This window comes from Hermetia illucens, chromosome 2 (assembly GCF_905115235.1).
Source record: "Hermetia illucens chromosome 2, iHerIll2.2.curated.20191125, whole genome shotgun sequence".
Classification (NCBI taxonomy): Eukaryota; Metazoa; Arthropoda; class Insecta; order Diptera; family Stratiomyidae; genus Hermetia; species Hermetia illucens.
In genome coordinates, this window is record NC_051850.1 from 176,169,183 (window position 1) to 177,322,615 (window position 1,153,433).

The 1,153,433-nt window shown below is 44.7% G+C and overlaps 13 protein-coding genes across 14 annotated transcripts; 8 read left to right on the forward strand and 5 right to left on the reverse strand.

Annotated features, from left to right (window-relative positions):
* Positions 1-284: 284 nt before the first annotated feature.
* On the reverse strand, positions 285-15,275 carry LOC119650307 (transmembrane protein 134). Its single transcript, XM_038052952.1, has 2 exons — positions 14,845-15,275; positions 285-932 (listed from the first exon to the last, which is right to left on the reverse strand). Exons 1-2 carry the CDS (start codon positions 15,054-15,056, stop codon positions 584-586), a joined length of 561 nt encoding a protein of 186 aa, XP_037908880.1. The 5' UTR covers positions 15,057-15,275; the 3' UTR covers positions 285-583.
* A 440-nt stretch (positions 15,276-15,715) lies between these two features.
* On the forward strand, positions 15,716-30,645 carry LOC119649769 (citron Rho-interacting kinase). The gene is made up of 4 exons (XM_038052069.1): positions 15,716-16,182; positions 16,266-16,510; positions 16,576-16,926; positions 25,696-30,645. The coding sequence occupies exons 1-4, from the start codon at positions 15,969-15,971 to the stop codon at positions 30,316-30,318; spliced, it is 5,433 nt and encodes a 1,810-aa protein (XP_037907997.1). The 5' UTR covers positions 15,716-15,968; the 3' UTR covers positions 30,319-30,645.
* A 7,884-nt stretch (positions 30,646-38,529) lies between these two features.
* LOC119650445 lies at positions 38,530-847,669 on the reverse strand. Its single transcript, XM_038053300.1, has 33 exons — positions 847,538-847,669; positions 830,951-831,144; positions 830,659-830,777; positions 829,407-829,623; positions 829,214-829,348; positions 828,828-829,072; positions 820,281-820,588; positions 819,816-820,216; positions 819,132-819,188; positions 818,763-818,931; positions 818,403-818,651; positions 818,209-818,347; positions 427,313-427,458; positions 426,545-426,824; positions 397,744-397,875; positions 326,999-327,181; positions 309,689-309,889; positions 250,552-250,779; positions 191,489-191,675; positions 149,938-150,052; positions 122,540-122,691; positions 122,201-122,340; positions 121,814-121,984; positions 95,640-95,834; positions 94,661-94,769; positions 87,437-87,616; positions 87,194-87,331; positions 85,951-86,108; positions 85,461-85,823; positions 76,154-76,340; positions 75,916-76,081; positions 75,618-75,721; positions 38,530-42,230 (listed from the first exon to the last, which is right to left on the reverse strand). Exons 1-33 carry the CDS (start codon positions 847,642-847,644, stop codon positions 42,151-42,153), a joined length of 5,955 nt encoding a protein of 1,984 aa, XP_037909228.1. The 5' UTR covers positions 847,645-847,669; the 3' UTR covers positions 38,530-42,150.
* Positions 847,538-942,708, reverse strand: LOC119650456. Of its 2 annotated transcripts, XM_038053312.1 has the most exons (4): positions 941,718-942,708; positions 941,257-941,660; positions 847,743-847,857; positions 847,538-847,673 (listed from the first exon to the last, which is right to left on the reverse strand). In XM_038053312.1, exons 2-3 carry the CDS (start codon positions 941,317-941,319, stop codon positions 847,759-847,761), a joined length of 162 nt encoding a protein of 53 aa, XP_037909240.1. In that variant the 5' UTR covers positions 941,320-941,660; positions 941,718-942,708; the 3' UTR covers positions 847,538-847,673; positions 847,743-847,758. The 2 variants fall into 2 exon arrangements, with proteins under 2 accessions (XP_037909240.1, XP_037909239.1); XM_038053311.1 differs by having other exon boundaries at positions 941,257-942,708.
* A 57,828-nt stretch (positions 942,709-1,000,536) lies between these two features.
* LOC119650449 (antigen 5 like allergen Cul n 1-like) lies at positions 1,000,537-1,001,605 on the forward strand. The gene is made up of 3 exons (XM_038053304.1): positions 1,000,537-1,000,714; positions 1,000,844-1,001,226; positions 1,001,291-1,001,605. The coding sequence occupies exons 1-3, from the start codon at positions 1,000,595-1,000,597 to the stop codon at positions 1,001,538-1,001,540; spliced, it is 753 nt and encodes a 250-aa protein (XP_037909232.1). The 5' UTR covers positions 1,000,537-1,000,594; the 3' UTR covers positions 1,001,541-1,001,605.
* A 5,364-nt stretch (positions 1,001,606-1,006,969) lies between these two features.
* LOC119650454 (antigen 5 like allergen Cul n 1-like) lies at positions 1,006,970-1,007,994 on the reverse strand. The gene is made up of 3 exons (XM_038053308.1): positions 1,007,827-1,007,994; positions 1,007,337-1,007,719; positions 1,006,970-1,007,280 (listed from the first exon to the last, which is right to left on the reverse strand). Exons 1-3 carry the CDS (start codon positions 1,007,941-1,007,943, stop codon positions 1,007,034-1,007,036), a joined length of 747 nt encoding a protein of 248 aa, XP_037909236.1. The 5' UTR covers positions 1,007,944-1,007,994; the 3' UTR covers positions 1,006,970-1,007,033.
* A 6,317-nt stretch (positions 1,007,995-1,014,311) lies between these two features.
* Positions 1,014,312-1,015,427, forward strand: LOC119650455 (antigen 5 like allergen Cul n 1-like). Its single transcript, XM_038053310.1, has 3 exons — positions 1,014,312-1,014,463; positions 1,014,677-1,015,059; positions 1,015,116-1,015,427. Exons 1-3 carry the CDS (start codon positions 1,014,347-1,014,349, stop codon positions 1,015,360-1,015,362), a joined length of 747 nt encoding a protein of 248 aa, XP_037909238.1. The 5' UTR covers positions 1,014,312-1,014,346; the 3' UTR covers positions 1,015,363-1,015,427.
* Positions 1,015,428-1,023,397: 7,970 nt separating this feature from the next.
* LOC119650450 (antigen 5 like allergen Cul n 1-like) lies at positions 1,023,398-1,024,544 on the forward strand. Its single transcript, XM_038053305.1, has 3 exons — positions 1,023,398-1,023,576; positions 1,023,794-1,024,176; positions 1,024,233-1,024,544. Exons 1-3 carry the CDS (start codon positions 1,023,457-1,023,459, stop codon positions 1,024,477-1,024,479), a joined length of 750 nt encoding a protein of 249 aa, XP_037909233.1. The 5' UTR covers positions 1,023,398-1,023,456; the 3' UTR covers positions 1,024,480-1,024,544.
* Positions 1,024,545-1,031,114: 6,570 nt separating this feature from the next.
* Positions 1,031,115-1,032,217, reverse strand: LOC119650453 (antigen 5 like allergen Cul n 1-like). Its single transcript, XM_038053307.1, has 3 exons — positions 1,032,044-1,032,217; positions 1,031,483-1,031,865; positions 1,031,115-1,031,426 (listed from the first exon to the last, which is right to left on the reverse strand). Exons 1-3 carry the CDS (start codon positions 1,032,161-1,032,163, stop codon positions 1,031,180-1,031,182), a joined length of 750 nt encoding a protein of 249 aa, XP_037909235.1. The 5' UTR covers positions 1,032,164-1,032,217; the 3' UTR covers positions 1,031,115-1,031,179.
* A 10,681-nt stretch (positions 1,032,218-1,042,898) lies between these two features.
* Positions 1,042,899-1,055,672, forward strand: LOC119650452 (antigen 5 like allergen Cul n 1-like). Its single transcript, XM_038053306.1, has 4 exons — positions 1,042,899-1,043,415; positions 1,054,876-1,055,022; positions 1,055,083-1,055,315; positions 1,055,380-1,055,672. The coding sequence occupies exons 1-4, from the start codon at positions 1,043,296-1,043,298 to the stop codon at positions 1,055,627-1,055,629; spliced, it is 750 nt and encodes a 249-aa protein (XP_037909234.1). The 5' UTR covers positions 1,042,899-1,043,295; the 3' UTR covers positions 1,055,630-1,055,672.
* A 6,257-nt stretch (positions 1,055,673-1,061,929) lies between these two features.
* LOC119650446 (antigen 5 like allergen Cul n 1-like) lies at positions 1,061,930-1,065,908 on the forward strand. The gene is made up of 4 exons (XM_038053301.1): positions 1,061,930-1,062,102; positions 1,065,043-1,065,189; positions 1,065,249-1,065,481; positions 1,065,556-1,065,908. Exons 1-4 carry the CDS (start codon positions 1,061,980-1,061,982, stop codon positions 1,065,830-1,065,832), a joined length of 780 nt encoding a protein of 259 aa, XP_037909229.1. The 5' UTR covers positions 1,061,930-1,061,979; the 3' UTR covers positions 1,065,833-1,065,908.
* A 13,552-nt stretch (positions 1,065,909-1,079,460) lies between these two features.
* LOC119650448 (antigen 5 like allergen Cul n 1-like) lies at positions 1,079,461-1,085,847 on the forward strand. The gene is made up of 4 exons (XM_038053303.1): positions 1,079,461-1,079,602; positions 1,084,994-1,085,140; positions 1,085,202-1,085,434; positions 1,085,509-1,085,847. The coding sequence occupies exons 1-4, from the start codon at positions 1,079,480-1,079,482 to the stop codon at positions 1,085,777-1,085,779; spliced, it is 774 nt and encodes a 257-aa protein (XP_037909231.1). The 5' UTR covers positions 1,079,461-1,079,479; the 3' UTR covers positions 1,085,780-1,085,847.
* Positions 1,085,848-1,090,831: 4,984 nt separating this feature from the next.
* On the forward strand, positions 1,090,832-1,097,616 carry LOC119650447 (antigen 5 like allergen Cul n 1-like). Its single transcript, XM_038053302.1, has 4 exons — positions 1,090,832-1,090,998; positions 1,096,744-1,096,890; positions 1,096,957-1,097,189; positions 1,097,264-1,097,616. Exons 1-4 carry the CDS (start codon positions 1,090,876-1,090,878, stop codon positions 1,097,532-1,097,534), a joined length of 774 nt encoding a protein of 257 aa, XP_037909230.1. The 5' UTR covers positions 1,090,832-1,090,875; the 3' UTR covers positions 1,097,535-1,097,616.
* The last annotated feature ends 55,817 nt before the right edge of the window (positions 1,097,617-1,153,433 follow it).

Below are 1,153,433 nucleotides of genomic sequence, written 5' to 3' on the forward strand. Positions count from 1 at the left end.
ATGGAACTTTTCACGAAGTAGACCCTTCGAACAAAATATCGATTTTCTCTTCAATCCACAACAGTTTCAGTTTGACTCCATTCGAGCGCCAAAGTTACAACGTCTCCATACAAAGTTCCTTTATAAATTAAGACGCTTTCATCTACAAATTTCTTAAAACGTACTTTTATCTAATTCGAACAACTTTCCGAATGAGCGTTATATTATTCTAGATTGCATCTACCGCACGTCTACCCTCCGTGGACTGTTTTTCTCTAAAGCAATAGACTATGTTCTAAACGGTACACAATATAAATAATATGTTCATTGTCAATTAGATACTAAAAGTCTTTTCAAAAGTTAAAATAAATATGAAATAACTGCAATCAACTGCTGATTCGAGATACAATAGCTACTCCTATGCACTTATCAAACTACAAAAATAATATCGTCATGACTTCCTCACTGTTACTCACTATCATATATCCTTTATATAAATATCAAATGTTCGCTTCATATCAAGAGAATGAGAAAAGATAGTGTGAAGAAAGATTTTAAGTGTTTCTAACAAAGATCCTGTCTGTATCGTCCTTATAACTAGGTCCTACGTGAACAGTGGCAAGTGATAGAAATCGAAACCTCGATAGCCACGTGCTGCAAGCCAAATGTAAACAACATGATATGCACCTGGAATGAAACATATAAATCCGGCCACGAAAAATACTGCACCTTGCGAACTATTGGCCGGATCGGCTACCGCAAATGCCCCCATTATCACAAGACCGGTACCGACTAGAAGTAGGGTGACGGCAGCCAATACTGTTCGCCAATTTTCACGAACTTTCGGATGTCGCCAGCAATATGTGTTGGATTCGTCTGTGGCTAGATTTCCATATTCTTGGATAAGAGAGTCACTGTCGCGTGATGTTGTGTCCTCGGTGTATTTGAAATTTCTGTGAAAAGATAGAAAGGATATGATAAATGCGTTATTCAAACTCAGTGAACTATTTAGGGTAAGGTAAATACAGACGGCTTTTCAGCCAGGAATACATGGTCTCCAAGGCTTTAGCCGACGTGAGTACTTTTTCAATTGCGAACACGCATGAAATGTGCAGCGTAAACATTACTAACAAGAAAACATTTACAGGTAATTCACCTGAAACTTGCTCCATGAAGGTTAAAGATAAATGACTGCGTAAACGCGATTTATGGTGTTATCTGTAATGCCATTGTACTGAGACTAAAGAAGTAAGCATTTTAAAAGGAGCACTCGGAAAGAGGAGAGGGAGAGGGTTGAAATATTTATTGGATTCCATGAAAAGGAGGTTGAAACAATTGCCGAATTGAAGTAATGCAGGTCAGAAGAAAGCTCAATGAATAGTATGTGTGTCAAGACAACAGATATGGATTTGATCAAAATGGACTGGTGATGGGCGACCTTGGGCAGGAAACGACGGTAGAAGTTTAGCATGCCCAAGAACCTCCTCAACTCCCTCACTGTCTTTGGACGCGGGAAGCTTGTTATCGCTTGCACCTTGTCTGGGTCGGGCTGTATTCCTTCAGGGGAAATGAAATGGCCGAGGAATCTCACCTGTTTTTGGAGAAATTTGCATTTCTCAACGTTTAGGACTAAACCGGCCTCAAGGAGACGTTGAAAAATGCATTCGAGATGGGCTAAGTGCTCAGACTCAGTGGAAGAAGCGACCAAAACATCATCCAAATATACGAAACAGAAGTCGAGGTTTCGCAGGACTGAGTGAATGAACCTTTGAAAGGTTTGCGCCGCATTGCACAATCCGAAAGTCAGTCGGGTGAACTCGAAGAGTCCAAAGGGTGTACATATTGCCGTCTTTGGAATGTCTTCGGGAGCTACGGGGTTTTGGTGATAAGCCTTGGTTAAGTCCAAGGTCGAAAAGATGCGGCAATTCGCGAGGTGATGCGCAAAATCGTGGATGAGTGGAATTGGATATCGGTCAGGAACAGTCTGTGCATTTAGCCTTCTGTAATCCCCACATGGGCGCCATTCGCCGTTTGGCTTAGGGATCATATGCAGTGGGGAAGACCAACAGCTGTTTGAGGGCCTGCAGATACCCTGTTGAACGAGTTGTTCAAACTCTTTCCGTGCAATAGCCAGTTTCTGGGATGGTAGAGGACGCACCTTCGAGAAGATCGGGGAACCAGTAGTGATAATGTGGTGCTGCACATTGTGCTTCACTGGTTTGGAGAGACTACACTCGGTAGTAATCTGGCTGAACTTTTGGAGAAGTGCCCGAGCACGAGAGTCGGTAATGTCTTTTAAAAGAACGGAAAGATTATTGCCTGGGTGAGATACCATTTGTCCCGACGAATTAAGGTTGGTCGTGGAATCTATAAGAGACTTGTTTTGCAAGTCTACCAGCAAGCCACAGTGACACAGGAAGTTTGCGAGTAGTATGGGGAAGCTGACATCCGCCAGGATGAAACGCCACGAAAACGTCCTACGCAAGCCAAGACTCATGTCCACTTGCCTATACCCGTATGTGTTTATGCGGGAGGAATTTGCTGCCGCCAGTTTGAGCGGTTGTGGAAATAGTTTATGTTGCCGAGGTACGGGAAGAACAGAAACCTCCGCACCAGTATCGATGAGGTAGTTGCGCCTGCTGAGAGGGTCGTAAATTGTTAGGCGACGTGGCGCTGCGCTCTGGGTGGCCGTCGCCAGGACCCCCCGCGGACCTAGTTTTTTGCGGCAGGCGTGAATTTGCAAGGGATAGTACACTTGGTGGCTTTATCCCTGAATCTGCGATGATACCAGCAAATCCCTCGGTCCGTGGACTGTCCCGACGACCTGCTACCCGAACGCCCTTTTCGAGTGGCAGACCGTGAGCGAGCTCGCGATCTGGCGCCCGAACGCTGAGCGTCCAACGTTGCCCGCATCTCGGCCACACTGGCTGTTAAAGCGGCTATCTCGCGCCTCAAGTCGCTCACCTCATCCGACGGTGGTTGAAGGGCCGCAATATTTGGGCGTACGTACACCTCCTGCACCTGGTCGGCCGTCGCTGCCAGTTCCTCCAAGGAACCGGAGACGCAAGCGAGGATCGCCTGGGTGCCCTCCGGGAGCCGTCGCAGCCAGAGCGAATTGATCAGGTCATCGCCGATCTTGCTCCCACCCAATTGCCTCATTTCGCGAAGCAATTGGCTGGGAGTTCGATCACCCAACGTTAAACCCGCCAGGAAGTGGTCTAATTTTGCCGACTCGCTTGCCGACAGGCGCCTGATCAACTCGCTCTTGAGCTGCGTGTATGATGTCGACTTAACTACATCGGACACCAGAAGAATCGACTCTTCATCCGACCACCGCATAATTGAAGCGGGTCGCGTCCGATGTGATTCCGGACATTTGGAACTGCGCTTCCAAATGTATGAATGCCGCCAAAATGGAGGAACACGCACAGCGAGGGCGGTCACTTGTAAGTCCGATGGGCCTGCCGCGTCTTTATTGTCGATTGACATCTTGACTAGTAAAAAGGAAACTTCTTTTCGACGCGAATGTTAAAACGAAAACGCAGTGAAACTGTTCTAACTACACGGCAGGCCGAACCCACAAATTCACACATGTACAAGGAAATCACCACCGAAGCGGACGCTTTTCAGCGCAGACCGAAACCACTTCCCAGAACTTCGCCCAGAGAGCGGACAACCAACGATAATCCGCACCTAAAACGCCTGAACGCTGTCTCTTGCAGCGGGCATAATATTTATTGATTTTTTTTTTTTAAATAAATAAATTCAACTAAAACAAATTAAAATTCAAACAACAAAATTCAACAAATTACAACAATGATTCGCTGCTGCGGCGGTGAAGGTGACGACGGCTGCGGTGTTGATGGTGAAGGCGGCGGCGGCGTCGATGCTGGAGACGGCGAGCGTGGCTGCGGCGGTGTCTCTGGTGGCTGCGGCTGCTTCTCTGGTGACTGCTGCGGTGTCTTCGGCTTCTGCCTGATAGCGGTGGCTGTTGAGATGAAGTCAATTGTGGCCTTATTTGAGTTTAAGACCGCGGTTGCCAAATAATCGTTCGTTTTCTAGGTTGCTGCTGCCAATGTTGAAAGGTGGTCGCGCTCGTTGAACTTCTGATGCGTCGGCTCTCCGAGTGGTTCTGGATACGTGGCAAATGATGGGTTCGCTGCTGCGAGTCAGAATTGCAAGAACGTTGGCGGAGTCTTCTGACAGTGTGAATAGCCGACACTTTCAATTTTCGCATTCGCCACTTGTTGAGCGGCCTCGGCCGCTGCTCTTAGTTACACAAGTAATGGGATATGAGAATTTTGTTTTCCTTCATGGACAAATTCTTGCATAGGAACTAATGTGAATTTCTTTTCCTGGATCAATCCAGAGAATGTCAACATGATCCAACTAGGAGTCACAAAACAGTCAAACAACATCGAATTCTCGGCAATGAATTTTTTTAATTTTTAGATCCGTTACTCAAACTTTTTTTTCGGGGTCACCAATTTAATTAAAATAGTCCATTTCTTTGCAAACCACAATTTTTAGATACACCGGAACATAGACTAGGTTTTTTACAATCAATACTCGATAGATGAAATAATTAGAATGAATCAGTAAGAGCAAACGACTATTTATACGTTAGAGGCAGAAGAGAATCATCTCGCTTCATGTGTTTCTTTCTGCCCCTAACTCATGGCACACTTTCCTCGCTAGTCCTCCACTCCCGTGGCGAGCTCTACAAAGTGGATAGTTCCGCGCCATCTACTTGTTCGCATTCGCAACAATGCTGCGAATCCTGCCGCGCCACAAGTAAATATTGACAGAGATGAAACTCTTGGGAAAAACTTCGAAATCGAACATCTTTAGAAGCTGCAGTCAAGTAGCCCTAGCCTTCTGGCGGCACATTGGAGGCGGGAACTCCGAACACCATAGAGAATTCGCTTCTGTCGACGTTTTTGGTCATTAGTTTGTTCCGGTCTCCGTCAAACCGTTCTTCGGTGGGCTGCGGAGTTTGTAGCGGCGAGGGGGCAACATTTACACAGTTTGTTTGTCCTGCTTCTAGATAGAGAAAAGGTTGGCTCGGGGTTGTTAAAGTCCTTCTGGCTATAGTAACTCCCGGAGAGCACCTGCTTTATCTTGACCTGTGCAGACTCGGAGTTGCTGGAGGTGTTGCCCGCCACAGCCACTGCTGATAAGGTGCACCAGGTGGACGAGCGCCCGATGGTCGCGAAGGTTTCCCAAGAGGCGAATCGGGAGGTCGAAGAGCTCAAGGCCATGATAACGACACTGGCCGATGCGGTCATAAAGCTCACTGCGACGGTCGGTACTTTGCTTTCGGGGGGTATATTTCGATCACAATCTCAGTCAAGGTTTGCTTCCCGAAATCGCTACAGCGACTAAATGTACCACCGGATGCACGTTTAATGCAACAAAAAACTAGGCTCGCTGGGTGTCTTGGCGACTATTGAAAGTAGTTTCTCCCAGCCGGTTAAGCACGATGTGTAGCACCACAGCAACACTACCGGTTTCCTAATTTTTTTTTGTTTCGTAAGGGAAGAAAAGTCGGAATATCTGAAGCTAGATGCTTCGGGTATAAAGGTGTGTTCATCTTGTGTGAGAAATTTTCTATTCACGTTTTTCCATTCGTATATTCCTCAATTCAAAATATTCCTTGATATACATATGTATGCATTTCCAAACTCCAATCCCTTATACAGGGTGCAGCAGCATAACTTCCTTTTTTAAAATGTGCGCCACTCAGTTAGTTGATGTCATAGCGAAGCGCTAGTGGTCTCGTTCAAGAGGGGATACTGTAAAGCATACTGTAAGCAAATCAATTGTTACATGGGTCACTACATTCAGACAAACTGCAGGTGCGACAAAAGGAAGAACTGGAGTCCCTCGGCCCGTTAGATCACCTGAGAACATTGAAGCAGCGAGAGCGTCAATGTTGCGATCGCCACGGCGTTCTGCGCGCAAACACGCATCTGCCCTTGGACTATCCGATCGTTCTGTGAGAAGAATTCTTCGTGATGATCTTCATTTTCATCCCTATAAGATGGCGATAGTGGAGGAACTTTCAGAACGTCACTTCAATTCTCGGATGAACGCGTGTGAGCTTCTTCTTGATGTCGTTCCCGAGGGTGCTATTGTTTTTTTAGCGATGAAGCCCATTTTCATTTGTGTGGGTCGGTTAACAAACAAAACATGCGCGACTGGGCTGACACCAACCCTCGAGAATTGCATCAAAAGCCTTTGCATTCACCCAAAGTCACAGTGTGGTGTGCAATTTCCTCAGCTGGAATTATTGGTCCCTGGTTCTTTGAGGAAAATGAGGTTACAGTGACAGTGAATTCGGAAAATTTGGATTTGGGGGACACTTGGTTCCAACAAGACGGTGCAACAGCACACACTTCAAGAGCATCGATGGCTGTTTTGAGGGAACACTTTCCAGAGCGCCTTATCTCAATTAGAGGCGATTTGGAATGGCCGGCACGCTCTCCCGATCTGTCCCCTTGTGATTTTTTTCTATGGGGTTTTTTGAAATCCCGTGTTTATGTGAACCGTCCAAGAACCCTACATGATGAAGAAAATCAGTTTCGAAAAGTACCAATCGAGCCCTTTCATTTGATACCCCATGTGACCATATTCTGTAAAAAAAATATACACCCTCTTTCAGATATATGAAAGAGAGCTCCACTCTTCTAAAAGTGGAGCAGATAAGAACGACGAATGAAGCTGCTAGCAAAACTGACGTTGTCGCGATTGCGGGGAAGTGTTACTGAATGTTACTGTTACTATTACTAAATCTCTGCTATTGTTACTGAATCACTCAAGCAAGATAAGACCGTAGGTTATGAAACGGGGCAAGCAGTGCTATGGGTTTGCGGAAAACAATAATAATAATCGTTAGCGCAACAATCCATATTGGATCAGGGCCTCGAAGTGTGTTAGAGCCCTTCATTTAAGACCGTAACGGTATACTACCGTAGACTGTAGGAGGCAATGTGGTCAGCATTGCACTCGTCTGAGATTATTACCCTGATTTGACTCAGGTACTCATTCACAGCTGAGTCGACTGATATCCGACGTCAAATCACGATACAAATTCCACTGCCACCAGTGAGATTTAAACCGCGACCTTCCGTACGACAGCCTTGCGCTCTAGCCACTCAGCTATCCGGACAAAACAATCTTTTCAAAAAATAATGGATTCGCCAGAGCCAAAACTAAAAGAATTCATATATATAGCTGCTATGCTCTGCTCAGCGTTAAACTTGCCGAATACGAGCAGATTCTGCGCCTCTGGTTGCGGGAAATCATACACTTTTATGTAGGCCGGTAGGTGACAACAAAACGCCCACCCGTGGATAAAAGTACCAAGAAATAAAACCAAACAGGGAGGAACAGAAGAGGAATAAAGTTACGTTGCAGGGACTAGAAAATCATTTCCTGCAGTTTTTGGGAGTGATTAAGGTTGAGCCAGTAGAACCGATTGGCAATTCAGTGAGGACTATACAAGGGCGAATCGAGTTCGAAAAGTGCTCTCCCAGAATGCCAAGTGGTTTGAGGGGACATGTTTGCTCCAATATTCAAGCATGCGATGCTAGTATGTCCAGAAGGCTGCTCCCTAGGAGGCAACCCAATATCTGGTCAAATTTAATCTTCCGAATAGGTTGGATAACGAAAGGGTGAATTCGATTTAACAGCTGATGGCTTTGAGGGTTTGAAGCGCTTTTAGAAGCGTGTCAGATGCGGTAGTACTGGTGGTGACATGGCCCCAGTCGACAATCTGGCGAAAGAAATGAGTATGCTTTACCTTGCAAGACATATGAAGGGGTCCTCAGGACACAGGAGTGCCGTAAGGTCAAAGTCGAAGCACAAAATCGTTCCCAACATAAGGGTGTGGTTTGAGCGTGAACATGGGGAGATTTACTACCATATTAGCCAATTCCACACGGGACAGCGGTTGCTACAGGCAGTACCTGTATGGCTTTGTTTTGGTTGCTGCACTGAATTATCCTAGATGTGATGCTGAGGCCGAAGGAAGAAGAAATAGTGTTTAAAGGCACACCCACCCCGCGAAGTAATATCTAAAGATGATTCCGCAGTTTTCAGATTTTAGTGAGGGCGAATCCCATATGAGCCCTTTCTAACTCTTACGTTCGCGCCGCGGACGTGCTTTTCAAAGGCCGCCGTGTACAAACAAAGAAGCTTCACGCTAGGCAAATCAGCAACAGATTAAAATTTTCCTATGCGGCAAGCGTTGAAAAACTTCTGGAATATGGCCATCAGTTGCACCATCTTTTCAACGTCTTTAAAGTTGCCTATTATAGCATACGCAGAGTAAAACGGTACACGGCCATGTACGAAATTGATAAGACTGATTAGACAGATCCTGATTAATGTGCGAGATCAGATCAAAGCAGCAGGACCACTCTCGAGACCATTCAACATTAATAACGGTCTAAGGGGACGCCCTATCGCCCCTAGCCTGACTCTGGAAAAAGTGATCTGTGATGCTAAGATAAATGCGAGAGTCACCATCCTCTTTCAGTTCACCCAACTACTAGCCTCTACTGACGATATCGACATCATGGGAAAAACAACCAGAGATGTGTAAGCTGCCTTCATCCAGCTCGAGCAGGCGGCGCGAAATCTGTTGTTGCACATTAATGAAGGCAAGCCGAAATAGCGCACTATCCAAATGAGAAAAATAAGGATAGGAGACTACAACTTTGAGACTCTTGATAGCTGATGACGTAGGCTAAGATGCCAGACAGCTTGTAGGGCGTAAAACCGGGATGTCTTTAGTTCCAGGCCTAGACCAGATATCGGTTTTTGCGCTGTTCATGATGGTGATCAGCTGTTTTGATGTCATAAACTCCTAAGGACATAAATGTTGTATGAAGTTCGAGACGAGCAAAACCTGACGAGCTCAGATTTTTAGAAACAGCCCGAAATGTTTGACAAGGATAGCAGCTCTCTCTAGCCAATTATTCATCTACTATCCGCAGCTTGGTTCTAGTTAGAACTGGCCAATTGAAAAAGAAGTCCGTGAGAGTGATAACTCCTCCCCGAAACTTCGACAGTATCAATTGGAGGGTGTGTCGATCCTGGCGGAGTTTGAACTGGTGTTGGACTTCATAGGACATCTTTATTTATCACTAAAGAATACTGTGTCGAAACTTAGCAATACATTAGTGATCTTCCACTGGGCCTTTCTTGGAAAGGTCACTTTTCCTCGAAGTTCGGCTTGCTGGTGGCGCTGTTTTGCTCGATTTGATGCCTGATATCGATGGATAGGTTAATGCGTTTACGTACAGTGTTGGACTCCCAAATCACTACGCTGTTGGACTACCAACTAAACACCTCCCTGTCATCAGAGAACTAACCTGGAACCGTTTGATACATTACTTCGGACTAGCCATCCTGCTCCCCCGCTTTGGGAGCCTTCGAATCAGGGTATCCCTTTCATCAACGGCAGCGGAGGGGAGGAAGGGAGTTGTTAGTTTAGGAAATCGCTTGCGATCCGGTCACTCCGTCGGTCGAGTTTAATTTTCTTTGCAATAAGAAGAGCCCGAACATAATGCGCAATACGATTCCAGCTGCTAGCGCTCTTCAGCATCTCTCTGACAATGTTATCTGGAGAGAACTCCCCTGTGTCTGCATAAAGTTGCTAACGAAAGCCGTCCCACCTCTCGCAAGACAAAAAGGTGTGTTCAGCGTCGTCCGCCCCTCCATTGTAGAACACACAATCAGGAGATCGCGGCTTTCCAATCCTATGCAGGTAAGACTGAAAACCTCCATGTCTGTTTAGAAGTTGGGTAAAGAAGTAATCAATTTCACCGTGCGTTCGGTTCAACCACGGGTCTAAATTGTCGATGAGCGGCGCAGTCCATCTGCTCCTTGGCTCATTTTGCCAAGAAAGTTGCCACTCGGTAAGGGTGCATTGACGTTCTTCACGGGCAACCACCTCTCTTAAGTTCTCACCCTTACGACGGTAGATAGCTTTGCGTCCACTGTTGCTTTGTTTTACTCGGAAAAGCTCATCTTCGAGTCGAGCATTAAACCTTCGGGGATAGAAGCAATGGGTCTAACATAGATCTGAGTGCTTCTTCCAGAGCATCAAGCCGCCGCCGAAAGTCCGGCATCGTCTCATTCGGCGTCAGGTAAACGCTAAAAAATGTTACCCCTAAACAAGGCAAGAACACGAAGTCGAATATAGTCCCGAACCCAGATGGTAGCGATACTCGATAAGTCGAGATGCCATGAGGCCGGTCCCTGTTTCGGTATTGCCCGCTGATTAGCACTAGATCAACATTTACCTTCGCAGCGAACTGCGTTAGCAACTGGTAAGCGGTTGCACTCCGGCGAATTCTAATTTGTAAAATGGGAATCATGTCATTGCTGCCCTTCCAGTTCAGCCCTAAAGATTGGACACCATCCTGAGCCCGCAGTGTGTGCGACGCTCTCACCAGACGCGCAATGATCCCGGCAGAGAACGCAACTTTCGCTTTCATTGCAGGTCTTCGGTTGGTGACCTACCTGGCCGCATCTCTGGCATGCTGTTCTCCTGTTCGGTCCCTTGCAAGCTGCTGACGTGTGTCCATAGTCCACACATCTGTAGCACTTGGTGGGGACTACATCACGGCGAGTTTTTGGACTCGAGCATTTACAAAGGTGATAGATATCCGGGCATTCGTTACCTCTGGGCATTCACGGTTTATCGCTTCCTCTATTTCGGCCTTTTCTCTCAGGCAGTCAAGATCTCGGATTTCTAGAGAGCACATGGGTTCTAGGCTAGAAACAAGAACTTTCTTCTCTAGTAACGCCTTCGCAGAACGTACTTTTGCTAGCCGTCTTCGGGCCAGTTTGACGAGGACTCCGCCATCTCTCGTTTTCCTTATGGAAGACACCTCTGCTCCGTTGTCTTCGGATTTCATCCTGTAGCAGATTTCATTAAGGACTTCCGCAAATGTCTTGCCTTCCGTCGGCTTAATGAGCAGAGCCCACGGTCTAGTCCTTCTTCGTTTCCTCATCTTTTCTGGCTTTTGGTTAGTAGTCTCCTTGTCTTTGGATGACGGCGTAGTCAGTTGTTTCCGTTTATCGTTCTTTGCCTTTCTTGAGCTCTGGAAACTACTTTGATAAAGTCTCTTTCAGGCATGTCGTCCACTTTCCGTTTTTTCCTCAATTCGCTTTGAAGTGGGCTATCTGCGATCCGTTTGGTGCAAGCAGTGTTCTCAACGGGGAGTGTGGCTGTTTCTGATTTCCAATCGTCTTCCGCTGCTTTCCTAGTTCGCCTGTAGAAGCAAATGCGATCCAGTAGTTCCTCCAGTTCTATTAGCCCGTTTTGGACGCCTTTGCTGACGTTCCTCTGGAGGAACGTTGCCGACCGCATACGCTTCACCAATGCCGCGGATTTCCTTATGAGCTTTTCCTCGTCGGCTCTAGGTAGGACAGTCGACTGCACTTCCATTCGGTTCGTGTCCGAATCTACCTGTTCAGGACTAGCGATTCTGACTGGGTTTCTTTCGGAAGAGGGGCATTACAGGGTATTGAGACTTGCCTTCCCCGCACGGTCAGTCGACTCGGTAAGGCTTCCTCTTTATTTGGGCGTCCTGATGTCACATCGGATATGTCAGCCCTTGCTTTCGTTGATCGCTGCGGTGAACGACGCATTTTTCTGCTGCGCTCAAACGCTCTCAGCTCTTCTATCTTCTCTGCTATTTCGTCCGATTTTTTTTTGTTGGTTTCGGTGTATTCTTCATAGAAAACTCACCAGCGCATCATGTGCAAAAGAACGGACCGTAATAGTTAGGAACGGATGTACTCGGAGACACAGTCCCTACCCCAGTTCCCTGAGGCCTGACCTACCCTTAGCTGATCCAGGAATTGGTGGACGAATCAGCGCTCGCTCAGGGCAACGCGGTCTACTAACACTGGTTCAATGCACTGTACCCGACCAGGGTCCCGAAGGGGCTGGCTACTGGTACACGTCACAACTACCACCTTGGCAGAGCTAGGCTGACATCACCCCATCGACCTCGACAGAGAGCTGTCGACGGTTCCGGGGGCTCCCAGTGTGTCTCGACGTGTACCGGTCATTCACGGTTCGCTATCCACAGAGAGGCTTTCTCAAAGTTACTACCTAAGATGCAGGTATACTGTCAGCTAGAGGGTCAGAACTACTTACTCGGGAACCTTGGGGACATCGCACCCCGTATTGTAAGCGACCCGTTAAAGGTCGCTAACGACCCCTGAGAGAGGCCAATCTTGGCAAGTGAGTTGTCATCAGCGTGAATAACATGTCCATACCACCGCAATTTTTCCACGATCGTTGCAACACCATATCGAACTCAACTATCCTTATTTCGGATGTGATCATAGCGTGTTATAGCAGTGGCCAATGCAACTTCTTCACCTCTATTACTACCTCTACATCCAGGAAGGCAGCTAAGGAGTGTTGTGACTTTAGCATATGAGTGGATGTTCAGGAGGAGTTCTGGGTTCTTCAACACCAAAAAGCTAGAGATGATTGGACAACAATTTTAAGCGAACTCCTGGCCACCCTTGCCCGCTTTGGATATGTAAACTATGCGAGCACGTCTCCAAGAACGCGATACATGTCTGAATGAAATATAGCCCCGATAAATTTCTACAACCCATGACACAAGCCATTCTTGTTGTGTTTGCATTACGCCGTCGAGCACTGAGCTCGCCCACCGGAGAGCAATGGTTTCCTGGTGATATCAGTCCTTACCTGAGCGTGAGCGCAGACTTCGTGCTCCTTAGGGGTGTTGGCCACTGGCTGAGGAAACGGCCTCCTGTACAGGCGCAACAATCCGGTCTTTTCAAAACCGTCTCTCATGTAGAGGGGAAAGTTGCTGGGGAGTCGTAAAAAAGATCAGTAACTTTTTGCGGGCGGCTGTACGAAGGCCAAGCAAAACAAAAGGCAAGACCTGTGACCAGGACGGATCGTCGCACTCCATAATGGCAGCTTTCAGCGTCCAGTGACAGCGTTCCAGTATCCCATTGAACTGCGAATGGTATACAATTGTCCGCTGGCGTTACGGTTGGAATACCAAAGCACTGAATCCACTCTCGACAGAGAGCCTCAGGACATGACTCTGATGTAATTTTCTTCAGATGTTTTGCCACAGACCACGGCATAAACCGATCAAGGTTCGTGAGGCAATATTTGCTGCCGTGTGGGTTTCGCAAAGTGCCTACAATATCGAGATGTATGGTGTGGAAGGGCTTTGTTGACCTAGCAAACACTCCTACTTTCTTTCTGTGGCGGAGCGATACTTGAAGCTCGCTTCACATCCTAATGGGCGACTTATATTTCTTCAGAGAGTCCTTGTCTGGCTGACAGTATTCATGTCTGTGGCAAATGTTGAAGATTTCCTTGGTTAGCTTTCTGAGTAGGTCGTTCCATCATGATGTCTTTTTGTGGTATTTTGCCGGGGACGAGACTCTAAAGGCGATTTCGAATGCCTTCTTCAGAACCCGAGACCATTGACTTTAGTCGCTCCGTTGGGACGATGTTACCATTGATAAATTTTGTGTTTATGGCTTGAACAAATATGCTCCAGTCGAGGAAGGGTAGGAAATCCCTACAGTGAAATTTAGACTAAAAATTATCCAGCTGTGAACCGAGATCTCTGATCAGACACTCTCCAGTTTGGCTCCGATTGCCAGTTAGAAGAATGACGTTAGGTACCTCCTTCCTCCTGGAGGAAGTTCCGTGGGGGGAAAACTTTGACCTTTGCTTTTCGAAGTGTTTCATGCTAGCAACATATGAGCCAGAATTCCGCTACTTAAAAAACTATCAACAAACTATTGTAACAAAGCATTTTGCAATGAAAATTGTTCCTAATCATTTATTTTCGTTATCGCCCAACTCTAAATTGCGCCCATAATTTCCGCACTCCTAATTGAATTGTCGTGTTGTTCGCAAAAGGGCGGCAAGAGACGTGGGGTCAGAAGCTTGCAATCGAGTTCGCTGCATGCAAACAACCGCATTCGAGGCTGTCCGGAGAGGCCCAAAACAAAAGAGAAAACAAAAACATGCAGAGGAATGCACGTGTTGCTCCACCGAAGAAAGTGAGAAAGCTCGAGGCGTGTGTGCTGCAATAGGCGCACCGACTGCTGGCTAAACTTTTGCACCAATTTTTCTACATTTGTTCGCGCCCAACCGCCCGCCAATTGTAATCCGACGCTCGCCTAGTTTGCAATGAAATCCAATCCGATTACATTCTGCATTCGAGTCGATCGGATTCAGCATGAATCGATGTTAATACCTTCCGCGCTCCGCAATTCGGCCTTCTGGCCTCATGTACGGCAGTTGCATGGCTTTTGGGGTTACTCCGCCACCCGCTCACCGCCGGTGCGTGCGAGGAACTCGTCACCCTTCTCCGAGAACCGGAACGTTGGCCCGATCAAGAAGACTTACATCTTGCACCTTCGTCCATGCATACATTCTGCAGGTAACCTTGATAAGGCCGCGGTGGCTTGGGAGGGAGGGTTGAGGTGTCTAGAGGCTGGTGGAGTGTTCGCAGGCGAATTGGGATGAGCAATCGGACGGAGGCAACGAGTTTCTTTGTTGTCGCTCGCACACGTTCTGACAAGAGGCGCGGATGAATCAAAATTAGCCGCGCGCCTTTTTCGGGTTTGCAGGGGACCGTGGGAGCGCCACGAAGGAGGCGCGGGCGGGTCTCATTACTTATTCACAAAGCGTACTGCGAGCCGTACTCGTACGCACTAGAAATGACCGGAAGTTATCGACTGCGAGTGTCAACCGTTTGCGTAATTGTCTCATGTAGGAGCTGGCGGAGGCTTGGAGATGCTGGGGCAGAATCAAAACAGAATACTTGCCTGGGATCATGCACTCGAATCGTGACGTCGTCAATGGACCTCGTTTTGGCTCGCACCGGTGTCGAGATCACCGTCGACCCATACACCCGGATTGCCTCGTCTGTTTCCTCCTCGAAGGCATCGTGTATGGAGAAGTGTTTGTTGTCTTTCTGTGCGATTCCGTTTGCCATTGTCGCCGTTGTCTTGCCTGCACCACTGAAACTTCGCGACATCACCTTTCCACCACTGAACAATGCACAAAGTCTCACTCGCAATTGGTTTCGGGTCGTCCACTCGACGGCGCACTTTGCACTTTGGAACAATCTTTTGGAATTCACTCTGCGAACTGTTGGGCTAATGCGAATTTACGACACTTTATGGTGTTTTCGTTCCGCGATCACAGATACCATCCGAATTTCGACACAACAAATTCGTCAGCTGCAGCTGTCATTGTCAACGACGAGTATTCAATGAAAATATTTTCCAGACGTCGTTGTAAGAACTGGAAGGAAGGAAGTGGGGAGATTGTTGGAATGTTAAGAGGAGGAGTGGGCATTGCCTGAAGGAGGGAAACAAAATATTGAAATTTTCCTTGATAATTACATGTCATTGAATATTCTGTCATAAGTAGCGCCTTCAAGGATTATTGAAATTTTCAATCGAAATCTCCCAGTCCTTCCGGACTCAGAAAAACAATTCACGACAAAGACTTTATCGTACCCAAGTTGCACGCATTTGGCAATTCCCGTACAGAAGTTGACATTGGAATGAACAACGAACACACGAGGGTGCGTTCGGTAATCACATTTGAAGTTAGGAAGTGTCGGTTCGGCTTGATTTTCGGGGGGGTTTTCGCTGCGTAACAGGCTACGTTTCGAATTTCTGATAGTTTTTGTGCCGATTTGTTGTGGGTAAATCTACGTATTTTAACTTTCTAAAAGATCCCTGCGGAATACATCCCAAAAAAACCGTCAGCTACCAACACCCAGAGCGATGGCACCCCTATAACACTCTCCATTTGTTCGTTACAAGGTGCAAACATTTCAAAATGTCCTACGTTGTGCGATGACTTTGTTCCGGGCTTTTATTGCATCTATTTGACTAATTCAAAGTAAATTATCAGTTTCCCTTATCATCTAACGAAAATGTCTAGTCAAATCGAACCAATTAGTGTGCGCACGACTCGACTAAACAATCTTGTCCTGAATCGGAAGGCGGCCACCTCGAGGACCTCGAAACTGGTGGCAGATGCGCTTTCGCGTGAGGGCCTGCTCGATGCACTGTGCCTTTTGTACAGTGAATGCAATAAGGAGCAGCTCAAAAAGCGTGACAAGCAGATATTCGAGTTTGTTTCGAAATGTATGTATTGGGCACGACTCAGTGTTGTTTATGAGATTTTTGGCGCCTTTCACGGATGATCAGTGATGGATGTCCTTTTTCAGATCGTCCGGTTCTTCAGGAGACCGAGAAGTTGCGAGTGAGCAGCAGCGATTTCAATGTGAAGACGATTATTGGGAAAGGATACTTCGGGGATGTGTTCCTGGTGTCGGAGAAGGCAACTGGCGATGTCTACGCGTTGAAGAAGATAAAGAAGGAGATGATCACCAATTCGCAGGTGAAGGAGGAGCGGGATATTATGGCGAGCAGGGCTACAGAGTGGATTACACACCTCCAGTATGCGTTTCAGGTATAATTCCCCTCTCCCCCCATCCACAATCTCTTCGAAAATAAAAACTCTTTTTTTTCCTTCAGGACTCTGACCACCTTTGCTTGGTCATGGAATATCTTCCTGGTGGTGACCTGCTGAGTCTGATGATGCGCAACGGAGCCTTTGACGAGGACCTCGCTAAATTCTACTTGGCGGAGTTGGCTCTGGCAATTAATGCGCTACACACAATGGGCTATGTCCATCGCGACATCAAACCGGAGAATATCTTGATTGATCGGTTTGGTCACATCAAATTGGCGGATTTTGGAAACGCAGCCGCTATGGATAAGGACGGGCAAGTGATGAGCCTGTCACCAGTTGGAACCCCGGACTACATCGCTCCTGAGTTGCTGCAAACGATTTCAACGCAGAAGGTGTCCAAGGCAGTGCACGATGTGAGTAACTTTCTAGATTATTTCTAACATTCGACACCTTGGCAAGGTTTTCTTCAAGGAAGAATCTGCGTATTCTCTGCCTCTGGAGAATGTTCTCAGATTCGCTAAAGCCTGCGAACACTGTAGGCGATTTACGGGGATAGTACAATGGGCCTAACAATGGCCTGAGTGCTCGGAGCTGCGGCTCTCCCCAGTAAACTAAACTAACTAACATTCGAGGTGGACATGAAAGGGGGAGAATTACTAGTCTGAAATGGAGATTGCCATTATAAGTGAACCCACAGGAACCTTGAGAGTAGGGTATAAGCCACAGATTCAACTAGCATGGCAAGGAGTCATTTGGTTGGTGGGTTTGTGTCGTATCCCAGAGGTTGTTTCTGGTGACTTTAATGAGCTTGCCCTCGAAAGGGGCAGCAGGGAGACTATCGTACCGGGTTTAGCTTATTAGAAGTATTTGCTCAATGAGATACAGCTCTGGCTAACGAAGATGATCTAAACACGAATCGAAAAGGGGGTCTGGTTCAATTGTAGATCCGACTCAGCCTTACCCTGGGGCGTAATATGTTCTGGCAAGTCAGCGAAGAGCAACTACCCTTTGGAGGACGCCACAAGGTAGGAGACCTTCACGACGATGAGCAAACATTATTAAAAGTGTGGTTAGACCAGCTAAATAAGGTAAGTATTTAAAGGGTTGCAGCATTGCTAGAGCATGTGGCACGTCCAGGCTTCGCAGATGCCCATTATTCAGTAGAAGACCCAACGACTGGTGGATTAGTGAACTGGTCAAACTATGATCGACTTGCAACCAGGTCAGATGAACGGCTTACAGGGCAATAGGTAGGTTCGATCCGGGGCTAAAGGATCGTGGCTATAAGGAAGCCCGGAACTACCTCAAGGTAGCTATCAAACGGAGCAAGAGGAAATGTTTTAAGGAGCTTTGCTCATAATTTGGACATAAATCTGTGGGGAAAATCAATTGTCTTGTGACGGAACGATTCAGAGGCCGTTCATCTCCGCAGATCGCGTGTCCTATCCTCTTGTTGAAAATAAACCAGTGGTTTTTCCCCCAGTAAGAGAGAGGCACTGGCAGTCTCCAGCGAGCTCTGAACGTCACGGCAAATACGGCAGTCACCAGAGATGAGCTGCTGGAGATTGAGAGTAAAATCCTGGGTCTGGACGGCATACCGACGAAACCCCTGAAGCTTGCCGTGAAATCCAAACCGGGCATTCGCTCGGTTTTTCGAAGCGGGCATTTCCAGGAGAATTCCTGGAGGATGTGTTATCGGCCCGGTTATTTGCGGTTGGCCCCCTAGTGGGAGTTTCATGGTGGTTGTGGTTATGCTTACATCGCGGGCAGAGCTGCTCGGAGTTCGAGCGTGGAGTTCCGGTGTACAACTCGGGTGCGGTACTTCTTAGTTGCATCAGAGGTGTTAGATAGGCCCCGCATCCAGTGGTATGAATGCTGAGCCTGCACTCAGTATAAACCAGGACCGCTGTGCTTGCATGACGTGGTTTTGATTGTGGTCCAAAAATCTATCCGTGTCCGAAGAGGACCGTGGAATTATCCTTCACGGCAGGTACTCACGTTAAACCCCCAGGACTTTCATCATGAAAGCGGCATGAACTGGTATTGTTGCCTAACGCTGCTAAACCTCCAGGTGAACTACCCTCATATAGACCCTCGTAGAGATGTACAAGAATGCCAATCGGTAAGCAAAGAAAGCGATTGCTGTTACCCGAGCGGTTCATTACAAAAATCTTCACAACAAATTGGACACTTGAGACTTTGAGTGAGATCTGAATCGCAATGGACACAGGATATCGAACAATATTTCGAACACATTTTAAAGGAAGAATTTGTTTATCTCCCACTTCCACAAACACTGTCGACATTTGGAGCAATTCCCTCTGTCAGTGCCATTGAAATTGAGGAAGCAATAAAACGATAGAAATTGGGCAAAGAACCTGACGACATCGCATCTGAGCTCTGGAAAGCGAAGAGCTGGGACCTAGCACTGTGGCTCAGTGAATTTTTCAATCGGGTTATTCAGGAAGATAGAACACCATCTGATCTGCAAGAAAGCACACCACAGTTCCAGTATGGAAAAAGGAAGATAGGTAGGTATCAGTGGCTGCTCCGAGAAGCCCAATTAGCGATGTGGTGCGCCGTTTTAATGCCACAAACTTCTAAGATCGTGATTGCTGTTATGAGAGAAGAGAGGCAGAGTCTGGACAGCCGGCTCAGATCTTCAGAGGCAACCCGTAGCTTTCAAGAAGGAAAGCAGCTCTCCCACCCTGCAGCTAGAAATCTCTCTGAGGTCTCCAAAGAATGATTTACCTAGTGCTCGTAGCCTGGCTGCCTGAGGGTTACCTCCTCTTCTTCGCAGCTTAGGCAATGTGAATTGTAGGGTATGCTGAGTCTGACGGCATAGTGCCTAATGGGCCAGTGTCTCGTGCAGGCCGTGGTAATCTTGTATGCATTTGCACGCGTGTGGCACAGGAGCTCTCGTGGTGGTTTTGTTATAGGCGGGCCAAATCCTCCTTGACTTGGCACAGTCGCCAATGAGACACCGACTGTACCCCCGAAGGACTGCTAAGAACAGCCAGGTCAATCCGTCAGCCTGCTCATTCCCCTTCTATGTTCCTATGACTGGGAACCCAGAGAAGGGTGACTTTGAGCGTGCCGCCCAGACTATTCAGCACGTTTCTGCAATGCCCCACCAGCCTGGAGGATGTCATTGCTGAATACAAGGCCTTAATGGCCGCTTGGCTGCCAGTCAGAATGGTTATGTTACACTTGGGAATCGGATCATGCTCCAGCCATCGACAGGCTACCAGTATGGCCAGTACTTTCACCTGGAATACATGGCGAAACCTGGGAGACTCGGAGTCGGATACTTTGCGTGTATTCGAGAAAATCCCCGAACCGATTCCACAGACTATTTTTGATCTGTCTGTGAAGAATACCGTGTCATAGCCTTGCAACACATCACCGGTCTTCCACACTGTCTCGTTTGGAAAGTCCACAGCAAATTTTCTCCTGAAGTTCAGCTTACGTATGGCATAGTCCGTGGGGAATACCCAGATTTCCCGAGATACTTCCTCTTGGATGTTACTACGGCCGTAGGGCATAGTCTGACGGCACTGCACCCTACCAAGTATTTAATGCGGAGATGTAGGGGGAGGAAATGCAGGAGTACATTGAGTGCATCTGCCGGGCAGCACCGCAGTGCCCCGGTAGCTTTGTTCTATTGTAATTTCTGCTCAAAGCCTGCCACCATATAATAGAGCCGTACGTCAGGATTGGACGCATTACAGTTATGTACATCCAGAGAATCATCCTCAGCCAGAAGCTCCACTTCTTTGCAAAGGCTCTCTTGCAGGCAGCGCCACTGAAGTTGAGGAAGCATAAAATGAAAGAAATCGGGGAAAGCAACAGGATCTGACGACATCGCATTTGAGCTCTGGGAAGCGAAGAGCTGGAGCTGTGACTCAGTGAATTCTTCAATCGGGTCATTCAGGAAGGTAGAACACTATCTGACCTGCAAGAAAGCACACTACAGTTCGAATATAGAAAAAGAAAGGTAGATCAGTATCAAGTGGTGTTTGTCAAAAGTTACGGAATTACTGACGCAATACCCGCGCCGTAGTTTGGAGTCTTGGAGAAACGTCGTGAGAAGCATCGCTCTCTTTACATTGCATTTATCTGGAGAAGACATTTGACTGCATAGATCTTGAGAAGACATTTGACTGCGACTTATCTGGTATGTTCTGCGGCAACACCTAGTATCAGAAGAACTCCTGTTCTCTACCATGATCCAAAAAAATTAATTCCGAACTGTGGCGGGCATATCAAAACCGTTTTGGATCTTTGTCTGTGTTCATCAAGGAAGCGCCCTCTTACCACACCCCTTTATTCTTGTTATTGATATTGTCAACTTGTCCAAAAATGGAATGATCGCCTCATGCAATGCGGTCCCGGATTGAATTTGAATAGAACATAATTTTTAACGACTGATCCTAATGAAACACGCACTATCACTGTCAATGACAGTGACCTACGCAGAACTGAGCGATTTCCATCTCTCGGAACAATGCTATCAGACAATGGTGAACTGTATTATGAAGCTGCTTCGCGCATTGACGCAACCTGGATGAAGTAGCATTTCACAACTGGCGTTATTTGTGATTGACGTATCAACGATCCTTTCAAATCGAAAAGTTACCGCAGTATCGTCCGCCCTCTCACCCTCTATGGCTCTGAGTGTTGGTCGACTATAAAAAATAATAAACGGTACCTCGCGATAATGGAGATGAAAATCTGCGTTGGTCTCGTGGCGTAACAAGCCACTATGGGGTTACACCGATCCTGTTATGTCAAAACTTTTGTTGTATTCGGTTATGGCTATTTTCTTTGCCTTCCGTGTGTCATTTGTATTACTTGGGAATAAATGTGTCATCTCATACGTGTTTAAATGTGTGTTCTTCAGCCTTCTCTCTCTAGAGCAATTTTTCACAATGAACGAAGAATATTGGGTCGACTCTATTTTTTTTTTGAGTTACTTAAACGCAATCAAAGACGATGCCTAGTGGAGGATGCGACTTATGGCTCCTATAAGTAGTTTCAAAGTTTCCATAGGATGTAGGTCCTAGTAAGGCCTGGTCCCAAAATTTAAAACTCTCCCTGCCTTCCTATCCTTGTTCGTAACAGAATCAACGTGATCTTTTATTGACAGGATTGCTTTTATGTTTCTGCCCAGAGAAGTGATGGTCTTCCTGTAGTCTAAGTTCGTGTTACTGTTAATCACTCTGAAGAAAGAACAGACATTAGAAAACGTCTCCTGCTAGATATAGGACCCTCAATGTTTGCCATTAGCCGACTTAAGGCCGGCTGCAGCCTTGTGTGTTGCTGCTTTGGTTTGCTCGAAAAAAACTCATCCTTGAGTCCAGCGTCAATCCGAGGTACCTACTTCGTTTTGACTCTATTATCGACTCGCCGATTGATATGGGAGACATGGCTGGGATCTTCTATTCAGTCAGCATGACTGCTTTGGTTTTTTTCCAGCGCAAGGTTAAAACCATGAGCAGTTATCCACCCGCTTTTCCATCGTATATGCTGAGTCTGCTTTGCGTCTATTCAACAGTGCGTCCGGCAACAAGTGCCACAAAATCATATGCGTAACACTCGCTACGTCTGACGTTATTTCTATCCTTCTCTCACCCTCTAGTATCTCATAGAGCAGGGAGCAGTTTCTTAGATAATCCCCCAATATCCGTAAGAGATAGCTCGGCACGTGGGATGTATGGTCTAGTGTGCCTTTCCATCTTATGAAATTGAAGGCATTTCTGACATTAAGCGAAGTACCACCCGACGAGCCCGGCGGCTGTGTACCCCCGCTTGATGAACCGCATCCTCGACTTGCATGTTTTGGGGAACTGTTTTGGGGATAAATCTCAGCTTTTCGAGCACTTTCCGGCCACGTCAAGCATACAGAGTGGTCGGTATGTAGATGGTGACGCAGGGTCGTCTTTCCCTCTGTCGGGATACCATTGAGCCTTGGGTTTTTTATAGGGAAAAGTAAGCAACCATCGGAACCTTCCATTATAGAATATGCAGGGAATAGTGCCTGGACAATACGGACCATCTGCTCGGCATTAAGTGAACAAGGATCCCCATTCACCTCTTCGACTAGGTCCTGCTAGTAGGAAGCTTTACTTTGTTTATCGCGCTTCGTAGTCTCGTTTTGGCTGATCTGCACTCTGCCATTGTACTACATGCCGCCTCCTGCTCCTTTAGATGAAGTTTGTGACACTCTTTCGGGGCTCTCTGTTCTGCTGTCCACCAATACATAGAAGGTTTCTCACGTCTTGATGCCATCCTAGGCAAGGAAACATCGCAGCCCTGTGACTTTTAACCGGTACACGACGGGACACACTGGGAGTTCCCAGAACCGTCGACGGTTCTCTGCTGACGTCGATGGGGTGATCTGAGCCTAGCTTTGCCAAGGTGGTAGTTGTGATGTGTATCAGGAGACAGGCCTTTCGGGAAGTGTGTGTTGGACCGGTGCTAGTAGACCGCGTTACCCCGAGCGAGCCTTACTAAGTGACGTGGCTGGCGGTGCGGGGATAGTAACTCCAATACCTTGTAGTGCCCCTGTTCCGAAAAAAAGCCCGGTCAGAATCGCTAGTTCTGAGCAGGTGGATTCGGACACGAACCGAGTAGAACTGCTGGGGCCGTCTAATTAGAGCCGAAGAGGAAAGGCTCATTAAGAAATGCGCGGGAGTGGTGAAGCGTATGCGGTCGGCGACGTTTCTCCAGAGGAACGTCAGCAAAGGCGTCAAAAAGTGAATTGGGGGAACTATTGGACCGTATCTCCTTCTACAGGCGAACGTGGAGAGCAGCAGAAGACGATTGGAAATCAGAAACAGCCGCACTCCCCGCTGAGAACACTGCTAGTGCTAAACGGACCGCAGATAGCCCACTGCAAAACGAACTGGGGAAAAAACGGAAAGAGGACGATGTGCCCGAAGAACACTTTATCAAATTAGTTTCCAGGGCCCAAAAAAAAGGCGAAGAAGGATAAAAGGAAAGAACTGACTACGCCGCCAGAGACCCGTCTGTCCAAAGACAAGGAGGCTACAAACTAAAAGCAAGTAGTCAAGAGGCTACAAACCAAACGCAAGAAGACAAGGAGGCTACAAACCAAAAGCAAGTAGCAGGAAAGACGAGGAAACGAAGAAGGACTAGACCCTCGGCCCTACTCATTAAGCCGACGGAAGGCAAGATATGTGCGGAGGTCCTTAGTGAAATCCGCTACAGGATGAAATCCGAAGACAACGGAGTAGAGGTGTTTTTCATATATAAAACGAAGGGTGGCGGAGTCCTCGTCAAACTGGGCCCGAAGATGACCAGCAAGAGTACGTTCTGCGAAGCGGACAAGGGGTTATTGGGGGAGAAGGCTATTGTTTCTAGTCTACAGTCTATGTGCTCTCTAGAAATCCGAGATCTTGACTACCTCACAGAAAAGCTCGAAGAGAAGGAGGCCACCATAGTGGAAATCCCAGAGCAATATGGATAGTATACAGGGTATGAATGCGGATAGTCCCCACCAAGTGCTACAGTTGTGTGGACTATGGATACACGTCAGCAACTTGCAAGGGAGACACAGGAGAACAACATGCCGGAGATGCGGCCAAGTAAATCACCAAGCAAAGTCCTGCAATGAAGCGTCTGGTGAGAGCGTCGCACACGCTGCGGGCTTAGGACGGTTTCCAATCTTTAGGCGGAACTGGAAAAGCTAGGTTGCGAATAGCATGATCCGCATTTTACATTTAATTAGCGAGCAATACCCAAACTGCAACCCGGTTTCATGGCATCTCGGGGCGACGTTCGCCTTCGTATTTTTGGCCAAGGCCGAGGGAATGGGTTTGTCTGGATTCGGCGTCTAGGGATAACGTTTTTTAGCGTTTACCTGACCCCGAATGAGACGATGGCCGGCTTTCGTAAGACGAACATTTAAGAGAGTTGATTGGCCATGAAGAAGGTCAACGCAAAAGGAGGCAAGAGATAGATGGACTGCGGGACACATTGACAATTTAGATCCGTGGCTGAACCGAACGCACGGTGAGATTGATTACTTCCTTACCCAACTTCCAAGCGGGCATGGAGGTTTTCAGGTGTTACTTGCACAGGATTGGGGGTGGTGGGACAGCTTTGGTCAGTAGCTTTATGCAGACACAAGGGAGCTACCAGTTTCTTGTTCAAACGAAGCGGCTTTGTTATATATAAAAACGGTAAGACTACTTTGTCCCTATGAAGCAGAAATCTCAAAGGCTACAAGACCACAGAATGCAGAATCTGTACAGTGGTCTGCAAGTAAAAGTCGTTTTTCGGCAGTTTTATAGGGTCATCATTTCGGAAAATAAAAGGACACGATAAACTAACGCTAAGGGAATCTACCAATTCGAATTGGAGCGATCACAACGCGTTAGGACTACAGAATCGCGGAAAAGTCTAGGGTGCAATACAACGAAAGGGATTTTGACACATCGCTTATCAGGAAAGTAGCAGCCCATCTAATAACTTTCAAGCTGGAACTCCGCACATTGAACCTAGGGTGGAGGGGGCATGAATATATATTTTAACCGTGGTTAACTGGAACGGTGTCCTTTCATTGGGTGCTTCAGCCTGGAGAAAAACGAAGGAGGGACGGGGGATGCAGATAGTAGTGATAGAGACGCTATTTTTCAAACGGTTACTAAAAGCTTCCGCAGTTGACTAAAGCTTTACTATTTTTCGACCCGGGTCGAAATCCGTAAGGCGCTCTGGCATACGCGGTTTACGACGGGAACGATTCTGAGGAGGTGATTGCCATTCTATAGGGTCCCGCTGTCGGAGAGTGTAGTCTTTCATCTAAATGTGCCTGTTTGCTGTCAGAATCAGCAGGTGGTATCGTTGGACGAATTCTTCAGGCATTGGGTGTTATAGAAAAACTGACACCAAGGAATCCGTAGTTTGTGATGCAGGGAGCAAGGAGTAGCATTATATTGGAAAAGAATGTTTGTGGCAGAGTTCTTAGAGAAGTGAATTTTTGAAAATGCAAAAGGATTGCTGCAGGAAGACCTTCTTGGGCAATTGTTTGCTGGATACATGAAAAAATGGAATAAAATGATCTGCCTATCCTTTCCGTTTCCTATATTTGTATCCTTACTTCCTATCTGGAAGGGAATATCATTCGTTTAACTTCTAAAATCACTCTCTCTTTTCAGGTTAAATGTGATTTTTGGTCTATGGGAATCATCGGGTACGAATTAGTTTGCGAGACGACACCTTTTCACGATGACAATGTACACGAAACTTACTCGAAAATCCTTAGTTTCTGTGACGGAAAAGAACCTGAAAAGCTCACATACCCACAAGACGTTACTCTCAGTCGACCATTCCGAAATTTGCTTGAAGGGCTGATTACCAAATCACGGTATCGTTTAACATTTCCTGGTATACGAAAGCATGAATTTTTTGAGGATGTTGACTGGGAAAATCTTCGGCATACAGTCCCGCCCATAATTCCATCTGTTAGCAGTGACGACGATGTATCGAATTTTGAAGATATCGAGCGTATCAAAGGCAGGCGTAGCACTTTCGTGAAAGCCCCTAGAAAAATGGGAAATTTCAATGAGTTTTCTGGTCATGATCTTCCTTTTCTTGGTTATGGGTTTATACACGAAGAAAAAACGGATGCGATATCCGAGGAGGAAGAAAGTCTTGCCCCGCAATTGAATAAATTGAATGCGAAAGTGCGAGAATTGCAACGAACGAATAAAGGGCAGACTGAGGAAATTAAGACATTGCAAGAGAAACTTGTACGAGCTGAAAGCAAAGCAAACCAAACGGATTCGGTTAGTAAGATTTTGAGGGATACCAAGGAGGAGTTGAGTAACATGAAAGAAAGATTGAAGGAAAAAACAGCAGAGCTCGCTTCTAGCAGGACGGAAGTCAAAACATTGAAGAGTTCCTTGAAAATTGAGGAGGAGATGAGATTGAAAAGTGACGCCACAATCTCACAAGTTCTTAGTTCGACCTACCAAAAGTGGGAGAAAGCTAAGCAGCTTTCGGATCAGAATTATGAGAAACTTATTTCTGAAAAGAAAACGGAAATTGCAAACATCCTGCAAAAATTGGAAGCATGTGAAGATGAGCTGAGAACAAAGTCCGATCAGTGCACTCATCTCCAGGAAAAGATTGAGAACTACAAGGAAATGCTAAGAACGAACAAGGACCAGAGTTCGTCTGATAAAACTGAATTTGAAAAAAGTAAAGCGCAAATTGCTGAAGCGTACGAGTCGAAAATTGCTGAGTTACAGGACAAATTGCGTGCAGAGAGGTCAACAAAGTCAAAACTCAGCGATGAGCTCCGCGGTGTTCGATCTGAGCTGGATGAATCAATTTGTTCGACGAACAGCAATCGACAAGCGAAGTTAGCAACAGAGAAAAATATCGAAGATCTAAAGAAGCGATTGAATCGGGAGATTGAGGAGAATAATAATCTCCGCGCCGAATGTGCAGAACTCCAAAAACATTCCGACGAGCTTGAGAAGTCGTGTGAAAATCTGAAGGTGGAAATTGAGAAGGTGAAACATGAGCAGCAAATCCTTGAGGAACGACGAAGGTCTTATGAATTAGAGAGCGGACTCTCGTCGCCATACAGAACTGCTCATGCGAGTCTCACAGACCTTCATGCTGTCGAAGAGCAACTTCGAAATGACTTAGTCGCGGCCAAAGAGAATGAAGATGCGCAAAGGAAACGAGCTGACCAGCTAGAAACCGCAGTGTCCAGATTGGAAGAGATGATTGCTAAGCTTAGCGAGCAACCAAAGTCCGTTGGTGATATGCTCGAAAAACAAAATGAAAAACTTGAGGACGAACTGACAACGGCACGAGAACAAATGATAGTTGAACGTCAAGCGGCAAGGACAGCGAGTTTGGCTTTGTGGAAGGTTGAAAAGCAAGTGGATGACTTGAAGCTGGAGAAGAAACGTGTCGAGAGGAGAATGGAGTTGACTGAGGAGAGAATTAAGAAAGTGCAGGCTGAGAGGGATGAAGTTCAGCAGAAATTAAAACTTTCTGAAGCGCTTCTCAGTCAGAAGGAATCGAAAATCGAGGAGTTGAAGGAGGAGATTGTGAACCTTAAGGCGGACAATCAGAAGGAGCATGGAAGGTGGGAGAAAGCGGAGCAAGAACGCATGAAGGAGAAATCGGAAGTCATCGAACAAATATCGACGGTGCACAAATTGGAAGAGAAAGCGGAAGAATGTCGCGCGAAAATGCTCCAAGCTCTACAAAAGAACGATTCGGTGAATTTCGAAAATAAACGGCTGCTTCGTGAGCTTACCGAAGAGCGGGAGAGGTTAGCTTGCTTGAACGATAATCACCAGCAACTGGAAATGAAGCTTAAACAAACTGAGGACAACTATGAGATGCTGAAAGTCGCGTGCAGCATAACTGACACTCAACTCTCTGAAATCGAAGTCATGTTAGACACCGAAATGAAAAGAAATAAAGAAAGTGCCGAGAAAATCGATAATTTGTGGAAGGATCTGCGGAAGAAAGATGAGGAAATTGGCAAGTTGAAACAATCCATCAATGTGGAGGCGGCTGCGAAAATTGCAGCTGAAACAAAGTTGAAGAACTTACAACAAGACGTGGAGGAGCTTAAAGCAAGCTTAGAATCGTGTCACCAAAAGATTGTGGAACAGCAAAGGGAGCTCGTTGAGAAGACTGGTGCGTTGTTTGAGGCTCAGGAAAGAACTGAAGTGCTTTCTTCAGACACGGTGAATCTTCAGACCGTCAACACGAACTTTAGCAAAGAAATACAAGTCCTGAAAGAGGAGAATACGCGGATTCTAACTGATCTATTTCTTGCAAAGGAGGAAGCGAATAAGTTGGCCCGCGAATGTAGGGAAGCCAAGAATAATATTGAAGAATTGCAGCAGGAAGTGGAGCAGCTCAATGGTGAGTTGGAAGAGCAGAAAAATTATAACATTCAACGCGATATCAAGTCTGAAGCGACGATATCTCAGCATAAGAAACTTATTGACTATCTCCAGCTCAAAGTAGAGGATTTGTCGCAAAAAAAGAAGAAAACTCTTGCGGATATGATTTTTGGAACGAGTACGACAAATTCGAGAAAGGAAAACCTTTCTCCGAACGCGATAGAATCGACAATTACATACAGGACGCTACAGGAAGAACTAAAACGGGAACGGGCGCACAGTAAGGCATTGAAAGAACAACTGGAACGTACGAAGGCTCAGTTGACAAGTTATAGGAGTAGTGAACACCAGTCTCCAAAGAAGGAAGAGAGAGTTCAAGAGGAACCTCCAAAGAACATCCCTATTCGGAAATCATCTGAGGTTTCTGTCAAACGTACGGAAACAACTGCATCCAGTAAGCGCCGAACATATCAAACACATCGATTTGAGCTGTCCCTGGAAAATACGGAAAGTATGACCTGCGAAGTTTGCTTCCAGCCTATCTTGCCAGGAAGTCCATATTGGAGGTGCAAGGAATGCAAGACTTCAGTGCATAGAAAATGTAGAAGCGGCGTTCACACTTCCTGCGATGGTGAAGTTGTCCCGATGAATATCAAAGCAGAAAAGTCAACAAAATTCAACATTGGAGAGTCGGTTGATAGCCTTTGTCCAGCGGGAAGCTCCGAGTCCGGTCTGTCCGTTGAAGCCAACGCCTCTTACTTAGGCGAGTTGATTTTCCAAGCGAAGTCTTTCAGTCCGGGATTGAAGGTGAATTGCGCCTATGAAATGAGTGATGATGTGATTCTGCTGGGTTGCAACACCGGACTCTACTCATATCACTTTGAAACGGCCGAGCTAGTTCATATCGCGGGAATAGAGAGTGTGAATTACATTGCTATTTCTAAGAGAATTCTGAAAGCAATCCTGATTGGAGCAAACGGCGAATATTTATATCAGTGCGACCTTCGGCACCTGCAGGCACGATGTCAGACGATTGCGTGCATGAAGCCTAAGTTGGAAGCGACGGTTCTTGATCTTCCATTCGCTAATCGTGCTCGTAATGAACTTTGGCACCTGGTGAAGATCTCCAACGAGGTCGGGGACTTGAACGACGCGGTAGCAATTGCGGCTACCTCGACGCGTATAGTAATCTTAAAATATGATCTCCAGATGTATCGCTTCAGGCCTGATCGAGCTTTGGACACAGCCACTGCGGTTTCGTCCATTCTATTCACAAAACATTCAGCAATTGTCGGTTCTGATAAATTTTTCGAAATCGATTTGAACTCGTATTCTGCGGAAGAGTTTGTTGATATATCGGACGCTTCGATGGTGCATACGCGCTCGTGTCAACCGATGGCTGCTTTCCGTATCAGTGCTCAGGAGTTCCTTCTTTGTTTCACCGAATGCGGGATCTTTGTTGATGAATATGGTTGCCGATCGCGGCCTTATGATCTGAATTGGAACTACACCCCTACAGGATTTATTTACCGCGAGCCGCTTTTGTATATATCGCACTTCCAGATTTTGCAAGTTCTTCGCATCCATCGGTCGTATAGCAACGAAGCACCAAGTTCTAGTGAGGATGAGGAGCAGAACTCATTGCGGACTTTCATGAACTTCTATATGCCCGCTCTGTTGTGTGAACAGGGAAGGTTGAGTGTCTACCTCGCGGCCACAGAGAGAGAAACCGATGAGCAAGAACTTTATCTGATAGACGGCGTGCAGGCATTTAAGAGTAACACAAATGTTTCGTTGGAGACTTTGTCATCCCAAGCTACCTGCATTACAGTTGACTCTGCGAGCTTAGTTAGCTCGGATATAAGATCATTGGCGGATGGGATGTCGAGCGAAACATAGGTTGAATGGGGAACTCGTAATGCCATTTGGCCATGCAAGAGTTACTTAAGAAATTATCAACGTTAATTAAAAGAGACAACTCTTGAATATGATATTAAATCAAAGTTTGAAACGTTTTATTATTATTTTTGTTTTATTTGACAACTTGACTTTTCAACGAAATTAAGAGTTTTTCGTGCTAATTGATAAGTGAATAATTATTCATATAAAAGTTTCTATTTGTGCATAATTGAAATGATAATTTATTAAATGCCTTAATCATTATTTTTGTTCTACGGTTCCATTTTTGTACAAAACCAAATTGTTTGAATAAAGATTTAAACGCAATATTCGTATTTTTTCTTCCTTTTCAGCCTTTGTCACGTTAGGTGTGTGGGGTAGGCTGATCTAGATCAATTTCACCAGTAATAGGCTTTAGTTCGGATGGAGTCAACAGGCTTTCAGACTATCGTCTCGGTAGGTAGGTAGGTATCAGTGGTCGCTCGGAGGAACCTAATTAGCGCTGTGGTGCGTCGTTTTTATGCCACAAATTCTTAAGACCGTGACTGCTGTTATTAAAGCAAGACGGCGGAGTGCCCCTGGCTCGGATTTTAAGAGTCAGCCCCTAGCATTCACTAAGGAAAGCAGTTTTCCCACCTGCAGCTAGAAGTCTCTCTGAGGTCCCCAAAGAATGGTTTGTCCGGTGTCCGTAGCCTGACTTTAGCTAGAGCTATACACTCCTTTTCAAAATTAAAACCGCACGGCAAAATTCTAAGTTCTATAGTTTTCGATATAGATGCAGCTGTCTCATTTTTTCAGCAGTTAGTGTAATAGTCTGTTGTTCGAAATATACCGACTAACGGTGTTAGTCGCAACCGTTCAGAAATATTTCACAGAAAACCGGTTTTGTGCTATTTCAAAAGTATAACCGCGCGCGACTGATACTGTTTGTAGGCTGCGGAAAAAACATATTTTTGTAAAATTGTTAGTTTCTTTTGATCGATTCTGCTCATTGATTATTTTTTTTTAAATATGCCACGAGGGGTTAAGCTTACCGATTATGAAAAAGGGCAAATTAGTGCCTTATTTAAAGAAGGTATATCAAAACGCGAAATAGCGTCAAGAATAGGCAGATCGGATCGAGTAGTTCGTAATTATTTAAATAATGTGGACAATTACGGTACTAAAAAGCGAAAAGGAAGACCTAGAGTGCTTTCCGATAGAGATCGACGTTTCATAAGCAAAGCGACTTCAAATTCCACGAACAGTTTAAGAGGCATAAGGAACGAATGTAAGCTTTCTGTATCGATTCCGACCATATGGCGGGAAATAAATCGAAATCCTAATCTCGTACGGGAAAAAATGAGGAAAGCACCACGATTACAGCAGCATCATAAGGATGCTCGACTGGAATTTGCCCGAAATAACATGTCACGACATTGGATCAGGTATAACCTTTTTGTTGGCGGATGTTTTCAGCAAAATTATCTTTTATTTTTGATTAGGTAATTTTCTCTGATGAGAAAAAATTTAACTTAGATGGTCCGGATGGTTTTGATGGCTACTGGCGAGATTTGCGTAAGGAACCACGATATCTGTCCAGAAGGAATTTCGGAGGTGGAACAGTTATGATCTGGGGAGCCATTTGTAGTAAAGGTACAGTGCGTCTAGCATTTACATCGGCGAGAATGAATAGCCAGGAGTACCAGAATGTTCTGCAGGATAATCTCTTTCCTTTTATAAACTCTTTTGAGGGCAATGAAGTAATTTTCCAGCAAGATAATGCCAGCGTACACGTAAGTAGGTCCACTAAAGCCTGGTTGGAAGCGAATTCCATAGCCACACTTGAATGGCCAGCCTGCTCACCAGACTTGAATCCTATAGAGAATGTCTGGGGATGGCTAGTCCGACAGATTTACTCCCACGATAAAGAATATTCTTCCAGAAATGAGCTGAAAGAGGCCATTGAAAGAGCATGGCATGAGTTGACACCACAAATGCTCTCAAAATACATTCATTCGATGCCTAATCGAATCTTCGAAGTGATTAAAAAGGGAGGAAACACTATCGATTATTAAGCCATGAGTTAGGTCTGCCCATTATTGTTTTATTTATTTTTTATGTAACGAGGTAATTAATGCGGTTATAATTATGAAAAAGGACAATTTTACTTTTTTTCTCAATTTGTTATGTTTTTACACATTTTTTAAGCTTAATTGCTATTTTTAGGTTTCATTTTTGTTACATTATGTTTGTTTTTATACATTTTCGAATTTAATTTAAGTTTGGTTATTTTCACATCTTTTCATAATAAAAAAATTTACTCAGTAATCATGCGGTTATAATTTTGAAAAGGAGTGTATTATAAACGGGCCAATTTCTCCTTGACTTGGCACAGCTCGTAAGTCTTCGCCACCTAAGGCCCGCGGCTGCCAGGTAGTGCGAGTAGACGCTACCCCTGACAGACGCCAACGAAACACCGACTGTATTCATCGAAGGGTTGCAATGAGCAGAGCAGAGCCTGGCCAATCCGTTAGCCGGCTCATTCCCCTCTATGTTCCTATGTCCGGGAACCCAGAGGAGGGTGACGTTGAGCGTGTCGCCCGAGGGTTCAGCGCGTCTCTGCACTGCCCCACCAACCTGGAAGATGTCATTGCTGAGTACAAGGACTTGATGGCCGCTTAGCTGTCAGTCAGAATGGTTATGTTATGCTTGGGGCTCGAATCTAGCTCCAGCCATCGACAGACTTCCAATATCGCCAGTACTTCCATTTGGAATACACTGGCAAAACCTGGGGGACCATACGAGTTGGATACACTGTGTGTATTCGAGAAAACCTCCGCGCCGACTCCACAGGCCATCTTTGATCCATTGGTAAAGAATACTGAGTCATAACCTTGCAATACACAGCCGGTCTTTCACTTTGCCCTGGTTGGAAAGTCCCGAACAAAGTTTCTCGTGAAGTTCAGCTTGCGTGTGGCATAGTCTGTAGGGAATGCAAAGATTTCCCGAGGTACTTCGTCTAGGATGGTATTGTGGCCGTAGGACTTTGCTGCCCAGCATCCGTACTCACGTAATCTGACGGCACTGCACGCTGCAACGTATTTAATGTGGAGGTCTAGGGGGAGGAGATGCACGAGTACATTGAGAGCATCTGCTGGGCAGGACTGCAGAGTAGCACTTGTCCACGCGGTTCTTTGAATCCAATTAAGCTTCATCCTATTGTAGGCAGGGATAGAAGGCTATACACGCCTTCTTAACCTCCAGTTATATGTTCAATTTCCAATTTGGTTTTGGTTTCAGGATTACACCCATTGGAGGAGAGGACCAATCCTTGTTCATTCATCCGTGGTAGGTGGAATTCAGGTATCTTTGGTGGTGAATAGCATCAGTTCCGTTTTGGTTGGGTTTATGCCGAGTCGGTATCTTGCGGTCCATAGGCACACCTTTCGCAACGCTTCTTCCATGATGTCGCTCGTAATAGACGAAAACATCCCTGACACTAATATCACCAAGTCGTCGGCATACGCCACCACGTTCACCCCGTTGCTGTCCAAGGTTCGTAAAATTTCGTCCATTACTATTAACCAGAGCACCGGGGAAACGGCGCGACCCTGGGGCATGTCTCTGTTCACAGTTCTGGTCAAGTAGTTGCCTCCTACATCCGACTGGATTATACTGGTACTTACCATGGCTATAACCCAATGCGCAAGACACTCCTCCAATTCAATACTGGTCAAGACTTTCTTGATGGCGTTGGTACTAATGTTGTTGAAAGCACCCTCTATATCCAAGAAGGCAGCTAGGGTATACTATTTGTACTGCAGCGATCGCTCAACCGTGCCTCAACCGTGCCAATTACCTCGTGGAGGGCGGGTTCGGTGGATTTTGCTTTGAGGTAGGCATGCTGGGGGAGAAAGGTGTTCTCTCCATAATCGTCCTTAAGTGGATGTCCAGGATGCGCTCTAGGGGCTTCAGCACGAAAGAGGTTAGGCTGATTGGTTAAAAGTCCTTCGCGGACTCATGACCCCGTCTGCCCCCTTTCGGCACGAAAACCACGCGTGCGCGTCTCCAGGATTGTGGTATGTATTCTAAAGAGATACAGATCCGGTAAATCTCAACAAGCCACGACACAACTATTTCCTGCTGCTTCTGTAGCATGACTGACATTATGCCATCTGGGCCTGGAAATTTATATGTAGAGAAGCTGTTTATAGCCAAACCGATCTTATCCTCGATAATTACCGATTTGATAGTCTCGCACAGGTGGGGTGGTCGCTCCAGAGCCTGAAGGCAAATTCCAAATACAAGTTCAAGGAGTTTCCTATTTTCAGCTCAAATTCTTATTTACTTTGCAAGATCTCAGATAAGGAACCCAGGTCATTCATTCCGGCCTATTTTCACGCAATATACAACCTTGCGCACCCAGGCATCAAGATGACGAACCCGTTAGTCACTGGGGAATATTTCTGGCCGTCTATGAACAAGGACATAAACTCTTGGGCCAGACAGTGCAACATTTGCCAGAAGTACAAGATCAACAAGCACGTATGAAAGGAAGTCGGCATATTTCCTAGGTCTATCAAGCGTTTCCATACCATCTATTTCCACATCATTGACCGCCTAGGCCTTCGAACAGCTCACCGAGATGGTCAGCCCCCTGGAGATAGGGAGAAGAGAGAGTTAAGTAACAACACTTAGTGTGCATTTGTTACACAGTTGTTTCTTTTAGTACTTCCGTACTGTGATATAGAAACAAGACTATTGTGTTATCGAAACAAGACTGAGGTTCCTTCTCGGTGACCTTGTATTTATATTTCCTTAAAATTGGTTACATAATATACATATGTTCCTTATCTTCAATGAAACTATCTAATACATAACACATATTAGCATATGGTTCTTATCTACGTAAAATCCTTCTTATCTACGTAAAATCCTTCTTATCTAGGTAAAATCCTATTCTTTTATTACGGAGTCGAAAGCTTATAAGCGAGTCCGTATCGCCATACGGAATCCAAAGCTTTTTTTATGTCGAGGAGACAGGCTAAGGTCGGCGCGTTCCGGTTGAGACCCAGGAGGGCGTCTGATTTGCGCGCGAGGAGTGCATACGCAACCGAGTGTTCCCTGCATATACCAGGGTTCACATCGGTATTGGAGAGGCGGTTGCCGAAATATTGGGTGTAGAGGGTGAGGACTATTTCGCAGATGGACGGAGAATTGCGGAGAGTATCTGTTTCCAAATAGTCTCTGCCTCCGAATATTTTTATATTGGATGTCATCGGGGAGGGGAATGAGGCTGCGGTAGTTTAAGGAAGGGATGGGATCAGTTGGTCACATACTTGCCGAATTGCTCGGTGTATTGACGGACCGTTTCGTCAATGGTGTCGTTGGGAACTGTATTGCTGGATGGGAGTAGGAGGGGCTGAAGTTTAATTTTGAGGGTCAGGTTGATGTTGGAAGTTGGGAACTGAGGGTGGGGTGGAACAAATAGCTCTGTCGGAGAGTTTGATGTGTAGGATTATGGTATCATGGTCGCTGATGCCAGGGACTGTTTTGAAGAAGGGAAAAGTGTTTGGGTTGGGAATAACAGTTAGGTTGCTACAAACTAGGAAGTGGCCTAGGTAGGAATGGTAGTACATTTTGTTTAAAGTAGAAAGGGCCGGGCTGAAATAGGCTAGATTGATGGTGGGATGGGAGTTTGTGAGGAAATAGTGTAGCTGATTCCTGTTCTGGTTCGACCGTGCATCGAATCAGGATGGATGTCTGGCGTGGAGGTCTCTACCGATAATTAATTAACCGAGGTTGGTTGAGATTCGAAGAAGATGAGGGTGGATTGGAGATGGTGGTGGGACGCTTTATACAGGTAGGTGCATGGGGAGAGGTTTCGCTTCATGCGGCATCTGCGATGGACACAGACGGACGGGTTAAGGCGAGATTTGTAATTGGGCGACCAGGGGGACAGGAGGCTGTTGTGGGGAGAGGATGGTGATAGGCGCACGTTTTTGTGCGTTTCTCCTTGCCACAATCTGAACAAACCGTGGACATTTTCTGTAATTTGCGGGGTGGTCGTTGCCTGGTTGGCTGGTTGTCTTCTAGGTCCGGAGAGTATATGTGAAGGACTGGTTATGGTTCTCCACAAGGGTCTGTTTGGCGGTAGAGTAATATTCCGGCGTTCTTGTTAGTATCTGGTGCGACCTATTTGATTTCTTTATAATGAGGTTGCTTGGCGGTTGGCGGGTCCCGGCTTCTTCGCTTCGTTGATCGTAGGGAAGGTGAGGCCCTGAAGCTGGGATCCAGTATGTAGGGCAACTAGCGCCTAGTCGACGTGGACGGTTGTGTCCATTTCCTCACTTGGCTTGGTTCGCATCGGGGGCGCTGGGAGCCCCGAAAGTACGGGTGATTGTGGCCTCGAGCGATACAATCACGGCAATAAGTTCTTCCGGTCTTCTTGCCGGTGGTTATTCTCGAGAGCATCCTCGAGTTTCTTCATTAACTTTTTGTTCTGCTTTCGGAGGCCGACCGCCTCTTCAGTGTTTTATCTTCTGTCCTTTATAATTTGGGTTTTTATAGCTATTCTTGTGATTATATTATAGTATTTTAATTAAGCTTCCATTTTTCTCCTAGTTCTTCCTAAAACTACCACCAAGGTGGAGAAATTGTTGTCCAAGTTTAACCTTTTTTGGGGGGGAATTTTCGAAATGTGGAGACTCTCGTACGGATCTAGTTTCCTAACGTCATTCACTTCCTTCAAAATATTGGCGTTCTCCAACGACTAATGGTGTCCTTGCTGTATTATATGGCTTTCAACCGCGGACTTTATATATGGGTTATTCTTATTTTTAGCGGATTCGGCCTCCTTTATGTGTTCTAACACCCTGGTATGGACTAGTCGTTTTGTTTGCCCTACGTAAATCTTGTCGCAGTCTGGGCAAGATGTCCCTTTTTTTCCGTACACTCTTTTTTGTCCTTGAGTGGTGATAACCGTGTCCTAAGTAGGTATCGTTTATTGGTCGAGATGACCCGAAGTCGACGTTCATGTAATCGCCTGTTCTGCGTCCGACCCGAGTAGGTTAATTTTATCCATTGCCTAGGTTCTGTGTTCACCTCCTGGAAGGGTGTTAAAAGTTGCTGCCTTGAAACCTGTCGTAGTTTCTTTTTGATCCGATTTTCAATGAGGTTCCTTTTGTATTCGTTTTTCTTGGCTGTTTCCAGGATGTAGCTCATTTCTTTATTTCTTCTCCCCTCTTGGAGCGGTGTTGTGACCATCTTGTGAATCATAAAGTTGAATGACGCCATCTTATGGTGGAAATTGGGTTTTTTTTTAAGTGTATGTGATGGTTCGTTGTGTCTGGGTCGGTTTCCTGTATATGTCGAATTCAAAGTCCCCTCTTTCCCGGTTTACTTTTAAGTCGAGGAATGGTATCTTCCCTTTTTTTTCGATCTCCATGGTGAAATCGATGTTCCTGTGTACCCGGTTGGGTTTTTAGAGGATTGTTCCTGCTTCTTCCCTTTTGATAATTGCTAATACATCGTCCACGTATCTGATCCAGAATCTCGGGAGTGCCTCAGTTTCTTCGAGTTCATTCTCCAGGTTCTCCATAAATACCTCGCATAGCAGCGGTAAGAGGGGGTTGCTCATTGTTGCCCCGGACGTTATTGCATAAAATTTATTCCTGAATGTGAAATAGGATTAACTCATGGACGTTTTTTTAGTTCTATCACTTTCTAAATACGCTTGCTTCAAAAATAAATGTTCGGACTAGAAATCGTTGCACTTCCACTCAACTGTCACTGGGTTGAAAAAATCTTTCGCTGTGAAAAACACGTACGACTTTGTCAAGAGGTAGATACAGATTGCAGGAGGAAGCTTGCTTCATTTTAATTGTGCACTTTTAAATGTCGATTGAGATATCAAATCGCTGCTTGGGTTTGATGGATGAATAGATTTCCTTTGAAAGTTCATTAGTCGAAGAAACTGGTCAGTCTATTTGCTTAACAAAAATGAAATAAAAACTCAAATTTTCATTCAATTTTTTTTTTTATTATTTTTCAATGTCGTTTTTATTCGTGTTCATTTTTTTATGATTTATAATTTGTTTAAAGTGATTTTTATAAATTTTCTAAAATTTTCCTATATTTTTTTTTTGTTATTCATTTTGTATTGTGTTTACTCTTTAAGTTTTTCATTCTCCACATTTCACTTTGTTGTTGTTCTTTCGCTTACTTAAATATTTTTCAGTGTATTTTAGTATTTTTTTTTTATTCTCTTGGTTTACTCATCCATCGGTTGATTTTAATATTCATTTCGTTTTGCTTTCAACTTTCATTTTTTTTTGTTTATTGTAAACATACTTTTGTGAGCGGTTTTGTATTACATAATTATTACATTTATGCAATCGGTTTGAATGTAATAGATGTAAATTGTTGTTTTATTTTATCTATCGCCATTCGATTTTGAATATGATTTGAGATAATATAACATCAGTAAAGAGTGCTTTGCATCCTGTTTTTTTTTTGCTGGTTTTTTTTTTATATGCTTCGAGGGTTCCTCGATGGGAGTAATATTTATTGTGTTTTTTTTTTGTGTGTGGGGTGTGTAAAGTTGAAGTGTTTACTTTTATAAGTTTTTTTTTATATTTTTAAGGTTTTTTCCCTTTTTCATTGAAATTCGTAAATGTAACAATTTTTTATATTTATTTTTTTTTTAATTTTTTCTCATTCTTCTCTTATTGTTTTTAGTTAATAATAATAGTTACTTGTGTTTTATTTTGCTGTTTTTTTGTTTTATTTTTAAAAATTATCTTTACAAAAAGGTGATTTCTAATAATATCATTTTTGTTTTAGTAATTTTATATAAGATTTTTTTTTGGAATTTTTTTCACTTAGTTTTTTTTTCTCAACGTTGTTTAAGTGGAAAATGTAATGAATTCGAATGTGTGTAGGTTGTGAATGTAACTAGGTTTATTTATTTTTTATGTTTCCTCGAATGCAGGATGTGATTTTCACTTTAAATCTTTTACACGCGCTTGTTTGAGAATTATTTATATTCAAATCATGGTTTTAGATGGGAGAAAGTAGGATATCTCTACCTTAAAGTTGAATACATCGCAAACAGAAAATAAAACTACAGGAAAGTATCAATAAATTTTCAGCGGAGTATCTGAAAAAAACTTTATCTTGAAATAAAGTGAAAATCACTCCAGCTTAATCGAGGACTATTTCTTTTCATTTCTAATAAATTAATTTAAGTATGAATCCTATTATTGTGTACTAAAATTTATTTAAATTCTTTTTATAATAGATTTAATTCGTTTTCACCTTTCTTGTGTTTATCTATAGTATCTAAAAGTAATCAATGATTAAAAAACTTTGTTTTGTTTCTCTAAATTATGTTTTTCCTTTCACATAATGTCCGGTTTAATTACTTCGTTGGAAAATAAACCAAAAAAAACACTTGTACCTCTCTTCAAACTTGAAATTAATAGAAAGATGAAATGAATTATCTGTGCTTCATTTGGGTTGTATTTTCCTGTTTATTTGTTGTCTAATCGGTAACTACAAATATGATTATAAGATGATTTCGTTATGATTTCCTAGTTAATCGTGGTAAAATTTTTGTTTAATATTCACCAAACCTTTTTTTATCGTTGAAAAGATAAGAGTGGAAAGTAGAGGTCATTACTTAGCTGCACATCAGGATTAATTTATGTATATATCCTCCTATGCTTTTTCGAAACAGCAAAGCATAGCAAGAGGATATTTGGCATTTTTGGTGTTTCTTTTAATAAATATCAACGAAATATTTGGAATAGTACTTGAATGACAAATAATGGGGTACGATGAACAAAATTGGAGAAAACGAAAAATGTAGGACAATTCTAAATAAAGCGCAATGACATATTTCTTAAGGCTTTTGAGTTGAGTAACGTCTATTATAAAAATGTTGTGGAAAAAGTAGAAGGCATTGCTTTAGAGATCAATAGGATTTTTGTACTTTATATTAATTTTTAATTTGCCCAATTTTTTTTAAATAATAAAAAGTTTTAATTTTAAAAGATATGTTACAAGTGGACCGTGCATTTTAGAAATTAAATAGAATTTAATTAACAAACTGACTTCTCAATATCAGGCTTTAACTGGAAAGTTATTAGAAATATGCTGAAGTTGATGATTTCATTTCGTACTAACAGCAACATTATATAGCATTTATATTTTTTAAAAATTATTTGGAGGGAAAACATAAATATATATTATTATTATAAATTAAATCCTTAGATAATACGTTTTACCAAATAAAAGCCTTACTATATGTCACTGTCAACCAACAATATTCAAACAATATTTTCGAATTGTAGTTCTTTCAAACAATAACAATAAATAAAATAAGACAATATAAATATGGCGGAAAACATCGCTAACATATATATTAACATTAATCTGTGCAATATTTCCCGATATTATTTTTCGTTTTCTATATAATGTATGCAATAAAATTTATTCTCTAGTTATATATATAATATATTCTTCACATTTTCCATTTTTCAACAAAAATCGAAAATTATTCCATTCAATTCCAACATGTTCTTTTTAGGTATTTATCTTCCAATTTACTTCTCATTCTGCTTTTCCTTTATATATTTATAATTTTCAAGTTCATTTCATATACACACACGTAGGTAGTTTCTCTTTGCATTTTATAGTAATTTAAATATTTTTTTCGTTTCTCAATTTGAAAAACGATAAAACATTTTAATTAAAATCATTCAACTGCTTTAGAAATAGTCATTTGAAAAATTTATAGAGGAATTTTAACGAGAAAATATGCTTTTTTTTTAAACTTTTCTTTGGTTTTTACATAAAATACAAAGTTTGATTTACTGAATAATTCAAACGATATTGTAGTAACTTACATAAATTGAAATTTAATAATAGAAATAATGGTTGTGGTTTTAAAACTGTCAGCAATATGATCTAGGGGTGGTTAGTAAATATGTTTCCACAGTGCGCGTTCCATTGCATATGTAAATTACTACATTTCTGTTTATTTTTTCATTCAAATTTATACATATGGTAGTTGATTTAACAATTATTTCTCTTAATTGAAACTATTTTTACGCGCGATCAGTCAATCCATATATACTTTTGAATTTATGAAACTATTGAGTACCTTTTGTCTTCGTCAATAATAAAATAGTTCAAAAATACAAAAAATGAGTAAATTTTCTTTGTTCTTTGAATATATATCATAATAATTGCAAAATAATTTTGGGCTGTTTATAGATAATTCGTAGAGAATATAAAAAGGTAATAAAGGTCAATATAAATCAATATTTATTGATTGGCATCTTGGATTGAATTTGTTGTCAGTTGGTATTACTATATTGAAAATTCTTAAAGAAGAGCCATTGAAATTTGCAATAAATAACAATTGTTTGCTTATATCTTAGTGAGATAAAAATTAGTGTTCATTTCAATATGAAATTAATACGATCATGATGATTTTTGATAATTTAAGCAAACAATATTATAAATAACAATTTTCAAAAGCCCTCTCAGAATGATTTATCTCTGAATTTTTCAAAATTTTATGATAGTATCTAAACCAGATGATGTTATATTATTATTCTTTTGTATTTAGTGCTTTTTCTTCTAAGTAAATAAAAGAAAGTACTATTAACTTCTTCTAATAATTTCTTTTCTTGTTCTGTTATCATTTTTTTTTCTTTATTTTTCATTCAATACTGACTTATTCCGCACATTTTCACTTTCTGCATTTCTGCTTAATAAATTCTCTATTTCATTTTAGGTATATCTATTTTGAATATTTGGGTTTATTTCTTTTTCATGGTTTTACTTAGATTCATCTTTGCGTGTTGTCGACTGTGCATCGCCTAAACTAATCATGTCTCGTGGTTTCCACACTGGGGACCCTACAATTAAAAGAAAAAAATATAAAAGTGGCCAAATTAGAATTGTTTGTTTTGCTCGTCCTTGATTCTAGAGGAGATTTTTTTTCCTTTGGTTTTGAAACTTTTTTTTTTGTTTGGTTTTAGTGAAAATTAAATATTAGAAATATCATTAAAATTAGGGTAAATTCTTAAGAAATAAAATATCATAAAAAATTGTAACTTAGTGACAGAAGAAAATCATTTTTAAAAATGGTTTTTATGTGAATATATTATCATTGGATTGTTTGCATAGTTCAAAGGTGCAAGGAAATTGGGTTTTGTTGTTTTTTTTTTTAGCTTGAAATGAATCAAATTTTCGGATTTAGAATGCAAATAAAAGTAAAATGTTGACATCGCTTTATGTACTTTTTGTCTATGTACTAATGCAGATACTTTTTTTTAAACGCTATAATGCAAATTTGACTAAAATTAATTACGTATGCTATATTTGGCAATCTCTATTGGTTTTTTTTAAAAATTTTTATTTGGAATACACTCGATGGAATATGCCAACATTTTGTCTCAACATTCCAGAATTATAAATGCAGGATATTTATACGGAAATTAAATTAATTATTCTATGGTTTACTGCTGATATATGTGTGTTGATATTACAAAGCTATGGATGAGTAAGTTTGAAAGATACGCCTCCAACTTGTGTAAGTACAAAATAAATTTCCAATCTGTTAGCTGCACTTTGATTTTCATTATATAATTTCGGGAGAAAATGCAGGAACCTGTAGATAACCATCATAATTCAACTTGACCAGCTTCCTTTTATCAACTAAGATTCCTACTTTTTAGACCGATCATGAGGCCTCATATTTTTTACCAGGGAAAACCCTGATTTGCCCTAGAAGAAGGTATAGGCTGTCTGCAAAATAATCGAGCTTGATTGATTGTTAAATTTGGAATATATAAGGCGGAGGGGCGTAGATGGACCTACGCATCCGAATTTCGCTCCAAGGTCCATTCAGTTTGTTACTTCTAACAAATTGTTGGTGTCTTGACATACGTTATCTTATATCAGGTGTACAAGCTTATATCCGCTGTTTGCTGACAGATGGAGTCGGTGATCAAGCTACTATGAGTACGCCATATTTTTTTTTAGTACGACATTTGCCAACAATTGTCAGTCCATATCATCAGCAATTTCATGCAAAAACAAATTTTTTCTCTTCAATAATTATGTCCAGTTTTTTTCCCGGAAATAAGCATTTGCGGGAAGTTTTAATTTTTTGCTTCAATTTGAAGAAATCAGTCGCTGAAACGCATCGAGTGCTTGTGGAGGCCTACGGCGATAATGCTCTATCGGAAACATCGTGCCGAGACTGGTTCCGTAGGTTCAAAGATGGCGATTTCGATCTGAGCGACAAGGGGCGCGAAAATTGGCCAAGAAAAGTTAAAGACCACGAATTGGAGGCTCTTTTGGACGAGAATCATACTCAAACGCAGAAAATGCTCGCCAAGCAATTAGGATTTTTCTCAACAAGCGATTTCCAAGCGCCTACATGCAATGGGTAAGGCTCAAAAGAATGGAAAATGGGTGCCGCATGAATTGAACGATAGGCAGATGGAGCGGCGCCAAAAAATATGCGAAATCTTGTTTGCCAGGCACAAAAGAAAGATGATTTTGCATCGAATTTTGACTGGCGACAAAAAGTGGATTTATGTCGAGAATCCTCAACGAAAAAATCATGGGTTGATGCCGCCCAACCAGCGACATCTTCTGCAAGACCAAATCGCTTCGGACGGAAGACGATGCTGTGGGTGTGGTGGGATCAGCTGGGTATTGTCTACTATGAACTGTTAACCAAGTGGCCGAGGAGAACCTCCATAGTGGTGGCACCGGGAGACGCTGTATCGCATTGGCTTGCCAGCCGTGATGCAGTAGGTGAATGCTCCAAAGGCTTAATCAGGGCGATCAGACCCGAGTCTGCATGGGGAGTCATCTGAAGTGGCAATTGGTCACGAAATCTTGCCAGGAGTATACTAGTACCACGGGAACCAGGATAGCCCTTGGACTCACATACTTCAGGAGAATTCCTGTTGCATGTGCGTACAGCTCGGTTGTTTGCGGTTGGTCCCCCAGTGGGAGCTTCATGGGGGTTGTGGTTGCGTTCAAGCGAACAGAGACCTTCGGGTCTCAGCGTGGTGTTGCGGGTGCCGTACTCTTTAGTTCGATAGAGATTTAGGTAGGTCCTGCATCCACCAGTATGAATGCTGAGCCATCGCTTGGTATAGACTGGCACCGTTGCTGCTTGTCACAGCGGGGCTCTGATTGTGGTCACAAAATCAATCCATGTCTTAAGAAGACCGTGGGATTAAGTCTCCATGACAGGTACTCACGTAAAACCCCCAAGGACTGACTGACTGTGAACTGTTGAAACTTGGTGAAATTTTCGATGCCCATCGTTATCACCAACAGCTCATCAAATTGCATCGTGCTCTGAATGAAAATCGGACATGAAAAGCTGATTTTCCTCTAAGATGCTGCTCCGTCACACACGTCGAAAAAAGTTCGAAACTGTTAGAAATGCTCAATTGGGGGATACTACCTCATCCTGCTTATTCACTAGACCTGGCCCCATCCGACTATCTTCTGTTGTCATCGATGGGCCATTCGCTCGCTGAGCAGCACTTCGATTCTTACGTAGACGTCTGAAAATGGCTTGATCAGTGGTTATGCTCGAAAGATCAACAATTTGATTGGCATGGTATCCATCAATTACGCAAGAGATGGAAAAATGTGTAGATAGCAAGGGTCAGCATTTTGAATAAAGTTGTTTTTGGTTCCTTTAAAAAAATGTGTTTTTCTAAAAAAAAAAACAGCGGATTTAAGTTTGCACACCTGGTATATCCGGGCAAGGTCTTTCCCGCTCATTTAGATCAAGTGACCTGCCTACTGCAGTGCATTGAGGCTGATTTTATTAATGGTGTGCATAAATCGCAATCAGAAAGAGAGAAGAGGAGGGGAAAAGGAGATGAAAGAGTGTAGGAGGAAAGGGAGGTGGTGGAAGGAAGTGGTGAGAGTAGAGAAGCAATAGATTCTTGATTTGCTAAAGGATTGAGGAAGCTAAGGATCCGTACACACTTGAGGCAGACCAGATTATTTGAGGAAAAACTTCTTCCCACTCCTTTTGATCCAAGGACATCCTGTTCTGGGCTAAGTTCCCAACTTTTTGAAAAAGTGACGACTGACGGCATCGTTCATGGCAGAAATAACTCATCAGCAGTTCTAGATGTTGATCAGTCCCTCATCTGCATTGCTCATGTCCGCTTGCGAATGTATATATGTAAAAGAGCGATTAACACCTGGAACCACTTTCAATCATGCTTTTGCCAAGATAGAGGTGAGGTAGCGTCTGAAGAGTTATCTCAGCCCTGGAGAAGTCGTTATTTTTTTAAATGGATCTTTATTGCAAAGGGAAGTATCGAAAATCTACGCAATTAGCTATGGTTTTCGATTGCTGGTGAAGAGCGGTTAACAAGCCAAATAAAAGCAAATGTGAAGTGGGAAGACCAAATAGAAATTGACATTCTTATTGTTAGGAATGAATGGCAACCAATGAATCAGGCTTTATATTTGGAAAGTAGGGATCAGAGGCTTGAACGGGCTTGAAGAGTTTGGCCAACAACATTTTTTTAAGAGAATAATAAAAACGTTCGAAAAAGGCGCCTAATTTGCAAAATAGCTGAAGATTGTCAAAGGATACTTGAGCATAACAGGGCACGCTAGAGTGACCTACTTAACAGAATCCCGGCGGAACTACTCCCAGTCTATACGGGCCAGCTAGAAGGACTTCTTTCCTTGTAAAGGCTTCACAGAAGCTGGTTAAGGAACACATGAGAGAAAGACTGGTATTGCAGGCCCACCATGCTTATTAATCAGGGAAATCCTGTGAGAAAGATTGCAATCATGTATCATCAATGATTTGTTTTTAGTAACAAAGTGACGCTTGGGGTAGACCTAGTAGATATAGCAAGGGCTTCCGATAATACTTCCTTTGAGTCTATGATATCAGTAGCCGAAAGACACAGTGCAGGAAATACTATGTGTAGGGTGTTAAGATCAATGCTGGGAGGCAGGTTAGCGCTTGCTCACTTAGGTGGCGATACCATGTACGTCGTTATGACTATGGAGTTCTGCTACCACTAGTAGGGGACCTTGTGCTAAGCAGGGCACGATATTAGGCCTAAGATGGGTTGCTGATATTATGTACTGTTGTTATGGAAAAAATCTTGCAGACGCTCTTAGAGCTTCTACAGCCAACTCTGTTTTTAAAGGAAGGCCAATATGATGGAGAAAATCTAACCATAAATTCCAAGAACACTAGTTTTTTTAGCCTGTATCATGCATCTGGAAGTGATATTTAATTCAAAACTTATTTGGGAGAAACATTTCGAGCGGGATATATATGGATATACCAAGTTCTCCTTAGTTATGAAGCCTGGTCAATGGGAGATCTGTGGAATGCTACAGAGGATTTACCCTGGCTCAAAAAATTCGTTTGTCTCTGCATTATGGGTGACATGTGCTGCAGATCCAAGGCGACAGTCCCAACCACCCATACCGTAAGAATTTGTGGGTGCCACCCATGCCATAAGGACGGGTGACCTGATAAGGGCAGTTGTATATGGAGTAGACCCGAAACGCGACGTAGGAGTCAACATACCACTACATTTTAGGTAGCAGGTACATATGTGATAAACCGGTATGCCAAAATGAGAGAAAGGAAGAATAAGTGTGCTAAAATCCATATCCACTCTGACAGCTAGGCAGCATTAAAAGTTATTGCATCACAATTTCCACCCTTAAAAGCTATTGCCTTATCTTAAACCCGAATTTAGCAAGGAAGAACAGGCGTGCTAAAATACATATTTTTTTTGACAGTCAGATAGTCGTAAAAACTATCGCCTTAGTTCAAACCAAACCTAAAGTGGTAGAGGAATGACAGAAATTGGGGCACTGACACCAACTACCCTACCCTACCCCAAAGTTTGTAACATACTATTCCACTGGCGACGAGTTTAAAATCCAGAAACAGTGAAACATAAGGTTTTGACCGAGACAATTTCAAGTTCCGGGCGACAGCTGCAAGATATGTAAAACTGTTTACCATTACCCATACCACTTACCTCACTCTGCAGAAATCTAGCATTAAATTGGTAACACAAAGGTAGTTTGTCAAAATATAATAGATTGTAGGAATTGGACGCCCTATTGAAAGTAATTCGTCAATAATCAGGCCAGTTGCCATTCACACCACCAGCAGTTACTTTTGTGGATCTTATGATTATGCCTTCTTTCGAGGAGCATACAGCTGCCTTACCACGGTCGAGTATGTCGTACGTTCACCAGAGGGTACGAGAGATTGTGACAATTGCCAGAGCGATCTCTGACGCACGGCCATGGAGATTTGACATACCACTTTGGATATTTGAAACCAAGCAAGTTTGAATCGAGATTTCTTTAAGAATTCAGCAACCAGATGCAATATAATCATTCTACCGCCAATGCTATGGTTGAGCATTTTCATCGTTAGCTCAGAGCAGAAATTCGCTGTAACGATAGCGAATCTGCGAAGCTTGGAAGGAAGACATGAGGGTAATCGTTGCGGAGATGGTGCATGGTCAACTATTATGCCTAGTAGGAGAAATTTTTGATTCACGGTCCAACAAGGAGTAATTATGCACACACAATTTCAATAACAAGCCAAGAATACTTTTTCGAATGTTAACCATTAACTCGGTGAATGGTGGTCGACAAGACATTAAAACGGTTTACGCATTCATTGTCCTGGCGACTATAATCAATTCTCTATGAAGGTTGGAAGGAATCACTCCAATAATTCCTCGTATTCGGGTCCTTATCGGGTGATTAATTTTTTAAGCATTTTAGTTTTAAATAATGTCGTCGGACGAAACACCATGGTGTCCACCGGTCGACTTAGATCCTCATACCCGGTGGCCGAGAATATCGAAGGGGCATGACTTATAAAGAGAATTCTTCTAGTAACTAGTAGCTCTTCTGATGCATGGAAAGGAAAGGTCAGGCGTTATTTACTTTTCCTGGATGGAGGTGCTAACTGTGGCTGGACCATTCCTTGGTTAGACGGAAATATCGCTGCCGAATAGTTAAAAAACGGCCATAGCCACAGAAGCTGGACTTTAAAATCAATATGGACAACATGTCCGCAATCAAGGCATATTCCGACGCACTATCTCATGCAGGTCCTGAGGAAAGGAGTGAAAAAATATGGCGAAAAATTAGGGATGATATCCCGAGTGCAGTTAAAAAGACCCTTCGGCATATAGGCCATGATATCTGCCTAGAAGCGATTAACAAAAAAAATGGTCCTTACGACTCCTAACCGAAAGACGAACCCGTGCCAGAGAATACAAGTATAACGCTAAGAATATTTGCAAATAGGAACAACGACAGTTTAATAACAAAAAAATTTTACACTTGACGACAGCTTGAAAGAGCAGAGAGCACAGAGAGAGGATAGGTTTAAACCGCGAACCAACGTTTGTAGAGTTCAGAATGGCAACATCATCAGCGACGCGACTCAAATAAAAGCAAGATGGATTAAGTATTTTCAAGACCTCTTGAACCCAACAACGGCATCATTCCACCCCTTTGTCATTCCAGATGCACGAAGTAAAGGCAGCTTTGTCTAAACTAAAATCACATAAGGCTCTCGTTGAATGCGAGTGAAGTGGGGCTCAGGGTCAATGAATCCAAAATGGAATACCTGACCCATACTCGAAAGACAGCTGGTAGTATCCAGAACATTGCAATGGGTGAGCATAATTTCAAACTGCTGGATCAATTCCTTTACCTAGGAGTTCTACTATCGAGGACGGAAACGAAAAACCTGAAATCCAAAGGCGAGCTACTGTGCATAAAGTATTTTATGCGCTCCTCTCCATCCGAGAAAAGTACACAATACACACTGCGTATACTCGAAAAAAAAACCCCGCGCTGACTCTACAGACCATCATTGATCCATCGGTAAAGAATCCTGAGTTATAACCTTGCAACAGGCAGCCGGTCTTCAACTTTGTTCTGGTTGGAAAGTCCACAACAAAGTTTCTCGTGAAGTTCAGCTTGCGTGTGGCATAGTCCATGGGGAATGCTCAGATTTCCCGAGGTACTTTGTCTAGGATGTTACTGTGGCTATAGGACTTTGCTGCCCAATATCTGGACTAACATAGTCTGACGTCACTGCATGCTGCAACGTATTTAATGTGGAGGTCTAGTTGGGAGGAGGTGCATTGAGAACATCTGCCGGGCATGATTGCAGAGCCCCAGTGGCACCTGTATACGCGGTTCTTTGAATCCTATTAAGCTTCAACCTATCGTATTTTTTTACCGGACGTTAGGATCAGACGCACTATAGCGGTGATCACTCAGAGAACCATCCTCGGCCGGAGAGCCCATTTCTTCGCAAAGGTTCTCTTGCAGAAATAGAAGGCCTTGTTAACCTTCAGTTCTATGTTCAATCTCCAATTTAGCTTTGTATTCAGGGTTACACCCAGATACTTTACATTGGAGGAAAGAGCCAATCTTTGCTCATTCAGCCATGGTAGGTGGAATTCAGATATCTCTGTCTTGGTGGTGAATAGCATCAGTTGCGTTTTGTTTGGGTTTATGCCGAGTCCGTATTTTGCGGCCCACATGCACACCTTTCTCAACGCTTCTTCCATGATGTTGCTCATAATGGACGGAAATACCCTTGACACTAATATCACCAAGTCGTCGGTATACGCAACAACCTTCACCCCGCTGTTGTCTAATATGCGTAAAATTACGTCCATCACTATTAACCACCGGAGCGATGGCGCCACCCTGGGGCGTGCCTCTGTTTAGAGTTCTGGTCAAGTGGTTGTCTCTCAGATTCGACTGGATTATCCTAGAACTTAGATATCCCTCCAATCGAATACGGGTCAAGGCTTCCTTGATGGCGTTGGTACTAACATTGTTGAAAGCTCCCTTTATATGCAAGAAGACAGGTAGAGTATACTGCTTGTACTGCAGCGACAGCTCAACCGTGCCAATTATCTCGTGGAGGGCGGTTTCTGTGGATTTTCCTTTGAGATAGGCATGCTGGGACTAAGATAAGGGTGTTCTCTCTATAATCGTCCTTAAGTGGATGTCCAGGATGCGCTCTAGGGTCTTCAGAACGAAAGTTCTTTGCGCACTCATACCGCGCCTGCCTGCTTTCGGTATAAAAACCACTCGTGCGCATCTCCAGGACTGTGGTACGTATCCTAAAGAGATGCAGCTCCGGTAAATCTCAATAAGCCACGGCACAATCCTTTCCTATTGCTTCTGTAGCATGGCTGGCATTATGCCATCTGGGTCTGGAAATTTATATGCAGAGAGGGTGTTTATAGCCCAGCCGATCTTATCCTTGGTAATTACCGATTTGATAGTCTCGCACAGCTGGCTTGGCCGCAAACTCTCCAAGCAAGGTTCTGATTCACAGTCCTCCTCGCGGGAAAATGTGTTTGAACCAGCAGCTCCAAGGTTTCAGTAGAAGATTCCATCCATCCTTGGACAGAATCTTACTGAGCCTCGCAGATTTACTGGTGCTTTCAATGTTCTAACAATATTCCAACCAAGACCGCCTTTTGGCGGTCCTAATGGCCGATTTGTATTTGTTCAGGTAGTCCTTGTATGGCTGCATATATTTATGCCTGTAGCAGATGTTGAAGATTTCCATGATCATCTTCCTGAGGCTGGAAAGATCGTCATTCCATCACGCAGTGTCTTCTTGCTGTATTTAGCAGGGAACGAGACTTTAAAGGTGGTATCGAATGCCTTTTCCAGAGCCCCGGCCTTTTCGTCTTTTCCAACTGTGATCTGAGAAGGATCTCTGGTCAGACAGTTTTCAGTTCTCCACCATAACAATCCCATTGTCGGTTATTAGGGTAATATCAAGGACCTCCTCTCAACCGTCACAATTCTCCGAGCTGGGGAAATGGAACGTTGGTGTACTGCCTCTGTTACACACCGATAGGTTTGGAGTAATAATGGAATCAAAGAGTGACACACATCTCTCGTTGATTTCCGAGCTGCCCCAAAGCGTATGTCTTGCATTGGCGTCGTAGCCTATCAACAGGTTGGCCTTCTTTGTTGCTATGGTGTTCGTCAGATGTTGTTGTTCTTCTGGAGAGCTGATCGCTCGTGAGCCATGTAAGCCGAGGAAATATACACGCTTTCTGCCTCCGCCCGCTCCAGCTTAACCACGACTAGGTCGCTGGAATTCAGGTCCGGACACAGAAAAGCGTGCGTCTTCCTCGCGAGAATACATGCTCTAGGTCTGTCTCGGTCAGCGTCTCCTGTGCTATGGAATAAATTAAAATATTTGCTTTGGAGCCCTTTTATTTATCTGCGTTACGCGTTGCGTGGGGGGGTTTGTCATTCCCCGTCAGACCATCGATTGCCATTTTCTCCAACAGCTCGTCGGCGGCGTTGATTGCATCTAGGTTGTCGTCCGGTTTTGAGGAGCGGCACACTTTTACCTTTGTGTTCCTGACTCTGAACCGCACTTTATAGTCGACCTTTTCTAGTGCCTCCAGGCACTCTTCGTTTTACGGAGTAGAAAGGTTGGCTGTTTGTCTGGGATTCCTCCTCCTTTATAACAACCCAATTGTCCATGAGAATCATGTGATTTTGAAGACGCAGGGATTGGATGCGCTTGCCCTTATCCATGCGGATCTTCGGCAACCAGATGCAAGCGACCGGTTTGCTGGAAATTTCATCGTAAGGGATGACATTGAGCTTTACGCCCTCCCAGGCGTCGCTGATCTTAGCGACGCACGAACCGAGAAAGTCCATAGAGAATTGGTCCTCACAAGCTATAACGTGGAACCCATGGACCACCTGAGAGGAATCAAAGCAGGAGATGAATCCCGCGTGTTTGCCTTCGGTGCCCAGAAGATGCTCAATGACCATCTCCGACAGCCTAGCCTCAACGCTGGTTCACACCTCCGGCGCTAGTTTGCGCGAGCGGAATTACCATCCGTCAGCGCCACACGTAAGTGGCTCCTGGCCACGTCGGTGAAAGATTTCGCAATTCGTGGCCTGTCGGCTGACAGTTGTTGCGTACTTCTCTTCAGATGTTGCTTTTGCCCACTCTGCTCCGCTTGTGACCTTGCTCGACCTCGTCTTGAGATCGATTGCATTTCAGAGCGATGAGCTATGCCTTCTGCTTGTCTGTTAGGTGTTTTTTGTTGTATTCCTCAACAATCGCCTGGTATTTAACGAGGTCATTTTCATTCCGCTCGTCGACAGTATTGGTCTCCTTATTCATAGCAATCTTGCTGAAAATAAGCATGGCTTTCTGGTAATGGCTCTTGAGCAGGACACCAGTGGACGTTCGCTTCTTAGTCGGTTTCCGGCGACCGACGCGACGTTCTTGTCGGTTTTCACTTTCGAGGGATCTCCCGACGTCGAGGGTGTGGGGAAGGGGGGTTGATTTATTCAGTATGAGAATATCTTTGACTTAGTGTAAACCAGTATCGCTTTGCCAGTTACGGAGCGGTTATAATTGTGGTCGGCAAATAAATCGATGTCCTTAGAGGATCGTAGGACTATCCCTACACGGAACCATTTTAAACCCCCAGAGCTTTCATGTTCAGAGAATACAGAAACCCACACGGCAAAAAGCTCAGAATCCGAGGTCAAGAAGGCGAGTTACACCCAACTTAGATACTTCAACATAGTTCAACGGTTTGCATTTATAATGTTATAAGGTTGAAGTTGATTAAGCGTTGGTAGATTTAGCACTCGTTTGATGGATGATATATTAAAAAAATCGTCTCCACATGGACCTTCTTTGCCTTTTAAAATAAAAAAGCGATTTGTAAATTCCTATTCTCAATTGGCTAGTTTTCTTGTCCTACGAAAATCTAGAGGAAGGTACTTTTTTAGGTTATTCCAAAATGGTAAACGGAATAAACGGAACTCTATGAGGCTTGGTATCGATATTAGTAGAGCAAACAAATGGACCGGGGGACAGATTTTATGCCACTATCAAAAAGTATCTAGTGTCAAAGATATTGCAGATGGAAATTCAGCAAGCTTTATGTTATATTTCATTATCTATCGTTAACCAACTGCGGAAGCTTTGGAACACCATTCACAATTTTAACCACAGAATAATTACAAGCAGCTGATTCTATTTTCGAAATAAAATGCAATGCATGGAAAAATAAAAAAATAACTTCAAAATGGAACCGTACAAAATCTCAGCATCTATAATTATTTTTAATACTTTCAATGTAGAATTATTAATTGATATAACTCAAAAACAAACTATTATTTAAAATATTATCGCTGCTACCTTCTATGAATAACGTTGATTCACTTTTCCGCATTTTAAAACGTTTCAATTCGAGGATATTATTTATGAATATATACTTTTGTACAGGGTCAAAATGCAAAACTTTATAAATTAATTTGTTTATAAACAAAATACGTATATATATATATATAGGAACGGGAAGTGTGTTAACCATCGGACATTTTTCAAGTGCATAGCAGCCGGCCAATTTAGCTAAATTTAATTTCACGAGCAGGACACGAATTAAATATTTAAAAAGAAAACTATTAAAATATTCGACTAACAGGTATCTAATGAGATTTAATATTAAATTTTGAGAATAAAAATCAATTCCATGAATGGAAGAATAATAAAATATATATTTATATTTACATGGTGCAGGCAACTATGCACTACGGGTTAGTTAATAAAGCGATGCCAAGCATTTTTATTTTTTTTTTAGTTTTGGTTACATACTTTATACTTCGTTTATATTTGGAATAATAATTAGATACTAGATATTCCGTTACACACGATGCTTTGCAAATTTATTACTATTGATTTATTGTGCACTATTCATACGAATGACTTAATTTATACATTTATTTCTTGTTTTATTTAAAAAAATCATCGATTTTATTAAAATCATTCATTAGAATCTTATGCAGGGTACGTTACGTCCTGCATAAGAATAAATAACAAAAGTACTAGGAACATTATAGTACATACAAATAAATTTAAGATTCATGAAAAAATTCAATCAATAGTAATAAAATAGTTTGAAATTAGATTGTTAGCTTACAAGTAGATAATCTTTTCACATATCAGGTAGATAGAGATTATAAATAAATTTGATTTTCTGAACAACATCTTTAACAATGAATACTGCCTTGTAAATATTATTTATTATATAAACTATTTTCCTTAATTCTCTAAAATTCACTTAGCTATGTTTCATTGTTTAAAATAATATCTTCAGTATTTGGTTTGAATGTCATTGTTATTACTTAGATTATTTATAAACACCTAACTACTTACCGTGATTGAGAACTTATTTAATTTAATTTTTAAATAAAAATAAAGCCAAAATAGAGGCATAGTATCATAAGTGTGTGTAGCAAAGCTGTTCAAGTTACTATTTTAATTCGCAAACCAAATCTTAAATGGGGCTAGGAGTGTTCGGGCATCTGACCAAGTTATGGATAATATGATAAACAATTTATATCAGATATTGGTTGACCTTTGACCGGGGGGTGAGTGGAAGCTGGTTTGAAATGCTACCTTTTGTATCTTAATCCATGTCTAGTCTGTTATTAGCTATATTTGCTATTTATTCGCTACTTATTTGGTTTATGCATATTATTATTGTTACAATACAATAACCCTCGTACTATTTATTTATATAAAATCTTCGATAGATCGGTTAATATTTCTCCTCATATATGTTTAGTGGTATATTTCTATTATTTCAAGTTATCTTACATAAACGTGGATATTATGCGTTCGGTTAAAACACTGATTTTATAGTGTAGTTTTGATCTGTTTTTTTTTGTATCGTTATTAGAGTTTTGCTTTTTTGGTTTTAGTTTTTGATTTTGCTGCTACAAAGCCCTCAGATAATATTTATTCTTTATAAAAGAGGAAGGTTATATCATTGAAATTATTACTATCACGACAGTTATTAGGTGATTTGAATTTGAATTTTGCATAACTGAAAATGGTGAGAGTTCTGTAGTTTTGGGGTATTTTTTTCAGGAGAAGTTATTGTTTTAAATTTTGATTTATATTTAAGCATTTTGTTGAGAGAAACAAACAATTTAATTAAATTTTTACTATTTTTGTATAATATTTTAATGTTTAATCAAAGTAGCTCGGGGAGAAAAATAGAAGGGAGACTCATATTGCTGGACCAAAAAATAGAAGGGAGACTCATATTGCTGGACCAATAAAGTGGAAAATTTAGATTTACAGCTCTCGACCTTGCTAAAACATGAAATAATTTGGAGGAATTATATTATCCGGCAGTTGTGTCTGTTCTGGTCAGTAACCTGGGTAGGGTTCCCCAAAATATACAACCAACGGGTGCCGGGAACTCAGTTCCGCCTTGTTTTAAAAGGAAGCAAGCAGATACCGGTCGTCGATATTCCTCAATTGCAATGTTACAGTGATGGATAACTTAGCTTTCCAGTTGTAAAATTATAAGTATTTGGAGGAGAAGGTGTTCGAAGTGCGACTTTACCAAGAAATTCCACAAAAAAGGGGACGAAGACTGAGTTGAGAACGGAATGCTAGCAGATGATAGCGCTTATGACACGGACTATAGTTTACAAAAAGAAAGCGACGGGCGGAAGGTACTCTGGCACCAGGAGGTGGACCCATCCGGAAGAAGTTTGTCAATTCTAAGTACTCTGCAGATGCTGAATGCGCCAGAGTGAAGCTCAAACCTGGGTTTGAAAGATGGATGAGTAAGTAAAGAGTAAGACCTAATTCGAAGCTCCCACAGCTGGCGTAGAAAATAGTTGCCCTCTTCGAGTTTATGAAGACAGGGAACAATATGTAGAGATGACAAAGAGAGGTTCCAAAACCAGATACATGCCGCTCTAACTGAGTCTCAGACAACATAATTGACATCAAGGGCTTATGAGAGAGGCGGAGGGGAGTGCAAAGGGCGAATTTTCCCAGGCTCAGAGTTTACTGGGGGGTTCGAAATAGAAATTTCAATTAAAATGAGGGATGATAGGAGTGCCCGCACAATTTCCTGTTTCCCTGCCTAATTTTCATCCTGGGTCAGTATTTTCTGTCTACGGCCCTGGCGACCTCCAACCGCACTGTGGGCAAATAACAGTCCGAAAAAGGGAGGAAATCTACAATGAATCTATCAGTATCTGGGAAAGATCTTTCAGGCGAGGTAATGATAATGAAGACATTCTTCCAAGTGCGGGTGTTGCCAAATGAGGTGAAGCTCGATGGAACCGATCGCAGTGAGTGGGGACCATGTCGAAAATAAAAAACTCACAAAAACAGAGCAAAGGTGGGATTTTGTCCATATCATCCAAGGAGGTATAGGAAAAGATCAAAGCTAATTCAGAACTAAAAGACTTAGACACAAATCACAAGGATCTCATTTGCCAGCTGAAAAGACCCACGTGGGAGGCAGATCGATTTTGCAAGCTAATGCACTTGGGAAGGACATTTCAGATTTTCACTCAGCTAAGGACTCGGAGAAAGTGACAATTAGAGGTAAAATCTGCCTTGTCTTGAAGAACCAATTCAAGCCGCAGGAACTTGAATAGGAATCCATTGTGACTTTGAGAAAGGCTCAAGGTCGTATAGATAGCTGTATCTCTACTATTAGTGGAGACTTGTTGGCCGTCAGAAATGTTATCATTGGAAGAATTGCTCGCGTCTAAAAGAACAGACGTCCTTAGACAGATGCTTCGCGAAAGCATAAATATAAACGCTGATCCCTTTTATAAATGCAAAAGTTGCGAGAATAAAGGGTGTATTGCCAAGGAGAGCAACAGAGACCAGGAAAGAAGCGCAACAGGGGTGAAGGAATGGAGAGTCGAGGTAACAGGCATATTGCCGAAAAGAGGAAAGGTCCATAATTCCGGCCAAACCTAATTTGCATTGAGAAAATGTAGTTAATTTAAAGAAACCTCGCTCACTGTAGGGTCGCTTAGAATTTTGTTGTGCAGAAGTTTTAGGAATTTGAGAAGGAAGTTTTTCTAGGAAACCTTAGTGGTAATGGATGGTTTACAAATTCAGCTGACAGATTGGGGATCTGGGAGTACGGCCACCAGGCATATAATGTGACGTTAGTACTCGCTTTGTTAGGGGATGAATTCCAAAGGTGTTTAAAGGCTATTTGTGGTATTCCGTAGCCTACACAATGACGAAATCTATGAGCGATACCATGACCGTCCGGTTGTGGATAAAATCCGGCTCAATAGGTTACGGTGGGCGGGTCACTTAATCCGTATGGATGAGGATGATCCCGCTCGGAAAGTCTATAAGGGCAATATCTATGGTAGAAAAAGAAGACAAGGCAGACCCTGCCTAAGATGGAGCGATGGCGTGAGTCAGGACGCCAGACAGCTTTTAGGGATATCGAATTGGTGGACCTCGGCGCAAAACCGGGATGTCTGGAGTTCCTTATTAAGGCAGGCCTAGACATAGTGGAAAGGCTAACCTTGGATTGGCTTATTAGGATTATTCATCTTCATCATCGTCAACGGCGCAACAACCGGTATCCGGTCTAGGTCTGCCTTAATAAGGAACTCCAGACACCCCGGTTTTGCGCCGAGGTCCACCAATTTGGATTATTTCCTTAGGAGAAAATGGGCACTGATTGCTTCCAAACATCTCTGGAAACGATGGTAATTTTCGCGGTACCTAGAAATGAGCTATTGGAAATCAGCATTATAATGGGGCCAACAAACCTTGGGCTTGGGCGGTTCTATTTGAGCTTACACTCGCGCTAAAGTCCAGATCGGTGGTTGGTGAGTTATTCAAAGTGTGTATGTCTGAGGAAATTTTTCCTGCATCATGGATGCAACAGAAGCTGGTACTAGTGCCTAAAGTTGCAAATAGTGCTGGAGAACCGTCAGCAATTGAACCGTTTTAGACACGGTGAAGAAAATGTTTGAGAAAGTAATCTACAATAGATTGTTCTCGGTTGATGCGGGTCAGATCGATAGTACGGTTTCCGCAAAGTCAGATCAACCATTGATGGTGTTAAATTGGTTACTCGCTTCGTCTTGTATTAGCAAGTATAGTGTGGTGGTGACAGCTGTGTGAGTCATTTGGGTAGTTAGAACCTAATACCGAAGCCCTTAGCGATAATTGGCCTTTCCAGTCATCTCGCCAGTATTTTTGGCAGTCAAAAAAGTCGGTATTTAGTCTCCTGGTTTCATAGAACGTCACGGTGATTGGCTACTTAGATAACATTTCGTGGTATGTGTTATATTTATTTAAAGGTACTGCACTCTTGTCGAAGTAAAACAAAAGCGCACCTCATCACGCAGGGGCATAGGAAAATGTCCGTCCACATTATAATTGGAAGTCATACCATTATAAGCCGGCGAGGATGATGTCGAAAGTAAGATGACCTCGGCTGCCTCTTGGTGGCTGGTACCCATGGTAGTGCGTTTCTTTATGGTCAATGCAGAAAGACAGTCCTAAGGAGGAGGTTGAGAGAGGTTTATAGGTAGATGGCAATAGTGATTGTTGTAATACCCAGCACGAGGATCCCCATAGTAGCAATAATCCCTTAGGCATGCACTACAAATTAGGCCAACTGTAAACCAAGGTTAGCTGATGCAGCGTGGCCCAAGGTTTTTCAATGCCAAAAATGGTTTTAGACCGGGGTGACCAAAGCCTATGTTGTGGGAATAATGCAAACTTATCAAGGAGCACTCTGTGCTGAAAAAAGTTTTTACGTTTTTAGGTACTACTTTCTAATTTCGAAAGACTCTAAAGAAATCGTAGTAGGTTCACCAAACGCCAAGAGCCGGAAGGTTATACGGTATCGGTTCAAGTACCTTTTTTCGGTATTGATTTCAAAAGTGCCTCTTACAATGATTTCAGATGTTTAATAGGTTGTGGCGTGCCGGTTTGTGAAAAGCATACCAACCTTTGTTGCTGCAGTATACGGTGAAGAAAGCGGAGCTCAATATGGGGTTGGTGGTGAGAGCTATTAACATAACTGCGCTGATTAAACAGAACAAAGGCGGTTGTACTTGGCGATATTTTGGCGAAGCTTAGGTGCAAGCCAAAGCCCTATCCCTATTCCGCTTTATGATTTTCGTTGATAATCTCGGAAAGAAACGTTTCGTAAAGAGTTTCAAGTAAAACGAATGACCATATGGTTTAGCAATAACGTCCACCAATCATTCTTCTGGATGTAAGGATATTAGTGACCTAGAATTTATCGCTATTATCGTTTTTCTGATGAACGGAAAGTTTATATACGGTTGCCAACCACGTCAACCACACTTACGTGTCATGGTAGATGGTCTGCTGAAATGCGCTTCAACGCCCTCCAGTGCTTCCCGAGGCGCCCGCATTCCCCCTCTACTATTCTGTCTCAAGTGGTCTTGAGGCGACATTAGCGCAGATCATGGTGTTGAGATAACTGCATGTCCAGATTTTAGACAAGGCAGCTAAGGCAGATCTAGTGTCGTTAATGTGTCGAGCGACATCTAATTGGATGGTTTTGCAGAAATACAAATTGATCAATGTCTTCGACGCTCTGCTGTTAATGCAGATAGGGAGGGTATGATGAGTTGCCAGACTGAGTACCTTGATTTTGTTGCCTTTTATCTGCAACCCAACTTTATTTGCCTCTTTTTCCAAATTCAGAGCTATTTGGCCAAGGTCCATGACCCAGTGAGAGAGCAAACAGATGTCATAAGCGTATTCGAGGTGTTTGAAGAAATGTATCATGATCTATTGAGCTCCCCTACGTCATCCAGAAAGGGCAGCATCATGAATGTCACCGATAACAAGAAGAAATAATATCGGCGACAAGATGCAACCTTGGCGGACTCCGCTTTGTACCTCGAATTCTTCGGAGATTATACCTCCATGCAGCACGTGACATTTTGCGTCATCGTTAAGTTAAGTTAGTTACCACCTAATTGAATTCCTAAGCGGACGCGAACGGTACCGTGCATACCTTTATCGCTTTGGACGTGATGAATCTCCGTATTGCCTGGCATGCTTGATGATTCCGGAGGATGCGGGGCATGTTGTTTTTAACTGCTTGCTTTACGCCGTACACACGTCGCACATCGGAGAATATCGGGGACTACATGTTATCCTTTGAAACATCTTAGAGGACGGCGGAAGAATTGATGAATGCGATCCACAATCTGCTGTAGAAGGAGCAGCTTCGGAGGAAAGTTGCAAATAATGTCACGAGGCAGAACAGTCCATCAGGCAATTACAGAGTTTGAAAAGGGTACACATATCACGGAACATGTGGCGTTATTGCAGAGAAGGGAGATTGAGGGTGCGGAGCCGTGAAGTGTAGTCCACACGAGGAAAGTCCCAGGTGAAATTTCGTTGACCAGCTCCAAGAGCGAGATAGTCATGATTGCGGAGACGGGACCAGACCCCACAGCAATATTCACGAATGCTTCTGACAAGGGAGTTGAAAAATGTTAATGACGACTGAATTGAGGTAGAGTCGGAGGAGGAACGAGCGTAAAACCAGACCTTTTGGAAGCTTGTTTGATGATGTCAAAGAAATGGGAACTGAAACCAAATTTGTGATTGAAGATTATATCCAGGTTCTGAAAGGAGATCAGTAGTGAAAGAATTGTCCGCCAGAGAGTAGGGAAAGGATATTGGGAAGGGTTTAAGTGAATAACACACTCATTGGTATTTACTGACATTCAATGGCAGCTTGTTAACCGAGCACTAACGGACCAAAATATTAAGGTTGGACTGTAAGAGAGAGACGAAACAGAGGCAAATAATTTAAGGTCGTCCGCGTACAGCAAACAGGTGAGGATAGAGGGCAGGTCATTGATAAAAAACTGTTTATGATTCCGGTCTTAGAAATGAAATTGCGAAAATTTCAGGGATTCAAGTTTCTATGCACGGATGCTAGTTGACATTGGGATTAGTTCACGCTAGAAACAAGTACATCAGTGAAACAAAACCGTGAATTTTGAAGTATTTTCAATCTGTATGTCGCAGGCGCCTTCCCTGGAAGTGGTTGAACCATGTAACAAGAAATTTGGTGATAATCTCACGTCGAATGTAAAGGGGGAGAGATCTCAGTATATATACAGAAGGAGAAAATTTCTTTTTTTGAATATAAGTTGTATGAAATATCAAATTTAAGGTCTTACTTTTGATATTAGTTACGAAATAGGGGAATGAAACCAAAATATGGGGTTACCCTCTTTCTTAGAGACCATCTAGCTAATCTTCCGGAGAACATTACGGTGATATGCCTATAGAGAATGTTGCCCTGTAAGTGGGTTTCAAACAGTATATTATAGCATTTTTGAATGGATTTGAATTTACTGGAACCTCTTCACCCTCGTAAGTAAGTGAGATTGTGTACAAAATAGCAAAATTGTGAAAATAAAAGTCGTAATAAGGGTTACGATAATGGAAAGTTTGGTGCAAATTCGACTATAATTAACAAAATTATAGCAGGTCAAATTTGCCCTTCGCCCCTTAAGATATCATGGATTGTAAATATCTGATTAAAATGGACAGAGCGGTCGACAGAGGGGTATGGGATTTCCCTCAGGGCCCCGGAGGTATAGAAAAACGTTTACTAATCGGGATTAATTATGCATTTTCAAGGGGTTCACTTGATGTTCGTCTCTGGCCTAGTGCTTCCTCTTTTCGATTCTGCTTTTTACTTTTAAGCTGATTTGCTGCTATAGAACGTGCATCCTTGTTTATAGCAAATTCACATTAGAGTTAATAAAAGATCACGATTTTGATGTAGAATTAGACAAATTCAAAATTATCAATGCAAAATTGGAGATTTATGGATTGAGTCGCAGTCGGATATATCAGAATGCAGAAAACCTGATTTTGGGAGCTAGTATTCAATGAAAACGAAGTTTGCAGTTTAGCTCCTGTTGTCAGTTCAATTCAGCGAAGGCTAATAGAGCAAATGACCAATAAATTGAGAAATAGATGTATCAATGCTGAGCCTGTAGATTCTTATTAACAATGAGAAATTACAAAATTAAGGCACTGAACTCTTTACAGAAAATTATCCAATTTTACTCTATAGTTTGAATTGGTTACGAATTATATTAAGTCAATGTAAATATATAAATTATTATTATAATGAATTATCACTAAATTTAATTGTTGCCAATTTTTTTAAAAAAAAAAAGATTTAATTATTGCTTGGTATATGTAACTATGTTTGTTTCTCTTTTTCTAATTTTCCTTTATATATGGGTTTTCTTTTGATTTTCATAACAGACGGAATGAAGGCGGTTCAAGAGATTTGATTGGTTTTATGGTAAATTTAATTCTTATTTTGTTATATCTATTTTCATTTATTTACCTATTGATACTTACGTTTTTTGCTCTGATATCTATTCGTGTATTTTTATGTTTTTAGTATACGTTAAGTGGTTTTTCGTATTCTAAAATCTGTTATTTGTTAGTATATGGTTTGGGCTGGAGTATATATTTCACATGTAATTAAGGTAGGTGCAAGAAACATGCTGGTGTTAATTATTTTACTATTATTTCATTAACTAAAGGAGATGTTTTTATAAAAACAAGGTAAAGTGAAAAAATATTAGATATCGAATATTAATGAATCAAATAGCTTAAAATAAATTTATAAATCGAAAAAGTAACTTAACAGCTCTAAATCATGATATGAAAGCCAATTATATATAATTTTTGGATAAGAAAAACTATTAAATATGGAAAAGATTGCGAGAATTAGTCCAGTTGTTAAATAATTTGTTTTGCGTGATTTATTATTTATAGTCTTTTTAGCATTAAGTGGGTGATTATCGAAGTGTTTCAACAACAGCACTTTAATATGATTTGGTTATATTAATAATCATATATTTACTATTTTTAGAGATTATATTATTACAACATTACACTGTCTTCATTTTCTAATATGTTTTTTGTTAAATACTCATATATTTTATGTATTTAATTTATCCTTATTAAAATGGATAAAAATAACATTGATAACAAGTGAAGTGAATTGCCATATAGCACCGGGATTTTCTTATATTTGCTAGATTGTTTTCTTTTTTCTATATTTATTAAACTTCACTACATTACTTTCATATTAAATATTAATTATTCTATTTAATTTTCCTAAGGTTTTAAAAATATTGTTTTGGTTTTTTTTGTTTGGTTAAAAATTATTAGTCTCTTATAAACATGCATAACATTCATATATATTTCAAAGTGTACGTAATTTATCTTTGTTATTTCTTTTTTTTTCACGATTATTATTTTTATTATTATTTATTTAATTTGATCTATTTGTTCTTTAATCTATTTATCATAAAATTTTTCGATAGTCATTTGTTAGTTAGCCAGGTTTCATTTGTTTCCGATTAGAAGCATTGGGCTGGCTTGTGATTCTCTCTACTTTTTTTTTTTTTAATTTGTCCTAATTTTTGTTTTTCTTTCTGTGTTCTAGCTAGCTAAGTTTCCCTGCTTAGATAAGGTTTCTCGTTCCTGTTTTGTCAGTTTCATTCAATCTTTGCTTTCAGTATTTTCCGTAGCTATTTCTAGAATTATATTAGACTGTTTTCTAATTCTCATAGAATTGATCTGTTTCAGATGGAGTCAGTAGATGTGAGGTTATTTGATTATCAATCCCTTCAAGTTTTCTATAATTTCCTTTCTAGTATTAATTATCGTTTTCACAATATAATAGATAACTTCTTGGCTATTGAAAGTATCTCTTTTAATCCTGTGCTAGTAGTTACGTGTGGTGCGTGTTTCTAAGTAACGCTGTGCTGACAGTGAATTAAATTAAATTAACAATGATCTGCTTTGTAGTTTTGATAGTTTCATTTTAGCTTGAATTGTTACATGTTTATTTGCAGTTGGTTGACTCTTTTGATAAGACTATGTTGCCAATCAATTCTAGTCATATATAGATATTCGCACCGTGATTCGAGATAATTATTGAAGCCTACATCAGATGGTTCTTCCTTTCAGTTTATCATAAACATGAAAATGAAACCAGGGCAGGGTTTTCTCCATTATAATACTTTGTCAGTCAGTAACTCTATTCCTACCAGTATTTTCAGGAAATCTTTATGAAGTGGAGAGCAAGTCCTTCGTGAATAATGGAGTTTACATTATAGTAAATAGCATAACACTTGAAGAGAAATATGAAAGAACCCGTAGAATGCACCAAAGACTGCCTACTTTACCTCAATAGAAAACCGAAAGCAGGGCCTTCTATATCTATTAAGTCCAGATAGGTATCAATCTTTTATGAAATTACCTTAAATGATAAAAAGTTGAGAACCAAATTTTTAGAAAAGAATTTCTGTTTAGGATTAAGTATCATAAGTAAGAGGAATTAGCTAGGAGTACGATTGATGCAGGCCACTTGTAGTATAAAGCTCACTCACAGCAATATTAGACTTCCCGGGCATAAGAACATAGAGGGAAATGAGCAGGCTGATGGATTTGCCAGGCTCTTCTTTGCTCTTGGCAACCCTTCGGTGAATACAGTCAGTGTTTCGCTGGCGGCTGCCGGGGGCCGAGTCTACTCGCACTACCTAGCAGCTGCGGGCCTAAGATAGCGAAGGCTTACGAGCTGTGCCAAGTCAAGCAGAATTTGGTCCGCTTATAACATAGCCCGATCACGAGAGCTCTTGTGCCAGACGCATGAAAATGCATTCAAGATTATTGCGGTCTGCACGGGGCATTGGCCCATAGGGGACCATGCCGCTAGGCTCGGTATACCTTACAATTCGCATTGCCGAAGCTGCGGTAAAGGAAGGGAAAAGAAACAGCTATAGCTAAAGTCAGGCTACGGACACTGGGTAAACCATTCTTTTGGAACCTCAGAGAGATTTCTAGCTGCAGGTTGGGAGAGCTGCTTTCCTTCGTGAATGCTACGGACTGGCTCTGACGATCCGAGCCGGCTAGACTCTGCCTCCCTGCTCCCATAATAGCATTCATGGTCTTAGGAGTTTATGGCATCAAAACGGCGCACCAAAGCGGTAATTGGGTTCCTCGGAGAGGCCGCTGATACCTACCTACCTACTGTTCAATAAAGTAATGTTTTTAATGTTGATCAAGTAAGCAAGACTTTTGTTCTTTTAAAGCTAGCAGTGAGTCTGGCCTAGTGCTTGATCCACATTCCTTGGCTCTTAGCCAGTTTGAATTTGGGAGATGGGTTTTCAATTCAACATTTTTGGTCCCTCGAGCCGGATATAGACAATTTCAAGCTCTGAAGAAACCAATATTCATCATCTCCGCCGAAAAATTGACATAATTGCAATTAGGTGCAGATGAGTTACTTGGTTCCGTCGACAAAAGAACAAAGAAGTAGTCATTTTTAGCATTACAGGACTAAGCAGTGGTTTCTGAGCGATTCAGTATGCCAGAAACAAGAGACGACAAGGCCCCATCAGCAAGCACCACTGTACAATACAACAATTTTTCGAGCATCGCCATGTTGAGGACGAACTATAGGAAAGACAGCACAGAGCGACACAGATTTGCTTATTTTGAAGCAAGGCTCCAACGACTGGAGCAACTCTAGACGGCATGTCAGGGGCAGCATCCGCTAATTCTTGCCGAGACTGCCAGCAACTCTGAACGGCGCGACTCGTACCTCGACGAGTTCAAACGACATGAGGAGTACTATTTGGATCTTCTATCAGCATTCAAAGACGGTATCAGGCGATATCAAAGCGGTAGGAACAACGAAGAAAACCGCACTGAAGCGGTTGTATTAGGAGCGAACCGGATCCAGCTTGAGCGATTAGTGATCCCGAAATTCGATGGGAACTATACTAAGTGGAGGATGTTCATCGACTTGTTCACCTCGATGGTGAACAAAAACGACGCTTTGTCTGCATTATTTGAAGACTCATTTGGTTGGAGAAGCAGCACATCAATAATGACAATTTCGAGATAGCGATGGAGCTGCTCTGTAAAAGGTTTGACAACAAACCAGCAATCGCGTAGAATCATCTGCACAAATTCTACAAATTGCCTACAGCCAGGGAAAAACGTGATTCAATCATAAGGCAGTACATGGTCGTGACAGCTGAATTTTTAGCAAATATGAGTAGCATCGGGATAAGTACTGAACACTGGGACATACTTATCATATACTCTATTACTCAGAAATTCAATCGGGACCGAAAAGAGGAGCGAAGGCGGTTACGGTTTCTTACCAGGGTCATGCTGTTCCCAGGGCAGAGGTGAGGCAGCGTCTGAAGAGTTGCCTCTGCCCTGGTAAGAAACCGTGGCCGTCTTCGCCCCCCTTTTAATTTTGGAAACTTGGGTGTTAATCCTAAAAAGAGGAGTCTGTGCACCATCAAGAGTGGGAGCAAGTTGCTCTCCATTTGGTCCAGTTCGGCATCAAATCGACGCCCCGACTCCCCAATCCCTAAAAGAAAGAAAGAAAATGGATCGGGAATGCCGACAACTATGGGAATCATCCATTGGGGTAGGTTCAAACATACCTAGCTTAGACAATCCCATGGAATTCCTGACAAGCCGCTTGAGGACATTGGATGGAAAATCACAGAAAGTAGATACACTCACTGTTCAAGACACTAAGGTATCTATCTTCTGCGAAAAGTCACAGTATGTAAATCAATGTGACACATTCAAGGTGTTGAACATGGAACAGCGGAGAGACTCGGTGAAAAAACTTAGGCTGTGCTTCAATTGGCTGAAGAAAGGACACGTGCTCAGCAAATGCCCATCTGCTTCGAGATGTCATTCCTACAGTAAGCCGCACCACACGATACTCCACAATAACAATCCTACTACCCAGGCCAACAAGCTATCAACCGACGCATTATCCTTTGTTCGGTCAGGACCAGTGCTATTGGCCACGGCTCAATTAAGGGTGAGAAATGCTTCACAGGAATTGGTAACGCAGAGAGCTCTTATCGACTTGGGCTCGCAACGAAGGTTAATCACCGAATCAGTCGCACAATTATTTGGAATACACCGCTAGATTCGCTAGATTCGAAATTTGCGGTTTTGGAGCAGTATCGAAAGTTCGAACCAAAGGCATTATAGTATTAAGGATTCATGCGACATTGGTGGTACCAAATATTACCAATATTTGCCCTTCGGTTCACGCTCAAGTAACTCTCCCAAAGAAGTTATCCCGTGATGATTTAGCAGACCCATCCTGCAACACACCTGGCCGCATCGATATCCTGCTAGGAGCAGACATCTATAGTTTGATGGTACTATCAGGATTCATCAAGGGATCTCCATGTGTACTCAACACGACATTTGGTTGGATGTTCCTTGGGCCAACATCCACAATAACCTATCTAGCAAGGATTGTATCTCTTATTGACACCTATGAGCAGACGGACCAAATAATACAACGATTTTGGGAACTCATGGAATCACCAATCAGTCATGTTTTAGCACCAGAAGAGACAGCGGCAGAAGAAAGATAAAGAAGAACCACGAAGCGGAATGCATCTGGGAGATACGTCGTCAACGAGCTCTGGGAAATCACTCAACGATATACTTCTAATCGGTCCAAAAAATCAAAATAACCTAATCCATATGCTGATGAAATCGAGGACGTATAGATATGTCATAGCTGCAGATATATAGAAAATATACAGACAAATACTCATGGCCCCACAAGATCAGGATTACCGGCGGATTCTGTGGCTAACTCATCCTTCACAGTCGATCAAACACTATAGATTAAAGATAGTTACGTGCGGAACCGCCAGTGCTCCATTTTTGGCAATACGGACCTTGCATCAACTCGCAGAGGATGAAAAGTTGTATTTTCCCCGGGCATGTGAATCAATAAAACACGACTTTTATATGGAGGAAATACCATCAATCATGTCAAAACTCTCCAGCATAATTGTGGTACTTCAAAAAGGAGGTTTCAAACTGCAAAAATAGGTTGCCAATTACGAGTTCATCTGTTATCATAAGAGCATCGCCACAAACTTCATGGGGCATCGACATTCCATCGACATACATAAAACCAATTCGGTTAGTACACGCCGACTACACCCCGTTAAATAAATGATCACTTTCGACCCCCCGAACTCTTCGCCTTTCCAATAATTGCCAAAATTAAGACCAGCTTCGGAAAGTACTAATCATTTGATACCCCACATGACTATATTTGGTGAACAAAAAATTGACACGCCCCTTTTGAATGTATGGGGATCTCCCCTTAAATTCGACGTAAAAGAACGTAAGTCACTGTATGCATGAGGGTTGACAGTTCCCACATTTCTACCAAATTTGGTGTCAATCGCTGCTATAGTCTCTGAGAAAAATGCATGTGACGGACAGACAGACAGACATGCAGACATACTATTCGAAGTATTTTGACGTCTGAATGTCATTCTGGCAAATATCGGCGGCGTCAATATTTTTCGGAGACCGGATATAGGATCGGTGATAGACCTTACGTTTGTCAACGATACATTATTTAAGGATCTCCAATGGCAGCCGAGCGAGGAATATACGCATAGTGACCATCAGGCTCTCATCTTCCAGATGGGGCGTACGACAGGAAAAAGCGAATCAAGAACATTGCAGTATCGGGTTTGACATCCAAAAAAACTTGATAAAGAAATGTTCCAGGAAATACTTCAGTAGTAAGCGATGCCGGTGGGAAATGCACGGGAAAAGGTGGCGCAGGTTCTTGAAAAGATACAAAAAGCTTTTGACGTTTTCATGCCCCGCCGCATGGTACTCAAAAAACGAATACCAAACTTCTGGTGGAATGCCGAAACCGAAGCCGAAGCACTTCATAAAGTTTGCCTTAAAGCTAGAAGACACAGCCAACGTAGCAGAAACCGGCCTGAGTTGCACAACCGATATAAGAAGGCGTGGAAAGGACTTGCAAGCAGCCATCTTTACAAGTAAAACTGAACACTTCAAGCGGTTATGCAAGGAAGTGGATTTCGACCCATGGGGGCAGTTATGGCGTCAATCATGCGAAAGCGTTCGCCGCCGATCACTAACCCTGATTTGCTGCAGGATATCATAAGCATTCTCTTCCCACAAGTTTCAGGTGAATCGAACTTACCCACTGTCCAGATGGATCACGGTGAAATTCCCGAGGTAACCACTGAAGAAGTCCTGGAAGCCACGAAGAAGATTGCCGGAAATAAAGTCCCAGGTTTAGATGGCATTCCGAATAAAGCATTGACAGTGGCCGTCGAAACAGTTCCAAGGTGGTTCACTGAAACATTTACGACGTGCCTCATAGATGGGATTTTCCCGGAAGATGAGAGGAAGCAGAAGCTTGTGCTAATTCCAAAGCCAAATAAACCTTTGAGTGATCCTTCGTCTTATGGACCTATATGACTGCTAAACGGCATCGACAAACTTTTCGTGCTGGTCATATTCAATGGGCTTGTACTAATCACAGAAAATGAGGGTGGTCTCCCAGACAGGCAGTTCGGATTCCGAAAGGCAAGATCTACTGTCAATGACGTCAGCACGGTGACGGAAATTGCGGAAAAATTCTGTGCGATAGTTACTCTCGACGTGAAGAATGCCTTTAATACGGCAAAATGGAGCAAAATGATTGCGGCTTCATCCAAATTGGGGGCTCCTAAATACCTGGTCTGGGTCATTCGGACGATGGACTTAAGATGTATACAACAACCTGCGGGGTTCCACAAGGATCAGTCCTCGGTCCTCTCCTGTGGATGGATAATAATGTATGACGGGATTTTAAAGTTGCAACTATCCAAAGGAGTGACAATCATTGGCTTCGCAGACGATATCGGAGTGACTATGGTGGCACAAGATATTGATTAGATCGAGGTACTCACAAACGAGGCAATTTTTGAAATCAGGTCTTGGCTAGAGGAAGCTCGTGTGACACTCGTGGAGCATAAAACCGAGGTAGTCTTGAAGTCAAGGAAGCAAACGTCGATAAAGATCAAGATTGGTGAACATATCATACAGTTGCAGCCAACACTTAAATACCTGGGAGTCATGGTTGACCAAAGACTGAAATTCAAGTTCCACCTTGAAAATTTAGCAGCCAAGGCTTCCGGAGTGGCTACATTGTTGGCAAGAATGTTAACAAATATAGGTGGTCCTAGGAAAAGCCGTCGGTTCCTAATCTCGAGAGTTGTCAGCTCCATCTTGCTTTATGCAGCTCCAGTCTGGACACCGTCTTTGAAGTTGGAAGCAAATAGAAGAAATATCGCAGCCCCCTACCGATTAAGTGCATTGCGAACGTCCTCCGCTTACTGTACAACATCAGATGAAGCAGCTTTTGTCATAGCAGGCATGATCACCATCGATATCTTGGCGAACGAGGGTCGACGGCTCTATGATCCATCATATGCAATTGGCGAGTCCTATACCTATCGTTGGCAATTGGCACGAAGTGAATCTATTTTGGAATGGCAAGAAAGGTGGGATGATTTACCTAAAGGACGCTGGACAAACAGGATTATTCCAGATGTTTCTAAATCGATCAATCGAAGGCACGGTGAGATTAGTTACTACCTAACTCAATTCGTAAGCCGACGCGAAGGGTATCGTGCATACCTTTATCGCTTCGGGCATGACGACTTCCCGTATTGCCCAACTTATGCGATGATTCCGGAGAATGGCCGCGGTTCGCTGCACACAGAGGGGAGGTGGAAATTGACGCCGAGGCACGGTTGACACCCGAGAATATCGTGGATCACATGCTAACCTCTGAAACATCTTGGGGGCGGTGGAAAAATTAATGAAGGCGATCCACAATCTGCTGAGGAGGGAGGAGTTACAAATAACGACAGGAGCCGCAGTTCGTAACTGATCCTGTCCCGCGACGTAATACCGAAACGGCAGCGATATGGACATGCGGAAATTGGACCATAGAAGGAACTACGAAGATTCTCGAGAATGGCTTCACTAGAGCAAAAATAGGTGGAATATTTATTTACAGCTGTTATGCTGCTCCAAGCCTTACGAGAGAGGAATTCCATTCTTTGGTGGAGAGGCTAAGGCTGAGATAGTGGCTGGCGATTTTAACGCATGGGTTGAAGAATGGGGCAGTCGAGAAGCGAACGCAAGAGGACGTATATTACTCGAAGCTCTTTCTCGTACTTTCCGAAAGAGAGAAATGGGGTCCGTGATAGATGTCACTTTTGTTAGTGTTGTTTTAGCGAAAGATCTCCAGTGGTATGTCAACCAAGAATATACACATAGCGACCACCAGGCCATCATTTTTGAATGTATGGTACACGAATGAAATGGTCTCGACCAAGAGCTGAAAGGTTTGACGAGGAGATTTTCGAAGAAGTTTTGCAGCAAAATACAGCGCTTGAAGGAAGCGCAGAAGATAAAGCTTTACAGATCGGCGAGTATGTGTGGCCTCCATGCCAGAAGGTATGTTGTATCCCAGAAGCGAGTTCCGAACTTCTGGTGGATCTCTGAAATCGGAAAATGGCGCAAGGCCTACCCCAAGGCCAGAAGGCGCAGTAATATCGAAAGTGAGAGGCAAACGCTTCCCACTGTCGAGATAGACCTTGCACTAGAAAAAACCGAAGTAGTCATCCTGACTAAAAAGAGGATTCCGACCCTGCGTCCCATATCGTTCGGCGAGTCGATAATCGAGTCAAAATCAGCGGTAAAGTACCACGGGCGTTAAGTAGGCTAATGGTAAACATTGGGGGTCCTACGTCTAGCAGGCGACGTCTCTTGATAAGTTCAACGCAGTCTGTCCTGCTCTACGGCGCAGAGGTATGGGCTGGCGCTCTTAACAAGGAGGTATATCGTAAACGCAAGTACAGAGACGGGGAGCTTTGCGGGTGGCGTCTGCGTGCCGCACCGTGATGGTAATCGCGGGCGTGATCCCCGTTGCCCTTCTTGCTGATGAGCGTCAGACCATATACAAGCGCAAGGGAGATGAGCCAAGGGAGGTGGTTGCTCGCGAAGAACGGCAACGCACTCTAGACAAGTGGTAGCTCTCGTGGCAAAATGAAACTAGAGGCAGATGGACTGCGCGGCTCATCGGAAACTTAGGTGCGTGGCTGAATCGGAAGCATGGTGGGACTGACTATTTCCTTACGCAATTTTTAAGTGGGCATGGAAGTTTTCAGTTTTACCTGCACAAGATTGGAAAGGCGCGTTCTCTGGATTGTGTGTTTTGCAATGGAGTTGTGGACGACGCCCATCACACTTTTTTTTCTTGTGGAAGGTGGGATGGGGTTCGTCAGCAGCTCTATTTCAACACAGGTGATCTTTCTCCGGACAACGTTGTTGAAGAGATGCTGAGGACTGCTGACAGGTGGAACCGTGTTGCCCATTACGTTCGGGCCCTTTTCGTTGCCAAGAAGATAGGACTCGATCGGTGGAGGAGCCGGATGGCAGGGGGTTCCTTGAACTGACAGTTCGCTTCCTCCTCTCCCCTCCCGTTGGTGAAAGGAATTCCCTGATTTGAAGGCTCCCCCCCTCCCCCCCCAAAAAAAGCTCCAAATATGTTTGCTGAGGAGTTCACAATGGAAGAAGCAGAAATTATTATTAGTTCCCAAGCTAAACAAACCTTTGGGGGAAGCTTTGTCCTAGAGGCAGATATGCCTTCCAAATAACACTGGCAAACTATTGGAACGAGTAATCTATAACAGATTACTTCCAATTGCCGAAAAGGATGGCGGTCTCTCCGAAAATCAGTTCAGTTTTCGAAAGGGGAGGTTAACAACGGATGCAGTTGTGCTAGTAGCTAACACAGCTCAGAGCGCACCTGACAAGGACAAATGTTGTACAGTGATCACACTCGATGTGAAGAACGCCTTCAATTCCGCTAAATGGAGCAAGATACGTAACTCCCTAATCAACTTAGGCGTGGCGAAGTACCTGGTGCGTATCGTTGCCGACTTCCTAATCGATACGGTTCTGTGGTGCTAATTAGATGAAGAAATGCAATTATACCAAACGACATGCGGAGTTCCACAAGGGTCTGTCCTAGGGACACTCTTGTGACGCTAGACGTTCCGGCCAGCTTTATACCACAAGTGGCCTGCTTGAATTCTACTCCTAGCTAATTCCTCTTACTTATGATACCTAATCCTAAACAATTTTTTTACGAAAGATATGAAATGAAGATAGGAGCTTTCTGAATCTTTGGTGCAGGTCAAGGGGCTGACAACCCATATGACCTAACTAACCACACATTCATTTACTCGGTACACTTTCATTAAGGGAATCTACAACATGTTGCGGATAATGGTGTTTAAATCCACTAAAGAACCCTCCCTTTTTCCAACGAAAAATCTGAAATCCCTTACGTGCCAACCCAATATTTTATCTGTCAGATATTATTCAGTTAAAGAAATCTTTATTGAGGTCAATATCGGAGTCACTGAGATTAAAAATTTTGATGTTATTTCCCTATGAATTTCATCATCGTTACTAAGTAGTTTTACCAAGACTTTACAGCATACTCCCCTGAGATATAATTTGAGGGTTGGAGGATCTAAAGCTCTTAGTCTTTCAGTGCCTTATTTTAATATCAGATTTTTTTGCACTAACCTTTTTGTATGATCATTCCGATTTACGTATTAGATATTACGAGGACACTTCAGTAAAAGTATCTTTAGGATGTTTTTAGTAAAAGAAATTCCAATCAGTAGGTACTTTAGGTTCTTTGTTTTCTGGGAGACTTTGACGGCAAAAAAAAGGACTGCGGAAACCATTTCACAAGACAATTGTTGTTGTCATATCTAAACATGAATTTGATAATAATCATGACAATCGACACAGCTCTGATCAAAAGAACTATCTCGATCGAAACTACTCGATGAATTAGATAGTCCTCGTGTGACTTTCTTCCGCGCACGGCTCTGTCGTGCGCGGGCTTTCTGCTAGGATGGTTTTCTTTGATATAAACACTCCACGCAGGTTGGATGTTCCAGAGCCCTAGCAAGTGATTCATTTGATCGGGCAGAATCATACGCGGATCCATATTTGGCAAATGCATTCTCTGCAGATTGAGATCGTATCGGACCTGAATCGATAGTATAGATATGTTCGGGAGAAACACCATAGCGATAGGTACTACTACTGGTACTTTCGCGAGAAGTTGATCGTTCTAAGGACTTGCTAAGACGAGGCTTATAGCTACCGGAATATTGGCCATTGGTTGGCGGACGTGGGTGATCATAGATGGGGTAATACTGATAATGGGGCTCGGGTGATTTGCTGCGAGTAGTATCGAAGCTTCCATGAGCACTAAGACTACGTTTACGGTTGCCATTCTGACGATCAGTGTCAGCACGATAATCGAAGCTTCCTCTTGGACTTCGTATAGCAGGTCTTGGAACGTCCAGGTTTGACTCCGAACATCGGCTGTCGAAGCTACTCCGAGGAGTGTACTGACCATGATGACGGCAGGAAGACGAACGATCTGGAGAAAGATACTCAACACTGCTACGCGGAGACAAGTGCGGTGATCGTGATTCCGTACTACACTCATGTGATGACGGAGTAAGTTGTTTCTTGAGGCAACTTCGCTCAGGAGAACGTGCCTTACAAGGACTCTGCGAGGGTTTCAGAATACCAACATTGCGAGGACTCTGCGGACGCTTAAGTATTCCACCTTCAGAAGCACGTCTTGGGCTAGGAGTACGTCGTCCACCGGACAAACGATCTTGCGAACTGTCTCGGCTTAAACTCACACTCAAACGCTTTTCTTGATCAGAGCTTGATTTTGGTGATTTCACGCGGATGATCCTTACTGGACTACTACCCTGCGACTTAGAGCGGTCAGGAGAATGGGAAAGATGAATACTACTTCGGGGAGATTTACTGCTGGAAGACTTCTTCGATGATTCGCCAGTTTTAGAACTTTTCTCAGATTTTGATTTGAATACCTTATCTACTTTTTTGTCAATCACTATAACATTCATTGATGAACTGGTGTTATCTTCTGAATCTTCCTCAGACCTCTCAGTAGTACGGTCAGAGCTATCACTTTCATGCCGTGGCGGGGATGAAACTTCAGCGGCTGTAATAATGGTGTTTTCTACGATTGTTTGCGGTTCAGGAGAGAGGCTTGAATCAGCAGCCTGTTGTTGCTGAGACTCCAAGTGCTTCTCTTTAAGATTTGCCATGTATTTTGCTATGTCAACTGTATCCGTGAGATTTTCATGTTCTAAATCGCTTAAGTGCTTATCCATAACTCGGTCAATTTGATCGCCATTACCTCCATTTTTATTGCTACCATTAGGTGAAGATTGCTTATGGAATATCTCAATAACATCTAAATCTTGCTTTGGTGATACCCTACTACTGCTACAAGTCATTGTTGGTGTACACGTTGTAGTAGAAGATACAGATTGGTTCTTACCTAGATCCTTCATTAGAACGGGCTGGTAGTTTGACGGTGCATGTGATGATTGTATCAAACGAGCTTGACTACCAGTACTTCCCACCGATAAAGTTGACGTTGTGCTGAGTGTTTCCAAACGAGTTTCGTTAGATGTTTTTTTTTTGAAGAATATGAAAGAAAATAAATAGAGTCAATAAGGCGCAACCCACATCAAACAAGTGAAGGAATCAAATCATGGTTAATACTTCAAGGGTTTCCAAAAATTCCTTACAAAACACACTCCCACTTTCAGCAAAAGTGACTTTCCAACACTCACCTTAATGTTAGATGATTTGGTGTTTTACCCAACGTAGCCTTACACTTAATTGTCCCTTGCTGAGAATCTTCTTCGCCTTCCGATTTAGTACCAGGATCCATACGTTCATGATCAGAGATTGTTGTGGTTGTTGTGGTAGTATACCGTTTTGGTGGAAGTGGTGGATCTAAAATAGTTCGAAATGCAAATAAACCCACCTTTCCCAAACAGAGAGATCAGGTTCTTAATATGTACTTACCTGCAGCATCACCGACCGTCTTACTACGACTTCGGAAACCTTGCGGTTGAGGCTGACACATTGGAATGTCATCAGCCTCTTGACTTCCGGAAAGGTTATCGTAATCAATGTTTCCAGCCGAGTGACGTTGTGCTGAGGCTTTTTTCTTGGTTTTACCCAGAGTTTGTGATCCTTGGATTATTGTTATCTTTTGTTTGGGTGTGAGTTGAAAAAGAAAAGTAAATGGTAGAATATTAGACAGTGGAAAACCAGAGGTAGTGAAAATATGTCAAAAAAATCACTAAGCAACACAAGTGAAATCGCATTGTTACATGAACTAGGGCCATCTCTATAAGCAACTGAGCATTGAGTCCGAAGTTAGTGCATCTCCAGTGGTGTAAAGTAAAGAAATGAAAGTTTCCATGGATGGAATTTCAAAATGGCTAGAGATTTACCAAAAACTAGCGTTCAATTACATGGAGATCGATGATATTTTTTGCGAAACGTAACCGTGTTGAATTATACGGTGACCATGCTTCTAAAAGGATATCTTAGGTAGTCGGAGATTACCTTCAGGGAGTCATCTTTCAAAGCTGGGGTTTTATAGTATCCTCTTCGGGTACTACATCCACAGCTGAACAATTCCCGCGCAACAATAAAAAAAACTTAAGCTCTCAAAACAAAGGAGAATATAAGTCTACCAAATTTAAAAGTTTGTTTTTCAGACCAGTTCATAAACAGGCGCTTCGAATTGGTGACTGACTGACTGACTACTGGCACCGCCACGTGAAAATACCCTGGAAAACATCAGGTAACTCAGATACCTACGAACTATATGATTACCAGATCCATCTTTCAGAAGATGCACTCCGTTGTAATAATGGAATGAAAAAAGTGGTCACCGGATTTCCACAGATCCTTTGGGCTTATGGACATAATAACCTCTACCGAGGACTTAGTAATGGAATAGTGGTTGGAATCAGGGTTGTTTTCGGAAGACCTGAGAATGGCACCAGTTCGTCTTTGGCAGCAAGTGAGTTTTTGCAGAATGGGCACTGGATGTCAAAAATGCATTCAATCCCGTCAATTGAGGCTGAATTAAAGGCATATCGGCATACAGGCTTTCTTGGATATCTACCAATGTGTGCAGTTAAAGGAAGGGAAGAGAGAGTCAGAAGCATAAGGGTTTAAGGCCAAAGTTAAGTGGCAAAGTAGTACCTATGGTTCAGTTATTGGAGTTGTTTTCTAGTGCTAGCCATTTGGTAAAAACATCCATTAATGGTAGTAAGTAGTGGTAGTAAGTAGCGCTTCACCTACGATTGTGTGGTTTGCGGGAATGAGTTGGCTTGAGGTCCTCTATCTCAACTAGATTTTCAAGCCGAGGGTGCACTCCTTTCCTGCCTACGTTTTCATTTGGGCTTTAGCCGGGCCAGGGAGACCGTCTTGCGCACACCTCCGACATCAAGACTGAAATGTTGTTTGCCTCGCTCGAAGACCTCGTGGGACCCTCGTAAGGTGGCGTCGTCTCCGGGAGTAGTCCGCTCTAATTAAGACGTGTTTCCAGGAGGCGAGATCTCTGGGCACGTCGGCAACGTTTTCCTGTGGTTGGCAAGTGGTGGCGGTTTTAACTTTTGCACTGTGTTCTTGAGCAAACGCAACAACCCGGGTGTGATGAAGCTCGACCTAGTGTCAAGGACAGGGTTGATAGGAAGCCTCGGGATCTCCCAGTAAGCCTACAGAAGATTCTTTGTTTTTGGCGATCTGGAGGGCAAGTAGGACGAGTGGCATGACTTGCGACCAAGAAAGGTCGTCTTGTGCCATCTTTCTAGCATCTTATTAAACTGCAGGTGGTAGGCGGTTGCATGGTAGCGTTTGAAGCCGAGGAGTGCCCAATTCCGAGAAAAGGGAGGACTGGAACAGCATTGGACTTTATGAAACCGCTTGGTGGACCGAAGGAACACGTGTACCTCTTTGACATGCGATGCACTTTCTGACCCAAGAATTATTGTCCTTGTTCATGGACGGCCATAAGGCCTTGGTCTCTTGTCGTTCTTCGGCGCTTTCGCGATTCTCGTCCATGTTGAATGTTGGAAGTGTACTGGCTGATAAAATTTAGGTGCTGAAATTGGAGAACCCAAAAAAGCGTCAACTTTTGTTTCCAAACAAAGGCGAGCAATTTATGGTCCGTGAACACCGTACCTTAAGGGAGAACCGGAAACATTTTATTGCGAGAAACGGGGCCGTTGAACTTGTTTCAGTTGCTTGGAAAAGAAGCTTAACGGCTGCCAGATTTGGTCTACCTTTTGGTAAAGGCAGCACTTACGGCAATGTCTTCGACATCGACGAATACGGCGAGGGGAGCACCTTGTTGAGGGAATGCCAGAAGTGTAACACGACAATGCATTGTGGTAACTAACAAATCCACGCAAACTGGGATCTATTCAACGAAACCGATCCGGTTTTGTGAAACGGTAACACGTTTCAGCAGAGAAAAGAGTCTGCGCACCTATCTCTTTACTTTTTCGAGCGACTACTCATCGAGTAGTGTGTAATCTCTGGCTCATATGTGAATACGGTCTATTCACTGATTAGTAATGAGGAATTCATGACTAGCTTGGATGATCCAACAAAGAGAGTTGTTTTGTCCCGTTGGGAATCATCAGCGGTACTTTCCATGCAATTGGCTGAAAGGGTGACAACCTTGGTTGACTTTAAAGAACAAGGAACCAAATAGTTGACGAAGAGGTAACTGCTAATGACTTTTTCTGCCATATACGGTCCATTGCAGGAGTTAGCACCGATGACCAGTGGCGAAAATATCGATGCAAGGACATCAGGGTCCCAGGAAGGATTCGCTAAATTGACACTGAAATTTATTTGAATCTGTTGATGTGTTCAGTGGACAAAGTTAGGAAAAAACTAGTTGCATGGGTACTGCCTTTTTCTCCTTCTTCAGTTTAGGAGCGGAGTCAGCTCGTCTTGAACGATTGCGAGATTTTGCTCGGCCATAGACCTGATCTAGATGGCGTCGAAAGGCCCACAAATCGCAATTTAGTATATGGACCCATCGCTGTTGCGAAGGTTTTCCATCGAGTGAGTTCTCTCTATCGCAAATTACATGCCCATACCATTCAGGACGTTTCTCAGGCAATTTTTCCGGGATCGCGGATGTTCCCGTGATCGATGTGGGGTGATCATTAGCCTGTTACTTACTGACCCAACACAACATCTTCGTTTCCATCACTGCGAATTGTCGTTCATTGTCAGCCACTCAGAACCATAGCCACGAATGGGTGAAGAACACAAGACCGTCATGCAAGGAAGTCGCGTAGTCAAGATAAGAAAAATCAGAAAGGAATCCTGGTCTTGGTGATATATAAAATGGGATTACAATCCGATGGACTGCGCTTTTAGAGTAATAAACTCTAAGTTAGTTCTCAGTGGTCGTCTGGTGTTCTTTGTGATCGACGTATCAACGAACGTCTCAAATCTAAAATTTACCGCAATGTTGTCCGTCCTGTCGCTCTCTATGGTTCTGAGTGCTGACTGACTATAAAAGACAATGAACGGCGTCTTGCAGTAATGGTAAATGGAAAGGTAAACGACCGAAAGGTCGGGTAAAACAACGATGGCTTGATACGCTGGATGGGGACCTAAAAGCCTCGAGATTGCACCCAGATCAGGCATTCGATAGAGCTAAATGGCGAAACCAATCACGACGAGTCGACCCTGCTTGTGAACGGGACAAAGGCTGAAGAAAAAGAAGAAAAAGAAGAAGGTCGTCTGGGATCATTAACGGTTCGCTCACTACATGGGGAGTGACGTTCCCGAGGTGCCCGAGTAGCTGTCCGAAAGTCTTTCGATGAAGCGCGAACCGCGAGTGACTAACTCTGCCGACGTCGGTTGGGTGATGTGAGCCCAGTTTTGCCAAGGCCGTAGTTGCAGTACAACCAGACCCTGCGGGACCTTGATTAGGTAGTGTGCATTGAACCGATATTAGTAGGCCGCGTTGCCCTGGAATCCGGGATCAGCTAAGTATAGGTTAGGCCTCATGGTACACAAGTCCTTGATTATTGCGGCCCGCTCCCTTGCACACGATGCACTGGTAAGGCTCTCATGAAGAAGGAAAGCAATAAAATTCAGAAAATCGACTAAATAGCAAGGAAGAAGAAAAAGTTAACTGAGCTTGGGTGCAGTACGAAAATTCGCCTTTCACGCCAGGTGTCCGGTGAAAGAGCCAGAAAGAATTGAAACACGCGAAGAGACAGCGCGACGCTCAAATAAAGGTTGCCCTACAGTGTTTTCCTGTTTCGGAAAAAATCCCAGAGAAAATCGTTAGACCTGAGTAGGTGCATTCGGACACAACCCAAGTGGGAGGGTAGTCGATAGTTTTTGTTAGAGCCGAAAAGGGGAGGTTTCTCAGGAAATTCAGGGCAATTGTGAAGCGCATGCGGTTTGCAAAATTGCTCCAAAAGAATGTAAACAAACGCATGAAAAACGGGCTCATGGGACTGAAAGTCCTGGGGGGTTTACGTGAGTACCTGCCGTGAAGGCATAATCCCACGGTCCTCTTCGAACACGAATTGATTATGGGACCACAATCAGAGCCCCGCCATGCAAGCACAGCGGTCCTGGTTTATACTGAGTGCTGGCTCAGCATCCATACCAGTGGCCTATCTAACACCTCTGCCGCAACTAAGGAGTACGGCACCCGAGTTGTACAGCGCAACTACACGCTCGAGCTCCGAGGAGCTCTGCCCGCGATGTAGGCATAACCACAACCGCCATGAAACTCCCACTAGGAGGCCAACCGCAAATTACCAGGCCAAGAACACAGCCTCCAGGAATTCGAGCATATGCTCTCAGAGGGCCATCCCGGTTCACATGGTACCAGATAACCTCCGGTGAGGCTTCGTGGCAGAGCCACTTCAGATGAGTCCCTTAGAGACTCGGGTCTGATCGCCCTCCTCGAGTACGTGGGGACGGAACTCCCCAACGGGTTAACTGGAAGGGCTGATGGAACTAGAAGAACTCCTGAACCTCGTTTCCTACTACAGGTGAATATGGGCAGTAGCGAAAGGCGCGCGAAAAGCAGAAATATTGTAAGCGCCAAACGGATAGACACTGCAAAATGAACTGGAGAAAAAGAGGAAAGAGGAAGACGCATCTGAGTGTGACTTCATCCAAGTAGCTTCCAGAGTCAAAAAAAGAAAGTAAAGAAAGACAGCAGGAGACAACACGCCACGTTGTCAGAAAACAGTTTGCCTAAAGCTAAGTCGGTTACGATTGCTAAATAGCCAACGGATAAGACAAGGAAGTGAGAAAGGACTTGAGCGCTGGCTGTAGTCATTAAGATAACGGAAGGCAAGACATTTGCGGAAGTTCTCAGTCAAATCCGCTGCAAGATGAAGCCCGAAGATTGTGGAGCAGAAGTGATCTCCATTCGGAAAATGAATGGTGGCGAAGTTCTTGTACAATTAAGCTCAAAGACTGCTCTCTTAAAGTCCGAGATCATGACTGCCTGACAGTCCTTGTCAAGCCAATATTTGGAGGAAGCCAATGCTCGGATATGGATATGTGGTGTTAATCAACCAGCAAAACGCGGTGGAACTAAAAATTAAAATTGGATTGGCCAAGTGCCAAGTGTTATAGCTTCATGAACTATGGGTACACGTGTACAACTTGCAAGAAGCCAGCCAAGAGGGCAGCATGACTTCGATACGTAAGCGAAGACCTGCAACGGATAAGAGAATTGCGTTCTCTCCAGGGACCTCCTGATAAGGGCGTTGCACATATTGCGTGCTCGGAGCGTTTAGTCTAGTCTAATCTCCAAGGCGGAATTGGAGGAGTTGTTAGCGCAGTTCGCTATCAAGGTATGAGTTAATTTAGTGCTAATCAGCTAGCGAGGACACAGTTTCGTAGCATCTTGACTTATCGGACACCGTTGCCAACGGGGTAGCACCCGACTTTGAGTTCCTCCCCAAGACAGAGGAGACGGTTTTGTCTGGTTTCAGTGTTTAGAGAAAACTAAACTGAAAAGGGTTTACCTAACACCGAACGAGGCAGACCCACACCAATACGTCGATGTCCAGGTTGAGAAGGAAGCATTTCTAACGTAAACTTTGTGTGGGAACTATTGGTGCGGTTGGAGGATGTGTTTAGAGTTCTGGAAGACTTCTCGGCAAATGACCGCCAAAACATCGCCTACAAAGTGTTTGACGTTATTTGTGGGCGTGCACCAACTCGGCGCTCCCCTGTGAATGGAACTTTGCGAGGGTGAATATCGGGAAGTTCGTTGAAGTTCTTGGAACAATAAAGGGCACTACGGGGGGTGGTCACGTTGCCGTAAATTCAGTGATGAATCTAATAACGACGGCCTGTGAAGCTTCTATGGCCCGGAGGAGCCACAGCCGTGACAACCTTTCTATATACCAGGGTGGATCGGGTTCAGAGTAGGGATATCTATGATGGATGCTGTTATGGAGGTCGTGGATATGGTTCATCGAACTGAGGCACCTAGCTACCAATCTCGACGGATAGTACTACTCCAGTTGCTTGATGTCAGAAATGTCTCCAATTCCCTAAAATTTATAAATATGCTATTCAACCCTTGCAGATATTGAGAGATTATCTGACAGACTGCTCTCTACTCTATGAAACGCTAGAGGCCCAGAGGAGGATGGAGATCACGTCGGAGGTAGGGCAAGAATCCATTCTAGGGCCGGATGTCAGGAACGCTTCTTCCGGTAGTTTGCTGGGTCGGTTATGCAGATGATGTTGAGGCACTTTTTGTCGGACGTACTGTTGAACAGGTGCAAAGCAGACTTGGCATATTGATACGACGGGTGAGTGAATGGATCCAGTTTTGTGCCTGAAAAATCCGGAGTAGTTATTTTGATTTTTCGATTTTCGATCGGCAAGTCGACTGCAGAGTCAAAAAGAATGAATGGCTATAAGGTCAGTTTTTTCGAGACTGCAGCTGAAGTCGGCTAATGGTGAATGCTGGTAGCCTATATCTACCAGAAGATGAAATCTTATTGGAGCAATGCAATCCTTTCTGCTTTCTGACGCGAAGCTGATGTTCTTGGCAAGGAATATGGAGGTGGAGGAGTGAAGGCACGATCTCCTGACTGTGTGTGCTCCGCATGGAGTGGTCCTCCACCACCTTTTTCTGTTATGAAAAATGGGATGGACTTCGTTAGCAATTTTTTGCAGAGCTCTCTCCAGAAAGGTGTTGAGGAGTGTCGCAGATGGAGTCATGTTGTGCATTAATTCAGTTGTTGTTGCAGGAAGAACATTGACCTGGACTGATATAGTTACCGGATGACAAGGGGATCCTTAAACTAACAACTCCCTTCCTTTTTTCTCCCCCCGTTGGTGAAAGTAATTCCTAGACTTGCAAGCTGCCTATGGCAGGAGAGCAGGAGGGTTAGCCCAACATAATATTTCAAAAAGGCTCCAGCTTAGTTCTCTAATGACGAGGAGGTGTTTAGTTAGTAGTCTGACGGCGTACCATTGTGGAAGTCCTACGCTCTTATGCGCAAACGCATTCACCTATTCGTATCCAAAAAAATACCATCCATGACGCCTCTCCAGCCATTTTCCCTCATCGGTGCAACCCCATATCGACCGCGGATGTTCTCATGCGCGATGTGATGTGATCATGGATTGTTATGTCTTAAGTTCAACGCAACATCTTCATTTCCATTATCGCTAAGCGCCGTTCATTGTCTTTTATAGTCGGCCAACATTCAGAATTATAGCGAGCGAATAGGCGGACGAGACTACGGTAAACTTTGGATTTGAGACGTTGAGAGTTGATGCGTCAATAAAAAAGAACCCCAGTTGCTGAGCTACATGGAAACTGTGACGTTTGAGAATCTGAGCATGCAGTTGTCACCGATATTAAAATAATTTATAGCCTAATTGAGAATGTGATGGGCTTTTCGAATGTAATTAATAATTTCTATTTATTTTGAGGATTTTGGTAATTTTCGAAGTTGTTAAGAGGAAAAGTGTGAGGAGTGAGGAGAGAGGAAGGACGTGGTTTTACGAAGGACTATAAAAGGGTTCGTTTGCCCGGTCTGCGTTTGGTACAAAAAGCTGGATTTGGAAAGAAATCGAGGGGACCTCTGCTTGTTTATATATATCATCAATTGGTCAGCGAATTACCAAGTGAAGCATTTTTTGTAACTTTCAAACGATTCACGGTGAATAGTGGGATGAATAGTGCTCCTGGAACTAACTTTGTTGGGCTATGAGTCAGTTGAGAAAAGGTGCTGTCCTTTTCCGCAAAAAATGGGGTTACCTGGAGATTCATTCGTGTAGGAACTGCACGTTCCGGAGGACAATGGGAAGCTGCGATTAAGGCAAAACAAAAGCTGAAATGTGTATTCGATGAGGCGAAAGTTGTCCTGATATTCGAGGAATTTTCCACGGTGTTATGCTAAAATGCGGCTGACTTAAATTGAAGACCGTTGGCCCTACTTTTAAGTGCTGGAAATATAACCATCAGGACATTTGTGGGTGCAACGACCATTAGCATCATTTCTGGAGGTTGGTGGATCACAACGGGTCCTTTTCGGATGGTGGCAACAGTTAAGGACACTTCGTCAGATATTCTGGAATAGGTGGTCCTGGGAAAGTTTGCACCATCTACAATGTAGGGTAAAGTTGACCAAGGAGCAAGGAAAGTGAAGACTGGATAACTGGTACTCTTCAGAGAATGGGTGAAGTTGTGATGTTGTGATGACATAAGGCCAGTTTTTTAAAAGATGACAATAAAGTCCTTATTCGGATTTTCTGGAGGATAATTAAATCCTTTAGCTTTTTTTTTCATTTATGGAGGAGGATCAAATTTGAGTTCTTACTTCCACGGGCCGTTGACAGGTTTATTTCCTGAGCGAATGCTGAAGTTTCCTTGGGGTTGTATTGTAAGCGCTAACGTAGTCTCTTTTAAGTTGCAATTACTGGAAGGAAGGATGTATACCTACATGCTTACTAGTTGAACTTGTGAAGTGAGTGTTGGTGTTAGATGAACCTTGTAGCTGCGACGCTCTACTTTTATGGGGTATGCAGCTTACTATGTTTACGCGAAAGCATCCCTTCATTACTCTAGCTTATCTTGAGTAACCATCAATTACCTTAAACATGAAGGCTCAAAAAACTAAACCAATTAACGAATATCTTTCCAATCAAATCAGTCGCCGGTTTCTAAGCTCATCGAGTAGCAAGCTCTCATCAAAGGATATTTCTTACGAGGATAATTCAACTGTCCGCACAAAACCATCTTAGTAGCACACTAAATTGCTGAAGTCATTCTACTCACCTGTTGTTTAGGCCGTTCCAGGGTCTGTGAGCTACCCGAAGCCGAATGCTGTGATATACCCGATACTGAGCTCATGCTTCCGCCCAAACCTTTCATTGGAATTGACATGTTTCGCACACTCTCACGGATAATTTGTCGAATTGTTTTCAAAAAAGCATTACGAAAATCGGCTGTGCTATTCGATAGTACATAGACCTTTTCCGAGCGTCTTTGTAGTTGTGACCTGAGATGAATTAGTTCCCATAAAAAGTGAGAATCCATGTCCTTAGCAGACGATGCACGAACTTGTACTTCAGTGACTGGGATTAGAACCTGATAGCGGATGATTTCAACTTCGTTCGGGGTATTCTTACTCGAGACACCCTGAAAGAAACGGTCAGGACATTAGACGGAAACGTGATTAGAATTCTCTTCTTCAAGGGGATGTTTATTTTGTTATACGGATCATTGCCTGACACCACCTTATACATATGTATATCTGTCTGCTTACCATTAGCTTCTTCTTTTGTCGCAATCGCTCCTTGCATAGAAACACAACAGCCGATTTGAAAACGAAGCACATTGCATGTAGTTCGAGTCCTTTTTTGATTTTACCCAAGAAATCGGAGATGTTAAGCCATTCGACCCCGCCATAATACAAAAGGTCGCCTGGAAATGATCACAAGGGAAGGACAAAATCAGAGAATATAATAAATAAGTAATAAAAATAGAGAAGAACCGAATCAACAAAAAAGAACCCCTAAAAAGAGAAAAGATGCTCCTTCGCCGGACCATATAAAAACGGTGGTGAATTCCAGAGTGATATACTGGACCAAGGGTCAGCAGTGTCTCTGAATGGACTGCAGCCAAGTTTGCCTCAGAGTTCGAGTTCCGGTTTGCGGAAACCTCTTGTTACAGCGATTTTACTACACATTGGGGAGGACACGGAGTTTATGATGTCTACCATTCCAAGGCGATTTAAAGAGAATATTCGAGCTAATCATCGTGCCGTTCGTTATTAGTGTCCCATTCGGGGAAAATTCGGGGGGAAGCTTTTAGATAACAGAAGAAAGGACATAAATTCGAAATGTTCTAATTTGATTTATTATTCCACTAGTTTTCGGTTGAAGGAACTTAGAGAAAAAAATGACTCCCTTTAAGAAGGACATATTTCTTCTTTTGATTTTCCTTTTGGGACATTGACATCCATTCGTAAATGGATATAAATCAAATTTGGAGAAGTATCTATTTTTCATGGTTGTCTGATTCTGTGAATATTTCAAAATTTCAAAAAGACTGACACCGAGGGAGGGTGGCTTATTTTGAATATCGAATATATGATAATGGAATTTCTGTGGCGTTGAGGAGTTGAAACATATGTGACCAAGGAGAGAGCAGGGAGTCAACAAAGACGCTTTGGCTTTATTGGGTGGATTCGAATGCAGGGTGGATTTCACTTAGTATCCTTCGAGAGTTGTTGTTCTTTGCAGTTGTATTCTATGAATTCATATGTTGGTGAAACCATGACCAGGATACTGACAGCCTGTCCGTTCAACCACTTAGTTCTTTTGAAATCTTTCCAACCTTAAACAAATTCAACTTTCACACTGAGTTTATTTGAATAAGGAAGGATGTTATCTTAGATTGGTATTTACATAATTCTGTGTGGATAGAAAGGATGCATTGTTACTGGTTCAAGGAATATAAATATATTTTATAAGTAGATGACATACAAAAAAAGTATTTACATTTACCTGGGCTGAGGTCGATTGGCTGTTTACACGATTTCTGATGTTGTCGGAACAAATGATCAAATATAGCACCATATTCTTCGTGAATTCGTTGCATTTCGTTGATGTGCTCGGCCACTTTCTCCATGCCCTTAAGTGCCTCTGTGGAAGGAAGAAGAAGAACAGAAATTTGTGTTAATATCTCGCAGAAATTTTTTCAGATAGTATTGCTCATTTAGGATACTAGGATCTGGTCCTGATACTCACCAACTAAATGCAAATGTTCTTCAGCATGAGGATCAGTCAAATTCCTCAATTGCTGCAAAAGTAACGGATACTTAAGTATCCTTTGTATTGGTTTAATAAGATAAGATTCGAGTGTACAGCTATGTTGTTGCTTTGGATTCCTTGCCGCAAGGAATTCCTGTAACGCTTGATTGCCTTCATCTGTAAATTGTCAATAAAAAAAAATTGTTTAGTTTTTATCAAGGCAAAATTTTATTTATTAATGAAACGTTGAAGTGGCCTTTTTCAGCGTTTACCTCACACGAATCTATGCAAGCTTTTCTGAATAGGAACACAGAAGGGGGAATTCTAACTAGAGAAGACTTTAACGCCAGAACCTTCGAGTGGGGTATGCCTCAACCAGATTCTTGAGGCACACAGCCTTTGGAGATAGCTATCAGGACTTATCACCCTAAATACTGGTAGGACTCTGACATTCCGATGCCCTGGTTGCGGGGGCACCATCCCTGACCTAACTTTTGCTACAGAGTTCTTAGTGTCAGCGGTCCAACGATGGAAGGTACTGGAAGACTTCACGGCCAGTGATCATCAGCACATTTCCTTCGAAGTGAAGATCGGCTCTTCCCGATGTTGTGTCATCCGGCAATCACCTACTGAGTGGAAGACAGGAAAATCGACGTGGCAAAATTTGTAGAAGCTCTCTCAAGAGGGGTAAATCAGGGACAAGACCCAGACGCAGATAGAAGAACTGCTACTGACTCCCTTAGTCATTCAACAATAAGCTTTATCACCGCATCATATAATGCATCGGTTCCCAAAAGAAGATTGCGTCCAGAAAATTACTCGTATATTGGTGGACGGCTGAAATTGCAAACCTAAGAAGGAACTGCCTCAGACTTCGGCGGATTGTTCCGCGCTGAAGAGGACAAGATGAGGTGACGCTTAGATCCGCAGAGTTTAAGAGTGGGAAACAGGAACATCGTCATGAAATCAACAAGCAGAAGGCACACTTCTGGCAGGGCCTAACCAATGACGGCTATTGGTTACCAAGAACTCCGTGCCCATCAATCTCCTTGTTCTATGGAAGCAGTGGAGATGGAAGAAATTGAGCAGGCACTTTTCCCTGTTCACCCCATTCGAACTAATCCTGTCGATGAAGGAGTGAGAATTGAGGAAAGCCCGCTCTTCACTGCAATGGAACTAGAAGAGGCGGTCCTGTGCATGAAGGGCAAAAAAGTACCAGGACCGGATGGTATTCCCCGCGAAGTGTTGAAACTCGTATGTAAATACAACCGAATTTGTTACTCGATGCATCCAACGAATGTTTGACCCACAAAGGTAAAGGCGACGCTGAGGCGCCGTCAACGTATCTTTCGGTCGGTATATTGGATACCGCGCAGAAACTGCTTGGCAAGCTCATCAAGCCACGACTGACTGACCAATCTGCGTCACCGAAGGCGAACAAAGTCGGCTCAGAATCTTGCGGTTGCTCCAAGAGACAAAATATGCTAAGGAAATCAACGATTCGAAGAAGTCCGTCGGGTTAGAGGCAGGCTATGAAATGCGAATATATCTGATGACCACAACCGTCTGATGCTCTTGTCAAGAGGTACGTAACGGGTTGCACAAGTGCCTTACATGTGTGAAATATTCGAACTAGTGAAGTCAGTAGTTGATAGATGACCTACCTTTCCGGATTTCGTGGAGGTCCGCTTTCTGGACTACGGCATGGCTAATGGGGGTCCCTTAATGGCAGAGATGACGAAGGGCTGAGCTTCAAATACCTTAAGTGGGTATGTTTGTGTCTTCGTATGTGTGGTCACGAAGGCAGTACATTTGAAACTGTATTTAAGATATTTATTGTCAGCCGTATCGGCCAAAGATGGTGTCACCTAGAATTCATATTGGTTGTTATGCCACATTTTTGGTGCTTCTGGGAAGCAGCCGTAAAGTCAACAAAACGCCACTTGAAATGCGTATTTGATGAGGCAAAGATTGTCTCAACTTTCGAGGAATTTACTATGATATTTTGTCAGATCGAGGTATGCTTGAACTCCAGACCGCTTGTTCCGCGCTCCAGCAATCCAGATGACACTTAAGCCCTGACTTCTAGGCACTCCTTAGTTCAACGGTCGATCAAAACTCTGTCGAGCGCCGTTGGCACCCAACGGAGAATGTGTGGTGTCAGGTGTATTTGCACCACTTACAGGCGGGCCTAAGTGGAACAATAAAATTCCGAATGTAAAGTCTGGCCAGTTGGTGCTGGGGGGGAAGGAAAACACTCCCGATGGAGTGATCATTTGCTCGTATTTGCGCTATCCATCCTGGAGACGACGGCAAGAGCGCGCGCATGGAGCCGTGAGGCTCCGGACCAGAGTACCGCGATCGAGGGGGGGGGGGATCCACGACTGCGGATCACAGCCGCAATCATTGTTTTCTCTGCCTCCGATTTCAATGAGGCGTGGCCCCTGAGGTTTCATGCCTTCCTTGATATCCTCCGGCCATTATTTTTGAGGATGCCCCTAATTGTTCAACCCCTTTAGTCAATTCCGCAATACACTCGGATGGGCAAAACGCCATCCCAACCTCAGCAAATTTATCTCATATGTGTGCAGAAAAACTTCCGCCCACGATGCTTGTCAACGAAGAGACAACAATCGAGCTGCTCCCCGACGCAGAGAATTAAATAATAAAAACAAACAAAAGGGATCGCAAGAATTCGATCTTCTTCGTTTGGAGTCAGAAAACAAGAATAGGTGAGAACGGAACGGCATAGTATGTAGCCGACTGCCTCCGTATTCCATCAAGGATTCATCTCACCCGTGACTTAATCCCTACGAAGAAGAAAGGATAGTTAATTTTTTAAAATCTAAAACGAAGAGAAAGCTGTTTCACAGAAAGGTAGGGAAAGGCACTCCTCGGAAGCTCGGAAGGCAATACTTTTCACCATATAGCCGCAAAGGCCCCTAGATCCAGAGACTTCTGGAAGGCAATCACCTACGAGACGTTTAGTCTCAAGGACAAACACAGCAAACGACTAGCTCTTGTGGTATGCTACCAAGGATAGGGCAGGAAACTCAACAAGTGGGAATGAAAATTGAGGCTTAGGAACACTTGCTTCGGGGGAAAAGGAGTGGAACCTAAAACTAGAAATGTGAAGGCAAGTGTACGTGGAGCCTAGTCGGGAACAATGTTGAGAATCTATTGGTTCTCTGTCCGACAAGACAAAGCGAACTTGTGGGACGGAAGTGGCTCTCTCCATGGATTCAAGCCATCTGTATATAAGAAATATTAGGCCTGAATTCAGGAAATGTCGCCCGAAAAAGCCACGGATAGGCAGTGTTCTACAGCGTCTGAACTGCTCAACCTGACGACATTAATGCTATCCTTCGGAACAATGTTTGCGCAGAACATAGCAGCAGCCTATTACCAACTATGGACACGGCAGGTCGGACTTAATGTGGAGAAGCTGAAAGACTCAAAGATGGGGCGTGGAAAGCTCAAGATTGATTCCAATACAGTGGATGATCAAGGATCGTCAAGAGGGGTTATTGGGTATGGTTTTAACTGGCCTCTTCGATGTAAACGATGGGGTATGACCAGCTCGTGGAACAACCACTGGACAGAATGTCTTACTGAATGCTCGGATAGAGGCCATATCAGCCATATCTGATCGACTAGGTGAGTTTAGCGGAAAGCTAAGCTCGGTCATCAGAGCAGTCAAGGAAATGGGTGGTTGGTTTAGACAGACGAGTTGATTCAGCTCATCTGGGTGTTTGTCCGGATACCTAATGGGTACTATTATGACAAGCTGGATGCGAAGTTCACCAGAACTCTAGCCATACTTTATGGCCGCGAAGATCGACTGGGTCCGGTAACTGAGAACACGCTTGCCAAAGTCATGGACGACGTCCATAACAAAATAGGTCCTTCTAAAACCACTTTTCTCAACTTAGTAGATGAGTTATTAGGTTTTTCGATGAATGTGCTCCGACTGGAAGTTTCTTCCCTGGTCTATATGTAATTCTAACGGAACTCCAAACCGATATACCCAATTTTTGGGTATCGGATATACTTCTGGCCACTTACTCGAATTGTGCTGCAACCTTATATTTCGGTAGGGTTCCCCGACTTCTTGATTGCGGTCCTTTTGAGGATATACATTGCAGGCATATTCCTATCCAATCTGCCACGGACTGTCGGCATCAATCCCAGTAAAATCGAAGCTTGATTTTCTCAACGGTTTTGGTTTTACCCAGGTGTTTACCGCTTGTTTATTGCGGTATTCCTTAATTATTTCATTTACTTTCGCCTTTGGAACGATGATAAGTTGGAGGCTCTGCCATTGAGCCCGTATGCCTTTGTGATTGGACTTTCATTTAAAATTTCTTCCCAGATGGCCTCTGGTATTTCTCCTTAATTTCTATGGCTAGATTTGTATCATCTTTCTGGTGTTTTCGTAGCTGCTCTTTAGTCCATTCTTCGCTGGGTAAACTCCTTTAGTAGACGATTCCGGCTTTTCCTAGCTGCCCATAGAGGTAATTATGGAAATGTTTTATCGATGCAACTACTGCCAAAAAGTCCCGTCGCCCAGGACTTTACTAAAATATCCTGTAACTTCGTTTTGCCAATCAATAGCCTGTGGTAGAACTCCCTCAATTTCCTAGTTACTTACATCAGTATTCAACAGGAACTTCTCTTCCAGAATAGGGTATGCCAAAATTGGTGCACTATAAAGTCTTTCTTTCAGTTACAAGAATGATTCCTCTTGCTCTTTACCCTACGGATATTTACGATCCTTAAGGCCCTCGGATTTTACCATTTTGTCTTACGCAATCCCACTGTCAACAATTGTTACGGTCCTTGCTTTACGTAGACTCCTATCACTGGATTGCGTAACTCTATACAAAAACCGTTCTATTACTTTAATATAACCTTGATTTTTGGACTTTACTGAAATTATGGTAGTGGTTCTTGGGGGAGGGATACATTTGGCAGTATTCTGCGATATGAGCATGAGGATAGGAAGTAATGATATTCTTGAAAGCTTGCTTTTTAAGGGTGAAGATCAACGGGATGACATTTTTAACTACTACAATCCTTTTATTGCAATAATTACATGATTTGGAAAGATGTTAGACGATTTAGTCCTGGGCATGAACAAGATTCGTGGACAAAAATCACTTCAAGTGATGTGCCCCCGAAGAAAGTGGGCCTCATCCAATGATTTAACAGAAAATTTCCTCAATTCCAGAGGTGACCGAGGAAGAAGTATGGGAGATCTCTGAGCGAATTGGAGACAATTAGCCTTTGAGATTGGATGGGATTTCGAACAAAGCCTTGAAGTCCCTTGAAGCCCCTCCTAATTCATAACCACATTTGAATCGTGCATGGGGGAGTGTTTCCCGCTCAGTGGAAAAGGCAGAGATTGGTTCTCCTACCGAAGCCCTAAAGATTACCTGGCGCACCTTCTTCACATCGCCCTATCTGTCTTTTAGATACTATGGGGAAGATGTTGGAGAGGGTGATATATAACATGCTGCTTTCGTTCGTCGAGTTAGCGGGTGGTCTATCGGAGCGGCAGTATGGGTTTCGCATGGTCCACGGTAAATGCCATTGTAACGGTCGTAGACCTGGCCCGAGGGCATCGGCCGCTGACAAGTGCTGCGCGGTCGTGATGCTGGATGTCAGGAATGCCTTCAACTCAGCCAGCAGGGGTTGGATGAGGGGCACCTTGGCTAAACTGTGTGCCCCTGGTTACTTAGCTCGGGTAATCGAGAGTTACGTCTCGGAGAGATTTCTTTGGTATGAGATGGAAGACGGGCCGAAGCAATGTGTTGTGATAATAGGTGTTCTCCAAGGTTCGGTATGGGGCCCCCTGTGTGGAACATAATGTATGACGGAGTGCTTGGCTTTCGCGTGCCAAAGGAGGCAGCATTGGTTGGTTTTGCAGACGACCTGACGTAGTTGGAAACCAGTCCTTGGAAGAGGAACTGTATGGAAGTGAAACCACTCATGCAATCAAAGCATGGCTCCAAATAGTGAAACTAGACCTGACGGAAGATAAGACGGAGGCAGTCTTTATTATCAACGGTAGGAAAAATTGTCAAAATCCGGGTTGGTAATCTGGAATCTGGTATCTGGGGGTATTGAGCTGAAGGGGCACCTGGTTTATGCGCGCGAAAAGGCAGCAAAGGCTAGCTCATTTCTAGAAAGGATGATGCCTAATATTGGAGGGCCAAAATCTAGTCGCCGACTGTTTATCGCAGGGGTGGTGATATCTATCCTGCTATAAGCAGCTTCTGTCTGGACGTACCCGCTGAATAACACAGTGAATCGGGGAAGGGTCAGTTCGGCATACCGGTCAATCGCGCTGAAGGTGTGTAGTGCATTTAGGACAGTAACCAGTGAGATAGTGCGTGTCATCGCGGGAATGATTCCCTTAGATCTTCCAGCGAATTAGGTAGACTGCCTTCGTCGGAGAAGAAGGGTGAATTCGGCCAAAGTGACTGCGGGCTTTCGGAAAACCCAGAGCTGGACAGGATATGGTAGCAACTTTGGGATAATTCTGAGAAACACCGCTGGATCCGTAAGCTGATCCCGTGTACTGAGAGAGATGTGGTCGAGTGGAGGCATGGAAAGTTGAATTACCGCTTAATACGGTGGATACGGGAAGTCTTGGCATCGTTTTGGATTGAATGAGTCTCCAGACTGTCCCGAATGTGCCGCTACCCCACGGGAACCCGGAGCATGTTATGTTCCATTGTCCGCACAAAGTTTGTGATTCTAAAATGCGTCAAGCGGAAATTGTGTGTGCCGCATAGAAGTTCCATGGCCCAGTATTTACGTTTATGCTCGTAGTGGGACATTCATGAAAAGGCTGAGCATGAGGCTGAGTCTTCCAGGAGCATCTTTGAAGCATCATCATCATTATATGTTTTTCCCAGATACTTTCAGCTGGTGAAAAGGTGTCGCTTTGCATGCTCACACTCTTCTTTCTCCATACAAGTCTCTGTACAAAAGAAGATAGGTGTTCCGTGAAATTTCCAGGATCCTTTTATGGAGCCGAAAAATCCAAACGCAACAAAATGCAGACCCGGTGAACAAAGACCCCTTTCAGAATGCAGTCCTTTTTGGAGCAATAGAGTGCGAATAAAGCTGAAATTCACTAGACTAAGCTCTCCTAACTATGTAAATTTATATATCTAGATAAAGGATAATATAGATACCAAATGATGTACTTACTTGGATGCAAAACTTTCTGTGCCTTACTATGACTTGCACAGAACGACGAGTAAAGCTTAAAGTGATTTACGTAGTATAAAAATGCAGATCCGATTGAAAATAAAACGTTCTGGAAGAAAACGACAGAACAGGACGAATGAGTTGAATTGAATTGAGGAAGGACCAAAGAGAGAGAGAAAAAAAATATAGAATGAATGAACGTTAAAACATTGGAAAAATTCGAATAATTTTTTCCTGACAAAAGATGGAGCTAGATAAATACGGAGAAGATAAACTGAATAGCGGTACGAATGCGGTGAATCTCGAAACAGGACATGAAGCGGAAAATTCTCAGCTTTGTGTATCGCAGCGGAATATTGCGGCAAACGAGGAGCGCTCCATGAATATGAAATTGGAAAACGTTGTCGGTTGACGTTCCGGAAATTGATTTAAACTCCTGAATAGTATCTTTAAGGATAGTCGGTACTGTGGATGTACTGTGAACGTACATATATCTACGATACCTGGAAGTGGCACATCTTCTTTATGGAACTTTTGTACTGTAAACATTGGATGGAATCCTTCACTAGGATATAATGTTTCGTTCCAGATAACTCGGTGGCGGATGATAAAGATACTTTCTCTGATAGGTGCATATGGCCAAAAGGAGCATGAATTAATTTTCCAGTATTGAGACGATATATGAAGTTTCACATTCAGGGCAAGGTTCAAAAGTGATAGTAGCTCCTTTCTCATGTGCTAAGTGTAGATTTTAAGCTTAATTAAAGTTGGCTCCTTGACTGTATATTTTCGATCCAAAATCTTCTCCGCAAACGTCTCATTGAATTAAAAATAAAATCGAGATGGATAAATTATTGATCTGAAGTTATAGGAATTTCCCGAGACTTCCTAATTTGCCATGAAAATATCAGGAGGAAAATTTCTACTTTACCGACATTCTATACTTCCACCTTTGTGTGTTTCCATTAAGTTTACTTACCTTGAACTGACTGGGTTGTTCGAATTTATGGAAGTCAGGCTCTAATTCGAGAGCCTCCTCCAAATTCTGCATGAATTGTCGTTGGAATGTGACAATTTCCTGTATATTACCGAATAGGGCTGTAATTTCAGCATTTGATAGGAATGTTTCACGTTTCAATGGTTCCAGATAGTATTCCAGGAGATTATTAAGATTCTGTAAAGAAAACGGAGACAACAAAACCATTTAGTCGATATAAAAGAAATGCGATGGATGCTTGGAAATTCATTAAATTTAATGACGGAAATATTCAAAAATATCAAGCGTAGGTCGTGTTTACTTAGCGTCTTTGATTTTATTGGTATTGCGCGTGTGGTAAGAGGCGTAAGCGACTTGTGAAATGAAATCAACTAAAGTGGGGGATGTTTTTCGAGGGCAAACGATGCGAAAGATTTCCGAAGCAATATTTGGTATTTGTAACGACTGTTTTGCCTTGTTGGTATCGGTGACTGTACAGCGTCGGGGGTTGGTAATATTATGCAAAGGAACCACCATTGACATTATGTTACTTTGTAGGAGGTATTGCTAACTTCTCAAGTAGAAGATTTCAAAGTATGTACAAGTATTGGCAATGTCGACAAATTCTTAAGCTATATCATCTCGTTGAATGCCAACAACTGGAGGTTGTCACTTGTCCCCTGGCATTTTCGTGTTTAATATGTTCTTTTCCTTGCCTCTTGTTTGATTCAAGTAGAAAAACGAAATATCTAAAATGCAGAGAAACTTGTAACCCAGCTGGCTTCGAACTTTGCCATGAGAGGCGGTAGCATCGACAAAGAGAAATATCAAGACGTCAGCCGCAATAACGCATAACCTTCTAGTTTAGTTTTAGTATTTTGGGATGGAATAAAGTGGTTTGCATTTAGAAATACCTCCTCAAGTTTCCTTTATAGAGAAAGGCGTACACGTGGCGATACACCCGTTCCTTATACTGATGTCACGGGATGACTTCGGAAAACGAAAATTTCGTAGACGCAAACGAAGGCGAGCTCGATGCTGGACAGCAATCTGGTGAAATATACAACATCATTGCCCTCAAGCTCAAGCAAACGCTATTGGCATTATGGTTTGCGCGGGCGGGAGCACAATTTCGGTCGTATAGAATCAATAGCGATACATCGAAATTCGATAAGGTCATTGGAGATTTGGATATGGCGGCCTTAGTACAAATGGTGGACTTCGTTGATAAACCACCAGCTGCAGGGAAATATGCGTTTTCTAGTCGTATTCGGCGCAAGCGATGAGGAGCATACTCCGGAACTCATACATGGCCTAGAATTGGGCAACTAGCGTGCAACGCAGCTCCTGCGCAATAAGAAACGTACTGCAGAGCGTCGGAGGCGTTTTTGACATCTTTGTAGTTAGAGCGTTTACAAGTAGGCATACAGTCGATACTGGCAGCTTCAAATACCTCGTCCCTGGACGATGTAGCGACTGCGGTGCGCATCGTAGAGGTCAACAAACAGACCGTAAACTTTATCGTACAGCCCACTAAAAGCCAGCCGGCAGAAAGCACGGAAATTTCAGTAGACTTGCAGCCATGCGACATGTTAGGAGTAGAAGTAGCTGCTCTACCTTCGAATTTTCGTCGGAATGGGCGGAGCGTACAATGAGGGGTATGGACGACATGCGGCACCCCACCGCCAGATAATTCGAGTAACAATGAAAGCACCAAGACAATTTGTTTGTTTTACTCACAATTTGGAGTTGCATCAAGGAACTGTCAATACACAAAGTTGCTGATGGAGCAGGTGCTAATCAGCGACGTCGCAAACAATCGCTTGTACGTTTATGATAATAAAATTTTGTTTTTTTATCGATACAGGTGCTGAACTATCAGTACTCCCTCGCATGTACCACTGCAAGACAAGACCAGCAAATTATAAGCTAATCACCAAAGGCCCCCTGTATATAAACGAGCATACCGATTGGCGCCAGATAGAAATTCGCAAGTAGAAATTCGAGTTCATGTGAAAAGGTCATGAGTGAGTTAGGCCCGATGAATCAATGAATACAGGACAAATACAAACTCTTACGGTGACTCCATTGCGGTAGGTACCTATTGCTACCAAAAGGATGTAACGAGCCAAACAAACTGAAGGATACTGACGTACAGCTTCCAACACCAAAGAAAAATCGAGGGTCCAAAGAACCAGTTACAGAAAGAGTGCAACGTTTGGACTTCAAATTGGCCCACAAATCAAATTTCAGGTATTAGGAGCAAATGTCGGGACAACTATGAAGCCAAGGCAGCAGGTAAAAAGAAGGAAGCCCCGTCGGGATGCAATTATCATTGGAAACATAGGTGATCTCTCTTACGCTGAGATTCTGTGGAAAGTCAAGGGAGATCTGAAGTTAAGCGACCTGGAGGACAATGTCACACGGACCAGAAGAATGCAGAAGGGAGCACTACTTCTGGAGCTTCGGAAGACCCAGGACGAAAGGATGAATTACCAGAACTTGATTCGTAGATCCTTAGGTAAGGAAGTTACGATGAGGCAGTTAACCCACGAGATAACGACCCTTGACGAGATCATGTCGAAAAAGGAAATTCGGAGCGAATTAATGCGGCAATTTTAAATTTTAGACGGGGACACGCAAACGGCAGTCATTAACTTTGGGCGAACAAGCTTCTGGAAGCTGGCAAAGTCAAGATTGTATGGGTTGTCTGTAGGATTCGGGAGAAAATATCGCCTGATATGTGTTTTAAATGTCTGGAGTGTAGCCACATAGCCAGATCTTTCATAAGTAAGCACGATAGGTCTGACCGGTGCAGGCGATGTGGTGAAAAAGGACACCTGGCACGAAATTGTGAGAAAGCTCCCAAATGGGTGTTGTGCAAAGATGCAGACTTTGGTGATAAGGCCACATCGCAGAAAGCGGAAAATGCCCGTTGTCTAGGAGGGAACTAAAAGCAAAGAGTAAATGAGATTTATTCAGATAAATCTTAACCATTGTGAGGCCGCACACGATCTTTGTAGCCAATCAGTCTAAGACCTCGAGGTGGACGTGGCGGTTATTAGCGAACCATACAGAGGAATGATAATTCGGTATGGGCCACTGACAAAAGTGGAAAGTGCACAATTCGGCCGACAGGATGATATCTGTTTGAAGAAATAGCCACGACGCCTGGAAATGGGTTCGTAAAAGCTAACATTAACGGTATTCATGTCTATAGTTGCTACGTTCCGCAAAGTGCAACAAGCGTGGAATATGAGCGGATGTTACATGTACTGTGGTTAGACGCAAGTGTACGATCCCCAATTGTTATCCCGGGAGACTTCAACGCATGGTCTACCGAATGGGGAAGCAAGGTTCCTAACAACAGGGGGTTCATATTGCTGGAAACTTTTTCTTCGCTGGACATTGTTCTCGCTAATATCGGAAGTACCTATACCTTTCGGAAAGGGAGGCTAGGTTCAGTGGTAGATATTACCTTCGGAAGCAGTGCGATGATGAAAGACATTACCTGGCGAGTTAGTGAAAACTACATGCATAGCGCCCATCAAGCTATACTTTTTAGTGTAGTGGAGAACAGGAGAATGGAGCATCCAAAAGACATAAAGTCATGTCGGATGAAGCAGTAAAGTTCAAAGATGTTTGACATGGAAATATTTACTGAGATATTTAGATATAGTTCCACACCAACAGGTACAGGGAGTGAAAAATCTGAGCAAATTGTCAGAAACATGGTCGCAGCCTGTGATGCGTCTATGGTAAGGCGCAGAAATCACGCTCATAGATTACCGAAGCCATGGTGGAATGACGAAATCAGATAACTGCACAGAATATCGAACGTGGCGGAGTGGTTCCTTTCCACCTTTAATACCTGCTCGGAAGAGGGCACCTTCTCGACTCGGTGGAAAAGCCAAATGCTGGTGTTACTACCAAAGAGTGGTAAACCACCTGGAGATCAATCGTCATATCGTCCCATTTATTTGCTGGATAGTATGGGGATGTTATTGGCTGCTCCCAATTGTAGAGGAAGCTAGAGGCATGTCCACACAATAATACGGTTTTCGCGCTGGCCGATCAACGGTGGATGCTATCAAAGCATATAAGGTGGCAGGGCGGTACCAAAAAGCACTGTGCCATCATCACCCTCGTCGTGAGGAATGCTTTCAACTCAGCGCAATGGCAGCATAACATATAATAAGATCCTTAAATCAGCTGAATGTGCCCAACTATATTCAGCTAACCATCAGGAATTATTTCGTGGGTAGAAAGCTCCTCTATGATACTGGCGTAGGCCCAGTTGAATATTTAATAACCAGCGGAGTGCCTCAAGGAGCAGTGCTGGGCCCACTGCTCTGGAACGTGATGTATGACCATGTGCTGTGCATCAAACTTACACGACAGACGATTCTTATCCGCTATACAGACGACATCACAATTGTTGTAGTGGACAAACACCTGGAAGATGAGACATCGGTTAGGTTGATCAAGGATTGGTTGGTATCACATGGACTAGATTTGGCGGAACACAAAACTGAAGCTCTACTGGTCAGTAGCCATAAACAGAACGAAACTCTACGGTTTCGTGTGGGAGAGCATGAGATATAGTCCAAGCCTTTCATTAAATACCTTGGCGTTATGCTGGATCATCGATTGACTTTCAAGGAACACTTGAGCTATGCGGACGAGAAAGCAGCGAAAGTTACAGGTGCGTTAATTGACATGATGCTTAATATTGGAGGACCTAAACCACCGAGGAGGCTGTTGCTCGCCTGAGTGTGTTCATCCATTTTACTGTACGCAGCACCCTTTCCCGTCAGTCTGCTCTTCAAAGAGTGAGTTTGCGATGGGGTGTTTGTGCACATTTAAGGGGATTTCGACTGTGCGTCTCTCCAGAAACTTTGATGATGATGATGATGCTTTAACTAAGTGAATCTATGCTATGCCAACGCAGAGGTTGCTGTATGCTGAAGTAAGGGTTGGTTGCCTTTTAATGACAGAAGTGATGAAAGGCTGCTTTCAAGATTGTGTGATATGAGAGAGACATGTGAGATATATTGAGCGTTTCACTATATGAACTGCAAAATTTGTCAATACGCCGAGCTTATGCCTGCCTGCCTTTGCTAGCTGTTGGTCAAGCAGATTTCATTGATATTTGGTGCCACAGGCATGGACTCTTAGTGATTTGTGTAGGTAGCGCAGATGAATGCGTACGCCGTCGGACTAAGAAATAAATAACTCCTTGTCGTTAGAGGACTAGCCTGGAAAGGCAATTCCTCCCACTATACCGAGAGGCGAGAGGAGAAAGGGAGTTGAACCCCCTGTTATCTGGTTCCTTCACCGGTCGAGATCAATTTTCTTCGCAATAAGAAGCACCATCAAATGTAATGCGCAACACGTTTTCATCTGCCAGCGCTCCTCAACATCTCTCTGACACATTGTTTGAAGGGAGCTAGCGTATGACTGTATGAGGTTGCTGACGGATCCCATCGACTATATGTCGAAGTTAAGAGAGAGGGAGAAAGTTTCTCTTAAAGATTACAGACGACTGAGAACAGAGGGCAGAGGGCGGAGGACAGAGGAGAGAGGACAGAGGACAGAGGACAGAGGACAGATGACAGAGGACAGAGGACAGAGGACAGAGGACAGAGGACAGAGGACAGAGGACAGAGGACAGAGGACAGAGGACAGAGGACATAGGACAGAGGACAGAGGACAGAGGACAGAGGACAGAGGACAGAGGACAGAGGACAGAGGACAGAGGACAGAGGACAGAGGACAGAGGACAGAGGACAGAGGACAGAGGACAGAGGACAGAGGACAGAGGACAGAGGACATAGGACAGACAAGGAGACAAGGAGGGGGGAGCTTTGGCGAATCAACAGGCCCCAAAAAGGAAAAAAGGGTTCTTGACCAGTCCAACAAAGGGAACTAAAAGTTCAGAAGGGCCCAAAGTACCAAAAGTAGGAAAGTCGGCTAGCGAACCGAAACTGAAAGAAAATAAGAACGATGGTTGGACTAAGGTCGTGAATAAAAAAAGAAATAAGAAACCAAAGGTGCGAATTCGCCCGGAGGCAATTGTAATCTCCAGCAGAGGACATCTAACATATGCGGAGATACTGAAGAAGGTGAAATCTGACCCCGACCTAAAAGACCTAGGCGGAAATGTTAGCAAAATCCGGAGGACCCAGAAAGGTGATCTCATGTTTGAGCTGAAAAAATCCAGCGTGGGTAAAACTGACGACTTTCGTAACCAAGTTTTAAACTCACTTGGGGAGAATGTCGCGGTTCGTTCCCAAAAACATGAGATCTATATTCAGTGCAAGGATCTCGATGAGGTAACATCCAGAGAAGAGATCTGCACTGCCTTGAAGGAACAATTCAAGTTGGAGGATTTCAGGGAAGAATCCATCGTGAGCCTAAGAAAGGCTTATGGCGGTACTCAAACGGCCACAATGCGACTGCCAGTGGAGTCAGCGCAGAAGTTGTTGGCCGTGGGGAAGGTTCGGATTGGATGGGTTGTTTGCCGACTAAGGGAACAGATCTCCTTAAAAAGGTGCTTCAAATGCCTAATGTTTGGACACTTCGCGAAGGCATGCACTAGCGACGTCGATCGGCCCGATCGATGTCGAAGATGTGGGGAAAAAGGACATATTGCCAAGGAGTGCAATAGAGACCCCAAATGCATTTTGTGCGAAGAAAAGGAGGGAAGGAATAACCGGCATATTGCCGGAAGTGGGAAATGCCCAGAATTTAGGAAGGCGTTAACTGCAGTGAAAAAATGAGGTTAATACAAATAAACCTTAATCATTGCAGGGTCGCACAAGATTTGCTTGCGCTATCATTAGTGAACCGTACAGAAATCTTGACGGTGCTGTATGGGTCACAGATTCGACTGGTGGAGCGGCGATATGGGCGTGCGGTCGTCAAGCCATACAATAAAGCATGGGTCAGGCGGCTAGAGGCTTTGTGTGGGCAAAAATAAGCGGTATATTCATATATAGCTGTTACGCCCCACCGAGCCTCACACTGCCCGAGTTTGAAGAACTGTTAGACGATCTTGTTCACGATGCAAAGGGACGGAGTCCAAAGGTGATAGCCGGTGACTTTAATGCGTGGGCTATCCAGTGGGGCAGCAAAGAGACGAACGCAAGGGGGCGGTGCTTATTAGAAGCATTCGCCCAGTTGGATGTGGTTCTGGCCAACGAAGACGATATAAACACTTATCGGAAAGGGGGAACTGGGTCAATTGTAGATCTGACTTTTATCAGCCCTGCGTTAGCACGTGACATGACCTGGCAAGTTAGTGAGGACTTCACGTACAGCGACCACCAGGCAATCACCTTTGAACTAAGGATGGAGCCCCAAGGCAGGAGACCCGCACCCCGGAAGCCGAAATCCAGAGGAACACCAGGATGGTCTGCCAAAGTGATGGATGAGCAGACATTCATGGAGGTGTGGCTAGACTTGCCTAGCAAAGCAGGCACCTCCACGGATAGAGTTCTCCATGTCACACAGAGCATCTCTAAAGCATGTGACGCGTCGATGCCTAGGAGATGTTCATTCCCCACTAGAAGACCCAATTATTGGTGGAATAGTGAACTTGCCAATCTTCGATCGATTTGCCACAGAGCCAGACGAACGGCTCAGAGGGCAATAGGTAGGATCGATCAGGGGCAAAAGGAGCATGGAACCTCAAGCTCGCCATCCAGCGGAGTAAGAGGGAATGTTTTAAGGGGCTCTGTTCGGAAGCGGACATAAATCCGTGGGGTAGCGCCTATAAAATCGTGACAGGACTATTCAGAGGCCGATCACGCAGATCACGTGCCCTATGCTCTTGTTGAAAATAATCCAGGGGTTATTTCCCCAGCAAGAGCGGGGTGCTGACACCTTCCAGCGCCCCCTGAATGTGACGCCGATTCCACCAGTCACCAGGGACGAGCTGCTGGAGATCTGCAGTCGAATAGGCGACAGTAAAGCCCCGGGTCTTGACGGCATACCGAATAAGTCTCTCAAATTTGCCGTCAAAAGTAGACCGGATATGTTCGCGGAGCTGTTTGAAACGTGCATGTCGGAGGGTATTTTTCCTGCACCATGGAAGCGGCAGAAGCTGGTACTGTTGCCTAAGGCTGGCAAACCTCCAGGTGAACCGTCCTCCTATAGACCCATATGTCTTCTAGACACTATGGGGAAAATGTTGGAGCGGGCCATTTATAATAGATTACTTCCAGTCATCGAGAGCCAAGGGGGCCTTTCAGATAGGCAGTATGGGTTCCGGAAAGCCAGATCAACCATCGATGCCATCAAAATGGTTACTGGCTTGGCCGAAAATGCAATTCACGGAAGGGGTTGTACTAGCAAATATTGCGTGGTGGTGACCCTAGATGTGAGGAATGCATTTAACTCGGCCAATTGGAACCTTATACGAAAGACTCTGGTGATGATTGGTGTTCCCACCTACCTCGCCGCTATTATCGATAGCTACTTGAAAGAGCGGACACTCTGGTATGATACCGATGACGGATCCAAAGAGTACGTTGTCTCCGCGGGTGTCCCCCAGGGCTCTGTACTGGGCCCACTACTGTGGAACATCATGTATAATGAAGTGCTCAACCTTCCGGTTCCGGAGGAGGCTACGGTGGTGGGTTACGCCGATGATATAGCACTGGTTGTGGTTGCAAAGCATCTCGAGGATGCTGAGTTGTACTCAAGCGAAGCAATCAGTGTTATTAAGGCTTGGTTAGGGAGTGCTGGACTGGCACTCGCGGAGGAAAAGACGGAAGCGGTCCTCATCACTAAGCGCCGCAAAAGAAATTACGCCTGCATTAGAATCGGGAATCGTATCATCACTTCCAAACCGACCATCAAATACTTGGGGGTGATGATAGACGGAGGACTTAATTTTAAGCAGCACATAGAGCATACTTGTAAACGAGCATCCACCACGAGTATTTCTCTGACAAGGATGATGCCGAACGTAGGGGGCCCGCGGCATACTTGCAGGCTGCTTATAACCAGGGTGGTGAGCTCTATCATGCTGTATGCAGTCCCAGTTTGGGGAAAAGCACTGCAGGTTTTAGGCAATACACATAAACTGAGTGCGGTCTACAGTCTCCTGGCAACCGAAATGATGAACATTTATAACACCAGGTCCATCTCTCCCTTATCTCAGGTGAAAAAAGCCGAAAGGGAGAGATCCATAAGCAGGTGGCAACAGCGATGGGACCAGTCAGAAAAGGGTCGTTGGACTTACAGGTTGATCCCCTCCATCGGGGAGTGGCTGGAGAGAAAGCATGGGGAGATCAATTATAATCTCACCCAGTTTCTCACCGGCCATGGAGGATACCGTCAATACCTCTACAGGTTTAAATTGGACACCTCGCCTAATTGTCCAAACTGCGGGGTCCCAGAGGACCCGGCGCACGTTTTCTTCCAGTGTCCCAGGTTCGTGGAAGAAAGGAGGAACGTGGAGGAAACTCTAGGTGAAGTGCTATCACCGGAAAATTTTGTCCGAAGAATGGTAGCCTGTCAGGAAGACTGGGATGCGATCAATTCCATGATCGCTGTAATCCAGGAAAAACTGCGAAAAACAGAAGAAATGAGGAAGACGCGGTTACGAACCCCGCGGGTAGACGGAAGGAGACCTAGCTAAAGTAAGCTAACTCCACCCCGTGATGTAATACCTAAAGGTGGTCCCACGGGGTAGGGGGGGAGTCGGGGGTGGTTTTAGTGGGTAAAAATCCCACACTCTGGCGTGCCCAGGCCAGAGTCTCAAAAAAAAAAGGACAGAGGACAGAGGACAGAAGACAGAGGAGAGAGGACAGAGGAGAGAGGACAGAGGAGAAAAGACAGAGGGACAGACAGGGGAGAAGGAGGATTGCAAGAAATAAAATATGGCTCCGAGATTGGACGGGATTCCAAACATAGCTTTGAAGTTTACAGCTAAAGTCAAGCAAACATGATTTATAAGCGCATTTGAATCGTGGATGTTAGAAGGAATGTTTTCCACTCATTGGAAGAGACGCAGGCTGGTTCTGCCATCGAGGTTCCAAAATCCACCTAGGGTACCTTTTTTATATCACAATTTCTGTCTTTTAAATTAAGGGACGATCCTGAAGGGGGTGATATATAGAACATTTTGCTTCCATTCGCCGAACTAGCGCGTAGTTTATCGGAGCGCCAGTGTCAGTTTCGGCGAGTCCGATCTGAAGTCGATGCGGTAACAAGGATCAACCTGTAGATTGTCCACCGGAGAGCAATGAAACTTCCATACATATTCTCGAAAGGATATGATATAGATACTGATTAATATACTATAGTTATTGATTCTATTGCTATTGAAGCTGATTTATTTGCTGATGAATCCATAAGTAGATATAGGTAACCTTGATAGGTGCCATAGTTAAAGAGGAGTGTAAACTTCTCGGACTGACCATGAAAATCCCCAAGAAATTTCATAGCCAGCAATGTCGAAAAATATTGATTATGACAAATCACTTTGTTTGGTTTTAGATTTATTTTATTGAATCTTACGCTCTTTTTCGTAGTCCAATCTACGATGTCACAAATTGTATCTTTTTTTGGTCGGAATCTCAAGAGAAATTATTATTCAAATTTTTCTGCCTCAGTCCATTGCGACCTCAATTTCTTTTACTAATTCCTTATAAAGAGTCGTTGCCGTTTTATATAAACAAGAGAATAAAGATAATGCTTTTAATAAGGACTTGGCGGTAATAGAAGTGATGTCGCCATTTCTTGGGCACCACAAAAAGCTTATTTGCTCAAAGTAAATGAGCCACATTAAAGGCAAGTTTGGTGAGATATGCAAATTGCTTTAGATTTTTTTGCACTGTCCGCTCTGATGAGTTTAGAGGGTGCAAATGAATTGTATCTGTGATTGTTCATCAAAGTAACCTATTATGCAGGCTGGGGTCTAAGTATGTGACCAGTGAATCCAGGCAATAACCCAACAATAGACTTCCACATGCCAAGGAGGTAATCGATAGTAAGATTAAGTCATTACCAACTCAAATAAAGCCATTAAGAGATACTATCTATTCATGGGATAATGTATTCAATAGCTTTTGCCCAGTCATATATTCACTCCTTGAAGACATTCCAATAGGTTTTAATAAAAGGGTGGCCGCCATACTGAAAACATATAGCAGAGGCACTTTGAATTTTTTTATCATAAGCATACCATGAGGTTTCAGGGTTAGAACATTAATGTGGGAACGACCACTGGGGCCGAGGCCGAGCCCAAAGAAAAGATAAGTGTTTTCCGGCTTATCCATTTCATATTTTATGGAGATTAAATTATCCGTAGAAAATTATCTATTCATAATTTAATGAAGGCGAGCGAATAATAACCACAGTTTTATTATAGGGGAAATGTTCACTTTATCATATCCTGGTTGCGGTCACTTAGGCAGGCATTGTGTGCACATAGGAGTAAATAGAATACGCTATATCCGAACAGAGGGAATATATTCTGCCATAAAACCGATAGGCTTTCTCCTATACTGTTATGGATGTGGGGCCTATATCTGTATTATCCGGTCAATCATTTGAAAAAGGATGTTATATTTTCATGTATTGAGCTATTCCGGGACAGCAGTAAAATATGGACGGGACGACGGTCGATGATGGCAGGCACCGATAAATCATGCATGTGAATAAATTTGCTTTGTTTGATACTACTCTTATCTGGATTTTAATTAGAGTCGGAAAAATGGTGAGTGGGTTATGAGTGTTGTACTACTTGACTTGGATTGGAAGTAATTGGAGCTCTCATCATGTCCTCTTGGCTTTTGAATGGCAGAAAAGCAATCTATCGGCTTTAATTGGCCACTAACATAGCTGCTGTCGAGTTTATCAACAGCCGAAAGGATATCATATAAAAAGCAATTAACTCTCAAGTGGGGGTAAAGCAGTGCACTGCAGGATAGACTGACGCGGAACATAGCTCCCTGAGGCCAACCTAACTCTCTCTGAGGATGAGCTGTCTCTCCTCTGGGACGGTGCGTAGCTTTTCAGGGACCAAGCCTCTTGTCTACCAAGACCGTTAGTGAGTGGTGATAACCACACCCCTGTACGAGGTGACCCTACTATTAACGAAACGCTACGGATCTAGACTCGGGAGTCGAAAAACACCTCCCCCAATCTAGGGTGTTATGCGAACCGTGCCCATTGGATAGTTTGCAGTCGGGGGTAACTGACTGTTTTCGAACGGAGCCTTATTGATACCTGGTCGCCTCAGTGAGTAAGTTAGACCTTACCATGCTACAGGGGGGCTAAGGCACGGCGGACCTCTTAACCCCATACTCGTGGGAATCAAATGAGTACAAAAAACGAAAACCAAACAAGCGGGGCCCCGTACTGCACAAAAACTGGTTAATCAGGCGGAAGTACATCTCCGAATTACTGAGAGCCAGGTGATTACACCCAAGAAGGGAGAAGTTGGGACGTCAAGCAGTGGATCCAAGGTTAACATTGGTATACTACGTGGACAACAGCCAACGAACACCACTACTCAAAGAGCAGGGACCAGCAAAAACACGTCTGAGATAAATATAACAGACGTCAGGAAGGAGACAGGTCTCAGTCGCGCCGGTGTTAAATGGTACCTGCGCTATCTGAAGGAAGGCCTGAAACCAGAAGAAGCCCTTAAGAAGATTCAGGACAGACCTAAGCCATCTCATTAAGGATCTTGCCGTCAAGCAGATGATCAAGGGTTGGACTTCGAAACTGGTGTTCACCGGGATACGCTTTCGACCAGGCCTTATACTGGCGGACTGCGCAACCGAAGACACCGCAGAATAGGTTAGAACCATAGTTCGTAGATTGCCAGGCTGGGAAAGGGTGGAACTGTCAACACGTGCTGGGGATGATATACCAGGAGTCCACATGGTGACAGTTTTTCTGCCAAAAGCCGCGGCAATAGAAACGGAAGACTTTATGAGCCTCCTAATCGCTCAGAATGAAGATCTCCACACCCGACTATGGAGAGTCTTCAGAAGCAAAGTGGAGGGCAAGGGTAAACTCCTCACGATCGGGGTAGATGACCGATCCCTGGAGGCAATTAAACGTCGGAGTTGTCATATCAACTACCGATTTGGCAACATACCCATGTATGTGTACAGGGAAAAGTCGAGGAAAGATACCTCGGAGGAGGCACCGGAAGGAGAAGAGCTCCGACAGTGGAGAAGAGCTCCAAACAATAACGGAGCCAATGGCCAGCACTAAGATAGCCCTGTTAAACCTCCACCATGCGAGAGCTGCATCTGCAGTGATTGCAAGGGCAAGTTCCAAGGAGAACATTGGAATAGTGCCGGCTCAGGAGCCCTGGGTGTACCGGGGGCAGATTCGCGGTCTGCAAGGAGGAAGTATACAAGTAATTTGGGACTCCTCTTGTGAAAAACCAAGAGCTTGCATAATTCTTAAATGTAATTTAAATATATGTCTTTCAGAGTTTGCTGACCCGGGACCTTGTGGCTATCCAGGTCTCATTGGAAGCCAGGAGGAGTACTCGAGAGGCAGTTGTGGCATCGGGATACTTCCCAGGAAACGAAATCGGGGCTCCACCGGAACAAGTCGCAAAACTGACGAAGTATTGCGAGAAGAGGGCGTTACCACTTCTTCTCGGCTGTGATGCCAACGCCCACCGCGAAGTCTGGGGAAGCAGCGACACCAATCGTAGAGGTGAGTACCTTCTTGAATTTATTCTTAGCAATAAGTTAGAAATATACAACGTAGGGAACACTCCAACATTTGTGACCACCACCAGACAGGAGGCACTAGATATAACTCTAGGAAATACCCTAATGAACGGAATGATTAGGAATTGGAAGGTGTCGGATGAACCCTCTATGTCTGATCAGAGGATAATCAGATTCGACATTGAAGGTAACTCCGAAATAAAAAGAATCATAAGGAATCCTATGAGAACAGATTGGGAATCCCACGCAACGCACTTGAGCAACACCATTGCCAACCTTCAAAGGGGCGGTGACATCAGGAGCGAATTGGAATTAGAAAGGGTGGTGGAAAACCTCAACACAAGCGTCATTGATGCATATGAGGCCAGTTGTCCGGCTAAGACAGTCAAGTCATCAAGGGATGTACCATGGTGGAACAAGAACCTAGCCAGAATGAGAACAGAGGCACGAAAACTCTTTAACCGGCCAAAACAAACCGGAGACTGGCGGAGGTATAAAAATGCACTGACTGCGTGTAGCAACGCGATCAGGGAAGCGAAATGGAAAAGCTTCAGCGAATTCTATGAAGGGATCGAACAGATCACAGAAGCAACCAGGCTGTACAAGGCTGTAGCCAAAGACGGGGGAATATCCTCTGTCTGCTTTAAAAAGGAAGATGAGACATTTACCGAGAATGAGGAGGACAGGGTACACCTGCTTTTTAGAACTCATTTCCCGGGGTCCTACCCCACGCCCACGCCAACAAAGAATAGAAGGGGAAGGAAGGAGAGCTGGAAACTAGCAAAAGAGGTATGCTCAGAAACTAGGCTAAGATAGGCAGTGGGAACTTTTAAACCACTGAAATCTCCTGGAGTAGATGGCATTTTCCCAGCACTTATCCAGACAGGTCTAGGAATTATCTTAGAGTCTCTTCTGAGGGTGGTAAGGGGGAGCATAACACTCGGATACATACCAAGGGCATGGAGACGGGCAAAAGTGGTCTTTATTCCGCAAGCGGGTAAAAAGGATCCTTTTCACCCTAAATCTTCGAAGGAGCATTCGACAACACATCGCACACAGAGATATAAGATGCCCTGAGCCACAAAGCAGTGGGAAACACCCTGGCATTCTGGATGGGCAAAATTCTAGAAAGCAGGCAAATAGAGGTACCGACAGGTACAAATTCTATTATCACGAACACCACTCAAGGCTGTCCACAGGGTGGAGTACTATCACCGCTGATGTGGAGTATGGTAGTGGATGAACTCCTGGACGTGTAAACTAATACTGGAATGCAAGTCCAGGGCTACGCGGACGACATTGTTCTAATCTGTAGGGGCAAATATGAAGATATCCTATGTGATAGAATCCAAACTGGATTAAGGGTTACTAGTGCCTGGTGCAGGAAGGTGGGACTGCGGATCAACGGATCAAAACCACCATGATACCATTCACTAGGAGGCGTAAGCTTGACCACCTGAGAGCCATAAGGTTACATGATATCCAAGTGAAACGAGAAACACAGGTAAAATATTTGTGAATTACGCTGGACCAAAAATTACTCTGGAAGACACATGCCGGAAAGCAACGAGGGCTTCGATGACTTGCAGATCCATAGCAGGAAAAAAACGGGATTGCAGCCCGAAGATACTAGTTTGGATATATACTGCAATAGTAAGGCCAATGATTACCTATGGAGCGGTAATCAGGGTAGAAAGAACCGAACTCAGCACACAAGCCAGGGAATTACATAAGCTCCAAAGGCTGGCTTGCGTGTGTATCAGTGGGGCAATGAGGACATGCCCAACGGCATCCCTGGAGGTCCTTCTGGGATTAACCCCTCTCCATTTGCACATACAGATGCAGGCAAGGAGGGCAATATTCAGGATGGCCGGTAGTATGAGTGAGATGGGGAGCTGCCTAAATCGAAGGAAGATCGATATCCTTTCTAGGTGGTATCCCGAATTACTGATATCAAGGGATAACATGACAACGAGGTTTCATTTCGATAAGAAGCTTGAAACACGTTCGAGTTACAAGGTAAACTGGGAGAGCGTGGCTGCGACATACGGCTTAAACCAGCAACTGATTACTTGTAACACTGAAGGATCCCTCACAGCAGAGGGAGCGGGTGCCGGTGTCATTGGTCCAAGGAAAATGTACTTTGAGCTAATGGGCAGGTACACTAGCATATAACAGGCGGAAATATACGCCATAGACAAATGTGCCTCCTTTAATCTTCAAAGGAACTACAGGGGGCAGAACATAGCTATTCTCACCGATAGCCAAGCAGCGATCAAGGCACTTAGGTCCAACCAGGTGAACTGGTATGGGAATGCCTTGAGAGACTGAATACACTCGGCTCGTCCAACAAGGTGTGGATACTTTGGGTTCCAGGCCATGCTGGGTTGGAAGGCAACGAGGCAACGGACGAACTAGCCAAGAAGGGACACGGACGCCTTTACACGGGCCAGAACCCTTCTGTGGAATCGGAAAAGGTTTCATGGTGATGACTCTAAGAAATGAAGAGGAACAGTTGAGGGAACTATACTGGGCGGGCCTACCGGTGGTGGAGCAGTCCAGGGTGCTTATTGGGGGATACGAACCCATGCGCACAAAGGATTGCTTAAACCTCACGAAAGAACCTCCGAATCATAGTGGGAATTCTTACTGGTCATTGTCGGCTGAACTATCACCTATAAGCTAGGGATATCTACGGACACTGCTTGCAGGTTTTGTGAAGAGGAGGACGAAACCTCTATACACGTCCTGGGACAGTGTCCGGCACTTGTGCAAAGTAGGTCGAGGCATCTGGGAGAACACTTACTACCAGATGCAAAGCTTAAAGATCTGGAAGTAGGGAACATACTAAAGTAGGTACACTATAACCAGTAAAAAGGGGCACAATAGTTCTTCAAGGACGCGATGCGACTTTTCCTTAACAGAATGATAATAACTCTGAAGTGTCCTTTTTTATTGATCATCGAGTTATCATAATGCGCTCCGTTCAAGAATATGTCGATATTCTATCCGCTTTTATGTCCTTTTTTTCAGTATCCATTACTCGATTAAAATCCTTTCCCATTGACTGCAAAACTTCAACTCAGAATAAAATGATTGCCATAAAATGTAACAAGGAGGATAACAAACTAAGTCTCCCCCCCACCCCCTACTTTCTCTGTACACTTTTCTCTTTTCAGGAAAAATTGAATGGATTATCCTTAAGTCATCGTTACTCATAAGTCATAGTGAAATGAGAAGTGCACATAAAGAAAACAATGGGAAGACTTAATAAAGTGTGCAATTTCAAGAGATTGGAAAGATTAATGAATGAAACTTGGTTTCCCCAGGGAATACTTGTTTCTTTCTTCTTTCCCGGGAACATCTGGAAAAGTTTTCAATTAAGTATATATAGATACACATATTATGACGTGATGAATAAGATAAAGTTTGTAATTTTCTTTTATTTTTCTGTTGATAAATAAGTGGAATATTATGTACTTTTATCTAGAAGAGGAAGCAGATATCGTAACTAGATGATAGGGGATGAGCTACTGGTTTAAGGGTATTTAAATGAGTTATCGTAAGATTTGTTATTATTGTGGATACTTTGTGGAGAGTAAGCGATTATTGAGCCTCATAGCGTTTGAACAGTTGATGCAAAAATTGTTTTTTTATGAGGATTTCCCGACAGATAATATTTAAATTGATATCGTTGTGTGCGCTCAACGTCCTTTGTAATGCAATGTTAATTCTGTAGCGATAAAGAATCTTCATGGTCCAATTGGGCTATTGAAAATGATTAATAGTCGATTTCTGGAATGTGCACATGCTCCTCGTATTTTTTAAGGTTCGGTGTAAACACAAAACCTTATTAAAATCGGTTTACGGTCTGTCTGTCCGTCTGTCTGTCTGTCTGTCTTTTTTTTCCCGATGGAAGGTGGAAAGCTTCAAAAGCTACCGCAGGCTCCTGCCACACGGTTATGTGGGACTCTTACCCACTAAAACCACCTCCTTCTCCTTCCACTCTCCCCGCGGGACTCCCATTTGGTATTACGTCGCGGGGCTGGATCAGAATTTATTCTGCGCTCATGTCAACATTCGTGTTCCTCTCGCGTTCATTTTTTCGGATGACTTCCTCCTGCCTAAGCTTCTTTCCGATGGCTGTAATCACTTTTTCAACTTCGGTCCATACCCCCTTGGCTTTCACCATAAGCTCCATGATATTTTCGGGTGTAAAGTGCTCCCCGGTTGTAGCTTCTAATGTAGCCCTTTGGGTTTCGAATCTGGGGCAGTGAAAAAAGACGTGTTCTGCGTCCTCTGGAATGTTTGCACACTGTGGGCAACATGGCGAATCATCACACCCAAATCGATACAGATATGCTCGATAGCCTCCGTGTCCGCTCAAGAATTGAGTTAGGTCGAAACCTACTTCGCCGTAAGGTTCCCCATACATGCAAAAGAGGGGTGTAAATTTTTTTTCAGCAAATATAATCATGTGGGGTATCAAATTAAAGGTCTCAGTTAGTAATTTTCGAAGCTGGTCTTAGTTTTGACATTTGTTGGAAAGGTGAGGAGTGCGGGCGGTTGAAAGTGATCATTTTTTTAACGAACCAATTCTCAGAAACTGCTCAACCGAAAAATCTGAAAAAAATCAGAGGGCTCTCACTATATGGTGTCTAGGCTCCGAAATACCCTTTGTATCTGGCACCTGTTCAAATAAAGTTAATAATAGTACATTACTATAATTTTTAGTAATTGACAGGAAAACCCCCCTTAAGTTCAGTCTAGAATCACAAAATTGCAGAAATGTAGGCCACAGCATAGAGCATGATCTTACCAAATTTGGTGAAAATCGTACTATTACTAACAAAGTTATACTAGGTCAAAACTGTCGCTTCTCTGCAAATTAAAGACTATGAATGTCAATATCACTTGAAAGTGGAAATTTTCACATAATATATGCATATTTTACGTGGTACATGCCAATGGGACAAATGCACACTCAAATCTCTTTATAAAAGAAATACACAAAACCTTTCATACCTGAAGCGTCTAGCTTCCGGTTTCCCGACTTGTTTGTATGTTAGGCGGAAAACTTCAAAGGCTACCGCTAACTTCTGTCAGATGGCTGTGTTGGATTTTTACCCACTAAAAGAGCTCCTTCTCCATCCACTCTCCCCGTGGGGCTGCCTTATGATATTGGATCAGTATTTAATTGTTCTTCGTGATGATCCCCTCCCTCCCTCTGTTTCAGCCTTCTAAACTCCCCCTACCATATCATTCCGTGGATAGTTTTCATTGCTTTTCCCATCACTTTCCGCACCTTGATCGAACTCAACGTACTCTCCACAATGCTTGCCGCTGATAAGTGGGTATTGGCTACCACTTCCATATCTGTTCTATATGATGCAAACCTTACGTACTGACAGAGTAAATGCTCTGCATCCTCCGTTACGTACTCGCATGCCGTACAATTCGGTTAGTCATCATGACCAAATATATCTCCGGTCTGACTTTGCATTTTTTTTGGTGCATCTAACATACACATAGAATGTTGGACTCCCGCAACGGTATTTCGTCGGGCTACTAACTAAACACCTTGCCGTCGTCAGAGAGCAAGCCTGGAACTGTTTGTCACATAACTTTGGGTTAGCTCTCCCCTTCAAATCAGGGAATTTCTTTTATCAAAGGAACGGAAGAGGAGGAAGGAAACCTCCACCGGTCGACGTCTATCTTCTTTGCAACTAGAAGGACCCGAACGTAATAGGCAACCTGTCAACCTCGTGCAGGTAAGACTGAAAACTTCCGCGCTCACTTAAAAACTGGGTAAGGAAATAGTCAGTCTCACCATGTTTTCGATTCAGCCACACACCTAACTTGCCAATGAGCCGCTCAGTCTATCTGCCTCTAATTTCATTGAGCCAAGAGAGTTTCCATTTATCTAGGGTTCGTTGTCGTTCTTTACGAGCAACCGCCTCCTTTGGCTCTTTTCCCTTGCGCTTGTATGGGGCTTTAAGTTTTTCAGCAAGAAGGGCAACAGGGAACGCTCCCGCGATCATTACCACTGCCGGATCAGAGACAATGCGGTACGCAGGCGCCATACCTCAAAACTTCCCGTGTCTGTACTTGCCCAAGACGGTTACTATATACCTCTTTATCAAGAGCGTCAGCCCATACCTCTGCATCATAGAGCAGAACAAACTGTTCATCAGGTAATGTTTCAATATCCGTAAGAGATAGTTCGGCACGTGGAAAGTATTGTCTAGAGTGCCTAGAATGTCTTTCTAAGTTAAGCGTTACGAAGAGAACCACTTGTCGAGCTCGGCGGCTGTGTGCCTTCGCTGGACGAATGGCATCCACGACTTGCATGACAGCATCAAATTTGGATCTCGCCGTTCTAAAACCGAACTGCCGTGAAGATACATCTCCGGCAGTACGTATCGCTTAAGCGAGTTTACTTCTGATGAACTTTTCGAACACTTTCCTAGCAGTGTCGGGGGTACAAAATCGGCCGTATGAAGACGGGAACTCACGGTCATCTTTCCCTTTGTTGACCAACGCAAGCCTTGTCAACTTCCAACGAGAAGGGAAAAAGCTCTTTTTCAGGCAAGCGCTGAATGCACTGAGCAGCAGGTCTGGCTGATGTTGGAACACCAGTTAGTATACCTCTGCTGGAATACCATCGGGTTCTGGCACCTTCTTGTTTTTCATAGATTGGACTACTTGTTTCAACTCTTTCATAGAGAAAAGTGGGCAGTCCTCGTGCTCTCTGCACCAACTTCATCAATCCGTAGGGGGTGCGAAAGGAATGGTGTCTGTAAAATGCGGTCCATCTACTCGGCGTTAAGTAAACAGGCTTTCCGCAGAGCCCCGGTTTTTCGGGTTACCAGTTTGTAACCGATTCCTCGCGGATCTGGCCAACAGCGAGCTTTCCTCTTGTTTATTGCGCTGCGGTCCGAATCTACTTGTCTCCTTCTTAAAATCGAATTGATGGAGGTATTTGTGATACCCATTGTATCTACTTAGGAGTTGCATTACTTCACAGTTCGCTTGCTAATATTGGAGATAAGCTGATATCCGTCCGCTTTCCGTCCAATCCCATTATATTTTTTAGGCAGACATGAGTCATATCGACTCGAATTTTGTATTTCTCCTCCTTTCTTGCATATGGTACAAGCAGTGCATCTCTTTGACACCCATATCCGCTGGAAGCATCCCAGCGAAAACACACGCCATAGGTTGATTGCTTTGCTCGCATACATTTCATCGGAGTATCTAGATGTTATGGCATGCCGACGTCATCTGTGAATCCGGTTAAGTGGTTTTATTAGGCGCTCGCCAAGAACAGAACCCTATGGCAGTTTTACCATGCCAAGCACGTCGGTGATCCTATATGATTTCACCTCGAAGAGATCGATGAATTTCTCCCGATCCACGGGTCGTAAAAATTAGCGAAAATACAAAATCACCTAGTTTCCGTGGAAGATATTTCATTCGAACGAGGGTCTAGGCAAGAATCTCCTCGCTATGATGCCAGGAACGTGAAATATCCGGAGTAAAACCGTTAGACTTGACGGTTTGCTGGTAAAGCTACTCATTACTGTTCCTGCAGTCTCTACATAGTTGCTTCTTTTTACGCGCACTGAAATTCTGGGAACTCGAGACCTTTTCCAGAAGAAGGGATGACCGTCAAGAAGGGCATGTGTTTTGTTTCCGCTCTGGATCCTCCTGCCTTGACCATATCAACACTCTACGGATCTCTTTGGAACAGTACGCGGATCTTCGCTTCATCTGCTTTTTATCGATTTCGAGAGAACTTTCGACAGCGTGAATAAGTGTATCGGGGGTGCTGCACGCAGGATGGGCATTCCAGAGAAACGAATGGTTATTATCAGAGCGAGATATCATGGCACAGAATGCTATGTCCAGCACGGAAATAAAATTTTAAATTCGAGGTCCAAAGCGTTTTTTTTTCTTGTTACCGATGTCGTTCTTCACGCTGCCTAGTCTGGAGGGCATAGTGGGATTCAATGGGCCATGAAATCTTTCCTCAAACAAGTTCATTACGCCGATGGCATCTGTTTACACTCTCACCAGGTCGCGGACCTTGGCCAAATGGCTCTGGATTTGAAAAGAGAGACAAGCAGAGTTGGACTGGAGATTAACACCAACAAAACTATGGGTTTTAGCCTGATTAGTCATAGCACTCTACCAGTTTGCATTAATGGACAGAACATTAAAGGTGCTAATTGACGCACAGGCCCATTCGGACATGCTGATGAGAAGGCCGAAGTGGAAGTGGATAGTTCATATATTATAGGAGAAAGACAACTCCAACTGCTAGCTACGAAGAGAGGTTTATTGCTTGAATTTAATTCAAGTGGAATTAAATCAGAGAATCTGCAAAAGGAAATAGAGTCATGAAATTTGTCAAGCTTTCCGGTCGTTGTCAGAAATACAATCAGTATTGGCAGCATCATCATCCTACGGCTAAGGAAGGTGTCGATGAGTCAAATGCTTGAGCGATGAAAAAAAAGATCACTGCAAGGAAACTCCGGATCGCTTAGATGGTCTGCCTGGCTGGCTGAAGACTACTCACACAGCAGAGATTATCAAGCTCTCAGCGAAAAGCTGAAAGAAGAGGATGCGCCTGAAAGTAATCTCCAGGGCTAAAAAAAGCAGGTGAAAAAGGAAAAGAGGAAATCCAAGATCTGACTGAGACATTGCTTTACAGAAAAGATCGAAGTGGCAGTGGCTATAAAGCGTGGATGTCCAAAGGTAACCAATGCCCGGGTAAGTATCACTTCTGCCTATTCTCACGGCCAGAAACTTCAAGTAGTGGCACCAGGAAACCTCTTCACAGCGAAGCAGAATTAGCTGCGAAGTATGAGGGCAACATGTCTACAACCATTTGCTGCGGAGGTAAAAGTGAACTAGTGCTAATCAGCGAACAGTGCCGAAATATGAACCCAGCTTCATGGAATTTCGGCTTAGCGGATACCGCCGACTATCGTAAATTTAACTATGAACCCGCTAACTATGACGCACACCCAGCCGTGACAAGCCTTTTATATATTAGCAAATTGCGGAACTGGCTTACTAGTTAATAGAGCTCCGTTCTTTGGCACGACGTTTAAACAACTAGGGGAGGGTATGCACCACAATGAAAGAGGGCAGACTAACTAAATAAAGACTCCGCAGTGTGCTAAAAAAGTTAACGGTCGCAGGCAGGACTTATCAGACGAACTTTTCATACGGGAAATCTGGACTCTGCGGTAACCCTCCTCAATTGATTCGGGACAAATGAACCACATTGTATGACCCTAAATATCATGCATGGGTTGATAACAACAGCGTGGAAGGCCCCGGAGATTTGCCGCTTTTCATCATGAAAGAACTTGAAGAGGCAGCCCCATCTAAGAAAAATAAGAAGGCGTCCTGATGGTATCCCGCCAGAGGTATAAAAATGGTGTTTGACCGGGAAAGTGATCAAAAAGTTCATAAGGAGTAGACTCCCTGTCGGAGGCTTACCCCCAAAAGGAGTTCGATTTTAGAGCAGGGAGATCCACGGTTGATGCTGTTATGGTGGTTGTGGATGCGGTTCATCGAACTGAGGCACACTGGGGCTATATTTTCTGGATATTGAGGGATTATCTGAGAACGCTTCCTCGTCTATGAAACGTTAGAGGGTCAGAGGAGGAGAATGGAGACCATGTTGGGTGTGGCGTAGGTATTAGTCTTAGGGCCGGACCTCTGAAACCTTTTGTATGATATTCTGATGAAACTCAACATACCAAAAAAATGGCACCTGTTCAATTATATGGATAATGTTACGGCACTTATTGCCAGCTGCATGGTTGACTTGGTTTCGGTCATGCCTTGCGAAAAAATCGAAGCAGTCATCTTGAGTAAAAGGGGAATCTTGATCCAGTGTCCTATGTGGAGTTCATTATAGAGTCAAAACCAAAGATAGCTTGGATTTTTGCTCAACTTGAAGAGGAGCTTTTTTGAGCGAATCAAAGCAATAGCGAGTAAGGCCTCAGTTGAATTTTCGGTCTTAAGTCAGTTAATGGTATATGCTGGGGTTTCAATCTTGCAGGAGACGTCTTTTTGTACTGCAATGCAGTCCATTCTATTTTCAGGCGTGGAAGTGTGAACGGAGGGCAATAATTATCCAAATACTGGACTTGAGGTAACATGGCCGATCAGGTATGATGGCAATGTCGTTCCCCTTTGTATATCTGGTAGAGCTTCCTCTATGGGTTATTACTATGCTAACCGATAAATTGCCGGCCGAATTCTTCATTCTATCTTCTAAGCAAATCTTAATGCTACGAGATACCTCGCCTCGACATCAATACGGGGATTGATAGTTTCTGACGAGGCGCCCTTTGAAGTCTTTTTAGGCGAGGGACTTCTTTTTGCTTACTGCGAAGAGCATTCGTCCACCACATGACATTTCTTATATCGTTCTACTCCGTAGACCATAGATAAGCCCTAGTGGATAGGGTTTATCTCTGGTCGTTTAAATATGATTAATTGACTATTAAATGATAATAGGGGCAACACCATCGGTTCCGGTGCATAAAACTACCGCAACGTGGTTGACTCCAGCCTATAAGTAGAAATTCAAATGCTCCTTCCACGGAAGTGTATCGTGTATCGTGAGTGCCTCACTCAATTGCCTATGTGGGATTGTGATGGTGACCGCGGCAGTGATGACTATTTACAAGTGCAAAGAAGAAGACTCAAAGGGCGTGGCAAAATGGGTCAAGAAGCAGATGGACTGCGTAGCTTATCTGCATTATTTTTATTGTTTATTATTTTTATCATGATCCGTTAGCAAATTATTGTAGACACAGGTGAGCTTTCTTTGGGCAACCTTGTCAGAGAGATACTGAGGAACTTTGTCAGATGTAGCTGTGATGCGCATTCCAAATAATCTTTCTTTCGAGGAAGATTGACTCGACAGCGCAGCCGCCGGATGATAAGGGGTTCCTTGAGCTAATGATTCCCTTCCTCCTCTCCTCTCTCCTTTGCGAGCACAATGACTTGAAGGCTTTCGCAGCCAAGACAGTGGAAAGGCAACCCCGAGGTAATGTGGCAAACTGTTTGAAATTAATTCTCTGATGAGGTGTGGGGTGGTGTTTTGCTGGTAGTTCGTTGGCGTACCATTGCAGGAGTCCATGATTCTGGGCGTGGTCTCTCCAAAAATAATTAAGTTAATCTGGTGGCTAACAAAGCCAAAGGCATACTAGAACGTATTGTAAACTATGCGTAATGATAACGCTTGATGTGAAGAATGTCTTCTATTCCCTGAGATGAAGCAAAATATTGGAGGCCCTAATCAAATTAGGCGGACCGAAATGCCTGATTCGTACCTTTGCCGACTGGTTAATCAATGGGCTTCTGCGCTATGATTCAGATGAAGGGTCACAATGATATTCAAAAACATACGGGGTCCAACATCCTAGGCCCACTTTTGTAGATAATTATGTACAGCGGAGTAATGGCGCTACATCTTTTCACTGGCTTAGCCATCATCGGACACCGGACTGACAATTCACGGTCGAAATTTATGCGAAAGAAGCAGTTTATGACATTAAGTCTTGATTGGATGGGGTTGGTTTATGGATTGTAGAACATAGAACGGAAGTAGGACTTATTACGAGGGAGCGGAACGGAGAATACATCTTCATAGAGACTGGACGACTGGGCATTTAGAAGTCGGGCCTATACAGCATGTGGTGAATGAGTTGAAAAGTTAAATTAAGAAAGATAGTAAATGGTATTGCAGAGAACTAGATGATATAGTAAGTTCAGGTTGCCCAACTGGTAAATTTCTTTCATTTCTCCTAAAGAAAACCTAGTAATTGCAAATATTAGCTGGTGCAGACTGAAGCAAGGTATTGAATAGGTACTTATAAGTATATGCGGTCAAAGGCGAGAATTCGGATCTTCGTAAGGTAGCCGAAGAGATTCCAAGAGGTAACGGTGTCCCAGAGGCCAAGCTTGACAATCAGATGAGGCATATGAAGTATTCAAAGAGGTTGCGATAATCCCCGTATTCTCTCTTCCGAGTTTTAGGGTTCCACGTGTACGGGTGAGCCTTCACTGAAGGTCAACTTGAATTATTTTTTTTATGGGTTTTTAGGTGCTCAGATCTCGTGGTCGACTGCAGTCAGCCGGATGTCTATTCCAGGTAAGTTATGTGTAAATTGTTTGGTATATTTGCCGGAACTGGGAGGGATAGGAGGTTACCAAAAGCAAGAGAAGTGAATACGACCCGATTCTTTACAAGCATTGCCGAAACATCGGTTAGTCTTTCAATTAAATTTTTCCACTTCTACAATTTTATCAAACAGGAGCTGATTCATGTATCAGCTGCTCCATTTATTCTAGAACTAAGTAGATTATGCTTGATATTTTTGGTTATTTCTGAGGGTGAAAAACTCAAGCAAAAATCATAGGCTTACTTACCTTAACATAAGTTCTTTCTGTATCAACCAATTCCAATATAACTTTTCGTAATTTTTCAGCATCTGTCAGTTGCCTAGATGGGGTCAGCATGGCGTTTGAAACCGATGAAGCTACCGATCCAGTTGGGCTAGATTTCCGAGTTTCCTGTGGTGAACGACAAAAACCAGTCACCTATTAGAAAAATAGGGAAAAATTCAAATCAAAATAAACTTTAATTCGTATCCAAATAAGACAAACATCGTTTTTTAATTGAAAAAGTTGTTTTATTTGACGGAGGATAATATCCTTGCCATCAGTTCAAAAATGGGTTTAAATTAAACGAAACCATGAAAATTTTAGTTCTTAACAAAACTTTGAAAAATAAATATATTCCAAAAAGTTAATTACCTGCTCCGCCGTTTTCAGAAGATTTTCAATTTCAAAGCTACTTGTACGCGAGGTCTGTTTGCCACCTTGTGACGTCATTTGAGGCTCAGTCGACGAAGGTGCTGGAGAGCTTTCGGCATCTGGTGAATATAAATCTTTGCCTTCAGTGAAAAAGAAAATTATATAAAATGCGTAAATGATATAAGAAGCGTCAATAAATGAAGTTAAAGCAAAGTTTCTTTTTGGCGCCCAATGTGAGAATGTTGACATTGTTTCAATGGTTAGACCCCACGTTGGGCGCCTGAATTGTAAAGGACATATTTGACGTAAGAAGGATTTTGTGTGGAATGGAATACTTACTCCAACCTGGTGCTGGGACAATAAGTCCTGATATCATTTCTTCACTCATCACTGGAGGATCTGAAGGAGGCGGCGGACAAACCAGCGAATCAATCATGTCGTCTGTCACACGCATGATACAACCTATCTCTGGTGGTTCGGTACGGGATGACCTGGGAAATAATTGAAGGGAATTTGTGAACATTAATACTGAAATTGGAACTGTTATCTTAATTCTAAAAGCAATGCGAACCAAAATTGAAAGAAAGACAGATTGAATATTGATTTCGGAATTTCAACTCTACCAGACTATCTAGTTCCATCTCATTTCTAGGGATTAGAGTGGTAACCAAAATTGTAGATGATTCCGAATCTGCTACCAACAAATTAATGTGTTTTCATCCATCAATTACCATTAATTCAATATTCAAATCCATTCCGTGCTTCTCATCTGTAAATTATAATTTGATTGCTGACCGTAACAGGAACAGATTGCATTGACCATGCAGTATCCTAGGGTAAGGTATCATTATTCCAACACATTATAAAATCCAATGGTTAGCCCCTTGATCTCCCGTTGATAATGCATCCATGACAGTACGCTTGGAGGATTATTATTGGATTTATTCACACTTGCATTGATACTACCAATTCCTAGGCTCCTTCGGCAATTTTAGCTAGTTTACCAGTACCTCTCCGCAATCGCGTTCATTAGTGGAATTTAGTAAAGTGGCTTTTGTAACATGGATACTATATCGGCTCCTGACTATATGCGTGGGTAATTGGCAATAGAGTGAAGTAGGTGTCATTGTAATTAGTTTATCTATTTTCTGTGAAATTTGTGTGATGCCGTAGGTTACGTTAACGAATATTGAATTTAACAAAACCTCTCTCTCTGGTAGCCGTGGAAACTTCATGCTATTGGGCCGGGATTGAGGTGGAGAAGATGAAGTCGTTGCGTTAAGGTTCTAAGTATATCCTGTGTACATTGGGAAACGCCAAATATTGAAATAATTGGGGAGCCTACATATGTTTGCTTTGCTCAGAGCTATTTTGAATTATATCACGGATTTGGAATTAAGGGAGTTTATTGGGACATTTGTCATTGTGTGGTTGGTTGGCACGCATTTTGAGTGAGTGCAAATTAAATATGGAAAGGGTTTAATTCACAGAAAGGATAACTCGGGATAGAACGTCAATATCTTCATTTTATTGGAAAAAACACTGATGGTTACAAAAGAACAAGGGAAATTGGATGACCATGCTTATATTGAAGATATGAATCCGATTATGAGGTGTTCAAGGGGATTGAAAAAATCTTTGAATCTACGACATAACACGAAAGAGTCATTAGCGATAAGCGCACTCACGCGCGATCCCTTGCGGTTACCTAAAAAGCCCTCCAGCTCCCCCACGACATCCGGAGACGTTCGCATTCTCCCTCTATTGTCCTGCGCCAAGTGCCCTTGGGGTGACCCTCTTGTCGGATATCTTGAGAGAGTGGAGTCCATTGCATAGAGTACGATCACCCCTCTTTAAACCATGGCCTATCCACTGCTATTTCCGTCTTCTGAACACAGTGCGTACGAGTGGCAGGCCTGCGTGCAAGCCAAGCTCTTCGTTTCTGATTGTGTCAGGCCAGCATACTTCAATGATATGACGCAGGCAGGTATTGACGAAAGCTTGGAACTTTTGATTAATGCAGATAGGGAGAGGGCGGTGATCCGTCAGACTGAGAACCTTTGTTTTTATCCAGGGCCATTTGACCAACGCCCATAACTCGGTGGGAGGACAGATAGATGTCATGTCACCAGCATGGTCCAGGTGTTTGAGGGAAGATGTCATTGTCCACTGAATTCCTCCACGTCCTTCGTACCCCCTCTCTATCAATCAAGCTTCGAGCTGCTCTTTGATGCTTTCCAGGATTATTTTAGCCATTATCTTTGGGAGCACGTAGATGCTCCTGTAATTGTCAGATTCAAAACGGGTGCTCTTTTTTGGAATTTTAACGATCATCCCCTTTTCCATTCTCTGGGAAACGTCTCGGATTCCCAAGATTTCCGTATGAGTGGAAGCAGCAAATCTGAAGCAACTGCAGTTGCAGTGATAAATAACTCTGCGGGGAGACCGTTAAGCCCAGCGACTTAACTTCCTTTGAGTGCATTCATGCCCGAAATGATTTTCGTTATACTTGAAGGAAAGTCCGTATCTCCATGTTACGGTGACTAGCCATTTCATCCACAAGAGGAGGAACCCCACCGGATCCAATACGGTAAAAAACCATGGAGAAGTGTTCTTTTTACTTCTGAACAGCTGATCATCATCGTGGATGAGAAGCCAACCATTAACGTTCCTCACCAGACCATCGAAAGATTTAAGACCATATGCAAGCTCTTTCGTGGTGGGGTATATGATTCTGAAATCATAGCGATCTGTGGCCTCTTTCACTCCTCTGACCAGCGCAATAGCAAATTCTCTCTAGTCACGACGTACACTAAACAGAATTTCTCGGGATTTCAGGCGGTAATGGAGTTCGAGCGCTTCAAGCCCGCCATTACTCCCAGTGGTCAGGAGAGCCTTCAACCCCTTCCGTTCATCGATCAACTTAAATCTTTATTATCAAAATGTGAGAGTCCTAAGTACTAGGCTATCGTGTTTCAATTTCACTGCCCTGGCTTGTTAACGCCATCTCATTTGTATCACTGAAACGTGGTTGGATGATAGGATTTTGAGCTCTGAGCTCCTCGAGGGCTTTCGCTTCGACAGAGATGGCGTAGCTTCAGGTAAGTCAGCTGGTGGAGGCGCCTTGATCGTGGTTAAGTCCCCCCTACGAGCTGAATCCATTTTTTTCTTAATCTTCTACCCCCTACGATTGCATCACCTTACGTGGTTTCCCTCCCAACACCGCTCCTTTTATTATATGTTGCGTATTCTCTTGCCTTAATCCCTCCTATCTGTACGATGAATTCTTCGACAGTTTTTAAAAAGTCCTTAGTATAACTTTTCTCTCTCTCCCCTTCACTCTGCTCTGTCTGCCCTTTGCTCTCCTGGCCTAACATTTTCGGCCTGCCACAACTTCCTATTTATTCCTCTCATCCATCTCTCCCTTTATTGACTTTCATGAACACCTGTGCTGCTCCTCAGTTCAACCGCACCACAAATCATCTAAATCTCACTCTCTATCTAGTCCACTCCAACATGCCAGAGCGGCTCCTTTCTCAATCTTCTCATGCTCTTCCCTATTACTCCTGATGTCCATCATCCTGCTCTGGAGCTCGAGGTACAACTGCCACGCCTCAACTCCCATAGTATGCGCAAGTCCTCTAAGCTCAACTTTCGTAAGGGAAACTTTGAAGGTTTGAGCTTAGGTCTGGCGTCAATTAACTGGGCTCCTATTCTCTCACCATTAGCCTGCGATCAAGCCCTCCTCTCCTTTCATTCCATTCTGTTTGACCTCCTTCCTAGTTACGTCCCTTCCTCTCCCAAATCCTTGAGCTCCTACCCATTATGGTTCATCACTGAAATCCCTAAAAACTTCGTCTGAATCAATCTGTGAGGAAAAAGTTTTTATCCACTGGAAGCCGTGCAGATTTTGACTATTTCAGCGCTCTGCAAACTTTAGTTAAATCACTGATAGTTAAGTCTAGGAAGGGTTATCTGGACAGTGTTGAAGTCGAATTGGCGCGTGGTAACTTCAAGCCTTTTGGTCTCACATCAGTAACGCCCGCACTCTTTCATAAAATTCCCCTCCCACTTTCATCAAATTCTCTGGCTCAACTGCTACTTCTCTTCAGCTATCCTGTGATTTATATTGCAGTTACTTCTCCTCGGTGCATAACTCCTGTCCCTCTTCTGGCTCTCTCCCCCTTCTGAGCTTCCCCCGAATCTCCTGCCATTCCCCTCATTACTGCCTCTTTGGTGGAGTACCTCATTGACAACCTTGATGCCAACATCAAGCCCGGCCCCAGTGGTCTTCCCAATTTCTTCCTGATTAAAAAGCTCTAAGTTCATTTCCTTTCCTCGCTGCATTATTTTCAATAAAAGCCTCGAATAGTGCCATTTTCCCAGCCTGCAGAAAAAAGCCCTTATTTTTCCAATACATAAAGGCCGTGATTATACTCTTGCTGCGAATTATCACCCTATTTCGCTCCTCCCATCCTGCTCCAAGATCCTCGAGAGGTACGTCAATGACTTGTTGGCCACTCACATCGACCATCTTATAGCTAACGTCGATCCACTGCTACTAATCTTCTGGACTTCATCAACTTTGTCGTCAAATACCTCAACTCTCGGCAGGAAGTCCACGTCATTTACATGTGCTTTTCTAAGGCTTTCGATTCCGTTAACCACGAGATACTATTGTCCAAACTCGCCTCTTTAAACATTCCTCCATTACTTGTTATATGGCTTGCCTCCTCTTGCCATTTTGTTGCGTTTCCTTTTATGGTTGCACTTTCAGTTCTTTTTTCCCTCCTCTCATGGGCCACAAGGATCCATTCTAGGGCCTTTTTATTTTTATTTATGTTAACGACCTCCCCTCTATCCTCATTTGTCCTTGTTTGATATACGCCGATGACCTCAAGCTGTTTTCTGTTTCGTCCCCAATGAATTGCGCTTCCCTGCAGGACTCCAGGAATCTGGATATTTTGGTCCATTGTTGCACAGCTAATAAGTCGGCTATTAATGTCAGCAAATGCCACTCGATGTGTTACTTGGTTAAAACCTTTCCCAACCCTTTCTCCTACTCTCTTGAACTCTATTCTCGACTTGGGTGTCTCCTTCGACGATAAACTCCGTCCTGACAGCCACTACTTTGATATCACCAACCGTGCTTCCAAAATGTCAGGTTTCATACTGCGTTCCTGTACCGATTTCACCTCGGTCCAATCCTCAATAATGTTTTCTAACTCCCTGGTGAGAAGTATCTTTGAGTATTGTTCCGTGATTTGGTCCCCCTTCCGTGATTGTTATTGGCTTACCCTAGAAAAGATACAGCGTAAATTCCGTCACTCGCTCTTCTTCAAGATGAATCTCCTCCGTGTTGACTATCCCGCCCGCTTCTGTACCTTTCGTCTCCCTTACTTCCAACAACGTAGAATCTTCCTTGGAGAGAGGAGGGGAGCCTAGTTGATTGTTGCTAGGGTTGAGTTCAGACCATCGAAATTTGTTTTATGAAATTCAAATTTGCCAGCCATGGGCACGACAACTGGAGGGGGAGGGGATGAATCGAGCATCAAACTTAAGAACAGAATAATGGGCGTCAGAGGCTCAGGGGATATGAGGGGACTGAGAAAAGCAGCACATGGAATGGTTAAAGAGAACAAGACCAAGAGTGCGGTTTAAGTGATTTCTGGAATGGTTAAATTCGAGGGCACAGAAAGAGGATAAAGGAAGGGAATGGCGGGAAGAGATATTGAGGAGGGAAAGAATTCCGGCAGTAGTAGTCTAAGAGAGCATAGGAAAGTTGGGACAGAGTATGAAAGGAAGAGAGGGGAACAAAACGGTTAGGAATCCTAAAAAATTTGTCGAAGAAGCCTTAGTACAGAGAAGGCGGCTGAGGCACGGAAGACATACACAGGATATGATAAAGGGTATACTTTGGGGGGTATGACTCGTCCGGTGACAGAATCATAAGTGGAAAACGAGGAGGAAAGGATGGTTTCGGCCGACAAAGGGGACCTAACAGCTATCAGGACACCTCCGCTGGTTGACTTGCCAAATGCATGCCGTAGCCACCAGCTGAATCGTCGCCCCTTATTAAAATGTGACATTTTACATTTTGGTAAAGAAGAGTGGTGACGGAGGCAGGCGCGCTGAAATTTTTTTCGAGGCCTGGTCCTCTGATAAGGCTTGATGAAGACCCATTGCGACCAAAAAGAAGACTGTGCGATAGCGTCCAAGTCGTGGGGATATGCAACTTTGAAGGAAGCTATAACTCGATCGGGGGAGGCATCCTGTGCTTCACACACGAGAGAGGTGACGGAGTTCAGTTCACCTTGCTTCTTATGTAGGCCACAATGTCGTCGGCAGTGGGTGAGTAAGCTAGCCTCGACACGAATAGTTGTTTTGATGGTGAGGCAACGTTCAGCAGGGGCTCGTTGGAGCGACATGAGATCGGGCCAACAGCTTCCGCGATGACGTCAAGCTGAAGATATTCTCTGATGACGTCTGGGATTGTATCGTTGCGAAGGATAAACTGATACTGGTCTACTATCTACTGCGTCGTCAATTGTGCCTATTGCAAAAAAACTGTAGAGAATCTTTGGCGCAATAAAAGGTGGTATGACGTTGTACCTGCCCCCTTTCCCCGCTATTGTAGTCTGGTAGCAGGAGCGATTGATAAACGGGTACAAATCTGCTCAAGTGGCGCCATCGATTGTGGTGAAAGATGTAGATGTAGCCATTCTTTTGGTCATCATGGTCGTCATGGTGTCTAGAAGTTAACTCTCCCCATGGTTAATAGCTTGGGCGCCATATTGATCATTAAGGGAGCCTGATCCAGTCACTGCGTCGGACAACTTCCACCGGTTATGCGTGCTGAGCCTTAAATTCTTCCTTCCCCTCATTACTTAGAGGTGCATCTTACACCTATTTGTTAGGTGCCGAATTTGCATCTTTCTTACAGGATTCTCAAGTTCTTCCACACTGATCCTCTGAGACACCGTGGTGGTCTACAGGCATTCAGAGGAGTGTTATTCATGCTTCTTCCCCTTACAACCTTGGGATCTTCAGAAGAGAGGTATTGTCTATTCACTTTGACATTCTTAGTCCTTCGAAGGACCTTTCATATTTAAGCTCGCTTTTTTGCTTCGCTGACAAGACTCATTTTGGGTATGGAATAGTCCTTCTGAGAAATATGTCAGCAAATATGAACCAGACCAAAGAACAAAGTGGAAAACTCATAAACACTTTTATTTTTGTATTGGAAAAATTGCATTCACTACAAATCAAGGGTATCATCCTTCATACTTTGCCATGGAATGGTTGCCAAGCTCCTATGCAAATGCTTCACAATCCTCTACTAAAAGGGCAATTTTCTTTGGAGTGCTCTCATTAAAAAGTTTGCTCAAATATCTGTTTGCCCTTTTGCGCTTAGTGCACTTTCTTTGCCTGTTAAGGATCTAGAGTAATCTACCAAGGACCAGAAAGCCATAAGCTCTTATCAAGGCTCTATTTCTACTGCCAACAACGACTATGTGTGCAAAACAGCATAGAAATCATTTCACCCAGGAGTCAACACTTGCTAATGGAATAACGGATGGAGCGAAAGGATAGCAATTCTTCCAGCTTTCGTTACACCCGAGAAAGATCAACCGGGTGAATTGAAAAGGGATGCTTTACTTCATCTGCACATATGACACGATATAGCTCCTTATTGATTGTAAAGAGTTAAGATGATGTTCCCCCAGTAAGGACCTCCGGTATACAAACGACGATGAGGCTCCTTTTGATGCTGCTGTTGATGCCATTCAGATGATGCTACTTACATGTCACCAGGAGACTTAGCTCAAGGATACGCTCCAATGAAAGGTGAAAAATTCTGAAAACAGACCAACTTATCCTTGCAATTCATTTTCTTAATTAAGGATGCACTAATTGAGTCTCTTTTCATTTGCAAGTCCAATTGCCAGTCATCACGGCAGGTGGTATTCACGTGATTCAGTGTGTCACCGAATCACTTAGGTAATGAGATGGCTGGGTTGGACCTGACTTTGGAAAAGTACCACATTTTTAGTCCGAGGACTGGCGGAAAATCACTGAAAATTACTCAGTTTAGTGAGGGAAATTTTAAGTCGTATCCCGCTGAAAGATAACCACGACGAAACAGTTTTAAGTTCCTTTTTATGAGCTCCAACGGAGGGAGGAGAAAGGAAGGGGGTGGGGTCAACACATTCTGAGTGAGTTTTTCGAGAAATAAACTTTATCAACTAAAGACCATCAGATGCTTTAAAAATGGCTCATCTTTTAGGAGTAGCTTCAAACTCGGCAGGATGATGCAAATTCAAAATTTTCAAGAGCCAGATTTAGGGCAATCCCCTTTGTTCGTATTTCTATTTGCACCTTCCTCTCTGCCATTCTCGCAGCATCAGTTCCTCCTCATTATCAGACTAATTAGCAATTTTTCCTCTCTGACTTAGCGCTGACTTTTTTTTTTTAAAACATTAACAAGTTTCCTGTGTAAAAAATATGATGCCGGTCTAAAAGCGCAGGGATTTCCCATTATCAGGCATTTTTACATGGAGTAGGTGTACATAAAGGGGGAAGAGCTACGAATAAAAGGACTAACATATCTAGCAGGAAAGGGTGGGATAATGTGGTACTGGGTTAATGATATTTGCATTGGTTCGGATCCCTTCTTTCTCGTCATTATCAACGCATTGCTGGAGCGTATTCACTTCCTAAAGTGTGCGAGCAGAAATTACATGCATTCAAGCAAATATTCGGATGAGTTAATTAATTTTCCGATTTTGCAACCGTATGAGGATTTCAATGGAACAATTACAAGTGGGTAGCGATGGAGGGAGTGCGAATACAATGAATTTAGTCGAAACAATAAAGCCGCTAATGGTCAGCGAACTCACGGTTTATGATCTGAAACAATTGCCTCATTGCAATATTTGTGGTTGATACAGCTTTTAGTGGAAATGGTTTTGCTGTATCCAGTATTTTGTGCTGTATAGCCTTTAGTGATAAAAGCCTGGGAAAGTTTACTACGAAAATTATAGCCAGATTGCAATCATGGCCTATATAGAGGTAAACTCAGCTAATGCTCATTGTGGGCGCCCCCCTCATGTATGGAAGCAAGCCAGATTCAACCTCTAGGCTTCACATTGTGAAAATGTAGCACTTTTCCATTTCTACCATGAAGAGGAGGCTAGATAATCCTTGATATTCAAACAAGTCCTCCTATTGTCACTGGTTTTGTTTATGAATCGACTTTCAAACCACTTCAGATAGCGGCCAGTTTTGTGAATAGGACTTGTTAGACAGGATTATTGAAATAGGAGTCCGTGACTTTGAAATAGTGGAATAGATTTGAACCCACTAAAAACCATCCTTGGTCTCTCTAGACCCAGCTCCGGGGGACCACCATTTGGGTATTACTTCGCGGAGTAGATTTGCCACTAGGCGCTCGTCCTTTTCCTCCTTTCGGCTTTCCTTCTTCTTTGCTTCTTCAGCAACTCATCCTCTCTGCAATTCAATTATCCGGGCTCACGCTCCTGCCCAACACTAGGTTTAGGCTCCTCCTCTTCGTTACAAACCTTGGGCAGTGAAATATCACATGCTCGCTTCTAGGACAATTCAGAAAATCATCCAACCAAAAGCGGCGCAGATACTGCCTGTAGCAACTGCTGTGTCCTGTGAGGAACTGGGTAATGTTGGTCTCCTCATGTTTTCGCTCAAGCCACACCCTGATGTTGGGAATGAGCCTGTACGTCCACCGACCCTTCCTAGACTCGTCCCATTTGCGCTGCTAGAGATCATGAGACTCTGACCTTACCGCCATTCTACGATCTGTGTGCCCCTTCATACGTCTTACATGATACAGCACACTCCATGCTTTAGCCAGAATGTCGACAGGAATCATGCCTGCCACCACCAATACTGCCTCATCTGATGTTGTTCTAAAAGCACTGAAAACCCTCAAAACCATCAGCTGGTAAACCGAGTTCACCTGCTTCTGCTTTTCAGAGTTTGCAAGCGCCTCTGCCCACACAGATGACAAGTAAACCAGAATAGAACGCATCACTCCGGCAGCGTTACGTTCCAACAATATTGGGCAACATTTTTGCAAGTGCCGCGGTGGCATTGGCTGCCTTTTGGCGTGCATATTCTAGGAGTACCCTAAAGCTCAATTTGGTGTCAATTATCACCCCCAGGTATTTGATAGTCGACTTCGATACGACCGTATATCCACCGACTTCCATTTTCATAGTGTTATTTTCCTGCGCTTCTGTTTTCGCGTCCGCCAAGGTCAGTACGGCTTATTCTAGCAAGGACTTTACCGCTCTTACTGTTTCCGTCGCATAGGCTTTCACATCTTTTCGGGGTTTTGCTGCAATAACCGTAGCTACATCATCAGCAAAGCCGACAATCGTAGTTCCCTCTGGGATGGGAGGGGCAAAAACCCCATTATACATGATATTCCACATCAGGGGGCCAAGTACCATTCTCTGTGGTATCCCGACTGTGGCAATGTACTCTTTGGGGCCCTCATCCGTCTCGTACCAGAGAGTTCTCCCTGAAAGGTAGTTTTCCATCAAATTCGCTATGTCAGCCAATGCCCCTTTAATTTTGTTTCAGTTTGCCGAGTTGAATTCGTTTTTGACATCCAGCACCAGCACGGCACAGCAGCCGCCAGACCTTTTGCCTTTTGCCTAGTTTACCACCATGCTAATTGCGTCTACCGTAGAGCGGGCACGCCGGAAACCAAATTGGCGTTCCGACAAACCATTGCTGACTTCGACGATGGGTGTTAGTCTGTTGTAGATGACTCTCCCATCATCTTCCCCATAGTATCCAGCAGGCAGCAAGCCTCTCGTCTACCAAGACCGTTAGTGAGTGGTGATAACCACACCCTCTACGGGGCTAGACTAGGGAGTCGAAAAACATCTCCCCAAATTCAGGGTGCCATGTGAACCGTGTCCATTGGATAGTTTGCTGTCGGGGGTAACTGACTGTATTCGAACGGAGTCTCACTGATATCTGATCGCCTCAGTGAGTATTATAAGTTAGACCTTACCGTGCTACGGGGGGTTATGTCATGGCGGATCTCCAAACCCCCGTACTGGTAGGAATCAAATGAGTACCCGTATTAAAATAAGAAACTACAACCAAACAAGCGGGACCCCGTACCACACACAAACTTGTTCACCAGGCGGAGGCATATCTTCCAAATACTGAGAGCCTGGTGATTACTCCAGGAAGGGAGAAGTTAGGACGTCAAGCAGTGAATCCAAGGTCAACATTGGTATACTGCGAGGACAGCAACCAACGAATGCCACTGCTCAAAAAGCAGGGGCAAGCAAAAGCACGTTTGAGGTCAATATATGAAACATCAGGAAGGAAATAGATCTCAGTCGCGCAGGTGTTAAATGGTATCTGCATTACTTGAAACCAGAAGAGGTCCTTAAGAAGGTTCAGGATTGATTTTATCTGAGCCGGGAAACCGGGGAGCAGCAGAGATTAGCCCGCATGAAGGGAATGCTCCCAAAAAATCCAAACCTGAACCCAAGAAGGGAGAAATCCCGAGCAGGTCAGGGGTGAAGACAAGGATCAGATTATGCTAGTGCGGTCAAGGGCATTCAGCTAGCCATACTACCAAAAATGTTTTCCGAGCAAATACTCACTCATGGGGAGCAGGAAAGTATTGAAAACTTTGTCGTCAGGCAGATGTGCAAGCGATGGACTGCGAAACTTGTTTTCACCGGGATACGCTTTCGACCAGGTGATATACTGGTGACTGCGCGACGGAGGACACTGTACAGTAGCTTAGAAACATAGTTCATAAATTGCCAAGCTGGGAAGGAGCAGAACTGTCAAGATGTGCTGCGGAAAATATACCAGGAGCACACATGATCACAGTTGTTCTCGCGAAAGCCGCAACAATAGTGACGGAAGATCTCATGTACCTCCTAATCGCTCATTATTGAGAGTCTTCAGAAGCAAGGTGGAGGAAAAGGGTAGACTCCTCACGATAGGGGTAGATGACCGATCCTTGAAGGCAATCAAACATCGGAGTTGCCATATCAACTATTGATTTGACAACATACATGCGCACGTGCAGAAGGAAAAACCGAGGAAAGACACCTCGGAGGAGACACCGGGCGAAAAGCATACCGAGGTCCCCGAAGAACTCTTGAAGGCCATAGAGGCGGAAAGGACTGGATCAGCAGCCCAGTGAAGAGCAGAAGCTGGACAACCTGGATCGAGGACTACTAGGGCTCAGGGTGGGCAGCGATGCACAGGAAAGCGCCATGTCGGAGGAGGAGGGCGGTACTCCGACAGTGGAGAAGAGTTCAAAACAATAACGGAGTCAATGGGCAGCACTATGATAATCCAGATAAAGCTCCACCATGCGAAAACTGCATCCGCGGTAATTACAAGGGCAAGTTCCAAGGAGAACATTGGAATAGTGCTGGCTCAGGAGTGTTGGGTGCAAACCTCCTACAGGGTGGTGAAAAAAAATCCATGATGAAATAGTAGAATTAGTCCATAGTAAAGGCGAGCCACCTAAAGAGCACAAGAAGATCGGCAAAACCATATGGCTCTGTATATTAGTTAGAAGAGCTACCACAACAAATATTGTTGTTGTTTGGTTTTGTTTATTCTCTGGGACCCGGCAGGCTAACAGTCCAAAAATGACCTGATACTACCCACGAGGTACACCAGCAGGACTGATGGCAGGCACTTAACATATGCTGCCAGAAACACACTATCGTTTATGGCCAAAAAAGGCCAAGAACATCAAGAGGGAAGGTCTCGACCAATCTCGTGGAATACGAACCCAGGGACTTGCGGGCCTCTACATGGGCAAGCTCATTTAATGGGTATCCCAAATGAGCCGGGTATCAGAGAAATTTCAGTGGCTTAAAACAGGCGTCAGAAGTCAGGGCATGTATTTTCCCTACTGGAGTCTGGAGATTGTCTGTAATGATGGCAACTTTCTCCTCACCCATACTGAAAGCCAACTTGATGTCCTGAAAGACAGTAAAAAATTCAGCCGCCAAAACCAAACTAACATTCAAGGGAAAGTGTGAGACCAGGGTCCCGTCGGCAATAACCACCGCACAGGCCAAACCATCACCCCTGAAGGCAGCATCCAGAAAACCTCTAGATTTCAGGCCATCGGCCAACCTACCACAAGCAGGCGCCACGTGCCTCCCAAATCATAAGACAAGATGATCTGAATTTCATTTGAAATCATGGAAACTACAGTGTGAAGCAAGCTCCGGAACGATCTATAGATCGAAGATAGACCATTGACAGCATCCGAGTTTCGTATCATTATATTATAGAAGGATTTCTCTCCTTCAGTTTAAGAAGTTCTTTGGATGCTAAGAGGGGCCTTCTGAAACCGAGCGGCGGCTCCTTAGCAAAAGTAAAAATCTAGTGTAAGAGGATGGTTCTGGTCAGTCCCAGGCATCTTCTCAGAATACGAGTAGATATAGAATTAAGCTTGTTTTCAAAGTGTCAGGGCGGATTCATGGTTGACGTAGCTACTCTAAGATAGGTCTTGCCACCGATCAATAGAGAGTAATGGTCTCTTCGCCGAAGAAAGCTGCGCCGGAGAAAGTTTCCGGTGGTTCTTCGTTTACGGCCCCAACTTTCGAAAAAGGGGAAGAGCTTACAGTTCTCGTAAACCCGAAGAATAGACAAAGGTGAGGGGCCAGAAGCGGCAGAAAGAGAAAACGAAAATCGTCCGGAAATAATCATTATTTCCAAGAAAGAAGATATGTTCTATGCCGATATCCCTCGGAAAGTCAAAGCCGATCTGGAATTGTGAGTCGTATCAGGCGTACGCAAAAGGCGTATCTGATGCTGCAGCTAAGGAAATCTAGCGAGAAGACAGTGGATAGTTTTTAGATCGATTTTACCATAAAAAGAGTGCAAATTGACAGCGCCCTCGTGCTTAGACCTTTTCTGAAAAGGTAGCGGGGCCCATAGTTCCAATGGAAAAGGCGACGTCGCTCTAGCAGCCAAAAGAGAAAGGTTGAATGAAGAGGCGATGTCGGTATCTGAGGAGGGCTAACAAGAAGGGTTCTTTCTTGAATCAACCTCACCCTTGAAATAAGACATATGAACTGTTTTATGGACAAGGAAGGGCTAGGGGAAACAAAAACAGATGCGATTAATCAGATGTAACTAATCTCGTGGTATCATTATATCTGCCAACTCCAGTAGACAAAAGCTGACGCTTAAGAAAACTGGAAACCAGCTTTCCGTAGCAAGAAAATAAAAATCGGGTGGATCATTTGCATGGTATGGAGAAGACTGGTTGAGATTCGGTGGTCCAAGTGTTCGTCCCAGGGTGCATTGATGGAATATGCAAAATGACGGGATCCAATACTGTCTATTTGGCACATAAGGAGCCATAGCCGGAGAAGTGTGCGAGAATAACCTTTTCCTAAATTTGGCTTAAGCTGTAACCAACCAGTGCCTATATTTCGGGAAAACTAGGTGCCTTGAGAGTGAGTTCGCAAATATAAAAGGGATTGTACCAGTTGGTGGTGAATGCAAAGACTCTATAGTGAGGCATAGCTTAACCAGATTCTCCAGGCATTTGATTCTTAGAAATGGGACTCATTGCTGAATAGTGGAGAATATTGGAGAACTACTCGGTCAGTGATTACCAGCATATTTCCTTTGAAGTGCAATATCAAGGTGACACAGCAAGACAATTTACGTAGGTAAATCTTCTGAATCAATCTCGACAGGGGTAAATAAGCCATAGGACTCATGCGGGACTAACAAAAATCATGGCCTAATTACTAATGGACTCAACGACTAGCCTTATTACAAAAACTTCCGAAGTTTCAGCGCCCAAAAGTGGATTCGGCCGCGCGGCATTGCTGATAGAAGGAGTAATCTAATAGTTGTGGTCGCTGTAGAGTCGAGTTCTGTATGTCTCAAAAAGATGAAGAGGATAAGAAAGTGATCGCTCGTGAGGAGAGGGCTCAAACTCTCAGTAACCTTCGAAGAGCAAATCGAAGAGTAGATGAACTGTACAATTTATTAGAGATGTATGACCACGTTTAAGCCGTTAGAATGATTATTATCACATACTCAGTGGACATGTATATTTTTGATCTTATTTGTAGAGGGTCAGTGTTACTTAGCTGAAAATGATGGAGATTTACACATTTAGATCTTCGCTGTACCTGCTTTTCATCGATTTCGAGAAAGCTTTCGATAGTGTGAACAGTATGCAGCAATAGCTATTATCAGAGCAACATTTGATGGTTAGGTAAAATCTTGAGGATTTTGAGGTCCTAAACGAAGTCTGTTAGGGTTGCATCCTGTCACCAACACTATTTCTTCTTGTTGCCGGTGATGTTCTTCATATTGCCTTGTCGGGAGGACGTGGAGGAGTTCAATGGACAATGTCATCTTTCCTCAAATACACCGACTACGCCGATAATATCTGCTTGTTCTCCCAGCGGGTCATGGACCTTGGCCAAATGGCTCTTTAGTCTCTATCTCTCCAAGCTTTAGTCAATACCTTTTTACGTGGTATCATCGGAGTGCGCTGACCTGATCTCAAACGAAGAACTTTGTCAGCGCACAGGCCTGCCACTCGTAGGCACTGAAATCGGAAGGAGGAAGTGGCAGTGGATAGGTCACACTTTAAGGAGGGGCGACAATTGCCTTACAGGCTACGCCATGCAGTGGAATCCATTTTTCCAAGACGACCGACGAATGGGTCGCCCGAGGGCATTTGGCGCAGAACAGTAGAGAAGGAGTGCATGAGTCTCGGGAAGTAGTGAGCGGATTTAGCTTATTCACCCCGGAACATGTGACAAACATTTCTATCTATCTTACGAAATTTCCCATATGATAGAGTCGTTGAATCTTCAATATCTGAAGGATCCATTCTCGATTGTTGACTCATTTCTGTGAGCTCCTTTTATATCCTTGTACCTAATGCATTCTCTGCTGTAATCGCATCAAACTGAATCAAATTTGAGCTTGCATCCTCATAGAGGAAGCTATGAACGACCAACTACTACTTTTTAAGTGCTGTGTTTATCCCAAACAAGTAATGGTAATTGTAAAATCGATAACTCCCTGAATTGCTAAATTGAGCAGAAACAAATATAAAGCTGACCATAACAGCGAATTTTACCGTGGTAAAATGGGAAACTTCGACGTTGTTTACTGAGTGAGTGCTTTCACTACGGTGGCATGACGATGATGATACTATTTACCATGGACATGGCCGATGAGTATTAATATCGACGAAAGGGAGAAAATTCGACACAGTGAAAACAGAGTTCATTGCAGCCGAGTTTATGCAGATTGAACTGAAAGGGAATATTCCATAAACATGTATTTGATTCAACGATTAAAGAGAATATTCGCCTCTATTTCGTGCGATCCATTTAATAGTGATGGTCCAGTTATTGAAAGTGTAAGTGTTAGAAGAGTCGTTCTCCAAATTTCCACTTCCCGACAGGCTTATATGCGGCAAAATGGGTACTTCAAGATTTGTACGATTGATTAGTCTAGATACAGGTAATTATAAGGAATACAGGGAGCAAACTAAAGCCTGATAGATAGATAGAGTAGAATTCGGGCCTTAGTTTGCTCCCCGTTTTTCTTATATTCTGTTTTGATATGCTGGGCCGACAGGATCAGACACGTGATTTTTCTTGGTGGATTGAAGAACTTTAGAACGACAATGGATGTTCTCCCTTATTCATGAAAGGATTGATCTGGGACTTCGACCAACATTGGTCCGGAGGAAAGCCCTTTGGATATCAACGTGCAATCAAAGTCATTGAATGATTACTTTATTTATTTGCGGAAGAATACTATATACATTTTCTCCTCTTCATAGGACTAAGGTACTCCCAAGAGTGTTGTCAAATCTCGGTGCGCCAAAATTCAGCGAAAGATTACTCATAGCTGCAATGAAGCGATCCATCAGCCTCACAGAACTGAAAGAGAGAGTGGGTTGAACAAAGGCTTTTCGAACTGGGCAGAAGGTGATAGCGCCTCGAAGGAACCACCCCAATAAAGGGCATTTATTTTGCCCACTAGGTGATGCGATGGCGTAGTTTGTTTGAGTAAATCACAGGCATGGAGAGAGTCTGTGACGATGCAAACTTCTCCTCCCTCTTCCTGAAAGCCACCTTGATGATCTGAAGCGCGGCAAAAATTCAGCCGCCAAATCCAAACTGACATCCTAAGAAGAACGTGCGACTTGCTTCCCATCCGCACCAAGCACCGCACAGGCAAACCAACCACGCATGAACGCAGCATCAGACACCAGGACCAGAAAATCCCTTGATTTGAGGCTCTTCACCGCCCTGCCACACGCAGCCGGCAGTTGGGCTCTGCTACAGGATAACCTGAATCTTATTAGAGGTTGCGGTAATAATATTGGAAATTACAGTGTCAAACAAGTTGCCGATCGACTTCTAGATGGAGGAGAGACCATTTTCAGCATCCAGGTTCTGAACTACTAAATGATAGGTGGGGGGATTTCTTTCCTTTAATTTAAGAAGATCTTTGACTGCCAGGAGGGGCCTTGGGAAACGGAGAGGCGGCTCGTTGGCCAAAGCAAAAATCTGGTGCAATGTTGTGGTCCGGGTCAGCCCCAAGAATCTTCTCAGTATACAAGCAGATATTGAGTTGACCTTTTTTTAAGGTTTTTTTTTTGGCGGATTCATAGTGGACGTAGCGGCATATTCTATAATGAGTCTTACCACAGATCTATGGAGATTGATGACCTTAAGGCGTGTGGAATCCCAAGAAAAACCAATTGAAAAATTAATCAAACTGCCTGCTTTTATGGTCGTAGGAATAATGGAGCTCAAGTGGTCTTTGACAGAACTCGTCCTCGCCTAAAAAGGGGGTGGCGTCGATTGGACATTATTCTTGACACTCATAAAACAATTTCAGCACGAAAGCGGAAAATGACATTACGTAGCTAAGGGTAACCAGATTAACTTCCTCATAGGCGTTCTTCATATCCAGCATTACAGCCACAAACTGCTGACGTTTACCTTTTCCTATCAAAATTTGTAAAAGGATATTATTGATGTAAGCGGACGTAGGGCATAGCAGTTAGCAGGCAGGACCTTGTATTCATCAATGAAATTGTTGATACGAACCTTGATCATGGAGTTAAGCCGTTTGGCAAACATATTAATAAGGTAAATAGGATGGTAAGTGGTCAAAAGTTCTGGGTCCTTAAGTGTTTTTGAGATGGGAATAATAAACCAGTCCTCAGAAGTACTTATCAGATGAGGTTAAGCCCTTGTAGCAGTGCAGAGAATGTTTCCGGCGACAACCGCTGATAGTTCATGTTGATAAGTGATATTATCCGTGCCAGGGGGGAGGCATGCTCGTGCTTCAGCAATGCAACCGTCAGCTCTTCTAGAGAAAAGAGTTGAGGAAGAGAGGAGGAAGGAGGACTTAACTGCCCAGGCAGAAAATCAAGATACTCAAGATTTTTCTTAGGATACCAACATGGGGACTTGTCGCTGAAGTAGCTCTGAAAACCCTTCATGGATTTTGTGAAGGACTTGGTATCTTTCATCACAGATAAGTCAGACCAAATTTCACGCCAACGCTTCCGCTTTGCGTCATCAACAACCACCTTTCACAAACGTTTCGCCTCCTCAAATAGGAGAAAATTTGTGGTGCTAGATCTAGCCTTGAATCACCGTACCGTGTATATATCAGCCTAAATATATTGTTACAAGGAAACAGTTCTCTTTTCGTTTTTACCTGAAAGGTAGACTACAGTACTAGGATCCTTTCATGCTTTTGGGCCATGGCTATCGAAGACTTCAATATATCCCTCCACGGATTCATATGGTTTGCTCCGGTTTTCTCTATGTTTAGGCAGATGTGTTGCACCTATAAAGGAAACAAGTTGTTCCCGGTCTGATTATGTTTCAGGTTAAAGTTGCATAATTCTGTAATTCCTCAGTCGTCTTCCTCACACGACCTCCTCGTCGCTGGAAACCGTCTTCGAGGCCGGATCTGCGTGTCCGCTGGCAGAAGATCTGACGGGAGGATGAGCCGAAGCAACAGCCCGGGGATCGTTCTCTCTGTACTGGAGAAGGTGGTAATAGGACCCCAAGCCAAGGTGGAACAGCATATTCGGAGGGCGGCGTGGCCAATGGGGAACTTGGTGTTTAGTATGTGAACTCTGAATACCTTGGGCATCTTCATTTGCAAATGGTGGGCGGGCTAGCCAGGGTGGGCATTTTTCCCGGACTACTCGACTACGCCTGCAATCCATTGCCGTAAAGCTGGCGCTGATGTCCTGCTCAAGAGCCAGCACCAAAAGGCCATGCATATTCTCAAGGAGATTGCTAAGAATAAGGAGGCCTGTACGAAGAAGGAGAGAGAGAGAGAGAGAGAGAGAGAGAGAAGGAGAGCCTACATGCTTTTCTGGTCAAACTGGAGGAGGCGGGCGCAGAGAACTGATATATATTTCTTCAGCTTACATGGCTCACGACCAATCAGCTCCCCAAGAAGAACTTTAGCATTTGACAAGCACCATAACAACAAAGAGGGAAAACCTGTTAATAGGTTGCGATGCCAATGCAAGCCATACGTTTTGGGGCAGCTGGGAAATCAACAAGAGAGGTGAGTCATTCTTTGATTTTATTATTACTATAATACAAACCAATCGGTGTGTAACAGGGGCAGAACACCAATCTGCTATTTCCCGAGCTTGGAGAGCTGTGACGGTTGCGAGGAGCTCCTCGAAATCACTCTTTTAATCGACAATGGGATTCTTAGTTGGGAAAACTGGAGGGTGATCCTTTTCGGATCACAGTTGGATACTTTTCAGTCTAGATCTCGTCACAGAGGTCTTCAAACTCTTCAGAGACTACAGGAATTAAGAACAAACTCTCAGGTACGCGAATTGGCAAGATTGGCACGACAGACGAATTGGAGTCAAAGGTCGGGACTCTGGAAAAGACATTTGAAACCGCCTTTAAAGTCTCATGGTTTGCTAAGTACAGCAAAAAGACATTGCCACCGTGGTGGAGATCTCTCCAGGCTCAGGAAGCTGACCAGAGAAATCTTCAAAATCTGCTACAGGCACAAATATTGGCAGCCATAAAAGGATTGCCGGCCATCAGGACCGCCGCGGACTATTGTCAGAACATTGAAAGCACCAGCAAATCCACGAGGCTCAGTAAGATTCTGTCCAAGGAACATAAGAGCCGAATCCGTTTTTAAAAAGTCGGAAGGCCCCAGATGGAATCTTTTGGTGAAACCTTGGAGCTGCTGATTCAAACGCACTTTTCCGCCAACGAGGAGGACTCGAAGCCTTGCTTGGAGGGTTTGCAGCCACCGCAGCTGTGCGAGCCTATCAAATTGGCACTTACCGTGGATAAGATCGGCTGGGCTATAAACAGCCTCTCTGCATTTAAAGGACAAGTAGCACGAAAGGGTTGTGCCGCGACTTGTTGATATTTACCGGAGCTGTATCTCTTTAGGATACGTACCACAGTCTTGGAGATGCCTACTGCACTGGCTCAAAGGCGAATCCAGATAAACTGCTCTCCACGATGTTGAGCGGTCACTGCAGTACAAGCAATATACCTTAGCTGCCTTCTTGGATATAGAGAGAGCATTCAACAACGTTAGCACCAATGCTATGAAGGAAGCCTTGAGTTGGAGGAGCATCTTATGCATTGGATTATATTCATGCTAAGTATCAGGATAATCCAGTCGGATCTGGGAGGTAACCACTTGACCAGAGCTGTAAGCAGAGGCACGTCCCAGGGTGGCGCCATCTGTCCGGTGCTCTGGTTAATAGTGGCGGACGAAATTTCACGAATATTGACCAGCAGCGGAGTGAAGGCGGTGGCGTATGCCGACGACTTGGTGATATTAGTGTCAGGGATGTTTCCGTCCATTGGGAGCGACATCATGGAAGATACCAAGCCAAGGGTATCTGAATTCCACCTACCACGGGTGACTGAACAAAGATTGGTTCTTCCCTCCAATATAAAGTATCTGGGTGTAATCCTGTATCTATAACTAAATTGGAATTTGAACACAGGAACTGAGGGCTAAAAACGCCTATATAGTCTTCTATGCCTGCAAGGGAATCTTCGTAAAGAAATATGGTCTCCGGCCTAGGATGGTTCTCTGGATGTTTACCGCTGTGGTCTTTCCAATCGTAATGTACGGCTCTATTGTATGGTGGCAAGATTTGAATAAAAATTGTATTAGAACGAAGATTAATAGGATTCAAAGAACCGCGTATGCAGGTGCTACTGGGGTTCTGCGGTCCTGTCTGGCGGATGTTTTCAATGTTCTCCTGCATATCTTCTCCTTAGACCTCCATATTGAATACGTTTTGGCGTACAGTGCCGTCAGGCTACGTGTGTCCGGATGTTGGATAGCGAAGCTCTACGGTCACATTAACATCCTAAATGAAATACCTCGGGAAATCTGGGCATTCCCTACGGACTATGCCACATGGAAGTCGAACTTGAGGAGAAACTTTGCTGTGAACTTTCCAAGGAAGAGTGGAAGACCGGAGGCGTGTTGCAAGGTTATGGTGCAGTATTTTTCACCGATGGATCAAAGATGGTTTACGGAGTCGACGCGGGGGGTTTTCTTGAATACATACAGTGTATCCGAGTCATATTTTTTTTTTTTGTACGTACACGAAGGTGGAAAATCTTAGAAAGACACGTCCGCCGCAGCTCCGCCGCCTGAACGGCGGAACAACAGCGGGCGCGTGTGGGATTCACACCCACTAAAAACCACCCCCGGTCTCTCCAGCCCCAGCCCCGCGGGACCACCATTGAGGTGTTACTTCGCGGGGTAGGTTTGCTCTTAGGCACTCATCCTTCTCCTATTTGCAGCTTTCCTCCTTCTTTGTTCTTTCAGCAACTCCTCCTGCATTTGGATGATTGCGGAGCCAACCGCAAGCCACTTCTCCTCGGACTCCAACATCTCAGTAACCAAGCTCTCCGGGGTCCCGCTCCTGCCCAGCACCTAGTTTAAGCTCCGTTTCTCCATCACAAATCGTGGGCAGTGAAACATCACATGCTCTGGATCCTCCGGTATGCCATCGCATCTGGGACAGTTCGGAAAATCATCCAACCCAAAGCGGTGCAGATACTGCCTGTAGCAACCACCGTGTCCCGTGAGGAACTGGGTAATGTGGTAGTTGGTCTCCCCATGTTTTCGCTCAAGCCACACCCTAATATTGGGAATGAGCCTGTGCGTCCACCGACCTTTCGCAGGCTCGTCCCATCTGCATTGCCAGAGATCAAGCGACTCTGACCTTGCCGCATTTCTACGCTGTGCATGCCCCTCCATATGTCTTGCATTGTACAGGACACTCATTTCTTTGGCCAGAATGTCAACCGGGATCATGCCTGCCACCACCAATACTGCCTCATTTGATGTGGTTCTAAAAGCACTGCAAACCCTCAAAGCCATCCGCCGGTAAACCGAGTTCACCTGCTTCCGTCTCTGAGAGTCTGCAAGCGCCTCTGCCCACACAGGCGACGAGTAGAGCAGGATGGAGCGCACCACTCCGGCTAGCACCAACCTCCGGAAATGTTTCGGCCCACCAATATTTGGCAACATTTTTGCAAGTGCCGTGGTGACACTGGCTGCCTTTTGGCATGCATACTCTAGGTGCTCCCTAAAACTCAATTTGGTGTCAATTATTACCCCCAGGTATTTGATAGCCGGCTTTGATACGACCGTATGTCCACCGACCTACACTTTTACAGTGTTATTTTTTCTGCGTTTCGTTATTAAGACCGCTTCCGTTTTCGCGTCCGCCAAGGTCAGCCCGGCCTTTTCTAACCAGGACTTTACCGCTCTCACTGCTTCCGTTGCGTAAACCTCCACATCTTCTGGGTGTTTTGCTGCAACAACCACAGCTAGGTCATCAGCAAAGCCGACAATCGTAGTCCCCTCTCAGACGGGAAGAGCAAGCACCCCATTATACATGATATTCCACAACAGGGGACCAAGTACCGATCCCTGTGGTACCCGGCTGTGACAATGTACTCTTTGGGGCCCTCATCCGTCCCGTACCAGAGAGTCCTCTCTGAGAGGTAGTTTTCCACCAAATTCGCTAAGTATCCGGGGAGACCTATGTCAGCCAACGCCCCTTTAATTCTATTCCAGTTGCCACCATGCCAATTGCGTCCACCGTAGAGTGGGCGCGTCGGAAACCAAACTGGCGTTCCGACAAACCATTGCTGGCTTCGACGATGAGCAGGAGTCTGTTGTAGATAACTCTCTCCATCATCTTCCCCATTGTATCCAACAGACAGATAGGACGATACGACGCTGGGTTTCCAGGTTGCTTGCCAGGCTTCGGAAGCAACACCAACTTTTGCTTTTTCCACTGGGCAGGGAATATTCCTTCTTTTAGGCACGCCTCAAAGGTATTGGCGAAAAGGTCGGGCCTAGTCTTCACTGCCAGTTTCAAAGCTCGGTTGGGGATGCCATCCAAACCTGGGGCCTTGTTGTCACCGAACCTACCACATATTTCCCGCAGCTCCTCCACAGTTACAGGCGGTATTATGCCGTCATTTAGCTGGACAAAAATTTGCCTTCCCCTATTTTCGTGGTGGGGGAACAGAGTGGTAACAATCTGTTTCAGGAGGCGCGGGCAGGTCACCTGGGGTGATTTCCGCAGCCTTTTCATCACCACTCTGTAAGCCTCGCCCCAAGTGTTTATGTCGGCATGGTCGCACAGCTGTTTGAAGCAGTTCTTTTTGCTCCTCCGAATGGCTTCCTTTAGGCGGCCACGCAATTGCTTGTGTGCATCCTCTCGACCGTCGCCACCGGGTTTTCCCCTGAGCCTCTGGCAAAGCCTCCTTGCCCGAAAACATGCGGCTCGCAAACTTGCGATTTCGTTGTTCCACCAGTAGTTTAGTTGCCTACTGGGGAGCAATCGCCTTCTGGGCATAGTAGCATCGCATGCTTCCGTCACCCATCGAGTGATCTGGGTGGCTTTCTCTCCAGCCGTACCATTCAGGAATATGTCGGATTTGAGCACCGCGGAAAACGTGTCCCCCTCGAACGCTTTCACTGTCCAGCCAAGCATACCACCCGGCATTCTGCGAAAACTCTTTTTCGAGCTCGATCCGCCCTTGATCTCTATGCAGATTGCCTGGTGGGCGCTGTGAGTATAGTCCTCACTGACATGCCAAGCGATTCTACTGGCTAAAGTGGCACTCACGTATGTCAGGTCCACTATAGACCCCAGGCCCCTTCCCCGGAAAGTGTACGAAGACCCAACATTCGCCAGTACCACGTCCAGCTCCGCGAATGCTTCGAGGAGAACACGTCCCCTGACATTAGTTACCCGGCTGCCCCATTCAAGAGCCCACGCCTTGAAATCGCCTCCTATTATGATCGGCCAACGTCCTCTTGCATCCAAAACAAGAGCAGCAAGCATCCGCTCATACTCGACGAGTGTAGCGCTGGGTGGAGCATAGCAGCTGTAGATGTGGATGCCCTTCACCTTCGCTCTGATGAAGCCCTCCTCCGGGTGCTCCATTATTTCCTGGAAGGCTTGTTCTCCACAAGTCCACAGCGCTGCTTGGCCCGTTTGGTCTTTGACCCAAACGCTACCACCGCGGTTTCGGTATGGTTCACTTAGTATGGCCACATCGATGTTTTTCTCGCGGATGGTTTGCGCGAGTAGATCCTGCAACGCCTCGCAGTGGTTGAGGTTGATTTGTAGCAACCTCATCTGCGATTCGTGCTAAGGGCTCTCCTGTATTCCGGGCACCTGCTGCTGCCCGCAATGTGCCGATGGTCCACACCCTCCTTTCCTTTGCACAGTAGACAATTTGGGTCAGCTCCGCAGTCCTTGCTGATGTGGCCTTCCACTCCGCATCTCCTGCATTGGTTTGACCTGTCATTTGGGTTAGTGCATGACTTCGCAATGTGACCAAAGCCAAGGCATCTAAAGCACCGTTTTAACGCCACCTGTTCCCTAAGGCGACACATAACCCAGCCTATTCTCACTCTCCCTGCTGCTAACAATTTGAGTGCGTTCTCCACTGGTAGGCTGATGATGGCGGTTTGTGTTCCCCCATAGGCTTTCCTTAGCGTTTTCACCACTGACTCTTGTAGTCCGGCGAGATCGAACTGTTTCTCCAACGCTTCGCGAACCTCCTCCTTCGTCGTGATTTCATCTCTATCTTTGCAGATTATAGTGATCTCCGGCCTGCTAGCTCTTATGTCGGCTTCCTGCCCTAAAGTCTTCCCGATTTGGCTTAAGAATTTGTCCGCGGTTACATCCTTGGATTTCTTAAGTTCCATCATAAGATCTCCCTTCTGCGGCCGTCTAATGCGGCTGTTATTGTCTCCCAAATTGGTGAGTTCGGGGTCTGCCTTCACTTTTCGGAGAATGTCGGCGTATGACCCTTCGCCTCGTTTGGAAATGAAAATCACCTCCGGTCTAATCTTCCTCCAATAATTTCTTTTCCGCGGTTCTACCTTCCTCCAAGCTTCCGCATCCGCTTTTGAAGGTTCGATCGCTTTTCTCGAGGTAGCCACTGCAGTAGTTTCACTGGTAGCTTCAGACGTACTTTTCATGAACTCCGCCTTTTTGGGAGTTGAGTCCTTTTTTCTTTTCGGGGTTTGCTGGCCTGTTGAGTCATTCAGCTTCTCGCGCAGCCTCTTCCCCGGTTTCTCCCCTTTTGTGTTTTGAACCGGCGTTACTTGAGTTGCCTGGTTCACTTTTCCAATCGGCGACTTCCCTACTCGTTCATCCTGGGCCTTGCCGTACGTCAAACGGATGCCTCTTATCATGGCCCTTATATTTTGGTGAATGTTCCTGCGCTCCTTTATAAACTCACACAGCTCCATGACCTTTTTACCGAGGGCAGTAAAGGCAGCTCCAGACTGATCATTGCCAAAAACATCGCTCGGGTGAATCGGCGTCAGTGATTCTTCCTCATCGAAGACTCCCGCTATACGCTTCCCACTGGGGGTAGCGATTGTGGGGGCTTGTGCTCGTGTGGGAGGGGATCTGCGAAAAATCGAGCTCCTTCTGAACGGATCCATCACTGGAGCCAGTTCAAGTTCCTCCCGTACGCTTGTAACATTAGATGCCACAGTAGCCAAGGTTCCCACTACTGAGGCACTGCGGTCGTTGGATATCGACGGCCGGGAGCCCGCTTGCTCACTTCCAAAAACCGCCGGCACTGGGTTTCCGAAGCCCTGCACCGTAACTTCATCCTTCTTCTGCTCCTCCATGTTTGGTTTTATTTGTGGGTATCCTTCCCATAGCCAATTTTTATCCACGGGTGGGCGTTTACTTCCCACCTACCCGGCCTGCGCATAAACATGCCCATACACGCACATCTCCGGATGCGTGCATGTGCATGGCCATGACACATTCGCCGAGCATTCCCTTATCCACACGAAGAGACGCGCCTGATGGGAGATTTGGCAACTCCACACACTCCACACAGTCATATGGTCTTTCAGGTCCGCCAGTGTATTCCAAGCAGAAATACTAGCGATACTGGAAGTCTGTCGATGGCTGGAGCATGATCCGAGCTCAAAACGTAACATAGCCATTCTGACCAACAGCCAAGCGGCCATTAAGGCTTTTTACTCAGCGACGACATCCTCCAGACTGGCAGGGCAGTGCAAACAACTCGCTGAACAGTCTGGACGACACCCTCAAGGTCAACTTCCTCTGGGTTCCCGGTCAGGCGGGATTCTACTCTTGTAGCCCTTCGGCGGGTACAGTCGGTGTCTCGTTGGTGACTATCAAGGGCGGAATCCACTAGCACTACTTAGCGGCCGCGAGCCTTAGATGGTGAAGGCTTACCAACTGTGTCAAACCAATGAGGATTTGGCCTGCTTATAACATAGTCCGATCAGGAGAGCTCTTGTTCCAGACGCATGCAAATGCATTCAAGATTACGGGGGGGACTGACCCATAGGGGACCATACCGCCAGGCTCGGTATACCCTACAATTAGTTTTGCCAAAGCTGCGGAGAAGCGGGGGAAATCCTTAGGCATTTCCTCTGCGATGCCCAGCTCTAGCTTCCATTCTTTGGGGACCTTTATTATTAAGGGAAGGTCGCACAGACCGTGGGGGACCTTGGGGACCTTAGAGAGATTTCTAGTTCCAGATTGGGAGAGCTGCTTTCCTTCATGAATGCTAGGGGCTAGCTCTGAAGGTCCGGGCCGGCTGGACTCTGCTTCCTGCTGTCATAACAGTAGTCACGGTCGTAGGAGTTTGTGGCATCAAAACTGCGCATGTCAGCTCTAATTGGGCTCCTCGGAGCGGCCACAGATACATTAGTTTAGAAGAATCTGATACGTCTTAAGGCGCGTTATAATTTTCTTTCAAAGGCTATCTTCACAGATACTAGGTAGTATCAAATTGTCTCATTTAGTTCTTGTCTATTTCAATTTCACCAAAATGAAAATCAATTCGTTTGCGTGCTTACCAGCTACATATTCCACTTTATAACACCTCAAGGATTTGGTCTTCTGCAGTTTATTCGCAATGCACAAATGCATTATATATGACTTCCTGCATATCATATGTCATTTATTAACACACATACATATATACTTTTCTTGGGGTGTCTCTTGCATAGCAATAATAACAGAACATAGTCCTGTCTCTTGTCGTAGAATTGCATAGACTTGAAGAGTCATCAACGGGGGAACATAAGAGATTTACAGGATATGCACTTACCTCATCATCATGCAAAGCGATTGTTCCTCCTGTAGGACACTTTCCAGATACATCATATCCAGGTCAGAGACAATAGCTCCATTGATAACCATTATTTCATCTCCCTTAATGATACCTGTAACGGTAAGAAGATCAAAAGGATAAGACAAAAGCATTATATTATCTGGGGCGTTGTTGTTGCTGTTGTTGTTGTTATTGTTGCTCTTATTGTTAGATATCTTTCGTTTTAATAGACAAAGATCCTTGCCTACACTGAATCATACTAAATAGCTTTCCAGTTGAGATTTCAAAAGTTCCTAACACACTTGAAGTTCCTTATTAGAAACTTTATTTTGTCTTTTGTTGGAAAACTGATTATCCTTGCTTCAAACAGTTTTCTTATCGACAGAAAAGTTTTTTCCTAAATGCAGTTTTTCAGAGGGAATTTTTCAATACTTTTTTTTGTGCTCTAGGACAATATAGAGCAAGATACAATGAAAAGAGTTTTGGGATAGTCCTTAAAGATGGCTGGCGAAACTTTCAAATTTAGACTCCACATTGGTAGGCTTAGCTAGGACGAGAAACGCACTAAATTGAAGGACTGAGACTACATATTCCTAGGGGATGTAAATTAATTTCATGTTTGAATGTTCACTGTTGTAGGGCTGAACCATATGCCTAGGAGGAAGTTTGTAGGATACTCAAAGGCTGATGGATGAGATAGATTTGAAGATAATACGTGCTTTAAGAAACCGGAGGATATAAAAGGTATGAATCAAGCACTTGCTTCCATTGTGAGCTGAACAAGGACATCGTATGTGTAGTGTCGGACATGAAAAGGGTTGAATATTGGATTCATTTCACGCAGGACGATGCCTTGGAACTGAGTGTCAAGAAGAAGGTGAGTGTGGAGTTCTACCTCGTGTGATGCTCGACAAAAGATCAATCGCTGAGATCTCTAGATAAGGACACCATTCGAAGGGTTGTTAAAATATTGAGAGTCCTTGAACTATACTTAGAGTGAAAAGTTTATCTGAGCACCTGTTCTCGGCAGCACAGGTGCCATTCTATCTGAACTGCGAGGGTTTAGAAAAAAAGCCCAGGATAATGACCATAAATTGAATTTTCGAGTCTGGAGTACTTCCCCAGGATAGAGTAGCAACTGGAAATTTAAATATAACTGGGAGCATTGTTTCAATAAAAACTTTTAAAATTTCGCATTAAATCAAAACAAAATAGCACACCTGACGGCGTATTCCGTAGCGACTCGTAAACAAATAAAAAACTTTTAATTGGTGTACTTTGCTGAGAACAATAGCGCAACGTTTTAACCAAACGACTCCACTGTCGGAGGTAGACTTTCATTAAGCTAATAAACTTCACCTTCGCATTTCCACCTTGCCCACCTGGACCAAAAAAAAAAGAAAATTCTACGGAGACAGTGGGAGGAAAATAAAGGGAAATAGTCGCATCATTCGACGATAACTTTTACTTTTCATGTCATTGTAATTATGTAAAATTGTCCTCACTTGAGCTTGTCTTCTTTGTTTAATGGTCGGATGACTTCCTCCAGGCATTAATAAATTAAAAAAGCAACAACCCGTATTGCCAAGAATGGCACGGAACCAACGGGGCTGGACAATTGTGGTGCTGGGATAAGGAGCCAGGTGGATTAGACGCAGACTTGAAGGAAATGATAATGTGAAACTCTTCAACCTCAACTTGTCCTGCTTTCCTACGATCCTGGATAAGCTAATTACTGTTCCATACAAAGAATCTTTTGTGACGGGGGTGGGGGAAGCATAGTTTTTGTTTCGCAAATAAAAACAGTTTTTAAGGACTTTTTCGAATTTACATTTATCCAGCGGAAAGCTTTAGGAGCGTGAAATTTCTAGTGAGGATTTTTATTTACTAAAAAGAATGAAATGAAAGTTTCCAGTTGAGATGCTGCCGGGGAATTCAAAAGGTGCCAGCTACCGTCCTTTAGAATGAGCGCCTACGAAGTTGGAACGGAGGATCCTGAATGTATAGGTTGGTGAGCAAGTCTACCACCATAACTGAAGCTTTTTTGTATATAATATTTTGGGTTATTGAAAGTACTACCAACAACTACTCGGGGATGAAAAAGATAGTTTCGCTAGTTATCCAGTGGGAAGGGGAAGGGGGATACCAAACTAAAATTTAAAATAATCCCAAATAATTTCAATGAAGTTTCTGGGAAAAAGAAAGGTTCATTTTCAAGCGACATAACATTTTTGAGGTAAAAGGATAGACAGGACATCAGGCATAGCCTGCCAGATAAAGTTAGCAAATTTGGCAAATTTTTAGAAAATTGTACTTGAAGTCAGTCAACTCCAGGATAATGAGCTCATATATATTTCCGCATATTGTGTATAGCCATACTGTTTTGGTTACTGAGTCTTTTATCAAGCTACTGAGGGTCTTCGCTGGTTTGTTCAGGAAATTTTAATAGAAGACCTGGAACTTTTCATCTCTTTGCCCGTCTATTTGGGCCTAAGTAGTAGATACCTTACTCGTAGATGCAAGGTTTAGAAAGTTGAGTTTGCTTTTGTTATGGTACTTCTGATTTTTTGGTATATTTATGGGTAGGGAGAGTGGATGCATCTATAGAAATCATTATCATCATCATCAACGGCGCAACAACCGGTATCCGGTCTTGGCCTGCCTTAATAAGGAACTCCAGACATCCCGGTTTTGCGCCGAGGTCCACCAATTCGATATCCCTAAAAGCTGTCTGGCGTCCTGACCTACGCCATCACTCCATCTTAGGCAGGGTCTACCTCGTCTCCTTTTTCTACCATAGATATTGCCCTTATAGACTTTCCGGGTGGGATCATCCTCATCCATACGGATTAAGTGACCCGCCCACCGTACCCTATTGAGCCGGATTTTATCCACAACCGGACGGTCATGGCATCGCTCATAGATTTCGTCATTATGTAGGCTACAGAATCGTCCATCCTCATGTAGGGGGCGAAAAATTCTTCGGAGGATTCTTCTCTTGAACGCGGCCAAGAGTTCGCAATATCTCTTGCTAACAACCCAAGTTTCCAAGGAATACATGAGGACTGGCAAGATCATAGTCTTGTACAGTAAGATCTTTGACCCTATGGTGAGACGTTTCTAGCGGAACAGTCTTTGTAAGCTGAAATAGGCTCTGTTGGCTGACAACAACTGTGCGCGGATTTCATCCGCCGCCTGCTCGATCTGGATGAAGGCAGTTTGTACGTCTCGGGTGGTTCTTCCCATAATGTCGATATCGTCAGCATAGGCCAGTAGTTGGGTGGACTTGAAGAGGATCGTACCTATTGCATTTACCTCAGCATCACGGATCACTTTCTCGAGGGTCGGGTTAAAGAGGACGCATGATAGGGCATCCCCATTGTCGTAGACCGTTGTTGATGTCGAATGGTCTTGAGAGTGATCCTGCTGCTTTTATCTGGTCTCGCACATTGGTCAGGGTCAGCCTAGTCAGTCTTATCCATTTCGTCGGGATACCGAATTCTCTCATGGCCGTGTACAGTTTTACCCTGGCTACGCTATCATACGCGGCTTTAAAGTCGATGAACAGATGGTGCAACTGTTGTCCATATTCCAACAGTTTTTCCATCGCTTGCCGCACAGAGAAAATCTGATCTGTTGCTGATTTGCCTGGAGTGAAGCCTCTTTGGTATGGGCCAATGATGTTCTGGGCGTATGGGGCTATCCGGCTTAGCAAGATAGTGTAGGATATCTTATAGATGGTACTCAGCAACGTGATACCTCTTTTATGTATGAGACAGATAATGCCTCGTTGCCAATCGTCAGGCATTGATTCGCTGTCCCATACCTTGAGCACAAGTTGATGAATCACTTGGTGTAACTGGTCGCCTCCATATTTAACTAATTCGGCTGTAATTCCATCGGCTCCTGGCGACTTACCATTTTTAAGTCGATGAATTGCACGGACTGTTTCCCCTATACTTGGTGGTGGCAGTATTTGTCCGTCCTCTTCAGTTGGCCGGACCTCCAACTCGCCAATGTTCTGGTTGTTCAGTAATTCATCAAAGTGCTCAACCCATTGCTCCAATATGCCCATTCTGTCGGAAATCAGATTTCCCTCTTTGTCTCGGCAGGATGAGCATCGAGGTGTATAAGGCTTCATCCTGCTGACTTGTTGGTAAAACTTCCGCGCCTGGTGCGGTTGCTCCCTGTACTTTTCTAGTTCACAGACTTGTTGGTTCTCCCAGGCTTCCTTTTTCCGTCTGTGAAGTCGCTTCTCCACTCGACGGAGTTCGTGATAAGTCTCTGCGCGTGCCCGCGTTCTTTGAGAATGCAACATTACTCGGTATGCGGCATTCTTCCGTTCCGTTGCTAGCTTACATTCATCGTCAAACCAGCCGTTCCGACTTCTTTTGCGGCTGGGGCCAAGTATGTTTGTGACCGTATCCATGATAACGTTCTTCAGGTGATTGTGAAGATCATTTGTTGATGCTTCATCTCCAGGTCCTCTGTTGACTGCGGTTATTGCGGCATCCGTTTCCCTCTTATAGGTGTCGCGGAGGGTTGTGTTGTGGATGGCTTCAGTGTTCACTCTCACCTGATTGTCAGAGAGGATTCTAGGTGGTATTGTTATTCGAGCTCGGAGCACCATGCCAACGAGTTAGTGATCCGAGTCTATATTGGCCCTCCTATATGTTCTGACATTCATCAAGGCTGAGAGGTGGCAGCGTTCGATCAACACGTGGTCAATTTGGTTGAAAGTGGTCCCATCTGGAGAGGCCCACGTATGTTTGTGGACCGCTTTCCGCGCAAACCAGGTACTTCCAACAACCATTTCGTGTGACCCTGCTAATTGAACAGTCCGCAGTCCGTTATCATTTGTTTTTCGTGTAAGCTATGGCTGCTAAACTCCCCAAGTATGGTTTTGATATCATATCTGGGACAGGCTTCGAGGGTTCGTTCTACTGCCTCGTAGAAGGTATCCTTCTTCGACTCTGCCGTCTCCTCTGTAGGGGCGTGAACGTTTTTGAGGCTTATATTTCTAAACTTGCCTCGCAAGCGCAGAGTGCATAGCCGTTCGCTTATGTTTTCAAAGCCGATAACAGCAGGTTTCATTTTTTGGCCGACTAAGAAACCTACTCCGAGCACATGGTTTACTGGATGACCGCTATAATATATGGTGTAGTGGCTCTTCACCAGGAAACCGGTCCCTGTCCATCAACGCTGTTATATCAGCTCTATATTGGGACAGGGTGTCGGCTAGCTGCTCATCCGCTTCATCTCTATACAGGGAGCGCACGTTCCATGAGAAAATGCGCAAATCGATAATCCTTTGTCGTTGCCAGGTTCGTCATTATGTTATCCATCCAGTCCGAGGCTCCTGTTGTGGCTTCGTAACAAGTTGTTTTCCGTGTAGGGTTGTCAGCCCTACCCAACCCCCAACCTGGAGGACCAGTTGGTACAATTTGTCCCGTTTTTAGGCGCAGGAGACTCGCCTTCATCCTTCTCCGTTTGCAGCTTTTCGTAAAGAAAGAGCTCTCAGCGATCACCACGTGGCGGTGGAGATAGGGTTTGGTAGTGGAGCTGTTGGTGTTGGTTCAGCAGGCATTTCCCAGGTTTTATGCTCTATCGTGGGTACCAATCCACGTTTCGCCCTGGGACCTATACTATCCTTTAATCATTGAAAATTTTCAGATCCCCCGGGCAGACAAAATGACCAAAAATGCAAAATCCCTGGAATCCTAGGTGTGATAACTTGATTGAAATGGGAGGCGGCCTAGATTTCAGAAATGCAAGAATTTTCACGCTGCGATGTCAGGAACGCGAGGGATCGTGAAAAATCGGTCGGCGGAAAGGATGACCAAGAAAATTGAAAGTTTTCATGACCCCCGACAAAGAAAGAAGCTGTCACTCACTGATTGTAGAATACATGAAACCTTAAAGCGCTTCACAAACCCGTACACAAGGTGATTCCCAGATTAATTATAATAAAGATACAGCAAAAATACTTATAAACTTGGTTCGCACAAGTGAAAACTTATAAATTGCCTGCAGACAGACTGCATATCCAATTTCACTTGTGCGAATAAGTTACTTAGAGATAGTGCTGTCCCTACGTACTCGAGGAAGCCGATCAGACCCGGGCCTGTCATGGGACTCGCCTTAAGTGGTTCTTGTCGCGGGGACTCACTGGAGGTTATTTAATACCGTGTAAACAGGGATGGCCCTTTGACAGCATATGCTCCAGGGGAATTCCTGATGAATGTCTTTTCGGCTCGGTTATTTGCGGTTGGTTCCCAATGGAAGCTTCATGGTGACTGTGTCCATACCGCGGGCAGAGCTCGTTGTGCGCTCTACTGTGGAACAACGCTGTACAATTCTGCTGTCGTACCCTTTAGTTGCGGCATAGGTTTTAGATAAGTCTCACATCCACGGATATGAATGCGGAACTTGTATCTAGTATAAAAAATACCACCATGGCAGTCACGGCGGGTCTCTGATTGTGGCCTGGAAGATAATCCGTGTCTGCAAAGAACCGCGGGATTATACCTTATGCGTAGACAGTAGACGACGCCGCAGTATTTGGATTTGGAAAGTTCCTGTTATGTCAATCACAAGGAATATCATTTGTGTAATGTCACTTCGTCCAAGCTGCGGTGATGTGACATGAAGGTCCCGGGGATTTAAGGTGAGTACCTGCCGTGTAGGCATAATCTCACGGATTGATTTGGAGATTACAAGTTGAGGCCCGGCACAGCAGTACTGGCGCATACTCCAAGTTTCCTTGAAGCATTTTTTCGTAATGGATGTAAGGCTTATCAAAGACTCCTTTCGCAACTAAGGGGTACGGCGTCAGAGTTGTACAACGCAACTCCCCGCTTGAGCCCACAAGGAGCTTCGCCTGCACGCACGTATGCATTAGTGCAACAAAGCGTATCACAGCTAAGTGAATATCCATGCTGTCTAGATTACGGATTACAGCGGACATGGAATCAGTCATCTGAGTTTGTCCCACACAGTACACAACCCTGACTTGAAAGAGCCCCACATATATTAGTGTATGTCACTTTTTGTCGGTACATATTCCAAATTTACTCTGTTTGATTTTACTACGGTGAATGACGTAGCTTGCCTCTTAGCAACATGACGTTGGTGTCCTCTGTGGAGACCGGGGCACCGACTACATATATACGATTCACTCAGTACCCCGCTGTTCACGGTCAAGTCGGCTGTTCCCCTATATAAGAATGAGGAGATCATCCGCGTAGGCAACACATTCAATCGCCTAATTAAGCTTACCTAACAGTTCATTAGGCCCCATAAAAATGGAGGGCAAGGTCCCTGTAGGCAGCCGCGTTTCACACTTACCCACACACGCTGATTGACGCCCTGAACGATTGCTTTCCTACCATGGAAGTAGTTATTCCACTGATCTAATTCTCTATAAAGGCATACACCTCGCCTGTAAACGAGTTTAAATTGGTCGACATTAACAAAGGGATCATCTTCATATTAACGAATTTACATTTATACGGCGGAAAGCTTTAGGAGCGTGAAATTTCTAGTGAGGATTTTTATTTACTAAAAAGAAAGAAATGAAAGTTTCTAGTTGAGATGCTGCGGGGAATTCAAAAGGTGCCGGCTACCGTCCTTTAGAATGAGCGCCTACGAAGTTGGAACGGAGGATCCTGAATGTATAGGTTGGTAAGCAAGTCTACCACCATAACTGAAGCTTTTTTGTATATAATATTTTGGGTTAATGAAAGTACTACCAACAACTACTCGGAGATGAAAAAGATAGTTTCGCTAGTTATTCAGTGGGAGGGGGGTGGAGGACTTCTGGATACCAAACAGAAATTTAAAATAATCCCAAATAATTTCAATGAAATTTCTGAGAAAAAAAAGGTTCATTTTCAAGCGACATAACATTTTTGAGGTAAAAGGATAGACAGGACATCAGGCATAGCCTCCTAGATAAAGTTGGCAAATTTGGCAAATTTTTAGAAAATTGTACTTGAAGTCAGTCAACTCCAGGACAATGAGCTCATATATATTTCCGCATATTGTGTATAGCCCTACTGTTTTGGTTACTGAGTCTTTCATGAAGCTACTGAGGGTCTTCGCTGGTTTGTTCAGTTAATTTTAATGGAAGACCTGGAGCTAAAGTTTTCGTCTCTTGACATGTCTATTTGGACCGAAGTAGTAGATACTTTACTCGTAGATGCAATGTTTAGAAAGTTGAATTTGGTTTTGAGGTGGTACTTCAGATTTTCTGGTATATTAAAGGACTGGACAGTGAGTGGATACTTCTACGGAAATTCATTTTTATATTTACAATAGAAGACAGCAGCTTTGCAGGTGCATCGTTTCGCTCTCTTTATCCTTCCTTCGACAACTAGATTACCGTTGTTTAAATTTCCTAAATCCTATCCCGACATTCACTTATTTTAAGATATAAATTTATGAATAATCGTTGTAATTTTCTTTTCTCAATTTCATTCTCAATCCCTCTCACCTTTTCAACTTTTGGAAATTCCGAAAATCAATTTTAACATTTTTAATTATTGATAGATAAATTCTCCATATTTGAAAAATGATCATTAACCTTTTTTGTTGTTTTTACCATAGAGCTGATAATCCTATATATTGTTAAATTCATTTTTAGCGATTGTCTCGGTCTAAGGTGAAATAATATGCATTCAAATTAACACCTGGGATATTATGGGGGTTTTGTTAATGAAAAGAGGTCGGTTCGATGAAGAAGAGAAAAATTAAGTAGCTTTTGTTGTTACACCAGCTGATGGGGGTAGTCTGGGCCAAAAAATTAATGCGACATTGGGCAGCTGGGGTAGTTCGGCATGTTAGCTGACTACAGGACTCTGTTCGGGTTTGTTACTGGACATGACCATCGTGATTTCTAAGTTTTCAAAATCGAAAACCGAAGTAGAGAAAAGTTCGTTCGGCTCTGTTGCTAGAATATCACAATCTTTTTGATTGTTGAGTCTTTTGGAATGAGTTCGGAACTCGACAAACCGAAGGATCCTACATAAAGCCAAAATGAAAATGTAAAATTAAAGGACAACAAAGTTAGTGTGCATTTTCGGTGGAAATCAATCACCTAGTATCGACTTATTGCCATTTAAGAAGTTTAAATCTGGAAGTATGTACATATAGGAATGTCAAATTTAGGAAATGAGTAAAATATGCTTTATACCACGAGTAGTCTGAACACTCTAAATTTTAATTAGAAGATCCCTCTGTCTAAAGGTCAAGTTAGTTAGTTAGTTTAGTTAACTGGGGGGAGCCGCAGCCCCGAGCACTCAGGCCATTATTAGGCCCATTGTACTATCTCCGTAGTTGCCTATTCAATGGCTTCCCGCCTATGGTGTTCGCAGGCTTTAGCGAATCTGAGAACATTCTCCAGAGGCAGAGAGTGTGCAGATTCTTCATTGAAGAAAACCTTGCCAAGGTCTCTTCGTCTGAGATCTGAGGATGCCGGGCAGCTGCATAAAAAGTGCAGGGCCGTCTCCTCCTCCTCCTCACATTGGCTGCACACAGCCGAAACCACTACCCCAATCTTTACCATATGGTAGTTTAAGGGGCAGTGTCCCGTCAAAAGCCCTACTAGGGTCATGTCCGACTTCTTAAGAGACAACAAAAATGCCGCTCTAGTGGCCCAAGGCTCCTTCACAAGGATTTTCGCTTGCCGGCAAGAGTCCAAATTTTTCCATTCGGTTGCGTGAATCCTTGAAATTTCACTCTTCAGAGTAGACTTGACAGTAGATGGTCGGATTCCAAGAGCTGGTTCTGGCCCCACCATTGTGGATCCAGACCCTCGGCGAGCTAGTCTGTCAGCCTCCCATTGCCGGCGATGTTAGAGTGCCCCGGCACCCACATCAGGAATGTTTCGTTCAGTCGGCCAAGTTTCAGCAGCACCTGATGACAACTCCACATCAAATTGCTTGATATGTTATTGCCATTTAGTGCTGATAATGCCGCCCGACTGTCGGAACAGATTCGAATGGTCCGACCCCTCCATTTCTGTCGCAGACATTCTTCTGCTGCCAATGAAATTGCATATATCTCCGCCTAGAATATGGTCGTCATTTTTCCGAGAGGTCGGGCCAGTTCTATAATCGGATTCTCCGAGAACACCCCCTGCACCTGATCCATCCATCCATGATGATTATTAGGTCTGTAATCTGAAAAGACTCATGGCCACTAGTCGATCATTCTTCTCTTTCGGTGATTACGACAGTGTATGTCTATTCAAAGACGAATCTGGAAACCATATAATCGGTCGGCATCAGGGCTACCGGATGTTTTTCAAGGAATTTCCAGATAGACGCATGACCGTTGGATTGGTCGCCTTTCCACGCCCCAATGGTATCGAGCCTATATGCGTCGTTGGCCGCTTTCCGTTTCACCTCCAAGTGAATTGGGGGTAAATTTAGGATAGCTTCAAGTGCCGCAGTCGGCGGAGTACTCATTGCTGCAGTAATACTTAGGCAACCAAGTCTCTGAATCTGCGTTAGCAGCTTCCTGCTGTTAGCAAAGTTCAGTCTTGGCCACCAGACGATGCATGCATACATCAAAATGGGTTTTATTATGGATGTATACATCCAGTGTATCCGTTTAGGTGAAAGTCCCCAGGTCTTACCTATCACATTCCTACAGCATCAGAGCAATCTGCAGGATTTCTGATATTGTTCCTGGATATGATGCTTCCACGTTAACTTGGAGTCGAAATGTACTCCTAAGTACTTGACTGTTTGTGCCAGCTGGATTTCCGCCTCTGCTAAGGTGGGTAGTGTATAGCTACCCCACCTGACGTTCCTAGTGAACATAACTACTCCAGTCTTCCTAGCGTTCACCGTGAGTCCATTGCGGAGGCACCAGCTGTGGATTACATGCAGAGTTGCATTCAAGCGGTCACATACTGCGTCCGCAAACTTGCCGGTAATTATTACGGCTAGGTCGTCCGCAAATGCTTGCGCGAAGACTTTTTTGTCCTCCAGGAGCCACAGCAGGGTATCCATCACCAAGAGCCATAACAGTGGAGAGAGAACCCCTCTCTGTGGGCAGCCCCTGAGATATCCTGCTTCAATAGACTTCTGGCCGACCGATATGTGGATTTTTCTCCACTCTAGCATGTGAAGGATCCAACTGATTAGCAGCGGTTCGACTCCATGCTGTCTTGCCGCATCACAAATTGCCGCAAATGAGGCATAATTGAAGGCATCTTCGATGTCCATGAATGAGCTTAAGGCGTATTCTTTTTCGGACATCGCATTTTCAATTTTTGCCGTAAGTTCATGGAGTGCTGTCTCCGTGGATTTGCCTTTCTGGTAGGCGTGTTGCCTATGGTGAAGTGGCCACTTAGGAATGTGTATATCCCTTATGAACCGATCTACTAGTCTTTCTAGTCCTTTTAGCAGAAAGGACGTTAGGCTGATCGGTCGAAAGCTTTTTGCGGCTGTGTAGGTGGGTTTTCCTGGTTTAGGAATGAACAAGACCTTCACATCATGCGATTTAATTGGAATATAAGCGTGTGCTAGGCATGCCCGATATATATTCCGAATATGTAGACCCATGGCATTCATTCCTTCTATTACTAGCGCAGGGATGATGCCATCCGGACCTGCAGACTTTTATCTATGGAACGAGTTAAATGCCCATTTCACTCGCTCCAGTGATACTACTTCCAGTCTCTTGGTTGAGGGCTGTATGCACCTGTTGGCCCCGAGATTAGATTTTGGATGCTGCTTGGGAATTGTACTTCAAGCAAATGATTTGCCGTTTCTTCATCGCTTTCTGTGTACTTCCCATTCTGCAAACGTAAATAACCCAGTTTCTGGCTACGTTCTTTAACCAGAATCCGCTTCAGCTTTGAGGTTGCCTCAAGAGAGTTAGTCTCTTCGCAAAAGCGTCTCCAAGATGATCGTTTGGCTGATCTTATGTTCTTCTTTAGAGCCTTCTGTGCCTCTTTATAGCGATTCCAGCTAGTGCTTGATTCACCCTTCAGAGCACGATTGAGAAGCATCGTTGTCGTTCTCCTCTGTTTTGCCAAATCCGAGTTACACCATGGTGTTTTACCCTTCTTTGGCGTCTTGAGTGGACAGCTTTCTTCGAAAGCTTCTCTCATGCTAGTTGTGATCATCTGGGTTGTCTTCTCAATTCCAACAATGGATTTGATGCGCTTCCCAGGGATCGTGACTCGGGCGCTCAATTCTGTTTGATACATTACCCAATCTGTCTTCCTCGGATTCCGAAATGGAGTGGGCGGAGGTGGATCCATGCCCATAACGAAATCAATGCGTCTGTGATCCGAGAGTGTGATATCGTTTGATACTCTCCACTCTCCGATCAGAGCCGCGATGTCAGGAGATGCCACCGTGATGTGGATGACCTCTCGCCTGACCACGTTGAAGAAAGTGGGTTCTTTACCCACATTTAGGATCTGCAAATCGGTTCCTACTAGATACTCCAGTAGTCTCGATCCTCTTGCATTAATGTTCGAACTTCCCCAGCATATGTGGTGAGCGTTGACATCACATCCTGCTATTACCCCCATGCCTCTACTTTTGGCATATTGGATAGCTCTGATGAATGTTCCACTGGGAACGTCTTCTGCGTCGTAGGGGAAATATGCAGAGCACCATAGTATCTCTTTATCTCTCTGTTGACTTTTTATGGTTAGCTTAGCCGATATGGTGTCGCCATCACATAGGTCGTTAACCAGGTTAGCCTGGAAGTCTTTGGAGACTACCATGCAGGTGCGGGGTCGAGCGCTTCCATTGGCATACAATAGGTCAGCATGTTGGAAGTTTAGGCCCCTGACTGCCCCATCAACAACCCACGGTTCTTGTATGAGGTATATAAATGTCTTGCAGCTATTGATCCGACGACTGATAAGTGCAGTCGCCGCTTTACAATGCTGCAAATTTACTTGGGAAATGTGGCATCTCATCTACGTTTCAGGTGTAGATGCTGGGGGCTGCATGTCCCCTTCAATGGTTTTAGGAGCCGACACTTGTAACGTGACGGTCCCCAGCCCATAGTAGAGCCGGCAACCCGATTTTTCCCGAACCTTCTTAACATCAGGTTCGGGAACGCCGATTGTGAGAAAAGTTCCCGGCCTATCGGTTCTCTCTCCTGTTTTGCTGCCTAGCAGCAACCAGGTGGAAGTGTTAAGGTTGTTCTGTACACCAAGTTGTTCCAGAACCCCGACACAATTTCGCTCTTCTTCTGGAAGCCAGAGAAAGTACTTTTTGATCGATGGAAGCTCAGAGACCCTTTTCAAGGTTAGTCGTGCACCCTCCCACACATCGTTAAGGGAGGAGCAGTACTGCCTGAGCCACTCGTTCGTGTCTTCGTCGGCAAAGTTCAGCCGTAACATTTTACGGTACACACCTACCGACTCAAAGCAAAGCTTAATGCCTTGCGCTTGACGCAGTCCTTACAGCTAGGAGGAGTTTCCTCCTAAGCTGTTCGCACTGCTCAGTATCGTAGCCGGATGGATTAGAGTCGCCATACAGGACCCATCCATCGGCTTCGATAGCGTTGACTGCAAATGAAGTCCTAGCCGTTGCCGGCCGAGCCCTCTTTGCTGCCTTTTGTGTCGAAGAGTTAGGATCATCCGAGGATCGCTGTCGCTTCGGTTTCCCCTTAGCCGCAGGTGCCCCGAACGCTCCTTTCCCCTCAACCTTGGCACAGCTCTTTGGTTGTGCGTTGCCCGGAGGCGGTTTGCCCGAAGGCGGTTTGCCCGAAGGCGGTTTGCCCGGAGGCTGTTTGCCCGAAGCCGGTTTGCCCGAAGGCAGTTTGCTGTCCGTGGACAAGTGCTTACCCATGGGCAAGACTTTAGCCTCAGCAGGTGGCGCCGATTGGAGCCTGGGGTCAGGAATACTGACAGAAGGGGCCTGCTTCGGCTCCTCCGTTAAGGACTGGGTCCCAATTGAATTGGTTCCCACTTGAATAAGTGGGGAATCTGAGTCTAGACTCAGGTTCTCTATCGATGAGCTCAGGGTTGCCCCTTCACTCGGGGTTGGATCGTCTAGAGGTCAAAGTATTAAGCTCCTTCATTTTTACCGGATTCCGTTTCAACTATTTTGGTTTTTACCCTTGGTAAAGCTCACTTTACTGTGAATTTAATACCACCATTTATGATTCAAATCAATGAACTGGAGTAATTACCTCACCTCCTTTAAAATCGTATTTTATTTACTAAATATCAGTACCTGAAGGCTCTTTATGTGGGGTTAATTCAATGGCGTTATACCTCTACAATTAGCTTTTCAACCCTTCTGTTGAAGGATATTTTTGAAATTGAATGATTAATTATGGGAACTTGTACCATAATTGGAGCCCAAGAAATTGATATTTCACGACCAAGCTAAGGTACATAGTGCCAACTTCGACCTGTTTTAGCGTATATTTGGCTCTGACGCAAATATTTGAGAGCCTGATTAAATCAGTCAATTTTTGGGATACTCATTTTTAAGATTTCGTATAAAATAAAACATTATTGAAATCGGTTTATTGCCAGTCAGTGTGTCCTTTCGTCTGTCTGTCTAGTTTTTGGATGTGGAAATCTTCAAAATACTCTGGCCTGGACATGCCAGTATATGGGATTTTTACCCACCAAAAACCACCCCCGACTCCTCCTCCCCCCCGTGGAACTATCATAAGGTATTACATCTAGGTTTCTCCTCTCATCTATGAATCTCGGACAATGGAAAAAAAATTGGTCTGGGCCTTCCTGGTACTGGTGATATCCTCCATGCCTCGAGTGGGACTGGGTGAGATTATAATTAATCTCGCTATACTGTCACCCCAGGCCACTCTTTGTTGGGAGACATCGGCGCTTGTGCCCACCGTTCGCGAGTGCACCTGCTATCTATTTACAAACCTCTCCTTTTCGGTGGTTCTTCGTCTGCGATAAAAGAGAGATAGGTTTCGCATTGTATATGTTTGTCATCCCATCTGCCAAGATGCCAATCGGCATCATTCTCGAGATGACGAACGCTGCAAAATCTGAGACAGTCCTAAAGGCAGAACATACACTTAGGGCTGTTCTCCTGTATATTGCATTCAGTTTATGAGCGTTAGCTGATATTCGCAATGTCTTTTTCCAAACTGGGGTTGCATGGAGCAAGATCGAATTCACTACCCTGGTTATAAGCAACCTAGAAGTATGCCTTGGTGACCCCACGTTTGGCATCAACTCTGCCAAAACTTGCAGCGGATCCTTTGTGGTAAAAGTACTGCACGTGTTGCTTCGCGTCTATGTTCACTCCCATATATTTGATGGCAGGCCTGGAAGCAATGATATAATCCCCTATTTGCATACAGGCATATCTTCTTTTATGGCGTTTGGTCATGAGGGTTTCTTCCTCCACAAGTGTCAGATAAAAACTCTTTCGCCAACCCTTTTCAGTACTGATCGGTTCTTTGCGACCACAATCAATGCGATGTCGTCTACATAACCCACCACCGTGGGTTCTGCGGGACCGGAAGACTAAGCACATCTTTGTTCATGATGTACCACAGTAGCGCGGCAATACCAATCTTAGCCAGGCGTTTAGGTTCCAAACACCCGAAATAAACGCTTTTCTAACGTCCATCACCACGCAATATTTGCTGGTGCTGCCCTTTCCACAAATTGCTTCTTCAACCAAGATATGTTAGTAACTAATTTGATAGCATCAATGGTTGATCTGGCTCGGCGGAACCCATAGTGTCGATTGAAAATGCCTACCTGGCAACCGGTACTAATCTATAGTATATAACTCACAGTGTCTAGAAGACATATAGGTCTGTAGGAAGATGGTTCACCCGGAGGTTTACCAGCGCTTGGCAGCAGTACCAACTTCTGCCGCTTCCATGCTAGAGAAAACATTCCCTCCGACATGCACGCTTCGAACAACTTGGCGGACATGTCCGGTCTGGATTTCATGGCAAGGTTAAGGGCCTTATCCAGCACTCTGTCCAGGCCCGGGGCTTTTTTGTCGCCTTTTATTCCGCAAATCTCCAGTAGCTCTTCTCTAGTGACTGATGGAATCGCCATTACATTCAAACGTCATTGGAGGTTGTCAGTGCCCCTCTTCTGTTGGGGAAATAACTCCTTGATAATTTTTATCAAGAGAGTAGGGCACTTGACCTGTGGAGATGAGCAGCCTCTAAACCATCTCATCACGATTCTATAGGCGCAACGCTACGTGTTTATCCCCGTCCAGAGCAGAGCTTTTAAAGCATTCCTTTTTGCTCCAGTGAATGGCCAGTCTGAGTGTTTTGCGGACTTTTTTTTATAGGTATGCTTCATTCGCCTCTGATCACCATTCCTATCGCTCTGTGAGCTATTCGTCTGGCTCGGTGACAGGTTGGTCGAAGGCTGGCAAATTCACCATTTCACCAGTAGTTGGGTCGGGTACTGGGGAATGAGCATTTCGTAGGCATGGATGCGTCACATATTTTAGCAATGCATTGTGCCAGATGGAGAGCTCTTTCTGTAGAGGCGTCCGTTTTATTAGGTCCGTATAACTACACTTCTATGAAGGTCTGAATCTCAAAAGCTTTTGCAAAGCAGTCTGGCATCTTTGTCGGTTTCGGGCATGATGGTTCTCCGCCCTGTGACTCCTCCCATAGTTAGTGATCGCTGTGGCCGTAGTCTTCACTGGCGCACAGGACATACCACGTACCAGTGCAGCGCATACAGGAGGTTAGGTCTACGATTGGGACAGACCCTCCCTTCCAAAAAGTGTTTACATAGCCCTCATTGATCAGGAATGCATCCAACTATGCAAAAACCTCTAATAGAGTGCGGCGCTTGCATTTGTCTCTCTGCTACCCCACTCAAGTATCCAAGCGACAATCACCTTTGGATGTCGCATCGCCCCGTTGCGTGCAGAACAAGGGTGTTAAGCATTTCCTCAAATTCAGAAAGTATCAGGCTTGGTGTAAGTACAGCTGTAAACATATACACCACCAGTTTTTTCCCACATAAAGCCAGTGGTTGCCTGGTTCAAAGTACATTGAATGGCTTCTCGATCGTATGTGGAGCGGCTCCACCAGTCAAGTGTGTAGTTCATACGCCACACTGACGGTTTTTATAAGGTTCACTTATAGTGACAATTTCCATCCCCCATTCATTAGTGGTTTGTTCAAGTAAATCCTGAGCGAGCTTGCAATGATTGAGATTTATTTGAATAAAATTCATTTTCTCATTGCAGTCAACGTCTTCCTGATTTCCTGACAGGCATTTACGATTTCCGGCAATATGCCGGTTATTCTGACCCTCTTTTCCTTCGCAAAGCAGTGATTTGCGGGCCCTATTGCACTCCTTCGCAATGTGGTCTTTCCCCCACACATGCTGCATTGATCGAATCGGGCGAATTCGCACTTTTGCTTTCCTTTTCGAATTTTTCTTGGTAATTTCGATCCATTCAGAGTTTTCGTTCCTTACATTACTTTGGCCATGTGTTTTCCCCATTGTCCTTTTTTCTCTTAGGAGACTGTTGATTTCCTAGGGGATCCCCCACCTTTTCTCGTATTCTCTTATTTGGCGGTAATTCGATAGCAGTACGGTTAAGCGTTACTTGAGTGGCTTGTGACACTGTCGGGACAGCACGCTTTGCCTTCTCCTTGGAATTTCTCTCGTCATCCTGTGATCTGTTATAGAGGACTCTGATAGAATATAGTAATCTTTATGATTTGGTGCACGTTGGGTTTGTCCTTGATAAACTCGAACAGCTCAACTATTTTTGCTCGGAGCTCCTCCTGAATGGGTCCTCTTCTTGGTGTTGGAGTACCTTCTGCTATTACTCCTCCTGAACAAATGCAGTGAGCGTCGTTATCGGTTTTATAGTCCAGCGAACTCACCTTTCTTTGGTTTTACTACTGGTGTTCTCGTTAAGATGGTACCGCGCTTCGCAGTGACCGCGGCTTCACGACGGTAGCGGAATCTCATTCGCCTCTTTCTGAATTATTTGGCTCAAATAATGCATTAAATAATATGCAATTACCTGAATTTTCGCGGGAGATTGCACATTATTGAATGCATTCAGGCGAATTGATCTTGACAGAGGGGAATGATTTGCGGCATCCATAGGCGCACGCGCATGCTGCTGCAACATGAACTCTCGGAGTTCAATCGAGTTCAATGCCAGCGTAGCGGCATGGGGACCGGTTCGTGGGTGGACAGCTAATCAACGGCCGCTAAGATTCAAAAATTTCATTGTTTGTGCTGGAGCCGTGTAAAGTGGAGTTAGAAGTGATCTATTGGTTTCCCGAATTCCAGCGCCGGGCGTTAAGTAAGGTAACTTTCCTTAATAAATAATATACTGGCTTGAGGAATGCATTCCATTCTCGTAATAGGTGGATTTTTTTATAAGACGAGAATTGAAAAACGCTCGGATTCGGAAAGGAAGTTGGGGAGAAAAGAGATGGATGCCGTGAAGGCGTAGTGGGAAAGTCAGGGAATTAAATTGATGCTAAGGAAGTTGGCGAGAAAAGGGATGGATGCCGTGGAGTCGTGTCGGAAAGTCAGGGAATTAAACTGAGGGATCAAAGCGCTCAGAAGACCCCCCAAATTCTCGAGCCTGGCTAGTACAGAGGCGTGCAAGAACGTGTCAACCGAGCACTTTGATGGATTCAGTATTTGCGGGCAGACCTTCACGGTAAATTTCGCCAACTTTTTAGGTTTCTGGATTACCTCTTCCCTCTAGGTCATCTTCGGTCACTCAGGAGGGTCGTTTGATAATTCGATTTCCCCAAAGTTCATTATAGCTTGAATACTTCTTTCTCCGAATTAAAAATATCCAATCTGTCTGTCTGTCACACCTATTATCTCAGAAACGCCCCTTTTGATACGGAGGGTATAACCTTGTATGCAGTGAGTAATATAGTTCCGGTTTTATTTATTTTGGTTGGAAAGAGGAGGAGTCCAGCGGTCGAAAAGAGTCAATTACTTAAAGGACCGGTTTTCAGTAACTACCGAACCTAAATATCTGAAAACAAATATGGTGGTCCATGTACATGGCATCTAGGCCTCAAGATATCCTTTACACCGATATCTGTTTAAAGAAAGCTACCTTACCTTCTCTCCACAATACTTTTCATTTATGAAAACCGACAAACGAAGCAAAACAAAATGAATTTTAATTTTGCCAATCCTGAGCGCATCGGTCAAAATTTTATGTTTGCCAAACATCCAATCAGAAACCAATCGCAGTCGTGGTATTGGAACCCAGTCCCAGGTACAGAATGGGAAATTGGAGTGACAGTCTTCTTTCAACAGTTCCAACTCTTCAACCCAAGCGTGGTTCTGAGTGTTGGCTAACTATAAAAGACAATGAACGGCGTCTTGCCGTAATGGAGATGAAGATGTTACGTTGGACTAGTGGCGTGACACGTTTTGATTACGTCCGAAATGAGGATATCCGCGATCGTTGTGGGGTTGCACCGATTGTGGAAAAATTGCGAGAGAGGCGTCTTCGATGGTATTGTCACGCAATTCGTGCTAACGAGAATTCACTTGCCAAGATTGGTCTGAACATCGAAGTCGATGGTAAACGACCAAAAGGCAGGCCGAAACAACGGTGGCTTGATACACTGGATGGGGATTTAAAAGCCTCGAGATTGCACTCAGATAGAGCCAAATGGCGAAACCAATCACGACGCGCCGACCCCGCTTGTGAACGGGACAAACGTTGAAGAAAAAGAAGAATCCAAGCGAAAGTCTCGCACCTCCGATATGTATCGCAGGTAGTCTGTGAGAGAAGAGCTTGGTTGGCCTTCAGCGACTGAGGCTTTATTTCCAGCCAAGGTTATAGCTGACAGTTGGGCTTAATATTATATAACGATATTGATCCAGACTATGGTCGATGGCCGGAACAGCTTTTTAAGCTTAGTCATGAGAACTGCATTGCTGATAGTGTTAAGCCTTGCTTCAAGTCTGGGGGTGTGTAATATGAAAATTAAGGGCTAACCTTTGCGGATAAAGGCACAAAACAGAGGTTCTCCGTTAAAAAGGTATGGGAGGGTGCTCGACTAGCTCTTCCCTTGGTTTCTAGATTTCTTGCGTTTGGGGTTCAGAGCAAACTTACATACATGATGTTAAGTTGTTGGTCCAGATATAGAGTTGATAGGCTAAGAGTTTTCTTTTCCTAATATCTACGTTTTTGAAATTGACGCTCAAAAGATTTGGACACAAATGGGCTGTCAGCTCCAGTTCGGATTTGAATTATGAGGTTGCATTTTTACCATCAGCTAACTCTTCGGCTTTTGAATGGGTAGCTCGGAAAACTGTTTTGAGAAAGTTCATGATACTATCCAGAGCGCAATAGTAAACCGTGGTGATATGATCCAGTCTTACATACGAACTAGATGGCCTTCGTAGGTCGGTGATTGACCTATTGGGACTTGAAAAGGATTCTGATAAAGGTCACAATTTAGATGTAGCATTTTGTTGGTAAAAACAGGACTATCAGGGAATGCTATGTGGTCAAAATCTATTAGAGATCCACTTACAAAAATCATCAAGACTGGGAGTTGTACATGCTAGGAGACTTCTGGTGCTTAGGATAAGATAATTATCATAGAAATCAATTAAAATTGTTCTGAAGCAAAGTTCACTGACAGTCATAAACTATTCTCCGCAAGTGAGAACAGAGAGTTGTCCTTTCCTCAGGCAGAAATATTGACTCATTCATGTGTTTTTTGTCTGTAAAGTAGTTACGTCCTTGATCTGAAGATTGAAAAGATTTTTTCTCAAGTTAGTTTTCATGAGTCGTTAAATTAAAGTTTCGCTGATTCATTCATTTGAGATAATTCAATAAAATACTTTGCCAAATTGGCAACGTCTTTTACTTTCTGTATTTTCTGGTAAATAACATTAATCCGGCCCCATCAACGTCCAGAATTGCTTGAGATCTTTATCAAAAGTAAGTTTCTGAAACTCAGCAGTCCTGTCTACTCGTTCAGTTAACATATGTGGATATGGATATTCATGGAAAGTAAATAGGAAAAACTTGCAATGAACGAACCCGTTTGTGTCCCGTTGAAAGTTTTTCCGCAATCTCAACAATAACTGAATACCTAGTGTGCACCTTTGCAATAGTTTCAAACTTTTTTTCCAACCCATCCATTTACTCTAAACATGTAGGTCCAGGTATCCATTTCCACCCTGATACCGCCATCATTGCTAAGCAGGGGAGCAAAAACTGTTCTGAGTACAAACAATCAGGCAAGCTCCAATGAAAACCTCGTGACACTATTTACCCCGTTCGATAAGGGAGAGAGTTACAAATGTAAATAGACGAGAAAACGTGCTAGATTTTCAGTTGGGAAAGCATGTCGTCATCCGTCTGAATTACAATTCACTAATCCTTGGTTTGCGGGAGATTTGTTTTGAATCAGTTCATCCTACCTGCATGGGGGAGGGGGCTAGCTGGCTTAGCTGGCTTGAGGTGGGCAACTAAGTGCATAACATTCCTGGGCGGGATACAATTGGAGATCGGGTGCGTGCTGGAAATACGGAATCATAACGTACCGGAAGGTAGCAAAGTTGTCTGTTCCTAGCGCTTCATGTTCATGGCCAATTTGCAGGGGGTTGGTAGAAGGTGCAGTGGTTGCATGTATCAGGACTTTTAATTTTTGTTATTGATATTACTCTAGACATGTACATCCGTAATCCATGGAAAATATCATTCAGGATCAATGGGGGCATGGGGTTCGTCAGGAGGGCATTGACCTCGGATGTCAGGTTTAATAGCTTTAAACAGCATTAAATGCTGGCAGAAAGCGATTTGTATGCTCTAAATTTATTCATGAGTGCGTTTTTATGGCAGCGAGGGTTGATGTGATTCCTGGTCATTAAGTGGATTACTATGGCATGCATGACAGATAAGATCTGCTAATGTCATCTTTGGATGGCAGAATATTAAAAGCTGCTGTTTTGTGGGTTGCGATGATTGTGGATATCACATTCTGAAAATCTAGTCCGCAACAAGACATTGAGGCGCTGAAGAAACGTTGAGAAAGTGTACTCTTAAGTAACCAGGTTTCACAAAGGCAGAACTGAAATGATTACTTAATCAAGACTTGTGTCGAAACTAGGAAAAATTGGGACTTTCATCAGAGCTATCCAACGTGTCATGCTTACCGCATATGCTGGGGAAGTTGCAACATCAATGGAAGGGGGTCGAGACCATTAGAGTATCTAGTAGGAACCGATCTGCAGATCCTCAATTTGGGTAATGAACGCACTTTTTTCATTCGAGGCGAGAGGTCATTGACGTCACGGTGGGGGGCCTCGACGGAGAATGGAGAGTATTGAGCGATTTCACACTCTCGGACCACAGGCGCATCGATTTAGTAATGGGCATAGTTTCACCTCTGATCACCCTATTTCGGAATCCATGGAAGACGTATAAAATAGAACTGAGCATCCGAATCCCGATCCCTGGAGGTGCATCAAATCTGTTATTGGAATTGAAAAGGCAACTCAGATGAACACAACTAATATGAGGGAAGCTTTCGAAGAAAGCTGTCCAGTTAAAGCGCCAAAGAAGGGTAAAACAACATGGTGGAACTCGGATTTGGAAAAACAGAGGAGAACGGCAAGGGTACTTCTCAATCGTACTTTGAAGTCTGATTCAAGCGCTGGCTGGGATCGGTATAAAGAGGCACAGAAGTTTGAAATAATCTTCTTTTCTTCAGCCTTTGTCTCGTTCACAAGCGGGGTCGGCTCGTTGTGATCGGCTTCGCCATTTGGCTCTATCGATTGCCTGATCTGGGTGCAGTCTCGAGGCTTTCAAATCCCCATCTAGCGTATCAAGCCACCGTTGCTTAGGTCTGCCTTTTGGTCGTCTACCATCGACTTCGATGTTCAGACCAATCTTGGCAAGTGAATTTTCGTTTGCACGAATTGCGTGACCACACCATCGAAGACGCCTCTCTCGAAACTTTTCCACGATCGGTGCAACCCCATAACGATCGCGGATATCCTCATTTCGGATGTGATCTAAACGTGTCACGCCACTAGTCCAACGTAGCATCTTCATGTTCAGAAACGGAAGCAGGTGGATTGAGTCCATCGGTTGATGGCTTTGCTGGGTTGTAGCCCTTTCAGAAACACATCGAATAAGGCAGTATTGGTTGGAGCGGGAATTACCCCAGTCGAAATTCTATTGAAAAAAGGAGTGGGCTGTACCATGCAAGAAGTACTCCGAGGTGACGGCGAGGAAGACGGGACAGCAACCCTGCCGACGGTTTGCCGGTCGTGATGCAGTAGACGAATGCTGCACGAATCAATCAGGGCGATTAGATCTGAGTCTGCACGGGGATTCGTCTGCAGTGGGATTTGGTCGCGAAATTGCCAGGGGTATACTGGTGTCATGAAAAGTGGGATAGCTCCTTGTATTCACATGTATCAGGAGAATTATTACATGTGCGTTCAGCACGGTTATAGCGGTTAGCCCCCGAGCATTGCGGGGGTTGTGGTTTCTTTTAACCGAATAGATATCGTCAGACCTCGAACGTGGTGTTTTGGGTCTCGACTCTAAAATTCGATAGAGATTTAAATAGGTCTTAGATCCATCAGTATAAATAAACTGATCATTGTGCTTATCTCAGCGGGGCTCCAATTGTGGTCACAAAATCAATCCGAGTCTTAAGAAGACTGTGAGATTAAGTCAATATGACAGGTACTCACGTCAAGCCACTAGGATGTAATTCTACCATGCAATACGTATGTAAGGACACATTGAATACAAGAATGTGGCAAGGTCAGAGTCGAATGATCTCTGGCAACGAAGATGGGACGAAACTATGAAGAGTTGGCGGATGCTCATGCTAATTCCTAGCAAGAAGCTGTGTTGCCCTGTTCCTCATGGAATACGGTGGTTGCTACAGGAAGTATCTGCATCGCTTTGGGTTGGTTCTGAGTTGATCTAGATGCGTTAGTATACCGGAGGATCAAGAACATGTGATGTTTCAGTGTCCAAGGATCGCAGTGGATAGGAGGAATATGAACTGAGCCCTGGGCAGGAGTGTGAGTGTGGAGAATATAGTTCCGGAGATGCTGAGGTCGAAGGAGAATTGGCAGCGCGAATTCTTCTTCTTCTTCTTATCTTATAAATAAATAAAAAGTTACTACAGGAAGGAAAAAGGAGGAAGGCAGAAAGGAGCAGAAGCACGATTATTTAGCTGATGGTCCCGTGGGGCTGGAGCTGGAGAGACGCGAATGTGGGGGGACATGATTTTCTAAGATTTTCTACTTACGTGTACGGACGAAAAGAAAAAATATGTACTTATGACGCTCACAAACATAGTACCTCATTTTCCACAGTAATAAGCCTCATATGAAATCCTATGGGGCCTCGAAGGGAACATTTCCTTTCAGTCTATTACCGAAAAATTTCACTGACCTCAATTAGTCCTTGATAAGATCAGTTAGGATGATCAGTATGAAAATCATTATAAGGATTATAAGACCTTCATTTGGACGAACCAAACTCATTTAATTTTTTTAAAGTTGCTATTCTGGGCGCTCCTGGAAAACGCAGGACCCGCGGAAAAGCATACTCTCTTCCTTCCCTCACATTTAGTTAATATACTAGAGGTTATCTGCTTTTGGAAGTAATCATCAAACCTTCCTGTTTGATGGGACAGATTATTTGCAATGCCTCACTTGATTGTGTTGATTTCAATGCAGGGTTACATACAGCTAATTAGACTAATGTTACCAAGTGTTAACTTGTAAGGATTCCCTTTTTATGGTTTTTTTCCCCTCAGACACCTCAGGTAAATGTTTAATAAGAATATCAATAAATGAGTGAGTGAGGAGTCAAGGAGTGCATTTCAGGATAGGCTGGAGCGGAATATAGCTCCCTTGGGCCAACCTATCTCTCTCTATCTTTTCAGAGGTGAAGCCTCTCGTCTACCAAGAACGTTAGTGAGTGATGGTAGCCACCCCATGTACGAGGATCGCTACGGATCTAGACTGGCGAGTCGAAAAACGCCCTCAGGAAGGAGGCAAGTCTAAGTGGTGCAGGTGGTAAATGGTACCTACGCTATTTGAAGGCTGGAAACCAAAAGATGCTCTTAAGAAGCTTCAGGACCTAAGCCATCTTTATCGGAGCCAAGAAAGTGGGGAGCAGCGGAGATTAGTCCGCATAAAGTGAATGCTTTCAAAAATTAAAACCTGAACCCAAGGGGGGAAAAAATCCGGGCAGGTCAGGCGTGAAGGCAGGAATCAGAGGCTTAGAGTGGACAGCGACGCACAGGAAGGCGCCATGTCGGTGCAGAAGGGTGATACTCCGACTGTGGAGAAGAGTTGCAAAACAATAACGGAGCCAATAGCCAGCACTAAGATAGCCTACATAAATCTCTCCCATGCGAAACTGCATCTGCGGTAATTACAAATTCGAGCTCCAGGGAGAAAATTGTAATAGTGTTGGCTCAGGAGGCCTGGGTGTACCCGGGACTGATTCGCGGTTTGCAAGGAGGAAGCATGCAGTTAATTTGGGACTCCTCTTGTGAAAAACCAAGAACTTGTATAATTCTTAAACCTAATTTAACATATATATGTCTTTCAGAGTTCCTGACCTTGTGACTATCCAAAACTGGGAGCCGGGGGAAGCATTTGAGAAGCAGTCGTGGCATCGGGCTACTTCCCAGGAGACAACATTCGGGGTCGACCGGAACTAGTTGCTAAACTGATGAAGTACAGTGAGAAAAGGACATTTCAACTTCTCCTCGGCCGCGCTGCCAACGAACATGACACCAATCGAAGAGGTGAGTACCTTTTTGAACTTATTCTTAGTAATGAGTTATAAATATATAACCTAGGGAACACTCCAACATCCAGATACTAGACGTAACTATAGGAAATACTCTAACGAATGTGCCGGTCAGAAATCCGAGGGTGCCGGATGAGCTTTCTATGTCTCTTCTTTTTCTTCAGCCTTTGTCCCGTTCACAAGCAGGGTCGACTCGTCGTGATCGGCTTCGCCATTTGGCTCTATCGAATGCCTGGTCTGGGTGCAATCTGGAGCCTTTTAAATCGCCATCCAGCGTATCAAGCCACCGTTGTTTCGGCCTGCCTTTTGGTCGTTTACTATCGATTTCGGTGTTCAGACCAATCTTGGCAAGTGAATCTCGTTAGCACAAATTACGTGACTATACCATCGAAGACGCCTCTCTCGCAACTTTTCCACGTTTGGACGATCGCGGATATCCTCATTTCGGATGTGATCAAAACATGTGACGCCACTAGTCCAACGTAACATCTTCGTTTCCATTACCGCAAGACGTCGATCATTGTCTGTTATAGTTGGCCAACACTCAGAACCATAGAGAGCGACAGGACGGACAACATTGCGGTAAATTTTTGATTTGAGACGTTCGTTGATACGTCGATCACAAAGAACACCAGTTGTGGAACGCCACTTCATCCAGCTTGCGCTAAAGCGTGAAGCCAAGTTCTATATAAATGGTCATGAGTCTTTTCAGATTACAGAATTAATAACTTTCAGCGACGAGTCTGTGGTGGAAAACGGATCGAGCGCAGTAGTGTCTACCGGTAATCCGATTATGGAACTGACCCGACCCCTCAGAAAAATAACGACTATATTCCACGCGAAGATATGTGTCATTTCATTGGCGGCAGAAAAATGTCTCCGACAAAAATGGCGGGGTCCCACTATTCGAATCTGTTCCGACAGTCAGCTGCATTAGCAGAACTAAACAGCAACGACATATCAAGCCAGTTGGTGTGGAGTAGATGTAGTCAGGTGCTGCTGAAACTTGGTCGACTTAACGTAGCAATCCTGATGCGTGCCTAGGCACTCAAACATCACTGGTAAAGAGGAGACTGGCAGACTGGCTCGTCAAGGGCAAGGATGAGGAAAAGCAAGAAAATCGACGAAGAAGGTTCCTGATTTGGATGGCATCTCTGACAGAGGTTTGAGCCTGGCAGACTTTGTCGACAACATTTTCAAGGCATGCCTAAAAGAAGGAATATTCCCGGCTTAGTGGAAAAAGCGAAAATTGCTGCTGTTTCCCAAACCCAACAAGCACCTGGAGATCCACCATCATCTCGCCCGATCTGTCTATTGAATACAATGGGGAGGTTGATAAAGGGAACCTATCGCAATTGAATATTACTGCTATGGTCGCGCTCCTGCTACTATGGATGCAATAAGCGTAGTGGCGAAACTACAAAATGCGTACTGGCTTCTAACAGCTGTTGTGGATGTCAAAAATGCATTGAAATTTGCCAACTGAACCGACGTTGCCTGAGATGACCGGATACTTAGTTTGATTTAAAATTATCTCTTAGAGAGGACTTTTTAGTGTTGGTGAGATGAGGGTCTCAAAGGGTATACCATCACATGGGGGGAGAGAGGTACCCTAAGGGTAGGTACTGGGTCTCCTACCTCTTTTCGTCCTAGAAGAGGCTACAATTATTGGCTTTGCTGATGACCTAGCTGCAGTTACTATAGCAAAGCACTTAAAAAATGTGGAGGTCGATGCCACGGAGACGTTGAGAGCTGTAAAAACCTGGGTGAAAAATATCAGATGGACTCCGGTGGATGAGAAAACGGAAGCTGTCTTTATAATGAACCATAGAAAGGATAACACTGTGAAAGTGGATGCCGGTTGGAGGGAGTACCTAGGCGGGCCGAAACACTCTCGAAGGTTGCTTGTAGCCAGGGTAGTGCTGAAGATGAGGCAGTACCAGCGGTAAGTGTAGTGTTTCGTGCAAGACGTATGAAGGTTACTCAGTAATGCAGCCAAGGCAGAGTGGAATGATTTTTGGCAGCGCAAAGGGGATGAGACTACAAAGGGTAACAGTAAGGTGTCGCTTGAGAGGAAACATGAGGAGACCAATTACTACATTACCCAGTTCCTCACGGAACACGGCGTTTTCCGCAGACAGTGTTTGTATCGGTCTGGGTTGGATAATTCACCGAATTGACTCAGACGGTGGAATACCGGAGGATCCAGAGCATATGATGTTTCATTTACCAAATTTTGCAATGGAGTGAAGGAACCTGTGCCAAGCGGCGGAAAGGTCTTGGGGGGGGGGGGGGGGGGGTGTGCCTAAAGGTTAACCAACAAAAAAAGCACCTAATATTCCAACAGTAGTCAGTTTTGTTTGAAATCCCACGGATGTCCCACAGAGATATTCCGTTTAAGTCCGTTGCCAGTATATTTCAACGACCTGTCTGAAAATGGCTGTTGATAAGATTAGTTAGGTTGATACCAATCATTAGAAGGATTACAAGGCCGTATGCAAAAATGGCACCAAGCGGCTCTGACACCATGAACTCGGGGGAGGCGCTAAGGCGACGGCAGAGCAAGGCACTGCGGAAGAAGGTGAAGCACCTTGGGAATGAGAACATCGTCGTGGTGGGCTGGTAAACAACTGATAACCCGGGTGAGTCTACCACTGAAAGCAACAAACTTTTCTGTTAACGGCAATGCGCGCAAGAAGCGTAAAAACAACACATCTGTGGTGAGCTATTATTGTGCTCTACATAAAGGCCCATATCTGAGCATCTCGCGGGGATTAAAACCGGCGTGCCGGGAGGTCATTAAATCAGCGAGAAGGAGATCTCAACGGAGCTGGTCCCTCCCATAGGAATACGGACGGAATATTTTTATGAATGAGAACATGGGCACTGCTGCACCTCCAAAGGGAGAAATTCTCTGAAAAATCAAACATGAGGGAATCGAGTCACAGGTGGCGCGGTGTGAGGGACACCTGGTCACACGCCGAACGTCGCATGAGCTTTGTAACTATTTTCTATTACCTGTTGGCATTATCTGATGGCAGCGAGGCTGACAAAGTTGCAGGTCTACTGTTACACTTTTCCAGTGCAAGCGCTGTGGGTTCGATTTAATAGAAACTGTGCCTTTGGATGAGTTAAGGAAGGGGGGGGGGGGGGGGGGGGGGGTAGGATCTTTTGCGATGAAAGATCCATAAGATCAAGAGCTTGTGTCACGACCGTTAGAGGCAACCATGTTCAGACAGTTCTGTTCCTATGACCCAATTACGGTCACCTTACAATACCAGGTTAATGGCGAGAGGATAAACATCATAGTTGCCTCTGCTTATAAACCCTAGAGCGTACTATGAGAAACTGGAGGGCAAAAGAGAGATTCCAAGGCTTTGTAGATTCCGTAAAAGGGATGGGTCAGCCAAGTTAGTCTTAGAAAACCGGATGGTACTTTCACGAACATCAGATTGGAATCAGTACAGGCCCTCTTGGAAGTACACCATCCGGGAGAAATGGTGAGAAAGTAGAAGGGAGAGAGTTGGCGGTTCCTGTGAACTCTTCAGCACGTTAGTGCTGCAAGGTGAATTGGAGCGCTGCAAGAGGGGTTGCTACTAATGGAAGCCATACTGCCCTTTGAGCTGCCATACTGTCCTTTGAACTCTCCGAAGTGTCTGTCGTGACTAGCAACTATACAGCAATGCCAAAGGAGGGTAAAAAGCACAGAGACCGACTGCTAAGACATGTTTTTCTAGCGTGTCTTGCTTTGAGCTACGTACCTACTTTTTAGCAGAAGGTTAGAGTAGCCGTTATATCGAAGCCTGGGAAAGATGACTATTCAAACCAAAAGAACTTTAGACAGATGTCGATCGTTACCTGACAGCAGAACCAATGAAAGACTGCCCGAAGAGGGTGTGCTATAACCACTTATGCTGAAGACGTGGCGGTGCTTGCTGTAAATTGGAATTTCGGAGCAGTATGTAGAAATATACAAGGTCCTGTTGATTTGATTGACAGTCGGTGCCTCAGAAGGTATTCTACAGGAGGATCGACGAACGACGAAATCTATGAGCGATAACATGACAGTCTAGTTGTGGTTTAACCCGGTTCAACAGGCTGCAGTGGGCCGGTCACTTAATCCGTATGGAAGAGGATGATCCAGCCCGGAAAGACTATAAGGGCAATATCTATCGTAGAAAAATAAGACGAGCAGACCCTGCCTGAGATGGAACGATGACGTAGGTCAAGATGGCAGACAGCTTTTAGGGATATCGATTTGGTGGATTTCGACGTAAAACCAGGATGTCTGGAGTTCCTTATGATATAGGCCTAGATCGGATGTCGGTTATTGCGCCTTTGATGATGATGATGTTGATGGTGCTTCAGGCATGGAACTTCAGTAAATCCATATACAATAAGGAGAAATCTGGATGGACTTTGCCGCTCAGAGATGAGATGGTACAACCCTTAAACTCCAAAATGTGAAATATCCGGGAGTTGTCACAGCCTATGGGCTGTGCAAACGGACCTTTGCTTCGGCATGGGGACCCAGGCCTCCTATGGTAATGTACCATTATTAGGCTGATGTTCGATTATGGATCCTTAGTGTGGTGGGTTAAGGTGACACAAAAAGGGTTTTCACTTTAGACTGTTTTGGTATTACCGGTGCCATGAATTGAATCCAGTTCTTACAATACTTTCTGAATCTTGGGGTGCCATACATCTGTTTAGTAGAAGATATGAAGTTATCCTGAGACATGAAGTGATCCTGCGAAGTCCCAGAGAAATGCGTACATGGAGGTCTTCTACACCGATGGCTCGAAAACAGAACAGGGCTCTGGAGTCGGAGCCTACCTGTCGAATAGAAATGAAAAGTGGGCTTTTCCTTTGGTATAATATACAATGGTTTTTCAAGCTGAAGTATATGCGATTTTAAGGACGGCAGCTTGGGTGATGAACGGGCGGTTGAAGGGCAGGTGCATTACAATCTAGAGTGAAAGCTAGGTTATATTGGAGGCGTTGCGTAGCCATTTAATAATTTCGAAAAACGTTTCCAGAAGGGGGTTCAGTCTCCTCCAACCCACCTAACATGCATCTCGCAAAGTTTATCCAGTCGAAAAGCGGGATGACTTCCAGAGGTATTGTGGACATTCTGGTAGGGGGTAATTCACTAGTTGGACATATGTTCAGAATAGGAATTGCACAAAATAGATGCACCAGACATCTTTTGTGCTGATGTGCTCCAGTTGGAACTGGTAGCATCATATCTACTAACGAGGGATCCCCGCGGGATATTTCGTTAGACGAGGGAGTTGAGAAAACCCGGGCTTGGGATAAAAATTGTGAAGGTGCGCCCCCTCCCCCCTTGGGTTCGAACAGCCGAGGTTATATGCTTTGGGAGCCAATCATCTAACCTTGCTGTTCTAGGGGTAGGTGGTGTGTAATTCAGGGTGTTGTGTTGTTCTCAGTGCAAGTAACTTGCAGGCAACCCCTTTTTATCGGTTCTCCTACCTTTAGGCTGTCACTTTGGATGTCAAGTAGATTAATAAAAATACCAATAAGTAAGTGAGTTTCTCATTTATTATTAGGTGGGCAAACAATTAGCTACAAAAGTAATAAGTAATCTTGAGGAGTTACAGAGTACTGGAAGTAAGGCACCTAATAGATCTCCGGAGAATCGACCCTCAATTGCGGTGTCACAACGAGCTCCAGAAAATAAAAAAATCATGAGGAATAAACCCCCAAAATAAATCCTTGTTATTCATCCAGGAAATCCTGAAATGTAAAAGGATATTCCCCGGAGAAAAATGAAACAATTGTTCAGGAGCACATTTTTACTCGTGCACGAACATCAAAGAAAACGTGACCCGTTTATTCCTTCCAAGAGAATGGGTTGACTACACATACTCGGGTTGAACGACACCGCTTTAAAGTAATACAGGACACACAAAATGCTGACCTCCTGACAAAGTAGTTAACAAAGCCAGAAACTTCAATTTTACCTCCGTCGTTGATTTTTCGTCCCTTCAACGGCGGAGTCCTGTTCAGAGTCGTTACTACAATTGAAGGAGCTTTAACGCAACTTTAACTCCTCATAATTCCATTATTTTGCTTGTTCAGCTAATTAAGCACACAAAAGGCTAAATTTGTAGTTTAACATGCCGAAGGGAATTCAAATTGTGCCTGGAAGCGGTCTCCACTATTGCGGATTGCTCCACTAGTAATTAACCTTTTGTGTCAACATTTCAATAATTGCGTAAAGGTTCTATTTATATATGGGACGATGGCGGCCATCGAAATGGAAATCACGTGTACAATATCGAATTATTACGTTAGATTTGTTCCATTGACGTAATTTCCATTCAAATTGGCTCGTGTGAAAACTTGTATGTGGATGTAGCCCTGAAATCAGTGGGGGTGGCTTTAGGTGACGGGGCGTCAGTAGGTGTCTCGTCGACGAGCAGAAGAGCCAAAGTAATGTAAGCCTATTATAAAGTACAGCAGCAAGGATAATGCCTGCAATGCGATCAGAAAGACGATAAAGGCCGATTTGCTATTGGGATCAGAGAGAGGATTTCTGGGTTTGTGTCTCTTTGAATGATGAAAGAGGGCCGTCGGCACTTACCATGCGGTTCAGGGGATGTTTCGTCTTATTTTTAGCCTTCTAAGACGAAGAAATCTTGTTAAATTTTCAGCTCATTTATTTCCTTTATTAGCCACCCTTAAATCGACATAATTCGACGGGTCCCAAAATGCTAATTGAGTGCTTCAAGTGGGCTTTTTTACGAATGAGCCCCGTTTGTTAAAGAAAGTTGAATATAGATCAAAGGGTGCAGTATGTGGTATTATTTCCGTTTCGTATTGTATCCTACTCCGCTAGTCACATTTCTTAATCGCCCTGTGGCCTTTTCAAGATATCCTTGCAAATTTCGGTTCCTAGAGAAGATATCTTTAGAATTCTATTTTCAGCTCCGCTATCCAAGTGTGGTGACTATTTCTCAAGAATCTTTTGAATGTGTTAGCACAGCTTCCAGATACAAGTAGCTTCAGGGATGAATATTGAATGATGTGCGCGTATTCGTACCATAATAAAAATAAATTCTATCAAGTGTAACCAAGCTCCACGGGGGATTAAAAGTATAGAGTCCTGAGGGGTTGGGAGGACGAAGAAACGCTGGATAGCTTAAGCAATTGGCCCGCAACATCAGTCATCTAGAAATACCCTTTTTGAAGCTTCGAATCTCTTGAGCAATTTATTTGACTCCTTTGTGAGTCATACATCGATACATACATCCTTTCACCTTGCCTAATATATGTCCGTGTAGCTGAATTGACAGGGTTGTAATAGAAAAGCAAAAGTGGTGACCCTAATGGTGTAGTCACTTCAGTTTTTTTTTGTCAGGCACCGGGAGAGAGCTCTCACGACTCCGAAAGGTACGATTCAGGTGAAATGGAAGAGTGATTTGTAGGGAGGATTCAAGCAAAAAAAATAAACAGCACAATTGAAAGATTGAGATGGAGAAGATTGTCGATATTAGAAGTACCATATGCAACAAAGGAACCTTGTCAAGCGCGAAATAAAAACGGAGGCAAGGGAAGAACGGGAGAGTTTTTTAAAGTTCTTCAGAAGGTATTTTGGGCTAGAAATTCTGTTTGGTGAATGATAAGGAACTGGGGTGGAAAGCGTACATTTTGTGATTGCAACATTCAAATGAGCCACCTGAAATGTAGTCGGGGGGTTGTTTCGCATTAACTTTGCAGGTAGTATTGATTTTCTTTGATGTAACAAGTCAATTTCGTCTATTTTTTACTCTTTTGATATTGAATGATTTCCAAATGAAAATGAGAGTCTTGTATAGTATTTTTTTCTCTATGTAGTTGATTAGAAAGCTGCCGGGAATGGTGGTCTTTCTATATAGACTGGATTCGAGGCTCAGTTGCTTTGTACTTATAATAGGTAATTTAATGAAATTTTTAAGTGCACGGAGACATGATAATAAATTTGTGCTGAGGGTAGTTCCATGAGGCCCCATTAAATTTTATTGTAAGGGGCTGAAATCCGACTTTGTGGCTTTTATCATGAGATTTGCTTTTGGTACTATTTTACAGGGCTGGTTACAACATCTTGAAAAAATTGATTATATAATGAAATATCAAACCTGATTTGCCCTGCCACTTATCGTCAGACATAAAGCGAGCCAAAAGGGGATTTGGAGGACTCACTCATCTTGACTTGGGTCTAGTTCGACCTCCCATGAGCCTATGATTATTCTCGTCATTTTAAAATATAAACAGAAGACGAACGCAAACATTCATGACGAATGGGATTTCCATCTAGAACTTAACGCCTTCAATAATTCCAAGGCGAAACATTATCTTAACCAGCGTACCTAGGGTTGATCGAGCGTCTCAGCTTATCGCTTCGTTCCTCAGGTTTGAATTCCGGTCGTCATGGATGTTCACAGTCGTTTTTGTTTTTTTACGCAACAGCTACCATAAGTATAAATACATACAGGATAGGCCATTTAATGTGGGCCCATCTGGCAACCCTGTAACTTTTGGCAGGAATGTCAGATTGACTAATGATATACCGCGTTTGAAGCGTCAGTCCAAGGCAATTTATAGCATGGAGCAGTACACTCCACAAGAACGTGCAGAAATAATTCAGCTTTACATTCAAAATAAGCTCTCAATTGTGTTAACTCAACATGCATTTCGTAAAAAAAAAAATAAAATGAAAAGTGCTCCATCTAAAAGCACCATTTATACGCAAAAATTATTAACCACGGTAGTTTCAGGAATACCAGTCACGCATCTAGACCACGTACAAGACGTTCCGATGAAAATATTGAAGCCGTATAAGCTAGTATTGAGGATACTCCGAGGAGATCGAGTTATCGCCGTTCCTAGGAGCTAGGCATTGCAAGAACCACACTCAGGCGCATAATTCGTATCGATTTAAAAATGTTTCCGTACAAAATTTAATTGGCACAAAAATTAACTCCATATGATTATGCGAAACGTCTTGATTATGTCAAATGGGCCATCGAAATTGTTCGCATTGAACCAGACTTTTGGCGAAAAACCATCATGTCAGACGAGGCTCATTTTCAGTTAAATGGAGGCGTAAATTAGCAAAACTGTTGCTTCTACGCTAACGAAAATCCTCAATTAATTGAAGAATGGCCCCTTTTCGATCAAAAATGACTGTGTGGTGCGATGTTTGTGCGGAAAAGTCATTGGACCGTTCTTTTTCGAAAAGGATGAAGGAGCCTCTGTTACCATCAATGAGCGAGCGTTATGGGGTAATGATTCGTGATTTTTTCATACCAATCATCTAAGAAAATGACATGGAAGGCTTCTGGTTTCAGCAGGATGGAGCAACTTGCCACACTTTATGCGCTACAATCGATTTTTTCGAACCTATTGTTCCCCGGAACGTTGATATCCAAAAATGGTGATTTTCCATGGCCGCCGAGATCACCAGATTTGACGCCACCAGACTTTTTTCTGTGGGGCTATCTCAAATCCAAGGTAAACGTCAACAATCCAAGGACTCTAGTTCAACTCAAAAACAACATTAGGCGCGAAATAGCCGGCATATCGGCCGAAACATTGGCCAAAACAATGGAAAACGCTCAAAAATGAGCACATTTGGCCATCAAGGCCAAAGGCAAACATTTGAAAGATATCATTTTCCAAAAATAGCTGGAACAAATCTTCTTGAACTAAAATAAAATATTTTTAATATGAACAGCAAAAAAAAAGTTTTTTTTTTATATTTTTTCTGGAAACAAATGGGCCCACATTAAATGGTCTACCTTGTATAATGAAACTAAAACACATCGGCTCATTGAAAGCAAAATAAATTAAAAAACAATAAAAAGGAGGAAATTCTGCGAATGTCCTAATCTCCCCAAAGGAATGAACAAGTCGGGAAACCGGAAGCTGGACACCTATTGACCATATAGTGGCAGCCTCCTGATTTTTTTTCAGATTTTTCGGTTGGGTAGTTTCTGAGGAAGGGTCCGTGAAAGAAATGATCATTTTCGAATCCGCGCGCTCCTCACTTTTCCAACAAATGTCAAAACTAAGACCGGCAGAGTACTAATCGAGACCTTTCATTTGATACCCCACATGACTATATTTAGTGAGAAAAAAATTTACACTGCCCTTTTGCATGTATGAGGACCTTCCCTTATTCTCGACGTACAAAGATGTCACTGATTGCATGGTGGGTATTTACAGTTCTCACTAAATTTCGTGTCAGCCGGTATAGCTGTTTCTGGGAAAAGTGCGAGTGACGGACAGACAGACAGGCAGACAGACTGACAGACATACTAAGAAAGGTGAAAACTGACCCTGATCTCAAAGACTTGGGGGGGGGGGGCAATTTAAGCAGGATCCGGAGGAACCAAAAGGGAGAACTCATGCTGAAACGGGAAAGGTCCGAAAAGAGCAAATCCGAAGGCTTCCGCAGCCAAGTCAAAAATTTACTTGGGGAAAGTGCTGCGCGCTTACTGAAAAGCCTGGTAACGCTATACAGTGTAAAGAGCTAGATGAGGTCGCTTTTAAAGCGGAAATCTGCACTGCCTTAGCGGAGCAGTTCAAATTGCACGACTTGCAGGAGGCACCCATTGTAAGCCTTAGAAAGCCGTATGGAGGTACATAGATCTCGACCATCCGGCTGCCAGCAGAAGCAGCGCGCAAGCTGCTGAATATCGGGCTGGTCCGTATTGGATGGGTAGTCTATCGCCTTAGAGAGCAAATCGCATTGAAGAGATGCTTCAAGGCTCTCTCGTACGGACATTTAGCGAGAGCGCGCACAAGTGAGGTTGATCCAATATCAACCTCAATCACTGAAGGGTCGCGCAAGGTTTGCTTTCGCAGACCACCCACGACTCAGATGTGCAAGTGGCTATAATAAGCGGACCCTATAGAAACCTTAACAATAATGTATGGGTAACCGATCCAACAGGTGTGGCACAGCCACACGCTGCTCCCAGAGCAGAGGTGAGACAGCGTTTGACGATTTGCCTCTGCCCCGGTAAGAAACCGTAAAGCCGTCATCGCTTGACATTTTTATCACGTATAATGATGTCCTCAACGTCTCAGTTGCTAGCGAGTCCACAATAGGGTTACGCCTATGACTTAGGGGTCATTGTTGTTGCAAAAGATCTGGCGGATGTGGAATTATGTTCATCCGAAGCAATCACTGCTATAAAGAAATGGCTGAAAAATGCAGGTCTTGCACTCGTGGGGGATAAAACAAAAGTGGTGCTTACCACGAAGTGGCATAAGGAAACCACTACCCGTGTCAGAATGGGGAAGCATATCATCACTTCAAAGTGAGCAATTAAATACCTTGGAGTGATAGATGTGAGGCTGAATTTCAACCAGCACTTACAAAATTTTTGCACCAAGGCGTCCAATGTCAGCATGGCAAGGACGATGCCAAATGTTGGGGGCCCGCGATGCACTTGTAGACTGCTTATAGCTATAGTAGTGAGCCTTATACTGCTTTACGCAGCGCTAATTTGGTCAACTGCATTGCATACCGCATTTAAATTGGACAGCTCACTCAACTGTACCAACAGCGACCATTGTCCATTGTCCTAGATTCGCTGAGGAAAGGAAGAGTCTAGAGGAGACCTTGGGAGCAACACTTGCACCGGAAAATATGGTTGGAAAAATGTTTGCATGCCAGGAGAGTTGAAATGCAGTGAACGACATTGTAGGGCGGATTCAGTGCAGATTTAGAGAGGCAGAGGAGGCGAGAAAGGAGCGAATATAATCGATGGGCGAAGGGAGAGGCTAGAGCCATGTCCAACCCGCGACGAAATACTTGGCGGTGGTTCCGCCGGGAAGAGGACAGGAGTTAGGAGGTAGTTTTAGTGGGTGAAAATCCCCCACGCTTGAACATGTGTACCAGTGTCTTTGGAAGATTTCCATCTCCGGAAAAAAAAAGATGGACAGATAGAGACAGACTGACATTGAACTGATTTTAATAAGGTTGTGTTTTCAAACAAAACCTTAAAAAAAATGGCTTTCCTTCAACCTCTGCTATCAACCCAACCAGACAATTCCCAAAGTGGTGACCCCGAGTTCGAAAGGAGAATTGCCGGAAGGTTATCAGAAAAGCAATCAGCCGAGAGCACGTAGCGTACCGGTAGACACGAGTACGACTGCGACCGGGGTAAACTGCATTCCAAGATTTCCAGGCAGGAGCCCAAAATTTGGATCAAAATAGTGGAGGCAAGTTTTAACCCGCAAAAGCAGTATTTCCAAGTCATAGAAGTGCTACCAACGCGGTATGTCATCGAAGTCTGCGACATAATTTTAGGGTGGGTGGCTGATAACTCATACAACCACTTACGTGAACAATTGATAAAGCGGTCTCCTTCACAGAGGGAATACTCTTAATACATTTAGTTCAACACTTATTAAGTCACCCCGCTGAACTACCAACGAAGATGCGCGCTGTTGAACGGCAAATTCGCTCCGAAAATTCATCCAGGAGAACACCTCAACATTCTCGGTCGAGGTCCAGTACACAGCGCAGCTTCAAAAACCTTCGGGTATATGTTGGCACCACTAGAGGTACAATTCCTAGGCCACCAAATGCACGGAACCATGTAATTGAACATTAGAGAATGCCAATGGTCCCGTTTCATTCATTTCACGATGTTTGCATATGTCTGCTAGACAATACTCCTGCGGTAATGACCAGCGATTCTATTAGTAACATCGATCGACACGAACTTTCTTCCGCGATGTCGATCCAACACCAAGAAACTATCCTGACAATACACGCTGCCGAGAGAGACATCCCGAAAATCGGCCAAAGTCCTGATCAACAATTTGCAGTGGCAATCCCAAAGAAAACGAACAACCGAGTTAGATTTGGTGATTGTTATCAGGCAAAACTTCAGTAAGTATCCTAATTTTCTTGCGCTCAATCACTGGCTGGGAGGGCTGTGGAGGTGCTAATTACTTCCAGATACTTGTATTCAATTAAAACTTTTAATTATCTTTCTTTTCTAACGAAGTGATCTCCCTCCCTTTCTACAGGATTAAGTAGAGCAGTGACTCGATAGAAGGGACAGTCTGCTTACAGCTGAATCGGTATTGGATTTAAATAAATAAATCAAATATTAAAAAAAAAACGGCTTTTATTCAACTTCTCCTATCAACCTTATCTGGCAATTCCTTCTTCGTTTTCTTCAGCCTTTGTCCCGTTCACATGCGAGGTCGGCTTGTCGTGACCGGTTTCGCTATTTGGTTCTATCAAATGCCTGATCTGGATGCAATCACGAGGCTTTCAAATCCCCATCCAGCGTATCAAGCCACCGTTGCTTCGGTCGGCCTTTTGGTCGTTTACCATTGACTTTGATGTTCAGACCAATCTTGACAAGTGAATCCTCGTTAGCGCGAATTACGTGACCATCCTATCGAAGATGCCCCTCCCGCAGTTTTTCCACGATCCGTGTAACCTCCTGTCATGCCACTAGTCCAACGGAACATTTTCGTCTCCATTATCGCAAGACGCCGTTCATTGTCCCTTATAGTCGGCCAACACTCAGAACCATAGAGAGCGACTGGACGGACGACATTGCGGTAAATTTTCGATTTGAGACGTTCGTTGATACGTCGATCACAAAGAACACCAGCTGTGGAACGCCACTTCATCCAGGTTGCGTTAATGCGTGAAGTAATTTCATAACGCAGTTGTCCACTGGCAGATAGCATTGACCCGAGATATTTAAATCGCTCAGTTCTGGGCAGGTCACTGCCGCTGACAGTGATTGTGCCTGTGTCGTGGGGATTGGTCGTCAAAAACTCAGTTTTATTCAGATTCAATCTGAGATTGGGTATAAAACAGTGTACAGTTCGCTGGACGTTGGATGACGGTGTATGTCGGTGTCTATAACAAGAACAAAGAGGAGTGGTGAGAGGGCACTTCCTTGATGAACACCAACAGAGACACGAAGCGGTTTTGATACACCACCCACACTTCGAAATTTACTGGTTGAATTATTCGACTTCTTTAATAATCATGGAAATCCTCTGAAATGGTAATGCCAACCCCGTATTGAATGTGTGTGGGCTACCAGAAGAGAGAAGTTTACAGCCATTCTTACCGCGTTCGGGTTTTATGTCGCAGCGATATCAATGGGCCTTTTCCGAAGGGCTCTTGCGAGTTCCTCGGTTTTTCCAATTAGGGTGCCAACTTTTAACGTATTTGTTTTGCTCTGGCTAACTAAATTACGTCCTGACGCCGTCCATGCGTTAAGCACCCTTGCTCATTTCTCGACAGGATCGGAGGCCGTCCTGCCGCGTCGACTGAGGTGGATGTCCTAGCATTTTTTTCGAGGCGTTTTATTCGATCCGATCATCTTGTTTCTGACGACATTGGAGGCATTTTCTTGGTCGGCCTGCCGCGGGACCTATAATCAAGAGAAATAAGGTAGGATTTGGAATAGTGGAATAACTGTTAACTCCTCCTGCTTTACCAGGGCTTGGGACGAGCATACTATGTTCAGCGAACACTAGGCTTGTTTGTATTCAAAAATGTACAATCCATGCTAGCAAACCCGAAAGTATTATGCATCTTTTTTTCGAAAATGTCCTGAAACGGGTGCCAAAGGACACTCATCAATTCTTCTACATGCAATCGCCACTCTGGTTGCAAAATAGAAACGTAAAAATTTCAAAATGATTTCAATAAGTTTCCAAAAACTAAACTGAATTTTCAAGATGCATTTTTTCGGATTGCCCGCTTTTCTCCTAAGTTCACCGGAAATTTCTTTTTCCTTTAGCCTCATTTTCAATTACTCTCATTCCGTCCCAAAACTTGAATCATCAGTCGCTCTATAAAAAACCAAATCAGTGGTACTCATCTACTACAATTCTCGATATCCCTAAAAGCTGTCTGGCGTTCTGACCTACGCCATCGCTCCATCTTAGGCAGGGTCTGCCTCGTCTTCTTTTTCTACCATAGATATTGCCCTTATAGACTTTCCGGGTGGGATCATCCTCATCCATACGGATTAAGTGACCCGCCCACTGAAGCCGCTAACCGTAACCTGTTTCACATCAATTCCTAAAATCCATACATTCCGGAGACATACCGTATATATATGTTAGGACAAAGCGATTTATAGGGAAAACAACAACAAAAAGGTTAATGATCAGTTTTAGATATTTGAAAATTTATATATTATACCATAATTTTAGAGATTTGGAAATTCGCAGGTAAGAGGGTTTTGTGATGAAAGTTTCGAAAGAGAATTAAAATGGTCATTTATAAATTAAGATTTGAAATACTTTAATGATTTTGCGTGATGGGAAATTGAGATAAGATTTTAAAGCTTGAAAGGAGGATAATGGAGCGGGGGGGCTAACAAATCCCCATGTCACGTCATTGCAGGACAGTGGCTTAACGAAATGCTCTGGATGCTATGAAATCATGGATATTACAGAAGTTGCAGCACTTTCGCTTGGAGATAAATTCTTATCAGCCCTCGGGACGAAAATCTCCTTGCCCAATTGTTCCCTTCTGACTTACCCTCAATTCGTTTTTATTTTTTATGGCTACAATTTTCTGTTGATCATATTTGATTTAAACATCCCTGAATGTTTCCTCCAATGTCACGAGGTCAAATTAAATCCGAATTATTGAAAATTTAAAATAAAAATTCGGAATTGAGAATATTTTATTACATGGCCGAAGACATCTTTACAAAATATCTACGAAATACGATAAGAAGCTTTGCGTATTTACTTACCATTTTGCATAGCAACGCTCTTATCCTCGACACGACTCACATAGCAGCACAGCTCGTCCTGTCGATCGGCATTTTCAATTAGCTCAGCTTCCACGGAGAAGCCCCACATCTGCTCCAAGGTCTTACGCTGCAGCTCCACTTGGTACAGAATCTTCATACAGACCTCAACGAATTCATGATTATGTAGCTGTAAGCGGAGAAGAAAAACAAAAAAAAAGGAAAAATTGAGAATTGGCAATTGTAAAAAAGGATTTATTTCAGTCATTCTCGTTTTTCAACGTAAGGATAAATTGGAGACGAAACTGAAAAGAAAACCAAAAGAAGAGAAAATACGGTTCATTTAATGCCACGACAAGAAAATTGGGAATCGGAATCCCTTGGGCGAGGCCATTCCGCCAGGATATCGCGAGGTGGGGGTGGGCGACCTCAACGTGTCTGGCATGATGGAAATCGATTAATCACCTCTGATAAGGTATCATTTCGCAATAATGGCAATAATATCAGCAACAGCCAAGTGAAACTCAGGTGATGTATGACTTGTGTTGTGATGTCACGAACAAGTTATTGTTTGTGGTGCTTCCCTCTCTTGTGTCAGCCAGGAGCCGGTATATTGAGGTAACTTTAAGAAGTCTATTTCAGGACACTGATTTGATAAATGTCGATAATAACATATTAGGTTTGCGTTCAGTCGAATTTATGAGAAAACTTGGAAAATCAAAGTCAAATTAATTACATTTTTCATTTAAATTCTTCAGCCAGGAGAGTCCTTTTTTGGATATTCGAAAGAATCCTTCATATTTCTTGAAATCTTCTACAAAAATTCAGGGTACTGGAAACAAAATTTGAAATTCCCGAACCTATAAAAGCTGCAGGCAGGTTATCGTTACCAGGACCTTTTTCTTTGGTGGAAAATTCAATTTTCAGGAAAATTATCATTTTTGACATTAATTATGATGAACGACACATCAATCAGATGAAAGAAAAGCGATGCATTTTGCCGAGCGTCTAGTCAATGCTTCATTTTTTACAACAAAACATTTTTGAAATTGCTTCCCAGCATAGTTGCTGTAATTTGGTTTAGTTTCGTCCTGTCGCCTTCCTCAGCATCATTCCTTTGCGATTGGACTTGGTTAATGCAATTTTATCCGACACGCGGACGTGATACTACTGCTTTCCTTATACGTACCCTTGTATCTCATTTCTTAGAATAAAATTAATGGAATCCTGTCGACAGGATGTCAGTTCTTGCCATGCCAAAGGAAGCAAACGAGCGACCAATGAACGAAACGGATGCTATATCGTCTCCAGTCCGTGGCCTTTGATGAAGTAATGGCGTCAAGGAGAGTAAACTGTTTATGATGGCAACCAAGCAAGAAAACTTATTATAGCAGAGAATGGTGTCCTTTGTCCTTGGATATAATGGAAATATCGAGGCGGCATTCTTGTGTATACGTAGTACAATACGTATACATGTGCCCCAGGCATATAGTAGGCCGGCCCTATGTATACATACGAGAGACATATAGTGAAAAAGGTGATACCAGGACGGCACACTAGTTGAACCTCACGTACTTGTGCGGTGGCCAGGGAGACGAGGGACGGAGGAGGTTCGAAATGGTTCGATTGAATTGAGATATTAGCCCCAAGTGAAACCAATAATGTCGCTAAGGAAACAATTTTCAAAACCAACTGGGAATCATGAAAGTTTTCGGGGGAAGTTGAGCGGTCGAGTGTAATTGGGACACTCGAGAGATGGAGGTGCTTCGGGCAAGTTAGACGCAAACTATCAATTAGGTAAAAGGTTTGATATAGGAAGTTTTCAATTTAGAAGGGTTTTCTACGCCTAAGAACTAGTCATTTCTCCATCGATTGCAGTGAACACGTTTATTAGAAATTGATTTACTTGTCAGCAGTCTTGCGATGTCCTAGGCAAGGACACAAGTACTTCCTTCCTTAATTCTGTGGAAGTATTTTAATGTGCTTTTTTTTGCTAGTTGATTAGGTTTCCCACTCTGGGGCGTTCCTTTCCTTTTTTAGAATGCTACATACCTTGATACTCTCTTAGGGCTACTTCCTTCCCTTATTTGACCGGAGTTGAAGTTACGATTGAGGACTATTTTCAATTGTTTATTTCCTTTCGAATGCGACTAATTATGGCCATAATATGGTTGCCAGACGCATCACAGCTGATAGATTGCTAAAATATATTTCAGCTCTCGCCAGGACTCCCCGATAAATTTGTACTCCTCCACCACTGTTCTACGCCATGTCTTTCTGAGGCGAATCACTCGCTATCCTGGAGTAGTGGAGCTGGAGCCCTTTATTGCTTTCTTTCATGTGTGACCTATCCACTGCCAACTCAGCCTTTTAATCAACACGTTCACGAGTAATTGATCGGTGCGTTGACGGCGATCTTTGTTAGAAATTGCACCAGACCAGTGTATCCCGAAGACGCGATGCGAGAATGGGTTTGCATTTTCCATGTACTATCCCATTCAGCACCAAAGAAAGGGCATTACCACGGCCTGCTTCAACCTGGTGTTGGGGTTGAGACAATTGCATTTCCAGATTTTGGACAAAACAGCGGAGGTCGAACTAGTCTTCTGAATATGCTCAGCCTCCTTGCCAGAAAGGGGGCTTTCTAGATCTTTAAGTTGATCGACGCCTTCAATGTTTTGCTCATTAACACAAATAGGAGCATTGCGATGATCGATGGGATTGAAAATCTTGATTTTGGTGGTGCTCATCTTCAGTCCGACTCTGCTTGCCTCCTTTTTCAAATTTCCAGTAATTTGGCAAGGATCTGTGACTTAGTGGGAGCAAGTAAATGCTTTCTGCGTAGTCGATGTTGCAAGTTTTTCAGGCAAGGCAATATGAAGAACGTCATTAATCACAAGAAGAAAAAAATATCGGCGATAGAATGAAACCGCGGCGGATTCTGATTTGGTTTTGAAATTTCTATGAGATATCACCTTGCTTTGATAATACTTTTTTGCTTCTTCGAAATGCGCCTGCAGCCTAGATCATTCCAAATACACTCCCTGCTGCTGAAAGCCTTCTCGAAGTCGATGAAGAGCAAGCGCCAGTGGTGATCCGAATTCCGCATAATGCTCCTTAATAACCCAAACGGTGTGCAGTGGTCATTGCTTATTTCTGAACCAAGTTGACTCAAGTTGGAGTTGACAAGCTGGAAGTAAGCTGATTGAAGTGACCCTTCTATTACCTTAGTACATCAGAGTAGCATCTAGTAGAAATGGCCGTCACGCTAACGCCTTACTCCCGAAAATAATCTTGTTAGGGCTGAATGCACATTCGTAGTAAATGCACATTCCTAGACTCAGTTTGGTCCGATTCTAGGCGAACGCCTAATATTGGAGCCTCTAAATCCAAACTTTATAATATAAGTGACTGGACCTTGGCGGACTCCGCTTTACACCTTAAAATACTCTGGGATTTTACCTCGGTGCAGCACGTGACATTTCGCGCTATCATATGTCGCTCTGATAATAGCTATTAGCTTCTCCGGAATGCCCCTCCTCTGTGGAGCACTCCAGATACACTCGTTGTTCACGCTATCGAAAGCCTTTTCGAAATCCATAAAGACCAGGTGAAACGAGGACCTAAATTCCGCGCACTGTTCCAAAATGATCCTTTAGATGTTGATATGGTCGAGGCAGGAGGATCCGGAGTGGAAGCCAGCCTGAGCGCAAGGAGTAGGGAACAGGTCCGCCGGTCAAAAAGGAGATACGACTCTGAGCTTGGAGAAAGAGTCAGTAGGAAAGAAGTTGATATCTGAGCCGCGTGACACACCCTTACCGAAAGGATATGTTGAGGAAGCTATCAACCAGCTAGCGACTCAAGGGAAACATGGGAGACGAGGTAGGGTTCACGAGCCGTTCCTGAAAAGAATGAAGGCTGCTACTATCGTCCAGCGAAATATCTCCATGGACGTTAAAAATTGCAGAACGAAAACGGAGGAATCCTAGCAGCGTATTATACACTAACGAAGGTGGTGGAAGACAGCTTAATATAAGTTTTAGCAATAGCAAGTTGCTGGCGTCGCCTCAAGCTGCGTAAAAAGTGGTGTCTTCAGCTGAACGACAGTTATCTGTTACCGAAGTGCCTCATGAAGGATTTCGGCAGGAGATATCCAAATGAACTAATCCCCGTCGAAAACGTAATAACCACACCATTGCAAAGTTAAGTTTGACTATGATAGTGGTACCGAAGCGGATCCGTTGTTTCAATTACTGGGCCTACAAGCATATTGCGTGGGTATGCAAAGAGCTGGGTAGGGATACTTTGTATTATAAGCCTTGACATTAAGCCAAGACTTGCGCTTCGCAAGAATGTTGCGCTGCTCGCAAGGAACGTATTATGCGGTTGCGTTATTGGTTCGGGGTGATGACAGATCTTCGAAGAAGGTCTGCAAAAAGTGTAAAGTCAAGCAGCATGATGCACATCCCGTATGCGAAGATGTACAGGAGTCAAACTGTTCAGTAACTGATGAAACGGGGGAGACAAGCTAACTCGTTGCATTCCAGCGAGGAGTATCAAAATAAAGACAACTTACCATTGAGGCAATCCGATGAGGTCATGTTTGGTTGATTTGGGCTGGGTTGTATAGGAATGAGCCCTTCCACCACTTGCCTCACACCGAACGAGCCTATATTAAGTTTTAAAAGAGGTGCTGCCTTAGAAAAGGTGGTTCAAAACATAGAAGGGAAAGCCTTAGTTGGACGGTATTTTAATGCCAGAGCTCGTGAGTGAGGCAGACCTAACTAAAGCGTTGAAGAGCGTAACTTTAGAGATGGCCACCTGAATGAGACTCACTATTTGAAATGTCAGTAGCATGCCGACACTACGGCGTCCTGATTGCAGGAACACTATTTCGACGTGGCCTTTGCTACGGAGAAGAGTGTTAACAGGGCAATGAGACAGGAGGAACCCTACGAAATGATGAATAGGTTTTTCCAATGTTTGTCGATGTGGAGAACGGGAAAAATAGACGTAGGCGTATTTTTCGAGAACGAGGAAATGAACCACAAGATCAAAACGGAAATGAAGGAACCGTCGTAAAGATCTAGTAAAGTCAACGATTAGCTTTCTTCTTCAGTAAAAAGTCCTTTTAAAAAAGATATCTCAATGTGGGAAGTCGCCTGTGGACTAAGGAATTTGGCTGTACATGATATAACACACGTGGGGGATAAGTTCTCCTAATGATTCGAGGCTCCCTGACTGCCGTAACAGCAGCTCAGATGAACGAAGTTGTGCGGATATTTCATTCTATTCATTCTATTCCTCCAAAGAATTGGAAAAGGGTCAAAGTCCTGGAGCTAGTATTTAGTATAAGGCAGACTTGTTGCTCAGTGCATTTGACTCATATTTAGCAGTTTCTCTTCTTCCCTCTCGCTAGAGAGTTGCGAGTTAGGTGCTAATAAGTAAAAGAATTGGAGTCCTCGAATTGTCGGCAGTCTACTGTTTTCTTAGTGTGTCGGACGAAGGGGGCTTAAGTCAAAATTGATTGACGTAATTCGTGCTGTGGAAGATGTGTCGCCAAAACTCTGCTGCGGAAGATGTGTCGTCAAGGTCACTGTTAATGAGGAGCCGAACTTTCACATCTCAGGCTATCTTTTGTAGATATTGTGCAAGTAGGGAAGAGATCACCCCTCTACGAGACGCGGAAAGGAGAAGCGAGGTTCAAGTTCAGACCAGAGGTAAATGGGTAGATCAGGAATGGGCCTGGACCTCGATCTCTGGAACACCTCATATGATGGGACATTGCGACTCGAGGTGCCCAATAAAAAGTATCTTTTCGGAAACACAGATTATGTTGTTTCCCGCACGTTCTGTCAATCAAACCCAGGCTTCACTAGTAATTGTGATGCGAAGAGTCAGAAATGTATAGATTGATCGCTGAGCAAGGGTTCTTTCTAGAACCGAAGAAAGTACTAACGAGAGAATCGCCAGAGTACTTCCTATACGAATTGGTGAGAGCAAGGTCGAGTCCAAGCCTGTGATGAAATACCTCGGCATAATTGTAGACTCGAAAATGAGCATCTTACATCAGAATGCAACCGGAGTGTTCAATATTAGTCGGCTGATGGTCAATGTTGGTAGCCCTATACTCGAGAGACATAATTTGCAAATGAGCGCGATTCAATTCATTCATCTCTAGGGTTGCTAAGTTTGGACTGGTTCCCTTACTAAGCAGATGCGTCGGGAGCATCAGCTCACCAGCAGATACCTGTGCCAGAGGCAAACCGTCGGAACCGGTGTTGTAATGGTTTTCCATGGGGCTCAGAAGGTATATATATCTCGCGTCGTGCCCACATGTTGTGCTACGAAGCCCTGTTAGCTTACCCCTCACAGCGCGGGTCCAGTTTTCTCTTGTTTCGATGAAAGCTAAGTAGTTGCCTCGGTTGGCAATCCTTTTTGTAGTTCTTGAAGTCCGTGCTCCACCGTCGAGCCATTGTGATTTGATTCAAAAGTTGAGAGCGAGATTTGATTTCTTGTAAGAAGCAATTTAAGTTACGTCAACGATGGAGGACAGCTTTTATGAGAGGACAGGCTCGCATAAGCCTCCTTTTACCAGCAAACCCGAACTCAGATGCTCCGGGTTTTATTCGCTAACCAACCGCAAAATAACTGAATTTGGAAACTTCGAAGGAAGCTTGCTCTGAAAATACTATAATAATATGTAGGCATTATCAGTGTCCATATCAATTAGGTACGTCTAACTTGCATGTCCCTACCCTAATGTGTCCCAACTCGAATTTCCTTCCGTCCTTTCTCGAGCTCCCCTAAAACGTTTATGCTGTATTTATTCGTGAGCGCATATGTGTACGTTCCAGTCTTCTGAGATTCATCTACTAATTAATTTCATCTCTTCGTCGATATTGCCAATTAGCAGTGTAAATATTGCTAAGAAGTTAGGCAAACAAATAAACATCGCATCTTACATACCACATCCTACATTAGACTCGGAGTTCATCTCGAATAACATGAAACCGGAAGAACTTAATTATTGGATAGGAATGTTCACCAACGCATATTTATACAATACAGACTTGGAATTTTCCAAGTGATTGAGTGTCCTTAATTAAACTTATTCTTATTCCCTTTTAATTTTTGGGGGAATTTTTAATTGGGCTCTTTTATTGTGATTTTGTTGCTATATTTCTGGAGATGAATTTTGATAATGTTCCTAAGTTAATAGGGAAATAAGCTTATCTTCAATTGTTGTCAGATTATGCTCCAGGTTAAGGTTGCATAATTCGGCAAGTCCTCGGGCGACTCCTTCGTGGTGGCCGCTAAAACCGTGTTCGGAGGGGCCGGGAGGGTGTAGGCCCAAGCTGGGAGCAGGCTCATCGAACTGACGAGGATCTTTTTCGTTTGCTGGTTGTATGTTAAGGGGAAGCGGATCTCTCAAGGAGATGAACCCTAGCAACAACCCGGGGATCGTCCTCCCTCCACTGGCAAAGGTGCAAACAAGGTAAATGAACAGGCGCCGAGGGCTGTGTGGTAATATGGAGCTTGCTCTTCACTATATGGATACTGAAGGACCTCGGGCAGCTTCAGTTTTTAGTGAGACCGTTAACCTGGTGGCCGGACTAGCTAAAGTGGATGCTTTTCCCAGATTACTCTTGGGAGCAAGATAACTCAAAAAATAAGAATAAACTAGTCGTAGTGTCGAAAGTTAGACGTTCAAAACATTCCTTCATATATTTCCTTTAGTCCTCCCTTAAACCCAATGTGAAAGTGTGCCACTCGTTGCATATGAAGGAACTTAGAGACCAAATATTCCTGCCAAATTTTATGACAACAAGTTCAGCCGTTTCCGAGTAAATCGGGGGCGACAGACAAACAGAGAGACAGGACCCGGGCTGGACCTATGAGGAGTGGCCAGATCTCCCATCAGGCGCGATCCCAGCTGGCGGATTGGGGCATACCTATTGATGTATAAATATGTGTTCATGCACTTTTCTTTTCTGACTGTGTATGGGCTAGTTTTTGATCATCTCTGGTGCGCGGACCAAAGTGGCTATGGGAAGGATACCCAGAACATAAAACCATCATGGAAGACGAAAGAAGGAGTAAACTTACGGTGCAGGGGCTCGGAACCCCAGTACCGGCGGCTTTTGAGAGTGAGCAAGCGGGCTCCTGGCCGTCGATATCCCTCGACTGCAGTGCCTCGGTGGTGGACAACTTGGCCACCTTGGCATATAATGTTACAAGTGATTTGGATCTGGAGAAGGAAGCGTTCAAGCGAAGTATGACCTTACCGAGAACACCAGTAACAAGAACAACCAAGGATGAACTGAAGACGGACCGTTGGACGACGAAAGCTGTGGCAACACCGCATATGTTCAAGATGCGCGACAGCAAGAGGTGTTCCAGGAACAAGGAAGAGATCCATTCAGAAGAAGCTCGTCAACTTTGAGATCTCCACCAACGACAAAGACGATAAAGGATAAAGTACAGGCAAGGTCAATAAATGCCAAAAGTGAAGGAGCGTATAAAAGGAGCAACCTTGTCGGGGCTTATAGGGAGCAGAGTCCCGATCCGGAGGAATTATCCTTCACCCAGCTTGGGGCAAAAATAGTTGAGCTGTCCGAGTTTATCAAGGATAAGCACAACGTGCACCAAGCCATAGAGAATATAATAATAATCGTTGGCACAACAATCCATATTGGATCAGGGCCTTGAAATGTGTTAGAGCACTTCATTCAAGACCGTAACGGTACACTACAGAACACTGTAGGAGGCAATGTGGTCAGCATTACGCTCGCTCGAGACCCTGATTTGACTCAGGTACTCATTCACAGCTGAGTCGACTACGATACGATACGATACAAATCCCACTGCCGCCAACGAGATTTGAACCGCGACCTTCCGTACGACAGCCTTGTGCTCTAACCACTCAGCTATCCGGACTAAAGATTATGGTTAGGGCTATTAGAGTCCTCTATAATAGATCGCAAGCGACCCAAGTGACACCTAACCGTACTGTTATCGAATCACAGCGAAATAAAAGAGTACGTGAAAAAGAGGGGGATCCTATAAATAATCAGCAAGCGCCTAAGAGAAAAAAAGGCGGCAGGACATTCTAAAAACGAGCACCAACAGCTCAGAATGAGGAAAGCGTACAACGAATGTAGGAAAGTCGACCAGCGTTGCGAAGCCCAAGACGAACGAAAACGATGGATGGACTAAAGTTACCAATAAAAAAGCGAAACGAAAAGTAAAAGTGCGAACTCGTCCACATGCGATTGTTATCTCCAGTAAGGGCAATCTGTCCTACGCGGAGATACTCAAAAAGGTCAAAGCAGATCCCGACCTAAAAGATCTGAGCGGAAATATGAACAGAAGCCGAAGAACCCAGAAAGGAGATCTCATGTTCGAGCTGAAAAGATCCAGCGTGAGCAAAGCTGATGACTTTCGCACTCAAGTGAAAAACTCACTTGGGGAGAATGCTGCAGTGCGTGCCCAAAAACATGAGATCTATATACATTGTAAGGATCTGGGGTAGCAGAGAATCAAATACTAGGGGGCGCAGTTTATTAGAAGCTTTTGCGCAGATGGACATGGTCTTGGCTAACGAGGGTGCTGTAAATACCTGTCCATGCCTAGGAGGTGCTTATTCGCCAGTAGAAGATCAAACTACTGGTGGAATCATGAGTTGACCGGCCTTCGATCAAGCTACCACCGAGCCAGAAGAGCGACTCAGAGGGCGGTAGGTAGAGTCGATCAGGGGCAGAAAGAGTGCGCCTATAAAGCAGCCCGCAAAACCCTCAAGCTCGCCATCCAGCGAAGCAAGAGGAAATGATTTAAGGAGCTCTGCTCAGAAGCGGACATAAACCCGTGGGGGAGTGCTTATAGAATCGTGATGGGACGATTCAGAGGCCGTTCCTCTCCGCAGATTACGTGCCCCACCCTCTTGCTGAAAATCATCCAGGGGTTATTCCCCCAGCAAGAGGAGAGCACCGACATATTCCAACCACCTCTGAATGTGACGGCAATTCCTCCAGTCACCAGAGACGAACTGCTGGAGATCTGCGGCAGAATAGGAGACAATAAAGCATCGGGTCTGGACGGAGTACCGAATAAGGCCCTTAAGCTTGCAGTGAAATCCAGGCCGGACATGTTCGCTGAGTTGTTCGAAGCGAACATGTCCGAGGGAATATTTCCAGCGGTATGGAAGCGGCAGAAGTTGGTACTTCTGCCTAAGCCTGGTAAACCTCCAGGTGAACCATCCTTATACCGACCCATATGTCTTTTGGACACGGTGTGGAAGATGTTAGAGCGGGTAATCTATAATAGAGTACTCCCGGTAGTTGAGAGCCAAGGCGGCCTTTCAGATCGGCAGTATGGGTTCCGTAAAGCCAGATCAACCATCGATGCCATCAAATTGGTTACTGGCTTGGCCGAAGATGCAATCCACGGAAAGGGTGGTACCAGCAAATATTGCGTGATAGTAACCCTGGATGTGAAAAATGCATTCAATTCGGCCAATTGGAATCTAATTCGGAAATCCCTAGCGAAGGTTGGTATTCCCGCCTATCTCGCCGCAATTGTCGATAGTTATTTAACTGAAAGGAGGCTCTGGTACGACACTGATGACGGACTGCAGGAGCACGTCGTTTCCGCGGGTGTCCTGCAGGGCTCCGTATTGGGCCCACTACTGTGGAACATCATGGAGGGCCACGGCCTACCTCTAGGTTGCTTATAGCCAGGGTGGTGACCTCAATCATGCTCTATGCGACCCCATTTTGGAGGGAGGCACTGCAGATGTCAGTTAACACTAACAAACTGACTGCAGTATACAGGAGGACAGCCTTGAGGGTATGCTCTGCCTTCAGGACTGTCTCAGATGATGCAGCATTCGTCATCTCTGGAATGATACCGATTGACATCTTGGCAGATGAGATGGCGAATATATACAATGCGAAGCCAACCTCTTTATCATCGCGAACGAAGAAGACTGAGAGGGAGAGATCCATAAATAGATGGCAAGAGCGGTGGGAACGCTCGGGAAAGGGTCGGTGGACTCACAGGCTCATTCCTGCCATCAAGGAGTGGTTGGGGAGACGCCACGGTGAGATTAATTATAATCTCACCCACTTTCTCACGGGACATGGAGGATATCTCCAATACCTTCACAGGTTTAAATTGGAGATCTTACCCGACTGTCCAAATTGTGATGGAGTCCCAGAGGACCCAGAGCATGTATTCTTCCACTGCCCGAGATTTGTGGAAGAAAGGAGGAATCTAGAGGAGACTCTAGGAGAGGTGCTGGTACCAGAAAATCTAGTGTGCTAGCACATCAAGAGAATTGGGATGCGGTCAACTCCATGATCGCATCTATTCAAGATAAATTGCGAAAGGCAGAGGAAAGGAGAAAAGCGCGATCACGTGCGCCGCGTGTGGAAGAAAGGTGACAGAGCTAGAGTGAGCTGACTCCGCCTCGTGATGTAATACCTTATGGTGGTTCCGCGGGGCAGGGAGGGAGTCGGGGGTGGTTTTAGTGGGTAAAAATCCCACACGCTGGTGTGTCCAGACCAGTGTCTTTTGAAGATTTCCACCTCCTCGGGCCGGACGGAATACCGAATGTGGCTTTGAAGGTATTGATAAAAGCGAGATCGGAGTAGTTTATTTCTACTTTTAATACCTGTTTAGAAGAGGGCAACATCCCGACTCAGTGGAAAAGTCTGGAAAAGAGTGGTAAATCACCCGGTGAGCCATCATCGTGTCGTCTCATTTGTTTGCTGGACGGTATGGGAGAGTTGCTTCTTCTTTTTCTTCAGTCTTTGTCCAATTCAGGAGGTTGCTCCCAATTGTAGAGGAAGTAGGACAAATATCCACTCAACAATACGGTTTTCGTGGAGTGGCAAATCTGGCAGAGGAAGCAATTGCAGGTATAAGGTGGCAGGGCGGTACCAAAAATACTGTGCCATCATCATCCACCGGAGTACTTCAAGGTGCTGGGCTCACTATTCTGGAACGTCATGCATGACCATGTTCTGCGCATGAAACTCCCGCGATAAGCTACCCTTATCTTACTATGTAGACGACATTACAATTGATGTAGCAGCCAAACACCTGAAGGACGTTGTCTGGGCATGCGAGGTATCGATTAAGCTGATCAAGGATTGGTTGGTACCACATGAATTTGATTTGGCGGAGCATAAAACTGAAGCTGTACTGGTCAGCGGCCGTAAACTGAAAGAAATTCTACGGTTTCGTGTGGGGCAAGATGTGATAGAGTCCAAGCCTTTCATCAAATATTTCGGTGTTACGTTGGATCATCGATTGACTTTCAAGGAGGAACGCAAGCGAGAAAACAATGAAAGTTGTTGGTGCTATGATGCCCAATATTGAAGGACCCAAATCACCTAAGAGGCTTTTGCTAACCATAGTGTATTTATTCATTTTACCAGTTTGAACAAAAGCTCTTAATGTTCATGTCTATGAGAGAAAATGACCTTCGGTATTTACCTCGTTTTGGACATGACGATTCTCCGTTTTGTCCTGAGTGTATAAACGAACATGAGGACCCGGAGCGCCTACTCTTCTCGAGTCAGAGATTTGCTAACAAGAAGGACCAACTTAAAATTCTATTGACGAGACCCACAAGTGGCTCAAGTGGAAACGATTATTTCGCAAATGCTCGAACTACAAAAAGTGTGGAGATAGTTCCGTGGAGCAACGCGTTTGAGCAGGGGTGGCTTTAATGAGTTAAAGTGGCTTTTTATGCTTTCTATCTCTTTAAAAAATCAGACGGGCAGGCCACACATTGAATCGGAGGATAAAGAAAGCAGAACTGGTGATGCCAGGCGCACCATTGGAGGGCTGAGCTGCTGGTGTCCAACCTGAACCGTAGCAACGCTGTGTTGAAACTAACAACTGAGACCCTTTTATGCCGTGGCGCCGGAAGCGAGACGGCAGACGGACTAATGGTTTCCAGCTTGGAAACCACTGTCGTCTAACTGGGTGTAGCGTTTTTAAGCTATTAGTACTCCTAACCCGAAACCATCCACGTTAGGGGCCCCCGGAAAGCAAGGGCTGATAACAATGTCGGCCACCGGAAACGAGAAAAGTTGGGGAGTTCCACTGGAATCCTGCTTAAGAGTCACTATTATAAGGCCATACATAGGGAGTAACTTTGCGAAGAGTAAAGATGTCGGTACTGATTACGAATGGGATGAAAAGGACCTTACTAAATACCAAGCGATTGTCAAAGAATGTTCCATCTCATAGCATGCCGGAACCAACTCTAGATGAGCAGAATTAGACGAAGGCCGGGGCTCGGGAAGGTCAGGCCAAGTATACGTTGCGGTAATCTCTGTTATGGCGAAAGGTAGAGTATCCTATGAGGAGTTCAGAATTCAAAATTCTTTAGTAACTGTGTTGCGGGCGCGAGATACGCGCCTTGGAAGCGGCATAATATGAACGGAGGTAAAATTCCAAGCCGGCCATCAAATTTGTAGGAGTGATGATGGACGGAACACTCAATTTGTAGTAACATATAGAGTTTACTTGCGAGTATGGCTCTAGCATAGAATGATGCCGAACGTAGGAGGACACCGGTATACTGCAGGCTGCTCACGGCCAGGGTGGTGAGTGCTAGCTAGTAGTATGCAACCCCAGTATGGGGAGAAGTCTTGCATGTTTTAGGCAATGCACGTTAACTGAGTGCGGTCTACAGAAGAACAGCTTTAAGGGTGTGTTCTGCTTTCAGGACCATCTCAGAGGGGGGGGGGGGTATATATTCTTCCAATGTCCTAGATTCATGGAAGAAAGGAGGAACCTAGAGAAAACGGAGAAAGGTAGCTTGCCAAGAGGATTGGGATGTGATTAATTCCATGATCGCAGCAATCTAGGATAAATTGCGTAGTTCCACGGGGTAGGAGGAGTCAGGGGGGGGGGGGGGTAAAAATCCCACATTTGGGCAAGCCCAGGTCAGAATCTTTTGAAGATTTGCACCTTCTTGAAAAAAGACTATAGAGGGTGCGTGGTTTTAGGGGCTCTTAGTTCCTACAGAATGGAAAGGGCCATCTTAGCTGTCTGTTGGATTGCCAACGCAGGGTTAGGTGATAAAGTGCTGTAGTTTGGATGATTTGCAGCCACCAATAATCCAGAAGAATTAGAGTTTCTTCAACAAATGAGGGTTTCCATTAAGCCCATGTCCTTATCAGCGGCGGATGGATGAACGAATGTTTCACTAGGAGCTTTGTCAGTATCTTAAGGCGAGTAAGCTGAACACTGTAGGGTATTTGTATCTCTCTGTTGGCTCGTTATTGTTCGGTTGGCTGTTCATTATTGCTTCTATACATGTCGTTTACCAAATTAGGCTGTTTGTGAAGCACTCTTGCAATCTCACTCAGGTCTAGTACTTTCAATAACGTACAGTGAATTGTTGCACCGAAATTTTGAGCTTAGATCCAAAAAATCCCCGGTTTTAAGGAGATGTAAAGAAATGTCTGACCGCAATCGATCTCAAGATTGATAAGAGAACATAACAGGAGGAAGAGTGTGGGCTACTTTCTCTCCCTCGGACACCACCTTGTCATGGTGGGGGAACTTCTGGTAGTTTACTACTACACTAAGGGTGTCCAAAAGCATATGAAGATGGAAACAAAGAAACACTCTGGAAACAAAGAAACACTCTCCAAGTGATAACAAGTCACAGACTTCGAACCCACCCGCATCTTTGAGAAATTAGGTCAAGGCACGGATTTTGGAGGCCTCGTCAAATTCATTTTTCTCCACGGAGAAATCTGTGGAAGACAAACTCTCCACCTCAGTGGCAAACCTACAAAGGTGTCTACGACGAAGTTAGCCAGAAAGGATAGTACTGCAACTCCCTTAATGAGAGGAACTGGAAACCTGACTACGACCAGCCTGTCGGTGGCACTGTTACCTAACTCTTCTAAAATACGGAAGAGGAAGTCCCGGCAAAAGGAGACTTTAGCCGCAAAGGAGAAGGAACCACAGGCTTGCCTGTCAGAATCTTCCACTCCATCTGGAGGGGCTACTTTGAAAGAAGTCAGAAACCGACAAAAAGAATGCGGAGGCCTGGTTGAACGCGTTGATTGGCTGATTTGACTGGATTTCTCTGGATCTTAAGAAAGCTATCTATTGTGTCACCAAATGGTGGGCCTGCAATGCTCTTTATTCCTTATAACTTTGTAAAGGAGACAATATCGTTATGCTAAATGACGTGTGATGCATTTAGGAGAAATCTTAGACGAGTTCAAATAGGCTCTACTCTGTCATTGACATTCTTATTAAAACGATTCTCCTCATATCCTTTTCATAGCGTTGTTTCAATGCATGTATCGAATATGGGGAGAATTGAGCCGAAACACTCCTCCACTCCTCCACTGGTTCAAACCCATGATTACCTAATTCAATATTTCAAACTGGTTGAAACTCAGTTAAGTATCCGAGCATATGTAAATACGTTGATCCTCCCGGAATCAAACTGTGCACAAGTAATCAGGATATCATGCATATGGAAATGAATCCTCTTTCGTGTATTTCATTAAGGCTAACTTTTCAGGATTTCTTTAATTACTGATTCTAAAGGTGTCCTGGAAAATTCCGAAACCGCCTGGAATTACAATACAATGAAGTAAGTAAATTCCACCGAAATATTCTGCAGAGTTTTTGGAAAGGATAAAACTGAATGACAGGAATTTTGCGGAAAGCAATGTAAGGATTCATAGAATGCAGGCCTATTTGTTAAATCGCTTCCAGATTTCCTTTCCTAGCAGGAACTTTTGCTGGTATTTACAAACAGATCCTTAGTCTTCTGTCTAAGTAGAGCATCCTTGATTTGGAGCCTCTCATTTACTAGTTGGACTGTCGGTGTATTTCACTTTAACTTTAATATGAGAAGAATTCAAGCTTCAAGGAAGCTACTACCGCTTCTGTTGTTTGCAGGATATAAAAAGGAGATAAGGATAAAGCGATAAAAAATAGGATCTTCAAATTGCTAGAAGGAGAATGATGACGTCCTTTCCAAGGACCACCGCCTACCTGCACTCCCATCTCACTTTTTTTCCATTTCGCAAAATAAGTCCGCTGCTTGTAATGTGAGTCCTGATTTTTTTCGGAAAGGAAGCGAACATTTGGAGCATGAATTTCACGAATTATTATTTACCTACACATGTACAATGGATAGTAGCGGAGAGCGTGCATTGTTGAGTTGTAATGAAGGCGAGTTTGGAGTCATGTCTTCAAACGGACACCCCAGTTCACTCAAGGACGCAGGAAATAGGGCGGAGATGGGGATGAGCTATATCAAACTAAGGACTGATTTTATTTGCTTCGAATAAGCTGCGTATTTTTTTATACGATTTACGCTTGATGATCACGGACTATTGGAAAATGACGCCTTTGTGACTTCCAAAAAAAAAACCCGAAAAATACAGATTCCTGAATCGATTGGGAATTGTCCAAGAGAAGAGAGGAGATCGGCTTAAAGCGTATTCGAACTTCAAACAAGTTGCGATTACCACTGTTTCATAGAGGACTACCGATACGAATTCATAGATCGACTACCAATTCAAATATTGTCAAATTTCAACGCTGTTTGTTGACTCCTTTTCAACAGTGTTCGAAAAGGCACTGCAATCTGCAAACTAAACAAAATTCGCGGGATTGCGAAGTGCATATTCCCATTCGTCGAACGGCACACATCCGCCCCGCGGAAGGACACTGCCGCCCTTTTTAATTTCCAGCGAACCTTTGACATATTTTTGCACATTGCATTTTGAAAATTGCGAAATACCATAAATTCGTGGCTTTTCCATCAGGCAAGCTTCACCCATCCCCCTTCGGTATCCTTTCCTTGAGTCACACTGCATTAATCTACCTGTACTGCAATGATATCGAGACCGACTTTTTTGGCGTTTGTCCTTGTTTGCCTTTACCAATGCTGTACACTGAAACAATATCTATTCGTGTTGTGTGTCTGGATAACGTCCAGCAGATATAGTCCTGGGAAAGCTGTTCCATTTCCGTGGAATCATGCTTTATGTAATCAACGACGTGTGTTCGTATGTTATCTCTGCATCAAATTGCAAAAGAGCTTCCATGGTTATGTGCGTTTTTGATGTAAGAGAACCGACACGGTGCCAGGATGCTAACCACCATCCAAGAAAACGGGATGTAATCTCTCCACCCTGTTGAAATTATGGGGAGCGCGAAATGTGTCGTCTGCGTGGTAGTTCCGCCATGTCTTCTACATGGCAGTGGTAGAAGTCCTTATCGTTCGCTCCCATGACATTAGGTTGTCCTTACCGCACTGTTCGAGAGTTTCTCGAAATTATAATTTTGCAAATGATCAACGTACATGCACCCCCTCCCCCCCGTACATACCGCGACGGTTTATTAATCACAGTCTCGTTATTGGGCGGATGCTCAATTTGCTTTGCTCTGCTCCGCTGATTTCAGACACATTCCACGTGTTCGTCCTTTAAGTTGAATGTATCATTATATCCGCATTGATGCATCTTTGAGACGGATGGATCCATTGAAATCGCAGATATGTAGGTGTACGCATAGCTAGGAAGCAGCCGAATTGTGGTTGGAATTGAGGAAAAGTATGAAATGGGCGTGAAAATTTCCTGTGCAGATTCGTAATTTGTCGTATTTACAGGAAAATGTAATTATGATGCATGAGGAATTGATCAGAAAATAATGGGAATTCATAGCAGAATTCACCGTGGAAAATGCGCTTTCAGGATTCAGATGAAAAGATGAAAACGAAAGGTGGATTTCAGTTGAATGAATCTGCAGATGTGCACCTGGATCAATATTAATTTTAGGATCCTTTCGTGGTATTTTTTTTGGAAAAGGTGCAGGGACCCGAGTTCAATTTGCAACGAAGCTGAAAAAGGATATTTTTCCACATAATTGTAGATTTGAACTCTCATTTAATTTCTCAGCGGAATGTAGTTTAATTCACTTGATTGAATTTTCTCATCCCAAATATTCAAAAAAATTGGGGCCAGGCTATCCTTGGACATGTAGACAAATTCTGACATGACCTTGCGATTGACTGTTGGCCATGCTTCAGGCGTGATCGCAAATGGAGGATGAATGAAGTGAATCAACAGATAATTGTCCTCATGTTGCGTCTCAAAACCAAGTCTGTATGGCTAAGGGCATGCAGACTTTGAGTATAGTCCTTGACGGATGAACCTAAAAAGACCTCTTCTGACAGCATTCCTGACCCCGGCTTCAGCCGGCACCACCTGCTGAGACTAAAGTCTTATCCACAGGTAAGAATCCGCCTATGGACAAAAACCAGCTTCCGGTCAAATCCGCTTCGAACAGACTGTCTTAGTGCAAACCACCTTCGGGCAAAATAAAACTCCGGAGTTATGCCAAGGTTGAAGGACAAGGAGCGTTCGGGCCATTTGCGGCTAACAAGTCGGGAAACCGGAAGCTAGACGCTTCAGGTATGAAAGGTTTTGTGTATTTCTTTTATAAAAAGAATTGAGCGTGCATTTGTCTCATTAGCATGTAGCACGTAAAATATGCATATATTATGTGAAAATATCAATTTGGTGTCAATCGCTATAACCGTCTCCAAGAAAAATGCGTGTGACGGACAGACAGACAGACAGACACCAAGATCCTCGAGAATGGCTTCACTAGAGCAAAAATAGGCGGAATATCTATTTACAGCTGTTATGCGGCTCCAAGCCTTACGACAGAGGAGTTCCATTCTTTGGTGGAGAGGCTAGCAACAGACGCAAAAAACCATAGTCCTAAGATAGTGGCTTGAGAATTCAACGCATGGGCTGACGAATGGGGCAGCCGAGAAACGAACGCAAGAGGACGAATATTACTCGAAGCTCTTTCTCGTCTGAATCTTGTAGTGGCTAATACTGGATGCGTGAACACTTTTCGTAAGAAAGAAATGGGGTCCGTGATAGATGTCACTTTTGTTAGTGATGTTTTAGCTAAGGATCTGCAATGGTATGTCAGTGACGAACATACACATAGCGACCACCAGGCCATCATTTTTGAAATCAGACATGGAAAACGAATGAAACGGTCTCGGACGAGAGCTGAAAGGTGGGCAGCTAATAGGTTTGACGAGGAGATTTTCGGAGAGGTTCTGCAGCAAAATACAGCGCTTGAAGGAAGCGCAGAAAATAAAGCTCTGCAGATTGGCGAGAAGTTGCGACGGGCATGTGACGCATCCATGCCAAGGTATGTTGTATCACAGAAGCGAGTTCCGAACTTTTGGTGGAATTCTGAAATCGGAGAATGCCGCAAGGCCTGCCTCAAGGCCAGAAGGCGCAGTGCTATCCAAAATGAAAGGCAAACACTTCCCACCGATTTCTTGCCCTACTCTGCTTAATGAAATAGTAACGGATCTTTTTCCTCAGAATGTGCGTACCGTTAACCTTCCCACTGTCGAGATAGACACCGCCGAAGTTCCCATGGTAAGTGAAAAGGAGGTCCTCGAAGCTGCAGAAAAAATGGTTGGAAATAAAGGCTTGGATAGCATCCCCAATAAAACTCTCAAGGCAGCAGTGAAAATAGCTCCAAATATGTTTTCCGACGTGTTCACCACATGCCTTAAGGAAGGAGCATTTCCTGCACAATGGAAGAAGCAGAAATTAATTCTAGCCCCCAAGCCAAACAAACCTTTGGGTGAAGCTTTGTCCTACAGGCCGATATGCCTTCTAAATAATACTGGCAAGCTATTCGAACGAGTAATCTATAACAGATTAATTCGAATTGCCGAAAAGGATGGCGGTCTCTTCGAAAATCAGTTCGGTTTTCGAAAGGGGAGGTCTACAACGGATGCACTTGTCCTAGTAGCTAATACAGCTAAGACCGCACTTGAAGAGGGCAAATGTTGTGCAGTGATTACACTTGATGTGAAGAATGCCTTCAATTCCGCTAGATGGAGCAAGATACTTGAGTCCCTAATGAACTTAGGCGTGGCGAAGTACTTGGTGCGTATTGTTGCCGACTTCCTAATCGATAGGACTCTGTGCTGCGAGTCAGATGAAGGAATGAAATCCTACCAAATGACATGCGGAGTTCCACAAGGGTCTGTCCTAGGGCCACTCTTGTGGATTATTATGTATAACGGGATACTGACCCTAGACCTTCCTACTGGTGTGGCCTCCATTGGTTTCGCGGACGATATTGGTGTGACGGTTGTTGCACGCCTTCTCGAGAAAGCCGAGCTCTATGCAAATGAAGCAGTCTATGAGATTAAATCCTGGTTAGAGAATGCTGGTCTACAGCTCGCAGAGCATAAGACGGAAGTAGTACTTATTACCAAGCGGAGAAAGTGCACTTCCATGAAGATCAAAGTTGGAACGCAAACAATTTATTCCAAGCCTGCACTTAAGTACTTAGGTGTAATGATTGACCAGAGGTTGAATTTCAAGATTGCATGTGGAGGGTGCAGCAACCAAGGCATATAACATCGGAGCGCTGGTTGCGAGAATGCTACCAAATATAGGTGGCCCAAGGCCGAGCCGTCGACTCCTTATTTCAAGGGTGGTCAGTTCGATCTTACTGTATGCAGCCCCAGTATGGGCAGATGCACTGGAAAATACAATAAATAAGAAAAAGATTGGAGCTGCGTATCGCATAAGTGTACTCCGAACATGTTGCGCTTACAGAACAATTTCTAATGAAGCAGCTTGCGTGATAGCAGGAATGATCCCGACTGAGATTCTGGCGAAAGAAATACAACGACTTTACGATCGAACGTACCTCACCGGAGAATCTCCTGCCCGTCGGCGACAGTTCGCACGAGCTGAAACTATCGTGGAATGGCAAGAGAAGTGGGACGAGTCAGAAAAAGGCCGTTGGACTCACAAAATCATATGCGATATCCGGAAATGGATCGAGCGACCTTACGGCGAAGTAGGTTTCGACCTCACTCAATTCTTGAGCGGACACGCAGGCTATCTAGCATATCTGTATCGATTTGGGCGTGATGATTCGCCATATTGCCCACAGTGTGCAAACATTCCAGAGGACGCAGAACACGTCTTTTTTCACTGCCCCAGATTCGAAACCCAAAGGGCTACATTAGAAGCTACAACCGGGGAGCACTTTACACCCGAAAATATCATGGAGCTTATGGTGAAAGCCAAGGGGATATGGGCCGAAGTTGAAAAAGTGATTACAGCCATCGGAAAGAAGCTTAGGCAGGAGGAAGTCATCCGAAAGAATGAACGCGAGAGGAACACGAATATTAAAATGAGCGCAGAATAAATTCTGATCCAGTCCCGCGACGTAATACCAAATGGGAGTCCCGCGGGGAGAGTGGAAGGAGAAGGTGGTGGTTTTAGTGGGTAAGAGTCCCACATAACCGTGTGGCAGGAGCCTGCGGTAGCTTTTGAAGCTTTTCACCTTCCATCGAAAAAAAAAAAACAGACAGACAGTAAACCGATTTTAATAAGGTTTTGTGTTTAAAGTAATTAGTGAGTTGGGTGTGTTCCGTAAAATTTGATGGAAAAATTTTGCCGACGAAAGCATGAGCGATTGGTTCAGCCCGTACTGGCCCTCCCTCAATGGCTTGTAGGAGGGTGTGCGACTAGTCCAGAAGAGAGTGTCTGAACTATCAGCGTTTAAAAAGTACATTATTTGGCGAAAGGGTGCTGGAGCTCTGAAACAACTTGGTTTCCAGAATAACCTCAGCACCTCTATCTGGGTGCTGTTAGGCAACAGTGCAGGAAAAAAAGCTGAGAGCAGGTATTTTCCTTATGATAGCCGACCCTGAAGCAGATATGAAAAAGGTTTGCAAGAAAACGGTCTGTCGACTCTACTACAGGCTTGAGACCATCATGTTACAAATGTCGGCTCCTAAGGCCATTGAAGGGGACATGCAGCCCACGACAGACCCAGACTTATGAGATGAAATTTCTAGTGAAATATTCGTTAGAGCTATCCAGCTATCATGGGGCGTTAACGCCTACTTCATTTGCTGGAGACTGTCAGAATATCTGGCAGACTCTCCAAATTGACTGATGAACCCAAGTTCTTCGATGCGGTTAGGTGAGAGGTCATCGAAATCACAATGGTGTCCTTCGACAAGTTGGTTCTTGTCGGAAAGTGGAGGGTTATCGAATGATATCTGATTACAGGTGTATTTAATGATGATACGGTGACGCTAACGAGATTGGCTGAACATCGAAGTCGATGGCAAGCGATCAAAAAGTTGGCCGAAACAACGGTGGCTTGATATGCTGGATGAGGATTTAAAAGCCTCGCGATTGCATCCAGATCAGGCTTTTTTTAGAGCAAATGGTGAAATCCATCATGACGAGCCGACCCTGCTTGTGAACGAGATAAAGGCTGAAGAAAAAGAAGAAGAGGTGTATTTAATGAAATCAATTCAACATGGGCATTGATTCACCTCCTTTCCTTTTCAATCTCCAATAGATAGATTGGTCAACGTACAGAACAAAACTGATCATCCGAGTTACCGTCCCTAAGAGGCGCATCAAATCTACTTGGGGAAATAACTCAGATGATCAAAGCTTTTGAAGAGAGTTGTCTACTCCACCATGGTGAAATTCTGATAAGGCAAAACAGACGAGAACGTCAAGGGTACTCCTTAACAGAGCTTTGAAATCTGATTCAGAGTTAAGCTGAAGTGGAAGCATCATATCCAGGTATCAGAAATCTTGGTGAGTGCTCTGCGGCTGTAGGACTGTGATCAGCAAGGCATGGAGACTTTTATCACAACGGATCCATTGGACAATAAAGCCCATTTTATTGTATGTTTTGCTAACAGCAGGAAGCTGCCGACGTAGATTTAAAAACTCGGTTGCCTAAGTATTACTGGAGCTCATCTACCGAGGACTCCGTAGCTATCTTAAATTTACCCCTCATTCCTATTAGGAGGTGAATCAGAAAGCAGCTAACAATGAAGATAGGTTTGACACCATTGGCGAGTAGAAAGGCGATAAATAGTATCCATCTGAAAATCCCTTGTTTGGTAATTACCTAGAGAGACGAACAGCCCGCAAAGGACCACGAATCTCTTGGGATTACAGGCTCAATACTGTTCACCGAAGCCTCTAGAGTGGTATTTTGATTGTCCTTTAAGAAGTGGGACATGAAAACCCTGGTAGAGCTATTAGCGGAGCACTCCGTCCTAAACCACCACATGTGAAAAATTGAAACGGTAGCATTGGGTTTATGTAGCCAATGTGAAGATAAGGACGAGAGCATCCTGTACTTCATATGCAGCTGTCAGCCTCCTTAAAATGTTTCGGTGAGGATTTCTTCAATGAAGAATCTGTCGACTCTTTGCCTCTGGAAGACTTGCTTAGAGTGGCAGAAGCCTTCGAACGCCGTGGATGGGAGACAATTGGATTGTTAGCTTTTGGGAACAATACAATGGGACTGTGTGCTTGGAGCTGCGTCGATTTCTACCTAGCTATAATACGCTAAACAAGGTGGACAAATATCAGGCGCAATATTCCTGTCCTTAAATCAGTGATAGTGTTGTCCTATGAAAGTAAAACGGAAGACGCACTGTCGACTTTTAGTCCGGGAATCACTGCAGTCGAAATAGTTTTAGCGAGTAGCGGCGATTTTATAATTCATCTGCGTTGCGGCAGGAAACCATGAAAGATGAAAGAAATGAAAATCTATAAGAGGTTCTTCTCAACAATCAATACCGTAAGGTCATCCATATTGTGAATAAGATCCGGAAGGGGAACAAGGCTGGTACAGTCTTTAAGTTGAACGAAAAGGTAGGGATAAGTGCCATCCGCCTTTCAGTAGATACACCAACACCAAACGCAAGAGAACGCTTACAGTAGCCAAATGCAACTGACCTCCTCGGGAGGTTTATCCTGGTAGCAACCAAAGCACATGCTCGTCACAGCTCTTACACGATATTGTCGGAAGTCACTAACATGTAATGGTATTTGGATGGTAATTTCATTAGTGTCGAATTACTGCCGGACGAATGGAAGCCAGTCAATCTACCATCGACCCCATCAGAGATCTATCTATATTCATGCTTGACTCCTCTCAATTGGTCTGTGAGCACCACGCCGCAGCCTGTGCAGACCAGTTTATGTGAGATTCTTTCAGCTAAGATATTCTCCGCTATCTTACTAGGCCGGATAGCCCCATACGCCCAGAACATCATTCGCCCATACCAAAGAGGCTTCACTCCAGGCAAATCAGCAACAGATCAGATTTTCTCTGTGCGGAAAACGATGGAAAACCTGTTGGAATATGGACATCAGCACCATCTATCGATTGACTTTAAAGCCGCCTATGATAGAGAGAATTCGGTATCCCGACGAAATTGACGAAAGACGAAGCAGACCCTGCCTGAGATGGAGCGATGGCGTAGGTCAGGACGCCAGAGAACTTTTAGGGATATCGAATTGGTAGACCTCGGCACAAAACCGGGATGTCTGGAGTTCCTTATTAAGGCAGGCCTAGACCGGATACCGGTTGTTGCGCCGTTGATGATGATGATGTTTTCGAGGGTGAAGGAACTCCCAGCGGGTCAATGGAGGAGCGAATTAATGAGCGCTGGAACAGGAGCATAAGCAGCCCCCGAGTAAACGTAAGCACAACATAGAGCGGAGAAAGCTGCAGTGGCAAATGATGAACGAATGTTTTCCAACGCAAGGCTGCCGAGTGAGTCCTCTTCATTTGGGAGAAAATTCTATGTCAAGGAGGGAATGGAAGTGATGTCGATTAATGAACGGAGGAACAGTCGTAGACCGCTGGTGCATGAGGCTTTAATCAGGGAAGCAAACCGGAATAGAGGAGATGCTCTACGTTATAGGATGTATGATCAGAATTCTACTATCTAACCGTGACGATGCAGGACACCAAAAAACGACGAGGTGGGGTAGTGATTTACAATCTGACCAAATGGGGCATAGGCAATACTAAAATACTTCCGCAATTTGCCACTTTGTGTTTTCATCAAATCTCTGCTAATCTAGCAAGATACCAAAAAGTTCAGAATAGTAATTGGGAAGATGACTAAATCGGATACGGAGAATTAATTAGCAACAAATTTCTCATTAAAGATAATCCATGATGAGGCGTGTAGGATGACGCCTGCGGGAAGGCTGTGGAGAGGTAGTGGCGTAATAAGTTAGTTCTACGCAATAACGGTGGTTCCGCAGGGCAACACTACTTGAAGAGACGAACAAGGCAGTTTTAGTGGAGGAGGATCTCAAATATGGCTGCGTAAATATTTTCCAATATTTTCCTTCCAATAGGATCATCAGGGTGGGGCCTAGAAGAATATAGTATAACTGTTTGGAGATAACAGAAGCCTGAATCTAGGTGGTACGCCAAGCTGTGGTATTAGCACGATCGAAAGGGCTGAGTTTTGATATGGGTAGATATGAATCTAGGTGGTCAAAGGGTAGTATAGGTCTACCAGCGAAACAAAGATTGGTACCCACGATGGAACATAAAACTGGGGAAACGCTTACTGAACCAACACTAACAGCTCTACTACCCTGTCTCCACCTCCACGTGGTGATCGCTGAGAGCTTTTTCTCAACGAAATGGGGTACTATCGCCGCTGATGTGGAGTATGGTAGTGGATGAACTCCTGGACGTGTTAACAAATACTGGACTACAAATCCAGGGTTACGCGGACGACATTGTTTTAATTTGTAGGGGCAAATATGAAGATACTCTATGTGATAGAATCCCCTAAACTGGACTAAGGGTTATTTGTGCCTGGTGCATGAAGGTGGGACTGCGGATCAACCCAGCCTACATCACCATATTACCATTCACTAGGAGGCGTAAGCGTGATCACCTGAGGGCCATAACATTACATGATATGGAGGTGAAACGAGAAACAGAGGTCAAATATTTGGGAATTACGCTAGACCAAAAATTATTCTGGAAGATACATGTCGGAAACACTTGTCGGAAAGCCATGACGGCTCTGATGACTTGCAGATCCATAGCAGGAAAAAAATGGAGTTGCAGCCTGATGATACTACTTTGGATATATACTGCAATAGTAAGGCCAATGATTACCTATGGAGCGGTAATTTGGGCAGAAAAAACCGAACTCAGCACACAAGCCAGGGAATTACATAAGCTCCAAAGGCTGGCTTGCGTGTGTATCAGTGGGGCAATGAGGACATGCCCAACGGCATCCCTGGAGGTCCTTGGGTTTAACCCCTCTCCATCTGCACATACAGATGCAGGCAAGGAGGGCAATATTCAGGATGTCCGGTAGTATGAGTGAGGCGGGGAGCTGCCTAAATCGAAGGAAGATCGATATCCTTTCTAGGCGGTATCCCGAATTATTGATACCAAGGAATAACATGACAATGAGGTTTCACTTCGATAAGAAGTTTGAAACACGTTGGAGTAACAAGGCAAACTGGGAGAGCGTGGCTGCGACATACGGCTTAAACCAGCAACTGATTATTTGGTGCACTGACGGATCCTTCACAGCGGAGGGAGCGGGCGTCGGTGTCATTGATCCAAGGAAAATATACTTTGAGCCAATGGGCAGGTACCCTAGCATATTTCTGGCGGAAATGTACGCCATAGACAAATGTGCCTCCTTTAATCTGCAAAGGAACTACAGGGAGCAAAACATTGCTATTCTCACCGATAGCCAAGCAGCGATCAGGGCACTTAGGTCCAACCAGGTGAACTCTAAACTGGTACGGGAATGCCTTGAGAGACTGAATACACTCGGCTCGTCCAACAAAGTCTGAATACTTTGGGTTCCAGACCATGCTGGGTTGGAAGGCAACAAGGCAATGGACGAACTAGCCAAGAAGGGAGCAGGGACGCCTTTATATGGACCACAACCCTTCTGTGGAATCAGAAACGGTTTCATGGCTATGAATCCAAGAAATGAATGTTGAGGGAACTATACTGGGCGGGCATGCCAGGGACGGAGCAGTCCAGGGTATTTATTGGGGGATACGAACCCATTCACACAAAGGATTGCTTAAACCTCACCAAAAAGAACCTGCGAATCATAGTGGGAATTCTCACTGGTCATTGTCGGCTGAACTATCATCTAGGGAAACTAGGGATATCTACGGACACTGCCTGCAGGTTTTGTGAGGAGGAGGACGAAACCTCTATACACGTCCTCGGACAGTGTTCGGCACTTGTGCAAAGTAGGTAGAGGCATCTGGGAGAACACTTAGTACCAGATGCAAAGCTGAAAGATTTGGAAGTAGGGGACATACTAAAGTTCCTAACGGTTATAGGCCTGCTTGAATCCAATCTCGAAATTTATCTAAAAACCGTTCATCGCGAATTATCATGAAAATCAGAGTTCGAATATACAAATCCTTTTAAGCATTTAAAACCATGAAGCCAACAGTTACGTAACACCCCTCGACCCATACCCATTTTTCCGTTTCCCCCGCGATAAAATATTGGATTTTCGCTCAATTTCCAGCGCTCGAATCAGAATAATAGTCAAAGCGACAGGATAACTGGAGCAAATATGTATTCTAGCTTCCTGCAAACAACAACAAAAAAATCTAAAAACTATTAAATTATCTCTTCCATCGTCCTAATTCGCAGCAATTTTCTCAGTTCGCTTGTTTTCGCTGAGCTTCATACGTTTGTGTTAAAAAATTAATATCACCCCCGTCCCGCGTTCTAGAGCCAACCGTACATAGCAATATTCCTGCCCGACCAGTCTAGTGAAAATAATTTATTGTTTTTCATGTGTTTTCCCATTTTCCCGGCACAATATTGCCGTCACTCATGGCTCAGTGAGCGATAACGTCGAAGGCAGAATTGACATTTTTAAAAAAAAATCCTCATTACGAATGTTGTGAAAATTGCTGCTTTCGCTTTGCGCTGAAGGATACCATGAATATGTACCAGGACCCGTATGCAAACACGGAGATGAAAGCCGAGCCACGTTTGCACCCTCAGCCGCACATCCGCGTATCCGATACAGAACAGAACACTTTCGGATTTCAAAAACAAATTCGATGCTGCCACGGATATTATATTATATTGTGTACATCGACAGGGATGTCCTATTCAGCACATGAACCGCATGATCTCCAGCTAAGTAGCGATTTGAAATGCGTTCAATTTGCATCTGGGTCAACCGTGCAGTAATAGACGCGGCAACGTATGTACATATGTGTTAGGAAAATGAATGGGACCAGTGCACCTTTGCTCAGCTAAGTGGGTGAAGGCAACGCAAAAGCCGAGTGAAGCGGGTGGAACCTGCAGCCCCCCCGATTGCCACCCATCCACAAATAATGGCACACTTGTGGGTTTAAACTCGTTTCGTTATTTTTCATTTCCCTAGTTGGGTCCTTGAACAAGTCACATGGTAGACGAAGAAGGGAAATCTCAGCAAAATGTTAGGATTTCACGTCATAATTCAACTCGCTGCGTTTGCAAGTGAATAACAGCACCAGCAACTTATCATCCCCTTCGTGCGATCGTTTTTGAATTGTTCAAGCGCTCCTTCAACATGCATTCTAACTACTATTTATAGTGGAGAACACAAGTGCCATTTCGACGCACTTCACAAGTTTTCGCATTCGTTTCCTTCCCAGTCATCTTTTGCAATTTCGAAGGGACTTCAAGCCAAAAAGACAACTCCAAACTTTGGCAGTTTGGTACAAGCGACGCGTTCAAATCTAATAATTGCAATGAGAGTTAAATTGCAGTCGCTCTTCAAGTTGTTATGTTGCAACTACTTTCAGAAAAGATTCCTGGAAGGCAGCTTCAAGAGTTCCTGAATACTTTCGTTCCAGGAATCCAGCGATACCATTCCAGGACTACATGTATAGACGCTTTATTTCCGTTCTTAGTTACAAGTAGATGTAAGCACTTAAGTCCTACAATCATCATTAAGATGTATCAGGCAGCATCTTTCCACTCGGTTATTAAATTTTTATATGATCTGAAGGACTTTGAAAGGGTATTGCAATTTCGAATGAACTGTTAATTGCACACTCAACCATATTACGACTATCGTTTGTTGAAAAGTACTGCAAAGTGAGTCACCATTTAGAATTGTCGTGCCCTTGAAACTTTCATCTAATAGTGTAGCTTTTCTATAGATGGATATGGAAATCTTAAAAAGACACTGCTACGCCAAGCTCAAACTGTGTATAGGATTCTTACCCATCAAAACTGTTCTCCAATATCCTCATGAACTGACTTTCCTCTAGACTGTGGACGACATGTCATTCCTGATATTTGCCATCCCAGTCTCATGTCAGTCCGTCAGCTGTTTCTGCGGCCATTCAATGTAGCGACGGAAGCGAATTCGCCTCCGATGTGCCGCCACGTCACTCCACCGTCAGCTGAAAGCGCGCGGGGTCAGCGAAGCAAACCGTCCGCGTGATCCCGCCAATGGGGGTCACCGGGCGAATCTGATGCTTCGTGCGCGCTTTTTCGAAGTGGACGCCAAAGCGTCGAAGGCCTTCAGCTTCCATTATCGTCTCCTTGAGGCTAGTTTAGTCCTAAACGTTGAGAAATGCTGGTGAGATTCCTCGGCCACTCCATTTCCCCTGAAGGAATTCAGCCCGACCAAGACAAGGTGCAAGCGATCTCAAGCTTTCTGCATCCAAAAAGCGTGAAGGATTTCCGGAGGTTCTTGGGCATGCTAAACTTCTACTGTCGTTTTCTGCCCAAGGCCGCCTAACCCCAGTCCGTTTTGAACGCGTACTTGTCTGGCCCCAAAACAGAAGACACACGAAAGATTGTGTGGTCTGAAGAGGTTGTCCGCGCGTTCCATAAATCCCGACAGCAACTGGCTGATGCTACACTCTTGGCATTTCCTCGACAAGATGCACCCCTAGCCGTTTTTGTTGATTCCTCTGGCATCGCATTGCTTTTCACCAAAAGGTGAACCAAGTCTGGTAGCTGTTGAGCTTCTTCTCCAGACAGTTAAACCCCGCTCAACGGAACTACAGCACTTACGATCGAGAACTGCTCGCCGCGTACTTGAGCATTAAGTACTTGCGATTTTTCCTGGAAGGCAGGCCGTTCACAGTGTTCACGAACCATAAGCCTCTCATCTATGCTTTGAAACAAAAGCCCGACAAAGCGTCCCCTCGTCAGCTTCGACACCTGAGCTTTATGAACCAGTTTCCGTCAGACATCCAGCATGTGTCCGGCAAGGACAACATAATTGCTGACGCTTTGTCACGTGTCTCCGAGATTAACATCCCCGCCTCACTCGACTTCTCGTCTATTGCCAAGGCGCAGGAGGATGACGCAGCACTTTAGAGCCTCAAATCCAACCCCAAATACAAATTTCGGGAGTTGCCCATCTTCGGCTTGAACCTCTTTCTCTGCTGCGAAGTCCCGGAAAAGGGACCTCGGCCATACATTTCGGCCACCTTTCGCAAGGAAGTCTTCCACGCGGTTCACGACTTAGCGCATCCAGGCATCAGGACGACAAATCGGTTAGTCGCCGAGAAATACTTCTGGTCCTCCATGAACAAGGATGTCTTGGGCCAGAGAGTGCACCGCATGCCAGAAGTGTAAAGTCACCAGGCATGTAAGGAAAGAGGTGGGCTCATTCCCCGCACTACCAAGCGGTTCCACACGATACACCTCGACATAGTATGACTTTTGCGAGACTCACACGGTTACAAGTAGAGCTTTACAATCATCGACAGGTTTACGCGATGGCCTGGGGCAATACCTCTGAAGGACATTAAGGCGCAATTTTGCGCTGAAGCCATCTGTGGAGAGTGGATTCCTCGCTTTGGCGTCTCTGCGGTGGTTATCCCTGACCAGGGAATGCAATTTGAGTCCACTCTTTTCTCGGAGTCAGGCAAACTCGTGGGTTTCAAATGCCAGTGAACTACGGCATACGATCCACAATCCAACCGGATGCTAGAACGTTGATACCGGACGCTGAAAGCCGCCATTATGGCACGCGACGATCCGCCTTGGATTCAAGTCTTGCCTCTCGCCCTACTCGGCCTACGAACAACCTGCGGCTGCCAGCCCGGCGGAGCTGGTATACGGGGAGAACCCAAGGCTCCCAAGTGATCCGGTCTTCGACAAGAGATCGGCTCTCACAGATTCGGGATTGCTGCGCTTGCTGAAAGACAACCTTCGCCACGTGAAAGCCACACCTCCCACACGACACTCGCCTGCACGCCCTGGATAACCCCTGGACACGTGCACGCACGTCCTGGTCAGTACCGATGCTGTCCAGAAGTCGCTGCAGCCTCCATACGAAGGCCAGTACCGTGTTCTCGAGCTTGGAGAGCATTTCTTCCAACTCGAGATTGGGGGACAGAAAAAGGCCGTCTCCTTATCCAGGCTGGAGCCCGTTCGCGCCCCAAATGAACGTCGCGTTCGCTTCCCCGTATGATGGGGAACGCAGTTCTGGAGTCGATCGTTGAAACCCCTAAGTTTCATCTGGGGGCGGAGTGATGTGGCGGGGTTTACAACTTTATTTCGAATGTTGTTAATTCGATTTGACAGTGGCCACCATCGGTGTTCTCCGTGGCGGAGCAGGCCATGAAAAGAAAAAGTAATTGAATTGAAAGTGTGAAAAGTCAGATTTAGAAGACTGAAGTCTGCTGGGCTGACCGCGAACTCCTCTCGCTGGGCTTTACGGAGGCCGAGGAGGACGAAAGGCAAGGACCGCGCCCAGGACGGTTCGTCGGGAGCCATTAGAGCGGCCTTCAGCGTCCGGTGTCAACGTTCCAGCATACCATTGGACTGTGGATGATATGCAGTGGTCCTACCCCTCCACGAAAAGAGTAGATTCGAATTGCATTTCCTGGTCCATGATGATAATAACTGGAACACCAAAGCGCGGAATCCATTCTCGAGAGAGGGCCTCGGCACATGATTGGGCCGTAATGTCAGACAGAGTTATTACTTTAGGCCACCGCGTTAACCTGTCGATGAATGTGAGGCAATACTTGAAATAGTGCGAATCTCGCAAAGGGGCGATGACGTCGAGATGGATGGTATGAAAGCGCTTGGTTGACCGGGGGAACACTCCTTCTTCTTTTCGAACGTGCTTGTTGATTTTGCACTTCTGGCTCGCGATGCACTGTCTAGCCCAAGAATTTACGTCCTTTTTCATGCACGGCCAGAAAATTTTTTCAGTGACTAACTGGTTTGTTGTCCTGATGCCTGGGTGCGCAAGATCGTGAATCGGGTGGAATACTTCAATGCGAAAATCGGCCGGAATGAATGGAATGGGTCCTTTATTTGAGGTCTCGCAGAGTAAGTAAAACTTTGAGCCGAAAATAGGCAACTTCTTCAATTTATTTTTGCAATTTGCCTTCAGACCCCGAAGCTCTGCTTCGTCATTTTGTACCTCGGTGATTGCTGTATAAATTGGTCGAGGCGGGGACTATGACTTCCGAAATTCAAGACAAAGCGTCTGCAACAACATTGTCTTTACCAGACGTATGCTGGATATCAGAAGTAAACTGGCTGGTGTAACTCAAGTGCCTAAGTTGGCGGAGGACCCTTTGTCGGGTTTTTGTCTAAGTCCGAATATAATGGGGCTTGTGGTCCGTGAACACAGTGAACGGCCTGCCCTCAAGGAAGAAATGGAAGTATTTTATAGCGAGGTACGCGGTCAACGGTTGCCAGATTTGATTTACTTGTTGGTGAAGAGCGACGTCTACCGCAGTATCTGAGGCATCGACGAACACAGCTAGGGAAGTATCTGGCTGGGAAACTGCCAGCAGTGTTGCCTCAACAACCTGCTGTTTGACTGTCTCATACGCTTGCATGGCCTCATCAGACCACGCAACCTCGCGGAAGTCCTTAGTTTTGGGCCCAGACAAGTAGGCGTTCAGGATCGCTTGGTGATAGGCGGCCCTGGGTAAGAAACGACAATAGAAATTTAACATGCCCAAGAACCTTCGCAGATCCTTCACCGTGGCTGGTAGTGGAAAACTGTTAATCGCCTCAACCTTCTCTGGGTCAGGTTGGATACTATCAGGGGTAAATAATCAGCCGAGGAATTTTGTCTACCTCTGGAGGAATCTGCATTTTTCAACATTTAGGACAAGTCCGGCCTCAAGGAGACGTTGAAAAGTGCACTCGAGATGTTCCAAGTGCTCAGATTCGGAAGCGGAAGTGACCAAAACATCATTCATATATACGAAACAAAAGTTTAAGTTTAGTAAACTAGAGTGGATGAACCTCTGGAAAGTCTGCGCAGCGTTGCACAAGCCGAAAGTCATCCTAGTGAACTCGAAGAGTCTGAAAGGTGTGCAAATAGCCGTCTTCGGCATGTCCTCGGGAGCTACAGCGATTTGGTGGGGTGTCCTTGGCTACATCCAAGGTCGAAAAAACACGGTAATTCCTTAGTGAATACGCGTAATCATGGATGAGTGGTGTGGTATATTGGTCTGAAACTGTCTGAGCATTCGGACGCCTATAATTTCCGCATGGCCGCCATTCGCCGTTTGGCTTAGGGACCATGTAAAGCAGAGAGGACCAACAACTGTTTGATGGTATGCAGATCGAATTTTCAAACTCCTTCTTCGTAACAGCAAGCTTCTGGGGTGAAAAAGGACGCACCTTAGAGAAGGTTGGAGAGCCGGTAGTGTTGATATGGTGCAGCACGTCGTGCTTAACCGGCTTAGAGAAACTACTTTCCACAGTGATGTTGCGCAACTTTTGGAGGAGTGCGCGAATGCGATGGTCGCAATGTCCTGGAAAATTATCGAGAGAGTGTCATTTAAGCAGGTAGAAATCTTCCCTCACGTCTGTAACAAGGTTGCGGAGTTTATTAATGTCTTGTTCTACATGTTAACTAGCAGCCCATTGTGAAGGGAGAAGCCTGCGCCCAATATGGGGATGCTGATGTCCGCTAAAATAAAGTGCCACGAAAACGTTTGGCGGAGTCCGAGACTCACATCCATGTGCTTATAGCCATAGATGCTGACGGGAGATGAGTTCGCGGCCGCTAAACGCAGGTTTTGCGGCATAAGGGTGTTCGGATGGGGTACAGGGAGAATCGACACTTCAGCGCCCGTGGCGACCAGGAAGCAACGTCTGTTTAGGGGCTCGAAGATTGTAAGGCGACATGGTACTGCGCTTCGGGTAGCTGTCGCCGAGGCATCCAGCGTACCTATTTTTTTGTTGCGCTAAACGGGCATCCGGTGGTACATGTAGTCACTTGAGCTCCGTATTTCCGATGGTACCAACAAACCGCCGAGCATGATGAGGATCCCGGCGTACAACTATCCGAACGCCTCTGTCAGGAAGCAGACCTCGATTATGACCGCGATCAAGATCTACCTCCCGAACGCAAAGCACCAACCGTTGCGGCGAGCTTGGTGGCCGCGTCGGCAAATGTCGGTATCATCGATTTGAGCTCGACAATTTCCCGCTTTGTGTCTCGGGAAAGTTCGGCAACCACGGGGGCGCGGTTACAAATCGTATACTTTGTCCGCCATGGAGGATAACACCTCCAACGATCCCAAGTCCGCCAAAGCAAAGATGGCGCTGGTGTTTTCCCCGGAGTTGTTGCAGCCACAGAGACTTTAGTAGCTCAGAGTCGACCTTACCCCCACCCAGCTGCTTTATTTCTCGTGGCAATTGACTGGGGGTACGGTCGCTTAGCGTCAGCTCATTAAGCAAGTGATTAAGCTTTGTAGCCTCACTCACTGAAAGGTGCCGAATCAGCCGCTCCTTCAAGCGGGCGTACGAGCACTCTTCTAGCACGTCCGTGACGAGTCCAATTTCCTTCCTCGTCGAAGCCGATAGGTGCTGAACCACGCAGCCAGATTGCATCGCCAAAAGGGAGGCACCCTAACCGCTACTGCCGCCAGCGGCGGTATCGCGCCTTCCGCAGATTTCTCCTCGTGCGACATATTCCTCCGAGATTCAGGGAGAGCGGAGAAAAGGGACGACCCATCGGAGCAGAAAACTTCTGTGGTCCAACTGTTGATGTTGCTCATGGATTGGAGTTATAGTGTTTTGTTTCTACTGTGCCAAGTTTTGTTGTAGCTGTTGTAAATGGGGTTGAATGGCTTGCTGCTATGATATCAGAGGTTGTTGCATCTCCTGCTCCGAATTCTGCAAGGTTGTCGTTAGTGGCAGTTGATTCTGTGTTGGCACAACTCTGGCTTCGTTGCGGTCGTTTCCGCGGATGCGTAATCAAAGACACGTTTCGAGATCGCTCTGCACCGCACTAGTTCCATGGTCTCTGACTGTCCGCACTTTTGGTAATGTTGGCAACGGCCGCGGCTCTGGTCTGAGTTGCGGTACACATCAAAGTTAGTGGATTTGGGAGCACATCAGGAAGGTGGTATGTTCTCGTAAGAGTCTGAAAAGGGAACTGGATATCTCTCGTTTGATGGAGCCGCAGATGAATTCGCTAACAATGTGGAGAACTCGCTATCGCCGAGAATCAACAACATATTTCACATTTGTGGGGCCAGTTTGCAATTTTGATGGTATTTTGCTCTTTAATTCGACAACCGAATTTCAACAGTTTGCATTTGTGAAAACTCCGCTGCTTTCTAAAATATTTCGTATGCCTGCCACGACTCCTTTATAATGGCTTTCGGGATGCTTTTCAGGTGGATTCCTCCTCCTCTTTTGGTGGAGGCAATGCTGGAAGGTCCAAGAGAATTATCCTTCTGACAACACCCACCTCTTATTGCAATATTGCCCTATATGCGCTGCACACGCTCAGCGCGATTGACCAGTATGCCAATCTCATCCTACTTCGGTTCAAAGTGATATCCGACGCTCCCGCTCAGATAGGAGTCGCTTACAGTAGATTTCACAACCCTGTATTAAGTAGTGGCAACCATATTTTGGCCTTCTGATATTAGGCATCGATATTCTTGTAGATGAAGTAGCCATGCTTTGATGGAACTCTTATGTTTCACATCATCGAGGTGCTTCCAAACTACAATCACCGCCAGCTCACCTATTAAAACAATCAACGCTGCCTTCCCGGGCATGCGAAAACCAAACACGTCGTCATATATTACCTTCCACAGCAAAGGGCCTGGAAAACACCATTTGTCCAAAGTATTCTTTCGGCAAATAATTCTTCTCATGTCAAAGAAATCTCTCCGAGAGGTAAATCTAGATAATCCGCGCTCAGTAACCAGGAACACCCAGTTTAATCAAGGTGTCTGATATCCAAGCCCAGTTGAGCGGCATTCTTAACATCTAGCGTCACCACTGCTTAGAAATTACCAACGCCTTCCGAGCGAATCCCACGCCCATTGCTATAGTATCAACCATAGAACGGGCTAGCCAAAACCAAGGCTGTTCCGATAAACCACTTACTATCTCGATGAATGGAAGCAGCCTATTTCACATAGGCAGGTAGGGAGACATTAAGAGGGTATATCAGTTGAAATTTTGTGGCTCTGACTTTTTCATTCGGCGGGAAGCATTCCTTCTTGATTCTAAATTTAAGGGTTTCCTCGGATGCCATGTTGTTGTCAGTCCCGAGACCTTCATCATCATCATCAACGGTACAACAACCAGTATCCTTAATAAGGAACTCCAAACATCCCGGATTTTGCGCCGAGGTCCACCAATTCGATATCCCTAAGAGGATCATTTGTTGATGCTTCATCTCCAGGATCTTTGTTGACTGCGGTTGTTGCGACATCCACTTCCCCTTTACATGTATTGAAAAGGGCTGTATTCTGAATGGCTTCAGTATTCTCTCACCTGATCGTCAGTGGGGTAGGTGGTGTTGTAATTCGAGCCCGCAGCAGTATGTCAACGAGGTAGTGATTCGGTCCCTCAATATGTTCTGACATTCATCAAGGCTGAGAGGCGAGGGCGTTTAATCGACACGTGGTCAGTTTGGTTGAAAGTGGTCCAGTCTGGAGAGGCCCAAATATGTTTCTTCGGCTACTTTCCGCTAACTGTATAATCCACAGTTCGTTATCATTGGCACCTTTATGTAAGCTATGGGAGCCAACGTATCGCCTGTAGTCTTTACTTGACTGTTAAAGTCCGCTCAACTGCCTTGTAGAATGTATCCTTCTCCTACTCTGCAGTCTCCTTTGTAGGGGCGTGAACGTTAATCTTATATTTCTGAATTTGCCTCGCAAAAGCGGAGTGCATAGCCTTTTGCTTATGTTTTCATAGCCGATAACAGCAGGTTTCATTTTCTGGCTGCCTAGGAACCAATTCCGAGCACAAGGTTTACTGAATGGCCGCTGTAATATATGGTGTAGTGGCTCTTCTCCAAGAAGCCAGTCCCTGTCCGGTGTATCTCTTGCAATGCTGTTCCATCAGCCTTATATTGGGACAGGGTGTCAGCTAGCTCCTGTGCAGCATTCGGTCTGCACAGGGATCATAAGTTGCCGAGTTCGTCGTTGTAAAATCCACCCTGTCCGAGGGTTCTTCTGTGGCCTCGTAAGTTGGTTTCCGGTATAGGTTTTCAGCCCTACCCAAATCCCAATCTGCAGGACAAGTTGGTAAAATTTCTCCGGTTTTTAAGCGCGGAAGGCTCGCCTTCATCTTTCTCCGTCTGCAGTTTTTCATTAAGTAATTATTTTCAGCGGTCATCACGTGGGGGTGGAGATAGAGTTTGGTAGCAGAGCTTTTGGTGCGTTCAACGTTTCTCAGGTTTTATGCTCTATCGTGAGTACCAACTCACGTTTCGTCCTGGGACCTATACTACCCTTTGATCGGGGGCTGAATGGTAGGATTAAATGAGGTTGATATAAACCATTCAACCACTGCGAGGCGGCTCAAGACTTACTCTCTCAAACCATTTGTGAGTTGAATCTAGACGTGACAGTAATCCGCGAACTTTATCGAAATTAGGGCAATGCTATGTGGTGATATGGGCTCGCGGAAGCACTGTAGGGAACTAAACTACAGGTAGAGCCAGGAAATCTCGCTGTTGAGATCATTATGTCTGCAGGCAGGGAGACTTTACCGAAAGACAAAAGGGAAGGAAGGACAGAAGGAATCGAGAACAACAGCAGACCAAGGAAGAATACCGGGATCTTTGAGGTAGCCTTGGAAAGACCATCTGAGAGCGGAACTGTTACAGGCTGCTGTGGATTGAGGCTATAATAAAGATTATTCGGGGGAAATCACTCCAAGTGACGTGCTGAGTACGCTTATTCAAAATAATTGCAATTTAGCTTCCACAACATGAAGAAAATGGATCTCAACATGACGTCTTCTAGATCCTTGGGGTGACCAAGAAGGAACTTCATGAGTTCTGTGGACGAATTCTGGATAAAAAGACTTGGTATTGGACCGGTTTCTGAACAAAGCCCTGGATTTAGTTGCTAAAATCAGGCCCACACGGTTCACGTTTGAATCGTGCATGTTGACAGGAGTGCCTTCCGCTCAGTGGCAAAAGCAGAGATTGGTACCGAAGCTCTGAAGACACTATGAGGAAGGCAGTGGAGAGGGTAGCATACACTCAACTGATTCCGTTCGCCGACCTAGCGGGTGGTCTATCGGAGCGGCAGCATTGATTCGACGAGCTCGTTCTACGGTTGATGCGATAGTAACCACCGGGGATCGGGCGGTTGGTAAGCACTATACGATGGTGACGTTCGATTTTAGGATTCTAAATCGATCATTAGTTACATGGAGTAATCATCGATGCTAAGTTGAACTTCATGGGTTACTTGGACTTAGCAGCGATAGCAAGTTCATCTCTAGCAAGGTTGATGCCTAATATTGGAGGTCCAAAATATGGTCGCCGTGTGCTTATCGGAGAAGTGATGAAATCCACTCTGCTATAGCGACTCCTTCCTGGGCGAGAGCACAGAGAAAGCGGTGGATCGGAGAAAGGTGAATTTGGAATAAAGGCTAATCGCGTTGAGAATTTCCATCGCATATAGGACAATATCGGGTGAGACAATCAGTGCCATTATGGAAACAATACCCTTTGATTTTCTAGTGATTTAGGCCGATTGTCTCTGTGAAAGGAGGAGGGCGAATCCATCCAATGTAATTGCGGACTTCCGAAAGACCACTAGGAAGAAGCTGGATAGGAAGCAGCAGCTACGGTGGGATGATTCTCATACGCTGATCCGTGAAGCTAGTCCATTACTTTCGGAGAGTTGATATAGAAGTCGTTCATGTGCTTGGCTCGTGATACCGGCTCTGTGGAGCTTAGGTATGAGCGAGGCACTTTAGTTCCATGATAGGGCGAGGACGAAGGCTACGCTTTCTGTTACAATTCAATTCGACAATTTCTGGTATAAAAAGATTGGGAGAGACAATTTCAAACCCATTCTAAGGCTTGTGAGGTTTTCACTTCCAGCCGGATCCTTAGTGGCTCTTCTCCCGATAAGAGCTTTTCGATATCCTTGTGTAATAAGATAGGGTACTAACTTTTAATTTGGAGACAAGTGTGTGAGGTATGAAAAATGGTAAGGAAGCACTATGATAATTATGGGACCTAGGGTCTGTAGCTCGGTTAAGGTCCTCAATGATTGAAAATGACAAGGGTCTGTCCCGCTTAAGTAATCCTACCATCTGCGTAGTAGTAAATGTTATGACAAGAAACTAAAATACAGCTTAGAGCAAGAAAGGATAATAGGATTTTTATGAAAGAATAAGGAAAAGATGTTAGGCCTACAAAGGCACGTCCTCGAAGTTTCGAGTCCCAAAAACTACCGGACAAATCTAAGTCTTTACTTGCTTATAAACATTTCAAATTGTTTTCCATAATGACAGACGAATATTCAAATAAAACTTTCATCTTATTTTCCTTTTTCGTTGAGCTAATAATTCCTTGTTTCAAAGGACGATTCAAAACCTAACAAACATTCAAATCCAAATTTGTAGAAATAATTTTGAATGGCTTTCAGTTGATTTACCAGAGATTTCTGTTTGTCTTCGGTGTTCTGTGGCTCACCATACATACATAGGGGATTTTCCTTTCAAGGATTCATGCATAAATTAGTTTTGTGTGATAGAATCCGAAAGTTGTCGCTTCTGTTTGTTTGAAACTTCTCTGGAATTCATGAGTGTCAAGAAGTTGCTTCTTAAAGGTGAAATCGCGCTCAATGACCGCAGAAGTCAATTCAGGCTCGTTTCGGGTTATTTAAAACCAGACCTTCCGATAGAGTTGGTTGCTTCCTTCAAGGATGAAACTCGGGAGGATTTTTAATGCAAATTTTACAGTCCCATTGTGAATGCAAGGAAGAGTCGGTTATTTTTCCATTCTCGCCTGACGCTAATCGAATTTTCCATTGTCTTGCACATCCAAATGTAAACCTGCACGTCCTTTTGCGGAAAATTCTTCGTCCCCAGAAGACATCAGGGAGTATCAAGACGAAACGCAGCTCTCTAATTCGGTAAGTGGTTATGTCAGCCAAGTTGTTCCCTAACTTGGGATTGCTGAAAGTTTTAATGAGACTTCCGGAATTAGTTGGAACTGTACCTTTTCGTATCTTTCCTTGTCTCCTCTAATTCCGCTTTCATTACTTTTGTGTAATACTTTGGCAAGCAGGGAAAAAAGGAAAGACACCTGATGACATAGTCATGATGTGATGATGGTGACGACACACTTATACGAAATAGATTTGATTACACAAAGATGAAAGTTGGCAGAAGTAGGTTGGCTCCTGGCCAGAGAGATTGACGCGAAATAACGAGCACCGGCGGTGTATGACGAGGGGTGGTTTGTTTCTATGTAGACCCATACATATGACGGAAGGATGATGTTAATGGAAGTAAAACTGTCGCGACAATATACCTTGCGGGATAACAAACAAAGGGAAAACTCCTGCAAGAAGTTCCTTAAGTGTAACGCGATTTTTGGTGGGAGTTGATGTCTGTTGGTTAGAGTCTTGCCTCAATTAGTTAAGATCCTGTAATTGTTCACTCATATTTTGCAGTCACAAAGTGTGAATCTGCATCCGCTGTTTTGTATTAAATCATTAAATTAGAGAGGTGTGGCATCTTACAGCTTGGTCCACATTTAGGAACAAAAGAGAAGAGAAAGATACTCAAAAGGTTGGAACATTCCTTTGAAGTAACTTGATTGGATGAGAATAGAAGGAAAAAGTACTCCTATCTAAGGCAGGTGTGATAATTTCTTAATCGTGGTACTTTTTAAGAGGGCAAGCTCTCTGACAACCCCACCGACAGGCGACCATCAATGGACCTGGAAAATGAGGCCACACAAATTTCAGGCCCACATAAATAGCGTGTCCTGGTATTAACCTTCGTTGACATTTAGTCTCTCAAAATTTCAGAAATGGCTCCACGTGTACTTCTGTTCACCTTTAGAGAAATAATTCCTCCGATTTATGGGCTTTTCGCTTTATTCCTATGAAAGCTTTGCCATTTGTCAGGAGGTTTTTTGCTGTACATGTCACTGTTTTATGAGCGTTCTTAGAAATGAAACCCTTGGAGGATCTATCGACCGACCCTTCTGAAGAAAGGCATTTTTCGCCATAGTGAGTGAAAATTCGTTGGTCTCTCCTTTGTGGATTTCTGTTTCTCCCTTTTTTTTTAAAGAGCGAGAAACCTGATCACCAAAAGGTGGAAAGTTCTGGGGGTGGGGGTATAGAATTCATGTATTTAATACTCGTTACCTGCGGCCTTATCCGATTATGTTTCAGGTTTAGGTCGCAGAATTGAACAAATCCTCATATGACCTCCCCCGGCGATCGCTCGCAATTGTCTCCGAATAGCACAACGGGGTGAAAGGCCGGGCTGCGGATAGGTTTATCCAACCAACACATATCCATTTCTTTGCTGATTAAGTGTTAAGGGCAAGTGCATCTAGGAGGGATGAATCGAAAACAACAGGCCCAAATTGTCCTTCCTATAGGACTATAGGTGCTAACAGGATCTCAAGGCAAGGTTGAATAGCACAAGTGCAGGGCTACTTAGCTAAAGGGTGGTTTGGTCACTAGGATGCGGACTCCGAAAGCCTTGGACAGCTTCGGTTTTGCTTAAGTCATTTACCCTCGTGACAGGCATGGCAAGCGTGGACTTTTTCCTGGATTACTCATTAGACCAAGATATGGATACGAACTTTATAAAGCGAGGAATAGATGAAGAGAAGGTGCTGATGTCAGACGCATCACTGGAGCATTAACTGCTGGCATTCATACAGGAGGTCGTGTCTGTCAAAGGCAGTATAGCATATCCCTATGTAGGAATCAACAGTACAACAGTACAATCAACAGTAGTGATTACGGGTAACATTTACTTCCATTACTTGAGGGCCGGTGATTGTAGATGGCGAACGCCTAGTAGGTGCGCTAAGTTTAGGAGAATTTGGCTCGCTTACAACAGAACCCGCTGACGTGAGCTTTTGCACCAATGCGTAGATGAAACTGACCTTCAGTAGACGATGCCATCAGACTTGGGATACTCTACGATTCGCATCGTCGAAGTTGCGGAGAACAGGGAGAGACTCTCAAAAACGTCCATTCTGATTGTTCGGTTCAAGCAGGCTGCGGACATTAGGTAGAAAATTTTTCGGTGACCTCAAATAAATCTACAGCTGTATGGTGGAGGAGACCTCATGCATGCCCGTCTTGTGCCCTTGATTGTGTTAAATAGTTCCATTGGAGAAGCAGCTGGCATATCCGAGTATCAGCGCAGTGTAATCTCGTGTGTTTACCTCGAGGGCGCTTATAGTCCCGAACTAAGATACCCTTTAATTTAAGGGAATTAAGTGTTAGTTTTTCAAAAGCGGGCTTGGCTTCCATGACAATATGCTTCCGACCGACGTTGCAACTATGATCCGAACTGTCATATAACACCTGGGCGCCTCAGGGAATGGGTGCGTGCTTGCGGTTGCGAAGCTTTCAAATTACTATCCAGCGTAATATCGTTGTTTCGGCCGGCGTTTTGGTCGTTTCCAATCTATTTCGATGTTTTACCAATCTTAGCAAGTGAGTTTTCGATGCCTTTGTCACAATTTCTGCACGATCGCTGATGACCTCATTTCGGATGTGATCATGGCGATTTTCGACATTTGTCCAGCACAAAATCTTCGCTGCCATTACCGCGAGGCGTCGCTAATTGTCTTTTATAGTCAGTGCCCTGCTGAGGAATCTTGTGTTTTCATCAACGATTTGCGATTGAATTGTGAAAAATGCCAGCGCTTCTCGCCAACGGGAACGCGACTTCCTGGAATGTTAGCTTGCTACAACTCTAGCAAGAATTTCAGCGATACTCTCTGGGAATTCTGGAATTGATCGAAGTAAAATGACGGGAATTTGTGAAGTACTCCTCTCTGGTTGCAGGGATATTTTATATTTGGGAAAGCCTAGTGGTAGTAGATGGGAATTTGACGTCAGATTTATACATATTATCTAGGATTAATGCGCCTTCATGTCCTGGGAACCGGTGTTAGTGAAAGTATTGGTGCTAGATTCAGGTCTGGAGTGACGAACATCTCAATAGTGCAGTTTGGAATACCAATGGAAATTTCCGAGTCGGAGGTGAAAGAGCCTTTCAACGAGCAACGCAGTGCAGTCAAGGAGAGATTTCCTAAAGCTAACATGGTGAAAGGTGATCTCAATGGCTAGGTGGGCTTTGAAAACAGCCTCCCCATACATGTAATAGGGCAGGGGGTCGGGTTTTTGGGAATATAATGCCATTAGTTAGCTATTTATGGTATGGTGGTATGCAGCTGATTACTCCTCCTTGTCCAGATTTATGAATCTCCTGAATGTGGGAAATAAGAGAGGTGCCCACATCAGTATCGAGCGAAATCTTTATTTGATGGTTGCTCAGTATCGCTTGCATATTGCGTCCGTACTTTTTCGCAGAAGTAGGGAGCCTAAGCCCCCTAGACTCAAGATGGTTCTGTTTCGTGATCCGGTCGACGTTTGGTAACAGGAAAAGTATCCTGTTGAGTTGGTGGTGGGAATCTTGGACAGCTCGAGGGGGAAAATTGATTAAAAGTGCTCGCATGGATCAGATTGCTAGTCATAAGATTTGCGCTAACTGCTGTAGCTTGGAAGCGGATCGACGAGTGTAGTTCAAGGATCTTTTAGTCGGTGTGTATGGAGACGAGCATGATGCACTTAAGGTCCGACACTGGGGAAAAAAGAGAATTTATTATTGCGCTGGTCTTTGAGGCAAAAGATGCCGCAAATAATAGCGAGTGGTATTCCGGGGGAGCTAGTAGCTATTACTCGTTTGAGGTCCTGAGAGGAGTTGGACCGGGTTTCATACATTCACTGATGTTATCCCTTCTTGTTATCGGTGACGTTCTCCATGTTGCGTTGCCCCGAAGACGTGGAAAACTTCTACAATATTTGCTTGCTCTCTATTGGCCGGATTTGGAGAAAGAAGTGCAAATAAACGCCAATAAAACCAAGGTTATCACAAGGACGGATCGGAATATTTCTGCCTGTAGTAATGCGCAGAATATCGCTGCGGGTGATTGTACTGTAAGTTAAAGGCCAACAATGGATCAGGTATGGATGTTTGATGAAGAGATGGATGTGCCAGTGGATAAGTCACACTTTAAGAAAGGGTGACAGCTCCATTCGTCCCACTATTTCCGGAATGGCCAGTGCGTGGGTTGTTCTAGAAAAACGTAGCGTAAAGCAGTGGAGGAAGAATGTAGAATTCTAGGGAAAACTTCTTTATTTATTTATTTATTTATTTAATTAACCAGATCCAGATAGGATCTACGCTGTTGTAGGAAGGGAAGGTTTAGAAAGCGGAAGCGGGAGGGGTAATCCACACGAGGGAAGCTTTTCTTAAAGAAGAGAGAACGGGTGAATTTACGTTGCACATTTTCAAGGGCAAGACAATCACAGTTACGAGTGGGTGACCAGATCACGGAGCAATACTCGAGGGTATTCCTCACAAGGGAATTGAAGAGAGCTAAGGAGGGCTGGATGGAGTCAAAATCAGAGGAAGAGCGAAGAATGAAGCCTGACAATTTTGCTGCTCGATTGATAACATCAAGGCAATGGGTGTCAAAGCGGAGCTTATTGTCGAAAGTGACTCCGAGGTCTTGAGTGGAATTTAAGCAGGATAAGGAATGTCCGTTAAGCGAGTAGGAGAAAGAAGTCGGTGAGGATTTTAGGGAGTAGCACATGGAGTGACACTTTCTGACGTTTAGCGCTAAACCATTAGTCGAGCACCAACGAACCAGAGTGTCCAGGTTATTCTGAAGGGAAACACAGTCCATAGGCGACGATATAGCGGAAAACAGCTTAAGGTCGTCGTCGTTAAGGTGGGAGGCAGTGGACCTACGTTTAACGAAGCCGTGTTGTTCTTTCACTATGTGTTGGCCAAAGTGGGCGGACAACCAGTCGCTGACATATCTTTCCAGGATTTTGGAACAGGAGGAGAGGAGGGAAATGGGACGGTAATTTTCGGCAAGCGAACGATCGCCACTTTTGTGAATGGGGATAATGAGAGCCTCTTTCCACAAGCTGGGAAAATGATTCTCTTCAAGGCTTTTGTTGAAAATAAGAGATAGGGGAAGGGAGATGGACTTACCAGTTTTGATCAAAAAGAGGTTTGGAAGACCATCGTAGCTAGGTCCGACCTTGGCATCAAGTTCGCCAATGAGGTATTCGACAAGGATAGGAGTAAGAAGGGGAATGGTAGGCGATGCGGGGCAGGCTACATCTACTATCGGGAGGGATTCGGAGGAAGGAGGAGGGACATAGACTGACGAAAAGTAGCGGCAGAGTAAATCACAAGATCCCCGATCGAGGGGAGTTAGCTGAGAAGCCAGAGAATTTAATGGACGGAGGGGATAACTGGGCGGGGCAGCGGGAGTTGCGAATGTGGGACCAGAAAGGTTTCAGATTTCCGCGCTTTAGTGAGTCTTCCACGCTGGACAAATATTCCTGTCTGGACTTACGTATTAAAGATTTGACCGAGGAACGAAGGGATTTGAAAAAAACTAAGTCAGCAACATTTCTAGAAGACAGGAACTTCTTTCTCGCAGTCTGTTTTTGACGTAGTTTTTTGTGAATTTCAGTGGTGAACCAGACGGGGTAAGAGTGTAAGCACTTAGGAGAGGAGGGAACGTAACAAGGAAGAAGATCAGATAAAATGGTATAGAAAGTGTTGAGTGCTTGGTCACATGTAAATGGAGAGAGCAGGGGGACCCAGTTGATTGACGCCAGGGCTGAGTTTAGACCTTCGAAGTTCGCCTTACGAAAGTTGAACTTGGTAGGCTTGCGAGCGACAGGAGAGTGGAGTCGGGATATCTGAACATCGAACTCGAGAGCAGGATGATGGGCGTCAGGGGCAACGTAAGACGGAGCATGAAGGGATTGGGAAAGATAACGTACAGGAAGGTTAGAGAGGACAAGGTCAAGAGTGCGATCTAAGTGGTTTCTAGAGAGGTTAAATTGGAGGGCCCCACAGGTGTACATGAAAGTGGATAGAGAAAGGGAAGGGTGGGTCGAGTTATTAGGGAGGAAGGGAAGGCCAGTGGAGAACACTGAAGAACATTTCTGCGAATCGGCCAGATAATGCGGGGGTTAGCTGCGGTGACTCATTGGTAACCATAAGTATTCCAGAGGCCACCAAAGAGCGTGACGTGAAAAGTAATTTTTTGTTGAAAGTAGTTGTCTCATTAGATAATTACTGCAATAATGAGGTAGCCCCATGAAATACAGTGGCACGGTTAGTGATTATGAGACTTCTGAGTGACTTCCATGTCAGAAATCGTCGTGGAGTTAGCAAGAAGGTCATCATACTGCAAACCAAGTTGACTTCAATGTGAACACTCCGAATATCCAGGCACAAGAATATAATCACGAAGCCTTTATGTGATTGGTATCCTCTTCGTTTGAATGACCAAAGGGTAAGTGGCTGGGTAATCGGGGTTCGTTTCGAAGAATTCCCGGTTCGGTGGAACTCTTACGATTGGTAAAAGGGTCATCATAGGAGTAAATTAACTGTTCTTCCTTGCAAGTGTGAGAAGGAACTGTGGTTAACGAACTTCTTGTGAATGATATCGTTCTTGGAGAGTGCTTGGATCTTCTGCAGAAAATGAAGAGTTTATACGACACGAGCGAATATTGTTAGCATAGTCTCAGGCTCTGCTACCACGAGTGCTGCCAATATACATATTATGGCCATAAGTTCTGTCAGTCGATGCATATAATGAAAAATGTTAGGCCGCCGAAACTGGTGACACTGTGCATGGAGAGTACCTAACCATACCCCACTTCCGTCAGACTTTCAGGTTCCGAAGGTCAGTAGCGCGGGAACGATAACATGATGAAGTTTGGTAACTACGGAAAAAGATTGGCGATCATTGCGTTGCACCAATGTGGGAATATGCCGGTGAACGAACGATTCATTTTTAGGACATTAGCTCGACAACGCGAAACAGCTGATGATGTGGGTGATAGGCCGCAGGAGGGACGCCCGTGTTCCGTACGTTGACCGAATGTCGTGCCTGCTGTGCGTGAGCGTGTTCGTCGCAATCCTCTCCGCAAGCAGAAACGAATGTCGGCGGAAATGGGCGTTTTAACTGGAAGCATGAGTTAGAGATGATGTTAGAGGATGTGGTCGAGCCATTGAGTGAATCTCTATTCGCTGGAAAGCCGTGGTGCTTCCAACAGGACTCGGCCCCCGCTCTCAAAGACAAGATAATTCAGCAGTGGTTAGTGGCGCATGTTCATCTGGAGCTAATAGTATAAGCTTTGGTATGGAGTGTCTACTAGCGAAACTAGGTCCGCGAGGTTTTGTTCCCAAGAAACGTTATTTTGGTGAGTTTTCTATGTCACTAACGTCGTCATTGAAAAACGTTTTTTACGAGTGCAGTATTACGCAAAGACATACAACCACGCCTATCAATGCACTGGACTGAGAATTGGGAGATGATAAACCTGCCAAGACATGGGTCATCGAAGAAGCTAGCAGCAAGCCTTTGCACAATTTGAACTTTGGAAGATTACTAACTTTCTTCTTTGCTGGTTATCCGTAAGACAATCTGGAACTTCTGTATAAATTAGTTCGGATGCTCCAGAAAAGAGATAGGTAATGCTTGCTGGTTCCTACAAAATTTCAAATTAAATGGGGACTGCTGAAGACTGTCAGTGTAGTTGACCCTGTATCTGCTACTAAATCGTAGACGTAACAGTGTTGACAATGAGAATCCTAATCGTATTTTTGGGACCAGAATCATTGGATTAGTATTTATTCCCGAATCGAAGTCCTTTATCTGGGGGGGACAAGATCACTTCAAAATGCTTTGGTAACATATGTAGTCTTTATAACTTTCTAGAAAAGGTAAGTGTGTCCTAGTGGGAAATATCCTACTGTAATTTGAGATCGGATTGAAGGTGATCTTTGAGTAGTTTTTTACTACGACCGAAACCAGCTTCTTGTTAGGAACCGTTGAAAGGACAACTTGCTGAGGAACAAATGCAACTGCTTTGCAGTGGTGCTTCGAAGCAGGACGCACTGCTCACAATGCTTCACTAAACATCTGTGCAAACCCTTTAGTGGCACAAGTCGCTGTTTAGCGATGAGGTACTAATCAGGCGTACTCTTGAAATGAGCTGCACGTTAGATTTCCACTAAGAGCTAGCTCTGTCAACAGCTTTTTCGTTCATCGTGAAGTTGCTTTACTTTTTCCACTACATTCTAAGGTTTTACAGCTTTAGTGGGACTCACCTGTAGTGTGTCAACCTAGGATGAAACCCCAGTTTTAACTGTGTGCATGGAGCTAGTGAAAAGTTGAGGACATTTTCGTCATAAGAACCGAAGTGTCAAGTCGCAAAATTCTACTGGGACCTACTTTGACCAATAAAGTAATTATGTGATCCCATCAATGACCTAGCAGCACTTGTTAAACTACCAAAATGACAGTGAGTGGGTCCCGTAAAACGAATGAATGACGAAAAAAAATGTAAAGTACTACTTGAAGGGAAGTCGATGGGAAGACTTTGCGGATGAGGACACTAAAAAGTTGTCAAAATTTTCCAACACCTGAAGTATCCTAGAGCCCAGGAATCGAGCTGGCCTAACGTGCCATTGTAGAAGAAGAAGAGGAGGACTAAATGTACAGGGTCATAACTTGATGGCCTCTTGTATGAGGCCTTTTTTCAATTTGGTCGTCGAAGCCCTCTCAGTCAATGTGTGTCCATTGCTAAGTAATAAACTGGAAAGTGCTGATTTTTCATCCGGCTAAGTTTAATTTCCAGGTCAAGATTCAAAGTCAGGGCACTCAATGAAAAAGATATTTCATGGTCAACATATCTGGCGTCTATTTCATTACTAGATATACCGTTGCATCCTTCATTTCTTTATTTTATTATATGTATCTTTTTTTACATTTTTAAGATACATTTTTAACGTGCTTGGCAGTTCAGATTCAAGAGCGGTTAGGTGCAATGCATGCAATATGCAACCACGTATAGATGCAATCTTATGCCCATAGTCAGTATCTGATTCCTCGGCAAGAATGCGGGTACTCTCAACAGTGGGAACCCTTCAGGTGCAAATTACTATTGCACTACACACAACTCATAGACGTGTCATTTCTTATGCATTGCACCAACACAACTAAAGTATCTAAGAGCGAAAAGTCCAAGTGGTTAAGTAATGTTCGAGGGCAGGAATATAGAGCGTAACAAAGTTGTATTCGTGCTCTTGACGTCAGGACACGGAACTATACGTTAATGTCGACACCATCTCATTGTAATTTGTCTAAGTGCTTGACAATTTTCCGAAATTTGAGCTGGAGAATGGTTGCGATAGTTACGGTGAAAACCTTGGGACATTTTAGTTCCGCTCTATTTCCTTGTTTGGAACAATTAAAATATACATAGTAAATAATTACTTTCTCACTTGTAGAAATCCTTTGAGTTGAGATTCAATTTTATTTTGCTGGACTTCTTTATAACAAAGGGTCGTTGTCGCTTTTCAAGTGGCGTGGATGACGGTGCCGAAACCCCGGGGTCAAGGGCTTTCCAGCTTTTCTCAGGCGAGATTTTTACTTTATTGAGATTGTTAAGAGTTGCCACAGGATTTTGCCCCCTAGATCCTTTTTAATATATAATGTAGATTTTCGCCTTTTTTCCATTTTCTCTTTGACAATTTAGAATCTTCAACCCTTTCAACCCTCGTTATTGTATGCATATAGTTTCAGAGGATAGCTGGGGGTACTTTGTTTTATTTGCCCCTTTTAGGAAGACATGCATTTTACCTGCTCAATATTTGCTTGTAAATAAAAGGGGTGCATGCAACAGCGTAATTTCCCAAATGCATTTAGATAACACCAAATTGGTGACCCGGGTGACAACTTGGGTGTTATCAAGTGTGAAGACAAAATAGTGCACTTACTACAAAGTAAACAATTTACCCACGTATAGTCATACTTGAAACACAGAACAAATGTTCTGAAGTGAGGGTGCAACTAGAATGGTGAATGTTTAAGCATAATGGAGTACCGGGTTTTCAGGGCTCGTACATTGTAGTCTCAATGAAGGGTATTCTCATGTCAGGGAATTGTAATTAATACAATGTTAGTTCAAGCTGGGGAAGGATAGGTTGTATTGAAGCTTTAATTGGGAATGGGTAAAATACTACTCACCAAACATTATGTAAAGTAAAATACAGTCTAATGTCATTTCCATACTCGATATGGTATCCCCAACTTTTAAAGAGAATTTCCTAATTTATCATTGCTTATTGGTTGGTTGTTGAATGGTTTTCCGGGATTCGCCAATGTATTTCAAGTGAATGTGAAACCCGTAGGTTTCATCTGGGGCGATGTACTGGCGATACTGAAAGCCAGGGGATGTTTGGGCCATGATCTGAGCCACAAGTGTAACATAGTTATTTTGACCCACAGTTGCGTTATTCTCCGGGAGGATTAGTGAGTGTGAGCACGTGATAGGTAGTCTAGGCACTACGCTCAAAGTCACTCTGCTCTGGGTTTCTGATTATAGGACCATTGAGCGAAAAAGTAGGTCAATAGACTGGGCAGGCGGAGATCCGCTCTCGATAGTTTCTCTGTGGGCGCAGTCGACGATCTGCCGGAGACTATGTATATGAGGAATGCTTACCACCTACGTTAAGTCAAGGAGGATTTGACCCTTCTGAAACGACCCGCTTGCGACGTCGTTTAGGACAGACGCGTGCAAAGGCTTACAGAAATACGGCAGTTTGATCAGAGCACTGGCTTATAGGTGACCATGCCGTCACATATGCTATGCCTTACAGCTCACACTGCTGATGTTTCGGAGAAAAGAGAGAAGCTCTTACTTGTGTTTGGCTAACTCTAGCGAGAGCCAAACCGCAGCCGCTAAGTAGTCAATTCTTTGGGAATTTCAGAGAGATCTTTGCATGCATTGAATGGCCGTGGAAACAACTGACGGCCTGCCAGGAGACCTTGGTAACAGATGTCAAAAATGGCATTTGTCAAACCGGAGACTCTAGCGTCGTCCGCCGGCCAGAGAAGGGCCATAATTTAAATTGTGCGGAGTATTAAGAATTGTAACCAAAGAGAAGATTCAAGCATCGTCATAAATCTGTAATAAAGTTAGGGTTCCTCCCTTTTGGCGGTGAAATTGGGCTTGTTTGGGTTGTTTCGCACTCTCGACCGAAGATACGATCGGACTTATTTCGGAAGTACTTGAGGAATGCTCGTACGCCCACCTGAAGGAGCAGGTAATTCGGCGCCTTTGGGTAAATGATGAAGCAAAGCTTTATCACTTGCCGAATGAGCTGACGTTAGGTTAGACGACCGTACTCCCTACCAGTTGCTTTGTGAAATGAGGGAGTTGAGTGGGGTAAGATTGACTCAGAATTACTGAAGTCTTACTGGCTGCAGCGACTTCCGGAGAGCATCCACGCCATCTTGGTCTACGCGGATTCGGGATCGCTGGAGGTGTTGTCCGCCACCGCCGATAAAATTTCACGAGATACAACTCGGGAGGTTGAGGAGCTCAAGTTCATGCTGACGCCACTGGCCGACGCGGTCAAAAAGCTCACAGCGACGGTTGGTACGTTGAGTTCAGGAGGTAGATCTTGATTGCAATTGCGGTCGAGATCTGCTTCCTGAAAGAGACGTCCTTGTAATCGCACGCGGGGACCCTCATCGGCGTCGACGTTTTGTTGGTATTATCAGAAATACGGAACTTAAGCGACGAGATGTACCACTGGATTCACGACAGCTACCTGTGGCGCGGCAGGATTCGCAGCATTCGAAATTTATTTCGAATGTTGTGAATGCGAACGAATAGATGGCGCGGATCTATCCACTTTGCGGAGCTCGCCACGGGAGTGGAGGACCGGCGAGAAAAGTGTGCCATGAGTTGGCAGAAAAGAAACACATGAAGCGAGACTCTCTTCTGCCTCTAACGAGCAAACAGTGACAGTCACACAAATTATTTAATAAAGTCTAATGGTTAAATCTATCGAGTATTGATTGTAAAAACCCAGTCTATGTTCCGGTGTACCTAAAAGTGTGGTTTGCAAAGAAATTAATATTAAAGTTAAATTGGTGACCCCGAAGAGCACAGTCCTAGTACTATCAGTATCCAAAGTGAAGAAAGAGAGGCTGGACCCTCACCTGTAAACATAACTATTGAACAACCTGTGCCCGATACCTAAGATGACTCGTTCTGTTCCTCTGATCTCGAGCGCGTTTTATCAAGTTAACCAAACATCAGCACCGCAGCCCCAGACGCCAGCACAGCAGCGCCAGACGTTAGCATCACTGCCGCAGCCACCATCGTTGCCGCCGCAGCCGCAGCCACAGCCATCACCATCTCAAACGTAGCTGACACCAGCATTATTGCCGCATCAGAAATTCAACGAGCGCGACCACCTTTCAACATTGGCAGCAGCAACTTAGGTTATAGATTATTTGGCAATCAATCTTCAAATTTAATTGTTAAAAGTTAAAATTGTGATAATATTTCAATAATAATAATTGAAAATCGCTGCAAGAGACGGCGTTAGGTGTTTCACATCGCGGGTTCTCCGTTTCCTTGGTGGTGTTTTTGGTCTGCGCTGGAGAGCGTCCGCTTCGGTGGTCATTTCTCTGTTCGTGCGTGCATTTGTGGGTGCGGCCTGCCGTGTCGGAGTAAAATTCACCGCGTTTCGTTATAAATTCACCGCGTCTGCATTACAACTCGTACTTTTCGTTAAACAAGATGTCGTTTGACAGCAAAGACGCGGCAGGCCCATCGGATCCGCAAGTGACCGCCCTCGCCGTACGCGTTCCTCCGTTTTGGAGGCGGAACCCGGAGCTGTGGTTCGTGCATTTGGAAGCGCAGTTCCAAATGTCCGGCATCACTTCGGACGCGACCCGCTTCAACTACGCGGTGGTCGGCCTGGACGAGGAGTCTATTCTTCTGGTGTCCGACGTAGTGAAGTCGGCATCGTACACACAGCTCAAGAGCGAGTTGATCAGGCGCCTGTCGGCAAGCGAGTCGGCAAAATTAGACCACTTGCTGGCGGGTTTAACGTTGGGTGATCGAACTCCCAGCCAATTGCTTCGCGAAATGGGGCAATTGGGTGGGAGCAAGATTGGCGATGACCTGATCAAGTCGCTCTGGCTGCGACGGCTCCCGGAGAGCACCCAGGCGATCCTCGCTTGCGTCTCCGGTTCCTTGGAGGAACTGGCGGCGACCTTGGCGGCCGTTCAACCACCGTCGGATGAGGTGGGTGACTTGAGGCGCGAGATAGCCGCTTTAACAGCCAATGTGGCCGAGATGCGGGCGACGTTGGACGCTCAGCGTTCGGGCGCCAGATCGCGAGCACGCTCGCGGTCTGCCACCCGAAAAGGGCGATCAGGTAGCAGGTCGTCAGGACAGTCCGCGGACCGAGGGATTTGCTGGTACCATCGCAGATTCGGGGATAAAGCGACAAGATGTACGCTACCGTGTAGATTCGCTCCTACCGCAAAAAAATAGGTCCGCGGGGGGTCTTGGCGACGGCCACCCAGAACGTAGCGCCACGTCGCCTAACTATTTTCGACCCCCTCAGCAGGCGCAGCTACCTCATCGATACTGGTGCGGAGGTTTCGGTTCTTCCCGTACCTCGGCAACATCAACTTTTACCACAACCGCTCAAACTTGCGGCAGCAAATTCCTCCCGCATAATGACGGTGTACCTAAAAGTGTGGTTTGCAAAGAAATTAATATTAAAGTTAAATACCCGAAGCGTAGTACAGCGTCGCCTTACAATCTTCGACCCTCTAAGCAAACGTTATTTCCTGGTCGATACGGGCGCTGAGGTGTCGGTTCTCCCTATACCCCGCCCTAAGACCCTAATTACGCAAAATCTACGACTGGCGGCTGTGAACTCTTCTCCCATTCGGATCTATGGTTATAGGCAGGTAGAATGCGTCGAAAGGTTTCGTGGCATCTCGTTCTGGTAGGCATTCCCATATTAGCCGCAGATTTCCTGTGTCACTGTGGGCTGTTGGTGGACTTCCAGAACATGGCTTTGACAAACCCCGCAACTTATAAACGTCAATGAAAATTTCTACCTGTTAAGAGAGACTCTTTCGATAATTAGGACGTTGCCGACCACCGCATTCGCGCACTCCTCAGAAAGTACCGCAACATTATTATGTAAAGTAGTTTCTCCCGGCCGGTTAAGCACAATGTACAGCACCACATTGACACTATCGCCTCTCCAATCTTCTCAAAGGTGCGTCCACCTTCACCCCAGAAGCTAGCTGTTGCGAAGAGAGAGTTTGAAGATTTAATCATTTGGTCCCTAAGCCGAGCGGTGAATGGCGACCATGCGGAGATTATAGTTATTATAGTTCCAGACTGATATCCCATTCCACTCATCCATGATTTTGCGCTGATAAATTGCCGTGTTTTTACGACCTTGGATCTAGCTAAGGCGCATCACCAAATCTTGGCTGCTCACGAACACATTCCGAAGAGGGCTATTTGCATACCTTTCGGACTTTTGCAGTTCATCAGGGTATTTTTCGGCTTGTGCAACGCTGCGTAGACTTTCCAGAGGTTCATCCAATCTGTCCTGCGATACCAGAACATTTATTTTGTCTACATGGATACTGTTCTGGTTGCTTCCTTTTCAAAATTTGAGCACTTCGACTACCTCGAGTGCATTTTTCAATGTCTTGAGGCCGGACTTGTCCTAAACGTTGAAAAATGCAAATTCCTCCAGAGGCAGGTAAAATGTCTCGGCCACTTGATAACCCATGACGGTATCTCCAACCTGACCTACATAAGGTTGATGCGATAAAGAGTTTTCCCCGACCAGCCACGGTGAAGGGTTTGCGAGGGTTCTTGAGCATGTTAAACTTATATCGTCGTTTCTTGCGCAGGGCCGCTCATCATCAAGCGATCCCGAACGCCTACTTCTCTTTTCGGCCGATTTTCACAGGGAAGTATTTAAAATAGTACACGATCTTGCGCATTTAGGCATCAGGACGACGAACCGGCTTGTCACTGGAAAATACTTCTGTCCGTCCTTGAACTGACTGGGTGGATTACGCATTTCGATGTTCTAGCCGTAATCATCACGGAGCAGGGAGTGGAATTTAAATCTACTCTTTTCACGGAAGGAAAAGGCTCTTTGCCTTCAAACGGCATGGATCTACTGCATACCATCCACAGTCCAATGGTATGTTGGAACATTGGCACCGGACGCTGACGGTCGCAGTAATGGCTCGTGATGATCAGTCGCGGTCAAAGTTGTTGCCTGTCGTCCTCCTTGGCCTCCATACAGCTCAACGGGAGAAATTCTCGGCCAATCTTGCGAAGATGGTGTACCGGGCGAATCTGCGCCTTCCCCCCGACCTCGTGCTGGACATCAGAGCAGGATTAAGGGACTCTGGCATGCTGCGTCTACTTAGAGACGCGATTTCGAAGATGCGGCCAACACCCCCAGGGACCTTAACACGTCTACGTAGGTCCTCATAAGGGTGGATACTCCTCGGAGGCCACTGCAACCACTATACGAGGGCCCTTTCCGTCTGAGGTGGGGCCAAGTGGGTCTCCTTGTCGAGGCTGAAGGCCTACGACGAACCGCGGTCGCTTCAAAAAAGGGCCCCCGAAGTGTGAGATTCGCCCAATGACCCCATTGATGTGGCGGCACGTAGACTCTAGTCTCGTCCGCCGGCCAGAGAAGGCCCATCATTTAAATTATCCGGAGTTATCAGGAATTGTAACGAAAGAAAAGATTCTAACACTCTCATAAAACTGTGATAAGCTTCCAGAGGGAACAGTAGAGTGGTAAAATGGAAAGTGAATCAAGTGGCGATCAGTCGCAGCAAATCCTGAAGTTAAGGTCGTAGCGGAAAATGTAAAATAGCAAAAAGAAACTAACCGGAAAACTCAGAAGTATTCAAAAGATGTTTTAAGGCAGGCATATAGAGAGAAAGTGAAAGAAACAGCAAAGGAATAGAACGAAAAAATACCGAGACAGGGGAAAACAAGAAAACTGTAAACTGTCTGTGAAGTGATATAAAGAAAAGGTGGAGGATTCGACAAAACGGAGCGATTAAAATAAATACAAATAGTAAAGCCCCAAGAAGCCATCAGAGAAGATATAGCAAAACAGAATGGAGTCTTTCGAAAACTATTGAAGGGAGCGATTCGATAGGTTATAAAACGACAGGAGGAAATTACAAAACGGGCTGAGAATACCAGGCAGGACGGTACAAACTCTCAAGGAATAACTATTCGAGAGATGTTGGCAGGCTAAACTGGTAAAAGTGCGCTTGGTTCGATTGGAGAAGGGTGGAAGCCGGGTTTTCGGGTTCTGGCAACGGATTAGGTTTTGCAATTCTGGAATATCAGACCACTGTTCCACTGGTCCTCCAAGGTGGAGGTTGGGGAGGGTTGACAACCCTACACGGGCAAAACGACATATGTCCATACAGCAACAGATCAGATTTTATCTTTACGGCAAGCGATGGAAAAACTGTTGGAAAATGGCCATCAGTAACATCATCTTTTTCGCATGTGGTAAGACAAGAGAATGCCCAATCATGCCTCCTTTTTATCCTGGCCCTCGAAAAAGTGATCTGTGCAACGGCAGCCTATCTCAGCTTACAAGGAGCTCAGTTTCAAAGCTTTTACTGTACAGGATATTAGTTCTCATGCAATCTTAGGAGAGCTGGGTTCTCAGAGAAAAATTGCTGACGCTCACCCGCGTTTGACAGAAGAATCCTTTGAAGAATTTTTGGCCCTTATAGGAGGATGGACGATTCGGTAACCTATATAACGACGAAATCTATGAACGATACCATGACTGGTTGGTTGTGAATAAAATCCGGACCAATATGTTGCGGTCGGCAGGCCACTTAATCCGCATGGGTAAGGATCATGCAAACCGGAAAGTCTGTAAGAGTGACGCAGACCCTACTTCTGATGGAGCGATGACGTAAGCGAGGACGCATCTTGCGCTAAACCGAGATGTTTGGAGTTCTTTATTAAGGCAGGTTGTGGTAATGACGGTGATGGTGACTATCATTAACTTAATTTGAGGAGGGTATTTTGAAGCTTAAATATTTTATAAAAGCGTGTCCATGACTTTTTTTTTCAAATTTGTGGGTTGGATAACTTCCGAGAATGGTTTTTTTTTAATTGATCCCTTTCTAGGGGGGTAGCCCGCACAATTTGGAACTGACAACCTACTAACCTAGTTTTATTTGATATTGTTGGATTTGGTGAAAGAAAATTGTACGCCCTCCATGTGTATCGATGCGGACTACCCTTTAAGCTTGATGCTGAGACATATCATTCATGAGTTTTGACAGTTCCACTCGTAAAAAAGCCAATTTTATAAATACATGCTCAGCAGAACAAGACCGGACAAAAATATTATCTGCGAAAATTTAACCTGTCCAAGTAGCCTAAATTCTAGTCTGCTTTCAAGTCACAAAATAACGTGGACGAAATAAGGCCTGCTATCGCTTCAGGGCATGCTTCCATAGATAAAGTAACATTCGAAAGGTTGTGTCTACACTGGGATGACATTGAACTCCACTTTATTTTTTTTTAAGAAAAGGAGAGTCCTTTTTACGATGGAGTAATCCGTGGCGAACTTTGATCAAAGTTTAGGAAACAATTACTTTCTAATCGGTGACTGCCCTAAAAAAAATAATTCTTTGGCTTAGATCATGCAAAATTGTACTGACTCTAGCACTGATAGTCTTTAAGCAAAATTTGAGAAAAATGGCTACTATACGCTCCTCCCTCAGAAAATTGGGCCTCAAAAGTTTTCCTCAAACGTATGGGGACTCAATGGAGATGCTTTCGAATTGTCGGGGCTATATGAATCTTAGATTAAAATTCACGAGGTTCATATTAGACACTGTGAACTCCCATTATTTCCTCCATAACGTTTAAAAGCGATTCTGAATTACGAAAGTATTGAAAGGTGGGAAAAAGTAATGTGTATCCGATGAAGTTCAAAAGATATTAAATTTATTACCTCCGGCAAAAAAGTACCGATTTTGCTTGTAATATCAAATCTGTACATCTAGTTGATCTCCAGGACAGCAATAGCTTGACATTTTGTCAGCTGGATAGATTGCAGCACTGCACAATCTTGCAGAATATATGCATATCGATGTACAAGTTAAAGTTTAGCTAATATTTTTATGAGAGTTTGAGAGTTTGTCTTACGTTAGAGGCAGATATTACGTCAGTCAGATACGTTTGCAGCCTGGGTTCCGAAATATCGGCCGAATAATGAAGTATCTATGACTGAGCTTTAATTTAAAAAGACCAATGTATTGTTTTTTTTTAAATCGGGGAAGAAAAAGTTTAACTAGAAGGAAAGATAAGAAACATATATAAGACATGGGGAGGTAGAGAGAGTATCTTATATGAAATAGCTGCAAGCATCATTGATTGAGATATGGATATGACATTCAAGGATAAAGAAGCGAATTACTGATATGGTAAGAAATGTCTTAAATTTGAAAACTTTCCCAGGAGTTTCTTGAGGTTAGGAAGTTTGAAGGTCAGGATTCCTTTTTCACATGAAACAGAGTCTCAGGAGCAACAATCAATTTCCATGGAGCCGACCTTATAATCTCGGATATATGAAGAATTTCTCTCACGTTTGAAAACGTGCACTGGAACCATTTGAATTGCGAACCGTAAAACCAAAAATATAACCATTAAAATTATATATCGAAAATAAGATGTTGCGATCTAGATACTTACGTAACTTTCAATCAAATCGTTTCGATGTGGCACGAAATAGTTGTGGTCTTCCATGTCACGTCGTTTCTTAACTCGTACGAAATGTTCCATTGGATTAAGGTTTTTGCGAACACAAGCGCTCGCCAGGAATTCTTCCACGGACATTGCATCACGTAGATAAACTGTCGCGTAGCTATTATCTGGCATGGCCACTTTGAACGTTTTCTCAGGATCGTCACGTGAGTTCATCTGAAATGAGAATGAAATAGAAATGAATTTGATAAAAGTCTCGAAAGGTAAAATTAGATACGATTCAGAGAAGATGAGTTGAGAATGGTTCGGAAAGTATTTAAAAGTTTGGGGGTCCTGAAAATGGAGAGAATTTCCGGTGATTCGTTGATTGGTCGATAGTTTCTGGTTGTTCTGGGTGAAGTTTATTAGGTGCCAGCTTGAAAATGTTGCTGACGTGCTTTATTGAGTACGTTTTGTTATAACTGCAAGTTGCAGCTTGGCAATCGTTTTGTAAGCATGGAATCATTAAATGCTCCGTTTTTGCATGGACGGGGATCCCCCTTAAACTCAACGTAGAGCGGTCCCATCCACTACATTCGTCCATAGGTGTTACCGTTTCTGAGAAAAGTGCAAGTGACAGACAGAGATGTGCGAAGTTATAAGCTTTTCCATCATGCGTATCCCTTCTTGTGAATAAAGGAATGCTTGGTGAATGCGGATGAAAATATGCAAGTATGTATTTTGAGGAATGCGTGCGTATGCATCTTTATCCAAGGTGTCTGTAATGAAAGGTAGGAGAAAAACTCCCACCTGTGGACCAAAAGGTGGTCAAAGGGTAGTATAGGTCCCAGGGCGAAACGTGGATTGGTACCCACGATGGAGCATAAAACCTGGGAAATGCCTGCTGAACCAACATCAACAGCTCTACTACCAAACCCTATCTCCACCTCCACGTGGTGACCGCTGGGAGCTCTTTCTTGACGAAAAGCTGCAGACGGAGAAGGATGAAGGCGAGTCTCCCGCGCCTAAAAACGGGACAAATTGTACCAACTGGTCCTCCAGGTTGGGGGTTGGGTAGGGCTGACAACCCTACACGGAAAACAACTTGTTACGAAGCCACAACAGGAGCCTCGGACAGGATGGATTTTAAAACGACGGACCCGGCAACGACAACGGAACAACGATTTGCGCATTGTCTCATGGAACGTGCGCTCCCTGTACAGAGATGAAGCTGATGAGCAGCTAGCCGATACCCTGTCCCAATATAGGGCTGATATAACAGATGTCAGAACATGTAGGGGAGCCAATATAAACTCGGATCACTACCTCGTTGGCATGGTGCTCCGAGCCCGAATAACAATACCACCTAGAATCTCCTCTGACAATCAGGTGAGAGTGAACACTGAAGCCAGTCACAACACAACCCTCCGCGACACCTATAAGAGGGAAATGGATGCCGCAATAACTGCAGTCAACAGAGGACCTGGAGATGAAGCATCAACAAATGATCTTCACAATCACCTGAAGAACGTTATAATGGATACTGCCACAAACATACTTGGCCCCAGCCGCAAAAGGAGTCGGAACGGCTGGTTTGACGATGAATGTAAGCTAGCAACGGAACGGAAGAATGCCGCATAGCGAGTAATGTTGCATTCTCAAAGAACGCGGGCACACGCAGAGACTTATCACGAACTCCGTCGAGCGGAGAAGCGACTTCACAGACGGAAAAAGGAAGCCTGGGAGAACCAACAAGTCTGTTAACTAGAAGAGTACAGGGAGCAACCACACCAGGCGCGGAAGTTTTACCAACAAGTCAGCAGGATGAAGCCTTATACACCTCGATGCTCATCCAGACGCCAGACAGCTTTTAGGGATATCGAATTGGTGGACCTCAGCGCAAAACCGGGATGTCTGGAGTTCCTTATTAAGGCAGGCCTAGACCGAATACCGGTTGTTGCGCCGTTGATGATGATGTGGACCAAAATGACTATGGGAAGGACACCCGGAACAAGCAACCAATGAAGCACGAAGGGAGATTGCAACTTACAGTGCAGGAGTTTGGCACCCCTACACCACGGGTTTTTTAGGAGTAGCCAACGCGGTGATTGATATCCGTCCATTGTAGTGCCTTAGTGATGGATTACTTAGCCAATGTGGCATCTAATGCTACACCACTACTACTGTTGGAGAGAAAGGGTGTCTTAAAGGACCGCACTACTCCAGAAAATATCCTTTGCAAACACATGGAAAGCTTCTTTGGAGGAATCTGGTTGTTTGTCGGGTGACAGTAGAAGAAATATCGCGGGTACCACGGAGGTTTCGCCTTTATGGGAGGAGGTTCAAGTACTGGACCAAAAACCAGGAGACTGCCATACAATATAAAGATATTGATGAAGTTACGACAAAAAATGATTCGGACCACTCTGTGTGCGGTATAAGGAAAAGTTTTCACCAATTGGTCCGTCGAGCCTTTTATCTTATCATAATCAAATCTGTGTTGATCCAACCTCCAACTTCTTAATCCAACCTTCCCAGTCGTCAATTATTAAAAAATAATACTCGAATAGCCATGGCCGACGTGACACCAAAGAGCAAAAGGACTTTGCTCAACAGGTTCCCTAGAAATTAATTATAGGAAGGATGAACAATCTCAAAGATCAGCGGAATATTTATCGAAGAAATGGGAAAAACTAGAAGCCCTGATGATGATGTTCGATCTCCTTAAGCCAGACGTCCTGCAATTAGGTGTTCATGAGGAAGTGGAGACGGAATTTGGGGCGATCAAGGCATTGATCGAGAACGATCAGGCTCGGATTGTCATCAAATTGTGGACGGAGACCGGAGGAGAAAGTGGTCATACCGGGCGAATGATTAACTGTCGGAAATAGCATCGTTGGAATAGGAGGATTGACTGCCGCACATACATAACAACACTAACAATAATGTATGGGTCTGAATAAGCAAAGATAGATGGCATATACGTCTAGAGTTGCTATGCTCCTTTAAGCTTGACGTTGGGTGAATCCGAGGACATATTATACAAATTGATCTTGGATGTGATAGGGCGGGGGTCGAAAGTTATTGCCGGTGACTTCAATACATGGGCCCCAGAATGGGGAAGTTCGCTGACGAATGTATCCGGATCAGGCATTTGATAAAATAAAATGGCAAAACCGATCACGACGAGCTGACCCCGCTTGTGAACTGGATAAAGGGTGAAGAAAAAGAAAATAATCAGTTTAATACTTGCCGGTAGAGAACCTGACTTTTGTTCGTAGTTGACTAGCTCATGCTGTGTCCTGGATCATTAGCAAACACAACACATACAGTGATCACAAGGCAATCGTCTTTGGCCTGAAGACCAACCAACCAAACCAAGCCAATGAATGAGGAGGACGTCAAGTTGGTCTGCGAAAACAATTCACGAGCAAACATTTGTAAATGTTTGGCTGGACAAGGATACTATACTAGGCAGAGAGAGTCTTCTTGCATCGGAACGTCCTATGCCAGCGTTCCAGTTTCCCATTGGATGGCGAGTGGTATACAGTCGTCCGGTGGCGTTTGAAGACCAGGAGTTTGCCCAACTCCGAGAACAGGGTGGACTCGAACTCTATTCCCTGGTCACTAATGGCTTCGGCCGGAACTCCAAAGCGTGAGATCCATTCACGACAAAGGGCCTCGGCGTATGATTGTGTTGAAATGTCGGCCAGAGGTATTGCATCAGGCCATCAGGCGTGAACCTATCGATGATTGTGAGGCAATACCTGAAGCCATGCGAATCTCGCAAAGGGTCAATAATGTCAATGCGGATCATGTAAAAACGCTTTGTAGGCCGAGGGAATGTGACTACCTCTTTTCGTACGTGCTTGGTGACTTTCCACTTCTGGCATGCGATGCACTGTCTGGCCCAGGAATTAACATCCTTATTCATTGATGGAAATGTTTATAAGTGACAAGCCGATTCGCTGTCCAAATCCCTGAGTGCGCAAGATCGTGTACTGCATGGAATACTTCCTAGCGAAAAGCGGTTCCTTTTCAGAGGTCTCCCAGAACATTTAGGACATTGAGCTGAAAAGGGGAAACGGTCGAAATTTGTATTTGTAGTTGTCCCCTCTGAAGTACTGCGGCATCCTTCTGTGCCTCGGTGATTGTCGAAAAATTGAACGCAGCAGGGATCTTAACCTCTGAAACGCAAGACAAAGCTTCTGCAACTACATTATCCTTGCCGGACACGTGCTGGATATTACGGGACTACAATCTCTTCCGATGCTGAAAATCAGACGGAGAGCAGGGTTAGAATACGGATGAATCATCTTTCGTCCTGCTCCAAGGGAAAATAATAGAGTCATCCGAATTCATAGAAGGCAAACACACACATGGTTAGGGTCGTTAGGGTTCTGAATAAAAGTGTTAGGGGTTGGAAAATTCCAAGGAAAAAACGAAAGAAGTGATGCATTTTCAAAATGTGAAAGGCGGCAATCTCGAAAAGAGAAGAAATAGTAGAGAGGGAGCGAATGGTTCTTTCGGTCCCTGGAAGAATACTAAAAGCTAAAAAGGGCTCCCACCAGGAGGAAGAAAGCAGAACGAAATTGCCAAAATCACAGAAACAGCGTTACTGGCTTCAATTAAACGTCGTAAAAGGAACCGCGGTGATTCAAAGGAAAAAGCGGAGCATGAAAGATTAATGGCCCGAATATATTATCATTTCCCGTCCCCGTGACGTCTAAAATCTAAAATTTATCGCACTGTAGTCTGTCCTGTCGCTCTCTATGGTTCTGAGTGTTGTCCGACTTTAAAAGACAATGAACGGCGCCTTGCGGTAATGAAGCCGATGTTGCGTTGAACTAGTGGCTTGACACGTTTTGATAACGTCCAAAATGAGGATATCCGCGATCGATATGGGATTGCACCGATCGTACAAACACTGCGAGAGAGGCGTCTTCGATGGTGTGGCCACGTAATTCGCGGTAAAGAGAATTTACTTGCCAAGATTGGTCTGAACATCAAAGTCGATGATAAACGATCAAAAGGCTTGTCGAAATGACAGTGTTTTGATATCCTGGTGGGGACTTAAAAGCCTCGCGATTGCATCTAGATCAGACATTTGATAGAGCCAAATGGCGAAACCGTTCACGACGAACCGACCTCGCTTCTGAACGGAACAAGCGCTTAAGAAAAAGAAGAAGAGGAGGTGTAGGCTGTGGAGTGGGGCAGTAGATAGTGAATCAGGAGAATGATTTGGTTTGTCAGTGCGTACTATACTCATAGTGTCCATTAGGCCACTTTTACGCTGACTGAATAAAAGTGATGCAGCGGTGAAAGTTTTGCAGATGAGAAGCTGGAAATTAGGGTTAATTCATGAGAGTGTTTGAAAGGAATGCGTTTGTAGAGATGAAATCGCCAGTGACCCAGAAAGACACTGAAATCCGCAAGGAACCGGAAGGGTACTCCAGTCTTCCAAGGAAGCTTAAGTGGGCTCCACGCACCAGTAAGCCGTAATGCTTCAAAGAGCCTTACAAGAGAAAAAGTTCAGGAGGTGAATACCTCAACTGATTTGTCTGCATTTTCTTTCAGTTATAGTGACAGTTCTCTTCTCCCTCATCAAGGAGATTGCAAAAACTTGCGTTGACCGTCTTAATCATACCTGTGTTAACTAAGGAGGAATATATATGGTAGTGATTTGCTGGGAGAAATTCCCGGTTTGAACCTCGCCACCAACAGAGACCTTAAGCTGGCGATTAACGCCAGACCCGATTGGTTTATCAGCGCATTTGAGGCATGCTTGGTAGAAGGATTTTTTCCCGTTTAGTGAAAGAGGCAGAAGCTAGTTGATTGACGTTACACGCATGGCCATGAAGTTGGCTCGCGATGAGATATCCCACCACAGAGGCTGTGCTGTAGTGATCTGGGGCGTCAAAAGTGCTTTCAGTTTAGCTCATTGGGAATGGCTAAAAAACTCGTTGACTAAAATGCTGGTACCAGCTACTTATCTTAGCTTATCTAAGGTAACCTCTCGGAAAAGACTCTTTGGTATAATATGGATGCGGGATCTGGGCACCGTAAGGCTACGGCAGGAGCACCATAAGGCTCAGTGTTGGCTCCTTCTCTGTGGAGCGTGATGTATCATAGCTTCCTTGTCCTTCTCTTGCCGAAGGAGGCTTCGATAATCGGTTGTGGTTGTCCCCGTGGAACAACTTGAAAATATTGAATTGTACGCTAATGAACCATTCAACGCCATAAAAACGTGGGTGGAAGGATACCCTGGCAAGTAGGGCATGCTGTATAACGGAAAGATTACCAAACGCAACTAAACGGGGGACACTGTGGCAGCAATGGTAGAATGAATCGCATAGGGGTCGCTGGACTCATACATGCATTCCCGGTATTGATGGGTGGCTTCGGATTCCTAAAAAGGTATTGTGGTTACAGAAAGAATCTACATCGATTCAGATTCCTTCCTTTTATCCAGAATAACGTTGTAAATTTGAGGAACTAGAGCATGTTATGTTCTACTGGCGTCATTTTGCTGGCAGAAGTGAGGCAAAAGATGGACAAAATCGTCAGTTGCTTTTTATATTTTTTTTTAGTAGGAGTGCTATATATTATATAAACACATGCACTCCATATAGTGGAAGTTATCATTGTGATGAATTGCGCCTGTGTGGAATGCCCAGATTTCCCACCAGGCCCCGTCATGGGCACGTTTATGAACAGGTTGGCTAGCTGGGAAAAAATACCCCTGGACTAAAACGCCTATGGAAAGGACAGTCACCATACCAATCATAAATCAACATTGGCGAAGAAAATAGGTGGAAACTTAACAGGTAGGGCTTTTGGGAAAGCAAGCTCCCGGTCGTCGATAATGCTCGACTGCAGTGCCTTGGTGATGGATAACTTGGCCATCACAGCGTCTAACACCAGAAGCAGCTTAGACATGGAGGTGTTTGAAGCCAGTAAGTCCTCCCTAAAGCATCCATAACAAAAGCTCCGATATGTACGCCAAGGGGCGCGTGTCCCAGCGTAAGGGTCGCAAAAGGCTCTCTAAGATCGGGAGTCGGATTAGTTCAGGAGAAGTTCAATGATTATGAAGTCCCCTTTAAATTCTAGGATGTTGAACGATCTGGGCCAAAGGAGGTCGGCGTTCCATCGGGCCAGAAGGCAACGAACTAGATTGATCAGGAGGTGAAGCAGCATAAATACAAGGAAGTTCGAAGAACTACCGTAAGATTTCTTCTTCTATAAAGCGAAACAAAAGGGGCTGCTTCAAATAGCTTTGCGCAAAGGCGAGTATATACTCAGGAAGATACAAAGATCAGGCAGCTTCGCAAATTACATGTGTCGATCTTCTACTGAAAGTTGTTTGAGGTTCGTTTCCTCAGAAGAGCACAAGCAGTAACGAAGAAAGAAATTCCGGAGATTCGCAGTAGGATGGGAGACAATAAACGACGGTATGCCAAACAAATGTCTAACGCTGACAGTTAAGTTGCGGCCAGACTTAGCGTGAGACTGTAGTACTAGCAACTATTAGATTGTCGTGAGTATTCGACTCGGCGAATTGGAACCTTATAAGAAGGTCTTTGGCGACGATAGGTGTACCAAGTTACTTGGCTGCGTTTTTAGATAGCTCCCTAACAGGTAGAAGGCCTTGTTCGGACGCAGACACTGAACCAATGGAATGCATCGCCCTCGCGGTTGTTACACAGAATTCCATAATAGTGAGTTACGCCGATTACATAAGAGTGATTGCTGATGCAAAACATCTTGAGTTGTATTCTTCTGGAGCATCACTGCTATAAAAAAGCCGTAGGAAGATCCAGGTCTTTCGCTGGCGATGGCAGAACAAAGGCGGCCCTTGTCAAGAACTGCCATAAACAAACGACTGCATGTATTGAAACGGAATGATGATAGGTGTGAGGCTGAACTTCAAGCAGCGTTCAAAGCGTTCAAGGATTATGCCCGGGGGCCCGCCTTACATCCTTAAGCTGCTTAAAGTTAGTGTAGTGAGCTCTATGCTGTTCTACGTAGCGCCAGTTTGGGCAAACGCACTGCATACCACATAGAATGCTCAGAGGGTGAGCGCGGTTTATATGAGGGCCGCCTTAAAAGTATACTGGCTTTAGAACGATCCGAGACAGCAGACTAAGTGATAGGCGAAATGATGCCGATTGACATTTTGGCCGATAAGATGACGTGCATTATGATGTGCCAGGATCTTCCTCTAATCGACACGTGAACACTTCGATACGGCGGAATTGGTGTGAAGGTGGTAACAACGATGCAAATGTGCAGAAAAGGGTTGATGGACCCGCAGATTGACTCCTACCAACAAAGTGTGTACGCGGAGAATGGATGGTGGAGATAAAATATAAAACTGCGTAAGATAGTTTCACAGGTTTGAATTGGATAGCTCACCTAAGAATCCTAGTTATGACGGTATTCCGGAGTACCTGAGCATGTCTTCTTCCGTTGTCCTAAATTCGCAGAGGTAAGGAAGAGAGAGAGTCTAGAGGAGACATTGGGAAGAACGGTAGAATGGGAAGCGTGCCAGGTGAATTGGCATTCGGTTACCAAAAGCGGGGAGAAGGATCTCATCGAAAGTTGAAACAGGCATAGTAGGCGAAAAAGCCGCGGTTGCGGATGGAGCTTATGGATCATGTTCACTCTAACACTTTGTGGTGGTTCCGCGGGAAAGAGGACAGCAGTTGGGGGGAGGTTTTAATGGGTGAAAATCCATCACGATGCAGCATATGTACCAGTGTCTTTTGAAGATTGTCTAACTGGAGAAGTGCGTTGGTAGCTGGACCTTTCCTTTGTCGGCAGATATGGTTGATTGCAAGGGGCCGTGCCCTTCAGGTTAACGTTACTAAAGATTCCCTGCTGGGTATGCTTATATTCTAATCGAGTTTTCGATCCGGTAAATATTCTTCAAATTGTTGAAAGTTTGCCTTTATTCAAAGTTTTTGAGAAGCTTTTGAGCCCTTTTAACTGAGAATTTGGTCATTTTGTAGATATTGTTAGAAATGAATGGCCATTGCCCTGGTTCGAAGGTTATTTGGTCATTCAAAATTAGTTGAGTGTTTGCTGCACACTATTTCATGGTCGAAATAACCATTTCATTATTGTCAACTGCAGAATGTTGTACAATATAATGAGGGTAATTAAACCGTTCAACTGTTTGCATTAAACTCTATCAATAATAATTACTGTCGAACTTTTAAGTCCTTTGAAATTTTCCGCAATAAAACTTTGATAGTAGGCCAACAACTGCCATTATTGGTTCCAAGAGTTGGCCTATAAAATTCATGAAAATTTCCCTATCAATAAAGCAATTCAAAATGAAATTTTGAAAATTTAAATTAAAAGTGAAGCTCAAACTGAACGAGTTGATAATTAATCTGTTTATCAGAAACACTCATCGGAAATTTCGAAAATTATGCAAAATACGACAAATGTATGAAGGTCTGAATATCCAGATACATTTTTAATGCTTGATAGATTCCCGATTATTCGATTAACACAACGAGGAAGCGAATTTAATTGGACAGAATGATGGTTCGCGAGAGTCCAATAATTGTGTTCGTCCGCAACTGTGAGGTAGGTGCAATTTGAGGGAATACAAATAGTTCTTGGGCGATAAAAAATTAGTGAAAATCCGAGTACATTCATAATGGAATCAGAGGAAATTATAGAGAATAAAATTGAATTGCGATTGGACGATTGATAGGTTGACTGAGAATGTAGCTTGCTAATTTCATTTAGGACAAGTTTAAAAATCAATTGGTAACTTTTTATATGTAGAATGAATGCCGCGGTGAAATTTATGGTGCAGTCAGGTGTATAGTGCCAACTATGGTATCCTCTCTTTTGGTTCGCAGTTTTATTCGAATAATTTAATTTAGTGACAATTGGTCTGTCATTATTGGGTCAATATTTAGTTTATCTTCATGAACTGAACGCGTATTGAAACCAACTATGGAATGTAGAACGATTTCTTAATCTGATTTTATTAAGTAAATTTTCACTCGCTAACCAATGGCTTTTTCCTGAAGATTTGTCTATATGAGTAAACATAGGAGGATCAAAATGAACACATCTAGAACTCGACAGCTATAAGTCTAATACGAGCTCCGGATTTCAAGATTGTTGAAGATGTATCACTTAGGCTCATATTATCCATTAAATGTTGGTAAGATACGTCCTTCTGGGTAATCAATGTATGCTCAGTACTTTCGAAAGTCGTCAGAGCGACCGGCTTAGCGACAGTAGCGGTATTTCATTCGTCTTTTCCGGGGTCGATTTGACCAAATTATGTATTGAATAATGTGTAATAGTCCATATATCCTCACAAGAGGGCTACTCTCCATTTCACAATTCATATTCCGTCCTTCATTTAAATACAATATTCAATATTTCAAATAATTCATTTTACTTATTTTTTCAAAGTAATCCAACAACTGGTTCCTTTCCCCTAAATTTTATAGTTCAATGTCAATTAAACCATTTCAAATCCGATTTTTTCATAATTGTTTCAATGGTGCAAGCTTGAGTTGACCGGGCCAACTGTAGGTTGAAAATCATAAACTTGCCTATAATGCACATTATTTTGGTACAGGCAGGCGAACGAACGTGGCTTATGGAAATGTCCTGCAGCACATTTCCATACCACAGTGTACTTGCTGTTGACGCTAAGCTCGGCATAGATATTTAAGTTCAAGGCCATGGGCCGGGAACGCAAATTAGCCGGACCAGCTGATTGATTGGCAGCAGAATAGCTCGACTGGACAATTGATGGTGTGTCTTGAAGGGAGTCAAACGTTTTGAAGCTGGTGTACCGCAAGTAGTCGAGATCCTAACATTTGACAAGGATTTTCATAAAATATCGGGAGGGGTTGAATTCATTGAATATAAACTTTGGAATTTCCAAATTAAATAATTGGGGAATACTACTAATACGTGCATAAGGGAAGTTTGTGCTTTTGCATAAAAAGTGATGAGAAATTTAGTTCTCTCAGATTTGAGTGTAGGACACTTCTATTTCCTAATTGGTTAAGGATGCTTCCAGAGGATGCTCTCTTTTTCTTCGTAAATGGTGTGATTCCTCCGACATTAGCGACATTGGAATCACTATAACTGGAACACCAGACGTGACGAGAACTTCAGTATTCGGAGTACTGATCAAGAAAGTCCAAAAGCAAGTGTTAAAAAGGATAGATTCTTCACAAATCGGAACTTCAGAGGACGCAAAATCGAAAGCTTTTGAAGAAGTTGATGATGACCTCAGCATCTGTCTTTCACTGCTCTTCTTAGTCGTAAGAGAGGGCGAGTAAAACACGGAATAGTGAATCCCCCAACAGAAAGTAACAGAAACTTTTGGATAATACCATATTTGTGTTTAAAAATTGTATGTCGGAAATTATTAAAAAACAAAAAGAAATGTGATCGCACGGAGCTCTGGGTGCACCCGTGCCACTGTACTGTACTGTTGTACAGCCAGAAATGAGATGGTCCAACGTCTCTAACGCCGAACCACACATTCTGCACTGGTCGTTCTCCACCCGTTCTTTCATGATGAGCTTTTTATAAGCTCGGGTGGCGACCACGCCGTCCTGAATGGCACATATCACACAGCCATCTGTTCGACAAATCGCTGCCAAAGACAATTCACGTGTTTACCGTACATTGCCTTCGACTTCTATTCATCCATCCGCTTTTGGTCCCATTTCACCCCTCTCAGAGGATTGAAAGATCGATCCTTCAAATTAAGTGGAGTCAACCCACAGTCTGCCTTACAGACAGCCGCATGCAAGGGACTCGCTTCCTTTTATTTTACTTATGTCATTTTGTTTTCCTTTCTGCCTTTTTTCTTTTATTTGTCATATACCTTATTTTGTCCTTTTATTTTTTTATTGAATTTATTGTTCATTGGAAGAATATAAGCCTTATCTTGAATTTCAACAAATTCTCACTTCACTTTGATAACTCCCTTCTTCCCTTCTCCGTACTGAAAAGGACACGTGAACTTTGTGCAATAACACGTGAGAGATCAAAGTGCTCAAAGAACTGTCCACATTCCTGAGCCTGGCTAGTAAAGAGGCGTACAAGCACTTGTCGACGGAGTACTTTGATGAAACTTCAATATTTGCGCGCGGACCTTCACGGTTAATTTCGCCATCTTTCTAGGTTGTTTAGAATAGCTCTCCCCTCTTGGTCATTTCTGGTCACTTAGGATGGTCTTTTGACTATCGACAAGGCCTGTTGTCATTGCAAGTCTGCTTTAAGTTATTAACAGTTCCTAAACCATTTTTTATCCCGGTTTGCCTGCTATTTGTCAGGCACACTTTTCTGAGAAATGGTAGTATACAACAAAATTTGCTGGAAAAGTTCGAATTATGAACCCCAGGCAAGCAGTACAAGACGGAAAAATTAAATGAAAAAGCCAACAGAAAAGAAAAACGCATTTAATGACCTTGCAAAAAGGACCATCCCTGTTGACAGGCCTCGGAAAACATTATTGTGGTCATTTCTGTGGACTCGACACTATGGAGCTTTGTCCTGTTGGGAAATGAGAAAATGTCTTCAACAGTGGGGGCCTTTAAGATTTAAGCAAAAGCGACGTGTTGGTGGTACCAAGGGCTGGAAAGCGGAAATAATGGCTATAAATTTCTATGCTTTGGTAGCTAATGCAGAGCTTCTGTAATGCTATTAAAGAAGTCGAGCAATTTGATGATCAGTTAATAGAGCTCATTACTATCTCAGCTACCTACACGATTTTTTCTTTACCGCTCGTCTATCGAAGTCTATGGCTTTCTGATAAACACCATAATGGTGCTGAGGCTCTGGAACAACTTGGCGTTCAGAAGAACCTCCGCATTATCACCTAGATGCTATTTGGTAACAGAGCAGGAAAAAGGACTGATAGGTCGAAAAACTTCCGGAGACACAGGGACAAACCGGCTATTGACTCTATTACTACACTCTCCGATCACAAGTATGCCTATTTAGAGCTATGTTGTCTGCGCCAAGGTTTGCTCTATTTTCCTGGTGATATCCGTTAAATATGGTATTATATTTGCTCCGAAGTGTATCGATATCACGACGGCAATTTTCTAGCTTTCGATCCATTCGGCAGAAGGCTCGCTCATGGGCTTGGTCAGGATGGAACCAAGAAGCTAATTTGCCTTCTACTTTGAATCAGTCGCTGAGACGCTCTCCGTCGACTTAGAAGCTGCGTTATGGTCAGTGTTCATTGCTCGTTGTAGTCAGGGTTCTGAAGTGATTGTCAAATATTGCTTCACCGTAGTTAATTCCCAATTGAAATAAAGGGGCTTTGGCGTGAGCCCTCGTGGAGACCTGACCGCGGCCGACTGGCATCGAAACGTACTCCCGTTTCCTACCAGTGCCGTCTGTTTCCTGGAAGAAAGGCAGCATGTCATGGTCGAGGACCTAATAGGCAGCAGCGGCTTACATATGGCATCAAAACTCAACAGAATTTGCGTGCAGAGTTGGAGTTTCCCAGGGGTCTGGACCGCTGGCTGCACATGGCTAGATGACAATTTGACAACGGTCTCCCCTAGTAGGCGCAACAATCCGGTCTCTCCAAACCGGTCCCTCTCGTCGAAGATCAGATCACCGGGGGGTCGTAGGTACTTTTCATATATCAGATCAGCAGGGCTGGCAGCCCGGCGGTGGCTGTAGGGAGACCAAATAGAACAAAAGGTACGAGTTGCGATTGTAATCGCCGCTTCCAGTGTCCTATGCTAACGTTCCAGCATCTCATTAGAATGCAGGTGGTATGCGGTTGTTTGAATCCCAGGAGTTTTCTGACCTGCGAGAAGAGAGTAGACTTGCCCCGCATTCCTTGGTCAATGGTTATTACTGCAGGAACACCAAAGCCTGGAATTTTAAAGGTAATACTTGCAGCCGTGCGAGTTCCACTAAGGACGCACAATGTTGAGGCATATGATGTGGAGGTGCTTTGTCGACTTAGGAAATATTTCAGCTTCCTTTCAAGCTTGCCTAAAGACTTTACACTTTTTGTATACGATAAACTCTCTGTCCAAGGAATTCACGTCTTTGTTCAAGAAGGGCCAGAAATACTTACTAGAGACTAGCCAGTTCATTGTCCGAATATGCAGGGTGCGCAAGATCGTCCACCGAGTGGAAAACATCCTTTCGAAAGGCTGCCTTTTCGCAGATATCACAGCAAATAGGAGAATGTGAACTGAAGATTGGGAATTCCTTCAGCTTGTATTTTGGTTCCGATTGCAAGCTCTGAAGAATTGTGGAAAGCTCGGGATCGCTGCCTCTTATCTGGGTCGGAATGTCTGCCACTGGGGGAAATGAATTGGCCTAGAAATTTCACCTCATCATCATCATCGGCGCAATAACCGTTATCCGGTCTAGGTTTGCCTTAATAAGGAACTCCAGAAATCCCGGTTTTACGCGGAGGTCCACCAATTCTATATCCCATCAATCCATCTCAGGCAGGATCTACCCCGTATCCTTTCTCTACTCTCTAGGCTGGATCATCCTCATCCATACGGATAAAGTGACCCGCTCGCCGCAACCCATTGAGCCGGATTTGATCCAAAACCCGACGGTCGTGGTATCCCTCACAGATTTCGTCGTTATATAGGCTACGAAATCGTCCATCTCAATATAGGGGGCCAAAAATTCTTCGGGGGGAATCTTCTCTCGAACGCGCCGCAATTTTTTTTGCTAAGAACCCAGGTTTCCGAGGAATACATAAGGATTGGTAAGATCATAGTCTTGTACAGTACGAGCTTTGACCCCATCGTGAGACAAAACAAATTTGTCTGAGAAGTAACTGTCAATAGATTGTCTGAAGAAGGTCGGTTTCACGGTTGTAGAATTAGGGTACAACATGTTGGCGTCAAGAACTATCTTTACAGTGACGATTTTCCCTTGTAGAGTATCTTAAATTTTTTTACGTTAGAAACTGAATCTAAGCAAGGCATTTTTCTTTGCATGGATGAATTTGAGAAGAGTGGGTAAGTGGAGCCGAAGTTTGGCAATTCAAGCTCGTCCAGAGTGTCTGGAAAAAGAACCCATTCGTATACTGTGAAACGCAGCGTCATTAAATTTAATGCTCGTGAGGAGTAAGACCTAACAACGTGGCTGCAGCGCGTACGAGGAGACTCCATCCTAATTAGGACGTGGGTACAGGATTAGACATCCCTGGGCATATCAGTCGCGGTTTTCGCGGGTTTGGCGTGAGGTGGCGGGTTTAGTTTTGGCAATGAGTCCTTGAGCAGACGCAACAGACGAGATGTCGAGGGCAAAGTCGCTGGGAAGCCCCAGATTCTCGCCGTATACCGGTTCCATGGGCAGAACCTGTGATCAAGAAGGATTGTCTTGTATCATTATAGTTGGTGCTCAGAGGTGGCGGTGAGGAAGAAGGAGCGGCAACCTTATCGGCCAAACCAAAACCAACTGGCCGAGGAGAACCTCCACAGTGGTGGCACCGGGAGACGCTGTACTCACTTTGGTGTGCCGGCCGTGATGTAGTAGGCGAATGCTCCAAAGGCCTATTAAGGGCGATAAGACCCGAGTCTGTACGGGGACTCATCTGAAGTGGCAAATTTGTCACGAAACCTTACTAGTGATACACTAGCACCATGGAAACCGGGATAGCTCCTGGACTCTCATACTTCGGGTTAACTTCCGCTGCATGTGAGTACAGCTCGGTTGTTTGCGGTTGGCCCCTAGTGGGAGTTTCATGGGGGTTGTGGTTATGCTCAAGCAAGAAGAGACCTTCGGGCCTCGGCATGGTGTTGCGCTTCAACACGGGTGCCGTACTCCTTAGTTCGGTAGAGATTTAGGTATGCCTTGCATCCACCAGTATGAATGCTAAGCCATGCACTTGGTATAGACTGGTACGGTTGTTGCTTGTCTTACAGATGCTCACGTTAAACCCTCAAGGACTTAACTGTACCATTATAGTAGCCTTCGATCTCCTGTACCACCTTTCGAGCATCCCATTGGACAGCAGGTGGTAAACTGTTGTCCGGTGGCGTCTAAAGCGGAGGAGTTTTCACAACTCTGACAAAAAGGAGGGCTCAAACTTTACTCCCTGGTAGGTGATTATAATTGCCGGCACACCGAAGCGTTGAATATATTCATCTCATCTCCAGATGACCATCTTTGAGAAGACTGGTGAGCCATTGGTGTTGGCGTGGTACTAAACATAATGCTAACTGGCTGAGAGATATTATATTCAGCAGTAACTTTGCGGTATTTTTGGAATAGTGCGTGGATCGTCAACGTCCTCAATGGAGGGAGTGTTGTTGTTTGTCCAGGTGAAAATTTTACCTGACGACCCGAAAGAGACTCCAGTAGCCTGTAGTAATACTAGAAATTCTGCGACTAATATGGGGACACCGATAGCAGCCGGAATGAAGCGCCACGAAAAAGTCCTACGTAAGCCATAATTCACGCCCACTTGCTTGTAGCCGTCGATAACGAGAACGAAGAGAGCTGAAAGGGGCTTTCTTGGTCAACTTCGATGGTAAGCTGAGTGTCGTATTGGGGAGAAGAGGCCCAGAGAAGGTTTGCAGGCGGGTGTATTGTGCCCATAAAACAAAAGATTTCTGAGAAGGACTCTACAATTTTCAAAAAGACTTAGAGCCTGGCGGCCTGGTCTGATTATGCTTCAGGTTAAAGTTACATAATTAGGCAAGTCCTCACACGACCTCCGCGTGGTGGCCGCTGGAAACCGTCTTCGGGCGGGCCAAGAGTGTGTAGGGCCGGGCTGGGAGTAGGCTCCTCTAACTGACGAGGATCTGCTTGTCTGCTGGTCATGTGTTAGGGGCAAGTAGATCTGGCGGGGGGATGGACTGAAGCAACAGCCCGGGGATCGTCCTCCCTGCACCGGAGAAGGTGCTAATAGGACCCCAAGCCAAGGTGGAACAGCATACGCCGAGGGCTGCGTGGCCAATGGGGAGCTTGGTCTTTAGTATGCGAACTCTGAATACCTTGGGCACCTTCAGTTTCAAATAAGACCCTTACCCTGGTCGCCGGGCCAGCCAGGGTGGACATTCTTCCCGGACTACTCGTGGGACCAAGACATGGACTCAATTAATAAAAAAACCAAAACGACGATAGAAGAGGAGGCGATGATGCCAGGCGCATCATCGGAGGACGAGCTGCTGGCCTCCAGCCAGGAGACAGTGGCCGTCGAGAGCAGTACACTCGGTGTCAGCCGTACCACCGTTATGCTGAAACCAACCGCAGGGACCTCCCGGAGCGAGTCGTCAGACGGACTAGTGGCTTCTAGCCTGGAACCCACTGCCGTCAGGCTGGGTGTAGCGAGTACCAGACATAGTACTCCTGACCCGAAGCCCTCAGCGTCGGGGGATCCCTCGAAAGCGAAAACCGACAAGAATCGCCGGAAACCGGCAAAGAAGCGAAGGTCCACGGGTGTCCTGCTCAAGAGTCAGTACCAGAAGGCCATGCATATTCTCGGCAAGATTGCCAGGAATAAGGAGGCCGGTACTGTCGACGAGCGGGATGAAAAAGACCTCGCTAAATACCAGGCGATTGTTGATGAATACAACAGCAAACGCCGGGCTGACGAGCAGAAGGCGAAGCCCATCGCTCTAAAACGCAACCGATCTCAAGACGAGGTTGGACAAGATACAAAAGCGGAGTAGAGTGGGCAAGAGCGCAGACGCCAAGCAACATACGAAGCAAATTGTACAGCAACCGTCAGCCGGCGGGCCACGTACTGCGAAGACCTTCAGCGATGTGGCCAGGAGTCACTTATGGGTGGCGCTGGCGGATGGCAATTCTGCTAGCGGCAAACTAACGCTGGAGGTGTGGACCAGTGTTGAGATTTACCGGAGTTGCATCACTTTAGGATACGTACCGCAGTCCTGGAGGCGCGCACGGGTGGTTTTCATACCGAAAGCGGGCAGGCGCGGTCATGAGTCCGCGAAGGACTTTCAGCCAATCAGCCTGACCTCTTTCGTGCTGAAGACCCTAGAACGCGTCCTGGACATTCACTTAAGGACGATTATGGAGAGAACGCCTTTCTCTAAGTCCCAGCATGCCTACCTCAAAGGAAAATCTACAGAAACCGCCCTCCACGAGGTAATTGGCACGATTGTGCGGTCGCTGCAGTACAAGCAGTGTACCCTTGCTGCCTTCTTGGATATAGAAGGAGCTTTCAACAACGTCAGTACCAACGCCATCAAGGAAGCCTTGACCGGTATTGGATTGGAGGGGTATCTCACGCATTGGATTATATCCATGCTGAGTACCAGGATAAACCAATCCGATCTGGGAGGGAACCACTTGACCAGAGCTGTGAACAGAGGCACGCCCCAGGGTGGTGCTATCTCACCGGTGCTCTGGTTAATAGTAATGGAGAGAATTTTATGTACATTAGACAGCAGCAGGGTGAAGGTGGTGGCGTATGCCGACGACTTGGTGATACTAGTATCTGGGATGTTTCTGTCCATTATGAGAGACATCATGGAAGGAGCGTTGCGAAAGGTGTGCCTGTGGGCCGGAAGATGCGGACTCAGCATAAACCCAACCAAAACGCAACTGATGCTATTCACCACCAAGACAAGGATACCTGAATTCCATCTACCACGGCTGAATGAACAAAGATTGGTTCTTTCCTCTAATGTGAAGTATCTGGGTTTAATCCTGGATCCTAAGCTAAATTGGAGGTTGAACATAGAACTGAGGGTTAAGAAGGCCTGTATAGCCTTCTATGCCTGTAAGAGAACCTTTGCCAAGAAATGGGGTCTCCGGCCCATCAAATATGTTGCATTGTGCAGTGCCGTCTGACTACGTGAGTCCGGATGCTGGGCAGCGAAGTCCTACGGCCACAGCAACATTCTAGATGAAATACCTCGAGAAATCTGGGCATCCCCCACGGACTATGTCACACGCAAGCTGAACTTCACGAGAAACTTTGCTGTGGACCTTCCAACCAGGGCAAAGTGGAAGACCGGCGGCGTGTTGCAAGACTATGACACGGTATTCTTTACGGACGGATCAAAGATGGCCTATGGAGTCGGCGCGGGGGTTTTCTCGAATACACACGGTGTATCCAAGTCGTATGGTCTCCCAGGTTTCACCAGTGTATTCCAGACGGAAGTACTGGCGATATTGGAAGTCTGTCGATGGCTGGAGCGTGATTCGAGCCCCAAGCGTAACATAGCCATTCTGACCGACAGCCAAGCGGCCATCAAGGGCCTTGTACTCAACGACGACATCTTCCCGGTTGGTGGGGCAGTGCAGAGACACGCTCAACCATCTGGGCGGCACGCTCAAGATCACTCTCTTCTGGGTTCCCGGGCATAGGAACATAGAAGGGAATGAGCGGGCTGACGGATTGGCCAGGCAAGGCTCTGCTCTTGGCAGTCCCTCGGGGAACACAGTCGGTGTTCCGCTGGTGGCTGTCGGGGGCCGAGTCTACTCGCACTACCTAGCAGCCGCGGGCCTGAGATGGCGAAGGCTTACAAGCTGTGTCAAATCAAGGAGAATTTGGCCCGCTTATAACATAGCCCGATCACGAGAGCTCCTGTGCCAGACGCGTGCAAATGCATTCAAGATTACGGCGGTCTGCACGGGGCACTGGCCCATAGGAGACCATGCCGCTAGGCTCGGCTTACCCTACAACTCGCATTGCCGAAGCTGCGTAGAAGGAAGGGAAACCCTCATGCACTTTCTCTGCGATTGCCCGGCTCTGGCTCGAGTCAGGCTGCGGACACTGCGTAAAACATTCTTTGGGGACCTCAGTGAGATTTCTAGTTACAGGGTCGGAGAGCTGCTTTCCTTCGTGAATGCTACGGGCTGGCTCTGAAGATCCGAGCCAGCTGGACTCCGCTTCTCTGTTCCTATAACAACAGTGACGGTCTTAGGATTTTGTGGCATCAAAACGGCGCACCAAAGCGCTAATTGGGCTCCTCGGAGCGGCCACTGATACCTACCTACCTACCTAGAGCCTTTGGGTACCGCGACCTGCCCCTCATTTAAATAATGTCACGTCCCATACCTATATTTATGTGCCTATTTAACTTTGGAGCATTCAACTCTAATCAAATACACATAAACATTATCTAAATAATAACGCGTCCCTATTTCGCTACGTGAGCTACAATTTTCCGAACTCCCATTCCACACCAACTTACCTTATATCTACAACAATAATTCACTTTTATCCAACCACAAATATTTATATCACCAATAAAATACATTCTCCGCCCGGTCGTCGTACCATGACCTCGCAGAGCAATCTCAGGTGAATGGTCTATCGCTGAGTCCTCAAGCGCTTCAGACTAACAGCCCAGCAATTGACGAAAACACGCATTACAAGGACATTCGACAATCGACAAATAAAAATTGAAAATATTCGTGTCGTGTAACACCCGAGCCTTTTAAGCCATGACATTTTCCAAGCCATAATACACCTTGTAAGTTGTCCTTATCGAGCCACCCCATGCCCATCATACCAGGCCCGTACATTTATTCAACTCGGTCCTTTTTACTCGTGCCCGTTCTTCAAGAGGGACATGAAAATTCGAGACGCAATGGTCCTTAAAAAGGACGAAATGTGTCGTCGTCTCGTTACCGACGAAGTAGACGACATTCACCTGCGAGCGAAAAATCCTATCCTGGGGATGGGGTATGTTTTCCTTGAGAACATCTCGGCCTGTTATTTAGAGGGTGTATTCGTCACAACCCCCATTGGTTCAGGATCCTGTTTTTTTTCTTTTCGTGCTATTTGTTATCCGTATGGTGGAATTGTCGCTGGTCCAGACATTTATTCATACTTTCCCGGGGATTTATTTTATGAAACGTCGGAATAAGAATTTTCTTAAGACCAGGAGGGTTGGCTCTAGTATCTTATCCGTGTTCATGTTAATGCTTGTCCTGGAAGTGGTGTTATCCTACTTGATTGTTTTCTTTTATATAACTCTTTGTTAGGTGATGTTTAACAAGACAACGACTCTTGTGTCTAACATAAACTCCCAGATTTGCGCGTCTTCTTTGGTAGGTTCTGCCTTGGAGGTATCTCCGAGAAAAAAAAGGTTATTTATGTAGAAGTTAAACACAACCCGAAAGCTAACTTTGTGGGAATATAAATTATCGCGGTATCTGCGTTTGTATGTGGACAGTCTGCTGGGTTGTAGGTTGGTGAACCAAGGCGAACGTTTGCCCCATAAAGTCTGGTGGCGTTCTTGATATTTTTAATGTTTTGAATTTATGGTGATGCATTTTCAAATTATGGACCGACAGAATTGTGACAGCGATAAGTAAATTAGGAGCGCGGCCTTGAGATTTGATTGGACATTTCCTGGAGGAGTGGTAGTCGATGCTAACTGGAAGATGTTCAAAAAGGGATTTGGAGGGTGGTGGTGACCCCTTTTTCCAACTCTCTCCTTTTCGATCTTCAATGGTTTTCCATGAGCCCCGTAAGAAGTCATTTAAAGTCGGAATGAGAAGAGTGAAACACTTGAAAGCCCGGTCAACTTGTATTACCTAATTTCAATTAAAAAGGATAATCAGAAAAAAGCCGACACATATATCTAAAAATATAAGTTTCCATAATAGAAATTTACGGGCAAGAGAGGACCAATATTTGTAAAATACAAGGACCGAATGGTAGCCAAAAAATATAAAGTAGGCTCATATCCTCGATACTGTCCCGTCGCAGGACTAAAGCTTATACATTCTTATGGGGTTGAGTATCGAAAGCTATAAAGCTGTTCATTAAAATGAACGATAATTTGATTTCAACTGAAACCGAGAACAGAAGGGAGAGAATTAATGGAAATTTGTGACCGGAAATTCCGAAAGGTGGTGGCAAATGGTCAAATTTATTGTACGGATCTGAGCTCTTGCTCTATTATCTTTTGTATGCGACCCTAAGGATAATGGCGCATCCATATATTCTGTTCTTTGGTTTTAGATTTGACTTGGATACTTGTTAAAGTTTTCGGGATTTTTTACTTTATGCGGTAGAGGATGCAAACGAAATTAGGATAATAAAATTTCCTGAAGGGAGATTAAAAATATTCATTGAGGGTGGAAGAAAAATTTAAATTGAGGCCTTTTTTCGTGCTATAAATAATATAGAGGAAAGTTTTTGGTCCTTAAGTGGTTTGTTGGCTTGTTATATAGTCAATTAGGCTAGGATTAGAACAGGGTATACGTTGTATTTGAAAGTAGGGATAACACACCTGTATCGTGGATCATATGATCACGGTACCTTGACAAGGTCACAATGTGTTTACTTAACTAATGGTCCTAAGTGTCAAGTTTAGAAAAAATTGAATTAAGTTTAGTGTTGACTAAAACAGAGCAAGTTTTCTGTGGAATGCCCGTTATGCAAGGGACTCATTTGAAGTAGTTCTTATCATTAAGGAGTTTTCCTGGTAAGAAAAAAAAACAAGTCGGGAAACCGGAAGCTAAATGCTTCAGGTACGAAAGGTTTTTTGTATTTCTTAGTACGTAGCACGTAGTATATCCATATATTATGTGAGAGTATCCACTTTCGGGTGATATTGACATTCATAGTCTTTAATTTTCAAAGAACCAACAAATTTGAGGTATTATAACTTTGTTAGTAATAGTGCGATTTCCACCAAACTTGGTAAGATCATGCTCTATATTATAGCCTATATCACTGCAAAATTTCATGGTACTAAGATGAACTTAACCATACAGTGGCAGGCTCCTGATTTTTTTCAGATTTTTCGGTTTGGTAGTTTCTGAGAATGGCCCCTTTAAAGAAGTGACCACTTTCAACCCCCCGCGCTCCCCACCCTTCCAACGAATGTCAAAACTAAAATCGGCTTTCAAAAGTGCTAATCGAGACCTTCAATTTGATACCCCACATGACTATATTTGATGAAAAAAAATTCTACATCCCCTTTTTGCATGTATGGGGACCCCCCTTTTAATTCGACGTAAAAGGATGTGTTCACTGTATGCGTGAGCGTTTACAGTTCCCACTTTTCTACCAAATTTAGTGTCAATCGCTATAACCGTCTCCGAGAAAAATGAGTGTGACGGACAGACAGACAGACAGACAAACTAATGGTGGAATGAAGAGATCGCGGTGTTACGGGATGCATGTTTTCGTGCTAGAAGGATCTGTCAACGATCTAGAGCAAGATCAGACTTCGACGAGAAACGGCTAGCATATGTGAACCTTCGAGGTAAGCTTAAGCAGGCTATACGGACCAGCAAGCGAGAATGCTTGAAGGAGCTTTGCACAGAGGCAGACCAAAGCCCCTGGGGAACAGCGTACAGGATAGTTATGAAGAAGATGAGAGGGCGAACACCACAATTGACTTGCCCGCATCTTCTGCTCGATATCGTGACGGCGCTCTTCCCCCCGGATAAAGGGGAGCGCAAACAACACAAGCGAGCACTCGACGTCTACACCATACCTGCGGTAACTGAGGAGGAACTTACGCAAATTTGCCGGAGAATTGGTGACAACAAAGTACCCGGTCTGGATGCTGTTCCCAATAGAGCCCTTAAACTCGCTGTTAAGACCAGACCCGACTGGTTTATCAGCATGTTTGAAACATGCATGATAGAAGGAGTTTTCCCCGACCGGTGGAAGAGGCAAAAACTAGTTTTGCTCCCGAAGCCGAATAAACACCCAAGACACCCACCATCATACCGACCGATTTGCCTTATCGACACAGCAGGAAAGATGCTCGAAAGGGTCATCTACAACAGACTGCTCCCTATCATCGAATACAAGGATGGATTATCGGAGCGACAATTTGGATTTCGTCAAGCCCACTCAACGATCGACGCCGTAGACGTTGTTTTGAAGCTGGCTCGAGACGTGATGTCGTCTAAAAGATGCTGTACCGTAGTGACGTTGGACATCAAAAATACGTTCAATTCCGCAAGCTGGGAGTGGATAGAAAGTTCACTGGCTAAAACGGGTGTCCTTAGTTACTTGACTAAGCTCCTCAACAGTTACCTTTCGGAGAGGACACTGTGGTACGACACGGATGAGGGATCCAAGCAGTGCACCGTCACCGCAGGAGTACCACAGGGCTCAGTGTTGGGTAATCTCCTGTGGAACGTCATGTACAGTGGGTCCACGATAATCGGTTTCGCAGATGATCTAGCTGTGGTTGTCGTCGCGAAAGAACCTGAAGACGTTGAAATGTACGCTAACGAAACCATTAGCGCCATAAAAGCGTGGCTGGAGATGGTTCCGCTTGACCTTGCGGAACAAAAGACGGAGGCGGTCTTGATTACCAATATTCGCGATTAATATTCGCGTTGGTGGTCACGTCATCACTTCGAAGCCGGTTATCAAATACCTAGGGGTGATGATTGACGCTAAAATCAATTTCAGGGGACATCTGGACTATGCCTGTGAGAAAGCGGCAAATACCAGCGTATCATTAGCGCGGATGATGCCTAACATTGGAGGTCCAAGGTACAGTCGCAGATTACTTGTAGCCGGTGTGGTTCGCTCCACACTATTATACGCGGCACCAGTTTGGGAGGAAGCATTAGCGTGTGAGAGTAATCGTAGGAGAGTGAATATGACTTACCGCTTAGTGGCGCTAAGGGTGTGCAGCACCTTCAGAACAATATCAGGCGAGGCAGCGTGTGTTATTGCGGGAATGATCCCGATAGACATTCTGGCAAGTGAGAGAGCCTGTACGAGACAAGGAAAATGAATCCTTTTGAAAAGGAAGCAGAATGCCGAAAGGCGGCAAGGCGAGAGTCGCTGGAGAAGTGGCAGAAACGGTGGGATGATTCACAGAGGGGTCGCTGGACCCACACTTTGATTCCCCGTATTGAAGAGTGGATGCAGCGACGACACGGTGAGATTAACTACCATCTGACGCAATTCCTGTCAGGACATGGCGGTTACAGGAAGTACCTGCACCAATTCAGGCTGGATGATTCTCCCTTGTGTTATGTTCCACTGTCCACGATTTCTCTCAGAAAGGAGGAGTCTGGAAGACTCCCTGAAAACCACTCTAAGCCCGCAGAACATCGTCGGGGAAATGTTGAAATCGGAGGGAAACTGGTGTCCGGTGAACACCGCCATCAAACGAATACAAGAGGAACTGACAAGAGCGGAGCGCGCAAGGAGGACGCGAAGAACGAAAGACGTGGTCGCGTAAAGCGCAGTCCACCCCGCGAAGTAATGCTTTGCGGCGGTCCCGCGGGGAAGGAAAAAGGAGAAAGTGGGGGTGGTTTTAGTGGGTGAGAATCCCACACGCTGCTGCAACCTGGCGCGGCAGTGTCTTTCTAAGATTTCCACCTCCATCCATAAAAAAAAAAAAAGACAGACGGACGGACAGACAGACAGACAGACAGTAAACCGATTTTAATAAGGTTTTGTGTTTACACAAAACCTTAAAAAGAACCCTGAGACCATACGATCCAGGATAATTCTTGAAAGATGTACCCTCGGCCTAATTGTTTTTAGTTGGCCCCTTTGTCTTATGGGGGGGGGGAGGGATAATTTCATGGTGGTTGCAGTTTCGCGAAGGCACACAAGATGGAATTAGGTCCTGAGACTCTCCCTAGGATACCATTTTGTCATGGTGGGAAATCCCTAAAGAGGCAAGGAGTCACACACTTAATTCACCCACGACTTTGAGTAATCAGGCCCTGCCCGAGGCATGGATTTTAGGGGCCTCACCATATTCATGTTTCCCCACGGAGAAATCTGTGGCAAACATGCTTTCCACTTCAGTGGAGAGCCTGTGTACAGTATCTACACACGGTCAGCCAGAAAGGAGAGGACAGCAACCTGACGATACGAAAGGGATCAGGGTCAGTCAGTGATGCCTAGTTTTTCCAGGAAACGGGTAAGGAAGGCCCGGCAGAAACGAACTTCAGCTGCAAAAAAGAGGGCAGGCTTGCTTGTGAAACCTTCCCTCCCGCCTCTACCAGGAAAAGCGGAAGAAGTGGAAACTGGCGTTTTGGGCACAAGTGGTCTAATACCCATATGTGAAAACAGATATATTCTGCCCGGACACCGTGTGCTGGGAAGGCTCCTAGCTAACGGCTACGGAAGACACTGCCGATCTTCTGGAAAGAATGCTGGCAAAGTTCCAGGACTGCCCGTTTATTTTATTCTACACGAGCCATGGGTTCGCTTTAACAAAATCTGTGGTATTGGATCAGTAAATGGGACCAGGATCTTCTTCGATGAGAAATATTCGAGACCGGCAGCCTGTATCCTGATGTTAAAACTGTTAGAGGCAACCATGCTAGGACAATTCAGTTACCAAGACCTAGTTGTGGTCAACTTAAAATACTGGGTTAGTGGCAAGAGGAGAAAAGTGTAAGTTGTCTCTGCTTACTGCTGAGTTGATTAGAGATTGGCCAGTGCTAGTTGAAGTCTCACTCTTAGATTACCGTTAATTAGAATTTAGCCTGATTATTGCAGCCGAACCGTCTGCAATACAAAGATGGAATCCAAGGAAAACGGATGAGACAAAGTTCAATGAACTCCTTGGCGACATAGTGAAGTATTCTTTTGGCGATAGGAGATCAATTGGAAACTCTGAATCGGACACTTTTAGAGTGCTTTAAAGAGGCTTGTCCTATTTCTCAAGGCCCACGAGGTAAAAGGGTTCCATGGTGGAACTGAAAACTACAAAGACTCAGGAAATCAAACATATGATTTCTGAAACGCGCTTGTAAAAGGAATAAGAATGAAGACTAGTTAAACTTCCGAAACTAACAGCGTAAATATAAGAGGCTCAGAAAAGTCTTGACACTAGATTGCTTTAGAGCGTAATGAAAGGAACTGGAAGGAGACTTCTGGGAGTTGGAGTTTTTAAAAGGGATGAGTTGGCCAAATTGGACTCTCTTAGAAAACCGGATGGAACTTTCACGAACTCCAGAGTTGAGTCTATACAGGTTCTCTTGAAAGCACACCTCCGGGAAAACAGGTGGCAGAAGGAGCAGGGGACAATTGGCGGTTTCTGCAAATCTTTCAACATGAAAACGTTTTAAGAGGAACTGGGACACTACGAGAGCGGTTGTCATCTATGAAAAGGCGAGAACTGTTATACAATCCTTTGAATATTTTAAAGCACCTGGCATGGATGGGCTTTATCTAGCGATGGTAATGGAGGGTGTAGAGCACTTAAAGCAACTTTTAAGAAATATTTTTCGGGGATGTCTGGCTCTAAGATAAATGCCTTCCTCAGAAGGTAAAGGTAGTCTCCATACCTAAGCCTGGGAAAGATGACAATTCAAATCCAAAGAACTTCAGACAAATCAGCTTAACATCATTTTTCCTGACATGTTGGGAGAGACTGGTTCAGCGTCACATTCGCGGGAAGGCGCTAAGGTCGCACCCACTAAATGAAAACCAACATGCTTACCAGCATGGTGTTGATAAAACTTTAATTAAATGGATCTACGCTACGCTAACGCAGAGATTGATGTGTGCTGAAGTGGGTGTTGATCGCTACCTAACAACGGAAGCGACGAAAGGTTGCCCTCAAGGAGGTGTGCTATCGTCGCTTCTGTGGAGTATGTTGATCGAGTTACTACTTTTGCCTCAACAAGGTAGTAATGAGGATATACGTTGCTATCATTAGGATGATGTTGGCCTATGTATCCAATCGGTTAAGATGTAACAAAAGCGTTTTCTCTGTAAACTAGCCACACTGGAAAGAACTGTGTGTTTGAGTATTACCAGTACCGCGCAGTTCTAAATCATTATCATCAACGGCGCAACAACCGGTATCGGGGCTAGGTCTGTCTTAGTAAGGAGCTCCAGACATCTCGCTTTTGTGTGGAGGTCCATTACTATAAGTGTATTGCTCAATTTGCAGTCCTTTGATTTGCTTCTTCAGAGTACTGCAAAGAGAGCAGCAGCTCACAGACTAATTCGGTTGGATTGGAAGAGCCGTTGGGAGAACTAAATCTAGTTTTCGCAATGGATTCCGATTCTCGGATTCACATACATCTGTTTGGCAGAAGATATGAAGTTATCTTGAAGCATTGAAGACATTGGGACGAACCAGAGGAATGGGTGTCAGAATATACTTTTCCACCCCGATGGCTCAGAACAAGGTTCTGGGGCAGGAACCTACCTCTCAAATAAAAACGGGAAATGGGATTTTATTTTGGGACAATACGGGGCATGGGGTCTTTCAGGCTGAAGTATATGCGATCCTAAGGGCGGCAACCTGGTTGTGTGACGAGCAATTGACGGGCAATCGCATTGCAATTTGTAGCGGCAGTCGAGCTGCATTGAGAGCGGCGTTGGACACTCTTTTTATCACTTCAAAAATTGTTCAGGAATGTAGGAATCGATTGAACCCTATTTCCAGATTCAATACGATGGAACTTATCTGGGTACTTGGTCATTATGGTGTAGAGGGGAATGAAATCTCGGATGCTTTAGCAAAAGAGCGATCAATTTTCCCACATGCCTGGAGCGGAACCAGCAATTTGGGTAGAACCGGCTAATGTTGCTATCCAAAATTGGGAGCATGCTTCCAATAATAGCAGGTGGCAAAGTCTTATTGTGGCTAAGCACACCAAATTTTTCCCTTTCAGAACCAAAAAAACATACCGCAAAGTTTATCCTGTCGAAAAGCTGGAAGGCTCGCAGGGGTATTGTGGGCATTCTGACTGGCGATAATTCATTAGTTGGACATATGTCCAGAATAGGGATTCTTCAACACGTGACACGTGCACATTCTTTTATGAGGATGTGGGATAAACAGGACATTTTCTATGTAAATGCCTAGGCTGGGTATCCGTAACTATTGTAGGAACGACAAGAGGTAGCGCTAACCAGAGCTTTTGCCAAGGATAACAGTTTCCTTGCCCTGTAACCAAAAGGTTTCTTTGAGGTCTCCAATGAATTGTCTACCTAGTGTCCGCCGCAACTTCAACAAGGCAAATTGCAAGTTATATTGAGTCTGGCAGCATAGTCCCTTATAGTATAGTGTCCCATGTTAACCGTCGTAATCTGTACTCATTTGTGGCCATCAGGGACAAAAACCTATGATTTGAATTTTGTTTTAGGAAGGCGAAATCTTCTTGATTTTGCGCAGGTGGTTGTCTTTCGCCATTTAGAGTCAATGGCTATTAAACAATCCGAGTAGATTTCATCCTTCACAATCGCCATCGGGATGCTGACTCCACCGAAGGACTATTAAGGGCAGAGCCTTGCCTGGCCAGTTCGTTCTCCGTCAGCCTCTACAATGTCTTATCAGCTTGAAGGATATCGTCACTCAATGTGTTTACCAGTAGATATGAGGCTTATTTAATATCGCTGTTGTGTCGGTCCCCCCGCGTTACTTGGTCACTCTGCGATTATAAAAATAATTGGGTCATCATCAATATCCAGAAACCCTGTAGATATGCTGTAAAATCGTGATTCCAGCTATTCGATCGATATAAATAATAATTAATGATGAAAACTAATTGAAAAAGCTGGGACGGAGAGAGTTGATTTGGTGACTAATTATAATAAAATCAAAAAAAAAAGCCTCACCTAGCCTTAAGATAAATGGTTCACCAATGGTCAGTTTTCAGCCTTCCAAGTATATCCGAATTTTAGTGAAATTTCACATTCAAAATTTGCCCTCACTTTACATTGAGTCCTTTTCAATGTTAATAAAAAAGAATTTTATCCTTTTTATCCGCGAGACCGGATTTTCAACTGTCAATTTATATTGGAAAAAATCCGGCATTGTTGGGATTTTTGGCGACAATTCAAAAACTTTGATTTTCGGTGAAAGGTCACACAAACTCATTTCCGCGAGTTTTCCATGAATCCATGTTGAAATTTCTTACAAAGTGTTTTTCCAGGTTATAAAGTTACTGGTGAATTTCATTCCAAAAAAGTCCTTGCGTATTCACTAAAAGCAATTGCTTGTTGTGATTTTAAATTGCAATACTTTATCGGCCTCATATGTTCCTGCATCGCTCTCTGGTATCGTTTGAGGGAGGATTACTGACAATAAAATCTTTGAGGGTTCAACTTGTATCTGGTATCTGTTTCAGCAAAACGTACTTTATGATGACATTAAGTTCGCCATGAACGCCAACTATTGAAAATTGGATTGCTCAGTTCCTTTATAAAAATAATGAAAGTTATCAAATCCTTCAACTTGGCGCTCGTTTGGTATTTCTCTGGTCCTTATCCCCAGCTCATCGTATCTCCAAAGGTATATCTCCAAAACATTAGCAAAGTATAAGTTCATTTTTGTCATTGTAAATGGATTAAAAACGTTTTCAATTTAGATTTAACCGATTTTATAATATCATTTCTCATCTTTTTCGCCCCCTCCCACTCCCTTGGTCATCCATTAACCGACACAACTTCATTAAAAGTAAATCCATCTTAAGTGTTAGCCTCTTCTTGTTACTTCTACATTTGCCACCCTTAAAAGCTAGAAGGGGGAGCAACGTCTTCCGTTAGTGAATTCATGTCGCTATCGAATTTTCCTTAAAGTGTAATGTCATTTTCCTGTTGAAGGTTTTGCCCGTTTTGAGTGTAGACAGGGTGGGGGGGGTTAGGGGTCTTGGATCAGATTTGATGACGAATAAAGGACGATTATAGAAAACCAGTGGAAATTTCATCAATATACAATCAATTGAATTTCCACACAAAAAGTGGCACAAAGTATTTTCGAAACGCGCATTTACTGATTGCGCGGGGAGTTTTCGGGGTGTCTGAAGGGACTTTGAAGAGAATAAAGGAATTTTATCGCACGAAATCTAAACCACATCCATTAGATTCTCAAAGGATCTTACAGGAGAGGAATATAGAGTAAGTGATTAGAAATGTGTTGCTCCCCCTAATGGAAAGTTGTTGCTTGTTGTAAGATTTAGATATTGTGACATAATCGCTATGAGTTGATTAACGAATCAGTGAAAATGACGTCAATTGAATGAAGCAATTCGATCAGGCGAATCCTGAATGGTATGAGTTAAATTGACAGAATAGGGACCTTTTTCGTAGGTTTTGTAACGAGTAGTGTCCAGAATACCCTCTACTGGTAGAGTTTTCATAACAATAGGTGAAAATTGTAAGGTTGGATAAACCACGAAAATTGCGGTTAGTGAAGATTCTGAAAGGGACTAAGTTGGAATCCTTAGATGTGGTAAATCTTGTGGTTACAAATGTAAGAAATTTCGAAAGAATGCAAATAATCATGTTAATGGGTGTAGGATTTTAATACGGGTTCATCAGGAAAGCACTCTAGAAAAATAAAGTATTATTCGAGACACCAGTGATAAGGATACGGATGAGACGCTAGAAACGCTACGAAAATTCAATTTTGAGTGATAGAATGCTGTCACGATTCCAGATTCAGTTTTAAGGTCGAGCCAGGCGTCTGAATAGCCTCTCGGGATCAACTTCTCTTATCCCCTTTTCTAGCATATTCTATGGAATTATTTCGAGTAATTCATCGGATCGCAGTTGGATGTTCATTTCCGAAAGTTAATGAAGCCAATTTTTTTGGAGTGCTATGACTTGTTTTTGCGAGAGTTGATTCACGTACCGGTTCCTGTATACGTTTGGCGGCACATCGGAGGCACGAACCTGAACGCCATCGTTAATTCGCTTCTGTTGCCGCATTAAATGGAACTGGAAACAGCTGACGGCCTGACATTTTGTCACAAAGCCACTCTAATCTTGTCCGCCGGCCAGCGAGGAGCCATTCTTTCAAAAGGTCCGAAAAGTTAACGATTTGTAATGAACCTAACATTTTGGTAATCTTAGAGATATCTGGAGAAGGTGGTCCGAGAATTGTAGCTGTGGATGGAATTTCCAGTGTGCTATACGGTCTGACTCCGGAATAGCTGAAACTCCAATACGTCATATGGACATTCACTTGGAGCAACACTAGACGATATGATTGATGATAAGTTGGGTTCAAGAAATATTTAGATTATGCACGAGAGGAGGAAGCTAAGACTAGTTCATCTCTAAAACCGGTGCACCAAAATAAAATCCCGGCTTTTTATCTCAGAAGTGTTGAAATCTCTTGTCAGGAAAATTGGATAATGTTTTCAGCCGAAAGAATGTGAGTTCGGCATACCGATCAATCGGGCTAAGGGTATATGTCATGTCATCGCGGGAAAGATCTCCCTGGATCTTCTAATGAATGAGGCGCACTATCTCTATCTGAGATGGCGACTCCGGGGGAAGGTGACTGCGTACTTGCGAAGAGTCACTAGGAAGGAACTGTCCAGACATTGACAGCAAGCAACGGTGCAATGATTCCGAGAAGAGTCACTTGACCCACCGATCTCGTGTAAAGAGCAAAATCACGGGAAATTTAACTACCAAGGACATAGTTCCTTACGGGGCACAGTGTACATACAGTGTACATCGCTTAGGATTTGACGAGTTTGCTGAATGCGGGCATATTATAGGTACGAAAATGTAGATAAGTTTCTTCATGGGATAATTCCCTGAAGTAGATTATATTCGAACGGACTGCTAAAGGTGTGATCCTTGAATGTCAATTTCTGCGTTAAGGGGGTCATCCCGTGTGTCGGATCCGAGGAATCAGATTTTTTTTGCATCAACTGTATCCAGATATAGTGCAGAATATGTGGACACAGTGGTTTGTTGATATTCGGAGTTGTTTGGAAATTTCAGTGTTAAATAGGTGAAATGTCGCATGCCCAATTTACGTCGATGGCGATCAATCGGTCTCATTTGAGTCGCTTGTGACACTGTTGCGAGAGCAGGCTTTGCTTTCTCCTTGGAATTTCTCTTGTCATCCTGCGATTAGTTTTTTTTTCATTGAATATTGTCGTGTGGGGTATCAAATTGAAGGTCGGGATGAGTACTTTTCGAAGACGGTTTTACTTTTTTGATTAGAAAGGGGAGGAGTCCAGGGGTCTGAAAAGGGTCAGTTACTTCAAGGACCCGTTCTCAGTAACTGCTCAACCCGAATATTTAAAAAGAAATATGGTAGTCCGTGTACATGGCATCTAGGTTTCAAAATGCCCTCTATACCGATACCTGTTTAGCTAAAGTTAGCTTACCTTAAGACCTTAATTACCTTTTTTCCACGATACTCTTTCACCAATGAACCGACAAATGAAGCAAAACAAAAATTAATTTTAATTTTGCCCTGAGTGCATCGCTGAAAATTTGATATTTGCCAAATATCCAATCAGTCACAGGTACAGAATGGGAAATCGAAGTGACAGTCGTCTTTTGACAGCTCCAACTCTTCAACCCAAGCGAAAGCCTCGCACCTCCTATATGTATTGCAGGTAGCTTGCGAGAGAAGAACTTGAGTGGCCTTCAGCGACTGAGGCTTTATTTGTAGGCAAGGCTATAGCTGACAGATGGGATTAATATAATGACATTGATCCAGACTATGGTCGACGGCCGGAACAACTTAATGTTCTTCAGCTCACTTCACGATTCACGATATAATACATAGGGGGGAGCGCCACATACAGATGGACTTCTTCTTGGAGCAGATGTGGGTGGCGGGAGTGGTATCATTTGTCAGAGCAGGTTTGTTGTGACCCCACTCAGTCGCCAACAAGGGACGTTTTGTGTGAAAGCCTATTTGGAAACCGCGCATTCAATTGTGTTTTTAATTTTTTTTATCTTTACATCTGAGTAATGAGAAATTATCACTATTTCCTAAATTATCTAACGAGCAAGAGCGCAGAGATCTGCTCTTTTCCCAGAATATTTTCCTTGACTTTCACTGTCAAAACTATCATTATTTTTCTGTGGGCAACTGACTCTTTCCAGCGTGTGAACAATTGTGTGCGTTGGTCACACAAATTGCTCTCTCCACCACAGCACTCCACCCCGAGATGAAACCAAAGGGAAAGGAAGGGGCCTGCCTTTCTCAGCTCGACAATCGCATGGCGAAACGGACGTATCGTGAGCTTTCTTCTGGAAAGGAAGGCTTTTGAGGAGTGGAATGCACTTTCGACAGAGGGCCTCGGCATAAGCGTGTGCAGAAATGTCCTTCAGAGGTATTGCTTGAGGGAATACTTCAGACCGTACGAGTCACTCAAAGGGCCTAGTAAGTCTAGATGGATTGTATGAAAGCGCTAGGTGAACCTAAGGAACACGTCCGCCTCTTTTCTCACATATTTATAGTCTTGGACTGTTATTTTTACAAAAATGAACGCCCTTGTTCATGGATAGTTAAAAATATTTTGCGATGACTAAGCGACTCGCTATCCAGATGCCTTGACCGGGATACTTAGAAAAACAGTCTTGATGGCTCGTTTGCAATTTAACTGGGTCCAGTTACAAAAATTTGAAATTCTCAAATTTGTATTTCATCAAGGCATTTAAAATGAACTCTAAGTGCTCTAACTCCTCAGACTCAGGGAAGGAGGTGACTAGACCATCATACAAAAATATGAAACAAAAGAGGAGGTTTTATTGAACAGAGTGGGTAAAGGTTGGAGCGGCATTGCACACTCCGAATAACGCGGCGTGGTGCTGCATTTCAGACAGCTGTCATCAAAGCTCCATGCAAGTCAAGTTTTTTCAAATGGCCCGGGCTGGGGCATTTCGCAGGCACTTCTTTAGGGTACTGATGACTTACTACCCGATTGCACCTGCTTCTCGAACGCAAAGCACCGACTGTTTCCGTCACCTCAGAAACTGTGGTTGTTAGCGCTGCCACTGTTGGTTTGGTAGATGGTCACCTAGCATTAGCTTTACCAGTAAGTGATTAAGTCTAGCCGTTTTATTCGTTAATAGGCTGCTCCTTCAACCTTTGGTAGGAGCAGCCCTCAAGCACTGCGGAGATAGCTTATTTTTTTCCCCATCCATCAGGACACCGTCACTATCCCAGGACACATTGTGAGGGTTCGGGCCCCTATTGAATAATCTCTTCACGTTCAGTACGGAGACAGGCAAACAATCTTGGCATTTCGAGGCGTTCCATTCATCCAATAGTTAAAGAACAGCTTTATATGTATACTTGGAAAATGGTAGTCGTTCAAAAATTGCTGCCGTAAGGATGCAAGGATTGTCATGCAGCTTTTTAGAGCAAGGTCCCCCGGATGTCTTATCTCTTTGAAAGAGGAGATTTGAACTGACCAGGGCTCTCTCCGGATTTAGACATTTGCTATTTTGTTCTATAGAGATACCTCAAAGTTTACAATGACCGTTCTAGGTCTCTGGAAGCCCTCAAAAACAATATCCGGGCCAATACGGTAGGAATTCCTGTTGGAATACTTCAAAGAGTGCGAGAAAACTTCAGAAAAAGGTTGCTAGAAGGAATGTGGCGCAGCAGGATTAACAACTTTAGAAATTTATTTCGAACATTGTATATGAGAGCGGATAGATGACGCCGCCGCAGCTCTCCGCGGCTTTTCTAGAACTCGCCACGAGAGTTGAGAGTCAGCGGTGATGGGGTCCCCTTGTTTGGAGACAGAAGGACCGCACTTCTCTTCTGCTCCAACCGCCGGGGTGGTACACGCACTCTCGCGTAGTAAAATTTAAAAAAAATATATATCAAGTGAATTTGCGGAGGCAGTTGCCTCTGCTTTATGAATCTAAACTTTCAATTTATACTTTTCTCATTTTTCTAAATAAATAGTTTTCAACGTGTAACAAGCTTAATGACTGTGAATTTAGTGCGGTTTTAACGAGTGATTAATTCAAGCAGATTTAGACGCAGTTCGCTGTCTAAGAATTCTTTCGTAGATGAAGGAAATTCATAGCGAATGTTATCACTTTTTAAGGTTTTGTATAAACACAAAACCTTATTAAAATCGGTTTACTGTCTGTCCGTCTGTCTGTCTGTCTGTCTGTCTGTCCGTCACACGCATTTTTCTCGGAGACGGTTATAGCGATTGACACCAAATTTGGTAGAAAGGTGGGAACTGTGAACGCTCACGCATGTATCAAATGAAAGGTCTCGATTAGTACTTTTCATAGCCGATCTTAGTTTTGACATTCGTTGGAAGAGTGGGGAGCGTGGGGGGTTGAAAGTGATCACTTCTTTAAGGGGGCCATTCTCAGAAACCACCAAACCGAAAAATCTGAAAAAAATCAAGAGGCTGCCAATATATGGCGCCTGGGCTCCGAAATACCTTCCATGCCAATATCTGTTTAAATAAAGTTAATAATAGTATATTACTACCATTTTTTGTAATTGGCTAGAAACCCCCATTAAGTTCATTCTAGTACCATGAAATTTTGCAGTGATATAGGCTATAATATAGAGCATGATCTTACCAAGTTTGGTGGAAATCGCACTATTACTAACAAAGTTATAATACCTCAAATTTGTTGCTTCTTTGAAAATTGAAGACTATGAATGTCAATATCACCCGAAAGTGGATACTCTCACATAATATATGGATATATTACGTGCTACGTACTAAGAAATACACAAAACCTTTCGTACCTGAAGCGTATAGCTTCCGGTTTCCCGACTTGTTATTGTTTTGAAGGTGGAGAGTTTACCCGGAAAAGTGGATTTACTCTAGAGGTATATGGGTAGACGGATCCCATTTGGGTGATACACTATTTAAACTTTTGTAAATTTGAATTTCCATTGTTATAAAATGAGGGGGAAAATCTGAGAAATTTTCAGTTGTAATTAGAAGCGATTTTTACATTAATCCAAGAAATATTCAATTAATATTTGGTAATAAAAAAATAGCTAAGGAACAGAAACTGAATAGTAAATTAGATAAAATTATTACTAAAGCAATATAGAAACTGGAAATCAAGATTTTAGGTTGCCAAATTGCAATCCACTAGTCCAGATTAAATTTTAACAGATGTATGATAGCTTGTTTAGGATTAGATTAGAAAATAATTTGAAAAGCTCTGACTTTGTTGATCATAGCGGAATATACTCGTATGTAACACATCAATCAAGGGATCATCAGAGAGCGCAAACTATTCTGTTAATGTTGATTTATGGTTCATTGGAATTTTAGGGCTTATCAAATTTGTTATCATATCTGTTCAATCGGAAATTAAATGTGTACATTAGGGGTAGTCTTGGATGGCTACTAATTTCATTCCGGAGCCAAATAAAATATTTCAAAAAAGCTGTTATAGTCCTGAAAAATGAAGCATCGAAACGAAAGCGATGATATGGCTAAAAGGATTTTTAAAAAATGTACAGGACAAACTGTTACACTTCCTGCAAAAAATGCAGGGAGTCATATGTTTCATGCCATTCCAGTCCAATTGCAATGGATTGATTTGTTTTTCCATAGATTTGATGTGGAAGCACTGAATTGGATCCTGGCCAATGCTACGCCCGAATAGTCACAAACCAATTCATATGTGATTGATACGAAAAAAAGGAGCGGAAATAGAACTGAGTGACTGCTATGGACATTTGATATAGAACGGATATTCGAGCGGTTTCATCAATTCAACGGTCCAATTTTTGCGGTAGATTCAATTCGAAATTTTAATCCTAGTCGAGGATTTTCACATAACGCATGATAAATAATTTGCATTTAATTGCTTTGTTTGCTCTGGAAATGTATTCGCTTAACGAATTGAGTTAAATTTGATATCATATTTGAATAGGGGATGATTGATGATTCGATATTAATTGCGAAAAATGTGGGAGACCACTTTCTTGACTATGAAATATGTGGTTTTTAGCCAAAAATTAGAGTTGCGTGGGAAATGCAACTATAGGGGTTGACCTTAACCGAATGTGGATTGCCAAATATTAACAAACGTCCATTTCAAACCACGTTATATCCAGGAATAGATTAGTAGGAAACCAATCCAAATTATGACTGCCGTATTCCGAAAAAGAAACATGAATTATTTCTTTTTAAGTTCTCAGGAGCTAAAATTAGCTGAATATCCTGATTTGGCCCATAGGAAATTGATGAATGCCGCTAAGCGTCCTGACTAGCCGAAAAAAGCATAAAAGTACCAATTAAGTACAAGGACCATTGGCAAATGAAGCTATAAGTAAAGCTCCATCCAAGGTTTTTTTCAAAGAAAAAAGAAAAAACACCGCAAGAATTAAACTCTGATCCTTATGAACCTTGAATGAGGAGGAAACCCTGACCTCATCGATGGAGAACCCTAAATTAGACTAAGATCCTCTACTTACTTAATTCAACACCAATTTAACTGAAACCCAATCACTAGAGTCTTCTATGAGCACTCCTAATGCAAAGTTCCAATCAGGATCATCTGTTGAGGCGCCTTCGAACAAAACCATCCAGACAAACAAATTTTGGGCAAACTGCTTTCGGGAAAACTATATTTGGATAAACTACATTCCTCAAGTTGTGTCAAACTGAAGTAGAAGCGGTACTCAGACGATTTCAAATCGTCAACCCAATTGACACCATAGTATGCTCGGCCGATAATTTAAGTCTTTATTATCCATGGAAGCTGATGAGAAGGATCTGATTGGCGTCGTCAAATTACGGGGAGTAGTAACACTGAATTCCAGATTTCACTGACGCCCTACGCATTTGTCTTTTTGATCACCCCTACGTTGGTTAGGTAGGATCTCTTGCTGGGTCATCTGTTTCTTATACTAGTTTACTAGTTTACTAGTTTAGTAAGGGCTATCAGCGCGATCAGAACCGAGTCTCACCTTACCAGGGGTATACTGGTATTATGGGAACTGGAATAGCCTGTCTCATGTGCTTTCAGCTCGATTGTTTTGGTTGGGCCCCTAGTAGGAGATCTTTGGGTTCCAAATGTGGTATTGCGTTTCAACACGCTTAACGAGGAGAGGCCAGAGAAGAAGTGGAACGAGAAAGGGGAGCAAAAGGAAGAGAATAGAGATCAGAAAGAAAGGAAAGAAAAGGAGAATGAGGAGACAGGAGAAAGTAGAGAGGAGGCAGAGGAGTGCAGAGAGGAGGCAGGGAGGAGGAGAGAGGAGAGTGGCCTCTCACAGTATATGGAGGATATGCATATATCACGAGTATAATAGCGCATATATGCTTTAAGATTGAAAAAGGAGCTATGTTACCAACTAAATGAACTTTTATTTCTTTGACTTCTAATATGCGTTATCTTCTCCTTTTTGTCCCGTTCACAGGCGGGATCGGCTCATCGTGATCGGTTTCGCCATTTGGCTCTATCAAACACCTGATCTGGAGGCAATCTCGAGGCTTTTAAATCTTCATCTATCGTATCAAGCCACCGTTGTTTCGGTCTGCCTTTTGGTTGTTTACCATCGACTTCGATGTTCAGAACGATCTTGGCAAGTGAATTCTCGTTAGCACGAATTGCGTGACCATACCATCGAAGATGTCTCTTTCGCAATTTTGGGCCGATCGATGTAACCCCATAACGATCGCGGATGTGATAAAAACGTGTCACGCCGCAAGACGTCGTTCATTGTCTTTTATAGTCGGCCAACACTTAGAACCATTGAGAGCGACATTGCGGTAAATTTTAGATTTGAGACGTTTGCGATGTCGTCATTTCCTGTGGCTTCCCCCGATTTAATCCTTTTTATTGCTTCGTTCTTCAGTTTAAATCTACTCGAAATATCCTCGCCATCTATTTGTCGCGGCTCGACGGTTGGTAAGCAAAATACCGTTCTTGTCATTAATACAAGTGTTCGATATTCTGTCGATACAGATCTCTCTCGCCATCCCGAGTACCCAGTTCATTGCAGAGGTCTTTATAATAACGCCGAGAAGCTGGTGGGAGAGGCGTTTCTTTCACAGACCTTCATTTCAATATCGTCATTCCAAAGCCAAGTATCTCGCTTGATGAACCGCTTACTTGACATGGTGACCCCGAGGATTGCAGAGGCCGCTTTATGGATCGTCTGTTTAATTTGGTTCCACGAGCCTTCCACATTCGTAATGGTTGGTAATCGCGTAAGTGAGGTCATATCTCCTTTCTTCTCACTCTCTCTCAAATCGCTACCATTTAATGCGCAGCGGGCGGGTGCGTTCATTAGGCTGCTTGATCGGGGGCTTGATTCGCAACAGAACAGTGGAGAAGGAGTATAGGCGGTATAGGTGTATTTCAGGTAGCCGCGACGTACGTAGTTGTGGTTGATGCGCTATACCCCACCAAGAGGTAAATAGCAATATATCCTTTAACTAGACAGTTGATGTAACTGCGCTAGCAACGACGGAGTGCTGGAGGATCTAGATAGTGCCCTCCTTCATTTTTCTTTAACGAAGAGTGAACGAGTGAGTTCACATGGCACCTTTCCCAAGGCCGACAATTACAGTTTCCGGACTGTGACCAGATTGTGCAGCAGTACTCCAAGATCCTTCTCACAAAGGATTTGAAGGTAGTTGAGGAGTGTTGGATGGAGTCAAAATCAGAGAAGGGGCGAGGAATAAAGCCCGACAATTTTGCTGCCGGATTGGTAACTTCTGGTAGTGGTCGAAGCGGAGCTCATTGCCGGAAGTGACTCCGAGGTCTTGAGTGTAGTTCTGATTTGTTAAGGAATATTCGTCAGGAAAGTAGGAAAAGGAAGTGGGTGAGGACTGGGGCAAGTAGGATATATAATGACACTTTAGTGATGTTTAGCGCTAAACCATTAGCAGAGCATCAGTGAAATAGATTGTCTAGGTTTGACTGAAGGTAGACACAGTCCATAGGTGGCGATATAGTGGAAAACAGTTTAAGGTCGTCGGCAGAATAAATAAGGATGGTCTTTGGTAAATAATAAAAATAAATTAGACCGCTGTGGAATGCCAAAGGAGGAAGAAAGAGACGCAGGAGGATCGACTGGAAAGCAACGAAGACTCAAGTCTTGATACAAGTGGCAAGAGTTTCTATGATATAAGTGTCGGAGGCGGTAGTAAAATCAACGCAGTTAGTATGTACTTTTTGCCAAAGACATTTTGGAACAGGAGGAGGTGAGCCAAATGTAATTCTCAGCAAGCGGTTGGACAACGGCACTCTTGAGAATGGGGATTATAAAAGACTCTTTCCACAGGCTGGGAAAATGGTTTTCTTCGAGGTTCCAGTTGAAAATAATGGAAAAGGAAAGGGGAATGGACCGACCAGTTTTAATCCAAAAGGTGTTAGAGAGTCTCTCGTACGCAGGGCTAGCATTGTCTTTAAACTTACCAATTATGTTAGGTACTCGATGAGGACGAGGACGACGAGATGGGTAAGGAGAGGAATGATAGGAAAAACGGGAAAACCTGCACAAATCAGTGAGAGCGAAGCATTCGAAGGAGAGGGAAGATAGATTGAGAAAAAGTCGCGGCTGAGTGAATTCGAAGATAGTGTGGGGGTTTAGTAGAAGAGCCAGAGAATTTAATGATAGAAATAGATAACTGGGTGGAATTGCAGGAGTTGCGAATGTGGGACCAGACTGACTTGAGGTTTCCGCGCACCAGTGGGTCTTCAACACTGGTCAGATATTCCTTTCCGGACTTGAGTATTAAGGATTTGATCAAGGAACGTAGGGTTTTTTTTTGCTTACAGAAGGAGGAAGTCATGATAGGTTTCAGGAGACAGTAATTCCATCCTAATGAAATTTTTTCGTGGACTTCGGTGATGAACGAGACTGGTTAAGACCAAAGAAACTTAGAAGAGGAGGAGAAAAACATAGAAGAACAGTTGATAGAATGGTGCAGAAGCTGCTGAGTGCTTGGTCACAATGTTAATGGAGAGAGGAGGAAGGTCCAGTTGATTGCTGCCAGGGCTGAGTTCAGATCTTTGAAACTTGACTTACGAAAGTTAAACTTTGCAGGTGGGTGATCTGAGCATTAAATTTGAAAACAGAATGATGGACGCGGTAGAAGCAATGCACTGGAAGGTTAGAGAGGGCGAGATCATGAGTGCAGTTTAAGTGATTTCTGGAAAGGTTAAATTAGAGAACGGCACAGTTGTTCATGAAAGTGGATAAAGGAAAGGAAGGGCCGGAGGGGTTATTTGGGAGGGAAGGAAGGTTGGGAGTAGGAAGCCAAAACGGCATATGAAGGTTAGTCATCACAGAGAACACAACAGAACCGGTAGGATTCCTGATAATCTGTCGAAGAAATTTTCGTACAGGAATCTGAGGAAGGGAAAATATACATGAGATATGATAAGGGAGCATACGTTTGGTGGAATTGTAGGTGAAAAAGAGGAAGTAAGAATGGTCTCATTATGGAAAGGGGACCTAACAGTTATTAGGGCACCTCTACCGGTTGCAGTTACATGCCCTTAATTTTTAAATTTTGTTTGCTAATCCTGGTGTCCGGATAGTTGAGTGGTTAGAGCACAAGGCTGTCGTACGAAAGGTCGCGGTTCAAATCTTGCTGGTGGCAGAGGGATTCGTATCGTGATTTGACGTCGGATACCAGTCGACTCAGCTGTGAATGAGTACCTGAGTCAGATCAGAGTAATAATCTCGGGTGAGCACAATGCTGACCACATTGTCTCCTACAGTCTACTGTAGTGTACCGTTATGGTCTTGAATGAAGTGTTCTAACACACTTCAAGCCCCTGATCCAATATGGATTGTTGCGCCAATGATTATTATTAATATTATTTATCCTGGTAAGCATCACCTTTATAGTAAGGCTATCTCTGTTCCTGTATAAAAAAGGTTACCATTTTAGTCAATTGGTCCTTGGTGTGCTATCATGAGCACATAAACAAAACCAGAACTAAGAGCTACCTTAGAACCGCGTCGAACAAAATTGTTCAAGAGGGGTTGGTACACGATATGGCCAAAATTCGTGATATGGTAACGCAGAACTACCCAGGATTTCTGGTTATGAGCCTGTATAAGATCCGAGAGGAAATATAAATACCCACAACTGGAGCGTAGCCTTAAGAGGTATACTTGTCGAACAAAAAGAATCCCTTAGAGCGAAAATAAACAATTTATAGCAATTCCGTTAATAAAATTTTAAATCCAGGTCCTTGAAATATTAGTCACCATGCATCGAGGATGAGCAGCGGAGCATGCTATATTAAAAATCATTTAAAACTTTAGGAAAGATCTAATCCACCTTTCCAACACCTGTTCAACTTTCAAACAATAAGGAAACTCAAGCGATACCACCGAGCACCGAGGGATGAAAATTCTAAACGGGACATGTATATGTTTTTCGTTGAGTAGAAAGCTAAACTCAAAGTTTAATCTTATCAAAAATAAAATTATGCAAATATTCACTCTTCCAGGACGACTATGCCATTCTCTTACCTTATCATAATTACCCGGAATGGCAACATAGCAAGGATAGGCGAGGCGTGCATACCCAGCGTATTTTAAGGGATGTACATAAATATACAGGCTGCATCAAGGATTACAAGAGTGTTCGCGAAAGGAATTCATAATGCTCATAATGAGTTTTTAATGTTTTGATTTGCATTTCTAAGGTTTTCCCAAAAAAAGGACCTTCATTATATGCTTTGAAGCGGGAAGTGATGCTTCCTTTCTATAGTGGGGTCTTGGGTTTCGAATGGAGGAACTAACATGTCCTGGGATCCCAAGTGTCCTGTATCTTGCTATTGGAGATAATCAGGGCTGTAGAGACCTAATGGCTTGGTCTAGTGAGTGTAATCGCATGGAAGTGCACTTGTTACCTTCCTGCGTTTATTGGAGTTAAGTGGTGCCAGAAATCTGGAATACAGTCATTAACTGCACGTCTAATCTCAATCGAGACTGCTGCACTCGATGAATTTAATTCTGCTTTTTACCTGTCAATTTACGTATGAGGTTTGCTGCGAACTGCAAGCTAGCAGTATCGGATTACGCGTTTCAATCGACCCAGCAGTTCGCTCCCATTCTCGCAGAAACCGCTCCACTGTCCATTGACCATTTCACGCAACCATGCCATTTTACGTGGACCATCTTTTTGCTTACCCAGTACTGGGTCCGATTAATCTCTAGGCCTGGGGTAATTGCATTCGACTCTTGACGAAGCAATTTCCAAGGTACAAGTGGGAAGCCAACTCAAATAAACTATTTCAGCTGAACTGGTCCACGTCCAGCTGCCCATGGTAACTGCCGGGCCTTCAATTGGATTATGGTGGAGACATACCTTCTGATGATACAATAAAATGCGGAAAGCGGAAAACTCCAATATTTGGTTACCAAATGAACGTTCGTTGCAGTATATCAATGGATATGCCCATAGCGTGGGAAAGCTGGCGAGCAACAAATTTAAGAATTGGCTGCAGCCAGGATGTGATACTACGAATTAAATTTCAGAAGGCAATGTGACCACCGAAAGGACCTGCCAGGCTTTGGGTGTCGGTATAGATTGGGTTCCAACTAAATTAGCATTTAATCGAATTTTTACTAGTTTATTGGCCTGAGGCGGTTGATTTCACTTAGCCACGGAAATTCAGTTTCAGTTACAGAAAGGATACCGACTGAGTTGAAGGCTGGAGACCGTAACTAATCAGGATATGGAGTTGTTGATGATAGGAGTGCAGCCGCTGAATACGTGTAATAACAATTCCGAAAATATTGGTCCGAATTATATACTTTCGAAGAAAATATCGGACTAATAAGGACCCATTTAGCATTGGGATAACGTCGGGGGATGACACACTGAAGTTTGTCATAGTCATGTTAGCGTCGACGTGATTTTGGTATTCTCTGCCATTAGTAGAACTTCTGACATAGATAAAGAGCAGTCTGGTGTCAGTGGAACAATTCCTGCACCGTTTGGCAGGATCTCAGATCTGGTCCCATTGCATACCGCATGTGCTTTGGCTGGAGACGGGGTAACACATAGCCAGTAGTTCGGTTGATGTAGTTTTTTCCACATTATCGATTGCAGAGAGAATAGTTGAGTTGGACATCTTGCTCCTTCGTGGCTGTTGTATGCTTCCGTAATTAAAAAGTTCGGTCGTATTGGTCAGTACTACAGGTTGAAAAATGTCCTTGGATAATCCTGGCGTCCATTAAATCAGTTGGTCTGCGATGCGCTGATTCGTGCTATCTACGGTTTTTGTTGCTTTCAACTTCAACTTTCCTTGGTTCTCAACGGCTCAGCGTATGTGGGCTTGGTTGTCGGATAGATGATCGATTTCGTAAGAGACTTCGTCGTTTACTCCAAAGATCTTAGGAGATTTCCTAACAGTCCTCGTCGTAGTCGGGTTTGAAGAAATCGAATGGATTGGATTTCACGGTGTCTCTCATTCATTAGCGATTGTAGGTGCTGATTTAGAACTTTGCCGTTGCCGTTTTCTCGTGACAGAACCTCCTCCGCCACTTTCTGCGGTACTCGCTTCTTGCTTACCCCATGGTTGACCGTAACCTAGAGGTTCTGTTTCAATGGGCAAGAGGCATAATTTCACAATGGATCGCTTGGTTAGCTGTCCGCGTAATCTGACCGTTGCTGCAGGAACGAGACCGTTTTCTCCTGGATGAACGTATATGATACGTGCTAAGGGCATTGGGGTATTTTCATTTTTCACTAGAACCAGTTGCCGGGTTCGAAATTTTCCTGCGGTTTCAGCCATTTAGGTCTCTCTTGTAAACTAGCGAGGTGCCATCGATCCCAAAACTGAAGTGATAATTTCTGCGTAAGATACCATCGCTTCAAGGTCGATAATTTATCGGGAATAGATTCTGGAATCGCAAACATCGAATTACCGGTGAGGAAATGACCGGGCGTTAAAGCTTCGTTATCCTTTTATATCCGCTCTCAGAGGTTCCAAAGGTCGGCTGTTGAGGAAGCCACCACTTTCAACCAAATTGACCACGTGCTGATTGAAGGCCGCCACCTTTCAGCCTTGATGAATGTCAGAACAAATAGGGGGCCAATATAGACTCGGACCACAATTTCGTTGGCATAGTACTCTGAGCTCGAATTACGACACCACCTACAATCCCCTCTGACAATCAGGTGAGAGTGAATACCGAAGCCAACCAAAATACAGCCCTCTGCCACACCTATAAAGGCGAAATGGATGCCGCAATAACTGCAGTCAACAGAGATCCTGGAGATGAAGCATCAACAAATGATCTTCACAACCACCTAAAGAACGCTATCATTGATGCAGCTACAAATAAACTTGACCCCAGCCGCAAAAAAAGTCGGAACTGCACGTTCGACGATAAATGTAAGCTAGTTACAGAACGGAAGAATGCTGCATACCGAGTATTGTCGTATTCTCAAAGAACGCGGCCACGCGCAGAGACTTATCACGAACTTCGTCGAGCAGAGAAGCGACTTCACAGACGGAAAAAGGAATCCTGGGAGAACCAACAAGTCTGGAAACTAGAAAGGCACAGGGAGCAACCGCACCAGGGGCGGAAGTTTTACCAACAAGTCAGCAGGATGAAGCCTTATACACCTCGATGCTCATCCTGCAGAGACAAAGAGGGACATCTGATTTCCGACAGAGTGGGCATATTAGAGCGATGGGTTGAGTACTTTGGTGAACTATTGAACAACCAGAACATCGGCTAGTTAGAGGTCCCGCCAACTGAAGACGACGGGCAAATACTGCCACAACCAAGAATAGGAGAAACAACCCGTGCAATTCATCGGCTTAAAAATCAAAAGTCGCCAGGAGCCGGTGAACTTACAGCCGAGTAGTGAAACATGGAGGCGACCAGTTACACCAAGTGATTCATCAACCTATGTTCAAGGTATGGGTCAGCGAATCAATGCCTGATGACTGGCAAAGAGGCATTATCTGTCTCATACATAAAAAAGGAGATATCACACAGTGCAGCAATTATAGAGGTATCACGTTGCGAGTACCATCTATAAGATATTCTCCGCTATCTTGCTAGGCCGGATAGCCCCATACGCCTAGAAAATCATTGGTCCATACCAAAGAGGCTTCCCTCCAGGCAAATCAGCAGCAGATCAGATTTTCTCTGTGCGGTAGGCGATGGAAAAACTGTTGGAATATGGGCAACAGTTGCACCATCTATTTATCGACTTTAAAGCCGCCTTAGATAGCATAGACAGGGTAAAACTATACATGGCCATGAGAGAATTCGGTATCCCAACGAAATTTATAAGACTGATTAGGCTGACCCCGACTAATGTGCGAGGCCAGATAAAAGCAGTACGATCTCTCTCAAGACCACTGGACATCAACAACGGGCTACGACAAGGGGGATGCGCTATCATGCGTCCTCTTTAAGCTGACCATGGAGAAAGTGATCCGTGATGCTGAGGTAAATGCGGGGGTATCATATTCTTTAAGTCCACCCAACTACTGGCCTATGCTGACGATATCGACATCGACATTCATCTAGATCGAGCAGACGGTGGTTAGCGCGAGATCTTGGGCTGCACATCAATGAAGGCAAGACAAAATATAACGTGTCAGCACCGAAAACCAACCAACCAACAACATCAAACCGCACTGGTTAAACGGGAGGAATAAAGATAGGAGACTACGACTTTGAGACCGTTGATAATTTCTCCTATCTCTTGGGTTCTTAGCAAGAAGAATTGCGAACTCTTTGCCGCGTTCGAGAGTAGAATCACCCGAAAAATTATTGGCCCGCTACATGAGGATGGACGATTCCGTAGCATACGTAACGAGGAAATCTATGAGTGATACCATGACCGTCAGATTATGGATAAAATTCGGCTTAACAGGTTAGGGTGGGCGGGTCACTTAATCCGTATGGATGAGGATGATCCAGCCCGGAAAGTCTATAAGGGCAATATCAATGGTAGAAAAAGAAGATGAGGCAAACCCTGCCTAAGATGGAGCAATGGCGTTGGTCAGGACGCCAGACTGCTTTTAGGGATATCGAATTGGTGGACCTCGGCGCAAAACCGGAATGTCTGGAGTTCCTTATTAAGGCAGGCATTCGATAGAGCCAAATGGCGAAGCCGATCACGACGAGCCGACCCCGCTTGTGAACGGGACAAAGGCTGAAGAAAAAGAAAAAGGTGATGAAGTTCTTGTGCCGTCAAAAGATGCTCAAATCTCTGTCGTTGCGTTCGCCGAGGAGGCAGTCATCGTCGGCAATAAGCTACAACTCTTATGAGTTTGGAACAGCTTGAAAACTTATGGATTAGGCTTTCGTCTTCTTCTGATGTTGTTCTGAGAACAGATTTTCTCATCTCTAGATGAGTTGCGTGATTATGGAGCGGTTTCGGGAAGAGAATGAGTGGAGAATGGAAGATAGTTGGGCCAGTCCACCACAAATCATAATTCTTCAGTTGAAGCGATGAGAGCCCAAGTGATGCACAATCCACTGGATTATTTGCTGATGAAATATGGTGCCATTGGGTGATGGTGCTGATTGAATGTATCTTGTTCACACGGTTCGCAACGTATGTATTCCAACGGGCCGGGTGATCACTAATCTAAGAGAGAACGACACTGGAGTCAGTCCAATAATATATGAAGATATAAACGCTGTTGTGAAAGAATGATATTGTTTGATCCATTAGCTTCACTAATAACGCGGAATGGTCCGAACTGCCAGGGGTGTCACTTTCGTTTTCGAGGTCAATAGTTTGATAATTGGTATAGCCTGCGCATTCCTCTGAATTCTAATGTAGATTACTGCTGCTATTGCTTGTCTGGAAGCGTCACAAAATCCATGGAGCTGGAACTGATCCCGACCCAGTGTGGCACCTTTATGGTTTCGGTTGCGGCTATCCCGGATAGATAATTTAACCATTCGTTGCCCAAATCATCAGGTAAAGGGTCATCCCAATCCAATTTGTGTAATCATAGTTTCTGCATAAAAACTTTGCCCTTTGTTCCTTTGTTGTCTCAAGTTTCAATGGATAGTCGGTTCCCCTGGCGTCAATTGGAATCTCTTGTAAAACTTTATTACGGTTCGAATTCCGCTTCCGTAAATCGAATCCACCCCTTATAAGGAGCTCAGCCAATTCACGATACAGTAAGGCTGCCTCTTCAGGTGTATCGACCCCAGTCATCAAGTCGTCTACATAGAAATTATCTGTCATGCACTTCACTGCTCTTGGAAAACGTTGTTGTTCATTATCCGCCAATTGTTTTAAGGTGCGAGTCGGTTGGAAAGGAGCACTCGCTTTTCCAAAAATAAGGGTTCCTAATCGGCAGTGTCTGACGATGTCCGCTGAGTGTGGACGCCAGATGATTCGTTGAAAATCTGCATTCTTTGGATTAACTTGAATTTGCCGGTACGTTTTCGTCATACCGGCTGTGAGGACTACTGGATACAAACTCCACCTTAGAAGCAGTGGCACCAGTGTGTCACATTGTCGGCCATGCTGGGTTGGAAGGCAACGAGGCAACGAGGCAACGGACGAACTAGCCAAGAAGGGAGCAGGGACGCCTTTACACGGGCCAGAACTCTTTTGTGGAATCGGGAAAGGTTCCATGGCTATGACTCCAAGAAATGAAGAGGAACGGTTCAGGGAACTATACTGGGCGGGCCTACCAAGGGATGGAGCAGTCCAGGGTGCTTACTGGGGGATACCAACCCATGCGCACAAAGGATTGCTTAAACCTCATCAAAAAGAACCTCCGAATCATAGTGGGAATTCCCACTGGTCACTGTCGGCTGAACTATCACCTATGAAAGCTAGGGATCTACGGACACTGCCTGCAGGTTTTGTGAGGAGTGTGACGAAATCTCTATACATGTCCTGGGACAGTGACCGGCACTTGTGAAAGGTAGTAGTATCTGGGGGAAGACTTAATACCAGATCCAAAGTTGAAAGAAGTAGGGAATGGACAAAGTTCCTGACGGTCATAGGCTTGCTTGAGATACTATGATCAAGAGGTACACTCTAACCAGTAAAAGGGGTGCAATAGTTCTTTAAGGACGCGGTGCGGCTTTCCCTTAACAGAATAATAATAATAATAATAATTTGTCTTGAATTGTTGGTCTTACTGGGAGTATATCGTTCAATGATTTCCCTGATGATGTTTTAGCGAATGTGTTGAACACAACGCGTAGCTTTGTAGTAGAACTGGTTTCTTTAGTCACGGAATGATGGGGTAGATAGTAACAGGGTTTGTTGATTTCACTTTTCGGTATTTCTTCCATATGGTTTAGAACCAGATAGTCCTGTAGGCTTTTGTTGTATTCATCCATCAGTTTTGGATCTGCTATCAAACGCTTTCCATTGCACAATTCCTTTGTATTGCGGTTTTATGTGACGCACCTAATTGCGTACGTGGGTCCACTTTAAACGGTAGCTCAGCCTGATACCTTCCTTTTTCAAGTCCTTTAGTCGTTCTACGATAATGATCCTCCTTCTTTAGTCGGGAAATTCCTCTATTCCAGCTCTTCTTGTTTCCAAAACTTTCGAAGTGTTTGATCAAGTTCCGTTCAGGTCACCATTGTAATGGTCTGATGTGAAGGCGTCCTGTCAGCGATCGAACCGGTTAAAATCCATACCAATTTGGTTTTTCGCGAGGTAGGGTACCGTAGCTGTAAACCCTTTTGTATAATGTGTCCAGAAACGTCGGCTCCAAATAGTACGTCAATTTTTACACTGATGCGATAGTCAGGATCAGTGAGCTCTTTGCAACGCAGTGCAACGTAACTTAACCTGATTGGTGGTCTTTGGAGGCAAATCAGACGTCAATCGAGGAAGGAACCCTCAGTCACGAAGGAATTCTGGGATCCTTGGTCTATTAGCGCTTGAAGCTGTATGAACTGTCCATGCACATTCTTTACGTTTATGATTGCTATGATTGGGAGTGCTGGCTTCCTTGGTATCAGGATCTTTCGCTCGACTACCTTGGTCCAAATGCAACATTGAGTTGAGCTCGATGATTTTTAGGGCAGTTGAAACATATGTTATGGGTTTTAACGAATTCTCTACGGTTTTCAATGCTACTTTTCTTTAATTTTCCACACTTATATATTGAGTGATGCTTTTTGCAAAGCGGGCATTCTTTTATCTTCTGAGCCGTTGTGTGGACCCTGGGTCCTAGTCCTTGCAATGACGTATTTTTCTGTTTTGATGAGCTCTCTCGCCCAGTGACTTCCAGCGATCTGGATTTCCCCTCTAAGAAGTCTGCGTTCCCTTGGAATTTTGGCATCTTAATCTGCTCTAAATATATGGGATCCTTGTGATGCCCCTAAAGATAATGCCGGTCGCGGTTGGTCATCAAGCTCTTTTATGGCTTGCCTGAACCTTGTCATCAAATTCAGTGGCATTTCTTCAGCTGCCTCAAAGGACTATATGTAATCCTTAAGTAATGCTTGATTGTGCATTTTAAGGTTGTACACAAATGGGTTCAACTCCTTTACCCAGGCTTCTTGAAGGCATTCCAGTCCGACTTCAAAGTAAAGGATTTTGTACCGGTCCTTGGAATCCTCGAAGAAGTTTGATTTGATGCCAATGAGGGTGCCGACATTTATTTTTTGTAGTGATTCTGCTGATGGTTCCGCCATGATGGATGAATAGCTGATCTAGTGTTGATGCAACTGTCCTGAGGTGTTGATGATGAAAACTACCCACTTGTAGGTGCGTGGATGTTGTAGAGGTGTCCGGATATATCCGCTCGACGGACCAAAAATGTTCACGTTATTTACTTTCAAAGAATTGGGGGAGGGGGGAGGGGGATTTCCATTATGAAAATGATTGCCCTTTTACATACATATGGATTTGGAAAATTAGAAGACAATGAAATTGAGACTCTAACAATATGAAAATATTAATATCCTTCCTCACACTGAAGGCTAGAACTGTACAAGGGCGAAGTCCTTGATCCTTAAAAATAATCTTCCCCCATTTTTCGCTTTTATTTTGCAAACATAAACATTTCTATGAAAATTAATCTCCTTTGTTTGCATCCTTCTTTCTTTCTATTTTTTTCGGGGCCTGTAAGGTTCGAATCCTTCCATCACTCCTGCAAATTGGTTGCAATGTTTTTCAGCTGCATAATGTTAAAAAGGATAATAATTAAGCCGAGCGTTAGGGAAAAACAAAACCTGTTTTCTAAATATTTCGTAACACCACGTCATATTACTATGCAAAATGATGGCCATGTTTAATGGACTTCCGCAGTCCTTGACTGGAGCGCGAAGAAGAAGGGGGGGGGGGGGTTTACCAAAGCAGTGGACGCCGAAAAAGCTGGGTTGTAACGTTGCGGAAATTAATTATACGTTGGATTTCGATTCAGTGCAACATTATTAATTGCAGAGTTTTTAATGGTAATAACGATTATTGCAGATATCCAAGTATACATTTGTGTGCACTTCAAGGACTATGATTAAAAATCGGAATAAAACGCCAGCAGAGGCAAAATCTCTGTAATTAACTTTTCTGTAATTGAGTTATTAGGGAATGTATGGATACAAGAATTTATGATGGTTGAGTATTGGTGAGTTTTGTTATTATTACAGAGAAACGAATCTGGCCAGAGCACGTCCTGCGGCAATCATATCCGACTGAATTTTAAACGGAATTATTGAAACAAGCATGGAGGCTATATCCTCATTAAAATCGTGAAAATCTCATTTCAAATATATGACGAAGTAAAACAATTTATTGAAAGGTTGTGGGCCTAGATTCATTTTGTAATAACGGCGGAACTGTGTGTATTTTGGATAATGTTGAATTTTTCTAGGGACAACAACTGGATTATTTTAAGTGCTTTCTGTTTACTCCTTCAGATGGGAATACTATTTTATTTTGTTTTCAGATATAATAATTAAAATATTATGAGATCATTGTGCTGCAATTTTATCAACTAAAGCATTATGGTGCAGTAGCCGCATCTGTGTTGGTTATCAGCTGTCATTCAGGTCTTGAAACCCAGCTACCCAATAGGATCTGCTTCTCCATGGCATAAACACTCTGATTTACTTTATTCCACTAGGCGAGAGCGCGGAGCTGAGGAAAGCCTGGATAGCCAACACCAAAAGCTCTGCTATTAAACCTTATCTGCACCTTTTCATGGCGATCCTTGCGCATCCTTTCTTAACAAAACATTGCTATTAGAGAAGGATGAAGGCAAGTCTCCCGCGCCAAAAAAATGGGACAAACTATGCCAAGTGATTCTCTAGGATTGGGATTGGGTAGGGCTGACAAACCTACCCCGAAAAATTAACTGTCATGAAGCTAAGAAAGAAGTCTAAGAATGGAATGGACCAATATATACTTGTCGCCCTGTGAGTTAGGGCTTAAGAATACACAAAGTTTTCCCTGCTTATCGCAAAAGGTGACTAAAAGGGATAGACATTTGTGGGCTAGCAACCTGCAAATTTTTAAACCTCAACAGCGCCTTAGATTGACTGCACGATAACGACCTTTGGCTATCGAAAACATACTATAATTGGTTGAAATGTGCGCACCCTCCTTGACAATAGTAGCGAGGGTTCCTAGAATAGCCGCTTTCCTCAACTTGGGCAGGAATTCCAGCGATATAAACTTGATATTTTGGGCCTAAGCGAAGTAAGATGCTGGGACTCTGGAGAGTACTCCCTCTTGCGGTAATGTACTTTTGCAGTCTGGAAAGCCAAGTGGTAGCAGACGGAAATCCGGTGTCGCGTTGCTTTTGACCCCTACAGCAAGGCGCGCATTCTTCACCTGGGAGTCGGTTTCTGGTAGACTTCTAAATACTAAATTTCCCTCCAGGTTAAGGAGCATCACAATTGTACAATGCTACGCACCAACGGAGACTATCGATGTAGCGGAGAAGGATGCTTTCTATGAGCAATTAAACGCGGTTCAGGGGAAGCTTTCTAAAGGTGACATTGTGTTTCTGCTAGGTGCTGTGAATGCTAAGCTGAAATCTAACAACACCTTTCTCGGACATGTTATGGGGCGACCATAAAGATAATGGTGGGAGTTTCGCCGCCTCGTCATCGCGGCACACTGTTCGAGCGCAGAGTCTACCATAAAGTCAATTGGATTTTAACCGACCGATCCCGTACGAGTAATCAGATTGATCACTTCGCGCGCAGCAGTAGATTTAGGAATTGTCTGTTTGATGTGCGCAACATGAGAGGTGCTGACAAGGGATCACCATCTAATGGCCTCTTATGTTCGCTTCCATGTTACCTCCACCATTTCTCGCAGGGTTGGGTAGCTGCGATCACATAACTTTAACATCGACCGCTTGTACGACTCAGCTGTCACTCGACAGTGGGAGAACAATTTTGTTGGTCGAGCGGAAGATCTATTGACTAACGCGCCTGAGAATACCGATGAGCATTACACCGCCATTAAAAACGTTCTTTCCTCGGATGCTGCACAGGTCGTTGACCATGTCTTGAAAGGGCGTCATAAGATGTACCTGACTGCGCAGTCGTAGAAGCGGATCGATGGACGAAAGGGATTGAAGGCTCTACTGACCGGTGCTAGTGATGGCGGACGTGACTCGCACGAATTCCGATATCGAACGAAATCCTGAGAATTCAGCATAGTGTACGCCGTGACTAGAAAAACCTGCAATTGCGCAAGTCATGATTTGACTCAGGTACTCATTCACAGCTGAGTCGACTGTTATCCGACATTAAATCACGATACGAATTCCACTGCTACTTGTGAATTTGAACCGCGACCTTCGGCTATGACAGCCCCCCTCCCAATTTGAGCCATCCGAACACACTTAGAACTTTCCGGTCTCAATACATTCCTTAAGCAGGACTATCCAGTACTGCCGTAATATCATATCGGTAAACTGGACATTTTCCCGTGATGAGCCCATGCTTATGGTGTTTTGCACCGGTGCCATAACAGTGTAGCCAGAAATGAGATGGGCCAACGTTTCTAACGCCGAATGACATATTCTGCACTGGTCGTTCTCCACCCGTTCTTTCATTATAAGCCTTTTATAAGCTCGGCTGGCGACCACGCCGTCCTGAATGCCACACATAAATCACTCCGTCTCAGTAAAGAGCTTCCCAGAACACAGCCATTTGTTCGACAAATGCAAATCGACAAATGGCTGCCGCAGGCAATTCAGATGTGTGTGTGGAGCTAGTCCATAGTCTGCCTTATAGACAGCCTCATGCAAGGGACTCGCCTGATCCTTGCTGTAAAAGTAACCGCGCAGTGAGTCGACTTGACGATAATGTTTTGCCGCCACGTTAACCACGTTTTTATCTCCGATGTCACGAGGCAAGTTCATCCGCTCCACGGCAGAGTTAGGATTCGGAATTTGGACATAGCAACTCGTATCCGCCGCTGGACGTTTTCTAGATCGGTCTTTGTCCACGACAATATTCCGCACACATAAGCCAGTGAAGGGATAGCGAATAAACTCAATGCGCTTATTTTATTCTTCTTCCCCGAGTGATGCGGTTTTAGCACCAGTTTGACATGTCGTAGGAACTCGAACAGCAGAGCATCCTGCAGGTCAACAACTCGAGTATGGGTTCCTCTCAGAATTCCTATATATTTGTAGAAGTCTGTCTTGGCCATAGTTTGGATGTGGAGGTCACCAACACTATGCCCGGCATGCTGCTCGGGATGACCTTTGCAGGTGGCTTGGATTCGACACTTGTCTAGTCCAAACTCCATCCGAATATCACGGCTGAACATGTCTACTATTCGCAATAGACTTCTAAGGTGGTCGTACTAGTATACAGCTGGATGTCATATAAGTACATTAACTCGCACTTAGCACGAAGGAAGTGATCCACTCAGCATGCTACCCGAGTAATCCCAAAGACCACCCCAATATTCTTTTGCTTCCGTCACCGAAAACTGTAGTATCTGGACGCTCTCCGCCAGTTCCTCGAGTAAGTTGCATTCTGACCACGTCTGGAGTAACTTTCGCCATACCATCATAACCAACTGCATATGATAGAAAGTTTCTGCTTTTGTATGTCCAAAATTTCAATTACGAGTGTTTCGCTGGGGATGGTATAGTTTCGGAAAACCCTTCACAACTTATTGATCACCCGTCTGCTGACATTGCCAGAACTGATTAGAATTAGTCTAGCAAAGTCCTGCCTTAGTGAATCCCGCCGACGTTCCAGATAAATTTGAATCACCGGACCTCAGGCCACCGCGTAAACCTCTCGATGATTGTGAGGCGAAAGCTGAAACCATGCGAGTCTCGTAATGGGGCAATCATATCGAGGTGGTATGGAAGCGCTTGGTGGACTTAGGGAGCACACCTACTTTTTTTTCACATACTTCAAAGTTTTACACTCCTGGCAAGCGTAAAGCGTCCGGAGTGTATGGCGCTGGTCCCTTTTCTAAGGTCTTACAGCATAAGGTAGAGGCTGAGCCGAAAATAGGGAACTCCCTGAAAGTGTACTTGGAGTTACTCCTCAGGTCCTGAATAACTAGGTCGTCTTTCTGTGCCTCCGCGCGACAAAGTGTCAGCAACTAGGTTGCCTTTCCCAGCGCGAGTTGGATATCCAAGGTGGACTGGCTTATGAAGTTCAGGTGGCTGAGTTGACGAGGAGACGCGTTGTCGTGTTTCTGTTTTAAGGTAAATGAAAGAGGCTTGTGATCCATGGACACTGTGAACGGCTTGCTTTCTAGAGAATAGCAAGAGAGAGTATTTTATTGCGAAGTATGCGACTAACAACTCACGATCGTAAGTAATCTGTCAGATTCCCTGGAGGTGAAGCATCGACAAATGAAATCAACCACAAAATCCGTTGAGAAGAGAGGCGATCTGGCAGAGAAACAAAGGAAGCTTGGGAAAGCTACCAAGTCTGCGAATTCAAGGAGTATATGAAGCAACCGCGCCAGTTCTGTTGCGGTATTTCTGTTTTAAGGCAAATGTAAGAGGCTTGTAATCCCTGAACACTGTAGGTAGTATTTTATTGCGAGGGACGCGGCTAACAACTCACGATCGTAGGTACTGTAGTTTCTTGGGCCGGGGTTAAACTATTTCGAGAAGAAGCTCAACGACTGCCAACTTTTGTGCATCTTTTGGTGAAGAGCAGCACTTGAGCTATCAACAAAAACGGCTAAGAGTGCACCACTCAATCATTCGGGTGTCTTTAGTGTTCGGCCCGGACAGTTAGTTATTAAGGACCTTTTATGGTGGGTGGCCCTGGAAACGATGGTAGAAGTTTAGCATGACCAAGAATCTTGTCAGATCCTTAACAGTTTTGGGAAGCGGGAAGTTCGCGATTGTTTGTACCTTGTCCGGGTCCATTTGGATGCCATCAGGGGAAATATTGTGGCCGAAAAATCCCACCAGCCGTTGGAGGAATTTGTACTTTTCACAGTTGGGAACAAGGCCGGTCTGAAGGAGACGTTGAAAAACGGACCCAAGGTGCGCTACATGCTCAGACTTTGAAAAAGAAGCGACTGGAATATCATCTATGTAAACGAAACAAAAGTTTAGGTTTTGTCGAACAGAGTGAATAAATCTCTGAAATGTTTGCTCCGTATTGCATAGTCCAAAAGTCATCCTAGTGAACTCGAAGAGTCCGAAAGGTGTGCATATTGCCGTGTTTGGAATGAGGTATGAGGAGGTGGTGAAGGTAGGTGGTAGGCCTTGGCTAGGTTGAAGGAAAAAAAATACGGCCAGCGGCGAGAGAACCCGCAAAGTCATGAATGGGCGGTATGGGATATCGAGCCGGAATAGTCTGAGCGTTTAGGCATCTATAGCTGTGACAAGGTCTCCATTCCATGTTTGGTTTAGGGAAGTAGCGAAGACCAACAGCTGTGAGTGTCTGCATAAATCCTGCTTGAGCAACTTTTCAAACTCTTTCTACATAAGTGCGAGCTCCTGTGGTGGTGGTTGACCCACCTCAGAGAAGATAGGAGAGCCGGTGATGTTGATGTGGTGCTAAACATTATGTTTTACTGGCTTGGAGAGGCTACGCTCGGTAGCTATGTTCTGGTCCTAATTCAAACTATGTTCCGGTATTTTTGAAGAAATGCACGGATGCTGGTTTCGGCAATGTCTTCGAAAATGATGGATAGAGTGTCGGATGGGTAGGTGAAGATCGTCCCTGATGTTTCAAGGCTGGTTGTGGGTTCAGGACCTGCGTTGCAGTTTCACTAATGTAGCGTTGTGGCACAGGAAATCTGGTTTCCCGATCTGGTTCCCGAAATATCGGTATTTGCAAAATATAATTCAACACTAGCGAATAGGAAGCTTTTATTATTTCAAATTGTCCTTGTTTTAATAGTACGCGCCATTTCTTAGTGAAAATAGACCCAGACTGATCTCTTGTTGGCATGGTGATCTGGATTCAAGTAACAAAATCACCTCAAATCCTCTCGGACAATCACGTAGGAGTGGACACGGAAGCCACCCACAGCAAGGCTCTCCATAATAAAAGAGTGGGACTGTAATATCCGCAGCTGCCAGATACCCTGGAGGTGATGCATCGACAAATGAAATCTACCACTAAATTCGTTTAGAAGCGAGGCGACCTCATTGAGAGAACAGGAAAGGCTGGGAAAGCTACCAGGTCTATGAATTCGAAAATTATATCTAGCAACTGTCTAGCGGCTTTATTCCGTTTGAGTGCTTTGATGGTCGAAATTATTGCTCTGTATGTTACAGATAACAAGCATTTTAACCACAAGAGGAGGGACTTCCATCTCTTCAGTTGTTCGTCGTTGAGGATGAGGAATTGACCATTAACATCCGGACTTTAAATGAGGTTTACAAAATAATCTGCAAAACCAGCCATTGGAGACGCTAAGATGTTGGGCCTAAGTGTCAATATAATAGAAATCAGAACGGAGAGCTTCAGATGACGCAGGACGAAATGTCGTCTAACAACCAGGAATAGATAGGTGGGTCCTTAGGAAAGGAGGTCATGGCGAAGCAATTGAGCCATGAAATTGCTGTTGAGCGCAGGGCTATCGGAATTAGGATGAAGGAGGGCATATGAAGAGTATTGGCGCAGTAATTTCAAATTCCGGATGGAAGTGTTGACGCAATAAAGAAACTACGAAAAAAACACCAACAGCTGTCAGAGGGGAACTTCATTCATTCATTCAGGGCGTGGCAGGAACGCACTGGCTGATTCCAAATATCGAGCTATGGATTGTGCGCAGCCACAGAGATGTCCACTATCACGTCACCCGGTTTCTGATCGGGCATGATAGATACCCGGTATTTACGGAGCCGACTCCCCCCTTCTGTCCTGAATGCCTAAGTGAACTAGGACCTGCTCTCTTTCGTTCGGTTGTGACGAGTGTCGTAGTTCTAAACCTCTCGTGTGCTTGACGTATATATAGGATAGTTCGACGGTATATATAGGATCGTTCTGCCCTCGTGCTTAGCCATAGTCAACTTGGATAGTCATTCTGGACATCCGCCATTTGAACCGTCTTTATAAAGGTTAGATTTGAATGTTCAATGATTTTCACTAAATAATCCTCCACCTCAATCTTATTCTAATTTTCTCAAACCACTTACCTGCATAGAACGCCGACTTGAGCCACTGTTTGATCTGGAGAGTAGCGGAGGTCGTCTTTTTGTAGCACCACGACCAGCAAGTAGATTGTTAAGTAAAGATGGTGACCGTGCACATATAAATGCATGGAACGATGAAACCGTAAAAATGCCCAGCTTATTCAATGTGTTCTTAGTGGGACGCGATACGTGCGTTAGGAGAGACTGGAAAAGAGAGAAAAAAGAAATTTATAATTATCCATTAATCGAAAATATTTATACAATATCAGTACAAATATCAGAAAAAAAATATCGTCCCAAACACACTATTATGACTCCCTCACAGGATTGCGAATTCATTGTGACTACTAGTTCCCTCGTTACTATCAAGCGGAGCTCAGGGACCAGCTCCTTAATTGAAAGAGAGCAAACGGATGATTAAAACATCTTTCGGAAGATACCATCTTGTAATCGGCTTTCCGCTTTCGATAATAGGATACCATTTTTAATCATCTTAAAAAAATTCAGGTAGTTGTCGTTGTAAGCATAAGCAGTGGAGCTAGAGTAGGAGAACACCAAATGATGCGAAAGCGTAATAAACCGAAGTTAATACTGCTGGGGGTTGAAAAACCACCAACTGTCATTACATTTTTCCCGGTGTTTTTCTTGTTTTGAATGGTACACAATTTGTATGCATATTTTTTCACCTGGCAGGAAATATGTTCGTACAACTAATCGTCAAAAAAGGAACGAGGACACACAACCAATTGTCAAAAAATGGGACGAAGGACTGGGGTCATCGAATGCCTCCTCTCATCTGTCCTGGGGAGCGTGACCGAAAGTGCTGGGCAGACTCAGGAGTCGATCAATCTTAAAATGAAAATTGGGTTTGCTTTGGCTGAATTTGGGTTTTCCGTCTCCAATGTGATTCACAGTTGTGTCATGTTTATGGATCTATGTATATATCAAAGCAAATAACCCCCAAGAACTACTTTCAGTCATGCAACTCTCAAGGCAAAGGTGAAGCAGCGTCTGATGAGTGGCCTTTGTCCTGGATGAAATCGAAAGTTGGATCGTTGACCAGAAAAAGCTGTAGAGCCTTTCACTCTAATTGGTCTTGTTCGCCACCAAGTGAGTGGCCGATTTTAGGCTCGCTTAATTTTAAAATAAGAAAAAAAAATTGAGTTGCTGGGCCATATTGACTAGTTGTTGTAACTCAGTTCCCACTATTCTACCAAATTTGGTGTCAATCTCCATAACCGTCTCCGAGAAAAATGCGTGTGACAGACAGATAGACAGACAGACAGTAAATCGATTTTAATAATGTTTGGCCTTAACCTTAAAAAGCCTTAAAATTTGAATGTGCATAAGTGGATTTCTTTGAAAACATCACTTTGCGCTATAGTGTTATGCACCAACGAATACTTCCGAAAAAGCAAAGAAGGAGGCTTTGTTTGGTCCCAGCTGCAGGGGGGCTTGTCAACGATGGCATTGGGAGAGTAATGGACCGTCTGAATGCCGAAGAAGCGATGGCTGTGATGGGAGAAAACGGCCTTAAGGGACTCTAATAATCAAGATGAAAAGTTTGTGGATTCCTTCAGCTCCCACGGCATCTTTATTGATGGCACATCGAACCTAGTATAAAGCCAGTTGGATCTAGACTGGCCAACAACGAACATTTAATCAAATTTACTACATGCCACAGGAAAGGGTTGTGCCGTGGCTTGTTGAGATTTACCGGAGCTGCATCACTTTAGGATACGTACCGCAGTCCTGGAGGCGCGCACGGGTGGTTTTCAGGCAGGCGCGATCATGAGTCCACGAAGAACTTTCGGCCAATCAGCCTGACCTCTTTCGTACTGAAGACCCAAGAACGCGTCCTGGACATTCACTTAAGGACGATTATGGAGAGAGCGCCTTTCTCTAAGTCCCAGCATGCCTACCTCAAAGGAAAATCCACAGAAACCGCCTTCCACGAAGTAATTGGCACGGTTGAGCAATCGCTGCAGTACAAGCAGTATACCCTTGCTGCCTTCCTGGATATAGAAGGAGCTTTCAACAACGTCAGTACCAACGCCATCAAGGAAGACTTGACCGGTATTGGATTGGAGGGGTATCTCACACATTGGATTATATCCATGCTGAGTACCAGGATAATCCAGTCCGATCTGGGAGGCAACTACTTGACCAGAGCTGTGAACAGAGGCACGCCCCAGGGTGGTGCTTTGGTTAATAGTAATGGACAAAATTTTACGTACATTGGACAGCAGCGGGGTGAACGTGGTGGCGTATGCCGAGGACTTGGTGATATTAGTATCAGGGATGTTTCTGTCCATTATGAGCGACATCATGGAAGGAGTGTTGCGACAGGTGTGCCTATGGACCGCAAGAGCGGTCATAAACTCAACCAAAACGCAACTCATGCTATTCACCACTAAGCAAACGATACCTGAATTCCATCTACCACGGCTGAATGAACAAAGATTGGTTCTTTCCTCTAATGTAAAGTATCTGGGTGTAATCCTGGATCCTAAGCTAAATTGGAGGTTGAACATAGAACTGAGGGTTAAGAAGGCCTGTATAGCCTTCTATGCCTGTAAGAGAACCTTTGCAAAGAAATTGGGTCCCCGGCCGAGGATGGTTCTCAGGATGTACACCGCTGTAGTGCGTCCGATCCTGACGTAAGGCTCTATTGTATGGTGGCAGGCTTTGAAGAAGAAATACAATAGAACGAAGCTTAATAGGATCCAAAGAACCGCGTGTGCAGGTGCTACGGGGGCTCTGCAGTCCTGCCCGGCAGATGCTCTCAATGTACTCCTGCATCTCCTCCCCCTAGACCTCCACATCAAATATGTTGCAGCGTGTAGTGCCGTCAGACTACGTGAGTCCGTATGCTGGGCAGCGAAGTCCTACGGCCACAGCAACATTCTAGATGAAATACCTCGAGAAATCTGGGCATCCCCGACGGATTATGTCACACGCAAGCTGAACTTCACGAGAAACTTTGCTGTGGACCTTCCAACCGGGGCAAAGTGAAAGACCGGCGGCGTGTTGCAAGACTATGACACGGTATTCTTTACGGACGGATCAAAGATGGCCTATGGAGTCGGCGCGGGGGTTTTCTCGAATACACACGGTGTATTCAAGTCGTAAGGTCTTCCAGGTTTCACCAGTGTATTCCAGGCGGAAGTACTGGCGATATTGGAAGTCTGTCGATGGCTGGAGCATGATTCGAGCCCCAAGCGTAACATAGCCATTCTGACCGACAGCCAAGCGGCCATCAAGGCCTTGTACTCAACGACGACATCTTCCCGGTTGGTGTGGCAGTGCAGAGACGTGCTCAACCATCTGGGCGGCACGCTCAAGGTCACTCTCCTCTGGGTCCCTGGGTATAGGAACATAGAGGGGAATGAGCGGGCTGACGGATTGGCCTCTGCTCTTGGCAGTCCCTCGGCGAATACAGTCGGTGTTCCGCTGGCGGCTGTCGGGGGCCGAGTCTACTCGCACTACCTAGCAGCCGCGGGCCTAAGATGGCGAGGGCTTTCAAGCTGTGCCAAATCAAGGAGAATTTGGCTCGCTTATAACATAGCCCGATCACGACAGCTCCTGTGCCAGACGCGTGCAAATGCATTCAAGATTACGGCGGTCTGCACGGCACTGGCCCATAGGGGACCATGCCGCTAGGCTCGGCTTACCCTACAACTCGCATTGCCGAAGCTGCGGGGAAGTAAGGGAAACCCTCATGCACTTTCTTTGCGATTGCCCAGCTCTGGCTCGAGTCAGGCTGCGGACACTGGGTAAACCATTCTTTGGGGACCTCAGTGAGATTTCTAGCTGCAGGGTCGGAGAGCTGCTTTCCTTCGTGAATGCTACGGGCTAGCTCTGAAGATCCGAGCCGGCTGGACTCTGCTTCCCTGTTCCTATAACAACAGTCACGGTCTTAGGAGTTTGTGGCATCAAAACGGCGCTAATTGGGCTCCTCGGAGCGGCCGCTGATACCTACCTACCTATATGCTGCTCAGTTTAAAGGAGTCAAATAACCCGCTAGTATTTTGAGGACCATTGACTTTTTACGTTCGGTGTAAGTTAGTTGCCGATCACGTTCCAAAAGGAAGCCGAACGCGAAACTAAATTTTTAAACGGAGTAGCTGGCACTTCTCATGTAAGGAGACAATTGCGATGCTTTTGATCTTCAATACGGTGAAAAGACGGACTGGACCAGGTGTACAAATTTTATGAAATGTGAGGGACAAGTGTAAACGGAGCCTTAGCTATTCATGGAGCTGACAAAATAAGGGTAGAAAAGGTGTGCGTTAGTTCATAAGCAATTTAAACTAGGCTGCCGACAAATTTCTATGGTTCTTTAGCAAATTGGTTTTAAAGGAATGTGTCAGCTTCGAATGCATATGCTTGCCGCACAAGGCTACTGTGTGATATATGTTGATTCGCGCGGATGTATATTGAGAAGTTTCATCGCAACTAATTAACTCGTTAGTTAAAGCGAACAAACCGTATCAACTTCAAATCTATCCCAACGAACGTCACTCATTAAGAAATTTGGATGCTAGCCGACATTATGAAACGAAACTACTTTCATTTTTACAAAATAATTTACGAGTTTAATATATTTATTTTAGACCAGAATAGTAACGAACAAGTTAAATTCAAATAATATCAAAATCAATAACTCAATATTCAGAAGAAAACATAATAAAGCTAATTTTTATTATAAATTTAAGAGGAAACGCTCAACTTTATTTAGTCACGAGCGATGTGACGTTATGTATGTCTCGCGCCGCGGTTGGATACAGAAGAGACCGACTTATTTCCATGCGGTCCTTACTGTCCCAACCAACGGCATTTCTTTACAGCTGGTTCTCCACTCCCCTGGTGCGTTCTGAAAACGAGTAAGTGGAGAGTTTCTGAGTTCAGCGCCATCTACCCGTCCGCATCCGCAACATCCGAAATAAATTTCGGATGCTGCAGATCCTGCCGCGCCACAGTTCTATAATTTTTATTCTAGGTCACTGCCACGTTAGGTGGCATAAATACCCAGCATATCAGCACAAAAGGAAAGGAAAGTTACCTTGTAAGACTAAAACCATTTTTATCGTGCTTTACGTTAACAGAAAAGGGAAAATTGTCTGTCATTTTGTTAGCCAAGAAGGCTAAATACAGGAGGAGCAAATCAAGTGTCAAGGAGGGCACGGAATGTCAACGCGTTTTCCTGGCGTAGGGACGAGGTAACTAACTGGCCCGTGGTTCTTGTAGTTCATGTTCTGGCAAGTGGCAAACCATAAACAGCTGCAGTCGCAGCCAATTGCTAGCAATCACCTGACCGCATATCAATGCACTGCATCTTGTACATGGTACACCAGAGCTGATGCGCGGAATTTCTCTACCGTACGTACGTACGTATGCGGTGCAACTTTCCCTTAACAGAATATGCAATGTTTTTTTTTCACCATACAGTTTCAAGCAATGTGTCGGGGGACGAATTTCATGTGTGTAAACTGTTTGGTTCTGGCAGATAGGATAGCTCGATTTCTAAATAGCCATGTGTGTATTCAATAAGTAAACTTGTAGCATCTAAACAGTAAAAGTTTGTGGTTGAAGATAACTCATGGAAACCAAATACGAAAAATCAGCAATGCTGCCAAAGAATGTGCTTAGTTAGTTTCCAGTATTCAAACAATCTGCTGGATTTCTGTTATTGTTCCTGGATATGGTGCTTTCACGTTAACTTCGAGTCGAAATATACTTGGCTGTTTGTGCTAGCTGGATTTCCGCCCCTGCTAAGGGGCCTAGTGAAGGTAACTAGCCTAGTCTTCCTAGCGTTCATCGTCAGTCCATTGCAGAGACACCAACTGAGGATTTCATGCAGAGTTGCATTCAAACAATCACATACTGTGTCCGCAAACTTGCCGATAATTATTACGGCTAGGTTGTCTGTAAATCCTTGCGCGATGGCTTTTTGTCCTGCAGGAGCCACAGTAGGGTATCCATTACCAAGAGTTATAACAGTGAAGAGATAACCCCACCCTGTGGGCAGCCCCTAAGATGCACCGCTCCCCTTGGCCGCAGGAGCCCCGAACGATCCTTTCCTTTCAACCTTGGTACAGCTCTTGGGTTGTGCGTTGCCCGGAGGCGGTTTGCCCGAAGGCTGTTTACTGTGCGTGGACAGTGTTTACCCGTGGGCAAGACTTTCGCCTCAACAGGTGGCGCCGATTGGAGCCTGCGGTCAGGAGTGCTGACAGAAGGGGCCTGATTCGACTCGTCCGTTAAGGACTGGGTCCCAATTAGATTGGTTCCCACCTGAGCAAGTGGAGAATCGGAGTCTAGACTCAGGTTCTCCATCGATGAACTTAGGGTTGCCCCTTTACTCGGGATTGAATCGTCACGATCGAGGTTTAATTGCGTTTGCTTTCATAATGGGCTGCCATGGCCTCAGTTTTATCGAGGAAAGTAGGTCGATCTCGGCAGAGCCCCTTTTTGCCGAGACAAGGCTAGTTGAATCCAGAGTTCACTGTTTACGGCCACATCTTAACCTCTGTGACCATTCAGTCCTCAGCACGGTTGTCACATCTTAGCTTGGGGTTTGCATTACCACTTGGTTTCTGGTGTCATCTCCCGTTTCCTGGAGGATCTTCCTTTCTGAGTTCCCTCATCACAGCAAGGTACGCAATCCTGAAGGGAGTCGCTAGCATAGGAGTCGCTCAATCAGAGATGCAGAATCAGTTTTAAAGCAACCCTGATGTAGGAAGGTAGTGCAGACGAAGTCAATTCGAATTGGGAGGCCTGCCTTTCGTAAGAGGTTTTTTAATGTGCTTCACAATCTGATTCATTCTGTATACGGTAGTTTACTCGGAAGTCTATTCGAGTGGGTATATGACTTCCACCCTCTCTCTTTCCCCTTGATCCCCGCAAAACCTTCCTAGGGATATCCTCTGAAATAATGGTCTGAAGATGTTAAGGATGGAAGGGAACCTCAAAGGGCCGCGCCTCAATAAATATCTGATCCAGAAGAAACTATGATCGGGATTGTGATACGTCGTGGATCTTTCCTCTCGATTGCGGCACTCGGGTCCGGAGACTTACGGCTCCATTTTTTTATTTTTCAGTGTTAGCTCGCGTTCTGGTTTTCATCGTTAGGCCGTTGCGAATTTCTTTTCGGTGCGGACGCACGCATCGGCATGGACACGTTAATTTTGTATTAATGATGCGTGAGGGATCAAAGCGCTCAAAGGACCCCCCCCCCCCATATTACCGAGCTTGGCTAGCACAGAGGGGTGCAAAAACGTGTCGACCGAACACTTTAATGGAGCTTCAGTCTTTGCGGGTGGACCTTCACGGTCAATTTCACCAACTTTTTAGGTTTCTGGGATAGCTCTTCCCTCTAGGTCGTTCTCGGCCAATTAGGATGATTGTCTTATACTTATATTTCCCTTAGGTTCATTACAGTTTTCAAATTGTATATTCGATAAGAAAGCCGCTAAGGCAGTCCTATAGGAACCCGTAGAGGGACTTTTTTCACATCAACGACCACACGTTGGCCAAAGGCTAGTCATGTCCTTTTTCTACTCACATCCTAATATCCAGTGCAACTCGAAACTAAAGGCCTTTTCACCTTCCCGTCTCCAGTCTCAGTCTCAGATGTATTGAGGACTAGAGAGCAAACCGTCATCTTCAACCCAGAGTCGCGATATTTACCATTTTTCGACTCTCAGTTTGGAAGCTCCATGCAACCTGCCCCAATAGGAGAAAGGAGACAAGGAGGGTGTCCCCGCCTTTCAAATTAGTTTCGTGCCAAAAGCTGAGTCTCCCGGCAAGGTCCCTCGCATCATTCGTTTAGAAACCCGTCTTTGATCTTTTCCTCCCTACATGCGAGCTAGGAAAAGAAGGACACGTCTTTGGACTCTCGAATTTCGACCAGTCTCTCTCTACTCTCTAACCAGAACTGTGCATTCACGTATAACGTGGTTTTATTTAAGATGACTTCGTCCCAAATATCTGTATCTTGAACCAATGAATTCCATCAATTAATTTCTCCGGAATTTCTTCTTAGTTGAGAGATTGGTTCTAGGAGATAGAGCCCTACTGGAAAGCAAGAAAATTTTAAGAACATTTAAACTATTAAAAGTGATCTCCAATAATATTTTCGAAAAACTTTGAAAAGTTTCTTAATTGCAGAGTTAACTTTATAGTCCTCATTAAAATTGATTCCAATTAAAAACTAAGAATTCAGAACATTTAACTGAGCAAGGAGTGTTACAAAGCTGCAAAGTTCTGAACTAGACTCCTCGAATGTTACCTTTGGCTCTGTCCGGGGGATGTTATATGGATTAGAAATGGTCCATTATGTGTGTATTATGTTTCTTTTGTTTTACCAAAAACTTGGCAAATGGATACTCCAGGGTGATGATGAGGATAATAACGGTAATTGATTCAGTTTAAATTTAGATGGGGTTATAATTGGTTTTAATCAGTCCGTTGGGGGACGATTTTTATTCTATTTTTGTATGGCTATATTGAAACTCCTTGAATCCTTATTCATCTCCTGTTAGTGTTTTCAAATCTCCTTAGATGTTGAGTAATGTTTCTCAAACATAATATTTTCAATAACTCAGATGATCCCATTTGTCTTTCGCTTCTTCATCGACAGCCTATTCACATCCTGAAAAAGTCCTTACCATTCCTTATGGCGCTTCCGCATTGAAATTGTAATATGAAATATGCTGTCTTCCAGCTTGTCTTGGCACGAAATGGGATTACCCTTATTTTTTGAAGTTCTCAGGTCATACGTACATATGTGGAGCATAAGGCAAGTAATATAAATGTCCTACATAACAAGCAGTCAAAACAGGGGCTTAAAATTTGAGCACATGATAAATTGGCTCGCGTAAATCATATGAACAATGAGATAATGCCCAAGGGAAATGGTAAGTAAACAGATGGATCATAAAAATCTGATATATTGAGGGGGAGGATTTCGAGTAGTGGGGATCAACTGGTCCGCCGTTTGCTTGAATGAGAACGGAAAACTGGGCTTTTCTTCTGAGTGCTTTAGAATCCTACACAAGTCCAAGCGACGACATTACTCATGATGCTTCCACTATGCCCCCAACTAAAAATGTAAAAATATCCTTCCTCATATACAGGTAAATACCGTAAAAGCTTTTCCCAGAAATATTGAACTATTCCTTCTATTAATACTCCCAGCCATAACTTCAACTCACCCATAACATAGACCTTATTTTTCACATGACGCAAAAGATCCTATTACACTTCAGGACAAGAAAATTATTTGGCGATACAATTTTCAGTCGTTTTTCTACCCAGGAGTCATCTTTTTCCGACTTTTTCTCTTCCTTACCAGAACTCTTCATATATCCTTGACGATAGCAAAGACTTTAAAACCGAGGGTAAAGTTAATAGTCGAAAAAGCAAACACCTTGCCTAATGCTCCCCAAACAGGTGGGGCGGCTATTTTAATGTTTCGGGGGAAATACGTAAGGGCGGAAGAATAACTTCGTATAGAGATCTTGAAAATAAGTAAAAAATTAAATAGACCAGAGAACCCTTACCAGGAATGACGACACAAAACGTACAGGGAATGGGGCTAAGTAGAGAAACAAGCGCAGACTAACAAACAACGTCAATATTTGGGCAGAGAAAGGGGGCCCGAAACTGATTCCGGTGAACTTGTTACCCGTGATGAAAGACGGATATTTAACTTTTTTCGATAGAGAGGTGTGTACAAAAGGAAAAGCAATTACGCTGGAGAGAAAATTCCACATTTCCTCATGTCCTACGCTTCCTTCCTTCCTTCCTTGGTCCTGGTAACCGTGTCATCGGGAAGTTAATACTTCTCCTTTTCCATGAAAGATTGTACCTAGTCCGGGGTTCAATATTCAGGAAAACCATTCTGTCGCGAGGATGGCAACCGACGCAAAAACTTGAGGTGAACTTGACCAGTTGATTTGAATATGTAAATGTCCTTTGACCTAAAAGGATTCAATATTATAATCTTGTTCACTTCGATCACTTTGATTTTAAGCAAGTTAGGATGGGGTAACTAGGAGGCGTACCTCCTACTCCTTTCTGTGGTATTGTATAGCCCTATCCCAGTAAGCCTTTGGACTCCTCCTCGGACACCACTTTGTCGTGGTGGGAGAGCCTGTAGCAGTTTACTAATATACTAAGGGTGTCCAAAATATGAATATGGAGACGAAGGATTTAAACTCTCCAAGTCAAAGACTTCGAATCCACCTGTGACCATGAGCAATCGTGTTGCGCCCAAGGCGCAGATTTTGGAGGCCACATTCATACCCTCTATAGAAGGCATGCTTTCCAACTCAGTGGAAAGCTTGCACTTAGTGCCTACGGAAAAGTTAGCCAGAAAGGAAAGTACGGTAACTCTCAACTTGAGAGAAACTGGAAATCCGACTATGGCCGACCTTTCCGCGGTACGATAGCCCAAATCTACCCACAAACGTACGAGGAAAGCTCGGCAGAAGGGAACTCCGGTCACTAAGGAGGGGGGCCACAGGCTGAATCTTGCCTGTCAAAAGCTTCTCCATTTCCTCCTTCTTTACCGGGAAGACGCTACTGGTTTAACGCCGGTATGTGGAAATGGATCCAAGTGGCCCGGACACCATCAACCTGGAAATGACCCAAGCCGGCGGCTGAAGAGGGCACTGCGAAGGAAGATGAAGCATTTTGTGAATAAGGACATGAACGTGGATGTACCACTAGGTGTGGTAACGTCCAGAGAAAACGGACGCAATGCAGCGGAATCTCCGGCGAAAGGTAGAGATAAACTGGAAACCCCGGTGAGATCCACACTGGACGCACCTGACTCTTGTGTCAGTGGAAATGCGCGCAAGAAGCGTAAGACCAACACATCTGCTGTGGCCAACGCTTTATTCTGCTCCGCACCAGGGCTTAGATCTACGCGTCCCGCGGGGATTAGGACCGGTGTGCTGGGAGGTGATCAAATCAGCGAGAGAGAACTCAATGAAGTTGGTTCCTCCCATAGGAATGCGGACACGAAGGCAGGAAGGAAGAGGACGTATGCGCAAGCTGCAGCCTCTGTTCTGACTGCTACCGTGGGAGTTTCCTCCTAGGATGGCCAAATGTTAGAAGGACAATTTACCATCCTCCGGGAATGCCTTTGGAAAAAAATGCTGTAGCCTGGAATGAAACCACGATTTAACAGTCAAAATGTTCGCGATGGACTTCTTCATTTGGAGTGCACTGACGAGGCTACCTTAAAGTGGTTCCAGCAGGCAATCCCAGTTTTGAGTTCCTGCGGCCGGCCCAGGTTCACTATTGTACTACACTAAGCTACGCAGGCCAGAACATATCGGTTGTTGGCTACCGGGCCCTCGAAGGAAGGCAGAGGACATCATTCGCATGCTGGGTGAGCAGAACCCGGGCATGGACTTTGGACATTGGAGGGTAAAGTTCATGAATGCCAGGAAGGCCAAATCTACAAACGGGGAGGGTTTCAACTTGGTATTCGAACTGGACCAAAAGAGTCTCGTCCTAGTGTAGCAATATGAGGAGATAATAAGCGGCTTATTGTTGGATGTTAGAAGAATACGAGGAGTGGTGATGCCGAGTGAGGAACGATGAGGGCCAAATTCTACTTTAGGGAGCTGAAGATTGTACTAGCAAACGTTTGATGCATACCTGCCTTCTGAGGTAGAGGATTAGATTTGATTGTCGATCTGACCTACATCAGTACCTCGTGGGCGGATGGTCTAGCGGGTGAGTAAACATTACACCCATAGTGACAATGAGGCCGATATTAGAATTGAAGGAACAGACAATCCAAGGCGCATCAGAATCGAGAAACTTAGATAGCTTAGCTAGCTATAAACGGAACCGGGAAATCTTAACGTTGAGATCAATATGTAAGCGAGGGAGGAAGCTTTTCAAAGGACAAAAGGATAACCAGAACATAGGGAGCTGGAATAGGAGTGCCGCGATATTTGTAGTAGCTTGAAGAAGGCGACTGAGGAAAGTAAATACAGGCAACTCTGACTGACGGGGTTGTAATGTACAAAGTGGAGAAAAATCAACTTCAGTGATGTGCACGCGACGATTATTCAAAGTAATTACAATTCCTTTCCAACAACATTAAGAAAGTGAACCTCAGGCAACGATTCAACAGGACGTTTTCTTGGTCTTGAGGTTAGCGAGGAGGAACTACTGTGGAGGAATTAGGGATAATAAGGCTCCGGAATTAGACAATATTTTCAACAAACTCCAACTACACTATGGGGAAGATGTTGAAAGAAGCTATATACAACAGATTGCTTTCGTTCGCCGAGCTAGTGTCACTGATAAGTGCTGTGCGGTGGTGACGCTAGATGTGAGCAATGCCTTTAATTCAGCCAACTGGAGTTGGATTCAGGGCAGATAAATATTTTTAATAGATGTGCCTCCTTCAACTCTTGAAAGGAATTATAGGGGGGGGGGGGGGGGGGTGCAAAACATTGCTATTCTAACCAACAGCCACGCGGCTATTAAGGCTTTTAGGTCCAACCACCGCCACGCGACTATTAAGGCACTTACATTCTACCGGGTAAATTCAAATTGGTGTGGGAATGCCTTAACAAATTGAAAACACTCGGCTCGTTCAATAAGGTTTGGGTACTCTAGGTTGCATGCTACATTTGGTTAGAAGGCAATAATGCACCGGACAAACTAGCCAGGAAAGGAGTAGCGGCGGCGCTACACTGACCAGAGCTGTTCTGTGGAGTCGGAAATCGGCTCATGGCCACGACAAAATGAAGAGGAACGGCTGATGGAACTTTATTGGGCGAACTTACCAGCAATGGAACAGTCTAGGATGCTTAGGAGGAAGGGGCAATAAAGAACCCAAGCGGGCAAAGGACTGCTTTTCTGGGGGGTAGGGTAGGTGGATGCGTTTACGCACAGAGTGTTGGACTCCCGCAACAGTACGATGTCGGACCACCAACTAAAAACCTCCTTGTCATCAGAGAACTAGCCTTGAACCGTTTGATACATTACTTCGGGCTAGTCCTCCCGCTTTTCCGGCTTTGAGAGCCTTCAAGTCAGGGAATCTCTTTCACCAACGGGAGGGGAAGAAGGGAGTTGTTAATTCAGGGAACCCCTCGCCATCCGGTTCCTCCGTTGGTCGAGTTCAATCTTCTTCGCAATAAGAAGAGCCCGAACATAATGCACAACACGACTCCAGTTGCCAGCGCTCTTCAGCATCTTTCTGACAGTGTTGTCTGGAAAGAGGTCCTCTATGTCTGCCAGCTGCTGACGAAAGCCGCCTCAACTCCCACAAGAGAAAAAGGTGTGTTCAGCGCCTTCCCAATTCTGTGCAGGTAAGGCTGAAAACCTCCATGTCCACTTAGCAGTTGGGTAAGGAAGCAATCAATTTCACCGTGTGTTCGGTTCAGCGGGAGATAGCTTTACGCCCCTTGGTAAGGAGGGCAATGGGGACCACTCCCACTATCACCATCACTGCTGGATCGGAGACAGTGCGATAAGTAGACGCCACTCGCAAAGCTCCCCGCCTCTGCACTGAGCAAGGCGCTTACGATGTACCTCCTTGTTCAGGGCATCAGCTCATACCTCCGCGCCATAGAGCAGAATAGACTGCGTTGCTCCTATAAGGAGACGTCTCCTAGTAGATATAGGGCCCCCAACAATCGCCATTAACCGACTCAAGGTCGCGACTCCAGCTGCAGTCTTGTCCGCTGCGACTTTGATTTGCTTGAAGAAGTTCATCTTCGAGTCGAGCATTAAACCAAAGTATTAATCCGCCCGTTTTGACTCGATAGTCAACTTCCTGATCGATATGGGACGCATGCTTGGGTTTCTCTTTCTGGTCAAGATGACTACTTCGATTTTTTCCCGTGCAAGGCTGAAAACTTGAGCAGTCATCCTTCCGCTTACCTGTCGCATCAATATGCCGAGTCAGCTTTGCACCTGTTCAACCGTGCGTCGTCTGCATAACCGACCTGGCGCGACTCTTAGGGCATATTAAGTCTCAGCAGACTATCGTAGGAAGTGTTCCAGAGGTCTGGCCCTAGGATGGATCCCTGTGCTATTCCCCATGTGATTTCCATTCTCCTCTGGACTTCTAGCGTCTCATAGAGCAGTGAGCGGTCTTTCAACAAATCCCTCAATATCGGCAAAGACATCTTGGGACGTGGAATGAGTTTTCTAATGTGCTTAGCATATCTATCCATCATACGGAATTGAAGGCATTTCTGACCACAGGCGTTATGAGGAGCACTATCCGTCGAGATCGCTGTGGGTCTCCCTGTCCTGAACCCGAACTGTCTTGTGGATTAGTCCCCGGCAGCGCGGATCGCTTCAGCGAGTCTACTACTTATGAGCTTCTCGAGGTTTTTCTCGGCCGTGTCAAGCATACATAGCGGTCGGTATGCAGATGGGAACTCCGGGTCTCCTTTACCCTTGCTGGTCAACGAAGTTTGGCTTCCTTCCAGCGACAAGGAAAAAATGCCTTCCTTCAAGCAAGCGTTGAACGCCTGAAGCAGTAAGTCTGGTCGTTGGCAGAACACCAGTTTGTAAACTTCCGCCTTCATGTCATCAGCACCTGGCGCCTTTTTGCTTTCCATAGTGAGAACCGCTTCTTCGAGCTCTCTCATTGTGAAATGGGGGCAATCCACGACGCTTTCCGCGTTATTGACGTCAACCCGCATAGGATGTCTAGGAAATAATGCCCGTACAATGCGCTTCATCTGGTCGATGCTTAGTATGCAGAGTTTCCGTAGAGCCCCGGGTTTCCCGGTGACAAGCTTACAGCCAAGCCCGTACGGGTCCTCATTCACCTCGTTGACAAGGTTCTCCCAGCAGCGAGCTTTGCTTTTATTTATAGCACCGCGGAGTTTTCTTCTTGCTGATCTATACTGTGCCCCTATGTCGCATGCTTCCTCGTTGGCTTGTAAACGTTGTGCCAAACGGCGGAGCTTATGACACTCCCTTCATAGGCCGGCAATTTCTACCGTTCACCAGTACATAGAAGGCTTTCGTGGCTGGGTTCCCTATGAGGCATGGAAGCTTCACACGCCGTCGCTATCAGGTTCATAATTGAATTTACGATAGTGCCAGCAGCGACACCGACATCGCCGTACTGCTACTACTTAAACCTCACTAAGGAAAGTCTCCGGATCTCATAGTGCGAATACTCACTGGTCATTGCAGGCGAAACTATTACCTGAAGAAGCTAGGGAAATCTACGGACACTGTCTGCAGATTGTGTGAGGAGAGTGATGAAATCTTAACACAGGTTCTGGGACAGTGTCCGCACTTGTGCAAAATAGGTTCAGGCCCGGGAGAATATTTAATACCAGATGACAGGTCGACTTCCTTTGACAATATCATTATTATTAAGCGCATCTTGGCCAAATTGGACGCCCTTGATTGCTTAGCTTACTCGAAAATTATCTGTCGGAGGGATTTTTTTCGTACGGGATGGATAGCGGCTGAAATAATATTTGTGACCTCAGGTGTTCCTCGATGCTCCGAATTGGGGCCATTGCTGCTGATCATAATGTATGACGAAGAGCTTGGTGTTCGTATGCCAGAGGAGGCAACGTTAATTAGTTTTGTAGAAAACCTTGAAATGGTGGTGAATGCAAAGCACTTTGAGGAGCTCAACTTTGTGGGAGTAAAATCATTCATGCGGAAACCGCTGGACGCGACGAGGAAGTGCAACGAATATCGGACGGCATCGAGTGAGGGGTTGTGTTATGGTAGTAATGGATCTTGGATCTCCTAGTGCACTGTCTCTTTCAGAGAAGGAGCCACTAAGAAGGAGCTGTACAGGAGAAACCGTGATACAGTTTCGGAAAGCAGGGGGACCCATATGAACCCGTGTATTGAGAGATGGGTCGAACGGGAGCTGAATTACAACTTAATGCAGTTTCTTATGAGACACGGTGGTTACAGGAAATATTTGCATCACTTTGGTTTGGACGAGTCCCTCGACTTTCCCGAAAGTATCGCTACATTTGAGTTGTTATCAGGATAAATAATCTCATGAAGGAGATGCTGAGTTATTGTTTAGGATTAGTGAGGGATGTTGGACCGGACCAAATGGAGAGCAACTTACTCTTACGTCTTTTTGGTACACGGAACCCTCGTTTGGGGCATGACACCCAAACATTTAAAAATATAGGGACAAACGGTTTCGCCCAGGGCAGAGGCAACTCGTCAGACGCTGCCTCACCTCTGCCCTGGGAGCACCGTGATCGTGAGTAGCAACATATGGAAAACGCTCCTTTATATATTCGGAAAACACACGCCAAGGACGCGAATTATATCCAAGTGAGACCGCCAGTAATTTGAACCTAAGCTAGGCTAAAGCTAAATTATTGTTTAGGATAAGTGAGGGATCCTTGGCAACCTTGGCGTGTTTTTCCGAATATATAAAGCAGCGTTTTCCATCGGTTGCTACTCACGGTCACGCTGCTTCCAGGGCAGAGGTGAGGGAGCATCTGACGAATTGCCTCTGCCCTGGAGGAAACCGTTCGTCCCTATATTTTTTTGAGATGCTGAGGCCGGAAGGACCAGGTCCTGCAACGACTTTTTAAGATTTTGCTGCATTCGTAGCCTCATTCTTAATATTAGGCATAGTATCCATACCGATTGGATGATTTGACGAATTTGTCTTACATTGCGGAAGCCGATTGAATTATCCAGAGCAACTGCTTTTCTCTGTCCTAGATCCGTGGCCAATGAAGACGAACTTGAGCCGGAAGAAAAATTGTTAAGATACGGAAGCAACTGCTGAAGAAAGTAAAGGGGAGGAAACTTGGAAAAACTGGAAGCATGTGGCCTTAAGTCTAAATAGTCACCCCCTGGGTCAAGACTGGAGCGACTAAGGTTGGTTACCTCACCTCTAGTCGAGGAGGGTATGACCAGATGTGAGACAGCGTTTAGCAAGTTATCTCTGTTCTGAACAAAACCGGACGTCGAAGACACTTTCTCCCCAATCAGAGAGCTTGGTCCTCATGTAGATATGAATTCAGAATCGTATTGCCATCTGAATAACTAAACCTGAAAAATTCGGATTTCAACAGGACATTTGACGTTTGAATTCCAAAGTGCTGAAAAAGAAAAGTAACTCCATTACTCTGCCTGCAAACTATCCAAAAACCAATCCCACATTTTGTTGCAGTTAGGAACTGAGTTATTCAGGAGTAAATCTCCATTTTGCCGGAGAGACCGTCAAACCAATTACCTTAAATCCTTGCATGCTATTGTTTCCATTTCCATTCTCACTAATAACTAAAACCATCAAAAACCATACACAAAACTTACCTTTGGATTAGGAAGTTCACCACTTTGTAAAGAGGCCATATAGCACCTGAGACGAAATTGTTCGCAATGCAAACGTTCTAAATTCTCTTCCCATTGAAGAATCTGCGTTTGGATCTGATGTTGAGTTCCCTGGTCAGTGACTACGCTCTGTTGTAATTCCGCCATGTGCTTGAGCCGGTGATCCTGCAAAAATAACAGACAACACATTCATGAAACATATGCCACTCCAGAGATAATGCTGAAAGTTTGAAAAGGAAAATCTGTATTCGAGTCAGTCATATCCTTTGCATGTTTTCCGGAACGAGTCGGTATCAGTTTGCGATGTCTGGACGTCTATTCAGGACGACATATGTGCGAGCAAGCCTGGACATCTTTGTTTCCGAGCGTTGCAATCAATGGTACAGATAGTGCCACTTTTGATGCTGAATCAGACTTAATGTCTTGCACAGGTGCAAATATCCATCACGTGATTACAGCATTTAAAAAAAATGGCCCCCGAGCAGGCATCTCTGCTCGCTTATCCTGGACCTCCAGGTACTCCAGGGACGGGCTTGAAATTTCGCTGGGGTTGCAGTTTTTCTCGTTCTGTAAGGAAAATCCTAGCGCTAGCTCCCGACTATTTGAAAAGTTAAAAGCACTTTCAGCTCCACCGAACCCAGGACTGTAATTTAATTTAACACTCGTTGTACGTGTGTAATGGCAAATCTGTCTACGCTGTAGGTTCCACCATTCTACGTTCTAGGGGCTGAATAGAGGAGGCAGCGGATTAGAGAAATAACATTTTCCCAACCGGAAAGTGTAAAACTTTTCCTCCAGCATAGTGATTTCATGTTGAAAATGTAAAATGAAAATTAGTCAGATGGACATGAAAGAGTGTGTGCTGGGGGTGAGCGATAGGTGGATGTGTATTTAGATGTTCCATTCCAGAACTGAATGAATGGTCGAGGGAAATATATTCAGCCGTGAGGTAGGAGGAATCGATTTCAGCCAGACTGAATGGTTTGAAAAATGCTAATGAGCAAGATGTATCTTCAAATGTTATGAATAATATTAAGGATTGTGAAAGGGTTCCTTTATGTTTCGAAGATCTACTAGATCCTGAAAATGAAACGAGCGTGGAGAAATTTGATGCGAATCTTGCCATAAGCTCACTACCTCCGTTAAAGGATAAACGTAAATCCCATGTTATATCGACATATATTATTTAGGATGCAAAGTGTAATGTTCTATGAGGTCCAATCATATCTCCATGCTGGGCATCTCACCCCCGCGAATTCGAAAGAGATGATTCATGGAGGGGCTCATTTTCTTTGAAGCGCTCATTTCGGGACATAAAAACTGAACCTTTGTTCAATACAAAAATGGTTAGAAAATTGAATTTTAAACGCTTATTCCGGTTGGGAGGATCCTTTCACAAATCGAACCTTCTTCTTTCGCATTAAGGAGATTACTAAGTAAAGTGCCAGGAATGTGTGAAAACCCAATTTTCATTATTGTGAGCATATGAAGACCCAATGGCACACTTATGAAAGGAGCTGGGCAAACGGAAAATTTTGAAGAAATGGTACAAATGCTAGCCACCTGGAATTTTTTTTATAGATTTTTCCAGAAAACCCCGAAAATAATTGAAAAGAGAGAGAGAGGGACAGAAAGACAGGGCGGGGGTATTACAAGCTAAATTTTAGGAAAATCACTTCTTCTGATAAAATTGAAAAATTCAATTGACTAATGAAAGTGAACCACTGAGTGATCAACTACGATGTGAGGGTAAATTCCTGGTAATTACATGGAATTTCGGGAACTTGCGCCTGCAAATTCAGCTCCTTGAAGGTTTTTTCGGAAACCAAATTGTAATCGTTTTTGACCTTGAAGTCATGATAGACGAGATGGGTCCTGTAAGTACTTAGCTTATCAAAGGAAAACGAAAATTCTGGGAAAGTACTGATGATAAATATAATAATTCAACATAGTCTTCTCCTAATTCGATACACTTGACTCAGCGATGCTTCAACTTCTTTAATCCGTCTGAAAAATACGTTTCCTAGAAGTCTGTAAAGCACACCTCCGTGTGCTGCGATGAGTACTTAATTTGACTCGAGTTTTTGCTCGAAGAGTGAGTTTTTAAATTTGGAACCAAAAATAAGCCGCACGGGGCCAAGTCTGGAGAATATGGTAGATGGGGTAGGAGTCCGTAGTTTAATTCAACCAATTTGGCCATGGTGACTGCAGAGATGTGAGCGGGCACGTTGTCATGGCCAAAGAGCACTTTTTTTCGCCAAATAGGGCCATTTTTCTGCACTTCGGCATCCAGTCGACCTAGAAATTTGGAGTAGTAGAACCCTGTGGCCGTTTTGCCCTTCTCTAGGTAGTCGATGCAAATCACATCTTGTGAATCCCAGAAAATGGTGGCTATCACATTTCCGGCCGATAGGATAGTCTTCACCTTTTTCGGAGCATATCCTCCCGGTGAAACCACTGTTTCGACTGTTTCTTTATCTCTAGTTTGTACCAGCGAGAGCATGTTTCGTCAGAACCTCCTTCGGATTTCCCTTAAATAGCGTCAAACACTGTTCTGAATTGATCTCACGGTTGCGCTTGTCGTCCGGAGTAAGCAAACGCAGCACTTATCGCGCCGATAGCTTTCCCATGACTAAAATTTCGTGGTGGACATGACCTACGCGGTCTTTTGAGGTGCCTACTGTCCCAGCTTGTTTTTTTTTTTTGAGGAGGTGGAAATCTTCAAAAGATTCTGGCCTGGGCACGCCAGAGTGTGGGATTTTTACCCACTAAAACCACCCCCGACTTCCCCCTACCCCGTGGAACCACCTTTAGGTATTACATCACGGGGCGGAGTTAGCTTACTTTAGCTAGGTCTCCTTCCGTCTACCCGCGGGGTTCGTAACCGTGTCTTCCTCACTTCTTCTGTTTTTCGCAGTTTTTCCTGGATTACAGCGATCATGGAATTGATCGCATCCCAGTCTTCCTGACAGGCTACCATTTTTCGGACAAAATTTTCCGGTGATAGCACTTCACCTAGAGTTTCCTCCAGGTTCCCCCTTTCTTCCACGAACCTAGGACACTGGAAGAAAACGTGCGCCGGGTCCTCTGGGACCCCGCAGTTTGGACAATTACGCGAGGTGTCCGATTTAAACCTGTACAGGTATTGACGGTATCCTCCATGGCCGGTGAGAAACTGGGTGAGATTGATCTCCCCATGCTTTCTCTCCAGCCACTCCCCGATGGAAGGGATCAACTTGTAAGTCCAACGACCCTTTTCTGACTGGTCCCATCGCTGTTGCCACCTGCTTATGGATCTCTCCCTTTCGGCTTTTTTCACCTGAGATAAGGGAGAGATGGACCTGGTGTTATAAATGTTCATCATTTCGGTTGCCAGGATGTCAATCGGCATCATTCCCGAGATGACGAACGCTGCATCGTCTGAGACGGTCCTGAAAGCAGAACACACCCTTAGGGATGTTCTTCTGTAGACCGCACTCAGTTTATGTCTATTGCCTAAAACCTGCAGTGCTTTTCCCCAAACTGGGACTACATGCAGCATGATAGAGCTCACCACCCTGGCTATGAGCAGCCTGCAAGTATGCCGCGGGCCTCCTACGTTCGGCATCATCCTTGCCAGAGAAATACTCGTGGTGGATGCTCGTTTACAAGTATGCTCTATGTGCTGCTTAAAATTAAGTCCTCCGTCTATAATCACCCCCAAGTATTTGATGGCCGGTTTGGAAGTGATGATACGATTCCCGATTCTAATGCAGGCGTAATTTCTTTTGCGGTGCTTAGTGATGAGGACCGCTTCCGTCTTTTCCTCCGGGAGTGCCAGTCCAGCACTCTCTAACCAAGCCTTTATAACACTGATTGCTTCGCTTGAGTACAACTCAGCATCTTCGAGATGCTTTGCAACCACAACCAGTGCTATATCATCGGCGTAACCCACCACCGTAGCCTCCTTCGGAACCAGAAGGTTGAGCACATCATTATACATGATGTTCCACAGTAGTGAGCCCAGTACAGAGCCCTGGGGGACACCCGCGGAGGCAACGTACTCTTTGGATCCGTCATCGGTATCATACCAGAGTGTCCGCTCTTTCAAGTAGCTATCGATAATAGCGGCGAGGTAGGTGGGAACACCAATCGTCGCCAGAGACTTTCGTATAAGGTTCTAATTGGCCGAGTTAAATGCATTCCTCACATCCAGGGTCACCACCACGCAATATTTGCTGGTACAACCCCTTCCGTGAATTGCATTTTCGGCCAAGCCAGTAACCATTTTGATGGCATCAATGGTTGATCTGGCTTTACGGAACCCATACTGCCTATCTGAAAGGCCCCCTTGGCTCTCGACGACTGGAAGTAATCTATTATAAATGGCCCGCTCCAACATTTTCCCCATAGTGTCTAGAAGACATATGGGTCTATAGGAGGACGGTTCACCTGGAGGTTTGCCAGCCTTAGGCAACAGTACCAGCTTCTGCCGCTTCCATGGTGCAGGAAAAATACCCTTCGACCTGCACGTTTCAAACAGCTATCTATGGGTATTTCAATCAGTGGTCTGCCAATACGAAATCGTTGATTTTTTTCATGTTATCCTAAGTGGTAGCCATTTTTGGAGCACCTGAACGTGGTTCATCAAAAACGGACATGCAACCACGATGAAACTCGTTAAACCAATTTTTATGGTCGCATAGCTCCCAGACGCTCTCTGGTTTCCCTTCCAAAAACCAGAATCAAGCGATATTGCTCTTTTTCCTTTTTTCCAAAATCCGCAGACACGCCAGCTTCCACACGCGGGCAAAACGAGCCCGAACCGGCTGATATTTTGACAATCGCCGTCTACGGAAATGTAAATTTCTCTTGCGATAGTAGCGCCATCGAACGGTGAGACAAAATACTTATCAGTAACCATTCACATCCACTAGCACCAAGTAAAACTACAATAAGGTACCTCTTGGTATGCGCTTACTAGCTAGCCATTTAGTAAAGGTTGATACTTCGTTGGAACTTTGCTTAGGTACTAGCCAATCTGAACGGCTATATTTCGCCAGTTTTGAGTTTTTTTGTTAAGCTATACTCTAGTGGTTGACAATAGTCACCTTAGATACCTATTCGGTCTATTGCATATAAATTACGCTCAATTGTGGACAATACTTTCAACTTTGCGTTGGTTTGACGGATAGAGTTGAAAACTTCAACTTCTTCGGATTAGGCTCCTCATACAATTGACTTCCTTTAACTTTACTGGTTTCATGTCCGCTTTTCGATCAGGCAGTTGCTGCATAGACTGATACTTATCTTCGCCTTCGGGGACTTTAATGCTAAGCGCACTCATTGGGATCCATACTGATCACTCCCAAGGGGGAAGGCAGTTGTGGGACATGTTATCCTGAGATACTAGACTTGATATCATTTCATTTGGACAGCTTATTTATTGGCAAGCAGTTCGCCGGAAAATTCCGGACTTAATTGACTTCGGTGTTACTAAAAACATGAGGCGGAGACTGATAGCGAGCGAGCCGTGCTATCAACTGTTTTTAGACCACTCGCCTGTCATTGTGACACTTGCGAGCGTACCTCCAATAACAAACAATACAACTGACCCCAAAGAAAGTTCCAAGACATAACCTGATCACGGATGTTGTTAAAGAAATTTCCAGGGATTGTAATCACTCATATGACTGACATATTCAACGTAACTCTACATCTTGTATCTTTCCCCAAGGCTTGGAAGGGTTCAGAAATTACAATCATTCCTAAACGTGGGAATGAGCAAATGGAAGTTGCATTGTACCAGTCCAGGATATTATGCACCTTGGTATATGAAAAATGAAAATATCAACGCAGACCTTAAAATTGCGACAGTAAGAAATGAGATCTCATTTCTGTGGAGGAAGTTTAAAGAACGTTAGCTTCCCATGCTAACCCCTAAGTCACAAAACTGCCTAGTGTCAGTTGGATGTCTGGATAGCTGCAGGCTTTTCTCCATCCTCTTAACCTCCATCAACATTTCCGAACGAAACCCGGCGAGCACTACGATACCAGCAGCATTGTCCAAGACTTCAAAATTGCCAACCGAGCAGGTCGCTCCGTTAATAATGCCCTTTCCGTCCGGAGAGTTTTCGACACTGTGTGGCAATGTGGACTTATTTATAAGCTCAGAAATATCCTTTACCTCCACCCGCGCCCCTGTAAGTTAATCCTTAGCTTTCTAAAAGGGTGGCAATCCCAAATAAAAATTCCGCAGTAGCTCTCCTCTTCTTGTACAAGGGCAGCTGGAACCCCACAAGGTTCTGTTCTCTCTGCAAACCTTTTCTAATTTTTACTAGGAATATACCGAATTTTGCTCGCGCGCCAACTTCCTCTAATATTCGGGTGGCTTAATTGTTTAGGCTTCAATGAAGGGCTTATTTAGACGAGTTCTACTGATGCTTCTTTAAGTGGAAACCAGCTCAGAACCCGACAATGATTTTTAAGGAAATGATAATGACTTTTAAGGAAAAGGAAAAATGATGATGACTTTTAAGGAAAAGGAAAAAACGCTATGAATGGTTTCCGATAGTAGAAGGCTATTTTTGAGAATTCTTCTTTCACCCAAGCGGTGCAAACGACGCCTTTAAATCTCTGTACGTCATCCTCCGCTTTAATAAGCCTGTTGCATCAAAGGTTAAGATTTTCTGTTAGAAGCAATTAATCTGTCCACTAACCACTTTTGGTTTCATCTTCTGGTCAGACACTTCTTCTCATTAGATAGATGCCTTAAGGAAAGGCAAACCCTCCGTCACTGTACCGGTATAATAAAAATATAACCCCCCAAAAGACCAGGCATTGATGACTGTCTTTTCGGGAGAGAATGCAGATTAATCCTCTACACAGGTCACCACTCCCATACCCAATTTGTCCCTCTATCCAAGCATCGATCTTAGCCTATCTTTCTCACTTCAGTTTCCTCCCATTTCCTCAGCTCCACTTTTCGTCAACTTAACCGACAACAGCGATAGGAGGTTTTTAATCATCTTTTCGTCAAGTGCCGCACCCATTATTTGCCGCAGTTACCTTAGAGTACGTTATCTGTAAAGTATTGTTTTAGCGACTTTATTGTTCACAGACCTGTAAAGAGAAAATTCGGGCCCGGGATGAAAACGGAGTGAAAATTATGTGGACCCACCTATTATCCCTTTTTTTGAATTGAAATTTCTATTCCGAACCCCCGAAAGGTCCGGCGGAATCCTCCACTTTCCACGCCCTCTCGTCAAGCCTGATTGCCCATCTACTTTGACTTTTCAGAAGTGCCTGAAAATGCAGGTCTTGGCGGTCTTAAGGTCTTAACAGTGTGAACTTTCCTAGTCTTTTCGTTAATTACACTTTGTACTATGGTGGAAATATAGAGGCAGTTGGCCTATTTGTCCGCAGTAGCTCAGTTTGGTCTCTTTTACTGATTCGAAACAGAAGAGACTGGCGTTATTTTCATTTTGACATTATTGATCCTTACTTTGGAGATATTGGTAATTTCACATTGGATGTAGTGGCTACAGACGCCTACATCACTCCAAGAGTTGATGGATAGGTTGAAGAGCGATTGGTTCAGCTTTAACCTCCGAATACAAGCCTTACATGTCCCGTCATCGAGCAGCAGATTGGTACTGCAAACACTATTGTTTTCTAACCGATCAGTCGGACATAGGAGTATTGACTGGCTCTCCTTTCATGAATATCTTCTTGATCAGTTTGAGGACCTACCAGACGGTGGGAATATCCTTGAGCTGAAGCGAATCGATATGCAGACAGACAGAGTTCATATAAAGATTTCGACAATAACGATAAAGTTGAACTCAGTCTAGCTGAATGATTAGAACATTTCTTACCGAGGGAAAATATAACAGAATCACTAAGTTTTGGAAAGAGACCAGACTTACATAGCCTTATTTTCCATCTTCCCCATGGGACCTCGCGTATAAATTGATTACCGAAAACCTCACTGTCCATCAATCACCTCGTTATATGGAAGCAATGCAACTGGACAAAGTAATGCAGGCATTTTTTCCTGTCTGACCCCTTCAAATTGGCATTGTCGATGAGAGCGGGTATACTGAGGAATGTCCACTCTCCATTGGAAAGCAACTGCAAGACAGAAAGCACCAGGACTAGATGGTAGTTCCAGCAAAGTGCTGAAATTTGTATCCAAGTATAAACCCGACTTAGTACTCAGCACATTCAATGCATGTTTGGCAGAGGGTTTTCTTTCATCCCTCTGAAAGGTTACGAGGCTTATGCTGATAAGCAGGGTCAAAGGAATGGTTTCGAGTGGCCGATCCTACTAACAGAGGATAGAAAATGGTGAACTAGGTACAATAGGAAGCTTCTATCCTTTATGTGAGGAACTAGATGATACCACCGAAATCAAAGTTCAAGATTTCCTGGAAAAGGAGAATGTGATCTGTTGATCGTAAAGAATATGTTAGAGGCATAAATTCTGCAAGGCCTCTTCATTCGACTCGAGTTTTTGCCCGGCAAGTGAGTTTTTTAAATTTGGAACCAAAAAGAAGCCGCACGGGGTCAAGTCTGGAGAATATGGTAGATGGGGTAGGAGTCCGTAGTTCAGTTCGACCAATTTGGCCGTGGTGACTGCAGAGATGTGAGCGGGCACGTTGTCATGGTCGAAGAGTACTTTTTTTCGCCAAATAGGGCCATTTTTCTCCACTTCGACGTCGAGTCGACCTAGAAATTTGGAGTAGTAGAACCCTGTGACCGTTTTGCCCTGCTCTTGATAGTCGATGCAAATCACCCCTTGAGGATCCTAAAAAATGGTGGCCATCACGATAGGATAGTGTTCGCCTTCTTCGGAGCATATCCTCCCGGTGAAACCACTGTTTCAACTGTTTCTTTATCTCTAGTTTGTACCAGCGAGAGCATGTTTCGTCAACGATCACGAAACGATGCAGAACCTCCTTCGGATTGCCCTTAAATAGCGTCAAACACTGTTCTCAATTGGTCTCACGGTTGCGCTAGTTATCCGGAGTAAGCAAACGAGGCACTTATCGCACCGACAGCTTTCCCATGCCTAAAATTTCGTGGTGGGCATAACCCACGCGGTCTTTTGAGGTGCCTACTGTCCCAGCTATCTCTGGGTACTTCAATCGGTGGTCTGTCAATACGAGATCGTTGATTTTCATCACATTATCCTCCGTGGTAGCCATTTTTGGAGTAACTAAACGTGGTTCATCAGCAACCGACGTTCGAGCACGCTGAAACTCATTTAACCAATTTTGAGTGGTCACCATCGCATGAGCAGAGTCACCGTTTACAGTATCAAAACGCTCTTTGATTTCTCTTCCAAAAACAAGAATCGAACCTCCGACCGATATGCTCTTTCTCATTTTTTTCAAAATTTGCAGACATGGCCGCTTGCTCATGCGGTCAAAACAAAACTACGAGTCAGATTCGGCTAGTATTTTGACAATAGCCTTCTACGGGCCGGCATCGGGCGGTGAGGAAAAGTTCTTATCCATAACCATTCAGATCCACTAGCACCAAGTAAAACTACAATGACGTACCCCATGATATGCACTTGCTTGCTAGCCATTTAGGAAAGGTTGATGGGATCCTTTTGTACTCCATTGGAACTGTACTTAGGTCCCGGAAGGTTCCGTCTTTTCCGCAAACCTTTTCTCATTTCTTACTGCGAATATCCCGTATTCTGATTCCATGCCCAACCCTAACGAGATACTGTAATTAATTATTAATTATTTCATTGTTTAGGCCTCCGTGAAGGGCATATTTTGGTGGGTTCTACTGATACTTCTTTAAGTGGAAACTGGCCCTAAACCCGATAAATTGCTAGACAATGATTTTAGAGGAGAAAATAAAAAGGACGCGGAAAAGGCTTCTCGATATTAGACACTTATTCGTAAGGGTCCTTACTTCCTCCGGCGCAAGCGGTGCCTTACAATCGCGGTACGCTATCTTCCGTTTTAAAAAGCCTACTCCATCAAAGGTTAAGATTTTCTGCTACAAGCAGTTAATCTGTCCACTAATCCCTTTTGGTTCCATCTCCTGGATACCTCTTCTTATTAGATGGACAGAAGGACAAGCAAATCCTCCGTCACTACATTGGTATATTCAAAAACGACATTCCCAAAACACCAGGTATTGATGGCCCGCAATGCGATGAAGCTTTTTCGAAGGTGTCAGTCATACATTAATCCTTTAATTAGGGAATGTCTGGGTATTGAGATTAGCGTGGAAAATTTTTTCTACTCGAACCAATTCCCACCAAGCCGTCTGTTTTATAAAAGTGTTAACCGTCTTCTCGGAAGAGTAGACTAATCCGCTAAGCCACTCCCACGTGCAATGCATCCCCCGTTATTAGACCTCCTGTTTCATTCTCAATACTGATTCCAGCTTCCCCCATTTCTCCAGCTCCCCTCCTTCGTGGACATCAATCAACATAGGTTAACTATTATAAAGTTACCTTAGATTCGGTAAAGTATTTTTTAACAACTTTACCAGAGTATAAAACAGAAAATCCAGGCAAGGGATGAAAATTTTACTGAGAAACGAGGCCCAGGGTGAAAATTATACGGATCTGTAATGAAAAATTATCTGTGCCTCTCTCCTTCTCTTACATTGAAACTACTATTCCGAGCCTCGAAAAAATTCTAACCCCGGGGAAAATCCACCTCCTCTGGTAAGGCCTGATTGTTCAACTTGATACTTTTGCCTTTCAGAAGTGTTTGAAAATGCGGACCTTGGCGACATTACTCTGAGAGGTCTTTACAGTGTGAACTTTTTAGAGGTGGTGCTCTTTGTCCTTTCGTTAATTTATAACCTTTTCCTTTTTATTATTTATGCAGCTTCGTCTCTTTTACTAATTCAGGACATGAAAGTTCTGGGGGTTTAACGTGAGTACCTGCCGTGTAGGCATAATCCCACGGTCCTCTTCGGACACGGATTGAATTTGTAACCACAATCAGAGCCCCGCCATGCAAGCACAGCGGTCCTGGCTTATACTGAGTGCAGGCTCAGCATTCATACCAGTGGATGCGAGGCCTATCTAACACCTCTATCGCAACTAAGGGGTACGGCACCAGAGTTGTACAGCGCAACTTCACGCTTGAGGTCCGAGGAGCTCTGCCCGCGATGTAGGCATAACTACAACCACCATGAAACTCCCACTAGGGGGCCAACCGCAAATAACCGAACCGAGAACACATCCTCCAGGAATTCTCCTGGAGCAAATGCTCTCAGAGGGCCGTCCCGGTTCCCATGGTACCAGACAACCTCCAGTGAGGCACTTAATTTCACCTTAATGGGTCAGTCTACACCGTCATTGAGACTTGGAATCGCTATTTGAACTAATCAACCAGTTTCTTTTCTGCGACAACATAGACTTTACCTGAGACTGTTATGAGCACCGATTGTGGTGACCGAGCAGCAGACTAGTACTGCATGTTCTGTTATTCTATCACCTATCAGTCGGAAAAGTTGACTGGCTCTCCTTTTATGCAGATCTTTGTCATCCGTTTGAGGACCTATTAGATGATTGGGATATCCTTGAGCTCATAAAAGTCCATATTCAAGGTCCATTCGACAATAACGATAAAGTTCAACCAGACAGGGTTGAACGATTAGAATATTTCTTATCGGAGAAGACGTCTTGAAAGAGGCCAGACGCACAGAGGTTGATTTTCCGTTTTGCTCTCAGGACATCGGGTATAAGTTGGTTGCCAAAAAGGTTGGTGCCCATCTCTCACCGCACTCCATGTAAGCAATGAAGACGGTAGCAATTGTGCAGGCACCTTTTCATTCTATCCGAGCTGAAGCTGTCGTTTAGAGCGGGAGGAATGCTCACTCTTCACTGTAAAGGAAACTGAAGAGGTGGTTTCGTCCATGAAGGGCAAAAAGCACCAAGACATAATGGTACACCCAGCAAATTTGTATTCAAGTATAAGCCCGACTTGAAATCCAGCGCATCCAGCACATGTTTGTCAAAGGGTGTTGTTTCTTCCCGCTGGAAGATTACGAGGCTTGTGCTGATAGGCAAGGTCAAAGATGGTCCCGAGGTACTATCAGCGTATCCTTCTGTTAGTATGTTAGACACAGTGGGGAAACTGCTTGGGAAGCTCATCAATCTAAGACTGACTGAAGCAACACGTGCGGCGGTGAGTTGACTATACCAAAACAGCAATGAAACTGGCTGAGGCGCAAAGTCACCAATATCTACGAATAGCACTGCTTGTAACGCTGACTGTAAGAAACTTTACAATTCAAACCGAAGTTGTCCTGACTTCAATTGGGAAAATGCTTTCTCCCACTTGTTTCGATCCACGGACTACCCAGTTTTGTTCCAGTACCCACTTTTTAAGCGACGATCTACGAATGATCTGCTAAGTACAATATAGTGCTCTACCGTTTGCATAAGAAGCCAGAAGCCATCAGTTCGGCAGTTCCTGGGGACAGAGCAAACTAATTTCAGGGGGCCTCGTTTAACGCAAAGTAGAAGGCAAACAACCATAGAGAAAGTTTCGGAGCAGAAGCATGGACTTGATTGGCAACACGAGTTACACGTTTTTCGAAATTGGAGAACGTGGCCTCAAGACTGCAAGGACGGGAGAAATAAATATCGGAAGGTCAGGGACTGACCTCGACTACTGTTTGAGGCCGTTGTTGCTTTGACTTCAATTTTTATCTTGGAATTTAATGCAAATCTTAGCTAGCGAAATATCCTCAGAACGGGTACCATACCATCCAAGGCCTCTTGCAAACACACTTCCATTTTAAAATGTTCGTTTCTCAGGCGAAATTCATGATCTTTAATAGCTGTTTAGCGCTTAGCCCCACAGAGGGTGGCAGAAGAACGATGTTGCGGCATACTTTCGACTTGAATGACAGCTACATCAAGAGGAGTAAGAGGCAACTCATCAGGCGCTGCCTTACCTTTGCACTGGGAATAGCGTGACCGAAACAGAGGTGTCAACGCTCCTTTTCGCAAAACACACATGCACACACACATACAATTAATGGCTTCGAGGGGCTAACCTTTAGGCGAATTTCAACCCCGCTTAGAGGGGATAGAAAATAGTGAACTAGATACAGTAGGAAGCTTCTATCCGCTTCCACCGAAATCAAAGTTCAGGATTTCTTGGGAAAAGGGATGTGATACCAATGGGCGAAAAATTGTTACCAGCGCTTACTTCAAGGTAAGGTAGAAGGTGAGCGGCAGTAGAGAAAGCGTCGAAGCAGAAGAAAGGACTCGGTTGACAGCATGTCCTATACCCTGCTCGGTTTTCGAAATTTTGGAACCTGGGGAATTAGTGGTCGAAGCATAAGTTATGTTGACAGGTAACATTCCTAAATGCCGTAAGATGCTTTGACAGTGCCGATTTGGATTTTGAGGCCAATTATAGCTAGTGTGATTTTTTCAGAACAAATTAGATAACCATACTATCGAAGGTGGTTTTCTTGAAAATTCTTTCCGATAGATGCGATATGATGCCTACAAGGAATGCCATAATTTAGGACGTAACTTAGCAAGTTGTACAACTGGACCAGTGCAACTTCGCCTCCACAACAAGCAGGCGGCATTCATGACATTTGGTAGTCGTCCAGTGCTCGGGCCCACAGTGGATGGCTGAAGAACGATGTTTCGGCAAACTTTCAGATTTGAAATAACATGAAGAAGAGTGAGAGATGGAGAGGCAACTCAACAGACGTTGCCTCACCACTGCACTGCACTCGGAAGAGCGTAACCTAAGCAGTTCGCAGGTGTTAACGGTCCGTTTTTATAATTCGAAAAACGCATACATGAGTGCGAATAACATCGAACATAAACCCGCCACATTTTAGACTAAAACTTGGTCAAAGCTAAAATTTTTTGCTTAGGGATTGAAGGGTTCTGAATCCATATTCACTTGATATACCGAACCAAACTTTGACGGATTTATTTGTTCACACTGTTCGTTTACCCAGCGTCCTCGCATATTTGCTCGGTGAGCTCCAACCAACGTGGGTGCCTGCGAAATGCTAGACGTTAAACCTTAAACGGGTCGGATTTGCCAGCAACACCCTGTTATACCTTTGGTAGTTTTGCACCCCATACCTTATCACACATCTCATACCTGCTTATTTGTCAGGCATCAAGAGCCTGGTACCCTTGCTACTGTTGGTGGTATTAACCATTGCCTAGATATCTGTACTATACCGAGAAAGAAATAAGGGACTTTCAACCTTTCTAGGAATATAAATGTGCCAACTGCAAGTATCTAAGGATTCCATCCGTTAGGTTCCATTTTATTAAACTTCGAAAACGGATTTTCTCGTTGTGGTAACTTAGGTTTTTTCAAGATTTACGGCTTTTAGTAGCACTATCAAATGACCCCTAAAGTATATATATAGTTGCCCTTTGGTGGGGTATAACACGTCAACCACACCTAGGTGCCAATGCTCGTGCTTATCCGAAATGCGATTCAGCTCAAGGCACGACATTTCGAGAAGCTTGCACCCCTTCTCAACAGTTGGACCTCAAGTATTCTTGGGGCGACCCACTCAACGGCCATCTTGGGAAAGTGGATTCCACTGCATGCCATAGCCCGCAATGTAATTGGCGCGCCTCCTTAATGTGTGATCTATCCACTGTTACTTTAGTCTTCCCATCACATGGTATACGAGTGCCAAGCCTGTGCTCCGACCAAGTTCTTCGTTTGTGAAGTTCACTTTCCATGTGATACTCCTATATAGCAACACAGATAGAACACTAGGACAGAACAATCTTAACTTGATTTTAGTATTGAGATAAATCAATTTCCAGATTTTCGACTGGGCAGCGAAAGCGGATCTAGCACTGTTAATGGTTCGAGCATCATCTAGTTCGATGTCACCGTCGGCAGAAACTATGCTTCCTAGGTATACAAATTGATTGACGTTTTTGATGCTCTGCTTATTAATACGGGTAGGGAGGGTGCGATTACCCATCAGCCTGAGAATCTTGGTTTTGTTAGTGTTAATCTTCAGTCCAAATATATTTTCCTCTCTTTCGAAATCAAGACCCATTTAGCTAAGGTGGATGACCCGGTAACTGAACAAACAGATGTCATCAGCGTAGCATGAAGAACGTCAGCGATAACAAAAATAAATAATATGGGCGACAGGATGCAACACTGACGGACTCCGTTTTGGACCTCAAAATCCTTCGTGATTTTACCTCGGTGCAGCATGTGACATTTTGCGTGCATATGTCGCTTTGATAATAGCTATTCGTTTCTCCGGAATGCCCCTCCTACTTAGAGAATTCCAGATACACTCCCTGTTCACACTATCGAAAGTTTTCTCGAAATCTATGAAGAGCAGATACAGCGAAGATATGTCTACGGATAGTTCCAAAGTGATCGGTAAGGTGTTGATGTGGCAGGAGAATTCCGAGCAGAAACTAGGCTCTCTGTCGATCAAGCTTGCGAGATGTTTTTTGATGCGTTCCTGGATTATTTTAGCTATTATCTTTGCGACGGCGGGGAGCACGCACATACCCCCCCCCCCCCCCCACAATTGTCACACTCAAAACGGGTGTCTTGGATTCCTAAGATTTCCGTTTCAGTGGAGCAGTAGATTTGCAGCAACTACAGGTGAAGCGATAAATAACTCTGGAAAGAGATCGTTAAGCCCACCGGCTTTACTCCGTTTGACTGCTTTGATGGCCGAAATTCCCTGCGACCACATGCAACTTCTTTCGTGATGCGATATACCGTTCTGAAATTGTGGCGATCTGCGGCATTTTCCGCTTACCTGACCAGCGCAGTAGAAAATTCTCTCTTGTCACGGCGTTCACTACGCTGAACTTCTCAGAACTTCGCTCGGTATCGGAGTTCGAGTGCGTCACGCCTGCCATCACTCGCAGCGGTCACTACAGCTTTCAACTCCTTCCTATCATCGATCCGCTTCCACGACTCGACAATAAGTCAGGTCTGATAACTCCCTTTTGGGACGTGGCCGACTACCTGTGTAGCATCCGTGGAAAGAGCATTTTTGATGGTGACCCAATGCTCATCGATATTGTCTGGAGCGTTACGCAGTAAATCTGCTGTTCGATCAGCTAGATAGCTCTCCCATTAGCGAGCAACAGCTGGTTCGTACAAAGGGTCGATTTTGAACTTAGGTGGTCGCAGCTCCTCAACCATGTGAGGTTTCTCTTGTTACACACATCCAGAAGATAACTCCTATATCTACTTCTGATCGCGTGTGTGTTCGATCGGATTGCTCGTACGGCGTCGGTCAGTTAAAACTCAGTTGACTTTTTGGGTGGCTCTATCCTAGAACAGTGTGCCACCAATAACAAGGCTGATGGGAGCTGCAGAAATCTACGAACCTCCCACCATTACCATTACGGTCGCCAAGAGCGTGCTTCCCCATCACATCTCCGAGGAAGGTGTTGTCAGATCCCACCTTGGCATTCAGCTTGAGGAAGCTCCCCTGAACCGCTATCAATTGCTCATAGAAAACATCCTTCTCCACTAAATCAGAAGTCTCAGTTGGTGCGTGGCATTATGATGCTCCTTAGCCCGGATCGAAGTTTAGAAGTTAGAAGTCTGTCATAAACTCCCAGGTCAAGAGAGCGCCTCTTGCTGTAGCCGTCAAAATCAACCCGACACCAGAATTCGCGTCTGCTACCAGTTAGCTTTCCAGAGTACAAAAGCAAATTGCCGCATTAGGTAGAGAAGTACTCTCCAGAGTCCCACAAATTTACTTCACTTGGGTCCAAAATGATGAGTTTATATCCCAGGAATTGCCACTCAAATTGGAGAAAGTGAGCATTCTGAGGAGTCCAATTAAGACTTGCTTTATTATATTCGCTAATGATGTTTATTATGGTTGCAAATGCCGATATTTCGGGAACCACTTGTTTGTTCCCTTCATCAAGTACTGAGTTATTTCAAATCATAGTCTGTTTTCGATAGCTAGAAGTCGTCAACCAACAACATCAAACCGCACTGGTCAAACACGAAGAAGAATAAGGATAGGAGAATACAACTTTGAGACCGTTGACAATTTCTTCTATCTAAGGTCGAAAATCACAACCGATAACAGCTACAATGATGAAATCCGCGCACGGTTGTTGTCAGTCAACAGAGCCTATTTCAGCTTACAAAGAATGTTCCGCTCGAAACGTCTCACCATCGGGTCAAAGCTCTTACTGTACAAGACTATGATCTTGCCAGTCCTCATGTATTCCTCGGAAACTTGGGTTCTTAGCAAGAAAAATTGCGAACTCTTGGCCGCGTACGAGAGAAGAATCCTCCGAAGAATTTTCGGCCCCCTACATAAGGATGAACGATTCCGTAGCCTACACAATGACGAAATCTATGAGCGATACCATGACCGTCCGGTTGTGGATAAAATCCGGGTCAATAGGTTACGGTGGGCGGATCACTTAATCCGTATGGATGAGGATGATCCCACCCGGAAACTCTATAAGGGCAAGGGCATATGGTAGTAAAAGAAGACGAGGCAGACCCTGCCTAAGATGGAGCGATAGCGTAGGTCAGGACGCCAGACAGCTTTTAAGGATATCGAATTGGTGGACCTCGGCTTAAAACCAGGATGTCTGGAGTTCCTTATTAAGGCAGGCCTAGACCGGATACCGATTGCTGCGCCGTTGATGATGATGAAAGGTCGTTGTCGTGAGGTCAGTCGCTATCCGAGGCGTTGTTGACGTTTCGGTAGTCATTCAGTTACACAATTTGCAGGTTGCTACCCCATAAATTTCAATCCCTTTTAGTCGCATCTTACGGCAAGCAGGGAAGGCTTTGAGTGTATTTTTAAGCCCCAACGCGCAGGGCGGCCCCTAAAAATAAGACTACAATTCTTAAAGGTTGGGAAATGTTCTCAGCTGGGTGAAGCTTTTCATTACCCGATGTTAGAGGCCAAGGAAAATGCATTTCTTCAGTTTCTGACACCACCCTTAACTTTGCAATATACTGATTGAATCCGGATCTCCACGGTTGAAGCTCTTATTTTCATCTCAAAATTTAATTAAGGCAATTAATCGTAGATCCGGAAATGCAGCTCATTTCATTTGGGGTAGGAGAGAGAGAAGGTAAAATCCACTTGTAAGGATATGTACATGAAATCATTCGTTTAATTCAGGACTCTTTAAGTGTAAAAATATTCCTCCGCTTTCTCCCTAGACCTGCACGTGTAAATATCGGTCCGAAGCCGTACATTCACCGCTCGTGCTATTTTCTTAGGATTCCTCTTTTCTCTACATAATTTCACCACAATTAATTTGGATTTCCCATTTATAAATGCATTCTCGCGATTCTTCTTCATTATTCGTCTGTCTGCCCGTGGCTACTGTTTTTCCTCCTATTCCGCTCGTTTCAAATCGTTTTCCTTTCCGTGTCCGTTTTTTTTCCTCTCTCCATTTTACGAAATAGAAAAAAGAAAAAACAAATCTATACCATCTGCGAATATACTTTTGCCTTGAAGCGATTTCTTTCCCAGAAGGACACGTTCCTGCTGAAACCGTGTTTTATATATTTTGTCTGGCCAACAATGGCTGTGAAGGATCTGACAGTGGAAAAATAGGCACTAAATTTATAGCTGGAGGTGGTAACACTCGCTGAAGACGTGTTAAGGTTGTTTTCTCGCTACAAAATGACCATTTCTCTTTTCGTCGTACAGTCAGGGGGTGGGGGAAGTCTGCTACTTCATGCTAGATTTATGATTATTATTAAGGGTTGGTGCTGTGCTTATTGCATGGGCAGATGCAATGCTTCATCAGAAGATAGTGCGAGGAAAAGATTTCCAGGGAAAAACTATGGCAACGGAAAGAGCGTTGTTAAGTTCGTTTGGTGCGACTGGAAACGCAGAGAAGGGTTTCAGCGGTGCACGGAAGGCTTATATATGGCCAGGGATGATTTTCTCAATTGGGACTTCTCAAACACAATAGCTATTTTTCATTCTGCTTTATTGTACGAGTTAAAATGAAAGATATTTTTGTCTTTCTTTAGATAATTTCGTTTTTGATATTTTTCAGTGTTCTATTTAAGGGAATCGCCTGTGATGAGAACTTTCCAAAGTCGTACGTGGACGAAAGATTCGCCAGATCTCATTTATTAGATGAGCGTCATAAAATTCTTCAAACTGAATATTGGAAGCAAATTGTATAAAAGAGCTTCTTATAATGCTGAGAATAGTGGAACAAGAAATAAATTTACAAAAAGAACGCTCAAATAAATGCAATTTGACAAGCCAATTCTCCTACTATACTTTAAGCATTCTGCCCAAGCCGTGGATTGTAGTAAAAGTTTCAGGCAAGGAAGTTTGTCGTTTTATTCTTCGATCAGGTGAGCTGTATGTAATTGATGCCACTACGATTCAAACATTGATGAATAGTTGTCCTCAAAATGCTAATGCGAAACCTTCAAGCAAAGAAAGAAACTTCATAAAGGACTTTGGGGAAGCCCACTGAAATTGGTAATCCAGAGGTTTTCTTAGCTTACCAAAAGCTTTTCTTAGTGTATTCCATTTCGATGAACCTCATTGAACCTCGTTCAAGCGACCAAACTGCTATATTTGCTTTGTGAATTTAACAAAGGTTTTCTACTTGCAAAATGGTGGGCTCTTAGTTCTGGAACGTATATTACTGAAAGGGATCATCACTGCAACGTTCTTCTCAGTTTCGTTCTCTTTGGCCAACATGGATGAATGTCGTCACAAAAAGAACCGACTTTCCCTGACGATACTCCCGGGGCGTAGCTGAGACAGCATGTGATGAATTGCCTTTTGCCTCTGAGCACTTAGTCAGTAGTGGCACTAAGCAGCCCCTCTTCCTAGAACATATTGAATTGGTTTATATGCCAAGGAACACCATTAGTGGATGTGATATTGTCCTTTGCAGCTGGAGCACCAAACATCTGATGACTGATGCACCCATAGGCGGGCATTTACCTAGGCAATGTATATGAACTCAGTGCAGTCAAGCTGTTGGGGAATGCCGGCCGTCCCAACGTACTCAGGGAGTAAGATCAGGCAAACGCATGTATGAGGTTTCGACTAATTTGGAGTGACTTTTATCATGAAACTTCACTGGAGATTATCAGGTACCATGGACACTGGAATGGCCCTTTGGGTGCCTATCCTCCAAGAGAGTTCCTAGAGGATATTCGCTTGGTCTGGTTATTTGCGGTTGGCTTCTTGTGGGAGTTTTATGGTGCTTGAGATACAGTACTCGTTAGTTGCGGTAAAGGTGTTGGAAATGCCTCACATCCACTGGCATGAATGCTGAGTGGTAGACGCTCTGATCATGGTACATTCGTACGTACTTCCAAATATTTGACGGTTCGTACCAGCCGGATTTCCGCCCCTGCTAAGGTGAGTAGCGGGTAGTTGCCTCACCTGACGTTCCTAGTGAATACAACTAGTTCAGTCTTACTAGCGTTCACCGTGAGTCAATTACGGAGGCACCAACTGTGGATTACATGCAGTGGTACGTACTGTGTCCGCAATCTTGTCGGTAATTATTACGGCCAGATCGTCCGCAAAAGTTTGTAGGAAGGAACCATAGCAAGGCGTCCATAACCAGCAGCCATAACAGAGGAGGGAGAACCCTTCCAACCCCTAAAACATCCTGCTTCAATAGACTTCTGTCCGCCCAATATGTGAATTTTTTTCGATCTTGTTAAGAATCCAACTAATTAACAGTGGATCGATTCCATGTTGTTTTCCCACTTTACAAATCGCCACGAATGAGGAATAATTGAAGGTACCTTCGATGTCCATGAAAATGTCTAAGGCGCATTCTTTATCAGACATCACCTTCTCGATTTTCGCCGCGAGTTAATGGAGTTCTGTGTCCATGGATTCTCCTTTTTGGTAGGCTTGTTGCCTGCACTGAAGTGTCCACCTAGCGATGTATATGTCCGCCCATGAACTGACCTATTAGTCTTTCCAGTCTTTTTAGCAGAAAGGAAGTTAGACTGATCGCGTCTGTGTAGGTAGGTTTGCCTGGTTTAGGAATAAATACTACAAGCACGGTAGATACTCCGAATTTCCATTATTATTAGAACAGGAATAATGCGATCCGCACCCGCAGATCCGTATTTATGGAGCGAGTTATATGCCCGTTTTTAGTGTTGTTTCAATGATAGTATTTTGCAGGCCAGATTGCAGTCTCTCGCTTGAGGGTGTATGCACTAATCGGCTGCCTTGACAATGCACTTCAAACAAATGGTTTGCTGTTCGTCGCTTCCTGTGTACCTCCTGCTCCGTAAACGAAGATAACCCTGTTTCTGGCTACGTTCTTTGAAAAGGACCCGCTTCAGATTTGAAATTGTTTCAAAAGTTACGCAGGTAGGTATCAGTGGTCGTTCCGAGGAGCCAATTAGCGCTGCACTGCGCCATTTTGGTCCCACAAACTCGTAAGAACACGATTACTGTGGTGAGAGCAAGTAAGCTGAGTTCAACCGGATCAGATCTCCAGAGTAAGCTCGTGCCAAGTCGCCTCGAAGAATGGCTTACCTAGTATCCGTAACTTGATTCTAGCTAGAGCTACGCAATCGCAAAGGAAGTGAATGAAGGTTTCTCCCTCCTTTCCGCAGCTTCGGCAATGCAAATTGTGGGGTATTCCGAGTCTGGTGGCATGATCTCCTTTAGGCTAGTGCCCCGTGGAAGATCATCGTAGTCTTGAATGCATTTGCACGCATCTGGCATAAGAACTCTCGCGATTGGGTTTTGTTATAAGCGGGTCAAATCTTCCTCGACTTGGCACAGGTTGTGAGCATTCGCCATCTGACGTATGCGGCTGCTTAGCATTCTCAGTAAATTCTGCCCTTAGCAGTTGCCGGCGAGATACAGACTGTACTCGTCGGACTGCCAAGAGCAGATTCTCCCCTGGCCAGTCCGGCAGCCCGCTTATTTCCCTCTGTGCTCCTATGATCGGGAACCCAGAGGAGAGTGATTTTAAGTACACCGTCTAGAATATTCAGCGCGTTTTTGTACTGCCTACCAGCCGGGAGGATGTCACCGCTGAGTATAAGGCCTTAATACCCGTTTGGCTGTCCTTAGAATGGCTATGTTACGCTTGGGGCTCGGATTCATGTCCCAGCCATCGACAGCCTTCCAGCATTGCTAATACTTTCGCTTAAAATGCACGGGCCAATCTTGGAAGACCGCATAACTGGGATACAGTGTGTGCATTCGAGAAAACTCCTGCACCGATCCTACATACCATCTTTCATCCACCGGTGAAGAATACTGTGTCGTAGCAACATGCCACCTGTATTGGATAGTCTACAGCAAAGTTTTTCGCGTTCAGCTTTTGGAATGTGCGGTATGGACAAAGGTACTTCGTCAAGGATATTACTTTGACAGTAGGGTTTCCCTTTCCATCATTCGAAATCACGTAATCTGACACCACTGCACGCTACAACGTACTTAATATGGTGGTCTGGAGGAGGAGGAGTAAGAGTTTGTTAAGAGCATGTGCTAGTTGGAACCGCAGGACCCTGGTACTAACTGCACACTTGGTTCTTTGAATTTCCAAGAGAGTTGGTCTCTTCGCAAGAGCGTCTTGTACCGAGCGGCTAAATTAAACTCCAGAGCTCAATTCTTCTCCTCTGTTTTGCCAAATACGATGGGGTTTTACCCTTCTTTGGCGTCTTGAGTGGACAGCTATCTTTTGAAAGCTTCTCTGATGTTAGTTGTGGGTATATGGGTTGTTTTCTTAATTCCTCCTAGGGATCGTAACTCGGGCATTCAGTTTTATTTTATACGTCGCCCAATTTATCTTTCGTCTTGACTTTTATGGTTAGTTTAGTTGTTATGGTGTCGCCATCACATAAGTCGTTAACGAAGTTAGCTTGAACTTCTTTTGAAATCACCATGCAGGAGCGGGGTCCAGCACTTCCATTGGAATACAACAGATCAGCAGGGTGGAAGTTTGGGCCCTGAATGTCCCCACTAACAACCCATGGTTTTTGTATGAAGTAGCTAAATGTCCTACAGCTATGGATTCGGCGGCTAACATATGCAGTCGCCGCTTTACAAAGCTACAAATTTGTTTGAGAAATGTGGCACCTTATCGAAGTTTCAGATGGAGATTCAGTGGCCTGTACGTCCCTTTCAACTGCTTTGGGAACCGACACTTCAAACATGGCACTCCCAAGCCTGTAGTTGAGCCGGCGGCAGCTCTTTTGTTCCCGAAACTTCTTAATATTCGGTTAAGGAATGCCGATAGTAAGGAAAGTTCCCGCCCTATCTCTCCGACTTCCTGTCTGGCAGCATCAAGTGTTGTGGTTTTTCAGAATATCAAGGTGTTCCAAAATCTCAGCACCATTCCGCTTTTCTTTTGGAAGTCAAAGGAAGGATTTTTTGAACGATGGGAGCTTTGAGACTCCTTCCAGGGTTGTGGTGAACCCTCCCACACATCGTTGAGCGAGGAGGAGGATTGCCTAAGCCAATCGTTCGTGTTTTCGTCGGCAAAGTTCATCTGTAAACTTTTGCGATATATGCCTTGCGAGGATACTGTCCTTACAGATAGGAGTACTTGTGCTGTTTATATTGCTCAGTATCGTAACCGAACAGGTTTGTATCGTCATACAAGACCCACTCATTGGCTTAGACAGCTTCGGCTGCAAATGAAGACTTGCCGGTCGAGCCTTCTTTGCTGCTTTTTGTGTCGAAGAGTTGGGATCATTCGAGGACCGCTATCGCTTCAGTTTGCCTTTAACCCCGGATGCTCCTTTCTCCTCAACCTTGGTACAGCCCATGGGCTGTGATTTTCCTCGAAGGTAGTTTGCTCGGAGGCGGTTTGCCTGAAGACTGTTTGCTCTCCGAGGACAGCTCCTTATCCGTGGGTAGATTTTAGTCCCAGCACGTGGAGTCAATTGGAGCACGGGGTTAGGAGTGCTGACAGTAATGGCCTGTTTCGGCTCGTCCCCGAGTCTAGACTCAGGTTCTCCAACGATAAGCTTAGAGTTACCCCTTTACTCGAGGTTGGATCGTCACGATGGAAATTTAGTTCTAGATTTTGGCCTTTTTTTCGTTTGCGGTTTTTCATAATTCGCTGCCATGGCCCAGGTTTTACCGGGAAAAGTAGCTTAATCTCAAAAGAGGTCCTTTTTCTCGAGGCAAGGCTGGTTGCAACTGGGGGTTGTCTGGTACCTTCGACGAGGGTCTTTTAGAGGATGAGTAATTATCAAATGTCCCCAGATTAGTTCCGAACAAAAGGATAAATCAAGTATCCTTTTTCCGAAAAAATATGAAGGTTAGAGGTAGTAGTAGTAGTAATCCAAGCAATTTGAAAGGGTGACACTTCCATCTAATTTGTTTAAGTGGAAATATTCCAATTGCTACTACCTTTCCTCAAGCCAAACACAGGTTGAAATAATGTTCAAGGAAAACGTTGAAAAAACAGCGTCAAGGATGCGACAGCCTAAGAACTACATCCCCAATATGTGTCATGAATGAGATTGTCTTAAGTTACTGTAACAAGTAGTCACTATCTTTTTATCGGAAAACAAAATAAATTATTTTTCGGTAAGGTTCAATCTGTTGTCTGTCCGCCCCCTTCTGCGTTGTTCGTCTTCTTGAACTTTTTCCTGAATTTAAGTATGCTTACTCCATCGTCTGCCTCCCGGCAATGAGCTCGTGCCTCTCATAATATTGAATAGAAAAGGATGTGACCGACTTTTGTCATCTTTAATATATTCTAGCAGTGATAAATGTCTAGTATAGAAAAAAAAAATGTGATACTTCTTAATATATTATGGGAGAACAAAACCCGCCTCGGGGTGAAAACATAGGCGACAGTCGTTGCCATTCAACATAGATGCCGAACACAAGTTCTCCCCCAACAGGCACCACGTAGACGAATTTTTATAAAGGAACAGGACGGACGGTAGTTCGTTATCAACCGGAGATAGTTTGCTTTTCAACTGAAAAGATAACTAGACATGAATGGTGAGAGTTCGATAATAAATTTTAGTGCTTAATCCTTAGATTATGGAGGAAGGTTTGATCAAATTGACGGGAGCTCATATGCTATGAAATTTAATAAGCATCTGAGCTGAAATTCACACAAAGCGAAGGTCCTTGTTATATTATGTTGGTTGTATGTACGTTGTCCTCTCACAACATCATCGTCTAATTTTTCTCCAACCTTTCTTTCATCTGCAAGAAATTCTCACACGTCCTTCCTGACATTTGACTTCTATTCCGGTCACTTTTTGCAGCTCCAATAACCAGGTCCTCTCGCATCTATTCGGTGAACACAAAAACGAAGGAATTGAGTCTATAAAAGGAGCACCAGGCACGAAAATGAATGAGTCTCCGAGCAAAAGGACGAAGAGTCACCCACAGCAGTAGCAGGAGTTTCCATTCTCACGGAATGCCATCATCCCCCAACCCCTAAATCTTATTGGTGTCCCATGATTTTTTTTTTTGCCTTCTATTTCGCTACAGGTCTGACAATTGGTAAAGTTTAACAGTCTGGCAGATATCTTTACGTGACGAAGAATGATGGTCATCTGAGATGGGTTCTCTGCGGTAGGACAAAGGCACAAAGAAAGGTTTACAATATGCCTAATATCTGGCATGAAGGGGACCCTGATGGAAAAATGATATTTCCTTCATTGTCTGCTGCATAAACGTGTTGATGGTCCAATTCTTTTTTTGGGGGAGTCATCATCAATATTCGCTTAATCATGTAACGAGAGAAATTAGAATTGGCTTTGGGGGAGCTAAATGGCATGATAGGATGAAATTGATTATTGGCCGGTGCAAGGGAAGGAGGTATTCGTGTCCTTGTGGACTACTCCCTTTTTAAATCAGAGTCATTCAGGAGACTGTAAGCGCAGTAGTGACGTTAATAGCCTGAAATTGACCTGACATTCAGCTTTTCGATTTCTTGTCTGGAGTTCACCATTTTGGTCGTTCAAGTTCGTCTATCTTAAGTGCAAATTTCTTCCTCAGATACATAGCTATTGATAAGTTACGCGATGACTATGAATTCCTGGAAACATTTCTCTTCTCATTGAGAGTATATTGCAAGTCCTGACATCCTGAAAGTAACGTATTCTCGGTCGTCTTTCATCTGTTTCTCCCAGTACGTTGGGAAGACGAACCCAATTCAGGACTAGGAAGGAATCTGCTCAGTTCTCTTTCATTTCGCTGTCACTAAAGATATCATTATGCTGCAACTAGACAGGTGTAAATGTATGATCTTCTGCTGCCAGAGCTGTTTTATGTCAAGTACATTACACATGATATAGTGCACTCGAAATGAAAAGGAATTTTTCCTGGAGAAGACCAGGGCACTAAGGAGAAGCTTCAGCGGCAACGCAGAATAGAGAGATGGAGATGGCTTTGTTAAAGAGTTTTTATATATAGTTTATTGTATGACAGGCGCATCTCATCGTAAGCTGGATCCACCTCATCTTTAAAGATATAAAATAAAAACCGGAATATACTAAGGAGTACTGAAAGCTGTTTGACAGTGAATGATGGAGTCTTCTCTTGTATACGTAAACGCGCTCTGTTAGAGGATGCAAGACAGAATAGGACATAGAAGAATCAAATGGAGAAGATACTTCTAGTAAGCAAAAGAGTATTTCTGGCGGAATAGCACTTAAACTTTTACTAAAGTCATTCAGGCAGGGTAATTCAAGTGAATGGAAGTGCATGTTGGAGGGGTTGCAAATCTGCACCCGTGATGGCCATGTAAAACTGATGCAAAGCAATGGATGTTCTTCCGCATGATCCTTTGAAGCAGAAAGCCAATTGTTTCGCAAAATAACAAGTACATTGCCTATTAGCTTGCTAACTACTAACTATCAGGATTGTGAAGTTGTTACTGAGCAAAGTCGCGACTGTGGGGGAGGACAGTGCGGAGATACTACGGGAGAGATAATATTAAGGGAACTACTAAGGGACTTTATCCTTAATCCTTCTTGTGATTTGCTAAACGTGAATATTTCGTCGTAATTTTGATCCTATTTTGTTCATTAGCTTTGTTCTCGCTAAGTCCTGTCTGAGTGCTCTTAAGCATTACTCTCAACTTTCTTATGAGGGTAAAAGGAGTATGCAGTGTACTTTCATGTTGCGTTTTTATCCTAATTCAATGAGACTGTAAGAAGTGGAGCATTTAAGAGTGTATACCATATTTTACTATGCAACTTTTCTCAGTTTGCAAGTCCTTGAGCTCAGGCTACGGGTCTCGACTCTTCTTGGACATTCATTAGTATCAAGAATGTATTCTCAGAAATAAAATGATGGAATATTGGGGATGTTTACAAAAATTCCTAGCCGCTATCAAATCAGATTGTGATCCCCCATCTTCCAAATATCCTGAATAATTTGACAGTTAGAGTTGATTTCATTTCACTGACATTTATTTTTGTTAGCTATGTTTTAGACCGATGTCAAACTGGGCCTCTTAGAACGTTTCCTTGAATTCTTCTCGTCTCGAGTATTTTTTTTAAAGAGTATAGTTCGTATCATAAAGGGGCCAAGCCTCTCATCCACCAAAACCGTTAATGAATGGTAATAGCCACACCCTGTACGAGGTGACCTTACTATTAACAAAACGGATCTCAATTGGGGAGTCGGAAAACACCTCTCCTTGAAGTCGGGGGTAACTGACTGTATTCGAACGGAGTCTCACTGACACCTGGTCGCCTCAGTGAGTAAGTTTAACCTTACCGTGCTACGGGGGGCTATGGCACGGCTAACCTTCTAATCCCCATTCTCGTGGGAATCAAATGAGTACCCGTATTAAAATAAAAAAAACTATGGTTCTGAGTGTTGGCCGACCATAAAAGACAATGAACGGCGTCTTGCGGTAATGGAAACGAAGATGCTACGTTGGACTAGTGGCGTCACACGTTTAGATCACATCCGAAATGAGGATATCCGCGATCGTTATGGGGTTGCACCGATCGTGGAAAAGTTGCGAGAGAGGCGTCTTCGATGGTATGGTCACGCAATTCGTGCAAACGAGAATTCACTTGCCAAGATTGGTCTGAACATCGAAGTCGATGGTAAACGACCAAAAGGCAGACCTAAGCAACGGTGGCTTGATACGCTGGACGAGGATTTGAAAGCTTCGAGATTGCACCCAGATCAGGCATTCGATAGAGCCAAATGGCGAAGCCGATCACGACGAGCCGACCCCGCTTGTGAACGGGACAAAGGCTGAAGAAGAAAAAAAAAAAAAAAAAAAAACAACCAAACACTCCGTACCGCGCACAAACTTGTAAATCAGGCGGAGGTACATCTTCGAAATACTGAAAACCAGGTTATTGCACCCAAGAAGAGAAAAATTGGGATGGAAAGCAGTAAATCCAAGGTCAACATTGATATACTCCGAGGACTACAACCAACAAAGACCAGTGCTAAAAAAGCAGGAACAAGCAAAAGCACGTCTGAGATGAATATATCAGACGTAAGGAAGGAGACAGGTCTCAGTGGCCCAGTTCCTAAATGGTATCTTAGTTATCTGAAGGAAGGCCTGAAGCCAGAATAGGCCCTTAAAAAGCTCAGAACATACCTAAGTCGTCTTTATCGGCGCAAATGAAGCGGGGAGCAACAGAGATTAGCCCGCATGAGGGTAAGCATTACCAAGGCCTCCTCCCTTTTTCGCAACAGCAAGCAGTCTGTTGTATATTACTCGTTCAAATAGTTTGCCAATGGCATTGCCCAGACATATCGGTCTACATGAGAAGAGGTCACCCAAAGGTTAACCTGCCTTCAGAATGAGTATGAGCTTTTTTAGCTTCCATTGCTCGGGGAATTTGCCTTCCCTAAGGCATGTCGTGAAAATTTGGGCAAACATAGCTGGCACTGTCCTGACGGCTACTTTCAGGGCAATATTAGGGATTCCATCCAGCCCTGGAGTCTTTTTTCAGTCAATCTTTTCGCTGCATCTAAAACCTCTTCATTTGCCACTACAGGAACTTCGTCAGGTCGGTTTCTTCTGTGCTGGGCGCGTCCTTTAGCTTTGAGGCACTTTATCCGGCATTCTTTAATTTCTGAATTCCACCAGAAATCAAGATTTCGCCTTCGGAAAGTGCTACGCCGAGTCTTTCTACCTATCCATCTGTCTGTCTGTCTTTTTTTTGAAGAGGTGGAAATCTTCAAAAGCCACTGGTCTAGCCACACCAGCGTGTGGAATATTTACCCACTAAAACCACCCCCGACTCCCTCCCTGCTCCGGGGAACCACCATAAGGTGGCTTAGTCACCTTTCTTCTATTCGCGGCGTACGTGAACGCGCTTTTCTCGCCTCCTGTGCCTTTCGCAGTTTCTTTTGGATAGATGCGATCACGGAGTTGACCGCATCCCAATTCTTTTGATGTGTTACCATTTTTGGCATCAAATTTTTTGGTACTAGCACTTCTCCTAGAGTCTCCTCTAGATTCCTCCTTTCTTCCACAAATCTCGGACAGTGGAAGAATACATGCCCTGAGTCCTCTGGGACTCCATCGCAATTTGGACAGTCGAGTGAGGTATACAGTTTAAACCTGTGCAGGTATTGGCGGGGCCGTAGTACCGAGGATCACCGTGAGAAACTGGGTGAGATTATAATTAATCTCACCGTGTCGTCCCTCCAACCACTCCTTGATGGTAGGAATCAGCCTGTGAGTCCATCTACCCTTTCCCGAGTGTTCCCACCGTTCTTGCCATCTATTTATGGATCTCTCCCTCTAAGCGTTCTTCGTCTGCAATAATGAAAAGATTGGCTTCGAATTGAATATGTTCGCCATCTCCACTGCAACGTCATTCTCCAAATTGGGTTCGCATAGAGCATGATTGATGTCACCACCCTGGCTATAAGCAACTTAGAGGTCTTGCCAGTGCCAAACTTGCAGTGGATCGTTTATCGCAAAGATACTGCACGTGTTGCTCATAACTAAGCTTCCTGTCTACTACCACTCCCAAGGTCAGGTTAGAAGTGAGCATAAGATTCTCGATTCTAATACAGGCGTAATTTCTCTTCCGGCGCTTAGTGATGAGATCTGCTTCCGTTTTTTCCTCCCCAAGTGTCAAACCAGAGCTTTCTACCCAACTTTTAACGGCACTGATTGCCTCGCCTGAGTATAACTCAACATCTTCGAGGTGCTTAGTGACAACAACTAAAACTATGTCGTCAGCGTAACCCACCACTCTGGCCTCGGAAGAAAAAGATTAAATACATTCTTGTACATGATGATCCACAGCAGTGGGCCCAGTACGGTGCCTCCTTGGTCACCCGCAGAGACAACATACTCCCGGTGTCTGTCATCGGTGTCATAACAGAGTCTCCTTTCAGTTAAATAACTATCGACGATAGCAGCGAGGTAGGCGGGAATACCAACCTTCGCTAAGGATTGACGTATTAGTTTCCAATTGGAGGAATTGAATGCATTTCTCACATCCAGGGTCACCACCATGTAATATTTGCTAGTACCGCCATTCCCCCTGGATTACATCTTCGGCCAAGCCAGTAACCATTTTGATAGCATCAATGGTTGATCTGACTTTTCGGAAACCATACTGTCGATTTGAGAGGCTTCCCTGGCTCTCAACAATCGGGAGTAATCTATTGTAGATTACTCGTTCTAGCATTTTACCCACAGTGTTCAAAAGACATATGGGTCTGTATGAGGATGGTCCACCTGGAGGTTTACCAACCTTAGGCAGTAGTACCAACTTCGCTTCCATGATGCTGGAAATATCCTCTCGGACATGCACGCTTCGAGCAACTCAGCGAACATGCAAAGTCTGGATTACCCAAAATATCCAAACCTGAACCTAAGGGGGGAGAAAACCCGGCCTGAAGGCAGGACTCAGGAAGCCCGCTATTAGCTATGCTAGTACGGTCAAGGGCATTCGACTGGCCATACTGGCAGAAATGTTTCCAGACCAAATACTCACTCGTGAGGAGCAGGAAACCATTGAGGACCTTGCCATCAGGCAGATGATCAAGGGATGGGCTTCGAAGCTTGCGTTCACCGGGATATGCTTCCGACCAGGTCATATACTAGTGGACTGCACGACGGAAGACACTGCAGATTGGCTGATGGCCATAGTTCCTAAATTGCCAGGCTAGAAAGGAGCAGAACTGTCAACATGTGTTGAGGATGATATCCAGGAACACACATGGTGACAGTTTTTCTCCCGAAAGCCGCAACAATAGAGACGGAAGATTTCATGGACCTCCCAATCGCTCAGAATGAGGATCTCCATACGCGACTGTGAAGAGTCTTCAGAAGCAAGGTGGACAGCAAGGGTAGACTCCTCACCATCGGGGTAGATGGCCGATCCCAGGAGGCAATTAAACGTCGGAGTTGCAATATCAACTATCGATTTGGCAACATACCTGTGCACGTACACAGGGAAAAGCCGAGGAAAAGCAGCTCGAAGGAGACGCCGGGTGGAAAACATACCGAGGTCCCCGAAGAACTCTCGGAAGCCATACAGGCGGAAAGAACTGGATCCGTCAGGGAAGTAGACTTGCTGTCCAATGAAGAGTAGAAGCTGGACGACCTAAACCTATATTTTCTAGGGCTTAGGGTAGAAAGCAATGCGCTGGAAAGCGCCATATGGGAGGAGGAGGGCGATACTCCGACTGTGAGCCCTGAGTGTATCGGGGGTAGATTCGCGGTCTACAAGAAGAAAGCATGCAGATAATTAGGAACTCCTCTTGTGAAAAACTGAAAGCTTGCATAATTTTTAAGGGCAATGTAAAGTATATATGCCTTTCAGAGTTCCTGACCGGGGACTTTCTGGCTATACAAGTCTTACTGGAAACCGAGAGGAGCACTCGAGAGGCAATCATGGCGTCGGGTTCCTAGGAGATGACATCCAGGTTCCACCGGAGATAATTGCTAAATTGGTGAAGTACTGCGAGAAGAGGGTGTTAGCATTTCTCCTCGGCTGCGATGCCAACGCCAATCACGAAGTCTGGGGAAGCAGCGAAACCAATCGGGGAGGTGAGTACTTTCTTGAATTTATTCTTAGCTATAAGTTAGAAACTTATAACATAGGGAACAATCAAACATTTGTAATCAAGAAGTACTAGACATAACCCCAAACACTCTAAAGAGCGGGCTGGTCAGGAAGGAGAGGGTGTCGGATGAGCCCTCTATGTCAGATCGCAGAAAAATTAGATTCTATATTGAGGGCAACTCCGAAACAAAAAGAATAATAAGGAATCCCAGGAGAAGGATTGGGTTTCCTATGCAACGCACCTGAGCAACATCATGGCTCACTTTCAAGGGGGCGGAGACATCAGGAGTGAACTGGAACTAAAAGTAGTGGTGGAAAACCTCAACACAGTCGTCATTGGCGGATATGAGCCCATAGCGGGTTAAAAGTTTATGGAGAGGTGCCCTTTCTTAAAGGACAATGAAAGCTCCTGGCGGTCATCGATCATTACAAAGTTATAGTCCCTCAAAGTAGTTTTTCTTGGTATCATTATGGTTAAGTTTGAATTTTCAACCCTACCCCGTGAGGGAGTGAGATTGTTGAGGATACGCAGAAAAAAGGTCCTCCTTTTCTAATTCCATTAAGCGACTGCGCTGGTCGCCCTTCAAAAAGCCATAGCGACCTTGAGTGGTGCTATTTTCATGTCCAGACGTTAGGGTTAAATTTTAGAACGCTATCCCCGCGGAAGTAAAAGAGGGTTTGGAAGGAGAAGCAAGAGGGTAACTCTCTCAAATCCCCGTAAAAAATCACATCGCTCATCTCCTTTTAAAAACTTATAGTACTTTAAATAGGAGTTATTTGCGTATCATCATCATAAAGCTGGTTTAGCCAACCCAATACTCGGAGAGCGAGAAGATAAAGAGGATATGTAGGGGATGGAAAGGGTCTCATTTTTACTTTTGCTGGCACTCGTGCGGGTGGAAAGGGCGTGAAGGGGTTCAATTGGCGACACCCTATGTGACCCCCCGTGTATATCGCGACGATGATACCATAACCTAGCAACGGGAGATGGCCACCACAATTCCTCAACGTTATTAGAAAAGGAGGACCTTCTTCTTTATCCTATATACCGTCGTTTTCTCTTTCTTTACGAGGCTGGAGCAGCTCAATAACTTTTTAAGAGGGGGTGATTGCCTCGATTTTTCAACGGAATTTGTGAGACCTTCCGATTTACCCGTCATACCCTCGTTTACTCCACTGGCAAAGGGTTCAAAATTAAAACCTAACACTTCCAGGCGAAAGCAGCTCCACTTTGAGGTGCCATGGCTTTTTAAAGGTGGGTAACCGACACAATGATTCAACGGCATTACAAAGGAGGACCTTTCTCTTTCTTCTACACTTCTCTGCTTTCTCTCTCCATCAAAGGTAGAGTTAAAACCACAAATTTGACCATGATGATATCAAAAAGACTCCACTTTGAGGGGACATAATTCTTTAAGAGGAGGTTACTGCTACGAATGTTCATTGGCTTTGAAGATCGAGCACCCCTTCCCTTCCTCTCTATAGAATCCACAAACCACAGAGGATGGGCCTGTAAGTTCACCTTTACCTAATTTTCGTTTACCATCCTAGGTTAGTCCTTTTCCATTACGATTTAATGTCTTTATCTCGGGTTTTAAAACCCTGTTTATCTAGATTCAGAAACATCACGTTTAAGACATACGACCCGGGCCTTTTATGAAAGAGTTTAGCAAGTAAGTGTCGAAATTTCACTGGATACCACCTTTAAGTTTAGCCACGAATCAGACTTTCAGAATAATATGCGCCGATGTTGGAAAGTTTGGTGGAAATCCCTTTATTATTAAAGAAGTTAGAGTAAATCAAAATTTTGTTATTATATTTGCTGGGAATGGAAAAGGACTCTAGCTCATAAGAATTCCCAAACTGTGGCGCAATCTGTTAAGGAAATGCTGAGGGAACTATACTGGGCGAACTTAGCAGGAATGAAGAATCTCGGGTGCTTATGGGGGGATACGAACATAAGCTCATAAAAGAGTAATTAAACCTCACTACGAAGACCCTTTGGATTACAGTGGGAACACTCAGTGGCTACTGCTGACTAAACTATCACCTGGGGAAGCTAGGAGTGACGAAACCTCCATTTGCGTTCTGGGAGAATGTCCGACATTTCTGCAAGGTAGGTCGAGGTACCTAGGAGAATATTTAAAACCAGATGCAAAGTTGAAATACTTGGAAATAGGGAATGTACTACAATTCCTCCTTGACATACTATAGTTAATCTTCTTCTTTTTTTTTCAGCTTTTGTCCCGTTCATACACAGCATTATGACAGGGCCGGCTCGTCATGATCGATTCCGCTATTTTGTTTCATCGAAAGCCTGATCTGGATGCAATTGCCAAGTTTTCAAATCCCCATCCAGCGTATCAAGCTACCGTTATTTCGGCCGCCCTTTTCGTCACTTAACATTCACTTCTATGGTGAGGCCAATATTGGCAAATCAATCCTCGTTTACGCAAATTACGAACCATACCATCAAGGACGCTCTTCTCGCAATTTTTCACGATCGGTGCAAATCCATATCGACCATCGACCAAATCCTCTGACTTCCACTTTCACAATGTTTTTTTTTTCTTGCGGTTCATTACTAAGACCGCTTCCGTTTTCGCGTCAGCTAACATTAGCACAGCTCTTTCCAGCCTGAATTTACCGCTTTCACTGTTTCTGTCGCGTTGACCTCCACATTCTCTGAGTGCTTTGATGCAGCAACCATCGCTAGACATGTGCAACACCGACAATCAAAGTTCAATCTGGGACGGGAAGAGCAAACATCCCATTATATGTACACGTGTGGTACCTATGCTGTGAAAATGTACTTTTTGGGGCCCTCATTCGTCCCGTACCTTTTTGTGAAGTGATTTTCCACCAGTTTCGCTAAATACCCGAGAACACCTATGTTAGCTAACGCCCTCCAAATTCTGTTCTAGTTGGCCGAGTTCAAACCTTTTTGACATCTAATGCCACATGGGCCGCAAGAGGCTAGGGTGCTAGATTCACCACATGCTTATTGCATCCACCGTAGAGTGGGTACCCCGAAAACCAAACTAGCCCTCCGAAAAGCCATTGCTGTTTTCGACGATGGGTGTGGTAGGCGACTCTCTCCATCATCTCGCCCATTGTATCCAACAGGTAGATAGGGTAATATGGTGCTAGGACTCCAAGTGGTTTACTGGGTTCGAGAGCAACACTAACTTTTGATTTTTTGACTGGGTAGGGAGTATTCTTTCTTTTAGGCCGATCAGGAGATAGTATGCCCTTTTTGAGCTAAACCACCGTTTATCTTCCGGAATTTTCCTGGTAAGGAAACAGAGTGGCAACAATCTCTTTTAGGCGACGCGGACAGGTCAAATGGGATGATCTCCGTATTCTTTTTATTATCGCCTTGTAGGCCTCACCCCAAGAGTTTATATCGGTATGGGCGCATAGCTGTCTGAGGAAGTTTCTTTTAATCCTCCGCTTTTTTTAAGCGGCCATACAGTTGCTTGTGTGTGTCCTCTGTGCATAGTTCTCACTGATTTGCAAAACGACACTACTGGCTAAAGCGGTGCTCACGTATGTCTGGTCCACTATGCCTAGGTCCTTAGGTCCCTCCTCCTGGAAGGGTATAAGGCCCCAATATTTGCGAGTAACATCTCTTGTTCTGCAAATGTTTCGAGCAAGGCATGTCCTCTCACATTTGTTGTCCGGCTGCCCCATTCAAGAGCCTAGACATTAAAATCATCTGCTATGATTATCGGCCAACATCCTTCTACATAGTTGAGGTCATACTCGGCAAATGTAGTGCTGGGTGGAACATAGTAGCTTCGCTTTTGCTCTGATGAAGCCTACCTTCTGGTCCTCTATTATTTCTAGGAAGGCCTGTTCTCTGTTGATCTTCGACTCAAATGCCACCACCACCGCGCTAATTATAGTATGGCCACATCAATGTTTTTCTCGCGGATGGTTTGCGAGAGTAAGTCCTGCCCCGCCTGGCAATGGTTGAGGTTGATTTGTATCCAAAGGTAAGACATTTAAAGCATTGCTTTAGTTCTACCTGCTCCCTAAGCCAACACATAATGCCGCCTATTGCTGTGAACAGTTTGAGCGCTGAATCTACTGGTAGGCTGGTGATGGCGGTTTATTGTCCCCAGAAGGCTTTCCTCAGTGTTTTCACTGCTGACTCTTGTAGTCCGATAAGATCGAATTGATTTTCCAAGGCTTGGGGAACCTCGTCCTTCGTGGTGATCTTACCTATATATTTCCAGATTATAATAATCTCCATCCTTCTAGCCCTTATATCGGCTTCCTGTCTTAACGGATTCCCGATTCATTGAATTTCTTCAGCTCCAACATAAGGTTTCCTTTTAACGACAGTCTAAGGCGGCTGACATTGTCTCCCAAATTGGTAAGTTCAGGGTCTGCCTTCACTCCCTTAAGATGTCAGCACTTGTCCTTTCATTTCGTTTGGAGATGATAGTCAGCTCCGGTCTTCTCTTCCTCCGATTATGCCTTTATCTATGTGTCACCTGTCTCTAGACTTCCTTGTTGTGTCAATGGGAAACCTTTATCAAACCGATATTTGAAAAGCCAACTTCATTGTGGAATGTATCATTTTCTGAGGCCTATTGTTAATACTTCCAAAGTTAGAGCCTGATTTTTCTACTTATATGCAAACCAGGGACAGTACAATATAATACGGAGGGGAGTATATTAGGTGGAAAAGTGTCAGGTTCGAAGCTTGCATTGTCCTTAGATGGAAGCAGTGATCTTCATACATGTTGAGGTTAGATTCGACGGAATTGTAGTTGGTATCCACGCCGACAAATAAGAGATGTTGCATTTTCCCACAGATTTATGATTCCAGCCATAGTATTGGAGGAATCTAAATCTTCTCATCACACCTTAGAAGACTCCCTTTGATAATATGCTGGATCATTTTTCTTGAGCCTGCATCGAGTTATGGGATGTAAGGTCGACAGGCAAGACCCCGTCAGGACCTACTGACTACTGTCTGGCGAAAAAATGCTCTCAAATGATAAGGTTTCAAACGGGTATGCATATGCTATATGGAGTTCAGTGTTATGTCGCTGTTTTTCCTCGGAAAAAATAGGAAGAACAGGTAGATTCGTTAGTTGAAAATCCCACACGGTGGCCCACATATGTTGTGCAAATGGCCCCGATGTTCTGCATGAGATATTCTCACACATTGGCTGTAACCCCGATTTAGGAAGAGGTAAGCATCCTTCAGTATAGACCTCCGAGGTTCATAAGCACTTACAAAAAAATTCTTGAAACGCAACAGTATTCAACCCAGCGCTGCAAAGTGTCCATACGGTCATCAGATTGACAGACTCTTTGTCTCGACAGGATGAGCATCGAGGTGTCTATGACATCCTGCTGACTTGTTGTGAAGATCAATTGTCAACGCTTAATCTCCAGAACCTCTATAAATTGCAATTATAGATGTTACAGAGGACTTTACTATGGATGGCTTCAGTATTCACTGTCACCTCGTTGTCAGGGGGAATTTAAGGCTGTTTACTATGCTAATGAGATAGTGATCCAAGTCCAAGATACTAGCCTAGCTCTATCATCTGACATTCATCGAGGCTGAGAGGTGACGGCGTTCAATCAACAAATGGTCAATTTGGTTGGAACTGATCACGTCTGGAGAGGCCCATTTTTTGTTAATGATGATGCCAAAGTTCAGCCTTTGATGGTATAAAGCTATAGCATAGCCTTGGCGGGGAGGAAAGAAGTTAGGGATTGGAATGGGGAAGGGGTTGAGCGTGAAGGAAGCGGCGATGTACTTCTTGCCTAAATATCTGTATGTTGTCGTCAGACGGGAAGATAGAAGATGGTAGTCTGTTCCACATTTGTATAGTTCGGGATAAGACAGAGTCGTGGTATTTCACGGTGCGACCCTTAGAGTATGAGGTTGGAAGCGGTTACTTAGCCGGGTGTTGCGTTTGGGGGAGGCCCTACAAGGGAGAAGACTTGACGTTTCACGGGAGCAGTGACCATTATAATAACGATAGAGGATAGAAAGATGAGTTTAAAGACTCTTCGTTGAACTTTATCAACAGCAGATAGTACCTGCACCCGTCCAAATGTGATTCATAAACCCCAGATATTTCATCGCATTTTTCGCAATGCCGAAGATGTGGTCGGACCAGGTGAGCAGCAGTATGTTGAATGAGGCTGAGTCGGGAATATTCCCACCATTGACAAGAATGGATTGTGAGGGGGGAGGGAGCAAATAGTTTATTCGAAATGAGACAGCATTGGGTTTTAGAAGCAATGATAGACAATATATTCTCATTCAATGACACAAAGATCTCCCGCTCCCGGTTGACACAAAATGTAATACGACGAGAGTCAGCCAGCGAATCAAATGAATACGCAAAGTCAAGGGTGCTGTTATCAGCAAAGCTGTGGATTGGATTGAAAGTGCTACTTAAGAGGTCATTAATGAAGGTGAGAAAGAGGGTGGGCCAGTGGAACGGTACCCGGCATTTTGGGTATGAAGTTCTGATTTAACACCGTCTAATACAACTCGAATGGAACGACCATTGGGGAGGCTTTCAATCCATTCGACGAGCTTGTCATCAAGACCAAATGCGCGACGTTTGGCTAGGAGGGCAGGGGCTTGCATGTTTGTGAACTGCTTTCCGCGCGAAAAAGGTACTTCCAAGAATCGATATTGAATAATGGCGTGAACACCGCTGGCCATGGGGCGTTTCGACGTCTAGGCGCCACGACAACCAGGAGCATTACTCTGTCTGTTACAGCTGTTTCGCCAAAATCGGTGGCTATTACTTCAGCAGGTTGACGTAGGCAGCAGATGAAGTGGACTGAAGAAATGAACCTTTTCATTATCCACTCCTACTTCGAAATGACGTCGGGAACAGGTATAACATCCCACCGCCCCTTGTTGCACTAGAGATTCGTCGAGTGTTTCCCGTAATTTGCGCACGTCGGCGTAACTCACTAAGGCAGGACATTGCTAAGCTGAATCAAATCGGCACTGACAACGGGTGAGAAATAAAGTACAGAGGGTTTACAGGAACTATGTTACCCCCAGTGAGACACCCGTAGTTGAACTTCTGGACACACTAAAGCAGAACCTTTCTGTTATATGCAGTCGGTTACGATGGTATGGCAAAAGTCACTCGAAACGTGCCCCCGAGGAACAAGGAGTTTTTCAGATCACTGAAAGAATCCCAACAGAGCGTCCAAGCTGCACAGTTTTCGGTGACGGAAGCGAGAGAATATTGGAGTATGTTTTGGGGATTATCCGCGCAGCATGTTGAGTATACTGAGTGGATCACCGCCGAAGGCACCCGTCATGTCATTACGCCTGCAATGTATTTTGCGGATGTTACCGAAGAGCAAGTTCGACGAGCCATAACCAGCTCGAAGAACTGGAGGGGCCCAGGTCTGGATCGGGTGTAAAATTTCTGGTATACGAAATTTACCAGCGTACACAGTCGGTTGGCATATAGCATAAATCAGGTGATTAATCGGTCGGAGCAATTCTCATTCTTCCTTACTGCGGGAATTACCTATTATTATGATACCTATTATTACCTATTATCCTTAAGAAGGACCCGGTGCAGGACCCCGCAGACATAAGACCGATTATTTGGTAACCAACCCTCTGCATTCATAACTTCCATCATTAGTGGAAGAGTCAATGCGCACCTCGAGGCCAACAACACTTGATGTACTTAAATGACATCAAGTTGCATGTTAATACTGACAACCAATTTAGAAGTCTGTTGCGAATAGCTAACATGTTCAGCTGTGATATTCGGATGGAATTTAGATTAAATAGTGTCGAATCCATGCTATCCGCAACGGTCATCACGAGCCACATACCGGACATAGCATCGAAGTCCTCCACATCCAAGCTGTGGTCGAGACAGACTTCTCCAAATTCCAAGGAATTCTTGCAAGGAACCCATGCTCAAGTTTGTGGTCTCAAGGATGCTCTGCTGCCCGACTTCCTGCGGCGTGTAAAGGTGGTGTTGAAATCGCATCACTCGGGTTTATGGGCAACTATGTTCAAATTCCGAATGCATCGTCTGCCGTGGAGCATCGGAGGTAGAGGCGTGGTTGACGTGGTGGCACAACATCATCGCCAAGTCGACGCGCTTATATTTACAGCAAAAAGCAGGCGAGTCCCTTGGACTTGCTTGTGCTTTTACTAGTCCATCCCCACGTACTCGAGGAGGGTGATTAGACCCGAATCTGCAAGGAAGTCATCTGAAGTGGCTCTGCCACGAAGCCTCACCGGAGGTTATCTGGTACCATGGGAACCGGGATGGCCCTCTGAGAGCATATGCTCCAGGAGAATTCCTGGAGGATGTGTTCTCGGCCCGGTTATTTGCGGTTGGCCCCCTAGTGGGAGTTTCAAGGTGGTTGTGGTTATGCCTACATCGCGAGCAGAGCTCCTCGGAGCTCAAGCATGGAGTTGCGCTGTACAACTCGGGCGCCGTACCCCTTAGTTGCGGCAGAAGGTGTTAGATGGGCCTCGCATCCACTGGTATGAATGCTGAGCCTGCACTCAGTATAAACCAGGACCGCTGTGCTTGCATGGCGGGGCTCTGATTGTAGTCACAAAATCAATCCGTGTCCGAAGAGGACCGTGGGATTAAGCCTTCACGGCAGGTACTCACGTTAAACCCCCAGGACTTTCGTGTGCTTTTACTAGGTAAAATCCGGCATCTGCCGAGATGGCGACAACTCGGAATAATAATCTTTATGAAACTACTAAGCTGGTTAGGATCACAACTCAAGTCCTGAGCGATCTAATTAAAACTGTAATTTCTAGCTTAAACTCGAACTTTGTAGTGATTTTTATTTAAAGGACTAAAATTTGATCCGTGACTGATATATCTAATTTCAAATTAGTTATCTTGCTTCTATACCCAACCTCATGGTTTTAAAATTTCCCCAAAAGTTAAATCCTGCATTTTCCAAAGTATTCCACAAATATTCCCGAACAGTCAAACTAGCTGCAATTACTCCTGCAAACTTTCACCAGTTTAGTCAGTACCGAACATTTCAATTAAATTGTGATCTATTTTCCGAATTCCACTCAGTAATTAGAGGCCAAAACCTCGGATACTTGCTATCTTTTCCCCCCGAGGGACCACATACCACCACACATACCCTGGGTCGGGATTTTTTCTAAAGGCATTGCATTTCCCAAATGGTTCATGTAAAAGTTCCTTAATTACGTTCTTTCCAAAAACTCTCTATTTGTCCACTTTTTGTTTGAAAGGCTTTTAGTCGAACGCCTGATTGGAAGGACCGGCCTCATGTCCTCCCCCAAATATGACGAAAACATCAGTACTACAATGCCATTTGGAAGGGCCATGTTTAGACCTACTTTCAGGGCTTTCTCGTTTGCTCACTATAAAATTGGCTCTGGGCAATGAATTTATATTAAATTATTATCCCAGCCAGTCCGGAGCAAATGATAACAACGACAAGGATGACGACGACTCTACGATGATGATGGATTCCTTCGAAAAGTTTACGAAGGACACAGATGGGAGTCGGTTATAATTCATTTTATCCCGCTTCGTCGCCCTTCGGTTATCTGATTCTGTCTGTTAGGAAGGTCTACATATCCTTCGAATGGTGTTCAGGGCTCTGTCGAGACATAGCAGGCAAATTAAAGGCTGGGAAAGTTTGACGGGATAGGAAAAAGGTACATCAGGACGAACCGAGAGGGCACAGTTCGAAACGAACAGAGTTCTGTTCTAATTTTAACGGTTTACTTAGGGAATGTTACTGGCAAATAACTACGGGGCGTATTTGGCTATCTATTAGACTTTAAGTAGAGAAGCTATAAAAACGACATCACCATTATGAGAATGGAAATTGTTTAAATGAAGAACGAGCGGCGGAGATTGAATGGATTTTCACTTTGGCCAAACATGACATCGAACAAAGGAAAATCGATAAATCAAATTGGGTGGAGTTCAAAATCGTAAAAAGTTGTTACGTTCCATTTTGCAGGTTTGCTGGCGTTTGTCTAGACGAGGTCGACACTTTAGAATTGAGAAGGTTATCGTTCTGATAATTTAACATTTTCTAATTTGTTATAAAGTTAATTCTGCAGAAGATTCTTTAGATGTTTGTATAGACACTTTGTTGGTCGCAGCTGAAGTGATGAAATCATTTTTACACCCCTTAATGGAGGAATAACCTTAAAGAAGTAGTCAAGCGGCATGAAATGAGGGCAATTCTTTAGAAAAACGGTCTCCTCTGCGATTATCATTATTTTCATATAAGTATGCTATGGGAGTCATGTTTATATATGGCGTACCAGGTCTAATCTAAGAGAAGACGAGGCAGACCCTGCCTGACATGGAGCGATGGCGTAGGTCAGGGCGCCAGACAGCTTTTAGGGATATCTAATTGGTAGACCTCGGCGGAAAACCGGAATGTCTGCAGTTCGTTATTCAGGCAGGCCTAGACCGGATACCGGTTGATGCGCCGTTGATGAAGATGAGGTCTAATCCTGATCTGAGTGGCAAATGCAGAGTTGGATGTAATCAGGCGCTAGTAATGGGTTATGGATGACATGACATGACCTATCAGCTCAGCTATTCGTAGTTCGCAAATTCTCATCGAAAATAAGTAGCTCCGGAGGAGGAAATCGCTATAAAAGAGGTGGAAGAATCGACGAGTCCTACCGGCAGAGTTGGATTGGTATCACATTGTATTTCAGCGGCTTTGCTATACTTTTTGTTGAAAAATTTGAAAATTCATATAAACGCAAGGGACTGACAGAGTCAAGAGGACAGTGTTCCAAATGGCTGAGAGTAGCTCCGTAGTGTCTTCTCGCCCTTGGACGATGTCCAGTTGATGCTGTCACTTAGTATAGAAGACGAACAGAGGAGACGTTGCTTGCCAGAATTGTTTTTTTAAGGTGGACTGGAGACGATTTTGGTTGGGGATTAGGAAAATGAAGGTTATGCAAGGTTGATCGACCCTTATTTGGTGCACCCAAACTCGAAAGAAAAAGCAATAGAAGTCCCTGGAGTGCTATTTTTGGTTAAAAACGAAGCAAGGAAAGCGAATTCTGAATTTAATTATCAGCTCTTCAGAGAAGACAGAAATATCCTAAAATGCTGGTAAAGCAGGAGCAAGAATCCTCGGACGAGCATGTTTCTAGTTTTGCGAGAGGGTGAAAAGGAAAAAATGAAGACAAAGTACAATGTAACATAAAACTTTGCACAAAATCAGAAGATTAGAAGAGCATTTAACGCAGCACCCATACGAGGAGACAACTAGTTTCCCGAGAATTCTTCAACAACTCATAGAGTTCGGATAAAACGTAGGATTATTTTTGATTTCTTCCAAGCGGGAAAGCAGGCATACCTTCGACCAACGAATCAACAGTGTACCGAGTTGTACCTTTTATCAAATTTTGCGAGCTCCAGAGTTTAGGGTTAATGGATGGTAGAGGAGTTTCGACACGCTTTCTTAAAGGTTAGGTAGAATACAAACATAACTTTTGGCTTTATCATTGATTGTAATTGAGGCAAAATATTTAGAAGATAAATTGTAGTATCCGGGATTTCGTAGAATGCCGGTCATTTCGTTTGTCTTTGTCTTTTAACGACCTGCCAAGAAGATATCCAGCACATTTTTTTCCTTCCATTTAACATCCTTTGAAATCGGCATTCTTCTTTCTGATTCCTAATTCCCAGCCTGACTTTAACATGAACGCATTTTAACAATTGAAAATTTTATAATAACACTCCCTCACTACTCACAGAATCCAAAAAACTATTTAAATATTATTCATTTACAATACAGAAATTTTCAGTCTCAAAAGTGATCGTTAACCTTATTTGTTGTTGTTTCCCTTATAAACTGCACAGTCAAACTAAGCCCATTCTGCGTGCTATTAAATGCATTCTTAATAGCGGTATGTAGGGGCAATGCGAAGAATCTATTTACGCGTTGCTGTGAAGTAGCTGATCAAATGCTTCGCCTAGTGCGGCTGCAAGTATGCGAGGGATGATTTGTTCCCGGAAAGTACATCTGATCCTTTGTTTTGTATTTGCGTGACACCCCAAGAGGAAAGTGCTTCTAGCCGAAGAGAAGCAGATCGGTGGCAATAATTAAAGATTATCAATGAATGGTTTTTGGCTAAGTGACGCCAAAGCCTCTTTCGTAATTGCAAATCACACTCTGAGACATGAAGATACTTTTGGCGAATGATGCATGTTTCATGACTGGTGTATTAACTGTAGCAGATTTGGCTTTCGATCACTGCCAAATATCTCATTGCTTTTCAAATTGGTTCCCAATTTAAATCAAAGAGCGAATGCCAATTGAATAGGGATATACTCCATCTACATGGATAGAAAAGGGTGAGAACCTCAAAGATCACCCCTCCTCAAAATCTGAAGCAGGGGAAACATCGATTGAGGATTCCGTCCGTCGTCGATTTTGTCTCTCGCCTGGCCTCCAGGGCCAATTTTGCCTTGTTTTTTGTTTTTGAGATAACTCTGCTGTTTTGGGTGACTTCTCTCCTCCTTCTTCGTTCAAAAAGGATTTCTACCTGTATTTCTGCAAGCAATTGCCAAGGAATGGCGTTAATATTATCGGCCGCATTTGAGGACCACCTGAGGCAAGGGAAGTATAGGGGCAAGGATGCAATTCACCATGAATTTTCCTTCCACAATCACGATGAGGGATAGAATAGTCTGTTACACATTGATGGTGAAAAATAATCGACTTGCCCTTCTAACAAGACAGTCAATAAACTTGCGACGAAGTCACCACTTAATCGGACTACTTAAAGGAGCAATGCAAAAACGCTAACCGTAAGGTATTCCCTAAATTCGGTAAGCAAGAGAAACAATAATTGGTGACGACCGACACAATTCATAATGAGAGTTGCCTCAAAAGGACGGTTTTGTGCGAGTGGTGAGATCGCACACTGCCTCATCAACTTTCCTTCGCCCGATCACCAAAAATAGCCTCCTGCCCTTTATGTCAAATGATTCGTCGGAATTCGGCGAAGGCGGACGGAATGTTTGAGAACTAGTGGGGGTTATAGGGCGCGTTGCCTCTAGATATCAACACAATCCGTTGGTTATGCCGTGGGTCTTTTTTCGTCTCAGTCATCTCTTCGCAACCATAACGCGACATTGTAACTCTCAAGGAACTTTCGATAAAGTTTAATTGGGCCCGGCGCTGTGCATTTGATTTTTTGCCCCATATTCCGGCGACTAGTTGTCGCTTACCGGTGTTTGGATTTCAATTAAATTTGCAAACAAAGAATATTTTGTAAAGAAACGTATTGAATCCTAAGCAGGGTCATTGCCATCACCGTGCGTTATATGTAGCAATAATTTCTTGACAACTTACCTCCCGCAAACTCTATCACATTCAATCCTCTAGGGATAGATGACTAACAGAGCTAGGCCACTTTCGAGTACTTTGCTTCTGATGTAAAGATGGCACTGATTAGTATAATACCTACCAAACTCCCTATACGGCGTAGCTGTTCGGGATATATAAATTGTCAAACCTTGCCTCATTATTTTCATCTTCCCAATATCCTTTTGGGGGCGATTATTCTCAAGTCCTTCGTTGATGGAATTAGGAAGACACTGAATCGTACTGCAAGGACCAACTCATTAATGCGCATCGAGGTACCTCACTGATATTAGACATGGTTACGTCTAAAACATAATACAATAAACCTACAAGGGTGACTGGGAACCGATATCCCAAATGAGTCTTATTGCAAGCTGTGAGATTTTTGTCTGTCTACTCTTTGAATGCTATTTTTTACTGAGGTTTGATAAGTACCATAGGATAGGACTCGTTCCTTCATCCTTGTAAGGGACATAAATTTTGACATATTTTGTCGTTTTTTACAACCTTCCGGACTCAAGCCGAGCTTTAACGGATAATTTCAGCTGAAAAATGTATTCTCCATCCAGAACTTGAACGTCGGCGAAATGGTATCCTTTGCGTCAGTCCTTAGGTAAGGTTCTCATGGTTGAGCATGGTGCCAATAGCTTCAAGGGAAAGCACCCTTAGATGGTAATCAGTGTTCTTTCTCTTTTTTGTTCTTTTTCTTTTATTTTTCTTAAATTCACATAGGATGATCCTTGATAAACCTTTGGAGCCGCTTCAGCTCTGGTAAAACTAGCCATCCTACCGCTTTATTCAGTCGACTAATGTATTCTCCACTACTGGACGAAACTTGGTTAACTGTTTATGCTTGGCTGAAGTTCTCCCTATCACGATTTGCCACGCGATTGTTTCAGCAGAGCTAGTTTTTTGCTGCGTTTCAAGGATATTGATTTAACTATCCACTAGATGATACTCAAGTCCTGTAATGTCAGATAGCGCGCAATTTGAGTCTACGGGCCCACCAAAGCTGATACCCTTCCGCGGAATTGTTGCTTGCAGACCCCGCAGAGTTGTTCTTTATTAGTTAATCCTTCGAATGTACAATATTTTCTATTCACAGAAAGAAGGGGATATTTTTTAAGGATCCGAAAAAGGACACCTGACTTATGTTAAGTATGACAACTGGTGGTAGGTAGGTAGGTATTAGTGGCCGCTCCGAGGAACCAAATTAGCGCTTTGGTGCGCCGTTTTGATGCCATAAATTCCTAAGATCGTGACCGTTGTTATGGGAGCAGGGAGGCTGAGTCCAGCCGGCTCGGATCTTCAGAGCCAGCCCGTAGCATTCACGAAAGAAAGCAGCTCTCCCACCCTGCACCTAGAAATCTCTCTGAGGTCCCCAAAGAATGGTTTACCTAGTAGCCTGACTCTAGCCAGAGCTGGGCAATCGCTGAAAAAGTGCATGAACCCAGAAGAGAGTGACTTTGAGCGTGCCGCCGAGACGGTTCAGCGCGTCTTTGCACTGCCCCACCAGCCCGGAAGATGTCATCGCTGAGCACAAGGCCTTCATGACCGCTTGGCTGTCGGTCATAATGGCTATGTTACGTTTGGGGCTCGAATCACGCTTCAGCCATCGACAGACTTCCAATATCGCCAGTTCTTCCGCCTGGAATACACTGGCGAAACCTGGGAGACCACACGACTTGGATACACCGTGCGTATTCGAGAAAACCCCCGCGCCGACTCCATAGGCCATCTTTGATCCCTCCGTAAAGAATACTGTATGATGGTCTTGCAACACGCCGCCGGTCTTCCAATTTGCCCTGGTTGCAAGGTTCACAGCAAAGTTTCTCGTGAAGTTCAGCTTGCGTGTGGCATAGTCCGTGGGGGGTGCCCAGATTTCCTGAAGTATTTCATCTAGGATGTTGCTGTGGCCGTAGGACTTCACTGCACAACAGCCGGACTCACGCAGTCTGCCGGCACTGCACGCTGCAAAATATTTAATGTGGAGGTCTAGGGGGAAGAGACGCAGGAGTACATTGAGAGTATCTGCCGGGCAGGACTGCAGAGCTCCAGTAGCACCTGCACACGCGGTTCTTTGAATCCTATTAAGCTTCGTTCTATTGTATTTTACCCTCATACAATAGAGCCGTACGTTAGGATCGGACGCACTACAACGGTGGACATCCAAAGAACCATCCTCGGCCGGAAACTCCATTTCTTTGCAAATGTTCTCTTGCAGGCATAGAAGGCTATACAGGCTTTCTTAACCCTCAGTTCTATGTTCAATCTCCAATCTAGCTTTGGATCCAGGATTACACCCAGATACTTTACATTAGAGGAAAGAACCAATCTTTGTTCATTCAGCCGTGTTAGATGGAATTCAGGTATCCTTGTCTTGGTGGTGAATAGCATCAGTTGCGTTTTGGTTGGGTTTATGCTGAGTCCGCATCTTGCGGCCCACAGGCAGCGCTCCTTCCATGATGTCGCATAATGGACAGAAACATCCCTGATACTAATATCACCAAGTCCTCGGCATACGCCACGACCTTCACCCCGCTGCTGTCCAATGTTCGTAAAATTTTGTCCATCACTATTAACCAGAGCACCGGTGAGATGGCGTCACCTTGGGGCGTGCCTCTGTTCACAGCTCTGGTCAAGTGGTTGCATCCCAAATCCGACTGGATTATCCCGTTACTTAGCATGGACATAATCCAATGCGTAAGACACTCCTCTAATCCAATACCGGTCACGGCTTACTTGATGGCGTTGGTTTTGACGTTGCTAAAAGCTCTCTCTATATCCAAGTAGGCAGCAAGGGTATACTGCTTGCACTGTAGCGACCGCTCAACCGTGCCAATTACCTCGTGGAGGGCAGTTTCTGTGGATTTTCTGGGCCTGAAGATTTGTATGTAGAGAAGCTGTTTATAGTTCAACCGATCCTATGCTCGGTAGTTACCGATTTGATAGTCTCGCACAACTGGGGTTGCCGCAAACCCTCCAAGCAAGGTTTTGACTCACAGTCCACCTCGCTGGAGGGAAAGTGCGTTTGAACCAGGAGCTGCAGGGTTTCGCTAGAAGATTCCGGCCAGGAGCCTTCCGAATTTTTAAGAAAGGATGGGCGCTTATGTTCTCTAGGACACATCAAACAACATCTTGAAAGGCGAATTTATTCCGACGGAGTTAACTGGAGAAAACTTCGATTTGACAACAGCTATTGACATTGAGGCATCTGTTATTCAATTTTGCAACAAAATGCTTGGCCTACTTTTATATAACCCTGGTATCTTTGCTAATTTCGGCTGACATCCTTTACAATTTGCTAGTTATTCTATCAGATTCAGATTGCGGCTATCACTCGAAAGTTCAAAACTTTCATCTACATTTATCTAAGAGATGTCAACGGAGCATTCCACCTTGATATAATCTTCAATGAGCAACTACGATGCCATACAGGTCAGATATGTGGGGTGGTGTTGATTAGAAAGCGAAAGTGACATAGGGTAGACCCTATGTTACGAAAGGTCGACCATTTTATTGCTGGTTTGGGTTGTAGTGGTGCCTGCTTTACTAATAAAGTCGATGATAAGGTTCCATAGTCACGTTGAGTACGCGTAGAAGAGGGGTTTCAGTAAATCTATCTTTTTATGTCAGAATATTTTCAATCACGTTTGACTAAAACCCAATCCACAACCAGGAAAACTCCCCATTCAAGCCACGCAAGAACTTTTCAGCAACTATTGAATCTAAACTTACTTTCGTATCTGAAGTTCAACAAATTCTTTTGGCTAGTTGACTTTCCGTCGCGTAGGTCTCTATCTTTGGATATTTGCTTCTCTGACTAAGTAAAAACCCGACGCCATTAATTATGTCTATGTCTTATCCTGTTCTTTGTTTCCATGTTGACCGGAAAATAACAGCCAAGAACAATAAATTTACTCGATTGCCAGGTTAACTAATGAATTTACCGGGCTCAGGCATGTCGTATACGTGAAATGGTGTCCTGGCAACCGTTGCTTCCTCCCGTTTCGGCGGTCTAATATCCCAAAGATGTTGGAAAGATAAAAGTTATTTCTAAAAATACAGCAAATAGGATCTTGTACGAAAATAATTGACTAGAAAGATAGGATATGGAGTAAATTGCGTGCGTATAGTATCCCATAATGCAGGACTCCGCGCCATTGAGCCACTCAAACCTTTCAGACCTTTCGGGCTCGTCATATGTCTCCGTAATTCCATGTCGATTTTCTAACAAAAAAAAAAGGGAAAGTTGCAGAGCCTTTTTATGCCTTGCCATTCATCAAATTGTCGTTAATGTTGCCCGACGACAAATCAATATCAATGTTCCACATTTTACCCCAAGTGTCTACATCAATCTTAAGTCGAACATATAAAAATAACGTGCAAGGATGGGCTTGTATCGAATGGCAGCCAAATGAGAGCACTCAGCATCCCCAGTATCTCGTCATTTATGTAAGAATGTATGTTATGAGTTTTCCCTAAAGGATTGTTGTCCTCGTCTAAGCAACATTATGCGGGGTGTTGTGGGCGAATGGGAGAGACATCTTGTGATGGAAAACAAATAAATGGAAATGCGCGAATGGAATCGCAACCCGAAAAGTGAATGTTTCGTTTAAATTGGCTTTTGAACTGTTTGATTGAAAGTAACAGTGAATCGATAAAATACAAGAGGCGATTTTTTGTTGGAAAACAATACTTTAACGCTAATGGATTTATTGGGTAATCTTGGGGACTTCTTTCAGAAGAAAGGAGATCAATAGGGTAGTTAGGCATGAGTTGATATCGTGCGTGTCTGTCTAGAATTTACGATTAGCAGATAATCGTTCCATAAAATACTTTCAGTTTTTCACCCATAAATTTGTAATATTTCTTAATTCTTGCATACCTATCATCCAAGAACCCATTACTGGTGCGAAACCCAAAGATACTACTCAGAAGGGGCTGGAATAACGGAAAAGACCATGCAAGGAAATACTGGACCACTCTTTCGGCTCCTGGGATGTGCAATCTTTGTACAGACCTCCAGCACTAAACACCATCGTTCAACAATTCGCATAGCACAAACAGAAAGTCGTACCAATCCAGGAATCAATGGCCGAACTTAGAATCAGACTGACCACTTACTAATTCAGAAATGCTGCAACTAGTTAGACCTTGCCTCACCTCTGAATGTTCCCCAGCTGGCGTTACAAATGGCGCATCAACCAAAATCTAGTGGAGTGTTGTTCGCCCAATTGTCCTCTATGGTTCTGAGTGCTGGCCAACTAGTAAAGACAATATACGGCGTCTCGCGGTAATGTTGATGATACATTGGATATCCGAAAATGTTGTGTTGGATGGCGTTAAAATTAAAGCCGATGAGAAATGCTCCAAAGGTCCCCCGAAAAAGCCATGATTTTATACATTAGCTGGTGATTTGGAAACCTCTCCACTCCACCTGGACCGAGCCTATGGCCTAGAGAGTTAGCAAATCCGATCTAGATGCAGCAATTCCATTATGCAACTGGATAAAGGGTGCAGAAGAAAAAGAAGGAGATGTTTGGGGATGACTACATTCGTATTCCTTAGTATTTACTCTCACTACACGTTGGTCTCCAGCAAACCTGCACATGTTTCGAAGTCTTCGAAATTCAACTTAGAGGTCATGATTAGTAACGGAGTATCTAGATGCAGAAAAGCAAGCTGACGAGCATGGAGCATTTGGTAACATATTATAGGGACAATATTCCTTCAGCTTTAGGGCCGATATTGAAGCAAAGGGTAGATCCAAAAATAGGGATCATTAATTTGTTCTAATTCAAACTTTATAAAGGCATAAAACGTCACGCTATTCTATATGTATCTGGTGGATTACATTCTTCAGTTTGTGAAATGCTTATCTCTGCTTGAATGTATAGTAAAACAGATTCGCATGGGACGGAGAGCCAAGCTTTTGTTCAGCGTAATACACTTGCTACCAGACGTATATATTGATTGACTGCGTGATACAGGGCACAACGGAATTTCTAGACTGCAAGGGAGCAGAACTGTTGATATGTGTTGGGAATGACATATCGGACCAACACGTAGACTGTGAACGTTTTAACAATAGAGATGGAGAAGCTTCTGAACCTAGTAATTATCCAGCTGTGAAAAATATGGAGAAGTAAAGCGGAGGGTGAGGGCAAACTTCTTACCATTAGGGTGCACTATCGACCCTTGGAGACAAAGAGCAGCAAGTGCCGCATCAATTGTCGATTCAGTAATATTACAAAGCACAAGTTCACAAAAAAAAACAGGAGAAGGATACTTCACAGAACACATCGGGTGGATAATTTCCCAAGATTCATGAAAAAATCGTGGAAATTCTAGAAGATTAGAGGGCAGGGGCGAGTAAGAACGTGACCTTCTGCCTATTGAGGAGACGAACTAGGCGAACTAAACATGGATCTCCTAAGGGTGCGGGGAAAGAGAGTGATTCGACATTAGAAAGGGCTTTGGCGGGAATGGTATAGCGGCAGTACTAGTTCAATAAATCTGGGTGTACCGAGGCCAGATTCATGGTCTGCAGAGAGGAAGTATGTAAGTAAGTTAGAAATACTCGTGTGATCTTTTAAAGTCACTTATGCTCACGAATTTGACGTCCTCGGCAACCCTTCTCTCTGGCCTAAAAGTGTGTTCATCATACAAACGCACCAATTCGTGGGTCAATTTCAGGACAACCCGTCTGCCTCGCCGTGCTTACTCTCCGCCTTTTTTATCTGAATGACAGGGGTTTAAGAACCAAGCTGGGGCCTTCAAGTTATCCTTGCTGGCTCAGCAACACCATGTCATATGTACCTCCGAAAGCTGGCTGGACGATGCCTTATTAAACTCCGAGATTCCCGAAGGGACTAACCGTCACGACTCCGCATCCCCAATCTCCCTTCCCTGCAGAAAACGCAGCATCGTCCTTAATATGTGTACAGTTTTCGAACTCTGTATTCGCCTTACAGACTGTTCTGTCAACTCTAGCATTTTTGAAGAAACCTTCGCGGAACTCGACATCTACTTTCACTCCTCCATCCTGAGGCTATGCCGGTTCTACACCGTCCTACAGTTAGGGTCCTTTGACTTCTTGTCCTTCTTTAGCTTTAAGCGTAAGGTAAACCATTTACCTGCTCTTCCTTCTGAAGACAATATGTAATAACGAATTTTCTTTTCTATATTTTGTTTTAATTAAATAAATAAATATAGCCTTGGGACGCCTACATATACTATGGAGAGATGCAAAGAATGAGGAGGAGGGTCCAATACCACCATAGTACCATTCACTAGGAAGCCTCGAGAGCCTTTAAACCATATGACAAATATTTGGGAATTACACTAGACCAAAAATTACTCTGGAAGATACATGTTGAAAATCGAAGGAAGGCTGACATTTTTAGACAATTATTACAGAATTACTGAATCCCGGCGATAGTATTACAATGATTTCAATAAGAACTTTAAAATACAATAATGCAATTGGGTGGCCTGGCAGATCGTGATAGCAACGTACGGTTTAAGCTAGTAATTGATTATCTGAAATACTGACGAAATCCTCACAGCAGAGAGACCGGGCTCATTGTTCTAAGGAAAATATACCTCAAACCAACAGGTAAGCATTCCAGTATATTCAAGCCAAACTAAAAGTCATATATCGTTCGGTCTACTTTATCTGAGAAGCAGTTACAGAGGGCCGAATATAGTGGTACTTTGATCACCTTTGGTGGAACACGAGTTTGTAAACTTCCGCCGGGATGCCTTCAGGACCTTGTGCCTTCTTGTCTTCATGGTGAGAACCGTTTCTTCGAGTTCTTTCATAGTGAAAAGGGGGAAATCCTCGAGGCTTTCCGCGCTATTGATATCAACTAGTACGGCATGTCTGGGGAATAATGTCGTACAATGCGGTCCATCTGATTAGAACTTAGTAGGGCTTCCGCAGAGCCTCAATTTTTCGGGAGACAAGTTTATAAACTAGTCCTCACGAGTCTTCATTCAATTCGTTAATCAGTTTCTGGCAGCCGCGAGTTTTGCTTTAATTTATCGCCCTGCGGAGTCTCTATTTCGCTGATCTATACTGTGCCTTTATGCCTCCTCTTTGGTGTGTAAACATATGCCCAACAATTTCTGCCGTCCACCAGTACATAGAAGGCTTGCCACTGCTGGGATTCCTCCGAGGCATGGAAGTCTTACACGTCGTCGTTATCATGTTCATCACTGAATGTACGACAGTGTTAGCAGCGATGCTACAACCCCCGGAGCGCCCTCCAGCGCGGCTTTGCCTTTTCCAAGAGCTTCGACGAACTTACCGATGTTCACCCTCGTGGCAGGCAGGGGGAGCGTCATGTTAGTGCACGCCGGTAAGTAGCGTCAACCACTTCGAACGTGATGTACTGGTGATCACTTGCCGAGAAACCTTCTTAGACTCGCCAACAGTCCACCGCTGGTGCCAGAGATTCCGACGCAAAGGTGACGTCAGGGATGCTTCCTTTGCAGCTTATGCGCGGAAACGTTGGCATGGATCTGATGTTTAAAACTACGAGCCTGGTTCTCGCCGCTATTTTTAGAATCCGTTTGCCTCTGGAGGCTGGCTGACGGGACATGCTCCAAAGGCCCTAGCACCAAAATCACCGCCTAGCAGGATTCGCCCCTTCGTGCAAGAAACGGCGTCTGCAAGAGCATCGAGCCGGTGCCGAAAGTCCAGCATCGTCTCATTCGGCGTCATGTAAACGCTCAAAAACTTTTTCCCCAAACAGCGAATCCAGACAAACCCACCCACCCCGGCTTCCGGCAAGAACGAAAAGTCAAACGTCGTCCCGAACGAAGATGGCAACGATACCCGATAAGTTGAGATGGCATGAAGTCGGGTCCTTGTTTTGATATTACTCGCTGATTAGCACTAGATCTGCATTTACCCCCACAGCGAGCTGCGCTAGCAACTGGTAAGCGGTTGCACTCCAGTGCATGTTGATTTGTAAAATGCGGATCATGCCATTCGCGCTCTAGCGCTTTCCAGTTCCGCCCTAAAGATTGGACCGTCCTGAGCCCGCCGTGTGTGCGACGCTCTCACCACATGCACCACGATCCCTGCAGAGAACGAAACTTTCGCTTTCATTACAGGTTTTCGCTTCTTTACCTACCTGGGCGCATCTCCGGCATGTTGTCCTTAGAAAAATTGCTTTAATAAACATACAAAAATGACTGTTTGCTCAAGTCAATAGTTTTTAAAGAAATCCGGGCGAAACCTACATGGAAACTTGTGTCCTTTTCTATAGCTTTCTGTGTTTCTGGAGCGTCCTGACGGGTGTATCGAACAAATAGGGATTATCCTTCCTCTCACTAATATAGAGAACATATGTACAATGATAGAAAGAATTTTTTCTTTACTTCCGAGCTCGTTCTCAATAAACCGTCGACTCTTCCAGTCCTCCCATAGGAAGAAGGGGGTGCCTGATCTTATCGTAAAGAGAAACCTCATGTTTAGGGGAGAAGCCTAAACACGCTAATATCAAAATCTGAAGGTGATTAGCTCATATCTCCCCCTCCCCCGCCGAATTCGTAGAAAGTTTTTGTCACCAGGATAGTGAAAGGACAATTGAAAAGCAAACAGAGGATGTAAAAACTATTAAGCTTGGGTATTTGCGATTCATAACGAACAATTTCCATATATTTAAAATTCGCACACTCCTTTTAAATACTCAAATCTATTTCTAGTTCAATTTATCAATCAGTTCTCCACATCATAAGTCACAGGCTCGTGTCCTCCCTTCTGCATTCTACATTAAGTAACCAGGACTTCAACAACGCATTCAATATCCCACCCTTTAGATATCATTCTGCCGGAAATAGCCTGGCATGGTTCGCAGAAATCTGGCAAATAAGTTTGTTATCTACTGAATATGGCTTCCGCTTTTTAACGTGACTGAAATACATCTCGGAAATATTATGAAAATAGGCCAACACAATGGCCGCAGTCACTGCCAGTAGCAGTAATGGCAATCTAAATGCGGAACCACACAACACTTCAGCTAAACTATCTGACCGACGACCCTTGATTCTGTTCCCGTTTGTAGTATTGCGTGTGGTTGGTGTAAATGTCAAATAAGTAATTCAATCTACGTATCTTGTAAGTTAAAGATATTTATTCGATAGTTTGTGCTGTTCTATATTTGGGGTTAGTGGACCAAAGGAGTTGGCTTTAAGTTTCAGTCTCAGGAACTTGTAAGGATTGAGGGTCTGAAGGTTGGGTTTAGTATCTATTGGAGCCAGCAAGGCTGATTAGATCCCCTTTTCTTTCTTTTTTTTGTGCGTACACGGGGGTGGAAAATCTTAGAAAGAGACGTCCGCCGCAGCTCCGCCGTCCGAACGCCGGCGCTACAGCGGGCGCGTGTGGGATTCACACCCACTAAAAACCACCCCCGGTCTCTCCAGTCCCAGCCCCGCGGGAGCACCATTAAGGCATTACTTCGCAGGGTAGGTTTGCTCTTAGGCACTCATCCTTCTCCTATTTGCGGCCTTTCCGCCTTATTTGTTCCTTCAGCAACTCCTCCTGCATTTGGATGAAATTCGGAGCCAACCGCATCTCGGCAACCAAGCTCTCCGGGGTCACGCTCCTGTCCAGCACCTGGTTTAAGCTCCTTCTCTCCATCGCAAATCGTGGGCAGTGAAACGTCACATGCTCTGGATCCTCCGGTATGCCATCGCAACTGGGACAATTCGGAGAATCATCCAACCCAAAGCGGTGCAGATACTGCTTGTAGCAACCACCGTGTCCCGTGAAAAACTGGGTAATGTGGTAGTTGGTCTCCCCATGTTTTCGCTCAAGCCACACCCTAATATTGGGAATGAGCTTGTGCGTCCACCGACCTTTCGTACACTCATCCCATCTGCGTTGCCAGAGATCAAGCGACTCTGACCTTGCCGCATTTCTACGCTGTGCATGCCCCTCCATACGTTTTGCATGGTACAGGACATTCATTTCTTTGGCCAGAATGTCAACAGGAATCATGCCTGCCACCACCAAAACTGCCTCATCTGATGTGGTTCTAAAAGCACTGCAAACCCTCAAAACCATCCGCCGGTAAACCGAGTTGACCTGCTTCCATCTCTGAGGGTTTGCAAGCACCTCTGCCCACACAGGCGATGAGTAGAGCAGGATGGAGCGCACCACTCCGGCTAGCATCAACCTCCGGCAATGTTTCGGTCCACCAATATTTGGCAACATTTTTGCAAGTGCCGTGGTGGCACTGGCTGCCTTTTGGCATGCATACTCTAGGTGTTCCCTAAAACTTAATTTTGTGTCAATTATTACCCCCTGATATTTGATAGCCGGCTTTAATACGACCGTATGTCCACCCACCTCCACTTTCACAGAGGTATTTTTCCTGCGGTTCGTTATTATGACCACTTCCATTTTCGCGTCCGCCAAGGTCAGCCCGGCCTTTTCTAGTCAGGACTTTACCGCTCTCACTGTTTCCATCGCGAAAACTTCTACATCTTCTGGGTACTTTGCTGCAACAACCACAGCTAGGTCATCAGCAAAACCCACAATCGTAGTCCCCTCTCAGACGGGTAGAGCAAGCACCCCATTATACATGATATTCTACAACATGGGACCAAGTACCGATCCCTGTGGTACCCCGGCTGTGACAATGTACTCTTTGTATCCCTCATTCGTCCCGTACCAGAGAGTCCTCTCTGATAGGTAGTTTTCCACCAAATTCGCTAAGCATCCGGGGACACCCATGTCAGCCAACGCCCCTTTAATTCTATTCCAGTTGGCCGAGTTGAATGCGTTTTTCACATCCTACGCCACCACGGCACAGCAGCCGCCAGAAATCAATGCACCTTTTGCCAGGTTTACTACCATGTTAATTGCGTCCACCGTGAAGTGGGCGCGTCGGAAACCAAGCAGGCGTTCCGACAAACCATTGCTGGTTTCGACGATGGCCAGGAGTCTGTTGTAGATGACTCTCTCCATTATATTCCCCATTATATCCAACAGGCAGATAGGACGATACGACGCTGGGTTTCCAGGTGGCTTGCCAGGCTTCGAAAGCAACACCAACTTTTGCTTTTTCCACTGGGCGGGGAATATTCCTTCTTTTAGGCACGCCTCGAAGGTATTGGCGAAAAGGTCGGGTCTAGTCTTCACTGCCAGTTTCAAAGCTCGGTTGGGGATGTCATCCAAACCTAGAGCCTTGTTGTAACTCCTCCACAATTACAGGCGGTATTATGCCGCTATTTAGCTGGACAGCCATTTGCCTTCCCCTATTTTCGTGGTGAGGGAACAGAGTGGTAACAATCTGTTTCAGGAGGCGCGGACAGGTCACCTGGGGTGATTTTCACAGCGTTTTCATCACCACTCTGTAAGCCTCGCCCCAAGGGTTTATGTCGGCATGGTCACACAGCTGTTTGAAGCAGTTCTTTTTGCTCCTCCAAATGGCTTCTTTTAGGCGGCCACGCAATTACTTGTGTGCCTCCTCTCGACCGTCGACACTGGGTTTTCCCCTGAGCCTCTGGCAAAGGCTCCTTGCCCGAAAACTCGCGATTTCGTTGTTCCACCAGTAGTTGGGTTTTCTACTGGGGAGCAATCAACTTCTGGGCATAGTAGCATAGCATGCTTCCGTCACCCATCGGATGATTTGGGTGGCTTTCTCTCCAGCCGTACCATTCAGGGATATGTCGGATTTGAGCACCGGGGAAAACGTATCCCCCTCGAAAGCTTTCACTGTCCAACCGAGCATACCACCCGGCATTCTGCGAAAACTCTTTTTCGAGCTCGATCCGCCCTTGATCTCTATGCAGATTGCCTGGTGGTCGCTGTGAGTATAGTCTTCATTGACATGCCGAGCAACTCTACTGGCTAAAGTGGCACTCACGTATATCAGGTCCACTATAGACTCCAGGCCACTTCCCCGGAAAGTGTACGAAGACCCAACATTCGCCAGTACCACGTCTAGCTTCGCGAATGCTTCGAGGAGAACGCGTCCCCTCTCATTAGTTGTCCGGCTGCCCCATTCAAGAGCCCATGCATTGAAATCGCCTCTTATTATGATTGGCCAACGTCCTCTTGCATCCAAAATAAGAGCGGCAAGCATCCGCTCATATTCGATGAGTGTAGCGGTGGGTGGAGCATAGCAGCTGGAGATGTGGACGCCCTCCACCTTCGCTCTGATGAAACCCTCCTCCGGGTGCTCCATTATTTCCTCGAAGGCTTGTTCTCCACAAGCCCATAGTGCTGTTTGGCCCGTTTGGTCTTTGATCCAAACGCTACCACCGTGGTTTCGATATGGTTCACTTATTATGGCCACATCGATGTTTTTCTCGCGGATGGTTTGCGAGAGTAGATCCTGTGCCGCCTCGCAGTAGTTGAGGTTGATTTGTTTCAACCTCATCTGTGATTTGTGCTAAGGGCTCTCCTGTATTCCGGGCACCTGCTGCTGCCTGCAATGTGCCGATGATCCACACCCTCCTTTCCTTTGCACAGTAGACAATTTAGGTCAGCTCCGCAGTCCTTGCTGATATGGCCATCCACTCCGCATCTCCTGCATTGCTTTGACCTGTCATTTGGATTAGTGCATGCCTTCGCAATGTGACCAAAGCCAAGGCATCTAAAGCACCGTTTTAATGGCACCTGTTCCCTAAGGCGACGCATAACCCAACCTATTCTCACTCTCCCTGCTGCTAACAGTTTGAGTGCGTTCTCCACTGGTAGGCTGATGATGACGGTTTGTGTTCCCCCATAGGCTTTCCTTAGCGTTTTCACCGCTGACTCTTGTAGTCCGGCAAGATCGAATTGCTTCTCCAACGCTTCGCGAACCTCGTCCTTCGTCGTGATTTCATCTATATCTTTGCAGATTATAGACATCTCCGGCCTGCTAGCTCTTATGTCGGCTTCCTGTCCTAAAGTCTTTCCGATTTGGCTCAAGAATTTGACCGCGGTTACATCCTTGGATTTCTTAAGCTCCAACATGAGATGTCCCTTCTGGGACCGTCTAATGCGGCTGACATTGTCTCCGAAATTCGTGAGTTCGGGATCTGCCTTCCCCTTTAAGACAATCAGAAGGAAAGGCCTACGAAGCTGTTATTTTTAAAAGGAGAGTGTGAGTGTGAGTTGAGGTTGTATTCCCGAATATATGGTAAGCTCTGGTAAAAGGTAATTATAACACATTTCGGAGGAAATCACTTGGGGTGGAATTCAGATTCCAGTTAAAAGGAGGCCAAGAAAAACGTATCTAGACATACTGCGTAATATGTTTCAGATGAAAATAGACTTTTCCTAACTGATTTTAGGGGATGAAATATTTTCTACATAAAAATTTATTTTCGGGTTGTGTATCGAATATAAAGCAGGACCAATTAAAACACTGTACGTTGGCATGAACGCCACGAAAGGTTTATGTGAGCTACATATTTCCCTGAGGACCACTACAGGTGCGAAACACGTCCATATGTCTATAACAAAAAGGAGTCGTCAATAGCACCTACTTGGCATCCCGTGAAGTAGACCAATTTTGGTATGATATTTTCCGTTGTACTCGGGAACGTATAGTAACCATCGTTCGCCCACCGCAACTCTTTCAAGTAAAACGTTTCCAAGATAAGAGTCCTTGCTCGCAACAGTAAACAGTGTTAAGTAAGAATGTAATATCTCAACGGCGTGTATGGACTGCCATAGTAAGAAGAAATTTACGACAAGCGTCCATATGAGCCTGCGTGGCTTGAATGAGGGAGCTAGTTAAGAATTCCCAGGAAGGACCAACTTCAGGACGAGGCCACACATATAAGATTTTATTTCTTGCAATACTTATCCGTTCAACATCATCTATTTTGCTTTTATTGCATACTTCTATTAAATGCTAGCACTAATTGAGTACTTCGGAAAGTTACTCCTTGCGGAAAGGAAACTTTCGTTAAAATTACGAGCGGTAGAGCATGAACAGTTTTATTAGAAAGCAGCCAGGTTGGCAGGAAAAGTGAGAAGGGAACGTTGCAAGGGCAGCCGCCTGGGGTGTGGGGGCAGACAATTTAAAAGACCTAGGCTAAGCAAGCGCTCAGAGAATAGGTGGGGACAGGAATCGCTGGGAGGCTGATGCTGTTTCTTGTTAACTTTTTGATTTAACCTATACCAGCGTCTCAAGTTGTGCCAACTCTACTCTTGTATACATAATTGCTTTCTTTTCCCAACTCCCGTCTTCTGGATGATTTTCTCGGTGTGTACATAAATTTCACGTCTTTTCATATCTACGATTTTCCTTCATCTCGTCTATTAGAAAGGTATAATACTAAACGTTAATTTGATTACTTTTTGAGGTAGTCCTGTGTGAAGTTTGCTCTTGCATGAAATCAAGATCAAATTTAGCGGATAAATTTGATATTAAGTTTTATTATATTTGGGAGCGGATGAGGAAAGTTCCGCTTTTGTCAGGGAAAACTACGAAGATACTACTTTTTATTTATTCGGAAAATTAAAATAAATTTGATGAAGATACAAGAAAACTTTTGGAAATTCGCAATTTTTGCTCATTAGTTATTCCACTTTTATTCATAGGCTAACGAGCGTACGGCAAGTTTTGAAGGTACAGGGATGGAATTATCAATTTTAGTTTAATGCAATAATGGCCTACATTACTATATAAAATATAGATACACATTCAGTTTCCACATTTTCGTAGTTTAGATGATCTTGCTTGTGTTCTATTGCTCTATAATTTACAGTAATTGATAGAAAAATTTGCATGGATCTGGAAGCTACAAGGATTACGGCCATGATCCACACAAACGGCTATGCAATGTTTTTAGCTGGTTGCTCTGGTTAGAGAATAGCCCACACAACAATGACCTAAGGGGAATACCAGAATATTCTGATTGCTTATTCTTTTGCCCCATTTGAGAGGCTTTTCCGAGTGTGAAGTGAGATCTCCAAAAAGGATTCCACTAAAGATAGACTATCTTTAATGGGGCTTAAGATCTAAATGGTCGGGAACACTTAAGTATTTTTACAAGTGGGGCTAAAACTAAGGTCCAGATACCTTTCCAAGGACGAAGTCTACTGTTAGGACAAAATTGGATAATAATTTGTTTGAGTACAACCTCTATGGTTCTGAGGGTTGCCCGACTATAAAAGACAATGAACGGCGTCTTGCGGTAATGGAGACGAAGATTTTGCGATTAGTGGCGTGACACGTTTTGATCACATCCGAAATGAGGTGCTCAGAGGTGGCGGTAAGGAAGACGGGGCGGCCACCCTGTCGGGTGAACCAAAACCAAGTGGCCGAGGAGAACCTTCATAGTGGTGGCATCGGGAGACGCTGTATCGCATTGGCTTGCAGGCCGTGATGCAGTAAGCGAATGCTCCCAAGGCCTAATTAGGGCGATCAGACCCGAGTTTGCACGGATACTCATCTGAAGTGGCGATAGTCACGAAACCTTACCAGGGGTATGCTGGTACTTTGGGAATCGGAATAGCCCCTGGACTCACATACTTGAGGAGAATTCCTGTTGTATGTGCCTTCAGCTCGGTTGTTTTCGGTTGGCCCCGTTGTGGGAGTTTCATGGGGGTGGTGATTGCGTTCAAGCGAACCGAGACCTTCGGGTCTCAGCGTCGTGTTGCGTTTCAACACGCGTGCCGTACTTCTTAGTTCGGTAGAGATTTTGGTAGGTCTTGCATCCCCCAGTAAGAGTGCTGAGCCAAGCATTCGGTGTAGACTGGTACCGTTGTTGCTTGTCACAGCGGGGCTCTGATTGTGGTCACAAAATCAATCCGTGTCTTAAGAAGACCCTGGGATTAAGTCTACGAGACAGGTACTCACGTTAAACCCCTAGGACTCACGTGTACTCTTCTGCCCGCTCTTAGGAGTTTATGGCATCAAAACGGCACAATACAGCGCCAATTGAACCCTTCTTTCGTTGATACTTAGCTACCTTAGGAACCTAGAATATTGAAGGGTCTTTGGATATATATAAATGTATTGGTCTGAATGACAAGATCAACCCATTAGATTACGACAATGAAGGATACCAACAGGAAGAAATTCCTCCAAACTTTAAGGAGTATATCATCGCAGTATCAAACTTTAATTTGATTCTGGAGGTCTCTATCGTAAAAATTTGCTTTGATTCGGTAGATGTCTATCATAAAATCTTACGACCAAACTTGGTGAAAGAAAGTGCAAATAACTGACCCACACTCTTCTCTCAGTGATGCGTAAAAGAGCGCACGACCAACTCTGAAGAGAATTTCTGAACCACTTCACTTTTTAGGAACCGGGGGAAATATTCAAAAGGGAACAGGCAAGAAGCGATGGTGCATATTAGTAAACTAGGGGCCATCTCAAAGAAGGGAGTAATGGTCTCGTCCGATGAGAAAGATTACTATCCCCAACATTTTACTAAAAGAGGCTTTATCTCACCAGGAGGATGAACGCACGAATATCATTGGTTCTTCGTGGCAACGGAAAGGACGGGTTTCAGGTTTAGCGGAGTATTGTACAAAAGAAGGGGCGCGCATAAGGAACTCCTTTGCCCTTCATTGGTAAGAGATTTTATGGGAACACTTGAACACTTGAAAACCAATTAGGAGACGAAAGCCAATATCTAGAAGATGAAAACCATATGTGGACGATGTCTCCACTATTGTACAGGGTGCGGAAGCATAACTTCCTTTTTTAAAATGCGCGCCACTCAGTTAGTTGATGTCATAGCGGAGCGCTAGTGGTCTAGTTCAAGAGGGGATACTGTAAAGTTTTGTCCCGACACGGTTCGGTCGCCATCATGCGTTGGAATAGTGAGGAGCGTGCCTTTGCCGTTGAGGTTTACTTTTCAAGCGGATGTTCGGTTATTGCAACACAGCGTGCATTTCGGAATCGCTTTAATTTAGCCCCGTTGGCTCCCGTCCCAGACCGTCAATCAATTGTTACATGGGTCACTACATTCAGACAAACTGCAAGTGCGACAAAAGGAAGAACTGGAGTCCCTCGGCCCGTTAGATCACCTGAGAACATTGAAGCAGTGAGAGCGTCAATGTTGCGATCGCCACGGCGTTCTGCGCGCAAACACGCATCTGCCCTTGGACTATCCGATCGTTCTGTGAGAAGAATTCTTCGTGATGATCTTCATTTTCATCCCTATAAGATGGCGATAGTGCAGGAACTTTCAGAACTTGACTTCAATTCTCGGATGAACGAATGTGAGCTTCTTCTTGATGTCGTTCCCGAGGGTGCTATTGTTTTTTTTAGCGATGAAGCCCATTTTCATTTGTGTGGGTCGGTTAACAAACAAAACATGCGCTACTGGGCTGACACCAACCCTCGAGAATTGCATCAAAAGCCTTTGCATTCACCCAAAGTCACAGTGTGGTGTGCAATTTCCTCAGCTGGAATTATTGGTCCCTGGTTTTTTGAGGAAAATGAGGTTACAGTGACAATGAATTCGGACCGGTATGTAAACATGCTACAGAATTTTTTTTTCCCACGGCTAGAAAATTTAGATTTGGGGGACACTTGGTTCCAACAAGACGGTGCAACAGCACACACTTCAAGAGCATCGATGGCTGTTTGGAGGGAACACTTTCCAGAGCGCCTTATCTCAATTAGAGGCGATTTGGAATGGCCGGCAGGCTCTCCTGATCTGTCCCCTTGTGATTTTTTTCTATGGGGTTTTTTGAAATCCAGTGTTTATGTGAACCGTCCAAGAACCTTACAAGATTTGAAGACCAACATCCAAGAAGAAATTGCCAACATAACACCTGCTATGCTAACAAGAGTCATGACAAACGTCATTGGACGATTTTGGACGATAATTGGTGTACGGCCTCTTCGGGATAGTATTGAGAATTTTTAGAAAGCTTGCGTTTTTAGGTTATATGAAAATACCAGAGATTTACGCTGGTAAACCTCGTTCAAATGTATACGTAGATTTTTGTTTCCTAGTGCCGTTGATAGCTACCAAGCGTACGTAAAACAGCTCATTCTGACTACCTCGGCCATTTTTCACGCTCCCTCCAGTTGCGAATTTTAGTTAATCAAGAAATTAAAATGCCGTTATCCTTGATATTTAACTTTTTAAGGTTTTGTCTAAACACAAAACCTTATTAAAATCGGTTTACTGTCTGTCTGTCTGTCGGTCTGTTTGTCTGTCTGTCTGTCTGTCCGTCACACGCATTTTTCTCGGAGACGGTTATAGCGATTGACACCAAATTTGGTAGAAAGGTGGGAACTGTAAACGCTCACGCATATAGTGAGTTACATCCTTTTACGACGAATTTAAGGGGGGGTCGTCATACATGCAAAAGGGGGGTGTACATTTTTTTTTCATGCAATATAGTCATGTGGGGTATCAAATTAAAGGTCTCGATTAGTACTTATCGAAGCCGGTCTTAGTTTCGACTTTTGCTGAAAAGGTGGGGAGTGCGGGGGGTTGAAAAAGGTCATTTTTTTAACGAACCCATTCTCAGAAACTGCCCTACCGAAAAATCTGAAAAAAATCACGGGGCTGCCACTATATGGTGCCTAGGCTCCGAAATACCCTCCATGCCGATACCTTTTCAAATAAAGTTAATAATAGTACATTACTATAATTTTCAGTAATTGACAGGAAAACCCCCCTTAAGTTCACCATAGAATCCCAAAAGTTTGCAACGATGTAGGCTACGGTATAGGTCATGATCCTGCCAAATTTGGTGAAAATCGCACTATTACTAACAAAGTTATACTAGGTCAAAACTGTCCCTCCTCTGCAAATTCAAGACTATGAATGTCAATATCACTTGAAAGTGGCTATTTTCACGTAATATATGCATATTTTACGTGCCAGTATCCACTTTCGGGTGATATTAACATTCATAGTCTTGAATTTCCAAAGAAGCGGCAACTTCAACCTATCATCATTTTGTTAATAATAGTATGGTTTCCACCAGACTTAGTAGGATCATGCTCCAGCTATGATAGCTTACATTACTGCAAACTTTTGTGGTACTAGGATGGACTTAAATGGGGTTTTGCAGCCAATAACTAAAAAATATACTATTATTGACTTTATTTGAAAGGATATCGGTATGGAGAGTACTTCGGAGCCTAGTCACCATATAGTGGCAGCATTCCCCAATTTTCCAACAACTGTCAAAATTAAGACTGGCTTCGGAAAGTATTGATCAAGACCTTTGATACCCCACATGACTATATTTAGTGAAAAAAAATACATACCTCTTTTGCCTGTATGGGGCCCCCTTAAATTCGACATGAAAGGATGTAACTCATTGTATGCGTGAGCATTCATAGTTCCCACCTTTCCACCAAATTTGGTATCAGTCGCTGTAACCGTCTCCGAGAAAAATACGTGTGACCGACAGACAAACAGATAGACAGACGGACGGAATCAATCTACTACCAAACAAGAGAGAGCAAGAAAAAGATATGGATCCTCTGGGAAATTGACAAGCACCTAACAGTAAAAAGGCCATACAGATAGTTTTGAAAAACGGAATTAAAAGCACCGAAGAGAAAAAGCAGGTCGCTCAAGTGCAAGCTCCGGCAATCGAATCGGCAAAATCCAAGGGGAATAAAAACGGTGGATGGACAAAGGTAGTTGATAAAAAGGCGAAGAAAAAGGCAAAATTGCGAATTCGCTCAGAAGCAATTGTGATCTCCAGCAAGGGAAATTTGTCCTACGCGTAGATACTGAAAAAGATGAAAGCTGACCTCGACCTAAAAGATCTAGGCGGAAATGTCAGCAAGATTCAAAGGACTAAGAAGGGTGACCTCATGTTTGAGTTGAAAAAATCCAGCTTGGGAAAAACTGATGGCTTCCGAACTCAAGTTAAGAACTCACTTGGGGAGAATTTCGCAGCATGGACACAAAGACATGAGGTTTATATACAGTGCAAAGATTTCGATGAAGTGATATCCAAAGGAGAAATTTGCACTGCCATAAACCTATGGCAATACTCAAACGGCTACACTGCGATTACCAGTGGACGCAGCGCAGAAGTTATTGGCGGTCGGGAAGGTTCGAATTGGATGGGTAGTTTGTCGTCTGAAAGAGCAGATTTCTCTAAAGAGGTACTTTAAGTGCCTCGCGAAGACATGCACCAGCGGCATTGAGCGCTTCAGTCCATGCAGAAGGTGTGGGGAGAAAGGCCCATATTGTCAAAGAGTGCAATAGGAACCCCAAATTCTTATTGTGCGACGGAAGGGAGGGACGGGATTACTGGCATATTGCCGGAAGTGCTAAATGCACGGAATTTAGGAAGGTGCTTAATTCAATGAAAACAATGAGGTTTATTAAAATAAAACTCAATCATTGCAGGATCGCCCAGAATTTACTCGAACTGACCACTACCGTCACGGTGGCGTATGGGTTAAAGATACGACTGCTGGAGCGGCGATAGGGGCATGCGGTCGACAAACCATACAATGTACTGGGAGTCAGATAGCCAGCGGCTTTGTGTGGGTGAAAATAAACGGGGTATATGTGTACAGCTGTTAGGCTGCACCAAGTCTAACACTGTCCGACTTCGAGGAAATGCCTGGAACTCTTGTCCTCGATTCAATGGGTCGTAGTTTAAAGATGATTGCTGCTGACTTCAATGCTTGGACCCGTGAGCGGGGTAGCAGAGAGACAATTGCAAGGGGCCGCAGTCCATTAGACGGTTTTGCACAGTTAGATATAACTTTGGCTAACGAAGGTTACGTAAACACCTTTCAGAAAGGAGGGTCTGCCTCAATCGTTTTGTCAGCCCTGCACTGGCACATGGCATGTACTGATGCGTCGGCAATGACTAAACCCACAGCGAACACCAGGCAATCTTCTTTGGGCTATATCTCAGGTCATCGTGCGGAAAATCATCATGCCTGAAACCGAGAAAAATGTCAGGTTGTCTGCAAAAGCTCTGGATGAGCAGACCTTCATAGAGGTGTGGTTAGACCAACCTAATAAAGCAGGTGCCTCTACGGAAAGAGCTGTCCGTGTGACTCAATGCATCGCCAAAGCATGTTGTGCGTCCATACCTAGGAGATGCTCACTCCCCAGTAGAATCGATCAGTCTGTCACCGAGCCAGAAGAGTGCGACCAAGAGTAAAAATAGTGCGCGTATAAGGAAGCCCGCAAAACCCCCAAGCTCGCCATCCAACGGAGCAAGCTTTAAGGAGCTCTGTTCGGAAGCGGACGTAAACCCGTGGGGGAGAGAACTGAAAAGTTTCTGATCAGAAATCCTTTTCGGATATCATCGACCTTCATGCTGAGATCAACGCAACATCTTTGTCTCCATTATCCTGAGGCACCGTTCATTGTCTTTCATAATGGGCCAACACTCAGAGCCACAGAAAGCGATAGAGCAAACGACACTGCGGTAAATATTGAATTTGGGATTCGTTTGGGGTTCGTTGATCATAGCATTTTTCTTTACTTTGCAAACAACGTTCGACAAAGTAAGTACCAAAACCACCAAGGAGGTTCGAACTAGGATAGGATTAGCGGTTCGTCTTACGCACTGGATGGTCTCCATGACAAAAACCAGGATATACCAATCTGATCTGGGAGGTAGCCGCTTGACCAGACTTGTGCGGAAAGGGACCCCCGTTTTCAGCGAGATTATTGAAGGCGCGTTGGGGAAAGCTGCAAGATGCGAACTCGACATAAATCTCACCAAGCCAGAGCTATTGCTATTTACCGCCGAGACAAAGATACCAGATTCTGACTTTCTCCAATTTCTACTTGATCCTAAGTTATGTAAATCTAAGACTAAACTATGAACTGAGGTTTACGCTTACAATAAGACTTTCGTAAGGAAGTATGGTCTCCGGTCAAGCGCATTTCTTTGAACCATGGCCCATCCCATACGGTTCTACTGTGTGGTGCGCTGAGCAATAAATTAAATTGAACGCGTTATACAGTGGAGCGTAAGTTTGGATGCTGGAAAATGAAGCACTACGGCCATAAGCCACAAGCCGTGTTTCAATAGAAGTTTTTTTTAGAGGCTTTTTAAACGGATGAAGTGAAGATGTTCTGTGGAATTGGAGTCGAATACGCACAATGTAACCGAATCGTACGATCTCCCAGAAAACATGTATGAATGTAGTTTAGGATCTGCGGGATCCTAAGTCCCCATGCACATGATGGTGGACCGAACTAAATGAGGAGCAACTTACTCCCACGTTTTTTAGCCTTAGTCTAGCTTAGACTACAACGACTGGCGTTTTAAGACCAATATAACCCGCAACCTTGTCGTGTTTTTGCGATGATAAAAGGGAGCGTCTTTCCACCTGTTGGCACTTTCGGTCACGCTGCTCCCAGGGCAGAGGTGAGGCAGCGTCTGATGAGTTGCCTCTGCTCTGGACGAAACCGTCAGCCATTTTTGATTTTTTCAATGTATGAATGTATTCTAAATATAAGTTCTGATGATACCAGAGCTCTGTCGATGGTTTGGGACAGTCCGAACCCCAGCCGTCATATAGTCATTCGAAACGTTAGCCAAGCGGGCAATATGACCTTATGCTCAGTAACAATATCCTCGAGGCTCATTAGGTAGATCAAAGAAGCGTTAAACAGGGGGACACGTTCAAAGTCACAGTCCTCTTGATTTTTGGTTAAAGAAAGACGTTGTGGGATGAGCAGACCAAAGGACTGGGCAGACGATACTCTCCTCTTAACAGCTTCTCGGTGGGCGCAGTCTGCATGCCGATGAAGCACTAACGTTAAGGTAAGTGTGATTTGATCTTTCTAGAGCAATGACAGAAGTTTAAACGCGAACAAGATTACAACAGTTTGTATGAGGCACTGCCCAATAGGGGTCCATGCCATCGAGCTTCACATAGCACACAATTCGCATTGCCCATTTTGCGGAGAGGACGAAGAGACCCTCGGACGCTAGGTAAACAAAACGATTTGCAGTTGTAAGGTGAAAGGGCTGCTATCTTCCTTGGCCTATACGGGCTGAAAGTCTGAACCGATCTTCTCGACCGAGATTCTACTCCCCTTGTCTTTCCCATAGCAACCATGGTCAAATAAGTTTGTGCCATGAAACCTGCTCTTGGATAGAGCTTGTCTTATTTTCCCAAAAAAAACTACTGGAGGATGCCAATATACAGGTAATAATGTAGCCTGCCAACTGTCTTGATCTGAATCTAATTAAAGCAGACGTATAGGGAGGAGACCCTGCACCAGACACATGATCAAATGTTTAATTTGGGTTCCATTTCCTTACAACCTCTTTGAGGGAAGATTTCAACTTGGGGATTTATTTAAGCCGCCCCCACCCTGTACTTAGGATTTCGGCCGTGAAGAAATTAAATAAAAGTAGCACCATCGGGAGTTCTAAAGTAAAGAGAGTCCTTTCCGATGCTTTTCAGGTGGCTAAATTTTCGGTTGACAAATCGCGACAGGAGCAACATTAGTTTTCCACACTTCTTCCTTTGAGGGATGTTTTAATTCCCCTAAAAACGCAGTAGCTGCACATAGGTTGCGTCATGTCCAGTTAATTCAATTTTGTTTTAAGTCCGGAGATGTCCAAACGAATTTTAACTATTTCAAAACAAATTTGGCTCACTAGGGATGGAGTGTGCAATATTAGTTGGCGCTTTAAATCGTGACGTCCCCTCTTTAACAAGGTATCATATGACGTTAAATTCAGGAATCCTTAGCATCAAAACAACTTGAAATTGTGTATGTTTAGGGAGCAAGTAGTCGTGGATAAATGTGTTTTCTTGGACTAGATTCCTGTCCCATTAAGTGGAACTACATTTGGATTTTTTTGAGCTTCATAAGGATGTAGTCCGAATATATAAATTTAAGCTGGAAGCAGATATGTATATATCCTTGCATGGAGATTTTCGACTCACTGAGCATAAAATCATGAAAACATACATACAAAGCTGTTCAGTTTAGTGCAAGCTGAGCTGGTCCCCAAACATTAAGATTGATCAGCAATTCACCATTCTACAGAGCAGAGATCCATAAATTTGAGCAAACGTCACTGGGTCCTGGGTGCCACGGAATTTCCTCTTCTGATTTCTGTTTCCCAAGACCCATATAAAATTTCCACTTACCAGAATCAATACATAAATTCGAAATATATGTCAACAATTTGATATTTGATCGTTCTCCATAATTCTCGTATTGCACAAGCAATTCGCTATTTAGCAATTCATCATGCTACCGATGTCCTCCTGCAAACACATCCTGTGTATGTGAGGAAGAGTGGGCGGCGGGGGGAGGGGGCTTGGTGAGTTTCAAATGGAGTTCGATTTATGTCTACTGTCTACACGTAGATGCTTGCGCATATATTTACGTTTGTCAGTCGAATGTACGTTGGAGAAATGAAAACACTAATGGAAAGTCAATATTGGCACTTGTACCAGTACTTACCGATTCGATAGCCTTCTCAAGCCGGAAAATTTCCTCCTGCAGTAGATGCAATGTCCCAGTTTTTCCGCGATGACGAGCAAATGCAGCAGCACAAGCACTGTGAATGCTGTTCACCCAATTTTCCAATTCCACCTGTTGGAGATGAGGAAAAGAAACATTAAAATTCAGTATCTTCGTCAGATATCATTTGGCCGTGAGCTGCAGAAGCATCTCCCAAGGGCACATCCAAACACACATACACATATCTGAGCATATCACGCTTCACGGCTTCATAAAGGGATGAAAATGGGACTGGGGTACTGCTGAGTTTTGAATCTTAGTCCTTTCAATGGCTTAAGGAGCGAAAGTTTCAAGTTTTTGACAGTAATTTCAAGCGATTTCCATTGATGACTGACGGAGTATAAAACTTTTATATGCAGATAAACCAACTCGTCCCTTCTTACTATGACGTAACTATCCATCAAGAGATGCTCGCTTCATTCCTGTTTTTACCTTCGTTGGCAAGCATCCTCCCTGCATTAACCTCGCCATCATCACCCAGATGACTATGTCGAAATGATGAGTCTTCTTTAGGAAATCCATCCATGCATGTAAAACCTTGGAGCGAGTGACTGGAATGGCAATGGAAGCACTAGAGCCCGCAAGGAGAGTTCATGTTTTAATGCATAAGCCTGCAAAAAACAAAGAGCTGAACACCCTCATTCCCAACTATTACAAGTCCTTTAGAATGCAACACGACGACGATGGCGATGACGACGATAACCAGACACCAAGGCGTCCCGGTATATGTCCGTGGAAATATAGAGTGTCGTCAGGACATCAAATATTTATGACAGTTTCTAGCGATGGATCGTAACTAAGAGACACTGAATGAATGGGTTAAGTAATTCGCCTGAGATGACAAGATTGTTCGTTCGAATATGGAGTGGAGAATATGTAATAACATTTGCTGTTGTGCATTTTAACAACAATCTTGGTTTTATGAAGCCAGTTGAGGCCAAGGAGTTGGTTTCAGGCGACCCAGCTACAATCTATGACGAAAAATAGATTTATGGAGAAAAAGTTCAGGACTCAAAGGAGGATACAGGACTTCCATGAATACCATCTCAGTTTACCTTATTGATGCGCCGATAAAAGAAGTTCTGAGATCTATCATTGCAACCAGGGGCTGCAGAGGACCTCATGCTGCGTAATTCTGTCACGTGGTGCTTCCGAAAGCGAAGCTGTGAACAGTTTCTGGAAGGGTTCTAAGGGAGTTCTGTCGCATACATTTACAAAACAGACTATAAATTTTCCATTTTTTCCTAAAGAAGGATCCATGCAGGCAACTTGTGATGAGAATGTCAATTGTGGAGAGCTGATTCGTCTAAGGCTATCGTGTAGCCTTGTGAGGAATCCAATGCCTGCGGGCTATGTTCTGGTTTCGTTCTTCGGTGAAAGAGCGCAACGAAGGTGAGATTAGAATGGGAAAATGTGAAAAGCTTTAAGAGTCTTAATAAATTTTCCTGCTCCCGTTTTTGCTTTTCTAAAGCTCCATTTTCCATACACAGATGAAATGAATATTTGACGCACTTTCATAATGTAGCCAACCTTGAGGAGTGGTAGATCAGCTTTGATGAATACAAAATGGAGATTTCTATGATAAAAGTACATTGATGCGTTGAATAACTGAAATACTTGCATTTTCTGCTAAATGAAGGGAAATTTAAGTGGAATGCAATTTGATGGTAATGCAATTTATTACAGGAATTTTATCGTTAGTTGCTTTTAGGATATGGAAATGTTCATTTTCATTTGCAATTTAGATGGAATAGTTGGTTTTTGTAATGATTTCCAGGGAAATGGATATCATCATTAATAATGCATCGTTAGTAAAGTAATTATTTTCCAGGATGCAAGCGAACTCAAGCGTTGCATTTATGAAAATTGAGAGAGAAAATATTACAGAATTGCTCGCAAATGAGGGCTAAACCAAAATACGATGCTATTCTGATCAACTTCAGATCAAGAGGGTTATCTCTGTTAATTCACATAGAAAGGCAATGAGTTAACAAAATTAAGGGGTCTAATTATGACGATATAACCGGTATTTGCCGAAATTTTTAAAACTATCGGCACCGCTTCTGAAGACGAAAACAAAGGATTCAACAATAAATCTTTTTGTAAAAAGTTCAAAGTTACGAAGGTCAGCTACTGAAAAGGTAGAAAGACCCACTGAATCAGTGGAGAAGGGGAGTAGTAGTGAGAGAGCGAGTAGCACCATAGAAGGTAATAATTATGGTGGCCAAAAAGGAAAGACGCTATCAAAATCGAGGTGGGAAAAAGGCCAAGAGAAAATCTGCCAAACTCCTTTGTTAGGAAAAATGATTGACATACTGACCAACCAGGAAGAAACATAAGAGGAAGTACCTCATCTGAAAGGCAGGGGAAAAAAAAAAGAAAGGTTCTTCAAAAAATACGAGGCTGTCCTACAAAAAATTAAGGCTACTGCTACCGTCCAGCGAAGCATCTCAAATTCAGCAAAACTCCAGGAAGCCCGCCGAAGTATAGCTGAGGAATAAGCAAACCGCCATTGTGGATGCTAGCTGCGCCAAACGCGATGCCCTCCTAGTGAGAAGGAGAAAAACAACTGATCAATGGAGACGGGAAGGAAGGAATGTATCACCAAACGAAGCAAGGGAAAAAGGCAAAAATGGAGCAACAAAAGCAAAAGATGGATATTGATCTCTCCTCTACAATTCTGCGTCAAGTGCCTTTGGACGACCCACTTGTCGACCACTCAGGGAGAGAGTAGATGACTGCATGGCATAGCCTACAATGCAATTGTTGCCCCTCCTCAATATGTGACCTATCCAGGACTGTGCGCCGATCAAGCTCTCCGCTTGGGATAGTATAATATTAGGCCAGTGTTCTCCGGTGATACGACCGACGCAGACAGGCGTTCGCGAAGACCTGGAGCTTTTGAGTAACAGTGGGGGTCGCTTTCCATCTGCCACTCCAATACAGCAAAACATAAAGTACATTAGCAAAGGACAGGCCCAACTTGATCTTGACTTTGTGATAACTACATCTCCAAAATTTTGACAAGGCAGCGAAAGCAGATCTACTGCGGTTATTGCGTCGAGTAACGGCTTTCGATGCTCTGCCTATTAATATAGATAAGGAAAGTGCGATGGCCCCCTAGATTGAGAACTTTGGTTCGGTTGGTGAGTATCTTCAGCACAACTCTAATTGTCTCCCTTTCCAAATTCAGAATAATTTGGCAAAGTCCATGATCCCGCGCGAGAGCAAACAGGTGTCATCAGCGTTGTCGAGGTGTTTGAGGAAAAATCTCATTGTCTATTGAACTCTTCCATTTCCTCCGGACAAGGCGAAGAATGAAGATGAAGAACGTGACTGATAACAGAAAGAAATAATATCGGTGACAGCATGCAACCCTGGTGGACTCCTATATGGACCTCAAAATCCTCCGAGATTTTGCAATTTTGCGCCATCACATGTCGCTTTGATAATATTCATTAGTGCCGTGCGCATAGTTGGATGTACTTGAAGAGGATGGTTCCTTACGCATTAACATCAGCATCGCTGAACATTTTTTCCAAGGTCAGCTAAAAGAGAATGAACGATAAGAAAGCCCCTTGTAATAGACCGTTGTTGATGTTGAATGGTCTCAAGAGTGATCCTGTTACTTTGAACTGACCACGCAAGTTGGTCAGCCTAGTCAACCTAGTCAATCTTACCAATTTCGTCGGGAGATCGAATTCTCTTATGGCTGTGTACGGTTTTATCTTGGCAATGCTATCATTAGCGGTCTTGTCGATTGAGAGATGGTGCAACTGATGACCACGAGGTTCCGACGATTTTTTCATTGCTTCACGCCGAAGAGTGATACGGGCCGATAATGCTCTTGGCGTATTGAGCTATCCAGCCAAGCGAGATAGCGGAAAATATATTATAGATAGTACTCAGCAACGTGAAATCGTCATAATTGCAGCTCTGTGAGAGGAGGGAGATGGGTGGGGCAGATAATGACTCGTTACTAGCCATCGGGCATTGATTTGCTGTCCCATACTTTGAGCATCCGTTGATAAACCGGTTAGTGTAGTTGGTCTCCAGCTGTATATTTCAATCAATTCGATTATAATTCCATCGCCTCTTGGCGATTTATGGTTTTTAAACCGATGAATTGCACCGGCTGTTTCTTCCATGCTTGATGGTGGCAGCATTTGTTCATCGTCTTTAGTTGGCGGGATCTCCAACTCGCCGATTTTGCATGGTCAATTAAGACGACAATATCAGCGCCAAGGAAAAAGGGAGGGAACAAAGGGAGATCTTCCCCGAAAGTCCTTCTAGAAATTCGCAACAACCCCAAACCAAAAGACGCTTAGGTAGAATTCAAATTCAAATTCGAATCGGCAGTTTACTTGAAGAACTAAGGCCAAAACCTGACAGAAAGAATACATTCTACGGGACAGTCTAGATCACCCTAAGCACAAACGCAGTAGTTTCCAGCCTAGAACTTATGTAAACCCAAGAAATGAGGAATCCGGGCAGCTTCACGAACAAAAGGGGGGGGGGGGAAGAAGCGGTAAAAGGGAATTATCCAGATGTGAGCAACGTCAAGATGAGATACGAACTCCAGAGGACAAAAAATTACCATCATCAATGTCCCTGAGAAGACAACGAGGGGGTCAATCATCATCAGAATAAGGTTGGGCCTACGGATACATAGGACGGATTTGCAAAGGACCGGACAGAAGTACTTGATATTACAAACGTGTCGAACCCAGGCGCAAAGTTGAAAACTTGAGTTCTTTTTTGTTTTTTGAAAGGCATACGGACTGCAGAAAAATTTGGCTAATATCCTCGGCTCTAGGCTTTCAAATGGGGTATGGTTTAACCAGATTCTAGGTGCACACAAATTTTGGAAGCTTCAGTAAGACAGGACTTATTATCATAAATTTCAGTAGTACATTCTGATGACCTGGTTGGGAGGGCACTATTCCTGACGTGATCTCCGCAGTGGAGTGTTCAGGATCCACGGTATAATGACAGAAAAATCAGATCAGATGGTTTTGCGACCAGTATTTTTCTTTTGAAGTGGCAAACAACTCTTTCTTATGTTCTGATGTCTGGTAAGTGCCCACCAGGTAGAGCATCGGGAAAACCGCCGGGTTTTTGGAGGGGGTAGGGTAGATGAATGCGTTTAAGCATAGAGTGTGAGACCCCCGCAACGGTACACTATGGATTACCAAATAGTGACCTCCCAGCCGTCAGGCAAGTAGGCAGGTACTGTTTGTCACATTTCTTCGGGCTAGTTCTCCCGTTTACTCGACTTGGGGAGCCTTCAAATCCAGAAATTCCTTTCACCAATGGGAGGGGGGAGGTGGAAAGAAACCGCTAGTTCAAGGACCCCTCTCCCCGTCACCCGGCGTCTCCACCAGTAGATCATTGGACATCGGCAAATCTACGTTACCAAATTTGTTGAAGCTCTCTATAGAGCGGTTGATGAGCCACAAAACCCGCACGCGAACAAAATAACTCTTATTGAATCGCTAGTGATCTCAACAACCAGCCTTCTCACGCTGCTTGCGATGTATTGACGCCTAAAAGGAGACTCAATCACGTAAAGTCTCCCGTGTATTGGTGAACAGTCGAAATTAAAAGTCTGCCATTGAACTGGCTCATACTTCGGTAGATCCGGAGAATAGATAAGAGTCAGAAAGGGAATCTGCAATGAATTGAGTTAGCTAGAGACATTAAGAGGGTTGCACGTGGTCGCGGGCATAAATTGGTTACCAAACCCCGGTACTCATCAATCACTTTGTTTCATGGAAGTAGTGAAGAAATCGTGCAGGTCCATCGGACCTGACAACCCATGCTTTATCGAGAAGGAACTGGAAGAGGCGGTTCAAATAAAACCTAAGTTTAGAGCGTTTCAGTAAAGTTGCATAACTTAAAATACAAAATTGAAGACTGTTTCCACCGTTACTAAATGCTTCTAATAAAAACAAGTATGAATATTTCGCTGATTACTTGTTGCCTTCTTCAGTGGCTAGGTTTGAATGAGGCGGTGAGGTGGCCTTGTTCATTATGAACAAAAGGGAACCAGAAATCTTTCAAATATAAGCCGGATTTGTTGCTCAGCACGATCAATGCATGTTGGACAGCAGGTAGTTTTCCCTTCCGCTAGAAAGTTGTGAGGCTCGTGCTAAAAAGTGAAGGCAAATGCAACTCTGAGGGTCTTGTCAGCGTACCGTCCTGGAAGAAAAACCTTCGACTCTGGGAGGTGGTGCGGCATATTCATGGTGCCGGGAGATAGTTTCCAGATATCAGACCTTTTGCGAATATTGACGAACTATTTAGAGGACCACGCACTACACTACGAGATTCGGGAAGGACAGCGTAGAATGAGGGTCACATCCAGGGTGGCTCAGAGATATATCCTTAGTTCGCACCTTTGAAAAGCCTCATTCAATAGTCTCCTACGACTTGAGATACCTCATTCGCATTTGGTCCGATATGTGGCTGATGATGCGGTATTAGTCGCCGCAGGCACAGTTGAACAAACTCTGCGTACATTGGGAGTGTTGATATGGCGAGTCAGAAAATGGATGACAACATGAATTCTCTGTTGCTCTGGAGAAAATTAAAGTTGTCGACCTAACAAAGAAGAGGGTTTTATTCCTCGTTATTTCCTTCTAATGTTGATATCAGGAGTTTTCCGTTCGCTCTACATGCTTCCGAGGGGAGGTCTATATAAAATTTTGTTTAAGAATCGCGGGATTCCTAAGTCCGCCCCCGCTTAATGGCGGACCAGACCAGTTGGAAAGCAATATGCTTTTCCCGTTGTGGTCCACGGAACCCTCATTCTTGGGTAAGCACCCAAGTTGCAAAATATATGACTTGCGGTTTCGTCCAGGACACAGGCAACTCATCAGACAATACCTCACCTCTGCCCTGGGAGCAGCGTGACCGAAGTGGTTGCAAGGTCGTATTTGATCCCTTATATTAATTCAAAAACACGACATTTGTTTTTAGTTTAGCCTTGGCCGGGTTAGGCCTAAAATTTTACAAGGCGGTTTTGTGTTCATTATAATTCATCAACATGTCGTGTCTTTGAATTAATATAAGGAATCAAATACCACTTTGCAACCACTTTGGTCACGCTGCTTCCAGGGCAGAGGTGAGACAGCGTCTGATGAGTTGCCTCTCCTCTGGACGAAACCGAAAGTCATAGGTCTATATACATCCTCTACCAAGTGAAAAAAATATAAGAGGATCCGTCGCTTGTGAAGAAAGAGCACACGCTTTCAGCCCATGACAGCAATCCTCGCGAAGAGAATCGGGGCCGTGGTGAAAGCGGAAACACATTGTGGTTAGGTATTAGCTAACTCGATTGCTCAGCGGGCGCTGGTATTTTCCTTCTTACGTGCACACAATTGATAAATTTGACAGGCGACTAGATTTACTGTAAAGAAGTGATTTTTATTTTATAGAAAGTAGGAGGTGTTATCTGCGGACATAAAAACCAAGTCCGTGCTGCAGAGCGAGGACACGTGGAACAAAGTAGCATGCTATACTCAATTCATTATTGAAGTAAAGGGAGACGACAGGGTAGCTAAGGCCACACGAACTAGAAGCCTATCCACACGAACCAGGCCCGGTTTTTGATAGTATGCCGTTGATAGCCTACATATAAACGAAATCTTTGAGTGATATCATGACCGCCTAATGGTGCATAAAATCCAGCTCAACAGGTTGCGGTGGGCAGGTCACATAATCCGTATGGATGAGGATGATCCAGCCCAGAAAGCTTATAAGGGTAGGCTATGATAGAAAAGGAAGACGAGGCAGTTTTTTCGGGATATCGAATTCGGGGGACCTCGGCGAAAGACCAGGGTGTCTAGAGTTCCTTACTAAGGTTTGCCTAAAACGAATGCCGGTTGTTGCGTCGTTGATAATGTCTTTAATCCTCGAAACCATAAAACGTGGCAGGCAACTGGTTATATTTTGCATCCAGCCGTCGAACATAAAGGTGCAACTTGAATACTATGGTACTGCTTTATCAATATACCTACGCCTCTTTTACGTATTACTCACGATGGCCCTGTCAACCGTCCTTTCGTTTCTGATCAACCGTTCGCCTTGCTTGCTGGTTGAAGATGGGCTTGGCGATGGAATATGTTCGCCGAGAGGATGAAGAGAGCAGGCTCCTTGGAAGAGGAGCGGAATCCAGACCCTAGAGACCTTAGTTGCGGTTATTCCATCAAAGTGGAAACTATAGTAGTTCGACAAAAACCACCAATGGGAACATTATATTGCACGTATTTGGATCGCATGTCCTGAAATGATAATAACTCCCCGCAGCAACACGAAAGTAGGAATTATACAAAATGTCGATACGACGTCAACTAATTCCTAAAATCACCTTCGTATCCACCATAAACTCAATACTACACCAATCCAAATTGAATAGGAGCAATAGTGCATGTTCCTTTGCTCCTATTTGCTCCTTGCAAGTATAAAGTTTATTTTCCAGTTGAACAATTCCGAGTCACACTCACATCTCTACTTAATGGCGTGCTTGACCAGTAAGCAAGTGTCGGATTTAGTACGCTTTCGAAGAAAGTCCTTGTATTAGTTAATAATCCTCCAAGTGAGAGCACGTGAGCAAATCTAATGACTTCTTTAGCACCGTACGAAATACCGAATGTGGTTTTTATTGGATAAATCCATGTTGTCCTTAATGCCATTCTCCGAACACTCCACCTTTCCATGCTGGTCACATTTGAAGTCAGTAAACGATTCGTAAACAGTTTATAGCTCATAAAGGAATCATGTTTGTGGAGATTAGTAGTTGAAGGTTGAATGAGGGTCCTTTATATGAGCAGATAAATCCTGGAGCACTGTGCATTTATTTATTACATGTTTAATTCAGTTTGGAATTACGCCCTATTCGCGGCTGAACTGAGCAAAGCGGTGATGTCCTTTTCAGAATATCAAAGAGGCTATGGGTGAGGATCTAATTAACAAATTGAATCCTGATTGAAAAGCAAATCTCATTCTGAAGGATTTTTCTAATTTTCCACTGCAAAACCGAATCCATGGAGTCTATATGTCCTTAGTCGTTTGAAAACCGAAATTAATAATCCAGCAACATGTCAGGACCTCCTTTGTGTCGCTTTGGGGATGCTTCTAATGTGACACAGCGAATTGGTAAATGAAACTTCAAAAAGAAAGATGGTTCTCAGTCATCGGTCGTATTTACAAATTTATCATTCAAATATAGCCAACATGTAGATTTTTTTTAATAATTAATTACGTAAAATAATTTCAAATAGACTATGGCATCATAGACCTCACTATCAAATTCAGGACTTTCTTTCCGGACCAGTTTTTGTTAATTCGGTTTTCCTGTTTTTTATTCAAGGCGGTTCATGATTTGTCTGATTATAGTACTCATTATCTGTCGATTGGGATGGCCTACTCTGGTTATGTTTTCGAGGTTAAGGTTGCATAATTTGATAACCCCACGGCACAAGACCTCTCCGCAATGGCCATTGGAAACTGCCTTTGGACGGGCCTGTGTAAGGCCCGGCTGAGAGTAGGTTCATTCAACTGACGAGGGTCTGTTCGCTTCCTGGTCATATTTTAAAGGCAAGCGGATCTGCCGGGGGAATGAAGTGACAGACCGGGAATTGACCTCCCTGAACTGGAAAAAGTACTCACAGGACCCCAAGCCAAGATAGAAAGCCATTCGCTGAGGGCTTCGTTACCAATGGGGAGCTTGGTTTTTAGTATGCGAACTTTGAATACATAGGAGAGTTTCAGGTTTAAGTAAACCCTGTTGACCAAGAAAGCCAGAGTAGACACTTTTCCAGATTACTCGCAGGACCAATAAAGGAGGTTAACAAGCATAAAGAAAAAAACAGACGATAGAAGAAGAAGGGTCATGTGTCGGGCGCAGTATAGTCGCTGCGCTGAAACAAACAACATGAAAACCTGGGAGATAGTGGGAAGGTTTTCGGTTTCCAGCATGCAAACCACTATCGTCAGACTAATCGCAGCGATTACCAGCCACATTATTCCTAACCTAAAACCGTCGACGTGAATGTTAGCCAAACGGAAACGATGGCAAGGATGCCGATCACCGGGATCCAGCGAAGAAACAAAGAATAAGAGTGCCGATCGACGAGTGAGAAGAAAAGGACCTTGCTAAATACAAACGATGCGAGGCCAATTGTATTCAAACCTAATCGACTTCAACATGAGGTCAAACAGCAAAACAAGAAGATTAGAGTGTGTATGGGCTCGGATAACAAACAACCTCTGCAGACATGGAAACACAAACCGTCGACCGAAGAAGTACAAACTGCGAAATCCTTCAGCGACGTGGCCAACAGTCACTTACGTGTCTGGTTGATAGATGGTAATTACGCTAACGGCAAACTGGTGTCAGTGGACCAGTGTAAAAGGCAGGATGTCGGGGCTGGTCGCTGAGCGCCTCCTGGATGGCAATGGGGAGCAGGCTGGTTTTACGTGACCTTCATGGACCAATTTCTCGGTTTGTCTGTCGCCTTATATAGCGTAAAGTTCAACTCGTCCTGGCGTCCTCGTGTTTTTAAAACTTGGGTCGTTATCTAGGAGACACCTCAAGCAAATAGCAGATTTCTCCTAACTAGTGCAGGTTAGGTAGTGTTACATTAAGTCAAGCAAACATAGTCAGCGTAAAGCCTTGTGTTAGAGCACGTGCCTTAACTGCGTGGCGACGGGAGATCAACCCCGGACGGAGTTGGGTTATTTTCCTGAAATAAACGCTAATTGGTTTACGCTGAACAGTGGTTGTGCATAAATTATAGTTACTCAGACAAGCATTATGGCTCGCGGTATCTGCAGAGGCTAACTTTATAAAACGTCAATTGTTAATTTTACATTTTAAATATAATTATAGGATGGATCAGGAGTTGTCTATGGTAACGGATCCTAAGTCCACAACCACTTGCTGTTGGACCGGACCAAATGGAAAGAAACTTACTCTTATGTCTTTTTAGTCCACGGATCCGTCGTTTGGGGCATGGTACCTAAGCTTTCAAAAAATATGTCACAAACGGTTTCATCCAGGGCAGAGGCAACTCGTCAGACGCTGCCTCACCTCTGCCCCTCGCTGCTCCCAGGGCAGAGCTGAGGCAGCGTCTGACGAGTTGCCTCTGCTCTGGACGAAAGCGTTTGTCCTATATTTTTTTTATGGATCAGGAGATTCAGCACCAAGGAGATATATTTACCCCGTTATCGAAGGATACCGCGGCAGCAGGCGTGCAATCCACTAGCGAATGTGCTAAAGAGGAGCCATTTAAAAACGTTAATGATCCTTTTAAGCGCATTGCTATAGTATTGAGATCACCGACAGAGGAAGGTGATTAGATTGGAAATTAGAGTGCATACCAATTACAGGTGTAACAGAAAACTCAGCTGCAAACGGCGAGGACAAAGATGCGTTTGCAAAGCTAGATGATGATTGAGCCTGATGGAGTTTCTGGGTCCCCGACATAACTATTAGATTGATGTATTTTGCGGCACGAAACGAGCTACACTGCTCTAAGAAAAAAAGCTACATTATTGGTAGCAACACAATCGTCTTCAAAACCACCTGATAGGAGCTCGGACAAGAGTTGATAACCTAGCAGTGGATCGCCCTCGAGACGAAAAAGAAATAGCAGAGCCCCGCAAATAGCATAAGACCACTAATAAAGAATCCCCAGAGTGGATTCCAAAGCGCAAGAAGGGTAAAACATAATAGGTGCAATCAGCAAACTTACCGGATGAAAGTCTACCGAACCATCAGGAGACAGGTGTCAGTGACTACTTGGAGTAAAGTAGCACAGATGGTAAAATCAATAAGAAAGCTGACATATGCGGAACTCTTGCGGAAAGTGAAGACAGGCAGTTCCATCTTGGACCTGGGTGAACACATGATCCGGATAAGACGCACGCAGAAAGGCGATTTATTCATTGAGTGTAAGCCTGGGGAGAGTAAGTCCCACGTTCAACATACGAAGATCGAGTCGATCGAGAACAGATATCGCCAAAGAGGTGTTTCAAATACTTAGAATTTGGATGCAATCCCAGACTGTTCAAGCAAGTACGATACATCTAAGTTGTGCCGAAGATGCGGTGAAGAAGGGCATATTGCCAAAGAATGCAAAGGGAATTCCAAATGTCTGCTATGCAGAGAAACACAGGAGGGTAACATCGACCAAATCACGGGCAGTTATAGATGTCCGGGGTTTAAGAAGGCGATTTTAGCTTTTTAAACCATTGCCAGACTTGTTAGCACTGATGAAGGGCACAAGTGGTTCCCGAAATATCGGTATTTGCAAAATATATATCAACACTAGTGAATTGGAAAAATAAGTTTTAATTATTTCAAATTGCCAAGAAGTTCAGGAACTGCTCTCTCAAAGCGTGGTTGAAAATGAATCACTGCCAACTCGCTCAGAGGCAATTTCGTATACATGGAGATATTGAAAAAGGTCAAAGATGGTCCCTACCTAAAAGATCCAGGCGGAAATGTCAGCAAAATTCATCGGACCCAGAAGTTGTTTGAGCTAAAAAAATTCAGCATGGGAAAAACGAGTGGCTCTCGCACCCAAGCTAAGAACTCACTTGGTGAGAATGTCAGTATAGGCCGAAAAACGTGCAACTATTTGAATGAAGTGACATCCAAAGGAGAAGCTTGCACTGCCATAAAGGAACAGTTCAAATTGGAGGAACTTGCCCAGGAGTCCATTGTGAGTTGGCGAAAACCTATGACAATACTCAAACGCCCACATTGTGATTATCAGTGGACGCAGCAGCGCTTGTTCTCAACGCAAGGGGTCGAAGTCCCAAGGAGATTGCTGGTGATTTTCACGCTTGGGCCCTTGAGTGGGGTAGTAGAGAATCAAATGCAAGGGGGCGCAGTTTATAGAAGCTTTTACGTAGATGAGTTTTGGTTAACGATGGAGTTGTATACACCGTTCAGAAAAGTGGTCTGGCCGGTTGTAGACCTGGTCTTTGTCAGCCCTGCACTGGCGCGTGGTATGTACTGGTGCATCAGCAAACACTACGCCCACAGCGATATTCAGGCAATCTTCTTTAAAGTACGTGTGGAGATACAGGGCAAAGAACCATCATGCCCAAGACCGAGGAAGATTTCAGGCTAGTGTACAAACGCTTTGGATGAGGAGACCTTCATCTAGATGTGGTTAGACCAATCTGATTAAGCAGGCATCTGTACGGAAAAAGCTGTTCATGTGGCCCCATGCATCGCCAAAGCAACCAACTGGCCACCGAGTCAGAAGAGCGGCTCAGAGGACGGTAGGTAGAGTCGATCAAGGGGAAAAATAGTGCGCTTATAAGGCAGCCCGCAAAACCCTCAAGCTCCCTATCCAGCGAAAAAAAGGAAATATTTTAAGGAGCTCTACGCAGAAGCTGACACAAACTCGTGGGGAATGCTTATACAGGGTGCGGCAGCATAACTTCCTTTTTCAAAATTCAATAAAAACTATTGTATGCATCGGAAAATATTTATTTATTTTTTATAATGTAGGTACATGTCTAAAGTTTTTATTTACATTGTTTTGAAGATCAAATCTGTTAGGTGACGCCCCCATTCTCCATACATTGCGTAAACCGATTTCTGGCGTTTGTCATGACTCTTGTTAGCATAGCAGGTGTTATGTTGGCAATTTCTTCTTGAATGTTGGTCTTCAAATCTTGTAGGGTTCTTGGACGGTTCGCATAAACACGGGATTTCAAAAAACCCCATAGAAAAAAATCACAAGGGGACAGATCGGGAGAGCGTACCGGCCATTCCAAATCGTCTCTAATTGAGATAAGGCGCTCTGGAAAGTGTTCCCTCCAAACAGCCATCGATGCTCTAAAAGTGTGTTGTTGCACCGTCTTGTTGGAACCAAGTGTCCCCCAAATCTAAATTTTCTAGCCGTGGGAAAAAAAATTCTGTAGCATGTTTACATACCGGTCCGAATTCACTGTCACTGTAACCTCATTTTCCTCAAAAAATCAGGGACCAATAATTCCAGCTGAGGAAATTGCACACCACACTGTGAGTTTGGGTGAATGCAAAGGCTTTTGATGCAATTCTCGAGGGTTGGTGTCAGCCCAGTAGCGCATGTTTTGTTTGTTAACCGACCCACACAAATGAAAATGTGCTTCTTCGCTAAAAAAAACAATAGCACCCTCGGGAACGACATCAAGAAGAAGCTCACACGCGTTCATCCGAGAATTGAAGTCAAGTTCTGAAAGTTCCTGCACTATCGCCATCTTATAGGGATGAAAATGAAGATCATCACGAAGAATTCTTCTCACAGAACGATCGGATAGTCCAAGGGCAGATGCGCGTTTGCGCGCAGAACGCCGTGGCGATCACAACATTGACGCTCTCACTGCTTCAATGTTCTCAGGTGATCTAACGGGCCGAGGGACTCCAGTTCTTCCTTTTGTCGTACTTGCAGTTTGTCTGAATGTAGTGACCCATGTAACAATTGATTTGCGGTCTGGGACGGGACCCAACGGGGCTAAATTAAAGCGATTCCGAAATGCACGCTGTGTTGCAATAACCGAACATCCGCTTGAAAAGTAAACCTCAACGGCAAAGGCACGCTCCTCACTATTCCAACACATGATGGCGACTGAATCGTGTCGAGACAAAACTTTACAGTATCTCCTCTTGAACGAGACCACTAGCGCTCCGCTATGACATCAACTAACTGAGTGGCGCGCATTTTAAAAAAGGAAGTTATGCTGCCGCACCCTGTACGTATTTTGAGCAAGACTGCAAAGAATAAGAGTACTTGTACTATCCATGATTGTCAAAGGACATAATAACAAAAGCCAGGGAAATCAGCGATGCGAGTCCTATCGATCTCAACATGAGGTCGAACAACAAAACAAGAGGAGCAGAAAGTGCATGGGCTCCGAGGCCGTGCAACCTTTACAGACAAGGACGGAACATCGATTGACCGACGAGGTAGGCATTGCGATATCCTTTAGCGACGTGGCCAGGAGGGAAAACTGATGCCGGAGGTGTAGACCATTGCTAAAGGCACGATGTCGGAGATGGCCACTGAACCCTTCCTTCGTGGGTTCCGTGTCAGGTTTTGAACCTTCCAATTTTTAAGCTTTTGTGAAAAACAAAACCTTATTAAAATCGGTTTACTGTCTGTCTGTCTGTTTTTTTTTTTCGTACGAAAGAGGAAAGGTTCAAAATCTACTGCTGACTCCAATCATATGGTTATGTCAGATTTTTATCCACTAATACCACTTCCTCCTCCATCTGCTAACACCGCGGGGTCGTCATCATGATATTAAGTCGCGAGGCAGGATCAGTTACGAACTGCGAGTTGTGTCGTTATTTATTACTTGTCTCCGAAGTTCCTTCTTTTTCATCAGATGGTGGATTGCTATAATTAATTTTTCTGCCGCTCAACGTTGTTTCAGAAGCTAGCATGTGTGTCTACGAATTCTCGGGTAAAAACAAGGCTCCGCTTCAATTTTCCCTCCATTTTATGTGCAGGGAACCTCGAGCCGATAAAAACAACATGCTACTCATTCTCTGAAGTCATCACACATGTCCGACAATATGGGGAGTCCTCACGCCCGCTTCCGTAAAAGTATGAGCGATACCCCCATGTCCGCTTAGGAATTAAGTTAGGTCGTAGCTAATCTCACCGTACCTTCGTATAATAGCTTGCTGACGATAGGAACGGGCCTCGTCGATTGACTATCTTGGGTCATAGAGACGTCGATACCATCTGCAAAGCCAACAACGGTCACCCCTTTGAAAAGCTGTAACTCCGAAATTCCACAGGAGGGGACCGAGGACCGATCCTTGTGAAATCCAGTCGATTGTTTAATATGCCTTAGGTCCTTCCTTCCTATTACAATTTACTCTGCAGCAAAAGAAACAGACCCATAGCATGTATCTTTGCCAGGAAGGAAGGCGCATCCCTTCGTGCGGATAAGGGAATTCCCGGTGGTGTATGAACATGCGCTTGTCCGCATTTGGAGGTGTGCAGGTGTTTATGCACAGGTCGGGTAGGTGGGGGGAAACGCCAGGATACCCAGAAGAAAAAACCAAAAATCGTTTGTATGTGAAGATTGGTTGCCAGTAACTGCATCCCAGGCGCATACCCATGCATCAGTTACTGACGCAAGCTGCTACAGTAACTATCTGTAACACCTTGTAAGCGGACTTCCCACGCGCATGTGTCATTGGACGCCCATGCTCCTCTCCGCATGGACCATACGGCGACCCAGGTAGGGATGTGACTAGTCGGTTGAGGTTGAGGGAGACCCACAGGAAAGGTCTCGGAATCCAACACACCACTTTGTCCCAATCGCAAGACGGGTTAACTGCGGTTTAGGAAGGTAGGACGCCCTAAACTAGGGGAACACCTGAGTTAATCCAGCTAACTCAGAAGTTGTGCGGGGGAACTATTACTGAAAGCCTACAGAACTTTCGGCGTTACTGTTAAGTAGGTGGGCAGTTCAAAGAGAAGAAAAGATTACTGGAAGAATAGGATCTTCTATGGAGTACAGGGGTAGCGGAAAGCAAAAAACTAGCGACTGCCACGCCTGTGATTCGTAAACGCGAGCCTGTGACGGAATTTGGGGAAAATACCTGAACAAAAATATGGATGAGGGGAATAAAATCCCATTAATATTGGAGGAAAAAGAGGATATTGACGACATTATTGTTGATTGTGGGACCATCGAAGTAAATGCAGAAAGTGATCACCAGGAGATAACGAACCTGGGTCCAGCAAAGAAGAAGCAGTGCATGTCAACGATGAGAGAATTGTTGCAGTGCTAGCACAAGTACTCAGAGTGGAAAATTGCCTAAAGGAAATGGATAATACCCTGAATACGCTCTACGTCGGGTCGAAGCATAATGTTCATCGCTATATTAAGGTGGTTATTCGAAACCTTAAAGGCACCTGCGGAAAGGCCATGGGTGAATTAGATTTGACGAACCAATGCCCAACGAATACGGGGTTACAAACTACTACAGTGACCCCATTGCGGCAGGTACTTATTGCTACCAAAAAGATGGACCGAGCCACTCAAATCAATCCAAAGTGGAAAGTTGTAGAGGGCGTAAAGAGGAGCAGTAAAAGAATGAAGGATACTGTTGTAAAGCTTCCAACATCAAAGAAAAGCCGAGGGTCCAAAGAACCAGTATCGGAGGGAATGCAACGTTTGGACTCCAAACCGGCTACTCAAATGAAATCCCACAGAAGGGGGAAAAATGTTTGGACAATTGTGAAGTCGGGCAAGCAGGTAAAAAGAGGGAAGCCCCGGAAGGGAAAAGAAGGAACCCGGATGGAGGAAAGGGCGCTGAACGTCCTGAACCAGAACTTGGTCGGTGGATCCTTAAGTGAGGAAGTTAACCCACAAGATAACTATGGAATGAGAGGACCTTAACGAGATCGCGACGAAGGAGGGCATTTGAATAGAACTGGTGTAGCAATTTCAAAATCCAGACGGTAATGTCGACGCAATAGAGATTTTGCGGAAAGCATACGGTGGCAACCAAACGGCAATCATCAGCTTGCTAGCTGTTTGGGCGAACAAGTTGCTGGAAGCTGGGAAAGTCAAAATCTTGCGCAAGCAGGCACGGTAGGTCTGACCGGTGCCGGCGGTGTGGCGAAAAAGGACACCTGACACGAAATTGTGAGAAATACCCTGAATGCATGCTGTATAAAGATGCAGGTTTTGATGATAAGGGCCATACTGTAGGAAGCAGAAAATGCCAGATAAATCACACACAATCTTTTGAGCCAGTCAGTCCTAGAGCTCCATGTGGACGTGGCGATTATTAGCGAAGCACACAGAAGAACAGGTAACGCGGTATGGGCCACCGACAAAAGTGGAAAATTTGGTCGGCAAGACGAGAACATGGAATATGAGCGAATGTTACATGAACTGGTGTTGAACGCAGATGAACGGTACCTAATTGTCATCGCGGGAGAGTTCAACCCAAGGTCTACCGAGTGGAGTACCAAGGTTTCTAACAACAGGGGGCTCATATTGCTGGAAGCGTTTTATTCGCTGAACACTGGTTTTGCTAATATGTAAAGTAGGGAGTAAAAAAGCACCCGCTTAGGCTGATAATGGATTGGTTGGTATCACATGGATTAGGCTTGGTGGAGCACTGGTCAGCAGCCGTAAACTGAAAGAAATTCTACGGTTTCGTGTGGGATAGCATTGGATAGGGTCCTTATGCTGGATCATCGATTCACTTTCACGAAATTCTTGAGCTACGCGGGCGAGAAAGCAACGAAAAGTGTAGCTGCGTTAATTGTCATGATGCCCAATATTGGAGGACGAAAACCACCTGTTGCTAGTCAGAGTGTGTTCGTCCATTTTACTGCAAGCAGCACCAGTACGGAGAAAAGCCCTTAGTGTTCAGGCGTGTAGGAGGAAATTATCTACAATATATCGTCTGAGTGCGTTAAGAGTCGCTAGCGTATTCCGAACAACGTCAGGTGAACCAGCTTTCATAGTCGCGGAATGGTGCTTGGGCCCGTGAATGGGGTAGCAAAGAATCAAATGCAAGGGGGCGCATTTTGTTGGAAGCTTTTGCGCAGATGAATATAGTTTTGGCTAACCAAGGTGCTGTAAGCACTTTTCAGAAAGTAGGGCAGGCTCGATTGTAGACCTGACCTTTGTCAGTCTGACACTGGCGCGTGGTATGTCTTGGTGCGTCACCCACAGTGATAATCAGACAATCTTCTTTAAAGTACGTGTGGAGATACAGGGCAAAGAACCATCATGCCTGAGACCGAGGAAGATCACAGGCTAGTCTACAAACGCTTTGGATGAGGAGACCTTCATATAGGTGTGGCTAGACCAATCTGATTAAGTAGGCACCTCTACGGAAAGAGCTGTCCATGTGGTCCAATTCATCGCCAAAGGCTGTGATGCGTGCACGTCTTACAGGTACGCATTCCCCAGTGGAAGACCAAACTACTAGTGGAATGGTGAACTGGCCAGCCTTTAATCAACCGGTCACCGAGTCAGAAGAGCGGCTCAGAGGACGGAGCAAAAATAGTGCGTTTATAAGGCAGCTCGCAAAACCCTCAAGCTCCCTATCCAGCGACAGAAGAGGAAATGTTTTAAGGAGCTCTACGCAGAAGCTGACACAAACCCGTGGGGGAATGGTGTGATAGGACGTTCATCTCCGCAGATTACGTGTGCTACCCTCTTACCGAAAATCATCCGGGGTTATTCCCTCAGCAACAGGAGAGCAACGACACATTCCAGCGGCCTCTGAATGTGACGCCAATTCCATCAGCTGCCAGAGACGAGCTGCTAGAGATCTGAGGGTAACTAGGAGGCACCGAAGCTTAGGGTCTGAATGGCGTGAAATCCAGACCGCACATATTTGCTGACTTGACTGGAATGTCCATGTCCGGGGGGGATATTTCCTACGGCATGGAAGCAGCAGAAGTTAGTACTACTTCCTAAGGTTGTTAAACTTACCAGGTGAGCCAACTTCCTTCAGACCTATATGTCTTTTGGACACTGTGGGAAAATGCTAAAGCGAGCAACAAACAATCGATTACTCTCCGTTGCTGAGAGCTAGAAAGCCTCTAAGATCGACAGTATGGGTTTTGTAACGCCAGTTCAACCATTGATGCCACCAAAACGATCTAAGTCACGCAAAGGGTAGTACAAGAAAGAATATCTGGCGAAGATTGGTATTCTCGTCTATCTTGCAGCTATTGTTAACAGCAAACTGCAAGAACGGAGGCTTCTGTAAGAAACCCATGACGGACCCTAGAATTAGGTTGTCTTCAAGGGTGTCCTATATCGCTTCGCACTGGATCCGCTACTGTAGATCATCATGTACAACGATGTTCTTAATCTTCCGGTTCCAGAGAAAGCCACGGTGGTGGGTTACGCCGACGATATAGCGCTGGTTGTAATCGCAAAGGTTCGTGAAGATGATGAGTAATACTCTCTAATCAACCCTTAACAGCAGTTGGCTCTGGGCTGATGCTAATGGAGTAAAAAAAGAAAGCAGTCTTCATCACCAAGCACCGTAAAATAAGCAACATGTGGGAGGCCACGGTATGCTCCCAGGTTGCTATATGCTAGGGCAGTGAGTTCGATCATCGTTTTATTCAGCTCCAGTTTAGGGAAAGTCATTACAGGTTAAATTTAACGCCAAGAAGCTGAGTGAATTCTACAGAAGAACAGTGCTAAGGGTGTGCCTACAAGACTGTCTTAGATGATGCAGCATTCGCCATCTTGGAAATGATGCCGATTGACATCTTGGCAGATGAGATGGCGAACATTTACAATGTGAAACCAATCTCTCCCTTATCGCAGGTAAAGAACGCTGAGAAGGAGAGATCCGTAAATAGATTTCAAGAGCATTATGAACGCTCGGGAAAGGGTCGGTGGTAACACAAGTTCATCCCTGCCATCAAGGACGAGTTGGGGAGAGGGCACGGTGAGATTAATTATAATCTTACCCAGTTTCTCATGGACCATGGATGATAGTCAGGACCTACACTGGTTTAAACTGGATACGTCACTCGATTGTTCAAACTGCAATGGAGTCTCAGAGGATCCACAGCACGTATTCTGCCACTGTCCAAGGTTTGGAGAAGAAAGGAAGAACCTTGAGAAGGTAGTCTCTAAGAGAGGTATTGGTACCAGAAAATCTGTTGTGAAGAATACTAGGATGTTAGGAAGGCATGAGATCAACTCCATAGTCGCATTTATCCACAGCAAACTGCAAAATGCAGGGGAGACGAAAAAGCGCGGTTACGTACGCCTCGCAGAGAGGAAAGGTGACCAAGCTAGAGTGAGCTGTCTCCGCCCCGTGATTTAATATGTTATGGTGGTTCCATCGGGCATGGGGGAGTCAGGGGTGATGCTGGCGTGCCCATTGTAACTTAGATGTGTCAGTGATAGTCATTTTGGCATGAGTTATAACGTAATGGGAAAATTGTTTTCTGATTCAACGTATTCTCCGAATTTAGTTACATTTATCTGTTTACATACCTAAAGAATGCCCCAAGGAAAATGAGCCAATGACGAAATGATTAGCGAAACTGAGGCGTATTTTTGAGGCCCAAGAAAAATCTTTCTACGAAAACACATGAAAATGTTGGAAAAGCATCGAAATGAATGTATCTATCTTGAAGGATGGATAAGTTTGAACTTTGCCCTATATGTAGTTGTTGTTTTATCAGTCCTCCTACGAACTTATTGATGTGTTACAATCGCCAATCAATCGATCACTTCTGGACGTCGAATCATCTTCATTTTGAAAGGACCCCTCCAGGGTAATATGTTTGTGTATTTTATCCTCGAAAGTTTCAAAATATTTTAAGATACAAAGAATATAATCAGCAAACAGTGAAGTTTATATTTGCGTTATCCTTGTTGAATCCGGCAAGGATTCCGAAGAAGCAGAGCCTTTCAATTCAGAAAAAAAACTCGCTGGAACATTTAAGTACGACATGAAGTGCCAATTGAATTGTTGAACATGTTCCTCTTAAAATCGCATTAGAAGGGTCCTTTTGACTGCTCCCTATTCTTCCGTCGATGTTATGATAGCGTCATTCGCGGATGTTCCTTCTATTCTGCGGAGTGCGTGGGTGTTCTTTTTGAACTTTTCATACGTTAAACTTGAAAACTTTTAAAAGGAAAAGTGAAAAGTTGTCTTCGATAAAGATTATCCTTTAAGAAGGACAAGTAGCGGTACGATGTGACGTTTTTTTTTCACATATTATAAAGGACAAATGCAAGTGTCGAGTACGTTGACGTATGAAAGGGAAACGTGAAACCCTAAGCGAATGTAATACTTTATACCTAGGGGAGGAACTCAGCTCAAGTGCTTTTCACGGAGTCGGTCCTCAGGTTCTCTGTCACTGTCGTAAAATTTTGAATTTACACGCGAGAATTGCTATTGCGGCTTCAATCCACGGCAAAACTTTTCGAATTGCCGAGTATTTTGAGTAAATTATCGCTGGAGTTAACATGACACGACATTACATGACGACCGTACAATGTCTACAATTGTGACAAAATGTCTCTCTTTCATCCCCGGGAGAATGCTTGGATGACACTTGCGTTTAAACAGGCGGGAATAAGGAACCGGGCCCTGGGGATGAGCCAGTTGAGATAAGTTAAAATTTAAACAGCCCCGTAAAGGTATTGTTAACGATTTGTGGGGGGAAAGTGCGTTTTATGTTTGCTGGGAAATTATCAATCACTCACTCGAGGGAAATATCAAAAGAGCCGAGTTTTGCCACGTCGAAAGGGACTCTTATGCTGAAAGAAAGTTGAGGTGGTTTTAAGTAGGGGAGTCTTGTTGTATCACAGAACCATTCTAGGAATGTCATTTGTGTCTCTGATACTGATTAAGGGAAAATTCAATTACTTTTGAATTACAAAACGTCCTTAAATTTTAAGGGAAAATAAATGTATGCAAATATTTTTCAAAATGGTTGAGCTATTGATATTTTTCCATTTTGAGTCCTTCCAACCGGACTGTATGTGACCAGCTGCATCATAAAACATTGAACAGCGTAAGCAAGGTTAAGGGACAGGGTAAACTCCTCACGATCGGGGTAGATGACCTATCCTTGGAGACAATCAAACGTCGGAGCCACCATACAACTATCAATTTGGCAACATACCCGTGCATGTATACAGGGAAAAGCCGAGGAAAGACAGCTCGGAGGAGACCCCGAGTGAAAAGCACCGAGATCTCCGAAGAAGTCTCGAAAGCTATTGAGGCGGAAAGGACTGAATCAACCAGGGAAGTAGACTAGCTGCCCAGTGAAAAGCAGAAGCTGGGCGACCTAGACCTAGGACTTTAAGGACCTAGGACTTTAGGCTCCACCATGCGAAAGCTGCATCTGCGGTAATTGCGAGGGCAAGTTCCAAAGGGAACATTGAAATAGTGCTGACTCAGGAGCCCTGGGAGGACCGGAGGTAGTTCCGCGGTCTGCAAGTAGGAAGCATGCAGGTAATTTGGAATTCCTCTTGTGAAAAACCGAGATTTTGCATAATTCTTAAAAGAAATTTATAATGTAAATGTCTTTTAGAGTTCCTGACTCGGGACCTTGTGGTTATTCAAGTCTCATTGGAAGCCGGGAGGAGCACTCGAAACGCTGTCATAACATCAGGATACTTCCTAGGAGACGACGTCCGGGTTCCAGGGGAACAAGTCCCGTTAAACTGGTGAATTACTGCGAGAATAGGGCGTTACCACTACTCCTCGGCTACGATGTCAAAGCCCACCACGAAGTCTGGGAAAGCAGCGACACCAAACGAAGAGGTACAAAAATGAACTGACTGCGTATAGCAACGAGATCAGAGAAGCAAAACGGAACAGCTTCAGGGAATACTGTGAAGGGATCGAACAGATCACCGAAGCAACCAGGCTTTACAAAGCTGTAGCCAAAGATGGGACAATATCCTCTGTCTGTTTGAAGAAGGAAGGTGGAACATTAACCGAGAGTGAGGAGTACACCTGATTCTCAGAACTCATTTCCCGGGGTCCTAACCCACGGCGGCAGGCGACAACATTCTGCCTGACACCCCAACAACGAATAAAAGGGAAAGAAAAGAGAACGGGAAACTGGCAAAAGAGGTATGCTCAGAAGTTAGGGTGAGGTGGACAGTGGGAAATTTTAAACCACTGAAATTACCCGGAGTAGATGGCATTTTCCCAGCACTAATCCAGAGAGGGCTAGGAATGACCTTGGAGTTTCTTCTGAGGGTGGTAAGGGGGAGCATAGCTCTGGGATATCCAAGGGCATGGAGACGGGAAAAAGTGGTCTTTATTCAGAAAGCGGCTAAAAAGGATCCTTTTCATCCTAAATCTTTCAGACCAATTTTTCTAACATCATTCGTACTCAAAACGGTGGAGAAGGTCATAGACAACTATATTAGACGTAACGTTATAAAGCGTAATCCCCTACATCAGTGTTAACACGTTTACTACACAGGACGGTGAACTGAAACTGCTCTGTACCAGCTGACGGATGTATTACGGGATGCCATAGAAAGAAAAGGAATAGGACTGTGTACGTTTTTGGATATCGAACACAGAGATATAAGACGCCTTGAGCCGCAAGGGAGTGGGAAACACCCTGGCTTTCTGGATGGGCAAAATCCTAGAAAGTAGGCAAATAAAAGTACCGATAGGTACAAATTCACGCCAGGGAAATACCCGACGAGACATCAGGATGTCCAGACGGAGAAAAGGACTCGCAAAGTGACGGAGACTGGAACCCAGACCATACCACACAGTGCTATAATTGCGAAAAGAGGCACAGTGGAAACTGCCGAAACTAACCAAATAGTTTCGAATTTAGGCCGAGTGGGAGGGCTGTCGACTGCTCTAGCGCGAGCTGAAGAGGGAAGGCTTATTAAGAAATGCGCGGCAGTTGTGAAGCGCATGGGATCTTCGACGTTCCTCTAGAAAAACGTCAGCAAAGGGGTGAAAACGGGCTAATGGAACTGGAGGAGCTTCTGGACAGGATTGCATATTATAGGCGGACATGGAGAGTAAGAGAAAATCCGCAGCAAGCAGAAATAACAGTGCCTCCCGTCGAAAAAACTGCGAGTACCAAACGGATGGCAGAAGCCCATTGCAGAGTGAACTGAAGAAAAAAAGAAAGGAGGAAGGGACACCTGAAGGAAACTTCAGTCAGGTACTCTCTAAGGCTCAAAAGAAAAAGGTGATGAGGAACCGAAGACAACAACACGTCACGCTATCAGAAAAACCTCTGCCTAAAATTAAGGCAGACGCGAAGGACGGAGCACCAAAAGAGAAGGTGGGGGACGAAAGAGGACGAGACCGTCAGGTGCGGAAGTCCTCAGTGAAATCCGTTACAAGATTAACCCTGAAGACAACGGAGGAGAAGTGTCTTCCATTCGCAGAACAAAGGTTGGTAGAATCCTAGTCGAACTAGGCCCGAAGACAATAAATAAAGTTACGTTCAGTGAAACGGTGAAGGGGCTTCAGGGAGAAAAGCTTTCCAGCCTGGAACCCACGCGTTCTATGGAAATCCGAGACCTTGACTGTCTCACAGAAAAGAACGAGGTAGAAGAAGCCATCAAATGCGAATGTCCGGAGGAAACCAATACCCGGATTGGTATCATCTCTGCGAATTCCGGGGCCAAAAAATTGCTGGGGTGCGAGTTGCCGAGCAATACCCCAGGAAGCTTCTAAACAGCGGGAAAATCAGAATAGGTCGCATGGTGTATAGGATACGAATCCGGGCCGCCTAAACCAAATGTTACAGATTTTTGGATTATGGGCACACATCTGCAACCTGTCGGGGATCTGGCAGAATCGTAACATGTAGTAAATGTGGTCAGGCAGGCCATTCAGCGAACACCTGCAATGAAAAGGAAAGTTGCGTCCTATGTAGGGACCGTGGTGCGTCTGATGAGAACGTTGAGCACACTGCGGGCTTGGGGCGGTGTCCAGTCTTCAGAGCAGAATTGGAAAGAGCTAGGATGCGGTCAACATGATTCGCATCCTACAAATCAATATGCACGGGAATGCAACTGCTGACGAGTTGCTAGCGCAGTTCGCTGCGGAGACCAAAGCTTATTTAATACTCATCAGTGAGCGGTACCAAAACAAGGACCCAGTTTCATGGTACCCTGACATATCAGGTACGGCTGCCGTCTGGGTTCGGGACGGCACCCTCCTTAGGGCTTTTACCCAATGCCAATGGGACGGCTTTGTCTGGATTCGGTGTTCAGGGATAACGTTTTTTAGTGTATGCCTTACGCCGAATGAGACGATGCCGGACTTTCGATGCAGGCTTGATGGTTTGGAGGACCCTATCTTAGGCACAAATGGGCGGATCCTAGCCGGGGGTGACTTCAATGCTAGGGCACTTGAATGGGCCATGCCTCACACAGACTCCAGAGGGAAACGATTTCTGAAAATGGCGGCGAGAACAGGACTGGTAGTTCTAAACACCGGATCCATCCCAACGTTCCGGCGTCCGGGCTGCGAGGGAAGCATTCCGGACGTAACCTTCGCGTTGGAATCACTGGTGTCGCTGATGGACGAGTGGCGAGTTCTGGAAGACTTCTCGACGAGCGACCATCAATACATTGCCTTCGAAGTGGTTGACACAAACTCTCGGTGTGCGCCACCCCGGCGCTCTTCCTGTGCATAGAACATCGCGAAAGTGTATACCGGGAGGTTTGTCGAAACTCTTGGAACAGGTGGGCCGCGCTGGAGGCTACTCCTGGGGGCGGTGGCACTGCAGCCGACGCTGTCGTAAATTCAGTTATGACCCCAATAACGACGGTCTGTGGAACCTCCATGCTCGGGAGGGCATCGAGACGTTGCAAAACTTCTATGTATTGGTGGACAGTCTATGCTAAACATAACGTCTAAGCGACCGGGAGGAGGCATGTACCATGGTGACGGAGTACAAATCAGCCAAACGAAGACCCCGTATCTGGTCGACGAGGGTCCCCGGGGACTCGATTACAAATTGGTAACCCAAAAAATCGGTGCTCTACGGAAGCTCTGTTTACTTAAGGCCGAGCAGATGGACCGTATTGTAAGCGCACTATTCCCTGCGCACCCCGTATGGATTGATGACGTCGGTGCCGAGAGCGCAGAGACCTGTCTACTTTTCTCTATAAAAGAGTTGGAACAGGCAGCCCTTTTCATGAAAAACAAGAAGGCGCCAGGACCCGATGGTATTCCAGCAGTATACACACTAGTATTCTAACACCGGCTAGACCTACTGCTCGGTGCATTCAACACTTACCAAGAAGAGGGCACTTTGCCTGCTCGTTGGAAGTTAGCGACCCTTGCGTTGATCAACAAAGGGAAAGTCGATCCGAGTTGTCTTCATACTGTCCACTATATATGCTTGCCACTGCTGGGAAAGCCGATCAGAACTAAACTCGCTGAAGCGATACGCGCTGCGGGAGGTTTATCTCCCCGGCAGTTTGGTTTTAGAGCAGGGAGATCCACAGTTGATGCTGTCATGCAAGTCGTGGATGCCATTTGACGAGCGGAGCTGCCGAACTCGATGGGTGGTGCTCCTTGTAACGTTTGACGTCAGAAACGCCTTTAATTCCATAAGATGGAAAGACATTCTAGGCAAGAATGTGCCGAAGTTTTTCGTATGGAAATTGAGGGACTATCTGCGGTTCCTGCTCTATGAAACGCTAGAGTGTCAAAGGAGGATGGAGGTCCGCATATTAGTGCGACAGTGCACCATGGTTTCAACCTTGCACTGCAAAAGACCTAAGTAGTTATCCTGACTAAAAAGAGAATTCCGACTCTGCGTCCCATATTGTTCGGTGAGTCGATAATCGGGTCAAAACCACCGGTAAAGGACCTCGGGCTGACCGTTGTCTCAAAGATGAGCTTTTTGAGCAAATCAAAGCAGCAACGAACAAGGTTACAGCTGGAGTTTTGGCGTTAAGTAGGCTAATGGTAAACATTGGGGGTCCTATGTCTAGCATGCGATGTCTCCTGATGAGTTCAACGAGGTCTGCCCTGCTCTACGGTGCAGAAGTATAGGCTGACGCTCTTGAAAAGGAGGTCTATCGTAAACGTCTCGGGCAAGTACAGAGACGGGGAGCTTTGCAGGTGGACTCTGCGTACCGCACTGCCTCTGAACCGGCCTTGATGGCGATCGCGGGAGTGATCTCCGTTGCCCTTCTTGCTAAGGAGCGTCAGGCCATATACAAGCGCAAGGGAGATGAGCCAAGGGAGGTTGCTGCTGGTGAAGAACAGCAACGCACCCCAGACGAGTGGCAACTCTCTTGGCAAAATGAACCCAAGGGGAAGATGGACGGCAGCAACTTAGGTGCGTGGCTGAATAGGAAGCGTGGTGAGAAGGATTGTGTGTTTTCCAAGGGAGTTGTGGACGACGCCCATCACAATTTTTTTTTCATGTGGAAGGTGGAATGGGGTTCGTCAGGAGCTCTATTTAAACACAGGGGATCTCTCTCCAGACAACATTGTCGAAGAGATGCTGAGGAGTGCTGACAGGCGAAGCCGTGTTGCCCATTACGATATGGTCCTTTTCGTTGCTAAGAAGGTAGAGCTCGACCGGTGGAAGGCCCGATGGCAGGGAGTTCCCTGAATTGACAGTTCCCTTTTTCCTCTCCCCTCCTGTTGGTGAAAGGAATTCCCTGATTTGAATACTCTTATCGCGAGTTGTCAATCATTTGAATTCAATTAACAAATTGCATTAGTCTTCCTGGACTTCGAGATGCAGGAATTTTTCATTTATTCAAAAATCCTTTACAATTTAACTCCCATAGTTTCGAGGAAAACGGGTTTTCAAAACGTGGTTCACCTAAAGCTCTTCAATTTTAATTGGAGTGTTATTAATAATATTCAAATCCTCAAGGGGCGGAAACCGACTGGAAAAATTAAAAAAAAAATATCGACGAGTTGAGGAATATAGAATACAGAATATCTGAGAGGTTTGATTGGATGCAATGAATTCTGATTTTTTCCTCAGTTTTAACTGGTGGGTTGCCCATTGAAAATTCAGCTCTGATTCCAACTCTTCATCTTTCAATGATTCATTTTGAAATTTAATCTGAAAAAGTGCGGTAAATGTAAGTTCCCGATTCGATCTAGACAGAGCAATTATATTCGCCAGATTCGTGAGCACTCACTTGGAACACATTCACTCGTAAAAATATAAATAAAAGAAAAAGTTCCAAAGGGAGCTGCAAAAATTTAAAGGGAGTCACTTACCTGACACGGTGCCTGGAACAAATAGGCGTCCCCGAATGCTGTACTTAAACAGAATATATAATCGCGTTTTGGATGCTCCGGAATGGGTTGCATAATGGCACCATCGACGATAATTAGATGCTTAGGAGCAGCCTCGACTGACCGTCCTTCTCGTGAATCGCAAGGATAAAAGAGTAAAGTGGTACCTTTTAAGCACACCCAGTAGCCTTTCCAGCCACGTTTTCTAGCCAACTCAATTTGATGTTTCTTTCGGAGTAGCCATTTTTTGACTGATAGGAATCTGTAAAAAGTCACGATAAGATAAATTGAAGTGAAAAAAGGTTTCTGTATCATTACTCAGGTTGAATTATGTGCAAGGATTAAAAGGATAGCTCTGAACACAAATGATTTGGGGGGACTGAATCTGACCGTAGCCGTCTAAGTGAGGACTTCTGACTTTTATGTGACTTTTATCTCAACTAACACCTTTTGTGATTCAAATGATGCCAGGTAAACTTTCCAAGGTGGACTGGTGTCCTTACACGTTTTCATGCTAATAAAACAAATCCCTACAGAAAGCAGCAATTATTGCCGTAACATTTTTACGTCCCTCGTGATTAAAGGAAAACTCCCCGGCTCTCCGGTGGGGATGGCCATTGAAGTGCGGCAAACTTTCGCAAACAAGAAACTTTCAAAGCAATTAATCTATTTGATATTCAGAACACATTAAGGGCTTGATAGAATCTACTGGGATTCACATAAAACTGTTGTAAAAATTAAACTCCTTACCCAGCTTTTCGAACAGCTCCCGTACAGTTGAACGATGAGGCCGCAGTTCCGGTCGCTTTTGCTTTATATGGTGAAGCCATGACACTTTCGCCATCATCTTCATCAGATACGGCCGTAGTTAAGCTCATTCGATCATCATCAGATATCTGCAATAAAAGAATGGAAACAGAAAAGATAAGAAGCCATCCTGCCTTGATATTACACGATATGAATCAGATTGTAGTCGATACGTATATAATTGAAGGATACTCCGGCAAATCCAAAAGAAATTCCTTTATAGATAACACATACACGTACGTGCTTGACGTAAACGTATTTCTTAGATAGAAATAAAATCGATTCAATTTTAGTTTACGGGCGGCAATATATCCTTCTAGGACATTAAGGAGCCGCTCTTATTCGTGCTCCAATGGAATCGATCCCGGCGGGATGTAATAATATATTTTAGACGAAAAAAGTTTTAGTGCAAAGTAACCATTCTATGAATTCCTCCAGCCTGTATTTCAGCAACGTACATAGATCTGCAACCCTAAAAAGGTAGAACCAGGAGGGAAAAATTGCTCAATTTTCATCTGATAGATGCGGAGACATCCTTTGAAATTATTTTTACCTGGAAGCGATTAAGGGTACTTTCTCGTTAGGAGAAGTGTTCTCTTGAAATTTTTCAGCAGAAATCCTGTGTAAGGGATGGAATTCAAAAAAATGTTGAAGGATGTTTTACGCAGAAAGGCTAGGAGAAATCTGCCAAAGGATTGGCTTTTATCAGCTATGAGAATTGAAGCTTCGATGGTTTCTAGGTTGTGTCGAGATTCGAACGCATTTTAGCAGTGGTAGAGTTCAATCCGCTTAAATGCTGATCCTACTGACCTCACATTTGAATTCAAGTTGCCTTCACCTGGGTGGAGGTTTTTTTGTTGACGCTTCTGTTAAGAATCAATATACAGTGCTGCCTGTTCACTCCTTATTGAAATATGGAACATCCACATAGTCGGATTGTGCTTCAGTTTCACTATCATCACACATAATGCTGTGCGGCGTGACAGACCCGAAACGAACACACACATTTCGCACCCAGAGCAGCGAGATTGAGAGGCTGACGCTCTACTCCCTCAACCTTCGCGCTGTCAAGAACATTTACATGCGTGTATATTGTTCGAGGTAAGTACCCTGGCACGTCCCTCATCAAGGTAAAATTTCAGATGAATTTGAATTCCAAGTTAGTTAGTTTAGTTGACTGGGAAGAGCCGCAGCTCCGAGCACTCAGGCCATTATTAGACCCATTGTACTATACCCGTAACTTGCCTATTCAATGGCTTCCTGCCTACGGTGTTCGCAGGCTTTAGCGAATCTGAAAACATTCTCCAAAGGCAGAGAATGTGCAGATTCTTCATTGAAGAAAACCTTGTCAAGGTGTCTTCGTCTGAAATCTGAGCATGCCGGGCAGCTGCGTAAAAAGTGCAGGGTCGTCTCCTCCTCCTCCTCACATCGGCTGCACATAGCCGAAACCACTACCTCAATCTTTTCCATATGGTAGTTTAAGGAACAGTGTCCCGTTAAAAGTCCTACTAGGGTTTTCATGTCCCATTTCTTAAAGGACCACAAAAATGCCGCTTTAGTGGCCCTAGGCTCTTTCACAAGGATTTTCGCTTGTCGACAAGAGTCCAAATTTCTCCACTCGGTTGCGTGAATCCTTGCAATTTCACTCTTCAGAGTAGACTTGACAGTAAATGGTCGGATCCCAAGAGCTGGTTCTGGCCCCACCATTGTGGATTCAGACCCTCGGCGAACCAGTCTATCAGTCTCCTCATTACCGGCGTTGTTAGAATGCCCTTGCACCCAACATCAGGACTGTTTCGTTCAGTCGGCCAAGTTTCAGCAGCACCTGATGACAATTCCACACCAACTGGCTTGATATGTCGTTGCCATTTACTGCTGATAGTGCCGCCCGACTGTCGGAACAGATTCGAATGGTGCGACCTCTCCACTTTTGTCGCAAACAGTCTTCTGCTGCCAATAAAATGGCATATACCTCTGCCTGGAATATGGTCGTCATTTTTCCGAGGGGTCGGGCCAGTTCTATAATTGGATTCTCCGAGAACATCCCTGCGCCCAATCCATCCTCCATGACTGACTCGTCGGTGAAGATTATTAGATCTGTAATCTGAAAAAACTCATGGTCATTTGTAGACCATTCCTTTCTTTCGGTGATTACGTCAGCGTATGTCTTTTCAAAGACGAATCTGGAAACCATACGATCGGTTGGCATCAGGGTTACCGGATGTTTGCCAAGGAATTTCCCAATGGTATCGAGCCTAAATGCGTCGTTGGCTGCTTTCCGTTTAACCTAAATTTAGGATAGTTTCAAGTGCCGCAGTCGGCGTAGTACTCTTTGCTCCAGTAATACTGTCTCTGAATCTACGTTAGCAGCTTCCCGCTTTTAGGAAAGTTCAGTCTTGGCCACCAGACGATGCATGCAAAATGGGTTTTATTATGTTTGCATACATCCAGTATATCCATTTTGGTAAAAGTCCCCAGGTCTTACCTATCGCATTTCTACAGCACCAGAGCAATCTGCAGGATTTCTGATATTATTCCTGGATATGATACTTCCACGTTAACTTGGAGTCGAAATGTACTGCTAAGTACTTGATTGTTTGTGCCAGCTGGATTTCCGCCTCTGCTAAGGTGGGTAGCGTATAGCTGCCCCACCTGACGTCTTTAGTGAACATAACTAGTCCCGTCTTCCTAGCGTTCACCGTGAGGCCATTGTGGAAGCACCAGCTGTGGAATTCCAAAGTAGAGTTGCATTCTGTCACCGATGTTATTTCCTTCGTGCTTCCTTCTCCAGGGGACGTCAAGGGATTTAACAAACCGTGATATTTTCCCTCAAATGCCTCGACCACGTTAAATATATCTGCTTGCTCTTTCACTGGGTCGTGGATATTGAGCAAATGGCAGTGCGTAGGTCACACAGTAAAAAAAGTGACAACCCCATCGCTGGCTACGCAATGGAATGGAATCTACTATCTAAGAATGGTCGACGAGTTGCTCGCCTTAAGAACACATCGTGCAGAACAGTGCAGGAGGATTGTACCATTCTCGGGAAGATTTTGAAGGAGTACATTTCGGCGAACTGGTATCGTTGACGCATTACACTCTATTTGGAGTATGAATGCACTCATGTATAGGCACTCTGAAAGCGTGGTTGATAATGGACATGCTTGATACGGTGATATGATTGAAAAGTCGGGATAGAACCGAATCATGGAAGCATTGCTGGATTTAGATAAAAAAAAAGATTCCTTGAATTATTGTCGAATTTCTAGCAGTACTCTGGTTCAAACGAAAGCCGAAAACATACTAGACAATATAAGTACCACCCATGATTTTATCATTGTGATGCTGCATGCTTGTAATCACATCCGTGGATCACATGGTGGGCAATGTTTTAGCGAGATTGACATATATGCAAATGAAGCAATCTGCGGAACGTACTCGTGGTTGGAGCATCTTGGAGGAGGCAATGCTAGTCAATAAACGTCATTGCCAAAATTGGTGAGCAAACCATCCAATCACAAACTGTCCTCAAGTATTAAGAGTACTAACCATAAGGGGAACTGCAAACCACGATCGGAGTATACAGATACTAGGATGTCTAATGTTCTTTCAATTGTCACGAGAACGTTGTCAAATATGGAGGGATTAAGTTACAGTCATTGCGGCCTTATTTCAGCGGTGATTAGTTCTACCATATGGTAAGGGTAAGGCAAATTGAAGCCGTTCATGTTACGCCTATTGAACATCATCGGAGGAAACACCAGCTATGTTAGCAAAAATGATCTCCGCTGATATCTCGACAAATGAAAGCCAACAGTTGAAGAAGCTAACGTTTGAAAGTTAGGAATCGAACTTTGACCCCATAGAAAGTGACTGGAATGAGAGGTTTGAATTGACTTTCCTTATGAAGATATTCCATCCGAATGGGTAGAGTCCTTATCAACCTTCTGCGCCTTTTCCGGTTGTCGGCGCATCAGACGGACATTTCGCGTGCGGTCTTAGTTGTCAACCTGTTGGGAAGGTGTACTGATTGCTCGCCATGCTCAGGGTTATTAAACAGGTTTCAAATATAGCTCCATCTCAGCATTCCTTGGTCTTCGTTGCTGTTGTCTAGTGTCCCGATCAATCCTTTGATACCCGTGACATCCGTTTTATCCTATCCTTCTGCGCCGCTCAAAAGAGAGCAGGCAAGTCCTGGTCCATTATTATAGATGGAGACCTAAACATCAGGCACTCTTCATTGTTCGATGTACGGTCGAACAAGGTTCGATGTACGGTCGAACAAGGTTCGATGTACGGTCGAACAAGGTTCGATGTACGGTCGAACAAGGTTCGATGTACGGTCGAACAAGAACTGGGAAACTCTCCACCGTTTCCTAACCACCTCTAATCCCAATATCAACCTCTCCCACTTCAGCCCTGCACTTCCCTCATTTAATAGAGGTTATTGCCATTCCTACCTCAACCACTTCCTAATCAGCAGCAGTTTATTCTTCAAACCCAATCCCAATACTTATCCCTTCCTAGAAACAGTCCCCGGTATCAGTGACCACGATGCCATGGTCTTAGATATTTCACTCCCTGACAGAGCCACCTGGCCCTCTCCAACCTTAGTCCCTGACTTTCAGAAGACGAACTGGAAACACATTAACCGTACACTTAAATCCAAACTTGATCCTTTCCTCCTCCCTTCCAACGAAACAGTATCCAACGATACTATAGATTGGACAGTTCGTCAATACACTGAAATAATTCAGCAAGTATGTGACGAACTGATGCCTTCTCGTTGCCTTAACTGCAGCAACCCAATTTCTCTCCCAAATGATATCCTTGAGGATATCAAACACAAACTTACCCTAAGGCGGAGGTTATTTAGAAATGGATACTCTCCGTAACCCGCTCCTCTCCGTGACGAAACCCTTTCCCTTGACAGGTCAATCCGCGATAGAATTTTAAGCCTTTACAACAACCACCTTCACAAACGCCTCTCCAACATAGAACTGAACCCTGATATCTTCAGGGAACTCAGAAAAACTTGCCCTTTTCTAGGCAAAGCCACCCAACAAACCACTGGTTGACTACTATCACGGACACGGTTATTTTTTACCTTGCCTGCAAACAATTGGGAAATTACGGTCGCCCGCCCGCATTTCTTGCAAGGAAGTGTTGTCTGCACGTCTTTTTCTTCTGCAGAGTGTGGGAGCACCAACGCCATCATCTTTACAAGGCTTTTAATTGTCTCCGGACACCAGATTCGAGGCCGATGCAGGGCGAGGAGATGTGGGCCTGAGTGCCACATTACACCCAAGACATTCTTTAAACAAAACATAGAGAGATGAATAGGAGAAATGCGAAGGTAGCTAAGACCCCCCTGAATCCCAAGGTTACTAAATAGGCTTGGCCTGAGGGACTGTGTCAAATGGTTCCGAATTTTTGCAGATGCGGTCGATGTTCTCAAATAATTGAGTCTTCTGTTGACTCAGCTTGGGAAGCAACAGCAAATTTTGCTTTTTCCACGAGGCAAGAAATATTTCTTCTTTTAAATACGCCTTGAAAGTGTTGAAGATCACTCTCAGCCTTCACTGCCAGCCTTAACATCTTGTTGGGATCATACCATTCAAACCAGGAGCTTTTTTGTCACCAATTCTTCCATACCCTCTTTTCGGGGGATGCATGAACTCCAACATTCACGGATCTCATGTTAAGGTTCTAGCTACTGCCACCGTTGGGAAGTGTTGGTCCTCTCTAAACTGACACCTGCCACGAAGTCTCTCTGGTGGTTATCTAGTATTATATATGTATGGCCCTCTGAGAGCAGATGTTCCAAAATAATTCCTGGAGGGAGTGCTCTTGGCCTACTTATTTGGGTCATTCTGGAATTAGTGCGTGGAGTTGCGCTTTACAACTTGGGGGCACTAATTTCTCTTATCTAGGGTCGAAAATCACAACCGATAACAGCTACTACGATGAAATCCGCGCACAGTTGTTGGCTTCCAACAGAGCCTATTTCAGCTTACAAAAGCTGTTCCGCTCGAAACGTCTCATCATAGGGTCAAAGCTCTTACTGTATAAGACAATGAGCTTGGCAGTCCTCATGAATTCCTCAGAAACTTGGTTTCTTAGCAAGAAAAACTGCGAACTATTGGCCGTATTCGAGAGAAGAATCCTCCGAAGAATTTGGACGAATCCGTGGCCTACATAACGACGAAATCTATGAGCGATACCATGATCGTCAGGTTGTGGATAAAATCCGGCTCAACAGGTTACGGTGGGCGGGTCACTTAATCCGTATGGATGAGGATTATCCAGCCCGGAAGGTCTATAAGAGTAGACAGGCAGGCAGGTATATGGCAGAAAAAGAAGACGAGGCAGACCCTGCGTGAGATGGAGCGATGGAGTAGGTCAGGACGCCAGACAGCTTTTAGGGATATCAAATTGGTGGACCTCGGCGCATCTGAATGTCTGGAGCTCCTTATTAAGGCAGGTCTAGACCAGATACCGGTTGTTGCGCCGTTGGTGATGATGATGATGAAGTAACATTTACAGGTCATCTTATGGTACGGAGAAGACAGCGGGTAGGTGCTAGGGACATTATTTACGTATGAACTTCCATTTATGAACAGGAGATGAACACTGGAATCAAAGCGCTTTCGTTAATCATAGTTTAGGTGTTATTTGATTGGAGATCCTTAACCATTTCAAACCGAAACCGCAATTGGAACTGAGCACTTTATTATCCCATCCAACTTAAATTAATTCCCATTCAAATTTAGTTGACAAATAAATAACGTGGATCCCACCCCGAAACGTAAAGCCACAAGCCTACCACCCTCCCAACTCCATTCTACTAACATTCATTAAACTAAGTGCAACAACGATATACATGGCATGGCGACCTCTTTATTTAATGACGCTTCCATTCCATTGCACGCATACCGCTATTTGCTGGCAAGTTCCCACAGAATATTTGCTCCTGCAAGTACGTGCAATATCCACCTGTGATTTCGTCATTGCCGCCATTCTACCGTTTTAGTTCACCTGATAAAACCGCATCTTTGTGCCGTCGGTGTCGCATTTTTGATTGCAACTTCAACTGCAGCCGCACCCCAGGTATCAGTAATGAGAAAAACATTTGCTGGCATAGTCACCACTCTCCTTCGGCAATAAAACCAAATATCAGCAGTCATTGCTGAGTACAGCATTTATACACAATATGGGTTTGATTAAATACTATCAAGATTGAGGTATAAACACCACCGTCAGCACAGCTATATCAAATATTGGCGTCATAACTGTGCAACGGTGGATATCAAATCTGAGAAATAGGCTCCATTTCCACGATTCAGGAATAATGGCCGCACATGGACTCATGAGGGAAGGCTGCGACTAGGAAGCAGCACACAATCGAACTAATAAAGGCATCATGTTGTCATAAAATTTCCATTATGAGAGTTTTCATATGACATAATGGCTTTTCAAAATTATGGTGGAAACGGAAGGAAACGAAAGCCAAAGGAGATGATGATGGCTCTAGTGAGATTTTTGGGAAATCTAGGTTGGATTAGGAGACGTCACTGAATGGATGACAATGGTTTGAGTGATATTTGTCGGACACATACTTGTCCTTCGTTCTGATGTTGGTTTCCGTTTTATCAATGCGAGATCTATCTTGGGGAATTACAGAATGGCCGGAAAAAAGTGCCTGTCAACAGTTTGCCATGAACATTAGCCAATTGAAATAAAAGATTGCAATCTAGAATGAGGCCATAATCAGATTTAGCCATAAAAAGTACACAAGCCAACAAATGAAATTTGTAGAAATGCTCCGGCTTAGACGAGCTTACTAATGACGTTCTTTTTCTACGGAACTGAGAAATTTCGCTTTAAATACCTGCGTGATGTGTATTGTCTTCTGGAATTGAACCAAAAATGACTCTTCAATCAAGGAGACCAGATTTTTTCATGTTTGGAACCATATGGTTGGCTTATTTCTGTGATGACAGCTTTTCAGTGTTCATGATGAGATATATAAACTACTGCATTTAGGAGGGAGTTAGGTGTTCTTCATACGTAGACTCTTCTAGCTCTCCAAACTGTTGATGAAGGATTACATCTTTAATTTTTGGTACTTTCTTTCTTTTCCAAGTCTAGCCACCATATAGTGGCAGCCTCTTGATTTTTGGGCTGAGTAATTTCTGAGAATGGGTCCTTTAAAGAAATGATCAGTTGGTGGTCAGTATATCAAAGTGACATATCCCCACGATTTCGATGCTATCGTCCAATCTTCCTTTTGGTCACAGGGCGTCTTCGTCAAGCCTTATCAGAGGACTAAGTTACGTGAAAATTTCCGGCCCGACTGCCTGTCTTGCTGAACTTGAATGATTCCGACAACTATACGCTATTTTATCAAAATGTAAGGGCTTTAAGGACCAAGCTGCCGGATTTCAAACTGTCTGCCTTAGCGTTCCAACATCATGTCATCTGCATTTCTGAAACCTGGCTGGATGACATGATTTTAGATTCTGAGCTCCTCGAAGGTTACTCTGTCTTTTCTTGTGGTAGAGACTGCGCTGGGCTTGGCAAGACAAGTGGCGGAGGAGTCCTAATAGCTGTTAAGTCCCCTCTCCGTGCCGAAATCATCTCTCCTCCTCCTATGATTCTGTCACCGTACGAGTTTTTCTGCCAAATGTATGTCCCTTTATCAAATCGTGTGTATGTTTTCCTTGCCTAAGCCCGCCTTCTCTGTACGAGGATTTCTTCGACAGATTATCAGAGGTCCTAATCGTTTTGCTTCCCTCACTTCCTCCCATCCTCTGTGCCAACTTTAATCTTAATCTATGCTCTCCTGGGCCATTACTCCTGGCCTTTCCTCCTTCCCTAATAACTCCACCCACCCTTCCCTTCCTCTATCCACTTTCATGTACACTTGTGGCGCCCTCCAGTTTAACCTTTCTAGAAACCACTTGAATCGCACTCTTGACCTTGTCCTCTCTAACCTTTCTATGCGTTGTCTTTCCCGATCCTTTCATGCTCTATCTTACGTTGTCCCTGATGCTCATCATCCTGCTCTCGAGTTCGATGTGCAGATATCCCGACTCCACTCTCCTGTCGCTCGCAAGCCTACCAAGTTCAACTTTCGTAAGGCGAACTTGGAAGGTCTGAACTCAGCCCTGGCGTCAATCAACTGGGTCCCCCTCCTCTCTCCATTTACGTCTGACCAAGCACTCAACACTTTCTATACCATTTTATGTGATCTTCTTCCTTGTTATGTACGTTCCCTCCTCTCGTCAGTGCTTACGCTCTTACCCTGACTGGTTCACCAATGAAGTTCACAAAAAACTACGTCAAAAACAGACTTCGAGGAAGAAGTTCCTGTCTTCTAGAAAAGATGTTGAATTAGTTTTTTTTTCAAATCTATTCGTTCATCGGTCAAATCCTTAATACGTAAGTCCAGAAACGAATATTTGTCCAGTGTAGAAGACTCACTAAGGCGCGGAAACCTGAAAACTTTCTGGTCCCACATTTGCAACTCCCGCTGCCTTGTCCAGTTATCCCTTCCGTCCATTAAATTCTCTGGCTTCTCAGCTAACTCCCCCAACTATCTTGTGATTTGCTCTGCCGCTACTTTTCCTCGGTCTATGTTCCTCCTCCTTCCTCCGAATCCCTCCCGATAGTGGGTGTAGCCTGCCCTGCATCGGCTACCATTCCCCTTCTTACCCCTATCCTTGTCGAGTACCTCGTTGGGAAACTTGATACCAATGTCGGACCTGACTACGATGATCTTCCAAACCTCTTTTTTCCCAAAACTGGTAAGTCTATCTCCCTTCCCCCATCTCTTATTTTCAACAAAATCATTTTCTCGGCTTGTGGAAGGAGGCTCTCATCATCCCCATTCACAAAATTGGCGATTGTACGCTTGCTGAGAATTACCGTCCCACATCCCTCCTCTCCTTCTGTTCCAAAATTCTGGAAAGATGTATCAGCGACTGATTGCCCGCCCACTTTGTCCACCACTTAGTGAAAGAGCAACACGGCTTCGTTAAACGTAGGTCCACTGCCTCCAACCTGCTTGAATTTACCAACTTCGTCGCCAAATGTCAAAATTCGCGGCAAGAAGTGCATACCATTTACATTAACTTTGCTAAAGCCTTCGACACTGTAAATTACAAGATACTTCTATCCAAACTCTCGTCTCTAAACGTTCCCATACCACTTGTTTTATGGCTTGCCTCTTACCTTTCCAACCGATCCTGCCGCGTCTCTTTTGACGGCTGTACTTCCCGCTCCTTCTCCCCCTCTTCTGGCGCCCCACACGGATCTATTCTTGGTCCTTTGTTATTTCTGTTTTTGATTATCGACCTTCCTTCCCTCCTTGCTTGTCCCTGTTTGCTCTATGCAAACGACCTTAAGCTGTTTTCCGCTATATCGTCGCCTATGGGCTGTGTTTCCCTTCAATCTAACCTCGACACCCTGGTTCGTTGGTGCTCGACTAATGGTTTAGCGCTAAACGCCAGAAAGTTGCACTCTATACGCTACTCCCTAAAATCCTCACCCACTTCTTTCTCCTGCTCTCTTAACGGACATTCCTTACCCTACTAACTAACTAACTTCCACTCAAGACCTCGGAGTCACTTTTGACAATAAGCTCCGCTTTGACACCCTTTGCCTCGACGTCATCTATCGTGCTGCAATATTGTCGGGCTTTATACTTTGCTCCTCCTCTGATTTTGCTCCTTTCAACCCTCCTTAGCTCTCTTCAATTCCCTCGTGAGAAATACCCTCGAGTACTGCTCCGTGATCTGGTCATCCTCCCGTAATTGTGATTGTCTTGCCCTTGAAAATGTGCAACGTAAATTCACCCGGTTCCTCTTCTTTAAGAAGAGCTTCCCTCGTGTGGACTACCTCTCCCCCTCCGCTTTCTGAACCATCCCTTCCTACAATTGTGTAGACCCTATCAGGATCTATGAACATTTTTTAAACTTTCCTCGGGTCTGATGAACTGCTCCGCCACGAACACGCAATACCATAAAGAAGTAGGAATTATAAAGAGGTTAAGAAAAGTCTGTAAAAATTGACGTCAGCAACCGATCGAATGAGGGAGCTTTTAGAAAAGTAGATCCCTTGTTTTCTATAGTTCGTTTTAAGTAAAACTATTAAGGGAAAATTTTCCGGTTTTACTAAGGGTTTTATTTTGGTTTTTGAAAATGTAGACACGTGTTTCGGACACAACATGCGTCCTTCTTCTGAGCTGGGTTTCTACTGATTGAGTTATTCTCGGAAGAGCAGCTGTCACTGCTCAACAGAAGCCTGAACAGACCTCTCTCGACGAAGAAATTATCATGAACATAGAAGTGGGCATCAAATATGCAAACTGGGAATAAAAGGAAGGCACCCGAAGAGTGTTGCGTCGATTACTAACCTTTCAGAAAGACTAGAAGACAAAGTTGAAACCACAAAAGTCTTGGTGGTCAAAGGGTAGTATAGGTCCCGGGGCGAAACGTGGATTCGTACCCACGATGGAGCATAAAACCTGTGAAATGCCTGCTGAACCGACACCAACAGCTCTACTACCAAACCCTATCTACACCTCCACGTGGTGACCGCTGGGAGCTCCTTCCTAACGAAAAGCTGAGTCCGGATACTGAGCACGGCAACATCCTAGATGAAGTACCTCGGGAAATCTGGGCATTCCCCACGGACTATGCCACACGTAAGCTGAACTTCACGAGAAAGTTTGCTGGGACTTTTCAACCAAAGTGAAAGACCGGCGGCGTGTTGCAAGGTTATGACACAGTATTCTTTACGGACGGATCAAAGATGGCCTTTGGAGTCCGCGTGAGGGTTTGCTCGAATGCACACAGTATATTCAAGCCGTATCGTCTCCCAGGTTTCGCCAGTGTATTCCAGGCGAAAGTACTAGCGATATTGGAAGTTTGTCGATGGCAGGAGCGAGATTCGCGCCCCAAGCGTAACATACCCATTTTGACCGACAGCTAAGCGGCCATGAAGGCCTTGTACTCAGCGACGATATGCAGTGCAGAGACGCGCTGAACCATCTGGGCGGCATGCTCAAGGTCAGTCTCTTGGGAATGAGTGGGCCCACGGATTGACCAGGAAAAGCTCTGCTCTTGGCAGTCCTTCCATGAATACAGTCGGTACTCCGCTGGCGGCTGTTTTTTTTTGGGTAGGGTAGGTGAATGCATTTACGCAAACAGTGTTGGACTCCCGATTCGGTACGTCGTCGGACTACCAACTAAACACCTCCCCATCGTCAGAGAGCTAGCCTGGAACCGTTTGTCACATTACTTCGGGCTAGTCCCCGAACTCTCCTGCCTTGCGGAGCCTTCAAATCAGGGAAATCCTTTCACCAACGGGAGGGGAGAGGAGAAAGAGAACTGTCAGTTCAAAGAGCCCCCTGCCATCCGGCTCCTCCACCGGTCGAGTTCTATCTTTTTAGAAACGAGAAGGGCCCAAACGAAATGGGCAACACGGTTCCACCTGTCAGCAGTCCTCAGCATCTCTTCCACAATGTTGTCTGGAGAGAGATCCCCTGTGTTTAAGTAGAGCTGCTGACTAGCCCCATCCCACCTTCCACAAGAAAAAAAAGTGTGGTGGGCATCGTCCACAACTGCATTGCAAAACACACAATCCGGAGAACGCGCCTTTCCAATCTTGTGCAGGAAAGACTAAAAACCTCCATGCCCACTTAAGAATTGGGTAAGGAAATAGTCAGTCTCACCATGCTTCCGATTCAGCCACGCACCTAAGTTGCCGGTGAGCCGCGCAGTCCATCTGCCTCTAGTTTCATTTTGCCAAGAGAGCTGCCACTCGTCTAGAGTGTGTTGCCGTTCTTCGCGAGCAACCACCTCCCTTGGCTCATCTCCCTTGCGCTTGTATATGGCCTGACGCTCCCTAGCAAGAAGGGCAACGGGGATAACTCCCGCGATCACCATCACGGCAGGTTCAGAGACAGTGCGGTACGCAGACGCCACCCGTAAAGCTCCCCGTCTCTGTACTTGCGCGAGGCGTTTACGATATACCTCCTTGTTAAGCCAGCCATACCTCTGCGCCGTAGAGCAGGACAGACTGCGTTGACCTCATCAGGAGACGTCGCCTACTAGACGTAGGACCCCCAATGTTTGCCATTAGCCTACTTAACGCCGAAACTCCAGCCGCAGCCTTGTTCGCTGCTGCTTGGATTTTCTCAGAAAAGCTCTTTGAGTCAAGAGTCAACCCGAGGTACTTTACCGCTGATTTTGACTCGATTATCGACTCGCCGAACGATATGGGTCGCAGAGTCGGAATTCTCTTTTTAGTCAGGATGACTACTTCGGTTTTTTCCAGTGCAAGGTTGAAACCATGAGTAGTTATCCATCCGCTCACCCGTCGCATCAATATGCCGAGTCTGCTTTGCGCCTGTTCGACAGTGCGTCCAGCAACAAGCGCTGCGACATCATCTGCGTAGCCGACCAGGCGCGACTCTTCTGGCATGTCGAGTTTAAGCAGACTGTCATAGGTAGCGCTCCAGAGGTCCGACCCTAGGATGGGTCCCTGTCCCACCCCCGACGTGACCACCATCCACCTTTGACCCTCTAGTGTTTCATAGAGCAGGGAGCGGTTCCTCAGATAGTCCCTCAAAATCCGTAAGAGATAGTTCGGCACGTTGAAGGTATTGTCTAGTGTGCCTAGAATGTCTTTCCATCTTACGGAATTGAAGGCGTTTCTGACGTCAAGCGTTACGAGGAGCACCACCCGTCGAGTTCAGCGGCTATGTGCCTCTGCTCGTCGAACGGCGTCAACGACCTGCATGACAGCATCAATTGTCGATCTCCCTGCCCTAAAACCAAACTGCCGGGGAGATAAATCTCCGGCGGTGCGTATCGCTTCAGCGAGTCTACTTCTGATGAGCTTTTCGAGCACTTTCCCAGCAGTATCAAGCATACATAGTGGGCGGGATGAAGACGGCAATTTGGGATCGCCTTTCCCTTTAGGGATCAGCGCAAGCCTCGCAACTTTCCAACGAGCAGGGAAAATACCCTCTTTCAGGCAAGCGTTGAATGCGCCGAGCAGTAGGTCTGGCCGGTGTTGGAATACCAGTTTGTATACGTCTGCTGGAATACCATCGCGTCCTGGCGCCTTCTTGTTTTCCATTGAGAGGACCGCCTGTTCTAATTCTTTTATAGAGAAAAGTGGACAGTCCTCTGCGCTCTCCGCGCCGACGTCACCATCCCATACGGGGTGTGCAGGGAAAAGTGCCCTCACAATGCGGTCCATCTGCTCGGCCTTAAGTGAACAGGGTTTCCGCAGAGCCCCGATTTTTCGGGTTACAAGTTTGTAACCGAGTCCCCACGGATCCCCATTCACCTCGTCGATCAGATCTTACCAGCAGCGAGCTTTGCTCTTGTTTATTGCGCTGGGGAGTCTCCTTTTGGCTGATTTGTACTCCATTATTATGGTACATGACTTCCCCCGGTCGCCTAGACGTTGTGTTAAGCGGCGGAGCCTGTGACACTCCTTCCGGAGCTCTGCGATTTCCACTGTCCACGAATATATGGAAGGTTTGCCGCGCCTCGATGTCTTCCTGGGCATGGAGGCTCCGCAGACCGTCGTTATCAGGTTTATAACTGAATTTACGACAGTGTCAGCCGCGGCGCCACCGCCCGCAGGAGTACCCTTCAGCGTGGTCCCACCTGTTCCCAGAGTTTCGACAAACTTCCCGGTGTTCACTTTCGCGACGTTCCATACACAGGAAGATCGCTGGGGTGGCGCACACCGAGAGTTTGTGTCCACCACTTCGAAAGCAATGTATTGGGGGTCACTTGCCGAAAAGTCTTCCAGAACTCGCCACCCGTCCACCAGCGACACCAGTGATTCTGACGCGAAGGTTACGTCTGGAATGCTTCCTTCGCAGCCCGGGCGCTGGAACGTTGGAGTGGATCCGGTGTTTACAACTACCAGTCCTGTTCTCGCCGCCATTTCCAGAATTCGTTTCCCTCTGGAATCCTTGTGAGGCATGCCCCATTCAAGTGCCCTAGCATTGAAGTCACCCCCGACCAGGATCCGCCCATCCGTGCTTAAGATAGCGTCCTCCAAAGCATCAAGCCTCCGACGAAAGTCCGGCATCGTCTCATTCGGCGTAAGATAGACACTAAAAAACGTTATCCCTGAACACCGAATCCAGACAAAGTCGTCCCATCGGCCTTGGGCAAGAACCCCCAGGAGGGTGCCGTCCCGAACCCAGATGGCAGCGGTACCTGATATGTCTGGGTGCCATGAAACTGGGCCCTTGTTTCGGTACTGCTCACTGATGAGTACTAAATCAGCTTTGGTCTCCGCAGCGAACTGCGCTAGCAACTCGTGAGCGGTTGCACTCCGGTGCATATTGATTTGGAGGATGCGAATCATGTTGACCGTATCCCAGCTCTTTCCAGTTCTGCTCTGAAAACTGGACACCGCCCCGAACCCGCAGTGTGCGCAATGCTCACATCAGTCGCGCCAAGATCCGGGCCGAGTCTACTCGCACTACCTAGCAGCCGCGGGCCTAAGATGGCGAAGGCTTACGAGCTGTGCCAAGTCAAGGAGAATTTGGCCCGCTTATAACATAGCCCTATCACGAGAGCTCCTGTGTCAGACGCGTGCAAATGCATTCAAGATTACGGCGGTCTGCACGGAGCACTGGCCCATAGGGGACCATGCCGCTAGGCTCGGCAAAACCTTCTCAGGAAACGAGGTCTCCGAGGGAAAGCCAGGCCTCAAAAGTGCAGGCCTTAGAGACTATGGCATTTCTTGTTTTGACAGATTGCTCCCAATCAGAAGCAATAGGATGAGTAGAAATTGAGAATTTGTCGTTAGAGACTACCAGGAAGTCTAATATGTCCTGAAATACAGTAGCTTTTTGATGAATTCGACATTGGAGTTCAGGTTCGTCGAGAGAAAGTCGAGGCTCGAGATGAACATCTAATTTTGTTAAACCATCTTTAGTGTGGGTCCATAGGCTAGAGGTCAATGCTTCGTATGGTCGGGATTTAATAGTTGAGAATTTATGTCGACGGTCAATCGACTTATATGTTAGGTCGGCGTTTTTTTTTAGAATAACGTGTAACAGCAGATGAAGTATGACCATGCAAATTTTCAATCGTTAAGTTCTGTATTTTCATAAGTTTTCCACTTTTGGCTTTGACGTTATTTATACAGTTTTTTCCTATATTTATTTTATTCTACATATACATATATAATGACAACTATTCACTCAGAATTTACACTTTCATTAGGAGTTACTTCCCCGCACCCCCGCTCGCCACCGCCAACTCTGACGTACGACAACCAATTTTCGAACCCAAATGTCCCATACCATCTTTTACTTTACATCTCTCAACATTGTCTCCTTGCAGACTGTTTTGACCATAAAATTGTATCTGGTTTACATCCATAATTCGCAAAAAACAAGATTGTTCAATGGACAAACAAAACTTGTTGGCATGGGAACTACCCGGGGTTGTTAAAAATTCAAAATTCCACCAAAATCTCGTTGGTGGACACGTTCTCGTTAGAAGTTTCGAAAAGTTTTCATTGCCAATTTATACTGACGAAAGGAATCAAGAGCTCCTCAAGTGGAAAAAATGATTAAGTGCTGTTATTTTAAGAAAACGATTGTGAATTAATTGGTTCCTGATATAAATTTTTAAGTATAGACTTTGGAAGTATTCAGAAGTGGAACTCATCCTTGCATGAACCATTTAGTGGCCTTAAGCTCCACAAACAAACTGTTTTGTAATATGGTGAGTATTTCAGGAAAGTTTCATCCTTTATTAGAATTTTGTAAATATTTAGATAGTCGATCTCATTATAACTGCAAATACATAATAGCCACTTTATTTGGATGTCTAGATTTTGTTATGGGAGAACCTGCCTTCCGACGAGGGAGTTAATAATAATTTTCACCCTCCAAAGAAAAGGCTTTTGTTATAATAATGCTTACTTGACGCTTAAGCTTTGCTCCTGCTTCATGTACTGGCAATACCTCAATACATATGGTCCCGAGGGAGTTGAGAGGATGAGTTTGCAATCGCTTTGTTTTCATCCCTCAATATTTGGAGTAGATCATGACGATCGATGAGATGGAATTATAATTGATGGATTAAGGACTATTCCTGAAATTACTACTTGATTTACAAGGAAAGGGGGGATCAAATCTTATTGTTTGGTATAAAGAAGTATTTCCATTAGATATCGAACGGGGTTGTAGTGTTGGCAGCATGGCGAATAGATACATTTATTTTCCATTCTAGAACACTCTGGTCTGATCCACTTCTGGTAAGTTCGCTGAATATAGACCCCAAGACCATTCCTCTTACTTCCTTATTGTTATAAACACGAACTTCTTTCTAATTACCAAAAAGGATTCTGATCCATTTAGCGGCGGTTCTACTTCATTCCTGATATCATCCTCCGCTTCTGCCTCATTGGCTGGGGTCTAGACCAGGCAGACCTGGTTGTCGATTGGAATCACAATGTTCTGTCCACTGTAAATCCTTTCAAGCTTAAAGCAGGCACACCTGTCTGCGGCTTATATTTCCGCTTGAAATTTGCTAGCCTTTGCGCCCGCTTCTTCTATTATAAGGGAGCTGTCAGTGTACCAAATAATCGGTTGTTGGTTTAAACCACGGGCCCGTGCAGGCCCTTCCGGTCCGACCTTTTGCTCCATCGTATTTCAAACTTCTTCTGGAAATGACACGTTATTGTCATGATATCTCCCCTGGTATCAGTATTTTCAAACACGGCCTAAAAAGAATGTCAATTTCCTTTCGATTTAGGCAGCTTTAGGCGCCTCATTGATGCCCTTGGTCATTCCAAAGATATTGCTCCGTACTTATATATCGCTGTGAAGGACTTTCAGGGATGTCATTTGAGATATTCTCATTATAAAGTATGTAGCGCAAACCACTAACCACCACGTAAATCAACGGAAGACATTTCTGACTAAGCATCTTTAGTGAATTTTCGCATACACCATATTTCAGAGGCCACTTCCTTTCTGGCGGCCAAAAGATATTATAGGTCCTAGGGCGAAACATGGATTGCTACACACGATGGAACATAAAACCTGGGAAACACCAACAGCTCTGCTACCAAACTCTCTACCGAAAAGGATGAAGGCCAGTCTCCCATGCCTAAAGACGAGACTAATTACACCAGCTGGTCCTCCAGGTTGGAGGTTGGTTGGGCATGGCTGACAACTCTACACGGAAAATTAAAGTTACGAAGCCACGGTAGGAGCTTCGGACTGGATTGAAAACACAACAACGAAAACGGAATAAAGATTTGCGTTTCCCAGTCAGCCAAAAAATGAAGCCTCCTGTTATCGGCTTATAAGCGAAAGGTTATGCACTCTGGGCTTCCGTCGCAAATTTCGAAATAGTAGCCTCAGTGACATTCATGCCCCTATAAAGGAGGTTTCAGAGTCGGAGAAGGATACATTCTATGAGACATTGAGCGAGGCCTGCCTCAGGTATGATATCGAATCATACTTGCAAATTTCAACAGAAGAAAGAAAGAAGAGAAAGAAAGAAGAGCCGAGGTGGCCCTTTCCCACCAGCCAGGTTAGAAAATCGCGACTCTCTTTTAGAGTCATAGCATTTCAAAAGAAGGCGAAATTTGATGTCATCTGAGCAGTTTGATTTGCTAATCACACCCATCGACAATCGACGATATACTCAATTATTATTAATGACATGAAAATTGCCTCTTCTTAGTGCGCCACAACTTTTAAGGGAGGCGTAACGTGTTTTTAGTGGGTCAGATCTTGTAATATAAAAATATATCCTTTAAGGCGCTTTAACATTCCGTGGGGATTATTGTCCCGATTTGGCAATGTGGTTAGGGAGACGTTCGTTTATCCATGGCTACAAACGAGCCTGACAAATAGCCTGCCTGGGACAACCAAATTCCCTTAACTGTGTGAGCCCGTGAGAGGAGGGGAAGGCTCTGATCATCAAACCCGTTGAAAACTTATGACAGTCTCCATACTTAATAAAAAATATGAATCCTCAAAGTGGGATTCCTTTGATACCAGCATGGTCAAGTTTGAAAGTTTAACCCTACTCTGCCAGGGAAAGAGGATGGGTAGTATATGAAGAAACCAAAAGCTTTCACATTTCTAATCTTCCGGCGGCAAACCCCTTAGAAAGCCGTGACACAATGGAGCTATTTTCACGTCGAAAAGGTACGGTATGAAGGTATGAAGGCAAAAACGGAAGGTCGTCTCTCTTGAGAAATTGCGGAGTGCACACCATCCTAAAAAGCTATGGCGCTCAAATGGGCACTATCTGGATATTAACATGGTAAAGTTAGATTTGATAACCCCGCCTAGGGAAGGGGAGCAGATAAGGAGAGCATGTGAGAGAAAGGAAAGCGATATGCGATTCTATCCTTACTAAAAATCTGTAACCATGGAGAATAAATCTAATTACACAAAAAAAAAATCGACGAAATAGCAGAGAAGGAGGAAGAACTGACTGCATTTGGGCGCAGAACAAAAGTGCGTCGCTCATCGCTGCGACCAGCGAAATAGGCAGTAAGAGCTGAAATATCCGATGTGACACCGAGAGGCCCCAATTAAGAAGAAGCCTTACCAAGTGGTGCGACTAACGGTGCGAGGACGACAACTGCAAAACTCTGTAGTGCCCCTCGTCCGGAAAAAAGCCAAGTGAGAATCGCTACTCCTGAGGAGGTGAACTCGAACACGAAGCGCAGTCGACTGTTCCTGCGAAAGTCGAAGAGAAAAGGCTGATCAGGAAATGTGTGACAGTGGTGAAGCGTATGCGGTCGGCAATGTTTCTCCAGAGGAATGTCAGCAAAGGCGTCAAAAACGGGTTGATAAAGCTGGAGAAACTGCTAGACCGCATTTCCTTCTAGAGGCGAACGTAGAGAGCAGCGGGAGACGCTGGGAAAGCAAAAGCTTAGAAACACCACTAGCGCCAAACGGATCACAGATAGCCCACTGAAAAGTAAACTGGGGAAAAAACGGAAAAAGGATGACGTGCCTGAAGGAAACTTTATCCAAGTAGTTCCCATGGTTTAAAAAAAGAAGGTGATGAAGGATAGAAGGAAACAACTCGCTGCGTCGCCAGAGACCCGTCTGTCCAAAGATAAGGAGGCAACAAACCAAAAAAGAGTAACAGAAAGCACGACGAAACGAAGAAAGACTCGAAAGTAGGCTTTGCTAATTAAGCCGACAGAAGGTAAGACATTTACGGAAGTCCTTAGTGAAATCCGCTACAGGTTGATACCCGAAGACAACAGAGCAAAAGTTTCTTCCATATGGAAACGGGTGGCGGAGTCCTCGTCGAAGTAGGCCTGAAGACGACTAGCAAGAGTACGTTCTGCGAAGTGGTGAAGGCTCTCGTTTCTAGTTTAGAGTCTATGTGTTCTTTAGAAATCCGAGATCCTAACTACTTCGCAGAAAAAGTTGAAGTGGACGATGCCATAATGCGTGAATCTCCAGAGGTAACCAATACCCGGAAAGGTATCATCTTTGTAAATGCTCAAGGCAAAAAACTCACTTTGGTGGAGGTCCCGGAGCATAAATCAAAATTGGATGGGTAGTTTGCATGGAAATACAGATAATCCCGATTAAATGCTACATGTGTCATCACTATGGAAGCACGTCAACAACTTGCATGGGACCCGACAGAAGGACAGAGTGCCCGAGATGCGGTCAGGTAGATCTCCTAGTGAAGGCCCACAATGAAAGAGAAAGTTACGTCCTCTGCAGGGATCGAAATACGGGCGAAACTAGAAAGGGTTAGGGCGCGAAAAGCATGATATGCATTTTAGAAATTAACATGCACCGGAGTGCAACCGGTGACCAGTTGTTAGCGCAGTTCCTCGCGGAGAAAAAGGCTGATCTAGCGCAAACCAGCAAGCAGAACTGAAAAAAAGACCCGGCTGTATAGCATCTCAGCTTATCGGGCACAGCTGCCGTTTGGATTTGGGACGATGTTCGTCTTCGTGTTCCAAGGTCGAGGGAATGGGTTTGTCTGGATTTTAGTGTTTAGGGATAACGCTTTCTAGCATTTACCTGACGCTGAACGATGCGATGTCGCGCTTTTGACCCTAGATTGATGCTCTGGAGAACGCCGTTTCGGGCACGGAGGGGCGAGGCCTGGTAGGCGGTGATTTTAATGCTAGGACCCTTGAATGCAGCATGCAGCAGCCAGACTGCAGAGGGAAACGGATTCTGTAAATGGTGGCCAGAATCGGATCCATGCCAACATTTCGGCGTCCAGGCTGCAAAAGAAGCATCCCCAACATCAGTTTTGCGTCGGAATCTCTGGCACCATCGGCTAACGGGTGGCGAGTCTGGGAAGACTTCTCAGTAAGTGATCACCAATAAATGACAAGCCGTCTGTGTACTGGTGGATGGCTGAAATTGTCAACGTGTGGAGGGAGTGTCACAAGCTCCGCGTTTGGCTCAACGTTTACACGCCAATATAGGTCAGCAAGAAGGAGACTCCGCAGTGCGATAAATAAAAGCAAAGCTCGCGGCTGACAGAACCTGGTGGAGGTGAATTAGGATCCGCGAGGACTTGGCTATAAACTTGTCATCCGGAAAATCAAGACTCGAGAAGCCGTGCAAACAAAGTATTGACTAGATAGACCGCATTGGATGAGCATTATTCCCCAGACATGCCGTACAGATTGATGTTAGTAGCACGGAAGCCGTCGAGGATTGCCCACTGTTCACAATGAAAAATAAGAAGGCAACAACTCCTGATGGTATCTCGACGGAAATTTACAAACTGTTTTCCGCCAGCGGCCAGACTTGCTGCTCGGGGAGTTCAGCGCTTGATTGAAGGAGAGCATTTTTCCTTGTCGTTGGAAGGTAGCGAGATTCGCAATGATCAGCAGGGGAAAAGGAGACCCGGAGCAGCTCGGCCTCGACGGATAGTGCTATTCATAACGCTTGATGTCAGAAATGATGTACTAGACAAGGAGGTGCATCATTAGCGTCTTGCTCAAGTGCAGAGATGGGAAGCATTGCGAGTGGCGTCTGCTTATCCCACTGTCTCAAAACCGGCCGTGATGAAGATCGCGTGAGTGATCCCCGTTGCCCTCCATGCCAAGCAGCGTAAAGCTATCTACGGCTGCAAAAGCAAAAACTTAAGAGAGATAGTTGCCCGTGAAGAACGTCGGCGCACCCTTCTCGAGTATCGACTCTCTTGGCAAAATGAGCCAAGAGGCAGATGGACTGCCCGGCTCGTCGCCAATTTACATACTTGGCTGAACAGAACGCACGGGGAGATTGATTACTTCCATACCCAACTTCTAAGTGGCGCTTTCCTTTTGTATTTCCTGTGATGATATCAAAAAAATTCAATTTGCGAGACGGTGACTTCGGTGGGGGCATGATCGTCACGGGTTTCCAATGGGATGCCCCCCCCCTAACAATTACTCGCCCCCTGCGGAGATATAGTTGAGAATTCAACCTTGTTTTTCCTTTTTGATTCCTTCCTTATTACTTTTCCCTCCGGTTAGGAGTTGAAAATTCAAACTTTACTGCGATGACGGGTGATCACACGAGTTTCTATCCGGGATAAAGAAGGAGGTTTCCCTTCCCCTCTCGATAAACTTCCCCCTTCCCTGGGGATGGGATTGAAAATTTAACCTTTACCGCGAACTTCGATATAATTGAGAAAAACGGAAACAGACATGAATTATTATTATTAAAAAGTAAAAAGTTACCATAACGAGGGTGAATGCTTACTATATGATTTTCTTCCCCGGGGTTTCCCTTAAAATGATCTTGCTCATTTTCAAATGCACAATGGGTTAGGAACGAAGCATATAGGAGTACCTATTAACGGAGACAATCCATGCGAGAAATTGTGAAATATTTTCTCCTAGCCACGACCACGACACTCTCGCATAAATATTACCAGCAACCCCACCGAGAAACTTTCCGGCTACCACCCTAATTTGCGGACACATATGCGCTCTCTGCTACTTCCCTTCATATATGAAAAATCTTTCAAACAACTTTCAATGGACTAGCGCAATAAACGGTCCTTATTACTTTCAAATTCCCTGAAATCACCCTTGGAAACTTTTTTCTCATCTTTCAATTTTCACCCGTTACCGTCGCTCCTTGCTCCCTTCCGTCTCACATATCCGCTTGGAATTCCTTTTCATAACCGTTCTACTTTTATTTTTCTCGTCCTTTTGCGACATCTTAAATATCCGCTCCACATAAAATTCTCGGAATAGAGACAAACATTTTATTTTCGAATTGATCATTTCCTATAAAACATTTTCATTACAACAAATTTCCTCGAATTCGCATTTAATTTGTGAAAGAAGGAAAAATTCCAGCAAATACATAGAGAAAAAGTTTCTTCCTTTTTCTCTGCTGCTGCTACTCCTGGGTAGATGCGGGAGTTGGAGGACGACTGGGTGTGGGTTATAGCCAGCATTAGGGATTGGAGGACGGAATCAAATGAATCCAAGAGCTGGAAATCTATTCGACAAATATGTGCTAGGCTGGCGCAGGATAAACAGAGGATACACGCTGACATTATACTATAAATACAACACACTCAGATACTATGATGCGGACATGTTTGACGACCCTGCGTGTGGGAATACGCCTCGAACAAACAACAGGAAAATACAGTGTAAATACCCTCGTCATGAACAACTTGAAGGATGCCTAAAGTTTACGACAAATTGGTGAAAGTTTTCACAAGTCGGAGGTACTCCTGGAAAAGTGGTTGCGTGAATATTGAATCAAAGCAAAGTCTGCCGTTTTTATTATTCCCCATAAAGTGGGTACCGAATTTATAACCCTAAATTGATGAAGTGATGAACGCCTGTTGATAGTCGGGTATTAAAACGAATCCTGTTTCCTTAGCTCGCTTGTAATACAGATCCTTGCGCGAAAATTCATCTCAAAAGCGGAAAGATTTAAAGTTGTTGAAATTTATTTTCGTTATCCAATTCCGGAAGACCACCCCCGGACGGGAAACCTTGGAACTGCACATCCAAGTCCTTTGAACAGCGAGAGTTCGCGGAATTTACATTTCCTTGCGGAAACTACCGATAGACCCATTGCGGGTGTTCTCGTTAAAAAAAAAATGTAATTTGAGACGGCGATTGAAAAATTATGAGAAATTCTTTTCAATTCAGTGTTTGCATGAAAAATTGGAATGCCTATGCTTGGTATGTACTCCCGCTCGTGGAGTCCTGACAGCAAATGGGAGCAGAATTCACCCCCCCCCCCCAGATAGATTATCTTTCTTCAATTTATGTGCAAATTCCTTGAAACCAAAGAGAAACAGAAAAACCGCTCAAATTCCTTTAATTTTGTTTTTATCTTTTTGTTTTTTTCGTATATTTAGATTCTTTCACTTTTCCCCAAGGACGTTGCTTGCCAACCAATCCGGAAATATTTCAGAACCGCCGTACACCCCTCCCAATGTTACTAATTAGTGAATCAAATTCGTGAACGTTTTGAAGTCAGATCTTTTTCCTGTTTCCTCGACCTGAAAAAATAAATGCAATTACGAAAAAAAGGATATCTTGGAATGGATCATGCTAATTTTCATTAAATCTTGTGTCAACGTAGCTGGAAGCGAGAGAGGAACTTCTCTAATTACATTGTTTAAAGTTTGTTTCCTTTGGTGGGGCAGAAGCGGGCGGAGCTGGCTGTACGATTTGTCAGGATGTCCCTCTCACCACTGGCCTGTGTTTTGTCAAGTGCGAATGCCCTTCGGAGTAGAAGAACTGAAAACAAAGCGTTTCCTGAGGATTTGTTATTCAACAGCAGAATGAATTAGCATAACTTGGTTTCATAGTCGGACTTCTGATGACTTAGTTAAGGCACTCCTCGCCTACTTCCTTTCCTCCGGCTCTTAAGCAATTTCAAAGATTCGTTGGTCGCGTATCGTATCCTTGCAGCTATCTATTTCGGGCTGTGAATTGTCTCATAGCTCCTTGCTCTTTGCTAACATTTAAGGCCTCTTTTCAATGACAGCTCAAGGCCTGCAGCTTGTTTCAAGGTTCAAGTAAGTGAAATGCAGTTCTCGGGACCATTTCGAAAGCATCCACACCTCGAAAACTACTTTCATCCCCTATATACCCTTGAGTTACGTAACGATGAATAATTTCTACTTACTCTGGTAAATCTCAGCAACGAGTTTTCTTTTTGGATATACGTGGAAAATTTACGTAACTGCTTTATCACGGGAATAGTATGTCACGGAAAAAATATCTCCTTAAGGAGCAGACGTCGTGAACATTGGTGATTTTCGTGGTAGCATTGAAGCTTCTAATTAGTGAATACGCGTGACCTGAATAACTGAGGTCCAAAGTGTCTGGTCTGAACAATTCATCCTACAATTCCGTCCCTCGGGAAAAAGGTGTAAAAAGCAGCTCAATTCCCTCAATTCCTCTATCCTCCTACATGGTCCTTTCCAAGGATCACGTCTGATATTTTTGTCCCATTTTATTTCCTATCCCCGGACAATTTTGAACGCAAACTTTATATTTATTTGGCATCACATGCACTACATTTCCAAGGAAGGTTTGTGATGTCATCCAAGGAATAAGTGTAGGAATTATTTTTAGGTCTGAATGCAGAAGCAGAAGTTGTTTGCATTTAGTTTAAGTGCAATCTAAACAACTTTGTGTGGAGCGTTCAAGGCGGTAGTGAGCGAGCACAGTAGAAAGTGGGTGGGGCTCAGGAAAATCGTGAGGCTATTCGGAAGAACCCAGTCCCGCCTTCCCTTTTATTTGCTCTACGAATATAATATGAAGCCTTGCAGGGAGGAATATTGCAGTGAGCAATGCATCCTTGAATGTGCGCTCGTTGTGGTTATTATGTGTGTCGACTGCCCGAGCCCCTTTCCGTGCCCTCCTTCTTTCGCGACGTAGGTACGTATTATTCTTCAACTCGTCTTCGCCTTTCAACCCATGCATACGTACCCACCTCGAAAAGGAGAAGAATAGAGAAATGTTGACTTTCTATAGATGTGCATATTCTATTATGCGAAAAGGAAAAGCAAGGGAGACTGAATTTCCCATATGCATGACTTTGTTTGCACTTTATTGTGAATAGTGCAACAATGAAAGGAGTCGAGTTAGTCGAGTAGCAAACTGTAGAAGCTAGTCGTCGAGCTTTGTGTTTTAGTGTAAAAGTTGTCATTCTTAAAAGATTTTTTTCTCTATTTGCAGAAGGCTCTTCTATTCACTATAGGTTCGCCATTGTTATAATAAACTCCCATCGTCCTTTCAAATGCAGTTCCGTTCAGAGATTCTCATCGGAACGGGGTGAAAAATCTTTTTGAATAAGTCAGGTGTAAGGGAGCCGGGTTGGTTCTTATTACTGTTGACATGAATGCTTGCGACGATAAGATAAAACCCTGAAAGTACATCCAATCATTTATTTGTATGATGACAGGATTCGGAGGTTGGGTGGAAGTTTATTTTATTAATGGCATCGTGGATTTCGAGAAGACAATTGCCGTAATGAAAAGTGATGCTTTGGAGATTGGTGGACTTGGTAATCTTAGTTGATTGTCTGCTCCTGGTACATATAGTTCACGATGGGAAAGTTTATTAGAGAGGAGAAAGTTAGGGAGCGATAGTAAAATAGAGTGTCCTGTAATATAATAATGTCTCTTTCTTGGCTTAGCGCCCTAAGCACTCAGGCCTTTTTTTTAGCACATTGTACTATATCCCTAAAATCGCCTATTCAATGGCCTCCTGCCGCTCACAAACTATTACGAATCTAAAGACATCTTTCACAGGCAGGCAGGTTGCAAATCCTTTGTTGAAGGAAACCTTACCGAGATATTGGCGTCTAAGATTTCTGGAGACCGGAGAGCTGCCTGTGAAGTGCAGGGCTGTCGTCTCCACATTTCCAGATTGACTATATGTAGCCGAGGACACTACCCTAAACTTTTCCATTTACACCTACCGGCCTTGATATGGTTAGGTTCTGAGCTTTCTTTGCTTGCGAGTTCTTCGGGGCCTAAACAAAGTTAGCAGGATTTTGTTCACCAGGTGAACTTGTAACTTGTAACTTCGAGCTTTACGACCAAAACAGGGCTCTCCAGCTGATTCCTCTGCTGAGCCGGCTAAAACTACTGCCAATGTGCCTGAGTGGAGGATACAGAAAAAATGTAGAATGGACCTTATCCGCTAGCTCCACCTTTTAAATGTTTGCCGGGGAGTTAGCTCAAATTATCGACTCATCGTAACATTTTTTAGGGCTTATGATGGACAGTGATTTGCAGGAAAGTGCTATCTCAGAAGAGGAGGATGATACTCCGACAGTATAGAAGAGCTCTACACACTAGCGGAACCAATGGGTAGCACTAAAATCGCGTAGACAAACTTCCACCTTTCAGGAGCTGCAACTGTAGTGGACTCCAAGGACATCATTGCAATTGTGCTGCCTCAAGAACCCTGGGTGTACCGGGGGCTGATTCCTGGTTTGCAAGGAAGAAGTAATCAGGTGACTTGGGACTCCTCATGTGAAAAACGAAGAGCTTGGATCATTCTTAAACGTCATTTGAAACGTTTATGTCTTCCGAGACCTCGTGGCTCGCCAAGTCGCACTGGAAACCGGAGAGAGAACTTGAGAGGCATTCATGGTAACGGGCTACTTCCCAGGAGAACCAGAAACCATTTTAGGATCTCTCCTAAGGGTCGTAAGGAACAGTGTAGCCTAGGGATATATACCAAGGGCATGGAGACAGGCAAAAGAGGTCCTCATTCCGAAATCGGGTAAATAAAGTTCTTTTCACCGGACCAATGTGCCTAACATCATTCGTACTTAAAACGACGGAGTAGGTCATTGATGCTATATTAAAACTAACGTTCTAATGTGTAATCCCCTACATCAGTGTCAACACGCTTACGGGATAGGACGGTCAACCGAAGTTGCCCTGTATCGGTTGACGGATGTATTATGGGGTGCAATAGAAATAAAAGAAATAGCACTGTGTGCTCTTTTGGACATTGAAGAAGCGCTCGATAATATATTGCACACTGAGATATAAAATGCCCACTGCTGGCACTGTTAGAACTTGTCGTCAACCGCCCGTTACTCCCATTCTCAACTCATTGTGGTCACTACCTATTATTGCTGAGCAAATGGCAAACCATTTTCACTCACAATATCGAAACCGCACTTTCAACTGTTCCCCATAACAGCAATAGCATGACGATAATAACAGCAAAGCTAAATTGTGATGAATTTTTAAATAGTCCACGCAAGTAACAATTACAAAGACCCTTGGCAGGCAGTGGAAACGAGCCATTGTAAATATGATATTGTTCAGCCCTCTTACTTTTCGAATAGAAGTGCGATGTTAAAATATAGTATCTGAATATCGATGATTCATAGTTTAGTATCGGTTCATAACGTAAGCTTAGAATCTGCAGTTTTGTTGTTTCGAGGCATTTCAGAAATTTAGATCCTTCCATATTTCTGTTGGCGTAAATGAGTTTTAATTATTGATTTGTCCCCAATCATCTTTTGAAGAAAAAGGTAATTCACAATAGGGAAATCCTCATATAAACATTAACGCCTTTCGGGAGTACTAATATCTTAGACCAGAGGTGAATCCATGTCCATTATGAAGCCCTGTGATCCAAGAGCGTGATATTGTTTGATACTCTCCATTCTCCGGCAAGAGCCACTATGTCAGGGGATGCCATCGTGATGTCGACACCTCCCGCTTGTCTATATTAATGAAAGTGGGTCACTTACTAAGTTGAGGATCTGTAGTTCTGGTCAAACAGAAAACCTAACTACGACTAGTCTGTTGGAGACATTACTGCCTAAATCTTCCGAAAAATGCAAGAGGGATGCACGGCAGGATGAAACTTCACTAAAGAGAGGGGGCTTCAAGTTAAACGCGTATGTTAGAATCTTTTTTTCCGTTTCATCCAGGAAATATTTAAAAAAAGAGGAACTATGTGATGCAGATACAATTGGTCAATATTGGAATGGAAATGAAAATGGACCCAGTGCTGTCTGAATACCTTGAAACCTGGAAACCCCCCAAACGACATCCGAGGAAAGCACTGTGAAAGAAAGCCAAGCTTCTTGGAAGTGAGGACAGGGCATTGCTGCGTCACCAGGTGGTGCAACATCCAAAGAAATTGGAAGCAAAGAACTGAAACTTTTGACGGAAAGCGGGGATAAGACAGTACTACCTTCGAGACTCACGCTGAATGCAAAATATATTTCGATCAGTGGTGGGCAACACTTATATGGTGAGGCCGATAATTAGTAGGACTGGATTTCTGTGATCAAGAGGAAGTGAATGAGGGGGCTGAGCCGCCGGGCGTATTAATGGGGAATCTTCACGAACAGGACGTGAGCTGTACAGTAACCTGCTCGAAGTGAAACAATTTCTGCACTTCGATTGTCGATTTTAGATTCGTGTTGTAAATCAGGGGTTGATACTTTCATGCCATAGGAAAGTGTGCGCCAAGAATTCTTAGAGACGAACAAAAAGAAAGTGAATGGTAGCTAAAATCAGCAGACGCTTTTTAAATCCCTTAAAAAAGCCTAAATTTTCTCTCTTATGTGGATATCGGAGACAAGACCTGGAGTTTTCTGTACGACCCCAAAACAAAATGCCAAAGCTCCAAATAGTGAATAACTAACTCTCTTTTGATTGAACAAGTTCAAGGTGAAAATCGTACTACTGGTGTCTTTCGATCACTATGGTCTCGTTCGTTATGAGTGGAAAGAAGCGAATGCACATGTTTACGCGGAAATGCTTGGCTGCCTGCGAAAACGAATCAACTGAGTGCGACCCGACATCGCCAGTTCGTGGACCCTCCACGACAATGCACTGATCCACCACGTTGTGTTCGTTCGGGAGCGGCTGGCTCAGTATGGTGTTTCCACCTTGGTTCATCCCTTCAACCCCGGGCTCTTTTCTCTTCCCTCGCCTGAAAAAAGGCTTGAAGGACAAACAATTCAATTTGCTCAAGCCATTTTAAGGACTTTCAACGGCATTCCGGTAAATGATTTCCAGAAGGCGTTTGATAACCAACTAGGACGTTACACCCGATTTATCAAAGGAAAACTGGCATCAAGGCTGACAAAGTTTGACGACTGGCCTTATATTTTTCTGTTGAAAGAACTATCGGTTTGTGCTCGTCCATCAATTTTGTTAGAAACAACCACGTTGAGACAATTCTGTGGTCAGTAATCGGCGGTGATCTCAGTCAATTGTAGGACGAGGAACGTTCCAGCTGTCTCATACTACCTACCCTATGATTATCTGTGTCCTCTGTAGACGCCAGAAAGAAACTATCTGGTAGCATCTGTAGAGTTAAATGGCAAATGTACTACTGGAAAGAAGCTGTTTGATTTCAGCACTTCAGTTGACCTCATGACAGCGTCGAGCCAAAGATAGGTGAAGTAATAGACTCAGCAATTAGAGTTGATTAGGCACTGGCGGGTGTTAGATGAAGTATCCCTGACAGATCACCATTACTTAGAATTTATTTTGATCATGTCTCCATCTGAATGACTGGACTATCAGGCATATGGCTCGGAAAGCCAGTATAAGCTAAAGTTCTCCTCCATTGGTCAGGATCTTTTTTAATCTCTCTGGCAACTCAACAAAGAACATTAAAAATTAATCAGTAACCACAGTCTAAGTGCATAAATTGATACTTTACCCTTAGACATCTGTGATAAGCACAGGTTCGGATAGTGTTTTGTGGTCAAAAATATACCAACATCAGGTCCAAAAACAGTTTCAATTAGGAGCTTCAATTTGCTGCCTTGCCTTTGAAAAGATCATTTCAGACACTGGTAGTCGGAACTGGCTAGCTTCATCGAAGAGACATGACTTTAATTTTTATTTAACAGTCTAAAAGGTGTGACATTTATTATGCGCTTTCGCTTGATGACACTAACTCAGCACTCACTGCTGTACATATATTAATATGAGATATTTAATGGACGTCGGGGTCCAATACAATAGACCACTAAGTGCGACTGCCAAAAAGCTTTGTCATTCCCCCCAGCTGAAGCTCCTATAAAGAAAACCTACTTTTAAATCAGAGGAATCATCGTTCCTAAAAATTGTTTAGCATTTAAGGTCACTTTTCGGGAAATTGTCTGGAAATTTCAGATACAACATCAGAAGCTTTTAGGAACATCTCTCCACCGTAGTTAAGTACTCTTGTGTTCTACACTAACCTTCCTTATATGAGGTTGTGTTAATTTAAACAAAAGAGTCATTCATTTTGTTGCTTTAAGCACCGAAAACCTGCAATTGGAAATCTCGTTTTCCGATAATGTCCCAGAAAATGACGTAGAAGAGGAGTTGACCATGTCATTCAATGGTGACTCTGCTAACAGCCACAATTCCGATTTCTTGAACGAAAGTGACCAGTCCCGTGTTTAGAATTAAGTTTAACGGAAGCATCTAGTGGAGCTGAATAGATCAGCTAGTGCATTAAGGGATATAGTAAAATCCCGAACATTGAAGCTTCAAGTGGCAATCTTCTTTTTCTTCAGCCTTTGTCCCGTTCACAAGCGAGGTCGGCTCATCGTGATCGGTTTCGCCATTTGGCTCTATCGAATGCCTGATGTGGGTGCAATCTTGAGGCTTTTAAATCTCCATCCAGCGTATCAAGCCACCTTTTGGTCGTTTACCATCGACTTCTATCTTTAGACCAATCTTGGCAAGTGAATTCTCGTTAGCGCGAATTGCGTGACAATACCCATCGAAGACGCCTCCTTCGCAACTTTTCCACGATTGTTGCAACCCCATAACGATCGCGGTTATCCTCATTTCGGATGTGATCAAAACGTATCACGCCACTAGTCCAATCTTCGTTTCCATTACGGCAAAACGCCGTCCATTGTCTTTTATAGTCGGCCAACACTCAGAACCATAGAGAGCGACAGGACAGACGGGTAAATTTTCGATTTGAGACGTTCGTTGATACGTCGATGACAAAGAACACCAGTTGTGGAACGCCACTTCATCCAGCTTGCGTTAATGGGTGAAGCAATTTCATAATACAATTTTCCATTGGCTGATAGCGTTGACCCGAGATCGCTCAGTTCTGGGCAGATCACTGCCGCTGACAGTGATTGCGCCTGTTTCATGGGACAAGTTGCTTGAGGTAATTTTTGCTATCAGATGCTAGGAAAACATCATCTGCATAAAGCAGTGTCTAGGGCGCTGTAAGTTGGATATCCCATGTGACGGTGTCCATAACAAGCACAGCGTGTATTGCGTCAGTAGTTCCGCAGTTTTTGACAAATCCTGCTTAATTCACGGTTATTTCAACGATTTCGCAAATACGGTTGTCAAAAATGCGTTCAAAAATCGTTATGGTATGGGAAAGTAATCGGATCGGACGGTAATTTGAACATTCTGCTGGACTACCTTTCTTTTTCTATATTGGAACAGTGGTACTTTCTTGCCAGTCAGATGGTGTTCTTCCTTCCAGAATAACCCGAGTAAAGAATTCACTGAGCCACAGTGTTGGGTCCCAGATCTTCGCTTTCCAGAGCTCAAATGCGATGTCGTCAGGTCCTTTGGCTTTCCCCGATTTAATTCGTTTTATTGCCTCCTCGACTTCAGTTGCGCTGACAGTTAAGTCCTTAAGGGTTTTACGTGAGCACCTGTCTTGGGACTTAATCCCATGGTCTTCTTAAGACACGGATTGACGTTGTGACCACAATCAGAGCCCCGCTGAGACAAGTAACAACAGTACCAGTCTATACCAAGTGCATGGCTTAGCATTCATACTGGTGGATGTAAGACCTACCTAAATCTCTATCGAACTAGAGAGTACGACACCCGTGTTGAGACGCAACACCACGCCGAGGCCCGAAGGTCTCTTCTCGCTTGAGCATAACCACAACCCCCGTGAAACTCCCACTACGGGGCCTACCGCAAATAACCGAGCTATACTCACATACAATGGGAGTTCACCCGAAGTATGAGAGCCCAGGAGCTATTTCGGTTCCGATGGTACCAGTATACCCCTGGTGAGGTTTCGTGACCAATTACCACCTCAGATGAGTCCCCGTGCAGACTCGGGTCTGATCGCCCTGATTAGGCCTTTGGAGCATTCGCCTACTGCATCAAGGCCGGGAAGCCAAAGTGAGTACAGCGTCTCCCGGTGCCACCACTATGGAGGTTCTCCTCGGCCACTTGGTTTTGGTTTGGCCGACAAGGTTGCTGCACCGTCTTCCCCATCTCCAGTTGCGCTGCCAAATGGAACTCAAACCCTCCTCCTTTACCTGAGCTTGGGACCAGCTTACTATGTTAATAGCAATACCTACTACATATGACCTGTTGCTTGTATCTCAGCAGCTAATTTGGATATTATCATAATTGGCGTAGAAAAAGAAAGGCCCATTTGTATCCTTATGAAGACCCTCTTAGGAGGAAGCAAAATTTTTGAATTCACAGGAACTTAAAAATCTGAGATCATTTGAAGCATATTCGACTTCATTTTAACGTTTCTTGCAAAGCGAAACCATACGTTACAGAAAGATACATTTCTTTCTCCACTGACTTTTCGCGGGAAAGAATTATACACGGTAATGTCGACATGTGAAATACATTTTCATTGGAGGCAAACAAACTTGATTGATGCCTATATTCGCAGCCGTCTTCATTAAGGATTGATATGCAAAAACTTGATGCATGTCGTGTTCATTGTTACTTCCTTGAAAAGTCGCAAGGAATTTTTCTTCTTTTAGTTCATCCCTAAAGATTAGCATTGGGAAGGAGAAACATTTGAGAAGGGTCCATTAACAGGAAAATTTTCCAAAAAACTTTTCACAAAATGTCTTTTTTCTAAAGGAAAAAGTCGAAATGGGCATTGGATCCCACTAAGCACGTGTAAAGAAAGATCGAATTTAGGATAGAATTCCAATTCTTCCTAATTGAACACAATGCTCGGCACACCTTTGTCACCTTTCCGGAAGCGGTTGGCTTTCAGGAACTTTTCTGGCTTTTCTGGTATGAGCTTCTGAAAGTGTCAATTGCCTTTATATGAAAGACGATTTTTTCGTTCAACATTTCACTGACATCTGCTGAATATTGAAGAGAATTTGTTACTACTATAAATTGGTTATATTGGGGAATTTTAATGCTTTATTTAACATACTTAGAATTATCCATTTTGTTTGCAAACTCCTTGCCATTTAGAAGGCAACTCCATTATCCCCTTCTTATAAAACCACCCCTCCTTATTTGCAAACAAATTCAGACAGCCAGTTTTCGCAAGCTTCTTTTGAGGCCAACTTAGTAACACCAAGAGCGTTTTGCATGGACCAGAAGAGATGGTAATCACTTGGTGCTAGGTCCGCACTTTACGGTGGGTGCGATAGGACATTCCATCCGAGCTCCCGTAGCTTCTGACGGGTCATCAAAGATGTGTGTGGCCGAGCGTTGTCCTAGTGGAACAGAACACCATTCCTATTCACCAATCCTGGCTGCTTCTGGCCAATTGCGTGCTTCAAACGATCGAGTTGCTCAAAATAGAGGATCGAATTGAGGGTCTGGCCATAGTTGAGCAGCTCATAGTGGATGACTCCAATCCCACCAAACACACAGCAAAACCTTCCTGGCCGTCAATCCCGGCTTGGCGATGGTTTGGGCCGGCTCGCCGCGCTTCGACCGCGATCTTTTTCGCTTGAGATTTTTTTACGTGATCCACTTTTCATCACCAGTCAAAAATGGGTCGAATTCGTTCCGATTCAGCAGTGCATCATAGGCGTTGATTCGGTCCAAGAGATTTTTTTCCGTCTACTCGTGTGGCACCCAAACATCCAGCTTTTTTTGGAATCCAATCTTCTGCAAATGATTCCAAACGGTTTTATGGTCCTTACCCAGTTCCTGACCAATCGAGCGAATGTTCATATGCCGGTCTACTTGGCTGATTTCGACGATGTTATCGGTTTCTACGACGATTGGCCTACCAGTACGGAGTGTATCTTCGACATCCACTACACCAGAACGAAATCAATCGAACCAACGCTGTGCTGTGCGAATCGTTACAGTATCGGACCCATAAACTTCACAAATTTTTTTGGCCGCCTTCGTTGCATTTTTACCTCTCGGGTAGTAAAAATGTAAAATATGACGAATTTCTTCCTTGGTGGACTCCATTTTTGACGCGCTATAACTTGAGACTGAAACGTACGATCATAAAACTCTCAAAGAGACACCTGTAGCCCAGATTCTCGTCTTCAAATCGGCGTATAGTATGCGATGCGATAAGTACACCACAAGATATGTTTAAGTGTCGCCATCTATTGACAAAATACGACATTACTTTTCCCCGCAATCCAATATTTTCGTGTATAAAATCTCTTTAAATTTTGAGCACCTGATTGAAGAGCAACTTAATTTTAAGCTTCGTTTTCGTCCTAGCAGAATTTATCTCGTTTGATCCACTTTTATCCGATATATTTATTCTTCCCTTTTGAGATAATAACTGGGAAAACTGTAGTAATTGGTCATTCAGGTGGGGATTGGATTGGGCTAACAACCCTACTCGCAAAAAGTACTTTCAGGCATAGAAGAAGTCTCGGACTAAATTGAAAATAAAAGTTGACTCGAGGATAGGAAGATCTTATTTCTTACGTTAAATAGATAGATCACTAGTTGGCTTCAAGCGGATTCCGACCCCCTTTAGGATAGAGTACTGTTGGCTTCAGGCCAGAGACTTTATATTAGGAAAGGCGTAGTAACTCCAGTTGGTCCTGAGCCGGGGGTAGTTGCGGCAACTTCCTCGGATGGACCTCTCGAGCTCATTAGCCAAGGGTTCTAGGACATTTAACAATTAGATGTTGACCCACTGCAGATTGTACAAGGACTTCGGTTATACTATATGCAATATTATACAAAAAAATAATAAAGAACTATCTTCCAGACGGGGTTCTTTTTTTATTTGGCCTAAGAGTCAGCTTACGGAGTAAAACCCAGTTCGCATGAAGCCTGCACCCGATACTCTCATAAGCATCTAAAGAAGATTATCATTGATACGGACACGGATTATTTGTCCCACTGCACAATGTGGTAACCGGAAAGAAGGTGGGTTCGCCAACGGAGTTATCGCGCATTCCGCCAAACGTAAGTCCAGCTTTTTAAATAGAAAGAGGTGACCTGACAATCCTAACAAACCAACGGGAGCCAGAGGAATTACAGCCGAAGTGGTTAAATATGAATGCGATCGACTACAATAAGAAGTTCATCAGTTTGTGCCTAAGATTTGGAGTATGTTACTTGTCTGTATTTTTATGTGTTTCTAGCGAAAACACTGCTTCCGTCGCTAGGTAAGTGTCTTATATTTACCATATACTCGTATTTTGGGAACAACTTGTTTCCTTCTTCAATGCAGGTTGTTTGAACCATGTTTTGGGGTGCAGCTAATTGCGCTCGAAACGTCTCACCATAGGGTTAAAGCTCTTACTGTACAAGACAGTGATCTTGCCAGTCCTTAGCAAGAAGAATTGCAAACTCTTGGTCGCGTTCGAGAGAAGAATCCTCCGAAAAATTCGACCCAGGCCGGAAAGTCTATAAGGGCAATATCTGCGGAAGAAAAAGAAGGAGAGGCAGACCCTGCCTAAGATGGAGCGATGGTGTAGGTCAGGACGCTAGACAGTTTTTAGGGATATCGAATTGGTGGACCTCGGCGCAAAACCGGGATGTCTGGAGTTCATTATTAAGGCAAGCGTAGACCGGATACCGGTTGTTGCGCCGTTGCTGCTACGCTCCACCAAGTTTAACACTGTCTGAATTCGAGCAAATGCTTGACAATTTTGTTTTCGACGTAAGGGGACGAAGTCTGAAGGTGATTGCAGGTGATTTCAAAGCTTGGGTCCGTGATTGGGGTAGGAGAGAACCAAATGTAAGGAGGCGGAGTTTATTCGAAGCTTTTGCGCAGGTGGACATAGTTTTGGCTAACAAAGGTGCTGTAAACGCTTTTCAGAATGGGAGGTCAGGCTTGGTGGCAGGCCTGGCCTTTGTCAGCCCTGAACGCAACACCCACAGCGATTACCAGTTAATCTTCTTTGAGGTATGTGGCACATTCCAACGACCTCTGAATGGGACGGCAATCCACCAGTTACCAGAGACGAGCTGCTGGAGATCTGCGGTTGATTAAGAGACACCGAAGTTCAGGGTCTGACTTGGGTGAAATACAGACCGGACATATTCGCTGATTTGTCTGAAGTGCTGCATGGAAGCGGCACAAGCGGTAGAAAAAGAAGACGACCAGACCCTGCCTAAGATGGAGCGATGGCGTAGGTCAGGACGCCAGACAGCTTTTAGGGATATCGAATTGGTGGTCTTCGGCGCAAAACCGGGATGTCTGGAGTTCCTTATTAAGGCAGGCCTAGACCGGATGCCGGTTGTTGCGCCGTTAATGATGATGAAATTTGTAAAAAAGGGAGAAAATTGGCTTGCTGAACTGAACTTCGTTAATTATAGCTGAATATCCACCAAATTTTCCAAAATTTTGCTTCATATTCCGGCCCAAATTATTGCATATAGTAATTTTTTACAGCTTGGATGATCTGATAGCAGAAGTTAGAGCTTGATATCATATAAGAAGATGACGATGATTTTTTTTAGACTTTCGCTTGGGTAGTCTCTGAGAACACATCATTGTCTGAAGCATCAACATTAGTTTAGGCACAAATACATTTACAATGAGAGAAAAGCATAACCTGCAGATGTTGGAGGAGAAGAGCCTAAGAAAGGTGTACGCCAAAAAACTGCTATTTCTCTCAGTGAATAAGGTTCACATTAAATGGGTAGATGTGATTTATACATAGCATTTTAATCCAAAAGGGATTGTCGGCGATTGGTAACTTCGACAAATGGGCAATGGAATGAAGAATCCGAAAAATAAATGCAAGTGGAGAATATTCCACTGTTGAGGCTACATTAGGTTTGTTGCCCAATCTTTTTCTGGTAAACGTGGGAGAGGTAAAGATGTTAAGACTCTGATAAGTAGTTTCTTAATGCAGGTTCTTAATGCAGTAAAACAGTCCAAAAGAATGAGGCAACGCAGCCTCTGCTTCCTCCCCACACAGTGAAGTAGTAAAACGTAGTTATGATTCCGACGTCGAATCAGTCTTTCGATGAGCTATCATCCGACACTCTAATTTCCCAACCACCAGATAATCTGCTATATGCTGTGATGCTAATGAAGGATTGGAGGCACAAAACATAGCCGCAGATATACCACAGGAGATCTGTTCTCGGCTGTATCCTATGGAGCATAATACATAACGGCAACTTGCGGTAGTGGGTGCCTTAATCAGATGATCATCTTTGGGTTAGCAGATGACCACCGTTGCCTTAATATCTGGTCAACCTTATGAAATCGGAATGTACGCGGGTGAGACTATCTTGACGATCAAGTTTTGACTACAACGTGCCTACCAGAAACTCGCAAAGCACAAGACATAGAAAATACTGGCCCATGTTCCCATTGGTTCTCATTAGAAAAGCTTGGGGTAATGCTTGATTCAAAGCAGAGTTTCAAACCGCAGTTGAAAGATGTTAAGGTATCCATTATTACTTCAAGGCTAGGTGTCAGTGGCCGCTCACAGGACCGCGACACTGTGGGTAGATCCACCTCTGTGAAGGCATACTGCAGCGGTATCCCCCAGGGTGAGTATGCAGAATATTTTAGGAGTTTTAATCGAAGGATATATATTATATATTATATTCGATTTCGCTGTTGGAATATCGAGTTCCGTTGCGTCAGCTTTTGTTCCAAGTTCTTCTTCAGGTTTTTCTCCGGTCTTGTCTGATCTCAGCTAATGTAACCACCACGAACGCATCGCCAACAACAAGTACAATTTCAGCGTCAGCGGTATCTTCATCACCGTCAACAGCACCCGTTTGTGGAGAATTAGCACCGGAAAGCCATGGCTCAAATTGTTGAACTGCAGTAGATGGTGACAACCCCCGCGCTTAGCGTCTCCAAACTAACGGCTACAGTTGGAACTTTACGTGCGGGTGGTAGGTCCCGAACTCATTCGTGGTCCGCCAACCGAAATAGGCGATCGGGTAGTCGGGCGTCGGGGTCTTTAACGAGTCCTGCAATTTGCTGGTACCACTGTATCTTTGCTGACAAAGCAAAGGGAAGTGTCGGCACTTGCTCGTTCACGATTTTAAAAAACTAAACTCTTTGGGAATTCCGGCGGCGGCTACCCAAAACGCAGCTGCACGCCGCTTAACAATTTCCGATCCCTTGAGTAAATTACCTGAGCGACACAGGCGCAGACGTCTCAGTTCTCCCGATATCGTGGGATCACAAACTGATTCCGCATTAACTCAAAATGTGGATGTAAGTCTGGGACTTCGACGAACGTTCCCAAGGCGTTTCGTAGTAGCGGACATCAGTAGTCCCATATTACGCACAGAGTTTCTAAGCCACCATGGGTTGTTAGTGAATCTGGAGAATAGGTCTCTTATAGATCATGTAATTTCGTTCAGGAAAACTTGCCACCTCCTCGACTGTCAGTCTTTCGATCATTTTCGAAGAGATAACCGACCCTCGCCTTCGTGCGTTTCATCAAAAATGCAGCAACATAACTACCGAAAGTAGTCCCTCGCAGCCAGAAGCATGATCTAAGGCACCACATGCGCTCTACTAGCTCTCATATTTTCTCGAAGGTGCCTCAATTGCCACCCCAGAAACTCTCTGTTGCTAAGAAAGAATTTGACACATTTCTAAAGCAGGGTGTTTGGAGACCATCAAATAGCTGCTGGTCTTTTCCACTACACATGGCTCTAAAGTTCAAAGGCATTTGGAGACCATGTTGCCACCATTGCAGACGTCTGAATGATCAGACCATTCCAGACCGCTATCCTACACCACTCATCCACGATTTTGCGCATAACCCTCGCTAACTGCCGTGTTTTCACAACCTTGGACTTAGCCAAGGTGTATCATCAAATCCCTGTAGGTCTAGAATATGTTCCGAAAACACCCTTCGGAATTTTCGAGCTCACACGGATGTCTTTTGGCCTGAACAATGCCCGCTAAGTTTTCAGAGGTTCATCCACTCGGTCTTGAGAAACTTTAACTTTTGTTTCGTGTACTTGAATGATGTTTTGGTCGCCTCGTCTTCTAAGTCTTAAGGCAACCCGTTCACAATGTTCACGGAGCATAAGTCCCTTATCTTCGTGTTTAAGCGGAAGCCCGACAAAGCGTTCCCTCGCCAACTCCGGCACCTGAGTTTCATAAGCCAGTTTACTTCGGACATCCAACATGTGTCCGGCAAGGATAATGTAGTTGCAGATGGTTTGTCACGCGTTTCATAGGTTAAAATCCCAACCACGGTCGATTTTTTAGCAATCGCCGAGGAACAGAGGAATGCGGGAGTGCTTCAGAGCCTCAGGGACAACTCCAAATTTAAATTTCAGGAATTTTCCCTTTTCAGCTCAATCTCCGAAATACTCTGCGAGATCTCTAAAAAGGGGTCTAGGACATATACTCCGGCCGCTTTTCGCGAGAAAGCATTCCATTCAATACACGATCTTGCGTATCCAGGCATTAGGACAACGAAACGGCTTGTCACTAGTATATATTTCCGTGCCTCAATGAATAAGGATGTTAACTCCTGGGCCAGACACTGCATCGTGTGCCAGAAGTGTAAAGTCACCAAGCACGTGTGTGTGTGTGTATGATGGGGGAGAAGTTACAGCTTCTGAGCACTCAGGTCGTGTTGGCCCAATATACTCGCCTCCCCCGTCTAACGGAATATTCCGAATTCATTAACGTATCGCAGGATTTCCGTTAGTGCATGTGATGCTACCCGTCGCAATTGGAGAACATCGGCACCAAAGATCAGATGCCTGATGCGTCCATAGGCGGGGCATTCACATAGGAAATGCTCAGTGGATTCCGCCTCCTCATTACAGGAGGGACACGTATCATCTTCGATAATTCCTATTCTGAACATATGCTCAGCTAGTGAATTATGGCCTGTCAGAATACCCACAATACACCTGCAAGTCCTCCTGCTTTTCGACAGGATAAACTTTGCGGTACGTATGTTCGGTTCTGGCAGGTAAAGTTTGGTGTGTCGAGCAGCATTTAGGCTCTGTCACCTGTCATTATGGGAAACTTGTTCGCAGTTTTTGAAAACAGATTTAGCCAATGCTACTGATACCCCAATTGCTGGCTCCGGTCCCGGCATAGGGGAGATTGACCCCTCTTTCGCTAAAGCGTCCGAGATTTCATTTCCCTCTATGCCACAGTGACCAGGTACCCAGAGTAGTTCCACCGTATTGAATCTAGACATAGAGCTCAAACGGTTTCTGCATTTCAGAACGATTTTCGAGGTGATCAAAGGACTGCTTCCCAGTCCTCTCTACGCTTCATATCTTCTACCAAACACACCAAGCACGTACGGAAAGAGGTAGGCTCATTTTCTCGGTTTACAAAGTGTTTTCACACGATCCACATCGAAATTATTGACCCCTTACGAGATTCGCATGGCTTGCACTATTGCCCCACAATCATCGATAGGTTCACGCGGTGGCCTGAAGCAATTCCTCTGGTCGACATTTCCGAGGCCGTAAATTGTTATAAATGGATCCTAAGCTTTGGAGTTCCGGCCGAAGTCATTACTGACCAGGGAATGCAGTTCGAGTCTACCTTCTTCTCGGAGTTGGGCAAACTCTTGGGCTTCAAACGCCACCGGACGACTGCGTATCATCCGCGATCCAATGGGATACTAGAATGCTGGCATAAGACACTGAAGACCGCTATAATGACACACGATGACCCCTCGTGGTCGCAAGTCCTGCCTTTCATTTTACTTAATTTACGTACAGTCGATCGCGAGAAGTTTACCGCCAGTTCCGTTGAGTCGGTATACGGGGAGAATTTGAAACTCCCAGCGATCCTGTCTTCGATACCAGGTTGGCCTTTTCCATAAATGGGGTTTTGCGTTTGCTCCGAGACCTTGTGGCAAGATTTAAATCAACCCCGCCATCCCGGCATTTTTCGACAAGTGCTGACAACCTCAGAGACCTGGATGTCTGCAGATGCATCTTAGTTCGCGTGGATGCTTCCCGGATGCCCTTGTAGGTACCATATGAAGTGCTGAACAGAGGAGAGCACTTCTTTAGGTTTGACGTCGGCAGCAGGCCCAAAAGAACGTTTCCGTGTCCAGGTTAAAGCCTTTCATACTGCTTGCATGTCAGGAGATATAAAATGCGGTTGATTACATGGTCGCGTGGATTCAGTGCAGGAGATAGGGGATGGCTGTATTTACTAGGGTTTTTAGATGATTTCCACCTCCGAAAAAAAGGCCGACAAACGGACAGACAGTTAACCGATTTAATAAGGTTTGGCTTTACACAATATACCAGTACCATACAGAAGCTGGTTATGACCTAACACAATTCTTGAGCAGACTTGGACGTAACTGATAATTTTTGGTAAAAATAACCATCTGATTGCCCGATAAATGAAAGTGTTGCATAGCATAAAGTTGAAGTCAGTGATCGAAATGTAGTTGTCTCTCGAGAATATCAAGGAGGATATACCTGTATTGGCTTTGGAAATAACATGAGAAGTGGTCGAGAAGATCACGAAGGCAATCCATATCATTTTGTGAAAAGAGGAGCTTCAAAGGAAGGTAACGAACAGTGGCGCAGATAGCTGTTAATAACAGCTGCTCACCCTAATGGCCGCATGTACCCATACATAGGGAATGAGCAATCTACGAAACGAGTAGGGACACTGCAAACCAATTTTAATAAAACTTTGCTTTACAAAAAAAAACCCAAAATGGACACGAAGAACAATGGCAGACCGAACTTGAGCACTCAATCATCAAAGTAAATAAGATTTAAAAGAGAAGTCAGAAAAATTGCATTGAAAATGGAATTTCTGAAAAATTCGTTTATGTCTAGTTGCACGTCAATATCTTACCCTAAGAGAGCGTGCATGAATGATAACTCCCGCCACAATTTAGATGTTCTTTTATCGCACTACTGACGGTTTATACGGTTCAGCAAGCAAGTGCAGCAGTAAATTGAAATCTGGAATTTATAAAACAGGAAGCTTGGATGCACACCATTCATCCTTCTTTGGATGATATCCAAGAAAAATTCTGGCTGTGGCTTTTGGTCAAGGATTTCTTCTTACAAAATGTTCTCGTTCACCGAGAGGAGACTCTGTCAAAAGGAAAGGGGTGCAAATGCAAAGCGAAAATGGCTCCTAGGGAGCGTTAGTGTTATGAGGAGTTCTGAGGGGTGTTACCCCCATCTAGTACCATTGCTCTTATAAGCAACCAAACGGAGAATGAACATGCCTTTCAGCACTACGCCACAACCTAGAAATTTGTTTTAATTTCGTGCAAATTGTCCATTAAAATGTTCTTTACGTTGTGGGGATGTAGATTGCATGGTTACATGGGGTGCGGGGAGACGTGGACCGAACGTCTGTGGCAAACGTGCAGAGAAACGCCAGAGGGATGTTGGGTGCTAAGGACGACTTTACGATGCAATATCTCTCATCCAATACTACCGGTCGATTTTATGGGACCTCATTGTGCAGAATTTTGTGGCTACTTTCAGCCATAGAAAACTTATTGCTGCACTGAAGGAAGCTTGTAGTCGAGTAATAAGCAACTTGAGTTACGTGTTTAATTTTTGCGGAGTGCTATATTTAATTTGGTTACATTGAACAGAGGCGCTTGGTGGTGATGTTTGTGCTCCGTTTTATTTCTAGTCCACGGGGTGGTTCTTACTGTGACACCCTCCCTCAAGGTGGTGGAGGAAGCCCTGGTTCAAGTGAGTTTCCTTCAATTTGGGGAGAAGGGGAGAGCTTCTTGGCAGAAACCTATAAACTGTTTAATTGAGTTATCGCTTTGCATTTGAGCCCCACCGAATGCAAGGAGTATTATCTGATCGCTCCGTTCTGGAGGAAAGTTCCTAAGATCTTTACAGCACATCGACCATAAATTCCGGCTGTAAAAAAATAGCATTTCCATATTCTCCAAAGGTTTTTATTTACTCGTAATCCAATTGTGCCCGGCTACCGTAGAGGGTCGAAGTGAAAATACATTTCCAATGTACAAAACAAAGTAGTAACAAAGTTGAGCTACTTTGACCAGTGCGGAAAATTCCTTTCTATATTTGAACTGGCATTGAGAGGAAAACTGTGTGGCAATAAAAGTTTAGCAACTTTGCGGAGTAACTAAAAACGTGGCGCAACGGACCAACGGGTCGGTCGGAATGCCACAATTGAAAACTTTTTTAGCTTCGGCATTTTTATTTTGTTTCTTTCGGGTTGGCTTCAATGGACCGGGAAAGCCAGGACAAGCCAAACTGGACAATTCGCCAATTCAACACATCGGATTGGGTTTACAGAATGGGGTTTTGCGGAACGTTATCGAGTTGGAAAATTGTCTAAAAAGGAAAAATAAACTGAAAGTTTTTCATCTGAAATCCAACATTTATACAAATATGTAGATAAAATTCATACATAAGATACTAAGTGTAGTTAGGCAATGAAATTTTATTATGGGGTTATGGGGTATTTCGATGATTGGAGGGTTTAAAACAATCATTTTTCACCCAGTTTTGTTGTTAGAGATCTGTGTGTGTATCTTCAATGCAGAAGGATATTTCCAGACAAGTTTCAAACCTTGGAACTTTCTATCTACTGAGCAATGCGTAGATAGATAACAAGTTGGGAAACCGGAAGCTGGACGCTTTGGCTATGAAAGGTTTTGTGTATTTCTTTTATAAAGACATTTGCAAAGGGTTTTTCGGAGCCTAGGCACCATATAGTGGCAGCTTCTTGTTTTTTTTTCAGATTTTTGAGTTAGGTAGTTTCTGAGAATAGGTCCGTGAAAGAAATTATTAATTCCGACCGCTCACACTCCTCACCTTTCCAACAAATATCAAAACTAAGACCGGCTTCGGAAAGTACTAACTGAGGCTTTTTATTTGATACCCCACATGACTATGTTTGACGAAAAAAAAAACGCACACCCCCCTTTTGCATATATGGGGACCCCCCTTTAAATTCGATGCAGTACTATGTAAGCCACAGTATGCGTGAGCATTCACAGTTTTCATCTTTCCACCAAATTTATTTTGAATTGCCACAATTGTCTCCGAGAAAAGGCGGCCTGGTCTGATTATGCTTCAGGTTAAAGTGGCATAATTCGGCAAGTCCTCACCATGAGGACCGCTGGAATCCGTCTTCGGACGGGCTGGAAGTAAGTTCATCCAACTGACAAGGATTTGCTTGTCTGCTGGTCATGTGATAGGGGCAAGTAGATCCGGCGGGGGGATGGACCGAAGCAACAGCCGGGGATTGTCCTCCTTGCACCGGAAAAGGTGCTAATAGGACCCCAAGCCAAGGTGAAACAGTATACGCCGAGGGCTGCGTGGCCATTGGGGAGCTTCGTCTTTAGTATGCGAACTCTGAATACCTTGGGCACCTTCAGTTTCAAATAAGACCCTTACCCTGGTGGCTGGGCCAGCCAGGGTGGACAATTTTCCCGGACTACTCGTGGGACTAAGACATAGACGATGTCAGGTGCATCATCGGAGGACGAGCTGCTGACGTCCAACCAGGAGACAGGGCCGTCGAGACCAGTACACTCGGTGCCAGCCGTAGCACCGCTGTGCTGAAACCAACCGCTGGGACCTTCAGGAGCGAGGCAGCAGACGGACTCTTCGCCATCCATTTCCCTTGCTTGGAGAACTGTGACGGTTGGGAGGGGGTCCTTGATATCACCCTAATAGCCGACAATAGGATTCTTAGGGTGGAGGACTGGAGAGTGTCTGACCAGAGATCCTTCTGTGATCGCAGTTGGATACTTTTCACTCTAGATCTCGCCGCAGAGGTCTCCAAACCCTCCAGAGACCCCAGTACTGTCGACTGGAGAAAGTTTGGTCAAGTAATTTAGAACAAACTCACCGGTGCGCAAATTGGTAAGGTTGGCACGACAGACAAACTGGAGTTAAAGGTCGGGGCTCTGCAAAAGGCGTTCGATACCGCCTTTAAAGTCTCGTGCCCTATTAAGTACAGCAAAAAGACACTGCCACCGTGGTGGAATGAAGATCTCTCCAGCCTTAGTAGCTGAGCAGAGAAATCTTAAGCATATGCTAGAGGCAAAAATATGGGCAGCTATTCCGCTTACCGCACAACATCAGACACAACAGCATGTGTGATAGCAGGCATGGTCACCATCGACATCTTCGCGAATGAGGGTCGACACCTCTATGACCCATCATATGCAGTCGGCGAGTCCTGTACTTATCGTCGGCAATTAGCACGAAATGAATCTATTTTGGAGTAGCAAAAAAGGTGGGATGATTCAATTAGATGACGCTGGACTCATAGAATTATTCCACATGTCTCAAAATGGATCACTCGAAGGAACAGTGAAGTACCGTGCATACTTTTCTCGCTTCGGGCGTGACGACTCCCCATATTGCCTGACATGCGTGATGATTCCGGAGGATGCGGAGCATGTTGCTTTTTACTGTCATTCGTCGCACACAGAGCGAAGGCGGAAATTGAAGTCGGGGTGCGGTTGTCACCTGAGAATATCGTGGATGTTAGCCTCTGTAAAAACTTGGAGGGTGGTGGGAAAATTCATGGAGACGATCCACAATCTGTTGAGAAAGGGGGAGTTTCGGAGAAAAATAGAAAATGACACGAGTCGCAGTTCGTAATTAATCCTGCCCCGCAACGTAATACCGAAATGGTAGTCCCGCGGGGTAAGCGAAGAAGAAGTAGGTGGCTTTAGTGAGTAAAGGTCTCACATAACCGCCGAGCCAGCGGTAGGTTATGAACCTTTCCACCTTCCAACGACAAAAAAAAAGACAGACAGACAGAGGAGTTTCCAGATCTCTCACCAGGCGCGTCCCTTCATACGGATAAGTGAATGCTCAGCGCCAGGACTCGGAACCCCAGTACTGGCAGCTTTTGAGAGTGGGCAAGCTGGCTCCCGGTCGTCGATATCCCTCTACTGTAGTGCCTCGGTAGTGGACAATATTGCGGCATCTAACGCTACAAGCAGCTTAGACAAGGCAGTGTTTAAACCTAGCACATTGCCGCCTAGAACAACCACAGCAAACGCGCAGAAGGATGTGCCCAAGAGAGAACATTGGTCGTTAAAAGCCACAGTGACACCAACCGCACCCGACCATAAAGAGTAAGGGGAGGCTCCTCAGTATCGAGAGCGGGATCCGTTTAAGAGAAGTTCAATGAGTATGAGATCCCTCCCTAAAATCCAAGCCTGAAAAGGACCTGGGCCACAGAAATCCTTTTTGACGCCCGAGAATGTGCAGAAAGAAGAATGGGGGCTTTGGAACAGAGGTTCGACTTGGAAGAGTCATTTTGCTTCGAACGAAAGTTGTTGAGTTGTCGGAATTCATCAAAGACAGGGTTCTATGCAACAAGTCGAGGGAAGATGAGAAAGATTTGAGGAAGAGCCCTAAAATTATTCCGTAGACGGTGACGCAGTCGACACAGGTGACACCCAACCGTATACTTGCGGATGGGCAGAGGAAAAAGACGGTCCGGGAAAAGAACATTTGGGACGAACATCCGGACATCAGCAGGTTCCCAAGAAACCAAAAGGCGTATCAACCGCTTTTAAGAAGGGGCCTGAAACCTCGGTAGACGGGGGGGGGGGATGTAAGCAGGATCCGGAAGAACCAAAAAAGTTCGAAGAGAGCAAAGCCGAAGACAAAAATGTACTTGGGGAAGTGTAGCGGTGCGTGCTCAAAAGCATGAGATCGCTATACAGTACAAGGACCTAGATGAGGTCACTTTTAAGGCAGAAATCTGCACTGCTTTAGTGGAGCAGTTTAAGTTGCGCGACTTGCTGGAGGCATCGATTGTAAGCCTTAGAAAGGCGTATGGAAGTATACAGACGGCGACCATCCGGGTGCCAGCAGAAGCAACGCGCAAGCTGCTAGCTCTCGAGAAGGTCCGCATTGGATGGGTAGTTTGTCGTCTGAGAGAGCAAATCTTATTGAAGGGATGCTTCAAGTGTCTCCCGTACGGATGTGTGGCGAGAGTGTGCACAAGTGAGGTTGATCGGTCTAGTCGATGCAGACGTTGTGGTGAAATAGATCACATTGCTCGGGATTGTAACAAGGATCCCAAATACAACATGTATTTGGGATGGAAAAGGGAAAAGGGGATCTGTATAGCGGGCATACTGTCGGAAGCGACAAGCGTCCCGAGTTCAAAAAGGTGCTAAGTGCAGCGAGAAAGTGAGGTTGATCCAAATCAACCTCAATCACTTCAGGGCGTGCAAGATCGGCTCTCGCGGACCACCCATGAATCAGAAGTGCAAGTGGCTATAATAAGCGAACCTTAGAGAAACCTCAACAATAAAGTGTGGGTAGCCGAACCAACAGGTGGGGCATGCGGGGGCCAAGCCATACAGGAATGTATGAGGCAGTCCACAAACGGGTTCGTATGGGCAAAAATAGACGGCATATACGTCTACAGCTGTTATGCTCGTCCAAGCCTGACGTTGAAAGAATTCGAGGACATGCTGGACAAATTGGTTCTGGGTGCAAAAGGAAGGCAACCAAAAGTCGTCGCCGTTGATTTTAATGCATGGGCCACATAATGGGGAAGTTCACTGACGAATGCAAGAGGGCGTTGTCTCTTGGAGGCTTTCGCGTTAGGTAGATATCATATTGCCTACGATGGTCAGGTTAATACTTACCGGAAAAAGGGGTCCGGTTCGGTTGTAGATCAGACTTTTGTTAGTTCTTCACTAGCTCGCGATATATCCTGGAACACCAGTGAATAGTGCACCCATAGTGATCACCAGATAATAATTTTTGGCGTGAAGAGCAAGTTAAGCGGTTGGAAATCTGCCGGTCCAAAAATGAGAAGAACGTCAGGTTCGTCTGCGAAAGCAATTGACGAGCAAACATTCATCGATGTGTGGTTGGGCCAGGACACTACACAAGGTACACCCTCGGAAAGAACCCTCCATATCACGGAGCGTATTGCGCAGGAATGCTACTCATCAATGCCAAGACGTTATACTCTCCTTAGGAGAAGGCGCAACTGCTGGTGGAATAGTGAATTGCCAGATTTCGGTTGGCGTGGCTTCGGACTAGACAAGCTGCTAAGAGGGGGAGGGGGTTGTAGGGATAAGATTGATCGGGAGGTGAAACAGTGAGCTTACAAGGAAGCCCGAAGAAACCTGAAGCTGGCTATACAGCGAAGCAAGAGATATTGCTTCAAGCAACTCTGTGCAGAGGCGGATATAGGCCCGTGGGGAAGCGCTTGGGGGGATTGTGATGGGGAGATTTAAAGGTCAGGCAGCCGCACAAATTACATGTACCGATCTCCTGCTGAAAATCTTTCATGCTTTGTTCCCCAGCAGGACATAAGGGGTTACAGTCTACAGACATCTTTAGATGTGGCTGTAATACCCCCAGTAACGACGGGAGAAGTACTGTAAATTTGGGGGTGGCTGTGAGACAAAAAAGCGCCTTCGATGGCATACCAAACCCTTAAGCTGGCCATTAAGTCGAGGGGAGACATATTCGTAGAGTTGTTTGAGGCATGCTTGGCGGATGGGATTTTTGCTGAGACATGGAAAAACCAAGACTAGTGTTGTTGCCTAAACCTGGTAAGCCTCCTTTGTGTGGACGCAGAGAACACATGGTGAGATAAACTATGATCTCACGTAGTCTCTGACGGGACACGGCGGTTGCCGTAAACACCTACCCAACTGTACCAACTGTGACGGTTTTCCGGAGGACCCGGAGCATGTTTTTTTCCATTGTCCTAGATTCGCTGAGGAAAGAAAGAGTCTCGAGGAGACATTAAGAGGAAAACTAGCACTGGAAAATATAATGCCAGAAGAGCTGAAATGCAGTGAACGACATGGTAGGGTGGATTAAGTGCAGATTAAGAGAGACAGAAGAGGCTAAAAAGACGCGATGGGCGAGGGGAAAGGCTAGAGCAATGTCCACGCCACGACGAAATACTTTGGGGTGGTTCCGCGAGGGAGAGGACCTGAGTTAGGGGGTGGTTTTAGTGGATAAAAATCCCACACTCTGGGACATGTGTACCAGTGTCTTTGGAAGATTTCCACCTCCGGAAAAAACCGACAGACAGACAGTAAACCGATTTTAATCAGGTTTCGCTTTACACAAAACCTTAAAAACGCCACCTTCAGATAAATTTTAAATTGCCATCCACTGAAGTCACACACAAATTACATATCGACAGAATAAAGTTATTGCAGTTATCCTTAGATAGAATATAAAGTTCCTACCGACTTCTGCCTCGAGCACAGACAGGAAAAAAATATCATCACGTATGAACTCCGGGAACCTTGGTTATATATTCAACTTCCGGCTCCATAGGTTACCCTCTGGAAATTATTTCAGTTGATATTCCACTTCTCAACTATAATTTTACATGGAAGCAAATCTTCCTTTTTAAAGTGTGTATCTAGGAAGGGACCAAGGACTTTTTACGTTCACCGAGTCTTCGCCACCCTCCCATTGGAATTTGCCCGGGGATGGCTGTAGAAATAGGTTATATGTTTTTATAGTCCATCTCCAGGGTGATGTCTCATACATTTCAAAGGCGACGGAAACGAGGACGCTATACATAAACATCTCATATGCAAAAATTTAAAATTCAAGAATTGTAGCCTAATCCTCAGGACCTCTACCACCTCTCGCTTGTTATTGCCCTGATTCTTTCTCCACGAGGCCGTCTTTAATCCGCTGAGGCATTACCATTATGTTTCGCCTTGCTTCAACTTAGGAACTATACATGATATCGTTCTGTACGAGACATAAATTCATCCTGGCAGCCGTTTATTATCCTTTGAAAAAGTGCGTCTCTACCGCCGTTTCAGGATATTAACACGACCTGCTAAGAAAATCCCGGAATGAATGAGAAGTTAGTATCCCTTCCTATTCCGTTCGCTTGTGGATTACGGAGGTCCTTTCTTTGCTTCAAGGCGACGGAAATTCTGTACACAATTGGAGAACAGTTGGCTTTTGGCTATGCACCCTGCCACGATGGCTGGGATGGTGGCAATTCTAAGTAAAGCCTTTACAGCTTTATAATTCATGGTCGTAAAAGGATATATAAATTTTGTGGAGGTGTCGCTCGTTTTGCCCGTCCACTTAAGCTCCTCAATCTTCGCGTTTCCTATGTTCCAGTGAACAACATAAATATCATAACGGTCACAGTGTGGTGCACATTCGAAAATAACACCAAGGAGGGGCATCGATTATTAACCGGGAGTGCAGAGGAGGACGCCTTATCCTCCAATAAGCGATTTATGTGAAGATTTATGATTCTGATGGTGTTTTGCATGACCATTTTTTCCTTCGCTTTTAGTATCCTTCGGGGAATTTGTAGCTCTTCTTCGCATCATTGTCACGACTTTAGTACACAATCATTTTGATTTTTGAGCGCAGTCTTGAGGAAGGAGCCTGTGGAGATTTTCCCGAAAGGAAAGTTGAAACGTATTGCAATTCTGTTATGCTGGAATATTTTTCATCTTAAATGGAAGATTTTCAAATATGATTCTGTAGGATTGCTTTGCTTGCATAAGCACTTCAGATTGACGGGGGATATAAGCCTTGCAGGAAAGGTAATATTTATTCCTTGTATAAGGAGGTTGTTATTAGAGAATTTTATCAATAATTGAAAATATAATGCCGCTGTGTTAAGCCGATATGTTCTGTAAAATCCTGGCATCTGGTCAGTTAACTGAACTTTAACTTCCCAGTTAATAAATTTGACGAGACGGATATGATATTTGGATGATACTAGCACAACTGCGCATTCTATAGAGCGGTTAACTCCGGCAAATTATCGAGGTAGATTTCTATCGATGAACTAACTCTCAGTCGTTCTAGGCATTGAAGAACAAAAGATAGAACTGGGAAATCCCGCGAAACTTCGTGCAATTATTAAGTTCCCCAACCCTAACCAAATAGATATTGATATTGAGGAGGATGAAGTAATATAATCGTCCACAATTTGTCATGATATCCAATGTTTATCGAGGGAAAAATTCGATGCCAAAAAGCTACCTTTCATTGCAAAATACAAGACTCCTTGCATTCGTTTCTAGATCCTTAATTTAGCTTAGAATCTTGGTTTATAAAAAGTGTTCAACTTTACTTCACCGAAGTTGCTTTTGCTTGCTCTGAGTTCGATTCCCAATGTTGTCATGGATGTTTGTGTTTGGCTTAATGCTAACCTTACTGCTGTAATTGAAGCACATTTAATGAAATGGCATAAAAATAAACAAGTCGGGAAACCGGAAGCTAGACGCTTCAGGTATGAAAGGTTTTGTGTATTTCTTTCATAAAGATAGTTGAGTGTGCATTTGTCCCATTAACATGTAGCACGTAAAATATGCATATATTATGTGAAAATAGCCACTTTCAAGTGATATTGACATTCATAGTCTTGAATTTGCAGAGGAGCGACAGCTTTGACCTAGTATAACTTTGTTAGTAATAGTGCGATTTTCACCAAATTTGGCAGGATGATGCTCCATACTGTAGCCTACATTGTTGCAATTTTGCGATTCTAGCGTGAACTTAAAGTGGATTTTCCTGTCAATTACTAAAAATTATAGTAATATACTATTATTAACTTTATTTGAACAGGTATCGATATGGAGGGTATTTCGGAGCAGGCACCATATAGTGGCACCCCCTGATTTTTTTTCAGATTTTTCGGTTTGGTAGTTCCTCAGAATGGGTTCGTTAAAAAAATGACCAATTTCAAACACCCGCACTCCCCACCTTTTCAACAAAAGTCAAAACTAAGACCGGCTTCGAAAAGTACTAACCGAGACATTTAATTTGATACTCCACATGACTATATTTGATGACCCATTTCAATCAGCACAACTGAGGAAACGCAGCATGCCTATATGGCATTAGCGTGCCAGCCAACTATCATATAATACAAACAACCACATATTTTGACATTTTAACAGGTGGATACAAACCAAAACTGAAAAATCGTAGCAGTCGCCGGAGTTCATTATATTGAAAGGACACGCGACACTGTAAAACATTCTCTGGCAGGCGTCTCGGCCTCGGTATCGCTCAAGTATGTATTGTTGCCTACAAAACCATATCAAGATATTTTACCAAGCAGTGCAGTTTTTAGTCGCATCGCGTTGCGTAGATGTAGTCGTACCTTTGCACTCCCTCATTTTTTGACAGTTGGAAAATGTCAGACTTTCTACGCAAGACGAAAATCTCAAGAGCTTTGATATAAAACACAACCTGCAACTGTAATTATTCGCAGAAATTTTACTTGCAAAATAAACAAGAACAAAGAAAATTTGCTGTAATGATAATATCATTACATCAGGGAGGGAGCGAGCTAAAGGATTGAATAAAATTAGTATTTAACTTTTACTAACCCCTTTCACATTGCTTTTCATGGCTATATTTCCGGAAAATCAAGGTAGCTTAGATAGAAAAAGGACAAAATTGTTTAGAAGAATAATAAATATTAGGTGCGCTGTTTGCAATAAGATGGCTCTAGCAGCAAATGCTGGTCGATTTCGACAAATACCAAACGTCACAAACCAAGCTTAGCCATATGGTAAACATCCCGTTTTGACATATTCGTGATTTTGTTTTGGCATCATATACGAGGTCTTATCAAAATGTTCCAGAACTTTTCAAATTGCGCGTCTTCACTTTAACGTTTACAGCTGGTTCGGCGCTCAGTTTTTAGCAGGAACCTTCCTGAGTAATCTCCATTTTACTTTGCTGATCTAAGCTTGTGAAGTCTGTTTTTCGTGTTCCGCGTTTTTTATCATGGACGAGAAGGTGGGGCAACGTGTTTACGTGAAATTTTCGGTTAAATTTGACAAATCTTTCAAGGAAACTTTCCAAATACTGTAGCCACCCTTTGCGAATGAGGTGATGAGCCGTTCATAGTGTCACGGGTGGTTTAGATGATTTAAGGGAGGCAGAGCATCAACGAAGGGTAATCCTCGTTTAGGAAGGCCTTCAACTTCAATTAACGACTTTCATGGGGCCAAAGTGTGTTCCAAGCGCCGTTTGACAATTCGATATATGGCAAAGGAATGCAACATCCCATTTGGAACATGCCAGGAGATTTGGGATCAAACATTGGTGGTTGCAGTCAAGTTCATTCCACGACTGATGACAGAGGATCAAAAAGAACTTCGCCTGGAGGTTTGTCAGGGGGTCCTGGAAATGGCCAATGCTAATAGAAACTTCTTCAAAACCATCATTACATGTGACGAGAATTGGTTTTATGGTTACGACGTGGAAACCAAGGTGAAGTCGTCCCAGTGGAAATTCAGCTCGCCAAGTGAGATCAACATTAAGGTGATGCTCACTGTTTTCTTCGATTCGAATGGTGCAATCCATCATGAATTCTGCGGCAGTTAATCGTTATCGATACCTCCAAACCCTAAGAACTTTACGCCAAAATATTCGTCGAAAGAGGCCAGAATTGTGGGCAATAGACGAGCGGCTGTTCGACTAAGACAACGCGCCTTGTCGCACCCCGCTTCCCATCCCCCCTATTCTCCTGACCTGGCTTAGTGTGACTGGCTCTTCCGAAAACTCAAGTACCCAACGATTAAGGAAAAAAATGCTGGAACAGCTGAACAGCATCCATGAAACAGGGTTTTCTAGATGCATGGATCAGTGGAAACACCGGTGGGAGAAGCATATTCGCTCCCGTGGGAAGTATTTTGATGGGGATAAATTAGAACAATTGTGAATATTCCTAATAAAGAGCTATTGAGAAAGTACTGGTACTTTCTGATAATACCTCGTACTTTTGGTTGTGCCTTATGCCGGATAATTATCATTTGCCGGAAGTGTTGGTTTTTTATTTCATTCCGAGAAAACCCCGAGCTCCGAAAAGTTTACGGAGATACTGCTATTAGTGAAACAATGTGCCGTGATTGGTTCCGTCGCTTCAAAGCCGGTGATTTCGATATTGACGATTGTCAGTGTGAAGGAAGGTATAAAATCGAAAACGCTGAATTAGAGGCATTGTTCAATGGCGATCCATGGCACCCCCAAGAAGAGCTAATTCCACCATTAGCAGTTAACCCCACAGCCAACTTCAAGCAACTGCCTCCGTTGGGAAAGATTCAAAAGCAAGGAACTTGGATTCTTTATGATTTTAAGCCAAGGGATGCTGAGTGTCGTTTTTCCACCAGCGAATAACTACTCACGCAGAGAAAAAGGAAAGGTTTTCTTCATTGCATCACAGCGGATGATGAGTCCATTACAGCAATATCAAGAGCGGAATTTTGTATTGACTGCCCGGTGATGCTTCACCTTCGGTAGCGTAGCCGAATATTCACGCTGCAAAGGGTGTGCTGGTATTTGGCAGGACCAAGTCGGTGTTATTTACTATGAGCTGTTGAATGAAACCATCACTGATGAAAGGCATTGGCCTCAATTGATGCGTTTGAGCCGAGTACTGCGCAAAAGATGGCCACGATATGAGCAGATGTACGAAAAAGTAATTTTACAGCATCACAACTCTCGGCCTGACGTTTTCGAAACTATTAAATCCTACCTAGAAACGCTCAAATGAGAAGCCTCACCCCGTTCGCAATGTTCTCCAGATATCGCGCCATCTGGTCATTACTTGATCCGTTCGGTGGCACATGGTCTGGCTGAACGACTCATATGAAGGTATGAAAAATAGCTTGATTCGTGGATAGCCTCAAAGGATGGGTACTTCGAGCTCTGCCAAAAAGATGCGAAAGAGTTGTAGTTAGCGATGAGCAATACCTTGAATGATTGATGTGTAACCACTCTTTCACAAAAAAATTGCATTTTTATCAAAAAAGCAGGGAGACCTTAGTTCTGCACCTAATGAAACAAAATTTACTCTGCCGGACCGCTGGACCTGGAGGAGGGATAGGTAGCTTCAGTCTGAATAGTTGTAGGCCACCACACAACTTTGTCGTCTTGCAGATTACTCAGTGAGGAAGCTATTACCACACCCGGCAGTTAGGGATAAAATCTCCATCCATAAAAAATGAAGAAGATGAATTTCAAGGTCTGGTGCAGGCAACCTGCGGGAGTTGTCTGACTTGGTTACTGGATTGGGCTCCTGTAATGGACAGAACAGCGTTTAAACCGCTAATCCTGAGGCGGTTCCCCGACGAGCCGCTACGATTGTCTGGAGCTTTGCTCCGATTGCTGCAGCTGTTTTGTCAAAATCGAGGTTCGAGATGAATCCCAAAGAGCGTGTATAGAATTTTGCGAAATCCAGGCTCTATTTATATTTCGAGAAATAGATCTCAATTTAAGTGAGGGAGGGTTTGGGGAATTTTGTTTCAATGGTGTGCTGGTAAGTTTCTACTGAAACAACTGTCATTTGTATATTGTCGTGCTGTTGTGGCTGTCAGGTTGCAAGGTGAGAAGAATCGCTTTCTTGGTACTGCTTTAAGTGACTGAATAGATTTGCTATGGAAAATTCGGCAGCCTCAAATTAGCACTGGCAAATTCAACATACGAATGAAGAATAAAGTGGAGCGGGTTTACCAGAACTATGCCATCCCACGTGAGTTACCTGTAGTTGAAATTTTAGACGATCATGAAAGTCAATGCAGACATGTTCCGTATGGGAAGAGGCAGTGGAGCTCTTTCAAGCCACTTACCAAATACTAACAGACCGTCTAGACAGTGCAGTTTTCGGTAATAGAAGTAAAAGAATATTAGAGAGGGCTTTGGGGGCTACCTGCCCTCCATGAGGAGTTTCAGCATCTGTACACACAGTCGGTCGACTCATTCCACAAACGAGGTCAATAATCGCCTGGAGGAATTCCCACCATTTTCCACTGGGGAGATCACAAGGTACGCAGAAATAAAACTACACACTTTCTTGCTTGCTAATCCTTTACAAATTCATAACGCCTGTTATTTTAAGACCAGCAAAATTTTGTCCACAAAGGAGAAGTGCTGGCGAGTTGGATCAACCGGAAGGTGGCATGTACCATGATAATAGAACTCAGATCCGCCAAAAGAAAATTCCGCAATGCAATAAGCAGGAGTACCCCGGGCAGTTGGATTACAAGCTGGTAGCTCGGGGTTCTACGGAAACTTTGATCATTTAAGGCCGAGGAGATGGACTGCATTCTAAGGGCGCTATTCGCTATTGGAAGAGATTTAGCCTCTATGAAAAGCAATATGGCGCCCGATGGTATCCCAACAGAGGTATAAAAACTGATTCTCCATCATCGGCCAGGCCAACTGCTTGGCGGATTTCCCCCTTTCGTTGGAAAACTTGCGCTGACCAGCAAAAGGGAAGGTGACCTTAAGTTGCCGTCTTCATAACTACCGTTTTGTATATTACACACTATGAGCTAAGGAGAATTATCCTTACGGCAGTCCGGCGTTAGAGCACGGAGATTCACAGTTGATGCTTTCTTGCAAATCATGGACGCCGTTCATCGAGCAAAGGCACACACTCACCGGGCTCGACGGATGGTGCTCTTCGTAACGTTTAACGTCAGAAACGCCTTTAATTCCGTATGACAGAAAGATATTCCGGTCACACTACATAGCATGCGCCAAGTTATCTTTTGCAGATATTGAGAGATTATCTGATGATCAGAGGAGGATCGAGATCACGTCGGAAGTGGTGCAGGGATCCATTCTAGGACCGGACATCTGGAACGCTTCCTATGATAGTTTGCTTAGACTCAACATGCCAGTAGAACCGCGCCTGATCCGTTATGTGGATAATGTCGTGGCGTTTGCTTTTGGACGCACTGTCGAACAGGCAAAAAGCAGACTTGGCTTGTTCATGGTTTCAACTTTGCTCTGGGAAAGGCCGAAGTAGTCGTCCTTACTAAAAATGAAATTTCGATCGGCAAGTCAATAATAGAGTCAAAACCGGTTAAGTGCCATAGACTGACTTTTGACTTAAAGATTAACTTTTTCTAGCTGCAGCTGGACTTTCGGCAAATGCCAAACATTAGGGGTCCCACGTCTAAGAGGCGACGTCTCCTGATGAATCCAACGCAGTTTGTTCTACTCAACGACGCAGAGGTATGGATTGACACTCTTGGAAGGAAGTACAGAAACAGGGAGCTTGTCGGGCGGCATCTGCATGCAACACTGTCTCTGAACCGGCCGAGATGGTGAACGCGGAAGTGATCCAGGCATAGCAACTCTCTTGGCAAAATTAGACTAGGGGCAAATGGATGCGTGGCTAATTGGCAACTTAGGAGTGTCGCTGAACTGGAAGCTGGACTAGCTATCTCCTTACCTGCACAAAATTGTAAAGGCAAGGATGCTGAGGAGCGCTGGCACTACGTTTTGGTTCTTCTCGTTGCATAGAAAGTACAGCTCGCACGGGTTGGGGGAAGGGGATTGGTTGGCAGGAGTTAACCTACAGTCCCCTTCAGGGAAAGTTCTTCTGTATTTTTCTTTCAGTGATTAAGATAATTAATTTTAGGGACTGGAATTTTTGATACGTTTCCGTTTTCGTGTGAAAATTTTTCGACTGCGAATTGAACACAATATTTATTACCTTTTCCCAATTAACTCGGTCTAGAGCACGTTCTCTGGATTTCGGTTAGAAAAAGATTTCACTTACCTGAAAAGAAAAGAAATAATGATTGAGTAAATTTATTAATTTTGAGATAATTTTATATTAAATATAATAGAGAAACAGATTTTTTGATGTGAACTCTTTAAACATATCAAACTCTAATCTCCTTATTTTAAAAGGAAGGGAAAATCCGCTGAACCGGCTTCCATCTTGAAACTACTTGTGATTCCAGTATGAATAGATAATTCACAAGATTGTCTAACAGCAGATTTGAAAACTTTCAAAAGGATTGATGAGATTATCCAATAGTTCGTATCTGCTTCTGAAATCTTTCGTAACAACACTATGACAATTTCCGCTAAACTAGCTGAACAGAAACTTCTATTAAAAGTTTGCTTCGTCAAACATTTTGAATGGAACCCTAACAAGTGAAAAGCATTAATTCCAAACCAAGGAGTCAAACAAAAGACCTGGGCGTCATTTTTCTATTGTCTTTTTCCGTCATTTCCTTTTGAGAAAATCCTTTCATCGCATGAATTCGTTCCTATTTCAAACCTACCCCCGGGGCCAGAAATCATGTCTTCTGATTCGCGACGTTCCGCTGGCTGGGGCTCGAAATAGAGGCGGACATATCGCCAAAATCACTTGCAGAAAATATATTCACATTTCACGGAACCAAGTATCCTTTCAAATTCAACTATATGCTAATGTCCTTTGGTCGTACAGTGGCGCTTTGTAAAGACAACACGGGGGCGTATTGAGGCTTTCAATTTCTCCTTTCTCCGAGTTGGTTTTTCTTTGCGTGTTGGTTTTTTGTTCTCGCTGATTTCGATGGAGCTGGCGACATTACATATAATACATTTAAGAGGTTTCGTCGTCGTCAATTTCGCCTCGTATTTATGCAAAACATGGTGGCAGTAGTGCGGAAAATCTAATCAGCAAAATTTCTGTGTAATTTGTATGGAATAGAAGAGAATTATGCCATTTAAAGGAAAGGTTTCAGGCGGGGTGAATTGGAGAGAAGTTTTTTGGTGTGTACTTTTTATTTTGGATTACTAAGCAAAAGTTTTTATCGGGGAATCCGATAAACTTTTCGAGATCTTAATGGATTTACTGCTTAATAAAGTTTAATGGAAAAACTTATGCTGGCACTGTACATACATAATTCATTCAGAGCTATCTCGCTTTGCTTAAGAAAAAGCGGGGAAAAAACTAACAAAGCGAAACTATCTTTTCAGGAATTTTCATAAGATATCAAATTTTTCTTCAGAATTCATGGTATTTCGCTCATTTGCATCTACGAACTTCAGTAAAATACTTGAGAAGGACACTTGTGCAGGACAATGCAGGCATCGGTTGCTTCGTTGCAGCCAACTTGCAAGACTCGATTTTGTACTTTGAATCTTTTACAGGAGAGAAGCTAATTTATCTGATTCGTGTCAGAAGTTATCAAGATATCCTTTTGGCAAGCGTCCTTTTGAATTATTTTAAAATTGAGTTCTGCCCTTAGTAGACATCGTGTTTGTGGTGGGGGAGAAGCTATAGACTCTGAGCACGCAAAATATCCCGGATCCGAATCGCAGGATTCCCGTTGGCGGATGTGATGCTACTCGTTGTAATTGGCTCTGTCACTTGTCATTGTGGGAAGCTTGTTCCCAGTTTTTGAAGATAGTTTTAGCCAATGCTACTAATACTCCAATTGCTGGTTCCGGTCCTGACTTGGGGGAGATTGAACCCTCGTTTGCAGAAGTACCCGAGATTTCATTTCCCTCTACACCACAGTGACCCCCACCACAGAGCAGTTCCACCGTATTGAATCCAGGGATAGAGTTCAAACGGTTTCTGCATCCCTGAATGATTTTCGAGGTGATCAAAGGACTACTCAACGCCCTCAATACAGCCTGGTTATCACTACAGATTGCAATGCGCCTGCTCTCCAATCGCTCGTCAATCGCCCAGTTTGCCGCCCTTAGCATGACATATGCTTCGTTTGAAAAACTGTTGCATATTGTCCCAAAGGAAAAGCCCACTTCTCGTTTTTATTCGAGTGGCAGACTCCGGCTTCAGAGTCCTGTTCTGATTTTGAGTCATTGGTTTACAAGACTTTCGTATATTGCGCCATGCATTCCTCTGGGACTACCCGATTCTCTCTAAGTTTCAGGATAACTTCATATCTTCGGCCAAACAGATATATGGGGATCCGAGAATCAGAAGACATTGCAAAAACTGGATTCAGTACTTCCAATAACTCTTCCAATGCTCTGTACCCCCACAAATCTAATCATGTATAGGCTGCTCTCATTGCAGGGCTCTGAATAAACAAATCCGAGAGCTGCAAATTGAGTAATGCATTCAGAGCTGGGCCGGATATTGTGCTCATGTCAACGGTGATACTCAGACACACAGTTCTTTACAGCGACAGAGAATTTACAGCGAAAACTTTTTTGTTTCACCTCAACCCACCACACTACGGATGCATAAGCGAACATCAACCTAATGATAGCTTCATATACCCATGCAATCTGAGTCCCTATGTCGAGGCAAAGGCACGCCTGCATAAGCTGTGAAAGCTCGTTTCAACTTTATCTCTATAAAAGAAGAAGAAGAAGAAGCTTGACTTGATTGACTCCCAGATATTTCACTTCTGCGGAGAGTTGTAGGGTTGTACCCCAAAAGCAAATTCCATTCAGTTTCCTCCTTTTTGTAAATAAGACCATTGTGTATTTTTTGAGAATTGTGGGGTCCTAAGTCCGCATCAATTTGATGCCGGGCCGGACCAAATGGGGAGCAACTTACTCTCTCTTTTTTGGTCCACGGGTCTCTTGTTCAGGCCTTGGTAAGAAACCGTAAAGCGGTCATCGCTTCACATTTGTTTTAAGTTTGGATGCTAAGCCCTAAACGAGAGGTCCGTGGACCTAAAAAAAAAGAGGGAGTAAGTTGCTCCACATTTGGTCCGGTCCGGCATCAAGTTGCCACAATTCTCAAAAAATATTCCAGCTCTGCCCAGGCTTTGGTCAATGAAATTGGCGGATTTGCGCTGAATATAATTCGTCGGCACGTTGTGTTTTGCGAATTATATAAAGGAGCACTTGATATCTGCGAGTCGCTTCGGTCAAGCTGTTTTAGGGCAGAGGCTCCCCTGGTAATAAACCGTAAAGCCGTCATCGCCTGACATTATTTTAATACTATTGTGGTTTTATTTGGATTAACTTAAACTCCATGCCTGAGGCACCACCTGTCTATCAGATCAACGGCACGTTGCATTTTTCTACACATCGTTCCAAGATTCCGCCCAACAGCAAGCACAACCATGTCATCAGCATAAGCTTGAGCGTGTATTGGCAAATTATGCAGTTCGGATAGTAATGAGTCGATCAGTATACTCCGGGCGTTCTTTGTTTCTGCTGTTAGGTACCGATCAACACTCACTTCAGCATATAACAATCTCTGCGTTAGCACAGCATAGATCCACTGGCGGCGTTACAAAGTTTTTGGAAAGGCGAACTGTCAAACTCGCCTTCAATGTTCATGAACCACAGTACCCCCCGTACTGACCTTTCAGAGTTGCTTGCTCCATCTTTGAAACAAAAGAATGAAGAGCAGACTGGCAGGACATTCTACACTCGTAAGGATGTTGGCCTTCATTAAGTGGGTGGGACCTAAGCGCCTTCGCACGAATGTGCCGCTCAATCAGTCTCCCCAAACCTTCTGTCTGAAGTTTTTTGGATTAGAATAGTCCTCTTTCCCAGACTCCAGAATGAAAACTACCTTAACCTTCTGCCAATAGGTAGGCATATAGTCCAAAACAAGGCATGCTAGAAAAATATTTCTTAGCAGTCGCTCTAAGTGCTCTATATCTTCCTTTAGCATTGCTGGATAGATGCCATCCATGCCAGGTGCTTTGAAGCGTTCAAAGAGCAGTATGACAGCTAACATCTTTTCATAAGTAACAACCCCTTTCGCAGAATTCCAGTTTACCTTGCAACACTTGCATGTTAAAGGGGTTACAGAAACCGTCAGCTCTTCCCCTACCACACCCCTCACCCGTTATCACGATGGTGTACTTCTAGAAGGGTCTGTACAGATACCAATCTGGAGCTCGTGAAAGTGCCATCGGGTTTTCTAAGAGCGTCAAACTTGGTCGACTCATCCCTTTTATGGACGTTGTGCAACCTTGAAGTCTCTCTGTCGCCTGCCAGGTCCTCATAGTACGCTCTAAATAAGTCTCGCTCCGAACATCTAATGAGCCTCTTGTTTTCAGGTTGTGAGTTCCGAAAGTTTTACCAAACTTCGTTCTTATTGGTTTTACAAGCCTGGTTCAGAAGTCGCGTGGTGGATTTTCTGATTTTTTGCAATGATCGATTCCACCGAGGAACCATTTTACCGTTTTGATCTCAGGAAATAGGACAAGCCTCTTCATAGCACTCTGAAAGTGGGCAATTCAGCGTTCAAGCGCCGAAGGTGTCCTTGGTCGGCAGCTGTACTTATTGCCAAGAACTTCATTGAACTTTGTCTAATCCGTTTTTCCGTCCTTGTGTTACAGCCTGTTCGCCCGCAACTGTCAGATTGAATTCTAGGTATCAGTGATCTGACAGTGAGGCTTCTTCTAGCGCTCGCCAAGACGTAACCAACTCTAACTTATTTGAAATACAGGTCAATTACTTCACTTCTTCTCGGCCCTACGAATGTGGGGGCGTATCTACGTGTGCAGTCATGAGGCCAGCTAAAGTGATGAAATCAAATAGCTTCTCTTCTCCTGGATCGCATGCTACTGCCCCAACAAATATGTTGAGCGTTCGCATCGTAACCTATTAAGAGTCCGAGACCACTTGATTCTGCATACGCTACCATATCCCTAGGTTCTTGTGTCGATGAGGATACAAGGAATCATAAGGTAAATAAGCAGCGGGAACTATGATCTTTTTCCTCTCGCCGTTAATCTGGTGTTGTACAATGACTGTCATTAAGTCCTGGGAACAGAGCTGTCTCAACATGGTTGCCTCTAACCATCTTGACATCAGGACACAAGCTCTCGGTCTTATGGATCTTTCATCGTAGAAGATTCTAGCCGCCTTTACTGATTCAATGCCCATGGCTCTTGCACCAGAAAAATGTAGGAGCAGTTCTGTAGCTTTGTCAGCCTCGCTGCCAGCAGATAGGGGAAGGCTTTGGCATGCTACAGTCTAATTTGACCAATCTTGTTTTTCGACATAAGCTTAGTCTAATGTATAACAGAAAACTGTTAAAAGCTTATGCCGCGATCTGCCTATGACGTGGTTTTCCCCTACCGTGCCGCCAGAGACTCGATCCCCTGGTGTTTGATTTCTCTGAGAAAAGTCCTACCTGTAGGAACAGCGTTTCCTGCGTCGTCCTCCATGGAAGTTTTCATCTCATCTCACAGAGACCTTCATCTGTTTTCCACTCAGAACCTTCACTGGTTTGAGGTGTTCGGTTTCCGTAGACTCGACCACTTGAATCGGCATCATGTGAGTTTCGTTCACGTCTCTGGCTTCTCATTCTTCCGGCTGTTCCGTAAATTGTTTAGGAGGATGTAAGTTACTAGCAGGTAAGATTCACTCTATAGTCCCTTCACCAGTGCGAACCCTCATACGAGGGTTCCGCCACTGTATGCACTATCCTCCGCGCGCAGGTCCATTGTGAGAAGCCTATCAAAGTTGCTGCAATTCGCTCTCAAAATGGAAATGACGCTCTATACTTTCCTGATATGATTGAATTTCAATCTATCTAGGAAAAAGTGGAGTACCATATGGTGACTTCCCCTGAGCACATTTGACTCTTTTGGCCCAATTCGAATGTCAAGTTGAAACTCTCCACATTTGTAGATTTTTTCTTCCTGGCATTCATGAACTTTACCCTCTAGTGTTTGAAGTCCATGCCCGGGTTCTGTTCATCCAACATTCGAATGATGTCCTCTGCCTTCCTCCGATGGCCTGGAAACCAACATTCGATGTTCTGTCTTGCGCAGCTCAGTGTTCACAATGGTGCACTTGAATCGACCAACAGATCTCAAAGCCGGGATTACCTGCTGGAGCCACTGTAAGGCAGCCCCATTAGTGCACTTCAAACGGAGAAGTCCATTGCAAAAACCTTAACTGTCAAATCTTGACTTCGTTCCAAGCTTCAGCATTTTTTTTCCACAGGTATTCCGGAGGATGGTAAATTGTTCCTCTGACATTTTATCATCCTTGGAGAAAACTCCCACGGCAGCAGTCAGAAATGAGACTGCATCTTTCGCATATATCGTCTTCCTTCCCGCCTTCATATCCGTATTTCTATGCGAGGGACCAGCTTCATTTAGATCTCTCTCGCTGATTTGATCACCTCCCAGCGCACCGGTCCTAGTCCCCGTAAAACATGCAAATATAGGCCCTGGTGCGGAGCACAATAAAGCGTTGCTCACTACAGATGTGTTGGTCTCACTCCTCTTGCACACATTAGTGGTGACAGAGGAGTCTGGTGCGTCCAATGTGGGTCTCATTGGGCGCACCAGTTTATCTCCATTTTCTGCCGAAGATTCCCCTGACTTGCATCCGATTTCTCTGGACATTACTGCAGCTATTGATATAGCCACGTCTATGTCCTCATTCCCAAGGTACTTCATCTTCCTTTGCAGTGCCTTCTTCTACCGCCGGCTTGGGTCTTCCCAGGTGCACGGTATCCAGGTAGCTTGCGTCCATTTCTACATACTGGCGTTAATCCAGTAGCGTCCACGTCTTCAGCTTCCCTTTCATCCACTCCTCCCGGTGAGGGTGAAGGAGAAGGTTCTGACAGGCAGAATTCAGCTTGTATTCCCCCCTCCTAAGGGGCTGAAGTTCCCTTATTCCAGGCCTTCCTCTTCCGTTTGCGGGTAGATTTTACCAAGTTGAACGCTTCTGTACTTTCCGTAGTTTCCGTACTTTCCTTCGGTCCTTATAGCAGTCGCCAATCGCTCTGAGAAATCCCGAAACTAATTGGTTTGAATTCGAATAAAGTTGAACGTATCTCAGGAATGCGTACTCTCATTCAGTGATCATCCCTTTCGATGGCAATTGTCCCTTCGTTCGTCAAGTACCCATCGGGACCGGTCAACCCAACTTGGTTATGAATAAACAATAATCAACATCCTGTCGTAGTCCTCTCCAGAAAATTCATTTGGATAAATTTAATTTGCACCCCGAAGACCTTTCTAATTATTATTCATCGATTTATTCATTCACCCAATCTCGACATCCACTTCACTTTAATCGGTCGAGTAATTCAACCTATCAATATATCCACTTCTTTTCCTATTATCATTGCTCGGCTCCTTATTTTCATTTCAGCAGTTTCTTCCAGAGAACCCCATTGCTTTGCCTGCCGCATCCTATCTGATTTGTCCAATGGAGGAAGTTGGTCCAGTGATTCAGTTTCTCGTCCTTAGGAGCAAATTACACAGACAAATCAATTCATAATTCAAATTGAATCCTGGTGGTCTGTTCGTTGATGGACGCAGGCTGCTCCCATTTCATTAATAATTATATTTCAACGTGGAGGAGTTTATCGGGCGAGTTGCGGTTTTAGGTAAATAAATTCCGACCGTAGTAGAATGTAATTGGAGAATGACTGAAAAAGGCAGAAATGCATTTAACTTTGAGGGAGGGAGGGGCAGGAGGTTGTAGTAGTTGGAAGTACTATAGTTTCGTGGGAATCGAGTTATGTTCCAATTCATAAACTTTATGATGGATTGTAATAGCGAGCACAATAGTGAGATGAGGTCAGTGTTGAAATTTAACTATTTCCCAGTGGTCGACCTATTGAGAACGCCTGGCTGGTCCTTCAACTGAAAGCATTTTACTCCGTTGCTTCATTAAAAAATAGACCACCAAAATAGGCCGACATACCTTCTTGAATAAAGTCTAACCCAATCTTCAAAAAGAAGGATTGAGTTAAAAGGACCCTTCCAAATGAGGAGCAGGATAACGACGAAACGGTCATGGTAGTGTGCCAGCGAAAAGGTAAAGGCAAGCTTAGGAAACAAGTCCTTCGAATACAGTCGAAGAGAAGTTCCTAAAGGGTCGGTGCAGCATGATTGGAAACGCTGGCATATGCATATGTCATAAGTTACCAAAAGATTGCATGGAATAATGTGAAATCGGTTCATTTGTGAACGGCGTTTGACATGCAGGCCAGGTAAAAAACCAAGATAAACTGACAAAAACCTTTCCTATAGCATCAGGAGCTAACCAAGGGAATGGTTTCCCCCCTCCCCTTTTTAACTTGATGCTCGAATACGTTGGCAGGACGGTGTCCTCAGTTGATACCGAAGGTACGTTACTGACAAATCCCTGCAACTGGTGACGCACTCAGACGACGTGCATATTATTGCCGGATCGATGTTTCGTGCTTAGGAAGTTTTTGAGCCGTTAAAGTCAGCGAGTAAAGTGAAGCCCAGGGTCAATGAATCCAAAAAGAAACACATGACCCAAACTGGAAAGCTGGCTGGTAGTATGCAGAATATTGCAATTGGTGAGCATAATTTTGAACAGGTGGACCAAATCGTCTATTCATTTAGGAGACCTACAGACAAAACTATGACTGCGATGGCAGTGAACTGGGTACCAAATTTGCAAGACTTCAATCTCTACGACGCTGAGATTTGGTTTAAAATCGTGGAGGTAAGCTTTGTGAGGTATAAAATAAAAGACTCACAACAGCAATATTTGTAAGTCATAGAAGTGCTGCCACCGCGATATGTCACCCAAGTCGGCGAAGAGTTCGTGACAGACAGCTCATATAAAACCTATACGCGAGGAACTAATAAAGCCAGGTTGTATGCCAGCCAGGAGGAGCAAATAAGGCAGCTCAGTTCTCTTGCCACCTGTAGTGTGTCAGTCAGCGGTACTACAGTTCCGAAGCCACTGATGAAAAGCTTATGGTTAAGACGCCTACAAGCTGCTTTTCAGCAGATTATGGCGACGACGGATGGTCAGCCACTACAAACTGCAGCTGACATAGCTAAGGTCTACGTCACACTTTCGTCAAGTATCGCGGAAACAACAGCCTCGACTTCGGTAGCGGAAACCAGTTTAACGCAGCTGCGAGCGGAGTTACACACGGTCAAACAGGAGTTTCAACCCGAGAATTCTTCCGGACATAAACCTAAACGCTCTCATTTTCCATCAGATTCACAGCCTAAATACAAAACTCTTCGTCCAAAGTGGCAAACGGCCCCGTTCAATCGTCTTCATCCCCTCTGTTTATGCTCGGCAAAAATACGAGAAAACGGTTCCTCATAGACATAGGTGTCGATATATGCATTTATCTGTGCTTTAAATTTGAAGGACCAAATAGAAAAGCGCGGTTCGAGCTTTCGGCTGCCAACGGAAGACCAATCGCAACATATGGAATCGCTAACTTCACATTCAACCTCGGCCTTACCTGCCAAGGAGCGATAGCACAATGTACAATTCTGATCATCGCAACAATTACTGTCGGAACCCCTTACCATGATATCCTACATGGGTTTCCGGAAATTACTCGTCCGGACAGAACTGCAAAAATGGCGTGACACCGAACTAAGCATCATACAGTCACAACGCGAGGACCACAAGTTGCTTTATAACCCAGAGGATTAGCTCCAAACAAGCTGAACATCGCCAAAAAGGATTTCAATATCATGATCCAGCTAGAATTGGCGCCTCCATCATATAATCCGTTGGCTGCAACCTTGCATATGGTGCCTTAAGCGAATAATGAGTGGAAACTATGCGGAGGATACCTTGTCTCAAAAGAGGGGGCACGTCCCTTGCCAATCAAAATCAAAGTTGTCCAATCATATCCGCAACCAACCAAAGCGGAGCAGCTTAGAATGGGGACTACTGACTACGTACCTAGCGATGAAACACGTTCGTCACATAGTTGAGGCAAGGGATGGATCACCAGTCGCTAACCTACTCATTCCATTAAGGAGTTGCAATCAATTATCGATTACTCAAAGCTTGTAACATCTCAGTCCGCTCAAAATGCTGTAACAAAGAAACACATAGGCTTCGACTTAAGCAATTCCAGGTTTCGGGGGTCAATTTCAACCAATGGTATCTACTGGTACCATCCGACCTTACATCAGTCACCCATTCCAGCAAACTGTTTTCACCATCTTACACTATTTATCCCACCTAGAAACTAACGCTAACCTTAAACTGGTAACATAGAGGTACGTTTGGCCGTCTATCGAAACCGATTGCAGGAATTGTCTGCGATCGAAAGTGTCATGTCATGTGATTGCACCAGTCGGGACCTTTGCGTCAGCATTGAGTAGATTCGAGCACGTTCATCTGGATATTATCATTATACCTTATTGCGAGGGGCAGCGCTACTACCTGATCATGGTAGACCGTTTCTCAGGTTGGTCGGAAATAGCACCAATTTCCGGGCAAGAAGCCACCACATTTGCCAGAGGGTTTCTTGACACATGGATCTTCAGGCACGGCATACCAGTTCGGATCACCACAGATCAAGGAAGATAGTTTGAATCGAGGTTGCTTCAAGAACTCAGCAGTTGGTAACGATCAGGAAATCTAACTGGTCGGCCAGATTTTGTTGAGTTTGCCACTTCAGTTGTTGAATGGGTACTTGAACGATTTTTCAGATGTCTCTCTCGGGAGTTGGCATTGCCACGGAGACTAACTATTGTTGGTCCGAGATCAGGATGTCTTTGATATCATCCGGCAACTTTCAACTTTAATGAGCTTATCCATTCTACTGATCGCCCGATATGGGCTGTGGTTCGGGAGTTTGGGGTATTTTCTTTGGACCATCTTTACGGACGAAGATACGGCTTGTTGTTGCCAAATCTTGGAATATCAAGATTCTGTCGCTGTTATGGTGACAGACTGCACGTAACATTTAGACACACCGTCTTAACTCATTGACAAAATTAGGCATGTATGCCAGCTCGCTATTAGGCAGCAAGTCCGCTGGCCGAAAGACATTTCTGCTGCTTCCAAGCTATGCGAATGCCTAGTAGCACGACAGACAATGCTTTAGCGGCTATTGTGGTATCTTATCATTCCTTTGAGTTGACGGTGAAAATGCTCGGAGCCGTAAAGGAGGGTGATGCCTAGCGAATCAGGTACAATCATGAATGATTTATTTGACGACCGACCAGTATCGATACTCGTCAGAATCCGGAAATTGCAAGGGGCTGGCCACATCGAACGAATACACTGGGGAAGGATTACGAAACGAATGGTAAAAGGGATAGCCGATGGTAGCCACCCAAAAGAGAAGCCAAGGAAACGTTGACAGGACACAGATTGCCGATCAATTTTAACATGACGCGGTCATTGGATATAGATAATTGGAGGCAATCCATCCGGGAGGCCAGGGCTTGATTTGAGATGCAGAAACAAAGCATATTGACGAAATGTCAAAATAAAAGCGTCTACGACCTGTTGTTTGGTGGTTTCAAACCCTTAGAGGGCTTTGGAAGCCACACAAACTCCCGCGATTCTTTAATTTTAAGCCCGGACAAGAAGGCGTTAAAGGCGTGGTGGTGGGTGACTTTGGGCTAGAAACAATGGTATAAGTGTATCATACCCAAGAACCTTTCCAGGTCTTTGACCGTCTTTGGCAGTGGAAAGTTCGTGATGGTTTGCACCTTGTCTGGGTCCAGCTATATGCCGTCAGGGTGATGGAATCGCCTAAAAATTTCATCTACTGCTGGAGAAATTTGCACTTAAAGTTAAAAACTAGGCCATTGTCAAGTCGGCGTTGAAAAATGGACTCGAGGTGTGCCAAATGCTCGGATTCGGTATAAGAGGTGACCAAAAAATCATCCAAGTAGACGAAACTGGAGTCCAAGTTGCGTAATGCAGCGGCAAAGATGGGTAAACCTCTGGTAGGTTTAAGCCGCATTGCACAGGGCAAAAGTTACCCTTGCGAATTCGAAGAGTATGAAAATTATGTAAATTGCTCTCTTTGGAATATCTTCGGGAGCTACAACGTAAACTCTGCGAGAATTACGTTCCGGAAAAGATGACAGCTTGCTAAGTAATGCGGAAAGTCTTAGATGAAAATATCGGGGTACCAATCTAGAATTGTCTGAACATTCGAACGTCTATAATCTCCTCACGGTCGCCATTGCGGTCGGGGACTAGATGGAGTGCAGATGGCCAACTGATGTTGGAAGGTCTGCCTATACCCTGCTTAACTATTTCGTTGTATCCTTTCCATGCAACAACGAGCTTCTGGGGTGGTAAAGGACGCACTTTCCAGAAGATTAAAGAGGCAGTATTTCCCTAGTTGAACGTGCTTGCGTCCGGCCTCTCGAACGCAAAGCATTTATCGTCGCCATTGATGTGGTCACATTGGCCGTAAGCGCGACCATTTGCCTGATAACATACCTGGGGCTGGCTCTGAGGGTTTTTTCTAATGCCTCGTAGAAGATATCCTTCTCCGACTCTTCAGTCTCCTCTGTAAGATCATGAACGTTAATGAGGCTTATATTTCTGAACTTGCCTCGCAAGCGCAGAGTGCATAGCCGTTCATTTGTTTCTTCAAAGCCAATAACGGCAGGTTTCATTTTTCGGTTGAATATGGAAGGTACTCCGAGCACTTGGTTTACCGGATGGCCACTATCACATATGGTATAGTGGCTCTTCTCCAGGAACCCGTTCCTTGTCTACCGCAACGTTTTTACATCAGCTTTATATTTGCACAGGGTATCCGCTAATTGCAGGGCAGTATGTAGTCTGTATAGGGGCGCACGTTCCATGAGAAAATAGGCGAATTCTTAATCCCTTTTCGTTGTTGGGTTCGTAGTTGTGTAGTCAATTTAATCCAATCCAATCCAGTCCTTTCTTGGCTACGTAACTTTTTTTCAGGTATAGGGCTATCAGGCCCAACAGATTGTCCTATTTTTAGACGCGGGTCCTTCATCGTTCTCCGTTTGCAGTTTTTCATTAAGAAAAATCTCTCAGTTATTACCACATGGACGTAGAAATTGGGAGGAGATGTCTCGCAAAATATTTTTAAAAACTGTTATAAGTGCATTATTGAAGCTAACGAGTCGAAAATGCAAATTCACCGTATAGTAAAAACCTCGGGATTACTATCACTCCTTCAACTATGGTGGAACATTGGGCTGGAGATTGCCGGAAAGCCCAGAAAAGAAAGATAAAGAAAGAGTGAGATATATTTACAAATACGACGATGGTGAGAAATAGTTTAGACCTTAGTTGGAAGAAGTACCAACTTGATGACAGACTGAAACAACTGGCAAGTACCTTCCGTGATTTTCTCCCAGTAATTTGGTCTAGAGACAAGACCAAGATTGGCCTCTAACGTCTTCCCGATTATTCGTGAAAGTGCGATGACTTTTCAACCCGAGAACCTTGGGTTTGTGGTGTTTATTTTCAGTCCGACTCCTTTTTGGTTCTCTTTCCAAATTGGGAGCCCATTTAGAGGAAAGTTCGGAGCGAAAGTTAACCTATTCTCTGTCCATTAAGCGTTTGAGGTCTTTGATATATTTCAGGATTCTTTTAGTTACTATCTTCGCAACAACAGGAACCTATACGTACATGCCCGAGGAAGGATATTATTAGAGCTCACATCTTGGCAGCACCATTGCAATGTCCACTTTGGAAACCTCTACTGAACTGCATGTAGGTGCTCATAAAAGTCTCCACCTTCTCTATTTCAAAAATCTCTGTTGGCGTATAGTCTTGTATCATCGTGATGCTGCTTAACCAGAACCAAAATCTTGCAGTCAAAACTCTGGCAGAAGCTTGATCGAAGGTCATGAAAGTGCGCTTTGCAGTATACGGCAGCAGTAGAAAAGCACAGCGGGGAGGGTGAGACGAATGTTCTCCTGAATTTCACCATCTTACTTCGTTTAGGACAGGAGGTCCAACCCGTATACCACAAATTGTTATTCTGGTCAACAAATGTTTATCCATTTATTTTCCAGGGAATATTACTATTTTCAAACCGCAACTCAATGGGAAACTATTGGGAAGGAACTTTGGGAACATATTGACGAGAATGAGGGCAGAACAAAAATCTGGCTTTTAAGGGTAGGCCACCTGAATTGGAACGTTTGGATTGTGAATACTGGAGGCGGTTTCTCCGATCCAGTAGGAAAGATCAAAGTTATGTTTACTATCCGATTTGTGTCACCTTATCAGTCTTTTAACATAGACAGTGTTTGGAAGGGTGTTGGAGAGGTTGTATTAAGATAGGTTCGCTCCAGTCACCGAAAAAGGGAGCGGTTTCTGTAAACGACAATATGGGTTCTAGTGATCTAGTAGTAGCGGTAGTAGATTTGGCTCAGAATGTTAATACTCCTAATAAGCATTGCCCGGTGATGAAGTTGAACTTCCAAAGTAGATGTGTTGCACTCCATCGGGGTCGAAGTAAGGACATATTGGTCAAATAAGAAGAAGAAGAACAGCATCAGGACGAAAATCTGCCTGTGAAATTTACGGGCATCCTGAAAGCTATGGAAAAGTAATTGTACCGGAGATGAGTGACTGGCGGGGGACCTATTTTATTCCATCCCTAATTTATGTAACATTTTTCGTTACTAGCAATGCGTGGCATCTGTACTTTTTATTCCGTATCTACTTGAGTGCATCTCCTGAACGGATCAAGACATCTAGAGAGCGCGTCCAGGTTAACATGACACTAGCTTAGTTAAATTTATGTATATATATATATATATAATTAAGAAGACAGAATGATTTTCTCTACATTTGGTTTAGGTGGACGAGAAATATCAACAACTTAAGAGGAAAAACAGAATAACGAAGCAACTGATTGGGGGATGGTTAACGCGGAAAATTTGTCTCCTGACTCAAATCAAAAGGAGGAACCCATTCAATTTTTAGGTCACCGCTTATATTATTTATAAGGGTAAGCAAATCCTGATTTTTTTGCGTTCAGTTTGTAGGAATAACTCTTCATATTTCGTCGCTTTCCAAGCACCAAAAGATCATGCTGCATGAAATTCTTTGAAAATTATTTCACGTGTGTTTTCGATAAAATATGTTAGCCTCTCGCTACCCCTTTGGCATGAAACTTTTCAGTGTTGGAAAAGGACTTCGAAAATTCTCGTAAGTTTTCCAACATTCATTTCTTTGCCCAAGTTAGGTCGTTTTGTGTCAAGAAAACTTTAATTTGGAATTTTGCTTTTCCTTGTTAAATTTCGATTTCTTGCAACATCTGCATTGCGTACTTTCTTGAAAACTGGATGATATGGATCTTTCTGGTCTACATAAGTGTATGTACATCTATGGAAGGGAAGAGAGAGCTCCAAGAGCATATATATATATATGTAGGTATGCTTTAAATTAAGAATAGTTGAAATGTGTCAGACCTGTGGCAAGTTCTGCGTGATCGACTGGGATTTTAAAAGTTTTACCTCAAAACGAACGTGACCAAGGTATAGTATTTCAATGTCGGTTTTAAAGTCTAGTCCCAGGATTCGTTGATAAGGTCATGGTTCCTCATCCTCTTAAGCATTTCTCCTCCGACTTTATGTCGATTCAGCTATCCTTAATACTCTTCAACTCCTCTGTCAGAAGCATTCTTGAATATTGCTGTGTAGTCTGGTCCCCCTTCTGCATCCGTGGCTCTTGAAGTTGTGTAACGTAAATTCACCCGGTCTCTCTCTCTGTCCATCACAACTCCGCACTCTCAATCTCCGTTTCCTGGATCCAGGATCTATGTGGTCCAATAATGGTTCGGAAAACAAAGATACTTGTTTGACTGTCCTTCTTACGGTTCCGCATTCATTCCAGCCAGATTCGTAAAATGTTATAGGAAGGTTCCGTTTTGTTGGGGACGATGTCGATTGCTTTGATTCCAGTGTTTTTAGTCATCAGATTCAGATGACATCCTGTATCCAGTTCACTTCACGCTGAGTAGTCAGACCACCAAGTTGACTCTGCTCATCTCACTTCTTGATCTGATGACAGTTATTAGTTTCCCATGAAACTCTACTAATCAGCAAGACATTCTGCTGAGTCGCAGTCTGAAGTTCCATGGGCTCGTCATGCAGATTGTCGATATCATTGTACACGCCACTTTTTACGTCGTGAGTTGCGGTTAAAACCTTGCTCAGTACCCTTTGGTTTTGCTTCTTTATGCCAAATACTTCGCTATACTTAACGGCAATATCTTTATATCTGAATCTAATGCCTTTGCTGATAAACATGATTATAGTTAAATTAAGCAGTGCATGTGATTCGCTTGACGAGGTTCGGCGCCCGTGGCAATACAAGTCACCTCCGCTAAAAGGATATCGCTTCTAGAGACACATCCTCTTGGTGGTTTGAACCCCACAGGACACTGGTCAGCAGTATTCATTTGTTTTTTCGCAGATCTTGCTGTGGCCTGCCACCGGAAATCTGTCGTCAAATTAAAATGCGGCCAAGAGTAAATTGGGGAGCAAGGGAAGGCTCCAAGCTGGCGGCATAGGAAGGCACTACGGAAGATGTAGATCTTGGGAACATGGTGGACATGGACGTGGCTGCACTACTAGGCGAGATAATATTCCGAGAAATCAAACGCAAGGAAGCGGTAGCCCCTGCGGAAGGTGAGGACAAACTGGTAACCCCGGCGAGACCCACACTGGACGCATCAGACTCTACTGTCAGCAGTTATGGGCGCAAAAAGCCCAATATATCTGTGATATGCAATATTTTATTTTACTCTGCAGCAGGGCCTACATCCGCGCGTTTCATTGGTATTAGGACCAGTGGGTCGGAAAGTGATCAAATCAGCGAAAAAGATCTCAACGAAGCTGGTCATTTCTATAAGGATATCGATAAACAGGCAGGAAGGATGAGGATGCATGTGCAAGCTGCAGCCTCATTTCTGACTGCTGCCGTTGGAGTTTTATCAAAATATGTCAAAATGTCACAGGAACATTTACCATCCTCCGGGGACGCCTGGAGCCTGGAATGAAGCCAAGATTTAACAATTAAGGTTTTGCGATAGGCTCCTCCATTTGGAGTGCATCGATGAGGCCGCTTTAAAGTGGCTTCATTAGGTAATTTCGGCTTCGAATTCCTGCAGACGGCCCAAATTCACTATTCTGGACACTGAGCTGCGCAGGACAGACCATTCCCGACGTTGGATACCTGGCCCTCGAAGGAAGCCAGGGGAACATCATCCACATGTTTGATGAACAGAATCCGGGAATAGACTTCGGACACTGGAGGGTAAAGTTTATGAATGTCAGGAAGGACCAAACAATGAAGGGTTTCAGCTTGGTAATCAAACGGACCAAAAGAGTCTGAAGGTGACCAGGACAGTCATCATATGATCCCCACCTCTAAAGATTGAAACTCAATCATATCAGCAAACTGTGATCGTCTTAGACTCACTCGAGAGAGAGCAAATTTCAGCATCTTCGGTGCGCTTTCCCACAATAGAGCTGCGCGCGGAGGACACCCCCATACAGGAGATCGCACTGGCGAACCGAACGCCTACTCTCTTAGGAAACTTTATGAAAAATTCACGGACTGCAGCGTTAAATCTGCACAGGCTTTCATGGAAGTACACCAATAGGAAGAACAGGTGTCAGCAGTCGGAGGGAGAGAATTTGCTGTTTCAACACGAAGGTGTTGAACGGGCAATTAGGGCCCTGCGATAGCCGTTGTTACCAATGGAAAGGTTAGAGCTGCTATACTGTCCTTTAAACACTTCAAAGTACTTGGTATGAATGGCATCTATCCAGCAATGCTAAGGGAGGATGTGGAGCACTTACAACGATTGCTAAGAAATCTTTTTCTAGCATGTCTTGCTTTGGCCTACGTGCCTACCTCCTGACAGAAGGTTAAGATAGTCTTCAATATACGCTCAAGCTTATGCTGACGACGCGGGTCTGCTTGCTGTTGATGGAGATTTCGGAACGGTGTGTAGAAATGTACAGCGTGCCTCAGACAGGGATACTCAGTTAATCCAAATAAAACCACAATGGCATTATTTACACAAAGGAGAAAACTGGATAGACTTTGCCTAACAGATATGAGGGGTATACCCCTTCAACTCTCGGAAGAAGTGAAATATTTTAGAGCCAATGTAGATAAAAAGCTTCCTTGGAACAAACATGTAGAAGTGAAGTTGAAACAAGCTCTAACAGCCTTTAGGCTGTGCCAACGAACCAGTAACAGTCAGGCAGGACGTTTCGATAACAATGAAGTTTCAAAATTGGGAGGTTAGCCTACAAATTTCTATGCCTTTTAGTCGCCTCTTACGACAAATAAGGAAGATTTTGAGTGTATTCTTCAACCCTAAGTTAGAGGGCTGAAAAATGATGCTCCAAGGGTTACATCTAAATAAGATAAGGTGAGGACTTCATACATTTAATTATCTTTAATATTCTATACAAACCTATTACATCCCCGAACAGTTGCATTTAGTCAGTTATGCTGACGACGTTGTGCTCTCTTCGCCAGACTGTTGAACAGGCACAAAGCAGACTTGGCATATTGATGCGACGGGTAAGCGGATGGAGGACTGCTAATGGTTTCAGCCTTGCGCTGGGAAAAAACCGAAGTAGTCATCTTCACCAAAAACAGACTCCCGACCCTGCGTCCCATATCGATTGGTGAGTTGACTATAGAGTCAAAACCAGCGGTTAAATACCTTGGTTTAATGCTCAGCTCGAAGATGAGCTTCTTGGAGTCAATGAAAGCAGCACTGGACAGGGCTGCAGCAGGAGTCGCGACCTTGGGTCGACTAATGGCGAATGTTGGGGGTCCTATATCCACTAAGACACGCCTCATTATGGGAGCAACGCAGTCGGTTGTATTCTATGGCGCGGTGGTATGGGCTGATGCCCTTGACAAGAAGGTGCATTGTAAGCGCCTTGTTCAAGTGCAGAGACGGGGAGCTTTTCGAGTGGCGTCTGCTTACCGCACTGTCTCAGAACCGGCCGTAATGATAATCGCGGGAATAATCCCCGTTGTTCTCCTTGGCAAGGAGCGTAAAGCTATCTACCACCATAAGGCCGACAACTTAAGAGAGCTGGTTCAACTCACCCTTATCGAGTGGCAACTGTCTTGGCAAAATGAGCCAAGGGGCGGATGGACTGACCCGTGGATGAACTGAATGCACTGTGAGATTGATTACTTCCTTACTCAACTTCTAAGCGGTCATGGAGGTTTTCAGTCTTACCTGCATAGGATTGGGAAGGCGCGATCTCCTGATTGTGTGTTCTGCAATGGAGTGGCTGATGACGCTAAACATGCATTTTTCTCTTGCGAAAGATGGGACAGCTTTCGTCAGCAGCTTTATGGAGACACTGGGGAGCTCTCTCTAGATAACATTGTCAGAGAGAGGTTAAAGGGTACTGGAAGCTAGAATCGTATTGCGCATTATGTTCGAGTTCTTCTTATTGCGGAGAGATAGCTGCGGGTTCCCTAAACTACCAAATGCCAAAGCCTGGAGGGCTAGCGCGAAGTAATGTGTCAAACGGTTCCAGGGCAGTTCTCTGATGACAGGAAGGTTTGGTTGCTAGACAGACAGCGTGCTGTTGCGGGAGTCCAACACTCTGTGAGTAAACGCATTCATCTACCCTACTCCCAAAAAAAGGGGGGTAAATGGCAACCACATATAACTTATACTCTGGTGTAGGGTATGTCGATGCTGAAATCCCGTGATCGCCTTTTAAACTCGGCTACTAGCATTGGTGTTTGTGTAACTAAACATCGATTATTAATCGACCAAATTGTGAATGAGTTACAGCAGGTAATTATCCTGGGCGAGAACAAAGCTGATCATATTCCTCGTAATGTATCCTTTTATGGTCTCAACATGAAGTGCTCTAATACAGCTTAGATACAAATTAGATTGTTGTCAGTGGTAGAATTAGTAGCTGGCCTTTAGATACACCTAACAAGAAAGGTGCTGACATCAGCCTCGAGTTAGGTCATCTCTTGATGATTGGTTACCATCGCTGACGTATTGCGACCACATCTACTTGCAGGAATAGAGAGCCTCGTCCTGCTAAGTTCAAAATGGTCCAGTTTGGTTACCCGGCTGTCGTTTGACAGCGGGAAAACTTCCTTTCGACAAACGTCTTGAAAAGCTCGCCGTCCACCACGTTACTGTCTTGAAATGCAATATACTCAGACGAATCAAGGCTTATTTCCAAATTGGATGTTTTCGGTCCCCGACTATTGTTATTTTTTTGAGACGACAATATCAATATCATAAGTTAACGAACTAAAGGACTTCATACACTTAATTGTCTTTGATATTCCTTACAAAGCTATGACACTTTACTCGGCAATAGAATAAAAGTTGATGACTTAAATTTCACATTACATCCTTGGTCTTTTCTTTCACTGCCCTACTCCGACAACTAAAACCAGGGCACGCCTGAACATGTCTAAAGGATAGTGTTCGGATTAAATCTTTAGTTCCATACTCCATTCTACGCATACGCCATACTACATATTACGCCTTAGAATATCCGCAATCGCCGACAGAAGTAAAACATTTGCCAGCATTATTCCCTATGGTATAATTCTATAATTCCTACGGACTTATCAAAGTGTATCCTTGTCACTTCCGTTGTTCCTTTCGTGAGACATTCAGACCAGAGAAATGAGTCTATTTGTCGTATATCACTGTACGGAATTACAGCCTCGTTTGACAGAATATTCCCTGAGTAGAATAGCTGGTTCAGCTATTGTTCACTAAGTGTCCAGCAAAAAGGACATTACAATGCTAACGAAATTATATCGGCAATAGCGGAAGGAAAAATCTCGGAGACGTAGTGATTGTCGGCTCTATGGTTGCTATAAATGAAAACCCCTCTCTCCTTTGAAGGAGGCAGGTTTGGATGTAAAAAAAAGTCCCTTTGCCCGAATTCTCACGTTGCTCATTTTCATATGAAATATATCTAATTGCCTGGTTAGGGCTGGAGCCGACGGGGGTGGAGCTTTTCGTAAACGGATTATGACACTATTATTAGCGTGAATCAAAATCTCGAAGGCTTATGAAATTATATCCTTTTGCAAGCCCGCTTGTAATCTTTCAGCCCAATTAGAACAAGGGGCTGGATTTTTTTTCTGGACAGGAAAGGGAAAATGATAGTCTTACTTATTTTCATCCCCTGAAGCGAGGCGTTGCGTATATTGGGTAACATCTCTAATGAATATTGGATCGTGACTAATAACAGGAATTTTCCATTCTCATAAGCTCGTGTGACTGCTCTCCCTTTGTATATATGAAACCGTCAGAGATCACGTATTTTATCCGAAAAAGTAATTGGATAAAAGTTGGTAATTGCAATATACCCGGCCCCTGTCGCTTGGAAAATACGTTGGAGATGAAGTAAGTGGAAGCAATTATTACCGGTGGAGATTCGATATAATTAACTCACGACCTGAGAAAGGACATAGGTGGTAGTGAGACATTTATATATTCCCAAGCGAAAGATACAAGAAAATAGAAAGAAGCCTCTAAGAGGTGTTCAGTGTTTGGTGGAAATTAGGTAATTACGTTCCTTCTGGCAGCTTGTGTTTGCTGAAGTGGAGGATATTTCATCGCCAGTGTGACAAGGAAGTTGCCGCAAGGGCCTGATCTATGAGCACAAGGTAAATTTTCCCTCAAGTGTTGTGAAGTTGATGCGTCTTTAATTTAAAAGCTTTCATTTCATTTGGAGTGGCAATTGTAGGGTTCACCCTCAGTTCGTTCTTTTTCGGTTACATACGCTCCAAAACAGCCACAAGCCATTAGCATAAACTGTAATTTAAAATCCAATATGTCTGCAGTACATTATTAATGGTAAATTAATTTACCAGATCTACATGTCTGATGAAGCACACGAAAATCAGTCCTCCCACATCTGTCTGCATCTTCGCTTGACGTAACACCGACACACAAATACCACACATTTCCACCGTCCGTAGTCGACGTTTAATTTTGAAATTCGTTTGAGATTGAAATCTGTCCCGGCCCCACCCCCCGTCCTTGCTACACAGATACTCTGTGATGAATCGTCACTGGCAGGCTCATCGCCAAATTACATCAACTTCATGACCCCCGTCACATCTTGACGCAACCACTGCCCCCGCTCAATTACAGCCCCGACTTCCTGCTTCAATTCTCAATCATATTATATCAAAGTGGTTAACCGATTACACTTCCTAGAACGTCTCCTATTAGAGACATCGCAGGATCCTTGCAAGGATGTAGATATCAAACAGAATGCAAGGACAAGCCACTGAAACGCAAGCGGTACATGGACACAACCGAAAAGGAAGAAAATTATCTTAAAAGGAAATCTCGGAAATTTGCAATCTGTCGACAGTGAGGGACGCGCGACAGATTTTTCATTCTCAAGGTATTTACCCCCCCGTTCGCGTCCTTTCGGTAGTTTCCAATCTTGAATCGACTGAGACAGTTTTTCAGCAATCTTAATGCAGCGATTATTGTTCGATGTAAATAGCCAAAGTTGTTTGGAGTTGTCGGAAGGATGGCTTCAGGCAGTGGAAATGCTGAAACGGATGACGTGGTCTGAATAGATGGAGCTCCTCCACTTTCAGAATGAATTCATCTGAATCGAATTGAAGTGAATCGATTTCTGATTTATGAGCTTTTCAGTTGACTTGTTCATTCCGTGGTCGAGTTTTACAGACATGATAGGATTCGATGAACATCATGAAAGGATTAGGCGGATAATGTAGAACCTGAGAAAAAGGGGAGTTTACAGAAGGGAGGGGGGATATATATATGTTATCAGAAAGCAAATTCTGGAGCAAACATTTAATTTTTATTTGGTTAAACTAAACTGTGCATAATGAGGTCTAAACTTTGACTTCATTTCTTGGCGGTTACCTACTTTCCCGTTTTGAGAGAACTCAGTAAGCAAGATCCTCTGGGCAACTTAAGATGAAACATGAAACTGGGCCGTAACTAAGACAAGATGTGACTACTCTCTTGAGGGCTGGTTACAGGGGTTAGGTTGTGACAGCGAAGGTTGTATTTTGGCTACCAATTAATCTTCAGTTTCAACTAGCCTTCTCTCAGTAAAAGAGATTTGAAATTTCTGAAGCCAGCTATTCACGGTTAGGCAGGCCTAAGCAGTTCGTTCATCCAACCGCCCTGTTGGTCGGACATTTTGAGGACTACTCTTACGCCCTAGTGAAGGAACAGCTCTTACGCCAGCTTTCACTGACTGATGAGGCCAAGCTAAATAACTTACTGAACGAGCTGACACTGGATGGCCGTACCCTCTTCCCCCCTTCCTCCGCCAGCTGCGTCAAAAAATGAGGCAGCTGGATGGGGATAAGATCGGCTCAGAGCTATTAAAGTCTTTTCTGGTTTGCACGAACTCAGGGTCGCTGGAGGTGTTGTCCGCCACTGCCGACAAAATCCACGAGGTGTATGTGCACTCCCCTTTTATCGCGGAAGTATCTAGGAACCCACGACAAGAGATCGATGACCTGAAGCAAAGGGTGGCTTCACTGGCGGCTGCAGTTTCAAAACTAATTGACTGTGATTACCTTGCATTGAAGAGGTAGATATCGATCACCGTCTGCTTCACGAAATGGGCGTTCAAGTAGTAGACATCTCGGGGCCCTCAGCGAACCCGACAGTTTGCTGGTACCAATGAAAACTTGGTGACAAATCATACATGAACATCATCATGCACTTTCAACCCAAAAACTAGGGTCGTTGGATGCATCGGCAGGTGCTACCCGAAACGCAGTGCCACGACGCCTTACAATTTTCGATTTTCTGAGCAGACGTTGCTTTCTCATCGACACGGACGCGGAACTGTTGGTTCTCCCTGCGCCGCGTCCAAGCACACTAATAACGTAAAACTTACCACTGGCTACCGCGAATTAGTCTCCAATTCGCATTTACTCCTATAGGCAGGCGTGTGTGTGTGTTGTGGGAGAGAAGTTATAGATTCTGGGCACTCAGCCCGTGTTGGACCATTGTATTCGCCACCCCCATCTAAAGGACTATTCCGGATTCGTTAACGTATGACAGGATTTCCGTTAGTGGATATGATGCTACCCATCGCAACTGGAGAACATTGTTACCAAAAATCTGATGCCTGATGCGTCCATAGGCAGGACATTCACATAGGAAATGCTCCGTGGGTCCCGCTTCCTCATTACAGGAGAGCCACGTATCACCTTAGAAACTTCCTACTCTGAACATATGCCCAGATAGTGAATTATGGCCTGTCAGAATGCCCACAATACTCTACAATCTCCTCTATGCCGGGATCGGAACCAGCAACTGGAATACCAGTAGCGTTGGCGAAGGCTGTCCTCGAAAACTGGGAACAAACTTCCCACAATAGCAGGTGGCAGAGTCTAAATGATTTTAGACATACCAAACTTTTTCTGCCAAAACCGAACATGCGTATCGCTAAGTTTATCCAATGTAGTCCTCCTGTTTTTCGACAGGATAAACTTTGCATTTAAGTTCCGCTACTTGTCATTGTGGGAAGTTTGTTCCCAGTTTTCGAAGACAGCCTTCACCAATGCTGCTAGTACTTCAATTGCTGGTTCCGATCCCGGCATAGGAGAGATTGAGCCTTCTTCTGCTAAAGTACCCCAGATTTCATTTCCCTCTACCTTACAGTGACCAGGTACCCAGAGTAGTTCCACCTTATTGAATCCATAGATAGATTTTAAACGGTTTCTGCATTCCTGAATGATTTTCCAGGTGATTAAAGGACTACCCAACTCCCTTAACGGAGCCTGGCTATCAATGCAGATTGCGATGCGCCTGCCCTTCAACCGCTCGTCAATCATCCAGGTTGCCGCCCTTAGGGTCACATACATTTCAGCCTGAAAAACCGTTGTGCATTGTCCCTATTCTATATTTCGCTCTTATTCTAAAGGTTGACTGCTGCTCCAGAACCATTTTCTGCTTTTGAGCCTTCGGCGTAGAAAACTTCCGTGTATCCCGCCACGCTTTCCTCGGAAACTTCCCAGATCTCTCTACGCTTCAAGATAACTTCATATCCCCATACATCTGTTCGGTAGAAGACCAAACAGATGTATGGGGACACGAGAATCGGGAGGCATTGTAAAAACTGGATTCAGTGCTCCTAATGACTTTTCCAATAGTCTGTGCCCCCAAGTCCATTGTTTTCCCATAGATTAGTCTATGAGCTGCTCTCTTTGCAGTGCTCTGAATAAACAAGTCCAAGGGCTGCAAGTTGAGTAATGCATTCACAGCTGCGCCGGATATAGTGCTCATGGCACCGGTGATACCCAGACACACAGTTCTTTGCAGTGTGGCGAGTTTACAGCGAAAACTCTTCTGTTTCACCTTAACCTACCACACTACGGATGCATAAGCGAACATTGACCTAATGATAGCAACATATATCCACATTACTACCTGAGACCTAAGTCCCAATGCCCAGGCAAAGGTCCGCCACAGGCCATAAGCTGTGAGAGCTCGTTTCATTTTTACCTCTAGATTTTTGTTCCTAAGAAGCTTTTTGTTTAGATTAACTCCCGGATATTTCACTTCTTCGGAGAGCTGAATGGTTATACCCCTCATCTGTGGAAAGCAAAGACCATTCAGTTTTCTCCTTTTTGTAAATAATACCAGTCCATGCCTGAGACACCAACTGTCAATCAAATAAACGGCGCGTTGTGTATTCCTACACACCGTTCCAAGATCCCGATCAACAGCAATGGCAGCCACGTCATCAGCATAAGCTTGGGCGTGTATTGGCAAATTTTGCAGTTCGCATAGTAGTGAGCCGATCAGAAGTGACGAAAGCGCACCTCTTTGGGAGCAGCCTTTCATTGCTTCTGCTGTTAGATAGCGATCGACACCCACCTCAGCGCACAGCAATCTCTGCGTTAGCATAGCATGGATCCAATTAATTAAAGCATCATCAACACCATGCACTCTGGCGGTATCACAAAGTTTTTGAAAAGGCGCACGGTCAAAAGCCCCTTCAACTTCAACTTCCAATCCTCTACCTTTGCAACCAAAGAATCAAGAGCAGACTCACAGAATTTTCCACGCTGGTAAGCATTAAGTGGGTGCGACCTAAGTGCGTTTCCACGAATGTGACGTTCAACCAGTCTCTTCAAAGTTTCCAGCAAGAATAAAGTCAAGTTGATCTGTCCGAAGTTCTTTGGATTAGAATAGTCATTTTTCGGTATGAAGACTACCTTGCGAAGGGGAATGGACGAAGTCCAGAGCAAGACATTCTCGAGAAATATTTCTTAGAGGTTGCTCTGAGTGTTCCATACCCTCCTTTAGTATTGCTGGATACATTCTATCCATGGCAGGTGCTTTGAAATGTTCAAAAGACAGTATGACAGCTCTCACCTTTTCATAGGTAACAACCGCTTTCGCAGTGTTCTAGTTCCCATTGCTGCATTTGCGTGTTGAAGGGGTTGTAAGAATCATCACCTCTACCCCTGCCACTTCGCTCAAATTTAACCAGTCTTCGTTCCTATTACTTTTGCAAGCACGGTTCAGAAGTCGTCTGGGTGATTTCCTGAGGTTTTGCAGTTCCCGGTTTCACCAAGGAACCGTTTTACTGTTTTAGCCTCCGGAAATTGGACGAGCTTCTTCATAGCACTCTAAAAGTGTGCAGTTCATAGTTCCAAATTCGTCTTTCAGCGCCAAAAGAGTCCTTAGTCGCCTAAGAAGACAGGTGTACGTGAGTCTCTGATTACGTTGAACGATTTGGCAGCGATTCATTTTGGCAGACATCAGGACTCCCATTTCAGCCACAAGCTTCCTGCGTCACTATCGGCTGCTCGACACCCGACAAAATAAAGCCCTAATATACCCCGAAACCTCGTTCAAGTCGTCAGGGGAAATTTACACCTGAAAGTAGTGTCTCCCAGCCGGTTAAGCACGATTTGCGGAAAAACATCAACCCTGCCGGTTCCCTATCTTCTCAAAGGTGCGTCCCCTATCACCCCAGAAACTGGCTGTTGCAAAGAAACAGTTTAAAGATCTCTTGAAACAGGGTATATGTAGACGTTCCAATAGCTGTTGGTCATCTCCATTCCATATGGTCCTTAAGCCAAACGGCGAATGGTGGCTTTGTGGAGGTTAGGGGGGTCTAAATGTTCAGACAATTCTTGACCGATACTCTATTCGACTCATTCATGATTTCGCACAGTTCTTGACAAGCTGCCGTGTTTTCATAACCTTGGATCTAGCCAATGCGTATCACCGAATTCTTGTAGCTCCCGAAGATACACTGAAAACGGCTATTTGCACACCTTTCGGACTCTTCGAGTTAACCTGGATGTAAATTGGCTTGTGCAATACAGCGCAGACATTCCAGAGAATCCACTCTGTCCCATGAAACTTAATTTCTATTTAGTCCACATGAATGATGTTTTGGTCGCCTCTTTTTCTAAATCTGCGTATTTAAACCATCTTGAGTCCATTTTTCAACGTCTCCTTGAGGCCTCTCCTTAATCTTGAAAAATATAAATTCCTACAAAAGCAGGTGAAATTTCTCGGCCACATGATCACTCCCGATGGAATTCAACCAGACTGAGATAAGGTTGAAGCCATCAAAAACGTTCCCCTGCCAACCACGGTGAAGGATCTGCCAAGGTTCTTGGGCATTTTAAACTTCTATCGTCGCTTCCTGCCTAAACCCGCCCATCACGAAGCGATCCGTAATGCTTACCTGTCTGGCACCAAAACGAAAGACTCATACGAGGTTGCATGGTCTACTGAGGCCGTCCGGGCGTTTGAAGTTGTCAAAAAACAGCATGTTCATGCTAAACTTCTGGCATTTCCTCGGCCAGATGCGTCCCTAGTCGTGTTCATCTATGCCTCAGACACAGCAGTAGGCGTCACCCTTGACCAACGGGTGAACTAAACTTGGCAACTGTTGAACTTCCTTTCGAAGTGACTCAACTCAACGCATCATCATGTAAGGGGCAGCATTAGCAGCACTTCGGTGATGTGTCCAAAATATGGAACTTAAAGTATGTCAACATAGAAGAGATAGATAGATAGAGAATTACGTGGAGTGATGCATATAATGGCGCCCACTATTCGAGGATGACGGACGAGCGGGTTGTCCTAGAACTTGCTGGCACAGAGCGATGGAGGAGAAGTATAAGCTTCTCGGAAAATCGTAGGGCGAGCTGAAGCGCTGCGCCCTAGATGGAGGTTTATGTCAATCGTTGTATGTGATAATCTTTGTATGAGTAATCATTGGCTCTGACAAATCCCTTCCATGATGAAGGTCAAACTGGGGCTACGACGAACGCCGAGACTTACGGAATAGCAGGCTACTCCGTTCGGGTGCAAACTTTGATGACTTGAAGGATCAGATTTAAATTATTTAAATCTATTTGGGAAATTCTAGATAGATTTTGCCTGGATGCTTGTAAGAAAAAATTGGACACTAATTGAATAAGAAAATTAATTATTGGTGCAGAATTTTCCCATTTAAATCCCTTTAAGGAGGGCTTTTGTCTTCCTGGATAACCCAGTCTATGTAGTTTTAAATTTGGATAAATTTCAACTAGGACGTGCCTTCGTAGGACAGAATCATACTCTCTTGATATTTAACAAGTCTTAGCTTCTTTATGAAGGGTATAGAGTCCTTGAAAAGAGCAACCGCTTTTTAGAACCCATTCCATGAGTCCACATGTCCCTCTGCACTAAGTCTTAAATGCATTTAAATTTATCCACTCCACCCCATGCCTGGCTTCCTCCAACATCTTCATTCATTCATTACCGCTAAACAAATATAAAAATCTAATTAAACCAATGAAAAAATTAACTTGAAAAATATGAATGTCTCTGAATGTAGGTCAATCAACTGAGGAGTTCAAGTACATACTTCCATTTTGCAGTGGTACAAGGAAGACTGGCGAAAAGAAAACCTCATTTTGATATAGAAATGAGTGCAGAAGGCTTGTGTGCAGCACGGGGTATTGCATCGCAGGTCATGCTTGCGTAAAGGACGCCACTATGGCCTTTTGTGAAGCTGGAAAGACGGGGCTGATTTAGGTATTTTCAAGGTCCGTTTACTCTCCTCTTGGCGATGTAGGTCGCTGAAATGGGGCGCACGTATGTCATGGAAGAGGGTGCTCAAGATTTTAATTAAATTTGTTTTACTAATGCTCCTTGTCCGTAAAGCAGAACTATATTCTCTAATTCTTCACTCATGAATTTATAAGTTGTTTGGGAGCAAGGAATGAAAGTGCTGGCGCTGACTCAACATTATTGCTGGAGAATTTCTGTCTTGGTACATAGCAGAGAAAAAAGGAATGAAACTATAACGTAGGAATGCAGTTCCAAAATATCCAGTAGTTGTGTTTGTACTTTTTCAACGACGGTCTGGTCTGATTATGCTTTAGGTTAAGATTGCATAATTTGGCAAGTCGTCACGCGACCTCGCTTTGGCCGTTGAATAAAGTCTTCAAATGGACCAAGAGTGTGTAGGGCCGAGTTTAAAATAGGGTCATCCAACTGACTAGGATCTCTTTGCCTGTTGGTCATGTGTTGGGGCCGGATCTGGCGGGGGATGAGCCGAAGTAACAGCCCGGGGATTGTCCTCCCTGCACTGGAGAAGGTGCTAACAGGACCACAACTCAAGGTGGGGCAGCGTGATCAATGGGCAGCATGGTCTTCGGAATGTGAACTCTGAATACCTTGGGCAGAACCGTTACCCTGGTGGGCGCGCTAGCCACGGTGAACATTGGACAAGACATGGATTCCGATTTAACAAATATCAAAAAACGTTGAGAGAAGAAAAAGAGGTGATGATGCTACAATCATCATCGAAGGACAAGCCGCAGATATCCAGCGAGTAGATAGTAGCCGTCGAGGGCAGTTACGTCACCGGGCTTAACGTGAGTACCTGTCTCGTGGACTTAATCCCATAGTCTGCTTAAGACACGGATTGATTTTGGGACCACAATCAGAGCCGCAGCAAGTTATGACGGGGACTAGTCTATACCGAGTGCATGGCTCAGCATTCATACTGGAGGGTGCAAGACCTACCAAAATCTCTACCGAACCAAGGACCACGGTACCCGTGTTCAAACGCAACACCACGCTGAGACCCGAAGATCTCTGTTCGCTTGAACGCAACCACAATCCCAATGAAGCTCCCACTAGGGGGCCGATCGCAAACAACCGAGCTAAACGCGCATACAACAGAGTTTGTGACTATTGCCACTTCAGATGAGTCCCCGTGCAGACTCGGGTCTGATCAAGGCCGGCAAGCCAATGTGATACAGTGTCTTCCGGTGCCACCACTATGAAGGTTCTTCTCGGCCACTTGGTTTTGGTTCATCCGACAGGGATGCCACCCCATCTTCCTCCCCGCCACCTCTGAGCACCAGCTGTCAAGGGCAAAACAATCGGCCATACGCCCAAACCAACAGCAGGAATCTCCATACTTTCCAGTATGGAATTCAATGTCATTGAACTGGGTAGGTAATGTGTAGCAGCCACAGCACCCGAAATCATCAACGACAAGGCCCCCTCAAAAGCGAGGGCTGATAGAATGTTGGTCACCGGAAACCAGCTAAAAAATGGAGGTCGACTGGAGTCCTACTCAAGAGCCAGTTCCAGAAGGTAATACATATTCTGAGCAAGATTCCGAAGAATAACAAGTCAGGTACTGTCAACGAGCCGGCTTAAAAGGATCTCGTTAAATAACAGGCAATTATTAGAGAATATAACAGTAAACGCCTGGGCAAGGAACAGAAGGCCAAGCCCAAAGCCTTCAAATACAATCGATTTCAAAACACAAGCGGAGCTGAGTATGCAAGTGCAGCAACCAACCGACAAGCTACAAACTGTGAAACCTTTCAGCGACATAGCCAGGAGCCATCTTCGTGGAGTGCTCGCGGAGGGCAATTTCTCTAACGGCAAACTAGCGCCATAAGTGTAGACCATTGTTTAGGCCAGGTTGTCGGAGATGGTCATTGAGCATCCCCTGGACGGCCAAGGCGAACAGAGGGGTTCATCCCCTGCTTCGATTCTTCTTAGGTGGTTCGTGGTTTCCACGTTATAGTATAAGCAGACCAACTCTCCATCGACTTTCTCGGTTCGTGCACTGCTAGGATCAGTTATATCTGAAAGCGCGTAAAGTCATCCCATACGACATACGCGTTCAAAACCCTGGGATTCCTAGGATGAGTGGGTAGTTATCAAGGAAGCGGGACCCCAGGCGAATAGCTAAACCTTTCTGTTACGTATAATCGGAGAATGCCTAGAGGCACTAGAAAAAGTAGATTACAAAGTGCGGCTCAAAATCAGGAGCGCAAAGGTGAAAGGATGCCGCTTTTCTGAACCGGACAACGGCCTGTATTCAGTCAACGCCTCCGACGAGCTATAGTAGGAGATGAAGGGCGACGGTCTGACGTGGAATGACGAATTCCCTACGGTACTCGAAGTGGGCTTCAACTAATCTGGTTGCCTTCCTCCTAGAGGAAGACATTGACGTCCCATTAATACAAGACCCCTGAATCGGAGGCGACTGACCCATCCAAAAGCTGCGAAGCAAATATTTTAAATTCTTCCAAAGCACAAGAGACGCTGATCGGAAAAGGCCCAATGCATATATCCTCGACAAGAGGAATTTGCACCCTATTCTGTGTCCGGACCTAAATTCTAGTGATCTAGTCGTGATCAAACAGAGGCAGTATGGCTCACAACCGATCAGCTCCGCCTGAGGAATTACAAGATTTCACATCCATCCTAGCAGCAAAGAAGGCCAATCTGTTGACAGGCCGCCAGTGCAAGGCGTATGCTTTGGGGCAGCTCGGAAATCTATGAAAGAGGTGAGCCATTCTTTGATTTTGTTATTAACACGAATCTATCGGTGTATAACAAGGGAAGCACACCAACCTTCCATTGTTTCAGCTCGAAGAACTGTTATGGTTGAGAAGAAGTCCTTGATAACACTCTTCTAACTGAAAGTGGGATTCTTAGGGTGGAGAATCGAAAAGTGTCTAACTAGAGATCTTTCTCAGATCACAATTAGATACTTTTCAGTATAGATCTCGTTGCAGAGACCCCCAACTCTTTTATAGACCACAGGACGATCGACTAAAGAAAGTTTGGTCAAGTTATCAAGAACAAACTCTCTGAACTGCAAACGTTACCAGTTTAAAGTCTCGTTCTAAATACAGTAAAACGACATTGGCACCGTGGTAGAATGAAGATCTCCCTAGCCTCTAGAGTCAAAGGTCGGTGGTCAGGAAAAGCTATTCGAAACCGCCTTTAAAGTCTCGTACCCTGCTAAATACCGCAAGAAGACATTGCCACCATGGTAAAATTATGACCTCCCTAGTCTCACCAAGCTGACCAGGGTAATCTCTGACATTTGCTGGAGGCTTAAAAATTAACAGCCATACAAGGACTGCTTCAAGAAGTATAAGTGATTCGTCAAGACTGCCAAGAAACAGCTCAGGTTGGACTTTTGTCAGAGCAATGAAAACACCAGCAAAGCTGCGAAGCTAAGTAAGACTTTATCCAAGAAACATAAGAGCCCAACAACATTGCTACCGTAGTGGAATGAAGATCTTCTCAGTCAGTCGCTGACCAGGAAGATCTTCAATATTTGCTGCAGGTACAAACTTTGACAGCCATAAAAGGACTACCTGAAAAACTACAAGTTGGCAATCAAGATTGCCAAGAGGCGGTCCTGGTTAAACTGTTGTCAGAATATTTAAAGCACCAGCGAATCTGTGGGGCTCAGTAAGATTTTATCCAAAAAAAACATAGGAGCCCATCCATTTTTAAAAAGTAGGAAGACTCCTGGATAGAATTTCCTGGCGAAATACTGGTGCTGATGGTTTAGAAACACTTCCCCGCCAACGAGGAGGACTGCTTGAGGGATATGCAACTCCTGTCATACGGGACAATCATTTACCGAAAATAAAATCGACTGGGCTAAAAACAGCTTCTCCACAAATAAATTTCGGGTCACAGATGCTATCATGCCAGTCTTGCTGCAGAACCAGCAAAAAAAGGTTGTGCCGTGGATTGTCGAGATTTACCTAACGTCTTTTGTGTTGAAGACCTTACAGTGCGTCCTGGACATCCAGCTAAGGACGATTATGGAGAGAGCGCTTTTCTTTAAGTCCCAGCACGACTACTTCCAAAGCGAATCAACATAAACTACTCCTCATAATTATGTGGTTGCTTTCATCCCTTGATGTGGTATAGCGCGTCAGCCACGCCTAGGAGCCATCGTTCGCGATTACCTAAAATTCGCTTTAGCCCCCTCCACCCAACGAGTTCCCGAGATGCTTGCACTCCGTCTGTACTGTTCTCTGCCAAGTGCCCTTGAAGCGACCCACTCGTCGGTCGTCTTGGGAGAGTGGATTCGCTCCTTTATTTGTGACCTATCCACTGCCACTTCCGTATTCCGATCACATTACGTACAAGTGGCAGGTTCTTCATTTGGAAAAGTGTCAGACTAGCGTACACTTGGAGCTTTTCAGTAATAGTGGAGTTCACTTGTGTGCTAGTCCCATATAGCAACACAGAGAAAACACTACCAAGCAACAATCTCAACTTGATCTTAGTGTTGAGATAACAGCATTCCCACATTTTAGATAGGACAGCAAAAACGGATCTAGCGCTGTTAATGCGTTGAGCAATGTCTAGTTCGCTTCCTAGGTATAGAAATTGATCGACGTTTTTGATGCTTTGGTCATTAATGCAGATAAGGACGGTGCCATGACCCGTCAGATTAAAAACATTGGTTTGTTTACCTTCAGCCCGACTCTACTTGCCTCTCTTTCACATTCAGAGCCACTTGGCCAAGATCCATGACCAAGTGGGAGATCAAACAGATGTCATCAGCATAGTGGAGGTGTTTGACATGCATGATGAACGTCACCGATAACAAGAAGAAATAATATCGGTGACAGGATCTAACCTTGTCGAACTCTGCTTTGGACCTCAAAATCCTCCGAGATTTTACCACGGTGGACCACGTAATATTTTGTGGTTGCTTCTTTTCTCCGTGTAAAGTATATCCTGGATCCGAAGCTAAATTGGAGGCTGTATATAGAACCGAGGGTTAAGAAGGACTCTATGCCGCCTATGCCTGTAAGAGGACCTTTGCAAAAGAATGGGGTTTCTAACCGAGGCTCACTCTCTGGTTGTACACAGCCGTGGTATGTTCCATTCTAACGCACGGTTTTATTGTGTTGTGACATGCAGGAATAGAAGAAAACTTAATTGGACTCAAAGAACCGCGTATGCAGGTGCTACTGGGGGTCTGCATTCCTGCCTGGTAGATACCCTTAATGTACTCTTGCCTCTCCTCCCCCTAGACAATCACATTAAATACGTTGTAGCGTGCAGGTTTGTCAGACTAAGTGGCTTTTTATGCTCGACAGCGAAGCCGTACGGCTATAATAACATCCTAGATTAAGTATGATAGTTCGGTAACTGAGTGCATTCCCCACGGACGATGTCACACGCAAGCCAAACTTCACGAGAAATTTTGTTGTGGACTTTCCAACCAGAACAGCGTGGAAGATCGGCGGCTTGTTGCAAGGCTATGACACATTACTTTTCGTCGACAGATCAAAGATGGTCTGTAGAGTTCTCTCGGATACACACATTGTATCCCCATCGTACGGTCTCCCAAGATTCCTTCCAAGCGGAAGTATACTGAAGATACTGGAAGCCTGTCGATGGCTGGAGCATGATCTGAGCCACTTGCGTAACATAGCCGTTCTGACCGACAGCTAAGCGGGAATTAAGGCCAGCAGTTGAACAGTTTGGGTGTACGCTCAAGGTCATCCCCCCTGGGTTCCTGGTCATAGGAACATAGAGGAAATGAGCTGTCTGGCGGACTTGCCATGCCGGGTTCTGCTCTTGGCAGTCGTTCGGTGGGCACAATATGTCTCTTGCTGGTGACTGTTAGGAGTTAGGAATCTATTAGCACTACTTAGCAGCCGTGGACTTCAGATGGCGGAGACTCACTATCTGTTCCAATTCAAGGATGATCTGGGTCACTCGAAATAAAACTCGATCATCGGCATACTCTAAAATTCACATTGCCAAAGCTGCCGAGAAAAGGGGAGAAGCCCTTAGGAACTTCCGCTGTGATCGCCTAGCTCTAGCTAGATCCAGAGTACTGACACTAACAAACCATTCTTTGCGGACCTCAGAGAGATCTTCAATTACAGGGTGGCGGAACTGGTTTCCTTCATGAATGCTACGGGTTGGCTCAGAAGATCTGAACCGGCTGGACTCGGTCCCCTTTGCTCTTACCATGCAAGCTAAGGTGTGAGGTGTTCGTGCCATCAAAACGGCGTACCGTAGCGCTAATTGGGATGCTCCGAGCGGCCACTGATTCCTACCTATCTGCCGCATTGATTGAGGAAGTGGTAGTTTAAATTTAAACACTTCTTTTGCTTATAACACTGTTACCAGAATATATTAATTCTATCAGTTCAATCCGTTAGTATTACTTATTATTTCTTTTTTTCTTCCTTAAGTTCGGATATGTTCTTTATGTTAACATTTCATTTTTTTACCCTCTCTGGTCGGCGGACCTGACTCGACTCCGTTGTTGTCACATTATTCGCCCCAGTCTTATGTCAGTTCGTCAGCTGTTTCTGCGGCCATTGAATGCAGCGGTAGAGACGAATTCATATTGACGCCCAACGAGTGCTCGCATCGTTCCAGAACTTTCACGGAGCCCTTGCATGGTGGTTGCAGCGGCTTCCAAGCAGCGTCCACACTGATGAGGACCTGGTCACACGTCCTGAGACCCCTGGGAGTGTTGCTTTCAATGTCGTGTGTCTGGATGGTGGAGTCAGCCTCAACAGAGGGCCTCGGCACATGACTGTAGCGCCACCGTGTAAACCTGTCGATTATTGTGAGGCAATATTTGAATCCGTCCGAGTCTCGCAAAGGGCCGATGATGTCGAGATGGATGATGTGAAAGCGCTTGGTTGACCGAGAGATCACACCTACTTCTTATCGAATGTGCTTGTTGATCTTGCACTTCTGGCACGCGTCTGTCTGGCCCAAGAATTTACATCCTTGTTCATGGATGGCCAGAAATATTTTTTAGTGACTAACTGATTTGTCGTCCTGATGTCTGGGTACGCAAGATCGTGAATCGCGTGGAATACTTCCCCGCGAAAGTCGACGAGTATGAATGGCTTAGGTCCCTTATTTTAGGTCTCGCAGAGTAAGCAAGTGTTTGAGCTGAAAATAGGAAACTCCTTGAATTTATATTTGTAATTTACCTTCAGGCTCTGAAGTTCTGCATTGTCTTTTTGTGCCTCGACGATTGCCGTATAATCGACCGAGGCGGGGTCTGTGACCTCCGAAATTCGAGACAAAGCGTCTGCAACAACATTGTCTTTACCAGACACATGTTGGATATCAGATGTATACTGGCTGATATAACTCAAGTGCCTAAGTTGAGGAAGGGACGGTTTTTCGGGCTTTTGTCTAAGCGCGACTGCAAAGAGCTTGTGGTCCGTGAACATAGTAAACGGCCTGCCCTCAAGGGAGAAACGGGAGTATTTTATAGCGAGGTACGCGGGGAGTAGTTCACGATCGTAGGCGCTGTAGTTGCGTTGAGCAGGGTTGATCTGTTTCGAAAAGAAGCTCAACAGTTGCCAAATTTGATCCACCTGTTGGTGCAGAGTGCAGTATCTGAGGCATCGACGAACACAGCTAGGAGAGCATCTGGCTCAAGAAATGCCAGCAATGTTGGCACAACAAGCTGTTGTTTGACTGTCTCAAAAGCATGGACGATTCTGCAGACCACGCAAACTGCCAGGAGTCTTTAGTTTTGGGCCCAGATAAGTAGGCGTTCAGGATCGCTTGATAATGAGCGGACCCGGGCAAGAAACGATGATAGAAATTTAACATGCCCAAAAACTTTCGGAGATCCTTTACCGCGGTTGGTAGTGGAAAACTCTTAATCGCCTCAACCTTGTCTGGGTCAGGTTGTATACCGCCTGTGAGAATCTGCATTTTTCAATGATTAAAACAAGTCCGGCCTGAAGGAGATGCGCACTCGAGATGCTATAAGTGCTTAGACTCAGAAGCGGAAGCGACCAAAACATCATCCATGTAGACGAAATAAATGTTAAATTTCGTATAACAGAGTGGATGAACCTCTGGAAAGTCTTCGTAGCTTTGCACAAGCCGAAAGCCGTCTTCGGAATATCTTCGGGAGCTACAGGGATTTGGTAGTACGTCTTGACTAGATACAAAGTCGTAAAAACATGGCAATACGTTAATTAGTGCGCGAAATCATGGATGAGTGGTATGGGATATCGGTCTGGAACTGTCTGACCATTAAGACGCCTATAATCTCCGCATGGCCGCCATTCGCCGTTTGGCTTAGGGACCATATGAAGCGGTGAAGATCAACAACTGTTTGATGGTCTGCAGATAAAATTCTTCATCAAATTTTCAAACTCCCTTTTCGCAACAGCAAGCTTCTTGGGTGAAAGAGGACGCACCTTTGAGAAGATTGGAGAGCTGGAGGTATTGATGTCGTGCTGCACATCGTGCTTTTTCGGCTTGGAGAAACTACTTCCCGTAGTGATGTTGTGAAACTTTCGGAGGAGTGCGCGAATGCGATGGTCGGTAACGTCCTCGAAAATTATCGAGAGAGTGTCACCTCGGCAGGTAGAAATCTTCCCTGATGTCTGTAACGAGGTTGCGGGGTCTATCAATGTTCTGTTTTGCAAGTTGACCAGCAGCCCATAGTGACACAGGAAGTTTGCGCTTGATATGGGGATGCTGATTTCCGCTAAAATAAAGTGCCACGAAAACGTTGGGCGGAGTTCGAGACTTATGTCCACCTGCCTATAGACACAGGTGCAGATGAGTGATGAGTGATGAATCCGAGGCCGCTAAACGCAGGTTTTGCGGAATAAGGATGTTCGGACAAGGTACATGGAGAACCGGCACCTCAGCGCCTGTGTCGACCAGGAAGCAACGTCTGCCTAAGGGGTCGAAGAGTGTAAGGTGGCATGGTGCTGCGCTTCGGGTAGCTGTCGCCGAGACACCCAGCGAGCCTAGTTTTTTACTGCGGTAAACGTGCATCCCGTGGTACATTCAGTCGCTTGGGCTCCGTATTTCCGATGGTACCAACAAACCGTCGAGGCTGATGAGGGTCCTCGCGTACGACCATCCAAACGCCCTCTTCGGGAAGTAGACCTCGACCGTGATTGCGATCGAGATCGACCTACCGAACGCAAAATATCTACCGTCGTAGGGAGTTTGGTGACCGCGTCGGCCAATGTCGTCACCATCGACTTTAGCTCGTCGATTTCCCAAGTTGTGTCTCGGGAAACTTCCGCCACTACGGGGCGCGTGTATGCCTTGTGCACTTTGTCGGCCGTGACGGACAACACCTCCAGCTATCCCGAGTCCCCGCAGGCCAAGATGGCGCGGGTGCTCTTCGGAAGTCGCTGCAGCCAGAGAGACAGCAGCTCCGAGTCAACCTTATCCCCACCCAGCTGCTTCATTTCTCGTAGTAACTGGCAGTCTCATGTCAGTCCGTCAGTTGTTTCTGCGGCTATTGAATGCAGTGCTGGAGGCGAATTCATGTTGGTGGCTAGGTTCGCGCCTCCGATGTGCCGCCCAAGTAACAAAGGATTTCTCCGGTCGGTACCGTCTGGTATATGCTTTTAATTCCAATACTCCAGGGTGTGTATGGTGGGGGAGAAGCTACAGCTTCTGAGCTCTCAGGTCGTGTTGGCCCATTGTACTCGGTATATACTCCAGGGTAAAACCCGATTCCCTGAAATCAGTCCTCAGATTTCCCTCAATTAATAACCTAATAAACCAAACGTGCTGGAGATTAGCAATATTAATTATCAGCTCCAGCCCTGTTCCCTTAATGTAGGCTTTTATAGTGGCTCTCCGTAGCTGGAGCTGTTGTGCGCTTCTGTTTTAATCTGAACGAAGTGATTTTATGCGTTCAATATATTATCGGAAAATAGTCTTTTAGTACGTCCCAGTCTCCTATTAACCTGAATCCAATTTTCCTTTGAGCTATTTTTCTATAGAGTACAATGCAATAATCACCAGTTCCGGAGTACCGTCCCCGCTCCAGTTCTGTTTGCCTACATGTCATAAATTTAATTTGGCCAGAATAATGGAATAGTGGCTTGGAAAAATTATCCCAGTTCAAACCTGCCATTCACTGCTCATCCCACCCTCACTGGCCCGTTTACTTTATTCCCAGACAGTGGAAAGTCTACTATACAAAGGACACAAGCTTACGGAAAAAGGGGGATGTGAAAAGCTGAGAGAGAGTCTGCAAAAAAAAAAAACAGATTTTCCTAAGAGCCCATTGAAGAAACATAGTTGCAAACATTATAACAAATTTCATTCAATTATCCTCAATTCTTCCACTTTATCTCGATAAGAACGACAAGGATTTTATACATTGGATTCGGAGGGTCGTCTCCATTCAACGACGCAGGGGTAGTTGGATGTGAAGAAAGCAGTTTGCCGGCTTGAAAGGGATGAAAGCAGAGCGAGCCCATTAGAGAGCTTGCTTTCAAACTTCAAAATGGAGTGAATGAATCAGTTAAATTACATGGACTATGCAAAAGCCATTTAATCAAATATGAAGTAAAAAAGACGAAAATCCTTGAATTCATGGCTTGAGGAGCAGAACCATACTGGAATAGTATGTCCTTATGTTGATTATGTTGACCTTTTTTGTACATTACGACTTTTACTGTCGGATTATGCTTAAGGTTCTGCTGCTTGTTATTTTTTATGATAGGTCAAAGCGGGAGACAACTTGACTCTAAGAAGACAAAGGAGTGACCGGGACGCGAGGTGCAAGGATATCATGTTGTCGTGGAAGTAAAGCTCCGGTCGGAATGAAAATGTACGAGTTTCTCTCATGTTACGAGGAATGCTGTCCTCTCAATGGTCATGACATATTAAACGTTTGTCCACAAGATGAAAATAATGGAGACAATCATTGATGCTGATACTTTCGCAATAATAATTTCTGAAGAGAGTCCTGCCAGCCGTTCCTACTTTTTTATGTCTCGAAATCGTAGGATCCTTAACATTTGTCAACAACAGAATTTTTGATGGTTTGTCATCGAATCAATACTGACTCATTGCGACATGATGTGCGAAATCCTTCTGGGAAAATTAATTTCTTTTTCAACCTGGCTTTACTTTGAAGCATTGTTCGCCTCTCCCACACACGTCTCGTTGGAGGATATGCGGTCCAATCGAACCACAAATAGATACCCTACAATACGAATAGCCATTAAATACATAACCCCGACATTTGTCAACGAAATCTTCTTATCATTAATTAAACGACCAAACATTCATGGCAGCGATGATGTGCTGAGCCATGTACGTACCACATCGTCCTGCCGTCCTACGTCACACAATTGTGAAATGCCGCATTCCCGGGAAAAGGCCTTACTTTGGCAGGACACGATGTTATCGCTGAGATATATGTAGCATGTGCTGCAGGATGTGCTCTTTTCGAGAGTTTTCAAGAAGATGGAATCTCCCGATACAGGGGTCGGCATAACCCAGGACTTGTACTCAGATTTTTCACGATTGCGGTAATAATCATTGTTAAATATATTTTGAATTATCTGCAAACACAAATAGAATGGGACGAGGAGCTGATTCACCCCAGTTGTCCTAGTTGCGAAAACAGGTCATTTACGAATCCAAAATCAGGTCTAATTTGCCTCGTGCTCTGGATTTTCTATTTTCATTTTACCGGGAATCTGCTATTGAGTTTCCTTGGAAATTCGGCATGAGTTCATTGGCATCAGACACATGTATGTATCACGTAAGAAAATCTTGACGTCAGGAAGGTGTGGAAAAATTAGAAACGCCTACGCAAAAAGAATTTGAATATGGAACTTTTAGGTAGCACCTAAAGGCAAAAGGCTAGATGGGTTATTTCTTCTGATTCTTTCTAATTTTGAAACTTGGAATTTTGAACTTCGTCCTTTTTTTTCCGAATATAAGTTAGGAGGACAACGCCCTTTAAAATTCACTAGAAGTAGATTGGAGAGTGTTTGTGTTTTAATAAGTCCGAGAGGGAGGTTTTGACGTTGCATTTTTCAATGTACATTAATAATCGGAAAAAGGACTGAGTGTTCTACTGTAAAACCGACAATCGAACAAGCGTTAAAGGGCCCATTCACACATCGATAATGTCCAGGGAATGGTATGGTAGATGAGTTGACCATGCGACCCAAGTCCGGTAGTAATGAAGATTCTGATCTGCTAAGCGAACATAAGGAGCTTTATGAAGAAAATGCAGCCCACCAGGAGTAAACATTGTAACTGATAAAATCGGTCAGCATTACATCCCTGGAAATCATGCCTTGAGACGAAATAACTTCTACGTGCCACCAGCCGCACGAGCCACATCGACTGGCAATGTGAACTTGCTCTTCGTAAAGGAATTAGGCAAAGAAGGAAACGGCAGCATGTGTCCAGGCGAAGAGTCGTAAAATTTCGCACCATTCTTCCTGTTGCTTCTTCTTTTTCTTTAAACTTTGTCCCTTTCACAAACGGGGTTGCACCATTTTGATCTAAATGCAGTCGCGAGACTGTCAAATCCCCATGCAGCGTATCATGCTGTCGTTGCTTTAGTTGTCCTTTTAATTGTTTCAGACCAATCTTGCCAAGTGAACTCTCGTTAGCGTGAATTACATGACATCGATAACTCTCTGCAATTGGACAACGACCGATGTAACCGCATATCAATAGTGGATATCCTTATTTCTGATGTGATCAAGGCATGTTACGCCACTAGTCCAACGCAACATCTTCGTTTCCATTACCGCCTGGAACCCACGTGCTCTCTACAAATCCGAGACCTTGACTGCCTTACAGAAGAGAACGAAATAGAAGAGGCCATCAAGCACAAATGGAGGTAACGAATATCTGGATTGCAGTTACAGAGCAATACGCGAGGAAGCGGGACAATCAGAACTGGATACGAATCCGGACCGCTCCAACCAAACGTTACAGATTTTTGGATTATAGGCATACTTCTGTAACCAGCGGGCACCTGACAGAAGGGCAACATGCCGCAGATGCAGTCAGTCAGGCTATGAAGCGAATATGTCCAACGAAATAGAATGCTTTGTACTTTGCAGGGATCACAGCGCGTCTGATAAGAGCGTTGTGCACACTCCGGGCTCGCGGCGGTGTCCAGTCTTCAGATCGGAACTGGGAAGAGCTAGGACGCGGTCAACATGATCCGCATCCTACCAGTCAATACATACCGGTGTACTACGGCTTATGGCTAACGCAGTTCGCTACAGAAGCTAAAGATGATCTAGTGGTCATCAGTAAACAGTACCGAAACAAGGACTGACATATCAGGTATCCCTGTCATCTGGGTTCGGAACTGCACTCACCTTAAGATTCTTGTCCAAGGCTGAGGGGAAGACTTCCTCTAGATTCGGCGTTCAGGGGTAACATTTTCCAGTGCCTATCTAATACCGAATGAGACGATGCTGCACTCTCGACGGACGCTTGATACACTGGAGGACGCTATTTTGGGCATAAGAAGGTGGATCCTGGTCGGGGGTGACTTCAATGCCAGGGCACTTAAATAGGTAATAATCAATTTGTGGTCGCGATGTCTCCAGCGAAAAGGTTTAAGGAATTAAAACACCGTCTCCGTCGCTAGTAGCGATTATTTTATTAAGCATATAGCGATATTTCGGGAACAACTTGCTCCCTTCTTCAGTGCGCAGGTGTATCAGTACTAGCGGCGGAGGGGGTGTTACCTTTTAATTACATGAATGGGGTACGCTTCACCTAGACTCCAGAGGGAAATTAATTCCCGATATGGCGGTGGATTCGCTGCAACGTTCCAGCGCCCAGTCTGACAGGGAAGCATCCTTGACGAAGCCTCCGTATCAAAGTCATTGGTGTCGCTTTGGACGGGTGGCAAGTCCTGGCGAGTTCTCCTGGGATTGGTAATAAGGAGCGCTTCCGTCTTATCCTTCGCCCGGTTGAATTTCACAATTTGAAGGCATGCTTTGATGAAGCGAATCCTTAAAATGTAATTAAATGCTTTCCCCCAACCAGAGTTGCATTTCCAATCATTTTCACTTTAATATTAGAATACAATTAAAATATCTCAATTCTACCTAAAAACAAAAAAAAAATCGTAATAAGGTATTCATCTGGGACTTCCTCCTCCTGGGGGTGTTTCGCAACTACCACCACCACCAGGTCGTCTGCAAAACCAAGCAATTTGGCATGTGAAGGCCGATTACTCTATCATACATTATATTCCACAGCAGAGGCCCCAGTATGGAGCCTTGGCGAACACCTTCGGCTCGTCCTCTGTTTCGAACCAAATATGTCTTACCGAGAGGCAGCTCTCGATTATCCAAGCTAAGTAACCAGAAACACTCTGTTTGGCCCTTATTTCAACCCCCGTTGGCTGAGTTGAAGGCCTTCCTGGCATCCAGCTTCATAACCGCACACCACCAGCCAGCGGCAAATGCCTTCCGAACCAGGTCCACTACCATTGCTTTTGCATCGACAGCGGACCTTGCTCTGCAAAACCCACACTGCCGCTCCGATAGACGATCCACTAGCTCGACGAACAGAAGCGGGCTGCTGTATATCACCACATTCTACATCTTCCAATAGTGCCTAACAGGCAGATACGGCCATATGTTTTGGTTCTTTGGCAAAGTCTCCCCAGTCGCAGGCAGGATGCTCTCAACAGCCCGATTTCTTGGTTCCACTAGTAGTTTGGTTTCCTACTGTGGTGGAACATGCGTAGCGGCACTGTACAGTCGGTAAGCGACCATCAATACGTTGCCTTCGAAGTGGTTTTCCTAAACTCTCGGTGTGCGCCACCCCGACGCTCTTCCTGTGCGTGGAACGTCGCGAAAGTGAATACCGGGAAGTTTGTGGAAACTCGCTCCTCGGGGTGGTGGCGCTTCAATTGACGCTGACGTAAATTCAGTTATGAATCCGATAATGACGGCCTTCGGAGTTTCAATGCCTAGGAGGTCATCGATATGTGGCAGGTCGAAATTGCAGAGTCCAAACGATCGGAAAGAGGTATGTACCGTAATGATGGAGTACCAATCAGCCAAAAGGAGACTCCGCAGCGCATTAAACAGAAGCAAAGCCCGCTGCTGACAGAACCTGGTCGACAAGGTAAATAGGGACCCGTGGGGGCTCGGTTAGAAACTAGTAACCCGAAAAACCGGGGTCTATGAAAACCCTATTCACTTAAGGCCGAGCAGATTGACTGCATTGTACGAGCACGATTCCATGCGTACCCGTACGGGATGATGACGGCGACGCGGAGATCATCGAGTATTTCGTACTTTTCTCTATAAAAGAGTGGGAAAAGACCTCCCTCCTCTTTATTATAAGGAAGAAGATGCCAGGACCCGATAGTTTTCTAGCAGAGGTATACGAACCGGTGCTCAAACACCGGCTAGATCTACTACTCGGCGCAATCAACACTTGACTGAAAGAGGACATTTTCGCGGCGAGGCTTACGCTGATCAGCAAAGGGGAAGGCGACCCAAAGTTGCCATTTTCATACAGCCCTCTTTGCATGCTTAACATTACCGGAAAAATGATCGAAAAGCTGATGATAGATTCGCTAAAGCGATGCGTGCTTCCGGAGACTGATTCCCAAGACATTTGTTTTAAAGCAGCGGGATCCACAGGTGATACTATCATGCACGTCGTGAATGCCGTTCATCGAATGGAGGAACAAAGCCGCTAAGCTCAACGGGTGGTGCCCCTCATAACGCTTTACGTCAGAAATACCTTTAATTCCATAAGATGGAAAGATATTGTAGGCACACTAGACAATACTTTCCACGTGGTGAATTGTCTCTTACGTATATTTAGGGAGTATCTGGATCTATCTTTGCTCTATGAGACGTTAGAGGGCCAGAGGAGGATGGACGTCACAGCGGGGATAGTGCAGGAATCTATGCTAGAACCGGACCTCTGAAACGCTTCCTATGATAGTCTGCTTAGACTTTATGTGCCAGAAGAGTCGCGGTCAGCTATGCAGGTGATGTGGCAGAACTTGTTGCTGGACGCAGTGTCGAACAGACGGAAAGCAGATTTAACGCATTGATGTGACAGATAAACGGATGACTGCTCATGGTTTCAACCAGGAAAAAATCGAAGGAGTCATCTTGACTAAAAAGAGAATCCCAACTCTGCGTCCCATGCCGATCGGTGAGCCGACAATCGAGTCAAAACCAACGTGAAGTACTTTGGAATGACTGTTGACTCAAGGATGAGCTTTTTCGGGCAAATCAAAGCAGCATCGAACAAGGCTGCAAGTTGCGTTTTGGCCTTAAGTCGGTTAATGGCAAATATTGGGGGACTACGACTTGCAGGCGACGTCTCCTGATGAGTTTAACGCAGTCTGTCCTGCTTTATGGCGCCGATGTATGGGCTGTCGCTTTTGGCACGAAGGTACACCATAAGCGTCTCACGCAAGTACAGAGACGGGAGGCTTTTCGAATGGCGTCTGCGTACCACTCTGTCTTTGAACCGCCCGTGATAATGATCGCGGGGGGATTCTCCTTACCTTTCTTGCTAAGGAGAAAAGCCAAAGATGGTGGTTGTTCGTGAAGAACGGTAACGTACACTAGATGAATGTTAACTTTCTTGGCAAAATGGTAGATTAGGGGTAGATTGACTGCCCGGCTCATTGGCAATTTAGGTATATGGCTGAATCAGAAGCATAGTGAGACTGACTATATCTTTACCCAACTCCCAAGCGGGTCCCAAGTTTTCCGTCTTACCTTTACAAAGTTGAAAAAACACGATCTCCTGGTTGTACGTTTTGCAATGAGTAATGGATGACGCCCATCACACCTTTTTTTTTTTAGGAAGATGGGATGGGATTCGTCAGCAGCTCTATTTAAACACTGGGGATCTCTCTCCAGGGAATGTTTTCATCGAGATGCTGGGGAGCGTTGACAGTAGGAGCCATGTTCAGCATTGCGTTCGGGTACTCCTTGTTGCAAAGAAGATAGACCTTGACCTGCGAAGGAGCCGGATATTAGGGAGTTTCTTCAATTAACAGCTCCCTTCCTCTTCTCCCCTACCGTTCGAAAAAAATTCTCTGATGTCAAGGCTGCGCAAAACGGAAGAGCTTGGGAGCTAGCCCGAAGTAATATGACAAATATTTCCAGGTTATCCCTCTGACGATGGGGAGGTGTTTAATTGGGAGTCCGACCGCGTACCATTGCGGTAATTCAACACTCTGTCCGTAAATGTATTCACCTAATCTACCAAAAACAAAAAAAAAAAGAATTGCAGTCGGTGATGCCTTATATGCGAACAGAATCTCGATAACTCCAGGTCCTCTCAATGAGTGAGCTATACTTTTTCGTGTCCCTGTAATCGTGGGAATGGATTTGTCAACCAATAAGAAAAACTAAGAGCAGCAAATGAGCAGCAGATGATGAAATCCTCGCAAGGTTGTTTTCAGCCAACAGAGTCTATTTCAGCTTACAAAAGCTGTTCTGCTCGAAACATCTCACCATAGGGTCAAAGCTCTTTCTGTACAAGACAATGATCTTGCCAGTCCCCATGTATTCCTCGGACACTTGGGTTCTTAGCAAGAAAAATTGCGAACTCTTGGCCGCGTTCGAGAGAAGAATCCTCCGAAGAATTTTTGGCCCCCTACATGAGGATGGACGATTCCGCAGCCTAAATCACGACGAAATCTGTGAGCGGGACCACGACCGTCTGGCTGTGGATAAAATTCGGGTCGCTGAATCCGTATGGATGAGGATGATCCAACCCGAAAAGCATATAAGGGCAATATCTATGGTAGAAAAAGAAGACGAGGCAGACTCTGCCTGAGATGGAGCGATGACGTAGGTCAGGACGCCAGACAGCTTTTATGGATATTGAATTGGTGGACCTCGGCCTAAAACTGAGGTGTCTGGAGTTCCTTATTGTGGCAGGCCTAAATCGGATGCCAGTTGTTGCGTCGTTGATGATGATGAAGGCTGAACGAAAGGTGTCTGTAGGAAGGTGAGGAGGAAAGTACTCTCAAGCTAAGGTGGGATTTGGGGGTAAGATTTCGTGTTTAAGCGATGATAATGCCAAAGAACATTTGATAATTCAATTTGTGAAATTGAATACCTTGCTTGAATGCTAGGGCCACCCCCCCGTACCCATCAGAACTTTGGCCCAGTATACAAAAGATTTTCAGACATCCGGAGCGAGTCGATCAATATAATTTTTCAGTGTGGCTCAGCTTGACACATTTAGTGCATTGACGAAGGCGAGCAGCATAGAAGTCCACTTTTAAGAGGCAATGTTTGAAGACGATTTCTGAGGGTATATCAGTGCAATGGGAGGTAACTTTCATGGATCACGTAGGTATGAATTCTGGAAAGTTTTTTGGGATTTCAACTGCACATAGGCAATTTTCATTGGGAAGGGTGCCTTCCTAACTATATCATGTTCAGACGTAAAGGGCGGGATGCCTCTGATAATGTCAAAGCGTTAGAGCGTGATTTGCGAGATGAAAGGACTTTTGCTGAAATGTCAAGTAACTTGGTTAGATGGTTGGCGTCCTCGGCTGTGTGAAAGATGACACGGCTATTACCGTTACGCTCAACTATACTAATGTTGACAAGCTTGAGGTCTTCGATATTGTTCATAAACCTTACCGGTGGTGGGGGAATGATTTTGCCTTCTTTTTGGTTTTGTGTTTCGACTAAAATAGGGTAAGCTGACGCGGAAAAAGACGGATTATACTGGGATGATTTTAGTTGGGGACGTGGGTTTTGAAAGGGGGTGCAGTTGCTTCTATTGCCATGGTTTCCGAAGAAGTGACCTGAATTTGACCCGCCTGCGGAAGAGCATACATTTGAAACGGAAAGGATAGATCTCTTTATTTCCAGGGCCGAAGGCAGGACTTACCCATCGCTGGGGTAACAAAAGCTGAAATTCGGATCGAATCGACTGAACTATGAGCGATGAAAGGTTGGTCGGACTAGTTAGTTTTAGTTTAGTTAACTGGGGGGAGCCGCAGCTCCGAGCACTCAGGCCATTGTTAGGTCCATTGTACTATCCCCGTAAGCTGCCTATTCAATGGCTTCCCGCCTAGGGTGTTCGCAGGCTTTAGCGAATCTTAGAACATTCTCTAGAGGCAGATAGTGTGCATTCATTGAAGAAAACCTTGCCAAGGTGTCTTCGTCTGAGATCTGAGGATGCCGGGCAGCTGCATAAAAAGTGCAGGGCTGTCTCCTCCTCCTTCTCAAAGTGGCTGCACACAGCCGAAACCACTACCCCAATTTTTTCCATATGGTAGTTTAAGGGGAGTGTCCCGTCAAAAGCCCTACTAGGGTTTTCATGTCCCACTTCTTAAGGGACAACAAAAATGCCGCTCTAGTGACCCTAGGCTCTTTCACAAGGATTTTCGCTTGCCGGCAAGAGTCCAAATTTCTCCACTCGGTTGCGTGAATCCTTGCAATTTCACCTTTCAGAGTAGACTTGACAGTAGATGGTCGGATTCCAAGAGCTGGTTCTGGTCCCACCATTGTGGATCCAGACCCTCGGCGTGCCAGTTAGTCAGCCTCCTCATTACCGGCAATGTTAGAGTGTCCCGGCACCCACATCAGGAATGTTTCGTTCAGTCGGCCAAGTTTCAGCAGCACCTGATGACAACTCCACACCAACTGGCTTGATATGTTGTTGCCATTTAGCGCTGATAATGCCGCCCGACTGTCGGAACAGATTCGAATCGTGCGACCCCTCCATTTTTGTCGCAGACATTCTTCTGCTGCCAATGAAATGGCATATCTTCGCCTAGAATATGGTCGTCATTTTTTCGAGGGGTCGGGCCAGTTCTATAATCGGATTCCCCGAGAACACCCCTGCGCCTGATCCATCCTCGATGACTGACCCGTCGTTGACGATTATTAGGTCTGTAATCTGTAAAGACTCATGACCACTTGTCGACCATTCTTCTCTTTCGGTGATTACGACAGTGTATGTCGTTTCAAAGACGAATCTGGAAACCATATGATCGGTCGGCATCAGGGCTACCGGATGGTTTCCAAGGAATTTCCAGATAGACGCATGACCGTTTGATTGGCCGCCTTTTCACGCCCCAATGGTATCGAGCCTATATGCGTCGTTGGCCGCTTTCCTTTTCATCTCCAAGTGAATGGGGGGTAAATTTAGGATAGCTTCAAGTGCCGCAGTCGGCGTAGTATTCTTTGCTCCAGTAATACATAGGCAACCAAGTCTCTGAATCTGCGTTAGCAGCTTCCTGCTGTTAGCAAAGTTCAGTCTTGGCCACCAGACGGTGCATGCATACATCAAAATGGGTTTTATTATGGATGTATACATCCAGTATATCCGTTTAGGTGAAAGTCCCCAGGTCTTACCTATCGCATTCCTACAGCACCAGAGCAATATGCAGGACTTCTGATATTGTTCCTGGATATGGTGCTTCCACGTTAACTTGGAGTCGAAATGTACTCCTAAGTGCTTGACTGTTTGTGCCAGCTGGATTTCCGCCCCTGCTAAGGTGGGTAGCGTATACCTACCCCACCTGACATTCCTAGTGAACATAACTAGTCCAGACTTCCTAGCGTCCACCGTGAGTCCTTTGCGGAGACACCAGCTGTGGACTACGTGCAGAGTTGCATTCAAGCGGTCACATACTGTGCCCGCAAACTTGTCGGTAATTATTACGGCTAGGTCGTTAGCAAATGCTTGCGCGAAGACTTTTTTGTCCTCCAGGAGCCACAGCAGGGTATCCATTATCAAGAGCCGTAACAGTGAAGAGAGAACCCCTCCCTGTGGACAGCCCTGAGACATCCTGCTTCAATTGACTTCTGGCCGACCGATATGTGGATTTTTCTCCACTCTAGCATGTGAAGGATGCAACTGATAAGCAGCGGTTCGATTCCATGCTGTCTTGCCGCATAACAAATTGCTGCGAATGAGGCATAATTGAAGGCACCTTCGATGTCCATGAATGCGCCTAAGGCGTATTCTTTTTCGGACATCGCCTTTTCAATTTTTGCCATAAGTTCATGGAGTGCTGTCTCCGTGGATTTGCCTTTCTGGTAGGCGTGTCGGACGGCGGGTCGGACTAACTCCATTCCCTTTAGTTGAGGTTTTATTGGGTCCATTTAGGACTTGGAGTTGGAGCTTTTAGCTTCAAGTGCATCTGAATCTGGCTAGTATGACGGATCTTGTCCCTTAAAGCTTCCTCAACGGTCAACTGGATGACGAAGCACGTGTCATAGTCGAAGCGAAATAACATCCGAACTCAGCCATGGTTACTTGGAGTCTGGAGACCTACACAGTTAATTTCGCGATTTTCTTCAGTTTTGGATAATTCAGTATAACAACAACAAAGGAGAACTTGAAAAATGTCTACGTTTTCAGGACCGAAAAGTATTGTTGTAAAAGTGAGGGTTGAAAATCAATTTTCTTCCGGATTGAAGGGTCCAAGTTCTATAGTTGAAAGGGAAAATTTCGAAGACGTCTCCGGTAACTTGCAGTGGCACTAGGTAAATATCTTACCTGGTCTTATCTTTCCACAATATTTCAATGAATTTAATTAAGCAAATGTCAGCTTATCTTGCAAACACAAAATGAGTAGTTTTTCCCCATGAACTTGAAATCCTTCACGGATCACAGATACATTTGCGTAACCCTTCTCAAGGTTTTGATATGAACCAAGGAGTTTCGAAACAATAATTTAATATTCTTCATTATCGCAAATCCATTATTACCGACAATAATATACGCTTATTAAGAAAACATGAAGTTCACATCGTTCCTTCGGCTCTGGTACATATATTTTCGTATTATATTCATCCGTCCCGTACGTAGGTATGTGTGAATTGTTTTCGTAATTACGTTTTGCAAGATTTAATCTCATTCGATTTTCAGGCAGCAGAATTGTGTACATCTCACCCGTGAACACTAGCAATGATTAATGTTATAACCATTGAAATTAATCATACTTAACGAAGCTATTCAGACGTCCTCACCGGCGTACTCCCATCTTCATTTCCCAGTTGGCGGTACCTTTCCAGCGCGTCTTAACATCCCACTCTGCCACACCCTTTATACATGTCATAAACAAATTATGATGATCCATTTAGTTGGCAAACAATTAAACAAGAATCCTTTTTAGAGCCCCCACCCTGGTTTCTTTGCACACTTTTATTCAAACTATCTTCACCACCGTCAAGATGGAGAGAAAGTCATACCGAGGCATTGTCCTCCGACTACAACCAGAACAAATTAAAATTTTCCACCAACTTTCCGTCTATTTATTTTCCGCCATTGCAGCCTTAGTACTTCAATCCGAAATGCTTGAACCATAAAAGGATTTGGCTCCAAGCTACGCGACGCCTGCAAATAAATGGGAAGCGAATCACGGTCAAAATGTGCGAGATTTTCCCGTCACCGAAAATGGTGTGACTCCACAAGGCAATTAAAGTCTGAAAATTTTGTAGGGTAGCAGCCCTCGCAGGAATCTGTCTGATGAATGAGAACATTTGAATACCGCATAGAAAATCAGAATCAGAAAATTCATCCTGTGACCGTGCTGTCGTCCGACCATGCCTAAATGTTCTTTGGACCATCTCAGATTAGCTCAATTAATTAAATAGCCACCTTTTCTAGTTAGCATCCGTTTAATTAGAGTCGATCCATCCCCGAGAAGACGAACAAACTTCCAAAGGATTTGCATACAAATTTCATCAAAATTTTCATAGACTCGAAGGTTTCGAGGAGACATCGAGGAGCCAATGGAGGAGATGACATGAAAGGATTGTTTTTGCTTCGCTGGTAAAAAGGTAAGGGCAGGAAACCAAAGGTGGTGTTTATTTTTAGTGACCTGAGGGAGAGCTTGATCGCATTCGGCCACGAGGATATTTTCTTGGTGCCGGGAACGGAAGCGAATCTCGGAAAATCGAGTTTCGTGGAAATTTCATGAAATGGAGTTTTTTTTTGTCTCGGTGATTGTATGTTTAGAAATTTTCACTCCTTTTTGCTATTGAGGGCGCACTTGATTTCATAACGTTTCAGGCTGAAGTCACGTCAATTTGCTGGAAAATGTAAGCCCATGGAGAAGGCATGAGTCATTGATTTCGTGCATAGTACGTTGTACAAAAACTGCCACGAGTTGAAGGGTAGGAGAGGAGGAAACAGTCGCTATTATCTGAGCAGCGTGAAGTATCTGGGCATCTCACGGGGTCGAAGGGATGAAAGGTCCGGTGCCAGTGGATAAGTCTTTTTCTGTGGCCAACTCAATTATTGAGTTTTTTGTGCAATCCGCAGTAAGTAATCGAATATCGAGCTTGAGTGCATAAACTGACCCTCGACAGTCCTCGAGGAGAAATATCCAATCAATGTTCAGATTTGGTTGTTGTCGAATAGTTGTTCGGTTACTGCCTCACGTCTTAACTGAATTCATTCTTCGAGGAAAATTTGGTGTGCCATTTTGGGGGTATCCTTTGAAATTTTGGTTTTTACCGTTGAAGTTAGTCTCTTGGTTTATAGAAACAATTGAAATTTCTGTGAATGCTTTTGATTTTCGTAATCACGAAACTCAAGCGCAAACCCGGCGTCAGCGCGGTCAATGGTGCCTTCCTACCCGACTCTACGTAGACCTACAAGTATAAGCTCCCACGAATAAAAATGCTACTTCCAACGGGGAGAGCGTAGCGGGTTACGGGAAGGAAGAAACAATGTCGGACAACCGCCTCAGTGACTTAAGTTGCAGCAACAAATCGGAAGCCGCCTTCATCGCATCAGGTAATGAAATCCTAGAGCTTTGCGAATTTATCAAGAAACGCCGAAATATCCATCGAGGTATAACGGCTACGATTCGAGACGTTAGGTTGGCGTATGGCAAAAGAAGAAGAAGAGAGGAGAAACCGGGGAACAAGCATTGCGGACGACTGAACCCGTCAACTGACCAGCAACCCCCTAAGAGAAAAAGGGCTCAACTCCCAAAAAGTTGATAAAGTAAGGAAGACTACTCAAGCTTCTGGTGAATCTCAAGAAGCCACAATTCCGGGAAGAGAGTACGAACCCCCTAAAGAGGTTGTGGAAGAATGAAGAAAGGTGGCTCCTTGGAAAAAGAGAGGTAGTAGGAGGATACGACCGGAGGTTATCATCACCCCCAAGCTTGGCGAAGGGTCATACGCTGATATTTTCAAGAGAGTGAAGGCAGACCCCGAATTAACCACTTTGAGTGGTAATGTTAGCCGCATTAGTTGGTTTCAGAAAGGGAACCTTATGGTGGAGTTCAAGAAGTCCAAAGATATAAAGGTGGTTAAATCATTGACTCAAATTGGAAAATTCTTGGGACAGGAAGCCGTAATCAGGGCTAGCAGACCGGAGATCTCTATATTCTGCAAGGATGTAGGTGGGGACACAACGAAGGAGGAGATTTGTGAGGCTTTGGAAAAAGAGTTCGACCTCATTGGACTTCAAGGGTCAACGTTAAAGATGCAAGGAAAAGCCTACGGTGGGACACAAATCGTCATCATCAGTCTACCAGTGAGGATAGCACCAAACTGTTGGCAGCAGGGAGAGTAAAAATAGGCTGGGTTATGTGTCACCTTTAGAGAGCAGGTATCGCTGAAGCGATGCTTTAGATGCCTTGACTTCAGTCATATCGTGAAGATATTTTCCAGTGCTCATGACAGGTTGAAGCTATTCCGGGGATGTGGAGTGTAGGGTCACATCAACAAGGACCAAGCAGAGCAGATCCAAATTGCCTGCTGTGCAAAGGGAAGGAAGGGGTGGACCATCGGCACATTGCAAACAGCAGAAGATGCCCGGAATATAGAAGAGCCCTTAACACAACTCGCCGATGAGGTTGATACAAATCAACCTTAACCACTGTCAGACGGCGCAAGATCTACTCTCGCAAACCATCTGCGAGAAAAACATCGATGTGGTCATAAATAATGAGTCATACCAAAACCACGGTGGTGGCGTTCCGGTCAAAGAGAAAACGGGCCAAACAGTGCAAAGGGCTTGTGAAGAACAAGCCTTTGAAGAAATAATTGAGTACACGGAGGAGGGGTTCATCAGAGCCAAGGTGAAAGGCGTCCATATAACAGCTTCTATGCTCCACCCAGCGCTACACTAGCCGATGCTTGCCGCTCTCGTTTTGGATGCAAGAGGACGTTGGCGACCATAATAGCAGGTAACTTTAATACGGGGGCTCTCGTTTTGGATACAAGAGGACGTTGGCGACCATAATTGCAGGTAATTTTAATACGGGGGCTCTTGAATGGGGCAGCCGGATAACTAATGTGGGGGACTTATTCTCCTCGAAGCATTCGCGGAGCTAGGCGCGGTACAGGCGAATTTTGGGGCCTCGAACACTTTTCAGGGAAGGGGTCTGGGGTCTGTAGTGGACCTGACATTCGTGAGCGGGCCTTACCCAGTAGAGTCGCTTGGAATGTCAGTGAGGACTAGACTCACAGCAACAGCCCTCGAAAAAGACTTCTTGAAGAATGTCAGGTGATATGCCCGGCAGGACATACATTGAGAATAACATGCTTTCTGCAGCGTTCAAACCCAACACATCCCTGAATGGTACGGCTACAAAAGGAGTCATCCAAATCACCTGATGGGTGACGGAAGTATGCGACTTTACTATGCCCAGAAGGCGATTGCTCCGCATGTTTCCGGGTGAGGAGGTTTTGTCCAGGGGCGACGGTCGAGAGGAGACACAGAGGTGCCTGCGTGGCCGCCTAAGAGAGGCCATTCGTAGCAGCAAAAGAACTACTAAAAACAGCTATGTAGCCATGCCGACATAAACTCTTCGGACGAGGCTTACAAAGTGGTAATGAAAAGACTGCGGAGATCCCACCAGGTGACCTGTTCTCTCACCACAAAAATAAGGAAAGGCAAATATTTGTCCAGTTAAACGAGGACATAATACCTCCAAAATCTGTGGAGGAGCTGCGGGAAATATGTATTAGGATCGTAGACAACAAGGCGATCCATACATGACGCCTTGTTGTCTACGATCCTAATACATATTTCCCACAGCTCCTCCACAGATTTTGGATTCCCAATCGAGCTTTGAAACTGGCAGCGAAAACTTGACCCGACCTTTTCGCCAACACCTTCGAGGCGTGCCCAAAAAAAAGGAATATTTCCCGTCCAGTGGAATTAGTAGAAGTTAGTGTTGCTTCCGAAGCCTGTCAAACCACCTGGAAATCCAGCAGGATATAATGGGGAAGATGATGGAGAGAGTTATCTACAACAGGCTCCTACCCATTGTCGAAGCCAGCAACAGTTTGATGGAACGCCTCTTTGGTTTCCGACGTGCCCACTCTATGATAGACGCAAATACATGGTAATAAATCTGGCAAAAGGTGAACTGATTTCTGGAGGCTGTTATGCCGTGTTGTCGCTGGATGTCAAAAGTGCATTCAATTCGGCCAACTAGAACAAAATTAAATGGGCGTTGGCCTATATAGGTTACCCCGGGTATCTCCGTGCTTCTTATCGTCGCAAAAATAATGGCTAAAAAAATTTTAGAACACATCAAAGAACATTTCGGAGGCTTGATCGACAAGCTAGTTTCTTGTCCGGATCTTCCAACATAGACCACACATCAACACGCTACGGTTCACTTCGGAACAGTGCCTGAATTTGAGATTTTCACTATACCTGCTCTTTATTGATTTCGAGAAAGGTTTCGATAGTGTCAAGAGAGTGTATCTTCAGTGCTTTACACAGGAGGAGCCTTCCGGAGAAACTAGAAGCTATTATCAAAGCGATATTTGATGAAGCAGAATGTCAAAATGTCACGAGCTGCACCGAGGTAAAATCTCAGAGAATTTTGAAGTCCAAATCGAAGTTTATCAGGGTTGAATGCTGTCACCGATATTAATTCTTCTTGGCAGTGGTGACGTTCTGCATGCTGCCTTTTCCGGAGGACGTGCAAGAGTTCAGTGGGCCATAACATCATTCCTCAAAAACATCGACTATGTTGATTACATCTGTTTGCTCTCCTATTGGATTATGGACCTTGGTCAAGTGACTCTGGGTTTGGAAACAGAGGCAAGTAGAGCTAGATTGAAGAAAAACACCAAATGAGCCAAAGTTCTCTGCCTGATGGGTCGTCGTACACTCTCTATCTGCATTAATGGGCAGAACATCGAAGGCATCGATCGATTTGGATATCCTAAGGGTTAGTAGCAACCATTTATCTAAGATTTGCTTGACCGTCCAAGTTGATGGGAAATGACTTATGACTTGAAGGCGGACCAAATGAGTGACTCAAATCCACCATGACCAAGCTTACGACTAAAAAACGGATCAAGCGCGAATCAATACCAATAGTATAAGTTCCATTCCACAGAATCTGAGGAGTTGATGGAAATATGACAGGATCCCGATAAGCCCCTTCATAACCTAAGAGTGAAAGATTGCTCACATAGGGGAAAGAAAGAAGAGTAAGTGTGTGGCCCCGCAAAGGAATGGATAGGAGATATGCTCGTATGTCATATCCAATTCACGACGAGGATATCCATGTTTCAGGGGAGAAATACAATACAGATGACGAGTCTACCCAGTTTGAAATTGCAAATCACTATTACTACGTAAGAGTTTCCTAGAGCTTAACCGGTAGACGAGGAGCTACCAAGCATATCCTGGATCCGTGGGCTGGCAACGCAAACATTTTACTATGATTCGCCTATTAATTCTATTCGACTATATGCTCCTCCAAATAGAAAAGGTGTCCTTATGGAAATTCGTCTGGACTAGAATGACCAAGAATACCAAGGGCTGAATACCTATATTCCTCGTATGTCAATGAGCCCGTCACGTATGTCTACCACACAAGCATATAACTTTCCCAGATAAATGTTTTGATCACGCATCGTAACATAACTACAAATATCGAGGCAGTATGGATAAATATTGACAATTATAAATCGATAGTGAAGGCCCAGCTCAATTATCGAGGAGCACAATTTAAGCCTAGACTTGTGAAGACACTGATGACAGGACCCGCCCACTCAGCTTCAAGGGGGATGATTGAAATATGACATCAGTCAATAGAAGCAACAATTATTTTCGTCATTAAGAAATAATGAGTCGAGATTTTTGCACACGTTTTACCTGGTCTACAATTCTGTCTGACAGAGCACATTGGATTGTCCGTTTTTTATGTAGGACGCTTTTTCGAATGTCAGGTAAGGTTTCAAAACAATCCAGCATTTGAGGAGAACTTCCTTTATTGGTTAAAAATATTTATTAGAAGTCATGAATACTGTATTTCGGGAACAAACTGCCTTTCTATCAATGTTGTCTCTTCCAAAGAAATACTGTAGTTCGGCAACCAACTGTCCCCTCTTCAGTAGTTTGCTCGCCTGTTTCTTCAGTGCGTCTCCTTCCTTGAAATATACTATCTGCCAAAAATTATTTTCATCAGTACGTTCTTTTCTCAGGAAGGTGTACTGGCTCTCTCCCTTCCATAGAAAAGAATGCACTGATGAAGTGGACAGATGGTTCCCGAAATACAATATTTTCTTTCGTTGGAAAAGAGCACACTGAAATTCAACTAAAAGCTAACCTCCAAATTTCAACTATCCAACAGATATTCAGAGAACACCTACGCTGAATCCGTCAGAAGCTGACGGTACATCACAAACAACAAAAGCTTTCGTACGCGCGGTTTTCCTATATGCAAGCACGTCTTTTCACAAGCTCTCTATGGTTCTTAGTGCTAGCCGACTACAACAGTCAATGAACGGAGTCTTGCCGTAATAGAGACGAAGATGTTCCGTAGGATTAGTGGCATGACACGTTTTGAGCACATCCGAAATGAGGATATCCACGATCGATATGGGGTTGCACCGATCGTGGAAAAGCTGCAAGAGAGGTGTTATTCGATAGTATGGTCACGTAATTCAAGCCAATGAGAATTCACTTGCCAAGATTGGTCTGAATATCGATGGTAAGCGACCAAAAGGCCGTCCGAAACAACGGTGGCTTTATACATTGGATGGGGATTTAAAAGCCGCGCGATTGCATCGCGATCAGGCATTTGATAGAACCAAATGGTGAAACCGATCACGCTGCACCGACCTAGCTTGTGAACGGGACAAAAGCTGAAGAAAAAGAAGAAGCACGTATTTTCTCACGTGGATTAGCTCGTGAAACTCGCGGAAAGTTCCATACTAAGGGCCTTACAAAGTCTTAGCTTCAAGTTCCATGGTACCCTTGGCTGCTTAGTTCAGCTGAAGGCGATTTACCTCTTGGAGAGGCTCCTGCGGTGTGGGACGTATGACAGGCAACAGGTGGTTCTCAAGATGCTCTACTAGGATCCTTGTTATGGAACATTATGTGTGTTGGCATGTATGATGTCGAGTGTCAGAGGTTGATTGGTTTTAAATATACCCTGGTGATGATTATGGTTGCGAAGCTTCCTTGCTATACGCGCTCCTTTTTGGGGGCTAGCAGTGGATTACGTTGTGTGGGGAAGCTGCATAAATTTACTGGCCAATCGTGCTGACAGTGTGCGGATTACACAGGACAGCATCGGGAGAGGCACCCTGTGTAATCGTGGGAATGATTTCTATTGATCTTTCAGTAGATGAGGCACATTATTTTCACGAGAAGAGATAGGCGAACCTGTTCAAAGTGTGCAGAAAAAGCCACTAGGAATGAGCTATTCAGGAAATGGTTGGCACGGTGGAATAACTTAAAAAAAGCAGTCGGACTCATACTTTAGCACCGTGCGTTGCGTTATAAGTCGAAAGAAACACCGCAGAATCAGGCTACTACATGGCACAATTCCTTACAGGATATGGTGGCTATAAGGAAGTTAGGACTTCGGTTTCGACAAGTCCCACTACTATTCCGAATGGGCCGCTGGACCGGAGGACCAGCAGCATATCATTTTTGAGGCTCGTGAAAAAGTAAAAGAGGTTAACCAACACCGCTCTCGTACATGTCGGATCCCAAAAACTACTGAAGGAGAGGCAAAGATACCCAAAACTGGAATCAAGCTCAGGAAGCACGGCGGAAGCGTGACTATTTTCCTTTTGTTTCTAAAATTGTTTCCGTTTATTAGAATAAATCCTAATCTACAAGGACTTTTCTCTTAGAATCCAAAAGCAGACATCGATAATTCAGTGGCAAACGTTCCATTTATCAAACCTATCCATTCTCCTTTCACTTGACAGTACAGCACCAATTAATCTCCAGACCAAATAAATGAACATTCCACAGTATCTAAATTTTCTATTTTCATTTTACTTTTAGAAGTAAATTTACACGAAATCCTTGTCGCTGTCTTAAGCGCACACAATTCTCAGAAAGCGGACAAAAAATCACTTTGGCAGATATCGTTACGTTGTTGATTTCTCTTCAGAGTTTTCTCCCTTCTTTCGGGGGTAAGTTTCCACTTTTTTTTTTCTGTATTTCGTCTTCTCTCTAAAATATCCTTTCACCGTTGTTTGCCATATGGAGACGCTACCCTGAAACTGAGGTCGACTAACATGAAATGGGCTGGCAGCCAGCCAGAACGAATTTTGTGCATGTGGAACCGACGGAATCCTTGCAACCAGCTACAAAATTCGTATTCATTATTCATTCGTCGACGAGGGTTCTGAATATTTGGTGAATTTCAGCAAATTGAATTTACACCCTGAACGGATTAAAACCCACCTACCGTCTTGGTTAGGCGAGGGATGGGGGGGAGGGGGGAGGATTCTTAGGTAAGTGGATGTATCAGATCTGATTTTGATAGCTTCGTGTCAAAGACATTTTCAAATTACTCGTGTCCATCACAGCGGAGGGAGACTTAGTGATAATGTGGAGTAGGCTCCAGGCTCTGCGGATTTATTGGTCCTGTCTTGAGGCGTTTGTGTAACCGCAGGAGGTTACTTCAATATTTGCTTGTTCATGCCCTGTCTTTTGTACAGATTTTGCTAAGAAACTATAGTGTGAGTAGTACTTAACTCCTCCTTCTACTATGGGGATAAGGTTATTAGGATTCCTCTTATTTTGATTTGCAACCCCCTTAATAATGATGACTTTGTACAGAGCCGGGGTAGGGTCTGTTATACAGTTCTGAATACGGCAAAAAAGCTACAGAAGCAGAAGCAGATACCCATTTTATCTAGCTTTAAATATTTATAAATGTGGACTCCTTTTTCAGCTCCACGTGAGCATCAGTCTGACTCGGGATAGAGGTCAAGGAAAGCTCTTAGAATCACAACTGTTCTTCACTCTAAAACCCATTCAACATTGTTCAGCTATAAATCTCGTCCTAGAACCCTTTCGAACCGCCACACTAATTGGACCATTTCAAATTCAGTAACCTGTCGGATACAATTCACGTAATCACTACACTTTCAGGCTATAAAACAGAAAGGTTGATGCCGGGCTATAATGCAACATAAGTGACGCAATAAATCTACTCATATTCATGATTTACGGCAAGGATATGAGCAGCTCATTCATATATAAACATGTTCTGTAGATAATATCTCAAGTTGCTGCTTTCCCCAAGCGCAGATAAACAGCCATTACAGTAATAGATCAGTTCCCACTAGAAAAGAATAGCTCTGAGTTGAATAAATAAGCGAGCTGGGTCCTGTCAGGTTCTAAAATAGTCGCACCTTTAGGCGAAATGGGATATTTCTTGAAGCAATTGTAAAGAAAATAACGTTGGCTGACTCGAAAAGTCGTATGTGCGTGTATTTGATGGGAATCAATTGAACGTGACTGCGATCATGAATTCGTGCTTGCCTAGTCCTATTCAGAATCCTTTGATTCATGCTGTTGAAAGAAGGGACTAAAACCGACGTGCAAGTCAAAAAAGGGGTGAATAAATGGTCAAAGATTATGAAAAGTGAATTGATGCAAGAAAATGGGGAGATTTCGGTGACTCTGAAAAATCCAGGACGACAGGACTTAGATGAAAAGATAGCATCTACGATGTGTTTGGTGTAATCCAATTTATTTGAATTGCGGTCATCGAAATGAGTGGGTGTTGTGTGTAAGCGGATAATAAAAAGAGAACGTAAAAGTCTATCATTAGTCTCTGTGGCTCTTTGAGGAGAACTGGATATAGATCTGAGAAAGAAAGGATCCTGGACCCTATTAAATGTTATTGTTAGCGGATTTGCACGAAGGAACTAGTAAGCGTGTTTAGGGAGGTTTTTCGTAGGAGATTTTCTCGTCCGGCAAAAATATGAGGTACTATCCGGGGTGATAAAAATGTCGGACGGTGCTAATATTTTTCGGATTTTGAAGACTTTGACTGGAATAGAATCAAATTTTAATGGACACTGCTTAAGGTAAAATGATGTTTTAGATCTATTTTGAAGGTCAGTTTGTATATTGATGTTATAGCATTTAGTCTCATTACCATGGACCCTGTGAATTAAAGTATTCACACCCCCAAATAGCATTACCCGAGCAAATACTCGCTCGTGAGGAGCAGGAAATCATTGAGGACCTTGTCGTCAGGCGGATGATCAAGGGTTGGACATCGAAACTGGTGTTCACCGGGATACGATTTCGACCAGGCCTTATACTGGTGGACTGCGCGACGGAAGACACCGCAGAATGGGTTAGAACCATAGTTCCTAGATTGTCAGGCTGGGAAGGGGTGGAACTGTCAACATGTGCTGGGGATGATATACCAGGAGCCCATATGGTGACAGTTTTTCTGCCAAAAGCCGCGGCAATAGAAACCTAGAAGACCTTATGAGCCTCCTAATCGCTCAGAATGAAGATATCCATACCCGACTATGGAGAGTCTTCAGAAGCAAGGTGGAGGGCAAGGGTAAACTCCTCACGATCGGGGTAGATGGCCGATCCCTGGAGGCGATTAAACGTCGAAGTTGCCATATCAACTACCGGTTTGGCAACATACCCGTGCATGTGCACAAGGAAAAGCCGAGAAAAGTTAGAGATACCGGGTGAAAACCATACCGAGGTCCCTGAAGAAGTTTCGAAAGCCATAGAGGCAGAAAGGACTGGATCAACCAGGGAAATAGACCTGCTGCCCAGTGAAGAGCAGAAGCTGGACGACCTAGACCTAGGACTCCTAGAGCTCAGAGTGCCCAACCACGAAGTCTGAGGAAGCAGCGACACCAATCGTAGAGGTAAGTACCTTCTTGAATTTATTCTTAGCGATAATTAGAAATATACAACGTAGGGAACACTCCAACATTTGTGACCAGCACCAGACAGGAGGTACTAGATATAACTCCAGGAAATACCCTAATGAACGGAATGGTCAGCAATTGGAGGGTGTCGGATGAACCCTCTATGTCTGATCACAGGATAATCAGATTCGACATTGAGAGTAACTCCGAAATAGAAAGAATAATAAGGAATCCCAGGAGAACGGATTGGGAATCCTCAACTGAAACTGCTCTGTATCAGCTGACAGAGGTACTACGAAATGCCATAGAAACAAAAGAAATTGCAGTGTGTGAAGGAGCATCCGACAACACATCGCACACAGGGATACAAGATGCCCTGAGCCGCAAAGGAGTGGGAAACACCCTGGCATTCTGGATGGGCAAAGTGCTAGAAAGCATTCAAATAGAGGTACCGACAGGTACAAATTCTATTATCATGAACACCACTCAAGGCTGCCCACAGGGTGGGGTACTATCGCCGCTGATGTGGAGTATGGTAGTGGACGAACTCTTGGACGTGTTAACAAATATTGAAATAAAGGTCGAGGGTTACGCGGACGACATTGTTTTAATCTGTAGGGGCAAATATGAAGATACCCTATGCATAGAATCCAAACTGGACTAAGGGTTACTAGTATCTGGTGCAGGAAGGAGGGACTGCGGATCAACTCAGCCAAAACCACCATAGTACCATTCACCAGGAGGCGTAAGCTTGATCACCTAAGAGCCATAAGATTACATGATATGGAGGTGGAACGAGGAACAGAGGTCAAATATTTGGGAATTACGCTAGACCAAAAATTACACTGGAAGACACATGTCGGAAACACTTGTCGGAAAGCCACGAGGGCTCTGATGATTTGCAGATCCATAGCAGGAAAAAAATTGGGTTGCAGCCCGAAGATACTACTGTGGATATATACTGCAATAGTAAGGCCAATGATTACCTATGGAGCGGTAATTTGGGCAGAAAGAACCCAACTCAGCACACAAGTCAGGAATTACATAAGCTCCAAAGGCGGGCCTTCGTGTGTATCAGTGGGGGAATGAGGACATGCCCAACGGCATCCCTGGAGGTCCTTCTGGGATCAACCCCTCTCCATCTGCACATACAGATACAGGCAAGGAGGGCAATATTCAGGATGGCCGGTAGTATGAGTGAGGCGGGGAGCTGCTTAAATCGAAGGAAAATTGCTATTCTTTCTAGGCGGTATCCCGAGTTACTGATACCAAGGGATAACATGACAACGAGGTTTCACTTCGATAAGAAGTTTGAAACACGTTGGAGTAGCATGGAAAACTGGGGGATCATGACTGTGATATACGGCTTAAACCAGCAACTGATTACTTGGTACACTGACGATTCCCTCACAACAAAGATAGCGGGTGCCGGTCTCACTGGTCCAAGGAAAATGCACTTTGAGCCAATGGGTAGGTACACTAGCATATTCCAGGCGGAAATATACGCTATAGACAAATGTGCCTCCTTTAATCTGGAAAGGAACTATAGGGGGCAGAATATAGCTATTCTCACCGATAGCCAAGCAGCGATCAAGGCACTTAGGTTCAACCACGTGAACTCTAAACTGGTGTGAGATGCCTTGAGAGACTGATTACACTCGGCTCGTCCAATAAGGTCTGGATACTCTGGGTGCCAGGCCATGCTGGGTTGGAAGGCAATGAGGCAGCGGACGAACTAGCCAAGAGAGGAGCAGGGACGCCTTTACACGGGCTAGAACGCTTCTGTGGAATCGGAAACGGTTTCATGGCTATGAATCAAAGAAATGAAGAGGAACGATTGAGGGAACTATACTGGGCGGGCCTACCAGGGATGGAGCAGTCCAGGGTGCTTATTGGGGGATACGAACCCATACTCACAAAGGATTGCTTAAACCTCACCAAAAAGAACCTCCGAATCATAGTGGGAATTTTCACTGGTCATTGTCGGCTGAACTATTACCTAGGGAAGCAATGGATATCTACGGACACTGCCTGCAGGTTTTGTGAGGAGGAGGACGAAACCTCTATACACGTCCTGGGACAGTGTTCAGCATTTGTGCAGAGTAGGTCGAGGCATCTGGGAGAACACGTAATACCAGATGCAAGGCTGAAAGATCTGGAAGTAGGGAACGTACTAAAGTTCCTAACGGTTATAGGCCTGCTTGAGATATTATGATCAACAGATACACTATAACCAGTAAAAGGGGACAATAGTTCTTCAAGGACGCGATGCGACTTTGCCTTAACAAAATAATCATAATAAGCACTTTCAATGGAGATATGCCTTTCATGTGTAACGGTAAAGGAACTTTGTGAAAAAGAGATTATTTCCATTTTTGAAAAAATGGATTTCTCGTATTTGTCAGCGACAGAATCGGCATGACTATGAACAAGGAATCTCACCCAAGTCACGACTTTTGACGGCGGGATTACAGACGCCCCAGCGAATGCTGGTATAGTCTCCCTAAAGAAATAGACCAAGAGTCTACCGAGGAAACTTGAAATGGCTTATATTAGAATAAATCCCCGAAAGATATTATCATCTGGCTGGAGGTGACAATTAAATTGATCTCTAGTGGACTTCGCCCCAAGCAAATCAACTGCTAGACCTCAGCGTTGCAGGAGTGGACCTAGGCAACAAAATTTAATTCCAAACTTTAAAAGCAACCGCGACAGGATATCAGAGCAAACAGGTGAGTACTAAGATTCCTCGTACTGCTATTGTTAAGTCTGATGTGAATTTCAATTGGCTTTCAATGACTTTAAGAAGAACTTTCCAGTATAGGAATCAGAAAGCTCCGATCACAAAATATTCCTTAAATCTAAAAAGGACTACAGACGACCATTACACCAAATTTACTCGACACAGAAGATCGCTGAGAATTCAACGGCATATTCAATGTGCTGTCCATCAAATCATTCGTGACATGGAAGATGAAACGGGGGGGGGGGGGGGGGGGTCATAGAATGACTCTGTAGGTAATCACCTATTATGGCGCTGACGCTGGTCAACCACGCAACACCAAACTGCCACCTCCAGTATCGCTGCGTAGAATGTGCTGACACACACGGACCAGGTATCCAAAATTTGACATGCTCTGTCCTAGGCAGCTTGGTATTCACAATACTGAACTTTGGTCGACGGCCAGAACCCAAAGCTGGAACCTGTTGGAGCTACTTTAAGGCAGTCTCATCAGTGCAAATTGAAGAGCCTATCGTGGAAACTTTGATCGGTGAATCTTGGCTTCGTTCCAAGTTACAACAGCTTGCGTCCTCTTCTTTCCCAAAGTGACCTCACGCTGATTTAACTACCTCCCGATACAATAAAGCGTTGCCCACCATAGAAGTTTAGGTGTTACAGCTTTCTGCTGGGTCCAGTAGACACCGGGGTTACTAGTCTGTCTCCACTTTCTGGCCAAAATTCCTTTTCTTTGCGTCCGATTTCTATGAACAGTTGCGCACATAGTGGTGCAGCCCATGTTCATATCTTCATTCCCAAGATGCTTCACCTTTTTCCACAGTGGCTTTCTCTGCCGGCGTCATGAAGCCTTCCCAGGTTAAACGAATCACTAGTAACTTGTGCAGGAAGGCAGAGTTGTACATAAATCCAGTATCATTCATTAGTTGGCGGAAGTTTGATCGCTTGAGAGTTATTAGATTCCAAGAAATGGAGGTGAAACGAGTAATAGAATACAAATATTTGGGAATGGAAAGATGGAGGCGTTGTTTTTCTAGACAATCGCGAATACCCCGCACACCGCACACAGAGCGGAAGTGGAAATTGACGCCGTGGCGCGGTTGCGACCTGAGAAGGTCGTGAACCACATCTTAGCCTCCGAAAAAACTTGGAGGGTTATGGAAAAATTAATAAAAACGATCCACAGTCTGTTGAGGAAGAGGTACTTGGGAGGAAAGAGGCGAATAACAAGACGAACTGCAGTTCGTAACCGATCCTGTCCTGCGAGGTAACACTAAAATGGCAGTCCCGCAGGGTAAGTGATCATATAATCGTATGATAAGAGATGTATGGTAGGAGCCCGGGGTAAGTTCTCAACCAATAAATCACCAAAGCGTGTGATGCACCCATCCCTAGAAGGTATTCATTCGCCAGTAGAAAACTAAACTACTGGTTAAAACTTTAAATAGTGAACTGGCCAGCCCTGGATCAGCCTGCCACCGAGCCAAAAGAGGGGCCAGAGGGCAGGCCTGGATTCATGGGGCTGTACCTATAGAATGGTGATGGGACGATTCAGCGGTCGTAGATCTCTGAATATCATCCAGGGGTTATTTCCCCAGCAAGAGAGGGATACTGACAACTTCCAGTCACCTCTGAATGTGCGGCAATTTCACCAGTCACCAGAGACGGATTGCTATGCAGCAAAATAAGCGACAGTAAAGCCTGGACGGAGCACAAAATAACGCCCATAAGATCGCCGTGAAACGCAGACGGGACATGTTCGCTGAGTAGCGTACATGTCCGAGAAGATAGTACTTGCGGCATGGAAGTTGCAAAAGCCGAACTGCTGCCTCAGTCTGGTAAAGTTCTAGGTGACCCATCCACATACAGACCCATACGTCTTCTGGACTGATATGGATGGTATGTCAAACATGCTGTCTACCTACAACGGTCAACTTGTCAGCGCATGCACTCGGGTGAAGTAAGACCCCAGTTAGGATTAGGATAGAGTTCCGAAAACTCCTCCACCGGATAAAATAAATACTTGAAGGTGAGTGGATTGCGCAGATCACAGATCCACCACGTTTCCAGGCTGTACAAGGTTTTAACTAAGGGCAGAATAATATTCTCAGTTGGTTTAAAAGGCGAATATGGAACGCTCACCGAGAATGATGAGGGTAGGATGCATGTGCTTCTGAACACTTGTTTCTGCATCACGGTGGAGGATAGTACCATGCTGTCTGACACGCTTGTAATAAACAGGGAGGGGAATAAAAACAATTTCATGTTGCTCTCAGGGCAAGCGTAAGGGAGCGTCTAATGAGCTGTCTCGGCTCAAGATGAGATGTCGTCTATTTTCGTACAAATTTGGATTCTAGCCAAAACCACAGGGGTAGGCGGACCAGCAACAGTGGAAGAAAATTCCTTTCCAATTGGAGTCCATTAAATCCTAAAGCAAAACTCCTATCCAGGATTTTGTCGATGGTGTTGCATTATCCTGTAGAGGTAAATATGAGGACACCCTATATTATAAGTGGTAGTAATTCATATAGGAACACGGGACTGAAGATCAATGCAGCCAGGGCCAATGTAGTACCATTTACGCTTAAGTTGGATTACTTAAGAGCTATTAGACTCCCGACAGTAGAGACGAATAACGGGGCCATTTGGTACCACTAAAATAGCCCAAATGAACCTCCACAATACAAAAACTGCATCTATCTGCGGTAATTGCAAGGGCAAGTTCCAAGGAGTATCGAAGGGCAATCCGCAGTCAGCAAGGAGAAAGCATGCAAGTCATCTGGAACACTAGACAAGGAGTACTGGATATAACTCGAGGAAATATTCTGATCTTCGAGCTGGTCGGTGTCGGATAAGCCCTATATGTCAGATCACAGAATAATCAGATTCGATATTGAGGGCAACTCCGAAATAAAAAGAATAATAAGGCATGCCAGGGGAGAGATTGTGCCTATGTAACGCACCTGAGCAACAACATGGCTCACCTTCAAAGGGGCGATGACATCTGGAGCGAACTGGAATTAGTAATGGTGAAAAATCCCAACAAAGCCGTCATTGACGCATATGCGACCAGCTGTCTGGCTAAGAAAGTTAAGTCATTAAAGGATGTACCCTGGTGGAGTAAGAACCTAGCCAGATTAAGAACAGAAGTACGAAAACTCTTCAACCGGGCTGCCCGAGGTAAAAATTCACTGACTCCGTATTCAAACGCGATCACGGAAGCAAAACGGAGCGAACAAACCACAGAAGCAATATCTTCTGCCTGTCTGAAGAAGGAGGATATGATATTTGTCGAAAATGAGGAGGACAGAGTACACCTGCTTCTCAGAACTCATTTCCCGAGGTCCAAATCCATGGCAAAGACGACGATATTCCGCGTGACACCCCTACAACTAACGAATGCAAGGGAAGGAAAGGAGAACTGAAAATTAGTAAAAGAGTATCTTTTAAATCACTGAAATCACCCAGAGTAGATGGCATCTTCCCAGCACTTTTCCAGGCAGGCCCAGAAATCATTTTAAAGTCCCTTCTGAGGACGCTAAGGGGCAGCATAGCCCTGGGATATACACCAAAGTCATGGAGGCGTGCAAACATGGTCTTTGTTCCGAAAGCGGGTAAAAAGGATCCTTTTCACCCTAAATTTTTCTGACCAATTTGCCTAACATCGTTCGCACTCAAAACGGTGGAGAATCCCCTACATCACTGTCAGCACGCTTACCAGGCAGGACAGTCAACTGAAACTGCTCTGTATCAGCTGACAGAGGTACTACGGGATGCCATAGAAACAAAAGAAATTGCACTGTGCGCGTTTGTGGATATCGAAGGAGCGTTCGACAACACATCGCACACAGAGATACAAGATGCCCTGAGCGGCAAAGGAAACACCCTGGCATTCCGGATGGGCAAAATGCTAGAAAGCAGGCAAATAGAGGTACCGACAGGTACAAATTCTATTATCTTGAACACCACTCAAGGTTGTCCACAGGGCGGGGTACTTCGCCGCTTATGTGGAGTATGGTAGTGGACGAACTCCTGGACGTGTTAACAAATATTGAAATAAAGGTCGAGGGTTACACTGACGACCCTATGTGATAGATTCCAACCTGGATTGAGGGTTACTAGTGCCTGGTGCAGGAAAGTGGGGCAACGTATCAACCCATCAAAAACCCCCATAGTTCCATTCACTAGGAAACGTTAGCTTGATCACCTGAGAGCCATAAGGTTACATGTCAAAGAGGTGAAACGATAAACATAGGCCAAATATTTGGGAATTACGCTAAACCAAAAATTACTCTGGAAGACGCATGACGAAAACACTTGTCGGAAAGCTACCAGGGTTCTGACAACTTGCACCCCAACGGTATCACTTTGGATGTACATCGCAATAATAATGCCAATGATTACTTATGGAGCGGTAATCTGGGCATAAAGAACTGAACTCAGCGCACAAACACCAAAGACTGGCTTGTGTGTGTATCACTGGAGCAATGAGGGTATGTCCAACGGCATCCCTGGAGGTCGTTGTGGGATTAGCCTCTTTTCATCTACACATACCGATGCAAGTCTTCAGGATTATCTGTATCAGTATGGCGGGGAGGTTCCAAAATGGAAGGAAGATTCATGTTTGTTCTAGGCGGTACCCCAAATTACTGATGACATAACAACGAGGTTTCACTTCGATAAGAAATTTGAAAAACGTTGGAGTAACAAGGCAAACTGAGAAAGCGCGGCTGTGATGTACGACTTTAATCAGCAAATTATTACTTGGTACAGTGATGGGAGCGAACGCCAGGGTCATTGGTTCAAGGCAAATGAACTCGGAGCCAATGGGTAAAGACCCTAGCATATTCCAGGCAATAGAGGTACCATTTAATTTCCAAAGGAACTACAGGTTGCAGAACTTGTAATTTTGACTGAGAGTCAAGCAGCAATTAAGGCACTTAGGTTCAACTAGGTGAACTATAAACTGGCATGGGAATGCCTTTAGATGCTGAATATGCTCGGCATCCACAATATGGTCTGTATACTCTAGGAATCTGGGCCATGTTGGGTTGGACGGGAATAAGGCAGCGGCTGAACTAGCCAAGAAGGGAACAGACGGGCCTTTACAAAGGTCAGAACCTTTCTGTGGAATTAGAAACAGGTTCACGGAACTATCTTGGTCAGGTCTACCAGCAATGTTGCAGTTGAGGGTGCTTATTGGGGGATACGAACCCAAACCCAAAAGGAACTGTTTAAACCACACTAAGAAGAATCTCGGAATCATGGTGGGAATTCTCACTGGTCACAGCCGGTTTAGTCGGGAAGCTGGAAATATCTATGGCCACTGGATGCAAGTTTTGTGCGGAGTGTGTCAAAACCTCTATACAACCTTATGCAAAGTAGGTCGAGGCACCTGGGAGAGTAATTAATATATAATAATGAAATATTTGGAAGTAGGAAACATACTAACATTTCTAACAGTTATAGGCTTACTGGACATAGTATAGTTAATACCTAGGTACACCACAACCAGTAAAAGGGGCACAACAGTTCTTTAAGGACGCAGTGCAACTTTTCTCAGCACAATGATAATTTCAGGCTAAAATATATGTAGTAAACAGTTGCGCATTTGACCTATAAAGAAGAGGCAAAATATCGCAATCTTAACAGATACCAGGGTCAGGGCTCTCAGAGCCACGTTTAACCTAGTATGGGAGTGCCTTAATAAACGCTTGGTATGCACAATGATGTTTTTGTACTTTGTATTCCAGACCACATTGGGTTAGAGGGTAATGAGGCAGCGGATAATCTAGCTGGGAAAGAAGTGAAAATAACCCTCGATAGAGAACAATCTACAGAAGATTCGGAAAGGATTCGTGGTCATGACACCCAGCAGAAAGAAGGAGCTGTCGAGGGAATTATATTGGGCAACTTATTATGAACCAAAGGTCTGGCAGGTTTTCGAATCATAATGGGAACACTCGCAGATTATTGAGGGCTATACTACAATCTAGGGAAGTTGGAGACATTTGAGGACATGCTGATTTTGTCAGCTGAGGGGCGAAACTTCCGTAAAATATGTATGTCCGGGGTTTATACAAATTAAGACCAGCGGAGACGACTTTACGGTTTCTTACCAGAACAGAGGAGTATCTTTGTTGTTTCATGAGATGAGAAAATTTTCCGGTACCAGAACGTGTCTCATTAAAACCAATCTGTCAACTACATATATGCCTAATGATGAATGGGTTGCATTGCTAAGTTAAGGAATAGACGACCGAAAACTGAACGAATCAAAGAAAATAAGGGAAAAGATTTGTTTATGGGGTTGAAAGAACTCTGAATCTGCTTTGATTTGATGCCAGACTGAATCAATTGAGGAGAAAAGGCCGTTTAATTTCGTTAGGAAAAGGACCAAATAACTGCTAAATGGACCAACTCTGAAAAGTTATATGGAGGCGAACTAGAAGTTTTCTATGTTGTAGGAATCCTGAAAGTGGTTGTTAGTTTTATAATAAAAATTGGAAAAGTTCTATAAAGGGGTCGTATCTCTCTCAATAATAATATGAATGAGCCGTCGCTTCAGATACGGGTCCTTCTGAAGAGAATTAATTGAATTTTGTCTACAGTTTTCAGGCTTCAATTCCGTCTACTTAACTACAAGTTAAGGTGTTAATATTCTGAAACTTTTCGAAAACGAGCCTGAACAATTGACTTAATTTTTATTTCTTTCATTCCATTCAGCCTTTACTAGTCATTCCTTGATATCCTGGAGAGAAAACAGATTTACTTACACAATGCTGAGATGCACTTACCTAAAAAAAGAAAGAAAATCCGTATTTAGTTAAGCTTCTATCTTTTATTAAAAAAAGTTGTATATTCTATATAAGCTGCAGACAACATCAGAAAACAGTGTCCTTATTTGGGGTGCTCTGTTCCGAGAGGCATTCCGGAAGAGTAGCTTATGATGTCAAAGTGACACATGAGGTATGTAAATTGTCATGAGCTTAGCTCAAGTGAAGGATGCCATTGTAATACGGTGATTTGAAAATGACAATATATGATTGAAGAAAGACAACAACCGGCATAGCAGCAGCAATCAAATCGGCAGTAAATGAGGACCCCTTTCGAAATTTACCATAATTCAAAATTGTTTCGACAGGAAGAGCTCTCTCTATTCAGTCAGACCTGGGTAACAATTTTTCCAATTCCATTAGGATATAAAGTAACAAAAGGGGATCATAAACAATCCATTTTAGAAGAGAGACGAATTGAGGCTCTTCTAAGGCAGAGGCAACGCATCAAACGTCACTGCCTCGGAACAGCATAATAATGTGGATATGCATGTCAAAGTATTATTCGACCTCTTATATATATGGATCCAGAAGCTATTTTGAATCCTAATAAATTGGGAAACTAACAAGGTAATTTGTGAATTTATGCAACGAAACAAACCTGAAAATCAACACAGAGGTGTGCCAGCATTTGATGAGTTGCTTCCGAAATGGACAAAATCGCAAATGGTCTCTTTTTAAAAGTTTGAGTTTTTGGTCCAAAAAAGTGGGTGGACTAAAAAAGTGGAAGAGTTGCTCTTTAATTGATTGGGTCTGTCATACAGTGGATTACGAGATGAAATGAACACTTCATGCCTGCCGCAAGTATAAATTCAAATTTACGGTAAGGAATACAGCAAGATGAGGAAGGAGCCTATACCCAGAGAATAATGCACCTCTACCCTGAAAATCAGAAGTAATCCAAATGGCAACTTGCGAACTATCCAATTAGGATAGCCGCAAGAAATGATCGTTGGAAATGCCTGATTGGCACGGAAAAATATCCACAAGGCTCCGTAAATACCTTCAGATGGCGTCACTTCCAATTAGTTTGACCATATGCTTTTCGAACATGTATATGGTTGCCATTCACCCCTTGATGAGGGCCAGAGAGCGTTAGCCACATATACGCGTCATCGCCCGCGATTACCTGGAATGCGCTTCAGCTCTCCCCACGAATTCCAGAGACACTCGACCTCCCATTCTACTGTTCCCTCTCTCTTAGGAGAGTCGATTCCAATGCGTGGCGTAGCTCGAAATACAGTGGTCGTCCCTCTTTAAAGTGTGACCTTTCCACTGCCACTTCCGTCTTTCGATCACATTGCGTACGAGTGGCAGTTCTGTGCACCGACCATGCTCTTCGTTTCAGATAGTATCAGCCCTGCGTACTCCAATGATACGACGCAGACACGTATTGACAGAAGCTTGTAGCTTTTGGGTAGCAGTGAGTTAAACTTTTCATGTGCTACCCTCATATAACAACACAGAAAGAACACTAGCACAGAACGGTTTCAACTTGATCTTGGTGTTGAGATAACTACATTTCCAGAACTTAGACAGGGTAGTAAAAGCGGATCTAATGCTCTTAATGAGTCGGGCGATATCCAGTTCGGTGCCACCATCGGGAGAAACCACGCGTCTTAGGTACGCAAATTGATCAACTCTTTCAATGCTCCGTCCATTATTGTAGATATGGAGAACACGTTGACCCGTCAAACTGGGAGACTTTTGTTGGTGTTTATCTTCAGTCTTGATTTATGATTCGTCGGTGAGAAAGCAAGCAAATGTCATCAGCGTAGTCGAGGTGTTTGAAGAAAGATGTCATCGTCCATCAAACTCCTCCACGTTTGGAGAACGTCACCATAACAAGAAGAGATAATATCGGTGACAGTTGGCAATCATGGCGGACTCCGCGTTGGAGCTCAAAATCCTTCGAGATTTCACCTCGGTGCAGCAAGTGACATTATTATTATTAGTTTCCCCGGAATGCCCCTCCTACCAAAAGCACCTCAGATACACCTCCTGTTCGCGCCACCGAAATCTCTCTCGAAATCAATGAAGAGCACTGTTCCCAGATGATCCGTAGGCAGTTGATGTGGTTGACACAGGAGGATCCGGAGCGGAAACCAGCCTTCTCTCTGTACAATCAAGCTTCCGAGATGTTCTTTGGTGCCTTTCAGAATAATTTTAGTTATTATCTTTGCAACCGCAAGGACCACGCAGATACCTCAGTGATTGTCACACTCAAAAAGGGTACCCCTCTTTGGGATCTTGACGATCACCCCCTTCTTCTCTAGGAAAAGTCTGGGATTCTGAAGATTTCCGGGGAAGCAGCAGATCCGCAGTAACTGTGGGTGCAGTGTCGAATAACTTTCCGGGGAGACTGTCAAGTCCAGCGGCTTTACTCTGTTTGGATGCATGTTACGGTAACTAGTCATTTCATCCACAAGAGGAGGGACTTCAAAGCATGTGGTACGGTTAACAACCATGGTGAAGCGTTCTTTCCACCTCTTCAGTTGCTCATCATCGTGGATGAGAAGTCGACTGTTAGCGTTCTTCGCAGAACTATCGAAAGATTTGAGACCAGATGCAAGCTCGTTCGTGTTGCGGTATGCATTCCTGAAATTAGTGCGATCTGCGACGCCTTCCGCTTCCCTAATCAGCGTGATAGCAAATTCTCTCTTCGCACGGCATACACTACGCTTAACTTCTCGGGATCTCATTCGGTATCAGGGTTCAAGTGGGTCACGCCCGCCATCGCTCGCAGCGGTCAGTAGAGCCTTCAACCCCTTCCCTTCATCGATCTGCTCGATTCCGTAGCCATCCAGATCTTACGACACCCCTTCACGACGTGGCCGAGGAGCTCTGTAATACTTGAGGAAAAAGCATTTTTTGATGGCGACCCAATGTTCATCGATATTCTCAGGCGGGTTACCTGCCACTCGATCAGCAAGATAGTTTCCCTACTGTCGAGCGAAAGCTAAGTCGTACTAGCGGCCGATGTTGAACTTAGGGGGTGCAGCTCAGCAACCATGCAGAAATGGTGGATGCAGCACGCCAGTGAACGTAAGCGACCATCAGATGGTGATCCCTTTCGAGGGTGATGTCAGTGCCTCTCTTGTTGTGCACTTTCAGAAAACAACTCCTAAATCTACTGCGAAGTGGTCGATCTGACTGTTGACATGACGTTAGTCTGCTGAAGTTCAACTGACCTTATGGCAGGCTCGTGCTTGAATAATGTATCACGTAATGACTATTAAAACTGAATAATAATAATGGACAAGGACGAGGTGGTGAAAGTTGTAGAAATCCACGAACATCCAACCATTACTGTTGAGGTTGCCAAGACCGTGTTTCCCCATCCCCGCCTTGGCTTTCAGATCACCCGTCAAGACACTATGCCACCTTTAGGAAGCTTCCCCTGAACCACGTTTAATTGCTCGTAGAAGGCGTTCTTCCTCCCTATAGCGGAAGCCTCGGCAGGCACGTAGCATTATGTTGGTCCTTAACCTGGACAGGAATATTGCAATTAGAACTCTGTCAGAAACCGATTCTCAGGTCAAGAGAGCACGTTTTGCGGTCGGCGTCAGAAGCAACCCAGATTCGCAACTTCTACCACTTGGCTTTCCCTAAGTGTCGAAAAACAAAAAGGAGTGTCCTTCATATTCCCATCATCTAACTTCGCTTAGGCCCAGAATGACCGGCTTATATAGTTGGAATTCCTGCTTAAGTTGGAGACAGCGAGGACCCTCGTTGCCATTTTCGAGGAAAGCGCGCATATTTTTGAAACCTATTACAGTCCGTTTTCGATAGTCAAACGTCGTTGCCGTGAGGTGAGTCCCTATTTGAGGCGTTTTTGACGTTTCGGTAGCAATATAGTCTTAAAATTTTGCATTTTGCTAGCTCACGAATTTTTATCCCCTTTAGTTGTCTTTTATGACAAGTAGGGAATACTTTGAGTGTATTATTAAGTCCCAACTGACAGGACATATCGAAAATGCTGAACTTAAAATTCCGTGTCAAGCTAGGATTCATTTGGGCGCAACCTACGACAAATACTCGTCAAACGTTCATAGAAACACATTGCATGCCACAATGTCAAGTGAAGCCAAATTTAAGGGGTTGAAACTACAATAGGAAGAACAAGGAAGTCTGGATACACCTTAGGAACTCTATCACTTGGTAGGCCGATTTTCCTACTCCAAAAGTTTCCCCATGTTGCCAGATCTTATATTTTATTCGAAAAATTCGGTCACCGACAAACAACTCTAAGCAGCGTCTGAGAGGAAGACCCTCTGAAGAATTTTCGGGTCTTCTATGAGGATCGACAAGTTAGATGTCTGTCTAATCAGGATATCTATGGGCGATATCATTACTGAAGAGTATTAGTAAAACTAGGCTCAAGAAGCTACAGTAGATGAACAAGTTAATCTGTATCGCCGAAAAGGAACCTTGAACGGAGAGTCTTTAAGGACAATACGTCTGGTAAGGGTGAGGTAATCAGGTGGCGCTTGTAGGGAGTTAAAAATTTGTTGTAAGTAACGTACTAGACGACTTTGGTGTAACACAGAGGTACCAGGAGGGTCCGTTTGCGGTAGGGGAGGATTTTTGTCAATGGCACGTCCTTCAATTAAGGTAAAACTTTCTTTATTCGTAAAGGGCAAGGCGGTCTCCCGCACTCGTAGTGAAGGTATATTACCTGAGGAATAACATGCTCGTTCAGTCTAACAAATAGTGCAGAACTAATAACTTAATCGAAGTTCAATAAGAGATACCTTAAGTCAAGAGGCTACAGTAAGGGGCCCCAAACCTTAATCCTAAGTATTTCATCTATTCAGGATTTTTTTGGTATGAAAACATTTGTGATGAACATAGAGACTACTACCTCCGCTACTCATGAGGGGTAGTGCCTTATGATTTGACGCTTGGCTCAATTCTTACATCTCTTATAGTCCCTGCAAGCTCTTGGAATAAATTATAATGAGGGGAAGGGAGATATTCGATTTACATTTTTTAGGAAGAGATTTGGAATCCCATCGGGATCGCAACCGGCACTAACGTCGACGTTTCCAAGAAGGGATTCGACGATAGAGTGATTCAGAAGAGGAATGGAGGGTGTACTAACCGAAGAGGAACCAAATATGTCGTAAGAGAGGTAAGATGAATGACTAGGATTAAAAAAGGAGGAGAAATGATCCCAAAGAAGATCACAAGCTTATCTAGAGGAATAAGAAGTATGATCATCTAAATTCATAGTAGCAGGGGGAGGTCCCCACGTATTCAAGGAGGGCGATTAGACCCGGGTCTGCAAAGGACTCATCTGAAGTGGCGCTTGCCACGAAGCCTCACCAGAGGTTATCTGGTACGGTGGGAACCAGGAAAGCCCTCTGAGAGCATGTGATCTGGGAGGACTGTTTGAGGATGTGCTCCTGGTCCGATTATTTATTTATTTATTTAATTTAACGGACAACAAACAGAGTAAACACCAATCACTTATTGTCCTCAGGAGCAGGAGAAATAATAATAGGTGGCGCAACAATCCAATTGGAACAAGGCTAAAGCTTAAGAATCGGGGAATGAAAGTAGACTTCGAGCTCCATGAAGGGCACGTTGAAAATGCCTGCACTATGTGTGTTATAAGACGCAGGACGGCAGGTAATGTCGTTAGCGGCGGAGCAATCCATGAGATCCGAAGAAAGTTTAAAAAATGTACATAGATCCTAATAGGATTTACGCTGTTGCAGGAAGGCAAAGTTCAGAAAGCGGAGGCGGGAGGGGTAGTCCACACGGGGAAAACTTTTTTTAAAGGAGAGGGAACGGGTGGATTTACGTTGCACATTTTCAAGGGCAAGACAATCAGAGTTACGGGAGGATGACCAGATCACAGAGCAGTACTCGAGGGTGTTCTTTACAAGGGAATTGAAGATAGCTAAGGAGGGTTGGATGGAGTCAAAATCAGAGGAGGAGCGAAGTATAAAGCCTAATAATTTTGCTGCTCGATTGGTGACTTCAAGGCAATGGGTGTCAAAGCGGAGCTTATTGTTGAAAGTGGCTCCGAGGTATTGAGTAGAATTTAAGCAGGCTAAGGAATGTCCGTTGAGAGGGTAGGAGGAATAAGTAGGTAAGGATTTTAGGGAGTACCACATAAAGTGACACTTTCTGACGTTTGTCGCTAAACCATTCGTCGAGCACCAATGAACCAGAGTGTCTAGGTTAGATTGAAGAAAAACACAGTCCATTGGCGACGATATAGCGGAGAACAGATTAAGGTCGTTAGCATAGAGCAAACAGGAACAAGTAAGGAGGGGAGGAAGGTCGTTAATAAAAAATAAAAATGACGAAAGGCCCAGAATAGATCCCTATGGGACGCCAGAGGAGGGGGGAAAAGGAACGGGAAGTGCAGCCACCAAAACAGACGCGGCAGAATTGGTTGGAAAGGTAAGAGGCAAGCCATAAAACAAGTGGTATGGGAACGCTTAGAGGCGAGAGTTGGGTAGAAGTATCTTGTGATTTACAGTGTCCAAGGCTTTAGCGAAATCAGTGTAGATGGTATGTACTTCTTGCGGTAAATTTAGACATTTGGCGATAAAGTTGGTAAAGTGAAGCAGGTTGGAGGCAGTGGACCCCCGCATAACCAAGACGTATTGCTCTTTCGCTATGTGGTAGCCAAAGTGGACGGACAACCAGTCGCTGACATATCTTTCCAAGATTTTGGAACAGGAGGAGAGGAGGAAAACGGGAAGGTGATTCTCGGCAAACGTACGATCGCCATTTTTGTATATGGGGATGATGACAGCCGGGAAAATGATTCTCTTCGAGGCTTTTGTTGAAAATAAGGGATAGGGGAAGAGAGATGGACTTACCGGTTTTAATCAAAAAGAGGTTTGGAAGATCATCGTAGCCAGGTCCGACATTGGCATCAAGTTTGCTAGTGAGGTACTCGACAAGGATAGGTGTAAAAAGGGGAATGGTAGGCGATGCGGGGCAAGCTACATCCACTATCGGGAGGGATTCGAAGGAAGGAGGGGGAAGATAGACTGGGAAAAACTAGCAGAGTAAAGCACAAGATAGTTGGGGGAGTTAGCTGAGAAGCCAGAGAATCTAATGGATAGAGGAAATGGAAATGAATGTGGGATCAGAAAGATTTGAGGATTCCGCTTTAATGAGTCTTCAACACTGGCCAAATATTTGTTTCTGGACTTACGTATTAGGGATTTGACCGAGGAATGTAGAGATTTGAAAAAAACTAAGTCAGCATAGGTTCTAAAAGACCAGGACTTCTTCCTCGCATCGTACTTTTGACGTAGCTTTTGTGGACTTCAGTGATGAACCAAACGGGGTAAGAGCGTAAGTACTTAGGAGAGGAGGGGACGTAACAACGTATTTGCGGTTGGCCACCTTGTGGGAGTTTCATAGTGGTGGTGGTTATGTGTACATGGCTGGCAAAGGTCCTTGGAGCTTAAGCGTGGAGTTGCTCTGTATAACTCGGGTGCTGTAGCCCCGTCGCTCGAGGGAGACTTCGGTGCTGTTCAAATATGGGAAATGTACATTTTTAATCCGAATTTTTGCAGACGAACGTAGAGTTATAAATTTTACTATGTCTTCGGCATTACTGAAAAGTTTAAACCTGAGACTAGCTTTGCGTTTCTCACGGAAGATATTATGGACCTCTACAGCAAAAAAGGCAGGTTGTTTGCGCAACCTAGCATGAGAGAAGAGAGGTCTGGAATAGAGACCGATCATGATGATGAACAAAGGAGGGAAGTAGGATGCGTTCGTCCTTATCCTCCAAATTTTCTCGAAGGAATCAATTAGGGACCCCCAACGAAATAGATGAAGCTAAAGGGATAATAGGGAGCCCGCATAATTTTCACCCTGAGCCAATATTATCTTTTTTCGGCCCCATCAATGAGACTGCACTTTAGTTTGAATATCATCACATAAGCCAATTATGGTGAAAAGAAAATGGGCTTCGAATCTAGGACAATGGGATCATGAGGCTGTAAAGCTTCTGGCTTTCGACTTGCTCCTATGTAAGACGGCACAAAACATCTTAAGATTACCTGAACAATCTGTGGATTGACTAACTGAAAATATGAGTTTTCCTCTAAATCTGTACACAGAATATTTTTAGTCATTCTCTCATCTATTCCAAGCGATTTATCTTTATGTTTAATATCTGATAAAACGTTGGTAATAGCTACGCATCCCTTTGCATTTTGAAACTGCTTGGATGAAAATGTATCTGAGAGCAGAAGGAAGAAGAGAGTAACGTGACGAATATAACAGTTCCTGCATCCCCCTAAAAAAAGATATCTTTAATTCAAATATGTTCATCTCCCTGTCGATAATGTTCTAGGCAACCGGATAAATTCTCGATTTTCATTTCCGCTTGCTCGTGTTTCCGGCATTTCGTTTTAGCTGTCAGGATACCGAGGCTGGAAACTTCAAATTAGAATGCCACCAGCATGGCGAAACAGTTAACAACTTCCTCTCGCTAGGAATTTTTAGATACACCGTCCATTTCTCACTCAGCGCACAGAACACGCGAAGAGCGGAAAGGAAGGTAGGAATTCGGGGTGGGTCCCTTTTCCGGCAGGAGGAGTGATGGCACTGATAAATGTTCCAGCTTATCTCCGTCTTCCGGTCGTGAAGTGTTTACATGAACCGGTGAAACGACATTTTGTCGAATTTTGCCTGAAGGGAGAAAAATGCACTAACCACGTGCATTGAATAAATTCTCGTTTAAGTAGTTCCGTGACGGGGATTTATTTGTAATGCAAATTGATGTTTTAGGAAGTCAGGACAGTTTGCCTCCAAGGCTCAGGAGAATGAATAAAGATGCAGTGCTGAAAGTTGGAAGTAGGGTCGCCAAATCTAACTGTTGCTCATGCATAAGTAGTTGCCTCTCCAGATAATATGTGAACTTAATTAAGATAATCCTGTGCAGATCCAGGACCTCATAAGGACTTCTGGTGGTCATGAAGCTCATGAGTGTGGACCAAAGGTAGATTGTGATCACCCCAACATACCTTTCTCAAAAATCGCTCATTGCACTCCATCGCCGTGCCGCTCCAATGTCGGTGTCTATATCGTGAATTTCCTAACTTAAGGGTGCCCCTCAACTGGGCAGCCTCCGCAACTACCCGTCGTATTGTCTGCAATCTCAACCGGTTGCAGCGATGAATCGGTTTCAATATCACACCCCGTTCCGGCTCCGATTCCGCTCCGGACTTCACTTGATCATCCTCGTCATCCACCCAGGCACTAAGGACACCCTCTACGAAGTTGTAGAGCATTTGTATGTTCGGTTGCATCGGAGCCGAACCGGACGGAGTTGTAGGCTTTATTAACTTCCGATTTTGGCACACTTCCCGCAAGAGATTCTCACCGAAATGAACGGTTTTATGACGTCGACGTCGATTATTCAGCGAAGCGGCCGAAAGGGATTTCATTAATTTATTATTAGAACCATTTTTTGCTTTAGGTTTTTCAGTACGCGGTATTGAGGCACGCGAATCGCCACGACTGAGAGTGTTTGGCTGTGAGTTTGATCGATGGTGAACTATCGGTTGAGTTCGAATTCGATGAAAATCAGCTGCACAGCGAGGCAGTGAATTGCATTTGATGCGAGCCGTGTTAATGCACTTGGGGTCCTTACAGCGGGGCAGGGAATTGTATTGACATTCATGACAGATAGTGAGGGGGGTGTGCGAAACAACCGCTCTGCCGTCGTAGTACTCCACAAAACAGCAACAAGGGTCGGTGCAAACAGTTAAAACTCGGCAAGCAGGATCAGTACATGGCGGGGACCTGCTGCGAGGTGCCCGTTCAGCAGAGGAGGATTTCCGAGGAGGTCCTGATCCGGACTTTGAAGCAAACATGTCGGTTACAGTTGCTGAACGTTGGGTTTGATGACGCCTTGATCTCTCGCGCTCCCTTTTCGATGATCCGGAAGTCGGTTCTTTCGGTATGTACTGATATTGAGTTTCCTTCCGGATACCAGGCTGTTGAACAGGCTTTTCAAGAGTTTGGCGATCAATGGTGGGAGTGACGACTTCACTTGCAGAATGCCGGAGTTTTCTACTCGACCGATGCTTTTCAGAGCGTTCAGTCCTATCACGCGATTTTCTATGTAGGTCTACACAACTACCCTGGGAGGGAAGTCGTGCCTTTTCTCCTTGTTTACCCAGTGATTGTAGTTTATAAAGTGGATAAGGAACCCAGTCTGGAATGAATTCTTGCTCCTTTTCTGCTGGGCCTAGGGAGTTGCGTTTCCGATGTTTGACCTCAGGCTCCTGGGAGAAACTGCGAGGGGCTCCACCACTGCCATTCCGCCGGTGTGTTGCGCGAGGTTGCTTTGGAATAGTTCCGGTGTCCTGTTCCTTCGGCTGTGGTTTCTGCTCGACTATACCAGGAGCTACCCCCGTGGTGCTTTGCAATTTGGCAAGCCATTCCAAGATATCATGCTTCAAAAGAGAAAGTTGTTCAGGACCGGAGTGTTGTCTGGTCAAAGGCTTTTTCAGCAGTTCAGATAGTTCTTCCTTCAGGCTCTTTGGAAGAGAAGGTTGTCTTTGTTCTAAATCAGGCTGCTTTTCCGGAACGCTCTGTTTTCTCGGTAAAGTCGTCATCCAATCTGGGGGCATTTCATCTTTCAAAATTGCTAATCCACTTGGACCCGAAGACGTGCGTTGAGGATGTTGTTGTCGCTCGAGCCATTCGATGGTTTCGTCGCGTATCGGACCACTTTCAGCAGATCGGGCCGAATGTCTGAGGTTTGCTGCACGATCAAACCATTCGGAATTAAAGCTTTGTTTACGTGCTTCGTATTCAGCTTCGGCGCTTTTCTGCCGGGATGATATTCTTGGAGGAGGAACTGGTTTTTCGGCGGCACTAGTTGAAAAGGCATGAACGAGTTCATGTTTATGAGGATGCGGTTGGCGTTTGCTTGATCCTCTTCGCTTGATGACTTTCTGCTCCATGGTTTCCTCGTCACGAGCCTTGACTCTGCGTGTTATTTCAAAGATATCTCCATTGATCTGGTGGTAGAATTTCTCAACTTCGACACCCTTATCGAACTGCTGTCGAGCGGAAAGCGATGGACCTTCTATGGCTTGCTGTGGTGGACCAGCTTTCAGGCCTTGCTCTTTTTGCCCTGGCTCGCGGAGTTCGCCATGCAATAGACGATCGAGTGATCCGTGATGTATCTTTGCACCGAGGGCACCATCCCCTAGGCGACATTGTGCGTTACAGATGCAGACACCTCTGCCACTCGTGGCGCTGCTGCTTCCGAAACGAAATAGGCTACTAGCTAATCCACCCCCTCCCCCGCTCCCGCCTGCCCCGCCCGATGCTACATCCTTTCCACCCGTGGCTGTCGCTGATGTCAGGTGGCTCCGTCCCTGGGCCACCGGTGTAATATCCACTATCACGCAACAGCAATGGAATGAGAATGTTTTTCGATCGCTCGACGAATTATTATTTTCGTTATCGCTATGTGACGCGGCCAGAATGACGCGCCGCCGTCGCCGCCAATATACCCCTTAACGTTACGTCGCACTAACGTCGGTTTTCGCTTATGTTTCGCTTTTGTTCCACTTTTATTGCGTTTTCGTCTATCCGAAGTTTTCGTATAGGTTTGCACTGAATTGGTCACACGCGATCGCCGACACTTACACATACCACTATCATTTGAATATCGTAGAACGGCAAAAAATTTGAAATCATAAAAACCTCGTTAGAACACAAAACGGATTCGCCACTACGGTCAGTTTCCCGTGATTTTAAGGACAATGGGCTTATCTTACACCGAAAGGATAAAGGCGTTTTTCATCTAGTGCTCAATTTCGTGGATAGCCGCAAGGTTCCAGTCTGGGCCCTGTGTTGCCTGTAGTGTTCGCTAGTGGCTCTATCTGATTGTGATCCTTCTGTTCAAGGACTGCTGGTCATTTCCGTATTGACACTTGTTAATCGACGGTTTAGCAGAGGCTTCTCGCTAAGCTCGGTTTATGTGTACGTTAAGGAGAAGAAGGCATACGGTCAGATTAACTTGGATTCGTCCTGTTCTTGTATCTATCGGCTAGCCTAATCCTAGGTCGATTATTTCTACAGATGTACCGCTAATTTTAAAAATTTCTGACTTTTTTATTTACAGTCAAATCACAAGTGCTCAATTTCGTTTTGATTTGATTCAAACCCGATTTATGTACAACTTAGGACTAGCGTTTCCCGACGAACGACCTTAAATTCCTTCGTCGAGGGTTAGAGACTAAACAGTCTTAACAACAGCAACAACTTCTATTATAAATTACGACACTGAACTCGTTTAACTGCTTCGAACGCTTAATTTCATTAATGTTATCCTTAAACTACGCGGTAGACAACTAAATTAACACAACATCAACATTAAGCCGTATATCAAATGCTATTTGGGGTGGCTTTATTTTACATATGTACACAGAGTTAACGGTACGTTTCATTGAGCATACCGTCCGGCAAAGACTGTTGCGACAAGAGGAAGCGTGAAGCCACGACGGTAATTATGCTTCATGATATTGCGCTTTCGGATTTATCGTGTTGTTTTCACTCCTACCCGCTTCTCCCATCCCAATCAGGTAGAAATGGCACTTTGGGTGGCATTCTGGGAGCTTTAGCACTAGACAATCACCGCCGCCAGCCACACGGCCCCTTCGAGGCTCTCGATCCTTCCCTGGTCTGACACGGCTGCTGAGCTACATTACATATGCTTCCAAATCACATGTCAGCACGAGCAGGGGGTGTAATATGTCAACATCAACAAACTTGTCCACTGTAACAGGGTGAATTTGGCAAGGTGCAGCCTGTCGCGAAGTGTGCAAATGGCAAGTTGAACGGTTGACATGCAACCCCTAGCGAATATCTGGATTATTGTTATTCAGGAGGTTGTTGTTGTAGCGACTAGCAGAATATGTAGTTCACTAATAACACCGCCTAGTAACGGAGCTCTCTCTCTCAGCAGAGCGCTGGTTGCGATTGTATTGATGTGGGGATTTCTGTTATTTCTGCGAAGAACACAGCGCGGTCCATATGAATATCAAATTCACTAAAAAGCGCGTTATTTGGGACGTAATGATTATGTTTCCCAAGTTAACGGTGTAAGCCCAACAAAGCGAGTGAAGGGTCGAGAGTATAACCCAATTATCGCGCCACTGGCTATCACCAACTCGATCCCGATCCGAATTCCAAAGAGGCCGTCGAACCACCGCGCATTTCGCGTAATCACCAATAGCGGTATCGGCAATGGTACGAAACGTTCACGAATCGCAACGGACTGCACTTCACGACACTAGGGCGGTTTTCTATTACCATTCTTTTCTTTTTCGAAGAAAAGCAGAGTTTCTGGTCTTGTGTGTACTCCACACGACCTAGAACTCCCTAAAAGGCTCAACGGCTCCGACAACCAATGACCAACACCCGACGACTCGACGTTCTCGCTTGGACTGAAATAGGAAAATTTTCCGTTTGCCACAATAAAATCCCATTAAATCTGCTCCCCCAAGCTTCCCGTGCTCAGCATCCTTTGTCAGAAAGCTTGATCCTTGCGACTACCCCGGAGAGATTTTCTCTGTATTTCTCTTCATTTCAGTTTCCCGGAGTAAAGTTGTATAGTTCGAATGTGAAACAGACATTTGTCATGTTGGCCAACCTACAAGGCCTGTAACTCGGAGAAACTCTCCCTCTTTCAGTTTTGAGTCCTTCTCCTAGAAGCGACCTCGCAGTGCAATCCAATGATGTTGGCGACCTTGCCTCAAAAACTGCAGCTTTCTGCAGTAAGACACTCTCTTAGCCGAGGAAACCGAGTATCCTTGCGAGAGCTTGCTCTACTCCCTTAACATTTAGAAGCGCCAAACCTGCCTCACAATATTTCGGCAATCTTATCCCGTACCAGGACGCAGACAGACGAACAGATCGTCCTAAATCCACCCAATCTGCTTGACTCCTTCAAATGCTCTTAGCAAAGAAAGTTGGAAGGACATATGCTGCTGACACCGTGGAGTCATGCCTGCTCGCTTTCATCCTCTTTCAGTGCTTTCCGGACTCACCGATTTCCAACTTTCTCTCTAGGTTTTCTTGGAAAGTTCCTTCCAAGGGACTTTCTCGCCTTTGGGGCGCATGTCCAAACTCAATAACACCATTCCAGTTTCGAAAGTTTCGAAAGTTTCCATGTCGGGAAACTCACCCATTTCACCCAGCAGCAACGTCCTGTTTCGAAGCAATCACTGCACATGCCCGTGTATTGAAAAGAGTTGCCAACTTTCTAATGTGATTATTTGGAACAGAATTCACTACATCCGAATGGAGGTTCACGCTGATGTAAAACTCCGAGGGGTGTCGGAGAATTTTCCGCTAAACAGATGTAGAAGCGAGTGGGGTGGGGAAAAGTGCAGGGAACAGAACTTCCATGTCCTACTACAAGAAGGTCATAGGGTGTGCGGAGGCTAGGAATGGGGGGAGCCTGCATTCTAGGCCCAACAGGATAGTGTACGGGCGGAAGTCACTCCTGTTCTCTCCTCTTTTGTCCGTATTTCCTCCTTTTTCGCTGTATTTTGTTTTTCATCTTGTCAATTGAAATGATGTATCTGCTGTGCTTACGTATGGCAGTCGCGTTAGACATGTATATTTCGAGATTGGGCCCGGATAAAGATAGGTCAATTTGATTGAAACCAAACAGCTGTTGTGGAGCCTGCATGCACTGTGACGTAGTGCAGTCCCGGTGGAGAGGGTGGTCGTAGGTATTTTGTCCGAGTGGGCCAACGGACAAAAAACTAACCCCTAGGTCGGGCAGTCCAAAGGGGCTGCTGGCGAACGATTGAATTAGCCTGGGTCAGATGCTTTGGAAATAAATTAACGGAAGTTAATTATGAAACTTCTATCGTTTGGGATTCAAAACTGAACGAGAAAATGGAATTCGGTCGTTGCAGAGAATGTGAAAGTAGTTTCTCTGCCGGGAATATATCATGCGGAGTCGGAGGTTATTCAAGTAATTCGTAGATGAACTGAATTTCGATCACAATCAAGGATTAAAGCACAATGAAAACTGGAGAAGAAGACTAAAAAAGTAAGAATTCAAGGGATCGAACTCTGATTGTATCCGGGGTTGAAAACTTAATGCCAACTTTAAAAATGGCAGAGATATTTTTTCAGATTGAAAAGTTTTTCCTTTCACATATTTGCCATACGTAAATAGCTTGGAGAATTTTCCGGCAAATAAAACGCATGTGTTTGTTTATTCCTCGGAAAATGTTTTCCATGGAAAATATCATTGGTCGTTGGTTTCAATTTTCGTTCATCTTTGAGGTGTTCGACGAATTTTTTTTTTAGGCAACTTTTCAGGCAATTCATTTTTCACAGGAATTTATTTGTTCTTTCGAAAAACCAAGCTCGATGGAGCAAAGCAGGATATACCGAGTTGAAGGGGACTGGACTTGGTCAATAACTCGTGGATGTTAACGAACACCGCCTCTGTTCGATGCTTGGTGCAAATCAAGTAATAGTTCAACTTGGTTTTCATAACTAAATCTTCATCAAGGCTCTTGTGAATGGAACATAAAATACGAAGCAAATGAATACCATTGAGTTGTCATGTGATCCCTTGTTACTGGTGAATCCAATTATATCTTAATGGTGAGGCGATCCAGAACTCCGCCATGCTATTAACATAGTATGCTGGTCCCAAGCCCAGATAAAGGAGGACGGTTTGAGGCAACATACTCTGTACTATCCTCAGTAAAACAAAAATAAAATGCTGAGATCAGGGAAAGAAATAAATAGAGTATAGTTGGAGTTATTCTACTATGCTAAATCCTACCTTGTCTCTCTTGGTGACAGGCCCCGCGACAGGTCGACCAAGAAAATGCATACAATGTCGTTACAAACATGATGATCGGATTGAGTCACAAGCCTCGGAGAAATGTTAGGGCGTCCACCTCAGTCGACGCAGCAGGACGGGCCCCGGTCCTGTTGAGAAATGGGCAAGGGTTCTTGACGCATGGACGGCGTCAGGACGTAAGCAAGTTAGTCCGCACACAACGAACAAAACAAATACGTGTCTGCACGCTAAATGTTGGTACCCTAACTGGAAAGACCGAGGAACTCGCAAGAGCCCTTCGGAAAAGGTGCATTGACATCTGCGCTCTGCAAGAAACCCGATGGTCTGGTGCCAAAAGCTGCGACATTGAACGCGAACGTGGTAAAAATGGCTACAAACTTCTCTATTTTGGTAACCCACACACTCAATATGGTGTTGGCATTGCCATCTCAGAGGGTTTCCGTGATGCCATTAAAGAAGTTGAACGATTTGATGATCGGCTGATGAAGCTCACCATTATATCAGCTGATCGCACTATTCACTTCTTCACCGCGTATGAACCACAAACAGGTCGACCTGATGCCGAGAAAGATGCCTTCTGGCAACTTCTCGATGAAAAGACTTGTCACGTGCCTGCTGACGATTACATAATCATTGCCGGCGACCTTAATGGTCATGTGGGTGAAAAGGCAGACGGTAACAGGTGCCATGGGGGAAAGGGGTTCGGAGCGCGCAATGAAGGTGGCGAGCGTATAATCGATTTTGCGGACACCCATGACCTTGTACTTATGAATACATGGTTCATCAAACGATTGTCTCACCTTCCCACATTTTATAGTGGGAACAATAAAACGCAAATCGACTATATTCTCATAAGACGCCAACATTTTACCACTGTCACTGATTGCAAAGTCGTTTCCTATGAGACCATCGCACCTCAACATCGGCCGTTGATTGCCGTCCTGCGAATTAAGCCACTGATAAAACAGCGTGAGGAACGCACTGGCCCGCCGGGCATTAAATGGTGGCGATTTGGTGAGAAGAAAGAAGAAACGGTCTCATTCATACGATTGCCGACCATTACGAATGTGGAAGAATCATGGAACCAAATGAAAGACACGATCCACAAAGCGGCCTCTGCAACCCTCGGGGTCACCTAGCCGGGTAAGCGGTACATCAACCGAGATACTTGGCTTTGGAATGATGATTTTGAAATGAAGGTCCGTGAAAAGAAACGCCTCTACCACAAATTTCTCGACGATAAAACGCCTGCTAATTGGCAAATTTATAAGAATGCCAACCGGGAAGCAAAGAAAGCGGTCGCTGTCACCCGAGCGAACCATTTCAAAAATCTTTACGATAAACTGGACACTCGGGATGGCGAGAGAGATCTGTATTGACTTGCTAAAAGCCATGATGAACGCACACAGGATATCGAACACTTCTGTTGTGTTAATGACAAGAACGGTACTTTGCTTACCAACCGTCGAGCCGCAACGGATAGATGGCGAGAATACTTCGAGCAGATTTCAACTGAAGAATTTGCTCATCCTCCACTTCCACAATCATTGCTGACATTTGGAGCAGTTCCACCAGTCAGCGCAACTGAAGTCGAGGAGGCAATAAAACAAATGAAATCGGGGAAAGCAACAGGACCTGACGACATCGCATCTGAGCTCTGGAAAGCGAAGAGCTGGGACCCAACACTAAGGCTCAGTGAATTCTTTAACCGGGTTATTCACGAAGGAAGAACACCATCTGACTGGCAAGAAAGTACCACTGTTCCAATATGGAAAAAGAAAGGTAACCCAGCAGAATGTTCAAATTACCGTCCGATCCGGTTACTTTCCCATACCATGAAGATTTTTGAACGCATTCTTGACAACCGTATTCGCGAAATCGTTGAAATAACCGTGAATCAAGCCGGATTTGTCAAGAATTGCGGAACTACTGACGCGGTACACACTGCGCGGTTACTCATGGAGAAACACCGTGAGAAACATCGCCCTCTTTACATTGCCTTTCTGGATCTAGAGAAAGCGTTTGACCGTGTACCACACGAACTCATCTGGTATGCTTTACGACAACACTTCGTGCCAGAAGAACACGTGCGCTGGGTTCAATTGCTCTACCACGATCCGAAAAGTAAAGTTCGAAGTATGGCGGGTGTATCAAAACCGCTTCGTGTCTCTGTTGGAGTTCATCAAGGAAGTGCCCTCTCACCACTCCTCTTTGTCCTTGTTATGGACACCGTCACACGGGATATAAAACGTCCAGCGCCCTACACACTGCTTTATGCAGATGATGTTTTCCTAGCATCTGATAGCATTAACGCAACCTGGATGAAGTGGCGTTCCACAACTGGTGTCCTTTCTGATCGACGTATCAACGAACGTCTCAAATCTAAAATTTACCGCAATGTCGTCCGTCCAGTCGCTCTCTATGGTTCTGAGTGTTGGCCAACCATAAAAGACAATGAACGGCGTCTTGCGGTAATGGAGACGAAGATGCTTCGTTGGACTAGTGGCGTCACACGTTTAGATCACATCCGAAATGAGGATATCCGCGATCATTATGGGGTTGCACTACTGGCCTATACTGACGATATCGACATCATAGGAAGAACGACCCGAGGCGTACAAACTGCCTTCATCCAGATCGAGCATGCGGTAATTGGCGAAAGATCTTGGGTTGCACATTAATGCAGGCAAGACAAAATATATGGTGGCAACGTCAGCACCAAAAACCAATCAACCAACAGCATCAAACTCCGCTGGTCAAACGAAGAATAAAGATAGGAGACTGCAACTTTGAGACCGTTGATAACTTCTCCTATCTAGGGTCGAAAATCACAACCGATAACAGCTACGATGATGAAATCCGCGCACGGTTGTTGGCAGCCAACAGAGCCTATTTCAGCTTACAAAGACTGTTCCGCTCGAAACGTCTCACCATAGGGTCAAAGATCTTACTGTACAAGACAATGATCTTGCCAGTCCTCATGTATTCCTCGGAAACTTGGGTTCTTAGCAAGAAAATTTGCAAACTCTTGGCCGCGTTCGAGAGAAGAATCCTCTGAAGAATTTTTGGCCCCCTACATGAGGATGGACGATTCCGTAGCCTACATAATGACGAAATCTATGAGCAATACTATGACCGTCTGGTTGTGAATAAAATCCGGCTCAATAGGTTACGGTGGGTGGGTCACTTAATCCGTGTGGATGAGGATGATCCAATCCGTAAAGTCTATAAGGACAATGTCTATGGTAGAAAAAGAAGACGAGGCAGACCCTGCCTGAGATGGAGCGATGGCGTAGGTCAGGACGCCAGACAGCTTTTAGGGATATCGAATGGGTGGACCTCGGCACAAAACCGGGATGTCTGGAGTTCCTTATTAAGGCAAGCCTAGGCCGGATGAAAATCGGTTGTTGCGCCGTTGATGATCATGAAATAAAATGCATCGAATAATGGTGAGCAAGTTGTACGTAATAAGGAAAACAAATAAATTCCTGGAAAACTATCAATTGCAGCTGTTCATTTGTGATAACAATCAAAGATTACACCCATGGATTTTCCAAATCCACTTTGCACAACAGAGACAAGTCGGACTGAGCATTCGAAAAGGATTAACCAACATTAGCAGTGAGAGCTTTACAGTAATATAAGATCGCCCACAGTGATGTGTGGTAAATGAGTTTTCAGAACTTTGAAAAACCTTAAAGGTTAACCCAAATGTCCCCCGTCTAAGTAGTCTCAAGCCTAGCAACGCTTAACTGTGATAGTGAAAGTTGCTTTTCCTCTTGAATTCATTTTATTTATTGAGATGGGCTTAGTTTGCAGTGCGTTTGCGAGAAAAACAAGATGTTCACTGTTTGTAGAGTTTTTGGTAACATTTTGGTTTTACTGGTTCGACTTCCATTAATTGGTAAAGGAATCGGCCCTCGTGTTCCAGGTTCCAGTTCCGGCTGTACCATGGATGTTTTCCTTTTATTGTTTTTGTGTTTGTTCGGCTACCTCAGGTTCACTTCTGCATTTCTGATTATTATGAAGCTGCAGAAAAATGAAAATGGTCAAAAACAATTGTATGAAAAGAAAGATTGTATTGACATTCTATATTCTGCAAAGCAGGGAAACAGAGGCATACTAACTTGTGCTAATAAAAATAAGATTTGCACAAAGTTTGACAGTATCATACCTTAATATCGATTCGATGTTTTCGATGAGCTTAAGGTGAGCAATACAATAAATTTTTATTCGCGCATATACATCTTAACATACTGTATCACTTCTCTCAACATTAATTCGTAATTCTTCTTAAGACATTGGACATATTTTGGAATAAATTTCAAAATTTGCCTCATATGCTATTACTAACTATATTTGAGCAGATTTCGGCTTGAGATCCTAAGATCCGATGCTTCCTCTATCTCTCAACCTAATCTAACCCAATGGAGACATTTCATTTGATATGCCATAAAAATATATAGGAAGTCCCCATAAGATGGACATAAAATTCACCTTCAGTGGCCTTCACATTGTAATATCATACTTATTATTATGCCCGGAGGATCGCAGGGAGCTTTACTTAACTCAGCATGCGGGCGGGTTGTAAAATAGTTGACAGGATCCTTGTTGATAAGAGCATTAATGGGATACAAAGAGTCAATGATGGTCATAAAATGACGGTGTAACAGAAATGTTTGTCGTTTTCAACATTCTGCTGAGATCAGTGTGGCCCAAGAAAACCGGGCAGCTAACAATCTCTTGATTTATTAAGGCGTGCATTACTATCACTGTATACCCCTCCGACTTGGGTATGAGGGGTATGACAGGGTATGAGTCCACTCCTCAGAGAATCCAGGAAGACTACCTTTATGAGACGACAGGGTTGATTGGTTTGTGGTCGAAAATTTCCCTTGCAGTCACGAGAGTTTCTCTAATGGAGAGAGTAGACTTTTTGGTGGGTGCAAAAGTGGCATGGGTCAGTATCAATCTGGTACAGTCGTTCTCAGTAGGATGTTTAGACGCAGCAATCGAAGACAATGCATGGTCGAGGATCGGTATCATCATTTCTTGGCATACTATTAGACCTTTTCTGGTGTCTAGGGCCGATCGTAAAATTTACAACTCTTGCAACCTTCTAGACATTGTTCTTAATTGAAGTTAAAATCTTCTTTTCTCAGGAAGGTGATAGTCAGCTCTAAAGTCGTGGCGTTGATGATCACCCTAAAGAAATCACTTCACGGGCGATATAGTGTCTCCAGGTTTAATTACTGCTTCATATTTGCGTTAGAACAAACTGGACTGATCAGCTCCTGCGGTCGTTGCCTAGTATTACTACATGCTACCATGAGAAATTCATCCGCATATGGAAAGACTTCTATTTTTTCTGGAAGTGTGCTTTGTAGACACAATGGGGATAAGTTGAAGATCTCCGTACTCAATACACATATTTGAGGTACTATTTTATACATCATAACATTTATAAAGTTGCCATTCACTCTTTGGTGGGATATAACCCATCAAGCACACCGATGCGCATCGTGTGTGCTTACCTGGAACGCCCTTCAGCTCGCTCCAAGATTTCCGAAGATGCCCGTACTCCTCCTCTACTGTTCTGAGACAAGTGAAATGGGGGGGGGGGCAGTCACCGGCCACCTTGGGAAAGTGGATTCCACTGCATAGCATAGCCCTCAATGCGATTCTTACCCATCTATAATGTGTGACCTATCCACTGCCACTACCATCTTCCGATAATAGTGTGCACGATTGCCAGGCCTGTGCCCGACCAAGCTCTTCGTTTGAGAAAATGTCAGGCCAGTGTACTCCGATGATTCGACGCAGACAGGTGTTGACGAAAACTTGAACCTAAGCAAATCAGAAAGAACACTAGCACAGGTGAATGCATTTACGCACAGATTGTTGGAGATTGTTGGTCGTCGGACTACTAACTAAACACCTCCCCATCGTCTAGCCTGGAACCGTTTGTCACATTACCTCGGGCTAGTTCCCGGATTCTTGCGCTTTTCGGAGTCTTCCAATCAGGGAATTCCTTTTACCAACGGAAGGGGAGAGGAGGAAGGGAACTGTCAGTTCAAGAAACTCCCTGCCATCCGGCTCCTCCACCGTTCGAGCTTCATCTTCTCAGCAACGAGAAGAACCCGAACGTAATTGGCAATACGGCTCCACCAGTCAGCACTCCTTAGCATCTCTTCGACAATGTTATCTGAAGAGAGATTCCCTGTCATTCAATAGAGCTGCCGACGAATTCCATCCCACCTTCCACAAGACAAAAAAATTGCGGCGGGCGCTGTCCACAACTCCATTGGAAAACATACAATCCGAAGATCGCTCCTTTCTAGTCTTGCGCAGGTGGGACTGAAAACCTCAATGCCCACTTAAGTACTGGCTAAGGAAATAGTCACTCTCACCACGCTTCCGATTCAGCCAAGCACCTAAGTTACCCATGAACCGCGCAGTCGATCTGCCTCTAGTTTCATTTTGCCAAGAAAGCTGCCGCTGGTCTAGAGTGCGTTGCCGTTCTTTACGAGCAACAATCTCCCTTGTCTCATCTCCCTTGCACTTGTATATGACTTGACGCTCCTTAGAAAGAAGGGAAACAGGAATCACTTCCGCGATCACCGTCATGGCCGGTTGAGAGACAGTGAGATACGCAGACGCCACCCGCAAAGCTCCCCGTCTCTGTACTTGCGCGAGACGCTTACGATATACTTCCTTGCCATGAGCGTCAGCCCATACTTCTGCGCCGTAAAGCAGGACAGACTGCGTTGAGCTCATCAGAAGACGTCGCCTGCTAAACGTAGGACCCCCAATATTTGCCATTAGCCTACTAAACGCCGAAACTTCAGCTGCAGCCTTGCTCGATTCTTTGATCTGCTCAAAAAAGCTCATCCTTGAGTCAAAAGTCAGCCCGAGGTACTTCACCGCTCGTTTTGACTTGATTACTGGCTCGCGGAAAAATATGGGACGCAGGGTCGGAATTCTCTTTTTAGTCAGGATGACTACTTTGGTTTTTTCCATTGCAAGGTTGAAACCATGAGCAGTCATTCATCCGCTTACCCGTCGCATTAATATGCCGAGTCTGCTTTACGCCTGCTTGACATTGCATCCAGGAACAAGCGCCACGACATCATCTGCATAATCGATCAGGCGCGATTCTTCTGGCATGTCGAGTTTAAGTAGACTTTCATAGGGAACGTTTCAGAGGTCCGGCCCTAGGATGCTACTCCCGGCGTGACCTTCATCCTATACTGCCCTCTAGCGTTTCATAGAGCAGGGGGCGATTTCTCAGCAAGTCTCTCAATATCCGTAAGAGATAGTTCGGTACGTGGAAAGTATTGTCTAGTGTGCCTAGAATGTCTTTCCATCTTACGGAATTAAAGCATTTCTGTCGTCAAGCGTTACGAGGAGCACCACCCGTCGAGTTTGGGGGCTATGTGCCTCCGCTCGTCGAACAGCATCCACGACCTGCATGACAGCATCAACTAAGGATCTCTCTGCTCTAAAACCAAACGGCCGTGGAGGTAAATCTCCGGGAGCGCGTATCGCTTCAGCGAGTCAGCAGTGTCCAGAATACATAGTGGGCGGTATGAAGAGAGCGACTCGTGGTCGCCTTTGACTTTGAGGATCAGCGCAAGCTTTGCCACCTTCCACCGAACAGGGAAAGTGACTCTTTCAGGCAAGCGTTGAATGGTCCGAGCAGCAGGTCTGGCCGGTGTTGGAATACCAGTTTGCATACCTCTGCTAGAATACCATCGGGCCCTGGCGCCTTCTTGCTTTTCATAGAGAGGACTGGGGCCCCAGAATGTTGGGGTAGAACCAGTGTTTAGAACTACCAGTTCTGTTCTCGCCGCTATTCTCAGAATTCGTTTCTCTGTGGACTCTGTGTGAGGCATGCCTCATACAAGTGCCCTAGCATAAAGTCACCCCCGGCTAGGATCCGCCCATCTGTGCCCAAGATAGCACCCGCTAAAACATCAAACCTGCGTCGAAAGTCCGGCATCGTCTCATTCGGCGTAAGATAGATAATAAAAAACGTAATCTTTGAACACCGAATCCAGGCAAAGCCGTCCCTTCCGCATTGGGTAAGAACCCTAAGGAGGGTGCCGTCACGAACCCAAATGGCAGTGGTACCTGATATTTCAGGGTGCCGTGAAATTGGGTCCTTGTTTTGGTACTGCTCACTGATGAGTACTAAATCAGCTTTGGTCTCCGCAGCGAACTGCGCTAGCAACTCGTGAGCGGTTGCACTCCGGTGCATATTGATTTGTAGGATGCGAATCATGTTGACTGCGTTCTAGCTCTTTCCAATTCTGCTCTTCCAATTCTGTGAGGCAGTCAAGGTCTTGGGTTCCAGGCTGGAAACCAAAGCTTTCTCTCCCGGAAGCCCCTTGACTGCTTCACAGAACGTAACTTTTTTTATTGTCTTTGGGCCTAGTTCGACTAGGACTCCACCTCCTTTGGTTTTACGAATGGAAGACACTTCTGCTCTGTTATCTTCGGGTTTGATCTTGTAGCAAATTTGACTGAGGCCCTCCGTAAAAGTCTTGCCTTCTGTCGGCTTAATAAGCAGAGCTGGCGGTCTAGTCCTCCTTCTTCTCCACTCCTTTTCTTTTGGTTCTCCGTTCTTCGTGTCCGCCTTAATTTTAGGCAGAGGTTTTTCTGGTGGCGCGATGTGTTGTTGTCTCTTGTTCCTCTTCGCCTTCTTCCTTGGAGAGTATCTGAGTGAAGTCTCCTTTAGATGTCCCCTCCTCCTTTCGTTTCTTCTCCAGTCCGCTCTGCAATGGGCTGTCTGCGATCCGTTTGGTACTCGTGGTATTCTCGTCGGGAAGCGCAGTTGATTTTGCTTCCCGCGGATTTTCTCTAACTCTCCATATCCGCTTATAATATGAAATCCTGTCCAGGAGCTCCTCCAGTTCCATTAGCCCGTTTTTCACCCCTTTGCCGACGTTTTTCTGGAGGAACGTCGCAGATCGCATGCGCTTCACAACTGTCGCCCATTTCTTAATAAGCCTTTCTTCTTCAGCTTGTGTCAAAGTAGCCGACAGCTCTCCCACCCGGCTTATATTCAAAACCATTTGATTTCGACAGTTTTCACTGCGTGGTAAGGTCTGGATTCCTATCTCCGTTGTAGCTACCGCATCACTTTGCAAATCCTTCTCTCCGCCTGCGCGTTCTGATGTCTCGTCGGGTATTTCAGTCGTAGTTGCGTCCTTCGCTGGGCACTGGAGCGACCGGTGCATTTTCGCAGCCCCACTCCCCATTTCCATTATCTCTTCGTTTGATTTGCTTTTCCTCGCCGTTTAAGTTGTTTGTCAACATATCGTGTGCAAGGGGCCACAATAGTCAGGAACGGATATACCCTCGGGACAAAGTCCCCAATCCAGTTCCTTCAGGTCTAATCTACGATTAGTTGATCCCAGAACTCACGGACGGATTAGCGCTCACTCGGGGCAACGTGATCTGCCAATACCGGTTTAATGTACACTATCCGACTAGGGTCCCGAAGGGGTTGGCTCCTGATACATGCCACAGCTACCAGCTTGGCAGGCTAGGCTTACATCACCCCATCAACGTCGACAAGGAGTTGTCGACGGTTGCGGGGACTTCCAGTGTGCCCCAGCATGTATCGGTCATTAGCAGTTCGCTCTTCATCGAGAAACTTCCACGAGGCTACTACCTAGCATGCAGGTATTATGCCAGCTTGGGGTCAGAACTACTTGCTTGGGCACATCGGGTACGCCGCTCCCCGTATCGTAAGCGACCCATTAAGAATCGTTGACGAACCCTGAGGAAGTGAGTTGCGTCTTGGAGATGCTTCTTTGGTACCAGATGGATGATGGTCTGATAGGGTACATTTTGACAAAAGGTTATCTCCAAGGTTCAGTGTTAAGAATTCTGCTGTAGAAGGTCATGTAATACGATGGAGTGCTTGGCTATCGCGTGCCAAAGAAGACCAAGTTGGTTTTATAGATGACCTAACTGTAGTTGTAATTATTGAACACTTCAAGCACGTGGAACTATGTGGATGTAAAACCATTGGTAGCCTTAAATCGTAATTACGAATGGTAAAACTGAACCTGACTGACGAAAAGACATGAGCGGTCATCAGTACCAATTGTAGGAGAAACAATAGTGTTGGTATCCGAGTTGGTGACCACACGGTTGACTTAAAATGGATCGGAACATATCAGGGACGGAGTTCCTCATCACAAAATGCCATAAGGGGTAATATACAACCGAACTCTTCTCAATCAAAATTTGGGAAGGATCTTCTCAATAGCTTCGGGAGTATGGTCAACAATCACATAAATGCTGTTATTAGTTACATTACGCTTTGGAGTCAGTAGCATTATTTTGAAGCAGAGATGCCTAGACACTGGTTAGCTGTACAGATCCTAGCTTTTAGTTGCTGTCGTATCCAATTTAAAGCACACGCACCCTCTTCATTCTCGGGAATCAACAAGTTGTGTTTCTGTTGTCCATTCCCTTAATAGCTTCGACAAAATTTCACACCACACTTGAAACTTCCATCCATGAAAAGTATTCACACATTTTTTGAATCTCCATCACATCCCGGATAACGGAGCAATTATTCCGGCCGGGAAGTGAGATGCTCAGACAACAAGCAGGCATGCAAGCAATCCCTCTATTTGTTCCGAATCCTATTCACTACTGTAGTCTACAGGCTGCAACTATCCTCCCGCCCATTTTACATTCCAGGCACGATGGTGCGAATAACTAGGGCATGGCAGATGGCATACAGAGCATCCAATTCACTGACGTAAGATCCGATATTGAAACTTGGTACCACAATTTAATTTTTTTCAATCCAATTATGATTATTAAAAGTCATTAAAAGGATGTCAGCTACAGTCGCCATAATTAAAGCGAATATAGCTTCAATGACATGCTGTCGTGGCAATATTGAAATCAGTGGCAGGTGCAGCCGGAAGCAAGGCGATTGTGAGGAAAGCGCCAGTAGGACATGGAGCTCTGTTCCCTCGGAGTATCCATTCAAATTTGCTTGAAAGAAACGAACGGTTCAAAGGTAGGTGACGTACACAAGTTGGCAACACCACAAACATTTTCACACCAAGTTAAAGTCGCCTGACCTACATTGCATTTAGCCTGTTCCTCTGTTTGGACGAAAAAAAAAAAAACTTGATGCCAGCATTCACAGGACGAAGCATTTTTTATGATGAAATGGACAGCGAAGGACACGCCATGTCAACATCAGCCCGTAATCAGCACAGCTGAATGGAGCTTAGCGCTCCTTGTCTTCAGCCTGGACTAAGTGCTCAAATTGTGCAATTGAACCAATTCACATGGCACGACGTCACTGGCCACCCTACTTGCAGGCACCACCCCGGCCCACACGAAAACATTATTAACATGTGGAAATCTCTTAGAAACACAGATACCAGTCAAACATCGTCCCATCAGCTACATAATGCGACCGGGTAATGAATAAGTGGAGCACATGCTGCTCCAGATATTTCATCTGACTTATCCCTTTCGTGTTCCACTCGTACTTTCCCGTGTGTTTTTCATCTTTCCTTACTTTAATGTTTTCCTTCTTCAAATCAACAAAGCAAACACTCCCTTACCATTGTCGTGTGCCAAACGTGAGATTGAGATAGCCTTGCCAAATACTACAAAACCATTGGGGTGAATGGGGAGTGCACGAGGACCAGATGAAGAGGCTGCCGGCGGGTGGAAAAAGGTGGTCCAAATTTGTAAGGAAAACTCTGAAATATTCGCTGTGATCCAAATGTGCATTCTCAGGACTCTTATGAAGTTATGACGTCAGCCTGTGCTGCCTTGCGCATTAATCAATCAGCGACCTGCCTCCCAATATGCGGAACGTTCTCACAACTTCAAAATGCACATATGGGATAGGAGGGAAATGCACTGGAAGATTCGCCCCTACATTCTGCATTCGGTGTTCATCTCTCCCCTGCACCCCAGCCGGCTCAGGGCCCGCTTCAGGCTCTTGAGGAATGTGGAGCAAATAGTGCTGGCGAGCAAGGACTTGTGCCGGGTTGGATTGCAACGAGAAACTGAAACAGTACATATTGATCCAAAGAAACGAACAGGATGCTATGGATGTCAGATACAGACGACCAGAATTTTAAATGTATGCCTCCGATATCCTTGGCCGTGAGTGTTTTTCAACGTCGACAGATGCTGCCACCACCAGGCACTGATAACTCCTATTGCTACCATTGGAAATTGATTAAAATTCGTAAGTTTGTTGCCTAGTTATTTTGGTCGGGGGGGATGCCAAGGTTGCACGGTGTACGGGACAGGAAAATCCCAGCACGCGACACAGGGACGTACTACGTATCTTCGTACATGTACGACTACCCTTTCAATAAGATAGCTTTCAGGGAATCCAACTGAGGAGCTTTCTTTCTGAGTGCGAACACAGATAAATAGTTTTAGGCAAACTAAGTTTTCCGGCAGAGAATCCTTAGTAGTTCCTATTTGAATTTAAGTTTGTTTCTGATGTGAGGCGCACATCGTCACAGGGGATGCTCGCAGAAAGGACGACAAAGTATCTGCTTCATGTACAATTTTAATTTGCGGGAATCTGAATCGGAAATGCAGTACAGGCTGCAGTACTTTGAGTTATATTTGGTTACAGAGAGTAAGATAGAATCCTGATCACTATCAAGGAAGACATGAAATTGTACTTTGCCTGGATTTAAAGGATTCAGCAGGATAATGTCGTTACCCAATCTTTCTGTCAGTTGTCTTAAAATTGTCTCCAGTATAGAGTAGTGGTTACTTCCTGTTCGGGGAGAACCTGTAAGGGGTTGTGATGTTTGGTTTTCATTTAATAAATCACGGAAGGGTCCTGGTTTCATTTCTTGTCTTTAATTTCGTTTTTGCTTCGCGTAAAAACATAATTTCATCTCAACGCAAACATGTCAGAATGAGATGCCTGTGCTTCCTTTAATTCCCCCGCAGTTTTCTTGTTTTGCTTGATTTCCTGTCGGGAACGTTTCGCTGAGTTCCTTGAATTAAATTAAACGTATTTTCGTAGGAACAAAAAAACAAGAACCTACGTTGATGGTGTCACCGACACACAACAAGGAGCAATCCATTCACGAAACCCGTGCCCTATGGCAAAGGAAGAAAAAAAAAAGAAAATCCACTCAGCCTGGAGCGCCAAAGCGGTAAACTGATGTGATATAAAAAGGAATATGGCAAAGGTTCGCAGGAACGGCAGAATTCCCAGTAAAGGTTACTGATTGTTGCCTGTGTCCCTTTTTGCCTGTGTTCAAAAGAAAAGTCATAAAATCCACACCATATCGTCGCTATATGAACTTTTGGCATGTGTGTACGTTGGTGAAAGTACTACGTAGAGAAATTCGCCTAGTGCTTCCGCCAAAGTCGAAAAGAAAACTCAACGTCGACACAGAGTGAATGACAGAGGCGGTTGTGAAAGGATGTGATGGGCATGTACAACTGCCTGTTTTTCGTTACCTCTTTCATCAAAGGTGTAACAGCGCGACATGGGGAGCCGGTGTCACCTTAAGCAGGTTTATACGGGTACAATTGGATTGGATTCGTGGCTTAGATTTTAGCTGATTTGCAAAAAGCAAGGGAGATTTCACGGAAGATATGGAGTTCATTGGGGCCGGGAAGGCTCACACCTAGCCCCGGGAAACTTTCACTTTTCCGCTCGCTACGACTCTCCACCTTTCTGATGAACCTTTACCGGAACAAGTTTGGATTTCCCTGTTAACTGCGTTAGATTTTCCCTCAATTTCCCATGTTGCTCATTGTTTAAACTTAAGCCCTGGTTTCCGCTACATTTGCTCACCATTTCCATAAAATAAGTTCCATCTATGGGTTTCCCATCGAAACAAAGCGAATGAGGAAATATCGAAATAGCAAATCTTCAGAGTTCATGAAAAATTGCGTGTTGCGTTGGAAATTTCAGGTTCTTCAAGGCAATTCTCAAGGGTTAACGTAAGGATCGTAGGGAAATCAATGTGGAATGGGAACAATATCTCCAACGGATAGCAATTTCCGAACCTATCAGGGAAGTCTATTATTGTTGTTGAAAAAGTTGATTTGATTCCTCAACTTGATATGCTACGAATTTTCTTACAAGCGAAGCGGATGTTCGAGTCAAATTTGTTGTGTGACTTTTTTTTTTCTTGCCTTCGCTTTTCATCCTCCGCATCCCTTTTTATACGAATCGGAATGTATGCAGACGTTCCGATAGGATTGAACTTACTCGTAATAAAGGATGCGCGTACGTACAGAGTGTAAAGGCGAAAGATTTACGTGTGCTGATAAGGATAAATGTGAAAAACGATATAGAGGCGGAGTAGTTATTTTTTATTTGTTTGGCATGAATATTGCCTACTTAGGGAGGAAAGTTGATGAGTATCGTCCTGGATGCTCCTGCGAAATGAAGCAAGGTAAGAGGTCGAAAGTCAAATGGAGCCAGTCCATAGTTTTTAATGCATGGAGCTTGCCAACGAAGCTCAGGGTTTCAAAAAAGCAACAAACATCATTCGCTGATTTGGAAATGAATGAGAGGTAGATACTTTATGACTCCACTGGTTGCAGAACGTATCTAAAATGCTGTAAAGTTTCATCCTTTCGAACATTACCATATTTATAAACGGTAATGGTACTATGCCACTTCCTAAGTGACTCTTTTGCCAGCAAACTGGTTCATTATATACAGACTTCCAAAAAAAATAAACAACAAAACGTTTGTAAAAGGAGACACGAGGAAGAACGAAGATAGGGGGAGGACACCGGTAATCTCATCAACCGATTGTTTTAACATGACACCAGCATTAACATAGTGAATGTCCTGTGAGTGGTAGATTAAAAATTGTTGAAATTATGTCCAGCTTTTCGCAAAAGCCGGAGTCGTGGCAGTGACAGCCTCCTGATTTTTTTTTCAGATTTTTCCGTTTGGTAGTTTCTGGGAATGAGTGCGTTAAAGAAATCATCACTTCCCACCCCTCACACTCCCCGCCTTTCTAATAAATGTCAAAACTAAGACCAACATCAAACAGTACTAATTGAGACCTTTCATTTGATACCCAACATGACTATATTTGGTCCAAAAAATGCTATACCTCCCCCCTTAATTTCAACCTGGAAGGATATCACTCATTGCATATCTAGGCGTTCATAGTTTCTACCTTCTCACCAAATTTAGTGTCAATCGGTATAGTCGTTTCCGAGAAAAGTGCGTGTGACAGACAGACAGACATAGAAAGATGAAAAAATGCCTCCAAGAAATTGAGCGTCACCCAGACAACACAGGTGACACCCCCTTAAAATCCAAAGGGCGGTAAGCTTAAAAAGAGAAGTAGAGAGGAAGTGAACGATTCTTCGGAAGACAAAAAGGCCTCTCACCGGCAAAGGCGAAGGTAAACAAAGTTGCCAAAATGGAAACTGCGGCGCCGGTTCCAATCGACCCAAGGGAGCTAAAGGCCCAACAAGGAACCAAGGAAGCATGGATCAAGGCTGGCGGAAAGAAAAATGCGACCCATAAAAGAAGATTACGGACCGAATTAATTATCATCTCCAGAAAAGGTGATATGACTTATGCCGATATTCTCAGGAAGGTCAAAACCGACCCTGAGTGGATGGACCTTGGAGAAAACGTCAGCCGAATCAGACGCTCTCAAACAGGAGATTTAATGCTGGAGCTGAAAAATTCTGCGGACAAAACGGTTGAAAACTTCCTGGACAAGGTGGGAAAGTCCTTAGAGGAGGAGGCACAAGTAGGGGCCAGAAAGCAGGAGATTGTTATAAATCATGACCAAGGAGGATATCCTCGAGGAGCAGTTTCGACTACATGGTTTGCAAGATTCCACAATCAGAGGACTGAGGAAGACATATGGAGAAATGACGTTCGTATAAATCAACCTCAATCACTGCAAAGCATCACAAGATCTTCTCTCGCAGACCATCAATGAGAAGGGAATCGAAGCTGCCATAATCAGCGAGCCTTTTCGCAATAATAACAGCGGTGCCTGGACTGCAAATGTAACTGGCAAGGCGGCAATATGGGCGTGTGGAAATCAAGCCATTCAAGAAGTGATTGAGTTTTCAGAAGTTGAATTTATCACGGCAAAAATAGCTGGTATCTTCATATATAGCTGCTAGGAATGCTAGGTATGCTAGTGTCGGCTGCAAGGAGTCGAAACCCAAAGATGATAGCGGGTAATTTCAACGCATGAGCCGTGAATTGGGGCAGTCGCACTAGGAACACCAGGGACCGTATTCTGCTCGAGGCTTTCGCGGAGCTAGACTTGGTGCTTGCAAATACGGGAAATGTTTCAACTTTTCATTGGATCGTCGATCTAACATATGTAAGTACCTCATTGGTGAAGAAAATAGCATGGTTTGTCAGTGCGCATTATACTCATAGCGACTACCAGGCAATTTTCCCCCAGATCGAATATGGGCTATGCGGCGATGTGCATTCCCGTGGAGCTGAAAACCAGGGCTGGTCCGTGAAAAGGTTTGAAGACTATGCTTTCATAGAGATGCTATTGGGATAACACAATCCCGGTTGTGCAGCTACAGAAAAGGTAGAGCAAATGATGGGACGCATAACGAGAGCATGCGACGCTGCGAAGCCAGGCGAGTCTTCTCAAAAAGGGGCTCAGACTGTTGGTGGAATCAAGAAATCGTGGAGTTACGGAATGAATGTTTTCGAGCTAGAAGGGTCTGCCAACAATCTAGAGGAATACCGGACTTCGACGAGAAGCGGCAAGTATATGTGAACCATGAAGGTAGGCTTAAGCGGGCTATACGGACCTGTAAGCGAGAATGCTTCAAGGAACTTTGCGCAGCAGCCGACCAAAGCCCCTGAGGAATAGCGTACAGGATGGTTATGAAGAAGATTACACAACACCACAACGCACATGCCCGCATCTTCTGCTCGATATCGTGATGGCGCTCTTCCCCCCGGATAAAAAGGAGTGCAAACAACACGAGCAAGCATTGGATGTCTACACCACCGACTGGTTTATTGGCGTATTTGAAACATGCATGGTAGAAGGAGTTTTCCTCGATCGGTGGAGGAGGCAGAAACTAATTTTGCTTCCGAAGCCGAATAAGTACCCAGGACACCCATCATCATACCGACCGATTTGCCTCATCGACACGGTAAGAAAGATTCTCGAAAGGGCCATCTACAATAGACTGCTCCCTATCATTGAATATAAGGATGGACTATCGGAGCGGTAATTTGAATTTCGTCAAGCCCACACAACGATCGACGCCGTAGACGTTGTTTTGAAGCTGGCTCGAGACGTGATGTCGTCTAAAAAATGCTGTGCCATGGTGTCGTTGGACAAAAAAAATGCTTTCAATGCCCCTAGTAGTGGAGTGAATAAAAAGCTCACTGGCTAAAACAGGTGTCCCTAGTTACTTGACTAAGTTCCTCGACAGTTACCTTTCGGAAAGGATACTTTGGAACGAGACCCTCATCCGAGTCATTCCAAAGTGTCCATCCAAGCAGTACACCGTCACCGCAGGAGTACCACAGGACCCAGCATTGGGTCTTCTCCTGTGGAACATCATGTACAATGAGGCCCTTGTCCTTCCCGTGCCAGAGGAGGCCACGATAATTGGTTTCGCAGATGATATAGCTGTGGTTGTTGTCGCGAAACAAGCTGAAGTCGTTGAAGTTACGCTAAGTAAACCATCAGCGCCATAAAAGTGTGGCTGGAGATGGTTCAGCTTGACCATGCGGGAAAAAGACGTAGGCGATCTTGATTACCAATCGTAGGAAGAGGAATACGGGTAATATTCGTGTTGGTGGTCACTCATCACTTCAAAACCGGTTATTAAATACCAAGGGTTGATGATTGACGCTAAAATAAATTTCAAGGGACCCCTGGACTATGCTCGTGAGAAAGCGCGGCACCAGTTTGGGAGGAAAAACTAGCGTGTGAGAGTAATCGGACGATGGTAAATATGACTTACCGCTTAGTGGCACTCAGGGTATGCAGCGCCTTCAGAACAATATCAGACGAGGCAGCGTGTGCTATTGTGGGAATGATCCCGATGGACATTCTGGCAAGTGAGACACGTTGACTGTATGAAAAAAGGAAAACAGAATCGTCCTGAAAAGGATGCAGAATACCGAAAGGTGGCAAGGCGAGAGCTGCGGCGGGATGACTCGCAAAGGGATCGCTGGACCCACACTTTGATTCCCCATATTGAAGAGTGAATCCAGCGACGACACGGCGAGATTAACTACCATCTGACGAAATTCCTATCAGGACATGGTGGTTACAGGAAGTATCTACACCAATTCAGGCTGGATGATTTTCCCCTTTTATCCTGAATGCCGTTGAACACCTGGGGACCCGAAGCATGTTATGTTTCACTCCTGCAAACAAAACCTTAAAAATTGATGAAAAGATTTACAGTTTTCGTAAAAGGCGGGTCAAAGTCAGTAGAAACGCCCAAGCGATGCAAGGCTGCCTTCCGTAGGTACTTCATCCGGTGAAAGCTTTCGTCCTAGAGGAAAAATTTAGTACACTCTCCAACCAAATATGCGACGCATCTTCCACAGTTACTGACATCTAGCACTCTTTCAAAGCTTATCGTAGATGGGATGGAAGCATGAACTTTTCTTTTCTAAAATACAATGCATCATATAAATATACGTTAGTATATGTGTCAATCGGAGTCTAAATTAAGACCATTCCGGGATATGCTTCTAAGTGGAGAAGACTCGAATTTCATAGATGAGTAGTGGAGCAGTGGCTGGACCTTACGAGAATAAAACCCGGTCAGATACAAGCTTGGACTGTCAAAAAATTGTTTTTCAAAGTGCTGCCCCACTCTTTTCAGAGCGTTCACAATTACATACGTACGTCACGCAAATTGGCCGGTTCATCACAGTTTTCGAACCCAGTTGAAGCCAATAGGGAATGCAACGAAGGGACTCGCGCATAGCTCCGTCAGGTCGACTACCGCCAGCCAAAATGGACCTGCTGCGCGCCAATCTTCTCGGCTACAATTTCTTCCCGTTAGAAAGGCTTCACCAAGGCTAGGGAGACTTATTAAGTCGTGCCTTCATCGTCGAGGCTAAAATGGTGAGAGTCTCACTCGGAGACCTCAGAGGACTGCTCGTAAGGTGGCTCCAGCAGGCTTCGCGAGACATCCATCCCATTTAGGACATGCATTCAGATGTCGAGATTCATGCACGTCAGCTATGTCTTTCGTGTAGTTTGGGAGAGTTGCAGGCTTCAGCAACAATTTAGCAGTGTGAAAGCCCGACTGAATGTCGAACCCATGGTCTATGAAATCTCAGGTTCCCTCCGTATACCAGTTCCGCGGGACTTGCAGAAAATTCTTCTCAATTGGCTGCCCTTTCGCCAAGGAGAACTAGTGGTAAGACTTGCGATAAAAAGGGTCATCTTATTTCATTACAGCGGACTCTGCCATCCTGTGCCATCTTTAAAGCATCTCATCGAATTGCGAGTGGTACGAGGTTGTTCGGTGGTGGGTGGCCTAACTCCGATAAAAGGAGGGACTCGAATTTCATTCTCTTGCCGGTGATTAAAATTGTCAGAGGGCTTCAGTACAAGATTGTACAAAATTGCTCTTCAGAGGTATCACCTCCGACAACCGCATCAACCAACAGATGATTGTAAAACAATACCTGAAACCATACGAACTTTGTAAAGGACCAATTAAATCGAGATGGGTTTTGCCAAAGCGACTGTTTGTCCAAGGGAACACACCTACCTCAATCCTCATATGTTTTGTAGTTTTGCACTTCTCGAATGCAATGTCTGGTTTAAGAATTAATGTCCTAATAGATTGGTCATTCCCGCTTATTTGGCTCGTTATTGACGATAATCAGCAGTCAATGAGACGGAGGGAGCAATTCACAAGGACTACCAGCCATGTAACGTCTGGTGAAGTTCCATACCCCGTGAATAAATTGGCCAGTGATTGTTTTAAGCGAATGCACTCCAACGCAACATGTACGTCTCCGTCACCGCAAGGCAACGTTCATTGCCTCTTATAGTCAGCTAACATTCAGAACCATAGAGGGCGACAAGATTTAGATGTCCTAATTTCACTGGAATCGTGGAAATCTGATTACTTTTCTAGTGAGGAGCGGCGGGGTGCGCTGTACCTTCTATACTTTATTACGGTACTAGAGGTATAACGCACTTAGTCCTTTATGCTCATCGATACGTCTCCACGTTTCCAAATTAGCCACGTCTCGTAAGGTCCTTTGGGGCAAATTTGACCCGCGCCAGGGTAATAGCAGCCGCGTTGTTACCAGTATTCATAGGTGGGTATTCAAAGTGTGTTAAGTCAATAGCGAAACGTTAAGGAGGATTTACTTCTTCTTCTTTTACTATATTTACTTCTTCTTCTTTTACTATACACTTCTCCTGCTAATCGCGGCGCGGTGAACCTGATTAGAGCTTTTTCGCCGCCGGTCGAAACTAAACTGACCTTTTAGGAGGCTCTGTGTTTCAAAGATGTGCCACCGATAGCGAGGAGATATCCGCAAGCATCTGGGTCACCAAGACCTTGCTTCACTCCCCTATCACATTCCGAGCAACATGATGTACAGCTATGTTTGACATTCAAATCGCCCATCATGATCACCGTTAAGTGAGCATTCTAGGAACATTGGATACCACTGCTGAGGAGCGTGTACTAGTAGAAGTACCAGTAGAACGTGTTGCCCCGAGCGAGCGCTGATCCGTCCGTGTGTCCCAGGATAACTTAATCATAGGGAAGACCTCAGGGAATTGAGGTAGTGGGCTTTGTCCCGGAGGGTATACCCATTCCTGACTATTGCGGTCCGCTCCCTTGAAAATGATGCGCTGGTAAAAAACTTAACTGGCGAACAAAAACAAAACGAACGAGGAGATAGCGGGAATGGAGAGTGGGTAGATACGCAGCACAAAAACGCGTCGCTCGCCCCGACGCTCAGCGAAGAACGCAGGAAGCGCTGAAATACCCGACAAGCCATCGAGATGCCCTAGCCGAACTAGGCCCTAGGACAACAAATAAAGTTTCCTTCTGTGAAATAGTCAAGGGGCTTCTGGGAGAGAAAGCTTTGATTTCCAGCCGGGAACCCACGTGTTCTCTGAAAATCCGCCACCTTGACTGCCTTACAGAAAAGAACGAGATAGAAGAGGCGATCAAATGCAAATGTCCGGATCGGTATCAGTCCCGAGGCCAAAAACTCGCTTGGGTGGAAGTTGCCGAACAATATGCGAGGAAGCTTCTAAAGAGTGAGAAAATAGCTGGGTAGTGTGTAGGGTACCAATCCGGGCCGCCGCAATCAAATATTAGGGATGTTTGAATTATAGACGTACGTCTGCAACCTGTCGGGGACTTGAGAGAAGGACAACATTGCCCAAATGCGGTCAATCCAAAAAGTGAACACCTGCAACGAAAAGAAAAGTTGCGTCCTACGTGAGGACCGTGGCGCGTTTGATGAAAACGCTGCGCACACTGCGGGTTCGGGGTGGTGTCCAGTCTTCAGTGCAGAACTGGAAAGAGCTACGACGCGGTCAACATGCACCGGATATATCAGGTGGCGCAGCCATATGGGTTCGGGACGGCACCCTTCTTAGGGTTCTTACCCAAGGCTCTGGATTCGGTGTTCAGGGATACCGTTTTTCAATGTCTGTCTTACGCCGAATGAAACGATGACTTCGATGCAGACTTGATACTTTGGAGGACGCTATCTTGAGCATGGATGGACAGATTTTGGTCGGGAGTGACTTAAATGCCAGGATGCTTGAATCGGGCATGTCTCACTCAGAACCTAGAGGGAAACGAATTCGAAATGGCGACGAGAACAGGACTTATAGTTCTAAACACCAGATCCACCCCAACGCTCGGCGCCCAGGCTGCGAAGGAAGCGCTTGTGTCGCTTGTATCGTTGGTGGACGGGGTGGCGAGTTCCCTCGTTACTCCTTAGGGTGGTGGCGCTGCAGCTGTCACTATCGTAAATTCAGTTATGAACCTGATAATGACCGCTTTGCGGAGGCTCAATGCCCAGGAAACGTGGCAAACCTTCTATGTATTAGTAAACTGTGGAAATTGCAGAGCTCCGGAAGGAAGGTCACAGGTTTCGTCGCTTAACACAACGTCCACCCTACCGGGAGCCGGCATGTACTATAATGACGGAGTACAGATCAGCCAAAAAGAGACTCCGCAGGATTTAGTTGATGAGGTGAATGGGGACCCGTGGGGACTCAGTTACAAACTAGTAACCCGAAAAATCAGGGCTCTGCAGAAACCCTGTTCTTAAGGAAGAACAGATGGACCGCATTGTACGAGCATTATTCCCTACGCACCATGACACATGCTGTTATGCAAGTCGTGCATGCCGTTCGATGAGCGGAGGCACATAGCCGCCGACCTCGTCGGGTGGTGCTCCTCGTAATGCTTGACGTCAAAAACATCTTTAATTCCTTTGGATGGAAAGATATTCTAGGTACACTAGACAATACCTTTCACGTGCCGAACTATCTCTTACGGATATTGAGGGACTTACTGAGGAACCGCTCCTTGCTCTATGAAACGCTAGAAGCTCAGAGGAGGATGGTAGTTACGTCGGGGGTAGTACAGGGATCCATCCGAGGGCCGGATTTCTGGAACGCTACCTATTACAGTCTACTTAAACTCGACTAGTCAGAAGAGTCGCGTCTGGTCGGTTATTGATGCGACGGGTAAGCGGGTGGATCACTACTCATGGTTTCAACTTTGCACTGGGAAAAACCGAAGTAGTCATCCTGAAAAAGAAAAATTCCCTCTCTGCGTCCCATATCGTTCGCGGAGGCGATAATCGAATCAAAACCAGCGGTAAAGTACCTCGGGCTGACCCTAGACTGAAAAATGAGCATTTTTGAGCAAATCAAAGCAGCTGTGAACAAGGCTGCAGCGGGAGTTTCGGCGTTAAGTAGGCTAACAGCAAATATTGGGGGCCCTATGAGTCTAGCAGGCGACATCTCCTGATGAGTTCAACGCACTCTGTCCTGCTCTACGGTGCAGAGGTATGGGCTAACGCTCTTGGCTAGGAGGTATGTCGTAGGCGTCTCAGAAATGGGGAGCTCTGTGGGTGGCGTCTGCGTATCGGACTATCTTTGAAGCGGCCGTGATGGTGATCTCATGAGGGATCCCCGTTGCCCTTCGTGCTAACGCGCGTCAAGTCATATACAAGTGGAAGGGCTTTTGAAGGACAGCAACGCACCCTAGATGAGTGGCAAATCGCTTCGCAAAGTGAAACTAAAGGCAGCTAAACTGGACGGCTCACTGGCCATTGTCGGCTGAACTATCACCTAGGGAAACTAGGGATATCTACGGACACTGCCTGCATGTTTTGTGAGGAGGAGGACGAAACCTCTATACACGTCCTGGGACAGTGTCCGGCACTTGTGCAAAGTGGGTCGAGACATCTGGGAGAACACTTAATACCAGATGCAAAGCTGAAACATCTGGAAGTGGGGAACATACTAAAGTTCCTAATGGTTACAGGCGGCTTGAAATACTATGATCAATAGGTACCATTATAACTATTACTATTTAAACACACGGTATATCTCTCCAGACAAGATTGTCGAGAAGATGCTAAGGAGCGCTGACAGGTGGAGTTATGTTGCCCATTACGTTCGGGTCCTTCCGGTTGCTAAGAAGATAGAGCTCGACCGATGGAGGAGCTGGATGGCAGGGGGTTCCTTGAACTGAAAGTTCCCTTCCTCCTCTCTCCACCCGTTGGTGAAAGGAATTCCCTGATTTGAAGGCCTCGCAAGGCGGCAAAGTTCGGGGACTAGCCCGAAGTAATATAACAAACGGTTCCAGGCTAGCTTTCTGACGATCGGGAGGTGTTTAGTTGGTACTTCGACGACGTAACGTTGCGGAAGGCCGACACTCTATACGTAAATGCATTCACTTAACCCACCCAAAAAAAAAAACAAGGGGTATGTATGTATAATACCCCTTGCATCCTAACTACCACGGTTTCTTTTGCAAGTCCTCTAGGCCGTATTGTGTAGTTTTTTCGTTGTTAATTGGCAATCTTATTCTGGATTTCACCCAATTTACACACGTCTTCCCGCGTGCAGGTTACAACGAGATTTCAAAATAAAACAAGTCGGGAAACCGGAAGCTGGGCGCTTCAGGTATGAAAGGTTTTGTTTATTTGTTGTGTGAGTATATGTGAGTTCAGAACTATCCCATTTGTACGTAGCCCGTTAAAAATTTACTTCGTACTTCGGGTTGTAAATTTACACGGTAAGGCAACTTTGAGCTACTGTAACTTTGTTACTAATAGTATGATTTTGATCAAACTTGGAGATAACAGGCTTCATATTATATTTTATACCACTACCAACTTTTATAACTCTGACATAAACTTAAGGGGGGTTTTACTCAATTTTCCCAAAAATACGGTAATATACTATTATTAACTTAATTTGAACAGATATCGACATGGAGAGTATTTTGAGACCTGGGCACCATATAGAGGCAGCTTCATGAATTTTTTCAGATTTTTCGGTTGTGTAGTTTCTGAGAATGGGTCCGTTAAAGAAATCATCACTTTGCACCCCTCCCACTTCCCGCCTTTTTAACAAATCTCAAAACTAAGACCGGTACTAATCGAGACCCCACATGACTATATTCGGTGAAAAAAAAATCCACACCCCCCTTCTACATGTATGGGGACACCCCCTAAATCTCAGCATTGAACTATGTCACTCACTGAATGTCTGGGCGTTTATAGTTCCCACCTTCTCACCAAATTTCGTGTCAATCGGTGTAGCCGTTTCTGAGAAAAGTGCGTGTGACAGACAGACGGGCAGCGTGGGGAAAAGTGACGACTTTCGTAACCAAGTTTTAAACTCACTTGGGAAGAATGTCGCGGTTCGTTCCCAAAAACATCAGATCTATATTCAGCGCAATGATCTCGATGAGGTAACATCCAGAGAAGAGATCTGCACTGCCTTGAAGGAACAATTCAAGTTGGAGGAATTCAGCGAAGGATCTAGCCTAAGAAAAGCGTATGGTGGTACTCAAACGGCCACAATGCGACTGCCAGTTGAGTTAGCGCAGAAGTTGTTGGCCGTGGGGAAGGTTCGGATTGGATGGGTTGTTGCCGACTAAGGGAGCAGATCTCTTTAAAAAGGTGCTTCAAATGCCTAATGTTTGGACACTTAGCGAAGGCATGTACTAGCGGCATCGATTGGCCCGATCGATGTCGAAGGTGTGGGGAGAAAGGACATATTGCCAAGGAGTGCAATAGAGACCCGAAATGCATTTTGTGCGAAGAAAAGGAATGACGGGATAGTCGGCATATTGCCAGAAGTGGTAAATGCCCGGAATTTAGGAAGGCGTTAATCATTGCAGTGTCGCACAAGATTTGCTTGCGCAGACCACTTACGAATCCGCGATGGAGGTTGCTATCATTAGTGAACCGTACTGAAATCTCTACGGTGGTGTATGGGTCACAGATTCGACTGGTGGAGCGGCGATATGGGCCTGTGGTCGTCAAGCCATACAATATAGCATGTTTCAAGCGGCTGGTGGCTTTGTGTGGGCAAAAATAGGCGGTATATTCGTAAGCAGCTGCTACGCTCCACCGAGCGTCACACTTCCTGAGTTTGAAGACCTGTTAGACAATCTTATTCACGACGCAAGGGGACGAGGTCCAAAGGTTATAGCCGGTGACTGCGTGGGCTATCGAGTGGGGACGCAAAGAAACTAACGCAAAGGGGCGGTGCTCATTAGAAGCATTTGCCCAGTTAGATGTAAACACTTATCGGAAAGGGGGAACTGGTTCAATTGTAGATCTGAGCTTTGTCAGTCCTGCGGTGGCACGTGACATGTCCTGGGAAGCTAACGACGACTTAACGTACAGCGACCACCAGGCAATCACCATTGAACTAAGGACGGAATCACAAAGCAGAAGACCCGCACCCCGGAAGCCAGGATGGTTTGTAAAAGTGATGGATGAGCAAACATTCATGGAAGTGTGGCTAGACCTACCTAGCCAAGCAGGCATCTCCACGGATAGAGCTGTCCATGTCTCACAGAGCATCTCTAAAGCTTATGACGCGTCGATGTCTAGGAGATGCTCATTCCCCGCTAGAAGACCAAATTATTGGTGGAATACTGAACTTGCCAGCCTTCAATCGATTTGCCACAGAGCCAGACGAACGGCTCAGAGGGCAATAGGTAGGCTCGATCAAGGGCAAAAGGAGCATGCCTATAGGGAAGCTCGCAAGAACCTCAAGCTCGCCATCCAGCGGAGTCAGTGGGGTAGCGCCTATAAAATCGTGACAGGATGATTCAGAGACCGACCATCTCCGCAGATCACATGCCCTATGCCCTTGTTGAAAATAATCCAAGGGTCATTTCCCCAACAAGAGGAGGGTACTGAAACTTTCCAGCGTCTTCTCAATGTAACGCCGATTCCACCAGTCACCAGGGATGAACTGCTGGAGATCTGCGGTCGAATAGGCGACAGCAAAGCGCCAGGTTTGGACGGCATACCGAATAATGCCCTCAAATGTAGACCGGATATGCTCACGCAGTTGTTCGAAACGTGCATGTCCGAGGGTATTTTTCCTGCACTGTGGAAGCGGCAGAAGCTAACACTAAGGCTGGCAAACCACCAGGGGAACCGTCTCCTATAGACCCATATGTCTCATAGGCACTGTGAGGAAAATGTTGGAACGGGCTATTTATCATAGACTACTTTCAGTCGTCGAGAGCCAAGGGTGCTTTCCAGATAGGCAGTATGGGTTCCGTAAAGCCAGATCGCCATCAAAATGGTTACTGGCTTGGCCGAAAATGCAACTCACGGAAGGTATTGTACCAGCAAATATTGTGTGGTAGTGACCCTAGATGTGAGGAGTGCATTCAACTCGGCCAATTGGAACCTTATACGAAAGTCTCTGGCAATGATTGGTGTTCCCACCTACCTCGCCGCTATTATCGATAGCTACTTGAAAGAGCGGACACTCTGGTATGATACCGACGACGGATCCAAAGAGTACGTTGTCTCCGCGGGTGTCCCCCAGGGCTCTGTACTGAGCCCACTACTGTGGAACATCATGTATAATGATGTGCCCAACCTTCTGGTTCCGAAGGAGGCTACGGTGGTGGGTTACGCCGATGATATAGCACTGGTTGTGGTTGCAAAGCATCTCGAAGATGCTGAGTTGTACTCAAGCGAAGCAATCAGTGTTGTTAAGGCTTGGTTAGAGAGTGCTGGACTGGCACTCGCGGAGGAAAAGACGGAAGCGGTCTCCATCACTAAACGCCGCAAAAGAAATTACGTCTGCATTAGAATTGGGAATCGTACCATCACTTCCAACTCATCTGAAGTGCCACGAAGACTCACCGGAGGTTATTTGGTACCATGGGAACCGGGATGGCCCTCTGAGAGCATATGCTCCAGGAGAATTCCTGGAGGATGTGTTCTCGGCCTGGTTATTTGCGGTTGGCCCTCTAGTGGCAGTTTCATGGTGGTTGTGGTTATGCGTACATCGCGGGCAGAGCTCCTCGGAGCTCAAGCGTGGAGTTGCGCTGTACAACTCGGCTGCCGTATTCCTTAGTTGCGGCAGAGGTGTTAGATAGGCCTCGCATCCACTGGTATGAATGCTGCGCCTGCACTCAGTATACACCAGGACCGCTGTGCTTGCATGGCGGGGCTCTGGTTGTGGTCCCAACATCAATCGGCGTTCGAAGAGGACCGTGGGATTAAGCCTTCACGGCAGGTACTCAAACCCCCACCCCCCCAGGACTTTCATCACTTCCAAGTCGGCCATCAAATACTTGGGCGGATGATAGATGGCGGACTTAATGCTAAGCAGGACATAGAGCATACTTGCAAAAGAGTATCCACTATGAGTATGGCTCTGGCAAGGATGGTGCCGAACGTATCATGCTCTACGCAGTCCCAGTTTGGGGAAACGTGCTGCAGGTTTCAGGCAATGCAGATAAACTGAGTACGGTTTACAGAAGAACAGCCTTAGGGTTGTGTTCTGCCTTCAGGACCGTCTCAGACGTCCTTACAACCGAAATGATGAACATATATAATACCAGGTCCATCTCTCCCTTATCGCGAGGTGAAAAAATCCGAAAGGGAGAGATCTATAAGCAGATGGCAACAGCGATGGGACCAGTCAGAAAAGGGTCGTTGGACTTACAGGTTAATCCCTTCCATCAGGGAGTGGCTGGAGGGAAAGCATGGGGAGATCAATTATAATCTAACCCAGTTTCTCGCCGGCCATGGAGGATACCATCAATCCCTTTACAGGTTTAAATTTGACACCTCACCTAATTGTCCAAACTGTGACGGGGTCCCAGAGGACCCAGCGCATGTATTCTTCCAATGTCCTAAGTTGGTGGAAGAAAAGAGGAACCTAGAGGAAACTCTAGGTGAAGTGCTATTACCGGAAAATTTTGTCCGGAGAATGGTAGCTTTCCAGGAAGACTGGAATGCTGACATGATGGCAGGAATCCAGGGTAAACTGCGAAAAACAGAAGAAGTGAGGAAGGCGCGGTTATGAACCCCGCTGGAAGATGGAAGGAGAAGCTAGAGTAAGCTAACTCCGCCCCATGATGTAATACCTAAAGGTGGTTCCACGGAGTAGGGGGGGAGTTAGGGGTGGTTTTAGTGGGTAAAAATCCCACACTCTGGCGTGCCCAGACCAGAGTCTTTTTTTTTGAAGATTTCCACCTTATTAAAAAAAAGACAGACACACATTGAACGCACATTTGAGTCGGATAAGCGACCAATCAGTAGAGATAAACCACATAAACTTTTTATATATCTAATGAAACTTCTTTGCGAAAGTCTCTTCAGACACTCCCTCCCCCCAAAATTCCATAATTCGAGTAAAGTTCAAAGTCTTGATGAATAAACTTTGAGATAGGGTGCCAATATGGAAACTAGCCATGTGAAGTCTGACACCATTCGTCATTCGATTAAAGGTAACCGAAAACATCATCATATAATCAAGGATCGCCTTCGATAGTCCGGAGACGTTGTTAGTGAGGTTATTGCACTATGCATTGCCGGGACGCTGTCAGTTACGACATATGCATTTCAGCTTTCTAAGATGCATTTATCTACCGCTTTCACCCTAAATACTAGGGTTTATCTTCCATGTCCTGTGAGCCATGTTATACAGTTTTTCCGTTGTTGATTGCCAATCTTAACTCTGGATTTTACCTAATTTCCTCATTTGTTCCTGCATACGGGTTACAACGAGGTTTCAAAATCAAAACGCAAAACATTTCCTCCCCTCAAGGGTGAAAACAAAACCTTCGATTTTTAAATTCCATCTCAAATAGGAATATGACGTTCCCAATCGTTGATTGTGCCTGTAAAACGCTGTGAATCGTCCACCTGCTGCAACCTGAGCTCCTAAAAATTTCCCTGAAAGCGCCATTTGACCTGTTTATTGAATGTAATCGCACACCATCCTCCCCCGCATAGCGAACATAGCTTGAATGCAATGTTTACGGGATTAGAGGAAAACTAGATGGAGAAAAGAGGATTTTTGCAAAAGGTGGTTGATATTTTTCAGTTCGATGAGTTGGCTCAGTCAAGTGTAGGTTATTGAATACAGCTCCTGCGATTAGATTTGGAAAACGAGATTGAAACGGGGAAAGGAAAGATTTTCGGGGAAGCCAAACGAATTTCACACTTCGCATTTGCAGACTAGTGACGACTTGACTGGGAAGTAAATGGATAAACTTTTCAGACTTTATTGTGGAAGTATGTGTGCAGAATGAGAACTTTCGTCCTGTTTGGAACGTTTCTTTTCGTTTGTGGCTATTTTTTCAGCTTATTTCGTCCTTAGTGGAATGACTAGTCTTGGCTATGGTTCGGTTGGAGTTGTCCTCTTGTGACATCTTAATCTGAAACGAAATGTGCTATTATTTTGAGGATGCATCCAACCGGGGTAGAAAAGGGTGAGGTCCTTTTTTAAGTTTTACTCAGAGATATGCAACCCCTTATTTGCATGTTGCCTAAGCTCGTTTATGGTCCCCGAAATTCCAGCACGTCCTAGTTGTACTGTATCTATTATTCATAAACTTACCTCTATGATTGTAAATGTGTATCTTTTCCGATTCAAACCGTAGGTCACATGGAAAAAATTTCATTCCATTACGATAGAAATTTTATAACGGTAATGACGTAACCGAATTTCAACGGTCTAGACATCTTATTTGAAATGGAGAAGATGAGCTAAGTCGATATGTGCTGCGATACGCCCCATGTAGTGGAAAATTGATGAGATATGGTTGAATGCGGACAAAATAGTTCTTTCTGCCTTTTCGGGGATCAACTTATGATTGCTTCGTTGATCCTAGAAAGGATTTAGAGAAGAAATATCAAAAGATTTCTCTGACGGTTGATATGGAGTTTTTGTCTTTATTATCCACTGACCTGATTTTTCCACTAGTTTTTCTTTTTGTTTATTTGTCGGTACGTTGGAGTCAACTATATATATTTGCTGAGAAATTACAGATGGACAAATCTAAAGACGGAAATTCGGCACAGTCGAAAGATACAGGGAGAATATTTGGGAAGAACACGATTTCTTGAGGACTGAAGAGAAATTGGAAGCCTTGTTTTGGAACGTCTCGACAGACTAAGACGTTCAGCGACGGTTATTTAAAGGGATTGAAATTTGGAACTTAGACTAATGAGACAGGGGATGAAAGTAAGTAATTAGCGTTGTTTCTGTTTAGTTGATTTCAATTTCCATTCAATCTGCCTAAAGTGAAGTATCTATTATTAAAATCATCTTTCTCTTATCCGGTCATGCATCGGTAAGAAGATTGTTTCCTTTCCTAATGGAATACCAATCAAGTAAGAGCCATCTTCAGAGGTAGCGCCATTCACGCCGTTCATTTGGCTTTTACAGGTTTTAAACAAAAAGCGACGTTTTACTGCCATTCAAGCATTTTCAAAATTAATTTCTTGATTGTTCCGCGAACTGTGCTTAGGAAATGAGTCCTGTTACGAGTACAATTTAATGTCTTTGTTATTACAACTGTTTGGTTTGACCTGAATTTTTCACAGCTCAATCAAGCTGGCAGTTAAATCCTTGAATAATTCAAAAGGCTGAGAGTTGGCAGCTTTTGCAAAAGCAATTTCCTAAGTTGCGAATCTATGCGGCCGAATCAAATGGCAATAAAGCGGATTTTTATGGTAGAATATTTGACATGGGTCATTATCCGTTTATTGCAACTTTCTTGATGTTGGGAGGTATTTCTTATCGTATTTTATTGAGAAGTAATTACTTGGGATATTAATGTTGTATTTCGGATTTTGATGAGTACTTCTTACGACAATAGATATGTAAGAAGAGAGTACAATCTAAAAGTTAGACAGTAAACTTCCCTATGCGGGGAATCTTAAAGTATCTCAAAGTTGCTCTGTCTAAAAATTTTAACACTAATGGATTAGATGGTTTTATAACTTAAGATTGTGGTTGATAATCCACCAAACTTTAAGCAATTAGCAAATTACGGCTTTGAAAATGAAAAAAACCAGGAAAGCACGACAAAACCATTCCAGCAGGGTGAGGTAAGTAGATACAAGTGACTCCTCTAAAGAATTCAATTAGCACCGTAGTACTCTGACGCCAGAAATTAATAAGACTTTGTTTGCCATGTAGGACAAGTTAATAAGCCGTCTCCACGTACAGTCAGTGATTTTTAAATAGTAGGGCTAGATTTTACCCCCGAGAATCGCTAGCAGAATGTGTTCTGCGGAGAAAAGCACTGTCAAAAGCACACCCTCACCTGCCTACTTCATCTGCCTGTTCATTCTCATCTACGCTTTTATGTCCAGGAACGCAAAAGAGGCCTATTTTGAGCCTGGCATCCAGAATGTTCAGCGCGTCAGTTTAGAGGATGCTGAAACTGAGTACTAGGTCTTAATGGCGGCTATCGGTCAAAATGACTATATTACGCCTCGGTCGTACCCTAGCTTTTGAAAGTCTGCAGTGTAGAGAAATTACCTTAATGCAGCTTTGAGCAAAAATAGTTGAGTTGTCTGAAATTATCAAGGACAAGCACAACATGCACCAAGCTATCAAAAACGTGGTGAGAGCCATTAGACTTCTCTATAATAGGTCGCAAGAGGGGGAAAGAACATCCAAGTAAAAGCTGAAACCAGCCGTCCAAATAGTGTCACAGGTGACCCAGATGACACCCAACCGTAGTGCCATTGACCTGTTACCAATTAATAGAGTGCGGGAGAAAGATGGTGATTCCCTGTAGAATCAGTAGGCACCTAAGAGAAAAAAGCTGGGAAACCGGAGCTGAAGCTGGACGCTTCAGGTATGAAAGGTTTTGTGTATTTCTTTTATAAGGACATTTGACTGTGAATTTGGCCCATTAGCACGTAACACGTAATATATGCATATATTATGTGAGAATATCCACTTTCGGGTGATAATGAAATTCACAATTTTGAATTTCAAAAGAAGTGACAACTTTGACCTATTATAACTTTGTTAGTAATAGTGGGACTTCCACCAAGCTTGGTAGGATGTAACTCACTGAATGGGTGAGCGTTCACAGTTCCTACCTTTCCACCAAATTTGGTGTCGCTGCTACAGTCTCCGAGAAAAATGCATGTGATGGACAGTCAGACAGACAGTGAATCGATTTTAATAAGGTTTTGGACAAAACCTTACAAAACACTCGAATATGCACCCCAAGTAGCAGACCAGTTGCACTAGAAAACCAACCCTCTCAGGAAGTCGATTCTACGGATTATGGGGAGAACGTTTTATTGCTTATTGATCGACCCTTTTAGGAGGAGTTCGAAAGCTACAAGGACACCACCATCGATCAAAAATGTAACCCAAATAACAAAAAAGTATCACTAACATCGAAAGAAGGAAAATTCAAAACTATAAAACCAACCAACCAGAAATGTAGTGAAAACGCCGCAGGAAATGTAAAATGAGGAACTGGTTGCACCCAATCAATATTAGGTAACCGACATAACTCACATTCATGTAAGTTGTCATGCACTGCTCCAATCGCGGCAAGCTGACCATATTGCCAACGAGATTCAGCAACAATCTGGGCACTACAAGAGGACTTCGTAATTGCTAGCTGTTCTAACACTAATTCCTTTTGATCCGGATCCAGCAAATCGTATCCCATCTAGTGTACGATGTATCTGTGCGCTAGTGTACTGGTGAGTAGCATCCTGGCGAGGCAGGTCAGAGAGTTGCGTCTGTGAAAGGAATTTTCGGATTGTTATATGGTCTTATTCTGGAGCCGATGAGGCGCAATTTGCGCTGGCTGGCGTAACCACAGACACCATCCGTTTCAACCACGCTCTCATCGGTTGTAACGAAGAGACCATCTGGCTTGTTTCGGACGTACTTGAGTATTGCTCGTACGTCCGCGTGAAGGACCACTTCGAGAGATAACGCAGTTGGGTGGGGATAAGATTGGCTTAGCACTGCTAAAGTCTCTCTGGCTGCAGCGACTCCCGGAGAGCACCGGCACCATCTTGGCCTGCGCCGACTCGGGATCGGTGGGGGTGTTGCCCGCAAAGGCCGACAAGGTACACGAGGTGTACGCCGCTCTATGGTCGCGGAGGTTTCCCGAGACGTAACTCGGGAGATCGACGAACTTAAAACAATGGTGACGACACTGGTCGACGCGGTTGGTACTTTGCCTTCGGGAGGTAGATCGCGACCGCAATCACGGTCAAGCTCCACTTCCCAAAAAGGCCTTTCCGGTGGCCGCACACGGGACCCCTATCGGCCTCGACGATTTCTTGGTACTATCGTAATTACGGAGCTCAAACGACTAAATGTAGCGCCGAAGGCACGTTTAACGCAAAAAAAAACTACGCTCGCTGGGTACCTCGGCGATGGCAACCCGAAGCGCAGTACCACCTCGCCTTAAAATCTTCGTTCCCCTGAAAAGATGTTGTTTTCTGGTCCACACGGGTGTTGAGATGTTGGCTCTCACTGTACCCCCTCGAAACACCCTAATACTGAAAAATTTATGACTGGTTGAAGCCAACTCTACTTATATCCTATGACTTTAGGCAGGTGGACTTGAGTCTCGGACTGTGTCGAACGTTTTCGTGGGGTTTCATTCTGGCGCATATTAGTACCCACATTTTAAGCGCAGACTTTCTGTATCACTATGTGCTGTTGGTGGACCTGCAGAACAAGACATTGATAGTCCCCGCAACCTCTTAACAGACGTCAGAAAAAATTTACATCTGCAGAAACGGGCGATCCCCATGACTACTGGGAGTAGATCCTTCAAACCAGTTAAGCACGATGTACAGCACCACAACAACACTACCAGCTCCCCAATCTTCTCGAAGGTGCGTCCACTTTCACCCTAGAAGTTTGCTACTGCGAAGAACGAGTTGGATGATTTGATTAAACAGGGTACCTGCAGACCTTCCAATAGCTGTTGGTCCTCTCCAATTAATTTGGTCCCTAAGCCAAACAGCGAATGGTGGCCATGTGGAGATTATAATTCGCTTCTTCTTACGAATCTAAACACTTGGAGCAACTAAAGTGCATTTTTCAACGTCTCCTTGAGGCCGGACTTGTTCTAAACGTTGAAAATGGAGATTCCTCCAGAGGCAGGTAAAATGTCTCTGTCAATAGATAACTCCTGACGGTATTCAACCTGACCTAGACAAGGTTGGGGCAATAAAGAGCTTTCTCCTACCAACCACAGTAAAGGATCTGCGAAGGTTCTACGGCAAGTTAAATTTCTATCTTCGTTTCTTGCCTAGGGCCGCTCATCAACAAGCAATCCTTAATGTCTACTTGTCGGGGCCCAAAACTAGAGACTCCCCCGAGTTTGTGTGGTATGCTGAGGCGTCCATTCGTTTAGATAATCAGACAACAGCTTGTTGATGCAACACTGCTGTCTTCGTCGATGCCTCTGATACGACGATGAATGCCGCTCTGCACCAACGGGTGAATCAAACCAGACAACCATTTAACTTTTTTCCGAAGTACCGCATCTCAGCTCAACGCAATTACAGCGCCCACGATCATGAACTATCCGCCGCGTACCCTGCAATTAAATATTTCGGTTTCTACCTTGAGGGCAAGCCGTTCACTGCGTTCATGGACCACAAACCCCCTACTTTTGCGCTTAGACAAAAGCCCGACAAAGTATCACCACCTCAACTTCGGCACTTGAGTTAAATCACCCAGTTGACTTCTGATATCCAACACATGTCTGGAAAAGACAATGCTTTGTCTCGAATCTCAGAGATCACAGTTCCCGCCGAGATAGATTTCACGGCAATGGCCGAGGCACAAAAAGCCGAAGCAGAGCTTCAGAGCATGAATAGAAACTCCAAATCAAAATTCAAGGAGTTTCCTATTGTCGGCTCAAAAATTTATTTATTCTGCGATAACCTCAGATAAGGGACTGAGGCCATTCATTTCGGCCGATTTGCGAAAGTCACCGAAAAATACTTGGGCTAGACAGTGCATGGCGTGCAGAAGTTCTAGTCAACAATCACGTACGAAAAAAACTATGTGTATTCCTTCAGTCAACCAAGCGCTTCCAAATCAACCATCTGGACATCATCGACCCTTTGTGAAACTCGCACGGATTCAAGTATTGCTTCACAATTATCGACAGGTTTACGCGGCGGCCTGAAGCAATACCTCTGTCTGACATTACAGCACAATCATGTGCCGAGGCTTTCTGTCGAGAGTGTATCCGGCCGTAATCATCATGGAGCAGAGAAAGCAATTCGAATCTACCCTTTTCGCAGAGTTAGGAAAGTTCCTTGGCTTCAAACGGCTTAGCACTACTGCTTAAAATCCACGTCCAATGGTGTGCTGAAACGTTGGCACCGCACGCTGAAGGTCGCCTTAATGGTTCGAAACGATCCATCGTGGTCGCGGTCCTGGCTTTCGTCCTCCCCGGCCTCAGTACGGCGTAACGAGAGGAGTTCACAGCCAAACCCACGGAGATGGCTTACGACCCAAGTGGGTATCCTTGTCGAGGCTGAAAGCATTCAACGAGCCGGTTTCCGCTTCAAAAAAACCCCTGCGAGGTGTCAAATTCGCTCAGGGATCCTCATTGGTGGGATCACATGGTCGATTTGTTTCGTTGAACCCGCGCGGTTTCAGTTGCAGTGGAGTGATGTGGCGGTACGTCGGAGACGCGAACCTAGGTACCATTATGAATTCGACTCCGCCGCTGCATCCCATAGCCGCAGAAACAGTTGACAGACGGGGGTGACAAATGTCAACGATGATATTTGCACACTTTCAAATAATCACTCTAGTCCGGCCCTTAGAGAAAAGAAATTTAATAGAAACTTCATATGGGAAAACGGTTTCTCCAAAATGTAATGAGGAAGCGGAATCCACTGAGCATTTTCTATGTGAGTGCCCCAACTATGGACGCATCAGACATCAGACTGAGGGCGCTGATGTGTCACAACTGTTGCGGGTAGTGAATGTGTCTAATGGAAATCGTGCTATAGATAAACGAATCCGGGATATTATATTATACGGGGGAGTCAAGTACAATGGACTACTAGGGTCAGAGTGCTCAGAGGGTTTCCTAACTCCCCCCCCCCCCCCTCAAACGTGCACACACACATGTACCTAACTATCAAAAACATAGAGAGAACCATTAGAGTTCTCTATAATAGGTTGCAAGAGGAGGAAAGAGCATCCCAGTAAAAGCTGAAACCGGCCACCCAAATAGTGTCATAGGTTACCCAGGTGGTACCTAACCGTGGTGCCACTAATGAAAAGAGTGCGGGAGAAAGATGCTTATTTTCTGAGGAATCAGCAGGCGGCTAAGATGAAAAAGGCACACTAGCAGTTCCGAAGACCGAAACTAAAGGAACGGAGAGGAGGAAGTCTGAGCCCGTAAAGGAAACCTAGAGGAACTGAAAACGGTGGATGGATCAAGGTGGTCAATTCGTCCAGAGGCGAAAATGTCATCAAAATCAAAAGGACCCAAAGTGGCGATCTTATGTTCAAGTTGAAAATATCTAGCTGGGACGTTGCGCGGTTGATGAGAGTCGATGGTAGTACTCAAATAGCTACAACGCGACTACCAATGGAGGCAGCCCCGAAACGATTAGCGGCAGGAAAATTACGAATCGGCTGTGTTGTCTACCGTCCAAGAGAGCAAATTTCATTAAAAAGGTGCTATATGTGCCTCATATTTGGACACTCGCGAAGGTATGCACCAACGCCACCTATCGGTCTGCTCTATGCAGGAGGTACGAGGAGAAAGACCACATTGCCAAGGAATACAATAGGGACCCCAAATGCCTATTGTGCGAAGAAAAGAACATATTGTCGGATATAATAGTAAATGCCCGGAATTGAGGAACGCCCTGACAGCACTAAACAATCCGGGAAACCGGAAGTTGGATATTCTGAGCTTCGGGCCATGTTGAGTTGCAAGGCAATTGCAAGGTCAAGAAGGGATCAAGGACGCCTTTACACGGGACAGACACTCTTCTATGGAATCGGAAACGGGTTCTTGACTATGGCATTAAAAATGCTCAACTATTCTGGCAGAGCCTATCAGGAATGGAGCAGTTCAGGGTACCCATAGGGGGATACGAATCCAAGGGCACAAAGCACTGTTTAAACCTCACCAAGAACCACCTCCGAATCATGGCGGGAATACTCCCTGATCAATCCCAACTTAACTATAACCTAGGGAAGCTGCGGTATTTACGGATACTGACTGAAGGCTCTGTCCAGAGTGTGTCTAAACTTCTATACACCTTCTGGGACAGTGCCGGGCACTTGTGTAAAGTAGGTCGACGCACCTGGGAAAACTCTTAATACCACATACAAAGTTGAAAGATTTGCAAGCAGGGAATATACTAAAATTCCTAACTGTTATAGGCTTGCTGGAGATACTATAGTTAATACAGTACAATATAACCAGTGAAAGGGAACGCCAAATTATATAAGGACGCAGTGCTACCCCGCTGGCCTAAACATAATAATAATACACAAAAATGAGTTAACATTGGATTACTAGCTAATAGGATCCAAGGCATATAGCCCCTGTCTGTATCATGTATATCAATCTTTGATCGTAAAGAAGTTTCGCAGGTACATATACATATATGTATTTCCCATGTTCCCAGAATACATACATTAAAATATGCATCTTTACTGAGTTAAATAGATGACGACGAACCTTGTCTTCAGGCCCATTTTCTGTTAGGACTTCGAAATTGAATTCCAAGAAAAAGCTTTCACTGTCAGGACTAATATACTGAAGTTTACTGAGGCATCAACAGTTTTACTGGTTGCAATTGAAAACATGCCATTTTAGGAGATGCGAATCTCGGAATCTGGAATGCTCACGGTTCATTTCCATAGCTAAGGAATTTCCTACTTGCAAGTCCTTACCAAGATTACAGAGAAGCGAAAACCCACAAGAAATGCAGATTACTTTAGTTAATTAATTTTCGGAACCTCGTTCAGGGTGTTTGGTAGACAAAGTCATTTGGAAGGAATTAGTATAAAGGCTGGGAAAAGCCGACCTTTCATCAGCTGTCGTGCTTTTGTGGACTAGGATTTGAATTTCAAAAATGCATGTCTAGAAGTAGAAGTACTTCTCCTTCAGAATTAATTCACACATCATCACACTGACTTTCGTTTCAACGGAAAAATGTTCCCTTTCCTCATTAGTCTCTCTACGAACTCCAAATTTCAAATTTTTGGCGGGCATGCAATCACTGTCTTTTGCGTTGTTTCTTTGTTGGAAAACCAACAGCCAAACAATTGCAATTTTCATTTCTAATTTATTAGCTGCACCCAACACGCTTCATCTTCAATTCATTCGTAAATAAATCCTTGCAAAACATGCACATTTCCACGTCCCGCCCGTCCCTCCCTGGCAAATTTTCTCATCTCAGTGAAATTAATCTACTTAACAATTTCCACTAATTACACAGTGAAGGATTGCGCCTGTTTTTATCAGTGCCTGCTCTGACGGAATAGTTCTCTGTCTGTCTGTCTGTTCAATTTCTCATTCGTATGTGATGATGTGCATTGTGGCAAGGATGCAATGAAAGATTGAGCACTCGCGCAAGATGCAATGTTTGGAATGAATGCACATACATAGACGCATTAATTTGGAAGTTTGTTTACGCTGGAGATGTATTGATTGGAAATTCATTTTGGAAATGGAGAAAATCTAGTTTCCTAACAATAGATAGAACGATGTCTAAATTAAATTAAATTTCTTTACTTTTTGGGGTTGATTTTATTATGGGGGAAATTAAGATAATGGCATTAGAAATGGAGCATTTTCAATGGCTATCTATAACACAAGGCGAGATACACCAACGAATGAAGTATCTTATAAGTTGAAATAATTAAGACTTGGTGCAAATACCGATATTTCGGGAACCACTTGTTCGCTTTATCAGTGCTAACAAGTCAGTCAAGCCAGGCAGGAAAATTTGTCCTCATCCCTAATCCAGCTTTTATTTGGTAAGTAGTATTTAGACTATCTATACGCGATTGACTGACTAACACTGGACCCAATTTGTGAAGGTGGATTGAAGCGACGGTAGTGAAAGTAAGTTGAGAAAAATCCTTATCAAGATATGGCGCAAGACTTTCCTTCCAATTTCAAGTAGTTCAAAGTCAAAACCTAAATGCAGCTCAACCGAAGCACGCCGCTGACACGTTCAGCGTCAGACGGAGCTTAGGAATGTAAGGAGACTTTTTTCAGCCCTTCAATCTCTCCGAATTCATATCAGTCACAACTTGAGTAGAGGCAGGCAACTCCAGTGATATCTAATGCACATGTTACGTGATGGAGTTGGACGATTCATGTCCAACCAATATCGCTAGTGCCAAAACTTCAACTTGGGACAAGATATAGGCATTCGTCGCCCCTGTACCTATAACCCCCGCTTCGTTTAAGGAATCATGGCATCCTATACAGAGGAGCAATATGAATTTTTGCACAATGACACGTGAGAGATCGAATTGCTCGAAGGACCCCCCCCCCCTCACATTCCCGAGCTTAGGAGGCACGTGTTGACGGAGCACTTCGATGTAACCTCAACATTTGCGGGCGGACCATCATAATCAATTTCGCCCTCTTTTTAGGCTTTTGAGATAGCTTTTCCCTTTTGGTCATTTTTGACCACTCACGATGGGCTTTTGGGCCATCGTTCAACCCATTACAAATGACACTCGACTTGCAGCATCCTCAAATAGAACGGCCTAAGTATGCCAAGGCAGGGGGGAGGAGAACCTCTAAGGCTACGCCTCACTGTAAGCTTGAGGTTTTTTTTTATTTGCTCCCTCGAATCCTGCTGTTTTCTTTTTCTGCGGGATCCAGTGCGGACCCGCGTATCGGAGAGGAAATGTGTTTTTTTACAATGATACGTGAAGGATGGAAGTGTTCAAGGACCTCAACACATTCTTAGGCTCGCTAGCTGAGTCAATTGGGCATAAACCTCTTAATCTCTTTCCTAGACGCCGATTGTTTGAATCGTTTGTTCCTGCCTTGGCTCCACACACACTTGACTTGACTTTCAAGTTTAAGGTTTCACGTCTTTTTTCGTCAGATGCAAGTATTCCTATACATCATCTTCTCATCCCATAGAGTAGAAATTCCTATCCTGTCCTTATAGTATAGTATTTATAGTATACCACGAAAGGTGAGATATTCAAGTGAAGTGCTGCGTTTTGCTTAAAGGGTAAGGGGGTGTAGACTCCACATGGGAAGCCTCTCAGGTGTCGGTGGAGATGCGTCCAGGTCCTGGGGAATGTCTTGCCCTGACCTTCGTTGGTGAGGTGTTTTGAAGCTTTAAGTCTCGCAAGAAAAGTCTCTGGAATTTGAACCTTATCGGATGGAGGCTGAAAGGTTGTGACGTTCGAGCTTTTAGGAATTGTCTCTTCTTGCCTTTATGTGAATGATGATTCTTTCCAGAATTTTTTCTCTCATGTGGCGAGTAAGAAGCTGATGGTCTGTGGGCATTTGGTTGGAAACTCTTTCCCGCTTCTGATATCACACATGGAATTAAAAATTTCCATGTTTCGATACTCATGGTGACTGAAGAAACGTCTTTTCGTTTCGTTCTTTGTCGTAAGAAGGATATTGGCTGGTGAAAAGTATTAAGTTGGAGACAGAAGTATATGGTATCAGGCTGTACCTCGCTGTCCCCAATACTTCGTCTCCGGTCAATTTTCCAACTTCAAACATTGTTGAATGTAGGCTCATTTTTCGGTTTAGTTGAGCGTATGCTCACTTGTTTTATTGAGCGTAGGCTCATTCTTACCATTACTTCTTGGCTCTATCTTATTCTCTTTCTTTGCTTCCCTTTCGACATAAGATCATTTTCTTCACTCCGTAAGTTCTGGATTTCGGAAGTAAAAGCAAACCTTACCACCCATAGCATCAGGTAACAGCATAGTAGTAGTATCACGAATGCTCCCGGACAAGTGCCGTGCACTGGCTGTCTCGAAACCGTGACAGCGGATACTCGCTCCACTTTTCCTTGCGGTCCCATATTGCGCACACTTTGTAGGCGCTAGTGGTTGCGAGTGGCTAGTATTTGTCCTATTTGACGTTCTCCGTGCATTTTCGAGGTATAATGGGAGCAGAACAGCGGAGAAATACCTCGTCTCGGTCTCAGTAATGTGCAGAGATCTAGGCCAAAGGTGGAGGCAATCCCAGAATCATCGGACACCCTGTAACGTAGCCGACCTCACAGGGGCCGCAGGAGGCATGTTGTTCCCTCGCCAAAATAAATCTCGAAAGGATTTCCCGCTACAACCAACTTCGAAGGCTAGTCGAGCGGCCTCTCCGTCAGCGGAAACTGTGTTAGTCTGTAGTGTTATCTCAATATATATCTCAATATATACACCAACAAAACTGAAGTTGTTAGTCTAACTGGTCATCGTACTTTCCCCACCTACATCAATGAGCAGAGTATATTTCCTAAAGCACCTCGACTAGGCTGATGACAAGCTTTTGACACTTTCCAATGTCAGAGATCATGTAGATATTTTTCCCACTTAAAATGGGTGTGCTTCTTTTGAACCTTTGGGATCATCCCCCTCATTCATTCTCTGGGAAAGGTCTCGGAATCCCTCGTTTCCTCACGAGAGGTAACAGCAGATCTGCAGTAACTGCGGGTGAAGCGGCTTAACTCCGTTTGAGTGCATTGATAGCAAATACGATTTTTCTTCTTCTTGGAGGTATAGTCCATATTCGCATGTTACGGTGACTAGCCATTTTATCCACAAGAGGAGGAACTTCAATGAATGTAATATGGTTAAGAAACGTGGGAATGTGCTCTTCTCACCTCTTTAGTTCCGTGCCATCGTGGATGTGAACTCGATCGTTAATGACCTTCACAGAACCACCGAAAGATTTGCGACCACATGCAAGCGCTTTCGTGATGCGGTATAGACCTCGGAAATCATTGCGTTGTGAGGCATCTTCCACTTCACTGGCCAGTGCAATAACAAAATCCCCATTTTCACAGCACACACTGTATTAAACTTCTCCGCATTTTGCATGGTATCAGAGTTCAACGATCTGCTTCACGTTTTCGCAGCCAGCCAGATCTTAAGAGGCTTCTTCAGGACGTGGCCAATGGCCACTCGTCACTCGTCAAGACCGTGTTTCTCCATCAGATATTCGAACAAGGTATTGTGAGAGTCCATCTTGGAATTCCCAATGTCACCTTTAAGAAGCTTCCCCCGGACTGGGGGTAATTGCTCGTTGAAAGTATCCTTCTCCACCACATCGGAAGTCAATTGTGATGCTTCTTAACCTGGACCAGAATCTTGCAATGAGAAGTCTGCAAGAAACCGGCTACCGGGTCAAGAGAGCGCGCCTTGAGGTCACCATTAGAAAGAACCGACACCGAATTTGCGTGTGCTTCCGCTCGGCTTTCCAAAGTACAAAAGCACATTGCCATTAATGTGGTAAGAGGGAGAGGAGTACCATCTCCCACCATCTTACCTCACTAGGCCCCAGAATGTCCAGCTTATATCGTTGGAATTCTCACTCGAGTAGGAGAAGCGAGCATTCTGAGAACCCTCGATATCGTCAAGGAGCATGTGCGCATTCCCGAAACCAAAGATAGTCAAATTTTGTTTAGGAATTGAGGGATTCCTGAGTCCACCAACCACTTAATGGCGTACCGGACCAGTTGGAAAGCAGCATGCTTTCGCGGTTGTGGTCCACGGGAGCAAATACAACCTTGTTACCACTTCGGTCACGCTGGTCTCTGGGCAGAGGTGAGGCAGCGTCTGATGAGTTACCTCTGCCCTAGACGAAACCGTAAGCCTCAAAGATAGTCAGTTTTTGGTAGCCGAAAGGGTGAGGTCAGTCTTTATCCGAGATGTTTTTGACGCTTCGGTAGGAGTAAAGTTTCAAAATTTGCAGGTTGCTAGTCAACAAATTTCTATCCCTTTTAGTCCCTCTTACGTGCAACAAAGTTGTAGTAGGTCAAGGTTTTCTCTGTGTCCGCCACTATGGTAGGATCAGTATCACTTTATTCATAATTTTCGTCACAGTATACTCGAAGATAACTAACTAAGATAACAGCTACTTACTCGAAGCAAAGGAAAATATCTAATATAAAGAGAACATGTTCATTTATCTAATTATTGTCATTTTACACAATTTGCTCTGTTTAAAATTCAAAACTAACTGCAAATATGACATGGATTGTACTCGTATAATCACCGAGAAGATATAAAACGATTAGCAAGTACATAGCTTAGTACCCACTTCTAAGGACTTAAACAACCATGTTTCCGTACGCTCGATAAAATTCCGTACATTCAATATTTCCTGAAATTATATTGTTCATGCTAAACGCTCGCCAATTAAATATTTCCATTCATTCTTATTCCATATATTTTGCTGCCAGGACATACCTCTTGCACTGCGAAACCTCTTCGCCACAATTCGCCCCCACAAACGACTTCAGCCCAACAACATGTAACCTTACCAGGACGACTATACGTAGTCCTGTGTAGTTTCTTCCAAGTCGATTAAGAAAAAAAATTTATAGGAAGCTGAATGTTGTACGAATTGTGTTACAATCTGGAAGCAAGCGACTCCTGGGAGCAGTACAAGTGTTCCGAGTTGAAGCTCAAGAAAAAAGCGGTCCCTATGCTTGTGTTTCTTTATGCTTCTCGGAGCTCCTTGTTTTCCAGGAGGCTAGATGATTGGAAATACGAAATGTGCCCCCTCGGTCTGGGATAAAGGCTTGAGCTTCATTTGAACTAGGTCATAATTTCCTCTCGGTATTTACACCTTTACCAGAACCACCACCACCAAGCATTGGCTATGCCACCCCCAGACCCATTACTGGGCTATTGTTAAGTCTATTTTGTAGTGAATTGATTGAACAAAGCAACAATATGGATGTATATTTTATCCGAAGAATTGTGTTTTATTTGGTTTTGTTGATTTAAATGTTGCTGGGAGTTCTGCCGAGGAGACGAGCACGACGATGCCGAGATTTACTAAGGTAGCAGTCAAATTAAATAAATCTGAAATCAATCGGATTATTGTGGCGGAATTGAAAGTTAATTGAATGGATCTACTTGTCCTGGAAAACTTATGATGATGAAATTAAGCGCGGTTGGACATTCACAGTGAACATGAAACTATCGCAATTATAATTGATTGCATTGTTCCTGGCCTTTTAAATCACTTTTTTCAGCTTTTGTTTCATTTACTTGTCATGGTATCGAATGTGCTCTGGGAACGCTAAAAATTTGAATCCTTCCGCGGAATGTCCACAGAATCAGATTGAATACTCAATAAATGATTACGCACCTTTGGACCCAATGGCAGTAAGAGAGTTGACAAATTTTCGGTCCTTCTTAAAAGAGACCACCTAAATGTTCATCAACTTAGGCGTATGTAGGCGTATGTTCAAAGTTTTTGTCTGAAGGGATGCGGCGAATGTTGGTAACCTAAGAAACTTTGGAAATCCACTCCTCTGGAAAAGTTTTTTAGTCCGTAGGCTGTCCAATTTTCGAATAATTTGACACTTTTTGTATAAAGTATATCGGAAATTGGAAAATTTAAAAAAGATACTCTGTTACCGAAGATGGGCATAATTCTTTCCAGCTGGGAACTACTCAATTTTGCAAACATGACAAAGTCTTTGCCATTTTGTCCTTATGTCAATCATATTATATCCTGCTGGTATTTAACCACGCGCATTCTGTTGATTAAAAAGCAAAAGGATACGTGTATAATTTCGATCGCAACTCAAAGATTATTCCTTAGATTTTCAGGTTACATTTAGAATCGATGCAAAGGATTAACTTAAAAACCCCATTGTTTTCTGTACAAAGGATATCGGGGCACCTTCAGAATAAAGACCACAATTGCCCAAATCCAGGCTCTTGGTATGTGTCTCAAGGCTATACCGCTCTTACCACCCTTGGTAGTGCTGCGAAGGGAGCCATCCACTCCAGGTGATTTCAATGGTTTAAAGATTGTCGTTATCCTTCTTATCCTTACTTTTTGCTATTTTCCTCCGCTACTATTGGGGTATCAGGTAGAATATTACTGTCTCCCACGCGAGATAAGATCCCAGAAAATTAGTATTGAGAAGCAGATGTACCCCTTCAACCTTATTTTCGGTAAATGTCCCATATTCCTTTTTCAGGCAGCAGAGACTAGAAGGTTGTCCACAAGGGTGAGTATTATCACTGTTCCCGAGCTAAAAAATACTGGAACACAGGTCTATAGTTACGCTCATGATATTGCTTTAATCTCCAGGAACAAATATGAGGATTCTGTGGCGGTACATCGAAGGCGCGAACCTGAGCGCCATTGTGAATGCGCCAAATGTCAAGGATGACATTTGTCAACAACTCTCTAGTCTTGTCCGCCGACCTGAGCAGTACACTTTTTAAACAGTACCTTGATTTAAATCTTATTAATTTTATCTTTTTCAACGATTGTCTTGGAATAATAATAAGTAAAAGGTTGTGATACATTCTCAATGAAGTAGTGAATAAATTGTAAATTAGAAGAACGAAATATCTTACAATTAATTGGGGGGAGATTACTCCCCAAAGTGGTGACCCCGTATCGTAGTACTGAATACTTCTCACGGGAGAATGAAAATAACTATGACTGTTAACACGGTGAACAAGGATCCGTCTTGACATTTCTTCCGACAAAATTTAACGATACAGTTAATTAAGTGCAATCATAATATTTTCCGCTTGAAAACAACATGCTTCCATAACCTCAAAATAAGGAGACTACAAACGTTCTAAATGCAACCTAATTCCATAATTAGACCTGGGAAAAGTGCGCGGCCGATCATCATCGGAATTCTTTTAGTTTTGTACGGTCTGACAACAGAGCCGCCGAAAACACAACGGGCGATCAACTTAAGCCAGGCAACTTCATTTCATTTCCATTATTTCATTTCCCTGTTGTCCTTTATTTTTTATATTATTCATTTATTTTCCTCTTCAATTTCCGCATTTTTTATCAGTTTCATTTATTGATTTTCTTTTGATCATCTTTACTATTTCTTTTTTGGCAATTACTATTTTGACATATTTGTTTTTATATTTTTTAAATCCCACTGCAGTCGGCGAGGGTTTTTCAGTTCCTTTTCCGACATTTGCTCCTTCCGGTCTCTGCCAGATCGTTTTCCGCGTGGATGCGGAGTTTATTGCATCAGCAGACGCAAATTCGTTGAGGCCACAGCCGTTGTCAGCTCCGTTGTTTTATCCCTTCTTTTCTTTGATGGCGCAATCCAGCTGCGTAGTTCCGACAATTGGAAGTGCAATTTGCGCTGTTGGGCGCCAGGACGGGCGCCACCCGGTTTAATCACGTCCTTATTAATCTCGACGAGAAGACCATCGAGCTTGCTTCGGATGTACTTGAGAAGTACTCGAACGTCCGCCTGAAAGAGGATCTAAATCCGGCCCTTTCAGTAAGTGAGCAAACAAAACTTCATCACTTGCTGAATCAGCTGGCGTTAGAGTACTCTCAGTCAGTTGCTTCGAAAAATGAGGTAGTTGGGTGCGGATAAAGTTCTCCCAGAGCTGCTGCAGTCCCTCTGGCTGCAACGACTCCCGGAGAGCACCCGCACCATCTTGGCCTATGCGAATTCGGGACCGCTGGAGGTGTTGGTCGACAAGCGACATGAGGTGTACGCGCGCCACGTGGTGGCGGAGGTTTCCCGGGACACAACTCGGGAATTGTTTAGGATCTGCGGGATCCTAAGTCCCCATCCACATGATGGTGGACCGGACTAAATGAGGAGCAACTTACTCCCACGTTTTTTAGTCCATGGATCCCTAGTTTGGATGATAAAAGGGAGCGTCTTTCCACCTGTTGGCACTTTCGGTCACGCTGCTCCCAGGGCAGAGGTGAGGCAGCGTCTGATGAGTTGCCTCTGCCATGGACGAAACCGTCAGTCATTTTTGATTTTTTTCAATTTTTAATGCTTGGGGTGCTACGCTCCAAACTAGGGATCCATGGACTAAAAAACGTGGGAGTAAGTTGCTCCTCATTTAGTCCGGTCCACCATCATGTGGATGGGGACTTAGGATCCCGCAGATCCTAAACAACAACCTAGCTTTAGCCTTAGTCTAGCTTAGACTACAACGACTGGCGTTTTAACTCCAATATAACTCGCAACCTTGTCGTGTTTTTGCGATGATAAAAGGGAGCGTCTTTCCACCTGTTGGCACTTTCGGTCACGCTACTCCCAGGGCAGAGGTGAGGCAGCGTCTGATGAGTTGCCTCTGCCCTGGACGTCAGTCATTTTTGATTTTTTCAACTACTCGGGAAGTTGAGAAGCTTACGCCCATAGTGACCACACTAGCCGATGCCGTCACAAAGCTCGCCGCAACGGTTGTTACTTTGGGTTCGGGAGGTACATCTCGGTCACAATCACGGTCGAGGTCTGCTTTCTGAAAAGGGTGTGCAGGTCGTCACACGTCGGGACCCTCATCGGCCTGAATGAGTTGCTAGTACCATAGTAAATACGGATTGCTCAAATCTCACTGGTGGCAGTGGAATTTGTGTCGTGATTTGACGTCGGATACCAGTCGACTCAGCTGTGAATGACTACCTGAGTCAAATGAGGGTAATAATCCCGGGCGAGCGTAATCCTGCTTTCTACGAGGTTCTGTAATCCTGTAGTGTACCGTCAAGGTCTTGAATGAAGTGCTCTAACACACTTCAAGGCCCTGATCCAATATGGATTATTGCGCCAACGATTATGATTATTATTATCGTAAACATGGAGCTTCAGCGACTAAATGTACCACCGGATGCACGTTTAACGCAAGAAAAAGCTAGGCTCACTAGGTGCCTCTGCGACGTTCACCAGAAACGCAGTACCACGTCACCCTAGAATCTTCGACACTCTAAGCAGACGTTTCTTCCTGGTCGACACGGGCGCTAAGGTGTTGGTTCTCCAAACACCCTAATCCTGCAAAACTTAGACTGGCTGCCGCGAACTCTCCTCCCATCGGCACCTATGGCTATGGGCAGGTGGACGTGAGTCTCGGACTTCGCCGAACGTTTCTGTGGCGTTTCGTTCTGGCGGACATTAGCATCCCCATATTAGGGGCAGACTTCCTATGTGCTGTGTTGTTGGTGGACCTGCAGAGCAAGGCCTTGATAGACCTCGCAACCTATCTAGATACGTCAGGGAAACTTTCTACCTGCCAAGATGATACCCTTTTGATAATTTTCGAGGACGTTGCTAATCACCGCATTCGCGCACTCCTCAGAAGGCACCGCCACATTACTACGGAAAGTACTCGCAGTTGGTTAAACACAATGTGCAACACCACATCAACATTACTGGCTCTCTAACTTTCTCAAAGTTGCGTCCACTTTCACCCCAAAAGCTTGCTGTTGCGAAAAAAGAGTTTGATGACTTAATGAAACAGGGTATCTTTAGACCGTCTAATTGTTGTTGGTCCTCTGCCCTTCATTTGGTCCCTAAGTCAAACGGCAAATGGCGGTCATGCGGAGATTATAGGCCTCTGAGTGCTCAGACAGTTCCAGACTGATATCCCATTCCACTCATCCATGTCAGTTGGTCATCAGTTGAAACATCTTGAGTACATTTTTCAAAGTTTTCTTGAGGCCGGATTTGTCCTAAACTTTGAAAAATGCAGATTCCTCCAGAGGCAGGTACTTAATAACCTCTGAGGGCAAGCTATTCACCGTGTTCACGGACCACAAGCCCCTTACTTTCATGCTTAAACAAAAGCCCGGCACTTGATTTATATCAGCTAGTTTACTTCTGCACTTCTACACACGAAAAGACGGATTTTTTTGTAGAGCCTTTATCTCGAATCTCGGAGGTTACAGTCCTCGCCGCGGTCGATTATACGGCAGCAAGCAAACTCCGAACAAAAATTCAAGGAGTTTCCTATTTTCGACTTAAATTTCTATTAGCTCTGCGAGACCTCAGATAAGGAACCCAGGCCATTCATTCCGGCCGATTTTCGCAGGGAAGTATTTGACGTAATAAACGATCTTGCGCACTCGGGCATCAGAACGACGAACCGGTTAGTCACTGAAAAATACTTCCGGGTACATGAACCAGGACGTAAACTCTTAGGTCAGACAGTGCATCGCGTGCCAGAAATGCAAGGTCAACAAGCACGTTCGAAAGGAAGTAGGCGTGTTCACTAAGTTAGCCAATACCTATGTCTAACATTACGGCGCAATCATGCATCTGGACAGTTTTCATGGATATTATATTCGTCCACGTTAAGCGTGTTGAAAATGAGAGAGCATTCTTTTGAAAATGAACACAAAAACAACATCGATATGGAGTTGAAACGATCGTGCATTGGGAGGGAGGCTTTTTCTATAGTTTGGTCACGTAATTCGCGCTAAGGAGAATTATCTTGCCAAGATTGGTCTGAACATCGAAATCGAGGGGAACGACCAAAAGGCCGGCCGAGAGAATGGCTTAATACGCTGGATGGCGATTTGAAAGACTCGCGATTCCATCCAGATCACGCCTTCGAGAGAACAACATGGCACAACCGATCAAGACGAGCCGACCCCACTTCTGAACGGCACAGAGGCTGAAGTAGATGAAGAAGAAGATAAGAGTGAACAGAAGACGCGCATTAATGGGTGAAGTCCATTCATCACGACCGTTCAGTCACATGATTTTACGAACTTTTTGTGGTCGATATTTAGCTTTTGGTAAAATGTTTCCCCTTTGCTAAGCATCATAGGCTCTTGCTGGTCCAAATTGTTTCTGAAATCGGATGCTAGATCATGAGGGTACCTTGCGGAAGTCGCAAGAATATAGCACTGGGTTTGCGTCTACTGGATTGTCAACAGTATAAAAGAACACTGGCAGATAAGGGAGAGAGTTAGCCAAAGTGTCATTATTTGGCTTCACTTAGCTCCAGGATGTTAGCCAATAAGGCTCTAATTTCTTTTCTAGCAAGATCAGGCGAGCCTTTGTAGAATATTTGGCACCTTTTCCGGGGATAGGACAGACATTTCAAGAACCAATCCTTGCAAACAGTGGGAAACCGCAGTTAATAAATCTAGTAGTAGTAATCAGGAGTAAGAAGGGGGTGTAATATTAACTAATTAAAAAGTGTTGCTACTTACGGCTTTACGTTGTCATGGCGATTACTTACCTAGAATAAAAAAGAGCATATATTAATTCAATTATCCCTAATTTGTTTGCTTTTTAAATTAGTAATGAATGAATTCGGACCAAGACCTAAAAGCTTTCTCTCTTGTTTCTTATCCTTTTAAGATTTTATGTAAAAAGCAACTTTATAAAAATTGATTCAATGACCTTTTTTCCTGCGTAGGTGGAAACTTTCGAAAACACTGGTACAATTTTCCAGTGTATGTGTCCCGTAAGAAACTGTTTGAAATCATAGTTTATTTCACCATGTGGTCTCTGTGTTCACACCTTGATACTGGGAATCAATCTGAGTGTCCATCGACCATTCACAGGCTGTTCGCACCGTTGTTGCCTTCTGTTCAACAATTCTTCCTTTTCAACGTTTTTTACGCCGCGATTCGAGGCAAAACCGGGCCCAACGTAGATGCCATCGGCCAAAATATTGAACGGGACATGACGGGGATTCCTAGCCATTGAATCTTTTATCTTTTAGATCCGCCTTTGCGCAGTTTTGTTTGGAGTAGTCCATCTTACCTTACTATATAGCTTACTTGAGCTGTGCCTAAATTCCTGCCAGCTTCCCTTTATGTCCTGAGACTCTCACTCACAGTCTTGTTCAAACCATGCAGAAATATACCATTCTGCATAAGTACTTGATGTTGCCGGGAGGTTTCGACGGATTTTCCCATTAACCTGCCACCGACGACCACCAGTAGCACCCCTTTGTAATTTAAGTAGGTAGGATTGTCCGAACCTAAATGCTTGGTAGTGTTAGTACTAAGTAAAATCCGGTATCTGCCGGGATTGTGACAACTCGGAAATAATAATTCTCCTTTTTCCTCAGCCTTTGTCCTGTACACAAGCGGGTTCGGCTCGTCGTGGTCGGTTTCGTCATTTGCTATCAAATACCTGATCTAGATGTAATCGCGAGGCTTTCAAAACCCAATGCAGCGTATCAGGCCACTATTGGTTCGGCTGGCCTTTTGGTCGTTTACCGTCGACCTCTATGTTCAGACCAACCTTGGTAAGGGAATTCTCGTTAGCACGAATTACGTGACCATATCATCGAGGACGCCTCTCTCGGAACTGACGCCAGGTTAAGTAGTTTCCAATGAAATTTTGGAATTTCGATACGAGGTAGCTTCATTTGGATGCTTCTGGTGGTGATTGCTGCTCGCTCTACTTGTGGTAACGCGTGCGCTTCGCAATGCGCGTTCATCAAACATCATTATGTTCGCTATCAGATCCCTATCGTAGCGATACAAAAAGCAATGTTTCTGGTAGCCAAAAGCTTCGGGATCTTCAACTGCCTCGTACACCTTCCGATGTAGTGCTTCAACCTGCTTCCAATAATCCGATCATAGTTTGGTGTTTAATTTGGTAGAACGTCCTTGATTATAAGGGAAGTGGTTCTTGTAATGTTTGAAGAATGTGGTGCAATTAGCTCTGGACTGGAGTAAGTGGCCTCAACAGGTGACTTATGAGGTGACTACTAGATGAGTAATTCACTAATGGGGAGGGCCTTTGTCCTTAGGAGATAATTGCTTGATCCGAAGATGAAACTATAGCAGTCCCTGGCGAAGTAGTTACATTGCCTTGTTGTGACCTCAAATTGATCCCATACTGCCTCTAGCTGTTGTAGACGTTCCTGGAAGTACTCCAGAGGTTTCCGCTGGGCTGGATCCTTGTTAAAGTTGGTGATTTAATGCAGAGTTAATGCAGGACCACGATGTTCTTCCGCGTCCTGTTACGGTTTATATTTAGGCTTTATAATTAGGTTTATAATTAGGTTCATTTGCCTGAACTTTTCTAATTGGATATGCATGGTACTTGGAACCGTCATATCCCGCAGAACTTGAACGCGTTTGTAAAGGTATACGGCACTCGAAACTGCTATCTTCGTCGGAAAGTTTACGGCTCCACGGGCGTAGTCGAGCCGTCTTTTTTTTCATTTTGCAGGTTTTAGCTTGCGTTTTGATTTAACTCGTCAGACTTTAGCGCATCCCTATGTTTTTACGCTTATTTTCGGTATCCGGTGCGGACCCATGCGCTAGTATAGTGAGGGATCGTAGCGCTCAAAGGACCCCCCGCATGCCCGAGCCTATCTAGCATAGAGGCATGCAAGCACGTATCAACCGGGCGCTCCAATGTAGCTTCAATATTTTCGGGTAGACCTTCACGGCCACTTAGGTAATTTCATTTAGGCTTTGGGATAGTTATTCCCTCTAGGTCGTCTTCGGCCGCTCAGGGTGGTCGTTGATCATTCTATTTTCCAATGCATTCATTATAAATCGTCAATTTCGTCAAGTTTTTAGGTTCTTGGGATAGCTCTTCCCTCTAGGTCGTGTTCAACCACTGAGGATGGTCGTTTCATTATCTTATTTTCAAATAGTTTCATTACAAATTCTATTCTTATATACTATTAATGATAAAACAAAAGTTGGCCTTGTAGGCCAGCAGAGGAGGGGGTAAAGCAACGGGGTCTGCACCCATCAAGAAGAAGACGCGGCAGGATCTTAGGTTAGAAAGACAAGAGGCAAGCCAGGAAGCGAGTGATACGGGAACCGTGAAAGAAGTGAGATTGGATGAAAGTATCTTATCCCTTACATAGTATGTATTTCTTAACATGAATTTAGACATTTGTCCAGGAAGTTGGTCACGTCGAGCAGGCTGGAAGCAGTGAATCTATCCTCAGCAAAGCCGTGTGTTGCTCTTCCTTTATGAGGCGGCGAAAGTAGGTGAACAACTAACTACTGACATACAAAATGTTGGAACAGGAGGGGAGGAGCGAAATGGGACGGTAAGACTACGGTCGCTCTTTTTGATAATTAAGTTGATGAGAGCCTCTTTCCACAGGTTAGAAAAATGGTTTTCTTCGAAGTTTTTGTCGGAAATAATGGGGAAGGGAAGGATAATAGATCCATCAGTTTTAAGCGGAAAGAAGTTACGAAAATCATCAAATCATCAAGTTTGCGAATGAGCTATTCGACAGAAAGAGGAGTAAGGGCCGGAATGGTACGAGATACGGGGCAGGCTGTCTTCACTAGTGTGGGAGAAGAAGATGCAGGAGAGGAAACATAGACTGAGGAAAGTAGCAGCAGAGTAAATCACGAGATAGTTATGTGCAGAGTTAGCAAAGGAACCAGAGAATTTAATGGAAAGAGGAGATAGCCGTGCAGGACTGCGGGAGTTGCGAATGAATAGTTTGAGGATTCGGGGCTCCGGCGAATCTTCAGCATTCGCCAAATATTCCTTTCTGGGCTTAAGTATTAAAAATTTGACCAAGGAGGGCAGAGTTTTGAAGAAAGTGAAGTCAGCATAGGTTCAAAAAGACAGGAACTTCTTATAGATAGATGATAGATACCAATAGATTAAACAATCTTAAATAATGAGCAAGAATGGGAATGACTTAAAATTCGAACCAACCGACCGTTGAAATTGAATGCTCATATATACTATACGTAACCATAAGGATGTAATCTGCTCTAAATTGTATTCGGAAATGATAATAATAAAGAGTAATGAAACCCAACCCAGCTACTTGCCCCATTGTGGACTATCACCACTTTTCACACCGAAATGTGAACTCCTCCCTATCCATAAATACCTCAATAACACAAACAAATATTCCTCCCCCAAAAAAACCTATTATCGCATAACCTTTAAAAATTCATATCTCTTCATATTTCTCTTGGCTTAGCTATTAAATCCTGTGAGAAGTTGTCCCCCTCCTCCTTTCGCCGGGGGTTCCTTTGGCTTGGAAAGCGTGCACTTGACACTTTCATTAATTTGAATTAAATGCGTGCCCGCTTTTTACACCAAAATATCATTACGGTTCAATTTATAATGAGGGTCCGTAAATATTTATAGACTTTAGCTGCCGAAAAGCGTGTGTGGCAGAGTACAATGAAACGGGGTAGGTTTGGGGTGTTTTTGAGTTTGGGTTCGTTCCCGGAGCGCTTAGTGTAGGAACGATTGAAAGCAGCTAAAGAGGCTCCTGAAATGGGAACATGGGAGAGCAATAGAGGATACCAATGGTTTCGCTGAACCCGTGAATGAGCCAGAAGAGGAAATATAGCAATTTGATTGCCAGACCTCTTGGTGTTGTCTCCAATTATGGGTATTACTTCCACATGAATTACACCGTGTTTGATGGCAAAAGATAACACATTACTCGCATATGCATATTGAATTATTGAAATTCATCCAAACCAGAGGGAAAATATGCAAATGTCCTGAAAGTTCATGGAATTGCTCGCGGCGTTCATCTTTCTATTAGATATTCACAGCATCAGCTCCGATTTTATTATTCGTGCTCGGGGGTGAATGTGGCCCAGGGCGAGAAAAAAATCAAATGAAATATTTCGGAAACAAATCACGATATACATTTCCCGCTCCATAAAGTACGATTATGCTAAAGAGTTCAACCGCTTCTTACACTAACGCCATAAAACATTCAATTTCGTAAATCTTGACACATTTGTGAAGGCGAAGAACCACCAGGAACATTACTTATTCGCCTCGACTACACGCTTACAGCCAAACTTGCCTTTGTTCCCTTCCGGTATCTTATGTCTTTATATCAGCCCGAAGGATCTCGCTAGGTACGTATGTCGAGCAAGACGGAACATTGGAAAGCCGAAGGATCCACATTGGGACGTATGTACATTGCAGAAGTGAATCTTCCGGCAGGTTGCCAACAAGAGCACTTTGTTCCCGTGCCTGACTGGCAGCCCCTAGTCACTAGCGGGCGTGATAGCTAAAATAGGATGGATTTGGATATTCTCTGAAATCTCCGCTTGAATCCTTGGAAACTAGGCCAAGTTTTACTATTGTATCTGTTTGTCTTTTCGCTAAGATTTCATTGTTGCAATGGAAAATTTAAATATTGTTATAAAAGTTTTCGTTGGAAAAGCAAACGTAATGGCTGACGTAGGAAGGAAAATGATGATTTTTACAGTTTGAAAGTTTTGAAGGGATTCCGGCTTGGTGATTTTCTTAGTTCATTTCGTAGCTGTATTGACTTATTTCGTCCTTATTGTTTGCTCCCAAAGCACTTAACAGTGGCTTTTGTTCGGTAAAGACAAATAGCAGCGCAATTGTTGTGGGGAATGATTTCGCGGGTGCAATTTGGAGCGCAATTTTTCGCTGCATTCCATTGTATTTATCTGCAAGGACAATGAGGATGGCCCCTAACGCTATTCCAGAGAAGTTTGTATCTAGTTTGAGAGTTTCAGTGGGAATATTGGAGATCTATTGAATAAACTACAGATGGCTTTCCTACTCGATATATTCTGCCTTCAGGCGAATGGAGGATGCTGAGTCCTCAAGGATGCAAACTGTCCCCCATCACCGCAATTGGAGATTCTCCCAGCAAGTACTGTTTATTGTCTTTGAAAAATGCCTGAAATCTACCAATGTCGTAGTAAAAATCCCTTGCAGCGATTTGGTATACCTCACGTTGCCTCCATATTTCACGTGTATTATTCTCACCTTTCCAACCGCACAACATTTCAATGCGACTAATTCGATTTACATCCGTGAGCCCCGTTTTGAATACGTCGTGATTTACCTGAGGACGTACAATTTTCTTCGCAAACGAGTTAAAGTAAACGATACGGAAGCAGAAGGAAAGTTTAAGGAGCAGAGTTGGATACGGAGGAAGTAGGAGCAGGGTACGTACGTGCGTGCCAGTTTTATATCTTCTGGCACAATCGTATGACATCCGAAGGATATCAAGTATTTTATGAGATTGGATTGAAGCTGTTGCGAAAGTGCTTAGGTGATTAACTTTCGCTGCCATCGCTCAGGTAAATGATCTTATTTTGTGGGAGTTTCATTAATGTTGATATCTTGACATTCAGGGTGTGCGTTGGCACATGGATGTGATATATTTTTGTAAGATGTTGATATTAGATAGTGAAGAGCCTTAATTACAAATTTTCCTTCCATCAAAATCGAAAGACCGGCAAAAGTTTGAGGAAGAGATACGTAATGTTTTTCCTTTGATGCTCTCATGGAATTCCCCAATTGCAATTTGCTCCTTCATCCACATCCAGGTCATTTTTATATCCTTGCACGAAATAACTTAAACCCTTGTCCAAAATACGAATCGATTTTCCACATTTTAAAAATTGCAGAAGTACTCATCTGCCGTTTAGGAAAACCAGTCCAATAAGAAGATTAGAAATTTTAAAAAGGCGCCACTGCGCTAGGTTGCACGATTCTCACCCACTAAAGCCAGCCCCACTTCTCCGCCCATATTACCGCGAGACTAACGTGAAGCAATACTTCAAGAGAAGGGCCCTGATTTACACCAGCACAACTAAGTCACGCATCCGTTGCGCTTTCTGGGTTCGTTCCATTTCCTGCAGCTTCTCCTGTATCGCAGTGGAATATAACATGCTCGGCGTCCTTGGGTGTAGCAACGCATTCGGCATGGTCTGGGGACTCATCCAATCCGAAGTGATGCAGGCACTTCCTGTATCCACCGTATCCCGTAAGGAACTACGTTAGATGGTAATTTAATTCTCTATGTTTGCGTTCGACACATCTCTCAATACACGGGATTAGTGTACGGGTTCAGCGGCCTCCTTCGGAATTATCCCACCGTTGATGCCATCTTCTGTACAGCTCCTTCCTAGTGGCTTTTTGGAAACTTGCAGTCCTTTCGTCCGGATTCATCCTAATTCTCCGGTAGAGACAGTGTGCCTCATTCGCCAGAAGACCCAAGGGAATCATCTACAGCAGCACATAGAGCATACTTGTAAAAGACCATCCACCACGAGTATTTCTCTGGCAAGGATGATGCCGAACGTAGGAGGCCCGCGGCATACTTGCAGGCTGGTCATAGCCAGGGTGGTGAGCTCTATCATGCTGTATGCAGTCCCAGTTTGGGGAAAAGCACTGCAGGTTTTAGGCAATACACATAAACTGAGTGCGGTCTACAGAAGAACATCCCTAAGGGTGTGTTCTGCCTTCAGGACCGTCTCAGGCGATGCAGCGTTCATCTCGGGAATGATGCCGATTGACATCCTAGCAACCGAAATGATGAACATTTATAATACCAGGTCCATCTCTCTCTTATCTCAGGTGAAAAAAGCCGAAAGGGAGAGATCCATAAGCAGGTGGCAACAGCGATGGGACCAGTCAGAAAAGGGTCGTTGGACTTACAGGTTGATCCTTTCCATCGGGGAGTGGCTGGAGAGAAAGCATGGGGAGATCAATTATAATTTCACCCAGTTTCTCACCGGCCATGGAGGATACCGTCAATACCTGTACAGGTTTAAATTGGACACCTCGCCTAATTGTCCAAACTGCGGGGTCCCAGAGGACCCGGCGCAAGTTTTCTTGCAGTGTCCTAGGTTCGTGGAAGAAAGGAGGAACCTGGAGGAAACTCTAGGTGAAGTGCTATCACCGGAAAATTTTGTCCGGAGAATGGTAGCCTGTCAGGAAGACTGGGATGCGATCAATTCCATGATCGCTGTAGTCCAGGAAAAACTGCGAAAAACAGAAGAAATGAGGAAGACGCGGTTACGAACCCCGCGGGTAGACGAAAGGAGACCTAGCTAAAGTAAGCTAACTCCGCCCCGTGATGTAATACCTAAAGGTGGTTCCACGGAGTAGGGGGGGGGAGTCGGTGGTGGTTTTAGTGGGTAAAAATCCCACATTCTGGCGTGCCCAGGCCAGAGTCTTTTGAAGATTTCCACCTCCTCAAAAAAAAAAAAAACAAAAAAAAAGGGAATCATCCGATGACACACATTGACTCACCTGATACCGTCCTATATGCACTATACACCCTCAGCGCGACCGACCGGTATCCTGAATTTACTTTTCTCTGGCTCACTGTGTTATCCGCGTACGTCCAGACAGAAGCTGTGTATAGCAGAATGGATTTCATCACTCCTGCGATAAGCATCCGGCGACTAGATTTTCGCGCTGCAATATTTGGCTGCTGCCTTTTCGCGCGCAGAGTCCAGGTGCCCTTGAAGCTCAATTTGGCATCGGTCGTTGCCCCTAGGTACCTAATCATCGATTTTGAAACGATCTCGTAATTACCAACCCAGATTTTGGCAGTGTTGTTTTTCTTGCGATTAGTAATAAGGACCGTTCCCGTCTTATCTTCCACCCGGTCCAATTCCACCATTTCGAGATACGTTTTGGTGGCATAAATGGTTGCACTTGTATAAAGTTCCACGTTATGGTGGTGTTTCACAACAACTACCATTGCCAGGCCTGCAAAACCAATCAATGTCACCTCTTTTGGCATGAGACACGTTTTGGTGGCATAAATGGTTGCACTTGTATAAAGTTCCACGTTCTAGTGGTGTTTCGCCACAACTACCATTGCCAGGCCTGCAAAACCAATCAATGTCGCCTCTTTTGGCACATGGTAGGGCGAGCACTCCATCATACATTATGTTTCACAACAAAGGCTCTAGTACAGAACCTTGGGTAACACCTGCTGTCACAACATATTTCTTCGCGCCGTCGTCCATCTTGTATCAAAGAAACCTCTCCTATCACCCTCTTCAACATCTTCCCCATAGTGTCTAACAGACAGACAAAGCGGTACGAAAAGGGTCCGCCATATTTATTTGGGGCTTCGGTAGCAAAACCAACCTCTGTCTTTTCCATTGAGAAGGTAACACCCCTTGGATCATGCCCAAGTCAAATCAACAATGCGGGTCTAATTTTAGCAGCTAACTTTAGCGGTTTGTTCGGAATCCCGTCCAATCCTAGAGCCTTATTGTCCCCAATTGGTATACAGATCTCCCGTTGTAACTCCTTGGTCACCAAAGGGGTTGAGAAGACGTCCTGTTAAACCATTTAAAGAGGTTCACTTTCTCTCTGTTGAGGAAAAAGGATTGCGATTATTTTTAAACAAGAGTGGCAGGCAGGTCACTTGAGGCGATTTTTGTCCATGAATCTTGTTAATTACAACCTTGTAAGCAGCGGAGTAAGACCCCTCAGTCATAAAAAAAACTGCCGATCGGTATTGAAAGTGTATCTGCTGAGAAAATGATGAGGCGTCAGAACTGACAATAAAGTGAGCATTCTGTAACAACTGGGGCTGACTTTTCAGTCAGGAGGATTTGGCCCCTGGTGTTCGCCACTCGACTTCCCCAGTTTAAATCCCACACGCATCAAAATTGCCGGCAATAATTTTGGGGCTGTTGTCTCTACTGTCCAACGCCAGGCTGTCTAGGATCTCCTCGTATTGCGCTAATGTTGCACCAGTAGAAGCAAAACAGCTGTAGATGTGGACGCTGTTGACTTTCGCTTTGACAAAGCCATCTCCTGGGAATGTCATTGTTTCTTGAATTACTTGCTGCCCAGATGCCAATATCGCCGCGTTTCCAGATGAGTCTGTCACCTACGTAGCGCTAACGCAACTTTGGTAGGGTACAAATATTGTCGCGTTCATATTCGACTCTCAAATGGTATGGGAGAGCAAGTATTGAGCTGACTCGCAATGGTTGAGGTTGATTTGCATTATCCTACATGCCTTACGATTCAGCTCCCTCCTATATTCCGCAACGTCCCGGTCGTCCATTCTCTTTGCACAAAATGCATCGTGGATCTCCCGTACAGTCTTTGATAAAATGGTCACACTTCCTGCACCTTCTCCACCTATCGTGCTCGCTAGTACATGCTGCCCCGAAGTGACCGAAATCGAGGCATCTGAAGCATCTCTTGAGATATACTTGCTCCTTTAGTTGGCACGCGATTCAACCTATTTCTACCTTGCATGCGGTAATCAATTTAATCCCTGATTCCACCGGCAAGCTAATAAAATAGGTCTGTGTACCTCCATATGCCTTCTTCATCCTTTTTATGGCACTTTTTTCTATTTCGCTAAGGCAGCACAGATATCCCATCGTGAACTCGTCTAGGTCTTTTTCATTCGATTACTATCTGTTGCTTTCTCGTCCATGACTGCTTCTTCTCGCTATATTTGTCTAGTTCCAACATCAGATCCCCCTTTTTCGTAAGCCTGACATCGCTCACACTGTCACCCAGGTCTGTCAATTCCGCATCGACTTTGACTTTCTGAAGGGTATTGGCGATGGATATATCTCCTTTCATAAAAAAATGATTATTTCCGGACGAATCTTCTTTTTCTCCTTCTGCTGTTTTTTGCCGCTCACCTTTGTCCATTCTTGGGGTTTACCAGCTGTAGGCTCTTTCCCTTTTCTCAAAGTTGGAGTCGTAATCGAAGAACTACCCGGAGCTTACGCCGGCTCGACTTTCTTCGTCGATGAGCCTTTTTTCTCTTGTTGGACACCAAGGATTGACAGATTCCATCACCCCCCCCCCCCCCCCCCCCCCTCCCCGCAGTTTACCGCGGTGATGCAGTTGGCGAATGCTCCACAGGCCTAACTAGGGCGATCAGACCAGAGTCTGCACGGGGACTCATCTGAAGTGGCAATAGGTCACGAAACTTTACCAAGGATGTACTGATACCATGAGAATCGGGATAGCCAATGAATTCACATACTTTAGCTGAATTCCTATTGTATATGTGTTCAGCTCCGTTGTTGCGGTTGGCCCCCTAGTGGGAGCTTCATGGGAGTTGTTAGTTACGTTTAAACGAGCAGAGACTTTCGTGCCTCGATTTGGTGTTGCGTTTCAATTCGAAAGCCATACTTCTTTGTTCGGTAGAGATTTAAGTAGGTCTTGCATCCACCAGTATGAATGCTGAGCTATACAAGTGGGATAGACTGATACCGTTGTAGCTTGTCGTAGCGGGGCTCTGATTGTGGTCACAAAATCAGCCCATGTCTGAAGAAGACCGTGGGGGGTACCTGCGTAAAACCATAGAGACGTAACTACCTTATGTTGAGGAGGCGTTACCTGCATCTCCCGAGTAACTTTGACACATAGCGCTTGGGCGTTTTTCTCCTCCAGCGCCCTAATATAGGAAAACTTGATGCCATGTATCAGAGCCCTGATATTATGTTGGATATTTTGCTTGTCCTTAATGAACTCAAAGGGTTCATTTATGAATTCCCCCAGTGAAATAAACGCTATTGCATTTCGAGTCCCACGATGAATAACGACTGGCTAGGGGTAATATTGCCATTAGGCATGACCCCCCAGGTTTGAGCTTTTGGGAAAGAATCCTGTTTAAATCTCATTTTCACTCCACTAAGATTTCTTGTAGCATTAGATACCAAAGTAGTCAAGTTTCCCACCACTACGGCACAGCGGTCGTTGAATGTCTACGAACGGGAGCCCGCTTGACCGCTCTCAAAAATCGCTGGTACTGGGTTTCCGAAGCTCTACACCGTGAAAAATTACCTTTTTTGTCCTCCATATTTGGTTTGATTTCTGGGTGTTCTTCCCATACCCAATCTTAATCAATGGGTGGGCACCTACCCTGCCTGCGCATGAGCATATTCATGAGCGCGAATCTCCTGATCCATGCATGTGCATGCCCAGCGTTCCCTTATACGCACGAAAGGACGCATCTGAGGGGAGATTTGGGAACTCCACAGGTAAACATATTGTCTATCAAGACGATTAGTGTGTGATGACAGCCACAGCCTGTATGAGATTATACTACTAATAACAAAAAGCTACGGATCTAGACTGGGGAGTCGGAAAACACCTCCTCCAATCCAGGGTGTGATGCGAACCCTACCCATTGGACATTTTGCAGTCATAGGTAACTGACTATACTCGAACGTGCCTCAGTACCTCAGTGATTAAGCTTGACCTTACCGTACGTTAGCGGACTTCCTAACCCCCACACTTGTGGGATACAAATTCAAATACAGTAATAAATACAAATATAAAAAAACAGTAACAATCGAACCGCATATAAACTTGTCAGGCGGAGACACATCTCTGCATTCAGGATAGACCTAAGCCTTCATTATCGGAGCCAAGAAAGCGGGGAGCAGCAGAAATCAGCCGGAAAGAGGAAATGCTTCCAAAAAATCTAAACCCGAGCCCAAAAAGTGGAAATTTTGAGGCGGACAGTGATGGAAGCATAAGCCATCAGACCCGCGGTTACTGCCGAAAATATTTTCGGGGCAAATACTCGCGAGGATCCTATCGTCATGCAGATGTGTGGGGGATGGAATAAGGACTTCGTGTTCACCGGCGTATGCTTTCAGCCAAATTTTACACTGGTAGATTGCTCGACGGAGGACATGGCGGACTGGCTTGGGTCTATAGTCCCTTAACTGCCAGGATGGAAGGGAATGGAGCTGTCGACATGCGCTACGGGTGGGGGGTAGGGGCACATATGGTGATGATCTATTTTCCTAAAACCGCAGCGACTGAGACAGTGAAGCTTCTCTTCCCAGCACACAGGATTATGGAGATGACCGATCACTGAAGGCAATTAAACGTCGTAACTATCTCATCAGTTGCAAATTTGGTAGAATATCTATAGACGTCCACAGGGAAAAACCAAGAAAGGATATGAAATGAAAATATTGTTTTTTTGATTAGAGGCAATTTTTGGTTGCATTGAAACACAGAATAACCAAAAACGTCAACGCTACAAACCACACAAGGAAGGGACGATACCTTCGCATGACACCTCGGGTGGAAATCCTACCAAGATCCCCCAAGTAATTGTGGAGGCCATTGAGGCTGAAAGGACAGGACCAAGCAAGGAATGTAGACATGCTGCCTACAGTAGAGAAGAAGCTGGACGACCTTAACTTTCTAGGGATCAAGTCCGGCAATGAAACGCTAGGAAGAGCCATGTCAGAGGGGAAGGACAAAACTTCGACATTGGAAAAGAGCTCCAAACACTAATAGAGTCGATGGGCAGCACTAAAATAGCCCAGGTAAACCACCACCATGCAAAATCTTTATCTCCAGTAATTGCAAGGGCAAGTTCTAATGATAATATTGGAATAGTGCTGGCTCAAGAACCCTGGGTGTGTCGAAGGCAGATCCGTGGTTTATAAGGTACAAGCATGCAGGTAATTTGGGATTCTCCTTGTGAAAACCCAAGAACTTGCATACTTCCCATAAGAAATTTTAGACACATATGCCTGGAGACCGCGTGGCTGTCCAAATCAGACTAGAAGACAGGGGGGGGGGGGGGGCGACTCAAGAGCACGATTGTCCTTCGGAATACTTTGTAGCAAACGACAACCGGATCTCACTAGACTTAGTCGCTAGACTGGCGAAGTTCTGTGATAGCATGGTGCTATCGCTTCTTCTCGGCTTCGATGCCAATGCCCACCATGAGGCCTGAGGAAGCAGCGACGTTATTCGAAGGGATGAGTACTTTCTGGAATTCATTGACGCATATGAGGTCAGCTGGCTGGCTCAGACAATCAAGTTCACAAGAGTCGTACACCAGTTGAACAGGAACCTAGCCAGAATGGGAAAGGAGGTCCAATCAGTGGCTCAAATCTTTGATACTGGGACGAAAATGAATTTTTAGTTTTCTACCCGGCAAAATTTGTGTAACGAATGTTAGCAATAGTACACCTGAACTGAAACCGTCGTCCCCGTAAGACTAACACAGAAAAGAATGTCTGTTGCCGTGTTTCAATGTCTCGGGAGAAACGGAGACCAGTTGGAGTCCTTTTCTACAGCCCGTACCAGATATCCAGAATCCACATTCTATGGAAGACTTCTAAGATGAAACTAGTGGATGAGTTGAACAAAAACGACGAAGCGATGAGGTGATTTTTGGTAAAAGCTGCAGCAAGCTACAACCGATCTCAGGCGAGGGCTAATCAGACAAGCCCAAGGACTAAGATTTGCTCAAGTAACGGAAACTTGGCTAGCTCATCACACAGAAAGAAACAATGGAGGCTCAACAGCGCAATCATGTCAAAGCCCTTCAGAAACGTGGTCAGACATTACCTAGAGAGAGCGTGTAGAGACCAAGGGACTTTCGTTGGTCACTGAGAATATCCATAAACTCAGCTAAGTTATTTACATAGCATGCTCGTTCTAAACCCAGGTAAAGGATGAGGGTTTGAAGTAATGTACTATTCTCAGTAAAACAAAAATAAAATGCTGAGATCAGGGGAAAGGACCAATAAAGTATAGTTGGAGTTATTCCACGTACCTGTTGATATTAGTTGGTTATTTCAGGCAGCCCTAATCGTCATGGCGATGAAAAGGCAGACAGATGCCATGGGGAAGGGTTTGGAGCACGCAATGAGGGTTTCGAGCGCGTCGATATAGTCGATATTGCGGACACTCATCACCTTGTACTTGACAATACGTGGCTCATCAAACGATTGTCTCATCTCTCTACATTTTAAAGTAGGAATGGGTATAAGACGAAGACATGTTATCACGCCAATGGTTCACTGACTTAACATCGGCCGTTAATTGCTGTCTCGCGACCCAGCCACTAATAAAACAGCGGGCACTGACCCTCGTGCGTTAAATGCTGGTGGTTTCGTAAGAAGAAACAAGAAATTATCTTACTTACACGATTACCTACCATTACGAATGTGGAAGAATCCTCAGGGTTATCAAGCCAGGGAAACGGTTCATCAACCGAAATACTTGGCGTTGGAATGACGATGTTGAAATGAAGGTCCTTGCCTTTATTACAAGTCTCTCGACGATAAAACGCTCGCCAATTGGCAAATTTATAAAAATGCCAACCGAGAAGCTAGGAAAGCGATCGCTTTCACCGGAGGGATTACAAAGATCTTTACGATAAACTGGACACTCGGGATGACGAGAGAGATCAACAGGACCCGACGACATCGCATCTGAGCGTTGAAAACCGAAGAGTTGGGACCCAGCACCGTGGCTCAGTGAATTCTTTAAACAGGTTATTCAGGAAGGAAGAACACCATCCGACTAGTAAGAAGGCTCCACAGTTCCAATTTGGAAAAAGAAAGGTAGTTCAGCAGACTGTTGAAGTTACCGTCCGATCTGGTTACTTTCTCAATCCATGAAGATTTTTGAACATGACGTTTTGAAGAACCATATTCGCGAAATCGTTGAAATAACCGTGAATCAAGCCAGATTTGTCAAGAACTGCGGAACTACTCAGGCAATACACGCTCCGCGGTTGCTCATGGAGAAGTATCGCCCTTTTTACACATTTCTGGATCTGAAGAAAACGTTTGACCATGTGCCACACACACTCATCTGGTATGCTCTATGACAACACTTAGTGTCAGAAGAACTTGTGTGCTGGGTTCAATTGCACTACAAAGATTCGCTTTATGCAGTCTATAGAAAAAATAACCTCGGGCAACTTGTCCCAAAAGGGAATGATCGCCTCATGTAACACAGTCTCAGATTGAATCCGAGTAAAACTGAGTTTTCGACGACCGGTCCCCATGAAACAGGCACAATCGCTACCAGCGGCAGTGACCTATCCAGAACTGAGCGATTTAAATACCTCAAATCAATGCTATTGGCCAAAGGAAAATTGCGTTACGAAATTGCTCCACGCATTAACGCAATCTGGATGAAATGGCGTTCCACAGCTGGCGTTTTTTGTGATCGAGGAATCAACAAAGGTCTCAAATCTAAAATTTACCACAATGTCGTTCGTACTGTCGCTCTCTACGGTTCTGAGTATTAGCCGACTATAAAAGGCAATAGATGGCCTCTTGCGGTATTGGAGACCAAGATGTGGATGAACTAGTGGCGTGACACGTTTTGATCACATCCGAAATGAGGATATCCGCGATCGATATGGGGTTGCATCGATCGTGGAAAGACTGTAATAAAGACGTCTTCGATGTTATGGTCACGTAATTCGCGCTGACGAGAATTCACTTGCCAAGATTGGTCTGAACATCGAAGTCAATGGTAAGCGACCAAAGGCTGGCCGAAACAACGGTGGCTTGACTCTGGATGGCGATTTCAAAACCTCGAGATTGCATCCATATCTGGCATTTGATAGAATAAAGTGACTAAATTGACCACGACGAGCCGACCCCACTTGTGAACAGGACAACGGTTGAAGAAAAGAAGAAGATGCCTTTGGTACTCAATATAAAACTGCTTATGCTGACGTTTGCCGTGCTGAGATCATCGCATCAATGGACATGAAAATAATAGAAACAATAGGGACTAACGGTTTCGTCCAGGGTAGAGGTAACTCATAAGAATCTGTATCATCTCTGCCCTAGAAGCAGGGTGACCGAAATTAGCAACAGGTGGAAAATGTTTCTTTATATATTCGCAAAAAGACACCATTTTCTAGCTAGACATCACTAAAACGGACAACCTAAATATTCGTAATTGTCAACCGACCGAATATCTGTTAAACCATGTATCACTGAGACGTCTAAAAAAAGACAAAAAAATGGGGTTTAATCAGCATGAAATTCTCTATAGAATGAACCGCAATCAAAAAATTTCACCAGAAAGTAACAAAATGACGGCGATTTTCCGATTTTCGGCGCCAAAAACCTGATGTCAATCAGAATATTTAGCACTTAGCAGCAAATGGTCATATATTTCCTTTTAATCCCCCAGGCCAACTCAAAAAACGTATTGACAGTAGTCACTTTTCAGTACACCATCATAACCGGTAAAACCAGTTTCCACAGTGCCTTAATAAGAAACCTTTGACATCTCGGGTTTGCCCCGAGGTCCAACAATTCCTTATCCCTAAAAACTGCCTCGTTTCCTCGCCTACCTTTTCTTATGACTTTTCTTTTATGAATTTAAGCTTGGTTATAATGCAGCGGTGGCCTCCAGAAAAAGGACATTTTGAATAGACACGGCAAATGAATGAACTATGCAACGGTGATTCGGAATATTTCAGTCGGTCGACATGACTCTTGTAAGTGAGGACAATCGATCGAGAAAGACAAGCTCCGTCTCCTGGTAAAAACTAACAAACCTTCATCTACAAGAGATATTGTACGCTAATTAGGGGTGCACCATTGGATGGTTTCCAGGGTACTTGCAACAGCTTGGAAAGGTGAAGGAGCTTGATAAATGGGTTTCGCAGGGGCTTACTAAAGGAAAGCGGACGAACTAACCAAGAAGGGAGCAGGAACGCCTTTGCACGGGCCAGAACCTTTCAGTGGAATCGGAAATGGTTTCATGGCTATGAATCTAAGAAGCGAAGAGGAGCGGTTGAGGGAACTATACTGGGTGGGCCTACCAGGGATGGAGCAGTCCAGGGTGCTGATTGGGAGATACGAATCCATGCGCACAAAGGATTGCTTAAACTCCACCAAAAAGTACCTCCGAATCATAGTGGGAATTCTCACTGGTCATTGTCGGCTGAACTATCACCTAGGGAAGCTAGGGATATCTAAGGATACTGCCTGCAGGTTTTGTGAGGAGGAGGACGAAACCTCTATACACGTCCTGGGACAGTGTTCGGCACTTGTGCAAAGTAGGTCGAGGCATCTGGGAGAACACTTAATAACAGATGCAAAGCTGAAAGATCTGGAACATACTAAAGTTCCTAACGGTTATAGGCCTGCTTGAGATACTATGATCAATAGGTACACTATTTTCGTAATAGTTACAGTTGTTTGAAATTTTACTAATTAATTCGACATTTTATCTGCAGCCAATCTAATAATAATGCTTGTTTTTTGGGCAGTCTGGTAGGCCGGAGGGAAAGTAGCATAACCAGTATCAGAACAAGACTAAAACGGTGTCAATTGTGTATTTTTCTTTTAAGTTATGTTGTAGTTTTTGATGGGTATGTTGACTGATGAAAGATGGATGCGGAAGGAGCCCAATCCATTACCGTTCTGATCTCGGAAACCTCGTTTTCAATTGTCATATACTATGTTATGGTTCTACAACGACGATCAGTAGGTTCATAGCCAGTAAATTATACCACTCCAGCTAACTCATATTCGTAATATTTATCTAGTTATCATCGACTTACAAATGAAACCTCCATCAAAAGTTAGCCTCGACCTAACAAAACCCAACAACTTTTCCATTCAAATCCTCTTTCATATTTTCCTTCAGCATCATCATCCATTGCAGCCATAATACTTATCCACTTTTCTCACTAGAATTATTATTGCTGGGACAGATATAGTACAAATCAGCAAAGTATTCACCATAAGAAATTTCTTTTGGTCAAGTGCCATTGTCGGCCATTGTCGGCCATTTATAAATGGTCGAGTCTGGCGAGCTTCAGTTTGAATGCACTTTTCATGCGGACAAATGAATAAAAGTTGAAAGTTTCCACCAACCACGACTCCCCGGGGAGTATTCTGGCTTCTCGTTATACTTTCTTAAGGATAATGCATCTAGTAACGACAATAACATGAATTTCTGAGCTAGTGAAAATAGAACTGGAAAAGGGAAAGTTTTGCTTGGGTCTAGTGGTGTCCTTTTTGGGACTTGAGCCCATTCTAGATAAACTAGTTCCATTTGAATTTGATTTGTCTGGAACATTTTATTTGCTGCATATCCGCTCAAGAATCAGAATAAAAAAAAATGTCAGCGTCCGGAGCTGTGAACGTATGTGTTGGGATTTCGAAGGATTTCGTGGATTTTCATTATGAATGATGAATTTATGCTGTTTTGATGTATAATCGATTACTTTGGGTGGAAAGGATTGCTTCATTATTCATTATATCTCAACAAAAGAATTTTTGGGTTGTTTTGTTTAATTTTTTTATTTTGTCGTATTCCCAAAATCTTTGGAATTACAGGTGGGTTTAACAAACGACAAAAATGAATCCTGGAAGCAGGAGTCGTGAAAATTCGCTTTATATTGAAAATGCTGCAACAATTTGGGAACTCAACATAATACATATTAGTGACCTTTCAGAAAGTTATTGACCTGTTTATTCATCCTTCGGATGAAATTTCAATTTAGATAGTGCCAGTTAAATTGATTGCATTCAATTCACCCCAAATGTCTTAAAGGATCTAGTTCTAGGCATGCAACCCTTCAAAATTTCTCCTAGTGTCACGCGTAGCCTTATTAGGTACACTCGTAAAGTCCCCGAAAATCATAGCGGGTGACTTCAATGCCTGGGCCTGGGAGTGGGTGAGCCGAAGGACAAACGAGAGAGGACGTATCCTGCTCGAGGCATTTTCGATTTGGATGTTCTACTTACCAATGTTGGGGACTCATTTACGTTCAGAGGAAGAGGCCTGGGCTCCATCAGCGACCTCACCTATGTGAGCACCGTATTGGCGAGGGGAACCACCTGGTATGTCAGTGACCGTTACACCCACAATGACGATCTTTATTAAAGTCGCGGTTGGGCCAAGTGTTGGGTTAAGTGCTCACAGAAAACGAGTAGGGGTGCCGGGCTGGACGACGAGGGCGTTCGACCAGATACGTTCTCTGAAGTTCTGGTGGGTCATGACGACCTGAACGGCATTGAGAATCAAGCGATGGGTGATCGAGGGATACGCTGCTATGCCCAGAAAGCGAGAGTTTGCAAGCAAACAGCCAAACTATTGGCGGAATAGCGAAATCGTGGAACTAAGATAGAGCGGAGATAAGATGCCATCAAGCAAGAAATAATTCTAGCGATCTAGGGGAAGAACCGATCACGAGGAGCACGAACGGGATTATAGGACGTTGCGTGGCGGAATAAAGGAGGCCATTCGTAGGAGCAAAAGAGATTGCTTTAGGTGACTCTGTGTGGATGCCAACATAAACCCCCGGGGCAGTCCTACAGGCTGATTATGAAAAAGTTGCAGGGGCAAAGTTCGCCCCAGGTGACCTGCCCACGGCTTCTACGAAAAATTGTAACCACACTCTTTCCTCACTATACGGGGAGGAGGTATCAAACGGATGCCCAATACAAGGTTGATGTAATACCTCGCGTTACCGAGGAGAAACTTCGGGAGATCTGCCGAGGGATCAGCGATAGCAAAGCTCCCGGTTTAGATAGCATCCCTAATAAAGCGATGAAGCTGGCGGTGGGAACCAGACCTGATTGGTTCATAAGTTTCTTCGAGGTGTGCATGGCGGAAGGCGTTTTTCCTCCACAATGGAAAAGGCAAAAACTGGTGTTGTTGCCCAAACCCGGCAAACCACCGGGGGACCAAGCATCCAATTGGCCTATCTGTTTGTTGGACACTATGGGGAAGATGTTCGGGCGCATCATCTACAATAGATTGCTCCCAATCATGGAAGACGGGAATGGTCTTGCGGATGATCAATATGGGTTCCGGAAAGCTCACTCTACTGTTGGCGCGGTGAGAAAAGTGTTGGACTTGGCTCGAGAGGCAATGCTTTCTGGCAAGTGCTGCGCTGTGGTGACGGTGGATATAAAAAATACATTCAACTCCGCCAACTGGAGCCGTATTAAGGAGTCATTGGCCAGAATTAATGCACCTGGTTTCTTGGCCAAGCTAATCGAGAGTTGCCTGTCGGACAGAGCTCTCTGGTACTGGACGAACGGCGGGTCCAATGAATACATCATCGCAGTGGGGGTACCACAAGGTTCGGTGTTGGGCCCCCTGCTCTCGAGCGTGATGTACAACGGGGTGCTCTTGCTTTCCGTAGCAGAGGAGGCCACGTTGGTCAGTTTAGCAGAAGATCTGGCCATAGTGATCGTTGCAAAACTCCCGGAGGATGTGGAGGTTTACGCCACCAAGACAATCATGGCTGTGAGGTCCTGGTTTCGGGTGGGGAGAGGCGGACTGAGTCTGGTGGAGGAAAAGACGGAGGGAGGCAATCCTCATTACAAATCGCTCTCTGTGGGCTAGAAGCCATATGATCGTCTCAAAGCAGACCACCAAATACTTTGGCGGGACTCTCGATGCCTGGCTGAATTTCAAAGGGCATATATCGTTCGCCTGCGAAAAAGCTGCAAAGGCCACCACGGGCTTTGCCAGGATGATGCCGAACATAGATGGACCAAAACAGTGTAGCAGGCTGCTGATAACTAGGGTCGTGCAGTTCAAATTTTTGTAAGCGTCACCTGTGTGCGCGGAAGCTTTGGAGAACGTGCAGAACTGGAGTAAGATAAATTCTGTCTATCGTCCGGTTCCGCTGAGAGTATGGAGCGCATTTCGAACTAGTTCGGATGATGTGATGTTCGTAATCTCAAGGGTGGTCCCTATTGACCTGTTAGCGAGAGAGATGCGATGCCTGTATGGACGGAGGCAGGCGGGTCCATCAGGAACGGAAGCAGATCACCGGCCAACGGCAAGAGAGGGGTTGCATAGACTCTAGCAACGACGGTGGGACGAGTCGTCGAAGGGTCGGGGACGACACGGAGAGGTGAACTATCACCTCATGCAGTTTCTCACTGGACATGGTGGTTGTTACCGAACGTATCTGCATCGTATCGGTGCAGATGATTCTCCGAAGTGTTACAGATGCCGTGGGATCCCAGAGGACCCGGAGCATGTGCTGTTTGAGTGCCCGAGATTCCGGGAGGAGAGAAGAAGCCTGAGCGAGGCCCTGGGACTCGGCGTGAGCCCCCAAAACTTCATCCGAGAAATGCTCGGAGGCAAGCTGGACTTCGGTCATCCACACAATTATGCGGATACAGACCCATCCCCCCACACCCTCCTATGAGAAGCACGCGCAAGAAGAGCGCAAAGAAATGGGGAGACTGCACCCCAAAGATAGAATGGAGCTGCGGAAGAAAGGAAAGAAGCGGAAGACTGTAGAGTTGGAAACATGAAGGCCTAGGGAAAGCAAGCCCGCCTCGCAAAGTAACGCCCAAATGGTGGTCCCGCGGGGCGAAGGCAGGACAGAGGGGGGGGGGTGCTTTTTTAGTGTGTGAATCCCACACTATATGCATGCCAGCTTTGACGTTCACACGGGAGAGCTGGAATGGATCTGTTTTTCTATGACTTTTTTATGCTTCTATGTATTAAAAAAACAAAAAAGTCACTTAATGATACAAAAAAAATAATTTATTCGAATTTGCTAACCGTCTGAAATTAGAAAAGATTGATCACTTATTTAACTCATGGCTACGAGATTTTCAACGAATTATATAGGCCAAGTGTATGTTATATTGCTGGCAGTACTTGATGGGAATACCCGTTGTGTTGAACAAAATTGTTCGACTTTCTTTTACTAAACCATAAGTTAGGAGTACCATTATCGTCCTGGCACGCGAAGGACAAGGACGCCATTGTAAATCAACATTCCACTGGAAACGACCCTACACTGAGTCCTGTGGTACTCCTGCGGTAACGGGGTACTGCTTGGATCCCTCATCCGTGTTGTACCAAAGTGTCCGCCCCGAAAGGTAACTTTCGAGGAGTTTAGTCAAATAAGTAGGGACACCCGCTTTAACCTGCCACTCTCAGCTAGCGGAATTGAACGCAATTTGACGTGCAACGTCACCACGGGACAGCATTTATCAGACGACATCCCGTCTCGAGCCTGCTCCAAAACAACGTCTACGGCGTCAATCGATGACTGGGCTTGTCGAACTTCAAATTTTCGCTCCAATATTCCCTCCTTATATTCAATGATAGGGAGAACTCTATTGTAGACGGCCCTTTTGAGCATGTTTCCTACCGTGTCAAGGCAAATCGGGAGCAAAACTAGTTTTCGCCTCTTCCACCGAGCGGGGAAAACTTCTACCATGCATGTTTCAAATACGTTGATAAACTATTCGGGTCTGGTCTTAACAGCGAGTATAAGATCTCTATTGGGAACAACATCCAGACCATAAGCTCTGTTATCACCATTTCTCCGGCAAATCTGAGCAAGTTCCTCCTTACATACTACAGGTATGGTGTTGACGTTCAATGCTTTTGCGCTCCCCTTTATCCGGGGCGAGAGCGCCATCATAATATCGAGCAGAAGATTCGGACAGGTCATTTGAGGTGTTCGTTCTATCATTTTCTTCATAACCACCACCCTGTACGCTGTACCCCACCGGCTTTGGCCGGCTTCTGCGTAAAGTTCCTCTATGAATTCCCGTTAGCCGGTCGCAATAGCTTGCTTAAGCCTACCGCTAAGGTTCACATATACTTGACGTTTCTCGTCGAATTCTAGCCTTCCTGTAGATCGTTGGCAGATCTTCCAAGCTCGAAAACATACAGCCCGCAACCCCGGGGTCCTTTCATTCCACCAATAGTTTGACCGCCTTTTTGCAAGAACTCGCTTCCTCGGCATAGTCGGGTAGCATGCTCTGATTATGCATCCCTTCATTTTTTCCACCTTCTCTGAAGCCGCACCACCGGGACTGTGGCCTCCCAATAGCAGATCTATGAATGCATCCCCTTCAAACCTTTTCACGGGTCAGCCCTGGTATCCAGCTCCACGAGAACGTACATCGTGGCCCATATTCGATCTGGAGGAAATTTGTCTGGTGGTCGCTATGAGTACAATGCTCACTGACAAACCAGACCAATCTCCTCGCCAATGTGATACTCACATATGTCAGATCGACTATTGAACCCGACCCTGCCCCACGAAAAGTGGACTCCGCGAAGACCTCGACCAGGCTACGACCCCTGGTATTGGTAATTCGACTGCCCCAATCCACAACCAACGCGTTGAAATCTTCTGTTATGATTTTGGGGTTTCGACTTCTGTAGATCGTTAGCATTCTTGCATTCACGACCAGCATGCCAAGCATTTCCAGGAATTCTGCTATCGTTGCGTTTGATGGAGCATAGCAACTATATATGCAGATGCCAGTAATTTTTGCTCTGACTAATCTAATTTCTGGAAACTCCATCACTTCTTGAAAGGTTTGATTTCCACACTTCCATATTGCCACCCTGCCAGTTACGTCTGCAGCCCAGGCACCTCTCTTATTGTTGCGATAAAACTCACTAATTATGGCAGCTACGATTCCCTACTCATAGATGGTCTGCGGGAGTAGGTCGCGCGCTACTTCGCAGTGGTTGATGTTGATTTGAATCAATATCATTTCTTTACTGCATCCGGGGTTCTCCTAAAAACTGGACATCTGCTGTTGCCTGAAGTGTGCCGACAGTCGACGCCCGTTTTCCGCTTGCAAAGCATAGATTCAAGCTCAGCTTGCAGTCCCTGAACATATGACTTTCTCCCCACATTTTCTCCATCTTTTTAGGCTATTACACTCACCGGTGCATTTCGCCGCTGTGTCACCAAATTCAAGGCATTTAAAATAGCGCTTCAGGGATACCTGCTCCCTGAGTCGACTAGCCCAACCAATTTTTACTTTACCAGCCGCCAGCAGTTTGCACGCTGCTTCAGCTGATAAGCTTATAGTTACCGTTTGTGTGCCCGGTATGCCCTCTTTAGTCTTCTGATTGAGGAATCTTTCAAACCAAGTGGTCCGCACTGCTTTTTTAAGGTCTTGCGAATATCCTCCTTGGTCTTAATTTCCTAAACGTCTTTACATTGTATCACAATCTCCTGCTTTCTGACCCGTACTTGTAACTTTTCCTCTAAGGACTTCTCCACATTGCCGAGAAAATTTTCAGTGCGGCGACTTCTTCAGCTCCAGCATCAAATCTCCTTATTAGGAGCGTCTGAATCAGCTGATCTCCAAAGTCCATCAGCTCCGGATTGGATTTGACTTTTCAGAGGATATCGGCAGAAGTCATATCCCCTTTTTTCGAGATGGTAATTAATTGATTCCTTTTTGGGGCTTTACCTCACTTGGGTCGATTGGGGCCGACGCCGCTGTTTCTATGATTTTGGTCATTTTGTTTGCCTTCCCCTTTGCCGGTGAGAGGCATTTTTGCATCCTGTGGGGATCCGAAAGAATCGTTCGAGCCCTCTCTACTCCTCTTTTCAAGCTTATCACCCTTTGGATTTTGAGGAGGTGTGACTTGTTTTGCCTGAGTAACGCTTGTTTTTTTCGAGGCATTTTTCCTTCCAGGAGTTTCTCTGATTTCTTTCCTTACCCAACGTTGATTTCGGGGAAGACCGGAGGATCATCGAGCTTCTTCTAAAAGGACCAAACACTAAGTCCTGCAACATCTCCCGACCAGGTGTAGTCACCCCACTATGGGCTGATGAATGATCAGTTTCTGAAGTATCTTTGCGTGTTTTTGGAAAAGGCGTCCTTAGGAGTGATGTACTCCTTGTAAATGCGTCTATCTGCAGGCAACTTGTAGTATTCCATGCAACAGGGGCCAAGTAATCCATCCCCAAGGCACTGTAGTCGAGGGATATCGACGGCCAGGAGCCCGAAATTCGCCAATACTGGGGTTCTGAGTCCCTCCACCGTAAATTTTTTTCTCCTTTCTTCCATATTGCTTTCTTGTTGCGGGTGTCCTTCCTATAACCATTTTTGTCTACGGGTAGGTGCTTTTCTCCCACCTGCTCGACCTGCGCATAAACATCCCCATGCACGCACACCTCCAAGTTCCTACAAGTGCATATTTCCACGCATCTGCGATCATTCCCTTATCCGCAGGAAGGGACGTGCCTGATGAGAGATCTGGCAACTCCACATAGGTCGGTCTGTCTCTCTGTCTATCACACGCATTTCTTTCGGAAACGGTTATAGCGATTGACATTCAATTTAGTGGAAACGTGGGAACTGTAGACGCTCACGCATACAGTGAGGTACATAATTCTACGCCGAATATAGGGGGTGGGGGATCCCATACATACAAAAGGAGAGTGCACACTTTTTTTCTCCAAATATAGTCATGTGGGGTATCAAATGAAAGGTCTCGGTTAGTACTTTCCGAAGCCTGCCTTAGTTTTGACATTTGTTGGAAAGGTGGGGAGTATTCGATTTTGGTTGGTGTCGGTCTTGATCATCTGCAACCCATTTGAGGAAAACGACGATGTGGTCATGGGCTTCGCATACAACGGGCCGATGTCCTTTGACTTCAAATGAAACAACACCGGAAAGAGAGAAAAAATCTGACTTAATAAAGGAGAAATTATTAAGTAAGATTTTTTATCTGAAGTCAGATATATTGTATTTCAGGAGCCAAGCGTTCCTTTCATTAATGTGCTTTCGTTTGATTCCGTCTTCTTAACGTAGTTTCAACCAATCTCTGGGATTATTACATGATTTCAGGCTTGCGGAGTGAGAATGATAAATACATTATTTGGGGTTAATTTTCTAAATCTGGGATTCATTTTACAGATCGTTCTATTTTTCAAATAAATTTCCAGGGAGGTGCACTAAGTTTTGGATTGTCGGTGAATTGGTGCAAACGGGAATCAGGACGCACACTTTGGTGTCCTTGTTAAACCCATTTTTATTGCAGAGGGTAAAAACCCCTTTTATAAATTATTATTTTTTAGGTTCATTTCTCGTTACCTCAGAATTCAATTCAGTCCTGAATTTTATCTTTTTTCGTCTACATCTCATGCAATGCAATTTCCCTCATCGCATATTCAGAGTTGTCAATTGGACAAGTTCTCAAATATTCTGAAACCTTTTCGAGGGTATTCGCCTAAAACGTTGTCGTCTAGCTTCACCCAGAATCCATAGTAGAAATCAATTTGCCGCTAGCGAAATACTTATGTCGTGAGGAGTGTCTGCTACTAAGAAAACTTAATTTAAAACTTTTGAATTTCAATGTTATACTCGCTCCAAAGTTGTGCTCATGTTCTTCGGAGGTTTGAATTGCTTGACTTAAAAGGAGCACAAAACCATATGTTGGAAAAATGTTAAACTTCTTCACTTTATAAGTTTCAACTGCGACGGGAATTGCACGAATGCATTATTGATCCACGCTGAACGCTGAACATTTTTGGGAGGTGATTCACCCAACTTCAAGCTCCGCTAGGAGTCTCCGAACATTTTCTGAGAAAAAAAAGCGACAGCGTGAAGCAATGTTCTTCGGCTTGCATCATTTCCATTCTAAAAATATTAGACTTTCCCATCATCAAAAGTCCAAACATAGGCAATTTATTATTGACTTCTACAAGGGACTAATCAAGCAGTCACTTCAAGGCCCGAAGTCAATATCCCGTGGTATCCTTGCAGTATGGGGTTCGCATTCGTCTGGGTCTGGTTCAGGGTATAAAAAATGCTATCACGAAAATGCCAAATGGTGATTGATCTGCCTACGTGCAGGATGAATACGAGGAGGAAGAGGGTGTATTCATGCGTACCTACATACGTAAATGTTTATTCTCTGACTTTATAATGAGTTCTGTTGCTTGGAAAATGGCGGCCCTAGGCAACAATTTAAAACGATTTCTCTTCTTTTTACTTTTAGTTAACGAAATTGTTTGTTTTTGATTTTAACAAACTCCTGCTTTCCACTATTTTTGACAAAAGCTTCTATCTAAGTAGGCCGCGTACTTCTTCAATGGCTAAGTTGATAAGTTTCTCTCAGTAAACTGCGAACCGTCATAGCGAAAGAATTGAGAAACGAAAAACAGTGACAACACTGTGAACGTGTAATTTAGGATCGCCACTTACCCCAACTTAAGTGTCAGACCGCCACAGCCAGTTGTTCGTGAGCAGCGTAACAATGAGGTTCGGCAAGAACGAGAAGCGCATGGCTATTGTTGCCTTGTACGAATGTGGAGAGACGGCCAAAGAGATTCATAAAACACATGAACCGCTATCCATAAGTTACAATGGCACAGAAAAACAGGTGATATCGAAGATCGGCCGAGAGAGGGGCGCCCGAGGTCCGTAAGACTGTCAAATGTTGTGTAGGCTGTTCGGGCAAGAGTTTATCGGAATCTGCTATGAAAGCAGAAGCGTTGAGCGAGGAGAATGAACGTCTCCGTGCGTACCATGAGTCGTACACATTTTATGCGACGATCTTCAGATTTACTTACGTCTTCATCAATCCGAAAACTGATAGAATGCTTTGCAACAATTCCTTTTTTTACGGATGAAAAAATCTTTTCTATCGAAGAAAAATTTTGTCACCAAATTGATGGGGTGTATTGAAGGTCATGTTATGAGGCTAAGGATTGAGTACCATCCGTTGAAAGGGGACACCACCCTCTTTCAGTGATGGTGGGGTGGGGAGTTTCCTACCACGGGATGATGAACATTCATTTTCATGAAACCGGTGTCCAGACCAACTCAGCGGTGTATGAACAGATGTTAGAGATCGTAGTTGAGCCTCTGAATGAAAGCTGGTTCGAGGGTAATGATTGGTGATTCCAGCAGGGTCCTGCGCAAGCCTACAAGGTCAAGAAAATTGGATGTCGGTGAACATGCCAGCAATTTAATTTTAGAAAGTTCTGTCCAGTAAGGTCGGGAGTACGTAAGTTTCTACGCCATCGCACCATCTTAGGTAGGGTTGGTCTTGTTTCCTTTTTCTACCATATATATTGCCCTTATAGATTTCGCGGGCTGGATCATCCTCATCCATACAGATTAGCCCGTTGAGCCAGATTTTATCCACAACCTGACGATCGTGGTATCACTCATAGATTTCGTTGTTATGTAGGCTACGGAGTCATCCATCCTTATGTAGGAGGCCAAAAATTCCTCGGAGGATTCTTCTCTCGAATGCGGCCAAGGGTTGACAATTTTATAACTCTTTGCTTCAAACAATACCCAACGCTTTGCCATTTCTAGTCATTAGGTGCGGCAAGGGCTTTGCGTCAGTCTTAGGAGTCAGTTAATAATGCAGCTCCCCCTCCCCTCGAGTCGGCAATTCTGATAGCATGAAAATAATAGCAAGTGTCATTTTTCGATCTCTTTTTACCTGATAGTTGATGTATGTTATATGTTAGTTGATGTTTCAGAAGATTTCACGCACACTGACAATTACCAAAGATTGTAGTCCCGAATTATCCTAAGAAAACCTAAGTGGAGGGTAAGAATAAAACCATGATAGTTGAAATAATAATTAGAAACTGGAGTCTGTTGTTTCATATCTTTCCCCGCCAAGTCTGCCTACCTTAGGTGCTGTCTGAAATGTGCTCTCACATTTCCTCCTGCCTGTCCGATTGTAATTTTGAGAGAAATTTCGTATATCCCGGATTTGACCATTTGGTTGCTTCGATCCTTGGTCCGGAAATCATGTGTCCCAGGCTTTTGATTTAACGACGGAGAGATTTGTCACTCCTCCTTCCTTTCGGGCTGCTGATTCGGAGTAAACTTGGTGAATGCTTGCCTCTGAAGGATCTTCTTTCGTTTACTCACCAAACTCTTGTCGGTTTGGTGTGAGTATCTGTTCAGTCTCGCGACATAAAAAATATGCTTAGTTTTTTTTACCATCCCTTTCGAGAATATTGGAAAGGTTGGCATCTGGTGGATCACGGGAATAAAAGAGGTGACTTTTTACTCATAAGAGTAGTCCGAGATCTTGCGAATGACTCTTTTCGTATCCGTCAATTTGCTATGAATCTCCAATCCTAATTTCTTTAGTATGCTTCTCAATAATAGGTCTAAGGAGGATAATTTCCCTTCCTTTATCATCTCCGGACTGATTGCGTAGATGTCATCCACATAACTCTTCCTTAACTTTGGCATCAGATAAGCCAAAGCTAACTGTTCAACGCGAGGGCATCGCTGATGAAAGGGAAAAAAGAATACCCCAGAAGGACTCCTTTTAGCTACTTAGGCGCAAGTATCATGAAATGTTCATCGGTCGAGTAAGAAGGATCACGTTTCGGAGAGCACATGACCGAAACCGAGTGGTAGTAGTAGTCTATTCTGCTCTACGGTGCAGAGGTATGGGTTGAAACTCTTGGTAAGGAGGTATATCGTGAGCGTCTTACGCACGCACAAAAACGGGGAGCTTTGTGGGTTTGGTCTGCGTATCGTACTGAAACAACCGTCATGGTGATCGCGGCAGTGAATCTCTTTGCCCTTTCTGCTAAGGAGCCAAGAGAGGTAATGGCTCATGAGAAATCGCAACGTACATTATATGAGTGTCAACACTCTTGGTAAAATGAGGCAAGAAGCAGATGGACTTCGCGGCTCATTGGAAACTTAGATGCGTGGCTAAATTGGAAGCGTAATGGACTTGACTTTTTCTTTGCTGAACTCCTTGTGAGCATGGAGGTGCCCATCATTGAGAAAGCAGGATCTCCTGATTGTGTGTTTTTCAATGGGGGTGTAGATGACGCCCTTCACACGTTTTTTTTGTGGAAGGTAGGATGGGGTTCGTCAACCAACCAACCAAAGGAAGAAAACAAATTCTGCCCCAAGCTCGATGAAACTCGATACTAACTAAATAACTTCTGAAAAATAACGAATATATTCCATGCGAAGATATATACCATTTGATTGACAGCAAAAGAATGTTTGCGCAGAAATGGAGGGGTCGCATCATTCAAATCTGTTCCGGCAGTCGGGCGGGATTATCAGCACTAAACAACAACGGCATATCAAGCCAGTTGGTGTGGATTGTCATCAGGTGCTGCTGAAACTTGGCCGACTGAACGAAACGCTCCTGATGTGGGTGACACGGCACTCAAACATCGCTGGTATTGGGGAAGCTGACAGACTGGCTCGCCAAAGTTCTTAATCCACAATGATGGAGACAGAACCAGCTTTTGGCATCCGGCCATCTCTCAAGTCTACTCTGAAGGGGGAATTGGTTAGGATGCACGCAACCGAATGGAGAAATTTGAACTTCTGCAGGTAGGAAAAAATTTTGCTGAAGGAACACGAGGCCGTTAGAGCGGTATTTTTGTTGTCCTTTAAGAAGTGGGACATGAAAACCCTAGTAGGGCTTTTATCGGGACATTGCTCCTTAAACTACAATTCGGCAATTTGCAGCCAAAGCGAGGAGAAAGAAGAGACAGCCCTGCACTTCGTATGCAGTTGCCCAGCCTCCTCACACCTGAGACGAAAACGCCTTGGTACGGTTTTCCACAGCGAAGAGTCTGTGCATTGTCTGTCTCTGGAGAATGTTCTTAGATTCGCGAAAGCCTGCGAACGCCACCTGCTGATCAATAGGCGATCTCCGGGAATAGTACAAAGGTCTGAGTGCTTGGAACTGTGGCTTCCCCCACAAAACCTCGTCATCGCCGTTATTGGGGTATACCTTTCGAACGTAGTATTCAAGGCCACAAATTTGGTTCCTCCAGAAAAAACACATAATCTGATTGATTATATCCCCATCAGCAGCAGATTTGGAGGTTGTCCTTTAAATGCGCGTAACGAAGTAGGCGCATTTCCAATAGTTCCATATCTACGCTTGGATATTGCTACTGTTTTCGCGATCCGGCTTTTTGCTGCGTTAACGACACAAATTTTAAATAATTTGATCGAGTATATTGACGAACACTGGGAATCCAGGAAAAGGTATGGGTGACGTTGTGCCAAAAGGATGTTACGTGATCTCTTTACGCAAACGAGAATCCATAAGCGCAAGGATCAGGAAGCTCCGTTGAGTAATTCGGGATGAAGTGCTATAACGAAAGGGATCCATCGTTGCTTTAGATAAGGAAGCCAAAACGGTCATAAATAGCAACAATTTTCCTATCGAATACCTCATCACGAAAATGGTTGCAAATTTCCGTAAACCTTTTGATGGTCTTGTGAGGATCGTGCTCACGAAGAAGTGGAAGGATCATTCCACCACGATTCTGAATTATTTAATAGTCGCCTGAGTATCACCTCTTGTGTGCAAAGGGATAAATCATCGCATTGTTTTTCGCCGATTGTCTTTTCCCAGCACGTTCAAAACTGAGTATCCTCGTAACGCTAATTGTTTACTTCGTCACAGAAACCCCAACCGCCCTCCCCCTTTCCCGCAGAAATTAGATGGGTTTCAGCAAAGAACATGCACATGGCTTCCTCAGCTTAGCTGACGCAAGTCAAAATAGATACTCCGCGCCCTTCCTCCTACCTGCGTTTACTTCAAGGAAGAAAGTCTTTAGCCTAGCCTTATGGACCTCTTACGTGTACCTCCGACATCGTGGCTGAAATGATGTTGGCTTCGACAGAGAACCTCAAAACAGGCCCTTGTAAGCTGGTTGCTGTGGTTTCTGGGAGAAATCCAACAATTCGAGAGTATTGGGGCTTACCATAGTTTCATGGTACTTCCAGCGAATTGGTCACGATCGTTTACTCGAGGCCAAATAGAACAAGTGGTAGGACTCGCGGCTGCGAAGAGTCGCCTTTCCTCGTTAAAGTAACTTTCATCGTCTAGTGCTGCAGGTGGTACGCAATTGTCCGGGGGCGTTTGAGATCAAGGAGTTCATATAACTCCGAAAAAAGGGAGGACTCGAATTGCCGGCACACCGGGACGTGGAATCCACTCTCCACAGACGTCCTCGGCGCAAGGTGCAGTAATGTCTATCATGAGTATCGCCTCAGGCCACGTCGTAAACCTATCGATGATTGGCAGGCCTGCAAAAGGGCCGAATATGGCGTAATAAATTGTGTGGAAGCGATCAGAGGAACGGGGGAACACGCCTACCTCTTTCTTCGCATGTTTCGTAGTTGGTATGTGATGCACTGTCTGGGTCTAAGAATTAATGTCCTTTTTCATGGACAACCAAAAAGATTTAGCGGTGACTAAGCGATTCTTTGGTGCACTTGATCTTGAATAGCGTGAAATACTTCCTCGTCGGGATCGGCCAGAATATATAGCCTTAAACCCTTGTCTGAGGTCTCACAGTATATACTAGACCTTGAACCTAAAATATGCGACTTCATAAAAAAGTATTTAGAGTTGGTCCTTCTCCTTCTGTCGCTTCGTGATTAGTGGAAAATCAACGATGGCGGGGATCTTGATAAACACCTAACAAAGCGTCGGCCATTACATTATCCATTCTAGACATGTGTTGAACCTTGGACCTAAACTGGCCGATAAAACTCATTTGGCGAGCAGACGCATTGTCAGGTTTTTGTTTCAAACCAAAAGTGACTGGCTTATGGTCCGTGAGGATTGTCAACGGCTTGCTTTCAAGGGAATGCCGGGCTATTATTAATTCACAACCGTAGGTGCTGCAGTTCTGTTGATGGGGGTTCAGTTCTTCGGGAAAAAGAACTTGTTGGCGGCCAGATTTTTTCCACTTTTGGTGAAGGGTAGCACCTATGGCAATGTCTGAAACATCGATAAATACAGCTGGCAGTGCATCTTGCTGAGAGTGTTGCTTGGCTATCCCAAACGCCTGGGCAACCTCTGGAGATCATGCAATCAGGTGGTAATTTTCGGACCAGACAGGTAAGCATTAAAGCACGTATGATGGTTGGCGGCCTTGGGCAAGAGTCGACGGTAAATGTTTGACAGGCTCAAGAATCTTCTCAGATTCGTAATTGTTTTTGGAAGCGGGAAGCCCAAAATTGCTTGCAGATTCCAAACCGGTCCTCTGAGGAGGAAAGACGTGATCGTGAGATTCTAGTGGCAGTGTAGTGAAGTGTCGTGTAGTTTAGTAAGCGACATAAACCACCATTTTCCCTTTCGGTTTTTTACTTTGGGTGCAAGCACTACAGACGTACTCTGAAGTGTTTAAAGTTTTCAAGGTTTTAGACGAATTTCTTTTTTAACTTTATAAATTTTATAACTAGTATTGGTTTTGCTAATATACCTAATTAGTTTTGTGCTCAAATATTAAAGTTGTCTGAAAGTGGCAGAAAGCGAACAAGGGGGAATGAACCCCCGGATGATAATCTTCGAAGCAAACTGAGAGTTCTGCGAAGACCACCACCATTACCATCTGAAATGGCGGGCGCATCCAACCGGTTTAGCATTTTACAAGTAGATGAAAATGAAATGGCAGTGGATAGCGATACAGTTTATGTGGTCACCGCCACTCAAAGGAAGGTAAAAATTCCACCTATTATCTTTCCGAAACTACAGAAAGCTGAAATTGACGAGGCGATGGATAAACTCAATGTTACTGTATACTATGTCAAGTATTCAGGCATCGGACGGAAACTTTTCACTGACACTATCGAAGACTTTGACCGAGTTATTAACCACTTCAAAGTAAATAAGACTGAATTCTTTACTTATTGTCGACCAGACAAAAGGCCGATCAAAATTTTGTTATCGGGCCTGCACAGCATGGATAATAACAAACTGGCTGAGCTACTTAAAACCGAATATGGCATTACCTGTCTAGATGTAAAAAAGTTTGAACCATCGAAATCCCGCTACACCGAGCAAACGTTTTACATTTTATATTTTGAAAAAGGTACGATCAAGCTAGCGGATCTCCGTCGAATAAAATCAATTCAGCGTACAATTGTCACTTGGAGTTATTATAGTAATGCACGAAGTGGGCCCCACTCAATGTCACAACTGCCAGCTGTACGGCCACGGTAGCTCTAACTGTAATCTGCCTACTAAATGCCAAATTTGCAGCATTTCGCACAAAACAACTGATTGCCAGTATGCAAAACTCCAACCTGATCTAATTAGATCATTTCTAAAGTGTGCTAACTGTAATCTTCAGCATTTAGCAAGTGATCCTACTTGCCCAAAGCGTCAAGAGTATTTAAATGCTGTCAGGGGAGCCGCATCTAGACGAAATCATTCAAGTTACCGTCAGCCGACCAAAACCCCAGCCGTCAATCATTTCAACAATGAAAGCTTTCCTCCTTTAAAGTTACATGGTAATTCGAATTTGCAGCAGAGTGCTTCGAAGTCGAACTTTGAACCCTCACGAACATCGTTTAGTCATGCAGTCAGGAACGGACTGCCTACGACCAATAGTAGAAATACAATTAATAATGCGAGTAACCTGTTTTCTCCAGAGCAAATGATAGAACTGTCAGCCGAGCTTATCACGAATCTTTCAGACTGCAAGTCTAGAACAGACCAATTTAATGTCATTGTAAACTTAGCTGTTAAGTTCCTTTACGGTCCATAAACTTAAAGTAGTTCTATGGAACGCACAAAGCGTTAAAAATAAGTCCGATGAGCTTTTTGAGTTTGCAATAAGTGATCATATTGATATTTTGTTATTAACAGAAACTTGGCTTAAGAGTAAAGATAAGTTCTTTCATCCTAGTTTTAAGACTTATAGGAATGATAGGCAAGATGAAGTAGGCGGGGGGGTTGCCATAAGTTTAAGAAATAACATCAAGCATAAAATACTACCCGCGTTCAAAACTGAAATTCTTGAGACTATTGCTTTAAGACTAGAGGAGTTGGATTTGAATATTGTCGTTGCTTACTTTCCAGGCACGAAGCTTAATGTGCAGAAACTAAAAGCGTTTGAAAACGACCTTAAATTACTGATTAGTAAAAATGAAAAATTACTCCTTTGTGGTGATTTAAATGCACGACACCGTCATTGGAACTGTGTAAAAGCGAACAAGGCTGGCAAAATACTTTTTGATCTTGTTTGTGAAAGAAACCTTTTTATTCACACTCCCACAAGACCCACCTTTTTGAACCCTAGGGGATACGACTCTACATTAGATCTTGTAATTTCAAACGGCCGAATCAGCATCGACCAACCTGTAACAGGGGACAAACTATCTTCGCCTCATTTACCAGTAGCCTTTCACCTAACTTCTGAGACTTCACTATCAAATTCAGACGAATCAGTGGATAGAATTAGAATAAACTGGTTGAAATTTAAGAAATACTTGAATGATATTATACAGCTTAAAAATTTAAATTTAACAAAGATCAGCTCTACCGACCAAATTGACTCCCTAATTAGTACCTTTTATTGCCATATTAATAGTGCCATAAAATTCGCATCCTATCCTGAGCAAGCCGATTTATTTCCAAACCAAGTCATTGATGAGGGAACCAAATTCCTAATTTCTTCAAGAAACTACCTACGGCGTCAATGGCAGAAAACTCGAAGCAGAAGCACAAAAACCGTGGTTAATAAGCTTACTAAAGCCATTCAAAGTCGAATCTTCGGTGCTAAAAACAAGCGATGGGGTAGAATGCTTCAAGAAATTCCTAAAAACGGTGATAAATTATGGAAATTATCATAAATAAATTATTAAAGAAGAAAAAAATTATTCCGCCCATGCGGAACGCCGGTGATATTGTTTACGATGATGAGTCTAAAGTGGAACTTCTAGCAAATCAGTTCCAAAAAGCCCATTTAGCGTCAGACCACTTAGGATCGGTTTTGTTCAACAAAACCGTTCAGGAGAGGGTGGAAAAACTGCGTACTTCACTCTGTGATTTCGATGCTCGTGAACTTTGTTCCCCTAGAGAAATCAAGGCAATCATAAAGCACTTAAAGCTAAAAAAGGCTCCAGGACCAGATCGGGTAACGAACTCAATGGTTAAGAACTTTCCTAGAAAGGCGATTGTATACTATAATTTCATCGTGAACAGCTGCTTAAAGCTCTCTTATTTTCCAAAAGTTTGGAAGGAGGCTACGGTAGTACCCATTGTTAAACCAGGTAAAGACCCAAAACTGGCTGACAGTTACAGGCCTGTTAGTTTAATTTCTAGTCTCAGCAAAATTTTTGAGAGAGTTATTCTAGCTCGTGTTAATAAGATTCTAAATCAAACGAATTTATTACCTGATTTTCAGTTTGGCTTCAGACCTAAACATTCAACTTCACATCAGGTGTTTCGGGTGACCAGCGAAATCCAAAAAATTTTCAAAGATAAAGAGTCCTTAGGATTTTTTACTTTAGATATTCACAAAGCGTTCGACTCTGTTTGGCACTATGGGTTGGTATACAAGCTATTACTGTTCAGGTTTCCAATATATCTGGTCAAGCTTTTACTATCATTTTTAACTGGAAGAAGGTTTACAGTAAAAGTAGGTAGCAAACAATCCTCAGATCGATCGATTCCAGCGGGGGTTCCTCAAGGTTCTCCACTAAGCCCTACACTGTTTAATATCTACACCTCGGACATTCCAACTGCCCCAGGGTGTAAACTAGCTGCACTTGCCGATGATGTTGGCATTATTTCTTCCTCTAACGATCCTTCAACAATTATGTGATCTCTTGAGAACCAGCTGGATTCTCTGTATCAATTTTATTTTAGGTGGAAGATTAAAGTGAACCCTTCTAAAACACAAGCTGTGTTCTTTACGAAAAAGAGATGCAAAGCTAAGCTGCCAAGTAGAGACATAAATTTTCTTGGGGAGAGTATTAAGTGGTGTAATAGCTTAACATATTTAGGAGTCGTCTTGGATAAAAAACTTACATTTAAAGATCATACTGATTTAATTTGTTCGAAGATATCTAAATCATTTTGCTCGCTTTACTCGCTGCTACACAGAAATTCTAAACTATCGGTAGACAATAAATTGATTATGTTTAGAATGGTTATCCAACCAATTATTTTATACTGTGCTCCGGTTTGGTCTCAATGTGCAAGAACACATAAACTTAAAGTTCAGCGTGCGCAAAATAAAATCCTCAAAGTAATTTTAAACAAATCGTTTGACTTTTCAACTGAAAAACTGCACAATGAGGCAAAAGTCAAATATGTTGAAGATTTATGCTTATCGAACTCCGTCAGATTTATGAACAACTGTAGAACTGTTGGCAACCCTCTAATAAATATCCTATGCTCGTCATAAATTCTAGGTTAAGGTAGTTCAAGTTAAGTTAAGTAGGTTAAGTAGATCTAGTAATTTTGAACAAGGTTTTTTGCACTTTTCCTTGGGTAATTCATACCATAGAACGAATTTATTTATTTGCGATGCAAATTTTAATTTTGTAGAGTAAAGATGAGTCTGGTATCTACAGCCATAAGTTCTGCTATTGTATAGAAGGTTAAGATCATGAATAAAGCCGAACCGAACCGAACCGAAAAAAATTGCTTGCAATTTGACTGGTGTGCTCAGACGTGGCGAGGGAAACACTGCATTCACATTACCTTGCTTGTTGCTGGCAATAGGCGAATGCTCCAAGACCTTGGGCGATCAAACCCGAGTCCACATGCAGGTTCCTTTGAAATTAAGCCACGAAGCCTCACCAGAGGTTAACTCGTACCGTGGCAGCCGGGATAACCTTCTGAGTTAATATCTCTGAGGAGAATTCTTGGGGGATGTGTTCTCTTTCTGTACGGAAACGTGGAGTTGTACTGTGCAACTTGAATGCAGAACTCCTTAGTTCGATAGAGACCTAAGATAAGTCAGTACCTTATATAAATTGGTACCGTTATCCTAGTTAAGCGAGGATTTGGTCATCAAATTAATCCGTATCTTAAGAAGGTCGTGGTGCTAGGCCGACACGGTGAGCACTGACGTGTAACCACCAACCAGATCGCAACTGAACTTTGACTGGGTTTGGTTGGGAACCTTCAGGGGTAATCATGTGCCCGAGAAATCTCACCCACGATTATTACGTACTGGACTGAAAAATGCTTTCGAGACGTTCTGGATGCTCAGACTCTGTGGACTTTTATAGTAAAGAGCAGCTTTGCTCCGCATTCTACAGTCCGTTTTCGGAATGCCTTGGAGAGTTAAAGGGATGTTGTGGTATACCTTGACTGAGTCTAAAGTCGAAAAAGTATAGAAGACTGCGCTAGAGTGCTCAAAGTCATAGATAGGTGGGATGGGGAGTGGTCAGTAATGGCCACAAGGTCTCCATTCACCTTGGGGTTTGGGGGCCATATGAAGTGACGGAAACCAATAGAGTTCAGAAGATTTGCAAATACCCTGGTTGAGAAGTTCTTCGAATCCTTTCCGCGCACCTGCCAGCTTCTACGGTGGTAATTCTCACACCTTAAAAAGATAGGGAAGCCAACATTGTTGATGTTTTGTTGAACATCATATGTGTACCTAACCGAATCAGAGAGACTACACCCGGTAGTAATATTGTCGATTTTTGAAGAAGTGTACGAATATGTGTAGCTTTGACAGTTCTCCTGCGGAATTGCTCAGTGCTGCCCTGCAGAATTGCTGCTTCCACTTATACGAAAATCCTGAACATTAGAGGTGTTTCCAGTGTGTGAATCGAGAAGGAGAAGAGTGGAAAGATTTTGACGAAGGGTACCCGCCTTGAGTGAAACAACTGAAGGCGTGTTTGCATACTTCAAGCTGTTTTGAACGTATTAGCCAAAATCTGGTTAGATTGGATCGGAGGACATCCCAAAAGCATGGTTCAGAATGAGCAGACTGATTTTCATTGCGGATCGTCCTGGATCTATGGAGCTCTAATAGTTATGGGCTAGTTATTGTCAGAGCAACAGATAACGACGACACGTGCCGCATCGAGGTAAAATCTCTGAAAAATTTGAAGTCGAAGGTTGAGTCCTCGAAGATTTATCTTTTTATCGATACATTTTCTTTTCGCTATTGGTGATACCTATTTCTTCCTTGATTACGGGGTGGATTCAATGAGTCGTGTCATCTTTCGTCAAACACCTTGACTGCGCTCATAACCTTTTCTTGCTTTCTCACCGAGTCGTGGACCTTGATCAAATCGCTCTAAATTTTGAAAAGAAGGCAGGCAGAGTCGGACAACCTTAGCCTGACTGGTCGTCGCACTGTTCCTATTTACATATGTAAATTAATGGGCAGGAGATTGGAGGCTTCGACTAATGTGTCCACCTAGAAAGCGTTACTTTAGGCCACAGCGGCGTCGAAATTAGTGTCCCTCGCTATATTAACAGCGTTAGGACCGACTTATCCGTTTTGTGTAAAACAAGGAAAGGCAGATAATTCAACGCCAAAATTAGATTGAATTAACTGGGTAACCAACGATCTGCTATATAGGGATAGCCACGGAAAATGACAGCCGCTCTTACTCGAAGGCTTCGAGTCTTTGTAATTTCCTGTCTTCGCCATCACATTCGGATCTTTTCGACCGATGAACTCTTGAGCAAAGAACTCCGTTGGATTAGAAAGACGTATTTATTACAAGGCCAAATTGGCAGTGGATGGAATCCATCTTCCCAGAGTGGCTGACGAGCTGGTCCCGCAGAAACACATGCTGGGCAACAAAAGTGGAGGAATGGCTGCTTCTCGGGAAGGCATTTAGTAGGCTGAAGCAGATTTTGGAAGACTCCTAATTGCCATGCCCTTATTCTTGCTTAAGCTAACTTCATGTCATTGTACGTTCCTGTTTAGCGTTGCTCCTCGTAGGTCTAGGTTTCTTTCCAAATATAACTTTCCTTCTGCAATCCAAAAAATCAGAAGTATTGCGTTTATAAGAGAGGAAACGAATAGAGTCCAGTTGATCTCCCAAAGTTAACAACTAGAATGGAGTTAAAAACTTCTAAAATAGAAAGGGAAACTTCTTCTTTGTTTCTACCCCCACGGAAGTGGAAGGATAACTGCATATACCAACATTACTAATTGCTATCTCTACTGAATTTTAATGTGGTCTTAAAAAATTGGGATGCTATGTGAAGCGTCAGGCATGTATGTATGTTTGAACGAGACATCAGAGTATCTATGAATACCATTAAAATTTGCATGGAAATTAACAACAGCCACTGTTCCCAAGTCATCTTCAACCAGCTAAAGACTTGCATGTTCCAAATCCGATGAATAATGCAGGACGCTTATCATCTGTAGCAAACCTCATGATTAGAAAAAATGGAGTCGCATGCAAGGCAAACATTTTAACACGAGAACCCATCCTGGGAAATGTTGTGTTTTCAAAACACTTTAGAAGTATTATCCTTCAAGGGAAAACTACTACCTTGTCATCAGCATTTTTCTTAAGATCAACCGACCCTTTCGGTTTGACGACTTGGCCACGCAATTTAAATTTGCACGCAAACCTCCCTTGAATTTATGTGAATTTTAAAACTTTGTCCAGAGGAAAAGGAAGTCGCCAATGATGTCCTGCCACAGGTACAAGCACCTGATATGCGATAGTCTCAAAGTTGAGCTGTTCGTCCTAGGAGGGAAGTCGAATAATGCTTCGACTTTTGTAGCTTCTGGAGAAGATCCACTTTAGGATGCCACGCAACGAGATGCGGTCCGCAGACAAGCCTGTATGTGTAGTCCTTCCTTGTAGCAGACACACCCCGGGAAACTTTTTGCTGGTTTGCACTTCTTGCCAGGGAAAATTAAAATTAATAATGAAAAATGAATTCGCTGGTATTTCGTCAGGGCAGGGTATTCTGTTGACATTTCCTTCGTTCAGGTAATTTGTTGTCTACCGTCATTGAAGCCGTAGCTTCCTGGCTTCCAGGAATTTCATTAAATGGCGAACCGTCGATATTTTCACAGAAAAGTAGAGAAAATTATTCAATTTTTGCAATACGTTTCTCATTGGTTACGTTGGGGTATGTACTGTTCTGTGGTCGCTAAGTGGATTAAAACAGATTAAAGTAGTTCTCTCGGAATTCCGCTGTCAAAGGTTAATTCGTTTTTAATTTCTAGATACCAGGACGGAAGCGAAAATTTTAAGCAAAGAGGTAGGACGAGGTTGCTGACGGAAACGACCGACGGTTAAAGCTTATCACGAATAACTCAAATAAAGGACGAAAGCATGATAATGAAATTTAAAACAAATCGTCGGAATATGAGCAGTGATGGGAATATTCAGCCCAAACGTCCTAAGACATATGAGGACCCTTCAAAGCTTCATTTGTCCGGTCCTTCCTTATGAGGGAAACTATTAGGGATAGTTGCTGCAAATATATACACCATAGCTGACGCATAGTACGCATCTTTATTCATTTGCCTATTGAAGTCCTTCTGTCGGAATTTCAACTCCCTCTGAATTCCCATTTAAGGTTGTCATTCGGTCTCAAGCGAGCATTCGGATGAATATATTTGGATGTCCTTCAACTAGTCGTGGGTAAATTTACCCATCAAGTTTCGGTCCCATAAATAAGACATCATGAAATTAATCCGGATATCCATATGAGGTTTGCTGCCTAATACGTTGCACGACCGTACAATGCCCATCACAAGTATCAAAATGTAATATTTCATTGTCCATGTAGCCCAGCCGATGACAGCAATCCTTCGTGAGCATCCCTAATACAATTAACAGTCCCATAAAGTAACCTCATTCACACCATCAAATCTCTCTTCCTTCCTGGGCGTAAGGGAAATGTGTATAGTACGCATTGTGGCCTAAATTTCATCTCACTGTCCGTCCGTCCGCATATGACGTCAAATCAACTGACCGCCGCCGCTCCACTGGAGATATCCTTCAAGCCACCCCGAGATTGGTCCATTCGTCATCAAACCAACCACCGCAAAATAATTATCAACATCGAAATAAATCCTTGGAGCCAGAAATGCCCGCCGTTTGCCAGCCCCCCCGGCGGAAACCGGTCCTAGTGGCTACAACTACGGCAACAGCAACATACGAGTATCTTCAGGACCACTCCATGTTTGGTTTCAACAAGTGATTTGGACGTGGGTATCCGTGCCTTTTGTGGTATCGATGGCGGATTTAGTGTTTGCCAGGATTAGATGTACAAGGAGGACCACTCTACCCGAAAAATGTTCATCAATAGGCCTGCCAGTCAGGCAGGTCGAGAATGTCCTTGAAGCGGGTAGGCATATATTTTACGCACATATTTGCGATTTTCCTCTTGCAGACCTGTATTGTGTATTTATCATAGAGCAGTCAACCGACGTGACAAATTTATTGTACTTTGCGGTGAATTTATTTGTTTGGAGTCAGCAGGAAATGATGAATCTATTGCTAGGATGTCCGTACGTTATTTGGCAAGGTCGACTTTCAATCCGTAATGCTACATTGACATTGGGTGTATTGTTTGGAAAATATTTCTCGAAAGGACATCGATTAGGAAGTCTTAGCCATTGTAGGTAGTTTATCGGAAAGAATCATTGGAGTATCTATTTAATTTGGTAGGTAATATATCTGGGATATATCATGGGATGTGAAAATTAAAAAAGATAGTGAAATTGACTCCTTGTTGGGTGAACAAAACAGAGGATCTTCTTGGATAAACTTCATGTTGAAAACAACAAGGAGTTGAAAATATTACTCAGAGATTTCCTACTAGATATCGTCTTTATAAAACCTAAAGTGCTCCCAGTCTTTTCCAAACCAACTCGATCCACACCTCCTAGTTGGTGGGTAAGTCTTTAGTATGTGTACTCTTCATTACTTGGGAACCTTCAATTTCAAATAACACCCTTACCCTGCGGCTAAGGGGAAACCGAAGCGGCAGCGATCCTCGGATGATCCTAATTCTTCGACACAAAAGGCAGCAAAGAGGGCTCGGCCGGCAACAGCTAGGCCTTCATTTGTAGTCAAGGCTATCGAAGCCGATGGATGGGTCCTGTATGACGACTCTAATCCATCCGGCTACGATACTGAGCAGTGCGAACAGCTTAGGAGGAAACTCCTCCTAGCTGTAAGGACTGCGTCCGCGCAAGGCATTAAGCTTTGCTTTGAGTCGGTAGGTGTATACCGTAAAATGTTACGGCTGAACTTTGCCGACGAAGACACGAACGAGTGGCTCAGGCAGTACTGCTCCTCCCTTAACGATGTGTGGGAGGGTGCGCGACTAACCTTGAAAAGGGTCTCTGAGCTTCCATCGATCAAAAAGTGCTTTCTCTGGCTTCCAGAAGAAGAGCGAAATGGCGTTGGGGTTCTGGAATAACTTGGTGTACAGAACAACCTTAACACTTCCACCTGGTTGCTGCTAGGCAGCAAAACAGGAGAGAGAACCGAGAGGTCGGGAACTTTTCTCACTATCGGCGTTCCCGAACCTGATGTTAAGAAGGTTCGGGAAAAATCGGGTTGCCGGCTCTGCTATGGGCTGGGGACCGTCACGTTACAAGTGTCGGCTCCTAAAACCATTGAAGGGGACATGCAGCCCCCGGCATCTACACCTGAAACGTAGATGAAGTGCCACATTTCCCAAGTAAATTTGCAGCATTGTAAAGCGGCGACTGCACTTATCAGTCGTCGGATCAATAGCTGCAAGACATTTATATACCTCATACAAGAACCGTGGGTTGTTGGTGGGGCAGTCAGGGGCCTAAACTTCCAATATGCTGACCTATTGTATGCCAATGGAAGCGATCGACCCCGCACCTGCATGGTAGTCTCCAAAGACTTCCAGGCTAACCTGGTTAACGACCTATGTGATGGCGACACCACATCGGCTAAGCTAACCGTAAAAAGTCAACAGGGAGATAAAGAGATACTATGGTGCTCTGCATATTTCCCCTACGACGCAGAAGACGTTCCCAGTGGAACATTCATCAGAGCTATCCAATATGCCAAAAGTAGAGGCATGGGGGTAATAACAGGATGTGATGTCAACGCTCACCACATATGCTGGGGAAGTTCGAACATCAATGCAAGAGGATCGAGACTACTGGAGTATCTAGTAGGAACCGATTTACAGATCTTAATGTGGGTAATGAACCCACTTTCTTCAACGTGGTCAGGCGAGAGGTCATCGACATCACGGTGGCATCTCCTGACATCGCGGCTCTGATCGGAGAGTGGAGAGTATCAAACGATATCACACTCTCGGATCACAGACGCATTGATTTCGTTATGGGCATGGATCCACCTCCACCCACTCCATTTCGGAATCCGAGGAAGACAGATTGGGTAATGTATCAAACAGAATTGAGCGCCCGAATCACGATCCCTGGGAAGCGCATCAAATCCATTACTGGAATTGAGAAGACAACCCAGATGATCACAACTAGCATGAGAGAAGCTTTCGAAGAAAGCTGTCCACTCAAGATGCCAAAGAAGGGTAAAACACCATAGTGGAACTCGGATTTGGCAAAACAGAGAAGAACGACAAGGATGCTGCTCAATCGTGCTCTGAAGGGTGAATCAAGCACTAGCTGGAATCGCTATAAAGAGGCACAGAAGGCTCTAAAGAAGAGCATAAGATCGGCCAAACGATCATCTTGGAGACGCTTTTGCGAAGAGACTAACTCTCTTGAGGCAACCTCAAAGCTGAAGCGGATTCTGGTTAAAGAACGTAGCCAGAAACTGGGTTATTTACGTTTACAGAATGGGAAGTACACAGAAAGCGATGAAGAAACGGCAAATCATTTGCTTGAAGTACACTTCCCAGACAGCATCCAAAATCTAATCTCGGGGCCAACAGGTGCATACAGCCCTCAACCGAGAGACTGGAATCTGGCATGCAAAGTAGTACCACTGGAGCGAGTGAAATGGGCATTTAGCTCGTTCCATAGATACAAGTCTGCAGGTCCGGATGGCATCATCCCTGCGCTAGTAATAGAAGGAATGGATGCCATGGGTCTACATATTCGGAATATATATCGCACATGCCTAGCACACGCTTATATTCCAATTAAATGGCGTGATGTGAAGGTGTTGTTCATTCCCAAACCAGGAAAACCCACCTACACAGACGCAAAAAGCTTTCGACCGATCAGCCTAACGTCCTTTCTGCTAAAAGGACTAGAAAGACTAGTAGATCGGTTCATAAGGGACACACACATTCCTAAGTGGCCACTTCACCATAGGCAACACACCACCAGAAAGGCAAAGGGAAAGGAGACAGCACTCCATGAACTTACGGCAAAAATTGAAAAGGCGATGTCCGAAAAAGAATACGCCTTAGGCGCATTCATGGACATCGAAGGTGCCTTCAATTATGCCTCATTCGCGGCAATTTGTGATGCGGCAAGATAGCATGGAATCGAACTGCTGCTAATCAGTTGGATCCTTCACATGCTAGAGTGGAGAAAAATCCACATATCGGTCGGCCAGAAGTCTGTTGAAGCAGGATGTCTCAGGGGCTGCCCACAGGGAGGGATTCTCTCTCCACTGTTATGGCTCTTGGTAATGGATACCCTGCTGTGGCTCCTGGAGGACAAAAAAGTCTTCGCGCAAGCATTTGCGGACGACCTAGCCGTAATAATTACCGGCAAGTTTGCGGACACAGTATGTGACCGCTTGAATGCAACTCTGCATGTAATCCACAGCTGGTGCCTCCGCAATGGACTCACGGTGAACGCTAGGAAGACTGGACTAGTTATGTTCACTAGGAACGTCAGGTGGGGTAGCTATACGCTACCCACCTTAGCAGGGGCGGAAATCCAGCTGGCACAAACAGTCAAGTACTTAGGAGTACATTTCGACTCCAAGTTAACGTGGAAGCATCATATCCAGGAACAATATCAGAAATCCTGCAGATTGCTCTGGTGCTGTAGGAATGCGATAGGTAAGACCTGGGGACTTTCACCTAAACGGATATACTGGATGTATACATCCATAATAAAACCCATTTTGATGTATGCATGCATCGTCTGGTGGCCAAGACTGAACTTTGCTAACAGCAGGAAGCTGCTAACGCAGATTCAGAGATTTGGTTGCCTAAGTATTACTGGAGCAATGAGCACTACGCCGACTGCGGCACTTGAAGCTATCCTAAATTTACCCCCAATTCACTTGGAGGTGAAACGGAAAGCGGCCAACGACGCATATAGGCTCGATACCATTGGGGCGTGGAAAGGCGGCCAATCCAACGGGCATGCGTCTATCTGGAAATTCCTTGGAAAGCATCCGATAGCCCTGATGCCGACCGATCATATGGTTTCCAGATTCGTCTTTGAAAAGGCATACACTGTCGTAATCAAGAGAAGAATGGTCGACAAGTGGCCATGAGTCTTTTCAGATTACAGACCTAATAATCTTCACCGACGGGTCAGTCATGGAGGATGGATCAGGTGCAGGGGTGTTCTCGGAGAATCCGATTATAGAACTGGCCCGACCTCTCGGAAAAATGACGACCATATTCCAAGCGGAGATATATGCCATTTCATTGGCAGCAGAAGAATGTCTGCGACAGAAATGGAGGGGTCGCACCATTCGAATCTGTTCCGACAGTCGGGCGGCATTATCAGCGCTAAATGGCAATAACATATCAAGCAAGTTGGTGTGGAGTTGTCATCAGGTGCTGCTGAAACTTGGCCGACTGAACGAAACATTCTTGATGTGAGTGCCGGGGCACTCTAACATCGCCGGCAATGAGGAGGCTGACAGACTAGCTCGCCGAGGGTCTGGATCCACAATGGTGGGGCCAGAACCAGCTCTTGGAATCCGACCATCTACTGTCAAGTCTACTCTGAAGGGTGAAATTGCAAGGATTCACGCAACCGAGTGGAAAAATTTGGACTCTTGCCGGCAAGCGAAAATCCTTGTGAAGGAGCCTAGAGCCACTAGAGCGGCATTTTTGTTGTCTCTTAAGAAGTCGGACATGAAAACCGTAGGGCTTTTGACGGGACACTGCCCCTTAAACTACCATATGGAAAAGATTGGGGTAGTGGTTTCGGCTGTGTGCAGCCAATGTGAGGAAGAGGAGGAGACGGCCCTGCACTTTTTATGCAGCTGCCCGGCATCCTCAGATCTCAGACGAAGACACCTTGGCAAGGTTTTCTTCAATAAAGAATCTGCACACTCTCTGCCTCTGGAGAATGTTCTCAGATTCGCTAAAGCCTGCGAACACCGTAGGCGGGAAGCCATTGAATAGGCAACTTACGGGGATAGTACAATGGGCCTAATAATGGCCTGAGTGCTCGTGGCTGCGGCTCCCCCCAGTTAACTAAACTAACTAACTAACTACCCTGGTGGCAAGGCTAACCAGGGTGGACATTTTTCAGGACTCTATGGATCTAGGATGGATTCTACTTTAACGGAAAATAAAAAAAATTAAGGACGAGCTGCTGGGAGACAGTAGCCGTCGAATGCGTTACAGTCAATGCCAGCCGTAGCGTAGTACCAGACGTAGTAATCCTGAAACTGTCAGGGTCCCTCAAAAGCAAGTGCTGATAAGAATGTTGGTCACCGGAAACCGGCTAAGAAGCAAAGATCAATTGAGGCCATGCGGAAAATCCACTACTAGGAGGGCATAAATATTCTGAATAAGATTGCAAAAAATAAGTTGGCCAATATTGTCGACGAACGGGATGAAAGGGACCTCGTTAAATAATAGGCAATTGTTGAAGAACCTTCAATCGCAACCGCTCTCAGGTCGAGGTCGAACCACAACACAAGTGGAACAGAGTGTGCAAGGTCCGGATGGCAAGTTGTAAACATATAAACAGCGATAGCCAGCCGATGCGCCACGAACTGTGAAACCTTTCAACGACTTGACTAAGGGCCACTTACGTGTAGGACTGGCGACTGCAATTTCACTAGCAACTTGTGCTGGAGATGAGCACCACTGTAGAGGGCAGGCTTTGGGAGATGGTCATCGAGCATCTCCTGTACGGCAAGGGCGAATAGGGAGGATCCATCTCCTGCTTCGATTCTTCTGACTTGGTCCGTGGGTTCCAAATTATGGACTTTCTCCGTTCGTGTGTCACTAAGATCAGCGATACCAAGGAGGGCTCAAAGTCATTCCATATGACAAGATTCAAAGGAAGACGGTCGCTGGCATCCATTGCCGAAGATCCGCATAGATAAGGGCAAGTTAATACAATCCTTGTACCTTCAAAACCTTAGGATTCCCATGCAAGACTGTTGGTGTGATGTATGTAACGGGGCTGGACCCCAACCTTTCAGTTTTCCAGCTCAGAGTATAAAGACGGTTAGGAAGAGGCCCTTGATATTACCCCATTAATCGGCAATAGTATTCTTAGGATAAAGAACTGGAGAGATTTCAGATCACAGTTTGATACTTTCCAGTCTAGATCTCGCCGCAGAGATTTCTAACCCTTTCAGAGACCCCAGGACGATCGACTGGATGAAGTTTGGTGAAGTTATCACGAACAATACTAGAGTTTAGTATTGGCACACATCAAAGAGGAGAAACCAGCCGAACCGTCAACCTTTTCTGCTCCGTATAAAGGGAGAGTGCCTCGAAGTATTGGTAAAGGCAACTTACAAAGTGTGGTTCGGAGTCAGGAACACAAAGGTGTAAGGGTTCCGCTTTGTGAAATCGGACGACTTGGATCCAGTCGATGGCACCAACGAACTGTTGGAGAAAATGAAGATAAACGGACCAACGGAGACTGCTGAGCTCCCTATGCAAGTAGATCATGCAGGTAAATCTGCAGTACTCGAAATGCAAGTGAGCTCAAGCTCCGGTGTTTTTTTAGAGGAAGACGTCTACGTAACACTGACCGAAGAAAAACTAACAATATTAGCACTAATCATTAAACAGGATCGGAGACGACCAAGTCCTCAAAGGGTTCGAAAGCCAATATTATAATTTATTCCACAGACCCTGGTCTTTACAGACCTAGGGCATGAACTCTCGCCAGGAAGGGTCCGCTGGATCGGAGAACGTATATATTTCTTTGGCTTACATAGCTCACGATTGATCAGCTCCGCCTGAAGAACAGCAAAATTTGATGAGAAGGCCAACCTGTTGGCTCTATACCCTTTGGAGCAGCTCAGAAATCAACGAAAGAGGTGAATCATTCTTTAATTTTGTTATTGACACAAATCTATCGGTGTGTATCAGGGGCAGTACGCCAACCTTTCACTTTTCCAGTTCCAAGAACTGTGACCGTTGGGAGAAGGCCCAATCACCCCATTAACCGACAATGGGATTCTGAGGGTAGGGAACTGGAGAGTGTTTGAGACCTTTGTCAGATCAGAGTTTAATACTTTCCAGTCTAAATCTCGCCACAGATGTCTCAACCCCTTTAGGAGACCCCAGGATGAAGTTTGGTCAAGTTATCAAAAACAAACGCAAGTTAGTAAGACTGGAGTCAAAGATCGGGGCTCCGGAAAATCGCCTTGCCGTGCTAAATACAGGAAGAAAACATTGTGCCGTGGTGTTCCTTTATTTGTCTAGCTTCAAGAAGCAGACCAGGTAGATCTTCACCATCTACAGGCACAATATTGGCATCCATACTGAGACTCTCTAAAGAAGTACAAATCCGCCATCAAGACTGTCAAGTGGCGTTCCTGGTTTTACTATTGCCAGAATATTGAAAGTACCAAAAAATCTGCGAGGTTCAGTAATATTCTGTCCAAGGAATAGGGGACCATCCTTTCTTAAAAAGTTGCAAGGCTTCTGGATTGAATGCTCTGGTGAAACCTTGGAGTTGCTAGTTTAGACGAGGAAGATTTCGAGTCAGAGCCTTGCTTGGGAGGTATCCAGCCCCTGTCGTGCGAGATTATCAAATTGGTGATTATCAAGGATAAAATCGGATGAGCTGTAAATAGCTTTCCCGCATGTGTCTCCCGTTCTAGATGGTATAATGACAGTCATGCTGCAAAAGTAGTAGGAAAGGGTTGTGCCGTGGCTTGTCGAAATTTATCGGAACTGTATTTCTTTGGGGTACATACCACAGTCTTGGAGATGCGCACGTGGTTTTCATACCGAAAGCGGACGCGAGCAGTCATCAGCTCTCGAAGGACTTTCGACCAATCGGTCACAACTCTTTCATGTTAGAGATTCTAGAGCGTATTCTGGACCTTCAGTTAAGGAGGTTTACGCAGAGAATGCCTTTCTCTAAACCCCAGCACCTTTACCTCAAAGTCGATTCCACAGAAACTGCTTTTCACGAGGTAATTGGCATGGTTGACCGGTCATTACAGTTCAAGCATTATATTCTAGCTGCTTTCCTGAATATAGAAGGAGCATAGGGCGACGTCAGTACCAATACCATTAAGAAATCGTTGACCAATATTGAATTGCAAGAACATCTAATGCACTGAATAGTATCTATGCTAAGAGCAAGAACAATAGAGTCTGATCTGAGAGGTTGCCACAGAGCTGTGAGCAGAGGCACACCCCAAAAGTGCTCCGCATCTAGTGGCTAAATTAACAAAGAGTGGCTCTTTCCTCCTACGTAAAGTAATAAGGTAATCCTGGATCCGAAGTTAAATTAGGGAAACATAGAAGTGTTTATTAAAAACGCCTGTGCCTGCGAGAAGACCCACGCAAGGAAATACGGTCTCCATCCGAGGATGGTTCTCTGGATGTACTCAGTTCTGGTATGTCTTATCATAACCCAAAGTTATATTTTATGCTGGCCGGCGTTGATAAAAAAGTACCACAGAACGAAGCTTAAAAGGATTCAAAGAGCCGCATGTGAAGGGTGCTACAGGGACTGCACCCTCCCGCCTTCCCCACTGCCATAATAAATACACCGGAGTGTGAATTACAGTCAGATAAAGTGAATCCGGATGCTGGACAGCGAAGCAGTAATATCTTAGATCAAATACCTCGGCAGTCCTGGATATTCCCCACGGACATGCAAGGCGAACTTCACAAGAAACTTTGTTGTGAATTTTCCAATCTGGACAACGGCAAAACCGGTAATAGCCGATACTTTTAGAAAGAGCAGCAAAACGCCACGCTCACCGCTTCTGGTATCTAAAGTGGAAAATTCTACTCTAGTCCCCTTAGAAAGGCTCACTGAATCAACGAAAAAGGTAGCTAGAAGTGAGAAAGGAGTGGCACCGTAGATGGTAAGAGCCCTGGCGGCCAAAAAAGAGAAACGACATCGAATTCGAAGTCAGAAAAGGGGCCACGAGAAAAGTTGGTAAACTTCGAGCTATGTGACGAGTCCATTGTCGAGAAAAAGTTTGAAACGCCAATGGTGTGACGGGAGAAAAAGGAACTCTGCCATTAAGTCAGCAGGAAGAAAGCACGCTGCGTAATGGACAAGGACGTTAAAAGGGAGCCGTGGGACCTCAGGAACCAGCTGGTTACCAAAAAAACTCGGTGGTCATCAGTCACTCTGTTCCATGGAAGCAGTGCCGTGAAGACGCAAGAAACCTTGCTGGTACTTTTTCCTGTTCACCCATGCTGTCAGCGAAAGGGGGAATATTGAGAAATGCGCTCTTTTCACTATAAAGGAACTAGAAGTGGTGCTCCTATCCACGAAGGACAGGAAAGCACCAGCGCTGAATGGTATTTCCAACAAAGAGCTGAAACTTACATGATTGTAAGCCGGACTTCCTACTCAGCGGATTCAAAACATGTTGAGGTGGGTGTATATTCCTGTCGGTCAAAGGTTGCAAGGATTGTGCTGATAAGGAAGGGTAAAGGCGACCCCGGATCATTGTCAGCGTATGACGAACACTATTTAAAGGACCATGCCTTGCTCTATGTGATCCAGGAAGGGCCTCGCGCAAAATGAAGGTTGCGTCGATGACAGCTCAAGAATCTAGCGTCGTGAAAAGAGAGCCCGTACATTCTGCGTATGGCAGCAATCTTAGGAAAGAGAATCGAGGGGTAGATGGATTGCGCTTCTCATTAAAGGGGTGCAGGCGTGATTCAATCGAAAGTACAATGAATTTGACTATTATCGAACCCAGCTGCTCAGAGGGCGCGGGTATTTTCAGGCATACCTGCACACAATCAGGAAGTCACGGTCTCCCGATTACATTTATTGCCAGAATGGAGTAGATGATGTCGGGCACAAATTTTCTTTTGCTGATGGTGGGAATGCCAATGCGATGGAAGTGAGTGAGGCTGCTGAAAATTGAGGACATGTGGAACGGAGTGGCATGTTACACTCAAGGTAGTCTTCACGCGAAAGAGAATGGATTTGAGCGTAATTCATCTAGCAGAAAAAAGTTTTTTCTCTTTGAAGTGCAATCCGCAAAGTGGTCGGTCGTTCGAGCTCCATGTTGGCTATCTCCACTTTAAAGTAGTAGTAAAATGTTGAAAACTACACAGTTGATTATGATTGCTTACATGAAGAGGGTTTTCTATCAAGATAATCTTAGATGATATCTAATTTAATGTGCGGATTCGTATGTCCAATTATCTTTACAATTCCCAACGGCTATGTCAATCGATAAGGTATTATCATTGAATCAATGTATCTCTAGTAATTACTATAAGTCGGAATATTATTCTAAGAAAATTCGAAAATTAATTGAACATGTATATTAACCAGATGATTGGAGCCTTGCGGCATTTTAACTAACAAACTAGTTTTAGAAAGGACGTACTCTGTATCTTGATTAAGTTTTACTCAACGCTCAAAACTAAGTCAGTCTTAAAATTGGTTTTGGATAACATCCACCCATAATACATCTCGGCTTGATTCACACCACTCAGAGCCTAAATCGGAACGTAAAACAGAGTTCCCTGCGCGTCGAGAACTTATTTCGGCAGGGCCTTTCATGATTCTTTTACCGAATTCGTGGATAACTAGAAGTACTCCGAAGTGGCAAATAATGAACCTTTCGACCCGCTGGTCGCCCCAATCGTGGCGAAGGCGTAGCACAACCAGGGAGTGTACATCTCTTCTTCCGAAAATCACCAATTCAAGGATGGAGTTCATAAGGGTTCAGGGTTTCAGGTGTACTGCCTGGGTTTAGACAAGGTAGAATTTCCAGAATCTCCGGACATAAAAAAGCAGCTCCTTCAACGGCACCTTAAAGAATTTCTAACTGGTAATTATCTGTGGAGACACTAAGTCTTCTTCAACTATGCTATTTGCTCCCCTATTGTTCCAGGACACTTTCACATTAATTGTAATTTTCGGCTTTATTCCAGGTGCAGAATCGTGCCATTGTTCTTCTGCGACAGAGTAGATTCAAACTTTTGTTAGCTCTGATGATCAACATTTGATTCGACATCTTCGCAGCTGAGAATACCAACCAGACTTCGTAAATATTCGATTGCCTCTGAGAGTCCAACTGCGGTAAACGTCGACCGAGATGGCCTTGGCATGCTTTGGTGGAAATTGATATGTTCGCTGGATTGGCATGCCACACATTTCCTAGCGATTACTAGGCACTATGTTCATCACCAAGCGGGATACAATGGTTCTCGCACCAATCATTTTGGTGTTCCCAGAATTGCGGAGTCGAGGAGCATTTAAATTGGTTTGTCTGACTTGTGGAGTACCGTCAAGTATTTACGTCTTCGTTGACGCGAACGTCTGGGGATGCATCATAAAACCAGATTAAGATGACAACCTTACAAACCGTGGCCTTATTTGGTTATATTGTCTTCGACCAACGTATGACAGTGTGATTTCTCTAGCCTCTTCTGTAGTTATTTGCAGCGCACTTTGTCGAGGATGAAGGGAGGAAGAATTTTATTCCGTGCGCATCTTCTTTACATTTCAACTGCGTCCTGACAGGTGAAGGAACATTCCAAAATTTCACGTCAAACTTGGCTTACAGTCCGCATCTCATTGAAAAGCTGTTATCCGTCAATCCGGGCGGGGCAGACTTCTGACTGATAAATGAACTGCACTACAGAACTTGCGTGTTTATTTCAATGCTTTAATCCCAGCCCCTAACGCAAACTCGCTAACCGAGGTACGTCATCCGACATTTCAGGTAGTTCGTTATATACGGAGAGCATGTGGACCATTTCTTCGAGCCACAGGCCCATACAATACAGTCCGCGCATGACAACAGTGCAGTTTGGATGACTTTAATAAAACCGTGCGAGGAACCGTGCCAATTTGTAGGACGTCATCCCTATCTTCTTCTCTGGAATTATAACAAACTCATTGCAGGAAACCTCTGGCATTCCTGCCGAATTTTTTGACAAATTGCATTGCATTAAAGGAGCCAAAGCTTTTCTTTCACATTAAACTAATAATAAATGACTTTTCAGTAAGGTCATCTATTTATCTTTTGCCGGTCGTGACAGTTCAGGCTTGGCATCCAGTCCCATCGTAACCCCCCACCGTTTCTTAAGCACCAGGATATAGGCATCCGCAGCAGAGGTCTGTGCTCGTATCAAAAGTAGCAAAGTTCACGTTCGTAATTATTTTATCGCAGCACGTAGGAAGAAGGCCTTATAAAAGTGACAAAGCGAATCAAATTTCTCCTCTCCTGCTTGTGAGTGGAGGTCAACTTCAACATTCTAAAGTCTATGTTCATCTGGTTCACCCCCCATCTATCACATCAAGATGCCGCTAATGCTTAGGATATTATATGAACATTAGTGGACGTCGCAAACCAGACAGGATCCACGTGCTTGAATTCACGACTTCAGGCTTGGCTTTCCCCATACGCCTGTGCGCTTTAGAGTTTGATAAGTTTGATCCATCGACTGTTCAGTGACGCTGACAATGCCGATATCACGCGGTCACCCCGGGTAGTAGCCAATCGTCAGCTCCAGGTCTCTGGTTAAAAACGTTGAAGCATTGACAGAGACTCTGAAGAATCTGTCGAATGTTTCACTAACGCAACAAATACGAGTAGGTCCTTGGCTACATTTCAAAATCGAAGGAAATGATGACAATGATATTTCCTCGATATTCAAATCGTACGTGTCGCGCTGGTAAAGGAGGATAATCTACCATCCACTTATTGTCTAATGGATGAGTCCGGAAAGTAACAGTCGGTCGGTGGCAATAGTAGTTTGCGGGCGCACAACGGCTCTGTCACCCCAATAATGGGGTTTACCTCGAAAATGGTAAATGCTAGAAACTTAAGGAAGCATAAACTGCGTTACAAAGATTATAACAATTCAAATCAGCCCCAATCATTGTAGGGTCACCGCAGGATTTGTCCACAGCGACTACTTGAAAGCCCCGGGTCAAATCTTACATCTGAAACTTACCGAATCCTTAAGATTAAAATATAGTGGTCAAAGGTTTGACTGATAAAGCAGCATCCTGGTTATACGGACGCCAAGCTATGTGAAATTCAACAAGTCTGTCAATTATTGGCTTTGTGTGGGTGAAAAAGTTCTATGTTTATTTGTACACTTATGGCAAATTTCAAGTTGACTATTGAGTGAAGCAAGAGTAAACGGGGAGGGAACTTTGTTCAAGGGCAGATACCTACCCCTGGGGGGGGGGAGGAGGTTGCCTATAGCGAAGCGGAGACCACATATATCCGCACATGCGCACCTTACTCTCTTGCTGAAAGTTATCTAAGGACTATTGCTTCAGCAAACATGGATACTGAATTACTCAGAGAGTGACCAAAAAGAGGAGTTTGTACCAGAATACCAGACAAGGCAGCCCCCAGACTGAACGGACTGCTTTCAAATTGGTGGTAAAGACCAGAGGAGATATATTTGCTGGATTGATCGTACCATACGTACCAAGGGGAACAATCCTCCAATCGACCTCTGCATCTATTTGACACGATGAGGTAAACACCGAAGCCGATAATTTATACTGGAAATTTGGTTGGGCCAGTACAATCATTGGATGAAGAAAAAGAAGAAGATTCGTTTGACACTTGCGGTATTTTCAGAGAAAAGGCCGATTTCTTGCGTTTTTCGTGTGTCTTCTGTCTGTCTATAGGAGGAGATGTGATCCAAGAGTTCCTCCAGTTCCACCATCCTGTTTTCAATACCTTCACTGACGTGTTTTTGAAGGAAGAACGCAGAACGCTTTTTCTCTTCTGCTTTCGCAAGGACCATCGACAGTGCTCCCACTCGGCTTATATCCATTGCCAAATGCCAAGTTTCAACTATTTCCTCTGTGCCGAAACAGCAGCACTTGAAGTTACTGCCCTTGTCGTCCTGTCCGGTATGCCGAATCACTTTACGAGATTTCCTCTTTATTTGACCATTCGCATCCTGGTAGCTTGTTGAGTATTTCAGCCCTTGCTATTTCCTCCGCTGGGCGGGCTTCACACTTTCGCCATGGGACCAAATACAGCCAAATCTTGCTCTTTCCCTATTATCTCCTCGATTTTATAATTTTTTGTTCTTAATTGAGTGGCCGTAATCGTCAGGAACAATCGTATCCTTGGGGAAAAAGCCCTTTCCCAGTTCGTTGAAGCCTGGCTTACTTTTAGCTGATCCTAAGCCTCAAAACCTCATGGATTTTGGATAGTGAATTTCGAATTTCCGTCGAGCGGAGAAGCGACTTCACAGACGGAAAAAGGAAGCCTGGGAGAACCAACAAGTCTATGAACTAGAAAAGTACAGGAAACAACCGCACCAGGCGCGCAAGTTTTACCAACAAGTCAACAGGATGAAGCGTTATACACCTCGATGCTCATCCTGCCGAGACAAAGAGGGAAATCTGATGTCCGACAGAATGGGCATATTGGAATGATGGGTTGAGTACGTTGATGAGCTACTGAACATATCGCCAACTGAAGACGACGGACAAATACTGCCACAACCAAGTTTAGGAGAAACCGTCCGTGCAATTCATCGGCTAAAAAATCATAAGTCGCCAGGGGCCAATGGAATTACAGCCGAATTGGTTAAATATGGAGGCGACCAGTTACACCAAGTGGTTCATCAACTTGTGCTCAAGGTATGGGACAGCGAATTAAAGCCTGACAACTGGCAACGAGGCATCTGTCTCTACCATAAAAAGGGAGATATCACACAGTGCAGCAATTATTGAGTTATCACGTTGCTGAGTACCATCTATAAGATATTCTCCGCTATCTTGTTAGGCCGGATAGCCCCATACGCCCAGAAAAGAGGCTTCACTCCAGGCAAATCAGCAACAGATCAGATTTTGCCTCTGCTGCAAGCGATGGAAAGACTATTGGAATATGGACAACAGTTGCACCATCTGTTCATCGACTTTAAAGCCGCCTAAGGTAGCATAGCCAGGGTAGAACTGTACACGGCTATGAGAGAATTCGGTATCCCGACAAAGCTATTAAGACTGACCCTGACCAATGTGCGAGGCCAGATAAAAGCAGCAGGATCACTCTGAAGACCATTCGACATCAACAACCGTCTACGACAAGGTGATGCCCTATCATGTGTCCTCTTTAACCTGGCCCTCGAGAAAGTGATCCGTGATGCTGAGGTAAATGCAAGAGGTACGATCCTCTTTATGTCCACCCAGCTACTAGCATACGCTGACGATATCGATATCATGGGAAGAACGACGTGACACGTACAAACTGCCTTCATCCAGATCAAGCAGGCGGCGCGAGATCTTGCGCTGCACATCAATGAAGGCAAGACAAAATATATGGTGGCAACGTTTGCACCGATCAGACTCGGCATATTGATGTGACGGGTAAGCGGATGGATGACTACTCATGGTTTCAACCTTGCACTGGAAAAAACCGAAGTAGTCATCCTGACTAAGAAGAGAATTCCGATCCTGCGTCCCATATCGTTCGGCGAGTCGATAATCGTGTCAAAATCAGCGGTAAAGTACCTCGGGTTGACTCTTGACTCAAAGATGAGCTTTTCTGAGCAAATCCAAGCAGCAGCGAACAAGGCTGCGGCTGGAGTTTCGGCGTTAAGTAGGCTAATGGCAAACATTGGGGGTCCTACGTCTAGTAGGCGACGTCTCCTGATGAGCTCAACGCAGTCTGCCCTGCTCTACGGCGCAGAGGTATGGGCTGGCGCTCTTAACAAAGAGGTATATCGTAGACGCCTCGCGCAAGTACAGAGACGGAGAGCTTTACGGGTGGCGTCTGCGTACCACACTGTCTCTGAACCGGCCGTGATGGTGATCGCGGGAGTTATCCCCGTTGCCCTTCTTGTTAGGGAGCGTCAGGCCTTATACAAGCGCAAGGGAGATGAGCCAAGGGAGGTGGTTGCTTGCGAAGAACGGCAACACACTCTAGACGAGTGGCAGCTCTCTTGGCAAAATGAAACTAGAGGCAGATGGACTGCGCGGCTCATCGGCAACTTAGGTGCGTGGCTGAATCGGAAGCATGGTGAGACTGACTATTTCCTTACCCAATTTTTAAGTGGGCATGGACATTTTCAGTCTTACCTGTACAAGATTGGAAAGGCGCGTTCTCCGGATTGTGTGTTTTGCAATGGAGTTGTGGACGATGCCCACCACACTTTTTTTTCTTGTGGAAGGTGGGATGGGGTTCGTCAGCAGCTCAATTTAAACACAGGGGATCTCTCTCCAGACAACATTGTAGAAGAGATGCTGAGGACTGCTGACAGCTGGAACCGTGTTGCCCATTACGTTCGGGCCCTTCTCGTTGCTAAGAAGATAGAACTCGACCGGTGGAGGAGCCGGATGGCAGGGGGTTCCTTGAACTGACAGTTCCCTTCCTCCTCTCCCCTCCCGTTGGTGAAAAGAATTCCCTGATTTGAAGGCTCCGCAAGGCGGGAGAGTTCGGGGGCTGGCCCGAAGTAATGTCACAAACGGTTCCAGGCTAGCTCTCTGACGATGGGGAGGTGTTTAGTTGGTAGTCCGACGACGTACCGAATCGGGAGTCCAACACTGTATGCGTAAATGCATTCACCTACCCTACCCCAAAAAAAAAAAAAAAACGTCTGCACCGAAGACGAACCAACCAACAACATCAAACCGCACTGGTCAAACAGGAAGAATAACGATAGGAGAATACAACTTTGAGACGGTTGACAATTTCTCCTACCTAGGGTCGAAAATCACAACAGCTACGACGTTGAAATCTGCGCACGGTTGTTGTCAGCCAACAGAGCCTCTTTCAGCTTACAAAGACTGTTCCGCTCGAAACGTCTCACCATAGGGTCAAAGCTCTTACTGTACAAGACTATGATCTTGCCAGTAATCATGTATTCCTTGGAAACTTGGGTTCTCAGCAAGAAAAATTCCGAACTCTTGGCTGCGTTCGAGAGAAGAATTCTCCGAAGAATTTTTGGCCCCCAACATGAGGATGGACGATTCCGTAGCCTACACAATGGCGAAATCTATGAGCGATACCATGACCGTCCGGTTGTGGATAAAATTCGGCTCAATAAGTTATGGTGGGCGGGTCACTTAATCCGCATGGGTGAGGATGTTGTCACCCGGAAAGTCTATAAGGGCAATATCTATGGTAGAAAAGGAAAACGAGGCAGACCCTAAAATGGAGCGATGGCGTAGGTCAGGACGCCAGACAGCTTTTAGGGATATCAAATTGGTGGACCTCGACTCAAAACCGGGATGTCTGGGGTTCTTTATTAAGGCAGGCCTAGACCGAGTTCCTCCAGTTCCATCAGCTCGTTTTCAATGCCTTCACTGACGTGTTTTTGAAGGAAGGTAGCAGAACGCTTTTTCTCTTCAGCTTTCGCAAGGGCAGTCGACAGTCGTCCTCACTCGGCTTATATCCATTGCCAAATACAAAGTTTCAGCTATTTTCTTTGTGCCCCTTTCCGAAACATCAGTACTTGAAGGTACTGGGCTTGTCGTCCCTGTCCGGGACCGAATCACTTTACTAGATTTCCTCTTTATTTGGCCGTTCGCATCCTAGTAGCTTGTTGAGTATTTCAGTCCTTGTTATCTCCTTCGCTGGACAGGCCACCCATTTTGAGATGTATCTTTGGAGACAGAGTCCTTTCCCCAGTTCTCTGAAGCCTGACCTACTTTCAGCATATCCCAGGCCCCATGGACGGAAGATATCTTAATAATGATTTTTGACAGCGAACATAAGCCATTAGTAGACGCTATGCGTTGTAGCGTACCTTCGCAAGGATGATTGTGGAGTAAGTGAGAAAAAGGCAACGAGAGAGAGAAGACAATTGTGGGCTGAAAATGCGGGGAGATTTATCAGCTCCCTAGCGGAAGAAGTGGGGATACCAATTCTGCCACTCGATTTGGTCATCAACGGCTTCTTGTGGGAAGTAATCTATGACGTGTTGAAAACGGTGACACTGCTTGTAAAAGGTATCTTAATTATGTGACCAAAAGTTCAGGAAAAAATTCCTCAAGTTGGTTTTGAAGGGACACTGACAGTAACTTCATTTAATAATATGAATGATATCTGTTGGAATGAATATGGTGAGCTACATCCCTAAGTCTCGTAGCCAGTCTCCCTAAGTCTCGCAGCCAATTGGATACAAGCCTTCTTCGTATCTAATTTAGGTCTGACATATTTAATTGAAGTTGAACTCAATTCCCGGAGCATATCAAACAGTGATGATCAATTAGGGCATCTTACGGAATTTTCGAACCAGAATCTCCTACAATGCCAAGCATTCAGATAATCCCAAATCTTCAATAATCAAGGACCTGAGATTGCCTCTCATTTGACTTCCGAGGTATGTACCGGGCAAAGGACACTTGACTTTAATAGATTTGCTGCCGTTGCCTCAATACAATTCCTATTATTGCCAGAGTGACCCATTCTAAGTGAACTCTCTACTCTTACACTCTTAGATTTCGCCTTTGAAGCGAAATTTCGTAATTAGCAGGAATCAAACGGCACAATCGGTTGTGCCCTCTAATTTCTGGTTTAATTTGTGCTGGCACTGGAAAATTAACTTTATTCCCCAAAGCTTCCATGTTGGCGCTTGAAGAGCTTCTTTAATTTCAAGAATGACAAGCGGAAGAGGAAAATGCCTTTTTCTTATTCTTAATTTGATATTCTGAGAAATACTTCGTATTTCCATAATTTCTCTTCGTTTTTCCGAAAAGTAATGATTTGACTTTGTAGAATGAAAGAAATTGAAGGAGCTGTAATTTGGATAATGGATTCCGCCAAATTCGAACCACTGAAAAACTAATCGAACTTTCCGTTGTAAACTTCAAACTTGGAATTCTCCTAAACTAAATTTAATCACGTAAAACTTCTGGATTTATGCGTGTTTAAGATTGATTGCTTCTGGCATGCGTCCAGGGGTTATCCTTGCAAGGGGTGCGTATTTTTCCATTGTGAAGGGAAAAAGTCAAGTGGATGAATGCTACTAGCCCTAAATATGAAGAAGTGACATCTTGAGTTAACAAAGCATCACCCTCCTCACGATGTCCTTCACTTGTGTCCTCATTCTCCCAACAAACAATGGAACAACACGAAAACAAACTTTATTTACACATATTTTTGGAGAAAAAAAAAAAGAATTTTCTTTTTTGTTTCAAACTTTCATATTTCTTCTCCTCTCGCCGGTCCTTTTTCACTAAAGTCCGGTCTGCATCCGATATGCTCTGGTCATGCCACTTTAAAGATTCTTACCCTTTTTCCGACAAATCCCACGATGTTGAAAAACATAAGGACCATGCCCATGTCATTTTTAGTTAGAATGGACCGTTATCAAGGCAACAAAATAGATTCTGGCACCTATTATATGGTCGATACCACATATAAGTAGTTTAGTGTGTACAGGCTGATGGTGAAATAATCCTCTGAGAAATTGATATGTAGCAAAGGAAACACAGAAAGTACGGGGTTGGAAGAGCTTCTTTAGGGGAGCATAATTACGAATGAGAAAATGTTAGGATATGTGTCCCATTTGAATGAACAAAAGGCAGAGTGGTAATATCCCTTTTGGTGATTGTTGCCACAAATAGGGAGGGGACGCTTTGATATGTGTGTATTGTGGCCATAGAGCGTCTTTCTGCTTTATTGGGTTGAAGCATTTTGACACAACATCACCTGAGCTTTAGGGATTTTGTCACTGTCCTAGTGTATAGGAAGACAAAATCTTATGTACAATGAAGAGACAGCATAGCCCTCTTAGAACAAAATCCCCTACATATGTTGAAACCTTGAAGTGATTATGCCTTTGTATATCTTCGAATTAAATTTTAAAATGCCCTTTGAAAAACTGTTCTAGTCTCATTCCTTTTGTTGCTTTAACAATGAAATGTCGAGCCCCCCATAGTTTTTGGATAAATTGGACCACATTCAACAGTAAAAATTCAACACAGATTTAACACGATGAGGATACCAGTGACATACATCAGATATACCCTCTTCTTTGTGACTGTCAAATTTCTGAAGTGCCGATATTAGCTCCACCGTAGGCATTTGAGAGAGGAGACGAGGCCAGACGGACCACAAGCCCAGTGGATAGACAGGGCAAGGTTGCTGGATGGGAACGATCCTTGTTATGCCTGAACCAAGTCGACTCACACCTCCCAGTTTGTAGCCGCGGATAACCACTAGTCAACCCGGTGATAAACTAACATGCCATCTCCTGGGGACGGCTTTCAGGTTAATGTTACTACTGCCTCCATACCGATAAAAACCTCGTCAGGGCTGTAAGGACGTTCAAAGCGTTGACACCGTTAAGTTAGCAGTGCAGACTCAATTAAAATGGACTCCTGACTAGTGCCTGATCTCGGCTCTGAACACGATTTCCCATAAGTATTTGCTCGCATGGACAATCACGGAAATCGCTTAAGGCGACTGCGGAGATAACGACTTGCAGCTAGGACTCAAATTAAAATGACAGCGCCAACAACAACAACAAACACGACAACACAGTCTACAATAGCCGACATTTTAAAAAGGTGCAACAATACTCCTCCCTTACCGCTTCTGGCAGCAGAAGAAGAAACACAAAGTTACGGCGGTTGCCTACTAAAAAAGTAGAAAGGTCCACTGTCCCAACGGCGAAAACGGCTAGGAGTCCTGGTAATCAAACAGGAGAGACGCCATCGAATTCGATTACGGAAAAGGACTACGGGAAAAGAGGACAAATCCCGAGCTGCGTGAGATCCTTTGTCGGCAAAAAAGGGTGACGAACTTCCCAACCAGGCGGAAATGTAAGTAGTCTCACTGGAGACGATGGACCTCACCCGAAGAACAAAAGGAGAGAAAGAAGAGTTACTCAAAAGGTGGTGGAAAATTAACGCTACTACCATCTTCCAGCAAAGTATGTATACCAAAAATGACATTATGAAGATGGAAAAACTGCTGAAACTTATTGTAGACCAGCGAAACTCCTAGAAGACAGCTGAAGAGTAGCTGAGGAAAAAGCACATCGCTAATGCACGAAAAGCAATGCTCTCAGCCCACCAAAGGGAGGGTAAACACTCGACAAAATGAGTCGAGGAGAAAACAGTATGGATCTGCCGACGAGAAGGCAACAAGAAGAATTCCGTTAAGTGGTAACCAAGCGGACCAAGCAGCGTCAAAAAAATCTGAAAGCTCAGCAATAACAACCTAGGTTGAATGGTGATGGTAGTGGCTTCACTGCAGCTAAGTCGAAGTCGACTTCAACGGAAACATCAGCGTAAATAAAAAGAGAAGATGTAGACCATGGTCAAATGCATTCTCATCAAGCCAAACGAAAGGTGGTCTTTCGAAGAAGTTTTTCTAGAAGTCCGCAACAAGGACAAACCAGAAGACGCTGAGGTAGATGTTAAATCTGTCCGGCAGGCTCGAACCGGTGATATACTTATTGAGCTTGGGTCGAAGACCTAGAAACCATATGCACCCTTGAAATAAGGGATCAGGATTGTGTCACTAATACCCAAGAACTGGAGGAAGCGATGATAAGTGATTACCCAGGTGTGAGCAACCTTAAGGAGGGAGTGACATCTGTCAATTTCAGAGGAAAAAACTTGGTGATTGGTATTGTCCCTGAGTAGACAGCGAGCCAACTTCTTCATTGCGGCAATATAAACATCGGACGGATCATTTACAAGATAAGATGGAGGCAGTTCTAACTCGCCGTTTTAAGCGCTGGGCTTACGAGTATATAACAGGGGCTTGCCAAGGGTAGGACAGAAGCGCTTTGTGTTACAAATGTGGCGAACCAAGGCACACACAAGTGAAAACTTGTGGGTCGTAAAAAAGGCGGTGTGCTTTGCAAGGACCATGGTTTGCAGAAAGAAGATGTAACTCATGCCCCCGGGTTAGGGCGTTGCAAGGTTTTCAAAGAAGAATTACATAGTGCGAAAAGTCAAGCTCCGTGATCCAAATCGTGCAATCAAACATTCATAGGAGTGAAACTTCTCACGACCCGATGGGGTAGATAGAGCAAAAAAGAAGAGCTGACTTGTTGCTTTTCGGCCAGCAATACGCAGATAGGAGTTCACCTTCGTGATCTGTCCATAAATCTAGTACTGCTGCCATCTGCATGAGAGAGTGCAAGTGCGGGCCTATGATCCAGGCTTCGTTTGGAGGAGGAAGGAGGATGTGATGTTTTTCAGTATACACCTCACACCGAACAAATCAGTGCAAGCTTTTCGGAATAGGCTAGTCGCTTAACTTGCGAGTGCGGGCTTATGGTCCATGGTTTGTTTGGGTTCGTTGTGTAGAAGTGACGTTTTTAACCGAAAGAGGCTCCTCGCCTTGGATAACGAGATTAGAAACACGGAAGGGAGAATTATAGTCGGAGGTGTGCTTCGTCCGAATTTTCGAGGCAGACAGATTTTGGAGATGGCCACCAGGACAGAACTTATTGTTCTAGATACTTGTAGCACTCTAACATTCCGATGCCCTGGTTGCAAGGGCACTATCCTTGATGTAACTTCTGCTATGGAGTCCTTAGTGTAAGCGAACCGACGATGGAAAGTACTGGGAGCTTTCATGGTCAGTGATCATCAGTACATTTCCTTTGAAATGGCAAACGGTCCTTTCCAATGTTGTGACGTCCGGTAAACATCTACCAGGTGGAACATCAGGAAAATCTACGTTGAAAAATTTGTCGAAGCTCCCTCAAAAGGGGTAAATTAGCGACAAGATCCAGGCACAGGCAGTAGGACTTGGACTGAATCGCAGTCAACGATGAGCCTTATCACCGCAGTTTGTAATACGTCGGTTCCCTTATGTACTGATGGACTGCTAAAATTGCACGCCTACGAAGGAATTGTCTCAGACTTCGGCGGATTGCCCACTGTGCAAGAGGTCAAGACGAGATGACGCTTAGATCCGCCGAGTATAAGCTTAGAAGAAAGGAAGACTGCAATGAAATTAACAGGCATAAGGCGTGCTGCTGGTAGGAGCTCATCAACGACGTTAACAGGGAGCCGAGTACCTACCTTGTCCAAGCTGACGCTGTCGATGAAGGAGTAAGTATTGAAGAATGTCCACTCTTCACTGCAAAGGAGCAGAAGAGCTATGAAAGACGAAAAACCGCCAGAACCGGATAGTATTCCCAGCTAAGTGTTGAAACTCGTAAGTAAATACAAGCCAAACTTGCTACTCGACGCATTCAACGCATGTTTGACAACGGGTTTTTTTCCCTTCCCCCGAAAGGTTGCTATATTTATGCTGCTAAGTAATAGCAAACGTGGCCCCGAAGCACCCTTAGCGAATCGTCTGCTGTTGAATACAGCGGGGAAACTGCTTGAGAAGCTCATCAAGCCACGACTGACTAACGCAAAACGTGCTACGGAAGACAATAAGAAACGCCTTCAATTCTACGGGGTGGTGCCACATGCTTGGGGTACTAAAAAATCGTTTTTATACTTCAGGCTACCTATTACTGATGTTGAGGGACTATTTAAAGGACCGTGCCTACGAGACCGGGAAGCAAAGCACAGAATTAAGGCAACATTGGGGGTGTTGCTCAGAGATCTATTCTTAGTTAGGACCTGTTGAACACCTTATATGATAGTCTTCTAGGACTCGATATGCCTAGTGAATTGCATATTTGATACGCAGATGATGTTGTGGTACTGGTTGCGACATGCACGGTTGAGGAAGGTCAGTGCAAACTGGGAATCTTAGTAAGCAGATGGATGGCTTGGCTTTGGTGAAAACCGAAGTCGTTGTGCTGAACAAAGGGATTGTATCCACAGTCCTCCCTATTTAGGTTGGTGATACCATGGTCCTGTAGTAACAAGCGATGAAATACTTTGGTATCATGATAGACACAAAGATGAGCGTCATCGCGCAGATTCGCAATACCACAGACAAGGTGCGACTAGAATGTTTGCGATTTGCCGGCTGATGTCTAATTTTGAGGTTCCTTATCCAGCAGGCATCGTTTGCTGATGAACGCATTTCAGTCCGTCCTCCTTTACGGTTCCGAAGTACGAGCTGACTTCCTCAATAAGGAAATGTCCCATAAGGGTCTAGCGTAAGTACAAAGACGAGGACTCTGTGAATTATGTTCGCCTATCGTAAGTAAGGAACCTGTAGCTTGTGAAGAGAGAGTCCGTACTCGCTGCGCATAGCAGCAATCTTGGGAAAGAGAATCAAAAGGTAGATGGACCGTACATCTCATAAAAGACGTGCGGCTATAGTTTAATCGGAACGAGGATGAGGTTGACTACTACTTGTTCGGTGCTTTAGCAAGTAGTCTGTCTGAGACAGGAGTCCAGCACATTGTGCGTAAATGCACTTCACCTCCTTACCGAAAAAAAATCCGTTTGAGAGAGAAGGCGGGAAGAACCACTAAGGTGCAGGCATCTTTCGAAGTAGGTGGGGCAAACTCCACTCGGACTAATAGTATTTACTATTGAGCAGAGGAGAGGATGCTATATCCTCGTTATCTGTTGAGTTCAGCAATCCTGCTTTTGTTTGGGCTTTGGAATATTTAAGATATTTCCTGCTTGCCGTGAAAGCCAATTAAATGAGATAGAGGCCTAGATTATTTTTGCTTCGGAAACAACGACCTTTTGCTTTCGACATGTTCGCATTCTAGAATATGCGAATATCTCTCGAAAACGGTGTTGGGGCTACCCAGAATGCTTACTTTTTTCAGCTTTAGCGATACAGGAACTAGGAGGGATTGCTAATTAATTTCTGGCCAGTTAATAGAAAAATCCGCCCAGCAGTCGACAGAGACGGGGGGAGGGAGAAAATAAATGATATTTCTTCTGTCGTTGGTATCTCGCTACTGACTTGGCATCTAAGTTCAAACTTGCATCGTCGGGAAATTCAATTGAAAATTTCGAGGACGTCAAGCAACATTAATAGACGAGACACCAGCTGGAGACTGCCTTCAACACTTTTCTGCCCTTCGAGGCGAAAACCTTAGAATATTTAAGTATCGCGGTACACATTGTCAACGAGGGTGGTAATGAGTTTACTAAGGAGAAACACTTTGTTGTATGGCAGATAGCGGACTGGGTCAATAAAACAGAAACATTTTTAAAGTTCTAAGGAGAGCCGGGTAGCTTTGTACTGATGAAGCGGGTAAGTTGCTCCCGAAATATATATCTACATTGAAAAATATAAACTGTAGTTTGGAGGAAGCTGCTGGTCTATCAATTTTAGGCTAAATTACAAATAGCAGACAATATCTAATCTCTTAGATACGGGGAGAACCTGAGACTCCCCAGGTATCCAGTTCTAGACGTGCGATCAACCATAAATCCAAACAATCTGTTGCATTTCGTGAGAAACACCCCGAGCCTGATGAAACCACCGCTAACCATGCGACAAACGTGGCCAGCGTTTTCAGAGATCTTGTGTCATGCACGTACGACTTGATAAGGACCGATGCCTCCCGGAGACCGTTGCTGGCATGATACGACGAACCTCATGAAGTCCTTGAGCTAGGTCCACAGTACTCTACCTTCGGCGTTGGAGGTACACAAGGTCTCTAGTCGAACAAAATCTGTAGAGCTCACCTGAAACCTTTCTTTCGGGAGACAAATACTCTCAGGGGAAAGCGTCAGCGGAACGAGCTGAAGGAATTATGCCTCGCTGAAACACCCTGGTTTCAGCTGAAGGTGGAATGCTGTGGAGACCGCCGCTTTAATAAAATATGCCGTTGCGTGAAATGGCCTGCAGCGGAGTACTGGAGTGGCGCACACTCAAAGTGCTCGGTCCGGTGACCATATCTATGGGTGATACCAACGAAACGTAGTCAGGTTCGTGTTGACAGACATCTTTAAGAGGAAAAGTCATTTTCGTTAGTCTGAAGAAGTTATCCAAGCTTTTTCAGCACTAAAAGTAACGTTTCCTTCGGCCTTTATTTTGCGTAGTCCTGACTGAGTTCGCAATACCTTGTGATCCAGATCAAAATGTCATATGAAGAGTACTCAGTACGAGGAAGATGGAGGAGAAGGATGCAATTTCAACTGTGTAAACTCCAAGTAAGTTTATTAAGACTTAGCGAAGCTACAAGACCACTGGACAAAAATTCCTTCTATCAGAGGAGTCGTTGCACAGATTCGGAGCGTGTCTAGAAGATAGTTTAAAGGTGAGACATGTTTTGCTCAAATAGTTGACGAAACCGACTTACCAAATAGTAGAGCGCTGTAGGGATTTCCTTCCGCCGAAATCCTAGATTTGAGGGATTGAAATAAATTGGACAACAAATAAATACAGGAACAACAAGTTTGGAATCTGTGAATCTTGAAGGAGGTGACAAGAGGGATGACCGCTGTTGCCCTTGATCATCCTTTAAGTTCAAATGGCTAAAACTTCTTTAGAGCTACAAAACGTTAAATTCTCTCGTCTCAGATGGGGGAAGCACTAATTTTCAGCAGGGGTTTTTGACATTTGTGTATTAGTTTGATCAAGCCATATTTCCAATATCAAGCTGGTATGATTTCTGCAATAGTAATTGCTGATACACACTCGGAACTATCACTTGTGGAACTAATGGAACTGTGCAGAGTTATTGTGCTGACGGAGTACTTATAGCAGAGAATTGCCCTCTTGGTTGGGATCCCTGAGTTGATATCGTTCGTCACGGAATGTGACATCGATTCGTAGCGTTTAACTAGCTTTTAGACTAGCATATAAACTGCCTCATATCCGTTGCAGATAAATACTTCAGAGAGGGTAAGCTACTGGACGTTGGTTGGCGTGCATCCCTAGATCGGTGTTGATAGAAGTTACTGGAAAATTAAGTTGTCATCCATTAACTACCAGAATCATTCAGCGGACTTTGCTTTATTTGTTTTTTTGGATAGCAAGTAAGAACCAATGGCAGCATCTTCGTCCTTTCATCATCATCATCATCAACGGCGCAACAACCGGTATCCGGTCTAGACCTGCCTTAATAAGGAACTCTAGACATCCCGGTTTTGCGCCAAGGTCCACCAATTCGATATCCCTAAAAGCTGTCTGACGTCCTGGCCTACGCCATCGCTCCATCTTAGGCAGGGTCTGCCTCGTTTTCTTTTTCTACCGTAGATATTGCCCTTATAGATTTTCCGGGTGGGATCATCCGCATCCATAGAGATTAGGTGACCGGATTTTGTCCACAACCGGTCGGTCATGGTATCGCTCATAGATTTCGTCATTGTGTAGGCTACGGAATCGTCCATCCTCATGTAGGGGGCCAAAAATTTAGGATAGGTAGGTTTAGGATATTTGGGATATTTCTTGCTTGCCATGCAAGGTGGTTAGATAAGATAGGTGAAGATTATTTTTGCTTCGGAAACGATTGACATGAGTAGGAGGCGGAGTAATCTTTCGGTTACGACCTTTTGCTTTCGACATGATCGGATTTTGGAATGCGGAAATGTCCCTCAATAATTGTATTGATGTTACCCGCAATGCTTACTTGCTCCAGTTTAAGCGATACAGACTGATAGTGGAAGTGGGAGAGATAGTTAATCGATTTAGTATCTAAGTTTGAACTTGCATCGTCGGGAGGTCCAATGGAAAATTTTGAGGACATCAAAAAACATTTATAGGAGAGACACCAACTGGAGGCGGTCATCAACATTTTTCTGCCCTTCAAGGCGAAAATCATGAGTTTGGGATTGCACAATGCAGCACAAACGTTTCAGAAATCCATCCACTCTGTTATACGAAACCTAAACTTTTGTTTCGTTTACATGGATGGTGTTCCTCTCCAGAGTCTGAGTATATAGCGCACCTCCAGTGCATTTTTCAACGCCTCCTTGAGGCAACATTGAAAATTGCAATTTCTTTCAACCGCAAGTGAGTTGTCGTCCACAATATAACACCTGATTGCATCCAACCAGACTCAGAGAACGTGGCTTTCCGCTTCCCAAAACAGTTAAGGATCTAAGAAGGTTCTTGGGCATGCTAAGCCTGGACCGTCGTTTCCCGCCCAGTGCCGTCCACCATCGATCGATCCTAAAAAATTATCTGTCTGGGCCGAAAACTAAAGATACTCGAATAATTGCGTGTTCAACAGTGCTTATCCAGGCATTTGAGTCTACCAAGCAACAATTGCTGGGCGCCAGGCTTCTGGCATTACCTCGATAATATGCACGGACTTGAAGCCTTACATTTGTCTTAAAGCAGAAGCCCGACAAAGTGTCTCCTCACCAACTCAAGTTCCTGAACTTCATAAGCCAGTTGACCTTCGACATGCAACATGTGTGACAACATAGCTGCTGACACTTTGTCACGTATTGAGGAGATCAAGATCCCCGCCACAATCGATTTCACGGTAATTGCGGAGGCGGCGAAAGACGAGGCAATTCTTCTGGGCCTGAGAAGTAATTGCAAGTACACTTTCAGGGAGTTCCCTATTTTTGGATCGACCTCCACATTATACTGCGAGACCTAAGAAAAGGGATCAAGGTCATACATTTCGATGCTATCCGCAAGCGAGTATTTAACGCCGTTCACAATCTGTTGCACCCAGGTATCCAGATAATGAACAGGATAGTCACTGCATAAGGACATCAACTCTAGGGCCAGACAGTGAATGGCATGCCAGAAATTCAATATTTCGAAGCATGTGAGAAAAGAAGTAGATGTTTTCCTCTGGTCCACCAAGCGCTTCCACGCCATCCAATGCGACATAATTGACCCATTGCGAGACTCGAACGGTTTCAGGTATTGCTTTACAATCTTCGATATGTTCACGCGGTGGCCAGAGGTGATTCTCCTAAAAGACATTTAAGCACTATCATCTACCGAGGCCCTCTGTCGAGAATGGATTCCACGATAAGGTAACCAGCGAACGCAGTTTGAATTCTCTCTTTTCTCGGAGTTACTCAAACTCCAACGCTTCAAACGCCACCGGAAAACCACCCACAGTCCAACGGGATTGCCGAAAGACGGCACATTTACGTTAAAGGCCGCTATAATGGTGAAAGGCTATCCTTCCTGGTCGTAAGTCCTGCCTCTCGTCCTACTTGATTTACGAACATTCAGCCTCGAGGATTTTACTACGGGGAGAACGTGAAACTTCCCAGCGACTCAGTTCGGTCGAGCATCAATTCAACCGGTCAGTTGCATTTACTCAGAAACGCCGTGAGCCTGATCAAACAATCGCCACTCGTCAACTATGTCAAAAATGTGGCCAGCATGTTCAGGGATCTTGAGTCGTGGACGCACGTCTTGGTAAGGACCGATTCCTGCCGGAGACTGTTGCTGTCACGATAGGACGGATCTTACAAAGTCACTTCTTTACCCTCGACGTCGGAGGCACGTCTAACAAGGTCTGAATACTGGGCTTGAAACCTTTCTTCGGGGAGGCAAATACTCCCAGGGAAAAGCGCTAGCTTGCCGAGTTGAGCGAATTATGCTTCGCTGAAACACGCTGGCTTCAGCTGAAGGCGGAATGCTGTAGAGGCCGCCACTGTAATAAAATATGTCGTTCCGTGAAATTGCCTACAGCGGAGTACTGGAGCGGCGCACACTCAAAGTGCCCGGTCTGGCGAGGAAAAGTTCACTGGATCTAACATTGAGGCTGCACTGCCAGATCTGACCATTTTTCATTTGATCACCGGCCGGCTGTGCAGTGATAACTGACAGACTAATCGGACCCTAAACATGTTCCGGCCGCCGGTTGAATGTGGATTGTTCAGGAGTAACTGTCAAGCCCTTCGAATGCGCGTATTGTAGGATTTATGGACAAAGAAACCCTTGCGCACTTTTGGTTTCAAGTGTTTGTCTACCTGAATTATTAATTCTTTATTAGAGAGATCTTCATCAAGTAGTTCTTGTTAGAAACAATATTAGGCGCACTGGGTTGTTATTTCCCAATCCCAGCAACAAAATCGTCAGGCAACCATGACCACTTCTGGAAGAGCGTGGGTCATGCCAGCGAAACCCAGTCAGGTCCGTGTTGACAGATATCTTTAAGAGGAAAAGTCAGCTTCGCTAGTCTGAGGAAGTTATCCTAGCTTTTTCAGCACTAAAAGGTTTTCTTCGGCCTTTATTTTGCATAGCCCTGACTGAGTTCGGAATACCTTGTGATGCAGGTCAAAATGTCATATGAAGAGTACTCAATGCGAGGAAGAATGAAGAGAAGAATGCAATTTCAACTGTGTAAACTCCAAGTAAGTTTATTAAGTCTTAGCGAAGCTGCAAGACCACTGGACAAAACTTCCTACTATCAGAGGAGTTGTTGCACAGATTCAGAGCGTGTCTAGAAGATACAACGTTTAAAGGTGAGACATGTTTTGCTCAAATAGTTGACGAAACCGACTTACCAATTAGTAGAGCGCTTTAGGGATTTCAGCCGAAATCCTAGATTTGAGGGATTGCGACAACGAATAAACCGGTCATACTAGAAGACAAGCTATATGAACAACAAGTTTGGAATCTGTGAACCTTGAAGGAGCTGACAAGAGGGGTGACCGCTTTTGCCCTCCATCATCCCTTAAGTTCAAGTGGTTAAAATCTTTTTAGAGCTTCAAAACGTTAAATTCTCCCGTCTCGGATTGGGGAGGCACTGACGTTCAGCAGGGTATTTTGACATTTGTGTATTAGTTTGATAAGGCTTTATTTCCAATATTACACTGGTATGATTTCTGCAATAGTAGTTGCTGATACACACTCGGAACTATCACTTGTGGAACTAATGGAACTGTTCAGAGTTATTGTGTTGACGGAGTACATATAGCAGAGGATTGCCCTCTTGTTTGGGATCTCTGAGTTGATATCGCTCGTCACGAAATATGACATCGATTCGTAGCGTTTACCTAGCTTTTGGACTAAGATATAAACTGCCTCATATCGGTGGTAGATAAATACTTCAGAGAGGGTAAGCCACTCAACGTTGGTTAGTATGCATCCCTAGATCGGTGTTGATCAAAGTTGCTGGAAAAGTTGTCATCCGTTAACTACCAGAATCATTCAGCGGACTTTGCTTTATTTAGTTTTTTTGGATAGCAAGTAAGAACCAATGGTAGTATCTTCGTCCTTTCACTGCGTTTCACAATGCGGAATTCGCATCAGCAGAAGAGGTTGTTGAAGATTGCGCTCTGAAGCTCCTGAGATTCAGGTTGGGCTAACATATACAAGTGGTTGTTTAATCAAGACAATCGCATGCCAGCGAGTACTTCTTAGGAGCTATGGTCAGTTGCTGGCGGTCCGTTGCTTCAGATTGTTAGATAACCCTCCTCTTGGATTCACAATAGTAAACTTGAAGAGTCATTTTGGGGAAGGCCTACATTCAGAATCATTGTAAGTGTCTTAACTAGCAATTTGAGCCACAGCATACCAAACAAATTGGAACCTGCATTATATGATGCGGTCGCTTGGCATCAAATGTAAATTTTGTCGAATTATTTAAGCAAAATGTAGTTGCTGAGATAGACGAAGTCCTTAAGGCTTTGCTTTTCCGCAGGAACGGTTTAATTGCCTTACCATATCTACTGTTATTCCAAGTACAGTGCTAAATAAGCTGTAAACTATATATGGTCCTTGTGAAGGATGTGGTGCCAGGAGCTTGAAAAGCCGCACCAGCGTCTGGTGGTATGCATTGGAAATTGGACCCTTGGAGTAGTCAGATGATACCGGCAGTATCGTATGGTTTTGGTCCTAGAATGACTATAAGGACCTTTCTCCGTTCATTAGCATCCTTTTCGAACTTCATTCAGTAGCTCCTCTTCAAACCACCTCAAACCAATGAGTGGAACAAGTTAGGCAAGAAAAGCCCCCTAGGATTCTACAAAAGCATAAAGTCGTCCTGGTTATCCTTTTACCCCATAAAGTTCAAAGTTTTATCAACCGCCATCTGCGATGGAAGTGACGAACTCGATTGGGTGTCCTGGCTATTGTGCTTGGAAAAGCGGGAAATTTTTGGTGAAAACTGACACTCAACTTTTAGGAAAGCTAACGTGTCCTGGATTTCTATGCAAGGAACTTTAACGTGCATAACTGAGGAAAGCATTCATTTAAGCTATTTCCGTAGAAAGGACCTCCTATTTGAAAGCCTTTCACTATATCTAAGCTCGCAGACATGAGCTTTCCCATTTAGATATCTGATAGCATAATATCAGCCTAACCATTCCCTGAGAAAGGACCTATTCAAGCGCTTTCATAACTTAAAGGCGACGAATTGGTTAATATTTATGTGCAAAGCGACCGAATGTATGCTAGGAAGCTCCAGATTTGATTATCGGCAAGCAAGCAAGCATGTAAATATGTTAACATCGTGTGCATAGATGTCTACATGGAGCGGCGACAGAGTGTTCAAAAAGCGTCCTATGCCTGCAAGGATCACAATCTCTGATAGTACTCCTATGTATATAAATTTCAAGATTAAGTGCCTGGTGTGCGAGGGAAAGTGCTTGCCATTAACCGTGGCTGGTGTAATATTTCTATGACCATAGAGGGAGCTATACAATTACTTAGCATCGTTTTTGGAGCGTGTAAAAGCGAAATAATTAATTTTAAAATGGTCGGTAAAGAGGACAAATAATGAGGGTGAATATGATTTCGAGAAGTGCAGAGTGTGATGGGTACTAAGCGGTTATTTAGCGAATCTGACAAGGACTAAAATAGGATGTTCGGATGCAAATAGCAAGGCTTTAAGTAACTCTCGCTGTTTGAGTGTGTCTCTAAGCCAAGTCCCTTATAGTATTCTCGGCATCCAAAAAGGGACCACTGGGCTCGGTTTCCTTTACGATGCTCGAGAAAACCACATCATGCTTTGGACTCATGAGTAGAATAGCCTCATATGTGTGTCTCAGTGCACCGCCTATGAATGTCTCACTGAGCTATCTGGGTCAAAATGCAAGAAAGGCTGGGATAAGATGTACAAGTTGAAAACTGACCACTCAGGTGTACGGGAACAAAGGACCTAAAATGAGAACAGTCATCCAACTTTCAATTCTATGGCTTAAGTAATGGAGGAGCAAAAGATGAGAATACATCAGTATTTCTTTATTATTATATTCCGGGGGGAGAGCCTAGAGATTTTTATGAAGTCCTCACTGTTATTTGGTGCAAATATTGATCCAAGGAATTATTTTGCAGACTGAAAAGATAGCCTACTTAATATATAGGACTTATGGTTTATGTTATGCTGAACAAGAAATTCCCATGACATTTATTGCGCTCTGAAAGGTGGTTTATGTACGTAGATATAGAGTTGTGGTCGAAAAGTGTCAATAATTCCTAATGACGTCTGAAGTGAATTGCCTTTGAAGAACCCAAAAAGTCATTATACGTTATTTATGGGATCTGGATAGTCTGATAATATTTGATAGAATCCCACAACTCCCTTTGTTACTGTTACATTTATATGTACTTGGGGACGTAATTAAGATTACAGAGTTTTTACCTTGAAGAATATTAGGATGCAGTCAATAGACGACGTAGAACTTCAGAGCCTGAAGGCAAATTCCGAATACAAGTTCAAGGCGTTTCCTATCTTCGGCTCAAACTCCTACTTACTCTGCGACAACGGACCTAGGCCATTCCTTCCGGCCGATTTTCGCAGGAAAGTATTCCCCGCAATACACAATCTTAAGCATCCAAGTATCCGAACGACGAACTGGTTAGTCACTGGGAAATATTTCTGGCCGTTCATGAACAGGGACGTAAACTCTTGGGCCAAACAATGCATCGCGTGCCAAAAAAGCAAAATCAACAAGCACGTAAGAAAGGAAGAAGGCGTATTCCTCCGGTCAACCAAGCACTTCCACACTATCCACCTCGACATCATTGGCCTTTTGCGAGACTCGCATGGATACAATTATTGCCTCACAATCAACGCCAGCTTTACGCGGTGGCCTGAAGCAATACCTCTGACCGACATTACGGAACAATCATATGCTGAGGCTCTCTACCCTCCTCGGCTTTCGCACAGTCCACCGAGAGGAGTTCACGGTCACCCCGCGAAGATGGTGTATATGGAGAATCTGTGACTACCCGCCGACCCTGTGCTGGGCAGCAGGGCACGGTTAAGCGACTCCGGTATACCGCAACTGCTCAGAGACGCAGTTTCGGAGCTGCGGCCAGCTTCTCGACACGTGTCACCTCAGGAACCTCCACACATGCTCGCAAGTCCTCAATTGGGTGGACACTTCTGGGAGGCCGCTGCAATCACCATACGAGGGCCCCTTTAGAATCCTGCGACTTGAGCACTAAACTTTGACGTTCGGAGCGGGCCCAAGCAGGTCTCCTTGTCGAGGCTAGCGGCCTCTAAGGAACCGGCGGATGCTTCAAAAAAGCACCCGCGAAATGCCAAGTTCGACATCAGCAACGCAGATGTACATGAGTTCTGGGGAGAATTTAAAGGCACGATCAAGAAAGTTGTGGAGAACGTCGTGGGATTTAAATCCTGGTGTACGCAAATTGAGTGGTTTCACGATGGATGCAGAGTATCAATCGGCACAAAAAACGAAGCCTACAGACAATATACCCAACCTGAAACCAGAGTTAAAACAGAAAATTTTGAAGAGCTACAGTGAATTTCAAATGGAATAATAGACGTGAGAAAAGGAAAAATTTTGATTAATGAAAACCTGGCTAATAGAAGCACCAGACTAACATATAGACTAGTGAATACAATTGAGAACGGTTATCAACCCAGAACTAGCTTCTGCAAGGCCAAAGATGGAAACATCATCCGCGATGCCGACGGTATCAAGAATCGCTGGACGTCTTATTTTGAAGAACTTCTGAATCCGAAACCTAGCGCTGCCATACAAGTAGCCTAATTCGATGACGGTATTGATGATCCTGTCCCAACTACACATCCTCCGACACCAGAAGAAGTTGATTTCGCCGTGCCATCACTGAGATCGAACAAAGAGCCGGGCGCGAACGAGATTCCAACCGAGCTGTTAAAATCCGGTGGAACGGGTATACTAAATGGGATACACCAACTACTGCTGCGAAGCTGAGAGGACGAAGAGATTCCAATCGAATGGCGCACGAACATCACCTGTCGCATCCACAAAAAGGCAGATAGATTGCGTTGTAAAAACTACAGAGGCATTTCACTAGTTTGTTCGTCCTATAAAATACTGATGAAAATTCAAGAGAATAGATTACGCCGAAGGACTCATTTGTGAGTACTAAAGCGGTTTCAGTCGGGGCGCTCCACAACCGACTAGCTTTTTACCGTGAAACCAATCTTGCAAAAGTGCTGGGAATATAACGATGACTTGTACCAAATTTATGTCGATGAAATACCGACCGTGGAGTACTGTATAACATAATGCTGCACTTTGATATACCACCTTAATTAGTACGGCTGACAAAGATGACTTTGACCAACCCCATCTCACAGGTCAGGATCCAGAACAGGGCGACTGATCCTTTTGAAAGACACACTGGTTTGAAACAGGGCGACGAACTGGCGGCGGTGCTCTTCAACCTAGGCCTCAAATATGCTATCCGAGCAATGAATACTAATATCAGCGGGACGCTATTCATCAAGTCAACATCATGTTCCGAAAACTGACCAACGCAGAGGAACTTCTGCATTCTCTTGACAGAAATCGAAAATAATGATGCAATCAAGAAGTAGGACGCCAGCGGGTATCAATCTAGGGGACCTCACCATCGAATTACCCAAATGCAGCTCCACTGATGTGTCCTATCGACATACGTTTGCATGCCTCTATGGTAGCCATGCTCGGGAATGTCGGAAGGTTCTTCTTGGATAATTTAGACCGGTGCATTTGGGTCGTGCCGGGGGCGGGGAAAAATTGGGGACGTTTTAACTTATTTAATTGGGACCCCAGAGACACTAAGACATTACCTAATACGGTTAAGAGTCGCTCAACAACTTCGAAGTGGCTTTTCGCCCTTGGATGTTTTGGCGGTAATGCCGTCCACCACCAGGGACGGAAGACCTAGGTGTTGTATGGTTTGGAAGAATCAACTGAACAAATTTATCGTCGGTGCCTGTTACGGATTTGGAACGGAATCTATTGGGATACAGAGACGACCCCATTACGCGTTCGTAACCCAATTTCCGACTAGCCAAAGCAGGAACACAAGTACTCCACCTGTAAGGCATTCCATGAACCCAGTAGTCAGGGAAAGCTTAGTAACTGGGGATGCCTACCCAACTTATAATGAGGTTTTGACGACATTACAGGTCGCATTCATAGAATTTGCAAAGATTCTCCCCAAAGATCACTAAAACGAAAATTTACTTCGGCAGCTACCAATATCCTTGCTGCCGTTAACAGAATTTTGGCTGATCGTTTAGCTAGCGATATTACTGCGACAGAGGTTCACAGTCTAGTCTGCGTAGCAATTACACGGTTACTCGTCTCCATAATAAACATCTTAGAGCGAATACGGTACGATCAGGAGGAATTTACTGTTCTGGGTATTTCGACTGAACAAACCCTCAGTTAAAGTTTATGCGACTATGAAGAGAGTCAAAGTTCTTCCTGTACAAGACTATGATCTTGCCAGTCCTCATGTATTCCTCGGAAACTTGGGTTCTTAGCAAGAAAAATTGCGAACTCTTGGCCGCGTTCGAGAGAGGAATCCTCCGAAGAATTTTTGGCCCCCTACATGAGGATGGACGATTCCGTAGCCTACACAATGACGAAATCTATGAGCGATACCATGACCGTCCGGTTGTGGATAAAATCCGGCTCAATAGGTTACGGTGGGGGGGGGGTCACTTAATCCGTATGGATGAGGATGATCCTACCCGGAAAGTCTATAAGGGCAATATCGATGGTAGAAAAAGAAGACGAGGCAGACCCTGCCTAAGATGGAGCGATGGCGTAGGCCAGGACGTCAGGCAGCTTTTAGGGATATCGAATTGGTGGACCTCGGCGCAAAACCGGGATGTCTGGAGTTCCTTATTAAGGCAGACCTAAACCGAATACCGGTTGTTGCGCCGTTGATGATAATGATGATGATGGTGAAGAGGAGACCATCCAGTACATAGCATCTGCGTGCATGATGTTGAGCAGTACTGAGTACACCAGCCGTCACAACTCCATCTGCAAGATTCTCCACCGAAACCTAGCGTTGAATTATAACTTAGTGGCAACCTACCATCCTTACTATAAATATACTCCGCAGAGAATCTTGGAAAATAATTGGGCCAAACTACTGTACGATCACACTATTGCCAGTGACCGTAGTTTTAATGACAACAGACCCGATCTAGTTCTGCTTCACAAGGAAGACTAAGCGTGCTTCATAATTGATATAGCCGCACCAATGGATCGAAACACTGTTGAAAAACAGTAGGAAAAAATCCGGAACTACAGCTCCTTGGTGGATAATATAAAGTGGACCTGGAAACTACAAAAGATCGAAGTACCCAGTAATGATCTCATCGACGGGATTAGTTCTGCAAAATCTACATAAACCGCTGAAGACGCCCGATCTTAAGGCTCGACTATTGAGATGCAAAAAGCGGTTAACCATGTAACCTGCGCTATAGTCCGAAGAGGTCCTGTCAGGTAAAAGTCTGGCCTAATGGGATTTAGTCTTGATCCGTACTGTCTTCCATTGAAGGTGTCTCTGTAGTTTGGAACCATCGCGTCACTGCTTGAAGTGTTTGCGACAATCGGGATGTAGCAATGCATTTTTGCATGGCCGCACACTTTTTGCGTTGAAATGCATCATCGACATGATACGGTCCTTTGAATGTTGCCTTCAGCCATCTTTGGTTGCTCTTCACCTGTTGGTGTGGTACAGCGCGTCAAGCACACCTACTGACAATAGTTCGCAGTAACCTAAAATGCGCTGAGTTCCCTTGGGGCGACGCACCATGATGGAAGAGTGGACTCCATTGCATGGCGTAGTCCGCAATGTAATTGTTACCCCTCCTTAATCTGTAATCTATGCACTGCCAATCCCATCTTCCGATCACAGTGCGTACAAGTGCTAGACCTGTGCGCCGACCGAGTCCTTCATTTGAGATAGTGTCAGGCCATGATATGATGGCGATGATATGACGCAGATAGATATTGACCGAAGCTTAAAGCTTTCGAGTAACAGTGGAGTCCATTTTCTATGTGCACAGAATACTCTCAACTTGATTTTGGTGTTGAGGTAACTGCATCTCCAGATTACAGATAGAGAGAGAACCTTGGTTTTGTTCATGTTTATCTTCCAACTCTGCTTACTTCTTTTTCCATATCAAGAGCAATTCGGCCAAGGTCCATGACCCAGTGAAAGAGTAAACAGATGTCATCAGCCTAGTCATGGTGTTTGAGATAATAAGTCATTGTCCATTGAATTCCTCCACGCTCTCCCGACAAAAAAGCATGAAGAACTTCATCGATAACAAGAAGAAATAATATCGATGATAGGATGCAACTCGGCGGACTCCGCCTTGAATCTCAAAATCCTTCCAGAATTTATCTCGGTGCGTCATGTGGCATTTTGCGCCATCATATGTGGCTTTGATAATAACTATTAGTTTTTCCGGAATGCCTCTTCTGTATAGAACACCCCAGATACTCTCCCCCTCTCCCTCCTGTGCGGAGTTACCAAATCTCCCATCAGGCGCTTCCTTCGTGCGGATAAAGGAATGCTCGGCGAATGTGTCATGGGCATGCACATGCACGCATCCGGAGATGTGCGTGTATGGGCATGCTTATGCGCAGGCCGGGTAGGTGGGAAGTAAACGCCCACCCGTGGATAAAAATTGGCTATGGGAAGGACACCCAGAAATTAAACCAAACATGGAAGAGGAGAAAAGTAGTTTTTTTACGGTGCAGGGCTTCGGAAACCCAGTGCCGGCGGTTTTTGGGAGTGAGCAAGCGGGCTCCCGGCCGTCGATATACAACGACCGCAGTGCCTCAGTAGTGGGAAACTTGGCTACTGTGGCATCTAATGCTACAAGAGATAATGGTGGAGTGGAAATTAGGTCCACACCGGATCCTTTTAGGAGGAGTTCGAAGCCTGGGAGATCACCACCGAGAACAATGGTTCCTTTTGGTAGTCGAGATTCGTCGCGGGGCTCTGAAAGAAACATGAATAGTCCCTTGATCGACATCATTCCTTGTGGCGCAAGGCGCGAAAGCAAACGGGAACATACCCGAATGGCGTTCGCTACACTTGGGGAACGAATAAATGAATTGTGCGAGTTCATCAAGGAGAGGCGGAATATCCACCAAAATATTCCAGCCTTGATAAGAGGCATTAAATTGTCTTACCTCAAGGTACTCGAAGAAAAGGATTCCCAAGCGTCAGGTGGCAAGGTCAGAAGGGAAACGCAGGTGACGCCTCCCCATGATAAGGCAGGCGGGTAGACAGAAAAACGGGCTAGAGACGGTACCAGCGAGCCTCTAGGACCATAGCAAGTCTCGAAGAAGAAAAAAGCCTCTTCACCAAAGAAGGCGGAGCCGGCGAGAGTACCCGCGAAAGTCGGTAATCTCACAATTGCAGCCACAACACCTACAAAAGTGGAAGAAACCAACGCCCGGAGGCCCGAACAATGGACTAAGGTGAGCAACAAGAGGAAAAAGGACAAAAAGAAGCTGCGCCAGGAAATAATAATTATTTCCAAGAAGGGAAATATGTCTTACGCCGACATCCTCCGAAAGGTGAAGTCAGACCCGGAATCGAAGGATTTGGGGGATAGTGTAAGCCGTATCAGGCGAACACAGAGAGGGGATCTGATCCTGGAGTTAAGTAGATCCGCCGACAAGTCGGCCGATAACTTCCGCGGGAAGGTGGAAAGTCTACTAGGAGAGGAAGCTGAGGTAAGAGCTCGAAAACAGGAGATAGTGGTTGAATGCAAGGACCTGGATGAGGTCACCTCACGGGAGGACATCTGTGCTGCACTAAAGCAACAGTTCAACCTTAGCGATATAGAGCAGAGTGCCATAAAAAGGATGAAAAAGGCATATGGCGGCACACAGACCGCTATTATTAGTTTTCCGGCGGAATCAGCTATTAAGTTAATTACCGCGGGCAAGGTAAGAGTAGGTTGGGTCGCGTGCAGGCTCAGGGAGCAAATATCTCTAAAGAGATGCTTCTGATGCCTCGATTTCGGCCATTTTGCGGCGGCATGCACTAGCTAGCATGATAGGTCGAGAAGTTGCAGGAAGTGTGGGGAAGAGGGCCACCTCATCAAAGATTGCACCGGAGATCCACGGTGTATGCTATGTAGTAGGAAAGCAGATGTCCGGTATATAGGAGGGAGCTGGACCGCACAGGCAAATGAGATTGATACAAATTGATCTGAATCACTGTGAGGCAGCTCAGGACCTGCTCTCGCAAACCATTCGAGAGTCGAATGTGGATGTCGCGGTTATTTGCGAGCCGTACAGGCGGTGCGGCGATGCGACTTGGGCGGTGGATGCGTCTGGGAACGCCGCAATCCGGGCCTGCGGAAGACCGGCCATGCAGGAAGTCATGGCCCCCCCCCGGCAACCGGTGTTCATATTTACAGCTGCTACGCTCCTCCTAGTGCAACCTTAGCACAATATGAGGAGATGTTAGACAGTCTGGTGTTGGACGTTAGAGACCGCAGCCCTAAAATCATTGCGGGCGACTTCAACGCGTGGGCCCCGAAGTGGGGAAGCCGATCGACGAACACCAGAGGTCAAATTCTGTTGGAGTCATTTGCGGAGCTGGACATCGTGCTGGCTAACGTTGGATGCGTGCCCACCTTTCGAGGAAGAGGGGCGGGTTCGATCGTTGACCTGACATTTGTTAGCACTTCACTGGTGAGTGAGCACTACACCCACAGTGACCACCAGGCCATCTTCCTCCGCATTGGGAACCGGGGAACCGGTCAACGACGCTCTGGAGGTGGAAAGGCTAAGGCGGTTGGCTGGTCTATCGGAGCCTTCGACGAGGAAACATTCCTGGCCGCATTGGAGGGAGCCCATGATCCGGATGGAACAGCGGTGGAAAGGGTCACACAGCTGTCTTAGCGTGTAACCGAAGCATGCGACGCTACGATGCCACGACGACGTTTGCACCACGGCAAGAGGCCAAACTACTGGTGGAACACGGAGATCGCTGCCTTGAGATCCTCTTGTCTCCGAGCGAGGAGACTTTCCCACAGGACAAGGGGAAGGCCGGAGCACCACGAGCGTGAGGAGGAATACAGGGATCTGCGAAGCAACCTTAAGAAGGCCATTCGGAGAAGCAAGGGGGAATGCTACCAGAAGCTCTGCATGGAGGCTAATACGAATCCGTGGGATACAGCCTACGAAGTTGTAATGAAGAAGATCCGTGGGCAAAAATCACCTCAAGTGACATGCCCACGGCTCTTGTTGCAAATAATTATAACTCCTTTCCCGCAGCAGGAGCAGGACGAAAGAGAACCCCAACTGGCAGCTCAACAGGACGTCTTCTCGATCCCTGATGTTGCCGAAGAGGAAATCTGCGGACGCACTGGGGACAGCAAGGCTCCGGGATTGGACGGAATTCCGAACAAGGCTCTGAAGGTGGCGGTCAAGGCCAGACCAAGGTGGTTCGCAAGCACATTCGAATCGTGCATGGCGGAAGGAGTGTTTCCCGCCCAGTGGAAGAGGCAGAAGCTGGTGTTGCTATCGAAGCCCCGGAAACCACCCGGCGTGCCCTCTTCATATCGCCCTATTTGTCTCTTAGACACCATGGGGAAGATGTTGGAGAGGGTGATATACAACAGGCTGCTCCCGTTCTTCGAGTTTGCGGGTGGTCTTTCGGAGCGGCAACATGGGTTTCGGCGAGCCTGTTCTATGGTCGATGCAGTAGCAAGGGTCGTGGAATTGGCTCGAAATGCAATGGCCATGGGCAAATGCTGTGCTCTGGTAACGCTGGACGTCAAAAATGCTTTTAACTCAGCCAACTGGGGCTGGATGACCTGGCGGTAGTTGCAATTGCAAAGCATCCCGAGGACGTGAAGCTTTATGCAAATGAAGCCATTCATACCATCAAGTCATGGTTACGAATGGCCAAGTTGGACCTGGCGGACGAAAAGACGGAGGCGGTCCTCATTACCAATCGTAGGAAGAACAACACGGTTACCATCCGGGTTGGTAATCGTGAGGTCGTCTCAAAATCGGTCATCAAATACCTGGGGGTGATGATCGATGCCAAGCTGAGTTTCAAGGGACACTTGGATTATGCGCGAGAGAAGGCAGTAAATGCCAGCTCATCCCTTGCAAGGATGATGCCTAACGTGGGAGAGCTGAAGTATAGTCGCAGGCTACTCATCGCGGGAGTGGTGAGGTCGATCCTGCTATACGCGGCCCCTGTCTGGGCGGGAGCGTTGAACCACGCTGTCAACCGGAGGAAGTTAAGTTCGGCATACCGGCCAATTGCGCTAAGGGTGTGCAGCGCATTTAGGACGGTGTCGACGGAGGCAGTGTGTGTCATCGCAGGAATGATCCCTATAGATCTTCTAGCGAGCGAGGCACACTGGCTCTCCGAAAAACGGAAGGCAAATCCAGCCGAGGTGAATGCGGATTTCCGAAAAGCCATCAGGAGAGAGTTGTGTGGCGAGTGGCAACAACGGTGGGATAACTCCGACAAGAGTCGGTGGACCCATACATTGATCCCGCGTATCGAGAAATGGGTCAACCGAAAGCACGGAGAATTGAATTACCACCTGACACAGTTCATTACGGGACACGGTGGCTATAGGAAGTACTTGGATCGCTTAGAGTTGGACGAGTCTCCCAACTGTCCTGAATGCGGTGCTACACCCGAGGACCCGGAGCACGTTATGTTCCATTGTCCCAGATTTCTGCAGCAGAAAAGGAGGTTGAACAGCATCTTAGGGGCGGACATCGAGCCTTCGAACCTGGTGGAAGAGATGCTGAAGTCGGGGGAAAACTGGATGGAGGTAAATGAGGCAGTAGCCGTGGTGCAGACAAAACTCCTGGAGTTGGATCGAGCTCGGAAGGCGGAGCGACGGAGACACGACATGGACGAGCTGGCATAGCGAACCAGAGCCTCCCCCGCGAAGAACGCAACGAAAATCTAAATTCCGCCCACTGTTCCAAAATGATCTGTATAGTGTTGATAGAGCCAATGTAGAAGGATCCAGAGCGGAAAAAATCCACCTCTCTGTTGATCGATCATTCGAGATGTTCCTTGATATGTCTCAGGATTATTTTAGCTATGCTCTTTGCGGCGGTAGGAAGCACGCAGTTATCTGGTACTAAAGGTCCTTTCAATAAGGATATTTGCGAGTGGTCCCATCGTAGAAGTTTCATGATGGTTATGGTTATACCTTCATAGTGGGAAGAGCTTTTGGAGGGTTCATTGGATTCAACCGCGCTTTACAACTCCGGATGGTAACCCTACGCTATTTCCGGCAGGGCTCCGATTGCGATCTCCAGATCAATATGTATCCGGAAAGGACTATGGGGTGATGACTATATGGTGGCTACTCAGGTTGCACCCCAGGAGGATCATACATTATTATTGGTTGTAGAAGTTAGCATGTAAATACGACGAACGGTACTATTGAAACATTTAGATAAACAAGAACAAAATATATTAAGTACTACACGGAACAGGAGTGGCATTCCCATTTATTATAATGAAAAGTAAATTCTTTCCACAAACTTCGAAAGACGTCACAACATGTTCATGAAGTTTATGTTGACTTTGCTAAGGTGGAGTGAACTATATTACTTACGTGTTCAGAACTTTACATCATATAGGCTTGATGTGTGGTTTTGGTGGTTGAGGGATGGAGGGAAAGCGCAAAATTGAATACAAATCCGTTGTAAAATTAGCTTGGAACATGGAGGGAGGCAAGTGATCCGACAGGAACTTCGTCGGGAGAGAATTTGGCGACGATTCATCAATGCAAGTATTTAGGTAGAAGAATTTTAAGGTAAGGATTTGATCTCCTTGATGGGAATTATCCTTGTTTAGATATATAGTTTAATTCGATACAGGTCGGGAAGACCAAGGAAATGTTAACCCCATCCAGACCAACAGAAATTCAAAGGAGCGTTGCCGTGAGAATCTCAAATTTCTGCAGTCTGACAGGAAGGACCTTTCCGTAAGGTACTCTGAGAAACGTTACTCCTCAAATTGGCAAGTTATTTATAGCTTCATTACTTGATACATTTTCCATTGTATTGTTCCAATCATTTATTAAAATGTAGCTGTTGAGAGCCACAAATAACTTTCTAAAAGCTGATTTAAGATGAGTTGACGACACAAATATAAGATACACACGTGGAAGTATATTTCAAGAAGGTAGTGGGAGTGGTTGAGGTGAACGTGGGATAAATGTTTAGAAGACGATAGACATCGGGAAAACATTTAAGTTGAATAGAGGGAGGGGAAAATGTACATATTCTGTTAATAGGATGAATATTGAAGAGCCTGTACGTAGAGTGAATGGCAGGATAAGAAATTTAATAGACAGGATAACAGAAAATGCATTAGAAAACTTTTTGGAAAAGTGACTTCGAGAGGAGAAAAGTAGATAAGAGCTTTGAAATTACAGGTGGGTGTGGTATTTTGATAATATAAAAATAATTGCTTTAAGTGCGACGTTATGAACGCTAATTATATTAACCGAACCTTTGGCTGGTGAAGCTGTTTTAATAGCCTCACGTCTAGAGATACATGTGGGAATCACAGAAACAAAAGGAACAAATTTTGCATCAGCCCTCTTGATTTCAAAGAAAATGTTGACACCGGGTCGTCGTCATCATCCCCAACTGAACCCAATTAATCTCTATTTTCTACCCACTAGATACCATTTTCATAATTTCTATAATCCTAATTCCTATTTCCTTCCCGAACCTACAATGCTGACATTAAGATCCTGTTAAAATGTCACTCAAAATTATGATGCTTGCTTTATTTTGCAAATTTTATTTAAAATAGTTAATCCTGGAACTTTTTCAATTTTGAATACAATAATTACGAAATCGTTCCCATTTGAAATTTTTTATAATGCTATGTGCATTTTCCGGTTAGCGAACAATTACATGCATTAGGCTTAAGACAATCTGGTTCAAGTCATTGTACAAATACGTACATATCGGGTGCCGTAGATAGTGTATTGTATATTACGCATAGACCAACAGCCGGTTGATGATTTCGAGTGAGTTAGGTTATCGACTGGTCGATCCACAGGGCAAGCAGCTGCTATTCCCTTCGATTGATTGCTGACTTGTTGCATCGGAAAGCGTAGTTTTGGGGACATAAGGAATTGAGACATCAAAATTGAAGGAAAACCACATAGAAGGTGTGAAACTGAAGAGTGACACGGCCGATCTTTTATTGAATGTAAAAGTACTGGCACTGAGTGGTATTAAAGCGAAAGGTTTTAGTATCTTTTTTTTTCGAAAAGCGGAAAATGACGGAGAATTTCTCCGGAATGTCATACGTAATTATAATAAAATAAATTGGCAAAAAAGTGAGAAATTTAGGCTATCCCCAAAGCTAGTTCTGCCGTGACAGTGTCAACGCTGACAGCCGTGATATTATGTTATACCATTGATGATTTGATATTAGACAAATCTGATTGGTATATGTAAGATCCACTAGATAATTTCAATACGATGTCACCCAATGGCAGAAATTAGGCATTATTTTCAGCGAAGGCACAGTTAACCCAGAACCCTAGGTCCAGACTTCATCACTACCCAATGACACACTATGGAGGCTAATCATGTAAGGTTGTTGTATATCACAGTAAAGGCTTAATGAAGGATTATTTCCACGACGTACTACATAGTAGTACAGTGATGTTCAATACTTTCACAGTCCTAGAAATTAAAAATAAATGCAGTCCTCCATACCGCATTTTGTACAAATTTAATTTTGTTCAAAGTAAGGTTGGGACATCATAAGTCACGTCTTCCTTCCAGCTGAGGGAAAGGAAGCATCAAATGGAATCCACCGCCGATTTTCCTTCTTCAGTTGTAGAATGCAGGCCTCCCTTCGGGCGCAGTCTAGTTGGTATTAGGTTGTTGCAAATGAAATGTCGGATTTTTCAATGAAGTGAGGAGTCATTTCAGTTTCAATCGTCATTGAAGTTCCAAGTAAAACTCAAAGAAAAAAGCATGGAAGGGAGTCAAAAACGTCTACTTTTTCTATATGAATTGAAACTTGGTCACAACGCAGCGGAGGCAACCGGAAATATTTGCAGAGCATTTGGAGCTAACGCAGCAAACGAACGAACGACACAGCGGTGGTTCGAAAAATTCCGATCAGGCGACATGACCCTCCAAAGTGAACCTCGTGGACACCCAGGACCATCGATCGACAACGACGAGTTGCGTTTGATAGTGGAATCTGATCCCCGATCATCGATTCGTGATATTGCAGAGAAAATAGGCGTACACTATTCGACAGTATCTCGGCACTTACAACAACTTGGAAAAGTGAAGAAGCTTGATAAGTGGGTTCCGCATGAACTCAACGAGCAAAACATGGCGCTGCGAATGGAAATATCCAGTTCTCTACTCAACCGCAACAGGAACAATCCCTTTTTGCGCAGAATAGTGACATGCGATGAAAAGTGGATATTGTACGACAACCGTCGCAGATCAGCGCAATGGCTAGATGCCGATCAGCCTCCACAACACATGCCAAAACCGAGCCTTCACCCGAAGAAGGTAATGGTAACTGTTTGGTGGTCTGCATCTGGAATTATTCATTATTCGTTTTTGGAGCGTGGTGAAACAATTAATGCAGAAAAATATTGTGCCCAACTTGATGAAATGCACGAGAAATTACGTGTTCAGCGGATGGAGTGATACTGCTCCATGATAACGCCCGACCTCATGTTTCCAGAATGACGGTCCAAAAATTAAATGAATTACGATATGAGACTCTTCCTCATCCACCATATTCACCCGACCTCTCGCCAACCGACTACCACTTTTTTAAGCATTTGGATCACTTTTTGGCGGGGAAACAATTCAGCAATGAAGTATAATATTTATTTTATTATCTAATTTAACTTCACCTCTGCCTCCGTAACTATCCGCGGATTTCCGGAACAGTTTTTTAGTTTAGTAGTTACTAATGCATTAGAACAGAGTAAAGCTGTTGGGCTTGACGATATTTCCGTAGAAATATTCATCGCTGCTCCACAAGACTGCAATCCTCCCCCTCCTCCTTCTGAGAAAGCAAGCGCTTTTTTGCTATTTCGTGATAGACCACAACTCCATTCTCCACATGGTTGGAGCTTACTTCCAAGTATCAATTAATTCCTTTCATACCTCATTCTCTGCCCGAATGGCTTGAATGAAGTGGTCTAACATACTTCAAGGACTTGATCCGCTCCCACACGCAACCCAATCGAGATTCGTCAATATGCCAATGATCTCGTGGTTTATACCATCACAAAGGAGTTAGTGGAGGGTAGGGCTATTTTAAATTCATATTTAGGCGATATCAACCGATATTTCGTTAAATGGGAACTGGCTCTCAGTCCTCAAAAATGGCAAGGGAAAAAATAAAGGTGACACTGAAAATGGCCTTCCACCTCTGAAACCTGTCAAAAGTCCATACGTCTCTCATCTCCACAATGAAGCGAGTTACTTATACTTATACTTTATACTTATACTTTATAATAACGACCCTTTTTGCTGACTTTTATCATATGGAGAGGTTGCATCTCGAGGAAGGCTAGGATAGGATAGGATAGGATAGGATCTTCTGCCGCTGTACTGCGTATTTACAAACGACTGTGGGATGCTGTACATATCTAATCAGAACCTCTATGAAGCCTCTAAAATATCACGAATTGATGCCGCTGTGAAAATCGATGGAAGGTGTTTGTTATATCCTTTGTCCTTCGTTCCAAAATGTTTGAGAATTAGAAATCCTCGTTTTCCATGAAAATTATAACCGTTTTTTTCGACACAAAGGATAGGGTAGGCCTCTCCCCTAGGTCACCATTTCTATGCCTAATGCGTTTCAATGCCTAATCAAAGCAGTACATGCCATTCATAAGTCGCTTCCTCCTAATTCCTATCCACAATTTATCCTTACCCTCTTCTCTCATCTGTGTTGATGAAATATTATTAGGTTGGGAGCCATAGTAGTAGCCCCTATTAGCTTGTGGCCTTTAATTACAGTTTTTTTTTTTTTAAATGACGGTCATAACCCTCAGGAAGGAGGAGGAACGGTTGAGGAAATTATGCCTGCCGAGCTTACCAAAAATGAAATCCAGGGTGTTTATGAGAACATATGAACCAATGCCCTCGCAAACCTAACTAACAGTAGCCTAAGGATCATGGTGGGTCTACTTTAATGCCTTTTCATATGCTGGTCTGCCTTTTACTCATATTGGGAGTTTTTCTGAGATCCTGCTTTAGGAGGCATTGGACGGCCAGAAGAAGATTGTGATATCGTCGGGAACACAGGGATCCATTTTAGGGCAAGATCTCTAGAACGCCTCCGACCGCTGGTTGCTAAGATTTGACATGCCAGAAGAGTTACACTTGGCTGATTATGCAGATGATGACGGAGCACTTGTTACCGTACTCACTGTTGAACAGGCGCTAAAGCAGTAGCGATTTTGTCTAAAAACTTTTGATGCCAAAGTAATCGACGTGATCATTATAGAGTCAAGCGAACGGTAAGTACTTTGGATCTATGTTCAATTCAAAGACGAGTTTTTCCTACTTTTCCAAGTCAGAGAATTGCCAGAAAAAGTAACTTGAATAGTTTCGATCTTACGTCGTAAAATGGCAAACCTTCGGGGTCCTGCCTCTACCAGAGGATGCTTTCTCATGAGTGTAATGCAGTAACGTTTATTGTACGGTGCGGAGGTATGCTACCAGTTGATGCTCTTGGCAAAGAGGTGCATTGTAAGTATCTTGAGTAAGAACTGAAACCTATCATACTGTGTCAGAGTCGGTTTTGATTGCCCTCCCTGCTAAGGAACAAAAGAGAGGGCTCAAGAGAGATTGTTCAAAAATGTCAAATACACTGAACAAGTCGCAATTCTTTTCAGAAAAGGAGTCAAGAGGCAGGTGGACGGCAGTGCTCATTGGATACTTAGGTATCGGGGGTATCGAACCACGCCGATTATACTTTTCGTCTTGGGTAAGACGAGGTTGGATTTATTAGCAATGTATGCAGGTACGGGGGTACAGGTGGCTTGATCGAGCTTGTGTTCGTTCTTCTTCCTGCGAAGGAAATTGAGTTTGACCGGTGGAGGGATCGCATGGTAGGGGCTCTTCGAACTAAAAAAAATGTTTCCCATTTTTCCTCTCCCGTTGGAGAAACGAATTGCCTGACTGGAAGGCTTTCTAAGGCTAGAGCTACCGAGCTAGCTCGAAGTAATGCGTCAAGTATTTACAGGCTAGTTCTTTGATTAGGATTAGAAGTACAGTATTCTGCCCTACCTAAAAAATGGTAAGGGGCAGACTAAACTACTACCTAAGGAAGCTGGAAATAAATGATGACTTTATCTACAGATTATATGGGCGGAACCGCAAAATCTCCATCGGAAGCTTAGGGCATTGTCCGAAACTTGTATAAAATAGGGAAATCCCGGGGAGAATCTTTAATAAGAGGCGTTGCAATGAAAGCGATAAAGAGAGTTCTTCAGAATGTTGTGTAAGCACCGTTGATTACTAGCAACAATCTAGTTTGAACCTTTGCTTTGGAGTGTGGTGAAGCAATTCATTTTGAGACTGCAGATTCGCTCCTTCCACTTGGTACGAGGAAAAAGGGGATCATGATCAAGGTACCGAAAAAGAGTACCTATGTTGAGTTCGGCAATTGAAGTGGTATACGAGTGCTGCCTGTCGTCCCAAAGATCGTATGTAAAATTATCCTGGAAGGCCATAAAGGCTGAATTAACAGACAGTAGGCTTAGTTCGACTTTGGGTCCTTCTGCATTGCCCACGTCAACACCTTTCGGGTTTCAGACCTTCGCTTTGATAACAGAAACAGGGTGTGTATCTGGAATGCTCCACGTAAGAGTGGCTTTAGGGGGAAACTAATATTTATTATCAGGGCGATTTATAATAATAATAATAATCGTTGGCACAACAATCCAATTGGATCAGGGCCTTGAAGTGTAGGAGGACTTCATTCAGGACCTAACGGTACACTTTATTCAAGACTTAACGGATTCCGCAGAAGAGTTCTGGCCCGTGTAAAGGCGTCCCTACACCCTTCTTGGCTAGTTCGTCCGCTCCCTCATTGCCTTCCAACCCAACATGGTTTTGAACCCAGAGTATCCAGACCTTGTTGAACGAGCCGAGCGTATCCAGTCTCCCAAGGCATTCCCATACCTTACCTTAAGCGCCGCTTGGCTGTCGGTGAGAGAAGCAATGTTCTGCCTCCTGTAGTTCCTTTGGAGATTAAAAGAAGCACATCTGTCTATGGCGTATATTTCCGCCTGGAATATGCTAGAACACCTACCAACCGGCACCCGCTCCCTCTACTGTGAGGGATCCGTCAGTGTACCAAGTAATCAATAGCTGGTTTAAAACATGTGTCACAGTCACGCTCTCTCAGTTTACCTGGTTACTCCAACGTGTTTCAAACTTCTTATCAAAGTAAAACCTCCTTCTCATGTTATCCCTTGGTATCAATAATTCGGTATACTGCCAAGAAAAAATATTAATCTTCCTTCAATTTAGGTAGCTCCCCGCCCCATTGATACTCCGGCCATCCTGAATATTGCCCTCCTTGCCTGCATTTGTATGTGCAAGTTGAGAGGGGTTAGTCCCAGAAGGACCTCCAGGAAGCATGTCGTCATTGCTCCACTGATACACACGGAAGCTAGTCTTTGGAGTTTGTGTAACTCCCTGGCTTGTGTGCTGAGTTCTTTCTGCCCAGATTACCGCCTTACAATCGCAGCGTATATCCAAAGTAGTATCTTCGAGGTGCAACACCATTTTTTTCCTGCTATGGACCTACAAATCATCAGAGCCTTCGTGGCTTTTCGCCAAGGGTTTCGGGCATGTGTCTTCCAGAGTAATTTTTGGTTTAGCCTAATTCCCAAATATTTGACCTCTGTTTCGTGTTTCACCTCCATGTCATGTAAACGTATGGCCCTCAGGTGATCAAGCTTTCGTCTCCAAGTGAATGGTACTATGGTGTTTTTGGCTGGATTGATCCGCAGTTCCACCTTCCTGCCCCAGGCACTAGTAACCCTTAGTCTAGTTTGGATTCTATCACATAGGGTTTCCTCATATTTGCCTCTTCAGCAGAACCTAACACTTATTCCCACATTAAACAAGCCTTTGTGTGAAACTTCGTCATGCGTGCCAATATGCCATCTAAATGCTACTAGCAAATTACTCGAACCAATAATTTACAACAGACTACTTTTAGCTGTAGAAAAGGAAGGTGATTTCCATGGATCTCTGGGTTTACGACGTTAAGTCCTGTTTAGAATACGCAGCCTATCGCTAGCAGGAATTATTACTTAATATCTATGAAGACCAAAATTAGAACACAAACAGTACAGTCCCAGGCGTAGTGATTGATCAAATTGCATGTGGAGAATGCAGCAACCAGGGTATACACCGCCGGAGTACTGATGAGGAGAATGCTGACAAATATAGGTGGCCCAAGGCTGACCCGTGAACTCCCTACTTCAAGGATGGTCGGCTTGATGTGGGCCGATGCACTTTAATGGAAAGTGAACAAAAGAAAAAGCGAAGCTGCATACTGCCTAAGTGCGTCTGAACAATGTCCGATGGAGCGATCTGCAGAAATGATCCCAATTAATATTCTGACAAAAGAAGGACAACGTCTTTATGATTAAGCGTATCTCACCGGAGAATTTCCTGTCAGCCGCCGGTAGTTCGCACTGCGGAGAAGAATCGAGAAGAGAGGTGAAACAAGTCAGAAAAAGGCCGCTGGACCCACAGAATCATATGGGATATTCGGAGATGGGTTGAGCAACACCATCGGGAAGTAAGTTTCCACCTCACACAGCTTTTGAGCGGACATGGAGGTTATCGAGTATACCTTTATCAATTTGGCATGACGATTGCCGTAAGTACCCAAACATTGCCGAGAATGAAGAGCACGCTTTATTTAAATGCCTAAGGTTCGGACTTCCAATGCAGAAGCTACAACCGGAGAGCATATGGACTGATGTTGAAAAGATGATCACAGCTATCCATAGGAAGCCTAGCCAATAAGATATCAGCCGGAAGAAAGAACGAGAAACACGGGTGTAGGATAAATCCTTATCCAGCCCAGTTACGTAACATCAGAAGGAAATAGTTTTAGTGGGGAAGTTGCCCACATAACCATCTGGTAAAAGCCAGTGTTAGCTTTTGAAGCTTTTCACTTTTCAGCGCTGTTGCGAGCCCCTATAATTGGTGTTGTTTTCAAATCATTTTCCGTATTTTGTATCGTATGTTGAGCACAGTATCCTTGTGATGACTGCTTCGAATATTTTAAGAATTCAAATTTTGCTGTTGTTTCAATTTCCGCTTAAATTAAGTTATATTTATCATCACTATTACAAAAAATTAGACCCAGACTAGCCCTTATCCTTTACAATAAGCCAAACAATTTAGTCATCAGTGTATATAGATGGTATGAAAGGTAGTATTTCAAGAACATAGAGACCATCATAAGGACTTCCACCAAAAATTAATGTTGCAGCGCAAAACGAAAAGCTCTCGCTGGAAATTTGGTAGTAATTTCAGGCAATGTCTTTTGATGGTACTTTATTGTTATTTTCTTCTTTAATGAGACTATGATTCAGTTCCATTACATTAACATTTAATGCTGTGGAAGTTATAAGTCTATACTGATATTCCCGCCGTGATAGCAGGAATAAAGATATAAATTCTATTGCTCCAGAATTCTTGGCCCCAACACGCATTGATGACGGTGACCTCGTCAGTCACACCGCGAATGTAATTATAATTTGCCTTAATTTGTATGCGATCTTACGAAACTATTGCATATCTCAACCTCTCAATTTCGGAATATATAGAGTCCATTTGGGTGGTTTGACTAAGAGAAAGAAGGCAATCTTTGTTACCATTTCCTAAATCAAGGAAGCATTCCTCCAGGATAGACAATAACATCTTAAAGGCGAGCAAACGTACTTTCATCGCGTGAAATCATGAAAATTTTTCCCGGTTTCCAAAATTCGGATGAATTTGTATTCTATTCGCAGTGTCGGAACTTTTCTTTATTGCCCTCTATTATGGAAAGTCCCATAAAACCGTCAGGTGTCCTAGTCAATGGCTTCACCTTAATTGAAAAGAATCACGAGAGAGTCCTGAATGCTTCCCAAATGGGCATCGTCAACATTATGTCAATAGAGAGCACACGGAAACGCGCTATTCCTATTATTTTCTACAGCATTACCTCGGAGTAATCCATTGAAACCAGGAAAATTAACCGTTTAACACTCGATAAAAGGTATTTGTATTGCGTGCGGCACATCTAGAATGCCCGTTTCCTTCCCACACTTTCTAATGTGGCACTTGTTGTGTTCGATAACTGACCGGGATTGGACATATTTGGGGAAAAGTTGCTTAATTTGAATTGCGTGACCGGAAAGTGCGATGTAAGCCAACGCAGTTTCATGCTAACCAATGACATTATTATTAGATTTCATCCATGACCTTAAGGAAGTAATGATATAATAAAAAGATTGGTGAATATCTGAGAAAGCAGCGTAGATTTATATACATAAAAGCCCCGAAGACCCGAGGGAGAACAATTAATCACATTCGGCACAGAGCCCTAGGAATAAAGCAAAAGTAATTTACACCAAAAAAGGACTTTTTATTTGCAGTGTACCTGTATTGCCTTTTCGCATTCCATCTATCTGAGCCTTAGGAGTCAAATAGATAATTGAATAGATTTTAAAACAATCGATCCCACGTTGGGCGCCACTACTGAAAACCCACGTTGGGCGCCATATTGAGAAAGCAAGTTAGGTTAACAAAAGCTGATTTCAATGAAGAAAAAACCCACCACGCCCGTGTGGAAAACATATGCATACCCAGAGAAGCTAAATAAATAAATATCTATTGTCGGATGGATGGATACAATCACCGGAGTTATGTTTGAATTTGTGCTCGTATTTGGATGGATTGTGGTAGTTTTATAAACGAAACTAGGGCAGAAAGGAAAACATATCAATTTAGAGAGGCTTTTCTCATTGTTTTAACAATATTTTAGGAAAGAACAATATTCAGTAATTGAGTTTTATTTAACGGTAACATGGAGGAGCTGTACTGGTTGTGATATATTCTGGAGGAGAGGACCTGGAGTTCCAAAATTTTCCGTGGATAATGCTTATAGTTTATTGGTAATACCTAAAGAAGCAATGGTGTAATTTTTTTCGCATATAGCATCGAAAATATTGGTTAATAAATCTTATAATCCCAACCTATCATCCATCCACTAGCCATCAGGCTACAAAGACCATCCACGTAGACTATGCTTAACCAACAGGCTATAACTGCCAACCCAAAGAAAAATGATGGTCTCTGAATCTGGAGAGGCCCCTTTCTAAGTCACGCCGCTAGCTCCTTATGCCCCCATCCTGCCAATTCCTGCCACGTCCTTTCACTATCATCAACAACCCAGAAGATAACAAAGGATCAGTTTCACTATCTTCACTGTTTCAGTCAAACCATCGCACCGTAATTTCAAAGCTATTAATATACAAGACAATGATCTTAACAGTCTCAGTTTCCTCGAAGGGGTTCTTAGCAAGAAAAATGCGGACCCAAGAATCAGTTACCCTCAAAAAGCAAGCACCTTCTCAAAAGGGTCGGGCAAGCGCTTGCCAAAAATAATTTAGAAGTCGACCTCACTCCAGGACTCTAAACGACCATCATATCTTCGACGAAACCGACATCCAGTCAATCGCGACACACCTGCAGCAGTGATTGAGGAGATAGAACTCCTGCGACGAAAGCTGCATTAAAGCGAAAGAGGGTAAGACGAGAAACTCCTCCACTTGTTATCGCAGAAAATTACGAGACAGTCGAAATACGTCAAATATAGTATAGCGCGTACTCTCAGTAACAGTTACTTCCCAGAAAAATTCAATAACGCACACCAGAAACTGAGCAGATTACCCGACGACCAAAAATAAAGCTGGCAGGAAAAGAAAACAAATTCTTCACGCCTCATTCTGCAAGGTCCTGACTCAACTTTCTCTCCTGAAAGTGTCGTCGATAAATTGGAAGCTCAATTGGCCTTGACCTCCATAATCGGAAAACCTTCCGTTATATTCGGCACCCCGTTCACTGACGAGCAGATCAGGCGCATAAAATCGATAAAATCGCTTCATCCTCCCTTTTCGAGCAAATTGAAAACAAACGGTTGCTGCAATATTGAAACCAGCCAGTGGAGCCTACGGCATCAAACTACCACTCTATCTACAAATGCAGTATGTGTAACCAGCTACATAGTCTGGGCGAGTCCCCGAAAACCTCAGAACAAACACCTAAGTGCGTATGCTGTGGAGGAATGATCACCCAATCAACTACCGGCCTTTGTCCCGTTTATGGCATTCACCTGCTCTTCACAGATACCTTGTGAACCAGCTCCCCAACCACATATCGCGTCTGCCCGGCAGCACCTTCCACAATCTTCAATCCTGACTTTCTCGAATTCGTCAAAAAATTCCAGGAATTCCTCCAGATGCCTAAACGCATGGTATCCTGACATTCGGCAATGGACTTTAGAATAATCGAGCTATTCTTGGCGAACATAAACCTAACATAGTTCTCCTGTGTGTAACCAAGTTGAACTCTAGATACAACCTTTTCCGTATGGTGCGAACCCAACCCACCCTCCACATCCATTCTCACATCCGAGAAAATCCTCCCCTCGAAACTTTCAATTCTGTTGAAGTCGCCCTCATCTTCTTACCAACCCCGTCCTCCACAGTGTTCGTAGCGCCCATCTACTGTCTCGATCAGTCACTTGATACCAGTAATAATAATAATCTGCTGCACCAACGATTATTATTATTATCCATATTGGATCAGGGCCTTCAAGTGTGTTAGAGCACTTCATTCAAGACCGGTACCGGTACACTACAGTACACCGTAGGAGGCAATGTGGTCGCATTCAACGCTTGCCTGAAAGAGGGCATTTTCCCTGCTCGCTGGAAAGTTGCGAGGCTTGCGCTGATCCCTAAAGGGAAAGGCGATCCCGAACTGCCGTCTTCATACCGCCCAGTATGTATGCTTGATACTGCTGGGAAAGTGCTCGAAAAGCTCATCAGAAGTAGACTCGCTGAAGCGATACGCGCTGCCGGAGATTTATCTCCCCGGCAGTTTGGTTTTAAGGCAGGGAGATCGACAATTGATGCTGTCATGCAGGTCGTCGACGCCGTTCAACGAGCAGAGGCACATAACCGCCGAACTCGACGGGTGGTGCTCCTCGTAACGCTTGACGTCAGAAACGCCTTCAATTCCGTAAGATCGAAAGACATTCTAGGCACACTAGACAATACCTTCAACGTGCCGAACTATCTCTTACGGATTTTGAGGGACTATCTGAGGAATCGCTCCCTGCTCTATGAAACACTAGAGGGTCAAAGGTGGATGGAGGTCACGTCGGGGGTAGCACAGGGATCCATCCTAGGGCCGGACCTCTGGAACGCTACCTATGGCAGTTTGCTTAAACTCGACATGCCAGAAGAGTCGCGCCTGGTCGGCTACGCAGGTGATGTCGCAGCGCTTGTTGCTGGACGCACTGTCGAACAGGCGCAAAGCAGACTCGGCATATTGATGCGACGGGTAAGCGGATGGATAACTACTCATGGTTTCAACCTTGCACTGGAAAAAAACCAAAGTAGTCATCCTGACTAAGAAGAGAATTCCGATCCTGCGTCCCTTATCGTTCGGCGAGTCGATAATCGAGTCAAAATCAGCGGTAAAGTACCTCGGGTTGACTCTTGACTCAAAGATGAGCTTTTCTGAGCAAATCCAAGCAGCAGCGAACAAGGCTGCGGTTGGAGTTTCGGCGTTAAGTAGGCTAATGGCAAACATTGGGGGTCCTACGTCTAGTAGGCGACGTCTCCTGATGAGCTCAACGCAGTCTGCCCTGCTCTACGGCGCAGAGGTATGGGCTGGCGCTCTTAACAAGGAGGTATATCGTAGACGCCTCGCGCAAGTACAGAGACTGGGAGCTTTACGGGTGGCGTCTGCGTACCGCACAGTCTCTGAACCGGCCGTGATGGTGATCGCGGGACTTATCCCCGTTGCCCCTCTTGCTAGGGAGCGTCAGGCCATATACAAGCGCAAGGGAGATGAGCCAAGGGAGGTGGTTGCTCGCGAAGAACGGCAACACACTCTAGACGTGTGGCAGCTCTTGGCAAAATGAAGCTAGAGACAGATGGACTGCGCGGCTCACCGGCAACTTAGGTGCGTGGCTGAATCGGAAGCATGGTGAGACTGACTATTTCCTTACCCAATTTTTAAGTGGGCATGGAAGTTTTCAGTCTTACCTGCACAAGATTGGAAAGGCGCGTTCTCCCGATTGTGTGTTTTGCAATGGAGTTGTGGACGATGCCCACCACACTTTTTTTTTCTTGTGGAAGGTGGGATGGGGTTCGTCGCCAGCTCTATTTAAACACAGGGGATCTCTCTCCAGACAACATTGTGGAAGAGATGCTGAGGACTGCTGACAGCTGGAACCGTGTTGCCCATTACGTTCGGGCCCTTCTCGTTGCTAAGAAGATAGAACTCGACCGGTGGAGGAGCCGGATGGCAGGGGGTTCCTTGAACTGACAGTTCCCTTCCTCCTCTTCCCTCCCGTTGGTGAAAGGAATTCCCTGATTTGAAGGCTCCGCAAGGCGGGAGAGTTCGGGTGCTGGCCCGAAGTAATGTGACAAACGGTTCCAGGCTAGCTCTCTGACGATGGGGAGGTGTTTAGTTGGTAGTCCGACGATGTACCGAATAGGGAGTCCAACACTGAGTGCGTAAATGCATTCACCTACCCTACCCCAAAGAAAAAAAAAAAGGAGGCAATGTGGTCAGCATTACACTCACCGAGATTACTCCCTGATTTGACCTACGAAAAATTTATTCCCCTGCACACTTGGCTAATCCCGGATCCTCACTATTGGTAAAGACATAAAAGTTAGACGCTCATCCAGGTTTGATATTTGGGCGAACTAAAACGATGCACGGCTTCACCAACTCACATCCCACCCTCAACCTGTCCTGCTACAGCCTAGCTCTCCTCCCTTCAACAAAGGGTGCGCTCGGTCTTGACTCGACCGTTTCCTCAACAACAATAATATCATTGTCACCATAAACTTCAACATTTCATTTTTCTTGAAACTTTCTCAGGCATCAGCGACCACGATGTGCAATACCATCATCATTGTTTGCCTTCAAGGAAGCCAATTGGAAATGCAACCGGCAAATCCAAACGTCAACCATTCTTACTCCCGCCAACAGCCAAGTCTTCAACAATATCATCGACCTGACAGTTTGTGGCTACATTAAAGCAATTCAGCCAGTATTCCCATTCTCTTAATTATGGCAAACTTATCTCACTCCCCGCTGAAGGAGGTTATAAAATGTAGGAACGCACTCCGACCAAGATTATTCAGAAACACATATTATCCGCAATCTTCACACCTCCTTGATGAAATCCGTTCCTCTAACGAGATAATACTCGGGAGGGTTCTGACTGTCTACTTCAACTACTTTTACAACCACCTTGTCAACACTGAATGGAACTCTGCTACATGCAGGGAGCTTAGAAAAACCCCTCCTCGCATTGGGAAAAGCTCCCCATATAAAGTGAAGGCTTTCGACTCCATGTGACGATACAAGGTGCCCTTTAAGTTTTCCGGAGTATTAACCTAATTCACAGCTTCCTAGATGGACTGAAATCCCAATTTTACATACAGTCACACTTCGCAGCACCTTACTTGCATTCGTTTTGAGAATGAAGGGGGTCCTAAGTCCGCATCAACTTAATGCAGGACCGGACCAATTGAGGAGCAACTTACTCCTTCTTTTCTGGTCCACGGACCCCTCGCTAGGGCTTGCACCCAAACTTTTTTAAAAAAAGTTACTTGCATCCTACCGACATTCTGAAAGGAGAAGCTGTTTCTGTCACCGTCTTCTCCTTGTTCACCGCGGATATACCTAGAATACCACCACAACCAAACTCCATCTGAGTCCATCAATCCAGCAAAAATATCCTGATAAGCTTGCCTGAATTCAACGAGCTTTACCTGTTCCATGGAAGTACCTACTTGATGCCGAATATTTAGAGGAACATCTTTACCCTGTCTCTCAAAATTCATGACACACTCCCATTCTAACCGCCAATGAAATCACCTTCCCCGGGGTGACTATGAACTCCAGCTTCCGTACTCCATATCATCCCGTGCAAGAGATGCGTTTAGAGCCCTATGCGCTATCATCGAATACAACATCCCCACTCCACAAAAGGCCTTGCTGTTCAACTACAAAGAGCTTATATGGGCGCCCTCATTCTTCAGGTTAAAGTTGCATAATTCGGCAAGTTCTCACACGATCTCCGTGAGGTGACCGCTGGAAAACGTCTTCGGACGGGCCAAGAGTGCGTAGGACCGGAATGAAAGTAGGCTCATCCAACTGTCTGCAGGTCATGTGTTAGTGGCAGGTGTATCTGGCGGAAGGATGAGCCGAAGCAACAGCCCGGAGATCGTCCTTCCTGCACTAGAAAATGTGCTAATAGGACCCCAAGCCAAGTTTGAACAGCATACACTAAGGGCTGCGTGGCCAATGGGGAGTTTGGTCTTAAATATACGAAATCTGAATACCTTGGGTTCCTTCAATTTCAAATAAGACCCTGGTGGCCGGGCTAGCCAGGGTGGACATTCTTCCCTGACTACTCGTGGGACCAAGACATGGACTCGATCCTTAAAAAAATAAACAAACCGGGAGGTAGTAGACGTCGACAGCAACACACTCGGTGCAAGCCGTAGCACCACTGTGCTAAAACCAACCACAGTGACCTCCCGGAGCGAAGCGGCAGACGAACTAGTGGTTTCCAGCCTTGAATCTACTGCCGTCAAGCTGGCTGTAACGAGTACCAAACATAGTACTCCTAACCCGAAACCCTCGACGTTGGGAGATCCCTCAAAAGTAAAGGCCGACAAGAACATCGGCCACCGGCAACCGGCTAAAATGCGAAGGTCCTTGTGTCCTGCTCAAGAGCCAGTACGAGAAGGCCATGCATATTCTCAGCAAGATTGATAGGAATAAGGAGGCCAGTATTGTCGACGAGCGGGATGAAAAAGAAACTCAATAAATTCCTGGCCATTGTTGTGGAATATAGCAACAAACTCCTGGCCGACGAGCGGAAGGCAAAACTCACCGCTCTCAAAAGCAATCCATCTCAAGACGAGGTCGAACAAGATCATAAACGGACCAGAGTGGGCAAGAGCTCGGACGCTAAGCAACATCTGGAGAAAAGTACGTAGCACCAGCCAGCCGACGAGCTACAAATTGCGAAATCTTTCAGTGAAGTGGCCAGGAGCCATTTACGTATGGTGCTGGTGGATGATAAATCCGCTAGCGGCGGACTAGGTGCTTTGATTAATCTCAGGCGGTCCGTGGTTCCTACATTATAGCCTGCGAGTACCAATTCTCCAGGAACTTTCTCGAATCGTGCGTCGCTAAGATCAGCGACGGAGAATGCCTGCAGGCACTGGAAAAGGTCGACTATAAACTGCAGTTCGGAGTCAGGAGCGCAAAGGTGAAACTGTTCCACTCTGCAAAACCGAGTGACAACCTGGATCCAATCGACGTCGCCAACGAGCTGTGGTTCTTGATATCACCCTACTAACCGACAATGGAATTCTTAGGGTGGAGAACTAGTCAATGTGTAACCAGCGATCATTTTTAAATCCCATTTGGATACTTTTCAGTCTAGATCTCGCCGCAGAGGTTATCAAACCCTTCAGAGACCCCAGGAGGATCAACTGGAGAAAGTTTGGCCAAGTAATTAAGAACAAACTCTCCAGTGTGCAAATTAGTAAGATTGCCACTACAAACGAGTGGAGTCAGTTAACGAGAAACTTTGCTGTGGACTTTTCAACCAGGGCAGAGTGGAACACCGGCGGTGGGTTGCAAGGTTATGACACAGTATTCGTCACTGATGGATCAAAGATGGTCTCTGGAGTCGGTGCGGCGGTTTTCTCCAATACACACAGTGTATCCGAGTCGTATGGTCTCCCAGGTTTCGCTAGAGTATTCCAAGCGTAAGTACTGGCGATAGTGGAAGTCTGTCGGCGGCTGGAGAATGATCCGATCCCCAAAACGTAACGTAACCATTCTGACTGAGAGCCAAGCGGCCATTAAGCCCTTATACTTAGCGACACCATCCTCCAGGCTGCTGGGGCAGTGCAGAAACCCGCTGAACAATCTGGGCGGCACGCTCAAAGTCACCTTCCTTTGGGTTCCCGGGCATAGGAACATAGAGGGCTGATGTACTGGCAACGTGAGGCTCTGCTGATGGCAGTCCTTCGGCGGATACAGTTGGTGTTTCGGTGGCGACTGTCAAGGGCGGAATCTACTCGGACTACTTAGCAGCTGCGGGCTTTAGATGAAGTTGGCTTACCATCTGAGCTAAGTCAAGTAGAATTTGACCCGCTTAGCGGGCTCCTGTGCCAGACGCGTGCCAATACATTCAAGATTACGGCGGTCTGCACGGGGCACTGGCCCATAGGCGACATACACCACAATTCGCATTACCGAAGCTGCGGAGAAGGGAGATACCCTCAGACACTTCCTCTGCGATTCCCCAGTTCTAGCTAGGGTCAGGCTACGGACACTTGGCAAACCATTCTTTGGGGGCCTCAGACAGACTTCTAACTGTAGGGTGAGAGAACTGCTGTCCTTCGTTAATGCGGTGGGTTGGCTCTTAAGATAGGAGCCGGCTTTTTGCTCTCATAACAGCAGTCAGGGTCTTAGGAGTTTGTGGCATCAAAACGGCGTGCCACAGCGCTAATTGGGCTCCTCGGAGTGGTCAGTGATACTTACCTACCTTCAGTCATAAACTTCAGAACTTTTAGATAGATTGAATTCCAATTGTATTTGTATCTATTCTTGCCAATTGTAATAAAAGATACCCATGGGAGCCATAAATTGAATAATTTGAATATGCAATTCAATCAAAGGCAGAAGATTGGAGATTTTAAGGGTGATGATCATCCAGATGTTATTAAAACAAACAAAAACAAACTAGAACCTCAATAGCAAATGTTACAAGAATATAGAGTATTCTATGAATAGTACCATTGAACAGAATGGAATAAAACCCGAACGACTTTCTAAAAAACTTGGAATCAAAACATACAATACAACCCCCATGAATTCCGTATAGACTTAACACAATCCATGAAACAACTCTCGTTTTCAAAACACTAAATCCTCCATCACAACATATTTCCTTATTCTCCGATTAACCTAATGACTATCCTGCATAGGAATGCAAAGCTTCACCCCATTTTCTATTCCAACAGCAATTTAATTAGCACTAGCTCCATCGGCACTAAAAGCAACTTTCATTGAGTGCGAATTTCCACGCAACCCTTGCCCATTTGGTTAATCCAATTTCCAATCGTTGCATAGTCCACAATCATCTAATTGCATTATCCTGCAAAGCATTCAACTGATTCGACTGCATTTCACCCACTTTCCACTTTCATTCATTTCAATTGAACGTTGGGTCATTTAAATTGGACCCCATCCCGCAGGCTTCCATGTCCGGGGGTTCTTATATCTTATTCTTGCCATGTCAGTGAAATAAGAAAATTGCTTGAATATCCTGTGAACAGTGAGTCGAAGCAGGGCTTAAGGAGTGAAGGAACATTCGTGCATGGATTGCATGATAGATGGTCATTGCCACCCTCATCTATGGTTTTAATTTGATTCAGATTATTATAGCTTCCTTTTCTGTTAAAGTGGGGGTTGGTCGATGCCAGGCTACTTGGGATTTAGACAAAATTTCATCTGAACAAGTTTAAAGTTATTTGACCTTTGTCAATATTTTAGGCGGAAACGATACGAAAGTTTATCGTTAAAGATACATATGTGTGTAAATATTTGCTTGAACTAACTTAGAAGCAATGACAAGTTCAAAGTGTACACAATAAACCGCAACCCCCAGTAGGAGATACATGAGGATAAGGAGAGATTTCTAAATATTCTCATTGAGTAAACAGGAGATGTTCAGCTACGCCAGATACTTGCCAGTTCTTATTTACTCAAAGCAAATGATGACATGCAGTATGCAGCCCGGGTAAGTAGTAAGTACAAGAAGATGACATAACTAAACATAAAGATACTACCCCTAGCTCCCAAGATACTCCATCTCACAGCATGGAATGTAGAAATACCGAACCAAGGGAACTATGAATTCACTAAAAGGACGGGAGGCAAGTTACCCACAGAACTAATGTCAAATAATTCGGACTCCGCGCTATCCTTAAGCAAGGATAATCCGTTCTTCCTAACATCTGTTCGTATCTTAACATCTGAACCTGCATTTTAACCCCACTCTGGTCAAGCATCATCGAAAACTGTTCCAGGTCAAACCATGCAATACTATCCCAGTATTATAACTGCCAGGATAAACCATTGGATCCAATGACATTCGACAGAATTTTCTTTCATTGTATTTCACAATATCTTATTTCTTTTCTTCAATTAACCTAGTTTTATCTTTTGTAATAACCCCTTTCCTTGCTGACATGAAGGTTCCGCAATGAACAATTACGTAAAATACGAACTATAACCAGTACCCACAGGTTCCTCTAGGACACATCCGGTTGAGGATTACCACAATCTCGACTGACCCTAATTCTATTATATCTAAGATGCATTTAGTGCACCATCTACACTTAATTTTTCAATTGTTTCGAATCCAATCGAATCACATCCTTTTTCCTTTCATCATCACTCTGTTCAATATCCTGGAAAATATTGTATTATTTGTAAGTTAAGTGTCCTTTGACTTACTAAGTGATTTATCCTCAGATAGTGGTGAGAAAAACTCATTAGATAGCTTCGACCATATCTACATAATGACAAGATAGCATCCAAGAAGCGTGTCCTGTGCATTAATAATCGTAGTCCCTTTATTTGCTTCTTACAGAAACGGCCCGCAGAGAGGCTCTGTAAAAACTTATCAATGAATCCAATCAAATATGTATCTATGCCATCCCGGAAGATTTATGATGGAAATTAGATTTCCTGATTTCAAAGGATACGGTACTCACTCAGAAGTAATAATATGACCGCTGCAGTCGGTCCCAAGCTCGGTCTTCAAAGGAAAAGGGAGCGTCTCAGGGGGTAGGTGACAAAAGTGCAGGAACTATGCACTATAGCACCAGAGATTAATCGAGCGCTTCATGTAAAACGCGCACTTGCAGCGGGTCACAGACCAGCTCGCTTCATTACTCGCAGCAAGACAATCCCGGCCATCGTCAAGGAACGTGTTCGAATTGAGGTCACACACCACGCCGCACTTTAGGCAACAGTCCCAGTACTCGCCTGTGAGGAGTGGCCAGATCTCCCATCAGGCGCGACCACAGCTGGCGGATTGGGGCATACCTATTGATGTGTAAATATGTGTTCAGGCACTTTTCTTTTCTGACTGTGCATGGGCTAGTGTTTGCTCATCTCTGGTGCGCGGACCAAAATGGCTATGGGAAGGATACCCAGAACATAAAACCACCATGGAAGACGACAGAAGGAGGAAACTTACGGTGCAGGGGCTCGGAACCCCAGTACCGGCGGCTTTTGGGAGTGGGCAAGCGGGCTACCGGTCGTCGATATCCCTCGACCGCAGTGCCGCGGTGGTGGACAACTTGGCCACCTTGGCATATAATGATACAAGTGATTTGGATCTGGAGAAGAAAGTACTCAAGCGAAGTACGACCTTACCGAGAACACCAATAACAAGACCAAACAAAGATGAACTGAAGGCAGATTCTTGGACGATAAAAACCGTGACAACACCCACCGCATATGTTCAAGATGCTCGACAGCAGGAGGTGCTCCAGGAACAAGGAAGAGACCCATTCAAAAGAAGCTCATCAACTTTGAAATCTCCACCAATGCCAAAGACGATGAAGTACAAAGTACAGGCAAGGTCAATAAACGCCAAAAGTGAAGGACCGTGTAAAAGGGGTAACCCTACCGGGACTTATAGGGAACAGAGTCCCGATCTGGAGGATTTACCCTTCACCCAGCTTGGGGCAAAAATGCACTAAGCCATAAAGGATATGGTGAGGGCTATTAGAGTGCTCTACAATAGATCACAGACGGAGGAAAAGAATAATAAGGACACCCCCGCTGTACCAACAGTATCACAAGCGACCCAAGTGACGCCTAACCGTACTACCATCGAATTCCAGCGAAATAAGCGAGTACGTGAAAAAGAGGGGGATCCTGTAAATAATCAGAAGGCGCCTAGGAGAAAAAAAGGCGGACAGGATATCCTGAAAACCAACACCAACAGGCCAGAAGAAGGAAACCGTACAGCGAATCTAGGAGACCCAAGACCCAAGACCAGCGAAAACGATGGATGGACTAAAGTTACCAACAAAAAAGCGGAACGAAAAGCAAAAGTGCGAACTCGTCCAGATGTCATTGTTATCTCCAGTAAGGGCAATCAATCGACCTAAAAGATCTGAGCGGAAATATAAACCGAATCCGAAGAACCCAGAAAGGGGACCTCATGTTCGAGCTGAAAAGATCCAGCGTGGGCAAAACTGATGACTTTCGCACTCAAGTGAAAAACTCACTCGGGGAGAATGCCGCAGTGCGTGCCCAAAAACATGAGATCTATATACAATGTAAGGATCTCGATGAAGTAACATCGAAAGAAGAAATTTGTACTGCTCTGAAGGAGCAATTCAAGTTGGAAGAACTCACCGAGGCGTCAGTTGAGGGCTTGCGAAAAGCCTATGGTGGTACTCAAACGGCCACAATACGAGTACCAGCGGAGGCAGCACAGATGTTGTTGGCTGCCCGAAGGGTTCGGATTGGATGGGTTGTCTGCCGTTTAAGGGAACAAATTTCACTGAAGAGGTGCTTTAAATGCCTTATGTTTGGGCACTTCGCAAAGGCATGCACCAGCAGCATTGATCGATCCGATCGATGCAGAAGGTGTGGGGAGAAAGGCCATATTGCCAGAGAGTTCAATAGGGACCCCAAATGCCTGTTGTGCGAGGTGAGAGAGGGACAGGATAACTGGCATATTGCCGGAAGTGGCAAATGTCCGGAATTTAGGAAGGCCCTCACTGCAATGAGAAAATGAGGTTTATCCAAATAAACCTCAATCATTGCAGGGTCGCTCAGGATTTACTTGAGCAAGCCACGTTCGAATCTGAGATGGAAATCGCCATCATAAGCGAACCGTATAGACACCGTCACGGTGGCATATGGCTCAAAGATTCGACTGGTGGAGCGGCGATATGGGCTTGCGGTCGACAGGCCATACAATGTACTGCAAGTCAAGCAGGCAGTGGCTTCGTGTGGGTGAAAATTAGTGGTGTATATGTATGCAGCTGCTACGCCCCGCCAAGTTTGACACTGTCTGAATTCGAGCAAATGCTTGATAATCTTGTTCTCGACGCGAGGGGACGTAGTCCAAAGGTGATTGCTGGTGATTTCAATGCTTGGGCCCTAGAGTGGGGTAGTAGGGAATCAAATGCTAGGGGGCGCAGTTTATTAGAAGCTTTTGCGCAGATGGACATAGTTTTGACCAGCGAAGGTGCTGTAAACACCTTCCAGAAAGGGGGTCAGCCTCGGTTGTAGACCTGACCTTTGTCAGCCCTTCGCTGGCGCGTGGTATGTCCTGGTGCGTCAGTGAACGCTACACCCACAGCGATCACCAGGCAATCTTCTTTGAGACATGTGTCGAGCCACAGGCCAAAGGGCTATCATGCCCGAAAGCGAGAAAGATTTCAGGCTGGTCTGCAAAACCTTCATAGAAGTGTGGTTAGATCAACCTGATAAAGCAGGCACCTCTACGGAAAGAGCCGTCCATCTGGCTCAATGCATTGCCAAAGCGTGTGACGCGTCCATGCCTAGAAGGTGTTCATTCCCCAGTAGATGACCAAATTACTGGTGGAATGATGAACTGACCGGTCTTCGATCAGCCTGCCAGAAGCCAGAAGAGTGGCTCAGAGGGCGGTAGGTAGAGTCGAACAGGGACAAAAGGAGCGCGCCTATAAGGCAGCCCGCAAAAACCTCAAGCTCGCCATCCAGCGAAGCAAGAGGGAGTGCTTTAAGGAGCTCTGCTCAGAAGCGAACATAAACCCGTGGGGGAATGCCTACAGAATCGTGATGGAACGATTCAGAGGCCGTTCATCTCCGCAGATCACGTGCCCCACCCTCTTGCTAAACACCATCCAGGGGTTATTCCCCCAGCAAGAGGAGAGCACCGACACATTCCAACCACCTCTGAATGTGGCGGCAATTCCGCCAGTCACCAGGGACGAGCTGTTGGATATCTGCGGTAGAATAGGAGACAACAAAGCGCCGGGCCTGGACGGAGTACCGAATAAGGCCCTTAAGCTTGCCGTGAAATCCAGACCGGACATGTTCGCTGAGTTGTTCGAAGCGTGCATGTCCGAGGGGATATTTGCAGTGGGATGGAAGCGGCAGAAGTTGGTACTTCTGCCTAAACCAGGTAAACCTCCAGGTGAACCATCCTCATATCGACCCATATGTCCGCTGGACACGGTGGGGAAAATGCTAGAGCGGGTAATCTATAATAGATTACTCCCGGTTGTTGAGAGCCAAGGCGGCCTTTCGGATCCATAAAGCCAGATCAACCATTGATGCCATCAAATTGGTTACTGGCTTGGCCGAAGATGCAATTCACGGAAAGGGTAGTACCAGCAAATATTGCGTGGTAGTAACCCTGGATGTGAAAAATGCATTCGATTCGGCCAATTGGAATCTAATACGGAAATCTTTAGCGAAGGTTGGTATTCCCGCCTATCTCGCTGCTATCGTGGATAGTTATTTAACTGAAAGGAGGCTCTGGTATGACACTGATGACGGACCCCAGGAGTACGTTGCTTCCGCAGGTGTCCCGCAGGGCTCCGTATTGGGCCCACTACTGTCGAACATCATGTACAACGATGTATTTAATCTTCCCCTTCCGGGGGAAGTCACAGTGGTGGGTTACGCTGACGACATAGCGCTGGTTGTTGTCGCAAAGCATCTCGAAGATGCTGAGTTATACTCAAGTGAGGCAATCGGTGCTGTTAAAAGTTGGCCAAAGAGATCTGGTCTGACACTTGCGGAGGAAAAAAACGGAAGCGGTCCTCATCACTAAGCGCCGGAAGAGAAATTACGCCTGTATTTGAATCGGGAATCATATCATCACTTCCAAGCCGACCATCAGATACTTGGGAGTGGTGATAGACAGGAAGCTTAGCTATAAGCAACATGTGCGGTATGTTTGCGACAAATCATCCACTGCAAGTATGGCGCTGGCAAGGATGATGCCGAACATTGGAGGGCCACGGCATACCTCTAGGTTGCTTATAGCCAGGGTGGTGACCTCGATCATGCTCTATGCAACCCCAGTTTGGAGGGAGGCGTTGCGGATGTCAGGGAACGCTACCAAACTGAGTTCAGTCTACAGGAGGACAGCCCTGAGGGTATGCTCTGCCTTCAGGACTGTCTCAGATGATGCAGCATTCGTCATCTCTGGAATGATGCCGATTGACATCTTGGCAGATGAGATGGCGAACATATACAATGCAAAGCCAACTTCTTCCTCATCGCGGATGAGGAAGACTGAAAGGGAGAGATCCATAAATAGATGGCAAGAGCGGTGGGAACGCTCGGGAAAGGCCCGGTGGACGCACAGGGTCATTCCTGCCATCAAGGAGTGGTTGGAGAGACGACACGGTGAGATTAATTATAATCTCACCCAGTTTCTCACGGGGCACGGAGGATATCTCCAATACCTTCACAGGTTTAAATTGGAGACCTCACCCGATTGTCCAAATTGCAATGGAGTTCCAGAGGGCCCAGAGCATGTATTCTTCCACTGTCCGAGATTTGTGGAAGAAAGGAGGAATCTAGAGGAGACTCTAGGGGAGGTGCTGGTACCAGAAAATCTGGTGCCGAATATGCTAGCACATCAAGAGAATTGGGATGCGGCAAACTCCATGATCGCATCTATCCAAAATAAACTGCAAAAAGCAGAGGAGAGGAGAAAAACGCGGTCACGTGCGCCGCGTATAGAAGAAAGGTGACAAAGCTAGAGTGAGCTGACTCCGCCCCGTGATGTAATACCTTATGGTGGTTCCGCAGGGCAGAGAGGGAGTCGGGGTGGTTTTAGTGGGTAAAAATCCCACACGCTGGTATGTCCAGACCAGTGTCTTTTTGAAGATTTCCACCTCCTCAAAAAAAAAAAAAAAGTCCCAGTACTCGCCGTATCACTCTCCTTTCACCAGCCGACTGAAGTCTCCGCTGAGGTTCGGGACGAATTGAAAAGAGCGTGTATAGAATTCTCGGACATGGATCCTTTGCATATACCAGGTATTCCCAGGCTCTATGCATCTCCGGCAACTCCGAGAATTCTACCTCAAATCAATGATAAGATTGCATCTCGATTGTGTGTTGGCATGTCGCTGCTTCAACTAGGCTCGCTGTTTCAATTCAGCTTTAGCGGCCATCAACTGGGTTTACATATTTTGCAACTAAACGTGTGAACAATCTCTTAGCACCTTTTTTAACATGCTGTCTGATCTCACCTCCTGTTATGTCCCCTTTCCTCTGCTTGCCTCCGTTCGTGTCCGACTTGGTTCAAAACGGAGATCTTTAATAACATTCGCCAGAAACATGCACTGCGATCTTGCTCACTTTAAGGCTATGCGCTCCACTGTAAAGTCGAAGATTAAAAAAGCCTATAAAAGGTACTTGCTGAGCATGGAAACCGCCTTAGTTTCACACTGGCCATTCCCGCAATCCCACCCAATCTCTCCATTCTTCTATTAGTTTTGCAGATTCCACTGCCAACTCACCACAACAATCCTACGACCTTTTCTGCTCCTACTTCTCTTCCGTGTTTTCTCCCTCGATCACTCCATCCTCTACACCTCTTCCAACTGCAGACTGCTCCAAATCTGTGGCCATTCCTCTTCTTACGTCTTCATTGGTTGAGTTCCTGATTGGTAATCTTGACCCCAATGTCGGACCTAGCCCTGCCTAACCTCTACCTTCTTAACTGAAAAAAAAAACACATTTTCCTCCCGCTGGGTATAATCTACAACAAAAGTCAAGAAGAATGCTACTTTCTCCATCTCTGGAAAGAGGCCGTTATCATCCCTATCCTCAAGAGCGGAGACCTTTTTCTTACAGTGAACTGCCACCCCACTCTTCTCTCCTTTTGCACCAAAATCCTCAAAAGATACGTCAACGAGTGGTTGACTGCGCGCTTGGATCACATCATTGTGAAAGAGCAGCTTGGTTTCGTTAAACATAGAGCAAGAGCTTCAGACCTTGTGGTCTTTACCAACTTCGTTTAAAACTGCTTTAAATTGCGACTCGAACCCTTTGATACCGTTGACCATAATATTCTCCTCTCCAGGCTTTTTCCACTGAACTTCCCTTCCTCTATCATCTCCTGGCTTTCTTTTTACGTCTCATACCGTCCCTGCAGAGTTTCTTTTCATGACTACTCATCTCGTTCCTTTTCTCCTTGGCCCCTACTCTTCCTGTTTTTTATTAATGACCTCGCCTCCACCCTCACCTGCCCGTGTTTGCTTTACGCAGGCGACCATAAATTATTTACCTTTGTTTTGTTTCCGCTGGACTGTGCTCTCTTGCACTGATACTTGATACTTTGTTGCCCTTGGTATTCGGTTAGCAAGCTGACCCCCAATGTCAGCAAATGCCACTGGATGTGCTATTCGCATAAACCCTCCACCTCCCTCCCAACATCCTTTTCTCACTCTCTTAGTGGACAACCCCTTTTAATGCTGATCTCCTTCCAAGTCCTGGGGATAATATTCGATCACAAACTTTGTTTCAGTTCCCACTTCGTTGACATTCTCAATAAAGTTTCCAAAATGTCTGGTTTCATCCAATCGTCCTGGTGTCTAGTATGGTCGCCCTTCCGCATTCCTGACTGTCACCCTCTCGAAGTTGTACAACGCAAATTCATCTAGATCCCTTTTTACAAAAAGAACCTTCCGCGAGTTGACTATCCGTCACGACTCCGCACCCTTAATTTCCCTTCCCTGCAACAACGCCGTATCTTCCTTGATACATGCACCCTTTTCAAACTCTGTAAATGCCTGATGGACTGCTCTGCAAACTCGGATATTACAATTTCTTTTTAGGGATTGAGGAGTCCTAAGACCAAATGGAGAGCAACTTGCTCCCACTCTTTATGGTCCACGGACTCCTCTTTTTGGGTCAACACCGAATTATAAAAGACTGCGTACAACACTTACGAGCCACTTCGATCACACAGCTCCCAGGGCAGAGGTGAGGCAGTGTCTGATGAGTTACCTCTGCCCTGGTACGAAACCTAAGCCGTCTTTGTCCCTCTTTTCATTTTTGAAGTATCCTTCGCGGAGTTCAATATCGATTTACACTCCCCGATCCCAAGGCTATACCGGCCCTACAACGTCCTACAGCCTGGGTCCTTGATTATGTCCCTTCCGTTAGCTGTAAGCCAAAGTAACCATAGATAGTGAATACGTGTTCCATAAGGCCAGGACGAAGTTCTCAGTAGAATATTCAGGAGAACTAACCAAAATGCCTACAGTAAAGGGATTGGAATAATAGCGGTATACGGTACTAACGTTCACCACATTTATTGGAGAAGTTCTTATCTCAACACGAGAGGTTGTGTGAGAGGGTGTGGTTTGGTGACCTTACTTGATTTGACATGGTCTTTTCGACGACTAGCAGGTGTGGAGCGAAATGCTGAAATTGTGAAAGGGACGCAGGTGATCATAACCAGTAAGAGAGAAGCTTCTAATAAAGGTCGTCCTCTCAACAGACCAGAGAAGAGGATAACTTAACTCTAAAAATTAATTCAATTTTAAGCTGGCATCGTTACAAAGTGGCTCGGAACGTTCTAACGAAAGAGCATAATTTTGGGAAGTGCTTATCTAGTGACCTCAAAGTTAAGCCGGATTCATATCAAAGAATCTATACAGACAGACAGCGAAGCTATGTGAAACCCGAATAGCAAACGACATACCATCCATCTGAAGTGTACTTCCAATGTAGCATTGAAAATGAAATGAAAATGGCAAGATATAAATGTGTCGGTCCAGATGGAATTATTTTTTGATCCTGTTGGTCTGTGTATAACGAATATACATCAGGCATACTTGGGGTAGCCGTAGCCTACATAATGACGAAATCTATGAGCGATACCATGACCGCCGGGTTGTGGATAAAATCCGGAAGTTACGGTGGGCGGGTCACTTAATCCGTATGGATGAGGATGATCCTGCCCAGAAAGTCAATAAGCACAATATCTATGGTAGCAAAGGAAGACGAGACAGACCCTGCCTAAGATGAAGCGATGGCGTAAGTCAGGACGCGAGAGAGCTTTTAGGGATATCGAATTGGTGGACCTCGGCGCAAAACCGGGATGTGTGGAGTTCCTTATTAAGGTAGGACTAGACCGGATACCGGTTGTTGCGCCGTTGATGATGATACGCTTGTGTTCAATTGGCCAGGTCAGACGCTAGATCTACTGGGACCCAAGAACTCACACATCCTTTCCACAAAAGAAACTGGAAGGGGTGCTTAGTAGGTGGATATGTACATTCTAGCCTGTCAACGTCGAAAGTTGTCTGTATCATCTTCAGAGTCTTACGGTTTTAGGATGATGATTTTGGCTAGGATGATAGCTTTCAAGCAACGGTTCAAACAATTTCATATTAAATTTAAATCCCCCGGAGAAGAACTGCAACCGATGATGATTGGGTTTGAGGTTGCCTGTTCCTTCACTACTTTCTTTTGCTTGTTAAATTCGAAGTTCATTTTGGTGTTATTCAGTAGATGGAACTTTGCCCTGTTGTATAACTTTTTAGACTTTCAAAATTTTGAGAATAGTTGATATCAGGGGTTGGGGTTATACTGACCGCATCATCTTTACAGTCATCTGGGTGTTTCTTTTCTATTTGAGGCAGTAACAAGAAACCAATGAGCGCTTATTTAATGGAAAATCCTTATCTTCCCACTCAGCTACCCCCGGGTTAGAATCGTATAGGATCCAATTCAAACAATGAAATATTCAAATATCCTTTTCTATGTTTAGCGTCAAGATACTTCTTCCTCATATATTATCCGTATTTTTCATAATTCCGATTCAGTTCCTTGAAATCCATCCTAGGATTTATCTTTTTCCAGCGTCATCCATGTCCCCTGCGACTTGTCCGGGGTTAACCAGTTAGAATCCTTTCCACTCGAAAATCAACCCATTGGCAAGTGAAATTTGAAAACTCCCGAGGTATTACGTATGGTGACGTTTTTTCCTGAATCCTGACGTAAAGCCCTCAGGACACTTTGAAAAAGGCACACGAAGGCATATGAATTTTGGATTATGTTTCTTTGGTTTGCGCAACATGAGGGTGTCATTTGCTCTGCTCTTTTAGCGCTTTATTTGTCCGTTCCCATTTCTTGACATTTTTTTCCCCGATGTATGCTACTTGACTGCCCTCATATGTTCGCATTGCAGCGGATTTAAATGGCAAGATTAGAATGCAATGTCATGAGTCCAGTGTGCTGTCATTCGTGCACCTGCATTCGCCCATAGGTATGAAGGATGCACTTTTGTATGAATGTATATTCATAGCGAAAGGTAATATGAGTTTGCTAATGGCTAGTGTGCACAAATAAAGGCCAGGTAAGACTATTTGCAGAACTTGGAATTGCTTTCAGATACTTCAACTTATCAGCAAACAGATGGAGGTACTAAAAATTTGATATTTGAAAAGTTATCAGGACTGAAAAATTTCTGATATTTGACGTACGAAAACAACCTAAGTTAATTTTGTGCCCTCTGCGTAGTTTTTATCGTTAATGAGACTACACTTTAGGTTTGAATGTGCTACTCCTTTGGTAACAGTGCGGACATAAAGCCATGCACAAATAGAAGAATCTTAGCTCCCGCACAGATTGCACGACTAACACCTTTAAAGCACTCTGGTCCTCGCTTATTTTTTCACAAAGGTCCTTGTAAAATGGAAAAAATACGCATATAAATGAAATAATTTTCTTGCACAAAGCTCCTGAAAGAAGTAACGCTTTTTATGGAAGTTATGTATGTGAGTCATAAGCTTAGTATCTTAATTACTTTTTCTAAGATTGGTGTTGATTATGTTGGCATAAAGATTTCTCATAAATTAAAGTTTGTAGAGTCCTTGCAGTAGAAGCCGAAAGGAGTTGTCATTATATACAAGGCTGGGACATAGCGTAAGTTGACTGTAAGGGTAGTAGAAGAGCCAAGAAATTAGACTCCTCCTCCTCCTTTCTCTCGAATAGTTTTCCAATTTTTTGAAGGTATTCTTGGACCTGCTCAGAGAGTCATTATTCGGGAAACATGAAACCCTTTTTGTGTTTTCCATGCCTTACACAAAAAACAGTGAACCGGAGGGCGGATTATGCAATAGGGTCAAAAATGTAGGCTGGTTTTCAGTGTCTGCAACTTGATGGGAAGGAAGTAACGGTGTGCAGGAAATTGTGCTCACACTAATATCTAAGATGGGCAGGGATAGGAAGATTGAGCCGCCCAAGCTTTTCAGAAGTGGGGTAGGTAGGCATAAGTGGCCGTTGCGAGGAGTCCAATTAGTCATGCGGTGCACCACTTTGGTACCACACATTCCTATGATCATGATTGCTGTGGTGAGAACAAGAAGGACAGGGGGAAGATCTAGTTGGCTCAGATTAGGCAAGCCATTGTATTCACGAGGGAAAGGCATATCTCCCACTCTACAATCAAAGATATCTTCGAACACCTAGAACTGGACAATCGTGAAGCAAGGCCAGTGAACCCCTCCCTTTTCTCCACAACTTTATGAATTCGAAATATATGTTTAGAAACTATAGTAGATAAAACCGTCTTTTATCTTCCATCCCCTCCCCCCCCCCTTCGTTCGCAATTTTGCAGAAAGTCAATTATTAATATATCTATCTCCCCCTCGGACACCACCTTGTCGTGGCGGGGGAGCCTGTAGTAATTTACTACTACACTAAGGATGCCCAAAAATATGAATATAGAAACGATGGATATAAACTCTCCAAGTGGTAAGAAGTCACAGACTTCGAATCCACCCGCGACCATGAGCAATCATGTCGCGGCCGAGGCGCGGATTTTGCAAGCCTCACCACATTCATACTCGCCTACAGATCAATCGGTAGAAGGCATGCTTTCCGACTCAGTGGAAAGTTTGCACTTGGTGCCTACGGCGAAGTTAGCCAGAAAGGAAAGTACGGAAACTTTCAATTTGGGAGAAACTGGAAATCCGACTACGGCTGAATTCTGCCTGTCAGAACCTCCTCCTTCATCCTTACCAGGAAGAGCGGAAGAACGGGAAGCTGGTGACGTGGACGCTACTGGTTTAACGCCGGTGTGTGGAAATGGATCCAAGCGGTCCGGACACCGTGAACCTGGAAAGGCCCGAAGCCGACGGCAGAAGAGAGCACTGCGAAGGAAGATGAAGCACCTTGGGAATGAGGACATGGACGTGGCTGTACCACTAGGCGCGGTAACGCCCAGAGAAATCGGACACAAGGAAGCGGAATCTCCGGCGGAAGGTGGGGATAAACTGGAAACCCCGGTGAGATCCACACTGGACGCACCAGACTCTTCTGTCAGCGACAATAGACTAAGTTTATGTCGAAAAACATAAAGATTGGTCAAATCAACCTGCAGCATGCCAAAGCTCCCTCCTACCTGTTGGCAGCGAGAATGACAAAGCTGCAGGATTTCCCCTATATCTTTCTGGTACAAGAACCGTGGGTTCGATTTAACAGAATCTGTGGCATTGGATCAGTAAAGGGGGCTAGGATCTTCTACGACGAAAGATCCATAAGACCGAGAGCTTGCGTCCTGATGTCAAGACGGTTAGAAGCAACTATGCTGAGACAATATTGTTCCCAGGACTTAGCTACGGTCATCATACAATACCAAATAAATGGCGAGAGGGAAAACATCATAGTTGCCTCCGCTTATTTACCATATGATTCTTTGTATCCTCCACCGACGCAAGAACTTAGGGATCTGGTGGCGTATGCAGAATCAAGTGGTCTCGAACTCTTAATAGGTTGCGATGCGAATGCTCAACATATTTGTTGGGGCAGTAGCAAATGCAATCCAAGAGGGGAGAAGCTATTTGATTTCATCACTCCAGCTGGTCTTATGACTGCAAACGTAGGAGGCGCCCCTACGTTCGTGGGACCGAGAAGAAGCGAAGTAATTGACCTAACAATCTGTACCCCAAAATTGTTAGAGTTGATTACACACTGGCGAGTGCTAGACGAGGTCTCACTGTCAGATCACCGATATCTAGAATTCAATCTGAATATTGCGGGCGAACAGTCTGCAGTACAAAGACGGAACCCTAGGAAAACGGATTGGGCAAAGTTCAATGAACTTCTTGGCAATAAAGTACAGTTCCCTAGGCGACTAAGGATTCCTTTGGTGCTGGAAGATGAATTGAAAACTCTGAACGGCACACTTTTAGAGTGATATGAAGAGGCTTGTCCTATTTCCCGAGGCCAAAGCGGTAAAACGATTCCTTGGTGGAACCGAGAACTGCAAAAACTCAGGAAATCAACCAGGCGACTTCTAAATCGTGCTTGCAAAAGTAACAAGGACGAAGACTGGTTAAATTTCAGGAACTCACAACGTGAATATAAGAGGCTCGTGAGGTGCTCGAAACGAGACTCCTTTAGAGCGTACTGTGAGGAACTGGAAGGCGAAAGGGAGACTTCAAGGCTGTGCAGAGTCCTCAAAAGGGATGAGTCGGCCAAGTTGGATTCTCTTAGAAAACCCGACGGTACTTTCACGAGCTCCAGACTGTACTCAGCATAGACCCTCCTGGAAGTACACCACCCGGGAGAACGGGTGAGAGAAGTGGTAGGGGGAGAGTTGACAGTTCTTGCAACCCCTTCAACACGCAAGCGTTGCAAGGGGAACTGGAACACTGCGAAAGCGGTTGTTACCCATGAAAAGGTGAGAGCTGCCATACTGTCCTTTGAACATTTCAAAGCACCTGGCATGGATGGCATCTATCCGGCAATGCTAAAGGAGGGTATGGAGCATTTAGAGCGACCTCTAAGAAATAGTTTTCGAGGATGTCTTGCTCTGGGCTACGTGCCTTCTTCTTGGCAACAGGTTAAGGCAGTTTTCATACCGAAACCAGGGAAAGATGGCTATTCTAATCCAAAGAACTTCAGACAGATCAGCTTGACTTCATTCTTGCTGAAAGGTTTGGAGAGACTGGTGGAGCGTCACACCCACTTAGTGAGAACCAATATGCTTACTAACGTGGAAAGTCCTGTGAGTCTGCTCTTCATTCTTTGGTCACAAAGATAGAGGATGCAACTTTGAATGGTGAGTACGCGATGGGGGTGTTCGTGGACATTGAAGGGGCTTTTGACTGTGCGCCTTTTCAAAAACTTTGTGATGCCGCCAGAGCACATGGTGTTGATGATGCTTTAATTAAGTGGATCCATGCTATGCTAACGCAAAGATTGCTGTGCGCTGAGGTAGGGGTGGATCGCTACCTGACTACGGAAGCGACGAAGGGCTGCCCCCAAGGAGGTGTGCTTTCGCCGCTTCTGTGGAGTATGCTGATCGACTCATTGCTTTGTGAACTGCAAAATTTGCCAATACACGCTCAAGCTTATGCTGATGACGTGGCTGTACTTGCTGTTGATCGGGATCTTGGAACGGTGTGTAGGAACACACAGCGTGCCGTTGATTTGATAGACAGCTGGTGCCTTAGACATGGTTTGTCAGTTAATCCAAATAAAACCACAATGGTTTTATTCACAAAAAGGAGAAAACTGGATGGGCTCTGTCTCCCTGAGATGAGGGGTACTACCCTTCAACTCTCCGAAGAAGTGAAATATCTGTTGGTCACTCTAGATGAAAAACTTCTTTGGAACAAGCATGTAGAGGTAAAGATGAAACGAGCTCTCACAGCTTATGGGCTGTGCAGACGGACCTTTGCCTCGACATGGGGACTCAGGCCTCATGTGGTAATGTGGATATACGTTGCCATCATTAGGCCGATGTTCGTATATGCATCCGTAGTGTGGTGGGTTAAGGTGAGACAAAAAGGTTTTCACCGTAAACTAGACGCAATGCAAAGAACTCTTGGGTATCACTGGTGCCATGAGCACGACATCCGGCGCAGCTCTGAATCATCATCATCAACGGCGCAACAACCGGTATCCGGTCTAGGCCTGCCTTAATAAGGAACTCCACACATCCCGGTTTTGCCCCGAGGTCCACCAATTCGATATGCCTAAAAGCTGTCTGGCGTCCTGGCCCACGTCATCGCTCCATCTTAGGCAGGGTCTGCCTCGTCTTCTTTTCCTACCATAGATATTGCCCTTATAGACTTTCCGGGTGGGATCATCTTCATCCATACGGATTAAGTGACCCGCCCACCGTAACCTATTGAGCCGGATTTTATCCACAACCGGACGGTCATGGTATCGCTCATAGATTTCGTCATTGTGTAGGGTATGGAATCGTCCATCCTCATGTAGGGGGCCAAAAATTCTTCGGAGGCTCTGAATGCACTACTCAATTTGCAGCCCCTGGATATATTTATTCAAAGCACTGCAATGAGAGCAGCTCATAGGCTAATTCGATTAGATCTATGGGAAAACAACGGATGTGGAGGGCACAGAGCATTGGAAGAGTTACTGGGAGGACTAAATCCAATTCTTACAATGCCTTCCGATTCTCGTGTCCCCATACATCTGTTTGGTAGAAGATATGTAGTTACCCTGAAGCGTAGAGAGGACTGGGAAGACCCAGAGGAATGCGTGGCGGGATATACGGAAGTCTTCTACACTGATGGTTCAAAAACAGAAGAGGGTTCTGGAAGCGGAGTCAACCTCTCGAATAAAAACGAGAAGTGGGCTTTTCCTTTGAGACAATATGCAACGGTTTTTCAAGCCGAAGTTTATGCGATCCTAAGGGTGGAAAACTGGGTGATTGACGAGCGGTTGAAGGGAAGGCGCATCGCAATCTGCAGTGACAGTCAAGCTGCACTGAGGGCATTGAGCGGTCCTTTGATCACCTCGAAAATCGTTCAGGAATGCAGAAACCGTTTAAACTCTATGTCTAGATTCAATAGGGTGGAACTACTCTGGGTACCTGGTCACTGTGGCAGAGAGGGAAATGAAATCTCGGACGCTTTAGCGAAAGAGGGGTCAATCTCCCTATGCCGGGACCGGAGCCAGCAATTGGGGTATCAGTAGCATTGGCTAAATCTGTTTTCAAAAACTGGGAACAAGTTTCCCATAACGACAGGTGGCAGAGCTTAAATGCTGCTCAACACACCAAACTTTTCCTGCCAGAACCCAACATACGTACCGCAAAGTTTATCCTGTCGAAAAGCAGGAGGACTTGCAGGTGTATTGTGGGCATTCTGACAGGCCATAATTCACTAGCTGGGCATATGTTCAGAATAGGAATTACCGAAGATGATACGTGTCCCTCCTGTAATGAGGAAGCGGAATCCACGGAGCATTTCCTATGTGAATGCCCCGCCTATGAACGCATCAGGCATCAGATCTTTGGTGCCGATGTCCTCCAATTGCGACGGGTAGCATCACATCCACTAACGGAAATCCTGCGATACGTTAACGAATCCGGAATATTCCGTTAGACGGGGGAGGCGAGTACAATGGGCCAACACGGCCTGAGTGCTCAGAAGCTGTAGCTTCTCCCCCACCATACACACACACACACACACTATATCTATCTAGTTACAGCAAGAATCCCGTAAATCGTGATTCCACTTTCTCCAAGATGAAAGAAAATATTACGCGAAGGTGGAACTCAACATGAATTTCCAGTACCTTAATCGCAGCATCCAGGCAGCGAAACGTTTCGGTTTCGGTTTATCTTTGGTTGGGTTAACAGCCGGCTGGTTATGTTTCAGATTAAAGTTCATCCACAGGTAGGCCCTTGCACGACATCTCTAAGATCGCCGTTGTAAGTTGTCTTCTGGCACAATGAATGGATAAACTAAAGCACCAGCTACATAACTGTCCTCGATAGCATGGAAGGTGCTAAAAAGAGTCCAATGCAAGTTGAAAAAACGTCCGCCTTGGGTTGTGTCAATGGAGAGCTTGGTTTTGAGTATGCAGACCCCGAATACACTAGGGATCTCGTTTTCATTTAACGCGTTTAGCCTGGTGATCGGGCTGGCGGCAGGGAAACCTTCTTTACCAGAAAACTCGTTGGATTAAGCGTCGGCTCCATTTTGAGGGAAAAAGCAATAGTGTTAGAGGAAAGGGGAGCTGGAGTCCCAGTCGACGCCGTTAACAAACAACGACCGTCGTTTATAGTATAACAAGCAACAATTGCAGTACCCCTCTCTGATATTTAATCAGAAGACGGTTTTAACCCCGCCGAAATCACTTCCACCGAAACTGTGGACTCCGGGGGCTCGCCGGAAAATTGCCACGGAAAAACATCCAAATTGTTGTAGCTGGAAACCTTGGGAAAACGGAAGCCTTTTTAGAGTTTTTCTCAAGACCAAATACCAAGAAGCCATTCACATTCAGGACAAAGTTACTGAAGTACCAGATGGACTGGACGAAAAGGAGGAAGTTATTTACCGGGCAATTGTTAGCGAATACAACAGAAAACGCCGGGAAACCAAATAAAATATACCTTTCTCTGTAACTAAATGTAACCAAACGTAGGAGGAGATTGGTTATGTTAATAAAAGGAGTAAGATGTGTAAAGTTACAAAAGCAGGATACCCTCATAAAAAGGAAAACAACGGCTGCCGCGTGATAGTATACGCTGGGTTATGCATTCCAGTATGGTGACCAGGCGCTACCTACAGAAGTCGCCGGTGGATGGTAGTTTCACTGGTGTGAAAGCCATGGTATCTGATGTGGTCACCGAATACATGCTTAACAATGTGTAGGACGTCCCATGTTTTAACTCCAGTAATTGATCCGTTGGTACCAAGTTGTTACATGTAAAAATCAGGTCTCCTAGAAGTTTTCCACTTCAAGCCTGGGAGAAATCAAAACTAGTCCCCGATTCCTAGGGCATCTGGATTTGTGTGCCGAAAATCTCAACTGACAAAGGCAAATTTGTTCAATGCCGATGCTTTGACAACCACACAGTGCCTATAAATGAATGGAGTATCTTAGAAGGCGAAAAGCTCCAAACAGGCTATATGTTTTTTTTACCCCTCATTAACGCAGAATGCCAGGAGGCACTGTAAAGACATAACCAAAAACCGCTCTTTGCGATCAGGGGCACTAACGTCAGAAAAACCAGGCGCCGACTTGAGTCTAGTTGAAACAACCAGGCAAATGTTGGAGGAGACAAAAATAAGTAGTGCAGCATGTGTGTCGACCACTGCGAAAATAAGCAATGATGAGGGTGGCTCAAATCAACCTCCACCCAAAGTGCATCTCGGCCAATATGCTAGAGGAAAATATCGAGGCAACCTTAATGGACATTACCTGAATTGGACGAGATATCACAATAAAAAGACTCCAAAACAAACAGAGATGTCCATGCCCTGTTTCATCAATAGGAAGGGCTCACATATTTTTCTGTTTCCTAACATAGGTCCCGGCGATTTGACTGTGATTAAACTGAAACTGTGTGGAGCAGACATGTGTTTTCCCTTCCATAGTTTCCGATTAGCCAGATCCACAGGAGGAGCTTATCATTTAGTTTCCTTTTGATAGCCACAGGCCAACCCAAGGCAGACACTCTGGAAGGAGATCCTTAGCATTACCTTATGCCCTGACAGTGGAACTTTCAGAGTGGAAGACAGTTGGATACTTTTTGATTTGAACCCTGTGGTGAAAATGAACAAATAATTAAGAGGCTGTAGGAGAGCTAACTGGTGGAAATTTTGTCAGACTATTCGAGCTAAGCATTCGAGAATCCTTATTGACAGGACCCCCAAGACGGTTTACGATTTCGCCCTGGACAAAGGCAACTTAGCAGACGCTACGTAATCTCTGCCCTGGAAGCAGCGTGACCAAAGCGGATGTTAATGTTTTTTTCTTTTATACATTTGCATAACACAACGTGATTACGAACTATTACCAAGGTAAATCCACCATAGTTGGTTATTTAGTTAGTACCGTTCCTCCTTCCTAGCTCGCGTGTTCTGACATCAAATAGAGGGGCATTCTCCATTTTTATAACCCCAAGGAAGGAATCCAAGGAAGGGGAGGACCCTAAACGCTGCACCTGTTGGAGATTTGAAGTAGGGAAATCATGGATAGAGGATGTGATTCGCCGTGAATCCCCACTCTCAATCATAGCACTCTGGTTTCAGGTCTTCTGGCTCCTTGTTTATGGGTGGGTTGGAGTTTCACTCATCAATTAGATTACACGTTAAATTTTGTGAAACGACAATTGAGGGAGTAGACCATTCGAAAGGACTCCCCAATATTTTGATTAAGCATGTGACGCAAACATTGAGAGGCACATGTGCAATTTTCATAGTCAATACGGACAGCAATGGCCACGAGCCCGAGAAGGACTTTAATCCAGTCAGTCTTATCTCCTTTACGTTGAAAAGGCTGTAGCATGTACTACACATTCTTTTAAGGCACAATGAAGGAAAAGTCGTCCTTTTACAAACTTCAACACGACTCTCTTCAAGGCAAATCTAAGGAGACTGCTCTCCACGGAGTGATTAGTTCTACTTAATGGACATTATATCATAAGCAATACACCAAAACCATCCGAGAGACTCTAACGATACTACAGTTGAAGGAACATCTTATGCATAGCATCTACGGTAAGAATTAAGATGATCCAATCAAAGCTGGGACGCAGGCAAGAGCGGGAATAGATCTTCAGTATCGCTCCAGCACTGTAGCCGAAAGCCATGGGAAAAATTCCGGGGAAAATTCGAGAGGGACGAAATAATGGGGATGATTTCTTCCATTGTCAGTGAAATTTGGGAAAGAGCGCCTGAAGGAACTGGTCTGTTGGCGGTAAGATGGGAACTTGGCGTAAATTCTTACTTCTCTTGGTTGATGGCCTATGATAACCAGGTAGTACCTTAGGACCAAGATCAATAACATCCGAAACCCGCGTGTGTAGGTATCGTCTTGCACAACGAGCGCTCTCAATATATTCCTACATCCCCTTCTACTCAATCCTCCTATCAAATGCATTGTATCCTGTAAGGATCCGGGATGTAGGACACTAAACAACGGGGCATTATAGCTGCATACCGATGTTGAATCTATTGCCAAAGGAGGCTAAGCTATACATAGGTTGGTATTCTAGGGAAACTTCGCTCCGGGATTTTCAACCAAAGTGAAGTGGAAAACCGGCGATAATTTGTAAGGTTATAATAACGTATTTTAGACAGGTCGAAAATAGCGCTGGAGTTTGAGCAAAGATTTTCTCGGATACACGCACAGTTTTTCAAGGTATGACAGCCCTTTTTAGGCAGAGATTCTAACGATATGGAAGGCCAATCGCCTGAAAGGGTTTGTTCGAATTCTTAAGCGAAATATAGGTATTTTCATCAACAACCAAGCCCCCACCTAAGTGGTAAAGCCTGTTATGACATCTTCCAAACTAAAGTCGGTCTAAGGAAAATTAAATTATCTTGGCGGTTTGTTCAGTTTCACTTCTTTGGAGTCCCGAATGCAGGAATATGGAGAGGACTAAATAGGCCAACGAACTAGCCAGATATCGTTTCACTTTTGGCAGTCCTTGTGCGATGCAATCTGCTTCCGTTGGCTCCTAGAAGAGTTAAGATTACTAAGCAATTAACTATTGGTTCAGAGGATTCACTAGCTGCGTTGAATTGAGAAAGGTTTTGCTCCTCTACCTCTGAACCTAGACGCAAGGGCAAACACGTGCGAATACATACAAAACCGTAGCGGCCTGGACGATAAATTAACCAGTAGACGCCAATGCCACCAAAGTCCGCAACTAAATGAAGGACACAAGGTAAACCGTTCCTTGGTTACCTCAGGGGAGATTTCGAGTTGTCAAATGTTAGAGACCGACAGAATTGAGTGAAGTCCACCAAGAGGGCAGAGTTATGCAGAAAGCCTAAAAGGGTGGCAAAATTGACTATATAATGCTTGCATGACTTTCCAATGATACCTAAAAGGCTTTACTTGTGAAGTCCACACTTCAACCTTAAAAGCAGCACTAAGCGCACTCACAGGGGAACTCAACTTTCATAGTATGCTACTTAGGAGAGGATAGAAAACTGTGCTCTATGAGGTGGAATGGGAAATGAGGCTAGGAAAAGTTCCTTCCAGGGAAAAGGCCTGTAACCCAGAGTTTGAGATACGAAGTCAAGTGCATGTGGAGCTTAGCCGCAACCAAAACCGGGAAATTGTTGTCTCTCTATCTGATACACCAAAACTAAGTTGGGAGTCGGAATGAGGTATCTTCCACAAATTCACTTAGGCGAAACCTAACAAATATTGTTATCCCACATTGGCGCCATTTTTAATTAATACAATTTCTTAGATCAATCTCGTGAAGTTTATCAAAAATACCATGACTGAAATGGCAAAAGGGCATATGATTGACTGTGAATGTCCGCCCATATACACTGAAGCTCCACTGAAGTGTCCCGTCAACACGCCAGGCTTGGGAATGTGGGGGATCCTTTGGTTGACCTGGATCAACATCTCACTAAGTGATTACAGAGGTAATATTCTTGGTAAACTTCACGGGCTTAATAGAAGAATTATAACCTACTTACGTGTATGAAAGCTATACTCTCGGAGGGTATGAAAGGAGAACCACCAAAATAAGGCAAGTCTTGAGTAAGTAACTATTCAACGTGACAATTTCTTTCTACAACACCATATTTTCCAAGCATCAAGAAATACTGACCACGTTAGTTTTGGACGCGAGAGGATGATGGCCGAAGAGAAGATCAAGGGATTTGAATGCATGAGATCTTAAATGGCAAAACTGATTAATCAATGTGAGGAGGTAGATGTGGTACTCGCAAATGTTGGCGTTATAGTACACCTAACGAATCGAGTTCATTTAGAGCTCTCGGGGATGCCAGTTTCTCCGCGATGACAATGAAAACTTTTGAGAGGTATCCGTTTTCTCCGGCACTTAACTCGATATATAACTGGATTACAGGGCCAGGAAAAAAGTCACCAAAATCACCCGATGAATAATGGAAGAATGCGATGCTACTGTACCCAGAAAATGCTGCTTCCCAGAAGGGTCCTAACTATTGATGGATCAACGAAATCGCAACTTTGCGAGCCGCATATTTCCGGGCAAGGGGGCTTAACTAGAGAGTTAGAAGAAAACCCAATAGCAAAGATCAAAACGACTCACCAAGATATCTGTGGGGTAACTTAAAAGAGGCCATTCGGAGAAGCCAGAGGAATGCTCAAACGGCTGTGTGGCCATAACGATATTAACCTTAGGATGAAGCTTTCGGTATGGCATTGAAAAGGCCGCAAGGACCCCCAGGTGACCTGCCCACGCTTTCTAGAAAATATTGTTCCTACTCTCGTTGCTCATTACTAATGCAGAGGATGGTAAACAGTGGTTTAGGGCAACAAGTGTGTGTTACTGATGGTATAGTAACCGAGAAAAAGTTGCGGGTAATATGTGGTAGGATCTGCGATAACAAGGCACCAAGTTTGGATAGCATCCCTGATTTCTCTTTGAAGCTGGTGCTGTAGACTAGGCCGGAATTCTTCGCTTCCGCCTTCAAGGCATATCTAGAGGAAGGAGTATCCTCTGTTGAGTGAAAAAAAAAACAAAAATTGGTGTTTCTTCCAAAACCAACCTAGATATGTCAGTTGGATGCAATGAGAAAGATTATGGAGAGAGCCAGCTACAACAGACTGCTACTCGTCTTTAATGCAATAATGGCTTGCCGGAGCGCCAGTATGGGTTTCACCATGCCTAGTCTACGGTGGATGTAATAAGCACAGTAGTGAATCTAGTAAAAGACGCGCTGAGTTTTAGCGAGTGCAGTGCAGGTATTGCGATTGAATGTCAATCGTGCATTTAATTCCGCCAATTTGAACCCAATTAAAGGATTCTTAGTTCTATAGATATTTCTGGATATTTGTCAAGTCTGATCGAGAATTGCCTCTCAGAGAGGACCCTCTGGTACGTGACGGATCATGGCCCCAGAGTTTATATCGTCCCATGGAGGGCGTCTCTGTTCTCTGTACTGGGTTCCCTGATATGGAATGTCATGTATAATAGATATGACTGCTCTTGTTATCCCAGAAAAGGTTACGATTATCAGCTTTGCTAGGCTCAACACGATGGGTAGCCAAGCTGATCTTAGCGGATGAGAAAATAGAAGTAATCTTACTAACAAATGGTGGAAGAAAAACATTGCAAAAGTGGAAGTTGGTGGACACACGGTCCTCACGAAAGCGGCTGTCAAATAGCCTAGACTGATGATCGATGTTGAACTAAACTTTGGGAACACTTAGGGTATGTATATCAAAAGCAGGTAGTACCAACGCGGCACTTGCGAAAACAATTCCTGACTTTTTGCAGATTGCTTTTAGTTAGGGTAGTGCGAACCAGTCCACTCTGGGCGTTAACTATGTGGCCAGTGGCGCTTGTGGATTCTGAGAAAAGGAAAAGTAGGTGAAGGAGAAGGCGGTGGTTACCTCTGGCAAGCAAACGGGACGGCGGTGTGCGTAAAGGCTGATTCCCAACATTAGGGAATAGTTTGAGTGAAAGTATGTGGAGATCAACTACAACGGTATCCACTTCCTAGTAAGACACGGTGGGTGCCTCAGACAGTATCTGTACTGCTTTGGATTGGATGATTCGCCAAATTGTCCTGAAGGGCATGCTATTTCTCACTGGCTAATGTTCGCCATGGGGAGAAAGAATCTGAATCAAGGAGAAAATATATATTCTACTTGCGGAGATGGTGAGGTCAAACTTACGGTTTCCTCGGCAACCGTAAGGATACAGCATCCCTCAGGGATCGTCAACGATCCTTCATGAGTCGTTTACGATACGGAGAGTGGCGTCCCCGAGGTGCCCGAGCAAGTAGTTCTGACCCCCTAGCTGGCATAATACTTGCGTCCTAGGTAGTAGCCTCGAGAAAGTTCCTCGGTGAAGAGCGAACTGCTAATGACCGATACACGCCGGGACACACTGGGAGTCCCCGGAGCCGTCGACAACTCCCTGTCGACGTCGATGGGGTGATGTGAGCCTAGCTCTGCCAAGGTGGTAGTTGTGGCGTGTATCAGGAGCCAGCCCCTTCGGGACCCTGGTCGGGTAGTGTGCATTGAACCGGTGTTAGTAGACCGCGTTGCCCCGAGCGAGCGCTGATCCGTCCGTGAATTCCGGGATCAGCTAAGCGTAGGTTAGGCCTCAGGGAACTGGGGTAGGGGCTGTGTCCCCGAGGGTATACCCGTTCCTGACTATTGCGGCCCGCTCCCTTGCACACGATGCGCCGGTAAACAACTCAAATGGAGAAAAAAACCAACGAAACGAGGAGATAGTGGAAATGGAGAGTGAGCTGGCTGCGTTTATTCGCAGCACGAAAATGCGCCGTTCGCCCCAGCACCCAGCGAAGGACGCAACAAGGGCTGAAATACCCGACGAGACATCGGGACGCACAGACGGAGAAAAAGACTCGGAAAGTGATGCAGCACCTGCAACACAGATAGGAACCCAGACCATACAGCACAGTGCTGTAATTGGGGAAAGAGACACAGTGGAAACTGCCGAAACTAATAAAATGGTTTCGAATATAAGCCGAGTGGGAGGACTGTCGATTACTCTGGCGCAAGCGGAAGAGGAAAGACTAATTAAAAAATGCACGGCAGTTGTGAAGCACATGCGATCTTCGACGTTCCTTCAGAAAAACGTCGGTAAGGGGGTGAAAAACGGGCTAATGGAACTGGAACAGCTCCTGGACAGGATTTCATACTGTAGGCGAACATGGAAAGTAAGAAAAAATCCGCAGCAGAAACAACCGCGCTTCCCGAGGAGAACACCACGAGTACCAAACGGATCGCTGACAGCCCATTGCAGAGCGAACTTGGTAAAAAACGAAAGGAGGAAGGGACATCTGAAGGAGACTTCATTCAGGTACTCTCCAGGGCTGAAAAGAAGAAGGCGAAGAGGATCAAAAGACAACAACACGTCGCGCCATCAGAAAAACGTCTGCCTAAAACTAAGGCGGACACGAAGGACGGACTGCCAAAAGAAAAGGTGGGGAGACGAAGGAGGACTAGACCGCAAGCTTTGCTTATTAAGCCGACGGAAGGCAAGACTTTTGCGGAAGTCCTCAGCGAAATCCGTTACAAAATCAAACCCGAAGACAACAGAGCGGAGGTGTCTTCCATACGTAAAACCAAGGGTGGTGGAGTCTTAGTCGAACTAGGCCCGAAGACTATAAATAAAGTCACGTTCTGTGAAGCAGTCAAGGGGCTTCTAGGAGAAAAAGCTTTGGTTTCAAGCCTGGAACCCATGTGTGCTTTAGAAATCCGAGACCTTGACTGTCTCACGGAAAAGATCGAGGTAGAAGAGGCCATCAAACGCGAATGCCCGGAGGTAACCAATGTCCGGATTGGTATCACCTCCACAAACTCCCGAGGCCAAAAACTCGCTGTGGTGGAAGTTGCCGAGCAATACGCGAGGAAGCTTCTAAACAGCGGGAAAATAAGAATTGGTTGGGTAGTGTGTAGGATACGAATTCGGGCCGCCCCAACCAAATGTTACAGATGTTTGGACTATGGGCATACATCTGCAAACTGTCGGGGACCTGACAGAAGGGCAACATGCCGTAAATGCTAGGATACGGTCAACATGATTCGCATCCTACAAATCAATATGCACCGGAGGGCAGCCGCTCACGAGTTGCTAGCGCAGTTCGCTGCGGAGACCAAAGCTGATTTAGTACTCATTAGTGAGCAGTACCGAAACAAGGGCCCAGTTTCATGGCACCCAGACATATCAGGTACCGCTGCCATCTGGGTTCGGGACGGCACCCTCCTGGGGGTTCTTGCCCAAGGCCGAGGGGACGGCTTTGTCTGGATTCGGTGTTCAGGGAAAACGTTTTTTAGTGTCTATCTTACGCCGAATGAGACGATGCCGGACTTTCGTCGGAAGCTTGAGGCTTTGGAGAACGCTACCTTAAGCACGGATGGGCGGATCCTGGTCGGAGGTGACTTCAATGCTAGGGCACTTAAATGGAGCATGCCTCATACAGATTCCAGAGGGAAACGAATTCTGGAAATGGCGGCGAGAACAGGACTGGTAGTTCTAAACACCGGATCCACCCCAACGTTCCGGCGCCCGGGCTGCGAAGGAAGCATTCCAGACGTAACCTTCGCATCGGAACCACTGGTGTCGCAAGTGGACGGGTGGCGAGTTCTGGAAGACTTTTCGGCAAGTGACCACCAATACATTGCTTTCGAAGTGGTGGACACAAACTCTCGGTGTGTGCCACCCCAGCGATCTTTCTGTGTATGGAACGTCGCGAAAGTGAACACCGGGAAGTTTGTCGAAACTCTGGGAACAGGTGGGGCCACGCTGAAGGGTACTCCTGGGGACGGTGGCGCCGCTGCTGACACTATCGTAAATTCAGTTATGAACCTGATAACGACGGTCTGCGGAGCCTCCATGCCCAGGAAGACATCGAGGCCCGGCAAAGCTTTCATGTATTGGTGGACAGTGGAAATCGCAGAACTCCGGAAGGAATGTCACAGGCTCCGCCGCTTAACACAATGCCTAGGCGACCAGGAGGAGGCATGTACCATAATGATGAAGTACAAATCAGCCAAAAGGAGACTCCGCAGCGCAATAAACAAGAGCAAAGCTCGCTGCGCAATGCTGACCACATTGCCTCCTAGTGTACCGTTACGGTCTTGAATGAAGTGCTCTAACACACTTCAAGGCCCTGATCCAACATGGATTGTTGCGCCAACGATTATTATTAAAGCTCGCTGCTGGCAAGATCTGATCGACGAGGTGAATGGGGATCCGTGGGGACAAGTTACAAACTTGTAACCCGAAAAATCGGGGCTCTGCGGAAACCCTGTTCACTTAAGGCCAAACAGATGGACCGCATTGTGAGGGCACTCTTCCCTGCACACCCCGTATGGGATGGTGACGTCGGCGCGGAGAGCGCTGAGGACTGTCCACTTTTCTCTGTAAAAGAGTTGGAACAGGCAGTCCTCTCTATGAAAAACAAGAAGGCGCCAGGACCCGATGATATTCCAGCAGAGGTGTACAAACTGGTATTCCAACACCGACCAGATCTACTGCTCGGCGCATTCAACGCTTGCCTGAAAGAGGGCATTTTCCCTGCTCGTTGGAAAGTTGCGAGGCTTGCGCTGATCCCTAAAGGGAAAGGCGATCCCGAACTGCCGTCTTCATACCGCCCAGTATGTATGCTTGATACTGCTGGGAAAGTGCTCTAAAAGCTCATCAGAAGTAGACTCGCTGAAGCGATACGCGCTGCCGGAGATTTATCTCCCCGGCAGTTTGGTTTTAGGGCAGGGAGATCGACAATTGATGCTGTCATGCAGGTCGTGGACGCCGTTCGACGAGCAGAGGCACATAGCCGCCGAACTCGACGGGTGGTGCTCCTCGTAACGCTTGACGTCAGAAACGCCTTCAATTCCGTAAGATGGAAAGACATTCTAGGCACACTAGACAATACCTTCAACGTGCCGAACTATATCTTACGGATTTTGAGGGACTATCTGAGGAACCGCTCCCTGCTCTATGAAACACTAGAGGGTCAAAGGTGGATGGAGGTCACATCGGGGGTAGCACAGGGATCCATCGTCGGGCCGGACCTCTGGAACGCTACCCATGACAGTCTGCTTAAACTCGACATGCCAGAAGAGTCGTGCCTGGTCGGCTACGCAGATGATTTCGCAGCGCTTGTTGCTGGACGCACTGTCGAACAGGCGCAAAGCAGACTCGGCATATTGATGCGACGGGTAAGCGGATGGATGACTACTCATGGTTTCAACCTTGCACTGGAAAAAACCGAAGTAGTCATCCTGACTAAGAAGAGAATTCCGACCCTGCATCCCATATCGTTCGGCGAGTCGATAATCGAGTTAAAATCGGCGATAAAGTACTTCGGGTTGACTCTTGACTCAAAGATGAACTTTTCTGAGCAAATCCAAGCAGCAGCGAACAAGGCTGCGGCTGGAGTTTCGGCGTTAAGTAGGCTAATGGCAAACATTGGGGGTCCTACGTCTAGTAGGCGACGTCTTCTGATGAGCTCAACGCAGTCTGCCCTGCTCTACGGCGCAGAGGTATGGCCTGGCGCTCTTAACAAGGAGGTATATCGTAGACGCCTCGCGCAAGTACAGAGACGGGGAGCTTTACGGGTGGCGTCTGCGTACCGCACAGTCTCTGAACCGGCCGTGATGGTGATCGCGGGAGTTATCCCCGTTGCCCTTCTTGCTGGGGAGCGTCAGGCCATATACAAACGCAAGGGAGATGAGCCAAGGGAGGTGGTTGCTCGCGAAGAACGGCAACACACTCTAGACGAGTGGCAGCCCTCTTGGCAAAATGAAACTAGAGGCAGATGGACTGCGCGACTCATCGGCAACTTAGGTGCGTGGCTGAATCGGAAGAATGGTGAGACTGACTATTTCCTTACCCAATTTTTAAGTGGGCATGGAAATTTTCAGTCTTATCTGCACAAGATTGGAAAGGCGCGTTCTCCGGATTGTGTGTTTTGTAATGGAGTTGTGGACGATGCCTACCACACTTTTTTCCTTGTGGAAGGTGGGATGGGGTTCGTCAGCAGCTCTATTTAAACACAGGGGATCTCTCTCCAGACAACATTGTGGAAGAGATGCTGAGGACTGGTGATAGCTGGAACCGTGTTGCCCATTACGTTCGGGCCCTTCTCGTTGCTAAGAAGATAGAACTCGACCGGTGGAGGAGCCGGATGGCAGGGGGTTCCTTGAACTGACAGTTCCCTTCCTCCTCTCCCCTCCCGTTGGTGAAAGGAATTCCCTGATTTGAAGGCTCCGCAAGGCGGGAGAGTTCGGGGGCTGGCCCGAAGTAATGTGACAAACGGTTCCAGGCTAGCTCTCTGACGATGGGGAGGTGTTTAGTTGGTAGTCCGACGACGTACCGAATCGGGAGTCCAACACTGTGTGCGTAAATGCATTCACCTACCCTACCCCCCCAAAAAAAAAAAAGGATTCAGCAGGAGAAGGGGGGGGGAGGGAGCAGAAAGGAGCAGAAACACGAGTGACCAAGGGCGAACCCAACCCGTGCAGTAATAGCTTAATGGTGGTTCTGCGGGCTGGGGTTGGAGAAACTGCAGGTGGTTTATAGTGTCTGGGTACCCCACACCCGTCCGCTCTAATTCCGAAGTTCGAGCAGTTGAGCTAGAGCGGATGTGTCTTTCTAAGATTTTTACATTTTTAGAACGAAAAGAAAATCACTTTTTGTGATGGATCTCCTCTGAGGGAACTAAAACGGAGATGATTCTCGAAGGAAGCTAAAATATTAACAAGGACGAGTATTACTACCCAATCCTTGGTAAACTGAAACGCAGTATTGAAAATTATGCCGAAATCAAACCAAAAATGATATAGGTATGTCCATAACGAACATACCTCCCCATGTACTGGTCTCACCGTGTTGACCTAATTACTTTCACTATGGCAAACTCGTAGTAAATGACGAGATGATCATTGTGCGGACCATTTATTTATTAGGTGCGTATTTAAGGGTGGAGGAAATGCCTGACCTACTGTTGTACTCGACTAGCTACCCAGACTTTGTTAGAGAAGGCCATCTAGGAGCCATTTGCTCAAAAGAGTGAAGGAACCTAATCTCATTTTACGCTCGGCTGCAGGCGTCTGCTTTCTTTAACTATGCTTTTATGTTCGGATTACATTAGCTAGACAAAGGGCAAATAGGTTGCATGTGTCCACGCATAAGTACAGAGGCCTTCGTCTATATCGTAGGATTATCCAGAGAAAGAGATTAGCTAGAAGCCTTCATTTCACTTTTTCAGAAACACTTTATGGGCTACATACACTGTAAAAAGGATATTCTGAACGATGTAATCTCCACAAAAATATGAAACTCTAAACGAGAGAAAGCCAAAATTCAGCCATAAATGGCGTTCAACTACGCAGAATATGTGCTCATCTGAAAACATTTCCAAAAAGCAAATCCTTTTGAATGGTATCAAATTGCTCATTATTCGAAAAGACATAATTGCACATCCTCATCTTCCGCTTATTATTCGAAATTACGTCCGCATACCAATAGAGAGTGACGACCTATTGTATCCACTCATGGCGTTCTATTGATTTTTTCATGTTTGCACTTCAACTAGGTCTGGAGCTGAATTCCAGAAAAAAAAAATGCACACTAATCACTTTCCAACCCCTGCTTTCTCCGCTCCATGCTGTCATCCCCCCACCATATCATCCCACAATCGTTTACCATCCCCACGTTCCTATGAAAATTTCGATTTAGATCAACCGTAATTTATTCTGATTAGGAAAAAAGAGAGTTACATCCCCGCCATTGGAGGAAAACTTGAAGATGGATAATGATAATTCGGTAGGTGTGGTGTGAGCTTCTCTAGCGCAATGAAAATTGAATGAATTTCGAAAGTCGCCTGGAGGGAAAGTTCAAAGAGTGTTACAATCGAAACGGTCCGTAACGTTTGCATTTTTTATTAGGTCATTGATTAAATTTCAGATCTTTTGCCCGAAAATTATCATCAACCTTAATGTGGCCTTGAGGGTGGGTGACGATGTTGGGTGGTTTTATATGATACATAGCGGGTTGAACGCTGTCGTAGCTTTCCGTGCAGTTTTATGGGCCTCGAGTAGTTTTAGATAGGATCGGTCTGGAAAGCGGGTACTTCAGCCGACGACCGATTAGTTGATTAATTGTTATGGAGGTTTGGAAGGAAACGGACAATGTGGAGCCGACTTTTGATTATTAAATGAGAACCATTACTGCTTAATGGCTGTTAAATTTGATAGAAAATAATCATAGAATAATTGGTTTTTGTAAATTACTTGGCACATTTGCCATCACTGACTTTCTGTATATCCAGCTTCTGTACATAGATACATAGCGAGTACTTTTCTATGTACTTGGAGGGTACCGAAATGGCTTGAAAGTGGGCGCCTTAATCTATTTTTTAAAACACTACGAATGCTGTCTCGGTTATGTTACCACGAAATATGGTGAAAAGTTTCAGAGTGGCTAATACATATTTATCCTCTTAATCCTGCGTAATGTCATAACGATAACAGAGAGAGCTTAGTCTGCATTAGCACTGTACGAGTCAAACTACAGAGGGCGATTACTGGGATGTGTACACGCTCCTTGACAATGGTAGCGAAGGTCCTCATGCTCGCTTTCTCCAACTCGAGTAGAAATTCCAACGATAGAAGCTGGACATGATGGGTTTAACCGAAGGGCTGGAACTGAAGGGTACTCCTCTGCCTCGTGCCATAAAATGTGCTTTTGTACTCTGGAAAGCGGATAGATAGCAGACGCGAATCCGATACCGGGCTGCGCCTTCCGGCTACCGCTAGGCTCCACGATTTCTGACAGGCTTCAGAACTCATGATTCCGGTCCAGATTAAAAAGCATCATGTATGTACTAACGAAGCTTTCCTATGTAGTGGAAAAGGATGGCTTTTGACGAGCAATTACACGTAGTTCAGAGGAGGCTTAGTAAAGGTAACATTGTGATTGCGTGATCTGAATGCTAAGGTGGGCTCTGACAACACCTTGCTCGGATATGTGATGGGGAAATACGATCTTGGAAATTCGCAGATTTCTGCAATTTCTACCGCCTCGTCATTGGTGGTACAATGTTTGCTCACAGAGCCTGCAACAAGATCAGTTGGATTTCAAATGACCAACAGCGTACGAGCAATCAGATTGATCACTTCACGATCAGCGGCAGATTTATAAGTTGTTTGTTGGAGGTGCGTGACAACAGAGACGCTGACATCAACCCCTAAAGGGATCTACATTTGATGGTCGCTTACGTTCGCTTGTGTATTGCGTTCGCCACATCTTGCAGGACTGGGCAGCTCCGATCTCCTAAATTTAACATCAGCCGTTTGTATGATTCAGGTGTCGCTCGACAGTGGGAGACCTATTTTGCTGGTCAAACGGTAGATATACTGAGTAACTCACATGAGAATATCGATGGGCATTGGGCCGGCATCAAAATGCTCTTTTCTCGGGTCCTGCACAGGACATGTCCAGAAGGGGCATCATAAGATTTGGCTGGTTGCGGAATCGTGAATGACAGCTCTGTTGACCGCTGCGTGTGATGACGGGCGTGATGCACTCGAACTCCGATACTGAGCAAAATGCCGATAAGTTTAGCGTAATGTGCGCCATGGGAAAAGAGAATATGCTACCGCGGAAGCAGATGATGCCACAGAAGACAGTGATGTTACCAAAAAGCTCGCATGTGGTCATAAATCTTTCGATGGCCCTGTGAAGGATGTTAATGACCAACTTCTCATCAACGATGACGAGCTACTGAAGAGGTGGAAAGAACACTTCACCACAATTCTTAGACATATCATATCCGATATAGTTGGTCCTCTTGTCGATGAAATGGCTAGTCACCGTAACATGCAGATACGGACTGTTCCTTCAAGTAGCAGAGAAATCGTTTTGGACGTCAAGACACTCATGCTGAGTAGAGCCGATGATCCCTCCGAGAGTTATTTACCGCTGCAACTGCAGTTACTGCAGATCTGCTGACTCCACTCTTACGGAAATCTTGAAAATCCGACACGATCGTTAAAATTCCACAGAAGGGCACACGTTTTGAGTGTGACAATTGAAGGGGCATCTGCATACTCGCTACCTTTGCCAAGATAATAGCTGAAATAATCTTGGAGGGCATCAATGAACATCTGAAAATCTTAAACGACAGATAGCAGCCTGGTTTCCTCTTGAGATCCTCCTGTTTTAACAATATTCACAATCAACGGATCATTTTGGAACAGTGCCTGAAGTTAAGATCATCATTCCCCCTGTTCCTCAGCGATTTCAATAAAGCTTTCGATAGCGTGAACAGGAAGTGTATCTGTCATCTATGCAAGAAGGGCATTCCCATGAAACCGATAGCTCTTTTCAGAGCAACATATGATGGCACAAAATATCACGTTCTGCACCGAGAGAGGATTTTGAGTTCCAAAGAGAAACTCGCCAAGGTTGCATGTTGTCAATAATATTATTTCTTCTTGTTATCGATGACGCTATTCATGCCGTTTTGTCCGGAGAACGTGCAAGAATTCAATGGACTATGACATCTTTCCTCAAACACCTCGAGTATGCTCCTGACTATCACCGGTTCATGGACCTTGGATAAATGCTTTTGAATTTGGAAAGCGAGGCAAATAGAGTTGGACTGTAAAAAACACCAACAAAATCAAAGTTTCCAGTCTGACAAGTCGTCGTCCTCTCCCCAACTGCATTATTGAGCAGGGCATCAGAGGCGTCGATCAATGTCTATATTTTGGAAGCGTGATTTCTGCAAATAGAAGCACCGAACTGGATGCTGGATCTTCATTTATGTTAGCATCAAGACCGTTCAGTGCTAGTGTCCTTTCTATGTTGCTATATGGAGTAGGATATGAAAAGTGAACCTCCCTGTTACTCAAGAGCCACAAGACTTCGTGTCGTGCCTCTCTGCGACGTATCGTTAGAGTATGCCAACTTGATGCTATCACAAGTGAAGGACTTTGAAAGTGGCAGTGGATTGGTCACACAAGGAGGGGGCAACAATCGCATTGCTGGCTACACCATGCCGAAGAATCCATTCTCCCATGATGACTGACGAGTTCCAAGGGCGGAAGAGTAGAGAAGAAGTGGAGATGTCTCAGGAAATCCTGCGAGGAGCTGAAGTGCATTTCAGGGAATAGCGTGCGATGGCGAACTATAATACACTAAGGGGTAAAAGATAACCGCCAGTATTAAGCCTGGCGTGAATTCGCACAAAAAAAGGAAGCACTATCCAGTAATGGTTTCGTTGTTAAGTCTTTTTAAAAACATAGTCTTAAAACCCCTAAGAACTAAAAATGCATGAAATGCATCCAGTTTCAGTCTACCATATCTTCTCTATAAAAAAATGGCTCGCCCCAGTGTCAGAATTGCCAAGTGTTCGGCCACAGAAAAGCTTACTGAAAGCGTTCAATTAATTGTTCTCCAATGTTAAGGGCCTAACTGTCAGAGGGAATAAAAGGTCTACAAAAAGCTCTGAATGATAAAAATTAGCAGTGTATGCAAAATTACCTCAGAAATTCAACTTCGACAGTAGACACCGACTATTCTCCTTGGAAAGCTTCTAGTAGTTTGAACAGTCAATGATGGCATGACCCGAAGTGATGCTGCACTGGAATGCTCACCTACACGTGGTAAAGCGAACGTCCGCTTCAGAGTTAAAAATGGTGCTCACATCTTTAAACGCCAGTCCAATGCCATAATTACCAACAATTGGGATACACGAAAACCTATTGCAAATTGTTTAAAGTCTGCGTAGCGTTTGGAGAACTTCACCCAACTAGCGCTTGCAACAAAGAGAAAAATAACCCATGGCAAACACACGGACAACTACCGGGGTTGTCCGGTTTACTTCTCAATCAGCCAACGATCCAGATATCTCTTAAACAAGCAGGCCAGTCCAACGGACCACTGGCAGCACATGTAGAAATGGGGAGTCAAGGAAATTTTAACATCACACCCAATAATGTGATTTCTGGCACAGGTCCAAATAACATGATCCCTCGCAACGAGCCAACTAACCTTTAAACTGCAAGTAGCAGTCAACCCAATCATTACCGCCCACAAAAGACCGTTACATACGCAGAAGCAATCAAAAATCCTCTGACAATAGCAGCAACTGGCAACAAAGTGAAATTCTTCAGATTTTAATAACATCAGCGAGCAACATACAGCAATTTACGATTACAATACAACCGATGCAGTTCATGCTCACCAGCCAAACAGAGATACTAGCCAAACTAACCAAACCATGACCATCCATGGGAGTGCCAACGGTATAGGCCTACTTAGATACCAAGCAAATTGATATCATGCCTATCTCAGAAACGCACCTCACTACCAAGAACAATTTGAAAATCCATGGTTTCATATGCTACAATGCCTCGCACTCGGAAGATAGACCACATGAAGGTGCGACAATCTCTGTGAGAAACCAGATTAATCATTTCCCAATTGTCTGCAGACAGTTGTAAAATATTCACTACACAGAAATTAACATTCAGGACCGCTTTGGTCCGTGATCTGGTCACCCTCCCGTAGCTGTGATTGTCTTGCTCTTGAAAACGTGCTCGTGTGGACTACCCATCCCGCTTCCGCTTTCTGAACCTTCCCTTCCTACAACAGCGTAGATCCTATCTGGATCTATGCACATTTTTTAAACTTTCCTCGAGTCTGATGGACTGCTTCACCGCTGATGACATCACCTGCGGTCCTGCGTCTTATAACACACGTAGCGCTGACATTTTCAACGTGCCCTTCGCAGAGCTCGAAGTCTACTTTCATTCCCCGATTCCTAGGCTTTGCCGAAATTACAACACAGAACAGCTTGGTCCTTTTAACTTTTCTACTTTAAGTAGTTTTAAACGTAGGATAAGATTTTTGCTCTCTCCTCCTCCTGAGGGCAATAATTAACTGGGGTTTACCCTGCTTAAATGCTGGTTAAATAAATAAATAAATAATAAATTAATATCTGCGTCGCTGCAATCTATTGCCCTCCCACTCATCAGATATCAACGGAACAATTCGATGAACTGTTGAACTCATCGGACCACTCACCAATAATAATAACTCTGAGCGATGCTCCTCCGGTTACCTATGCGGAGCCACGGCTAGTGAACATTAGGACAAATTGTTTCAAATATCGCTCCAGCTCCAGAAAAACACTCAACGATAAAACTAACGCGCTTAAACGGATTAAAAAACCAATACTTGTTGACACACCTATCAATGATGTTAAGGGTAAATAGGTTATGAGCAATGAGGACAAAACTGAGGCTTTTCCTCAGCATCTTGCCGAAGCCTTCACTCCAAACATAAAAGGACTCACAAATGACCACCTACAGACAATATACCGAATAACGTTGGGCAATTCAAATTCTCCTTCGCCTCTCTGAACAGGAAGTGTCAAGAAGTGAACACCAAGAAAGCCCTCGGGCATGACTATATAACCGGCAGGTTAATCAATGAATTGCCACTAAAAGGGGAAATTGCTATTCTATATATCCTTAACGGAATCCTTAGAAATAGCTACTACCCGACAAACTGGAAAAACGCTAGGATAATAGTTACCCCGAAACCAGGGAAAGACAGAAGAAAAGCGGAACAGCGTCAGTAGACACCACCCCATAACAGCAGGCGTACCGCAGAGCAGCGTGTTAGGACCGGTCCTTTATCTTTTATACACCGCCGATATGCCAACCGGCAAACGTATTGTAACCACACAACTTTTCCTGAGGATACAGCATTACTCTACTTACACGTCAATTCCATAATGGCTGTAAGGGCGCTCCAAGAACATGTTAACAAGTTCATGGATTGGTTCACCAGGTGGAATATCAAGATCAACGAGGGTGAAACAAAGAAAATTGTATTTACTGTAAGGAAATACAATTGCAGAGCAATTAGCATCAACAATAAAGCAATAAAGCAGGTGAAATTAGAGGGGTACCTAGGAATACCCCTGGATAGGAAGTTGAATTGAAAGAGCCATATCTAGAAGAAAAGGGACCAAGCAAACCTGTATTCAGTAAACTTTATTGTCTATTAAATAGAAGATCTAAACTGAACCTAAACACAAAAATTCTTCTATATAAAACACTCCTGAAGCCAATTTGACCTTAAGGGGTGCAGCTTTGTCCAATCGTGCAATAATCTAGGGAATCCAAACAAAGATATAATAATTAGATTGGATACTACAATACTATAATTCAAGTGGGAGGTTGGCCACCAAGCTAATTTTTGTAATCAAAACCAATAAAATGCCCAAAAAAAAAAACATCTTTAACCGAAATAGCTACTTATATCATCAGAAAACGCGATTCTAAAAAAGCATTTGGCCTCCACAGAATTAGAGGTGAAATGGTCAAAGAACTCCCCCAGGTGGCCTGCCCGTGGCTTCTGAAATAGATGGTTACCATTCTGTTTCCTGACCACCAAGAAAGCGGAAGACAAAGGGTGGAATAGGTCAACAAGTGCCTGATGCCTCCAGTTATCAAGGAGGAGCTACGGGAAATATGTGATAGGCTTGGTGACAATAAGGCCCCAGGTTTAGATGACTTCCCGAACGGAATTTTGAAGCTGGCAGTGAAGACCAGGCCCTAGACCTGGCGTCATCTGACAATCACCTCTTCGCATCAATGGCGCTCGCGCCCCCAGAGCAGATTAGATATTAGATATTAGATTGAGGAGGATCATTAGAGCTGGTTAAAGTGAGCCAACCAGGAGGGGTAGAACTATCCCAAAAAGCTTATGGGATTGGTCCGCCTGCAAATATTAAAGTTCCACTGAAGTGTCCTGTCGAGACGAGCTTGTATGCCACTATTCGAGCCAGGTTAGGGAATATGGCGAGTCTTTTTGAACACTTCAGTCTCTCATGTGACATTTACCCAAATTCCACGTGACAATTGCCCAATCCATGGGATCGTATTGAAACTTGAAATAGAAAAATATCGCGTGAATCCACCGGAATATACGCGAAATTACACTGAAAATAAAAAAATACTGGCACGACCACACGCTTGGAGCCGTAAAACTCAGAACCTGGGTGCCACGATCAAGAGGGAAAATCCAAGATCGGTTATATCCTCACGCCATATTTCGCCTGCCCCAGATCTTCAAGACGCAGCCTTCCTATTTTATCAAAAGTGTTTGAAAAATTGCTAGCATCACTGAATCTGTCAATCCTCAATCATCAATTTGGTTTCCGAGAAAAGCATGGCACAACAAAACATGGTTTCGGCAATAAGGCAAACTCTTAACCAAAAAACATTTTGTTCCGCAGTCTTCCTCGTCTGTCCAAGCTTTCGACAGAGTTTTGAACAACATTGAAGGCTATTGTACAAGATAAGTAAAATTCTACATCGAAAAGTATATGACGTTTTCAAGCCCTATATAAAAGGTTGGTCGTTCTGATTAGTATTAATACATATTTCTGATATGTCGGTTAACGATAATCTGCTTATACTATATCTAAGTTCGCCGTTGACACGGTGATACCTCTCATAAGAACCCTGAAGATGTCTTCCCTCGAATTTTATTTGAAAAAAACTTGAACAGTGGCTAATGTCATGAAGAATTTGCGCCAATTAAAGCAAAAGTAGTCATGTTACGTTTACTCCGAATTGGTAAATGTGCCCGCCCATTTCGTTGAATGGAATCAATATTCCCCAAAGTGACAATGTCGAAAATCTTGGCTGGCTAGATTGATGTCTTACTTAGAAAAGACTTCGAAGCTAAACGAACTCTAGTGAAACTAAAGTATCTATTAGCTAATCGAGCGAAATTCCAGTTTTCGGTAGTGTACAAATTACTTTAGTGCAAATCATTAGCAGGACTCCAAAACACCCTGTCGAAGTTCCTTCAAGTAATGGCAAATACACCTAGGTTCATCAAGAATCGCATCTTACATCGAGATCTAATTATTCCTCTCGTAGATGGCGAAATGCTTATTCAAATTAACAAATATCTAGAAAACTGAAAAATCGCCCAAATATTCTTGCCAGAAAATTGTTAAATAATCCTGATTGACATGTCAAAATTAATCTATCCTTAGAATACTGCTAAAGATAATGGAATTAATGTTTCTTTTTCGAATCAATAAGATTCGCTCTGCAAAAAGTGGAAGATACAATAATAAATTCAGTTAAAAAAGAATTATTTTAGTATTATTTGACCACCAAATCTTTTGGAAGGAATAATTTTGACAAAACAAAAAATAAGGTAAACACTCAGCAGAAAAAACGTACTTTTTAAGGTTTTGTGTGAAACAAAACCTTATTAGAATCGATTCGATGTCTGTCTGTCCGTCTGTCTGTCTGTCTGTCTGTCTGTCTGTCTGTCTGTCCGTCTGTCTGTCTGTCTGTCTGTCTGTCTGTCACAGCCGATTTATTCGGAAACGGCTGAACCGATTGTCACGAAAATTGGTAGGAGTATGTAATCTGCCGTTCCCTTTACATGCAGCAACTGACGCCATTTTGTGTTAAGTTTAAGGGGGGGCTCTCCATACATATGAAAGGAGGGTGCAACATTTTTTTTCATAGAATGTGGCCATGTGGGGTATCAAATGAAAGATCTCAATTAGTACTTTTCGAAACTGGTTCAATATTTGATATTGGGTGAAACATAGGGGAGTGAGGGCTCAAAATATGACCCCCAAAAAGTGTAACAGGTCTCGTTCTCAGAACCTATCCAACCGAAAAATCTGAAAAAAATCTCAGTAGTGCATCTCTACGAAATCTAGGCCTCAAAATATATCCGGTGCCGATATCTGCACAAATAAAGTTAATAATAGTATATTTCCACATTTTAGAAATTTACCCGGCACCCCCCTTATGTTCATCCCAGAAGTACAAAATTTGGCATGGGTATAATGTAGAATATAATGCACAATTTGGTCAAGTTTGAAGAAAATCCAACTATTATTAACAAAGTTATAGGGGGTAAAACTTTACCATGTTTCGTGAATTTCATGCACTCTACACCTAACCTGCATGACGTCATCATTACATATCAATTCGTCAATACCACAACGAAATGAGTTCTTAAGAATGAGGTCCCAAAGAATTATTTTGTTTTAGTTTTTTAGTCATTTGCATATATCAATTACTCCAGCCAGACATGTTTGTATGTAGGTATATATTATATGCGTGCTAATGAACTTTGCGGGTAGAGCCTAATTCAGATAGATATAAGAAGTAAATCGGAAATATGGGTACGATCAATCTATATACGTGCCTATATGTGTACAGTATTTGAAAATAGGCAGTTTGTTTGTTCAGGGTGAGCGTAACATCTAAGGCTGTAATATGTACCTATGTCTCGTAGTTTTGTAGCTGTATACGGGTAGAAAAATGTACGTTGATAAGATGAACACAAAACCTTTATACCCGAAGCATGAGCTTCCGGTATTCCGACTTGTTTTTCAATTTCGCAGCTGTAGATACATAACCAATACTTTTCTATGTATCTGAAGTGTACCGAAGTGGCTTGAAGGGAGGGGTTTTCAGTACTTTCATCTATTTTTCAGAACACTACGAATCCTGCCTCGGCTATATAACCACGAAATATGATGAAAAATTTCAGAGTGATTAATGCATATTTATCCTTTTAATCCTGCGTAATGTCATGATGATGACAGATAGAGCTTATTCTGCACTTGCACTGTATGAGTGAAACTAAAATGAGATTGAGTGCAGGATATGAGAAAAAAACTGAGCACGGACCTTTTCAACTGTGCTGCTAGTGCAATAATTTCCACCTTAATAGTGATTTGACTAAGAATCCTGATATGGTTACTTTTATTCACATCTTACTCATGAAATTCAGAGAGAACGTTTCCTTCTCCTACCAATCCTCAACCATTGCATAACAACCAATCTACCCTGCAAGCAATCAATAAAATCTTCCTTCAGGCGTTCCACGTTCGTCCTTGCTCTACCACAACTGCAATTCTACAATTGTTTTCATTTATTTAAGTTAACAGAGACAAAAACGTGACCTTCTCAACTTTCTAGACTTGTTTCGTTATTTATTCTCTTTTCAAGTTTAAATTCATATTTCGCATTCATCTTTTTTTAAAAATACTTCATAATCGTTTTCTTGCTGGATAACTTGACCTCGGTGAAAACCACTTTACTGGAGGAAAGGACGAAAGGGATGCTGCGCAACGTAGTGTGGATGAATGAAAACCGACCACTATTTATCTTTTGGGTGAACCCGTGTACTAAATGTACTTTTTTTTACTGACGATTCGTTTAAATAGTGCAGAGATGCGGGAATTTCATATTTGTTGGCAGGAAATAAATTTTTGGATTATATAATATCATTTCAGAACGCAAAAATTAACACATAAATTGGATTTTTACTATTTCATGCTTGCAACTACCTGAAAGGTGAACCACAGCTTTTTACGTTTTGCAATGTCCAAATGAGTTCGCATCCCATCTAGTTGGTAATGAAAGCATAAGGATGTCTTCTCCATGGAGGATAGGCATTGGAATTTGTAAATTTTCAAGTTTCTCTTCTTCCAATTATTGTAGTGTATGTTAAAAGCCGGGCTAATGTAGCTTGGTTGAAGATAATTCCCAAACTGTCTGGCCAGTAAAAACTACTACTTTTCCTAACAAAAAAGCGGAAAAATGTTGGTTTATCCTCAACGGGTAGAGCGCAGTGATTGCTTAGTTTCCATAAAGTTAAATCGCAGGTTTCTCTAGTAGGGGTGAATAAAATATCACCTTGGTAGATAATATGATATCATATCACTTGTTAGAAACGGTGAAAAGGCAAAGATACATAGTCAATCAACGATTTTAACCAGAAAGCTCTCCCTAATTACAAACGTCATTTCCATCTGTTTTCACAAATAATTTCTCGATCGGCAAGGACATAACTTTCATTCCTTTTTCTGTGCGGACTAACCTGGGCAACCTAGATAAACCCTGCCTTTGATAGGAGCAGAACGGTGAAATCCAACCTCTGGCCTAATCCACCCTCGTACAACAGTTCACGGCGCTTGGTTCTAGAATCGCTAAGACTCTTCTAAAATTCCCCTGCCCAATACTCGGCATCGACTTGTACTACGAAGAGTGGAAATGGTGATATTTGAATATATGATGTCATATTACAACATCACTTTTGTAATGCGGTAGTGTTAGGTAATAAGGTAATGTTGGGTGGTATTGTAATATTTGGTGACGTTGTACTGTTAGGTAATGCTATAATATCAAGTTATATTGTAACGTTTAGTAAAGCGGTAATATAAGGTAATGCAGTACAGTTGTAATGTTTGGTGATATTGTAACGTTAGGTAATGTGGTGATGTTAGGTGATATTGTAATGTTTAGTTAAGCGATAATGTTAGGTACTGCGATAAAGTTGTAATAATTGGTAACGTTGCAATGTTTGGATCGCTCTCGATGAGGGTAACATGATATTATGTTTGATGATGATATCACTGTTTTTAAATTACATACATCACCTACCAGTCTCTATCTTGTACGCACTTCGCATCTTCGATATTAGAATCAACGTTATTTTTCCATATTTTATTGAAAAAATAACAATAACTTGATGATTATGTGGCCATTCAGAAATCCTTGCGCAAACAACTGATGGCTCTTTACTCACGGATCAGTCATGAAAGATGGATCGGGCTGAGAGGTTTTCTTGGAAAACCCAAAAATAGTACTCATTCAACTTCTGGGAAAATCGAGATCATACTCCAGGCGGGGGTATTGTAAATATTTCGCGGACTATTTTTCGACTTCTTCAGTGCTAGATTTCGAATTGGCAGTGGGAGAATCTTTGGCCTAAAAAAAGAAGAGTCACTTTATTCAAATCTGTTCCGATAGTTGGATTGCGTTATCAGCACTAGGTCGCAACATCATATCAAGCAATTTGGTGTGGATTTGCTGCCGACCAAACGAAGCATTCTTGATGTGGGAGCCAGGATAATCGAATATCGCTGGTAATGAGGATGCAGACAAACTGGCTCGTCAAGTGGCTAACTCTACAACGATGGGGCCATTCATTTTTACTATCGATTAGGATAGTGTACATGAAAATTCTGATGGGATTTTTAACGAGATATTGCTCCTAAGGCTATCACGTAGAATAAAATTGGAATTCCAGATTTGGCTGTATGTAGCAGCCTGTCAGAATAGGAGAAGACGGAAAGAGTGCTAGGAGTTGCGGTTCCCCCGAGAAACTAATCCAAACTGACCCAACATGATGAAACTTCCGGGGACAAAATCCTTTTAAATACTACTTTTCATGTCTTTTAGTATTTAAGATTAATCGTTACGAAGACATCGTCCTCACCAAGTGTGCATTCCAAATGTGGCAGTGAAACTTGCTGGGTAATATCGAATTTAAGCCCGGGTTTTGTTTCAGTACAACTCTTGGTATGCATTTAGAGACCTATATATGCAAATCTGAACCAGGAGCTCGAACCACAAAGTTTGGTAATCTACCGTAAACTCGTGAAGATTGTAGCTATGAATAAGTACGCAATGCAATAGAGATATCCAGCGGTACTTGATAGTACCGCGATAGTATCCGAGATTTAAGTATCCAATATCAGTGTCCTTTTGAATGGCTTTGGATTTTGTGAGTTCACAAAAGTTCAACCAATTATCTGATGCTCTTCGAAGGAAACTGAGGCAAATGGTTTACCGATAAATCCCTATAGTGCCCCCTTCGCAACTTTGATTTCAGTCAATGATGATCATTTCAATTGAGTCTTACACTAGCTCCGGTACTACCTACAATCGGCGCTAATACGATCTATTAGGCGGCCGATTAATCGCTGCCTAATCGCGGCTGGCGTCAGTAGCTGGAGTACTTAATTTCGACAGGAGCTGGCGGGATACATTTAATAAATTGAAATCACTGAAAGAGTTTCAAGTAGAGACCCAACATTCCCTCGAACAAGGCCGAAGAGTCAATGGGGCCCCAATACGCTTAGTTCCAAAAAACATTTTGGCCAGCAAACATGTTTTGATTACAGAGGACTCAATGCAAAAACTGAACTAGATACCACTGCGTCATTTTTAGCGTGATATAGTATACCAACAGATTAGAATCGCATTTCGAGACCCGTAGAAGACTACCATAATCACGTCCTCAGCTTATTCCATGGCAATGTTATCAACATTAAAACGCCGGACAAACATTCCAACTCTTAATGGATATAGTCCTTCCTACTCGACCTTCAATTCCGTCATTGATGCGTTGACTATATCATGGTCGCATTGAAGGGTAAAGAGAAGCATCGCAAGCAAGTTTACGTCGAAAACTTCTTTGACGGGCCTCAAAGTTTCGGAGTTACCATCAATGATCAAAAGTCCCATTGCCCTTCTCCCCCAATCCCACCCACCGCCCCCCTCAAAGGCCAGGAAATTCCAGCTCGCTGTACCTTACCCAAAGCCGAAAAATTCAGATCGTCAATGATCAGAAGTCACCCACTTTTGCCTTTTGCCTTCAACACGCAAGTGTTGCAAGGGGAACTGGAACACTGCGAAAGCGGTTGTTACCCATGAAAAGGTGAGAGCTGCCATACTGTCCTTTGAACATTTCAAAGCACCTGGCATGGACGGCATCTATCCGGCAATGCTAAAGGAGGGTATGGAGCATTTAGAGCGACCTCTAAGAAATATTTTTCGAGGATGTCTTGCTCTGGGCTACGTGCCTTCTTCTTGGCAACAGGTTAAGGTACTTTTCATACCGAAACCTGGGAAAGATGACTATTCTAATCCAAAGAACTTCAGCCAGATCAGCTTGACTTCATTCTTGCTGAAAGGTTTGGAGAAACTGGTGGAGCGTCGCATTCGTGGACACGCACTTAGGTCACAGCCACTTAGTGAAAACCAACATGCTTACCAACATGGAAAGTCCTGTGAGTCTGCTCTTCATTCTTTGGTCACAAAGATAGAGGATGCAACTTTGAATGGTGAGTACGCGATGGGGGCGTTCGTGGACATTGAAGGGGCTTTTGACTGTGCGCCTTTTCAAAAACTTTGTGATGCCGCCAGAGCGCATGGTGTTGATGATGCTTTAATTAAGTGGATCCATGCTATGCTAACGCAAAGATTGTTGTGCGCTGAGGTAGGGGTCGATCGATACCTGACTTCGGAAGCAACGAAGGGCTGCCCCCAAGGAGGTGTGCTTTCACCGTTTCTGTGGAGTATGCCGATCGACTCACTGCTATGCGAACTGCGAATATACAGCGTGCCGTTGATTTGATAGACAGCTGGTGCCTTAGACATGGTTTGTCAGTTAATCCAAATAAAACTACAATGGTTTTATTCACAAAAAGGAGAAAACTGGATGGACTTTGTCTCCCTGAGATGAGGGGTACTACCCTTCAACTCTCCGAAGAAGTGAAATATCTGGGGGTCACTCTAGATAAAAAACTTCTTTGGAACAAACATGTAGAGGTAAAGATGAAACGAGCTCTCACACCTTATGGGCTGTGTAGACAGACCTTTGCCTCGACATGGGGATTCAGGCCTCATGTGGTAATGTGGATATACATTGCCATCATTAGGCCGATGTTCGTATATGCATCCGTAGTGTGGTGGGTTAAGGTGAGACAAAAATGTTTTCACCGTAAACTAGACGCACTGCAAAGAACTGTTTGTCTGGGTATCACTGGTGCCATGAGTACGACATCCGGCGCAGCTCTGAACGCACTACTCAATTTGCAGCCACTGGATATATTTATTCAAAGCACTGTAATGAGAGCAGCTCATAGGCTAATTCGATTAGATCTATGGGAAAACAATGGATGTGGGGGCACAGAGCATTGGTAGAGTTGCTGGGAGGACTAAATCCAGTTCTTACAATGCCTTCCGATTCTCGTGTTCCCATACATCCGTTTGGTAGAAGCTATGTAGTTACCCTGAAGCGTAGAGAGGACTGAGAAGACCCAGAGGAATGCGTGGCGGGATATACGGGAGTCTTCTACACCGATGGCTCAAAAACAGAAGAGGGTTCTGGAGCCGGAGTCTACCTCTCGAATAAAAACGAGAAGTGGGCTTTTCCTTTGGGACAATATGCAACGGTTTTTCAAGCCGAAGTTTATGCAATCCTAAGGGTGGCAAACTGGGTGATTGACGAGCGGTTGAAGGGCAGGCGCATCGCAATCTGCAGTGACAGTCAAACTGCACTGAGGGCATTGAGCAGTCCTTTAATCACCTCGAAAATCGTTCAGGAATGCAGAAACCGTTTGAACTCTATGTCTAGATTCAATACGGTGGAGCTACTCTGGATACCTGGTCATTGTGGCATAGAGGGAAATGACATCTCTGACGTTTCAGCGAAAGAGGGGTCAATCTCCCCTATGTCGGGACCGGAGCCAGCAATTGGGGTATCAGTAGCATTGGCTAAATCTATTTTCAAAAACTGGGAACAAGTTTCCCATAATGACAGGTGGCAGAGCCTAAATGCTGCTCGACACACCAAACCTTTCCTACCAGAACCCAACATACGTACCGCAAAGTTTATCCTGTCGAAAAGGAGGAGGACCTGCAGGTGTATTGTGAGCATTCTGACAGGCCATAATTCACTAGCTGGGCATATGTTCAGAATAGGAATTACCGAAGATGATACGTGTCCCTCCTGTAATGAGGAAGCGGAATCCACGGAGCATTTCCTATGTGAATGCCCCGCCTATGGACGCATCAGGCATCAGATCTTTGGTGCCGATGTTCTCCAATTGCGACGGGTAGCATCACATCCACTAACGGAAATCCTGCGATACGTTAACGAATCCGGAATATTCCGTTAGACGGGGGAAGCGAGTACAATGGGCCAACACGGCCTGAGTGCTCAGAAGCTGTAGCTTCTCCCCCACCATACACACACACACACACCCACTTTTACTTTTCGACAGAAGACGGATAAACATCACTTCAGCAGTAAAACCAGTTAGACTTTATAGCTCCAATATGCGCGGACATAGTCCACACTAGAGGTCTATCAAATATAAAACCGGTTGCTTTTCCTCCAGTTTGTGTCACTATGATGTCGATAATGAATGGAAACATTTTTCAGAAGAAGCGCGCATAAGGTAGAACCGAAACAGCTCTACAACGTCTGGCAAACCATTTGATGTAATGCATCTTTAAAACAAACTCCACCGTACGTTTTGGCGACTCTGCCAAAAAAGTACTTCGTATGGACAAAAAGAATGCTGCCACCAAGCAGTGCGCCCGATGTTCCCTTCGCGTCGGAGCACATCTCTAATCCGAAAACATGGTTTCATCATATCCATATCAATATTATCATCATGCCATTTTAAGATGGTTACTGATATCTTTACGAGATGGCGTGACGAATTCCCGTTAAAAATATCACTGTAAATATGAGTGTCATTGAATTTTTCCACGGTTGGTCGCTAGATTCAATTCACCGCAGAACAAACAGAAACAGCTAATTCAACCCCCAACTTTTGGGTTCCTTTGAAAGAACGAAAATGGCCTCCGACCCAATTCCAAACGGCGTAGTAGCGCAATGACAAAGATCACTCTAGTCAGCCACGAAGTACCACAGAAATTATGAAGGGGTAGACATCCCCCCATCAAAAAATATCAAGCGAGGAAGTGCAACCGGAGCTATTATCCTAAAGCACTATAGTGTCATTCCTATCAAACAGTGTAACCATTAGCACCATAAATGGGTCGAAAAACCTAGTCGCCATTACCAACATGTGGTAACAAACGAAACCACGTATATTTCACTCCGCAATTAGTCTCGCCATGTGCAACCCCACGATTCTGACAAGAAATTTGTCTTGCCAACATATATTGAACGCACCAACGGATGACAAGGACGGTTCGGTAAAAGACCAATTCCATTCCTTGTGTCGAACGACTTTAACCCAAAGATCGAAAAGGAGCTGGTTCACCTTGGCAACTCCATGGAACAACTAACGAGATTCGAAGCGGACTGATTAAAGGCGCTTGCTGCATCAATATAATGATCTCATTAGGGTGCTTTCCTCGCCGTATGTTCCAAAAACAAATATGGGCCTCCCCAGGCCAGAAAACTTTAGAAGTGTCATGAGTGCAAGATGCCTTAAGATAACTATGTATAAGAGAAATCTTCTTAAGGTTTCTGACATAAAGTGCATCTTTTTGTCTAATATTAAACAAATATCTCCGGCATTAATTCCAATGCTGGGTGGTTCAGCTATCTGTAAAGCTGCCCAAAAATTATAGTATCTTCTACGAAAGATATTCCCCAGAACTCAATGTATCAACATACTTAAGTTTACATATTTTTATGAGATACAGATCGCCTTCTAGGAATGTAGGATTACTTAAAAGATTTGAGAAAGTTTTGATCGAATGTAACTTAATATTCGTTTTTATTTTGAAATAGGATACCACTGCAGGCACAAGTAACTAGGTTGGTTAGAAGAGAAGTGCAACGGGGAGGCGTTAGAACACAATATAATATCATGCAAGGCAATGAGTAAATATTGTGCCCAAAAGCTGCAACTGCCTACGTATTACGAAATCTCAATAATACCATTCCTGAGAATCTAATTGATTAAACTCGATCATCCAAGGTAAGCATTGTCGGGAGTGCTTAGAACTTAGATGGGGGACCAAATTGGCGTGTTTAGTTTATTTTGTAGCTTTCTTAGCTAATTCTAAAAAGGTGCATAAATCAAGATAATAAATAAAGTAGGCGCCTTTTTCACTAAAATTTTGTATCTATTTCGAACACGAATATGCTTGCTAAATATTGTCGAACTCTCCCTGCAAAGGCAACCCCAATTATTGACACATAAAAGCACAAATTCTTCAAACCAGCTTCCGATTTTTGATTTGCTTCAAAAGTGCGTCTAATCAGATGAACTATCTTAGTAAGTTGATGATTTATCTTTCTCCTAATAGCACTGGAAAAATCTAAAATTATCAATGGAAATGATACAATTAGGAACCTTCTCGGCGAACACATTGAAGCCTTGGTTCAAGCCCAATCATCGTTAAATATTCTGTAATATTTCTTCACTGAATTGGAACAATATACTATTTAATTTCATGTGGGAAGTAGAACGTGATTATCATTGAGTGGTCGAGAATTGGGGTATGTTATCTCGTATACCAACGAAGAGTAAATTCATTCAACAAGTATCTTAAATAATAACTAAACAGTCTATTTTCTTCGTATATGTGACTGATGATTTCCCCTAAATTTAACATGATTACAAATCAGATAGCAGCAGTACTAAAATAGTGGGGCTGAAAATTCCATAGAAGACTCAATGAAAGATGCCTTAAATTCGGGGATATATGGTCTTTCCTCGTATTATACTTAATTCACCTAAGACCAGTGGTGCATGAGCTTAAGATGGGTTATTCAAAACTGAACAGATTAAAATCCCATCCAGGTCCAACTAAACCATTTTACTCCACATCCGTTTGTTAAAATAGGACTCTCTCATGTTGAGTCCCACTTTCTTCCCAATTTTAAACGGTCATGGCATGAGTATTTCCATTATTAAAAGTTTCTGTTGCCAAAATATTAATAAACCTCAAAAGAGTGCATTGAAGTGACAAAAAGTATTATATCGATTCAAGGAATTCAGGGAAGCTTCAATAGTAATCCTTTCTGGCCTCATAATGTCCACTGTAAAAAATATTTAATGTCCGTCCTTTAGGTTCATTTTATGGTTCCATACTGATAATTTTGTTCGGGCAAGCTTAGGGATACCGACATAGGATTTCCAAGTCTATTGGGACTCGAAAATTATTATGTTCAAAATAAGAATGATATCCCGAAACTGGGTAAAATCAATCACATTGGGATACTAATAGGAGTAGTCCTATAAGCATAGGTATAGATACATTGTAAAAGATGCTCTTGGTCTATTTTACTTTCTTTATCGACTAGATAGGCATTTTTACGTCCATTGCAAACTTGTAGATTAAATAATTCTTTGGAGATACCTTGAAACGATATTTAACGTCGTACCCATAGTTCATCGCCACCGAACGTACTACTTTTAGGGGCATGATCCATGAAATACGTATCTTTTAGGTTATCCTCTATTCCAAACAGTGAAGACTTTGAATGAAACTTTATCACCGAATCACAATAGGAGTCATTATCTTCTTCTCCTTCTGTATTAACTCTGTGCAAGCCAGTGTTTTATAATTAAACCCTCACAGTTGATTCATAAAACTCAGGTGAAAGTCCGCTATATTTATAGCCATGAAAGGAATGTCACCTCGCGGGAAGGGGTAGAAAGTATTATGGCTTAACTTTGTTGCAAAATTGCTCCCAGACTTAAGTGGTAAACAAGTGGCGCGTAGATATTAGGTGGCTTCATTCCGTGGCATCATCTTGAAGCGTGAGGTAGGAAAGGTTGGAGACACTTCAGTCACTTCTCTGATACGAATTTTACCCTTGTGTACGCCTTAAGTTTAATTTTAACTGCATTACATCCCACATAGCCTCACATGATATAATTGGCTGGAAGGCATATTTTTAGCCAGAATGGAAGAGTCTGTTGAACATGAGCTAAATGAAACCATCTAAGTTTCCTTTGACGACTTGAATCAAGGTGGAATATCAGCGATTATGTGTGTAGCTTTATTCTATCTTAATTCAGTCGCAATTTCTTTTGACTGGTTACGATGAATGCCACCTGTATGAGTTTATGCACTTAAAGGGGTGACTTTATTTAAGGGTGTTAAGAAACCAATATATTTAGTGAAATTGGAATGGGGATGTTTTTCAAATAAACCACCACCACAGATAAATTGAAATCAATGACGACCATGCAGCCTATAGGAAATAGGCTTAAGTAATTACCTTAACCGAATCAACTGGTTGCAAAGCTCTCCGAGATGAAAGCTTGTAGAAAGAAGTGAATAACTTTTACTTCATAAAATGCATTATATTCTGCATCAATTATTTCACGTTAGCTCGGAAATTAGAAGAGAATTTTTAATAAAAGTCATTAGAAATAATAGGTCCTTCTAGTCCGTGATGGCAGCCTTAAGTCTATCACTTAAGTCAAATGTGCCAACCAACATTTTTTTAAATGTCGCTTGGTCACCCTGGCTCATATTTTTTTTTAAAAATCTATCAAAAAGTGAGTAGGGAAGAGAAAATATGCGGGTATATATATATATTGTTATTGCTTGCAGAGTTTGGGTGGAAGTATTCTCCGATGCGCAAAATTTTACCGAATCGTACGGTCTTCCAGGATACGCGAAATGTCTTCCAAGTTTTTTAGTAACAAAGTCATTTTGATAGACAGACCTAATCGCCATTGGGTTTCTAGTCACCGGAGAGGAATGAACAGTCCTACGGACTAGCGAGACGGTATCTGCTCTTGCTAGTTCCTTGATGGGGGCAGCTTAAGTCACGCTAGTGACAGTGAAATATGGAATTTATTCACACAAATAATATTTTTTTTGTTGAGGATGCTGGGAGTCCTAGGTCCGCACCCACGTAGTGACGGACCGAACCACTTGGGGAGCAACTTACTCCCTCTTTTGCAGTTCTCGGACTCCTCTTTTTTGAGTAAAACCCAATGTGTACAGTAAAAGACAAAAAGTTGACAGACGGTTTCGTCCAGGGCAGAGGCAACTCATCAGACGCTGCCTCAATCTGCACTTAAATATAATTCGTACTCATTACGTGTTTGCGATTATATTTAAGTGGAGCATTTTCCATCGATCGTCGCTTTCGGTCACGCTGCTCCCAGGGCAGAGGTGAGGCAGCGTCTAATGAGTTGCCTCTGCCCTGGACGAAACCGTCTGTCAACTTTTTGTCTTTTACTCACACAACTTGACAGCTGCTGACTCCATTGAAGCAAAAGCTCATGACCCGCACTAAATCAATAAAGCCCGATCGCCATAGAGTACAGTATTACGGTGTTTTATACAAGGTACTAGCCTGAAGCGGACCATGTCGCCAGACATAAAATACCCTTCAACTCACATAGTCGAAAATGAAAAAAGGAGGTAGAGACGCTCTGGCATTCCCTTTGCAACCGTATATATATCTCTAGCTCGAACCAGGATATGGATACATGCAAATCTGTGGTTGAAGGATGTTAGAGCTACTGTCCTTCGTGAATACCACCAACTGGCAAGGTTTTGCTCTCCTTTTCTTCCCTCCAGCAGCCTTCAAACTTAGAACAAATCCTCGACCATAGTCGATCAAAAGGGTGGAGAAAACACTAAGGGAATATGTAGACCTTGTCAAGAACATAGTCGCATTACGCATGCTTAATCCCTCTTGGCCTAGGTTCAGAATACAACCCAAGGTACATAAAAATGGGAACGGAACACGGGAAATTATATTATCTTAGTAAATATTTCGTAAAAAGCAGCTTCCAAGTGGCAAGAAGATGAAGGATGCTAACACTATGCAGCATCAAATCCTTGCTTCGTTTGATGTGAAAGCATTTTTTCCGAGTGTACCCGTTAAGCAGGCCCTACTACCTACTACTACCCCTTCGAAACGTGGCTCAACAAACACCGCACCTTCACCGTGGAAAAGAGGAAGAATCGCCAATATACAAAGTTAATATGAATATCTAAGAGTGAAAACTATTTCAACCACCGCAGGCACGGCTATAGGTAACCCACTTTTCCCTCTACTAAACGAAATGTTTATGGCAGGTCCAGAGGAACTAATGGAGCAACGTGGGATAATGCCCACTTTTTGAGTTATATATGTTGATGAGGTAATAGCCATCGTGGACAAATCGCTATTGAATGGATTGCTAGAAAAAATCAATTCCTGGACATCAAAATAATTAGAAACGGGGAAGGCTTCGAATTCGATATATTCAGAAAGCCCACAACCACCCAGCATAAATTCTCGGTCTTCCACAGAATGTACATAGAATGCTAAACATCCCCCTAACAAAATCGAGATGTCAAAGAACTGGCTTATATAAAAGATACCACGAAAAAGAACAGGTACAGCACCGACATTGTAGACGCTAACATAAGGAGGAAACAGGCTGCCAATAACAGGAAACAATTGACGCCGTCGATAGGCATCAGTGACCAGATAACAGTCTTCTTCTTTTTCTCCAGCTTGTCGTAATCGGTTTCGCCATTTGGCTGTATCAAATGCCTGATCTGGATGCAATCTTGAGGCTTTTAAATCTCCATCCAGCGTATCAAGCCATCGGTGTTTCGGCCGGCCTTTTGGTCGTTTACCATCGACTTAGATGTTCAGACCAATCTTGGCAAGTGAATTCTTATTAGCGCGAATTACGTGACCGATATCCTCATTTCGGATGTGATCAAAACGTGTCACGCCACTATTTCAACGCAACATCTTCTTCTCAATTACTGCAAAACGCCGTTCATTGTCTTTTATAGTCAGCCAACACTCAGAACCATAGAGGCCCACAGGATGGACGACTTGGCGGTAAATTTTAGATTTGAGGTGTTCGTTGATATATTGATCACAAAGAACACTAGTTGTGGAACGCCACTTCATCTATTTTGCGCTAATGCATGAAGCAATTCTATAACGCAGTTCTGGCTGATAGCGTTGACTCGAGGTATTTGAATTGCTCAGTTCAGGGCAGATCACTGACGCTGACAGTGATTGTGCCTGTTTCATTGGGATGGGTCGCCACAAATTCAGTTTTGTTTAGATTCAATCTGAGACCGTCTTGCATGAGGCGATCATTCCAGTTTTGGACAAGTTGCTCGAGATCATTCTTGCTATGTGATGCTAGGAAAACATCATCTGCATAAAGCAATGTGTAGAGCGCTGGGCGTTTTACTTTACACACAGTTTTTACAAAGTTAGTGCTTTGCTTTGGAAGACCCTAAATCCACTTGGCTTCCAAATTTTTGTGCTTCCTGCCTTCTATTTTCAAGAAAATCTTATCAAAATCGATTTTCTGTCTGTCTGCCTTCCCGTCTGCTTGTCTATCACACTCGCTTTTCCCAGTGACGGTTGTACCAATTGACGCTAAGGCGGTGACTTACACTGTCCTATGTAGAACTTAAGGGGAGGGAGGCCGATATATATGCAAAAGGGAGTTGTATATTTTTTTTCCTCGAATTTAGTCATGTTGAGTATGATGATGAAATGATAGGTCTCGACTAGCTCCTTACAAATCAAGACTTCAAGTTTTAAAAACCTTGCGAAACGAGGAAGTAAGGGGGTCACAGAAGGATCACTTAAATTAAGGGGCCATTTTCAAAAACTACCCATCAGAAATATGTTGGCTTTGTGCAAGTTTGGTAGAACGAAACTTATTATTCAAGAACCAGTGAGCCGTAGCAAAGGGCCCAGCAGACTTTCCAGGAAAGCATCCATCAACTTTTCATGTTCTCTTTCCTTAGAATGGTAATGGCAATGGTAATCATCGTTTTATTTACTAGGTATTTTGGGTAATATTTCGGAATCTATGAAAGGCAAAAGTGGTTTACAGTGGCAAATGATATGTCAGCGAGCAGCTCTAAAGGGAGCCTTATACTTTTCTGGCTTGGCAAAAATATTGAGCATCCGTGGCACGTGTTGTGGTTTGTGTCCAATCTCTGAAAAGATGCGAGTGGAATTTATCGGATATATCTAACAACTTCCAACGATGCTGATCCGATACTGGCTTCAACCCTTGGGAGAGGACAATTTCAACATAAAGGACAAGAAGTGTCCAAACCAACTGAAAAAATTTCAGTCATTCCTGAGGATTTCTGACGAGGAGTTCGCGCTATTCGCCATCACAAGAAAGAAAGACTGTGCCTCTGCTGAGACCAGCGGATGTGGTGTAACAAGAGCTGCGCAAACCTAGGTAGACGCTCATGGTTGAGTACCACGCGCAGCACCTCGTTAGCATAAACCATGCGCTCCTTGAAAAAGCCCGCACTGAACGTCGAGACACGGAAAAACGGCCAATCTCCGGTCTTAGGCGTGAACTGTCCTCCCTTCCGCCCTATTTCTCCGACCTCGCTTTTCCTAACATCTTTCGAGTAAAGCACTTTTATTATAATATGTATTATTAAGTAAAATAAAATTCAGAAACCGCCGCACCTCCAAATAAAATAAGTTGAACAACCGTTTACAGGAATTGGAAAACATGCACAATTAACAATGTAACCTTGTGCATGTGCACAGGGAAAAACTAAGCAAAGATACTTCGGAGGTGATGTTGTGCAGAATACCGATCGAGGCTCCCGAAGGAATCTCAGAGGCAATAGAGGCTGAAAGGACCGGATAAAGCAGGGAGGTAGACCTGCTGCCGAGTGAAGCGGAGAAGCTGGATCATCTAGAATTAGATTATCTAAGACTATGTCAGTAGAGGCGCGCGATAGAGCGTCCAACACTAACGAAGCCAATGACCAGCACTAAGATAACCCAGTTAAACTTCCGCCATGTAAAAGCTGTACCTGCTCATGTCTCGGCAATATGCTAGGGTGTCCGGCTTAGTAGACACAGCAGGGCTGATCTCATTTCAGTTTAAAAATGAACAAGAGTTCATGAAGAAAGAACAGCATGGAGCCTTCACTGGTAAGATGAAGAGAGTTGCAAGAGATCTTCCAAAGATGCGCATCGATGGAGTGGTGCCAGGAGCTGCACTTAAAACGTGAGTGCAATAAAAACGACCACAAGTTCTTTCAAGCCGTCCCGTTACTGGGCGGGACAAAGGCTGAAGGAGGAGGAAATTCTCCCGATACAGTCTGTATCACGCTTCTTTTTAATTAGGCGATGATCAAAGGCTGGTTGGCCAAAGCTGAACTAGAAGGAAGAGCCATCCCAAAAACCTAAAAACTTCGTCGTCTTCGTCAAAAACAGCGATGACTTGATGCGCTAGATGAGATTTGAGAGCCTTTTGAGTGGAGCGGACCAAGCCTATAACCCAGGAAAACAATAAATCCAATCTAGACGAAACAAATCCGCTACTAAACGAAACAAGGACTAAAGAAAAACCAATCGAGAAACCGGAAGCTAGACGCTTCAAGTATGAGAGGTTTTGTCTGTTTCTTATGTAAATATATTTGAGTCCAGAACTATCCGATTTCTTCGTAGCCCGTAATCTACATCTACCTTTAGCATATCTGTCTGACTGACTGACTACCTTTTAAAGCGCGTCCGCAATCTCTTCGAATCTACAATAGGCTTGTACTGATCACAGAAAGGGAGGGTGACCTCTCAGATAGGTAGTTCTGATTCTGAAAGTCAAAATCTGAAGAAACAATAGAGGCCAACAAATTTTGAATGATAGAAGAATGCCTTCAATACTGCAAAATGGAATAGAATTACTCCAGGAGAGGCTGTTGTTCTACATTCGGACGATATACCTAAGACGCATAGAACAACTTGCGGGGTTCCGCAAGGATCAGTCCTATATCCTCGTCATGAATGACGCAATTTTAAAGTTGGAACTGCCCAAATTAGTGACAATCGTGGCACAGGGTATTGAGGATATCGAAGTGTTCACATTTCTCATTTTTTAAATAAGACCTTAGATGCTAAATTGGAGGTTGAACATAGAACTGAGGGTTAAGAAGGCCTGTATAGCCTTCTATGCCTGTAAGAGAACCTTTGCAAAGAAATGGGGTCTACGACCGAGGATGGTTCTCTGGATGCGCACCGCTGTGGTACGTCCGATCCTGACGTACGGATCTATTGTATGGTGGCAGGCTTTAAAGAAGAAATACAATAGAACGAAGCTTAATAGGATTCAAAGAACCGCGTGTGCAGGTGCTACGGGGGCTCTGCAGTCCTGCCCGGCAGATGCTCTCAATGTACTCCTGCATCTCCTCCCCCTAGACCTCCACATCAAATATGTTGCAGTGTACAGTGCCGTCAGACTACGTGAGTCCGGATGCTGGGCAGCGAGGTCCTACAGCCACAACAACATTCTAGATGAAATACCTCGAGAAATCTGGGCATCCCCCACGGACCATGTCACACGCAAGCTGAACTTCACGAGAAACTTTGCTGTGGACCTTCCAACCAGGGCAAAGTGGAAGACCGGCGGCGTGTTGCAAGACTATGACACGGTATTCTTTACGGACGGATCAAAGATGGCCTATGGAGTCGGCGCGGGGGTTTTCTCGAATACACACGGTGTATCCAAGTCGTATGGTCTCCCAGGTTTCGCCAGTGTATTCCAAGCGGAAGTACTGGCGATATTGGAAGTCTGTCGATGGCTGGAGCGTGATTCGAGCCCCAATCGTAACATAGCCATTCTGACTGACAGCCAAGCGGCCATCAAGGTCTTGTACTCAACGACGACATCTTCCCGGTTGGTGGGGCAGTGCAGAGACACGCTCAACCATCTGGGCGGCACGCTCAAGATCACTCTCCTCTGGGTTCCCGGGCATAGGAACATAGAGGGGAATGAGCGGGCTGACGGATTGGCCAGGCAAGGCTCTGCTCTTGGCAGTCCCTCGGCGAATACAGTCGGTGTTCCGCTGGCGGCTGTCGGGGGCCGAGTTTACTCGCACTACCTAGCAGCCGCGGCTCTGAGATGGCGAAGGCTTACAAGCTGTGCCAAATCAAGGAGAATTTGGTCCGCTTATAACATAGCCCGATCACGAGAGCTCCTATGCCAGACGCGTGCAAATGCATTCAAGATTACGGCTGTCTGCACGGGGCACTGGCCCATAGGGGACCATGCCGCTAGGCTCGACTTACCCTACAACTCGCATTGCCGAAGCTGCGGGGAAAGAAGGGAAACCCTCATGCACTTTCTCTGCGATTGCCTAGCTCTGGCTCGAGTCAGGCTGCGGACACTGGGTAAACCATTCTTTGGGGACCTCAGTGGGATTTCTAGCTGCAGAGTCGGAGAGCTGCTTTCCTTCGTGAATGCTACGGACTGGCTCTGAAGATCCGAGCCAGCTGGACTCTGCTTCCCTGTTCCTATAACAACAGTCACGGTCTTAGGAGTTTGTGGCATCAAAACGGCGCACCAAAGCGCTAATTGGGCTCCTCGGAGCGGCCACTGATACCTACCTACCTAAGACCTTAGATTGAAGAAGCTTGTCTGACGCTCGTAGTAGTAGTTTTGATCACCAAGCGAAGGAAGCAAACGTCTATAAAGATCAAAATTGGCGAGCGCATCAATCATTCGCAACAAACCTAGGAGCCATAGTTGACTAAAGAATAAAATTTAGAGAGAAAGTTTTCCGGGGTTGCTGAATGGCAAGAATGTTTCCGAATGTAGGTGGCCCTGAGCAAAGCCGTGGGTTCCTTATCTCGACGGTTGTCAACTTCATCTTGCTGTATTACCTCCAGTCTGGGCATCGCATTAAAACTAAAAGCCAATAGAAGAAATCTCGTAGCCCCGTATCGATTGAGTGCGTGGCAAACATGGTGCGCTCACAACAACATCAGACAAAGTGCTGCTTTGTCTGATGTTGATAGCAAGCATGGTCCCCATCGACATCTCGGCGAACGAAGGTCGATCCATCATATGCAATCTGCGAGTCCTATACCTACGGCAATTAGCGCGAACTCAAGCGATTTTGGCGTGGCAAAAAAGATGGGATGATTCAACTAAAGAACGCTGGACTCATTGAATTATTTCTGATGTCTCAAAATGGATCAAACGAAGGCACGATCAAATTAGCTATGACCTAAACGGAGAAGGACGGTACCGTGTGTACCTTTATCGCTTTGGGTGTAACGACTCTCGATAATGCCGATCATGCGAGATGATTTCGGAGGATGGTGGAGGCGTGAATTTACGACGGGATACGGTTGTCTCCGGAGAATATCATAGATCACATGTTGGGCTCTAAAAAACTTTGAAGGCGGTAGAAAAATTGATGAAGTCAATCGACAATTTAGTGAGGAAGGAGAATCTTCGGGGGAAAGTAGCAAATAACGACACGAGCGGCAGTTCATAGCTGACCCTGCCCTGCCCCTGTTTCGCGGGGTAAACGAAGGAGAAGCATAGAAGGTGAGTTTTGTAAGTAAAAGTCTCACATAACCGTATGGAAGCAGCAAGCGGTAGGTTTTGAACCTTTCCACCTTCCAACGTCAAAAAAAGAGATACAGACATATACGCAGACGGACAAATGGACAAACAGACAGATAGGCCGACCTTGAGCCGATTTTGATAAAATTTTGTTCTACAAACAACACCTTAAAAAGATTATTAGGGACATCCTGAATTGATTCTTATTACGATAATGTTGTTGCTAATTGGAATATAACATGGAAATATACGGAGAAAGGAGGTTAGTGGAGCTTATTGATGTCTACAGTTCTATTTGAGGTATAAGGTTTCCACATATTCTCTTTTTATGTAATTTTTTGCCTATTTTATTTTCAACGAGACCAGCTTCAGTTTCAACATTGCCACCAACCGGTGCTAGCTACAGCTGCTCCTTTCCGAACATCCATGACCAAACGGGATTCGAACCAAAGACAACAGGATCAGGAGGCTGACGTTTAACCAACTGGACCATCGCGCCATCGGTGCTACTTACTCTTCTAGCAATTTTAGCGCCAGAGTCACCATAGCTAAGATAGAGACAGTATCGATTTTGAAGCAAGTATCAAGGTCGACCCCATATCAGTGGAAGTAATACCTAGACCAACCCAGCTTGACTGTTATTGTCGGTCAGTTGTTTTGCAGTACACACAGTTTGGCAACCTCTTGCTCTCGTTTAAGCCGACATCCCCTTTAGTCCAATTCCTTGCCTTATAGAGGACTTGAAAAGGCTTGAAAGGAAATGCTACCCTGCTTGAACTCCCCATCCATGGATAAACAATGCAAATTGAAAAGCAATTATAATACTGATGAGGAAGGTCAGTAGGATTTCACTAATATTTCAACACAAGTTGGTGACAATTGTCAGATCTAGTAGCATAACCATTTTTCATTAGAATTCCTGAAATGGATACCTTTCTTTCTTTGGAATCAACCGCTACCTTCGGGATCCTAAGAGGCACCTTCCGTTTTCACGTCTTGGGGAGTGTTGTAATAACTGTCAGTAAGGTAGACAGCCTTGGTATTCTGCCACTTTCCAGGTTCCTTGAAGCAACTAATTCAGAATTTTGAGGTGTTTTGTTAGCTAGCCTACACATATGGCATATATGAATCAGCTCTTCTACTAGGTGTGGTTTCATTCTGACAACTAACGATACCACGTCACATTTTATGAGAAAAACAATTAGATTCCCTCCGTGAAGGACCAAAATGTCTCTTAATATTATCCAGAAGCAGGACACACGAAAATTGTTGCAACAAGATCTGATCCTTTTTCAGATGAAATTCAGTCACCAAAACTATTCTACTTCGTTACGAGAAAAAGCCTAAACCATTGTCCTTTTCAGCTTCTATTTTACTTGACAAACAATAGCAAGAACACCAAGCTTAACCAAATGTCCTGCCGGTTCTTAATGAACGTCATATTAACCGTGACAGTGCAATATATCATATTTTCTTTGAAAGAAATCACCATTGTGTAGTTCACGTTGTGCAGCATGAATTTAGCCTTTCTTTTGCTTAATAAATTTATCCCATTCCTGAAACCGAACAGAAGTTGGTATTCATGTACTGTGATGTCCTTAGAGATTCAAATCACGTTTGACTATGGTGACATAATACACTCATAAACCACATGTGCTCTGAAAGACTATGCAGGACAGTATCCACCGAAATCTTTGTTCCAGCAAAACTTTCGGCGAAAGACCGTCGAGGAATCTGAAAGTTTTTTGCTAGCACAAAGGATGAATCTGTAAATATTGTTAACATACGTTTGTGAATCGTCCTTGTCGTCCTGAACCTGTATTTTAACAACAGCTTGAGATGAAAAATTGTAGTTTGTTGACAGTCTGCTGCAGAGAATTGGAAGGACTTTTTTGCTTTAGGCTAGTTTCCGAAATGTGTGCGCACGACAAGCCTGTAAGGAATCCTGTTTCAATGGCACTTAAACATATTTTATAGATTTGAGCTTTCACTTAGACTATTCATTAGATAAGCTAGCGTAAGATGGGCAAAGGATCACACAGTTCTCGTTAACGAAGCGTACGAACGCGCGTAAAGGATCTCACACACACTTTGCACGTGTCTGCATCATTCTTTCTCTCACTCTTGGCACCCCAGGCACTGGTGCTCTTCTCTAATTGAACAACGGAACAAACAATAGGACGGCTTAGGGGACGAAGTGGGAAGCAAATATTTCGCAAAAAAGGAGCATCACTTCAGTGTACACAACCGCACGGCCAAGGAGAATACATGCACATCAGCATTGCAAGGACTCCTCCGCAACGTGAAACACCTTGGCACTGTACGAATCCACTTTCCGTTGGGCCGTGATTTACACACCACCTTCACGTCAGTGCCGCTGAAATCAAAGGGCTCGTCTAATCATTGCATTCGTGGCACAGATCTGTATTTGCATTCACAACTGAATCGACGGAATGCATACCTACTACCCGCTTTTCTGGTTTACGCTCGCTGTTGCACTCGAGCAACGAACCCAGCCGAAGCGAAAAAGGATACGGTTCACTGACCGGATTCGTTCGTCCGTTCGCGAAAAATTCACACGGAATAACATAACAGAAAGCGCGTGCTTTCACGCCAAGAACTAGTGATGGCCAGCTTCGCTGAATAGGGTCTAACTATTGTAGCTTCCGGCGATTACTTGCAGATGTTCCTTCCAGTTCCGACGGGCTCCGGTCAAAATCCTTACGAAACAAAAACTCGAGAGCTGTAAGCAATTCTTCGCTTCCTGCTTCCGGATTTCGGTTGGATCCGTATAAGAATCACAAAACACAAAACGAGCACGGTCTCATGCGAACGCTAGACAGGCGTTTGGGGGAAAAATTGGGGCTCTACAGCGAGCTTTAAGTCTTCGAAAATTGATGTGACAAGAATACCCACACACGGGACCCTTGGTATTATGACATGGTTGAAACGAGTTCCAAGTTGGGGTAGAATGATCCACTTTAGCTTCAGCATCACATCAACAGAGATACTACGACAACGTGGAGCACAGTTCCTCGTCCCTGTTGTTGGTCCCGGCGGTATCTCTTCAGAACTACCATAAAGCTCCATTCCACATCACAGCAGTGTTGGTTTATGAGGCATGCGCTCATCCTGGCAATTTTCCTTGGGAGATACAGGGACTTGTTTCACCCCCTTTCCGGCATGAGCCACTGCCGTCCAACTCTGAACGTGCTGAGCGAGTGGGAAAATAGTGTCTTCTTGTGTATTATTTCTGCTGTTTATTGTTTTTCTACTCACTCATTCATGCTTCCACAATGCTTGCGACATAAAGGCGATGCATGTTCCGATAGGTTTTCCTCTGCCACTAGAAAAAAATCTCGTAAAGAAGAGAAAGCTGCAGAGGTGCAAAAAAAACGGGTATTGGGACGAGGCAAATAAGTGAATCCCAAGCATAAATTAAAACTGCGACATGTTTTGTTCATGGGACGCTTTTGTATTTATTGCCACAGTGAATGGCTCATCTGCTCCACGTTAGCGAACAGATAAGCCATAAAACCTCCCCCACCATAAGGAGAGAAAGTGGAAGCATCATGAGGCAGAAGAATGGATAAGTAGGTTAACCTAATCTTGAGTAGGCTAAATTATTTTCAAGGCGGATTTCAGCTTTAATACCAGGCACAATCCTTGTAACACATATGTGAGGAAGGACCGACCGAAGTAGACAAATTGTCTCGCCTTGAAATATGAGGAGACTCCTGTGAATGGTCCAGAAATAAATCTTGAAGAGAAAGTAGAAAATTCCAAGCAGCATCCTTCGATGTTCTTGGGGACGAATAACCGCTTCGAAGAAAGGGGACAATCAATTTTCCATGTATCCTGAAATTTACTATTTCTAATATCTTATAAGCGATGAAAACTGATTCAAACTTCACCCTCTTTTGTTGAACTCGCCCTTGCCTCGTGGAAGAACAACATGACAGAATTACAAGCTAAAAACTTTTCTATTGAATAATAAATCATTCCGGCGGAATTTTTGGAAGTTTCCTCTGGATATATAGCAGTTTTCAACATACACAATAAACAGTAACCACTCTCCCCTTCCTATCCGCTTCGAACGGCGGGAAATTTCAAACCTCGCATCCTTATTGCATTCCTTGAAAACTTCGAGGACCCATTTCGCAGTAACTTCCATAAATCAATAAACAGAACAAATTAACCTACATAACCGTAAAAGTTGAGTAAGATTTCTTGGATTATTGCCAAATATTGGCTAAATTCTCCCGCAATCAGCCGCCACTTCTCCCACTCGAGAGACAAAAGCAGATAAAAGCCTCCTCAGCAGCACCATCCTTTCCGCATATCCGTATCAATAAGCGCTTCACTTCATATTCATCCCTTTGACACTCGTCCCCATAGTCAGGTGGCGACCATCCATAACGACTGCTGCTCGTTGATATCCTGTAACAATGCATGGTTGCAACCATTTTCCCTTACATTCCCATAAATGATTGAATTCTGAAAATGCGAGAACTCCGTGGAAAAGTCCAAGTGATTATTCACGTGACGCTTCATCCCTTTTTAATGACTTGCCAACCGGGAAAAGCAAAGTGTGTATCGCGTGACTTGGTACAGATAAGAAGAGCGTTGTGGAAAGCTGGCCGGGGACAGGGTGGTTTTTACTAGACGAGAGCTTTAGACACATCCTCAAAGTCATGAAAGGTCATCTTCCGCAGGTTCATTGCAATCTCCTACAGGCACAATCCTATAATGGAAGCTTGAATTCAATTGATGCTCGGAGTCATGTGTCGCAATCTTAATTCATTGCAATGAGATAATTGGATTCGCACTGCAATTGACATCCTTTGGGTTCAGAAATTCTATCCGAGAGCAACAGTCGCCACCATATGTTCCTGGTTGAAATAGGTTTTGGTTGCGTTGCACTTCAGGGAGTAGCTCTACCAATTGGTCAGTTCCTCAATCTTAGTCTCGCTGGAAATCTGTTGGAAAAGTTCTTTTCAGGTACCCCCTACAGTCAGCAGAAGATTCATAAATTCATTTAAAATTGAGTGGAAGTCGAAACAATTTGCAGAATTTTAAGGAAAGCAAAAAATTGACAGTAGTCCTCGCATCCAGATGGACTGGGTTTTTGTATTCCTATAAACCTTGTGGTAGCAGATATGAATCTGGTGCCCGCATGACCCCTTCCGCAAGGACAACTACCAGTTTTAAACAGGATTTTGGCTACAAGTCGAGTCGTCCTATCCACTCATGGAAAGCAACTGCATTCAGTCCTGAAAGAGCCTCCTCAAGCTGACATTATAATACTGATAGGTGACCTTGTGGCGGCACATCGGAGGCGCGCACCTAAACGCCACCACGAATTCGCCTCTGCCGCCGTATCGAACGGCCGTGGAAACAGCCTAATAGGAAATATTTGGGTAGTAATATATTCCTAAAATCTGAATGTGAAGATGATCCTGAGATATGATGAGGAGATAAGGTCATTGTGATCAGAACGATCTTAATTTCTGTAAGATTCCCTCAACATTGGCATCGCATTTTCCCAACGCAGCACCTGCCAGGTCGACTATGACGACAACACCACAAGGAACAGAGAAAGGACAAACCACCTTCCTATTAACCTGTGTGGAGTTGCCAAATCTCCCATCAGGCGCGTCCCTTCGTGCGGATAAGGGAATGCTCAGCGAATGTGTCATGGCCATGCACATGCACGCATCCGGAGATGTGCGTGTATGGGCATGCTTATGCGCAGGCCGGGTAGGTGGGAAGTAAACGCCCACCCGTGGATAAAAATTGGCTATGGGAAGGATACCCAGAAATAAAACCAAACATGGAGGAGCAGAAGAAGAATGAAGTTACGGTGCAGGGCTTCGGAAACCCAGTGCCGGCGGTTTTTGGGAGTGAGCAAGCGGGCTCCCGGCCGTCGATATCCAACGACCGCAGTGCCTCAGTAGTGGGAATCTTGGCTACTGTGGCATCTAATGTTACAAGCGTACGGGAGGAACTTGAACTGACTCTAGTGATGGATCCGTTCAGAAGGAGCTCGATTTTTCGCAGATCCCCTCCCACACGGGCACAAGCCCCCACGATCGCTACCCCCAGTGGGAAGCGTATAGCGGGAGTCTTCGATTAGGAAGAATCGCTGACGCCGATTCACCCGTGCGATGTTTTGGGCAATGATCAGTCTGGAGCTGCCTTTACTGCCCTCGGTAAAAAGATCATGGAGCTGTGTGAGTTTATAAAGGAGCACAGGAACATTCACCAAAATATAAGGGCCATGATAAGAGGCATCCGTTTGACGTACGGCAAGGCCCAGGATGAACGAGTAGGGAAGTCGCCGATTGGAAAAGTGAACCAGGCAACTCAAGTAACGCCGGTTCAAAACACAAAAGGGGAGAAACCGGGGAAGAGGCTGCGCGAGAAGTTGAATGACTCAACAGGCCAGCAAACCCCGAAAAGAAAAAAGGACTCAACTCCCAAAAAGGCGGAGTTCATGAAAAGTACGTCTGAAGCTATCAGGGAAAATACTGCAGTGGCTACCTCGAGAAAAGGGATCGAACCTTCAAAGGCGGATGCGGAAGCTTGGAGGAAGGTAGAACCGCGGAAAAGAAGTTATCGGAGGAAGATTAGACCGGAGGTGATTTTCATTTCCAAACGGGGCGAAGGGTCATACGCCGACATTCTCAGGAAAGTGAAGGCAGACCCCGAACTCACCAATTTGGGAGACAACGTCAGCCGTATTAGACGGTCGCAGAAGGGAGAGCTTATGTTGGAACTTAAGAAATCCAAGGATGTAACCGCGGAAAAATTCTTAAGCCAAATCGGGAAGACTTTAGGGCAGGAAGCCGACATAAGAGCTAGCAGGCCGGAGATCACTATAATCTGCAAAGATATAGATGAAATCACGACGAAGGAGGAGGTTCGCGAAGCGTTGGAGAAACAGTTCGATCTTGCCGGACTACAAGAGTCAGCGGTGAAAACGCTAAGGAAAGCCTATGGGGGAACACAAACCGCCATCATCAGCCTACCAGTGGAGAACACACTCAAACTGTTAGCAGCAGGGAGAGTGAGAATAGGCTGGGTTATGTGTCGCCTTAGGGAACAGGTGGCGTTAAAACGGTGCTTTAGATGCCTTGGCTTTGGTCACATTGCGAAGTCATGCACTAACCCAAATGACAGGTCAAAGCAATGCAGGAGATGCGGAGTGGAAGGCCACATCAGCAAGGACTGCGGAGCTGACCCAAATTGTCTACTGTGCAAAGGAAAGGAGGGTGTGGACCATCGGCACATTGCTGGCAGCAGCAGGTGCCCGGAATACAGGAGAGCCCTTATCACAAGTCGCAGATGAGGTTGATACAAATCAACCTCAACCACTGCGAGGCGGCGCAGGATCTACTCGCGCAAACCATCCGCGAGAAAAACATCGATGTGGCCATACTAAGTGAACCATACCGAAACCGCGGTGGTAGCGTTTGGGTCAAAGACCAAACGGACCAAGCAGCGCTGTGGACTTGTGGAGAACAAGCCTTCCAGGAAATAATGGAGCACCCGGAGGAGGGCTTCATCAGAGCGAAGGTGAAGGGCATCGACATCTACAGCTGCTATGCTCCACCCAGCGCTACACTCGTCGAGTATGAGCGGATGCTTGCTGCTCTTGTATTGGATGCAAGAGGACGTTGGCCGATCATAATAGGAGGCGATTTCAATGCGTGGGCTCTTGAATGGGGCAGCCGGATAACTAATGTCAGGGGACGTGTTCTCCTCGAAGCATTCGCGGAGCTAGACGTGGTACGGGCGAATGTTGGGTCTTCGTACACTTTCCGGGGAAGGGGCCTGGGGTCTATAGTGGACCTGACATACGTGAGTGCCACTTTAGCCAGTAGAATCGGTTGGCATGTCAGTGAGGACTATACTCACAGCGACCACCAGGCAATCTGCATAGAGATCAAGGGCGGATCGAGCTCGAAAAAGAGTTTTCGTAAAATGCCGGGTGGTATGCTTGGCTGGACAGTGAAAGCGTTCGAGGGGGACACGTTTTCCGCGGTGCTCAAATCCGACATATCCCTGAATGGTATGGCTGAAGAGAAAGCCACCCAGATCACTCGATGGGTGCGATGCTACTATGCCCAGAAGGCGATTGCTCCCCGGTAGGCAGCCCAACTACTGGTGGAACAATGAAATCGCAAGTTTGCGAGCCGCATGTTTTCGGGCAAGGAGGCTTTGCCAGAGACTCAGGGGAAAACCCGGTGGCGACAGTCGAGAGGAGGCACACAAACAATTGCGTGGCCGCCTAAAGGAAGCCATTCGGAGGAGCAAAAAGAACTGCTTCAAACAGCTGTGCGACCATGCCGACATAAACCCTTGGGGCGAGGCTTACAGAGTGGTGATGAAAAGGCTGCGGAAATCACCCCAGGTGATCTGTCCGCGCCTCCTGAAACAGATTGTTACCACTCTGTTCCCTCAACACGAAAATAGGGGAAGGCAAGTTTTTGTCCAGCCAAATGACGGCATAATACCGCCTGTAACTGTGGAGGAGCTGCGGGAAATATGTGGTAGGGTCGGTGACAACAAGGCCCCAGGTTTGGATGGCATCCCCAACCGAGCTTTGAAACTGGCAGTGAAGACTAGGCCCGACCTTTTCGCCAACACCTTCGAGGCGTGCCTAAAAGAAGGAATATTCCCTGCCCAGTGGAAAAAGCAAAAGTTGGTGTTGCTTCCGAAGCCTGGCAAGCAACCTGGAAACCCAGCGTCGTATCGTCCTATCTGCCTATTGGATACAATGGGGAAGATGATGGAGAGAGTCATCTACAACAGACTTCTGCCCATCGTCGAAGCCAGCAATGGTTTGTCGGAACGCCAGTTTGGTTTCCGACGCGCCCACTCTACGGTGGACGCAATTGGCATGGTGGTAAACCTGGCAAAAGGTGCACTGATTTCTGGCGGCTGCTGTGCCGTGGTGGCGTTGGATGTCAAAAACGCATTCAACTCGGCCAACTGGAATAGAATTAAAGGGGCGTTGGCTGACATAGGTGTCCCCGGATACTTAGCGAATTTGGTGGAAAACTACCTCTCAGAGAGGACTCTCTGGTACGGGACGGATGAGGGCCCCAAAGAGTACATTGTCACAACCGGGGTACCACAGGGATCGGTAATTGGTCCCCTGTTGTGGAATATCATGTATAATGGGGTGCTTGCTCTTCCCGTCTCAGAGGGGACTACGATTGTCGGCTTTGCTGATGACCTAGCTGTGGTTGTTGCAGCAAAACACCCAGAAGATGTGGAGGTTTACGCAACGGAAACAGTGAGAGCGGTAAAGTCCTGGCTAGAAGAGGCCGGGCTGACCTTGGCGGACGCGAAAACGGAAGCGGTTTTGATAACGAGACGCAGGAAAAATAATACTGTAAAAGTGGAGGTCGGTGGACATACGGTCGTATCAAAGCCGGCTATCAAATATCTGGGGGTAATAATTGACACCAAATTGAGTTTTAGGGAGCACCTACAGTATGCTAGCCAAAAGGCAGCCAGTGCCACCACGGCACTTGCAAAAATGTTGCCAAATATTGGTGGGCCGAAACATTGCCGGAGGTTGGTGCTAGCCGGAGTGGTGCGCTCCATTCTGCTCTACTCGTCGCCTGTGTGGGCAGAGGCGCTTGCAAACTCTCAGAGACGGAAGCAGGTGAACTCGGTTTACCGGCGGATGGCTTTGAGAGTTTGCAGTGCTTTTACAACCACATCAGATGAGGCAGTATTGGTGGTGGCAGGAGTGATCCCGGTTGACATTCTGGCCAAAGAAATGAGTGTCCTGTACAATGCAAGACATATGGAGGGGCATGCACAGCGTAGAAATGCGGCAAGGTCAGAGTCGCTTGATCTCTGGCAACGCAGATGGGACGAGTCTGCGAAAGGTCGGTGGACGCACAGGCTCATTCCCAACATTAGGGTGTGGCTTGAGCGAAAACATGGGGATACCAACTACCACATTACCCAGTTCCTCACGGGACACGGTGGTTGCTACAGGCAGTATCTGCACCGCTTTGGGTTGGATGACTTTCCGAACTGTCCCAGATGCGATGGCATACCGGAGGATCCAAAGCATGTGATGTTTCACTGCCCACGATTTGCGATGGAGAGAAGGAGCTTAAACGAGGTGCTGGGCAGGAGCGTGACCCCGGAGAGTTTGGTTACTGAGATGCTGGAGTCCGAGGAGAAGTGGCTTGCGGTTAGCTCCGCAATTATCTAAATGCAGGAGGAGTTGCTGAAAGAACAAAGAAGGAGGAAAGCTGCAAATAGGAGAAGGATGAGTGCCTAAGGGCAAACCTACCCCGCGAAGTAATACCTCAATGGTGGTCCCGCGGGGCTGGGGCTGGAGGGACCGGGGGTGGTTTTTAGTGGGTGTGAATCCCACACGCGCCCGCTGTTGTTCCGCCGTTCGGGCGGCGGAGCTGCGGCGGACGTGTCTTTCTAAGATTTTCCACCTCCGTGTACGCACAAAAAAAAAAAAAAACCTTCCTATTAAATCCAACGAAAGAATGTTTTTCCTGGAAGTTCTATGTGAAATCCCCAACAATGTCAAACTAGAAGACAGACGTTGGCGTTAGGTCTTTCCGACGGTCTCGAATGTGCGGTATGCTTTCCAAGCTTCGACTGAATACTGACAAGAGGAATATGATCTGGGAAACAGTTCAGAGCATTTCCAGCATAAAACCCATGTGCACCTTCAAAATAAGGGATCTGGATTGTCTCGTGAACATGGAAGAAGTGGAGGAAGGATTGGTGGGATTTATATCGGTCAACTTCAGACGACTAAAGTTGCCTAGCCAACTTTAGTCCTCCTAGTCTTAGTTTTCAAAGAAGAATTGAGAAATCAAGCACCATTGTCCACATCCTGCATGCGAACACTCGATGTAGTGCAACTGCACATAATCTATTGGGACAGACAGTGCAATGAGCACCATCTGACGCTATTCGGATAGAAGAGAGGAGATGACTTCGTTTGGATTCATGGTACAGAAGTGACTATTTTGAGGGTTGACCTCACACCCAACGTATCTATGTCCGCTTTGCGGAATAGGCTCGGGAACTTGGATGACGTGGTTAAAGACAGTTCTAGTTGGAGGATACTTTAACGCCAGAGCTCTCGGATGGGGCATTTCTCAACCAAATTCTCGAGCCACATTAATTTCCGAATTCTGTCGCCCGGGTCGGACTTATTGTCCTAAATATCGATGGCAGTTCGGCATTCTGATACCATGGTGTAGAAGACACTATCACTGAAACGGCCAAGTCTTTAGTGTCAGCAGTGCACCGATGGAGGAAACTGGAAGATTTCACAATCAGTTGTCACCATCATATTTCCTTTGAAGCGGCAAATGGCTCCCTCAAATACTTTGACGTCCAGCAAATACCCGCCGGATAAAAAATCGGAAGAATCGACGTTGACAAATTTGCTGAAGCTCTCTCAAATACATCGATATTAGAAAGTAGACTTCGTCACCGGAAGTTACCTGGAATTGCCTTGACAGAAGCCAAAGTGAGGTAACCCTTAGATTCGCAGAATAGAAGAGAGTGAAAAACGGAGCCCCGTCATGCAATGGAAAATTTTACAATCAGTATTCGCATACACATTTCTTTCGAAGTGACAAACGGCTCCTCCAACTGCCTTGACTTACGGCAAATACCCTCCAGGTGAAACATCGGGAGAATCGGCGTTGACAAATGGCCGAAGCTTCCTCAAGTGGAGTAAATGAGCCACAAGACACGAACGCTGATAGAAAAACTGCGACTTAAAAGTTAGCGAACTCAACAGGGAGCCTTCTCACTGTAGCTTGCAATGCATCGATATTTGTAAGTGGACGCTGGCACGGGAGCCACCTGGAACTGCCTTCGTGCGAAAGAAGCCAAAATAAGGTAACACTTAGATTCGCAGAATGCAAGAGGGGAAAAAATGGAACTCCACCAAAAAATCAACAGGCCAAAGGCACGCAGTTGGCCGGAGCTAATCAGCAATATTAAAAGGGATCTATGGAAACTCGGGTATGTGATAGTTACCAAGAAACTCGGTGCTTTTCGATTACCCTGCTCCATAGAATCAGTGAAAATGGCAGAAATAGTCCAAGCATTTTGTATTGCTCACTTATTCTGAATTGACGTTGTCGATGAGAGAAGCAGTACTAAAAAATGTCCTACTCTTTACGGCAAAGTTACTGTAAGGGCGGTCTTATCGGTAATGTCCCAACTGAGGTACTGAAACTGCAAAAGTGACTACGAGGCACTGTCCTCTCAGCATGTTAGACGCGAGGAAACTGCTTAAGAAGCTACCAAGCCAATGCGTGCTACGGGACACTTCTCGCCAAATATATATATATATATAGGGCAACCATATCCCTTCACTCCTACTGTTCTGCGCCAAATGGCCTTGTACGACCCACCCGTCGGCCATCTTGGGAGAGTGGATTACCATGCATGATATAGCCTGCAATGAAGTTGTCGCCATTCTTAGTGTGTGACCTATTTACTGCCACTTCTGTCTTCCGTTCACATCGCGCAGGAATGCCAAGCCTGTGCGCCGACCAAAGTTCTTTGATGATGATGATGCCAACCGGGCAGGTATTGACGAAAGCTTGGGCCTTTTGAGTAACAGCTGAGATCACTTTCCATATGCTGCTCCCATATAGCAACACAGAAAAAACACTATCACAGAACAAACTCAAGTTGATCTTGGTGTTGAGAAAGCCATCTTTCCAGATTTTAGACAGGACGGCGAAAGCGGATCTAGCGCTGTTAATGCATCGGGCAACAGCTAATTCGGTGTAGTGTCTGAAAAACCACACCCCCTTGGCTTTGTGGGTTTTTATCTTCAGTACTTGCCTCGCTTCCCAAATCCGGAGCCATTTGGCCAAGACCCGGTGAGAGTTGTCATCATCTATTGAATTCCACAACGACCTCCAGACAAAGCAGCATGAAGAATGTCATCCACAATAAGAAGAAACAATATCGGTGACAATATGCAGCTCTGGTGGACTCCCCTTGGACTTCAAAATCCTGCGAAACTTGACCTCGGTTGAGCACGTGACGTCTTACGTAGACTACCAAATGTTTTCTCGAAATCGATGAAGAGCAGGTGTAGCGAAGATCTAAATTCGACGCACTGTTCCATTGTTTCAATGTGGTCAATGCAAGAGGATCTGGAGCGGAAACCAGCCTGTCCTCTGACGATCACTCTTTCGAGATGTTCTTTGATGGGTTCCAGGATTACTTTAGCTATTATCTTTGCGAGGGTAGGAAGCATGTAGGTACCCCTCCAATTGTCACAGACAAAAGTTGTGCCCTTTTTTGGAATCTTAACGATCATCCCCTTCTTCCACTCTCTGAGGCAGATCTAAGATGCCCAAGATTTTTCCAGTGATTAATAATCTGCGGGGAGGCCATCAAGCCCAGCGACTTTACTCCATTGTAGTACATTGATGAACAAAATTATTCTTTTTTCTGTTTGGAGGAACAGTTCGTATCCGCATGTTACGGTGACTAGCGATTTCATCCAGAACAGGAGGAACTTCACCGGATGTAATACGGTTAAGAACCATGGTGAAGTGTTTTTGCCATCTCGTCAGTTGTTCATCATCTTGGATAAGAAGTCTACTCATGACGTTCTTCACCGGGGCGTAGAAAGATTTGCGACCGCATGCAAGCTTTTTCGTGATGAGGTACGCATTTCTGAAATCATCACCTTTTGCGGCATTTTCCGCTTGCCCGGTTAGCGAATGAAAAACGTATTTTTTTTCACGGCCCACACTAGGTTGAATTCTCTGCGATTTGGTTCCGTATTGGAGTTCCAACGCGTCAGACTCACTACTAATCGCGGCGGTCGATACAGTCAAATCTCAAACCAACCCCTTCAGTAAATCGATTCGCTTTCACGATTTTACAGTGAAGCAGATCTTATGACGCCCTTTCGGGACGTGACAGACGACCTGTGTAGCATCCAAGAAAAGAGCCACCTTGGCAGTCAGATCACCCATCACGACCAGTGCCACCTCTAGGCAGCATCTCCTGAACTGCATGCAAGTGCTCATATAAATCATGATTTTCCACTATGTCGGAAATATCAATTGGTGTATAATTCTGTAGAATTGTCATTGTCCTGAACCTGAATGGGAGTACTGTCAAAAACCTTCTCTCAGGACATGAGACCGTGCCTTGCAGTAAATGTCAGAAAAAACCGATACCGGATTCGCATCTGCTACCACTTGGCTTTCCAAAGTACAAAAGCAGATTGCCATAAGGTCGTGTGGGACGCTCTCCGGAATTTCCCCACCCTTAGGCCAACAATGACAAGCTTACATAGTTGACATTCTCTCACAATTTGGATAAAGTGAGCATTCTAGGAGCGTGCGCACTTTCTAGAAACCGATGATAATCCGTTTTCGATAGTCAAAGGTCTTCGACGTGAGGTCATTCCCCATACAGGCCGCGGTTGATATTTCGCAACTACAGTTTCAGAATTTTGAGATCGCCTGTTGGGGAATGCCGTTTCCACGTACCCGAGGAGGGTGAATAGACCCGAGTCTGCAAGGGTCTCATCTGAAGTGGCTCTTGCCACGAAGCATCACCGGAGGTTATCTGCTACTGTGGGAATCGGGATGGTTCTCTGAGAGCATTTGCTCCAGGAGAACTCCTGGAGGATGTGCTCTCGGCCCGGTTATTTGCGGTTGGCCCCCTTGTGGGAGTTCACTGTGGTTGTGTTATGCCTAGTTAGTTGCGGCAGAGGTTTCAGATAGGCCTTGCACCCACTGATATGAATGCTGAGCCTGCACTCAGTATAAACCAGTACCGCTGTACCAGTCATGGCGGGGCTCTGATTGTGGTCTCAAAATCAATTCGTGCCCGAAGAGGACCGTAGGATTATGCCTGCACGGCAGGTACTCACGTCAAATCTCTAGGACCTTCATCCCTTTTAATCACTTCTTAAAACAAGCAGGGAAGATTTTGAATGTAGTCTTAAGTTCCAAATCACAGGGCAAAACTTTTATATGAGTAGAGGTATTGAAACCTTCCAGAGACCTTACGGTTCTAAATGGATGTCCTTTAGTCCCCCGCACTTAATTTTGCTTTCCTAAATGGTTTTTGACGTATTCAAATATTCGAAAGTTATAAACGTAATAGCGTGCATCTTGGCTATGTACCTATTTCTGATTCCAACGAAGGGCTCTGGTCTATTTAACAACGTCCCCAGTCCTTCTTTGGCCAGTTCAGTCGCTTCCTCATTGCTTTCTAATCTAATATGGCCAGGAACCCAGAGTATCCAGACCTTATTAAGCGTGCCGACCGTGTTGAGTCTGTCAAAGCATTCTATGTCAGTTTAGAATTCGCTTAGTTGGACCTTAGTCCCTTAGTAGCCGCTTAGATTAGAATAGCAATGTTTTGACTCTATAGTTCCTTTCACACATATCTATCAATGGTCTTTCACCTGGAATAGACTAATATGCTTACTTTTTGATTCGCGTACGCGTACGCTTTCATCGGATCCCAAGAAAACCCCAACGCCCGTTCCCGCGTTATTATGGGCTCCTCAATGTAGCAGGCAATTAGTTGCTGGTTTACGCCGTAAGTCGGGAGGTTGGAGTTTTAAACTTCTTATCGAAATGAAACCTCGTTGTCATGCTATACCCGATAAGCATACTCCACGAAAGTAGCGATAACGCACCTCTTTAGGGGCAACCAACTGATAGCGACTAACGTCCACTTTAGCTGCTAAAAGTACCTACGTTAGTATATAAAAGGTCTACTAAAGTAAAGTGTCTTGAGCACAATTCTTTCTGGAAGGGCGTATCAACAGCGCCTTCAATGTGAACGTGTACTTGGTTTGTAAAGTTGCCTCCGCAATCTTGCAAGTCGAAAAGTGATGAGTAGACTGACAAGACTTTCCGCGTTCACAAACATGTTACTTTTCACTTAGTGGGAATTTACTTGCCAAGATTGGTCTGAACATCGAACTCGATGGGAAGCGACAAAATGGCGGCCGAAACTACAGTGTCTTGCTACACTGGATGGTGATTTAAAGGCCTTGCGAGGCCTTTGATAAAATAAAATGGCGCAACCGATCACGACGAGCTGACCCCACTTGTGAACGGGACAAAGGCTAAAGAAAAAGAAGTAAAAACATCGTATGTCCTACGGAAGCGCTTAGATGTCGATAGGTTGAAATTCATATGACCTCTTTATAAAGTCAGCGTCAGGTATAGTCTAATTCATCTCCAATTTATCTCACGCCGAAATGTGAAATTATGCGTAAGTGCCATGCTCCGTTAATTGTCTATTTTATTCCTTGCCTTTTGTTTGTGTGGGATTGTAGCGAGTTAAAAGCCCCACATTTCACTCCCTCTATTATGCAGTAACTGTTCACTTTCTTTTCCTTTCTTCGAAAATGTACTATTTCCCATAAGTTCATCAAACATCCTTGAAAAGTTCAGTGAATTCATAAAAATCATCACCACTGTTAGCGCATTACATTTCACCACCCCCCACCCGTATCCATACAGAATCATCTAACTTTGCACATTCGCTGTAAAGGGAAAGAAAACAAGGCACTCGAACAATTCTTGAGAGTAAAGAAACCATCCGAAGCTCCACCCGTTGGCACGCATGCTTGTGGGTGGTGTGGGCCAAAGCTGTTACTCTCAGTCCTCCCTAAGAATGACCTGAATGAGTGGGTACAATAGCTTTAGATGAAATGCAGGTCGAGGTCGTTCATTTGCATTTTACAATCCAGAAAAAGCTCAACCAATTGACCGTTGATATGCCCACACGAGTTCACCGGGTCTTGGTAAAAGGGATGAGCTTTAGTTTACTTTCACGAAAGGGGATGCTGTCAGGATGGGAAAAGTGTTTTAAAGTAGAGCAAATTGGCGGTTCAATATAGTCTATATACTAATGAGTGCGAAGGGCGGAAAACAGGTGAAAGGCGGGGCGGTCACTTTAAAGGGCTCTTTTAGTTTGCGAACTTGAAGTAAGATTCTTGGTTCCGCAGAAGTACTCTCCCACAAATTACTGAATTATTAAAGACGGGATGAGTTATCACTGAATTGCTTAATCTTCTGGAAAATAGGGTCGTGTTTCTTTCAAGAAATTTTGTCACTTGAAAATCCACTTTGGAAAGGCAGTTTCTGTGAGCAATTTTGATTTTATCATTTCAACCCTAATTCGCTAAATCTTCAAAATACGTGATAAAATCCTTTTATTAACAGCCTATTGTTTTCCTAAAGAGGGTCTTTGGTTTTTCTTTTTAAAAGACCAAGGGACTCGAAACGTTTTTTTCTGGTGAGTGAGAAATGAATTATTAAATTAAAGCGCCGAATATATTTCAGTTTGCTATTCAGAGCTAGCTACTGCTTGCTGGAGTTGAACCAGCACAATACGAAAGTCTCGGTAGAGATATATATATTTTTGAAACAGCTTTAGGAGTACAGCAATACAAAGTTCTGAATGAGTGCCTTCAAAAGCAGATTAAATTGGGAGAGATTTTTGAAAACTACCAAATCCAACAATCTGGAAAAATTCGGGACGACGCGCTTATATAAAATCTAGGCCAGATAAACTTAATAATATAATAATTATTAAAAATTATGTTAAGAAGCACTTAACATCTGCGAGCCGCTTCGGTCACGCTGCCCCCAGGGCAGAGGTTAGGCAGCTCCGAAGCCCCGGAAACCACCCGGCGTGCCCTCTTCATATCGCCCTATTTGTCTCTTAGACACCATGGGGAAGATGTTGGAGAGGGTGATATACAACAGGCTGCTCCCGTTCATCGAGCTTGCGGGTTGTCTTTCGGAGCGGCAATATGGGTTTTGGCGAGCCCTTTCTACGGTCGATGCAGTAGCAAAGGTCATGGAATTGGCTCGAAATGCAATGGCCATGGGCAAATGCTGTGCTCTGGTGACGCTGGACGTCAAAAATGCTTTTAACTCAGCCAACTGGGGCTGGATTAAGGGCGCTTTGGCCAAACTGGGTGTTCCTAGCTACTTGGCTCGGCTCATCGAGAGTTACTTTTCGGACAGACTTCTCTGGTACGAGACGGACGACGGGCCGACGGAGTACATTGTAACAGCAGGTGTGCCTCAAGGTTCTGTATTGGGGTCGCTGCTGTGAAACATAATGTACGACGGAGTGCTTGGCCTTCGCGTTCCGGTGGAGACAACGGTGATTGGTTTTGCGAACGACCTGGCGGTAGTTGCAATTGCAAAGCATCCCGAGGACGTGGAGCTTTATGCAAATGAAGCCATTCACACCATCAAGTCATGGTTACGAATGGCCAAGCTGGACCTGGCGGACGAAAAACGGAGGCGGTCCTCATTACCAACCGTAGGAAGAACAACACGGTTACCATCCAGATTGGTAATCGTGAAGTCGTGTCAAAATCGGTTGTCAAATACCTGGGGGTGATGATCGATGCCAAGCTGAGTTTCAAGGGACACTTGGATTATGCGCGAGAGAAGGCACCAAATGCCAGCTCATCCCTTGCAAGGATGATGCCTAACGTGGGAGGGCCGAAGTATAGTCGCAGATTACTCATCGCGGGAGTGGTGAGGTCGATCCTGCTATACGCGGCCCCTGTCTGGGCGGGAGCGTTGAACCATGCTGTCCACCGGAGGAAGATAAGTTCGGCATACCGGCCAATTGCGCTAAGGGTGTGCAGCGCATTTAGGACGGCGTCAACGGAGGCAGTGTGTGTCATCGCAGGAATGATCCCTATAGATTTTCTAGCGGGCGAGGCACACTGGCTCTACGAAAAACGGAAGGCAAATCCAGCCGAGGTGAATGCGGATTTCCGAAAAGCCATCAGGAGAGAGAGTTGTATGGCAAGTGGCAACAACGATGGGATAACTCCGACAAGGGCCGGTGGACCCATACATTGATCCCGTGTATCGAGAAATGGGTCAACCGAAAGCACGGAGAATTGAATTACCACCTAATTCAATTCACCAATTCATTACGGGACACGGTGGCTATAGGAAGTACTTGCATCGCTTCGAGTTGGACGAGTCTCCCAACTGTCCTGAATGCGGTGCTACACCCGAGGACCCAAAGCACGTTATGTTCCATTATCCCAAATTTCTGCAGCAGAAAAGGAGGTTGAATAGCATCTTAGGGGCGGACATCAAGCCCTCGAACCTGGTGGAAGAGATGCTGAAGTCGGAGGAAAACTGGGTGGCGGTAAATGAGGCAGTAGCCGTGGTGCAGACAAAACTCCTGGAGTTGGATCGAGCTCGGAAGGCGGCGCGACGGAGACGTGACATGGACGAGCTGGTATAGTGAACCAGAGCCTCCCCCGCGAAGTAATACTTCACGGTGGTCCCGCGGGGAGGGGCGGAAGAGTAGGGGTGGATTTAGTGGGTGCGAATCCCACACACTGCTGCAACATTTTTCAACTTCATATCGTAGTAGCCACAAGTTTAATTGAGAAGGTATTATCATCATCCAGAAGGTTTGAATAGCGTATACCGTATGAGAAAACTTGCTATGAGAATATGGCACCGTTTTCAAACCAATCGATGAAGGAGTTTGTGTACTTCAAACAAAATTCGTCAAGCTTTGATTACTAAGGGTATATGGACCTTCTTCTTTTTCGTTAGCTTTTGTCCCGTTCACAAGCGGGGTCGGCCCGTCGTGATCAGATGCCTGATCTGGATTGACCATTCTGTCATGCGACCATTTGGGTTAACTATTATCAGCTATGAGAAATGAACTATCCGAAAACAATTGGAACTTAATCAACGAAAATGACAGTGTCCTTATAGGGTTCGCATACAGATGAAATTTCTTTATTAAAAGACGTATTCTCCCTATAAAGAACCCCTTCCATCATATCATGTAAACCCGTCTTTCCGAAAAAGCCAAATGCTTTTAGTGTCCTCAAAGTACGCTTATATGGAGATGCAAATTTTGATAGGGACCACCACCTTACTAGAGTGCGCCATTCAAGTTGGATAGCTAATAATGGGGATATTTGGCACATCCCCCCGGATTGGTACAAAAAATCTATAGTTTAATGAAGTGGCTCTCGAATGTCCAGAAATATTATGACATTATATTCTTCAGATTCTAAATCAGCATTAACAACGCTAACGAAGAGTAGAACGCCCATTTTGGGCAGAAAAATGCTCCATTAGAGCCAGATTGGAAAAGGACCTAGAGCTGAGAAGCAGCACTGGCTAAATTGGTAGAAAAGAAAACATAAGCATATAAATGACGATATTTCCAGATTCAACAAAAATTTTAAGATCCAGATTCGTCTACAACTTGAGGAAAGCATCGCAGCAGAATTCTAACGGAAAATGATTTTATGTAAGGACATAGCTGAAGGCTGATTTGATAGGAAACGTGAAAAAGGGTATCACCGGGCAGATCGAATACTTCGAAGAATTATTTAATACGGTGACGTTCTCGGATCGCTTGAAAGTAGTAGGAATTTTAGAGTCATAGCCAAAAAATTTAGATTTACCAGATTAACAGCGCAAATCCTTTTACCAAGTAAGGCTGCATAGCCAGTTTAAAAGGTAGTTCGATAATAACTCCGAACTGAAATAATGTAGTTGCAAATCAACCACCAATAAACCGCTATTTATGTGGCTGTTAGCTCGAGTAAATAGGCCACGTATAACGGGTAGACTACAGAAGCGTTCCTACACACTAGGTTAAAGCCAAGGCGAAAGGTTGACGACTATTTGGAAACCCTTCAAACGACTATTTTGAAATTCTTCAAACTCGATGGATTGAAGGACAAGGTCAATTCGCGCGGAGTAGTGAGATCAGATTATATTTTTTATAATTCATTTTCAGCATCCTCGCGGGAAGCGCTATGCAAGTGACAAGAGGAAGGAAGGGAGTCGAAAGGTTGGCGTTCAACCAACTCGGCCATGATGGCATGGAGGTGAAACGACCAACAGTGGTCAAATATTTGGGAACTACGCTAGATTTTTGATCTAGCTTACTCTGGAAAACACATGTTGGAAACACTTGTCGGAAAGCCACCAGGGATCTGATGACTTGCAGGTCCATATCTGGAAGAAAATGGGATTGCAGCCCGAAGATATTAATTTGGATAAATACTGGAAGCCCATTGATTACCTATGAGGTGGTAATCTGGGCAGAAAGAACTGAATTCAGCACAAAAGTCAGGAACTTACACAAATTCCAAAAACTGACTTGCGTGTGTATCAGTGGAGCAATGAGGACATGCCAAACGGCATCCCTGGAGGTCCTTGTGGGATTAACCCCTCTCCATCTGCACATACAGATGTATGCAAGGAGAACAATATTCAGAATGGCGGGGAGTGCCAGTGAGGCGAGGAGCTGTCTAAACCGAAGGAACATTGATATTCATTTTAGGCGAATTACTGATACCAAGGGATAACATGACAACGGGGTTTCACTTTGATAAAACGCTGAAAACACGTTGTAGTAACAAGGCAAACTGGGAGAGCGTGGCCGGGACATACGGCTTAAACCAGCAACTGATTACTTGGTACACTGACGAATTCCTCATAGTAGAGGGAATGGGTGCCGGTGTCATTGGTCCAAGGAAAATGTACATGGAGCCAATGGGTAGGTACATTAGCATATTCCAGGCGGAAATATACGCCATAGACAAATGTGCCTCCTTTAATCTCAAAAGGAACTACAGGGGGTTGAACATTGCTATTCTCACTAACAGCCAACCAAAGATCAAGGCACTTAGGTCCAACCAGGTAAATTTTCAACTGGTATGGAAATGCTTTGAGAGACTGAATACGCCCGGCTCGTCCAACAAGGTCTGGATACTTTGGGTTCCAGGCCATGTTGGATTGGAAGGCAACGACGCAGCTTACGAACTAACTAAGAAGGGAGCAGGAACGCGTTTATACGGGCCAGAACAATTCTGTGGAATCGGAAACGACTACGGCTTTGACATTAAGAAATGAAGGAGAACGATTGAGGGAACTATACCGGGCGGGCCTATCAGGAATGGAGCAGTCCAGTGTCCTTATTGGGGGATACGAACCCAAGCGCACAAAGGATTGTTTAAACCTCACCAAAAACAAACTCCGAATCATAGAGGGAATTCTCACTGGTCACTGTCGGCTACACCATCACCTAGGGAAGCTAGGGATATCTGCGGACACTGCCTGGGGGGTTTGTGTGGAGTGTGATGAAACCTCTATACACGTCGTAGAACGGTGTCCGGCACGTGTGCAAAGTAGGTCGAGGCATCTGGGAGAACACTTAATACCAGATGCAAAGGTGAAAGATCTGAAAATAGGGAATATACTAAAGTTCCTGACGGTTATAGGCTTCCTTGAGCCACTATGATTAATAGGTACACTATAACCAGCTAAAGTGGCACAATAATTCTTTAAGGACGCGGTGCGACTTTCCCTTTACAGAATAACAATAACTCGGCCATGGTACAGTCAAACTGATATGGAGTTCCCATTAAAAGCTCAAAACCCCGGGTTCCCAACGCAAGATACAATAGAACTGGGGGATCATTTGTAGAACCGAAATGAACACTTGAAATCCGAAAAGTCATAGCTGAGAGATGTACCGAGAGCTCAAGCAATTAGGCCATCGTTGGCAAACGTCAGTATGCTATAGATATACGAATTTAACACTACATATTGGACTGCGGGTTGAAAAAGTTAAAGCCCTAGAAGTTACCCGAGAATATGAACAATGATAATTCGAGTATTCAACTATTAGCCGCTACGGAACCATTTGTATATTATGGGGATCTATAATGAAGGCACAATGTGAACACTTTCCATTGAAGAAGAAGAAACAGCCTGCGTCAATATGCGGTCTTAAGGAGCGTGCTCACTGGGACCAATACGACAGTTTTGCTAACGGCCACTGGAAACGACATGACACGACAGAATCTTGTCTTGTGAATTTGCAAGGTAAACATTTTGATAACCCCATTTTGAACCTACCTCAGACAACAGAAGACAAATGTCTGTGCACGTTTCAGACATCAGACAGACAAATGTGTCAATTCCCGAGTCCAGTATATCGGTTGATGGACCGCTTACCTGACTTGGTGACCCCGAGGATTGCAGAGGCCGCTTTGTGGATCGTGTCTTTAGTTTGATCCCACGATTCTTCCACATTCGAAATGGCTGGTAATCGCGTAGGTGAGATCATTTTTTCTTTTCTCTCACGAAATAGCCACCATTTAATACGCGACGGGCCAGTGCGTTTTTTACGTTGTTTTCTCGGTGGTTTGATTTGCAAGACGGCAGTCAACGGCCGATGTTAAGGTGTGATAGTCTCATAGGGAATGGTTTTGATTGCAAATCAGTGACCGTGGTAAAATGTCGATTTGCATTTTACTGTTCCCACTATAAAATGCAGGAAGATGAGATAATCGTTTGATGAACCATGTATCCATAAGTACAAGGTCATGGATGTCTGCAAAATCAATTATACGCTCGCCGCCCTCATTACGCGCGCCAAACCCCTTTCCCCTTGGCACCTGTTTCCATCTGACTTTTTTAGTGACATCACAACAACCCACTTAGATGGCAATGCCAACACCATATTGAGTGTGTGGACTACCAAAATAGAGAAGTTTATAACCATTTTTATCGCGTGTGCGTTCAATATCGCAGCACCAGACCATTGGGTTTTTTGTAGATCGCATATCAATGCGCCTTTTCTGAAGAGTTTGTGGTGGTGCAGCGGAGGCGCAAAAATGGGGCTCCATTGTGAATTCACCTTCGCCGCTGTATTAATGGCCGCAGCAAAATCGATAGGTGACCTGGTCGCGGCTGGAAGAAATGTCAATTATGACAAATCCTCCTACTTTACCTGAACTTGTGACCAGCATGCTGAGGAATGCACCTAAAAAATGACCTTATAAACAAAGGAATATGATGAAAAAATCCACGCTAATCTAGTCTTTGTTGTTTGAAGTCAAAAATTTAGCTGGAGATGATTGGGACAACCTGTTACAACATCACGCTAAACACCCCTGCTTCAAACCAAATTCTCACTGCCAACCAACATCCTCTTTCCGGCAAAGGAAAAAGACCTCTCTTCAATAAGTCAGGAGAAATAAAATACGAACATCTCCACCTTTATGTATGCCTTTAGAGGCAAGAGAAGGCGGAATATTTTGAACGGGCCGGCTGGCCAGTCAATAGAGCTTAAGACTCTTAAATATGGCGCTGATACGCATGGGTATCCCAGGTTGAGCACAGATGACAAAAGTGTCATCCAGCATCGGTTGGCAGGTATAGAAAGCCGGTAAAAAATATAGAGAAAGGAAATCGTCAGAATTCAATCTTCCTTGTTTGGAATCCGGAAAAAAATAAAGGTGAAATATTGAGGAGAGAATAGACACTGCTCCTACCTCCGTGTTTCATCTCACCTGTCACTGTCACAATTGACAGAACAAGACATGTTCCCATTTGCGCGAACTATCAGCTTTACCTGGCTTCAAGAGAGCAAGGAGTTACGAAAGGAATCACCATTCACGCCTCAGAAAAGACGAACTAGTTCGCAAAAGCAAGGGCCGCATATCCTTCCAGCGCATCGTCCGAAACATCTTGGAGGTTTTATTTGTAAAGGCTACACTTCAACCTCAAACAAGTTTACTAGCAAGAATGGCTAACGATAGGAAACCATTCTAGAAAATGTGATTGAAATCAGGCATAAGGATGATTGCGTCAGAGGAAAAGGCATGCAAACTAAAACTAAGAAAATGAAGTCAAATATTATATATATAGGGCCTAGCTAGGGAACAACGTTTGAACCCGTAGTAGGTTGTATTTCACAAGTCTACTCTCTGGAAACCTGATAAAATATTATGAATGTGTGAACCCCACATTGGGCGCCATTTGAAATAAACAAAGCAGTAGGGGATATTCAATCTGGATGGTCATCCTAGCTACCTCCATCTTCTACGTTTACTTCTGTCTGTTTGATGAAAGAACACGAGGTAAAGACATAGCAGGGGCTATCATTTAGTAATCGCAAACAATTTATAGCCAAATACTTCCAAAGAAAACAGGAGTGACAAATCATGCAAAGGGCCTATCTTTGCTGACTATACATCAGCAAGAGAGAGTAGTATAGGCCCCAGAGCGAAATGCGGATTGCTATCCACGATGGGGCATATAACCTGGGAAACGCCTGCTGAACCAACACCAACAGCTCTACTACCAAACCTTATCTCCACCTCCACGTGATGACCGCTGGGAGCTCTTTCTTAACACAAAGCTGCAGACGGAGATACCCTGTCCCAATATAGCACTGGTGTAACAGCGTTGCAGGAGATGCGTTGGGCAGGGACCAGTTTCCTGAAGAAGAGTCACTACACCATATATTACAGTGGCCACCTAGTAAATCACGTGCTCGGTGAAGGTTTCTTAGTCAGCCAAAAAATGAAACCTGCTGGTATCGGCTTTGAAAACATAAGCGCACGGCTATGCACTTTGCACTTGCGAGGCGAATTCAGAAAAATAAGCCTCATTAAGGTTCACGCACCTACAGAGGAGACTGCTGAGTCGGAGAAGGATACCTTCTGGGACTTACAGGGAGGCTAATATAGACTCGGATCACTATCACGTTGGCATCGTGCTCCGGCCTCGAATAACAACACCACGTACAATTCCCTCTGGCAATAAGCCAAGAGTTAACCCGGAAGCCATCCACAGAACAGCCCTCCGTAACAGCTATAAGGGGGAAACTACCTAAAGGACACTCCTAAGCAGCTCGCACCTCAACTCGCCCCTCGGGCCCAAACTGCGGCATATCGATCTGTCACTTCAGATGAAGACCGCGGCGACCGAAAATTCGTAACCAGCGATACAATAGTCGCTTGAAGCGATTGCCATAAACCAGAAAGATCAGATTGATGTGTTGCAGTTGATGGACCAAGTGAAGCAATTCACGGGCGGTTCCCGAAGGAGCAGGGAGTATCTCTGACTAGACGAAATGTTTACTCAGAATCTTCTCCAACTGGACTCGATAGACGCGAGTGACCAGGATAACATCAAGGCCGCTCGGAAGAAGTCCATAAGTTGCGTCTGTGAGCGCCTTTCCAGGTTCTTCTCCTCACCCTGGGGCCGGCGAAGCACCTGTAGTTTGTTACGGCCATATAATTTTCCTGGCCTTTTTCATGGTTTGGATATTTAAATTTGAGTCGTCAAGCTTCGACCACGGAAAAGAAATTTATCATTCTGGCTGCCCTGCTCTGCTTTGACGCGGTACTTCAGGGGGGATTTATTTTTTTGGAGGTTAGTGGAGAGGAGAGGGTAAGAGTGTTTTTAGGTGGGTGTCGAGAGGCGTGCGTGTTATGTACACGAAAGTCCTGGGGGTTTAACGTGAGCACCTGCCGTGAAGGCTTAATCCCACGGTCTCTTCGGACACGGATTGATTTTGGGACTACAATCAGAGCCCTGCCATGCAAGCACAGCGGTCCTGGTTTATACTGAGTGCAGGCTCAGCATTCATACCGGTGGATGCGAGGCCTATCTAACACCCCTGCCGCAACTAAGGGGTACAGCACCCGAATTGTACAGCGCAACTCCACGCTTGAGCTCCGAGGAGCTCTGCCCGCGATGTAGGCATAACCACAACCATCATGAAACTTCCACTAGGGGGCCAACCGCAAATAACCGGGCCGAGAACACATCCTCCAGGAATTCTCCTGGAGCATATGCTCTCAGAGGGCCATCCCGGTTTCCATGGTACCAGATAACCTCCGGTGAGGCTTCGTGGCAGAGCCACTTCAGATGAGTTCCTTGCGGACTCGGGTCTGATCGCCCTCCTCGAGTACGTGGGGACGGAACTCCCCAACGGGTTAACTGGAACGTGTTATGTACAGAAAGAAATAAAGTGAAGAAATTCCCTAAGGAGGTTTCCTTTTCTTCATCCTGGCCAGAAGAGAATTGATAATTTGCACGGATCCGCGAATGCATCACACGAAGAATCAATGTGCAATCACATTCAAAATACGTCGCGTCCCGGGCAAGTAGTTAGCTGTTTTCTGGAAACTTATTGATCGTACTAGTTCATCGTCGGATTCAGTGGCTGCACAGCGAAAATAGGATTTCGATACAAACACTTTGCCAGTCTGCTTTTCAGTTTCCTTTCGTTTCGATTGCGCCAAGGATTGGCCCCATTTTAACGAGATCAAGGTTAATGTCAAGAACTGAGCTTAAATTATATCTGGGGGAAGCGGCCCGAAAGTAAATTTCATATATTTTGTGATAATTGTAGATAAGTTGAAGGGATAACCCACTTATATTCACATCCAGCTCTTTAGCCATCATCTTGTGCAAGAGTGAGCGTTTAGGTTGGGGTGGGCCGCCGGAGGCTAACATGTTATTAGGCCCTCCATGAGGAGGAAAGGGGGGATTCCTCCCTTGGCCATTCTAGGTATTTTTGGGATTGTGACCCTTTCCTAATTAGGTCGTTTGGCAGTTTAGCTTCTTTGGGATTGAAATTTTCGGTGGTATCGACACGTCTCCTGACTACACGTCTCTTTTAGAGTAGTTTGCCTCGGGTGGGTTTAGTTTTTTTTACTATTGGGTCAAGGCACTTGAAAAAATCCCTGTGTCCTGACAGGAAGGTAATATTTGAGAACCAAGAACCTCGGCCCTTATCTCGCCAAACTACAAGCATTCGGGTTAGCTCCCGCAGATTCCTTCCGGTTCCTCATATTATTTCGCGCAGTCGGTGTTCACGACTAGCAAACCTGTTAAGGGAGTTTGGTTGGTTGACAACTTTGGTGACCATGTACATGGCAAGGTGATGCAATGCTGTACTCTCTTCGTAGCAGAGTTGGCGCCCAAAGTGAGGCTACAGTTGTTGCGTACGTAACTACGTAACAGAGTACGGCGTTGCACCACTTTGGCACCAACATGGTCACCAAGGCTGTTAACCAATCAAACTCCCCTAACTGTTCCGCTTGAAACGTCTCACCATAGGGACAGGGCTCTTACTGTACAAGTCTATGATTTTGCCAGTCCTTATGTATTCTTCGGTAATCTGGGTTCTTAGTAAGAAAACTCTAGCTCAACAGGTGGCGGTGGGCGGCTTACCTAATCCGTATGGATGGGGATGATCCAGCCCGAAATGTCGATAAGGGCAAACCTATGGTGGAAAAGGAAGACGAGGCAGACCCTGCCTGAGATGGAGTGATGACGTGGGCCAGGACACCAGACAGCTTTTATGGATATCGAAATGGCGGACCTCGGCGCAAAACCGGGATATCGAGTTCAGATCATACATTCTGTCAGCCTCCGGACACACCCCCTACTTTTTGAATTTTGCACAGAATATGACCACTCGTGGAAGGTCCTGCCATCTGTTGCGCAAATTGAACTGCTTTCAGGATCCTTCCTCGGTCATTTCTGGTGATGCGAGAGATGCGGGGGTATTCCATAGGAGCTACCTAAAGTATAATTCTCAAGGGGAGAGAGAGTTTTTGGGAGGTTGTCGAGACACGTGCATATTATGTTCAGAAAGAAAGACAGAAAGGAATTGACAATTTGCAGGGGTCCGCGAATGCATCACGCGAAGAATCTATCTAATGTGGATGAATCTAATTCACGTGGAAAAAAAGATGTCACGTCTCGGCCAGATGGTTCCCAGCTTTCTGAAAGCTTATTGATCGCGCTCGCCCATCATCGGATTTGCACAGCGAAAATAGGATTTCGATACCAACGCTTTGCCAGTCTGCTTATCAGTTTCCTTTCGTTTCGATTGCGCCAAGGATTGGCCCCAATGAGTTTCAATTGTATTGACCTAATTTTAACGAGATCAAGGTTAATGTCAAGAACTGAGCTTAAATTATATCTGGGGGAAGCGGCCCGAAAGTAAATTTCATATATTTTGTGATAATTGTAGATAAGTTGAAGGGATAACCCACTTATATTCACATCCAGCTCTTTAGCCATCATCTTGTGCAAGAGTGAGCGTTTAGGTTGGGGTGGGCCGCCGGAGGCTAACATGTTATCAGACCCTCCATGAGGAGGAAAGGGGGGATTCCTCCCTTGGCCATTCCAGATATTTGTGGATTGTGACCCCTTCCTAATTAGGCCGTTTGGAAGTTTAGCTTCTTTGGGATTGAAATGTTCGGTGGTATCAACACGCCTCGAGACTACACGTCTCTATTAAAGTAGTTTGCCCGGGTGAGTTTAGTTTTTTTTACCATTGGGTCAAGGCACTTGAAAAAATCCCAGTGTCCTGACAGGAAGGTAATATTTGAAAACCAAGAACCTCGACCCTTATCTCGCCAAACTACAAGCATTCGGGTTAGCTCCCGCAGATTCCGTCCGGTTCCTCATATTATTTCGCACAGTCGGTGTTCACGACTAGCAAACCTGTTAAGGGAGTTTGGTTGGTTGACAACTTTGGTGACCATGTACATGGCAAGCTGATGCAATGCTTTACTCTCTTCGTAGCAGAGTTGGCGCCCAAAGTGGGGCTACAGTTGTTGCGTACGTAACTACGTAACAGAGTACGGCGTTGCACCACTTTGGCACCAACATGGTCACCAAGGCTGTTAACCAATCAAACTCCCCTAACAGGTTCGCGCAGTCGGTGTTCACGACTGGCAAACCTGTTAGGGAAGTTTGGTTGGTTGACAGCCGTGATGCGATGCCGTATTCTCTTCGAAACAGACAGTGAAAGTCAACTGCAGTCTTGAAACCTAATTGAAACATAAAATCAGTAAAATTAAGGGACCCTGAATATCCTTAGTTAGACCAAGTAAGAGTTCCCATTTCTATCTCTGGCTTACTTTCTGAACGCGAATATAGTGTATGAGCAGCAAGAGAAGTCAATTCATCCCGGACCTTAATCGAGAATCGAACCTATAGCACAAGGATTGTTGTAGGGAGCTTGACAAAAAGCAACCTGAAATTGTTTAATGCATGACAGAACAGACCGGTATACCATTTTGCTGCAAGGACTATAGGCTAGGAAGTCAAAATATCAAAGTGCTGAGTCGAAACGTCATATGTGTATTACCCTAAATTTGTGCCTCTACAGGGAAAGCTGGTCCAATTTTTATGATTTCAGTTTATCCTTATTCTGTCAATAATATAAATATAAGATACAAATCCAAAGATCCACTTACCTCAGAAGATGTCAAGTAGCAGAGTCTGGAGTCAGTGCTGTCAATAGATGCTTGCTGAACGATACCATAGCGTGTTTCACGGTCACTCAAATAATCAGAACGAAGGCTGTCTTGTCGATCAAACACACCCCTACAAACACTTTGAAAGTTCACATATTTCAATACTAGGACAGAAATGCCAGTCAGTTAACCACCTTTGTTCCAAGGAATCAGCACGGGTACTTTTATAGCCGGAGTCGTTCAAGCTGCTGTCTTGCCTGAGTGACGGCAATGAGTCCCATGGTGATCTCTTATGTCCAGAGCCTGCAGTCTGCGATGGCATCAACCCTTGACCTGATCCTGATCCAATAGTGGAACTTCCTGAACGCCAACCATCTGAGTGACGAAACCATTGAGCACGAGCTGATTCCCCAATGCAGGATGCGCAGCGTGAATTGGAAAAACTGTGGAGGCATTGGCGTCAATATTAAGAAGGATAATGGTTAGAGTATATAATTTTGAAGGGATCATTAGAAGTTTTTGCCGATTACCTAGGATTAGAGAATGCACTATACCTCGAATTATGGTCACTCAGATAACCTCGATCACGTTCGCGTTCCCGTTCTCGAACTAACTCATTGCGATCACTATAGTATCCATCACGCTCCCTATCACGTTCGCGCGCAGTCAAGGGACGATGCGGCGGTAATGGAAGAGTGGATGATTTGGCACCCGCTGAAGATCCTTAAGCAAAGACAAAACGTTTTATGCAAAATTGGTTAGAATTCAAGCCTAGCATGAAACTGCAAAATAAACACGGAAAAATTCGAAAGCAGTCGGGAGGGGGAGGAGAAAAGCAAGCCGGGATTCGTTCAGATTATCTAAGGGAGGTTTTCTTTTCTGCTAAACTACTTCGCAAATATACATAGAAAGCCACTACTTACGTCGTCTGACTGTATAGGGACTACGTTGGGTTGATCCTGGCAAACTCTCAGCAAATTCTGTTTTACAAATTATAGTGCAAAAAATATGGCAATTTTTGTTGTTTTGTATTCGATGTCAAATGAAAAAGAAAGTATTTTTTCGAAAATTTTGACAGGAATCTGAATAGCGCATGGTTCCAGTAAACGTTTGAGAATCCACCCCTTTTCTTTCAAGTTATAAAAGTGTTGATGGGTCTGATTTACAACCAGGCATTTTGTAGTTAATTCGTATATTAAGCTTGCACATTTGGAGGTATTTCAAACCGCGTGGTTTTGGAGGGCCAACTTCGCAAGGCTTCAAAACACAAAACGCTCTGTGCGTGGACTAAGGCGCCGTTAAAAGATAGTTCAAGAAAATTGATTGATATTAATTAATTAAGACACAAAATCAATCAAATCACGTTTGTAAGCCAGAAAACTAATTTCTAGCCCTCATCCTTCCTTCAGGATGAGATGCAAATGGGGGATGTTCCGTTTTTCGTCCCCCAAAAATTGTCACTAATTTCAGAAAGTCACTAATTCAGATTCCCTTAATTGTAAGTAATTGAAAAAACGTTTCGAGCATAACAACACAACAAAATTAAATTCATGACAGGAAATATGAAAATGTCGATGTCTTTCAGTGAATGATGAAAAGGATCTCACCTAGATTTTCCATGCTCTGAGTAAGTAGCGCCTCGAACGTATGTAAACTGTATGATTCCGCATCCATCCCCTTGGCAAGTGTGTTGCGCAAATGCATTTCATATTCGAGTAGGAGGCGTGATGTTGGGCTACCAGGTGTTGGGGTTGCATTTGGCTGGGGGCCGTGATGATGGGCATGTAAGGTAGAGCCTCCCCCACCACCAGTTCCAGGCCGTTGTTGTCCACCATACGATTGATCCTGATCAGAATTGCCATTGCTAGAGCTTGGTGTGGTAGCATAACACTGATTATCAAACATTACGTTGTCGGAGGGTGGTGATCCCTCGATGCAGCCACGTTCGCGTTCCAGCTCCAAGTACAGATTTCGGGATGGGTATCCTCGTCCAATCTCATGTGATGACCTGAGGATGGTGGAAAAGTTCAATTAGGAAATCAAGTTCCATCCAAAATCCGAGTCACACTCACCTAGATCCCGAGAACCTCGATGACTGACTGGGCGGTCGGCCGAGTGTGTTGTTGTTATTAACAATGTGATGCATTGCATGGGGGTGCATGTGGGGTGTTCCTTGCATACTCGCTGCTGCATTGGCGTTGTAGTAGTTATAGCGACGCCGTCCCATCTCCGGCGAAGTTACAGGGCTCTCGGTACTAGGCATTGGTTTGTGCATTCTCTTCAAAGTGCTTCCATCGGCATTCATGTCTTCAGTGCTTTTCGTTTTTCGCCGAGTATTGTTGTTAATTATATTGTGATGCATGTCGTGCGAGTCACGAGTCTAAATGGGACCAAACAAACAGATAATCATTAGCATACATTACAAACGCAATGAGTAAGAACAAAGAATTACAATAAAACCCAATTAATCTGATTAATGAATTGTATATGGTGAGCAGTGTTATTCATTGCTTCAGATTCAGATACACGTAAACTTTTATGCTTTTACAAGGAGCTGAGAAATGGCTCTTATTCAGATACACACGAAAAGTTAACACATTCAAAATTTTTCATCACATGGAGTCTTTGGAGACAATGCGGAATTTGAACTTTGAAGGTATCTAGTGGGTAATTGAAAACGCCTAGATAGAGACGATTTTCTTTTGGATTGAGAGTACCCTTGATGGTGGACCAGAGTAATTGAGGAGAACTTGACTCCCATCCTTTTTAGTCCACGGATCTCTCGAAGTCCCACAAAAGTGGATACAAAAATAAAACCGTCTTTTCATCTTTCAATTTGGAGCTCAAGCCAGGCAGTTTTCTTCCAAAAAAAATTGGCTCCAATGTCAACCAAGTTGCATTTAAGGATCAATTTGCGATCACTCTGCTCCCATCTCAGAAGGGAGTCCGTTTGCATGGAAAATATATGACTACGCCAAAGATATGCTACTAGAGTCAAGGTATAAAATAGGGTCAAGAAATTAGCTGGAAGACAGGCATGAGTGGATATGTGGCTTTCCAGGGGTCAATTGTTTCATCTACTAAAACCGTTGTCCCTGATGATAGTTACATCCTCTACGAGGTGACATTATTTTTAACAAAACAACGAATTTATACTAAAGAGTAGAACAATAACTCCAACAATAACAAACCATGACCATTGGAAATTTTACTGTATACGGATACAGCCTCATTAACACCTGTTCGTCTCTGTGAGTAAGGCGGACCTTACCGCGTTTCTAGGCCTATGACATAGTCGATTATTTAACCTTTGTCTTTCTGGCTCCCTTTTAATGACAAAACCACGGCAAACAAGTGAGGCTCCATATCGCATGAACACTGGTACACCACGGGGAGGGCACATCTGCGAAAAATTTTACAAGCAAGTGATAACACCCAAGCAGGAAGAAGTCGGGAAGTCAGACAGTGGATCCAAGCGTACCACTGACACACAGCGAAAACTGCAATTTGCAAAGATTCATGATCGCAAGGCAGGGACCAGTAAGGGTATGTCTGACGTTGACATATCAGACACCAAAAAGAAGGAAGGAGAGAAGGAGAGCCTGCAACTGGAAGAGAACCTAAGCAAGGGTCGGTATAGATCTAAGTCTTCAACAGCCGAACCAAGAACTCTCTCTGGAATTTTGAGGTCACTAAGCACCAAGAAGATCAATATTTGACGCGACGGGTAACTAGAAACCACTGGATTATGTAACCCAGTCGACTTTATTCCTGATAATCTTAAAGATGATTTTGTTTTGTGTTGAGAATGCCCTGGGGTAACTTCAAGATGGGCCAGGCTAATTGAGGAGAATTTTTCTCCAATTTTTTTTATTCCATGGATCTCTTGATTTGGTCAGGCCGCCTATTTTCTAAGAAAGTCCGAAAAAATTAGATGCGGACTCAAAACTGTTTGAATCGGAAACAAAATCGCCTTTACATGTTCAAATTTAGGACCTAACCAAGCAGTTTGCTACAAAATGTTTCGACCCCCAGGTGACCCTATTTTTACCAAAACAGCGGATCTAGACTGAGGAATAGAAAAATAACTCCCAAATATAGAGCGCTAACAAATCGTGTCCATTGGATAGTTGCGGTCTGGAGTAACTGATTCTATTCGGAGACAGCCTTATCGATACCTAGTCAGCTCAATCAGTAAGTCTGACTTAACTATACTACTGGGGCCATGGCATAGTGAATCTTTTTTTTTTCTCTCTTTTGTTTTCCCACTCTTTTAACCACAATACCACAGCAAACAAGTCAGGCTTCATAGGGTACGCAAACTGGTCATCAGTGGGACCCCCGTCTCCGCAATACAAACAACCTGGTGATAACAACCAAGAAGGGAGAAGTTATGGAACAAAGCAGCTGAGTCAAAATCAACATCAGCTCACAACAAATACCGCAATCCACAAAAATTTGTAATCAGAAATCAGGGACCGATAAAAGTATATTAGAGGTTGGCATATCAAACGCAAGAGGGAAAGCAGGCCCAATGGCGCAGAAGACAAATGGTATTCTAACGGTCTGAAGGTCTGTAACCGAAAGAGAGCCTCAGAAAGAGCCAGGATGGACCATTCAATAGCAGAACGAAACACTGTGGAACAACAGAGAATAGTCCTGAAGAACAGAATATTGGCATATTGGGTGGAAAGGTTACCGAGATAAGGAGCAAGTAAGCACGCGGGCTGCTGCCTATTCAGGAAAAGAGCATAATCGACCTCAAACTGGATAGTAAGTCAAAGGGAAGCTCATTAACGTAACCTGGCGTTCCGCAACTGGTGTTCTTTGTGATCGACGTATCAACGAACGTCTCAAATCTAAAACTTATCGCAATGTCGTCCGTCTTATCGCTCTCTATGGTTCCGAGTGTTGGCCGACTATAGGAGAAAATGAACGGCGTCTTGCGGTAATGGAGACGAAGATGTTATGTTGGACTAGTGGCGTGACACGTTTAGATCACATCCGAAATGAGGATATCCGCGATCGTTATGGGGTTGCACCGATAGTGGAAAAGTTGCGAGAGAGGCGTCTTTGATGGTATGGCCACGTAATTCGCGCTAACCAGATTCATTTGCCAAGATTGGTCTGAACATTGAAGTCGAATGTAAACGACTAAAAGGCAGGCCGAAACAACGATGGATTGATACGCTGTATGAGAATTTAATAGCTTCGAGATTGAATCTAGGTCAGACATTTGATAGGGCCAAATGCCGAAAACGATCACGACAAGCCAACCCCGCTTGTGCACGAGACAAAGGCTGAAGAAAAAGTAGAAGAAGTAATTGATGGCATTATTGAGGCTGGACGATTTAGTACCTGTATTTCCTAATATTCAATGCGGACACTAGAGAAGAGTTCCAATTATCAATGGCCAGCACTAATATAGTCAGATAAACTTGCACCAAGCAAAAGCTGCGTCTACAGTAAGCCCAAGGGCAATTTTAGAGGACTGCGTAGTTTTAATGCTGGTCAAAGAATTCTGGGCATACCAGATCTGGTCTACAGGAAAGTAGCTTTTATGCTAAAGGCCGAGAACTTGTAGCATTCTTAAACCTGACTGGAGGCTAGCTGAGAATTGGTGAGTTTAGGAGAAACTCTCTACATAGGATCACAGAAAAATAAGACTCGAGATTGCGGGTAACTATCAAGTAGATACAATACTAAGGAATCCCAGGAACAGATTGGGATTTCTGTGTGAGACACTTGAAAAACGATACGGCTCATCAAGGGATAGCCGGTTATATCAGAAACGGACTCGACGAAGACTGGACACGGGGTGTCGGAATTTCAGAAAGTCATCATTGACGCGTATGAAGTCAATTTCCGTGGTTAATACACTCACTACATGAAGAAATTCCCCCTAGTGGAAGGACCCCGAAAACTTTCTAATGGTGCGCAAGAAATTAAGGACTAGCTAAGTTAAAAAAACGTACTGATGACTTATTATAACGCTATCAGAGAAGCGAAATAGCTAAAAAAGTCTTCGAAAGATAGAGTAGGAGCGAATTTGAAAGGACCTAGAATTCACTCTAGGCTCAACATAATCAAGGAGCTCAGAAAGAAGCCCGTTTACTACATACGAAGAAAATGCGCTAGTCATATTGGAAAGAAGAGGACGAAAGCCGGATGAAGGGCAAGTTTGAGAACGGACAGAGTAGAAGACTCCGGACCGATCCCCGGCTACAACTTGTAAACCAGGTGGAATGCCAGGAACGGCAACCAATTTTTGGCACCAACAGACTGAAATTCTCAAACCCGGTACTTCCTAGGGTCAAAGGCAAGATTCATAAACTACGCATGGAGATGAGGCGAATCGTTTCCGTGGAAATGCCTCTCAGGCTTGAGATAGCCAGTTAACATCTAAAAGGTGAAGGAAATGCAGAAAATGGAAAAAACAGTTTCCGTCAAGAATTCAAGCGAGTTCACTAAAGCTCTTTAATTAATTGGACCAATCGAAGAGAACGAAGTGTTGGTATCCTTTAACGTCAACGTCTTTTTTCTGAGTGACCCGATCCAGAGATGAGAGAGTATTGGCTACATTGGCAACAAAAAGGTCCACGATGGAGAGGTAAGGTAAAGTAAATATATGAATCTGGCCAGAATCTGGATGAAGAAAAACTTATTTAGTTTTAGAGATGAGTACTATAGGCAGGCGAAAGCATTATCCTTTGTGTACGAATACCCCTTATGCACCTTGTAGTGTTGATACACGAAACGGAATGGTGACTCTATGCCGCTCTACGCATCTCCAGTTTGGAGAGCTGCATTCTGTACCACAAGCAAACTTTAAGAGATGAGTGCGGTTCGGCTTAAGCAATAGCAGGAATGATGCCAATCGACATTCTTATCGATGAGATGACATACATCTTTGATCCACAACAATGGTGAGAACGGCTGATTCCCATCATCAAAGTCTGGACATACAGAAAACACGGAGGAGTAAATTCTCTTGTACTCTGGTTGCTTGCTCATAGAATGTGGTCTCACTGTACAGACTGAATACTGCTAGGCAGCAAGCCGATACCCTGTCCCAATATAAGGCTGATGTAACGGCATTGCAAGAGATTGCATTGGACAGAGACCGGTTTCCTGGTGAGAAGCTACTGCACCATATATTACATATATTTCCTAGTTAGCCAAAAAATGAAACCAGCTTTTATTGGCTTTGAAAATATAAACGAAATGCTACGCACTCTGCAGTTGCGAGGCAAATTTAGAAATATAAGCCTCATTAATGTTCACGCCCTTAGAGAGGAGACAGCAGAGTCGGAGGAAGATACCTTCTACGAGGCAATTGAGCGAACCTCAAAGCCTGTCCCAAGTAGTCAACAGTCAACTAGGAACTGAGCCCGTATTGAGGCGATACGTCGACTTCCATAGCTTACATAGGGATAGGAATGATGACGGACTGCGGATTATTTAGCTAGCAGTATCGCACGAAATGGTTGTTGGAAGTACCTGGTTTGCGCGGAAAGCGGTCCATAAACAAACGTGGGCCTCTCCAGGCGGGACCACTTTCAGCCAAATTGCCCACCACCAAATTAATTGATCGCCGGCGTCTCAGGCCTAGACGGATAGTTATCTCTCCTAAGATTAAGTTCACCTGACAACCGGAATCTAGCAAAGCTCAACAAGGGGCAACTTCCCTATTGACTGTGTGGATGTGGACAATTGCTGTCACTAGTACCCGGTCTCAGTTCTGGTTGAAGAGCTTCTTCTTCTTTTTCTTCAGCCTTTGTCCCGTTCACAAGCGGGGTCGGCTCGTCGTGATCGGCTTCGCCATTTGGCTCTATCGAATGCCTGATCTGGGTGTAATCTCGAGGCTTTCAAATCCCCATCCAGCGTATCAAGCCACCGTTGCTTAGGTCGGCCTTTTGGTCGTTTACCATCAACGACGATGTTCAGACCAATCTTGGCAAGTGAATTCTCGTTTGCACGAATTGCGTGACCATACCATCGAAAACGCCTCTCTCGCAACTTTTCCACGATCGATGCAACCCCATAACGATCGCGGATATCCTCATTTCGGATGTGATCTAAACGTGTGACGTCACTAGTCTAACGTACCATCTTCGTCTACATTACCGCGAGACGTCGTTCATTGTCTTTTATGGTCGGCCAACACTCAGAACCATAGAGAGCGACTGGACGGACGACATTGCGGTAAATTTTTGATTTGAGACGTTCGTTGATACGTCGATCACAAAGAACACCAGTTGTGGAACGCCACTTCATCCAGGTTGCGTTAATGCGTGAAGCAATTTCATAACGCAGCTCTCCATTGGCTGAGGTATTTAAATCGCTCAGTTCTGGGCATAACAAGGACAAAGAGGAGTGGTGAGAGGGCACTTCCTTGATGAACACCAACAGAGACACGAAGCGGTTTTGATACACCCGCCATACTTCGAACTTTACTTTTCGGATCGCGGTAGAGCAATTGAACCCAGCGCACGAGTTCTTCTGGCACGAAGTGTTGTCGTAGAGCATACCAGATGAGCTCGTGTGGTACACGGTCAAACGCTTTCTCTAGATCCAGAAAGGCAATCTAAAGAGGGCGGTACTTCTCACGGTGTTTCTCCATGAGTAACCACGCAGCGTGTATTGCGTCAGTAGTTCCGCAGTTCTTGACAAATCCGACTTGATTCACGGTTATTTCAACGATTTCGCGAATACGGTTGTCAAGAATGCGCTCAAAAATCTTCATGGTATGGGAAAGTAACCGGATCGGACGGTAATTTGAACATTCTGCTGGGCTACCTTTCTTTTTCCATATTGTAACAGTGGTACTTTCTTGCCAGTCAGATGGTGTTCTTCCTTCCTGAATAACCCGGTTAAAGAATTAACTGAGCCACAGTGTTGGGTCTCAGTTGATAAACAGAAACTCGCGGTCGGAGTGATAGCAATCGTGGAGCAGCGCATAATGGTTTTCGCACACTGTTTGCACCTCTCAGCGCTACTGAAGGCGTTTTTATGCTTTGTTGATAGACAGTTAAGGTATAATTTACGTTGTTTTATCAGATTAAGCCGTTCGACGGGGGCAGCTTCCGGTCGTTTCGTACAAGTGTAAGTTCTGTGTTGACCCCTGCAGATGGAGCAACTTCCCTTTGTGCCTGAATTGGATGAGCAGGCTGCCAGTGCCTGCCGTTGTTGTGTCGAGAGCCTGGCTTGTCGTGCATCGATTCCAAAGCCTGGAACCTGTCACTAATGAAAGCCAGCAATGCCTTAAGACGTTCTAATGCCTTAGAATTCGTCAGCTCTGACTCATGCAGGCTCTGCGTGTTTTTGTCCAGTTTGTGAAGGACTAAGTGGACCAGAATTGGGTCCCAAGCAGCAGCCGATACGGCTGTGCTCTCTAGACGTAGCAGACATTCTTTGGTTGTATCGTGAAGGACTTTCAAACTTGCAGTGGCCTCAATAATAAGAGCTGGCTGGGATAAGAGGCTACTCTGGAAGGCTGTTGTCAGAAGGCGCTTGTTATTGTATCGATCCCATTTTAGTGTCCAAGCGACCTCTTAATTGACCATAGCTGTTGGCAGTTACTTATGGACTCACTATGCCTGATTCGACCGAACAAGTTGTGAAACTGAGGCCACTTTAAGTAATCTCCATCGAACCTTGGAGTGATTATTTCGGGAAGCTGAGGCCTCATTTCGTAGATAGATGTGCATGTATCGGATGATGGCCCCTTATATTCGTTGTCTGGCGGCAGAGTAGGAGGCTGTGGTTCAAAATTTTTCCTTCAATTCACAAAGTTGTGTCTTGTAGAGCTGGATCATTGACACCTTTATATCACAGAAGTCATGGGTGGGTGCAACTTCCGCTTCAATTAGTGGCAGGCTGAGTTCAGCAGTATCTGCTGTTGAAGCAGGTACTTGTTGTCTCTGACTTTTGATGACTCTTCGGTAGAATTTGGAGTTGGTTTGGATTCAAGGGCGGGTGGTTGGGATTGCCTCGAGCCTTCTAGTGATCTGCACCCTGTAGTTCTCGTACATTGCCTTGATCTGGCCGTAATAATTCGTGTCCAGGTAGGCCAGTTCGGCAGACTGGTTGAGCGATGGATGCTCTTATCGCCCTCATTGAATTGCCTCCTCTGCGCTGGAGAGATTCAGTGATGCGCCGCTTTCAATTTCCTTTCCAAAGGAGCTTTGCTGCGCTATTAATGCCTCCATGGTAGGTTGGTTGTGAATTTCAAGCCTGAATCACGTGGGGGTCACCAATTTTTTTTGGCGGGGCAAGGGAGCGGTTAGTTCACCGCTACCAGAGCGCAATAGGCACAACGCTAGCAGATGCTGCTATGGAGTGTAGGGTTTTTCCGCGCAACGCCGAGGAACGAAAAGCGATGGTTGTGTTTTCGGTGTAACACCAATGTTCTAACAACTCAGAAAGGATATTTTAAGCTTGACGGTCCGGCTATTAAAGACACTGTAACTATTAAAGGTCTACTCCTGAAGAATTCCACTAGACAACACTCTAACACTGCCCTTAAAATATCATCCCGCCAGGAAATCGTAATATTTCTCTACGCTCTAGAAAGATCCATTATTTTCCAGAATAATTCAACCGACATTGAATCTTACCATCTCATCGTTGTAGTCTTTTGTGCGTGTTCCTGTTCCAGTTGATTTCGTTGTAGCTGTAGCATTCGATTGAAGTGTTCCGCCTGCTTGAGTTCCCTCCGACTTGGAGGTTTCCTCATTGCGCTGACCAGACATCTCATCTTGACCAATCTGTGATCCAACATGATTTTGTGTTAGCGTCGCTGTGGAGGCATTTGTCATGGTGCTCGTCTCTTGTGATTTGGTTTGACGAGATAGCGTATCACCTAAAATTATATTGAAAATATGTCAGTATGACAGGACTTACTGAAAACTTGAAGTATGAATTGAAGGTCACTAAATTCATTCCTGATGGGATTGTATCTTTTGGAGTTTTCAGGTGAAAAAAGAATTGGACAAAAGTTTACCTTGCCCCACTCCTTGCATGCTCTGGTTTCCTGTAGCAACATTATCGTAAATTGAAGTGCTCGATGTGGCATTTGTGACTTTAGCGCCCTCAGTATCTGTGGCTCTTGATGCGGTTCTTGGTAGAGTTGATGAGCCTAGGGGTAAAATCAAAATATGGATAAGGACTTTATGGTTGAATTTCATTCCACTTACCTCTATATCGTGGATCCTGTGCTTTCAATCGTGCATACTGTTCTGCTGACATGCATGTGCATTGCGGTTCACGAGCACGCGACGGACTAGCGGGCGTACTAAGAGGTTTCCGTTTGCCCTTAATTTTTCCACCCTTGCCCGGCGGATCCAATTTCAGGGAATAACTTGATGAGGCCTTTCGTGAAAATTTGAAAGAAGGCGACTGTAAAACGTCGCACTGTCATTAGGTTAGTTGGTTGGGAATCGAAAAGGTTCTGATTGTGCGGTTAGAGTATCTTGATAAATATAAAAACAAAAGATAAATAAAAAAAAGACAAAAAAACACAACACTTAGACTCAAAATTGGGAGATAATTTTGATTAAAACGCGGCAAGGAGGAGGAACGGAAGAAGGAGTCCTTCAAAACTGTTTAAATCCTAGATTTATTAAGAGAGATGACATGAGAATATTTAAGGAAAAACAAGGAAAACTTTTGAAAGAAAGTCAAGCAAAATATCGGTAAGATCATCGGAAACTGAAGTAAAAGATACTTTGTAAGATAGAAACAGTGAAACTGTGTTAACTAGCTTTAAACCGAATAATACACGCTGCTGAAAGCTGGTTAGGATGAAAGATAAGACGGTTCCCAATTAATAATCCAATCGTTTTTCAAACTTAGCCATGTTTACTTTCAGTAGCTTGCGTAATACATGCAGAAACGGAACGGACGAACCTCAATTTAAAATTTAGAGAGAACATCTATCTTCCGGAAATTTAAGGATAAAGTGAATTTTGAAAACCCGGAAAGTTACAATACCTTTTGAAGATAGGGTAGATTACGAATTCATTTTCTAAGGATACTATCCTCTGACACTACATGCAATAGATACTGACTTTTTTAAATGGTTTTTTGAAGATTGAAAATTTGCTGAACAGATACTGATCCTGAATGATATATTCTCGGTTTTTTCCTACCAGTATTTGGGGAAGAAAGGATTGGGGGCGGGGTGGAGGGTTGATCGCCTTGTGTTGAGGCGACCTGACCCAAACGAACAGTTGAAAGGAACTTGAACTGAACCGATTACGCCTATCTACAGTAAAGCATGCATTCTGCGCCTAATCTCTATTGAAATGTAATTAACAATAAATTCATGACATACATTAGAGTGAAGTGCGATGCATGGAATATATATTTCGTTTTGTTTTTTGCAGTAATATGGATGTGAGTCTATGCCCAGGATTTTGCAATCCAGAGTCCGTCCGCAATACTTACACAACATTCTCGAAACTGTTTGGCATCGATGGGGGATGTGAAATTCAAGCCCCACGTATCATTCGTCATCGGGTCCTTCCAATAGACGAAGCATTCTGACGCTTGTCCGATTCGTGTACCTAAAATACACATTCAACCGATAGCACGCAACAAATCAAACTTTTTATTGATAATTCAGGCATTATTAATTGGATTCTATACAGAAAGGATCACCTGAACTCTTACGCTGGCCTACGACTATCCAGTACGCACGTGGGCTCGCGCCCATCGAGGTCCTAGTTTCGATACTCACCTGGCTGCACGAGTCGCACATCGAGAATTTTGTCGACCTGACTGTTGTAGGCGGTTATGTGGAATACGCACTCAGGTGAGTCTTGGATGCAGGTAATGTTGACAGGAACCAAATCTTCGGACACTTGTTGCCACTTTACAGTACCGGCGCCGCTCGCTGACACGTGAAACACCTCAGCCCACAACCTGAACGAACTGATCGTTTTACCAAACGTTCCGCCATTTTTTCGCATTTTATAATTTTTTTTTTAGGGAAAAAGCATTTTTGTGTGGAATTGTGTATTTTATATGTACATTGATCCCATCCGACGAAGGTTGTTAGTGGGGGGAGTGTTAGTGTTTTTGTGTGTCAGTGGGTGTGTGTGTGGTGGGTGGGTGTGGGAAAAAAGAGGGAAAATATATTTGTAAATTTTCGTATTCACAAGGAAAACCTCATCAATGAAAACTTTAATTCGAATCAAAAACGTTACTTTCGAAACAAGATCTGACTCTAATCAAAACTATGAAGTACCAATTTTCTGGTGTAAAAAAGTTGCATTAATTTCGCATACAAAATAAGGATAAAAACTTGCAGTTTGTGAAGATGGATGCATGCCAGTTTTATGTATGTTCTTTGGTAATGAATATTCGCCATTGTCGACAATGTGTTTTTGAATATTGCATTGTGAGGTCTGCAAGGATAATTCGTGGGATGTTGCGGTTCGTTGAAAAATCGTTCATAATTGTTCACTTGTAAAAGCCAAAAATAATTAATTCAAAACGCAAATTAAGTCGAAGGGTGGAGGCGCATTGTTTGAGCACAGAGCCTGGCATAAGGTCAGTTGGGTTTCGTACGAGTAATCAGATCGACCACTTTGGGACGAACAGTAGATATAGTCCCTCGACGATTACCTACCTTGTCGTGGTGACGGAGCTCAGTCAGGAAGATCCTCTAGGAAACGAGAGGTGACACCTGGAGCCAAACAGGAATCAAAACCCCAAACTAAGATGTAACTACCGTGCCGAGGGCTGAATGGTCACAAGGGTTAATATGTGGCAGTAAATGGAGAACTCTAGGTACCAGGCGACCTCCAGTTTCAACTAGTTTTGCCTCGGCAAAAAGGGACTCTATCGAGATCGACTTACTTTCCCCGATAAAATTAAGGACATGGCAGCCAATTTTGAGAAAACAAAAAAAAACAAAAACCTTCTAAACAAGTCGGGAAACTGGAAGCTAGACGCTATAGTGGCAACCTCTCTATTTTTTTTCAGATTTTTCGGTTGTATAGTTTCTGACAATGGGCCCGTTAAAGAAATGATCTCTTTCAGCCCCCCCCCCTTTCCAGAAAATGTCAACACTAAGACCGGGTTCGGAAAGCACTAATCGAGACCTTTCATTTAATATCCCACATGCTTATATCTGATGAAAAAAAATATACACCCTCCTTTTGCATGGATGAGGATCCCCTTAAATTCGACGTAAAAGGATGTAACTTACTGTATGAGCATTCACAGTTCTCACCTTTCCACCAAATTTAGTATCAATCGCTATAACCGTCTCCGAGAAAAACGCGTGTAACCGACAGACAGACAAACAGACAGACCTGTGAGGAGTTGCCAAATCTCCCATTAGCCGCGACCGCATGTCCCTCCATCCAAATATGTGTTCATGCACTCTTCTTTTCTGACTGTGAATGGGCTAGTGTTTGTTCATCTCTGGTGCGTGGATCAACATGGCTATGGCAAAGACACCCAGAAAATGAAACCAACATGGACGAATTGAGAAGAAGTAAAGTTACCGTGGAAGGGTGGACAACTTGGCCATCGCGGCATGCTACAAGTGTTTTAGATTTGGAGAAGGAGGTGTTTAAATGAAGCACAACTCTGCCAAAAACACCAATTGCAAAGGCAGAGAATGATGGGCTAAAAGGAGATAGCTGGCCAAAAAAGGTGATTTCGACACCCATCGGATCCAAAAAAGCGGTACCCCGGCAGCAGCCAATAGATCCATTCAGGAGAAGTTCATCAATTTTACGATCTCCTCCAATACCAAAGCCGGCAAATGAAAAAGCTCATAGAAGCTTAGCAATTGAAAAAGGTGGAGGAGACTGTAAAAGGATTAATCTGAACAAGGCTCACCGAGAACAGGGCCCTGGCCCGGAAGAACTACCTTTTATGCAGCTTGGGGACTAAAATAGTTGAGCTGTCCGAATTCATCAAGGACAAGCACAACGTGCACCAAGCCATTAAGAACATGGTGAGAGCCATCAGGGTACTTTATAATTGGTTGTAGCAAGAAGAAAGAAGGCCTAAGAAAAAGCTGAGCATCCCGGCCTCAACAGTGTCAGAGCCGACCCAATTAACACCAAAACACAAGGTCATCGAAATTTGATCAAGTAGGCGAGTGCGAGACAAAGAGGGAGAAACTTCGGGGAATCAACCAACGAACGGAACTAAAAATTTAGAAGGGTCCAAAGTAAGAATCTCGGCTAGCGGAGCGAAGGAAAATAACAACAATAGGCGGACTAAGGTCATGAACAAGAAGCCAAATGTGCGAATTCGTCCGGAGGCAACTGTAATCTCCAGCAAAGGAAATCTAACGAATCCGAAGATACTGGAAAAGGTGAAATCTGACCCCGACCTAAAAGACCTAGGCAAAAATGTCAGGAAAATCTGGAGGACCCAAAAAGAGGATCTCATTTTTGAGCTGAAAAAATCTAGCGTGGAAAAAACTAATGCTTTCGTAACGAAGTTATAAACTCACCTGGAGAGAATGTCGCGGTTCGTCCCCGAAAACATGAGATCTATATACAGTGCAAGGATCTGGATGAGGTAACATCCAGAGGAAAGATCTGCACTGCCTTGAAACAACAATTCAAGTTGGAGTAATTCAACGAAGAATCTATCGTGATAGTAAGAAAAGTTTATAGCGGTACTCAAACGGCCACAATGCAACTGCCAGTGGAGTCAGCACAGAAGCTGTTGGCCATAGGGAAGTTCCGGATCGGATGGGTTGTTTGCCGACTAAGGGAACAGATCTCTTTAAAGAGGTGCTTCAAATGCCTAATGTTTGGACACTTCGCGAAGGCATGCAAAAGCGGCATCGACCGGTTTGATCGATGTCAAAGGTGTGGGGAGAAAAGACATATTGCCAAGGAGTGCAATAGAGACCCCAAATGCATTTTGTGCGAAGGTAAGGTGGGCCGGATTAACCCGCATATTGCCGGAAGTGGTAAATGCCCGGAATTTAGGAAGGCATTAACTGTAGTGAAAAAATGAGGTTAATACAAATAAACCTCAATTATTTCAGGGTCGCACAGGATTTGCTTGCGCAGACCACTTACGAATCCGTGATTGAGATTCCTGTCATTAGGGAACCGTATAGAAATCTTAACGGTGGAGCATGGGTTACAAATTCGACGGGTGGAGGTGCGATATGAGGGTGCGGTTGCCAAGCCATACAATATAGCATGGGTCATGCGGCAAGTGGCTTTGTATAGGGAAAAAATCGAGCCTCACACTGTATGAGTTTCAAGACAGTCTAGACTCAAATTCTCCACTTACTCAGGTGCGAAGCTATCAAATTTGGACGGAGACCTTAACGCAGGCTCCAATTGGCGCCATCTGCTGCGGCCAAAGCCTTGTCCATGGGTAACCAAAGCGGCAGCAGTCCTCGGACGATCCCAACCCTTCGACACAAAAGGCTATTTGCTGCCTCGGCTGGCTCGGTCGGCAACGCCTAGGCAGGACTTGGCAAAATTGAGGAGAACGTCAAGGATGCTACTCAATCTGAAGTGTGATTCAGCCGCTGGCAGCAAAAGATCGGCTAGACGATCATCATGGAGATGCTTTTGCGAAGAGACTCACTCCCTTGAGGCAACCTAAAAGCTGAAGCGGGTTCTTGTTAAAGAACGTAACCAGAAACTGGGTTACTTACGTTTACAGAACGGGAGGTACACAGAAAGTGATGAAGAAACGGCAAACCATTTGCTTGAAGTGTATTTCCCAGACGGCATCCTAAATCTAACCTTGGGGCCGACAGGTGCATATAGCCCTCAATCGTAAAGTAGTTTCACTGGATCGAGTAAAATGGGCATTTAACTCGTTCCAAAGATACAAGTCCGCAGGTCCAGATGGAATCATTCCTGCGTTAGTAATGAAGAATGGAGAACAATCTACATATTGGTCGACGAGAAGACTATCGAGGCCAGATGTCTTAGGGACTGCCCACAAGAAAGAGTTCTCTCTCCGTTGCTATGGCCCTTGGTAATGGATACCCTGCTATGGCTCCTGCAGGGCGAAAAAGTCTTCGCGTTCGCAAATGCTTGGGACAATCTAGCCATAATAATTACCGGTAAGTTTGCAGACACACTATGTGACCGCTTGAATGTAACTCTAGATGAAATCCCCCGTTGATGCCCCGCAATGGACTCGCGGTAAACGCTAGGAAGACTGGACTAGTTATATTGACTAGGGACGACAGGCAGGGCAGCTATAAGCTACCCAAATTAGTATATAGGAGCATATAAACTCGATACCATTGGAGCGTTGAAAGGCGGCCAATCATACGGTTATGCGTCTATCTGGAAACTCCTTGAAAAACATCCGGTGTCACTGATGCCGGCAATCATATGGTTTCTAGATTCTTCTTTGGAAAGACCTACATTGTCTTAAGCATCAAAAGAGAAGAATAGTCGATAAATGGCCATGAGTCTTTTCACATTACAAACTTAATAATCTCCACGGACGGGTCAGTCATGGAGAGCGGATCGGGCTCTCGGGGAATCCGACTATAGAATTAGCCCGACCCTTTGGAAAAATGACGACCATATTCCAGGCGGAGATATATGCCACTTCACTGGCAACAGAAGAATGTCTACGACAAGAAACTTGGCTGAAACTTGGCCAACTGAACGAAACATTCCTGATGTGGTTTCCGGGGCACTCGCATGGGCTGTGCCAAAGGAAAGGATTGTTCGGGGCATCTGCGGCTAAGGAGAAAAAATCGCTGCCGCTCTGATGATCAAAATTCTTCGACACAAAAGGCAGCAATGCGGGCTCGGCCGACAACGGCTAGGCCTACATTTGCAGCCAAGTCTATCGAAACCGATAGATGGGTCTTGTATGACGACTCTAACCCATCCGGTTACGATACTAAACAGTGCGAACAGTTTAAGAGCAAACTCCTCCTAACTATAAGGACTACATCATCGCAAGGTATTAAACCGGTAGGTGTATACCGTAAAATGTTACGGCTAAATTTTACCGACGAAGACACGAATGAGTGGCTCAGGCAATAATGCAACTCCTTCAACGTTGTGTGGGAGGGTGCGCGACTAACTCTGAAAAGGGTCTCTACGCTGTCATCGTTCAAAAAGTGCTTCCTCTGGCTTCCAGAAGAAAAGCAGAATGGTGGTGGGTTCCTGGAACAACTTGATGTGGAGAATAATCTCAACACCTCCACTCGGATGGAGGAGGAGGGAGAGCGGATAGGCGGGGAACTTTCCTTACTATTGGCGTTCCGAATCCGATTTTAAGAAGGTTCGGGAACAGCCGGGCTGCCGGTTCTACTACGGGCTAGGGACCGTCACGTTGCAAGTGTAGGCTCCTAAAACCATTGAAGGGGATTTGCAGCCCTGGGCATCTTCATCTGAAGCGTATATGAGGTGCCATATTTCCCAAATAAATTTACAGCATTGTAAAGTGGCGACTGCACTTATCAGTGGTGAGGTAGTCACGGGCCTAAACTTCCAACATTTTGGCTTGTTGTATGCCAATGGGAGTGATCGACCCCGCTCCTGCATGGTAGTCTCAAAAGACTTTCAGGCTAATTTGGTTAAGGATCTATCTGATGGCGGCACCACATCGGTTAAACTAACCGTCAACAGGGAGATGAAAAGATACTACGGTGCTCTGCATATTTCCCTTACGACGCAGAAGACATTCCCAGTGGAACATTCATCAGAGCTATCCAATATGCCAAAAGTAATGGCATGGATGTGATGTCAACGCTCACCACATATGCTGGAGAAGTTCCAACATCAATACAAGAGGATCGAGACTACTCGAGCATCTAGTAGGAACCGATCTGCAGATCCTTAACTTGGGTAACGAACCCGCTTTCTTCAACGTAGTCAGGCGAGAGGTCATCGACATCGCGGTGGCATCCCCTGGCATTGTGGCTCTGGGCGGAGAGTGGTGACCATCAAACGATACCACACTCTCAAATCACATACTCATTGATTTCGTAATGGGAATGGATTCACCTCCATCCACTCGATTTCGAAATCCGCGGAAGACAGATTGGGCAACGTATAAAATAAACCTGAACGCCCGAGTCATGATCCCTGTTAAACGTACAAAATTCATTGCTGGAATTGAGAAAACCTCTCAAGACGCCAAAGAAAGCCAAAAAACACCATGGCGAAACTCGGAACGGCGAAACAGAGGAGAACGACAACTCCTCAATCGTGCTTTGAAGTGTGATTCAGCCGTTGGCTGGAATCGCTACAAAGGAGCACAAAAGGCTTTAAATCATGATCATCATTAACGGCGCAACATCCGGTCTAGGCCTGCCTTAATAAGGAACTCCAGACATCCCCCCCCCCAATTCGATATCCCTAAAAGCTGTCTGGCGTCCTGGCCTACGCCATCGCTCCATCTTAGGCAGGGCCTGTCTCGTCTTCTTTTTCTACCATAGATATTGCCTTTATAGACTTTCCGGGTGAGATCATCCTCATCCATACGGATTAAGTGACCCGCCCACCGTAACCTATTGAGCCGGATTTTATCCACAACCGGACGGTCATGATATCGCTCATAGATTTCGTCATTGTGTAGGCTACGGAATCGTCCATCCTCATATAGGGTGCCAAAAATTCTTCGGAGGATTCTTTTCTCGAACACGGCCAAGAGTTTGCAATTTTTCTTGTTAAGAACCCAAGTTTCCGAGGAATACATGAGGACTAGCAAGATCATAGTCTTGTACAGTAAGAGCTTTGACCCTATGGTGAGACGCGGTGGTCGCGGATTTCATCATCGTAACTGTTATCGGTTGTGATTTTCGACCCTAGATAGGAGAAATTGTCAACGGTCTCAAAGTTGTATTCTCCTATCCTTATTCATCTTCGTGTTTGACCACTGCGGTTTGATGTTGTTGGTTGATTCGTCTTCGGTGCTGGCGTTGTCACCATATATTTTGTCTTGCCTTCATTGATGTGCAGCCCAAGATCTTGCGCCAATTACCGCCTGCTCGATCTGGATGAAGGCAGTTTGTACGTCTCGGGTGGTTCTTCCCATGATGTCGATATCGTCAGCATAGGCCAGTAGTTGGGTGGACTTAAAGAGGATCGTACCTCTTGCATTTACATCAGCATCACTGATTACTTTCTCGAGGGCCAGGTTAAAGAGAACGCACGATAGGGCATCCCCTTGTCGTAGACCGTTGTTGATGTCGAATGGTCTTGAGAGTGATCCTGCTGCTTTTATCTGGCCTCACACATTGGTCAGGGTCAGCCTAGTCAGTCTTATTTGTTTCGTCGGGATACCGAAAAGGCTTTAAATACGAGCATAAAATCAGCTAAACGATCATCATGGGGACACTTTTGCCTTAAGGCAACCTCAAAGCTGAAGTGGATTCTTGTTAAGGAACGTTGCTAGAAACTGGTTTATTTCCATTTACAAAACGGAAGGTGCACAGAAAGCGATGAAGAAGCGGCAAACCATTTGCTTGAAGTGCACTTCCAGGCAGCATCCAAAATCTCATCTCGAGGCCGACAGGTACATACAGTCCTTAACCGAGAGACTAGAATCTGACATAAAATGGCCGTAAAATGGGCATTTCACTCGTTGATTGGATGCCCTGGGTCAACATATTCGGAACATGCACAAATCGTGCATGCCTAGTACATGTACAATATTCTCAAACTAGGGAAACCCACCTACATGGAGGCAAAAATCTTTCGACCGATCAGTCTAACGTCCTTTATACTAGAAGAATTAGAAAGACTAGTAGATGGACCTCGGCGCAAAACCGGGATGTCTGGAGTTCCTTATTAAGGCAGGCCTAGACCGAATACCGGTTGTTGCGCCGTTGATGATGATGAGTAGATCGATTTATAAGGGATATACACATTCCTAAGTGGCCACTTCACCATAGGCAACACGCCTACAAGGAAGGCGATGCTACGGCGACAGGACTGTATGAACTCACGGCAAAAATTGAAAAGGCGATGTCTGAAAAAGAATACGCCTTAAGCGCATTCATGGACATCGAAGGTGCCATCAATTACGCCTCATTCGTGGCAATTTGTCATGCGGCAAGACAGCTTGGAATTGAACCGCTATTAATCAGTTGGATCCTTCACATGCTAGAATGGAGAAAAATCCACATATTTGTCGACCCGAAGTCTTAGAGACTACCCACATGGAGGGGTTCTCTCTCCGCTGCTGTAGCCCTCGGTAATCGATAACCTGCAGTGGCTCCTGGAGGACGAAAAAGTCTTCGCGTTCGCAAATGCTTAGGACAATCTAGCCATAATAATTACAGGTAAGTTTGCAGACACAGTATGTGACCGCTTGAATGTAACTCTACATGTAATCCACAGTTGGTGCCCCGCAATGGACTCGCGGTGAACGCTAGGAAGACTGGACTAGTTATGTTCAATAGGGACGACAGGCAGGGCAGCTATAAGCTACCCAAATTAGTATATAGGAGCATATAAACTCGATACCATTGGAGCGTGGAAAGACGGCCAATCATACGGTCATGCGTTTATCTGGAAATTCCTTGACAAACATCTGGTATCACTGATGCCGGCGATCATATGATTTCCAGATTCTTCTTTGGAAAGACATACGCTGTCTTGAGCATCAAAAGAGAAGAATAGTCGATAAATGGCCATGAGTCTTTTCACATTACAAACTTAATAGTCTTCAACGACGGGTCAGTCATGGAGAGCGGATCGGGCACAAGGGTGCTCTCGGGGAATCCGGCTATGGAATTAGCCCGCCCCTCGGAAAAATTACGACCATATTCCAGATGGAAATATTATATATGCCACTTCATTGGCAACAGAAGAATGTCTGCCACAAGAATGGAGGGGTCGGACCATTCGAATCTGTTCTAAAGGTCGGGCAGTATTATCAGCAATAAACAGCAACGACATATCAAGTCTGCTGAAACTTGGCCGACTGAACGAAACATTGCCGATGTAAGTGCCGGGGCACTCAGACATCGCTGGTAATGAAGACGCTAACAGGCTGGCTTGCCGCAGCTCTAGATCCACAATAGTGGGACTACTGTCAAGTCTACTGTGATGGGTGAAATTGCAAGGATTCACGCAGCTGACTGGATAAATTAGAACTCATGCCAGGGGCGAATATCCTTGTGAAGGAAACATGAAAACCCTAGTAGGACTTTTAACGGACACTTCCCCTTAATCTACCATATGGAAAAGATTGGGGTGATGATTTCAGCTATATGCACCCAATGTGAGGGGAAGGAGGAGACGGTCCTGCACTTTTTATGCAGTTGCCCGGCTTCCTCAGATCTCAGAGGAGGACACCTTGGTAAGGGTTTCTTCAATGAAGAATCTGCACACTCTCTGCCTCTGGAGAATATTCTTAGATTTGTTAAAGTCTGTGAACGCCGTAGGCGGGAAGCCATTAAAGCCGCGGCTCCCCCTAGTAAACTAAACTAAACTAGGAATTGTATTCTGGATAAGAGAGGTGCTGGTATCGGCTTCGGAAGGGATCACCATCTAATGGTCGCTTACATTCGCTTGTATGTTGCGTTCGCTCCTTTTCGCAAGGATGGGTAGCTGCGACCCCCTAAGTTGAACATTGACCGCTTGTACAACCCATCTTGCTGATTGAGTGGCAGATATACTGAGTAATGCACCTGAGAATATCAGTGAGCATTGGGCCGCCATAAAAAATACTCCCTTCTCGGGTGAAAGACAGGTCGTCGGTCACGTTCGGAAGGAGCGTCATAGAATGTGGCTCACGGTGGAATCGTAGAATCGGATCGATTAACGAAAGAGGTTGATAGCTCTACTCACCGCTGCGAGTGGTGCCCAGAGGTGCCGGTGAAGAAGACGGAGCAGCAGCCCTTTCGACCAAGCCAAATCCTATTGGTCGAAAAGAACCTCTGTCGCGCTGTCACCAGCAAACGCTGTATTACTTTGCTTTGCTGGCGTGATTCAGTAAATGAATGCTCTAAAGACCTAATAGGGCATTCAGACCCAAGTCTGCATGGAGACTCATCTGAGGGGCAATAGGTGACGAAATTTTACCAGGGGCCTGTTTCCTCTAAATCCAGCTCGGTTTTTGAGATTGCTACTCTAGTGCGAGCTTCATGGGGGGTGTGGTTACTTTCAAGCAAACAGACATCTCCGGATCTCAAGCATGGTGTTCTCCATAGTTCGGGAAAGATTTAGGTAGATCTTACATCGACCTAGTCCCCGTAACTTGCGGACACGGACTGTTCCTCCGAGCAGAAAAAAAAACATTTCGGCCATCAACACACCCAAACGGAATAAGACAGCTGGGCTTGACGGTTTCCTCGCAGATTTATTTATCGTTGTACCTACAGTTACTGCAGATTTACTGCTTCCACTCATTCAGAAATCTTCGGAGTCCGAGACCGTTCCCAGAGAGTGGAAGAACAGGATGATTGTTGGAATTCCAAAAAAGGGCACACGTTTTGAGTGTGTCAATTGGAGGGTTATCTGGAATGCATCAAAGAACATCTCGAAAGCTTGATCGACAGAGAGCAGATTGATTTCTGGTTCGGATCCTCCTGCATTGACCACATCAAAACCCTATGGATCACTTTGGAAATGCGCGCGGAATTTAGATCTTGGCTGGACCTATTCTTTATCAATTTCGAGAAAGTTTTCAATAGCGTGAATAAGGAGTGTATCTGGAGTGCTCTACGTAGGAGGAGCATGTCCTAAGAAACAAGCAAAACAAAAGAAGCTTAGTCCGGGAGTAGTTGATATTCGAAGCAAATGTGACTTCTTTTACCCTGAGATTCTGCAGAAAGACAAGATGGCTCTGATGCTAGGGGGAATATGTCACAACTTTACAAAGTTCAGAAGAATTCAGAAAGAAGAACTTCTCCTGGAGCTTCAGAGGACACAGAATGAAAGGGTGCTTAATGCAGAGTTCAGATCCTCAGGAAAGGAGGTCATAAGGAGGCGATTGATGGCGATTGATTGATGTGTATGGATATTAACGAGACCACGACAAGTGAAGATATATTGCAGGCACCAATTTTAGGCCTAGACTGGATACTGATTGTTGCACTGTTGATGATGATAAATTTCAAATTCCAAACGGAATTATCACCGCAATAAAGGAGTAATAAAAACGATACCGTGGTACATAAACAGAGATCATCATCTAACCGGCCGTGTGGGCAGACAAGTTACTGGAATTGGGTGAGTGAGAGTAATTTTGACGACTAGAAACTACCAACTTTGGGGAATATCCACAATTCCTAGCATTGGATTTGTAAGAAGGGGGTTCATGTCTATAATCACTACGCTCCGCATAGTATAATGTGAAATATGAGCGACTATTATATTAAATAGTGTTAGATACAAGTGGATGATCCTTCATTGTCATCGTGAACAATTTCAACCAATGGTTCACTATGAAGAAGCAGCGCCAAAGGGATGACATCACAGGAAGGCTTTTCGTGCTGAATGTTATGCTTACTAATATCAGAAGTACCTCCATCTTCCGCTCAGTAGCAAATATTACTTTCTTAGGTGGTGCGCTAATGAGAGAAATGACCTGGCAAGTAAGCTAACGTTGTCCACATAGCGACTGTCAAGCTAGACTGTCAACTAGTTCGTATAATGGGGACTAGGTGTGTATCCTTGGGGCAGAAAATAATGCCGGACGAATGAGTGGTGTTCATAGATGTTTGACGTGAAAAGGTGAAAAGGAAGCAGGAGATACTTCGAAGCAGCAGTACAGTTTTCGGAGTGTCCAATTAACAGTGGATTCCGTCGATGCAATGGTCAAACTGGCAGTAGAAGTAATTATTGATTAATTGTTATCCAAAAGCTGTGACATTGAACGCGAACGCGGTAAAAATGGCTACAAACTTCTCTATTTTGGTAACCCACACACTCAATATGGTGTTGGGATTGCCATCTCAGAGGGTTTCCGTGATGCCATTAAGGAAGTCGAACGATTTGATGATCGGCTGATGAAGCTCACCATTATATCAGCTGACCGCACTATTCACTTCTTCACAGCGTATGCACCACAAACAGGTCGACCTGATGTCGAGAAAGATGCCTTCTGGCAACTTCTCGATGAAAAGACTTGTCACGTGCCTGCTGACGATTACATAATCATTGCCGGCGACCTTAATGGTCATGTGGGTGAAAAGGCAGACGGTAACAGGTGCCATGGGGGAAAGGGGTTCGGAGCGCGCAATGAAGGTGGCGAGCGTATAATCGATTTTGCGGACACCCATGACCTTGTACTTATGAATACATGCTTCATTAAACGATTGTCTCATCTTCCCACATTTTGGGAACAATAAAACGCAAATCGACTATATTCTCATAAGACGCCAACATTTTACCACTGTCACTGATTGCAAAGTCGTTCCCTATTAGACCATCGCACCTCAACATCGGCCGTTGATTGCTGTCCTGCGAATTAAGCCACCGATAAAACGGCGTGAGGAACGCACTGGCCCGGCGCGCATTAAATGGTGGCGATTTGGTGAGAAGAAAGAAGAAACGGTCTCACTCATACGATTGCCAACCATTACGAATGTGGAAGAATCATGGAACCACATAAAAGACACGATCCACAAAGCGGCCTCTGCACCCCTTGGGGTCATCAAGCCGGGTAAGCGGTACATCAACCGAGATACTTGGCTTTGGAATGATGATGTTGAAATGAAGGTCCGTGAAAAGAAACACCTCTACCACAAATTTCTCGACGATAAAACGCCTGCTAATTGGCAAATTTATAAGAATGCCAACCGGGAAGCAAAGAAAGCGGTCGCTGTCACCCAAGCGAACCATTTCAAAAATCTTTACGATAAACTGGACACTCGGGATGGCAAGAGAGATCTGTATCGACTTGCTAAAAGCCGTGATGAACACACACAGGATATCGAACACTTCTCTTGTGTTAATGACAAGAACGGTACTTTGCTTACCAACAATCGAGCCGCAACGGATAGATGGCGAGAATACTTCGAGCAGATTTCAACTGAAGAATTTGCTCATCCTCCACTTCCACAATCATTGCCGACATTTGGAGCAGTTCCACCACTCAGCGCAAATGAAGTCGAGGAGGCAATAAAACAAATGAAATCGGGGAAAGCAAAAGGACCTGACGACATCGCATCTGAGCTCTGGAAAGCGAAGAGCTGGGACCCAACACTGTGGCTCAGTGAATTCTTTAACCGGGTTATTCAGGAAGGAAGAACACCATCTGACTGGCAAGAAAGTACCACTGTTCCAATATGGAAAAAGAAAGGTAGCCCAGCAGAATGTTCAAATTACCGTCCGATCCGGCCACTTTCCCATACCATGAAGATTTTTGAACGCATTCTTGACAACCGTATTCGCGAAATCGTTGAAATAACCGTGAATCAAGCCGGATTTGTCAAGAACTGCGGAACTAATGACGCAATACACGCTGCGCGGTTACTCATGGAGAAACACCGTGAGAAGCATCGCCCTCTTTACATTGCCTTTCTGGATCTAGAGAAAGCGTTTGACCATGTACCACACGAACTCATCTGGTATGCTTTACGACAACACTTCGTGCCAGAAGAACTCGTGCGCTGGGTTGAATTGCTCCACCACGATTTGAAAAGTAATGTTCGAAGTATGGCGAGTGTATCAAAACCGCTTCGTGTCTCTGTTGGTGTTCATCAAGAAAGTGCCCTCTCACCACTCCTCTTTGTCCTTGTTATGGACACCGTCACACGGGATATCCAACGTCCAGCGCCCTACACACTGCTTTATGCAGATGATATTTTCCTAGCATCTGATAGCAAAAATGATCTCGAGCAACTTGTTCAAAAATGGAATGATCGACTCATGCAACACGGTCTCAGATTGAATTTAAACAAAACTGAATTTTTGACGACCGATCCCCATGAAACAGGCACAATCACTGTCAGCGGCAGTGATCTGACCAGAACTGAGCGATTTAAATACCTCGAGTCAACGCTATCAGCCCATGGAGAGCTGCGTTATCAAATTGCTTCACGCATTAACGCAACCTGGATGAAGTGGTGCTCCACAACTGGTGTCCTTTGTGATCGACGTATCAACGAACGTCTCAAATCGAAAATTTACCGCAATGTCGTCCGTCCAGTCGCTCTCTATGGTTCTGAGTGTTGGCCGACCATAAAAGACAATGAACGGCGTCTCGCGGTAATGGAGACGAAGATGCTACGTTGGACTAGTGGCGTGACACGTTTAGATCACATCCGAAATGAGGATATCCGCGATCGTTATGGGGTTGCACCGATCGTGGAAAAGTTGCGAGAGAGGCGTCTTTGATGGTATGGTGACGCAATTCGTGCTAACGGGAATTCACTTGCCAAGATTGGTCTGAACATCGAAGTCGATGGTAAACGACCAAAAGGCAGACCTAAGCAACGGTGGCTTGATACGCTGGATGGGGATTTGAAAGCCTCGAGATTGCACCGAGATCAGGCATTCGATAGAGCCGAATGGCGAAGCCGATCACGACGAGCCGACCCCGCTTGTGAACGGGACAAAGTTTGAAGAAAAAGAAGAAGAAGAAGAAGATTGATTAATTGTTATCGTCATTGTGAGGAATGCTCTCAGTCAGTGTGAGGAATGCTCTCAGATCTATATTAGAAGGTTCCTAAAATGGCTGGATGTGTCCACGTGCACGTACTTAAGTCTCCAGAGACAACTTCACAGATAGTATGCTCTTTAATGATACCATCGTAGAACCAGTTGAACTTTATATTCGGTAACCGGTAGAAAGCCTAAGGTCCTTTGTCCAGGAATGTGATTTTCGACTATTTGGTACGGATGAAACTCCCGCGATAAGCTTCATTTATTGGTAATGTCTACTACATCATGATTGTAGAGTTAGGCAAACATCTTAGGGATATTGTATTTGGAAGTGTGTGAGCCCTGACTATGCTTTGCACTTCATGGAGTGTTAGACACATTTAAGGAAACTATCTTCCACTTTTTTGGATCACGTACCCTCGTTTTAAACAAAGCCCCCAATTTTCAAAAAAACAGACAATTCGTAGTTTCGTTCAGCCAGAGGTAACTCATAAGCCTCATCACTTCCGTCCCCTTTTTTCAGGATAGAACTGTCTAATCAGTTGCCTTTACCCTGGACGAAACTACAAGTCGTCTTTATCTTAAGGATGTTGTTTGAACATGTGAGATATCGACCAGGCTGTTCAAGGAATAACTGATATCACATGGATTACACCTGCCGAAACAAAAGTCTGAGGCGGCATTAGTCAATAGTCGTGAGTCAAAGAAGTGTTAAGGTCTCTTGCCGTGCGGTATGTAGCAGAGACCAAGCTGTACATCAAATGTCTCCTTGGAATGTCCCTTTTTTGGTTAAATTCCGGCAAATACCTGAGGAACGACCGAAAATTGCAAAGAACCACAGGCTACTGTTAGCCAATGTGTCGACAACCGTCCTACAAGTAACAACAGATTTGAGGAAGGTGTAGATATAGGACGAAAGCATAGGCAGGATAACTTCGGGGCGCGTCCAACTGAAGAAGAGAAGAGATGGGGAAATTGCATGATTGGACGATTAAACGCAGTGTGGAAAGGAGTGGACGCGGTGAATAGTGACTTGGAGACCAATAGTGGTTGGAGACCATGGTGAAGACCCCCAGGTTTGATGCAACAGAAGAAGGCAAATAGGGTAAGTAGCCCCCTCAGAATATTGCGAATTTTTTTATCTCCTAAAATTAAGGATGATTTCTGGTGACTAATTTCAATAAATTTGTAAGAATTTAACATTTTAAAGTTACTGATTTTTCAACGAACCGCGTTAATATCTACTCTAAGAAGAAAAAGTCATTCAATTCATACACACTAAATGAGATTCTTTCCAATATCTGACAAAAATTTTCAGTGTTTGGCAAAAACGTCTTTCACTCGCTAACTGTAGGGATCTAAGAAGATACCAAGAGGTTTCTTATTTTGATAAAATTTTGTTATCTGTACAATCTCTCTCTTTATCTGAATATGTCAAAACCTTTAGATTTTTTTTTTCATATTTTTAACCAAATTTCTAGTTTTTATTCCAATTTGACATATATTTTATGCGACTTTCCCTTTTTTATCTAGAAAGATACTGAATTATTTTTATACTAGTTGCAAATTGTATTCTCCAATTAATCTATTTTAATTTCCATATTCTTTTAAATTATATTAATTTGTTAGGAATTTATTAGTAAAAATTTTTTTTAAATAGAATGAGTTGAAAAAAAAAGTCAGCAATTAACTCTCCTTGGATATCTTTTTAGATTTACAACTCTCATAATTCTACGCAAACTCGTAATATTACAACATTCAATTTTCATTGAGAAAAGAATATCCACCTCAGGAGATGGCCGTCTCGTCGACGAGAAGTTTGCCATGGCGAATCCTCGTATCGGTAAGCTTTGCGCATGAGCGGCGCACAGGAACAGCTCAATTTATTACCCATAGCGCAGCTAGCACAACCAGCCTGACCCCCTAAAATATAGTTGATTAGTTTTGAACATTAAACCATGATAAGATACACTGAAAGGATATGAAACTTACCTGAGGCTCCTTGGTGTCACCACATGCCGCTAACGTCTGCTCGTGAGAGCGCTTGACCGCGGTTTAAGGACTGCGACCTTTGATTATGTCTGTGACTGTAATGTCTGCTGCCTCTCTGAAAAGGACAAAAAGGATAACAATATATTAGATGCATCTTTATAGAAAATTTAATGTTATGATTGAGTAGTAGTGGGAGATAGATGTAGATATGCCTATTTAAGTTATTAGTAGTCTTGACTTGTTGCTGTTAGATTTCCACGTATTTGGACATTCTAAACTAGGACTAGTGTGCAGCGATGATTGAAAAGCGATTCGATGACCAAGGCCTTTATGCCCATTTGACTCCTCATATAAGGTGGGGCAAAGATAATCACTCTATTGGGAAACATTGTAACTTTTGCAAATGGCACCAATTGTCAATTCGGTTTTGACATTTGTGAATTAAACAAACGCAGAAATCGATAAGGCATAAGTCGGTTTACTCCGTAAGAATGAGGAATATTTGTTTCCATTTTTTGCGGAACAATTCGTCGGATATGTTGGCATACCAGATTCTCTGGCCATCCGACACCAACTGGACGAATACTGCGGCCTTTCGCCACACGCCTTGAAGAGACTGGACGAGATATTCCTAATTTTGGCCGGCCCCGAAACAGCCGTTTTGCTCAAGATATCGCTGTTGTTGCGTTATTGGGTCACGCATTTGCCGGCGGCCGATACGCAGAATTTTGATGGAAGATTTGACGATGTTCCCTTACAAACTACAGGCAGTGCATCAACTGTTAGCTGTTGACCGTCAAACGCGTTTAACCTATACTGAAGCCATTCTGCGCCTCAACAAAGAGGAGGACGATTTTTCATGGAAAATTATTTTAGACGATGAGGCTCATTTCCATCGGTTACGTGAATAAACAAAATAATCGATTCTGGGGCACCGAAAATTCGTGCATCATACACGAAGGGCCATTACAACCGCTCAAAGTTACTGCGTGGTGTGCTGTTTACGCTAGAGGAGTCATTGGGCCATTTTGCTTTGAAAACGCCGGCGTCGGAGGCCAAACGACAACTGTGGACGGCGTGCGTGACAGAACCATGGTTACCAATGTTTTCCTTCCTCAGTTAAATGAATTAAGACCAGAAAATATGTGATTCCAACCGGACGGTTCAACGGCGCACACCGCTCGAGCAGGAAAGAGAGAGGTCGTTAATAATAAATAGAAATAAATCTTGTATTGAACCCTAGGAAACTACAGAGGAAAAAGAAAAGGAACCGGATGAGCAACAATTAGGAACCGTTTGAAAGGGTAGGAGGCGGGCCATATAACAATCGATCGCGGAAATCAGATTTTGTCGAGAAGTATGCTGAGCAGAATATCGAGAATAACCAGCTCCACCTCCAAGATGATCAACCTAGGTTGCTACTAGTATCATCAAATTCAAGACTGGCAGGCAGGGTAAGTGATAGGCTGTAAAAATGGACGCCACCACTCGTGTAGGAAACTATCACGTTTGCAACCATATCTTCTCATCATTTCCCAAGGCTTTCATAGGCGGAAATAACTTCTGCCGCAGCCTGTTACTCTCCATGCAACTAACAGGGCGCTGATGGGCTTGTTCTGCACACACATCCAGACACTTATCAGAGGCCTGCGCCGTTCATACCGCTGATGTCACCACCAATATCCAATCAGTCATCATCCATGCGGGCTTTCTGTCATTCCTTCTGAGGTAGAAAAGTAGTTGACTCGCAAAATAGCCTGAACTCCTACGGCTCTAATACAAATATTAAAGGATCCCCGGTTTCTACCAACCGTGATGGCTGCGGCAGCTGGCGGTATATAAAGAGATTCAAACAACATGCCTTCCTATCGTCGAATAACCGCTTAGTCTGCAGCTCAAAGCAGTCGTAATTTCGAGGCACACTATCGGTCTGTTAGTGGACCACCCCACTCTACCTAATTCAGAGCACAAATAGCTGATGATGGTCTAGGTGACACTCATCAGTATCGAAGAGAATACAAAATGTGACCAATTTGAACCTCTGAAAAACTTCGACAATGGAGAAAGTTATTCTAAACCTGATTATTATGCCATTGTGCAGCAATGACGCCAAGTCAAATTTATACTTCACCGTGGACGATCTCCCACCTTGCCTTTCGTTTGACAGATTTCGTGGCTTCAGATGAGCAATGCTTTCAATATCTAGGTTGAGCATTTTGATTAACTGCTCAACAACCAAAATATCGGCGAGTTGGGAGTCCGGCCAACTGAAAATGATGGACAAATACTGTCACCACCAAGTATACAAGAAGCAGTCTGTGCAAATCATCGACTTAAAAATGATAAATCACCAGGAGCCGATAGGATTTCAGCCGAACTCGTTAACTATGGATGCGACTAATTCCACCAAGCGGTTGATCAGCGTATGATCAAGTTTGCTCAAACTTGTTAGCACTGTTGTAATTCCACCAAAATCGTTATCCGTAAACACCGAATCCAGACAAACCCTTGCCTGCGGCCATGGCCAAGAAGACGAAGTCAAACGCCGCCCCGCACCCAGATGCAGGCTTTACCCAATAAATCGAGATTTCATGAAACTGGGTCTTTGTACAGGGTGCGGCAGCATAGCTTCCTTTTTTAAAATGCGCGCCACTCAGTTAGTTGATGTCATAGCGGAGTGCTAGTGGTTTCCTTCAAGAGGGGATACTGTAAAGTTTTGTCCCGACACGGTTCAGTTGCCATCATGCGTTGGAATAGTGAGGAGCGTGCCTTTGCCGTTGAGGTTTACTTTTCAAGCGGATGTTCGGTTATTGCAACACAGCGTGCATTTCGGAATCGCTTTATTTTAGCCCCGTTGGCTCCCATCCCAGACCGCAAATCAATTGTTACATGGGTTCACTACATTCAGACAAACTGCAATTGCGACAAAAGGAAGAACTGGAGTCCCTCGGCCCGTTAGATCACCTGAGAACGTTGAAGCAGTGAGAGCGTAAATGTTGCGATCGCCACGGCGTTTTGCGCGCAAACACGCATCTGCCCTTGGACTATCCGATCGTTCTGTGAGAAGAATTCTTCGTGATGATCTTCATTTTCATCCCCATAAGATGGCGATAGTGCAGGAACTTTCAGAACGTGACTTCAATGCTCGGATGAACGCGTGTGAGCTTCTTCTTGATGTCGTTCCCGAGGGTGCTGTTGTTTTTTTAGCGATGAAGCCCATTTTCATTTGTGTGGGTCGGTTAACAAACAAAACATGCGCTACTGGGCTGACACCATCCCTCAAGAGTTGCATCAAAAGCCTTTGCATTTACCGAAAGTCACAGTGTGGTATGCAATTTCCTCAGCTGGAATTATTGGTTCTTGGTTTTTTGAGAAAATTAGGTTACAGTGACAGTGAATTCGGACTGGTATGTAAACATGCTACATAATTTTTTTTCCTACGGCTAGAAAATTTGGATTTGGGGGACACTTGGTTCCAACAAGACGGTGCAACAGCACACACTCCAAGAGCATCGATGGCTGTTTTGAGGGAACACTTTCCAGAGCGCCTTATCTCAATTAGAGGCGATTTGGAATGGCCGGCACGCTCTCCCGATCTGTCCTCTTGTGATTTTTTCTATGGGGTTTTTTGAAGTTCCGTGTTTATGTGAACCGTCCAAGAACTCTACAAGATTTGAAGACCAACATCCAAGAAGAAATTGCCAACATAACACCTGCTATGCTAACAAGAGTCATGACAAACGCCAGAAATCGGTTTACGCAATGTATGGAGAATGGGGGACGTCACCTAACAGATTTGATCTTCAAAACAATGTAAATAAGAACTTTAGACATGTGCCTACATTATAAAAAATAAATAAATATTTTCCGATGCATACAATAGTTTTTATTGAGTTTTGAAAAAAGGAAGTTATGCTGCCGCACCCTGTATAAATAAATAAAGTGCGAATAATAGTAATCACATGGGCGAGAATATATCATAGCTCCGACTCCTGTTTTAAAAACCGAAATAACCTTAATTTTGAGGCAGCCGCCGGATTTTTTTAATTTTATCAAAGCGCACAAATTCAGTTCTGGCCCAATTTCCAAGTTAGGCCCAGAAGCAGGACGTGAAGCGCAAACATTCCTGACAATTACTTCCAACTCTTGTGTGCGAGTGGCTTGGAAGCCCATCAATCTTGCAGTGCAGTGAAGGCAAAATTCTGGAGGGTTGAGCGGTCCATCCGTCCGTCCATCCGTCGGCGCAATCACGGTCGAGGTCAACTTGCTGAAATGAGCGTTCAGGTAGTCGTACGCCAGGACCCTTATCGGCCTCGACAATACAAAGCTTCAGCCACTAAATCTACCGCCAGATGCACGTTCAATGGAGCAAAAAACTAGGCTCGCCGGGTGCCTCAGCGACGTCATCTTACAATCTTCGACTCCGTAAGCAGGCGTCAACACGGGCGCCGAGATATCAGTTCTCCCTATACCCCGTCCAAATACTTTAATTCCACAAAACCTACGACTGGCGGCCGCGAACCCTTCTCCCATCCGCACCTCTAGCTATAAGCAGATGGATGTGGGTCTCGGACTTGCTCTGGCGGGCATTAGCATCCCCATATTAGACGCAGACTTCCTGCGTCGCTATGGGCTGCTGGTGGACTTGCAAAACAAGGCTCTGATAGATCTCGCAATCTCATTATAGACGTCAGTGAAAATTCCTACCTGCCAAGATGGCACTCTTTCGATAATTTTCGAGGACGCTACCGACCACTGCATTCGCGCACTCCTCAAAAAGTATCAAAACATTACTATGAAAAGTAGTTTCTCCCAGCCGGTTAAGCACGATGTGCAGCACAACATCAAAACTACCAGTTCCCCAATCTTGTTAAAAGTGCCTTCACTTTCACCCCAGAAGCTTTCTGTTGCAAAGAAAAAGTTCAAAGATTTAGTGAAACAGCGTATTTGCAGACCATCCAACAGCTGTTGGTCCTCTACATTTCATTTGGTCCCTAATCCAAACAGTGAATGGCGACCATGTGGAGATTATGGACATCTGAATGCTCATACGGAGGGACAGGGAATGCAGAGTTATGAAAGCTTGGCTTCAAACGGCATAGAACTATTGCATACCATCCACAATCCAATGGTATGTTGGAACATTGGCCCTGGACGCTGAAGGCCGCCTTGTGGACTCGCGATGATCCGTCTTGGTCGCGGTCCTTGCCTTTCGTCCTCCTCGGCCTCTGCACAGCCCAACAAGAGGAATTCACGGCCAACCCCGCGGAGATGGTGTACGGGGAGAATCTGCGCCTACCCGTTGACCCTGTGCTGAGTATCAGGGTAGGGTTAAGCGACTCAGGGATCCTGCGTCTGCTCAGGGACGCAGTTTCGAAGATGCGTCCAGCTCCACTATCCCGAGTCACGACAGCGGAGGTCCACACCCCCAGGGACCTTGAGACGTCTACGAAGGTCTTCATTTGGAGGGACGCTCCTGGGAGGCCGCTGTAACCACCATACGAGGTCCCCTTTAAAGTGCTGGAACGAGGCGAGTACTCGTTCAAGCTCGACGTCCGAGACGGGCCCAAATGGGTTTCCTTGTTGATGCTGAAAGCGTTCGATGAGCCGGTTGCTACAAAAAAGGGTTCGCGAAGCGTCAGATTCGCAAAGTGACCCTCATTGGCGGGATCACGTAGTCGACTTGCTTCGCTGAATCTGTGCAATTTCTGCTGGGTCGGAATGATGTGCGTCATTGTGAAGAAACAGCTAACGGCCTGTCATGAGAATGTGGTGACAAATGTCAAAAATGACATTTATTAACAGTCTCAATAAGACTTCGAGTCCTGTCCGCCGACTCGCAAAACTTGATAGAAAGATAGAAGTAACTTCTAGTGAATGTAGACGTAATATACAAGAGTTTGACATTTATACAATTATGACCTGTCAGAATACTCAGTCCTCCTACGTTTCGACAAGATAAACTTTGTGGTAATCATGGTGATTACGGGGTCTTAAATTTGATACTGTAATTTAGCCAGTTTGAAATTCGCAGTCCCAATAACTAGTTCATAGTTTAGCGACTACTTTGCGAAATTTTGGTCAGTCAAGTTACTTTAATGGGTCAGAACAATTGATCACCAGTATTTGGGATGAAAGGACCAGAAACTCACTTTTTACTATGAAACACATCATCGTTAAAGTACTTGCCCTTAAAACATAAGACCAGTTGAAATCTATTACACAAAAGGTTGATTGCACAGTTTCGAGGATCATATGTACACTGTCAAGGGCTAAAGTATCCAGGTATCCTCCCCCAACATAATATTGTCCGAGAACATTTCATAAATCTATTTTGCGTAGTAATAGAGAAAATGGTGTGAGCTTTATTTTATAGTGTTGACTTGTCCTTATGAGATTTGGCCCTTCTAAACTAGGACTAACGCATCGACAATTCAACCCCCATGAAGCTATGACCAAGGCCTTTATGCCCACTTGACTCCCCATTGACTATTGGGAAAGTCTGTAACTTTTGCAAATGGCGTCAATTGTCATTTCGGTTTTGACATTTGAAAACTGAACAAACGCAGAATACCAATCGATAGGTCATGCATCGGTTTACTCCGCAAGAACACAGAATGATTGTTTTCATTTTTTTTTTCGCAACAATTCGTCAGTTAACTTGACGAATACTGCGGTGTTTGGCCACTCACCTTGAAGAGACTTGGGTAACAAGAGTTGCTTTCAAAACTGGTTGGGCCCGGAGCAGCCGTTCTGCTAAGATTATCCCTTTTGTGGCCCAAGATGTCGAAGTGGAGTCCAAAACATCGACCAGACGAGATGACACGCAATTGGGCATTAGCCGGCGGTCCCTAAGCGTTATTTTCGTGGATGATTTGAAGATATTCTCTTAGAAAGTGCAGCCAGTGCATCAGTTGTTAGCTGTTGACCATCAAACGCGCTTAACCTACGCTCAAGCCATCCTGAATCGCAGCGAAGAAGAGAGGACGATTTTTTTTGGAAAATTGAGGCTCATTTCTATCTTAGCGGTTACGTGAATAAACAAAATAATCATTTCTGGGGCGCCCAAAATCCGTGTATTACCCACGAAGAGCCATTATACCTTCTTAAAGTTACTGCGTAGTGTGCTGTTTACGCTGGATGCTGGTCATCATTCTTTGTGAACGCCGCAGGTCAAACGACAACTGTGGACGGCGCGCGTAACAGAGCCATGATTACCGATTTTCTCCTTCCTCGATTGGATGAATTGGGACTGGAGAATATGTGGTTCCTACAGGACGATACAATGGCGCACACTGCTCGAATCACAACTGATATTCTGGAGGAGGCATTTCCGTTTTCGTGATTTGTTGCAAACTTCCTTTTATGGGGTTTTTTGAAGTCACGGATATACATCAGCAGGCATCAGACTCTTGAAGCACTAAAAGAGAATATTCGTCAGGAATGCCAGAACCTGTCACCCGAAGTTCTGGGAAAAGTGATGGAAAATGCCATAAAATAGGTCCATATGGTTGTCAACTCTAGCGGCGGCCACTTGGTCGACTTGATAGAATAAATAAACCAATTTCGCAAGCAGAACCAAAGCTTTCCATTAAAAACAAATACAGCAAAAGAACATTTGGTAATTACTTTTGCCCCACCTTTAACAACCCTCTTCATTTAACACGTCGCAGTTAAACACCTCTTCGTTCACTGGAAAAAATGCCAAGAAGAACTGGTGATTTTTTTAATAGAACAGTAATAGGGAGTGTCATACGCTCTGCCGTTTGGCACAACGTTTGCACGCCAAAGAGGAGGCATGTGCCATAAAGGCACGGTATAGATCAGCAAAAAGGAGACTCCGCAGCACTATAAATAAAAGCAAAGCTCGCCGCTGGCACAATTTTGTTAAGGGGGTGAATGAGGACCCGAAGGGACTTGGCTATAAGCTTGTCACGCGGAAAATCAGGACTCTGCGGAGGCCATGCATACTAAGTAACGACCCGATGGACCGCATCGTGCGGGCATTGTTTCCCAGACACTCTGTACGGATTGATGTAAATACCCGGAAAGCGTTGAAGTTTGCCCCCTTTTCATAATAAGAGAGCTCGAAAAAGCGGTTCTCACTATTAAAAACAAGAAGGGACCAGCTCCTGGTGGCATCTCGACAGAAGTTTACAAACTGGTGTTCCGCTAACGACCAGAAGTGCTGCTTGAAGCGTTCAATGTTTGCTTCAAGAAGGACATTTTTCCTTGTTTCTGGAAAGTGGCCAGACTCGCGCTGATCTAAGGTAAAGGGGACCCGGAGGTCCCGTCTGCATACCGACCGCTGTGTATGCTTCACACGGCACGGAGAAGTGCTCGAGAAGCTCATCAGAAGTGGACTCGCTGGAGCGATCCCCGCTGCCGGGAACTTATCCCCAAAGCAGTTCGGGTCCAGAACAGGGAGATCTACATTGGATGCTGCTATGGAGGTCGTTGATGTGGTTCAGCGAGCCGAGGAACACAGCCGCCACTCTCGACAGATAGTGCTCCTTATAACGCTTGATATCAGAAATGCCTTCAAATCCGTAAGATGGACAGACATGCTAGGCACACTAGAAAACTCATTTCATATGCCAAGCTATCTCTTGCGGATATTCAGGGATTATCTGAAAGACCGCTCCCTGCTCTACGAGACGCTAGAGGGTCAAAGGAGGATGGAAACCACGTCGGGAGTAGCACAGGGATCCATCCTAGGGACGGACCTCTGGAACGCTTCTTATGATAGTCTGCTGAGACTCGATATGCCCAACGATTCTCGCCTGGTTGGTAATGCAGACGACGTTGCGGCACTTGTTGCCGGATGTATGTTGAACAGGCACAAAGCGGACTTGGCATATTGATGTGATGGGTAAGCGGATGGATGACTGGAAAAAAACCGAAGCAGTCATCTTGACCAGAAGGAGAATCCTGACCCTGCGTCCCATATCGACCGGCGAGTTGACTATAGAGTGAAAACCATTGGTTTAATACTTTGGTTTAATGCTCGACTCGAAGATGAGCTTCTTCGACCAAATCACAGCAGCAGCGGGCAGTGCTGCAACTGAAGTCTCGGCCTTGAGTCAGCTAACGGAGAATATTAGAGGCCCTACATCCACTAGGAGACGTCTCCTTATCGGAGCAATCCAGTCGGTTCTGCTCTATGGCGCGGAGGTATGGCCTGATGCCCTTGACAAGGAGGTGCATCGTGAGCGCCTGGCTCAAGTGGAGAGACGGGGAGCTTTGCGAGTGGTATCTGCTTATCGCGCTGTCTTCGAACCGGCTGTGATGGTGATCGCGGAGGTGATCCCCGTTGCCCTCCTTGCTAAGTACGCAAAGCTATCTACCGCCGTAAGGGTGAGAACCTAAGAGAGGTGGTTGCCCGTGAAGAACGTCTATGCTCCCTTACCGAGTGGCAACTCTCTTGGCAAAATGAGCTAAGGGGCAGATGGACTGCGTGGCTCATCAAAAAATTAGACCCGTGGTTGAACCGAGCGCACGGTGAGATTGATTAATTCCTTACCCAACTTCTAAGTGGGCATCCAGGTTTTCAGTCTTACCTGCACAGGATTGGGAAGACGCAATCTCCTGATTGTGTGTTCTGCAATGGAGTGGCGGACGACGCTGAATACACCGCGATGAACAACGCGAAAGTTGGGACGGATTTCGTCAGCAGCTTTATGCAGACACAGGGGAGCTCTCTCCAGACAACATTGTCAGAGAGATTTTGAAGAACGCTGGCAGCTGGAATCGTATTGCGCTTTATGTTTGGGCTCTTTTTATTGCGAAGAAGATTGAACTCGACCGGCGGAGGTATCGGATAGTAAGGGGTTCCCTGAACTAAAAACTCCCTTCCTCCGCTCCCCTCCCGATAGTGAAAGGAATTCCCCGACTTGAAGACTCCCAAAGCGGGGAGAGTGGGAGTGCTAGCCCGAAGTAAAGTGTCAAACGGTTCCAGGCTAGTTCCCTGATGACAGGGAGGTGTTTAGTTGATAGTCCGACAACGTGCTGTTGCGGGAGTCTAACACCCTGTGCCGAAACGCATTCACCTACCCTACTCAAAAAAGAAAATATACTTTTGTAGTACATTTACGAACTTTTTAAAGGGGACCCCCAAACCTGCATATATTAGATCTGTCCTGTCGAAACCGCTGGTAAACTGAAAGTAGTGTGAGTCCAAGAAAGGGAAAAAATTATTTTAGGGGATTCAGACAACACCAAGTGAGGCTTTTCGATAAACATATATCTCCAAATATACCCAGGGCTATTGTAAATGAAATATCTGTGAGAGAAACATCTTTTTCAAAAAGCACAAAATACCCCCCAAAATGTAAATCGTGCCTAAATGTCAAATGCAAACCCCGTGCTACTCCAATGCATTCGACCCTTACCCTTTTCGCCGTACAACATTTTGGTATGATGCTATGTAATTAGTATTCGGAAACTTTTAATTATTTGACGTTTGTGTTTGTGAATTGTAATAGGAAATTACAAAAGGCGAATAAAGCCATTCCTGATGGGAAACGATATAATCCGAAATCAAGGAGATAATAACTTGGAGCAACATGAATTTGGGGCGTTCATGGGAAAGACAATTGACAGATTTGAAGAGCACACTAAGGAGGGTGAAAAATGATTTGATTTTTGGAAAGTTTTCTTTCATTTGTCAGAAATTAATTCGAAGCTGGTGCCGCATGCGAATTTAAAATAAAAAGGCCAGTAAGGGACGGAGGAATAGTCCCTTCATGATTTGTCCAAATTTAAATGAGGATGGGAATTCGCTCCCTTCATACATACGAGGATGTAAACACATGATTGAAGAATGCCAACACAGAACCGAAAGCCTTTCATTTGCAGGTGAGTACTTTCTTTCCATGACTCCTCGTATCCTCGTCATCATCCCTTGTGCCACCACATAGCACTCTGGAACTACCTAAGCACAAAATGGAGTTAAACCGAGTCGAAAACATCAAAACCAAATTCTTCCGCTTTCAAGATCTCATCCACGAATTGTTTCTTTTTTCCACTCCCTTTCAACTAGGGAAAGAACGCCCTTTTGTTTGGATATTTTATTTTCTTCTCCTCTTTCGCCCATTTTGTAGCTGTCTAAATGGTTATACAACGGTACAAGTTTATAAATGATGACAGGATATCAAATGTCTTGAGCTTAATTGCCGTCAAGTGCTTCGTTAAGGAGTCAATAGGTGGGTGAGAGTGATAAAAGTAAGGATAATGAACCAACCTATTGTCTCGACTTCTCATTATGAACTTGGGTGTTTCACGGTCTCCGCTATGGCATTGAAGTTACACGGAACAAATAGAGAAGAATTCTTTTCTCGGGAAGGTTGTGGAAAATAGCTGAGAAAAAAATTAGTAGCAAGCGAGTGTGAATTATTGAGTACAATTGTGAAAATAGATGAACTGGTATCAAGTTCACCATTAAAAACTGGAAAACCTAATAAGTTCGTAGGACCATATAGAAGCATTGAACTCCTATGTATGTGGAGTCTTGTTGCTTCTCTATGCCTTCTAAAAGTCCTCCTGAGGGAACTGGAATAAAGTATGTAAATTTATCTATACTTGAAAGATACATCCGATTGGATATTAAGCAATCTATTTTCCGCCCTTAAAGAGTCAGTTAGTAATTACAAATGAAGAACTACCAGTTTTTCTTAAGCACCAAACTGGCGTGCCACATTTTAATACAAATAAGGACTAATCAGACATTTTAAAGACCGCAATCGCTAAATCGAGGGTTGAGTAGAAAGTCATTCGGTCCTCTTCGGACACGGATTGATTTGGAAACCACAATCAGCATCCCTCATGATTGGCACAGCGGTACTGATGCGGGCTCAGTATTCGTACCAGTGTATGCAAGGCCTATCTAAAATATCTGTCATAAATAAAAGGCGGCGCCGAATTGCACAGCGCAACTCCACGCTTGAGCCCACAACGACATCTGCTCGCGATATGGGCACAACCGCAACCACCATGAAACTCCCACAAGAGGGCCAAAGACAAATAACCAGGTCAAGAGCACATTCTATTGGAACACGCTCTCTTAGGGCTGATGAAGCTGGTAAAATACATTGTTATCCATGGTGATATCAAAAAGTAGTAGGCCTGATTTTCTGTGGATGAAACAAAGTGACGGAGTGGAGTCCGCCGAGTGGAGTCGGAAAAAACTAGGCACCTTGGAAAAGTGAGCACTCTATTTTCTGTGAACAACTGTTTAGGCCACCATGCAGTAAAGTCTCAATAAGCCCTATAGCGTGAGGTTTTGCTTCAAACTTGGAAAAACCGTTAAGAAAACCTTCGGGAGGGGTATGAACTCGTCGAGGATGTCGAATGCAGGAGAAATTTTTAGGAGCCTTTCTTATGGCATTTTTCAAACCATCATCAGTGTATCTGTTGTGTTTCGTGTACCACTCGTAAATGGAATGTCAAATTTCGACTCCATAAAAGGCGTCCAAAGCCATTGTAACAAGGACTCCCGGAAGCATTCTGGCAAATTATTTCCAGAAGGTTTTTAATAATTGGCAAACGCGTGATCACCTGTTTGTCAAAGCACAAGGGTCTAATTTTGAAAACTGCATATTAGGGGATGTACTTTCTTCGGCCCCTTTAGCATTTCCTGCACTTTGCTTTTCTGGGTAATAGTAGAAATACAACCTACACTTCTCGTCCAGATTTTAGGGAGCAGAAATCATCATCATCATCAACCGCGCAACAACCGGTATCCGGCCTAGGCCTGCCTTAATAAGGAACTCCAGACATCCTGGTTTTGCGCCGAGGTCCATCAATTCGATATCCTTGATAGCTGTTTGGCGTCCTGGCTTACGCCACCGCTCCATCTTAGGCAGGGTCTGCTTCCTAGACTTTCCGGGTGGGATCATCCTCATCCATACGGATTAAGTGACGCGCCCACCGTAGCCTATTGAGCCGGATTTTAAACACAACCTGACGGTCATGGTATCGCTCATAAATTTCGTCGTTGTGTAGGCTACGGAATCGTCTATCCTCATGTAGGGGGCCAAAAATTCTTCGGAGGATTCTTCTCTCGAACGCCGTCAACAGTTTTTCTTGTTAAGAACCCACGTTTCCCAGGAATACATGAGGACTGGCAAGATCATAGTCTTGTACAGTAAGAGCTTTCACCCTATGGTTAGACGTTTCGAGCGAAACAGTTTTTGTAAACTGAAATAGGCTCTGTTGGCTGCCAACAACCGTGCGCGGATTTCATCATCGTAGCAGTTATCGGTTGTGATTTTCGACCCTAGATAGGAGAAATTATCAACGGTCTCAAAGTTGCATTCTCCTATCCTTATTCTTCCTGTTTGACCAGTGCGGTTTGATATTGTTGGTTGATTCGTCTTCGGTGCTGACATTGCCACCATATATTTTGTCCTGCCTTCATTGATGTGCAGCCCAAGATCTCGCACCAATCGCCGCCTGCTCGATCTGAATGAAGGCAGTTTGTACGTCTCGGGTGGTTCTTCCCGTGATGTCGATATCGTCAGCATAGGCCAGTAGTTGGGTGGACTTAAAGAGGATCGTACCTCTTGCATTTATATCAGCATCACGGATCACTTTCTCGAGGGCCAGGTTAAAGAGGACGCATGATAGGGCATCCCCTTGTCGTAGACCGTTGTTGATGTCGAATGGTCTTGAGAGTGATCCTGCTGCTTTTATCTGGCCTCACACACTGGTCAGGATCACCCTAGTCAGTTTTATTAATTTCGTCGAGATACCATATTCTCTCATGGCCCTGTACAGTTTTACCCTGGCTATGCTATCATAGGCGGCTTTAAAGTCGATGAACCGATGGTGCAACTGTTGTCCATATTCTAACAGTTTTTCCATCGCTTGCCGCAGAGAGAAAATCTGATCTGTTGCTGATTTGCCTGGAGTGAAGCCTCTTTGGTATGGGCCAATGATGTTCTGGGCGTATGGGGCTATCCGGCCTAGCAAAGTAGCGGGGAATATCTTATAGATGGTACTCAGCAACGTGATACCTCTATAAATGCTGCACTGTGTGATATCTCCCACACATCAAGTTCACCATTAAAACCTGGAAAACCTGAGTAGTTTGTAGGGCCATATAAAAAGCATAAAATCCTGTTTCTATATTTGAGTCCTCGCTATCCCCGTCTACCCCGGCTACACGATGGTTCCCTTACGTTGAATGTATCCGATTTTCAAATTGATGTTCAGTAGATTTTCAAAATATAACAAACTATTATTAACTTTGTTGGGGCCGATATCGCAATGGAGGAGTTCCAATCAACCGTGGTGAGGTTAGCGAAGGATGCAAGAGACCATAACCCAACCATCATAGCTGGCAACGTTAACGCATGGGCTGAAAAATGGGGCAGCCGATAAACGAACGCATGAGGGCGTGTATTACTTGAAGCTTTTTCTGCTATGAATCTTGTTCTAGCACACACTGGATGCGCTAACACTTTTCAAAGAAGGGGGGGGGGGAGAGTCGCTAATAGATGCCAAATCCGTTAATGACACTTTAGCGAAAGATCTCCAATAGCACCTTAGCGAAAATTACACACACAGCGACCATCAGGCCATAATTTTCGAAATCAAGCAGTTTATAGAAATTAATTGGTTCCGGAAGACAGCTGTCAAATGGGCAGTTAACAGGTTTGACGAACATACTTTCAAAGAGGTTCTGCTGCAAAACACACCGCTAGAAGGAAACGCCAATGATAAGGCTTCCTAGTGAAAAGTTACGACGAGCATGCGATGCACCTATGCCAAGGTGCACTGGTTCCCAGAAACGAGCACCGAACTTCTAGTGGAACTCTGAAACCGGCGAATGCCGCAAGACCTGCCTCAAGGCCAGAAGATGTAGCTAACGAAACAGAAACCGATCTGGACACGAGCAGCTACACAAACAATACAAAGAGAAGTGTATATAGCGTCAAATATGTTTGCCGAGGTGTTCAAACGGCATGTGGAATTTCACAAGGGTCCATCCTAAGCCCACTTTTGTAGATTATTGTGTATTACGAAGTACTGACCTACCTGCTGGTGTGACCTCCATTGGTTTGGCCGAGACATTGGTGTGACAGTTGTTACATGCCTCCTCGAAAAAGTCGAGCTTCATGTGAAGGAAGCAGTCTATGACATGAGGTAAGTAAGACCAGAGGCTAAACCTCAAATCACATGTGGACTGTGCATATGATTTGAGGTTTAGCCTCAACGCAGATATCATTGGAGCACTGATTGCGAGAAGGCTACCAAATATAGGTGGCGCAAGGCCGAGCCGTGCTCGGATAGCTCAAGGGTATTGTACGGAAGGCCGCCGTTCAAATCTCACTAGTGGCAGTGGAATTTGTATCGTGATTTGAAGTCTGATATTAGTCGACTCAGCTGTAAGTCAAATCAGGGTAATAATCCTCGGCGAGCGCAATGCTGACCACAATGCCTCCTATAGGGCACTATAATCCTGTAGTGTACCATTACTGCCTTGAATGAAGTGATCTAACACACTTCAAGGCCCTGATCCAACATGGATTGTTGCGCCAACGATTATTATTATTACAAGACCGAGCCGTTGAGTCCTTATTCCGAGGGTGGTCAGATCCACTGAAAAATACAAATAAGAGAAAGATTGAAGCTGCTTATCACAAGTGCGCTCCGAATATGTTGCCCTTACAGAACAACATCCGTGATAGCATGAATGATTACCATTCGGCGAGAGATAGAAAACGACATCACGATCGAGCGTATCTCACCGAAGAATTTCCTGCCCGTCAGCGGCTGTTCGCACGAAATCAAACTATCGCGGGGTGGCAGAAGAAGTGGTACGAGTCAGAAAAAGGCCGCTGGATCTGCAGAATCATATGGGATATCCAGAAATGAATCGAGCGATCCCACAGCGAGGAGGTTTCTAGCTACCTCAGTTCTTGAGCGGCCTCGGAGGTTATCGAGCATATCTGTATCGATTTGGGCATCATGATTCGCCATATTGCCCAAAGTTCCCGAATATTGCAGAGGACGTAAAACACGTGTTATTTCATTGCCCAGGATTTGCAGCCTAGAGGGCTGCATTGGAAGGTTCAACCGAGGAGCATTTTACACCCGCAAATATAGTGGAATGTTAATGTTAAAATCAAAGGAAACATGGACCGAAGTGGAGAGGGTGATGGCAGCCACCCATCAGAACCTTAAGGAGGAAGAAGTCACCGGCAAAAATGAAGAAGAGAGAAACACCCGAAGGAAAACTAGTCGTCGTCGTAGTGAAAGCTGGTAAGAAACTGAAGGAACCAACTTGGACGATGGTGGAAAACAACAAAAAGCTTGAAAAGTGGGGTCGACCCGACACTCCCATTATTACTAGCAAAAGCGAGCTTACCTATTCGGAGATTTTAAGCACAGTAAAAACGGATTCTTCTCTGAAAGATTGGGGAAAGCGTAACGCCTATCGGGTGAACTCAGAAAGACAAATTATTGCTGGCACTTAAACACAACGAAAATAAGACGGATGATTTCCACAAAGAATTGTTGATCGAAAGATTAATTCGACATGCAGAATCGCATCGTCTGAAAATGGTCACAGGTTAATTCTATGCCGGGTCCACAGAAATGGGCAACCTACATAGGGTGGACTTCTAAAAAGCTCGATGAAGAAACATTTTCGGAGGTATTGTTGCAAGGTACAAATTTGTCGGGAATGCAATGGATATGGCTGTAAGGATTCTGGAGGGAATGCAGTTGGCCTATGGCACTTCAATGCCGCGGCGAACGGGATCCTTGAAGAGAAGACCAAATTTCTGGTGGAATGCTGAACTCAGTGAATATCGCAAAGTATGCTTATATGCGAGAAGGCAATATCAACGCCGCAGAAACAGGCCGGAATATGAGGACCTACACCAACTACATAAGATTGCCACAAAAAAACTCTGAACCGCTGCCGCAAAGAGCAAAAATCATCCATTTTAAGCAGCTCTGCAGGGAAGCTGATTCTGATCCTTGGGATGAGGCATACAAAGCAGGTATGGCATCGATCCTTGGGATGAGGCATACAAAGCAGTTACGGTATCGATCAAGGGGAAGCGTACCCAACGATTACATGTTCCAACTCATTGAACGACATAATTAACGTCCTATTTCCGCAGAATATTGCCCAGTGTTCAAATCCCGATGAAGCACCAAAAATATACGACGAAAATGCATTGAAAGCCGCCAAGAACATCTCCACTAGGGGGGGCCAACCGCAAATAACCGAGCTGTCCTCACATACAACAGGAGTTCAACCGAAGTATGTAAGTCCAGGGGCTTTCCCGGTTCCCATGGTACCAGTATACCCCTGGTAAGGTTTCGTGACCAATCTGCCACTCCAAATGAGTCCCCGTGCAGACTCGGGTTTGATCGCCCTGATTAGGCCTTTGGAGCATTCGCCTACTGAATCACGGCCAGCAAACCAAAGTGATTACAGCGTCTCCCGGTGCCACCACTATGGAGGTTCTCCTCGGCCACTTTGTTTTGGTTTGGCCGATAGGGTTGCCGCCCCATCTTCCTCGCCGCCACCTCTGAGCACCAGCCTTACTTACAGGGTTTATACTGAGTGGAAGCTCAGGACTCATGCCAGTGTATGCGAGGCCTATCTTACATATCTGCCATAAATAAAGGGAACGGCGCCGAGTTGTACAGCGCAACTCCACGCTTGAGCTCACAACGACATCTGCTCGCGATATGGGCACAACCGTAACCACCATGAAACTCCCACAAGAGGGCCAAAGGCAAGTAACCGGGTCAAGAGCACATTCACTTGGGACACGCTCTTTCAGGGCTGATAAAGCTGATAAAATACATTGTTATCCGTGGTGATATCAAAAAGTAGTAGTCCTGATTTTCTGTGGATGAAACAAAGTGACGAGGGGAGTCAGAAAAAAACCTGTGCACTTTGGCAAAGTGAGCACTCTATTTTCTGTGAACAGCTGTTTAGATCACGGTGCAATGTAGGATCAACCACCCCTGCAACGTGAGTTTTTGCTTCAAACTTGGGAAAACCGCTAAGAAAACCTTGAAGAGGGGCATGAACTCGTCAAGGATGTCGAATGCAGGAGAAATTTTTAGGAGCCTTTCTTATGGCACTGTTCAAACCATCATCAGTGTATACGTTGTGTTTCATGTACCGCTCGTAAATGGAATATCAAATTTCGATTACATAGAAGGCGTCCAAAGCCGTTGTAACAAGGACTCCGGGAAGATTCCGGCAAATTATTTCCAGAAGATTTTTGATAATTGGCAAACAACGTGTTTGCAAAGCACAAGGGATGTACTTTCTTCGGCCCCTTTAGCATTTCCTGCACTTTGTTTTTGTGGGTAATAGTGGAAATACAACCTACACTTCTCGTTCAGATTTTAGGGAGCGGAAATGGGGTTTTCCATTGTTGCCCCTCTAGGCAGTCCAATTTTTCGTTTCAACACGAAGGATGTGTGATTTTTTCTGAATAGCCACTGATCCAGATTAGGAAGCACCTCCCTAACCGGGACTATTGGAGAAAAGGCTTCTACGTGGAATGAGACTATCCGTTCATTTGGTGTCATGGACTCCACATTCTTTAGTTTCATCATGATTTTTCATTGCCTTTGCACTATCCGCAGTTCGTTGAGGGCAAGTTTTTTACACGAGGAGAGGATGATAGTCACATTAATGCGGGTTGCTTCTTTCAATCCGGTGTTTTCACATCGAATGTCTGCCTCAATATCGACGACAATCGGTACCGTCAGTAGGCGCGGTTGTTGGAGTGTAAAGTTAAAGTCCATGTTGTTTCTGGTCCTTATTTAGGATTTGCTTGAACTTAATCACTACGAAGTCCGGAGGTATTACTGGTCTCTTCGGATTAACCTTCTCACCTAACGTCCTTATCATTTGGTTCAGTTTTCTCCCTAAGGTTACTCTTTTTCGTCCCCTTTCGCATTGGAAGGTCCTCTGAATCTAACTTGCCGCCTTCTAAGGATGTAGCACTGATCAGTAGGGGAAGGGTAGGTTTCTCGAGAAATCCTGAAGAAAGCTAAAGTACATTTCCGAAAACTGACAATAATGTCGGAGAGTTGTGGTTCCTCCCGATTGAAAAAGCAATGGCAACCATACATTCTCAAAATTTTGCCGAGTCGTCACCTTTGAGGGAGTCCTTAAACGGGGGCTCTTATTGACCTTTGAAGGTTTTGTGTAAGTTGCATGGGAACGTGTAACAGCTATTCAATCTTATCTAATTTAACATTGCTGTTATGATTATCACTAAAGCATGGGGAGGAGGAGGTCGGCAGGAGATACAGAATAGTCCTCAAATAGAGGGTAGGAGTGAGCTTGCGGAAGTCACAAGCACGATACCAATCCAACTGCTCCTATATTATTAAATATTTCTTCCATGACTGCTGCCTACTTTGGTAGTATTGTTTCTGCGAACGGTGCAACCGAGCTTGATGTTGTCCGGCGCATTAAAAGGATTATATCTGCCTTTGCTGTTTTATCTTAAATATGGAAACGCAGATACTTCAGTACCATGATCGAGTTAAGGTTGATCTGCGTCAAGGAGCCGTTTATGGCTACCATGATGATGAGGTCACCCAGACAATATCTGATGTAGAACAATAAAGGCAAAGAAGGGAGTTTCTCAGAAAACCCAGAAAGCAACTGAAGTGTAGTTTTGGAAACCGGCAACGATGGAGTGTAGCTGTGTGAGAATGACACAATACTCCTGCTAACCACCATTTTATAGATTAGATTTGAGAAAAAAAAGCTCATTATAGACAAAATAAGGAGAAATAGTTTAAAACTCTTTGCGTTCTGGAAGGAAGGGCAGGGAGCAAGCAAACCGGAAGGGAGATTTAATAGCAGTCAGAACACACCAACCAGGATAATATACTTTCCTAATGTAACATGGTCTCTGAGAGAGAGTAACAGACCGTCCATCAATCGACGATCAAAGTAACTGGCTCTCTGTTCACTTTCTGCCTATTTTACCAAAATATTAGGGGCTTAAAAACCAAGCTGAGAGCTTCCAATTTATTCGCGCTAGTGCGAAGCGCATTTCACTTTCCGCTGCGGCAGGGACAGAGCTGCATCACGCTAGTCCACGAGTCGTGAGACCCGAATTACATTGAAAGATTCACTTCGTGCAGAACATGTCTTTTCCTCCCTACGGCCTGCTTATGATTGTATAGCATTACGTTTTCTCCCGCCCAATTCCCCCTCATTCATTATATCTTCTATATATATTCACAGTGCTTATCCCTCTCACCTGTTTGAAGAATTGTTCGGTGTTCTTACTTATCTTCCATGTTTACTTTATCGATCACTGCGCTCTCTACGTATTTTCTAAAAGGAAACTGCCGCGAATCCTTTTCCAACATAATACTTAGTCGCGTTCCTCATTAGTGACCTTGACACCAATATCGGACTTGGTCCCGGTGGGCTTCCTAACCTCTTCCTTGTTAACTGCAAATAGTACATTTCCTCCCTATCCTGAAAACCGGAGACCCTACTCTAACTGTGAACCACGTCGAGAAATAGGCTGACCGTGTTCAGAGCAGCATGGTTTCGTCACACATGGAACTAATGCTTCAAACTACGTTGTTAAATGCTTGAATTCACCGCGGGGGTAAACGCTATTTACATAGATTTCTTCAAAGCCTGTGGTCTCCACTCTCCCCTCAACCTCTCGAATCGTCCCTGCAGAGTTTGTTTTCATGGTTACTCATCCCGTTCCCTTTTCTCTCCTTCTTCCGATGCTCCCCAAGGTTCTATTCTTGACCCTTCGCTCTTAGATTTCGTCATTATGTAGGCTGCCAAATTGTCCCTCCTCATGTAGGGAGGGATTCTTCTTTCGAACGGGGCCACCATTTTTCTTGCTAGGAGCCCAAGTCTCGGTGAAAGACATGAGGACTGGTAACATCATAGTCTTGTACAGTAAGCGCTTCCACGGTATGGTGTGTATTGTATACACTCCCGCGATCATAATCACGATCGGTTCATAGACAGTGCGGTTCGCAGACGCCACCCGCAAAGCTCCCCGCCACTCTCGATACACCTTCTTGCCACGAGCGTCAGCCCGTACCTCTGCACCGCTGAGCAGGACAGAATGCCTTGAACTCACCAGGAGGCGTCGCGTCGCCTGCTAGACATAGGACCCCAAAATTTGGCAGTAGCCTACTTAACGGCGAAACTCCAGCTGCATCCATGTTCTCTGCTGCTTTGATTTGCTCAAAAAAGCTCATCTTTGAATCAAGAGTCCGTCCAAGGTACTTTACCGGTTTTGACTTAATTGTCGACTCGTCGATCGATATGGGACCCAGGGTCCGAATCCTCCTTTTAGTCAGGATGACTACTTCGCTTTTTTGCCAGTACTTGGTTGAAACCATGAGCGATCATCCATCCGCTTATCTGTCCCATGAATATACTAAGTGCGTTTTGCGCCTGTTGGACAGTGCATCCAGCAACCAGTGCCGCGACATTTTTTGCATAACCTACGAGATGCGATTCTTCTGGTGTGTCGAGTTTAAGTAAATTATCATAAGTAGCTTTCCATAGGTCTGGCCCTAGGATGGATCCCTGTGGTACCTCCATCCTCCTCTGACCCAATAGCGTCTCATAGAGCAGGGGGCGGTTCCTCAGATAGACCCTCAATATCCGTAAGAGATAGTTCGGCACGTGGAAAGTATTGTCTAGTGTGCCCAGAAAGTCTTTCCATCTTACGAAATTTAAGGTGTTTCTGATGTCAAGCGTTATGGGGAACACCAGCTGGTAAGTTCGGCGTGTGTTTCCGCTCGTCAAACGTCATCTGCGATTTGCATGGCAGCATCAACGGTGGGGCCCCCTGCTCTTAAACTGAACTGCCGTGGAGAGAAGTCTCCGTCTCGCTTCAGCGTGTATACTTGTGATGAGCTTTTCAAGCACTTTTTGAGCAGTGTCAAGGATACAAAGTGGACGGTATGAAGACGGCAACTCGGAGTCACCTTTCTCTTTGATGATCAGTGCAAGCCTCGCCAGCTTCCAACGAGCAGGGAAAATGCCCTCTTTCAAGCAAGCGTTGAATGCGCCGAGCAGTAGATCTGGCTGGTGTTGGAATACCAATTTGTATACCCCTGCTGGAATACCATCGGATCCTGACACTTTCTTGCTTTTCATAGAGAGGACAACCTATTCCATTTTTTTATAGAGAGAAGTGGACAGTGCTGGAGGCTCTCCGCGCCGACATCATCATCCCGTACTGAGTACAGAGGGAATAGGGCCGGTACAATGCGATCTATTTGTTCTATCTTAAGTGAACAGGGTTTCCACAGAGCCCGATTTTTCAGGTTACCAGTTTGTAAATGAGTCCCCACGGATCCCCATTCACCTAGTCAACTTCGTTAACGATCCTACCAGAAGCAAGCTTTACTCTTGTTTATTACACTGCAGAGTCTCTTTTTGACTGATGTGTCCCCCTTAATTTTGGTATACGCTCGTTTAAACGTTGTGTCAAGCGGCGACGCCTGACACACTCCTTCCGGAGCTCTACAATTTCCACCGTCCACCAGTACATGCAGGCTCCGCAGGCCGTCGTTATCTGGTTCATAACTGAATTGATGACAGCCGGTGGCGCATACCGAGCGTTTGTGTCCACCACTTCGAGGGCAAAGTATAGATCATCGCTTGCTGAGAAGTCTTCCAGAACTCGTCCACCAGCGACATCAGTGACTCCGACACGAAGGTTATATCTGCAATGCTTCCCTCGCAGCCTGTGACCCGGAACGTTGGAGTGGATCCGGTGTTTCGAACTACCATTTTCTAGAGGGTGTGGAATGTCATCGTGTATTTGTGGGATAGGTACGAAGTACGAGTAGATAACTGGCTCGCCGCCATTTTGGTGCATAATTGGTGTGTCGGTGTGTCGATGGCTCCTAGATCGTGTTCTTATATGTGTTTCCCCACCCAATTTCTCGAGCAATAAACTTGCGCGGGCATATTCTCACAACCACATCCCCACACTAACGCACAGCATCATATACATGGCTCTAACACCAGAGTAAATTCGCGAAATTTTTCATGCATAAGTCATCGAAGAACGTCTAATATGTGCAATGCTTTTCTTCTACCATACAAATTCAACCAATGCCTCAAGGACGAATCTCCTATATATGGCCTGTCTATTTAATTTTAAGTTGTGGTCGTTCCGCGGACATCAACGTGGTCCTGCGTTTGATGATATGATTTTTAAATATTGAGAAAATCAGTGGAGAGTAGGTGGTTAGGTAGCATTATGAATCATAACGCTTTAATTTATATTGTGGTACTATGAACTCGTAAGGGTCGCGAGCCAGAAATTCACCCTCCATAAAACTGGTTGGACAGAAGAAGAAAATAATTCGGATGCGAATGGGAAACATACCCAGCCTACTTCAGGTCTTACAATCATCCTATTTTCTTTAATCGCATCCCCTAAAGTGCATTGCATGTCAAAGCCTTCCTGCTCCAGAAGTGATTTTCGCATTCCTAGAATGTTTTCAGACAAACACGTTTCCATCTAGACGAGTGGCTTATGAATAGGAGGGGGGTCACTTATGGTATATTCCCCTTATATATCTGAGTCCAAGTATTACATTTCTCTCTAAGGCAATAAGGAGTAAGAGCCGGTATACATGGGAATATATGAAAAGGATACGCGCAATGCACCGCAAGAACTTTTCGAATGGAAACGTATTTTTTACTTCTTTCAATTGTTCCTTATTTTTTTGCGTTGCCTTTGCATAATGACAATTTTTTTAAGTTGTGACATTCTCTCAGTTCTTGCGTCTTTATTTTTGAAGATCCTTGAGTGCTTAACTCTATGCGCACGAACCGAGCCAGACCGTCCTCCATTTGATGTCCTTCGGAGATTTCACTTCTAATTTTATATATGGGTTGACGACTGGTTCGTGTTCATGAAATGTATTATGGGTGGCACGTGGAATGATCCTGGAAATGGTTGCTAATTCATATACGAATGCATGTAGGTATGAAGAGAGGCATCACCCGTAAAGTTGATGAATGGAATTTCTGATGCGGAAAATGGATAAGCAAGCAATTGCAAGAGGTTGCCTAGAAAGGGTGAATCTTCTGAGATGATATCACTAATTGCCTCGAGGAAAAATTCCAATGGGGTGGCAAAAGCGGATGATTTTCATGGTAGGTTTGAAATGTACGTAGAAGGGACAATGGGATGATTTTTCGGTAGGGAACGCTCCTTGCTGGAGAAGATATATTGCTTTACTTTACAGTGAACTACTACCTTAGTGAAGGATGTTATACGGAAATACAAACATATTATAAAAAGCTCCGCCATGCTATTAACATAGTATGCTGGTCCCAAGCCCAAGTAAAGGAGGAGGGTCTGAGGCAACTTACTCTGTACTATCCTCAGTAAAAAAAAAATAAAATGCTGAGATCAGGAAAAGAGATAAATAGAGTATAGTTGGAGTTATTCCACTATGCTAAATCCTACCTGACCTCTCTTCGTGACAGGTCCCGCGATAGGTCGACCAAGAAAATGCATGACATGTCCCTAGATGATCGGATTGAGTCACTAACCGCGGAAAAATGCTAAGGCGTCCACCTCAGTCAACGCAGCAGGACGGGCCCCTGTCCTGTCAAGAAATGGGTCGGTGTTCTTGACGCATGGACGGCGTCAGGAGGTAAGCAAGTTAGTCCAAGCAAAACAAATACGTGTCTGCACACTGAATGTTGGCACCATAACTGGAAATACCGTGGAACTTGCAAGAGCCCTTCGGAAAAGGCGCATTGATATCTGCACTCTGCAAGAAACCCGATGGTCTGGTGACAAAAGCTGCGACATTGAACGCGAAGGCGGTAAAAATGGCTATAAACTTCTCTATTTTGGTAACCCACACACTCAATATGGTGTTGGCATTGCCATCTCAGAGGCTTTTCGTGATGCCATTAAAGAAGTCGAACGATTTAATGATCAGCTGATGAAGTTCACCATTATATCAGCTGATCGCATTATCCACTACTTGCCCGCGTACGCACCACAGACAGGTGGACCTGATGTCGAGAAAGATGCCTTCTGGCAACTTCTCGATGAAAAGACTTGTCACGTGGCTGCTGACGATTATATCATCATTGCCGGCGACCTTAATGTTCATGCGGGTGAAAAGGCAGACGGTAACAGGTGCCATGGAGAAAAGGGGTTCCGAATGCGCAACATAGGCGATTGATTGTCGTCCTGCGAATTAAGCCACCGATAAAACAGCGTGAGTAACGCACTGGCCCGCCGAGCATTAAATAGTGGTGATTTCGTGAGAAGAAAGAAGAAATGATCTCACTTACGCGATTACCAACCATTACGAATGTGGAAGAATCGTCGCATCAAATGAAAGATACGATCCACAAAGAGGCCTCTGCAACCCTCGGAGTCCCCAAGCCGGGTAAGTGGTACATCAACCGAGATACTTGGTTTTGGAATGACGATGTTGATATGAAGCTCCGTAAAAAGAAACGCCTCTACCACAATTTTTTCGACGATGAAATACTGGTCAATTGGCAAATTTATAAAAATGCCAACCAAATAAATTTCGAATGTTGTTAATCCTGCCGCGCCACATCAGTCCGCCCCCAGATGAAACCTAGGGGTTTCAGCGACTGAACGCGGAACTGCGTTCGCCATCATTCTGCGAGGCGAACGCGACTTTGATTTAGGGCCCACACGGGTTTCAGCCTGGGTAAGGAGACAGCGTTTTTGTGTCCTCCGACCTCGAGCTGGAAGAAATGGTCTCCCCGCTCGAAAATACGCCACGGGCCTTCGTATGGAGGCTAGAGCCGCTTCCGGACAGCATCCGTCCTGACTAGGGCGCGCGTGCACGTGTCCAGCTTCTTGGGAGCGCAGGCAGGTACGGATGTGTGTCGGGTGGGAGGTGTGGTTTTAAGGCGGTGGAGATTGTCCTTCAGCAGGCGCAGCAATCGGGGATTACTGTGTCTGTGAGACCCGATTTCTTGTCGAAGACGGGATAACCTTGGATTCTCCCCGTATACCAGCTCCACGGAGCTGGTAGCAAATTCCTCTCCGCTGGTTGTTCGGAGGCCAAGTAGGACGAGAGGCAATACCTGAGCCCAGGACGGGTCGTCGTGGACCATAATGGCGGCTTTCAGCGTCCGATGCGGGATTGCGGGTGGTATGCCGTAATCAACTCCAAGAAAAGGGTGGAATCAAATTGCATTCAGATGATCACTGCAGGGACACGAAAGCGAGGGATCCGCTCTCGTCAGAGGGCTTTGGCACAAGATTTCGCCATCAACCTGTCGATGATTATGAGGCAATACTTCAAACCGTGCGTGTCTCGCAAAGGGCCGACGATGTCGTAGTGTATGGTGTGGAACCGCTTGGTAGAGCGGGGAAATGAGGCCACTTCTTTTCTTACATGCCTGGTGACCTTACACTTCTGGCCCAGGAGTTGATGTCCTTATTCATGGAGGGCCAGAAGTATTTCTCGGTGACTAACCGATTTGTCGTCCTAATGCCTGGATGCGCTAAGTCGTAAAACCGTGTGGAACACTTCCTTGCGAAAGGTCGCGCGAATGTATGGCCGTGATCCCTTTTACGAGTATTCGCAGCGAAGAGAGAGGTTCGAGCCGAAAACGAGCAACTCCCGAAATTTGTATTTGGGGTTGGATTTGAAGCTCTGAAGTACTGCATCATCCTCCTGCGCCTTGGCGATAGTCGAGCAGGCGAGTGAGGCAGAGATGTTAACATCTGAGATACGTGACAAAGCGTCAGCAACTACGTTGTCCTTGCCGCACACGTGCTGTATGTCGGACGTAAACTGGCTTATAAAGCTCAGGTGTCGAAGCTGACGAGTGGACGTTTTGTTGGGTTTCTGTTTCAAAGCATATGTGAGAAGCTTATGGTCCGTGAACATTGTGAACGGCCTGCCTTCTAGGGAAAAACGGAAGTATTTACTACTCAAGTACGCAGCGAGCAGTTCTCGGTCGTAGGTGCTGCAGTTCCGTTGAGCGGGGTTTAACTGTCTAGAAAAGAAGCTCAACGGCTGCCAGACTTGATTCACCTTTTGGTGAAGGGCAGCACGTACTGCGATGTCAGAGGCATCCACAAAAACGGCTAGGGGTGCATCTTTTCAAGGAAATACAAAGAGTATAGCGTCAGCCAGTTTTGTCGGGATTTATCAAACGCGCGGACAGCCTCCTCAGACCACACAATCTCTCGTGTGCTTTGTTTTGGGGCCAGACAAGTACGCGTTCAAAACCAACTGGTGTTGTGCGGCCTTGGGCAGGCAACGACGATAGAAGTTTAGCATGCTCAAGAATCTCTGCAAATCCTTCACCGTTTTCGGACGCAGGAAGCTTGTAATTGCTTGCACCTTGTGTGGGTCGGGCTGTATTCCGTCAGGGGAAATGAAGTCGCCAAGGAATCGCCTGTATTTGAAGAAACTTGCGTTTATCAACGTTTAGGACTAAACTGGCCTGAAGGAGACATTGAAAAATGGACTCAAGATGGGCGAAGTGCTCAGACTCTGAGGAAGAAGCGACCAAAACATCATCCAAATACACAAAACAGAAGACAAGGTTTCGCAGGACCGAGTGAATGAACCTTTGAAAGGTTTGCGCCGCATTGCACAACCCGAAAGTCATCCGGGTGAACTAGAAGAGTCCAAAGGGTGTGCATATTGCCGTCTTTGGAATGTCTTCTGGAGCTCCAGGGACTTGGTGGTAGGCCTTGGTTAAATCCAAGGTCGAAAAGATGCAGTAGTTTGCGAGATGATGTGCAAAGTCGTAGATGAGCGAAATAGGATATTGGTCTGGAACTGTCTGTGCATTTAGCCTTTTCCCCACAGGAGCGCCATTCGCTATTTGACTTAGGGATCATATGGAGTGGGGAAGACCAACAGCTGTCTGAAGGTCTGCAGATACCCTGTTGCATAAGTTGTTCGAAATATTTCCGTGCAATAGTCAGCTTCTGGGGTGGAAGGGGACCCACCTTTGAGAAGATAGGGGAACCACCAGTGTTAATGTGGTGCTGCAGATTGTGTTTCACTGGTTTAGAGAGACTACATTCGGTAGTAATCTGGCAGAGCTTTTGGATGAGTGCCCAAACACGAGAGTCAGTAATGTCCTCCAAAACTATGGAAAGATTGTTGTTGGGAAGAGATGAGATTCGGCCTGACGAATTAAGGTTGGTTGTGGAGTCTATAAGTGTTCTGCAACTCCACCAGCAACCCATAGTAACACAAGAAGTCTGCGCCTAGTATGGGGAAGCTGACATCCGCCAGGATGAATCGCCACGGGAACGTCATATGCAAACGAAGACTCACGTCCACTTGCCTGTACCCGTAGGTGTTAACACGCGAGGAATTTGCTGCCGCAAGTTTTAAAGATTGAGGGAGTAGCCGATGGTGCCGGAGTACGGGAAGAATCGAAACCTCCGCACGATTATCTACAAGATAACTGCGCTTGCTGAGAGGGTCTTAAATTGTTAGGCGACGTGGCTCTGTGTTCTGGATCGCCCGCCGAACTAGCCGAATATTCAGTAGTACCAACTAATGCTTCGTTCCGTAGGTTGTCCTGACGACCCGCTACCCGATCGCCCTTTTCTAGCAGTAGACCGCGATCGAGCGCGCGACCAGCTGCCCGAACGCTGAGCGTCCAGCGTCGCCCTCATCTCTGCCATGCGGCTGGAAGAGCGGCCATCTCACGCTTCAGCTCGCCTAATTCATCTGAAGGCTGCTGAACAGACGCTATCGTGGAACGCGCGTGAACCTCATGCACCTTGTCAGCCGCAATTGCCAGCGTCGGACCACCTGGGTGCTCTCCGGAAGTCGCCGCAGCCAGAGCGACTTGAACAGATCGTCGTTGATCTTGCTCCCACCCAATTGCCTCATTTCGCGAAGCAATTGGCTGGGAGTTCGATTGCCCAACGTCAAATCTGCTAGCAAGTGATCCAGCTTAGCTGACTCACTTACCGACAGGCACTTGATCAGTTCAGTTTTCCATACGGTGTAGGAGGTCGATTTTACGATGTCGGCCACCAGGAAGATGTAGTCCTCACCCAGGCCCACAATGGCCTAATTAAACTTTGTCCCGGACATCTGGAATTGCGCCTCCAGATGGACGAACCATAGCTCCGAATTCCGTCGCCAAAAGGGAGGGACGCGCACAGCGAGGGCGGTCACCTGGGGGTCCAATAGGCCCGCCGCATCTTTATTGTCAATCGACATAACAAAAGCTAAGTTAACGATGCGAGTGTTGTCGAAGACGTGGCTGTACCGAATTCTAAAAGGCCCTACTCAGACTACGGCAGACCGTTTCCACAAATGCCCCGTTCGACAGAAAAAGAGACACCGCCGACGCGCCCCAAAGCGGACGCCTTATGCACAAACCAAAATGAAAACTCGCAAAAGAGCGGAAATCCAAAGAGTATCAATGCCGTTTCTTCCAGCGGGTTTTATGATGGTTAATAGTCAGTTTTTTTTATAAAAACATGTTAACAATTCTAACAAGTTCTTTTATTCCTCGGGCGATTTTGGGGATTGACGAAGAGAAACCATTTGCCGACGTCGTCGACAGCGGCCCAACTAAATTTCCAATCGACACCACTGATTGCTGCGGATTATATAGGGGCTGTTTTGCATCTGTGACCGCGAATGATGCTGTGGTGGCTGTCGATTGAAGTCAGTTGTAGCCTTATTTGAGTTTGAGGCCGCGGTTGCCAAATATTTGTTCATTGTCTAGGTTGCTGCTGCGAATGGGGAAAGGTGGTCGCGCTCGTTGGATTTCTGATGCAAGGCGAGTCAGAATTGCAACAACGGTCGCGGAGTCTTCTGACAGTGCGAAGATCCGTTACTTTAACTTTTTGTTTCGGGATTACCACTTTGGTCTTAATACGACCTGATGAATATCGCTAGCAACTGCTTTCGATTCGGAGTCTTGACATTTTGAAATAAACTTAGAAATCACAGCTCAGACTGAATCGAAACAAAACTGAATTTTTGACGACCGATCGCCATGAAACAGGTACAATCAGTGTCAGCGGCAGTGACCTGCCCAGAACTGAGCGATTTAAATACCTCAGGTCAACGCTAATGGAGAACAGCGTTATGAAATTGCTTCACGCATTAACGCAACCTGGATAAAGTGGCGTTCCACAACTGGTGTTCTTTGTGATCACGTATCAACGAACGTCTCAAATAGAAAATTTTCCGCAATTTCGTCCGTCCTGTGGCTCTCTGTGGTTCTAAGTGTTGGCCGACTATAACAGGCAATGGACGGCGTCTTGCGGTAATGGAGGTAATGGGAAGGTATTGCGTTGGGCTGGTGGCGTGACCCGTTTTTATTACATCCGAAATGAGGATATCCGCGATCGTTATGGGATAGTGGAAAAATTGAAAGAAAGGCATCTTCGATGGTATGTTCACGTAATTCGCGCTAACGAGAGTTCACTTTCCAAGATTGGTCTGAACATGGAAGTCGATGGTAAACGACCAAGGGCAGGCCGAAACAAGGGTGGCTTGATACGCTGGATGGGGACTTAAAAGCCTCGAGAGTGCATCCAGATCAGGCATTTGATGGAGGCAAATGGCCAAACGGATCACGACGAGCCGACCCCGCTTGTGAATGGGGCAAAGGCTGAAGAAAAAAAATTGTATAACAAATACACACAACTCATGGCCTATTCACGAAAACGGCTTTCCTTTCAACGCTAACTTTGATGAAAAATTAAAACACAAACTTTAAATAAACAGAAAATGATCAAAAACAAATTTTCCTATTGGCACGCGAACAGCATGACCCAATGCACTCTTCAATAAACAAACACCAACACATCAACTTCCTTATCTCAAAGATAAATCGTCTTTAATCGTGTAAATGGCACGATTATCAAATGTATCTTCTGCCCTACCTTCCGTGTATCGAACCGCTTGTCTTTTTGGCATCCCCCAGATCACGGGGATTAGCAAGTGTCTGAATGTTATCTATTTTAAGAACAAATTGTAGATCCCTCATAGAATTTTCACTTGTTGTTGACCGCACACGCAAGATACGATGTATCTGAACTGCACCCGTGAGAACTATCTAATTTCCCCAGTAGTCTGCCGATTCGCTAGTGTAAACAGTGAGCGCATACACCTTCTTTCACTTTCAACTGATAATGTTTATTTTCAGAGGGGTGACGTCGAGCCGCCCCTAGATCAAGCTATGTAACTTTTGGGCGATTACAGGGGATTCTGTTTTAAGTAAGAAGCAATACATTACGGTGGGGACTATAGATCTTTTATAGATAAACTAATAAATAACCCACTTAGGCTCTGGTATTCACAATAAGATATTTGTTTCAAACCACCACGAAGTTTACGCGTTCCGGACTATTATTTCCTAAGATACTCGATTAAATTTTCACCCCAGATTCAGGACCACACACTGACACTATCGGTGCAATCACGCGGAAAATTTCACCAAGCTTTTCATTGCACATCATAGCATTTTACGATAATAATCGGAGATCACCCTCGCGACACCGTGATCAAGCTTTACCGAACAACTGAATCCACAGCTGGCCCATACTAAGTCTATTGGACAAGAGATATCTCCACACTACAGAATGGATAGGTCTTCAGATTGTGGGAGCAAGCACTCGAAAAGATAGTTTTCTTTGCATAAATTGTAAGATTGACGATCAGTCAGTCAACTCGGCCCATTCAGAATGAATTTTCGTTATTTCTTCAAGACAACACAAAGACGTCACTATTTATGAAATTTCTTGACACAAACCCCGTCTTCCCCAGGAAATAGATACAAGATTGAAAAACTGAAGAGAATTGGGAAAGATTGTGTTTGGGTACGACCAGATTGCTTCGGGAAAGTATTTAGTTGCCAAGTATGACTGGATTAAATCTGCGAGGCAAAAGTGTAGTACATTTTCCGGTAATAAGTAGGTAGCCGGCATTGAAGATGAAGGAGTCATAAAACGGCATGAACTCTCACTTGGCAATGATTAATAGGCGTAGGCAATCTTGCTTGGTTGCTCTAGATTTACCGAAAATTTCGGTAATTACTGAAATATGAATGTCGGCGTGGAGTGATAAGATAAGACGGACATAGTATATCACAGGCGAATAGACTGCAAGAAAATGTTTATGTCATCGTTAGTAAGGTGAACTAAGAGAATTTTATCCGCACCTGAGTTTAATAGATAATTGCAATGAGTAGGTGAGTCACATCTTCTGGGTTACCAACAAAAACCGCGTCTTAAAATATCAGGTAGACTTAGTGGAGCGCACATAGAGCTGGTCGGCTAGGGAGAATTCGGTTCGAACATTGACTCCCCTCGGGCTACAGAAACAATTATAATAGAACCGAAAACAATTTTGTAATTTAAATAGTTGGACTATTTTCAGATACGTTTACTCAGTTTCCATATTCACAAAAAGAGGACCTTCAAATCCTAAGCAAAAAGTGAGCCAACACATATTTCATTGGAATATCAGAACTAATCATTTCTTCGAAGAAGTTGTAGAAAATCCAGAAATCGTTCCATACTCTGTAGCTCGCCAGAATTTTTGATTAAATTTTTGACTCGAAAATTTCTTTTAAGGGGGTGTGTGATCCTAGGGTGTGAAATGACCAACCACAATCACGGAGACATTACGAGATATGTGTCCTAATTACTAGTGCGAATGGGATATTGTGCTGGGATTGCGGAGACAGGAAGGTGGTATCCAACATGGTTGAGAGGGTGGTTCCTCGCTCTTGGACATTTTTGCGGAAAATTCGTCAGGAATTGAAAATTTTAGACGTCGTATGGTCGACAAATCAAACCAGTGAATTTATCGTCCGTGCTTAATTCATATATACGAAGATTCAAACCGAACCACCGCTTCAGCCTTTGTCTAGTTCAGAAGCAGGGTCGGCATTTTGATTGGTTGCGCAATTTTGCTTTACCAAACGTCTCATTGGGATGACTTTGCGAAGCTATCCAGCGTACAAAGCCACCGTTCTCTCTGCCGGCATTTTGGCCATTTCCCAACGACTTCGTTGCTCAGACCAATCTTGGTAAGTGAGTTTTCGTTAGATCGGATTAAATGCCCATGCCGTCGAAGACGATGATCTGCCACTGGTTTAACGTGTCCATTACCGCGTTCATTATCTTTTATAGTCGGCGAACACTCGAAACCATAGAGAGCGAGAAGGCGGACGCATGGGTCAACTTTAGATTTGAAACTTTCGTTGATAAGTCGGTAAAAAACAACGTCAATTGCGGAACACTTCTTCAAAGTAGTTCTCCATTGGCGGACCCGCGATATTTAAATCGCTCAGTTCTGAGCAGGTCACTGCCACTGACGGTGATAGTTTTTCATTGTTACTGTTAGGATCGTGGTAGAGCAACTAAAACCAGCGTACGGGTTTTTCTGGTACAAGATGTTACCCCAGATAAGTTTGCCATAGAGGGTTTGGAAATAAAAATGAAATGAAAGGAGGGCGATGCTCATAGTGTTTCTTCATGAGGAACTGTGCAGCGTATGTTGCTTCAGTAGTTCCCGAGTTCTTAATAAACAAACTCCCCCCCGCGAATGTGGTTGTCAATAATTCATTCAAAAAACTTTATGATATAGGAGAGCAATTTGAGAGAGAGGACCTCCTTTACCACTTCGGGAATACGGCTCAGTCGGGCCACAGTCATTTAACGGATCTATTATAGAAAAAGAGAACCTTTCTCTTTCTTCTACATATACTGCCCATTCTGTTCTCTTCGCGGGATAGGCTTGAAAATTCAACTAGGATATGCTGATGTTAAAAGGAACCCCACTTTCAGAGGCCATAACATTTTAAAGGGGATAGGCGCATCGAGTTTTGTTCGGGTTTGAAGAAGGGTACGGCCCCTTCCTCCTCCATAAACTTCTCTCCCCTCCCGGGATGGGGTTGAAAATTCAACCTTTACCAAAATTATGTTGCAGCTCTTAGCGTTGCGCAAACGTCTCAGTTGCGCAAGACATTTCAAAAATGTTTGAAATTCGTCAAACATTTGCGGCACGCATCAAACGTTGCCCAATCAGTTTGATAGTGCAGGTCTTTGCATCGAGAAGTCGCATGCTCCCCGTCATCCGGCCGCCGTCTGTGGTGCGTATACGGTAAAGAAGTGAATCGTACGATGAGCTGATATAATGGTGAGCTTAATCAGCATCGTATAAACCCTCTGAGATTCCAATGCCAACACTGCGTTGAGTGTATGGGCTATCAAAATAGAAAAGTTTAAAGAAATTTTTACCGCATTTGCGTTCTGTTTCGTAGCTTTGGGGCAACATAATCGAGTTTCTTGCAGTGCGCAAATATCAATGCGCATTTTCCGAGGGGCTTTTGCGTGTTCCTCCATCTTTCCAGTGAGGGTGTCAATATTTATAGTGTAGACTCGTATTTGTTTTGCTGGAACTAATTTATTTACTTCCTGAAGCCGCCCAAGCCTCAAGAACTTTTGCCCATTTCTCCACAGGATCGAGGGCCGTCTTCTTGTGTCAACTGAGGTGAACACAGGATCATTTTGCTTTTAGCGACAGGGGATGCAGTTCCCTACTCGGTCTGTGGCAGGACCTACCACTAGGGGAGGTCAGGTAGGATTTAGCATAGTGGAACAATTCTCTTTCCCTGATCTCAGGATTTTATTTTTGTTTTACTGAGGATAGTGCAAAGTACGTGGCCTCACACCCTTCTTCTTTATCTTGGCTTGGGACCAGCATGTTATCTAAATATCGTGTACCTAAAATGACTAGAATGACAACTTATCCTTCATATTAGTCCGCTCTATCGTCCAAAGTATTGATTGGTGACAGGATCGAAAAGTTGGACAATGAGACTGGCCGAGTTATCACGAGTATATAGATATGATGGAGATATCATTCAAAACCAACATCGCTGCAATAACATACTAATCATGGGAATCCTCGAGTAACTGAAGCAGCAATTTGTGATGTCTCTTGGCATGGAAAGTACCAAAAGAACTTTTAAGGAATGACACCTTGTTGCCAGAGAAAATTTTATGAAAGTCTCAATAAGAGCGATCGACAAACTCGATCTGAATTACGCAAAGACGGTCTATGTAGTGAATTCATTCATTGCAATTTTGAAGCGGCTTAGCTTCTAGCTCGTCTGCTTTCATTCCGATATGACCAGACCTAATATTTCTTAAAGTGGTACTGAAGTATCCCTTAGAAGCACAGGCAATTGAAGGGCATTAGGAACATGTAAGATGAAGCATTACTTATTTAAGGAAAAAGGGGAAGTTTAATGTACGTTTAAAACTATAAACATCGTCATCAACGGCGCAACAACCGGTATCCTGTCTAAGCCTGCCTTAGTAAGGAACTCAGGTCTCCGAGGAATACATACGGACTGGCAAGATCATAGTCTTGTACAGTAAGAGCTTTGACCCTATGGTGAGACGTTTCGAGGGGAGCAGTTTTTATTAGCTGAAATAGGCTCTTCGTCTTGCCTTGAGTAATGTGCAGTCCAAGATCTAGCGCCAGTCAACGCCTGCCAGATCTGGATGAAGGTTGACTATACATCTCGGTTTGTTCTTCCCAGAATGTTAATATCGTTAGCGTATGCCAATAGTTGGGTGGACTTAAAGAAGATGGTGCCTCTTGCATTGATATCTACATCGTGAATCACTTTCTCCAGGGCCAGGTTAAAGAGGACGCATGATAGGGCATCCCCTTGCCTTAGACCGTTGTTGATTTTGAATGTCAAGGTTTCTGTTAGGTACCCTTTAAATTCTGGTGTCCACAGCTATCAACACAGGCATGAATCTCTGAGCCCTTGAATTAAGTGTCCAAATCCCGAGCCATTTGGCCCGAGTAGAGAGTAGAAAGAATGTAAAAACTAATGGGAAGAAATAGTGTTGGTAGTCGAGCACAGCCCTTTAAAAATATTCCCTGTTGACTTTGCCAAAAGCTTCTTCGAAATCGATGGAAAACAAGTTAGCTTGAATGAAACTAGTATGACGGCCATAGGAAATTATGCCCCTTATAAGTCTGTCATGTCAGATCATTTGAAAGACGTTAATTTCGAATCGTTCTGAATTTATATGGACTGAAATTAATTTCAAAGTGTTTATTTCGATGCAACGGTTACTTTCCTGCCAGCCCCTTCACTCACTTCCTACCTTCTTCACTTTATCTCGCAGTTCACCAGAGGAGGATGACTTTGGCATATTGGCCCATCACGCTGACGGTGTGCACCACATTTAGGATAGTACCGGTTGAGGTAGTTTGTGCTATCGCGGAAATAACTTCTTTGCATTGCTTCTAAAAAAGGTGGATAGGCGGGTGAATTCGCCCCGGGTGATTGCAGACTTCTGGAAACCACTGCCAAGGAACTTTTGCTGGAGATGTCAGCAAGGGTGCGAAAAGTCGCTGGACCCATACACTGATCCCGTGATCCCCACTACCTAATAAAATTCCTTGCAACACACGGAGGCCATAGGAAGTATCTGCATCAAAATGATGTGTGCTCCGACTATCCTGAATGCGTTATTTGCTCCGAGAACAGGAGACACGTTATTTCCCATTATCCGAGATTCGAGGATAAAAGAAGGAGGTTGAATGACGCCCTCAACGTAACTATTGGACTCCATTATCTCTAGAGGAGATGTTGAGGTCGGAAGTGTGGCCCAACAAAAGCAACAATAATCGCGATACAAGAAAATCATCATATAAAGGATCGAGATAGGAAGGCGAGACAGACGCTGGGATTTAGGGAAAGAAGTGAAGATAAAGGCTCCTATGGTACAATAATGCCATTTCAAAGCCGTAAACAATACGATTTGGGGGGTGCGAAATATATAATAAATTGGAAACCAGAAGTTTAGCGTTTCAAGGAAGAAAGGTCTTGTTCATTTTTCACGTTTTGTGCAAAACAAACCTTAATAAAATTCGTTCACTGTCTGTCTGCGCATCTGTCCGTCTATCTCTCTGTCAGACTGCCTGTCTGTCTGTCACACGCATTTTTTTTTTCAGAAACGATTATACGGATTGACGCCAATTTTGGTGGCAAGGTGTAAGGCTAAGATTTATGGGATCTTATGGTATTATTGGAGACATCTGTAAAGTGGTCCATGAATGTACTGCTTAAGTCCGCTGGTTGAAACTTGCTGATGGAATGCATGAATGTTTGGTAACAAGTCTGTCCATTTTAGCGGCATCTTTGCGTGCAAACCGCTGCTCCATGCATATGGCCATGGCATATGTTTTAGCGTGGTAAATGTGTCCTTTTTCGTGAATGGTATGATGGCCATATTATTATATATTAAATATACTGGATGGGGTCTAGAATTTCAACTTGTCAGAAGGACTCTGATTTACGCGGCAGCTGTAATTTCGCTGACTCGACCTGTCTAGTGAGGTAGTCGGGGTACCAATTTTTGGGTGAATTGTATCTGCGCCTGGGAACCAAAATGATGTTCACACTGAGTAAATCGCCGCAGTGTAATTAGGCAATGCTTACTCAGACTATAAATTAATAAACTTCATCGGCTTTTCATATAGCGGCTTGAGTTGTTTAACAAATTAATGTATTGTATTTCGTGTAGAGATCGCTTACTACTTCAGCAATTAACACGCTTCGCAGATGGCCGAAAACTAAAAAATGCAGTTGTGAATCGGGAAATCGTACGACTCTAAATAAATCTCGACTATGATCCCGTAGCTCTATCACTTCGCCGTATTCTCCTCTATTTGCGATGAAGCTTAGTAAAACTAATTCTCCATGAGGTGTAGTCAATTCGAGTTACTCCCCATAATCTGGGCCGTATTTTTGAGATACCCCAGTACACGAATCTTTGTAATGCATGCTACCGTTGACTACCGATTTATTGTATTATGGTAGTCAAGAAGAAAGAGGTGTGATTAAATATTCAAGGCCTCTGTAGTGCATGACTTCTAAGCAGGCGCGCTCGGATATGCTGCTCTTGAGGGGCGGGGCTGTACTGTGGCTATGTTCACCCAGAAGACAGTCCTGGCTTGCAGTCCCTATTTTTTGTTGAATAATTTTGCCTACTGAATGACACTTGTCAATTTTTTTAGGGTCTCAAAGTATCTTGCCCTGTTGATAGTCTCCCTTATTTGTCAGATATTCGATCATTTGAAATTATGGCTTTTGACTTTTGGCGAAAGTGAAAAGGTGTGTCGCCACGGTTTAGACTGCCTTTTGGTTTCAAGCGCGTAGTGGTCAACACCCTAAATAGCTTATCCTCATTAAACATATCAACGGGAATTTTCCTATCGCAAAAAGGTAGCAAATGTTATACTTGACAGAAAGGGAACGACATTTTCCAGAAGAGGTTTTCAACATAAGAGCCTCGAATTGGTCTCATTTCGTGGGGAGGAGTCAACGTCCCAACATGTTGAAAAATCATTCTGCATAGCGTCAGAGTCTTAGTGCACTTTTTGGACGATATACATACTATATTATATTGTTTTGCAAAGGATAGACTTGTTCCCAGTATGCGAAGACATCAAGGAGTTTCTCATCAGTTGCCTCAGTTGTGTTCCTCATTTTCGATTCATAGCAAGTCTCGTTTACTTTCTTTCTTAATTTTCAGAGGTGTACTAGTTTGTTGTATAAAAAGTTTACTCATGACGAATTTCTGCTTCCTGAATCAGAATTTATTTGCCATATTCTCTTCGGCCACTTTCATTCTTTCAAATCTTTGTGTATTTGCCAGAGGATTACTCTTATTATACGCACCTTAATTACTACTACTAAATTATTGAGTATTACTCAATACACTTTCTCTTCAAACTTGGTAATCAAATAGTCCAAAATTGTCTAAAGAAAATACGCTTCAGCTCCCCGCTGGACTTTCCGAGACGTTCGCTCTGCTTCTCTACTATTCTGCGTCAAGAGCTTTTGGGGCGATTTGCTCGTGGGCCATCTTCGGAGAGTGGATTCCGCTACATGGCCTTGCCAGCAATGCAATTGTCGCCATTCCTTAATGTGTTACCTATCCATTGCCACTCCCGTCTTTCGATCACATCACGTTTGAAAAAGTTCAAAAATGAATTCTCATATATTTATTTTGAAATAATTTGGAACTTCTAACTTGTGCCCTCCCTTAAGCACTAATTCTTTATGAACTACATTAATCTCAAATAGCTCTCCCCTTTCTTCCAAAATGCTTTTAATTTTCAGGCCAGAAAAACACAATGCTAACCATAATTACTGAAATTTTTCCTCCTAGATTGCTTCCAGACACAAAAATCTTTTTCTGAGAAATTATATTTTTAGATTTAGCTTCCTAAAACAGTCGCTACCCAAAGCGCAAACATTCAACATAACTTAATTTGCTGGAGAAGTTACTCGTGTTAGCGCTAATATACATATGCCTCCTGCGCACGCTTTTAGATACAAAAGGCCGACATTACAAGACTAAACATGCCCCCATTGCTGGAGTGAACTGTTTTCACACATTTTGATCAGCCGAAAGCTAATCAAGCACCTCGAGCGCATTCAAATATGTATCTTGAATATTATTTGAGAGATCAAGATACTCCACCTTGTAAATGCGGGAGGGTGTTGGGCGCATGAACTTATAATAAAATCTTGAGAAGGCAGACGCAAATGCAGGCAGTAACATATAAAAGATACTTTGGTGCGTGTGCCAGGCCAACTGTGCGAAGGCGGATTTAAGCTTGATTTGTTTAGATCTTTTGCATTTATGCGTTGCTTTCTCCTCACTTTGGAGTGTCGCTTGAGGAGCTATTTAAGAGCATTCGGTGCAGGAGATAAATCACATTAGTGATTTATGGTGCCAAGTGTGGGTAATCAGTAATTGAGTGTGGCATATTGACCCAATTATGGAAAGGGCAACCAGGTAGTGACACCTGAATGATGATGGAAATTTGAACAGGTAAATTACATCTTTCTTTCGTTTAAATCTGGGTATGTCTGTTACTTATTGAACAATTAGCAAGATACTTGCTTGGTTTGGAACTGAAACAGAGATCAAAAATATCTACCCAAAGAGAAATGCTCAAGCTAAGTTTTATAATCTTCGGAAAGGGTACGTAATGCAATTGAGTTGACCATAAATTGGTAATAATCAAAATTGTGAAAGAAATAATATAAATTCCGCTGTAGCTGACCCCAATCCCGGTTGTGAAGAAGGAGGGATAGATAGCTTCAATCTAAATGGGTGTAAGCCACCGCAGCGTCTCAAGGGGTAGTTATGGAAAGCCCAGGAACTTTGTAGAAAGCTATCACCTGGCACTTAGGTATAAAATGCAAATCCATTAGATAAAGAGAAGGAAATATCAGAGATCCGGTACGGATAACCAGCGGGAGTCGTCTAATTTGGTGGCTGGATCGGGCCCCTCTGACTACTTCAGCAAGTTCGCGTAGACAGCAAACGAACTGGAGTGAGAAAATCAACCTTTTTATCATCCAGTCCTACTCCGAAATAATAATAGTGGGGTCAGTTAGAGCCTGCACGTTATACCTGAGTTTCGTCGAACGCTTCCCACAGTACCGCAAAGCCGGTGGCATCAACAATAGAACGTCACACTGCAGGGAGCAGTCTCAGTACTTTCTTCACCGTTTTTTTTTTTTTCTTAACACATTCAATTTATTTTGTTTGATTTTGTTACAGGTAGTTTATGACTAAAATTAATACTAGACTTATCTCTAACAGCTTAACTTTACCTAGAAATTAACATTTTGCTTAATACTAGACTTAATTTATGGTGGTATTAATTTATCCTATGGCTAATGTTATAGAGGGGAAAGTCAGGAAAAACCCCTCTTATGTTGTTGTTTGTTCGTTGGATAATTGTGTTGCATGAATGGATGGAGGAAGGATACATATAGGGGAAGGTGGTGTTATTGGGCGGTGGAGTAGACGAGGCCAGGGCGATGTCGATCGTATGGGCGGTTGAATATGATCATCTTCCCGCCGCGATAACTGCTGTTTTGGGAGGAAAGGGTTAGGAGGTCTGAAGGGAGGGGATGGTGGCGGTATGTGGGGTTAGTGTTATGGTTTCGTATGTGGGAGTAAAACTGGATGAGGTTGTTTTCATGGGCTTGACATTTGATGAGGAATTTGGTTAGTGAGGTAAGGAGGATCTGGTCTATGCGGGAGCACTTTACCTCGTCGTAGACAGCTTGGTTGGAGTGGATATTGGACTGGGAAAGGGAGAGGCGGAAGAACCTCCTTTCGCGTACCCGAAGGCGCTCCATTTGAGCTGAGGAGACGTCACACCATGCGAAGAATCCATATGTAATTAAGGGACGGATTAGCTGCTTATAGCAGTAGAGTTTCACTTTAGGGAGGATGGCGGAGTCTTTCTTAAGGATGGGCCATAGGGTTTTTAGTCCTGTTAGGGTCTTTGAAATGATGGAATTTACCTGGGGTATGGGTGATAGGCGGGTATTGAGGGTTATTCCCAGGTATTTAGTGGATTTGACGGAGGGAATGGTAGAAGGTCCGATCTTGATAGTGAGGTTGCGGGTGTCGGCCAGCATCTTGCGGGTAAAGGTGGCTCTACCGCGGAAGACGATGGCTTCGCATTTGCAGGGGTTGAGTAGGAGTTTCCAGGATTGGAGGAATTTGTTGAGGGTTTGGATTGAAGTATTGATGCGGTTTTGGGCGGATTTTATTCTCCGGGAAGAGGTGTAGAGGATCAAGTCGTCAGCGTATTGGATGGTTTTGACTGCTTGGGGGGAGTTGGTAGGGTGCTGGAGTGGGATATCGGCGGTGTATAGGGAGAAGAGGGTTGCTGACAGAACTGAGCCTTGGGGGATGCCTGCGGGAGGACTGTAAGGGTCGGACAGGGTATCGTGGATACGGACTAAGGATTGGCGATCAGACAGGTAGTTAAGGATGAGTTTGCATAATTGTGGGTGGAATTTGAAAGTGTGGGAGAGTTTGTAGGTGAGGCCGTCGTGCCAGACCGCGTCGAAGGCTTTCTGGATATCGAGGAGGCAAGCTGTGGTGGGGATGTTGTTGTTTAGTTGGGATAGGATGTCGGTTTTGAGGACTAGGAGGGCATGTGAGGTGCCGTGGCCGCGCCTGTTGGCAAACTGGAAGGGGGGGATAATGGCGTGGTCGGTGATGTGTTGGAGCATGATATCGTGGATGACGTGTTCAAAAATTTTCGATGTCACGTTAAGGAGGGAGATGGGGCGGTAGCTGCCCGGGGAAGCTGAAGGCTGGTCCTTTTTTAGGATTGGGACGATGTGGGCTCGTTTCCATGGGGTGGGAAAGTGTGCAGAGAGGAGGCATTGATTGAAGAGTTGGGCGAGAAAGGGGCTTAGGGTTTTGGCGCATTTTTTGAGGATGATGATGGGGATGTGGTCGGGTCCGGTAGATTTTTTATTATTTCGGGAGAGGATAATGGATTCAACTGTTTGGGGTGTGACGGCTTGTATTGGTAAGCAGTAGGGTGTTGTAGATTCGGATGGTGGGATCGGGAATTCGGTGTGGATGGCTGGCGTGGTAGTGATGTTGTGTATGTGTTGGCGCACCGCTGTTTCTGTGGGTGGGTCGGACAAATGTTGGGTGGTGTGGTGGGCGGCTAGAAAGCTGTTAGCAATCAGGTCGGCGTGGGCTTTGGGTGAGGTGTTGTGTGGGAGGACGCTGGCTGAGCGGGGTTTGGCTAGTCGGGGGCAGGTACCCCGGAGTTTATTGCATGTTTGCTGATTAAGCGAGATGTTCGCATGCTTTACCGCGTAGTGATCAGCGTATAGCGTCTGGATCTGGGATTGGATGCGTTGTGTGAGGGAGTGGATTTGTGACTTGAGGAAGTTAAATTGAGGAGCGTACCTGTGCCTGTGGAGTTGGCGTCGTAGGGTTGATTTTTGTTTGATGAGGTCTAGGATGTGTGGTGGCAGGGTGATTAGGCCCTGGTAGTTTAGTGGTCTGAGAGGGATGGTTTCGTTGCAAGCTTTTTGTGTGGATTCCGTGAGCTTTTCCACGGCTGAATCGATTTCGGTAGGAGACGGATTGGACGGGAGGCGGATGGTCGAGAGTTTGTCGGCTAGGTTGTAGTTGAGGCGTTGCCAGTTAGTGGCAGCGTAGTTGGGAAGGAATTTAGGCTGGGATTTGGGGAGGCGGTCGGTGATATTGAAGTGGAGAACCACTCCGTCATGATCGCTCAAGCCGGGGATGGTGGGGAGGTCTTGGGGGGAGGTAGGCGTGCTGGGGTGTACGAGAAGGTGGTTGCTTACCAGGAAGAGGTCGATGAAGGAGTGGGTATTTTGCCTGTGGTAGGTGGGTTGGTTGGTGGGGAGAAGGGTGAGCTGTAGAGGGTGGGAGTGTTGTGAGTACCAGTTGGCTAACCTATTGCCATTGGCATTTATAGTGGTGTTATACCAGGTGTTATGTTTGGCATTTAGGTCGCCCCCTAGTACAAGGGAGAAACGCTTGTTTCGGCTGACTGGGAGGGCTTTGAGGTGTTGTGTAAGGTTGGAGATGTCAGCGGGATTGAGGGTTTGGTCGGGGCAGTAGAGGCTACCTAGGAATGTGATGGAGGAAGGTGTGGCAATGAAGACAATGGTTAGCTCCATGGATGGGGCAATAGTGTTTGGGATGTAGACCCGTTGAGCGTCTAGGGGATTTGCCACTAGTATGGCTGTGCCTCCGCCTGGGCGGTCAACACGGTCGGAGCGGAAGGTGGTATAGTTGGGGATGTGCAGCTTATGCCTTGGGTGCAGTTTGGATTCTGTGAGGAGGAGTAGGTTAGGTTTGTAGACGGACAAGAAATTAGTTAGATCGTGACGTTTTTGTCGACTGACCACCGAATTTACGTTCAGTAATACCACTTTAGTGGACATTACTGGGGGACACTTGGCAGAGGAAGGAGAGGAGAGCGAGTCTCTTCTCCATCGGCGAGGAAAGGGAGTTGTATGTGGGGAGGAATGAGGTGAGTTGGGAGGCTAGTTGGGTGGTGGAGGTGTTGAAGAGGGAGTGGATCTCGGAGTCGAGGTCAAAGGTGGGGACTGGGCGCGAGGCGTTCCTGGCCATCGCAGCGTAAGAGAGTGGTGGGGACGTAGGGTTGTACGGGGCGGGGACCTGAACGGGTTTTGGTTGGGGACCGGGTTTGGTTGGTGGAGCAGGGTTATGCTTTGTGGGGGGTGATTGTTGTGTTTGGCGGGCGCGGGCTTGCACGAACATCGGGCAGTTGCGATAACTAGCCGGATGAGTGTTGGCTCCGCAGTTGATGCAGGATGGATTTTCTTCCTGCTTCTTGGGGCATTGTCGTGGCCCGTGAGGGGTGTTGCATTTAACGCAACGGTAAGCCAGATTGCAATTTGACGCTGCATGCCCAATGCGCTGGCAGTTCCGGCATTGGGTGATTTCGTGTAGCTGGACGGCTTCGAACTTCACGATGCAGTGAAACATCGCCCTGGCTTTCGTGAGAGTGGCCTGCTGGAATTTGGGGGAAAACGTTACAAGGAAGAGGTGGAGGGGTTTCGCGTTTCGTCGGGAGGAGCTAGTCTCGTATTGACGAACGCTGATGGCTTCGGAGATGCCGAGGCGGTGTAGCTCCTTGAGGATTTCATCGGGAGAGTATGTATAATCTAGTCCTCGGAGGACTAGGTTCATTGGTTTGAGGTGTGACGGAGTATACGTGAAGAAGGGGTGGTTTCCTTCTTTAAGTAGCTTTTTTGCAGAATCGTAATCTGCCTGGGAGGTGGCGAGGACGTGGGTTGAGCGTATTGATGTTTTTTTAAGGGATATATTGTTGGGGATTGTGGACAGAATTTTGTTAGTGATATCTTTAGTGGTTGTGGGGTCAGCGCGGATAATTAGCGGCGGGAATTTTTCCTGACTTACCCTTGGTGGGGTGGATTTGGCTGGTTGAGCGGCTTGCTGCGTGGTTGTGGTGGTTGTTATCGGGGTGTGTGTGGTTGGTTGTTGTAGTTGTCGGGCTGGATGTTCGGTGACATTCGTTGTTGTTGTCGTTAGATGGGGTGAGGGTGTAGATGCTATTGCTGAGGCTATTTTTTGTTGTGGCTTCGGTGTGGGAATTTCCATTTCTGCCATCGACCGTTCTTCTTGGTTCTCATGAATTGATGTAGTTGCTGTATTGGGTTGCTGAGATGACTTGTTGAGGGCGATGGTAGATTCCACTAATGAAGAGCTGAACAACGCAGAGAGCCGGTCGTACCGGCTTGTCATCTCCTTCAGGGAGTTTCTCAGTTCTTGTACCTGTCTCCGCAGGGCGGCGACATCGTCTTGATCGTCGTCTGACGTTTCGCGAGCCATGTCCGACTCGCTATCTTCTCGGGCGGGTTCCCGACTGGCTTCGGGACTTGATGGAGCCTCGCTTTCGCTGTCCCCAAGGGGGTGAATCCTCTTGGGCTCAGGATCCATCCCCTGGGGCGACAGTGACCTGTCCTCAACCGGGCGCTTTGACATAGCGCCTCGCCACTGAATGTTTGATCGAAAACACTACGGTCGCGATTGTGTTTTGTTTTGTTTTTCACTCCGCACTTTGGATTTTTCACTCGGCACTTTCGTGAGCACTCGTCCGATCGTCTCGGACGCTTGAGACTGACTGAACTTTCTTCACCGTCCGACCGAAGCCGCCGCTGAGGGTCGGGGGAATTTCAAAGAATGTGTACCGAATTTTTGGAAATTGATCCTTTATATAGACCAGGTATTCCCAGGGTCTATGTATCCCTACTAACTCTGGGAGTTCTATCTCAAATCAATCATGAAATTGCATCTGGACGGTATGTTTATATGTCGATACTGCAACTACAATCGCTTGTGAATTGTGGTCCAGTTACGGTTGTCAGATTGCACGGTTGGAAGGTTCGCTTCCGCGTTATTGGTTTGACTGACAGAAGAGATCAATCATGGGAAATTCGTCTAGAGCACCAGAAGGACTCATTCCGGCACGATAATATTGGGCTGATTCAAATCAGCACTGCCAGTCTCAGCAGACGGGTCGAAAATAAAGTGTAGAGGGTTAACCGAAACTATGACACACCCAGTGAGACATCCTTAGTTGAAATTATGGACACACTAAAGTGGAAACTTTCTATCGTATGCAGTCGGCTGCGACGGTATGGCGAAAACCACTCCGGGTGTATTCAGAATGCAACGTAGAGGAGGAACCAACGACGCTTTTTTCAGAACACTCAAACAATCCCATCAGAGCTTCCAGACAATATAGTTTTCGGTAATGGGAGCAAATATTGGGGTGGACTTTGGGAGTTACCCGACCAACATGCTGAATGGATTACCGCTGAAGGCACCCGCCATGCAATTATGCCGGGAACGAATTTGTCGGATGTTTCCAAAGAGGAGGTTCGACGAGCCATAAACAGCTGGAAGAATTGTAGGGGTCCTGGTCTAGATTGGGTAGAGAATTTTCGGTATGAAAAGCTCACCAGTATAAATGGTCCAATGGCACATAGTATAAACTTGGTCGGAGGAATTGCGACCCTTTCTCACTGCGGGGAATGCCTACTTTATCTTTAAAAAGAACACGGTAGAGGACCCCGAAGACACTAGATTACTCGCTTACTAATCCTTTACAAACTCAAGGGTAGTATATAACATTATCAGTGCACTCATCTGAAAGTACAAACACCCCAGCCCCCACCAGCCCATCCACGTATGGAGAGACACTTTCCAGGGAAATTAATTAAATTGCCTTTGGTTTTGTATGACTCTGAACCCCTTTTAATGGTTACTAAATGATACTTTCGCAATAAAGTGCGAACTGACGCACATGTTAGAGCCGATGAATCTGTCTTGTGTTATCGGAGGCTGGGGCGTGGTTGACGATGGGGCACAACATCATCGCCAAGTTGACTTCCTTGTTTTTACAGCTCTTGCATGTGGCTGTTTGTAAAGCAGATTGCGGGCTGACTATGCTTAACTTGAAGGGTCGATCTCTCAATCCTTTGGGTGAGGTGAGAGTTCCGAGCAAGAGCGGATCGATGAATGGAAGTCGAAGGCAATGCACGGTGAACACATGAATTGTCTCTGGCAACCATTTGTCGATTTACATTTGCTTAACAGATAAACATTTGCTGGGGAACTTTTTGGTGAGCTGGGGATTTATGTGTGCCGTTCAGGACGGTCTTGTCGACGGTGGGGAACGACCAGCCCAGAATGTGTGGTTCGGCGTTAGAGACGTTGGACCATATCATTTCTGGCTGCACTGTTATGGCATTGGCGTAATACGCGAACAGGCACAATGCTGTATGTAAGGAGATCCACCAAAAGCTTGCATAAAAGCATGGGTTTATCACGGGAACATCTGCCATTTACCGGTATAAGCCGCAGTAGGAAATACTCTATAGTTCTACTTATAGCATGTATCGAGACTGGTTTTAACTGATCGGCACATACCATACGAAAAGCCTGACGTACTATTAGTTGACAAAACGGGTCACTCCGTCACCACCTCTCAGAAGGCTACAAATAGGAAAGACCACGCCCATTAACGTCTTCCCGCTTTAATAGTGGAATACTGGCTTCTTTTTTTTTCTTTTTTGATGCCTTAATTGCATTAGAAGGAAGTCTCGGGGTTGTACTTAAAAGAGGCTATAGACAAATGGTGAAAAGGTATTATAGGTCCCAGGGTGAAACGTGGATTGATAACTACGATAGAGCATAAAACCTAGGAAACGCCTGCTAAATCAACACCAACAGCTCTACTACCAAACATTATCTCCACCTCCACGTGGTGATCGCTGGGAGTTCTTTCTTATCGAAAAGCTGCAGATGGAGAAGGATGAAGACGAGTCTCCCGCATTTAAAAACAGGACAAATTGTACCAACTGATCCTCCAGGTTGGGGTTGGGTAGGGCTGACAACCCTACATGGAAAACCAAAGTTACGAAGCCAGAACAGGAGCCTCGTACTGGGCGGATAAAACAACGACAAACCCGGAAACGGCAAAGGAATAACGATTTGCGCATTTTCTTATGGAATGTGCGCTCCCTGTACAGAGATGAAGCTACTAAGCAGCTAGCCGATACCCTGCCCCAATATAGGGCTGATGTAACATTGTTGCAGGAGATGCGTTGGACAGAGACCGGTTTCCTGGAGAAGAGCCACCACACCATATATTAAAGCGGCCATCCAGTAAACCATGTGCTCGGAATAGGTTTCATAGTCAGCCAAAAAATGAAACCTGCTGTTATCGGCTTTGAAAATAAAAGCGAAAGGCTATGCATTTTCTAGCAAATTTAGAAATATGAACCTCATAAACGTTCACGCCCCTACAGAGGACACTGCAGAGTCGGAGAAGGATATCTTCTACGAGGCAGTTGAACGGACCCTCGAAGTCTGTTCGGGGCATGATATAAAAATCATACTTGGAGATTTCAACAGTCAAGTAGGGAAGGAGTCCATATTCAGGCGATACGCCGGATCCCATAGCTTACATATGGATTCAAATGATAACGGACTGCGGATTATTCAGTTACCAGTATCGCACGAAATGGTTGCTGAAAGTACCTGGTTTGCGCGAAAAGCGGTCCACAAACATATGTGGGCCTCTCCAGACAGGACCACATTCAACCAAATTGACCACGTGCTGATTGAACGCCATTACCTTTCAGCCTTGATGGATATCAGAACATCTCGTTGGCATGGTACTCCGGGCTCAAATTACAACACCACCTCCCCTCTGACAATCAGGTGAGAGTAAATACTAAAACCGTCATTGATAGCGCCACAAAGATACTTCGCCCCAGCCGTAAGAAAAGTCGGAACGGCTGGTTTGACAATGAATATGAGCAAAGAACGGAACGGAAGAATCCCGCATACCGAGCAATGTCACATACTCAAAGAACGCGGGTACGCGCAGAGATCTACCAAGAGCTCCGTCGAACGGAGAAGCAACTTCACCGACGGAAAAAGGAAGCCTGGGAGAACCAACAGGTTTGTGAAGTTGAAAAGTAGGCAGGCTTGTAGGTTTTCCGCCGCCACGCGCGGACAACAACTCAGCAGGATGGAGCCTTATACACATCGATGCTCATCCTACCGAGATGAGAGACCATAGAAGAAACTGTCTGTGCAATCCACCGGCTTAAAACCATAAGTCGCCCTGAGCCCATGGAATTGAAGCCGAATTGGTTAAATATGGAAGCAACCAATTACACCAAGTGTCTCATCAACTTGTGCTCAAGATGTGGGACAGCGAATCAATACCTTATGACCGGCAGAGAGGTATTATCTGTCTCATACATAAAAAGGAATATATCACACAGTGCAGCAATTATAGAGGTATCACGTTGCTGAGTACCATCTATAAGATATTCTCCACTATCTTGCTAGATCGGATAGCCCCATACGCCCAGAACATCATTGGCTCATACCAAAGAGGCTTCACTCCAGGCAAATCAGCAACAGATCAGATTTTCTCTCTACGGCAGGCGATGGAAAAACTGTTGGAATATGGACAACATTTGCGCCATCTATTCATCGACTTTAAAGCCGCCTATGATAGCATAGCCAGAGTAAAATTGTATACCGCCATGAGAGAACTCGGTATCCCGACGAAATTAATAAGACTGACTAGGCTGACCCTGACCAATGTGCGAGGCCAGATAAAAGCAGCAGGATCACTCTCAAGACCATTCGATATCAACAACGGTCTACGACAGTGGGATACTCTATCATGTGTCCTCTTTAGCCTGGCTCTGGAGAAAGTAATCCGTAATGCTGAGGTAAATGCGAGGGCTACGATCCTCTTTAAGTCCACCCAACTACTGGCCTATGCTGAGGATATTGACACCATGGGGAGAACGATCCGAGACCTACAAACCGCCTTCATACAGATCGAGCAGGCGGCGCGAGATCTTGGGTTGCACATCAATCAATGCAAGACAAAATATATGGTGGCAGCACCAAAAACCAAACAACCAACAACATCAAACCGCATTGGTCAAACCGGAAGAATAAAGGTAGCAGAATACAACTTTGAGACCGTTGAAAATTTCTCCTATCTAGGGTCGAAAATCACAACCGAACGGTTGTTGTTAGCCAGCTTACAAAAACCGTTCCACTCGAAACGTCTCACCATAGGGTCAAAGTTCTTATTGAACAAGATAATGATCTTGGCAGTCCTCATGTACTCCTCGGTGTCTTGGGTTCTCAGCGAGAATTTCGCGGACGCTGTTCCGCGGATTTTTGACCCCCTACATGAGGATGGACGATTCCGTAGCCTACACAAGAACGAAATCTATGAGCGATACCAAGACTGTCTGGTTGTGGATAAAATCTGGCTGAATAGGTTACGGTGGGCGGGTCACTTAATCCGTATGGATGAGGATGATCCAGCCCGGAAAGTCTATAAGGGCAATTTCTGTGGTAGAAAAAGAAGACGAGGCAGACCCTACCTGAGATGGAGCCATGGCGTAAGTTAGGACGCCAGACAGCTTTTAGGCATATCAAGTTGGTTGACCTCGGCACAAAACCGGGATGTCTGGAGTTCCTTATTTAGGCAGGTCTAGACCGGGTACCGATTGTTGCGCCGTTGATGATGGTGATAGGCGACAACAAACACCTACAACCTTCTATAGGCAGGTAAAACATATTATGGATGAAGGCAGTTTGTACATCTCTCTTCTCGTCATTGTACACATATCATCGGGATAGGCTACCCATTGAGTGGACCGTTAAGTTGGTTGAAGGTTTGCCTCTCGAAGCGACGAGTCTCCAGATTCCAATCTTGATCGTTATGGATGTTTGTGTCTTTCTTTCTATTTGCCTCTATAGTGACGATGATAATGAAGCTTAAGCGTGGTCTGATTGAAAATTAAACAGGAAAAATAGAAGAACAAAGAAATGCATATATCTGTCAAGAGGATAATGCCTTTGACACTTAAATATTGGTTAAGGCTTCTGGAAAAATTTATTTATTATTATTATTATTATTTATTATTTATTTATTTAAGTATAAAAAAAGAAGTTTAAAAAATTCTTCACTTAATTAGCATTGAAAGTAGTGGTAGAATTGGCACAAATGGTTACATGTGAAAGGACTTTTGACTCTACGCAATGCATGCCATACAAAGCCGGCAATATCAAAGTTATGTTTTCCAAAATGCAATCGAAATTTGCATTTTCACCGTCAGACCGTTTGAGGTTCTATTCCACAGTAAAGAGTTTCTAGATTCTTTTATCTTCTTGTAGCATCAAGAAGATTCGCAAGTGATTGAAGAATGTCGAAAATGTGCAATGCTTTTCTTCCACCATACAAATTCCAACAATACGTCGCGAGACGAATCTTCTGTATGTAGTCTTTTTGAAGGGAAGGTTGAATGAAGATGGGGTTATACAAAATTCCCATAGAACAAGCATTCATTACCTATTTAACAACCGGAACTTACAGCTAGGGGGCATGGGAATTTGGACATTGGTTAGTTAAGAGTCCATCGAAAATTTGTCTTTCATATCAAGATACTTTACTGGAGTCATCAACAACTGTCCAAAAAGGAATAAAATGCATTGCCATTGTAAAACCAACCAAAAGATTAGATTATTTCGCGCAAAACAATCTTAAGGCAATAATGGAAAACTAGAGTTGACTTTGTGCAAACACACTGGAAACTCTTAAGCGATTGTCACCATTGGATAACTGACGCCAAAAATAATAGAACGGAAAGGATGGCGCCTCGTTGCAAACACATTTCCACTCAACTTCAGCGTTTGTGTTTTCATCTTTCCAAACCATATCTGTTTCGGAATATTTAGCACAAAGTTTGTCTCCTTCAGAATTGGTTAGCTTCATTCAATTCGGGGAGAAAGTACGTCATTTTGCTTGTCAAAGTTCCAAATGCAAATTACTTGAATACGATTCGTGACTGCAATTTCTAGCTTCAAGAGGGATAGGAAGGATAACCTAATTCACTTTGCACATTGACATCTTTTCCTTAACTTTCGAAATGAAGTAAAATTATTGAAACTTATCCTAGTTTGAAGAATAAACTTGCACAAATGAATCCAATTAGGAACAATTCAAACTCTTAGCCGCCCTTAAGGGCTACCGCTTCAATGCTCCCTGATAAATACGCTGATACCCTAATTTGTCTCAATTTGTATGTCCTACCTACAATCCTTTCATGGACTCGAAAACTTTTCACACCAGCTTCTCATATATTGTCTGCCATCTATGCACATACACGTACTTTAAATAAATCTAATGTTGTTAATAAAACAGTGAAAGATACTCTGAGCTGTGCATATGTGGGTGTGTGTGTGTACCTAGGCATACATCCTGAAGCCAGGTTAAATTCCATTCAGATCTTTCCCAGTCCCAGTGGGGTTCGACACATCCAAACTTTGTAGCACAATTCTTCATGCCTGGGCTCATAGGTATCATTTATTTAAAGTTCTAGATGGAAATGACACAGTTTTCCTGTATCTGTACTTCGACATATGCAGTCAGTGGCGAAAGGAATGCATGAATTGAAAACTGAATAATGTATTTTAGGGTTTTGTTTGTTGTACTTAGGCAGCAAGTGGTTATCGAGCTGGCAATCTCTTGGCTATTCCTTAACTCTGTAATCATTTGAAATGCAGCGCGACATATGGCCATGAGCACCACCCCGAAATTAACTCCAAGAAATACTACAAAATCAACCCTTAATGTCAGTAAATCCAAAATTCGCTAAAATTCGTCTTGAATTTTTATCACATGGCTGTGTTGTTGGTTTTACTTCCTTCCTCCCCCCAGACTTCTTGGCAATCATTAACGCAGTCAACCGAATAACTACATTTGTACAGCATTCATAATAGTTCCGCAGTCAGTCGTCAGTGTAGCTGGAAGGGTCCTTTTCACAGCTTCCAGAACACATCCAACTCATACTCAGTCCATACCAAATCCTTGCCCAGATCCCAACCCCATTTGCTCGCTGACTGTCCCGACTCATTTTTCGACGTTCTCCCCGTTTCATGTTCTGTGTGCATAGTTGATGATTTTGTTTGGCCTGGTTTCATATGGGGATGAACACACATGGAATGAGCAAGACGTCGGACCAGACTATGCTGCCAGGATTTTCCAATATTACACTAGCCAGCTCATGTACTACTTTTGCCCGTCTCGGGATATCCAACTGCTCCAATGGGGCTGATGTCGTGGGGACCAGTAAGGCCACATTGAGCCACTGAGAACGACTTAATAGGAACACGTAAGAACTCAAACAACAGGAATACAGATCATGACGAATTGCTGCCATGAAAGGGGGTTGCCGAATGAGATACGAGTATATGTAGCCACAGATACAGGAATTCGGTTGGATTCGGAAGCGTTTGAATTATTGTTAGCATATCTTTCATTTTCAGTAACTTTGTATGCCTTAAAATGCCGTCTGATGGGAATCTGGCATATATTTAGTCTGATCCTATCTGTGACAAGTGTACATACATATATTAAAGTAGGAAACAAAGTCCGGAATACACTTGAATTTAGAACCTTCCAAGTATTTTGCATTTTCGATTTTAAATTTCCTTACCTATCCACAATATCTTATTATCTGTGACCCCTTGCGTGGGGTCATCCTTTGTATCTAAAGCCCCTGCACATTATGGATGTTTCCCACTCCAATAGGGTCAAAAAAGCACAAAGATCGAAGGGAAGATATGATGAAGGGAGAGTGAAGGGGGTGATTCCTCCAGGCTTGGAATGGAGACTAACACAATTGGATATATATTCCGGTAATGCAGAAGGGTCCAATTGACAGATCTAATGCGAATTTTCTTTTTACACATGCTTGGGAACTGGTAATAGGAAGAACAAGTCGGGAAAACGGAAGCTCGGCGCTTCAGGTATGGAAGGTTTTGTTTGTTTTTCCTGTAAGTCTATTTCGATGCAGAACTATCCCATTGCAAGGATCGGGAGAAGAGATATCGCCCTGTACGAGCGAGGACTACTCTTATCCTTCTCTGGCGCACAAACATCCTGGCAGTCAGAATGCAGGGAAATAACCCTCCCGAAAACAATACTCAAACAAATACTGGACATGAGATGGGAGTCATCCCATCTCAGCCAGGTGATTTCCGAGACCGGAGCCTCACCATGCTCTCCTCGATCGCATAACACCTCAGGGGAGGAATTTTGACCATCCGGAGACACTGAAGGCTCGGATCTTGGAAATAGCTCACGCAGCAAAGCACAAACACTGTCACGCCAAGTCAGCATTGGTTCGCCGTTCACCTTGATGCCAACTATGTCGTGACTTCGTTTCTCTCTGCATATCTGGTAGACCCTAGCCCAAGGGTCGTTGCGACGCTCACCAACGAATCGCCTAAAGTCTTCCTCCTTCGACTGCCTCAACAAATCTTTGTAAGACGACACCTCGCCTATAGGCGAGTTTAAGTTGGTCAACAACGATATCAGGATTGACAACACTTAGACGACGCTCGTTTTGGAATCTTTTCCTTAGGCGACGGACTTCCTTCCGCTTAACACGAAGAGCATTCGTGCACCACGTGACATGCTTCCGACACCTTCGTTGGGGCTTCGTAAGTATGTCATCATTGACACTACACATCCACTCGTTCAACAGTGCAACCTTTTCATCCACAGACAAGAGGACAAACTCAGAGAACAGGGAGCGGTCACCTAATGCCTCCATCCGAGCAACATATTCACCCCAATTACACCCACTGTAATGGTATGAGTGGAGATAAGAGATCAGGACGATCATCCTTAGTGGCCGATAACGACCTAGAGACCGGTGTGGACCCACGCATCGGAAAAGAGACGTTGGTTTTTTAGTAATGAAGCGTGAGGGATCAAAGCGCTCAAAGGACCCCCCCACATTCCCGAGCCTGGCTAGCACAGAGGCGTGCAAGAACGTGTCGTCCGAGCACTTTGATGGAGCTTCAATCTGGGCGGACCTTCACGATCAATTTAGCCAATTTGTTTAGATTTTCGGGATAGCTCTGCCCTCTAGGTCGTTATCGGCCACTAAGGATGATCGACTTGATCTCCTATCTCCACTCTTATCATTACACCACGCATATTCCAAAGCGTCGGCATAAGCGGGGGATCAACACTCACATTCACACCCCTATTGACCAACACGACCCTAAATAGGATTGCATCCACCCAACAATCTCCAAGACTGGACAAACGCCTTTGCTGCTCCATTTACACACGTAATATCAGTGTCACTAACGCCCTTGGAGCTCTCAAAAGTCAAAGCAGTTAACGGGACATTCAGAGAGAACAAATCGTGGTTTAACAACACTTCCGACAATACCTCTCCCCTACGTATAGCACGATAGCAAGATGTGATCTGGGCAATCTTGCTGTGCCACATAGGGGTGACCGCATTCGCGTCCATGCCCAGGATGAATGGTGTTCCCCGAATACGCGGAATCACCTCATCCAGGTACGCGATATACTGCTCCAGGTCGTCTGTGGGTGAATAGTACATTCTCGAGCAAAGCCACCATCCTAAAGGACCCGTGATTGAGACACATACGCCCCACTCATTAGTGAGACTCTCAACGCAGACGCAATCTAGACGCGTACCGCGTACATTAACGACAACGGCCGCCTTGGCCGACCCCCTAGCAGTGAACACCCACATGTCGCCAGGTAAGCCTCTGATGCAGTCATTGACTGCCCAGGGTTCCTGCAACAAAGCTACGTTAATGTTGTTCTCGCGCATGTGCTGGCCGTTCAACTGCAGCAGTGTGAGCGACATGGCGCTCAGTGGCGAGCATTGACTCTCGCCACCCGGGCACAAGATCGACCGGAGTATACGCCCAGCCGGAAGCTCCTGGAACCCACAGTTTCAACAATGCACCTCGTTACTGCAAGAGGAGGCCATATGGCCACTCTGCGAGCAACGGACCCACATATGATCTTTCGCCTTGCAGTCGGCGACCCTATGGTCAAACCCTAGGTACATAAAGCAAACGGGGAGCATGTCATGCGGTCTAGCTCGGTAGCTAAACCATTTAACATACACCCGTTCAGCGGACGTCAACCTATCAATGATAGCTGGAGTTTCCTCCAGCACTACATTACTTACCGCTTCAGGACCCGAGCGGATCGACCGACTAACAATCATAACTTCTTTACCGAATCTCTCGGCTTACATCTCCTCCGTGAGATATATCTGCCAATGATCAATGGTTCAGATAGAGTGTAAAGCTCTTGACGAGATCACTACAAAGGAGGAAATTTGTGCCGAGTTCAAACACCAATTGAAACTGGAGGACGTGCAGCAAACGGACATTAAGAGCCTGCGAACGCATACGGTGGAACGCAGACAGCGACCCTATGCATACTACACGAGTAAATTCCAATAAAAAAAAAGTGTTTTAAATGCATCTGATTCACACATTCGGCGAAGAATTGCACTAAGACCACTGATAGATCTAAAAAGATGTGACCGGGAAAACCAGTTGACGAAGGACTGCAGTAAAAAAACCCTCACTACCTTCTATGTAAGGATACCAATTATCGCGACTGCAACCACATAGCGGGTGGTACCTGGTGTCCAGCCTACAGGACTGCTTTAAGTACCCTACGTAAATGAGAGTCATCCAGCTATATCTAAATCACTGCCAAGCCGCCCAGGACCTGCTAGCGCAGAAAGTATATGAAGAGGAAAGTCTCCATAATGGCGGTTGGGAAACACATATAAGTGGAAAGGCTGCTGTGTGGGCTTCCGGTAATCGAGCCTTACAGCAAGGCATGAAGCACCGCGAATACGATTTAGTAAGGGTTAAGATCGATGACTTCTATATTTACAGCTTTGATGCCGCCCCAAGTATGACCATACCAGAGTATTGCAACATGCTAGATATACTGGCGAGAGACCCCAAAGGTCGCAACCCCAAAATTATTTCTGACGATTTCAAGGCTTGGGCAATGGTGTGGGGAAACGAGGAAACAAAAAAAGGGGGAGAATCTTACTCAAGCTGTCACCCTGGTTAACATTGGAGCCTAAACACTTTTAGGTGTGGAGGGGTAGGCTCCGTTGTAGATCTTACTTTCGTAAGTGATTCGCTAGTCAAGCGTCTACACTGGCATGTTAGCGAAGAATACACTCATAGCGACCACCAGGCGATATATATTACTATTGATAAAGGACCCAGAACAATAAATCCTCACCTGAAGAAACCAGAAACTGGTTGGTCATCAAGAGCAGTGGAACACCGAATTTACTGGAAAGGCCATAGAAAAAGCATCGCAGCTGTACCAACAGATATACCGAGCATGTGACGCTTCCATACCAATACGTACCCACTATCGGAAGTACAACCCTGACTACTGGTAGAACCCTGAAATAGCGAAGTGTCGTACGGAATGCTTGAAGGCCAGAAGGCGGAGTCAACGCCGAAGAAATACGCCAGAGTATGAACAAAGGTATCTCGAATATAAAGAGGCACGCAAAAAGTTGCAGTGGGCCATCCCGAAAAGTATAAATTATTCTTTCAAGCAACTCTGTGATGAAGCAGACTCAGACCCATGGGGAGGAGCATACAAGTCGGTTATATCAGCAATAAAAGAGAAAAGGTCCTCTCATATTAAGTGCCCTGGATTATTGTGAGAGATAGTTTCGACATTGTCCCCCCAACATCCGGAAACAATCTTCCTAATGAGCACCAAAGACATACCTCCAGTAACCACAGACGAAGTCTTGGATGCAGTGAAAAGGGTCTGGGATACCGCAGCCCCCGGCATTGATCGAATCCCCAACAAGATGCTGAAACTGGCAACGAGAAAAGAGGGGTCCTCCCCCATAGAGAGGAAAATACAAAAGCTTGTATTGATCCCGAAGAAAGGTAAGTCGATAGGTGAACCAATATCCCATAGATCTATCTATCTTCTAAATACAATAGGTAAGGTCTCGAGCATAGGCAGTTTCGCTTCCCGAAGGCTCGGTCAGCGGTTGATACTACCAAACTGGTTTTTGAGCTAGCCAGAAAAACCTACGAGGAAGGAAAATACTGCGCACTGGTGACTCCTGATATCAAGAACGTCACAACATCCAATCACCCTGGCGAAGTACAGATATACGGATGTTCAAATCTTGGCTTAAAGACCACAAGCTGGAGCTAGCCAAACACAAGCCCGAGTTGGGGGTCTTTACAAAGCGGCGGAAACACAAAACTGTTGAAACTTGCATCGGTGGGAGAGTAACATTCAACTCCAAGCTGAGCTTTAAGCCCGTCTTAAAGCTTACTGTGCAGAAAACGACGACTATCAGCTCAACACTGGCAAGGATGCTTCCAAATGTAGGCGAACCGAAACAGAGTCGACGATAACTCTTATCGCTAGTCATCAACCCTAAACTTGGCACCAGGGTGGGCTTCGGCGATAAAACTCGGAGACAATCGCAGACAGCTTCAAGCTGCATATCGATTAAGCGCTCTCCGAACATGTTGCGCCTCCCGAACGACATCTTATGAGGCGGCAGATCGTTTGGAGTGAACAACTAGAAACTGAAGAGCGAAGCAATACCAGAGCGGTGGTCCCGCGGGGAGAGTGTGGAGAAAATATGGAATGTTTTAGTCGGCAAGGATTTGTCGTGCATGTGTCCTAAATTCCAGATATGTATCCAAGATTGATTTCCCCCAGTCAAACAGACAGGCAGACCGACAGACAGACAGACAAACATTGAACCGATTTTAATAAGATTTTCTTTTGCAAACCAAACCTTAAAAATGTGTGGATGCTGTAGTAGACCCTGAGATGCAACGCGACCTCAAATAGCCTTATTACTGCCAGTGTCAAATACTGGAAACTTTTATAGTTGCTAAGTAGAATGGAACGTCTACTAAACCATAGGTAATTGAAAGAGCTATAGTAAGAAGCATATATATATAGAACTCTTACACTCCTCTAAATCTTATTTTGACAGAGTTCAAGAAGATACTTTCCCAGCCTCCTATCGCACGCTCGTGGTGACAAACACAATCCCTTTTCTTGCGCTTGGTGCCTGGAATTTATAAAGCAACAAAGAGGAACCTGCCCAGATGGATCACGAAAACGATCATCAAACAAACTTTTTTAAAGGTAAGAGATAATTCTACGGAAGAAAATGCGACTTCATCTTCATTTTCCAGCAGAAAACTTGGGTTCCAGTCCCTAATTAGACTTTGCTATGGACCTTCCAACCAGAGTAGAATGGAAGACTGGTGCCGTGTTACAAAGCTTCATCGGTGGATGAAAGATGGTCTGGGGAGTCGATGCGGGCGTTTTTTTGAATACACACAGTGTTTCCGAGTCATATAGTTTCCCAGGTTTGGCCAGTGTATTCCAACCCGAAGTACTGGCGATACTGGGAGCATTTCGATGTTTTCGGCATGATCCTAAGCATAACAAAGCCATTTTGACCTAGAGTGAAGCGGCCATTAAGGCGTTGTACTCAACGGCGATGTTCTCCAGGCTGATGGAGCAGTGTAGAAACGCGCTGAACAGTCTGGGCGGTACCCTCAAAGTAACCATCTCTGGCTTCCCGGTTATGGGAACATTAAGGGGAATGGGTGGGCTAACGGATTGGCCAGGCGGAGCTCTGCTCTTGACAGCCCTTCCACGGGTACAGTCTGAAGTGGGGAAGGCTCACCACTTGTGCCAAGTCAAGGAGAATTTGGGCCGCTTATAACAAGACCCGATTACGAGAGTTCCCGTGCCAGACGCAGTGCAAATGCGTAAAAGATTGAGGCGATCTGTACTGGGCACTGGCCCATACGGAACCATGCCGCCAGGCTCGGCATACCCTACAATTCGCATTGCGAAAGCTGCAGAGGAGAGGGGAGAGAAAACCCTCAGGCACCTACTTTTCGATTGTCCAGCTTTAGCTATAGTCAGGCTACGGACATTGGATAAATCATTCTTTGGGAACCTCAGAGAGACTTTTAGTTGTAGAGTGGGAGAACTGCTTTCCTGAAAATCTGTGCTTGACTCCTGGTCTCATAAGAGCAGTCACGCTCTTAGTAGTTTGTGGCACCAAAGCGGCGCACCGCAGCCATAATTGGGCTCCTCGGAGCGGTCACTGGTACCGACCTACCTACCCATCCATTGCCGCTTCCGCCTTTCGATCACATAGCCAGGATGTGACGCCATGTTCAATTTAACTGGTGCAAAATATTCAGTGATAGTGAGTCTTTGGCCAGTATAATACCGAACGGGGATGTCTGAGGGGTACAGACAAAAGGTAACCATTTTTTCCAGGCTTAAGAAGTCCGGAATACATACTCTTGGAACGAAATTGATAAATCAGAAAGGATAATGGAGGGACCCGAGTAATTTTCAACCAAAGCCTTGATTTCCTCTCTATTTTCCTCCATCCTCATCCAAAATGATGAAAACTTATGTTTCTAGTACGCAAAATTCTTACAAAGTATCTTTTCCTGGCAGAACTGGCGAGTATAGACAGTCGAACCTCCACTTTAAATAAAAACGTATGATGGTATTTTGACTCTACAGTTCCCCACAAGGGTGCTCGTTATTGGCATTACATTACAACATAGTAGTAACTATCGTGAGAGAAGACTATCAAGAACATCGAAATTCTCCGAAACGATGTTTTGAACAAAACCTTTAACCCACATCTTGATGTCGACCAAATCGGGAGCCCAATACTTGAATTGAAAATCGGGGATTCGAGCGTAAATTGGAAAAAAATGTTAAATGTGCATCGGAACGAATAGAGAAAGAGTTCAACCTTAATTTTCGGACTTTGGGCTAGACAACTTCTTTTCGTGCAAACCATACGTAAAGATCATCATGAGCTGCATCTGCATCCAAGTTTTGATGAAGACAGTCCACAGACAGACCAGTCCACTGTTCTCGTATAGTGAAGGAGGAATTCAGTAGTGTGTAATGACTATTTGAAAATCGGGATGGTCAAAGGACCATCTTGAGTGGCCAGAGACGACCTAGAGAGAAGAGCTATCCCGAAAACTCCAAGTGCTTTGTCAATGCGTGCTAGCACACCTCTGTGCTAGCCAGGTGTACGAATGTAGAGGGGTCCATTGAGCGCTTGGATCCCTCACGTGCCGTTTTATAAAAACTCACATATCATTGGCGCACTGAATTCTAAAAAATATTCGGACCCGAGTAGCGCGATCGAAAGGGAGGATCCACGACGCCTGCGCTGGGCGAGCCGTTTTTTATTTCATTTTCAGGACGTGTTTAATTCGATGGAACTTCAAAATGTGTTGGCGGACCTTCGCGGTCAATTTTGAACTCCTTTTAGGTTTTTGGGATAGCTCTCCCCACTTGGTTGTTTCCGGCTACTCACGATGGTCGTTCCACCATCGAAAATTTTGTTAAGTCGTTCAAGTTTGTGATTTGGAGGATGTTCTGCTGTCCAAACGCTAGCAGCGTGTAAAGCTAGTGTGGCAGTCGCGTCTTGCGAGGAAGAACAAAATAAGCGCTATGGATGAAATAGGCGTTATCACTGCCAGTTGCAGTGACTTCCCCACAACTAAGCGATTGATCCCGGATCAATGTTATCAGCTAATGGTGAACTCAGTTGTAAAATGTCCACAGCTGGCGTTCTTTGATTGAGCCATCAATGTATCGTGGTGTCGTCCGCCCAACCGCTCTTTTTTAAGGTTTTGTGTAAACACAAAACCTTATTAAAATCGGTTTACTGTCTGTCTGTCTGTCCGTCTGTCTGTCTGTCTGTCTGTCTGTCTGTCTGTCTGTCCGTCACACGCATTTTTCTCGGAGACGGTTATAGCGATTGACACCAAATTTGGTGGAAAGCTGGAAACTGTGAACGCTCACGCATACAGTGAATTACATCCTTTTACGACGAATTTGAGGGGGGGTCCCCATACATGCAAAAGGGGGGTGTAAATTTTTTTTTCATCAAATATAGTCATGTGGGGTATCAAATTAAAGGTCTCGGTTAGTACTTTTCGAAACTGGTCTTAGTTTTGACATTTCTTGGAAAGGTGGGGAGTGCGGGGGGTTGAAAGTGACCATTCCTTTACGGGGGCCATTCTCAAAAACTACCAAACCGAAAAATCTGAAAAAAATCAAGAGGCTGCCACTATATGGTGCCTGGGCTCCGAAATACCTTCCACACTGATATCTGCACAAATAAAGTTAATAATAGTATATTACTATAATTTTTAGTAATTCGTTTCAAAACCTTAAACCTTAAACCCTTAAATTCATGCTAGGACCACGAAATCTCGCGGCAAAATAGAGTATAACAGAGAGCATGATCTTACCAAGTTTGGTGGAATTCGCACTATTACTAACAAAGTTATAATACGTCAAATTTGTCGATTCTTTGCAAATTCAAGACTATGAATGTCAATATCATCCGAAAGTGGATATTCTCACGTAATATATGCATATATTACGTGCTACGTACTAAGAAATACACAAAACTTAATAATGATAATGATCTTGGCAGTCCTCATGTACTCCTCGGTGTCTTGGGTTCTCAGCGAGAATTTCGCGGACGCTGTTCCGCGGATTTTTGACCCCCTACATGAGGATGGACGATTCCGTAGCCTACACAAGAACGAAATCTATGAGCGATACCAAGACTGTCTGGTTGTGGATAAAATCTGGCTGAATAGGTTACGGTGGGCGGGTCACTTAATCCGTATGGATGAGGATGATCCAGCCCGGAAAGTCTATAAGGGCAATTTCTGTGGTAGAAAAAGAAGACGAGGCAGACCCTACCTGAGATGGAGCCATGGCGTAAGTTAGGACGCCAGACAGCTTTTAGGCATATCAAGTTGGTTGACCTCGGCACAAAACCGGGATGTCTGGAGTTCCTTATTTAGGCAGGTCTAGACCGGGTACCGATTGTTGCGCCGTTGATGATGGTGATAGGCGACAACAAACACCTACAACCTTCTATAGGCAGGTAAAACATATTATGGATGAAGGCAGTTTGTACATCTCTCTTCTCGTCATTGTACACATATCATCGGGATAGGCTACCCATTGAGTGGACCGTTAAGTTGGTTGAAGGTTTGCCTCTCGAAGCGACGAGTCTCCAGATTCCAATCTTGATCGTTATGGATGTTTGTGTCTTTCTTTCTATTTGCCTCTATAGTGACGATGATAATGAAGCTTAAGCGTGGTCTGATTGAAAATTAAACAGGAAAAATAGAAGAACAAAGAAATGCATATATCTGTCAAGAGGATAATGCCTTTGACACTTAAATATTGGTTAAGGCTTCTGGAAAAATTTATTTATTATTATTATTATTATTTATTATTTATTTATTTAAGTATAAAAAAAGAAGTTTAAAAAATTCTTCACTTAATTAGCATTGAAAGTAGTGGTAGAATTGGCACAAATGGTTACATGTGAAAGGACTTTTGACTCTACGCAATGCATGCCATACAAAGCCGGCAATATCAAAGTTATGTTTTCCAAAATGCAATCGAAATTTGCATTTTCACCGTCAGACCGTTTGAGGTTCTATTCCACAGTAAAGAGTTTCTAGATTCTTTTATCTTCTTGTAGCATCAAGAAGATTCGCAAGTGATTGAAGAATGTCGAAAATGTGCAATGCTTTTCTTCCACCATACAAATTCCAACAATACGTCGCGAGACGAATCTTCTGTATGTAGTCTTTTTGAAGGGAAGGTTGAATGAAGATGGGGTTATACAAAATTCCCATAGAACAAGCATTCATTACCTATTTAACAACCGGAACTTACAGCTAGGGGGCATGGGAATTTGGACATTGGTTAGTTAAGAGTCCATCGAAAATTTGTCTTTCATATCAAGATACTTTACTGGAGTCATCAACAACTGTCCAAAAAGGAATAAAATGCATTGCCATTGTAAAACCAACCAAAAGATTAGATTATTTCGCGCAAAACAATCTTAAGGCAATAATGGAAAACTAGAGTTGACTTTGTGCAAACACACTGGAAACTCTTAAGCGATTGTCACCATTGGATAACTGACGCCAAAAATAATAGAACGGAAAGGATGGCGCCTCGTTGCAAACACATTTCCACTCAACTTCAGCGTTTGTGTTTTCATCTTTCCAAACCATATCTGTTTCGGAATATTTAGCACAAAGTTTGTCTCCTTCAGAATTGGTTAGCTTCATTCAATTCGGGGAGAAAGTACGTCATTTTGCTTGTCAAAGTTCCAAATGCAAATTACTTGAATACGATTCGTGACTGCAATTTCTAGCTTCAAGAGGGATAGGAAGGATAACCTAATTCACTTTGCACATTGACATCTTTTCCTTAACTTTCGAAATGAAGTAAAATTATTGAAACTTATCCTAGTTTGAAGAATAAACTTGCACAAATGAATCCAATTAGGAACAATTCAAACTCTTAGCCGCCCTTAAGGGCTACCGCTTCAATGCTCCCTGATAAATACGCTGATACCCTAATTTGTCTCAATTTGTATGTCCTACCTACAATCCTTTCATGGACTCGAAAACTTTTCACACCAGCTTCTCATATATTGTCTGCCATCTATGCACATACACGTACTTTAAATAAATCTAATGTTGTTAATAAAACAGTGAAAGATACTCTGAGCTGTGCATATGTGGGTGTGTGTGTGTACCTAGGCATACATCCTGAAGCCAGGTTAAATTCCATTCAGATCTTTCCCAGTCCCAGTGGGGTTCGACACATCCAAACTTTGTAGCACAATTCTTCATGCCTGGGCTCATAGGTATCATTTATTTAAAGTTCTAGATGGAAATGACACAGTTTTCCTGTATCTGTACTTCGACATATGCAGTCAGTGGCGAAAGGAATGCATGAATTGAAAACTGAATAATGTATTTTAGGGTTTTGTTTGTTGTACTTAGGCAGCAAGTGGTTATCGAGCTGGCAATCTCTTGGCTATTCCTTAACTCTGTAATCATTTGAAATGCAGCGCGACATATGGCCATGAGCACCACCCCGAAATTAACTCCAAGAAATACTACAAAATCAACCCTTAATGTCAGTAAATCCAAAATTCGCTAAAATTCGTCTTGAATTTTTATCACATGGCTGTGTTGTTGGTTTTACTTCCTTCCTCCCCCCAGACTTCTTGGCAATCATTAACGCAGTCAACCGAATAACTACATTTGTACAGCATTCATAATAGTTCCGCAGTCAGTCGTCAGTGTAGCTGGAAGGGTCCTTTTCACAGCTTCCAGAACACATCCAACTCATACTCAGTCCATACCAAATCCTTGCCCAGATCCCAACCCCATTTGCTCGCTGACTGTCCCGACTCATTTTTCGACGTTCTCCCGTTTCATGTTCTGTGTGCATAGTTGATGATTTTGTTTGGCCTGGTTTCATATGGGGATGAACACACATGGAATGAGCAAGACGTCGGACCAGACTATGCTGCCAGGATTTTCCAATATTACACTAGCCAGCTCATGTACTACTTTTGCCCGTCTCGGGATATCCAACTGCTCCAATGGGGCTGATGTCGTGGGGACCAGTAAGGCCACATTGAGCCACTGAGAACGACTTAATAGGAACACGTAAGAACTCAAACAACAGGAATACAGATCATGACGAATTGCTGCCATGAAAGGGGGTTGCCGAATGAGATACGAGTATATGTAGCCACAGATACAGGAATTCGGTTGGATTCGGAAGCGTTTGAATTATTGTTAGCATATCTTTCATTTTCAGTAACTTTGTATGCCTTAAAATGCCGTCTGATGGGAATCTGGCATATATTTAGTCTGATCCTATCTGTGACAAGTGTACATACATATATTAAAGTAGGAAACAAAGTCCGGAATACACTTGAATTTAGAACCTTCCAAGTATTTTGCATTTTCGATTTTAAATTTCCTTACCTATCCACAATATCTTATTATCTGTGACCCCTTGCGTGGGGTCATCCTTTGTATCTAAAGCCCCTGCACATTATGGATGTTTCCCACTCCAATAGGGTCAAAAAAGCACAAAGATCGAAGGGAAGATATGATGAAGGGAGAGTGAAGGGGGTGATTCCTCCAGGCTTGGAATGGAGACTAACACAATTGGATATATATTCCGGTAATGCAGAAGGGTCCAATTGACAGATCTAATGCGAATTTTCTTTTTACACATGCTTGGGAACTGGTAATAGGAAGAACAAGTCGGGAAAACGGAAGCTCGGCGCTTCAGGTATGGAAGGTTTTGTTTGTTTTTCCTGTAAGTCTATTTCGATGCAGAACTATCCCATTGCAAGGATCGGGAGAAGAGATATCGCCCTGTACGAGCGAGGACTACTCTTATCCTTCTCTGGCGCACAAACATCCTGGCAGTCAGAATGCAGGGAAATAACCCTCCCGAAAACAATACTCAAACAAATACTGGACATGAGATGGGAGTCATCCCATCTCAGCCAGGTGATTTCCGAGACCGGAGCCTCACCATGCTCTCCTCGATCGCATAACACCTCAGGGGAGGAATTTTGACCATCCGGAGACACTGAAGGCTCGGATCTTGGAAATAGCTCACGCAGCAAAGCACAAACACTGTCACGCCAAGTCAGCATTGGTTCGCCGTTCACCTTGATGCCAACTATGTCGTGACTTCGTTTCTCTCTGCATATCTGGTAGACCCTAGCCCAAGGGTCGTTGCGACGCTCACCAACGAATCGCCTAAAGTCTTCCTCCTTCGACTGCCTCAACAAATCTTTGTAAGACGACACCTCGCCTATAGGCGAGTTTAAGTTGGTCAACAACGATATCAGGATTGACAACACTTAGACGACGCTCGTTTTGGAATCTTTTCCTTAGGCGACGGACTTCCTTCCGCTTAACACGAAGAGCATTCGTGCACCACGTGACATGCTTCCGACACCTTCGTTGGGGCTTCGTAAGTATGTCATCATTGACACTACACATCCACTCGTTCAACAGTGCAACCTTTTCATCCACAGACAAGAGGACAAACTCAGAGAACAGGGAGCGGTCACCTAATGCCTCCATCCGAGCAACATATTCACCCCAATTACACCCACTGTAATGGTATGAGTGGAGATAAGAGATCAGGACGATCATCCTTAGTGGCCGATAACGACCTAGAGACCGGTGTGGACCCACGCATCGGAAAAGAGACGTTGGTTTTTTAGTAATGAAGCGTGAGGGATCAAAGCGCTCAAAGGACCCCCCCACATTCCCGAGCCTGGCTAGCACAGAGGCGTGCAAGAACGTGTCGTCCGAGCACTTTGATGGAGCTTCAATCTGGGCGGACCTTCACGATCAATTTAGCCAATTTGTTTAGATTTTCGGGATAGCTCTGCCCTCTAGGTCGTTATCGGCCACTAAGGATGATCGACTTGATCTCCTATCTCCACTCTTATCATTACACCACGCATATTCCAAAGCGTCGGCATAAGCGGGGGATCAACACTCACATTCACACCCCTATTGACCAACACGACCCTAAATAGGATTGCATCCACCCAACAATCTCCAAGACTGGACAAACGCCTTTGCTGCTCCATTTACACACGTAATATCAGTGTCACTAACGCCCTTGGAGCTCTCAAAAGTCAAAGCAGTTAACGGGACATTCAGAGAGAACAAATCGTGGTTTAACAACACTTCCGACAATACCTCTCCCCTACGTATAGCACGATAGCAAGATGTGATCTGGGCAATCTTGCTGTGCCACATAGGGGTGACCGCATTCGCGTCCATGCCCAGGATGAATGGTGTTCCCCGAATACGCGGAATCACCTCATCCAGGTACGCGATATACTGCTCCAGGTCGTCTGTGGGTGAATAGTACATTCTCGAGCAAAGCCACCATCCTAAAGGACCCGTGATTGAGACACATACGCCCCACTCATTAGTGAGACTCTCAACGCAGACGCAATCTAGACGCGTACCGCGTACATTAACGACAACGGCCGCCTTGGCCGACCCCCTAGCAGTGAACACCCACATGTCGCCAGGTAAGCCTCTGATGCAGTCATTGACTGCCCAGGGTTCCTGCAACAAAGCTACGTTAATGTTGTTCTCGCGCATGTGCTGGCCGTTCAACTGCAGCAGTGTGAGCGACATGGCGCTCAGTGGCGAGCATTGACTCTCGCCACCCGGGCACAAGATCGACCGGAGTATACGCCCAGCCGGAAGCTCCTGGAACCCACAGTTTCAACAATGCACCTCGTTACTGCAAGAGGAGGCCATATGGCCACTCTGCGAGCAACGGACCCACATATGATCTTTCGCCTTGCAGTCGGCGACCCTATGGTCAAACCCTAGGTACATAAAGCAAACGGGGAGCATGTCATGCGGTCTAGCTCGGTAGCTAAACCATTTAACATACACCCGTTCAGCGGACGTCAACCTATCAATGATAGCTGGAGTTTCCTCCAGCACTACATTACTTACCGCTTCAGGACCCGAGCGGATCGACCGACTAACAATCATAACTTCTTTACCGAATCTCTCGGCTTACATCTCCTCCGTGAGATATATCTGCCAATGATCAATGGTTCAGATAGAGTGTAAAGCTCTTGACGAGATCACTACAAAGGAGGAAATTTGTGCCGAGTTCAAACACCAATTGAAACTGGAGGACGTGCAGCAAACGGACATTAAGAGCCTGCGAACGCATACGGTGGAACGCAGACAGCGACCCTATGCATACTACACGAGTAAATTCCAATAAAAAAAAAGTGTTTTAAATGCATCTGATTCACACATTCGGCGAAGAATTGCACTAAGACCACTGATAGATCTAAAAAGATGTGACCGGGAAAACCAGTTGACGAAGGACTGCAGTAAAAAAACCCTCACTACCTTCTATGTAAGGATACCAATTATCGCGACTGCAACCACATAGCGGGTGGTACCTGGTGTCCAGCCTACAGGACTGCTTTAAGTACCCTACGTAAATGAGAGTCATCCAGCTATATCTAAATCACTGCCAAGCCGCCCAGGACCTGCTAGCGCAGAAAGTATATGAAGAGGAAAGTCTCCATAATGGCGGTTGGGAAACACATATAAGTGGAAAGGCTGCTGTGTGGGCTTCCGGTAATCGAGCCTTACAGCAAGGCATGAAGCACCGCGAATACGATTTAGTAAGGGTTAAGATCGATGACTTCTATATTTACAGCTTTGATGCCGCCCCAAGTATGACCATACCAGAGTATTGCAACATGCTAGATATACTGGCGAGAGACCCCAAAGGTCGCAACCCCAAAATTATTTCTGACGATTTCAAGGCTTGGGCAATGGTGTGGGGAAACGAGGAAACAAAAAAAGGGGGAGAATCTTACTCAAGCTGTCACCCTGGTTAACATTGGAGCCTAAACACTTTTAGGTGTGGAGGGGTAGGCTCCGTTGTAGATCTTACTTTCGTAAGTGATTCGCTAGTCAAGCGTCTACACTGGCATGTTAGCGAAGAATACACTCATAGCGACCACCAGGCGATATATATTACTATTGATAAAGGACCCAGAACAATAAATCCTCACCTGAAGAAACCAGAAACTGGTTGGTCATCAAGAGCAGTGGAACACCGAATTTACTGGAAAGGCCATAGAAAAAGCATCGCAGCTGTACCAACAGATATACCGAGCATGTGACGCTTCCATACCAATACGTACCCACTATCGGAAGTACAACCCTGACTACTGGTAGAACCCTGAAATAGCGAAGTGTCGTACGGAATGCTTGAAGGCCAGAAGGCGGAGTCAACGCCGAAGAAATACGCCAGAGTATGAACAAAGGTATCTCGAATATAAAGAGGCACGCAAAAAGTTGCAGTGGGCCATCCCGAAAAGTATAAATTATTCTTTCAAGCAACTCTGTGATGAAGCAGACTCAGACCCATGGGGAGGAGCATACAAGTCGGTTATATCAGCAATAAAAGAGAAAAGGTCCTCTCATATTAAGTGCCCTGGATTATTGTGAGAGATAGTTTCGACATTGTCCCCCCAACATCCGGAAACAATCTTCCTAATGAGCACCAAAGACATACCTCCAGTAACCACAGACGAAGTCTTGGATGCAGTGAAAAGGGTCTGGGATACCGCAGCCCCCGGCATTGATCGAATCCCCAACAAGATGCTGAAACTGGCAACGAGAAAAGAGGGGTCCTCCCCCATAGAGAGGAAAATACAAAAGCTTGTATTGATCCCGAAGAAAGGTAAGTCGATAGGTGAACCAATATCCCATAGATCTATCTATCTTCTAAATACAATAGGTAAGGTCTCGAGCATAGGCAGTTTCGCTTCCCGAAGGCTCGGTCAGCGGTTGATACTACCAAACTGGTTTTTGAGCTAGCCAGAAAAACCTACGAGGAAGGAAAATACTGCGCACTGGTGACTCCTGATATCAAGAACGTCACAACATCCAATCACCCTGGCGAAGTACAGATATACGGATGTTCAAATCTTGGCTTAAAGACCACAAGCTGGAGCTAGCCAAACACAAGCCCGAGTTGGGGGTCTTTACAAAGCGGCGGAAACACAAAACTGTTGAAACTTGCATCGGTGGGAGAGTAACATTCAACTCCAAGCTGAGCTTTAAGCCCGTCTTAAAGCTTACTGTGCAGAAAACGACGACTATCAGCTCAACACTGGCAAGGATGCTTCCAAATGTAGGCGAACCGAAACAGAGTCGACGATAACTCTTATCGCTAGTCATCAACCCTAAACTTGGCACCAGGGTGGGCTTCGGCGATAAAACTCGGAGACAATCGCAGACAGCTTCAAGCTGCATATCGATTAAGCGCTCTCCGAACATGTTGCGCCTCCCGAACGACATCTTATGAGGCGGCAGATCGTTTGGAGTGAACAACTAGAAACTGAAGAGCGAAGCAATACCAGAGCGGTGGTCCCGCGGGGAGAGTGTGGAGAAAATATGGAATGTTTTAGTCGGCAAGGATTTGTCGTGCATGTGTCCTAAATTCCAGATATGTATCCAAGATTGATTTCCCCCAGTCAAACAGACAGGCAGACCGACAGACAGACAGACAAACATTGAACCGATTTTAATAAGATTTTCTTTTGCAAACCAAACCTTAAAAATGTGTGGATGCTGTAGTAGACCCTGAGATGCAACGCGACCTCAAATAGCCTTATTACTGCCAGTGTCAAATACTGGAAACTTTTATAGTTGCTAAGTAGAATGGAACGTCTACTAAACCATAGGTAATTGAAAGAGCTATAGTAAGAAGCATATATATATAGAACTCTTACACTCCTCTAAATCTTATTTTGACAGAGTTCAAGAAGATACTTTCCCAGCCTCCTATCGCACGCTCGTGGTGACAAACACAATCCCTTTTCTTGCGCTTGGTGCCTGGAATTTATAAAGCAACAAAGAGGAACCTGCCCAGATGGATCACGAAAACGATCATCAAACAAACTTTTTTAAAGGTAAGAGATAATTCTACGGAAGAAAATGCGACTTCATCTTCATTTTCCAGCAGAAAACTTGGGTTCCAGTCCCTAATTAGACTTTGCTATGGACCTTCCAACCAGAGTAGAATGGAAGACTGGTGCCGTGTTACAAAGCTTCATCGGTGGATGAAAGATGGTCTGGGGAGTCGATGCGGGCGTTTTTTTGAATACACACAGTGTTTCCGAGTCATATAGTTTCCCAGGTTTGGCCAGTGTATTCCAACCCGAAGTACTGGCGATACTGGGAGCATTTCGATGTTTTCGGCATGATCCTAAGCATAACAAAGCCATTTTGACCTAGAGTGAAGCGGCCATTAAGGCGTTGTACTCAACGGCGATGTTCTCCAGGCTGATGGAGCAGTGTAGAAACGCGCTGAACAGTCTGGGCGGTACCCTCAAAGTAACCATCTCTGGCTTCCCGGTTATGGGAACATTAAGGGGAATGGGTGGGCTAACGGATTGGCCAGGCGGAGCTCTGCTCTTGACAGCCCTTCCACGGGTACAGTCTGAAGTGGGGAAGGCTCACCACTTGTGCCAAGTCAAGGAGAATTTGGGCCGCTTATAACAAGACCCGATTACGAGAGTTCCCGTGCCAGACGCAGTGCAAATGCGTAAAAGATTGAGGCGATCTGTACTGGGCACTGGCCCATACGGAACCATGCCGCCAGGCTCGGCATACCCTACAATTCGCATTGCGAAAGCTGCAGAGGAGAGGGGAGAGAAAACCCTCAGGCACCTACTTTTCGATTGTCCAGCTTTAGCTATAGTCAGGCTACGGACATTGGATAAATCATTCTTTGGGAACCTCAGAGAGACTTTTAGTTGTAGAGTGGGAGAACTGCTTTCCTGAAAATCTGTGCTTGACTCCTGGTCTCATAAGAGCAGTCACGCTCTTAGTAGTTTGTGGCACCAAAGCGGCGCACCGCAGCCATAATTGGGCTCCTCGGAGCGGTCACTGGTACCGACCTACCTACCCATCCATTGCCGCTTCCGCCTTTCGATCACATAGCCAGGATGTGACGCCATGTTCAATTTAACTGGTGCAAAATATTCAGTGATAGTGAGTCTTTGGCCAGTATAATACCGAACGGGGATGTCTGAGGGGTACAGACAAAAGGTAACCATTTTTTCCAGGCTTAAGAAGTCCGGAATACATACTCTTGGAACGAAATTGATAAATCAGAAAGGATAATGGAGGGACCCGAGTAATTTTCAACCAAAGCCTTGATTTCCTCTCTATTTTCCTCCATCCTCATCCAAAATGATGAAAACTTATGTTTCTAGTACGCAAAATTCTTACAAAGTATCTTTTCCTGGCAGAACTGGCGAGTATAGACAGTCGAACCTCCACTTTAAATAAAAACGTATGATGGTATTTTGACTCTACAGTTCCCCACAAGGGTGCTCGTTATTGGCATTACATTACAACATAGTAGTAACTATCGTGAGAGAAGACTATCAAGAACATCGAAATTCTCCGAAACGATGTTTTGAACAAAACCTTTAACCCACATCTTGATGTCGACCAAATCGGGAGCCCAATACTTGAATTGAAAATCGGGGATTCGAGCGTAAATTGGAAAAAAATGTTAAATGTGCATCGGAACGAATAGAGAAAGAGTTCAACCTTAATTTTCGGACTTTGGGCTAGACAACTTCTTTTCGTGCAAACCATACGTAAAGATCATCATGAGCTGCATCTGCATCCAAGTTTTGATGAAGACAGTCCACAGACAGACCAGTCCACTGTTCTCGTATAGTGAAGGAGGAATTCAGTAGTGTGTAATGACTATTTGAAAATCGGGATGGTCAAAGGACCATCTTGAGTGGCCAGAGACGACCTAGAGAGAAGAGCTATCCCGAAAACTCCAAGTGCTTTGTCAATGCGTGCTAGCACACCTCTGTGCTAGCCAGGTGTACGAATGTAGAGGGGTCCATTGAGCGCTTGGATCCCTCACGTGCCGTTTTATAAAAACTCACATATCATTGGCGCACTGAATTCTAAAAAATATTCGGACCCGAGTAGCGCGATCGAAAGGGAGGATCCACGACGCCTGCGCTGGGCGAGCCGTTTTTTATTTCATTTTCAGGACGTGTTTAATTCGATGGAACTTCAAAATGTGTTGGCGGACCTTCGCGGTCAATTTTGAACTCCTTTTAGGTTTTTGGGATAGCTCTCCCCACTTGGTTGTTTCCGGCTACTCACGATGGTCGTTCCACCATCGAAAATTTTGTTAAGTCGTTCAAGTTTGTGATTTGGAGGATGTTCTGCTGTCCAAACGCTAGCAGCGTGTAAAGCTAGTGTGGCAGTCGCGTCTTGCGAGGAAGAACAAAATAAGCGCTATGGATGAAATAGGCGTTATCACTGCCAGTTGCAGTGACTTCCCCACAACTAAGCGATTGATCCCGGATCAATGTTATCAGCTAATGGTGAACTCAGTTGTAAAATGTCCACAGCTGGCGTTCTTTGATTGAGCCATCAATGTATCGTGGTGTCGTCCGCCCAACCGCTCTTTTTTAAGGTTTTGTGTAAACACAAAACCTTATTAAAATCGGTTTACTGTCTGTCTGTCTGTCCGTCTGTCTGTCTGTCTGTCTGTCTGTCTGTCTGTCTGTCTGTCCGTCACACGCATTTTTCTCGGAGACGGTTATAGCGATTGACACCAAATTTGGTGGAAAGCTGGAAACTGTGAACGCTCACGCATACAGTGAATTACATCCTTTTACGACGAATTTGAGGGGGGGTCCCCATACATGCAAAAGGGGGGTGTAAATTTTTTTTTCATCAAATATAGTCATGTGGGGTATCAAATTAAAGGTCTCGGTTAGTACTTTTCGAAACTGGTCTTAGTTTTGACATTTCTTGGAAAGGTGGGGAGTGCGGGGGGTTGAAAGTGACCATTCCTTTACGGGGGCCATTCTCAAAAACTACCAAACCGAAAAATCTGAAAAAAATCAAGAGGCTGCCACTATATGGTGCCTGGGCTCCGAAATACCTTCCACACTGATATCTGCACAAATAAAGTTAATAATAGTATATTACTATAATTTTTAGTAATTCGTTTCAAAACCTTAAACCTTAAACCCTTAAATTCATGCTAGGACCACGAAATCTCGCGGCAAAATAGAGTATAACAGAGAGCATGATCTTACCAAGTTTGGTGGAATTCGCACTATTACTAACAAAGTTATAATACGTCAAATTTGTCGATTCTTTGCAAATTCAAGACTATGAATGTCAATATCATCCGAAAGTGGATATTCTCACGTAATATATGCATATATTACGTGCTACGTACTAAGAAATACACAAAACCTTTCGTACCTGAAGCGTCCAGCTTCCGGTTTCCCGACTTGTTTATAATTGTTTGCCGAATATAAAAGACAATGAATGGCGCCTCGCGGCAATGTAGACGAAAATGTTGCGTTGGGCTTGTGGCGTCACATGTCATGTTCACACTCGAGGTTGCACCGATTATAAAAAATTGCGAGATGAGCTTTTTCTCTTTGTATGGACATGTAATTCGGGCTCATGAGAAGAGACCAACAGACCTTGAATGATGGGTTGATAGGCTGGATGGTAATTTGAAGGTTTTGCGACTCCATGCAGGCCAGGTCTACAATCGAGCGAAATGCTGAAACCGATCCATATGAACTAATAACGTTTTTAAAGGTCACTAAACAAGAAGATGAGCTCTTAAGGTAGACCTTGGAAAAACGTTCATCGATTTCGATTCTGGGTTTTGGTTTTATTCGCCATTTTTTTTATTTCATTTCCGTCCCTTTTATGCCTTCCTGTTACTTTATTTTATTCAAGCGCGTGTCTATAAGACACTTCAGTGGAACCTTACTACTTGCGGATGAACCATCATGGTCAATTTCGCCATATTTTTAAGTTTTTTACGATCTCTCCTCTCCTTTCTTGGCCGACTTCGACCCCTCAGACAGTCGAGACATTCGAGACGTCATTTTGATTAGATTTAATAAGCGTGCAATTATATAGATTGATTGACCATTCAAATTGTTCATTTGACGGTTACACCGTACTGAATATGGGAGCTGTATACCTAATACAATATTTTCCAATTAAACTTCTACTTATTAATTCAAGCTATTACAGATCTACATATGGTTTTTCCCTCTTAGAACACCTGAGCTAATATAAGCAGCTTCTACTTTACTTTCATAGACATAACCGAAGTTCATGGCCGTTTGTTACCGCTTAGCGTTTCGTGTTCTTTAGCAGTTTATCTTATTCAATATTTTCACTCTAAGACGTTATTAAATATTTGCCCGCTTTGTTTGATTACCTACGTATAAGCACCTGTGTGGACTAGAATTAAGAAGCTGGCAAAGAAAATATTGAAAAAAAATGACATTAGTGATTTATGCATATTCACTGCAACCGTCAAAGATGAAAAGGTTACGGCAAAAGATTCAAGGGCATAAAATTAGTCCACAATAAGGTGTACTGGTAAATTATTGGAAAGGAGACCACACTTAGTCCCAGAATTCTGGGTTGTATTGGTGGAAATCAGGATCTTTTCTTAGAAAATGTAGCCAGAAACAGGTATGGAAATGTCCAGAGCGGCAAACAGAGAAACAAATCGGTCACGGAATAGTTGAAAAATGTGTTTCAAGCCCGAGAACCCTTAAATTTAAAGGCGAGAAGGGTTTAACTAAGATTTGGTTGCTTAAAGTTTGGTACTAATTTCAAAAAACAAAAAAAAACAAAACAGTCTAAGCTACCTGTCATTTTCCATTTTCGTTGTACTTTATGTCAACCATCGTAAGGCACTAATACCATCGTTCACCAGCTATAAAACCTACAGCCTGTTCGCCATAATGTTGCATAAGCAACAGATAGCTTTAACAACAGCATCCATTGCCCCATGTAATGCTATTTTTTTTCCTAAATTGCATACCATTGAGTTCATTTTGCCTGACGGTTCAAAATAGAGACAGTAGAGAAATTTCTGCGTCTGTGCGTTGGCAATATTGAACTCTTTGTTACTGCTGCACGATAAAAACAGCAATTTCTTGGAAATTTTGTTGCCTGAATAAAAATGAACTTCTGGTCGGTTATTGCAACTGATCGGTGGATGATCGACAAATTAGTTGATCGGAAGAGATGTTTCAGATATCAAGTAGAAAAAGTTAAAAGATAGATGAGTTTATTGGAAAAAAAATGTGGGAGTTGAGTATTTTATAAACTGCAACTTTCGGAATGGGCTTTGGGAAGCTTTTGGCAAGAATTTTTTTTAATTATGGAGGATCCATCGAGTATGTTGGCAGTGGAAGAATGAATGGATGGAGAAGTCGTTGTTAGCGACATTAGGGCGCAAATAAGTAGGAATGGACAAAGAAAACATCTTTATCGGTACACGGACTCAAATGTTCCACAATGGCGTCCAAGATGAATTTGGATGCTTTTACGAAACGGTGGAAGAAGCGAAAAGAATGCTGTCCAAGTAGATGAAACAGAAATTCACGTTTCGTAGAACAGAGCGGATGAATCTGTAAAAGATTTGCCGCGCGTTGCACAGGCGAAAAGTCATCAATGTGAACTCGAAGAGTCCAGAAGGTGTGCAAATTGGAATATCTGGAGCTGTAGGGATTTGATTGTAGGCCTTGGCGAATCTCAAGGTCAAGAAAACACGACAGTTTGCCAAATAATGGGCAAAGTCTAGGATGAATGCAATGGGTCACCGGTCAAGAAACGTCTGAATATTCAGGCGTCTATAATCCCGACAAGGTCCCCATTCGTCATTAGGGGGAAGGAGAGGAACCACTAATATTGATGAGGTGCTGGATATCATCATCATAACTGACGTGGATCGGCAACATCCTCAAAAATGATGGAAAGAGTGCTGTTACAGTAGTAGTAGAGTAGAGTGTAAAGCAGGCTCAAATTTTCCCTGACGACCGAAGAGAGGTTGTGGGGTCTATCAGGGACCTTTGCTGCATATTTGCTCGTAGTCGCAAGTTGTGATGGGCATGGAGTTTACTGCCACAAATTTTAGCTGGTTGGGAAATAGTTGTCCCCATCCAGCTCCTTCATTTCCCGAAACAGCTGGCTAGGTGAGCGTTCGCCAACCACTAAATCTCTCAGCAAGTGCTTCAGCTTAGTTGTCTCACTTACCGACAGACACCTGATGAGCTGATCCTTCAACCGGGCGTAGAAGCACTCGTTCAGCACGTCGGCGACGTGGTCGAATAATGCGTGGTTGAATTAGTCGTGACCCCCAGCAGCGTGACTTGCGCCACCAGTTGGACAAACCACACCTCAGGAGAATGTGATATTAATGGAATTGATGGACCCAAAGCTTCTAAGCTTCTCTCCGCATCCAGTATCGGATATCGGATTTTGTCTTTTAATTTCTCCCCGCATCCACTATGCCTAACCGGTGGAGTCTGTAAAGCTTCACAGCCGGCGTCACGGGAAACGCAAAAAGTGCCCCTCCCTAAGGTCCTCCGTTGGGGAATCCTCAGAACATGCAAACCAATGAAGTCGGAGTGAGCTTCTTCTCTCGTCGGAAACCCAGGGGAAAGTTACCAAAAAATGATCGCAGCGCTATTACAGAAAGATCCTTTTCCCCCATTCATAATCTATCGAAACGAAATCCATCATTCTCTTTGCTTGATGGAGCCTCCCCTCCCCTCCCTCCTAAATTTGTTGAAAATCGCATAACCGATATGATTCTTTATGATCATGTCATCCTCAAGAAAAACTTCCCAGTATTTGTCGATAAAATAAAAACAACTCCCGAGGATGGCAGTTGGATGATCCTAGATTCTGAATTGATAAGGATCTTAAAATTAAAGGGATCTTAGATATCAAAAAGTCTTTGCGCGTGAATTAAACTGTTCTTTGTTTATGCAGATAATACCAACACCAAAGTTAAATGAAAGGAAAATGCCGGATGTGCATACTCGCCACTGAAGAAAGGAACCAGTTGTTCCCGAAATATCGATATATGCTGAATAAAAATTAGTTCTAGCGACGGAGACGGTGTTGAGATCTCACTTCCTAAAACTTTTTTTGAAACACCCGCGAGCACGCATTGATTACCTAAGTTAAAGTGTCTCTGTGGATGAAGCACAATGTAGCCTCTGCCAGTAGGCTGACTTCTTCATCAACCAAGGTAGCTCCCTCAAAACGGCGGTCACGCTAGGAAAATCCTATGCAATTGCCATTGCCCGTTTTCGTATGGGAGTATTTAGGCTAAGTAATGCCCTCTTTGAGCATAAGAAAGCTATCATCTTTTTGGGAATAACTATCTTAGCCTCCGTTTTAATAAAGGAGGTAATTGACTCCTTCACGTTCAAAGCCAAGAGAGGCCCGCCTCAAACTATTTAGAGGGATTATTAGATCGGCCCTGGACTATGTCTCTTCTTTAATGTTCATGCCTAAATACCAAGGAATGAAGTTGAAGAATCCCTCACAACGCTGTATTGGTTTCATCAAGCCTACCCTTACTTATGTCATCTTTGCCCTTGCTAATAAGCCCCCTGCTGCCTGAAAGACAACCCTTCCCTTTACGCCTTCATCACAGACAATCACGGTGCCTACAATACCTTCATCATCATCATCAACGGCGCAACAACCGGTATCCGGTCTAGGCCTGCCTTAATAGGCAAGACAAAATACATGGTGGCAACGTCAGCACCGAAGACGAATCAACCAACAACATCAAACCGCACTGGTCAAACACAAGCACGAACAAAAATAAGGATAGGGGAATACAACTTTGAGACCGTTGACAATTTCTCCTATCTAGGGTCGAAAATCACAACCGATAACAACTACGATGATGAAATCCGCGCACGGTTGTTGTCAGCCAGCAGAGCCTACTTCAGCTTACAAAGACTGTTCCGCTCGAAACGTCTCACCATAGGGTCAAAGCTCTTACTGTACAAGACTATGATCTTGCCAGTCCTCATGTATTCCTCGGAAACTTGGGTTCTTAGCAAGAAAAATTGCGAACTCTTGGCCGCGTTCGAGAGAAGAATCCTCCGAAGAATTTTGGGCCCCCTACATGAGGATGGACGATTCCGTAGCCTACACAATGACGAAATCTATGAGCGATACCATGACCGTCCGGTTGTGGATAAAATCCGGCTCAATAGGTTACGGTGGGCGGGTCACTTAATCCGTATGGATGAGGATTATCTAGCCCGGAAAGTCTATAAGGGCAATATGTGGTAGAAAAAAAATGGATGAAGATGATCCCACCCGGAAAGTCTATAAGGGCAATATCTATGGTAGGAAAAGAAGACGAGGCAGACCCTGCCTAAGATGGAGCGATGGCGTGGGCCAGGACGCCAGACAGCTTTTAGGGATATCGAATTGGTGGACCTCGGCGCAAAACCGGGATGTCTGGAGTTCCTTATTAAGGCAGGCCTACAATACCTTACCCGCTGTCTTTACTGAATTACATGCAATCTTTAAAGTCACCATTTCCGACGAAATTCCAAACTCCTCCAGATATTTCTCCACATTAAATCCCTACGGAGGGGATGACAAATACGTCAGAATTAACCTTGCCTCACGTCCAAAGGAAGTCCTTAAATTGACAATCTCGACCACCGATACCTTGGTTGACTATTCGAACTCCAGATGCGCAATTTTCGCATTGCTCGAACATCTCTGTTCTCTGTATAAGACATTCAGAGTCTCGGTACTCTCAGCGGAGCTCCTCGACATCGTGTCGGGTGCCTCCTAATCATCACAGATTCCGTCTAAGCTACCGAAGCCTTTCCTAATAAAGTTCGGGCAATCATCCGGTCACTCGTGCTCACAACGAAATGAGAACAGTACACTTTAAACAGGCTCCCATCCTCTGGCTTCCTGAACACAGCAAGCATTTTTATAATGAAAAGGCGCATGAGGCTGTGAAACAAGCCAGGGTCGCTGGTGTCCCTATTCCCCATCCTTCTGCTTACTCAGACACATGCCTGCCTGTTCGCAATACCATTTGCACTAAATGGAACAAATATTTTACACTGATCTCTTTCTTTCCAGTAAGTCTTGGTTCCTTGATATCACCCTCGGCTCAGGGGATGTAAAGACTCTCAATATATTAGCCACAAATTTTTTCTTCGACAAAGCCTTCCTCGCCAATATTGGCGTGGAACCCTCGCCGGCCTGTGATAGCTGCGGAGTTAACTAGATAAAGGACCATATCATGTTTCGGTGTGACAAGTTCTCTCGACATCGGACTGATCTTGAATAGACTAAGTTGTATAACTGATTGGTAACTTTGGATTCTCCTGACCAATTCCATGAGAGTGGCCGAAATCAGACTGAGGGGCCCTTCCGCCATTTCCTTGTAACTCTCCACAGAGCAGAGCGACATCCTCAATTATCATTCCCGGAGGATGCCAAGGTAGGGTCTAGAGCCGAAAGGACTCTCCTAATTAAGATCTAAGGTAAATGCAATTCACAATTACATAATTTCACCTGATCCCTATGAAGAACTTCCCCCGTGTGGACTATCAACTGCTTTGCCTCCACTGACGCCATTTATTGTATGACTTTATATAGCAGACGTGTCGCAGAACCAAATGAGCGTTCTGATTGACTTAGTTCCCAAAAACTGAACAAAAATTGGCAAAATTTGATGACCCAGATCCCCAACAGGTGCTTGCACTGTTTCGTGCTTGCCAGGCTCGTTAAAATGGGGAAGGCGGGAGGGGGGGGGGGGTGTGTAGCTGCTTTTAGATGTTTCGTTGGGACTGTACCTGAATCTAAAATATGTAATCGGGAAATTAGAAGAAGTTACAAGAACGCACAAGAAGTAAAATTGAAGGAAAGCAGTGACCGCAGTGAATCAAGGAGGGCAAATCCATGATGAGTCACACCCTCATCTGATGTCCCTACTGCCTCACGTTTAAATGAAGCACGGTTACACTACCTGTTACAATTTGGGACACACATTCTGAGTCCTCTCTCTTGCATGTCACGGACGAATAAGCGACCGCCAAGCCTTGAGTCTGGATGGCATTCTGAATAAGGCTCTCACGGCAGGATATGTTCGCAGAGTTGTTCGAAGCCTGCATGCTCGAGGCAATCTTTTCAGTGTCAAGAAAGTAGCAGAACCTGATACTACTACCTAAGCCTGACAAATCTCCAGTGGACCATTCTATATAGATCCACATGTCCTTTAGACAGTACAGGGAAAATTGTGAAGCGGGTAATTTATAATAAATTACTTCGATTGGTCGACTGCCAAGGAGGCCTTTCAGATCTACAGTATAGGTTCCGGAAAGCAAGATCCACCATTGATGCCATCAAAATTGTTACTCGCTTGACCGAAAATGCATGAGGAAATATTGCGTGGTGGTGACCCTGGACGTGAGAAATGTATTTAATTCGGCCAATTGAACCTTATATAAAAGTCCCTGGTGACGGTTGGTGTTCCTTCCTGTTCCGCTGCTATCATCGACAGCTACTTGCGAGAACGGACGCTCTGGTATGACACCGATGATGGACCCAAGGAATACGTTGTCTTCGCGAGTATTCCGCAGGGCTCCGTACTATTATTGCGGAACATCTCGTCCATCGCTGGTGAAAACAACGGTTACGGAGAGATCCACAAGCACATGGCAACAGCGATGGAGCCAGTCGGAAAAGGGTGGTGGGCCTATAGGTTGATCCTTTTCATTGGGAATGGCTGAAGAGACATGGGGAGATCAATTATAATCTTTCAGAATTTACTCCATCCATGGAGGATACCGTAAATATTTGTACACGTACGTGACAGAAAGGAACCAATAGGAAACTCTAGGTGGAGTACTATCACCAGAAAATGTGGGTAGACGGAAGGAGACTTAGCTAAAGTCAGCTAACTCCGCTCCGTGATGTTATACCTAAAGGGTATAACACGGGGTAGGGGGTTAGTCGGGGGTGGTTTTAGTGGGTAAAAATCCCACACTCTGCCGTAACCAGGCCAGACTATTTTGAAGATTTCCACCTCCTTAAAAAAAACAGACAGACAGACAAACATTGAATCAATTTAAATAAGGTCCTGTTTAACATAAAACTTTAAAAAGGCTTTTATTGAGTTGCTACTCTCATCCGCTACGCTTGAAAGTCCCTAAAGACAGTAACAGCGATTAGAAGGTTTAGAAAGGGGTCGGTGGATATGCACGCTAATCGTTGGCATCAAAGAATATTTGAGAAGAAAGCAAAAGAGGGGCAACTGTAATTTTGGCTAGAGGATCTCCCTTGTTCTTCATCATTGTGACTTTAATCTTGCCAACGTAGCGGGCCTGCATTGAATATCAGTGGGTATCTCATGCATACACCCTTAATCATTCTATCTTGTTTCCTTATACCAAGTCCTTTGGCTTTTACCCTTTCTGGGGTCAGCATTGATTACTATAACAAGCTTCATATGAAACTTGCCATAAGAAAAAAATGTGGTAAGATTGGAAACCTCGCTGACTTTGTTGGCTTTGAAGCTGTCCAAATTTCAGTAAAGCCACTGAAACTGACCCTAGGAAGGAGCAATTAGATAGTGCATTGACATGCGAAAACTTTAAGCCCTTCTGGTCTCACATTCAGAATACCAGCAAGCCTGCTCGAATCTCGCCCACTTTTATTATCATCTGTGGACTCGTTTCAGTTATCACATGATTTACTCTGTTATGACTTTCTATCGGGGTACTTTCCAGCTTCTTCTCCACCATAGGTCCCGATCCCGATGGCCTTCCTATACTCTTTTTGCTAAAAACCAATCACTATATTTTCCCCTCCCTCCTATTTGCATCATTTTTACCACCTCTGAGGGTTGCTTCGTGATGGGTTATTCCACAATTTCAACCAATCCCATTTGCTTGCGAAGCACTTCCTCTGTGTGGACTCTCCTACTCATTTCCCGAGCCCTTGAAGAATCCCTAAATGCATACTACTACCAAATGAGTGAGCTGCAAAGGATGCAGATAGAGCATGCAAGAGGCCTAAACCCGACTTAGGTGCTATTGAAAAGGTAGGAGATGTTTTCCTTTGTTCATCCAGTCGCTCTCTATGGTTCTGAGTGTTGGTCGATCATAAAAGACAATGAACGGCGTCTTGCGGTAATGGAGATGAAGATGCTACGTTGGACTAGTGGCGTCACACGTTTACATCACATCCGAAATGAGGATATCCGCGATCGTTATGGGGTTGCACCGATCGTGGAAAAGTTGCGAGAGAGGCGTCTTCGATGGTATGGTCACGCAATTCATGCAAACGAGAATTCACTTGCCAAAATTGGTCTGAACATCGAAGTCGATGGTAAACGACCAAAAGGCAGACCTAAGCAACGGTGGCTTGATACGCTGGATGGGGATTTGAAAGCCTCGAGATTGCACCCAGATCAGGCATTCGATAGAGCCAAATGGCGAAGCCGATCACGACGAGCCGACCCCGCCTGTGAACGGGACAAAGGCTGAAGAAGAAGAAGAAGATTGGACAAATAAAAATTGAGAGGCTAAAGTCAATCATCTAAAATGCAAGTTCTACTATTGGTGGTAGAGAGAACGAACGAGGTTGTCAGTTGAAAGTCGAAACAGATCGGAATTTAGAATCCAAATGAGAGTCAGGATGTAAGGAACTTTTCTGACAGTGCCTTTTACCAAGGCCAATGAGCATCCGGACTAAGGTTCATGAGTTTTCTGGCTCCACCAGCGAAGGAATCGGTTTTCGTTTTTGCCGGCCCCAACACAGTGGATTAAGGACTCATAGAATTTTGTAAGGGACATTTCCGTATCAAAACGATAACATTGAGTAGATGAATAAGCTCCTCAAATTAATGAATTGTGTAGCCCAATTTGTTTCCATGACGATTCTTGGAAAATGGTTATCAAAATTCAAGTCCCTATATAGAACAGATTCTGTTTTTAGTGATTATATTTCTTGTTCATTCTCAGTGGTCAAAGAGATTAGTGAATCACTTGTAGTCGTAACAAATAAAAATTTTGCAAATTGTCCTCTAGGACATAGGCTGAACCTATTTTCCCCCAATTCGCATACTATCTTTTCAGGACCTCCTTTCCTTGTGAGGCTTAAACATTGAGCCCAGACTATACAAAATACAGAAAAAATTCTTCAATATTTATCGTGTGTAATTCCCATTTCCTCGAAATTTTCCAGGCCAACCGGTACCACTGTCTAACAATCCCTGCACACACGAATAGAATATCCTTTTTGCGGTCCCCTATTTCTGTCTGCAATCGCTCTTTGCTACTTTTCTCAAATCTTGTGACATTTTTTCTGCTGCTTGAATAGTGTAGGGCTACTTCTGTTTTCTCTTGCAGATACGCAAGTAGAAAGTCCACATGTGTATATCCTCAATCAACCTCCGACATAGCATGCCAGAACGCTGTTTGCCATTTTAGATGGCACTGGGTTAAATTGATACACACAGTCGTAAAATAGGTGGCTGCAATAGTTTATTCACATGACGTTGGTCTTTAGTATGTGCTTATGTAGTTCCAGGTCTTTCTCTATATCCGCCTGGCATTTCCACGTATCCTGGCCGCAAATCTTAATCCTGCTGAAATGACAGGAAAGGATGTTATATTGTTAGGAACCGTGCAAGTATGGCTCTATGAAATGTTGGAAGCATGGAGCAATGAACGTTGTCCCAGTAGCGCATCACCGGCTGGAGTGAAGAATTTCACTCTTAGCCCCAATTCCCTTCTAGCTGGAGTGAGATTTCCATTGTACATAGTCGGCTCGCTAAGAAAAACTAACGAGGTCTTGGCAATTTACTTTTTTCCCTCGCTTTGTTTCTTATATTCATTGTTTCTAACTTTTTTTATATGGCGTGTCTATCCTTGATTCCAGGTAATGGTACAAAACTGAATTTTCCAGGTGACCTACAGTGCGCGAATTAGAATGTGATGACATCATTTGAAAGGTTGCAAATAAAATAAAACCAAGTCATGATGTGCGAAGTGGTTGAAAACTCTAAAGACCGTTGGGAGTGATGGCATGACGCGCTCGAATTCGATACCGAGCGAAATCCCGAAAAGTTCAGCGTAAAAGTAGCGCAGCGTCATGAAGAGAGAGATACTATTGCACTGGTCGGGGAAGTGGAAGATGCCGCAGATCGGAATGATTTCAGAACTGTATACCGCATCACGAAAGAGCATGCATGTAGTCAGAAATCTTTCGATGATCCTGTGAAGGACGCCAACGATCGACTCCTTATCCACAATGTTGAACAACTGAAGAGGTGGGAAGAACATTTCCCCACGGTTCTTAACCGTATTATATCCGGTGAGGTTCCTCCTCTTCTGGATGAAGAAACTAGTAGCTATTATCAGAGGGACATATGATGGCGCAAAATGTCACGTGCTGCATCGTGGTGAAATCTCAGAGGAATTAAATTGACAACCCTCCGCAAATATCTCGACTACGGTGATGAGATATGGGAGTAACGGAAAGTGAACTTCATTATTACTCTACATCTCAAAGTTTCCATCAATACCTATCTGCGCCGTATCATCGGAGTACATGCCCAGACACTATCTCAAACGAAGAACTTACGAACGAACGAACGAAGAAGGCGGAAGTGGCAGGGGATTGGTCACACATTAAGATGGCCGACGCGTGGATCGCCCCAAGGGCACTCGGCGCAGAACAGTAGAGGACTAGTGCGAGCGTCTCGGGAAGTCGTAGAGGAGCTGAAGGGCATTTCAGGTAACTATGAGCGATGGCACGTGTGTGTGATTGACACGCTACACCCCACCGAGAGCTGAAAGGCAACCATAAATATGATTTGCAAAGTTTTTACTCCATCACATGTGTCAACGTAGAAAATATTGAAGAGGACCAGATATTTGGCAAGGTACAATCTCCCAACCACCTCTTCATATAATCGCAGCCGGTCGCTGGTGCATTGTTTCTGCAGTGCCACATTGTGACATCCAATGATGACTTATCAGTCGGCTTTGTTTGTAACTGTAACTGAACTATGATCAGCAAATCAAGTTAATCCTTTATTGTTCAGATCATAATAGGTCAAGTTTTCGCTCCTGGGCCAGGGAACGTGATCCTGAAATACTTAAGCCTACCGCAACAAATGCAAGGCTATTTTTAAACAATGTATTCTCTCTGCATATCAGTGGGATCTATACTAGGAATACAAGTCTTTTGGTCGATCCATCAATGCCCCAGCCTGTACATAGCACTTTAAAGCCCGAGATCCAAACGTGTGTTATCCGGATAGTTGAGTGGTTAGAGCACAAGGCTGTCGTACGGAAGGTTGCGGTTGAAATGTCACTGGTGGCAGTGGAATTTGTATCGTGATTTGACGTCGAACATCAGTCGACTCAGCTGTGAATGAGTACCTAAGTCAAATCAGGGTAATAATCCTGCGGCGAGCGCAATGCTCACCACATTGCCTTCTACAGTGGTACTGTAGTGCCCCGTTATATTCTTGAATGAAGTACTCTAACACACTTCAAGGCCCTGATCCAATATGGATTGTTGCGCCAACGATTATTATTGTTATCCAAACGTGTCAACTTTGAGGTGGCTAACTAATGCATGGCGGGGGATGTTAACACGAATCGACTCTACGTTTCTAACTTGGCCAGGTTACCGATTGTTATAGCTCTTGTGCGCACCAGGATCTTGAATAGGCTCTGAGAGCATTTGACGTTGGTGACGAGTATTTGCTTTCATCAATGGTAGACCATGCATAAGCTTAGCTTGTCACGGGAATCTGATGAGCAGAACATGATCTGCGAGAGTAACGGACCCAGCACCTATCCGTCGGTGTCATAAAGGAGCTTTCTATTCATAAAATAGTCCTTCATCTTCTTCTTTTTCTTCAGCCTTTGTCCCGTTCACAAGCAGGGTCAGCTCGTCGTGATCGCCTCATTATTTGGCTCTATCAAATGCTGGATCTGGATGCAATCTCGAGGTTCAGTGTATCCATCCACCGTTGTTTCGGCCGGCCTTTTTTTGGTCGTTTACCATCGACTTCGATGTTCAGACTAATCTTGGCAAGTGAAGTTTCTTTAGCGCCAATTACGTGAACATACAATCGAAGACGCCTCTCTCGCAATTTTTCCATGTTCGGTGCAACCCCGTATCGATCACGGATATCTTTATTTCGGATGTGAGCAAAACGTGTCACGCCATCAGTCCAGCGCAACATCTTCGTCTCCATTACCGCAAGACGCCGTTCATTGCCTTTTATAGTCGACTAATACTCAGAATCATAGAGAGCGACAGAACGGACGAAATTGTGATAAATTTTAAAATTGAGATGTTCGTTGTTACTTTCATCTTGAAAGTCCTGGAGGTTTAACGTGAGTACCTGCCGTGTAGGCATAATCCCACGGTCCTCTTCGGACGCGGATTGATTTTGGGACCACAATCAGAGCCCCGCCACGCAAGCACAGCGGTCCTGGTTTAATATGAGCGCAGGCTCAGCATTCATACTAGTGGATGCGAGGCCTATCTAACACCTCTGCCGCAACTAAGGGGTACGGCGCCCGAGTTGTACAGCGCAACTCAACGCTTGAGCTCCAAGGAGCTCTGCCCGCGATGTAGGCATAACCACAACCACCATGAAACTCCCACTAGGGGGCCAACCGCAGATAACCGAGCCAAGAACACATCCTCCAGGAATTCTCCTAGAGCATATGCTCTCAGAGGGCCATCCCGGTTCCCATGGTACCAGGTAACCTCCGGTGAGGCTTCGTGGCCGAAGCCACTTCAGATGAGTCCCTTGCAAACTCGGGTCTGATCGCCCTCCTCGAGTACGTGGGGACGGATGATACTTTGATCACAAAGAACACCACCTGTGGAACGCCATCTCATCCAGGTTGCTTTAAAGGGTGAAACAATTTCATTCCGCAGTTCTCCATTGGTCGGCCGAAACAAGGTGGCTTGATACGCTGGATGGGGATTTAAAAGGCTCGAGATTGCATCCAAATCAGGCATTTGATAGGGCCAAATGGCGAAACCGATCACGACGAGCCGACCCCGCTTGGGAACGAGACAAAGGCTAAAGGAAAAGAAGAAGATGAAGGACTATTTTATGAATAGAAAGCTCCTCTATGACACCGACGGATAGGTGCTGGGTCCATTACTCTCGAAGATCATGTGCTGCGCAGCAGATTCCCGTGATGAGTTAAGTTTATCGACTACGCAGCCAAAACTACAATTATGATAGTGGACAAACATCTATGGGATGTTGTCTGTGCATGCGAGACATAGATCCGGCTGATACAGGATCGGTTGGTATCATATGGGTTAGAGTTAGCGTGGCATAAGACTGCTAGTGCATTCCAAGAAACGCCAGACGAAGCAGCTTTTGTAGTTGCGGGAATACCCGTTGACATTTCGACTGAAGAGAGACGAAGGTTATACATCTAGAAATTACGCGGCGACCATAACGCCGGAGATCAATAATTAGAGCAAAGGGCGCGCACAATCAGGGTGTGGCGGGAACGTTGGGATAATTCCCACAAGGAGGTGGACGCACAGGCAGGCACTTGACTCAGTTTCTGACTTGACGGGCATGGTGGATAGCGCATGTCTATTCTTCGTTTTGGACATTATGATTCTTCCTTCAGTCCTAAATGTCTAAATGAATGCGGGGACCCTGAGCACATACTCTTCGTGTGGCCGAGATTTTTAAATGAAATGGAGCAGCTTGAACTTCTATTTAGGAGACCCTTAGATTGGGATACAGCTAGTGGCACCATACACTGTATTTCAAGAAAAATGCTCTGATAATAAGAATCGGTGGTCATGTCATCTCTAGGCCAAATACCTGGGAGCCAAGGTCTTAGAATACGCATGTCGCCGCGTTACTGTAGCCTTGCGGAAATGTTTCTGAGTATCAACAGGGCGAAACACAATCATAATTTCTTGGTTGGAGTGGTGTAACTCGTTCTACTATACGGGTTACTTGCTAGCCAGAGACATTTACGAACACTCAGAGTTGGACCCAACCAGGAGAGCCTAGAGAGACGACGACGGTGGTTTGAGTCACAAGTGTGTCGCTCTAGGATGGATATTCTCACAGTGTTCATATCTAAAAATCGTACATCTCAGTGCAGAAAATGAAAAGCATGGCATTTCCACTTCTAGTTAACGGGTGCTCAGAGGTGGCAGCGAGGAAGGCGGGGCAGCAACCCTGTCAGCCAAATCAAAACCAGGTGGCCGGGGGAGAAACCCCATACTGGTGGTATCGGGAGGCTTTCTGGCCGTGGTGCAGTAGGCAAAAGCTCAAAAGTCTCATCTGAAGTGACAGTAGGTCACGAAACCTTACCAGAGGTATATCGGTACCATCGGTACGAGAAATACCGGAATCATTGATATAGCCTTAAAAGGTCTGTACGGAAAATCAGATGCGATTGCTACAACTAGCTTTGTCCCGAAGCTCAAGTGACGTACGAATTAAGGCCTGACGGCTGGCAAAGAGGCATTATCTGTGCCATGTATAAAAAGGGGGATATCACTGCTGAGTACCATCTATAAGATATTCTCCTCTATCTTGCTAGGCCGGATAGCCCCATACGCACAGAACATCATTAGTCCATACCAAAGAGGCTTCACTCCAGGCAAATCAGCAAGAGATCAGATTTTCTCTGCGCGGCAAGCGATGACTGTTAGAATATAGACATCAGTTGCACCATCTTTTCATCGGCTTTAAAGCCGCCTATGACAACATAGCTAGGGTAAGACTGTACATGGCGACAAGGGACTTCGGTATCCCGACGAAATTGATAAGACTGATTAAGTTGACCCTCACCAATGTGCGAGGCCAGATAAAAACAGCATGATCATTCTCTAGACCATTCAATATCAACAACGGTCTAAAACAAAGGGATGTCCTATCATGCGTCCTCTTTAACATGGCCCTGGAAGAAGTGATCCACGCTGCAAGAGGTTAATTTAAGATGCAGCATCCCCTTCAAGTCCTCCCAATTACTGTCCTAAGTAGACGATATTGACATTATGGGAAAAACGACCCGAGATGTACAGTCTACCTTCATCCAGATCGAGCAGGCGTTGATTGGTACGAGATCCCGGGATGCGCATTAATGAAGGTAAGACGAAGTACATGGTGGCAACCTCAGCATCAAGAACCAAAGAACGAATAACACCAAATCGCACCTGGCCAAACGAAAAGAATAAAGATAGGAGACTATAACTTGGAGACCTTTGAAAAATTTCCCCTATCTAGGGTTGAAAATCACAACCGATAGCAGCTATGATGATGAAATCCGTACACCGTTCTTGGCTGCCAACAGAGCCTATTTCAGTTTACAAAAACTGTTCCACTCGGAATGTCTCACCTCAGGGTCAAAGCTCTTATTGTACAAGACAATAATCTTGCCAGCCCTCATGCATTCCTCGGAAGCTTGGGTTCTTAGTAAGAAAAATTGCGAACTCTTGGCCGCGTTCGAGAGAAGAATCCTCCGAAGAATTTTTGGCCCCCTACATGAGGATGGACGATTCCGTAGCCTACACAATGACGAAATCTATGAGCGATACCATGACTGTCAGGTTGTGGATAAAATCCGGCTCAATAGGTTACGGTGGGCGGTCACTTAATCCGTATGGATGAAGATGATCCCACCCGGAAAGTCTATAAGGGCAATATCTATGGTAGAAAAAGAAGACGAGGCAGACCCTGCCTAAGATGGAGCGATGGCGTAGGTCAGGACGCCAGACAGTTTTTAGGGATATCGAATTGGTAGACCTCGGCGCAAAACCGGGACGTCTGGAGTTCCTTATTAAGGTAGGCCTAGACCGGGTACCGGTTGTTGCACCATTGATGATGATGATCAGAACTAAAATTTTAATTGGGAGCTTTCTCTTCCCCACTCTCTTCTAACCCGCAAACATCACATTAGTACAGAGGCGCATTGCCCAAAACAATACCTGAGAATTCCAAGGCGAGGTGGAAACGCCAAATGGGCAGGTGACGCAGGAGATTAAAATTTCGTTGTGTCGTGAATTTTATGGCTCTACGCGTAGGGTGGGGGCGTTAATTCTTTTGCGTTGATTTTGCGCTCACATTTTATATTACAATAGGGACGGGTGATGTTCCCTGCTGGTTAAATTTTTGGTTCCAGGGCGAACCCATATGTCGGTAAAAGGGCATGTAAAGTGTTGCTAAATGACACGGGGGAACTGAAGTGTTTAAAGGAATTTAGCGGCTGTTTCTTGTCTATCGATGAGCAAACGCGGTACGGATACTCAGGCGAAATCAAATCGGTCGAATCCTATCGAGACAAATATCAGCATTTCTACCGTTAAGTAAATCCTGAAAACAACTCCCAAATCTACTGCTGATCGTGGTGCGGCCAATGTGGTTAAATGTTCGTAACCAATCAGTCAAAACCTAACTGACCTTGTGGCTAAGATAGGTCATAATGAATGCCCTGTGCCACGAATGACGAGCCGGTGTAGCTTGCAGGAATATATAAACTTTCTACCTCAATCCTCCGATCATATGTCTGAGCATATTGCTGTCAGAGCCCACTCTGGCGATCACCTATCATGATTACAATCACATCGAGAGTCAGGAAATATTCAATTGTGATGCCTCTTAAACTGAACTGCAATCTCGTCAAGTTAAGATCTCGTCGAAAACTGATTCTTAGGTCAAAAGGGCGAACCTTGCAGTAGCCATCACGGACACCGTATTCGTGACTATACTATTAGACTTGCCGGAGTACTACAGCGCACTGTCACAAGAGGGAAAAGTGTATTCTCCAGAGGCGCACCATCTCACTCTACTTAGGCTCAGGAATACAGAATAAATAGGTGCCCGAATTTCATTTGAGATTCGAGGGATTCCTAAGTCAGTCACCCTCTTAATGGCGGACCGGACCAGAAATAGGTGCCGGCTAAATTCATCTAGACTTCATTTTTCTTGTGCTCACCCTAAATTTTCTTGCCATCAGTGACATTCAGGATACCGGGATGACCCAGGGGTAACAGCACTAAGCCTTTGTAATGAAAATCCTCGTGTCAAATCTCACCGGTGGCAGAGGGTCGTATCTGGATTTTGAACGAGAATTCACTTGCCAAGTCTGAACATCGAAGTGGATGGTAAACGACCAAAAGACAGGCCGAAACAACACTGATTTAAAAGTCTCGAAATTGCATCCAGATCAGGCATTCGATAGAGCTAACTGGCGAAACCGATCACGACGAGCCGACCCCGCTTGTGAACGGGACAAAGGCTGAAGAAAAGGAAGAAGAAGAAAAAGAAGTGGACTTAACTATGAGTCAAATCAGAGTGATAATCCCGATCGACTTGAACACTGATCGCACTACCTCCATGTGTATCTAGATTTCGAGACCATACAAAATTGAATGTGGTCTAGAAAATCAAGATTCAAATTAGGTCGCTGCGTCACCGGCATTAGTTGACTACCAAAGGTCCGGTTTATGCTTCCATTGGGCCTGGCATATGGAATTGGGTTCTAGTTAAGTAGCTGACAAAGGGGGGAAAGTAGCTCCAGAAATAAGTGCTTATAAGGTAAATAAAGGGTATTTGTAAAAAGGATAAGCTAGTTGCTTAACTTTAACGCTGGAGTTCCTCGTCGTCAAAAAGTGAGTGGTCTAACCAGAAGCCCCAAAATTAAAATAACAGAAATGGAACTAAAAAACCCAAAATTCTTTCGATTAGGATTTCCATAACTAGCTGAATTCCCTGAAGGTGCACATAATGCGTCTGGAAGTCCATCAGATGGTCCTATCAAATGTTGCTCGTTATTTGACACATCACAATACTTGAGAAGCGCTTCCTCAAAAAGGTACCTGAACTAAACGTTACTCAGTTTCCTTAAATATCCTTAGAATGTGTGAATACGCTATTGATTTGCTTGTGTATACCAAATTTTTTCCAATTTTTTTTCGCCTTATGAGAGAATGACAGATTTTTAAAAAATGTTTGCACAGAAGGATATATGGGTGACAGCAGTCCTATATACTTTTGCTCCAATAAACGATTTAGCTGCAACCAATCTAATTATAATCGAACATTCCATCATCCTGTATCTGAAGTACCCCACTGAAAACTTCAATAGAGAGGCTCATTCATCTGCAAACCCGATACTCGCGACTGTCAACCTCTTTAGAATTTTCAGTAACTTATAGTTAGTAGAGGGGCAAACACACTATTCACATCGTAATCAACTCAAATATGTACATAATATACAAACCTCCAGATGTCCCCAACCATCTGCATTCATTTTAGCGGCCTCCACACTACCTTTAGCACCCATTTTTCTGTAATGGTTGTTGTCGTCTGTGCGGTTTCAATTTTCGGAAGAAGTAACGATGGAGCGGGTTCCGAAAGTCAAGAGAAGAGCAAACGGAGCGACGCAAATAGTCCTATCCAATTTGCAGGGTCTACGCCTATGTCGAAATGCTTCCTTGGATTCCCTTGAAGAATCCTCCTCAACCGTCGAACGGAGTCACTTGACTTTTGTTTACACGACGAACTGATGATGTTAGAATTCACTCGCGAAACTTTTGGACTATCCTCAGTGACACCGATAGCCAGGCGATGCAAATTTCAATGGAAAATTAGCGAAGAACAACTTAAAGTAGGACTCATCGACTCCTTTAAAGAAAAAAACCTGATCCTTTTTACAGATGTGTATTATATGAAGTCGAATACATTGAAGCCGCTCTCAGATGTTTTTGCTCTCCACAGGCGCGCTCTTGCCTCTTGGCACATCCGAAATTGTACGTTCCAATTTTGACTCCCCCTGACGTCCCAACTCACTGGAATATTTAGGTTGTGCTACAGCTCCGGCTCCGTCCGTGTCTCTGCTCGACTGGTGCTATGCGTCAAACACACCCACTTCTCGAATTGATTTTGGAAAATTTCTTCACAGAATGAAACCTCGAATTATGGGAAATGTCGTCTTCAGGAAAATCTCAGCTACATCAGTTTTTCCCCGAAATAGTTCACAGAATCCTTGCAACCGGGGATAGGCACCTACGAAGCAAATTCCAGCGGAGAATCAAAGGGAGTTTGATATGGTTAATAACTGCCGGTTGGCGAGAAAAACTACCCGCTTACGAGGATATTCAAAAAATGATATTTCACTGTTGCTTTAAGCACCATGGGAGAGACTCTCCGCGCTCAGTTGATACCAAACTCGTATTCCGGTCGCGGAACTGAATTCACAAAACAATTAAACCACATTCGCTTCAGTCCAGGGTACCACTTGATTTGTAATTAAATAGGGGCTGGAATTGCACTGGTTGTCAGGACTTTACTTACTCCCAAATTAGTTACTGTTCACGACTGATTCCTGCGAAAAAGGGTGGCCCGAATTCCAAATCGATCTCAATATTCGCTTTTGCCTAATCTAAACCGTAAGCACACCTAATAAATTCCACCACTGAATCTCATACACACAGGACCTCCGAAATCAGACAGGATAATCCACAGTTCACGAAAAGTTCAAGCGGCCCCAGAATGGCCCAAGTCGAGTAAGCGCTCGCCGAATTTCGTCTAGTTTGGTAGATTTTCTTGGAGAATAACCGTAAAACCAGACACATCCGATAGAGTATTTATTAAAATTTTTAAATCCAACAACGGAAGGACAGCAATACGGATAAAACTGTTCATTTACACACGAATTTCGTCAGCACAGTGATTAGATGCCGCACGACAACGACGATAGCGAAGTGAAATTTGCAGGCAGCTTCTCCAGGAGCAGCCAGAAAATGAGATGGGTTTTCCAGAAAAAGAAGAAGAACAGAAACAAACAGCAACAACAAAAACAACAACATCTGTAGTATGCCGAAAGTCCTACGCTCAGCGAATTCAAGCTTTCCTGGATCGATATCCAGAGATAGCTGCCTTACCACGAATTCAAGGGGGGTGTGCAGGGATAAAAATTAGATTTTCCAGTTGTGGTCCACCCCGCAGCCTCCAAACTCGTGAGGCTCTCCGCCCGACGAGATGCCGGGATGGAGCTGATTGGAACTTAACGAAATCTGGCCAGAGAAAAGCCCAATATCCTCAATTAACTATAAAATGTCCTGCTGTTTATGACGTGCAGGGTTTGTGGGTTTTTGTCTGAGATAAAGTTTACATTCTAAGTTTTTTGCATCCTTTTTGCGGTGGGAGGGCATTTCCACACAGGATTCATGACTCGGAAGTGCCTAAACCGATGGTAGGTACGAAACCCGTTTAATCCTTTTGCGAGTACAACTCAACTTGACGCAAATACTTCATACAAGTCCATTCATTATGGGAACTATTAATAAATAATTTCCAATTCCGGAAGCAAGTGCGCAAGGACACGAGTCGGCGCCCAGCATCCACCGACTGACGGGAAGAGCTCATGCATCACTCTAGAGTAAATGACAGCTAAACACTCTCATCTCAACTGTGGTACTCGACGCTCTTCACATCTGTCGGCAAGGATGCTCTCATCTTCGCGCCGAGTGTGTATCCGCAAGGTGTATCCATGAAAGGATGTTGCACTTTCTCTCGCGCTTTCTCCAGATATTCTGTGTTTATATCTTAAGCCAAATTCCCATATGTTTTCATCGTCAAATTTCACATTGTGACTGGAAGTTGACGAAACTTCAGGAAGATCCTTTCACCAGAAGAGAAGCCACGGTTAAGGGATGCTGAACGGCGGAGAAGCTGGGAGAGAGCCATGGGAAATTGTTTACCTTTTGTCGACTGACGGTGTGCGACTCTTCTACTGCATATGCCGTTCAATTTCGCAATCGTCGCGGTCGACGCTCATATGGGCAACCAAATTACGGGAAAATGTTGGTAAAACTGGGACAGCATTTAAAGGAGCACCGAAGGAATTAAAGGCGTAGTTTGACGTCCGAGCGAAAGGAGATGCGAATGTGTTTGAGTTATTTTGGGGCTGCTCAAGGAAGGGAGGGTTGCATGAATGCGAATGGGAACATGTCTATTACTATAGCACATACAAATGAAATGAAATGAGTGAGCATAAAAAGTGCAATTTGTAACCCAGAATTACTGCTTTTTCCAAAACAAAACTAAGGATACAAATCAGGTCAGGAGCCGAAATTATTCATTAATCTACGCTTACACCGCTCATTGCTAACAAGGTCTAGCATAAAATTAACTTTATTTCGTATTCCAGGATTCAAAGGATGGAATGATCTTTGACTTATCTTCCTATCCTCCTGACGTAGGTGATATCTATTCATAATTTGGAAAGTAGCTCCACCAGTCATATGCAATTAGCTGTAAGTTCCTCTATGACGTAGCAAAAAATCCTTTCTTGGCAGAATCACTTTGAAAAATAAACATTTTTCCAAAAATCTTGAAAACTTAAGGATTAAGGTGTTCACATCCAAAGGAATGCCCTGATGGATATACTTTTAGGAATGAAGCCTTTTGTCCTGAGGGTCTGCAATGAAATCTAAGAAAAAGTCTTCTCAAATTGCATTGGAACCGGCAAACACAAAAGAAACTAATGCTTTAAAACCTGACTGCCCTCGTTTTCTTTTAAACATCCTGGGCATAGCGAAGATTACATTTATTTCAAATGAGATCTTCACCGGATTCTCTTCGGGAAAGGTTGAAGTTTGCCAAGTTTGCGCCGAGAGCCGCGCTGTCCCTCAATAGGAAGGAAGCAAACCAGAGCAGCATTCCTTTCCCTTGGACAACATACACGAGAATGCTAGCTAAAGATGAAAATTAAAAAACACGGCTCGAACGCGTGCGTAGAGCCGTAAATCTCCGGACCGGAGTGCCGCGATCAAGGGGTGAAAACTTCACGACGTATCACAGCCTCAATCGTTGATTTCCCTGCCTCAGTTTTTCCCAGTTCCCTTCCTTTCTCGACATCCTCAGGCCATTATTTGAGAGGATGTCCCTATATGTGTGAGTTTTGCGGGATCAATGAGAAGGATCTTTCACCCCTCGATCGCGGCAGTCGGGTTCGGAGGTTCGAGGCTCCACGCGCACGTTCGAACCGTTTTTTCGTGATTATTCTGTGAAAAATTAACATTGCCTTCCTCATACTTTACCTCCAGGTCAATGGAGCTCTGCTGAGGTTGACCTGCTGGCCCATGGCACTGGCTGACAATGGCATGAGTCCACGAGGAAAGATCCTGTGGGTTGGGCTGATCCAAGACTCGAGGCTGTCATTAACAGTTTTTCGTCTTTCAATTCGGAGGGCTTAGGGCGTACAAGTCTGACGACACACGCCATCGATGTCGGGAATAATAAATCGATCAAAAAGGGACACTTCTCAGTCTCTCCCGACGTAGAAAAGCTCCTCTACGAAGAGATTGATTGCCTTGACGCGCGTAAGGTAAAGGATCCTTATCCTTTACTGCTTTTCAACCGTTTCGCGAAGGCAAGATTTATTACGCGTCTAGATTTTAAAGATGCCTTCAGGCAAATTCATCTGGATGAGGCGTCTAAGAATAAGGCTGCCTTCACCGTTCCAGGGCGACCACTGTATCAGTTCGTGGTCATGCGGTTTGGGCTCTACAATGCAGCTCAAACCATCAAGCGACTGATGGAAAAGTCATCACTGCCCACTTACGCTGTCAGGTTTTTATCTATCTAGATGACATGCTACTCATCACAGAGACTTTCAGCCAGTATTTCTGCTCATGAGCAAAGTGGCTCCCTGTATGAGACATTATCGGCAACGGGACGATTTGTACCGATCTTGACAAGATGCATGTCATCAAAGATTTTCCGCGCCGAAAACCGTCAAACAACTACGGCGGTTTCTTGGAATATGTGGGTGATATGAATAACAGAGATATTTCAGAAGAAGCGTCAGTTTTGCTGGTCTGAGGAAGCCATCTCGACCTTCGATGCTCTGAAAACGGTGGTCAAAGGGTAGTATAGGTCCCGGGGCGAAACGTGGATTGGTACCCACGCTGGAGCATAAAACCTGGGAAATGCCTGCTGAACCAACACCAACAGCTCTATTACCAAACCCTATCTCCACCTCCACGTGGTGACCGCTGGGAGCTCTTTCTTAACGAAAAGCTGCAGACGGAGAAGGATGAAGGCGAGTCTCCCGCGCCTAAAAACGGGACAAATTGTACCAACTGATCCTCCAGGTTGGGGGTTGGGTAGGGCTGACAACCCTACACGGAAAACAACTTGTTATGAAGCCACAACAGGAGCCTCGGACAGGACGGATTTTAAAACGACGGACCCGGCAACGACAACGGATAAACGATTTGCGCATTTTCTCATGGAACGTGCGCTCCCTGTACAGAGATGAAGCTGATGAGCAGCAAGCCGATACCCTGTCCCAATATAGGGCTGATATAACAGCGTTGCAAGAGATGCGATGGGCAGGGACCGGTTTCCTGGAGAAGAGCCACTACACCATATATTATAGCGGTCATCCAGTAAACCATGTGCTCGGAGTAGGTTTCTTAGTCGGCCAAAACATGAAACCTGCTGTTATCGGGTTTGAAAACATAAGCGAAAGGCTATGCACTCTGCGCTTGCGAGGCAAGTTTAGAAATATAAGCCTCATAAATGTTCACGCCCCTACAGAGGAGACTGCAGAGTCGGAGAAGGATACCTTCTACGAGGCAGTAGAACGAACCCTCGAAGCCTGTCCCAGATATGATATCAAAATCATACTTGGGGATTTTAACAGCCAAGTAGGGAAATAGCCAGTATTCAGGCGATACTTTGGCTCCCATAGCTTACACGAGAAAATAAATGATAACGGACTGTGGACTATTCAATTAGCAGGGTCACACGAAATGGTCGTTGGAAGTACCTGGTTTGCGCGGAAAGCGGTCCACAAACATACGTGGGCCTCTCCAGACGGGACCACTTTCAACCAAATTGACCATGTGTTGATCGAACGCCGCCACCTCTCAGCCTTGATGAATGTCAGAACATATAGGCTCGGATCATTATCTCGTTAGCTCGGTGCTCCGAGCTCGAATAACAATACCACCTAGAATCCCCTCTGACAATCAGGTGAGAGTGAACACTGAAGCCATCCACAACACAACCCTCCGCGACACCTATAAAAGGGAAATGGATGCCGCAATAACCGCAGTCAACAGAGGACCTGGAGATGAAGCATCAAGAAATGATCTTCGCAATCACCTGAAGAACGTTATCATGGATACGGCCACAAACATACTTGGCCCCAGCCGCAAAAGGAGTCGGAACCGCTGATTTGACGTTGAATGCAAGCTAGCAACGGAACGGAAGAATGCCGCATACCGAGTAATGTTTCATTCTCAAAAAACGCGGGCACGCGCAGAGACTTATCACGAACTCCGTCGAGCGGAGAAGTGACTTCACAGACGGGAAAAGGAAGTCTGGGAGAACCAACAAGTCTGTGAACTAGAAAAGTACAGAGAGCAACCGCACCAGGCGCGGAAGTTTTACCAACAAGTCAGGAGGATGAAGCCTTATCTACCTCGATGCTCATCCTGCCGAGACAAAGAGGGAAATCTGATTTCCGACAGAATGGGCATATTAGAGCGATGGGTTGAGTAGTTTGATGAGCTACTGAACAACCAGAACATCGGCGAGTTGGAAGTCCCACCAACTGAAGACGACGGACAAATACTGCCACCACCAAGTTTAGGACAAACAGTTCGTGCAATTCATCGGCTAAAAAATCATAAGTCACCAGGAGCCGATGGAATTACAGCCGAATTGGTTAAATATGGAGGCGACCAGTTACACCAAGTGGTTTATCAACTTGTGCTCAAGGTATGGGACAGCGAATCAATGCCTGATGATTGGCAACGAGGCATTATCTGTCTCATACATAAAAAGGGAGATATCACACAGCGCAGCAACTATAGAGGTATCACGTTGCTGAGTACCATCTATAAAATATTCTCCACTATCTTGCTAGGCCGGATAGCCCCATACGCTCAGAACATCATTGGCCCATATCAAAGAGGCTTCACTCCAGGCAAGGTTGTCAGCCAACAGAACCTATTTCAGCTTACACAAACTGTTCCGCTCGAAACGTCTCACCATAGAGTCAAAGCTCTTACTGTACAAGACAATGATCTTCCCAGTCCTCATGTATTCCTCGGAAACTTGGGTTCTTAGCAAGAAAAATTGCAATCTCGTGGCCGCGTTCGAGAGAAGAATCCTCCGAAGAAGTTTTGGCCCCCTACATGAGGATGGACGATTCCGTAGCCTACACAACGACGAAATCTATGAGCGATACCATGACGGTCCGGTTGTGGATAAAATCCGGCTCAATAGGTTACGGTGGGCGGGTCACTTAATCCGTATGGATGAGGATGATCCCACCCGGAAAGTCTATAAGGGCAATATCTATGGTAGAAAAAGAAGACGAGGCAGACCCTGCCTAAGATGGAGCGATGGCGTAGGTCAGGACGCCAGACAACTTTCGGGGGGATATCGAATTGGTGGACCTCGGCGCAAAACCGGGATGTCTGGAGTTCCTTATTAAAGCAGGCCTAGACCGGATACCGGTTGTTGCGCCGTTGATGATGATGATGATCAATATTTCGGGATATAGCCTAGAGAGGATGTCAATCTTCCTTCGGTTTAGGCAGCTCCCCACCTCACTGACACTCCCGCCCATTCTGAATATTGCCCTCCTTGCCTGCATCTGCATGTGCAGATGGAGAGGGATTAATTCCAGAAGGACCTCCAGGGATGCTGTTGGGCATGTCCTTATTGCCCCACTGATACACACGCAAGCCAGTCCTTCACCTGGTGTAATTCCTTGGCTTGTGTACTGAGTTCGGTTCTTTCTGCCCAGATTACCGCTCCATAGGTAATCATTGGCCTTACTATTGCAGTATATATCCAAAGTAGTATCTTCGTGCTGCAACCCCATTTTTTTCCTGCTATGCCTCGTGGCTTTCCGACAAGTGTTTCCGACATCTGTCTTCTAGAGTAATTTTTGGTCTAACGTAATTCCCAAATATTTGGCCTCCGTTTCTCATTTCACCTCCATATCATGTAATCTTATGGCTCTCTGGTGATCAAGCTTACATCTCCTGGTGAGTGGTACTATGCTGGTTTTGGCTGGATGGATCCGCAGTCCCACCTTCCCGCACCAGGCACTAGCAACCCTTAGTCCAGTTTGGATTCTATCACATAGGGTACCTTCATATTTGTCCTTACAGATGAAAACAATGTCATCTGCATAACCCTGGACCTGTATTCCAGTATTTGTTAGTACGTCCAGGAGTTCGTCCGCTACCATACTCCACATAAGCGGCGATGTGGACAACCTTGAGCAGTGTTCATGATAATAGAATTTGTACCTGTCGGTACTTCTATTTGCCTACTTTCTAGCATTTTGCCCACCCAGAAAGCCAGAGTGTTTCCCACTGCCTTGCAGCTGAAGGCATCTTGTATCTCTGTGTGCGATGTGTTGTCGAATGCTCCTTCGATATCCAAAAACGCACACAGTGCTATTTCTTTTGTTCCTATGGCATCCCGTAATACATCTGTCAGCTGATGCAGAGCAGTTTCAGTTGACTGTCCTGCCCGGTAAGCGTGTTTACAGTGACGTTAGCTCTAATATAGTTTTCTATGACCTTCTCCACCGTTTTCAGTACGAACGATGTTAGGCAAATTGGTCTGAAAGATTTAGGGTGAGAAGGATCCTTTTTACCGGCTTTCGGAATGAAGACCACTTTTGCTCGTTTCCATGCCCTCGGTATGTATCCCAGTGCTATACTTCCTCTAACCACCCTCAGAAGAGACTCTAAGATGATTCCTAGGCCTCTCTGGATTAGTCCTGGGAAAATGCCATCTACTCCGGGTGATTTCAGTGGTTTAAAAGTTCCCACCTCATCCTAGCTTCTGAGCATACCTCTTTTGCTAGTTCTCTATGGGGTAACAGAAAATCCTTTTTTCCGGAATCAATTTGAAAAACGAACTTGTTTTTCAAAAATGTTGAAAGCTTAGAGGTTTTGGGTATTCACACCAGATGAACGCCCTGGTGGGTATACTTTTAGGAATAAAGCCATTTGTCATGAGGTTCGGAAAAGAAATCTAAGAAGAAGTCTTCTTAAGCCGGGTCGATACTGGCAAACATAAAAGCAAATAAAGCTTTAAAACCTGACTGCCTGCGTTTTCTTCCGAACATCCTGGGCATAACGAAGCTCAATGCTATTTAAATGAGATCTTCACTTCATCGGGAAAGGTTGAAATTTATGAGGTCATCCGAGAACATCGTTGTCCCTTAATAGTCAAAGCTGGGAAAGGAAGCAAACTAGGATAGCATGCCTTTCACTCAGACAATACATAACATAAATGAAAGGAGAAACCCCAGCAAGGCGAGGCGGAGTAGCCTCCAAAAATAACGGCCTGTAATTGGAGAAAAGCCACAAGAAAAGTGAAACTCACAAAATCGAGCAAGGAGCACATGAAGGTCCTGGGGGACTGAGATGAGTATCTGCGGTGTGGGCATACTCTCATGGTCTCTTCAGACACGGATTGGATTGAAGAGGGCAATCGGAACACCGTTGTGACTGGCACAGCACATAAGGTACGAGTTTATACTAAATACAGACTCAGCATTCGTACTGGTGGATACAAGGCCCGCTTAAAGTTTAAACCGCAATTAAGGAGTTCAACACAACTCTGCCCGCAATAAAGGTATAACCATAACCACCATAAAAATCCCACAAACGGACCAACCGCAGATAACCGGGTCGAGAACATATCCACCTGTCCGCCTGTTCTGTAGCATATGCCCTCAGAAGCTCGGCCATAACCAAATTGCTCTGGGCTACATGCCTTCCCCTTGACAGAAGGTGAAAGTACCCCAAAGCCTAGAAAAGATGATTATTCGAATGCAAAGAGCCTCAGGTAAATCGCTGAAATGTCTGGTGACACTGGTGGAGCATCACGTTCGCGAGAAGGCGCTAAGGTCGCTCCCACTAAATGAAAACCAACATGCTTAAAAACGTGGAAAGTGGTGTAAGTCTGCTCTTCACTCTTTGGTTCCAAAGATAGAGGACGCACCTTTGAAAGACGAAGTAGCGTTCGACTGTGCGCCCTTTGAAAAGCTCGGTGATGCCGCCGAGAACATGGTGCTCATGAAACTTTAAAAAGGTGGATCTAGATATAAGTAGATGTAGATCGCTAAGGAAGGGACGAACCACAATGGTATTATTTAAACAAGTCGGGAAACCGGAAGCTAGACGCTTCAGGTATGAAAGGTTTTGTTTATTTCTTTTATAAAGAGATTTGGGTGTGCATTTGTCCTATTAGCATGTAGCACGTAAAATATGCATATATTATGTGAAAATAGCCACTTTCAAGTGATATTGACATTCATAGTCTCGAATTTGCAGAGAAGCGACAGCTTTGACTTAGTATTACTTTGTTTGTAATAGTGCGATTTTCACCAAATTTGGCAGGATCATGCTCTATGCTGTAGCCTATATTGTTGCCAATTTTTGTGATTCTAGGGTGAACTTAAGAGGGGGGTTTCTTGTCAATTACTAAAAATTATAGTAATGTACTATTATTAACTTTATTTGAACAGGTATCGGTATGGAGGGTATTTCGGAGCCTAGGCACCATATAGTGACAGCCCCCTAATTTTTTTAGATTTTTCGGTTGGGTAGTTTGTGAGAATGGGTTCGTTAAAAAAATGACCACTTTCAACCACCCACCTTTTAAACAAATGTCAAAACTAAGACTGGTTTCGAAAAGTACTAATCGAGACCTTTAATTTGATACCCCACATGACTATATTTGATGGAAAAAAAATTTACACCCTCCTTTTGCATGTATGGGGACCCCCCCTTAAATTCGTCGTAAAAGGATGTAACTCCCTACATGCGCGAGCGTTCACAGTTCCCATCTTTCTACCAAATTTGGTGCCAATCGCTACAACCGTGTTCGAGAAAAATGCGTGTGACGGACAGACAGACAGACAGACAGACAGAAAACCGATTTTAATAAGGTTTTGTTTTACAAACAAAACCTTAAAAAAGGAGGAGAGCATTAGAATAGTTGTTGGGAGAACAGAATCAAATTTTCAAAATGCCTTCTGACTCCCGGATCCATATACTTCTGTTTCGTTGAAGATATGAAGTTATCTTGAAACGAAGAGAAAACTGGGAAGAACCAGAAGAATTCGTGTCAGAATATACTGACGTCTTCTACGGTGTTGGCTCTAAAACAGAATAGGGTCAACCACTCGAATAAAAATGAGAAGCAATGGCTAAATTCGGAACAAGCTTCTCATAAGGGTGAGCCTAAATGCTGCAAAACAGATCAAGCTTTTCTGTCAGAACGTAACAAACATACTGGAAAGTTTACTGTGTCGAAAGACAGGAAGACTTACAGAAGTATTGTGGGCCTTCTGACTGACCGTAATTCACTAGCTGGGCATATGTCCATCCTGCATAGAGCAGGCGAAATCCATGGAAAATTTTCTATGTGAGTGCTCGGTCTATGGACGCATCACACATCAGCTTGTCAGTGCTGATGTGCTACAACTGCAAGGGGTAGCATCATATCCACTAACGGAAATCCTGCGATGCATTAACAGATCCTGGATATTGCGAGAGACAGGGGAATCTATTATTCCACGAGAGTCTGAGTGTTCAGAAGCTTTGCCTCTTCCCCACCTCAAACACACACCCACCTTGACTGATCCAATCATCACAATTCTCTCAATTTTTGACCGTACAGGCACCAAATTTCTTGGGTTTTGTTTAGATCGAACACATTTACCTGTTCGTCGCTTTGAGTCTTAGTAGATAGTAGTAGTAATGAAAGTTAACACCTCGTCTTCTCTGCTATGCACTCACTTCACTCCTGTTTGTCAGGATTAATGCTATATATCGTACTCGAGTTCCGTCGGTCCAGAATGCCCTCGAGCTTCGCCAGTTCCACCTATTTTCGCCCACATAAAGCCAATTCCTGCTCTTAATGAAGCTGTTACAGTACACCAAAAACATCCCTCCAACTGTCGAATTGGTCACCTATTATTACATATGGTATTACTTCCAAGATTTCTGCGGGTTTCCGCTGGTGTAGCTATTAAAGCCCCGGATTTGTGATAGCAGAGATCAGGCTTCTCGTTTATGTCTTTGTCATATGCAATTTATCCTGAAAGAATTATAGCTATCGGCACAGAATTTGGAAAACATTTTGGAAGTATGAGCCTCCCTCGTATGCGGCATGATATCATGTTACATTGAGTTTAAGGAAAACTTTCCATATATTGTATGAATGTAGTTTAAATTTTTTTCCTCAAACAGTCACGTCGGATGTCAAATGGAAGGTTGTGTCTGGATGTGTATATGAGGTGGGGAAGAAGCAGAGCCTCTAAGTACTCAGACTCCCGTGGTCCATTGTGCTCGATCTTCCGCTTAACGGAATATCCCGAATTCGTTTATGGATCTGACAGTAAAAGTTTGGTGAGTTTCGCGCCATTTAGGCTTTGCCATCTGCCATTATGAGTAGCATTAGCCAATGCTGCTGGCACTCCAATTCCTTCCGGGGGCAAATTGAAGCCTCTTTTACTAAAGCTGTTGAGATTTAATTTCCCTCTACAACACAATGACCTAGTACCCGGAGTAGTTATACCGTGTTAAATTCAGAAACAAAGTTCAATCGGGTTCTACATTCTTGAACGATTTTTGTATTCATTAAAGGACTGTCCAATGCCCTTAATGCAGCTTCACTATCGCTACAGATTGCGATGCGCCTGTCCTTTAACCGCTCGTCAACCACCCAGCCTTCCGTTCTTGGGTTCGCATACGCTTCAGCCTGAAAGACCATTTCATATTGCCCCAAGGGAAGAGCCCACTTCTCGTTTTTAGTCATGTGGAAGACTCCTATTCCAGTACCCTGATCTGGTTTTGAGACCTCGGTGTTGAAGAATTCAGCATATCCTGACACACATTATTCTGGTCTATCGTAGCTTTCTCTTCGTCTCAGGATCTCCCAAATAGATGTGTGCCGATCCACGAATCAGAAAACTGGATTCAGTTCTCCCAATAGGTCTTCCAAATTGATTACACCATTGTGGGTTCATTTGGATCTATTGAAAGCCCATGCCAATCAAAATCAAATCAACCGTACATTTTGCGTGCAAAAAATCTTTTAGTTTTTTTTCAGCGGGTATGGTCACATCGGATATCAATGACAAGTCTCGATTAGGACTTCATGATGGACAACTAAAACTTGCAACTTTGGAATCGGAAATACCAACTATACCGATATTTCTGCAAGTAAACCTAGAGATATAATATTAGTATGTTTCGGAAATTAAATAGAAACCCATTCGAAACATCCTTGAACATTTAACTGATCATCATCATCATTGACGGCGCAACAACCGGTATCCGGTCTAGGCCTGCCTGAATAAGGAACTCCAGGCATCCCGGTTTTGCGCGGAAATCCACCAACTCGATATCCCTAAAAGCTGTCTGGCGTCCTTGACTACGCTCTCGCTCCATCTCAGGCAGGGTCTGCCTCGTCTTCTTCTTCTACCATAGATATTACCCTTGTTGACTTTCCGGGTGACATCATCCTTATCCATACGAATTAAGTGACCCGCCCACTGTAACCTATTGAGCGGGATTTTATCCACAACCGGATGGTTATGGTATCGCTCATAGATTTCGTCATTGTATAGGCTACGGAATCGTCCATCCTCATGTAGGGGGCCAAAAATTGTTCGTAGGACTCTTCTCTCGAACGCGGCTAAGAGTTCGCAATTTTGTTGCTGAAATAGGCTCCGTGCGCGGATTTCATCATCGTAGCTGTTATCGGTTGTGATTTTCGACCCTAGATAAGAGGAATTGTCAACGGTCTCAAAGTTGTATTCTTCTATCCTTATTCTTCCTGTTTGACCAGTGCGGTTTAATGTTGTTGGTTGATTCGTCTTCGATGCTGACGTTGCCACCATATATTTTGTCTTGCCTTCATTGATGTGCAGCCCAAGATCTCGCGCCGCCTGCTCAATCTGGATGAAGGCAGTTTGTACGTCTCGGGTCGTTTTTCCCATGTAGTTGGATGGACTTGAAGAGGATCGTACCTCTTGCATTTATCTCAGCATCACGGATCACTTTCTCGAGGGCCAGGTTAAAGAGGACGCATGATAGGGCATCCCCCTGTCGTAGACCGTTGTTGATGTCGAATGGTCTTGAGAGTGATCCTGCTGCTTTTTTCTGGCCTCGCACATTGGTCAGGGTCAGCCTAGTCAGTCTTATTAATTTCGTCGGGATACCGAATTCTCCCATGGCCGTGTACAGTTTTACCCTGGCTATGCTATCATAGGCGGTTTTAAAGTCGATGAACAGATGGTGCAACTGTTGTCCATATTCCAACAGTTTTTCCATCGTTTGCCGCAGAGAGAAAATCTGATCTGTTGCTGATTTCGCTGGAGTGAAGCCTCTTTGGTATGGGCCAATGATGTTCTGGGCGTATGGGGCTATCCGGCCTAGCAAGATAGAGGAGAATATCTTATAGATGGTACTCAGCAACGTGATACCTCTATAATTGCTGCACTGTATGATATCTCCCTTTTTATATATGAGATAGATAATGCCTCGTTGCCAATCGTCAGGCATTGATTTGCTGTCCCATACCTTGAGCACAAGTTGGTAAACCACTTGGTGTAATAGTCGCCTCCATATTTAACCAATTCGGCTGTAATTCCATCGACTCATGGCGACTTATGATTTTTTAGTCGATGAATTGCACGAACTGTTTCTCCTAAACTTCGTGGGGACAGTATTTGTCCGTCGTCTTCAGTTGGCGGGACCTCCAACTCGCCGATGTTCTGGTTGTTCAGTAACTCATCAAAGTACTCAACCCATCGCTCCAATATGCCCATTCTGTCGGAAATCAGATTTCCCTCTTTGTCTCGGCAGGATGAGCATCGAGATGTATAAGGATTCATCCTGCTGACTTGTTGGTAAAACTTTGCTCGCCTGGTGCGGTTGTCCCTGTACTTTTCTAGTTCACAAACTTGTTGGTTCTCCCAGGCTTCCTTTTTCCGTCTGTGGAGTCGCTTCTCCACTCCACGGAGCTCGTGATAAGTTCCTGCGCGTGCCCGCGTTCTTTGAAACTGCAACTGATAGTACCTTTATTATGATGTGTGGACTGGATTTCCCAAATTTTCATGATATTAGTTGAAATTTTCATGGATACTTTTGAAAGATTTTTTCCCAGAACACTCTAATGTCGATTTTTTCTAGAGCGTTGATAATACCTCAGATCAGGCTCCCCCATTGCCCTGGTGCTGCGGGAACACAAACGCCTAGCTCATCGCCTTTCACTGATTAACAAATGAAACATCATTCCGGTTCATTATGAATTTCCTGTAAAATGATATTAGGGCTCCCCTTAATCCTTAAAACAGAAATTTGAAACGAAATTTTTCCCAGTATCAGAAGGGCCAGATAAAAATCATGAAAATCACAGGCAGAATTTGGGGAAAATATATTTGACTGCCGAAAGTGCAATACCATCAACGTTTTATGCTGCTTCAAGGTGAAACTAAAAATATTGGTGATAAACACTGGAGTTGGGCGAATTGAGCTCGGACTTAAAAATACATTCCAAGTACTCCCTGCTTTTCATAAAAGGCGACTGGAAAGGTCTAGTAACTTACAAGTTTCTTTGTTTCCGGTATTGGAATGTACAAACGCTCCAATGTTAAGGGACTGCTTTCTTCAACTTTAGCGTCATAACCTGGACATTTTGGGCCCAAGCGAAGTGAGATGTTGGGACTCCCAAGAGAACTCCCCCTCCGTTGCGACACTGTGCTTTAATTTCTGGCAAGCCTAGTGGTAATACGTGCCAATTCCTGGTCATCATCGGCGGCACAATTTTCAAGCGAGGGGCCTACGTTAAGATCAGTTGGGCTCGGACCGACTGGCAAAGTTCATCTACCCCGATCTGCCACGACATCATAGGTAGTAGGTTTATGAAACGTCCTCTGAAAGTGAGTGATACAAGCAGTGCAGAGATCTACCTCAAAAGGATGATTACCTGATAGTTGTTTTCCTTCGCTTGCATGCCGCCACTGTATCTGCCTGTGGTTGAGGAACCCTCCCCCAAAATACCCTAAAATTCAATACGAGCTGGTTCCATGATCCAATTGTTTTCCATTTTTGCGAAAATTAAGTTGCTATGCAAGCGACTCTAACTCTAAACAACTCACTTGGGAATCTTGAAGAGCACGGGATCGGCACCAAAAACACCTTTATTTCTGGTGCAGAAGAATTTTCAGAACGGTCCAAAAAAATTTCATAAGACTCAACTGTCTGCGAGCGTTGACTTTTATTATCGTTACCCGTCACCTTTTTCACACTGCCTTGTTCGGAGGACGTGTCCGTTTTCAACGAATTATGTCATCCTCCTCCTTTGGAGGAGCCATGAACATTGTCCAAATGGCCCTGGTTTGGAAAAGAAGGTTCGTTATAGAAAACATGGCATGCTATAGTGGGAAGCGATTGTGAGCTCCTCGGAAAGTCAATGAGCAAGTTGGGGAAAATTACTAGGAACTAATTATGTCCGCCCGTATGTGCTTCAAAGGAACCTAGCTTTGGTTTCTTGCGAAGAAATAGGCAAGTAGCCCAGAGCCAGACAAAATACTAAACCCAGCTTCTGCTTTCTTCATTAACAAACAAACGGTGCAGGCGGAGGAGTGTAATCTCTAGTGACTTTAGATTCATTTTAAAGGTTTTGTGTAAAACTCTCTGTCTTTTTTTTTTGTAAGGAGGTGGAAATCTTCAAAAGACTCTGGCCTCGACACGCTAGAGTGTGAAATTTTAACACATTAAAACCACCCCCGACTCCCCCCTGCCCCGTGGAACTATCATCACAGGGCGGAGTTATAATAGTTCGCTTTATCAATTTCACCTATCTTCTATGCAATGTTCGTAACCGCGCCTTCCTCAAACCTTCCGTTTTTGTAATTAGCCCTGGATTGATGCGATCATTGGGTGTTAGCATTTTCGTCACCACATTTTCACCTAAAGCTTCCTCTAAGTTTCTCCTCTCGTCCCTAAATCTCAGACAGTGGAACAATATGCGCTCTGGGTCCTCGGGGTCTCTCACGCAGCTTGGACAATTAGGCGAATTGACCAATTTGAACTTGTAGAGGTATTGGCGATACCCCTCATGTCCTGTCAGAAAGTGGGTGAGATTATAATTAATCTCCTCATGTTGGTTCCCCACCCACTCTTTGATGGTAGTGATGTGCCTGTGTGTCCACCGGCCTTTTCCCAAGTGGTTCTAACGCTCCTGCCATCTATTCACAGATCTCCCCCTTTCGGCGTTCTTCATCTGGGATCAAGAAGAGATTAACATCAGATTGTATATACTCGTCATCTTATCCGGCAAGATGTCAATTGGCATCATTCCGATGACAAATGCAGCCTGTTCTGAGACGGTTCTGAAGGCAGGACACACCCTTAGGTCTGTCCTCTAAAAGACCGCACTCAGTTTATGAGCATTGCATGATGTGAGAAACGTTTTTCCCCAAATAGAGGTAGCCTAAAGGAAGATCACTACCTTGGCAATAAGTAACCTACAAGTATACCGTAGCTCTCCCATGTTCGGCATTGTCCTTTCCGGGGCTAAATCAGCCTTGGATTCCTTGTCTCAAGCATATTGCACGTGTTGCTTAAAACTTAATAAACGTAATTTCGTATCTATCATCACTCTCAAGTGTTTGCTGGTCGGCTTGAAAATGATGATGAGATTACCGACTCTAATTCGAGCTTAATTTCGCCTGCTGCGCTTTGTGATGAGGACCACTTCCGTTTTTTTCATCCGCAAGTGCCAGTCAAGTAACAATATAACTCAACATTCTCCATCATCGACGTAATTCACCACCGTGGCCTCCTCCCGAACCGGCAGGTCGACAGTTGTGGGCACAGTACGGTGCCTTCTGGAACACCAAAGGCTGCCAGGCACTTTCGTATAAGGTTCCAATTGGCGGAATCATATGCATTCCTCTCGTCCAACGTCACCACCACACAATATTTCCTGGTACAACCCCTTGTTGATCTCGCTTTACAGAACCCAAACTGCCTATCTGAAAGGCGTTCTTAGCTTTCGACGATCGGGAGTAATCTATTGTAAATTAGCCGCTGCAACGTTTTCTCTATAGTGTCTAGAAGACATATGGGTCTATAGGTGGATTGTTCATCTGGAGGTTTACCGGTCTTAGGCACCAATACTAGCTTCTGCCGCTTCCATGTTGTAGGGAATATCCCCTCTGACATGCACGCTTCGAAAAATTCAGCGAACATGTCCGATCAGGATTTTCCGGCGAGCTTAATAACGCTGTTTGGTAGCCCGTGCACGTCTGGAGCTTTGTTGTCACATATTCTGCTGCAGATTTCCAACAGCTGTGGTTACTGCAGGAATTGTCGTCACATTTAGAGCTCTCTGAAATGTACACTGCCCCTCTCTTGCTGGAGGAATAACCACTGGATGATTTTCAACAAGAGAGTAGGGGACGTGATCTATAGGGATGGCCGGCCTGTCAACCGTCCCATCGCAATTCAATAGACGCTTCTCGACGCATTCGCATCTGCTTCCGGACAGAGCTCTTTAAAACATTCCCTCTTGCTCCACTGGACGGCAAGTTTGAGGTTTTTAACGAGCTACTTAGTAAACATGCTCCTTTTGTCCCTGATTACTTTTACCAACCCCCCTCTGAGCCGTTCGTCTGGCTCGGTGGAAGGCTGATCGAAGGCTGGGCAATTCACTACTTCACCAGTAGCTGGGTCCTCTACTGGGGAATGCGCTCTTTCTAGGTATGGATGCGTCACACACCTGCGATTTGAAGAGCTCTCTCCGTAGGACCGTCTGCCCTAGTAAGTTGGCCACACTTCCAAGAGGCTTCCCTCGTCCAATGCTTTTGCAGACCATCCTGATCCCTTTATGGCTTTATGTATCCTGTTTCCCAGGCCTGTAGCTCCCTCTTCACTTCAAAGATGATTGCCTGGTGTTCGTTGTTGGTGTAGTCCTCGCTAACGTGCCAAGACATACCACGTACCAGTGCAGTGCTCACAAAGGTGAGGTCTAGGATTGAAGAAGGACAAAACTAAATCCAACTGGACAAAGCCTCTAATAGACTTCAGGCCCTGGCGTTGCTCTCCCTACTTCACAGCGCGTGGGCCAAGTATTGAAGTCACCCGCAATCACCTTTGGACTTCCTCTCCTTGCATCAAGAACAAGGTTGTCTAACATGTTTTCAAATTCAGACAATGTAAGGATGGGTGGGGCGTAGCAGCTGCACACGTAAACACCGCATAGAACCACAGGGCGACTGATTTATGGAGCACTGTAAAGTCGTCAGACCGCAAACTGATATCGCCGCTTCACCAGTCGAGTCATTGACCCATACACCACCGCCATGGTTTCTGTAGAGTTCACTTATGATGGCAATTTCCATCCGAAATACTCAAGTTAGTCCTGGGCAACCCTGCAATGATTGCGGTTTATTTTAATAATACCATTTTTTCATTGCAGCTAACGTTGAGTGAATTCCCCATATTTACCACTTCCAGCAATATGCTGGTTCTCCTTTCCTTCTTTACCTTGCACAATAGACATTTGGTCCCCATTGCACTCTTTGGTAATATGTCCTTTCTTCCCACGACTTCTGCATCGATCGGCTGTTTGTCTATCTGTTTGTTGCATGCATTTTACTTGAAAACGATTGCATTGATCGACACTAAATTTGGTGGAGAGTTGGAAACTATGAACCCTCGCGCAAAAAGTGAATTGCATCGTTCTACGTTAAATTTAAGGGGGAGGGGCATATATGCAAAAGAGAGGTGTACATTTTTTTTAACCGAATGCAGTCATGTGGGGTATCAAACGAAAGATATTGATCAGTACTTTCTAAGGCAGCCATAGCTTTGACATCTAATTGAAAGGTGGGAAGTGCGGGAGGTCGAAATTGATCCTCAGAAACGACCGAACCCAAAAATCTGAAAAAAAAACTGGAGGCTGCCTAGACTCTGAAATACGCTCCACTTCGACATCCGTTCCAATAAAGTTAATAATATAATAGCATATTCAATCATCATCATCAATGATGCAACAGCCGGTATCCCCGTTTTGGCCCGAGATCCACCAATTCGATAATCCCTAAAAGCTGTCAGGCGTCCTGACCTGCACCATCGTTCCATCTCAGGCATGGTCTGCCTTATCTCCTTTTTCATAGTTATTGCCCTTATAGACATTCCGGACTGAATCATCCTAATCAATATGGATTAAGTGACCAATCCACGCAAAATGTTGAGCCGGATTTTATCCACAATCAGACGATCCTGGTATCAACACAATCTGAAGTTTTACATCTTTCGCTTCTTGCCGGGCGTTGGTTTAGAAGTCGCATATAGGAAGGTGCTGCCATTGTTATTTTGAAACAAATACGCGGCAATTTTCCACTGTACATAGTGCATAGTATGTCAGTGGCGTTCCACAACTGGTGTCCTCTGTGATTGACGTATCAGCGAATGTCTCAAATCTAAAATTTACCCCAATGTCTTCCGTCCTCTCGCCTTCTATAGTTTTGAGTGTTGGCAGACTATAAGAGGCAATGACCGGCGTCTTGCGGTAATGGAGACGAAAATGTTGCGCTGGACTAGTGGTGTCACACGTTTTGATTACATCCGAAATGAGGATATCCGTGATCGATATGGAGTTGCACCGGGCATGGAAAAACTGCAGGAGAGTTGTCTTCGATGGTGTGGTCACGTAATTCGGGCTAACGAGAATTCATTTGCCAAGATTGATCTGAACATCCAAGTCGATGGTAAACGACCAAAAGACCGGCCGAAACAACGGTGGCTTGATACGCTGGATAGGGATTTAAAAGCCTCGAGATTGCATGCAGATCAAGTATATGATAGGGCCAAATGGCGAAACCGATCATGACAAGCCGACCCCGCTTGTGAAGAGGAAGAAAAAGCAGAAGTGTGTCAGTGCTTCTGACCTTTTTAAATTTTAAGTAAAAAGCTGCCTAGGTCACGGTTGGAGTAGGAGTTTATACCACCAAACCCACGCAGCATAGCGCTGATTTTACTGCTACTAGCGGTCACTTATATCTGTCCTTTATCAGCACAGTGACAATTATGTTCAGAGTTTTTGAGCTGCTCAAAAGTATTTAATGCTTCCAAATCCGTTTGTAGTTTCCTCAATACTTAACTTCAAATCTCCTTGTTAATTCCACCCTAACTACTTCTACCCACCCTTGTTATCATACAGTACCTGTAGCATGAAACGTAGAACCTAAAACTTAACCCCAATTTAATATGATAATAATTCCAATATGCCGCATTTATGAATCAGAAACTATCTATGGGAAGGAGAGGAATTAAACTGAAATGCATTCATATAGTTTTAAGAAGTCTATTCTGAAAAGACTTGGACGTATTAGATAAAAAGAGAAAATCGATCAGCGAAAGTTCCCTCGAGCCTTTCTTCGCCATGACGTCCTCAACCCCCTTCAAGTCTGCCCAGCATTTACTTGGTGTAAGTCAAACATTTTTAAATTGATATTATCGCTGCTCCTTAATCATTTCTTCATAGACGCCTACGCAGCCCAGCGTTGCACCCTCCACCCTAAACGGCAACCATGCAAAATCAACATCTCAAATCTCAATGTCGACTAATATTAAACCAGCAAGGATAAAAATAGAACTGCGAAGAAACATGAAAAAATGAAAATGCAAATTCTTCCCACGTACAACTGCTCCATAAACTCAATTCTCTCCTCTCTGACACCACGTGAAAGGACATGTACGAAACGAAGCAAAAACTAACTGCACATTCTCCATTATCCTTTTTACTGGAAAGTGCACTACTTCCAATCCGGTAGTGGTGAGAACGTCAGAGCTTTCCACGTTTCAGTTTATTATTAAATTTCTGGAGATAGGTCCAGCAGGAGGATGCTGTCGTCATAAAGTGCGCCATCTACTTGTCAGGATGTCATGGGGAAGGGTGTGGCTGCATTCGGGATCTAGAAATGAACTTTATACTATGCCAAGCTATATGCATGCTGCAGGATGTCAGTCGTGAAATTAACTGAATTGCCAAAGGGTCCTGTCCGAATTGTACGGAATATCTTAGAGGAAGGATGGCTTTTAAGGATAAAAGCTTCTGAGCTTTGGGGTTGAAATATCCGGAATGCTTTTTGCCAATTTTTACTTCATTTGGTTTCAACCGTGTCCTTATGAAGTGTTCTACAATATTCTTCAAGTTTGTGGAAGTAACTTTGTTTCCACAGACTTGAACTAGGAAACAACCAATTGATGTAGGGACCTAGGACAATTGCTTCACTGCCCATCGAGGATTATTAAGGATGATTGCTAAATGCAAATGATGATGTCAAAAAGGGTGAAAGATTGATTACCCACCCGCGGGTACGTTTATATAGTGCGGCAACTAAGTAAGGAACTCTTAAGGAATTAAGATTGCAACTGTCTTCTATGAGAGGACAACTATTATCACAGTCTTCACATTTTAATACAGACTGCAAATTTCGTGAGTAAGGCGGAGTGTAACGCTATATGGTCAAACAGCTGAAGAAATCTTCACAGAGCTTGGTAAGTGAACATGTCAGCCCTTCTTATATTAATAATTGAATTGCTCCAAAAAAAACAACTCACTTTGGTAAGCCACTCTTGCAACCTTCCGTGCTGGGTGAACAGAAAAACCTCTTTCATCTGCATTGCACTCCACTAAGAGGTCTCATGTGACCTTCCAACATCCGCTCCGTCAACTGTGATCACCATGGAAGGAATCGAAGAACGAAAAAAGACCTAAACCTCCACCATGCAAAAGCTGTATCTGCAGTAACTGCAAGGGCAACTCCCAGGAATAACAGTGGAATAATGTTGGCCCTGGTTGTACCGGGGGCAGATTCGCGGTCTACAAGGAGGAAGTATGTAGGTGATTTGGCATTCCTCTTGTCAAAACCAAGGGCCTGCTTCACTCTCAAAGGAAACTTAAGATACATATGTCTTTCAGAATTTCTAACTATGGGCCTCGTAGCTGACCAAGTTCCATTGGAAGTCGGAGGAAGAAGTCGAAAGGCAGTTGTGGCATCAGGATATTTCCCAGCAGACTACACCTGGATCCCACCGGAATTTGTTGTTAGACTGGTGAAGTTCGGGGAGAGGAAGGCGCTAACATTTTCTCGGCTACGATGCCAATGCCCACCATTAGGTCTGGGAAAGCAGGAGGAAATCCCAGAAGAAGTGACTGGGACTCCTACACAGGACACCTTTTTTTAAGGATATGTAAATCTTCAAAAGGCACTGGCCTGGACACACCAGCATGTGGGATTCTTACACACTAAAGCCACAACCGACTCACGACATCACGAGCTGAAGTCAGCTCACTCTAGCTTGGTCACTTTTCGTCTCTACGCCGCATACGTAATCACTCTGGATAGATGCGACCATGGAGTTGATCGTATCCAATTTTTCCTGTCATGATAGCGTTCCCAACGCTCTTGTCATCTATTTAGAGATCCCTCCCTTTCGGCGTTCTTCGTCTGCGATAAAGAAGATATAGACTTTGCATTGTATATATTTGTAGTCTCATCTGCCAAGATGTCAATGGGCATAATTTTGCCAAAATGCTGCATCATCTGAGACAGTCCTGAATACCGACCTGTGAGACACCCGCAGAGACAACGTTCTCTTGCGGTCCGTCATCAGTGTTATACCGAAGCCTGCGTTTTGTAAATAGCTATTGACAATAGCTGCAAAATAAGCGGGAATACCAATCTTAGCCAGATTCCTGTATTAGGTACCAATTAGCTGAATTGAATGCATTCCTCACATCCACGGTCACCACCACACAATATTTGCTAGTACTGCCCCTTCCATGAATTGCATCTTCAGCCAAGCCAGTAACCATTTTGATTGCATTAATGGTTGATCTGGCTTTACGGAATCGATACTGTCGATCTGAGAGGCCTCTCTGGCTCTCAACAATCGGGAGTATTCTATTATGAATTACTCGCTCTAGCATTTTCCCCACAGTGTCCAAAAGACAAATAGGTCTGTGGGTAGGTTGCCTCATCTGGAGGTTTGACAGCCTTAGGCAGTAGCACTCTGTCACTGTTGCTTCCATGGTACAGGAAATATCCCTTCGGACATGCACCCTTCGAAGAACTCAGCGAACAAGTCTGGTCTGGATTTCACGGAAAGCTTAAGGGCCCCATTCGACACGCCATCCAAACCCGGAGCTTTATTATCTCCTATTCTAGCGAAGATCTCCAGCAGCTCGTCACTGGTGACTGGCGGTATTGCCGTCATATTCAGGTGTCGCTGGAAGCTGTCTGCGCCCTCCTCTTGCTGAGGGAATAAGCCCTGGATATTTTTTAACAAGAATGAAGGAGATGATCGGCCTCTGAATCGTCCCATCACCCACGGGTTTACGTCCTCTTCCGAACAGAACTCCTAAAAGCATTCCCTCTTGCTCCGTTGGATGGCGAGCTACAGGATTTTGTGGGCTTCCTTATAGGTGCCCTCTTTTTGCCCTTGGTCGATTTTACCTACCGCCCTCTGAGCCGCTCTCCTGGCTTGTTGGCAGGCTGATCGAAGGCTGGCCACTACATTATTCCACCAGTACTTTGGTCTTCTACTGGGCAGTGAGCGCTACCTAGGCATGAACGCGTCATGCACTTTGGCAATGCTTTGAGCCAAGTGGACCGCCCTTTCCGTAGAGGCGCCTACTTTATTAGCTTGGTTTAGCTACACCTCTATAAAGGTCTGCTCACCCAGAGCTTTCGCGGACCAGCCTGACATCATTCTCGGTTTCAGCTAACGCACCAGGACATACCACGTGCCAGTGCAGGACTGACAAAAGTTAGGTCTACGAATGAGGTAGACCCTCCTTTCTGAAAGGTGTTCACATAACCTTCTTTGGCCAGAATTATATCCAACTGAGCAAAAGCATCTAGTAGATTGCAGCCCCTTGCATTTGTCTCTTTGCCTCCCAATCTCTCCGGCCCAAGCATTGAAATCACCAGCAATTACCCTTGGACTGCGACCCCTTGCGTCGAGAACAAGACTCTCAAGCATTTCCTCGAATTCGGACAGTGTCTACCCTGTTTATTTTCGCCCACACAAAGCCGTTGTATGTCTGACTCCCAGTACATTGTATGGCTTGCAGAACGCATGCTCCACCAGTCGAATCTGTACGCCACCGTGACGGTTTTTGAACGGTACACTTATGATGGCGATTTTCACCTCGGATTCGTAGTTGGTCTGCTCGAGTAAATCTTGAGCGACCCTGAAATGTTTGAGGGTTATTTGAATAAACCTCATTTTTTCATCAACGCCTTCTTAAATTCAGGGCATTTGGCCCTTACGGGAATATGCGGTTAACCCGTCCCTCACTTCCTTCGCACAATACATAGGACATCTGAGTGACAACATGACTTTTCTAGATGTGAGCGGTGGCATGAGGAACGAAATAAAGCTGGAAACAGTGGTGGAAGGCCTCAACAAAGCTGCCATTAACTCACATGAAGCCGGCTGTCCAGCCAAGACAGTGAAGCCATCAAAACACGTACCCTAGTGAAGCAAGAACCTTGTCAAGACAAGAAGTGAGGTGCGGAAACTCTTCAATTGGGCGTAACGATCCGGCGACTGGCATAGGTACAAAAGGGCACGGACGTATAACAGCGTATAAGAGTGCTACTGTGGAAGCAAAATTAAGGAGCTTCAGGGAATTCACAAAAGCATCAAAGCTATAAAAAGCTATTGCCAAAGACAGGGCAATATCTTCTGTCTATCTGAACAAGAAAGATAGGACATTTACCGAGAATGAGGAGAACACGATACACTGCTTCTCACAATTCATTTCCCAGGGTCCTACTCCATGGAAGAGGGCAATAGCATTCTGCTGACACCCCAAAAACAAACAGAAGGGGAAAGAAAGTGAATTTAAAACTAGCGGAAGAGGTATGCTCGGAAGCTAGAGTAAACCATCAAAATCACCCGGAGTAGATGACGCTTTCCCAGCACTACTCCAGAGAGGCCTAAAAATCATTGGCCCCAAGAGTAGTAAGTGGTCACATCTTCTTGGGATATAAACCAAGGTCGTGGAGACGCGCGAGAGTTGTCTTTATTCCGAAAGTGGGTATAAAGGATTCTTTTCACCCCAAATATTTCAGACCAGTCTGGCTGACATTGTTTGTACTTAAGACGGCGGAGAAGGTCATAGGCAACTATATTCGAAATAGCGTTCTAATACGCAATCCCCTAGACCCATGACAGCATGCTTACTGCTCTGTATCAGCTGCCGAATGTATTACAGGATATCACAGAAACAAAGTAAGTAGCACCGAATGCAATTTTCAACATTGAAGGAGTGGTTGATAACACAATGCACACAGAGATTGGAGATGCCCTAATCAGCAAGAGAAAACACCGTGGCCTTCTGAATGGGCACAATATTAAAAAAAAAAGCAAATAGAAGTACTGTTAGGTTCAAATTCTATTGCGATGAATACTACTCAAGGTTGTCCGCAAGGTGGGTTATTATCACCATGAATGTGGAGCATGGTAGTTGATAAACTCCTAGGAGAGCTAACAAACACTGAAATACAGGTCCAGGATTACGTTGATGATATTGTTTTAATCTTCAGGGGCAAATAAGAGTACACCCTATGTAACCGAATGCAAACTGGGCTGCGAATCACTAGTAATTGGTACAGAAAGGCGGAGCTGCATATAAATGCAGCCAAGGCCAATATAGAACCATTCACTAGGAAGCAGAAGCTTCATAGCTTGCCACTGGACTCCATGCCATCTAATATAATGGTTGCATGGCATGGAGCTGAAATGAGTAACAGAGGTCAAATGTTTGGGAATCACACTAGACTAAAAAACCACTCTGAAAACATATGCTGAAAGGCCACAAGGGCTCCGATGACTTTCGAACCCATAGCAGGGAAAACGTGGGGATGCACCCCGAATATGCTGCACTGTATATACCCTGCAGTAGTAAGGTCAATGATTAACTATGAGGCGCTAATCTGGCCAGAAAGAAATTAACTCAGCACACCAGATAGGGAGTCACATAAATTTCAAAGACTAATTTGCGTGCATATCAGTAGGCCAATGATAACCTAAGCAACGGCATCCTTAGAGGTCCTTGATTGACTCATCTTCATCTGTACATACAAACACCAACTAGGAGCGCGATATTCAGTATGTCCGGACGTACCAGTGGGGTGCTGAGCTGTCTAAATCCAAGGAAAAATGGTATTCTTTCTATTTGACATCCCGAGTTACTGATATCGAGGGATAACATGGCAACGAGGTTGGATGAAGTTTGAAACACGTTGGAGCAACACGGCAAACTGGGAGAGCATGTCTGTGTCATACGGCATAAATCAGCAAATGATTACTTGGTACACTGGAGGATCCCTTATGACAGAGGGAGCAGGTGTTGGGGTCATTGGTTCAAACAAAATGCACTTTGAAGGAATGGGTAAGGATACTATCATAGTTCAAGCGGAATGTACGCCAGAGGCAGATGTGCTTCCTTAAACCTCGAAAGCAGCTAAAGGAGGCAAAACATTGCTATTCTAACCAACAGCCAAGCGGCTATTAAGGCACCTAGTTCCTACCAAATAAATTCTAAACTGATATGGGAATGCCTTAACACACTGAATAAGATATAGGATAGTCCCACACGCCCAGAACATCATTGGTCCATACCAAAGAGGCTTCACTCCAGGCAAATCAGCAAAAGATCAGGTTTCCTCTCTGCGGCAAGCAACGGAAAAATTGTTGGAATATGGAATTTTTGGCCCCCTATATGAGGATGGACAATTCCGTAGTCTAGGTAATGACGAAATCCATGAGTGATACCTTGATAGTCTGGTTGTGGATAAAATCCGACTCGACAGGTTGCGGTGAGCAGGTCACTTGATCCGTATAGATGAGGATGATTCAGCCCGAAAAGTCTATAAGGGTATATCTATGGTAGAAAAAGAAGACCAGGCAGGCCCTCCCTGAGATGAAACGATGGCGTGGGTCAAGACGCCAGAAAGCTTTTAGGGGTATCGAATTGGTGGACCTCGGCGCAAAACCGGGGTGTCTGGAGTTCCTTATTAAGGCAGGTCTAGACCGGATACCGGTTGATGATGGCGATGATCACCCCTGAGTCCACAAGAGACGCATCTGAAGTGGCTTTTGCCATGAAGCCTGACCGCACGTTACCTGGTACCATGGGGACCGAGAAAGTCCTCTAAGAGCACACTTTCCGGAAGAATTCCTAGGGGATATTTTCCCGGCCCGGTTATTTGCAGTTGGCTTTCTTGTGGAAGTGGTTGGACATAAATCACGCGCAACTCGGCGTCGTGCCCATTAGTTGCGGCGGAGGTGCTGTCTGAGTCTGATTAGCAACAACGTTTGACTGTCAAGAGAAGCAGGGTGCAACCGAACAAGTTCTGATGTGGCCCTGACATTTTAATCCCTGGAGAGTAGTAATTTGACGTGAAAAGGCAACTTTGACCTATTTAAACCTTGTTAATAATAGTAGGATTTCCATCAACCAATTCAGTGTTATGCTCTAAATTAAAACCTATATTCCCGCAAAATTTGACCAATTTCATTCCATACCGCATATACGGTTTTATTCAGTAAAAAGCAAATTTGGACCCCTTTTTACGTACGTACTTAAGTTCAACGTAGACCAATGTTAGTCACTGCATGTCTGGGGATTCACAGTTCCAACCTCCCGGTCGTCGAAATCCCTCGACTGCTGTGCCTCGATTGCGGACAATTGGGCCACCGTGGGATCAAATGCTACAAGTAATTTAAATTTGAAGAATGGGGTGTTCAAGCAAAGCAAGACCCTGCCAGAAACACCGATAACGAAGCAAAAAATTATGGGCAGAATAAAAATCGTGAACCACGAGGGTGGTTTTGACACCCACCGCATCCGTCCAAGAAGTACGATTGCAGGAGATAGTCCATGACCAAGGGAGAGAGCAGTTAGATCTTTTCAAGTATCCGATCTTCACCAATGCCAAAGGGACAAAAAGTATGGAAAGTACGTTAAAGGCAATCTTTTGAACGCTAAGACACTAGAAAAGGTCAAAGAAGACTCCAAACCAAAAGATCTAGGCAGAAATGTCAGCAAAATCCAGAAAGACCCAGAAAGACGGTTTCTTGTTTGAGTTTAAAAAATCTAGCTTGGGCAAAACTGATGGCTTTCGTAACCAACTTAAAAACTCACTTGGGGAGAACATAACGGTACCGTCCCAAAAACTTGAGGTCTACATATAGTGCAAGGATCTCGACGAAATAATATCCAGAGAAGAAATTTGCACTCGGCCGAAAGAGCAACTTAATTTGGAGGAACTGGGCGAAGAATCCGTTGTGAGTCTAAGGAAGGGCTTTGGTAGCATTCAAACGGGCACAATGCGACTGCCAGCAGAGGCAGCGCAGAAGTTATTATCGGCAGGAAAAAATCGAATCGAATGGGCTGTCTACCATCTGAGAGAGCAAATTTTATTAAGGGGTGCCTCATGTTTTGGACACTTTACGAACCCATGCACTAATGCCATCGATTCTTTTGATCGATACAGAAGGTGCGGTGAGAAAGACCATATTGCCAAATGTCTACTGTGCGAAGAAAAAAGGGACGGAATAACCGGAATATTACCGGACAAAGCGAAAGTTCAGAAAAGATTCGCAAAATGTCACTTGCTGCACCGAGACGGAGAGAGGAATTTAAGGTTCAAATGGGAGTCCGACAGGAATGTATCTTGTCATCGATATTATTTCTTTTTCTGTTTTGTGACGTTCTTCATGGTCTCTTGTCTGGATGGGGTGGAGAAGTTCAGTAGACTATGACATCCCTCAAACACCTCGGCTACGCTGATAATATCTGTTTGCTCTTCCACCCGGGAAAGGCCCTTGGCCAAATGGCTCTGAATTCGGAAAGAGCCAAGTAAATTTGGATTGGAACTGAACAGCAATAAAATCAAGGTTCTCAGTCTGACGGGTCATTGCATTCTCCCTATCCGCATTAATGGGCAGAGCATGGAAGGCAGCGATCAATTTGCATATCTAGAAAGCATGGTTTCTGACGACAATTCTACAAAACGGGATGTTGCCCGCAGCACTAGATTCGCTCTTGCTTCTTCGTCTAAAGTCTGGAAACGCATCTGTCTAACACCAGACTAAGTTGAGACTGCTCTGCGTTAGTATCCTTTCTGTGTCGCTGGAATGCACCCCCACTGTCACTCGAAAGCTCAAACACACAATAAAATGACAATAGATAGGTCACACATTAACAAGAAGCGTTAACTGCATTGCTGCCGCACGGTGCAATCAAATTCACACCCCAAGATGGCCGATGAGGGGGTCCCCCTAAGAACACTTGGCGCTGAACAGTGGAGAAAGAATGTGGGAGTCTCGGAAAATCGTGGGGTAAGCTGAAGCGGATTTCAGGTAACCGCACACAATGGCGCGTAGATTTGTTTGGCGCCCTGCACCCCACGAAGGGGTGAGGGGCAGCCATATATATTCAATCATTTGGTCAGCCCCCCTGAAAGTGCATTCCTTTGAGCTTTCTATGGACATTCCAAATTAAATTTGTTCAGTAATAATTTCAAAGTAATATTGATCCCTGCGATGATTTGAAAGGATTGAACAGTTGCTAGGTAACATCGACTCAGGGATAAAAATTCGATTCAAAGCGAAAGTCCATGTTTCAAAATTCACTGTCAATAAAATATCTCCATCAGAAATTAAATTTCCTTCTCTTCGCATACCTGGTACCTTTCGCCATGGAAGGATCAATAACTAAATTTGTAAAATTGAAATACGAAATATCATACAAAGAAAGAATGTATCCAAAGCCTTCCATTTCGTTGACCACCCCGACTGTCAGTACTCCGCTCTCCTGTGATGAAATTATCAAGTCCAGGCAGGGATGAAAAACGCAGGACCTGAGCTCTAATACTGTTCAATAATACATACCTCTTTGGACTCGAAAGCGGAAATTCTATTTCTCATTTCAGCGTCCCAAGTGACCGATTCGCATTGCAACGTTTCAGTCGCATCCCCACCACCCCCTCTCCACCCACTACGTCCACCCCATTCAAATTAGTTTACCTAAAAATTCAATTACATTTCAAATCAATTTATTGCCTTCTCTTCTCTATTCCATTCGATCCATTTCGATTCAGTTCTTTCCATTTCTTTGTATCTTAAAGTTTAATTTGTTGCAAAAAAGGATTTCACCCGACAAGTGCGGAAAAGTTAAGAAAAGCTCTAGGAAAATTCACACAGAGTACGCTCACGCCATTTGTAGCCGCTGTTGGAGTTGTGAAGTTGTGAAGTGAGAGAAAGGAATCAGCATTTTATTCCAAAAGCATTGAATCTTTTTTCCGGACCATTAATTCCAATAGCCGCAACCATTTTCGCTTATGCTGAATGCATGCAATCAGATTGTGCTGGTGGTTGTGATTTTGAATTTTCTCGATATAACGGAAATGATATGCTAATTTTTGTGGATTTGATAAATATGTCGAAGGAGATGGAATTTTAAGCCCCTGGAGATTGAAACATGGTCCCTAAATTTATTCGACTCCGAAATTAAGTTTGAAAAGTTGTCCTTATCCGGAGAGTTCCCTGCTCTTATGAGGCTTTGTTTGTGGACGGCGTCACGCAGCAATCTGAGGTCCTGTTTGAGTGCACCGCAATGCATTTGGAGATAAATATTTTACGAAATTGGGAGCAATAGAGTCATGTAACGTACATGGTCGGTCATATAATTCACGAAAAAGGGTCTGTACTTAGGTCATTCGGGCGGCAAAGAGAGTCAGGAAAAAAGCAAATGTACCGAAATATACCGAAATGAGGACAATGGTGAGAAAAAGGACTCCAGAGAAAATCAGAATTCTAGGGTGAATAGTGTTCATGGAGGGATCCGAGGACCAAAGAGACGTGGGAGTAAGTTGCTCTCCATTTGGTCCGGTCCAACAGCAAGTGGTTGTGGACTTAGGATCCCTCACTTATCCTAAACAAGTGTTCATGGTTCCATGCGATAGTCATTGCAAGTTTGAGAATGATAAATTGTATTCAACCATTCGATAAGCAATACTAGAAAAATACATAAAGGAATTCGGCAAACAAATGTTTCTAATAGTCCACACGATCCTGCCAACAGGAGCACTCTAAAGGGGCCCTCATATGGTGGTTGCAGCGGCTTCCGAGCGGCATCCACCCTAATGAAGACCTGATCATACGTCTCAAGATCCCTGGGGGCGTTGAACTCAGATGTCGCGTGTCGGGACGGTGGAGTCGGCCGCATCTTCGAAACCGCATCCCTAAGCAAACGCAACAGTTCCTAGTCGCTTAACTCTGCTCTGATGTCCAATACAGGGTCAGCTGGAAAGTGTAGATTCATCCCGCATACCATCTCCGCGGGGAGGCGTAGATTCACCCTGTAAACCATCTCCGTGGAGCTGGCCGCGAACTTCTCTCGCTGGGCTGTGCGGAGGCCAAGGAGGATGGAAGGCAAGGACCGTGACCGTGACCGTGACCGGTCATCAGTCATGGGCCATTAGAGCGTCCGGTGCGAACGCTGCAGCATACCGTTGGACTGCGGATGGTATGCAATAGTCCTATGCTGCTTGAAGCCAAGAAGCTCTGCTAACTCCGCGAAAAGAGTAGATTCGAATTGCATCCCATTGCCGGTGATGATAACGGCTGGAACACCGAAGCACGTAATCCACTGTCGATAGAGGGTCTCGTGACATGATTGCTTCGTAATATCCGACAGAGGTATTGCTTCAGGCCACCGCATAAACCTGTCGATGATTGTGAGACAATATTTGAATCCCTGCGAGGCTCGCAAAGGCCCGATAATATTGAGATGGATGGTGGGGAAGCGCTTGGTTGACTGAGGGAAAACGCCTACTTCGTTTGGAACGTACTTGTTGACCTTGTACTTCTGGTATTATTATTATTCTGTTAAGGGAAAGTCGCACCGCATCCTTGAAAAACTATTGTGCTTCTTTTACTGGTTATAGTGGTACGCGATGCACTGTCCGGACCAAGTGTCTTCATCCTTGTACATGGGCGGCCAGAAATATTTATCAGTGAGTAACCGAAAAAATCAAAAATTGACTGACGGTTTCGTCCAGGGCAGAGGCAACTCACCAGACGCTGCCTCACCTCTGCCCTGGGAGCAGCGTGATCCAAAGTGCCAACAGATGCAAAGAAGCTCCCTTTTATCATCGCAAAAACACGACAAGGTTGCGAGTTACTCCCAGGGCAGACGTGAGGCAGCGTCTGATGAGTTGCCTCTGCCCTGGACGAAACCGTCAGTCAATTTTTGATTTTTTCGATTTTTAATGCTTGGGGGTGCTACGCTCCAAATTAGGGATCCATGGACTAAAAAACGTGGGAGTAAGTTGCTCCCCATTTAGTCCGGTCCACCATCACGTGGATGTGGACTTAGGATCCCGCAGATCCTAAACAACAACGTAGTGAGTAACCGGTTCGTCGTCCTGATGCCTGGGTGTGCAAGATCGTGAATCGCGTTGAATACCTCCTTGGGAAAATCAACTGGAATGAGTGGCATGGGTCCCTTATTTGACGTCTCGTAGAGTAAAAAGTTTGAACCGAAAATAGGAAACTCCTTGAATTTGTATTTGGAATTTGCCTTTGCGGGGACTGCGATCTCTGAGAATTGAGACAAAACATCAGGAACCACGTTGTCTTTTCCAGACACATGTTGTATATCAGAAGTAAACTGGCTGATATAACTCAAGTGTCTAAGCGGGCGAGGGGTGCTTTGTCGGGTTTCTCTTTAAGCCCGAACGTAATGGGCTTGTGGTCCGTGAGCGTAGTAAACCGCCTGCCCTGAAGGGAGAAACGGAAGTACTTAATTGCAAGGTACGCGGCTAGTAGTTGATGATCGTAGGCTCTGTAATTGCGTTGGGCTGGGTTGAGCTGCTTCGAAAAGAAGCTCAATGGTTGCCAGATTTGATTCACCCGTTGGTGGAAGGCGGCATCTGCCGCTGCATCAGAGGCGTCGAGGAGCACAGCTAGGGTTGCATCTGGCTAAGGAAATGCTGGCAGTGTTTGCTTCAACAAGCTATTGTTTGACTGCCTCAAACGCATGGACGGCCTCAGCAGACCACACAACCTCACGGGAATCTTTGGTTTTGGGCGCAGACAGCCAAGCCTTGAGGATCGCTTGATGATGAGCGGCCCTGGGCAATAACGACGATAGAAATTTAACAAACCCAAGAGCATTCACAGATCCTTTACCATGGTTGGTCATGGAGAACTCTTAATCGCCTCAACCTTGTCTGGATCAGATTGGATACCGTCAATGGTTACTAAGTGGCCAAAAAATTTCGCCTGCCTCTTAAGGAATCTGCATTTTTCAACGTTGATTACAAGCCCGGCCTCAGGAAGACTTTGAAAAATGCACTCGAGATGTTCTGAATGCTCAGATTATGAAAAAGAAGCGACCAAAACATCATCCATGTAGACGAAACAAGCTTCGTAAGACAGAGTGGGTGAACCTTTGGAAAGTCTGTGCAGCATTGCACAAGTTGAAAGTCATCGTAGTGAACTCGAAGAGTGTGCAGATAGCCGCCTTCGGAATGTCTTCGGGAGCGACGACCATGATCTCCACATGGCCGCCATTCGCTGTTGGGCTTAGGGGACCAAATGAAGTGGAAAGGACCAACAGCTATTGGAAAGTCTGCAGATACTCTGTTTTATCAAGTCTTCAAACTCTTTCTTCGCAACAGCAAGCTCTTAGGGTGAAAGAGGACGCATCTTTGAGAAGACTGGAGAGCCGGTGGTATTGGTATGGTGCCGCACATCGTGCTTCACCGACTTGGAGAAATCACTTTCCGTAGTAATGTTCCTGTACTTCGAAGGAGTGCGCGAATACGATGGACGGCAACGTCCTCGAAATTTATTGAGAGAGTCTCATCTCGGCAGGTAGAAATCTTCCCTCACGTACATAACGAGATTGCGGGGTGTATCAATGTTCTGTTCTGTATGTCCACCAGCAGCCAATAGTGACACAGCAAGTGTGTGCCTAATATGGGGTTGCTAATGTTCGCCTGAACGAAAGGCAAAACGTTCGGCGCAGTCCAAGACTCACGTCCACCTGCCTATAGCCATAGGTGCTGATGGGATATGAGTTCACGGCCACCAGACGTAAATTGTGTGGGAATAGAGTATTCGGATACAGAGACAACCGACACCTCAGCGTCCGTACCGACCAGGAATCAACGTCTGCTTAGGGGGTCGAAGATTGTAAGAAGTGATACCGCGCTTCGGGTAGCCGTCTCCGAGGCACGATTCCTAGGAAAATGTGTGTGAGAGACAGACCGACAGACAGACGGACAGAACTTTGCGGAGAGCCGGATCTCCCATCAGGCGCGTCACTTTGTGCGGAAAAGGGAATGCGGATGCGTAGGAACGCCAGTTCCAAAAACACGGAAAGATGCTTCACAAACTGGTCATTCATTAGTCCATAGTGGAGGGACTACAACTGTTCGAAAGATGTCGCAGGACTTAGTATTTGATCCATTTAGGGGAAGCTCGATGAACCTGCGATCTCCCACGAAGTGAACGTTGGTGAAGGAAGGAAATCAGTGATGCTCCTGGAAGTGCCCAGTGGGAAAACCAAGCAGAGGAGCAGTGTAAGAATATGGACGAATAATCGTTTGCCCTATCCGGAAGAAAAATAATAGGGAATAAAAGAATAATATAGAATAATAGAGTTGTCCGAATTCATAATGGACAAGCACAGGCCATCAAAAACATGGTCCAAGCGATGCCTCTCATTGACAAAGGGAAAGGAATACAAAATGACAAAAACTGTGGAAACAGCGGCACCGGCTTCGATCGACCCAAAGGAGATACAGCCTCAAAAAGGAACCAAGGGAGCAAGGAGATTGCGATCCAAATTGATTATCATCTCGAAAAAAGGTGACATGAAATATGCCGATATCCGTATGAGCTCAAATCCGATCCGGAGCTGATAGCCCTTGAAGAAAGCGACAGCCAAATCAGATGCGCCCAAAAAGAGATTCGATGCAGGAGCTGAAGAAGTCTCCGAACAAAACAGCTAAAAATTTCCAAGACAAGGTGGAGAAGTCCTTTGGGCAAGAGGCACAATTACCGGCCAGAAAGCAGGAGAGTGTGATACAATGTGTCACTGACGAAATGTCGACCATGGGGGATATCCGCGAGCCCGTAGAAAAGCAGTTCAGACCACACGGTTCGCAAGATTCCGTAATCAGAGAGCTGAGGAAGGCATTGGGGGCCACGCAAACGCCAACTATAAGCCTACCAGTTGAAGCAGCGTTCAAACTGCAGCGGCTTGTAAAGTAAAGATGGGTTAAGTCGTTTACCAACTCAGGGAGCACGTCTTCCTCAAACGCTACTTTAGACGCCTTAAATTTGGCCACATAGCGAAATGCACCGGTGACTGTGACAAGTCAAACGATATAGAAAATGGGAGGGGGGAAGAAGGTTATATGTTCGGGGACTGTAAGGCTGAGCCTGCATGTATGCTTAGGAGGGGAAAAAAGGCGTCAGTGCGTTACAGCCAGCAGCAGAAGCCCAATGTTTAAGAGAGCATTGGATGCAGTAAAGAAATGAAGTTGATACAAATCAACCTCAACCACTGTGAGACAGCGCAAAACCTAATCTCGCAGACCATCTATGAGAAGGGAATGGAAGCTGCTATAACCAGCGAGCCTTATCGCAACAATAAGGGTGGTACCTGGGCAACAGATGTAACTGGCAAGGTGCCAGAAGTTGGATTCGTCAGGGCAAAAATAGCTGGCATCTACATATATAGTTGTTATGCTCCGCCAAGCACGATAGCAGGGAATGCTAGGTATGATGATCTCGGGTGCAAAAAGTCAAAACCCGAAAATCATAACGGGCTGTGAATTGAGGTAGTCGAACTATGGAGACCAGGGGCCGTATCCTGCTCGATGCTTTCGTGGAGCTAGACTTGGTGCTTGCAAATACGGGAGATGTGTCCGCTTTTCGTGAGAGAAGGTCGGGCTCAAAAATCGATCTGATATATGTGAGTACCATTTTTGCGAGAGGAATGGTATAGTTTGTCAGTAAGCACCAGGCAATTCCATCTCCAGATCGAATATGTGTCATGCGGCGATGTGCATTCCCGCGGAGCTGGAAACCAGGGCTAGCTGTGAAAAAGTCTGAAGAGGATACTCTCATAGAAATGATATTGGGAGGCCACTATCCTGGTGGTGCGGCTTCAGATAGGGCAAATAATGGGACACATAATGAGAGCATGCCACCCTGCCATGTCGAGACGCTAAGTTCTCGCAAAAAGCAGCGGTCAAACTATTGATGAAAACATTGCGAAGTTGCGGACTGCACGTTTTAAAGCTAGAAAGATCTGCCAACGACCTAGAGGAAGGAGGGCTTCGACGAGAAACGCGGGCTATACGAACCAGTAAGCAAGAATGCTTCAAGAAACTTTACGCAAAGGCAGACCAAAGCCTGTGGGGAACAGAGTATTGGGTGGTTATGAGGAAATGATAGGGCGAACACCACAAGTGACCTGTCAAATTTTTCTGCTCGATATTGTGATGATGTTCTTCCCCCAGATAAAGAGAGAGCAAAAAAACATAAGCTAGCATTGGACGTCTACACCATACCTGCGGTAACTGAAGTGGTAGAAGGAGTTTTGCCCCATTCGGTGGCAGAGGCAAAAACTAGCTTTGCTTCCGAAACCCAATAAAGAACCAGGACTTGCCTTATCGACACAGTAGGAAAGATGCTCGAAAGGGCCATCTACAATAGACTTGTCCCTATCATTGAACATAAGGATGGACAATTGGAGCGACAATTTGGATTTCGACAAACCCACTCAACGGACGACTCCGTAGAGGTATTTTTGAAGCTAGCTTGAGACGCGATGTTGTGCAGTGTTGACGTGGGACGTCAAAAATGCATTCAATTCATCCATCTGGAAGTGCATAGAGAGCTTACTGACTAAAACGAGTATCACTAGTCATTTGGCTAAGCTCCTCGAAAGTTACCTCTGGGAAAGGACACTTTGGTACGGTATGGATGAGGGATCCAAGCAGTACACCGTCTCTGCAGGAGTACCACAGCGCCCAGTATTGGGCCCTTCCTGTGGGATGTGATGTATAATGGAGTCCTTGTCCTTCCCATGCCAAAGGAGACCAGGATATTTGGTTTCGCAGATGATTTAGCCGTGGTTGTTGTCGCGAAACAAGCTAAAGATGTTGGAGTGTACGCTAACGGAACCATTAGTGCCATGAAAGCGTGGTGGGAGATGGTTCAGCTTGACCACGCGGAAGAAAAGACGGTGGCGGCCTTGATTACCAACCGTAGGAAGAGGAATACTGATTAATATTCGTGTTGGTGGCATCATTATCAAAGCTGGTTATCAAGTACCTGGGGGTGATCATTGGCACCAAAATCAATTTTAAGGGACACCTGGACTATGCCTGTGAGAAAACAATGAATACCAGCGTATCATTATCGCGGATGATGTCTAACATTGGATGGATATTCTGGCAAGTGAGGCACGCTGTCTGTACAAGAAAATGAAAGCGATTCCATGCGAAAAGGATACAGAATGCCGAGGCTGCAAGACGAGAGTCGCTAGAAAAGCAGCAGGAACGGTGGGATAGCTCACAGAGGGGTCGCTGGACCCACACTTTGATTCTCCGTATTGGGGAGTTGATTCAGTGACGACAAGGGAAGATCAACTACCATCTGACGCACTTCCTGGTGCAGATACATCGTCGGGGAAATGCTGAAGTCGGAGGGAAACTGGTGTACGGTGAACTCCGCAATCAAAAGTATACAGAAGGAACTTGGAAAAGCAGAGCGCATAAGGAGGACGCGAAGAATGGAGATGGCTCCCCTTCCTTAGTAGCATTGTACGAAAATTCCTAAAAATTAGAATTCTAGTAATTGCTCCAAAGATAAATCAAACAAAAGAAATACTTTCCATTCCCAATCAACGCCTGCAAGTTTTGTGGTAACTACTCCACTTTGAGGTTTGCTAAGTTCGCTCGGGTCTAATTATGTGCATGGCACCTAGTGCTCACTCCAAGTGGTAACATGCGAAATTGAGATAATTTCACTACATGCATACGCAGATATCCTCCAGGTATGCTTAACCGAATGTCCTATTATATTACGGGGAATTCAGGGAAACTGTTTCCCACAAGCCAAGCAAAAGGATTTCTGACCCAATTAGAGACCGAAAATTAACATTTGGTTTTGCCAATGACACAAACGTATGTATTTCTTAATTAGGATGCTGTGGATAAATTAATTGAATTTTGTGCAAAGCGAGAGCCCAAGTCCGTGCATTCTTGGGACTGGTAAGTTTCGTTGTAAGTAAATCCCTTTGGAGAGTATCTTCCCTTTTCCTAGGACGACTAACAACACTAATACGATCATAAAGGTCTTCCGAGAAATTAAACGCTGACGAACCCATAAAACATTTTATGCTGATATCTCACAGAATAAAATACTTCTGATTACTTGTATGCGTACATATATCTTTATGTTGTCAACGTATCCAACAAATAACAAAAGTAACTTATTTGTCGGCACTCAAGATAGGGACGCTATGGAGTTGGAATCAAAAATGATTTGAATATTTTAATATAAAACATTTATAGCAGAGAAAACGGTCTCTGAATTTTATGGAAACATTTAATTCCTCAATTTCCATTCCTTTTTATCTTCTCAGAAAGGTTGTAGTTCCTAGGAAAGAAAAAAAGTATCTTTCCGGGTTCAGATCTATTATTTGTTAAAAAGCACAACGGAAATCGACCTTCACGTATCTACTACACAATCCGGTCATTGTACCATCTCTTTTGGGAGAAATGAATTTGAATTTTTGCTAAGGGAAAATGGATGGAAACTAGAAAAGGTCATCAACACATGGGAATCGAAAGGCAAGCAAGTGAACGATGCTGTAAAAATTCCATTAAGAAATGAAATATTCGAAAAGTGGATATGTGGGAGAAGGAAGAGGGGTTAGAGCATACTCCATTTGCGTGCAAACTTCTTTTTTAAGAGTAAAATTTTATTAGTTCGACGATATCAGAGACAAAATTATGCATTTTCCTGCGCAAAACCAGATACCAGATACAATTCCACTTCCTCCAATTTCCACTTCTCTATACGGACCGACCCCCTAAGGTGGTACAGTCATCCCCACAATCCAGGACTTTCTGTCCTCACCTCCTAACGATTTCGATTCCCTCATCTCCTTACAAACTCCATCTTCCACGTTCTTCGTAGCGTTTATCTACTGCCCTAATCACTCTCTTAACACCAGCGACCTACAAAAACATTCTGTCTGCGCCTTCCAAATCTGCAAAGTCGACCAATACATATTTAGTGGAGACCTGAACACTAAACTCCCGCCCTGGGTCGATGTATAGGCGAACGGAGCGCAGTCTCGAGAATTTTTCACCAATTCACATCCCAGTGTTAATCTGTCCTAGATCAATAAAGGGCACTCCCACTTCTACCTCAACCATTTCCTCATTAGCGGTAATATTTCCATCATACCAAATTCCTTTCTGTTTCATCGAAACTGTTCCAACCATCAGCAACCAGAATACCTCAATCATCGCTATCAACGCCAAATATATTGAACCACCTCACCATCGGTCTCTTACTTCCAGAAAACTAACTGGCGACACATCTCAACGACTCCTACTCCCCGCCAACTGATAACTTTCAAACGATACCCACGACCTGACAGTTCATCAACATACTGAACCAATTCAGTAAGTATGCGACGAACTGATCTTGATCGGCTCCCTCTCTTCTCATTCCGCAGCATAATTTCCTTCCCTCTTCCCATATTCTTCAGGATATCAAATGGGACAATTTAGAAATACATGCTTTCCGCAATTCTCACAATTCCACAACCGCCTCGCCAATACTGAACTGAACCCCGACACATAAAGTGTTATCCGGGAAACCTGTGCCCACCTTCAAAATGGTTTCGGTCAATACCTCATCCTTCCCCAACATCTCTCTTTGACAGATTAACACTCTATCGACCACTTCCTCCATGCGTACTACTGCCTCCTCCGTCTCCGCGACAGCGTTTTAAAAACGATATCAACGAATCCAGCTTCACGCCCTCTCCTCTCACGCCCATCCTTCCTACTATGGCAAACCAGTATGAGCCCTTTGACACCGTTGAAAAAATCGGCTGGGCTGGACAAAATACTCTTATTCGTCCCCAAGAAATGCGCACTGTCATATCTTCAATCATTAACTACTGCCTCTACAACGTCCAGTTTCTGCACGACTGGAAGAGTGGTGTCATTATTCCAATACCCAAAAAAAAACAAAAATCCTCTCAATCCCGAAAGCTACAAGCCTGTCCCAATCTCATCTTCCTCCGCCAAAATCTTCGAGCGGACCAAAAAATCCCGCATAGACGAGCACTGTGAAATCAAAAATTCAATTCCTGACTTCCAATTCGCCAACCGACCTAAACACTTGGTCGAAATCACACGTTCTTCTAGGTCTAAATCAGAAAACCCCGATCATCACCTGTCTCCACTATCTCAGGAAGTCTTTCGACTCCGAGATCCTCCATCCAAACTTTTGAAAGCTAGTCCTTCACTTCCTACTTTGGCGGAAGTTCGCAAACAGTCACATCTCTCGGCACTTTATCCGTGTCCTGCTGACATCTGACAGAGGAATAGTGCTTTCAGTCACCCTCTTCCCCTTGTTTACCGACAATCTCCCTAAACCACCACCATAACCCAAACCCATCCAAGTCCTTCAATACCCAGACGACTTTATCCGGGTGACTCCAGTGAGTCGCACATCAGGCGCGGTCGATCCTGGTATGAGCGGTCCGTCTTTAAGAGGCATAAGGTCAAGAAAACTCCTCTTCAGAGCCCATTTGTACGTTCCCACAGGGGATTGGATTTGGGGTTTCAGAAATTAATTAGATCAGCAAGAGGGATATTTGTTACCGCCTGGTACTTTGTCTGTATGCCGACGAAGTTCCTAATATGTCATTATCTCAGGCCAGATTACTCCGATGGTGAGAAGCAGACATGTATTGATGAAAAGTTGGAGCTTCCGAGCAACAGTTATATAATAGTTGTTTTCAATGTACTGCTCCTATGGAGTATGAGGATGCTGTTATTGGGGTAGTTGCATTTCCAGACACAAAACAGCGAAAGCTAATTTAGCACTGCTGATGCGTAAAGCGAAATCTAGTTTGGTGCCACCGTCGGCCGAAACTATGCTTCTTAGATATTTCAACTTTTTATCTTCACTGATCCCTCGGATGGTAAAGTTTTTGGTATATGAGAAACTAGAGTCAGTAAAGATCTTCATCAATCAAGCTTTTAAGGTGTTTCCTGTTGTGTTCGATGATGATTTCAGCTAGTGCTCTGTCAACAGCAAGAAACACGCAAATACTACTTCAATTATCACATCCCATGGGGCAACCGGGCGAACCTGACGCTCCGCAGACGTTTTTTTGTAGTGTCCCCTGGTTTGGCGAAAGTCGTGACCCGTGACTCCGCTCCGAACGTCGAGCTTAATGACGTGCTCCCATCGCTCCAGGAGCGCAAAGAGGCCCTCATATGGTGGGCGCAGTGGCCGCCGAGGAATGTTCACCCTAACGAGGACTTGTGAGTTGTTGCGTGCTCCTTGAAGATGTCGACCTCCAGCTTCAGTTTCAAAAGCGTATCCCTCAGTAAACGCAGCATTCCACAGTCACTTAACTCTGCTCTGATGTCCAAAACATAGTCGGCGGGAAGGCGCAGATTCTCCCCGTACATCATCTCCGCGGGTTGCCCGTGAACTCCTCTTGGTGAGTTATGCGGAAGCCGAGGGGTACGAAAGGCAAGGACTCTGGCTACTACGGATCGCCGCAAACCATTAAGGCGGCCTTTAGTGTCCGATGCCAACGTTCCAGCATACCATCGGACTGCCTATGGTATACAGTGGTCCTGTGACATTTGGAACTAAGGAGCTTGCCGAACTCCGAGAAAAGAGTAGACTTGAACTGCATCCCTTGGTTCGTGATGATTACGACTGGTACACCAAAACGCGGGGTCCATTCTCAACATATGATTATGCACATTGTGATAATGTCAACCACAGGTATTGTTTCAGGGCACAGCGTAAACCTGCCGTTGATTGAGGCTTTCACACCATACGCTTGGTTGACCCAGGGAATACGCCTGCTTCCTTTTTTACATGTTTGTTGATGTTGGCCTGAGAGTTTACGACCTTGTTCATAGAAGACCAGAAGTATTTTCCACTGACTAACTGGTTTGTCCTCCTGATGACTGGGTGCGCAAGATCGAGTACTAAATGGAATACTTCCTTATGAAAATCGGCCCGAATATATGGCCTTAGTCCTTGTCCGAGGTCTCGCAAAGTAAGTAGGAGTTTAAACCGAAGATAGGAAACTCCTTGAACTTGTATTTGAAGTTTGCCATCTGGCTCCGAAGCTCTGCCTCGTCTTTCTGCGCCGCGGAGATTGGCGATTGTATAATCGACTGCGGTGGGGACTGGGACCTCTGTCTCGACTCGTAACTAAATGGCGGCAACGACATTGTCTTTTCCACATGTTGCAAAGTAAGTAGCAAGTAAGTAAATTGGCTAATGAAGCTCAGTTTTCCGTAGCTGACGAGGAGACGCTTCGTCGGGTTTTGTTTGAACGCGAAAATAATACGCTTATGGTTCGTGAACACAATGAACGATCTGCCCTCAAGGGAGAAGCGGACCTATTTGATGAAAAACTACGCGGCGAGTAGCTTAAGTTGGTGTAGGCGTTGTAGTTACGTTAAGTCGGTTGAGTTGTTTCGAATGAAGCTCAACGACTGCCAGGTTTGGTTCACTCGTTGGTTAAGAGCGGCGCTTATCGCTGTGTCTGAGGCATCGATAAACACGGCTAGGGATGCATCTGACCGAGGAAATTTAGCATAAACAAGCTGTTGTTTGACAGTTTCAAACACTCGAACGGCCTCAGTAGAGCATGCAACCTCGCGGGAGCCTTTTGTTTTGGGCCCAAACAAGTAAGCGTTGAGGATAGCTGGGTGATGAGCGACCTTGAGCTGGACACGTCGATAGAATTTTAACATGCCCAAGAACCTTCGCAGACTCTTCATAATGATAAGCAGAGGAAAATTTCTGATTGGTTGAACTTTGTCTGGGTTTGGTTAAATTCCGTCAGGTGTGATCATGTAGCCGAGAAATTTCACTTACTTCTGTAAAAATTTGTTCAACAACAATATAAAACATATTCAGGGTGACAAAAACAAAGTGACTGATGCGTTATCGAGGATTGAGACAATCAGTTTTCCTGCCGCAAACAATGCTGATGAATTTACCAGAAAAAACAAGAGGATCGTGATCCTGCTATTAAAATCAAATAGAATGTCACTGAAGTTCGAAACGAAACATAGTTTGTGAAACTTCCCTGGGACTAGCTCGACCTTTTGTTCCGAGAGCCTTGCGCAGACACATCTGTGATTCCTGACTCCTGGATCAAACGGCCGGATTCGTTGCAGTTTTTTATTCGAGTTCATTCGAACTAACTTCCCTTGATCATTATAGCTGACGCTTCTCTATGTTTCGGGCTTTTACCACTTTCAACACTATGCCTATTATCCAGTTCTTTCCACATGTTTTCCCGGATTGTGTATACATAAAATATTTCCAGCATCACTTCAGTGAGGTCTATTCCAACAAATTGCGAAAAACCCATCCAATGCGACTTTAGTTTTAGCACTCTTTCTGGCTTTCCCTTCAAGCGAGTTTCTAGTTTAGTCCAAAAGCTATACCAGTTTTGCCTTTGCTGTATCTTTTCAACATGAAACCTCATTTCCCCCGCTGATATTTCTGCCTAGACCAAGGTCGATCCTGGTATTTCTCGATGTGTGCGCATACAGCAAATGACCTTCAGTAGAAATAACAATCGCCTCTTGGCCTTTGGTTTTCAACGTGGCTCCATTTATCAAGCTTCGCTTGTCAGCACCCGTACTTGAAGCAACTTGTTCCTCTATTATTGCCCTATCTGAAAACAGTTGAATGTTAGTTACCAATCAAAGTGAGGAATCCAACATGTCAAAAGATTGCATATATACATACGTACAAAGTCACTAAGAGAAAATCCAGTCTTAATCAAATTACCGAGGTTAAGCGTTCTTAGAGGAAATTACCAATTAGATGGAAGACCAAATGGCAACTTTTAATATCATTTTTTGGTATCTTCTTCTAATTCTATTCAGTTATTGAAGAATATATTAAGTGGGGAGATTTTAAGAAATACTTGCTGAATTCTAACAGAAAAAGTGTCTGACTGATGACTATGGGCATCCAACCATCGAAAACATTATTCATTAATGATGGATGCAGTAATATCCTTCCGAATCAATTATCCCCGTGGACATTTTTCAAAACAATCATTTACTAATGAACTGACCACTCTAATCATTGTTTTTCCCCCAGAATATTGAAGGTAGTAAGGACGATTTCCCGTACCGGTATATGCATGCCTCCTACAGCTTCCTAGGATGAATCGAGGCCGATTGCACTGCAATGGTAGCAATAAATTCTCCCCCTGTCAAACACCACTTTGCATGGTGAGCTGTACATGGACCATCAACAATACCTACAATGTCCCCCCCGGGGAAGGAGCAATTTCGGTGGTTTATTTTGCCATCAACACTTTTGCAGTGATGCTGGTTATTTATCTAGCTATTGGTAGCGTTGCGGGAAGCTTGATTTCGGTGGAACCACACGATACGATTTATTCCCTACATAGTTGGCGAATAGAATTAAAAAATCGGAAAAAGTGGAGAACTAAACATTGATTGTTTCCAACGAGCATTGACCATATTCTTTGCACGGCGCCAGTTTTGCAGTCCCCTGGCAACGTCCGGTAATTTATATGGGACTGTGATCCTAAATCACACTCAGTTCCATCTATAATCCGCAGAAATTTTTACGATGATGATGATGAACATGACTTCGTCGATGATGACATTTAGGATGGGTGGAACCGTGGGAGACCCGTGAAAATCCCACTGAATCGGATTAAAATTTATCGGAAGGTTGATTGGAGGGAAATTGATGTGATGAGTGAGTATTTATTGATGTTTGTATTTGGATTAATTCGCGCTCGATTTGGACTATTTGTTCGAAGGAGTTCAGTGAAAGGGATAAAGGGGATGAAAAAAAGCATTAATTTGAGAGTTTCTTGAACCTACTGTCAACCCCTCTGCTAACCTTTGAAAGAATTGGACGAGAAATTGGTATCCACATTTTTAACATCCCTCAAAGATTATTAGAGGGGAGACCTTCAAGTGGACTGTAAACGTGAGGATATTGACATTAGCTACAGCTGCAAACTTTCGCCAGCATCTCTCTGCGTCGAGTGTCCTGAGTATCCCGATCCTATACATTCTCTAATCATGGATAGTATTGGCATACTGGCGGGATACCTGAAGGTGGGTTGATGAGTTGACGAAAAAGGCATAAGACACACATTAGAATGGGCTACAACTCCATTGCTGGCTATATCATGCTATGAGATCCATTATCCTTGGATGGTCGACCAGTAGCTCGCCCTAGAAGAATATCGAGGAGAACAGTGGAGGATCAGTGTAGGTTCCTCTAGAAACCCTTCTTGAAGGGAACTGAAAAATATTTCGACAAACCGATGACAGTTGGCGTTGGTATGATTAATGGACTATGCCCCCTTTAAGGGTATATTGGCAACCCTTTATATACATTTAGGACAGCGTGTGGGATGATTGTCATCAATGGTCTGGAGCATTTCAAAGAAAAACGAAGCAGATGGCCTAAGAGGAAACATGTTTTGGTGAATTCAAGAATGAGTACGAAGTAAAAATTGGTTCCAATTTAATTGGAGTGCAGAAGGATTCGTAAACATTAAATCTGATCTGAGGGACGCAAATGACAAGCTAAGTTTTGACTTTTCATTTCCTTCTAAATGGAAAATATATTACACTCCACTCGCTCCCATGGGAACTCAACAATAGCATAGAATGGCATCTCCTTGAATTTTATTTCTGTGCCACCGAGGTTGAATATAAAACTTCCAAACATGATTCGTTCTTCTTCTTCTTCCCTTCTCTCATCGCAGCATTCGGGTCTAATTTTCCAACTGGATGGATTTTTTAAGGTTTTGTCTGTCTGTCAGTCTGCCTATCTGTCACACTCATTTCCACAGAAACGGTTACTCATATTAATACGAAATTTGGTGAAAATGTGGGACCTGTGAATTCTCTTGTATGCATTGAGTAAACATTGTTCCAGGTAGAGCTTTCTGGGGGTGCCAATATATGTAAAAGGGCGGGTAGGGGCGTAAATTTCTTTTACCGAATATAGCCATGTGGGGTATCAGATAAAAGGTCTTGACTAATACTTTTCGGAGCACATACCAGTTTTGATATAGGTTTTAAAGGGAGGAGGACTACTAGTTGAACTGTTGAACTGAATGCACCATTCATGCACCGCAAGCCGCAATTAGTTCGACTCTGAACGTGACAGGCCTTCAGACGAGAATTTGAGATATTTTTGCGCCTGAGCGTTTATCAGAAATGTTCTCCAGCGATATAGCGAATTCCCATGTGATTCCCCTTTACATCCTACAAAAACAAGGAATCCTCGCTCACAGCATAAACAAACATGTATGGCCAGTTGGTCGAATCATTTTTCATTTCACCACCCACCACTTGAAGAGTCCAAACTGACAGGTTGGAGCCACCCATCCATATTATAACCGCCGGTCAAATGCCGATTATTCAGGCGTAATTGACACGCCGAACAGAACGTGGATGGCTGGTTTTAGGCCCCAAATTTCTGAAGGCTGTTTGTAGTTCCTTCATTAGCGGAGGTTCTTGTCAGTTTTATAAAGACTGTGGGGGCATGAATCAAACTTGGCCAGGTAAGCCGAAGCCATAAAGTTGCGACTTTTAATGGATAAACCTAAAAAAGGAAGGGACCATTTGGTAATAATATGGTAATGTCAATAAGCATTAGAACTTATTTTCTGTTGGTGATTTCCTGGGTGGAGAGGGAGGAGATGGAAGACGTCGAGGGCGATGAACGACTAGTCGCAGTCAACATCAAGGGTGGCCGAAAAATTTGACGAAGCTACTGGAATCTGATCCTCGGTTATCAATTCATCTGATTAGAAAGGAATTAAGACTTGGATGGATAATGTAAAATGGTGTGCGCGACGTTTGTCCCATGAATTTTGAATGATGAACAAAAAAACGAATCGTGTACGTTTCAACAAGCATTTTGAAATGCATTACAGAAAAGCCAAATTTTCACTTTAACGTGGTTGCCGGAGACGAAACGCGAAATTGGAAATCGTTCCTGCCCAGAAAAGGCCAGGATGAGCAAATGCACACTGAGAACCGTATTTCCTGTCTTTTCTGATCACCGTCGTTTGTAAAAACCAGTCAAAAAGCTCCATCATCACAATGCGCAATGAGCATACCGCCGTGTTCTTGCGAGAGCGGCTGGCACAATATGGCGGTGTCTCATTGATCCCGCTTACAGCTCAAACTTCACTCGAATTTGTCTTTTTTTCTTCGCCTGAGAAGGGCCTGGCTCCTGACGGAGGAGCAAATCCGGCCGCAAAGGGCCACGGAATGTCATTATGTATATTTTGTGTAGGGACGAATTAGCTAACTGACACACGTGGTTCATGTACTGATGTGTCGATGTCACGTAGATGGCCTTCTTGTGTGTGTTTCCCCATTTCATATGAAAAGCCATAAACAGCTGTGTAATGCCGTATGCTCGCAACCACGTGCTCGCTCAATAAAGTATTATACTACATCACATACACGGCACTAACACCAAACTTTATGCTGAGAATTTTTCTCACGAAATTACCGTCCGTGATTTAAGCTGCGCAATGATTTTTCCCCACTATAAAGTTTCAAACAATGCGCTAGGAGTTGAATCTCCTGTATGTAGTCTTCTTGGGCGAAGGATAAAAAACGCAAAAACATATCGAATGGTGCACTTCACCCATTTCCGAACCTTACTTTATATGTTGCTTAATTATGTCCTCAAAGACTTGCTTATGCTCAAATTCTTACAAGCGGTGGCAGTGGAGGTGTATGTCTTTCCCACAATACACAATAGGCGGCGTGTCATATCTAGCAAAATTATGGCAATTAAGCCACCCTGTAAATAACAACTGTTTGAAACCTCCCCACAGTCGTATCTACCGGTGTGCCTCCCACTTAAGATATGTATGTCAATTGGCTTTAAGCCAACCACTTTCTGATAGTCAAAGCCCAGATAATACTCGATAGTGATAGCACGGATTGAAGTGTTTATATTCCACATCTATTTATATTACAGATAGTTGTGCGTTTCCCAATTTATTGGTGAAGGCAGTGTGATGGATAATTAAGGTATATTAAAGAAGAAATTGCTCTGTGTCTCCTTTTTGATGCGAAGGAGGTCTAAAACGCCTTCTTTTGGACGACAGTAGCCATTCAATATATGCACATCGACTATAACAGTGCAGAGTAGAGTCCACTTTATTCATGAGGGACTAAAGTCATTCAATGGTCCTTCTACATGGTACCCCATTATTAGCCTCTATAGTAGCCGCCGCGATGATCAGTAATCAGTGATGATTAGTCTTGTGACAGTCTACGTCCCGCCACACATTAGCCAAGAGCTAGATTGGCTGAGGAAATAGCTATGTACGAATTAGCAATTCACTGTTTCTTTTCTTTGAGTATCAATATCAGTGAAGATGCATATCGCTTGTATTTTGTATTTTGATTAGTTTAATTAACTAATTTAGTGTAATTTTTCGTCGTTAAGCGAAGGTCTGTATATGTTAGGAAACCCCTATTCTCCGCTACATCCAGTCTGTTATGCCACTTCAGTCCAGGATTTTTGCGTCCTTCGTTACTCCAAGAAGTAACGTTTTCCAACTCGGTTCAATTTGGATGCTCGATATTAGGAACCTCAAAGCCACCTTTGGTCATCCTTGTCACTACTGGCCACTACACGCTAGACTAGCCCCACATAGCACATGGTAGATACAAACTAATCCGTCAGATTAATTTTTTAATCCAATTCTGCGTATGCACATATTTTTATTGAATTTCGTTCGCCAAATTTTTCTATAACTGCGAAAAACTACCCTTACCCTTACCGCATTGTAAATTGCTGTTACATTCCCCGCAGGAGTAAAACATCTTAAAATTGACTAAGTCAGTACATTGATCAGATTTGCATCCTTAAAATACAGCCGAAACCTTTTTAAAGTTATTATCAAGAAAGGTTCAAAAAATATGTCATAAAGGGATGTCAAAATGTCTCCTTTTATCTCGAACAAAAATCAAGAAAAAGACTTACCTAAATTGATCGGTTTATCCAAATTGAAATGGACAATCTGCGGAAAAAAATAAAAGGCTGAGTTAAGAACTTATTGTTTATTATTGTTTGGTTCTTAGTGGATTCTAAATTATAAGAACACACAGTATCGTATATTTTGAGGCGTCTCTAAATGGGACCATTTTGAACCAAATAGACCACGTGTTGATTGAACACCGCCAAGAATCCATACTAACAATCAGATTAGAGCGAACACCGAAGTCATCCACAATACAGCCCTCCATAACAACTGTAACGTAGAAATGGATCCAGCGAAAACCGCGTCTCGTTGAGGTCCTGGAGATGAAGCATCAAGATATGATCTTCACATTCACATGAAAAACGTTATCATTGATACGACGACAAACATACTTGGCCCTATCGCGTAAAGTCAGATTCCGGTATCCGGTCTAGGCCTGCCTTAATAAGGAATTCCAGACATCCCGGTTTTGCGCCGAGGTTCACCAATTCGATATCCCTAAAATCTGTCTGGCGTCCTGGCCTACGCCATCACTCCATCTTAGACAGGGCCTGCCCTGTCTTTTTTTCCTACCATAGATATTGCCCTTATAGACTTTCCGGGGTGGATCATCCTCATCCATACGGATTAAGTGACCCGTCCGCCGTAATCTATTGAGCCGGATTTTATCCACAACCGGACGGTCATGGTGTCGCTCATAGATTTCAGCGTTCGCTGGCTCGTCTATCCTCATGTAGGGGGTCAAAAATTCTTCGGAGGATTCTTCTCTCGAACGCGGCCAGGAGTTCGCAATTCTTCTTGCTAAGAACCCAAGTCTCCGAGGAATACATGAGGACTGGCAAGATCATGGTCTTGTACAGTAAGCACTTTGACCCTATGGTGAGACGTTTCGAGCAGGACAGTCTTTGTAAGCTGAAATAGGCTCTGTTGGCTGCAAACAACCATGCACAGAATTCATCATCGTAGTTGTTATCGGTTGGGAATTTCGACCCTAGATAGGACAAATGACCAATGGTCTCAAAGTTGTAGTCTCATCTCCTTATTCTTTCCGTTTGACAAGTGCGGTTTGATGTTGTTGGTTGGTTGGTTTTTGATGCTGACGTTGCCACCTTATATTTTGTCTTCCCTAAGATTTCGCAACGCCTGCTCGATCTGGATGAAGGCAGTTTCTACTTCTTGGGTCGTTCTTCCCATGATGTCAAAATCGTTAGCATAGGCCAGTAGATGGAAGGACTTAAAGAGGATCGTACCCCTCGCATTTACATCAGCATCACGGATTACTTTCTCGAGGGCAGGTTAAAGAGGACGCATGATAGGGCATCCCCTTGTCGTAGGTCGTTGATGATGTCGAATGGTGCCTTTATCTGGTCTTGCACATTGGTCAGGGTCAGCCTAGTCAGTCTTATTAATTTCGTCGGGATACCGAATTCTCTCATGGCCGTGTACAGTTTTACCCTGGCTGTGCCATCCTAGGCGGCCTTAAAGTCGATGAATAGATGGTGCAACTGATGTCCAGATTCCAATAGTTTTTCCATCGCTTGCCGCAGAGAGAAAATCTGATCTGTTGCTGATTTGCCTGGAGTGAAACCTCTTTGGTATGGGCCAATGATGTTCTGGGCATATGGGCCTATCCGCCGTAGCAAGATAGCGGAGAATATCTTATAGATGATACTCAGCAACATGATACCTCTATAATTACTGCACTGTGTGATATCGTTTTTTTTTTATGGATGGAGGTGAAAATCTTAGAAAGACACTGCTGCGCCAGGTTGCAGCAGTGTGTGGGATTCGCACCCACTAAATCCACCCCCACTCTTCCGCCCCTCCCCGCAGGACCACCGTGAAGTATTACTTCGCGGGGGAGGCTCTGGTTTGCTATACCAGCTAGTCCATGTCACGTCTCCGTGGCGCCGCCTTCCGAGCTCGATCCAACTCCAGAAGTTTTGTCTGCACGACGGCTACTGCTTCATTTACCGCCATCCAGTTTTTCTCCGACTTCAGCATCTCTTCCACCAGGTTGGAGGGCTCGATGTCCGCCCCTAAGATGCTGTAGAAATCTGGGACAATGGAAGATAACGTGCTCCGGGTCCTCGGGTGTAGCACCGCATTCAGGACAGTTGGGAGACTCGTCCAACTTGAAGCGATGCAAGTACTTCCTATAGTCACCGTCTCCAATAAGGAACTGTGTCAGGTTTTAATTCAATTCTCCGTACTTTCGGTTTACCCATTTCTCGATACACGGGATCAATTTATGGGTCCACCTGCCCTTGTCGGAGTTATTCCATCGTTGTTGCCACTTGCTACACAACTCTCTCCTAATGGCTTTTCGGAAATCCGCATTCACCTCGGCCGGATTTGCCTTCCGTTTTTCGTAGAACCAGTGTGCCTCGCTCGCTAGAAGATCTATAGGGATCATTCCTGCCATGACACACACTGCCTCCGTCGACGCCGTCCTATATGCGCTGCACACCCTTAGCGCAATTGGCCGGTATGCCGAACTTATCTTCCTCTGGTTGACAGCATGGTTCAACGGTCCCGCCCAGACAGGGGCGCGTATAGCAGGATCGACCTCACCACTCCTGCGATGAGTAGCCTGCGACTATATTTCGACCCTCCCACGTTAGGCATCATCCTTGCAAGGGATGAGCTGGCATTTGCTGCCTTCTCTCGCGCATAATCCAAGTGTCCCTTGAAACTCAGCTTGGCATCGATCATCACCCCCAGGTATTTGACAACCGATTTTGAGACGACCTCACGATTACCAACCTGGATGGTAACCGTATTGTTCTTCCTACGGTTGGTAATGAGGACCGCCTCCGTCTTTTCGTCCGCCAGGTCCAGCTTGGCCATTCGTAACCATGACTTGATGGTATGAATGGCTTCATTTGCATAAAGCTCCACGTCCTCGGGATGCTTTGCAATTGCAACTACCGCCAGGTTGTCCGCAAAACCAATCAGCGTTGTCTCCTCCGACCCGCGAAGACCAAGCACTGCGTCGTACATTATGTTCCACAACAGCGGGCCCAATACAGAACCTTGAGGCACACCTGCTGTCACAATGTACTCCTTCGGCCCGTCGCCCGTCTCGTACCAGAGAAGTCTGTCCGAAAAGTAACTCTCGATGAGCCGAGCCAAGTAGCTAGGAACACCCAGTTTGGCCAAAGCGTCCTTAATCCAGCCCCAGTTGGTTGAGTTAGAAGCATTTTTGACGTCCAGCGTGACCAGAGCACAGCATTTGCCCATGGCCATTGCATTTCGAGCCAACTCCACGACCTTTGCTACAGATAATGCCTCGTTGCCAATCGTCAGGCATTGATTCGCTGTCCCATACCTTGAGCATAGGTTGATGAACCACATGGATCATTTGCACAAGAAAACTTTCGAATTTATATTGGAAGAGATTGACTGCCTGCTTACCACCTATGCAAACTGCTCTAGGCCGCGGGATAATGGAGGTTCCCGCGATGAAAGGCTTCCACCTTTCTGCAGTTCTGCGAATCCGGAAAAAATGACCTCAGTGTATAAAGTAACATTATTTTATTATTTATTATTTTCTTCCTTTCAACAAATTCCAGCCCACCGGTTTAATGACCTCAAAGTAATCGACCAACCTTGCGTATCTTGTTGTATCAACTCGAATATACCCGAGTTATCCAAACAGCCCTCAAACAACGGGTCCGACATCCTGGTGGTAATTTCTTACTTACCGTACAAACCCCAGCAGGCATTCCCAAGGTTCAGCCTTTTCGTCCTAAGAAGGAGATGATTCGCGGATCGCTCACGATACGGGGACTGACGTCCCCGAGGTGCCCGAGTAAGTATTTTTGACTCCCTAGGTGGCAGCATTCCTTTAGAAAGACTATCGGTGAAGGACGAATCGCGATTAACCGGTACACTTCGGGACCCACTGGTAGTCCTCGGAGCCACCGATGTCGATGGGATGATGTAACGTGTACTAAAAGCCAGCTGCTTCGGACCCTGACCGGGTAGCCTGTATTGAACCGATATTAATAAAAAGCCTTGCTTCGAGCAAGCGCTAATCCATTAGTGATTTCCGGCATCTACTAAACGTAGGTATCGCGTCAGAGAACTAGGTTAGAGGGTTTGACAATGAGGCTGCACCCTTTCCTGACTACTGCGGCCCGCTTCCTTGCACACGATACTCTGGTGAAATGCCATTGGAGAACAGAAAAAAACTCAGAAAATCAATAAAATTACAAGGAAGGATGAAGCGTTGACTGCGTTTGGCCGCAGCATGAAGGTGCGTCGCGAAAAATGTCAACAAAGACGTGAAAAACTGACTGATTGAACTCAAGGAACTGCTAAATCGATTTTTTTTCTACAGGTGAAGATGAATATCATGCGAAAAGCAGAAAGCACCATTGAAAACACTGTAAGTGCTGGATTGCTGACAATCCACTGCAAAACGAACTGGAGTGGAAAGTGAAAAGTGGAAAGGGAAGACGCGTCTCAAAAAAACCACAAGATCCCATTAATCTCCAGAAAACCATCTGTTCAAAACCAAGGAAGCTACGGCTAGAAAATCACTAACAGAAAATATGACGAAATGAATTAGGATACACGATTAAGAATACGGACAACTAGCAATAGTGCGATCAACAAAACGGTCAAGGGGCACCTGGGCCCTCGTTTCTAATCTTCAACCCATACACTTTCTAGAAACCTGAGATTTTGACTGACGTGAGCAAACTGCTCAGTGGAAAAGTCAAAATTGGATGGGTAGTATGCAAGGTGTGAATGCAAATATAGAAGACTTCTCGGCAAATGACCACCAGTATATCGCGTGCGCCCGGTTTCTTCCTGTGCGTGGTTCGCGGCGAGGGTAAACATTGGGAGATTCGTCAAAGCTCTTGGAACAGGCGGAGCTGCGCTAAACAGTTGGCGGTGTTGCAGTTAACAATGTCGTAATTTCAGTAAAGAATCTGATAACGACAGCCTGTGAAGCGAACAGAGTTTACACGGCCGCGAGGAGTCCTGAGCCAAAAAAGCAGAGCACATATCCGCTAAAAGGAGACTCCGCGGAGCGATGAATAAAAGCAAAGCTCGTGGCTGCCAAGATCGATGCGGATTCGTTTATAAACTTGTCACCCGGAAAATCGTTTCTTTGCCGAAACCCTGCGTACTTAGTACCGACCAGATGGACCGTACGGGCATTATTCCCCAGACATCCTGTATGGGTTGAAGGTAATAGTGAGGAAGACATCGAAGTCCGCCGGACCCCCTAGAAATGGATCGCTGAAATGCTTGCTGCAATAGTCTGCTAAGACTAAGGCCAAGACTAAGTATGCCTAAAAAATTGTATGGAGATATGGAGGTTTTCAATTTTCCCTGAATAAGATTTGGAAGGCACGATCTCATGATTTTGTGTTCAGCGATAAAGTGGCAGACGACGCGGATCATACCCTCTTCTTTTGTGGAATGTGGGATGGGTTTCACTGGGGAGTTCAGGGACCAGTCGGTAAGGAGTTTCTTGAACCAACAACCGCCTTCTCTCCCCTCCCATTTGTGACCGGAATTCCGTAACTTGAGGGCTTTCTAAACCGGGAAAGCGGAAGGGCTAGCCCGAAATAATGTATTAAACGTTCTCTTATGGCAAGAAGGTGTTTAGTTAGTAGTCCTACGTTCGATTGTGAGAGTCCAACACTATGCGCGTAAATGCATTCCCCTATCATACTCAAAGGAAAAAACAAAAAAAACTTAGTCCTTTCAGCTTCTTTGTTTTCCTTTTTCATCGTTGACCTTTCTAAACTAACCCCTATCGCTAATCCAATCAAAATCATACAATACTCAGATAACCTGATCATCATCAAGTCACCTACCTAGGAATGCCAAAAAAAGTTGCGTCTTTACAATACATCCCATATTTCGGAGGCACTGAGCCGTTGAAACAGTCCCCCAACCCATCAGAAAATTAAGCCATTGTGTTACTAAAAGGTGATCAGACTTTCTTCTAATAGTTCCTTGTGCCAAATATAACGACTCCGTTTGGGAGAATGGAAGACCTTTCGCAAGTGCTCTAATATCCGCAAGATAGACGAAGATATTAGATACATTTCCAGCCAAATCTTATATGGTCTTTATCGAACTCCCTACATAAATTCTGGCCTTGGCCATAATATCTGAAGTAGTATAATCTTGGGGATGCAAATTTAGATCATCGCGGAGAACCTTCTGCGTATTCATCTCTTCCCTCAACTACTCTGTGGCTACTGTGCCGCAATCCCAAAATAGCCTTTTTCATCCCCAAGTTAGAGTAATCTCCTACATCGGCAATTACCCCCGGAAATTTGCAAGACGTATCCGTTTTAAGCATTAGTCCTTAGCATCTTATCTTTAGGCGGTGAAAGGGTTGTATAGATCCTAAGGCGAAACGTGGTTTGATACCTACGATTGAGTATAAAACCTGGGAAACGCCTGCTGAACCAACACCAACAACTCTACTATCAAACCCTATCTCCACCGCCACGTGGTGATCGTTGGGAGCTCTTTCTTAACGAAAAACTGGAGACGGAGAAGGATGAAGACGAGTCTCCCGCGCCTAAAAACGGAACAAAATGTACCAACTGGTCCTCCAGGTTGGGGGTTGGGTCCCTACACGGAAAACCGATGTTACGAAGCCACAAAAGGAGCCTCGGACAGGATGGATTTTGCAACGACAAACCCGGCAACCCAATGGATTAACGATTTGCGCATTTTCTTATGGAACTTGAGCTCCCAGTACAGACCAAACGCTACTGATTAGCTACCCGATACCCTGTCCCATTATAAGGCTGATGTAACAGTGTTGGAACAGATGCGACGGACAATCACCGGTTTCCTGGAGAAGACCCGCTACACAATATATTATAGCGGCCATCCAGTAAACCATGTGCTTGGAGTAGGTTTCTTAGTCAGCCAAAAAAAGAAACCTGCTGTTATCGGCTTTGAAATTATAAATGGAGGCGACCGAGTTGTTCATCAACTTTGGCTCAAAGTGTGGGATAGTGAATCAATACCTGACAACTGGCAAAGAGGCATTATTTGTTTCATACATAGAAAGGGAGTGTGCAGTGTGCAGCAATTATAGAGGTATCACGTTGCTGAGTATCATAGATAAGATATTTACCGCTATCTTGGTCGGGTAGCCCCAAACGCCCAGAACATCATTGGTCCATACCAAATAGGCTTGACTCCAAACAAATCGGCAACAGATCAGATTTTCTTTGTGCGGCAAGCGATGGAAAAACTGTTGGAATATGGACATCGGTTGTACCATCTTTCCATCAACTTTAAGACCACTTATGATAGCACAGCCAGGGTAAAACTTTACACGGCCTTGAGAGAATTCGGAATTCCGATGAAATTGATAAGACTGACTAAGCTGACCCTGACCAATGTGCGAGGCCAAAATAAAAGCAGGGTCACACTCAAGACCATTCGACTTCAACAACGGTCTACGACAAGGGGATGCCCTATCATGCGTCCTCTTTAACCTGGCCGTGGAAAAAGTGATCCGTAGATGCTGAAGTAAATTCGAGGGGTTCGATCCTCTTTAAGTCCACTCAACTACTGGGGTATGCTAACGATATCCACATCATGCGAAAAACGACCTGGGACGTAAAAACTGCCTTCATCCAGACCGAGCAGGTGGCGCGAGATCTTAGGGAAGACTAAATATGAGGTGGCAACATCAGCACCAAAAAGCAACCACACTGGTCAAACGGGAAGAATAAAGATATGAGATTACAACTTTGAGACCATTGAAAATTTCTCCTATCTAGGGTGAAAAATCACAACCGATAACAGCTACGATGATGAATTCCGGCCGTGGTTGTTGGCAGCCAACAGAGCCTATTTCAGTTTACAAAGACTGCTCACTCAAAAGGTCTTACCATAGGGTCGAACGGAGACATGGGGTCTTTCCAAGAAAAATTCCGAGCTCTTGGTCGTGTTCGAGAGAAGACTCCTTCGAAAATTTTTTGGGACAACCTGCATGAGGATGGACGATTCCGTAGCCTATATATCGACGAAATCTATGAGCGATACCATGACCGCCCGGTTGTAGATAAAATCCGTCTCAATAGGTTACGATGGGGGAGTCACCTAATCCGTATCGATGAAGAAGATCCAGCTCAAAGAGTCTATAAGGGCAATATCTATGGTAGAAACAGAAGGCGAGACAGACCCTGCCTTAGATGTAGAAACAGAAGACGAGACAGACCCTGTCTTAGATGGAACGATGGCGTTGGCCAGGACCCCAGGCAACTATTGGGGATATCGAATTGGTGAACCTCGGCACAAAACCGAGATATCTGGAGTTCCTTATTATGGCCGGCCTAGATCTCCTTTTCTATGCCCTGCCCCTAATCCTATCTCTTCTCGAAATTTTGTTAGAATATCAACGAATGAAGGCTCTTTCGACATTTCTTCAAAGTAACTCGTCATCCTGAATGTTGCGCTAAGTAGAAGACGGTATAATGCGGGCTAACTTAAAAAAATGTGCTATTTATAATCATGCCAACAATTAATACCGATTTACAAACATAACCGAATTTAATCAAAGTACGAAGGCAGTGAAGTGTTATTTTTGGCGGTGGGTCATGAAAGCGATCTCGATTATAATCGCTCTAATTAGTAGAAGTTATAAAGCAAAAGACCAATCCCTTGTTCGTGGAATAGCGACTCTATCGCTACACTATCGACTATACTCAATGCTCGTAGGCCTATTTTTGAATTTTTTTAAGACTCCAGCTTACAGTCAAACAATTCCTGGAATATCATGAAAACTGTATTGTTATATCAACAGGCATCAATCGCATAAATCAAATCCTTGCATTGGTCTCAGACATCTTTTCATGCATCTTTTCTACAGTAGATAACCGATATCAGCAGCTTAAATAATTCTTAATAGATTGAGTGGGCTAAGTCAGCGCAATGAACTAGTGGCCAGCAAAAGCTTTGATTGACGCTATCTCGTTTGGTTAATTGAGTATTAATCCAAACAATCTTGAGTCAAGCGGCTCTAATGGTATAAAATAGCCGTCTTCACTTGGATGTAGGCAGTTCCGAATTCAGACGCATTTTGGACGAAAAATTCTTAACACAAAATGTTCAAATCCATCTTTTTGATAGCCTCTTTGGCTGCCTACACTTTGGCCCAAACAGCCGATTACTGTTCATCCTCGTTGTGTTCGGGATATAAGCATATTGCTTGCGGAAACTCCGGGGTAGGTAATCATGTCCTGATCAGAGCCGAAAAGTTTACCTTTTCCCTTTCCCTTCAAAGCAATGAAAATTTATTCAGGACCGGGTTTGATTCATCTATCTAATCGAATTGTTTCCTTTTTCCCGTCTAGGCTTTCGCACCCTCTTGCGCATCTGACAAAGAACTTATTCGCATGGAGCCTTATATTGACATAATTGTAGCGAAGCACAATGCCTATCGGAATACAGTCGCTGCAGGTGGCCTTCCCGGATTCGAACCAGCCTTAAGAATGGGAACCATGCAATGGGACTCCGAATTGGCCTATCTTGCTGAGCTCAATGTGAAACAATGTGTTATGCAGCATGATTCATGCCGCAACACAGATCGCTTCCAATGGTCAGGTCAAAATTTGGCATGGACCTGGGGTATTCCAGCTGCTGATCCTGGTAAAGCTTTCGAAAAAGGAATCGATAATTGGTTCAATGAGTACCAGAATGCCAACATGGAATATATCAACAGCTATCCATCTGTCAGGTAAACACCCTATTCATAATGAGTTGAACTCCACTAATTTCTATTATTTTTTGATCATGTGTAGTCCTGTCATTGGTCACTTCACCCCAATCGTGAACGACCGCAACATTCGTGTGGGCTGCGCTCAAGTTCGTCAATCCTCTAATGGTGGCACTGAGTATTTCATGGCCTGCAATTATGCTCAGACCAACATCTTGGGTCTTAAAGTTTACACAAGCGGTGCAACCGCATCGAAATGCGTCACTGGTACTAACCCAGCATATCCAGCTTTGTGCTCAGTGAACGAACCAATCGATCCCAATACCATCTTCTGATATGTTTAGTATTGTAGAAAACGGAACTTCAACCTATAAATAAAAAAATATATCAAAATTGAAAACTTTTCAATGGAGGAGCTGATAGATCTGAGGTATCATTCCCACCTTTCACTAGAGGCCAGAAATTGAATGTTGTTATATCTACATGACCCAGATTTTCAGAGCCAGGATGTAGCATTTATGAACGATAGTAGCCTCTCCTGTACTACAACCAGAGATCTCTTTGAAATGCCCAACGAATTGGCCACTTAGTCCACTGCCTGGATCAAGCTAGAACTGGGATTGCCTACCAAAAAGGTATCTAGGGGCTTCTTCCTCCTCTCTTAGAATGCAAATTGCCGAGTGTGTTGGGATAGTCCTAATTCCCTGTGCAAACCACCGTCATTCTATATGCATGTGCCCCCTCCTCCCCCAAAATCGCTCATGACCAGTTTATGTTATAGGTCAGAGATCGTTAACCTGTTTATTCCCTCTTAGGTCTTTATGACCGTACCGCCTTTGAGTGCGTTTCGAATTCACATCACGACCTAGCCATCAAAAAGTCTCTTCTGTCTCTGGCGCCTCTGCTTTGAATATACTAGTGTATCCTGGAAGACAGTACGACTCAGTCAGACTGTGAATATTCGAAAATACACCCGCTCCATCTCCGCAGACCAGCCTTGATCCATTGCTAAAGAATATCGCCGATCTTCTACTCTGCCCTTGTTGGAAAGTTTACAACAAACTTCCTTTCGAAGCTCGGCTTGCGTGTAGCATAGGCCGTTTAGAATGCCCACCGTTCCGTTGCTTCCACTAGAGGGTTACTATGGCCGCAAGGTTTCCCCCTCCAGTCTGACAGACCCATGTACTCGAGGAGGGTGATCAGACCCGAGTCTGCAAGGAACTCATCTGAAGTGGCTCTGCCACGAAGCCTCACCGGAGGTTATCTGGTACCATGGGAACCGGGATGGCCCTCTGAGAGCATATGCTCCAGGAGAATTCCTGGAGGATGCGTTCTCGGCCCGATTATTTGCGGTTGGCCCCCTAGTGGGAGTTTCATGGTGGTTGTGGTTATGCCTACATCGCAGGCAGAGCTCCTCGAAGCTCAAGCGTGGAGTTGCGCTGTACAACTCGGGTGCCGTATCCCTTAGTTGCGGCAGAGGTGTTAGATAGGCCTCGCATCCACTGGTATGAATGCTGAGCATGCACTCAGTATAAACCAGGACCGCTGTGCTTGCATGGCGGGGCTCTGATTGTGGTCACACAATCAATCCGTTTCCAAAGAGGACCGTGGGATTAAACCTTCACGGCAGGTACTCACGTTAAACCCCCAGGACTTTCCAGCCTGACAGAAGTACATGTTAGAACAGATTTAATATGGAGGTACAGCAAACATACTCAGGTAATTAACATTCTTCAGCAACAGCTGATCACGCAACCTTATGCCGCTCAATCATAAGTTTCGTGTGGCTTTGAAGAGCCTGTCTAGACCTTACGGTCGAGCGCTGCTTGAAAAAGGATCCAAATAAGCCGATCCGAATGATGCTTGATGCATGACCATGGACAAAACACATGAGTAGCCGCAACACAGCGAGATCATGGATTTCTTCTCTCCGTAAGGCCAACGGGATTTATATTGGCCGATCCTCCGAGAAGAGATCCAGTTGTTTAGGATATCCGGTATCCTAAGTCCACATCCACATGATGTTGGACCGGACCAAATGGGGTCCAAAAATCCAGTGTTTTCTTGGAAAAGTCTAATGTTCACCACCTGAAATAGACAAAATTACAACCGGAGATTTGCGCTCGATCCCATTAACGGCACTACCTATTTAATAAGATGGTTTCCCCATTCACTCAACCAAAATTCTACCGTTTTAATTCCATAAAAAGACAATGAACTGAACTTAATAATTGTCGGTTTACATATCACCCAGTTATTTAACAGAATTCAGACGGCGCGTTTGGCCGAGGTTTCCATAAACGAACTACAAACGGGCTTCTTACATATCGATGGCTGCTAGATAAACACCTTTTCCTAAAGAAACTTCCTCAGGGTCAGAAGGATTGATTTTGGGACCACAATCAGAGCCCCGCTGTGACAAGCAACAACGATACCAGTCTATGCAAGTCTATGGCTTAGCATTGATACTGGTGGATGCAAGATCTACCTAAATCTCTACCGAACTAAGGAGTACGGCACCCGTGTTGAAACGCAACACCACGCCAAGGCCCGAAGGTCTCTTCTCGCTTGAGCATCACCAACAACCCCCATGAAGCTCCCACTAGGGGGCCAACCGAAAACAACCGAGCTGTACTCATATACGACAGAAATTCTCCCGAAGTATACGAGTCCAGGGACTACCCCGGTTCCCATGGTACCAGTATACCCCTGGTAAGGTTTATTGCCAAAGCCACTTCAGATGAGTCCCCGGGCAGACTCGGGTCTGATCGCCCTAATTAAGCCTTGGAGCATTTGCCTACTGCATCACGGCCGGCAAGCCAATGCGGGTTGCCGCCCGCCTTCCTCATCGCCACCTCAGAGCACCAGTAAGGAAGTTAACAATCTTACCATACGTTCGGTTCAGTAAAGCGTCTAAATTGTCGATGAGCCGTACAGTCCATCTGCCCCTTGTTTCATTTTGCCAAGAAAGCTACCCCCATGTAAAGATGCGCTGACGTTCTTCGCGTGCAAGCACCTCTCTTAAGCTCTCTCCTTTACGGTGGTTGATAGCTTTACGCTCCTTGGCAAGGAGGGCAACAGGGATCACTCCCGGGATCACCATCTTGGCCAGTTCGGAGACAGTGCGATAAGCTGATGCCACACGCAAAGTTCCCCGCCTCTGCACTTAAGCAAGGCACTTACGATGCACCTCCTTGTCAAGGGACGTGTGCTAGTAAACATAAAGCCCCCAATATTCGCCGTCCTTATCAGGTTCATCACTGAATTTACGACGGTGTCAGCCGCGACGTTAACACCCCGCGGAGCGCCCTCCAGCGCGGTTCTGCCTGCTTCAAGAGCTTCGACGTACTTCCCGATGTCCACACTCACGACATTCCAGAGGCATGGGAAGCGTCGCGTTGGTGCTCACCGGCAAGTTGCGTCAACCATTTCGGACGCGATGTACTGGTGATCACTTGCCGAGAAGTCTCCTAGTATTCGCTGCCCGTCCACCGATGGTGCCAGAGACGCCAACCCAAAAGTGATGTCAGGAATGCTTCCTTCACAGCCTGGGCGCCGAAACTGTGCTAGCAACTGGTGAGTGGATACACTTCGGTGCATGTTAATTTGTAAAATGCTGATCATGCCATTCACATCCTAGCCCTTTCCAATTCCACCCTGAAGATTGGACACCGTCTCGAGCCCGCAGCGTGTGCGGCGCTCTCTCCAGACCCGCCACGATGCCTGCAGAGAACGCAACTCTCGCTTTCATTGCAGGTCTCCGCTTGATGACCCACTTGGCCGCATCTCTAGCATGCTGTCCCCCTGTCCGGTCCCTTGCAAGCTGCAGACGTGTGTCCATAGTCCAGACACCTGTAGCGCTCAGTGGATACTATCCGCATACTACCCATCCAATTTTGATTCTCCCGCTGCTAAGAAGTTTCCTCGCATATTATTCGGGGACTTTCACCACGACGAGTTTCTGGCGTCGAGCATTTACAGATACCTATCCGTGCGATGGTTACCTCTGGACATTCACCCTTCATCGCCTGCTCCACTTCGACCTTTTCTGTGAGGCATTCAAGATTCCGGATTTGTAGAAGGCACATGGGCTCTATACTGGAAACAAGAGCCTTCTCCCTCAACATCCCCTTGACCGACGGGGACTCCGCCACTCCTCGTTTTCCGTATGGAAGACACCTCTGCTCCGTTGTCTTCAGGTTTCACCCTGTAGCCGATTTCCCTAAGGCCTTCTACAAATGCCTTGCCTTCCGTCGGCTTAATGAGCAGAGCCGACGGTCTAGTCGTTCTTCGTTTCCTCGACTTTACTGCCCCTGGCTTTTGGTTTGCACCCTCTTTGTCTTTGGGCAGACAAGTTTTTGATGGCGTAGTTAGCTGTTTTCTTTTTTTCTTCTTCGCCTTCTTTTTTTGGGCCACGGAAACTACTTCGATAAAGTCTCCTTCGGGCATGTCGTCCTCTTTCCGTTTTTCCTCAGTTCGCCTTGCAGTGGGCTATTTGCGGTACGTTTGACGCAAGCAGCGTTCTCCGCGGGGAGTGCGGCTGTTTCTGCTCTCTAATCATCTTCAGCTTCTCCACGTTCGCCTAGAGAAGGAGATGCAGTCCAATAGTTCCTCTAGTTCCATCAACCCGTTTTTGACGCCTTTGCTGGCGTTCCTTTGAAGGAACGTTGCCGACCACATAGGCTTCACCATTGCTGCGCATTTCCTGTTGAGTCTTTTCTCTTCGGCTCTAGCTAGGACGGTCGACTGCACTTGCACTCGGTTTGTGTCCGAATCCATCTGCCCAAGACTAGCGATTCTGACTGGACTTTCTTTCAGAACAGGGGCACTACAAGGTATTGGAGTTGCCAGCTTCGCACGGTCAGTCGCGCCACTTGATAAGGCTTCCTCATTATTTGGGTGCCCTCGCGTCACATCGGGTATGTCAGCCTTCCCTGCCTCTTTCGCTGATCGTTGCGTTGAACGACGCATTTTTGTGCTGCGCCCAAATGTTGTTTCATCGATTCCTTTTATTAATTTATGTGTATTTTCCATTGAAAACTATCCACCTCATGGTGCACAAGGGAGCTAGCCTGAATAGTCAGGGACGGGTGTACCCTCGGAAACACAGCCCCTACCCGAGTTTCCTGAGGCCTGACCTACGCTTAATTGATTCCGGAATTCACGGACGAACCAGCGCTCGCTCGGGGCAATGCGGTCTACTATCACCGGTTCATTGCACATAACCCAACCAGGGTCCCGAAGGGGTTGGCTCCTGATACACGTCACAACTACCACCTTGGCAGGGCTACGCGTATATCACCCCATTTGACTCTGGATGCTCCCAGTGTGTCCCGACGTGTACCGGTCATTCGCGGACCGCTCTTCACCAAGAAGCTTTCTCGAGGCTACTACCTTGGACACAGGTATACTACCAGCTAGGGGGTCAGAACTACTTACTCGGGCGCCTCGGAGAGGTCACACGCCCTATCGCAAGCGAGCTGTTAAAGATCGCTGACGATCCCTGAGGGAAACTGTGGAGAGTATACCCTCATGGAATATGCCACTGCCAGTCGAAGGCTCCAAATTCTCATCAACCCCTATCTTGATACGCTACCCCAGAGCCACGTGGCTAGAATACTGGAAAAAATGCTTTCTCAGAGATCATCGTTTTTTGAGCTCTTTTGATATTTTTCCAAAATTGATCTCCAAACGAAATGAAGAGCAAAACCAATAAAAAAAAGGGACAGGGAATAAATCGCATCCCCTCCAAGGAAACACATCATTTTCAGTGCAATATTCTAACCAGACATATTTTATTTTGAATTAATTCCTTCGGAGATAGTTAATTAAACGACATTAGCATCAATTGGTTCCGAAGCAGAGCACAATGCTGGGTAACTGGGATTTGTGCCAGTGGTACATTGGGATGCTGTGGTACCACTTGTGTAGATCTTCCTGTTCAAAACATTAGTCTGGGCATAGTTGCAAGCGAAGAAGTATTCGACGCCATTGTTCCTGCCTTGACTCAAAAGAGCGCATCCAACACGGATGTTACGATCATTGACAATTGGGGTGAAATGTCCAATAACCGCTCTGCAAAGAAAACACGATAGAAGAGCTCATAATGCCAATAAGGTTAAGGTTCTTACGTTCCAGATGAGTAGCTGTCAATTTGGGCCATGGTAGCATCCTTGTATTCATTGAACCAACTGTCGATTCCATTATTGATTGCCTTGTCAACGGTAGCTGCTGGGATACTCCAGTACCAGGCCAAGTTCTGTCCGGACCACTTGAAGCGGTCAGTGTTGCGGCATGCATCGTGCTTCATGGCGCATTGTTTGACATTCAATGCTGCGAGGGATGCCAACTCATCATCCCATTGCATAGTTCCCATCCTAACTGCTGAGAGGAAGCCAGGGAGATTTCCAGCGGCGACGGTATTCCTGTATCCATTGTGCTTATCGACGATTGCAGTTTTGTAGGAACTAATATCTATTAACTTCCTATCTGCTGCACAGGTGGATGCATAGTCCTAAAAAGGGCAAAGATGTCACTTTGGCTGGAGATTGGACCGATTCCTTCTTTCTAATTATTAAATCATCTCGAAATAAGATGAGTGTTATTCCGAGGTCTTCTTACCCCATTGTTTCCACAAGCAATGTGCTTGGATCCATTACACAAGGATGCAGCACAATAGTCGGCAGTCTGGCCCCAAGCGCAGGCTACTACAGCGAATAAGAATACAAACTTCAACATTTTTTTAGACTATCTCTGAACTGAATCACTTCGAGGAAATCTACTATCTCAGATCCGCTGGAAGCTCCCTTTTTATACTGATAAGTTGTATGGCTCATATTTAGTCAGCAAATAAGAAATGGCTAATCAAAACAATCCATCTATTGAAAAGTAAATATTTTCGACTGAAATTGGTATGATTTTCCGAAAATTAGTATCCAATTGAAAGATAACAGGTGTCAGTTCACAATCTTGATATGCAGACGTGTGTATCACACGCGCCTGTACAGTAGACAGTACCATATTTTTTTAGCTAATATTCTATTCGTTTACCATTTAAGATAATATTTATAAACAACACATTGTACAATATAAATAGAAACTTAAAATCCAAAATAAACAGCCAATACAACGGTCATTTTTGAAAGGAAGGATTTCTCTTAGATCTGTCAGATTAGCTTAAATGAAAACCCACCACTTAGGGTCTTCAAAAAGGTGGTTTGAATCCTTTAGAGCGAAGTTGGCGTCCTTTGTTATAAATCACCTTGGTTAAGAATCTATCTGATCGGATAACTAAGGTGCGTTACTGAAGTATGCATACTAAGAACAATAGATATGACACCCTCTTTTTCTTCAGGCTTTGTGCCACTCAGAAACAGGTTTGCTTCGTGTTGATCAGGTTTGATTTCGGTGCAGTCGAGAGACTTTCAAATCACCATCCAAAGTGTCAAGCCGTCGTTGTTTCGGCCTGTCTTTTTGTCAATTCCCATCGACTTCAATGTTTAGACCAATCTTGACAGGTGAATTCTCCTTAGCACGAACCACATGGCCATACCATCCATTTTTTTCGTGATCGGTGCAACCCCATATCGATTGCGGATATCCTCATTTCGGGTGAGATCAAGGCGTGTCACGTCAATTGTTCAACGAAACAACTTTGCCTCCAGGCGCCATTCATTGTCTTTTGTAGTCGGCCAACACTCAGAACCATAGAGGTCTAGTTGACATCAGACCCTCACAAAATATAATCCCAAGCAGCGATAAATTAAAGGAAATGGGTCATGCGAAACGACTGCGCTGAAAATAAGTGGTGGTAAATGCTGCATAAATTGTGAAGTCCCTCCATGTCATATCAGTAGGGGTTCTTGGTGGAATTTTTACCCGCGACTCCCCAAGCTCCTTCTGCTTGGCACCACCTTTGAGTATTACATCACAGAGCGCAGTTAGATTACTTTGACTAGATCTCCATTCTTCTGTGTGCAGCGATCGTAACCGCGCCATCCTGAACCTCTTCCGGTTTTAGCAGTTTACCCTGGATCATTGCGAACAAGAAGTTGATCGCATCCCAATCCTCCTGCCTAGCTAGTATTTTCCAGTGATAGCATTTCACCTAGAGTTTCCTTTAAGTTCCTCCTGTCTTCCACGAACCTCGGACAATAGAATACTAAACTATACGGACACTGCCGAAGGAATTCATGACCGGTGAGAAACTGGGTCAGATTATAATTGATCTAATTTTTCCTACGGTGCTTGGTAATAAGGACCGCTTCCGTCTTCCGCGCTCTCTAACTAAGCCTTAACACCTCCCATTGTTTCTCATGCGTACATTTCAGCATCTTCGAGATGCTTCGTGACAACAACCAGTACTATATCATCGATGTAGCCCATCACCGTGGTCTCCTCTGGAACAGGAAGATTAAGTACAGTATTGTACCATGCATTTATTCTAGAGTAGTGCTGCAAAAAACCCTGTCTGACACCAGAGGAGACAACCTACTTTTGGTGTCCGTCATCGGTGTCATACCAGGGCCTTTGCTCGCAAGTAGCTATCGACAATAGCAGAGAAATAGATGGGAACCGTCACCAGGGACTTCTTTATAAGGCTCCAATTGACCATATTGAATACATTCCTCATGTCCAGGGTCACTACCACACTATGTTTGTTGGTATTATCCTTTCTGTGAATTACTGTGAAATCCCTTCTTGGTTCTCAACAATCAGGAGCAACCTATTGTAAATTACCCACTCCAGTGTTTTCCCCATAGTGACCAGAAAATATATGGGTCTCTAGCAGGATCTCTCACCTGGGTGTTTGCCAGTCTTTAGCAGCAGTATCAGCTTCTACCGCTTCTATATTGCTGAAAATATCGCTTCGGATATGCGTGCTTCTTACAATTCTGCGAACATGTCGGGCCTAAATTTCACACTTAAGGCCCGATTAGCTACTCCGTGAAGGCTCAGAGCTTTGCTGTCATCTATTCTGTTCCAGATTCCCCACAGCTAGTCTGTGATCACTACAGGTGAGGTGGCTGGGAAGAAGAGGGGGCAACAACTATATCAGTTGAATCATAACCAAGCGTCCCAAGGGAACCTCCACTAAGGCGAATGATCCAAGGCCTAATTAGGGCAATTAGACACAAGTACAGGGATTTCGGCTACGAAATGGAAATGGTGCGAAACTGTACACGACCAGAGGGAATTCGGTATCCCGATGAAATTGATACGACTGACTAGGCTGACCCTGACCAATGTGTTGAGCCAGATACAAGCAGCAGGATCACTCTCGAGACCATTTGACATCAGCAACGGTCTAAGATAAAGAAATGTCATATCATGCGTCCTCTTTAATCTTGCCCTGGAGAAAATAATTCGCGATGCAAATGTGAATGCGAGAAGCACCATCCTCTTCAAGTCCACCCAAGTACTGGCCCACGCTGACGATTTTGGCATTATGGAAAGAACAACCCGAGATGTCCAGTCTACCTTCATCTGCACATGAAGGCAAGATAAAGTACATGGTGGCGACGTCAGTGCCAAAAATCAAAGAACCAAAAACATCAAATCGCCCTGGTCAAACGAGAAGAATAAAGAGGGGAGACTACAATTGTGAGAACGTTGATAATTTCTCCTCTCTAGGCCGCCTTCGAGAGAAGAATCGTCCAAAGAATTTTCGGTCCCCTACATGAGGATGAACAATTCCGTAGCCCAAATAACGATGAAATCTATAAGTGATACCATGTCCGTCAGGTTGTGGATAAAATCCGGCTCAATAGGTTGTAGTTGGCGGGTCATATATGGGTATGGATGAAGATCCAGCCCGAAAAGTGGAAGGTGTAAACCAGGATGGTAGACAGCTTTCAGGCATATCGAGTTTGTGGACCTTGACGGAAAACCGGGTTGTCTGGAGTTCCTTATTGGGGCTGGTCTACACCGATTATCGGTTGTTGCGTCATTGATGATGATAATGAACCCCTATCGAGAGTTTTATGGTGGTTGCGGTTATATCTAGGTAGACAGAAATCTTCGGAACCCAAGCGTGGAGTTTCACCTGCAGCCTGAATGCCGTACTTGTTAGTTTGGTAAAGATTTAGGTAGGTCCTGCATCTACCAGTATGAATGCTTTGCCATGCTCTCAGTATATATTGTTCCTATTGTTGCTTGCCACAACGGGGTTCGGGGTTCGTTTTTCAGGTGGACCGTGGGGTTAGGCCTAATGCCGGGGTTAAACTACCATACCGTAACCATGGTCTCTACAGGAATTGCATCACATTCATAGATTTCTCTCCCTCTTGTTTGGAGAATAGGCACTGGATGATTTTCTAGAAGAGGGTAGGGTATGTGATCTATAGAAATGACAGGCGTCTGTGTCTACCAATCACAATTCAACGGGTGCTCTCTCCGGTTACATCCGCCTCCGAGCTGAGCTCTTTAAAGCATTCCTTGTTGGTTTTGGCTGTCTTCTATGCATGCTCTTTTTGCGCCTGATCGATTCTGCCTTTCGCCTTCAGAGTCGCTTGTCTGGTTCGGTGACAGGCTGATCAAAGAGTGGTCAGTTCCTAATTCCACCAGTAGTTGGGTCTTCTACTAGGGAATGTGGATCCCCTAGACATAGATGTGTCACCTGCTTTAACGATGATTTATATCATATGGAGAACTTTTCCCGTGGAGCCGCGGAGGCTTGCTCGTCCATTGCTCTTGTAGATTAGCCATGGCCTTGTCCGCTTTGGATATACAGTTTTCCTACCATGTGACTCTAACTATAGCCTGAAGATAATTGTCTGGTTTTCGCTGTGGGAGTAGTTCTTTCTCGCATACTAAGACATACCACGTACCATTGCAGGGTAGATAAAGGTCAGGTCTACTACTGAGGCAGACTTGCTTTCCGGAAGGTGGCTAGAAATATACCTAATCTTAAAAATCAAATAATGTGACACTGTTTGGGGTGTGGCGGCTTTGCACGTACACAGCGCTTACTTTCACTCCCACAAAGCCGCTGGTCTACCGACTCATGATACTTGTATAGCTCGCCTACCGCAAGCCTATATTGCCACTTGAGGAGTCCATGCTCCATTCGCTACCTTAACAGTTTCTGCATCGTTAACTAACGAGAGCAACCTCTATCTTAGGCTCATAGGTGGTCTACTTAAATAAATCCGAAGGGACTTTGCAATGATTCAAGTTTATTTGAATTAACTTTATTTTTTTCCAGGGCAGAGGTAACTCATCATACGCTGCCTCATGTCTGATGAGTTGCCTCTGCCCTGGACAAAACCTTTAGTTCCTATTTTTAAATGCTTGGGTGCCATGCCCTAAACGAGGGGTCCGTAGACCAACAAAACTTGAGAGTAATTTGTTCTCTATTTGGTCCTGTCCAACATCAAGTGGGTGTGGACTTAGGATCCCTCACTATCATAAACAATAACTTATTTTTTATTGCAGCCCACGGTTTCCCAAATTCCTAGCATTTACTACTTCCAGCGATATGTCGTCCCTCCTTTTTCCTCGGAATATAAGCATTATGGGTGATTATTGAGCTCCTTAGTGGCCTGTAATTTCTTCTCAAACCTTTTATGTCAATCAAATTGACCAGTGCTGTTGCTGCACGAAGTATCCAAAGATGATGGACTTGAAGCAGCTCTTCAATGGCACACAACCCATTCAATTTATAGTTTCCCGGCTGACAACAATTTCTGCGTTCCCTCCACTGGTAGTTGCACTGTGGCCGTTTGAGAAACTCACAATAGATTTTTCTCCCACATCCTCCCACTCCAATTGTTCTTTCAACCCTTCACATAACTCTTCGCAGGATGTAGTTGAGATCCTTGGACTGAATATAAATCTCATACCCGTACTGTGATTTTTTCCCAAAGGATTTCTTAAAATGAGTTCAAAAGCTATCGGTTTTGTCCAAGCTGGATTTATCAAGCAGGATCTTTTGGGCACTTACATTTCCGCCCAAATATTCTAGATCGGGCCCAGCTTTGACCTTTTTAAAAATATGCACCAACGATAGTTTGTCCTTACTGAAGATACCAATTGCCTCTCGCCAATTTGCAGTTTCGCTTCCTTCTTCAACTGTTTGATAATGATCTTCATCCATCTTTCGTTTTCGTCTCCCTTAAGTTTCGCTTCGATTGTCGTCGCGCCACCTTGGTGCAAACCTCTTCTACCCTCCATACTTTTAGTTCTGTTCTTCGGAACTGAGTGCGCTTTTTTCCTCTTAGGCGCCTGACAATTCGCCAAAGGATCACCATCTTTCTCCTGTATTCTTTTGTTTCGTGACAGGTTGATAATACTAGGGTTAGGAGTCACTTGGATCTCCTGTCACACTGCTGAAGGGTGAACTTTCGGCTTTTCTTTGGGGTCTCTTTCTTCCTCCTGCTACCTATTAGAGAGGACCCTAATGGCTCTTACTACAGGGGCCAAGTTATCCACCATCAATGAACTGCTGTCGTCTGTCTGTCGGTCAGTCTGTCACATCCGGTTTATTCTTAAAAGAATGGACTTGTTGGCATGAAATTTGGTGGGAAAGCGAGGTATGTGGATCGCATTACACGAAACAGGTGGCACCATTTTCGGAGGAATTTAAGAGGCTCTCTATCTATGCGAAAAGGGACGCAACTTTTCCTTCCGAATGTGTACTCACGTTGGATATCAAATGAGTGGGGCAGTGGAAAGCATTGTATGAAACCAAATTCTTGACTTCAACAATAATCGGACCCATCTTATCAAATAATCCTCTGAAGACGACTTTACTAGTTGTCTATATTTTGCCGGCGAATTCAACAAATTCTGCTCTGTATACTTAGTTTAAATTTAGTGCTTCTGTTTATATATATATCATAAATATTGTCCCACATGGCTCACGAAAAGAAGACTACCGCCCGGTGTATCTATTTACTTAATATTCATTTAAAAATGGAAAATGACACCTGTTATCTTTTAATAAGACATTCACCACGGTAAATCATACCAAATTTAGCCGAAAATATTCACTTTCCAATAGATCAATTGTTTTTATTAGCCAATTTTATTTACGGATCAAATATGGGCGATCCAACTTCTCAGTATAAAAGGAGAGCTCCCAACAGAGCTGGATAGTAGATCTCCTCGAAGTGATCCAGTTCGGAGATAGTCTAAAAACATGTTGAAGTTTGTATTCTTATTCGCTGTAGTAGCCTGTGCTTGGGGCCAGACTGCCGACTACTGTGCTACTTCCTTGTGTAATGGATCCAAGCACATTGCTTGTGGAAACAATGGGGTAAGTAGATCTCAAAACAATATGGATTTCTCCCGAAATGATCGAGAAATAAAAAAATAAAATCGAGGAGTGTAACAAGGACCTATTCCTCATCCCGTTTACACCTGGGCCTAAGATACTATTTACGATAAAATAATAAAAGATACACATCCAAAAATCACTCCAGTTAACCTATGACTTTAAACCAAACTACTAACTGCTATCCCTTTATAGGATTATGCATCCACCTGTGCAGCAGATAAGAAGTTAATAGATATCAGCTCCTACAAAAATGCAATCGTTGACAAGCACAACGGATACAGGAATACCGTCGCCGCTGGAAATCTTCCTGGCTTCCTCTCAGCAGTTAGGATGGGAACTATGCAATGGGATGATGAGTTGGCATCCCTCGCAGCATTGAATGTCAAACAATGTGCCATGAAGCACGATGCATGCCGCAACACTGACCGCTTCAAGTGGTCCGGACAGAACTTGGCCTGGTACTGGAGTATACCAGCAGCTACCGTTGACAAGGCAATCAATAATGGAATCGAAAGTTGGTTCAATGAATACAAGGATGCTATCATGGCCCAAATTGACAGCTACTCATCTGGAACGTAAGAATCTTAACCTCATCGGCATTATGAGCTCTTCTATCGTGTTTTCTTTGCAGTGCGGTTATTGGACATTTCACCCCAATTGTCAATGATCGTAACATCCGTGTTGGATGCGCCCTTTTGAGTCAAACCAACAATGGCGGTACAGAATACTTCTTCGCTTGCAACTATGCCCAGACCAACGTTTTGAACAGGAAGATCTACACCAGTGGCACCACAGCATCCCAATGTACCACTGGAACAAACCCCAGTTACCCAGCATTGTGCTCTGTTTCGGAACCAATTGACCCTAATGTCGTTTAATTAACTATTTCCGAAGGAATTGATTCAAGATAAAATATACCCTCATCAAATATTGCACTGAAAAATGGAGTTTAATTTTGCAGCGATTTGTGTATTCGTTGTACGATCATTCAAACATTCATTCATATCCAACATCTAACAGTTGAAATAATTAATTTTATTTACTTTTAAAGAAAAAACCTAACAATTGGTCGCTTTCCCTTAAACACAAGAATCCAATCTCGTTCAAGCAAGTCCAAATTTTGTTTATTAACAATTGATTGAATGATAATTATAATAACTCCGCCGTAGCTGGTCCCAAGCGCGGTTGTGAAAGAGGGAGGGATAGATAGTTTCAGTCTGAATGGTTGTGCGCTGGCGTAGCGTCTTAAGGGATAGGTGAAGAAATTGCACGAACTTTGAATTCTTGCAGATTACTCACTGAGGGAGCTATCATCATACCTGATAGTTAGGGATTAAACGCAAATCCATTAGATTAAGAGAAGAATAATTCTAAAATCCGGTACCGATAACCAGCGGAGATAGTCTGACTTGGTTACTGGGTCGGACTCCCGCAATGCACAGAACGACGTAGAAACCACTAATCGCGATACGTTTAGGCGCCATGATGACCAGGAGCGTTACTCTACCAGCTGCAGCTGTTTTGTTACAATCTGTGGCGACTACTTCAGCAGGTTCGCATAGACAGCGGATAAAATTGACTGAGGAAATGAACTCGTTTATCATTCGCTCCTACTACGAAATAACGGAGAGGGCGAGTACAACATCTTACCCCTTGTTTCACCAGAGATTCTTCGAGCGATTCCCGCAATTACCGCAACACAACTAACGTTTTAGAATGTGTGAGCTCCGTGCTCGCTCGCGGCTATCGAAAGGCTAGGCCGAGTCCTTCTTCTTCTCCAATCGACTCGGCTCAGTTCAGTGCCCACCTGCTGAGGAGACTGTGATGTGGTGAGAGTAGTGATGCAGTAGCTGCACTTCCGCACCGGAAATTAAAATTCAGGCTATCACGCCACATCACTCCACCCCCGAGTGGATGGTGTCGATTTGATTCTTTTAAAGTTTTCTCTCAGCAGACTCAGCAATCCTAAGTCTGTGAGACTCGATCTTCTGTCAAAGACCGGGTCACTCGAGAGCCTCAGGCTCTCCCCGTATACCAGCTCCGGAGGCTGCTCGGAGGCCAAGCAGGACGAGAGGCAAGGCCTGCATCCAGGATGGATCGTCGCGGGTATAATGGTGGATTTCAGCGTCCGGTGCCAACTTTCAAGCGTCCCATTGGATTTCTGGTGGTATGAAATGGTCCTACGGCTTTCAAGTCCCAGGAGTTAGCCTAGCCCCGAGAAAAGTGGTTGTCACTGCCCGAACTCCAAATCGCGAGATCCACTTTCGACAGAGAGCTTCAGCACAAGATTGTGCTGCAATGTCAGCTAGAGGAATTGTTTCAGGCCATCGCGTGAACCTGTCGATGATTGTGAGGCAATACTTGAAGCCGTGCGAGTCTCGGAAAGGGCCTATGAGGTCGAGATGGATCGTGTGGAACCGCTTGGTCGTTCACTTCTTTTCTTACATGCCCCGTGACCTTACACTTCTGATACGTGATGCAATCTCTGGCCCGGAAGCTGATGTCCTTGTTCATAGCGGGCCAGAAGTATTTTCCGGTAACTAACCGATTCGTGGTCTTCAAGCCTGGGTGCGCCAAATCGTGAACTGCATGAAACACTTCCATGCGAAAAGTGGCCAGAATGTATGGCTAAGGTGCCTTCTCCTAGCCTTGGCAGAAAATAGTGAGGTTTGAGCCGAAGATAGGCAACTTCCGAAATTTGTATTTGGGGTTGGACATGGGGCTCTGAAGTACTGTGTCATCTTCTTGTGCCTTGGCGATAGCCGGAAAGTCGACCGAGGCGGAGAGGTTTACTTCGAAGATACGTGACAAAAGCGTCAGTAACTATGTCGTCCTTGCCAGACACCTGCCGAATGTCAGAAGTGTACTGGTTTATAAAGCTTTTGTTTTAAAGCATACGTTAGAGACTTGTGGCCCGTGAACACTGTAAACGACCTGCATTCTAGAGAGAAACGGAAGTATTTGATCCTCAATCATGCGACGAGTAGTTCTCGATCGTAAGTACTGTAGTTCCGTTAAACGGAGTTCAGCTGCTTAGAGAACAAACTCAACCGCTAACAGACTTGATTCACCTTTTGGTGAAGAGCAACCTCAGAGACATCAAAGAATGCGGCTAGGGGCGCATCTTGTTGAGGGAATGACAAGAGTGTAGCTGTAGTCAGATTTTTCAAACGCCTGGACAGCCTCTTCAGGCCACATAATCACTCGTATGTCCTTGGTTTCGGGGCCAGGCAAGTACGCGTTCAAAACAGACTGGTGATGGACGGCCTTGGGCAGGAAACGACGATAGAAGTTTAGCACGCCCAAGAACCTCGGCTGCTCTTTCACTGTCTTAGGGCGCGGGAAACTTGAAATTGCTAGTCTCTTATCTGAGTCGGGTTGGATTCCGTCTGGGGTAATAGAATGGCCGAGGAACCTCACCTAATTCTGGAAAAACTTGCATTTGTCCCTGTTTAGGACTAGTCCGACCTCAATTAGAGGTTGGAAAATGCATTTGAGATGGGCCAAATGCTCAAACTCTGAGGAGGAGCGACCAGAACATTATCCACGCATGCGGTTGAGAAGTTACGCAATATACTGGAAACCAGACATATAGTGGATTTTTATAGGCGAAAGTAAACGGGGTATATGTGTACAGCTGTTACGCCCCACCAAGTCTGACACTGTCCGAATTCGAGGAAATGCTTGACAGTCTTGTCCTCGACGAAAGGGGTCGTAGTTCAAGGTTGAACACCTTTCAGGAAGGGGGTCTGCCTCAATCGAAGGGCTAACTTTTGTCAGCCCTGCACTGGCACGTCATTTGTCCTGGTGCGTCAGCAAGGACTACACCCACAGCGATTACCAGGCAATCTATAAGTGGAGTCACCGGGCAGAAGACCGTATTCTCGAAACCGAGAAAGATGTCAGGCTGGTCCACAAAAGCTCTGGATGAGCAAAGCACCGCCAAAAAGTGTGACGCGTCCATTCCTAGGAGGTGCTCATTCCCTAGTAGAAGACTACACTACTGGTGGAATACTGAACTGGCCAGCTTCCCATCAGCGTGTCACCGCGCCAGGAGAGCAGCTAAGAGAACGGTAAGCAGAATCGACCAAGGGCAAAAAGAGCGCGCCTGTAAAGAAGGCCGCAAAACGCTCAAGCTTGCCATGCAAAGAAGCAAGAGGGAATGCTTTAAGGAGCTCTGTTCGGAAGCGGACGTAAATCCGTGGAGGGGACGCCTCGTGATGGGACCATTCAGAAGCCGATCATCTCCGCAGATCACATTCCCTCCACTCTTGTTAAAAATTATCCAGGAGCTATTCCCCTAGTAAGGGGTGAGCACAGACAGCTTCCACCGACCTCTGAGTGTGACAGCAATATCGCCACTCACCAGAGACGAACTGCTGGTGATCTGCGCTAACAAAGATCCAGGCGTGCCGAATAGGGCCCTTAAGCTTGCCGTGTAATCCAGACCTTGCATGTTCGCTGAGTTGGTTGAAGCGTGCATGTCCGAGGGGATATTTCCAGCATCATGGAAGCGACAGAAGTTGGTACTACTGCCTAAGGCTGATAAACCTCCAGGTGGACCATCCGCATACCGACCCATATGCCTTTTGAACACTGTGGGTAAAATGCTAGAACGAGTAATTTACAATAGATAACTCCCGATTGTTGAGAGCCAGGGAAGGCTCTCAAATCGACAGTATGGCTTCCGAAAAGTCAGATCAACCATTGATGCTATCAAAATGGTTACTGGCTTGGCGAATGGAATGGCGGTACTAGCAAATATTGCGTGGTGGTGACCCTGGATATGAGAAATGCATTCAATTCCTCCAATTGGAAACTAATACGCCAATCCTTAACGAAGGTTGGTATTCCCGCCTACCTCGCTGCTATCGTCGATAGTTATGTGACTGAAAGGAGACTCTGTTATAACACCGATAACCGACACCAGGAGTACGTTGTCTGTGCGGGTGTCCCACAGGGCTCCGTACTGGGCCCACTGCTATGGATCATCATGTACAACGACGTATTTAATCTTTCCCTTCCGGGGGAAGGCACAGTGGTGGGTTACGCTGACGACATAGTGCTGGTTGTTATCGCTAGGCATCTCGACGATGTTGAGATATACTCAGGCGAGGCAATCAGTGCCGTTGAAAGTTAGGTAGAGAGCTCTGGTCTGTCACTTGGGGAGGAAAAAACGGAAGCAGTTCTCATCACTAAGCGCCGGAAGAGAAATTACGCCTGTATTAGAATCGAGAATCATATGCTTACTTCTAACCCGACCATCAAATACTTGGGAGTGGTAATAGATAGAAGCTTAGTTATAGGCAACACGTGCAGTATGTTTGCGACAAATCATCCACAGCAAGTATGGCACTGGCAAGGCAACGATATACCTCTAAGTTGCTTATAGCCAGGGTGGTGACATCAATCATGCTCTATGCGAACCCAATTTGGAGGATGGCGTTGCAGTTGAGATGGCGAACATATTCAATGCGAAGCCAATCTCATCCTTATCGCAGACGAAGTACGCTGAGAGGGAGACATCCATAAATAGATGGCATGAGGGGTGGGAACGCTCGGGAGAGGGTCGATGGACTCACAGGATCATTCCTGCCATCCAGGAGTGGTTGGAGAGACACGGTGAGATTAATTATAATCTCACCTAGTTTCCCACGGGGATCCTCGATCCCACGGCCCCGCCAATACCTGCACAGGTTTAAATTGGAAACCTTACCCAACTGCCCAAATTGCGATGGAGTCCCAGAGAACCCAGGGCATGTATTCTTCCACTGTCCGAGATTTGTGGAAGAAAGGAGGAATCTAGAGGAGACTCTAGAAGAGGTGCTGGTACCGGAAAATTTTGTGTCGAAAATGGTAACACATCAAGAGAATTGGAATGCGGTCAACTCCGTGATCGCATCTACCAAAAGAAACTGCGAAAGGCACAGGAGGCGCGAAAAGCGCATTCACGTACGCCGCGAATAGAAGAAAGGTGACTAAGCCACCTTATGGTGGTTCCCCGGGGCAGGGAGGGAGTCGGGGGTGGTTTTAGTAGATAAATATTCCACACGCTGGTGTGTCTAGACCAGTGGCTTTTGAAGATTTCCACCTCTTCAAAAAAAAAGACAGACAGACAGATGGATAGGCGAGAGAGACCTAGCACTTTCCGAAGACGAAATCTTAATTTCTGGTGGAATTCAAAAATTGAGGAATGTTGGAAAAAGTGCCTCAAAGCTAAAAGACGAGCCCAGCGCAGAAGAAACCGACCTGACGAAGTTCCCGTAGTGGCAAATGAAGCGGTTCTAGATGCAGCGAAAAGATTGACTGAAAAAAAGACTCCAAGACTGGATGGAATCCCTAATATTACCCTGAAAGTAGCCGTCAGGACAGCGCCAGGTATGTTTGCCCAAGTTTTCACGGCATGCCTTAGGGAAGGCAAATTCCCCGAGCAATGGAAGCTAAAAAAGCTCATACTCATTCCGAAGGCAGGTAAACCATTGGGTGACCCCTTCTCATGTAGACCGATATGTCTGGGCAATACAATTGGCAAACTATTTGAACGAGTAATATACAACAGACTGCTCGCTGTTGCGAAAAGGGGAGGACACCTTTCCAACAAACAATTCGGATTTCGTAAGGAAAAATCAACATCGAGGCACTCGACAAGATACAGGCCCCGAAATACCTTAAACGCATTGTTGTTGAGTTTCTCCTTTGGAGAAGGCTTTACTGGAACTCGGGTGATGGGCTAAAAATATACCCGACAACTTGCAGGGTGCCACAGGGTTCTGTCCTAGGTCCCTTGCTGTGGCTAGTTATGTATGATGGAGTGTTGACCCTAAGCCTTTTGGACAACGTGACAACTATTGAGTTCACCGATGATATCGGAATAACAGTGGTTGCGAAGCGCCAAGACGAGATCGAGATCTATGCGAATGGAGCGATATCGGAGATCAATTCCTGGTTGAGAAATTCCGGCCTTTTACTTACTGAACATAAAACAGAAGTAGTTCTCGTTCTCAAAAGACAAATCGAGTGCGCCGCAACTAAAGCGTCTTCTATCGCTACAACGATCTCCAGGATACTACCGAACATTGGTGGACCAAGACAAAGTCGACGTCTTCTGTTTTCTAGGGTAGTCAGCTCCGTGCTACTCCACGCAGCTGCAGTTTGGGCAACTGTTCTGGATAACAAAGTGAACTGCCGAAAATTGGGAATGGCATATCGGCTAAGTGCACTCCGGGGATGCAGTGCTTATCGGACAACATCAGGAGAAGCAGCATATGTACTAGCAGGGATGCTCCCCATAGACATCTTGCCGAATGAAGGCCGGTGACTCTACGACAAAACGTATGCAGCTGGGGAGTCTAGTGCTTTTCGACGTCAGCTGGCACGGTGAGAATCTATCGAAGGGTAGCAAAAGCGATGGGACGAGTCACAAATTGGTCGTTGGACATACGGCATCATTCCGGATATTCGGAGATGGTTTGAACGAAGCCATGAAAAAATAAGCTACGAGTTAACGCAATTCTTAAGTGGATACGGAGGTTATCGTGCTTATTTACATCGATTTGGTCACAACAAATCACCATGCTGCCCAAAATATGATAACGTGGCGTTCAGGTGTTACACAAAACCTTAAAAATGGTTCTATTCACACTTCAAAATCTACTGTCTGGGTTGATTATACGGGGATATACTCGACCGAGCACTCAGTAGGTGTAATAGGGGCTTCAGACTGAATGTAAATCTCATGCCCCAAGCGATCTCTTAAGTTGGGTGCGAAAGCCATCAGTTTTGCGCAAGCTGGATTTGTCCAGCTCATACAGAGTCTTTCAGATCTTGCTTATATTTCCACTCAAATCTTTTAGAACGGGGCCACCTTTGACCTTTTTAAGAACATCCATGCATGATAATTTAACCTTGCTGAAGGTAACAATTCCCTTTCGCCCAATTTTCACTTTCATTTTCTTCTTCATCTTTTTGCTTCGATTGCCGACGTGCCCACTTGCACACCTTTTCTACCTTCCATACTTTTGGTTCTGTTCTTGGGAACTAGTAGTATGCCTTTCTCTCCTTAGGCACCTGCTAATTCCTTAGAGGATCCCCATCTTTCTCCTGCATCCTTTTGCTTGGTGGTTAGTTAATAACAATAGGGTTAGGTGTTATTTACACCGCCTGTGACACTGTTGAAGCGTGAGTGAGGAGTCTTCTTTGGGGTCTCCTTCTTCTGCCTGCTACTTATTAGAGAGGATCCCAATGACTCTCACTACTGTGGCCAAGTTATCCGCCACCAACGAACTGCTGCCCTCTCTCTGTCTGTCGGTCACTCTATCACACCCGATTTATTCCTTAACAGATGGATTAGTTGGCATGAAATTTGGTGAGAAAGCGAGGTCTGTGGATCGCTTTACATGACTTAAGTGGCGCCATTTTCGGAGGAATTTAAAGGGCTCTCTATATATGCGAAAACGGGTGCATTTTTTCACGTTCGACGTCAAATGAAAGGACTCCATTAGTGGGGCAGTGGAAACCATTGTTTGAAACCAGGTTCTTGACTACAACAATAATCGGACCCATCTTATCAAATAATCCTCCGAATACGACTTCATTAGTTGCCTTTATTTTGCCTACGAATTCTACAAAGTATACTCTGTATACTTAGTGCTTCTGTTTATATATATATCATAAATATTGTCTCACATGGTTCACGAAAAGAAGACTAACGCTCGGTGTATCTATTTACCTAATATTCAGTAGTACGGAAAATGACATCTGTTATCTTTTAATGAGACATTCACCACAGTAAATCATAACAAATTTAACCGAAAATATTCACTTTCCAATAGATCAATTGTTCTGATTAGCCAATTTTTATTTGCGGACCAAATATAGGCGATCCAACTTCTCAGTATAAAAGGAGAGCTCCCAACAGAGCTGGGATAGTAGATCTCCTCGAAGTCATTCAGTTCGGAGATAGTCTAATTAAAATGTTCAAGTTTGTGTTCTTACTCGCGGTATCAGCAGGCTGTGCTTGGGGCCAGACTGCCGACTATTGTGCTACATCCTTGTGTAATGGATCCAAGCACATTGCTTGTGGAAACAATGGGGTAAGTAGATATCAAACCAATATGAATTTTTCCCGAGATAATCGAGAAACCAAAAAATAAAATCGAAGAATGTAACAAGGACCTGTTCCTCATCCCATTTACACCTGGACCTAAGATACTACTATACTACGATAAGATGATAAAGGATACGCATCCGAAAATTACTCCAGTTAATCTATGACTTGAAATCAAGCTACTAAATCCTATCCCTTTATAGGATTATGCATCAACCTGTGCAGCAGATAAGAAGTTAATAGATATCAGCTCCTATAAAAATACAATCGTTGACAAGCACAACGGATACAGGAATACCGTCGCCGCTGGAAATCTACCTGGCTTCCTCTCAGCAGTTAGGATGGGAACTATGCAATGGGATGATGAGTTGGCATCCCTCGCGGCATTGAATGTCAAACAATGTGCCATGAAGCACGATGCATGCCGCAACACTGACCGCTTCAAGTGGTCTGGACAGAACTTGGCCTGGTACTGGAGTATACCAGCAGCTACCGTTGACAAGGCAATCAATAATGGAATCGACAGTTGGTTCAATGAATACAAGGATGCTACCATGGCCCAAATTGACAGCTACTCATCTGGAACGTAAGAATTTTAACCTCATTGGCATTATGAGCTCTTCTAGCGCGTTTTCTTTTCAGGGCGGTTATCGGACATTTCACCCCAATTGTCAATGATCGTAACATCCGTGTTGGATGCGCTCTTTTGAGCCAAACCAACAATGGCGGTACCGAATACTTCTTCGCTTGCAACTATGCCCAGACCAACGTTTTGAACAGGAAGATCTACACAAGTGGTACCACCGCATCCCAATGTACCACTGGCACAAACCCCAGTTACCCAGCATTGTGCTCTGTTTCGGAACCAATTGACCCTAATGTCGTTTAATTAACTATTTCCGAAGGAATTGATTAAAGATAAAATATACCCTCATCAAATATTGCACTGGAAAATAGAGTTTAATTTTGCAACGACTTGGTCGTTATTTGTAGGTTGTTGATTCTCTTTTTAAATCACGGCGTTGAAACCGCTAATTGCAAAGGGGTTTGACATCTAGCCACCACGCCATGACGAACATTTCAGCAGGTTCGCGTAGACAGCGGATGAAGTGGACTGAGCAAATGAACCTCTGTATCATCTGCTCCTACAGAGGGTGGGCGAATTGCGGCGAACGTTCGGCGAATCTCTGGTACAACAAGGGATGGTAAGATGTTGTACCCGCCCTCGCCTTATTTCGTGTAGCGACTCTCCCCACGAAACCAGTCCACATCTCCTACAACGCTATTACTTAAGCCCTATATTAGGACAGGATATCGGCTAGCTGTGTGGGAGCTCCATTTCTGCACAAGGAGGGCACGTTCCATGAGAAAAGGCGTAAATTGTTATTCCGTTGCCGCTGGCGGGTTCATCGTTGTGTTATCAGTCCAATCCGAGGCTTCTGTTGTGGCTTGGTAACAAGTTCTTTTCCCAACTTGCAAGACTTGTTGGTATAATTTATCCCGTTCTAGGCGCGGGAGACTGGGATTCACGCTTCTCCGTCTGCAGCTTTTCGTTAAGATAGAGCTCCCAGCGGTCACCACGTGGAGGTGGAGATAGAGTTTGGTAGTAGAGCTCTCGCTGTTGGTTCAGTAGGCGTTTCCCAGGTTTTATGTTCCACCTCATCAAAAATCGGATCAAAAAGAAACTACGCCAGGCCTCAAGACAGCAATTTTCAACACTCTTCCAGGAGGTGAACATTACAACAGCATTAACCTACTCGGGTCGTACGCAGAACAACAAAAAGCGGCTACATATACATAGAATCCAGGTCACCTCAACCAGCAGACGATACCTACTTAGGACCCGGTCACAATCAGCCAAGGACCAAAAAGATTGTACGGAAAAAAGCGGCATTTATAGGATTTTCTGTCCAGACTACGTCAATATTTACGTAGGACAAATAAAATGGCTAGTTCACACCAGGGTGTTAGGACACATAAAGGAGGCCGAATCTGCTAAAAATAAGAATAACCCACACATAAGGTCTGCAGTTGACAGACATTTAATAGAGCAGGGACACCAATCGTCGTTGGACAACGCCAATATTTTGTAGGAAGTGAACGACGTTAGGAAACTAGACTCCTACGAGAGTCTCCACATCTCGAAAATTCCCCCCGAAAAAAGGTTAAACACGGATATGGGCAACAATTTTTAGTCCTTGTTGGAACTTTTAAAAAGGACTTCGAGAAGAATAGAAGCCTAATTAAGATACTATAGTCACAGGAAACCCAAATTGACAAGAAAATTTTTCAAAAGATAAAACACTGAAGAAGGGTTCCCAGTTAGTCCCCGAAATACGTATTTGTATAGATTACCAAATGTTTTTAACCAATAAAAAGGAAAAATAGCTTCCAAGGCAATCTTTCACTGAAGAAGCTGTTTTGATCTTCGGTCTTCCACAGTTCTGAAACTTCGTGCTAAGAGTGTGTAGCGCCAGAGCGTGATTAAGTTCCTCAAACTAGCTAAGATTTGTTAGGCAGCTGGTCATGCGAAGAAACAGTCTAGGGCCAGAAGAGAGTTCCATCGAATGTCCCGCTTCCTTCCGACCGAATTATTTAGATATTATCACCTTTATTGGTGCACAAATGCTTATCCTTCATTTCCAAGAAGCTTCTTCTTCTTTCAATAGGTGCTTCCATAGGTTCGCTCTGTCTCGTCAAATGAGTACGTCTTCACATATTAGGCCAGTTACGTTCACAGCGCCAGCTTGCCTTTTTCCGCTCATCATAGGAGATGCAGGAGTGAAGGATCTGAGAGACGAGACCAGCCATAGTCGACTTTCCAGTTTGCCCCATTTTTAGACATTCACTGCCCTCCCTTCACAATAACTCGGTCATAGGCACTAGGTGCTGGATTTTCATGGACTTCTCCATGGAGAACATGAATCCTGTAAAGCCTCCAAATTCATTGGTCGATGCAGAGGCCGGATTAGATGTGTCTCCTTCCAGGGGTTGAAATTCGTGGTTTCTGTATTGATATATTGGACACTTATTTAGTGATAAAGTACTGCAGGCAACCCCGCCACAACAATGTGAGGTCCGAAGTGAGCCAACTGCCCGTAAAATCTGGGGATATTCCAACCGTTTTTTATTTCTTTCTATGACTTTATTTACTTTTAAACTTTACAGCCGGGCTGACAGTCTACTAGAGACTTTCATGTCATCAGGACATCTCCTGGCTCGATCTCCTGTCAGGCCGTCAGCTGTTTCCACGGCCGTTCAATGCGGCAGCAGAGGCGAATTCGCGGTGGCATTCAGATTCGCACCTCTGATGTGCCGCCACATTACTCCAACTGAAAACACGCGGGTTCAGCGAAGCAAACCGCCAATGGGGGTCACCGGGCGAATCTGATGCTACACCATCTTCGCGGGGTTAGCAGTAAACTCTTCTCATTGAGTTGTATGGAGGCTGACGAGGACGAAAGGCATGGGTTGCGACCACGACGTATCGTCGCAAACCATTAAGGCGGCCCTTAGCGTCCGGTGCCAACGTTCCAGCATACCATTGGATTGTAGATGGTATGCAGTAGTCCTATGTCACTTGAAGCCAAGGTGATAACGGCTGGAACAGAGATTGCGGAATCCACTCTCGACGGAGGACCTCGGCACATGATTGTGCCATAATGTAGGGCACAGGTATTGCTTCAGGCTACCGCGTAAACCTATCGCCAATGCAAGGTCGACAGGCAACGTCGGAGGCGGGTACAACATCTTCCCACCCCTTGTTACACCAGAGATTCGTCGAACGTTTCCCGCAATTCGCGCACGTGACTGTCCAGTGAGTTGCAAACCACGCCCAGGCTCTATAGATCTTTAGCAACTCCGAGAATTCTATCTCAAATCAATGATGAGATTGCATCTCAGCTGTATCCTGATATGTTGCTGCTGCAACTACGGTACTCTGGCAGAACATTGCTATGATGAATAAAATCAGCACTGGTAATGCCAGCAGATGGATGAGAAATAAAGTGCACAGAGTGTACAGGAACTACGCCGCATCAACAGTGGATTTAAGCTTGTATAACTGGTAATGCGGGATATGGTCAGTGTTCTGGTACCGGCGTGGGATTTTCCTCCCGAATTCTTAGTATCGTCGAAGAAATACCCATCAATCTGTAAATTTGTTGTGAGTGTGGTGCGCTTCGGATATGGGCATTATCGACGCTTCTTTTTCATACACGAAGTGTCGTATTTCCAGTATATGCTGGAGTTTTTAGAGTCTTCAACCGCAGATATGCTGAGGTAAATGGTGTTTGTTTCGGCATGTTGAATTCGTTGTTTCTGTTGTGATTTTTGCTTAATTTCACCATATACTGGACAACCTCTGTAGTCAGCCGTATGTGGTTCACAAAAATTGCTACAGTTTCTGGCATAAGTATTGTCCCTATTTTTCTTGCAATCTCCACAAATGACGCAAACACTGGGTCGATTGCAGTATATTTTTGTATGACCAAATTCTTGACAATTCCAGCACTGCCCCAGGTCAGGTCTGTTATGCGGCTCGTCTACGACGATCCTTGAATCAAGCTCCTCTTTTTTCAGATGACCATATTTTGTGAAAAAGAAATTGCACCTCCATTTCGCATGTATGGAGAGCCCCCCCAGACAGAATAGCGCCACTAGATATATATAAAGGTATTCACAGACCACACGTTGTCACCAAATTTCGTGACAATCGGTCCAACCGTGTGTGTGACACGAACAGACAGACAGACATAAGTGAACCCTACAGAAACCGTGACGGTCCTATACGGGTCACAGACTCGACTGGTGGAGCAGCGATATAGGAATGCGGTCGCCAAGCTATACAAAGCTCCATGAGTCATTCGGCCAGTGGTTTCGAAAATAAGCGGTATATACGTGTACAGCTGCTACGCCCCACCCAGTGCCACATTGTCTGAATTTGAAGGCATGTTAGACAACATTGTTCTCGTTGCAAATCCAAAGGTGATTGTCGATGACTTCAACGCTTGAGCCCTTGATTGAAGAAGCAGGGAGAGTAGCGCAGGGGCCGAAGTCTATTAGAAGCTTTTGTTCAGTTGGATTTAGTCTTGACCGATGAAACTGATCCGAGCATCTTTCGCAAAGGGAAGTCTGCCTCGATCGTAGACCTGACCTTTGTCACCCCTGCACTGGCACGTGGTATACTTTCGCACCTTAGCGAGGGCTTGATGGACAGTGATCAACAGGCAATCATATTTGAAGGAGGAGGAGGGAGCCACATGCCAGGGAATTAGGATACCTAAAGCTGAGAAGGGCATCAGAATGAACTACTCGTGTGGTAGTGAATTGGCTAGCCTTCGGTCAGCCTGTTACTGAGCCAGACGAACGACCCAGAGGACGGTAGGAAAGAGTGACCAGGGACAAATGAAACATGCTTACAAAGTAGCACGCAAAAACCTCAAGCTGCCATTCAGCGGAGTAAATGGGAATGCTTTAAGGAGCTCTGCCCAGAAGCGAATCTAAATCCGTGGGGGAGCGTCTAGAGGATTGTGATGGGACAGTTGAGAGAACGGTCATCCCCACAGATGACGTGCCCTGCTCTCTTGTTCAAGAAGCAAGAAAGGGGCACTGACACATTTGAGAGATCTCTGAATGTGACAGCAATTCCTGCAGTGACCACGGATGAGCTGTTGGAGATCGGTAGCAGAATAAGTGATAACTAAGCTCCGGACCTGAACAGCATACAGAACAGAGCCCTTAAGCACGCCGTAAAATCCAGACCGGTAATATTTGCTGAATTCTTCGAAGCGTGCATGTTCGAGGGGATATCCCCTATAGCATGGAAGCGGCAGAAGCTGGTACTGCTGCCTAAGGCTGGTAAACCTCCTGGTGAACCACCTCTTATAGACACTATGAGGAAAATATTAGAGTTGGTAATTTACAATAGATTACTCTTGATCGTGGAGAACCAGCGAGGCCTTTCAGATCGGCAGTATGGGTTCCGTAAAGCCAGATTAGCCATTGATGCCATCAAAATGGTTACTAGCTTGGCCGAAAATGCAATTTACGGAAGAGGCAGTACCAGCAAATATTAGGTAGTAGTGACCCAGGACGTAAAGACTGCATTTAATCCGGCCTATAGGAACCTTATACAAATGTGCCTGGTCACGATTGGTGTTCCTACCTATCTGGCAGCTATTGTCGATAGCTACCTGCGAAAACGGACGCTCTGGTATAATACCGATGATGAACCCAAGGAGTACGTTGTCTCCGCGGGTGTCCCACAAGGCTCCGTACTCAGCCCACTACTATGGAACATCATATACGATATGGTGTACTTAACCTTCCGATTCCGGAGGGGTCCAAGGAGGTGGGTTGTGCTGATAATATAGCATTGGTTGAAATCGCAAAACATCTAGAGGATGGTGAATTATACTCTTGCAAAGCAATTAGTGCTTTTAAAGGTTAGTTAGGGAGCGTTGGACTAGCACTTGCAGAGGAAAAAACGGAAGCGATCCTCATCACAAAGCGCCGCAAGTGAAATTACGCGAATTACAATCGGCAATCACATCGTCACTTCCAAGCCGACCATCAAATCCTTGGGAGTGATGATAGATACAAAGCTAACTTTTAAAGTGCAATATGCTCGTGACAAGTGATTCACGGTAAGTATGACCGTAGCCCTGGTAATAATGCCGAACATGGGAGGGACACGGTATACTTGTAGGCTACTTATCGCTAGCGTGGTTAGCTAAATCTTGCTTTATGCCATCCCTATTTGGGGAAGGCATTATACAGGAAGACAACTATAAGGGTGTGTTCTGCCTTCAGAGCCGTCTCATATGAAGGTGAATTCGTCATTTTTGGAATGACATTGACATTGACAGCAGATGAAAAGACGAATATATACAATGCGGAGTCTATCTATCCTTTATCACAGACGAAGAACGCCGAAAGGCGTTGGGAACGTTCGGTGGACACATAGGTTCATCCCTGCCATCACGGAATGGTTGGAGAGATTAATTATAATCTTACCCAGTTTCTCACGGGGCATGGCGGATATCGCCAGTACTTATACAGGTTTAAACTAGATACCTGACCTGATTGTCCAAACTGCAATCGAGTCCCAGAGCATGTATTCATCCACTGTCCAAAGTTTATGGAGGAAAGGAAGAACCTAGAGGAGACTCTAGGAAAAGTACTCGAACCAAAAAATCTGGTGCGAAGAATGTTAGCATGTCAGGAAGGCTCAATGGTCGCATCTATTCAGAGCAAACTGGGAAAGACAGAGGAGATTAGAACGCCGCGTTGAGACGAAAGGGGACCAAGCTAAAATAAGCTGACTCCGCCCCGTGATATAATACCGTATGGTGGTTCCACGGAACTTGGGAAGAGGATGGAGATTGGTTTTCGTGGGTAAGAATCCCACACGCTGGCGTCTACGGACCAGTGTCTTCTGAAGATTTCCACCTTCTCAAAACCGATTTTAATAAGGTTTAAAAGATTAACAGGGAACATATGTTCCGCAAAGAAACACATCATTTTTTAGTGTAGTATTCCAATCAGGTACACTTTATTTTTTAATCAATCCCTTCGAAGATAGTTTATTAAACAACATTAGGGTCAATTGGTTCCGATACAGAGCACAATGCTGGATAACTGGGGTTTGTTCCTGTGGTGCATTGGGATGCTGTGGTACCACTGGTGTAGATCTTCCTGTTCAAAACGTTGGTCTGGGCATAGTTGCAAGCGAAGAAGTATTCGACGCCATTGTTCTTGCCTTGGCTCAAAAGAGCGCATCCAACACGGATGTTACGATCATTGACGATTGGAGTGAAATGTCCGATAACGGCACTGGAAGGATAACATGCTTGAAATACTCATAATGCTGATAAGGTTCTTATTCTTACCTTCCAGATGAGTAACTGTTGATTTGAGCCATGGTAGCATCCTTGTATTCATTGAACCAACTTTCAATTCCATTATTGATTGCCTTGTCAACGGTAGCTGCTGGTATACTCCAGTACCAGGCCAAGTTCTGTCCAGACCACTTGAAGCGGTCAGTGTTGCGGCATGCATCGTGCTTCATGGCACATTGTTTGACATTCAATGCAGCGAGGGATGCCAACTCATCATCCCATTGCATGGTTCCCATCCTAACAGCCGAGAGGAAGCCAGGTAGATTTCCAGCAGCGACTGTGTTCCTATATCCGTTGTGCTTGGCTACAATTGCACTTTTGTAGGAGCTAATATCTATTAACTTCTTATCTGCTGCACAGGTTGATGCAAAAGCCTACAAAGGAAAAGGCTATCACTTGAAAGGGAATTGGATTGGAGGTAAAGCCATGAATTAGCTGGAGTGATTTTTGGACTTTGCTGGCATCTCATCATCACTACGCAGGGAGGAGCAAAGTCCTTGTTACACTCTTCCATTTCGGCTTTTGATTCATGTTCTTCCGGGATCGGCTTACCCCATTGTTTCCACAGGCAATGTGCTTGGATCCATTACACAAGGATGTAGCACAGTAGTCGGCAGTCTGGCCCCAAGCACAGCCTGCTGATACGGCGAGTAAGAACACAAACTTGAACATTTTAATTAGACTATCTCCGAACTGAATCACTTCGACGAAATCTACTATCCAGCTCTGTTGGAAGCTCTCCTTTTATACTGAGAAGTTGGATCGCTCATATTTAATCAGCAAATAAAATTTAGCTAATCAAAATAGTTCCCCAGTTGAAAAGTAAATATTTTTCGCTGAACTTGGTATGATTTCCCAAAAATTGGTGTCCAATTAAAAGATAACAGGTGATACTGTATATTTTTTAAATGTGGATGTATATTTGTAGTGTACACTATCGAGTAGTGGCAACCAGATATGTTATAAGCTATTCTTTATCCATTTAAGCAGGCAGATAAGTTGGGCGTTATTGTTCTATTCATGAGCCATTTGAAGCAATATCTTTGAAGTTCATAAATAGAACCACCATATTTCAGATAAACATACAATACATATTCTGCTGAAGTTGATGACGATGTAACTAAAGTAATCTTTTGAAAAGGTCATATTGGAGTGAGTTATTTTTTAGATATGGACCAGATTACTTTGGTGTCCGTGAATCTATTTTTAGGGATCTGTTTCCATTGCCACCTTTCAACGGCGGGCCCTTAAAGCGGCGGATCATATCATTAAGTGAGGAGTTAAACCTTCTTAGTGATCCGATGAACCACTTCGGTTCGGTTTATCAAAGAATGTAAAAGCATTATACCCAACACTCCCGCAAAGATTGAGATTGGCCATAAGAACCAATAATGTCACCTTCAAAAACACCAGAAGATGAAAGAAATGTAAATAGATGGCATCATCATCATCAACGGCGCAGCAACAGGTATCCGGTCTAGACCTGCCTTAATAATTAACTCTAGACATCCCGGTTTTGCGCCGAGGTCCACCAATCCGATATGGCTAAAAGTAGTGTGGCGTCTTGACCTATGTCATCGCTCCATCTCAGGCAGGGTTTGCCTTGTCTTCTTCTTCTACCATAGATATTGCCCTTATAGACTTTCCGGGCTGAATAATCCTTATCCATAGGGATTAAGTGACCCGCCCACCGCAACTTGTTCAACCGGATTTTATCCACAACCAAACGGTCGTGGCATCGCCCATAAATTTTGTCGTTATGTAGGCTATGGAATCGTGTATCCTCACATGGGGGGCCAACAATTCTTTGGAGGATTCTTCTCTCGAACGCGGCCAAGATTTCGCAATTTTTTTTTTTTTGCAAAACACCCAGGTTTCCGAAGAATACATGCGGGTTGACAAGATCATAGTCCTGTACAATGAAAGCTTTGACCCTATGGTAAGACGTTTCGAGCGAAACAGTTTTTGTAAGCTGAAATAGGCTCTGTTGGCTGCAGCAACCGTGCACGCACTTCATCGTCATAGCTGTTATCGGTTGTGATATTCGACCTCAGATAGGAAAAATTTTCAACGGCTCAAAGTTTTAGTCTCCTGTCTTTATTGTTTTGATGCGGCTCGTTCTTTGCTTTTTGGTGCTGACGCTGCCACCACGTACTTCGTATTGCCTTTATTTACGTGTAGCTCGAGATCTCCCGTCGCCTGCTCGGTCTGGATGAAGGTAGACTCGGGTTGTTCCTCCCATAATGTCGATATTGTCAGCGTAGGCCAGAGAGAAGAGTATGGTGCCTCTCGTATTCACATCTACATCGCAAAGCACTTTCTCCAGGGCCAGGTTGAAGAGGACAAATGATAGGGCATCCCCTCGTCGTAGACCGTTGTTGATGTTGAATAGTTTCCAGAGTGATCCTGCTGCTTTTATCTGGTCTCGCACATTGATCACATTGGTCAGCCTAGTCAGTCTTATCAATTTCGTTAGGATATCGAATTCTTTAATATCCGTGTACAGTTTTACCCTGGCTATGCTGTCATAGGCGGCTTTAAAGTCGATGAAAATATGGTGCAACTGATGTCCATATTCCAACAGTTTTTCCATCGCTCCCCGCACAGAGAAAATCTCATCTATTGCTGATTTGCCTGGAGTGGCAGAAAACTTGAGCGACCATCAAATTGTGACCTTTTTCGAGGCGATGTCAGCGCCTCTCGCACATCGAAGAGACGACTCCTAAATTTACAGCTGATCGTAACGTGGGAAATGTGATTGCTGGTATGGTTTGGTGAGCTGAAACCCAACTGCCATAGGACAGACTCTGCGCTCGAAGAAAGTGTGCCGTGGGGTGAGTCCTTATCCGAGGCGTTGTTGACGTTCCGGTAACAGTAGTGGTGCTGCTGGTCCACAAAGTTTTACCAGTTTCACGACAAGCTGGCAAGACTTTAAATTTATTCTTAAGTCCAATTTTCAAAGCATCTACCTTCACATATTTTTCTCCGTGAAAGGCCTAGCTCATTCCCTATTATTCGGATCATTATAAACGGCGCAATAACCTAAGACCCTGCCTTGATAAGGAAGTCCAGACATCCCGGTTTTGCGAACACGCCCAAGAGTTCGCCATTCTTCTTGCTAAGAACCCTAGTCTCCGACTAATACATGGGAATTGGCAAGATTATTGTCTTGTCTCATGGTCAACTTTACCCATTTTCTTTTAGGTTTTGGAATAGCTCTTTCCTCTAGGTCATCTTGACCACTCAAGATGGTCATTTGACCATTTAAATCTATTAAGTTCGTTACACACATTTGGCATTACCCCAACAAGGTGCACCTCTCGCTGTGTTCGTGGATGCCTCAAACACAGCAGTAAGCGCTGCTCTTCACCAAAGGGTGAGGCAAAGTTGGCAACCACAGGGTTTCTGCTCAAAGCAGGTGAATCCCGCTCAATGGAATTACAGCACCTATGATCGTGAATTACTAGCCGCGTATTTGAGTGTTAAACACTTCCCGTATTCCCTTGAATACAGGCCGTGCCTTTAACTTTTGCCTTACGGCAAAAGCCCGATAAAGCATCACCACGCGAACTTCGGCACTTAGCTTATATAAGTCAGTTTATATCGGACATTCAACATGGTAAAGACAACTTAGTCGCTGAAGGTTTATGTCGGATCTCCGAGATCAACATCCTAGCCTCAGTCGGTTTTTCGCAATGGCTGCTGCCTAGCCAGATGAGACTGCAATCGGACTCCAAATACAAATTCAAGGAGTTCCCTACCTTCGACTCACATTTTTCTATCTATTGCGAGATTGCTGAAAAGGGACCTAGGCCATATGTTCCGGCCACTTTTCGTAAGAAAGTGTTTCGCTAGGCGCACGATCTCGCCCATCCTGGTATTCGTACAATCGAATCAGTTAGTTTACATCAACTATTTCTGGCCATCCATGAACAAGGACGGGAAATCTTCGGCTCTAGATTGCGTCACACGCGAAATATGTAAAGTTACTAGATATGCTCTTGGAGCTCGGAAAGCTCCTGGAATTCAAACGTCAGCGGACAACTGCATGCCTCCCGCCATCCAATGGGATGCTAGAACGTTGGTAACGAACGCAGAAGGCGGCGATTACGCCTGGCGACGAGCCGTCCTGGTCGCAGTTCTTGCTTTCGTTTTGCTTGGCCTCCATACAGCCTTCTGCTGACAACCCTGCTGAGCTAGTGTATGGACAAAAACCTTCGACTCCCTGCCGTCCTGGTCCTCGACATAAGCGACAGCCTAGGAGAGGTCGGATAGATGCACCTACCACGAAAGACTGTGCCTAAATTCAAACCACCTCCGCCATCTCGTCACACGCAGCAAGTGGTCTACACCCCTGGGCAACTTGAAGTTTGTACCTACGTTGTGGTGAGGCCTGATACCCTCCGGAGACAGCCACAGTTACCATATGGGGACCCCTACAAGGCACTCGTGCGTCGGGGGCACTCGCTCAATCTGGACGTCGGTGGCAAGCCCAAGAGGATCTCTTTGGGCTAGCTGAAGCCTTTCTTCCAGGAAGCAAAGGACAGTAGAAGGAAACGAGAGTGGCCTTGCCGAGGGTTCTCGGTTCACGGAGGATAGAGGACAGAGGACGGAGACAGAGGACCGATGACCATGAACAAAGAAGAGAGGGCGGAGTTCAGAGGACAGAGGGCAGAGGACAAAGGACAGAGAGCAGAGGACAGAGGACAGAGGACAGAGGACAGAGGACAGAGGACAGAGGACATAGGACAGAGGACAGAGGACAAAGGACAAAGGACAGAGACAGAGGACAGATGAGAGAGGACAGAGGGCAGAGGACAGAAGACAGAGGACAGAGGACAGAGGACAGAGGACAGAGGACAGAGGACAGAGGACAGAGGACAGAGGACAGAGGACAGAGGACAGAGGGCAGAGGACAGAGGGCAGAGGACAGAGGACAAAGGGCAAAGGACAGAGACAGAGGACAGATGAGAGAGGAGAGAGGAGAGAGGAGAGAGGAGAGTGGAGAGAGGAGAGAGGAGCGAGGACAGAGGACAGAGGATAGAGGAGAGAAGATAGAGGATAGAGGAAAAAGGATAGAGGATAAAGGATAGAGGATAGAGGATAAAGGATAGAGGATTGAGGAGAGAGGATAGAGAATAGAAGATAGAGGATAGAGGATAGAGGATAGAAGATAGAAGATAGAAGATAGAGGAGAGGAATTAGACACTACCCGCAAACTTCATTAGCACGCATATACTATACACCAATATACACACATGTCTGGTTGAAGTAATTGATATTCATATACAAATGACTAAAAAACTAAAACAAAATTATTCATTGCGACTCCATTCATAAGAACTCATTTCGTTGAGGTTTTGATGAATTGATATATGATGATAAAGTCATGCAGATTGTAGAATGCACGAAACTCATAAAAATGGCAAAAGTTTCACCGCCTTTGTTAAAAATAGTTGGATTATCTTCAAATCACCAAACCAAATTGTGAATTATGTCATCCATTACACCCACGCCAAATTTTGTACTTCCGGAATGAACATAAAGGGGGTTGCCGGGCCAATTTCTAAAATATGGAAATATACTATTATTAACTTTATTTGTGCAGGTATCGGAACCGGATGTACTTTGAGGCCCAGATTTCGTAGAGATGCACCATTGTCATTTTTTTTCAGATTTTTCAGTTGAATAGGTTCTGAGAACAAGACCTGTTACGCTTTTTGGTGGTTATATTTTGAGCCCTCACTGCGCTATGTTGCACCTAATATCAAATATGGAACCAAAGTACTGATTGAGCCCTTTCATTTGATACCCCACATAGCCACATTTTGTAAGAAAAAAATGTTCACCCTCCATTCACATGTATGGGGAGCCCCCTGCTAAACTTAACACAAAATGACGACACTTGCTGCATGTAAAGGGAACACCAGGTCACATACTCGTACCAATTTTCGTGATAATCAGTCCAGCCGTTTTCGAATAAATCGGGTGTGACAAACAGACAGGCAAACGGACAGACAGACAGAAAGGTCAAGCGAGGCAATCAGTGCTGTCAAACGCTGGTTAGAGAACTCTGGTCTGACGCTTGCGGAGGAAAAAACAGAAGCGGTCCTCATCATGAAGCGCCGGAAGAGAAATTACGCCTGTTTTAGAATCGGGAATCATATCATCACTTCCAAGTCGACCATCAAATATTTGGGGGTGGTGATAGACAGGAAGCTCAGCTATAAGCAACACGTACAGTATGTTTGTGATAAATCATCCACTGCTAGTATGACCCTGGCGAGGATGATGCCGAACGTGGGGGGGTAACGCATACCTCTTCTATGCGACCCCAGTTTGGAGCAAGGCATTGAAGATGTCAGTTAATACCAGCAAACTGAATGCAGTCTACAGGAGGACAGCTCTGAGGGTATGCTCTGCCTTCAGGACTGTCTCAGATGATGCAGCATTCGTCATTTCTGGAATGATGCCGATTGACAGCTCGGCGATGAGATGGCGAATATACTCGTATACTATGCGAAGTCAATCTCTCCATTATTGCAGACGAAGAACGCTGAGAGGAAGAGATCCATAAATAGATGGCAAGAGCGGCGGGAACGCTTGGGAAAGGGTCGGTGGACCCACAGGCTCATTCCTGCCATCACGGAGTGGTTAGAAAGACACGGTGAGGTTAGTTTTAATTCCATCCAGTTTCGCATGGGGCATGGAGGATATTTCCAATACCTTTATCATCAACGGCGCAACAACCCGTATCCAGTCTAGGCCTGCTTTAATAAGAAACTCCAGACATCCCGGTTTTGCGCCGAGGTCCACCGATTCTATATCCCTAAAAGCTGTCTAGCGTCCTGACCTACGCCATCGCTCCATCTTAGGCAGGGTTTCCCTCGTCTTCTTTTTCTACCATAGATATTACCTTTATAGGCTTTGCAGGTGGGATCATCCTCATCCATACGGATTAAGTGACCCGCCCACCGTAACCTATTGAGCCGGATTTTATCCACAACCGGACGGTCATGGTATCGCTCATAGATTTCGTCATTGTGTAGGCTACGGAATCGTCCATCCTCATGTAGGGGGCCAAAAATTCTTCGGAGGATTCTTCTCTCGAATGCGGCCATGAGTTCGCAATTTTTCTTGCTAAGAACCCAAGTTTCCGAGGAATACATGAGGAGCTTTGACCCTATGGTGAGACGTTTCGCGCGGAACAGTCTTTGTAAGCTGAAATAGGCTCTGTTGGCTGACAACAACCGTGCATGTATTTCATCATCGTAGCTGTTATCGGTTGTGATTTTCGACCCGAGTTAGGAGAAATTATCAACGGTGTCAAAGTTGTATTCTCCTATAATTATTCTTCTTCGTGTTTGACCAGTGCGGTTTGATGTTGTTGGTTGATTTGTCTTCGATGCTGACGTTGCCACCATATATTTTGTCTTGCCTTCATTGATGTGTAGCCCAAGATCTCGCGTCACCTGCTCGATCTGGATGAAGGCAGTTTGTACGTCTCGGGTCGTTCTCCCATGATTCGAGAGCGTCAGCATAGGCCAGTAGTTGGGTGGACTTGAAGAGGATCGTACCTCTTGCATTTACCTCAGCATCACGGATCACTTTCTCGAGGGCCAGGTTAAAGAGGACGCATGATAGCGCATCCCCTTGTCGTAGACCATTGTTGATGTTGAATGGTCTTGAGAGTGATCCTGCTGCTTTTATCTGGCCTCGCACATTGGTCAGGGTCAGCCTAGTTAGTCTTATTAATTTCGTCGGGATACCGAATTCTCTCATGGCCGTGTACAGTTTTACCCTGGCTATGCTATCATAGGCGGCTTTAAAGTCGATGAATAGATGGTGCAACTGTTGTCCATATTCCAACAGTTTTTCGATCGTTTGCCGCACAGAGAAAATCTGATCTGCTGCTGATTTGCCTGGAGTGAAGCCTATTTGGTATGGGCCAATGACGTTGTGGGCGTATGGGGCTATCCGGCCTAGCAAGATAGCGGAGAATATCTTATAGATGGTACTCAACAACGTGATACCTCTATAATTGCTGCACTGTGTGATATCTCCCTTTTTATGTATGAGACAGATAATGCCTCATTGCCAATCATCAGGCATTGATTCGCTGTCCCATACCTTGAGCATAAGTTGATGAACCACTTGGTGTAACTGGTCGCCTCCATATTTAATCAATTCGACTGTAATTCCATCGGCTCCTGCGATTTATGATTTTTTAGCCGATGAATTGCAGGGACTGTTTCTCCTAAACTTGATGGTGGCAGTATTTGTCCGTCGTCTTCAGTTGGCGGGACCTCCAACTCGCGGATATTCTGGTTGTTCAGTAGCTCATCAAAGTACTCAACCCATCGCACTAATATGCCCATTCAGTCCGAAATCAGATTTCCTTCTTTGTCTCGGCAGGATGAGCATCGAGGTGTATAAGGATTCATCCTGCTGACTTGTTGGTAAAACTTCCGCGCCTGTCGCGGTTGCTCCCTGTACTTTTCTAGTTCACAGACTTGTTGATTCTCCCAGGCTTCCTTTTTCCGTCTGTGAAGTCGCTTCTCCGCTCGACGTTTAATTGAATTAAATGCGTTCATAATGAAGCTAATATAACTATAATAGGGCCCAAAGGGCAGAGGAAAGGAGACAGAGACCGGAGAATAAAAGACAGAGGACTGAAGATAGATGGCCGCGGACTGAAGATAGAGGACAGAAGACAGAGGACACAGGACAGAGGATAGCGGATAGAGAACGGAGGACACAGGATAGAGGACAGAGGACAGAGGACAGGGGACAGACGACAGAGAACAGAGGACACAGGACGGAGAACGGAGAACAGAGGACAGAGAACAGAGGCAGAGGACAGAGGACAGAGGACAGAGGACAGAGGACAGAGGACAGAGGACAGAGGACAGAGGATAGAGGACAGAGGACAGAGGACAGAGGATAGAGGACAGAGGACAGAGGACAGAGGACAGAGGACAGAGGACAGAGGACAGAGGACAGAGGACAGAGGACAGAGGACAGAGGACACAGGACACAGGACACAGGACACAGGACACAGGACACAGGACAGAGGACAGAGGACAGAGGACAGAGGACAGAGGACAGAGGACAGAGGACAGAGGACAGAGGACAGAGGACAGAGGACAGAGGACAGAGGACAGAGGACAGAGGACAGAGGACAGAGGACAGAGGACAGAGGACAGAGGGCAGAGGACAGAGGACAGAGGACAGAGGACAGGGGACAGAGGACAGAGGACAGAGGACAGAGGACAGATTACAGAGGACAGAGGACAGAGGACAGAGGACAGAGGACAGAGGACAGGGGACGGAGGACAGAGAACAGAGGATAGAGGACAGAGGGCAGAGGACAGAGGACAGAGGACAGAGGACAGAGGACAGAGGACAGAGGACAGAGGACAGAGGACAGAGGACAGAGAACAGAGAACAGAGGATAGAGGACAGACACTATGTCGAAAAGACTCGAAGGGTGATTATAGTTACCAACACTGCATTAAATGCAGCGGGAGCTGTTTAGTCAATAAAGTGCTCTAGTCCAGAAGACGAATATGCTTTCCCTAATTTCAAATCAAAATTACATTTTTTTTACCATTTCTTTATTAGTTCCTACAATACTTTCTTTAGTATTCCGCGTTGTCTAGAACGGATTGCTACATGCTTCCATAAATTTTGGAACAAGTTTCGCTCCAAGGTAGCAGAACTTGCATTTTGATATGCCAAGTGTCGACATTAACTTTATCAAGAGGCTATACCGTCGTAATGTGTCCGGATAGCTGAGTGGTTAGAGCACAAGGCTGTCGTACGGAAGGTCGCGGTTCAAATCTCGCTGGCGGCAGTGGGATTTGTATCGTGATTTGACGTCGGATACCAGTCGACTCAGCTGTGAATGAGTACCTGAGTCAAATCAGGGTAATAATCTCGGGCGAGCGCAATGCTGACCACATTGCCTCCTACAGTCTACTGTGGTGTACCGTTACGGTCTTGAATGAAGTGCTCTAACACACTTCAAGGCCCTGATCCAATATGGATTGTTGTGCCAACGATTATTATTATTATACCGTCGTAAGCTGCATAGACGTCATTTAGGTATAGGTCCTTTAAACTTGTTCAAGTTAACTTGAATCGGAAAGTTCGAGAATGGCGTTTCCAACACTATCTTCTTTCATATTATTTTCCAAAAACTAAAAATTTCATTTAGATTTAATCACAGCGAAGTCTACGGTGATATTATAGTTATGAAATGCACCCAATTTATTTAGTGAACAGTGTGTAAATTACCCCTCGAATAGTTGCAATAGAATGATATTTCATCAAGATTAATTGACAAATAAATCGGATGTGACAGACAGACAGACCGGCAGACAGACGCCGTGTCAATTCTAATAAGGTTTTGTTTCACACAAAATCTTAAAAATCACCAAATGATCTCTTTGTCGGGCTTAAAGAAAAAAAACAACACTCGTTCTATAACAAAAGTTAAGCGTCTATGCAAGTTATTAGTAGTTTAATGGGGGACCATTTGGAGACTTTTTAATCTTATCTTTTTTTAATTTGTAAAATATTCACATATAAATAGATAAAAGTATACACAATAAAAAGATAAATAAAGTAACATTTTCTGTCCTATTTTTGTTCTTTTATTTTCAACTAAATAAAAAATACCTTTAACGTAGCAAACTACCCTTAACATTTTTATTAAAATAATTCAACGAAACCACAGGTTGGGAAAACTCACTCCGAAACATTTGCATATCCCTAGGGTCTAGTCGTTAGCATTTTCGTACTTTATTTAAAGAAAATCTAAATTGGAACCGGAGTCATAATTATTGATTTTTTAGTTGTTTTGATATTTTTCCCCCCAATAAAAGGGAAACGGGGGAGAAATTGTCTGTTTGACCAATAGATTCTGCTTTTTAGGAATCGGATACTACTGAAGAAGCCATTGTTTTCCGGAATGCAGTATTTAGGACGGAAATAGCTTGTTAACCCGAAAAGATAGTTCTCTTGCATTTTTCGGTCACCAAAACAAGAAATTATGAGCTCTAAGTAAATTGGTTATCACTCAATTGCTTCAAATCAGCCTTGACAGAAATTCAGCTAATTTGTCTGAACATAAATGAAGATGATACCATAAACGAGCTTTGTAATCTCAACTCGAATCCTACTTACCCCCTTTTCTGACCGAAATCTAACCCATTCTTTATTTAAATGCAATTTTTAATGTTTCCAAATCATAAACGATCACTTGCTCATAGGTACCCATTGCATAATTGCTTCCCCCTTATCAGTTTAGCTACACAAACTATTACTCATAATCCGTGTAACCTCCCAAGATATAACAGCGTTTAGTTGTGCATTAAAAAGTGGTTTCAGATACAACCGTCCACGAGGAAGCATAAACAGTAGAACTTGACGTGGAGCCTTAGTCGGACAGTAACGCATACTCCATTGTTCAACTTTTTTTTGCATTGAGTGATTATTTACCCAACTGAGCAAAAATACAAACTTCTTTATTTTTAAGTAATTGCTTTCTACTAATTACCGCGGCAGTTCGTTCCTATCAAGACGTCTCATGAGTTCCCCGAATTGAAGGGTGTCATTAGTGGAGCAAATTTATGGCTTATCCAGAACCATATGTGCTATTATTTGAAGTAAACAGAAAATAGATGGTTGGTGTTCAAAACAAATAATTGTAAAGCTGTATAAAAGTTGATTCAAGAAAGTATCTCGCACTAGAACTGTCGCACCCAGTGTTGAAGTTGTTTGGAACTCGAAAAGTGAAAATGTGGAAGGTTGTGATTGCTTTGGTTTCCTACGTCATCTACGTCCAAGGACAAACGGCCAACTATTGTTCGACCTCGCTTTGTTCAGGGAGCAAACATATCGCCTGCGGAAATAATGGGGTAAGTTTTGTATTAAAATCTGGAGTTACTTGGAATCTCTTACTGTTCGTTTGGGAACACATAAGAATTCCCAAAGATATAGGGGTTCAAAACTCAGTACCTCGAACGTCACTTTCAATCTCTTTTGTTGACGCACCAAATAAAGTGAAATTCAGTAAATTCCTTGGTAGAATCCTAAAAGCAAGTCGGAATACCCTGATTTTTTTTAGATTTTTTGGCTGGATAGGTTCTGACAACGCGACCTGTTGCACTTTTTGGACCTGACATTGTCAGCCCTCACTCCACTATTTTTCATCTAATATCAACAAAAGGACCAGTTTCGAAAAGGACTAATTGAGCCCTTTCATTGAATACGAGGCCATATTCTATAAAAAAATTTCACCCTCCTTTCCCTAAACAAGAAATGGCGCCACTTGCTATATGCAGAAGAATCCGTAGATCATACGTTTTCACTAAATTTCGTGACAATAGGTTCAATCGTTTCCGAGTGAATCAAGTATGACAGACAGGCAAACAGACAGACGGATAGGCAGGACCTCCTGAAATAGTGTTTACAGGGGTTTAACCAGTGATAAACCGCAGTATTTAGGGATAACGTCTAAGAGTAATACTTTAGAGTTGCGAAAGCTCTTGCCGATGTTCGGACAACTTGGAGGCGGTTAAGTACATTTTAGAAGCAAACGTCTTTACCTTACCAGTAGAGCGGATCAAGTTGAGTTTGATATGTATTTTTAGCCAGAGAGCTCTTTGTCACCAATATGTGTTTTAGTTTATTTGACGTTTTGATCAATTGTGAAATTTGCATAACCTACAACCTGAAAAGATTCACGTCTAGTCACGTTCTTGGTAAGGAACGCAGAAATATCGATAGATTCAAGGGAGAGACCTCAACAAGGATGGTAGCTCATGAAGAACGCATCATATTCTGCAATAGTGACAACTTCTTTGGAAAAAACAAATAAAGAGCAGATAGACTGCGCTGCTTATCGCAAAATTGGCCAACAGCCCAGGAGGACACCGATTTTTTGCCCACTAATTTTCTAAGCGGACATAGATATTTTCATTTTTAGTTGCACAAGTTCACCGAAGTACGGCTTTCTGATTGTGTTTCCTGCAACATCAAATATTAGCACTCGGCAACCCATATATGGTTGCCTTTCACCCCTTGGTGGAGTATAACGCTCGTGGTTACCTGAAATGCCCTTCAGCTGGTCCCACGACCTATCAAGACGCTCGCACCCCTCTTCTACTGTCTGCGTCATGTGCCCTCAACGCGACCCACTCGTTATCCAGGAGAGTGGACCCCACTGTATGGTATAGCCCGCAATGCAATTGTCACCCCTCCTTAGTGTGTGCCTATTCACTGCCACTTCTGTCAACCGCTGCGTTCCAATCAAATTTTTCATTTGAAATAGTGTCCGGTCAGCGCACTCTGATGACATGACGTAGATAGGTATTGACGAAAACTTAGAGCTTTTGGATAACAGTGGAGTTCACATTCCATGTGCTACTTCCATATAATAACACAGAAATAACACCAGCCAAGAACAGTTTCAACTTGACCCTTGTGTTGACATTTCAGACAGAACAACGAAAGCAAATCGAGCGCTGTCAATGCGTCGAGCTACATGCAGGTCGGTGTCACTGTTGGCAGAAATCACGATTCTTGGATATACAAATTGATGGACGTTTTCGATGCTCTGCCCATGTAGACAGGCCGACTGAGATGGAGTCCAACTCTATATGCCCCTCTTTCCAAATCCAAATCCATTTGACTAAGGTCTGAAAGGTCATCATCCATTGAATTCCTCCACGTCCTGCAGACAAGGCAGTATGAAGGACATCACCGATAACAAGAAGAAATAATATCGGTGACAGGATGCATCTTTGGCGGACTCCGCTTTCTACCTCAAAATCCTCCGATATTTTACGTCGCTGCAACACGTCATATTATGCTCCATCATATGACGCTCTGATAATAGCTATTTTAGCAATTACCTCTGTGATGGCAGGAAGGAACTTTACCGGTTGTAATGCGGGTAAGGACGCTGGTGAAGTGTTTTTTCCTTCATAGTTCGAGCACGTAACGCTCGGCCATCATTCGCAGCGCAGATTAGTAGAGCCTTCAATCACTTCCATTTATCGATCCGCCTCCATGACTCCGCAGTTAGCCAGATCTTATGACACCCTTTAGGGACATGGCCGACGACCTGTGCAGTACCCGAGAAAGGAGCATTTTTATGGTGGCCCAATACTCAACGATATTCTTAGGAGCGCTAGTCAGTAGATCTGACGTTCAATCAACAATATAACTCTCTCACTGTTGAGCGACAGCCGGTTTATACAAGCGGTCGATGCTGAATTTAGGGGGTCGCAGTGGCGGGCGCAACTTAAAAGCGAACGTAAGCGAACATCAGATGGTAATCCCCTTCGAAACCGATGTAAGCGCTTCGCTTGCTACGCAGATCCAGAAGACAACTCCTAAATCTACTGCTGATCGTAAAGTGGTCGACCTGATGCACGTATGGCACTGGTCAGTTGAAATCCAACTGACCTTATGGCAGGCTCTTTTCTCGAACAGTGTGCCGCTTATGACGAGGCGGTGGAAGTTACAGAAATCCACGAACCTCCTTCCACTACCGTTACGGTCGCCAAGACCGTACTTCACCATCACATGTCCGAACAAGGTGTTGTCAGATCTCACCTTAGCATTCAGATCACCCATCACAATTACAATGTCACCTTAAGGAACCTCCCCCTCAACTGTGTTCAATTGCTCATGGAAAGCAGCCTTTCCCACTAAATGAGAAGTCTTCGTTGATACGTTGCGTTGTACGACTGTTATACTTCTCAACCTGGACCGAAATCAAGCAGTTAGAATCTGTCAGAAACCGGTTCCCAGGTCAAAAGAGCGCGCTTTGCATTCGCGTCTGCTAGCACTTTGCTTTCCAGATTAAAAAGGCACATTGCCGCAAGAAGGAGAGTAGCACTCTCCAGGGTCCCACCATCTTACTTCGCTTAGCCCAGTTTATATCGCTGGAACTCCCGGTCATGTTGGAGAAAGTGAGCATTCTGAGGACCCATTGTCGAAGAGCGTACGCACATCCCAGCAACCAATCATAGTCCGTTTTTGAATGGATTCTTAAGTCCTATCTAACTGAGCATACTATAAAAATGGTATCGAAAAATTGTATGACTTCTACATTCTGGTATGAGACGAGGTTGTCATAACTCCGTAAATGATGATATATAGGAATTTTCTAAAATGAAAATGAATGAATGGAATTTGCTCAAGGTAAAAGTGAATGCTTCAAGTAAATATTCTTGCAAAATATTCATAGAAGTTGTAGTAATTATTCACAGATAAGAGAAGATTGTATTTATTTTTTATGTAACTTTATGTTATTTTATATTATGGGTGCGCTATTAACATAGCATGCTGTTCCCAAGCTCTGGCAAAGGAGGAGGTTTTGAGGCAGTGTACTTTGTACTATCCTCAGTAAAACAAAAATTAAATGCTGAGACCAGGGAAAGGAACAAATAAAGAATAGTTGAAGTTATTCCACTATGCTAAATCCTACCTGATCTCTTTTGGTGACAGGCCCTGCGACAGGTTGACCAAGAAAATGTATCCAATGTCGTTAGAAACAAGATAATCAGATCGAGTAACAAACCTCGGAAAAATGCTAAGGCGTCTACCTCAATCGAGACAGAAGCACGGGCCTCGGTTCTGTCGAGAAATGGGCAAGGGTTCTTGACGCATGGACGGCATTAGGACGTAAGTAAATTAGTTCGAGCCAAACAAATACATGTCTGCACGCTAAATGTTGACACCCTAACTGGAAAGACTGAGGAACTCGCAAGAGCCCTTCGAAAAAGGCGCATTGATATCTGCGCTCTGCAAGAAACCCAATGGTCTGGTGCCCAAAGCTGCAAATTAGAACACGGACGAGGTAGAAACGGACGGATGGTAACAGGTGCCATGGGGGAAGGGGTTTGCGGCGCGCAATTTGGATGGCGAGCATATAATTGATGACCTTCTATTCTCATAAGACGCTGACATTTCACCACCGTCATTGATTGCGAAGCCGCCCTATGAAACGAATCGAATCAAGCCACCTACAAAACAGCGAGATGAATACACTGGCTCGTCGTGCGTTTTTACGGTCTGATCCGGTTACCATACCATGAACAATCTTGAACGCATTCTTGACAACCGTATTCACGAAATCGTTTAAATAACCGTGAGTCAAGAACCGCGGAGCTACTAACGCAATACATACTGCGCGGTTACTCATGGAGAAACACCGTCAGAAACATCGCCCTCTCTACATTGCATTTCTAAGTCTAGAGAAAGCGGTTGACCACGCTGGGTTCAATTACTCCACTACGATTCGGAAAGTAAAGTTTGAAGTGTGGCGGGTGTATCAAAACCGCTTCATGTCTCTGTTTGAGTTCATCAAGGAAGCTCCCTCTTATCACTCCTCTTTGTTCTTGTTGTGGACACTGGCAGACGGGACATCCAACGTCCAGCGCCATATACTCTGCTTTATGAAAATGACGGTTTCCTAGCATCTAATAGCAAACATGATCTCAAGCAACTTGTCCAAAAATGGAATGATCGCCTCAGCAACACGGTCTCAGATTGAATCTAAACAAAATTGAATTTTTGACTACTAATCCTCATGAAACAGGCACTGTCAGTGGCAGTGGTCTGTCCAGAACTGAGCAATTTAAATTTCGCGAGTCAACGCTATTAGCCAATGGAGAACTGCGTTATGAAATTGCTTCACGCATTAACGCAACCTGATGAACCGGCGTTCCACAACTCTTGTTCTTTGTGATCGGCTTATCAACGATCGTCTCAAACCTAAAATTTACCGCAATATCATCCACCTTGTCACCCTCCATGGTTCTGAGTGTTGGCCGACTATAAAAGACAATAAACGGCGTCTTGCGATAATGGAGATAAAGATGCTGCCTTGGACTAGAGGCGTGACAGGTTCTGATCACATCTGAAATGAAGATATCCGCGATCGATATCGGGTTCCACCGATCGTGGGAAAACTGCGAAAAAGGCTTCGATGGTATTGTCAAGATTAGTCTGAACATCGAAGTCGATGGTAAATGATGAAAAGGCCGGCCGTCACAACGGTGGCTTGATACGCTGGATGGGGATTTAAAGACTTCGCGATTGCATCCAGATCAGGCATTTGACGAAACCAATCACGACGAGCCGACCCCGCTTGTGAATGGGAGAAAGGCTCAATAAAAAGAAGAATATTTAAGAGACTGAATAAAAAAATCATAAATCAAAGGAAAACCTGATTTTCTCCTAAACTTTTTGGTAAAAATTGAATTTTTAACCGATGGAAGGAGGGAAATAACGTAAAGGGAAAAGGAGGAGATGTCTCTTGCCAATCTCATTGAAAACTTGTAGCAACCAATCCCATTGCAATGACACGGAATGAGATGAGGAAGATTGGGAAGGGTATACGAGGAGGGAAGGTTGTTCCGCTTTTAACTCTGCCATAAAATATATGTTGTAATAACTTGTAGAATGAGTGTTATCCCAAAACCTAAAGAAAATGCAAAACTGAAATTGAAAGTTCGCCCAAACCTGAAGGCAGCTCTTCTGAAGAGTCTCGACGATATGCCCTTGTACGTCTCTTTACTAGTCCGACCTAAAGTTTGTGGGCAAAGTTCTGTTTTGTCATTCCAGTCCGACACATGTCACTATAAAAAAGATTCACGTGTCCTTGATCCTATACGGGCGGACCTTCACGGTCAATTTAGATGGAAGGAGAACGGACAGTTTCGCTTTCTAACTGACCTTACAAATGACGCCTTACCCCTCCCCTCTAGCCTTCCGGGGTGGGTTCCGGACATCATGATAACATGATACTTCGCGTCCCTCGCCCATGAGGCTCCGTGAATTTTTCGGGTTAAGGAGAAGAGACAATAGTAGTCCCTCAAATGGGCGTAGCCAAAACACAACCCTGTCTTTCTAGTATGAACTCTCTACCAAAAAAAATATCTTCTTCATTTATTTTAGAATTTTTGTTTCCGATATTTTTGACTTTTCTACTTTTGTGGTTTAGTTTTATGTCAACCATTTTGCTATCGTCTCTCTTACGTAAACTAATTGACTTATTTGATATTCAAAATGAGTGTGAAAAAATAAAATGACCTAACACTATTTATGGTCTGGAATTTCGATTATCAGATATTTTTCAAATCGTTCCGATTTTGAAGCGTTTTGGTTTTCATAATCAGCTACCTAGAATGTCCTAACAATGCTATGATATTTCCATAGAAATTAAACATTTTTTTTTTTTAGTTTTAATTGAAATTTGGATATTGTGGATATTGGATTGAATTGGAGATTGATAACCGCTTTTGTAATCAAAAGCTTTGAATTCACCATTTTTGAGGTTGATTTCGTAAGTAACAATAAATGGAAGTCTTAGATTTTGCTTTTTAAAGATTGAAAGATCTTCATATGAACTAACTACCAGAACCATACCCTACAAAGGTTGCCGACTTTCTTCATAGACTGACAATTAATTTGTGCGCCAAATAAACAAAATAAAACCAACGGAAATTAACAACTTTGACGCATACTTAAATATTTAATATCAAAAGGCTAATTGCCTTTACTTCAAAATTGCTCCCGCTTATCTTTTTTCCACTCTAAAAGATAAATTATGGAATGATGAAAATATAATCGAAACGGGGCTTTTTCCGGGAGGCTCGTTTCTTAGAAAGATTACATGCTATCTGCGTATTATCTAGGAAAAAGACACCAAACATTCTTTATATCTTTTTGTAATGTAGGTGAAACGTCCGATAAGCTTGGAATATAATTACTTTTTTTGGATACCCGCTTATAGCGGCTCGTTTGAAAGGAGTTCTTAGTGTTTAGCGGGCACTAGAAATGTTTAAAGTTGACCATCCTAATCGCGTAATAAATTCACAATAAATATCTAAAATTGGCTACTATGAAAGCAGAACTATTAAAAAAACTGAAAAGGACCCAAATTTTGACCATTCAAGTATATCTCAAAGGAAGTGCCAGTCGATATGAGCTTCCACTTTTATTTCTAACTCGGTTGACGGTTCGACTCCTTTTAGGAGGGGGTTTTGTGGCCCCGTATTGCAGCCTATTTATTGGCTTATTGCACAAAGTGTCCCAAATCACCCAAAGTTTTTTGGCTACATTTTTTTGGGATACTTCTGCCGACAAGTTCAAGACTTCTTCAAGTATATTCTCCTTAAGGGCCTCCAAAGTCTGAATCTTTGAAATCTTACAGAAAAGAGTCTGGGACAGTCAAATCCGTTGATGTTTTCGGGTAGTGAATATCGCCACAAATTCATATCAAACAGTCTGAGAAAGCCAGTCTTAGGAAGCTCATTGTATCGGAGGAATGGCAGGGTGAACTCCATACCATACAATGACTTCAATGACTAAGGGCTCGAATGTCCTGTAAACGATCTTAAAGCATCTTTAACGAGTTCTGAGGTTACTACAAGAGATTAATGATGAACCTCAATTAGGCCAATCCTTTGTGGTTCACTAAAAAGAATGTCGTATAAACTTAGACTAGAATTCCTTTTGTGGTGAACAGCTTGAACTATCAAATGAGGCCAAATAACTAGGAATGACATTAGATAAATTAGCATAAATATATTGAGCATGTAATATTATGTCGGGAGGAACTTACGCCACCAAAGAGGCCGTGGATAACATACACGGATTGGAAACACACATGGCATATTAAGTGTACCAAATCATGGTGAACGTAGTTTTTACTTGTGAATCACTGGTAAGTGGGCCAAAAGTGAGGAGAGGAAAGCTGTTAACAAGCTTTAAAGATTCGTTCCCGACTAGTTGACACAAAACTGACCTCATGGCCGGCTCGAAAAATATTCCACCAATCACGGGGTGGTTTCGGCAGCGGAAGGTCCCAAACCTCTCAACCATTATCGCTCTTGTGTGTGCTCCTGGCGCGGGGGGAGGGGGCAGCATAGCCTCTGAGCACTCAGACCGTGGTGGCCTATTACAGGAAGGACACGTATCATTTTCAATAATTCCTATTCTGAACATATGTCGAGCTAATGAATTATGGCCAATTAGAATACCCACGATACCTCTCCAAGCCTTCCCACTTTCCGAGAGGGTACACTTTGCGGTATGCACGTTAGGTTCTGACAGAAAAAGTTTTAAGTATCCTACAACATTTAGGTTCTGCTACCTATCATTATGAAAAGTTTGTTGCCAGTTTACGAAGACAACCTTAGATAATGCTACTGATATTCCAGTTGCTGGTTCCAGCTCCGGCATAACACAGATTGAACCCTCTTTTGCTAAGACATCCGAGGTTTTATTCCTCTGACCAGGTACTCAGAGAAATTCCACCGTATTGAATTTAGAAATAGAGTTCAAACGGTTTTTTCAATCCTTAATGATTTTCAAGGTGATCAAAGAACTACTCAACGCCCTCAGTGCAGTCTGGTTAACACTGCAGATTACAATGTGCCTGCCCAGCAATCGCTCACCTATCACCAGGATCGCATATATTTAATTTGCAAAACCATTACATAATTTCCCGTGGGAAAAGCTTTTTCTTCTCGTTTTCGTTCGAGAGATAGAGTCCTGCACCAAAGCCCTCTTCGGTTCCTGAGAGCTCATGGATACTCCTTGAAACTGACCTAAATACCCGTTTAACGTTGGCACGAGGAGCCGGGCAGTAGTTGGAATCAAGAAACGGATGCATCAGCGATTAAAAGAAGCAGAAGCGGAGCAGAGACATAGAAGGGAATTTACTGCAATTTATAAGATGAGCTCATGTATAGTGAACAGTTAACGATTGGACAGCCCCCACGAAACAGTACGGTGGTCCCCCCGGAGAGTGTGGAAAAAATCTGCTAGGTTTTAGTCGGCAAGAGCTCCGCGTGCATGCCCTCGATTTCAGATGCATAAAGAAAATCTCCAACGGCAACGACCATAAAGCTATAATCTTTCAGAGAGAGGAGCAAAATATATCAAGAAAACTACGGTAGCGGGTTGAACATGCAAAAAAGTTGACAAGCAAATATTCGAGGAAATACTTCTCCAGGAGGCGAAACTGATCGGGAACGTAGAAGGAAAATTGACGCTGATTCTATAAAGTATGCAAAAAGCATGTGACGCTTCCATGCCACACTTTACTGTACTCAAGAAACGAATGGCCAACTTCTGGTGGAATGCCGAAATGGAAGCACACCGCAAAATTTGGCTTAAAGCCTGGCGACAAAACCAACCTGGCAGGAACTGACCTGAGTCCGAGGAGCTGCACAACCGATATAAACACGTGAGGAAAGAAGAAGCAGCCATTTCTAGAAGTAAAACTCAATACTTCAAAAAGTTGTGCAAAGAAGCAGACTCCGACCCATAGGACGATGCATGCAAGGCAGTCATGGCGTCATCCAAGGGTAAACGCTCACCACTGATCACCCATCCTGATTTTTTGCGGTATATCATTAGAGTCCTCTTCCCATAAGTTTGAAGTAAATCGAATCTAACCACTGTCCAAACAGACCTTGACGAAATCCCCGAGGTAACCACCGAAGAACGCCTGGAAGCCGTGAAGAAGATTGTCTAAAATAAAACACCAGGCTTAGACGACATTCCGAACAAGTTCTGACAGTGGCCCTCAAGGGGTTGAAGGTGGTTCGTGAAAACATTTACGCCGTGCCTTAAAAAAGGGATTTTCCCAGAAAGGTGCAAGATTCAGATGCTTGTGCTAATCCTGGAGCGAAATAAACCTTGGGATGCATCGGCAAATTTTTCGAATCATCTTTGTAGACTTGAGCCGATCGTAGAACTGAAAGGTGATCTTTCAGGCAAATCTACTATCAATGCGATCAGTACGGTGACGAAAATTGCGAAGAAAGTAATGGAGGAAAATAACTCTTACACAATAGTTATTCTAGATGTGTGTTCTAAGTGTTACCCGACTACAAAAGACAACGAACGGCGCATTGCGGTAATGGAGACAAAAACGTTGCATTGGGCTAGTGGGATGACACGTTTTGATCACATCCGAAATGAAGATGTCCACAGTCGATATAGGATTGCATCGATCGTGGAAAAACTGGGAGAGAGGCATCTTAGGTGATATGGTTACGTAATTCGTCCTAATAAGAATTCTCTTGCCAAGATTGGTCGGAGCATCAAAGTCGATGGTAAGCGACCAAAAGGCCGGTCGAAACAACGGTAGCTTGTTACACTGGGTGGGGATTTAAATCCTTGCGATTGCAACCAGATCAGCCGACCACGTTTATGAGCGGGACAAAGGCAGAAGAAAAAGATGAAGAAAGGAGTTACTTTCGATGTGAAGAATGCCTTTAAAACTTCAAAATTGAGAAGCTTTAGCCAAATTAGGCGTTCCAAAATGACTGGTGCGCATTTTGATGTTACAACCACCCAAGGAGTAACAATCTTTGGCTTCGCCGACGACGAGAATGATTATCGTGGTACAAGATATCCAAGAGGTTGAGGTTCTCACAAACGAGGCATCTTTTGAAATCAGATTTTGGCTAGGAAACAGTGGTCTGACGCCCGTAGACCATAAAACCGAGGTAGCTTTGCTCACCAAGCCAAAGAAGCAAACCTCGATAAAGATCAGGATTGGCGAACTATGATGTGTTCGCAGTCAATCCTTAAATAAATTTAAATTTTGAAAATTTATTAACGAAATTTTCGCAGTGACTAAACTGTTGACAAGGATGTTACCGAATGTAGGTGGCCCTCGGTAAAGCCATCGGCTCCTCATTTCGACAGTTTTCAGCTTTACGCAGCTTCAGGGTGGGCATCGTCATTGAAATTAGAACCAAATAGAAGCAAAATCGTAGCCCCATACCGGTTGAGTGCATTGCGAACGTTATGCGCTTACCGTACAACAGCAGACGAAAGAGGATCGACGCCACTATGACCCATGCAATTGGCAAGTCCTGTACCTATCTTCAGCAACAGGCACGAAGTGAAGTGATATTAGAGTGACAAAAGAGATGGGATGATTCACAGATGTCTCAAAATGGATTAAACCAGGGCACGTCAGCCACGACTTTAATCAATTTCTAAGCAGACACGGAGTGTACCCTGGATTGTCGAATTGGCAGTCCTGCGGGGTAAACGAACGAGGAAGAGGTAGTAAACTCTCACATAACCGTATGATTGGAGTCAGCGGTAGGTTTTGAACCCTTCGTAAAGCGATCATCACAGTTTCTTCAAACCTCAGCCAAACTGGAGAATTACAACAAAGATTCAACTTCACAGTTTTACTCACTCAATATTTGTTAGGCAACCTTCTCCGTCATGTCTATCTACTTAAATCAGTATCTTAACCTGTGCAATTTTATTTGATAAATAAAAGAGGTTTTGATCCTAGGATTAAAATACTTTTTTGTATTTTCCAGGCTTTCAGCTCAACATGTCGATCAGGACGTACAATTGTCGATCTTGGCTCCTACAAAAACCTTATCGTTGACAAGCACAATACGTATCGGAATAAATTAGCAAGCGGAAGTATGAAGTTCAAACCAGCCTCTCGCATGGCGACAATGGTAAATGACGCATTCAAATCCTAGGAAATTTTTTTTTTATAATTTTGACCTCCTTTTCAGCAATGGGACGACGAATTAGCAAAACTGGCTGTCCTGAATGTCAAACAATGTGTTATGAAGCATGACGCTTGCCGCAATACAGATCGCTTCAAGTGGTCCGGTCAAAATTTGGCATGGCGTTGGGGACGTCCAGCACCAAGTGCAGAGGCTTCTATCATCGGCGGAATTGACAGTTGGTTCAACGAGTACAAGGATGCCACGCAAGCCAACTTGGATAAATATTCCTCAACCAAGTGAGTTTAGAAATCAAAGGCTCTCTTCACATTTTGGCTATGGAAACTAATACCTCAATTTCAGGGCTGTCATTGGACACTTCACGGCTATGGTGAATGACCGTAACACACGCGTAGGCTGCGGAATGTTGAGGCAACCCAAGGACAATGGTGCAGAATTCTTCTTTGCCTGTAACTATGCGCAAACTAATATTTTGAACAGGCCAATATATGTTAGTGGGACGGCCGCATCGAAATGTACTAAGGGAAAGAACAGCAAATACCCCGCTTTATGTGCTGCATCGGAACCTATCAATCCCAATTTTATACCTTAGATCAGAGATAATTGAGACAGTTTAATAAATGGTTACAACAGGTTCTTTGTATTTTACATACATATCGATTTTACTTTTTCATATAGTCACCATTGAGTTCTAAACACTTTTCTTAAGGACTGTACCAATCCTCTGCCTGGTAATTGAAAAACTTGACAGGCGCAATCTTGAGATCCTCGTCATTTTCAAACTGTTTCTACCAAACCTACAGAAGTGGTCAATTGGTGAAAGGTCAGGTTGAGACAGATCTAAAGGTTTCAAACGGAAGTCTTGAAATTTCCACTAGGTTGAGGCAACGATGTGAGAATGCGCTTTGTCCACCACTTCTTCGTATCTGTATAATGACTCAATGGGTTAGTGGATGGTCGGAAGGCCATCCTGAGTGGCTGGAGACGATCTAGAAGGAAGAGCTATCCCGAGATCCTAAAAAGGTGACGAAATTTACGGTGAAGATCCACCCGCAAATACTGAAGCTCCATCGAAGTGTTGCCGCTGTGCTAGCCAGGCTCGGAGATGGTGCGGGGGGTCCTGCGAACACGTCGATCCGTCACGTGTCACCACGTAAAAAATCACGTGTTCTTGCTGATGCATGGGTCGGCACCGGATCCTAAAAAACATCAACAAACACGGTGAGTCATTACAAACGGTTACAACGTGGGGCCCAACATTTCCTAGTTTGTAATAACTTGAACCAGTGGACGAAAGCCTATTTCGGCTCACAACTTCGTTTTGGTATGTCAGATAGAGAATTAAAAGCTTCTCAACTTCGTTCCCAGCTAGGCTCCACCTACACTTGAGCTCATCTTTCTAGTTTAAGGTTTCACGCCTTTTCCCTCCTATCCTTGGTAGTATACCACTAGAGCTAGTCGTTTTTGTGTTTGGCTTGGAGACTGAAAGTCTCGTAGGTTATTACCTTGCAGAAATCTCAGGATCTACGGGTCGTTCCGGCTATAGGCTGAAAGGTGTAATTTCGGCTGCTACCTCAAGCAGTGGCTTTAGTTTTTCTATACATCCAAAAACTACTTTTGGATCTCCACAACGAAGCGTAGGACTCACTTTTTCCTCATGTTCGGCGCCTGCAGTAGTCAGCTCGACAACTTCCGTGACAAGATCAACAGCTCCGACGTCTGTTAGAGGATTCATCCCTGTTGTCACTTCCCCGTCAACCGGCAACGGGGATAGCTACGGCAACAAATAGGAAACGACCAGCACAAGTTATCATTTTAATTAGCCTCTACCATTAATTGATTCTATTGTTTAATGAAATTTTGAAAGTCAGAGAAAGGATAAAGAAGGAGCCGACACGAGGTTCTTTGAAGAGATAGGTTCCGCTCCAGTCTCTACTCGGGTCGTTCTCGGTATGACTTTGTTGTTTCATTGCTTCGTTGGGGCGAGATAGAACTCCTTTTTCCGCCTTTTCTCAATTTCCGCTTCGGTCGTCTGGTTCACCTCCGGTGTTCCGCCTCCAGTTCGCTCACAAGCACCACATATCATGCTCCATGAAGATAAAACAGCGAGATTCGCAATTCTTCCTGTGGTAGCGATCATAGTCAGGGTGCCCCCTTTTTGGCAGCACAATCTAGCAGCGTGATTCCACCACCGCAGGTGTCACAATGGGCGCTACGTTCATATACCGGCTGTCAGTAAATGAGGAAGCGAAGCTGAATTGCTTTCTTGTTAACACAGGAGCGAAGGTGTCGGTTCTCCCAAACACGTTAATACCGCAAAACTTGTGTTTGGCTGCCGCGAACTCCTCTTCCATCCGCATTTTCCGTTACAGGAAGGTGGACTTGCGTCTCGGATTGCGTCGAACCTTTCGGTGGACATTCTTCTTGTTCTTCTGCCTTTGTCCCATTCACAAGCGGGGTGGGCTCGTCGTGATCGGTTTCGCCATTTGGCTCTATCGAATGACTGATCTGGGTGCAATCTCGAGGCTTTTAAATCTCCATCCAGCGTATCAAGCCACCATTGTTTAGGCCTGCCTTTTGGTCGTTTACCATCGACTTCGATGTTCAGACCAATCTTGGTAAGTCAATTCTCGTTAGCACGAATTGCGTGACCATACCATCGAAGACGCCTCTCTCGCAACTTTTCCACGATTGGTGCAACCCCATAACGATCGCGGATATCCTCGTTTCGTATTTGATCAAAACGTGTCACGCCACTAGTCCAACGTAACATCTTCGTTTCCATTACCGCAAGACGCCGTTCATTGTCTTTTATAGTTGGCCAATACTCAGAACCATAGAGAGCGACGGGACGGACAACATTACGGTAAATTTTAGATTTGAGACGTTGGTTGATACGTCGATCACAAAGCACACCAGTTGTGGAACGCCACTTCATCCAGGTAGCGTTAATGCGTGAAGCAATTTGATAACGCAGTTCTCCATTGGCTGATAGCGTTGACCCGAGGTGTTTAAATCGCTCAGTTCTGGGCAGGTCACTGCCGCTGACAGTGATTGTGCCTGTTTCATGGGGATCGGTCGTCAAAAATTCAGATTCAGAGATATCCCGTGTGACGGTGTCCATAACAAGAACAAAGAGGAGTAGTGAGAGGGCGCTTCCTTGATGAACACCAACAGAGGCACGAAGCGGTTTTGATACACTACACTTTACTGTTCGGTTCGTGGTAGAACAATTGAACCCAGCGCACGAGTTCTTCTGGCACGAAGTGTTGTCGTAAAGCAAACCAGATTAGTTCGTTTTATACACGGTCAAACGCTTTCACAAGCTCCAGAAATGCAATGAAAAGAGAGCGTTGCTTCTCACGATGTTTCTCCATGAATAATCACGCAGCGTGTATTGCGTCAGTAGTTACGCATTTTTTGACAAATCCGGCTTGATTCACGGTTATTTCAACGATTTCGCGAATACGGTTGTCAAGAATGCGTTCAAAAATCTTGATGATATGGGAAAGTAACCGGATCGGACGGTAATTTGAACATTCTGCTGGGCTACCTTTTTTTTCAATATCAAAACAGTGGTAGTTTCTTGCCAGTCAGATGGTGTTCTACCTTCCTGAATAACCCGATTAAAGAATTCACTGAGCCACAGTGTTGGGAGCCAGCTCTTTCTTTCGTTTTATTCCCTCCTCGACTTCATTTGCGCTGACAGTGAGTCCTTGTCTGTTTTACGTAGGTACCTGTCGTGGAGACTTGGTCCCACGGTCCTCTACGGACGTGGATTGATTTTGTGACCACAATCGGAGCCCCGCTGTGACAAACAGCAACGGTACCAATCTATATCAAGTGCATGGCTTAGCATTCATACTGGTGGATGCAAGACCTACTTAAATCTCTACCGAACTAAGGGGTACGGCACCCGTGTTGAAACGCAACACTACGCTGAAGCCCGGAGGTCTCTTCTCGCTTGAGCATAACCACAACCCCCATGACACTCCCAAATAACCGAGCTGTACTCACATACAACGGAAGTTCACCCGAAATATAAGAGTCGAGGGGCTATCTCGGTTCCCATGGTACCAGTATACCAGTGGTGAGGTTTCGTGACCAATTTGCCACTTCAGATGAGTCCCCGTGCAGACTCGGGTCTGATCGCTCTGATTAGGCCTTTAGAGCATTCGCCTACTGCATCACGGCCGGCAAGCCAAAGTGAGTGCAGCGTTTCCCGGTGCCACCACTATGGAGATTCTCCTCGGCCAGTTGGTTTTGGTTTGGTCGACAGGGTTGCGCACCAGTTGCGCTGACATGAAAGTCCTGGGGGTTTAACGTGAGTACCTGCCGTGAAGGCTTAATCCCACGGTCCTCTTAGGACACGGATTGATTTTGGGACCACAATCAGAGCCCCGCCATGCAAGCACAGGAGTCCTGGCTTATACTGAATGCAGGCTCAGCATTCATAGCAGGGGATGCAAGGCCTATCTAACACCTCTGCCGCAACTAAGGAGTACGGCACCCGAGTTGTACAGCGCAACTCCACGCTCGAGCTCCGAGGAGCTCTGCCCGCGATGTAGGCATAACCACAACCACCATGAAACTCCTACTAGGGGGCAGACCGCAAATAACCGAGCCGAGAACACATCCTCCAGGAATTCTCCTGGAGCATATGCTCTCAGAGGGCCATCCCGGTTCCCATGGTACCAGATAACCTCCGGTGAGGTTTCGTGGCAGAGCCACTTCTGATGAGTCCCTTGCAGACTCGGATCTGATCGCCCTCCTCGAGTACGTGGGGACGAATTGCGCTGACAGGTGGAACTGGTCCAAATGTCGGCAATGATTGTGGAAGTTGAGGATGAGCAAATTTTTCAGTTGAAATCTGCCCGAAGTATTCTCGCCATCTGCAACCCCATTTTAGGCGCAGACTTCTTATATTACTATGAGCTGTTAGTGGACCTATAGAATATAGCCCCGAAAGACCCCGCAACCTCTTTAAAGTTGTCAGGAATAATTTCACCCTGCACGAACAACACTCTTCCCATGGTTTTCGAGGTCATTGAAGATCATTCCCTTCGCGGACTTTTCCGAAAATATCCCTAAATTACTATTGGAATTAGTTTCTTTCGGCCTGTTAAGGACGATGTGCAGCTCCACTTCAACAATACCGGATCCCCGAACTTCTCAAATGGGTGCCGCTATCACCCCAAAAGCTAGCTGTTGCAAAGAAAGAGTTCGATGATCTCATGAAGCAGGGTATTTGTTGACCTTCCAACAGCTGTTAGTCATCTCCACTCCATATGGTCCTTGCGGAGATTACAGGCATTTGAGTACTTAGACAATTTCGGACTGATACCTTATTCCACTCATCCATGACCTTGTTAATTCACTGACAAACTGCTGTGTTTTCACGACCTTGGATTTGGGCAATGCGTATCATCAAATCCCTGTTGCTCCCGACGGCATATCAAAAACGGCCATCTGCACACAATTTGGACTCTTCGAGTTCGCCGCGATGAGATTTGGCTTGTACAACACTGCGCAGTCATTTCAGAGATTCATCCACTCTGTCCTACGAAACTTAAACTACTGTTTCGTATGGATGATGTTTCGGTCGCCACATCTTCCGAATCTGAGCGTTTGGACCATCTCGAGTGCCATTTTCAACACTTCCTTCAAGCCGGGCTCCTTCTAAACGTTGAAAAATGCAAATTCCTACAGAAGCAGGTGAAATTTTCTAGTGATATGAGCACTACTGACGCTCACAAAGCTTCCCTTGTCAACCACAGTGAAGGACCAGCGAAGGTTCTTGGGCATGTTAAACTTCTATCGTTGTTTCCTGTCCAAGGCCGGTCATCTCCAAGCGATCCTCGACGCTTAATTGCTTGGGCCCAAAACGAAAGGCTCCCGCAAGGTTGCATATTGGATGTTTCTTCCCTCTTGGCCGTACCGAGGCTTAACAAACCAATTGAGTCATTACTTCTGTCACATCTCCTTTGGATCTAAGTATAGGCAACAATCCCGGAAAAGTATCTAGAATTTGACTCTTAAAGGAGCGCCTTGTACCTCAAATGAACACTGAGGCAAAAGTTGGGCTAGGATAAAGCGGAATCTGGAAGATAACCTACGTCAATGTCAAACCCGACTGGACTCATAGTTATAATTGTAACCAAGCTAGGTTTAAGTGTAAATTATTTATGCATTGGAAGCTTAATCGATCTGTTCACAGGCGGCTCATAAATTGCATTAACATTAATGTCCATTAAGCATAACCAATATACTAATTGTAAATAGCAAATTGGACAGTTTCTAATATCACGGCTCGTTTATTTTTAAGGTTTTGTGTAAAATGACTGCTTTTTGGAAGTCTGAGTTAAAAAAAATAAGGTTCCAGATCCATTCGGTTAAAAAAAGTAGAAAAAACTAGATCTTGACCATGTTTTCATAAAAAAATCTAGCTCCGAAGTGCCACGACGATGCCTCTGAAATAAGGTTCTTTTACTTATTTTCGAACCTCTCAACCTCACCCCCTGAATGAAGAGCAATCAAAGCAATAAAAGTCTAGCTCAATAAACTATTCTTAGCTCTCCACTCCTTGATCAAAAGAAAGTTTTATATTAGGGTTTGCGATATTTCTCTTAGGGGGAGTCGAGTACAACGGACCACTACTGGCTGGGTGCTCAGGCGATGTGCGTCTCACCCACCCCATGCATACAGAAGTATCGTATACGGCATCCGCTAAGAAAGCCTCAAAACCATGCCTGTCAGAAGGTCGCAGTACCCTTCATTCACCAACTTATCATGTAATTGATTTCGATCAATTATTTGTGGGCGTTAATTATAGCAAAATAAAATTGCATTCAAAACAAATAATAATTCTGGACGAATATAAAAGTGGCTCCAAAAACGCTCCTGTCTCCAAAGGTGTCCCACTCAGTGAAGAAGTTGTTTAACATGAAAAAATCGGGATGGAAACTAGCGTTTGCGTTGTATTCCTTCACTATCTTGGTGCAAGTACAATCGTCAACTGATTACTGTGAAATTTGTGAAAATCACATTGCCTGCGGAAATGATGGAGTAAGTCGTTTTTGAAAATTTATAATACTAAAAGAACTTCCAGGACCAAAGCCATTTGTAGACTTCAAAACGAATTCCGATCTGTTGCCTTTCGACATCGCATAATGACTTCATGGGATTCAACATCGATGGCGCACCAATATCTTCACCAATGAACCAGTTCTTGCTTCGCGTGGAATCCTTAATTCACTTGACCCTACAGGGGATGTCTGTCTGTTGTGTACTTATGTACACACCCCTTTCAGAGACAAAGCAGCACATTGGATTACCAGCAGTCTGTGGGACGAATCGGATAGACCACTTTTCGTGACACTCTTTGTCAGTAGTTTAAGGATCCTCTAGATGATTGGAATATCCTCGAACTGATGTGAGATCGCGTGCAAAGTCCATCCGAGGATTTCACCAGCTATCATAAAGCTGTGCGTTCGCCAGCCAATAGGCTAAACAATTCCTAAATGGAAGATAAAAGTCCGTGCCGCACCACCCGAGTGTGCTGTATCGTGTCCCGAGCGTCGCAAGTTAACTTGAATGAATTATTTAAGTGCGTCCATGTTTACTCTCCGGACCTCCAGGAAGGATGAGGGCGCAGAGCCTATAACTTGCGGAGGTAAGTTTCTGAATAATAATAATAATCGTTGGCGCAACAATCCATATTGGATCAGGGCCAGTGGCTTACTGCCACCAAATTCTAGATGAACCCACAGCGGTCGAGAAGGAACTAGTTCTGATGAAGGAGCGAAACTCGTGCCTCGTGAGAAAACTCGATTAGAGGCTCCCACGAAACAAGTCCCAGGAGGATCTAATCCGGGGACTCTAATCAACAGTTGCCCCTCTTGAAACGACGATTAAGCAAAGGTCTAAAGGACCCAACCCATAAACGATGCCAGCAGCTCAGTCAGAAATGATGGAGCAAGCACCCCGTGCAAAAGTGTAGTGAACTAAAGGGATTGAGATGGTCAAATGACCATCATGAGCGGACGTAGATGGCCTAGAGAGAAGAGGAATCCCAAAATCTTAAAGAATTGGCTAATTTGACCACTAAGGTCTGCCCTCCAATACTGAAGCTCCATCCAAGCGCTCTGTCGACAAGTGCTTGCACTTCTCTGCTAGCCAGGCTCGGGAATGTGGAGCGGTGGGGGTCCTTCGAGTGCTTCGATCCCTCACATGTCATTATACAAAATTCACGTGTCCATACTGGCGCGTGGATGCGCACCGATTCCTGAAAATAACCCCGTAAACTCTAGCAAATAAGAGATATTCTCCAAAACAATGATCTGAGGATGTCAAGGTTGGGTGGGAACCTCAGAGGCCGCGCCTTAATAAATATCTGAGGCAGAAGAAGCAGGAATTAAGGCTGTAATCCATCGGGAATCTTCCCTCTCGATCGTAGCACTCGGGGCCGGAAATTTACGGCTCCACTTACGCGGTCGAGTTATCGTTTTTTTTTTTATTTTCATTTTCAGGTTTTAGTTCGCGTGTTGTTTACTTCTTTAAGGTTCGGGTGAATCCACATATTAGTGTGGTTATTTTCAGAATCCGGTGCGTGAATTTTATATAACGACAAGCGAGAATGGTAAATTTTCTAAAATCTGGAACGAAGAGATAATCGTTTAATATAAATGTAGGGAAAATACTCCACAGGTTCAGACGACAATACCTTTCTGGATTTCTGGAAGCCAATCACCTACCAGACGTTAGGTCTCCAAGCCAAACACAATAAATAAAGTTGTGGTGGTATTCCAACAAGGATGGGACAGGAGACTCTACTGTACAAGGTGAGAAAGGAAATTGAGGCTTTGGAACAGTTGCTTCCGGGGAAGAAAAGGCGTGAAACCTAGAATTAAAAAAGCGAAGACAAGTGTATGTGGAGCCTTGAAACCTGCAAATAGAGCATGCAAATCCCCGTATCCCTAGCGAAAATACAGCGCCCCAAATCCCCAAAAAATTAAGCTGTTCTGTTACAAAAGGCTTACTAGAGCCCGCCTTATTTTTGGCTTCATTTTCTGATCCGATAGTTGCCTGTGCCAAATAGAGAGGCTCCGCCTGAGAGATTGGAAGGTCCTCCGCCAGTGCTCCAGGATTCACAAGAACGGAGACCAACCAAATTCCATATGTTGGATCCGAAACTGAATCGGAGATTAAACACAGAACTGAGGATTAAGAAGGCTTGTACAACCGTCTATGCCTGCAATAGGACCTTTGCAAAGAAATGGGGTCTCCGGCCGAGGAAGGCTCTCTGGAAATACACAGCGTGGTACATCTCATCCTAACATACGGTTCTATTGGATGGTGTCACTGAGAAAGAAGACTCTAGGTATTGCTGGACCTCCTCTCTCTAAACCTGCACGTTAAATACATTATTGCATGCGGATGCTGAACAGCGACAGCAACTATTTGTAACATCGTAAACGAAGTACCTCGGGAACTTCGGGCACACATCACGAGCTACGCCCCACTTCACGAGAAAATTTTCTGTAGTGTTTCCAACCAGGGCAGGTATGGAAGTTTTCTCGAATGCATATAGTGTATCCGAGTTGTAAAGTCTTTCAGGTTTTGCCAGTATATTCCAAGCGGAAGTACTGGCGATACAGGAAGCTTGTCAATAGTTGGGTCCATGATCCAAGCCCCAAGCGTAACACAGCCACGCTCACCGGGAACCGATCTGCAATTAAGACCTTGTACTCAAGGGCGACATAGTCCAGATTCGTTGGGCATTATAGAAACGCCCTGAACAGTCTGGGCGGTACGCTCGGGACTACCACCTGTACGAAGTCAAGCTGGGTTGGGCCCGCCAACAACAAAGCCCGATCGCGAAAGGTCTTGTGCCAGACAAGTGTAAAACGTGAAGTCTCCTTGCGGTCAATTTTCACAGGAAGAGGATTATTACTTCTTGGAATTTCAAAGTTCGCATGTTGTAAAATGTATCTCTAAACTTTTCAGTCCTTCAGCCCATCGTGTGATGCGGGACGTAAAATAATTAACTTAGATCGCTTCAAGGGTCTAATTGTTCACAAACATAACAAGTACCGGAACAAATTCGCGAAGGGGGCAATGAAGTTCAAACCAGCTGCTCGTATGGCGACAATGGTATGGAAATAAGATAAGATCTGGAAAAGGATTCTTTTGAATTTCTAATTTATTTCAAGCAATGGGATGACGAACTAGCAGAATTGGCCGAGCTGAATGTCAAGCGGTGCGAAATGGCCCATGACGAATGCCGTAACACGGAACGCTTTTCAATGTCCGGTCAAAATTTGGCATGGAGTTGGACTTCGGGATCCCTGAGTGCAAAAAAAGCCATTAAGCATGGTATTAAAGATTGGTTTCACGAGTATAAAGACGCTAATCAAAGAAATTTAGATAAGTTGAGATTTGACGGGTAAGTTAGAAAAAAGTGTACAAAAGTACTAAACTGTCATATTCTAATTGTGAAAACTATCTTTTTAATTGTAGACCTGTCATTGGACACTTCACCGTTATGGTAAATGATCTCAACACACATGTAGGCTGCGCACTGCTGATACAACCCAAAGATGGTGGCAAGGAGTCATTTTTTGCCTGTAATTATGCTCAAACTAATATTCTAAACAGACCATTATATATCAAAGGACGACCGGCGTCGAAATGCATTAAAGGCAAAAATAGAAAATACCCAGCCTTGTGTGACGTTTCGGAGCCCATTGATCCTAATGAGCCACACAAACTAAAGAGGAGGAGGGAGAGATGGTAAATTGAGGGCAATAGTTCTTCTAGGACGCGGTGCAACTTCCCCTCACACTACATATAAATAAATAGTTACAAAGATTTTTATGAGTTTTTAATTGATCTCCCTATTTAGGTGACGCATATACTTTTCAGCTAAGGGCAACGGTAACTACATCAACAACCCGTAGGCGATCCCCCATCTGCATTGTCAGAAATCATGCGACTCAGACCTTGCTGTATTCCCAAGTTCTGTGTACGCCTTCATACGTTTTGCATAGTACAACACTTTCATTTTCTTTGCCAAAATGTCGATAAGGATCATGCCAGCCACCACTAATATTGCCTCACCTGATGTGGTTCGAAAAGCACTGCAGACCCTCAAAGTCATCAGACGGTAAACTGAGTTCACCTGCTTCCGTCTCTGAGAGTTCGTAAGCGCAAGTGACGAGGAAAGCATAATGGAACGCGCCCCTACAGCTAGAAGCAACCTACCGATTCCTTTGGTATCCCCTCATCCGCCCCGTACCAGAAAGTCCTCTCTGAGAGGTAGTTTTCGACCAAATTCGCTAAATACCCAGTTACACTTATGTTAGCCAACGCCCCTTTAATTCTGTTTCAATTGGCCGAGTTGAATGCGTTTTTGACACCCAACGCCACCAGGCCACTGCAGCTGCCAGAAATCAATGCGCCTTTTAGCAGGTTTACAACCATACTAATTGCGTCAACCGTAAAGTGGGCATGCCGAAAACTAAACTGGCGATCCGACAAACCATTGCTGGCTTCGACGATGGGTAGAATTCCGTTGTAGATGACTCTCTCCATCATCTTACGATGCTAGGTGGCGCAGGTGGCTTGCCTAACACCAACTTTTGCCTTTTCCACTGGATACAGAACATTCCATCTTATAGACATGCCTCGAAGGTGTTGCCGAAAAGGTTGGGCCTAGTCTTCACTGCCAGTTTCAAAACTCGGTTGGGGATGCTGTCCAAACCTGCGGCCTCGTTGACATCGATCCTACCACATATTTCCCAGCTCTTCCACTGTAATTGGAGGTATTATGCCCTCATTTAGCTGAATAACCATTTGACTTCCCCTATTTTCGTGGTGAGGGACCAGAGTGGTAATAATCTGCTCCATCAGCTCTTTTTGCTCTCGAATGGCTGAAAACCTAGCATATTATAAGTATACTTTGCAAAGAATCTTGGAGAATAATCGAGTCAAACTACTGTAAAACCACACAGTAATTGAAGACCACAATGTTGACCGCAATGGTCCGATCTAGTTCCGTTTCTAAGAAAACAATGAACGTGCTTCTTCTTAATCAGCGCAGCTTTACCGTTGGATCCTAACACTTTTATACCTTTATACAAAGAAAAAAGCCAGCCTACAAGTAGTCCCAGCTGCAACTTCAGCGACGAGATTAATGCTACAAAATTTAAAAAGAGCTTTGAACTCTCAATAAGGGCCCGACTATAAAATGAGATGCAGAAATCAGTCATCCTTGCAACGCATCATACTCCCAGAGTCTCAACCGGTGACAGTCTGGCCTAGTGGGTTCTGTTTTCAATTTGTGCTATCTAGAATTTGCCTTCTACCTATATCTGCAGTTCATCTGCACGCATCGCACCCAATTGGCTTTTAGATACCCCCTTCAGCAGATAGCTCGGCATAACATAGGCAACGATGCAAGTGACGCTCTTCCTTAATGAGTGACCTATCCACTGCTTATTCCGCAGATATCTTTGCCATGAGGCGAAAAAGTTCTTCATTCAAGTTTGTGCCGGTCCCAGCAATGGAGGTCACTTTCAATGTACTACTCCCTTACTGGTACAGGCCACCTTCAATTTTATATCTACGTTGAGGTATCTGCATTTCGAGGCTATAGACGAAACAAGGAAAACGAATCTAACGCTAACAATGCATTTCGTAAAATCGAGCTCGGTGATACCGTGAATAAAAGCCACACTACCTAGATAAGTAAACTGTTCAACGTCCTCAATGCTGTGCCTATTAATGAAAATAGGTATAGTGAGATGAATACCCAAACTGAGAACCTCGGTTTTAGTATACATCTTCAGTCCGACTCTGTTCGCCTTCTTCTCTAAATCCAGAGCCACCTTTGCCCTAATTGAAAGATATTGAGATTATTTATAAGATGTAAGTAGATGGTAGATGCTCTGAGTGAAGAGAATACACCCTTTATGAGTGCAGACTAGGGCACCGCTGCACCTACAATTGCTACAATTTTCAAAGGCTGCACGATGTCAGCGAAACCTGGTCACACAGTGACCGTGACATACGCTTTTAACTGCTCTCCAGCGGCAGCGAGGTTGAGGAACCTGTAGGACCGCCTTTATATTTTTCTGATATAGCAACCACTGGTTCGATTTAGTAGAATTTGTGACATTGAATCAGTTAAGGGGGCTAGGATCCTTTACGATGAAAGATTGATAGACTGAGAGCTTGTGCTCTGTTCCGAGGGCCCAGTTACGGTCAACTTACAATATCAATACCGGTAGGTAGGTAGGTAGGTATCAGTGGCCGCTCCGAGGAGCCCAATTAGCGCTTTGGTGCGCCGTTTTGATGCCACAAACTCCTAAGACCGTGACTGTTGTTATAGGAACAGGGAAGCGGAGTCCAGCTGGCTCGGATCTTCAGAGCCAGCCCGTAGCATTCACGAAGGAAAGCAGCTCTCCGACCCTGTAACTAGAAATCTCACTGAGGTCCCCAAAGAATGGTTTACCCAGTGTCCGCAGCCTGACTCGAGCCAGAGCCGGGCAATCGCAGAGAAAGTGCATGAGGGTTTCCCTTCCTTCTCCGCAGCTTCGGCAATGCGAGTTGTAGGGTAAGCCGAGCCTAGCGGCATGGTCCCCTATGGGCCAGTGCCCCGTGCAGACCGCCGTAATCTTGAATGCATTTGCACGCGTCTGGCACAGGAGCTCTCGTGATCGGGCTATGTTATAAGCGGGCCAAATTCTCCTTGATTTGGCACAGCTTGTAAGCCTTCGCCATCTCAGGCTCGCGGCTGCTAGGTAGTGCGAGTAGACTCGGCCCCCGACAGCCGCCAGCGGAACACCGACTGTGTTCCCCGAGGGACTGCCAAGAGCAGAGCCTTGCCTGGCCAATCCGTCAGCCCGCTCATTCCCTTCTATGTTCCTATGCCCGGGAACCCAGAGGAGAGTGATCTTGAGCGTGCCGCCCAGATGGTTGAGCGTGTCTCTGCACTGCCCCACCAACCGGGAAGATGTCGTCGTTGAGTACAAGGCCTTGATGGCCGCTTGGCTGTCGGTCAGAATGGCTATGTTACGCTTGGGGTTCGAATCACGCTCCAGCCATCGACAGACTTCCAATATCGCCAGTACTTCCGCCTGGAATAAACTGGCGAAACCTGGGAGACCATACGACTTGGATACACCGTGTGTATTCGAGAAAACCCCCGCGCCGACTCCATAGGCCATCTTTGATCCGTCCGTAAAGAATACCGTGTCATAGTCTTGCAACACGCCGCCGGTCTTCCACTTTGCCCTGGTTGGAAGGTCCACAGCAAAGTTTCTCATGAAGTTCAGCTTGCGTGTGACATAGTCCGTGGGGGATGCCCAGATTTCTCGAGGTATTTCATCTAGAATGTTGCTGTGGCCGTAGGACTTCGCTGCCCAGCATCCGGACTCACGCAGTCTTACGGCACTGCACGCCGCAACATATTTGATGTGGAGGTGTAGGGGGAGGAGATGCAAGAGTACATTGAGAGCATCTGCCGGGCAAGACTGCAGAGCCCCCGTAGCACCTGCACACGCGGTTCTTTGAATCCTATTAAGCTTCGTTCTATTGTATTTCTTCTTCAAAGCCTGCCACCATACAATAGATCCGTACGTCAGGATCGGACGCACTACAGCGGTGTACATCCAGAGAACCATCCTCGGCTGGAGACCCCATTTCTTGGCAAAGGTTCTCTTACAGGCATAGAAGGCTATACAGGCCTTCTTAACCCTCAGTTCTATGTTCAACCTCCAATTTAGCTTAGGATCCAGGATTACACCCAAATACTTCACATTAGAGGAAAGAACCAATCTTTGTTCATTCAGCCGTGGTAGATGGAATTCAGGTATCCTTGTCTTGGTGGTGAATAGCATCAGTTGCGTTTTGGTTGGGTTCATGCTGAGTCCGCATCTTGCGGCCCACAGGCACACCTTTCGCAACGCTCCTTCCATGATGTCGCTCATAATGGACAGAAACATCCCAGATACTAGTATCACCAAGTCGTCGGCATACGCCACCACCTTCACCCTGCTGCTGTCTAATGTACGTAAAATTTTGTCCATTACTATTAACCAGAGCACCGGTGAGATAGCACCACCCTGGGGCGTGCCTCTGTTCACAGCTCTGGTCAAGTGGTTGCCTCCCAGATCGGATTGGATTATCCTGGTACTCAGCATGGATATAATCCAATGCGTGAGATACCCCTCCAATCCAATACCGGTCAAGGCTTCCTTGATGGCGTTGGTACTGACGTTGTTGAAGGCTCCTTCTATATCCAAGAAGGCAGCAAGGGTATACTGCTTGTACTGCAGCGACCGCTCAACCGTGCCAATTACCTCGTGGAGGGCGGTTTCTGTGGATTTTCCTTTGAGGTAGGCATGCTGGGACTTAGAGAAAGGCGTTCTCTCCATAATCGTCCTTAAGTGAATGTCCAGGACGCGTTCTAGGGTCTTCAGCACGAAAGAGGTCAGGCTGATTGGTCGAAAGTCCTTCGCGGACTCATGACCGCGCCTGCCCGCTTTCGGTATGAAAACCACCCGTGCGCGCCTCCAGGACTGCGGTACAATTTGTACTATCTAGAATTTCCCTTCTACCTATATCTGCAGTTCATCTACACGCATCGCACCCAATTAGCTTTTAGATACTCCCTTCAGCAGATGGCTCGACATAACATAGGCAACGATGGAAGTGTCGCTCTTCCTTAATGGGTGACCTATCCACTGCCTATTCCGCAGATATCTTTCCCATGTGCCAAAAAAGATCTGCGTTCAACTTTGTGTCCGCCCCAGCAATGGAGGTCGCTTTCAATGTACTACTCCCATACTGGTGCAGGCCACCTTCAATTTTATATCTATGTTGAAGTATCTGCATTTCCAGGCTATAGACGAAACAAGGAAGACTAATCTAATGCTAACAATGCATTTAGTCAAATCGAGCTCGGTGATACCGTGAATAAAAGCCACGCTACCTAGATAAGTAAACTGTTCAACGTCCTCAATGCTGTGCCCATTAATGCAAATAAATAAAGTGAGATGAACAGGCAGACTGAGAACCTCGTTTCTGGTATGCATCATCAATCCGACTCTGCTTGTCTTCTTCTGTAAATCCAGAGCCACCTTGCACTTATTGGAAAATATTGAGATTATTTAGAAGATGTCGAAGTAAGGATTATCGGTAATACCCCAAAGAGGCTACCTAATTCGAATCTGATAAGGGGTATGCGCATGGTTGTTCGGAGCCAACAGAGCCTATTTCAGCTTACAAATACTGTTCCGTTCGAAGCGTCTCACCATAAGGTCAAAACTCTTACTGTACAAGGCAATGTTCTTTCCAGTCCTCATGTATTCCTCGGAGACTTGGGTTCTTGGTCGTGTTCGAGAGAGTAATCCTTCTAAAAATTTTTGCCCACTCCTACATGAAGGTGGATGATTCCATAACCTACAGAACGACGAAGTCTATCAGTGATACCATGACCGATTATAGGCAAAATCCGGCTCAATAGATTTCGGTGGGCAGGTCAGCTAATCCGTATGGATGAGGATGATCCAACCTGAAAAGTCAATAAGGGCAATCTCTATGGTAGAAAAAGAAGACGTGGCAGACCCTGCATGAGATGCGCGATGGCATAGGCCAAAACGCCAGATAGTTTTTAGGGGTATCGAACTGGTGGACCTTGGCTAAAACCATTTCTAGAAGGCTTTCAACAGCATTAAGTGGGATTGTATTTTACGGGACGCATGTATTGCGGAGTACCTATGGAACCCTCCCCTCTCGAACACTATCTTAACCTGGTGCCTGCAGTAGTTTACTATTACACTGAAGATGTCCCAAATTATGAATATGGAAGCTATGGATTTTAATTCACCAAGTGGTAGCAAGTCACATACTTCAAATCTACCCGGGATAATGGGCAAACAGGTCATGCCCGAAGCGCAAATTTTGGAGACTTCAACAAATGCATGTTTCGCTACGGAGAAATCTGTATAAAGAATGCTTTCCAACTCAATTGAAAGTTTGCCTACGGTGCAGCCAGTCAGAAAGCAAAATGTGGCAACTGTCACACTAGAAATCCGACTATGGCCAGCCCGTTCGCGGCACTTCGTTCAAATCTACCTGCAAGTGGCGGAAAAAGGTTTGGTAGAAGAAAACTTCAGTCACTAAAGAGCGGGGACTACAAGCTGAATCCTGCGTGTCAGAATCTTCTTCTTCACCCTCCCTTACCAGGAAGATCGGAAGAAAGGGAAGCTTTTCAAGTGGACTCTGTTAATTTATCGCCGGTATGTGAAAATGACTTATATACGATGATCTACGTAAACCGGATACTGCAAGGTTTAAAGTGAAAAGCAAAAGAATGCTCTGAGTCAAGAGATGAGGTCCTTTATGGGTGCAGGCATTGGCACTGCTGCAGATACAAATACTGCAATTTTCAAAAGCTGCACGATGTGAGCGAAACCTTGTTCCTTGTGCCTTGTTCCGAGGGCCCAGTTACGGTCAACTTACAATATCAATACCGGAATCCTAGGAAAATGGATTGGATAAAGTCCAATCAACTACATGAAGTAAAGTGGAGCTCCCTAGACGACTAAGGACTCCTTTGGCGGTAGAAGATGAATTGGAAACTCTGAACCGCACAATTTTAGAGTTCCATGAAGGGGTTCTGGATTGTGCATGTTAAAGCTATAAGAATGAAAGTTGGTTAAACTTCCGGAACTCACAGTGTAGATATCAGAGGCTCGTTAAGTGTTCGAAATGAGACTCCTTCAAAATGTACAATGAGGAGCTGGAAGACAAATAGAGACTTCAAACCTATGCAGAGTCCTTAAAAGGGATGAGTTGGCCAAGTTAAACTCACCCAGGAAAGTGGATGATACTTTTACGAGCCCCACACTGGAATCAGTACAATCCCTCTTAGAAGTGCCTGATCGGGGAGAACTTGTGAAAGAAGTAGAAGGGAGAGAGTCGGCAGTTCGTGCAAACCCCTTCAACACGTAAGTGCTACAGGGTGAATTGGAACCCTGCGAGAGCGATTGTTACCAATGAGAAAGTGAGAGCTGCCTTACTATCCTTTGAACACCTCAAAGCGCCTGGCGTGGATGGCATCTATCCAGAAAGGATTGAAGCCGCTGGGGGCATGGTGTCGATCATACCTTAATTAAATTGATCCATGTTATGCTATCATAGAGAGTGCTGTGCGCTGAAGTGGGTGGCCACTGCTATCAAAAAGCAGAATAGCAGAAGCAACGAAACGCTACCCATAGGGAGGCGTACTATCGCGACTTTTGTGGAGTTTGCTCATTTGCTGGTTTCAATTATTGCTGCGAGTCAAGGAAAACGTGATATGCTTGAGTTCCAGCACAATGGCAAAACTCAGCAAGCCCGCTAGGCTTGGCCAGTTTACATCGATTTCGAGAACACTTTGGACAACATTGACAGAGATTGGAGTGCTCTATGCGGAAGGAACATTCCGGAAAACTGGTAATTATTATTAAAGCGGTCACCTTCGTCGATACTCTCCCTTTTTGTTATCGGTGTCCATGCTGGCCTGTCCCGTAAAAGTAGAGGACTTCAATGAACCACAACATCCTTCCTCAAATAACCACTAAACAAGCGTCGAAGGCAATGTTGACAGCCTTTTCGTTCCTCAATTGTTTTTCCGCCAAAAAATGATCCAAATGCTTAAAAAATTGGTAGTCGGTTGGCGAAGTGTCCGGCAAATATGGTGGATAAAGCAGAGTCTCATACTGCAATTCGTTAAACTTTCGAACCGTTGGTTTGGATTCATTAGGTCGTGCATTGTCGTGCAGAAGTATCACATCATCCCTGTTGACCAATCTCGGCCGTTGAATACTCAATTTTTGGTGCATTTCCCGAGTTTGACACAGTATTTCTGTGTATTTATCGTTTCTCCAGGTGCCAAGAAAGAATAGTGGATAACTCCAGCTGTAGACCACCAAACAGTCACCATTACCTTCTTCAGATGGAGGCTCGGTTTCGGCATATGCTTCAGTGGCTCATCAGCATCTAGCCATTGTGCTGATCGGTGACGATTGTCGTATAATATCCACTTTTCCTCACATGCCACTTGCTAGGTGAATTGTTTCCGAGGTCCGAGCCTTCGGTGTCTCCTGACGGTCGCTCTCAGAAAGGGGAAGAAATTCCTCCCCTGAGATTTTGTGAGATCGAGGAGAGCATGGAGAGGCTCAGGTCTCGGAAGCCACCTGGCTGGGATGGGATGACTGGCGAGATGTGTAAAGCCATCTGGCAGGCCATCCCATCTTATATCCAGTGTTTGTTTCAGTGTTGCGTTCGGGAGGGTTATTTCCCAGCATTCTGGAAGACTGCCAGGGTGGTCGTGCTCCTGAAGTCGCCAGAGAAGGATAAGAGTAATCCTCGGTCCTACAGGGCGATATCTATTCTCCCGGCCCTTGGCAAGGTCCTGGGGAGGATTATGGTCCAGCGACTGGGGGTGAAAACATCCCATCTGACGTTTGACAGGCAGTATGGCTTGCGTACTGGTAGGTCCGCCGACGACGCCTTAATGCATGTCAAAAACCTTGTTGTCCGTTGTTCTAGCAAATTTGATTACCTTTGATTACCTAAGTTGGTCGTCTGTGTTGTCCAAAATTTGTGAATGTGACTGCCATGAATTGGCTCTGTGGAAGAGCTACTTCCATGGCAGAAGAGCATTCGTCCAAGGTGTCAATGAGCGTGTGTGGGTGAACGTGGAGCGCGTCTGCCCTCAGGGATCTATCGCAGGTCTATTTATATGGAATCTGATGATGGATGAACTGTAGGGTGAGCTTTCGACCGTTGCTGAACGTGTTGCCTACGCGGATGATCTCCTCATTCTTGTTGAGGGGAACACTCGGCGTGAGGTCGAGCAGCAGGGTACTGAGTACATGCGCATCGTTAACTCGTGGTCTTTAAAAGTCGGTGTCGCCGTCTCAACGGAAAAAACCGTCGCGATGATGCTGAAAGGCTACCTGCGTCGTACGCCATGTGTTAAACTCAATGAGGTTCCATTGAAATACCGGAAGAAAGTGACATACTTGGGAGTCACGATCGCGGAACGCATGTACTAGGCTCCGCACCTGCGCGAGCTCAAGCCACGCTTGACTAAATTGGTCTGTATGTTGAGGCGTGTGATGAGGTGTGAGTGGGGTCTAAGCAGAAGAGCTGCTAGATCCATTTATGTGGGACTTTTTCTTGCATATTGTACGTATGGGTCCCCTTTTTTGTATGATTTTGCGTTGATGGCGCAGGGCAGGCAGCTGCTCTACGCTTGTCAGCGAGTGGCGTTGTCACCATGTCTACCTGTATGTCGTACGGTCTCGACCGACCCCATGCAGCCCTTGTTGGGTGTTCCTCCTCTTGATCTGGAGGTAGTCCGGCGTGTCACGGCCTACAGGATCAGGAGGAGCGTACCTTTGCTGCAAACCGATCAGTTAGTGCTAATCAGGTTGAAGGGCTAGGACCGCTTGCGGTCAAAAAGATCTTAGACGAGTGTGTAACATCTAAGTGGCAGCTTAGATGGAACGAATGTGGGAAAGATCGGGTCACATATAAGTACGTCAGATATGTGTCTGCCAGAGGAAGTTCCGTCGTGGACTTTGGGCATAAGATGGGCTTCTTCCTGACGGGGCATTGTAGCTTGAATGAGTTTCTCTTCAAGCGGAACCTTGCTTCCAGTCAGGATTGTGTTCTGTGTGGGGCAGACTCAGAGGACCGGGTCCATGTTCTCTGTGTCTGTCCGGCGTACTGTGACATCCGCAATCTAGATTACATGGGCGTTCGTGTGGTGAACGGTATCTTTGATTTTAGTCAGTGCCTTGCTAGCAGTGAGACGCTTCGATGTGCTAATGTTTTCTCACGTGCTGCCTTCCAAAGAAGGAGGGAGTTTCTCGACGCTGCTTCGCCTGCGGTTGTTGGGTGAATGACCTTAATGACCATGATGGATAGCCACCAGTCTTGTGTGTTTTGTGTTTGTGCTGTTTTGTGACGTCTTTTGTGTTGTATTGTACGCAGAGCGGTGAAAGGTTCCGTTGCGGTTCTCCGCCTCGGGCTGATTCCAGTTAACCCGTTGGGGAGTTCCGTCCTCACGTACTCGAGGAGGGCGATCAGACCCGAGTCTGCAAGGGACTCATCTGAAGTGGCTCTGCCACGAAGCCTCACCGGAAGTTATCTAGTACCATGGAAACCGGGATGGCCCTCTGAGAGCATATGCTCCAGGAGAATTCCTGAAGGATGTGTTCTCGGCCCGGTTATTTGCGGTTGGCCCCCTAGTGGGAGTTTCATGGTGGTTGTGGTTATGCCTACATCGCGGGCAGAGCTCCTCGGAGCTCAAGCGTGGAGTTGCGCTGTACAACTCGGGCGCCGTACCCCTTAGTTGCGGCAGAGGTGTTAGATAGGCCTCGCATCCATTGGCATGAATGAATAAACTAGGACCGCTGTGCTTGCTGGGCGGGGCTCTGATTCTGGTCACAAAATCAATCCGTTTCCGAAGAGGACCGTGGGATTATGCCTACATGGCAGGTACTCACGTTAAACCCCCAAGACTTTCATCATATGCCACTATTTTGTGCAAAAAGGGGTTACTTCTGTTGCGGAAGGGTCAAGAACTGCCAATTTCCATTTGAAGCGCCATGTTTTGTTCCATAAGGGGTTACAGAACCCATTTGTCGAGTTTCCAGAGTTTCCACGTTGCTGCAAGTGTCGGGAAACTCTCGAATAGTGTACGCCCAGTTTCTCTGCAATGTTTCTCACTGACTGACGTGTGTCGGATTCACTAGCAAACGCAGCTCGTGGTTATCAATCGATGGTCCTAGATGTCCACGAGGCTGACTTTGAACGACCTCGCGTGACGGAGATTTTTCAAATCACCGCCGTATGGTTTGTTCGCTTACTGTATCAGCTCCAAATGCGCTGCTAATGTTCCTGGTCGCCTCCGCTGCTTTATGACCGAGTTTGAACTCATACAGAAAAAAGTATACGTTCTTGGCTCTTTTCCATCCTTTTTTCCTTTTTATTCACTGTTATCACAACGATGTTCAAAACTGAAAGGACTCCTTGATTAAATGTAAGAGTATTTATACTTCATCATCTGACACCAACAGCGCCAAGCGGTGGGGGTTTGATACAGCCAAATCCCAACTAGCTTCACTTGATTGCCAACTCGGCCATTTCATAGGTCATATAACCTAATAATAGAGATCGGCCAAATGGTTCTGGATTTGCAAAAGGAGGCAAAAAGAGTTGAATTGTAGATTAACACCAACAAAACAAAGTCTCTCAGTCTGACTGGCTATCGCACTCTTCATTTTAGCAGAACATTGAGGTCATCGATTAATTTGTCTATTTCGACAGCGTTGTTTCTGCTGAAGGTAACACCGAGCTTGATGTTACCAGGCACATTAGCACGTTAAATGAAAAGTCGCATCGATGTACCGGTCCGTATCGGTGAATGGCAAAATGGCAGAAGTGACAGTAGAAAGGTTAGTTTTTTTAGAAAGTGCCACATCAGGAATGAGGTCATGCAGTCCACTATTCCAGAGAGGGCGACGAGTGGGTCGATGTAAAAAAACATGGCGCAGAATGGTAAAGGAGGAGTGTAGGTTTCTAGAGAAGACCTGTGGAATGCTGAAGCACATTTCGGATGGGGGATTGGTAATGACTCTTTTCAGGGATTGGAGTCGTATTTTTTGAGTATCTTGCAGAGTGAAGAACTGTTACAAAAGCACACAATGCACCACAGATTGGCTTCAGCTTGGAAAAAATGCTTCTAATAAGACAGCGCATCGTCATAGACAACAGCAGCTGTCATGCTTAACCACTGTCTTTACTAGTCAGATCTTGGCAAGAGTCACTTTTTCTGTTCCCTAAGTGAAAAGTTGCGCTCGGAAAATAGCAAAGTGTTTTCCGAATTAGGAGGTCATCACCTAGGTAACTACCTACTTTTGTAGAAATTTGAGCGAGTTGAAAGGATGAGGGAGACAATGTAGAAAAATTAAAATGCATTCAAATACTGTGTTCCGTTGTTAAGTCCAGCAGTTGTTCGTATCTGTCATATCGCTTCTGCAACTAAGTATCATCAAGAATTGTAGAAAATTGCGATTTGACTCCTACAGGAGTGCGTTAAGACCGGAATGACCACTAAGGCGAAAGTTGGGCAAGAATTTACCAGATAACCTACGACAATGTCAAACCGTACTGTGCTCAATTCCAATTGTAATCAAGCTTCATTTAAGTGGAAATAGTTTATATATTCGAATCTTAATCGATCTGTTCACATACGGGTCATAAACTGCATTAATGTTCACCGATAAGCATAACCAATATAAATTTAAATATGAGATTGGACAGTTTTCAATACCATGTTTTGTTTATTTCTAAGGTTTTGTGTGAGCCCTTTATTAAAATTAATTCTTGCCTTATTGTCTTTTTATCTATTCGTCATATGCGCTCTCTATGGTACTGAGTGTTGGCCGACTATAAAAGACAACGAACGGCGTCTCGGGGTAATGGAGACGAAGATGCTACGTTGGACTAGTGGCGTCACACGTTTAGATCTCATCCGAAATGAGGATATCCGAGATCGTTATGGGGTTGCACCGATCGTGGAAAAGTTGCGAGACAGGCGTCTTCGATGGTATGGTCACGCAATTCTTGCCAACGAGAATTCACTTGCCAAGATTGGTCTGAACATCGAAGTCGATGGTAAATGACCAAAAGGCAGACCTAAACAACGGTGGCTTGATACGCTAGCTGGGGATTTGAAAGCCTCGAGATTGCACCCAGATCAGGCATTCGATAGAGCCAAATGGCGAAACCAATCACGACGAGCCGACCCCGCTTGTGAACGGGGGTAAAGGCTGAAGAAAAAGAAGAAAATCTATTCGTCATCTGAAGTTTTTTAATAGTCATTATGCCAGAAAGATAGACGGCATAAGGGTTCCATGGATGCTCTGAATGACTTGATTTTGCGCTGAAAGTTAGGGAGAGTGAAACATATTCTAGCAAAGTGCTACATAGATTTCCTCCGAATGTGGTTGCGTGGAGCAGCACATGAGAAATCTTGGTTTAAACTTTCTCTTCCTCACCCCGTGCGTACACTAAAATAAAGTTTACAACATTCCAAAAGGTTGCAAATAATGGCGCGTTAAACCTCACGCAAATACGTAGAAGTTTAGTATTCGGTGTTCGCTAAAGAAAGCCCCAAAACCATACCTGTCAGAAGGTTGCTGTACCCTTCATTCACCAACTTATCATGTAATTGATTTCGATCAATTATTTGTGACCGTTAATGACAATAAAATAAATTTGCACTCAAAACACATAATAATTCTGGAAGAATATAAAAGTAGTTCCAAAAACGTTCCTGTCTCCAAAGGTGATCCATTCGAGAAAGAAGTTGTGTAACATGGAAAAATCGGGGTGGAAACTAGCGTTTGCTTTGTATTCCTTTACTATTTTGATGCAAGTACAATCGTCTTCTGATTACTGTAAACTTTGTAAACATCACATTGCTTGCAGAAATAATGGAGTAAGTAGTCCTAATTTAAAATTTATAATACCGAAAATAACTTTCAGGAGCAAAATCGTTTATAAATATAAAACCAATCCTCATCTTATTCCTTCCGGCATCGTTAAGAACATTCTTCTGCAAGCCACACTCAATATAGTTATGTTACATAAAACATATAGTGCCGTTCCTTAAACTGAGGCTGAACACCTCCCCTCCTCAGAGAATTAGTCTGAAACCGTTTGCCACATTACTTCGGTCTGGCCAGTCCGCTCTATCGGCTTAGGAAGGTTTTAAGTTTGGCAATTCTTTTCGCTAACGGAAAGGGAGAGAAGAAACGAAACACGTAGTTCAAGGAACGCTCTGCCACCCGGTCCCCCCACCTTCGGGCAACACCGCACTATCTGGCAGTACTCCTCAATATCTCTGACAACGTTGTCTGGAGGGAGCTTCCCTGTGCCAGCAAAAAGTTGTTGACGAATCCAATACCACCTTCTCAAGAAACGACCTCAATTGTGTCTTCTTCTTTACGCTTGTATATGGCTGTACGCTAGTAAGAAGCGCAACAGGGATCATTCCCATGATTGAATTCGCAACCAATTCTGAAACAATGTGGTGGGGACATGACATCTCCAAAGCTCTCCGTCTCTAGGCACCTAATTGCCCATACCTCTGCGCTGTTTCGCGGAACGGACTGCTTTGAACTCATAAGAAGTTATCTCTTGGTAGATGTAGCAACCCAGGCATTCGTCATTGCCGACTTAAGGCCGAAACTTAAGCTGCAACCTTTTCTGCTGGTGCTTTGATTTCTTTGGAAAATCTCACTTTCGGGGCGAGCATTAATCCAGGGTATTTAACTATTGGTTTTAACTCGATTATCAACTGACTAATCGCTATGGAACGTATTATGACAAAGGGGGATTGGCGGAGGTCAGAAACTCATCCTAAGTGGACGGAGACGACCAAGAAGGAGATCTATCTGAAAAAATCTAAAAAAATGGAAAAATTTAACATGAAATACTGAAGCTCCATCGATGTGTACCGTCGAAACGCCCTCGCTTAGCTCTTTGTTAGGGAACCTCGGGATATGAGGGTTTCCTTTGAGCACTTCAATCCCTCAAGTGTCATATTATAAAAATTTCACGTGTCCTTTGATCGATGCGTGGGTCCGCATCGGATTTTAGAAATTTAATTAATATAGGACACCAGTGCCGCCATCGAGAGACAAGATCCATTCTGATCGCATTCTCACCGGTTCTCCTCTCGCCGAAAATGTTTAATGAAGCATGGCCCTTGAGATCCCCACTCTTCCTCGTTTAAAACGAAGTTGTGTGTAAAGTTTAATTTGCCTAGTGCGCATTTTCATGGAGTGTAGATCCATTGAGAGGGAATCTGATAATTTTCAGCTCATCGCCCAGCTGTTGGTTAAACGAACCCCGGCTACACACGAAAGCAAAGGACGGAAACTTATAAGGTTCCGCAAATTCTTTGGCACACTTGCAAGGGCGTAAAAACCAGCAATCTCGATCTACCCCGGTGACAGCTCTCTCTCGTCCAACCTTTTCAGTCGCTCCAGATCCCGCTAATTCTTGTTTCTGCTGACTCGGACCTTCAACTTTAGATGGAAAGTCTGCGGCAAAAAACAAAAAAATACATAAAATCTTGCTCGTTACAAATTACCTACATTATATTCGCCCTCCCCACGTACACGTTTTTTAGGTAATAGTGGCTTTACAATGCGGTCCATCGTTTCGCCGTTAAGTGAGCAGGGTTTCCGTAGAGACAGAATTTTCCGGGTGACAAGTTTATAATCGAGTCCCCACGGATCACCATTCGCCTCGTTGACTAGAGTTGGGCTAAGGAAGAAGTGAAGTGAAGAAATAGTGACAACCACCTTAAGCGCAATGTATTGGCGACCACTTCCCGAGAAGTCATTCAAAACTAGCCATATATCTACCGACAGCACCAGCACGATTCCGACGCAAAAATGACTGCATTCTTTGCAGCCAGGGCGCCAGAACGTTGGTGTACATCCGAAGTTTTCCCGCTATTTCCAGGATCTCCTCCTCTGCGACCAAAAACACGTTTTATAGGATGAAGCCTTCATCGAAAGAAGATCGTCTTATTCGGTGTTAACTATGAAAATCAGTGCCCCTAACAACTGAATCCAGACAAACCCATCCACTCGGCCTTAAGCAAGAGCCTCGGTCTTAAGCCGTCGGAAACTCAGAAAGCAGTCGCACACGATAAGTCAAGATGCTGCGAAGCTGTTCGCCGATTAGCAGTTGATCAGCTTTTACCTCCCCACTTGAAAACTAGTGTTGAGGAACCCTATAGATTTTCCTTTGTTTTGATTTACTTTACAATCCGTTTTCGAGGTTTCATCATCATGAATGGCGCAACAACTGGTATCCAGTCTAGGCCTGCCTTAATAAGGAACTCCAGACATCCCGGTTTTGCGCCCAGGTCCACCAATTCGATATCCCAAAAAGCTGGCTGGCGTCCTGACCTACGCCATCTTTCCAACTCAGGAAAGGTCTGCCTCGTTTTCTTTTTCAAACATAGATATTGTCAATATAGACATTCCGGGCTGCTTTGCAAACGCTTTTTTGGAGTGTCCCCCGGATCGGCGCCTCGCTAAGGAGACCTTTTTGGATCCGCCCCGTCTCTCTAGGGCTTTAAAGGGGCCATCATATCGTGGGTGCAGTGGCCTCCGAGGAGCGTCCAATCCTATAAGGACCTGCGAGCATGTCTCGACGTTCCTGGGATGTCGACTTCCGGCGTTGTATATCGGGAAGGAGGAGTCGGCCGCAGTTTCGAAACCGCGTCCCTAAACAGACGCAGCATGCCGGAGTCACTTAATCTTGCTCTGATATAGGATCGCCGAGGAATCACAGGCTCTCCTGTTTTATATATTTGTTGATCTTACACACCACACGATCTTGGGCCAAAAGTTTACGTCCTTGTTCGTGGATGGCTAGAAGTATTTTCCAGTGACTAACCAGTTCGTTGTTCTGATACCTGGATGCACAAGGTCATGTACTGCGTGAAATACTTCCTCGTGAAAATCGGCCGGAATTAGTTGCAGTCTGACCCAAAGATAGAAAGCGGTGCGGCGGGGAGTGTGACCTTTAATATTCGAGACCAAGCGTCCGCAACGACGTTGTCTTTTCCAAATATGTGTGGGATGTCGGAAGTAAACTGGCTGATAAGCCTTAGTTGCCAAGTTGGCGATGAGACGCTTTGTCGAGCTATTGTTTAGTTACACGACTGCACTTTAGTCCATGACAATTTGTAGAATGTCGATCATATTAGCGACACTGCCCGGAGGCAGCATTATGCGCAAGAAAATTAACTATTCGCGTCCTGCCTTTACTGAGGTTACGGTGGAAAGGAAGAGCCGCACGGCACCGGGCTCGTGCCAGGCGGGCAAATATGTCGGCGGTAGTTTAGTGCATCGGAGTACGCGCTCACATGCAGTGGGTGGTTCACATCTTAACTATACCACCACACAGGTCTTCGCTTCCTGACCAGCATGGCCGCATCTGAGACATGCTGCCCTCCTCTATAGCCATAGTCTAAACACCTGCGACATTTGGTGGAAGCTGTTATGGACCCAATTCAGCGAAAGTAGGTTACGGTCCAGTACCCTTTCGTTTTCTCGCTCCTTTCTTTGGTGCTTTAATATTTGTATCCGAATTGATTTTGTTCTTCTTTGCTTTCCTTTTTTGAGTCCTGGAAACTACCTGGATAGAGTCTCATTTAGATGCGTCTTTCTGTTCACGATTTCTCCACAGTTTGTTTTGCAACGGATTATCTCGGATTATCGCGTGTTCTCAGCAGGAAATATGTTTTTCTTGCTTACTTTACGTGCTTCATCTGCTGCTGTTCATGATCACCTGTATAAGAAAATGCGGTCTAAGAGTTCTTCTAGTTCCACCAGTCCGGTTTTTACGCCTTTGATGATGTTTTCTGTAGCTAAGTTGCAGACCGTGTTGCGATGTTTTTCATAACTGCAGGGCCTTTCCTGATAAACCTTACTTCTTCGGTTCTAGCAAAGACAATAACTGCGCTCCCATTCGACTTTTGTCCAAATCCATCAGCTTAGGCTTCTTTTTGGATTAGGAACACTTCAGAGTACTGGAATCGCCGTCTCCGACTCTTATCAAGTTTGAAAGCGTCAAGTATTGCTTTAGTATACCACCCTCCTCGGCAACACCAGCGAAACAAACTGCTTTATCTGAATGTCGTCCTTGCAGAAGTCAGTACTGGCGTTGCCACCATAGCTACGGTTGCAATAACTCATTAGGTGTGATGCGTCTCGAAGAGCAGACGGCAGGATTCTCTTTTAATTTGGTATGACCACACATCCAGGGGGTTTTTACTGAGTTTTCGCATTTTACCAGCCCGGTTTACGCCGTAACCCTTCATCTGCAATAAATCGTTTTCTATCTTCAGAGCGGCAGTACATAGTGGACTTACTTAGTTGCATCATTGACGTAAAAATAAATGCAAGCGAGCAAAAAGACACTATTTTTCGGCAGAGTCACCTTACCTTTCAATGGTTGCACCCTGATTTTAGCGCAAGGTATCGATATAGTCGATATACTGCATACTACTACCTCGTACGCTATTTTGGATCAATCATCACAGAATCCAAGAATCCTTGCGGTCCCAAAAAGCATCACCCTTTGGCCCCTTCATTGCCCTAAAATTGCCGTAAAAATCCATCCAAAAGGAACAGTCAGTCCATACTCCTGAATTGGCATGGTGGTTGGGATCCTGGATGGAACAGCAACAGTAGAAACATGGTTTTGATGCCTTTGTTTGCATTACAAACGGCTTGTGCTTTGAGGGGTGAGTGCTGCAACTACCAGTAGATACTTTCAAAATGAATCCACCTAGCTTCTCCACTGTTGGAAAGTAACCTGGCTCTTCCATGGATTCTTCAAAATTACGTCGGAACTCGCTGTTGAATTTCTTCCTGACAATGCCGGTCACAATGGAACTCCAATTCTGGGTTCCGAACCCCACGTTTCAAGATATCTTTTGAGTTGATGAGTTGGTCTCGTGAAAGGATAGCAACCCTTTCCTTTACCTTTAGAAGCAGTCATTGGGGACTAATACTTCCCTCGACCTCGCTATTACCAGTGGGTTGCAATTTGTCCGTCCACGTCTTCTCAACAAATAGACCGCCATGAGAAAAAAAGACGATCTTGCACGCATTATCAAAGAGAACACCATATTCGCATCCAAATAACGCTGCAGAAGACCTTCCCAGGATAAAGTTGAACCTGAAGGTAAAGTATGAAGTGATTTTCCTCACTGCAACAGCATTATTGCCCCTGGAATTTTCCAAACTTCTCTTCATAGATTCAACCACCAGTAGTAATATGTTTCGAAACTTTTCAGTCCTTTAGTTCATCGTGTCATCGAGGACGTGAACTTATCAACATGGACCGCTTCAAGGACCTTATTGTTGACAAACACAATGCGTTCCGGAACAAATTTGCGAAAGGAGAATTGAAGTTCGAACCAGCTGCTCGTATGGCGACAATGGTATGGAAATAAAATAAGGTCCATGCAAAGGACTTTTTTTGCATTTTTACTTTATTTCCAGCAATGGGATGACGAATTAGCAAAACTGGCCGAGCTGAATGTCAAACGATGCAAAATGAAGCATGACAAATGTCGTAAGACGAAACGTTTTTCGATGGCTGGTCAAAATTTATCAAAGATGTGGAGTCCAGGATCCGTAACTGCGAAAGAAGCCGTCAAGGGTGGAATTAATAGTTGGCTTAAGGAGTATAAAAACGCTGAGCAAAGTAATTTAGATAAGTTGCGATTTAAAGGGTATGTTCACAGAAAGTGTACAAACGTACTTGACTTTTATATCCTAATTACAAAAATGGCCTTTTTAATTGTAGACGCGCAATAGGACACTTCACAGTTATGGTAAATGATCTTAACACACATGTTGGCTGCGCATTGCTGATACAACCCAATAGACGTGGGTCGGAATCTTACTTTGCGTGTAACTATGCCCAAACTAATGTTATGGGGACACCATTGTATATTAAAGGGCCACCAGCATCGAAGTGCATCAAAGGCGCGAATGAAAATTATCCAGCTTTATGTGACGTTACGGAGCCCATTAATCCTAGAAAGCTGCACAAGCAACAGAAGAAGAGCGGATGATAAATTGAGGGCAATTTAGTTGTTCTTCTAGGAAGCAGTGCAGCTTCCCTTCAGACTATTAATAAATAATTGCAAAGATTTTTACGAGTCCTTAACTGATTCCCTGTTTTAGATGACGCATGTATTTTTCATATCGCGGATAAGGACAACCTTAATTCCACCATCAACCAAGCAAACCCAAACCCTACCCCATGAAAAGACGAGCATTCTAGCAAACCACTTCTTCAAGGTCACCATTACAACATGCACATTTCTGACTGAGTAAACGCATCAATTTCCTTCTGCCTCACTCAACGCCCACAAAACCTCGTCACCTATGCCCTTAATTATCTTGAACATTGACAGAACTTCTCACTCCATTGCGCCACAACAAAAACCGTCACGGCGACAATGGTGACGTATAATAGCAAGACGCCCGTTTGCCTCGACAAATTCCCACCCATTATCCTCAAAAAAGGTGTCACAGGCATTTCCACGCACCAATCTGCCCCGTTTGCCACTGATTGGAGGAGTGCTCGTGTCCAAAAACATTGAAATACCTTTTAATTCCGATAGCTACAAACCTATCCTGTACGTTGGTCCAGCAAGGTCCTTAAGCAGTTCACCAACCGAAGTAAACACTTGGTTTGGTTTGTGCTTTTCATCCTTAAAATGAACAGCCCTCTCGGTATCAGTTAGAAGACTCCAACCATCGCCTAAAATACAGCGCCTGGAAAACCCAGAAAATAAAGCTCTTCTCCTGCAATCAGCTGCTGGTCAAAGGGTAGTATAGGTCCCAGGGCGAAACGTGCATTGATACCAACGATGGAGCATAAAACCTGGGAAACGCCTGCTGAACTAATACCAACAACTCTACTACCAAACCCTATCTCCACCGCTGGGAGCTCTTTCTTACCGAAAAGCTGAAGGAAGGAAGGATGAAGGGGAGTCTCCTGCGCCTAAAAACGAGACCTCCAGGTTGGGGGTTGGGTAGGACTGACAACCTTTTACGGAAAACAACTTGTTATGAAGCCACAACAGGAGCCTCGGACGGGACGGATTACACAACGACGAACCCCGCAACGACAAAGGAATAAAAATATGCGCATTTTCTCATGGAACGTCCGCTCCCTGTACAGAGATAAAGCTGCTGAGCAGCTAGTCGATACCCTGTGAAACTATAAGGCTGGCGTAACAGCGTTACAGGAGAAGCGTTAGATAGGGATCGGTTTCCGGGAGAAGAGTCGCTACCCCATATATTATAGTGGCCACCCAGTAAACCATGTGCTCGGAATAGGTTTCTTAGTCAGCCAAAAAAATGAGACCTGCTGTTATCGGCTTTGAAAACATAAGCGAAAGACTATGCACTCTGTTGAGAAATATAAGCCTAATTAACGTTCACGCCCCTGCAGAAGAGACTGCAGAGGCGGAGAAGGATACCTTCTACGAGGCAGTAGAACGAACTCTCGAAGCCTGTCCCAGATTTGACATCAAAATCATAGGGGGGGGGGGGGGACGGAGCCCGTATTCAGGCGTTGGCTCCCATAGCTTACACCAAAATACAAATGATGACAGACTGCGGATTATTCAGTTAGCAGTATCACACGAAATAGTTGTTGGAAGTACCTGGCTTGCGACCACTTTCAACCGAATTGACCACGTGTTGATCGAACGCCGCCACCTCTCAGCCTTGATGAATGTCAGAACATATATGGGGGTCAATATAGACTCGGATTACTATCTCGTTGGCATGGTGCTCCGTGATCGAATAACAACATCACCCAGAATCCCCTCTGACAATCAGGCGAGAGTTAACACTGAAGCCATCCACAACACAACCCTCCGCGACACCTATTAGAGGGAAATGGATGCCGCAATAACCGCAGTCAGCAGAGGACCTGGAGATGAAGCATCAACAAATGATCTTCACAATCACCTGAAGAACGATATCATGGTTACGGCCACAAGCATACTTGGCCCCAGCCGCAAAAAGAGTCGGAACGGCTGGTTTGACGATGAATGTAAGCTAGCAACCGAACGGAAGAATGCTGCATACCGAGTAATGTTGCATTCTCAACGAACGTGGGCATGCGCAGAGACTTATCACGAACTCCGTCGAGCGGAAAAGCGACTTCACAGACGGAAAAAGGAAGCCTGGGAGAACCAACATGTCTGTGAACTAGAAAAGTATAGGGAGCAACCGCACCAGGCGCGGAAGTTTTACCAACAAGTCAGCAGGATGAAGCCTTATACACCTCGATGCTCATCCTGCCGAGACAAAGAGGGAAATCTGATTTCCGACAGAATGGCCATATTGGAGCGATGGGTTGAGTACTTTGATGAGCTACTGAACAACCAGAATATCGGCGAGTTGGAGGTCCCGCCAACTGAAGACGACGGACAAATACTGCCCCCACCAAGTTTAGGAGAAACAGTCCGTGCAATTCATCGGCTAAAAAATCATAAGTCGCCAGTAGCCGATGGAATTACAGTTGAATTGGTTAAATATGGAGGCGAATAGTTACACCAAGTGGTTCATCAACTTGTGCTCAAAGTATGGGACAGCGAATCAATGCCTGATGATTGGCAACGAGGCATCATCTGTCTCATACATAAAAAGGGAGATATCACACAGTGCAGCAATTATAGAGGTATCACGTTGCTGAGTACCATCTATAAGATATTCTCCACTATCTTGCTAGACCGGATAGCCCCATATGCCCAGAACATCATTGGCCCATACCAAAGAGGCTTCACTCCAGGCAAATCAGCAACAGATCAAATTTTCTCTCTGCGGCAAGCGATGGAAAAACTGTTGGAATATGGACAACAGTTACACCATCTGTTCATCGACTTTAAAGCCTGCTATCATAGGCGGCTTTAAAGTCAGGGTAAAACAGTACACGGCCATGAGAGAATTCGGTATCCCGACGAAATTAATAAGACTGACTAGGCTGACCCTGACCAATGTGCGAGGCCAGATAAAAGTAGCAGGATCACTCTCAAGACCATTCGACATCAACAAGGGTCTACGACAAGGGGATGCGCTATCATGCGTCCTCTTTAACCTGGCCCTCGAGAAAGTGATCCGTGATGCTGAGGTAAATGCAAGAGGTACGGTCCTCTTCAAGTTCACCCAACTACTGGCCAATGCTGATGATGTCGACATCATGGGAAGAACCACCGGAGACTTACAAACTGCCTTCATCCAGATTGAGCAGGCGACGCGAGATCTTGGGCTACACATCAATGAAGGCAAGACAAAATATATGGTGGCAACGTCAGTACCGAAGACGAATCGACCAACAATATCAAACCGCACTGGTCAAACACGAAGAATAATAAGGACAGGAGAATACAACTTTGAGACCGTTGATAATTTCTCCTATCTAGGGTCGAAAATCACAACCGATAACAGCTACGATTATGAAATCCGTCCACGATTGTTGTCAGCCAACAGAGCCTATTTCAGCTTACAGAGACTGTTCCGCTCGAAACGTCTCACTATAGGGTCAAAGCTCTTACTGTACAAGACTATGATCTTGCCAGTCCTCATGTATTCCTCGGAAACTTGGGTTCTTAGCAAGAAAAATTGCGAACTCTTGGCCGCGTTCGAGAGAAGAATCCTCCGAAGAATTTTTGGCCCCCTACATGAGGATGGACGATTCCATAGCCTACACAATGACGAAATCTATGAACGATACCATGAATGTCACGTTGTGGATAAAATCCGGCTCAATAGGTTATGGTGGGCGGGTCACTTAATCCGTATGGATGAGGATGATCTAGCCCGGAAAGTCTATAAGGGCAATATCTATTGTGGAAAAAGAAGACGAGGCAGACCCTGCCTAAGATGGAGCGATGGCGTAGGTCAGGACGCCAGACAGCTTTTAGGGATATCGAATTGGTGGACCTCGGCACAAAACCGGGATGTCTGGAGTTCCTTATTAAGGCAGGCCTAGACCGAATACCGATTATTACGCCGTTGATGATGATGAAGATAGGAGCAGCAAATAGGAAGTGACTACCACTGTTAACCCGCGTGTTAAATCCCAAAAAGGCAGAAGTGGCAGTAGAAAGGCCAGATGACGCAGAATAGTAGAGGAGGAGTGCTTCTCGATAAGGCCTGTAAAATGCTGAAGCACATTTCGGATGGAGGTTTGGCGGTGACTCTTTTCAGGAATTGGAATGGTATAATTGAAGTATCTTGCAGAATGAAGAACTGTCACAAAAGGACACTATGAATCTGTCATATCTCTTTTGGATCTAAATATGATGAAAAAGGTGGAATTTGACTCTTACAGGAGTGCGTTGTACCTCAAATGACGACTGGAGCCAAAATTGGGCTGGGAAAAAGCGGAATCTACAAGATAACCTATGTCAATGTCAAACCATACTGTACTCACCGTTAAAATTGTAACCACGCTACATTTAAGTGTTAATAATTTATGCATTCAAATCTTAATCGATCTGTTCACATGGGGTCGTAAATTGCATTAACATTGATGTCCACCAATAAGCATAACCGATATAAATTTAAATATGAAATTGGACAGCTTTTAATATCAAGCTTTGTTTATTTTTAAGGTTTTGTGTGAGGCCTTTATTGAAATCACTTCTTGTTTTATTGCCCTTTTATCTATTTGTCTTATGAAGTCATTGTGCCAGAAAGATAGATTGGCATGGGGGTTCCATGGATGCTCTAAATGACATGATTTTGCGCTGAGTGTAAGGGAGAATAAAGCGTCATTTGAAAAGGTGGGACAAAGATTTCTTCCGAGCGTGGTTGCGTGGGGCACCACGTGGGAAATCTTGCTCACCCCATTCACACTCTAGAATAGAGTTCTTAAGATTCCAAAAGGCTGTAAGTAATGACTCCTCGAACTTTACACAAATACCGATAAGGGAAACCTCAAAACCATGCTTGCCAGAAGGTCGCAGTACCCTTCATTCACCAACTTATCATGTAATTGATTTCGATCAATTACTTGTGACCGTTAATGACAATAAAATAAATTTGCACTCAAAACAAATAATTATTCTAAAAGAGTATAAAAGTAGTTTTAAAAACGTTCTTGTCTCCAAAGGTGTCCCATTCGGGTAAAAAGTTGTTTAATATGAAAAACTCGGGGTGGAAACTAGCGTTTGCCTTGTATTCCTTCACTATCTTGGTTCAAGTACAATCGTCGTCCGATTACTGTAAACTCTGTAAACATCACATTGCTTGCAGGAATCATGGAGTAAGTAGTCCTAATTTACAATCTAAAATTGCGAAACTAACTCTCAGGACCAAAACCGTCCGAACGGCGGAACTACAGCGGGCGCGTGTGGGATTCACACCCACTAAAAACCACCCCTGGTCTGTCCAGCCCCAGCCCCGCGGGACCACCATTGAGGTATTACTTCGCGGGGTAGGTTTGCTCTTAGGCACTCATCCTTCTCCTATTTGCAGCTTTCCTCCTTCTTTGTTCTTTCAGCAACTCCTCCTGCATTTGGATGATTGCGGAGCCAACCGAAAGCCACTTCTCCTCGGACTCCAGCATCTCAGTAACCAAGCTCTCCGGGGTCGCGCTCTTGCCCAGCACCTGGTTTAAGCTCCTTCTCTCCATCGCAAATCGTGGGCAGTGAAACATCACATGCTCAGGATCCTCCGGTATGCCATCGCATCTGGGACAGTGCGGAGAATCATCCAACCCAAAGCGGTGCAGATACTGCCTGTAGCAACCACCGTATCCCGTGAGGAACTGGGTAATGTGGTAGTTGGTCTCCCCATGTGTTCGCTCAACCCACACCCTAATGTTGGGAATGAGCCTGTGCGTCCACCGACCTTTCGTAGACTCGTCCCATCTGCGACTCTGACCTTGCCGCATTTCTACGCTGTCCATGCCCCTCCATATGTCTTGCATTGTACAGGACACTCATTTCTTTGGCCAGAATGTCAACCGGGATCCCACCTACCACCACCAATACTGCCTCATCTGATGTGGTTCTAAAAGCACTGCAAACCCTCAAAGCCATCCGCCGGTAAACCGAGTTCATCTGCTTCCGTCTCTGAGATTTTGCAAGCGCCTCTGCCCACACAGGCGACGAGTAGAGCAGAATGGAGCGCACCACTCCAGCTAGCACCAACCTCCGGCAATGTTTCGGTCCACCAATATTTGGCAACATTTTTGCAAGTGCCGTGGTGGCGCTGGCTGCCTATTGGCATGCATACTCTAGGTGTTCCCTAAAATTTAATTTGGTGTCAATTATTACCCGCAGGTATTTGATAGCTGGCTTTGATACGACTGTATGTCCACCGACCTCCACTTTTACAGTGTTATTTTTCCTGCGTTTCGTTATTAAGACCGCTTCCGTTTTCGCGTCCGCCAAGGTCAGCCCGGCCTTTTCTAGCCAGGACTTTACCGCTCTTACTGTTTAGGTTGCGTAAACCTCCACATCTTCCGGGTGTTTTGCTGCAACAACCACAGGTAGGTCATCAGCAAAGCCGACAATCGTAGTCCCCTCTGGGACGGGAAGAGCAAGCACCCCATTATACATGATATTCCACAACAGGGGACCAAGTAACGATCCCTGTGGTACCCCGGCTGTGACAATGTACTCTTTAGGGCCCTCATCCATCCCGTACCAAAGAGTACCACACCCAGTCTAGTATGTTGCATAAAGCATATAGTACCGGTCCTTAAACTGCGATAGAACACCTCTTCGTCGTCACGCATTACTTGGGACCGTTTCAAGCATTACTTGGGACTAGTCTATTCGCTATCCCACCTTTGGGAGCTTTTAAGTCGGGGGATTCTTTTCAACAAAAGGATGCGAGAGGGAGAATGGAATTATTCCCTCAAGGAACCCTCTGCCAAACTATCCCTCTACCGGTTGAGCTGGATCATCCACGAGCTTCTTGGTCAACACGGTTCCATGTGTTAGTACTCCCCAGCATCCCTCTGACAACGTTGTCTGGAAAGAACTCCTCTGTGTCTGCATGGAGCTGTTTACAAACATAAGCAACATCCCTATTGAGTCCTCTCCTTTGCGCTTGTACACGGTTTAACGCTACTTAGTAAGTAAGGCAACAGGGGTGACTCCCACGATCACATTCCTAGCCGATTCTGAAACAATAAGATAGGCGGATCCCATCCCCAAAACGGTCCGTCTCTACACTTTGAAGACGCGCATAAAATCGCTGAAACTGGTTACCCAAAGTCGACATCATCAACAACACCACGGCCCACTTCAGGCAACAGTCTCAGTACTTGCCGAAGTAATCTTTTTCATCATCTGGCTGAAGTCTACAGTGAGAATTTTTAGATATGGATCCTTCACATGGACCAGGTATTGTGTATTGTGTTGCAGTTTGGGCTGTCAGATTCCAAAAAAATAGCTTTCGCGTTACTGGTCTGAATGACCGAAAAGAGCCACCAAGGAAAATTCGTCTCCAACATCAGCGTGACTCATTGGATTAAATCAGCTCCGGCAATGCCAGCAGATCGGTGAAGAATAAAGTACAGAGGGTTTACAGGATCTATGCCGTCTCCAAAGAAAGACCCATATTTGAAATGGACACACTAAAGCGGAAACGGTATTCTAGCTTAGAGATTTGCAGAACATACTCCAAGGGATTGACAATGAGCTAGAGCCAGGAAAAGCAAAAAATACTTAAAATTTTACTCATTACAAATTACCCACACTATCTTCGCCATCTAACCATGCCACAGGCCTTCTTTGCGGTTGTTCAACAGTACGTCTTGCAACAAACACCGGAACATCATCCGAATACACGATTAGGCGTGACTCTTCTGGCATGTCTAGTCTTAGCAGGCAAGTGCCTCAATATCCGTAAGAGATAGCCCGGCACCTGGAGTCAATTTTATCTGTGCCCATCTTACAGAATGGGCGGCTTTTCTGATATAAAACGTTACGAGGAGCAACACCACTCATTGAGATCGAAGGCTGTGTGGATCAGTTCGATAGCGCACTTCCACGACTTCGATGAGAGCATCCTGCTCTAAAATCCAACTGTCTTGGAGATGGATTCGCGGCAGTATGAATCCCTTCAGCGGGTCTACTCCTGATCACCTTTTCGAACACTTTCCCGGTCGTGTCAAGCATACTTAGTGATTGGCTAATCAGTGGCTAGGAAAAGCAACCTCGTTGAAGCAAACAGTGAATGCGCAGATAAGTAAGTCTGACCGATGATAGGGTACCAGCTTACTTACCTCTGCCAGGGTACCATCATAAGTTGGCGCCTGCTTGTTTTCCATGGAGAGAACTGCAGGTAAAGAGCAGGCTCTTGGTGCCTTCCACGCTGTCATCAATCCGTATGCGGTGTTTAGAGAATGTTGGCCGAACAATACGGTCCATCCCATTCTTCCCCTATGCTGAGAAATAGTAGCAACTAGTTTGAGCGCCATATACCGGAGATCATTTACCGAAAAGTCCTTCAGAACTCGCCACCCTTCAGCACCAGTGATTTTGATGCAAAAATGATGTCAGGGATACTTCCTTTGCAGGCTGGGCGCCTGCCATTTCCAGGATCCCCTTCTCTGTGACCGAAACGATGTTTTGCATAACATCAAGCCTCCGTCAAAAAAGGACATCGTCTTATTAAGTTGAGATGCCATAAAGCTATTTATTTTTTAACAATAGATCAGCTTTTACCTTCCAGGGCAATTCCCTGCGCTTGCCAACTTGTGAACATTTGCTTGATAATTTTTAGGATGTGGATCATGGTTCCCGTTCCCTAGCCCTTCCCAGTTCCGCCCTGAGGACTAGACACGTTTTCACCAGACGCATCATGACCTCCACATCTGTAACCTTCCTGTCAGATCCACGAAATGTGCCATAGTCTAACCACCTGGGACACTTGCTAGAGGCTATCCGCATTTGTATCCGAAGTACTACCCAAACAATTCCGCTTTTCCTGCTATTAAGGACCAAATTCATCGCGGGATTTTCGTGTTTCCTATGGAAGACACTTCTAGTCCATTGGGCAGAGCTTGCGGGCGAGTCCCCCTTCGTTTTTTCGCCTTTTTGTTTTGTACCCTAACATTTGTATTTGCCTCTAACGGCGTGTCGTATTGTTTCCTCTTTTTCTTCTTTTCCCTCTTTTTTGAGTCCTGGAGACTACCCAGATAAAGTCTCCTTCAGGCGCGTATTGCTGTTCACGCTTTTCTTACAGTACGCTACACGAAGGATTATCTGTGGTCCGTTTGGCGCTTATAGTGTTCTTAGCGGGGAATGTATTTTTTTCTGCTTTTCGCGCACCTGTCCATGAACGCCTGTATACAGAAATGCCATCCAGTTACATTAGCTCGTGTTTTACGACTTTTCTTTGGTAGAAGAATGTAGACCACACATTTTTCGCAACTGTTAGACATTTCCTGATAAGCCTTCCTCATTGGGCTCTAGTAAACACAATCGCCGCCCACTCGACTTAAGTCCAGGTGTGTACCTGCCCAGTTTCAGCTTGCCTGCACCATTTTGCGAGAGTTGGGTGTTTAGTTGGCCGCACAAATATCGGTGCCTCGTTGGGTGTTTTCAGCCCTCGCTGAGTGCTGCGGAAAGTGATGCATTCTCTTACTGCATCCTCGTCTTTATCTACTATCCCTTAAATTTTCTTATTTTTGTACTCCATAGCACCATAATGCGTTGAGAGAGCAGACACAATAGTCAGCTATTTGGACGAACGGATCTACGCTGCTTGGAGCGACGCGTTTAACTAAGGCCAGGGTGACAAAGGGCCTGCTTCCTAATACACGCCACACTCACCAACATGACAAAGCTAGGCTAACATCACCTGGTTTTTGCACATCTTACAGTTTAGGACCTGTATACAGCAAATCGTGCAGAGTGACCACGGTCGTTCTTATCGCAGAGCCTTTGAACACTGGTCAAACCTTTAAAGTGAAGCTCTTGTTAATTAGGTGATCAGCAAGATAATACACAGCCCGATCCTCCCCAGCATGTAAAACGATTTTTCCGGCTCCTGATCAAGGCGTTTTCCAATAGTTTGAGGCCACTGAACGTTTCGCTTCTGGAGCCGATCGTCAATAAGCCAAGAGATGCAGCATACCTATAGCCACTGAGCCCCGATTACCAATTCCATATTCATCCATTGAAGGCATATTCTCGATCGTGACATCAGAGTTGAAGAAGAAGAAGAAGCGCTGCAGTGCCTTCTGGAAATTCTCCAATGAAAATGAGGGAATGTGTGGTCTCAGTCTGGCAACACCTACAGTACCCAGCTAAGTTTCGTCTCCTGCGTTAGTAACGATTTGATCTTTTTCAAACCTCGCCTTCCTCAGAAAGCTCCGCTCCTAGAAGCATGTCGATTCCTCCCTTGATATTCAAGTTGGGATCAGCTAGCTTTCAAAATGAATGCATCTACCTTCTCCACTGTTGAAAAGTAGCGTATATCCTCCATGGATTCTTCAGAGTTACGTAGGAACTCGCTGTCGATTTTTTTCTTGAAAATGTCGGTCTCAATGGAACTTCAATTCTGAGTTCGAAACCCTGGCTGCTTGCCGGGTGCGTGCAAACTGCTCCTCCGGGTCACTAACGTGGCGGTCACTATCGTAAGTTAATGGACTCATCTCATTTACAAGATGTATCCTTTGGCTGTGACAATCATTTGGGTTAATGAGCTGGTCTCGTTAAAGGACAGCAACCCTTCTCTTTACCCGTAAAAGCAGTAATTCGGGACTATTATTTCCCTCGACCTCGCTGTAACCTCAGGGCTGTGATGTCTCCGTTCACGTCTTCCAAACAAATATGGAAGCACGAAGTTATCAAAGAGAATACCATATTCGTCTTCAAATAGCGCTGCGGAACACCTTCCCAGGATAAAGCTAAACCTGAGGGTAAAGTGTGAAGTCACTTTCCTTCCGGTCAATTTTCACTCCAACAGCATTATACCCCTTGGATTTCCAAAATTTTTCTTCACAGATTCAACCAACAGTAGTAAAATATGTTTCGAAACTTTTCAGTCCTTCAGCTCATCGTGTCATCCAGGACGTAAGCTAATCAACCTGGATGACTTCAAGGACCTTATTATTGACAAACACAATGCATACCGGAACAAATTTGCGAAAGGAGCATTGAAGTTCGAACCAGCTGCTCGTATGGCGACAATGGTATGGAAATAAAATAAGGTCTAGACAAAGAATTTCCTTTTTTTTTAATTTTTACTTTATTTCCAGCAATGGGATGACGAATTAGCAAAACTGGCCGAGCTGAATGTCAAACGATGCAAAATGAAGCATGACAAATGTCGTAAGACGAAACGCTTTCCAATGGCTGGTCAAAATTTGTCAAAGGTTTGGGCTGGAGGATGGATAACTGCGAAAGGAGCCATCAAGAGTGGAATTAATCTTTGGTTCAAGGAATATAAGCACGCTAAGCAAAGTAATTTAGATAAGTTGAGATTTAAAGGGTAAGTTCGCGGAAAATACCCATACGTACTCGACTTTCATGCTCTAATTATGAAAATTACCTTTTTAATTGTAGACCTACAACAGGACATTTCACAGTCATGGTAAATGATCTTAACACACATGTAGGCTGCGCATTGGTGGTACAGCCCACTAGCAGTGGGTCGGAGTCTTTCTTTGCTTGTAACTATGCCCAAACTAATGTTATAGGGACACAATTATATATCAAAGGGCCACCGGCATCGAAGTGCATCAAAGGCGCAAATGAAAAATACCCAGCTTTATGTGACGTTTCGGAGCCCATTAATCCTAGAAAGCTCCACAAGAAACCGAAGAAGAGCGGATGATAAATTGAGGGCAATTTAGTTGTTCTTCTAGGAAGCAGTGAAGCTTCCCTTCAGACTATTAATAAATAGTTGCAAAGATTTTTACGAGTCTTTAACTGATTCCCTTTTTTAGATGACGCATGTCTTTTTCATATCGCGGATAAGGACAACCTTAATTCCACCAACAACCAAGCAAGCCAAACCCGATCCCATGAAAAGACGAACATTCTAGCAAACCACTTCTTCAAGGTCACCATTACAACCTGCACATTTCTGGCTGAGTAAGTGCATCAATTTCCCGAACTTAATCAGTCCCAATATTCTGCCTCACTCAACGTACACAAAACCTCTTCACCCATGCCCTTAATTATCTTGAACATTGACAGGAATTCTCACTCCATTGTACCACAACCAAAACCGTCACGGCGAAAATGGTGACGTATAATAGCCAGACGCCCGTTTGCCTCGACAAATTCCCACTCATTATCCTCAAAAAAGGTGTCCCAGGCATTTCCACCTACCAATCTGCCTCGTTTGCCACTGATTGGAACAGTGCTCGTGCCCAGAAGCATTGAAATACCTTTTAATCCCGATAGCTAGAAACCTATCCTGTACGTTGGACCGCCAAGATCCTTGAGCAGATCACCAACCAAAGTAAACACTTCCTTTAGTTTGCGCTTTTCATCCTTAAAATGGACAATCCTCTCGGTATCAGCTAGAAGACTCCAACCATCGCCTGAAATACAGCGCCTGGAAAACCCAGAAAATAAAACTCTTCTATTGCAATCAGCTGCTAACCTTCTCCTTATTTTCGACTTAATTTCCTGGTTTGATAATTCACTGTCCCAACTGGCAAGTTCCGTAGACACTTCGCCAGCTCTCTAATATCTACAACAATCAAAAGCATTCCAGCTATAATAAATCCTATATGACCCCTACTAAACTTTACTTATCCCTACAACCCGAAAAGCGCCTCTTCGCTCCCCCTTTTGACACATATACCCCAGGTGCTCCCTAAAACTTAATTTGGTGTCAATCATTGCCTCCAGTTTTTGGGCATACATGGGTGGCGACGAAAATGTCGGCCTTACCTCCACTGGCAGCCTTGAATCCAATAGAGCTTGCCATCCAAACCAGGGATCTTGTTATCGTCGATCCCACCACATATTTCCTCTTCGGTTACTGGAAGTAGTACGCAATCGTTGAATTCGACCACCGTTTGCCTTCCGCTATTTTGGTGATGAGTAAACAGAGTGGCAACAACCACTTTTAGAAGGCGCAGACAGGCTACCTGAAGGGATCTTTGCAGCTTTTGCCTACTGGAGAGTCGCCATCTTCTAAAGATAGTAACATCACATGCCTCTGTAACCCATTAGGTGATCTTGATTATTTTTCTCTGTCCATACCATCCAGAGATACGTCGGGTTTCAGCGCAGTGCATTCCAGATATTCAGTCCAAAGATGGGAATCTATTCCCGCCACGTCAACCAGTCCCGCGGGGAGTGTGGAAGCGAAAGGAGGTGGTTTTTCTATGTAATAATTACAAGACAGAATCCAGCAGATACAGACAGACAGATAGACAGCCGATGAACCGATTTTAATGAGAAAGACACCCGAGCTCGTGGCGGTGAGGGAAAGGCAGGAGAGACAATCGCCTCACTATCACTAATAATATCAAATAGAGATGAACCAAAGTCACCAAGAAAACTACCACCGACTAAATCGGTCACCTCAATAGTTTTGGATGCGACACTTGTTTGGACCGAAATAGCAAAGAGGCCGTCTCACAAAACAATACCCTTAAGGACGTAAAGAGTCGCAAACACTTCAAGGATGTAATCAGAAAATTCAGTGCGAGTTGTACCCGATATGATACAGATCAGCAGACTCTGAGAATAGGTTTCACGTTCTTTGTGTCGTTCCAGTGTACTGTGATATCACCAATCTAGATGGCATGGGCGTTCAGGTAATGAACGTTATGAGGACAACTCGGATAGACATTATCATCATCAACGGCGCAACAACCAGTATCCATTCTAGGCCTGCCTTAATAAGGAACTCCAGACATCCCGGTTTTGCGCCGAGGTCCACCAATTCGATGTCCCTAAAAGCTGTCTGGCGTCCTGGCCCACGCCATCGCTCCATCTTAGGCAGGGTCTGCCTCGTCTTCTTTTCCTACCATAGATATTGCCCTTATAGACTTTCCGGGTGGGATCATCCTCATCCATATGGATTAAGTGACCCGCCCACCGTAACCTATTGAGCCGGATTTTATCCACAACCGGACGATCATGGTATCGCTCATAGATTTCGTCATTGTGTAGGCTACGGAATCGTCCATCCTCATGTAGGGGGCCAAAAATTCTTCGGAGGATTCTCAATAGACATTATGGGTACCGTGAAACCAGATCAGCTATTGATGCCATCAAATTGGTTACTAGCTCGGCCGAAAGTGCAACTCATGGAAAGGGCAATACTAGCAAATGTCAGTTCGGGCGATTGGGGCCGAATGCAAGTGGCGTTACTAGCCGGTGATTGGCATTAGGAATACGGTATGTCCACAGATGTCCCGCAGGGCTCCTTATTTGGTCCACTATTATGGAACATCATGTATAATGATGAATCTTGCAATCCAGAAAGAGACCATGCCGACGGCAGTGCACTGGTTATGGCCGCAAAGCATGTTGAAGATGCTGAGTCGTACTCATATGAAGCAATCAGTGCTGTTAAAGCTTGGTTGGCTAGCCTTGGACTGGCACTCGCGGAAGAAAAGACGAAAGTGGTCTTCTTCAGCAAGCGCCGGAAAAAAAATTTCGTTAGGATTAGACTTAGGAGTCATATCATCACTTATTTGCGAAAAGGCACCCAACCCTACTTGTAGACAGAGTGGTGAGTTCCACCTTTTCAAGTGGACATAAACTGAGTGCGGTCTACAGAAGAACAGCTGTAAGGTTGTGTTCTGCTTTCAGGACCGTCTCAGATGTCGATTGGAATCGTGGTAGATCCACTCCAGCTCTCCTTTATCAGAAGACAAAAATCCGAGAGGCGGAAGTCAAAAAAAAAAGGCAACGGCGATGAGACGACTCAAACAAGGGTTTTTGGCAACACAAGTTGGCCCCTAACATCATGGAGTGGTTTAAGAGAAAACATTTCTCCCCGGCCATGGAGGATACCGTAAGTACCTATATAGGTTTAAATGGGACACTTCACCTGATTATCCAAATTGCAATGAGGTTCCAGAGAATCCAGGGCATGTGTTTTTCCAATGCCCGAGGTGGAAGCACTCATCCATTTGCGCACAACCTCGTTAACTACCGTGTTTTCATGACCTTGCACTTAGCCAAATCATACCATCGAATCCCTGTAGCTCCAGAAGAGATTCCGAAAACGACAACATGCACACCCTTCGAAATCTTCGAGTTGTCATAACTGCCTTTTGGTCTATGCAATGCGGTGCAAAATTTTCAGATGTTCATCTACTCAGTCTGTCTGTCCTGCGAAATCTTAACTTTTTATTGTGGATCCTGGGAGTCCTGACTCCGCATCCACTTGATGATGGACCGGATCACCTGGGGAGCAACTTACTTCCTCTCTCGTGATTCATGAACTCCTCTTTTTTGGACTAAACGCTTAAGTTTATCAAAAAGTTGTTAGACGGAACCGTCAACCAACTTTTTTTGACAAACTTGGGTGTTTGATCCAAAAAAGAGGAGTTTGTGGAGCATAAATAGGAAGTAAGTTGCTTCCCAAGTCATCCGGTCTGTCATCAAGTAGATGCGGACTCAGGACTCCCAGCATCCTCAACAAAAAAATCACTTAGACCTGATTTAAGTCTAAACTTACGACGGATTTCACTTCAATATAATTCACACTCATGTGTGTTTGCGATTATATATAAATGGAGCGATGAGGCAGGAGAAAACCGTCAGTTAACCGCACAACGCCAAGTGATTCTCAACGCCCACTTGTCTGGACCCAAGACTAAAGACTCACGCGTAATTGCGTGGTCTACAGAGGCCGTCCAGGCATTTGAGCTAGTCAAACGACAGCTGGCGGACGTTACACTCCTGGCATTCCCTAAACTAGATGCACTCCTAGTCGTATTCATCGATGCCTCAGATATGCCCTTCACCAAAAGCTGCTCCAAAACTGGCAGCCGTTGAGCTTCGTTTCCAAGCAATTGAATACAGCTCAATTGAACTGCACCACCTACTTTCGTGAGCTATTGGGCGCGTACATGGCAATGCAATCAAAAAGTTCCGATATTCCCTAGAAAGCAGACCGTTCACAGTTTTCGAAGACTACAAGACTCTTACCTTCGCTTTTAAACAAAAGCCTGTTAAGGCATCCTCTCGACAACTTCCACACCTGAACTTCATAAATACTTTCTTCATGCATACTTCAGACATCCAGCACAATGTAGTGGCAGACGCTATATCACGCGTTTCAGATCTTAAAATCCCTGCCACGATAGATTTTTCAGCAATCGCGAGGCATAGAAGGATGACGTGGTGCTTTAAAGCCTCAGGGACAACTCCAAATACAAATTTCGGGAGTGCATGGACAGTGCATAGTGTGCCAGAAGTGTAAAGTCAAAGTGTTTTCATACGATCCACATCGACATCATTGGCCGCTTGCGGGATTTGCATGGCTTCAAGTATGGCCTCACAATCAGCGATAGGTTCACGCGGTGTCCTGAAGCAATACCTCTGGCCCACATTGCCGCATAATCGCACGCCGAGGCCTTTTGTAGGAAATTGAGCCCATGCTTTAGAATTCCAGCCGAAGTCGTTACTGACTAGGGAATAGAGTTCGGGTCCACCCTGTTCTCGGAGTTAGACAAACTCCAAGGTTTCAAACGCGTCGGACGACTGCGGACCCAACACAATCCAATGGGGTCCTGGAACGCTGGGATAGGGCACTGCAAGTCGCTATAATGACACTCGATGTCTCTTCGTGGTTGCATCTCATGCCTTTCGCTCTACTTGGCCTATATACAGCCCATCGTGAAGAGTTTGCTGCCAGCTCCGCCAAGCTAGTATACGGGGAGAATTTGAGACTCCCTAGCGATCATGTGTTCGATATCAGGTCAGCCCTCTCCACCAATGGGCTTTTACGCTTGCTCAGGGACGTGACGGTCTTTAACGAAAGCTAACACCCGTAAGGACTTGCACACACGTTTTGGTTCCCGTGGATGTTTCTTGGAAGTCCGTGCAATCCCCATATGATCCCTCAGGGATCGTCAACGATCCTTCATGGGTCGTTTACGATACAGGGAGTGGCGTCCCCGAGGTGCCCGAGCAAGTAGTTCTGACCCCCTAGCTGGCATAATACTTGCGTCCTAGGTAGTAGCCTCGAGAAAGTTTCTCGGTGAAGAGCGAACTGCTAATGACCGATACACGCCGGGACACACTGGGAGTCCCCGGAGCCGTCGACAATTCCCTGTTGACGTCGATGGGTGATGTGAGCCTAGCTCTGCCAAGGTGGTAGTTGTGGCGTGTATCAGGAGCCAGTCCCTTGGGACCCAGGTCGGGTAGTGTGCATTGAACCGGTGTTAGTAGACCGCGTTGCCCCGAGCGAGCGCTGATCCGTCCGTGAATTCCGGGATCAGCTAAGCGTAGGTCAGGCTTCAGGGAACTGGGGTAGGGGCTGCGTCCCCGAGGGTATACCCGTTCCTGTCTATTGCGGTCCGCTCCCTTGCACACGATGCGCTGGTAAACAACTCAAATGGAGAATAAAAACGAACGAAACGAGGAGATAGTGGAAATGGAAAGTGAGCTGGCTGCGTTTATTCGCAGCACGAAAATGCGCCGTTCGCCCCAGCGTCCAGCGAAGGACGCAGCAAGGGCTGAAATACCCGACGAGACATCGAGACGCGCAGACGGAGAGAAAGACTCGGAAAGTGATGCGGCACCTGCAACACGGATTGGAACCCAGACCATACCGCACAGTGCTGTAATTGGGGACTAGAGGCACAGTGGAAACTGCCGAAACTAATAAAATGGTTTCGAATATAAGCCGAGCGGGAGGACTGTCGATTACTCTGGCGCAAGTGGAAGAGGAAAGACTTATTAAAAAATGCACGGCAGTTGTGAAGCACATGCGATCTTCGACGTTCCTCCAGAAAAACGTCGGTAAGGGGCTGGAAAAAGGGCGAATGGAACTGGAAGAGCTCCTGGACAGGATTTCATACTATAGGCGAACATGGAAAGTAAGACCAAATCCGCAGGAAGCAGAAACAACCGCACTTCCCGAGGAGAACGCCACAAGTACCAAAGGGATCGCTGACAGCCCATTGCAGAGCGAACTTCGTAAATAACGAAAGGAGGAAGGGACATCTGAAGGAGACTTCACGCAGGTACTCTCCAGGGCTGAAAATAAGAAGACGAAGAGGATCAAAAGACAACAACACGTCGCGCCATCAGAAAAACCTCTGCCTAAAACTAAGGCGGACAAGAAGGACGGAGTGCCAAAAGAAAAGGTGGAGAGACGAAGGAGGACTAGACCGCCAGCTTTGCTTATTAAGCCGACGGAAGGCAAGACTTCTGCGGAAGTTCTCAGCGAAATCCGTTACAAAATCAAACCCGAAGACAAGGGAGCGGAGGTGTCTTCCATACGTAAAACGAAGGGTGGTGGATTCTTAGTCGAACTAGGCCCGAACACTATAAATAAAGTCACGTTCTGTGAAGCAGTCAAGAGGCTTCTAGGAGAAAAAGCTTCGGTTTCTAGCCTGGAACCCACGTGTGCTTTAGAAATCCGAGGCCTTGACTGTCTCACGGAAAAGAACGAGGTAGAAGAGGCCATCAAACGCGAATGCCTGGAGGTAACCAATGTCCGGATTGGTATCACCTCCGGAAACTCCCGAGGCCAAAAACTCGCTGTGGTGGAAGTTGCCAAGCAATACGCGAGGAAGCTTCTAAACAGCGGGAAAATAAGAATTGGTTGAGTAGTGTGTAGGATACGAATTCGGGCCGCCCCAACCAAATGTTACAGATGTTTCGATTATGGGCACACATCTGCAAACTGTCGGGGACCTGACAGAAGGGCAACATACCGTAAATGCGGTCAGGCAGGCCATAAAGCGAACAGCTGCAATGAAAAGGAAAGCTGGGTCCTATGAAGGGACCGTGGCGCGACTGATGAGAGCATTGCGCACACTGCGGGATCGGGGCGGTGTCCAGTTTTCAGAGCAGAACTGGAAAGAGCTAGGATATGGTCAACATGATTCGCATCCTACAAATCAATATGCACCGGAGTGCAACCGCTCACGAGTTGCTAGCGCAGTTCGCTGCGGAGACCAAAGCTGATTTAGTACTCATCAATGAGCAGTACCGAAACAAGGGCCCAGTTTCATGGCACCCAGACATATCAGGTACCGCTGTCATCTGTCCGAAGGGACGGCTTTGTCTGGATTCGGTGTTCAAGGATAACGGTTTTTAGTGTCTATCTTACGCCGAATGAGACGATGCCGGACTTTCGTCGGAGGCTTGATGCTTTGGAGGACGCTATCTTAAGCACGGATGGGCGGATCCTGGTCGGGGGTGACTTCAATGCTAGGGCACTTGAATGGGGCATGCCTCACACAGATTCCAGAGGGAAACGAATTCTGGAAATGGCGGCGAGAACAGGACTGGTAGTTCTAAACACCGGATCCACCCCTACGTTCCGGCGCCCGGGCTGCAAAGGAAGCATTCCAGACGTGACCTTCTCGTCGGAATCACTGGTGTCGCTGGTGGACGGGTGGCGAGTTCTGGAAAACTTTTCGGCAAGTGACCACCAATACATTGCTTTCGAAGTGGTGGACACAAACTCTCGGTGTGCGATCTTTCTGTGTATGGAACGTCGCGAAAGTGAACACCGGGAAGTTTGTCGAAACTCAGGGAACAGGTGGGGCCACGCTGGAGGGTGCTTCTGGGGGCGGTGGCGCTGTGGCTGACACTGTCGTAAATTCAGTTATGAACCTGAAAACGACGGTCTGCGGAGCCTCCATGCCCAGGAAGACATCGAGGCGCGGCAAACCTTCCATGTATTGGTGGACAGTGGAAATCGCAGAGCTCCGGAAGGAGTGTCACAGGCTCCGCCGCTTAACACAACGTCTAGGCGACCGGGAGGAGGCATGTACCATAATGATGGAGTATAACAGGCAGTCCTCTCTATGAAAAACAAGAAGGCGCCTGGACCCGATGGTATTCCAGCAGAGGTATACAAACTGGTATTCCAACACCGACCAGACCTACTGCTCGGCGCATTCAACGCTTGCCTGAAAGAAGGCATTTTCCCTGCTCTTTGGAAAGTTGTGAGGCTTGCGCTGATCCCTAAAGGGAAAGGCGATCCCGAATTGCCGTCTTCAATATGCCCACTATATATGCTTGATACTGCTGGGAAAGTGCTCAAAAAGCTCATCAGAAGTAGACTCGCTGAAGTGATACGCGCTGGCGGAGATTTATCTCCCCGGCAGTTTGGTTTTAAGGCAGGGAGATCGACCACTGATGCTGTCATGCAGGTCGTGGACGCCGTTCGACGAGCAGAGACACATAGCCGCCGAACTCGACGGGTGGTGCTCCTCATAACGCTTGACGTTAGAAACGCCTTCAATTCCGTAAGATGGAAAGACATTCTAGGCACACTAGACAATACTTTCAACGTGCCGAACTATCTCTTACGGATTTTGAGGGACTATCTGAGGAACCGCTCCCTGCTCTATGAAACACTAGAGGGTCAAAGGTGGATGGAGGTCACGTCGGGTTTAGCACAGGGATCCATCCTAGGGCCGGACCTCTGGAACGCTACCTATGACAGTCTGCTTAAACTCGACATGCCAGAGGAGTCGCGCCTGGTCGTCTATGCAGATGATGTCGCAGCGCTTGTTGCTGGACGCTCTGTCGAACAGGCGCAAAGAAGACTCGGCATATTGATGCGACGGGTAAGCGGATGGATGACTACTCATGGTTTCAACCTTGCACTGGAAAAAACCGAAGTAGTCAACCTGACTAAAAAGAGAATTCCGACCCTGCGTCCCATATCGTTCGGCGAGTCGATAATCGAGTCAAAATCAGCGGTAAAGTACCTCGGGTTGACTCTTGACTCAAAGATGAGCTTTTCTGAGCAAATCCAAGCAGCAGCGAACAAGGCTGCGGTTGGAGTTTCGGCGTTAAGTAGGCTAATGGCAAACATTGGGGGTCCTACGTCTAGTAGGCGACGTCTCCTGATGAGCTCAACGCAGTCTGTCCTACTCTACGGCGCAGAGGTATGGACTGGCGCTCTTAACAAGGAGGTATATCGTAGACGCCTCGCGCAAGTACAGAGACGGGGAGCTTTACGGGTGGCGTCTGCGTACCGCATAGTCTCTGAACCGGCCGTGATGGTTATCGCGAGAGTCAGGCCATATACAAGCACAAGGGAGATGAGCCAAGGGAGGTGGTTGCTCGCGAAGAACGGCAACACACTCTAGACGAGTGACAGCCCTCTTGGCAAAATGAAACTAGAGGCAGATGGACTGCGCGGCTCATCGGAAACTTAGGTGCGTGGCTGAATCGGAAGCATGGTGAGACTGACTATTTCCTTACCCAATTTTTAAGTGGGCATGGAAGTTTTCAGTCTTACCTGCACAAGATTGGAAAGGCGCGTTCTCCGGATTGTGTGTTTTGCAATGGAATTGTGGACGATGCCCACCACACTTTTTTTTCTTGTGGAAGGTGGGATGGGGTTCGTCAGCAGCTCTATTTAAACACATGGGATCTCCCTCCAGACAACATTGTGGAAGAGGTGCTGAGGAATGCTGACAGGTGGAACCGTGTTGCCTATTACGTTCGGGCCCTTCTCGTTGCTAAGAAGATAGACCGGTGGAGGAGCCGGATGGCAGGGGGGCAGGGGGTTCCTTGAACTGACAGTTCCCTTCCTCCTCTCCCCTCCCGTTGGTGAAAGGAATTCCCTGATTTGAAGGCTCCGCAAGGCGGGAGAGTTCGGGGGCTGGCCCGAAGTAATGTGACAAACGGGTCCAGGCTAGCTCTCTGACGATGGGGAGGTGTTTAGTTGGTAGTCCGACGACGTACCGAATCGGGAGTCCAACACTGTGTGCGTAAATGCATTCACCTACTCTACCCCAAAAAAAAAAAACCCATATGAGGACTCGTATGAAGTATTGAACAGATGAGAGACTTGACGTCGACGGCGGGCTAAGAACGACTCCAGGCTGAGGTTTGTAGGAACAAAGGTGCACGGCACGTGAGATTCGATCAGCGTCCCTAAAATTGGCGGACCAGAAGTCGGGTTTTGTCCCTGAAACCCAGTATCAACTGGGGTGGGGGAGTGTAGAGGCGCTGCAGTGTGGAGCTGCTTAGAGGGGATTAACCCGAGCTCCACACTAAAGTAGCACAACTCACCACAGTTTTACCTGGAGTCAGTCGGAAGACATTAGGGGGACCTCAAAGCGTGGTGGAGGCCATCCCTGCTGGCTCTGAAGATTTGAACTGGTGGGATTCGGCTCCTCTGGTTCTTTTGAAAGCAGTCATGGATTTAGTAGCTTATGGTATCGTAACGGCACACAACAGTGCTAATTGATCTCATCGAAGCGACCACTGATCTACCTGTAACGGGTTTGGAATCGAAAATACGTTGCAGTTTCTATCTCTTCGTATTTGATGCCGTATCAGCGGTAAGTCCTAGTAGACAAAGTTATTCCTTAGTTGAACCAAATTTTTTTCTTTTGAATTCAAAGAAGCTCAGTGAAAACGAACATCGTATCCAACTTTAAACGCCCCTGAAGTCCCCAAACTACCCTTTCGCTACAAAATATGATGCTTCCAGCAATTCAAAAGCTTAGATAATCCACTCAGCTCTTCGAGAACAGCATTTCCAACATAATTTCACTCAACAAAGTATAATCAATTCCAATTCAAACTTTTCCTGTGTATTCAACTCTCGAATTCGAAACGAATGTTTATTATTAAAGTTTCGCCAAGTCGAGATTAATACATACCACGGCGAAACGTATCTCCTGATTCCAATAACTCCTTGTTATTCTGCCAATTTTTCTAGCATATGCTGAGGACAGCACTATTTCTTGATGTCGAAATCCTAGTCTACACACGAACCCCTTGCCGAATTACAACCTATGCCAAATATGTTTGTATGCTACACTCCATCCTTTTTCAGTTTTTTCTGGGTTAGTGGTTATTTTCCAGCTCGAAAAAAGAGGAATAAAAACATTTCACATCGATTTTTCCTTATGAAAAATTCGATGTATTTTGCTCGTCGGTCAATTAGTTTGAAACGTGCTGGAAATACGGAAAATTCCCAAACACACATTTGTTTGCTCCCGTTCGGAATGTCGGAAGAAGGACAGGACAGAATGTAACAATTTTTAGAACGCGGAGCTTACATTGTATGATGGCCGCTGGCCAATTTCGCACCCACTTTTTCCTACATCCACCACAGAGAAATATTAATTCAGCGGAATCGTAAAAACCCTTAATGGGCAACAAATCATTTATTATAATGAGGTTAGTCCGTATTCATACTGCAATAATGCTATCAAGTCTGCATCGCGCAGTACGGTGGCCAAGGAAGAACTGGCACGGCCAGGACACAGTCAGCCCTTAGCCCCCGCCGTGGAGAAATGCTTGAGCTTAAGTACAATTAATTCAAGATTTTGCACTCAGACCGAGTGCAAAGATTTACTTGAGGGTTGAAGGGGCTGCAAGTACGAAATACTTAATTTTCTCACAGCCACTTCTCGAATAAACAAGCAATTAAATAGGAGAGTTGACTATTACGGGGCCGTAATTCGTAATGTCTCCGTCGATAGCTTGAAACCCAGTTCGTTGCCACTAAGAAAATCGGAAAAGAATCTAACAACAAATACTCTTTCTGGTATCCAAACCTACTTAGCTATTTATTCATCAATTTTCAACACTTCACCCCGATCATTTTCCTGGAAATTCTCTGCATAATATTAGCGAGGTGTTCTTTCCTCCATAGGGGTCGTGACCAACAACTTTTCTTCGTGGTTAGGCACACCTTGTTCATTCACCTTTTCCCATTTGCACCTCTGACACAGCTATCTTATAACAACTCCTCCACCTTTCTGAGCCAACATCTAACATCTTTCTAGAAACGCGTGAAACGGGGCTCAAAATTTTAAGCACATTTCCCTCATCCAATCGTCCCACAACCCAACCCCAAAATGGGGCATCCATGACCAGGCCATAAACAAAAACCAATGAAAAAAGAAAAGCTCAGGATTCGAGCAAATTGCTTGCTCTGAGAGGGTATCTAGTTTCCAATTTTACGGAAATATAGGATAAACGCCCGGCGAACAAGAACTTTTCTCTTGGCCGTCGAGATAAAAGAGGGTGAAACGTCGCCGGACACAAACGGCACCATGGTCTGCGGTCAAAATAGCAAATTCTAGCGACAAATCAAGCTCTTTATCCATTCGATTAAAAGTGCTGAATCTGATTCGTAATCGGAGCCACAAATTGCTTTTCAACCCTGCTCGGCCTTAACCTGCTTTAACCCTTCACATTGGATTTTAGATCAACGAAAGGCAACCATAAATCGACACTAGAATGGGTCATGGTGTCGTTGCGGACCAGGCAATGGGAAAAGCGTTCAACGTTATTCTATCCCGGGAAATGTCTTATTTTTCTCATTTTCGGGAGATTTGGAATCTTTTCTCATAATTTGATAGGAAATGGTTGAGAAAATGACAAAAATCGATATTTGAATGGGGATGGGAGTTCTTTCAACTATTTAAGATATCCTTTAGGCAAGCTTTGAAAGAAGAAAGTAGAGTTATGAAAAGTGGAACCCCATGGGGTGAATTATTCAATATGCCACCGAGTAAAAACGTGTCTACCTCAAGCGTAAGGAGATCATCGGACATCAATTTAACAGACATGGAAGGGTTGACAGCTTTCATAAATTATTCATCTAAGTTTCCAATTATTTTCAGAACATCAATGAAGTTTCCCGGATAGATGTGGACACTGTGGAACTAATGTAAGTAGTGGCCTTCCCAGTAAATGTGTTTCATGTTTCACCGACTCACCCCTATGAAGAAACGGAAGGAATTTCGTGGCAGAAAAAATAACGTTGTATTAATTTGAACTCTCCGAACTCTCTGTGATTACCTACCATTGTTGCACTAGGGTGAATCTCTCTTAGGAAACCATCCAAGGAGCAAAATTAAAGATAAGGGTTGATCAAACCCCAGCCCAAAGTGAGATGCGACCCGGTGCTGAATGGACGGAGCTCTAAAGTACCGAACTCCAAATTGCCAAAAACCTTCCCTGACGACGAACGACAAACAATCAATATGAAACCAAAGATGATGCAAAAGTTGGCACGAGGAATAGGACATTAGGGCTACTGGAAGTATCGCCGACAGTGGAGCATCCATGAACTCATGGGCATTTTAGGATGTGGTGACTTCTTCAATTCCAGCCTGCTAAAAAAAGCGATTCCGTGGAAACTCCCATAGGTGCTACCGATTCCGGAATAGTGAAACCAACTCTAAGGGCATTGCAGCTAACTATGGAAAATCTCAAAACATTAAACAAAAACCAAAATTAAATTTCGGTCATAGCGAACCGAACCTGAGTGAGGGGCAACCGAAAGCTCATCGATAGAGATCCTGTGCGTAAATTCAAATCATCCACTCATTCAATCGGAGATCAATTCAACCGGAACCCAACCCCTAACAAATCAAACGAAACAGGCCCTTCCTCCTTACCTTGAGCTACAAGCAGCGCCACCTGCTAGTGCCAAAGTCTTACCCACGGGTAAGCAGTTCCACTCGGGTAGAAAATAAACCACCTCCTGGCAAAACAAGTCCTTAGGGTAAACCACTTCTGGCAAACCACCTATAGAAGACAGCCCGCGGACACAACCACAACTCTGAAAATTGAAAGGAAGGGACTGAGGTATTTGCGGCTAAAGGCAAACGGAAGTGGTAACGGTTCTCTGACGATCGCACCTCACCCGAAAAAGCAACAAAAAGAGCTCCACGGGCAGTGGCTAAGTCTTCATTTCCTGGCAAGGCGCCCTTGTATGACAACAACACTCGATCTGGTTTAGATAGTAGCTGTAGGGCTGCCTTTTCATACGCTGTCCGTATCCGTGCTGGCTAAGCAACACCATGCCGTCGGTATCTCCAAAAGCTGGCTGAACGATGAACGAGCTCCCTGAAGGGTACTCCACTTTCCGTGGTGGCAGCAACCGGAATGCATCTCGTAAGTCCACCGCCGGTGGGGTCCTAGTTGCAACAGAAGATACACTCCCCGCCACACTCCTTCTCTCCTTCTCTGGCTTTCCTTTTGAATGTGTTGTTCTTCGTATCTCCCACCCAACTTCGTCTCGTTCATTGTATCTGGTGTATATGTGCCCTGAAGAATGGTTTTTCAGTTTGTCTGAACTCCTTACCGTCAGATACCCTTCTATCCATTTCTTCCTTTCCGGAGATTTTAACCTCCCCATGCTCCACCCTCATCATCCTAGTCTTCCAATTTCTTCCAACAACCTCTCCCATTCTTCCCTTCTACTTTCTTCCTTTATGAACACATGTTCTTCCCTGAATTTCAATACCACCAAAAAGTCCTTGGACCACACTCTCGATCTCTTCCTTTTCAACCTGCTTTGCCCGCGGTAAATTGAAACACTTTTGGTCTCACACTCGCAATTCTCGTAATCCCACTCAATCTCTTCCTTCATCTGTCAGTTTTCTGACTTCTCTCCTTACACCTTCCTTGGTTGTGTTCCTCATTGGTAATTTGGACCCTAATGTCGGACCTGGCCCCAATGGACTTCCAACCTCTTCCTTCTTAACTGTAGAAAACACCTTTCACTCTCCCTGTGTATAATCTATAACAGAAAGTCTAGAGAAATGCTACTTTCCCCATCTCTGGAAAGAGACCCGTACGATCCCTATCCTCAAGAACGAAAACCCTTCTCTTGTTGTGAACTACCGCACATTTTCTCTTCCCTCCTTTTGCTCCAAAACCCTCGAAAGGTGCTTTAAAGGCTGTTTGACTGCGTACTTCGGTCACATCTCGTCAAAGAGCAGCAATGCAAATTCCCCGGACCCTCCTTTCCAAAAAGAACTTTCCACGGGTTCTCCTCCCTCCCATCTCTATCGCCACGCCGCAACTTCCTAGATATGTGTATGTTTTCAAACTCTGCAATTCCTTGATGGACTGCTCTGCCAACTCGGATATTACTTTCCGCATCGGCTCTCATAACACACGCAGTCGGACGTTTTTGAAGTATCCTTCGCGGAGCCCGAGATTTACTTCCACTCCCCAATCTCGAGGCTGTGCCAGTCCTACAACGCCCTACAGCCTGGGTCCTTTCAGTCTGTTTCCTTCTCTAGTTTTAAGCGCAAAGTGAGCCTTTTCCTTGCTCCTGAGCTACCATCGTCCAGAAGCACTTTTTTTGCCTTGAAGACGAGGAGCGTAATGTTGTCGAAGTCCAGTATAACTCAACACCTCTACCTTGATGCTGGTAGGCTCCAAAACGAAGCAAAGAGAGCCGATAGGCCAGGAAATTTCTTAGTATCTCCTCTCCTGGACGGGATATTAAGGAAGCTCGGGAACCAACGAATTGCGAACTATACTTAGGGCTTGGAAGCGTCGTGTTAAAAGTGTTGCCCGCTATGGTCCGAGAAGCGGACATGCAGACTACGACACCTTTATCCAAAGCACAGATGAAGTGCCATCTTTCAAATTTTTAGTGTTGTAAAAGGGAAACTGACAACACCTTGCTCGGGCAAGGGGGAGGTTATGAATTTCTGCAACTTCCACCGCCTCACCGGGATAAACTGTTCGAGCACAGAGCCTCCCATAAGGTCAGTTGGGTTTTAAATGACCGACGCCGTAGGAGCAACCAGATTGACCACTTCGCGATCAGCAGTAGATTTAGGAGTTGTCTTTTGGGTGTATCTAACAAAAGTGTTCGCTTACGTGTTGCGTCCGGCAGTTCTTCCAGGGTTGGGGAGCTGCGACCCCGTAAGTTTAACATCGGCCGCCTATACGACCCAACTGTCATTCGGCAGTGGGAGAGCTCTGGCAGATCCACTGAGCTCCAAAAATTATCGATGACCATTGGGTCTCCATCGAAAATGCTCTTTTCTCCTGAAAGTGCGCCAGAAAATCCGGCTAACTGCGAAGTCTTGGAACCGGATCGATGAACGGAAGGGGTGGAAGGCTCTGCTGACCACTGCAATTCAGCAGTGCATTTCAAGTAACCGCGAGCTATGGCGCGTAGGTGTGGTTGAAGCACTATACTCCACCAGGGGGTGAAAGGCGACCACCACCGGATTACTAGCTATAAGACATTCAAACAACTCATACAAGAAATACGGGTTCTTTGCCAATGGAAGCCCTACACCCCTCTGGCGTAGCGGTTTTAAAATACCTGCAGGCTAACTTTGGACCTCTTCTTATTTTCCATGTGATATGGACGAAGTTGGAACGTTCTTCAGAGCTATCCCTGGTCCGTGATGATTACGGCTGATATAGAGTAAGTAGGAGTTTCAGCCGAAGATAGGAAACTCCTTGAATTTGTATTTGAAGTTTGCCTTCAGGGTCTGAAGCTCCGCGTCGTCTTTCTGCGCCTCGGGGATTACCGAATAGTCGACCGCGTCTGCAACGACGTTGTCTTTTCCAGACACGTTTTGGATGTCGGAAGTAAACTGGCTGATGAAGTTCAGTTGCCGAAGTCGTCGAGAAGGCGCTTTATCGGGTTCTTGTTTAAGCGCGAAAGTCAGGAGTATGTGGTCCGTGAACACTGTAAACGGCGTGCCCTCAAGGGAGAAGCGGAAATATTTAGTGAAGAGGTTCGCGGCAAGTAGGTCACGATCGTAAGCGCAGTAGTTATGTTGAACTGGGTTGAGTTACTTCGAAAAGAGCCCCAAAGATTCCCAGGTTTTATTCACCCGTTGGTGAAGAGCGGCCTCCACCGCTGTGTCTGAGGCATCGACGAACACACTGGTGGTACATGCATCTAACCAAGAAAATGGCAACAGTGTAGCATCCACAAACTGTTGCTTGACAGTTTCGAATGCCTGGACTTCCTCAGTAGACCACGCAACCTCACGGGGGTCTTTGGTTTTGGGCTCAGACAAGTAAGTGTTGAGGATCGCTTGGTGATGAGCTGCCTTGGGCAAGAAACCTCCACAGATCCTTCACCGCGGTTTGCAGGGGAAAGCTTTTTATCGGTTCAACCTTGTCTGGGTCTGGTTGATCATGTGGGCGAGAAATTTAAACCTGCTTTTGTAGAAATTTGTATTTTTCAGCGTTTAGAACGATCCAGGCCTCAAGGGGATGTTGGAAAATGCACTCGAGATGGTCCAAATGCTTAGGTTCGGAACAAGACGCGACCAAAACATCTTCCATGTATACGAAACAGAAGTCTAAGTTTCGTAGGACAGAGTGGATGAATCTCTGAAATGTCTGCGCAACATTGCACAAGCCAAAAGTCATCCTGGTGAACTCGAAGAATCCGAAAGGTGCGCAGATAACCGTTTTTGGTATGTCTTCGGGAGCAACAGGGATTCGATCATGCGTCATCCAAAGTCGTCAAAATACGGCAGTTTGCCAGCGAATACGCAAAATCATGGATGAGTGAAATAGGGTACCGGTCGGGAATTGTCTGAGTATTCAAATACCTGTAATCTCCGCAAGGCCCCCATTTGCTGTTTGGCTTAGGGGCCAAATTAAGCGGAGATGACAAACAGCTAATGGAGGGTCTGCAAATACCCTGTTTCATCAAATTCTTTCTATGCAACAGCTAGCTTATGGGGTGATATTGGAAATACCTTTGAGAAGATCGAGGAACCGGCAGTGTTGACGGGTTGCTGGGCATCGTGCTCAACCGGCTGGGAGAAACTACTTTTATACTTTTAGTAGTGATGTTGCGATATTTTCGGAGGTGTGCGCAAATGCGATGGTCCGCAACGTCCTCAAAAACAATGGAAAGAGTGTCATTTTCAAAATTTTTCCTGGCGACTTGAAAGAGGTTCCGATGTCTATCAAGACTTTGTTTTGTTGATCCACCAGCAGCCCATAGTAACAAAGAAAATCTGCGCTTAAAATGGGGATGCTAATAATCGTTTGCGGCAGCCAGTCGCAAGTCGCGTTTCCATCGCCCTCAAGTCTTCCACCTCTGGACGTGCCTCTCGAGACTTCCACGATCACGGTGCGTGCGGACACCTCGTGGACTTTATTGCCCGTGGTGGACAACACCTCCAGCGACCCCGAGTCCGCGCAGGCCAAGATGGCACGGGTGCTCTCCAGAAGCCGTTGAAACTAGAGGAACTTCAACAGCTCTGGGGGCACGGTCGCCCACCGTCAGCTCGTTCAGTAAGTGATTCAGCTTCGCTTCCTCACTCACTGACCGCCGGCGTATAAGATGTTCCTTTAGCCTGACATAGAAGCGGCGGAGGCGAATTCGCACCGCAAAGCGGTTGTGGTTCATACCTCCGATGTGCTGCCACAAAGCTATAATGCACCAAAGCAACATCCTAAAATGTCCTCAATTATAGAAAGAACCTGTTACCTTTATGAATTCATAGATTGCTCCTGTATATAACTCCCTCTTGATCGAGATATTACTAGTACAATAATATTTTCCATTCCTGTCAATAATTCACAACTACATCCTTTATCTTTTGCATCTTAAACATCAGATCCAAAAGCTAATAAAAATGTTCACTAAAGCAATTACTGATATCCATCATAAGAACAACACACTTACCTACTTGAATGGGTCTGCTCCTCGAAGAGCCGTCAATTCTGCTTTCTTCGTCTAGGGTGATCTCCTTTTCGCGGAGAATCCTTCTTGTCTACTCCGTGCTTGAGCAGTCTCGTCTCCTGTTCTGCAATATTGAGTAATCCCACGAAGCAGGCAATACGTCGTAAATCCTTTTAGGAACAAAACACTTTTCAAAATTTTTTGTATCTCGTGCATTCACCAATCACTTCTGCAAGCACCACGGAACTGCACTTCTGGAACTTTTGTTTCCTTTTCAACAGGCTCTATTTTCGTTGGCCAACTCAAAATCATATTCTGCGAAATGATGATAGAAGGAAACATGGACTATTATCTGATGCAACTTTGGGAGCACAGCATGTTATTCACTTGATAAAAAAAGGAAAATCACATTTTTATTATGATTTGAATGGACCAAGAAGCTGGAGCATCACTCTTGCTTCACATGCCATAACTTCTATATTCTCAGATTCAAGCTCTCATAAACTGCACAGACTCCATTATTCATCTTTCCAGGACGTCGTCCTTACAGTGTGCACCGGCAGGGAAAGCGCTTGAACTGTAAGACGCAAGACTAGTTTGGGATATTTAAATCATTGCAATTGTTGGAATCTTATTCAAATCTCTCAGACTAGCTTAACTTTTCCATTTCTTTATTTTTTGGTCCTTATCCGTTTCGATATGTTCATAAGTGGATATTATCAAGGGACTTCGCACGATTTGCATATTCTCTCCGAGGAACACACTGTTCCAACCCCCCAGGAGCAGCTTTAAGAGCTGCACATGAATCACTTGCTCGAAAAGAAACTTTAAAGTGCCATGAATTTAGGATTTCGTAGAAAAACAGGAATACGACGGGAGTGCCAGCATTTGGAAAGAATAAGAACTGTGATATGCAGAATATGGACCAGAATAAAGGCATTCCTTTTTATCATCCGTAACAATAAATTGAGGCAGAAAGGAAGAACTCGCTGGACAACGACACGCGGCAGGACATCATTGCTATGGGGAAGCAGATGTATAGCACTGGTTGCAATAATATAATAAGGACGATGGCTTGGCTCTGGATGATGTAATCGAGACGTCAGTACTATGAAAATCCCCCTCGGACACCACCTACTACTCCACTAAGGGTATTTAAAGACGAATATGGAAGCTAGAGATTTTAACTCTCCTAGTGGTAAGGAGTGACAAACTTCGAATCCGCGCGCTTATGAGCAATCATGTCATAGCCGAGGCGATGATTTGGTGGCGTCACCACGGAGAAATCTGACTCGTCCACGCACTGCACCCCAAATCTACTCCCAAACGGAGGAGAGAGGGTCGACAGAAGGGAACTTCCGCCACTAAGGAGGAGCGACTACATGCTGAATCCTGCCTGCTAGAGCCTTCTCCTGCACACTTACCGGAAGGAGCGGAAGAGAAGGAAGCTAGTGGCGTGGACACTACTCGTATGCTGAAATGAACCCAAGCAGATGTGGTTGTACCACTAGGTGCAGTAATGTCCAGAGAAATCAGAAGCGAGGAAGAAGGATCTTCGGCGCAAAGTGGGGATAAACTGGTAACCCCGGTAAGGCTTGCGCTGGTCGCACCACACTGTTCTGTCAGCTGTAATGCGCCCAAGGAACGTAATACCAACATATCTGTGGTGGGCAACGCTTGATTGTGCCCCGCACCAGGGCCTACATCCGCGCGTCCCGCAGGGATTAGAGCCGGTGTGCCGGAAGGTGATCAAATCAGCCAGAGAGATCTTAACGGAGATGGTCCCTCCCATAAGAAAATTGTGGAGCTTGGAACGAAACCAACATTTAACAATCAAAGTTTTCACAATGGGCTCCTCCGTTTGGAGTGCGCTGATGACGCTACCTTAAAGTGCATCCAGCAGGTAATCCCGGCTTTGAGTTCTGGCTGTCGGCTCAAGTTCACTATGGTGAACACTGCGCTGCACTGGATAGAGCCTTCGAAGGAACACAGGGAACATCAACCGCATGTTGTGTATACAGAACCCCCAACAGACAAATATTCAGCGAGGACATGGCAAGTGCTGTACCTCCAAGTACGGCCATTCTCAGAGAAATCAAACACTAGGGGATCGCCGTACGGTTTGAGGGAAACCCCGGATCGCGGCATACGCTTGTAGCAGTTTTCCATTGCACATCAGACTAAGTTTATGTCGAAAAACATAAAGATTGCTCAAATTACCCTGCAACATGCCGAAACCTTCTCCTACCTGCTGGCAACGAGACTGGCAAAGCTGCAGGACTGCTCCTACATTTTTCTGGAAGAAGAGCCATGAGTTCCATTTAATAGAATCTGTGAGAGTGTATCAATAAAGGGGGCTAGGACCTTTTACGATGAAAGTTTGATAAGATGGGGACCTTATGTCCTGGTGTCAAGTCGGCTAGAGACAACCATGCTCAGACAGTTCTCTTCCCAGGAGCTAGATACGGTCTTCGTGCAATACCCGATTAATGGCAAGAGGAAAAAAATAATAGTTAACTCCGCTTATATCGTTGTCTCCTCCACGGATGCAAGAACTAAGGGATAGCCCCATACGAGAAACCGATGTTAAGAAGCAAAACACGAAGCCTCGAACAGGATGAATTTTAAAACGACGAACCCGGCAACGACAACGGAATAACGATTTGAGCATTTTCACATGAAACGGGTGCTCCCTGTACAGACCGAATGCTGCTGAGCACCTAGCCGTCTAGCCCTGTCTCAATATAAGGCTGATGTTATAGCGTTCCAAGAGAGGGCCAGATCCAAACTGGCTCAGCTATCTCTCGAATCCGAAAATTGACTATTTCACTGGGGTGTTGGCAAATAATGCCTTCATGTCGAATGGCACCATCACCTTGTCCTCACCCATCTTCTGCAATGCATTAGTTCATGGGAGTTAGCCACTGAACGCTTACTTTTCATCGTCCTAAGGCCTTGGCACTCATTAATCAACCACTTGGCGAGTGTTGGCAAGTTCAAATCGGCAATGATTTCCAGCATCTCGTCCCCCTCCTTATGAACTTTCGCCCAATGTTCGGGAATACCGCACTAGCTTCCTTCAATGCTCGATCGACCCTTTTGATAGATTCGGGAAGCGGGTTGTTCCGCAATTCGAATAAGTTTCCACTCTCTAGTTTCCGAAGAACAGCCTGGTCATACTTATCTTTGTCCATAACGACGCCGTTTTTCCGCTTGTCCACCTTGAGAACATATAAACATTACAACGCTGGATAGAGGAGGTAGCCAGTTGTGCTCCAGACTTCCATTTTCAAATATTGCGGCCCTGCCTAGGTACAATGGAATATGAAAGCCACATCGAAGGAGGCTTAGGTAACTATCCTTGGTCCCATTTTCTGGAACGCTGCGATTGAAGATGCTCTATAAAATGTATCTATTTTAATACATTAACGATGCTGGTGTTCGCTTCGTCGAACGACACCAGTATACGTCCGCTAATTAGTACCATAGATGGATGGCTGAGTACCTCTCGATGCTGTTAATTTGATCAAAAACATAACTAATACGATCAGTCTTATGAAAGTGGTGAAGATCAAGCTGGAGGCTCTAAAACGAACTCCTTTAAGCGAATTCTAAGCGCTTGTGAAGAGAGAGCTCCTATTCTTAGCGCATGGTAGTCATTTTGGGATAGGAAACAAACAGCAACAGCTCTGCTACCAAACCCTATCTCCACCTCCACGTGGTGACCGCTGGGAGCTCTTTTTTAATGGAAAGCTGCAGACAGAGGAGGATGAAGGCGAATCTGCCGCGCTTAAAAACGGGACAAATTGTACCAACTGGTCCTCCAGGTGGGGGGTTGGGTAGGGCTGATAACCCAATACGGAAAACCAACGTTATCGAGCCACAAAAGGAGCCTCGGACAGGAGGGACTTTACAACGATGAACCCGGCAACGACAACGGAATGCCCATTTTCTCATGGAACGTTCGCTCCCTGTACAGAGATGGAGCTGCCAAGCAGCTAGCCGACAATCTGTCCCAATATTGCGCTGATGTAACAGCGTTTCCAGAAGAGGAGTCGCTGCACCATTTATTATAGCGGCCATCCATTGAACCATGTGCTCGGAGTACGTATCTTAGTCAGTCAAAAAATGAAACCTGCTGTTATCGGTTTTGAAAACATAAGCGAGAGGCTATGCACTCTGCGTTTGCGAGGCAAATTTAGAAATAAGGCTCATAAACGTTCACGCCCCTACAGAGGAAACTGCAGAGCCGGAGAAGGATACCTTCTACGAGGCAGTTGTGCGAACCCTCGATATGGCGCAGGCATTGATCGATGATATCAAAATCATATTTGCGGATTTCAACAATCAAGTTGCGACAGAGCCCGTATTCAGACGACACGCCGGCTTCCATAACGGGTTGCGGATTATTCGGTTAGCAGTATCGCACGAAATGGTTGTTGAAAATACCTGGTTTAAGCGGAAAGCGGTCCACGAACATACATGGGCCTCTTCCGACGGGACCACTTCCAACCAAATTGACCACAAATTGATTGAACGCTGCCACCTCTCAGCTTTATCAATGTCAGAATATATAGGGGAGCCAATATAGAATTGGATCACTATGTCGTTGGCATAGTGCTCCGGGGTCGAATTACAAGACCACCTATAATCCCCTCTGACAATCAGGTGGGAGGAATACTGAAGCCATTGACAACACAGCCCTCCGCAACACCTATAAGGACGAAATGTATGCCGCAATAGCTGCAGTCAACAGAGATCCTGGAGATGAAGCATCAACAAATGATCTTCATTATCACCGGAAGGAGGCCTGGGAGAACCAACAGGCGTGGAAACTTTACCAACAAGTCAGGACGATGAAGTCTTATACACCTCGATGCTCATCCTGCCGAAACAAAAAGGGAAATCTGATTTCCGACAGAATGGGCATATTGGGGTCATGGCTAGAATATTCTGACGAACTGCTCAACAACCAAAATATCGGCGAATTGGAGGTCTCGCCAACTGAAGACGACGGCCAAATGCTGGCACCACCATAGAATAAACAGTCCGTACCATTCATCGACTTAAAGACCGTAAGTCTCCAGGAGCCAATGAGTTAAATATGGGGGCGACCAACTACGCAAAGCGTTTCAACAACTGATGCTCAAAATGTGGGGTAGCGAATCACTGCCAGACAACTGGCAACGGGGCATTATCATACAAAAGGAGATATCACGTTGTTAATTACCATCTATAAGTTATTCTCCGCTATTTTGGTAGGCCGGATAGCCCCATACGCCCAGAACTTCATTGGCGCTTACCAAAGAGGCTTCACTCCAGGCAAATAAGCAACAGACCAGATCTTTGCGCCAAGCGGTGGACAAACTGTTGGAATATGGCCCTCTGTTGCACCATCTTTTTATCGACCTTAAAGCCGCCTCTGGCTTACCCTGACCAAAGTGCGAGGGCAGATAAAAGCAGCAGGATCACTCTCGAGACAATTCAATATAAACAACGGTCTAAGACAAGGGGATGGTTTAAAGGGGACGCATGATAGTCCTCTTTAACATGGCCCTAGAGAAAGTGATTCCCGATCCAGATAAAAATGCGAGAGGCACCATCCTCTTTAAGTTTACCCAACTACTGGCCTCCGCTGGCGATATTGGCATAATGGAAAGAACAACCTGAGAACGAACAATATCGAATCGCACTGGTCAAATGAAAACAACAGAAGATAAGAGATTGCAATTTTGAGACCGAAATTACAACCGATAACAGCTACGACAATGAAATCCTCGCGCGGTTGTTGGCTGCCAACAGAGTCTATTTCAACTTACAAAAACTGTTTCACTCAAAACGTCTCACCATAGAATCAAAGCTCTTACTGTACAGGACTATGATCTTGCCAATACTCATGTATTCCTCGAAGACCTGGGTTCCTAGCAAAAATCCGGCTGAACAGGTTGCGGTGGACGGGTCACTTAATCTACAAGGATGAGGATGATGCAGCCCGGAAACTCTATAAGGGCAATATCTATGGTAGAAAAGATGCCCCGCCTGAAGTGGAATCATGGCGTAGGTCAAGACACCAGACAGGTTTTAGAGATGCCGAATTGGTGGACCTCGGTTCAAAACCGGGGTGTCTGGAGTTCATTATTAAGGCCGGCCAATACCGGATACCGGTTGTTGCGCAGTTGATGATAATGATTCTAAACAAGAAGCTTCTTTGGAGCAAGCATGTGTGGGTGAAGATGAAACAAGCTCTGACAGCTTATGGGCTATATAGGCGGACTTTTACCCTGACATGTGGGATGACAATTTCTACAATGCCTATTGATTCTTGGGTCCCATACATCTGTTTGGTAGAAGATATGAAATTACCCGAAGTGGAAAGTCGCAGAGAAATGCGTGGCGGGATATACGGAACTCTTCTACACCGGTGGCTCAAAACAGAACAGGGTTCTGGAACAGGAGTCTACCTCTCGAATGGTAACGAGAAGTGGGCTTTGGGGCAATATGCGGCAGGTTTTCAAGCCAAAGTATATGTGAACCTAAGGGCGATAAAATGTGTGATTGGCGAGCGGTTGGAAGGCAGGCGAATCGCAATTTGCAGTGATAGCCAGGTTGCATTGAATGCGTTGGGTGGTCCTTTCATCAGTTCAAAAACCAATCAAGAATGCAAAAACCGTTTGAACTCTACCTTTTGATACAATACGGTGGAACTACTCTGGGTACTTAGTTACTTTAGCGTAGAAGAAAAAGCAATCTCGGATGCTTTAGCAAAAGAGGGTTTATCTTCTCCGTGTCAGAACTGGAACCAGCAATCGGAGCGTGAGTAGCATTGGCTAAAGTTGTCTTCAAAAATTAGGAACAAGCTTCCCACGATGACAGGTGGTAGAGGCTAAATACTTCTAAACACACCAAACCGCAAAGTTTATCCTATCGCAAAGCAGGAAGTGTTGCAGGAGTATTGTAGGCATTCTGACAGGCCATAAGTTAATAGGTGGACCTATGTTCAGAATAGGAATTTGTCAAGATTATACATTTCCCTCCTGTATTCAGGAAGCGGAATCCAGGGAGCATTTTCTATGTGAATGCCTGGCCCATGAATGCATCAGATATCATAGCCTTGGTCCCGATGTTTTCCAGTTGCAACGGGTAGCATCACATCCACTAACGGTAGAAATTCACGATACGTTAACGAATTCGGGGATATTTCGTTCGACGGGGGTGCTCAGAGGTTATAGCTTCTCCCCCACCACAAACACGCACACACTAATCATTTGCCGCATAGTTTTTGAAGCCAGCATCCGAGACTTCCCTGGACGTTCGCCCGTCATTTGAATATCTTATTGAACAGAACAAATGCATCTGCTAAATTATTGTAGATTTTACAATGTGGAGGGGGTTTCGCTGCGAATTAAATTGAATTATAAGTTGTCGTTCGTCCTGCGAAACATTTGCCCTTGTTGTCCAGGCAAAGGACACTAATAGCCAACAAAGCTTTCGGTGATTAAAATTTATTTTTAATCCTCTGCACCTAATCGCGCATTGTAGCAAAAGCATTGTGCAATCATTGTTCAACTCTGCCACCCCCGACCTTCGTCTCCCCAAAAAGTTACTTCCAGTAAAGCGCTCACCACTACAGTTGGAACTAATACTCCGTCTTCTTTCTCACGTACTTGCAAACATAATTATTTGAAAAGTTTTCTATTTCTACTTCACAAGTCGTTCTATTATTTCTAGAGCGAGTATTTATCCTTTAAGGAAGAGGGTTGTAGGCAGGCAAGAAGAGCGTTGAAAGTGAGGAGAATAACAACCATGAACAAAAGATATAATGGGCACGGAAATTTCAATGACAGTTGTGCTGTTCCTTTGCTCCATTTCCTGCTTCATCCGAGGATGCAGTTGCGTCCAGGGAAGGGTATGGGGGAGCAATCGTACGAAAGCTTCTCGTTTTATCGTTCAAACAAGGAAAGTGGGTAAGTGGGTATATTCTGACAAATAAGCAGTTCCTGGAAGGCAAGAGCCATGCTATGATGTGAAGCAAATTCGTGGCACTGAGAATTCCGCTCCCCATATTATAAGGTCATCATTTGTCTACCTCTTGAAAGTAAACAAGCAGGTCTGGTTTCCTCATGGAAGTCTGATGATCAACAAGTTTGATCCAGAAAAGAACAAAATCATCCCCATCTGCGAGTTTCTTGCCACGAAATTTGTGTACGCATAGATTGAGTCCACACATAAGTAGAAAGCACGTTCACCACCGTATTTCTTGCCCAAAATTAATTTTCGCAACCTTATTTCAAACGCAACGTCTTCATCATCCACAAAGTCCCAAGTCATACGCACTCCCTTCGTCGTTATCATTATCATCTGGTCGAGTCCCAAGGAGCAAACTTTTCACCTTTCAATTGCAGTTTTTTTCTCACTCGCCCGAGGTAATGAATTTTTTCTTGCAAAGAAAAGTTTTACTGCGAAAAGGCACAAAGTCCTAATGAAGGGAATAATGCGAGTTCCAAAGTGCTCCTTTCGTTTGTCCGAAGGGAGATATATTAACACAATTTTCTCCTCCTAGCATACAAGTTATGGCAATGACTTTAGTGCCTGGTAGTTTGCAGCCATGGCGAATGGCATGGAACTCGACCGAAATGTATTCCATTGCCGTGAGGAATTTCTTCATAATTAACATTGCGACAGAGGGGACGAGAAATAGAATGAGGACTAGAACCTCCCTAGGATTTTTTTTTTGAATTGTGAATTCTTCGTTACTCTAGATTTCCCAGTTAGGAGCAGAATTCCCGAGAATCGGAATGACCTTTCAAGGATTTTCACCGGATGGCTGCAGTAGATAGCGCAGACAAAAAGTAAAATGAGAGACTCATAAATTTGTATAGTCACAAAATGTCTTTATTAGGCTTTTCCTTTTATAGATGTTTTTTGATAGATTCTTATCACATTTAGGAAAAAGGAGCAACGACACCCAGTGAAACATTTTCGGTTTTTTGACCACATAATTCAGATGTGACATGGCATCACCAAAATTACAACTCCTTCTTAACCATCATTTCCCAAGGAATTTGGAAGGTTGACTATAGCAGCCAGATCACCACTTCTATTCAACTATTGAACTCATTGAGTACCTATCTAAGAAAATTTATTGTTGGGTTTAGATTAGTAAGGGGAGCAGCAGCTTCAAACACTCAGGTCCATTGTACTATTCCCTAAAATTGCCTATTCAATAGTCCCCCACCTACAGTGTTCGCAGGCTTTTACGAATCTGTGAACATCCTCCAGAGGTAAAGAGTGCGCAAACCCTTCATTGGAAAAAATCTTACCGAAGTACTACATCTATCTACACTAATACAGGGGCCCTGGGGGCAAATATTTTAATTTATTCCACAGCACAGGAGACGCTGATCTGGACGGACCTAGAGCATGTATTCTCGCGAGGAAGAGTCTGCACGCTTTTCAATGTCCGGACCTGAGTTCCAGCCACCTAGTCGGGGTCAAGCTGAAGCAGGCGGGGGCAGAGAGCGTGTATATTTCTTCAGCTTACATTGCTTACGACCGATCAGCTCCACCAGAAGGACTACAACACCTGACGAGCACCATGGCAACAAAGTAGGCCAACCTGCTGATAGGCTGCGACGTCAATGCAAGGCATACGCTTTGGGGCAACTCGAAAATCAACGAGAGAGGTGAGTCATTCTTTGAATTTATTATTACTTCAAACGGATCGGTGTGTAACAGAGGGAGTACACCAACCTTCCATTTCCCCAGCTCGGAGAACTGTGACAGTTGGGAAGAAATCCTTGATATCACCCTAATAATCGACAATGGGATTCTTAGGGTGGAGGACTGGGAGTGTTTGACCAGAGACCCTTCTCGGATCACAGATGGATACTTTTCAGAGGTCTCCGCAGAGGTATCCAAGCCCTTCAGAGACCCTAGGAGGATGGACTGCAGAAAGTTTGGTCAAGTAATTAAGAACAAACTCTCCGGTGTGCAAACTGGTAAGATTGGCACGACAGACGAGCTGGAGTCAAAGGTCGGTGCTCTGGACAAGGCATTCGATACCGCTTTTAAAGTCTCATGCCCCACTAATAACAGCAAAAACACACTGCCACCGTGGTGGAATGAAGATATCTCCTTCAGGAAGTTGACCAGAGAAATCTTCAACAGCACCAGTCGGCCATCAGGACCGCCAAGAAGCGGTCTTGGTTGGACTATTGTCAGAACATCGAATGTACCAATGAATCCGTGAGGCTCAGTAAGATTCTGTTCGAGGAATATAAGCGCCCATCCTTCCTTAAAAAGTCGAAAGGCTCCTGGACGGAATCTTCTACTGAAACCTTGGAGCTGCTGGTTCAAACGCCGTTTCCCCGATAACGAGGAGGGCCGTGAATCAGAACCTTGCTTGAAGGGTTTGCTGTCACCGCAGCTATGTGGGACTTTCAAATCGGTAATTACAGAGGATAAGATAGGCTGGGCTATAAACAGCTTCTCCGGATATAAATCTCCGGGCCCAGATGGCATAGTGCCAGTCATGCTACAGAAGCAGCAGGAAAGGGTTGTGCCGTGGCTTGTTGAGGTTTACAGGAACTGCATCTCTTTGGGAGACGTACCACAGTCCTGGAGGCGCGCACGAGGTCATGAGTTCGTGAAGGACTTTTGACCAACCAGCCTCACCCCTTTCGTGCTGAAGACCCTAGAGCGCATTTTGGAAATCTACTTAAGGGTTATTATGGATAGAACGCCTTTCTCTATGTTACAGTATACCTACCTCAAAGGAAAATCCACAGAAACCCCCCTCCACGAGGAAATTGGCACGGTTGAGTGGTCGCTGCAACACAAGCAGTATACCCTAGGTGCCTTCTTGGATATAGAGGGAGCTTTCAACAACGTTAGTACCAACACCATCAAGGAAGCCTTGACCAGTATTGAATAGGAGGGCTATCTTACGCATTAGACCTCATCCATGCTAAGTAGCAGGATAATCCTGTCGGATCTGGGAGGCAATCACTTGACCAAAGCTGTAAACAGAGGTACGCCCCAGGGTGACGCCATCTTTGTGTGTTTGTGCGAGTGTTCTGTAGTAATGGACGAAATTTCACTAAGATTGAACAGCATCAGGGTGAAGGTGGTGGCGTGTGCCGACGACTTGGTGATATTAGCATCTAGGATATTTCCGTCATTATGAGCGGCATCAAGGAAAGAGCGTTACGCAAGGGGTCCCTGTGGATCGCAAGATGCGGACTCAGCATAAACCAACCAAAACGGAACTGATGCTATTCACCAGCAAGGCAAGGATACCTGAATTCACCCTACCACGGCGAAATTAACAAAGATTGGTTATTTCCTCTAATGTAAAGTATCTGGGTGTAATCCTGGATCTAAAGCTAATTTGGAGATTGAACATAGAACTGAGGGTTAAGAAGGCCTGTATAACCTTTTATGCCTACAAGAGAACCTTTGTAAAGAAATGGGGTCTCCGGCCGAGGATGGTTCTCTAGATGTACACCGCTGTAGTGCGTCCGTTCCTAACGTACGGCTCTATTGTGTGGTAGTTGGTTATGAGCAAAAAATACAATAGGATGAAGCTTAATAAGATTCAAAAAACCGTGTGTGCAGGTACTACTGGGGCCCCTGCATCTCCTCCCCTAAGACCTCCACATTAAATACGTTACAGCATGCAGTGTCGTCAAACTACGTGAGTCCGGATGGGCAGGAAAGTCCTTCGGCTACAGTAATATCCTTGAAGAAATACCTAGGGAAATCTGGGCATTCCCCACGGACTATGCCACACCCAAGCTTAACTTCACGAGAAATTTTGCTTTGGGCTTTCCAACTAGGGCAAAGTGGAAGACCGGTGCCTTGTTGCAAAATTTATTACTCAGTATTTTTACCGATAGATCAAAGATGGCCTGTGGAGTCGGCGCGGGGGGTTTTTCGAATACACACATTGTATCCACGTCGAATGGTCTCCCAGGTTTCGCCAATGTATTCCAAACGGAAGTACTAGCGATATTGGAAGTCTGTCGATGGCTGGAGCGAGATTCGAGGCCCAAGTGTAACTTAGCCATTCTAACCGACAGCCAAGCGGCCATCAAGGCCTTGTACTCAACGACGGCATCTGCTTGACTGGTGGGGCAGTGTAGAGACGCGTTGAACCGTCTCGGCGGCACGCTCAACGTCACCCTCCTCTGGGTTCCCGGGCATAGGAACATAGAGGGGAATCAACTGGCTGACGGCTCTTCGGTGAATACAGTCGGTGTTTCAGTGGTAGCTGTTAGGGGCGGAATCTACTCTCACTACCTAGTAGCCGCGGACCTTAGATGGCGAAGGCTTACGAACTGTGCCAGGTGTGGGAGAATTTGGCCCGCTTATAACATAGCCCTATCACGAGAGCTCCTGTGCCAAATGCGTGCAAATGCATTCAAGATTACAGCGGTCTACACCGGACACAGGCATTGCCGAAGCTGCGGAAAAGCGGGGAAACCCTCATGCACTTTCTCTGCGATTGCCCAGCTCTAGCTAGAGTCAGGCTACGGACACTGGGTAAACCATTCATTGGATACCTCAGAGAGATTTCTAGCTGCAGGGTAGGAGAGCTCCTTTCCTCCGTGAATGCTACAGGCTAGCTCTGAAAATCCGAGCCAGCTAGACTCTGCCTCCATGCTCTCATGACAGCAGTCATGGTCTTAGGAGTTTGTGGCATCAAAACAGCACACCACAGCGCTAATTGGGCTCCTCGGAGTGGCCACTGATACCTACCTACCTACCATCTACATCTTAAATCTAAGGTTGAAGGTAAACGTAAAAGCAGCGACAACGGGGACGTCAAGAACACCCAACGTACCTGCAGAAACTGTAAACATTGTACCAAGTTTTCCTTTTTTACGAACATTGGACAGCAACAGAGTGAAGGTGGTAACATTAGTGTCCATTATGAGCGACATCATGGAACGAGCGTTACGAAAGGTGTGCCTGTGGGCCGCAAGATGCGGACTCGGCATAAACCCAAACAACTTCAATCCCGACGACCCTGAGATTTGATTTAAAATAGTGAAGACAAGCTTTGTGAGGTATAAAATAAAAGACCCTAGCCAGCAATATTTGCAAGCCATAACGGTGCTACCACCGCGGTATGGCACCAAAGTCCGCGACATAATTACAGAAACTATGACAGACCGCTCATACAACCACCTACAAGACTAATTAGTAAAGCGGTTGTGTGCCAACCAGGAGGAGAAAATGAAGCACACATAATCGGGGTACTACAGTTCCGGAAACGCTGATAAGAAATGTATGGTTAAGACGCCTACCATCTGCCCTTGAACCAATTATGGCGACGATGGATGGTCAGCCACTACAAACTGCAGCCGACATGGCTGATAAAGTCTCCGCCACACGTCCCTCAAATATCGTAGAAACAACATCCTCGCCTTCATCAGCGAAAATCCGTTTAACGCAGCTAGTCCAGCAATTATCAAGCCAGAACTGTAAACAGAGCTATACACGGTCTTTTTCATCACATCCTCGAAGCCATCGATCATAGGCAAATAGTGCCAGCCTACCAGAAACCAACAAAGCTTCCAACTTCAGAGTAGACAACTGTCTTTTATCTCACAGTCCAAAACCATCATTCGGGACGACTCTGTCAATCCCCTTGCCATCAACTCCTAATTGATGAGCAAATCATGGTTGCTGGGCTCTAAAACGTCTACTCTTCCAGTTTAAAGTCCGTCTAACTGTTCCCAACCACACTTGGTCTACTGCGACATTAGACCGTTCGTTCCAGAAAATTCGCCTAAAATTGATTTTCTCGTTGGCCCAAAGACACTTCCGGTGGCACGCACTTTAAACTCATGTGTCACGAGGACAGTAGCCATTGGGTTGACAACCTACCCATCGTCTTATTTGGACTGTGAAATAACCTTAACGAGGATTTTGTAGCTTCTCCTGTGAAGCTAATTTAGGGAGAAATTCTGGGATTTCCCGGAGAATGGTTCGCCGACGGCTATGCTGACAAGTATAATATTACCCTCTTCTTTTGAAGGATCAGGCAGCACATGAGGGACCTTCCACCCAAACCTATTTCGCATCATTCGAACAGGACAACATTCTTTCACAAAGGCACAGTACAGAACTTAGGTCAATCTTACTAAAAATTTGGGGGTGTGATTTTCGGTTTCATCTAGGCAGAGGCAACTGATCAAAGGTTGCCTCATCTCTGCCCTAGGAGCAGCGTGACCGAAGTGGATACATTGTGATATTTGTTCACTTATATAGATGCAGGAGATCTCCTAGAACCAACCCTATCACTGCACTAGGCGAAATCGACAAGTCAAACTCCCGAAGCTACCGCAGATTTCACGGCCACATATCGGAAGTACTTTCAAGAGGAAAAACAACAAAGTCACCCCCTGGGAACAGAAATTGGTATAATCGCATCCCGCCACCTCCACCAAAAGATAAGTCAACGAATTTTGGATAACATCGATTAAGACGATATAAGGACTTTCATCTATAACCACTTTCAGTGTTCACCACCCTGGCCGCTGTTGGGGAGATAATTCGGGAGCAGCTTGTCTTTATATTACACAACCTAGCAGCCTAACGCGTCCCTCCGCCTGTGACTCAAATAGTCGGTTGCGATTGGCCAATTACCTTCACTGTAGGCGTATTACCCGCGGTTCCTATGCCGGCGAAGGCATGAACGGTTATAATTAAAAGCCGGAACAGAGAGACTTCGCCAAAGGAAGTCGCGCAGATGGTTAAACGCGAAGACTCCGACACTAGTAGTTAGGATTCATACCGTGAACCCGCTGAGTTCTGGCGAGGGGGGGACCATACGAGTGCCCTTCAAAAAGAAACAAAAGAAGGTTGTGGATAACCCAAAGGAACTTCCTGCCGGACATATGCTAAGGTCGATGTTGTGCCCTATCTATGCCGAAAGGATCGCTGGGGTTAATGACCGACGCACTGCTGCAGTTGAAATGTGCTAGAGCAACTGCCGGGATACACGATATCGGCTAGCATATACCCGAGCGTCGCTATGCTGCAGGAATCTTGGACAGTTAGTGACTACCTCAGGGGCTTGCCAACAGATATACTGGTGTTCACTGCTAGGGGGTCGGCCAAGGATGCCGTTTTCATTAATGACACTTGTCTAGATTGCATCTGCGTTGAGAGTCTCACCTATGTACGTGTCTAAATCATATTACCTTACACCCCCGTACCTGGATGAGGTAGTTTGACGTCTTAACAGAACACCATTGACCCTGGGCATGAACACGAATGCGATGTCTCTATGTGGTACAGCAAGATGGCCTAGAATACATTTTGCTACCATTGTATACATAGGGGAGAGGTATTGTCTGAAAGGTCTGTTAAGCTCGATTTACTTTATCTGAGTGTCCGGCCAAATGTTTATACGTTTATGAGCTCCACAGGCGACAGTAATATTGCCGTTACGTGTGTAAATTTTCCAGCAAATGCATTTGTCCAATCATGAAGATTATTGGATGGGGGCAATCTAAGTGACCACACTCCTATTGAGGTCATGCTGGTGAATAGGGATTTGAATGTGGGTGTTGATCTTTCACTAACGCCGACTCGTTGGAATACGTGTGAGTCTAACTGGGTGGAATATGTCGCTCGGATGGAGCAGTTAGACGACCGCTCTCCCGTCTCTGAGCATGTGATTTTATCTACGATTGAAAAAGTGGAATTGTTTAACGTGTCAGCAGTAGCAGTAGCATGCTGACGAGGGCCGAACGGAGAGCTCCGAAGTATGTCGTATTAAGCGTAGGGGGGATTCCGTGATTTAAGGAAAAGGTTCCAAAAGGCGCTTCGTCAAGGTGACGTCCATCCTGATGTTCATGTTGGCCAACTCAAGCTCGCTTATAGACGAGGTGTTTCGTCGTATAATGAGTTGTCGAGGCAGTCGACGAAGGAAGAATGGAGATGTTTCGTCAGCCCTAAAGGAAGGTTCTTCGGGATACGGGGGGGAAAACGAAGTCACAACATTCCCAAGTGAACGGAGAACTCATGTTGGCAAGGCTTAATAGTTTTTATGCTTTGTTAGGTAAATTATTTTCAAGATTCGAACCATCGGTATCTCCTGACCGCCGCGTTGAAGGGAAGGAAGAAATTTCTTCCCTCAGGTGTTCTGTAATTGAGGAAAGCATGGCGGGGCTCAGGTCTTGTTAGTCATCTGGCTGGGATAGAACGACTTACGAAATGTGCAAAGCCATTTGGCGGACCATCCCCTGTCCAGAGTCTGTTTGAGTGTTATTTACGGGAAGACTACTTTACTGCATTCTGGAAAATTGCGAAGGTATTTGTACTCCTGAAGTCACCAGAAAAGGATAAGAGTAATCCTCGGTCATACATACTTATTATTATTATTTTTTTTCGTGGCCCTTGGCAAGGTCCTGAAGAGGATTATAGTTCAGCAGCTGGGAGTGGAAACATCTCGCCTGGCGTACAAAAAGAAAAATGGTTTCGCTACTGGCAGTTCCCCCGACGACGCCGTATTATATATTGAAAACTTCATTGTCCTCTGTCTTAGCAAATACGTCCTTGGAATCTATGAGGATTGCAGAGGGGCCATTATATTGTCTAAGTTGGTCGTCCTTGTTGGTGAAACTTCATGAGTGTGGCTTCCAGAAATTAGCTTTGTGAAACGGCTATTTCCATGGCTGGAAAGCTCTTTGTCCTAGGTGACACTAAGCGTGTGTGGATAAATGTCGAGTTCGGTTGCCTACAGGGATCTCTCGCAGGTGATGATGGATGAACTGCTCTGCATAAGCGGACGATTTCCTCATTCTTGCTGAAGGGAAAAACCGATTTGAACTCGAGCAGCAGGGTACTGTGTCCCGGTTTGAATAGATAAAACCGTCGCGATGATGCTGAAAGGCTATTTATGCCGTCTGCCATCGAACAGAGTATGGTTGAAATACTGCAAGAAAGTCACATATTTGGGAGTCACAATCGCAAAGCGTTTTATCTATATGCCCGCACCTGGTGGATCTCAAAGGGCGTTTAAGCAAATTGGAGTACATGTCGAGGCGTGTGAATGGGGTCTAAGCGGGAGACTTCAAAGATCGATTTATGTGAGTGACAGTGCAGGACAGAGAACTACTCCACGTTTGCCAGGGAGTGGCTACGTTAACTTCCTGTGTGTCCCACGTTTTCGACCGATGCCATGAAGTTTTTGTTGGGTGTTCCTCCTCATGATCTAGAGGTAGCCCGGTATGACACGGTCTACAAGATTAGGATGTTCTGCACCTTTGATTCAAACTGATTTGGGTAGTGTGGATCAGGTTAGGGAGTTACAACCGCCTACTGTCGAAAGGTCTAACAGTTAAGTGGTTGGGTAACATATGAGTACATGAAATGAGTGCCTACTAGAGGAAGTTCTCCCTCAGGGATCGTCAACGATCCTTCATGAGTCGTTTACGATACGGGGAGTGGCGTCCCCGAGGTGCCCGAGCAAGTAGTTCTAACCCCCTAGCTGGCATAATACTTGCGTCCTAGGTAGTAGCCTCGAGAAAGTTTCTCGGTGAAGAGCGAACTGCTAATGACCGATACACGCCGGGACACACTGAGAGTCCCCGGAGCTGTCGACAACTCCCTGTCGAATTCGATGGGGTGATGTGAGCCTAGCTCTGCCAAGGTGGTAGTTATGGCGTGTATCAGGAGCCAGCCCCTTCGGGACCCTGGTCGGGTAGTGTGCATTGAACCGGTGTTACTAGACCGCGTCGCCCCGAGCGAGCGCTGATCCGTCCGTGAATTCCGGGATCAGCTAAGCGTAGGTCAGGCTTCAGGGAACTGGGGTAGGGGCTGTGTCCCCGAGGGTATACCCGTTCCTGACTATTGCGGTCCGCTCCCTTGCACACGATGCGCTGGTAAACAACTCAAATGGAGAATAAAAACGAACGAAACGAGGAGATAGTGGAAATGGAGAGTGAGCTGGCTGCGTTTATTCACAGCACGAAAATGCGCCGTTCGCCCCAGCGCCCAGCGAAGGACGCAACAAGGGCTGAAATACCCGACGAGACATCGGGACGCGCAGACGGAGAGAAAGACTCGGAAAGTGATACGGCACCTGCAACACAGATAGGAACCCAGACCATACCGTACAGTGCTGTAATTGGGGAAAGAGGCACAGTGGAAACTGCCGAAACTAATAAAATGGTTTCGAATATAAACCGAGTGGGAGGACTGTCGATTACTCTGACGCAAGCTGAAGAGGAAAGACTTATTAAAAAATGCACGGCAGTTGTGAAGCACATGCGATCTTTGACGTTCCTTCAGAAAAACGTCCGTAAGGGGGTGAAAAACGGGCTAATGGAACTGGAAGAGCTCCTGGACAGGATTTCATACTATAGGCGAACATGGAAAGTAAGACAAAATCCACAGGAAGCAGAAACAACCGCGCTTCCCGAGGAGAACACCACGAGTACCAAACGGATCGCTGACAGCCCATTGCAGAGTGAACTTGGTAAAAAACGAAAGGAGGAAGAGACGTTTGAAGGAGACTTCACTCAGGTACTCTCCAGGGCTGAAAAGAAGAAGGCGAAGAGGATCAAAAGACAACAACACGTCGCGCTATCAGAAAAACCTCTGCCTAAAACTAAGGCGGACACGAAGGACGGAGTGCCAAAAGAAAAGGTGGGGAGACGAAGGAGGACAAGACCGCCAGCTTTGCTTATTAAGCCGACTGAAGGCAAGACTTTTGCGGAAGTCCTTAGCGAAATCCGTTACAAAATCAAACCCGAAGACAACGGAGCGGAGGTGTCTTCCATACGTAAAACGAAGGGTGGTGGAGTCTTAGTCGAACTAGGCCCGAAGACTATAAATAAAGTCACGTTCTGTGAAGCAGTCAAGGGGCTTCTAGGAGAAAAAGCTTTGGTTTCTAGCCTGGAACCCACGTGTGCTTTAGAAATCCGAGACCTTGACTGTCTCACGGAAAAGAACGAGGTAGAAGAGGCCATCAAACGCGAATGCCCGGAGTTAACCAATGTCCGGATTGGTATCACCTCCGCAAACTCCCGAGGCCAAAAACTCGCTGTGATGGAAGTTGCCGAGCAATACGCGAGGAAGCTTCTAAACAGCGGGAAAATAAGAATTGGTTGAGTAGTGTGTAGGATACGAATTCGGGCCGCCCCAACCAAATGTTACAGATGTTTGGATTATGGGCACACATCTGCAAACTGTCGGGGACCTGACAGAAGGGCAACATGCCGTAAATGCGGTCAGGCAGGCCATAAAGCGAACAGCTGCAATGAAAAGGAAAGCTGCGTCCTATGCAGGGACCGTGGCTCGACTGATGAGAGCATTGCGCACGTTGCGGGATCGGGGCGGTATCCAGTTTTCAGAGCAGAACTGGAAAGAGCTAGGATATGGTCAACATGATTCGCATCCTACAAATCAATATGCACCGGAGTGCAACCGCTCACGAGTTGCTAGCGCAGTTCGCTGCGGAGACCAAAGCTGATTTAGTACTCATCAGTGAGCAGTACCGAAACAAGGGCCCAGTTTCATAGCACCCAGATATATCAGGGGGGTCATCTGGGTTTGGGACGGCACCCTCCTGGGGGTTCTTGCCCAAGGCCGAGGGGTCGGCTTTGTCTGGATTCGGTGTTCAGGGATAACGTTTTTTAGTGTCTATCTTACGCCGAATGAGACGATGCCGGACTTTCGTCGGAGGCTTGAGGCTTTGGAGGACGCTATCTTAAGCACGGATGGGCGGATCCTGGTCGGGGGTGACTTCAATGCTAGGGCACTTGAATGGGGCATGCCTCACACAGATTCCAGAGGGAAACGAATTCTGGAAATGGCGGCGAGAACAGGACTGGTAGTTCTAAACACCGGATCCACCCCAACGTTCCGGCGCCCGGGCTGCGAAGGAAGCATTCCAGACGTAACCTTCGCATCGGAATCACTGGTGTCGCTGGTGGACGGGTGGCGAGTTCTGGAAGACTTTTCGGCAAATGACCACCAATACATTGCTTTCGAAGTGGTGGACACAAACTCTCGGTGTGCGCCACCCCAGCGATCTTTCTGCGTATGGAACGTCGCGAAAGTGAACACCGGGAAGTTTGTCGAAACTCTGGGAACAGGTGGGGCCACGTTGAAGGGTACTCCTGGGGGCGGTAGCGCCGCGGCTGACACTGTCGTAAATTCAGTTATGAACCTGATAACGACGGTCTGCGGAGCCTCCATGCCCAGGAAGACATCGAGGCGCGGCAAACCTTCCATGTATTGGTGGACAGTGGAAATCGCAGAGCTCCGGAAGGAGTGTCACAGGCTCCGCCGCTTAACACAGCGTCTAGGCGACCGGGAGGAGGCATGTACCATAATGATGGAGTACAAATCAGCCAAAAGGAGACTCCGCAGCGCAATAAACAACAGTAAAGCTCGCTCCTGGCAAGATCTGATCGACGAGGTGAATGGGGATCCGTGGGGACTCGGTTACAAACTTCTAACCCGAAAATCGGGGCTCTGCGGAAACCCTGTTCACTTAAGGCCGAGCAGATGGACCGCATTGTGAGGGCACTCTTCCCTGCACACCCCGTAAGGAATGGTGACGTCGGCGCGGAGAGCGCAGAGCACTGTCCACTTTTCTCTGTAAAAGAATTGGAACAGGCAGTCCTCTCTATGAAAAATAAGAAGGTGCCAGGACCCGATGGTATTCCAGCAGAGGTGTACAAACTGGTATTCCAACACCGGCCAGACCTACTGCTCGGCGCATTCAACGCTTGCCTGAAAGAGGGCATTTTCCCTGCTCGTTGGAAAGTTGCGAGGCTTGCGCTGATCCCTAAAGGGAAAGGCGATCCCGAACTGCCGTCTTCATACCGCCCGCTACGTATGCTTGATACTGCTGGAAAATTGCTCAAAAAGCTCATCAGAAATAGACTCGCTGAAGCGATACGCGCTACCGGAGATTTATCTCCCCGGCAGTTTGGTTTTAGGGCAGGGAGATCGACAATTGATGCTGTCATGCAGGTCGTGGACGCCGTTCGACGAGCAGAGGCACATAGCCGCCGAACTTGACGGGTGGTGCTCCTCGTAACGCTTGACGTCAGAAACGCCTTCAATTCCGTAAGATGGAAAGACATTCTAGGCACACTAGACAATATCTTCAACGTGCCGAACTATCTCTTACGGATTTTGAGGGACTATCTGAGGAACCGCTCCCTGCTCTATGAAACACTAGAGGATCAAAGGTGGATGGAGGTCACGTCGGGGGTAGCACAGGGATCCATCCTAGGGTCGGATCTCTGGAACGCTACCTATGACAGTCTGCTTAAACTCGATATGCCAGAAGAGTCGCGCCTGGTCGGCTACGCAGATGATGTCGCAGCGATTGTTGCTGGACGCACTGTCGAACAGGCACAAAGCAGACTCGGCATATTGATGCGACGGGTAAGCGGATGGATGACTACTCATGGTTTCAACCTTGCACTGGAAAAAACCGAAGTAGTCATCCTGACTAAGAAGAGAATTCCGACCCTGCGTTCCATATCGTTCGGCGAGTCGATAATCAAGTCAAAATCAGCGGTAAAGTACCTCGGGTTGACTCTTGACTCAAAGATGAGCTTTTCTGAGCAAATCCAAGCAGCAGCAAACAAGGCTGCGGCTGGAGTTTCGGCGTTAAGTAGGCTAATGGCAAACATTGGGGGTCCTACGTCTAGTAGGCGACGTCTTCTGATGAGCTCAACGCAGTCTGCCCTGCTCTACGGTGCAGAGGTATGGGCTGGCGCTCTTAACAAAGAGGTATATCGTAGACCCCTCGCGCAAGTACAGCGACGGGGAGCTTTACGGGTACCGCACAGTACCGCACAGTCTCTGAACCGGCCGTGATGGTGATCGCGGGACTTATCCCCGTTGCCCTTCTTGCTAGGGAGCGTCAGGCTATATACAAGCGCAAGGGAGATGCGCCAAGGGAGGTGGTTGCTCGCGAAGAACGGCAACACACTCTAGACGAGTGGCACCTCTCTTGGCAAAATGAAACTAGAGGCAGATGGACTGCGCGGCTCATCGGCAACTTAGGTGCGTGGCTGAATCGGAAGCATGGTGAGACTGACTATTTCCTTACCCAATTTTTAAGTGGGCATGGAACTTTTCATTCTTACCTGCACAAGATTGGAAAGGCGCGTTCTCCGCATTGTGTGTTTTGCAATGGAGTTGTGGACGATGCCCACCACACTTTTTTTTCTTGTGGAAGGTGGGATGGGGTTCGTCAGCAGCTCTATTTTAACACAGGGGATCTCTCTCCAGACAACATTGTGGAAGAGATGCTGAGGACTGCTGACAGCTGGAACCGTGTTGCCCATTACGTTCGGGCCCTTCTCGTTGCTAAGAAGATAGAACTCGACCGGTGGAGGAGCCGGATGGCAGAGGGTTCCTTGAACTGACAGTTCCCTTCCTCCTCTCCCCTCCTGTTGGTGAAAGGAATTCCCTGATTTGAAGGCTCCGCAAGGCGGGAGAGTTCGGGGGCTGGCCCGAAGTAATGTGACAAACGGTTCCAGGCTAGCTCTCTGACGATGGGGAGGGGTTTTAGTTGGTAGTCCGACGACGTACCGAATCGGGAGTCCAAACTGTGTGCGTAAATGCATTCACCTACCCTACCCCAAAAAAAACAAAAAAAAAAAAACTAAAGGAAGTTCTATCGTGGACTTCAGGCTTCAAATGGAAATTTATCCTCTCACGAATCTTGCCTCCAATCATCATTGTGTTGCTTGTGGGGCCAAACTCTGAGGAATGGTTTCATGTTCGTTTTGTCTGTCAAGCGTACTGTGACATCCGCAACCAAGACGACATTGATGTTCACGTCGTGAACAGTATCTTCGATTTTAGCCAGCGCCTTGTCAGAAGTGATACGGTTCGATGCGATAATGCGTATGCGGGTGCTGCCATCAGACGAAGCAGAGAGCTTCGTCTGCAATATGATGGGCGAATGGCCATAGCAGCCGTGGTGGAAAACCACCTCTCTCGTACGGTTTGTTTTATTGTTATCTTGTATTCTCCTATGTGTGGTATTGTATGCAGAGCGGTAGGTGAAAAGGTTTCGTCGCGGTTTTCCACACCGAGCACTCAATCCATTGGGGAGTGCCGTGCGCATCTACTCGAGAAGGGCGATCAGACAAGAGACTCATCTAAAGTGGCTTTTGCCACTTATCTGTTATCTGGTACCTTGGGAACAGGGATAGCCCTCTGAAAACATATGTTCTAAGATAATTCCTGGAAGGTATGTTCTCGGTCCGGTTATTTGCTGCTGTTCCATTGTAGTTGTGGTTATACCCACATCGTGGGCAGAGCTTCTCGCGGGCTCAAACCTGCAGTGCTGTACAACTCGAGTGCCTTACCCTTTAGTTGCGACAGAGGTGGTAGAAAGGCCTCGCATCTACTGGTATAAGTGCTGAGCCCGCACTCAGTACAAACTAGTACCTCTCTTCCAGTCACGGCGGGGATCTGGCTATGACCTCCAAATCAATCCGTGTCTAAAAAGGGCCGTGGGATTATGCCTACATGGCAGATACTCACGTTAGACCTTCATCCCCAACATACTCATAATGGAGCTATACCGTTGCAGTTTTATTGAAATGCAAATTTTCTTGACAAAACTTCACGAGATATTTAAGAAGCGACAGTGCCTTTTTCAAGGCTTTCTCTGAGACTAGTTAACCAAGCTGTTTCCGTGTAAACTTTCACTTTTCACTTATTACTTTCTATTTTCCTCAGCTCCTCAATTTTCCTTTTCCCACCGGTGTTTTGTTCTATCTTGATACATACATATGTACATATACAGACAAATCTACGCGCTGCGAAGCTGAATACCACACAATATTCTCCCGAATATGCTCTTCTCTGTACAACCTTTGAGAGGTAAAACGCGAATTTCGGGCACTCCGAGTACTTGAAATAACAAAGCCGCGAGTTGATTTAATAAAGCTGAGGGTTGATTGCTTTTGTTTTATTAATTAAATTCCAGGAGAAGTTCTAAGTGTTGATGGAAGCCGAAAAGACCTGTCCCAATCATGAATGGGCGCTTTCTCTCGACTAAATTGAAAAGTGTCAATGAGAGATAATTTGAAATTTTCGCTGGGAACAAGGACTTACAATTTTTTGTGAGATTCTATAAATAAAGATTAGAGTGTTTAAGGCAGAGACCAGTCTTCATATCGGGGTGAACGTACGTAGAACACATAGAATTGTCCTTCTAGTCTGCGTTGAAGAAGTCCAGCCCCTTCAATTCCAAAACAATTTTAATTCTTTAATTCAATTCCACTATTTTATTGAGGACATCATAAAGGGCGTAATATGATATTTACATCACACCCGTTTTCGCTATTATCCTTAATCGAAATTTACAGCCCCATCGAGACTTCAACCCTAATAACTTATAAATGATGCAAGTTTTGGCCTCGCCTCAAGTCATAAAAACCCGATAAGAACTTTGCTAGCACGAAACCGAGTGACGGGACAATCCTGCCGGCTTAAAATGCTCGCAAATAAAATTAAGCTTCTGGTATTGCCTATCATCGTGCAACTTCCCATGTCTCCTTCTGCTCATTGTTTGCCTGTTTAACGGCTGAAGGGAGAATCCGAATCCTTCAAATTGGAATTCAGGAAAAATCCTTTCTCACAATAGCCGGGAATTCAGTTTTAATTACGTCTCAGGCTCGGCTAAAGGGATATATTTAGTCTATGTAAATACGATTCGGTGAACTCCTTTTTGGCTGCATGAAGTCAATGGGAAAAGTGGGAAGCATTCTTTTTCCTTCCAGCTGTATTTTCACCGTAAATCCAAAAGTGTAACGACAGTTCGTAATGAAAATAGGTGTCTACCCCCGGGGATCCGAAGCAATAAATAGTGAAATTGCATTAGCTAAGTCAATGACCAGAACTCTTTTACACATATCTAGATACAGGACCAAAGTTTGGGTCAAGAAGCTAATCAAGCTTCGTATCTACATGTCAAAATACTCCACACCAAATCGTAGTAACGACAGTTAAAATATTTTCCTCCACAAATGTAGGTTATTACCGTCCCTGCTAACTTTCAAGATTCTGAGAACTCAAAAAGAAGCTTAAGGATTTATTTATTCCAGAGAGAGAACATCAAAACACGGGCTAATGTTAAGACAGGAAGGAAATGGTAGAAACAACCTAGAATCAGAGTCTCTTTTGGCAATGCTCCTTGTATATGTCAAGCTCAGTACTGTCCGCTAGTCACATTCTATTTGGGCATTCGCTATATCACAGGATTATTATCCCCTTCAGGATCAATTTTATTCGCATGTGTGCCTTGGCTTTATAGAGCCACTGAAATTTCTGTTCATGTAATATTAGGTTTTCCTTCATTCCCATACGCATTAGCATCGTAATGCATACAATACGATTGTCGGATGAATCTTTTGTCAAATATACTTTAGTTAAGATTCCAAATTATGGTTTTCGCCTGGATTTGAATTTGTGAAATATGAAATCGCTTTAGAAGGAAATTTCTGGGGGGAAAAGTCATTTGCAGTGATAATCACTTGTTAATCGACTTCAAGGATATTTAGGTTAGACCATTATTACCGGGAAAAAATGTGACTATTTATGTTGCTGGTCTATAAATAAGACAGAAACTGAAGACAGGAATGGAGATTTACTGTGAACCTCCATCCCACGTAAGCTCGTTTATCTGATAGATCGTTTCAGAAAGTAATCGAATTGTAAGACTTTGAGACAAACGAAAGTGAACCATCTTCAATTATTGCCTAATTGAGAAACCCTTTCGGCGGTACGTGCAGCGTACGTTGTAACTCCCTCTGGTATCAACTTCTAACGAGATACTTCAAACCAATTCGTAGCCTTTTTGTACAATGGTAGATCTAAATTTTAAGCAATGTATCTTAGATTCGAGAAGTGTCGTTCGTTTCGTTTATCGAATGAAGTAAGCTTTCAACTAAAGCAACATCACTAGGACACACAAATATTTCGACTGATTCCATTAAAGTAGATAAAAGTTAAAATGTACCAGTGCCAGCCCTTTAAAATTTGGAGCTATTTCTTGTGTTGTTTCGCTACTTGTTACCAGTTTTCCAGCGTTCAAAAATGTATCAGATGGAGACTACCATTTCATCAATATAAAATTCGCAACATTTCATACCATTGTAGTAGCCGCGTCTATGTGAGTTCTCAGCCGCCTTTCCAGGAACGAACCTCGAAAACATAGTTGCGCACATCCAAAATCCTTCAACTTTAAAATCTACCGCAATCCTAAATCCTATTATTCAATTAAATATTTTTAGAATCATAAATGACCATGAAACCCCTTTTATATACTTTTAGCATCTCAATGCTATGTACCTGCCAATACTAGTGTGCAATTATATGTGTCTTCCTTGAGCGTTTTTTGTACAGTGTACAATGTTATAAAGTTGCGGATGCGCACTCTGCACCCCACGGTACACGTGGCGAAGAGCTAATTTCTACGGGATGTTGAAGTTCAGAACGCCAGAGAGAAGACCACGATAGAAGATCAAATCAAGGGGATAGTTTTTGAAGTTTTTGAAGAAGAGGTGCAGTTCGAAAAAGTCAATCCTCATGGATAAAAATCGTGAAAGTTATCAATTAGATAAAATAAAATTTATTGGATATTGGATACTTTTGTGTCTACGAGATTTCGGAATGGGAAACGATGAGGACTAACTACAATGAACTAAGAGTAAGGACTTAGTTGATGGTGCTCGACCAGGAGCGATATGAAAGTTCAAGTTAAAACATCTGGAAATGTTGGAAAGAACTTTACAGTTTTGTGAAGTTATCAGGACACAGTTTATCCTGCAACATCAAGTACTCACGAGATATGAGATGACTAAAAGTTGACCAGATGAGCCATACCCAGGAAGATCCTGCTCTTTCTTTGATTTTTTAAAATATTTTGAGTAGTTTATTGATTAAGGTTATTATTTTATTTTAATTGAATTCTGACATTTAGTCTTCGCTCGGACGATCGTACCCCCATCGCGGTAGACTAGTGGGAAAATTCGTCCAGAATTCCTCGGTTTGAACCAGACTGTGTAAGAGCCCAAGGGCGGCTCGTAAACGATTAAGTTACAATACCAATGGCTGACAATATTATGGAAACTACAACTAATGCCGAGATACCGAACTTTTTTGATATCTCGAGCCAGTTTTAGTTAAGAACTAGAAGAAATCTCGAGCCAGATTAGTTAAGAACTGGCAGTCCCAAAACATGTCACAAGCAGAATATCGTTAAACCGGACACGTCCCCGCGACCAGCCCCTGCTTGTATGCAATGTTTTTTTGTGCGTTTATAACACCGAACGCCACATTCTGTATTATTGGATCTGCGCCTGCTTTTAAAATGAGCATGGCAACGACATCGTCCTGAATGGCATAAATCAATCGATCCATCTGTTCGAAAAATTTTAATCAACAAACTGCTGCCAGAAACAATTCACGTGTTTACTATGCATTGAGCTCGACTTCCATTCATTAATCCGCTCTTGGTCTGATTTCGTCCCAAAACTCGATCCTCCAAGTTACGTGTGAACAACCCGTAATCTGCCTTACAAACAACCGCATGCAAAGGACTCGACTTTTCTTTGCTGCAAAAATAAGGGCATAGCGTGTCGACGTGGAGATTATGTTGTACCGTAACGCCAACCACTCCCTAACCCCGATCTTACAAGGCAGATTCATCTTCTTCACGGTAGAATTTGGATGATGCAATTCGTCCGTACCCGCCGCTAAAAGTTTTCCAGGTCGGTCATCGTCCGGCAACATTCCGAAGGCATATGCCAAAGCAGGGATAAGGAATACATTCAATGCGCTCATTTCATTCTTCCGTGAGGGATTCGGTTTAAGCACCAGCTTCAAGAATACTCACAGCCGAGTATGACTTGCTTGCCGAATCTCTAGGTGCTTGTAGAAGTATGTTTCAATCACAGCGTGGATGTAGAGGTACCCAACGCTATGCCCGACATGCGGTTCTTGATGACCTTTGTGGATGACTACGATCCGATATCCTAGTTGCCTGTCCTACAACCACCAAGTCGATAATGACCTGCTCTTTGCAAGCCCTTGATCCCACCCCACAGCCCTTCTACTCTTCGGGCAGAATGTTGTTGGTCTCGAGGTACGCATTAACTCTGCCACTGATAATGGACGTCATAAATTTTTGAGGGCTGGTTAACAAGTAATCGGCCTTGTTCTGCACGATTCTGTTGCATGCCCTTCTTAGGAATGATGGAAACCGAACTAATGGCCCTTTTTATACTATGTGCCAACTGGCGAACTTTTTATACCAGAATTTTCCATGGTGGAAGTGAACCTTCTAACCATGAACCTGACAATAGTAGTAGTAGCAGTAGCGTCATATCAGCACGCAATCGAGGACCAATCTCTTAACTGATTTCAAGTAGAATTTTCAGAATAATTGGAGATACCTAAAGCCTATTCCATGCAAAAAATCGATATCAGAAAAGTCTTTGGAATTCGTTCTGAACCTCGCCGGAGACTTCAGCCGGGCGGTGAAAAAAGGTGCTTCAGGGAGCACGGTCTTTTTGATGCCTTTACCTCTGCCCCCATCAAATTATGGTCGCCAGTTTCCGCGATGTCCTCCAGTCGAAAACAACCCCTAATCATAGCGACAATTGTGTCGCTGCCTGTAATAAAGCGACACTTGCCTTTTACCCGGTCCACAGTCACATGCATTTATTGTGGGAACCACTCGAAAATTTTTTGGTGCAATAAAGAACGGTAAGATATTGTACTTATTCCCGTTATGGTCTTTTACACAAAACCTTAAAAAGTAGGACTTTTCGACAAAAATCAGAGTTTCTTGTTTGCATCTTTACCCAAAATTCGAAAATGAATATTTTGTGAATTCCTTCGTTCAAATCTAAGATAAACTCACTCACGATCATAGTTATCATCACTCGAGTTTGCACCGAGCGATTCGGTGCCAAAACCAACAAGACATGCTAAACTGCCATAAAATCTTATAAAGAAATTAATACATTCAAATCTCCTGTTCCGCCCTTCAAGACGTATTATCCACTACATTAACATTTTCTCTTTATGTTGACATTCTTAACGAGCTTTTGCTTCTTGACCCTTCCCTTCTTCCTTATGAGGCTCTCAATTGCTGATGGTTAGACGCATGAGATATTCGTTCTCCTCTTTGAATCTCTCTGCACTTTGAAAAACCTGTGGATCATTCCACGGAAAGGTTCCATTTTTTATGGGCGGGACTGGTTCAAGCTATCCGGGATCATTCGTTATGTTGAGGTGGATTCCCTATAGATTTCAAAGAAAATCTTCTCTCCCCTCTAATAACTACTAATTCACAAAATGAGGGTTATTCATGGCCTTCGGAGTCTATCGTAATCGAAATTTCCGAAACTCCTCGTTCAGAACGTAAATTTTTTCTTTACAATGGTAGACAATGGTAAAAATAAACTGTATATAATTTTCGATCCTACCTATAAATAGGTCACTCAGGAGTGACAAAGGGTTTCCCTTTTGTAGTGTCTGCGGCTTAGCAACAAGAACGGTATTCCATTCGACTTTTCCAAGGTCAGTTTAACTAAATAAAGCATTCAACAATGTATAATAGTCCTTTTGTCCACACATTTTTTCTACCCCCCAATTTCCCTCTTTATTTCACAATTTCCATCCCGCGTCCTTCATTCAACTAGTAAATTTTTCTTATGTTCTTAACAATCCAACAACTGGTCCTTTCCCCTTAAATTTCATAGCCCAATTTCAATTAAACAATCTCGAGTTCTATTCTTTCATAAATTTGCAATAATGCAAGCCCGAATTGAGCGGCCAATTGTTCGTTGACCCTCATAAACTTGACCGAATTGTGCATTATTGGGTGCAGGCAGGCGATTGATCGTGGCTGAGGGGAATCACCTGATCCACACTTCATTGAGCTGACACGGACTTCTAAGTTCTAAGCCATGGATTGGGAACAAGACCGGCTGATCGATTCACAGCAGTTCAGCTGAACCGGGTAATTGTTTAGAGGCCACTGTAGAGGTGAATAGTGTTAAGTTCAAAAATCCAATTAAACTTTCGCAGTGTCCTGTTTATAAGGTTGAAATAATGCGCACTCCCATTCCCCGTATTGACTTGAAATTTTGAGTTTCCTCAATTACCTAGATGAACATTAGTGTTGTTCGATTTTGTTTATGGCTTCTGGAAAACCTACGATTTTAGTGTGTTGCTGCTCCTTTCTTGTGAGGAAAACCAGTTTTGTGAAAAATTGATCTACGTGGGTTTCGGATTTTCAATGGACCTCGCCACATTCTCGAGCCTAGAAAAAACACAGGCGTGCAAGCACTTGCCGACGGACCACTTCGATGAAGCTTCAATAGTTGGGTGGACCTTCTTACGTTAGCTCTCCATCGACACACCAATTGAGCCTTTACACATTTTCTAAATATCAATCATATCCCGAAAAATTTCATGAGCATACTATTTTTCTCTCTTCACCTCAAAGGTGTGCTGTTTTCCATCAATAACCCCCCTCCAGATAAAGGATGTCCTCGTTGACCGGAATGCTTGAAAACAAGGTTTCACCGTCCAATGGGACTAATTGTTCATCCGATGATGTCAAAATTAGCGTCTTAATAAGGTCTCTGTATCTAGTGCATCTTTTAGAGTCTTGTTGACCTAGTTCGTTGAATCCATCCAGCAGCTACTCGGCGGTTTTTCCTGAAGGAGAGTTTGTAGCTGCTACAATTCCCCGTAACCCATTACCCATTTTATGTCTGTGGATCTTAGACATACCCTTTATTCTGGGCAATATGATAAAGCTTGAGGGCACCTCGTCAAGAATTCCCTCACTCCTTTGACTGAACTCGGCAATCGTCAATTCAAAATTTCCTCCCGTTCGTAGGCTTTATAACATTTCCGTGCTGTAATCTGCAGTGCCTTAATGATTTTTATATGTTTCTGCGATTTCTTTAATTTCTTGAGGGTCGCTTCATTTTATGGCTAGAGAATACTAGCCTTATTATTCCAGATTGTTTCCTTCAGTTTTTTTTTGCAAACTAAATGGCTATCTCAATATATTATAGATGATGGACTATTATTTGATCGAATTCAGTATCTAAAATGAAAAGTTCAACCCCATGTTCCATAGCTTTTCATGGTTCTTGCTGGAGGTTTGCTGGGGTTTATTATCCACCAATTGCAGAAAGGCTTCACTACAGGCAAATCAACAACAGATCAGATTTTCTCACTGCGGCAAGCGATGGAGAAACGGTTGGAATATGGATGTCCATATTGCACCATTTTTCATCGACTTTAAAGCCGCCAATGAGAGCATAGCCAGGGTAAACTGTACACGGTCATAGGAGAATTCGGAATCCGAAGAAATTGATAAGACTGACAAGGCTGACCGGCGCCAAATAAAAACAGCAGGATCACTCTCGGGACCATTCGACATCAACAACAGTCTACGACAAAGGGATGCCCTATCATGCGTCCTCTTAAACCTGGCCCTGGAGAAAATGATCCGCGCTGCTGAGGTAAATGCGAAGGGTACGATTCTCTTTAAGTCCACCCAACTACCGGCCTATGCTGACGATATCGACTTCATGGGAAGAACGACCTGAGACGTACAAACTGCCTTCATCCAGATCTAGCAGGCGGCGCAATATATTGGGCTGCACATCAATAAAGGTAAGACGAAATATATGGGGAGAACGTCAGCACCAAAAGCCAACCAACCAACAACATCAAACCGCACTGGTCAAACGGGAAAAATAAAGATAGGAGACTACAACTTTGAGACACGGTGACCTGGTCACTTAATCCGTATTAATGAGGATGATCCAGCCCGGAAAGTCTATAAGGGCAATATCTATGTTAGAAAAAAAAAACGCGGCAGACCCTGCCTGAGATGGAGCGATGGCGTAGGTCAAGATGCCAGGCAGCTTTTAGGAATATCGAATTGGTGAACCTCGGCGCAAAACGGGGATGTCTGGAGTTCCTTATTAAGGCAGGCCTAGACTGCATACTGGTTGTTGCGCCGCTGATGGTAATGAATTGCAGAAATGTTGTTGGGAGTCACAAAGTAGTTTTTACCCAAGGTTAACCTTTTCCCTGCCTTTTCGCATTGGAAGATTGTATGAATTTTTTCAATAGTGTCAGTCATATCTCCTTTGTTTCGCTCAAACTCCTCAGCGAGATTTCAGTGCCAATTATATGCCCAGATAGTCACACTGGTTAGCGCCCCATGGAGATATTTAGTCAAATTTAGTTCCTCAAAGTTTACAGCCGATGTGAAAACTAATATCTGTGTCATAGTAAACCAATTGAGACCTTCCTCTCAATCTGTCCTATAACTATATTTAGCTCACCTTCAGTTTGTATGCGAGAACGAAAACCCGTCTTGAGATTAACCTAGAATGATGCCGTTCAATGCATACATATGAATTCACAATTCTAACGTCCCCACTAAAATTCGTCTGAGAAAAGGACATGCGTTTCCCTCAAAATCTTAAAAGAGAACATTTTTTTCTTAGCTGATATCATTCCTGTCTGATGAAGAGTAGTGGAATCAAGTCGACTAGATATAATTCCCCTTTTTTCTTGGTAATAGACTCGGTCCGAGTGAAACCGAAGGGCTATCAAATTTCCATCAAGTTTGTTAAACCACCCTTGTTTCTGTAGATCTTTTGCTCATTTTTCATCGATTTCAATGTTCAGACTTACATGACGATGATCCACCACTTCCCCACCAGGCACCATTCATTGATTTTAATAGTCGGTCAGCACGTGGAACATTAAAAAATGTTCGTTAACGTGTTGATCACAAAAAAAAAATCGACTATAGAACGCCACGCCAAGTTGCATTGATGCATGAGGCATTTTCAAAGCGCTTTTGACCATAGCTAAAGGCATTGATCAAAAATACTTATTATAAATCGGTATGTTCTCAGCAGAATGCTGTTACTGACAGCGATGGTACCTATTTCATTGATTTTAGTGGTATATGTCATTCAAATTTAATTACCGATCATACTGTGTGCTTTTGGATAAATCGCATAGAACATGTGAAAGTGGGACTAGAGTAATCCATACTGGAATACTAAGGTAAATAATGCAAAGCAAAGGAAGCACCCTCGTAATAAATATAAGTTCACCAGCCATGCAGAGGGAAGTATTTCGTGCTTAGTAAAAAACGCAATAGTACGAATGTTATTCTCATGTCACAAAATAAATGGAGTTTTAGAAACAACTACCAAGAAAAAATCCCATAAAACAGCTGGCAGTTCTGGACTTTAATACAAGATCATGCCTAGATAACGAGATCTAATTAATAAAGCAGTTATATGAAAACTACCAGAACACCTAATGTAAGAGAATCCGATATATAAGAACAAATATCGACTTCCAATTATGTTGATGATACAGACACATTAAGGCAGGACCCTTAAATCTGGTTAAAAGTTTATTCTGATCGCTTATATCGCAAAATAGACATTGGACAACAAAATTCAATGCTGCTTTCCCAAATTAACAGCCCAGAACGGCACATTTTTCACTTTACTATGACTATAACCAGTTAATTAATAGTACTCTCCAGATATCATGCCTTACAGCATTATCGGATATACCTCCTGATTTATAGGTCCGGGAATATCGGGCGGTCCTTGTCGGCTTCATTGGGGTGCAACCTTTGCAATGGAATGACCTATTGTCAAACGTAGCGATCTAAAGAGTGAAAAGCCATTACAGGACTGCCACCATCACGGATAGACCCCCAACCTGGACCGTATCATTCTAAAAATGGTTGACCCTGTCCTGACTTCATTAGGGACCACAACACCTGTGCTGCGTTCGATGCTCCATCCTGTTTTCAGGAAATGTGAGTGGTAAAATCCAAGAAACAACAATCTGGGCCGATAGAAGCAACCAGGAATGAACACCAAAGTCAGCTAGCCAATTTTGCCTATGCATCAATTCCCAAGAACGGAACACATCCTATTGACATAGACTTGCTCGTCTCTTCACAAATAGTGGAAACTATTTTAACTCCGATGACGAATACGAATAAATTCTCTCCTAAAAAATGGTTGAATATAAATCAGATGCTGACGTAAAGTAAATCACGGTCCAGAAATGAACACTTCCAGAAAATTCCTTATATCACTCACAGTATTTATTCCGCCCTGCTATTAACATAGCATGCTTGTCCCACGCCCAGGTAAAGGAAGGTGGTTTGTTAAGGGAACGCATTCTGTACTATCCTCAGTAAAACAAAAAAAAATGCTGAAATCAGGGAAAGAGATAAGTAAACTATAGTTGTTCCACTATGACAAATCCTACCTGAACCCTCTTGGTGACAGGTCCCGCGACAGACCGACCAAGAAAATGCACCCAATGTCGTTAGGAACAACATGAACATCCACCTGAGTCGAAGCGGCAGAACGGTCCTGTCGAGAAATAAGCAAGGGCTCTTGACGCATGGACGGCGACAGGACGTATGTAAGGTAGTCCGAGCAAAACAAATACGAGTCAGCACGCTAAATATTGGCACCCTTGCTGGAAAGATGGGGAACTGGTAAGTGCCTTTTAAAAAAGGCGCATTGATATCTGCGCTCTGCAAGAAACCCAATGGCTTGGCTGCGACTTATAAGGCGAATGAGACAAAAATAGCTATCAAATTCTCTGTTTTGGTAGCCGCCATTTCCGTGATGCTGCTAAAGAAGTCGAGCGATTTGATGACCGCACATGCATATCGACTATAATTTCATAAGACGCCACCATTTAGCCACCGTCACTGATTGCAAAACCGTTCCCCATGAGACCATCGCATATCAACATCAGCCACTGATTGCCGTCCTGTGAATCAAGGCATCGATAAAACACAGTGAGGAACACACTGGCCCGCCGCACATTAAATGGTGGTTTCATAAGAAGAAAGAAGAAATGGTCTCGCTAACGCGACTACCAACCATTACGAATGTGGAAGAATCATGGAATCAAATGAAAGACACGATCCACAAAGCGACCTCTGCAACCCTTGGGGGCACCAATCCCGGTAAGCGGTACATCAACCGAGATACTTGGCTTTGTAATGACGGTGTTGAAATGAAGTTCCGAGAAAAGAAACGCCTCTATCACAAGTTTCCCAACGATAAAACACTCGCCAATTGGTCAATTTATAAAGAATGCCAACCGGAAAGCAAAGAAGGCAATCGCTGTCACCCGAGCGGTCCATTGCACGATAAACTGGACACTCGGGATGACGGGAGAGATTTCTATCGAGACGCAACGGATAGGCGACGAGAGTATTTCGAGCAGATTTCAACTGTGGAATTTGTTCATCCTCCACTTCCACAATCATTGCTGACATTTGGAGCAGTTTCACCTGCCAGCGGAACTAAAATCGAGGAAGCAATAAAACAAATGAAACCGAGGAAAGCACCAGGATCTGACGACATGGTATCTGAGCTCTGAAAAGCGAAGAGTTGGCACCCAACACTGCGGCTCAGTGAATTCTTTAATCGGGTTATTCAGGAAGGTAGAACATCATCTGACTGGCAAGAAAGTACCACAGTTCCAGTATGAAAAAAGAAAGGTAGCCCAACAGAATGTTCAAATTACCGTCTGATCCGACATTCTTGACGACCGTCTTCGCGAAATCGTTGAAATAATCGTGAATTATGCCGGATTTGTCAAGAACTGTGGAACTACTGACGCAATATACGCTGCGCGGTTACTCATGGAGGAACACCGTGGGAACCATTATCCTCTTTGCATTACATTTCTTGATCTAAAGAAAGCGTTTGACCGTGTGCAACGCAAACTCATCTGTGTGCTTTACGACAACACTTAGTACCAGAAGAACTCGTGCGCTTGGTTCAATTGCTCTACTACGATCCGAAAACTAAAATTCGAAGTGTGGCGGGTGTTTCAAAACCGCTTCATGTCTCTATCTGTCTCTGTTTTCTCCTCTTTATTCTTGTTATGGATACAGCCACATGGAACATCCAACGTCCAGCGCCCTATACACTGTTTTATGCAGATGATGTTTTCCTAGCATCTAATAGCAAAAATTATCTCCAGTAACTTGGTCAAAAATGAAATAATCGCCTCATGCAACACGGTCTCACCGATCCCCATGAAACAGGCACAATCAATGTCAACGATAGTGACCTGCCCAGAACTGACCGTAAATCGTTCAATTATCTCGAGTCAATGTTATCAGCCAATGGAGAACTACAACCTGGATGAAGTGGCATTCCGCAACTGGTGTTCTTTGTAATCGACGTATCAACGAACGTCTCAAGTCTAAAATTTACCGCGATATTGTCCGTCCTGTCGCTCTCTATAGTTCTGAATGTTGGCCGACTATAGAAGACAATGAACGGCGTCTTGCGGTAATGGAGACGAAGATCTTGCGTTGGACTAGTGGCGTGTCATGTTTTGATCATATCCGGAATAAGGATATCCGCGATTGTTATGGAGTTACACTGATCTTGAAAAAAACTGCGAAAGAAGCGTCTTTGATGGTATGGCCACGTAATTCGCGCTAACGAAAATTCACTTGTCAGAGCCAGCCAAAACAACGATGGCTTGATACTCTGAGTGGGGATTTAAAAGCCAACGAAACCGACCCCGACAAACTCGACAAACCTACCCAGACTCACCGTTTTTTTGGTAATTTTCGTATAAAGGCATGCAGAGCTTTAAACCAAGCCCATCCTTCTTTCCCGATACTCCTCGTGACACCCCAGGTTAGTTTTCAATAAATCGTGGGACCAGCGAACATTACACTATTTCTGAGCTTTTATTGAACGATTTACAATCTGACTTTTTTGCTCAATCTTTGATCTATTGTTGGTCGAATATAATGACTTTTTGTCATCTTTTCAAATTATTATTATGACAAGGCTAAGTCAGCTAAAGCCAATATACAGGTGTGTATGCACGCAGTGATTTGGGTCTAGCTGGCATAATACATGGACTTAAACGTTGGTCACAGTATAGGCGAATGCACCAAACTGAGCTGATTGGGAAAAAAGCAATTCTGCCTACTCCTCAGATGTGAATTGACAGTCCGGAGATTGATACATTGGATCTCGGAACGTGAGGCTAGAATAGAGACCCTTCTCGGAAGTAGAAAGA

Bases quoted from the DNA above. Each gene is read 5' to 3' on its own strand.
- LOC119650446 (XM_038053301.1), top strand. From the start codon at position 1,061,980: ATGAAAAAATCGGGATGGAAACTAGCGTTTGCGTTGTATTCCTTCACT. The intron at 1,065,190-1,065,248 runs GTATGGAAATAA...ATTTATTTCAAG, and splicing joins CTGCTCGTATGGCGACAATG to CAATGGGATGACGAACTAGC. The intron at 1,065,482-1,065,555 runs GTAAGTTAGAAA...TTTTAATTGTAG, and splicing joins GATAAGTTGAGATTTGACGG to ACCTGTCATTGGACACTTCA.
- LOC119650455 (XM_038053310.1), top strand. From the start codon at position 1,014,347: ATGTTGAAGTTTGTATTCTTATTCGCTGTAGTAGCCTGTGCTTGGGGC. The intron at 1,014,464-1,014,676 runs GTAAGTAGATCT...ATCCCTTTATAG, and splicing joins TTGCTTGTGGAAACAATGGG to GATTATGCATCCACCTGTGC. The intron at 1,015,060-1,015,115 runs GTAAGAATCTTA...TTTTCTTTGCAG, and splicing joins GACAGCTACTCATCTGGAAC to TGCGGTTATTGGACATTTCA.
- LOC119650452 (XM_038053306.1), top strand. From the start codon at position 1,043,296: ATGTGGAAGGTTGTGATTGCTTTGGTTTCCTACGTCATCTACGTCCAA. The intron at 1,043,416-1,054,875 runs GTAAGTTTTGTA...TGTATTTTCCAG, and splicing joins TCGCCTGCGGAAATAATGGG to GCTTTCAGCTCAACATGTCG. The intron at 1,055,023-1,055,082 runs GTAAATGACGCA...CCTCCTTTTCAG, and splicing joins CCTCTCGCATGGCGACAATG to CAATGGGACGACGAATTAGC.
- LOC119650447 (XM_038053302.1), top strand. From the start codon at position 1,090,876: ATGAAAAACTCGGGGTGGAAACTAGCGTTTGCCTTGTATTCCTTCACT. The intron at 1,090,999-1,096,743 runs GTAAGTAGTCCT...GAAACTTTTCAG, and splicing joins TTGCTTGCAGGAATCATGGA to TCCTTCAGCTCATCGTGTCA. The intron at 1,097,190-1,097,263 runs GTAAGTTCGCGG...TTTTAATTGTAG, and splicing joins GATAAGTTGAGATTTAAAGG to ACCTACAACAGGACATTTCA.
- LOC119650456 (XM_038053312.1), bottom strand. From the start codon at position 941,319: ATGGGTGCTAAAGGTAGTGTGGAGGCCGCTAAAATGAATGCAGATGGT. The intron at 847,858-941,256 runs GTTTGTATATTA...TGTCCTTTTCAG, and splicing joins ATGGTTGGGGACATCTGGAG to AGAGGCAGCAGACATTACAG.
- LOC119649769 (XM_038052069.1), top strand. From the start codon at position 15,969: ATGTCTAGTCAAATCGAACCAATTAGTGTGCGCACGACTCGACTAAAC. The intron at 16,511-16,575 runs GTATAATTCCCC...TTTTTCCTTCAG, and splicing joins ACCTCCAGTATGCGTTTCAG to GACTCTGACCACCTTTGCTT. The intron at 16,927-25,695 runs GTGAGTAACTTT...CTCTCTTTTCAG, and splicing joins TGTCCAAGGCAGTGCACGAT to GTTAAATGTGATTTTTGGTC.
- LOC119650453 (XM_038053307.1), bottom strand. From the start codon at position 1,032,163: ATGTTCAAGTTTGTGTTCTTACTCGCCGTATCAGCAGGCTGTGCTTGG. The intron at 1,031,866-1,032,043 runs GTAAGCCGATCC...TTTCCTTTGTAG, and splicing joins TTGCCTGTGGAAACAATGGG to GCTTTTGCATCAACCTGTGC. The intron at 1,031,427-1,031,482 runs GTAAGAATAAGA...TTATCCTTCCAG, and splicing joins AACAGTTACTCATCTGGAAG to TGCCGTTATCGGACATTTCA.
- LOC119650307 (XM_038052952.1), bottom strand. From the start codon at position 15,056: ATGTCGCGAAGTTTCAGTGGTGCAGGCAAGACAACGGCGACAATGGCA. The intron at 933-14,844 runs GCAAGTATTCTG...ATCTTTTCACAG, and splicing joins ATTCGAGTGCATGATCCCAG to AAATTTCAAATACACCGAGG.
- LOC119650454 (XM_038053308.1), bottom strand. From the start codon at position 1,007,943: ATGTTGAAGTTTGTATTCTTATTCGCTGTAGTAGCCTGCGCTTGGGGC. The intron at 1,007,720-1,007,826 runs GTAAGAAGACCT...TGCCCTTTTTAG, and splicing joins TTGCTTGTGGAAACAATGGG to GACTATGCATCCACCTGTGC. The intron at 1,007,281-1,007,336 runs GTAAGAACCTTA...TTTTCTTTGCAG, and splicing joins GACAGCTACTCATCTGGAAC to AGCGGTTATTGGACATTTCA.
- LOC119650450 (XM_038053305.1), top strand. From the start codon at position 1,023,457: ATGTTCAAGTTTGTGTTCTTACTCGCGGTATCAGCAGGCTGTGCTTGG. The intron at 1,023,577-1,023,793 runs GTAAGTAGATAT...ATCCCTTTATAG, and splicing joins TTGCTTGTGGAAACAATGGG to GATTATGCATCAACCTGTGC. The intron at 1,024,177-1,024,232 runs GTAAGAATTTTA...TTTTCTTTTCAG, and splicing joins GACAGCTACTCATCTGGAAC to GGCGGTTATCGGACATTTCA.
- LOC119650445 (XM_038053300.1), bottom strand. From the start codon at position 847,644: ATGGGTAATAAATTGAGCTGTTCCTGTGCGCCGCTCATGCGCAAAGCT. The intron at 830,778-830,950 runs GTGAGTATCGAA...TGTGTATTTTAG, and splicing joins TGTGCGACTCGTGCAGCCAG to GTACACGAATCGGACAAGCG. The intron at 818,348-818,402 runs GTGGTTAACTGA...GAACTTTCAAAG, and splicing joins GCTGATTCCTTGGAACAAAG to TGTTTGTAGGGGTGTGTTTG.
- LOC119650449 (XM_038053304.1), top strand. From the start codon at position 1,000,595: ATGTTCAAATCCATCTTTTTGATAGCCTCTTTGGCTGCCTACACTTTG. The intron at 1,000,715-1,000,843 runs GTAGGTAATCAT...TTTCCCGTCTAG, and splicing joins TTGCTTGCGGAAACTCCGGG to GCTTTCGCACCCTCTTGCGC. The intron at 1,001,227-1,001,290 runs GTAAACACCCTA...GATCATGTGTAG, and splicing joins AACAGCTATCCATCTGTCAG to TCCTGTCATTGGTCACTTCA.
- LOC119650448 (XM_038053303.1), top strand. From the start codon at position 1,079,480: ATGGAAAAATCGGGGTGGAAACTAGCGTTTGCTTTGTATTCCTTTACT. The intron at 1,079,603-1,084,993 runs GTAAGTAGTCCT...GAAACTTTTCAG, and splicing joins TTGCTTGCAGAAATAATGGA to TCCTTTAGTTCATCGTGTCA. The intron at 1,085,141-1,085,201 runs GTATGGAAATAA...CTTTATTTCCAG, and splicing joins CTGCTCGTATGGCGACAATG to CAATGGGATGACGAATTAGC.